Genomic DNA, 1,153,433 nt, shown 5'->3' on the forward strand with positions numbered 1-1,153,433 from the left:
TAGTGAATATAAAACAATAGAAAATATAAAACAAATATAAAACTAACACAGAATTGCCTTCAAGCTTCTTTATTGGCAGTGTGAGTTATTTGAAGTTCAAATAATATCTTAATAATGTTAGTAAGTAACAGAAATACACATCAATGGAGTGAGTCTACAAGAAAAGTAACATATACGTCTCTTTTGGCCCCTATCATAATTCCTCCAAGACAGCACTAGCACTAACACTGTTCTTGGGAACAGACTGGGACAGATGCTTTGGTCCGTATGCTCAGGATGGATGTTATGCACAGAGAAGGCTAAAAAGAGCAAGAAAAATTAGTAGTAATTGCTCACTTCACCAAACTCTTCTTTTTCAATGTATCAGCTTTGTATCTGTGCCATTTTATTAATTTTTACTTGTGATGTTTTAGGTGTACTTGTATTAATTATCTCTATCTTACATACTATTTACTACATAATATATTTATATTATCTATTATATACATACGGATCAAGGCCTTTTCCCATCTGTTCTCATTGCTGGACCAAACGTCTAGCAAGTAGCTTACTGTTTGAATAAAAAGACCTCTCCAATAAAAAGTCCAAATACACAGATTATGTGCACTTCTAGCAATGTATTTCCTTACACATTGCAATATTCCTGAACTCAAGACTTACAGCCATATTTTCAACATCCTTTTACAGCCTGCTTTTCAAGTTTATAGTGTAAAATATATTGCTGTTTGTGCCCCTCTTGAAATTAGAAAATACAGTTATTTTGATGCTACTAAGAAATCACTGATGGCAACTAATCTGAATAATGACATATAGATTCTAAGAAACAACAAAGTTTGAAAATGTTGAAATGTGAATATAACATTATAAAAGTTTTATAAGATCGACTCGCATAATATGTGTTTTTATTTGCTTAATACTTTAAATCTAGCAATAAACATGAAATATTTATGTCATAAGTCCCTTCCTCAACATGCATGTAAAGAATTGTTTTCATACACAGAACTCTAAGGTTCAGACAGCTGTACTCAAATTCTCATATGCAATACTAACATTGGCCAATAGATGCCCTAAGAGATCTCCTAAACACAAGAACTCTGAAAATTAAAATCAGCTATTTGAGTATTGGTAAGTTCTTATACTTTATTTTCATAGTTCAATTACACTCTTGAAGTGACATAATATTTTTAGATTCCAAAGACTCTTAAGATTACCAAATTTCAAATTACTTCCCCAAACACTGATTATTAAAATGACAGAAGAAAGAGAAACTTTTCCAAAATTGACCTTAAACACTACAATGACATCAGTGATAATCTGTTTCACTTAAGTTGGTTGTTTCTAATTTCAATAAATATAGCCAATACTCTAGTGAGTAAACATAACTCTAAGGTTAATGTAATTATAGAAAAAAAAAATCAGGTTGGATTCTAAAGCATTTGTTTGTATTATCTCACATGTTTGGATGTTACTAATTTTACTAAAATTTCTATCATTTTTATAACAGTTATTAGCACAGTGTTCATCCAAATCTTCTAATGGAAGTTATTTTAATTATAGTTCTCTTCTTTTAAATTTTTTGCATTAAAGTTTCCTTGTAGGAAAAATATTATTCAGATACATTTGTTATATAAAACTGGGAAAATAGTACTATGTTGTTTTCTTTCCAGTTTATAAAAATTACTCAGTTACTCCTAGATTAAATTTTAGTGTGGTCAAGGACTAAATGATTTTCTTCTAAGCTTATATCCTTATGTGTCATACTCCTAAGGAAGTTACCTGAAAAGCATAGACATGTGGCTATATAAAAACAATTTTCAACTTACTATAAAACTGTTTTCTTAATCCATTATTTCATTTGATACCCTCCTTTAGAGAGCAATGCATTTTGACACTATGCCTGTATGCCTGAGAATTCTGTTCATGGACATATTGTACTGTGCTTAGTCGCTCAGTCGTGTCTGACTCTGTGATCCCATGGACTGTAGCCCACCAGGCTCCTAGGTCCATGGGGATTCTCCAGGCTAGAATACTGGAGTGGATTGCCATACCCTCTTCCAGGGGATCTTCCCAACCCAGGGATCAAACCCAGGTTTCCTACATTGCAGGTGGTTTCTTTACTGACTGAGCCACAAGGGAAGCCCAAGAATACTGGAGTGGATAGTCTATCCCTTCTCCAGGGGATCTTCCTGACCCAGGAATCAAACTGTGGTATCCTGCATTATAGGTAGATTCTTTACCATCTGAGCTACCGAAGAAGCCCATGGACATAATGGTCAATGACAATTCTTATTAAGATCTTATTCTCACTGTTTTAGGGCTAAGTCATACAAAGGACAGTTTGATCATGCCAAAAACCATACAGAAAAATACAGATCTGGGAGGAACTCATAGTAATATCCCTTGGGAGTCAGAGGGAGTGTGTTTATAAAGGAATTATTAAATGAGGAAGATAAAAATGCATGAAAGCTTGAAAACTAGAGTAGATAAAACAAACCTGAGTTTGGCATATCTGTCAATGTTCATTTCCCTTCATATGCTCATGTGAACAACCAGTTTTATTTTCCCTTCAGTTTAGAGGGTAAAACTTAAAAAGTCAAGGATCCATGTTTATAGTAAGAGAAATATTAGATTTACAGGCTTTTCCACACTCAGCATTCCTAGCACATGCCTTTCCTGTTAGGCTACAGTGATCTTTTCAGTGTCCATCAGTATTCAGAATTTGAATTTGATCCCAAATTATTGATGATAATTATTGCTAATAAGAACCCTAGATTATTACTGATGGTGAGCAAATCTATTTCTTAAACTCAACATAGTTTGTTCTGTTAAATGCTCTAGATTTTAGTTTTTTTAGATTAGAAGCATTTCTTGAAACATGTTCTACCCTTTTTCTATTTAATATTACCTCAATATAGATTGATGTCAACCAATTTCTTTAATTAGTAACTTTTAACTCATGCTATACACTTGCACAAGTTCATGTGGAATCTGAAAGGCCCATTTACACAGGGAATTAAAGGACTCATAAGTGCATTGTTCTGAGAGTTTAAGGGATAACATGTCATATACAAGTTTTAGTATAATATTTCTGAAAAAGAGATCTCTAATCATTTATGAAATGCATCATTTTGGTGATAAGTTCATGAATAAAAATTATAAAAATAGTCTTTCTTAGTGTATCTTCTTGTGTGTTAAAGTTAATAGTAGTAAGAAAAAAACTAATTTTCATATTACTCATGATAAAAGTAAAAATCTCATATTCAAAATCAATACAATGCTTTCACTATGGTATAGAATTAAAATAAAAAATTAAACACAATCTCAATTTTTAATATATATATTAAATATAACACAACAGACATATCACTATTAAATGTCTTATTAATGAAATAATAGATAAGTATATATAGAGAAAGGCTCTAAGGGAGCAAGAGTTAGGAAAGAGGAGGGAAGGAAATTGCAGATATACAGAAGAAAAACAAAAGAGGAAGTAATATTTTCAGGTGTAAAATCTTCAAATAATATTGTAGGACAATGAGTATTTAGCATTTGGAGTTACATTAAAAGACAGACATGTAAGGGTAAATTTCAGAAATTATTTTTTCCTGAAAACTAATTATTAAATGCAGCATCCACTCTTTAAACCTAGGCAGCATATTAAAAAGCAGAGACATCATTTTGCTGACAAAGTCTGTATGAGTTTTTTGTAGTCATATACGGATATGAGAGTTGGACTATAAAGAAGGCTGAGCACTGAAGAACCGATGCTCTCTAACTGTGGTGCTGGAGAAGACTCCTGTGAGTTTCTTAGACTGTATTGAGATCAAACCAGTAAATACTAAAGGAAATTAACCCTGAATATTCATTGGAATGACTGTTGCTGAAGCTGAAATTTCAAAACCTTAGCCACCTGACATGAAGAGCCAACTCACTGGAAAAGACTCTGATGCTGAGAAAGATTGAAGGCAAAAGGAGATGAGGGCAACAGAAGATGAGATGGTTAGGTGACATCACTGACTGAATGCACACGAATTTGAGCAAACTCTGTAAGACAGTGAAGAACAGAGGAACTTGGTGTGCTATCATCCATGGGGTCTCATAGAGTCAGACATGATTTAGCAACTGAACAACAACGCTATTTACAATATATATCAGGAGAAAGCATAATCATACCCAAGTCCATATTGCATGAGATTCGAGGTCTAACATAGACACATTTTGTGCTTATGTTGTAAGCTCATTGCTCTTTTTAATTAAGGAACGTTTGGTCATTATGACTATGATTATTTTCCTGTCCTTTTTTTTGTTGGTGTTGTTTTTGATATCCCAAAATTAAGAGAGCAAATGACCTATCATGAAGTAGTGAATCTTTGCTTTTCAAAATATGCATGTTCTTAATTCTCAGCTGACTTTCTCATAATTGATTCAAAAGAAAAATTAACAATACCTACACTGCCATTATCTTTAAAGTATTTATAATTCTAATGTACTATATATACATTAAAATAATTATAATTTGAATAGGAGCTTGTAAAATTTGATGACACTACCGGAGTCCAAAAATAGAGAGCTGAGAAGCATTATGATTAAAAGATAGATCTGTCATAAATACACACAAAAGGACACACAAGACAACACATAAATACACACAAGACGACAACACAATGAACTTCATGATGTCTGTTTACTACATTTAAATGCATGAGTACTCAGTTGCTGAGTCCCATGTCTGACTCTTTGCAACCCCATGGACTGTAGCCTACCAGACTCTTCTTTCCAAAGGATTTTCCAGGTGGGTGGCCATTTCCTCCTCCATTTTAATATGTTCACGTAAATGTTGGTCATTCAGCCCTAAAGACATTTTCCTTGAGCATATTTACTTAATATTTTAGTCATCTTTCCAGTGACGATTACAACTAACAATTCATCTAATGACTTTCACAGTGTAATATCGCTTATATAAAAATGACTACTTTAACAGACTCATTCAGTCCTCTCTTAGTTTCATCTTGGATAGGTAAAATTCATTTTCTGACCTCTTAGTCTCATCGTTGGTCCTCTTTCCACACTTCCCAAACTACCACCCTAAGGTACCATTTTCATAGTTTTAATAAAAGATGTAAATTTTTCCCACCTAAGGGGAAAGCTGTTTAGATATTGAATTCTAATATGAAAACTTCTGAAGTTTTTGAACCAATGTAGAATCCCATTAATGCAGATATTTAAAAGACTTTAACTGTAACTTAGTACAATCCTCAAATTTTACAAGTTGTAAGTATGATGAAAGGATTACTTGCTCTTGATCACACAGCCAATTAAAACAGAAGACAAACTAAAATCCTCTGGAAGGGTACAGTCCTCCCATTTGTTTTCAGTATGATGCATTTTTGTGCAAGCATGCAAAAATAGTTCTATTTATTTTGCTTTTCTGTTTCTGTTTCTTTCTCTCTCTTTTGGATAGAGTGAAAAAAATGATCTTTTTTTTTTCTTTCCACATTTAAAACATAGGTTTGTTTTCCAGTTTTATCCATTTAGATTTTTACATAATATTATCCTTGCCTTAATTGAATCCATAGCTCCAAACAATATGATTACTGAAATGATCTGAAAAATAGTGTCTGTTAAACAATATATGACACAGACTTTTGTGGAATTGTGTAGGAATTTTTATAATGTTCTCTATATATTTCCATAGTGAACTTTTAAGTCTTTTCTTACATTTTGGCAGGTTGGCAGGAAGCAGACCAAAATATATCATGTGACATTTCCAAAGAAGAAAAACACATGTGCTTTGATCAGCCTAAAAAGAAGTTATTCAATTGCTCCATTGTAATCACAATTGTAGAATGACCATCTGCCTCCAAATGTCATCTTTCATGCTCTACTGTGGTGTTACTGCTGCTGCTAAGTCACTTCAGTCGTGTCCGACTCTGTGTGACCCCATGGACTGCAGCCTACCAGGTTCCTCCGTCCATGGGATTTTCCGGGCAAAAGTACTGGAATGGGTTGCCATTGCCTTCTCCTTAGAAGCCATTATTAAAATCACTTTGTGAATTGAGGGGCTTTCAGAATATGGATGCTTATGTGAATGTGTGAATATGTGAGTGTGTGTGTAGGGAGCAGTGCAAAAAGACACAGCACTGGTTATTTATATACTTACATAAAATCTATAGTGGTTATAAGAAAATAAAATGTTGCAGATTATCTGGAATACACACATGGTCTAGATGTGTTGGAGGGATATTCCCAAGATCTTCAATATTTGGGAAAGAAACTGACAAAATTGGGAATAATGCTGAAAAAACAAGGTTCATATGGATACAAAACAGAAAAAAGATAAGTCCTTCAGAAACAAAAATAATACGCTTTTTTTTCCTCAGTGTGACTCCTGTTTAAGTAATAATTGAGAAGGTATTTGTGTATATATGCCCACAAAGTAAACATGCTCCTTGAAATAATTTCTTAAAAATAGCAGAAAATCAAAATTATTGTTCATTTTTCCTGATGGGAGATTAAACAAGTGAATTCATTCCATCAGAGCTCCTGAAAATACTCATGAATGAATCCAGTGCAAAATCATTTTAGGCTTCAGGAATATGATGACACATATCAGTATGTATGCATTTTTGATGAAAATATGATGTGTTGAATGCTATGAAATTTCTTGAATAAACAATTTTCTGTGAAAAATGTTTTATCCAACTAAGAAAATTTAGGGTTAATTTTACTTGCCCATTTCTTTGTACAAGTAAGTCCTGATGACTGTAGGCAGCAGTAGAGGTTAGGATGTGAATACTGACCCTTTGGGATGACTGATTATTTCTGTTCACTAAAAATGTTTGTCTACAAGGTTAAGCACTCAGGAATCTGACAGAGCAGCCCCCTTTCTCTTGCTGTCAAGGGACTTAGAACCTCACTGTGACAAGAAACATCACATATACTGAAAGAATTGCTAAAGGCTATGAAACGCTTCCAGCCTACCCCATCTTTCACAGAACAACTGATATATTAGACATAATAAATATTACATAACCTTCAGGATTTTGGCAGTGGAAGTTGAATTTGGGAACTCTCACTTTTTTCATTATTAAATGATGTTTTTTTAACCCTGGAATGGCCAAATCCATTTAACTTGACAATGTATTTAAATCACAAGAATAAGGTTCCACAGATTTTATAGGAACACACGAAGTCAGAGATATGCTACGCAGTACTCATATAAACAAAATTAAGACAATATTGTTTACAAATGACAAGTATTGCAATACTTTACAAATGACAAGTATTGCAAGCTCCCAGTACTCAAAGCGTTTTTTCCTCTCCAGAACAAGTTTCTGCTGCAGTGAGTCCCTCTAGCAGTTTCGTGAATCTAGGAAAAGGAACGAAGACCAAACATTCTTTCCAGTAAACAAATGGAAGGGAGAAGCAGGGAAGTTTGAACAGAAAGATCAAAAGGATTTTTTTTAAATCTAAGCGATTGCATGAATTCCTTCTGTCCCCCGATCCGCGGTCCTTCACCAACACAGCCACCCCACCTCCCCTCCCCGAGCATGCCCTCTGCTCCACTGCCCCCTCAGCCCCGTCTCCTGTCAAAGCTGTCAGCTGAGGTTTCCGGAGCGCAGAGGAGCGAGGCTCCTGGCGAAGGCAAAGCTCCAGCTGCTCCGAGAGCATTCGGTTTCTTCAGGGCTGGTTTTGCTGGATCCTGAAGCCCAATGATGCCCACGTTGATACTCAGGTTGGATTCCGTCCCCTCCACTGCCTCAGCTGACCCCAGCAGAAGCCCAGTCCAGGGGGCGGCCCCGCACCTGGCTCAGAACTGAAATGCAAAATCGTTACGTCAGATGGTAGGGGCGGGGCGCGCCCGGGTTGAGTGGCAGCAGCCCTTGCTCCGGGAGGAGGCGCGAGAATCAGCCTGGTTCAGTGACTGAGACAAACTGGTGGGGAGAAGAGCGGGTGCTGTCCACTGCGCTGTCGGTGCTGAACCTGGGACGCGAGCGGACCAGCTGCTCCAGGCAACGCCCTCTCCCACTCTCTGTGCCCGGCAGGACCCTCTTCTCTAGCTGGACCGTATTAACTTGATAAAGGAGTGTGGTATCGGACGTGGGAGAGAGTCCTCCGTTTGCCACCTGGGCGCCCATTCAGGCGTGACTTCGGGGATTTCTATAGTTTTAGACCAAACTATTTCCCTCTTTTCCCAACTAAGATCATTTTTTAGTTTTTTTTAAAATTATTTTTATGATTGTGATTTACATATTCACACTGTTTAGGAACCCTTCTGGGAGACTTTTTGACTCTGGAAATAAGGTAAGAAAAAGAATATTATTATACATTTTTACAAATGAGGGAGCAATGCCATACAAATATTTAAGAGCAAGTTATGATTATTTTTATAATTTGAAACGGGATAGTTTGTATTAATTGAAACAGCTATTTTAATAATTACTATTACAAAAATGTCTGTTGGTGATTAGGCACTGAATTCAAGAGAGGAAGTTGAGAGCTTTTTGTTTTATTTGTGTGAACTTAATGTCATTGTGTTACATCTTGCTTTATAAATATAAATTTTGTAGAGAAACACTTCAAGCATAGCTCAAAGGACAGGAAACATTCGATGCAAGTCCTCAAATATGTTAGTAAATTATGTTAAATAAATCACCCAACAAGTTGTTTAAAACAAATACAACCTTAAAAATATGTGAGTGGACTAATCTCTGATTAATCAATATTGCCTATGGTATCTAAATCATAGACTGCAAAGTGCAGAGCTTTCTTCACATTATTTTGTAGAGGAGGTGGCTAGAAGAGGAGCATTTATACCATGCTGGGCTCATTTAGATGTGTTGTTATGCAGTAGATCCATATAAAACTTGTGAAACTTGGTCTCAGATTTCTGCACCCCAAGGTCATGTGTATTTCCAATTTGGGGGCTGTTTGTTCCGCTATTGACTAGTGAATGTCATCCCCCTCCGCCCTCTCAGGTTAGAGGTGGATGTAAATGGGAAGCTCAGATTTAATAATACAGTATTAGCTTGTATTATAGTCGCTACTGCTGTTGGTAATTTGAATGGAACTGGGAAGCGTGGGCTGGGAAAATGTCTCGCTATTTCAGCTATGTTTAACCTCTTGCATGCTTAACAGAGAGCTTTTCTTTACTTAGGAGATTTTCTTTTGAAGCTACATTCTTTTTGTGAATTGGCAGTGTGTTTTGTGTGTTTATGGAAAAAGAATTCAGTGCAGAAAACCACTCAACAGTACTTCTCATAGTGAAGAATTATTAAATGATATAAGTTAGCTGGTGTTCTGTGTGTTTCTGTTAATTCATGACCTTTTTCTAGGCATGATGATTTGTCTGGTAAGTAATATTATGTCCTTTCATTTATGTCATTAATGACATTAGATCAACTATAAATGATGACTGGCAAAACATGGGAAGAAGGTTCTTTACATTCCAGGAAGAGAGTTCAGGTGGCAACTAGATGCCCTTTATTAATAGGAATGGGTAAATTATGAGTTCTTTCAGATGATAAGTATTGTTCAGCTCACTAGGGCTATGTTTTTCAGCAACTAAAAAGTACAATAAGTTAAAAAATTTGTATGTTTTAATTATCATAAAAATTTCTACTCTAGTTGCATTATGTGTCCAAAGATAAACTTTAGGTTTAGAGTTTATTATTTAAAATAATTCCTTTGGGTATATTTTTCATTTTATTAACAGCACAGTCCTACATGAGAGTGATTGTTACAAAAAATGGATATTATTTCAAGCACCAGAGGTCAAATGTAAATCCTTTATTTGTTCTCAGGTTTTACCTAAGCAGAGGTTTTTTGTAAGATTCCTATCAGTCATGCTATCTTACATTAACGTGGTACAAAATTTTAAGAACTAAGCAGCTAGAAAATCAAACTATGATCTCTGGAACACTGGGCCATGAATCTTATACCAAACAGCTTCTTTTAATTACATAAAGAATCATTCTTCTCTTCTGTACATTTTGAAATTTTCTTTTTAAAGCTTGGTATAAATATTCAGACGGTGTAATTTTAAACAGAATAATGGCTTTAATTTTTTTAGTTCTATTTATTGCACTGAAGCATAAACATATTTTTTAATTTTATAACTTGTTTAAAAGTAGCAACATATACAAACACCATATTCACCCAAATAAGAATCTCATTGATTTATTTTTCCATAAAGTTTTCCAAGATGTATGTCTTTATTTGGGTAGAAATAGTAAAGCTTGAACTATCAGTGTCTAGATAATTGACTTCTTAAAAGTAACATAAGCTATTAAGTAACTTGTAAATTATAATTATTACTTGGTAGTTTAGTGAAAATTTTCTTTCTGTTATGGCCAAATTTCATGTTAAATACTCTTTTATCCATGAAACCAAATACTTTAAGTAATATGTTCCTTTTAATCCTTCATATTTGCCCCAAATTAACATACTATCTCTAGTATATTTTAATTTACTATGTAATATACTTTCTATATGTAATATAGTATACTTGATAACATACATATAATATACTCTGTAATAAGTTCAGAAGACTCTTAAGAACTAATAAGCTACTAAAGTACTTTCTGTTGTTAACATCATTCTAACAGCCACGTGACCAATTATTTTGTAAAAATGAACTTAATCACCTTCTCCAACACCTCCAAAATCCTTCGGGTTTAGTCTACTTAAGATGAGCTGTAGGGTCCCTTGTGGAAAATCCCAGTTTGCTCATTAAATAGGTCACCACACAACAAAATAATTGGTCCCTTCTTCCTTAATCACCTTGGTATTGAGGAAGTTGATTTTTATATTATGAGATAAACTATGAGATGAGATAGTGTTTTTGATACATTCAGAATTCTAATGAGTTTTAATATGGATTTTCTGAAAGAAGAATGAAGCAATCATATAACACTCTTAATGAGTATAAGCATGTTATATACATGTGCTATATGTGTGTGTGTGTATATATATATATATTTATGTTATTGATCAATCTGTCTAGGTAAAGTCTACTGTACCATAAACCAATGGGACTTATTTGTAACTTGCAAGCTCAAGAAATACTACTTAATATAAAAATAATTTACATACTAAGCTACAATGCAACATATACTTTTTGGTGACAAAACTATTTTCTAATTATTGTTATTTTTAAAATTTATTTAGGCTAGTAAGGTTGAGCACACACAAGTTTCGTTTTGCTTTGTTTTTGCCATGAACATGTCATTTGGAAGCTCTTATGCTGATTGGCAATGGAAAGGACAATTGGAAACAAAAATTTGTCAAGGATAAGTAGCAGAATGAATGTGTACATAATGAAGAGATTATTGTACTGCACTGATTCTGCACAAAATATGGTTGATGATAAATGATTTGCAAAGTATAATCTCTAGAAGAGACACATGAGATTCACTTTGTATACATCTATAGGTAATAAGCCTTGCACCTCTAAGGAACAGAGCCTGGATAGCCTTACACCTGAAATATTTTTGTTATTTATGTATCAATGTTTTCATACGCAGATGTGGTAAAATGTGGGAGGAAGAGCACCTGAACTCTGAACTCTCTTGCTTTAAAACCAAATAATTAATATTAATTTAAAGTGACTTTTGGTATCAAATTATGTAAATCTCTAAAGCAAAGTATTTGCTTAGTGTGTTCATTTGCATGTCAATACAGAGGAATATTATTCCAACTCAAACTGGTTCATAGCACTCTTAACAATTCCAAAACACAGTGCAGAAGAGTTGAAAACACTTTTTGTTCATTGAGTTTTATTTAAATATATTCATCATAATTGACACTTAAGAGAAACTTACTTCAGTAATATATTTTTTCTGTTCAAGTAACACCAAGGTACCAATTAAAACACATAGGGTAGCAATTAAAACATGTCTGAATTGTGTTCCCCAAAGATGATGATGAAATGAAAATAATTTTCCTTTCTACTTTCATTAAAAACATTAGATAGTGTTTTAATGACCACCAAGGTCTTATTTTTTCTAGTTTCTAAAGTCTTCAAAGTAAAAGTCCTTACACACATAAAGTGACAAATGCCCCCTGCCCTTTGGAGTTATGTGCCCCTTTTTCTCAAAGCCACAGGTTTTTGTTGTGGTCTTGGAGTCAACTAAACTCTGGACTACCTCATTTAGGAGTAAGGGAGTGGTCCCATTAATCTTTCTAAAGAAAGAGGGCCAGTGAGCTACTACTAGTAAGCACTTTTTTGCTGCTCGTGATAAACAACTTATTGATATCTGAGCATATGGTCTGTGAACCTTGATTTGCCAGTACAATAAGAGGAATAGTATAGGAAAAAGATGCTATTTAAGGTATTAATATGTATACATACACATTTTATTCATTAGGTTAATTTATCCATATTAAGGCATTTTCCATTTACATGACTATGTAGATTTTCTATTATCTTCATTTTAGATAAGAGAAAGCAGACACTCAGGTCAAAACTTTCTACTTCTCCAGCCCATAGTCACACAATTAAGAACAGATGGATTGGGCACTGGGCTTAGCTCACCCATTTTGCATCTACTTTTAGCACCACTGTTTAAGTCAGGTATTCAAATGAGTGTGTCATTTAAACCTAGACTTTTTTTTCCTGTTACTTTCTTTACTAAATATGAATGCTAGTTTTCTCTCTTGCCCCATCTTTCCCTTAATTATTAAGTTTTGTTGAAATAATTTTATGTCACATATTCTTTGGGCTTCCCAAGTGGCACTAGCAGTAAAGAACTTGTTTGCCAATGCAGGAGATGTAAAAGACATGAGTTCGATCCGTGGGTTGGAAAGATCCCCCTGAAGGAGGGCATGGCGACCCACTCCAGTATTCTTGCCTGGAAAAATCCCATGGACAGAGGAGCCCAGTGGGATACAGTTCATAGGGTCACAAAAAGTTGGACACGACTGAAGCTACTTAGCACAGCATAACACATATATTCTTTAGTGTACAAACTTAAGAATTTATAATATCAAAAGTCTTAAGGGACCTTTTCCTTTGTATTTAATGTTAGAGGTTCTACATTATTCAATCTCATAGACCATAATATTAGGAAACACCATTTCCCTTTATATCTCAAATAGAATAAGAAACAGTATAACAAAGTAATTTCCAAAGAGTTCATGTTTTTTGGTTTATTTGTTTCATTCTCTAAAAAGTCCTTGTAGATATCAAGTTCAATTCCAAATACATCTTGAACTAAACTTCAAGCAATGTAACTTGTGTTATAAAACACTGCTCACATTTAAATCTTCAGACTAGTTAGCTGCTAATATTTCAGTCTATGAGATGAAATAAAATAATCAAAATAGTGTTCGTAGTTTCAAAGCACAATACAGAGAGAGGTAGTTTAAGTGGGCTATTGAAAACTTAAGAAACATTCGTTACTTTATTGTTTCTTCTATTTGAGGTATTAATACAAAGGGAAGTGTTGGCTGGTAATTGATGTCCTTTGCTTTCACATGACATTTAGGTTGACAGAGTAGAAAAGGTGAGGGCTGGTGGCTGTAATAATAACACAGCTCCCAGGAGAGCCACACAGTTGCATCAGATCCCCTAGTGAATCCTCATTATCTGAGTTTTGGGTTGTCTTTATTAAGTGGATCTCGAAGGACATAGAAAAGTTTGATTTGTGGAAGAGTTTAACTTGAAAGTGGAAAAATGTATAGGGCTTTTATTAAACATTTTACATGTTGATTAGCAATACTTAGAATTTTACTTTTGAAATGAAGCCTGGTGTAAAAGTTTTTAATCTTGAAAGTTCTGCACCATTTTGTGTACTATTCACTGTTCCTCATTCTTACTAGAGCCCTGCAGGAAGCTCATTCATTATAACAGCTACAGTTATTCCCCCTTCATAGATAACTTCCAAATCCATAACTCTGGCCCACATTTGAACTCCACAAATGTATTTACAAAAAGTCTGCTAGACATTTTAACTCTGATTTTATGGTGACAGGACAAACTCCTCAAACTCATCATTTCATCCCTACCATGGTCTGCGAGCCTCATTTTTCTGCCTGTCAGTTAGTGACACACTTTTTCCATTCACCGAAGCCTGGGATTTCGTACACCTTTTAAACTTATATCATTATTGTTATATTATGGGTCTCCATGTTTTGACTTTTTTTTTCCCTTCGTAATGTAACTTTATCTAAATCTCAATTTTCTATTCTCTTTTCACTTTTACCTTGACCCAGACTGTCCCATGTCAACCAGAATTTTATTTTTACATTTTCTACATTGATCTTACTAATTCCTGGTTCTTCCTGTAGTGATAACAATTCATGATTATACTGGCAAAGTAACATTTTTGATGACTCATAGCATACCATGCATTTCTTAAAAGTATTTATAAACATTGTTCTATTATATATTCACAACAGCTTATCAGGTAGATACTGAGAGACCAAAGCTTTAAAAGTTATGTAGCCCACAGAGCTGGGACTCAGACCAAGTTCTGTCTGAAGCAGCTGCATTATTACAGTCATTATCCTCTGCAGATACAGACTTCTTACCTCTTTGAGATTCCTCTTGATTAAAGTAAGCTTTCAAATGTCACAGCTTTCTGAAATCATCAGTGGATCTCTGATTTTTACTGTATTAAGTTGAAATTCTCTGTTTGTTTTTAAGATTCTTCTAATTGACTCTACACTCTGCAAGCAAAACTCTGATTTTCAGTTTTCTCATATATGCAATGCGTATTTGCAAAACAGAGATAGGTCAACATATAAAGCATGGGCCTTACCTGGACCACTGTATTTTCAGAATTCCCACTCCTATATCCAGCCAAATTTTCTCACAATCTAAGAGTGTATTTTGCTCATGTGTACTTTTCAGTCTCTGTGGTTTTTGTTGCAACAAATGGCTTGTCACTGTCACCCTGGATATCACTAAGATTCTCTCAAAGCTTCCATGTGTCACAAGTCTGGATACAGGCTAGCTGGCTCCTTTGTTTAGGATCTCACATCGAGTTTTCATCCAGGGCTGGACTCTCATTTGAGGCTCAGCTTCCTCCTCCAGGCTGTAGATTGCACTTATTTCTTTGCAGCTCCGAACTCATGGAAAATGGTTTCTTCAAAGCCAGAAAAGAGCTCACTGACTTTTTGGTCTGACCTCCAGAATTGCTTTTCTTTAAAAGAAACCTCAATAGTTCAGGTCCAGCGAGAATAATCTGCATTTTTTTTTAAAGAATAATCTCCTTTTTGACATACATAAAGTGAACTGATTTAAAACCTTACTTGCTTCTTAAGATCTGTTCTCTTTACCATAGACTGTAACAACCAAAAGAGCACTATCACATCATCTTTGCCATATTCTGTTGGTCAAAATCATGATAAAGGTTGTGCTTACACATAAGTTGAGGTGCTTATACACAAATGTGGGTCATTGGGATTCATGTTAGATTTCTGTCTACTGTACTGGTTTAAAGTTTGAATTGAACTTTAGAATCTTTTTTAATTACTATAGTGCTTCTGAGTCCTTCTTTCTCCTCCCCAGCATTTATGACCTAGATTTTATGCAGTGTACAGTTTGGCATTCTATCCAATTAACTTTAATCTATTTTTAAAGGAAGAAGCTTAGGAGTTCCTTCCATGTATATAAAACTTTGTGGTTTACAATTGTTTCATATACATATTATTATTTAATGTTCATTGAAGTTAATACATTTTTTATATTTGCTTCAATTAGGTAGTGCTTTCATACATGTAAGATTATAATACATTTCTTGAGTATTTTGTACATGTAAAACTGTTAAGGAATTATGCTCATGGATTAGTTAATGTTTTTAGATTTTAGATTTAGGTAATCTGCTTTGTTTTAATGTTTTTGTATTTGATCCTTGACTACTTGAAAACCACACAAAGGATTTTTTATTATTATCCTTTTTCACGCAACATGAAACATAGACCTCCCATGAAAATAAGGAATTTATGTTTAATATTATGCTTTATGGATGATAATGACCTTATGTAAAAGGTGAAAATATGTAAGCTTTCTATTTAGAAAAAAATGCAAGTAATATATTGTCTCTTCAGTTTGAGAGAGAAATTTCACAATTTAAGAGAATGCCACTTTCAAAAGAATGTCACATATATGATATCATTAATTTTATTCATGCTTATTTGGTCTAAGTATAGGTAAATAATTGCACATTTACTTTTATTATCATTAATTATACAGAAATATTTCATTGAATTTATACCTTTTATAGTTTATATACAATTAAGGTAATTTTATTTTGACAAAAGCTAAAAAAACTTGTGTATAAATTCAGTTTTTAATTTTAATTTAATAATTATTTTTTAAAATGGATCATTTTAAAATGGATTATTATAAAATTAACTATTAATTCAGTATGGACAAATTGCCTACTGTGTTTCAGATTCCCATTCAGCTGCTGGAGGTTGAGCAGAAATGAGAGAGAAAAAGTTCCCAACTCTTTCTTTCTGTGGGAAGATAGATGATAGGCAAACAAATAAAGACAAAGGATACTGTCTGGTATTGATCAGTGTTATGGTAAAAAGGAGAATAGGGAAAGGGTTGCTAAGGGGTGAAAGTGCTCCCTAAAACAGGGGTCATCATAGGAGCCACCTTTGCTGTTCTAAGGTATTCATTAAGTAGTTTCTTATAAGTTGGCATTGCTCAAGGCTATTGTGAATAATACTGCAATGAACATGAGTGTACACATATATTTTTCAGTTATTTTAGATAAATGCCCAGAAATAGGATTGTTGTATCATGTGGGATTTTATTTAAAAATATTTAAGAAGCCTCCAGATTGTTTTTCAAAGTGATTGCACCAATTTCAATTTCTCTCAACAGTGCACAAGGGTTAACCATTTCTCCACATCCTCCTTAAAACTCATTTGTACTCTTTTTGATAGTAGCTATCATAGAACATGTGAGGTGATTTCCTTGTGGTTTTGATTTGCATTTCCCTGTTGATTAGTGATGTTGAGCATCTCATCTATGTACGTACCTCTTGGTCATTTAAGTATCTTCTTTGGACTATCTTCCATTTTTTTAATTGAAATATAGTTAATTTACAATGATGTATTAGTTTCAGGTATACAGTGATTCATATATATGTGTGTATATATATATACACACATGTATATATGTATATATATTCTTTCCCAGATACTTTTTCCTTAGAGGTTTGATGCAAAACATTGAGCATAGTTTCCTGTGCTATATAGTAGGAACTTTCTGTTTATCTATTTTACATATGTTAGTGTGAATATGGTATTCCCTAACTCCTAATTTATCTCTCCCCTCCTTTTACCTTTGTATTTTCTATATCTGTGTGTCAATGTTTTGTAAATGAATTCATTTCTATCTTTTTTCTTAGATTACATATAAGTGATATGGTATCTTTACATATAAAGATATGGTATTTATCTTTGTCTGTTTGACTTACTTCACTTAGTATGACAGTCTCTAGGTTTATCCATGTTGCGACCAGTGGCATGATATCCCTGATTTTTTATGGCTGGCTTGGTGGCTGCCGTCTATGGGGTCACACAGAGTCGGACACAACTGAAGTGACTTAGCATAGCATAGCAATATTCCATTTTATACATGTGTCATATCTTCTCTATCCAGTCATCTGACAATGGATATTTAGGTTGCTACCATGTCTTGGCTATTTGTAGATAGTGCTGCCATGTACAATGGGGTGCATGTATCCTTCCAAATTATACTTTTTTTCTTTCTGGATATGTGCCCAGGAATGAGATTGCAGAACCATATCGTAACTTTCCTTTTAGTTTTTAAGGAGCTGCCATACCGTTCTCTATAGTGGCTGCATCAATTTACATTCCTACCAACAACTTATGAGGGTTCCTTTCTCATTCTTAATGTCAAATGATAGGCAAAAACCCAAAGGCTGACATCATGAAAAAAATTGTATTCTTTTTATTTGTGATTTTCTTATTAATGAAAATTAGCCTTCCCCAATTTGGTTCTACAATATATTTAAACTGTCACTTAGATTAATTTTTCATCCTCTTTTAAACATGTTATGCACAGTGTGTTGCATCTAAATTCTAGACTTTAAGTTAATCCAAAAATTAGTTTGTATTCTTTGTGCATTGCACAGTTCATTTGTTCAAAATTTCACATTCTTTCATAGAAAACTTAAGTGTTGTGAAATCTGTGTTCCTTTGAAGCAGTGATCCAGTGAGCTGGTATTTCTATCAAATGATCCTTTATCCCAGACACTATGGCATTATTAAGGAAAGAGAAATGCTTAAAATGTCTTTTGGGTTTGTGCACACGCTTGAGAAACCACAGTGTTTATTAGTTACTATGTAATTGCATTCTTTTTACCAAAAAAATGTGACATCATGGAACCATGTAAGGAAAAAGCAAAAGAAAATAAATGCAATAAAAACACACATATAACTTAACAAAATAAATGCAACAGTTAGATGCACAATATCTCAATTCTATAGCAGTCTCAAAAAATAGTACACTGACAAAAAAGTAAGGTTTAAAAGAACTTGCACAAACTGTGCCAATGCTTTGCTTATTTTCTTTGGTGAGATTTCTCATGAAGCTATAATTAATTGAGCTAAACAAAGTGAAGAGGAAACTTTCTAGACAATGCTTTGCATTTAAATTTTACATATTTACAATTCATGGCAACTGCAATTTCAAATAATTATCCTCCACCTATGTTTATTTTCTTTTGGCAAATGTCCTCTTTCCTAGGTTTCCTGAAGCCTGAGTAAGGGAAAAGTGCTTGTTTCCCTGTCTGTGCACAAATAGTACAGCTTAATTGGTAATGTCTGGAGTAGAAGTGTGTACCCAGCTGTGAAAATGGCTCCGGATGCTAGCACTCAACTGGACATCTCGTTAATTATATATGTTTTGTTACACATTTTAGTTAGGTTAACAACTGTCTGAAAATCAGCAGAGGGAGCTCAAGAAGGCATTAAGGAGATTTTGATATTAATTTTCTAATGTCATTGTGTATGGTCACTTAGTTGTGTCCGACTCTTTGCAACTCCATGGACTGTAGCCCATTGGCTCCACTGTCCATGGAATTTTCCAGCCAAGAGTACTGGAGTGGGTTGCCATTTCCTACTCCAGGGAATCTTCTGGACCCTGGGTTGAAATCATGTCTCTGGAGTCTTCTGCACTGGCAGGCGGATTCTTTATCACTGTGCCACTTGGGAAGCTATGGTTTTCTTCAAAACAGTCTTCTTCACATTTGGGAAATAAAGACAGTTTTAAGTGCAAAGTAATCTTTTTGAAGTTGGGAAATTTACAGTTATTTAAATAATTAAGTAAAAATTTTTCTCTTTAAATGGCTTTGTTCTGTTTATGACAGAAAGGTTAATTGGTATGATTTATAAAATACTGGAACATAGCGAGAACCCTGATTTCTTCTCCAGGCTTTTACTGCATCAGGTTTTAGATCTTAGTTCAGGGGTCTTGACCCAGGAACAAGAATATGGACACTAGAGGCCTAGTTTTCAAGGGACTTTTATAAAACATACTCTTAAATTAAATCTGTAATAGTCCTGTGAATATGGGAGGCCATATCCTACGATTTTACTGGTTTGGTTAAATATACTGGACTTTGTTCCAACCCAGCACTTGTAACATCATTCTCCCAAACGTGTAAAAACTGGCACGAAGTTAAAGGACATGGGTATCCAGAAAACCTTAAAACAGATCTGATGTTTTCAATTAGCAACTTTATACCAAGAGACATGCCCCATATTTATGAATTTTAAATTTGATAGTAGAAAGTATTTAAGACTATTTTTGAGTGGGACTACTTTAGATGATTTTTCAAAGTTATGCTGAAATATAAAATTTTCTAATTTAAGTTTTTTTAAAATTAGAATTCAATTTTTTCTATGGATCAAAGAGTATTAAATATACCCTAAGTCTTCAGTTGAAAACCTACCATGTTGTAAGAATGAGCTATTACATAGAAGCATTCTTAAACAAATAGCAGCACTCTATTAGTTAAAGCAGCACTCTATTGGCCTGGTGTGCTGCAGTCCTTGGGGTCGCAAAGAGTCAGACACGACTGAGGGACTGAACTGAACTGAAACAAAATTCCTGATTTAACACTAAACTAATAGATTCCTTCATTGTCTGATGACATTTTAACAGCCAATTGCCTTATTTTATAGGATATTTAAATTTACTAGTAGCCTATATAAAATTATTAAATTTGCTATTTACTACTTATAAATTAACAATTTTCTTTTTTTGTCATGCAATTTTTATATGAACATTAAATAATCTATACACTCTTGATATGTATATTTGAAACCCATAAAAATATTTTATTGTTATAAAATTTCCCCTGAGTTTAAGTTATTTGATCATTCTTGAGATTAGGGATATCTATGACATTTTATTTTCTAAAATAATTACATCAATACATTTAGGCTAGTAATGTTTGGGATATTTAACCATAGTGCTGTGTGTTATGATTTTCTGAAATTAATAGTGAAAATTGAGCTTTCCAGATTTTTATTTACATTTGCTTATTAATTCATGTGATTTAATATATTTCTTAGAAATAATTATCCCATTGTAAATCTTCCTGTATGGTGAAAGTGAAGTGAAAGTCACTCTGTCGTGTCCAACTCTTTGTAACACCATGGACTATGCAGTCCATGGAATTCTCTAGGCCAGAATACTGGAGTGGGTAGCCTTTCCCTTCTCCATGGGATCTTTCCAACCCAGGGATCGAACCCAGATCTCCCACATTGAAGGTGGATTCTTTACCAGCTGAGCCACAAGGGAAGTCCTGTATGATAAATGACCATTAATCTAAGATAAACTTGATTTTATAGAATCTGTGAAAATTGGATTCTATGAAAGAATACTAATAATAATTTATTGAGAAATTATTGGTGGGTTTCAGGCACAATTTTAGATACCATATAATTTATTTTACTAAAGCTTTAGAAAAAAAATTGTAAGATAAAATTGAAGCTGAGCCCAAGCATTCTGGGTAGGTCAAAAATCCAATGTCTGTATATGAAGAACACTGCAGTTTTATTGTCATATTTTCTATGCAAGCTGAGTTTTGTTGTTGTTCAATCGCTCAGCTGTGTCTGACTCTTTGTGACCACATGGACTGCAGCATGTCAGGCTTCTCTGTCCTTCACCATACCCTGGAGATTGCTCAAACTCATGTCTATTGAGTCGGTGATGCCATCCAACCATCTCATCCTCTGTGGTTCCTTTCTCCTCCTCCCTTTAATCTTTCCCAGAATCAAGGCCTTTTCCAAAAAGTCAGCTCTTCCCATCAGGTGGGCAAAGTATTAGAGGTTCAGCTTCAGCTTTAGTCCTTCAAATGAATACTCGGAGTTGATTTCCTTTTAGGATTGCCTAGCTTGATCTCCTTGCTGTTCAAGGGAAATCTCGAGTCTTCTCCAGCACCACAGTTTGAAGGTATCAGTTCTTTGATGCGCAGCCTTTTTTACTGTCCAGCTCTCACATCCATACATGACTACTGGAGAAACCATAGCTTTGCCTAGCTGGGCCTTTATTGGCAAAGTATTATGTGGTAGTTTAAACATTCTTTGGCATTGCCCTTCTTTGGGATTGAAATGACCTTTTCCAGTCCTGTGGCCACTGCTGAGTAGTTCATATTTTCTGGCATATTGAGTGAAGCACTTTCACAGCATCATCTTTTAGGATTTGAAATAGCTCAGCTCGAATTCCATCAACTCCACTAGCTTTGTTCATACTGATATTTCCTAAGGCCCACTTGACTTCACACTCCAGGATATTTGGCTCTAGGTGAGTGATCATACCATCATGGTTATCAGGGTCATTAAGATCTTTTTGTTCAGTTCTTCTTTGTATTTTTGCCACCTCTTAATATCTTCCGCTTCTGTTAGCTCCCTATCATATTTGTCCTTTATTGTGCCCATCACACATGAAATGTTTCTTTGATATCTTTTGTTTTCTCCTTTGCCTTTGCTTCTTTTCTTTTATCAGACAACCTCAAACCTCTTTTATCAAACATCGTCAGACAACCATTTTGCCTTTTTGCATTTCTTTTTGTTGGGCAAGATTTTGATCACCATCTCCTATGCAGTATTACAAATCTCCATCAATAGTTCTTCAGCTGAGTTTATTCAGTGTTATTGTCTTCTTTAAAAATGCACCAGGTTCATAGATGTCCATCGACACATGAATCAATGAAGAGTTGTGGTACATATATACAATTGGACAATAAAAGGACAAATTCAAATTAGTTCTAGTGAGGTGAGTGAACCTAGAGCCTGTTACATAAACTGAAGTATGTCAAAAGGAGTAAAACATATATGCCATCATATATATATGGAATTTAGAAAAGGTAACACTGGTGAACCTATATTCAGGGTGGCAATAGAGACACAGACATAGATAACAGACTTGTGGACACAGTGGGAGAAGGAGAGGGCTGGATGGGTTGAGAGAGTACCACTGAGATATATACACTGCTGCTGCTGCTAATTCGCTTCAGTCATGGCCGACTCTGTGCGACCCCATAGATGGCAGCCCACCAGGCTCCCCCATCCCCAGGATTCTCCAGGCAAGAACACTGGAGTGGGTTGCCATTTCCTTCTCCAATGCATGAAAGTGAAAAGTGAAAGTGAAGTCGCTCAGTCATGTCTGACTCTTAACTACCCCATGGACTGCAGCCCACCAGGCTCCTCCGTTCATGGGATTTTCCAGGCAAGAGTGCTGGAGTGGGGTGCCATTGCCTTCTCCTACCATATGTAAAAATAGATAGTCAGTGGGGATTTGCTGTATGACACAGGGAACTCAACCCAGTGCTCTGTGACAGCCCAGTTGGGTGGGATGGGGTGCAGGGAGGGATGAAGATTCAAGAGGGAGGGGACATATGTACACCTATGGCTGATTCATGCTGATGTATGGCAGAAACCAACACAACATTGTGAAGCAATTATCCTCCAATTAAAAATAAATAAATAAATGCACCAGGTTCAGCATGCTTTTCTAGGAGGCACTTGGATTTCTCAAGTATAGAATGATTTCCATTCCAAAGTGTGTCTGTAAGTCCAATTTTTTCTTAAATCCAACAAAATTAGCCTAGGTACTGCACTAACACAGTTGGCTATATAGTACTGTACTGTAGTAGGTTTATACTACTTTTCACACAAACAATACATAAGAAACACATAAAATAAAACGTTTCTAATCTTATACTACAGTGCCTTGAAAAGTACTGTAGTACAGTACAACAGCGGACATACTGGGGCTGGCATCAAATGAACATGCAGGAAGAGTAGGGAAGAGAGTGACTGAAGGAGGGAGAGCAAGAGGAAGTATAGAACAGAAGGATCCTCAGCAATAGGAGATGGAGGGCAAGCTGCAATTTTATTCATTCCTGACAACCATGGCACAGGTTCTGGCTCCTTGTTGGATTCAGTTCTATCTATCCTCTTGAAAATAAGCAGTCCAGTGATGTCTGGGTAGTAGCTTTTTTTTTCTTATCATAGATGACACGGACGCACCAATTGAATTCTGAACAGCTGTTGCCACCTCTGTTTACCATTCTATACTTAGGTCCTATGCCTCACAAACTAATGGTGTCTCCTCAAGTAAAGAAAACCCCCTTGCCACTTCTGCATCATGACTCTCTTCAGTTGTTCAGTTACCACTTCTTCCTCTTGCTCTGTTCATCCTGTCTCTGGGCCTCCAGTTCCATCACATCTTTAGTAGTGAGCTCCTCGTGTTGCACAGCAAGGATTTCGGTGAAGTCATCCTCTTGCAGGTGTATCTTGAAATAAAGGCACTGTGCTACTGTACTCTATACAGTGCGTACAGTAAGGTACACAAAAGCACAGCCACTTGTAGAGGATGTGTGCACATGCCAAGGTACACCAGACACGGGAACTAACTTACCTGATTGGACATGCCTGATTGGACATGTGAATGCACGTTCTCATCTTTGAAAGTTCACAACTTGAAGTTTGATATGTATGGGACTAACAATACATAAATATTTCTTTGCAACGAATAGTCTCCTACATGTCTAAAATTCTTAGTAAAGATATTTTATTCCAATGCAATCCTGATGAGAAACGCTGGACTGGAAGAAACACAAGCTGGAATCAAAATTGCCGGGAGAAATATCAATAACCTCAGATATGCAGATGACACCACCCTTATGGCAGAAAGTGAAGAGGAACTCAAAAGCCTCTTGATGAAAGTGAAAGTGGAGAGTGAAAAAGTTGGTTTAAAGCTCAACATTCAGAAAACGAAGATCATGGCATCCGGTCCCACCACTTCATGGGAAATAGATGGGGAAACAGTGGAAACAGTGTCAGACTTTATTTTTCTGGGCTCCAAAATCACTACAGATCGTGACTGCAGCCATGAAATTAAAAGACGCTTACTCCTTGGAAGGAAAGTTATGACCAACCTAGATAGCATATTCAAAAGCAGAGACATTACTTTGCCAACAAAGGTTCGTCTAGTCAAGGCTGTGGTTTTTCCTGTGGTCATGTATGGATGTGAGAGTTGGACTGTGAAGAAGGCTGAGCGTCGAAGAATTGATGCTTTTGAACTGTGGTGTTGGAGAAGACTCTTGAGAGTCCCTTGGACTGCAAGGAGATCCAACAAGTCCATTCTGAAGGAGATCAGCCCTGGGATTTCTTTGGAAGGAATGATGCTAAAGCTGAAACTCCAGTACTTTGGCCACCTCATGCGAAGAGTTGACTCATTGGAAAAGATTCTGATGCTGGGAGGGATTGGGGGCAAGAGGAGAAGGGGACAACAGAGGATGAGATGGCTGGATGGCATCACTGACTCAATGGACGTGAGTCTGAGTGAACTCCGGGAGTTGGTGATGGACAGGGAGGCCTGGCGTGCTGTGATTCATGGGGTCACAAAGAGTCGGACACGACTGAGCGACTGATCCAATCCGAATCCTGATTATCCATTATTTTTCACTGAGAAATTCTAAATTGTTAGCAAAAAGCAAAAGCACCATGAATTAAAACTTTCCCTAATTTTCAGGGAAAACAAAATTAATTTATGAATATGATTTTATCTCTGTTTTTCATTCAAGTCTTATCAGTAAATGGTGGAATATCCAATTTCTATTTCTTGCACTCCAATTAGTGTATCTGAAAAACAGATGACAAACTGAACATAGTATTGAAACTGATTTACAAATTAAGTAAAATCACAGCACAGCATTTTCATCAGGGACCAAAAAATATTTAAAAATTACTTTTATTTTCTGATAAAATTAAATGTATTTACATATTAATCTAAGTATAAATATATAGACTTTTGCACTGAATCTACATTGAGTTTTCAGTGACAGAATCTTTATTTTTATCAGATTCAATAATGAAAAAAATAAGATTAAGCCATTTTATTTTAATTGGAATTGGACTCTATTATGTATAGGTCTCATTTAGTCACTCCATACATCCAGATTCTTGTGTATAATCCTTGTATACATTCAGATACATTTAGCCACCTAATTTTGGGGGGGATTGTTATTGTAATGGGAGAAGGCAATGGCAACCCACTCCAGTGTTCTTGCCTGGAGAATCCCAGGGACGGCGGATTCTGGTGGGCTGCCGTCTATGGGGTCGCACAGAGTCGGACACGACTGAAGTGACTTAGCAGCAGCAGCAGTTATTGTAATATCTTTTGAATGCTACAACTCTATTTACAAGCTTCATAGCTATGAGCATATGGTGAAGGATGTAAGCAAAAGGATTTGATTCTGAATTTGCAATAGTTTTTCCTTACACAAAACTTTGATATAGTAATATCAAACATTGCTTTGTTTGACTGCTTTCCTCTTTTTAGGTAGATTCTTTTCACACTGAACGCTAAATGTGGCACTTCTCATTTACACCTTTGTAATCATTATAGCACTTAAATTAATTTCAAATTACATAAACTGCATTCATTTATACAATAGTTTGGTGGATCATTCCTTTTGAAGTGCAAGTTAATAATGTCTGACTCAGAAAACCAAAATTTATGGTAATAAATCACATGTACTTCAAGAAGTTTGTAATCATCATTTTGAGTTACACTGTTTAATACTTTTTACATGTTTAAGATAAATATGATTGTCTTTTTTGGGAGTGAACTGCATGTATGGTAGTTTATCACTGACAGTGAATACTGTCATCATGTTTAATTTGCAATAAGTAATATTCTATTTTTTATAAAATATTATATATATATCACCTAAAACTCTCATATCAGTTGGAACTTTCTAGCTTATTAAAATGTAGATAATCACATTTTCAATTAGACTATCATGTTGACATGTTAAAAGTTGAAGATCCGTTAGAATCATTCATATACTAGACAGAATGGTTGAAGTTGCACTGAAATGCCAAATTCAAGACAGAACAGAATTTACACAGAACAAGAATTAACACACTTTAAAAAATATAAATAGTGCCTTTGATCTCACATTAATTCAAATTTTGCTGGGGGAATTTTAATGATAGACTAATTGTGAGTATTAGAGGGAAGAATTGATCACTCAGTAGGGAATAGTTTAATTTGTTCATAAACTCATTTAATATGGAAAGGCTATTTAGTGGCTTTATATGTTAAACGTCAGTACATATTCACAAATAGCATGCTAAATTCTAGGTAACTCAGATTGTGATTCAGATAATGCAAAGTTCTAGGTAATTCAGATAATGCTAAGTTCTAGGTAACTCACATTGTGATTCAGATAAAGAAAATGGATCAGTCATTTATGACTTCCTATACCTAAGCAAGTAGACAAACTCAGAATGTGACACGAATAAACAAACAAAAAATGCTTCTAGAAACCTTCAGAGAAAGATTAGTGAATTGATCTCATGTAGAATCTTAACTAAAATAGTGTACAAAAATGGGAATTCAATTTGGATTTATCACTCTATTTTGTATTTTCTCACAATAGTAGAATGTATAATTCTGTATGACAAAGAAACCTTACAGCTTTTGTTATAAGACACACTTGGAAATAACAAGCATCAAAGAAGTGTTGTAGATTTAAAATTCCATTTTTACCTGTTGTGAAAACAGCTTCTTGTGAAATGCTTCCTGAAGTTGGACTTGATTGGCCTTATTTAAAAAGCAACATTTCTGTGTTAAGCTAGAGAGAGTGATCTAAAAAGAAATAAATATGTTTAGAAACTAAGTCCCAGATAAGAACATTTACAAGATTCTGAAAAACTAGGGAGCAAGCAAGATCACATTTAAGAGGAATCTGTAGCTTCTCTGGTGGCTCAGATGGTGAAGAATCAGCCTGCAATGCAGGAGACCTGGGTTTGATCCCTGTGTTGGGAAAATACCCTAGAGAAGGGAATGGCTACCCACTCCAGTATTCTGGCCTGGAGAATTCCATGGACAGAGGAGCCCGACAGGCTACAGTCCATGGGGTCGCAAAGAGTTGGACACGACTGAATGACTTTCACGGTCACTGTAGGTCCTATAGAATGCAATAACCAAATTAATGGGATATCCTTCATGAAATAATTGGGGAAGAAAAAGGACATTAGGTAAAACTAAAGAACTCAAAATGAAGTACAGACTTTATTAAAAACACTTTGGTATTGATTCAACAATTATGACAAATATATCATACAAATCAGAGGTTAACAGTGGGGATACTAGGGGTTAGTTACATGATTATCACTTAGTGCACTATATGCATTATGTTTGCAACTTTTCTGTGAATCTAAAACATAAAAACCACAAAAATCTTTTAAATGAGCTGAAAAGAAAGAAAATGTGATAGGAAGCCTAGTAAATCTATAGATGTGGTGATTTATTTTTGAGTAATCAGTAATTTTGTACTATATAGAAAACCATAGATTTAAATGTATTTAATTACTCCTCTGGGAGTGTAAAAATTATAACAGAAAGTCATTATTAAGGAATTTATCCTAGAAAGGAAATTCTATATTTGATCTATTATAATTGATTCACCCCAAAGTTTCACTGGTATTTCAATTAAAGAAATGTTCTTTTACTAGAGAGATAGATAGGTAGATCCATAGAGATAAAGATACATAGATGTTAGTAGGTATGTAGACATTCTTGCCCAAGGGTTTGGAAGAAAATAATACTGAGTGCTTATGGATTAAGGTCTGGGTTCCAAAAATTCATTATCATTTCCTTCCCTATCAATCTATGAGTAAGAAATTATTATCATTAGATACATTTTAATAATAATAAAACATCAAAATTTTAATTTCCAAAGTTCAACTGTGGAATATTTTTAGTCTATTTAATTGTCCTAAAATTAAAATATAGCATAAACTACTCTTAAAGCTATATTCATATACATTGAGTGCAAAAATGTCCCACTTAAAAAATAAAACACTTCAGAAAGTTTGAGAAATTCAATGCAATCTTAAAGAATCATAATATACTTTAAATATTATAAGCATTATGGTGTGACAGGTCCTAGAGTGTGGTAGCAATGACTGTGCTTGTGCTCAGTTGCTGAGTCATGTCTGCCTCTGTGACCCCATGGACTCTAGACTGCCATGCTCCTCTGTTCATGAAATTTTCCAGGCAAGAATACTGGAATGGGCTGCCATTTCCTATTCCAGGAGATCTTCCTGACCCAGGGATAGAAACTGCATCTCTTGTGTCTCCCTGCTTTGGTAGGCAGATTCTTTACGACTGTGCCACCTCGGAAGGCTGTGGTAGAAATGACTACTTCTCACCAATTCTTGAGTCTCTTCACCATCTGAACACAGACTACATGATCTTATTCCCTTAAAGTGAGATGTGTTCTTGTGGCCTGAGAGTAGGCACACCCGGGTCACCGTCTCCAGAAGCAATGAAGAGCTGGCACCTTATTCACTCTGTTTCCTTTCCCTTTATAGCAAAATTATTATTGTTAATGATTTTGTGTGACAATTGTTTTGTGTGAATATCTATTGTTTAGAACAAGCTTCATATACTAAAATATACACCTCTATGAGCATTTTATAAGGGAATTCCAAAACAAAAATAAATTTTTAAACAATATCCATTACACATATCAGATCAAAATATCTGCATTGGAATTTTTAAAGAAATATTTTTATATGAACCATTTTTAAAGTCTTTACTGAATGTGTTACAATATTGCTTTTGTTTTATGTTTTGTTATTTTGGCCCCAAGACATGTTGGATCTTCCCTGCTGGCTCAGCTGGTAAAAGATCCAAGTGCAATGCAGGAGACCTGGGTTCAATCCCTGGGTTGGGAGGATCCCCTGGAGAAGGGAAAGGCTACCAACTCCAGTATTCTGGCCTGGAGAATTCCATGGACTGCATAGTCCATGGGATCGCAAAGAGTTGGGCATGACTGAGTGACTTTCACTTTCACTTTCATGCTGGATCTTAGCTCCTTGACCAGGGATCCAGTCTGCACCCCTTGTACTTGAAGGCAAGTCTTAACCACTGGACCACCAGGGAATTCTGTGTGTATATCAGGTTTTACTTAATTATTTTTGCTTTTATGTTACTGGCTCCTTAATATAATATAAATTTACTTTTTTTTTCCTTAATGATCATTGTATCTGTATAATCAAAATTTCAAAACAATCTTGATGTCCTTGATATTTGCACCCTCATCACAAGGAAATACAACCTTAGATATGTTGTTATCCTCCAGAGCTGACAAAATTACTTAAAAATTTGAGTTTGATTCCATACTGATCACACACTCTGGGTGATCATATGCAACATAGCATACTCTGACATGTTTGATTATACTGAATGGAATACAGCCCAAATAGTAACCTAGAAAGAAATTTCCATTTGGAATAGCCTTGTGGGAAAAAAAAAAAGTTCAAATTAAATCCTTTTAGTGCATTAAAATGCAAATATAAGAAGGCAGTCCAATTGAGTTACATCGATAATAGCACATATAACACAAATGGAAATTCCTCCCAAATAATTAAGTTATAGCTATATAAATCACTGATGTGTGCATTTGAATTTTGTTCTTTCCATGCATGCTTGAAAGTTCATTAACTTTGGATCACATTAGAATACGTTTTGTTTATCTCCTGCAGACCAGTCACTAGACAAGTTTTTTTTTTTTTTTTTTTCCCTTCTGAAGCCAGTGAAGGCCCTTCACTACTCTTCATTGCATTTAAATATTGTAAATAAAGCTTTCAACTATGCTGGCAGGTTTTGTTTCCAATATAATTATGAAAACTCTGTAACTGGGGTGTCACCCTGGGAATGTCAATGTCTTGAATTTCTCATTAAATCATTTTGACTCTGAAACATGCAATATCTTGAGAACAGTAATGTTCACACTCCAATTGTGCAATCTTGAAAGAAAACAAAAAGCTTTTGAGAAAATTCTGCTTAGAAACTGTAAAAGCATGCATCTCCTTTTGTGTGTGTGTTAAAAATGTATATATAATGTCGCTATAGCTGTTGAAATTTTCAAGTGTGTGAGATGATGTCGGTACTGAAAAAATGTGCAACTTATCGCAATTGTGAGAGCCAAGAAATATTTGCAGTAAAGAGAAAAATGGGAAGAAAATAATGTGCTTTGGGCATTTAAATTAGTAATGATCTCAATTATATATCCAATTAGTAAGGAGCATTAACTATTATACTGACCACTAAAGATAGGCAAGAATGTCTGTGCTCAGATTTAAATTCTATAAGCACATTCATAATTGATAATGTGAACTCATAATTAAAATTTTAAAATAAAATACAATTAATTAATTTAACTTAATTTAATTTAAATTTAGCAAGCATATACAGATGTCTTAATACAGATCAAGTTACAGTTAATAAGTTTTGAAATTAATTTTTTGGGCATTATAGTTCAGTATCTATATAAGAAACAGAATGACCCCATTAAGTATAAATAATAGTTGTTACTAATGAAAAGAAGTGTAAGTATTATTTGTGATAATATTTCTAATGTTATCTACCAGTGGATACGAATGGGGTTTTTTCTTAACAGAATATATTCTATTTTAAGAGATTGCTAAACAACTATAGACATTATATTTGATACTTTAAATGATGATAACAAATAGAACTATTTCAAGGATTAAGGAGTTGATTTTCTCATTTAAAAATAAGATGACTAATTGCTGTCATTATTTGAGAGCCTAATTGTTCTATTTGAAAGCAAATTATTAGGTGTTATACATACATTATCTTAATTCATAAAGCAGCCTCACAAGAAGAAATGATTGCACAGGTGAAAGCTGAATTCAAGCTTAAATGAATTGACTAAAATCCCTTTGCTAATAATTGACAGAAATCACAATAAAATCCCTGCAAGTATACATCCAGATGACGGACCATGTAATTCTGTCATCTTCTACTTAAAGGAAAAAAAAAAAAAAAAAGACTTTGGATTTTCTACTGTTTACCATGAAGAAAAGTTGATGTGTTTTATTTTCACAGTTTTAACATTTTGTCTTCCTCCAGGACATTGAAATAAGGTAAAGGGATGAAATAGTTCTTGATTATGTTGACTTCATGTGTAAAATGAGTTACACAGACACAGGCACATTTGTTTTATGTTTAAATGAGGAACTGCTGCTTCCTCATTAAGAAACTGTAGTGTGTACTCACGATTCTTGAAATAGAAAACCAGAGGATGATGATGAACATTCATCATCATGTTTCTTCTTCCACACACATTTGCTTCTTTGTACTATCCGAGGAAAGGAGTGAATACGTGGTATTTGATGATTTGTATTCTTCCATGTGTTATTAAACTTATTCCTTTGAAAACAAACAAACAAACAAAAATTTAATTTAAAATGAAAAAACAACAACAGCAAAAAAACACAAACCTTTGTACACTATGTCAGCTGTGTCTTATCTTCTCTTAGCTACTTCAGGGCACTGCCCCAAGTGTTTCCTCCCTTTTCTACCCCATTGATTGGTTCTGCTCTACTGGATTATTTTCATCACCAGAAAGGCTGTCCGTTTCCCATCTTTAAACTCAACAAACAAGCACAGCCCGTTTGACCATAATTATTCTTCATCTGTCACTCTATTTCTCTCCTTTATTTTGTTTGAAATTCTTCAAAAAGCAGTCTCTATGCACTGTTCCAAATTTCTTTCTTCAAATATATCCTCACCTGCACTGGCCTCAGCAGTCCCTAAGTAAGATCTCTGCTGAGATCAGCAGCAATGCATACATTATCAGCTTTTATTAATAGTTCTCTGTTTGAACTGTTAGATAATTTGCTATATTCTATCACTGCAAACATTTTCTTTAGTCCCCAATTTCCCCACCTGGGGCATCTGTCATACATCTTAGCTCCTTTTTCTTCCATATGCAATTTAAAATCAACTTACCAGGTTCTATAAAAAACCCGTTTAGGATTCAGATTGGAATTGCACTGATTAGATTGCTCATTAGGAGGAATATATTGATGGGAAATTCTTTTCAAAACACAGTCAGTGTCACCATATATTTAAAACTATGTAATGTTTTTCATTAAAATAGTTTATTCTATGAAGGGTTTTTATGTATTTTTTGTTGAAATATGTATTTAAAATACATATTTTATGTATTTTAATTTATTTTTATTTTGTGTATTTTTTATTTTTATTTATATAAAAAATACATTTTCTAACTGAATATTTTGTCCTAAAGAATTACAGTTGTGTGTCACAAAACTTCTTGTTTTGATTTAATTTTGATTAGAGTGATTTAAGTCACCTTTATTTATCCTAATAACAAGACCGCATTTGGAACTTTCTATATAGACAATCAGGTCATAAAAAAATAGTTTTGCTTAACTTTCAAATAATATATTTTATTAATTTTATTTTTATTATATTTTTAATTTAATTTTAATTTTTACACTGATTAAGACTTTAGTACAATCCTAAATAGAATTGATAATATCAAACCTTTTTTTTATTGCTGATTTTATTAAAGGTTATAAGTGTGTTGGTCTTAATATTTTTTTCTTTTAATTTTTTTAAATTAGATGTCCTTTTTAAAGGTTAAGTAGTTCCTGTCTATTTTAATCTTTACTAAGAGTTATTAATCATGCATTATCTTAAATGCAATTAAGGGAATTATATCTGCATGTAGTTAGATGAGTTGGAGTAAGTTACAATAAATACTAATCAAATTAATTAATTCAGCTAATTACTTAATTGAAGTTTCTCTAAACCTGAAGTGTTGTTCTTCCATACCTCTGTGCTTTCTCAAAAAACTGTTTCATATTTGGATTAGAATTGAATTGTCAAACTACATATATTAGTACATTTTAAAAAGAGAGGTTTATATTTTATTTATATGTATATCAACTTCATTGTGCATTTATATGTATATGTACTCTTCACTCTTTACATAATGAACTTTGGTAGACTGTGACACAGACCATGCCTGATAGAGATTCAGTATTCCTAATAGAGATTCAGTATTACTGAATAATTAAATATACATGTTGAAATTGGGGGGCACATACTGTAATTATTCATTATGTAGAAAATAGTAGAAGATATCCATTAACTTTTCTTTATTTTTGCTGGGGAGAACAATGATGATAACTATTGATTTTTTTACCAATGTAGAAAAAGAATATACTTTACACATTTATTCATTGTTTATTATACTGCAATTTTTAAAATCCTGGTTTACTTAGTACTCAGTATATGCAACTGAGTTGCCTGCAGCTATTTTTGTCAGTCTGTTTCAAAGTTTATTCATAAATCTATTTATTCCTTAATATGTTCTTATTTAAAAAAAATAAAAATTGATGTTAAATATATATATATATATAGATATATACTTTAATTTTTATTTTTATTGGAGTATAGTTGATTCACAATGCTATATTAGTTTCAGATGTATAGCAGAGTGATTTGGTTATACATGTACAAATATTTTTGTCTATATATTAATTTTTATTTTTAATTGGAAGATAATTGCTTTGCAATGTTGTGTTGGTTTCTGCCATACAGCGACATGAATCAACCATAGATATACACATGTCTCCTCCCTCGTGAACCTCCCTCCCATCTCACACCTTATCCTATCTCTCTCTAGGTTGTCACAGAGAAATTTTTTGTTTGTTTTAGTTTGTTTTCATAGAATATATTTATTGTATTTATTATTAATTTTTATTTTAAAATGGAGTATAGTTGATTAACAATGTTGTGATACTTTCCGGTGTACAGCAAAGTGACTTAGTTGTATATATACATGTGTCTATCTTTTTAAAATTCTTTTCCCATTTAGGTTATTACAGAGTATAGGTTAGAATTCCTTGCTCTATAGAGTAGGTCCTTGTTGGTTGTCGATTTTAAGTATGGTAATGGGTCCATGTTATTTCCAAACCCCCAATCTATACATCCCCCTACTCTTCCCCTTGGTAACCATAAGTTCATTATCTAAGTCTGTGAGTCTGTTTAGCATTGTTTACAATAGCCAAGATGTGGAAGCAACCTAAGTATCCACTGACAGGAAAATGGAAGAAGAAGATGCAGTACATATATGCAATGAAATATTACTCAGCCTTTAAAAAGAGTGATATTATGCCATTTGCAGAAATATAGATGACTTGGAGATTATCATACTAAGTGAAATAAGTCTGAAAGAGAAAGACAAATATCATATGATATTGCTTATATGTAGAATCTAAAAATATGATAGAAATGAATCAATTTACAATGCAGAAACAGACTCACATACTTAGAGAATGAACTATGTATGGCTGTTAAGTATATTTAAGAAACCCTGCATACTCAAGCCTCCTCTTGGAGTTTCTAATACACATTATCATACTGGAGTGTCTGAAAATTTTTTCATAAAATTATTTTTTATCCCAGCTTTCCTAATTGTATTTGACCATTCTTTCTATGTAAACCCAACTAGTATATCACTAGCATTCTGCAGGAAACATTTTGAAGAATATAGTTTTAGGTAAGAAATATATAAGTTTGCAATAATTTTTCAAATGAAAGACTTTCTTTTGGTGTAGAAGTAGCTATAGTCATGGACTGGACTTTTTGTTACAGACAAAGTCTTTTTCTGACTAGTTTGGCTTCTTAATCTAGTCTACTTCTATGGAGTTCTGTCTAGGTTTCATAGTTAATACCTAACCAAGTCTCTCTGAATTCCAATCCAATTCACAGGAGCCTTTATGTTAACACTTCCCTAACAATGTGATCTGAAACCTAAATTGGCCCACTCTAGTAAATGGTTTAGTTTGCTGTTACATTTACCTCAAAAGTAATTGTCATGGTCATGTTATTCATTGTCCTCAGTTCCTCTATTTTGTCACCTACACCTGGGGTCTCATCATTCCCCACAGTCAACCCCATTTTAGTAGGATTTTTTCTGAAGACCTCACAAAGAAATAAATTTATGTTAGAAGAAGTGAAAGGGTAATTGTTTTGGCTCAAGACATGTTGCTTCTGAGATATGTATGTGTTAAAATAGAAAACAACAGTATACAGTCACATGTAGAATCTGGGAAGAGAAAATCTAAAATGGATTATGATTTAGGAAAGATAACCACTCAGATGGCAACTGGAAAAACAAGAGTGTCTGGAGAGTCATATAGATCAAGAAAGATGAAGATATAGAACAAAAAGTCACTAGCATTAAATGTAGCAAGGGACAAGAGAAAAATAAAAGGGATTTTGAACACCCCTTTTACACAATAGTGGAGAATTGACAAAGTTTATTGCCATTAATTAAAATGAGATATTACTTAAATATAAAGGACATGATCATTTATTCAACAAAATATCTAAGGAGCCGTACCATGTGCCAGGCAGTGAGCTAGTACTGCAAGGATAAATAAGACAGGTACCATCCCTGATCTCAGAGAGCTTTAAATATATAATATTCAATTACTGATGAAAATCCAAGGCAGATAAGGTATTTAGAGATTTTTTATTAAATTTAAAAACAATGAAGATACAAAAGACTCGGTGAGATAACCTTTTGTGGAATAGTGAGAGAAGAAACCACATAGAATTGGGTTGAACTATACTGTGAGACATTTATTTTAGATTGTATGCATAAGAAAAACACTTAAATGCACCAAAATATTAAGCATCATTGACTCTGGACTGTGGAGTTACAAATAATTTTTATTGTATTTTTCTCATTTGTATTTTATAAATGCCTACAAATGAAGATATATCCTTTTTATGATAAAAATATATTATTAAAAGGGAAATTAATTACTTTAATGAATTATTATGAATTACATTTTAAATATAAATGAAATGGAAATATAACATTTATCTGAATAATAATGTCATAGACACAAAGAGCTTAATAAAATGATTCAAACAAATACTAATGGTAGCAAAACCTGAGTATATATATTTTGAATACTTCATTATTTTGATTGGCTTCCAGATGATCTGATTATGTAGATGATTGCCAAATCTCAACTTTTTCTATGCTGATAACACACATCCACCAAAAAACTAGAGCTGCTTGAGGTGCTAGAAAAGTTTTTAAAAAGTAGAAAGCAGAGCATTAATTCATGCAGCTACAAATTCGGCACATGCTAATACTCCCAAAATGTAGAATGACTTCAATTCCCACCAGTTTAGCAGCCGACATGATTATGCACATGAATCCTCTAGGAAATTAAGGAAACAGTAATAACAAGCCCAGTTAGCAAGAGAAGAAAAGGACTGCCTAGCTGGCTGGCTAAGTTCCCTATGTTAACACTGATTATAAACATCAGTGGTGGTAAACACAGCCATTCCAGGAGATTGAGCTGTGAGCATTTATGGGAAAATGAGATCAGCAGCCATGATTCCGTTCTATTAAAACAACTCCTCTGAGACCTTTGTAGGATAATACAACTGTTGTTCTGCCTACCCTGTAGCATGTACACAGGGACTATGGAATCATAATCTCCAAGGGCAAAATCAGAAGGGGTTAAATTCTTAATTTCTTCCAATGTTATTGCATTCTTAAATAATACACCTTGGAAACCAATGAACTACAAAGTCCGTTTTTTTGTTTTTTTTTTTTTTAATCCTTTCAGATACCTTTCCAAACAAATGAAAACATTTCCAAAATATTCTCAGGTGGTCTCCCATACCATTTAACGGAAAATAGTGTGTAATTGCTAGCCTGAAGCCCATCAACCAATTACAGATTAAAATACACCTTGTGAAATGGGAAACTTCAGGGACAGTGTAATCACATATTTTAAAATTGATTATTTTGCATTACGCTTCTAGGTCACCTGATGAAAATTTTTCTCCCCAGCACACTTTCATGAATCCTCCATGGCCTGTGATGCCACTGTGCCTAAAATTTCCAGGATTATTCTTATTCATCAACATTTTACAATGTAACGGCCTAGAGGCAGATGTGAAAGGAAATGAACTGCATGCAGGAAAGGGAAGAATAATGTAAATTATGAATTAGAAATCAAAATTTTGAGCTTTAAAGAACCATGAAGATCAGTCATTCTTTCATTCTTCCCCTGAGTGCAAAAAAACAAACCAAAAAAACCAACCTGTACTTATTAACCAACATTACACAAAATTGAGGCCAGACCACAAGTTCCCCAGATCTCAAGATTAGGTGCACTTCCGATGCAAACACAATTAATACATTTCCTTTACAGAGAGACAAAAAGTCAGAAAGTCTTGTAGAACCCAGGGTGGCAGTGATGAAACTTGGTAAAAATAAGCCCCAACTGACAAGAAGTGGGTACATGTGTGTTGTGACATCTGTCCTTTGTATTTTAGACTCGCTTACTTAATGTTCCTTAAAGGTAGAAAAAGAATAAAGGAAACATCTCTTTTTATGGCACCAATTATCACATATTTAGGAAGATTCATAATTTCAAGGCAACTCTTCTAATTGAACTTTATGTCTTCACTTTTCAAACATTAATCAAATCTACCATATGCCTCACACCATCTGAAGTACTGACCTGAGATGAAGGCTTCGTTTTAAAGTATCCAAATGTAGCTAGTACTTATATTAAAATAAGATGTTGCAGGGATGGCCTAAAAAAAGGAAAAGATTATGGTAAGAAGATGGAAGAATATGAGGGAGGAAAAAAGCACAGGGACTTGAAGACAAAACCATCAGTGAACAGCAGTTCATATTTGTATGGTGCAGAATATATGGGATGACCTTTCAACTTTCTCTCCATGTGACCTTGGAAAGGATGCTCACCTGCTCTACCACAGTTGCTTAATTGTGTACTGCAGACCAGACTTTCATTCCTTCCTTACTTGCAAGGTTTCTGAGAACCACAAATACTGTTAAAAGCTCAAATGCATATGAAAATACTTAGATTAACCTCAACACTCTATGCTTCTGGATGGCTATTAGAATTATATTACTACCTCTTCTTTGCTACATATAGAAGATGTTTTGATCCATTTCTAGTATTTAAGCAAAAGTCAAATTTTAAAATAATTAGAATAACTTAATAGCATCCAAGAGTTCATAGGTTGGCGATCTTTAGGGACCAAACAACTTTCTCCCCTAGAAGATGAGATGGAATTAGTTGGCACTCCACTCCAGTACTCTTGCCTGGAAAATCCCATGGACGGAGGAGCCTGGTGGGCTGCAGGCCATGGGGTCGCTAAGAGTCAGACACGACTGAGGGACTTCACTTTGACTTTTCACTTTCATGCATTGGAGGAGGAAATGGCAACCCACTCCAGTGTTCTTGCCTGGAGAATCCCAGGGATGGCAGGGCCTGGTGGGCTGCCGTCTATGGGGTCGCACAGAGTCAGACACTACTGAAGCGACTTAGCAGAAGCAGCAGCAGCAGCAGCAGAGAGCAGATAGCAAAATCCCCAAGAGGATATAAATGCCTACAATTTTCTGGTTTGCAGTTTTTCATGTTTCTGAAGATGATTACATATCTCATCAATAATAAAGATGCCCTATTATCAGACTGTGAGGAGCAACTTGTAAGGTAGGTGTTTTTAATGCCATTAACACGTTCATTTCAGGGCCAAGGGATTCAATTTTTTTTATATTATAAAATGTGAAATCTATTGCTTCTGATTGTGCACCATATATTTTCTGGCCCTAAGCTTATAAATGAGGGTACTTATAACACATAGACACAATTCTGCCGCTATTAAAAAAGAACAAAACCAGTGTTCAGGCACTGAACTCCCATGCTCGTATTAATCAAAGAAGTAAATAATTCCCCACAAATATTTTGCTAGACCTTGGTATAAAAGTTGGGTTGATGTACTTTGAGGTTAATCTGTTTCTTATGTGAGTATGGCAGATAGTGCAGGACTTCCTGAGTCTGGGGCTTGCTGCCCGAGGCCTGGAGCTGATCTCAGGTGGCCTCGGCCACACCATGGTGAGAAGCAGGATTTCAGTTCCCAGCCAGCAAAAAAAGTCAGGCTGCCTCAGTAAGAGTGCCAAGTGCCAGTCACTATATTACTAGGGACAGTGGCCAGTGATAAGGCCCTGGCCTGTCAGCTCGTAGAAATAAATTTCTACCAAGAGATAGAATGTAGTCAAAAAAGTAAGGTGTTTCTTAGGAGGAAAAATAATACATGTTCACAGATTTCACACAGGCAGGCTCAGAGTGAAAGTCACATCCTTGAGGTAACGAATCACGTACATAGGGAATTTCTTTTGGGTTTCCTTTCGGCCAATCACCTTGCTTTGCCTGGCTCAGAGTCCCTGCTTGGTTTAACTCAGGATCCTTTCCTGTGGGCCCAGGTAGATGGATTCTAGCTAAAAGGCCTATGGGTGGGTTGACATTATTTATATTAGGGTGGTGCCCCCTCCCTTTAAAAAATATTTTAATTAGAGGCTAATTACAATATTGTAGTGGTTTTTGCCATACGTTGACATGAATTAGCCATGGGTGTACATGTGCCCCCATCCTGAACCCCCCTCTCACCTCCCTCCCCATCCCATCCCTCAGGGCTGTCCCAGTGCACCGGCTTTGAGTGCTCTGTTTCATGCATCGAACTTGGACTGGTGATCTGTTTCACATATTGTAATATACATGTTTCAATGCTATTCTCTCAAATCATCCCACCCTTGCCTTCTTCCACAGAGTGCAAAAGTCTGTTCTTTATATCTGTGTCTCTTTTGCTACCTTGCATATAGGGTCATCATTACCATCTTTCTAAATTCCATATATATGCGTTAATATACTGTATTGGTGTTTTTCTTTCTGATTTACTTCACTCTGTATAATAGGCTCCACAAGGAGCCTTTCTGCACTTGTGTAGACGGGAAGGTCTCCTTGCCCTGGAGAACGAGAAATATGTGGTCTCTTTGTCTTTTATTGGGGCAGGGCTCAGCTCCTCTTATTAAATTCCTGCTATTATATTCATCTTGGTGTATCCATTCACAGGGGACAAACTCCAGCTGCTCAGCCTGGGGCTTCAGAGTTATCTGTGATGCCTGCTTGAAATGCAGATCCTTGGAGTTCATCTGAAAGCCCTGAAATCAGAATGTCTTTGGTTGAACGTAGGGAGTTTTAACAGAGGCTCTCTTTTGCCTTGGGGACAGTGTCAAGTCTGCTAGTCTCAGTGCAGAGAAAGCAAAGGCAGGAAAGAAGGGAAAGTCAAGGAGGTGAAAAAGGCACAAAGCAGTGTTATCACTGTGCCCTCTCCTGTGCTGAAGCTTTTGACTTTCGTTCCGATTCAATTTGTGTCTGTCTAGGCCAGGGAATCTTCTCAGTGAGAAGCCACTGCCTTAGCAGGAAATGTCCAATTCCACGGAATAATTTTATATCATTGTGACATTTGATTACTATCATCTCTGTAAAGAGAGTTGAATGGCTTAGCCACATCCTCCAGAGAACAGAGTGAATCTTTTGAAACGTGACTTTCATTAGAAATGAGGCCAGCAGATGGCCAGTTTGAGAGAAGATCAATGAACTTATTCCTAAGTTACCAAAGAATCCTCACATTCTAAAATTTAGAATTTGATTTTGATATCAACCATTGTGACCTTGTTGTAACCACAATCCTTTTTTTTTTTTTTTTACTGTGTGAATGCTAACAAATATTGTAGTGGATTCATTTGTTTAGTATAAAATATTAATAGAGCTTTATTAGCCCACAAATAATGTATATTATAAAATATTTCCAATAAGAAAACATAGCCCATGATCACCCAAATTACCCAAATGATATCTGCTGCTGCTGCTGCTGCTAAGTCACTTCAGTCGTGTCCAACTCTGTGCGACCCCATAGATGGCAGCCCACCAGGCTCCCTCGTCCCTGGGATTCTCCAGGCAAGAACACTGGAGTGGGTTGCCATTTCCTTCTCCAATGAATGCCATTAACTTCTCCAGTTAGAAATGATATCTAACTCTATTTAATTTAAGAGATGACTGTGGGGACTTCCCTGGTTATCCAGTGGTTAAGACTGTACTTCTCCTGCAGGGAGTGCCAGTTAGATCTCTGGTAGAGAAATTGAATAAGCATAGAAACTGAATAAGCATGTTCAAATCACTGACCAAATTTAATACTTTATGTCACACCTATATTATGGAAATATTGATAAGGTGAGCTAATATTTTTCTATCACTTGCTGTTTGTATTATATTGCCTTAATTCTGTAGGCCTTGACACATCTAGAAGAGCTGTTTCTATAATTCTCTTTTCGTTAACACAGCTTATACAAGTATAAAAAAAGAGAAAGGAAAAAGAAACACATTGACTTGGAGCTTTTCTTATTTCACATAGCTATCAGTCATTTGAAAAAGTGTGATTGTAGGATAATAAGCTCCTGTTTACATAGTCTGAGATATTTTGCTCATACCCTTTCCTAATCAGTTGCATAGAAAGTGCTTACAATGTTCAGGCTTGATTGAGCTTATTTTAAAAGGCTATAATTTTCAAACCCATGCACCTATTTATTGCACACTTGATGAGGGGTGAATTTATAGTTAAGAATGAACATTTTATACAGGTAATACTGAACTCATGGATCTTGGAATACTCCTCCTTCCTAAGAGTGGATGCATATAGACAGTGAAAACAGAAAACAAATTTAGGCTTTTTCAAAGACCAGACACAGATGATTTTTTCCTAAACTCTTCGTCAACTCTTCAGGGACAGCAGAATAAAGACATTTTACAAGACCTTCAGTTTCTTGCTTAAAATGGCAGGGTAATTTCAGAAAATGAAAAATGTTTAGTACCTGTGTGGATTTTATGCCTCTAGGTTCTCTAGAATTCTACTGCTTCATATTGGTAATATCACTGTATTATCTTCGTAAAATATATTTATAGTGCTAGCATGTTGCCTCTTAAAGAATGGCACATTTTAAATCTTGTGATGAACAAATCTAAAAGGATTTGATGGTTTTGTTTGACTAAGCTCTTCCTGTCTTCAATTCATAGCAGATATATTTCTGAGTATTATCTCTAAGGCTATAAAATTTGGGATAATGTGCTTTATTATTTATTTAAATAATTGCCTAAAATATTCATCTAAAATAGATTTTTAGCTTGCATTAAATTAATATTTAAGTCAAATGTAATAGGGATTTTGTTGTTTTGATTTGTCATTTTATTTTATTCTCCACATGGGGTTGAGATATGCCTGCTCTTATTAATAATTCCATGATACAGGTCAATGCCAATTTTGAAAGTTTTCACAATTATACAGCATTGTGTTAACACTCTTCTCATGGGAAGAATGTAAATAATGACTTCTTGATATTTTCAATTATTATGTGATTTTTTATAATTATGCTTTAAGAATTTATAACATCAACTGTACTATCAAATTTTTTTTCACATATTATTTTTGTAAAGAATATTGAAACTTGCAGAGTTAATTTGGAAAAAAAAACATTAAATGAATTAAATTCCAACTGTGTTCCGTGGAAGAAATTTTAAAACTTAAAACACAATACACTACAATATTCAAAGCATTCTACTTCATGTAAGATGTGGATTTTCACCAAACAAATGAATTAATTAGATATAAAAATAAAGTGTCAAGCAGTGAGGTACCCAAGTTAAATTTAACCTGGAGGTAACACACTGCTATGGCGTGACCAGTTTTTTGGATATCAAGTCATTTTTTGCAAGGAGAAAAAGATGCTATTTACACACTGTTACAGAAGTATGCACATTAAATAACCAAATGCATCGTTACATCAGGACAAAGAAAATATGAGTAATTTTTGTTATCTTACTCTGGATATCTTTCTTTGACATATTTCATAATATTAAGATAATAATATGAAGGAATTCAATTAGAATCTTCAGTAAAACTTGAAAAGAACTCTATGTATAAGGAAATTTTATGTCTAGACATATTCTTATACATGTGTCTAGAAATATTCCAGACATATTACTAGAAATAATTAGCTAAGTATTAGCAGACTCCAGCTCATTATACTGATTCTTATTCCTCATATGTGAGGGATGACTTTGGACTACATGAATTTTAAGATGTCTTTTAAGTGTAGAATTCTAATTTCCATAAAATTTTATAAAATTCATGTTTCATTCATCTTGGCATTAAGTTAAATTTAGTATATTAATTACTTGTTCTTGTGGTTTTGGAAAATTACTACAAATAGATGGATATATTTTTTAAGATGTGTAAAAATCTCCTTAGATCATCCTTTGAATTATTTCCAGGGTTATAGATCTAATAAATTAATGACTTCCAAATGTTACTATTTACTCCACCCAAATATTTCTGTTTATGAATTGAATATTAATATGTCAGATTTTGACTATTATTAATAAAAGACCCCACGTTCAGGTTGACATTTTGTACTTTTCTCCAGATTTTTACAGTGAAGGTCCAGATATATCTTGACAGTATATATTTTAGCATTTGTATCTACATTTGTATTTTAAAGAGCTTATAACTGAAAACAACATTATCCACTTTTATCATGAAAAAGTTAATGAAAATGCTATTAATTTATCTAAATTCAGAAAACAATTGTACACTCATTAAATGACTACCAAATGGTATTTCCTTGAGGTTCACTATTTTTGAACTCCTTGCTTATTTTTTGATCTACTCAATAAATAGCTACTATTTGGTCCATCTTTGCAAGTCCGATTGATGTGTGAGCACACCTCTGCTGATTCACTCCCAAAACAAAAGCAAAATTTGTTTCCTTACTTATTCTTTGAGGCTATTCCTAAGCATAAAACAACAGCAACAATAATAATAGATTAAACATAAAAGGGAAAATCAAAGACGCATGACTCTGTAGGGAGGCAGGAAGAGTTGGTTGTAAGAGAAAAGACATACAGAGAAGCAGGTAACGCTGCCTGGAAAATTAGTTATTTGAGGTTCATGAGACAGAGAACTTTCCATACAAATTCATGAGAGTTGCCAGAATGAAACTGAATCCAGTGACTGAAGGAGTATTGATTTGAGATGGAGATAAAAGGCTGGTCATTGCTGTTACTTAAAATATTGTGTAGAGATTGATAATTACTTAAAAGAAAAAAATCATTGTGATCAGGTAAAGTTAACTACAAGCTTCATGAGTGAGTCTGCAATATTTTCAGCAGAGTAACATGGCAGAAGTCCAAAACTGCCAATTTAAGACCTGGAAAGTAAAATGAAACACAGACAAACACCCACCCCAAACCCACCCTGCCTTAAGCACCCATGCACACACACAGACATTGATATTACAAATGCATAAGCAAATACATAATTGATGATGGTATGTTCCAGAAGAAATTAAAGAAAAATTCTGGAAAAAATTTAAATTAATATATTAAGGGATCATCAAATCAGTAAAAGAGAGTATAGTGTCCAAAAATAAGACAGTATGAAATGAGGTAGAATAAATTAAATAAAATAATTTGATATTTAAAAAATACTAAAAATAAAATTTTGACAAAATACCTATAGATATTTAAATAAAAGTTAAATGGATAAACAACAAGGTCCTATTGTACAGCCCAGGGAATTATATTCAATATCTTGAATAAATCATAATGGAAAGAATATGATAAATTATATATATGTGTGTGTGTATATATATATATATATATATATATTTATGTGTGTGTCTGTGTGTGCTTTGCCAGTGTTCAACTCTTTATGACCCCATGGGCTGTAGCCCACCAGGCTCCTCTGTCCATGGAATTTTCCAGACAAGAGTACTGGAGTGGTTTGCCATTTTCTACTTTAGGAGATCTTCCTGACCCAGGGGTCAAAACCCACATCATTGCATCTCCTGCGTTGGCAGGCAGATTCTTTACCAACTGCGCCACTTGGGAAGCCATATGTGTGTGTGTATGTATAACTGAATCATCAGAAAAATAGAATAACATTGTATGTCAACTATACTTTGAAAAAAAAGTTCAGAGGACAGATTACACATTAGATTATAGATACAAATAAAGAAATGATGAATTATAAAATATTACAGAGAAAGAAAGTTCTAGAAGACAAAAGACAAATTAACAAGGAGAGTATTAAAACTACCAAGGAAGAACACATTGCCTATAAAGGCATGACAAATAGATTAACAGATGACTTCTCATTAAAGTAGCACATGCCATAGACATTTGAAAGTGTTGTAGAGGAAACTATGATCTAGAATTAATAGCTTTTTAAAAATGTGATTTAAGAGTAAAAACAAGGTGAAGACATTTTAAGACACAAAATGAAGAGGATTTGCTTCTTATTGACTCATATTGAAAAACTATAGAAACGTTTACTTCAACATAAAAGTAAACCATTAGAAATGTACGGTGTGCAGGAAAAAATAACAAAACAAAAATTAAATATAATTTTTAATTTTAAATATAATAATTGTCTTTCAAAGGCAGAACTAATATTCTCATTAATTTCATGTAAGATCTTATGTTTTCAAAACGTTTAAAGCTCAAATGTTTTTTCTTGCTCAGATAAAAGATCATCTATTCGATATTTTAGACAATAAGACACATCTTCAGTTTCTAATTGAGAAAATAAAGAAAATGTATGGGAAATGCATCTGTCCAACAGCATGTGTGAAAGGAAAGAAAAGTACACAATGGCCAAAGATCAACAATACACACGTGACAAAACTTATTGTAGAAGTATGTTGAAATATATCTTCAGTCTTAATAAATGTAAAAAAAGGTTATATTCACCTATAAAGGACAGATTTTCATAATGGTTTAAAATTTTCATAAGCTACTTATATAGTAAGCACCTAAACTAAATTGCATGGAAGGATTAAAAGTGAATGCAAATTACACATGAACCGCAGCAAACTCCAATAAAGAAATTTATGCACTCAATCTAACATATATATGCAAAAGGAAAAGACCAAAGCTTTTCCTTACAGAATGTCAAGAATTATTATCAGGCTCTAATAATTGCAATATGTGATGTCTGTCTAAGTAGAGATAAGTTAATGAAATAAAATAGAGAATTTAAAAACATAACCACAGATACAGAGAATCCCAACATTTAACCAAGATAGAATTAGAAATCCAGTAGGTACTTCCCAGTTTGACCAGTGGTTAGGACTCAGCCCTTTGGCAGTAGGGGGCTGAGGAGTTTGGTCTCAGGTCAGGCAACTAAGATTGTGCATGTCAATGGTGCAACCAAAAGAAAAAAAAAAAGAAAAGAAAACCCAATACATTTTCTTAAAAACTGTAGTTAAATAAGAGTAGACTAAAAATAAAATGCAAGTAAATTATAATACAATCTTTTAAGCATTCTATAGCCCAAATTAAGAACAGATCAAATAAAAAATTAACATAAAAAAACTAAAATGAAAATATTTTTTGTGAAGGGGAGGTGTTTTTTAAAACCTTACAGATTTATCACAAACTATTAAATAATTAAATGAATCAAATAAAATTATATACATTATAATTTAAAAAGTGAAAATAGAATATAATTTAAAATGTATTTTCAAAACAGAAGTTCAGAAGCCAAATTTGAGCACAGACTGGGTCCCCTTTGTTAGCATCCTTCTATGCTTTATAGGCAGCTCTGCCCTCTAAAGGCTTCTCTGGTGGCTCAGCAACAAGGAATCCATATGCAGTGCAGGAAATGCAAGACATGAGTTCAATCCTTGGGTCAGAAATATTCCTCAGAGAAGGAAATGACAACCCACTCCAGTATTCTTTCCAGGAAAATCCCATGGGCAGAGGAGCCTGGTGGGCTAAATATAACCAACTAAGCATGCGAACACTGCCGTCTAAGGTTACTGCTGCTGCTGCTAAGTCACTTCAGTCGTGTCCAACTCTGTGTGAACCCATAGACGGCAGCCCACCATCCCTGGGATTCTCCAGGCAAGAACACTGGAGTGGATTGCCATTTCCTTCTCCAATGCATGAAAATGAAAAGTGAAAGGGAAGTCGTTCAGTCCTGTGGGGTGCCATTGCCTTCTCTGGTGCTCTAAGGTTTGCCTCACCTAATTTTGTGTTTGCTGTGCTGCGCTTAGTCGCTCAGTCCTGTCTGACTCTTTGAGATCCCATCCATGGACCATAGCCTGCCAGGCTCCTCTGTCCATGGGAATTCTCCAGGCAAGAATACTGGAGTAGGTTGCCATGCCCTCTTCCAGGGGATGTTCCCAACCCAGGGATCTAATTCAGGTCTCCCACATTGCAGGCAGATTCTTAATCGTCTGAGCAACCAGGGGCCTGAGAGTACTGGAGTGGGTAGCCTATCCCTTCTCCAGGGATCTTCCCCACCCAGGAATCAAACAGAGGTCTCCTGCATTGCAGGCAGATTCTTTATCAGCTGAGCTACCAGGGAAGCCCAATTTGGTGTTTAATGTAGGACAATCAGTGGGTTGAGTTGAGCTTGTAGCTTGCTTTTTCAAGAAAAGAAATGAAATAAAAGAAGCATTCACATGAGCTTGAGGGAAGTTTGGATAGATATTCTGGCTTTCACTCTGTATTTTCTTGGCTCTCTGGTTGTTCAAGGATCCATTTTGCAATAGATTCCCTTACTTAAAAACTTGAGAGGCCTTTCTCTCAGCTGCCAGCTGCGAGGAAACATTATGGTCATTTTTGGTTCTAATTCCATGAGAACAGAGAAGGGAGATACATTTTACTAGATCTTGAGTTCAACCAGTTTTGTTGCAAGTTTTATATCCCTTAGTCAGAGAAGAAGAGAAATTGCAGAACCGAAATTCCTTAAAAAAAAAAAAAAAAAAAGAGTGATTGGTTATCAGGGTAACTGCAGATTTTGCAGAATTACAAGGGTCCTGAAGCAGGCCATCTGTGGGTTGGATGATGCTACTAAATTTTTGGTAGCTGACTTCAGACTAAGGCAGTATCTTGATGGAGTTGCAAGTTAGCTCCAATTGCATGTAGTTCAATTTCATAGATATAGTATTTGCTTCTTAATCTAATTAGAATGACTCATTCCCAAAGACCACAGATGTGAGAGTCTCAGAAAACATACTGGTACCTGTGTCTTGCCTTTATTTTCCTCTAGGAGAGAGCATTTGCTTTTTGATTGTATATGCTAGTAAATTGCTATGAATATGTTGACTGGACTCACATATCTGTTCTACTGAAATTAGCATATTTTGTGTTGATCGTTATCGAAAATGTAAAAGCACATAGTGTACCTATGCCTGGACTAAATATCCAAAGAGTACTTTTTATTTTTAAATTATAACTGGCTTTCTTTTTCATCATTTTTCAGTTTTTTTTCTTTCCCATTCTGATAAAATATGTTTTAAAAAAATTCAAACTATTTGAAGACGTAGAGAGCAGACTTGCGGTTGCCAAGGGGCGGGGGTTAGTGGAAGGATGGATTGGAACTTCGAGATTAACAGTTGCAAACTATTAAGTATAGGATGAATAAGCAGCAAGATCCTACTGTATAGCATAGGGAATCATTTTTCAGTTTTCTGTGATTATAATGAAAAGAAAATTAAAAATTAATGCATACATATGTAAAACATCCAAGCTTTTATCGATAGCTTATTTTTGAATTTTGAAAAATACTGATATAAGATGCAAAATCTCTTGTGTAACTTGCTGAAAACCAGCTTACCAGCTTGACTTTTTTTGCTGAAATTTTGCTAATAACTTTTGTTTTGATAACTGGGTACCTCCTGTCAGGAGTTTCTTGGAAAGTTTCCACTCCCCTCGTCTACTTTGATTCAGACCGCTAGGAATGTGCTCATCCTCAACTGACTAAATTGAAGTTGGTCTATATGCCAGGTTTACTCTGTTTTTCATATCTCCAGTGAAAACATAGATGTTTTGACTTGAGTAATTGTAAAACTCCTCTTGCTGGATCTAGAAGTAATTCAAGTCTTTCCTTTTGGAGAGGTATGAGGTCATCCTGGTAAATATCTCAGGTCCCAGTGACTTTTACTACTGAATTGGAGAAGGTAATGGCAACCCACTCCAGTATTCTTGCCTGGAGAATCCCATGGATGGAGGAGCCTGGTGGGCTACATACAGTCCATGGGGTCGCAAAGAGTCCGACTCCACTGAGTGACTTCACTTTCACTTTCACTTTGGGCTCCATCCTTGGACTCTCCCCACAGTTTCCTGAATATGAACTAGAATACCTCTGAGATTCAGCTGACCTGAATGAATGAGTTTTCCCCATAGCATTTCAGCTTTAAATACAGAGGAAATTAAGTTGTTCCCTATGCAGCACTTCATTGCTAAACTGTGACAGGTTTTTTCTTTTTTTTTCTTATACACTAAGTGTAGTCCCAGATTTAAAGAACATAGGCTTCTAGAAAGCTTGGTATGAAATAGTTTGAATTTAAAACATCTGACATTGACAAAATTGCAATGATTTTTTTTAATAGCAAATAAAATCGGTAACATAGTACCTTTGGGATTTTAAGCACAGTCAATCCTAAGAGCTGTATTCTTCCTTAATTTACATTTTAAGTGCTCATCAAAGTAGAAGGCAATGAATTCAGAAGACAGAGCCTATAATGATGTTCTCTTCTCTTGAACCAGGATATATTTTCAAGGTCATATAATATATTATTATTTTTAAAAATTAAAAACATTTTTTCATATTATATTAGTCAAACTTCTTTCAGCTGAGATACAAATAAAGAGAATAGGTCTTTCACACCAAACATGTATGCAATTGCTAATCTTTAGGTAACATTTTGCAAAGTTCAAGGTTTTATCCATTGTGTTTAGGAGAAAAAAAGAGAAAAACCAAGATCATTGTGTTTGATTTGTTTTAATTTTCTTGATCCCATCCAGTTGGTACTTAGTTTGAAAAGAATGAAAGTATATTTTTTGATAACTTTCAGTATATGTGTCCATGATATATAGATACTGTTCCTTAATATTCTAAATATATTATTTAAAATAATGGACAGGTTCACATTGCTATATTTAAAATAGATTACCAACATGGACTTATTGTATAGCACAGGGAAATCTGCTAAATGTTATGTGGTAGTCTGGATGGGAGGGGAGCAGGAGGATGGATACATGTGTATCTATTACTGAATTCCTTTGCTCTCCACCTGAAATTATCACAGTATTTGTAATCAGCTATACTCCAATATGAAATAAAAAGTTTAATATAAAATAAAAAGTCAAAGAAAAAATGAACTTTTTATTCTGATAATTTTTTTCATTTTGGAACTTCACATAAAGCTGGCCTATCAGCTTAAAGAGATCAGGTGAATGAAGAAAAAGAGATGGGGAAAGAGACTACAAAATCAAGGTTAGAAAGGTGAAATGAAATCATGTGAATATTGTGTGATGAAAGTGGAAGGGTCAATAAAGAGCTTATTTCTGGAGGCAGTTTCAGTGGACTAGTGGGGAAACACCTTGGTTGAGAACTATAAGGAAGTGTTAAGAAAAGAGTTTATAAACACAGCCGAAAGTAGAGTCCAGCTCTTTTGACTTTTCAGTTCAGTTCCGTTGCTCAGTCATGTCTGACTCTTTGCAACCTCATGTACTACAGCACACTAGGCTTCTCTGTCCATCACCAGCTCCCAGAGCTTACTCAAACTCTTATCCATTGAGTCAGTGATGCCGTCCAACCATTTCATCCTCTGTCATCCCCTTCTCTTCCCAACTTCAATTTTTCCCAGCATCGGGGTCTTTTCCAATGAGTCATTTCTTCACATCAGGTGGCCAAAGTATTGGAGTTTCAGCTTCAGCATCAGTCCTTCCAATGAATATTCAGGACTGATTTCCTTTAGGATGGACTGGTTGGATCTCTTGGCTGTCCAAGGGACTCTCAAGAGTCTTCTCCAACACCACAGTTCAAAAGCATCAATTCTTCAGGGCTCAACTTCTTGACTTTCAGCTTCCTGTTATTTCCACTACATAGCATGCTACTGCTCAGCATTGAAAGGACATTTATAAGGTTTATAGAAATAAATATCTTCAGTTTATTACCCACAAGAAGAAAAAAATGCCTGTTTGATGTCAGACTTCTGGGAAAATACTAAATCTTAGAAATTTAACATGTGTAATAAATTGCATACAAAATAGAGGTATTTTGTATGCAGTTAGTTTTTTGCATACATACAATATCATTTGCAATGATATTGCATTGGCTTCTTATTTTGAACTAGTCACACTAAAGGCAGGTGGGATAGAGTAGAGAAAAGCTAAGAGCAACAGATGAGTTGGGTCACATTACCTTGGCTGTATTAGGGCAGGACTGTGGCCCGTCATGTTTTGCCACATAATGGACCATAGCTCTCAAGCAAGTTGAACTGATGGTCTATGATATGCACATACTAACATATATAATCCAGAATATTATGAGCATTGTGAAGAATAATCTATACCACATGTTTAGTGAATAAAGATGTTTTTAAAGTACTGTCTACTGAAGTCATTATAAGGATAGACATAGTGAGTAAATTTAGCTTCAGGCTACACGTGATACTCCTTTTGACTATTGAATCACAAATGTACTATAAAGTCCGAGGACTTCTTTTGGGAGATTGAAAATGTGTCACTGAAGGTTGTATTGTTTATTTCAGCCTAAATTTGAGGTGCTGGTGAAGACAATTGAAAGTCCAGTCTATTGTAAGGTTATACAGTTTGAAACATTTCCTGGGTTAAGTCAGCTAGACTCAAAGTTCATCCAATTAAAATAAATAAATTTAAAAAATAATAAAAATATATGTATCCTGTATTATACATACCATCTATGTATAATACAAACATCTACATGGTTATATAACTATATATATATGTGTGTGTGTGTTAGATATATTTATAGTTTACACACACACATATATGCACATATATGTGTGTGTGTGTGTGTATGTGTGCACGTGTGCTAAATCACTTGTGTCTGACTCTGTGCTGCCCCATGGACTGCAGCGCACTAGGCTCCTCTGTCCATGGGATTCTCCAGGCAAGAATACTGGAGTGGGTTGCTGTGCCCTCCTTCAGGGGATCTCCAGGGGATCTTCCCGACTTGGGGATTGAACCTGTGTCTCTTACATCTAACCTGCATTGGCAAGCAGGTTATTTACCATTAGCGCCACCTGGGAAGCCTATATCTGAGGCCATCTGGTGACCTCAGCAATGTATGATGCCTACTTCAGTTGACATGTTAGCTACTTTTAAAAGTTGGAGTATAAGTGGGACATTAGTCATGGGAGAGCCTTTTGCAGATAGGAGCCCTCATTCCTTACAAATGGCAGCATGTGAGTGTATGATGTGGAAAGCATATTTAGAGTCAGTGTATATATTTGTTCTCATTAGCTGTGAGGGTAAAGCTCTAGTTAGTGCAATAAGTTCTGCCTTTTGGGAAGAGGTTCCTTATTAGCAAATATATATAAGCCTACTGCTAAGTCACTTCAGTCGTGTCCAACTCTGTGCGACCTCATAGACGGCAGCCCACCGGGCTCCCCCGTCCCTGGGATTCTCCAGGCAAGAACACCGGAGTGGGTTGCCATTTCCTTCTCCAATGTATGAAAGTGAAAAGTGAAAGTAAAGTCACCCAGTTGTGTCCGACTCCCAGTGATCCCATGGACTGCAGCCTACCAGGCTGCTCCGTCCATGGGATTTTCCAGGTGACAGTACTGGAGTGGGCTGCCATTGCCCTCTCCTTAGAAGGTCTGCTGCTGCTAAGTCGCTTCAGTCGTGTCTGACTCTGTGCGACCCCATGGACTGCAGCCTACCAGGCTTCTCCGTTCATGGGATTCTCCCCGCAAGAACATTGGAGTGGGTTGCCATTTCCTTCTCCAATGCATGAAAGTGGAAAGTGAAAGTGAAGTCGCTCAGTCGTGTCTGATTCTTAGTGACCCCATGGACTGCAGCCTACCAGTCTCCTCCATCCATGGGATTTTCCAGGCAACAGTACTGGAGTGGGGTGCCATTGCCTTCTCCCCCTTAGAAAGTCTAGCCAATAGCAAATACCAGAATGCTGGGGCTCATAGAGATGCAATTTCTAAACAAATTCTCATTTGTGTCCTTCCTTCCATAATGAATGGATTTTAATCAGGTGTGTTATAGTATAAAAAAACATACCCATGTACTTGGAATCAGCTGTATTCCAAGTCCACTTCTACTTTCTTCACAGGCAAACCTTATTCTTACTGGGTCTCTGTTCCTCACAAATAAAGACTTTACACTAGGTTTCTAATATGCTTTTCAGTTCTGTTATCTGTTATATGTTGTACTTGAATACTTTATTTAAAACATTGTTTAGTGCACCAGGATAGTTAATATAGCTGCAGTATAAATAGTTGTGTAAAGCAAAGATGGTTTTGAAAAACAATATTTATGACCTAGCATGCTTTTCATAATGTGGGACTTTAATTTGCTGAAAGTTGAGTAATAGAGTTTTTAATTCAATGGAATTTTAGTGTGGATACTTTCTCCTAGTGCAAGCCTAAATTATTATACATTTTACACTGCGGTTTTAAAATGGCAAAGAATATATTTTATCTATATTTAGCTTCTTTCAGCTGCAAACTAAGAAAGCTTTTGAAAGGTATAATTGATTAGAATCTGGACAATTTTCTTCATCTGAATTAATGACTTAGATGTCATTACAATACAAATTCTACCTTCTTTGAAAGAGTGAAATTAATTATCATAATTGTCATTATTTAACATGTAATTCTATTCTTATCCCAGATGTTTAGAAAAATGTATTGCACTTGTTAGAATATTTCAGCATAAAGCATTGCATTTAAAATTTTTAGACACTTTCACAATATGATTAAGGATTAAGAGTGCAGAAAGTTCCATGTTTGCTAATGTTTCCATATAGGTTTGAACCATGCTTACCCATGCAGTCTGGACACAGAAGTCACATATCTACTACTCTCGCAATGTAGCTGCATTTGCTTAAGTCTTCATTTATGTTGATCCAAAGCAAATGGAAGTGGAAGATCGCTCTTATACAATCTCTCTCCACAATTATTCATATGCAGTATGAATAGTCATTTTTTTTCTCTGTGGTTACTTCTTGTAGAGATTATCTTGTTATATCTGCAATATTACGTCTGTCTGTTTTAATTGGAGTTCAGTTGCATTACAGTGTTGTGCTATTTTCTGTTGTACAGCAAAATGAATCAGTCACATGTACCTCTATTCCTCCTCTTTGTCACCACAGAGCACTGAGTAGAGTTCCTTGTCATCTGCAGTAGGTTCTCATTGGTTACCTGTTTTATACATGCTGCTGCTGCTGCTAAGTCGCTTCAGTCGTGCCCGACTCTGTGCGACCCCATAGACGGCAGCCCACCAGGCTCCGCCATCCCTGGGATTCTCCAGGCAAGAATACTGGAGTGGGTTGCCATTTCCTTCTCCAATGCATGAAAGAGAAAAGTGAAAGTCAAGTCGCTCAGTCATATCCGACTCTTAGCGACCCCATGGACTGCAGCCTACCAGGTTCCTCTGTCCATGGATTTTCCAGGCAAGAGTACTGGAGTTGGGTGCCATTGCCTTCTCCTTTTATACACAGAGGTGTGTATATGTCAATCCTAATCTCCCAATTCATCCCACTCCCTTCCCCCTTGGTCTCCATACTTTTGCTCTCTACCTCTGTGTTTCTATTTCATCTTTGCAATTAGATTCATCTATACCATTTTTCTAGATTCCACATATATCATTAATGATTTATATAATAGAACTGTTGGTCAAATTTGATGAGTCATTCTTAAACACTATCTTGAGAAATTTCTTTTTATTTATGTATTCATTCAATATAAGCAATGATAACTATCAGAATATATTTTTGGATAGTTATAAATATATAATAGGTATCATCCCAATGTGTCTAGCTGGATATACATGATCTGATTTTCCTTTGCTGCTCTCCTCTGTGTTTATTCAATTCTTATCTATTTTCTAGTTGGTTTTGCTTTGTGTTCAAATGATGCTTATTAGAATGAGTATTTGAACACTGTACATAAGCTGGGATCATTGCTCTGATAGAAGAATTCATGGCTGGATGGCGAGAGTCCACTGTACATATAAAAATGAATTCTTTGGGCAATGTTTCCTCCTTAGAGAAATATCAAATTGAAACTCAACCTCAGAGTTCACAGTTGCAGATATCATGGTAAAGTGGATCAGGAACGGAAAACAGTTGCTGCAACAGAAAAGCCCAAGAGGTGTACACATGAGGTATGAGAGAATCTGGCTGATGTTTCCAATTCCAGTTAAGCCACAAAATGAAAAGATTATCTATTATTGAGAAGTGAGGCTTTTTCAGAGGAATTTCCCATTGAAAGCTAAATTCAAAGGTTTTAATATAGGGGAAATAGAAAAGATTTTTATTATAAATGCAACTCAATCTAGATTTATTTCATAATTTATTTTAGCAACTATTGTTGACCACATAAAGAATATTAAGACTCATTTATGTATATCTACTATTTCAAATTAATTGTTGTGTGTGTGTGAAGTTGCTCAGTCATGTCTGACTCTTTGCGACCCCATGGACTATAACCTACCAGGCTCTTCTGTCCATGGGATTTTCCAGGCAAGAGTACTGGAGTGGGATGCCATTTCCTTCTCCAAATTGTTAGTAGATATTATTTAATTGATTAATTAATCAAAATAATTTGTTGAGTTTGTGATGTATGCCGTGTACTGCTCTGATTCATGTGAATGATTATTGAAACCCTGTACTTATGTAGCTGGCAATCTGGTCGTATACAGAGAACACACAAGCAAACCAGTGAAACTACAGGCTGTCACATAATAAGGGCTGTGAGTTCTAGTCCTTCCATTCTAATGGAAATTGCTATCATTTTTCTAAAATTGCCGTTTCACTCTTTCCATTTTTTCCAACTCATCACAGCATTTAACCCTCTATTTCAACTAAAACTTCCTGAAGGCTTAGTCTTTAAATTGTTGTCCTCTCTAACTTCTTCTCATCTCATACCTAAGGCAGAAGATGTACAAATGTTCACAATCCCAAATAGGTATCTCTAGCCTCTACCTCTTTGCTGAGCTCCAGATTCAATATCCCAATATCTATTTAATATTTCTAATAACACTGCAAAAGGAAACTCAAGAAAGGAAATCATATTTTTTTTTCTCTCAATCCTATTCTTCCCTGTATCCTCTCCTGGTTAATAAATCAACTCAGTAGGAATAATTTGGTACAGGTGCTAGATTTTATATGCTCATAAGTTTCTTCTTACATATGGGGTACAAGTGAGACAACTGGCTTTGCTCAGGTTTTCCAGGACCACAAGGTAGTCTAGAAGCTGTTTTCTCCATCTCATTGAATTATAAAATGTCAAAATGTACAGACACTAGTGTCCACGTGGTGTTCACCTCCCTGACACTGAATAAAGACAGGTCTGGGGAAGTTAAGAAACATGTTAAATTGTGACACGATCAGTTCAACGTACTTCCTTCTATATCTGTATAAGGATGTTTATTGTTGTTGTACAGTCGCTCAGTTGAACCCAACCCTTTGTGACCCCAAGGACTGCAGCACACCAGGCTTCCTTGTCCCTCACTGTCGCCCATAGTTTGCTCAAACTCATGTCCCTTGAGTCAGTGATGCCCTCCAGCCATCTCATCCTCTGTCGCCTCCTCCTGCCATCAATCTTTCCCAGCATCAAGGTCTTTTCCAATTAGCTGGTTCTTCTCATCAAGCGGCCAAGGTATTGGAGCCTTAGCTTCAGCATCAGTCTTTCCAATGAGTATTCAGGACTGATTTCCTTTAGGATTGACTGGTTTGATCTCCTTACTGTCCAAGGGACTCTCAAGAGTTTTCTCCAGCATCAAACTTGAAAGCAAAAGGACTCTCAAGAGTCTTCTCCAGCATCACAACTTGAAAGCATCAGTTCCTCTGCACTCAGCCTTCTTTACAGTGCAATTCTCACATTCATACACGACTACTGGAAAAATCATGTTTGACTAGCTGGACCTTTATCAGCAAAGTAGCATCTTTGCCTTTTTAATATGCTGTCTAGGTTTGTCATAGCTTTACTTCCAAGGAGCAACCATCTTTTAATTTCATGGCTGCAGTCACCAACTACAGTGATTTTGGAGCTCAGAAATATAAAATCTGCCATTGTTTCCTTTTTTCCACCATCTATGTGCCATGAAGTGATGGGATTGGATGCCATAATCTTAATTATTTTTTAAGTTTCTATTTTTTAAAACCAAAAACATTTTCTGTTGGGGTAGAGCCACTTAACAATGTTGTGATAGTTTCAGATGAATAGCAAAAGGACTCAGCTATACATACACACGTACCCATTCTCTACGAAACCCCCCTCCCATACAGGTTGGTACATAACATTGAACAGAGTTCCATGTGCTATACTATAGATTTTTGTTGGTTATCCATTTTATACATAGCACTCTGTACATGACCATCCCAAAGTCTTTAACTATCCATTCCCCCCACTGGCAACAATGAGTTCTTTTTCTAAGTATGTGTCTCTCTTTCTGTTTTGTAAGTAAGTTCATTTGTATCCTTTCTTTCTAGATTCCACATGTGAGGGATGATCATGATCTTAGTTTTTTGAATGTTGAGTTTTAAGCCAGCTTTTTCACTCTCCTCTTTTACCCTCATCAAGAGACTCTTTAGTTCCTGTTTGCTTTCTACCATTAGAATGATACCATTTTCATATCTAAGGTTGTTGATATTTCTCCCAAAATTTTGATTCCAGTTTGTGATTCATTCAGCCAGCATTTTGCATGATGAATATTCAGGACTGATTTCCTTTAGGATGGACTGGTTGGATCACCTTGCAGTCCAAGGGACTCTCAAGAGTCTTCTCCAACTCCACAGTTCAAAAGCATCAATTCTTCAGCACTCAGCTTTCTTTATAGTCCAACTCTCATATCCATACATGACTACTGGAAAAACCATAGCTTTGACTAGATAGACTTTGTTGGCAAAATGATGTCTCTGCTTTTTAATATGCTGTCTAGGTTTGTCATAACTTTTCTTCCAGTGAGCAAGTGTCTTTTAATTTCTTTGCTGCAGTAACCATTTGCAGTGATTTTGGAGCCGCCAAAATAAAGTTTCTCACTGTTTCCATAATCCCTATCTATTTGCCATGAAGAGATGGGACTGGATACCATGATCTTAGTTTTCTTAATGTTGAGTTGTTTTTTTTTTTTTTGCTACAGAACTTTTTTATTTTTATTTATTTATTTATTTATTTTTTAAAATAAGATTTTTTTATTAAATGAGATAATCATACAGGATGGGAAACACATGAGAAATAATGTTGAGTTTTAAGCCAGCTTTTTCACTCTCCTCTTTCACTTTCATCAAGAGGCTCTTTAGTTCTTCTTCACTTTCTGCCATAAGGGTGGTGTCATCTGCATACGTGAGGTTATTGATATTTCTCCCGGCAATCTTGATTCCAATGGATGTCAACAATTTTATCTCAGATTCCTCTGCATTTTGTAAATCCAGCTTGTAAATCCAGAGCTGAGGGAAACAGAGACTCTTGGAAGGCACAAACAAAATCTTGTACACACCGGGATCCAGAGAAAGGGAGCAGTGAGCCCACAAGAGACTGAGCCAAACTTACCTCTGAGTGTTTGAAAATCTCTTGTGGAAAGGTGGGTCAATGGTGACATGCTACAAGGGCAGGAGCACTGACAGCAGCAGTCTTCGGAGGTGAATGTTGGCATATGTCTTTTTGTAGTTCACTTTTAGCCCTACCATAGAGCCTGTAGACTCTAGAACTGGGCTGTCTCAAGCCAAAAAACTAAAAGGGAGGGAGCATAACTCTACTTATTAACAAAAATGGTGGATTAAATATTTGCTGAACATGTCCCTGTGGACCAGAGAAATACCCAGTTTTCCCTATAGCCAGTCCCTCCCATTAGAAAGCTTGCACAAGCCTCTTATTTTCATCCATTAGAGGGCAGACAGAAGAAACAAGAATTACAACCCACAGCCTCCAGAATGAAAACCACAATCACAGAAAGCTAACCAAAATGATCACATGGATCACAGCCTTGTGTAACTCAGTTATGCTATGAGCCATGCCATGTAGGGCCACCTAAGACAGACAGGTCATACTGGAGAGTTCTGACAACAAAACGTGGTTCACTTGAGAAGGGAATGGCAAACCACTTCAGTATTCTTGCATTGAGAACCCCATGATATGATCTTCCAGGATCATATCTTATGTAAAGCCAAAAAGATATGACCCTGGAATATTACCCTCCCCCCAATCCAGGTGGGCACATGTCCAATATGATACTAGAGAAGAGCAGAGAAATACCTCCAGAAAGAACGAAGAGGCTGCTGCTGCTGCTGCTAACACTTCAGTCGTGTCCGACTCTGTGCGACCCCATAGATGGCAGCCCACCAGGCTCCCCCCATGCCTGAGATTCTCCAGGCAAGAACACTGGAGTGGGTTGCCATTTCCTTCTCCAATGCATGAAAGTGAAGAGTGAAAGTGAAGTCGCTCAGTCATGTCCAACTCTTAGCAACCCCATGGACTGCAGCCTACCAGGCTCCTCTGTCCATGGGATTTTCCAGGCAAGAGTACTGGAGTGGGGTGCCATTGCCTTCTCCAAATGAAGAGGCTGGACCAAAGCCTAAATAATACTCAGTTGTGGATGTGACTGGTGGTGAAAGTAAAGTCTGATGCTGTAAATAACAAGGATGATCGCCTTTTTTAAATCAATAACCACAGTAAGAAGTCATGTAAGTCATACACTTAAAGACTGCAGCAGAGAGCAGTCAAATTTATGTGTGACTGGCAGGGATATTTTCATAAAGGGGGTAACTGGAGCTATCTCTTGAAAAACCTATTGTAGATTTCTAAGATGGAATGAGATGCAGTGAGGGTACTCCAGGTAAAATTCTTAGGATACTTGACTGAGCTAAAACATTTGCTAATGGTGGGGATTTGCTTCACTCTGACATTCTTTTCATTCATAGGCTTGCTAGCAAAGTTGTCTCCTCTATCTCAAATGCTGCATTTTGTTCCTAAGGCAATACTTTATCACTTTTATTTTGTCTTCCACGTGATTAGACATTAGATTATAATGTGTAAACAAATCAGAATCCCTCATTTTAAATCTACTGAATAATGTAAATCCTACTCTCTAAATCCTACTGCTGTAATCAGCATGGCCTGTTGTGCCATGTGGTGAAAAAAAAGTTTTATTCAGAGAAAAATGTTATTTTTTTGAAGAAGAGAAAGAAATCTGTGCCCATCCCCCTTGTCTTTTTCAAGTACAACTTTGTTAACTATGATATTATGCAGATACCTTTTAGGTACACATGCATTTTCTCTAACTTAATAGTGAGATTGTTTTCTGATGCTTCCATATAAATGTTGAGGTTACAAGGAAAAGTCATAAGATCATTATCACACCATCTGCTCCAGCTGGTTTATTTTCAACACATGCTTTTCAGTGCTCTTACTGAGCTGTCAACAAACTGCCAATTAATTATGAAAACCTAACAGATTGTCAGAGGTTAGGATACTGAGAAAGTGAGATCATGAGTCAGTATATCATGGGATCAATTATTCCTGATTTACGATTTCAAGAACACCTTCTGTAGACAAGTGAACTTTTAAAAATACAGTAATGACATCTTTGGATCCTGTAGGTGAAGAGAGGTAAGAAGCTGATAATTATTTTCCGAGCATCCAATGAGAAGAGCCATCTTTATGTTTAGGTTGCCATTTGATAACTATAAAATTGAATTCAAGTATTTTTTTTTAGTAATATTTCAATGGAAGAGAATATCATGTGGTGTCATTCACAGAAGAAAAGCACAGAAACTAGTTTTTGTCCTTTGTCTAACATTTAGTTGCTGAGCTCAAATACCTATCTGGAATAGAAATCAGAGTTATCCCCCACAAAAGTTATCTGAATTTTAATATCAGTTCTGTTTTACTCTATCTGTGTATGAGTGCTCAGTTGCTCAGTCATGTCTGACTCTTTGCAACTGCATGGCAATAATATTGGAGTGGGTTTCCATTTCATCCTCCAGGGGACCTTCCTGACCCAGAGATCGAACCTACATCTCCTGTATCACCTGCATTGACAGGAGGATTCTTTACCACTGAACCACCTGGCAAACCTATTCTATCTGTAATACCAAGTAAATCACTGCAGTTATATGATAGCTTTTGCTGAGATAAAGCATTTTTATTTTTGTATAGCATTATTTTTAAGAAATTTTAGACTTGAAAATCGTAAGACTTTCAATGGAAAAAATAATCATGGTTAAGGGTATCAAGGAAGTAGATTTAAATAGTATAAATAGGTTGTATATACTATACTGAAGCTTTACATGCTGACATTTTTCTCAAGTTTTAGTGACATTTCTTAAAGTAAATATTTCTATCCTGTTGCCTTTTGGCTGAAAATATACTTAGCAGCTTGTTGATCTAATTATCAATGTGTATAAGTTTACTCACCCAAGATTGATGAGATTTTTATTCACCCATTAAAATGAATTAATTGTTCATTTGTTTTATATTTTAGAGTAGATGAACTCTTGTGTGTGTGTGTGTGTGTGTGTGCACAAAAAGTAGAGAAAGAGAGGAAGGTTAGGGTTAGAAGAAAAAGGGCAGAGAAAGACAAGCCCTTAAGCGAGCACTTTTAGGAAGTGTATGACCTCACCTTCGCACAGCATCATACTGGTACAGGATTGTTGCCATGCCCCTTCCCTCCCTCCTATACTACAGAAGAAACATAGTATTCAGAGCTCGGGAAAACTACTCCTTCACCCCTTTCCCAAACTGTTTGCTTTATTTTCAAACTATCTTGAATTTAAAATATTCTGTCCAGTTGTCTTATAAAGAAATATTTACCTCTGGGAGAAGGATTAGACTACACATCAAAATGACAGCAAAACGATGGATTGCTCATGAAAATAGTTAGTTTCCACGTTAGCTTTCAGATGTTTCACAGAAGTAGTGAAAATAGGAATTGCATTCAGAATTGTCCGAATGTGGGAAAACATGCTCTTTCTTGTTTCCCTCACATGCAAGATGACATTCATTTATGCATTCATTCATTGCATGTGCAGCAGGTACCAGACAACTTGGAAGACCCAGACGATGTAATGCTGGCGAAAAAGCAAAACACAACAAATTCCAGCAGTCATGATGTTTAAAGGAGATACATATTCTAGTGAGGAAACATATTCTATTGAGGAACAGATACATATTCTAGTGAGGAAAACCAACGTTTTGAAGTAATCAATTTAATTATGTATAATTACAAAGAGAAGCTCTGAAACAAAGAAAAACTGATCTATAAACAGAGTAAATGAGAAATGTAACTCAGTCTTGGCATTATGGGGAAGGATTCAAAGGGATATTTTTGACATGAGATGATCTTTGGGTGATAAATGAGAAAAATGCATTTCATTTGGAGGAAATAGTGTAGAAAATCCTTAGAGTAGTAATGTTCAAAATTTGAACAACTGCACAAAATTAGTCTGGCTGGAGGACAATTATTTAGAGAAGAGGAAGACATGCAGAGCCAAGATGCTGTGGAAACTTGTAAGAACCAGTGATCTAGTTTTTATCTTAAGAATAAATGAATAGAGTATATCTGAAAGTTACTAGCAAATGCACTAACATCATGATGCTTGGATTGACCATAATTGCTCAGGTTGTTGTGTGGAGAAGAGATTTAAAGTGCATTAGTGTAAAAGGTAAGAAAGGAAAGGGTTGGGGCATTTGAAGGGGAAAGTGGTTGTGTCAGGGTTGTTACAATAGATTTGGAAAGAAACTGATGTTTGAAAGGTATACATGAAGCTAGAATTAATGGGACATAGAGATGAGTTTAATATGAAGAATAAGGGAGACAAAGATATCAAAAATGTCTCTTTTGTTTCTGACTTGAATAAAAGGATGAATGAAAAAGTCTCTAAAAGCATGACTTTATGTTATCATATGTATACTATGAGGAGTTGCTTTTGAAACATGTAAGCAGAAGCTGTTACGGAGGTTAATCATAAAAACCTGAAGATTGAATGAGAAGGATTGCATATTAACACAACCATAGACTATTTGAATGTTTGGCTGAGTGAATAGAGTAGGATACATGGCTAATGGGATTAAATAATGTTTAACGGCAAGATAACGGTGTAGGATGAACTTGTAAAAGGACTGAGAAGGTGTTTTTACAAATTCTACAGAAATGGAAGAGACGGATATTGTACACATCAAAGTGACCATTTCAAACAGAATCATGATTGGTCAGAAAATGGATAGATTGAGATACATAGTTCTTTCTAAAAATTCAGAAAATAGATGAGAGAAATTATCTTAAAAATTCATGATTTGAGCATGTTGAAAGATGGAAGAAAATCATTGAGAGATAGAGTTTGAATACACTTAATAACAGAGTTAATAAATTGACTAAGTTTCTCAAGAACTCAGGTGGCCAGATTGGATTAGACAGGAGGAGAAAAAGCTCCTCTTAAGGTCACAATGAGTTGGGAGTATAGCTCAGTCGGTAAAGAATCTGCCTGCAACGCAGGAGACCCAAGTGCAATTCCTGGAACAGGAAGATCCCCTGGAGAAGGAAATGTCAACCCACTCCAGTATTCTTGCCTGGAGAATCTCATGGACAGAGGAGCCTGGCAGGCTACAGTCCATGGGGTCGCAAGAGTCGGACACGACTGAGCGACTTACTTCACTATGGTCACAATAAGGGTTAAGAAGTGTTCTCAAAGTGGTAAAGAGGAATACAGTTGAGTTCAACATATAGATTTGTTTGTTTGGAAGAGGTTTTAGGGAATTTATATGGTTATAAATTTATGCATTTTTGCAATTTCTCTGGTATATTCAAAAACACAGAGTTGTGGAAAGAATCATATGACTTTTAGTTTAAAGCACTTAAGAAAAAGCAGCTTTCTAGGAAATGTCCTTTTGGGTGCTACTGAAAAAATATAAGTCAATATAATCCAATGGCATAATTTCTGTTGTACCTTAGTTTATTAAGAATTTATCATAGTACAGGGATCCCCAAGCCCTAGGCCATAGACTGACACCAGGGCACAGCTTCTTAGGAACTGGACCACATGGCAGGAGGTAAGCAGTTGGTGAGCAAGCAGAGCTGCTCTCCATCACTCCCCATTGCTTGTATATTGCCTGAATGACCCCACCCCACCCCTATGGAAATTCTATTCCAGGAAACTGGTCCCTGATGCCAAAAAGGTTGGGGATTGCTGCTACAGAAGACTATCTCATCAACATTTCACTGATATTTACCAGTAAATTATAATAGCTATAGTTTTATTAAACATTTTTCATCAGACATACTCAAAGAGAACTTTGAGATTTATACATGTGTTGATAAATGTATCTTGTATGGATGATTAGAAAATTAATATGGTTTAATGTTTTCTCTCTTTTGAAAAAAATTTCTTTCAGCTTGTGTTTATTTTACCTCAATATTTTTATTGGCCCCTAAATTTCTACTAATTCAGTGTTATATAAAGCTGTATGTGTGAAAAAAAAAAACAGTATTTCTTATATCAAGAAGAATTATAATCTTTATTTGAAGATGCTTACCTATTATGGATTCAGTTGGCAACTGCTGCTGAGTTTTGATTAATTCCATGGAGAATTATATTTGTTATTGAATATTTTTGATATATTTCTTCAATTTAGAATGTGTTTTCTGATTATTTGCAATGTTAATTTTCACAGGTGAAAAGCAATAAGGATGCTTAAGTGCTGGTCAGCTGTTTTGATTCTTGGATTCATTTTTCTGGAGTCTGAAGGACGGCCAACCAAAGAAGCAGGATATGGCCTTAAATCCTACCAACCTCTAATAAGATTGCGACACAAGGTACCTTACCATTCTGGACTTGCTCATAATGAACTAAACTGTTGGTTCTCTGGTTTACTACTCACCTAAGAGCACTTATTGCAGAATATACTTTCAGAGTATAATTTATATTTATATAAAAAAGCCTTTTAGAAACACAATTTGGGGGATTGCTTTTGACAAAGTATAGAGATGGACTATTTAAAAAAAATGTGTCATTAAAATTTCACATGAAGAAATAGGATAAGCTTATAAAAGTATGTCAAGACCTAATCATCCAGATAATTTCTGTTATTTCCATATTAATTTTAAGTTTATAACTTCAAACTAAACCAAAAGTGTTATGTTCTTGAATTTGCCATTAAGATAAACAAAAAAAGATACCTATACCATCTAGAGACATATAGTTTGGCAAAGTTTTTGTTCTTTTAAAAATCATTAGACATTTTAATTTCACAAAAATCATAATAATTTCAGGTTGTCTAATAGGAAATACTTCATTTATTGATGTTAAATATTTTCAAGAATTAAATAAGTTGACATTAGGATTTTTATAAATTCCATAGATTATATACTTACAATAAATTAAGCTAGTGCTTTTAATAACACATCATAATACTGCAAGTAAAATATTTAAACAATATTTTATTCAATCAAATACAAGTTTTAATACATTTTGATGTTCCTAGAGAGTGGAAAAAAGACAAAAATGCTGAAATTGAAAAGAACATATACATTTTAAGATTTCTTATGCTACTTGTCTTTTAAAAATCACTTGAAATAAACAAACATAACTATTTTGATTTTCTCCTTTATAGTCACTACATGATAGTAACTCTTATATTGCATATATTTTTGCTGAAATTCTTTCATTGACAAAATCACTAACCTTTTCTGGGATTTTTATGTGCCAGACATTAGGTTAAGCTGTTAAATTTATTGTTGTATTTAATCCTCAAACCAAACTTATGAAAGTGTATCTATTTTCATTCTATAGATAAGAAATAAAAAAAAATTCTTAGAATGTTAAGGAATTTTTGGAACACATATCTTTATTAAATGTTTCAACAAGCTAAGGTATAGCATGCAGAATAGATATGACAGGTATAAAAGAGAAAATAAGTAGAATATAAACTATACTTCAAAGTAAAAAAATGTTATAGAAGTTCAGTTGCATGTAAAAGTAAATAAGCTATTAAAATGTTCATTCTAGAAAAGTACAACTAGAGAATTGGCCTTATCCCACTATTTTTCTATTATCATTCATTTCGCCTACTTCATGGACTAACAATAAGTTTTGTCCCAGCTCCAAACTTAGATATAAGAATTCCTTTATGAATGCTCTCAAAACACATTATTAATTCAACATTCTGACTCATACTATTACAGACCCAGTGAATATTTATTCCATACTGTGTGACTGCCCTATGTTATGTGTCTTGAGGTCTAGAACTGTGCCTTTCTAATCTTTTTATTCCTAGTGCCTAGTGGATACTATGTAATTGAATAGATGGCAGAAAAATAGCAGGTAGATGCCTGACTAAAAGTTTTGATTGTTCCTCTGTTAAATATAACATCACAGATTGTTGTGTATAATTTATAAATAATTTTGAATTAAATTTGGACATTTCAGATAAATAACTTACCATGCATTGCTGTATAATTTAAGAAATCTTTAAAGAAATGAAACAACACAATGAGTTAAACCAGTTTTGGAAACACTAATACTCACCCAAAATGATCAAAGTCACCTCCCAATCTTTTCCTTCTCTGTGAATCCTTACCTCTACATAGTTAGAAATAGTACATGACTGCTGGTACTTAGGAGCAGAGAGGCAGAGAACGTTATGACAATACTTAAATTTCAAATGACTTGAGACAGAGGTGACATTAAGCTATAAAAATAATTCTGTGACTCTGTGTGAAAGTGTGTATCTGGTAGGAATTAAGAAGCTCCCTGAGTTCTGTAAGTTCCTGCAAAACCCCGGCAGATACTTTCCCCTCATTATCAATCCCAATCCAACCACTGGGATGTACTTTTCCTTCTCCAAGACCTTGAAGACTAATCTCATTATAGCATTTATTTATTTTTGAATTAGTCACTATTTGAATCCAAAGAATACCCGATTGTCTTTCTCTCACTTCTTTGCACTCCAATTAGGCTCACATGCTGCTTTATTGGAGAGGTTTTCCCAAACCATAACTGAAAATAGAACAAACATAGACATTCCCTTGGTCCCCTGTTAATGTTCACTCTAGAATACCATTATTTGTCAAAATGTGTATTTCACTTATTTATTAGTTTGCTGGATTTTTTTTCCATTATGATGTAAGCTACTATTCATCTTTGGCTTCCCTGGTGACTCAGAGGTAAAGAATCCGCCTGCCTTGTAGATGGGAGTTTGATCCCTGGGTCTGGTAGATCCCCTGGAGAAGGAAATGGCAACCCACTTCAGTATCTCATGGACAGAGGAGCCTGGCGGGCTACAGTCCATGGGGTCCCAAAAGAGTCGGACACAACATAGTGAGTAAACACACACACTATTCATCTTGCTATAGCACAGCACACAGGACGGTAAAAAGAAACAAATATATTTATAGTGAACGATTCCATCACTGACTAGAATAAGGCTTAAATCAAGATGATATATGTGTGTATAATTATATTATAATTAATAATACATTAAAAATAATTTCCTTTTCTATCATTTTTGCTAGAGTAAAATCAACTAGGCTATACTTAATAAAAATTTTTAAAATATATTATTTAATAGCATTGTATAAATTTATTTCCTCACATTTGTTATTTTTAACTTGAATAGTTTTATTTAAATAAAATAGACTATAAACATCTATAAATCTGTAAGATTTAGAGAATGCCTAAGGAGATTTTCTATTTGGATAGGTCTCACTAGCATAAATATTAGTTGTTAACTACAAAACACTAAAATATACAATAAATACACTAGATTTTGAGTTTTGATTAGCCACTTTCCACATTTTCCCCAGAGAGGTGTCAGTTCTTTGAGTCTGAACAAATGTATGTAGAGAACAGAATTTTCTCAAATATTTGTGTGTCAATTGTATAATGAATCCCCTTTTGGGAGCAAAAACTGAAATGTGCGATTTACTTGTCAGATTACACAGTGAAAGTTAAAGTGAAAATGTTAGTCACTGAGTCCTGTCTGACTCTTTGTGACCCCTCGGACTGTAGCCCGCTAGGTTCTTCTGTCCATGAAATTCTCCAGGCAAGAAAATTGGAGTGGATTAACATTTCTTTCTCCAGGGGATCTTCCCAACCAATGGATCAACCCGGGTCTCCTGCGTTTCAGGCAGATTCTTAACTATCTGAGCCACTAGGGAAGACCATAAGTAGCTTAGTGTAGTATAAGTATAACATATATGTACATAGTTGTATCATTTATAACTCTGTATACACACATGTGATTGCAAGTATATATTCTGTGTCTCAAGATAAAAATGAGTAACATAAATCCATCATGTTATTATAGAAATTTTAATTATAGTCCATAATATGTATCTAAGGGGGCTGATGCTGTTTCATCCAATGTGCTTACCCAACAAGCATTTATTGAGCTTGAGGATATGGAATTCATTAGCAATACAAAATTGTAAAACACAATTACAAAATGCAAATCCAAATAGTACCTTTCTTTTAATATTATTTTGAAGTAAATATTGTATATCTATATTGTGCTACATACTTTCATATACATTAATTGTTGCAATTTAATTCCACAATAACCCTTGGATACAGGGAATATTTTTACTGCTTATCCAAATGACATTATTAAAACCTGAGAGGAAAAGTAACTTTCTCAAGGGAAAGAGAGAGGATCAGACAGAAAAATGAGATTAGTAAGAAGCCCATAAAAGCATAGGTAAAACACAGATGGGGAAGAAGGATCAGAAAGAATAAAGATGGTAATGCTAGTAAAGCAAAGTGACACTGGCTTCAAGGAGAAACATCTAATGTCCTTTTGTGTTGTTCCTTCTCCCCTTCCATAAAGCGCAATCACAGTGTTTCTATGTATGTTTTCTTGGCTACACTGAAATGAATGTCTTCTCCTAATAGGATAGCATAAAGTTGGATAAGACTGAAGTGACTTAGCAATACAAATGTTGCTGTAGCTTTAGTTTAGGTAAATCTCCCAATGAAGACTCACTCGGAAGCAATAGTCACCACCCTAACTGCTAGTCTGTCACTGGTTTTGAGCATAGTAGTTACTACAGGGGGCTCCCAGGTGGCTCAGCAATAAAGAATTCACATACCAATGCACAGGCTTGGAAAGATCTCTAAAGCAGGAAAAGGTTCAGTTCAGTCACTCATTCGTGTCCAACTCTTTACAAACCCAGTCTTCCCTGTCCATTACCAACTCCCGGAGCTTACTCAAACTCACATCCATTGAGTTGGTGATGCCATCCAAACATCTCATCCTCCGTTGTCCCCTTCTCCTCTCATCCTCAATATCTTTCCCAGCATCAGGGTCTTTTCAAATGAGTCAGTTCTTCACATCAGGTGACCAAAGTATTGGAGTTTCAGCATCAGCATTATTCCTTCCAATGAATATTCAGGACTAATTTCTTTTATGATGGATTGGTTGGATCTCCTTTCAGTCCAAGGGACTCTCAAGAATCTTCTCAAACTCCACAGTTCAAAGGCATCCATTCTCCGGTGCTCAGTTTTCTTTATAGTAAAACTCTTGCATCCATACATGACTACTGGAAAAATTATAACTTTGACTAGATGGAGTTTTGTTGGCAAAGTAATGTCTCTGCTTTTTAATATGCTGTCTAGGTTGGTCATAACTTTTCTTCCAAGGAGCAAGTGCTTTTTAATTTCATGACTGCAGTCACCATCTGCAGCGATTTTGGAGCTCAAAAAAATAGAGTCTGTCACTGTTACCACTGTTTCCCCATCTATTTGCCATGAAGTGATGGGACTGGATGCCAAGATCTTAGTTTTCTGAATGTTGAGTTTTAAGGCAGCTTTTTCACTCTCCTCTTTCACTTTCATCAAGAGGTTTTTTAGTTCTTCGCTTTCTGCCATAAGCGTGGTGTCATCTACATATCTGAGGTTATTGATATTTCTTCTGGCAATCCTGATTCCAGTTTGTGCTTCACCCAGGAAATGGTAACCCACTCCATTTTTCTTGCCTAGAAAAATCACATAGACATAGGAGCCTGGTGGGCTACACAGTCCATGGGGGTCTCAGAATCAGACATGATTGTGCATATACTCACACAGGTCACACACAGTAGCTATTGGTTACTATGAGCATTTGTGAGAAAATTCCCTGAAGTTTTCCATACTTTGAGCCATCTCCAGAATTTATGTACTCAGAGCAGGTCACACGGAACTTAGTATCACAGGGCATTTACTGTATACTAGGTACTCTGTTAGCTTTATTCTGTACATTGGTTTAATTATATGAAGATTCCCATGTTGTAAGTGGTTTTATTACTGTTTGATAGAAGAGAAAACTAGGCTTCACAAATGTTTGGTAGTTGTTTAATACAACACACTTAAAATGTTGGGAAGCAGGATTAGGATTTAATATAAAGCCTGTATATTTTAATAACCACTCTACATGAGTACTTTTGTGTTAATTTATCCTGTGTGCCATGTATTTCCTATTCTCCCTGCATTCTGATCACATTAGTCCCTTTGTTCCTAAAGTGACTATGTGTCTAGTTCTGGCTAGTAAGTTGTTAAGAAGTACCATGGAATGCCTCTGGGCTGAACATTTGATCCCAATCGTAAAACCTCCCTGAATTATCTTTTTTCTCCTAGCATGTCAAACAGCATCTGTTCAAGGGAGTGCCTGCTTAATCATGCCAAGTGTCTAAATCAACTAGGATGACTAAAACTCCCTGGCAATTAGTGATTATCTTGAAATGAGAACAGAGGGGAAGGTCTTCTGTTTTAAACCACTGAGATTTGGGAGATGTCTGATATTTTGGAATTATAATGATAATTCTCTCTGTCCTAGAGAACTAGAACGTAAACTCTTATCATCTAACAAAAAATCCTGTACACTTTTTCCTCTACTACCTTGGTTTCTTTTTTCATTTCTATTCCAAGGCTTTTTGTCTCTTTCATTCAATATTTCTTTCTTCTTTCTGTATTCTTCTGGCTCATAATTTCCTATTAAAAGACACTGGCTCCTTGGAAGAAAAGCTATGATCAACCTAGACAACATATTAAAAAGCAGAGACATAACTTTGCCAACAAAGTTCCGTGTAGTCAAAGCTATGGTTTTTCCATTAGTCATGCATGGATGTGAGAGTTGGACTATAAAGAAAGCTGAGCACTGAAGAACTGATGCTTTTGAACTGTGGTGTCAGAGAAGACTCTTGAGAGTCCTTTGGACTGCACAGAAATACAACCAGTCCATCCTAAAGGAAATCATCCTGAATATTCATTGGAAAGACTGATGCTGAAGCTGAAACTCCAATACTTTGGCCACCTGCTGCGAAGAACTGACTCATTTGAAAAGACCTTGATGATGGGAAAGATATTGAGGGAGAGAGGAGAAGGGGATGATGGAGGATGATGTGCTTGGATGGCATCACCGACTCAATGGACATGAGTTTGAATAAACTCCAGGAGTTAGTGATGGACAGGGAGGCCTGATGGGCTTCAGTCCATGGGTTCACAGAGTTGGACATGACTGAGTAACTGAACTGAACTGAACTGATGATTTCCTATCACAATGAAACCTTCTGTTGTAGTTGTGCATGCATGCTCAATCACTCAGCTGTATTGACTCTTTTTGACCCCATGGACTGTAGCCTGTCTGGCTGCTCTGGCCATCTAATTTTCCAGGCACGAATCCTGGACTGGGTTGCCAGTTCCAACTCCGGAGGATCTTTCTGACCCAGGGATTGAACCCTTGAGTCTTGCATCTCCTGCATTGGTAGGTGGATTCTTTCCCACTGTGCCACCTGGGAGGCCTGCCCTGTTGTAGTCACATCCTCTAATATGCACGTACTATTATTTCAGCGTATCGTCATATACCCTATCAGTTCACTGTAACATTCTTCAGATTCAGTATGTTATCTTCCTTCCCTTTTCTTACTTACAGCACTGATCACACTGCTACACTGTTTGCTGATACTGATTATCAAAGCCAGGCTTGAGGGAAGATTGTGAGGACAGTAAGAAGTGCCCTTTGAGTATACCTAGTGGGACCACTGAAAAATCTTAAAATGCTTATAATTTTTGTGGCAAGAGAATGAGATGTCCAGATTTATAGTACAGAGCAAATCAAAATTGCATCATGATTCCTTTACTTACAAAATCAAAATGTTTGTCTATAAAACTAGTTACTAGTGCAAATGGGGGAAAGTGTTTGTATAATTTAATAAGTCCAGAAAGTATTGCTATACATAGCAGTACAATATAATTCAAAGAAGTCATTTACAGGAGGTTATGTTTTACTTTTAGTATTAAAAGACTGATAGATGTGGGTTCGTGAAGAGTGGCAAGAGAGAACTCTAGGGAAGGAGAAAAAAATTAAATAGCACATCAAAACCATGACTGCTGAGAGAATAGAAACCTTCAGGCAAACCCAGAAGCATTATTTCCTGGCTGATGAAAAATTGTGCCATTCCATCTGAAATGTCTGACTGCTTCCAGCATGTTCAAGGGAAGACCCTTTAAAATGTTAATGTATTTTTCAAAGGTCAAAGAGCAATCTGGACCATTATCTAATAGGAAAAATAGTCATGAAGAAGGAAGTGAAGACATTATGGTCATTAATTAAGTAAATATTAAGGAATATATTAATTAATATATCAATATATTTATTACATATATATCTTAATGATTGAATAATGTTAACACATTTCAAATGTATTAAAATGTATTAGTAATACATTTTTAATTCATTGAAGTATAATTGATTTGAAAATTTGTGTTAGTTTCAGATGCACAGCAAAATGATTCAGTTATTCACACATATAGATACATTTTTTAATATTATTTTATCTTATGTTATTGTGAAATATTGAGTATAGCTCCCTGTGCTATATAGTAGGCCCTTGTTTATATATTATATATATATATATTAGTGCATCTATGTTAATTTCAAACTTCTCAATTATCTGTCCTCTCCTTTCCCCATTGGTAACCATAAGTTTGTTTTCTGTGTATGTGTGTCTATTTAATTTTTGCATGTAAGTTTATTTGTATCATTTGTTTTCTATATTCCACATATAAGCAATATCATATGATATTTATTCCTCTTTGTCTGGCTTACTTCACTTATTATGATAATCTCTAGGTCCATCCATGTTACTGCAAATGACATTATTTCATTCTTTTTTTTGGCTGAGTAATGTTCCATTGTGTATATGCACCACATCTTATGTATCCATTCATGTGTCATTATACATTTAAGTTACTTCCATGTCTTGGTTATGTAAATAGTGCTACTTGAACATTGGGGTGTATGCATCTTTTCAAATTATGATTCTCTCTAGATACATGCCCAGGAGTGGGATTGCAGGATCATATGATTTTATTAGTTTTATTAAGGAACTTCCATGCAGTTCTCCATAGTGGCTGTACTAATTTACATTCCCACCAACAGTGTAGGGGTGTTCCTATTTTCTCTGCAACCTCTCTATTGCTTATTATTTGTAGAATTTTGATGATGGCCATTCTGACCAATGTGAAGTGATACCTGATTATAGTTTTGATCTGCATTTCTTGTCTTTTCTCAGAGTTTGAGCAAAAAAATTTTTTTTAATTTAATTTTATTTTTAAACTTTACATAATTGTATTAGTTTTGCCAAATATCAAAATGAATCTGCCACAGGTATACATGTGTTCCCCATCTTGAACCCTCCTCCCTCCTCCCTCCCCATACCATCCCTCTGGGTCATCCCAGTGCACTAGCCCCAAGCATCCAGTATCCTGCATCGAACCTGGACTGGCAACTCGTTTCTTACATGATATTTTACATTTGTATAGAAACACAAAGACCTGGAATAGCCAAAGTAATCTTGAGAGAAATAGAGCAGAGTTGGAGTTGTCATGCTCCCTGACTTTAAGCTATACTGCAAAGCCATAGTAATCATAACAGCATGGCACTGGCACAAAAGCAGAAATATACATCAGTGTAGCAGGACATAATGCTGAGAGAAAAACCCACACACCTATGGTCAATTAATCTACACAAAGGAGGCAAGAATATACAATAGACAAAAGACAGTCCCTGCAACAAGTGGTGCTGAGAAAACTTGGCAGCTCTATGTAAAAGGATGTAGTTAGAACATCTCTAATACCATACACAAAACAATAAATATATTAAAGACCTAGATGTAAGACCAGATACTATAAAACTCAAGGAAACATAGATAGGATGCTCTTTGACATTAATCACAGCAATATTTTTAAGAATTTGTCTCAGAGAGTAATGGCAATAAAAACAAAAATGAACAAATTGGACCTAATTAAACTTAAAAGCTTTTGCATAGCAAAGTAAACAAATAAAACAAAAAGCCTACAGAATGGGAGAAAATATTTGCAAATAATGTGGCTGACAAGTAATTAATCTCCACAGTACAGAAATAGCTCTTACAGATCAATATAAAAAATGAAATAAAAAATGGGCAGAAGATCTAAATAGACGTTTCTCCAAAGAAGATATACAGATGGCCAAAAGGCTCATGAAAAATGCTCAATATTCCTAATTATTAGATAAGTGCAAATCTGATTTTTTTCATCAAAAAGTAATGTTTGAAAAAGAAGAACATTAAATTTTTTTTTCCTGAGAAATGAAATTCTACCCTTAATTGAGCTAGTGCCTGGAGTTCGGTTTCCAGAGAGCCAGTTTATACCAGCACACACCATATGATGTAGAAGATCTGTGAGTTAAGGACACCATATGGACCATAATTCTTCCTATTAATTGCACCAAAGGAAGAAGTTATCTTTAGGATACCAAACAGTCCATAGTCCTTCCCTTTGCTCAAATGGAGATACAAACTCTGTCTTCTAAGGCTTTCCATACACTTGCCGTTTGCTCTTGAAGGGAACATTATCTTTGTGTTACAGAGCTTCTTGCTGTTTAAACATCCTTGAATAGATCACAAGGCAAATGGCAGTCAGTGTCTCAATCCATAAGATTTGCAAAACTATTATGGGTTCTTGGAGGACTGTCTCCCAAAACACACTGGTAGTACCACCAGGGTCAGGAAACCGGAGTCACCATCAAGTATATCTAAGGCCTAAACTGATGTGTGTGTTTCAAAACTGATTTGCAAATCAAGTACATAGTTACAACTTCATTGCACTTTTTGCTAGTTAATTTTGTCCTTTCTAGAACTTTAAGGAAAAAAAATGTTTTGTTGACCTTTGAATGTATTGCTTGCAAGTTTATTCATTTAATCTGGAATATATTTGCTAATCTGGGGAAAATTTGGCATGAGGTGGACTGAATCATTTTGCTAGGCAAAATTAAGTCAATAAAGAAATATATCTGATCTCTAAGATTCTCAAGATAAAAACCTACTAGTCATTTGATATTTTTGAGAAGGAATTATCAAAGCAGTACTATCATTACAGATGTGTAGGATGCATAAAGTATGTTCCTTAACACTTCGATGACCCTACCTTAAGATACTTTTTGTAAAGCTTTAAAAGTAGTTGTTATAAGCTTGAAAAAATAGAGCTGTTTTCATTTTAAGATTTTAAGTTTTGAAATGTTAAAAATGGGGAACATTAGCCTTCTACTTACATATATTCCACAATATGTAACAAACTAGTCAAAGTCAAATTCATATAGTATATAAAACCAAGCTTGTCCATATTCCAGAAAACTCCATTTAGGCACTAGTCTTGAGCACTTAAGATTTTTTTTTTTACCACCATAGAATGAAATTTCAAGTCACCTGAGCTACAGTGCTTTCTCTTATCCAACACATATAATATAGATTTAGATATAGATAATCAGATCAGATCAGTCACTCAATCGTGATCCACTCTTTGCGACCCCATGAATTGCAGCACGCCAGGCCTCCCTGTCCATCACCAACTCCCGGAGTTCACTCAGACTCACGTCCATCGAGTCAGTGATGCCATCCAGCCATCTCATCCTCTGTCGTCCCCTTCTCCTCCTGCCCTCAATCCCTCCCAGCATCAGAGTTTTTCCAATGAGTCAACTCTTCGCATGAGGTGGCCAAAGTACTGGAGTTTCAGCTTTATCATCATTCCTTCCAAAGAAATCCCAGGGCTGATCTCCTTCAGAATGGATTGGTTGGATCTCCTTGCAGTCCAAGGGACTCTCAAGAGTCTTCTCCAACACCACAGTTCAAAAGCATCAATTCTTCGACGCTCAGCCTTCTTCACAGTCCAACTCTCACATCCATACATGACCACAGGAAAAACCATAGCCTTGACTAGACGGACCTTTGTTGGCAAAGTAATGTCTCTGCTTTTGAATATGCTATCTAGGTTGGTCATAACTTTCCTTCCAAGGAGTAAGCGTCTTTTAATTTCATGGCTGCAGTCACCATCTGTAGTGATTTTGGAGCCCAGAAAAATAAAGTCTGACACTGTTTCCCCATCTATTTCTCAAGAAGTGGTAGGACCGGATGCCATGATCATCGTTTTCTGAATGTTGAGCTTTAAGCCAACTTTTCACTCTCCACTTTCATTTTCATCAAGAGGCTTTTTAGTTCCTCTTCACTTTCTGCCATAAGGGTGGTGTCATCTGCATATCTGAAGTTATTGATATTTCTCCCAGCAATCTTGATTCCAGCTTGTGCTTCTTCCAGCCCAGAGTTTCTCATGATGTACTCTGCATAGAAGCTAAATAAGCAGGGTGACAATATACAGCCTTAACGTACTCCTTTTCCTATTTGGAACCAATCTGTTGTTCCATGTTCGGTTCTAACTGTTGCTTCCTGACCTGCATACAGGTTTCTCAAGAGGCATATCAGGTGTTCTGGTATCCCCATCTCTTTCAGAATTTCCCACAGTTTATTGTGATCCACAGAGTCAAAGGCTTTGGCATGGTCAATAAAGCAGAAATAGATGTTTTTCTGGAACTCTCTTGCTTTTTCCATGATCCAGCAGATGTTGGCAATTTGATCTCTGGTTCCTCTGCCTTTTCTAAAACCAGCTTGAACATCAGGAAGTTCACGGTTCACATATTGCTGAAGCCTGGCTTGGAGAATTTTGAGCATTACTTTACTAAACGTGTGAGATGAGTGCAATTGTGCGGTAGTTTGAGCATTCTTTGGCATTGCCTTTCTTTGGGATTGAAATGAAAACTGACCTTTTCCAGTCCTGTGGCCACTGCTGAGTTTTCCAAATTTGCTGGCATATTGAGTGCAGCACTTTCACAGCATCATCTTTCAGGATTTGGAATAGCTCAACTGGAATTCCATCACTTCCACTAGCTTTGTTCATAGTGATGCTTTCTAAGGCCCACTTGACTTCACATTCCAGGATGTCTGGCTCTAGGTCAGTGATCACACCCTCGTGATTATCTGGGTCATGAAGATCTTTTTAGTACAGTTCTTCTGTGTATTCTTGCCATCTCTTCTTAATATCTTCTGCTTCTGTTAGGTCCATACCATTTCTGTCCTTTATTGAGCTCATCTTTGCATGAAATATTCCTTTGGTATCTCTGATTTTCTTGAAGAGATCCCTAGTCTTTCCCATTCTGTTGTTTTCCTCTATTTCTTTGCATTGATCGCTGAAGAAGGCTTTCTTATCTCTTCTTGCTATTCTTTGGAACTCTGCATTCAGATGTTTATATCTTTCCTTTTCCCTTTGCTTTTCGCTTCCCTTCTTTTCACAGCTATTTGTAAGGCCTCCCCAGACAGCTATTTTGCTTTTTTGCATTTCTTTTCTATGGGAATGGTCTTGATGCCTGTCTCCTGTACAATGTCACGAACCTCATTCCATAGCTCATCAGGCACTCTATCAGATCTAGGCCCTTAAATCTATTTCTCACTTCCACTGTATAATCCTAAGGGATTTGACTTAGGTCATACCTGAATGGTCTACTGGTTTTCCCTACTTTCTTCAATTTAAGTCTGAATTTGGCAATAAGGAGTTCATGGTCTGAGCCACAGTCAGCCCCTGGTATTGTTTTTGCTGACTGTATAGAGCTTCTCCATCTTTAGCTGCAAAGAATATAATCAATCTGATTTTGGTGTTGACCATCTGGTGATGTCCATGTATAGAGTCTTCTCTTGTGTTGTTGGAAGAGGGTGTTTGTTATGACCAGTGCATTTTCTTGGCAAAACTCTATTAGTCTTTGCCCTGCTTCATTCCATATTCCAAGGCCAAATTTGCCTGTTATTCTAGGTGTTTCTTGACTTCCTACTTTTGCATTCCAGTGCCCTATAATGAAAAAGACATCTTTTTTGGGTGTTAGTTCTAAAAGGTCTTGTAGGTCTTCATAGAACCGTTCAGCTTCTTCAGCGTTACTGGTTGGGGCATAGACTTGGATTACTGTGATATTGAATGGTTTGCCTTGGAAATGAACAGAGATCATTCTGTCGTTTTTGAGATTACATCTAAGTACTGCATTTCGGACTCTTTTGTTGACCATCATGGCCACTCCATCTCTTCTGAGGGATTCCTGCCCACAGTAGTAGATAGATATATAGATATATAGGCTTCTCAGGTGGCACAGATGTAAAGAGTTCAGTTCAGCTCAGTTCAGTCACTCAGTCATGTCAGACTCTTTGAGATCCAATGGACTGAAGCATACCAGGCTTCTCCATCCATCACCAACTCCTGCAGCTTGCTCAAACTCATGTTCACCGAGTCAGTGATTCCATCCAACCATCTCATCCTCTCTCATACCCTTCTTCTCCTGCCTTCAATCTTTTCCAGCATCAGGGTATTTTCCAATGAGTCAGTTCTTCACATCAGGTGGCCAAAGTATTGTAGTTTCAGTTTGAGCATCAGCCCTTCCAATGAATATTAAGGACTGATTTCCTTTAGGAATGACTAGTTTGATCACCTTGCAGTCCAAGGGACTCTCAAGAGTCTTCTCCAACACCATAGTTCAAAAGCATCATTTCTTTGGCGCTCAGCTTTCTTTATGTTCCAACTCTCACATACATACATGACTACTGGAAAAACCATAGCTTTGACTAGACAGACATTTGTCGGCAAAGTGACGTCTCTGCTTTTTAATATGCTGTCTAGGTTGTTCATAGCTTTTCTTCCAAGGAGCAGGCATCTTTTAATTTCATGGCTGCAATCACCATCTGCAGTGATTTTGGAGTCCAAGAAAATAAAGTGTTTCATGGGTTCCATTGTTTCCCCATCTCCATCTATTTGCCATTCTTTATAGTTGTAAAGAATCTGCCTGCAATACAGGAGATGCAAGAGACATGGGTTAGATCCCTGGACTGGGAAGATCCCGTGGAGTAGAAAATAGCAACCAACAGCCTGCCAGGCTATAGTCCATGAGGTCACAAAGAGTCAGACACAATTGAACATACACACACGCACACACCAAACACACACAGACACGTACACACACACACACATATAAAGATAGATAATTGAAAAACTTGACTTATCCTTGTTTCCCTGAACAGTTATTGATCCTTTTACTGATCAAGGAGCACCAGCATATTGGGACCTAGGTGCAGTTAAACAGGTTTTTTCATTACTGTTCATTTCCTTTGGATTGACTTCCAAATCTTTCTTACCTTTAGATCTAGTTGTATTTTTCTCCTCATTTCTGTGGAGAGAATAATGCTAGTTCACATCAGTTTACTAAAGAAAAGCAAACTATTCATACACCCAGATCTACCACTAATTAAGTACATTATACTACCTGTTATGCAAAAGAATACAGATATCAATGTTTATAATAGGATTCATTGTGGTTGCTTTCAATTTGTACATGTAGGAAAAAAGGTTATGAGTTAAGAACAGGCAAATGAGATAAATTAATATTAATAAACCACAAGCTAGCATTTATATTCACTTCTTCAATGTGAAAATTAATCATAAATTGTTTTGTATATCTTTCATTATTAAAATTCTATTGAGAATTCAATTAGAAAAGCTCTGTATTATAAATGAAAAGAAATATTCTTATTTATGAGCTTGACATTCAACATGTTTAAGAGATAAAAATCTTACAATATATAGATCACTATTGAAACAAATAGGATTATTTTAAACTAATATTACTCACTGCTTGTTTCTGGCATCAGATCCCTAGTATATGAGGAAGTGGTTTTAGGTCTATAAGATAGTAAAATATATTCAATCCATCTTTGCACACATATAATACTGATGGGAAAAGCAAGTGCCTGAGAGGCAAAGGTCTTTGCTGAAGATCACACAGCTAGGTGCTGCTCAGTTGAGAACCCATATTTCCTATCTTCTGTAACAGTTCCATTTTTCTTTAACACGTGTGTGCGTGCTATGTTGTTTCAGTCATTTCTGACTCTTTGTGACTCTATGGACTGTAGCCCACCAGGCTTTCTGTCCATGGGATTCTCCAGGCAAGAACAGTGGAGTGGGTTGCTGTGCCCTTTTCCAGGGGATCTTCCCAACCCAGGGGTGGAAGCTGTGTCGCTTACATCTCCTGAATGGAAGGTGGGTTCTTTACCACTAATGCCATCTGAGAAGCCGAATTGATAGACCCAAAATAAACTTTTGTGTGAAATTAAGTTTTCAACACATTTGGGGAAATTCCAAGGAGTTTAACTACTCAGTTATGTGGAAGAGTATGATCAGTTTTATAAGAAAGTGTTATACTATCTTCCAAAATAGCTGTACCATTTTAAAGTCTCACCAGCAATGATAGCTATTCCATATTCCTGTCACTGTTTGGTGTGGTCAATTTTTAAAATTTTAACCATTCTGATATACATATAGTTGTATCTCAATGAGGTTGTAAGTTGCCATTCACTAAAGACATGTATGACTTTTAACATACTTATATATTTATTTGCCATCTGTATATTTTCTCTGGTGTAGGTATCTACTCAGGTTTTTTTACCCATTTATTAAATTGGGTTATTAGTTTTCTTATCATTGAATTTTTCTGGTTCATTGTATGTTCTTAATAAGAGTCAGTTGTGCTATTTGAAAATATTTTCTTCCTGACTTTAGCTTGGTTTCTTATACTCTTGACATTGTATTTCACAGAGAAGGCATTTTTAATTTTAACGAAGTTCAGCCTACCAATTATTTTTTCACACATCATGCCTTTATTTTCGGAGAAGGCAATGGCACCCCACTCCAGTACTCTTGCCTGGAAAATCCCATGGACGGAGGAGCCTGGTAGGCTGTAGTCCATGGAGTCGCTAAGAGTTGGACACGACTGAGCGACTTCACTTTCATTTTTCACTTTCATGCATTGTAGAAGGAAATGGCAACCCACTCCAGTATTCTTGCCTGGAGAATCCCAGGGATGGGGGAGCCTGGTGGGCTGCCATCTGTGGGGTCGCACAGAGTCGGACACTACTGAAGTGATTTAGCAGTAGCAGCCTTTATTTTAAAACTCATTTCCATGGGTTCAGTTCAGTCGCTCAGTCATGTCCGACTCTTTGCGACCACATGAATTGCAGCACGCCAGGCCTCCCTGTCCATCACCAACTCCCGGAGTTCACTCAGACTCACGTCCATCGAGTCAGTGATGCCATCCAGCCATCTCATCCTCTGTCGTCCCCTTCTCCTCCTGCCCCGAATCCCTCCCAGCATCAGAGTCTTTTCCACTGAGTCAACTCTTCGCATGAGGTGGCCAAAGTACTGGAGTTTCAGCTTTAGCATCATTCCTTCCAAAGAAATCCCAGAGCTGATCTCCTTCAGAATGGACTGGTTAGATCTCCTTGCAGTCCTAGGGACTCTCAAGAGTCTTCTCCAGCACCACAGTTCAAAAGCATCAATTCTTCAGCGCTCAGCCTTCTTCACAGTCCGACTTTCACATCCATACATGACCACTGGAAAAACCATAGCCTTGACTAGACAGGCCTTTGTTGGCAAAGTAGTGTCTCTGCTTTTGAATATACTATCTAGGTTGGTCATAACTTTCCTTCCAAGGAGTAAGCGTCTTTTAATTTCATGGCTGCAGTCACCATCTGCAGTGATTTTGGAGCCCAGAAAAACAAAGTCTGACACTGTTTCCACTGTTTCCCCATCTATTTCTCTGAAGTGATGGGACCAGATGCCATGATCTTAGTTTTCTGAATGTTGAGTTTTAAGCCAGCTTTTTCACTTTCCCTTTTCAACTTCATCAAGAGGCGTTTTAGTTCCTCTTCACTTTCTGCCATAAGGGTAGTGTCATCTGCATATCTGAGGTTATTGATATTTCTCCTGGCAATCTTGATTCTAGCTTGTGCTTCTTCCAGTCCAGCATTTCTCATGATGTACTCTGCATATAAGTTAAATAAGCAGGGTGACAATATACAGCCTTGACATACTCCTTTTCCTATTTGGAACCAGTCTGTTGTTTCATGTCCAATTCTAACTGTTGCTTCCTGACCTGCATATAGGTTTCTCAAGAGGCAGATCAGGTGGTCTGGTATTCCTATCTCTTTCATAATTTTCAACAGTTTATTGTGTTCCACACAGTCAAAGAGTTTGGCATAGTCAATAAAGCAGAAATAGATGTTTTTCTGGAACTCTCTTGCTTTTTCCATGATCCAGCGGATGTTGGCAATTTGATCTCTGGTTCCTCTGCCTTTTCTAAAACCAGCTTGAACAACTGAAAGTTCACAGTTCACCTTATTGCTGAAGCCTGGCTTGGAGAATTTTGAGCATTACTTTACTAGCGTGTGAGATGAGTGCAATTGTGTGGTAGTTTAAGCATTCTTTGGCATTGCCTTTCTTTGGGATTGGAATGAAAACTGACCTTTTCCTGTCCTGTGGCCACTGCTGATTTTTCCAAATTTGCTGGCATATTGAGTGCAGCACTTTCACAGCATCATCTTTCAGGATTTGAAATAGCTCAACTGGAATTCCATCACCTCCACTAGCTTTGTTCTTAGTACTCAAGGTCATTTACATTTTCTCCTTTGTTGTCTTCCAGGAGATGTATAGTTCCTTTAACATTTAAGTCTGTGATTCATTTTGGGTTAATTTTGCCAGGGGCTTAAAGTTTGTGTCTAGATCCATCTTCTTCTTTTTTTTTTTGTAATTTGTGGGATGTCCAGTTGTTCCAGCACCATCTGTTGAAAAGGATAGCTTTGTTTCATTGTGTTCCCATTACCCTCATCAAAGATCACTTGATTAAATTATGCTGGGTCTCCTCTGGACTCTCTGTTCCACATTGAGCTTTTTGTATTATTCCACCAATACATTATTGGTTACTACAGACTTATAGTAAGTCCTAAGTCCAGTAGTGTCAGTCTGCCCATATTATTATTTTTTTCAATATTGTATGAATTTTATATGTCTTTTGCCTCTGAAAATAAGCTTTAGAATCAGTTATCAATATCTAAAAAAATAAGAGATTTTGACTCTGAGATTTTAACTGGGATTGCATTGGATCTACGGATCAAATTGGGAACAGTTGGCATTGTGACAACAAACCTTTATATCCATTGACATAGACTATCTCTCCACTTATTTAGTTCTTTGATTTTGTTCATCTGAGTCTTATAGTTGTCTTTATATAGATCTTATAATTATTATATCTAAGTATTTAATATTTCTGGGCAAATTTACCATTGGGCCACCTGGGAAGTTTATATATCATTTGCTAAATATTTATTTAGAATTTTTCTTTAAATTGAAATACATTTTCCATATTATGGAAAACCCAGATCTTATGTCTTTATTTTCTGAGTTTGGACAATGTGTGCATTTGTGAAACAGCCATCAAGATCTAGGTGGAGCTAGATTGAAATGTCATCATTTCCCAAGAAAATTTCTTTATGCCTCTACCTATGGCAGTCTCTGCCCTCATTCCTTCTGATACAACCAATGTCCTGATATTTTTCACGATAATATACTTTTACTTGTTCTGAAATTTCATGTTAAATAGATCTTCTAAATGTGTGGATTTATGTAATTCTTTTACGATATTAATGTTATTGAGACATATCTATGTTATTGTGTCTCTCAAGAAAATATTTAATTTTATTGTTGAATAGTTTTCCAGAATATGAATATACTACAGTGTTTTGTTTTAAATCCATTTCTATTGATGAAACCTGGATGGAATTCTTAAAAATAAAGCTTCCTAGGACATTCCTATACAAATCCTTTTTGGCTGTAAATTTTCATTTCCCTTTGGTCAGTAGCCAGCCATGAATTCCTGTTTTGTAAGGTAGGTACATTTCTTTGAATAGGAAACTACTAAAACTTTTTCTAAAGTAGATGTGTAATTTTACATACTCAAAATTAATGGATACAATTTTCAGTTACTTCACATTTTGGCAACATTTGCTGTTTTCTGTATCTTAAATTTAATCCATTCTCAGGACTCTTATTCATTATAGAATTTAATATATAATATATAATTTGAGTTTTCTTGATGATATTGAGCATCTTTTCATTTTATGTATGGGTCATTCAAGAAATTTATTTTGTAAAATTTGTTCAAATATTTTTGCCTATTGTTTGTGATATATATTTTTAATATTTGATTATATCATTCATAAATATTTCAAAAGCTATAAATTATGGAAGTATTTATATTATCTTAAAATTTCAAGCTCAGTAAAGCTACCATTAGCCCTTCTTTAGTGTGATTTCATTGAAAAAAATGGGAGACATTAAAAAGGGACTACATTTGGGAGAAGCTTTAAATATTTAGCTAAACAAGAATTAAAAGTTGTAACTATTAACAGAAGCCGAAGATATTAAGAAGAGGTGGCAAGAATTCACAGAAGAACTGTACAAAAAAGATATTCACGACCCAGATAATCACCATGGTGTAATCACTCACCTAGAGCCAGACATCCTGGAATGTGAAGTCAAGTGGGCCTTAGGAAGCATCACTATGAACAAAGCTAGTGGAAGTGATGGAATTCCATTTGAGCTATTTCAAATCCTGAAAGATGATGCTGTGAAAGTGCTGCACTCAATATGCCAGCAAATTTGGAAAACTCAGCAGTGGCCACAGGACTGGAAAAGGTCAGTTTTCATTTCAATCCCAAGGAAAGTCAATGCCAAAGAATGCTTAAACTACCACACAATTGCACTCATCTCACACGCTAGTAAAGTAATGCTCAAAATTCTCCAAGCCAGGCTTCAGCAATACGTGAACCATGAACTTTCAGTTGTTCAAGCTGGTTTTAGAAAAGGCAGAGGAACCAGAGATCAAATTGCCAACATCTGCTGGATCATGGAAAAAGCAAGAGAGTTCCAGAAAAACATCTATTTCTGCTTTATTGACTATGCCAAACTCTTTGACTGTGTGGATCACAATAAACTGTTGAAAATTCTGAAAGAGAGGGGAATACCAGACTGCCTGACCTGCCTCTTGATAAACCTGTACGCAAGTCATGAAGCAACACTTAGAACTGTCATGGAACAACAGATTGGTTCCAAATAGGAAAAGGAGTGTGTCAAGGCTGTGTATTTTCACTCTGCTTATTTAACTTACATGCATGAGAAACTCTGGGTTGGAGGAAGCACAAGCTGGAATCAAGATTGCCGGGAGAAATATCAATAACCTCAGATATGCAGATGACACCACCTTTATGGTAGAAAATGAGGAAGAACTGAAGAGCCTCTTGATGAAAATGAAAGAGGAAAGTGAAAATGTTGGCTTAATGCTCAACATTCAGAAAACTAAGATCATGGCATCCGTTCCCATCACTTCATGGCAAAAATGGGAAACAGTGGAAACAGTGGCTGACTTCATTTTTCTGGGCTCCAAAATCACTCCAGATCGTGATTGCAGCCATGGTATAAGACACTTGCTCCTTGGAAGGAAAGTTATGACCAACCTAGACAGCATATTGAAAAACAGAGACATTACTTTGCCAACAAAGGTCGGTCTCGTCAAGGATATGGTTTTTCCAGTGGTCATGTATGGATGTGAGAATTGGAGTATAAAGAAAGCTGAGTGCCAAAGAATTGATGCTTTTGAACTGTGGCATTGGAGAAGACTCTTGAGAGTCCCTTGGACTGCAAGGAGATCCAACCAGTCCATCCTAGGTGGACTGATGAGATCAGTCCTGGGTGTTCATTGGAGGGACTAATGTTGAAGCTGAAACTCCAATACTTTGGCCACCTGATAAGAAGAGCTGACTCATTTGAAAAGACCCTGATGCTGGGAAAGTTTGAGGGCAGGAGGAGAAGGGGACAACAGAGGATGAGAAGGTTGGATGGCATCATTGACTCGATGGACATGGGTTTGAGTGGACTCTGGGAGTTGGTGATGGACAGGGAGGCCTGGTGTGCTGTGGTTCATGGGGTCGCAAAGAGTCAGACACTACTGAGTGACTGAACTGAACTGAACTATTAACACAAATTAGATACAATGAAAGTAATGCTATATTTTAATAAAGTGCATGTGAAAATATATGTACATATTTATATGTGTGTATTAATATATATCTATATATTTGTAATTATATACTAATACAAAGTACATAAATATTATGAATCTATATTTAGAATTATATAATAATACCCTTTCATGGGTCACATCGGAGAAGGAAATGGCACCCCACTCCAGTACTCTTGCCTGGAGAATCCTATAGATGGAGGAGCCTGGAAGGCTGCAGTCCATGGGGTCGCTGAGGGTCGGACACGACTGAGCGACTTCACTTTCACTTTTCACTTTCATGCATTGGAGAAGGAAATGGCAACTCACTCCAGTATTCTTGCCTGGAAAATCCCAGGGACGGGGGCCTGGTGGGCTGCCGTCTATGGAGTTACACAGAGTCGGACACGACTGAAGTGACTTAGCATCAGTAGCAGCATGGGTCACATCCTTGTTGTGGTGAAGGGGCTTGAGTAACTAATTGAAACCATAAACCATGCCATGCAGGGCCACTCAAGACCAACAGGTCATAGTGAAGGTTCTGACAAAATGTAGTCCACTGGAGGAGAAAATGGCAACCTACTCTAGTATTCTTGAGAAGAGAACCCTGAACCATATGAAAAGGGAAAAGATATGACGCCAAAAGATTAGCCTCCCAGCTCGGAAGCTGTCTAACATACTGAGAAAGAACAGAGGGTAATGACTAATAGCTCCAGAAAGAATGAAGAGGCTAGTCAAAAATGGAAATGATGCTCAGTTGTGGATGTGTCTGGTGGTGAAAGAAAAGTTCAATGCTGTAAAAACAATATTGCATAGGAACCTGGATTGTTAGGTTGATGAATCAAGGCAAATTGGACGTGGTCAAGCAGGAGACAGGAAGAGTAAACATCAACATCTTGGGAATCAGTAGACTAAAATAGATGGGAATGGGCAAATTCAATTTGGATGACTATTGTATCTACTACTGTGGGCAAGAATCCCTTAGAAGAAATGGAGTAGCCATCACAGTCAACAAAAGGGTATGAAATGTGGCAGTAGGATTTATTCTCATAAATGAGAGAATGATATTGATTCCCTTCCAAGGCAAACCATTCAACATCACAGGAATCCAAGTCTATGCCATAATCACTGATGCTAAAGAAGCTTAAGTTGAGGAGTTCTATGCAGACCTACAAGACCTTCAAGAACTAACACCAATAAAAGATATCCTTTCATCATAGTGGATTGGAATGCAAAAGTAGGAAGTCAAAAAATACCCAGAATAACAAGCAAGTTTGGTCTTGGGATACAAAATGAAGGCAAGCAAAAGCTAACAGAGTTTTGTCAAGCAAACACTCTGGTCATAGCAAACACCCTCTCCCAACAGCTCAAGAGATGAGTTTAGACATGGACATCCCCAGATGCTCAATATCCTAATAAGACTGATTATGTTCTTTGCATCCAAAGATGAAAAAGCTCTATACAGTCAGCAAAAACAAGACCTGTAGCTGGCTGTGGCTCAGATCATGAGCTCCTTGTTACAAAATTTAGGCTTAAATTGAAGAAAGTAGGGAAAATCCTAGGCCATTCAGGTATGACCTAAATCAAATACCTTGATTATACAGTGGAAGTGATGAATAGATTCAAGGGGTAAGACCTGGTAGACAGGGTGCCTGAAGAACTACGAATTGAGATTCATAACATTGTACAGGAGGCAATGACCAAAACAATTCCAAAGAAAAAGTAAAGCAAGAAGGTAAAGAGGGGTCTGAGGAAACTTTACAAAATAGCAACAAATAGCTGAGGAAAGAAGACAAGTTAAAGGCAAGGGAAACAGGGAAAGGGATACTCAACTGAATTAAGAGTTCCAGAGAATAGCAAGGATAGATAAGAAGGTCTTCTTAAATGAACAATGCAAATTAATAGAGGTAAACAATAGAATTGGAAAGACTGTGAAGAAAATTGGACCTATCAAGGGGACATTTCATGCAAGATTGGGCACAATTCAGAAATGCTAAGGACCTAACAGATGCAGTAGAGACTAAGAAGTGGGAACAATACACAGAAGAATTATACAAGAAAGATCTTAATTAGCCAAATAACCACAATGGTGTGATCACTCACCTAGAGCTGGATATACTGGATAGTGAAGTCACACGGGCCTTAGGAAGCATTCTAGTGGCAATGATGGAATTCCATTGAGCTCTTTCAAATCTGAAAAGATGTTACTGCTAAAGTGCTATACTCAATATGTCAACAACTGAGGAAAACTCAACAGTGGCTGCAGGACTGAAAAAGATCAGTTTTCATTCCAATCCCAAAGAAAGACAATGCTAAAGAATGTTCAAACTGATGCACAGATTTCACATGCCAGCAAGCTTATGCTCAAAATCCTACAAGTGAGGCTTTAACAGTGTGTGAATCAAAAACTTCCAGATGCATAAGCTGGGTTCAGAAAAGGCATAGGAACCAGAGACCAAATTTCCAACATCCAATGCAATATAAAAAACACAATGGAATTCCAAAAGAATAAACATCTACTTCTGCTTTGTTGACTACACTAAAGCCTTTGACTGTGGAAATCAGAACAAACTATGGGAAATTCTTAAAGAGATAGGAATACCAGAGCACCTTACTTGCCCCTTGATAGACCTGTATGCTGGTCAAGAAGCAACAGTTAGAATCAGATACTCAACAATGGACTCGTTCAAAATTGGGAAAGGAGTACGTCAAGGCTGTATATCATTACCCTGCTTATGTAACTTCTATGCGGAGTACATCATGTGAAATGCTGGGCTGGATAAAGCACAAGCTGAAATCAAGATTACCAGGATAAATATATACAACCTCAGATAAGCAGAGATGACACCACTCTAATTACAGAAAGCAAAGAGGAACTAAAGAGTCTCTTGATGAAGGAAAAAGAAGAGTGAAAAAGTTGGCTTAAAACTCAACATGCAAAAATAAATGGAGATCACGGCACCCAGTCCCATCACTTCATGGCAAATGTATGGGGGAAAAAAAAATGGGAACAGTGACAGCTTTTATTTTCTTGGGCTCCAAAATCACTGTGGATGGTGATGAGAGACATGAAATTAAAAGACACTTGCTCCTTGGAAAAAGCTATGACAAACTTAGAAAGCATATTTAAAAACAGAGACATCTCTTTGTTGACAAATGTCCATATAGACAAAGCTCTGGATTTTCCAGTAGTCATGTACGAATGTAAGAGTTGGACCATCAAGAAGGCTGAGCACCAAAGAATTGATGCTTTCAAACTGTAGTGCTGGAGAAGACTCTTGAGTGTCCCTTGGGCAGCAAGGAGATCAAACCATCAATCCCGAAGGAAATCAACCCTGAATATTCATTGAAAAGACTGTTGCTAAACCTTAAAGCTCTTATACTTTGGCTCCCTGATACAAAGAACTGACTCACTGGAAAAGATCCTGATTCTGGGGATGATTCGAGGGCAGGAGGAGAAGGGGGTGACAGAGGATCAAATGTTTGGATGGCATCTTCGGCAATTTCTGGGATATAGTGAAGGACAGGGAAGCCTGGTGTGTTGCAGTCCATGGGGTCACAAAGAGTTAGACATTACTGATCAACTGAACAACAACACCCAGTTGTGGATATGACTGGTGATGGAAGTAAAGTCCAATGTTGTAAAGAGCAATATTGTATAGGAACCTGGAATGTTAGGTCCATGAATCAAGGCAAATTGGAAGTGGTCAAACAGGAGATGGCAAGAGTGAATATCAACATTTTAGGAATCAGCAAACTAAAATGGACTGGAATGGGTGAATTTAACTCAGATGACTATTATATCTACTACTGTGGGCAAGAATCCATTAGAAGAAATGGAGTAGCCATCATAGTCAACAAAAGAGTCCAAAATGTAATACTTGGATCCAATCTCAAAAATGACAGAATGATCTCTGTTCGTTTCCAAGGCAAATCATTTAAAATCAGAGTAATCCAAGTCTGTGCCCTGACCAGTAATGCTGAAGAAGCTGAAGTGGAATGTTTCTATGAAGGCCTACAAAACTTTCTAGAACTAACACCAAAAAAAGATGTCCTTTTATCATTGGGGACTATAATGCAAAAGTAAGAAGTCAAGAAATACCTGGAGTAACAGGCAAATTTGGCCTTGGAGTACAAAATGAAGCAGGGCAAGGGCTAATAGAGTTTTGCCAAGAGAATGCACTGGTCATAAATAAACACCCTCTTCCAACAACACAAGAGAAGGCTGCACATGGACATCAGCAAATGGTAAATACCAAAATCAGATTGGTTATATTCTTTGAAGCCAAAGATGGAGAAGCTCTATACAGTCAACAAAAACAAGACCGGGAGCTGGCTGCGGCTCAGATCATGAACTCCTTATTGCCAAATTCAGACTTAAATTGAAGAAAGTAAGGAAAACCACTAGACCATTCAGGTATGACCTAAATAAAATCCTTTACAATTATACAATGCAAGCGAGAAATAGATTCAAGGGATTAGATCTGATAGACAGTGTGCCAGGAGGAACAATGGATGGAGGTTTGGGACACTGTACAGGAGACAGGGATCAAGACCATACCCAAGAAAAAGGAATTTAAAAAAGGTAAAATTGTTGTCTGAGAAGGGCTTACAAATAGCTGTGAATAGAAGAGAAGCAAAAGGCAAAGAAGAAAAGGAAAGATACACCCATTTTAATGCAGAATTACAAAGAGAAGCAAGGAGAGATAAGAAAGCCTTCCTCAGTGAGCAATGCAAAGAAATAGAGGAAAACAACAGAATTGGAAAAACTAGCAATCTCTTCAAGAAAATTAGAGATACCAAGGGAATATTTCATGCAAAGATGGGCACAATAAAGGACAGAAATGGTATGGACCTAACAGAAGCAGAAGATATTAAGAAGAGGTGGCAAGAATACACAGAAGAACAATGCAAAAAAAAATCTTCATGACCCAGATAATCACAATGGTATGATGACTCAACCAGAGCCAGACATCCTGGAGTGTGAAGTCAAGTGGGCCTTAGAAAGCATCACTATGAACAAAGCTAGTGGAGGTGATGGAATTCCAGTTGAGCTATTTCAAATCTTGAAAGATGATGATGTGAAAGTGTGAGACACTCAATATGCCAGCAAATTTGGAAAACTCAGCAGTGGCCACAGGACTGGAAAAGGTCAGTTTTCTTTCCAATCCCAAAGAAAGGCAATGCCAAAGAATGCTCAAACTACCGCACAATTGCACTCATCTCACACGCTAGTAAAGTAATGCTCAAAATTCTCCAAGCCAGGCTTCAGCAATACGTGAACCGTGAACTTCCAGATGTTCAAGCTAGATTCAGAAAAGGCAGAGGAACCAGAGATCAAATTGCAAACATCTTCTGGATCATTGAAAAAGCAAGAGAGTTCCAGAAAAAAAAATACATGTATTTCTGCTTTATTGACCATGCCAAAGCCTTTGACTGTGTGGATCACAACAAACTGGAAAATTCTTAAAGAGATGGGAATACCAGACCACCTTTCCTGTCTCCTGAGAAATCTGCATGCAGGTCAGGAAGTAGCAGTTAGAACTGGACGTAGAACAATGGACTGGTTCCAAATTGGGAAAGGAGTATGTCAAGGCTGTATATTGTCACCCTGCTTATTTAACTTATATGTAGAGTACATCATGAGAAATGCTGGGCTGGATGAAGCACAAGCTGGAATCAAGATTGCTGGGAGAAATATCAGTAATCTCAGATATGCAGATGACCCCACCCTTATGGTAGAAAGAGAAGAACTAGAGAGCCTTTTGATGAACGTGAAAGAGGAGAGTGAAAATGTTGGCTTAAAGCTCAACATTCAGAAAACGAAAATCATGGCATCTGGTTCCATCACTTAACGGCAAATAGATGGGGAAACAGTGGTAACAATGACAGACTGTATTTTTTTGAGCTCTAAAATCACTGCAGATGGTGACTGCAGGCAGGAAATTAAAAGATGCTTGCTCCTTGGAAGAAAAGTTATGACCCACCAAGACAGCATATTAAAAAGCAGAGACATTATTTTCCCAACAAAGGTCCATCTAGTCAAAGCTCTGTTTTTTCCAGTAGTCATGTATGGATGTGAGAGTTGGACTATAAAGAAAGCTGAATGCTGAAAAATTGATGCTTTTGAACTGTGGAGTTGGAGAAGAGTCTTGAGAGTCCCTTGGACAGCCAGGAGATCCAACCAGTCCATCCTAAAGGAAATCAGTCCTGAATACTCATTAGAAGGACTGATGTTGAAGCTCAAACTCCAATATTTTGGCCACCTGATGAGATGAACTGACTCATTTGAAAAGACCCTGTTACTGGGAAAGATTGAAGGCTGGAGGATAGTGGATGACAGAGGATGAGATGGCTGGGGTCAATGGACATGGGTTTGAGTAAACTCCGGGAGTTTTTGATGGACAACAAGGCCTGGCGTGCATGGGGTCGCAAAGAGTTGGACATGACTGAGCAACTGAAATATACCAAACTGAGCTATCATTCATTGTTTAAAAAATTTAGGATTTCATCTATTGCAGTTAGTTTATGAGTCACTTAAATTAATCAGTCACACCCAATTTAAAGCCTAAAATAGTATTTCCCTAGTATATTATCTCTATAACTCTCTTCTATGAGAAGATTAATGATAGGCAAACAAGAAATAGCAGATATATCATTGAAAAGAAGAGATTAAAACTCCAGTTAAGGAAAGAAAGCATAACAGAGCATGTAACTATTGTAATGAGAAAATGTCTCTCCTTTTATCACATTATACTACATTTTTGACACATTTTATAAATGAACTATTATTTAATAATTAAGGGATATGTAAGTAAAAGATATTTAGCCCTACTGAGGTCTACCTTTAACCTGTGAGTGTGATAGGCATGTGGCAAGTGTTAATAAAGCTCAACATTATGTCATTCACTGTATCAATTTAAGGCCATCTATGGAATGCTGTTGACTTTCACTTTTTGTTTATCCTGTAAGCTTTAGATTTATACATATTTGATATATATGTGAATGAACTATATATATATGTATATATGGACAATTCTGAAATCTATTTTCCAAGAGAAAAAAATATTAAAATTTTGAAACCTAATTATATTTATTTACACATAAGTTAAAATCACTAAAAGTTGAAGTTGAAATGCATCTTATCTGTCTACTATTCTAGTACCTTCATTTGGCTGATGAAAAATTCAGCTCCTAATTTTTACATGTCCAAGTTGTTAAAATCAATTAATGAAAGATTTGCAGATAAAATTATGATCTTCTTCCTTTCTAAATTTAATTTAAATTTTATTTTTGACTGCATTATGTGGATTTCTCTTGTTGTTGTTCACAGACTCATAATTACAGTGAACAGCCTTCTCTCTATTTGTGGCATGTAGATTTTAGCTCACTGACCAGGGATCAAAGACATGTTTCCTGCAATAGAAGGAGGATTCATAACCACTGGACTACCAGGAAAGTCCAAAATTTCTGATTTTCTAACAAAGAGTAGATAGAGACTCTACACATTAGTGATATCTTTTCTAATGCTTTTTAAAGACACTCTGTCATAGCACTTACATACGTGAAGCCTAGGTGTAGTATTGCCTATATAAATATTTCCATCCATAAATATATTAATATTTCTACCAATTCTATTCAATTTTCAGCTCTTATATAGAAACATTTTCTTCAAAACTTGGGATTCCAATTAACTATGTGTTCCTCCCAAAGAAACGCAATTCCTTTTAATTTTCCCTGTGAAAATCAGTCGTTTAAGTCCATCATTATTTTAATCCCCTTTAAAAGGTAAATATAATTGAGTTACGCATTATAGATTAAAACTTCTTACTGTAAAACCTCTTGCTGTTTTCATTGTCCCTCTCTCTGGAAAATAGTTCCTGAAGATCTTAGGACTTTTTTGATTGATATAATAAAATTCCTTATTCACCTCCCAGAAGTCTGTATTCATTGCCCCTGAGAACATTATTTCTGTGAAATGTTCTGCTGAAAATGGATTCTAATGACCAAGTCATTTGGAGAAAACTGCATATTATGCTTCTATGAAAATCCACAATGCACAAGAGCATATTAAAGCTTGAGAAATATTCTAAACTTTGCTTAACCTAGAATTTCCCAACTAAATGAACTATAGAAAGATTTGAATACCTTCTGATATTCTGGGCAACACAATTTAGGTAGGTCCGCTCTAGTGACTTTTAGAACTAATTACTGCTATACACATAAACTGACTTTGCCATCTCTTGAAACTAACAATGTTCAAGCTTTGGCTTAATATTTTTTACAGTAACAAAGCAATATTTATACAGTGTCTATTTTAGGATATTTTATCCTAGAAAGAGAATGCTGATGTTGTGCTAAGAATTATCAGACAGAATTTAAATTACAAACTGTTCATGTATGAAGCGCTATTTCTCAAAATATTGCTATCAGTAACTAGACCGTTGTTGAAAAAATACTGAAATACATCAACTTTTAATTTGAGGTGGTCAGATACAGCAATGTACATAGGTCATCACTGCACATTTAAATACACATTAATATACGTATCCACCCAGAGAGCTATCGCTCAGATTATAATGCAAATATTTCCTGCAGTCCAGAAGGTTCCTCTTGCCACTTCTAATCCATACTGTCTTTTGAAGGTAATAACTATTCCACATTTTTCACCATTTCTGTAATTTGTTTTGCTTTTGAACTTTATATATTAATAGAATCCTACTATAGGAACTTTTATGTATGCATTTTTTCTTGCTAAACACTGTATTTGTAATATTTATCCACACTGTTGAATATATAAGCATTTCATTGTTCATATTAATCTAAAGTGCCCTGTCACATGAAATTCACATTTTTTATGCACTCTGCTAATGATGGGTATTTGAATTGTTTCCAGTTTGGGGCTATTAAGGCATCCTCACATATACCTTTTTCTGGACATCTGTACTTATTTCTCTTGGAGTGTAATTGTAAGGTGACAGGGTCAGCATATATTTAGTTTTAATAGATAACTCCAAAGAGTTTTCAAAGTGATTGTACCAGTTTATTTATTTTTGTAAAATATTTCAGAATGGCATTGAAATACGTATAATATCATATATGAAACAAGTTGCCAGTCCAGGTTCGATGCGCGATACTGGATGCTTGGGGCTGGTGCACTGGGACGACCCAGAGGGATGGTATGGGGAGGGAGGAGGGAGGAGGGTTCAGGATGGGGAACACATGTATACCTGTGGCGGATTCATTTCAATATTTGGCAAAACCAATACAATATTGTAAAGTTTAAAATAAAATAAAATTAAAATTAAAAAAAAAAGAATGACTCTTAGGAATTATTTTAAAACTAGGTCTTTTAATTGTCTACCTAGTTGGAAAAAAATGAGATGTGAACAGATGTTATATTATTGCTGCTGCTGACGAATGTTGAACAAAACAATTATAGAATGATTAAGGGACTGAAAATTCATCCTTCAAGGAAAAAAAAGTACTAAAACTGACTCCAAAATTTCTTAAGTCTCTTTTTGAAAGTTTAGTACAATGTGAATTAGTATGCAATATCTGACTCAGGAAAAGTCATACTTCAACTATGAATTTAACTTAATGATAAATCACAGAACTTTATAGTTAAAAATCTTCTTAAGGAAATAGAACTGCCTTATGACCCAGCAATCCCACTGCTGGGCATACACACCGAGGAAACCAGAATTGAAAGAGACACGTCTACCCCAATGTTCATCGCAGCACTGTTTATAATAGCCAGGACATGGAAGCATCAGCAGATGAATGGATAAGAAAGCGGTGGTAAATATACACAATGGAGTATTACTCAGCCATTAAAAAGAATACATTTGAATCAGTTCGAATGAAGTGGATGAAACTGGAGCCGATTATACAGAGTGAAATAAGCCAGAAAGAAAAACACCAATACAGTATACTAACACATATATATGGAATTTAGAAAGATGGTAACGATAACCCTGTATGCAAGACAGCAAAAGAGACACAGATGTATAGAACAGTCTTTTGGACTCTGTGGGAGAGGGAGACGGTGGGATGATTTGGGAGAATGGCAATGAAACTTGTATAATATCATATATGAAACGAATCGCCAGTCCAGGTTCGATGCACGATACTGGTTGCTTGGGGCTGGTGCACTGGGACAACCCAGAGGGATGGTATGGGGAGTGAGGAGGGAGGAGGGTTCGGGATGGGGAACATGTGTATACCTGTGGCAGATTCATGTTGATGTGTGGCAAAACCAATACAATATTGTAAAGTAATTAACCTCCAATTAAAATAAATTTATATTAAAAAAATAAATAATATGTTTAAGTATGAAAAAAATCTTCTTAAGAGTATTTATCTCTTTTGACATGTAAGAAAACTTGGTGATTATGAATTTAAACTTCTTAGAGCTTTTGTACATAGTATAAACATCAAAGTGTTTAACATTATTATTTAATTATTTCATATAAAATACTCTACAGGTATGGTATTTCATATTACACACTGTAAAAGAAGGGATTTGAAGAAGCTTTCATGTCTCCTCAAACCTTAATAAGATTGACCTCAACATTTTATTATTTCAGTGTTTGCTAATAACCAGTAAAATCAGGTTTTACAGTAGAAAACTATATTCCCTGAAAGAGTGCTTGCCACTGAAAAGCATAATAATTTTTATATTCATTTTGTGAATATCTTTTTTTATAATATTATTACTATTAATTGTAGAGACTTGCTGAACATAGAATCTTATTGAAATTGAATAAGATTACAATACGTAAAATTCTACATCACCAGAAGGCATAAACAGCTATTTTTTTTGAATTATGTGTCAACTGGTAAAATTACTGAGTTTCTAAATGAAGCTACTATAGTTTATTTCTTTTTGACTTATGAAATTGTTGAAAAATAATTTTCTTAATTGGCTCAGGCTGCTATAATAAAAATACCATAGACTGGGTGGCTTAAAAGACATTTATTTATCACAGTTGGGAAGACTTGGAAGTTTAACATCAAGGTGACAGCAGGTCTGTTGTTTGCTGAGAGGTCTCTTAATGATTCAGTGACAACATTTTTCTCATTATATAATCTCATGGCAAAGAAAGAGAGAGGTTGAGAAAGAAAGAGAGGAAGCCGACTCTCTTATGTTTATTCATGTAAAGGCACGAATCCCAATTATGAGGGCTCCATCTTCATGACCTAATTGCTTCCCTCAATCTATATCTCCAACTACCACCATGCTGGATGTCAGATATCAGGATATTAATTTGGGAGAAATATAAACATTGAACCCATGGCAATGATCTCAAAATTACTTCCATTGTTATGTTAGTGCTGTTAGCAGGAGTGTAGGACAGGAGAATTTATTTCTGGCAGGAAAATGATAATCTGTTGGGGATTTTAACCTGTTGCCAATTATAAATAATAACAAATATTACTGACTCTCAATAGAAACTTTATATTTAGCATAATCATGGTGAAACATTACACAAACCTGCAAGAAAAGATTTTATATTTGTCAAAGTTGCTTCCTTTTTAATGGTTTAAGCATATTTTGAGAATTACAGGTGTAGACTGACTCTTAGGGCCTCTAAAGCAGAAGCTATTAATCTTGATTGCATATTAGGATCATCTGGGAGCATATAAAAAAACAGACGTCTGGTCCGTTCCTCTGAATCAGAGCTTCTGAGTTTGGGCGCTAGACGTGGATATTTATAAAGGTTCCTAGATAATTCTGAAGTGCACTCAGAGTAGATAATCATTACAGTAATTGCTTGAATTCTGTATCAAATAATTGAATATAAAAAGCAATAAGAACATTTTTGTTTAAAAAGCAATATTAAGCTTTTTTAAATTTATGAATTATACATAATAATTCATTTAATAAAACATATGGAGAATAGACAGAATAAATTCAAATTGGGTATATAATACAGTCATGTGTGTGTTTTGCCAAAAGTTTCCACTTTCGTCTCAGGTTCAAAGGATTTTTTAACAAAATAAGCCACTCGTTATATACAAATAAATAATAGCAATATTTATTAGAGAATTATCCAGCTTGCTTTCAATATACTAACATTAAAAGAAAGGAGAAATAGAAACAGTAGAGGATTCATCACCAAATTGGGTTTTGACGAGCATCCAGACTCAAACAGCACTGGGAAGTTCCACGTCACAGTACAATTGAAGTCCCAGTTGGGAAAAGGTTCGGTCCCAGGAAGCAGGTCTCCTCTGTGGGTGAAACTTCAAAGATTGTGGTTTGGGGGTCCATTTCCCCCCCACCTCCATTTATAATCCCAGGAGGCAAACTGATATCATCATCAATCTGTGAGCAAATAGCAGCACTGGTTTCATATTAATGTTGTTTGTTTCGTCTTTTAAAACTTGGAATGTTGTTAGGCCTGGGGCTTGGTTGGCCAGACCCCCTTCAGGGGCTCAACAATTTCAAGACTATCTCATCTATGGTGCAGCAAGTCTTGTACTCAGAGCAGGCAGTTACTCACAGTCACCCACGATCAGGGCAGAGTCCAGGGAGTTTAGAAGCAAGGTGAGTCCTGTTCTGCTTTGCCTCTGAAGCCTAAACAAGACTATTTAATTTCCCTAACAGCCTGCATGCCTGCTGTCACTTCAGTCCTGTCTGACTCTTTACTACACTATGGACTGTATAGCACACTAGGCTCCTCTGTCCATGGGATTCTCCAGGCAAGAATACTGGAGCTGGTTGCCATTTCCTTTTCCATATACAGTCTATTACAGTCTATAATATTTATTATTAGAGTATATATATTCTATAAAAATACATTCTAGAAAGAATATATATTCTAGAAAGATTATGTACAGAATTTTTTATATTTATAAAATATATGAATATGTATAATATATACGTTTATATATACTATATATAACTTGAAAATAAGTAACAAAGACAAATGATTTCATAAAGAAAGAAATCACTTTGGTGAACACTGTACAGGTGGCAGAAATTGTACTTACTGCTGCAGTTTTTGTAAGAACAAAGAATATAATACAATTATATTAAACAGAGAGGATGCAGATGTATGTTGCCTGGGGTGGGTGCTTGACATGATATTAGCAGAGGAAAATCAAACCTATAATCTTTCAAGCCATAATCAAGGCCTGGGAGAGTGAACGCCAAACAAATAATAAGGACAGAACTTCCAGAGGGAATGTTTGGATCATCTCCTTAATTAGCATCTTTTAATTGCCGAGTTGGCTGGGGAAAGATGCTTGGAAACTTTTAATGACAATTTGTGGTGAAAGAAATCCCCAAAGGAGACAACACCTTTGTTCAGGCCAGGGTGACTGTTCATAATTAAGAAAATATCTGTGGTTGTAAGCCGCAACTGACAGCCGTTGAAAATTATGAAGCAAGATGCCTATAAGGCTTAGATATTTAAAATCTTCCAATATTAACATACTTTAAGCATATAGTGTGCAGAAATTTCAACAATATATAGTACTTATACATTCAGAGAGGTAATTTATCAAGCAGAAGCTTGATTTAACTGTGGGGAGCTATTGATATGCATTAGGTAGGCATTGAAACTGGTTTTGGGGGGTTTGGGTAAGTGAAGAAACAACATAACTGATATCTGAAAAAGAATGTTAGTGTTACATAGCAAAAAGAAGGGATAAAATTGTTCTAAGCAGCAGGAAAGCTGTATCTATTCAAACTCTGAGAATTATTTGTTTATTTTCAAGGATTAAAAGTATCCAGCTTATAGGGAAATAGAGTCAGTGAAAAAGTTTAGACAGTTAAGGAGCAGAGAGCTAATAGAGAATATTACAAACAATAATAAAGTGTTTGAATCTTAGTCTGGGAATGAGACAGTTTAGCATAAAGGGATAATATAAAGTTAGCTTAAAAGTTAAAAATAGTTTGATAATTTTTAATGATGCATAATTTTATGCTGAAGGTAACTATTATCATGCTTCAACATGATAAACATAATTTGGAAAAGCTAGCCATTCTGCACAATAACCTGGAGTTCAGATTGCACTGTTGTCTAGGTACCCTTCATTCGCTTGAAAGTTAGTGATAATACTAGACACTCACTTCCTCAAGGCAGAGGTTCAGAAAAGTGTGATCCCAGAATCAATCCCACCAGCATCCCTTGGGAACTTGTTAGAAATGCTAATTCTCAGATACCACCCAGATTTCGATATCAGATTACCTGGTAATTCTGACTCAGATTAAAATGTGAGAACGACTGGGAAAAACCTAAGTCAAATGTTCCAGTTTTCTTAACACAAGAAAATATCTCCCCTTTTCTCCCAAATAAAATTAAAATTTCTAAGTATATAAGAATTTAAATCATAATTATTCCTTCTCTAAATGAGATAGTTCACTTACAGTATGTTACATATTTTGGAGGTGTTAAAAATCATTTATCAGATGATTATTCTTTTTTTGATCAAATAATCTCAAAAATACATGCTAAATATTCATTAAGCTTATAGTAAGTTACTCTGAATAACATACAACCCTTTATAAGTGGATGAAACTTCTCATTATGACTTGAAAATATTTTTAAGTAAAATAAAAACATTTTTTAGTAAAATTGGTTTAAGTAATCTTTTTAGTAAATCTTTTTATTCTTTTTAAGTAAAATCTATCTCCTTGTAGCTTTTGATTAATGGTGCTAATTCAGCACTGTAGTTGTTGGTTTTTTGTTTTTTTTTTTCGGAAAATATCTAATTTTCTTTCCACAGAGAAGCCCTGGAAATATTTGAGCATGACTGTTGTATTCTCTGTTATGCTCTGTTCCTAAAGCAAAATTTTTTAGTTCTATTCATTATTATTCATATGACTTGTCATTTAACTTTGCTGAATACACTCAATTTTATCCCTTTCCTGTTAAATGATATGCTTAGAATACAACCCAATTCTCCAGGGATGATATTCCCACAACTAAACTCAAACTTCCTTCTGGATGGGACACTTGTATCAAAATAATCATGGGTGTATGTATGTGTTCAGTAATGCTCAACTCTTTGAGACCCATGAACTACAGCCCACAAGACTCCTCTGTTCATGTATTTTCTAGCCAACAATACTGGAGTGGGTTGCCATTTCCTACTCCAGGAGATCTTCTCAACCTAGGGACTGAACTTGCATTTCTGGCCTCTTCTGCATTGACAGGCAGATTCTTTACCTCTGCACCACCTGGGAAGCCCATCAAAAGAATTAAATAATTAATAGTGAATTAGTTGTTTCTTTTCTTTTATTCCATCTAATTAAAGACCCTCCCCAGGTGGCACTAGTGGTAAAGAACCCACCTGCCATTTCAGGAGATCAGAGAGACCTGGGTTCTATCCCTGGGTCAGGAAGATCCCTGGAGGAGGGAAACCCACTCCAGTATTCTTTCCGAGAGAATCCCATGAACAGAGAAGTCTGGTGAGCGATGGTCCCTAGGGTTGCAAAGAGTTGGACATGACTGAAGGGACTTAGCCTGCATGCACTAATGATGATACACATTATTTTAAAATCTTCTATATAGAATCTAATTTTATGCTTTATTTTATTTTTTAACTTTACAATATTGTATTGGTTTTGCCATATATCAAAATTAATCCACCACAGGTATACCTGTGTTCCCCATCCTGAACCCTCCTCCCTCCTCCCTCCCCATACCATCCCTCTGGGTTGTCCCAGTGCACCAGCACCAAGCATCCAGTATCGTGCAACAAACCTGTACTGGCGACTCGTTTCATATATGATATTATACATGTTTCAATGCCATTCTCCCAAATCACCCCACCCTCTCCCTCTCCCACAGAGTCCAAAAGACTGTTCTATAGATCTGTGTCTCTTTTGCTGTCTCGTATACAGGGTTATTGTTACCATCTTTGTAAATTCCATATATATGCGTTAGTATACTGTATTGGTGTTTTTCTTTCTGGCTTACTTCACTCTGTATAATCGGCTCCAATTTCATTCACCTCATTAGAACTGATTCAAATGCATTCTTTTTAATGGCTGAGTAATACTCCATTGTGTATATGTACCACTGCTTTCTTATCCATTCATCTGCTGATGGACATCTAGGTTGCTTCCATGTCCTGGCTATTATAAACAGTGCTGCGATGAACATTGGGGTACACGTGTCTCTTTCCCTTCTGGTTCCCTCAGTGTGTATGCCCAGCAGTGGGATTGCTGAGTCATAAGGCAGTTCTATTTCCAGTTTTTTAAGGAATCTCCACACTGTTCTCCATAGTGGCTGTACTAGTTTGCATTCCCACCAACAGTGTAAGAGGGTTCCCTTTTCTCCACACCCTCTCCAGCATTTATTATTTGTAGACTTTTGGATCGCAGCCATTCTGACTGGTGTGAAATGGTACCTCGTAGTGGTTTTGATTTGCATTTCTCTGATAATGAGTGATGTTGAGCATCTTTTCATGTGTTTGTTAGCCATCTGTATGTCTTCTTTGGAGAAATGTCTATTTAGTTCTTTGGCCCATTTTTTGATTGGGTCATTTATTTTTCTGGAGTTGAGCTGTAGGAGTTGCTTGTATATTTTTGAGATTAGTTGTTTGTCAGTTGCTTCATGTGCTATTATTTTCTCCTATTCTGAAGGCTGTCTTTTCACCTTGTTAATAGTTTCCTTTGATGTGCAGAAGCTTTAAGGTTAATTAGGTCCCATTTGTTTATTTTTGCTTTTATTTCCAATATTCTGGGAGGTGGGTCATAGAGGATCCTGCTGTGATGTATGTCGGAGAGTGTTTTGCCTATGTTCTCCTCTAGGAGTTTTATAGTTTCTGGTCTTATGTTTAGATCTTTAATCCATTTTGAGTTTATTTTTCAGTATGGTGTTAGAAAGTGTTCTAGTTTCATTCTTTTACAAGTGGTTGACCAGTTTTCCCAGTGCCACTTGGTAAAGAGATTGTCTTTTCTCCATTGTATATTCTTGCCTCCATTGTCAAAGATAAGGTGTCCATATGTGCGTGGATTTATCTCTGGGCTTTCTATTTTGCTCCATTGATCTATATTTCTGTCTTTGTGTCAGTACCATACTGTCTTGATGACTGTGGCTTTGTAGTACAGCCTGAAGTCAGGCAGGTTGATTCCTCCAGTTCCATTTTTCTTCTCAAGATTGCTTTGGCTATTCGAGGTTTTTTGAATTTTCATACAAATTGTAAAATTACTTGTTCTAGCTCTGTGAACTTGATAGGGATTGCATTGAATCTATAAATTGCTTTGGGTAGTAAACTCATTTTCACTATATTGATTCTTCCAATCCATGAACATGGTATATTTTCCATTTATTAGTGTCCTCTTTGATTTCTTTCACCAGTGTTTTATAGTTTTCTATATATAGGTCTTTAGTTTCTTTAGGTAGATATATTCCTAAGTATTTTATTCTTTTCATTGCAATGGTGAATGGAATTGTTTCCCTCATTTCTCTTTCTGTTTTCTCATTATTAGTGTATAGGAATGCAAGGGATTTCTGTGTGTTGATTTTATATCCTGCAACTTTACTATATTCATTGATTAACTAGTAATTTTCTGGTGGAGTCTTTAGGGTTTTCTATGTAGAGGATCATGTCATCTGCAAACAGTGAGAGTTTTACTTCTTCTTTTTCAATTTGGATTCCTTTTATTTCTTTTTCTGCTCTGATTGCTGTGGCCAAAACTTCCAAAACTATGCTGAATAGTAATGGTGAAAGTGGGCACCCTTGTCTTGTTCCTGACTTTAGAGGAAATGCTTTCAATTTTTCACCATTGAGGATAATGTTTGCTGTGGGTTTGTTATATATAGCTTTTATTATCTTGAGGTATGTTCCTTCTATTCCTGCTTTCTGGAGAGTTTTTTTTTTTTTTAATCATAAATGGATGTTGAATTTTGTCAAAGGCTTTCTCTGCATCTATTGAGATAATCATATGGTTTTTATTTTTCAATTTGTTAATGTGGTGTATTACATTGATTGATTTGTGGATATTGAAGAATCCTTGCATCCCTGGGATAAAGCCTACTTGGTCATGGTGCATGATCTTTTTAATGTGTTATTGGATTCTGATTGCTAGAATTTTGTTAAGGATTTTTGCATTTATGTTCATCAGTGTTATTGGCCTGTAATTTTCTTTTTTTGTGGCATCTTTGTCAAGTTTTGGCATTAGGGTGATGGTGGCCTCATAGAATGTGTTTGGAAGTTTACCTTCCTCTGCAATTTTCTGGAAGAGTTTGAACAGGATAGGTGTTAGCTCTTCTCTAAATTTTTGGTAAAATTCAGCTGTGAAGCTGTCTGGACCTGGGCTTTTGTTTGCTGGGAGATTCTGATTACAGTTTCAATTTCCATGCATGTGATGGGTCTGTTAAGATTTTCTATTTCTTCCTGGTCGAGTTTTGGAAAGTTGAACTTTTCTAAGAATTTGTCCATTTCTTCCACGTTGTCCATTTTATTGGCATATAATTGTTGATAGTAGTCTCTTATGATCCTTTGTATTTCTGTGTTGTCTGTTGTGATCTCTCCATTTTCATTTCAAATTTTATTGATTTGATTTTTCTCCCTTTGTTTCTTGATGAGTCTGGCTAATGGTTTGTCAATTTTATTTATCCTTTCAAAGAACCAGCTTTTGGCTTTGTTGATTTTTGCTATGGTCTCTTTTGTTTCTTTTGAGTTTATTTCTGCCCTAATTTTTAAGATTTCTTTCCTTCTACTAACCCTAAGGTTCTTCATTTCTTCCTTTTCTAGTTGCTTTAGGTGTAGAGTTAGGTTATTTATTTGACTTTTTTCTTGTTTCTTGAGGTATGCCTGTATTGCTATGAACTTTCCCCTTAGGACTACTTTTACAGTGTCCCACAGGTTTGGGGTTGTTGTGTTTTCATTTTCTTTCATTTCTATGCAAATTTTGATTTCTTTTTTGATTTCTTCTGTGATTTGTTGTTTATTCAGCAGCGTGTTGTTCAGCCTCCATATATTGGAATTTTTAGTAGTTTTTCTCCTGTAATCGAGATCTAATCTTACTGCATTGTGGTCAGAAAAGATGCTTGGAATGATTTCAATTTTTTTGAATTTACCAAGGGTAGATTTATGGCCCAGGATGTGATCTATCCTGGAGAAGGTTCCGTGTGCACTTGAGAAAAAGGTGAAATTCATTGTTTTGGGATGAAATGTCCTATAGATATCAATTAGGTCTAACTGGTATATTGTATCATTTAAAGTTTGTGTTTCCTTGTTAATTTTCTGTTTAGTTGATCTATCCATAGGTGTGAGTGGGGTATTAAAGTCTCCCACTATTATTGTGTGATTGTTACTTTCTCCTTTCATAGTTGTTACATTTGTCTTACATGTAGCAGTGCTCCTAGGTTGGGTGCATATATATTTATAGTTGTTATATCTTCTTCTTGGATTGATCCTTTGATCATTATGTAGTGACCTTCTTTGTCCTTTTTCACAGCCTTTGTTTTAAAGTCTATTTTATCTGATATGAGTATTGCTACTCCTGCTTTCTTTGGGTCTCTATTTGCATGGAAAATCTTTTTCCAACCCTTCACTTTCAGTCTGTATGTGTCCCCTGTTTTGAGGTGGGTCTCTTGTAGACAACAAATGTAGGGATCTTGTTTTTGTATGCATTTAGCCAGTCTTTGTCTTTTGGTTGGGGCATTCAACCCATTTACATTTAAGGTAATTATTGATAAGTATGATCCCGTTGCCATTTGCTTTATTGTTTTGGGTTCGAATTTATACACCCTTTTTGTGTTTCCTGTCTAGAGAATATCCTTTAGTATTTGCTGGAGAGCTGGTTTGGTCAGCTTTTGCTTGTCTGTAAAGCTTTTGATTTCTCCTTCATATTTGAATGAGATCCTTGCTGGGTACAATAATCTGGGCTGTAGGTTATTTTCTTTCATCACTTTAAGTATGTCTTGCCATTTCCTCCTGGCTTGAAGAGTTTCTATTGAAAGATCAGCTGTTATCCTTATGGGAATTCCCTTGTGTGTTATTTGTTGTTTTTCCCTTGCTGCTTTTAATATTTGTTCTTTGTGTTTGCTCTTTGTTAATTTGACTAATATGTGTCTTGGGGTGTTTCGCCTTGGGTTTATCCTGTTTGGGACTCTTTGGGTTTCTTGGACTTGAGTGATTATTTCCTTCCCCATTTTAGGGAAGTTTTCAACTATTATCTCCTCAAGTATTTTCTCATGGTCTTTCTTTTTGTCTTCTTCTTCTGGGACTCCTATGATTCGAATATTGTAGCATTTAATATTGTCCTGGAGGTGTCTGAGATTGTCCTCATTTCTTTTAATTCACTTTTCTTTTTTCCTCTCTGATTCATTTAACTCTACCATTCTACCTTCTAATTCACTAATCCTATCTTCTGCCTCTGTTATTCTACTATTTGTTGCCTCCAGAGTGTTTTTGATCTCATTATTGCATTATTCATTATATATTGACTCTTTTTTATTTCTTCTAGGTTCTTGTTAAACCTTTCTTGCATCTTCTCAATCCTTGTCTCCAGGGTATTTATCTATAACTCCATTTTATTTTCAAGATTTTGAATCATTTTCACTATCATTATTCGGAATTCTTTATCAGGTAGATTCCCTATCTCTTCCTCTTTTGTTTGGTTTGGTGGGCATTTATCCTTTTCCTTTACCTGCTGGGTATTCCTCTGTCTCTTCATCTTGTTTATATTGCTGAGTTTTGGGTGTCCTTTCTGTATTCTGGCAGTTTGTGGAGTTCTCTTTATTGTGGCATTTCCTCGCTGTGTATGGGTTTATACAAGTGGCTTGTCAAGGTTCCTTGGTTAGGGAAGTTTGTGTCGGTGTTCTGGTGTGTGGAGCTGGATTTTTTTCTCTCTGGAGTGCAATGAAGTGTCCAGTAATGAGGTATGAGATGTCTATGGTTTTGTAGTAACTTTGGGAAGCCTGTATCTTGGAGCTCAGGGCTGTGTTCCTGTGTTGCTGGAGAATTTGCTTGGTATGTCTTGCCCTGGAACTTGTTGGCCCTTGTGTGGTTCTTGGTTTCATTGTAGGTGTGGAGGTGTTTGATGAGCCCCTGTCAATTAATGTTCCCTGGAGTCAGGAGTTCCCTGGAGTCAGGGTTTGGACTTAAGCCTCCTGCTTCGTTATTGGTCTTATTTTTACAGTAGTCTCAAAACTTCTCCTTCTGTACAGCACCATTGATAAAACATTTAGGTTAAAGATGAAAAGTTTCTCCACCATGAGGGTCACCCAGAGAGGTTCACAGCGTTACATGGAGAAGAGAAGAGGGAGGTGGGAGTTAGAGGTGACCTGAATGAGATGAGGTGGAATCCGTAGAGGAGAGAGTGGGCTAGCCAGTAATCACTTCCTTATGTGCACTCCACAACTGGACTGCTCAGAGATGTTCACGGAGTTATACAGAGAAGAGAAGAGGGAGGAAGGAGACAGAGATGGCCAGGAGGATAAAAGAGGGGAATGAAAAGGAGAGAGACAGATCCAGCCAGTAATCAGTTCCTTAAGTGTTCTCCACCGTCTGGAACACACAGAAATTCTCAGAGTTGGGTAGAGTAGAGAGGGGTTAGGGAGGAGACACAGGCGACCTTGTGGAGAAAAAGGAGAGTCCAAAGCGGGAGAGAGCAGTCAAGCCAGTAATCTCGCTTCCAAGTGAAAAATGGGTACTGAAGATCGGGTTCTTAAAGGTACAAAATTGGTAACAAATACCTAAGAGCAAAAATTAAAAATCTAGAGTAGAGTTTGGAATTTCAGAAATACAATGTTAAATAAAAGAAGAAGAGAAAGAAAGAGAGAAAAAAAAGTCACAAAAATTATTTAAAAAAATATAGGTACAAAATTGATAACAAATACCAAAAAGCTAAAATTAAAAATATAGAGTTTGGAATTTCAAAAATACAATGTTAAAGAAAAGAAGAAAGAAAAAGAAAAGAAAGAAAGAGAAAAAGAAAAAAAAAACAGGGTCTCAAAAATTATAAAAAAAAATATATATGAAGTTTGCCTTAAAAAAAATAGGGTCTTTTTTTTTTTTTTTTGCAAAGTAATAGTAGGTTATAAAAGTGAAAATTAAAGGAGTAATAGAGGACTTAAAATTTTTTTAAAAATTAAAAAAAAGAAAGAAAGAATGATCGTAAAAATAGTAAAAATATATCTAGGACTTTCTCTGGTGTTGTGGGTATTGTGGGGTCAGTTCATTTTTGGGTAGTTCCTTGGTCCAGTTTATATTTCTCAAGATCTATAGGCCCTTTCCTATGTAGTTGGTACTAACAACAGGGTTTTAATCTATTGCCTGTCGCTTCCAAGGCGGTTCCCTCTGTTATAGCTTCTTCTGTTTGCTGGTCTTCTTCAGTGTCTGATTTCTGCCCTGATACAAAAGGGGCGGTGGTGGACACTTTTTTAGGCTCACTTGTTCAGTCGCACTGTGGGGATGGAGGGACGCTGCAAACAAATAACACTGGCGTGTGCTCACGGTGCCTCAGCCACACTGGGCCTGCCCCTGCTCATGGCGCGTGTAGCCTCCCTGCCCACACTGCTCAGGGTCTAGGTTGCTCTGACAGGAACCATCTGAGGCCGGCCCTGGGCTGCCTGCACCTCCCAGGTCAAAGCCACTCAGATACAGGCACTCCGGTAGTCCTCAGAGACACAGACTCGGTTGGGCCTGCGTTTTGTGCCCTTCCCAGGTCCGAGCAGCTCAGGTGATGAGGTGTTTGGCAAGTGCAGTTGCTGCGACTTATTGCCTCCTCGCGGGTCAGTTTTCTGGGTGTACAACCGGCGCACCTTCTCAGGCAGATGTTGACTGTCCAGAACCCCAGGAAGTCTTAGTTAGCCAAAGAAGCCCGCTTACAGTTTTGTAGATAATGTCTCTCTGGGGCTGCGATTGTCCCCTTCCGGCTCTGGCTGCCTGTCACAGGAGGGGGATGGTCTGCAGCCGGCTATCTCTGTTCAGTCCTTTGTTCCGTGCGCGGGCCTGGAGGTGTCTTAGGTTAGGGCTGGCTTTTCGCGTGGTAGTTATCCCACAGTCTGGTTTGCTAGCCCAAATTAGTTCACTCAGACAGCGCTCAGGGCATTCAGGCCAGATCCTTACTCTAAGCGATGCAGCCCGCGCCTCCCTGCCCAGCCCCCGCTTGCTAGTGGTGGGTGCAGGTGTCTGCACTGCTTCTCCGCTGGGGGAGTTACGGTTGGGCTCATAATCTGTGGGTTTTAATTGTTTATTTATTTTTCCTCCCTGTTATGTTGCCCTCTGTGCTTCCAAGGCTCGGCACAGACTCGGCAGTGAGATGTTTCCTGGTGTTTGGAAACTTCTCTCTTTTTAAGACTCCCTTCCTGGGACGGAGCTCCATCCCTCCCTCTTTTGTCTCTTTTTCTGTCTTTTATATTTTTTCCTACCTCCTTTAGAAGACAATGGGTTGCTTTTCTGGCTGCCTGATGTCCTCTGCCGGCATTCAGAAGTTGTTTTGTGGAATTTAGTCGGCGTTTAAATGTTCTTTTGATGAATTTCTTGGGGAGAAAGTGGTGTCCCCATCCTAATCCTCTGCCATCTTAGCTCCTCCTCTAATTTTATGCTTTTTTTGTATGTGTGTGGGAGAGATTTTTTCTTCCTATCATTGTTAAATCAGGCTATTTTACTGTGAATTTGGAAGACTCTGTAATGAGAGTTAAACTAGTATCTTAGTTTTATTTTTGTTAAAATTGAGAATCTCTGTTTTATTTATTTTTCCACTTAGATTCCTGTTATCCTCAGATCAATGTATTATTTTGTATATACCTATCTAAGACAATACCTGCAACTTAGAAAATGTTGATATAGCTGTTGATATAGAAAACATGAACAATTACTCAGATTCAGGGCACTTGATCCAGAACCAACCTATGTAACTAAGTATCCCATAATGTTTTCAGTACTTGGCTGAAGTGAAGATATATTCTATCTCTCTTTGTGATAATTTTCAAAAGGGAACATTAAAAATTTAGTGTATAATGACTTTTACTTAATTATCAGACTCTCAACTTCTAGGTGTACAAAGTGTGATGTTGTTCAATAATTGCTTATGGAAAATTGTTTTAAAAGTAAAATTCTTCTGTTTATGATTTGGTAAATCTGTTTTTGTTCTTTTTGTTTTGTTTTTGTAAATTTGGGGGAATAAGAAGGAAAAAATTCATTTAGACCTTGAAATTTGAATCTGATTGAAGCAGAAATATTTAATATTTATAATCTCTTTAATTTTCCTGGGCTTTTATCTTTTACAATGTTTTTCTAAGGTTTCATTCTCTTGATTGCATTTAAAATGAAGCAAAACAAACTGAAGGTTTTTTTTTTCTTTCATGGCAATCATGACAAAACAACAAACCTGCTATTTGTTTGATTTTCCCTCAATACAAGTAAAATTGTAAACCAATAAACAGTCACACAGATTTTTGTTCAACTTAACTTTCATTAATTAGAATAGTCTTTTATAAGTTACTCTGTAGGAAATTATTATTGCCATGTTTTATTTGGGCAGAATATGAATTGCTTCTTCTCCTTCTCTTACTCAAAGAAAATAAAAGTTTGATTTATTTCCTCTGAGCAGAGATAGAGTAGTTATGATGATGAAGAACACAAGAAATCTCAAGAGAGTTCTAAAACTTCCAAATTGCTGTGTTTTATACACTCACACTACTTCGTATCTCATAGACTTCCTCAGATATGGTGTATCAGTAAATTGTCTTTATAGATACAAATAAAATGATTTTCCATCAAAAACAAGTTATCACTATAATATATACAAACAATAGTTATCTTGAGACAAAGGATAATTTGTAATGTGAATGCATTATTTACACTTGGGTTTAACCAAATATTGAGATACATTTTATTTAATTTTTAAAAATTATAGAACACTGCTAAAATATTAACTTCATCTTTCAAACTCTAAAATTATGTTATTATTTTTCTAAATGAAAGTTTCCACTGAGTATATAGGAATTAAACTTTGAACTCTTTGCTATTGTTTCTGTCTAGTCATTTAGTTTTGATGAACTCTTTGGAAAAAAATGTTAAAAATCTCTAGTTCTCAGATCAATAACCATTTTGGAAAACATAGGGAAACCAAAAGTGGGAAAAATAACACTCCCCATTGGAAAAATACATTTGGAATAAACCACAAACATGGCCATAAATTCACCATTAAATTAATAAAAAGGGAATTACGTTTTACATGGTGTCAATTTTCAAAAGTATCCTACAGTGATATAAGCTGTAATGCCATAGGAATAATAATGGTAATAATAATAATTAGTCTGCCACATATCCATTATGCCAGAACTGAAAGTTTTATAAACACCCAAATATTGTTCATGTTCACAGTAGAGTACCAGTTTAGGACATAACTGAGTAAACAACGTTAATTATCAAGATTGAAGTTTGGGAGAGAATAAAAAAATAGATGGGGAGAGGTCAAGAAGTGGAGGTAAGAGAAAGATGATATAAAAGCAAAGGCAATAGTACATGCTGTGGAAATGATGTAAAGGAAAGGAAAAAATGTGAATATATTTCCCCTAATCTGTGTTACAGAAGTTTTGGATTCTGCCTAGTGCATTATGAAATTAGGTATTTAAAGCACATATTTTGAAAATGACTGAGTTAAGAACACATTAAATCCATCAAATGTTAAGGGAGACAGCAAAAACAAATATTAAATATTGCATTTGATGCCTACATTGACAACTTCCTGAGTCTAATAACAGATTCAATCTCAGAGACCACCTTCTAACATGCTGTATTTTTGTTTAAATGCTGATTATGTTGACTTTTTTTTTTTTTTTTACCTTGCTTCCAGAGCCCTGCTTAATGCAACTATGACAGGTTGTGATATAAATTAAATTGTGAAATGTTGTGAAACAAAATCCCATAGCACATGAGTTGAGTATCTCATTGGTATCAAATCCAAAGCCTTGCATTTTAGTATCCAGATAGAGTGAACCATTATCCAATGATAGAACTATTCAATGGCAGGCCGCCATGACCAGACCGGAATTCTGGGCACCTCCCTGTACACCACACGAGCACTTTATCTGTCTTTTCTACACCAATCTCTGATCATATTTCTTGTTCATGAGCCTGATGTTTCAGTGCCTGACTGGTGATTTTATATGGTATATTGGATATATACTGTATATAGGAAATGTAGAGCATATGTATACTATCTAGTATACTTGTAAAAAACTAAGAAATATCATATATTTGACTTTTTCTCAAAATCATTAAAATCAATATATTTTGCAAATTCCTTTATACTGAAGCTGAAAATCTCATTGTTATTTGTGCTGTTATCATTATTTATTTTAAGTAATGTTAAAATTTTTGATATACTTATTGGATACTTGAATTTTCTTTGTTCTTTCTCACTGTAGGTATTTTAAGTTTTATTAGTATATGATTACTTGATGGGCTTCCCAGGTGGTGTTAATGGTAAAGAACCTGCCTGCCAGTACAGGTGACTTGACAGGGACAAACGTTTTATCTCTGAGTCAGGAAGATCTGCTGGAGGAGAACAGGACAACCCACTCCAGTATTCTTGCCTGGAGAATCCCATGGACAGAAAATCCGTCAGGCTATAGTCTGTAGGTTTGAAAAGACCAGGACATGACTGAGTGACTGAACAACAACAACTTTCAATATTGTAGTCATCATGACAACTATTATTTGTTAATTTTTATTCCTATGCTAGCATTGTACTATATGTGAATCATTAATCTAAAACTTATCCTAGAATTAATATGATTACATGGTTTAGATTTATTTTTTTAAGTATGTGTATATATATATATATATATATACACACATCCCCAAAAGATTAAAATACATTTTGTTATTGTTCTTATCTTGACTTTGAGGTCAGAAATATTTATTTCTTTTCTCCATATTGTTACCCTGCTGTGATTAATATTTTCTAGCCTCTTTAAATGCTATTTAGTCATAAGCTAAATTACAAAATTAACATGAATTTAGAAGATGATATTCAAATATATAACAATAAGCATGGTTATGGGCATTGATCTGTCAGAAGGACTATTGTATTGCAATCTGTCCTATAAAATTCTGTGTCTATAATTTGTACTATTAATCTATCTGTTCACTCTGGCATAAGTTCAACAGTTTTATTTACTGTAGGTTTATGATATTCTTTAATCCTGAGTGGTCATACATGACCCTTGTTAATATTCATTTTTCAGAATTCTTTCTACTTATGACACTTTCTTCCATGAACACTATGGAATAATTTAGTTAAATTATAGGATTATTTATAAATGCATTGTACTAAACATATTAATTAATTTGTTCCTACATCAAAAATTTGTGACTGTCTTGTGAGTCAATTTTACCTTGAGGAGAATCAGCATCTTATAATAATGAGTTTAATTTTTCCATAGAGGAGCAAAATGTATCAATTAACTTTCCCTTGATATCTCTTGCTAATGTTTCTTAGTTCTCCTGGTATTAGTGTTGCATGTTTTGCATTTATTTCTAAACGTTTCATATATCCTGCTATTGTAAATAGATCTGTTTTGATAAAATTTTAAGAGTTAAAAGTGCTATAACTTTATTCCTTGCAACTGTATGAAAGTGAAAGTGAAGTTGCTCAGTCGTGTCCGACTGCTCACTGCTTGTCATGAATTCAACATTATAAAGGCTTTCATTATACTTGCTTAGCCATTACATCTAAAACAATTATCAAGTAAATGTTAATAGCCATGTGTTCCTTACATGTTTCCTGTAGAACTTTATGAAATAACTATTGTAAAAGATCCAGTCCATCTATTTTGTCTGAAGTGTGAAAATGATAAAAGTAGTATATTATTTTTAACATGCATATTTTTATTATGAGTTCTTTTCCAAACAGGTGACTCACAAAGTGCTTTCTGTTGAGTAAGCACTAAATACTGGCTATACTTTTACTGTTACCACTTATTTACCAAACTTATAAAACTATCGCTATGAGGTATCTTCAAGATTACCATTATCATTGTATTTGATGCTGTTTTACTTTGTATTGTTAATATGTACTAAAGTATTTCTGCAGTGGTTAATTTCTGAATGTATTTGGAAACCGTATGAAGTTAAACAAATGAGAGCGTATTTTGTATTGTCTCATAAAAAAAGTAGAGAAAGGAAAAAAAAAATTATCCCCTGGACGTGAGTTGGTACAGATTAAATTTAATGTGATTATGACATCAAAATAAGTAAATTTATGTATTTATTATGCTGAGATGCCATAAATTGACATGCTAAGGTTCAAGGGTTGCAAATTCAAATGATTCTGGGAACTAAATAAGTGACACAATTGAACAGATTGGACTTGGTAGAAACTGGAAGAAACTAGAATGCCTTACCTCGAGGGAAGATATGGGCTTCCCTGGTGGCTCAGATGGGAAAGAATCTGCTTGCATTGCAGGAGACCCAGGTTAGATCCCTGGGTCGGGAAGATCACCTGGAGGGGGGTATGGAAACCCACTCCAGTACTCGTGCCTCGAGAATGCCATGGACAGAGGAGCCTGGCAGGCTGCAGTCCATATGGTCGCACAGAGCTCAGTAAGAATGAAGCAACTAAGCAGCAGCAGAGGGAAGATACAGCCTTAAATACCTTCTTTAATATAGATTTAGAAAAAAATAAAGAACTAGATTTTCCATCCTAAAATTGGACAAATATTAAATCAAATAAAATCAGGAATAAGGAATTTATGAATTAAACAGAAATTAATACAGCTAAATAAAATTAGTGGAACAAATAATTATATCCAAAAACTTTCTTTAATTTACTAACAGAATATATAATCCTCTCTTAAATCTGACTAATTAAATATGTGAATGATAGAAAATAACAGGAAAGATGAAAAAATATAACCAATTCTTATAGCAATTCAATTGCAGAAATTTGAAATTTAGACAAAATTGATGATTTTGTAGGAAATGGAAATTTTCAAAATCAACTCACATGAAAGTTGAAAAGTTATTCTCCAACTGCTTTAAAAAAGGTTATAAAGTAAATTTGATATTAACATTGATAAAACACTTAAACCAGATGCTCCACAGCTAAGACTTCTTTCCAAGTAACTGTTCAACTTCTAAACTATCTCACTTGAAAAAGCAAATAATGCCAAGGCACTAAAATAATTCCACTTTTTTCCTTGAGGAATAACTCATTTTATCTTTTTTATTAAAGTATAGTTGATTTACAATTTCTTAGTTTTTGCTGTGCAGCAAAGTGGATCAGTTATGATTATACATATATCCCCTCTTTTTTAGATTCTTTATCCATATAGAGTATTGAGTAAAGTTCTCTGTGCTATACACTAGGTCCTTATTAGTTACATAGTTTACTATAGTAGTGTGTATGTTATAGCAATCCTAACCTCCCAAATTATCCTTCTACACCTCATTATTCTTGAAGTACTTAACTCCAGCAAGTTTTAAATGTTGGAAATAATTCAAATTTTATAAAATATTCTGAGATCAATATAACTTTCCAGAATATACTAGCATATTGTTTAAATGTCCTGACACTAGGACTGAGGGCTGCATATTGGTCACTGAACTCAGTTTAGAAATCTATGGAGTGTATTTTCTTGTCAGTTTGTCTCCCTGAGAAAATGTGTGTGTGTGTGTGTGTGTGTGTGTCTGTGTGTGTCTGTGTGTGTTTGTGGAGAGAGAGAAATAAGAGAGGAAGAGGAGAGAGACTTCAGTGATTTTGTTCCTGGTTCATATTATTTACCTGTTTTTCTGGTTGTTATCTATGGACAAGATGCTGTACTAGAAGTGAGCCCTTGTTTACCAAATTGTTCCATTGACTCCCTGGTGTTGTCAAGCAGTAAATGGGCTATGTTTTCAGTGGCCTCCTTAGAAATAAAAGAGTAATCTAACCTCCATAAGACAAACCTCAGTTTTGCTTTCTCACCTGTACCTGTTTTAAAACCTTTGGGAGGGCAAAGAGAAAAGATAGGGTTTCATTTTCCGTATCTTGTTTGATTTATTTGGGTTCTGTTCACTGATAAAAAGAATTAGTTAACAAATTGGCCTATGGCTAAACAAATGGCAGGCCAGCAATAAATGGGTTAAATCATTCTGACTGGACATCTGCCTCTGAGCTGCTTCATTACGGAGGCCCCTCCCTGAGGGGCCCCATGAACCTCGGCTTCATCGATCCATTTTATATATCCTGTCCCTTGTGACCTATGCTGATGGAGACTTGCGCGTTAATCGTATTTTGGTGCCAGTGACCCCGGAAAACTCTCATTTTGTGTAAACTCCAGCACTGCTAGATCTCGAGAAGAGCGATTAAACATTTGTTTGCAAAAAATTAGAATGCTTCCCACAGTGAAGATTATTTAGAGGGCAGACATACAAAATTTGCTAAGATTACTTTTTGAGCTTAATGAGTTTAATAATATATTTCAATATTGGAATTTCAGTTGTTATATTGGAAAAAATAAATCCCATGTACATAATTTGTACAGAATAATGTTGTCTAAAACAACAAGGCTTATTTATGCTTAGTTTGCATCAATGCTAATAAATTTAGGCAATTTAAATACCCTAGGGTGCTTTTAGTCAATTTAGGACTTGAGAGTTAAATTATGTTTAGAAGTCCCTTTATGTAATCTATTGCACAAAGTTTGTCAAATTTACATTATGAAGTTTAATAACAAAAAAAAATTAGCAAATTTGGAATTATAGGGGATTTTGTTTGGCTTCAATTTCAAATTATTGATACTCAAATTAAAAAGTAGTGATTAGGAGACAAGATAATGAAGTGAACCATACCATACAAAGCAAATCAATAAAACTGAAAAATGGATTGTTTTATGATTAATTTAATGGAAAATGCTAACATGTGTTACATGTATAGAGAGTATACTTTGTAACACTTTACAAAAATGTCAAAAATGAAGGTTTCCTTCTCTAGAATTTTCCAGGTTGGTGCCTTACTTCAGTACCAATGATGCAGTACTGAACAATAGATTCTCCCCCATACCCTCTTCCTTTTAATTTGTCATCACAGTACTGTGCACAGAGGGAAAATTCTTCCTTAAAACCCTCTAGCAATTTGCTTATGCCCTGCAGTGTGAGATTTAATTATTCATGTCAGTTTCTGTTCATGCTTTCAGTATATTAACTTGGAAAAAAGTCCTTACAAAATTTGTCATAGGAAAGTAAATATAATAAAAATATGAGTAAAATTACCTTTAAAGGTGATTGCAATAAATTCTATCTGTGGGGCATGGGGAACTCAACACACATAAATAATCCCAGTACTATTTAGTTTCAAGAGATGTTTCTCGGCAAATGATAAACAAGACAGAATATTTAAAGGTTCATGTGAAGCAGCACAAAATGCATTGTTCTAGGGAGGGGAATATAGCTTTCCTGACTGCAATTTCTATCATTTTACTTTGGGGGAAAGTTGTGGTACCTTCTGGAATGTACGCATTGTCTTTTCTATCAAATAATGTCACTTTTGGTCTGCTACAGTCCTTAAGTATTATCTTCCTGAAGTGTATACTGTACTCCTTCTTTATCTCTTCAACAAATCTAATGTGCTCCTAAAATTGACAGTAAAGTTTTGACCTTTATACTGTACACTAACATTACAACAAATCCAAAGTACATTTTATTATCTTAAAATTTATTCTCAATTTGATTATATTGCACGTTCTTCTTAGGTAATTTATTCTTTTATTTTCCTTAAATGAAGCAAACCTTCATAATTCCTGATCTAATTCTCATTTATTTCACTGTTCCTTTGAACAATAGAATGGTTTAAGGTTGCCCTGAGCCTATCCTTAAAAAAAAAAAAAGCTAATTAAAGGGTAAATGTTACCATATCCAAATATTTGCACATGCAAGTTTAGGGAAAAATAAGAATGACTACAATATTATCATATTTTTTATTTTCTTTAATTCTCAGAGCTTTTAAACACATAACATAGTTCAGAAAAATAGCACAAGAGAAACTCATGTCTTACAACCATATAAAGAGATATTAACATTCTTCCAAGTTGTTTTCCCATTTATTTTTGTAAAAATAAAGTATATAAGAAAGACACACTTTATGACCTTCTCTTCATTCCTCTCTACTTCTCGTCTTCATCTTCAGAAGTAATTTTCCCTATAGAGTAATACAATCACCTATCTCAAACACTAGACTACATACCCAGAAGAAGACACACTGGGTTTTATTTGTCGTGGAATACAAATTGGAATGATGTTCACTGCATTAATTCAGTCATGATCTCAACTTGATATGCTCTAAACTGAAAACTAAATTAGAAAGTCAACTACCACCTACATGCCATATATAAAACCACAGGAGAAAGACAGGTTAATAGAGAATAGATAAAGGGAGAAAACACAGGTGGTTTCTATATTCTGTGATTAACCAATCCAAAAATTATAGTTGGTGTTTATAACATCTTTACTCTACCATCAATTTCATGTTTTCTGGATCCACAGACAATTTCTCAATCGTTAGAGTTCTTTCCCTAGTAGGTTGGGCTCAAATGTCTCTCCTGAAAGATTTCAGTGTTAGGTTGTTATAACCTCCTATCCTTCTATCAATATTTACCAGTGTATTTGAAAATATTATGAATTAGTCCAAAGTATTTTCTGATGGTGATCGATTCACCTGTGCCTATATAAAGATTTCACTCTTCTTAGGAGACACTAAAGATCCTGAATATGTAGTTTAAGATAAGTCTATTTTAACTTTATGGTCATTTCAGTGTTTTATTTATTTAATCTTTTGAACTGTATCAAAGAAGTTTAGGACTCTCAACTTGTTTAATATAAGGCACTGATTAGTACTGTAGTTTTGATAAATCAAGCAAAAGAACCAAATGTCATATTCTGATTGCAGCCTAGTAAGTCCAGAATACTCATAATTACATTCATATTGATAAATATGACTAAAATTTATTTATTTCCTATATAGTTCATTGTTTTTAGAATTTATCACCACATGTGAGCCAGATTTTTGCCTAATCCCCATCTTGCAAGTATTTGCATTAGTTAATTCCTCCTCAGGAAAGTTTTATTTTGTTCCCTCTGGGACACCTGGTTCTGAACCTTGGGGATCAAAAGGGTCAAAATATACTGGCATGCCGTTATAAGGTAACTATTTCAAGTGAAGTTGCTATTAATGTATTTATATATATTAAAATGACAGAGAAGCAGTTTGATTAGACATATAGATAGAGTTGACTGTGCAAACAGTGGAGTTTTTGTAGGGTTATATCAGAACAAGTCCATTCTAATTTTCAAGGTCCTACCTCCTAGAAGTTGGCACATTAACGCTTATTTAAGAGACATAGAGGAGTTAAAAGGAAATTTATGTTGTAATTCAACAATCTATAAGATTAGATTCTGTAAGCATAAGCCCTGTTAGGTCTAAAGAGATATAAAATACAATTTTAGGGCAGTTACAAAATTTTCTTGGTCCTCTCATGTGAGAGTAGGAAGCCCTTAGCTTATAATTTTTACTATTTATTCCAGAGCAGAAGCAGCCAGTGCTCCAACTCCACCTTTGTATTTCCCTTTCCCTTTTCTGTCATCTACTCTGGATAGAAATAGTATCCCTAAATCCCAAACCTATGAATATACAAACACTCTTGACAATACAGTTTGGAAGAAGAAGAGAGATGCTGCTTTACTCTGAAGACATGTAGAAACACCAGCGACCGAAGAAGAACACTCTCATGACACTGAGATTTTAGCTACAGAAACATGCTCCTGAACTTAATTATCCAACTGTGGCTTCGGACTCTTCCTCTTTCAGACCTCCCAATTACTGTATAATCATCTAATACTTACCATATATACAATATTTTCCCTAGAATAACCAAGGATGATTTCTGCTTCCTGTCTGCTACAGTATATGTTTTGAGTTCTTTTCTTGGAAACAGAAGCTGAGATAGAGATTTGTGTGCAGATGTTCTGTTGTGGGATACTTTGAAGAAAACCACTTTTAAGTAATGAAGGCTTGGACAGAGGAATAAATTAAACTACTCTGGTGTTGCAGCAGAGACCCCAGGCAGTCCCACAGGGAGCTTAGGAGCTAAGATGGTCTTTCAGGCATGGCCCAATTCGAGACAAGGGTGACCATCTTTGTAATCTAACCAGTCTCCACATGTGGTTGCACCTAAGGAGGGTGTGAAGGACATACACGGATATTTATCTATTCCCCTGTGCCTTCATTCTGCTATGCTAAGTTGCTTCAGTCATGCCCCACTCTTTGTGATCCCATGAACTGTAGCCCACAAGGCTCCTCTGTCCATGGGCTTCTGCAGGTAAAGATACTGGAGTGATTGCTATGCCTGTTTCCAGGGGATCTTCCCCGGAGCCAGGGATTGAACCCGTCTCTTAAGTCTCCCGCATTGGCAGGCAGGTTCTTTACCACTAGCGCCACCTAGGAAGCCCCTACCTGTTCTTCTAGTGGGATATAAGCAGGAAGAGGACTCAGCATGAATTGGCTCATGCTTTCTGCTTTGCCATTAGCAATGAAGTAGTTTGCCTATGATGCCCTCATGTCTTCTGACTGCATCAACAAAACTGGGGCATATTAACTGGGTACTGCAAGTCATATACATTCTCAGATCCTTCACAGTTCTTCACATCAATAAAGCCATTGGTGCTGCCGCTACAGCTGACTCTCATGCTCATAAACCTGACAACCAGATACTAGAAGGTGGCATCTCTTTTTTGTCCCTGCCTCAGACCTCATGGAGATGATAACTGGATACTGGCCACCTTGACTGTGTCTAACACTTAGTGTCACCACATTGCTTCCTGGAGGCAACAATATCAGGAAAATGGCCTCTGCTTCAGAGATCGTATTCTGAATTTCATGCTGGTGCATCTAACTGGGAATACCCAACTTACATCCAAACAGTCATGGAAAAGGATGTTTAGGAAATACAAATTTCATATTTTCTCTCTATCTAACCAACAATATGGATACAAGATTGGAAGATGAGGAGACTGACAGATGTAACCTATGGTGTATATCGTGGTTTGTGTTTCTCTGGAAAGCTTTTGCTTTTCATTCGACTTAGCAATATATCCAACCAGGACCAAATATTATATTAATAAGTTCCAGTATTTTCCTATAGCACAGATATTGCATATGTAAAACCTACTCTGGTGGGATTGTGATTATTATTATGTTTTCAGAGATTTCTCCGGTTTCCCAGAAATAAATCAAAGCTAGTTCATTTTCTTCTTGCTCTGGTGGATATATATATTTTTACTTTTACATAGTCCAGAATTTCATTAACAGAACAGGTCATGGAAGGTTTAGATTTTTTGCAATCATTACAGATAAAAGCCAGTTTTTGGAAGCCCATGTCTTCATCTCCTGCTTAATGTACGTAATATATTTCAAGCCTCAGAATTACTATATCAGCAGTTTATAAAATGTGCAGTTTCCTTTTGACTTTTGAAGCTTGATTTTTCATTTTCCTATCTGTTTCTAGTACCTTTCTTTCTTTCTCAAAAACTCCAAGACACATTTAAAATAAAATTTATTTTACTTTTTCCAGAATTTCTAAATATTCTTGGAGGCTATGTGTGTGCATGTTTCTAACAGATTTCTGAAAATAGTACCAAATGATCCTTATTATAATCATTTCATACCATTAAACATTGCCTGGCCTATTTCTTTCTTCTTACTATTTATAGACACCTTTTTTTAATCTAATGAGAAATTGGTAATTCTCCTCTTAGCTCTCTCGTTTAAATAGTTTTCTTAATTTTATTACTAGATTATTTGATATTAATATCCAGAAAAAAATTTCTTAATCAGTTTTGGACGATTTTCATAGAGATATGGGCCAAATCAAGGGAAGGCAGTGATCAAGCCCTGAAAAATCTTACTGGGAACATGAATCATTGGAAATGTTGTGTTGAGATAATTTTCCATATACCTGAAGATGAAAATAATTGTTTCTTTTGATTAAATTAATATGAAAGTATTGGATTGGCCAAAAAGACCACATGGGTTTTTCTGTAACAAAGAAACCAAACTTTTTGGTCAACCCAATACATCTCTGATGCTGGTCATTTTTCCATTAGTAAAAGGATAAAAGAAAAAAATATATGAAATTTGTTTATAGGAAGTTCATACAGTGGTAAGATACACACTAATTCCAAAGATTATAAACATAAGTGCATAGTAGGAGGACCAATTCAGTCTGTCGTATTTTGCTTTTAGTATATCAATGATTAAGGTAACATATATGCATTAAATGTCACTTCAGCAGATGTTCATTAGGCCTGCAATATGTAGTGCCCTTGGTATTCTGTACTGAAGTTTGTAGTCTTATGGAAAAAATGTTCTTTGCTCACAGCTGTAATATCCATATGGAAAAATTGAGGAAGGGACCGAAGACTCAGATTAAAGATAAAGAAAACTTAGCAAGCATTAAGAATACTATCAGTTAGTAAATATTCAAAAGAAATTGCACAACTCATAATTAGAGAAATAATAAATGTAGTTGGCAGAAAAAAAGGTTTGTAAATCTTCTTAGGAAAAGGGAAATAATAAGTCTGTAAATTACTAAGTGGTGAGCAAATACTTGTGCCTGGAGAATCACTTAAAGTCACCAAAGGCAATAATTTAGAATCACTTAAAATTGGAAATTAGCTGTGCACAATCTATCTGATTTTGTGAAGGGCTAATTGTGCTGAACTAATCTTATTTCCTTTTTTGGTAAAATAAGAGTTTTCAAAGGCATGAAACTACCTGAGAGATGTAGAAATGCAAGTTAAAAAGGTAGATTTTAGTGTATAAGACTCATCACTGACAAGCTAACAAATACAACGGGCATTGTTCAATGTATTTTTAAAATTAGTTGGCTTGAGAATCTCAAAAATCCCTAAAGAGAGTGTCTGTATTGCTTTGGCAAAAGTTGCAGACACTAAAAACATTGCCTGATCTACCTTACCTTATTTCTGTAGAAGAGGACTACAGCAGGAATATTCGATTTTACACACAAGGGTATTAGACTAAGTAGTTTTTGTTTATAACCATTAATTCCCTGTAATTTTACCCTGTATTTAATATCCCAACAAAGATTAATTCACCAAAGGAAACTGTAATACAAACAAATATTCATGTTTTACACTTGCTATTTTAGTCAAGTGTCATCTGCTGCTGCTGCTGTTAAGTCTCTTCAGTCATGTTTGACTCTGTGTTACCCCAGAGACAGCAGCCCACCAGGTGCCCCCGTCCCTGGGATTCTCCAGGCAAGAACACTGGAGTGGGTTGCCATTTCCTTCTTCAATGTATGAAAGTGAAAAGTGAAAATGAAGTCGCTCAGTCATGTCCGACTCTTAGCGACCTCATGCCCGCAGCCTACCAGGCTCCTCCGTCCACGGGATTTTCCAGGCAAGAGTACTGCAGTGGGGTGCCATTGTCTTCTCCAATTTATTCATTAAGCTAATACTAAATAAGCAAAAAAATAACTTTGAATTCTTTAGATAGAAGTGCTATCCCTTTTTGATTTCTTACAGATTTCAAAACAAGGTTAACCTCTTTTATAATTAATTTTATATTTCATTCAACATTTAAAACATATTTCATCTCTACATTTTGAAAGATTAACAATAATTGGAATTATTTTCGTAAGATTTTATCCTTATTCTCTGTATATTGGAGTAGAAAAAAAAGGATATACTTAAATAATCACTGACACTTTGACTTTTTAGATGTGAAGTAATATGATGAAATCTGGTTAGGTATCCCTTTTTAACTATGCATTATTAATCTGTTGACCTAATGTCAATTAAACAGACATTATTTAAAAAATAGTTATAGATAAAGGCTATGTAAGACTCTTGCATACTCCTTCCATCTATTAAGATTCCTTTGTATCAAAGTATCCCTGATCATTTGTTGATATTGATGTTATGCAACACCAAGAGCGTATGTAATATGTAAGTGTCTATGCCAGTTCATAATAACTAAGGCATTTTCTCACCTGGTTTTTGGTGGATGACTATACCAATGGAGAAAACAGCTGAACATTAACATAAAGAAAATATATAAAATGTAATTATGGCAAAGACTGGGCAAGACAAAAGGGAAGAAAATGGATTTCTTAATTTCTCAGTCTATTTTTCATTGAGAATACAGAATAAAACGTGGCTTTAAGGAGTTTATACAAGTCTCTGGGAAGAAGAGCACATGGCAAGCACATGGCAGAAAAAACACTTTCAAGGAGAGCTTAATTTTTAAAAATTCACTTCATAACTAATAAGAATAACTTTGAAGAAAAGTCTCAAGAAATGGGAAACTTGGTTAATTCCATTGAGTGAATTAAAGAAGCATAATTGTTCAAATTCAAATGTTTCAAAGTAAGGCATGTATCATTTTAAAAGAGCACAGAAACTGATATTTTAAAAGAGATAGCAGTTAGTTGTAATAAATAGCACAACACTAAGAAAGGCAATGCCAAAGAATGCTCAAACTACCGCATAATTGCACTCATTTCACACGCTAGTAAAGTAATGCTCAAAATACTCCAAGCCAGGCTTCAGCAATAGGTGAACCGTGAACTTCCTGATGTTCAAGCTTGTTTCAGAAAAGGCAGAGGAACCAGAGATCAAATTGCCAACATCCGCTGGATCATGGAAAAAGCAAGAGAGTTCCAGAAAAACATCTATTTCTGCTTTATTGACTACGTCAAAGCCTTTGACTGTGTGGATCACAATAAACTGTGGAAAATTCTGAAAGAGATGGGAATACCAGACCACCTGATCTGCCTCTTGAGAAATTTGTATGCAGATAAGGAAGCAACAGTTAGAACTGGACATGGAGCAACAGACTGGTTCCAAATAGGAAAAGGAGTATGTCAATGCTGTGTATTGTCACCCTGCTTATTTAACTTATATGCAGAGTACATCATAAGAAATGCTGGACTGGAAGAAACACAAGCTGGAATCAAGATTGCCAGGAGAAAAATCAATAACCTCAGATATGCAGATGACACCACCCTTATGGCAGAAAGTGAAGAGGAACTTAAAAGCCTCTTGATGAAAGTCAAAGTGGAGGGTGAAAAAGTTCGCTTAAAGCTCTACATTCAGAAAACGAAGATCAGGGCATCCGGTCCCATCACTTCATGGGAAATAGATGGGGAAACAGTGGAAATAGTGTCAGACTTTATTTTTCTGGGCTCCAAAATCACTGCAGATGGTGACTGCAGCCATAAAATTAAAAGACGCTTACTCCCTGGAAAGAAAGTTATGACCAGCTTAGATAGCATATTCAAAAGCAGAGATATTATTTTGCCAACAAAGGTTCATCTAGTCAAGGCTATGGTTTTTCCTGTGGTCATGTATGGATGTGAGAGTTGGACTGTGAAGAAGGCTGAGTGCCGAAGAATTGATGCTTTTGAACTGTGGTGTTGGAGAAGACTCTTGAGAGTCCCTTGGACTGCAAGGAGATCCAACCAGTCCATTCTGAAGGAGATCAGCCCTGGGATTTCTTTGGAAGGAATGATGCTAAAGCTGAAACTCCAGTACTTTGGGCACCTCATGCGAAGAGTTGACTCATTGGAAAGGACTCTGATGCTGGGAGGGATTGGGGGCAGCAGGAGAAGGGGACGCCAGAGGATGAGATGGCTGGATGGCATTGCTGACTCGATGGACGTGAGTCTGGGTGAACTCTGGGAGTTGGTGATGGACAGGGAGGCCTGGCATGCTGCAATTCATGAGGTCACAAAGAGTTGGACATGACTGAGCAACTGAAGTGACCTGAACTGAAGAGTTTAGAAGCACAAAGAAATTCAGTGACTTAACTCTTCAGGCCAAATTTAAGATAGCTAATTTTCATATATAATAAACATATCACCTTTATTTTAGGAATTAGCATCTGATTTCAGCATTTTTACTGTGTAGTATAAGATTTGGAAGGATGGTTTTACTGTGTTCTTTCAATACAGGGTTTTACTTGACACAGTACTTTGATCAATACAGGCTATCAATAAAACTCAGGAAGACATTAAAACAGGATTTTTAAATTTTAAATGCAATCATTGTTTTATATGTGGAAAACATGAATATGAACGTTTTCTTATATAAAATAAGTTTATAACGACTGCATTGGAAAGAGGATTTTCTATTTAAGAATAAGCATTTTAAGGATAAAAACATAAAACAAGGTTTTCCAAAAATGGTTTATAATTTACAGATGAGAAAAAGGAGAAGAATGGGGAGAAAATAAGAGAACAAGACAACAAAAGCAAATAATAATCACAGAGTATTTAAAAAAATAACTTCAGAAGAGTTAAGGACATGTGAGTGATTTAATAACATTGAGATGTAACAAAGAAATTCATGGTGTCAATAGCACCACAGGAGATAGTGCTCAGGAAATATTTAAAAGAAAATGAAAAAAATAATTTAAAATAGTTGCATATAATAGTTGCATATAATAGATTATCAATATATACAAATTTAAGACAAGCTATTATCATTATAAGAAACTGGAGAGAATTAAACAGGCCAAACTTGTTTATGGAGAAACTTGGTTTGAGGACCATTTGCAAATTTATGAGAATTACATGACTATTATTGCTATTGTTCTATTTTTAGAAAACATGAAAATGTTGTTCAATGTAAGCAAAAAACCTTCATTATTCAACTAAGCTGTGTAAGTTAAAATATTTTAAAAATATTCTTTAAGTAAACTTTATTGTAACCTACCTTTAAATTCCAAAGGAGAACATGAGGATGACAAACATAATATTTAATATTTAATTATAACAATTAATAATCAATGCCAACCTGATTTCTTGCTTAGAAGTTGTATGTCAATCCATATGAAATGAGGGTCAGGCTCATGCTTAGCTGGTTAGTCATGTCCAACTCCGGACTCCATTGACTATAGCCCACCAGTCTCCTCTGTCTATAGCATTTTTCCAGGCAGGCAGATTCCATATAGCTGAGCCATTAGGGAAGACTGAAATGGCAATGTTGCTGCTGCTGCTGCTAAGTCACTTCAGTCGTGTCCAACTCTGTGCGACCCCATAGATGGCAGCCCACCAGGCTCCCCCATCCCTGTGATTCTCCAGGCAAGAACACTGGAGTGGATTGCCATTTCCTTCTCCAATGCTTGAAAGTGAAAAGTGAAAGTGAAGTCACTCAGTCGTGTCCGGCCCTCAGTGACTCCATGGCCTGCAGCCTTCCAGGCTTCTCCATCCATGGGATTTTCCAGGCAAGAGTACTGAAGTGGGATGCCATTGCCTTCTCCGGAAATGGCGATAGGGGCTGTCAAATTTGAGACTGTAAATTGTTCCAAGAAGAAGCATAAAAGAGAAAACAATGTAAAAGAGAAAATAAAATAATACATACATGTATTATCTGCACTGAGGCAGGTAAAGCAGGTGCTGAGAAAATTTCTGTCTATCTTAGGAAATTGTAGCAAAAATTGAACTAAACAAAAAGCAATATAAATATTCTGACTCTCTGAACAGGCAGGAGAGTTAAGAATTCCTCATTTTGTTTGTACAACTACCTCGCTAATATTTATAAATTCACACTTGAAATTAGACTACTCAGCTTCTATTTAGAAATCCATGTCAAGGAGAACAGTAAATTCATGATAAGAGAAAATTTAGACTTTATGTGAGTAATTTATAATGAAAATATCACCAACTTTTTATTAATGGTGCTAATCAAAATTGTATATACCATGTATAAATGAGGAAGATGTTTTGACTTCATGCACTGAGTTCTAATAGAATTTAGAAACCACTTCTTGATCATTTTAATAAAAAATATCTGAAAAGTAAGTTCTCGAACTACTGACTCATTTATTTGTTTAATAGTTTGAAATATATTGTTGAGTTGGATGTGTGTTATGACCAACCTAGATAGCATATTCAAAAGCAGAGACATTACTTTGCCAACAAACGTCCGTCTAGTCAAGGCTATGGTTTTTCCTGTGGTCATTTATGGATGTGACAGATGGACTATGAAGAAGGCTGAGCGCCGAAGAATTGATGCTTTTGAACTGTGGTGTTGGAGAAGACTCTTGAGAGTCCCTTGGACTGTGAGGAGATCCAACCAGTCCATTCTGAAGGAGATCAGCCCTGGGATTTCTTTGGAAGGAATGATGCTAAAGCTGAAACTCCAGTACTTTGGGCACCTCATGCAAAGAGTTGATTCATTGGAAAAGACTCTGATGCTGGGAGGGATTGGGGGCAGGAGAAGGGGACGCCAGAGGATGAGATGGCTGGATGGCATCGCTGACTCGATGGATATGAGTCTGAGTGAACTCCGGGAGTTGGTGATGGACAGGGAGGCCTGGCGTGCTGCGATTCATGGGGTCGCAGAGTCAGACATGACTGAGCAACTGATCTGATCTGATCTGATGTGTTAGTAGCTCAGTCGTGTCTGAATATGAACCCATGGACTGTAGCTCATGTCAAGCATACTGGAGTGGATTGCCATGCCTTTCTCCAGGGCATCTTCCCAACCCAGGGATTGAACCTGGGTCTCTTGCATTGCAGGCAGATTCTTTACCATCTGCACCACTAGGGAAGTTCATTTAGTTGGATACTGTTAGCATAGTCACCATATTAACTTTTAAGGCAGTTAAACTCAGAAAACTAAAATTTTGAATAGCTATTTAGTAAATTGAGGAATGACAGGAAACCGATTACATGTTTAACCATAATCTCATTAATTTAATAATACTATCTCATGTCAGTTGCTACCCTATCTGTTTCTACATGAATTGTATCCAGGTGGGGGACGACAGAGGATGAGATGGCTGGATGGCATTACCGACTCGGTGGACATGAGTTTGAGTGAACTCTGGGAGTTGGTGATGGATAGGGAGGCCTGGCGTGCTGTTATTCATGGGGTTGCAGAGTTGGACACGACTGAGCGACTGAAGTGAACTGAACGGAACTAGGGAAGGTTTTATTGACATGTGACATGTGCAGTTGAGTGAGGCCCCATGTTTAGTAGGATGCATGTTTATGTTTTCATTATATTGAAATCCTTCATAATTTTTGAACAAAGGATCATGTGTTTTCATGTTGCATCAGATCAGATCATATCAGATCAGTCGCTCAGTGGTGTCTGACTCTTTGCGACACCATGAATTGCAGCACGCCAGGCCTCCCTGTCCGTCACCAACTCCCAGAGTTCACCCAGACTCACGTCCATCGAGTCAGTGATGCCATCCAGCCATCTCATCCTCTGTCGTCCCCTTCTCTTCCTGCCCCCAATCCCTCCCAGCATCAGAGTCTTTTCCAATGAATCAACTCTTTGCATGAGGTGGCCAAAGTACTGGAGTTTCAGCTTTAGCATCATTCCTTCCAAAGAAATCCCAGGGCTGATCTCCTTCAGAATGGACTGGTTGGATCTCCTTGCAGTCCAAGGGACTCTCAAGAGTCTTCTCCAACACCACAGTTCAAAAGCATCAATTCTTTGGCACTCAGCCTTCTTCACAGTCCAACTCTCACATCCATACATGACCACTGGGAAAACCATAGCCTTGACTAGACGAACCTTTGTTGGCAAAGTAATGTCTCTGCTTTTGAACATGCTATCTAGGTTGGTCATAACTTTCCTTCCAAGGAGTAAGCATCTTTTAATTTCATGGCTGCAGTCACCATCTGCAGTGATTTTGGAGCCCAGAAAAATAAAGTCTGACACTATTTCCACTGTTTCCCCATCTATTTCCCATGAAGTGGTGGGACTGGATGCCATGATCTTCGTTTTCTGAATGTTGAGCTTTAAGCGAACTTTTTCACCCTCCACTTTCACTTTCATCAAGAGGCTTTTGAGTTCCTCTTCACTTTCTGCCATAAGGGTGGTATCATCTGAATATCTGAGGTTATTGATATTTCTCCTGGCAATCTTGATTCCAGCTTGTGTTTCTTCCAGTCCAGCATTTCTCATGATGTACTCTGCATATAAGTTAAATAAACAGGGTGACAATATACAGCCTTGATGAACTCCTTTTCCTATTTGGAACCAGTCTGTTGTTCCATGTCCATTTCTAACTGTTGCTTCCTGACCTGCATACACATTTCTCAAGAGGCAGATCAGGTGGTCTTGTATTCCCATCTCTTTCAGAATGGAACCCTGCAAATTATGTGGCTGATCCATTCTCAGAGCCAAAGATGCTTCTTTCATTTTTTTTTTTTCCAGGGAGTCATAGGATGGTAGTGCCTCTTGTGCATGGTCTCTGCTGCTTTTGCCTTTGCAGGAAGGTACAAATGTCAGAAGGTAGGCTATAATTGAAGCTGCTTCCCACATCAGCCAAAGAAAACAATGGCACCCCACACCAGTACTCTTGCCTGGAAAATCCCATGGATGGAGGAGCCTGGTAGGCTTCAGTCCATGGGGTCGCTAAGAGTCGGACACGACCGAGCGACTCCACTTTCACTTTTCACTTTCATGCATTGGAGAAGGAAATGGCATCCCACTCCAGTGTTCTTGCCTGGAGAATCCCATGGACGGCGGAGCCTGGTGGGCTTCAGTCAATGGGGTCGCACAGAGTCTGACACGACCGAAGTGACTTAGTAGCAGCAGCCCACATCAGCTTCCAACACTCTGGGTGCCTGAGACTCTGGGTGTCTGTTGACTGAAACCTGAAACAAAGAGATTGACTCCTTGTAACAGTCACATATGCTCTGAAGCAGAGCCTCAGAAAATCACTCCTCAAAGCTACATCTTTGACTTCATCATTCCCTTTGTTTTTCTCTGGGGGCTGGATAGCCACATGGCTTCACTCACATTTCCTCCATCATCTCAGCCACTTCTTTCTCATTTTATTGTCCTCATCGTTTGTGTTTATTATTTTTTTAATGTTTTTCTTTCTCCTCTTTTGTCATAACATCTTGTTTCTTTTATTTATTCATTTTTTTTAATTTATTTATTTTTATTTGAAGTATAATTTCTTTATAAATTGCTTTTGTTGTTTTCTGTCCAACCTCAATGAATCAGCCATAGATACACTTTTATCCCCTTCCTCTTGAACCTGCCTCCCATCTCCCTCCCCACCCCACCTCTCTAGGTTGATACAGAACCCTTGTTTGAGTTTCCTGAAACATGCAGCAAATTCTGGTTGGCTGTCTCTTTTACATACAGTAATATAAGTTTCCATGTTACTCTCTCCATACATCTCACCCTCTCCTCCCCTCTCCCTGTGTCAATAATTCTGTTCTCTATGTCTGTTTCTCCATTGTCACCCTGCACATAAATTCTTCAGTGCCATCTTTCTAGATTCCATATATATGCATTAGTATATGATATTTATCTTTTTCTTTCTGACTTACTTCAGTCTATATAATAGGTTCTAGGTTCATCCAACTAATTATAACTGACTCAAATGTGTTCCTTTTTATGGCTGAGTAATATGCTATTGGGTATATGTACCACAGCTTCTTTATCCATTCATCTGTCATTGGATATATAGGTTGCTTCCATGTTCTAGCTATTTTAAATAGTGCTGCAATGAACATTGGGGTACATGTGCATTTTTCAATTTTGGTTTCCTCAGGGTATATGCCTAGGAGTGGGATTGCTGGGTCATATGGCAGTTTTATTGCTAGTTTTTAAAAGAATCTCCATAATGTCTTCCGTAGTGGCTGTATCAATTTACATTCCCACCAACAGTGCAAGAGCATTCCCTTTTCTCCACACCCTCTGCAGCATATATTGTTTGTAGTTTTTTTGATCATGGCCATTCTGACCAGTGTGAGGTGATATCTCATTTTTGATTTGCATTTCTCAAATAATGAGCAATATTGAGCATCTGTTCATGTGTTTGTTAGTCATCTGTATATTTTCTTTGGAGAAATGTCTGTTTAGGTCTTTCCCCCACTTTTTGATTGGGTTGTTTGCTTTCCTGGTATTGAGTTGTATGAGCTGCTTATATATTTTGGAAATTAATCCTTTGTCAGTTGTTTCATTTGCTATGATTTTCTCCCATTCTGAGGGCTGCTTTTTCACCTTGCTTATAGTTTACTTTGTTGTGCAAAAGCTTTTAAGTTTAATCAGGTCCCACTTGTTTACTTTTGTTTTTATTTCCATTACTCTAGGAGGTGGGTCATAGAGGATCTTGATTTGATTTCTGTCATCGAGTGTTCTGCCTATGTTTTCCTCTAAGAGTTTTATAGTTCTCATCTTACATTTAGGTCTTTAATCCATTTTGAGTTTATCTTTGTGTATGGTATTAGGAAGTGTTCTAATTTCATTCTTCTACACGTAGCTGTCCAGTTTTCCCAGCACCACTTATTGAAGAGGCTGTCTTTGTCCAATTGTATATTCTTGCCTCCTTTGTCAAAAATAAGTTACCCATAGGTGCATGGGTTTATTTCTGGGCTTTCTATCTTGTTCCACTGGTCTATATTTCTGTTTTTGTGCCTGTACCATACTGTCTTGATGACTATAGCTTTGTAGTATGACCTGAAGTCAGGAAGGTTGATTCCTCCAGCTCCATTCTTCTTTCTCAAGACTGCTTTGGCTATTCAGGGTCTTATGTGTTTCCATATGAATTGTGAAATTTTTTATTCTAGTTCTGTGAAAAATGCCATTGATAATTTGATAGGGATTCCATTGAATCTGTATATTATAGTTGGTTATTTTCATAATATTGATTCTTTCTACCCAAGAACATGGAATATCTCTCCATATGTTTATGTCATCTTTGATTTATTTCATCAGTGTCTTATAATTTTGTGTATACAGTTCTTTTGTCTCCTTACATAGGTTTATTCCTAGATATTTAATTCTTTTTTTTTTAATTTTTTTGCAATGGTGAATGGGATTGATTCCTTAATTTCTCTTTCTGATTTTTCATTGTTAGTATATAGAAATGCAAGTGATTTCTTTGTATTAATTTTGCATCTTGTGAATTTGCTGAATTCACTCATTAGCTCTAGTAATTTTCTGATAGTATCTTTCGGGTTTTTTATGTATAGTATCATGTCATCTGCGTGCAATGGGAGCTTTACTTCTTCTTTTCTGACCTGGGTTCTTTTTATTTATTTTTCTTCTCTGATTGCTGTAGCTAGGACTTCCAAAACTATGTTGAATAGTAGTGGTTGAACAAGAGTGGACATCCTTGTCTTGTTCCTGATCTTAGGGTGAATGCTTTCAGTTTTTCATCATTGAGAATAATGTTTGCTGTGGGCTTATCACATATAGCCTTTACTATGTTGAGTTGGAGAAGGCAATGGAACCCCACTCCAGTACTCTTGCCTGGAAAATCCCATGGACGGAGGAGCCTGGTGGGCTGCAGTCCATGGGGTCGCTGGGAGTCGGACATGACTGAGCAACTTCACTTTCACTTTTCACTTTCATGCATTTGAGAGGGAAATGGCAACCCCCTCCAGTGTTCTTGCCTGGAGAACCCCAGGGATGGGGGAGCCTGGTGGGCTGCCGTCTCTGGGGTCGCACAAAGTCGGACACGACTGAAGTGACTTAGCAGCAGCATGTTGAGTTAGGTTCCTTTTATGCTCATTTTTTGAAGAGTTTTAATCATAAATGGGTGCTGAAATCAAAGGATTTTTCTGCATCTATCGAGATTATTATATGTTTTTTATCTTTTAATTTGTTAATATGGTGTATCACATTGATTGATTTGCATATACTGAAGAATCCTGGCAACCTTAGAATAAACCCAACTTGATCATGGTATATGAGTTTTTTAAAGTGTTGCTGAATTCTGTTTGTTAGAATTTTGTTGAAGGTTTTTGCATCTATGTTCATCAGTGATATTGGCCTGTAGTTTTCTTTTTTGTGTTGTCTTTGTCTGGTTTTGGTATCAGGGTTATGGTAGCCTCATAGAATGAGTTCTGAAGTGTTCCTTCCTCTTTTTTGAAAGCGTTTTAGAAGGATAGGCCTTAGCTCTTCTCTAAATGGTTGATAGAATTTACCTGTTAAGCCATAGGAAAACAAAAAAAATTTCTAGAAACAAATGACAATGAAAACATGACAACTCAAAACCTATGGGATGCACCAAAAGCAATTCTAAGAGGGGAGTTTATAGCAATATGGTCCTAGCTCAGAAAACAAGAAAAAAATTAAATAGATAACCTAACTTTACACCTAAAACAACTGGAAAAAGAAGAACAAAAAAGGTCCAAAATTAGCAGAAGGAAAGAAGTCATAAATATTAGTGCAGAAATAACTGAAAAAGAAATGAAAGAAACAATAGCAAAGATTAATAAAACTAAAAGCTGGTTCTTTGAAAGTTAAACAAAATTGACAAACCTTTAGCCAAGAAAGAGAGAAAAATCAAATCAATAAAATTAGAAATGAAAAAAGGATAGGTTACAACAGACAATGCAAAAATACAAAGGTTTATCAGAGACTATTATGGACAATTATATGTCAATAAAATGGACAGATTCTTAGAAAAGTTCAATCTTTCAAGACTGAACCAGAAAGAAATAGAAATTATGAACAACCCAATTACAAGCACTGATATAAAAACTATTTTTTAATATTTTTATAGAAGGTTACTTTCCATTTATAGTTGTTGTCATTCAGTGACTAAGTTGTGTCTGACTGTTTGTGAGTCCATGGACTGCAGCATGCCTTCTCATCCTCTGTCACTCCCTTCTCCTCCTGCCTTCAATCTTTCACAGCATCAGAGTCTTTCCCAATGAGCCAGCTCTTCACATCAGGTGGCCAAAGTACTGGTGCTTCAGCTTCAGCATCAGTCCTTCAAATGAATATTCAGGATTGATTTCCTTTAGGATTGACTGGCTTGATCTCCATGCAGTACAAGGGACTCTCAAGTCTTTTCCAACATCAGTTTAAAAGCATTAGTTCTTCAGCACTCAACATTCTTTATGGTCCAACTCTCACATCTATACGTGTCTTCTGGAAAAACCATAGCTTTGACTATGCAGACCTTTTTTGACAAGGTGATGTCTCTGTTTTTTAATACACTGTCTAGGTTTGTCATAGCTTTTCTTTCGAGGAGCAGGTGTCTTTTAATTTCATGGCTGTAGTCACCATCCACAGTGATTTTGGAGCCCTGGAAAAGAAATCTGCTACTGTTTCCATTTTCCCCATCTATTTGCCATGAAGTGATGATACCAGATGCCATGATATTCATTTTCTTGAAAGTTGAGCTTCAAGCCAGCTTTCTCACTCTCTTCTTTCACCTTCATCAACAGACTTTTTATTTCCTCTTCACTTTCTGCCATTAGGCTGGTAGTGTACATTGTAACATTGTATTTATAGCTGTTACAAAATGTTAACTATATGCCCCCCTGTTGTACAATATATCATTGACCCTATCTTACACCCAGTACTCTGTATTTTCCACTCCACCACCACTGTCTTACACACCTTATCACACCCCCATAACCACTACTTTGTTCACTATATCTGTGAGTCTGCTTCTTTTTTTGTTGTTGTTATATTTGTTAATTTGTTGTATTTTTTTAGATTCCACATATACATGAAGTGATACATACAGTATTTATCTTTCTCTGTCTGACTTACTTCACTTATCATAATATCCTCCAAGTCCATCATGTTGCTACAATGGCAAAATTCTATTCTTTTTAGCGGCTGATTAATATTCTATTGTTGATGGACACTTCATTTGCTTCCATGTATTATCTGTTATAAATAGCACTCTTAAGAACATTGTGTTTCATGTATCTTTTCAAACTTTTGTTTTTTAATATATATACCCAGGATTGGAATTTGATATCAGGTAAATGGAAATAGATGGGGAAAGAGTGGAAACAGTGTCAGACTTTATTTTTTTGGGCTCCAAAATCACTACAGATGGTGACTGCAGCCATGAAATTAAAAGACGCTTACCCCTTGAAAGGAAAGTTATACCAAACTAGACAGCATATTGAAAAGCAGAGACATTACTTTGCCAACAAAGGTCCGTCTAGTCAAGCTATGGTTTTCCCAGTGGTCATGTATGGATGTGAGAGTTGGACTATAAAGAAAGCTGAGCACTGAAGAATTGATGCTTTTGAACTGTTGTGTTGGGGAAGATTCTTGAGAATCCCTTGGACTGCAAGGAGATCCAACCAGTCCATCCTAAGGAACACCCAGTCCAGTCCTGGGTGTTCATTGGTAGGACTGATGTTGAAGCTGAAAATCCAATACTTTGGCCACCTGATGCAAAGAGCTGACTCACTTGAAAAGACCCTGATGTTGGGAAAGATTGAGGGCAGGAGGAGAGGGGGAAAACAGAGGATGAGATGGTTAGATGGCATCACTGACTCAATGGACATGGGTTTGGGTGAACTCTGGGAGCTGGTGATCAACAGGGAGGCCTGGCATGCTGTGGTTCATGGGTCACAAAGGGCTGGACACGACTGAGTGACTGAACTGAACTGAACTGAACAATTCAAAATAACCAAAGTATATAAACTCATGTATAATAGATATTTAGAAGTGGAGGCACATTTCTCCAGTCTTCAAAAATTCTCAGACCAAATTCAATCACTGAAAAGTTACTTTGCTACAGAGTCATAAATGGAACTTTTAAGTGTTTCCCTAGATAAACATAAAACTGTAGTTAGTTTATGAGTGTTTGAAAGAGGAATGTGTCAACTCTGAATAATAGGCCAGAAAGGTTTTTGCTTTTTTCTGTGAAATTATATTAGTACCACACAATAGATTTCACTCAAGTAAACACATATTGCACTTGATAAAAAATGATCATATGTTATATCAGTATACTAGGACCACCATAACAAAATACCACAAATTCAGTGGATTAAAACAACAGAAATGTATTGTCTAACAGTTTTGGAGGCTGGACATCTAAGATCCACAGGGGTTTTTCTTCTGAGAGCCATGAAATAAGATCTGTTCCAAGCCTTTCTTCTTTCTCTGGATCATTTCTGGCAATCTTTTGCATTTCTTATAGATAGCATTTTCTCTGTAGCTTCAAATCATGTTTCCTCTGTATATGTCTGTCTGTATCCAAATTTCCCCTTTTTATAAGGACACCATCATATTGCTTTAGGGCCCCAAATGTTCCCATTTTAAATTAATTATGGATTAAGTTAAAATGATTCCATTTTAACTAACTCTGTCAAGACACTATTTCCAAATGTAACATTCTGAGGTACTGGGGGTTAGGCCTTTAACACATATCACTTGGGGAGATCTAGTTTAGTCTATTACATATGCCCACATAAAGGGAAAAGAGTGAAATGAAAATAGAAATGAAATTAAGGAACAGACTTAATTGTGATCCTGGCCCTTATTTTAAAATAAATCATTAATAGAAAAATCATAAGTTTACAAATATAAAGTGAAATATTTTATATTTTCTAGCATCTGATGCATAATTTTGATTCTGAGAAATTGGTTATGACTTTCTTGAGGCAAGACTATTTCTCAGAAATTTAATTACATGTTCAGTTCAGTTCAGTCACTCAGTCATGTCCGACTCTTTGCAACCCCATGAATCGCAGCATGCCAGGCCTCCCTGTCCATCACCAACTCCCGGAGTTCACCCAGACTCATGTCCATCGAGTCAGTGATGCCATCCAGCCATCTCATTCTCTGTCATCCCCTTCTCCTCCTGCCCCCAATCCCTCCCAGCATCAGAGTCTTTTCCAATGAGTCAACTCTTTGCATGAGGTGGCCAAAGTACTGGAGTTTCAGCTTTAGCATCATTCCTTCCAAAGAAATCCCAGGGCTGATCTCCTTCCGAATGGACTGGTTGGATCTCCTTGCAGTCCAAGGGACTCTCAAGAGTCCTCTCCAACACCACAGTTCAAAACCATCAATTCTTCAATGCTCAGCCTTCTTCACAGTCCAACTCTCACATCCATACATGACCACAGGAAAAACCATAGCCTTGACTAGATGGACCTTTGTTGGCAAAGTAATGTCTCTGCTTTTGAATATGCTATCAAGGTTGGTTATAACTTTCCTTCCAAGGAGGAAGCGTCTTTTAATTTCATGGCTGCAGTCACCATCTGCAGTTATTTACATGTAGATAATTCTAATTTTATCAATAAAAGCACTTATCTCTCATAATGTTAAAGTATGGTCAGATATGTTGAAAAATGTTGTTAAATAAATCAATAAATCTTTTCAAAGGTATGTCAAAGATTTTAGACAAGATGCATTATATATTTTTTGATGAAAAAAATTTTTTTCTAATTTTATTTTATTTTTAAACCTTACATAATTGTATTAGTTTTGCAAATATCAAAATGAATCCATCACAGGTATACAAATTTTATAAGTGGAAAAAACAGGCAATAATACATTATTAAAAAGCAAAACTAATAAAAAACATCAAATGTCAGTCCAGAGGATTTCAACAATAAAATAAGAAGAAAGCCTATAGATAAAACAAGAACAAAACTAGCATCCAGAGCTCTCATAGTCTGAGAAGAAAAGCTAGGACAGAAACTGGTTTAAGGGATAAGATAAAAGCATAAAGTGACAACTGAGAAACTCCAAGATCAGGAAGAATTTCTAATCAGAAATGGAATTAGCCAAGATTGAATAGAGTGGAAAACTTCTGTAGTGCATGGCAACAGGTTTTATTTTTGTTTTGCTTGGGATGTTGAAAACCAGTGGCTCAAAACAATTATTTTATAGCTATCAGTTAAAAATAAAGTCACTTCATACCCAGTAGGAAGAAACATCATAACTAATGATCACATTTCTGATATTGTTACTATAAAAGGAGGATTTCAGTCCTGTAAGTTTTAGAAAAAGTGGCCAGAAAGGGTATTTCCCCTGCATCGTAGGAATTGTTAGAGTTCTGTATCCCAATGTGGTTGAACATGGGATACTAGCAAGTTGGAAATGTGTTTCATAAAACACATTTTATGTGTTTAAATATTGAATATTTAATATTGAATATTCCTCATGGGCATTCATAGAATCTCTTACAGTCATTTTCTGACTTAGCATGTCACAGTGTTATATATCTCTGCTAATAGTCTGTACCATCTCATCTTTATGGAGAGAGGACAGCTCTGAGCAATAATGTAGTTGAAACTTGACAAGATGTCAGGTATAATTCAGATCTGAAAGGGAAAAATATCACAGTATAAGAACTGAAGTGGGTTATGGGGTTAGCAAAAAAAAATTAATAATGAATTTGGAAGATTTGTACATAATAAAGCTAACTTTATCAGAAACTAAGCAAAGTGCTCTGAAATTGTATTAGAGAAATCCAATCACCATTCCAAAACTCAAAGATTTCAAGTATAGAGGTCTTCTGTAGTATGATGTTTAGTTTCAGCCATTGACCCACTGATTTGAGTATCAATCTAGTATGAGAAGAAGGGCTTCCCTGGTGGCTCAGCAGTAAAGAATACACCTGCAATGCAGGAGATGAGATGTAAGAGTTGCAATTTCAATCTCTGAGTTGGGAAGGTCTCCTGGAGAAGGGCATGGCAATCCACTCAAGTATTCTTCCTGAAGAATCCCATGGACAGAGGAGCCTGGTGGATTATAGTACATGGAGCCACAAAGAGTCAGATGCAACTGAGTGATTGAGTGCATACACTAGTGTGAGATCACCATTCTAAAATTTCACAACAAATTTTTCAACTACAGTTTTTAAGAAAGCTATGGAATGAAAAGTATGTAGGGACTAGTAAGAATAATAGAACTGAATATAGGGAATTAATTGAATCCCTCAAGAAACACAAACTGAATGTATCCTCCAATTCTGATGTACTTTTTTCCCTTCTTTTCCAATATAATTTTGAGAGAAATTATAAGAAAAAGGCTCCTATGAGGAATTTATTTTAAAGATATTTTAGACAAAGCTTATTGAATCAATTCACCTCTCTTAACATGGAATACAAGGAAGTCTTCAGTTTAAAAAGTTCCCCAGTGATTCTGATGCACACCATGATTTGAGAAATGTGAAACTTTTTCCAGACCTGTGACCTTTATCAAGAATTCATACATCTGTGTATATGTTTCTGATCTCTTAACCTTGATCTTTTTTGCAGCCCACCTGTCTCTACAGTACACTTAAATTTTGAGCATGATCTTGCCCTGTTTTCCTCACTTTTATAGACATAACCATTTCTCATTTGTCTGAGTTATAGATTATGCTATTTACAGACTATTATTAGTTTTCCCATTCCACCGTGACTCTTGACTTTTCCTGACCTTTGTGATTGTTTGTGCTCTGACTTGGCAGACAAATATAATATTAACAGACATCTGAGACAGAATGTGGTTTTCACATTGTACTGAGAATACTGATGATGGTATACAGACCTAATAAAGAAACAATAACTGGTATCATGTTTATTTTAATTTTATCTTCAAGTTCCAATTGAGACTAAAATTTAAAGTGTTGAATCTAAAGAGATTATTCTATTATAGCTTTTTTTTTTTTTTGAATTTGAATGTTTTACCCTAACCACGACACTAATACTTAAGAATGTATGATTTCTCCTATGAGTTATATTCTTTGGCTATTTCAGTTCTGAAAAACTGAAACTTTTAAACTATCAATAAGTATGAGAAAGTAACACATGATTCTTAGGTTTTCTCTTTCTCCCTTTTGTTGTATCTGAAGTATTAGCTACTGAGCACCTGTTGGGGATTAAATATTAGATAATTTTAGATTCTCTCAGACTTCTAATACCTTCTCAGACTTTTATAAGTTAAAATATATGCATATAGTTATACAACTATCTACTAAATTTAGACGTTTTAAGAACTGTATTTTAAAGAGAGTTTCATATCTTTCCTTTTCTACTTTGTCTTTCACTTCTGTTCTTTTCTGTTATTTTTAAGCCCTCTTCAGACAAGCATTTGGTCTTTTTGCATTTCTTTTTCTTGGGGATAATTTTGATCACTACTTCCTGTGCAATGTTATGAACCTCCATCCATAGTTCTTCAGGCACTCTGTCTATCAGATTTAATCTCTTAAATCTATTTGTCACTTCTACTGTATAATCATCGGAGAAGGCAATGGCACCCCACTCCAGTACTCTTGCCTGGGAAATCCCACGGATGGATGAGCCGGTAGGCTATAGTCCATGGGGCCGCTAAGAGTCGGACATGACTGAGCGACTTCACTTTCACTTTTCACTTTCATGCATTGGAGAAGGAAATGGCAACCCACTCCAGTGTTCTTGCCTGGAGAATCCCAGGGACGGGGGAGCCTGGTGGGCTGCCGTCTATGGGGTCACACAGAGTCGGACACGACTGACGCGACTTAATAGCAGCAGCAACTGTATAATCATAAGGAATTTGATCTAGGTCACACCTGAATGGCCTAGTAGTTTGCCCTACTTTCTTCAACTTAAGTCTGAATTTTGCACAAAGATGTTCATGATTTGAGGCAAAGTCAGCTCCTGGTCTTGCTTTAGCTTACTGTATAGAGGTTCTCTGTCTATAGACCTGTATAGACCTCTTTCACAGGACTAGAAAAAGTCAATTTTCATTCCAATCCCAAAGAAGGGAAGTGCCAAAGAATGTTCAAGCTACCGCACAATTACTTTCACTTCACATGCAAGCAAGTAATGCTCAAAATTCTCAAAGCTAGGCTTCAACAGTACATGAACCAAGAAATCTCAGATATTCAAGCTGGATCTACAAAAAGAAGAGGAACCAGAGATCAACTTGGCAACATCTGTTGGATCATAGACAAAGCAAGAGAATTTCAGAAAAACATCTACCTCTGCTTCTTTGACTATGCTAAAGCCTTTGTATGGATCACAACAAAATGTGGAAAATTCTTCAAGAGATGGGAATATCAGACTACCTTGCTTGTCTCCTGCAAAACCTGTATTCAGATCAATAAGCAATAGCTAGAACTGGACATGGAAAAACAGGCTAGTTCAAAATTGGGAAAGGAATACATCAAGGCTCTATATTGTTACCCTGCTTATTTAACTTATACGCTGAGTACAGGGTAAGGTTGCATGAAGCACAGGCTGGAATCAAAATTGTTGGGAGAAATATGAATAATCTCAGATATGCAGATGACAACAATCCTCTGGCACAAAGCGAGGAGAAACTAAAGAACCTGTTGATGAAGGTGAAAGAGGAGAGTGAAAAAACTGGCTTAAAATTCAACATTCACAAAAGATCATGACATCCGGTCCCATCACTTTATGGCAAATAGATGGGAAAAAAATGGAAACAGTGACAGATTTTATTTTCTTGGGCTCCCAGATCACTGTGGATGGTGACTTGCAGCCATGGAATTAAAAGGTGCTTGCTCTTTGGAAGAAAAGATATAATAAACCTAGACAGTGTATTCAAAAGCAGAGACATTACTTTGCCAACAAAGGTCCATCTAGTCAAAGCTATGGCTTTTCTGTAGTGATGTATGGATGTGAGAGTTGGCCCGTAAAGAAAGCTGAGCACCAAAGAACTGATGCTTTTGAACTATGGTGTTGGAGAAGACTCTTGAGATTCCCTTGTACTGCAAGGAGATCAAACCAGTCAGTTCTAAAGGAGATCAACCCTGAATCGTCCTTTGAGGGACTGATGCTGAAGCTAAAGCTCCAGTAGTTTGGCCACCTGATGGGAAGAGCCAACTCATTGTAAAAGACCCTGATACTGGGAAAGATTGAAGGCAGGAGGAGAAGGGGACGACAGAAGATGAGATAGTTGGAATGCATCACTGACTCAATGGATATGGGTTTAAACAAACTCTGGGTGATGGTAAGGATAGGGAAGCCTGAAGTGCTGCAGTCCATGTGGTCGCAAAGAATTGGACATGACTGAGCAACTGAAAAACAACAACTTTATGACTTTGAATGGACTCAATTAAGAATGCTTGCACATGTGTAATAGGCTAAATGCTAACACTCTTCATATTACACAATTTCAGAATATGTGGCATACTATCCTATCATTGGCCATACCCTATCATTATATTTTCCAGATGTAAAAATATATTGAACATAAAATGAAGTTAAAACTGACATTTAAAAGCAATTTTAATAAAGTTTCATAAACTCATGGGTGAATTTTAATTATTATTTCTTTAAGCAAAATTGAATGAGTAGTTGTAAATATATTTAACTTTGCACACTGGTCTATGTTACACACAAGGCAAAAACATTAAAAATAATAGAACATTTTTAATTCTTTTAAATTTTAGTTTTTAATAGCATAAATAATTTATAAATTACCCCCTAAATCCTTTTTTCCCTTTAATCTTAGCTCTAGGGAGTTTTCCTCCTCCGACCGCCCCCCTCCCACTCCACTGGCCCCAACCCCATTAATGCAGTTGCAAAGGCTATGGAGCCTTTATCAGGTTAGTAACCATCTATGAGCAGAGGTCTTGAGGGAAATCCAGATTAAAAAGGAATAAGCAGAGGGAAAGCTTTTTCAGTCCTACTAGAAAGCTACGATTTAGTGAAATGAGGTTCCTGGAATTTAAAGATTAGATAAAAATAGAAACTGCTTGTCAGCTCCTTTCAGCCCCGGTGCTAATCGGGCAGGTGGGCCCCACGTTCCAGCTGGGTTGCTCCAGCCCCTCAGGGCCTCTTTGCAACCTGCTGCACATGTCTTTTTATATTAAGCAGCAGTTTAAATCATATGCCTGTGCAGGCACATGATATCAAATGGCTCCTTGTGTCAACATATTTTTTTCTATGATAATGAAATTAACAGCAGATGTTTTGTCTATTTTATTTTAGCTTTTTGACATGACATTTAGACATTTTATTTTCCTATAACTCATTAGAAAACATTTCTGATAAATAATTTAATAAACCTTTATGAATCTAACACCAAAGTAAGAAATAAAATATTGAAAACATTGTTTAAATCTCTCTGTATCTCTTTTGAACCATATTCTTTATTTGACCACTTCTTTTAGAGAAAATATCCTTCTCAAATTTTCTGTTAAACACTCTCATTATATTCTTTTAAAATATACAAATATATATTGTTTGTATATACTCTTTTAGTATTTGTGGATACATTAGTAAGATAGTAATGCTACATATTTTAAAATGTTAACAATTCTATTTATAAATTATAAATATTATACAATTTTATATATAAATTATAAATATGCCATTTTTTATTCATAATGACTTCAATAGCTTCAATTTACTTATTTCTTCTATAATTAATACTTCACTTGTAAATATGTTTCTGTTGCCATGTGAAGGATAGTTTTTCCAATTTTTGTGACTAAAAACAGTGCTGCTCAGTACCATTCTTAGACATTTTCCCAAATGCAGAAATTACTCTAGGATACATTATCAAAAGTGGGTTTACCATCTCATAGTATATCTGCATATCCAAATGTCAAATGTGATTGATATTCACAAATGACTCTAAAAATTTCCTCAAAAGTATTTCTGGCCTTCTGGTGATAATCACCTGCATTGATTCCAGGTCTTTGGCTAACATAATGAGATTTGTCTTCCAGTTCAGTTATTCAGCTTGGTGCTGTTCAACTTGTTAACTACTTGGTTAATTTGAACTAACTTAGTTGTGCATTTAAAAGGGTCCCATACCTTACTTATATCATGGTTCTCTGCATCTCCATAAGTATTTTCATCTCTCCATTTCATGTTTTTAATTTTATTTTATTTTAATGGAAAGATAATTACTTTAAAATATTGTGGTTTCTGCTATACCTCAACATGAATCAGCTATAGGTCTATATTCTATTTTGGTGCTAGTACCATGCTGTCTTGATGACTGTACTTTATAGTAAATTCTGAAGTCAGAAAGGTTGATTCCTCCAGATCCACTTTTGTTCTCAAGATTTGGCTATTCAGAGGTTTTTGTGTTTCCATACAAATTGTGAAATTATTTGTTCTGGTTCTGTGAAAAATATCTACTGGTGTTTGATAGGGATTGAATTAAATCTATAGATTGCTTTGGGTAGTATAGTCATTTTCACAATATTGATTCATCCAATCAAAGAACATGGTATATCTCTCTGTGTTGCTTTTGATTTCTTTCATCAATGTCTTACCATTTTCTGCATACAGGTCTTTTGTCTCCTTAGGTAACTTTATTCCTAAGTATTTTATTCATTTTGTTCCAATGGTTAATGGGATTGTTTCCTTAATTTCTCTTTTTGATTTTTCATTGTTTGTGTATTAACAATGCAAGGGATTTCTGTGTATTAATTTTATATCCTGCAACTTTACTATATTCGTTGATTAGATCTAGTAATTTTCTGGTGGAATCTTTATGGTTTTCCATGTAGAGAATCATGTCATCTATAAGCAGTGAGAGTTTTTCTTCTTTCCCAATCTGGAATCTTTTAATTTCTTTTTCTTCTCTGATTGATGTGGGTAAGAGTTCCAAAACTATTTTGAATAATAGCGATGAGAGTGGGCACTCATCTTGTTACTTATTTTAGAAAAATGCTTTCAATTTTTCACCATTGAGAATAATATTTTCTGTGTGTTTGTCATATATGGCCTTTATTATGTTTAGGTATGTTCCTTCTATACCTACTTTCTGGATAGTTTTTTTTTTTTTTTGACATAAACGGGTGTTGAAATTTGTCAAAAGCTTTCTCTGCATCTTTTGAGATAATCATATGGTTTTCATCTTTCAATTTGTTAATATGGTGTATCACACTGATTGATTTGTGTATATTGAAGAGTCTTTGCATCCCTGGGAGTAAAGCCCACTTGGTCATGATGTATGATCACTTTAATGCGCTGTTAGATTTTGTTTGCTAGAATTTTGTTGAAAATTTTTGTATCTATGTTCATCACTACAGATATTGGCCTGTGATTTTCTTTTTCTGTGTGTGTTATCTTAGTCTAGTTTTGGTATCAGGGTGATGGCCTTGTAGAATGAGCTTGGGAGTTTTCCTGCTTCTGCAATTTTGGAAGCAATTGAGCAGGATAGGTGTTAGTTCTTCTTTTAACTTTTGGTAGAATTTGCCTGTGAAGCCATCTGGTCCTGGGCTTTTATTTTTGGAAGATTTTTGTTTACAGTTTCAATTTCCATGTTTGTGATTGTTCTGTTCATATTTTCTATTTATTCCTGGTTCAGCTTTGGAAGGTTATACTTTTCTAAGAATTTGTCCATTTCTTCTAGGTGGTCCATTTTTTGGCATAAAATTACTCATAGTAGTCTCTTATGATTCTTTGTATTTCTTTGTTGTCTGTTGTAACTTCTTTTTCATTTCTAATTTTATTGATTTGAGTCTTAGATCTTTTTTCTTGATAAGGCTAGTTAACAGATTGTCAATTTTGTTTGTCTTCTTAAAGAACCAGCTTTTAGTTTTATTGATCTTTGCATTGTCTCCTTCAATTCTTTTTCATTTATTTCTGTTCTGGTCTTTATGATTTCTTTCCTTCTACTAACTTCGGGATTTTTTTGTGTTTATTTTTCTAGTCATTTTCGGTGTAAGGTTAGATTGCTTATTTGATGTCTCTCGTTACTTGAAGTAGGCTCGTGTTGCTGTAAACTTCCCTCTTAGTATTGTTTTACTGCATCTCATAGGTTTTGAGTTGTTGTGTTTCATTGTCATTTGTTTCTAGGCGTATTTTGATTTCTTTTTTCATTTATTCAGTGATCTGTTGATTATTCAGAAGTGTGCTGCTTATCCTCCTTGTGTTTGAGGGTTTTTTTTAGTTTTTTCCTGTATTTTTCTATATTTTCTAATCTTACAGCATTGTGGTCAGAGATGATGCTTGAAAGATTTCAATTTTTTAAAATTGACAAAAGCTTGATTGTGGCCCAAAATGTCACTTATTTGGGGAAATGTTTTATGTGAACTTGTGAAAAAAGTAAAAGTTATTGGTTTTGGATGAAATGCCCTGTAAATATCAATTAGTTCCATCTGGTCAAATGTATCATTTAAAGCTTGTTTTTCCTTATTAATATTCTGTCTGGATGATCTGTCCATTGCTGTGAGTGAGGTATGAAAGACCCTCACTGCTACTATATTTCTGTCAATTTCCTCTTTAATAGGTGCTAGGATTTGCCTTATGTATTGAGGTGCTCTTTTGTTGGATGCATAAATATTTATAATTGTTATGTCTTCTTCTTGAATTGACCCCTTGATCAATATATAGTCCTTCTTTGTCTCTTGTACCAGTCTTTTATTTTAAAGTCTATTTTATCTGATATGAATATTGCTACTCCTGCTTTCTTTTTGACTTCCATTTGTATAGAATATCTTTTTCTAGCCCCTCATTTTCATCCTGTATGCATCCCTATGTCTGAAGTGGCTTTCTTCTAGACAGCATATCTAGGGGTCTTGTTTTTGTATCCATTTAGCCAATCTGTGATTTTTAGTGGGAGCATTTAGCCAATCTGTGATTTTTAGTTGGAGCATATGGGTAATTGATCCTATTACCTTATGTATAATCCTATTATCATTTAACTTATTGTTTTGGGTTTGTTTCTGTTGGCCAGTTCTTTTTGTGTTTCCAGCCTAGAAAATTTCCTTTTGCATTTGTTGAAGAACTAGTTCAGTGGTGTGGACTTTCTTAATTTTTGCTTGTCTGTAAAGTTCTCCTTCAAATCTGAATGAGATTCTTGCTGGATAGAGTCATCATGGTTGTAAGATTTTTCTCTTTCATCACTTTAAGTCTGTCATGTCATTCCCTTCTGGACTGTAGGTGTAAGCCTTATGGGGATCCTCTTATACATTATTTGTTGCTTTTCCTTTGCTGCTTTTAATAGTTGTTTTTTTGTGTGTTTAATATTTGTTAGTTTGTTTAATACGTGTCTTAAAATGTCTCTCCTTGAATTTATCCTGCATGGGACTCTCTGGGTTTCCTAGAATTGGGAGATTTTCAACTGTAACTTCCTCAAATATTTCCTCATGGCCTTTCCTTTTGTCTTCTTCTTCTGGGACCACTATGATTAGAATGTTGTACTTTTAATGCTGTCCTAGAGGTCTCTGAGGCTGTGCTCGTTACCTTTTTATTCTTTTTTCTTTATTATGTTCTGTTTCAGTTATTTCCATTGTTCTATCTTATATCTCACTTACCTGTTCTTCTGCCTGTTACTCTACTGTTGGTTCTTTACCGGCTGAGCTACCAGGGAAGCCTTGGTTTCCTCCAGTGTATTTTTAATCTCAGTTATTTTGTTGTTAATTGCTGTTTGTTCTTTAATTCTTCAAGATCCTTATTAAACATTTCTTGCATCTTCTCAATCTGTCTAACATGACATGTGTGCAGGCCCGGTTGCGTCTGACTCTTTGAAACCCCATGGACTGTAGCCCACCACCCTCCTCTTTTCGTGGAATTTTCCAGGCAAGAATACTGGTGTGAGTTGCTATTTCCTACACCAGGGGATCTTCCTGACCCAGGGATTGAACATACATATTGTGCAGGCAGATTGTCCTTCATTGGCAGGCAGATTCTTTACCACTGTGCCACGTGGGTAGCACGTCAAGTCTATTTATCCATGCCTCAATTTTATTTTCAAGACTTTAGACCATCTTTACCATCATTACCCTAAATTCTTTTTTGGGTAGATTGCCTATTTCCTTTTCATTTCTTCATTGTGGGTTTTTGCCACATTCCTTCATCTGCCGGATGTGTCTTTGTCTTTTCATTTTATTTAATTTACTGTGTCTGGGTTTCCTTTCTACAGCCTGGAAGGTTTTAGTTCCTCTTAATCATACAGTCTGCCTTCCATGGGTGAGGTTGGACCAATTCCTTGTGAAGTTTCCTGGTTGGGGGGGATTTGTGCCAGGGTTCTGGTGGATAGATATAGATCTTGTCTCTCTGAAGTCCAGTGCCATGTTCAGTAGTGTGTTTTGGAGTGCATATGGGTTTGGTATGGCTCTACGCATCCTGTTTGCTAATATGCATGGTGTGGCCCAGTTTTGCTGAAGGATTGGCATAGGGCATTTGGCACTGGAGCTTTCTGGTTTTTTGATGGGGCTTGGTTTTAGTGTTGAGATGAAGATCTTTAAGGGGGGCTCTCACTTTAGGGGAGTTCTCTAGTGCTTCAAAGTTCTGGCATTGTGTCTCTTGCCTCTGGGTTCAGGCCTGAGCACTTTCTGCTGCATCACGATGTCACAGTCCACATAGCATAGAAGACAAAACCCCTAGACTAATGGTGAAATAACTGTCAGTGGCCAAGATCACCCAAAGAGACTCACACACTTATATAAAGAAGAAAAGAGGGGAAAAGAGGTAAAAGATTAAAAGAGAGTAAAAAGAGAAGATAGTAATTATGCCAACAATCAAGCCCCTAAATGAAAATGGATACTAAAAATTATTAATAGACTGTCAAAAATACAAAACCAAAAAGAAAAGAAAACCTCATTAGGATCGTATGAGAAGAAAAAACATAAATAAAAGGGAGGGAGAAAGAGAGGGGATATACGTAGAGTAATGGCGAGAGGAATGTCTAAGTAATTTCTCCATTTTCCAGCTCAAGTTGATTTGCCTGCTCAGAAATTGCTCCTTTACATCTAGGAAGGTCTCTGCATCTGTTGTGGGCAGTGTGGGGTCTGCTCAGACTCTGGTATTGTCATGCTCCAGCTTGTACTTGCTCTCACAGTCAACAATTGCCCCTAACGCATAGTTTCAGGCTAAATGCTGGAATTTAAACCACCACAGCTATAACTTCTGGGAAAATGTCCTCTTCTTTCCTTTGTTCATGCAGCCACTGGAATTCTGCTTATTTTAGGGCCTGCTTTTGCTTTTAAGTCTCTCTGCCACCTCTGTTCACCACCCAGACAGAAGGTGGTGAACGTAGCCACTTCTTTTGGTTCACTTGCTCAGCTGTGCTGGGGAGAGGGAGGGCTTCAGCAGATGGCACTGGAATACATGGGGAGTGCTCGCCTTGACTGGGCCACATAGGGGGAGTCACCACAGTCTGAGGTGAGCCATGTGCTTCTCCATTCTATAGACAGTAATCTCATTCTATATACATTTCGGTGTTTAAATGTGGGGCAGCATCAGTTCAGTTCAGAAATGTGGGGCAGCATAGGTGGTCTATTGCGGATTCCGCTGATGTTCATGTGTGTTATAACTGACATTTTGGCTTCAAGATGATTATATTTTTTAAAATTTCTGCCTTTGAGAACCTTTTAAATCATGAGTTGAGAACACAAAGCTCCAGATACAAAAATCTCTCTGCTTTAAATTACCTTAAAGCACTAACAAAGTACAAACATTCAAGCATTTCTTGAGTTTTTATGGTCTTCTCTGAGATATAAATCTGCACTCTAAGTCCTTATGGGAATATGCCTGTGGTTACAGACATGAGAGAAATTACCTTCTCCCTAACTAGAACTCAGAAATGGCACATTCTCTTGATTCTATTTGCCAAAAAAATGCTATTACTTTAAAAAAATTATGTAGATATATATGTATCTCTCTAATTTGAATTCCATATAAGACAATTAATTAAGGCATGTTAAGCACCTGTTATCATCATCTGGTGAGATGAGTTATCTATTCTCCCTTTATCAATGTGTATGTGTGTTTATGAATGTATGTATATATTTATACCTATCTATCATTTATGCATATACCCATCATTTATCCACTTATCCATTCCATTAATCTCTCTATATTTTCATCCTCATTCTCTTTCTGTTATTTCAACCATTTTAATTTGATGACTAGGTTTTATGTGTATATATACTTATAAAGCTATATTTTCTTTTTGTTTGTTTTTATTTCACATAAATAGCATTTCTTTCTTCTCATGCCATTGATTAATTTTTCACTAAGTATTCTGTTTTTAAGATCTTTTTATGCCATTTTATTATTGTTTCTGTTTGCTGAATTCCCAACCTTTGCACATCACTTCTCAGAGAAAGGACCAGATGAATTGCTACCAATACCATTTACCACAAACTATGTTGTGATGGTCATCCTCCACCTTATTCTATATGGAATTTATAAGAATTTCTAAACTTTAATAATATGTTGTTTGCAGGGGATTGTTCCCACTTTATTGCTGTGGTCTCACACAAAAAATAGTGTGTTTTTTGTAATTTTATATTGTCTTGATTTTTTAAAAATCTGCATTTATTTCCTAAATATATAGTAGAATTTATTTGCTAAAGTATTTGGGTCTTGGTATTTGGAAAGACACTTTTTTTCAGGAAAATTTCAGAGATTTCTATTGTTTTGCTTTTTTGTTGTTTTTAAAATTTTTACTCAACTATGTGAGCTTTACTTTTTTCATCTTATTCAATTTTGATATTTTTTAGCTTTTCAGAAATATATCATTTACATCTAAGATTATTAGATGAGACTTGTAAGAATATAGCATTTAAATGCCCTTTAAATTAAATGCCTGTATGTCCAACTTTTCTCATACTATATTTTCCTTACATCTTATCTTGTATTTTAATTCAAAATTGCAAAGATATTTTTCTTATTAATCTTAACAAAAGGAAATTCTCAATTTAAACTTTTTATTCTTCATTTCTTTTTGTTCTCTTATTTCCTTGAAACTTAGCACTTCTCCCTTTTGTTCTTTTTGTTTATGTTGCTACTGTCTTTTAGCCTCTTAAGATGAATGCATAGTTTGAATTTTATAACCTTTCTTTTTTCCTGATAATTAAATCTATAAATTTCCCACAAAACTTGTTTTTCTAAAGCTCTGTGAATTTCGTCATTCAGTGCTTTCCTTTGCTTCAATCTAAATATTTCAGAATTTATTTATGGTTTCTTCTATAATCAAAGGATTATTTAGTAATTCATTATTTATTTTCTGATATAGGGTGTTAATTTAATCATCATTTTATTATTATTCTAACATCACTGAATATTATTTCATAAAGTTATATATGTAATTTTCCTATTTTTTAATGAAGTTCCCTTTATGGGCTAATATATATTCAATTGTTATAAATGTTACATATGTGTTATAAAACAGAGCATTTTTCTTCATTGAATTAGGATTCTTTACCTATCAAATAGCTTGAGCTGATTCTTTTTAGGACTCATAGCTCAGATTATTCTTTGCTTGAATTTTCAGTTCCTGAGAGGTTGTTAAAAGCAATACCACTCATTGATCTATTTGTAGATATATCTGCTTATATCTCTATTAAATCATTGTTATATGATTAATTTATGTATTAATTTAATATTAAGTCATTTAGATGTATAGATGCTGATGATAGGTATATCTTCTTGTTCCATACTTTTTCTTAAGACTATATGTTTCCTCTAATTCCTTAATCAAGTTCATATATTTTTACGTGCATTTTATTTCAGATTCTAGTAATGCTATGCAAAATATCTTTGTTCTTATTTGGAATAGATAAATAAATAGTAAGATGTACAGAAAGATAGATATAAGTATACATTCTTGTCCTTTTAAGTGCTTCTAGAAAATCATATGTGGCTAGATCTTATCTTTTGACCCATCAGAGTTTTAAATGGTGAGTTTAAACAGTTTACAGCTATTATTACTATTCTTTCACTGGTTTTGTTTCCACCATCTCCCATTTATATTTCATATGAGTTTTACTGCATTTTTATGTTCTACTTTTTTTTGTTTCTTCCTTTCCTTGTGTATTTTCCTTTAATTGGCTTAAATGTTATGGTTTGGTTTTATCACGATCATAGAAAATATATATTTAAAACTAAAACCCAGGTTTACATTCTATTTATTGATTTATTAATTTTCTTAACATTTTTATCTTCTCAAAGGACAACATGTAGATTAAGCTCGGTTCCCTTTGGTTTCTACTGTCTCTCCTCCCAAAGCACAAGTTATTAGACTACATCTCTCCATTTACCCTAACAGGGAACTAGCTTTTATTTCCTTTTTGTTCTTGTTATTTAGGCAATATACTTGTGACAATATACTTGTCATGAAGTTATTTTATTTTTCTGTCAAATTCTTCTGGCATCCTTGTGGTCCTGGACCTAATTCACTGCAGATACCAGTAGATGACTTAAAATTTTCCAAGAGATTTTAAACATTTTTACCACATCCAAAAAGAATACTGGAGAGGGTTACCATGACCTCTTTTGGGGATCTTCCTGACCCAGTGATCAAACTTGTGTCTCTTCCATCTCCTGCATTGGCAGGCGGGTTCTTTTACCACTAACACTAACTGGGAAACCCTGTATAACTTAAATATATACAATTATTTTCATCAGTTATTCCTCAATAAAGTTGAAAAAATTGTAAACATAATGCCATAGGTGTCACTTTTTGCTGAAAATTAAGTTGATATTGCAAAAACTGTTACCACCTACCTGTCTAAGCATTAATGAAAATCCTATTAAATATTCTTCAACCTATTCTAGGGAGATCCCAACTGGGAAGCTTGTCTTTTTATAATGGAAGTTTAACTCCTGATCTGGGCTCAGATCTCAGGTAATCATATTTGCTTGAAAATACTTTTGGACATTCATGGTCATCACCCCTAGAGCACTTCATGAATCCACCGGTTGAGAATGCACGTAGGAGAAGCTAGAGATGACTTTTGCTCACCTCAAGTGAGATGAAATATGTAAAGAACTTAAAAATTGCTTGCCACCTCGACTGATATGAGTGCTTTAATCTCTCCTCCTTCCCTTCCTCCTCTCCTTTCTCCTCCTCTCCATATTCTTTCTCTTGCTCTTCTGTTTGTATTCCTCAAACCTCAATCTTCATTCCACTGACACTTAGAACCAATCTCTCTGCCTAATGAGAGGGCAGTGAATGTGTTGATGCTTAGTCTCCAACCTTCTGACTCCCTTGTGCTTATCTTCCCCAACAAGTTTCTTGGATGCCTGCACCCAGAGTATATTATCTTAGTTTTGATTTATCTGCATCATGACTATAAGCATTTGCAGTTTCTTCATTGCAGAATACAATTTATTGACAATTATGTTCTCAATAATAAATGTTATTTATTGGCAGTCTCCATAAGTTTTATTGATATATTACTAAAAACACTATATTCCAGATGACTGGAAATTTGTAAAAATCAAATCATTAGATTCCTATAACAGTTACTGTGATGGGCCTCTTACAGACAATAAATCACTAATCCAAATCAATTGAAGGATAAACATAAAAGGGAAAAAAATCTAATGTAAATGGCTTCAATTTAAATCAACTTCACTAATTTCTAAGTCAAAATCATTAGTTAAGTAGTGATTTAGTTCAGTTCAGTTCAGTTCAGTCGCTCAGTCGTGTCTGACTCTTTGCAACCCCATGAATCACAGCACGCCAGGCCTCTCTGTCCATCACCAACTCCCGGAGTTCACTCAGACTCACGTCCATCGAGTCAGTGATGCCATTCAGCCATCTCATCCTCTGGCGTCCCCTTCTCCTCCTGCCCCCAATCCCTCCCAGCATCAGAGTCTTTTCCAATGAGTCAACTCTTTGCATGAGGTGGCCAAAGTACTGGAGTTTCAGCTTTAGCATCATTCCTTCCAAAGAAATCCCAGGGCTGATCTCCTTCAGAATGGACTGGTTGGATCTCCTTGCAGTCCAAGGGACTCTCAAGAGTCTTCTCCAACTCACAGTTCAAAAGCATCGATTCTTCGGTGCTCAGCTTTCTTCACAGTCCAACTCTCGCATCCATACATGACCACTGGAAAAACCATAGCCTTGACTAGATGGACCTTTATTGGCAAAGTAATGTCTCTGCTTTTCAATATGCTATCTAGGTTGGTCATAACTTTCCTTCCAAGGAGTAAGCGTCTTTTAATTTCATGGCTGCAGTCATCATCTGCCCTGATTTTGGAGCCCCCCAAAATCAAGTCTGACACTGTTTCCACTGTTTCTGCATCTATTTCCCATGAAGTGATGGGACCAGATGCCATGGTCTTCATTTTCTGAATGTTGAGTTTTAAGCCAACTTTTTCACTCTCTTCTTTCACCTTCATCAAGAGGCTTTAAATTCCTGTTCGCTTTCTGCCATAAGGGTGGTGTCATCTGCATATCTGAGGTTATTGATATTTCTTCTGGCAATCTTGATTCCACCTTGTGCTTCTTCCAGCCCAGCGTTTCTCATGATGTACTCTGCATAGAAGTTAAATAAGCAGGGTGACAATATACAGCCTTGAAGTACTCCTTTTCCTATTTGAAACCAGTCTGTTGTTCCATGTCCAGTTCTAACTGTTGCTTCCTGACCTGCATATAGGTTTCTCAAGAGGCAGGTCAGGTGGTCTGGTATTCGCCTCTCTTTCAGAATTTTCCACAGTTTATTGTGATCCACACAGTCAAAGGCTTTGGCATAGTCAATAAAGCAGAAATAGATGTTTTTCTGGAACTCTCTTGCTTTTTCGATGATCCAGCAGATGTTGGCAATTTGATCTCTGGTTCCTCTGCCTTTTCTAAACCCACCTTGACCATCTAGAAGTTCACAGCTCACCTATTGCTGAAGCCTGGCTTGGAGAATTTTGAGCATTACTTTACTAGCATGTGAGATGAGTGCAATTGTGCAGTAGTTTGAGCATTCTTTGGCATTTCCTTTCTTTGGGACTGGAATGAAAACTGACCTTTTCCAGTCCTGTGGCCACTGCTGAGTTTTCCAAATTTGCTGGCATATTGAGTGCAGCACTTTCACAACATCATCTTTCAGGATTTGAAATAGCTCAACTGGAATTCCCTCACCTCCACTAGTTTGTTCGTAGTGATGCTATCTAAGGCCCACTTGACTTCATATTCCAGGATATCTGGCTCTAGGTGAGTGATCACACCATCGTGATTATCTGGGTTGTGAAGATCTTTTTTGTACAATCTTCTGTGTATTCTTGCCACCTCTTCTTAATATCTTCTGCTTCTGTTAGGTCCATACCATTTCTGTCCTTTATCGAGCCCATCTTTGCATGAAATATTCCTTTGGTATCTCTAGTTTTCTTGAAGAGATCTCTAGTCTTTCCCATTCTGTTGTTTTCTTCTATTTCTTTGCATTGATTGCTGAGAAAGGCTTTCTTATCTCTTCTTGCTATTCTTTGGAACTCTGCATTCAGATGCTTATATCTTTCCTTTTCTCCTTTGCTTTTGGCTTCTCTTCTTTTCACAGCTATTTGTAAGGCCTCCCCAGACAGCCATTTTGCTTTTTTGCATTTCTTTTCCATGGGGATGGTCTTGATCCCTGTCTCCTATACAATGTCACGAACCTCATTCCATAGTTCATCAGGCACTCTACCTATCAAATCTAGGCCCTTAAATCTATTTTTCATTTCCACTGTATAATCATAAGGGATTTGATTTAGGTCATACCTGAATGGTCTACTGGTTTTCCCTACTTTCTTCAATATAAGTCTGAATTTGGTAATAAGGAGTTCATGATCTGAGCCACAGTCAGCTCCTGGTCTTGTTTTTGTTGACTGTATAGAGCTTCTCCATCTTTAGCTGCAAAGAATATAATCAATCTGATTTTGGTGTTGACCATCTGGTGATGTCCATGTGTAGAGTCTTCTCTTGTGTTTTGGAAAAGGGTATTTGCTATGAGCAGTGCATTTTCTTGGCAAAACTCTATTAGTCTTTGCCCTGCTTCATTCCATATTCCAAGGCCAAATTTGCCTGTTACTCCAGGTGTTTCTTGACTTCCTACTTTTGCATTCTAGTCCCCTATAATGAAAAGGACATCTTTTTTGGGTGTTAGTTCTAAAAGCTCTTGTAGGTCTTCGTAGAACTGTTCAACTTCAGCTTCTTCAGCATTACTGGTTGGGGCATAGACTTGAATTACTGTGATATTGAATGGTTTGCCTTGGAAACAAACAGAGATCATTCTATCGTTTTTGAGACTGCATCCAAATACTGCATTTCGAACTCTTTTGTTGACCATGATGGCTACTCCATTTCTTCTAAGGGATTCCTGCCCTCAGTAGTAGATATAATGGTCATCTGAGTTAAATTCACCCATTCCAGTCCATTTTAGTTCGCTGATTCCTAGAATGTCGACATTCACACTTGCCATCTCCTGTTTGACCACTTCCAATTTGCCTTGATTCATGGACCTGACATTCCAGGTTCCTATACAATATTGCTCTTTAAAGCATCGGACCTTGCTTCTATCACCAGTCACATCCACAACTGGGTATTGTTTTTGCTTTGGCTCCATCCCTTCATTCTTTCTGGAGTTATTTCTCCACTGATCTCCAGTAGCATATTGGGCACCTACCGACCTGGGGAGTTCCTCTTTCAGTATCCTATCATTTTGCCTTTTCATACTGTTCATGGGGTTCTCAAGGCAAGAATACTGAAGCGATTTGCCATTCCCTTCTCCATTGGACCACATTCTGTGAGACCTCTCCACCATGACCCGCCTGTCTTGGGTGGCCCCACAGGGCATGGCTTAGTTTCATTGAGTTAGACAAGGCTGTGGTCCTAGTGGGGCTTCCCTGGTGGCTCAGAGGTTAAAGTGTCTGCCTGCAATGTGGGAGACCTGGTCCTAGTGTGATTAGATTGACTAGTTTTCTGTGAGTATGGTTTCAGTGTGTCTGCCCTCTGATGCCCTCTTGCAACACCTACCATCTTACTTGGGTTTCTCTTACCTTGAACGTGGGGTATCTCTTCATGGCTGCTCCTGCAAAGCGCAGCCGCTGCTCCTTACCTTGGACGAGGGGTATCTCCTCACCGCTGCCCCTTCTGACCTTGAATGTGGAATAGCTCCTCTAGGTCCTCCTGTGCCATATTTCTACTTATTCCAAATCATTGAATTAGCGATTTATGTTAGGAAAATCATCATTATTCCTCACACTCTAAAAACACACTGTGAAAACTGTTTTAGTGTTGTAATTATTGATGTGTTTATTTAATGTAATTCATATGACTCTTTAAAAATTCAGCTGTATTAAGAGGGCATAAATTTTCCTCTGAACATAGAAGAACTCCTTTGAATATAGTTTATACTTTCCTCATGTTTAAAGAAATATAGAGTTAAGTTGTGATTAATTATTCACAGTTCTCCCAAAAGGATTAAATAGTTTTCAATTCTGTGTCTTTACACAAGTTAATGGTCTTTTTCCTGGCAAATTATTTTGCCATTCTTTAAGTCTCAGCTCAAGTAGCACTTTCACAAAGAATTCTCTCTTTGCATAGGCAATTGACCCTCCCTTTCTTTTTAGCACATCATCTTGTAAATGTTTTGTTTTGTAATAGAGTTACCATGCTCTCCAAATAGAATGTTAACTTTTGAGATCAGAATTTGATTGTTATCCGTAGTTAATCCTGAAAGCATGGAGCTGGTAATACAGATTCAAAATAAGTCTATATTTAAAGAATGAGTAGTTTGTTATGTCAATACCTTATTAAAATGGAATATAAGGAGATGAATATTTTTCAATCACTTCTCAAATTTATTTACACAAAAATAAGGTAAATAGATAATGAACCCCAAAACCATTTGAATATGTTTTATCAATTAAAAATTCAATTTCCACTATTTTCTTTTAGAATAAAATAAATTACATTCAAAAAATTAAATAGATGTATCTTTTAAATGTTTCCAAATTTGCTGTAGATATTAGTCACAATGGGCTGTTGTCTACTGTATATAATTAATGTTATCAAAATTAATTTTGTTTTGTTTTCTATTTCAAATGTATATCCTCAAAAAAGTGACCTATGAACATATATTAATTTTAGATTTCCTCCATATCTTATTCAAGTCTAATGGTATAAAACAATGATGCTCCTACAACGCTCCTCCGTCCATGGGATTATCCAGGCAAGAGTACTGGGTTGGGTTGCCATTTCCTTCTCCAGAATAAATATAATTAAGTGTTATCAAAATTAATTTTGTTTTATTTTCTATTTCAAATGTATATCTTCAAAAAAGTGACCTATGAACATATATTAATTTTAGATTTCCTCCATATCTTATTCAAGTCTAATGGTATAAAACAATGATGCTCTAATAATGGTCTATAGACTTATCATTTTATCTTAAGATTATAGGTTAGGTAATAGAATATTTTCTTTCCTCTAGAATTTTCTTAATATCCTCAAATCTTTATTCATTGTAAACTGAAGGAATAATCTTGTACATTAATACAGAAAGGAAAGTCCATATATGTCTGTAGCATGTACAGGCTTTTTAGTGAGTACTTTCCCTTTTGATTATTTTAACTGACTGCTGTGCTTATGAGTCTTTGTGTTATTTCCTATCTAAAATATCTCATTACCTAATTCCTAATTTCCACATGCTACTTTTCCTGCCCTGGATACTTGTAATTCATCTATTTAAATGCTTATCTTTGAAGATTTAGTTTGCTAATATCTTTTATAAGTCAATCAACCAAAGATGTCCTGTGTGACACTTTGGGCAAATTCTTATGGATTATATTAGACATCTATATGTAGTGATTGTTTATTCATATTTTATACTTAATCTGAACTATACAAATAATTAAATAGCTTTTCTGATGTTTATAATTAGATAATGCAAGAATGTAATTCATTATATATTTATCACAATAATAATTGATTTCATTTTAAATATAAATACAAATAAATTTCCATCATGTTAATAAAATCTAGGCTGTGGTCCTAGTGTGATTAGATTGACTAGTTTTCTGTGAGTATGGTTTCAGTGTGTCTGCCCTCTGACGCCCTCTTGCAACACCTACCGTCTTACTTGGGTTTCTCTTACCTTGGACGTGGGGTATCTCTTCACAGCTGCTCCAGCAAAGCGCAGCCGCTGCTCGTTATCTTGGACAAGGAGTATCTCCTCACCGCTGCCCCTTCTGACCTTGAATGCGGATTAGCTCCTCTAGGCCCTCCTGCTCCTGAGCAGCCACAGCTTCTTGGAGGTGGGGTTGCTCCTCCCGGCCGCAGCCCCTGGCGCTAGTAAAGCTAGTAAAGTAATGCTCAATATTCTCCAAGCCAGGCTTCAGCAATACGTGAACTATGAACTTCCAGTTGTTCAAGCTGGTTTTAGAAAAGGCAGAGGAACCAGAGACCAAATTGCCAACATCTGCTGGATCATCAAAAAAGCAAGAGAGTTCCAGGAAAACATCTATTTCTGCTTTATTGACTATGCCAAACCCTTTGACTGTGTGGATCACAATAAACTGTGGAAAATTATGAAAGAGATGGGAATATCAGACCACCTGACCTGTCTCTTGAGAAACTTGTATGCAGGTCAGGAAGCAACAGTTAGAACTGGACATGGAACAACAGACTGGTTTCAAATAGGAAAAGGAGTACTTCAAGGCTGTATATTGTCATCCTACTTATTTAACTTATATGTAGAGTACATCATGAAAATTCTGGGCTAGAAGAAGCACAAGCTGGAATCAAGATTGCCAGGAGAAATATCAATAACCTCAGATATGCAGATGACACCACCCTTATGGCAGAAAGTGAAGAACTAAAAAGCCTCTTGATGAAGGTGAAAGAAGAGAGTGAAAAAGTTGGCTTAAAACTCAACATTCAGAAGACATACAGATGGCTAACAAACACATGAAAAGATGCTCAACATCACTCATTATCAGAGAAATGCAAATCAAAACCACTATGAGGTACCATTTCACACCAGTCAGAATGGCTGCGATCCAAAAGTCTACAAATAATAAACGCTGGAGAGGGTGTGGAGAAAAGGGAACCCTCTTACACTGTTGGTGGGAATGCAAACTAGTACAGCCACTATGGAGAACAGTGTGGAGATTCCTTAAAAAACTGGAAATAGAACTGCCTTATGATCCAGCAATCCCACTGCTGGGCATACACACTGAGGAAACCAGAAGGGAAAGAGACACGTGTACCCCAATGTTCATTGCAGCACTGTTTATAATAGCCAAGACATGGAAGCAACCTAGATGCCCATCAGCAGATGAATGGATAAGAAAGCAGTGGTACATATACACAATGGAGTATTACTCAGCCATTAAAATGAATACATTTGAATCAGTTCTAATGAGGTGGATGAAACTGGAGCCTATTATACAGAGTGAAGTAAGCCAGAAGGAAAAACATAAATACAGTATACTAACGCATATATATGGAATTTAGAAAGATGGTAACAATAACCCGGTGTACGAGACAGCAAAAGAGACACTGATGTATAGAACAGTCTTATGGACTCTGTGGGAGAGGGAGAGGGTGGGAAGATTTGGGAGAATGACAATGAAACATGTAAAATATCATGTAGGAAACGAGTTGCCAGTCCAGGTTCGATGCATGATGCTGGATGCTTGGGGCTGGTGCACTGGGACGGCCCAGAGGGATGGTATGGGGAGGGAGGAGGGAGGAGGGTTCGGGATGGGGAACACATGTATACCTGTGGCGGATTCATTTTGATATTTGGCAAAACTAATACAATTATGTAAAGTTTAAAAATAAAATAAAATTAGGGAAAAAAAAAAAAACTCAACATTCAGAAAATGAAGATCATGACATCTGGTCCCATGACTTTATGGGAAATAGATGGGGAAACAGTGGAAACAGTGTCAGACTTGATTTCTCTGGGCTCCAAAATCACGGCAAATGGTGACTGCAGCCATGAAATTAAAAGACGCATACTCCTTGGAAGAAAAGTTATGACCAACCTAGATAGCATATTGAAAAGCAGAGACATTACTTTGCCAATAAAGGTCTGTCTAGTCAAGGCTGGTTTTTCCAGTGGTTATGTATGGATGAGAGAGTTGGACTGTGAAGAAGGCTGAGCACCGAAGAATCGATGCTTTTGAACTGTGGTGTTGGAGAAGACTCTTGAGAGTCCCTTGGACTGCAAGGAGATCCAACCAGTCCATTCTGAAGGAGATCAGCCCTGGGATTTCTTTGGAAGGAATGATGCTAAAGCTGAAACTCCAGTACTTTGGCCACCTCATGCGAAGAGTTGACTCATTGGAAAAGACTCTGATGCTGGGAGGGATTGGGGGCAGGAGGAGAAGGGGACGCCAGAGGATGAGATGGCTGGATGGCATCACTGACTCGATGGACGTGAGTCTGAGTGAACTCTGGGAGTTGGTGATGGACAGGGAGGCCTGGCGTGCTGCGATTCATGGGGTCACAAAGAGTCAGACACGACTGAGCGACTGAACTGAACTGAACTGAATAAAATCTCTAAACTTACGGACTTCAGAATATGAAGTAACATTGAAACTATCCATTAATCCATTATTCATTAACCTCTCTGTATCTTTTTCATTAAAGTCCTATAAAATATTGAATATAGTATGAATCTATAATAAGAAGCAATGACAATTTTGACTTTGGAATTAATGTCACACCAACATATTAAGCCAAAAGAGAAGCACCTGTATTTTGACATTCTAGAGCTTTTACAGATTGTATTTTGAATGTCTAAATAGAACTGGATCCCTCTCTCTTTCTACAAGAGATAAATAAATATATATATATAAAATAGCAAATATTTTAATCAAATTTTATGTATGTTAATAAATGCTTGACTATTAATATATCTGATATTTCTTTTAAAAATTAAGAAAATTACTTTCACTTGATAAAGAGCTGAAACTTATTAGTTGCCCAACTCTATTTAATGTTTACCATCCCAACTCTACACTACCCCAGTCTGTAGTTTTGCAGTCCTACCATGCAATCTCATAGATCCTTAACTTTATTTGTGCTGTATCTACTGCAGAGAATCCTTCCCTTCAATTCACTGTAGAGCTCAGCTACTTTTTACTAAAACCTCATCTTCTTTGTATATTCCTCAGTTCTCCACATTCACAAAGCTTCCATTCACCTGCCTAAGAGAGAATGCATTACTCCGTTAACCGTACCTTCTAGATTTTATATATAATTCCATTATTGAATGTCACATTTTATTTCACATACTTTTTGGATTTTGCCTGTCACTCCACTGGAATGTTAAAATCTAGAATTCAGACACTGTATTAGAAATGGTGCCATTTGCAGATAGTATTCTAGACACTGTATATGCCAGTTAAGTCATGAGTAACATAGATTCCAGTAAATGGAACATCATGTGCAAATAAATCCTTTTATTATCATAGAAGGTGATAACTTCTGTGAATAATGAACAAAAAGTTAAAAAATCAGATATTTAGTAATGGAGGTACATTTTTAGATAGAATGCTCAGGAATTGAAGCTTGTTGAAGAGGTGGTATTAAATAGAAACACGATGCAAATTCCAAGAGGAGTGATCTCAAATAAAAGATAGGAAGATTGTGATTAAACTTAGTAAAACTGAAAATTCACCATTACAATTTATTAAAATTACACTGATAAACCTAAGATTTAGGAGGCCAGATATACTGCTTTATGATTGCTGGTATCTCTTGTTTTCCAGACATTTTAAAATTAAATTGCCACCAAGAAAATATGTTTGAGGGGAAGTATGTACATATGTTTGTGCATGTGTATGTGTTGTGTATATGTGTGTACTGAAGGCCTTGGGGAGGGAGCTTGTATGTTCATGGGTTTGCATGCATCAGAAGAGCATAGCATAGATTTGTTATAAAATTGCGGTGGACTGACTCCACTGAAATGGTCTCCTATTCCCAATCTCCTTGAATTTACAATCCATATTATTGAATAGCTCTAATGAATGTTTTTGAGAACATTTAATATTATATTTTTACCACTTAGCACATGGAAATGTTAAATAAATTTGTATTGAACATCAGTAGTCTGCTTCAAATTATCAACTCACAAATTTTGTTTGTTGGTATTTGTCTGGGAGGCAATTATTTTTATATCAAAGAGAAGGCAAAAGTTCTGAGAAAGAATTTAAATTAGCCAGGCTTCAACAGTTAATAAATCTTTGTATATGTTTGCCATAAACATTTATACTGACATCCCTTGACTATTTTCACAATTAGGGTCTATTGGTATTTGGTCATGATTTTAAATTTGCATACATTTATCTGAGCTTCTGGAGAAGGCAATGACAACCCACTCCAGTACTCTTGCCTGGAAAATCCCATGGACGGAGGGGCCTGGTGGGCTGCAGTCCATGGGGTTGCTAGGAGTCAGACACAACTGAGCAACTTCACTTTCACTTTTCACTTTCATGCATTGGAGAAGGCAATGGCAACCCACTCTAGTGTTCTTGCCTGGAGAATCCCAGGGACGGGGGAGCCTGGTTGGCTGCCATCTATGGGGCTGTACAGAGTCGGACACAACTGAAGCGACAGCAGCAGCAGCATCTGAGCTTCTATGGCACTACTGTATATACACATAAAGCCCCTTTTTGTGAATGATGACATTAATTACTTCAAGAATAAGTGTGGATCATAGGAACTGGGAGCTAAATTACTTCACCTAGAATGCATCATTTTTTTTATTACTACTGACATTGTTTTATCTTTTGTTACTTTTTAATTTTGAGTTTAATTGATTCATTATGGATTATTCAATATACCAGTAAAACATTTCTATACATTTGAATTTTCTTAAATTTAATGTCAGAAGTTTTTTTTTTTTTTCTCAACACATGATCAACTTAAACACAATTTGAATGTGTCCTTCATTACAAGCTATAGGCAAAGAAAAATAAATAAATAAAAATGCATTTGCTTCCTCCTAACTTTATTTTATTACTACTGGGGGATGGGGTGTGCCCCCTGCAAGTAAGATCTTAGTTCTGCAACCAAGGATGGAAGCTGCATTCTCTCCAGTGGAAGTATGGAGTCTTAACCACTGGACAACCAGGCAAGTCCTCAATTTTAAGAGGTGAAGTTTATTGCCTTTAAATCTATGCCATCCATTCAACTAAAGGGGACTTAAGAAGAAAACAATTTTCTAATATTATCATGTTAATGATCTAGGTAGCATGGATTTACCATAGCTTTATTTCTTTTAAAAAAATATTTATTTAATTAGATTGCACCAGTTCTTAGTTGTGGCATGAGGGCTCTAGTTCCCTGACAAGGGACTGAACCCCTGCATTAGGAGATCAGAGTTGTAGACACTGGACCACCAGGGAAGTCCCACATAGACTTTCATTTAATAGTCAAATGCAAATTGAGTCACGTGGGGCTGAGGAAAAACAAAAGCAAATTAGAAAACTTTTATCATTCTTGAAGTGATTAAAAGAGGAGATGCTTGTCTTTTACACTCTTGCTGAGCCCTACTTCTATCACATAGTTATACACTGGTTATCATCATGTATATCCAATGAAAGATTTAGTACAGGATCTCAAACTCAGAGAGATAATTGGTATACTTTCCTAAGGAACCAATTCAATTCTACCTGCACTCGTTTCATTCTTATATCCCTCTATGTGCAGAGAAGCCTGTGGGAGTCCTGATACTAATCAAAGGGTGCATAAGTAATCTCATTAAACTAGTATCATATATATACAAATTTTAAAAAAGATTATCCATGGGTATAACCTGTATACCTGTATAGTGTTCATGACTTTTCCTTAAAGTGTTTTAAGCTTTATAATATTGAAGGGGAAGACCATTTACTGATAGTACAACGATTATAACTAATGCTCTTATGATGGACCTAATGCAGTCACCATTTAAATGGTTTCTTCTCTTCCCAGAAAGCATGTGTTTCACAACAAAAAGGGAGAAATTGGGTAAATTGTGTTTGAAGATGTTGTGGCCAGATATATAGTTTTAGTGTTTGATCATAAGACATTATTTAGGGTATAAGCATCATCAGATGTTAGTAAATGTCATACCAAAATTCAAATACTAGAAAGGAAACATTCGTAATTATATCTTCTAGAGTTATAACATTCTCCTTATTATTTGTGTTGATGTTATTCAGCTATATTTCAGTTTGACTAGATATTTTAGGCGGAGAAGGCAATGGCACCCCACTCCTGTACTCTTGCCTGGAAAATCCCATGGATGGAGGAGCCTGGTAGGCTGCAGTCCATGGGGTCACTGAGGGTCGGACACGACTGAGCGACTTCACTTTCACTTTTCACTTTCATGCATTGGAGAAGGAAATGGCAACCCACTCCAGTGTTCTTGTCTGGAGAATCCCAGGGACAGGGGAGCCTGGTGGACTGCCGTCTATGGGGTCGCACAGAGTCAGACATGACTGAAGTGACTTAGCAGCTTAGCAGCAGATATTTTAGGACCACTATATCTCATTTGAAAAATTACAGGTTGAAAATTTGTTTCCAGCTTGAAAAATTTACCCTGGCTTAGATATGTTCTACTCATTATGTTGTATTTTGTTTAATATTGAAGAAATTGTATCTTTCAATCATGTATTACTTCTGAATCCATACTTTCACCCAGATTGTTTTTTCTAATCTTTAGCACACTGTCTGCAAGGATCTATTTGCCCATTTCTAACACTGAGCAGAATTTCATGGAGTCTATTTATAAACGAAAGATAGCACTCTGGGAGTCTTCCAAGAAATGATGTGGAACAAAATAATACACGAATCGTTTGCTATTATTTAGCTTTGATACATGGCCAAATATATATTTCTTATTTTAAGATAAGATCATATTGGCAGAAAATCTTTTGGAAGAGTATTACAATTCAGTTATACCAAAAGAATGGCATTTCTGCTATTATGTATGAGACCTAAATTTTCATAATGTAAGAATGTTTCTCAAATGTATCATGAAGAAAGAATAACAAATCTTTCTGACCTCTCATTGCATAATTAAACAATTACAGTTTTCTTCTTAACATTTCCATATTTAAAAATTAACATTTAAAATCTGAAGTAATAGTTTGTGAAATAAGATTGTGAAAAATACATATTTCCAAGCGAACAATGCAATATTTTCATCATAAAAATAAATTGGAGCAGTTATTACCCTGAAAATACTAAAGTATATGTATATATATATATATATATATATCTGCACACACACACACACACACACACACACACACACATATATATATTTACACTGACAGAGTCTAATACAAGTTTAAGAATAAATAAGATAGGTTATTCTTTTAATCCTTCTACATTACAAGTCTGTTCCTATTATTCCCAGTTCATAAAATTAATTAGTAATTTATCTTCTATAAATTTAGGAGTCTTACAAATTTCCCATTTGTAGACTACTTAAGGATATTTCGCTGGTAATTTATCAGTATAATTATATATAATTGTACAAACAGAATTGGTATTCATAAAAATAATAAAAAAAATGCAATGTCAGTGAGTATTAAGCTTATTTGATTGCAGTTAAAACATCTTAAATCAGTATCACTGTATACTTATGATGCCGAAAATCAATTAGGACTTCAGAAACCAAAGCTGTTTTACTCAATACACACAGAAGTCGCTCATTCGTGTCTGACTCTTTGCAGCCCCATGGATTGTAGCCCACCAGGCTCCTTGGTCCATGGGATTTTCCAGGCATGAATACTGGAGTGGGTTGCCTTTTCCTTCTCTAGGGGATCTTCCTGACCCAGGGATCGAACCCGGGTCTCCCGCATTGTAGGTAGATGCTTTACCATCTGAGCTACCAGGGAAGCCCATCAAAAACACAGAAGAGTAGTAGTAAGTTTCAGAAGGATGTCAGTTGAGATCTTTTATAGATGAAATCTACTTCCTAGAAGTCAACTCGCCAATTATATGCACAGCTGGAGACAAGAGGCTGCAAAAAAAGGTCCATCTGGAAAATATCTTGGGTACACAATTAGATCCAGTTATTCTGTGTCTGTGGATTTAAAATGATCATCATCCACGGTGGAATAGATGTGTTCCTCGTTGCTTAGAAAATCCACAGCTAGCTTGATTGAGGCTACAGACATGTTTTGGAGTTGGTTCTTGAGATCCTGAAAGTTCAATCCTTCAGGTCTTGGGCAAGACTTGATCAAATTCAGCACCTGGTTCTGGGCCACAGTGAGGCCATTTGCTTGTATGAAGTTATTCCCACCAAAGTTCCCAGCTTCATCCATTCCTGGATTGCTGATAGGTGCTCTCCCTGCTGAAGGCTGGCCGTTCGACTTGATCAGCATCATGTGTACATTGACTACTTCCAGAATGTTTTACTCAATAGTGCATTTAAAATCTAGTCTCTCCTCAAATTTCTGACAAACCATCCTCCTTCACCACTCAGTGGACTTTCCTTCAGCTACATAAAGAAAATAAATCATCATAAATGGAGCATGTTTCATTTATCATAACAAACCTACAAATTTCTTGCATCTATAACCATGTCTTCCTGTGCCCACTGGTTATATTAGAAGAACTGGTTGTCTTTCTAACTAAAATTTCCCCCCACTTATGTTTTCTATCACTTCTACATTTTTAGTAGCCTTGTAAAGTTAGTTTAATCATCTCTCCCTTTTGTCTTAATCCTCTCTGTTTCCACTCTGTATCTCCCATCATTTATACATTCTTAATTCTCACTAATATAAATAATATATTATAAATGTACAAAAATAAAACAAAAGACAAAAAAGCAAAAACAAACACAATGCCTCTATGGACTTCCCTTCATTCTTCAGCTACAGACCATCCTGGACTTTTCTTTCCCAATTACATTTCTCCCATTCCAATTTTACCTGTTCATATACTTGTCAATCATCATCTCCTTCCTTGAATAACTTAAAATGTACTTCCAAGCCAAGAATGTGTTTCTTTTGAAGTCAATGTTTTCACCTATGTCTGTTCATCTGGTGGATATTGTCAAAATAACTGCCTGATTTGACCTTATTTATTTCTTCAATTGTTTACAATATTCAATTCTATAGTATTCAATGCTTATATATTATTTGAATGATGACTTATACATAGGCTGGTGATTTATAAATTTATACATCTTGTTGAAATATCTCCCATGAATTCCAGACACTTTGACCATCATCCTACTTTGCATCATCAGAGTGATATTCAAAGTAAAATCAGAGTTGAATATCAAACCCATAAAATTTCAGGGTTTTTGCTCTTAAGAAACAGCATTATTTTAAGTGTCTAAACAACTAAAAGGATGAAGAGATGAAGAAGATGAGAAAGATGATCAAAGACATAAGGGAAGATCAAAAGTTTAATTTTAGACATGATAAGTGGGCTGTTATTAGATATTCATGTAGAGATGTCAAAAATAAAGCTGAATATTTGAATCTGAAATTCAATGCTGAGGATTAGCTAGAGATACAAATTTGAAAGTCTTCAGGAAAAACATGGCACCTAAGACCAGAAGACTAGGTAAGGTGAGCAAAGGAATAAGGTGAACAGAAGAAAGATAAGGATTCAATAGCTAGGAAACTAGTAGCTAGAAATTGAGGAGACATGAAAGAATTGGTAAAGGAGATAGAAAAGGAGCAGCCAGACAAGAGAAAAATGCACAGTGGGACAGCACCAGAAGGCAAGCCAAAAAAGGATAAAAGTGCTTCTTACTTGGCCATCTTCCTTATGTTAGAGATAATGCCATTCTTCTAGTGGCTCACAACCTTGAGATCATCCTCATCAGTTCTGTGTCTCACATCAATACTTAATCTATCCAGAAACCTTTTTAGTTATAACTAGTTTTGCAACTCTACTGGTACTGCACCATTCTGAGCCATCACCTCCCATTAGGATTCCTGCAATATCTTCTCTATTGGTCCCTCTAATTTTGTCCTTTCCTTGTTCAAACTATTCTCTATAGGCAAAATGAGTCTGTTTAAATGTAATTCACATGGAAGAAACTCTCAATGTGTATTTCAGCTCTCTCAGTGCAAAAACAAAAGCACTAACCAATGCCCTCAGTGCTAGTCTGTCTACAGCTCTTATTTTCTTGACTGACCTTTGTATTAAATTCCTCTTACTCAGCCTGCCCAATTACACATGTTTCCTTGGCATTTTTGACAGTGTCAAGACCTGCTGTATCACAGTTTGCAATTGTTTTTCTCTCTTAAAACATGTTTTCCCCAGATATATGCTTGGATCATCCTCTCAAAATTCCCCTCAAAATTTTATTCAAAATTATTTATCATTGTAGACCTGTATGAAATTGTAGTCACTCCAAACTACACCTTGTATGGTATATCTTTTGCTAGGTAGAACTTATTGCCATTTATGCAATAATCATGGTTCATGATATTTTTGTTTGTTTTGTTCATCATTTATCACTTAGAGCAGTGTCTGGCACATCAGATCAGATCAGATCAGTCAGTCTTGTCCGACTCTTTGCGACCCCATGAATCACAGCACTCCAGGCCTCCCTGTCCATCACCATCTGCCGGAGTTCACTCAGACTCACGTCCATCGAGTCAGTGATGCCATCCAGCCATCTCATCCTCTGTCATCCCCTTCTCCTCCTGCCCCAATCCCTCCCAGCATCAGAGTCTTTTCCAATGAGTCAACTCTTTGCATGAGGTGGCCAAAGTACTGGAGTTTCAGCTTTAGCATCATTCCCTCCAAAGAAATCCCAGGGCTGATCTCCTTCAGAATGGACTGGTTGGATCTCCTTGCAGTCCAAGGGACTCTCAAGAGTCTTCTCCAACACCACAGTTCAAAAGCATCAATTCTTCGGCACTCAGCCTTCTTCACAGTCCAACTCTCACATCCATACATGACCACAAGAAAAACCATAGGAGTGATCAGTACACATTTGCTTAAAGAATGAATGATTAAATGAATGAAAAAGTGTAAAAATAGAAGGAGAGAAATAGAGATAATTTTTTCATTAGTAACCATTTAAAATTTAAATCAACTTGTCCTATAATTATGAAACAATAATGTACTTTTAAAGCATGTAATTATTATTTATAAATATATATAATTTTTATTAGGAATTTTAGTTTAAATGAGCAACATATACTCTAAATTAAAAGTACATAATAATTAAAAAATAATTAATTAACAGAATACAGTCCAGAATTTAAACACGAAGTCTTGATGGGCTAAGATAAGAGATTTAGAATATAAAACATTAGCTTAATAGAATTATACATTTGGTTAGCATGTTTCAATGAATACACATCTATCAAGATGCATTTTTAAAAATTTTACAATTCATTTAATGGCAACTGGTAATCATCAACCTAGCAATGGTTATCTTCAAATGTTATCACACTCACTGTGCTACCATTTCTCAAGGTTGATCAGATACCTAGAGTCACAGACACTTCCCACACAAGATGCATCATATGAATCAGACCTGGTTTATCACCAGCATTTATAAAACCAGACCTAGGTAAAGAACTAGGTCTGGGGACACAAGCCTGGTCTTAATATAAGGGAATGTTTAGGTTGTCAATATGCATTTTTATTCTCAATCTGACTCTGGGATGAATACTTGCAGCAAAATAACTATTCATATTTTTACTATGTTTATAAATGCTATCAAAATTTATTGACATTCATAGAATTCTGCATATCTGTGTGTGACTTTTAGTTAGAAACATATTTTAAAATTATTTTTAGTTTTAGAACCTGAAAGCTTTACGCAGAGTACACTGCCTGAGTATTAATTGAGAAGTTGTAGAGTTCACAATTTCTACCTGAAAACTCGAAAGCAAACAAATTCTTCTGGGGTTGCCTGGTAACTAATAAGGTGTATGTCAAATTGAAAGACCAGTCTGACTGAAGCAGCTTTGAATAAATAATAGAATTATTGTCAACTTTAGCCTCAGAGAAGCAAGACAGGGAACAATTTTAAGCTAAACTGAAGGAAAGACATTTGAAATATCTTTGTGTGTGTGTTTTAGTGAATTCTCCATTGCTTGCCATTAAACATTTTTCCTCACCAAAATCATAGAATTAACATAAAGACACTAATAGCAAATTCTGAAGATGTGATTTAATATCTGTTGGGATTAAATAAAATGGACGAAGACATTTTGGAGACGCACTAATGTATTTATTATTCATTAAGTATTTATTTATAAAATCATTTGTGCAATGTATTGGTTTCTTAGAAACATTTATGTACACTAAGTATGATTACTGCTCTGATGAAAGATTTGACATGTGTCTTTAAAGTGAGAATTATGTTACAATGACTCTCAGATATATGTACAGTGAAATATTTTGACAAGACTTTAAAGTGTTACTTTATATCACACTGTTGATAAAATGCTTACAAACTTTGAACTATTTTTGTTTTATTTCCAGCAGGAAAAAAGTCAAGAACGTTCAAGAATCAAAGGTAAGGAGTAACAATTTTAAGATCATAGTTTTATACAGTTGAGTAAGTATATAAGAAAAAAAATTGATGCTACCTTGAAAGTATAATTGAAATGAGAAAAACAATAAAACTTCACAATTTTCAACATGATTTTAAAGTCATTGTGAAAGCTTTGGGAACTCTCCAAGGCAATTGAAGTTTGTCAAGGTTTCCTTTCTTCATACAGTGTTTTTGGAAAATTCAACACAACTTTCTGTTCATTCCCTGAGATATTTTCATTTAATTCCTCCACCAACCATTGTCTATAACAGTAGGTGTTCTGTTACATCTATAATTTAGGAGGTGATCCTTTTAAAACTATGCTTTGTGGAGAACCAACTATTTAGTCACTGCCATCTCACTATATTTTCTCTGAAAGAGCAAGAATATATATATATATATATATTAGAAGTTGGTGATAACTTTTTCTATGGCATAGTCAGTCTTAGTCTGACATAGGAAGTTTCTTTACCTCACAAAGAGAATCTTATTTGAAATGCATTAATTGAGATAATATTATTCTAAGTAGATTGTTATACATCAACAAAAAGTTTCCATTAGTGTGTGCTTCTACTGATTGTAATGATAGAAATTTCACAGATTTTTCCAGGTTTAATCCTTTTGGTCTGTCCATTCTTATTTTATGTTGTGGGCATCCTTGGCCACTTATTCCTTCCCCAACGTGTAGTAGTCCCAAATCTGACAATGGAGCAAAACACAATTGTGCTCTGTTATTTATTTATTTTATTGAAGTATAGTTGATTTACAATATTGTGCCAATTTCTGCTGTATAGCAGTGATTTCATATACGTGTGTGTGTGTATACATTCTTTTTCATTTTTTTCCATATAGTTTATCACAGGATATTGAATATGGTTCCCTGTGCCACACTGTAGGAGCCTGTTGTTTGCCTATTTTGTTTATAGTTCGGGATAGTCCATTAATCCCAAACTCCTAATTTATCCAACCATCTTTGCCTTGGTAACCACGATCTGTTTCAGTTTTGTAGATAGGTTTATTTGTGTCATATTTTAGATTCCATATATAAGTGATATCATATGACATTTGTCTTTCTCTACCTTACTTCACCTAGCGTGATAATCTCTAGGTCCATCCATGTTGTGGCAAATAATGAAATAGCTTTATTTCATTCACTTTATGGCCGAGTATATATATTTGTTATATATACTGTTTATCCACTCATCTGTCTATGTACATTTAGGTTGTTTCCATATCTTGGCAATTGCAAATAGTGCTATTAACAGAGGGGTGCATGTATCACTTTGAATTATGATGCTCCATATGCCCAGCAGTAGGATTGCTGGATCATAGATCAACTTTATTTATATTTTTTTGACCTCCATACTGTTTTCCATAGTGGCTGCACCAGATTACATTCCCACCAACCGTATAGGAAGTTTCCATTTTCTCCACACCCTCGAAATATTTGTTATTTGTAGACTTTTTAATGTTTGCTGTTCTGATTGGAGTAAGGTCATTGTAGCTTTGATTTGTATTTAATTATTAGCAATTCTGTGCAACTTTTCATGTGTATGTTGACAACTGTCATGTTTTATTCCATCCATTTTGCATAGGAAAATATTTTTTTAGAGCTTTTTGGAGTTTTACACAAATAAATTTAAAAAATATAACTGTGGAGAAGTTACAAAGATTACATGTATTTCTGAAATGATAAAAGGATAGTTACATTCTTGAGGGTGGCTAGATTGATGTTACCAATTTTGCTTACTTAAGTCCAAATATAATCTCCTCTGTGCATTTTCTCACAACTGACTGATTTACACAATTTTTTTCTTGTTTGATCATCTGTGTGTTTATATTACAGAAAAATATGAAAAGACATACTTAACAATTTTTACTATGTTTATTTTGTTCAAATGAATTAGGTAAGACTACCTTTCCAGGGATTCCCAAAATGTGTTCTTTTTCAGCAAACTTAGGTATATCTTGTTATTTTATAATTGAATTCATTACATTGATTTATCCTCAAGACACTCATATTAACTCAAAGTTTTGTACTTTGTGTTGCAAAAGGAAATTTCTATTCCAAGAGGTGCTATGTGATGTTAATTTAAGTGATACATGCATTTTAAGCATATTGATGGCACATCTTCCTTCTTATAAAGGGGCCTAGTGTTTCAGATTAACCTTAAATCATATTTATAATTCCATTATAGGTGAAATAAATTCAGTATAGTTTTCCTTTCAATGCTTTATTGCCTTGGAGTACATAAATTAAATCATCTGAAGTAGTAGAAATTATGCTTTTTCAACTATTTTCTGGGAACATGTTTTCTTTTATAATGTAATAAAAATTTCAAGATGATGCTTGTCACTTCTGTCATTGTTATTGGCTAACACATGGTTCAGAATCTTCACATAATGTCTGCTAGACTACTGAATTGTAAGTAAAATAAATCAGAGATATATAGTTACATCAAGACTTGCTGTCTAGCTCTACTTAGAAGAACTCTACATTTTTTCTTAAACAGTTATTGGAATCACCTTATAATATTATCTTACTGGAAATTATGAATGGCCATTTAAAATATTTAAAAATCATTGTGACTCAAAAAATATTGAGTCACAAAAGCAATGTCTTACCCATTATTAGATAACAAAATTCTGAAAATCAAATACTGTACCTTTCTTGGTCACTAGTACTTGAAATGTAGACTATGGCCTCATTTGATCTTAGTAAACATTTCTCAACTAGTAATTCTCTGGACTTCCTGACTAATTGCTAATCTTATTTGCTGGAACATGTTTATTACATTGCCAAGAATTATGCAGTCTTTAATCTTTTAATTCCTTGCATTTGGTGCCTGTTTATGCTTGAAACACCAATCCCAACCTCATGATATCAGTGACCTGAAATTACATTAATTTACATAGCAATGAAAATCCAATGAAAAACAATTCCTATTTCTTCTGTGTATACATATATTGAAATGCTTGGAAACCTGCAATTCTATCTTTAATTGATTATTTGATATTCACATGCTTTTATTCTAATATTATTTTGGAAAGTCATACTAATCCATATTTTCAAACTCTAGAATTATATTTCAATGAAATTCAACTGACAAGACGTGTCTTGGTTCAATAGTCAGTACAGATTCTCAACTGATTTTCATCTGTGTATGGCCTGTTGTTAAATGAGACAAAGATTAATCTATTCAGTACACAATTTTGAGGTTTCCAGTTGTGTAAGAGGTCCTTCTTTACAGCTACATTAAAGAATATAGCAGAGAAATAAAGAGCCCCATGGGTTTGAAAGAATGATCAAAACTTTTCAGGAAACAATTTTTCACACTGTTCTTCAGTGACTTAAAAGCTGAGTTAAAATAGAGCACATTATGCATTAAAACCCAATGAGAATTCTGTAAATATTATCCAGAAGTAATGTCTTCTATAAAGATCACAACAAATCAATTATCATCTGCCAGTATTTCTCAGGGGAGTATTTTAATAGTTTTTGAGGAAAATTTAAGTCAACTATGCTTTACAAATAGCTTAGAAACTCTGTCAACTTCATTGAGGTTTTACTTTTCCAAAGTAAAACTGAAGCTTTACTACAGTTAGAAGGATGTAATCACTGTGGACAGTTTTGTGTGTTATGCTGTGGCATGCTCCTCAGCACTGGCTTCACTCTCTTCTGTCGATAAAAGAATGTTTGTCCATTCACCAAAGTGATCCAATTGTCTTTATCATAGATATTCCCTCCTCTGTTCTCACATGGATAGTCTTGGCTCTTCCATTCAGAAGTGTTAAAAATAAAGCATGTTCTCCTTTCATGGCTATTTATATTTTGTTAAGACTGAACATTTGGGGGCAATGAGGACTAAAGTCAATTACCTAATAATCATTTATAGGTTATATTATTAATATCTGTCTTTTGTTAAGTATCTAACAGATGTCAGACACTGTGCTGATCTCTTTATATATATTATTTTAATCTTCAACCACACAGTATTTGTAAGAATTATCGTCCAAATATGTCTGCATTTTGAGAAATCACATTCAAAGTGATTCAGATCAATGTTATCATTCTTATTCTATTAAAAGGGATCATAGCTTGTTTAGCTAAACCCCAATTGTACAGTAGGTAAATTTAGCATGTTGTTATTCTCAGTGTTTTTTCCATGTTCATAAACTTGATATATATGGATTTTTCTATTCACATATTATTTTCTTTAATGTCATGGTGCATATATTTTTCCTACTGCTAATTTATATAAAAACTGCTCAGTACTTTGTAACATCAAGAAAAAAATAGAAAATGGCACATGTAACTGTGCTATTTTAAGGGACATATGTAAGAATTATGCCAACTTGGTCACTAAATACAAGTGACTTACACCCTCCAGAGGTAATTCCTCTTCTATGGTAAATATTACCATAACATAACATGTGACATAAAAAATCCTTTACATGTCTCCAAGGCTAAGGCTTATACTTCTATAAGGATGTTGAACAATGTCATTATACTATTAAAAAACATATCCTGCAAAAGTCTATGATTCTAAATAGGTTCTGTATGGCAAATATTATGTCATATACATTTGTGTATATGAAAAATGTAAGCTGCACAATTGCTCTTTCTATGGTACATACCTTCTTCACTATTGAGCAATAACAGAAATCATTATGTCAAGACCATACTTGGTTTGATTAAAAGAGTGTATTTGGGACAATAAATGCCATTAAAGAATGATGCCTGCAGTCTTTATGCAGATAAATGCACATACAAACTATTTTCTATTTATTTTTAAACACTCATGAGTTCAGATTCTCCTTTATTTCTCACATTACAAAATTAGAAACTGAAAACACTAAAAATTATCTAATATATAATCTGAAATAGACAGGAATGTATTTCTCAATGAGCCTAAGGGGTGTTGCTATGAGTTTGAAATTCTAAACTCTTAATTTACATTTCCTAAATATCCAAATACCCTTCATTAGAATAGTTTCACAGAGTTCCTGAGGTCAGCTAACTTCTTCAAGTTTAGGTAGCTAGTCAGGAACAGTGAGCATGGAGAGACTGATCTTCAAATCCTTATTCATAAAGGCCATTGGATATATTACATTAACAAATGAAAATACCATGTACAATTGTAAGGTGATAATTCATATACATGAGCCCTTAATAAGACTCTTTTGTCTAATTGTTGCATTTCTTTATGTTCAGGAAACAAAATGTAGCCAGCACAATTAGTAATACCTGATATGGAGATTCTTATAATTACCTGAAGTTCGGAGTCACTGTATTTCTAATGGATTACAATATCATACATACTGAACAGTAGGCTCTTTGATATTCAATTTAGAAAGCTATTGCTGAGGGAAATAATGATTTGGAGCTATTTATGAAAACTGTGGGTTTTGTCAATCATAATCAATAGTTAGAAGCCTTAGAAAGTCCACGTACCGAAAGACAGGAAAACTCACCTCTAAAATTGTCAACTTAGCTGAAAGATAACTGTCCGACTCTTTGCAACCCCATGGACTGTAGCCCACCAGGCTCCTCAGTCCATGGAATTTTCCAGGCAAGAGTACTAGAGTGGGTTGCCATTTCCTTCTCCAGAGGATCTTCCCAATCCAGGGATCGAACCCGGGTCTCCTGCACTGTAGGCAGACGCTTTACCCTCTGAGCCACCAGAGGGCTCTAACTGAAAGATGGATAGATTTATTTATTTATTTGTTTTTGGCAAATGACAATGCTGTATAAATGCCAGACAGGTGTTCTTCTGACAATAATTCTTAAAAAAATTAAATGTTGTAAAATAATGTGAAGAAAAATAGTTCTATACATAACCCACTCCAGCATTCTTAGCTGGAGAATTCCATGGACAGAGGAGCCTGGCAAACTACAGTCCATAGGGTTGCAGAGTTGGATGCAACTGAGTGACTATCACACTCACTATGCTATACCTATTGCTTTATATCAGATCAATTCTATTTGCACTCTATTTATTTTCTTAAATGCACTTTTGAAATTAAATGGAGGCAATGTGTATTCTCATGAATAATTATTGATTACCTTGCAACAATATATCAATGTCATATATGCAGAACTTAATAATGTATGATTGACTAGCAACTCTTTAATAATATAAGCACTTCAAATATTTTAATTCATTTCATTTTACATATAACTTAACAATACAAATACAAATTGATTGCTGCATAATGAATCAATAAAATGTAATTTCTAATTATAGTGAACACATTGAGAAAATTTCTGATTTCATTAGCTGAAATTTGCTCTATAGAAATAGATCTTTCACTGTTAAAAACAGTGATCACATCTCTTTATGTGGGTGATATTTTGTGATTTTTCATGTTAAAGTGAGTGAGTTTGGAAACAAAAATGATAATACATAGATGCAAATTCTGGAAGTTACTATAAACATAAAATAGTCACTGATACTTCGACAAACTTTCAAACATAACAATTTAAGTTCTAATGTGTAACTCTGTAGAAGAAAAATAAATTACTGGAAATATACTCCCTACAAGTAATATAAATGATGCCTCAAACTGTCTTCTTACATAACTTTTTAGTGGTAAAGATTTCAATGTAAGTAGTAACTTTCCCCTCAGGATGAATATGCATCCTCCATTCTTAAAAAAGTTCATTAAACAACTTGATCCAATTTTAGATGATCTCTTTTTAAACTTAAAGATGTAATTTATTTTTTAATTGTTGGCACATCTTCCAGTTCTCATAATTACAATTTTTTGTAGGTCTTATGGTGAGATAATTAAGACTTAGCCTCTTTGCAACTCTCAATATATGATAGTGTTATTAACTTTAGTCAGTATGCTACACATTAGATTCCAAGGATTTATTCATCATATAGCTGGAAGTTTAGATTCAGATTACTTCCATATCTTGGCTATTATGAATATGCTGCAATAAATATGAGAGTACATATGTTTTTAATATCTTATTTTCATTTCTTTTGGGTAATACCCAGAAGTAGAATTGCTGGATCATATTGTAATTCCATTTTCGATTTTTTGAGGTACCTTTTCCATAATGGCTGAACCAATTTGCACTCCCAGCAATAATGCACAAATATTCCCTGTTCTTCAACCAATTTTAGATGATCTTGATGCATGTTCTCCTGTCATAGCAGCAGGAAGACAAATATCCTTCTTTACCTATTGATGCCATTCTCATCAACCAAGAGAAGCTTCAAAATATATCTGATTGTGTTTCTCATTTATGCCAAGAATCAGTTTATATTATGCCAAACACATTATCTTTCCTTCTCCATTTTGCATACATTCTCTGTTTTTCTGAAGGATATTCATAAATCATCTTATTCAATGGGTCATTTATTTTGGTTTCAGGATGATTAATTTTGAGGGCATTTTGTCCACCAGGAAGCAATGCTACTTAAAAGAAATCAAGGTGTAATAGGTCTGATGATGGGAAAACATCCCACAATAACTATATTTATTTACTATAAATAATGATTTAATGCATCATAGGATATCAAATGAATATTGTTTAGGCCTTTCTTTGCGTGGTTTTTAAATTACTACTTTTCCCTGCAAAGTAACATCCCAATAGTGATCTTTCCTTCAAACACCAATACAAAATATCCTTATTTTATACTTTTAACAAAACAGAAATGCCAAATTCTTTCAATTTGAAAGAATTGAAAGTCATTTTCTGAGAAATTACAATTAATAGTAACCAAACTGTGCTTGAAGACTTAATTTATTTAACGTGAAACAGTAACTTTGCTTACTTGCAATGGTTAGACTTTATGAAAGAGCTGTTCAAAAACAGTCATATGAACATCACTTTTTTTTCTGAAAAATATCTTATCTTCTAATGAAAAACTATATGTTCTATCAGTTTTTCCTTTTGTTTTTGTCTCCCCTGCTAGAGGAGAAACAGGAAATTTTCTTTTATTTAATAAAGTGTATTTATTATACTTGGGCTTTAAAATATATATTTCTTCTTTATAACCCAGGGTCTTAACATAACATTTAATGTATTAATATTTAAGTGTTGGTAAGTTGCTTGATTCTCTTCGTGGATCCCAGTCTTATCATGGCAAAGGGGCTTGCATAACTCAATGAGCTGTGAGACAAACCCTTGCAGGGCCATCAGAGATGGATGGATCAGAGTGAAGAGTTCTTATAAGACATGGTCCACTGGAGAAGGGAATGGCAGCCCACTCCAATATTCTTGCTGTGGAAGAAAGAAAGAAAGTGAAGTCGCTGAGTCATGTCCGACTCTTTGCGAGTCCATGGACTGTAGCCTACCAGGCTCCTCCATCCATGGAATTTTCCCAGCAAGAATACTGGAGTGGGTTGCCATTTCCTTCTCCAATTCTTGCTGTGCTGCTGCTGCTGCTGCTGCTAAGTCGCTTCAGTCATGTCTGACTCTGTGCGACCCCTTAGATGGCAGCCCACCAGGCTCCTCTGCCCCTGGGATTCTCCAGGCAAGAATACTGGAGTGGGTTGCCATTTCCTTCTCCAATGCATGAAAGTGAAAAATGAAAGTGAAGTTGCTCAGTCGTGCCCAACTCTTAGCGACCCCATAGATGGCAGCCTACCAAGCTCCTCTGCCCATGGGATTTTCCAGGCAAGAGTACTGGAGTCAGTTGTCATTGCCTTCTCTGATCCTTGCTGTGAGAATCCCATGAATAGTATGAAAAGGAAAAAGATATGACATCGGAAGATGAGCCCTCCCAGGTTGGAAAGTGTCCAATGTGTTATTAGGATGAGTGGAGGGCAATTACTAATAGCCCCAGAAAAATTAGGTAGATGGTCCAAAGCAGAAAAAATGCTCAGTTATGTATATGCCTGCTGGTGAAAATAAAGTCCAGTGTTGTAAATAACAATGTTGCATAGGAATCTAGAATGTTAGGTCCATGAATCAAGGTAAACTGGATATGTTCAAGGCAAGAGTGAACATCAGAATCTTAGGTATCAGTGAACTAAAATGGATGGAGACAGCAAATTTGAATCAGGTGTACACTAAATAGACCACTGTGGGCAAGAATCCCTTATCAGAAATAGAGTAATACTCACAGTCAACCAAAGCATATGAAATGCAGTAATTCGGTGCAATCTCAAAAACAACGGAACAATCTCAGTTTGTTTCCAAGGTAAACCATTCAACATCACAACAATCCAAATCTATGCCGAACAAGTAATGCTGAAGAAGCTGAAGCTGAATGGCTCTATGAAGACCTACATGACCTTCTAGACCTAACACCATGCCCCCCCGCTCCTCAAATGTCCTTTTCATAAAGGAGATTGGAATGATTCAAAAGTAAAAAGTCAAGAGATACCCGGGGTATTAGGCAAGTTTGGCCTTGGAGTACAAAATGAAGCAGGTCAAAGGCTAGCAGATTTTTATCAAGAGAACTCATTGGTCATAGCAAGTACCATTTCTCACAACACAAAAAAAAACTCTACACATGTATGTCACCAGATGGTCAATACTGAAATCAGATTGATTATATCCTTTGCAGCAGAAAATGGAGAAGCTCTATACATTCAGCAAAAACAAGACCTGGAGCTGACTGTGGCTCATAACATGAGCTTTTTATTGAAAAGAAAGAAAGAAAGTGAAGTCATTCATTCGTGTCCAACTCTTTGCGACCCCATGGACTGTAGCCTACCAGGCTCCTCCATCCATGGGATTCTCCAGACAGGAATACTGGAGTGGGTTGCCATTTCCTGGATCTTCACAGCCCAGGGATTGAACCCGGGTGTCCCATGTTGCAAGCAGATGCTTTACCCTCTGAGCTACTAGGGAAGCAAAATTCAGGCTTAAATTGAAGAAAGTAAGGAAAACCATTAAGCCATTCATGTATGACTTAGATCCCGTATGATTGTACAATGGAGGTGATAAGTAGATTCAAGGAGTTAAATCTGGTAGACAGAATGCATAAAGAACTATGGATGGAAGTTCATAACATCAGAGAAGAGATAGTGACCAGAACCATCCCAAAGAAAAAGAAATAAAAGAAGGCAAAGTGGTTGTCTGAGGAGGCTTTACAAATAGCTGAGAAAACAAGGGAAATGAAAGGCAAGGGAGAAAGGGAAGGATATCCATTCAGTTGGGTGACTGAATGAAGAGTTCCAGAGAATCAGTTCAGTTCAATTCAGTCACTCAGTCGTGTCCAACTCTTTGCGGACCTTTGTTGGCAAAGTAATTATGTCTCTGCTTTTTAATATGCTATCTAGGTTGGTCATAACTTTCTTTCCAAGGAGTAAGCATCTTTTAATTTCATGGCTGCAATCACCATCTGCAGTGATTTTGGAGCCCACCCTCCCCCACCCCCACCCCCACAAAAAAAGTCTGACATTGTTTCCACTAAACAATGAAGTGATGGGAAGTGATGGGAAGTGATGGGAAGTGAAGAGAATAGCAAGGAGAAATAAGAAGACCTCAAAGGAGCAATGCAAAGAAATATATGAAAACAACAGAATGGGAAAGACTGGAAATCTCTTCAAGAAAATTAAAGATATCAAGGGAATAGTTCATGAAAGGATGGACATGAAAAAGGATAGAAATATTTAGGACTTAACAGAAGCAGAAGAGATTAAGAAGAGCTAGCAACAATACATAGAAAATTGTACAAAAAAGGTCTCAATGACCCAGATAACCAAAATGGTGTGGTCACTCATCTAGAACCAGACACTCTGGAATGTGAAGTCAAGTGGGCCTTAGGAAGCATTACTATCAATAAAGCCGGTGGAAGTGATGGAATTCTAGCTGAGCTATTGAAAATCCTAAAAGATGATGATGTTTAAGTGTTTCACTCAATATGTCAGTAAATTTGGAAAACTCAGAAGTGGCCAGAGGACTGGAAAAGATCACTTTCATTACAATCCCAGAGAAGGAGAATGTCACAGAATGTTCAAACCACTGTACAGTTGTACTCATTTCACAAGCTAGTAAGGTTATGCTCAAAATTCTTCAAGCTAGGCTTCAGCAGGACATGAACAGAGAACTTCCAAATGTACAAGCTGGTTTTTGAGAAGACAGAGGAGTAAGAGACCGAATTGCCAACATTCATTGTATCATAAAGAAAGCAAGGGAATTCCAGAAAATCATCTGTTTCATTGACTACACTACAGCATTTGACTGTGTGGATCACAATAAACCGTAGAAAATTCTTAAAAAGATGGGAATACAAGACCACCTAACATGTCTCATGAGAAACATTTATGTGGGTAAAGAAACAACTGTTTAGAATCTAATGAAAACAACTGACTGGTTTCAAACTGACAAAGGAGTATGACAAGGATTTATATAGTCACCCTGTTTATTTAACTTATATGAAGAGCATAGCATATGAAATGTCAGGCTGGATGCATCACAAGCTGATATCAAGATTGCCAGATGAGTATCAAAAACCTCAGATATGCAAATGATAGAACTCTAATGGCAGAAAATGAAGAACTAAAGAGCTTTTTGATGAGGGTGAAAGAAGAGAGGAGGATGAAAGAGGAGAGTGGCTTAAAATTCAACATTCAGAAAACTAAGATCATGACATCTGGTCTGATTAGTTCAGTTAGGTTCAGTTCAGTCGCTCAGTCTTGTCCGACTCTTTGCGACCCCATGAATTGCAGCATGCCAGGCCTCCCTGTCCATCACCAACTCCCAGAGTTCACCCAAACCCATGTCCATCGAGTCAGTGATGCCATCCAGCATCCTCTGTCATCCCCTTCTCCTCCTTCCCCCAATCCCTCCCAGCATCAGAGTCTTTTCCAATGAGTCAACTCTTCTCATGAGGTGGCCAAAGTATTGGAGTTTCAGCTTTAGCATCAGTCCTTCCAATGGACACCCAGGACTGATCTCCTTTAGAATGGACTGATTGGATCTCCTTGCAATCCAAGGGACTCCCAATACAGTATACTAACGCATATATATGGAATTTAGAAAGATGGTAACAATAACCCGGTGTACGAGACAGCAAAAGAGACACTGATGTATAGAACAGTCTTATGGACTCTGTGGGAGAGGGAGAGGGTGGGAAGATTTGGGAGAATGGCAATGAAACATGTAAAATATCATGTAGGAAACGAGTTGCCAGTCCAGGTTCGATGCACGATGCTGGATGCTTGGGGCTGGTGCACTGGGAGGGCCCAGAGGGATGGTATGGGGAGGGAGGAGGGAGGAGGGTTCGGGATGGGGAACACATGTATACCTGTGGCAGATTCATTTTGATATTTGGCAAAACTAATACAATTATGTAAAGTTTAAAAATAAAATAAAATTAGAAAAAAAAAAAAAAAGAGTCTTCTCCAGCACCACAGTTCAAAAGCATCAGTTCTTCGGTGCTCAAATTCTTCACAGTCCAACTCTCACATCCATACATGACTACTGGAAAAACCATAGCCTTGACTAGGTGGACCTTTGTTGGCAAAGTAATGTCTCTGCTTTTCAATATGCTATCTAGATTGGTCATAATTTTCCTTCCAAGGAGTCAGTGTCTCTTAATTTCATGGCTGCGATCACCATCTGCTGTGATTTTGGAGCCCCCAAAAATAAAGTCTGACACTGTTTCCCCTGTTTCCCCATCTATTTCCCATGAAGTGATGGGACCAGATGCCATGATCTTCATTTTCTGAATGTTGAGCTTTAAGCCAACTTTTCACTCTCCTCTTTCACTTTCATCAAGAGGCTTTTTAGTTTCTCTTCACTTTCTGCCATAAGTGTGGTGTCATCTGCATATCTGAGGTTATTGATATTTCTCCTGGCAATCTTGATTCCAGCTTGTGCTTCTTCCAGCCCAGAGTTTCTCATGATGTACTCTGCATATAAGTTAAATAAGCAGGGTGACAATATACAGCCTTGACGTTCTCCCTTTCCTATTTGGAACCAGTCTGTTGTTCCATGCCCAGTTCTAACTGTTGCTTCCTAACCTGCATATAGGTTTCTCAAGAGGCAGGTCAGGTGGAGGGGGGGAAAGTGGAAGCAAAGACATTTAATTTTCTTGGGCTCCTAAATCACTGCAGATGTTGACTGTAGTCATGCAATTAAAATATGATTCCTCCTTGGAATAAAAACTATAACAAACTTTGACAGTGTATTAAAAAGCAGAGACATCACTTTGCTGACAAAGGCCACTATAGTCAAAGCTAGTTTTCTTCAGTAGCCATGTATGGATGTGAGAGTTGGACCATAACGAAGGCTGAACATTAAAGAATTGATATATTTGAATTGTGGTTGTGAAGAAGACTATTGAGAGTTCCTTGGACAGCAAGGAGATCAAACCTCTCAATCTTTTTTTAAAAAATTAATTACTTTATTTTTTTTAGAGGCTAATTAGTTTACAATATTGTATTGGTTTTGCCATACATTGGGGGGTTCAGAATGGGGAACAGATGTACACCTGTAGCAGATTCATGTCAAACCAGTCAATCTTAAAGGAAATCAACCCTGAGTATTCTTTGGAAGGACTGATGCTGAAGCTGACACTCCAGTACTTTGACCATCTAATGCCAAAATAGACTCATTGGAAATGACCCTGATGCTGGGGAAGATGAAAACAAAAGGAGAAATAGGCAGCAGAGGATGGGATAGATAGCATCACCGACTCAATGGAAATTAATTTGGGTGAACTCTGGGAGATTGTGGAGGACAGAGGAGCCTGATGTACTGCAGTCAGTGGGGTAGCAAAGAGTCAGACATGATTTAGAGACCATATAACAACAAAGTTGCTTGAATTTTTGAATTATGAAGGATATATGTGTTATTCAAAAATAATTTATAACTCTATGATATTATACTCGGTGACTTCTATGAGACAAATTACACATACTTTCTTTTTTCTGTGACGGATTAGTTAATTTGGAGTTGTACATATTATGTCAAGCACCAAATTATAGCCCTTCTAAATATCGTAAAGCTGTATTTCATAGTTTTAATTCACTTGCTATTGTTTATTTAATTAGTTCTGTCTGACCTTTTTGGGACTGTAGCCCACCAGACTCTTCCATGGAATTTCTGAAGCAAGAATATTGGAGTGGGTTGCCATTTCCTTCTCCAGGGGATCTTCCTGACCCAGGATTGCCCTTCTGCTTCTGTATTGGCAGGTAGATTCTTTACCACTGAGCCATCAGGGAAACCCCTTTTAACTCATTATATATTTAATAATAATTACTTAGATAAAAGATGTAAATGTTTTCTCTGTAAAGTAATGCATATCATTCTACTATAATTACTATTATTGTTAAACCAGTGAATGAATTCCTCATCCACTGAACACTGGAAAACAGGAAAAAAAACCTCTTTTCACAAATGCAATGTTATATTGTGAAATTTTTACTTAATATTTAGTGATGCTTACCTTGTTTTATTAAGCATTTTCATTGTATTACACCAAGGATCTCTTTTTCCCCATCAGCCAGCTGTCAGTCAGTAATGGCTGTTATCATTTGAAGACTAGAGTTACGAGAAACACATTCTGAGAAACATTGATTTATATAGTACATTTCAGGATATATCATGGAGTTTAGGCTCAGCATACTTCAGCTCAATTATTTAGCCCCCACTTAAGGACTCTTAATCTCCTTTTCTTACCTGTAATGTATGTATAATATACCACATAGTGCTGTTTTAAGGATTAAATAGGGTTAAGTATAGAACCTTTTGAATGGAATGTAAAACTCTTGATTTATGTGAGTTTTTACTTCAATGTTTTGAAATGTCTATAATCATTTTTTCCAATAATGGTAGACACATATATGAAAAAAATAAGCTTCAATTCAGTTGCATGAAATGCTAAGATTAGAGGTCCAGACACATTAAATTTACTTTGCATCATTTTTTTTACACAATTCTAAACTATAATCCACAGGGTCTTCATATTTGAGACATCTGGTCTACTGCTATAAAATAATCTCTAGGTGTCATGTAATATTTATCTGGTTCCTACCATAAGGTATTCAGCTCCATGGAATGGAGCTTTGAAGATAAACATGTATACAATATAACTTATATAGTAGATTATTCTTTAGAAAGTAAAGTATTATTCTCTAAAAGTATTAATTTAATATCTTAATGGGTTATACTAAGTGTGAAAAAATCTATTAGAAATTTTTAAAAACCCACTGATTTTTAACCCACTGATCTATAAGTTAACTATTGCTTCATTTAGAACGTGTTGCTTTAGGTCACAAAGTTTATGGTAATGTTAACCTGCCTAAAGAATTTAGAAAAGAAGACATAAGTTCAGCTGCATTTGACAATGAATATTATTTCAAGAAGTATTTATGAATTTAAACATTTATGAAACACAGTCAGGTGCAAGGGAAATTAAGGATAAAATTTTGAAGCAAGTGATGCTGGCCTGAGTTTGGGAGATATGACCTAGGACAGATAAATGCAGTTAACAAAAAAAAGGTGATGGATTCTTTGTAAGAAAAGGCCAGATTGCTTACAAGCATGGGTGTAAGGTGCAGAGTATTAAGGGGCAGTCTAGGAATGGAGACCCATCTTTTTATAGGGAGAGAAGATCTTGTCTTAGAAGAACAGATGAGGGGAAGAAAGGTGAAGAATGAGACACAGTACTCCAGGTCTTAGTGAATTATGCATGTTTACATATCAATTGAGGCTCATGAGAAGCAAAGGAGAAATCAGTACAGAGAGGAGTGGATTCATAAAGTAATTTCAAACTAGGAAAATATCAATAGCAAATTGGATGGCAGGAATAATGCTAGTATGATGAGATTGTCTAGGATAGACAGAAGGCTGATGTTGATTAATAAGTACAGTGTTGAGAAATATTGGATACGAGCTAAGCAGTTTTCTAATTTGACAAGTGGCAAGTTTTTCTTCCATTTTATGAAGTTATGATTCCATTTTTTTCCCTTTCAACAAACAGAACCAAAACCTGAGAACCAACAGCATGATGATTCTAAAATCAGTTTTGCTCGGTGGTTTAACACTCTGACCCTAGACCCTGAGAAAGTTTCAATCCCGAGTCTACCACTATGAAAAATGACCTGACCTTGGTGGACTAATCTCCCCACCTGTAAATGTGGATAATGATGGTTCCTTCTTGATAGGTTTGTATTGATGATTAAACAAGTTATTATGTATAGAGCACTTATCAAAATGAGTATGAGATTCTACACTCTCCAAAACCTACAAGTGAGCCTCAGGGTTTTCTGGATTCTGGAAAAAGACAGGAGGCTCCCTTGTCAGAGGCTGTTTCTTTCTCACAGCCATAGCAGTAGTCAGAGTACCAACACTTGTGCTGGTTCCCAGGACAAGAAGAAGGCATGATGCCTGTATATACAATGGTTTGCGTTATAGAAGCAGACCACTCCCTCTGCCGGCCCAGCTCAGGAAACTCAAATATTTTATAATGGATAGGAAACACACTTGACATCAGGCTGTAGAGAGACCTTTTGTTACACTTGACAAGTAAGTATCCTTCTCCTATTTCCAAAGAGAGTTTCTCTATTTTCTAAAAATACTGACTCTACAAAATCCCTGAAAAGAAAAGTCTGGAGTAGAATATAGTCAGTATTTCTTCTTTCAAGACATGCAGAAATGCAAGACCAGTAGTGAATTGTCTTTAAGAGCACTTAGAGCAGTAGGGTCGCAGGAAACCTACTTCATCAGTCAGTCAGTCGGTTCAGTCGATCAGCTGTGTCTGACTCTTTGCGACTCCATGGACTACAGCATGCCAGGCTTCCCTGTCCATCACCAACTTCCGGAGATTACTCCAACTCATGTCCATTGAGTAGGTAATGCTATCCAACCATTTCATCCTCTGTCATTCCCTTCTCCTCCAGCCATCAATCTTTCCCAGAATCAGTGTCTTTTCAAATGAGTCAGTTCTTCTCATCAAGTAGCCAAAGTATTGGAGTTTCAGCTTCAGCATCAATGCTTCCAATGAATATTCAGGATGATTTCCTTTAGGATGGACTGGTTGTATTTCTGTGCAGTCCAAAGGACTCTCAAGAGTCTTCTCTGACACCACAGTTTGAAAGCATCCATTCTTCGACACTCAGATTTCTTTATAAATGCCAACACCACAATCACCATCATCATTCAGGGTGTAGTTCTTTTGTTACCATTTTATTTTCTTTTGGTTACCCTCTGGGGTGCAAGTGAATGTAAATAGATGCATGCCTGTCTGTACGTGCTAAGTTGCTTCAGTCATGTCTGACTCTTTGAGACCCCATGGACTGGAGCCTGCAAGGCTAATCTGTCCTTGGGATTCTCCTGGCAAGAATACTAGAGTGGGTTGTCATGCCCTCCTCAAGAGGATCTTCCCAACCTGTGTTTCCTGCATTACATGCTGATTCTTTACCCATTGAGCCACCTGGGAAGCCCAAATAGATGCATAGAGAAATGCAAATATCATTTTTCTCTCCACAATATTAATGTGTGGTTATTTTAAAAGTCAAACAAATTCAGAATGTGTTTTGCAGAACGTTTTCACTTTTGTCTCAGATTCAAGGGATTTGATAACAAAATAAGCCGCTTATTATATGCAAATAAATAATACCAATATTTATTAGAGATTTATCTAGCTTACTTTTCATATACTAATGCAAAAGAAAAGAAAAATTGAAACAGCAGAGAATACACCACCAAATCGGGTTTTGACCAAGTACCAGACTCAAACAGTGCTGGGAAGTCCTGTGACACAGCACATCTGGAGTTCCAATTGGGAAAAGGTCCCAGGCAGAGCATCTGCTCCATTGGTGAGCAGTTTCCTGCTTATAATCCCAGGACACAAATTGACATAGCCATCAATCTGTGAGCAAATTGCAACTCTAGTTTCACATTAATGCTGTTTGTTTTGTTGAGTAAAACTTAGAATATTGCTAATCCTGGGACTTGGTTGACCAGAGTCCCTTCAGGAACTCAACCATTTCAAGATTCCCCCTCTGTCATGGTGCAGCAAGGCTTGTACTCGCAAGAGGTCACTCACAGTCAGGGCAGCATCCAGGCAGGTAAGAAGCAAGGTCAGAGGCCTGGTCTGCTTTGTCTCTGAAGCCTACACAAGACTTAATTTCCCTAACAGAATGTTAAAAATAATAATTATAGTAATTCACAATTTCTGTGTAATTATTAATAGTGTCAGGCCCTATGTTCCTATGGAATGTACTTCAGTTGCTTTATCTTGATGCCTGTTTATATGTATATATGTAATATATACATATACATATATGACTAACTAATATTTATGAGTACTTTATTGCCAAGTTTTCTGCTAAGCACTTTTCATATATTATCTTATATAATCCTCAGAAGAATATTATATACTAACAAGAGGGTAAATTTTATTGCAATCTATCTATATAAAAATGACCATCAATTTAACATTTTGGTATATGTGAATTCATAAATTTTTAATTTTTTTTCTTTTTTTTTAAGCAGTTATTTTATTTTATTATTTTTTTAATTTTATTTTATTTTTAAACTTTACAATATTGTATTAGTTTTGCCAAACATTGAAATGAATCCACCACAGGTATATCCATGCTCCCCATCGTGAACCCTCCTCCCTCCTCCCTCCCCATACCATCCCTCTGGGTCGTCCCAGTGCACCAGCCCCAAGCATCCAGTATCGTGCATCGAACCTGGACTGGTGACTCGTTTCATACATGATATTATACATGTTTCAATGCCATTCTCCCAAATCTCCCCACCCTCTCCTTCTCCCACAGAGTCCATAAGACTGATCTATACATCAGTGTCTTTATATATGCACCTATTTCTGTAAAAACTTTCAGTACTCTTCTTTTGGAAGTGTTTGTGTATGCCTTTGTTGCTCAAATGTTTGCAACCACTTTGTGCTGAATACTGTAAATTGGCTCACTCAGCACCCAATAGCATGCTTTCTTTCTATAGGTTTTTTTTTTTAACGGAGTCTAGTAAACGAAAAGGTACATTTCCCAGATTCCCTTACAGTTAGGCTTCTGGATATGTTTGAGGTTTCTATGATCAGATTCAGGCAAGTATGACATTTTATGAGATTCTTGTTGGAAAATAAACACATTTGGGGGAAAATAAATTTTCCTTTTACAGGTAATGGCAAAGGCAGTGTAGTTCTGAACCCAGCAGCTAAGGTACTGGAGAAGACTCATGAAGATCCCTTCGACAACAAAGAGATCAAACCAGTCAATCCTATTTGAAATCAATCCTAAACATTCTTTGGAAGGACTGACTGATGGCTGAGGCTGAACTTCAATACTTTGGCCACCTGATGCAAAGAACTGAGTCTTTGGAAAAGACCCTGATGCTGGGAAAGATTAAGGGCAAGAGGAGAAGGGGACGACAGAGGATGAGAGGGTTGGATAGCATCACCAACTCAATGAACATGAATTTGAGCAAACTCTGGGAGATAGTGAAGGGCAGGGAAGCCTGGCATTCTGCAGTCCATGTGATTGCAAACAGTCAGACATGATTTAGCAACTGAACAGCAACAAGCTAGAGTAATATCTTCCCTATATGGTTAGTCTATATGGTAAAGGAAATAACCTTTTAATATTTCAGTTCTATGTGGATTCTAAAAAGTTATTTTTAACAGTTTATTATACAATCTTTTTCTTTAGATCTGTGAGCAATTTTCTATACCCTTTCTTATATATATTTAACTTAAATTAACATAGATTCTAGTGCCTGTTCAAAGCGTCTTGATCAATGTGAAAGTCTATTGACTTAAAAAAAAAGATACACCATCTAATAGTTTAGAGTTATGATTTTGGGGCAGGCACTCTGAGGACTAAAGCCTGGGACACAGCTTCTCAGATAGCTCTGTGAGACTGCCTGAAAGAGGTAAAGAAGGAGTTGAGGTATATAGAAGTTTTTGCGACAAAGACAAGGTGGTTGGAACATCAAAAGATCACTGATCAAACATTAATATCCCATTAATTTTAATAAAAGTGTTTTAAGTTTCTCCTGAAAAAGTCTTAGTATGGAGGATATTATATATAATTTTATATAATATTATATTAATTAATTAATATAATATTGATGAACAGCTACCCAGTCCAGTATTCTTGCCCGGAGAATTCCATGGACAGAGGAGCCTTGCAGGCTACAGTCATTGAGGGCTCACAAAGAGTCAGACATGACTGTGACTAACCCTTTCACTTTGGGCTTCCCTCCTGGCTCAGATGGTAAGGAACCTGCCTGCAATGCAGGAGACACAGTTTCTATTCTGCAGTCAGGAAGATCTCCTGGAGAAGGGAATGGCTACTCACTCCAGTATTTTTGCCTGGAGAATTCCATGGGTAGAGCAGCCTCTTGGGCTATAAGTCCATGGGGTTGTAAAGAGTCAGACACTACAGAGCAACTAACTCCCCACCTCCTAATGCTATCTCATTCCACTAGGGGTTAGGATTTCAGCATATGAGTTTGGAAGGGGTCACAAAAATTCAGAACATAACACCATTTCAGCTATTTGTCAAGTTTTAACTCCTTGATCAGAACTTTAGTCTTGCCCACTTTGAAACTTTACAGACATTTAGAATATCTGTTAAAATTTATTATAAGCTCAGGTATTTTTAGATCATGTCTCACATTCCTAAGGGCTTCCCAGGTGGTTCAGTGGTAAAGAATCCCTGGTGACTCAGAGGTTAAAGTATCTGCCTGCAATGCAGGAAACCTGGGTTCAATTCCTGGGTCGGGAAGATCCCCTGGGGATGGAAAGAGCAACCCACTCCAGTACTCTTGCCTGGAAAATCCCATGGACGGAGAAGCCTGGTAGGCAACAGTCCATGGGGTCGCAAAGAGTTGGACACGACTGAGTGACTTCACTTTCTTTTCTTTCTACCTCCTGAGTTGGGAAGATCCCCTGGATAGGAAATGGAAACCCATTCCAATAATCTTGCCTGAATAATTCCATGCATAAAGGAGCCTGGTGGCCTACAGTCCATGAGGTCCCAAAGAGTCAGACACAACTGAACATACACCCAATATGAAATGTTAATTTGTACAATATAAATAATATACATTATAAATTAGCTGATTTATGTGATAGATGATATAACATAAATTTTATGTAAATAACATCATTAATACAATAACATTAATATATAAGATTTATGTAAATAATATTAATATCAATAGTATAATATTATCATGGATGCCATTTGTTTTGTTTGTGTATTTTTGTTGTGTATTTTGTTTTGTGTATTTTTGTATTTTGTTTGTTTTGTTGCATTTGTTGTAAAACTTTAGGGGAGCTAATACATATCAATCTCTTACCATGTACCACATATCTATTTATATATTGATTTCTTTAGCTTGTTATTTCTATCAAAAGGCCCTGAGAAGTAGACACAAGTATATATGTAAGAGAAATGAATCTTGAAAGTTAAATAACTGTTGAAAATTATACAGCTGATAAGTACTTAAAGATTCATTTAAAGTAAGCCCACTGGTTCTACTTAGATTGTCCTTCTTACAATTATCCTTAAACATCTTTCTAACTATTTGCTAACCCACGGACTGGAGCCTAGCAGGTTCCTTTGTCCACGGAATTCTTCAGGCAAGAATACTGTAGTGGATAAACATTTCCTTCTCCAGGGGATCTTCCCGACCCAAGGATAGAACCTGAGTCTTGTGAATTGCAGGCAGATTCCTTACCATCTGAGCCACCAGGGAAACCCTTAATAATTTCACTGCTTTAACTTAAGATTGTCATTCTTACAATTATCCTTAAGCATCCTTCTAAATGTGTAATAAGTCTAAATCTGAGAATGTGTTCATCGTCTGAAACTGCAGAGTAATCAATATAAGCTACATTGTGTCCACTGTAAGATGGAAAAGCCCTATCCCCTCAAAAATTGAATAGATAGGTTATTTAGATGTCAAATCCTAGTGCTTTATAGCCAATAATAAATGTAAGCGATTGAACTAGATAGGAGAAGTTTAAATTTTACCACACACTAAAAAAAAAATTGTTCTGTGATTTAAACAAATGAAAGATTAATTTTATTTAAAATTTAATTAAAAATAAATATATATAAATAAAATAAATAAATAAATAAAAATAAATAAAATTAAAATATTAAATAAGATATTAAATTATCTCTTATGAGAAGTCTAATAAAGCGATAGTCATTTGGGTCAATCAGCAAAAAGCACATGATATACATGTGTTGAAAAAACACAGTTTTTATTTGAAATGCTTTTTTGTTTGTTCTTTGAGTTATTTTTGTTTAAATTGAGTGTGAAGTGACTTAATCCTCTTCTGCCTGGTTAAGCAGAATCAGATCAATGTGTTGTGTGATCAAGAGTCAGATGCATGGGTTGGATCCTGGCTTGGGCATTCATTTGTCATGAGACTGCAGACAAGCCACCTCATCATCCTAAGCCTCGACCTTCTTGGCTCTAAATGACAGACAACCAATAGCACACACTTGTTTTGCTGTGAGCATTAGCTATGATTGCTTATAGAAGTTTTTGGAACAGTTTCAGCACATAGTTAATACTCAATAACTGTTGGCTGAAATACTATTGTTATAATTTATTGAGTGATTTGCCATATGAACTAAGTTTTGGAGAATTGTTTAAGAACTATATGAGTCACCTTGAGTGGGAGCAGAAAATATCTGTTGTAAGGAGCAATAGTATTATTCACAACCCTGAACATAATCATTTATTTTTCTAAATACTGGATTAATTTTGACTAAAAAGATGTGTTTTAAATCTGTACTTTCAATAATTTAAGTAATTAGTTTTACCCACAGTTTGAGTTTATCCATAAGACTTGTTTCCCATGACCCTGGTTAATTAAGAGATCAATATGCAGTGTTATTTATTCAAGCAAAATAAATCTCTTTAAATTCCATATTTTTTTATTTCTCTTTACATTTTCTCACTTATAATTTGGGATTTTTTAAAAGGCTTTTACTGGTAGGGCTGAATAAGATAATGAGTCTAATAATATATGTGAAAAGTACTTAGCATATTACCTGGGATCTCATAGGTATTCAATTAACAGTTATTAAATATAAATCAAATTACAGTTTATAAGCACAGGTAGATATGTACACATACATATGTTCATATTATATATAATATTAAATATCATATGTAATTTGCAGTAATTTCTCTAAGCTTATTTGTAAATAAAATACCTTTAAAATCAATTCATATATCTTTATACCGACATAGATAAATAAAAATATAAAATTAAATCACTTCTCACTTTTATAAAAGCTATTATGTATTATCACACACACACACACACACACACACACACACATACACAGTACTAGTTTCTTTATGGTTAAATTCAGGACTTACCCAGATTTATATTTCTCTTAATACCCTGACAGTGTGCTCTTCATAAAATTAATTCAGAAAATATCTGTGAATAAGTGATGAATGCACTAGAAAATACATTCAGTTACAAATGTCAGTATACTTTCACATAAAAGCATTTAGGCTGCCCTCTATGGGGTTGCACAGAGTCAGACACGACTGAAGCGATTTAGCAGCAGCAGCAGCAGCATGATGAACTATTTAGTCTATTTCTACCCATCCTTTTTCAGATTCTTTTCCATTATAGGTTATTGTATAGTTCCCTGTGATATAGACTAGGTCTTGCTGTTTATCTATTTTATATATAATAGTGTACATTTGTTAATCCCCAAATTCTAATTTATCCGTTTTCTCTCTGTCTCTCCTTTGGTAACCATAAATTTGTTTTCTGTGTCTGCGAATCTGTATTTATTTCTATGTTTGTGAACCTATATGTGTTTTGTAAATAATTTCATATTTTCAGGTAAGTTTGGATAAATGATTTTATGATACTTGTCTTTGTCTAACTTACTTCACTTAGTATGATGATCTCTAAGGCCATTTATGTTTCTGCAAATAACGATATTTCATTATTTTTGTGGCTAACACTCCACTGTATATTTGTACCCCATCTTTTTTATTTATTCATCTGTTGATGGAGACTTAGGTTGTTTTCATGTCTTGGCTGTGATAAATACTGCTGTTATGAACATAGCAGTAGATGTATCTTTCTGAATTAGAGTTTTGGTCTTTCTCAAGATTTAAACACTTTGTGTGGATCACAATAAACTGTGGAAAACTCTGAAAGAGATGGGAATACCAGACCACCTACCTGCCTCTTGAGAAACCTATATGCAGGTCAGGAAGCAACAGTTAGAACTGGACATGGAACAACAGACTGGTTCCAAATAGGAAAAGGAGTACATCAAGGCTGTATATTGTCACCCTGCTTATTTATATGCAGAGTACATCATGAGAAATGCTGGGCTGGAAGAAGCACAAGCAGGAATCAAGATTGTGGGGAGAAATATCAATAATCTCAGATATGCAGATGACACCACCCTTATGGCAGAAAGTGAAGAGGAACTAAAAAGCCTCTTGATGAAATTGAAAGAGGAGAGTGAAAAAGTTGACTTAAAGCTCAACATTCAGAAAACTAAGATCATGGCATCTGGTCCCATCACTTCATGGGAAATAGATGGGGAAACAGGGGAAACAGTGTCAGACTTTATTTTTGGGGGCTCCAAAATCACTGCAGATGTTGATTGCAGCCATGAAATTAAAAGACACTTATTCCTTGGAAGGAAAGTTATGACCAACCTAGATAGCATATTGAAAAGCAGAGACATTACTTTTTCAACAAAGGTCTGTCTAGTCAAGGCTATGGTTTTTCCAGTGGTCATGTATGGATGTGAGAGTTGGACTGTGAAGAAGGCTGAGCGCCGAAGAATTGATGTTTTTGAACTGTGGTTTTGGAGAAGACTCTTGAGAGTCCCTTGGACGGCAAGGAGATCCAACCAGTCCAATCTAAGAGAGATCAGTCCTGGGTGTTCATTGGAAGGAATGATGCTAAAGCTGAAACTCCAATACTTTGGCCACCTCATGCGAAGAGTTGACTCATTGGAAAAGACTCTGATGCTGGGAGGGATTGGGGGCAGGAGGAGAAGGGGACGACAGAGGATGAGATGGCTGGATGGCATCACTGACTCGATGGATGTGAGTTTTAGTGAACTCTGGGAGTTGGTGATGGACAGGGAGGCCTGGCGTGCTGCAATTCATGAGGTCGCAAAGAGTCGGACACGACTGAGTGACTGAACTGAACTGAACTGAACTGAACTCAACTAAAGCAGGCCGAATTCTAACATTTTTGGGTCCTGAACCAACAGTGCAAATAGAACACTTCACCCACTACGCACACACTTCTCTTCTCTCACACCTACCTGCATGACCATTCCACTTGTTTACCTCTTTAGAAAATTAAGAAAAACAAGACAAGCAGTCTGCCCTGGGCAGGTCCAGGATGCAAGATCAAGGTCATGGTTAAGGAATCCTAGAGACAAATCACCCTGCAAAAGGCCCAAAGGGTAGCAAGAGACCTTTGTTTGAACTTTAGTCGAGAGTGCTCCAGAGCATTCTCCAAAGCCAGGGGCTCAAGAGAGGAACCCAGATGCCTCGCCTCCGTCAATATTGCTTGAGTGAGTGTGATGAGCTGGAAAATACCACTTAAGGAAGCTACAATGAGTAGGCAGATTTGTATTAGGAGAAGCTAAGAAAAGGGGATTTTGTTTAGAAAAACAATGGTTTTATATGAGATACAGCCATGTTTTGAAAAACTTGAATTTCATGAACTTTTCAAATCTTTATATATTAAAGTGTCATCCACCATTGTCTCTTCTCTAACATATTCTGCAGTTCTTGCTGACCCCATCCTCTGTTGAGCCAGTGATGCTGACTTAGTAAGTGGGCTGTTTGAAATCTGAAAATAAACAAACACTTAAAAATTGCAGAAAACCAGGTGGCTTCCAGCAGACTGCTGGTACAGATATTCTAAGATTTTCCTGTTTCAAACTGCTCTTCAAAATGACCATGGAAATTATATATTGCATCTCAGTGCCTCTCCTGCATGTTCAACACAACTTCCCCTTTATATGGTTATGTCTTCAGTAACTGATATCTTTTATAATGATTTTAATATGATGTAATAGATTGAAAATATCAGGAGACTGTTTGTTAGAGAAAAAGTTTCACTTTCATTTTAGGGCTCTGAACCTTCAGTGAATTGATCTGGGGGGAAAAATAAAACAAGAATAAGGTCAAATAGAGATTGAAAGATGTCGTAGAGAGTCATGCTATTGTCTGGTCATTCTGGAAAGAACAAGCTGGCAGATAATCTACAGGATGATAGCATTCAACCCATCTGGTGTGTGGTCTGTGCACCACAGGCCCTATGATCAAAATCACAGCGGGAGAAACTCATATGGGGTAACTACACAGGAACCTGCATAAACTGATTTGAAGTGAGATTTACTAGAGCGTAAGAATGGAGAGAATGTCCACCCTCTCCATCTAGGTTTTTAAAAACTGACTTTTAAACCATTTAGGTAAATTACTAAGTCTATGTTCAATCAGTAATGTGAATATCATCCTTGGAATTTATTAGCACAGCATAAGACTTAATGAAGTTGCAAACTCAGCATCTACCAGAGTTATTAATGTTCCGATGGCTAATGTAGATGTTGCCCCAGAAGATGCTGAAATGGATCAGAAAGAATAGTTTCACATCTAAGACTACTCCCTCCAAATCTGAAAATCCACCCCAATTCTTTTTCACTTCTCAACTTAAGCACAGCCATGTTATGAACTATATTTCATCCAAAGTTCCATATTGAGATTATACAACTTTTGAAAGACACTCTAAAAATGCCAAGAAGATAGAAATAACTCAAATACAATTATGGTCTCAAATACAGTTATAGATTTTTATTTGAAGCCTGAAGAAGTCATTAAAGAAATTTAATCAGAAGAATAATCCCCATGTCTGTTAAAACTCCAAAGACACTATAGGCCAAAGGGATTAAAACTCAAAATCAATTATGCAGTTCCTTTAAGTCTAAAGAAAATAGAATTTGCCCCATTTATTTTCCTGATCAATTTGAGTTTGACTTGGACACAGCCTCTCTTTGCAGCAGCATCCTGGCTATCCATAACCATGGGATTGGGGTGATTCTCCCCAGAATCAGAATATTCATTAGATCTGTATCAAGTCTCATGTGCTGCTCTTTTAGAGAGTCCAAAGATTATCAACAACTGGATTCTCATCCAATAAATTTCATAAAGAAGCTCACTTTTGAAACCCAAAGTTATTCCATCATAATGATGTTTTCAGAACCTAGGATTCAGGTTTTGGCAAAGACCAAAATAGAACCTCAGTGTTATCTAAGGAAAGGAAGAAATGGAGTGAAAATGGGCTTTGTTTCAGCCACTCCAAGACATCCATTAGTCCATAAACTTTGAAGGTAATTTCAACCAGAAGACTTTTATCAAGAGACTAATTATGGTGCAGCATTTACCATATTTGGAGAAAAGTGGTGGTGTTGGAGAAGACTCTTGAGAGTCCTTTGGACTGCAAGGAGATCCGACCAGTCCATCCTAAAGGAGATCAGTCCTGGGTGTTCATTGGAAGGACTGATGCTGAAGCTGAAACTCCAATACTTTGGCCACCTCATGTGAAGAGTTGACTCATTGGAAAAGACCCTGATCCTGGGAGGGATTGGGGGCTGGAGGAGAAGGGGACAACAGAGGATGAGATGACTGGATGGCATCACCAACTCAATGGACATGAGTTTGGGTACATTTCAGGAGTTGGTGATGGACAGGGAGGCCTGGCGTGCTGTGATTCATGGGGTCGCAAAGAGTTAGACACGACTGAGTGACTGAACTGAACTGAACTGAACTGAATCTCTTCTGAACGCTCTGCTTTCTTAGATAATGACTGTTGTGACATGACCAACTTCTTTTAGAGTCTGGAAATATATAATAAAACGGCTTTGGCAACTGTTAATTTATGCAGTTTTCTTTCTCATCCAGCATATTAACAAATCTTTTCATTTCCTCTCTTAACTGAATTTCCCCTAAAATCAAACCCTTTGGAAAGACTTGTGTGTTGATGTTTTATGGTGAGCATATCCTGAGGAAAAGAGTAATGTAGAAATAAAGACAGTATTGGAGAATCATGGATGCAGTGCTCTTAAAAGCTGCCCTTTATGATAAGCAGGTTAGCTGGTCTCACAGAATGCTTCTAGTGAAACAGTATGAAGCTTCTCCACCTAAGAATGGTCCATCTGTAGGAAAGAAGGGAGAATAATTCATCTGAACTCACTGATAACCTCCGTATCTAGATGTCAAACTTGGCAGACAACCACTAGGGTCATTCAGGCACACATGCTGAGCTGCATCTGGGGCCTCCCTTTGCAGTGTGTGAAATGTGTCCATGAACGTGGGAGGTGAGAGTCACGGAGTCTAACTGAAGGCAGTGGCAACTGGCTCCGTGACTCAGGAAATAGCTAAGCGGTTTGAATCATTTATTCAAGATACAAATCAAGTAGGCAAATTAGGAGTAATGAATAAAATTGAATCCAGGACTCTGCCTTTTTCCTTGAGCCTGGTGTTTGTGGGAGACCAGTGCCCCAGTGAAGGTGGTTCTTTTCAGTGGACAAGCCTCCATCCTTTCTTGGGCACTAACATTTACAGTGCCCGGCCATATAAAAGGCTCATTGCAGTGCCTGTCACTGCCTCCTGGAGAAAGTGTTACTCTTCTTCTGGTTCTAACATCCCTCTGAGATTTCTGACTTTCGCCTGACACGAATGCTTCAGAAAGTTTGTACTAAGGACACAGTGCAAGCCAAGAAATTTTCAAATCACTATACTCATTTTTTAATGTTTTAGACATTATTATAGTTGATTGACAATATTATATTAGTTCAGGTGTACACCCTAGTCATTAAATATTTTTTGTAGATTAGACACCATTTAAAGTTGTTATAAAATACCTGTTAACTGTATTCCCTGTGGTATACATTATATCCTTGTAACTTATTTGTTTTATACATAGAAGTTTGTACCTCTTAATCCTCTACTCCTACTTTTCCCCCTCCCCATTTCTTCTACCTGCAATTAACCTCTAGTTTATTCTGTGTTTCTGTATGAGCCTGTTTTTCTTTCATTAAATTAATTTACTTGTTTTATTTTTTAGATTCCACTTATAAGTGAAAACATACCGTATTTGTCTTTCTCTGACTTAACTTATTTCACTCAGCATGATACTCTCCAGATCCATCCATGTTGCTGCAAATGGCAAAATTCCATTCTTTTCTATGACTGAGTAGTAATAGACCACATCTTCTTTACGGATCTTGAGTGGTCTTTCTAGCAGACATTTTTTCTGCAATAGTGAAATACACTTTCTGTTGTTTTATTTTTCTACTCTTTTTAGAAAAGCCATTGTGACCTATTTTTAAGGTTGGTCTCTTCCCTTCTCCACTGTGTAAAGAGATAATAGTTTCCTGGATCCAAATGCCTTGGTCCTTTTACCATCCTTGTTTTTCTACCCAGAGTATTTTTCTTAAGATCTTAGCTTGTTTGTTCTAAATCTGCCAAATGCATCCACTATTCAAACAAACCTTGTACACCTTCATTTTCTTGGCTTGGACTATCCCACCCAGGAGATACTGCTATGCAACCACAGCATGGTCTGAATTTATCTTCATCCCATCTGCCTTCCTGTCATGTGCCTCTTTTTTGCCATGCTTTCTTTTATTGTCTCAGTTCCACACATTTATCAAAAATGTTCTCTGAAAGCACAGCAAATTCCTGGATAGCTAACTAAATGTCACATCATTACCTAGCATTGTTTATCACTTTTCAAATCTCAGACTTGTGGATTAACTCCATGACTTCATGCTTAGTTCTTCCACAGTTTCCTCTTTAGCCTTGAATGTAAGATGACATTTGAAGCATCAAACCTCAACCTGAAAATAATAATTTTAAAACTGACCTTCTTTAGTGTTATGCAGTATACTTGGAATCCAGCTGCCTTGCATTGCAAAAAGTCATTCCCTGTAGACAAGCTAGAAAGCATTATACAAATGGGAATGACTGCCCTGCTCTGTAAAGTTTAAATGGCAGGTATATAGAAAGATTCCCTTTTCTGTACAATTGAGCCCTTGCCTTAGTTGAATCTGATTATTTGCACCTCTTTAGCCCATGACAGCATCTACCAAGGCACTGCTATCTTCATACAGACACAAAGGGCATTGGAATCAAGCTGCCATGAGACCCATGGACTGTAGACCACCAGGCTTCTCTGTCTGTGGAATTCTCCAGGGAAGAATACTAGAGTGGGTCACCATTCCTTTTTCAGGGGATCTTCCCAACACAGGGATCTAACCCAGGTCTTCTGCATTGCAGGCAGATTCCTTACTGTTTGAGTCACCAGGGAAGCCGTATACATATATATGTATGTGTGTGTGTGTTTTCTTTTTCAGATTATCTTCCATTATAGGCTATTGCAAGATATTGAGTATAGTTCCCCGTGCTACACAGTAGATCCTTGTTGATTATCTATTCTATATATAGTAGTGTATATGTCAATCCCAAACTCCTAATTTGTCTCTCCCGGAACCTATGGGTAAGTCTTTATATTTCTTTTAAATGTTGCTCAAAGACATCCTTCATAATCTACAATGACCAGCCCCAGCAGAAACATAAAGCACAAATATCTTATTTAAGGCTGTTGACAACTTAAAATTCACTTATCTAATCTAAGCCTCTACAAAAATAAACATAAGAAACACAAAACTCTTGTTGACTAGCGCTTGAAATAGAGCATTAGTGCTCTATTTGCAGGTTGCACAATGAGCCCAACTTGCAAAGCCTAAATCACATATAGTAAAGAATAATCTTGCCCCCAAAATAAGATCTAAACAGAACGAGTTCAGCTTTTACTCAAATTCAACTGTCCCATTAGTCCTGCTTTCTCTTAAGGGACAGAGGCCAGAAAACAGAAAGAAACCAGGATAAGTATCCTGCTGCTAAGTCGTTTCAGTCGTGTTCAATTCTGTGTGACCCCATAGAGAGCAGTCCTTCTCTGCTCCCCCGTCCCTGGGATTCTCCAGGCAAAAACACTGGAGTGGGTTACCATTTCCTTCTCCAATGCATGAAAGTGAAAAGTGAAAGTGAAGTCGCTCAGTCGTGTCCGACTCTTCACGACCCCATGGACTGCAGCCTACCAGGCTCCTCCATCCATGGGATTTTCCAGGCAAGAGTACTGGAGTTGGTTGCCATTGCCTTCTCCGAGGATTAGTATGTGTTATGTTAATAGAAATCCTCCCTGAGAAAGGTACCTCAGGGGAGGAATAACCTTTCACCTCCTCATCTCCATCCTCTGGTCCTCAGCACTGTCCTTCTCCAAATCTCAGAGGAACAGACTGAATAATGAAGTGGTCCCAGGGAATGTTTGAACTATAATCAACTTTTGTGAAACTGTTCTGAGAGATTACAAGTTTAGGAAAAGCATTTCATAATAATATGTAATTCAATTATTCTAGTAAAATATAATATCATACAGAGGAAGGGGATGAAAACATGATTCCCCATTCATTCTAAGTTGTCAATTTAATATTAGTAACAGCTAAGATATTTGATATTCACTTGAAATACATTTGATATATTTAAATTATTCCTATATACTTTAACTAAGAGTTAAACTTTTCAATGAAATGTTCAAGTTTTGTCAAATGGGGATTTTTCTACCAAAATTTATTAACAGGATAGAGATTAAATTTTATATGCTTGGGACTGTTTCCTTTTAATTGATATTTTGCCAGATTTTGTTGATTGAAGACATAATTTGAATTTTTTAAGTTTGATCAAAATTAAATTTGGATTATTTAAATTTTTAACTGTGATTTTCTCTTTTACTAATAATCCATGTTCATTTGAAGAATTTGTAATTCTGTTCAGATATCTTAGATTGAATCAAGGCAGGAGAATTTTGTCCCATTACTTGGAAGTGTTGAGATAATATTTATTAAAATTCAATATTTTTACATCTGCAAAATAATCATGATTTCTGTGGGTAGCCCATATGTCTGAGTAAATCATATTTTTACTTTATCCTAACTTAAGGTGGTATTAGGGTTTTTGTCTCATTTCAATCTGCTGGTGAGAGAATCATGTGCTGATATTCTAAACTGTTGGCCTAAAGCTTATTAAAATTCAGTACTTTTACCCCTGGCAAATCATTAAGTTTTCTGTGCATGTTCTTCAGGATAATATATATTTCCCTTATCCTAACTGGAAAGATGATACTGGAAGGCAACAGATTGAAGTGAGACATAAATTCCAATATCACATTTCTGGTTAGGATAAGGAAAATATATATTCTTTTACTAACAAGAAAGAAATCATATATCTTAAGTCTGAGTTTTATTTGTTGCTCTAAGTGGCTTAATCATAAACCAATACTATTTTTTTTGTTGTTGTTTTACCATATACTATTTTCCAAGTAGATTTCCTGCTTTGAAAATTATTCAATTCCTATGGACTCTATTCAGTATCATGGTTTTCTATTTTTGTGGTAAAAGTGTTAATTGCTCAGTCATGTCTGACTCTTTGCTCAACACCATGGATTGTAACCCACCAGGTTCCTTTGTCCATGAAATTCTCCAGGCAAGAATACTGGAATGGGTAGTCATTCCCTTCTCCAGGGGATCTTCCTGACCCAGGGATCGAACACAGGTCTCCTGTGTTGCAGGCAGATTCTTCACTCTCTGAGTCACCAGGAAAGCCTATTTTTGTGGTAGAATTTTTCAAATAACACAGTGGCAATAACAATGAAATAGTCTCATGGCTCTGAGAAAGGATTGCCCAAGTCTTAAAACTATTACATCAGTAAATATTATTTTAAAACTAAAAAAAAAAGAAGATAAATAGATACATATGTCATCTGATAAGATCAAAAGTCAGTCCTTAGGGTATTTTGACTTTCTGATAGCCAACCTGCAAGTTGTATATCAACACATGAAAGGCCCTAGGCAATACAATCCTGGCATCACACACGGATTTAGAATCTATATGTGTATTAAACATCAGAGTATGTGAAAATATTACCCTAGATACATCAAAGATGCAAACTCATGAACTATTTTACCTGTCTTCTAGAAGCTTGTCATCTACTAGATAAGTCAAAAATACACATACACAGTGGGGAGAAATATCATAACAGAATAAACAAGACTGTAGAGAGAAATAACAAGTAGCAGATTTTAGGAAGGCTTTTGGAAGAGTAAAATTTGATGCAGTGCCTGAAAAATGCTCAAGGCTTGACAAGCATTCACTTTTCAAGCAAACAGCACAACTTACAGTAAATATAAGTTAAGAAAGTAGAATGACAAGCACAGGTTCACCAAGAGAGCTATACAGAGAGAAGGATGGCAACAAAGAAAGAATTATATCTCCAGATTTTTAGGAAACTATGATTTTTTAAAAATATTCTGTCCTGCTGTCAGCCCATATGTCAACCACATGTTCTGATTTTACTTTGGAAATCTGGTCTCTGGACTAGGAGCCAGTTTGGGGGAGATTACTCCAGAAAAAGTCAAGTCAGATCTTTGGCATGTAACTCAGGTATGTCAGCCTAAGGATGGAAATCTGAAATGTTCAATGATTAAAAAAAAATCATCAGCAGGAGAGTGGCATTGACTATCTATCTGGCTTGAGAGTTCCTTCAAATCTGAACCCTGGTCTTCTAGGCATCATTGGCCCCTGATCTGATCTAATCTGATCTGATCTCACTGTCATGAATACTTTATAACATGAAAGCCAAGAAAGAAGTCAGTGAAACAGATGTATTCTTTCTTCCTGGGGGGATATATAAACTGTTCTGGTGTTTCTGACTTTTATTGTACTATATAGAATTGCTTAAAATCTAATTAGCCTAAACAGGGAGTTACCATATGGTCTAACAAAGCAATTCTTGGGTATATATCCAAGAGAAATAAAAATGTACTCCAAATGCCCATCACCTGAAGCACAGATGAACAGATTTGGTATAAATCTATGGAATAGTATTCTGTAATAAAAAAGGAATGGATTAGCAGTACATACTACAGTATGGATGGATGAATCCTAACATTATACTAATGAAAGAAGCTATACAAAAAAAAGCTTATATGGTTGCATTTATATGAAATGGCCAGATTGGCAAATTCTAAATACAGAAAGAATATTAGTGGTTGACAAGACGGAGGGGTAAGGGGAAAGATGAAGAATGACTGCCAATGAATGTGTGACTTCTTTTTGGGGTGATGAAAATATTCTAAAGTTAGATCATAGTGATTTTTGTACAACCTTGTGACTACAATAAATTGTGCAATTTAAGTGGCGAGCTGTATGGTATATGAATTGTTACTCACATGTTCCTCTTTCATTTTTCTTCCTGACAATGACAAGCATATTGTTATTCAGGCCTATATATCCTATTTAATTTGCCTACGACCTTTAGAAATAATGCATCACCACCCCAGGGTGTTTTGACAAATTTATAATTTTATTGGTATACAAGTGCATTAGAAAATGAAAGAAAAAGATTTGAAATATATTGCATGATTCAACCTTGTTATCTTGAAATAGTGTTGTCTGCTAACTCCTAAGTTCAGTGTGTTGAACTCTATAAAAAGCAAATTAACCTACGAGTAAGAACAAAACATCAAGAAATGATTCAGAATCTCACTACTTATGCTTATATTCTGTACCAGTAAAAATGATATGAAAATCATCAAAAGATGCAATGGGTTAAGTATCTTAAAACAAAACAAAATAAACAAAAAACACCAGAAAAACTGTTCAAAGTTTCACATCAAAAACAAAACATCAAAAATAGAAACATGTATAATATCATATATGAAATGAGTCGCCAGTCCAGGTTTGATGCACGATACTGGATGCTTGGGGCTGGTGCACTGGGACGACCCAGAGGAATGGTATGGGGAGGGAGGTGGGAGGAGGGTTCAGGATGGGGAACACATGTATACCTGTGGCGGATTCATTTTGATATATGGAAAACCAATACAACATTGTAAAGTTAAAAAATAAAATAAAATTAAATTAAAAAAAATAGAATGCTACTTTTCATCTTTATAGGTTGTTACTACTACACCTAATTTATAGAAAACTAGTCAGAAATATGTTGAGTTGAAGGATTATTTATGTAATATACATAGGAAGAAACACAAAATACTAAATGATATTGAAATTTTTATGCACACACAGAATAATGGAGGAATAAAGTAATAATCCTTATTTTCTGTGTATAGCAGTTTTATGATTTTTATTTTTATACCAACTATTACCTTCAAGTCTATGAGTTAATGCTTTTAAGTATTATTAATTATATATTAAGATATATTATTTTCTCTTATATTGTCTACTGGTAATTTAAAGGGCAATCAGAGCTCATATAACCTTGAAATATGAATCCAAAGAGTACTTTTTCATGTGGCATATTTTATAATTGTAGCCTTTTGCATTATGCAGGTTCTTACTGAAACAATTATTATATCACTTGGTGCTTTTCCCTTTTCAAGGAACTGCTGCATTTCATTGACAATTAAGGTCATGTTCCGGTTCACTCCAAGTCCTCTCCTTTGCTGCTACCCTAGATCCTAGCTTGCTATGAGTAGTGCCAGCTCTGGTTAATGTTTCCATCAAACTTGAGAGGAGATATTACAGGGAAGTGCAAATTAAAGCCTGCTAAAATGCTGCTGCTGACAATTACACTGGGGCACAAGTACATTTTTCATTTATTTCAGTGGGTCAGATTAACAAGGCTGCAAGCCACATTATCATAAAAGGTGGATCAGGCTGTCAGTTCTGATTACTGTTAAAGCAATGGCGTTTTCAAAGAAGGCTTTGCCAAAGGAGACACATCTATTGCTAACTAGTAGTTTAAATGTGTGTAATTATTGCCCACTTTTTGTAGGATATTAGAAGCTTCTGTCAATCAAAGGTCACTTTTTTTTATTTCCCCCCTTTTTTCAATTAATTTCTCTACAAAATCAAATTGCTTTATGTAAGCTAAATAAAGGAGAAAAATTCTTGCATTTAATGGCTTCCTGAATAAGTAAGCTTGTTTAGTTTCAAATACTACAGAGCAAATCACTGTCCTAGAGGAATATGTAAGTCAAGTCTAAGTTGAGGCAATTTATCCTCCATATTAAATGTTAAAAAAAGGAATAGCTTAAAGTCATGCTAAAAAAGAGCAGAGCCCAGCATTTTTTTTCTACCTATTTCATTGTCTTTAGGGTAATGGTGGCTGTCTCCTGGAACACAAATGAAAATTGTATTTAATAACTCATTGTTCATGCCTGTGTAATGTGAGCAAACATCACAGTTATCATGTCATTGTTTCTACAGGACTGGAACATTAAATAAGACATTTCTGCCCCAGTCAGGAGAATAAATCATGAGTTATAAACCATCTCTAGAATTATTAAAAATGTGAAAGATGACTTTCCTACTGAACCATCCTTAATCAAACAGCCATCCTTTATCAAAGAGCACTCTTTGTACCAAAATTAGGTGAACTTGAATATTCTAAAGTATTAAAAGATGCTAATGGAAAATAAGCCATGGAACTAACTCATTCAACTGTTCTTCAGCCCATTCCTGGCACTACTGTTCTTTGCACATTGGATCATCATCACCATGTAGAACCTGTATTTGCTAAATGTTTTGGGCTTCCAGGGTGACATTATTGGTAAACCTGTCTGTCAGTGTAGGAGACAGACATGGGTTGAATCCCTGGGTTGGGAAGAGGCCCTAGAGAAGGGCATGCAACTCACTCCAGAATTCTTGCCCAGAGAATCCCATGAACAGAGGAGGCTGGTAGGCTGCAGTCCATAGGGTCACAAAGAGTTGGACATGACTGAAATGACTTAGCACACTTACTAAATATTTTAGCTTTGTAAAATGTGTAGTTTTGTAAAAGTCATAGTGTGGATCAGTTGGCAAGATTGTTGTCTCATTCATGGTCATTATATAAACAAAGATGATCAGAGTTTAAATTTCAGAACGCTTAACAATACACTAATACTATTTCTATAATACATCTTTAAAATAATGCTTTATGATGCTATAATTCACATAAGTAAATAAACAAATTAAAAGCATATGATATATTTAGTGTATACCATATCACTAAACCGAATGATACCAAACCCTCCCAAGTTTCTTCCTCTCATGCCCATCATTGCCCAGTCATTAGAAACTTCAAAATTTCTCCATGATGAGGATTTCTGAAAATTAGTTTAATTTACCTGATTTAATGATATATAAATGAAATAATTTAAATCTTTTGTGTTAAATGTTTTAAGACATTTATAACAGGTTTCTTGAAGCTGTGGTTTGTTCATTTTTATAATTACATTCTATCCCATTATATGAATATAGTCCAATTCACTTACCCCTGTGCTGTAAATCAGTGGCGAATACATTCCAATTTTGCCAGTCTTTTGAGCCTGTACTAGTTCTACTATACTTCATTTATTTTTCAAAATAACTAGAATATGGTGAACTATAGTGTTCCTGGTATCGCAAAGTTAACGTATGGAGATATATAACAACAATACAAAATTTACCCAACCATATAAAATGAACAGGGAGGCCTGGCGTGCTGCGATTCATGGGGTCGCAAAGAGTCGGACACGACTGAGCGACTGAACTGAACTGACTGATGAAATGTTTTAGTCTTTATATTTTTCATAAAAATATAAGTATTCAAAAAGCAAGTGTTTTCTACAAATTTTTATCGTACATGTCCCTATATCACAATTTTTAAATTATTTTCATTAGAGTATAGATAATTTACAGTTGTATTAGTTTCTGCTGTACAACAAAGTGAATCATTTATACTTATACATATATCCGCTCTTTTATGGTCCTTCTCCCATATAGGTCATTACAGAAAATTGAGTAAAGTTTCCTGTAATATAGAGTAGGTTCTTCAGTTCAGTTCTGCCCATTCAGAGAAATCCATCCACATATTATTCTCTCCATTTTTTGGTCACCAGTTATTTAATCATAATACTTCCACATCTCTAACCATTCAACCAAACAGTTGACCACAGTCCATGGAGTCCATATGATCAGCTGTCGTATAATCATGGACACTTTGCCTTTGGCAGCTGAGTGCTGCCACGTGGCCCATGTCACCCCAGTGATCAATTACTCCTAGTATTTGGTTTCTCAGCTCAGTGACTGCAGTTCCTGCTGTGAGGTCTGTTCTACAGAGAAGACTAACCACAGACCTCTTCAAGGAGACTCCCCTCACAAATGGATTACTCCCAGTATCTGTGAGAGCTCTGCCTTTTGGACCCACTCCATTGTAGCATTTCATTCTCATTAAGCCTGAATCCCTTCATCTAAATTAAACTAAAGCATGTCCAGCATTTCCAGTTCACCCACTGTGGGCCACATTTTGGTTCAGGTTTCAGCCAATCAACCAAACTTAGGTTTAAAACACTTTCCAGTTCTGTTACAGTTAAAGCATTAAATGCCCAGTCTTTTCTTGGTGAGTCCGTAGCAGTAAATTTAGCCTGATCCAAATATATGTGCATTCTACCACTATCCCACACCCTTAATATTCATTCTTATACGTATTTCCCAGATACTTGTCTGTATAAACTAGGGGACTGAAGTTGTCATTTTGAATTGTAGCACCTTTCCTTGTGGGTTACACTTTGTGCCTCACTTTGAAGTACCTGCTGGGATGAGTCTATTTATAGGTCTAGAAGCAAAGAGGGTGTTGGGGTGGGTATTAAGGAGAATTAGTATTGTCTTGTATGCAATGTCCTCACGGGAAAATACCAGAGCTTTCTAAGGGAATACAGGGTTAATCTCCACAAAAGGAGGTGGAGAACACAATGCCACCAGGGGTAGGGATGCCACTGTACCTGTGGGTGGAGAAACCTCATCCACTAGACAAAACTTTAGGGACTTAATATTCCCAGCCTCATCAAAGCCTTCCCATATGTCCCCAACTAGACTTATGGAATCCTATTCTTTCTCAATCAATGCCCTCACTTTAGCACTAGATACCAAGGCTGAGAGTTCCACTTGCACTGTAATCCAACCATTCATAGGGTAAGGTTCTGCCATTGATTTTTTAACAATTTTAGCTCTGAAGGTACAGGACTCAAGGGTTTCCTTCAGTGGTGCCCTTATGAAAGCCCTTAGGTTATTCATATGGCGCTTGATCTCAGAATTCTAAACCCTAAAGTCTTTTTTTTTTTCACCACTTTTCTCAGTGACATTAAGAGCAAGCAGTCAATATCATTATATTCATCAGTTTTCCAAAAGTGTTCAAAAGTATCACAGTCAATTTAGCTCCTTGTTTCCTATATTGGCTTAGATGGTAAAGCGTCTGCCTGCAGTGCAGGAGACCTGGGTTCGATCCTTGGGTTGGGAAGATACCCTGGAGGGGGTCAGTAAAAGACAGAATGGTATGGACTTAACAGAAGCAGAAGATATTAAGAAGAGGTGGCAAGAATACACAGAAGAACTATATGAAAAAGATCTTCATGACTCAGATAATCACAATGGTGTGATCACACACCTAGAGCCAGACATCCTGGAATGTGAAGTCAAGTGGGCCTTAGAAAGCATCACTATGAACAAAGCTAGTGGAGGTGATGGAATTCCAATTGAGTTATTTCAAATCCTGAAAGATGATGCTGTGAAAGTGCTGCACTCAATGTGTCAACAAATTTAGAAAACTCAGCAGTGGCCACAAGACTGGAAAAGGTCAGTTTTCATTCCAATCCCAAAGAAAGGCAATGCCAAAGAATGCTCAAACTACCGCACAATTGCACTCATCTCACACGCTAGTAAAGTAATGCTCAAAATTCTTCAAGCCAGACTTCAGCAATACATGAACTGTGAAATTCCAGATGTTCAAGCTGGTTTTAGAAAAGGCAGAGGAACCAGAGATCAAATTGCCAACATCTGCTGGATCATGGAAAAAGCAAGAGAGTTCCAGAAAAACATCTATTTCTGCTTTATTAAATATGCCAAAGTCTTTGACTGTGTGTATCACAACAAACTGTGGAAAATTCTTAAAGAGATGGGAATACCAGACCACCTGACCTGCCTCTTGAGAAATCTGTATGCAGGTCAGGAAGCAACAGTTGGAACTGGACATGGAACAACAGACTGGTTCCAAATTGGGAAAGGAGTACATCAAGGTTGTATATTGTCATCCTGCTTATTTAACTCATATGCAGAGTAGTGCATCATAAGAAATGCTGGGCTAGATGAAACACAAGCTGAAATCAAGATTGCTGGGAGAAATATTAATAACCTCAGATATGTACATGACACTACCCTTATGTTAGAAAGCAGAGAAGAACTAAAGAGCCTCTTGATGAAAGTGAAAGAGAAGAGTGAAAACGTTGGTGGTTTAAAACTCAACATTCAGAAAACTAAGATCATGACATCTGGTCCCATGACTTCATGGTAAATAGATGGGAAAACAGTGGAAACAGTGAAAGATTTTATTTTGAGGGCCTCCAAAATCACTGCAGATGGTGACTGCAGCCATTTAATTAAAAGACACTTGCTTCTTAAAAGAAAAGTTATTGCCAACCTAGGCAGCATATTAAAAAACATAGATATTGCTTTGCCAACAAAGGTCCATCTAGTCAAAGCTTTGGTTTTCCAGTAATCACGTATGGATGCGAGAGCTGGACTATAAAGAAAGCTGAACGCTGAAGAATTGATGCTTTTGAACTGCGCTGTTGGAGGACTCTTGAGAGTCCCTTGGACTGCAAGGATATCCAACCAGTTCATCCTAAAGGAAATCAGTCCTAAATATTCATTGGAAGGACTGATGTTGAAGCTAAACTCCCATACTTTAGCCACCTGATGAGAAGAACTGACTCATTTGAAAAGACCCTGATGCTGGGAAAGATTGAAGGCTGGAGGAGAAGTGAATGACAGAGGATGAGATGGTTGGATGGCATCGCCTACTCAATGAACATGAGCTTGAGTAAGTTCCAGGAGTTGGTGATGGACAGGAAAGCCAGGCGTGCTTCAGTCCATGGGTTCACAAAGAGTCAGACATGAGTGAACGACTGAACTGAACTGAATTGACTTTGCGTCCAAAGACTTGAGAGTCAGAGAAGATGAGGTGTAAATCCCAGCCCAAGGGCAGGAGAAGATGAAATGAGATGACCTAGCCTAAACAGTGCATTCTATTTCTCTTCAGTCATGTCTGACTCTTTGCTACCCCATGGACTGTAGCGTGCCAGCCTCCACTGTCCATGGTATTCTCCAGGCAAGAATGCTGAAGTGGGTTGCCCTTTCCTTCTCCAGGGAACTTCCTGACCCAGGAATGAGTCTTCTGTATTGCCAGGTGGCTTCTTTACCACTAGTGCCACCTGGGAAAGCCTAAACAGTAAGGTAGTAAAAAGAAGTGAATTCCTCCTTCCTTTGTCTCTCTCTCTTTTTCTCTTTTTTCTACGTAGGTCTTCAACAGATTGGATGATGCCCACTCACCTTAGGGAAGGCAGTCTACTTTATTAAGTCCAACAGATGCAAATTGTAATCTCACCCAAAAACATGTCAAGGACACACCTCAAAATAATGTTTAATTTGATGCCTCACGATTAGTCATGCTGACACATAAAATGAGTCATCACAACAAATTCACTTCAAATAGTGATATATCCCATAAAAAAACAACATAAGCTATGTCTTTTAATAAAAAAATTTGGAAAGAAAAGGAAGATGTGTGATGATTTAAGAAATGTGTTCTGATAATGTGTAATGGACCTGACAATATTCTCTGGTGGCTCAGCAGTAAAGAATCCACTTGCAGTGCAGGAGACCCCGGTTTGCTCTCCGGTTCAGGAAGAGCCGCTGGAGAAGAGAATGACAACCCACTCCAGTATTTTTGCCTGGGAAATCCCATGGACAGAGGGGTCTGATGGGCTACAGTCCAATCCACAGGGTCACAAGGAGTCAGACACAACTTAGTGACTAAACAACAACAAACAACAATTGACAAATAGGTAGGAAAAGGCCATGCCATATGGATTGGCAAAATACTAAAAGCCGTAGGTAGGAATAAACCTAACATGTTAAAAAAAAATGAGGGAGACACATGCGATTGAGTCATTGTGAGTGAAGTGGAGGTACGTATGAGGTCCAGGAAATGAGCAGAGATGATTACACTTGAGTTGTGATAGTGGTCACAAAAGTAGTTTTCAGTGCGCTGATTTGAGAGAATTGTGGAAGAGGAATCATTTGGATTTACTGATGGACTATTGGCAATAATGAGAGAAAGTAAGATGAATAATTCTTAGAATTCTGACTAGAGAAACAAATGCCCATTTCTATGGTGGGCAACAGGGAAAGAGAATCAGATTCAGAAGGAAGAATACAAGTTTTCTTTGGGATGTTTAAAGTTATGCTGTATGTATCCAGGTGAATAAACTTGTCAAGCAAGCGAGCTTGACCCATGGGTCTCAAGTTTAGAAAAAATAGTAAGGTTCATCTTGTAAGTGGAAGAACACAAAATATGGAGAGGTTACTTACTTTGCTGAATAATGCTTCTTAAGTTATATAGAAAGGATAAAACAGTATTTACCCAACTTTTCAATTAGATCTACTGCTGCTCTTGATTTTGCTTCCAAGCTGTTTCCGGAAGATTTACTTCCTCTATTCTAGAGTATTCTCATCTAAAATTTTTATTCACAATAATACATGAACTACATACATCCATAGGATTTATGAGAGTACAGTAAAAAATGAAGCAATACGTGAAATGACACTTTATTCATATAATGTTTTAAATGACTAAAACACTACATATAATTTGAATGCATATCATTTAATAAAATATTTTATTAACTTCTGCCTATTAGTATATATTTGCATATATATATTAAATAGACCATATCTATGGATTGTAATATGCCATTTATTATGTTTTTAACACTTAATTTATTGTATATTAAATATTATTCTTTCTTCCCTACCTTCCTTTCTTCCTTTCTGACTCATTAATTTCTTTCTTTTCTTCTTTTCTTACTGTATTTTTTCCTTTGTTTTCCTTCCTGTCTTCTCTAAACATCATTTACTTAGTACCAAATCTGCTAGGAAAGTGTACTACAATAATAGTTCAAATTTCAAAGCCAATCATCTGAACACAATTTCTGAATGACTTTGGTCATCATGTTAATTTCCAAACTCTGAAGTGGAAATGGCAGTTCCTACCTTAGAGTGTTGTTGGCAAATAGAATCAGTAAAGCACATAAACGGACCATATCTGGCCCTCAGTAAGTGTAAATGCAGCATTCTGTTATTCTTTGCCAGATACTGTGACAGATAAGACAAGATGATCGATGAACCCTGCTAATAACCCTTAACAAACCAAAGACTATGGAAGCAAAAGCAGAGTTAGATATGAAAGCATATAACTGTAATACTAATGTTATATCTGATTACCGATGTAGTAAAATATTGCAGTAAGATAGAAGAAAACTCTGAAGGCTTCACATAAAATAGATATATTTAAGTCTTTGTGGTAGACTGACAGTATTTTCTCTGATTCTATTAAGTCTTTTTGTGTATAGAACTAGAATTTGATCTTCTCCTAGGTGATGACCATAGCCTGCAATAAAACACAATATATTGGGTTTTTGCATTTGTAGCCATTTGTTTAGTCAATAGGATCTTCAACAAAGTACATATCACTTCACAGTTAACAAGCTGAAAATAACAACTGCAACTGAATAATCAACAGAACAAGACAACATGAAATGGACACACCAAGCGAGAGCCTCTACCCTCTGAAGCCCTGTGCTGTGGTTGGATTCACGGAGGGTTTACTAGTAAAAACAGCCCCTAAACTGATACCTGATATACGAGCACAAATTAACCACAGGATGGCAGGCTGGATGGGGGGAAATAATTTTGTTGATTTTTAAATTTGATCGATCTTTTCATCTGAAATTATTTTGACACAGTGTTTCGGTGTTAGTGTGCTAATTAAATCTGTGTAATGAAGCAGATATTTAAGCTATAAAAGTTGCACATAAAATCACAAAATATCACTCTCTTTGGGTTTCTACTGGAGTTGGTTCAAATGTGAATTTTTGTACGTCAGTTTAGGTACAATATTTCTATATGAAATGCTAAATGTCTAAATTGATCAAATAATAATAAAATTTTAAAGAAAACAGTCCATTTCAACTTTATCTTGCAACCTTATAATATTATGATTACCTTTGTAATCTGAAAACATTGCCTATGGATAAATAGTTTCTCTTTATATTTGTTGGAACTGCCACAATGTCTGTAAAAAAAATTTTTAATTGGGTTGGGAGTTTTAAATAAAAATAACAGTAAAAGAGAATAAATCCTTTTTCTTAATCTGCGTCAAAGCAGCAACCAAAGAAGCTTGTGGTTTTGGCATTAATGCAGGGAAAACATGAGTTTTAGTGTAAAAATAACCCTGAGTTTGAATCCTGGTGACAGTAAGAACATTATCATTTCTTGAAGTCATAAACACATGTACCCATAATATATACATAGTACACATACCCATGCATATGTATGAGCTGTATACAAGCATGTACCCTTTTCAGAAGGAGACTTGTGTGTGTTATCCAATAGACAGCTGACAGCATGTAAATATGTTTACTACCAGACCCTTCAGGTTTCCCAGGCGGTGCTAGTGGTAAAGAACCTGCCTGCCAATGCAGGAGACATGAGATGCGAGTTCGATCCCTGGGTCAGGAAGATCCCCTGGAGGAGGGCATGGCAACCCACTCCAGTCTTGCCTGGAGAATCCCATGGACAGAGGAGCCTGGCGGGCTACAGGCTATAGGGTCACAGAGTTGATGCAACTGAAGCAACTTAGCACTCAGGCATGCCCCAGACTCTTCAGGTACAGTGAGGAAAACTAAAACACAGAGAAACAATACAATGTATCTATAGGCTAATGGCCAGCAAGTGACTTAGTTGTGATTCAAATTTCTGACCATATGAGTCAACTTCTCTTCAATGATGCCTTCTTTTTACAGTTCTTTGTTGTTGTTTCTTAGTCGCTAAGTTGTATATGACTCTTTTGTGACCCCCATGAACTGGACTGTAGCCCATCAGGCTCATCTGTCCACAGGATTTCCCAGGTAAGAATACTGGAGTGATTTGCCATTTCCTTCTCCAGGGGATCTTCCAGAACCAGGGACTGAACTGGCATCTCCTTCATTGACAGGCAGATTGTTTACTACTGAGCCATGAGGGAAGAAGTACACAGTCCTTACTAGTTGCTAAATATCTCCTCAGTTCCACCCCATTGCTATTCATCCATACGAGAGAGTGATACCAACTGCCTGCCTTATAAGCATGTCATCGAAACGAATGTGATAAGCAGACAAACACAATTATAAAATACTGACTTTTTCTCCCTAAAGTGTGTGCAACATTTTCAATATTTTACCTGGTTTGCCATCTTGCATTGCATACAGTATGCTTAAGGATTTGCTGAGGAGTTCACCTCTTAAACATCTGAATGTGATAAAGATATAAATATAGTACAGTAGGGGATTCCTTTTGTAGTCCAGTGGTTAAGGATATGCCTTCCAATGTAGGGGATTTGGGTTCAGTTCTTACCTGGGTAACTAAGATCCCACATTCCCTGAAGCAAAAGAGCCAGCACCACAACAGGGGAGTAGCCTGTTTAACAAAATGGAGAGCCTGCACACCACAATGAAAGATCCTGGGTGCTGCAAAATAAGACTCAACACAGCTAAAAACACACTAATGAATAAATGGATTTTAAAAATATGGTATAGCAGTTGCCCCTTATTGGAGGTTTTGCTTTTCATGGTTTCAGTTACTCAGGGTCAACAGTGGTCCAAAAATATTAAATGGAAACTTCCAGAATACAAAATTCATAAGTTTTCAATTCCATGCCATTCTCAGAAGTGTGATGAAATCTCACACCCACTTGCTGTATCCTCTGACATCATGAATCATCCCTTTTACTGTACAATGCATTCACCCTGTACAATTTCTACACCAGTGATTATGGAGAAAGGTGCAGTAAATGAAGGGTTCTATGTGCAGTTTCAGGAGTCTCTGGGGGTCTTGGAACAAATTCCCCATGGATGGGGGGAGGAGCTACTTTATTCAGTTCCTGGCCCAAGGCAAGTAGAAAATAATTAATATCTTATAATTCTTATATGTTATTATGAAACTAAATCAAAATCACAAAATGTCAGGACTTCTTGTTTCTGTTATTCTCTGGATATTTTTGGAAATACAATTTAAAATTGTGCTTGTTGATCCACTTATAATTTCTAACAGGTCTGAATTCACAAGCTATGAAGTTTCCTTGTTCATACATAATTGTTTGGTACTAATTTATTTCCAATACTTACAGTTCTAATACCTTGCCAAACATTCCTAGGCATACTCTCTATCTCTTTCTGTTTATTTTGCTGCTTCCTTATTTTGTATCAAGAACTGATATTCCTGGGATTCCTATTTCACATCTACTTTCGCAGTCCCTGTAAGAGAGTTTATAATTATGACCTCTTTCGAAAATAATAGCATTTATTTTAGTAACACAAGTTAGATTGTGAAAAGTTTAGATTAGAAAAGTCATTGAACAGAGGTGATTTTGCTCAGTCATCCAAGAAGGCAACCTTAGCTTTGCTGTTTTATTACACAGAAGTGTAATTTTTTTAAGAAAAAGTGTAAGAAGAATAGCATTTTGAGTTCTTTTAAGTCTGTAAGTGGTACAATAAAAGAGGAAAATATTCATTTTTCAATTTTAAAGCATGAACAATTCAATCTTATGGATACTTGAGTCTTTTGCCTGGCAGGCATGAGTGTGAGCACAGAGATTTAGGCTGATGCTGCCAGAAGTCAAACCTCTTGACATCTGTTCTCCAATAGCCCCTAAGCAAAAGAACTTCAAATTCAATATCTCAGATCAACTCATCAGAACCATTTTCAATCTCCAGTCATTTAGTACAGGCTGACCTTAAGATGCCTGAAGAATCCAGAGAAAACGGTTACTTGTGTTTAAATATCTATTTATGTTTTACTTGTGAAATCAGAGCTGAATTTGACCTCAAAAACCTTTTCTCACTTTTGACTAGACTTAGAGATGACTTTGATGGTTTTCATGTGAGTTGTCTCAGGAAGAATGACAAAGAATGTGCTTTTTATATCCTTATTTTATGTAGGTTATTAAATTTGTAAGACTTATGGATTATACTTCAATTTTTCATTTCTAAAATTAAGATATAATTGAGGCATAAATGAGATTTGTTGGCTATCATGATGGTAATTCAACCACATTAAAGTGTCTTATCCAAATGATCATTTGTGCATGCATAACACATTGTCATTTTCCCAGAAGGGGGTGATTCTCTTCTTATTAGATATTTTTAGGCAATCTATTTGCTGATGAGCACACAGATCTTAGTGACACCATGAAGTGTTTACTATACTTAGTTAATTAGAAAGAGGAGATAGTTTCAGAGGGACTTTGTTTTCTCATAAATATCAACTTATGTTACCAGATTGAAGTTAATATTTCATTTTCAATGTTTAGCTTTACTTTCAGGGGACTGTTGGTTATTTATTTTTTGTCAGTATTTTAAATGGAATAAATATTTTATAACTTATGATCTATGTTGGAGAAGGGAATGGCAATCCACTCCAGTATTCTTGCCTGGAGAATCCATGGATGTAGAAATCTGGTGGGCTACAGTCCACAGGGTCACAAAGAGTTGGACACAACCGAACAACTAACACACATGACCTTTGTGGCATAACATGTGTCCATATAGATATAACAGTCTTTATTAAGGTATGTAATCTTTATCTTAAATAGCTAGTTTCACATTTCTTTGAATATGGAAAAAAAATGATGTCTTTGTAAGCAATCTTTGTGAATCTTGAACAGGTCTAAACTTGAAATAAAATAAAATTTGTTACTGATAGCTTAGAATTCTCATAGTTCATTTTGATCAATATATATCACCTATTATTTTGCCAACAATATTAAAATCACATATGCTCTTTGAAATTCTCTTTTAGTACATTTTATATGCATTCTTTTTTTTAGCTTCTTAATGAATTCAATGATCTTGCCTCTTTTCCATCTTTCACATTATACCAGGCATTTCTGAAAACATTATTTTTCATTTAAACAATATTTTCAGCCCATGTTAATTTCTTCCTCCAAGATCTGGAATAACTTGCTCAGTTAGGAGGACTAATTCCTTTAATGAAGGTAGTATACGGTTACACAGTCTTCACAGTCTGCATCATTGCGTATGGTTACCAGCAACGTGCTGGTCTATACCACGTGTAACTTGGGTTATTTCAGATTCTAAAGATTTTTCTCAAACAATTCACATCTGCTTTGCATCCATCAGATATATCAGGTTATATTTTATTCTCGTTGCCATGCTTTTGAAGATTTTTTAAATTTTTTCCCTAAAATTAAGGTGGCCAGAAGAAACAGCATATTTGAACTTTTTTGCATGCAAGTAATTTTTTAAATGCCTGTCTTGGAGAGATTATATGGCCTATTGGAAGTTCCACCTAATTTTATAATGTTATGGTAATACACTTGTACACCAGACTAGAGGTCACAAAATCCTATCACTTATGGGACACTATACTTAAAAACAGAGTAATTCACAGAAAAAAATTGAAGATGTTTGACAGACCAAAGGGGGGAAAAAAGTCAACATTCAACAATGAAGATCATGGCATCTGGCCCCATCACTTCATGGCAAACAGATGGGGAAAAAATGGAAACAGTGACAGATTTTATTTTCTTGGGCTCCAAATCACGGTGGATGGTGACTGCAGCTAAAAACTAAAAGATGCTTGCTCCTTGGAAGAAAAGCTATTACAAACCTAGACAGCTTTTTAAAAAGCAGAGACATCACTTTGCCAACAAATGTCCATATAGTCAAAGCTATGATTTTTCCTATCGTCATGTATGGATGTGAGTGTTGGACCATAAAGAAGGTTGACCACTGAAAAATTGATGCTTTCAAATTGTGGTGCTGGAGAAGACTCTTGAGAGTCCCATGAACTGCAAGGAGATTAAACCAATCAATCCTAAAGGAGATCAACCCTGAATATTCGTTGGAAGGACTGATGCTGAAGCTGAACCTCCGATACTTTGGGCACCTGATGTGAAGAGCTGAGTCGTTAGAAAAGACCCTGATACTGGGAAACATTGAGGGCGGGAGAAAAGAGTAACACAGGATGAGGTGGTTGGCTGCCATCACTGACTCAATGGACATGAGTTGAGCAAACTGAGGGAGATGGTGAAGGACAGGGAAGCCTGGATATAGCGACTGAACAACAACATGAGTAAAGCCAGAATCAAGGTTCAAAATGCCATAGATGGATCATTCACTAAATTATCTAAATAATAATTTTATTTGCTTAATTTATTTTCAATAAATATTTTATTTTAACCATTTTAAAGGTTACTTTTTATTTAGTTATTACAAAAGAGTTACTGTGTTCTCCATGTTGTGCATTCTAGAGTCTATTTTACACCCAGAAATTTGTCCTTCCCATTTCCCCACCCCTATTTCACCCCTCTCCCCAGTTGTAACCACTAGCTTGTTCTATCTGTGAGTTGGCCTCTTTTTGTTATATTCATGAGTCTATTGTATTTTTCAGATATCATATGTAAGTGGTATCACACAGTATTTTCTCTTTGACTTATTTCACTTAACATAATACTCTCCAAGTCCATTCATGTTGTTGAAATAGCAAAATTTCATTCCTTTTTTGGCCGAGTAGTATTCCATTTTTTGTGTGTGTGTATCACATCTTCTTTATCAGTTCATCTGTTGATGGACACTTAGGTTCCTTGCATATCTTGGCAATTATAAATAATGCCGCTATGAACATTGGGGTACATATGTCTTGTTGAATTAGTAGGATTTTTTGAATGTATACCCAGGACTAGATATAGGTCATCGGAGAAGGCAACGGCACCCCACTCCAGTACTCCTGCCTGGAGAATCCCATGGACAGAGGAGCTTAGTAGGCTGCAGTCCATGGGGTGGCTAAGAATTGGAAACGACTGAGCGACTTCACTTTCACTTTTCACTTTCATGTGTTGGAGAAGGAAATGGCAACCCACTCCAGTGTTCTTGCCTGGAGAATCCCAGAGACGGGGGAGCCTGGTGGGCTGCCATCTATGGGGTCGCACAGAGTCGGACACAACTGAAGTGACTTAGCAGCAGCAGCAGCAGATATAGGTCATAATATAGTTGGTAGTTCATAATATAGTTCTATTTTTAGTTTTTTGAGAAACTTCTATACCTTTTTCCACAGCGGCTTATCGATTTACACCATCTCATAGTTTTTAGGTCTTTTGTTCCCTTATGTAGGTTTATTCATGGGTATTTTATTCTGTTTGATATGATGGTAAATGGTATAGTTTCCTTAATTTCTCTTTTGATGCTTCATTGTTAGTGTACAGAAATACAACAGATTTCTGTATATTAATTTTTTTATACTGCAACATTACCAAATTCATTGCTGAGCTCTAGTAGTTTTCTGGTGGTGTCCTTAGGATTTTCTATATACAGTTTCATGTCATCTACAAACAGTGACAGTTTTACTTCTTCCTTGTTCAATTGGGTTCTCATTATTTCTTTTTTTTTTCCTCTGACTCCTGTGGCTAGAACTTTCATAACTATATTGAAAAAAATGGCACAAGTGGGTGTCCTAGTGTTGCTCTTGATCTTAAAGGAAATGCTTTCAACTTTCCACCATTGAGTATGAGGTTAGCTGTGTCTTTGTCATATATGGCCTTTATTATGTGTATAATAAATGTTTATCATAAATTGATGCTGAAACTTATCAAATGCTTTTAATGCATCTATTGAGACAATCATATGAATTTTATTCTTTAGTTTGTTAATGTGTTGTTTTAAATCATACACTTGACACTTGGAGTAAGAAATATTTTTAGGTATTTATACTTAAAAGTAAATTCACTATAAAATAAAGCAACATTTATTTCAAAATTTATCTGTAAAATAGCAATATAAATATAAATTTAGAAATTAATGTGTCATTATAAACATTTCCCAGTTTTCCCAGTTACATCATTATGAATTCTTTCATTTACTAATATACTAAAAAGTACTTATTTCACTTATGTTGATAAAATTTCAATCACAAAATATATTCCAGTATGTCACTCCTTCAGCATTTACCTTCTAACCTGAAGACCAGTTGCATAATATTTGAAAATATCTCTTGAGCTTTGAGAGAAATGAAATAATATTGTTCTAGAGCACTTTGCTTAGGTTAGGTAACTGGAACAATTGATAAATAATTTTAAAATAATTTAATTAATTTATTTATGGCTTAGCTAGGTATTCGTTGCTGAGTGGACTTTTTAGTTGCAAGCAGCGGCTGCTCTTTAGTTGTAGTGCATGTTCTCATTGCTATGGCTCCTGTTGCAGATCATGGGTTATAGACATGCAGGCTTCAGTAGCTGTGGCACATGGGCTCAGTAGTTGCGGCTCCTGGGGCTGTAGAGCGCTGACTCAGTAGTTGTGGTGCCTGGGTTTAGTTGGTCTGCAGCATATGGGATCTTCCTGGATCAGGGATTGAACCTGTGTCTCCTGTCTTCTGTTTTGACAGGCAGATTCAGAGGGATGGTATGGGGAGGGAGGAGGGAGGAGGGTTCAGGATGGGGAACACGTGTATGCCTGTGGCAGATTCATTTCTATATATGGCAGAACCAATCAATATTGTAAAGTTTAAAAATAAAATTTAAAAAAAGAGAGAGAAAGAAAAATAAAACAATCCTTACATATAAAAAAAATAAATTAATTTTAAATCTTTATATTCCTTTGTAAGAAAACTTTTTAACATATTAATAGCCAGGGATCAAATCTGCATCTCTATTGCTCCTGCACTGGCAGGCTGGTTATTTACCACTAGAGCCACCTGGGAAGCCCATAAACACAATAGTAAATATATTTATTTTTCCAAGATAAGAACTGCGTATCTACACATGACTTAAATAGTTTATCCTCCAAAAACAAATGTATTATTAAATCTTTCAATGCAATTCCTTTTGTATAGAACAAAAAGCCAGTGACCTTACTATTTAAAGTCTCCTTTGTATAGATGAATCTATTGATTGAATTGGCTGCTTATTTTAGCCAAAAGTGATTCAATCAAAGTCTTTCATCTATATAGCTTGCATATTTACTGTAAAGAATAATTGCAATGGATACTTGTTAAAAAGTGCCAAGCCTCTATTTCATATTATTTCAATAGTGGCCAAGACTATTGAAATAAGTGAGAGAGATCGAAAATTCCACCATAAGGGAAAGGATTTCAAATGATGGAGTGAGATAATGGAAAAGTACATGAGGCTGGGAGACGAAGAGACACTCTTGATGATTCCATTTTGAAGAGATGATTCCTAGGTCCTCAGGAAAGACATAAATGGGTTGTAGGTATATATCTCAAAATGGAAGAGAAAGAATTTATAATTATAATCTTTCTAAAGTAAATACAGTTAGAATAAGGAATTTGGAGACCTATATGCAGAAAAAGAACTGTCTAAAATTCTTCACGTTGTCCGGAATGCGTCTTGTTCACAAAGATGCATAAAACGTGGAAATTCTTACTCAAAAATTAGACAGAATCTCTTCCTTTGAGTAGCTTTAGATGAAGAACTGTTACACTTATCCGGCTCTGTTTATTATATGTTTCTAATTGGAGGTCTTTGTGTTCAGTTTTAACTGTTTTGGGGTGATGGAGACCCCTTACATGTGTATGCACACACGTGTTCCTACACATGCATGCACATGCATGTTAAACAAAGAGGCTTAAAAAAATTGTCATTTGTACTAAGGTATATTTGACTTGCCTTCAATTAAAGGATATTTCTATTTTAAGGAGCAGATATATAGTAACTCTATTATCTTTATCTACAGTACTGTTGGTTCAGTGGTAAAAGAATCTGCCTGCCAAGCAAGAGACACAGGTTTGATTCTTGGGTCAGAAAGATCCCCAGGAGAAGGAAATAGATAGCCAGTATTCTTGCCTGGGAAATCTAAGGATAGAGAAGCCTGACAGGCTACAATCCATGGGGTCACAAAGAGTCGGACACGATCTGGCAGCTGAACATGCACATATATACATGTATTACTATATATGCAAAAGACATTTAATAATTTTACAAAGGCTGCATAAATCTTTAGGGATATGTGTTCATCAACCATTCCCTCCTCAATGATTCCTATAAGCTATTCTTTGTCAACTGTACAACATATCTTAAGATATATCCTAAAAGTAAGGAAAAAAATCTATTAAAACACAAAACTCTTTTATGAAAATTTAAATTGTGTTTAACTCAACAAAGAAATTCTATGATGACTATCGTATTTCTAAATATATTTATTTTTAAATCTCTGAGGACCTTATTAGTTCAAAATAATCCTAAAAAATTAATATAGCTACTTCATTTGCTCCTCACCGAGGTAATAATAAAAAGTTGGAACGCTGTAAAACTGTAAAATAAAAACACAATATACATCTGTCTGACTCATCTCATGAAGATCTAATTAGCATGTGTTTTGACTGTACTCACATAAATTTTATTGGAGTGGTGATTTCACACTTTAAAAATAATTGCTTACTAAAATGTGGTACATATTTTTAACTATAAAAATAGGATTCCCCTGTCATAACATCTACCCCAAGAGAGTGATTTTTGCAATGTTAAATATATTTTCTAATTAGCAATAGATATGCTTCTTAAAGTAAAGATGTATTCCTGTTTTATAATCAAACCTTCAAAATTTAGTGATAGAGGGCAATAACTGTAGGAAGCAAATAAAGTTGGCATGTTTATCAAATCGTAATCCGGGCCAATAGTTCCAAAGTGGAGAAAGCACACACCAGGTGGTACAAATAGGACGCATTTGGATGCAAGAGAAAAGCACAGTGCTGGAGACAAAGGCTATTAGATTATTTTAATATGATTATTTTTATATGTTAGACTAATCAGTAGCTGTGTAGAGCATGGGCTACACAAATGAGACAAGGAAGGCAGGTGAAGAGGAAGTTGTGTGAAATATGAATGGCTAAATTATGGCAATAGTAATGAAGTTTGAGCAGAGGGAGAGAGTTGAAGATTGGTGAAGGAGTTAAAGTCAAAAGCAAATAATTGGATTTGAGAGGACAGAGAGAGATGCTGTAGATGGCTTATAGGTGCCTGGGTATTTGCCATGCTTTGTCACGATGGATCCAGAAAGGAAAGCAAGTTCTGGAGACTCATGTCACTGAGGTTTCACTGGTGAGTAACCTTAGTTAAAGGCTCCTGCAGGCCAGTCGGAGAAGGCAGTGGCACCCCACTCCATTACTCTTGCCTAGAAAATCCTATGGATGGAGGAGCCTGGTAGGGTGCAGTCCATGGGGTCACTAAGAGTCGGATACGACTGAGCGACTTCACTTTCACTTTCCACGTTCATGCATTGGAGAAGGAAATGGCAACCCACTCCAGTGTTCTTGCCTGGAGAATCCCAGGTTCAGGGGAGCCTGGTGGGCTGCCATCTACGGGGTCGCACAGAGTCCGACACGACTGAAGTGAATTATCAGCAGCAGCAGGCCAGTCACTGAAGTGAGATAGTTCATGGTTAAAATGAGGCTTGGCCCTATGCAGGACATATTACCTGCGACAACATATTTAATATCTTTGAGTCTTGTATTCCTTGACATATAAAGGAGATTGTAATCACTAGTTCATACAGTTGTCCTCAGGACTGAATAAGATACTTTTTCCCAGGCACCAGCCTTTACCTCTCTGGTGTTGTGGGGCTTTGATTAGCAAATATTGTTACTACATTCATTCTCATGCACTTATATCTTCCTAATAAAGTAGTTTTATATCTTGTGAGGTGACTGTGTAGCAGACAGTCATTTGGGGAGAGCAACAGGCCTTAGAATCTGAGATGATCTGAAGAGTGGTATGGGTCTCCAGAGAGTTCTTGTTAGCTCTGAGAAACAGTGCAGTTTCAACCACAGAAAAAAAAAGCATATTACATGTTTATATATATTTTGGGAAACTCTAATATATTTAGAGAACTATTAAGAGAATATTAATTAATAATTCATTACCAGCATAATGGTCTGTATCCTAACATATATTTTGGATGTGCTCCACTATCTTTTCCACAAAAGTACTGATCAGAGTTCTAATTATTACATTCTAGGTGCTGACAAGAGAATAACCCTGGTCTGTCTCCTTAAGACTGATAAGAACAATCTTCCCTTTTGGTACTAAGAGAGCATTTGTTCAGGGAAGTTGAGTACAAAAAGAATGTAGGTAATCCATAAAGATTTGCCACGTTAATAGCAAGCGAAGTACAGGCTCTAGTGACAGACTGTCTGATTTGGAATACTGATTTCACTGCTTCCTCACACTGCATCTGGGCAAGTCACTTATTTTTTTCTTTACAAAAGGAATTAATTTCAAACTTATCTGGTGCAGTGTTTGTAAGCAAAGTGTGCTAAGATTCCTTATCTTCTTAGCTATGGTTATTGTCAATAAGGCTGCAATGAACATAGGAGTTCACGTATCACTTGTTATTTTTTCCCCTTTGGGGAAATACCCAGAAGTGGAATTGCTGGATAATATGGAAATTCTGACGGTCTTAGCTGCTCAGTAGTGTCCAGCACTTTTTGACTCTTCATACTGTTTTTCATAGTGGCTGCACAAATTTACATTCCCACCAACAGTGTCCAACTGTTCCCTCTTCTTCACATCATCATCTACCCTCGCTAATTGTTATCTTTTTGATGATAGCCATTCTGACTGTTGTGAGACTCTGATTTGCATTTCCCTAACGATTAGTGACGTTGAGCATCTATCTGTTGACAATCTGTACTTTTTTTTTTTCAAAAATGTCCGTTCAGGTATTTTGCTCATTTTTAAGTGGGTTGTTTGTTTATTTATTTATTTTTGATGTTGAGTTACCTGAGTTCCTTGTATATTTTAGATATTAATGCTATATTAGGTATATCATATGCAAATATATTCTCCCAATCTCAGGGCTCTTTTTTTCTTTTTGTTGATAGTTTCCTTCATTGTATAAAATCTTTTAAGTTTAATTAGGTCCCATCTTTTAATTTTGCTTTTATTTTCCTTTTCTGAGGTGACATATCCAAAATAATATTGGTAAGACCAAAATAAAAAAGTGTACTGCCTATGTTTTCTTCTTGGTGTTTTATGGTTTCAGGTCTTGCATTTATGCCTTTAAGCCATTTAGAGTTTACTTTTGTATATGGTATGAGAAAATAGTCTAATTTTATTCTTTTAAGTATAGCTGCCCTGGTATTCGAAAACAATTTACTGAAGAGGCAGTTTTTTTCCCTCCATTGTGTCTTCTTGCATTCTTTGTCTTAAATTTACTTAGAGTCTAACTAATTCATTTCTGCATACATGCTCCGCCACTTCAGTCATGCTGACTCTTTGCAACTGTATGGACTGTAGCCCTCCAAGCTCCTCTGTCCATGGGATTCTCCAAGCAAGACTAGTGGTGTGGGTGGCCATGCCCTTCTCCAGGGGACCTTCCCCAACCAGGGATCAAACCCTGGTCCCCTGTGCCTTCTGCATCGCAGGAAGATTATTTTACTGCTGAATCACCAGGGAAGCCCAGTTTATTTCTAGTCTTATAATTCTGTTCCATTGATTAGTGTCTATTTTGGAGCTAGTACCATACTCTTTTGATTACTATAACCATGAAGTTTAGCCTGAAGTTAAAGAAATGTGATAGCTGAAGTTTTTATTCTTTCTTAATATTATTTTCATTCAGTTCAGTTCAGTTCAGTCACTCAGTTGTGTCAGACTCTTTGCGACCCTACGAATTGCAGCATGTCAGGCCTCCCTGTCCATCACCAACTCCTGGAGTTCACTCAAACTCACGTCCAAGTCCATGATGCCATCCAGCCATCTCATCCTCTGTCGTCCCCTTCTCCTCCTGCTCCCAATCCCTCCCAGCATCAGAGTATTTTCCAATGAGTCAACTCTTCACATGAGGTGGCCAAAGTACTGGAGTTTCAACTTTAATATCATTCCTTCCAAAGAAATCCCAGGGCTGATCTCCTTCAGAATGGACTGGTTGGATCTCCTTGCAGTCCAAGGGACTCTCAAGAGTCTTCTCCAACACCACAGTTCAAAAGCATCAATTCTTTGGCACTCAGCTTTCTTCACAGTCCAACTCTCACATCCATACATGACCACTGGAAAAACCATAGCCTTGACTAGACAGACCTTTGTTGGCAAAGTAATGTCTCTGCTTTTCAATATGCTATCTAGGTTGGTCATAACATTACTCAGACTCTTTTTGTCCCCACATGTGTTTTAGAATTCTTTGCTCTAGTTTTGCTAAAATTACTACTGATATTTTGATAGGGTATGCTTTAAATGTGTAGACTGCTTCAGGGATTAAGATCATTTGAACAGTATTAATTCTTCCAATCCATGAGTTCAGTATATCTTTCCATTTATGTCATCTTCAGTTTACTTCACCAATATGGTGATAATTTTCTGAATTCAAGTCTATAACTCCTTGGTTATATTTCTTCCTATGTATTTTATTCTTTTTTGAATTGATTGTAAGTGGAATTATTTTCATAGTTTTTCTTTCTGGTAGTTCATGTTGGTGTATAGAAAGGAACAGATTTCTGTATATTAATTTTGTATCCTCAAACTTTACTGAATTCAATTATTAGTTCTAATAGTATTTTGGTAGTTCTAGTTTAATGTTGTCCCAGTGGTCTCTTAAGTTATCCACATTTTTTTTAAGTTATTTTCTTCTCATTCTGTTCAGTTTGGATGATATCCACTACTGTCTTTCAGTGTACTGATCCATTCTTATGCATCATGCAGTCTACTGTTGATTCCTTCTACTGTATTTTTTATTTAGGTATTCAGCTCTGTGGTTTTCTTTTTTTTAAATTTATATTGGACTATAGCTGCTTTACAGTGCTATGCTAGTTTCTGCTGTACAGCAAAACAAATCAGTTATATGTATACATATATCCACTCTTTTTTATATTTCCTTGCCATTTAGGTAGACTAGAGTTCCATGTGCTATAGAGTGGGTTCTCCATAGTTATCTATTTTATAAGATAGTAAGTGTACATATATCAATCTCAGTCTCCCAATTCATTGCATCCACCCGGTTCTTGTTCATATTTCCTAAATTTTTATGAAAATCTTCAATGTATTCATTTTTCTGCCAAGTTTGAGCATCTTTACGGCCAGTTCCTTGAACTCTTTACCTGGTTGGGTTCTTATCTCTGTTTTGCTTATTTTCTCTGAAGCTTTGCCTGATTCCTTCAATTGGAGCATATTCCTCTTCCTTCTCATTTTGCCTAATTCTTAGTGTTTGTTCTATGTGTAGAGTACATTAGTAATGTTTCCCAATCTTGGTGAATAACCTTGTTTAAGATGTGTCCGATGGGGCCAAGTAGCACACTCCCCTCTGGTCCTGAGAGCTGTATGCTCCAGAGGTGCCTTTTACACCGACTCTGTGGGCCATTCCATTGTGGTGGGGCTAACTACCATGGGGACACTGGCCTGGTTGACAGTCAGGCCCTGCCATCTTTGGTGGCTTCCAGCCCATTGGTGAATGGGGCCCTGTCTAGCATGGCTGGCTACACAACCTAGGGAGTCCCAGAGCTGGTGCTGGCCAACTGGTGGCTGCAGGGCCCTGGGGGTCCTTAGGTTGATACACCTCTCTGTTGGGCAGATGAGCCCCAACACTTACAGGCTAGAGGAAGGACTCTAAAATGGCATTTTCAAGCACCAATATCCTAGTGGTAGAAAGAGCTCCAAAAATAGTTGCTTCCAGAGTCTGTGTCCACAGGAAGAGTCCCAGTTGTCTCCTACATCTCTGGGTAGGCTCTCCAAGATAAGCCAGTATGTTTGATATAATTTCCTTTCAAATTGTAGCCTCTGCACTCCGACTTGGAGCATATGAAATTTTTCATGCTCCCTTTAACAGCAAGGTCTCTGTTTCCTACAGGCTCCCCTCCCCCTCACTTCAGCTCCCGAGCACCAGCTACACTGGTCTTCAAAACCAGACATTCTAGGAACTCATTTTCCTGGTACATGTCCTCTAGGCTGTGGAGCTTGACATGGGGCTTGGACCCAGAACCTATGTAATTATGATTATCCTCTTGGTGTGCATTGCCTACTTGTTGGTGTGATTCTTAGCCATACGTGGTCTCTTTCAGTCCCACCCATGTCATTATCACTTCTTCCTTATGTCTTCAGTTGTGGAAAGTGTTTTCTGATAGACTTTATGTCACTTTCATAGTCACTTGCTCTGTAATAATTGTAATTTTGCTGTGCCTATGTGGGGAAGGAACTCAGCCTTCCTATTCCACCATCTAGGCCACATATAATAACCTGTAATGTTACAAGTTGTTAATTTGTTGTTGTTGTTCAGTTGCTAAGTCATGCCTGACTCTTTGCAAACCCATGGACTATAGTATGCCAGGCTTCTCTGTCCATGATCTTTGTTTTTTTAATGTTGAGTTTCAAGCCAGCTTTTTCACTCACCTCTTTCACTCTCATCAAGAGGCTCTTTAGGTCCTCTTCACTTTCTGCAATGATGGTGGTATCACCAGCATAGCAAGTTATTAATATTTGAATCAATTGTATATTCCAAATAAAACAACTATCTTACACACAAGCACGTGCATACCATGCATACACACACACACACACACACACACACACACACACAGGCTCACAGAAACTGAAAATCAAGTGAAAGTAATTTTAGTGCTATGTAGTTTTATTTACTACCATTCATCCCTTGTCACAAAAAGGCATTCTACTAAGGTATTGTTTTATTTTTTATTTTATTTTTGCCACACTGTGCAGCATGCATTATCTTAGTTCTCTGACCAGGAATTGAACCCGTGCCCCCTGCAGTGGACACATAGACCACCAGGGAAGTCTCCCTTAAGTTAGTCTTAATTCAAAAGCCAGATTCCTTGAAAAGAGTTGTTCTTTGGGAAGCTTATAATAAGGTGTGAGAAAGTCTTATAATAACACAGCTTTAAAGTCTTGATTTCAATATGCACCAAGAGCAAGAAAACAAAAAAACAAAACAAAACAAAAAACCCGTGCTGCTTTTTCCATTTACTTTTAGTGATTTTCATTATGGTTAAAACTTATACAAAGGTAAATTCATTTTATACTTTTGAAAAAGACACCATTTCCCAGTTATAAATTATATTTTGAGGAAATCATAAAATGTATCTTATGCCTTATATGCAACCTAAATTGTTTTCTAATTCTTTCTTGGTTGATCTTGTTTTATTCAATAATAAAATTAAGTTGTAAATCATTTATTTATTTTTTTTTCTAAGGTTTATTTTTTTTTATTTTTTTTTTTTAGGTATACACGTGCTCCCCATCCTGAACCCTCCTTCCTCCCCCCCTCCATACCATCCCCCTGGGCCGTCCCAGCGCACCAGCCCCAAGCATCCAGCATCATGCACTGAACCTGGACTGGCATCTCGTTTCATACATGACATTTCACATGTTTCAATGCCATTCTCCCAAATCTTCCCACCCTCTCCCTCTCCCACAGAGTCCATAAGACTGTTCTATACATCAGTGTCTCTTTTGCTGTCTCGTATACAGGGTTATCGTTACCATCTTTCTAAATTCCATATATATGTGTTAGTATACTGTATTTATGTTTTTCCTTCTGGCTTACTTCACTCTGTATAATAGGCTCCAGTTTCATCCACCTCATTAGAACTGATTCAAATGTATTCTTTTTAATGGCTGAGTAATACTCCATTGTGTATATGTACCACTGCTTTCTTATCCATTCATCTGCTGATGGACATCTAGGTTGCTTCCATGTCTTGGCTATTATAAACAGTGCTGCGATGAACATTGGGGTACACGTGTCTCTTTCCCTTCTGGTTTCCTCAGTGTGTATGCCCAGCAGTGGGATTGCTGGATCATAAGGCAGTTCTATTTCCAGTTTTTTAAGGAATCTCCACACTGTTCTCCATAGTGGCTGTACTAGTTTGCATTCCCACCAACAGTGTAAGAGGGTTCCCTTTTCTCCACACCCTCTCCAGCATTTATTATTTGTAGACTTTTGGATCGCAGCCATTCTGACTGGTGTGAAATGGTACCTCATAGTGGTTTTGATTTGCATTTCTCTGATAATGAGTGATGTTGAGCATCTTTTCATGTGTTTGTTAGCCATCTGTATGTCTTCTTTGGAGAAATGTCTATTTAGATCTTTGGCCCATTTTTTGATTGGGTCATTTATTTTTCTGGAGTTGAGCTGTAGGAGTTGCTTGTATATTTTTGAGATTAGTTGTTTGTCGGTTGCTTCATTTGCTATTATTTTCTCCCATTCTGAAGGCTGTCTTTTCACCTTGCTAATAGTTTCCTTTGATGTGCAGAAGCAATGATACAATAGACCAGTTAGACCTAATTGATATCTATAGGACATTTCATCCCAAAACAATGAATTTCACCTTTTTCTCAAGCGCACATGGAACCTTCTCTAGGATAGATCACATCCTGGGCCATAAAGCTAGCCTTGGTAAATTCAAAAAAAATAGAAATCATTCCAAGCATCTTTTCTGACCACAATGCAGTAAGATTAGATCTCAATTACAGGAGAAAAACTATTAAAAATTCCAACATATGGAGGCTGAACAACACGCTGCTGAATAACCAACAAATCACAGAAGAAGTCAAAAAAGAAATCAAAATTTGCATAGAAACGAATGAAAATGAAAACACAACAACCCAAAACCTGTGGGACACAGTAAAAGCAGTCCTAAGGGGAAAGTTCATAGCAATACAGGCACACCTCAAGAAACAAGAAAAAAGTCAAATAAATAACCTAACTCTACACCTAAAGCAACTAGAAAAGGAAGAAATGAAGAACCCCAGGGTTAGTAGAAGGAAAGAAATCTTAAAAATTAGAGCAGAAATAAATGCAAAAGAAACAAAAGAGACCATAGCAAAAATCAACAAAGCCAAAAGCTGGTTCTTTGAAAGGATAAATAAAATTGACAAACCATTAGCCAGACTCATCAAGAAACAAAGGGAGAAAAATCAAATCAATAAAATTAGAAACGAAAATGGAGAAATCACAACAGACAACACAGAAATACAAGGGATCATAAGAGACTATTATCAACAATTATATGCCAATAAAATGGACAACGAGGAAGAAATGGACAAATTCTTAGAAAAGTACAACTTTCCAAAACTCGACCAGGAAGAAATAGAAAACCTTAACAGACCCATCACAAGCACGGAAATTGAAACTGTAATCAAAAATCTTCCAGCAAACAAAAGCCCAGGTCCAGACGGCTTCACAGCTGAATTCTACCAAAAATTTAGAGAAGAGCTAACACCTATCCTGCTCAAACTCTTCCAGAAAATTGCAGAGGAAGGTAAACTTCCAAACTCATTCTATGAGGCCACCATCACCCTAATATCAAAACCTGACAAAGATGCCACAAAAAAAGAAAACTACAGGCCAATATCACTGATGAACATAGATGCAAAAATCCTAAACAAAATTCTAGCAATCAGAATCCAACAACACATTAAAGAGATCATACACCATGACCAAGTGGGCTTTATCCCAGGGATGCAAGGATTCTTCAATATCCGCAAATCAATCAATGTAATACACCACATTAACAAATTGAAAAACAAAAACCATATGATTATCTCAATAGATGCAGAGAAAGCCTTTGACAAAATTCAACACCCATTTATGATAAAAACTCTCCAGAAAGCAGGAATAGAAGGAACATACCTCAACATAATAAAAGCTATATATGACAAACCCACAGCAAACATTATCCTCAATGGTGAAAAATTGAAAGCATTTCCTCTAAAGTCAGGAACAAGACAAGGGTGCCCACTTTCACCATTACTATTCAACATAGTTTTGGAAGTTTTGGCTACAGCAATCAGAGCAGAAAAAGAAATAAAAGGAATCCAAATTGGAAAAGAAGAAGTAAAACTCTCACTATTTGCAGATGACATGATCCTCTACATAGAAAACCCTAAAGACTCCATCAGAAAATTACTAGAACTAATCAATGGTTATAGTAAAGTTGCAGGATATAAAATCAACACACAGAAATCCCTTGCATTCCTATACACTAATAATGAGAAAACAGAAAGAGAAATTAAGGAAACAATTCCATTCACCATTGCAACGAAAAGAATAAAATACTTAGGAATATATCTACCTAAAGAAACTAAAGACCTATATATAGAAAACTATAAAACACTGGTGAAAGAAATCAAAGAGGACACTAATAGATGGAGAAATATACCATGTTCATGGATTGGAAGAATCAATATAGTGAAAATGAGTATACTACCCAAAGCAATTTATAGATTCAATGCAATCCCTATCAAGCTACCAACAGTATTCTTCACAGAGCTAGAACAAATAATTTCACAATTTGTATGGAAATACAAAAAACCTCGAATAGCCAAAGCGATCTTGAGAAAGAAAAATGGAACTGGAGGAATCAACCTACCTGACTTCAGGCTCTACTACAAAGCCACAGTTATCAAGACAGTATGGTACTGGCACAAAGACAGAAATATAGATCAATGGAACAAAATAGAAAGCCCAGAGATAAATCCACGCACATATGGACACCTTATCTTTGACAAAGGAGGCAAGAATATACAGTGGATTAAAGACAATCTCTTTAACAAATGGTGCTGGGAAATCTGGTCAACCACTTGTAAAAGAATGAAACTAGAACACTTTCTAACACCATATACAAAAATAAACTCAAAATGGATTAAAGATCTCAACGTAAGACCAGAAACTATAAAACTCCTAGAGGAGAACATAGGCAAAACACTCTCTGACATACATCACAGCAGGATCCTCTATGACCCACCTCCCAGAATATTGGAAATAAAAACAAAAATAAACAAATGGGACCTAATTAAATCATTTATTTTTGAAACATAATTTACTAAAGGCCTTTGGAAATGGATTCATTTATGAGTATTATGACTTTTTCAAGTTTTACACCAACTATATCACATCCTATTGAAAAAATAATTAATGACAACTTTTTTTGAAATCTTGGTTGACGTTTTATAGTCAACCCATGGTGTTACCACTTAGTAAAAAATAAAGCAGTTTATTTCTATAAAACAAAAGTAAACACACACGCATACCTCTTATGAGACACAATGAAACAAATCTCTACGTGAATATCTGAAAGCATCTCAAATGTATCCAACCCAGAATACTTCTTTCTCCTCCTGGTATCTTCCCTCTCAATAAGCTACTCCTTCCTTCTATGTGCTCAGTCAAATCTTGCATCAACTTGGACTCCTCTCTTTCACTAGGTTGCACTCTCAGGAAAGATAAGACTATATCCAGAATTCAAAGCTCTAAGATGCCCCACAGCTCTGACTCTACTGCTTTTATCCAAGCCACTATTTTCTCTGCTTAGAAGTTTATCCCAATTACTCACTTTCTGCCTGCACTTTCTTCCCTTCAAACTCTTCTCAGTCCAACACCCAGGAGGATTCAGTAAGAGTCACTCTGGTTAAGCCACCCTTTCGGCTTTCTAACTACATGAAGGCCAGGGACCTAAACTCACAAAATCCTGAGAGCTGTGTTCTTTATCTCTGAGCTCAGTCAGTCACCTTCTTTTCATTTATTTCTTTCCCATCTCACCACTCACTTGCTGCTTCTTGACAAGAACATATCAGGCAGTCTCTTCCTGCGGTCATCATACTTCCTCCTCCCTCTTTCTGAAATCCTCTTTCCTTAGTTGTCCACCTGGTTTATTCTTTTCTATCACGGATGTCTGTCTGTGCTTAAAAGCCACCTTCTCCATGAGTTCTACTCTGACTCTTTTAAAAACTGAAGCTTTCCATCCTCTTTCTTCTCTAACTCTGCTCTGTCCTTGGCTGTGGGCTTACCACCATTCAACAAATTGTATATTTTATTTGTTTATCCTGTTAATGTCTGCCTCCTTCACTAAAATGTGAGTTACCTGAGGACAAGGATTCCTTTGGTAACTGCTCTCTACCCTAACTATAGAATATTAGTATATAATAGATATTTTATAAATATTTTTAAAGAGTTCATAATTTGGGGGCTTGACTTATACTTCCATCTTAAAATATTTTATATAATACATGAAATTATTTCTCCAAATAATTACCTTCCAGCACATATATTGAACTGAGTGAGAGATAAGACACACAGAGTTTAGGGTAGTTTGTGAGGGGAGCCACCAAAATAGGTTGACAACTTAGTTACTCTAACTTTCCAGGAGCTCAAAAATCTGCTTTCTCAAAAATCAATTATCCTAATTAAAAGGTTAGATGCAGATTATGGAATGGCATTGTTTATTCAGTAGGTATTAGAGGAACCAATGCATTATGTGAATTAAATTACATTAAAATAAAACACAATATGAAATTAAAATGTGATATTTCCAATTTGAATATATTAATAGCTCTATTTTTGTGCCTTGAGGGTATTTGCAAATTAATAACAGTGTAAAGTTTTTGTTGGGGAATTAGCTTTGGCTAATCCACATCCAGGGAATTTTTTTTTTTATTACAAAATCTATTTCTATTTATTCACTTTTGGGACTTTATTGCTAAAATTCTGCTAGTAGCTTCTATTTTCTGATATCCAGGTGAGTGGATACAGCAAGTTTGAGCATGGACATCTAACGCCTAGATAGAGAGAATAATTATTTGGTAGCCATGATTCCATTTAAAACTTTATGTGTTGTGTCTCATATATTTCATTCACTAGAAAGGATTCAGGTGTGAATGATGATTCAATTCATTTTTAACTAAGGTTATGATGATTCATAGGGAATTAAGCTAAAAATGTTTACTCTGGAAAACAATAAGATTATACTTTAAGATAAAAGCTAAATAGTATTTTAGTGAGGTACCTATCTTATTAGTCTATGAATTTTCATATCTATTTGTTTTACTTAATAAATTGGAATAAAAGAAATTTACATAATAGTAATATAATTTATATGTATATAAACTAATGTTAGATTTATGAAAGATGACTTGATATATTTAATAACATTTTATTATGCATATGTTCTTAATACTTTATTGTTACTTAATAATTGATTCATATTTAAAAGTGTTTAAAATTTAAGCAAATTTATTGATCATATTTTGCAGCACCATTTTTTTTGAAAATGCCTTGAAAGGCCCTACAAATAGATAAAATTAAGTATCAATAATTTTGTTTCAAAAATTTTGTTAAAGAAGCCATTTTGTATTAGTCCAATATATCTTTATAACCAAAAATTCAGCATGTTATATTCCTATTATGATATGAGGATCAAATAGAAGCTGCTTTAAGGTTGCTTATATAGTCTAAGTTCTTAAAACATAGTTGAATAATAAAGATTCAGTGTCACTAGTTTGAATAGAATTCACTAGACTGTGGTATCTGAATTTCATCTTATTTTATTTTGAATATTTAAATTTGAGTTTAATTTAAAATTCTGGAAATAGCGTCATCAAAGTTATTGCCTGTATATCTAAATTTATTTAATATAAATTTTAAAATGTATTGAAGTATAATTCAATTATAGGTGTTGTATAAGGTTTTTTTAATGATATATATCCAGCATTAAAGTACCATACAGAGTATTTTCACTACCCTAAAATCCCTTTACACTCTGCCTCTTCATTCCTCATTACCCTCTAATCCTTGACAACACTGATTTTTTTAGTGTGTACACAGTTTTGATTTTTTCAGATTTATATAGTCAGATTCCTACAGTATGTAGCATTTTAAGATTGATTTCCTCTATTTAGTAATATGTATTTAAATTTCCTCCATATTTTTTTATGGCTTGACAGTTCTTTCTAGTGCTGAATAATTTTCCATTGTCTACATGTACCACATTTATTCATCCATGAACTTATTAAAGGGCATATAGATTGCTTCCAAGTCATGGGAATTATGAATAAAGAGGCTGTAAACATCTGCTTGCAGGTTTTATTCTGTGACTTTGACAACATAGTCACATATACAACAATTATGAATGTAATCAAGAGACGTAGGTATAGATATCTATGTGTGTGTGTGTGTATATATATATATATATATATATATATATATATATATATGTATGTATATATCCCTACCTATCACTTTATCAACACACATATATGAAATTTATTATCTCCTATTTTCATGCATGGATTTATGAGTTTTAAGACGTTTTTGTGCTTAGTCAGTCACTCAGTCATGTCTGATTCTTTGCGGCCCAATGGACTGTAGCCCACCAGGCTTCTCTACCCATGGGATTTTCCAGGCAAGCATATTGGAGCGAATTGCCATTTCCAACTCCAGGTTTAAGACCTTTTTGTTCTCACTGAGTCACTTCAGTCATGTCCAACTTTTTGGGACCCCATGAACGGTAGCTTGCCAGGCTCCTCTGTCCATGGGATTTCCCAGGCAAGACTAGTGGAGTGTGTTGCCATTTCCTACTCCAAGGGATCTTCACAATCCAGGGATTGAACCCATGTCTCTTATGTCTCCTGCATTGGCAGGCAGGTTCTTTAGCACTAGTGCAGCCTGGGAAGCATCTTGTAATTATTGCCAAAATCAAAATACTGGGCAGATCCGTCAACCAATAGTACTCTGTAGTGCTTTTCCTCTACAGTCAATCTTCCCCTATGGTTTGCTTTCTGTCCCTATATTTCACTTTTCCCAGATAACATATGAATGAAATCATGCAATTTGTAACTTTTTGACAATGGATTGGCATCTCTATCTAATGTATTTAATATTTCAATAAGGTAATATTTGGTTTTAACTTGTTAAAGTACATGTATAAAAGCCAGTGTATAGTTAGCCATATTTTTTAAACTTTGTTTCTATGGCTATGCTATTACTGGTGTTTGGAGCATGTTAAGTCTATATTCAGGTAATGTAAAACATGCAACATGCTTAACAATATTTTGATTGAAAGGTGCTAGAATATTTTCCTCCATGAAACAATAAATACTTCAAGCTAATTTAAATATTATAGTTCCAGATTTAGTATGCAACTGACTGACCTCTTCTCTTCTCTCCCCAGTTGATTCAGAAGGAGAAAGTTTTTCTCCTGGCTTGTCTTTTTGAGAAGTCAGTTGCAATCTTAGGCTTTCTTGGCTTGAATCTCCTGAGAAACATTATGAGACTTGAGGCCTGTTTATTTCTTCCAAGCCTTTATTGTACTGGAAGAGATTGCCTTTTCCCAGATGTCTATTTTGTTTCTCAGGTTGTGAAAACTGTTTAAAGGTTAGCAGAATCAGAGATTCAAATGGAATACATCCTTGGCATAGGGAGCGTGAAGGTCATTGCCACATTCCACAAAATGATTATAGTTTCCCATCAGACAGTTTTCAATCTGATCCACTTGCTATCAGAAAAGTCAATATTTGCATTCTGTTGAATATGCATGACCACTAGTGTTTGAAGAAAGGGCTACTTGATATGTGCACTTCTATGATTATCTTGTTTGCATTCACAAGAAATTATCTGAAAATCCTCTAATGATTCAAAGACTTGCTGTAAGGGGTTATTTCATTATTAGAATTAGTTCTGCTGCAACTTTAAACCTGACTTAGCATTTTACATCATTTAATTTAAAATAAATCGCAAGGGAAAAATTAAAATATCTAGGAAATAACTTCTTTGTTCATAAAATGTCAGATGTATATGTGGAAACTACTTTTTAATATTTTCATCATAGTCCTGATTTTGTTAGTCTCAAAAGCATATGCATTGAAGGGAGTTTATCTTCCTGGGTGTTTCTTATATTTTAATAAAGCCAACTATCTTTCATTGAAAATTATAATACGGTAGTTTTTAATTGATAAATAATTTTCAAGCTTTATATTCTATAGAATTTTCCTCTTTTTGAGATTAAGCATCTCTTTGAAAAAGATTGGCTATCACAGTAATTTATTTACACATTTTCTGGACTTTCTGTTGTTGTTTTTCTCAGAGTCATCTTTTGTAATGATTCATTTTCTATTTTCAGTGATTCCACTACCTGAAATGCGTTGGAGGCACCTTTGTCCACTTGGCTATCAGTGATTTCCCTATTTTAAACACAACATTTTATAGTCTGTAGGCTATAAAAACAGAGAAATCTTGTTCATTACCTCATGAGACCAAACCACTCTACCTTCTCTAAATTCTATTTACTTTTCCAATTCTGTGAAATCAAAGAAATGATACAGTTTATCTGATACTGGAAGCAACTTTCAACTCTCATGAGTTTTCTCAGTTGCTCTTCTAGTGGTTTTTAATTCAATCGAGTAGTCTCAACAAAATTTATAGTAACTTCTTTGTACCTTTAGTTTAAAATTTCATACTGAAATAACTTAAAGTAACCTTCTTTATGTCTCTGAAAATCACCTTTTAGGTCTGTAAAGTGATTAAGTTGAACTAGAAAACCTTAAATTTTATTATGACTAGTAGTCTGAGCCTTGTTGATCTCTCAAAACCCTGCTAAAGGTGGTGAATCTCTTTCACAGGGATCATTTTAATTGAAGGTGTGCTCAGGTATGGAGTCCTTCACTGAGAACTTTTAGCCTGAAAGTTATAATCTGTTGGAGCCATTGCACAGGAATATTCCTCATGACTATGACTTCTTCTACTAGGCTTGGTAAACTCACTGAATTCACATACTATTTAATCTGCTACTTAAGAATTATAAGCTTACCTTTGTATTTAGGGGCTTCCCTGTTAAAAATTTTCTCATTTCCCTACCATTTCAAAGTGTCTTTCTCAAAACTTTGTTGCTGTTTTACAAAACCCACTAGAAGAGATACATTCATTTGGATTATAGAAGTGATTTTGTGAGGACAAATAAAATCAATCATCACCACAAAAAACCTCTATGTGTAAAAACAGAATAATAGAAATAATTTTAAAAAGGAACTGGGATTGTTTTAAGCCAGATTTCCCTTACATGATAGTTAATGGTTAAGTTTAATAGGGGAAAACTAAGGGTGTGGGAAGCGAGAGGCTGGCTCTGGAGGGACTTGTGTCTTCCCTAGAATCACTGCAGGTCTCAGGTCCTCCTTCCTTTGGTCATTAAAGCCAATTTCACAACTTAGTTTTCAAGTATATTTGTAGTTCTCTGTTAAAGCTTATGATTGATTTGTGGTTACATTCCTCAAATTCCTAGGTCTAACTAAACCTGACTCAGAAGTTATCTAAACAGGAACAGCTAAAGACAGATTGAAGCCATGCATGTCATACATGGTACCTGCAAACACCTTACTTCCTGGGTTCTACATTTCCATTACCTCATGCCAACTTTTCAGAAAGCTTTTGAGGGGAAAAATCTGGCTTCCACCCTCCATTCAGTCTTCTCATTCTAGAACTAAGGTTTAAACAAAGATGGTTCCACACTGGAAACAATTCTGAAATCCCCCAGATATTGATTTTTAAAATTCATTTAAACTGTACACTTGTTCTTTAAATTCATTCACCATTCATTATTTAAACAAATGTTTGTTGAGTGTTTATAATAGCATGATCTTCATTAAATACCAAGATTACAACTGACAATGGTTCTAACCTTGTAGATACCTCATATTCTAGGAAAAAGAGATGTGCAAAATCATAACAACATTGAGGTATCTATGTTGCTGTTGTTCAGTCACTGTCATGTCTAACTCTGCAATCCCATGGACTGCAGCATACTAGGCTGTCCTTCACCATCTCCTGGAGTTTGCCCAAACTCATATCCATTGAGTTGGTGATGCCGTCCAACCATCTCATCCTCTGTCGTCCCCTTTTCCTCCTGACCTCAATCTTTCCTATCATCAGGGTCTTTACCATTGAGTCGGCTCTTTGCATCAGTATTAGAGTTTCAACTTCAGCAATAGTCCTTCCAATGAATATCCAGGGTATATTTCCTTTAGGATTGACTGGTTTGATCTTGCAGTCCAAGGAACTCTCAAGAGTCTTCTACAGCACTACAGTTCAAAGGCATCAATTCTTTGGCTCTCAGCCTTCTTTATGGTCCAACTCTCACATCAGTACATGACTACTGGAAAAACCATAGCTTTGACTAAATGGAACTTTGTCAGCAAAGTGATGTCTCTGCTTTTTAATATGCTATCTAGGTTTATCATGGGCTTCTCTACTGTCTCAGATGGTAAAATATCTGCCTGCAATTCAGGAGACTCAGGTTCAACCCCTGGTGGAAGATACTCTGGAGTAGGAAATGACAACCCACCAGTATTCTTACCTGGAGATTTTTATGGGCAGAGGAGGCTGACAGGCTGCAGTCCACAGGCTGCAAAGAGTCGAACATGACTGAGTGACTCTGCAGTCACCATCCCCAGTGATTTTGAAAACCAAGTGAATAAAAACTGTCACTGTTTCCAGTTTTTCTCATCTATTTGCCATGAAGTGATGGGACTGGATGCCATGATCCTAGTTTATTGAATGTTGAATTTTAAGACAACTTTTCCACTCTCCTCATTCACCTTCACCAAAAGGCTTTTTAGTCCCTCTTAGAGTTTTGCCATTAGGGTGATGTCATCTGCATATCTGAGGTTGTTGATATTTCACCCATCAATCTTGATTCCAGCTTGTGAGTCATCCAACCTAGCATTTTGCATAATGTACTCTGCATATAGGTTAAATAAGCAGGGTGAATATGTACAGCCTTGACATACTGTTTTCCAATTTTGAACTAGACCATCTTTCCATATCTGATTCTAACTGTTGCTTTCTCACCTGCATACAGGTTTCTCAGGAGGTAAGTAAGGTCATCTGATATTCCCATCTCCTTATGAATTCCCCACAGTTTGTTGTGATCCACACAGGAAAAGGCTTTAGCATAGCCAATGAAGCAGAAGTAGATGTTTTTCTGGAATTTCCTTGCATTTTTTATGATCCAATGGATGTTGGTAGTTTGATCTCTGGTTTCTCTGCATTTTCTAAATCCAGCTTGTACATCTGGAAGTTCTTGATTCACATAGTATTGAAGCCTAGCTTGAAGAATTTTGTGCATTAACTAGCTAGCGTATGAAATGAGCAGAATTTATAGAGCTTTATATAAATCAATTGTATTCACAGTTATTTTATATTCAATTTATATAAAAACAATTTAAAAATATAAAAAGTTCTTGGTGAAAATAAAAAAAATTATAAAAAGCATATTAATTGATAATTTTAATGCCAATACTTAGACAATATATGTAAAAAATTAAGAATTTAAATTTGTCATACCTTTTCAAGGTAAAGAACATATCTAAACACTAAAATACCAAGTTGAAGATCAATTCCAAATAACTGAGAATGAAAGTCCAAATCTGTATTTGCTACTAAGCATTATCAGAATGAACTAGACATGCATTCTGAGGTGAGACTGTAATTACATATCATTATGGAAATAACAAGAAGTATAATGGCATATGATGAGGGTAAAGAGGAAAACATGCAGAAAATATGATGTGTATATATGATGTGACATTTTACAACAGCTACCTACACCTCCTGAATTAAATAAGTAATTCTGAATTAAACAATGTCCTGAAGATGTGAAAGCTTTACGTTATTTTGTTTTAGAAAGAACTTTGCTAAGTAATCTAGGTACGTGTTTTTTCACTACTCTGATTTCTTATTGGAAAGTTACTATAAAAGGCAAGATCATCATTATAACAGTAAAGCATTTTCATTATCTTTTAATGGATCTAACTTCTGGTTTAGAGTGTGTGCTGTTCATGATAGTGAATTTCAGTCAAGGAAGCTAGGATTTTATATCTGTATTTTAGTAAAGGAGTAACACACGTGATATACTTGGTTCTCTCATCAATTCATTTTCTACACTGACTTCTCAGAAAATATGTATCTTAAAGCTATAAGTGTATAATTTTGCTTTTGCCAGAAAAAAGAGCAAAGTTTTTATACATGCTCAGTTTTTCAAAAATTACTTGAAGAAAGTAGAACTATGTTGTGCTTACTATTAAATTCCTTTTATGCTTCTTTTTTAAGAGAAGGGATTGGTGTGTTGAATAGATAAATTTAGGGAACAAGTTAAAGTATAAAAATACCACTCACATTTCTATAATTTCCGTATGATACAGATGGCAATTGAGATACAAAAGATTAAATGGAAGACTATAAGGAAAAAAAGAGAAGATAGAGAAGATGAAAATGTAGAAAGAGAGTTATAATGAGCAAAGAAAGAAACAAATGGAAGAGGAAAAACTGTCATGCTTAAGAATAAAGAAAACAAAGGAACTTGTGGATATCCTTTGTCATTTGTTTTTTTGGTCTTAAGCAGCTGCTTCTTCTTTTCCAATGTTTGTTGTCAAATCCATCTGCCTCGTGATAATTTATTCAGCTCCTTACACTTCCTTCTTTCTTTCCCTTTTTTGGTAGGAAATGATTGAAATATATATCTCCAGAAAAAGTTTGGCCTTACATATAAATAATGTGTAATTTTGGATTTGCTTTTGAGGCATCTATATGAAATTATGAATTGAAGCCATACATATATATGGCCTCCCTGATAGCTCAGTTGGTAAAGAATCTAACTGCAATTCAGGAGACCCCAGTTCGATTCCTGGGTTGGGAAGATCCACTGGAGAAGGGATAAGCTACCCATTCTCTGGTATTCTTGGGGCTTCCTTTGGGGCTCAGCTGGTAAAGAATCTGCCTGCAATGCAGGAGACCTGGATTCAATCCCTGGGTTGGGAAGACCCCCTTGAGAAGGGAAATGCTACCCACTCCAGTATTCTGGCCTGGAGAATTCTATAGACTGTATAGTCCATGGGGTCTCAAAGAGTCGGACATGACTGAGCAACTTTGATTCACTCACTTGTGTGTGTGTGTGTGTGTGTATTCCTTAGCTTTGTCCTCCTACAGGACTAGAAGCAATCATGAAGAGTAAGACTGAAAATGCATAGAGCCCATATCTTGATTTTTAAGTACTATTTCCCACTAACTTGGATCAGAGATCCTTGAGAAATGGGTGATCCTATGTCTGGGCAGCAGTGAATATGTTCTTATTGCAGAAAGCAAAGAAGTGCTCAGAGACAAAGAGCCATATCCAAAGAACATAATAGTTTTAAGAATGCTCCCTTGTAAAATTTCATATAATTTAAAAGTAATGCTTAAATAAATTATAGCAAATTGAATAAAGAAATGGAATCCATAAAGACTCTTAGGAAAACAAAGAGAAAGGGAGACAGAGATTTATTTAAGACAAGCTAATAAATATGGAGGGAAAGAAGAAAAGAGAAATATTATTTTTTAAGACTCAACATTCCTAAATCAAGTAAAGATCAGCAATGCATGCTATATTTCATTCATACAAAGTCTTATGTTGTAGCATGTACAAAAAACATTTATTTAACTTTCCTGTGTAGTTACTCCAGGCTGCATATTGGGTTTAGATAAATCACATGTGATTTTTCTTTCTCCTGACCAGTGGTTTCTCAAGTCACATTCTTCTCATGGTGTACAAGGGCAGGGGTACCAGAGAATAAGGTCACTGAGCAAGGACAGTGGACATGATTTCATCACGTCCATTGACACCTTTGTGGCCAAAGGCTGACCAAATATGGATCCATAAAGAACCAATGAATAACTCTCCCATGATTCAATTTATCACAGATTAGGTGGCTGCAACTAATTAATGGTCTGAAAGTTTGTTGATCATCAGGGTACTCCTACCCAAATATTAACTACAGATTATTTTTTGGTTCAGAGATAAAATAATACGCCTATTGAATGATGAGATACTGCAGTCACCTTTTAAATTGAAATAAGACAACAAATTCACAAACAACTCATGCAGCTTAATATCATCAAAACAAACAACCCAGTCAAAAAATGGGTAGTAGACCTAAATAGACATGTATACAAAGAAGGCATACAAAAGACCAAAAAAAAAAAAGCAAAAAACATGAAAAGATGTTAAACATCACTAATTATTACAAATGCAAATCAAAACTCCAGTGAGATATCAACTCACATCAATCAAAGTGGCTATCATCAAAAAATCCACAAACAATAAATGCAAGAGAGCATGTGGAGAGAAGGGAACCCTCCTACACTGTTGGTGGAAATGCAATTTGGTGCAGCCACTATGGAAAACATTATGCTGCTGCTGCTAAGTCGCTTCAGTCGTGTCTGACTCTGTGCAACCCCATAAATGGCAGCCCACCAGGCTCCCCCGTCCCTGGGATTCTCCAGGCAAGAACACTGGAATGGGTTGCCATTTCCTTCTCCAATGCATGAAAGTGAAAAGTGAAAGTGAAGTCGCTCAGTCATGTCCGACTCTTAGTAACCCCATGGACTGCAGCCTACCAGGCTCCTCCATCCATGGGATTTTCCAGGCAAGAGTACTGGAGTGGGGTGCCATTGCCTTCCCCAGGAAAACATGGATACTCCTTAAAAGAACTAAAAATAGAGCTTCTATATGATCTTGCAATTTTACTTTTGGGCATGTTGTTGTTTAGTCGAACAGTCATGGCCAACTCTTTGTGGCCCCATGGACTGGAGCATGCTAGCTGAGCTACCAGGGAAGCCCACTTTTGGGCATATATCTTAAGAAAACCAGAATTCAAAAGCATACATGCTTGACAGTGCTCACTGCGGTGCTATTTACAATAGTCAGGTCATGGAAGCAACCTAAATGTCCATCAATAGGTGAGTGGATGAAGATGTGGCACATATATACAATGAAATATTACTCAGCCAATAAAAGGAATAAAATACTGCTATTTGCAGCTACATGAACAAACCTAGAGAATGTCACATTGAGTGAAGCCAGACAGAAAAAGACAAATACTGTATAATACTGCTTATAAGTGGAATCTAAAAAGAAATGATAAAAATGAACTTATAAAACAAAAACTTTCACAGACTTAGAGAACAAACCTACAGTTACCAGGAGGAAGGAACGTTTAGGAGAGTTTGGGACTGTCATGTACACACTGCTATATTTAACATGGATACTCAACAAGGACCTACTGTATAGCATATGGAATTCTGCTCAATATTATGTTAACAACCTAAATGGGGAAATAATTTGAAACATAATAGATATATGTATGTGCATACCTGAATCACTTTGCTGTACACCTGAAACTATCATAACATTTTTAGTTAATTATACTTCAACATAAAATAAAGTAGCTAAAAAAGAGGTTAAACAAATGATCAGTCATTACAAACAGTATGATGTCATGTATCTCCTAAAGTGATGCAGTACATGCACAATATCACCTGCATACGAATATTACCCCCAAAATAAATTAATTTACCTATGAGAAAATAGGCAAATATGGATACAAAATATTCTAGAAGACAAGTGGCGTATACTCTACTCTTCAAAACAAATACTGAATCAGTTGTCCTCTTCTACAGAAAAGATACAGAAATGAAGTTATATGAACACATGCAAGGTATAAAGATTTATTAGATTCTAGTTTCATTCTGTATAATAGGCTCCAGTTTCATCCACCTCAGTGAAGTAAGCCAGAAAGAAAAACACCAATACATATACTAATGCATATATATGGAATTTAGAAAGATGGTAATGATAACTCTGCATGCAAGACAGCAAAAGAGACACAGATGTATAAAACAGTCTTTTGGACTCTGGGAGAGGGTGAGGGAGGGATGATTTTGGAGAATGGCATTGAAACATGTATAGTATCATATGTGAAACTAATCACCAGTCCAGGTTTGATGCATGATACAGGATGCTCGGGGCTGGGGCACTGGGATGACCCAGAGGGATAGTATGGGGAGGGGGTGGGAAGGGGGTTCAGGAAGGGGAACACATGCACACCCATGATGGATTCATGTTGATGTATGGCAAAACCAACACAATATTGTAAAGTAATTAGCCTCCAATTAAAATAAATAAATTTATATTTAAAAAATCTATTGCAGAAATTTTAAAAATCTACTATTTATATGTCTTGGATATTAATATGTTGGCAAATATAATCTGTTCTTAAAAAAAAGATTCTAGTTTAAAAAATGGATAAATTAGAAACAAGTAGAGACTATATATTACATAGTGATATTAAAATCAGTTCAGTTCAGTCGCTCAGTCGTGTCCTACTCTTTGGGACCCCATGAATTGCAGCACGCCAGGCTTCCCTGTCCATCACCAACTCCCAGAGTTTACCCAAACTCATGTACATCCAGTTGGTGATGCCATCCAGCCATCTCATCCTCTGTGGTCCCCTTCTCCTCCTGCCCCCAATCCCTCCCAGCATCAGAGTCTTTTCCAATGAGTCAACTCTTTTCATGAGGTGGCCAAAGTACTGGAGTTTCAGCTTTAGCATCAGTCCTTCCAATGAACACCCAGGACTGATCTCCTTTAGAATGGACTGGTTGGATCTCCTAATATCAGTTATATAGTGTTATAATGGTATAATATTATATAGAAGTCTGTCATTCTTAGGAGTGCCATTTTATAAAGTGCTGAAATATTTAGAGGTAAAGCTCATAGCATCTGTGGCTTACCTTCAAATGCATAGATAAGTAGAATAGATGGATGGATCTATGATATAGATACATAGACAGAACAGAGAATTGTTGAGGTTTAAATTGTTCTGAGATTGAGAATAATAAATGTGATGCATTTTTGCATGAAAATAAAGAACAACAATCAGCTTAATGTGATTGAGACAAAAAAAGAATAAGTATTTCTGAATAGCTGTAAGTGTTCAAAAAGTTTTTTTTTACTAAGGATTATTTTAACACTTTAGAAAATATTAATATTTTATAATCAATAGCTTTACAAGATATATTATACGTACATAAATATATATGTGAATATTTGGTATTCTAATGTACTTTAATGAGACGTGAATAATATAACTTATGTCTAGCAAATTATCAAGATTTGTGTATTGTTAAAAAGAACTCATTAACCATTATTTTCAATGGCTGTTATGTGCAAACTACATTAAACGGGCACAGCAGGTTGCATTTGGATGTTTACAATTTAAGTAAAATTGGAAAGGCCAACACTATTAGTTTCATTTTGATACTGTCAGTGCAATAACATCAGTAATTAATGGATTCTGCATTTTTATGAAAGCATCAAGATAACTTATAGAATTTTATGGTAGTTCTTTGTGGTAATATAGACACATATATAAGCACTATGGATTCTCAATCCATGATTAAGATATGGATTAATAAAGAATAATGCAAACTTCTGGTTTGCCTAGATCTGGTTTGTTGAATCATGGTTCATTACAAAGGAATGATGGGTTCACTTATAATTGAGATGGTATAACTTTAGAACTTTATAATAGACCCTCTTGGAATGAATAGAATAAAGATAGCCATAATAGTCACCAATGAAAACAAAAAAGATGGTGTTTTTTTTCCACAGAAAATTCTTTATCTTCATTTTAGTAAAGGTTGAATCATGGAAATTTAGTGTTGGGTTAATCTGTAATTTTCATACATCTCAAAGACCTTTTTATTCTGTTCTATGGTCCCTTAAGGTTAACTAAGTTCATGAAAATTTCTTAAACCTAACTATACCTTAAAATTATCTGGTAATCATGAAAAAATATACTTATGCCTTGGTCCTATACCAACAAATTTGTTTGTTAGTATTAGGAGAAACAGTTTATCCCTTTTTCCCTGTTCCAGCACCTATACCTAATTTGAATTAATCACTCTAGACAAAGGCCATCAAAGAGAGTCCTTCATTTCTCATGTTTGTTCCAAAGACAATCTGTTCGTGGCCTGAAGTTTTCCACTTAAAGTGAACGTTCATGAAGAATAAATCCTCAGATGTGATCATTAAGTCATTTCAGTTCGGCCCCTGGCTATCTCTGATTGTTGAGCGGTAGAAAGAAAGTGAAAGTGGAGTTGCTTAGTTATGTCTGACTCTTTGCCATCCAGTGGACTGGAGCCTACCAGGCTCCTCCATCCATGGGATTTTCCAGGCAAGAGTATTGGACTGGCTTGCCATTTCCTTCTCCAGGGAATCGTCTCGATCCAGGGATCAAACCTGGGTCTCCCACATTGCAGGCAGATGCTTTACCTTCTGAGCCACCAGGGAATACAACACACACAGTTACAATTTTCCCTCACTTTTGTTATCAGAATTGGAAGGAAGGTCCCTCCTCAGTGCTCTAAGCCCCCTAACCCTATGGTACTAAGCAGAAGTACTGTGTGTACGTGTGTGTGTGTGTGCATGCTAAGTCGCTTAAGTTGTGTCTGACTCTTTGCAACCCAGTGGACCATAGACTGCCAGGCTTCTCTGTCCATGGGACTCTCCAGGAAAGAAAACTGGATTGGGTTTCCACGCCCACCTCCAAGGGATCTTCCTGACCCAGCGATCAAACTGCATATTTTATGTCTTCTGCATTGGTAGGTGAGTTCTTTACCACTAGCAGCACTGAGAAGCCCTAGGAGTGCTTTGCATTGTACGTTATTATATTTTTGAACACTTTAAAAGCATCTTTGAATATTTACTCTGTAGTAAGGATAAAACTAAGTGACTTCCATACATACAATCATTTAATCTTGGATATGTTTTCATTGTCGTTTTAGTCACTAAGGCATATCTGACTCTTTTGTGATCCTATAGGCTGTAGCCTGCCAGGCAACTCTGTCTATGGGATTTCCTAGGCAAGAGTACTGGAGTAGATTGCCATTTTTTTCTTCAGTGGTTCTTCCCAACCCAGGGATCAAACTTGCGTCCCCTGCATTGGCAGGCAGTTTCTTCACCACTGAGCTACTTGGAAAGCTGCATAACCTTTTGGGTTATAGGTAAATATAACATAAAATATTGTTTACATTGTTAATGGAGAATTCCTTCTTGCTAGTGAAGAAACTGAAGCACAAGATATTTGGTAGAATTCCCTTTGATGTACAGCAGGCTCTTGTTGTTTATCTATTAATATTTTATGTATTGTAAGTTTGTGTATGTTAACCTCAATTTCCTTATCCTTATTTACCCCTCCCTTTTATTCCTATTTTTTTAATTCATATTGTCATTTCCATTTTTTGGAGAAATAGGAAACCTTTTTATTCCTATTACCAAGATCTTGCCTTGGGTCCTTATCACTTACTGCTGCTAAGTCGCTTCAGTCGTGTCCGACTCTGTGCGACCTCATAGACGCCAGCCTACCAGGCTCCCTCATCCCCGGGATTTTCCAGGCAAAAACACTGGAGTGGGTTGCCATTTCCTTCTCCAATGCATGAAAGTGAAAAGTGAAACTGAAGTCACTCAGTCGTGTCCGACTCTTTGCGACCCCATGGACTGCAGCCTATCAGGCTCCTCCGCCCATGGGATTTTCCAGGCAAGAGTACTGGAGTGGGTTGCCATTGCCTTCTCCACGCCACTTACTACCCTTTAGTAACTATTTGTTTTCTATGTTTGAATCTGTTTCTGTTTTGTAAATAAATTGTATCATTTCTTTTAGGTTCCAGGTATGTGATATCATATGATATTTATCTTTCTCTGCCTGACTTTATTTAGGATGGTAATCTCTAGATCCATCCATGTTGCCGCAAATGGCATTACTTATTTTTATGGCTGAGCAATATTCCTTTGCATATATATGTATATATAAGCAATGTATAACATATAATGCATTTATACATGTATATGTTACATACATCATATCTTCTTTATCCAGTCACTTATCAGTGAGGATTTAGGTTGCTTTCCAACATTTCTATTCTTAATAATCAAGTCACAGCTTCTTCCCAAACAGGCAGATGGTGGGGTGGGGGACAGACAGGAGGAATTATATAAGTGAGTGAACATCAGCAGGTAGCAATCACTGTGAACCACCTTAGAGTCCGTATACCAACATAATACAGAAAAATGATTGAGATAATTAGAAAATATAATCAACTTGATAACAGATTGGATACAGTAAGAGGTGAAGGAATGATTTCAAGAATACTTAACAGTTGATTGAAGGAAAGATGTTCATATTTCTGAGATATAAATCAATGTTTATTTATATTATTGCTTAGGCTTTTTGTCTGAGACATGCACAGCTTATAATAGGAATTTTTGCATCATTTATGTCAAACAATAGACTATGACTGATGCCTTTTTTGTTCTCATATTTAATCTCAGGGGATCTTCCCTTCCAGTCCAGTGGTTAAGACTCTATTCTTCTACTGCAGAGGGTGCAGGTTGGATCCCTGGTCAGAGAACTAAGATCCTGCAGGCCGCTCAGTGTGGGCAAAAAATTAAAAGAAAGATTTTTAAAAAGCCTCAAGAAATTTATAATTTTCAAAGAGGAAGTACATATTATTAATTTAAATATTTCCCCAAGAATGTTGAGGCACTCACAATTCTCATTCCATGTTTATGACCACCTACTAATAGTTATTCTATTCTATTCTAGTATTCTACTAGAACTATGAGGATAGTTCTCTGGGCTTCTTAGAGAGAGGAGTTGTGAATGTAATTAATAGATACATCTTAAATCATCCAGAATTACATGAAATATGTTAGAACTCTTAAAAAGTAGGTTAGGAATATTTTTATGGAATTAAAAAATTAATTTATCATATCTTAAAATAGAACTAGATGAATTTTCTGATATTTCATAATTTATGACCTATTAAAAAGAGCAGTTTACATGGTTCAATGTGACACTGCATTATCAGAAGTGACTGACGATCTGTTAACAAATCTGTTATCTGATCTGAGAACACCACTCTATTTATCTTGTGAAATCTCGAGTCTGAGTTATTTTATATAAATGAAGATAAAAGTAAATAAGCATTTAAATATTTGCTATTGCTAATACAATATTATAGCAGCAATTGACACATGCATTAGTAGGAAATTATTATTGTTTCCCAGTAAAATAATTCACAGACCCAGATGGAAAAGTAATTTCTTAATGATGAACTGGCTCCCTTTTTATGTGATTTCATTGCTTACAGAGAGTACACAATGAAATAGAATCTATACCAGGTATTAACTTGAATTTCTGTATGATTCACTTGAATTTCATTGTACAAATATAACTGATACCATCAGAGTTGCTTAGAATATAAATTAATTTCCAATCATCTATTGTAGTCATATTATTCTATTTGCATTTTAGAGGTTATTTTTGAATATTTTCATGCTTTAACATTGGGGATTTATTTCTAATATTCTGTTTTAATGGCCTCTTTCTTTAACCAGGATTAAAATATTGTGCCTTTTAGAAAACTTTCTGTTCAGTATTCCAGCCTGAAAGATTATTTGTGCAGGATGGAAAAATCTGTTTTTTGCTGCACAGATGCCTTCCCCATAAGGCAATATTTTGCTTTTCCCTTTTAGTTCAATCTGGGCACCAGATTTCTGAAAAAGTAAATAATGTAATTTTGTATGAATTAAGATATTCTTAAAAATGTTTATCTTGATGTAAATGTAATGTACCCTAGTGAAACTTCAGTTGTCACGGCAGTGTTATATTTCAAAATTTGATAGCTCATAAAATTAGTATTATTCTCATTGCTCTTTCTTCCTAAATCCAAATTCATAGGTATTCTGAATCAATTAAGGTATTTCCATACTACAAAGGCTTTCTTACAGTCCTGGAAAACACTGTTGATACAGCCAAGATCAAATTGCTAAATACAGAATAGACTCTGTGAGTGTAAATTCTCAGTGTAATGAAAATCTTTTCTTAACCTGTTTATTCCTATTACCAAGATCTTCCCTCAGGTCCTTGCTATATCCATCTGGATTATTTTCATAGTGGAAAACGGTCTTTTACTTCACTATTTCCTACTCAAAAATATCTTCCACATTAATGCAACTCTTCCTATTATTTTGATCACATACTTTCCCTGATTACCATCAAATCCAGCTCAGATTTCTTAGCCTAGAAAACAGGAGTCTGGCTCTCACCAACCTATTCAGCTTATATCCTCTCTCTCTGCATTGACGCTATACTGAATGAATAATAAAATAATTGCAGTTTTTCAGGCATATACCATCTATATTTTGGGCTCCCAAATCACTGCAGATTGTGATTGCAGCCATGAAATTAAAAGACGCTTACTCCTTGAAAGGAAAGTTATGACCAACCTTGATAGTATATTGAAAAGCACAGATATTACTTTGCCAACAAAGGTCCATCTAGTCAAGGCTATGGTTTTTCCTGTGGTCATGTATGGATGTGAGAGTTGGACTGTGAAGAAAGCTGAGTGCCAAAGAATTGATGCTTTTGAACTGTGGTGTTGGAGAAGACTTGAGAGTCCCTTGGACTCTCAAGGAGATCCAACCAGTCCATCCTAAAGGAGATCAGTCCTGGGTGTTCATTGGAAGGACTGATGCTGAAGATGAAACTCCAATACTCTGGCTACTTCATGCAAAGAGTTAACTCATTGGAAAAGACCCTGATACTGGGAGGGATTGGGAGCAGGAGGAGAAGGGGACGACAGAGGATGAGATGGCTGGATGGCATCACTGACTTGATGGACATGAGTTTGAGTGAACTCCAGGAGTTGGTGATGGACAGGGAGGCCTGGTGTGCTGTGATTCATGGGGTCATAAAGAGTCGGACATGACTGAGGGACTTAACTGAACTGAACTGACCATCTTCTTCATCTCCTCTAATCCTCCATCATATCCTCTGTACATATTAACATCACTCGATTCAGTTTTTAGGGTTTTGTTGTTGTTTGTTTTGTTTTTGAGCCTGAACTTATGAATAAGTCCCACAACAAAAAGTCCTTACTCATGCTGAGACTTCTATGTCCCCATAGTATGACAGCCTACATTACATCTATAATAGCAGGTGTTATCTATCTTCATTGCCCTGGAAATAAATGTTTTTCATTGTCATAAACCTGGCTGTGTTTAGATTCAAGGAAATAGAGAAATAAGTTGTCTTAGAGTTTGAGAATACTTTTGGGTTCCCTAGTGGCCCAGACAGTTAAGAATCTGCTTGCAGTGCGGGAGACCTGGGTTTGATACCTAGCTTGGGAAGACCCCTGAAGAAGGGGCCAGGTACTCAATCCAGTATTCTTGCCTGGAGAATTCCATGGACAAAGGAGCCTGGCAGACTATAGTCCATGGGGTCACAAAGCGACGGATACAACTGAGCAACTAACACTTTCACTTTTTACTCTGTATTTCTGTATTTTCCTCCCCTCAGGCTTAATTTCCCATCCAACGGGAAGTATAGTAACTTGATTTCTCCTGAAATGAAATACCTAAATTGACATTTTGATGGCTATGAATCCCCTAACAAATTCTGTGGTTTAACAATTCTTCTGCAAACTTAATTATTTTATGCGATTCTATAGATAGATTTCTGCTTTCACTTATAGAGTGTTTACTTTCATTTTGACCTACCCTAAAAACTGAAAATAACAAACAAGATGGTTGGTTGGTCTTTTCTTTTGATTTTTTAAAAATTATTTTTTTTTATGGGAGGAAAATTGCTTTACAATGTTGTGTTGGTCTCTGTATTACAACAGAAATCAATCATAATTATATATATATATATATATATATATATATATATATATATATATATGTATGCCCCCTCCTTCTTAGCCTCCCTTCCTGACAATTCCACCCCTCTATGATGACACACATTGCCAGCTTGGGCTCCCTGTGCTATATAACAGCTTCCTGTTAGCTATCTATTTTACACATGAGAGCTCATATATGCAATACTACTTTTTCAATTTGTCCTATCCTCTCCTCCCCCACCTGTATCCACAAGTCCATTCTCTTCATCTGGATTTCCATTTCTTCTCTGTAAATAAGTTCATCAGTACTTTTTTTTTAGATTCCATATATATATTTGTGGAAAATATACAATATTTTTCTCTTTCTGACTTACCTCACTCTGTGAAACAGGCTTGAGGTTCATCTGCCTCACTTACAACTGACTCAAAGTCTTTTATTGATTGTTCATTTCTTTTGGGATGGGAATCTATTGTTTTCATCTTATCCTCTGCCTTTTGAACACATTTCTGTATAGATAGTTAACATAATCTTAATTATTATCGTTTTACTCTATTATTGACTCACCACTGCTCTAAGGTAAGCTTTGTTATTAGAGAGAAGATATTCATAATTCACAGCAGATAGTGACTGCAGACATTAAATTAAAATACACTTGCTCCTTGGTAGAAAAGCTATGACAAGCCTAGACAGCATATTAAAAAGCGGAGATATTACTTTGGCAAAAAAGGTCCATCTAGCCAAAGCTGTGTTTTTTCCAGTAGTCATGTATAGATGTCAGAGTTGGACTAAAAGAAAGCTGAGCACTGAATTATTGATGCTTTTGAACTGTGGTGGTGTAGGAGACTCTTGAGAGTCCCTTGGACTTCAAGGAGATCCCACTAGTCCATCCTAAAGGAAATTAGTCCTGAATGTTCATTGGAAGGACTGATGCTGAAGCTGAAACTCTAATACTTTGGCCACCTGATGCAAAGAACTAACTCATTAGAAAAGACCCTGATGCTGGGAAATATTGAAGGCAGGAGGAGAAGGGTATGATAGAGAATGAGATGGTTGGATGGCATCACCGACTCTGTAGACAGGAGTTTGAGTAAAATCCAGGAGTCAGTGATGGACAGGGAAGACTAGTGTGCTGCAGTCCATGGGGTTGCAAAGAATCGGATGTGACTGAGCAACTGAATTGAACGATTCATAAGGTCATGTGATCATTTTCTCAAACTTTGCTTATCCCAGGTCACCAGTGTCTCTATCAGCAGTGCTCCTATCCCAGATGTTCCTCTTTATTTCCTTAACCATTTGCTATGGTTATTAAACATATCCTCTGTGTCAGTGTTATTCTTTTGTTTCTGAGGGGCTGAGTGTGAAAGTGAACGTGTTAGTCATTCAGTAGTGTCCAACACTTTGTGACCCCATCCACTGCAGCCCACCAGGCTCCTCTGTCTGTGAAATTCTCCAGTCAAAAATACTGGAGTGAGTTGCCATTTCCTTCTCCAGGGGATCTTCCCAACCCAGGGATTGAACTGGGGTCTCCCACTTTACAGGCAGACTCCTTACCAACTGAGCCACCAGGGAAGTCACCTGAGTATCATGAAAGAACTGACTGTGGTATTCAACTATTGTTGTTCTTATTCATGATGCCAAGTTGTGTCCTACTTTTGTGACCCAATGTACTGCAAAATGCCAACCTTCCCAGTCCTTCTGTATTTCCTGGAATTTGCTCAAATTCATATCCATTGAGTACAGTGATGCCATCCAACCAACTCATCCTCTGTAGCCCTCTTCTCCTCTTGCCCCCATCTTTCCCAGTATCAGGGTTTTTTACAATGAGTCAGCTCTTGAACATCAGGTGGGCAAAATATTGGAGCATCAGTTCATTATCAGTCTTTCCAGTGAATATTCAGGTTGATTTCCTTTAGGATTGACTGATTTGATCTCTTTGCTGTCCAAGGGACTCAAGAGTCTTCTCCAGCACTGCAGTTTGAAAGCATATGCTGTCTAGGTTTATCATAGCTTTTCTTCCAAGGAGCAAGCATCTTTTAATCTTGTGGCTGCAGTCACCGTCCACAGGGATTTTGAGCCAAGAAAATGAAATCTGTTACTATTTCCACTATTTCTCCATCTATTTACCATGAAGTGATGGGACCAGATTCCATGATCTTAGTTGTTTAAATGCTGAGTTTTAAGCCAGCTTTATCACTCTCTTCTTTCACATTCATCAGCAGGCTCTTTAGTTCCTCTTCACTTTCTGTCATTAAAGTGGTATCATCTGTATATCTGAGGTTGTTGACGTTTCTCCAGGCAATCTTGATTCCAACTTGTGAGTCATCCAGCCTGGATTTTCACATGATATGCACTCTGCATATAAATTGCATTAACAGGGTGCAATATAAACCTTGACATAATTATTTACCAATTTTGAACCAGTCTGTTGTTTCATATCTGGTTCTAATTGCTGCATCTTGTGCTGTATAAAGATTTCTCAGGAAGCAGGTAAGGTGGTCTGATAATCCCATTTCTTTATGAATTTTCCACAGTTTATTGTGATCCACACAACCAAAAGCTTTAGTATAGTCAATGAAGCAGAAATAGATGTTTGTTTGTTTTTGAATTCTCTTTAATTGATATTCAATTATATAACTTCTACATGTATGGCTTTGGTCCACCTCTCCCAATGATGAATATGCCCCAAATATACTAAAATAATATCTTATTAATGCATTTCTTGCAAATAAAGACAAAATAAAGGGTATTTAGGGGTTTGTGACTCTTATTTTCTCTTTTAGATTATAGAAGAAGTGCTTGTCAGTTTGTGTATATTATAAAATTCTGATAAAAATTTAGGTGAATATTTGATAATCTCCAGCTTCTCCACTTCTTGGCAAAGAGTTTAGTAAAATGAGCTAAAGTATGTTAGTGCCAATATTAGGATAGAAAAAAAAAGAGCTTGAGAAAAATAGGAGAGGGAAATAGAACACTGAAATATCAGGAAAAAATATGGATTAAACTTACTTGTTTGTATTAATAGGTCATATGGCAGAGTAGATGAATTGATAACCGCATGCTACCAGAACTCAACATGGAATATGTTTTTTCACGTATAAGTGGGCCTATACTTCCAAACAATAAAGCCCCTCATCACTGCCCCCGCTTTGAAATTTATGCAGAGAATGTATAAAAAGTTTCTCAGACAACTAGTAAGTTTCTGGCCTTTTAATATTTCCCTGGAAGAAGAGAAAGTCTTATGTGTCTGTGTGTTTGTGCTCTGTGTGTTACAGTGTTAGTTGGAAGCAGAATAATTGTCTTTGCTTATTTAAAGTCTGTTATGACAGGAGGGATTTTTCCTCTTTTAATGTCCACTAGGATTAGTAAGTATAGGCTAAAGTGAATGTGTTTGGCTCTATATAGGCCAAATATTAGCTTTGAATAATGGAGATACTACCTAAGTCTTGGCAGGCAGTATGTGGTGATGCTTGTCACAACAGGTGTTCACACATAGATGCAATGGCCCCTCATCTGAAATGCTTTCGAGGAGATCAAAATATCAAATGAAGAATGGTTGCCTTAGAATGTCTCAGAGAGCCCTTCTGAACCCCAGATTACCTATTTTTAATATTTTTTTTTCCCTCAAATGGCTAGTGCAAATATTCAGTGGGAAATTTCTGTTCTAAATTTATGGTAAGAGGAGAGTCACATACTTTTGTTTATATTTTTCCATATAAGAAACATGTGGTGCTGCATGTATGAAATAATGTAAATATTTGATTTATAAATATCTTACTTTTCAACTATCTGTGTTTATATCTCTTTTAAAGGGTATCTAACATATTTCAAGGGTAAGCAGTATACATTTTCAAAAAGATTGCATTTATATTTTACACTTAGATTTAAATTTCTCCACTTAGTTAACTAATAATAAGGGTATATTTTCTCTTAACTTCCTTTGTGTAACACTTGCCTAAGACACTAATCTTTATTTGTGTCATATATTGAACTTTAAAAACAGTACATTTTACATATAAGAAAATTGATGTTCAGGGTAATAAACTAATTATTCAGTTCAGTTCAGTTGCTCAGCCCTGTCTGACTCTTTGCGACCCCATGGACTGAAGCACGCCAGGTCTCCCTGTCCATCACCAACTCCTAGGATTTACTAAAACACATGTCCATTGAGTCAGTGATACCATCCAACCATCTCATCCTCTGTCGTCCCCTTTTCCTCTCACTTCAAACTTTCCCAGCATTAGGGTCTATTCAAATGAGTCAGTTCTTTGCATCAGGTGCCCAAAGTACTGGAGTTTCAACTTCAGCATCAGTCTTTCCAATGAATATTCAGGACTGATTTCCTTTAGGATGGACTGGTTGGATATCCTTGCAGTCCAAGGGACTCTCAAGAGTCTTCTCCAACACCACAGTTCAAAAGCATCAATTCTTCACCGTTCAGCTTTTTTTTATAGCCCAACTCTCACATCCATACATGACTGCTGGAAAAACCATAATTTTGACTAGACAGACCTTTGTTGGCAAAGTAATGTCTCTGCTTTTTAATAGGCTGTTTAGTTTGGTCATAACTTTCCTTCCAAGGAGTAAGCGTCTTTTAATTTCATGGCTGCAGTCACCATCTGCAGTGATTTTGGAGCCCCCAAAATAGTCTGTCACTGTTTCTATTTTTACTCCATCTATTTGCCATGAAGTGATGGGACCGGATGCCATGATCTTGGTTTTCTGAATGTTGAGTTTTAAGCCAACTTTTTAATTCTCCTCTCACTTTCATCAAGAGGCTTTTTAGTTCTTCTTCACTTTCTGCCATAAAGGTGGTGTTATCTCCATATCTGAGGTTATTGATATTTCTCCCGGCAATCTTGATTCCAGCTTGTGCTTCTTCCAGCCCAGTGTTCCTCATGATGTACTCTGCATATAAGTTAAATAAGCAGGGTGACAATATACAGCCTTGACATACTCCTTTTCGTATTTGGAACCAGTCTGTTGTTCCATGTCCAGTTCTAACTGTTGCTTCCTGACTTGCATACAGGTTTCCCAAGAGGCAGGTCAGGTGGTCTGGTATTCCCCTCTCTTTCAGAATTTTCCACAGTTTATTGTGATCCACACAGTCAAAGGCTTTGACATAGTCAATAAAGCAGAAATAGATGTTTTTCTGGAACTCTCTTGCTTTTTCCATGATCCAGCAGATGTTGGCATTTTGATTTCTGGTTCCTCTGCCTTTTCTAAAACCAGCTTGAACATCTGGAAGTTCACAGTTGACATATTGCTGAAGCCTGGCTTGGAGAATTTGAGCATTACTTTACTAGCGTGTGAGATGAGTGCAATTGTGCGGTAGTTTGAGCATTCTTTGGCATTGCCTTTCTTTGGGATTGGAATGAAAACTGACCTTTTCCAGTCCTGTGGCCACTGCTGAGTTTTCCAAATTTGCTGGCATATTGAGTGCAGAACTTTCACAGCATCATCTTTTAGGATTTGAAATAGTTCAACTGTAATTCCATCACCTCCACTGGCTTTGTTCGTAGTGATGCTTCCTAAGGCCCACCTGACTTCACATTTCAGGATATCCAGCTCAGTTTAGTGTGAGTGATCACCCCTTCATGATTATCTTGGTCATGAAGATCTTTTTTGTACAGTTCTTCTGTGTATTCTTGCCACCTCTTCTTAATATCTTCTGCTTCTGTTAGGTCCATACCATTTCTGTCCTTTATTGAGCCAATCTTTGCATAAAATGTGCCCTTGGTATCTCTAATTTTCTTGAAGAGATCTCTAGTCCTTCCCATTTTATTGTTTTTCTCTCTTTCTTTGCATCAACTACAATATATTCAAAATAAACAGACAACAACAAAGAAATGGACTTTTTTTTTTCTCCTGAAGCATCTCTAAACATAGACAATTTTAAAAATAATCTCTTTCTTGGAAAATTTTCTTATTTTGAGCATAAACTAGTCTCCTTATTAATAGTGTCTGGAAGAAGGCTTTTTTTAAAATTTAATATTTGTTTTTTCCACATAGGCACTTAAATCAAGAGGCTTTTTGAAACAACTACTTCCAATGATCAATCATTTTTTTTTACAGTTGATACACAAGAATATACGCTTGAAAATATTAGTGTGAGCATGTTTCTTGTTTGTTGTGTCTCATGTTGTGTCTGTCTAGCTGTAAGTTTTTGTTGTCTCATATCTACACATCATTGAACAAATTAACAAATGCAGTTACTTTCTATAATTAAACATTTTCCCCTTTTCCTTAGATCTAGGACCATCCTGCTTTTTATTTTTTTTTAATTTTATTTTGTTTTTAAACTTTACAATATTGTATTGGTTTGGCCAAATATCGAAATGAATCCGCCACAGGTATACATGTGTTCCCCATCCTGAACCCTCCTCCCTCCTCCCTCCCCATACCATCCCTCTGGGTCGTCCCAGTGCACCAGCCCCAAGCATCCAGTATCGTGCATTGAAGCTGGACTGGTGACTCGTTTCATATATTTAATTATACATATTTCAATGCCATTCTCCCAAATCATCCCACCCTCTCCCTCTCCCACAGAGTCCAAAAGACTGTTCTATACATCAGTGTCTCTTTTGCTGTCTTGTATACAGGGTTATTGTTACCATCTTTCTAAATTCCATATATATGTGTTAACTTTCTCTTCTTAAGGTTTCTCTTTTTTTCAGTCCTTCCTTTAATTTCTTTCTTTTCCTTTTACTTTTCCTTTCCTTCCTGTTTCTTTCTTTCTTGTCTTGTCTTTTTCTTTCTTTCTTTCTTTTTTTTTTTTTTTTTTGAGGAAAGTCCTGACTTAGTTGAGGGGATTTGGAAGCAGGCTATTTGCATTATTTCTAGCTCCATAATCTCCAAGTATTCAAAAGGAAATTTCATAAAGTGGACCTTCCAACAGCACATGACAAGTATGTGACAAATGTTATTTTACTGCTATGCCCATCACCCAGAAAATTTCAAGACAAATGTAGCTAATTGACTATCTTAGCTATTCAGACGCTTACTCCTTGGAAGGAAAGTTATGACCAACCTAGATAGCATATTCAAAAGCAGAGGTATTACTTTGCCAGCAAAGGTTCGTCTAGTCAAAGCTATGGTTTTTCCTGTGGTCATGTATGAATGTGAGAGTTGGACTGTGAAGAAGGCCGAGCACCGAAGAATTGATGCTTTTGAACTGTGGTGTTGGAGAAGACTCTTGAGAGTCCCTTGGACTGCAAGGAGATCCAGCCAGTCCATTCTAAAGGAGATCAGTCCTGGGTGTTCTTTGGAAGGACTGATGCTAAAGCTGAAATGCCAATGCTTTGGCCACCTCATGCGAAGAGTTGACTCATTGGAAAAGACTCTGATGCTGGGAGGGATTCGGGGTAGGTGGAGAAGGGGACGACAGCGGATGAGATGGCTGGATGGCATCACTGACTCGATGGACGTGAGTCTGAGTGAACTCTGGGAGTTGGTAATGGACAGGGAGGCCTGGCGTGCTGTGATTCATGGGGTCGCAAAGAGTCGGACACCACTGAGCAACTGATCTGATCTGATCTAATAGCTATTCTAAACAAAACTAAAATGTTTACTTTAAATCTTATACTGTAACACTGTATACTAAATAGAACATTTTTGTGAAATATAAATACCCAGTCACTGAATAGTTAACTTTGTATGAAAATGCTCTTTATAATAATTAAAAATTGTGGAATTATTAAACACTGACTTTAGTTTAAATATAGCCTATCCGTGTCACTTGCAGAGGTGCCAATGGTCTGTTTTGATCTTGAAATAAGAATGTTTGTGTATAAAATATTTTTCTTATTCATTAAATTATTTGATTTGAGTTGTTATAAGACATTCAAACAGAAGTAAAAAATGGTGTACCAGAACATATTATTTTGTTTTGTTTTAATGAGATAATTCTTGATCTTTAGAGAGCAGTTTCAAGTTTTTCACTAACAGCATTTTGAACTAGTAAGTCTTAACTGTTCACCGATTCTGTTTACATAGCAAAAACCTATAGAAGAAATAGAAAACGAGTCCATTTCTATTTCATTATTTTTATATGTAGAGGTTTAGCAGGTTTATTATGGTCAAGGTAGTTTCTGACTAAGTCCATCTGGTATAAATATTCCCACTGTCAAAGGTAAAGTTTCCATAGGTGCATGGATTTATATCCAGACTTTCTATTTTGTTCCATTGATCTGTACTTGTCTTTGTGCTAGTACCATAATGGTTTGACGACTGTTCAGTTCAGTTCAGTCACTCAGTCATGTCTGACTCTTTGTGATGCCATGGACTGCAGCATCTCAGGCTTCCCTGTCCATCACCAGCTCCTGGAAGTTGCTCAAAATTCATGACTGTAGCATTGTAGTATAGCCTGAAGTCAGGAAGATTGATTCTTTCAGTTCCATTCTTCTTTCTTAAGATTGCTTTGGCTATCAGGGTCTTTTGTGTTTCCATAAAAATTGTGAATTTTTTGTTCTAGCTATGATTTTTCATTGTTAGCATATAGGAATGCAAGGGATTTCTGTGTATTAATTTTATATCCTACAACTTTACCATATTCTTTGATTAGCTGTAGTAATTTTCTTATGTCATCTTTAGGATTTTCTATGTAGGCAAAAGTATACAATGGGGAAAAGACAGAGTCTTCAACAAGTGCTGCTGGGAAAACTTGTCAACTATGTGTAAAAGAGTGAAACTAAAACACTTTCTAACACCATACACAAAAATAAACTCAAAATGGATTAAAGACCTAAATTCAAGACCAGAAACTATAAAACTCTTAGAGAAAAACATAGGCAGAACACTCTTCGACATAAATCACAACAAGTTCCTCTATGACCGCTTCCTAGAATAATGGAAATAAAAACAAAATTCAACAAGTGGGACCTAATTAAACTTATAATCTTTTGCATAAGGAAGGGAATTATAAACAAGATGAAAAGACAGCTTTTAGAAAGGGACAAAATAATAGCAAATGAAGCAATTGACAAAGATTTAGTCTCCAAAATACACAAGCACCCCATGCAGCTCACTACCAGAAAAACTAATAACTCAATTGAAAAGTGTTCAGAAGATCTAAACAGATACTTCTCCAAAAAAAGACATACAGATTGCTAATAAACACATGGAAAGATGCTCAACATCACTCATTATTAAATAAATACACATCCAACCCACAATGAGGTATCTTCTCACACTAGGCAGAATGGCCATCATCAAAAAGCCTACAGACAATAAATGCTTAGAGGGTTATGGAGAAAAGTGAACCCTCTTATACTGTTGGTGGGAATGCAACCTAGTACAGTGAATATGGAGAACAGTGTGGAGATTCCTTTGAAAAAGCTGTGAGTAGAATTGCTATACAACCCAGAAATCCCACTGCTGGGCATATATCTTGAGGAAATCAGAATTGAAAGAGACACATGCATCCCCATTGTTCATTGTAGCACTATTTACAATAGCTAGGACATGGAACCAACCTAGATGTCCATTGGCAGATGAATGGAATAGAAGTTGTGGTACATACGCACAATGGAATATTCAGTTCAGTTCAGGTCAGTTTAGTTGCTCAGTCGTGTCCGACTCTTTGCGACCCCATGAACCACAGCACGCCAGGCCTCCCTGTCCATCACCAACTCCTGGAGTTCACTCAAACTCACGTCCATCCAGTCGGTGATGCCATCCAGCCATCTTATCCTCTGTCGTCCCCTTCTCCTCCTGCCCCCAATCCCTCCAAGCATCAGAGTCTTTTCCAATGAGTCAACTCTTCACATGAGGTGGCCAAAGTACTGGAGTTTCAGCTTTAGCATCATTCCTTCCAAAGAACACCCAGGGCTGATCTCCTTTAGAATGGACTGATTGGATCTCCTTGCAGTCCAAGGGACTCTCAAGAGTCTTCTCCAATACCACAGTTCAAAAGCATCAGTTCTTCGGTGCTCAGCTTTCTTCACAGTCCAACTCTCACATCCATACATGACCACTGGAAAAACCATAGCCTTGACTAGATGGACCTTTGTTGGCAAAGTAGTGTCTCTGCTTTTCAATATATTATGTAGGTTGGTCATAACTCTTCTTCCAAGGAGTATGCGTCTTTTAATAAAAAGGAATGCATTTGAACCAGTTCTAATAAGGCAGATGAACCTAGAGCCTATTTTACAGAGTAAAGTAAGTCAGAAAGAGAAAGACAAATACAGTGTATTAACTCACATATGGAATTTAGAAAGATAGTACCGATGATCTTACATGCAGGGCAGCAAAGAGACACAGATGTAAAAAACAGACTTTTGGACTCAATAGGAGGAGAATGTGGGATGATTTGAGAGAATAGCATTTAAATATATACATTACCATGCATAATATAGATTACCAGTGTGAGTTCAGTGTATGAAGCAGGGCACCCAAAGTCAGTGCTTGGGACAGCCTGAAAGGATGGGGTAGGAAGAGGGTGGTAAGAGGGTTCAGGATGGGGGGGACACATATGTACCTATGTCCATTTCATGTTGACGTATGGCAGAAACCATCACAAGTTGTAATTATCCTTCAATTAAAATAAAAAAAGAAAAAGAAAAACAAATTTCTACTGTAAGATCTAGATTTTTGGCATGCCAAGGAAGCAGCTTATCATTCATTTAAATTAACTAAAGCATTATTTTATGAAAATAGAATAGATATACCCATGTGGGATGATGATGGCAAAATAAAAAAGTTCTACATTAATTTACTGGGGGTCCCATTGCAAAATACCACAGACTAGGTGAATTGAACATCAAAAATTTATGGTTTTGTAGTTCTAGAGACTTCCTTCTGAAATCCATGTTGGAAAGATCTGTTCTGGGGATCTTTCCTTGACTTACAGATGGCCACTTCCTTATATTTTCACATAGGCTTCCCTTTGTTCATCATTGTGTCCAAATTTCCTTTTCTTAAAAGGACACCAGTAATATTGGATAGGAATGTACCTGATGACCTCATTTTGAATCAATCACCTTTGGAAAGATTCTATTTATAAATAAGATCACATTCTGGATACTAAGGGTCAAGACCACAGCATATTAATTTTGGAGAGAGACACGATTTAGCTAATAACCACCTCTTTTAGATATTTCCTTAAATGCTTATAAAACTGTCTTTAAAGAAAATTACCTGAATAGTTTATTTAATGTTTTTTTTAATATATGTATATCTAGCTACACAAAGGTAGGAATTTAATGAAACCTAGAATGGACAATTTGAAATTAACAAAATCAGGATAGATGTTTTCAAACTGTAGCATTATAAACCAAAGCTGTATAAACTGAAATTTAGGTTTCCACAAACTCATTCATCTGCTTAGTTTGAATCAAAGAAAATATATGTGTTTTCCTTTTATAGTTTCATATTTCCAACCACAAGATTTTATGGCAGCTCACTTATCTCTGTGGCAATAAAAATATAGTACACACATACAAGCTCACATACAAAATATGAAATTTGTACATAAACAAGATGTATAATTTTTTATACCAAATTTATTAAGTTCTGGCTGTTTTGTATATCAGCTACCTAATCTGGTTATTCAGTAGTCCTTAAGTGGGTGGGGATTTTTTAAACTGTAACATATTATCCATAGATTACTTATAATAATGGAAAAAGAAGCATTTTTAAAGGCATTCAAGTTTAACTTCTTAATATTCTTACCAATAGAAAATGACAATCCCCATCATCCCCCATCCCCCTTAAATGACCCAGCTCAACGCTGTCTGAACAAGGGCCTGAGAAGTGCTTTGTTCCATGTTAAGCAAGCTGTGATTATCATTTGTTCCATGTTAAGCAAGCTGTGATATATTTAAATAATCCTTCTAAGGAAAGTGGGAAGTAAAAGGAAAAAATCATGGCCTCTAAAATAGAAATGTAGTTTGCATCCCTTCCGGATTTATTTCTACTGGGCATAGGAAATTCATGTCTTAAGACAAATCTAATCTGGTCTTCCTAGAGATTTGCTCACAAAATTATAATTAAATGAATTATTAAGTATATTAAATGTAAAATATAAAAAAATATAAATCAATATTCACTCCCTGTCTAGTCCAGATAAAAATTCCATTTATTAGTCCAAAGTGAAATTACCAAAAGTCTTTGAGTCTTCTTGGGCTCAAAATGAAATTGCTAGAAGTTCTAACTCCATAAAATATATAAGGGTAGACCCATTCTCTAGTTCAACAAATTTGTGGCACTTAAAAAATTGTCTAGAGGCTGATCATGGGCCTGAGATTCAGAATATACTTTTAAAAGGAACATGCATCTTTCATGAAAGTTATGGTCAATTAAGAAGGGGAGTGGGTGATTAGATATATGGAGGGTTAACATATAATACAAAATTCAACATTCATGTGAATAACATGTCTTTTAGGAAAAAAAATTCTAAAAATTAATGGATGTTAACTCAATCAGTTCTCAGTTAGCTCTTAATGTTTTAGAAGATATCTTAACAGTTTTATAAAGATCAACTCAATATTTTTCTTATTAATTAGATAAGTATTATCCTGCTCTAAAATTAAATGAAGCAAGATAATGATAAACCAACAATTAAAGAGGATCTTATTTGTTACAAAGAAATTATTATGCCTTTATTGGAGCTCAGGAAAAATGATTCTAAAAAATTATGACCATATGTGTTTATGAAGTGTTTTATTCCAAAATGTAGTGGTTGTAACTAGAAGTAAAAAATCATGTTTAACAAATTTCTAATATTCTCATGCTGTGTTCTAGAAGGCAAACACAGAAAGTTATTAATATTTATAGACTAAAAATGAAGCAAACCTTATAAATTAAATATTACCTGTTTTCATAGAAGAGCACAGTAAATGGACCAAAAATCCAGCAGATGATTTCCTGTGGTAACAGAAAAAGAAAAACCAATAGGGGGTCTTTAAAACAGTTAACCTTTGATGTTATTATCTCCCACTTTATTATATGCAAGAGCCTGAGATTTTTTGAGGTAAATAATAAACAGTCACTCCTTAGAATTTTAGCTGAGACTTTGTATTCTTTAACTCATCAAAATATAGGTGTGATTATATTGTCCTATGTGATTTTGAGAGGAAAACTGTAACAATCTAAATATAAATTACAAATCATGTTTTAGGAGCTGCTGCAAAGCTCTGTAGAATCTATTAAGAGAATTTGATAAATTGGTTGTTAATTAAATAATGAAAAACTAATATCAGTGAGCTGAAGTGTGAAGATGTCATTTTCTGCTAGAGGTGAAATCTGACTAGGATTTTCCACCTCAGTCAGATGACTGCAAGAATACATGCTCAGAGACAGTCTTCAAATGACAAGAAAGACCACCTTCCATACAGTGTCTTTATTCACAGCTATCATATTCCAGGGTCACATTAGAACTCAATAGGGGCCCACATCACTGCAAATGTAGAGTTAGTATTTATTATTCATAAAGTTTAGGTAAAAAAAATAGAGAAAAAGGATATTACTTAAATTATTCTTTATTATTTTTGTTTGAAATCCTTTGTCCCAGTAATACAAACCTGTATAAAATTCAGAATTCATGGAGATATACTTCTAAATATGAGTACAATTGTAAGATCACTAGGATGACCAATTACCAAACTGTTTTGGTAGTTTTAGATTTCCCTCGTAGCTTAGTTGGTAAAGAATCCATCTGCAATGCAGGAGACCCTGGTTTGATTCCTGGGTTGGGAAGATCTGCTGGAGAAGGGATAGGCTACCCACTCCAGTATTCTTGGGCTTCCCTTGTGACTCAGCTGGTAAAGAATCCACCCGCAATGCGGGAGACATGGGTTTGATCGCTGGGTTGGAAAGATCCCCTGGAGAAGGGAAACGCTACCCACTCCAGTATTCTGGCCTGGAGAATTCCATGGACTGTATAGGCCATGGGGTCCCAAAAAGTCAGACATGACTGAGAGATCTTCACTTTACTAACACTTTCATTTTCACAAGGTGACCAATTACCAAACTGTTTCGGTAGTTTTAGAAATTATTTAAATCACTGCTCAGTATATTTTAAAACCGGACACATGTCAGGTGTGAGCAGGAAAAAGACCTTTTGAATTTGTTCAACATAGCATAGTACCATGTTAATAGTTAGACAAGGCCATTCATTGTTAATGACAATTACACATAGTATGTTGAAAACAAGAGTAGTTGGGCAAACTATTGTATAAAAGTAAACCTAAGGAACTCTTTCTATCGAGTAACATTAATCTGTCACACAAAATCAGATGTTAGAAATGGACAATTCATAGAAGAATATGGTTTAAATAAATCCCATATTTTGCTATGATTTCTTTTATGTGAGTGTTTAAGTATTTAACCTCATTGTTACTTTCATATGCTTGAATCTTTTTAAGTTGGAAATATATTAGAGGGGAATTAAATATATTAGAAGGGAATTAAATTATCTGCATATTCAAAAGCAGAGACATTACTTTGGCAACAAAGGTTCGTCTAGTCAAGGCTATGGTTTTTCCAGTAGTCATGTATGGATGTGAGTTGGACTGTGAAAAAGCTGAGCACCAAACAATTGATGCTTTTGAACTGTGGTGTTGGAGAAGACTCTTGAGAGTCCCTTGGACTGCAAGGAGATCCAATCAGTCCATTCTAAAGGAGATCAACCCTGGGTGTTCTTTGGAAGGAATGATGCTAAAGCTGAAACTCCAGTACTTTGGCCACCTCATGCGAAGAGTTGATTATTGGAAAAGACTCTGATGCTGGGAGGGATTGGGGGCAGGAGGAGAAGGGGGCGACAGAGAATGAGATGGCTGGATGGCATTACCGACTTGACGGACGTGAGTTTGAGTGAACTCCGGGAGTTGGTGATGGACAGGGAGGCCTGGCATGCTGCGATTCATGGGGTCGCAAAGAGTCGGACATGACTGAGTGACTGAACTGAACTGAAATTATCTAAGGAGGAACCGGCTACTGTAGTATATCAGTTTTACAAGCATTATGCACAATAAATAGCCCTGCAAGTGAGGAAACTAGCTGTGAATGCCTTAATTGTTTTGATTTATTTCTTAAAATTTCAGAACCTTCTTTTAAAAAATACACTTCTGGCAAGTATATACAATATACGGGGTATTAAAAATATCATTTTAATAAAGAACATTTTTGTGTATTTACAGTGACTCTATGAATTTGCTAGAATGAAGGTCTACTTTCTATAATTATTTAAAAAGCATTTCAAGGAAGTTTAAGGAAGAAATAATGAAAGCTGTCATGTATTCCATTCAGGTGTTCTACATAACATTTTGCTGAAATAATTTCATTCAGATTTACAGCAGATCTGTGAAACAGTTATTGTGTTCCTTCTCTGATAGAAGTAAGCTGTCACGAAAGAAAACACAGCTAGCAAGTGGCATGGCTGAAATTCAAACTTACTTTTAACCCCAAAGCCTTTGCCACCCTTTCATAACAAGACCCACCTTTTGAAAATACAGTATATACCAACACAAGCTTTCCAGGTGGCGCTAGTGGAAAGGAACCCATCTGACAGTATAGGAGACATAAGAGAGCAGGTTCCATACCTGGGGCAGGCAGATTCCCTGAAGAGGACATGGCAACTCACTCCAGTATTTTTGCCTGGAGAATCCCATGGACAGAGGTGCCTGGTGGGATACAGTCCATAATGTCACAGAGTCAGACATGACTGAAGTGACTTAACATGCACGTGCACATACACCAACACACACACATACACACACACACGAATTTCCTCCCTTAAAATATCCTTGCAAACTGAAATACCCCTTTACCATGTTCTAAATATTTTGATAGCAAAATTAATTATATGCAAACAGTATTGCAAATAATTGTATTAATCAATCAATGCTTATTAACTACTATATATATATACACTCATGAAAATATATATTACTGTTATTGGTAAGACTCAGTTGTCAGAGGACTAGCCACCTATCCCAACTAGTTGGGAGACAGGAGAATGGATTCTGATGTGAAAATCACAAGTCTAGCACATAAATTTTTATATCAGTTTTCCTTAACTGAGAAACAAATATGTTTAAATGATAGTCTGTCAAGTGCCTTGAGAAATAAAAGTTCTTTAGTTCTATGAACATGTCTGAAACTGCACTTAGTGATTATCTAAATTGTGGTTTTGAGAGTAATAAGGGCTCAGTTAATAAGCGGTCTCAGTGACAAAATTAAATTTAATTTATGGTGCATGCCCTAGAGGAACTTAAAGGACAGAGCATCAACTTATGAAAGCTAAATGACAGATAATCAACAGTAAAGGTGATAATATAAGATGCTATTATACAATGCTCGTAATTCCATTTTCAAAGAGCAGTATGGACAATTATTCCTCTGAGTTCATAGGAAGGTACAAATTAGTGTTCTGGAGTGTTACAATAGAGGAAAAGAGATTTATTAGGTCCCCAAAAAGGAGCAGTCTTGGCAAGAATAGCAAGCAGAAAATACTTTCTAATTTATATAAAAATAATTACATATTGAGAACAATGCTAAGTTCTGAAGTAAAGTATTTAAAAGAGTTAAGTGGAACTCTATTCTCATGAGGCTTACAATCTGAGAAGTTTCTATAGATTATCAATTTTTTTCTTTAAGGTTCTTAATATTTTCAATAATATTGTAAAAAGGTTTTGCACTTGAGAGTTGGGTACACAAATACTTACGTACACAATTTATTAGATTTTACTCTAATACTCAGGTACTAACTGTATTTTACAACTTAAAAAAATATGTAAATGTTTTGAACTTTAGATATATTACCATTGCTATGCAATGGAGAAATCCATTGCTAACAATTATTCTGGGAGATGAAAACAGAGTTCCATAGATTAAGACAATTTTAATTTAATATGAAATAATGCTAATTATATATATTTTTTCTCTCAAGGTAAATTGAAGTATATTATACTATATATTTGCTTATTATCTTTTTGGATACAAGTATTCCTGTTCTGGGGCTTCCCTGGTCACTTAGGGAACCCGGAAAAAAGAAAACAAAAACCCAGATGCAATGCAAGAGATGCAGGATTGATCCCTAGATCTGGAAGATCCCCTGGGAAAGGAAATGACAACACATTCCTGCCTGGGAAATCCCATGGAAAAAGGTACAGTCCATGGGGTCACAAAACAGACAGGACTTAGCAACTAAACAACAGAAACAACATTTCGGTTGCTAGTAACTATGCAACTTAATTTTAATTTTTCTTTGAATTTAAAATTCAAAAATCTATTATAACCAAAGGTAACTGTCTTCTTTTCATTTGAAAATAAAAAGCGCAGTAGAACAAATCAAAAGATTGCATAATCAAAAAAGGTATACATCAGGTAACTTCACCAAATTATTATATTTAATGAGATATAAATGTAGAACATAATTTCAAATTAAAAGTTTAAATATTCACTTAGAAGTGAATCACTCACTGCATCCCCTGATTTATTTTTATTGGGGCTCATGACTCTCTCCTATATTAAATTTTAACTTAATTTTCCAATTCAAATCTGAATCTTCTAAAATTATTTTTGCTTTGAACCATATTCTATATATATGCATTAATATATGGTATTTGTCTTTCCCATTATGACTTACTTCACTCTATATAACAGGATCTAGGTTCATCCACCTCATTAGAACTGACTCAAATGTGTCCCTTTTAACAGCTGAGTAATATTCCATAGTGTATATGTACCACGAGTTCTTTATCCATTCATCTGCCAGTGAATCTCTAGGTTGCTTCCATGTCCTTGCTGTTGTAAATAGTGCTGCAATGATCATTGGGGTATATGTGTCTTTTTTTAATTCTGGTTTCCTCAAAGTATATGTGCAATATGAGATTGCTGGGTTGTATAATTTTATTCCTAGTTTTTAAAGAAATCTCCATGCTGTTTTCCATAGTGGTTTTATCAGCTTGCATTCCTACCAATAGTGTAAGGGGGTCCCTTTATCTCCACACCCTCTCTAGCATAGATTCAATGCAATGCTTATCAAACTACCAATGGTGTTTTTCACAGAACTAGGTATTTTTCACAATTTGTATGAAAAAAAAAAAAAGACCCCCAAATAGCCAAAGAAATCTTGAGAAAGAGGAATGGAACTGGAGGAATCAATCTTCCCAACTTCAAACTGTACTATAAGCCACAGTCATCAAGACAGTATCATACTGGCACAAAGACAAAAATATAGATCAATGGAACAAAATAGAAAGCCGGAAGATAAATCCACACACCTACAGACACCTTATTCTTGACAAACGGGCAAAAATATGCAATAGAGAAGAGACAGTCTCTTCAACAAGTGCTGCTGGAAAAATAGTCAACTACATATAAAATAATGAAACCAGGATACTTTTTAACACTATACACTGAAAACAAACTCAAAATGGATTAAAGACCTAAATGTAAGACTGCTGCTAAGTCGCTTCAGTCGTATCCAACTCAGCGACCCCATGGACTGCAGCCCACCAGGCTCCCCCGTCCCTGGGATTCTCCAGGCAAGAACACTGGAGTGGGTTGCCATTTCCTTCTCCAATGCATGAAAGTGAAAAGTGAAAGTGAAATGTAAGACTAGAAACTACAAAACTCTTAGAAGAAAACATAGGCAGAACACTTTGCAACATAAATCACTGCAAGATTCTCTATGACCCACCTCCCAGAGTAATGGAAATAAAAATAAACAAATGGGACCTAATTAAACTTGAAAGTTTTTGCACAAAGAAGGAAACTATAAGCAAGGTGAAAAGACAACCCTCAGAAATGGAAAAAATAAGGGCAAATGAAACAACTGACAAAGCATTAATAATTCTCCAAATCTTATAAGCAGCTCACGCAGCTCACTAGAGAAGGGAATGGCAACCCGCCCCAGTATTCTTGCCTGGACATGACTGAGCAACTAACACAGGCAGCTCAATACCCGAAAGAGAGGCAACCCTACCAAAAAGTGGGCAGAAGACCTAAACAGACATTTCTCCTAAGAATTTACAGATGGCTAATAAACACGTGAAAAGATGCTCCACATCACTCATTATTAGAGAAATTCAAATGAAAACCACAGTGAGGTATCATCTCACACTCTTCAGAAAGTACTAAGATTTAAATTAGTTAATTGTAAAGCTAACAGAAAGACTTAGGCTACTTTTCTTGAAGTTGTGTACTTGAATCCACAGGCTCACACATTATACTGTAGTTTAGAATACAACTCTTCTGAATTTAGAGAACAAACAGCCATATTTTTAAAGTATGCTCTGGAGGACCTACTCAGGTTGCCTCTGATAATGCATTCTTAAGGAGAGAAAAAGAACTGAAGTAATCCTTTGATCAGCCATCTATCTTCAGGGCCTTTAGGCAGTTAAATGTCTAAATCATTTCATAGAGTTGTGTCTTATATTCATAAAGATAAAAAACTTTGCCCTGAGCCAATGGTAAATGGTCGTTTAATTTAATGTAGGCTTAGTTCTCTATAAACCCATCTCCTTTTTGTACATGGTTACGTTTTTAATAAAATGATAATTCTTAAAGTTATCACCATAATGGGAATTTGAGTTATATAACAATTTTTCAGAAGCAGTTAACAGTTGATAGAAACAAAACATATCTATTTACACCCTGATCATTTTTTTCCTAGCCTAGTATCATATCTAGGTTTCTTATATATTTACTAAATAAATGAATGGATTTATTTTATTAAATTTTAAATTGAACATAAGACCTTGATAATGTTATCTTCAAAGCCAGATGGGATCCCTTTATTGCATAAGAATATCTAAATTCAAAGATAAGATGATTTCATATGCTAAGTAGCTATCTGAAATCTAAAACAAAACTTAGCTAAACATTTCAGATATTTTTTTCAAGGCTTTGGCTAAAAGCTATATGCAGTCTTTTTATCCTTATTATATGATGGGTTAAATGATTTTCCAATGACCTCAAATCTTTCTGTAATAATCCCTTGAAACCACTGCATTATATTTTGCCTTGTCTCCTTTGTCTGGATTTTTATCTTCTCTCTCACTTTCCATCTCTAGGTCCCCTGAGGCATGTTTTTCAATAAGGTCAAAAGTAGAACTATTGATTGAGTCTGACAAATGTCAAAATTCTTTTCTACCAAAAAAAAAGAGATGAGAAAACTACCTGAGTGATTGATTAAAGCAAGTGAGATGAACAGTGTCACATTAAAAAGAAAATCCATTATTTAGCCAATTTCAACCCTTAAACACCTTTAGTTATTTGTTAAATTATAGTTCTCTAAATCTTTTTTTCCTACATATTATTTTTAATTTAAAGCTTTGTCAAGAGGCTTATGTTTTCATTAATTCAAAGAGTAAACATATAATACCTTGAAGGCTGTATATTTAAACTAAATAAGAAATAAGTAAATTTAATTACAGCTACATCTAAATCATTTTCTACTCATATAATTAAGTTTAGAATTATGGTAATTAAGACATATCTATGAAAATGTCTTTATTTCCCACTGCTATTATTATAAAACCCACACAGTTCTCTTTTAAAAATAAAACTATATTCCCATGTAAGGATACAACAGTATATGAAAATTTATAGAGACAAAAGAGATACATTTAAATATTAAAATATTTTTAAATATCTTTCAATAATATGTAGAAAAAAGTGCTCTTAGATACTTTAGTAAAAATTCTGGATTTTAATACACTGTGGTATTTGACTTTTAAAATTTATTTATATTATATTTTCTAATGTATCTTATAGATAAAATTATTTAATTATTAATAGCTAAGTTAATTTTGATAATGTATCTTCAGCTCAGGATTAGTTAGTAAACATTTAGTGTCAAGCATTGCACAATTCTACTTTGAAATAAGATTAAAACTAATGCTTTCACTATAATAATGAGAAAAATCCAGATACCTGACAAAAATCATAATTTTAAAAATCTGTCAGAGATATGAGGATATATTCAGAAATCTTAATAAACTAAAACCCATGAAGCAATAAGTTTCTCCTAGAAGAGAAGAGAGCTAACTAAGTCTGCTTGTATTCTTGGTGGGGTGGATGAAGGAGAAATTCACCTTAAGGAAAACAAAGTCAAGATGAAAATATATTATGTGATATAATAAAAATAATGCCCAAGTGCTGTCTACCATGATGGTTTGAATCCTGAAGGCATCCAACCTCCAACGCAGTCTCCACTACCTGCTAGCTATTCCCAAAGCCTTCACTGAGAACAGGAGTTGTAGACAAAAGGCAAAAGACAGAGCAGAAGTGTAGCCAGAGAGTTTTCTGAGGCCCATGGGATCCCACTGAAGTCTGAGGGCAGGATAATTGAGAGAAACCTAACTGAGGCATTCTGTCCCTCCAATAACTAGGAGGCTACAGATGCTGAACTGTGAAGTGGGGACAGAACTGTTCAGACAAATTCCTTTTAGGAAAGCAATCCAGTCCCTGGATAACACTGGGCATGGCTGCTGCATGCTGTGTGGCAGATGATCTGAAGACGATGCTACTGAAATCCACTGTGTCTTCTCAGAGTCTGAAGCACTGCAGCTCAGGATAGGAAAGCGGAGAGAAATGTTCCCAAGACTTCTCAGGCTTTCACTGATTGCTGGACCAAGAGAGACAGAGGGTGAATTCATAAAGAGAGAAACAGGAATAGAAAGCAAGTAGTTTCCTCAGCATCTCACATAGCAGAAGGCCAAATATCCCATGGTTTAATGGGTTGGAACTGTGCTAAAAATCAGAAAGTGATCTTTACAGGGTCCTCAGTGCTAAGAGCCCAAGCCCAGTTAAGGAGAATGTGCTCATCTGTACTGAATTCAATCTAACCAAAGCATCAGGCTCACCTAGAACTTCTCAACAACAGATTTATTAACTCAGAGACCTATATTACCATTCTAAGAGAGAAAAGATACATCATTTAATGAAGGTAATATTATCTCACATTTGCCTTAATTGCTTAAAATTATGAAATATGAGAAGGAACCATAAATGTAACATCCTAAGAGATGAAACTGTTAGTAGAGGTTAATGTTGAGATGGACTAGGTATTAGAATTATCAGAGAATTTTTTAAAAATGTGATAAATATGTTAAAAGATACAGCATAAAAGTAAATAACTTGAGTGAGCAGATGAAGAATTGAAGCAGATAACATCATGTACTAAATTAAGTTGAAATGTTTAGAAAAAATTCACCATGGAAGCCAGAAAAATGGACATAGGAGAGGAAAGGATCAGTGAACTTGAATATTGATTTTTTAAAATTATCTAAACTAAAGCATATGTTAAAAATACAGAATAATAATGCAGACAGAACATTTGCAATCCATGCGAAAATAGAAGGGTTCTAAGCACATATAAACTGCAGTCTGGTGCAGAATCCACAGTTCTAAAGCAGGGGATCTGGATTGCTGGATCACTGATCAGGGAACTAGTATCACACATGCTGTGTGGTATGGAAAAAAGCAAACCAAAACAAACTAACAAAAAACCAAGTCCAAGAAGGAAAAAGACAACTGAACAGGGAAAAAAATGGAAGACATAACAGCTGAGATTTTCCAAATGTAGTAAAAATACATTAGTCCATAGACTCAAGAGTCTTAGCAAACATTATACAGGAGAAAAAAATGAATAAATAAAGTCATACCCAGGTATATCAAAGTCAAACTAAAACAAATCAAATATAGGAGAAAAAAGAAAAGAAAAGAAACTGTGTAGACTGGATAGTAGCTCCACAAAATTGTCCACATCCTCATCTCCAGGAGCTGTTGGTATGGTGCCTGACGTGGCAAAAGAAACTTTGTTGATGTGATTAATCCTGAGAGGTATGTGGTTATGGAAGATTAGTCTGGATGATGCAGGTGATCTCAAGATCATCACAAAGACCTTCAAGAGGGAAAAAGGAGACAAACTAGTAAGAGCCAGAGAGACAGCAGAGAGCAAAGAAGAAGACGGGAACAGAGAGGAAGGACGTTTGAAGATGCTGTGTTGATGGAATGAAGGTGGAGAAAGGAGCCACAAGGCAAGGAATGCAGATGCCTCCACAGGCTATGAGGGGCAGATTCTCCTCTAGAACCTCTAGAAGGGACACAGCACTGCCAATGGCTTAATTTTAGGCCAACAAGACCACTTCGGTTGTCTTATACCTACAATTTTAGGAGAATTAGCTTATGTTTGTTTAAAACACCCAATTTGTAGTGATTTGCCACAGCAATATAAGCTGCAAGAGGGAAATGTCATGGGACACACTGAAAAACAGCAAGAAATATGGCTTTGTTCTGATTAGAAAGAATGCAGGTCAGAATATGCATCTTTAAAGACTAAATTAAAAATAAATGTGTAAAATTTAATAATTAAAATGTCACTTAGAATTCAATTTCTAGAAAAAAATGTGCTTTAAAAAAATTGAAGGTGATAAAGTGAAAATTGTTCAGTTGTGTCTGACCCTTTGTGACCCCATGGACTATAGAGTCCATGGAATTCTCCAGGCCAGAATACTGGAGTGGGTAACATTTCCCTTCTCTAGGGGATCTTCCCAACCAGGGAACAAACCCAGCTCTCCTGCATTGCAGGCAGATTCTTTACCGGCTGAACCACAAAGGAAGCCCAAAAATAATGAAGTGGGTAGCCTATCCCTTCTCCAGTGGATCTTCCCGACCCAGGAATTGAACTGGGATCTCCTGCATTGCAGGCAGATTCTTTACCACCTGAGCTCTCGGGGAAGCCTGAAGGTGATAAAAAACACTTTGAAAAGGACAACAACCAAAACCATTCTTCCCCTGCAGAAGGGCACCTTAGGAATTATTAAACAGCAACAACAAAGTTATACAGGCTGAAGGGTAATTATATTAGATCAAAACCTAGATTTTCAGAAACAAAATATCAAAGAAGATTTATCAATATCCTTCTATTTCTTTCTATATTAGAAATAAAGTAAAATAGTATCTCTGACTCAATGGACATGAACTTGGGTAAACTCTGGGAGATAGTGAGGATCAGGGAGGCCTGGTGTGCTGCAGTCAATGGGGTCGTAAAAAGTTGGACACAAACTCAGAGACTGAACAACAACAACAAAATAGAATTAAATATAGTTTTCAAATCAAATAACTGAACACAAGTCTAACTAATCTAACAAAATCCTCTTTATAGGAAGCCTGAATAAAGAAGAGACATACCAAACTGACGGATTAGAAAACACAGTATTGTTATGGTATTCTTCCCAAATTGACCTACAGAGTTAAATAAAACTCAATAAAAACCTCAGAAGACATGCTTTTGTAGAAATTTAAGTATGAATCTGAATCATATAAGGAAACTCATTACACTTAGGCTGAGCAAAGTTATTTGAGAGGGAAAAAAAATGGACAGAAAGAAAGGAAGGAAGGCAGATAGACAAAGAAAAGAAATAAAGGAAATGATGTAGCTTTCACGTCACCCCACACTTTTGGCATAGGTACACAAAAAGTAAAACCCAAAAATAAAATAAGAAAAATAAGTAAGACTTTATAAAAATTAAAATGTCTATTCATCAAAAGTTTGTATTAAAGAAATTAATAGACATCAGTAAGTCATATAATCAGTTCAGTCGCTCAGTCATGTCTGACTCTTTGCAGCCCCATGAACTGCAGCATGCCAGGCCTCCCTGTCCATCACCAACTGCCAGAGTCCACCCAAACCCATGTCCACTGAGGCAGTGATGCCATCCAACCATCTCATCCTCTGTCATCCCCTTCTCCTCCTGCCCTCAATCTTTCCCAGCATCAGGGTCTTTTCAAATGAGTCAGCTCTTCGCATCAGGTGGCCAAAGTATTGGAGTTTCAGCTTCAACATCAGTCCTTCCAATGAACACCCAGGACTGATCTCCTTTAGGATTGACAGGTTGGATCTCCTTGCAGTCCAAGGGACTCTCAAGAGTCTTCTCCAACACCACAGTTTAAAAGCATCAATTCTTCCGTGCTCATCTTTCTTCACAGTCCAACTCTCACGTCCATACATGATTACTGGAAAAACCATAGCCTTGACTAGATGGACCTTTGTTAACAAAGTCATATCTCTGCTTTTTAATATGCTGTCTAGGTTGGTCATAACTTTCCTTCCAAGTCATATAATACACACACACAAAATACATAACTGCCAAAGGTGTATATATTGAGCTTCTAAAAATCAGTATATAATGATACACATACATGTGTGATAGGTCACTTCAATCATGTCCAGCTCTTCCCTAGGTTTGTAGCCCACAAGCTCTTTATAGCCTGCCAAGGTTCTCTGTTCATGGGAGTCTTCAGGCAGGAATATTGGAGTGGTTTGCCATGCCCTCCTCCAGGGAATCTTCCTGATCCAAGGACCAAATCTGCATCTCCTGCATTGCAGCAAGTTCTTTACCCATTCAGCCACTTTGGGAGCCATAAATGTCTAAGTATGTTTAAATATGGTCAACATCATTATTCATCAGGAAAATTAAAATTCAAAAAACAAACAATGAAATACCATCCTACAGGCCCTAGAATGGCTAAAATTAGGAACAGTTACAAGAAAGTGATCTAACAAAGATGTAGCATGTGGAAGTTGCATATGAGAGTGTAAAAAAATGTCACTTTGAATAATTTGGCAGTATTTTATAAAATTAAACATGCTATGATTAAGAAATTCCATCACTAAATATCTACCTCAGAAATGAAAACATATTTCCACAGAAGTATTTGTCTGTGAATGTGCATTGCACCTTTTCTCATAATGGTCTCAAGGAGAGTCATCCGCTGGTGAACAGGATAGCAAATATCCATATATTCATATAATGAAATACTAATCACCATTAAAAGTGAAAAAAAAATCTTATACACAGTAAGAGGGGTAATTCTCAGAAAAATTATTTAGAGTGAAATGTGATAGACACAGAAGAGTACAGTCTATGTGACTGATTTCATTTACATGAGGTCCAAAACGGGCAAAATATTTCTGTGGTGCTAGAGATCAGGGTTAGGTTATGACACTGTGGACACTAAGCATGTCTTCTTTGATGGGCTCCTGCCCTTATGCAAAAAAACCAAAAAACATATACATACATATGTATATATATATACATATACATATATATATAGACACATACAGTACTTTGGCCACCTCATGCAAAGAGTTGACTCATTGGAAAAGACTCTGATGCTGGGAGGGATTGGGGGCAGGAGGAGAAGGGGACGACAGAGGATGAGATGGCTGGATGGCATCACTGACTCGATGGACCTGAGTCTCAGTGAACTCCGGGAGTTGGTGAGGGACAGGGAGGCCTGGCGTGCTGCGATTCATGGGGTCGCAAAGAGTTGGACATGACTGAGCGACTGATCTGATCTGATCTGATACATATATATATAATGCTTTATGACTCTCCTGGTATATTGAAAAATAATATAGAACATTCACTTCTACTTCGAATTTACTTTGCCTTTCTCTTTTAAAATAAGTTAAAACATTTCCAGGAGTCCCTAAGAGTGATAAGTCCCAGGTAGTTTGTTCAGACAGAAATCAGAATGAGGCTGCTCTCTAGAGAGAGGAGTTGAGCTTTGAAATTGACAGGAAAACCAGAAGTGAACTTGATGTGGTGATGGGATATTATACATTCTGATATGGGTAATGTTCATATTAAGGGTATAAGATTGTCAAAAATGAATGTTTGATATATATATACATTTACTTATAGAGTCTATCTGAAAATAAACTAAACATATATGCAAATGCATCACATTCTTAAAGAGCAATAAAATACTGAGTGAGATTAGGAATTAATCCTTGCCTTCCTAAAAGACAATTTTATTCCTCATTCTGATTATTCAAGACCATTAAAAGAAAAACGTGATTTTTTTTTCCTGCCCCGTAATATGTATTTTTGGAAGTCCCCTTTGTTAGTCCAGTAAAGCTACTTTAGCAACCTGCCCATGCTTTACTGTAAAGAATGAATTCACCCTTCCTGACCTGTGAGATTACCTCTCTTTGTGGGACATATAGATTAACTCAGGAATGGCTTTGCAATCCAATTAAGGCCAGTTAGAAAATTTTTGAAGCCTCTAATAGCCCAGAGGGTGTCATCTATCTTCTACTGAGATAAATGCTAATTGAGTGAAGTGTTAGTTGCTCAGTAGTGTCTGACTCTTTGCAAACCTCATTTACTGTAGCCTACCAGACTCCTCTGTCCACGGAATTCTTCAGGCAAGAATACTGGAGTGGGCAGCTATTCCCTTCTCCAGGGGATCTTTCCAATCCAGGAATTGAACCTGGGTCTCCCACATTGCAAGCAGATTCTTTACTGTCTGAGCTCCATGTAAATCCAAAGCACCCTGGGAAAATCACTGCTGCTGAGTGGAAGGATATTGCAGGAGTTGAAGCCAACAATAAGCAGTTTGAGAGTAAAGGTAATTCATGATGACATTGATGAGTACCTGGAAAGGGCTACTTCTAAAATAAAAACCAAACCTGGGCTTTGAGTCCCAAGGGCCCTATCCTCTCTTTAGTGTGTAGCTAGTGGTGAGTGTGGTTTCTGTCGGTACCAAGTAAAAGCAGTCTGACTAATACTAGCTATATTTGTAACCCACAGGGACACCTCCCAAAAGCCATTCTATATATTCTTGAATGTCCTGGCAACTCCCTGCATCTGTGGGGTCCTTTTTATGCCACTGTTTCACACATGTCTTGGCCATCTTCCTTTTCCCCATGCTTGTCTTTTTGTCATTGGTAACTTGAACATCCCTCCCCCTACGTACATGCCAATAAACACAAGCTCTATTCTAAAGGAAGAGAGAAAAGTGAGAAATAGAAAGGGGAAAGCAAGAAAGTCATGAACCTTTCCACAATAATCTTTTTTTTTATAATTATCAGTAGCTATTTATAATAAATTCAGTGTTGAAATAAGAAGAGCACACAATGTGTATTAAAATTTAATTTTGAGAAAAATACATTTAGGAATACTGGCGTTTACATATTTTCTGTATATTTATACATATTTTCTGTATATTTATGCACATTTATGTCAGTATGAATATATGACATCTAAAGCTAAGATGCATTAACACAGTTGTCATCTATGTATTGCTTAAAAATTAATGTGAACTTTTCTCTGAATAAAAAAATAGTGAATTTTAATGTTTCAGTATATCCTAAATTACTACAATGTCTTTTATGAACTCTGCAGGTGTTTTTTTTAAACAACATAAGGCAAAGCTAAACAATCACATAGGAATATTGGCAGAAGTTAACACGTGTGACTGTACATTATACAACCAAATCACAACAGCTTAGACAGAAAGGCTAAAAGGTAATGCATGAATCCGGAGCATCCCTGTGAGTGTACTGCAATTCAAAATCCATTATATCTGTGAAGGAGTAGGACATGAACCTTTTCCCTTCACTTATGTTGCATATATTCCTGTTGGTACATTGATCTGAAGAAATGCTTCAAATATCTAAACTGTATATACATGATTGATACTATGTTTAAAATAGATAACTAATAAGAACCTACTGTGCAGCTCAGGATACTCAGTGCTCTGTGGTGAACTAAATGGGAAGGAAATCCAAAAAAATGTGTATATATGTATATGAATAGCTGGTTCATTTTGCTGTACAGTAAACTAACACAACATTGTAAAGCAAATATACTCCAACAAAAGTTAATTATAAAACAAAATCCTTTAAAAAATAAAGTGTATCATCAAGAATTGTACCCTTCCAGAGTTGCATTGATATAACTTTTATTTATTATTGTATTTGTAGGAACAGAATTGTTCTCAAATTGTCTTAAATAATAAGAAAGTGAAAGTTTAGTTGCTTAGTCATGTCCAGTCCAACTCTTTGTGACCCCAAGGACTGTAGCCTACCAGGCTTCTCCATCCATGGAATTTTCCAGGCAAGAGTACTGGAGTGGGTTGCCATTTCCTTCTCCAGGAGATCTTCCCGACCCAGGGATCTAACCTGGGTCTCCTGCATTGCATGGCTCATTTACCATCTGAGCCACCAGGGAAGCCCTAAATAATAATAAGGACAAGAGAACTTAGAATTGAGTTTGTCTCATAAAGTCTGCAAAGGCATGGTTTAGAACTATGCCTAATCTTCAGGTATGGGCAGGCACCAGGACCAAAGTCATTGTATAAACAGGCAGCATTTTCTTCCCCATTGTCTATTCCCTCAGAAGGAAGCTGACCACACTCTGTACAGAAGCACTAATGACCCCACATCGTCTAATTCTCCATGTTAGAGTTCTCCAATCGCCCACCAAAACCATCTGATAGTCTCGCTTCCAATTCCAAATTAGAAGCAGAGAAAAATCTAAATAACTTGAGTTTGGGTTAGGCTCTTCTCTTAATCCATTAAATTAGCTATAGTTAAGGTGTGACCATTCTTACTTGAAAGACTTCCTAAAACTTTAAGCACCCACTGTTCTTAAAGGACATTCTACTGACTGGATCATATGTACTAAAACAAAACAAAACAAAAAACCAACAACAGCAAAATAATCCTATTTTCTGTTTTGGCCTGGTTCTGAATTTTAGTTCAACTCTAAGGGTTCCATCAAATGTAGATTCAAAGATTATTTACAACTGTATGTAAACAGCATCATCCAAACACTTGTTCTTGTTTGCAGATGTGCATAGTAAACACTAACAGGCTAGCTGATGAAGTGACTCATGGATTTCTACTTTGATGAGGATTTCACAGAACATGATTCATGGCCGGCTATGATATTTTTTAAATCATTGTTGTTGAAAATTTTCAATCAGTAGTACTCAATCAATAGTTTAGAGTTAAAACAGAATCAAAGATCAGAGGATGGATCCTAGTCATTTGAATTACTTGATCTATCATATTCCCTTCAAAATTATCAAATTATAACAAGACATTATTCAGTCATAATTACAATATTTCAAAAAGGCACAACGAATTTGAACTCACAGTCTGATTTTGTCATAATATTTGAATCCAATAAATATTCTGTAACATAATTCCCTTTTAAAAAAGCACAGTGTCATTTAAGAGAGTGGCATAAAATCACAGTAGTAGTGCTTTGAAGTGGAGAAAAGAAAACAACGTTTCCTCTACCTTCTTAATTTTAATACCTGGGCCCTACAAATTAAACTGACAAAAGCAAGATTAACAGTAGGAAAAAGTTTATATGTATGAATGAATACACTGTGGAGCCAATGAAAGATGTAGCTGACTGGTTTAATAATCAAAGTTAGACATCTAAAAATCTAGTATAGTAGTGAAAAGGGAAGGGAGAAAAAAGGCTCTAACAGGAAGGACAGAAAAGTTCTTTAAGAAAGACACATAGGCACATAGGTTTTTAGAATACAGGGGAGATAAAGTTTGCATACTGCTTGTCACAGGAGTGAGTGAGCTTCCCATTTTCTTAAGGGGTTAATGGTAGGCTTACTCTTTTCTTCTTCAGGGGAGTAGACTTGCCTTGAAGAGAGATTTTATGGCAGCCTCATGTCCCAGAAGTTGTGGATTTTAGTCATATAAGGAAAGCTCAATGATGGCTTGTCCCTGTATCTGTTGAATTTCACGTCTTCAGCTTAAAATAATCTTTACACCAACTCTGGGTTTTCCAGCTAGGTCCCCACAGAAACAAGTGGGACATATTCTTTAAAAGATAAACAGGTACATATTACAAATTGTAAGAGGTTACTTAAGTAAAATTGATTCAGGTTGAGTAGCACCAAAATTGGAGAAGGCAATGGCACCCGACTCCAGTACTCTTGCCTGGAAAATCCCATGGATGGAGGAGCCTGGTAGGCTGTAGTCCATGGAGTCGCTAAGAGTCGGATACGACTGAGCGACTTCCCTTTCACTTTTCACTTTCATGAATTGGAGAAGGAAATGGCAACCCACTCCAGTGTTCTTGCCTGGAGAATCCGAGGGATGGGGGAACCTGGGGGGCTTCCGTCTATGGGGTCGCACAGAGTCGAACATGACTGAAGTGACTTAGCAGCAGCAGCACCAAAATAGAAGTGGTTAAGAATGCTCAGCCACAGGGAGCCAGAGGAAAGAATCATATAGATAAACTGTGAAAGCAAAAAAAAAAGGGGGGGGGAATTACTGATTGGCTGTAGATTAAAGCCTGGTTGGCTGTTTGTGATTGGTTATCCTGGGTGCTCTGATTTTGTAGCTTTGAGGAATTTTCAAGCTCAGATGTTTCTTTTTCTTATCTAAGCCACCAAAGCATTAATACCACCTCAGTCTAAATGTCTCTCTGCTTAATTAATTTAACAACATACATTATATGAATATTTTCACCAACATTCTATGTTAAATACCATTTTGTTAAACTTCTATATAGCATATTCAATAGCGGAGACATTACTTTGCCAACAAAGGTTCGTCTAGTCAAGGCTATGGTTTTTCCTGTGGTCATGTATGGATGTGAGAGTTGGACTGTGAAGAAGGCTGAGCGCCGAAGAATTGATGCTTTTGAACTGTGGTGTTGGAGAAGACTCGTAAGAGTCCCTTGGACTGCAAGGAGATCCAACCAGTCCATTCTGAAGGAGATCAGCCCTGGGATTTCTTTGGAGGGAGTGATGCTGAAGCTGAAACTCCAGTACTTTGGCCACCTCATGTGAAGAGTTGACTCATTGGAAAAGACTCTGATGCTTGGAGGGGTTGGGGGCAGGAGGAGAAGGGAACAACAGAGGATGAGATGGCTGGATGGCATCACTGACTCAATGGACATGAGTCTCAGTGAACTCCGGGAGTTGGTGATGGACAGGGAGGCCTGGCGTGCTGCGATTCATGGGGTCGCAGAGCCCAACACAACTGAGCGACTGAACTGAACTGAACTGAAGAGAAGAGCAATGATTAATGGATATAAAACTAATGACTTTTGCCTCAAAATTCAGACAGACTATACAAAGATGGAGACTGTAAAATTTAGAAATGTTTTTTGAAAAAAAATAAGTTAAATCACAGAACAAATTAGACTGGCTTTTAACTAATTCTCACATTGGCATTTGAAATATGGCTTATAGTGTACAGAAAGAAAATGGTTGATAAGCCTGAGTAATATCCTTTATGTGAAAATAAGTACTAAAATTGATTATATAAATATGTGATATTTGCAGGACTAATCAGAATAGGAAAAAACATTTAGCAAAATGTTAAATTATAATTGTAATATGGAGGGTTTATGATTTTTTAAAACACTTTTAGTGCTCTCTGTCCATCTCTCTCTTTCTTTCTCTCTCATGCTTTTTCTTGAGGCCTCCACTCAGAATTCTATTTTTCTTTTCTTACTTTTCTCTGCCTCCAAACTCTAGTACTGTTGCCCCATCCTGTTCCAGGATTTCTACATTCCTCATTTGTAGTTTATGGAATTAGGAAAGTGAGGTCGCTCAATCATGTCTGACTCTCTGCAACCCCACGGACTGTAACCTCCAGACTCCTCTGGAGCAGGTATTCTCCAGGCAGGAATACTGGAGTGGGTTGTCATTTCCTTCTCCAGGAGATCTTCCAATCCAGGGGTTGAACCCTTGTCTCCCACATTGCAGGCAGACTCTTTATCATCTTAAGGGAAATCCATGGAATTAGGAAGTGGGAAAGAAATGTGGATAGAATTCTTCCCCATAAAAATGTACTCTAAAAACTAGCAAGTTTGGTGTTTGACCATGGTAGATTCTAGAAGGAAAATATTCTGGATCTACATGTAATATTTGACTTTGGAGCAGAATGTAACTGTTACATCCTTTGATTAGTCAGAAGCCTTCAGTCTTTGCTAGATTATTTTTACAGCAACAACAAATATTTTCATGAAAAAGAAACTAAATTTTTCCTAATGAACAAATGAAATCATCACCTGAGAGAATCAACATGAAAAGACAGACCTGCTCTTGATTCCACAATTATACTCCTGAGTGTTCGGGAACTTACTGCTGGTACCTAGCATGCAAACACATTCTTGTTTCCTTATCTACTTTGATCCCCAAATGGTAAAACTAAGAAACAAATAAGTAAATAAGCAAGCGAAGAGGAGGAAAAATAAATCTCCATCTAAACTTCTTGGTTCTGAGACTCCTTTATACTAAAAGACAGACTAATAGGAGAAAGCTAGAGGTACATTATATAACATGTACCTCCTGTATACATGGAGGAGACCCAAGAAAATTGAATAGCTCCCTAAAATGACCTAAGTCACTACCTTAAATACCATATCCAGCTAAAGAGAGAAAAAGATGTTGGGTCAGTTCTGGGGGGTGACCAGGAAAAGCTCATCAAAGAAAGATAAAATCACTTTCCAGATTTAAGTCGTTGTCTTCACTGATAAGAGCTTCTAGAGATTTAGAGTCATCCTCCTCTTTATACAGAGCGGGGTGCATCCTACAGATAGAGATTTACCTTAAAAATGCAAATGTCTTTTACAAAGGATAACTTCTACTCAGTTTACAGAGTTCTTGTCCGCTGTTGTTTATTAAAAATAACTACCTCAAAATAACCGATATACCCAAGAGGCATATTTTGAGGTGGTATATTTTGACCTTCAGAAGCAAAGATAAACACTTTCTTTTGTAGAACATAAATTTTTATCTTTTACCTATCCTATAGCACAGGTAATAAACATAGGTAATTTAAATTAAAATAATTTAGGAAGAGGGTCTGAGAAAAGACCTCAGTTCAGTTCAGTTCAGTTCAGTTCAGTTGTCTCTTTGTGACCCAATGGACTGCAGCACGCCAGGCTTCCCTGTCCATCACCAACTCCCAGAGCTTGCTCAAACTCATGTCCATCAAGTCAGTGATGCCATCCAAACATCTCAGGGAATGCTAAATAGTATATAAAGCAAAATTCATAGATGTATCTATATAATATACATTAAGTATAAAATATAAAATATCAAACTCTTTTTTTTAATTTGGCTGATACAATCTAGATGTAGAAGTTGGCACTTAGAAAGGTATTACCTGTCTGGTTTTTCATGCTGTTGTCTCATTGGATTATGCTCTTCACACTAAGATCCATTTTGCCTTTATTGTTTATTCTTTGTCAGAAAAATAAACTTCAAAATTAATTTTTTTTCACTTTGAATTAGGTAATTTTTCTCTATTCTAATTCTCCTTCACTGAATTTTGTGTTCTGATCTGGAAAATAGCTGTATAGAAAGTCATCATTATGAATCATGGAGATGAACACCTTATAAGGGAAGGAGAATTCCCCTTTACCCTTTTAGGTTCTCTGGCTGAGGCCAAAAATTAGATTTTTATAAATAGATTGGCAGATTAAAAATCATACAATCTTCCTTAAATTTTTACCTGTACGTAAGGTCTTTTAATAAAAAATGGAGATTTGAAGAAGTGACAAGAGCAGAAAATTTTTGCATATTTTAGACAAAGGAACAATATATTTTTGAAGAAATGTTTTAAGACAAAGGTTTTGGGGTTAAGAGCAATAAATAATAGAGATGTGATCAGCAACTGTAAGGGGGAGTGTAGTGGCAAATAAGGGCTATTTTAGTTTGTTTCTGCAGACTCATTTCAGCATTGACTTTGAATCTCTGGTCAAGAAGATATTCTCTTTCTGCTACAGAAAGTGACTTCCTCATGAGAAATTTTATGGTCTGTTTTAGGTAGAAAATGGTAAGTCAGAGAACTCTTCTGCATCTTCTGTTTCTCAAGTGCCTTTGGCTCAAAATAATCAACATACCAAAGTGCCTTATTTTGGGGCGGCAGGTTCCAAACTCCTTCAACCTTTGCTACAAATGATTGTCAACTGTGCCAACTTAGAGGCGTTACGGTAACAATATTTATATGGACACATTTAGTGTAAACATACATGCCACCCTGATAGAATGCTCTAGAGAGAATCTACAAGAATCGTTACATGCAGTCAATCTTTACATTAAATACAGTTTGATAGAACTTTTAAATGTTCTAAAATTTAATACAAAACAAATAACGTGTTTTCACCAAAAAACTTTAGCTACTATCACTAGATGCATGTGGAGATTAATTCACAAATAATTGCCCTGATATAAAGTACAAATAGTAAAATTATAATGGTCTCAACTTACAATGATCTGATGTTTAAGTTTTTTAATTTATAATGGTGTGAAAACAATAATCATTGAATAGAAATCATATTTTGGATTTTGATCTTTTACTGGATTACTGACCTGCAGCTTAGATGTCCCCTGTGGAAACAGCCACAACTCCAGCCCTGTGATTGCAAAGGTAAACAATTTTCACACTCACAAACTATCTGGCTCCAGACAGGAATTCTGTTTTATACTTTCATACCATATTCAATAAATTGTATGAGCTGTTCCACACTTTATTACAAAGTAGGCTTTGTGTTAGATGATTTTACCCAACTGTAGGCTGATGGAAATGTCCTGAGAACGTTTAAGGTCAGCGGGGCTAAGTTGTGATGTAGAATAGGTTAGATGTGTTAAATGCATTTTTGACTTACAATGTTTTGAATTTACAGTGGGTTTATTGGGATGTAACGCCCATCATAAATTTAGGAAAATATGTAGTCTAAACCCTGGAAAAAGGGCATAGCAGTATATAAAGAATGTTTTCCCTTTATTTGACTGAAGACCAGAGCAAAGAAAGCTAAAATAGGTAATATTGTAGATGCAATATTACTTTTTACTTACTTTTTACCTTTAACTTATTTACTGCAATTTGAGATTATAATATATGTAGTATATAAGTCTTTCAATTAGTACATTATACCTGAGATTACCCAATTCTAAAATTTCTCTAAGTGGGTTTTCTAGAACCGAAAATAATACATGAAAATTGCTTTACACTTAACATAATTAAAGAGAGGATCTTCCCAATTGTAAATAGCCATTTAAATATTTTGTCTTAATATACATCCATGATTAGTTATAAGCTTTACACATTGATAATTATTTTATATTTGTTAATATAAAACCTAGACACTATTATAAACTAAACACTACCAAACTATAAAGTTGGTATCAAATTTTAATTTAACTTAACAGATATATTTCTAAAACTAAATAATCATGTTCAGTGTATATATTACATACCACTATGATGATTACAAGTTTAAAATATATAGATGTACTTTGTTATGGCAATTTTTTCACCATTTCTTTTATCTGTATGATGGTGTAATGCTTACTATTATAGCATGAAGTGACATCATTTGGACTTGCTTCATTAAAGTACATATATTCTTTGTATCTGTTCCTATCCTGGCCTAATTAGCCAGCATCAATTAATTAATTAACTTAATAATTATATTATTTTCATGATGTTTCATTTTTTGAAATAACATAATATAGCGTTAGTTTTCTAAACTAATTTCCAATATTTAATTTTATGCATAAAAAAGGCACTTGTCTTTTATACTGGCAAAAATATTTCGACTTGAGTCCTGGAGCCAACACATAATATCACTGGCAGTTGACATTAGGATGCATTGGTATAATGATAAGCATCATTAATTGCTAGAATCTTACAAAATAGTAAGATTATATTATTATCAAAAGCAACCTCTAGCTATGAATATAGGAATTTCAGATGAAATATGAGTTGATGGTGGTCAACCCAACAGTATTTCATAACCAGATAGAAGTTAGAGGTTGAACATTAGTATTGCAAAGAAATAAGCAATTAATATACACTTTAGAATGTTGGAAACTGGAAACCATAACTTTGCAGATCAGAGACTTAAGTTGCTCTTCTTCCTTTTAAAAGAGAATCAGAAATCTCCAAAATTCCACTCATCAATTCTTGGAAGTAGAAAAAAGAAAGCCAACCATCTGTCTGAGGACTTGATGGAAAGGAGGAGAAAGTCCATTGCTTTTTTTTTTTTTGGTGTTTCTGTGGAAGGATGGGCCCTTTGAGTTTCCTGTTCCACTGCTATTGCTGATATTACCTAGCACAAAACTCTAAAATTAACCTTTCTGATTCACTATTTTCCTCATGTTACAGCTTGTTCCACAACTGTACCACCTTATTTCTTGTCAAATGGAGCCAAACTCTCAAAACCAGCAATAAGAACAGTTTTACATTTCCCTTTTATAAGTAGCAAAAACCAACTCCTCTTACAGTTATTCTCATTACATGGTCATTTTCATGCCTGAGTTATGAAGGGTGTTAACCAGCTTAATGATCCTGCATGCAAACTAGATGAGAATCAGCTACTGGTCATAAAGAAGAAAAGTTACTGAAACCATTGACTGAATAGCCCTAAAACAGAATTGTATCTTATCTTGATCATTTTGAATTTAAAAATATAATAAAAAATAATATATATACAGTAAAAATTGCTCCTCTTATTACAATATTTCTCATTTAACTTCAAGTTTTAAGTGCACTAATGTTAATAAGAATATGTATTTTAGAAATTCTCTATGATTCCTGAACCCTATTTCAATTTAATACACAGCAACATAGTTTTCTTATATTTATTATGAGCAAATAAATTTATTTTCAGATGCATCCTTCTTATTATTAAATATTTCAACAACTTTCTGCCCTAATATAAAAATGGCAGGACTTTGTACAATATAATAATTAAATTATTTCACCAACATCTTTTACAGCTCTTAGATGACGTGATTAAGGGTCTCAGTTAACACTGCTGCTGCTGCTGCTGCTAAGTCGCTTCAGTCGTGTCCGACTCTGTGCGACCCCATAGACGGCAGCCCACCAGGCTACCCCATCCCTGGGATTCGGGTTGCCATTTCCTTCTCCAATGCATGAAAATGAAAAGTGAAAGTGAAGTCACTTGTCTGATTCTTCTCGATCCCATGGACTGCAGCCTACCAGGCTCCTCGGTTCACGGGATTTTCCAGGCAAGAGTACTGGAGTGGGGTGCCATTGCCTTCTCCGCAGTTAACACTAGGAAAGCAAAATATGCTCACTGTCATTCCTTTTTCCTGTGCGTACAATTTCTTAATATATTCCTATGTTGTGAACTGTTCTCTTTGTTGAGAACTGGAATAGCAAATATAAATTCATAAATTATTGATTCAAGTTAAAATTAACTACTGGAAAACTTTTTCTATAACTTACATCACCAATTAAAGAAACAAGTGTAAGAATAGCCTATTCATAGGACTTCCCTGGTGATCTGGTGGCTAAGACTTCACAATCCCAATGCATGGGGCCTGAGTGTGATCCCTGGTCAGGGAACCAGATCACACAGGCTGCAACTAAGAGTTCACACGCTGCCAATAAGAGCAGCGTTGCCAAATAAATAAATATGGAAAAAGAATAACGTGTACATTATAGATCAAAGATTTAAAGATAACACTAAAGACTATTAAATTATTAAAGGATCTTACATCTAAAGTTAGGCAAAATGGAGATTAAGAACAAACATTTTGGTATGTAATATATATTGTGATATTTTGCTAGTTATGTCAAATTTCTGTCACCCCTATTTAATCAATTTATTATATTTCTTCATTGGATATTATATGATTCTAACTACCAGTGGTACATTTTAATCACTCATGGTACACAAAAGATAAAGATGTGTACTAGTATTTCATATGCCATATTTTCTCATATAATAATTCCTGGGCTCTATCCCTGGGTCAGGAAGATCACTTGGAGAAGGAAATGGCAACCCATTCCAGTATTCTTGCCTGAAAAATCCCAGGACAGAGGATCCTGGCAGGCTACAGTCCATGGGGTCACAAAGAGTCAGACACAACTGGGGTGGCTAACACACATAACAATTCTCATAGATAAAATCTGTGCTCTATTTATGGAATTTTAAAAGAATCAGTTTTGCTGAATATCATTTTTTTAAGTGATATTCAACAGAATACAATTTTTTAAATGGTAATGGTATATATGAATGAGTGAAGTTGCTCAGTTGTGTCCAACTCTTTGCAACCCCAGGGACTATAGTCTACCAGGCTCCTCCGTATATATACATATATGTGCATGTATTCTTGTGTGTATCTTTAAAATCATTTCACAATGTAGTACCAATTGATGATGCAGTTTGACCATTCTACATACGACACAGTATCAATAGTGCATTAAACATTCACATTTACTTAATCAAGACTTATCAGAGAATCTGCCAGTCCCAGAGGAGAAGCTGTTGAACTAACACACATCTGTTCTCTTGGAATCAAGGTTTACTGAGACATAGACATTAAACAGATATTCAAATAGATTTATTTGAATATTAAACAAATGTTCAAATAGATATTATAATATTCAAATAATATATTCAAATATTTTTGTCTCTATAACATCTTTTCTCTAAGTGTTATAGAGAAAAAACACAGTTTTCCAAAAGTGCATGGACACTTCAGTAGTAAAATGGTGTAAGAAAGAATGAAAGAAGAGGGTGAGTGAAGCCTCTTCGATGGGAAGACATGTCATAGGAGACCTACAATGAGCGGGAGTTAGAGAACAGGAGTGTAGGTGAGAAGGTGAGATCAGAGCAGTCACTACACTGGGACGCTTTTAAGATCTGGGAGCTTGTCATAGGTAGGGCCCTGGCAGAGCATAACAGTGAACAAGATACTAAAGTAGAGAAGACTCATGGGCAGAGAGATGGGTCTGAATATTTTTGGGTCTAAGTTTCACATTCTCTACCTCCAACTCTCAGGACTCTGCCAAAGCAGAAGAAATACCTCTCTGGAGAGGAAGTGTCCTCAGGAGAAGGACGTGAAGGAAAGAGCAACATCACAAACGTTTAGGCACCAGGTCCCTTCTTTTCAGAATTCTGTGCTGCTGTGTGACCTTGGTGCTTTTCCTGTTGCTATTGAGAGGTCAGAAGCAATTCTGATTCCTAATTCATTTTGTGTGCTTGAACATGTTATTTCATTTTTTGTGGTGTTCAAAATCCTATAGAAAATTCCTTTTTTCAATATTTTAAAATTTTTTGATGTGTCATGGCATGAATCTATTCTAATTTATTTTGGTGGGCACTGGGATGAGCTCTCTCAATTTGGCAATTCATGTCCTTCAGTTCTGAAAAATAGTTTAATAATTTTATTAATTATTTCCTACCATCTGTTTTTCTTCCCTCTCCATCTGGGCATTCTATTATTTGTACTTTGGAATTCTGGAAGTGATATCTATGTTGTTATATATTTTTCTTCCTATGTGTTATCATTTTTTTCTATTTACTTTCTGTAAGATTTTCTTAATTTTATTTTTTAGACTGTCTCTTGAATTTTTTTTTAAATAATCAGGTTTTTAATTCCAATAGCTCTTTTGGTTTTATAAAGTTTATTCTTACTCTCAATTCAGAAATACATTATTATCTGTTATTTCTATGAGGATAGAAATTATAGGTTTTGCTTTGTTTTGTGATATTTTTTCCTCTGTGTGTAACCTCATTCCATATTGTTTAATCAGTTTGTTTATTTTGGTCTTATTCTCTATGTTAGACAGTCTACTCAGACGTCCAGTTAATACTGGCTTCCTTCTTTTGATTAAGAGAAGCTGATGTGGAAAAATAAACAAATGAATAATTTTTTTTTTTTCAAGACTGACTTGGAATTTCTGAGCACTGGGTAAAATTTTCAACTGTAGACTTCACCGTGGGTGACCTAGGTGGATCAGTTATATGGATCTCCCATTATGAAGTTAAAGATTCTGCAGAATAGTCTCTGAGTCCCTGGTCTGAAGTCTGTGCCCATGAGTGTTGGTATTTGTTCAGGTGCTGAAGCAGGGACACTGGGGCAGAGAATAGACTTCACTGGTCTTCACACTCCCTGTGTTTGTGTCCTGAGTGACTTATCCTCCAATTTTCTATCAAGGATGTGAAGTGGAGGGCATTGTAATTTAAAAACTTCTCAAGCAATTTTCAGTAGGTCATCATATTTTTAAATAACTGACACTTTCATTTCCAGACGTACTTGATATTACTAAGTTTATATACTTTTTTCAGGAATCTGTGGAATAAATAAGGTTTTACCCTCTATAAGATTGGGATTCAACTTCCTTAGAACAACTGAGTACTGCTTACTACATGTTTTCAAACTTCCAGTATTTGCCTGTGTTTTTTCTTCAGTTCCCCTTATCTTCATCTTTTAAAACAATTTATTTTAAGTGATTTTGAAGGCTTTAAAGAGGAAGTAAAATGATATTTGTGTGTTCAATATGCCATAGTAAATCAGAAATGCACTTAAGAGGAAAATATATGTATGATACTATGTATCTATGTATACATACACATACTCAGATTATATATATTGCATGTGTGTATATAAAATGTAAAAGAAATGTCATTGCTTTCTTAATTTCTACAACTCCCTGAAGTAATAATCATCAAGAAACTTTAATCTGTATTTCATTAAAGGAAGTTCTATGTTGGGTAAAAATAGATCCAGTTGTTTGTTTGTTTGCTTGGTTGCCTGTTTACTTGCTTGATTGTTCAAAAAAAGGTTCAGAAGAGCATCTTTAAGTCCATGCCTTTCTCATAAGACTATTTGTGAAGGATGTGCAGATTTATTCTATCGGCTGCCATCAGGACCACAAAGAAACCAAGGAAGAAATCCATTACTTGGGCTTGATTGGATAAAAGCTGAATATAAGGATCTGACATAGGGCAAAAAAGAGTGAGAATCAGAGAAAACAGATACACACAAAGGAAGAAACAGAATGTGATACTCTGAAGTTTGGAAAAAAGCCATCTTCTCTAGAAGAATTCCATGAAGTCTTGCCAAATATCCAACTTCTGGTTTCCTCTTCCTGGTGATTAAGGAAATGGCTCTATGTAGCCCTAGATGTCAACCAAAATTTTCATAAGAGAGATGCATTCGGTAACACCAACTGCCTTAGGTCTATTAGGACAGTCATTGACAAGTAGATGAATATAAAGCAGAGTAGGGTGGCCTTTGCAGGAAGGCATTGTGGGATAGTTGATCTCACTGAGGAAAGGCAGGGAGTTCTGTACTGCTGATGTGGACACAAGACCACAGAGTGAACTGGAAACAAAGTTTCTCTGGGAATCAAACTTGAGAGAAATAGCTGGTCTCCATAGTTTTGTCTCCCTACTATTTTAATGTTCTTGTCCTTCTCTTTATGATACCTTACAAATACCAGCCAAACCAAAACTCCTGTGCCAAACAGAATTACTAAGTAGGAACTGGAGTTCTTATTTCCATTACTTGATATGTTGACAATGTGGACAGGAAATCTCCTACAAGAGAAGAAGTATGGTCATGGGATCCAAAGTTGAATGGCTTGCCACATTTGGTTTAAGAACATGTTAAACTTATTATTTTCTATAATATTATCAAAATGGCCTATAGTATTGAATCCTTGATAGTTAAGTTCATGGACTAACCTAATATCCTATTATGTTAAGTACTTTTTCAATGAGTATTAAAAACCACATAGACACTGGGTTGTAACCTCTTTGAAAATTGCTTACTAATTTGGTTATTTTAGAATGAAATAACATAGCAAGATGATTAGTATGGTTAGATAGCATCACTGATTCAATGAACATGAATTTTTAGCAAACTCTAGGAAATGGCGAAAGAGAGGGAAAGGGAGTCCATGGGGTTGCAAAGACTCAGACACGACTTAGCGACTGACCAACAAGAACATATGAGCATAATAATGGCAGTGAGAATATGAATGTTAATAATAGATAACATTAATGCATTTATTATCTGACAGGCACTATTTAATGGGCTTTATATTCACAAATTTACAGTAATTCAATAAGATCAGTTCCATTACTGATGATAAAACCAAGCAAAAAGAAACTAAAAAAATTTCTAAGATTTTATGAACCAGTTACTGATGGAGCCAGGTTTCAAACCCAGGCCTAGGATTACGGCCCAAGGCTCCCAACCACTACTGAGAAAGTGAGACTTTTTAAAGTAATCAGTTCTTTCATGATGGAGGGTGAAGGTATTCCCAGTCTTTATGAAAAAGTTCTGAAGTCCAGGTTCAGATATTTCCAACTGTCCCTTCTCCATATGTGCTGATGTGCTCAGTCGTCGCTGCTCTTTGTGACCCCAATGGGCTATTACCCGCCAGGTTCCTCTGCCCATAGAATTTTCCAGGCAAGAATACTGGAGTGGATTGTCATTTCCTTCTCCATTCCCTTCTCCATAAACTTTTATTTATTTATTTATTTATTTTACAATATACTCATTCATAGCTTCACCTATCATTTTTTAGAGACAATTGGTCTCCGTTTTGGCATGAGGGACTAGGTTCATGGAAGACAACATTTCCACATATTTGGTTGGGGGGAGTGGGCATTTCAGGCAATCATGTGAGAGATGGGGAGAGAAGCAGATGAAGCTTCACTGGCTTTCCTGCCGCTCACCTCCTGTTGTGCAGCCCAGTTCCTAACCAGCCACGAACCGGCACTTCTGATTTAGATGGTTGTCAATTCAGATTCCTAGGCTTTGTGCTAAGATCAAGGTTTCATTTCCAGTGGCCTAACTTACCTCCTATATATTCTACCAGAGTCATATAAATCAATAGGAACAACATCCAGGAAGAATCACGTAACTTTTACTAGTTCAAATAGACACAAGTTTGAGGCTTGGTGCCTTTACTCACAACTGTGTGACCTAGGATATGGAGAGTAATCACTTTGAATTAGTTTCTTCTCTATTTGTAAGACAGGAAAAAAATAACACATTTCCTAGGATTGTTACAAAGGAAGGAAAAGGCTTACAAAAGTGTTTTAGTTGGTAAACAAAATGGTAATTATTGGAACTGCTACTGCTAAGTCGCTTCAGTCGTGTCCGACTCTGTGTGACCCCATAGATGGCAGCCCACCAGGCTCCCCCATCCCTGGGATTCTCCAGGCAAGAACACTGGAGTGGGTCGCCATTTCCTCCTCCAATCCACGAAAGTGAAAAGTGAAAGTGAAGTCGCTCAGTCGTGTCAGACTCTAGCGACCCCATAGATTGCAGCCTACCAGGCTCCTCCATCCATGGGATTTTCCAGGCAAAAGTACTGGAGTGGGGTGCCATTGCTTTCTCTGAATTATTGGAAGGGTAACTTGATTTAAGAAGTTTTCTTTTGTCTTCACTACTTCAGAGCTACCATTCAAAGAATTAAGTATATAGGAAAAGCTACATTGCTGCTTATTTTTATATAATTTCTAAAAATACATGGAAATTAATTATTTAAAAGTAAAGAAGAGATATAGTAGATTTTACTAGTTGTGCTTTTTTGGGTCAATAATAAATGATGGGCTTGTCAGTTTAGGAAATTATCACTCTTAAGTGTAAGATCAAGTTTTGTTGATATAGGATATTGCTTTTTTGTCTTCCTCTGCTCTTCCTTTTCCTACCCATTTCCATCTGTCAAAAGCCTAGCCATTTTTTTTAACCCCTGATCAAATCTGATTTTTATGAGTAAGCTATTATTACTTTCCCTTAAAAGAACTGTCTTCCTCCTCTACAATTTTATATCAGTTTGTATCTCCCACGTAATAAATTTTTTACCTAATAAAGTATTTATGTGTTAGTTATAGTGTATCCCTAATAAAATATAAGGTACATGTAAGCCTAAGCACACAAGTATACTAAGTATACAAGTATACTAAGCCTTAGTATACTTCTCAGTATTAGGGCATTACCTTTATGTAGAGAGTTCTATAATCGAGCCTCTATACCCAGAAAGGATAGGATGGGCAGAAGAAAGAAACAGGGATAGTCACCAAGTTATAAACACCATGCAATATCAGTTCAGTGGGTCCCTGTGAAAGATGAGAGAAACCCCTGGAAAAGAGCATAAGCGCCAGATAAGTTGGCAGAGTAGGGAGAAAGACAAGCCAGGTCGTAAAATAACTTCTAAATTTACACTAAACCTGCCATATCTGTCTGCCAACTATGTGAAACAGAAAAACAATATTACTATCCAAGCAAATTATACATGATATGAAGATGGGTGTGCAGATTTTCAAATTAAAACATTTACAAGAAGAAAACATGTTTCTTTATGTATTCAGCATAATGTTTTGTTTTGCTATATAACTTATAGAGAGTTTATCAATGGAGCCTAAGAAAACAATCCAATTAACTAATAAAATTAATAAAATAATCTTTAAAAGCAATGAAAAAGTTTTGGTTAAATGATGAATTTTAAAAATATTGTTTTTGTTTTGTGGAAAAGTGAAGATTATAAATATGTGAATGCATAAACATTTGAAACTGATTCCATATTGAAAACATGGAATACATTTTAAAAACAAACTGATTTTTTCAGAAAGTGAAAAATAGTAAAGAGTAATATGGAGCAAAATAAAAATTTACAGTGTTGCAGAATAAAGATAAATCAGTAAGACTTAAAGACCTAGATATCACAGTGGTACTAACACTAAATGGGATTTTAACTATTTTTGTAAAATTAACTATTTTTGTAAAATTATTTTTACTGTTAGGGTAATTAGTCTTAAGATACTTATGAATAAATCATGTTCTACTATGTAGAGCTTAAATTTGGACACATGAGAACAGCAGGTAGGTATCAGAGCTTATGATCACAAAGGTGGTAATAAACAGTATCTTGAAAAAAAAAAGTTTAAGATCTTGCCAATTTTACATGTAAAAAGTCTCCTGTTACTAGGGTGGGTGAAAGAATTTCTTGCTTTCATATGTATTAGAGAAACTTCAATATGTTGCCATTTCAGCTGAAAAGATCATGTTGAACATAATTCCTTGACTATAAGTGATATTAAAGTAGAAAACAGCTTACCAGGCAAGAATTTAGGAAACTGCCTTCTTTCCCCTATTTTATCCTGTTCTTTGTAACCTATATGCAGTATTTTGGGTTCCATCTTATCCTTCCACAACATGGAACATGTAGGACCCTGACTCTCAATAATGCCATAATCTTACTTCTCCACTCTTCCATGTGACCTGAATGAAGATGGATGAAAAATAACATGACTTTGCAGATTAGTGCAATTAAACGTATTTGGACTTCACCTTCAGTTGTGTCATTTTAATCCACAGCCAATTACTGTTCTTGTGCTTACTGTTTTTATTATTATTCAGGGATATTAAAAATATTACTTAATGATTACTTTGCTGGCAATGTTGTTTAAACAATTATCATTATTTATAACCACCCTTGATTCTTTCATGTTCAAAGCTACACTTTTTGCTTCCTCCCTTTCTAACTAATTCCATTTTGCTCTAAAAATTGATTTTCTTATATTCTCTCCTTTTTTTGACATGCTATTTTCAAAGTAAAGTGGTAGCTTCTTAAAACTCATACTATTTCTCTTCTATCCTCTGTGTATGTATGCTCCTTCTTAAATCTATTAAGTGCTAACTTCCACAACGTCAGTAACATAGCCGTCAAGGTTACTGTTATCATTTCCCTAATTCATTAACCACATCTTCTAAGAATCCCAGCCATAATCTCTATACTTTGGCAACATGTAATTATTTTGTTCATAAATTCACACTTTTGCTCCAAATCTCCTTTCATGATTCTCTTCTCTCCATGACTAATTCCTATACAGTGCCATTTCCGCCCCCCCCCCCCCCCCCCCCCGCCCCCTGGAATCTTTTCTCCTTTCAGAACTTTACTAGACTGGATTATGTGTTTTTTTCACTATGGTGGGTACTTGTTATGTTTCAGATAGCATTCTAACATCTATGCTTGGGTGCTAAGTCACTTCAGTCAATCTGACTCTGTGGTCCTATGGACTGTAGTCCACCAGGCTTCTTTGTCTATAGGATTATCCAGGCAAGAACACTGGAGTGGGTTGCCATGCTCTCCTCCAGGAGATTTTCCTAACCCAGGGATCAAACCTACATCTCTTAAGTCTCCTGCATTGTCAGCAGGTTCTTTACCACTAGCATCACCTTGGAAGCAACAAAGTATTAATAGTAGTCTATTATTAGGTGTCTCTAAGTACATACATACGGAGAAGGCAATGGCACCCCACTCCAGTACTCTTGCCTGGAAAATCCCATGGACTGAGGAGCCTGGTGGGCTGCAGTCCATGGGGTCGCTAAGAGTCTGACACAACTGAACAACTTCACTTTCACTTTTCACTTTCATGCATTGGAGAAGGAAATGGCAACCCACTCCAGTGTTCTTGCCTGGAGAATCCTAGGGACGGGGGAGCCTGGTGGGCTCCCATCTGTGGGGTTGCACAGAGTCGGACACGACTGAAGTGACTTAGCAGAAGCACATACATTTATGCATACATATTCTATAGCTATAATCATTTTATTTCTGAAAAATATTTGAGAGTACATCAGTGAGGAATCTAATATCATTCATTCATTTGAAGACATGAGCATTTATCCAGTTCAATCAGTAGATTGAATCTGTGTCTGTTACCTCAAGGAAGGTAAACACCTAAAAATCCAGAAAAAACGAAAACAAACAAAAAACTGCTTTTATTCCGGAAACATAAGCTGGGGGAATTGACAGAATTCAGAGGATGAGTAAAGTTAAAGTTTTTGGACAAATGTGATATGAAATAGATTTAAACCACAGATGATGGAGGAGAGAAAAGGGAGGCTGAAGGAAATGTGTTGATGGATGTAGAGATAGTGTTTTTCATCCTAATTTTCTTTAATGTTCAAAGAACTTGATTGACCATGAGAATAAAAATTAGAATTCTATCAATAATGAACTGTGTAGTCTGAACCTCAGATCAGTGTTTCTCCCATGCCTTGCTATTTCAGTAAATCCTCTCTGACACCAGCCCAAACCCTCAAAGAGAAAAAAAAAATGACTTAAAAATGAGATTAAAGATTTATACCTTATTTATAGAACTATATTGTTTCAGATACAGATGAAATTTCATTCTTAGCAAATACATAATGCTCACTTTTTTACAAATAGTAGATGTTCAAGTTGGTTGATGGTGGTGAAAGATGTTTGTTTTTAGAAGGAGGAAATACATAGGAACTCTACACATTGAATTTTTTTTTTTTTCTAATTCTTTCACGGTTAAAAACATACAACATAAAATCTGCCATCTTCACTGTTTTATGTGTACTGCTGCTGCGTAGTTGCTCAGTGGTGTCCAGTTCAGTGGTTTTAAGTACATTCATACTGTTGAACTACCATCACCAACATTCATCTCCAGAACTTTTTATCTTGCAAAACTGAAATTCTACAACTATTAGACAGTAATTCCTCATTCCCCTCTTCTCTGATCCCTGTCAAGTTACCATTTTACTCTATCATTTTGATTACTCTAAGAAGCTCATATAAGTGAGATCATATAGTACTTGTCTTTTCTGGAACTGATTTAAGAAACTTTTTGTACTTTCCACTCAGTTTTGCTGTGAACCTAAAAACACTCTAAAAATCAAGTTCCTTGATTAAAAGCATAAATAATAAGCCAAATAATAAGTCATCTCTATTTCTTATAAATAATGATATTTCAAAATAACTTTTTGATGTGAATTTTGAAATGAAACCATTTAAATACCAAATGCAAAGTTCTTTTAACAGGCATTAATTCCTATAGTTATAATGGAAACTGCTGTCTTTATTTCTCCCTCAATTCTCTATTAGCCATATGGCTGATCATACTCTAAAAATTAGCATTATAATGAATCTAAAAATTATCTACTCAAATATACCCTTTTATTATAAAATTTGATCTTCACTTAGAATTTTTGATTTTACAATTTAATATTTTTTACCACTGTGTGAAAACATGTACACTATTTGAAAATCATCTATCTAATGCTTTACATTTTCATAAGAAATAATGATGTTTTAAAGTTTGGGGTTTATTCCAGCACCTGAAGTATTTTTAGTTTCACAGATGATTTAGCATATATCTTTATTTTCATTGCATAGTCTTATATAAATACTTGTCTGTATGTTAATGAATTAATTTCCTTGTTTATTATATTAGGCAGCATCATTTTTTAAATTAATTTTATTGTACTTTACAATATTGTATTGGTTTTGCCATACATTGACTTGAATCCGCCATGGGTGTACACGTGTTTCCCATCTGGAACCCCACTCCCACCTCCCTCCCTATCCCATCCCTCTGGGTCATCCCAGTGCACTAGTCCTGAGCACCCTGTATCATGCATCAAACTTGGACTGGTGATTCGTTTCACATATGATATTTTACATGTTTCAATGCCATTCTCCCATATCATCCCACCCTCTCCCTCTCCCAGAGTCCAAAAGACTGTTCAATATATCTATGTCTCTTTTGCTGTCTTGCATACAGGGTTATTGTTATCTTCTTTCTAAATTCCACATATATGCATTAGTATACTGTATTGGTGTTTTTCCTTCTGGCTTACTTCACTCTGTATAATAGGCTCCCATTTCATCCACCTCATTAGAACTGATTCAAATGTATTCTTTTTAATGGCTGAGTAATATTCCATTGTGTATATGTACCACAGCTTTCTTATCCATTCATCTGCTGATGGACATCTAGGTTGCTTCCATGTCCTGGCTATTATAAACAGTGCTGCGATGAACATTGGGGTACACTTGTCTCTTTCAATTCTGGTTTCCTCAGTATGTATGCCCAGCACTGAGATTGCTGGGTTGTATGGCAGTTCTATTTCCAGTTTTTTAAGGAATCTCCACACTGTTCTCCATAGTGGCTGTACTAGTTTGCATTGCCACCAACAGTGTAAGAGGGTTCCCTTTTTTCCACACCCTCTCCAGCACTTATTGCTTGTAGACTTTTGGATTGCAGCCATTCTGACTGGTGTGAAATGGTACCTCATTGTGGTTTTTATTTGCATTTCTCTGACAATAAGTAATGTTGAGCATCTTTTCATGTTTGTTAGCCATCTGTATGTCTTTGGAGAAATTTCTGTTTAGTTCTTTGGCCCACTTTTTGATTGGGTCTTTTATTTTTCTGGAATTGAGCTTAGGCAGCATCATAAAGGAGAATGGCACCTAACTACTTAGCAAAATAAATACATTTCCATTGTTTTTGTTCAGTCGCTAAGTCATACCAAACTCTTTGCAGCTCCATTGACGGCAGCATGCCAGGCTCCTCTGTCCTGCACTATGTCCCAGAGATTGCTCAGATTCATATCTATTGAGTTGATGATGCTATCTAACCATCTCATCCTCTGCCACCCCTTCTCCTCTTGCCTTTGATCTTTCCCACCATCAAGGTCTTTTCCAATGAGTTGGCTCTTTGTATTAGGTGGCCAAAGTATTGGAGCTTCAGCAACAGTGCTTCAAATGAATATTCAGGGTTGATTTCCTTTAGGATTGATTGGTTTGATCTCCTTACAGTCCAAGGGACTCTCAAGAGTCTTCTCCAGCACCTTATTCATGGTCCAACTCTCACATCCATACATCACTACTGGAAAAATCATAGCTTTGACCATACAGACATTTGTCAGCAAAGAGATATCTCTGCTTTTCAATATGCTGTCTAGGTTTATCATAGGTTTGTCACTCAAAATCTTCAGTAACATTTGCTTTTAAGTATCATAATTATCTAAAAAAAATTACATATCTAATTTTTGCTTCTGATTTATCTCTCTCTTTCTTTCTTTCACTCTTTATCGACTATCTATCTATCATGCCAAGACATTTCTAGCTATCAATTGAAGCTATTATAGTAAGATTTCTTTGTCTTCTGACCCATTTCTATAATCTAAATAAATAACATGATGATTAAAAAATATTTTTATCTGGCCAAGTATTTAACAAAAATACTACTCTAAATTCTCAATTGACTAGAGAAGATATTAAGAGAAAAATACAGTCTTAGATGGGACTTGGAAGGGATAAAATTAATGATAAAAACAATTTTGTACTTTGTTATCAAGATCACAAGTTGAAGTCAGAGGTTTGAGAGTGTTGCTTAAACTCTTTCAGTGTTCTGCTGCTGTAATCACAGTGCAGACATGAAATAAGAAGTAACTCTTGTCATTTTATTTAGTTACCTCAAATCTTCTAACTTCTTGAAATGATACATCAAAACTCATTTGCACTGGCAAAAACTAATTTGTATTAAACAGAAACTATAATTTGGATGGATGCAATAAAACTGAATCCCCAGCATTTTCTGTACTTACCTTTTTTTCTTCAAGTTTATTTCTTTTAAAATAAATCTGAATGCAGAATTACATGAAGGTGCTTGCAGAAGTCCAATGGATTGTCTGAAATAACATGGTATTGAAAGTTCCAAATTTGTTGAACTGTAGAGATGTGACCATTTGAACTGTTTCTCAGTAGTCATGCCCCAGGCAAACTTATAGTCAAGCAGCCTTGTTTCAACCAACTTTACAAAATAGTAGCAGGGAATAAATATTTCAGTTATTAAAGTTCATGAAAAGATCCCACTAGCTCAGTCTTCTGTATGTTTGGAATATTTACTTGAATTATCACTTGCATGACATTTGTGAGGATCATATGTGTTTTGTTAGAGTTTACAGTGTTCAACAGAAAATTTTATTTTGGATTTATTGAAGAGATTTACAATTTTTCCATACATGGAAAATAAATGTTACCATATTTTTTAACATTTAAATCAAACTATCTAATGAACAAATGTGAATTTACTTTTTTTTTTGCATATGAGGAAATTATTATCTACTGGATACTGTTGACAATTTTAGGTGCATTATTTGAAAACACACTTTTAAACACTCCAATAAATACATTTCCAAGAGCTATAATAATAACCAGTGTTGTGAAAGTCTGTTCTTTATCTGTTCCAATGATTTTAAGCCAATATATTTTGCATGCCAAATCCATAGTTAATGATAATTCTTTAAAACTGTATTTATTAAAATATACACTATGCCAGGAACTTTCTGTACCTCATTTCACTTAATCCTCTCAACAACCATATGCTGCTATGATTACTATTATTACCTCCACTTTATATATTCATTTAAACAATGCACAGTTTTTTTTATCTTCTAGTTATATGGGGAAACTGAGGTGCAGTGACTTTAACTTGCATGAAATCACACTTGTAGTGACAGTTGGAATCCAAATAAAGGACTTTGATGTTAGAGTCCATTTTTATAAGTACTAACAGTGCAAAGAAAAAAAAAAAGAGAAAATTTTAGGAAAAAGACAATTTAGCAAATCTAAGGAGATCAGTCCTGGGTGTTCGTTGGAAGGACTGATGCTGAAGCTGAAACTCCAATACTTTGGCCACCTCATGCGAAGAGTAGACTCATTGGAAAAGACTCTGATGCTGGGAGGGGTTGGGGGCAGGAGGAGAAGGGGACGACAGAGGATGAGACGGCTGGATGGCATCACTGACTCGATGGACATGAGTTTGAGTGAACTCCGGGAGTTGGTGATGGACAGGCAGGCCTGGTGTGCTGCAATTCATGGGGTCACAAAGAGTCAGACACGACTGAGCGACTGAACTGAACTGAACTGAAGCTAAAAAATAATTTTTCATCTTGTACAGTTGATGCTATCAGTTCAGTTCAGTCGCTCAGTCATGTCCAACTCTTTGCGACCCCACAGACTGCAACACTGGAGGAGGAAATGGCAACCCACTCCAGTATTCTTTCCTGGGGAGTCCTGTGGATGGAGGAGCCTGATGGGCTGCTGTCCATGAGGTCGCACAGAGTCAGACACGACTGAAACGACTTAGCATGCAAACATGCATTGGAGAAGGAAATGGCAACCCACTCCAGTATTCTTGCCTGGAGAATCCAAGGCACGGAGGAGCTTGGTGGGCTGCTGTCTATGGGGTCGCACAGAGTTGGACATTACCGAAGTGACTTAGCAGCAGCAGCAGCAGCAGCAGCACACTGCAACATGCCAGGCTTCCCTGTCCATCCTGGAGATTTTTCAAACTCATGTCCATGGAGTCAGTGTTGCCATCCAACCATCTCACCCTCTGTCTTCCCCTTCTCCTCCTACCTTCAATCTTTCCCAGTATCAGGGTCTTTTCCAGTGAGTCAGTTCTTCACATCAAGTGGCCAAAGTATTGGAGTTTCAGCATCAATCTTTCAATGAATATTCAGGACTGATTTCCTCTAGGATTGACTGGTTTGATCCCCTTGCAGTTCAAGGGATTCTTGAGAGTCTTCTCCAACACCCCAGTTTAAAAGCATCCATTCTTCAGCACTCAACTTTCTTCAAGGTCCAACTCACACATCCATACATGACCATTGGAAAAACCATAGCTTTAACTTGATGGACATTTGTTGGCAAAGTAATGTCTCTGCTTTTTAATATGCTGTCTAGATTGGTCATAGCTTTTCTTCCAAGGAGCAAATGTCTTTTAATTTCATGGCTGCAGTCACCATCTTCAATGATTTTGAAGCCCAAGAAAATAAAATCTGCACTGTTTCCATTGTCTCCCCATCTATTTGCCATGAAGTCATGGGACTGGATGCCATGATCTTTGGTTTTTGAATGTTGAATTTTAAGTCAGCCTTTCACGCTCTCTTTCACTTTCATCAAGAGGCTCTTCAGTTCCTCTATGCTTTCTACCATAAGGATGGTATTATCTTCATATCTGAGATTATTGATATTTCTAAATATATTTAGAGAAAGATTACTAAATACATTTCTCAAATTACCTTTTATTAGAAACTGCTTTGCCAAAGATTGTTAAATGACATAATTTGTTTGATGAGAGTAAGTCTAAAGATGTTTGTTTCCTCTTATCTTACCATTTGAACTTCTAGCTCAAGAAGATTGCAGCCTGGCTAAAGTCAGACTAATAGCAAAGAAAAGCAAAGACTATAATCCTATTATCTGCCCCCAAATCTGTTGTTCTTTTTTAACAAATCAAAGTTAGCATAATCCTTGCATTTTTACTATAACATTATGCACTTTGATGAGACAATTGACACCTCAAATAACTTGGTGCTCTAAAACAGCTTTGCTTATAGGTTAGTTAGCTCAACAAAATTTGTTTCTTTTTTCCTCCTGTTGCTACTGCTTTAAATCTAGCATCAAACTTTATTCATACTCTGTGTATTCCTTACATCTCTTTTGAGCTCCTATCAAATATAACCTCAACTATGCCATGACATAATATATGTGAGCTTTTACCTGATATTATCCATCTCACACACCTTTGTGTCTCTAAATATGCCCCCAAATTGTTGCCTCTCTCCTGGGGCCTAAATCCTGCTTTATGTCCTTTGTCAGCAACTAGCAAAAATATCTGTGTCTGCTTTTTTGATCTATTCTGTAGCATCTAATACTGTACCTTGCACATAAAAATAACATATTTTACTAAAGTTTATTTCAACCTATATCTGCTCTATTTAAGTACCTATTTGATAAAGTGTATATCATGTAAAACAATTGAACATTGCATCATAATTGAGAATATCATATTTAGAATTATGTAGAATGATTTGGGAGAAGGCAATGGCGCCCCACTCCAGTACTGTTGCCCAGAAAATCCCATGGATGGAGGAGCCTGGTGGGCTGCAGTCCATGGGGTCGCTAAGAATCGGACTTGACTGAGCGACTTCACTTTCACTTTCCACTTTCATGCATTGGAGAAGGAAATGGCAACCCACTCCAGCGTTCTTGCCTGGAGAATCCTATGGACGGAGAAGCCTGGTAGGCTGCAGTCCATGGGGTTGCACAGAGTCGGACACGACTGAAGCGACTTAGCAGCAGCAGCAGCAGAATAATTTTGCTTTACATATGGTATCTTTTGTGTTTTCTTTCAGTTCTGTTTATTTTAAAACCGAGAAATCATTGTAATGCCCTGAAGGCATAGAAGCTATAAAATAACGTGCTTACTAAATATACAACATTTTTGGGGGAAAATGTTATTCTATTAAGTTGTGAGATGGCAGGATATAAGTACTTGAGTAAAATTCATTTAGTGTGCTATCTGACAGAGTATACTTAAAAGAAATCTTTGACATGTTGATCAGATTAAATTGATTTAATCTCAGCTGATACTTAAGTTCAGCATTAGTCATGGATAATTACTGTCAGAAAGGATATGTTCTAGCTATTCATTTACATAATGTGAGCTTTCTTTTGAATTGCCTATGAATTAATTAAATTTCCTTTAATTGTAAGAGCTATATGCAACACGCAGCTTCTAGCTAGTGTAAGGCAGTTCATTAACTTCTAGAAAATGGTCTATTGGCCATTCTAATACAAATCTCTGAACTGGAGTATAGGCAAAAAGGAAAAATTGAAGAGGGAGAATCAAGGAAAGAGACTCATTGACCTAAATAAATCATAAATGACCTCATTTATAGCAGAGCATTCCTTCTTCTTTAGAAACTGTACTGGTTGGATAGTCACCTCAGTTTGTGACCAAAATGCAAAATAATATCTTGACCCTATTGACTTTAAACTTAATTTTAGATATTTTTTAAATACAACTTTTTATTGGTAAATTATAAATTATTTCATAGCAAAAAAAATAAATTGTTAGTAAGATGGTAAATAAATAAAGAAAATATAAGTTGTAAAACTACAAAAATACAACTACATGAGTCAAATACCTGTGTTATAATGACAACCCCATTTGGACCCTAAAAGCTTGACAATAGGCCTAAGTACCAGTAGGAGTATAAGGTAAAAATTTTCAAACGTGAAATTGCTCATTATTTTACAGTTGTTTGACACATCTATAGGTTTTCTTTTTTTAATGTGTTACATTGAACAATAAAAAAACAATTATGTAAAATTAGAAAAATTTGGCCAATATTATATCCAATTTGGAGAAGGAAATGGCAACCCACTTCAGTGTTCTTGCCTGGAGAATCCCAGAGATGTGGGAGCCTGGTGGGCTGCCGTCTATGGGGTCGCACAGAGTTGGACACGACTGAAGCGACTTAGCAGCAGCAGCATATCCAATTACCTAATTAATTGTGTTAATTTTATCATCTGATTTTATCTGGTTTTAATCATGACCAAAGCCATCCCAAAGAAAAAGAAATAAAAGAATGCAAAGTGGTTGTCTGAGGAGGCTTTACAAATAGCAGAAGAAAGAAGAGAATCAAAGGCAAGAGTGAAAGGGAAAGATATAGCCAAGTGAATGCAGAGTTCCAGAGAATAGCAGGGAGAGATACGATGTTCTTAAATGAACGGTGCAAAGAAATAGAGAAAAATAGAATGGAAAAGACTAGAGATGTCTTCAAGAAAATTGGAGATATCAGGGAACATTTCATGCAATAAACACAGAAATTGTAAGGACTTAACAGAAGCAGAGGAAGCAACAGTTAGAACTGGACATGGAACAACAGACTGGTTCCAAATAGGAAAAAGAGTACGTCAAGGCTGTATATTGTCACTCTGCTTATTTAACTTCTATGCAGAGTACATCATGAGAAATGCTGGGCTGGAAGAAGCACAAGCTGGAATTAAGATTGCCGGGAGAAATATCAATAGCCTCAGATATGCAGATGACACCATCCTTATGGCAGAGAGTAAAGAGGAACTCAAAAGCCTCTTGATGAAAGTGAAAGAGGAGAGTGAAAAAGTTGGCTTAAAGCTCAACATTCAGAAAATGAAGATCATGGCATCCGGTCCCATCACTTCATGGGAAATAGATGCGGAAACAGTGGAAACAGTGTCAGACTTTATTTTTCTGGGCTCCAAAATCACTGCAGATGGTGATTGCAGATTGCATCTGCATTCCTTCCTTGGAAGGAAAGTTATGACCAACCTAGATAGCGTATTGAAAAGCAGAGACATTACTTTGCCAACAAAGGTCCGTCTAGTCAAGGCTATGGTTTTTCCTGTGGTCATGTATGGATGTGAGAGTTGGACTGTGAAGAAAGCTGAACGCTGAAGAATTGATGCTTTTGAACTGTGGTGTTGGAGAAGACTCTTGAGAGTCCCTTGGACTGCAAGGAGATCCAACCAGTCCATTCTGAAGGAGATCAGCCCTGGGATTTCTTTGGAAGGAATGATGCTAAAGCTGAAACCAGTACTTTGGCCACCTCATGCGAAGAGTTGCCTCATTGGAAAAGACTCTGATGCTGGGAGGGATTGGGGACAGGAGGAGAAGGGAACGACAGAGGATGAGATGGCTGGATGGCATCACCGACTTGATGGATGTGAGTTTTAGTGAACTCTGGGAGTGGGCGATGGACAGGGAGGCCTGGTGTGCTGTGATTCATGGGGTCGCAAAGAGTTGGACATGACTGAGTGACTGAACTAACTAACAGAAGCAGAAGAGATTAAGAAGAGGTGGGAAGAATACACAGAAGATCTATACAAGAAAAGTTTTAATGACCAGGATAACCATGATGATTTGGTCAGACACCTAAGCTGGACATTGTGGAGTGTGAAGTCAAGTGGGTCTTAGGAAGCATTACTATGAACAAAGCTAGTGAAGTTGATAGAATTCCAGTTGAGCTATTTAAAATTTTAAAAGCTGATGCTGTTAAAGTGTTGCACTCAATATGCCAGCAATTTTGGAAAAGTCAGCAGTGGCCTCAGGACTAAAAAAAGGGCAGTTTTCATTCCAATCACAAAGAAGAGCAATGTCAAAGAATGCTCAAACTACTCCACAATTGTGCTCATTTCTCATATTAGCAACATTATGATCAAAATTCTTCAAGCTAGGCTTCAGTAGTCATGAAGTGAAAAATTCCCTATGCACAAGCTGGGTTTCAAAGAGTTAGAGGTACCAGAGAGCAGATTGTCAATGTTCACTCAATCTTGGAGAAAGCAAGGTAATTCCAGAAAAACATCTACTTCTATTTTTTTTTTTTATTATGTTAAACTCCTTAACTGTGTGGATCACAATAAACTGTGGAAAATTCTTAGAGAGGAGAGTACCTGACTACTGTGTCCTGACAAATCTGTATGTGGGTCAAGAAGTAACAGAATAGAAAAAAACTAAATGCTTTAAAATTGGGAAAGGAGTAAGACAAGGCTGTATATTGTCACTCAGTTTATTTAATTTATATCCAGAATACATCATGCAAAATGCTGGGCTGGATGAATCATGAGCTGGTATAAAGATTGCTGGGAGAAATATCAGCTACCTCAAATATGCAGATTATACCACTCTAATGGCAGAAAGGAAAGAGGAACTAAAGAGTCTCTTGATGAGGGTCAAAGAGGAGAGTGAAAATTCTGGTTTGAAACTCAACATTCAAAAAACTAAGATCATGAAATCTGGTCCCATCGCTTCTTGGCAAATAGAACTGGAAAATGTGGATGCAGTGACAGATTTTATTTTCTTTGGCTCCAAAATCATTGTGGACAGTGACTGCATCTATGAAATTAAAAGGATACTTGCTCCTTGGAAGAAAAGCTATGAAAAACCTAGAGACGGTATTAAAAAACAGAGACATCACTTTGCCAGCAAAGTCCCATATAGTCAAAGCTATAGTTTTTCCAGTAGTCATGTACAGATGTGAGAGTTGGGCCATAAAGAAGGCTGAGTGCTGAAGTATTAATGATGCCAAATTAGAGAAGATTCTCAAGAGTCTTTTGGACAGGAAGGAGATCAAACAAGTCAATCCTAAAGGAAATTAGCCCTCAGTATTCATTAGAAGGACTGATGCTGAAGCCAGAGCTCCAATAATTTGGCCACCTGGTGCAAAGAGCCAACTTATTGGAAAAGACCCTGATACTGGAAAAGATTGAAGGCAAAAGTGGAAAGTAGTGACAGAGGATGAGATTATTAGATAGCATCACTGACTCAATGAACATGAATTTGAGCAAACTCCAGGAGACAGAGGAGGAGAGAAGAGCTTGGCATGCTACAGTCCATGCGATTGCAAAAAGTGAGACACGACTTAGAGACTGAACATCAACAACAATAATGACATAAACTTAAACTTCCCATTTTTAAACTTAAGAGCATAAGTGTTTTCTTAGTCTTTCTGTTTTTATTTATTTTATCTAGCAAGTACGATTTCATTAAGTCAAAGACCCAAAAATTTGATCACAGAAACAGAATTATCATAACCTGGAAAATTAGAAATATAAATTTGGGGTTCAATTCCATATCTATTTAGTCAGAAACTCTAAACTCAAGGTTTGGTCTATTCTATGAAACTTCTCTAGGTCATTACACAATGCCAAACTTCAAGAAGTATGACTTTAAATTTATTTTCCAAAATATACTAAATATTTCAGAGCCATCAGTTAGTTAAAATAATATTATATTGGAAAGCTTGGTTCAATCAATTCTTTTTTTCTTATCTTTTGTTATAAATGTCTTTGAATATTTTATCAAAAAAATTTAATATGGTATTAGAGTATAATTAATATAAAGTTTCTTTCAAGAAGATTTGCTTCAATTTACACTGGTATCAAAAATATAAATTATTTCCTAAATTATACTTCTGATAGTTTCGGTCCTTTTTTAATTTCAATTTTTTCTAAATTCCATTTGCAATTACTTGTATTATGAAAATAAAAATACTTCAAGCTTTTATTTATAAAAACTAATAAATTAATGATTTAAATGCTTAGTTGTGTATCTGTTCTTGTGAATATTAGTTTTTTAAAACTAGTAAATTAACTAACTTTTAAAGGGAGTTTTACATGTGCCTAGACCTTTTTCAAATGAAATGTACTCTCTTATCCATTCATCTGCTGATAAAGAACTGAGGAGCCTCTTAATGAAAGTGAAAGAGGATTCAAATGTATTCTTTTTAATGGCTGAGTAATACTCCATTGTGTATATGTACCACAGCTGTCTTATCCATTCATCTGCTGATGGACATCTAGGTTGCCTCCATGTCCTGGCTATTATAAACAGTGCTGCGATGAACATTGGGGTACACGTGTCTCTTTCCCTTCTGGTTTCCTCAGTGTGTATGCTCAGCAGTGGGATTGCTGTATCATAAGGCAGCTCTATTTCCAGAATGACATTGTAACATGTATAATATCATATATGAAACAAGTCACCAGTCCAGGTTCGATGCATGATACTGGATGCTTGGGGCTGGTGCACTGGGACGACCCAGAGGGATGGTATGGGGAGGGAGGAGGGAAGAGGTTTCAGGATGGGGAACACATGTATACCTGTGGCGGATTCATTTTGATATATGGCAAAACCAATACAATATTGTAAAGTTAACACTGATGTATAGAACAGTCTTATGGACTCTGTGGGAGAGGGAGAGGGTGGGAAGATTTGGGAGAATGGCATTGAAACATGTGAAACGTCATGTAGGAAACGAGATGCCAGTCCAGGTTCAATGCACGATGCTGGATGCTTGGGGCTGGTGCACTGGGACGACCCAGAGGGATGGTGTGGGGAGGGAGGAGGGAGGAGGGTTCAGGATGGGGAACACATGTATACTAATTAAATAATTTTCTATTAAAGAAAAAATATATATATAAAATAAAAAAATGAGAAAAAAAAATGAAATGTACTTGATTTGCAATGTTATATTAGTTTCAGGTGCACAGCATTGTGAAATTTATATTTTCATATTTATTTATATCAAAGTATTATCTAATTTACTCTGATGATGCTGTTTTTAAATATAATGTCCTATTATATGTATTCCAACTCTTGTAATGTGTCTTACTCCTTAAGGAAAGTTATGACCAACCTACAGCATATTAAAAAGCAGAGACATTACTTTGTCAACAAAGGTCTGTGTAGTCAAGGCTATGGTTTTTCCAGTATTCATGTATGGATGTGGAGTTGAACTATAAAGAAAGCTGAGCGCTGAAGAACTGATGTTTTTGAACTGTGGTGTTGGAGAAGACTCTTGACAGTCCCTTGGACTGCAAGGAGATCCAACCAGTCTATCCTAAAGGAGATCAGTCCTGCATGTTCATTGGAAAGACTGATGTTGAGGCTGAAACTCCATTACTTTGGCCACATGATGCGAAGACCTGACTCATTTGCAAAGACCCTGATGCTAGGAAAGATTGAAGGCAAGAGGAGAAGGGGATGACAAAGGATGAGATGGTTGGATGGCATCATGGACTTAATGGACTCAAATTTGGGTGAACTCCAGGAGTTAGTGATGGACAGGGAGGCCTGTTGTACTGTGGTTCATGGGGTCTCAAAGAGTCAAACAGGACTAAGTGACTGAACTGAATGTCATTGTTTTCTTATTAATTTTCTGTCTGGATGATCTGTCCATTGATAAAAGATTGATGAAATATAAAGTCCCCTATAATTATTTTATTGTTGTCAATTTTCCTTTATTCCTGTTTATTGCTACTTTATATATTTAAGCACTCATAGTTGAATTTATATTTTAAAATGCTATACCTTTTTATTGTATTGATTCCTTTATCCTTATATGTCTTTTTTTGTCTTTTATTATAAACTTTGTTTTAAAGTCCACTTTAAAATAGAAAGCTTATCCAGCATATTTTTGTTTGCATTTCCATGGAATATATTTTTCCATACCTCACTTTCAGCATTTTTGTGTCTTTAGCTCTAAATTGATTATCCTGTAAGCAGCATAGATGGGTCTTGTTTTTGCTGTTGTTGTCCTTTTTTTTAACTCACCCTTCTCTCCTTTATATTTTGATTGGATCATTTAGTCTATTGACATTTAAAGTGATTATTGATATGCATGTAATTACTGTTATTTTGTTATTTATTTTCTGAATTTTGCTTTTGCTTTAGTTCCTTTTTTTCCTTTGTCTCGTCTCTGTTGTTTGATGTTTTTCCTCAGTGTTATATTTGTGTTCTATTCTGTCTAGTTTTTGTATATTTATTTTTTGTGTGTATTTATTGTAGGTTTTGTTTTGTGATTACCATAAAGCTCATATATGTTGACATATAACTATATCTACTTGATTTACCCTGATAGTCATTTAAATACAAATATGTTCTTAAACATCTATATTTTTTATTCCCTACATACATATTATACTTTTTGAGTTCATATTTTACTTCTTAATGCCTATCCCTAACTGTTTCTTGTTTAGCTATAGTTGATTTTATAACTTTGGTCCTTTAACTTTTATACTACGTTATTTAAGTGCTGGATCCACAGCCTTTACTATATACTTGACTTTTCTACTGGGGATTTTACCACCCTATCATTTCTTCTTGCCTTTTCTTTTTCACTTAAATGAGACTTCAATACTTCTTGTAAGGTCAGTTTAATACTGATCAATTCTTTTAGCATTTGCATGTCTAAAAGGTTCTTTACCTCTCCAATTCTGAATGATAACCTTGCTGGGTAGAGCATCTTGGGTTACAGGTTTTTCCTTTCACCACTTGGAATATATGCCATTCCATTCTTGCCTGAAAAGTTTCTGCAGAGATATGAGCTGATAACCTTATGAGGCTCCCCTTCTCTGTGACTCCTTGCTTTTCTCTTTGCCATTTATGACATATCTCTGTGGGTATTTTGGGGTTCATCTTGTTTTGACCCCCTTGTGCTTCCTGATCTGGACACCTGTTTTTTTCCTCAGGTTCAGAAAGTTTTCAGCCATAAGTACATCAAATAGCCTAGGGCTGAATTTGGTGAGCCAAAACCAGACGCAGATGCAAGTCAAGGCATCTTCTTTACTCTATAACTGTTACTGTCCTGACTGGGGCAATGTTGGGACCCAACAGACTAAAACAGGAGCTCTGAGGGATCTGGTTTCTCCTGGGTCCACTTTGATTTGGAATATGATCAGCACCTGAGTGCTTGGGGTTGCACTTCTGTGTTGACTTCACTTTTTCCCAGGGATGCACATTTTTTAAATGCTGGCTTGGTGTTGCAAAGGTGGTGCCACACCACTGAACTGCCCCTGTCCCCTCTCAAGTATGTATAGGCTGGCATGAGACTCATGAGCTGGCAGTGACTGCTTTCACACTGGTCAGAGGCAGGTCTGGAGTCTGAACTGGATCATTTCCTTCCAAATGTTTGCACTTTCATTGCTTAGTGGGGAATAGGAACAAGATGGGCTAGAGCAGGAGGCTATGCAGCCTGGGAATGGGCAGGAGAAGTCTTGGCAGGCTGACCAGAACCTCAGGGAGTTTCAATCTGCGGCCTCCATGTAACCAGGAGTAAGTCTGTATGTATATTCCTTAAGTGGGGAGTCTTAGTTTCTGACAGCCCTCTGGTAACCCCCACTGGTTTTCAAACAAGCTAAGAGAGCTAACCTCCTGTTGGACTCCTGTGCTGGGGTACCTAATATGTAGCTTGAATCCCTTGCTCCCCAGGGAGAATTCCCCAAACCTGTGATATCCATTCTTCTTCTGTATTCTCAGATAGGGATGTGGGTTCATGACTGATCCCTGCTCCTTCCTTCCTATCAGATGCTTTGTGGCTCTTTGTTTATAGCCTTGGTGTAGAAGAGTTCTTCTGCTAGTCCCAGGTAGATTTCAGCAAGAGTCTTTCCAATGTATATTTAGTTTGATGTGTTTGTGGTGGATGGCGAGCCCAGGTGCCTCCTAATCTGCTATCTTGATCTCTCCCTCACAAGCCTTTTAATCTTGATAACCCTTTGGGGATATACTATAATCCCCATTGTTCAGATGAGGAAACCAAATTATAGATGTGTTAGGTACCCAATCAAGGTATGGTTCCATGGAGTGTAGACTCCCAGACTCCTCTGTCCACTGGATTTCTCCAGGCAAGAATACTGGAGTGGTTTGCCATTTCCTCCTCCAGAGGATGTTCCTGATCCAGGAATTGAAATCACATCGCCTTAATTGCAGGCAGATACTTTCCCATTGAGTCACAGGGTTTACAACCTCCCAAAACTTTATTTTTTTGCCATGTATGTGTCAGCAGTGATAAATATATCTACACACATTAACACATATGTATATATGTGAATATATATTATTCCTTAATATATATTTTTCTCTATATACATTTTTAAATAGATAGATACATAGACATATATGTACACTTTACTTTTTTTTTTTTCAGTCACATAATGTTCTTAGATTTACCTATAAAAGCCCAAGAATGAAATTACTTGGTTTGGTTTTACTGCAAGACTGCCAGATTCTCCTATGTTTTTGAGGCAGATGTAGATTGTTAGATTAAACAAGTAACAACATAATAAAATTCTTCATGATTTGTTCCTTTAGTCATGAAATGCATCAGTGATTGCCAAGCGGCAAAGGTCAAAACAAGAAAGGATCAGACGTTAGAACCCAAAAAGTTTTCAAGACACTTTTTCTCATTTCTATTCTCTCCTGTTTCCCACTTTACATACATACGTTTCCTTTCTCCCAGCAGAATTCTGCTAATGTAAACGTTGGCATTTGTTAAATATTTCCTGTATGCCAGGACTGTGTATCCTGTGGATCAGTACATGTACTGCTTAGTACACTCTAGGAGATGGTCTATACTATCAACCTCGCATTATGGATGGGATAATTTAGCACAGGGAAGTAATTTTTCCAAGGGCATAAAGCTAATAATTGGCAGAAAATTTGAGTTCCGCAGTTTAAATTTAGAGCCCTTGTCCTTATGGACTGTAATACTCATTGAGTATGGAGGTAAGAGCTCAAGGAGAAAGTGAAAGAAGGGGACAATGTCAAAGGTTTTTTTTTTTTTTTTTTTAAAGTCTGGTTCTGATAAAAATCCCTTCTCCTAAGAACAACTGAACCCTGATTATATTGTATTTCTCTTAGACTTATTTTTTCCTAATCCCTTGAAACTTTGATATCAGCATATTATTTGGATACATCAATCTATAAATCCAAGTGATTTTATCTCTTTTTTTTATTTTGTCTACAGGGATCCTGATTCAGGATGGCTCTTTGGGATCTTGTGAAAACAAATACTGTGGTTTGGGAAGGCACTGTGTTCTCAGCAGAGAGACAGGGCAGGCCGAATGTGCCTGTATGGACCATTGCAACCGGCACTACAAACCTGTGTGTGGATCTGATGGGGAATTCTATGAAAACCACTGTGAGGTACACAGAGCTGCTTGCTTGAAGAAACACAAGATTACCATTGTCCACAATGAAGACTGCTTCTTCAAAGGTAAATGCAGGGTGGGCCTAAAGTGCCACCTTTCTCTATTTCTTCTTTCTTCTTTACTAGCGCCCTTAAATTTAAACTCTAGCATCACTACTGAAAGTCTCTAAATAAAAGAGAGAAATATGGGCTTAAAGACACTTGTGATTAGTAAGTGAATAGAAATTTGTATGGATACAATTCTGAATCTGTTATGAGAACAAAGCTGGCCAAAATATGACTCAAAATTTAATATAGCTTACAGCATTGCACCATATGGCTTGCCAATCATGGCAGTTTTCTTAGGGACACAGAGTGGCCAATTCAGTCAACAAGCCAATTCCATGCAGTGAAATGCACCTGGAGTGAAACTGAGAGAAGAGTGAGTGCCAAGCCATCCTGTGATAACATCTCATTTCTTCCTGATTAAAAACGATGCCTACAGTATGCACCACCTAATTCAAATTACACAGAACTGGTAAATGCCCACTGAAATAGCTATGAAGAACTCACACTAAACCCAGTTAGTAAATCTGAGATGACAATAATTTAAAATTAAAAGTTAGCAGTATTTACTTCCATGGTACTAAAAATCATTGGGAACTATTTATGGAAAAGTACTGCTGAATTAGTAATTTGACAAATTATTTTAACATGCTAGATAAATCATTAAATATCTTTAATGCCTTTCGTTTATTTATAAATATATTTCTTATTTATTTATTTATACTAGAAAGAATATTTATTTATTAATAGCTGTAACCCAGACTGAAATTTTGAAATGTTAAGTATATAGAACTTTCATCATTCAAAAAGGTTAGTGATCAATTTGATTTCTAATCTTAAATGGGTTCCACTTCCCAAACTCTCAGAGTGCTGCCAAAGTAATTTTACACTTAAAAGCTTGCATGATTATTTAATTATTAGCTTAAATTTACAGTATCACACAATGTTGCTCATGTACCCATTGACACGTTTTTTTCTTTTCAAACTTCATTGAATAAATATTCAAATGCATTAAGATGGAAGGGTCTGTTGTCATTGTGCTACTAGAAGTCCTTTCATATAAATGAGATAAATTGTAAGAATAGTTTCTTTACCAAAGTGAACTCTTTGCATTTTGAATACACAATTGAAGATAGATTATCTTCTTTTACAGAAAGAATATCTAATCTATTTTATAGAGAGCTAAAATGAATGATATTAATATTTTGCTTTAATCTTCATAAAATAGTTTTTTTTCTGTCAGTTTGAATTGAAATGAAAGTGAAAATTTTAGTATTCCACAGACACATGATACAGAGCTGTGTAAATAATATGCAATTAAGTTAACTTAGAATCATTCTAACACTGAAGTTTTGTCTAACTGACAACCAGCAATTGATAATATGGAAACAAATGAAATTAAATATCATGAGGTGAGAAAAAAAATCTGCTATATTTAACATTCTGCTTTATTACTGGAAGCTTAGGCATACTACTACTCAATATGTAAATCAACATGGAAATAAATGAACTGGATATTACCAGGAATGTTAAACAATGGTTTGAAAAGCTTTTGTTCTTTAGACTTATACTAAGCATATTTATTTGATCTATGATTGCTTCACTTCCACTGTATAAGGGATTTGATTTAGGTCATACCTGAATGATCTAGTGGTTTACCCTACTTTCATCAATTTAAGTCTGAATTTGGCAATAAGGAGCTCATGATCTGAGCCACAGTCAGCTCCCGGTCTTGTTTTTGCTGACTGTATAGAGCTTCTCCATATTTGGTTTCAAAGAATATAATCAATCTGATTTCGGTGTTGACCATCTGGTGATGTCCATGTGTAGAGTCTTCTCTTGTGTTGTTGGAAGAGGGTGTTTGCTATGACCAGTGCATTCTCTTGGCAAAACTCTATTAGCCTTTGTTCTGCTTCATTCCGTATTCCAAGGCCAAGTTTGCCTGTTACTCCAGGTAACAGTGAGAAATAGATTTAAGGGACTAGATCTGATAGATAGAGTGCCTGATGAACTATGGACTGAGGTTCGTGACATTGCACAAGAGACAGGGATCAAGACGATCCCCATGGAAAAGAAATGCAAAAAAGCAAAATGGCTGTCTGGGGAGGCCTTACAAATAGCTGTGAAAAGAAGAGAAGTGAAAAGCAAAGGAGAAAAGGAAAGATATAAGCATCTGAATGCAGAGTTCCAAAGAATAGCAAAAAGAGATAAGAAAGCCTTCCTCAGTGATCAATGCAAATACATAGAGGAACACAACAGAATGGGAAAAACTAGAGATCTCTTCAAGAAAATTAGAGATACCTAGGGAATATTTCATGCAAAGATGGGCTTGATAAAGGACAGAAATGGTATGGACTTAAAAGAAGCAGAAGATATTAAGAAGAGGTGGCAAGAATACACAGAAGAACTGTACAAAAAAGATCTTCACAACCCAGATAATCCTGATGGTATAATCACTCACCTAGAGCCAGACATCCTGGAATGTGAAGTCAAGTGGGCCTTAGAAAGCATCACTACGAACAAAGCTAGTGGAGGTGATGGAATTCCAGTTGAGCTATTTCAAATCCTGAAAGATGATGCTGTTAAAGTACTGCACTCAATATGCCAGCAAATTTGGAAAACTCAGCAGTGGCCACAGGACTGGAAAAGGTCAGTTTTCATTTCAATCCCAAAGAAAGGAAATGCCAAGCAATGCTCAAACTACTGCACAATTGCATTCATCTCACATGCTAGTAAAATAATGTTCAAAATTCTCCAAGCCAGGCTTCAGCAATACATGAACCATGAACTTCCAGATGTTCAAGCTGGTTTTAGAAAAGGCAGAGGAACCAGAGATCAAATTACCAGCATCCGATGGATCATGGAAAAGTAAGACAGTTCTAGAAAAACATCTATTTCTGGTTTATTGACTATGCCAAAGCCTTTGACTGTGTGGATCACAGTAAGCTGTGGAAAATTCTGAAAGAGATGGGAATACCAGACCACCTGACCTGCCTCTTGAGAAACCTATATGCAGGTCAGGAAGCAATAGTTAGAGCTGGACATGGGACAACAGACTGGTTCCAAATAGGAAAAGGAGTATGTCAAGGCTGTATACTGTCACCCTGCTTATTTAACTTCTATGCAGAGTACATCATGAGGAACCCTGGGCTGGATGAAGCACAAGCTGGAATCAAGTTTTCTGGGAGAAATATCAATAACCTCAGATATACAGATGACACCACCCTTATGGCAGAAAGTAAAGACGAACTAAAAAAACCTCTTGATGAAAGAGAAAGACGAGAGTGAAAAAGTTGGCTTAAAGCTCAACGTTCAGAAAATGAAGATCGTGGCATCTAGTCCCATCACTTCGTGGGAAATAGATGGGGAAACAGTGGAAACAGTGTCAGACTTTATTTTTGGGGGCTCCAAAATCACTGCACATGGAGACTGCAGCCATGAAATTAAAAGACACTTATTCCTTGGAAGGAAAGTTATGACCAACCTAGATAGCATATTCAAAAGCAGAGACATTACTTTGCCAATAAAGGTCCATCTAGTCAAGGCTATGGTTTTCCAGTAGTCATGTATGGATGTGAGAGTTGGTCTGTGAAGAAAGCTGGGCACCGAAGAATTGATGCTTTTGAACTGTGGTGTTGGAGAAGACTCTTGAAGAGTCCCTTGGACTGCAAGGAGATCCAACCAGTCCATTCTAAAGGAGATCAGCCCTGGGTGTTCTTTGGAAGGAATGATGCTAAAGCTGAAACTCCAGCACTTTGGCCACCTCATGCGAAGAGTTGACTCATTGGAAAAGACTCTGATGCTGGGAAGGATTGGGGGCAGGAGGAAAAGGGGACGACAGAGGATGAGATGGCTGGATGGCATCACTGACTTGATATATGTGAGTCTGAGTGAACTCCGGGAGATGGTGATGGACTGGGAGGCCTGGCGTGCTGCAATTCATGGGGTGGCAAAGAGTTGGACACGCCTGAGGGATTGAACTGAACGTAATAATTTTCATGAGAGTTTTGCCTTAATTTCCCATCCCTCACACCCAAATGGCTTTCTAACTGCTGCAATACACATGTCTACACAGAACTGTGGTGTTGGAGAAGACTCTTGAGAGTCCCATGGACTAAAACGAGATCCAACCAGTCCATTCTAAAGGTGATCAGCCCTGGGTGTTCTTTGGAAGGAATGATGCTAAAGCTGAAACTCCAATACTTTGGCCACCTCATGCAAAGAATTGACTCATTGGAACAGACTCTAATGCTGGGAGGGATTGGGGGCAGGAGGAGAAGGGGATGACAGAGGATGAGATGGCTGGATGGCATCACCGACTCGATGGACGTGGGTTTGGGTGAACTCTGGGAATTGATGATGGACAGGGAGGCCTGGCGTGCTGCAATTCATGGGGTCGCAAAGAGTTGGACACGACTGAGCGACTGAACTGAACACATAACAAAAACTCCTCTCACTTCAATACCAGATCAGTCTGGCATACTAAGCAGAATTTACACACTCAGAATATAGTGGTAAACTGGAATAAGAAACTCAAGATATAACCTATGCTAAGAAGAGTACGGAATTAACCTTTTATGAGAAAATCAATCGAACAGAAACTCTTTTGCCATTTACTCTCTGAGAATAAAACTGCCATAAAGGCAAATGTTCTGTGCACTTAAATGTGCATCACAAACAATAACATCTTGGGAAATATGCTTTTTTATACCTCTGTGTGCACGATTTGAATGAAATCTGACATGGTGTCTTTTTCTTTGGTATAATCTAGAGAGACATTCACATTTCATTTGGCTAACTGATTAATCGGTCGATTCTCTTACCTGATTATTATTATTTTTTAAGGCAGAGTTTAGAGAACTGAGGCTAGAAAACTAGGTTGCCAACGATATTTTAAAATATAAGTACATGTCTTGTGCTAATATACGTGGGCTTTTAGATTTCCTTTTTTGGAGGGAGGGATAGGGAATCTGTGTAAAGGTTTTGTTTTAAATTGAAACAGGCTTGTATGTCATTTCTTGTAAAATAATTGTTGATGAATATATCAACTTTTGAAAAAGAGTACCCAGATGTTGGCTTGTTTGCTCTGTTCTGTTCTGCTTTGCTTTTAGTCAGTATTAGCCAAATGAAATTACAGATTGGTAGTGAAATTAATAACTTGGACAAAATACTGACACTCAGAAGTTTCAATTCCTCTGAATGCATCCTGTCCCCACAACCTCAAAACTAATTTTATTAATCCCCTGAATTTCAGTTGGTGTATATTAAAATTTTCTGATTTGATTACAGAATCAGTTGAGCTTCCTATTTTGCATTGAACTTTAATCAATGTTAAGAATATAATTTTTGTCACTCTCCTCCTTAATTAAACTGTGAACTGCAGAATCCTATGCATAAGCCAATATATAACATATATTAGGAATCATAAGGAATCATAAGGAAATTAAGGTGTATACTCTTAAATTCACTATTTGTTAATAAAATTATACTTTTTCTCCTCTCATTTTTGAAAGCTCTGTAAAGGATTTTGTAAACATTAAACATTGTATGTGTTTATCTTCCACTCATAGATAATAGATATGTGATAGATTTTACATAAACATGAAAACTGCTCCAAAAGAGTGGGATTTAAATATTAGGACCACCCAACAAATGTATTAAAATATTATCAGTGAGAAATGAGAAATATCAGGTATTGTGTCAAAACACTTTCACAGCTATTAGATTATTAATGCATTTTAATAACAAACCAGAAGGCACAAAACCTAAGATTTTAAAAATGGCTGCCAACATTCACACAGTAAGTTAAGGCAGGGATCAAGGATTCTGGGTTCTCTTTTAGTACACATATACTTCAAACATTTCTATTTGAGTCTATAATACTATAATAGCTTACTTCTCTTTGTTTTTTAAAAATTTACTTTCTATAGTAATTTGTATTTGAACACTTTACATTATTGAGGATCAATATTTCTCACTGTGGTATTTGTAAGGATTAAATAATGCATTTAACACAGTTCTTGGGCAATAGAAGAACTCAATAAGAGATAATAACTATGTTTAAGACTGAAACTTCAACAACTGTTAACATTTGATTGCAATACATTTTCACACTGGAATCTAGAAAGCCACACATATTTTCTTTTAGATTTATGTTGGGTTATAGTGTTGCATAAAAAGCCTCTGGTCAAGTTATTACAGATCCAAATTTGCCAGATCATAATATGATAGACAAATTGATCATAATGTTTCCCAATTGTAGATAAGACTACTTAAAGAAAAAAAAATAACTATCTCAAGTTTAGAAACATATTTATCAGTTTCTTGATTGTAATTGAAAATCGATCCAGTCATCTTTCTCACTGACTTACTATAGGCTTATTGTGCTTAAAGTACATGATAAATAAAATGTGATTTTACTCTACTGTCCATGAGAACATATTATTAGTTCAAATAATTTTGCTTCCATCTTGTGGCTGTTTAAATATATTGGTTATTACCTGTCATGAACACCTTCACTTATGGTGTTTATTTTCTTTACAATTCTCAAATGTTAAATGTGCTGTTCTTGCAAGTTACAAAGTGAAGAACATTTTTGCAGCTTTTATGTTTCAATGTAACTGATTTTTCATTCTTGATATTTCTTTACAAAAACCAGATGGTGAAAAACTTTCCATTGATTACATTCAGCATATGTAATTGGGGATAAAATTTTCTATAAAATGCAGTTGAAAATTTTTCTCCATTAGTCTGATCTATGTTTCACTTTTAAAAACCCTCTCTAAGAGAGTGCCTATAGATATTTCAGAGAAGATTTGAAAGCTTATTAATAATAAAAATTTAAAGCCAAATGGGAAAAATGAGAAGTTTGAATGTGATTAGCATCTAGATACATCTAGATACATCTAGATTACATCTAGATTTATGTAAAAACAAATTTGGAGAAAATCGCATTGAATAAAAAGACTTAGCTTTTTCCAGAACAATGAAAATGGCATAGAAATTAGCCATATTGTTCTTTTGATACTGATTGAACAAAGTGTGGTCGGGAAGATCCTCTGGAGAAGGAAATGGCAATCCACTCCATTTATATCCCATGGACATATATATATATAGAGAGAGAGACATATATAGACATGGACATATATAGAAAATGTCTATCCCATGGACATATATATATATATATATAGACATAGACATATATAGAAAATGGCAATCCACTCCATTTATATCCCATGGACATATATATATATAGACATATATAGACATAGACATATATAGAAAATCCCATGGACAGAGGGGCCTGGTAGGCTACAGTCCATGGGGTCGCAAAGAGTCGGACATGACTGAGGGACTTCACTTACTTACTTAAACAAAATGTAAGAAATTATTCAACTCGAATATTAAATACTTAAGTTAATTTGATGCAATAATAAGCAAATCTAATCATTTTGATTTTTACTTAAGATATCACATCCTCCAGCTCTAAATTATGTATCAACTTCTTGTTTGTTATAGAACTTAGTTTACTGAGTGTTGTGTGTTCAGGCAGCTGTGACACATTTCATGTGTCCTCTTATGTTTTTCTCATCAACGTATAAATTTCTTTTTGTTTGTATCATGTTTTTCTTTTTGTTCTTTTTCTTTTTTTTAATTTAAATTTATTTATTTTAATTGGAGGCTAATTACTTTACAATATTGTATTGGTTTTGCCATACATCAATATGAATCCGCTACGGGCGTATCATGCTTTTCTAAACGTACATCTTGAAATCAAGACATGAGTTGTGATTACATTTTGTCAGTACTTTGTCTTCTTGACATAGCTAAAGAATTCACAGATGGATTCCTAAGTTTTTGAATGGGTTTAACCAGCAGACCAGGCTGAACTGAAGTCCACAATGTGTAGAAAGACTACTGAACTAAAATTTATTATTATAGATAATAATCAAATGATAAATAAATCATGGATAAATAACAAAGTCATTCAATATCCTATAGTAAACCATAATGGAGAAAATATGAAAAAGAATGTATGTGTATAATTGAATTACTTTGGTGAATAGAAAAAATTAACACAACTATGCAAATCAACTACACATCAACAAAATAAAGTTTAAAATAATAATAAATAAATAAATTTTGTATATTTCTTGTATTCATCTCCAGACTGTTTTAGAATTAAAATTTACAAAAAAATAACATAAATAAAAGCCAGCCACAGATTGGCCTAAACATACAACATTGTGGTAATACTAGATTTCTAAATGGAAATTTTCACTTGGCATATTTCTACCATAAATCAGTAGTTATTTTCAAAAATTTATAATAATTTAACACAATCGTATAACATAAAAGTGGTAATATATAAATTCAAATGTCTGTTGCTGTTTTGACAGTTTCTTTCCAATGATTCAGGATGTTAGGTACTAAATAGTTCTTCCTTTGATAAGCATCATTTATTTTAATAGTATTCCATTGACTCAAATGTACACAGGTGGATGTGTGGAAATATATTTGAGTAACACTTAAGGATGAAGGTAACACCTTGGTTACTGTTAGGTGATAGAACCAGGAGGAAGATAAAATTTTGATAAGGAGCGAAATCAAAATTTGCAATTGAGAACAGAATAATGAATTAAGACTATTGGTGGATTCATATAAAAATAAGTAAAATAGTTTCATTTGTACTATAGTTAAGTAGAAAATATTTTTCAAGATTGGACATAAAATGGTCCAGTGTTTTAGATTAGATTAGAAAGAACCTATCTGCCAATGTAGGAGCTGTTAGAGATGTGGGTTCTATCTTTGGGTCAGGAAGATACCTATGAGTATGAGGAATTGGCAACCCACTTCATATTCTTGCCTTGAGAATCCCAGGGACAGAGGAGCCCAGCAGGCTACAGTCCATATGGTCTCACAGAGTTGGCTATAACTCAGCATATACCCAGGATTCATTATTATGGAGAAGCAAGGTGGAAGTTAGGAGGTCAGTTAGGACCTTACCACACGGGTCCAAGAGAGAGATGATAGTGGTTTGAATCAAGATGAGAGAAGTGCCAGTGGTTAAAGGTATCAGACTGTCTGAAATAATTTGTAGTGGATTTGACATAGGATTTATGGAAATTAAAGAAATAAGATAAGCAAACAAACAATGTGAAAAGTCATTTACTGAAATGTAAAACACTGGGGACTCAAATTTGGAAACATACATGAGCAGTACAATCACATACACACATGCACACACACACACATTTAAAGACAATTAAATTCGATTTCCTTTTAGACAGCAAGGGAAAATGCCATTCATGCAATTGGTTATAAATCAGCCAATCAAGGAAGATTTTAGATCACTGCTGCTGCTGGTGCTGCTCCTAAGTCGCTTCAGTCGTGTCCAACTCTGTGCGACCCCATAGACGGCAGCCCTCCCTGTCCCTGGGATTCTCCAGGCAAGAACACTGGAGTGGGTTGCCATTTCCTTCTCCAATGCATGAAAGTGAAAAGTGAAAGTGAAGTTGCTCAGTCGTGTCCGACTCCTAGCAACCCCATGGACTGCAGCCTACCAGGCTCCTCCATCCATGGGATTTGCCAGGCAAGAGTACTAGAGTGGGCTAGCTATACATTTAAGAATCATGAAAGGAGATGCCAGTCCAGGTTTGATACACGATACTTGATGCATGGGGCTAGTGCACTGGGACGACCCAGAGGGATGGTATGGGGAGGGGGGAGGGAGGAGGGTTCAGGATGGGGAGCACATGTATACCTGTGATGGATTCATTTTGATATTTGGCAAAACTAATACAATTATGTAAAGTTTAAAAATAAAATAAAATTTAAAAAAAAGATTTCATTCCACAATTAGCAAAAAAAAGAATCATAAGTTACAAGACCAAACAACTCTATAGTAGGGATAAAATAGACAATGGATGAGCACACATTGGGGAGCAAGAGAACTGAGGACAGAACCTAGTTGTACTTCAAGCTTCGAACCAGTCAGAAAGTGAAGAAAAACAGAGGAGACGAATACATAGCCAGTGGCAATGCAGGAGGAAAACCTAAAGGGTGCAGCTACACAGAAGCTAAGTAAGAACGATTTTTGTGGAGGCCAGAATGGTGAGCTGAATTACATGTGGCTGAGATCAAGGCTAATGAGGATTGGTAAATGACTGCAGATTTGGAAAGAATAAAGCCATGGTTGACTCTGGTTAAGAATTGATAAGGGAGAAATAGGAGCTGCAAAAGTGATAATGCAAATACAGAAGCTCACTGCAAAAGTGTTTCTCTACAGCGGAGCAGAGATATCAGAAACCCATGCAGAAATTCCCTATTTCTCTGTCTCTACCATCTACAGATGATGACTGAGGAGACATGTCAGTGGGGTAGTGAAATGGAGAGGGAAATTTGTAGGGCAAGAGGGAGAAGGGTGGTTGCTAGAGTACAGCCCTTGGACCACTTAGAGAGAATAGGACCCAGTGCAACAAGGACACATGAAAACATGCATTCTTTATCCATTAAACAGAATGAACGGAACAACAGATCCTTTCTGGGGCAGGTAGCTGGACTTATTTCATACTACAGAAGTGTGTGGGTCTCATCTGGTTACTTATAATTTCTTAATGAAATTAGAAATGAAGCATCAATTAAAACTGAAAGGAAGAAAGTTTTAGAGATTTCAGAACAAAGAAAAAAAGTTGTGAATAAACAAGAAAAGAGAGAAAAGACCAGGGGATATCAGAGGATGGCCAGTAATGCTGACAACTCTTGTGATATAATTGCTCATAAATTTAAAGTGAGTTTACTCTTTCATGGCTGTGCACTTTTCTACAGATATATCCAACTGTTAGAGTGGGCACTGAGCAGATAAGGAATTGGATTAAAGCATGATTTTAATTTTCCAGGGAAAGAATTATATAGGAGGGAAGAGTCCAAAGCCATATTTTCACCTCTCTCAGGGGCAATATGATGATATTATCTGTGCTTTATTGTGCATACCCACTTAGTATCCAGAGCTCTCCCAGTGAGTGTCTTTTGGCTCAGCTTATGTTTGGACCAAAATGGATTCTCAACTATCTCTACGTTCTGGAAAATGCATTACATATTTTGAGTTAACTTCCTAATGCTAACACTCGCTATACATTTGTGCCTCTTAGTTAAAACTTCCAGTGATTGAATCTGTGTAGACTAGTTAGCCAAGATATACCTTTCCAAAGTATTTGGAAAGCATATAAGTCTACAATAGCCATTTTACTTCAATGGCTTTCCATCTTTCTAATAATTAGCAGCCATCAGGATGGAAACATTACGCAAAATATTTGTATTTAGGAAAAAGGAACTATTGACAGATAACTCCTAATTTTTATTTTTAGACAATAGTGGGCAATTATCTTGACATACATTTAAGATAATAACATTTTATTATTAATTCCATAGGCAAGCCGTGAGTCAATGTTATCGAGAACAGTTCATTGTGCCAAGATGCACTTTGACAAATGAAATTGCTTTATTTGGTTAAGCAAATTATTTGAAAGAAACATTTTATATCTTGTGCCTTTATTTAAACCTTTCCTTTATTCTATATGTTTTAATCAGTCTGGCTCCCAATCATGTTGGAATATAGCTTGACTCAATGTGGATGTTTCTAGGATTTTTGGCATTTAACTCGCTTTTTGAAACAAATTTTTCCTAAAGAAAGGAAGAAAGGATAATGAAAATAGAGAAAGATGCACAAGCATTTGATTAATCTAATTAAACTTTAGTGTAATTAATTGAAGGAACAATATTACATATTGCTTGGTTAAATTTATCAATGCTCACAGTGTCAAATGTTTTTCAAAAGGCTTCATATAATAATTAATGAAAATATCTACAGAAAAAAGATATGCCTATGTATGGATAGGTTTGCATGAGCAAATACCCTTTTTGGACAGTTTGCTGATGACCATTTATTATCATCTAATCCTGTGGCTGACCCATTTTAAAGGCACTATGCAAAGATGAAGATGACACAGTTCTTACTTTTGCCAACTGAGCTGAGATGAGTGGCTAGGTTATTCAATAAATGTCTAGCAATATTTTTCCCCATTGTCAAAAAAATCTCATCATATTATGTTAGATTAACATCTGTACTTGATAGATACATTGAAATCATTCTGTGTCAAAATAAACCTATCTAACTTTTAAATGATTCCATTTTTATATATGTGTTACCTTACATCCAAACATTATTTATGGACATATATATTATTTTCTCTTGGCAGTTTATTGTTCCCGGGTATGGGGTCCAAATTAAGAAGACAGGAAGGATGCTTAGAACAATGTTCAAAAAGAAATGACAATCACATTCAGAAAACAGTAACAGGGAAATTAAACCTCAGAAGACATGTTTTAAGAACTAATTCCACCTTCTCATCCAGCATGTTAATTCATTCTGCTTTGAAAGTTATTGCCTATTGTTTTAATGAGGATGGAATGGTCCTTTGTAAGAATTCACCATCTTCAGCCTTATTCTGTCCCTTCTTCATCCTTGAAGATACTAGTCATTCACTTGACTTTCAGATGAGTACCAGTACAAGTGTAGTGATGTAGCGTGTGCTGAAGCTCATGCATGCATGCACAAACCCAGACAATCTAATGTCCTCTTTGTATTGCATGGCCTGTTTTGACTAAAGGAATATTACAAGGAGGAGAATGATATTTGTATCTATTCATGTGCATTGTATCTATCTGGTCATTGGATATAAATCTACCCTGCAACAAGCACAGAACATTTGCCTTAGAGCTCTATCTTTGAGTGGAGTTTTTATGCCTAATCAAAATACATAATTCATTTTTGGATTCCCAGATTTACTTATTTTCAAAATAAATATATCGGTGTAAGTTAATATATAGACAATAAAACTTACCATTGCTTAATTTTCACTTGAGAGATACTAACAGACCTACATTGACGGACTGCACTTTTGGTGATATAAAAACAAACATGTAAGTTGGTGTGGGGTGTGTTTTCCAGTACTCAGAATAATAACTATGGTATTTAACTATGATGACAGTATACAAAGCTTATGAGTGGGGTGTAGGATTTAATTAAATGTATGTCAAAATTACTTTCAAATCTCGGAGAAAAATATGCTTGAATAATATAGCACATATTTTGGCCTTTAAAAATCTTAGCAAGTAGAAACATTTACATGACACATTGGCACAATCTCTAAGAGCTCAGAAACAGCCCGTACACAACATAGCAACAGCTTTGTTCGTTAATTCCACAGTAAACCTGCACACCAACTCCTGTGTAAATATGTCACTGTTGCGTCTACATCTACAGGAAGCAGCAGGTATGGAGTTTCATTTAAGCATATCTTTAAATATATGAGAACAGGATGATGTCATGCCCTTCTGTGGCATTCCAATTATTTCATCATTAGAATACTACACAAAATACATTAATAACTAATCAAAAATCTTATCTGGACATCCAGACGTTATCTCACAAGCAATAGAGAGCAGAATGTTGGTGTGTTTGACTCCAGGCCATTCTAAACCTTTAGGCATTTTACTTGCAGATATAGAAAATGGTTTGCTACTCAGAGGCAAAGTCTCTTTTCACCTCACCCCTCTCCCTGTCCTTTGTCCCCTGCCCCAGCACAGACCAGCTGGTTTTTCTCTGAGACTTGATAGCAGTGGATTAATAGAAATAATTTGTTACTTTGTGGCTTTCAAAAGAGGCCAAGGCATTGCCCCCATTTACAACCCCAAAACCTCTTGATCCTGTTTCTTTCTTTCTTTTTTTAAAATTCATTTTATTTTTTTTAATTGTAGGAAAATTACAATGTTGTGCTGGTTTCTGTCATACAACAACAGGAATCAGTCCTTCAGTGGTAATTATATATGTTCCTTCCTGCTTTAGCCTCCCTCCCCTCCTCCCACTCCACCTCTCTAGGTTGTCACAAAGTTTCAGGTTGAGCTCCCTGAATCATACAGCAACTTCCCACTAGCTATCTATTTTACATATGACAAAATATATGTTTCAATGCTACTGTCTCAATTCATCCCATCCTCTTCTTCCCCTGCTGTGTCCACAAGTTCATTCTCTATGTCTGATTCTTAAGAAAAGCCCAAGAGGACCAAACTGTCGAGTGCATAAAAAGCAGGCTCTGTTTCAATCTATTTTCAATCAAACTAGGTGAATAAATCAACCTGAGCTAGAGCCTTTTACTTCATCATAAACTCATCTTCTTTTCACAAAAGCACTTGACTCAAATGGCTTTGTCTTCTCTCGCTATCCTTTTCCCACTTTTGAAAGCTGGGCAGTCCTCTCATGGAAACATCAGCAACTAGTAATAAAGAAGGAACCCTGATTGTTATTAATGATATCAGTGAGCACTCATAAGATTTTGCTCTGGTTGGTTTCTTGCCATTTCTTTGGGTACTTAGATATGTCTCATAATTAGAACACATGGATCCCTTTTCCATTCTCCTATAGTAAGATCTTTTATATGAACCTAGAAGTCTAGAAGTTTTAACTCTTTGATCTTACCACAGGCTACACAGGTTGCGCTCTGATTTCAGAGTTCATGTGCCAAAATCAGGTTAAAACGTTGTCCAAAAGTGGGTCTCCCAGAATATTCCAGGCTCAGGTACATTCTGTGTCTGAAGAAACTTGTCCATTCTCCTTATTTTCTGTTTGGTTGCACTTTGGTTACTCAGTGTTTCCTCTGGTTAGTGAATCTTGGCCAGGACTCTGCCAGCCCACTCCACCACATTTTCTTCATTTTGAGCATTGGGGCAAAAATTAAAGACTTCATTTCTACCTACCAGTGCATCCCCAGAGCCTTCACATCAATACAAAAAATAGCATCTTGTCGGTTTTTCTGCTTATCTAAGTCATACATATTCATGAATTTTCATCATAATCTTCTCTCAAAGTAAATGTGTCTTATTTGCTTTATATTCATATTCTACAAAGGCTTCCCTGGTGGCTCAGACGGTAAAGCGTCTGCCAGCAATGTGGGAGACCTGGGTTAGATTCCTGGGTCGGGAAGATCCCCTGGAGAAGGCAATGGCACCCACTCCAGTACTCTTACCTGGAAAATCCCATGGACTGAGGAGCCTGATGGGCTGCAGTCCATGGGGTCGCTAAGAGTTGGACAAGACTGAGCGACTTCACTTTCACTTTTCACTTTCGTGCATTGGAGAAGGAAATGGCAACCCACTCCAGTGTTATTGCCTGGAGAATCCCAGGGACGGGGGAGCCTGGTGGGCTGCCGTCTACGGAATCGCACAGAGTCGGACACAACTGACGCAACTTAGCAGCAGCAGTTATTGTTCTTGATTCCTTAATTGTGTGAAGCCACGGCATCGCCACATTCACGTTGCGCACCTGTAAATCCACCCTAGGATTGGTGTCCACATGCCAAGGTTTGTGAGTTTGGAAGTGACAGAATTCATGGAAATTGTGTTTGCTTGTGAGTGCCTAAGGAAACAGTCTGGAAGTCCTAGTGCCAGTTGAGAAAAATATATATCTTCAAGTTTTAGAATTTGAGATTAAAGAAAAAGGAGTGGATTTTTTTTTTCATAATGGGACTATTAGAATATATTTTAGAATATACAAGGAACTTTTTCTTTTTCCTAATTTTTTCCCCACAAACTTGTTTCTTGATTTTGTTTCTAGTAATTTATTGTTATAGTATTGCCTTTCACCTCCTACTAACTTTACATGGTGGAGGGAAGGACTGGAGACTTGGAGCATATATGAGGGGCTCAGAGTAACACAGAAATGTTTTGGTGGCTAAGGACATGCAGTATCTGAATTTCTGTTAATTAGTGATTGATCTATGCATTATATACATCTGGAGGAAAAAAAAAAAAAGACTAAATATACTTTGGAAAATCCATATACTATATCCCCGAAAGGGAATTGTTTATAATTAAGCACTAAAAATGTTCCAAGGACCCCCAGTAAATGTTGATTCTAATTTCTAGGAAAATCCTATGTGACTTCAATAATTGAACTATTTGGCTTTTGATAAAAATTATTTTTTAAAATAAGTCTTGAGATACCTAAAGTTTATGTTATAGGATAGCAATTGTGAAAACATACACTTCACTAAAATTGTAATACAGTTATAACAAGGATGTTTTAATAATTTATGCTTTCAAAAGAGTAGTGGTGGAAAAAAGAATGAAATAACTTTTCAAGTAATTAAAAATGAGGAAATAAATGAAAAAAGTGTTTCTCATTTTTCTTATTTTTATGAGACAGAGGTGCAATGGCTTTTGAGGGGTCTAGAAAAGAAAGTTTGTTTAATTACCTCTTTATGCCAAAGGAAATGAAAATTATATTTGAATAGAACACTTGGGGCTAGTCACATCAATAGCATTTTTTAAACTTCATTGAAAGTGATGCCACGTAGATTGAGAGAAAACTATAGATACCAGTAACCTGATCAAACAAAATGACATTTATGAAAAAAAAGTGTTAGATCTTGGGATGTGATGTCTTGTAGGAATAACACCTATTAAAAAATCCAACAATAAAATTCCCAGAGGTGTTTAATATAGTCTACTGTCAACTCTTGCAAGGGTGAGGGGCCTGACTTTGATGATTAATTAGACCTCACCCTTCAAACATCTAAAAGCAGCTATCAAAACCAGTATTAGTGGGCAAGCTAGCACAAGCTAAGATAGATATGAGAATAGCAACAATTAAGCATATCCACAAAAATATTCTTTTGGAAATTAATAAAGCTTTGTATCTTAATCCTTTCATCCTCAATTTAACTAATGATATAAACTCACTGAAGATGAAAATAAAGAAAAAACACTGCTCTATTCAAATTTAGCCCTATTGCCTTTTGTCTATTATTTAAATATGTATAGTTTCCCTTGCCTGATCATTTACAATATTATGTATTAAAAATGCAAAACACTTTCTTTATAACTGTAGTAAAGAGAAAAAAATGCTCTAGCTTACAGATTATTAGTGTATTAAACAGGTCAATGGGTGATTGATTCAAGATGGTGGAGTAGCAGCCATAAAAAGCAATGCATTTGAGTCAGTTCTCATGAGGTAGATGAACCTAGAGCCTATTACTCAGAATGAAGTAAGTCAGACAGAGAAAAAACAAATACCATATATTAATGCATATATATGGAATCTAGAAAGGTGATAACTGCTGAATTTATTTGGAAGCCAGCAATAGAGACACAGATATAGAGACAGACTTGTGGACACAGTGGGGGAAGAGAGAGAGTAGCACTGAAAACATACATTAACATATGCAAAAGAGATAGCTAGTGGGTATTTGCTGTATGATTCAGAGAGCTCAAATTTGGTGCTCTGTGGAAACCTAGAGGATGGGTTGGTGAGGGAGATGGGAGAGCAATACAGGAAGAAGGGGACATACATATGTTTATGGATTATTCATGTTGATGTATGGCATAAACCAACATAATATTGTAAAGCAATTATCTTCCAATTAAAAAAAAAGAAAAAGATACAGAGTAGAAGGATGTGTGCTCATCTTATCCTGCTAGTGCACCAAAATCACAACTATCTCCTGAACAACCACTGACAGGAGGATACTGGGACTTACAAAAAGAAAAAATAAAAGATGCCCCACTTCAAAAGACCCAGAAGTAGATGCCATGAGACAGGAGGAAGGGCACAATCGCAATAATCTAATCCCTTATTGACGGGTGGGCTACCTACAAACTGGAGAAGAAAAGTACCAAAGAAGTTCTCTCACTGTTCTAAAGGTTCTAAGCCCCACATCAGGCTTCCCAGCCTGGGGGATCTAGCAAAGGAACTAGGAACCCACAATGAATCTAACTTTTAAGCCCAGCAGGATTTGATTGCAAGACTTCCACAGGACTGGGGAAAATAGAGACTCCACTGTTGGGGAGCACATACAAAATCTTACAGGACCCAGGGGAAAGAACCAGTGGCCACACAGGAGACTGAACCAGATCTACCTGTTAGGGTTGGAGGGTCTCTTGCAGAGGTGTGGGTCAGCAGTGGCTCACCTAGGGACTGGCGCACTGGCAACAGCAGTCCTGGGAGATGTCCCTTGGTGTGAGCCCTCAGGGAGGTCACCATTTTGTATGTGTGTGTGCGTGTGTGTGTGTGTGTGTGTGTGTGTGTGTTAGTTGCTTAGTCATGTCTGGCTGTTTGTGAATACATGGACTGTAACCTGCCAGGTTCTCATTTCCATGGGATTCTCCAGGCAAGAATACTGAAGTGGACAGTCATTTCCTTCTTCAGGGGAGCTTCCCGACCCAGCAATTGAATCTGGGTCTCTTATGACTCCTCCATTGACAGGCAGGTTCTTTACCACTAACACCACCAGGGAAGTCCATAACATATATAATCAGTTCAGTTCAGTTGAGTCACTCAGTTGCTCTGACTCTTTGCGACTCTGTGAACCGCAGCATGCCAGGCCTCCCTGTCCATCACCAACTCCCAGAGTCTACCCAAACCCATGTTCATAGAGTTGGTGATGCCATCCAACCATCTTATCCTCTGTTGTCCCCTTCTCCTTCTGCCTTCAATCTTTCCCAGCATCAGGGTCTTTTCAAATCAGTCAGCTCTTCACATCAGGTGGCCAAAGTATTGGAGTTTCAGCTTCAACATCAGTCCTTCCAATGAACACCCAGGACTGATCTCTTTTAGGATGGACTGGTTGGATCTCCTTGCAGTCCAAGGGATTCTCAAGAGTCTTCTCCAACACCACAGTTCAAAAGCCTGAATTCTTAGGTGCTCAGCTTTCTTTATAGTCCAAAGCTCACAACCATACATGACCACTGGAAAAACTATAGCCTTGACTAGATGGACCTTTGTTGACCAAGTAATGTTTCTGCTTTTTAATATGCTGTCTAGGTTGGTCATAACTTTCCTTCCAAGGAGTAAGCATCTTTTAATTTCATGGCTGCAATCACCATCTGCAGTGATTTTGGAGCCCAGAAAAATAAAGTCAGTCATTATTTACTGTTTCCCCATCTATTTGCCATAAAGTGATGGGACCAGATGCCCTGATCTTCGTTTTCTGACTGTTGAGCTTTAAGCCAACATTTTCACTCTCCTCTTTCACTTTGATCAAGAGGTTTTTTAGTTCCTCTTCACTTTCTGCCATAAGGGTGGTGTCATCTGCACATCTGAGGTTATTGATATTTCTCCCAGCAATCTTGATTCCAGCTTGTGCTTCTTCCAGCCCAGCGTTTCTCATGATGTATTCTGCATATAAGTTAAATAAGCAGGGTGACAATATACAGCCTTAACATACTCCTTTTCATATTTGAACGAGTCTTTTGCTCCATGTCCAGTTGTAACTGTTGTGTCCTGACCTGTATACAGGTTTCTCAAGAGGCAGGTCAGGTGGTCTGGTATTCCCATCTCTTTCAGAATTTTCCAGTTTATTGTGATCCACACAGTCAAGGCTTTGGCATAGTGAATAAAGCAGAAATAGATATTTTTCTGGAACTCTCTAGCTTTTTCCATGATCCAGCGGATGTTGGCAATTTGATCTCTGGTTCCTCTGCCTTTTCTAAAACCAGCTTGAACATCTGGAAGTTCACGGTTTATGTATTGCTGAAGCCATCTGATATAATAATAAATATGTATATACATAAAATAAAAACAGTATAAATAAAAAAGTTATCAAGCTATAAAAAGACATAAAGAAAGCTTAAATGCATGTTAAACAAGAAAGGCAGTCTGAAAGCACTCTTATGATTCCAACTATATGATATTCTGGAAGGGTAGAAACTGTTGAGAAAATATAAGGATTCGGTTTGTCAAGGTTTTAGAGATTAATGAGTGAACTGTAAGGGACTTTTAGTGCTCTGAAGCTATTCATTCTGTATGATATTGTCATTTACCAAAACCCATAAACCCATAGACACAAAGAATAAACCTTAATGTAAGTATAGACTTCAGTATATAATAGTGTCATAATAATGTATCACTGAAAACTGAAAGTGAAGTGGCTCAGTCATGTCCTACTCTTAGCGACCCCATGGAATGTAGCCTACCAGGCTTCTCAGTCCATGGTATTTTCTGGGCAAGAGTACCGGACTGGCCTTTTCCTTCTCCAGGGGATCTTCCCTACCCAAGGGTCCAACCCAGGTCTCCCGCATTGCAGGTAGGTGTTTTACCCTCTGAGCCACCACTACCAGCTTATTAATTGCAAAAAGTGCACCATGCTAAGGCAAGGTGTTATTAATAACAGGGAATGTGGGAAATGGTGGGTAGATGAACTTTTGTGTACTATGTGCTTGCTTTTTCTGTGAACATACAGTTTCTAAGTATTAGCTTGGTAATGAAAAAGAAAAGGTTTTTCCCTAAAACAAGTATGGTAGTCTTGCCTGTTAGAAAGCTTAACTATCTCGTACACAGGGTTATTGTTACCATCTTTCTAAATTCCATATATATGCGTTAGAATACTGTATTTATGTTTTTCCTTCTGGCTTACTTCACTGATGTATAGAACAGTCTTATGGACTCTGTGGGAGAGGGAGAGGGTGGGAAGATTTGGGAGAATGACATTGTAACATGTAAAATATCATGTAAGGAACGAGTTGCCAGTCCAGGTTCGATCCACGATACTGGATGCTTGGGGCTGGTGCACTGGGACGACCCAGAGGGATGGTATGGGGAGGGAGGAGGGAGGAGGGTTCAGGATGGGGAACACATGTATACCTGTGGTGGATTCATTTTGATATTTGTCAAAACTAATACAATTATGTAAAGTTTAAAAATAAAAAAAAAAAAAAAAGAGAGACTAAGGCAGGTGAGAAGACAAGAAAAAAAAAAAAAAAGAAAGCTTAACTATCTGATGGATAGCTTTAAAATATAAATGAATTCCTTGCAAATATAGAATGAAAAGTGTAATTTATTCTTTAATATTTTTATTTCATAAACAGTATAATGTAGTTGAATTCAAATATTTGGGTTATATTTTTAAAATATAAAATATTAATATATATTTTCTATTTTTAAAAGTATGCATATGCTATTACTATTTTTAAAAGTATGCATATGCTATTTTTAATATAAATATACATAATGTGTATATACTGTTTTAAAATACATTTCACAGAGTGCATGACTGACTGATTTATGCTTTCACACTAAAAATAAAAATGTAGAGTGTAAGTATACAAAATAAAATTCTCTATAGTCCAAAAAGTCTTGTGGAATAAAAATACAATTTTTAATTTTCATAAAATTCTCTTCATGAAATTATGTAAACATCTAATTACCTAATTTGAAAAATATAATAGTTTTTTGGATTTAAGGTATTAAAATTTTCATGTTTTCTCAGATACAGCATTATTAGATATAAACTTCATTATATATATTATAACTTAATATTTATTAATGAATAAGAACTAATTACTAATATTTTATAAAACAACATGGAAGTCGTGAATTTTTCCCAGTTGTATATTGTCTAATTTGTGTGTGTATGTGTGTTTGTATGGTGGAGAGGTAAACATCTCTCCAGCACTTATATTAAAAATTTCACAAAGCATTAATATATTGGTAGAGGAAAATTAGAGAAAGTATTACCTGATAGCAAAGTTTAGCATAAATATTTGGAAAATAAAATATTATCAGTTTGAAGCATTAGAAATTTCTAATATTTCATCATTTTACCTACAAAATAGTTTCATTTATTTCAATCATTGAAAATCAAAATAAATTTGCATGTAATTCAATAATTACAAAACATGTAATCTATAAATTTTACCATTAATCAAGGAAAGAAACAGTTTAGGTAGCAAAACAACGAAGATATCAAAAAATGCTTATATTTTTATTGGCAGTATTTTTAAGAATTTAGCATCATTATGGAATTCAGAAGTCATGAAAACATATCAAAAAGATTCCTTATGTCCTTAAGTTAATTAGTCATGTCCAACTCTTTGTGACCCCATGGGCTGTAGCCTACCTACCACGTTCCTGCTTCCACAGGATTTTCCAGGCAAGGGTACTGGAGAGGGTTGCCATTCCTTCTCCAGAGGATCTTCCCAACCCAGGGAATCGAATCTGAGTCTCCTGCATTATAGGGAGACGCTTTACTGTCTGAGCCACCAGGGAAGCCTTCGTCAAAAAGATTAAGGCTAAACTAATGCTTGATGAATTAATTACCTAGACAAGTACTATATTTCAACTGTATATTTCCATAACCATATAGGTGGAAGAAGAAACTATTACTCTCTGTGGTCCAGGTGGCATTGCTAAAACCCACTAGTGTCATATATCTGAGGGAAAATAGCACTGAAAGGAAAGCAGCAGAAATCCTCCTCTGTATTCTTGTTTGCAGTTACTAGAAAGTACAACCTCTGAAGTCCAGAATAGTTGCTATAAATCCCACCACTGCCACCTAAAAGCCAACAGTTCTCTGGTCAATGACTAGGATGTACAAAAAATACTGTGATATGTGAAAGTAATCCTTACAGCCTTAAGTGAGAATTAAACAACATGATTTGTAAAAACCTTTTTCTTTATCATAGTGACTTGCACAAATGTAAGTTTACTCCAAAGTAAATTAAAATAATTAACTCTATTATGTTATTTGCTGTTTCTTGCTGCTCTAAACTATTGTATATAATATCACATTTACAACAGCTATGGATAGTTGCTCAGGCAAATCAAAAAAATCTGTAAAAGTACAGCTTCATATATCTCTAGTTGAAATAGCTCTGGACTTAAAATCAGAAGATTGGCTTAATTTCTGTCTTTGCTACTCACTAATGTGTGGAAAATCTTCCTATTTAATTGAGCTCCTCAGTTAACTGTGAATCATGTCTCATTTAAAGCTGTTTCCAAATAAAAGGACATGAGGTATAATAGCCTTTTTCTTTAAATTAATGCTTCTTTGAAAGGTAGAAAGAGCTATAACAATAGATTTTTTCTTATTCATGCAGAAGAAATGGCATTTCTAATGTAATAATGAGATGCAGTGTGGCCAAGTGGTTTAAAGAACAATCATTGGAGTCAGATTATATCTGCATATTTGCTTCTGCAACTTATTATCTATGAAACTTTGGATATGTTAGTCAAACATTCAAGTCTGAATTTTCTTATCTGCAAAAGGGACATAAAATCAATACCTACCCAGAGGGTTATTGTGCAGTTTGAACACTATGAAGAGCATAACTGTAATTCTCAAAGCATAATGCCTTTCTTATGGAATCCAAGCTTCTACTGCTCCCTGCACTACAGGCCAATATGTCAAGAGACAAGATGTGGGCACAAGGAATAGCAATTTTATTTGGAAAGCCAATGGACCAAGAAGACGGTGGGTTAGTGTTCCAAAGAAGCATCATCCCCTGGTTAGAATTCAGGCTTCTTTTATGTTAAGAGGAGAGTCCTGGTTCCAGCCAGACTCTGGAAGGGAGGTGTTAATTTCTTCCTTCCTGCAGCTATTTACAAGTTGGTCTGGTCAGGATGTTTCCTATGAGTTAAATAACAGTTATTTAGCTTACTGCTCACTACCCAGAAGCAGGGTTCCCAAAGGTGGGTCATTACAGAAGCTTACAGACAACTTCCCTTTAGTGAATAACTTGTAATAGATCAAATGAGATTGGGTGCATTCAGGCTGATATGGTCATAGAATAACTTTTAATTATATAGAAAGGTTCTTCCCTGTCACACCTGTCACTTAGTAAATGCCTTATGCATTTGAGCTGGTATTATGATTGAGTCCTCTAAGCTATGATTTACTTTTGACAGGCACTGATAGAACCAAGAGAGCTTTACTAAGTAATGAGCACACTCTTGAAAATGAATTTCTGCCTTATAGAAACTTCACATTCAATATGAGATATAGTATACACCATACTTGTGCGTCTCGTTCAGTCGCTCAGTCATGTCCGACTCTTCACAACCCTCTGGATCAAAGCACGCCAGGCCTCCCTTTCCATCACCAACTCCCAGAGGATACTGAAATTCAGCTCAATTGAGTTGATGATACCATCCAACCATCTCATCCTCTGTCATCCCCTTCTCCTCATGCCTTCAATCTTTCCCAGCATCAGTTCAGTTCAGTTCAGTCGCTCAGTTGTGTCTGATTCTTTGCGACCCCATGAACCGCAGCACGCCAGGCCTCCCTGTCCATCACCAACTCCTGGAGTCTACCCAAATCCATGTACATCGAGTTGGTGATGCCATACAACCATCTCATCCTCTGTCATCCCCTTCTCCTCCTGCCCTCAATCTTTCCCAGAATCAGGGTCTTTTCAAATGAGTCAGCTCTCCGCATGAGGTGGCCAAAGTATTGGAGTTTCAGCTACAACATCAGTCCTTCCAATGAACACCCAGGACTGATCTCTTTTAGGATGGACTGGTTGGATCTCCTTGCAGTCCAAGGGACTCTCAAGCGTCTTCTACAACACCACAGATCGAAAGCATCAATTCTTTGGTGCTCAGTTTTCTTTATACTCCAATACTCACATCCATACATGACTACTGAAAAAACCATAGCCTTGACTAGACAGACCTTTGTTGGCAAAGTAATGTCTCTGCTTTTGAATATGCTGTCTAGGTTGGTCGTAAGTGTCCTTCCAAGGAGTAAGTGTGTTTTAATTTCATGGCTGCAGTCACCATCTGCAGTGATTTTGGAGCCCCCCAAAAATAAAGTCTGACACTGTTTCCACTGTTTCCCCATCTATTTCCCATGAAGTGGTGAGACCAGATGCCATGATCTTCGTTTTCTGAATGTTGAGCTTTAAGCCAACTTTTTTACTCCTCTTTCACTTTCATCAAGAGGCTCTTTAGTTCTTCTTCACTTTCTGCCATAGGGTGGTGTCATCTGCATATCTGAAGTTATTGATATTTCTCCCAGCAATCTTGATTTCAGCTTGTGCTTCTTCCAGCCCAGCGTTTCTCATGATATACTCTGCATATAAGTTAAACAAGCAGGGTGATAATATACAGCCTCGATGTACTCCTTTTCCTATTTGGAATCAGTCTGCTGTTCCATATCCAGTTCTAACTGTTGCTTCCTGAACTGCATACAGATTTCTCAAGAGGCAGGTCAGGTGGTCTGGTATTCCCATCTCTTTCAGAATTTTCTACAGTTGACTGTGATCCACACACAACTCCATTTGGAAATATCATATATTTCTTTGTTCATAGGCAGATACATTAAAATCAACAAAACAGTTCTTTGTATGAATTGCTCAAATAATATTTTAAATGATTGTAGGTGGTGGTCTAGTAGTTACAGGAATGTGTCAAAGAGACCTAATTTTTTTCTAAAACTAGAACTAAAATAGGTTCATAGTGTAGTGGAAAGGAAGTGGGACTCTGGAGTTAAGGAGGCTTGACAGTAACCTATGTTTCACCTGTACTGTGCAACTTTATCCAAACACTTATCTCAGACTTACATTTCTTCATGTGTGAACACAAGGTTGAGTTAAATGAATAGTAATATCCTCTTCATGTAAAATTCTGAAGCTAAAAACTGTATATTAGCCCCTAGCCTGGATGATTTTATAACATAGCCTTGAGATATAGGAGTAAAACACATCTCTTTTTCTACAACAGATAGACTTTACTCTCTGCAGGCATTCCCTAGCAAAGTCTAGCTAAATGTTTAAGTTTGTAGAAATAAAAAGCTAATTTTCCCCTCCAATCTGGAACATGATTAAAATATTTTGGCATCAAGATTATTGAATCTTTAGAGATAAGAAAGAATACCAATTAATAAAAATTGCTGATTTCAATATGAACTCTGAAAATTCTTAGCGATGATATCTAAGGAATTACTGCTGATACTACAAATCAGTCAAAAGTATATTATGCTCATGTGTTCTACTTTAATAGACCTTTAAAGGTACTTAGGAATTACCCTGTTAACAGAATATATAATAAATATCCAATGATAGAAATAGTTTCAAATTATGTAAGAAAACAAAAGCATATGTCTGCTTGCTCATCCTTTTTGCTAAGCCAAATATATTTAGTGATTTTTTTATTGTGTATTTAATTGAAAATAGTATGAAAGCATTCTGATAATCCAGTGGTTTAACTGTTGAGGATTATGTGATGCTTTTAATTTATATTGATAGCAACATTAGAAGAAGCAAAATCATAATCATAATCAAAGAATTATAGTAAGATGAGAAGTTAAAACTGTTAGAATGGGAGACTGAACTTGAAAACAATCTTTCCAATGTTAAAAACCAATTATGACTTAGGAGTTCTATTATCTGTCTTAAATTTAAAACAACTGCTAAATGGATCATTTCTTTGTTATTTAGCTATTTGAGCTCCTCTTTGATAAAGGTCCGTGCCATCCAAACGGAACATAAAGATTTTATTAGTCTCTAATGATGCCAACTACAGCTGTACAATCATCATTTTAGAGTCCAAGCACTGCCTGCTCTTAGATTTGCTGTCTCTTGATCATAATTGCAGGAGTATCTTTAAGTGTATTTGTTTAACCAGATGGCAAATGTCTGTACAGGGATTACATCCATCTTTGTTACTGTGTGACTGTGTTAAAACAGAAATGTTAGCTAGGGTGAGAAAACATAGACTTATATAAGTTTAAAAATTGTTTGTCTTTGTTTATCGCAAGAGGCAGATAAAGTATATGCAGAATGAGAATACAACATTATGGCAAACATTTTTATAATATGTACTTAAATACAAAAATGCTTTTGAACTGTGGTGTTGGATTAGACTCTTGAGAGTCCCTTGGACTGCAAGGAGATCCAACCAGTCCATTCTAGTCCTGGGTGTTCATTGGAAGGACTGATGTTGAAGCTGAAACTCCAATACTTTGGCCACCTCATTCTAAGAGCTTACTTATTGGAAAAGACCCTGATTCTGGGAAAGATTGAGGGCAGGAGGAGAAGGGGATGACAGAGGATGAGATGGTTGGATGGCATCACCGACTGGATGGACATGGGTTTGGATAAACTCCGAGAATTGGTGATGGACAGGGAGGCCTGGCATGCTGCAATTCATGGGGTTGCACAGAGTCGAACATGACTGAGTGACTCAGCTGAAGTCGAACATGACTGAAGTGAACTCAACTTAAGTTCAGCTCAAATGAACTGAAATACATGATTAATACTGATCATTAAAAGTCAAGCAAAGGATAAAATATTGGCATAATATTATGTGATTCCTGATATATTTTTCAAAAGAAAACTTGAAGAATTTCTATTTGCTATATTTTCCTATAATTATTATTTAAGTGTTAGAAATATAGCTTCAGAAAATCATGATATTCAGAAGTATTTTAATTTGCTGTACATGATTAACAATATTTCACATGTAAAAAATTAGTAAATAAGTTTATATTGGGATAATTTTTTTAGAAGTTACCAGAAATATTTTGAGTTAATTTTAGATGAATTTTTCACATTTTAAAAGTTGTGGAGAATATTTACATGTATTAAATAAATTTGATCCTATAGATTTATGTAAGATTTATATCTTAAAAGACAGACCTAAAATTTCTGTGGCAAAGAAAAAAACACTTTGGTAGTGTCCCTAGGGTAATGAGTATAAACTGGGGATTATAAAATATTCAACAAACTTGCAAAATTTTGTTCCAGTTTTTTGAAGCCAGGACAAATAAAAATACAGAATACTCAAAAAAAAATCAATGTATTTTGAAATATTTTAGAGACTGAAATAATGTGACTAGTGATTTTTATTCTTGCACAGCAAAATGAATATTCAGCTTGTATAGGACTATCACTAGAAAGGGAAGCAAATGAAAGCAGATTTAAGTTGAAAAGTTGTTAGAAAATGAAAAAGTTACTGGTCACATAGTGGTCTAAGCTGGTAGTTGTTCAAACAATGACATTATTGAAATGAAAAGAAAGGGATTATAAGTACATGCTACTGGAGTGCAAGATATTTGAGAGCAAGCCTACACAAGGACAACAAAATTCTAGATGTACCCATGAACATGGACAGTTGGTTTGACCCAAAAGTAAACCTTTGCAGATATGTGAAGGTCGAAGAAAATTGAAGCTACACTGTCATTTATAGCTGGGCTTTCACATAAGCTTCTCTAATGGCAGAAACTTGTGAGGAAGGCTAAGACTGGTAACATAATCCTTCTCCTTGTAGGTAAACAGGAGAAGGTGTAATCCCTGTTTCCTTCTTGCTGGACATAAAAATGTCCATTATCATTAATACATATCTGTAACATTACCAAAAGTATTGTTTTAAAAGTTGGACATAATTAAATCACAGACTGGATAAGCTGTGCAATATTTGTTGCTGTTGTTAGGTCCATAAGTCATGTCTGACTCTTTGTGACCCTGTGGATTGTAGCTCGCCAGACTCCTCTGTCTCTGGGATTTCCTGGGCAAAAATGCTGGAGTGGCTTGCCATTTCTTTCTCCAGGGTATCTTCCTGACCCATGGATCAAACCTGTATCTCTTGCATTGCAGGTGGATTCTTTACTGCTGAGTCACCTAGGAAGCCTCTATCCTGCTATTTCAATCATAACATGAATAGTATAAGGAAGGCTTTTTTTTTTCTTCAAACTTTTACCCCCAAAGCTTGAAAACACATCTATAATTTGTTGATTTTTAGCTATATGCCATCAAATATGACTTTGCCTAATGGTCAAAACATCATCATAAAATAGGGATATTTTTACTTATGAAAAGCTATATTCCATTTGTAAAAGATCAATTACTTAGAAAAAGTCACAAGGTAGTAACTAAATAGAGAAATGGACATTTGAGGCCAAATTTGTAAATCATCTTTTATTATTATTATTATTGCTGTAGCAGATCTTTTATCTTTGCAACTAAATTTTCTCTTCTGATCTTGCCCTGATATTCCTGCAAATAGAATAACCTTTTATCCTTAAAGAAAAGAGCAAAACTTTCTGAGTGTTCTTAATTCTATTCTGGGTGTGTAAAAGAACAATAGCAAAAATAAGGAAATAAAATTCTTAAGTAAGGAATGAAATGTTCAGCAATGATGCAAAGAAACAATAAATGGGTTGAAAAGAAAGATTGTTGGCTAAATTAAACAAATGAGGATCAAAAGAGTACAAATAAAAAGGGAATACTAAGTATTTCAGAAGCAGCGAGGAACAGAATTGACCATCAGGAAATACAAAAAACTGATAGATTCATAGTTATGAAGATAAGAAATAAATTTATTAGAGTAGTTAGGAAGCTATAGTATTCTAGATTGATGCAAATATTAGGTTCTAAGAGAGGAAGCATCAGCTGTTTTACCCATAAACTCAACATTATTACAGTCCCTAGTTGACACCAATGGATTTGCAGTCATAAAAACAACATATAATTTCATTGTTTAACCAAAGGGAAGAGACAGAAAAAAAAGACAGAGGGACACAGAGAGTGCATATTAATGTTTCTTCTAACATGAGTCTTTCTTAGTTTTAGTAACTAAATTATATAAATAATTTTACTGTTTCCAAATATTTCCACAGATAATTTTTCTCATTTCACTAAAAATAACATGACATAAAAGAACAGATACATTATTCTTAAAAGATGATTTATCTCACTTTAATAATCAATAGAGAAATAGGACTTACACCAGGATCCATTCAAACATAAATCTGTGATATTCAACAGCATCTTACATCTATGACTTAAAATGGGGCATCCATCAGGCTGATCAGGCAAACTGTGGCATATGAACTTCCTTAGCTTTATATCTTAATGAAATTAATCAGAACTTATTTTAAATATATTATATAAATGAATTTATTTCCATTTACTCACACAAAGAGCAAAGAACAATGGAAATGGAGAAATATTAATTTGGTAAATCTTACATGATTCAGAACAGTATCAGACAAATGGAAATTTCCCCTCCCATAACTGTGTCTCTTGGACTGCAAGGAGATAAAATCAGTCCATCCTAAAGGAAATCAGTCCTGAATATTCATTGAAAGGACTGATGCTGAATCTGAAACTCCAATATTTTGGCCACCTGATGCAAAGAACTGACTCATTTGAAAAGACCCTGATGCTTGGAAAGATTGAAGGCGGGAGGAGAAGGGGATGACAGAGGATGAAACGGTTGGATGGCATCACTGATTCAATAGACATGAATTTGAGTAAACTCCAAGAGTTGGTGATGGACAGGGAGGTCTGGCTTTCTGCAGTCTGTGGGGTTGCAAAGAGTCAGACACAACTGAGAGACTGAACTGAACTTACTGATCTGTGTTTTTGGCACTGATTTTTTTATGTGCTAATGTTTTTATTTTTTTCAAAATTATGATATCAGATTATAAAATATGAATCTTCTTTATAATGAAAACAACCAATTAAGTTTTTAATTTCCTTTTTTGAAAAAATCATGATTATTTGGAGTAGCAGCATGGAAAATCTATTAGAGAAAGCAGTATTAAGCATGGAAAATCATATTTTTTACTGGCTGCACTGCAACTATTTATATCACAAACAGGACCAGGAAAAGTGTATTTACATCTTCAATAAGGTTATTATTATCCTCTTAAATACATGTTTATTTCATGCTTCCCAAGGACGTTACCTGATAAGCATATGAAATAGCATATAATCATCCTGAATTTCTCCAACCAAATAATATCTAAATGAATCTGTTGTATTATAATAAGGTAGAATCTTCTTTCAATAAAATATTGAACAATACTGAAGCAATAACCAAACATTGCTTAGAGAAGAACACTCAGAAGAACATAGTTCATTAATTATGATGTATAATCGTAAGTTGCTATTTGAAATCTTGCTAATTTTCAGCAATGTAGATGGACCCAGATATTATCATGCCAAGCAAAGTAAGTCAGAAATAGAAAGACAAGGACCATATAATATCACTTATTTGTGAAATCTAAAATATGTCACAAATGAACCTATCTACACAACAGAAAACAGACTCAAAAACACAATATCAGACTTGTGGTTGGCAAGGGGGAGAGGTTGGAGGAGGGATAGAATGGGAGTTTGGAATTGGCAGATGTAAGCTATTATGTATAGAATGGATAAACAACAAGGTCTTACTGTATGGCCCCAGGGAAGTATATTAAATATTCTGTGATAAACTATCATGGAAAATAATATGAAAAATAAATGTATATGCATGTATAATTGAATCAATTTGCTGTACAGCAGGAATTAATACAACTTTAAAATCAACTATATTTCATTAATAATTAAAAAAAAATAAAGTTTTGCTAAACGTAGATAAAAACATTTAAAAATACAGTTATATTCTTTTAAGTTATAATATACTCAGAAATTTTGTATGCACATCCATAAATACATTTTTAATTACTAGTGCAACTTATTTCAGAAATCCAAATAACCCTATCAGTTATAACAAGCTCAATTCTCTTTGTGAAGTGTTCGTTAAAAGATTAAAAAATAAGATAATATGCTGCATACATAGAAGACTCCTAAAATAATCTTCATTTATGTTTAAAGAAAATATGAACCATCAATGGTCTAATAAAATTAGTAATTATTTACCAGTATTTGTGGCTTGCTAACCTTTTATTTTACTGTGTTCCTTCAATAAAGGATACAATGTTTGAAATATATAAAGATAAGATCTACAGAAAAATGCATGTATATTATTTATGTATATTTAGGGCTTCTTTTTGTCAGAATAAACAAGATAGAAGATAGCAAAGTGACATAACATGTCAAGTCAAAAGCCTTTACTAGGACTGTCTAGATATTTTGTGCATTGTTGTTTATCTACAGTCATAAAATGAGTCAGAGAGTGAATCAAAGCACTACTATTTCTTAATTCACATGCTTAAATCATAAAAATGGATTACCAAAATCTAAATATACATTAAATACAATTTCACATTTCTGGCACCCAGCATCCATTAGAACATTTATAATTTTTGAATAAAGAGAGCATTTGGTTTAACATAGACTTTGGTAAAATATCTGACAAAATCCTCTTCTAAAAATCAAGGGCAAAACTGAAAAGTTACCCACATGCAATATCAATGCATGTTTATTAGTCAGATATGCTACTTCCTATAAGAAACACTTGCTAAAGCAGTTGTGATGTAACCTGGTGAAATGTGATTTCTTCCACCTGCTATAGTTCAGTGTCTGTTTTCAGGTTTGGATAGGTCTGCTCTGTGCTGTCATCAGACACTAGCTTCTTCCATCATAGGGTTTGCTCTATAGCTGGTCTCTAGGTTCTCTCCACTCAGCCAGGGAGTGAAAAAAACATGAGAACCACACCTGCAAGATTTTAAAGGGCCGTGATGAGAGAGAAACACATCCCTCTACCACACTTGCATTGACCAGAACTCAGTCACTTGGCTGTACCTCGCTTCATGGGAGAGTGGGAGAGCAGCGTGGTTGTACGTATAGGAGAAAAAGAACTGGGTTTGATGAATGCTGGTTAATCTCCACTGTCACAGCTATAGCATCATCTACTGAATATTTTACTGGAGTAGTAGTGGGAAAATTTCCATCTGGATTTTGGTAAAGTCAGTGGGTTAGTGGGGGCAAAACAAAGATAAAGAAAGAATAAACTTGAGTGGATATTGGTTCATAGGAACTACATGAGTTTTAATAGCTTGATAAGATAGTATTCTTTCTAGACTTAGGTGTCTTCCTCTGTATGGTTCCCACTAAACATTTACCTGTGTAAGATCAACTGTATATAATCTGTCTTATGCTGCTATTGCTGCTGCTAAGTCGCTTCAGTCGTGTCCGACTCTGTGCGACCCCATAGACGGCAGCCCACCAGGCTCCCCCGTCCCTGGGATTCTCCAGGCAAGAACACTGGAGTGGGTTGTCATTTCCTTTTCCAATGCATGAAAGCGAAAAGTGAAAGTGAAGTCGCTTAGTCGTGTCCAACTCTTAGCAACCCAATGGACTACAGCCTACCAGGTTCCTCCATCCATGGGATTTTCCAGGCAAAGTATTGGAGTGGGTTGCCATTGCCTTCTCCAAAAGAATCGAAAAATTGTATAAAAGATGTTATAGGTATACCAGGAATATCATATTATAAGATGAAAAATCTGAAACATTTAAATGGGAAAATAAACAGACTCAATAGTATAGGGTAGACAGATAGATGACAGCTAAATATATGATGACTGTGACTAGCTTAACCTTAACTTCACCTGGTAAAATTTAAATTCCAGTTTTCATTCATCTTTGCATCTCTCAAGTATAAAAGTAATTTAAAATCAAAAGGGAACATAACACAAATTTTACTTTCAATTTCTACCTGATACTTTAAAAGGCAAATCACATGTCTTTACACTTTTGTTTTGTAGAATGATTACTTAGTGTGTAGTTTTCACATTGTACTATTTCTCTCTCAATAAAACAAGTTGTTAGTGACCTGAAGAGAGACAGGAGGAAGATTTTGTTAACATTTTAATATTTTCAGATGCTCTTGTCATAGATATCATAATTTCCTACATTTTACAGTACAGGATATGGAGTTGACAAGGTAATTGTGACGTAATGAACAGTCTAGAGAGTTTTAATTGAAATGGAAAAAAAATAGCTTTGGAAAAATTTAGCATTATCTAAATACCAAAATGATACTTTTATTTAAAATGTATTTTATGTATGACTAAAAATCTGATTTCTGAAATATTAAAAATAATTTAGATAAATCACAGAAATAAAATACCAATTTAATTAGGTAGCATTTTATAAGTTAAAGCAAAGCAAGCATATACATTTTATGTCTCTCCTCTTTTTACTCTGAATAGAAAGCAAGCTCCACTTTATATTGCATTTCACTCCACTTTACATCCAAATTTCTCAGGAAACATGGAGTAGAGGAAGAAAGAAGGAAGACACAGCTTTGAAACTCTTAGCGGTCATATAGTGTGGCTCTCTAACGAATATTTCACATTCACTGTCTTATCTCATCCTCAAAATATTCCTACCAATGTGTGTGGGATGGTTTGAATTCTGGAGGTCAATCCTTGCACTAAGTTCCTCAACTAATAAATACCAAGTTTAAACTAATATCCTTGCCCACAGCCACTTAATCTGCATTGTTTTCCCCATCTTTCCATTGTAGTCGACATCATACTGTTTTCAGTGGAGAAAGAATTACTCCTGACTGGAGTTGCTTAAATAGAGGTAAACAATCAGAAGTTTAAATGAATTTATAATATTCTGCACATGTTTTTACAGAAAAATTGAGTGCATTCTAGAAATATGTAAAATTTTCTTCTATAAATATTGAGCAAATCTCTCAGAAAAACATTCAAAAAGGTAAGGATAAATTTTATGATTAAGAACAAATAATAAGTCATCTAGGAGTCTTCTGCTTTACTGGCAACAACATTAGTTAACTTCTGGGAGAATCTTAGGCACATGAAACTCTGTCTCTGACTTCATGAGCTTGATAATGCCCTGTGCTCCCAGCAACTGCTTTTGATCTGTCAATTAATTTTATATCACTTTACTCCAGTCATTAGTAATTGGTTCCTGATAAAGCTTGACTTCAACAAAACGTGATTTTAAATCTGAGATCACTCATACTGAAACATTTTTAATTTCCCAGAGGGCTACCTTTGCTTCCTCTACTCATCACAGTAGAAATCAGGGTAGTTTTTAATTCAAATTTTAAATTATTTATCAAACAGCTGCCCAAGACTAATATAAAACCGATAGCAATGGCAATTAATGTGACATTGAGAAATTAGATGGATAATTTAAATTAGGTAGTTAAGGAATATTTTGTTACTGACTGTTAAGTGATAGGGGCTCATTCAACTGATAGTCCTTGATTGTATTCAGATCAATGACAGTTTCCTTAGGAAGCTGAAGAATTTATGGACTAGAGATTAAAATACTGCTGGTAACTACATTTAATGCTGGTATTTTCCCGAACATTTTTAGTTTCACAGCAAAATTGAGTCAAGAGTACAGAGAATGTCAGTGTACCTCTTGGCACTACACATGCCTGGCCTCCCTCACTATCAATATATTTCATCTGATGGTGTATTTGTTACAATCCATGAACCTACATTGAAACCTTTATCACCCAATGTCCATTGTTCACCTCAGGTGTACTCTCTGTGTTCTATAGTTTATTGATTTTGACACATGCATAATAACTTGTATCCATCATTGCAGTATCATATAGAATAGTTTCATTGTCCTAAAAATCCTCTGCTCTGCCCAGTTTATTTTTCTCTCTCCCAAGCCCTGGCAACCACTGGTCTTTTTTCTGTCTCCATAGTTTTGACTTTTTCAGGATGCTCTGTATGCCTTTTCAGATTTGCTCCTTTTAGTTTGTAATATACATTTAATATTTCTCCTTTTTTCATGGCTTGATGATAGCACAATTATTTCTTTTTTGAGGTTCTCATGGTCATACACATTTTTAAAATCTAATTTAAATTTATTTATTTTAATTGGAGGCTAATTACTTTACAATATTGTATTGTTTTTGCCATACATCAACATGAATCCGCCACGGGTGTACACATGTTCCCCATCCTGAACCCCCCTCCCACCTCCCTCCTCGTACCATCCCTTTGGGTCATCCCAGTGCACCAGCCCTGAGCATCCTGTATCCTGCATTGAACCTAGACTGGCGAGCACAATTATTTTTGCACTTCACTTTTTTATTTTTATTAGCAGAATTTCTTCCTATTCTATACTTTGACAGGAATGCATCAGGTATCTGTTTTTAGCACCAAATAATATTTCATTGTCTTGATCTATCACAACATATTTGATCCATTCACCTACTGAATAATATCTTAGTTGCTTACAAGCTTTGACAATTGTAAATCAAGTTGTATAAATATCTATGTGCAAGGTTTTAGTGGACCTAAATTTTGAGCTCCTTTGGGTGGATAACAACAAGTGAAATGACTGGATTGTATGATAGGAATATATTGAAATTTGTAAGAGAAATATTGAACTGTCTTTCGAAGTGCTTGCACCATTTAGCATTCCTTCCAGCAGTGAATGACAGTTACTGTTGCTCCACATCCTCATCAGAGCTGGTGTCAGTGTTTTCAGATAGAGGGCTGAGGTATCCTGTTTTTTTATTTTGCATCTCCTTGACGACATCTGATATTGAGCATCTTTTCATATAATTATTTGCCATCTGTATATCTTCTTTGGTGAGATGGTTGTTAAGGTATTTGGCCCAGTTTTTAAAATTAGATTTCTTGTGTTCTTATTGTTAGGTTTTACAAATTCTTTGTATATTTTGGATAACAATTGTCTATCAGATATATTTTTTTCCAAATATTTTCTCCCAGTTTGTACCTCTTATTATTTTGACATTGCATTTTCAAAGCAAAAGTCTATACTTTAAATGAAACTGCTTCTCAATTATTTCTTTCATGGGTCATGCCCCTTGTGTTATAACTAATAGTTATTGCCATACCCAAGGTCATCTAGATTTTCTGGTGTTAGAACTAATACATGAATGTAGTAAAATGTCAGGATACAAAATAAGCTGTGCTTCTATATAAAAACTGTACTATCAAAAAGAAAAATAATCTAATTTGTAATAGCATTGGAAACAATAAAATGATTAAGACTAAATTTAGCCAAGGTGGTGAAAGACCTGTATGCTGAAAAACGTAAAGCATGGATGAAAAAATATGGAAGAGATTACAAATAAGTGTAAAAATTTCCCATGTTCACATACCAAAAGAAATAATATTGTTAACATATCCATAGTACCCAATGGCATTTCTAGATTCAGTGCAATCCACATCAAAGTTCCAGTATATTTCCCACAGGAATGAAAAAAAAATCTAAAATTTGTATGGAACTAGAAAAGATGTCTGGAGAAGGCAATGGCACCCCACTCCAGTACTCTTGCCTGGAAAATCCCATGGGCGGAGGAGCCTGGTGGGCTATAGTCCATGGGGTCGCGAAGAGTCGGACACAACTAAGAGACTTCATTTTCAGTTTTTACTTTCATGCGTTGGAGAAGGAAATGGCAACCCACTCCAGTGTTCTTGCCTGGAGAATCCCAGGGACGGGGGAGCCTGGTGGGCTGCCGTCTATGGGGTCGCACAGAGTCGGACACTACTGAAGCGACTTAGCAGCAGCAGCAGCAGCAAAGATGTCAAATAGCCAGAAGCAACTTTAAAACTGAGGGATATAGCTGGACGTGTCACACGTCCTGATTTTAAACTATCTTGTAAAGCTGTAAGAGTCAAAAGAAGTTAGTATTTCCATGAAAACAGAAACTTTGGCTAATGGAAAAGATTTGAAAGCCCAGAAATAAACCCATGTACAAAAGTCAAGTAATATTTGCTATGATGTCCAAGGATATTCAATGGGGGAAGGACAGTTTCTTTAATAAATGGTGTTGGGAAAACTGGTATCCACACATAGAAGAATGAAATTGGACCCTTATGTTACACCACTCACAAAAATAAACTCAAACTGGAATAAAGATTTAAATATAAGACATGAAATCATAAAACTGCTAAAAGAAAAATTAGGGAAGAAGCCCCTTGACATCATTGTGGCAACAGTTTTTGAACAAGACAACAAAAGCAGAAGCAAAAGAAAATAAATGAATAAGCAAGTGGGAAGTACATCAAGTCAAAAAGCTTCTACACAGCACATGAAACAATCAACAAGATAAAGAGGAACCTTAAGGAATGGGTAAAATATTTGAAAGTCAATTATCAGATAATTGATTAATATCCAAAATACAAAAGAAACTTATAAAACTTACACGTGAGAAAATAATAATCTAACCTTTAAATGGGCAGGACATTTAAATAGACATTATTCCAAAGAAGATATACAGAAGGCCAACATGAAAACATTCTCAACATCATTAATCATCAGGGAAATGAAAGTCAAAACCATAAGATCTCACCTCACACCTGTTAGAATGTATATCATCAATAAGATAAGAGATAACAAGTGTTTGCAAGGATATGGAGAAAAGAAACCTTGTGTTGTTAGTAGGAATGTAAATTGTTACAGCCACTGTGAAGTATATGGAGGTTCCTCAAAAATAATTAAAATCAAGTAGAACTACTGTATGATCCAGCAATCCTATTCCTGGGTATAAATCCAAAGGAAATAAAATCACTGTCTTGAAGTGACATCTCCATTCCAAAGTTAATTGCAGAACTATTTAAAATAATCAAAATATGGAAACAAATCATTGTGCATTAATAGATGAATTAATTATATTTTTTGTATTAAACTATGAGAAAGAAAGAAACCCGGCCAGTTTTGACAACCTGGAAGGACCTTGATGACACTATGCTTAGTGAAATGTCAGAGGAAAAAAAACCCTGTGTGACATCACTTATATGTGGAACCTATGTAAAATAAAAGTCTTAGAAAACAGAGCAGACTGGTGGTTGCCAGTGGCTGGGAACAGGGAAGTGTAAATTGGAAGATAATAGTCAAGTGTTACATATTTCCAGCTATAAGATGGATTAGTTCTGTGGATCTAATTTACAACATGGTGACTGTAGCTAACATCATTGTACACCTCCCATAAGCTTATACAATTTTATATGTCTAATATATCTCCATAAACCTGGGAGAGGATCCCTCAAAGCACTTCTTTAATTGCATCCCAAACATTTTGACAAGTTGTGTTTTCATTTTTGTTTAGTGCAAAATATTTATTACTTTGTTTTGAGGTTTCCACTTTTACTCCTATGTTCATTACATTGTTAATCTCTCTCTCTCTATATATATATATACACACACACACACACACACACACACACACACACACACATATATAGGCTTTTTCCAATTGTTTTTCTATTATGAATTTCTAGTTTACTTCCCGGAGAAGGCAATGGCACCCCACTCCAGTACTCTTGCCTGGAAAATCCCATGGATGGCGGAGCCTGGAAGGCTGCAGTCCATAGGGTCGCTGAGGGTCGGACACGACTGAGCAACTTCACTTTCACTTTTCACTTTTATGCATTAGAGAAGAACACTCCAGTGTTCTTGCCTGGAGAATCCCAGGGACGGGGGAGCCTGGTGGGCTGCCGTCTATGGGGTCGCACAGAGTCGGACACGACTGATGTGACTTAGCAGCAGCAGCAGCAGTTTACTTCCATTGTGGTCCAAGAGCTGACAAGATATGATTTCTGTGCTATTAAATTTGTTGAGGTGTGTTTTATGGACCTAAGTGTAATCTATCTTGATGAACATGCCATATGGGCTTAAGATGAATGCACAGGCTGTTGTTTGGGGTTATAATAGTTTACAGATATAATTTGTACCCAGTTGATGGTGTTGCTGAGTTCAGCTATGTTCTTATTGTTTGCCCATTGGATCTGTTCATTTCTGACAGTGGGGTACTGCAGTCTCCAACTATAATAGTGTGTTTATCGGTTTCTCTTTGCAGTTCTATTAGGTTTTGCCTCAAATATTTTGTTACTCTGTTGTTAGATGCATACATGTTAAGGATTGCTGTTTTCTTATGGAATTTACCCACCTATTATTTAATGCCTTTCTTATCCCTGACAACTGTCCTTGATTTGAAGTCAGCTGTATTTGAATTTATGGCAGAAAGCGAAGAACTAAAGAGCCTCTTGATGAAAGTGAAAGAGGAGAGTGACAAAGTTGGCTTAAAACTCAACATTCAGAAAACTAAGATCCCTTCACTTCATGGCAACTAGATGGGGAAACAATGTAAACAGTGACGAACTTTATTTTCTGGGGCTCAAAAATCACTGCAGATGGTGACCACAGCCATGAAATTAAAAAATGATTGCTCCCTGGAAGAAAAGCTATGACCAAATTAGACAGCATATTAAAAAGCAGAGACATTATTTTGCCAACAAAGGTCTGTCTAGTCAAAGCTATGGTTTTTCCAGTGGTCATGTGTGGATGTGAGAGTTGAACTAAAAAGAAAGCTGAGCACTGAAGAATTGATACTTTTGAACTGTGGTGTTGGAGAAGACTCTTGAGAATCCCTTGGACTGAAAGGAGATCCAACCTGTCAATCCTAAAGGAAATCAGTCCTGAATATTCATTAGAAGGACTGATGCTGAAGCTGAAACTCCAATACTTTGGCCACGTGATGTGAAGAACTGACTCATTGGAAAAGACCCTGATGCTGGGAAAGAGTGAAGGCAGGAGGAGAAGGGGACAACAGAGGATGAGATGGTTGGTTGGCATCATCAACACAACGGACATGACTTTGAGTAAGGTCCAGAAGTTGGTGATGGACAGGGAAGCCTGGCATGCTTCAGTCCATGGGGTGGCAAAAAATCAGACACGACTGAGTGACTGAACTGACTATTTAAAAATAAAAGAATTCTTCCTATGTTTTTCTTTAATTAATGTTAGCATGGTATATTTTTCTACACACATCTATGTTTAGTCTATGAATCTTTATATTTAAAATGATTTTATTGTAGGAAATATATAGTCAGGTCATGTTTTATGATCCTGTCTAATAATTACTATCTTTTAATTGGTGCATTTAATCTCTTGATATTCAAACTGATTTTGATATATTTGGATTTCACCATATTTGATATTATTATCATTTGTTACTTTTGTCTTTAACTTTTTCGATTTTAATTAAGCATTGTATATAATTTTATTCAATCTAATTTTTAACATTTAAGTTATATTATACATTTTTTTTTTACTTTTTGTGGTGGTTACACTAGAGTTAGCCATATACAATCTAAGTGCTCATTCAAATAATGTATATCACTTCATGTAGTTTAAGTTATAGTAATAAAATCATTACTAATTCCTCACTCTCATACTGGGCATTATTGCTGTCATTTATTTCCTTATATATAAGCTTATATACATTTATATCCATATGCATATCATATATGTATCTAAACATACCCAATCAAATTCCTTATTGGTATTATTATTTTGAACAAACTGTTATCTGTTAGATAAAATAATAATAAAAGTACATTTTCAAATTTTGTGTTTTTATTCCTTTTTTGAAACTTTTCTTTTTCTTTGTAGATTCAAGTGAGACCTGTATTATGTTCCTTGTCTCTAAATAACTTATTGTAACATTTCTTGCAAAACAGGTCTAATGGTAACAAATTTCTTTAAATTTTGTTTGTGTCAGAAAGTCTTTATTTCTCCTTCACTTTTGAAAGATAATTTTGCAAGGTACATCATTCTAGGTTGGTTTATATTTCTTCTCACTTCTCTAAATGTCTCATTTTGATCTCTTATTGCTTGCATGGTTTCTGAGGCACTGTCACACGTAATTCTTATCTTTGTCTCTCTGTAGGTAAGTTGTTTATTCTCCCTCTGGCTTCTTTCAGGATTTTCCCTTTATCTTTGATTTCCTGTAGTTTGAAAATGATGTCTAGTTGTGTGTGTGTGTTTTTTCTTTTTTTGCTTGTTTGTTTTGTTTTAGCTTTTGTTTATGAGTTATCTCCCTTGATGTTCTCTGAGTTTCTGTAACTTTGTATCTGTCATCGATTTGGTGAGATTTCAGTCATTTATTATTTCAAATATTCTATTCCTTTCTCTGTCTTCTATATCTTGTATTCCCATTGAATGGACATTACATCTTTTGCAGTTGTCCCACAGTCTTGGACAAACTCTCTAACTTAGAGATTCTTTTCCCAGCCTTGACCAGTATAATAATAAACACAACAAAGCCAGTCTTTATTTTTGTTAGTGTTTTTCATCTTCAGAATTTAGTTTAGTTTCTTTCCTATGATTTTCATCTCTCTGTTTACATTACCTATCTCTTCTTGCATGCCATCTACTTTATCCATTAGTATCTTTAGCATATTCACCATACATATGTGAAATTCCTGTTCTGATAATTCCAACATTTCCTGCCATGTGTGGTTATAATACTTGCTCTATTTCATAAAATAGTGGGTATATTTTGTATTTTAGAATCATGTACTTTTTTCCTTAATAGCCAGACATGATATACCAGGTAAAAGGAACTGCTGCAATTAGGTTTTTAGTAACACAGTAGTGAGGTCTGGAGGGAAGAAAATATTCTATTGTCCTGTGATTGAGTCTTAGTTTTATAATGTACCTGCATCTCAACTATAAACTTCACATGTGTTTCTGTATCCTTTCCCCTTCCTTATTTGGAACAGGATGACTATAGTTGACTAGAGTTGGGCATTTGCTTTCCTCCAGGTCAATTAAGCTCTGATAAAGCACCAGCAGGTTAGATTCTTCTTAAAAATTGCCCCTGTGGCAGGTCTCTTTAATAAAAAGTGCTGCTGCTGCTACTAAGTCACTTCAGTCGTGTCCGAATCTGTGTTACCCCATAGATGGCAGCCCACCAGGTTCCTCTGTCGATGGGATTCTCCAGGCAAGAATACTGGAGTAGGTTGCCATCTATTTTCCCTTCCCCCAGCTGGAAGTATGAAGGGAATTTTCTCTGATATTTACTGCAAGAATCTGGTAAAACTCCTGGAAGTAAAACTCACAAAAGTGTGGGGGGTTCCCTTATAATTGGGTATCTCTGAAGTTTTCAACTCTCAGACCTGTCCACACTGAGCCTTGGTAATTCATAGTTAGAGTTCAGGTTTTTCTTTCCGGCACTGGTCCCCAAGGTAGTTCCCAGTGGCGGTCAGTCTCTGCTTTGGTAAACCATATCTCCTTCACCTGTCTCTCTCACCTGGAGGCAGCAGTGCAGCAGTTTGCTCTGTATCTCTGATGGATGGAAGGAGAGTTTTTTTTTTTTTTTTTTAATCCATTCAGCTTTTTACTTGTCATTAAAACAGAGTGCTAACTTTTACATGAAGAACTAGAAGCCAGAAGTCCATATACACTGGTTTAAAATTTATTTTTTAATTCTTGTTTTCAAACTGCAATACTGTGTTTTAGACAGGAAAGAAATCAACATCTCCTAAATATTATATACTTTTTTAAGAATCTAAAGTATATCTTTAATGAACTTTACTCTTAAATAGAGGAGATATATCCCTCATTTGGAGAAGGAAATGGCAACCCACTCCAGTATTCTTGGCTGGAGAATCCCAGGGACAGAGGAGCCTGGTGGGCTGCCGTCTATGGGGTTGCACAGAGTCGGACACGACTGAAGTTCACTATTGACACAAATGCGTATTTTAGTGGGATGTCTTTTGGAGGTTAAAAAGAAACCAAGCCATTTATACATTTCAATGAACCATTTAACAATAAGCCTCAGACTTGGATGATCAGAGAATTCTATTGATACTGCTGCCTGTTCTACCATGTAAAGTGGCTATGACTCTTTCTTCAACTGGAAAGATAATTTGGGTTTTTTAAAATGATTATCCCACTCTAAATGGAAATGGAAGTGTGTAGAGGAATTAAAGATAAAACATATTTTAAAATCATTTTTATTTTTAATTAGCATTTTTTATCTATCTAAATAGGAAAATAGTATTCTTTTTCACTGTTATTTAAAGTTTTTATATTTCCTTAACAAAGAACTGTCATGATCACTTTGGATTTATAGATAATATCATTGGGTTGAAATGTTTATTCTTATTTTTTAATAATACTGTTAGTATGAACAAGTATAAAATAGCAAATGGATAAGAAAAGAAATTCTTTAGTTAAAAGAGATGCCAAAGGCTTTATGAATGTTTTCCACTTTCTAAGTAATAAAATTTTGCCTTGGTACAACAGATGAAGTTTCCCGGTAATCCAATGTCAAGAATTAGTTGAGGATTTATGGTTTTCAAGTAGTAAGTCACTGGTGATTTGAGAAATTCTGAATTAGAAAGAAGCAATTTAAGATAAGACAGGTGATCAGCTTAAAGTCCTTTACTGTTGGCTTAGGTCTTTTAAGATGAAAAAGGTATTACTGGTGCTCACAGAATCTGGAAAAAGTTGGACAGAGAATGAGGGTAAAGGAAAGCTGTAAAAGAAGGACTTTTATCTAACTTAATGCATTTAATCAAATATAAAAATATTCAGGTACTATTTTGCTCATTTGTAAGGCCATTTTATCAATATATTTCTGTCTTAAAATTTCCTGATCAAATAGGAATTTTAAATGATCAGAAAGGAAAATGTCTGATCTATATAAGAACTAGCATCAATTATTAGCTTGAGGCCATTTTATAAAATTCCCTAGGTGCCTGATCAAATGTATAATAAATAATCTTTGAGGGTTAAAGTTAGCATTTAGGAAATTCCTGTATTCAGAATTGAGGAAGCACGCACATCATTACTATAATGAAGCCAGATGGCCTGAGATAAGCCTGTGTAAGAGGATATGTTTTTTTGTTTCTGTTTTTGCTTTTTGTAAAATGAAAGCAACCCCCTTCCCCAAAGGTAGTCATCTAAGTCCATTCCTGCTATTAGTAGAATGACAGGACTTGTGCCTGTTTTTCCCCACTAGTGTATTTAGAGCAATGGGACAGGCTGTCCCAAAAAGCAACTGATAATCAGCAAGAAATACGCCAGAGTTCAAATGATAGGAGCAGAAAATTTTATCATTATTTCAAACAGTGATTTCTAAAATGTAAATGTGATTGAGTAGTATAGTTGTTTGAATACCTGTATCTTGAATCCCTAAGTCTTAATGTTTAATGATAACACTTTAGTATGCATATTACCCTACTATGAAAAAATATGAAAACATTATGTGTATTAGTGAATAGATGACAAAATGTTGATTTGAAATATAATTATCAAACTGTGGACTGAATAAGTTAAATTGTTAAATCATTCGCTTGTAAGCCATCAGTTGTTAAAATTAAGTTTAGTCCCTTAGCAATATCACCAATTGCTATATTATGGAACACTGTAAGGTGATAATCTAAAATTTTGCAGAGTTTTAGTTACCTTTATCATCTCTTTGGCGCACAGTGCCATGAGTTTTAACACATGGGCAGACTGTGTAACCCCTTCACAGTCAAGGTAAAGAGAAGTTATCTCAACTCCCTCAAAATTCCCTCTGTTGAATATTTGCAGTAATATACTCTCCCTACTTCTACCAGAGAACAGCCACTTAATCTCATATTTTTCTCTGCAGTTTTGCCTTTTCCAGAATGTCATATTTGTGGAATCATACTCTATGGGACCATTTGAAACTGGCTTATTTCACTCAGCATAATACCTTTGTGGTTCATTTACATTAGGTAATGGATTGTTTATTTCTTTTTATTGCTGAGTAGTATTCTGTCGCATGATTATTTCAGTTTGTTTATCCACTTACCTTTTAAAAGAGAGTTAGATTGTTTCCAGTTTGGGGCAAATAATAATTATGCAGCTATAAACATCTGTGCTCAGATTGAGTGAATACATGACCTTTTATGTCTCCAAGATAAATATCTAGGAATGGATTTGTTAGCTCGTATTATAAGTGTGTGTTTAAATTATTAAGAAAAAAGCCAAATTGTTTCCCAGAGTGATTGTGCCATTTTACAATTTAACAATGTATAGGTGTTAGCTTAATATGCATTAAAATTTTTTTTTTTCTTAAGACAGTTCTGGGCTTCCCTGATAGCTCAATTGGTAAAGAATCTGCCTGAAATGCAGGAGATCCCAGTTCAATTCCTGGGTTGGAAAGATCCACTGGAGGAGGGAAATGTTACGCAGTCTAGTACTCTTGGGCTTCCCTTGTGGCTCAACTGGTAAAGAAACTGCCTTCAATGTGGGATATGTGGGTTTGATCCCTGGGTTGGGAAGATCCCCTGGAGAAGAGAAAGGCTACTCACTCCAGTATTCTGGCCTGGAGAATTCCATGGACTGTATAGTCCATGGGATCAAAACAAATCAGACACCACTGAGCAGCTTTCACTTTCACTATATTTACTATTTATGTTTTGTGTTTAATTAATGTAGTAGAAAGAATAATGGCCCTCCAAAAGATATTCAAAACCTAATCTATGAGAAGTGTGACTTTACTGTAGGCAGAAACATAGTCTTTGCTGATGTGATTAATGATCTTGAGAAGAATGTCTGGTGGCATGGGTTAATAATCTTTCAGTTCAGTTCATTCAGTTCAGTTGCTCAGTTGTGTCTGACTCTTTGCAACCCCATGAATTGCAGCATGCCAGGCCTCCCTGTCCATGACCAACTCCCGGAGTTCACTCAGACTCAGTCCATCGAGTCGGTGATGCCATCCAGCCATCTCATCCTCTGGCATCCCCTTCTCCTCCTGCCCCCAATCCTTCCCAGCATCAGAGTCTTTTCCAACAAGTCAACTCTTTACATGAGGTGGCCAAAGTACTGGAGTTTAAGCTTTAGCATCATTCCTTCCAAAGAACACCTGGACTGATCTCCTTTATAATGGACTGGTTGGATCTCCTCGCAGTCCAAGGGACTCTCAAGAGTCTTCTCCAACACCACAGTTCAAAAGCATCAATTCTTTGGCGCTCAGCTTTATTCACAGTCCAACTCTCACATCCATACATGACCACTGCAAAAATCACAGCCTTGACTAAACAGACCTTTGTTGGCAAAGTAATGTCTCTGCTTTTGAATATGCTATCTAGGTTGGTCATAACTTTCCTTCCAAGGAGTAAGTGTCTTTTAATTTCATGGCTGTGGTCACCATCTGCAGTGATTTTGGAGCCCCCCAAAATAAAGTCTCTCACTGTTTCCACTCTTTCCCCATCTATTTGCCATGAAGTGATGGGACCAGATGCCATGATCTTCGTTTTCTGAATGTTAAGCTTTAAGCCAACCTTTTCACTCTCCTCTTTCACTTTCATCAAGAGGCTTTTTAGTTCCTCTTCACTTTCTGCCATAAGGGTGGTGTCATCTGCATATCTGAGATTATTGATATTTCTCCCAACAATCTTGATTCCAGCTTGTGCTTCTTCCAGCCCAGCGTTTCTCATGATGTACTCTGCATATAAGTTAAATAAGCAGGATGACAATATACAGCCTTGACGTACTCCTTTTCCTATTTGGAACCAGTCTCTTGTTCCATGTCCAGTTCTAACTGTTGCTTCATGACCTGCATATAGGTCTCTCAAGAGGCAGGTCAGGTGGTCTGGTATTCCCATCTCTTTCAGAATTTTCCACAGTTTATTGTGATACAAAGTCAAAGGCTTTGGCATAGTCAATAAAGCAGAAGTAGATGTTTCTTGCTTTTTCGATGATCCAGCAAATGTTGGCAATTTGATCTCTGGTTTCTCTGCCTTTTCTGAAGCCAGTTTTAAGGCTAATGAAAATTAACACTTAAGAAATTGCTGTATTCATTATTAGAGAACCAGGCAGGAGAAACAGTTCTATTGCTTCCATGAGATTAACATTCTAGTTGAAGAGAGCAGAGTTAAGGGAATAAATAAATTTAAAATATAATAGTGATAAGTGTAACCAAGAATGACAGATAAGTATCTCAAGATTGGAGGAAGAATGCAACTTTTAGAAGTTTTTTGGATGTTTTTCTCATAGGATGGTATTTGAGCAGAGAACTGAATGAAGTGAGGTGTGCTAACCATGTGACAATACAGAAAAAGAAAGTTCAAGGCAAAATGTAAAGGGATTGGAAAGGTACTCAGAAGCAGACTGCTTGTCTTTAGGAGGTTATTCACTGTATTACTGAGATAGTGTTGGAGGCAGCCTGAGATGAGTTTTTGCAGAGACTTGTACACTTTGTTAAGAAATCTGGCATTATCCATAATGGAAGGCACTGCAGCACTGCCCAGGGTACTATACTATTATGAACAGACTTATGTTTTAAAATAATCACTCTAGCTCCTGTACAGAAGAGAGAGGTCCAACTAGGAGGCTATAAGTGGTTAGAAACGAAGTGACAGATTTTGCTGTCTTAAAGCACTATGATAGTATTCATTGTAATGTCAACCAAGCTGAAAGGGAAGGGGAAAAAATTAACTCATGTTACTGTTGATTATAGAATTATAAATACATTGATAACATGTATAAATATGTATAGATCTGTTTAAATAAAAATAATGTGCACTTAAAAATGACCTTCAGATTAAATTTTTGGTAAGTTACACAAAATGCTATTAATACATTCTTTTAAAAAGTACTGAGGTTCATGACATTGTACAGGAGACAATAATCAAAACCATCCCCATTGGAAAAGAAATGCAAAAAAGCAAAACGGCTGTATGGGGATGCCTTAACAAATAGCTGTGAAAAGAAGAGAAGTGAAAAGCAAAGGAGAAAAGGAATGGTATAAGCATCTGAATGCAGAGTTCCAAAGAATAGCAGGAAGAGATAAGAAAGCCTTCTTCAGTGATCAATGCAAAGAAATAGAGGAAAACAACAAAGTGGGAAAGACTAGAGATCTCTTCAAGAAAATTAGAGCTACCAAGGGAACATTTCATGCAAAGATGGGCTCGATAAAGGACAGAAATGGTATGGACCTAACAGAAGCAGAAGATATTAAGAAGAGATGGCAAGAATACACAGAAAAACTGTACAAAAAAGATCTTCACGACCCAGATAATCACGATGGTGTGGTCACTCACCTAAAGCCAGACATTCTGGAATGTGAAGTCAAGTGGGCCTTAGAAAGCATCACTATGAACAAAGCTAGTGGAGGTGATGGAATTCCAGTTGAGCTATTTCAAATCCTGAAAGATGATGCTGTGACAGTGCTGCACTCAATATGCCAGCAAATTTGGAAAACTCAGCAGTGGCCACAGGACTGGAAAAGGTCAATTTTCATTCCAGTCCCAAAGAAAGGCAATGCCAAAGAATGCTCAAACTACCCCACAATTGCACTCATCTCACATGCTAGTAAAGTAATGCTCAAAATTCTCCAAGCCAGGCTTCAGCAACACATGAACCGTGAACCTCCAGATGTTCAAGCTGGTTTTAGAATAGGCAGAGGAACCAGAGATCAAACTGCCAACATCCTCTGGATCATTGAAAAAGCAAGAGAGTTCCAGAAAAACATCTATTTCTGCTTTATTGACTATGCCAAAGCCTTTGACTGTGTGGATCACAGTAAACTGTGGAAAATTCTGAAAGAGATGGGAATACCAGACCACCGGACCTGCCTCTTGAGAAATCTGTATGCAGGTCAGGAAGCAACAGTTAGAACTGGACATGGAACAACAGATTGGCTGTATATTGTCACCCTGCTTATTTAACTTATATGCAGAGTACATCATGAGAAACACTGGGCTGGAAGATGCACAAGCTTAAATCAAGATTGCCGAGAGAAATATCAATAACCTCAGATGTGCAGATGACACCACCCTTATGGCAGAAAGTGAAGAGGAGCTAAAAAGCCTCTTGAAAAGTGAAAGAGGAGAGTGAAAAAGTTGGCTTGAAGCTCAACATTCACAAAACAAAGATCATGGCATCTGGTCCCATTACTTCATGGCAAATAGAAGGGAAAACAGTGGAAACAGTGTCAGACTTTATTTTGGGGGCTCCGAAATCACTGAAGATGGTGACTGCAGCCATGAAATTAAAAGACGCTTACCCCTTGGAAGGAAAGTTATGACCAACCTAGATAACAAATTGAAAAGCAGAGACATTACTTTGCTAACAAAGGTCCATCTAGTCAAGGCTATGGTTTTTCCAGTGGTCATGTATGGATGTGAGAGTTGGACTGTGAAGAAAGCTGAGCACCGAAGAATTGATGCTTTTGAACTGTGGTGTTGGAGAAGACTCTTGAGAGTCCCTTGGGCTGCAAGGAGATCAGTCCATTCTAAGGAAATAAGTCCTGGGTGTTCTTTGGAAGGAATGATGCTAAAGCTGAAACTCCACTTTGGCCACCTCATCAAAGAGTTGACTCATTGGAAAAGACTCTGATGCTGGGATGGATGGGGGCAGGAGAAAAGGGGATGACAGAGGATGAGATGGCTGGATGGTATCACGGACTTCATGGACATGAGCCTGAATGAACTCCAGGAGTTGGTGATGGACAGGGAGGCCTGTCATGCTGCAATTCATGGGGTCACAAAGAGTCGGACAGGACTGACTGCTTGAACTGAACTGAACTAAGTGGGATATACAACATTTAAATGTTTATATTAAAGAAGATAGAATGATTCTCTCATTAATGAGTAAATATATTTTTATATAATATTTTAAAAACATAATTATATCTAAATATAAAAAGCATCACATTTCTTATTTATAATACATATTACTGCTTTTGTAGTAGCATACAGAAGGAGTGGTGATGGTTTTATTGTAAAAATTTAATACAATAAATAACTCTGGTTTTGAAAATATTTAAATTACCAGAAATGAACATTTGATTACTAGCCATTTAAACAAAATCAATACATTTTAACTCTGTATTGTAACATAACATGGTTTTGGTTTTAATTAGGATTTATCTTAAGATATGAACTATAGCTACCCTAGAGTGATATTCAAAGAGAGATAATTATTCACCTAAAATAAAAAGGTGATGGAAAGGCATACAGTACTACCTTAATCATTGCTTGAAATCTTCTTCTCTTTTTCAATTTTCTTCATTGATCAAACACACTGTAAGATGTCCTCCTGATTATAACTTAGAAAATGTGTGCAAAAAATGTTTAAATCATATGTATGTATTCTATGAAATATTAAAACAAAGCCATAAATTTTGCCTAGAAAAATGTCATTAAGAATGTTTTTGACATCTTATTTAATAATACAAGGCCCAATTTTTACATTTTATATGTCATTCAAGGATCAGCACATTTTTGCTTGTGTTTATGTATACAATTTTGTGTTGTTTATTAAAACATGGAATTTGCAACAAATTTATCATAAATTTCATATCTTCAAAGTTTTATGAGTAGGCTATACTAGAAATAAGAAGATATGCATAAATTGAACATTTTCTAAAATAAAAATGAATGACTTCCAGTTGTAATTGTATGATGCAATAAATAACATAAACCATAAACCATTATCCAAATGGAAACATAATGCCACCAAATGTCACGTAAAGCTCGAAACACTTTAGTAAATCAATCAGTTAAATGGGGAAAAATATCTTCATAAGTCAAAAGCAAATTAATAGTGGGAATCCAAAATTATATAACAACAACAAAAAAAACATGTTGAAACTACCAACTGATCAGTAAGAACTGGACAAACGTAATTGAGCTTGAATATTTTCATCAAAAATTTTATGTAAAAGCAGAACCTGATAAAACAGCCTTACCTAACACTGAGACTTTCAAATGCATAATCTCCATGAAATAGAAATAAGTGTACTTCTAGAGGACAGTGAAAGTGTTAGTCACTTGGTCATGCCCAACTCTTTGCAATCCCATGGACTGTAGACCGCTAAGTTCCTCTGTCCATGGAATTCTCCAAGCGAGAATACTAAAGTGGATCACCGTGCCCTTTTCCAGGGGATCTTCCTGACTCAGGGGTCAAACCCGGGTCTCTTGCATTGCAGGCAGATTCCTTACTATCTGAGCCACCAGGGAAGCCCACTGCTAGAGGAAACCATAACTATACGTCTGAATCTTGGCAGTAGGAGGGTAAGAAGAAAATACTCTTAAAAATAATAATTGCAAAGATTTCTCCTGAGATAGTGGCTTTAGTTCACATGATACTCACAATATGTAAAACCTCACACAGTGATTTTATTTAAAATGGTATCTGTGTGATAGCATGCCACCAGGCACCAGAAAAGAGCAAACATCACAAAGGTTAACCTTAAGTCTTTATGTAGTCCCACTGGAAAGAAGAAAATTTTTTTCATCAAATACAACTCCAAATAAAAATATATGTATTTTTACATAATGACAACAGAAATGAGTGAGAACCAAGAAACAAGAAAGAATAATTGCAATAATAAATATATTAAATAAGTGTTTTTCATATATACAAATATTTTAATGTATGACATTTATTAATCATTATATTAATCATTTATTTTAATACTGCCTTTTGTATAAACTGAAGATTTGTGGTAACCCTGCATCAAGAAAATCTATTAACACCATTTTACCAGCAGCATTTACTCACATTAAGTCTCTGTGTCACTTTTTGGTAATTTTCCCCATATTTACAGATATTTCATGATTATTATGTTTGTTATGGTGACCTGATATCAGTGATTTCTTATGTTACTACTGTGTTTGTTTTAGAGGCATCAACGACTGCACCCATATAAGTTGGAAAATGCAACCAATAAATGTTTTGTGTGTTCCGAATTCTCCACCAATCAGCTCTTACTCCATCCCTCCCCTTTACCTCAGACCTCCCTATTTCCTAAGATAAAGCAGTATTGAAATTAACCCAGTTAGTAACTCTAACCTTGCCTCTAAATGGTCAAGTGAAAGAATTGCATGTCTCTTCACTTTACATCAAAAGATAGGAACAATTAAGATTAGTGAAAGAGGCATATCGAAATCCAAGACAGGCAAAAAGCTTGGCCTCTTAGGCCAAACAGTAAGGAAATTAAAAGTGTTACTCCAGTGAACATACAAATGGTAACAAAGCAAAATATTGTTATTGCAGATAAGGAGAAAGTTTAGTGGTCTGAATAGAAATTCACACCAGTAGCAACATTCCCTTAGTTCAGTTGCTGAGTCATGTCCAACTCTTTGTGACCCTGTGGACTGCAGCATGCCAGGATTCCCTGTCCATCACCAACTTCCGGAGCTTGCTCAAACTCATGTCCATTGAATCAGTGATGCCATCCAACCATCTCATCCTCTGTCATTCCATTCTCCTCCTGCCTTCAATGTTTACCAGCATCAAGGTCTTTACCAATGAGTCAGTTTTCATTAATTTAAGCCAGTTCTCATTAACATTCCCTGAAGCCAAATCTTCATCCAGAGCAAAACTCATCAATTCTATGACAGCTGAGAGTGGTGAGGAAGTTGTGCTGAAGAAACTTTTGAAGTTAGCAGAAGTGGATCCATGAGGTTTAAGCAAAGAAATCATTTATATAGACGTCATTTATATAGTTATAGAAGTCATTTCTATAACCAAAAAGAGCAAGGTGAAGCAGCAAGTGCTGATGTAAATGCTGCAGAAAATTATCCAGAGTATCTATCTGTGATAATTGATGGTGGCTACACTAAACAACAAATTTTTATTGTAGAAGAAAAAGCCTTCTATTGGAATAAGATAGGACTTTCATAGCAAGAGAAGAGTCCGTTCTTGACTTCAAAACTTCAAAGGGTGGGCTGACTCTTGTTAAAAGCTAATGAAGCTGGTGACTTTAATTTGAAGTCAATACTTTTTCCATTCTGAATCCTAGGGATCTTAAGATTCATGCTAACTCTACTCTGCCTGTGCTCAGTATTTTGACAACAAAACCAGCCCATCTGTTTACAGCAAGGTTTACTGAATATTTAAAGTCCACTACGGAGACCTACTGCTCAGCAAAAGTGATTCTTTTCAAAATATTAGTGCTCCTTGACAGTGCACTTAGTCACCCAAGAGCTCTTATGAAAATGTATGACAATATTAACATTGTTTTCATGCCTGTTACTAAAACATTCATTCTGCAGTCTATGACTAAATGAATAACTTCAAGGATGGGGAGCATGGGTATACCTGTGGCAGAGTCATTTCGATATTTGGCAAAATTAATACAATATTGTAAGGTTTAAAAATAAAATAAAATTTAAAAAATAAAAGAAAAAAAGTCAGGTTTTATTAAATAAGAAATACATTATATAAAATTCATGCTGTGTAGGGCCACTCAAGATGGACAGCTCATGGTGGAGAGTTCTGATAAAATGTGGTCCGCTGACGATGGCAAACCTCTTCAGTACTCTTGACATGAGAACCCCATGAACAGTATGAAAAGGTAGAAAGATAGGACACTGAAAGATGAATTCCCCAGGTCAGTAGGTGCCCAATATGCTACTGGAGATCAGTGGAGAAATAACTCCAGAAAGAATGAAGAGATGGAGCCAAAGCAAAAACAACACCCAGTTGTGGATGTGACTGGTGATGGAAGTAAAGTCTGATGCTATAAATAGCAATATTGCATAAGAACCTGGAATGTTAGGTCCATGAATCAAGGCAAATTGGAAGTGGTCAAACAGGAGATGGCAAGAGTGAACATCAACATTCTAGGAATCAACGAACTGAAATGGACTGGAATGGGTGACTTTAACTCAGATGACCATTATATCTACTATTATGTGCAAGAATCCCTTGGAAGAAATGGAGTAGCCATCATAGTCAACAAAAGAGTCTGAAATGCAGTACTTAGATGCAATCTCAAAAACAACAGAATGATCTCTGTTTCCAAAGCAAATCGTTCAGTATCACATTAATCCAAGTTTAGGCCCTGACAGAGAAGGCAATGGCAACCCACTCCAGTACTCTTGCCTGTAAACTCCCATAGACAGAGGAGCTTGGTAGGCTGCAGTCCATGGGGTCTTGAAGAGTCAGACATGACTGAGTGACTTCACTTTCACTCTTCACTTTCATGCATTGGAGAAGGAAATGGCAACCCACTTCGGTGTTCTTGCCTGGAGAATCCAAGGGACGGGGGAGCCTGGTGGGCTGCCGTATATGGGGTCACACAGAGTCAGACACGACTGAAGCAACTTAGCAGAAGCAGCAGCAGCAGCAGTGGGCCCCGACCAGTAATGCCAAAGAAGCTGAAGTTGAATGGTTCTATGAAGACCTAGAAGACTTAGACCTAATACCCCGAAAAGATGCCATTTTCATTATAGGGGACTGGAATGCAAAAGTAGAAAGTCAATAGATACCTGTAGTAACAGGCAAATTTAGTCTGGGAGTACAAAATATAGCAGGTCAAAAGCTAACAGATTAAAGACAATGTGCTAGTCATAGCAAATTCCCCCTTCCAACAACACAAAAGAAGACTCTACATGTGGACATCACCAGATGGTCAATACTGAAATCAGATTGATTATATTCTTTGCAGCCAAAGATGGAAAAGCTGTATACAATGAGCAAAAACAAGACTGGGAGCTGACTGTGGCTCAGATCATGAACGTCTTTTTGCCAAATTCAGACTTAAATTGAAGAAAGTAGGGAAAACCACTAGACCATTCAGGTATGCTGCTGCTGCTGCTAAGTCACTTCAGTCGTGTCCGACTCTGTGCAACCCCATAGATGGGAGCCCACCAGGCTCCCCCGTCCCTAGGATTCTCCAGGCAAGAACACTGGAGTGGGTTGCCATTTCCTTCTCCAATGCATGCAAGTGAAAAGTGAAAGTGAAGTCGCTCAGTCGTGTCCAACTCTTAACGACCCCATGGACTGCAGACCACCAGGCTTCTCCGTCCATGGGATTTTCCAGGCAAGAGTACTGGAGTGGGTGCCATTGCCTTCTCCGATTCAGGTATGACCTAAATCAAATCCCTTATGATTATACAGTGGAAGTGACAAATAGATTCAAAGGATTAGATCTGATAGACAGAGTGCCTGAAGAACTATGGACAGAGGTTTGTGACACTGTACAGGAGGCAGTGATCAAGACCATCTCCAACAAAAAGAAATGCCAAAAGGCAAAATGGCTGTCTGCAGAGGCCTTACAAATAGCTGAGAAAAGAAGAGAAGCAAGAAGAAAAGGAGAAAAGGAAAGATATACCTATTTGAATGCAGAGTTTTAAGGAATAGCAAGGCAAGATAAAGCCTTCCTCAGGGATCAATGCAAAGAAATAGAGGAAGACAATAGAATGGGAAAGACTAGATACCTCTTCAGGAAAATTAGAGATACCAAGGGAACATTTCATGCAAAGATGGGCACAATAAAGGACAGAAATGATATGGATCTAACAGAAGCAGACAATATTAAGAAGAGGTGGCAAGAACACAGAACTATATAAAAAAGATCTTCATGACCCAGATAACCACGATGGTGTGATCACTCACCTAGAGCCAGACATCCTGGAATGCGAAGTCAAGTGTGCCTTAGGAAGTGTGATGACAAACACAGCTGATGGAGGTGATGAAATTTCAGTTGAGTTATTTCAAATCCTAAAAGATGATGCTGTGAAAGTGCTTCTCTCAATATGCCAGCAAATTTGGAAAATAGCAGTGGCCACAGGACTGTAAAGGGTCAGTTTTCATTCCAATCCAAAGAAAGGCAATGACAAAGAATGCTCAAATTACCGCACAATTGCACTCCTCTCACATGCTTCAGACGGTAAAGTGTCTGCCTACAATGCGGGAGCCCCGGTTTCAATCCCTGGGTCGGGAAGATCTCCTGGAGAAGGAAATGGCAATCCACTCCAGTATTCTTGCCTGGAAAATCCCATGGACGAGGAATCTGGTGGGCTACAGTCCAAGGGGTCGTAAAGAGTTGAGCACGACTGAATGACTTCAGTTCACTTCACTTCACTTCACATGCTAGCAAAGAAATGCTCAAAATTCTCTAAGCTAGTCTTCATCAGTACATGAACCATGACCTTCCAGATGTTCAAGCCGGATTTAAAAAAGGCAGAAGAACAAGAGATCAAATTGCCAACATCCATTGGATCATTAAAAAAGCATGAGAGTTCCAGAAAAACATCTACTTCTGCTTTATTGACTATGCCAAAGACTTAGACTGTGTGGATCACAACAAAGTGTGGAAAATTCTTCAAGAAATGGAATATTAGACCACCTGATCTGCTTCCCGAGAAATCTGTATGCAGGTAGAGGAGAAACAGAAATGGACGTGGAACAAAAGACTGGTTCCAAATTGGGAAAGGAGTACATCAAAGCTGTATATTGTCACCCTGTTTATTTAATTTATATGCAGAGTACATCATGAGACATGCTGGGCTGGATGAAGCAGAAGCTGGAATCAAGATTGCTGGGAGAAATATCTATAACCTCAGATATGCAGATGACACCACCCTTATGGCAGAAAGAGAAGAAGAACTAAAGAGCCTCTTTATGAAAGTGAAAGAGAAGAGTGAAAAAGTTGGCTTAAAACTCAACATTCAGAAAACTAAGATCGTGGCATCTGGTCCCATCACTTCATGGCAAATAGATGGGGAAATAATAGAAACAGTGGCAGACTTTATTTTGGGGGCCTCCAAAATCACTGCAGGTGGTGACTGCAGCCATGGAATTAAAAGATGCTCCTGGGAGAAAAGTTATGGCCAACTTAGACAGCATATTAAAAAGTAAAGACATTACTTTGTCAACAAAGGTCCATCTAGTCAAAGCTATAGTTTTTCCAGTGTGCATGTATGGATGTGAGAGTTGGACTATAAAGAAAGCTGAGCGCTGAAGAATTGATGCTTTTGAACTGTGTTGTTAGAGAAGACTCTTGAGAGTCCCTTGGACTGCAAGGATATCCAACTAGTCAATCCTAAATGCCATCACCCCTGAATATCCATTGGAAGGATTAATGCTGAAGCTGAAACTCCAATACTCTGGCCACCTGATGCAAAGAACTGACTCACTGGAAAAGACCCTGATGCTGGAATGATTGTAGGCGGGAGGAGAAGGGGACGACAGAAGGTGAGATGGTTGGATGGCATCACTGACTCAATGGACATGAGTTTGAGTAAAGTCCACGAGTGGGTAATGGACAGGGAAGCCTGGAGTGCTGCAGTCCATGTGGTTGCAAAATTTTGAAGATAACTGAGTGACTGAACTGAACTGAATAGCTGCCATACAGTAATTCTTTTTTTTTAATATAAATTTATTTATTTTAATTGGAGGTTAATTACTTTACAATACTGTATTGGTTTTGCCTTACATCAACATGAATCCACCACAGATATACATGTGTTCCCCATCCTGAACCCCCCTCCCTCCTCCCTCCCTGTACCATCCCTCTGGGTCATCCCAGTGCACCAGCCCCAAGCACCCTGTATCATGCATCGAACCTGGACTGGCGATTCATTTCATATACAATGAAATGAATATATATTATATTCATATATTATACAAGTTTCAATGCCATTCTCCAAAATCATCCCACCCTCTCACTCTCCCACAGAGTCCAAAAGACTGTTCTATACCTCTGTGTCTCTTTTGCTGTCTCGCATACAGGGTTATTGTTACCATCTTTCTAAAGTCCATATATATGCATTAGTATACTGTATTGGTGTTTTTCTTTCTGGCTTACTTCACTCTGTATAATAGGCTCCAGTTTCATCCACCTCATTAGAACTGATTTAAATGTATTCTTTTTAATGGCTGAGTAATACTCCATTGTGTATATGTAATTCTTTAGGTTGATCTGACCAAAATAAATTGAAAGACTTCTGCAAGGAATTAACCATTTTAGATGTCATGGGAATACCAGACCACCTGATCTGCCTCTTGAGAAATTTGTATGCAGGTCAGGAAGCAACAGTTAGAACTGGACATGGAACAACAGACTGGTTCCAAATAGGAAAAGGAGTTCGTCAAGGCTGTATATTGTCACCCTGTTTATTTAACTTATATGCAGAGTACATCATGAGAAACACTGGACTGGAAGAAACACAAACTGGAATCAAGATTGCCGGGAGAAATATCAATAACCTCAGATATGCAGATGACACCACCCTTATGGCAGAAAGCAAAGAGGAAATAAAAAGCCTCTTGATGAAAGTGAAAGTGGAGAGTGAGACAGTTGGCTTAAAGCTCAACATTCAGAAAACGAAGATCATGGCATCCGGTCCCATCACCTCATGGGAAATAGATGGGAAAACAGTGGAAACAGTGTCAGACTTTATTTTTCTGGGCTCCAAAATCACTACAGATGGTGATTGAAGCCATGAAATTAAAAGACACTTACTCCTTGGAAGGAAAGTTATGACCAACCTAGATAGCATATTCAAAAGCAGAGACATTACTTTGCCAACAAAGGTTCGTCTAGTCAAGGCTATGGTTTTTCCTGTGGTCATGTATGGATGTGAGAGTCGGACTGTGAAGAAAGTTGAGTGCAAAAGAATTGATGCTTTTGAACTGTGATGTTGGAGAAGACTCTTGAGAGTCCCTTGGACTGCAAGGAGATCCAACCAGTCCATTCTGAAGGACATCAGCCCTGGGATTTCTCTGGAAGGACTGATGCTAAAGCTGAAACTCCAGTACTATGGCCACCTCATGCGAAGAGTTGACTCATTGGAAAAGACTGATGCTGGGAGGGATTGGGGGCAGGAGGAGAAGGGACGACAGAGGATGAGATGACTGGATGGCATCACTGACTCGATGGATGTGAGTCTGAGTGAACTCCGGGAGTTGGTGATGGACAGGGAGGGCTGGCGTGCTGCAATTCATGAGGTCACAGAGTCGGACACGACTGAGCGACTGATCTGATCTGATCTGAATAACATTTATGATTCATAGAAAAGGATAAAAATATCATTTACTGGAGTGTGGAAGTTGCCTCCACCCCTTGTGAATGACTTGAGAGGTTTAAGACTTCAATGGAGGAAATAACTGCAGATGCAGTGAAATAGCAAAAGAACTAGAATTAGAAGACTAAAGATGTGACTGACAAAAATTTAATGGATGAGGGTTAGTTGTTTATGGATGAGCAAAGAAAGTGGATTTCATGAGATAGAATCTACTCCTGGTAAAGAAGCTGTGAAGATTATTGAAATGACAACAAGGAATTTATAATTTTATATAAACTTTAAAAGTAATAAAGCTACAGAAAAATTTGGGAATTGACTCCCATTTTGAAAGACATGCTACTGTGGGTAAAATGCTATCAAACAACATTGCATGCTACAGAGAACAAGCCTCTGAAAGAAAGAGTCAGTCCATGTAGCAAACTTGTTTTTTTTTTTATTTTAGAAATTTGCCACAGCCACTCTAACCTTCAGCAACCACTAACCTGATCAGCCAGCAGGCACCAGCATCAAGGCAATAGTTTCCACCAGTGAAAAGATTACAATTCGCCGAAGGCTCAGATAATAGCTAGCCTTTTCTTTCTTTTTCATCATTCAGTCACTAAATCATGTCTGACTCTTTGCAACCCCATGGACTGTAGCATGCCAGGTTTTCCTGTCCTTCACTATCTCCTGGAGTTTGCTGCTATTACAGACAATGTACTAGAGTGCAGTGTAAATATAACTTTTATATGCACTGGGAAACCCCAAAATTGGTGTGGCTTACTTTATTTGCAGTATTCATTTTAGTGCAAGTGGTTGTCTGAAATCAAACCCACAGTGTCTCCAAGGTATGCCTGGTTGAATAGTACACATACATACATATACTGAGTAAGTGTATAGACTTGCTTAGACTTTCTGAATCTTTGTAGCATTTTATAAAGATCTTGAATGGAAACATTCTTAAAGACATCACATTAGGCTATGAAAGACTTTTTTGGAAATCAGTGAACTTTGTTTTTCTTTTTTTTTTTTTTTAGCTTAAACAACACTTAATTTTCTCAGAGTCTTGAGGCTGGAAGTCCAAGATCAAGGTGTTGGCAGGTTTGACTTCCCCTGAGACCTCCCTCTGCTGCTTGCAGATGGCCCCTTTTTCACTGTGTCCACGCAAGGTCTTTTCTCTGTGTGTCCAAGCTCCTGTTCTCTCTTGTGTATCCAAATTTCCTTTTCTTTTTTTTATCTTTATCGTCTTTCTTTTTTTTTTAATTTATTTTATTTTTAAACTTTACATAATTGTATTAGTTTTGCCAAATATCAAAATGAATCCGCCACAGGTATACATGTGTTCCCCATCCTGAACCCTCCTCCCTTCTCCTTCCCCATACCATCCCTCTGGGTCGTCCCAGTGCACTAGCCCCAAGCATCCAGTATCGTGCATCGAACCTGGAATGGCATCTCGTTTCATTCATGATATTTTACATGTTTCAATGCCATTCTCCCAAATCTTCCCACCCTCTGTCTCTCCGATAGAGTCCATAAGACTGTTCTATACATCAGTGTCTCTTTTGCTGTCTCGCATACAGGGTTATTGTTACCATCTTTCTAAATTCCATATATATGCTTTATTATACTGTATTGGTGTTTTTCCTTCTGGCTTACTTCACTCTGTATAATAGGCTCCAGTTTCATCCACCTCATTAGAACTGATTCAAATGTTTTCTTTTTAATGGCTGAGTAATACTCCATTGTGTATATGTACCTCAGCTTTCTTATCCATTCACCTGCTGATGGGCATCTAGGTTGCTTCCATGTCTTGGCTATTATAAACAGTGCTGCGATGAACACTGGGGTACACGTGTCTCTTTCCCTTCTGGTTTCCTCAGTGTGTATGCCCAGCAGTGGGATTGCTGGGTCATAAGGCAGTTCTATTTCCAGTTTTTTAAGGAATCTCCACACTGTTCTCCATAGTGGCTGTACTAGTTTGCATTCCCACCAACAGTGTAAGAGGGTTCCCTTTTCTCCACACCCTCTCCAGCATTTATTATTTGTAGACTTTTGGATCGCAGCCATTCTGACTGGTGTGAAATGGTACCTCATAGTGGTTTTGATTTGCATTTCTCTGATAATGACTGATGTTGAGCATCTTTTCATGTGTTTGTTAGCCCTCTGTATATAGTTAGGTGTGAATTAAATAATGTATTTGTAAAATGTATAAACTATACCAGGTTAGCATCTAAAATTAATTTTTATATGATCATTAATGAGATGATCATTACTAATATGATGATCATTGGAATACTAATAGTTTTCATGACTGCATATTTATGACATGCCAGATGCTTCTCTGTGTGCTTTCATTGGATCAAAGGACTAGTTTCATGCAAACACTTTGGGTGACAGTATGATTATCCCCATTCTACCACCTGAGAAATGATGTCAGTGATGTTAGTAACCTGTCCAAACTTGCACTGTTATTAGTAGCAAAAGCCATGATTCAAACCTGTTGCTTGGTCATAATTTCAATTTACATATTCATTATATTAACAATAAATTGGTTTGGAAAATGAACTCTTGTGCTTAGTTACTCAGTCATGTCCAACTCGTTGAGACCCAATGAACTGTAATCCACCAGGCTCCTATGTCCATGGGGATTCTCCAGGCAAGAATAGTGGAGTGGGTTGCCATGCCCTCCTCCCCACCCAGGGATGGAATCCAGGTCTCCTGCATTGAAGGCAGATTCTTTACCATCTGAGCCACCAGGGAAGCCCAAGAATATTGGAGTGGGTACCCTATCTTTTCTCCAGGGGAACTTCCTGACCCAGGAATCGAACCAGGTTCTCCTGCATTACAGGCAGATTCTTTACCAGCTGAGCTACCTGGGAAGCCCATGAACTCCTTGCATAGGGTCAAATAAGACTTAAACCAGCATTTGTTAAACAAACATTTGATATCCATGTCTTCAATTGTAGAATATTAATTCTTGTGTACCTTGCACTGTGAAATATTATGACAATTACATTTGGAAATATATGCATGACTGTTTTACACAACGTATTAGGTAATTGTTACTTTTACTGTGCTACATTTTGAAAATTGTGGCAAATTTACAATCTTGATTTTAGTTATTCTTCTAATAGATTTTATAATTTGCAAATAAAAATTTTAAATACCAAAATTTACACAAATTAAGAATTTCCTAGTCTGTAAAACAAACAAGACTTTTTCTTTTGTTTTGAAAATTGAAGGTACTTAAACAAGTCTATGGAAAATTAATAACAATTCAAAGATATACAGACTAGTTGGCTAGCAACTATGTTATGTTTTATATTCACTATGTAAGGTAAATCTGTATTAATACCTGTAGTATGTGTGAATGAATGTCATTATAAAATTTTATAAGACCAAACAATTATAATTCATTCAAAAAGTATTTGCTTTTATAGATCAGATATTTGTGCATAACTTATTTAAAAGAATAATCAGATATTCACATAATTCTTGACTTGGAAGAGTAATGTGAAGACAATATTTCTTTACTAAGACTATGGTTTTCAAAGAAGTGGCTATATTTTTAAAAAATATATATTAAATTATATTTTTAAGTGAAATTTCTGATTTAAAACAAATCTCTACATTATTAAGGCATCTTAACAGATCAAAGTTTACTTTCTTCTGTGTCTGTCATTCTTTTGAGGCTTGTTTACATTATGTGACCATTGATTACTATCCAGCTGTCTGAGATGTTTCTCTACCAGATAATTGTTTGAAAAAATAGAGACATAAAGGAATTAATATATATTGAACACCTGTGACCAACATTTAACTTATTTTGCTAAGTCACTTCAGTCGTGTCCGACTCTGTGCGACCCCATAGACGGCAGCCCACCAGGCTCCCCTGTCCCTGGGATTCTCCAGGCAAGAACACTGGAGTGGGTTGCCATTTCCTTCTCCAATGCATGAAAGTGAAAAGTGAAAGTGAAGTCGTTCAGTCATGTCCAACTCTTAGCGACCCTATAGACTGCAGCCTACCTCTATCCATAGGATTTTCCAGGCAAGAGTACTGGAGTAGGGTGCCATTGCCTTCTCTGTAACTTATTTTAATTGCACCCTGATAAAACCTATAAATATTACTTAGCCCTATTTTATAGAAATCATTGTGGCTCAGAAAGATTAGAGATAATTATTCAGTCATTGAGAATTTATTGAGAGTCAAGTATATGCCCGACATTTTTTTCTTCCAGGCACTTGGAATATACTGCTATATGGCCTAACAGAAAAAAAAAATCCATGATGCATGAACACCATGATATAATATTCAACATACAGAGCAAACATTGGAAGCCAGATATTCTTGTATGTGTGTGTGTGTGTGTATGTGTGCATGCATATCTTCTAATCAGATTATATGTATGATTGAGCAAATAATATTTTATATTTATAATGGTAAAGTATTCTTTATTGTTTTGTGAAAAGACAAGCATAAAACCAAGGCAATTAAACAGTTAATTACCATATATATGTCAATTAGCATGTGCCAGATACTGCACTATGCAGTGGATGGTGAACACATTGTATGGCCTCTTCTAGAGACAGGGTAGAAACTGGAGGGAAAGAAATGAGTAGAGGGGAAGACAGAGACTAATGATGAGTGGAGAGGGTTAGAGAGGGTGAGATAGAGACTCCACATTTAAACATAACTTTCTACATTTAAGAGCAATTATATCAACTTAAGCCATACACTGTATACATGTGCTCAGTTGTGTCCAACTCTGTGACCCCATGGACTGTATCCTGACAGGCTCCTCTGTCCATGAGATTTTTCAGGTGAGAATACTGGTTTAGGTTGCCATTTCCTCCTCCCGGGGATCTTCCAGACCCAGGGATCAAACTTGCATCTCCTGCTTTGGAAGGCAGATTCCTTACCATTGAGTCTTTGGGGAAGCACATGCTAGACTGATACTTACTGTGGGAGAATGCCACAGGCTGATGTCTTAAAATTGGCTCAGTGTCTGGGATATACATGAATGGTTATTAGACTTGTTTCTCAACCTAACTCTATTGATTCTTTGAGTCAGATCATTCTTTGTTCTTGGAGGGCTTTCCTGTGCATTGTAGGATGTTTATCCACATTCTTGATTTCTACCTATTAAACACCAGTAACACTCCCAAGCTATGAACCCAAGGACTTCAGATATTGCTGATGATTTTCCAGAAGGTAAAATCACCATTAATTGAGAACCTGTGCTGTTAGAACACTCAGGACTGAGAGCTGGGAAGTTAGGTGGGATGGGAGTCAGCCATAGTTACAACAGGGGTATTGCTCCTATTTTGCTGATAAAAAAAAGTTTAATGAAAACTGAGACTCATGGATTAAGAAACTTGTGGTTATCATACAACAAGTAATCTGTGATCTGCCTGAATATGAAGCCAATATTCAAATAACTTCTATATATTAATACTTCTCTTCTGTAATAGTTCATTAACTCACTGAATACATGTTTTATGTTTTAAAATATTTGCACACATTACTACATTCTGCCTCAGAGCTGCTCAGTGAAATCAACATCATTTATTGTCTTCTCACAGTGAAATAGTTTCTGCATGAGATGACTCGTAATACAAGGGTAGCACTGTGAATATCTGTCCAGGAGACTCAAAGACAATTGCTAAAGGTGATGGTTTCCGAGAGAAGATGAATAAGTATCCCTGGGATGGATCCAAAGGCCTTTCCATAGAGGGCACACCAAGACGGGGGTCTAGTGTTTACAAATGAACACACTCCTAGAGAGTGCTGCATTGAGAAATTATAGCAAGTTGTTTTATTTTAGGTAAGGTGTTTGAAGAGGCAGCATACAAACCACTTACATCATGCTAATGGGTTTATATAGTTGCCCACTTAATGATACAGGGTCATTGAAAGAATATGACCAAAAAACTAATAATCACACCAAGTTATTAGAAAATCACTTTGACAATATCATGGAAATTCAATTTTTGAAGAAGGTGGAACTTACATAAGAATGATAAGCAAGTTCAGACACAACTGAATGAAAGCTGATAAGAAGCTAAACTAAAACAATATCCATGATTTTGAAGAAAAGGTCAAGTTCTAGAGAGATTTACAAATTAAATCTGTAAGAGATATAAACTGATTTGAAGTATTAAAAGGAACAGGTGGAGCTTATGTTTTTGGCTTGACCACCTCATTGATATTGATAAATGAATACCAGAAAAAGAAAAAAAAGAGAGAGAGAGAGAGAAAGAGAACAAGATGAATTGAAGGTGGGGGCTAAAGGTGGAGGTTCTTTATGAATAGAATAAGAAAATTGGACGACCAGCTTCATTTTTCCTTGTTTCATTTCAAACACTATCTTTATGTAAGTATCTCTAACTTGAAGAAAAAAGCCTATTTTAGTTAAAATTGTGCTATTCTAAAAATACATATACTTGATTTAATTTTGGATTGGTTAGCTTCAACTTCTTTTGATGCAGTTTTTATTTATACAATGCAGTTGTGAGCACACGATAAACAGAAATTTGTAGTTTCTTTCATTTTGTGTTATATTATATGAAAATACCTGTTGTTCAACATTTAATTTTCTCTAAGTTTTGCACTTAAAAATTCCTAAACATCTTATAGTGTGACTATTTTTTCCTGTATTTTGAATTCATTCCTAAGGTTATGATTTCATCACTTGCTTTAAACAAGTTTGTGGACATCCGATGCTCCTATTACATATTGCTGGTTTTCTTTCTTAAGCAATTTTGCTAAATTATTTTCAAACAGTAATATTTGAGTATGCCATTTATTTTCACATTGTTAAACATTAACTGTTTTAGTTTCATTTTTTATAAAATATCTAAATATTTATACTTAAAACATACACACACACATATATATAATTTTGAATGTATTTGATAAGTTGAAAGTTGAGCATAATTTCTAAACATATTTAAAATATTTGCAAACCTTCACTTTTTGAGCCTGCATAATTTGCTCAAATATGTGAGCCTGTCACATAGAAAGTTCTCGTTAAATTAATTAATGATTTGAGATATTGGCAAATTAAATTTATTAATACTTTATATTACTAAGGGTGTTAATTTTAAGTATATGATCTACATAGGGAATGTAATATAATTAAAAGACAATTTCAAGATATCAAGTAGCATGCAAATAAATGATATTGAATAGAATACACAATGCATATGTACACAAGTATCAATTGTTCATGTACGGAACTGAGGAGCTTCGATAAATTCCATCAAATGATAAAACAAGGGGTCAGGTTTGAAACTGTAGCCCAGAGTACAACGTTCTATTTCTGTCTCTCTTCTTCTGAATTAAATATAAACTCAAATATTTCCAGAGGCAAGCAAGAGAAAGAAGTCATTTTATTAGCCTCCTATAAATCACATTTGACACCTGCTTTCATGATCTTTTCTTCCAGAAAGACCTTAAAGACAAAGTGCTAAATGTAAAATTCATGATTTCCTTAGACTTCTTTTTGTTCCTTTATTTCCTCATCTGCACTACTTTGCAAAATGACTTGATACTGTATTAGTCCAAATGGCAGAAAATAATAACTTGATCTTAGAAAGTTAGAGAAAGCACTTTCATATATAGGAAAAAAATGTATATGTAACTAAAGACATTTTAGATATTAATTTGTTCACTACATTTTAGTATCCGAAATATTATTTCATTAAATTGCAACTGATATTAAGGCTATTCTGAATAATGCACTCATTTTTTAGATAATCTGTGCTGAGTGAGTGTCAAAATTTTGATCAGTCCCAGTCTCTGTCTTAAGAAGCTGATACTACAGAAATAATATGAGGCAACAGATTTACAAATGGAAACAAAACACATTCAAAACAATGTAAGTGAAATGGGCTAAGAAGTTTGCATTAAAGTTGTAGAAATGAGCAAAGACAAAGTCATAAAGAGCCTGATAGATCAGGGAAATAATTTAAAATATTATCCTAAGTGCAATCAGAAAGACTAAAATATTTTCAGTGAGAAAATTAATTTTTTTTCTTTTTTTAAAGAAAGATCACTCTAATATTAGGTTGCAGAAGAGGTTAGTTAAAATCTGTTGAAGACAAAGTAAGAGATTATGGAGATTTGAAGTAGGTATTGACACTGCAGACAGAGATCAGAGATGACAGAAATCTGATTCTAGGTAAAAATAAGAAGGGGAGAAAATAAGTAAAACTCCATAACGTCTCTTATGTGCAAATAAAAATGTGATATCTTTTACTGAAATTGAAATATATCAAGTGTTCAGTTTTGAACACTATGTAACATCCAAATGGAATAGCAGCTATAACATCTAGGTCTGGAGAGAGAAGAGAAAAATCAGAAAAGCCATGTGTCACAGACGCCAGAGAAGAATGAGTTTTAAGAAGAAGGCAGGATGTTTTGTGTTAATTTTTTTTTAATAAACCGTTCTGGTAAATTTTCAGAAAGAACATCCACAAAAATTACCTGACATCCTGGAGAAAATAGTGTTGAGACTATTGGAGTCGTATCACATTTGGAACTTGAAAAGGTCCAGGATGTAATTTTTAAAAAGGAACCATCATTCTGGGGATAAACTAATCTTAACTCCATAATCTTCTTTAGGTTCTATATGAATTAGAAGGACACTTTTATTCCAATAGCCAGCATCTCTGAAAATATATAGAATACCCAAAACAATTTGCCCCAGTGAGCACCTCATGCTCTTTTTTTAACTAAATTATTTTCTCTGAATTACACATTGTGGGAAAAAGTCTCTTTCACATGGTGGGCCAGAAGAGAGAGACATACAATAGTTATAAGTAAGGGTCCATCAACTGTTCCTGGGAAAAATTTCCTATTCATGTTCAATGTGTTTCAGTCAATAGCAGCAAAAGAACTTGAGTTTAAAAACTACAGTTTGGAGATGTTAAGTTTCAATTTAGTATAGCAACTAAAGAGAAAGTGCATTCTTATAGGTCAAAAGATATTTTTTTCCACTTGTGATTTAAATTAGAACAAAATGGATTCATAATGCTTCAAAGACTACGGAAATAGCTTCTCAAGAAACAAATTATGGTATTGCAACATTGCAGTAATTAGGCAATCTTTCATTAATTCTGTGTCTTATCAGGGCTCTTGACAACCTGATATATTATCATAAAATATGCTTTAAAATGATTTATTAAGGTTATCATTAGATTAGTGAATGAAGAAAAAAATGTGCTTTTGTACATATCATTGAATGCTTGCTTTTATTTACTTTCATACATAATTTACCATGTTATTCTTTAATCTATGATTTCACCAAATAATTTTATAGCTGTCTTACAAATTGTCCGATAATCTTTAGAACAACAATTAACTAAATTCTATGAAGGATACTAAACCCTCACAGTGCTTACCATAATAGCTCTTGCTAAGATATTTAAAAGCTATTGACCACCTTTTTTTTTTTTTAAATTGAAGTATAGTTGATTTATAAATGTTGTGTTAGTTTCAGGTGTACACCAACATGATTCAGTTATTTACATTATATATATATATATATATATATATATATATATATATATATATTAGACTATTTTCCTTTATAAGTTATTACAAAATTTCAAATGTAGTTCCATGTACTATACAGTTGGTCACCATAGATTATCTATTTTACATATGGTAGTGTGAATAGTGTATATATACTAATTCCAAACTCCTAATTTGTTCCTCTTCCCTAGCTTTCCCCTTTGGTAACCATAAATTTGTGTTCCATGTCTACGAATCTGTTTCTGTTTTGTATATATGTTCATTTGTATCACTGATCACCTAATTATATCGACAGTCGCTCATCTTGTTTCTCACATGCTAAATACGTCTTCTCCAAGGAACAATGTTAATTCTTATCTCATTTTATGCTCTTTTCCTTGATTCACTTAGGTAAATCAATAGATTTTATTCCCATCTTTGTGCATCTCTGGATATCTGTGGTGTCTGTGAAATTGCATCATTTACCCTTTGTCTCACTGCTGGAAATCTTTTCTGAGCAATTTCACCAATATTACAAACATAGTGCCACTGAAACTGAACTTGCTCTTCACCCTTGCTAAACCTTTTTAAATATTTTCACTCTTATTTATTGCAAAAGCTTCCTAAATTTGCTCCAATATTAAGCATGACACCTTCTACTCGTTATTAATCATTCTCTTTAATTTATATGCCTGGACTCTGTGCTGCACTTCTGCCATTTAATCCTCAAAGCAACCTGTAAGCCAAAAGATCCCCATTATATAGATGGATAAACTGAACTTCACATGCCTTAGATCAGTGGTCCCCAACTTTGTGGTACCGGGGACAAATTTCATAGAAGACAATTTTCCCACAAACCCATGGGGCATGATTTTGGAGTGATTCAAATGCATTACATTTATTGTGCACTTTCTTTCTGTTATTATTACATCAGTTCCACTTCAGATCATCAGTCATTAGATCCCAGAGGCTGGAGATCTAATGGTTGCCTTAAATGGCTTATCTGTAGCCACACTGTTGGTAAGAGTCAGGGATGGGATTTGAAGTCTGGTTCCCATGACTCCAAAGCTGCTGAATAACTCTGAATCTTGGTGGCCACCACATACTGCTGTCTGAATGAACCTGAAGTGCGTGTTGCTTCTCTTCATAACATGGTTCAGTGACTCTTTGAGTGCCCCCAGGATTCCACATAACTTTAATGGTATTTCAGGATTTACAGTGAAGTGGTCTATTTCTGAAAGACAGTATGAAGTACTTTGTTCACCATCAAGATGACCTATAGAAATGTAAAAGTTGATATTGCTCTTGGGGTCTTCAGTGGGTCCACCCAACTAGGACTCCCTTTCTTGACTTGGGTCATAAAAAATTTAGACAATGAAAAGAAAAAAAAAAAAGAGGGTGTTTTTTCCCACCACTGATAAAAATCAAGGTTGAAAGACTTGGCTTTATGTTTGTGAGCCCAGTGGTCTTAACAATCCTCACCACAGAATGAGCCAGCCCCATACTGGCAGAATCCACGCTCCTGCAGGAGCGAGAGGGCAGGCTTTCTCTGTAAGATGAGTGGTGCTGTGAGGAGGTTGTTGAGTTACACTTGATAAATTCACAAACAAGATAAAGAACTCACACCTCAAGACCAGAGAGGTAAAAGTGAGAGAGGATGAGGGAAATGACTTCTCATTAAAATCAAGGACCAGAAAATGTTCTCTCATCGCACGTATCTGGGCTAAATTTTTCCGCACCCTCTTTATTTTGCTTGTATCACATTCAGTCTGCCCATTCTGCTGCTGCTACCTGCCTCTCACATCCATTCAGTCTCTCAACCATTCTTACTTCTGTTTGTAACTATTGTAATGTCCTCTAACTTGTTCTCCTGCATCTTCAGTTTATCTGTGTTGACTCCCTCCATCACCTGAATAGAAATGTTCATTCTCCTGTGCAGTTTTGATGGTGCAACTTCTTGATAAAACAAACCTGATCTGGTATCACATGGAGTAAAAATCAGTCTACAATCCAAGGTCTTCTATCTTCTGACATAAACTGTGTCATGAAGTTGAATAAATCATTATTCACTTACATCTAACAAGATAATTTATTTATCCCTAAACAGAAACATCCATTTCCCAGCTGTCTTTTTATTGTTCTCTTATATACCTATCACAATATAACAATATATGGATTTATATTTCCATTAAAATAGGAATGTTGAACTGATAATTGACAGAAAAGCAAGAGACTGCTTTGTTATAGATGAGGAGTAGGGATTTTCAGAAAATAAGCTTTATGTGCATTTAGGGATCATGACATTTGAGAACCAGTTGAAAGCAAAGGTGAAAAGCCACCTACTTTAAAAAATATATATTTTATAAATTTATCAAAGACGTATTTCTATACATAATCAAGTGAGTTATTCAAAATGTTTTCTACAGTATTTATCAAATGGGAAGTATTTGCATAAAGAATTCATTCCCTTTGAGAGGTAATATGGTGTCTGTATTGCAGTTCCTCCTAAAGAAGAAAATTCAATTCCGTTGCATATGCTGTGTCAGTTTTACCAGGTGAGGAAAGACTAATGATGTTAGATTACTTTTCAGTGGGATAAAATGAACTAAATTTGCATCAAGGGAGAAATGATTTCTTAGCCACAGACACATGCATTGATCAGATTGTCTGTGAGTAGTTTATTCTATGTATTTAATATATTTTCTTTCCATCTTGCTGTCAACTATTATTATACCACATCTATCATCAGAGAATTAAAGTGAGAAACCAACTTTCAGAGACTGCTTGAGATGAATTGAAGTTTACCCACTAAATCCTTCACCTGCTTCTCTAATAAGAGTCCAGAAGGAAGAGTCAACCTCTACCCATGAAAAATATAACACTAATTGAATTTTATTTTTTTCCAAAATTGGATGTGCTGAATTTTTGGTACCATACTTGAGTGAGAATCAATGAGAATAATTCTAATTTGAGCAATGCCATCCAACTATTATTTAGCATTTCTTACAAAAAAAGAGAATACACTCTAGCAGAACCAGTAAAATGGAAGATTTCATAGCAACACAATTTATAAATATAACACATGATACGCTGAATGAAGAAATAATGCTTAAGTATATTTGGTTGTGATATTGACTTAGATGTATTTTTCAGAAATACACTGTGATTTTTGGTAGTAATACGTATAATATCCATCAAGGTCTCTTGGGCTTGAAGTAAGAACTTGTATTCTGGGTGTGTGGCTGAGCATTTATTCATTGCTAAACAATATTCTGTCAGCATTTCTTGTATTGTGAGCCATATAAATATAGTGTCATGAGATGTTATTTGGGAAAAAAATGAAGGCAAATACATGTAAGAAATGTTTTACACTTCATTCACTTTTTAGAGATTCACCAGGCAGAATATAAATGCACAAAACTAGGGGAATGGTTAAGATAATTTTTATATATCCACAGGGTAGAGTATTTTAGAGGCCCATTGCCTCTACTCTGATTTATGCTGCTATTACTTTTTACATGAATTCCTCTTAATTCAGTTCTCTGCCTGCATTTTACACCCCTGGACTTTCTCTCTTCCCTGAAGCCAGTGTAGAGACTGACTGATATAAAAAGTCAAATATAACCCTATTATTTCTTAATTCTTCAAATCTCCCCATGCTTTCTTTATAATTTATAGGCTTCTTAACATGGTGACAATAAGCAAATTACTTGTTCAACCTAATCTGTCACCACAACTCCACCTCTAGATCTGCACTGCACCAAACCAGATTTTATATTCTATACATACTCATTAACATCTCAAAATAGCATTACCTACATTGTTGCTTCCTCACTGCTATCTCTTTTATTTTAGATATCCTTCTCATCCTATAGCTCTTAATGTAATTGGTATTTCATCTACAAAGCCTTCTTTAGCAGCCCATTTAGCCCCTCACTCTGGGTACCATTTCCTTCTACATGGTCCATGGCCCTCACAATTGTATATAATAACATTTAATTGATGGTATATAAGTATCTGCTCCTTCAAATGGGCTGTGAGTCTAGTAACGGTAAGGAACACACCACCTCTTTTATTGTTTTATTCCAGACAGTTATCTATGCCTTTAAAATAGCTAGTAGCTATCTTCCTTGGTTGCTTAGATCATAAAGAATCTGCTTGCAATGTGAGAGACCCCGTTTCCATCCTTGAGTTTGGAAGATCCTCTGGAGAAGGAAATGTCAACCCATTCCAGTATTCTTGCCTGGGAAATCCCATGGACAGAGGAATCTGATGGGCTCCAGCCCATGAGCTCACAAAGAGTCAGACACAACTGAGCAACTAACACTTTCATTTCACTTAACATAGCTGACTTCTTGATTGAAATTCATTTCCCAAGTTTTAAAAATTGAAGAGGTATAATTTTGCATAAAAAATACAAAGTATTTGGGAAAAAACGAAGATCCTATGAATTGGGAGTTTGGCCACCTGATGTGAAGAACTGACTCATTGGAAAAACCCTGATGCTAGGAAAGATTGAAGGTGGGAGGAGAAGGGGATGAGAGAGGATGAGATGGTTGGATGGCATCACCAACTCAATGGACATGAGTTTGAGTAAACTCTGAGAGTTGGTGATGGACCAGGAGGTCTGGTGTGCTGCAGTCCATGGGTTCGCAGAGTCGGATAAGACTGAGTGACTGAACTGAATGGAACTGAGGTAAGAGACGTAGAAAACAACATTAGATAATTAACATAAAGTTAGGTTGAAGTGAAGTGAAAGTCGCTCAGTTGTGTTTGACTCTTTGCAACCCCATGGACTATACAGTCCATGGAATTCTCCAAGCCAGAATACTGGAGTGGGTAGCCATTTCCTTCTCCAGGGGATCTTCCAACCCAGGGATTGAACTCCAGTTTCCTGCATTTCAGGCAGATTTTTTACCAGCTGAGCCATCAGGGAAGCCCAAGAATACTGGAGTGGGTAGCCTATCCCTTCTCCAGGGGATCTTCCTGACCCAGGAATCAAACCAGGGTCTCCTGCATTGCAAGCAGATTCTTTACCAGCTGAACTACCAGGGATTTAGGTTACAGAGTTTTAAGTAAACAGATGAGAGGATTGAAAAAGTTACTAAAGTCTTGAAGAGATATCTCAAAGCTTTTGTACATGGAAGGCATCCAATGACATATATTTTCCTAAGATTAATCTCATGATACAAAGTGCAATGAATCAAGGAGAAATGTTCAAGAGCAGAAAAAACATTCCCAAGGTTTGTAAATTAGCATTTGTGTAAATCATAAGAATGGTAATAGGATGTGAGTAGTTCCCACTCATTCCTGTAGGGTCAAAATGTAGGGGAAGTGACAGTTTGTGGTTCTGAGTGAATGTGCTGGCACCTGAGCAGTAAATTAAGGCTTTTACTTTTGACAGACCAAATGTTCCAAAAAGGCAAAGCAGTATCATCTGCTAAGAGACAAGGAAACAACGTTAAGAAAGATTCCTGGAGAGAGTGGAAATGAGAGAGACCTGACAAGGGGCACATAGCATGTCGCTGAACATTGTTCCCAACGGAGATAGGAAACCACAAGTTTGCAATGCCACTAATTAAAGCCTTTACAGGATAGTCTCCAGCAAAGTTCAACTGCTCTCATAGAATTAGAGACTGAAAGATACATAAATGTGTTCCAGATTAAGATTTACCAAGCATGTGTGGGTAAAGCAGAGTTGATGGAGATAAAACTTAAGGAAACAGAGAAGTTCCAGGGGTTATCAAGTGGAAAACTAGGGAGTAAATCCAGGAGCAAAGCTGTCTTCTAGGGTAAAAGCCAAAGCCGAGAGCTAGATGTCTCAATGTATTGGCTGAGCAGGACCAGCAGAATAAAAATGGTGGAGGACTCAGGTTTATGATCTGGGAATCAGGATTGGAAGTACAATTTCAGAAGTGGAGCAGCTCACGGCAATGTCTGTGGTAAAGTAGCTAACATGGACTGGAGGTCAGGGAATTTTATGGGATTGTAAACTTTTATGGGATTTATTTATGTAAATTTTTATGGGATTGTGAATTTTGTGGGATTCATTAGTATCTGTCTCCTCCTTCAGACCTTAATTTGTCTGATGCGTTCTCTAAATACAGACACAGGTTTGATCCCTGGGTCAGGAAAATTTCCTGGAGGAAGAAATAGCAACCCTCTTCAGTATTCTGGACTGAAAAATCCTATGGACAGTGGAGCCTAGTGCGCTATAGTCCATGGGGTCACCAAGAGTCAGGCATGAGCCTATACATGAGCAACTGAGCACATACAAACACACTCTAAACATACCTTTTATGAAAATGATTTATGCAAGTAAGTTAAGGGTATGAATGATTGCCCAGGATTTTGAATTTGATAGTTGACTAAAAGTAGGCTAAAAGCCCCCTGCTCCCCAACACTTGACTGATTGGTGGTTGACAGAAAAAAGAAGAGGTAAAGGTGATAGACAAAGACAGCAGGAGCTCCCATACAAAGGGCTGGAAAAAATTAGGAGAGACAGGAAAGAGAATTGCTTTTCACTCAATAAATATTTATTGACATTTCACTGTCTGCAAGGTCCTAGGATGGAGAAGAGTCTGTGAATGTAACTGACACAGTTTCTGCTTTTCTGGAGCTTTCATATTGGGGGTGGAAACCTTAAATTATTAAGCTAAAAATTAAGTAATTAAAATTGAGATAAATATGTTAAAAGATATGTAGTCTTGCAGAGACATAATCTCTAAGAAGATATTGAGTAATAAATAACAGGTAGCAGAATAGCAGTTAGATTGATGATGGGCTGGGAGGGCAGCATTCCAGGCAGATGCATATAATGCAGCAGTTAACTTCACTTGAATGACTTAACATTATAAGTAATTGCTCTCCAATCATTGTTTTTAGGATTTGTTAGAAAAATAATTCTAAATGGATCGAAATACATTTAATGAGAAAATAGTGTTTATTCCACAAGCCAGTCAATGAATTCTCAATAGTGTTTAGGGTGAATTCCAAACTTCACTAAACAATCTACCAGGATGGTACATCAGGCTTCTCCATCCATCTCGGCCCTCATTTCATCTGTACCCAAGTCTACTCTGCCTGAGTCCACATGGCCTGTTTTTCCCTTCCATCAGAACACAAAGCTCCTACTGGCCCCAGGGCCTAGGTTTCTTGATTATCCTGCCTAAGTCCTCTCCTCTCAGGTCTTCCAAAGCCTCATTTCTGTTCATAATTCAAGTCTCGAGATGCATTCATGTCTTCAGTCTTTAACTCTTATCCAAACTTTCTATGCATCCACCTGGATTTTATTCTATTACTTTAATTTTTGGTTTTATACTGGAATATAGCTGATAAACAATGTTGCCATAGTTTCAGGTGGACAGCAAAGGAACTCAGCCATACTTGTACATGTATCCATTCTCCCCCAACTCCCCTCCCCTCTAGGCTGCCACATAACATTGAGCAGACTTCCCCGTGCTATATAATAGGTCTTTGTTGGTTATCGATTTTAAATATAGCAGTATGTACATGTCCACCCCAAACTCTCTATCCCTTGTTCTCTATGTCTGTGGGTCTGTTTCTGTTTTGTAGGTAAGTTCACTTGTATGATTTCTTTTCAGAGTCTGATATAAGGGATAACATGCAATATTTCTCTTTGTCTGACCTACTGTACCCAAAATGACAACCTCTAGGCCTACCCATGTTGCTGCAAATGGAATTATTTCATTATTTTGTTGTTGTTAAGTCACTAAGTCATATCTGACTGTGACTTCATGGGCTACAGCATGCCAGGCTTCCCTGTCCTCCACTGTCCCCTGGAATTTGCTAAAATTCATGCCCATTGAGTTGGTGATGTTATCTAACCATCTCAGCCTCTGCCATTTTCTTTTCCTTTTGCCTTCAATCTTTCCCAGCATCAGTGAGTTTTCCAATGAGTCAGCTTTTCACATCAATGTAAATGCATGAAATATCTTCCTTATCCATTCTCTGTCAATGGATATACAGGTTGCTTCCATGTCTTGGCTATTGTAAATAGTCCTGGGTTTTATTTTTAAGGATATTTTATTAATATTTGAATTCACATTGCCTACTTATTTTCTTTTCTGAGTACGTATAGCCACATGCATGCATAAATCAGCAGGCAAATAAATAATGGAGGGACTGGTATAAATAGAAATTCTCTTTCTTTCCCGTTAGAACATAAATTCCACAAAGAGAGACAAAAATCTGGGTGTCTTGTTCACTCTTGTTTCTCTGCGTGCATGTGTGCTAAAGTGCTTCAGTTGTGTCTGTCTCTTTGTGACCCTAGGGACTGTATATAGCCTGCCAGGCCCCTCTGTCCTTGGGATTCTCCAGGCAAGAATACTGGAGTGGGTTGACATGCTCTCCTGCAGGGGATCTTCCTGATCCGGGGAACTTCTGTGGCTCCTGCACTGCAAGAAGATTCTTTACTTTTGAGCCAGCGGGAAAGCCCCTTCTTTCTCTAGATCAAGGGATATATCTAATCTGGATATCCTGCATAACTGTGTGTTGATTGTATATAAGTAAACCACAGGGTGTTTAAAAGTGGCTTTTAAATTTTATTGGTGTGTAGTTGATTTATAATGCAGTGTTCGTTTCAGCTGCACAGCCAAGAGATTTAGTTATACACATGCACATATTCAAAATGACTTATTTTTAATGACCACACTTTGGCACTATGTAGACCTCCCGAATATTATTTAACTTTATAATTAAATATAAAATTAAATATTTCCCTTTGAAAACAGCAAGCCGTTTGGCTGAATATTTGGCAATTTTCTCCATCATTTTGTATACACATTTGCCTTCTACCGAGCCTTTCTTCATTCTGTTTCTGCTCATTTTCAGATCAAGAAATTAGTTCTGAATTATCTTTTAAGGAACATTTATATTTTTTGTGATATATGAGAATATTTTCATCTTCCAAATGAAGTAGTTCACTGTTTCCTCAGCATCAAAACATTTTAGCCTGCTTTTACTACTTAGTGTTCTGTATTACATATATGTGGTTTGCATTGTATCCCTGTAAGACCATATATTATAGATTTGTGGTTTATATTGTATTTCTATAAGACAACAGACTATTTAATGGCATGATATATATAAGCATTTAAAAACAAAATAAGGAAACAAACAAACAAACAAAAAAAACCAGGAAGCAAGTTTGAAATACCTTGCTTTCATTCTTCTTGTTGAGCATTATTGTTCAGACCCAGATTCTGTTTCTTTAGTGTCTTCTCCTCCCTTGTGTTGAATTATTCTTCCCAATCCAGCTGAAATTATACATTCTTTAGTATGCACAGGTTGAAAAAAAAGACCTATTGAACTGAGATTGCATTTAATTTTGAGGTGTTTATCTTAGTAGTCTAAGTGAGAAAATTAAATGTTATTAAATTAACTGCAGTGTAATATGATTGGTGTCCCTATTAGTGAAATGATAAGTTTCTATGTGACCAGTAAACAAGCAAACTAGTAAACAATATTCAGAGGAGATGTATTATCCTTTTTCATAAATTTCTATATTCTTCCTGTACTTCCTATATCTTTTGGTGTTGATGTAATGAATAACTAGGAGCAGTTTTCTCTGAGTGTCTGTGAATTTCCAATATAACTATATCTCCTGAAACAAATGTGAGTCAGTATTCTGCAAAACTGCACACTGACATTACATTGAAAAAAATGAGTCTGCTTATGCTCAAAGGAAAGGTTTGTTTCTTTTCTGTGTACTCCTTATAGACTTGGATATATAATTCTTTTCAATTGAGAAATTTCAGGGGAATATAGAATAGCTCTGAATATACCAGTTAGAAAGCTCTCCAAAGACACGTTATGGCAATGTTGCCCTCTGTTTACATAGCTCACGGCATAAAACTTTACTAATCTTAAGCTTTATATTTATTGCAATATAATTAATTAACACTAAATAGCACAACTAGGGCTTAATAAGACTCTCTTCTCTTTAATATTATCACCTTGAGTCAGATTCCTGAGAACATTCCTAATCTTTCCTCCCAAGCTGTAAGAACTTAGCAGTAACACAACTAGAAAGAAAATAATAACAAAAGAGAACACATAACTGTATTCCTCAGAAAACAGATACAGTTACATTGCTATTTACATGCTAATTGTTATCAGGCTTAGATTTCAGAAAATGCTTTGGCATGTTTTTGTTTGGAATTAAAAAAAAAAAATGGCCTCTGCATTTCAATATTATGTTTTAACATGTTGTTGCTGTTCAGTCTCTCAGTCATATCTGACTATTTGCCACACCATGCACTGAAGTACACCAGTCTTCCCTGTCCATCACCATCTCCTGGAGCTTACTCAAACTCATGTCCACCGAGTTGGTGATGCCATCCAACCATCTCATCCTCTGTGGCCCACTTCTCCTCCTGCCCTCAGTCTTTCCCAACATCAAGTTCTTTCCAATGAGTCAGCACTTCACATCAGGTGGCCAAAGTACTGGAGCTTCAGTTTTAGCATCAGTTCTTCCAATGAATATTCAGGGTTTATTTTCTTTAGGATTGACTGGTTTGATTTTCTTGCTATCAAAGTGACTCTCAAGAGCCTTTTCCAGCACCACAGTTTGAAAGTATCAATTCTTTGGCATTCACCCTTCTTTATGGTCCAACTCTCACATCCATATATGACTACTGGAAAAACCATAGCTTTGATTATACAGACCTTTGTCAGCAAAGTGATGTCTGTGCTTTTTAATACACTGTCTAAATTTTTCATAGCTTTTCTTCCAAGGAGCAATCATCTTTTAATATCATGGCTGCAGTCATTGTCTGCAGTGATTCTAAAGCCCAGGAAAATAAACTCTGTCACTGTTTCCATTTTTCCCATCTATTTGCCATGAAGTGATGGGACCAGATACCATGATCTCAGTGTTTTGAATGTTGAGTTTTAAACCAGCCTTTTCACTCCCGTCTTTCACCTTCATTAAGAGCTTTTTTAGTTGCTCTTTGCTTTCCGCTATTAAGGTGGTGTGTGAGGTTATTAATATTTCTCCTGGCAATCTTGATTCCATTTTGAGCTTCATCCAGTCCAGCATTCCACATTATGTAGTCTGCATATAAGTTAAATAAGCAGGGTGAAAATATACAACCTTGATGTACTCCTTTCCCAATTTTGAAATAGTTCATTATTCCACGTCTTGGTTTTAACTGCTGTTTCTTTAAATGTATACTGTATGATAAATATGGGTCTATTTAAAAAGTATATTTAATATAAATATTTATACTACATAGTAAATATTGATTTTGTATATTATAGTTTATATAATTCATTGTTACATGTTTTATAAAATATTTATCATGACTCTTCTATTCTCACCAAAGCCAGACTAATTTACACAATAGCTTAACCTAACTCGTTTATTCCTAGCATTTCTCATTTGAGTCACACTCTTTGACTCAAGAAGTACATGCTTGTCTATAAACTTGGTGTTTTTGTTGACATAAGATTAACGATTCCCATGAAGAAATAAAATTGCCATCACACACTATGAAATTAAATATCTTTCATTGTCTTAAGTCATCAAACAGGCATGTGCAGTAAGTCCCTACAGATGAACTAGTTCTATTCTGAAGAGTGTTTTTAAGTCCAATTTGCTCATAAGTCTAACAAAGTTAGCCTAAGTACCTAAATAACACAATCAGCTATATACCCGTTGCTTTTGGACATCTGGGCTTGAAATAAAGGTACTCGACTACTGTATTCAGTACAGTATTGTGTAAAGTACACAAAAGCACAAACACTTGTAGAGGATGCATGCACAAGATAATGTACACCACACATGTGAACCAGCTTATGTGACTGGACATGGGAATGCACGTCTGCATCTTTTGAAAGTTCGCAACTTGAAGCTTTGTATGTAGGGGACTTACTGTAATTATGCTCAATGGACACAAATGATTATAATCAAAACCCTTGTTTAGAAGAATGTTCATGTAGGATGGGAATTCCCCAGTTGTTCATGGTACTCATCCCACTTATCCAAAGAACTAATACTGTTTCTTTCTCTGTAACCAGGCTCTGTCTTGAGTTCTAAGATTGTCTATTGGAAGATTTATTCCAGATCAGAAGCTCCTTCCGAAGAGTGAGTGCACTCTTTTGAGCAATGGTTCTTCTCAATTGAGAAGTGAATATTAGTCATTTTTTCTTTGTAATTCAAAGTAAAACTGACTAACAAATCCTGAATTTCTTCCATCACACACCCTTTCTCCCTAGAATTCCAGTAAAAGGCTTTCTTCTCTCCTACTAACCAGCCTCACCCTAACTAAACGAATTCTAGAATAGGTTTGTGCTTAACTTTAAAGTTAGTGCTAAAAAGAACTGTGTAAAGTTATGATCTGTATTTATAAATATGTCATTTCGCAGGACTTAGTTTTTTATTTACTCTTTTGTTAGGTGGACAATTTTACTGAACTCTCATCTTGAGTCTGGAAAGTATAGATTACTACTTACATTGTGTTGATGAGGAAAGTGAGTCTTAACTGCACCTTATCTAAGGCCACATTGCGAGTGAGTGGACAGTCTTAACTATTCCAGAATCCTAATGTCCTCTGGCTGCTCTCTATCAAACTCTGGATAAACTGCCTTGAAATGTATAAAAACATTTGAAATCAGTTCTGCTATATTTCTGACCAATATAATGGTTAGAGAACTAAACAACTACCCAAGATTGTTGCCCCCTTGAGCAAGTCAATAATATAAATTATTTAAAGTGTAAAAATGCTAGCAAATATTTGCATATACTTAAGAAAAAGCAACAAAAAAGTGATTAACTTTTAGGATAGTTAGATACTTTTTTTTTAGAAGTGAAATATACATTTAAAAAAATAGTCACTTAACCTTTATGCATCTCTGTGATTAAGTCTTATGGTTTTCATTACAATTTCTTTAAAGAGGAATTGTATTCAATTGATATTATACTTAGGAAATGGATGAGCTAGAAAAAGGAGGCATAGTTTGATAGAATTCATCAGGGAAGTTATTAGAAACCAATTTTTTCTCCTTTCATTTCAATGATAGAAATAATATATAAATTATATAACATGAGAAAAGAAGAAGAAATTATTTCACCTTTATTTTAAAGAATAAGATGCATGCTGAAGTTTTTATTTTATTTATTTATTTATTTTGGTTTTGAACTCCATTATCTTCAAATGAGTTATTTAAGTATTTTAATATTTGTCAGTCATTTTCCTTTAGGATTTATATATATAATTTCTAATACATATATGTATTTTACAACTGTCTTTGTTTAAAAAGCATATTCAGTGAGCATCAAGTTAATAACCTCATTTAACACAATGAGAAACTATGTTGATTCTTAAAATATATTTCTTAAATAAGTCTGAAAGGTTGTATATATTAAGCAACTTATTACAATGCATTTTCTTATAAGTCATAGCTAAACAAAGTAACCAAATTTTCTTAAAAAGAAAATACTAATAAAACTAAGATACAGTTAAAGAAACTAAATGCTTTGAAAAATCATGTGTGCTGGTGTGAGTTTATATGTTGTGTGCGATAAAATGGATTTTCCTTTGTACTATATTTCTAATTATTTAAGATGTTTGTAATAAAAGTGAAAGTAGTCCAAGCCTACATAACTTTGAGAGAGGCCAAAGTTATAAATGATATAACATGCAAAACAAAATATACTCAATACATGACATATATATGACTCATATATTTAATTTGTTTTGTGAGTTACTATAAAATATTTCAGTAGTATTAATACAATGTAATTACATTTATACTACCATCTGGAATGAAAATATTTCAGGTATGAGGAAAAGTCCTAGAAAATACATAGAAATATGAAATATATATACACATATCAGATGCATATATTTGTGTATATAGGGGCTTCACCAGTGGCTCAGCAGTAAAGAATCTGCGTGCAAAGCAGAAGCCACAGGAGAGCCTGGTTCTTTTCCTGGGTGGGGAAGATCCCCTGGAGGTGAGCATGGCAATCCACTCTACTATTCTTGCCTGGAGAATCCCACGGACAAAGGAGCCTGGTGGGCTACAGTCCATACAGTCCCAAAGAGTTGGACACAACTGAGGTGACTGAGAACACACATGTGTGTATAGACACATATCTTTAGCTTTGTTTTGGCAATTTGTCATAAGAAAGACATACTGAAACACTTTCTCAAACTGTTTATGATTGTGTGCACCTGTGTTTGTGTGGTTAGGTACTTAACCAATGAAAACTGAAGTTTCTCTACCCCAAACAGATAAATTTAATGGTGTCACTATAATAACAATGCAGATTATATTAGAAATTCACATATATTTATGTCATAAACATTTTATATAGCTCCTATATTTTCATATATTTGACATGAAAAAGACCTATGGATCATAATGATCAACTCTCAAATTCGAGTTCTCTCAGTTACTAGCTAAGTTATTGTAAGCAAGGAAGTTAATTTTTCTAAGTTTCAACTTTGTCATACAGTAGACCAGATTTTTGCTTGAGTCTTTCTTTGCGCTTGGAGATATGGATGAATTAAGTTCTTCCCACTGAAATCATTTAACTCACCCTACTGAAATCATATCCTTGCTCCTCTCCAAATTTATACAAATTTCTAGCATTTTGTTTGCTTACAATCATGTTTGTCTCCTTTCATATTTACACAGAGGTTGAACTTCTTTTTTTTTGGTGAACCCTTGAGGATCTGTGGGTTCATGGAGAGAGTGGTCACTTTATTTGGTGCATAATCATCCCCCTCCTCAGATCTAGATGCAAATACTTTTTTTGTCGTTTGGATGACCATTGCCTCCTGCTTCACAGCCTTCCACATGACTTCGAGCCAGACCCAGGATTCTCCTCCACTGAGAGGCATATCATAGGCTCACCAGCATTGCTCTCCCCACAGTACACATGCTCACTTCATTATCATGAGACAATTCAATTCTGAGAAAAAGCAATTCTATCTTGCTTTATCACCCTGAGTGTTCATCCTGGTAGGTGAATGGGCTAATGTTTTAAAAATCCATGACATTGCACAGTAGTACAATAAATGCACTTTAGTTTTCTTCTCTTCAGGAACTGCACTCTTCATCCCATGGTGCTGATTCTGAAACACATTACTATTAATCTGTAGCAGTAGCAACTTCTAACATTTTCTGGCTAAAATCTCCTGAACCCATATTATCCTTCTCTCTCAGTTATAAAGTACTTTGACATAACACATGTGGCATTGTTGGACTGTCAAAGAGTTTACACGCTGAAATATACTCATAATCACAGTCTAGTTTTCTACAATATATGTTTTCAACAGTCATTATAAGGTATAAATGCTATAGAAGCTTTCATGTAAAATTAACCTTTCCTTTGTGGTATTTGTCATGTCAAATAATTCAACTTTAATGAAATAAAACTAGTACATATTTTTGACACAGAAATTGATTTTTGTCATTTAAGACCTAGAAGAGCTGCCTTGACTAGGGATAATCTATGATAGCAGGGGTTATAGCAAAGAAAATAGAAATAACAGTTTTTATGGCTATGAAAAGAAAAAAAAGTCCTAAAAACTTGCAGGCAATATAAGTTAAATATAAGTAGGTTGATAGTGTCATTGAAGACATTGACCATTAATATTTTATACTACTAAAAGTTGATCTTTTCTCTCACTTACTCTAGACTTCAAGCATTCTATTCCTATAATGTATAGAAAAATGCTTACCTAATTTTTATTAGTATTTTGTATTATATAATAGAGGTTATTTTTGCTTAGCAAAGAAGGAAATAAGGAGAGGATACAGAAAGAAAATACCCAGTACTGTTTGAGAATCATGTGTGTGTGTGTGTTCGTGGTACAGCTTCAAAGGCAGTGATGAAACTTGGAAGTACTTTTGTGTCCATCAAACACAGATACTCATAACCTAGAGAATGTACCCAAGCCTCAGAAGTAACATTTTTTCCCCTATGACTTTAACCAGTAGGATAATTTCAATACTATTCTGTGGGTAACCAAAAAATACTATCTAGTGTGTAGCTAAGGAGTCAAGGAGATCAGAGCATATGCAAGCTGATAGCGCATCATTGTTGGATGATCCAGGAGACAGATCTAAGCAATGCAGTTCTGCTGCTGGTGGTCATCAGGGTTTCCTCCTGAGGAAATAGTTGGCTTATCTTGAGTGTCCTTAGACTTTCTAAAAATCTTCCCAAGAAAATGCCTCTAATATAGAAACAAATTTACTTTGGCATTTATTCAAAAGCATTTATTTACCAACTACTATGTGAGAGTTGGACTGTGAAGAAAGCTGAGTGCCGAAGAATTGATGCTTTTGAACTGTGGTGTTGGAGAAGACTCTTGAGAGTCCCTTGGACTGCAAGAAGATCCAACCAGTCCATCCTAAAGGAGATCAGCCCTGGGTGTTCATTGGAAGGACTGATACTGAAGCTGAAACTCCAATACTTACTTTCGCCACCTCATGCAAAGAGTTGACTCATTGGAAAACACTCTGATGCTGGGAGGGATTGGGGACAGGAGGAGAAGGGGACGACAGAGGATGAGATGGCTGGATGGCATCACTGACTCGATGGACATGAGTTTGAGTAAACTCCGGGAGTTGGTGATGGACATGGAGGCCTGGCGTGCTATGATTCATGGAGTCGCAAAGAGTCGGACACGACTGAGCGACTGAACTGAATTGAACTGATGCTTAGTTAAGTCCAGGTTTTTAACCCCTCTACAGAGATCACATTCACTCTCCGTTTCCCTTCACCACACAGCTTGGAAAACCTTCTTGGTGTAAACAGTTGTACATCCCACGCTTAATGAACTCAGAATGTTATGTAACTTACTCTGGTCAAGTCAGTGAAAGCAAAACTGGCATATGTGTCACTTTTCAGAGATTAAGAACTGATTTGTGTTGTCAAGACTCCCCTTTCCCTCTGTCTTAAGAGCTAGAAAATTTCCAAGAAGAGACAGCACCAAAAAATTGGGCCCTAAGATAGTGATGATGAGGAGCAGAGCTTCAGCTAACACTCTGTGAACATGCAACAAAGGCTTTTCTGATGATCTTGCACTGAAGAAAACTCTATCCATTTCTCACTGCATCATGGTGAAATAATGTGTATAGTATGCAAATATGTGGCATATTAATTTCTTGAAAGTTTACAATACTTGCTAGCCTATTTAATATGAAGACTTCATTAAGCATTTTTTATCCAGTAGGTTTAAAATTTACAGTAGGACTCCTTTTTTTTTTAAATAGTTCCCATTATAGAAAATGAATTTGGCATAATATTAATTTAGAATAATTATGAATAATTTTAAGGAGTGAAAATATTGTTTTTAAAATAATGGTAATCCTCCATCTCCTAAATCAAAGATAAAGTATTTAAGAAGTCATATTTCTGAAAATTATAAGGCTGATGATCCTTTTATTGTACTTATTTATTATATTTATGAAAAGCCTAATCATTCCTGAAATCATTTTCATGGGTAATTCTTAGAAGATGGTACATTTCTGATAAATGGTAGTCATTTTAGTAACTTAACATTACTGTAATTTTGAAATACTATAGTCGTCTTTTCTTAAAATATTAAGAAAAAATAAAATTGCAAGTGCTGTCTAATATTTTTTGGATTTTTTAAACTTACGATTTTAATATTATGCTCAAATTAAAATTTTAAGGTGATAGCTACAAATACTAAAGTAAATCTAGGAGTTATTCTGTTCTTTAATTTCACCTAGAAAAAAAGAGAAAAAATTTAAAGAAAGCAAAACAAAACAAACAAGCAAAAATCTGCATTCTGGAAAAGCAACCAGCAGTGATGCTAGTGGTGTGTTGGCTCTAAAAAGTCAGTAAACTATGGTGCTTGGTAAGGCCAACCTTGGAGTCCTTTGACTAGCATTCAATCTCAGCTCCCCCACATTAACGTCTATGTGACCTTGAGCAGGGTAGTTAACCATGCTGTGTGTGCTTCTTTGTTTGTGAAATGAGGATATTAAAAGTAGCTCCCTCATAAAAGGGTTGTATTGTGTTAACCTATGAAAAATGCTCAGAACATTAGAATCACTTGCACATTGGAATCACTCAACAAAAGTTATGTATTGCAGCCATATACAAGACTATCAATTCATCCTTCCTTTGTAATCATCCTCTAACAAAACAAATTTTTTGACTTTCTTTAAACCCTGATATTGATGTTTTCTAAATATTCTACCTTATATATATATATTATGTGAAATGAACACCAGTAAAAGTAATATAACTTTCCTAATTTCATATATTTATTTATTTTACTGTTTTAAGATTATATGATCTTAAATGGATAATTCTATGATGCTGACAAATGCCTTCTGTCATTTACTTAAAATAATGGCAAACTCTAATGCATATCATTAGAACACCCAAATATCATGGGAGAACTAGTTTTAAAGGTTAAATATATGTTCTAAGTGATAGTCAAATGCACACATTAACTTATTTTTATCAAAAAAATTTCAATTTTTTTCTTAATTGGTTACCCCAAAATGAAATCACGTTAGACACTGAAATCAATAATACGTGACTCTATGGTTGTACAGTGAAGCGGTTTGGTTAGTGGTTTTGGATAAAAGAATGCTTAGGTTCTAACTCTCCATTCAACTTTGACAAGGTTGTCGTAGTGAATACTCAAATTCGATCAAATATTTCAAATTTGAAATACTCAAATTTCCAACACCTCAGTTTCTTTGTCTGTCTGCTGTCATAACATACAGCAGAGAGTGACACAATGTTGTAAATCGACTATATTCCAATGATAACAACAATAAAACTACCTGATGTCATGGTTTTAAGAAGAATATGAAATAGTGAAAATAAAGGCTGGGCAGAAAGGATTGTGGGTGACTAGCCACTGTAAATTTTCTTCATAGACATTAAGAAGGACATTAATATTCACATAGTGTTCACTAGGTGGTATATAACATTTGAAATAATCATTCCTATTATTTTAGTCCTCAAGGAGATCCAACCAGTCCATTCTAAGGGAGATCAATTCTAAAGCTGAAACTGCAACACTTTGGCCACCTCATGCAAAAAGTTGACTCATTGGAAAAGACTGATGCTGGTAGGGATTGGGGGCAGGAGGAGAAGGGGACGACAGAGGATGACATGGCTGGATGGCATCACCGACTCAATGGACATGAGTTTGAGTGGAGTTGGTGATGGACAGGGAGGCCTGGCATGCTGCAATTCATGGGGTCACAAAGAGTCGGACATGACTGAACGACTGAATTGAACTTAATGAAAACTTACAAAAGCATTGCATCTGAACCAGTGAATTAAAATAAAGTTCAATAATATGAATTTAGGGTATATGGCTTCTGATATGATCAATGACAAAAACATGTACCACAAACTTAAATACTAAACCCTTATAAGATTTATAGCATTCTAATATACGCTAAAATCTCAAAAATTTGAACAAAGTAGGCACTTTGCAAATACAGACATATGACTATAAATACAAATACTTATATGTTTTCAATTATTGCTTGATTGTAGGAAATAAGTTAAAGGTTATTCCCAAAATAACACAGTGGACTAACATTTGAAAGAGGCATGTCTAGTCTGACTCTTTGCAATCCATGGACTATACAGTCCATAGAATTCTTCAGGCCAGGATTACTGGAGTTGGTAGACTTTCTCTTCTCCAGGGGATCTTCCTAACCTAAAAATCAAACCCAGGTCTCCTGTATTGCAGGATGATTCTTTACCAAATGTGTCACAAGGGAAGCCCAAGAGTACTGGAGTGGGTAGCCTATCCCTTCTCCAGGGCATCTTCCCTACCCAGCAATCTAACCAGGGTCTCCTTCATTGCAGGATGATTCTTTACCAACTGGGCTATCCTTGTTCTTTCTCTCAGTACACACACACACACACACACACACATGCACACAGTATTTCATATCAGATAAAATACTTAAAGATATCTGCAAAGAATAACATTGAAAATTTTTGAAGTAATGAAATAAGGGACCATATTATGGAATAATATACTTCAATTATCAAATGAAAATCTAAAGATACTGACATTTCTGAAAACATGTCTTGAGTTTCTCTTTTGCAATTGTATTTGTATTCTAAAGCAAAAGCTTCCAATATATTCAGTGGTGGTAAATATGTTTTCTTTAAAGTAGAACCCTTTCATGCCTGGTGAATAAGAAGAGTAATCAACCTTGATAATATAATCTACAATCACAAAAGCAATTTGTCTGTTAGACACTCGATTTGATTTTCTAGTAATCAATCTAGTAATCTAGAAAACTAGTAAACTAGTGTGTGAGGCAGCCCCTTAATACTCTGAAACTTAAAAAACACACACAATAGTCTCATTTGTTTTAAGGGCATATTACCTTCTTGCAACAGGAAAGAGCATGAATAAAGAAAATCAACAGCCTTAGTTAAAACAAAACTCAAAATTAAAAAAAAAAATGGGCCTTTTAAAGATATTTAAGAATCAATTAGTATAATTTGAAAAGCATATTAATCTCAGAGCTTGTACTACTAAAATACATTAAATAGTTTCTCAGATGTGCAATTTGAAAATCTGCACATTAAATTCAGGAAATAAATAATGTATGTAGCATGACTGAATTCCTAAGAACAGTGTTTGCAGTTGTTCTGTTTTATTTTTTCTTTTTAATTATATTCTGTAATACTAACCAAGAAACAACTTTTCAGGTTCATTATTATTATCTAAAACTTAATAACCCAAGGCAAAGAGAATAAACAACACAACTGTGTATATATAAATAACAAGACAGTTATTCAACCGTTTAATTGAATATCCACAAAATAAATAAAGGAGACTTCTGGGAAAATGGTATTGCTCAGCAAATAAAGAATTGGGCTCATCAAGCCTAAGAAAAAAGAACAAAGTTGGAAGCATCAATCATACTTTCTAATTTAAAACTTTATACAAAGCTATATTAATCAAAATAGTATGTATTGTAACAAAAATACACAAATAGACCAATGGAACAGAATTGAGAACCCAGAAATAAACTAACCTATGTATGATCAACTAATATGTGATGAGGGAGCCAAGAATACTCAATAGGGAAATAAATGGTAATGAGAAAGCTGACTATTTGCATCCAGTGCGATCAGAACTCCATCTTAAACCACTCACAGGATAAACTCAGCATAGACTAAAGACTTACACATAAGACATAAAAGACATAAAATTGATAAAACAAAATATAGAAATTTCTTTACCGTCGATCTTTGAACATTTTTTTGTATATGACACCAAAAACACAAGCAAAAAAAGAAAAATAAACAGGGACTGCATAAAAAAAAAAAAAACAACCTGTACAACTAAGGGAAACAATCGACATAATGATCAGCAAAATGAAGTCAATCTATAGAATGAGAGAAAATATTTGTAAACTATCTACTCAATAAGGGATTAATATCCAAAATATATAAGAACTCAAACAACTCAGCAGCAATTTTTAAAAATATGATTAAAAAATGGGCAAAGGATTTCAATAGACATTTTTCTAAAGAATACATATAAATGCCCAACAAGTACCGGAAGATATGTCAGTATCACTAATAACCATGGAAATGCAAACCGAAACAGCAATGAGATGTAACTTCATATTTGTTAGAACAGCTATTACTAAGAAACAAGAGTTAACCAGTGTTGGTGAGAATGTAGAAAAAAGAAACCTTGGACACTGTTAGTGGAAATGTAAATTGGTATAGTCACAATGGAAAACAGTTTGGAGATTACTAAAAAAAATTGAAAATAGAACTGCCATATGATTCAATTATTCTACTCCTTGTCACTTATATGAAGAAAATAAAATCACCACATGGAGAGAGATCTGCACCTTCATGTTCATTGCAGCATTATCCATAATAGGCAAGACATGGGAACAACCTAAGTATCCATCTATGGATAAATCATGACAAAATTTGAGATCTATATCTATAACTATATATCTGTACCTATGCCTATCATCTATTGATATAAATATATAACAAATATTACTCGGCCATAAATAAAGCAGAAAAGCATGTCTTTTGCAACAACATGAATGGATCTTGAGGACATTATACTAAGTAAAAGAAGTCATACAACAGCAAATACTTTATGTCCTCACTTGTTTGTATAATCTAAAAACAGCCAAAGATCATAGAAATGGAGAATAGAATCATGGTTCTTAGGATAAGGGAGATGGAGGAAAGAGAGGGATGGTGTTCAAAAGGTACAAATTTCCAGTTGTAAGATGAATAAGTTCTGGAGAACTATGTATATCATGGTGATTATAGTTAACTGTTCTCTATTAGATACTTTAAAGTTACTAAGATGATGGATATTAAATAATATCACCACATACATACAGACACGCATGCACACACATGGTAATTAAGTGAGGGAGTGAAAGGTGTTAACTATTGTGATGACCATTTCTCAGTATACACATGTATCAAATTATTGCACTGCACACTTTAACGTGGAATATCTCAAAACATCTGGAAAAAAGAATTGTGTTTATATTGCAGTATTTTAATAATTTAAAAAAGAAATATTCAATCACATGAAATAATAAAAAAATGTTAAAATATACAGTAGAACACAATCAAGTTAACAGAGATGTATTCAAATCATTCTGCTCTCCTTAGGGTAGTAGATAAAGAATAGCTGAGAACCCTTTTGATTCTAATGAAGAACTCACTATAGATCAAAGTGACTAAGTTCCCAAAAGATCATCATGTTTTATGACATATAGCTTTGTTTCATGATAATGATATTTGATCTTTAAAACAGGACAAGTTAGAAGAAACATAATAGAATGACTAGTTGTAATTACTTAGTGGAAAAACAAATGATATAAAGAAACCACTTAGGTTTGTCAAAAATCAATAAAAGCTGATTGTTGTTTCTCTTTGATAGGATAACAGAGAAAATGTCAAAGAGTTGGTTTTTTTTATATCGATAAAGAAATATTGTTTATCTTAGTAACACTAACTAGGGTTAAGTTTGAAATTAGACTTAAACAGGTGATAAATTTGAGATAGTGAAGTGATAGCTCAGTCGTGTCCGACTCTTTGAGACCCCATGGACTGTAGCCTATCAGGCTCCTCTGTCCATGGGATTTTCCAGGCAAGAGTGCTGGAGTGGATTGCCATTTCCTTCTCCAGGGGGATCTTCCCCACCCAGGAATAAAACCCAGGTCTCCTGCATTGCAGGCAAATGCTTTACCGACTGAGCCACCGTTTGAGATAAACAGATGGTAATTATTAAGTGGAATATACTTATACAGCCCATTTATCGATTTGATTTTAGGTCAGGATATTTCTGAGGAAGGCTTCTGAGGAAGGCTTTCTTATCTCTTCTTGCTATTCTTTGGAACTCTGCATTCAGATGCTTATATCTTTCCTTTTCTCCTTTGCTTTTCACTTCTCTTCTTTTCACAGCTATTTGTAAGGCCTCCCCAGACAGCCATTTTGCTTTTTTACATTTCTTTTGTATGGGAACGGTCTTGATCCCTGTCTCCTGTACAATGTCACGAACCTCAGTCCATAGTTCATCAGGCACTCGATCTATCAGATCTAGGCCCTTAAATCTATTTCTCACTTCCACTGTATAATCATAAGGGATTTGATTTAGGTCATACCTGAATGGTCTAGTGGTTTTCCCTACTTTCTTCAATTTAAGTCTGAATTTGGCAATAAGGAGCTCATGATCTGAGCCACAGTCAGCTCCTGGTCTTGTTTTTGCTGACTGTATAGAGCTTCTCCATCTTTGGCTGCAAAGAATATAATCAATCTGATTTCGGTGTTGACCATCTGGTGATGTCCATGTGTAGAATCTTCTCTTGTGTTGTTGGAAGAGGGTGTTTGCTATGACCAGTGCATTTTCTTGACAAAACTCTATTAGTCTTTGCCCTGCTTCATTCTATATTCCAAGGCCAAATTTGCCTGTTACTCCAGGCGATTCTTGACTTCCTACTTTTGCATTCCAGTCCCCTATAATGAAAAGGAGATCTTGGAATAAGCCAATAGCATTTATAATACATGTAACCATCCTGCTTCCTCACAGGAAGAGTTACAGACTATATCTTCAGAATACAATAATCACTATCACATTTCAGTTCACATTTCGCCATCTCTTTTTGTTACTTGGTACCAGATGTCTATTTGCAGCTATCTACATTTATGTCACAAGGTGTCCTATCTGCTGGAGTCTTTCAATCAAGACCCATGCAAAAGCCCCTTAGTACTTCCCTGAAATTCAGTGTAAATAAAACTTGAAATCTGAACCAATATAGACTAGAATCTGAACCAACCTGCCATCCAGCTGCGAAAGGATCTTTTGGCCTGTAGAGTAGATGCCAAAGTGTTGTTAGCATCAAAACAGTTATTGAAGAGCCACCCAGGGGAATAAATTTTAAACTATTAAACATTTTCTTACTATGCTTCTACTACACTGGTCACTTTTTTATTCACAAAGAATAACCTTAAAGAACTAGAAACAGCAGTTAACATTACATATCTCTTTATTTCTTACTGTATGTATCGTCTCACCTAAAGATAAACCCTATGAGTGCAACAATCTGATCTCTGCTGTTTAACAATGTATCTCCATCTACCAGAAAGCTGACTGATAAATATCTACTGAGTCAATAAAAAACATCTTACATGTTAATCTATGGAATTTTGACCCCAGATATTACATAAGAATGCTTTAGGACATATTTTGTATATTAAAATAAAACTGATTTTAAAGAAAAAATTTAATATAATCAGATGAAAATGTACACATTCTAATGTATTTCCTGTTTTTTTTTTAGAATAATTAGGTGATTTTCTGAAAACTAAAACTTTGAAACTTTTTATTCTTAAAAGACTTGAATATATATTCAGATAACATATCCAGCCTTCACAATTTGTTTATGGAAAAAACTGGAATCTGTTAATGCCCACTTCAAACTCCTGAGCCACTTGGCCCCTACAAATATATGGTATCAATATATTTTATATAGAATTTTATAGAAGACACTAGTGAACACCTAACCATGATGCTATCAATTTCCTTTCCTTTTTATTTATTACTTATGAATAAAAGAGACAAAGCAATCAGAATCCTGGCAGGAAACAAATAATGCATGAACTTTGGATTTTAAAAGTTTAGAAGGACCTAGCTAGAACAAGGTCTCATTCCCAATTTTAGGACTGAAAATGTAAAGAAAAGACGGCTGTTACCAGAAAAAGAGCCACTGTAGAATGCCTCTGACAAGAGCTGTGATGTTAGGAGGTAAATGAATTTCAGTGATTTTACAAGTGGTGGGGAGGAGAAGGAAATTCTATCTACATCTGACCTACTCATACCTACACCTACATCACATCTTATGGGAATACCAGACCACCTACCTCCCTCCTGAGAAATCTGTATGCAGGTCAGGAAGCAACAGTTAGAACTCTACATGAAAAAACAGACTGGTTCCAAATCGGGAAAGGAATACATCAAGGCTGTATATTGTCACCCTGCTTATTTAACTTATATGCAGAGTACATCAAGTGAAATGCTGGGCTGGATGAAGCACAAACTGGAATCAAGACTGCACGGAGAAATATCAATAACCTCAGATATGCTGATGACAGCACCCTTATGGCAAAGACGAAAAAGAACTAAAGAGTCTCTTGATGAAAGTGAAAGAGGAGTGTGAAAAAGTTGACTTAAAATTCAACTTTCAGAAAACTAAGACTATGGCATCTGGTCCCTTCACTTCATGGCAAATAGATGGGGAAACAGTGGAAACTGTGACAGACTTTATTTTCTTGGGCTCCAAAATCACTATAGATGGTGACTTCAGCCATGAAATTAAAAGACACTTACTCCTTGGAAGAAAAGTTATGATCAACCTAGACAGCATATTAAAAAGCAGAGACATTACTTTGCCAACAAAGGTCCATCTAGTCAAAGCTATTGTTTTTCCAGTGGTCATGTATGGATGTGAGAGTTGGACTGTGAAGAAAGCTGAGTGCCAAAGAATTGATGCTTTTGAACTGTGGTGTTGGAGAAGACTCTTGAGAGTCCCTTTGATTCAAGGAGATCCAACCAGTCCATCCTAAAGGAAATCAATCCTGAATATTCTTTGGAAGGACTAATTCTGAAGCTGAAACTCCAATCCTTTGGCCACCTGATGAGAAGAGCTGACTCATTAGAAAAGACCCTGATGCTGGGAAAGATTGAAGGTGGGAGGAGAAGGGGATGACAGAGGATGAGATGGTTGGATGGCATCACTGCCTCAGTGGACATGGGTTTGGGTGGACTCTGGCAGTTGGTGATGGACAGGGAGGCCTGGCATGCTGCAGTTCATGAGGTCACAAAGAGTTGGACACGACTGAGTGACTGAACTGAACTGAACTGAACATCTACATCTACACCTACATTGGTAGCTGTATCCACATCTACACCTCCATTTAAATCGAAATCTGTATCTACACCTACATCTATCTATACCTATACCTACACCTACATCTGTACTTAACACCTACACCTATATCTACAACACATTTCCATCTAACTTATATTTACATCTACATCTATATCCACATCTATATTTGTATCTACACCTACCTCTATCTATACCTATACCTACATCTACATCTATAGTTACATCTACACCTGTGTCTACATCCACATCTATATTTGTATCTACACCTATATCTACAGCTATGTCTACATCTACATCTATATCTGCATCCACATCTACTTCTATCAGATCAGATCAGATCAGATCAGTCGCTCAGTCATGTCCGACTCTTTGCGACCCCATGAATCAATCGCAGCATGCCAGGCCTCCCTGTCCATCACCAACTCCCGGAGTTCACTCAGATTCACGTCCATCGGGTCGGTGATGCCATCCAGCCATCTCATCCTCTGTTGTCCCCTTCTCCTCTTGCCCCCAATCCCTCCCAGCATCAGAGTCTTTTCCAATGAGTCAACTCTTGGCATGAGATGGCCAAAGTACTGGAGTTTCAGCTTTAGCATCCTTCCAAAGAAATCCCAGGGCTGATCTCCTTCAGAATGGACTGGTTGGATCTCCTTGCAGTCCAAGGGACTCTCAAGAGTCTTCTCCAACACCACAGTTCAAAAGCATCAATTCTTTGGCGCTCAGCCTTCTTCACAGTCCAACTCTCACATCCATACATGACCACTGGAAAAACCATAGCCTTAACTAGACAAAATTTTGTTGGCAAAGTAATGTCTCTCCTTTTGAATATGCTATCTAGGTTGGTCATAACCTTCCTTCCAAGGAGCAAGCATCTTTTAATTTCATGGCTACAGTCACCATCTGTAGTGATTTTGGAGCCCAGAAAAATAAAGTCTAACACTGTTTCCACTGTTTCCCCATCTATTTCCCATGAAGTGATGGGACCGGATGCCATGATCTTCATTTTCTGAATATTGAGCTTTAAGCCAACTTTTGCACTCTCCACTTTCACTTTCTTCAAGAGGCTTTTTAGTTCCTCTTCGCTTTCTGCCATAAGGGTGGTGTCATCAGCATATCTGAGGTTATTGATATTTCTCCCGGCAATCTTGATTCCAGCTTGTGTTTCTTCCAGTCCAGCGTTTCTCATGATGTACTCTGCATATAAGTTAAATAAACAGGGTGACAATATACAGCCTTGACGAACTCCTTTTCCTATATCTGTATCTAAATCTATTTTCTGGCTGGATAGTTATTTATCTATTCTGAATCTCAGTGTCCCTCCTTTTTTGATTTCTTGCCTGTGCTCCTCATTTTTGAAACCCCCTCAGAAATCAAAAGTCAAAGCAGCTTCTTGAAGCCACACATACAAGTGTAGAATAAATTTGGACAGGAAAATAGAGAATGAGCATGGGCCAATCCGAATGGGGAACTAAGAAATCAGTTGCTCACTTTGTCTTGCACAATAACTTTAGCAATGTTTGCAGGGTAATTGATAAAAAGTGGTTGGCCAGATATAACAGATTAGATACTAGTGAGATTCCTGTAAGGGAAATACCCAGGAGGAAATAGAGTAGATAAATTGAATTTAAGGATTAACCAGATAGTTCTATTTACTATTGTTTTTTCTGCTGATATCAACCTCGCTTGAGAATACTGACCAGAATGAGTGAGTGTGTGTGTGTGTGTGTTAGTCTTTCAGTCATGTCTGACTCTGGCTTCTGTGTCCATGCAATTCTCCAGGCAAGAATACTGGAGTGGGTGGTCATTCCTTTCTCCAGGGGATCTTCCTGACTCAGTGATGGAACCCAGATCTCCTGCCTTGCAGGCAGATTCTTTACCATTTGAGTTACCAGTGATATTTATGCTGCTCCATTTTCCATTCATAAATAAAAAAAATCTTTATTACACATTGAAGAAAGTAACATTATGACATACATTCTGAACAGAATATAACAGTTATCTTGGATATGTTGATAGAGGACCCAACACAATATTTTCTGAATGTTTTTAGGTTTTTTTTTTTTCTGTTTTCTTTTCTTTCTTTTTTTTTAAATTTAATTTTATTTTATTTTTTAACTTTACAATATTGTATTGGTTTTGCCATATATTTCTGAATGTTTTTAAAAGCCCAAGTATTATTGTTGCTTTTAAATTTCTGCTTCCTATCCATGTCATTCAAGCATCTTGAAAATAAAAACATCCCTTTATTATCCTTACTCAGCCTCAGTCCTTTGTTATCTGGCTTGGGCACCCAAGAATACATGGAACCACTTTCCCTTAGTTCAGACAATACCTGTGGATACAGTGGGTACTTTTCAGTCATTACCTAAAGATACGTCTATAAATAATACTCCTGAACAATAAAAAATAAACAAATATTATCAACAATATTAAAAATTATGCTACCCCTTAGCTTATGTATCATTATATTGCATTTTTCATATATCTACAATCTAAACTCTAAAAATTTCCAAGTAGCCTACTTGCTTCTCAAAATTACAGTCTTTGCCCATTGCTTTTCTCTCTAAATGTTCCCCTGAGGCAAGCTCTTTCAGCCTTATGTTTTCTTTTAAAATGTTTGTTATTGATGTAAAATTTACATACAGTAACATACACTAACTTAAGTGGTTAGCTCCTTGACAAATGCATATACTGTGTAATTACCATTCCAATCAAAGCATAGTATATGTCCACCACACCCTTTTCTAGTTAAGTCTCCTTTCTGAGACAATGTTATCTTGCATTCCTAAATATTAATGGGTCTCTCCCTCTGATGAATTGCATTAGGGATTTAATTATTTTATTAATGTTTCAAAAGAAACAACGTCTGGCTTTTTAAATGAAGTACAATTGGCTAATAACATTAAATTAGTCTCAAGGGTACATCAATATTTGTACATATTGTGAAATGATCACAATAAGTCTAGTTACCATCTATCACCATACAGGGACAACAATTTTCCTTGTTCTGAGGACTAATGAGATCTACATCGTTAGAAACTTTCATATGTATAGTGCTTAATTATAACTACAGTCACCATGTTGTATATTATATCCCATGGATGGTTTATTTTATAACTGGAACTTTGTACTTTTCATTCTTTCACCCACTTTGTGCATCCACCTCCCCCTGCCTCTGGCAAACACCAATCTGCTTTCTGTGTCCATGAAATTTTATTTATTTTTTATTGGCTTTTAAATTGCTTTATATTTTGTTGATATTTACTTTTATCTTTATTATTTAATTTATTCATGCACTTTGCTATTTTATATTTATTTCTAATTTCTTAATATGAAGTTATATCATTGATTTTAAACCTGTTTTTCTTCCTCATGTAAAACATTCAAATATCCATTTTCTCAATAACAACGAGTGCATGATCCTCCTGGGTAACTGGTCTTATAATAGCTAAAACAATCTTTATAAAATGAATAAATTGGGAAGATTATTTTACTTGAAATTAAGACAGTGTGATATTGGCAGGGGGAAAGACACATAGACCAATGGAACAGAAAAGGGAATCCATAAATAGAGCCAGAAAAAGGCAAAGGCAATACAGGAAAGACAACCTCTTCAACAAATGGTGCTGGAGCAATTGGACAGCCATAGGCAAGGAAAAAAAAGTGAAAAATAGAACTTCAATCTAAACCTTACAGCTAAATGTCAGATGACAAACTTCAAACCTTTAAATTAAAATCTTTAGGATTTTGGACTTGATAAAGATTTCTTAGAATCTGAACAAAATCATGATTCATAAAAGAAAAAAGTGATAAACTGAGTATCATCAAAATTATAAATGCTTGTTCTAGAAAATCTTACTGGATTAGAATGAAAAGACAAAATATGGAGCAGAAGAATATGTTTGCAAATTACATACCCAGTGAAGGATTCACATTTAGAAATATAAAACAGTTCAAAACTTAACAGTAAAAGTAAACAATCAAATCAAATTTTAAAGTGGACAAAGACACGAGCACTTTCACAAAAGAGGATATACAACTGTCAAATGCATGAAAAATTTTCAACATCATTAATCATCAGGAGAATGTAAACTAAAACAAGGAGATGTCACTCCACATGTATCAGAATAACTAAAATTAAAAATAGTGACATCAAATTCTGGTGAGAAAGCAGGAAAACTGGATTACTTATGCATCCCTAGTTGGAATGTAAAATGGTACAGTACAGCCTAGAAAGCAGCTTGTCAGTTTCTTGTGAAATAAAATATCCGATTACTGTAGGTTAGGGACTGAAAAATTTTGTACTTCCCGAAGTCCTCTGTTAGTCCTGATCCCTAGGGTGGCTGTCTTTGGAGACAATGTCTTTAAAGAAGCCAATAATGTTCAATTAAGTCACAAGAATGGGGCCCTGACCCAGTAGACTCACTGACTGTATAAGAAGAGACATGAGACAGCTTACTATTTCTACACACACAAGTTGTGAGCGCATGGTGAGAAGATGACCCTTTGCAACACAGTGGGGAGCTCTCAACAGACACCAAACCTTGTTTACTTTGACTTTAGACTTTCAGACTCCAGGCATGTGAGTAGTTATATTTTTGTGTTTAAGCCACAGAATTTATGGCTTTTTCTTATGACAACCCTTGCCAACAAATACCATATAATCCAGGACCTGTATTGTTTGTCACTTATTATAGAGAAATGAAAACTTAGGCTTACACAAAAAGCTATGCACAAATATTTATTGCAGCTTTATTTATAGTAATTCACAACAGGAATCATTTGTCCTTCAACAGGTGAATGGGGAAACCAAGTGTGGTCTATACATACTATGGACCATGATTCAGCAATAAATAAAGAAAAAGGTTTGCATTTAATCTCCAAATTAAAAAAAAATCTAAATGTTATATACTTCATGATTCCGTTTATACAACATGCTTAAAAGTATGAATTTTAGAAATGGAAGAAAGTTTACTGTTCGGTTTCCAGAGGTTAGGTGGGTGCCAGTGGGAGAAGGCGATGGCACCCCACTCCAGTACTCTTGCCTGGAAAATCCCATGGACGGAGGAACCTGGTAGTCTGCAGTCCATGGGGTCGCGAAGAGTCGGACATGACTAAGCAGCTTCAATTTCACTTTTCACTTTCATGCATTGGAGAAGCAAATGGCAACCCACTCCAGTGTTCTTGCCTGGAGAATCCCAGGGGCGGGGGAGCCTGGTGGGCTGCCATCTATGGGGTCGCACAGAGTCGGACACGACTGAAGTGACTTAGCAGCAGCAGCAGCAGGGGAAGCTGGAGGGAGTGGGATGTGAATACAAAAGTGTAATGTATATTCAAAAGTGAATATAAAATTCCTTGTAGGACTGGATCTGTTCCTTATCTTGACTGTGATAGTGGATCCAACACCTACACAACATTATTTACTGTTATGTGTGTGTGTGTGTGTGTGTGTGTGTGTGTGTGTAAATCTTATATAGACTTTATTGAATTTACCCCTACTTGCCAAAATAAGAAATATCACATATAATATTAAAATCATGTTAAAAAGACAAATCTTTTAAGCATATAAAATGATCATACCAAATGGTTGATTATCTGTGGCTTCCATAATGATATATTAGTATTTATTTTATGGACCCCCAAAGTCAAAAGTAAATGTATTTTATAGATGAAGTGGTATCCATAATTTAAAGTGAGTCAGCATTGCTTATATGGGTAGATAAAAGGATATTAAATGCATACTAAAGAAAATGCATTCACTTCATAAGCCATAGAATATATTTTAACCTTACTCAAGTCTGTATTAAAAGTTAACTCTTACAAAGTGCTTTTGCTTTTCTTTATGGTATTTTAAATATTAGAATTTGTTTTGTGATTGGGATTTTTTTTTCTTCATGAATCATAGATATACAGAGATAAATGAGATCTCACAGGTACAATAGTTCAATCTTTTTATTTAACTAGTGACATTCAAGTGCTTCATTTAGTTTAAAATATCTTATCCAATTTCATTATTTCAAATCCTTCTATCTCTTCACCTCAAACAAATACAATGACTTCTGCTTCCCCAAATCCACTGACTTCTTTGCCTAATTTCAAAGTCATCCTATTTAGTTACCATATGAAATAGGCATTTTCCAGGATTTGTTGGATATATTTTTTCATGTTATTTGAGATTTCTGAGCATATCATATAGCTAGAAATTCTCACTAGCATATTTTCTAAATTTTCCTCAGCACTTCTTAGTCTTTTTAATGAGCCCCCCTTTCTCCTCTTTTGGTGCAAAGTAAGGGTCTTTCTTTGGAAGGAATGATGCTAAAGCTGAAACTCCAGTACTTTGGCCACCTCATGTGAAGAGTTGACTCATTGGAAAAGACTCTGATGCTGGGAGGGATTGGGGGCAGGAGGAGAAGGGGACCACAGAGGATGAGATGGCTGGATGGCATCACTGACTCGATGGACGTGAGTCTGAGTGAACTCCGGGAGTTGGTGATGGACAGGGAGGCCTGGTGTGCTGCAATTCATGGGGTCGCAAAGAGTCAGACACGACTGAGCGACTGATCTGATCTGATCTGAAGGGTCTTTCTCGAATCTGTTATTTATTGCTCTTTCTTTTCACAATATGCTCTCTTTGGATGATATCATCATCATCTTTGTTGAATTCCAAAGAATTTTTTTTTACCTGTTTTGCACCCTGTTATCAAATAAATAGTATTCTCCATGGCTTCAAGTACCACATACATTTGAATTAATTCTTAAGTTGAAAATGTTTCCTTAGCTTCCAAATCCACAGGTTTAACTACACATGTAGCACCTTCTGTTGGTGGTTACACAGATGTGTCTTCAAATCAAAGGATACAGACTGACTTATCACTGTTTCACAAAAAAAACTGCCCCTCATTTTTTTCTATCTCAAAAAATGGAACCAACAACTACTCTATTATTCATATCAAGAAATAGAAAGATACTTGAACTTTATTTTTTAAAAACATGATCTTTCCAATATGTTTCCACTATATCTCCTTTTCTTACATGTGCATGTGCTTAGTCACTCAGTCGTGTCTGATTCTTTACAACCCTATGGCCTGTAGCCTGCCAGGCTTCTCTGTACATGGGGATTCTCCAGGCAAGAATACTGGAGAGGGTTGCTATGTCCTTCTCCACTATATGTTCATACTCATTCTTTATTTTAATATCTGAAAAATAAGTTTTAAAAAATCCCAGATTTCTATACATCTGTGTCTCTTTTGCTGTCTCGCATACAGGTTCCATGCATGATACTGATGCTTGGGGCTGGTGTACTGAGACGATCCAGAGGGATGGTACCGGGAGGGAAGAGGGAGTGGGATTCAGGATGGGGAACACATGTATACCTGTGGCGGATTCATGTTGATGTATGGCAAAACCAATACAATATTGTAAAGTAAAAAATAAATAAATAAATAAAAACATATTTCACACACACACACACAAAATCCCAAATTTCACAATATCCCAAATTACTTCTCAGTAGTCCTTTCCCAAAAATGCTTTAGGGTGTTCTTTCTAATATACAAGTTTGATTATACAGTATCTTTGCTTAAAGTAGACTCCCTGATATAGTCCAAACTCCTCAGAGGAACATGAAAATGTCTTCATGAACAGCTCATTTCCTATTAGACATCCTCAGGGATATTGCACTAAACGCAGGTGTAGAAATAGTTCATACCCATTACCAACTCTGTGCGTCTCTACTTGTGTTCCGACTCTCTGGAATAATCAGCTCTCATCACAAGATTCACCATCACCTTGTCCTATTGTATAGCTCATTTTTTAAGCTCGGTTTTCATACCATCTATGAATTCTTCATTTGTCCTTGTACTGAGGCAATGATTGGTTAGTCATCCCCTCACATGAAGTCTCCTCAAGGCTTGCAGATGTGTACCATGCATAAAACTGTCAAACACTCCCCAGGTTGTATTATAGTGGTTTGTTGATGTGTAGGAATTCTGCACTAGCTTTACTATCAAGCATCTTTCAATTCTCTATTAACTTTCTGTGCACATACCAAGCTGGACACAGTAAGAATCTGTTGATTGAATAAATGGTCTTAATTGGGCAATGTCCCTTGCTATTATTCAAATCACATAATAGGTTAATAAAGTCACGTCATTAATTTTATTAGTCTTTTATAATGTTTTTCAGCAAATTGTCTTTAAAGCTCCAGAAAAAATTTTAAATGTTTTTTTCAGAATTGCATTATTTGTATATAATGTATATACGTTTATACTATATGTAAGTATATATAATACACTGGTATCTATTCATAAGTATACATATTAAAAATAAAATAAGTTACTCTGTGAATTTCAATGCTTTAAGAGATTTCTAAACAACTTTTACTTTTCAAATGAAAATCTGTGGATTTATGCATTAGAATAAAATAGTATATTGAATTAGAACATGTAAGAAAGATATTTAAATATCTGATCATCTTTTAATCTCAAGCATGCTGCTGCTACTGTTGCTAAGTCGCTTCAGTCATGTCCGACTCTGCGACCCCAGAGACGGCAGCCCACCAGGCTCCCCCGTCCCTGGGATTCTCCAGGCAAGAACACTGGAGTGGGTTGCCATTTCCTTCTCCAATGCATGACAGTGAAAAGTGAAAGTGAAGTCACTCAGTTGTGTCTGACTCCTAGTGACCCCATGGACTGCAGCCTACCAGGCTCCTCCGTCCATGGGATTTGCCAGGCAAGAGTACTGGAGTGGGGTGCCAATCTCAAGTATACTGTAATGCAAATTTTTGGAATTGGGCATTTAAAATATTCTATTTTTAATGTTTTTATGTGATTCATGTGTACTTTCTAATGGAACAAAGAGTAATGTTGGAAATTTAAACCTTTCCATTTTATTTCTAAAGTCTGTGTTATTTCCTTCACAACAGTATACGAAAGAAGGCATTCAGGTGATGAATATGTCAGTTTTAAAACTATGTATATGCTATGTGCTTTTTTATCAGAATTATGATGTGAGGTATATTTCAAATAGGAAAAATTGAATTTAAATGTCCAAATAAGAATTTACAAATAAGCTATATAATTATCGATTAGATCTTTGGGAATGACACAAAGAAGGAAAATGCTTCACTATGCTAAGTCATGAAAAACCTCGATTTGACTTTTGGAGAACATGTATGTATATGCACTGTGATTTTTCAAACAAGTGAAGCGTCTTGTAATTTATTGTGGATGGGAACCCATAGGTCATCCTATACCACTTTTCTCCTCAAAATAACAGCTCATTATCCTCAGGGTCAGAGAGATGTTAATATGTGTTCAAATTCTACTACCTTATCCCAATTTATGAAAGTACTCTTGTCATTTTGAGAAAATGCAGACTTATTGTTTATTTATTTATTTAGGATTTTTTTCAAGGTTGCTTGAAGTCCTTAATATTCTGAGGTTTGTAAGATCTCTGTTTTGAGAGGTTAGAGAATGACTATTTCCCAAACATTTTATCAAGGATTACTTTTCATTTATTTTTGTGTTTGAAGTACACAGGATCATCTTGAGTTTGAGAGTGACTAATACCTTCATTTTGTAGACAGAGAATCTCAAGACCAGAGACTTTAAAACCATCTCTAGGTCACAAAACAAGTGAACAGAGAAGACAGAGTATTATTCCCTTATAATCAAATGTTCTGTCTCTACAAAAGTATGACTGTAAACACAATTTCAGTTATATCAAAACCTTTAATTTAAGAAAGGCAAAGTCATTTTGATCAAGTTAAATGTTATTAATAAAATCATTAAGCACTCAAATCTAAAATATCTAATGGATATTTTTATTAAGTCTTACTATTCATTAAGAACTAGAAAGATATATCCTAGCAGGCAACAAAGTCTGTGGAAATAGTTGGCAGCATGTTTACTTACTTTCAAAGAAGACAACTTGGAGTATCTTAGTTATGCTCCAAAAGATGCCCCAGACGTGCCATAAAAGGCACCAAAAGCAGATGCTTTGTGACATCCCAGAGGGATAGGGTGAAGAGGGTGGTGCGAGGGGAGTTCAGGATGGGGGGACACATGTATGCCTGTGGCCAATTCCTGTTGATGTATGGCAAAATCCATCACAATGTTTTAAAGTATGTGGCGGATTCATTTTGATATATGGCAAAACCAATACAATATTTTAAAGTTAAATAAAATTAAATTAAAAAAAAAGAAAAAAAAAGAACATTTAGAAAAAATAAAAAAATAAAGTAATTATCCCCCAATTAAAATAAGTAAATTATTTTTTAAAAAAAAGAAAAAAATATGCCTGAAAATGAGTGACCTATTTTTCTCTATCCTATAGATGTAACCACAAAGAGAATTCTGCTTGCAGAAGAGTACAATGGTAAATAGTAGTAAATAGTAAATAGCACAATAGTAAATATTTTTCCTTAAGTTAAATCCTTATCAATGTTGTTGCATCAGCCAAAAGGGCCACAGATATTTGTTGTCATTCAAATTTGTTATCTTTATATCATATATATTTTAAAAACATTTAACACAATAAGCTGACTCTAGAATTCTACTGTATCTTTGCCTTCTAGTCTTTATTCATCTCAAAACCACTTTAGATTCTAGTCTCTCACTGTTATAAATTTAATTATTGCTTTCTCCTTGTGAGCAAAATTGCAAAACATGTTTATTCCTTGCCATTCATACATAAAATCATTTAAGGGAGAATTGGCAGGATGCATCTGAGATTTTGGATGTGTGATTTGAAGACACTACATACGCTTGTGTAAAGGCAGGTGGCAAAGTGTGAAACCAAAACTATATCCATTATGTTCATTTGCTTTACCATTTAGAAAGCACAGATGTTAACTATATAACAATAAGGTGTTTCTTTATTGTAATCACCTGCTGTTAGGGTCCCTCCTGGCACAGTAGCCAAATGGATTCTTGTTTCTGTCTCATTTACAAGGTGTTTGTTATTTGATGGCTCAAAACAAAATTGGAAGTTATTTTCCATTCATAAGAAATGCTTAAAGTGAGCTAATTTTGAAGAAAAATCTGTATCCATTTGGATTACATACTATCATAATTGTAGACATTCATCATAATGTGATTTGTGTTGATTTTCAGCATAAAATCTAGTTCTCTCTGGGTTTATCTTTTGATTTGCTATTGTTTAAGCTGAGTGCTTTCTACATACTGACAGTCTTGAAAATGATTATATAATTCTTTTTTCCTTTAGCTCTCAATCACAATATGGAAAATTGTAATATTTTCCTGTTTGTTGTTGAGTTAGAATTAACATTTTTAAGAGATTTTGCTTTTAAATACCACAATTCACATTGAATACACACTTATATGCAAGTAGTTACATATATAATGTATAATATTATATGTATGATATATGTAATGCATATCTATATTATAAAGTTTTTTCATTAATGCATTAGTCAGAAGTTTTATCGGCAAAGAGATAATCTAAAATTCACAAAGACTGTCTTCCTGGAGGTGCAATCCACTTGTCTCCTTCTCATAATGCTTAAGGTGATTGAAACTTTTAAACTTCCCAATCTTTCCTCTTTGGAGTTAATCTATTGATATTTTTCAAGCATCCTAAACTTTCTACCAGTGACATGTACAACGTGCAGAGTTTCAAAAGTCCATTCCCCTCATCAGTTCGCTCTTCACCTGAGACCTGGTCGAGGACAGAGCTTCAGCTTCTAACTTAATCTTTAGTTTATTGGAACGGGCTCCTGTCCATAGCTAGACCAGATCGAAATCTCTGTCTCTCTATTGACCTTCCTTTCTGTTTGAATGCACATCACATGTATAAGACACTGTATAATCTAGAAAGCATGTAGTGATGATTCACAATAAATATCATAACTGCTAAAATAGAATTAGGTATAAAATTTTTCAATTATTCAATAAAAAAAATTTGCAGATGTTCTGTGGCTGCCACTAAGTCACAAGTCACTAAGTCATGTCTGACTCTTTGCAACCCCATGGACTGTAGCCTCTGTCCATGAGATTTTCCAGGCAAGAACACTGAAATGGGTTGCCATTTCATTCTCCAGGGGATCTTCCTGAACCAGGGATCATCCTGCTTCGCAATCAGTTGCTAAATATAACTTAACTCTGGTCTAGAAAGATCAAGGACATATGATATTATCCTCAAAGAAAACACAATCTAACAGAAGAAATTAGAGATTCTAAAATTGTCAGATAACTTCTAAAAAACCAGTGTCCATTTTTATAGGTAAAAAAATGCTTTCCTTCCAAATAAATATCTTTTTATTTTATTTTTTTAAATTTTATTTTATTTTTAAACTTTACAATATTGTATTAGTTTTGCCAAATATCGAAATGAACCCACCACAGGTATACCTGTGTTCCCCATCCTGAACCCTCCTCCCTCCTCCCTCCCCTACCCTCCCTCTGGGTCGTCCCAGTGCACCAGCCCCAAGCATCCAGTACCGTGCGTCGAACCTGGACTGGCGACTCGTTTCATACATGATATTATACATGTTTCAATGCTATTCTCCCAAATCTCCCCACCCTCTCCCTCTCCCACAGAGTCCATAAGACTGATCTATACATCGGTGTCTCTTTTGCAGTCTTGTACACAGGGTTATTGTTACCATCTTTCTAAATTCCATATATATGCGTTAGTATACTGTATTGGTGTTTTTCTTTCTGGCTTACTTCACTCTGTATAATAGGCTCCAGTTTCATCCACCTCATTAGAACTGATTCAAATGTATTATTTTTAATGGCTGAGTAATACTCCATTGTGTATATGTACCACCGCTTTCTTATCCATTCATCTGCTGATGGACATCTAGGTTGCTTCCATGTCCTGGCTATTATAAACAGTGCTGCAATGAACATTGGGGTACACGTGTCTCTTTCCCTTCTGGTTTCCTCATTGTGTATGCCCAGCAGTGGGATTGCTGGATCATAAGGCAGTTCTATTTCCAGTTTTTTAAGGAATCTCCACACTGTTCTCCATAGTGGCTGTACTAGTTTGCATTCCCACCAACAGTGTAAGAGAGTTCCCTTTTCTCCACACCCTCTCCAGCATTTATTATTTGTAGACTTTTGGATCGCAGCCATTCTGACTGGCGTGAAATGGTACCTCATAGTGGTTTTGATTTGCATTTCTCTGATAATGAGTGATGTTGAGCATCTTTTCATGTGTTTGTTAGCCATCTGTATGTCTTCTTTGGAGAAATGTCTAGTTAGTTCTTTGGCCCATTTTTTGATTGGGTCATTTATTTTTCTGGAGTTGAGCTGTAGGAGTTGCTTGTATATTTTTGAGATTAGTTGTTTATCCGTTGCTTCATTTGCTATTAATTTCTCCCATTCTGAAGGCTGCCTTTTCACCTTGCTAATAGTTTCCTTTGTTGTGCAGAAGCTTTTAAGTTTAATTAGGTCCCATTTGTTTGTTTTTGCTTTTATTTCCAATATTCTGGGAGGTGGGTCATAGAGGTGCTGGGAAAACTGGTCAACCACTTGTAAAAGAATGAAACTAGAACATTTCTAACACCTTACACAAAAATAAACTCAAAATGGATTAAAGATCTAAACGTAAGACCAGAAACTATAAAACTCCTAGAGGAGAACATAGGCAAAACACTCTCCGACATAAATATCTCTTTTTAAAACAAACATGAATCTTAACATGCCAATAGAATCTAGGAAATGTTCATCATCTAATTATTCATTGTACTCTAATTAAACCTGTGTTTAAGAAAATATTGAGTTTACAAATATATGCATTTTCACTTGCAAAGCTATTGCTTTTTTTGTATACCACCCTTTGAATTCTAATAATTAAGAGCCTTCAGAATACCATTGTATTAATTAAATGATGCTAAGGTATTATAACAAAAAACATGATGTTTTAAATATGATAGATATATTTTTCATGCTTATATTAAAGCGAAAACATGTTTTGAAGGACTACTCACTAATTTTCCTCCCAGTGGCAATTCAAGGACTGGAATTTCTTCCATCTTAATGCTTCATTATCTTCAACAGGACTTCAAAGTGAGCCCTTTTCACATGCATTCAGTCCATGAAAATAACATGTAATGGGGACCACGTAGGGGGCAACTTTAAGTTATGACCAACTTAAACAGCATATTAAAAAACAGAGACATTACTTTGCAACAAAGGCCCTTCTAGTCAAGGCTATGGTTTCTCCAGTGGTCACGTATGGATGTGAAAGTTGGACTATAAACAAAGCTGAGCGCCAAAGAATTGATGCTTTTGAACTGTGGTGTTGGAGAAGACTCTTGAGAGTCCCTTGGACTGCAAGAACCAACCAGTCCATCCTAAAGGAGATCAGTCCTGAGTGTTCATTGGAAGGACTCATGATGAAGCTTAAATTGCAATACTTTGGTTACCTGATGCGAAGAACTGACTCATGTGAAAAGACCATGATGCTGGGAAAGATTGAAGGTGGGAGGAGAAGGGGACAACAGAGGATGAGATGGTTGGATAGCATCACCGACTCAATGGACGTGAGTTTGAGTAAACTCTGGGAGTTGGTGATGGACAGGGAAGCCTGGCTTGCTGCAATCCATGGGGTTGGACATGAGTTGGACACGACTGAGCAACTGAACTGACTGACTGACTAAAATCACCATAAACACATGTGTTCATTTCCCATCAGCTGTTACACAGCCACAACCACTACAGGAAATTTGAAAACTTCACACATTTGTGATTTCAGGGGAAAAAAAAAAAAAAGGAAAATGGGTTAAGGGGTTTGGTGAAGAGCTATTGCCTATTTTTTAAATTAAAATTAGTATGTGTGTGTGTGTATGTATATGCATAGTATTAGATTGTTGTATGTTGGAAATAATCCTTAATATACGTCTATTTGAATCCCAAGAATCCCCAAAAGTTCTTAAAGGTAATTTAGATTTTTTTTCTTCTCTGTTTCCATTAGTGTTCTGCCTGGAATACAAGGGGAGATTATGCAATATATGACTTCCTGTAATTTTTATCTTCCAAAATGCTTTCTAGTATTATTTTTTTAAGTTAGAAAATATTTCTGTCAATTGATATTACTTGAAATAGTAGACAATGCAGAGGAAATTCTGGTAAACTTTTGTAAATGGTTTATTCCTTTGTATTACTGAGAGGTTTTGAAAAGAATCAGGAGACATTTCTCCCCGCTTTAAAAATATACCCTAATATAGGAAAAGATTAATTATCCAGCATTTTAATGGAATTAAGGAGTTTTCAATGTCCTTTAGAGAAAATTGCTATTTACATTTTAAAAATTATTTACCATCATGTTTTTGTTACAATACCCTAACGCAATTTAATTAATACAATGATATTTCAAACTCTTAAATATTAGAATTTAACGGGTGATATACAAAATAAATAAATAAATTTTCCATTATCTCATGAACAAAAAACTCCAAAATGTCACCAATTTTTGATATATTCAAAATATTTTGAAAGAAATAATTGACTCAGAAGATGTGTACTCACACAACACTGCAATCAACTATACTCAAATAAAATATTTTTAAAAAGATGTGAACTAAATTTTCCCCTGAATTAGAACTACTGAGGACTGTGATTTATTTACATATTTTTCTTGCCAACTTTATTAGAATATGCTAATTTTATATGAATTTCAAAGGACTTTGCCACAATTAAAATGTATTTTTAAATGATCAAAACTAAGTTTAGATTTTCTTCTACTCCAAAATGTCTTCCTGTTTGATGCAATGGCTTGAAAATAAATTGTAGTATATCTGATTGATGTAGTTTTGCTATAAAGATCATGTTCTGTGTAGATCTCAAAATGCAAAACTGCATTTTAGAATGGTGAAAATCCACAGAGAAAGGTAAAACTGGAAAGGTAAACTGGAAACCAAAAGATTAAGTTTGAGAAACTGTAAGCCCTCTTTATACTAGTTATACAAAACAAAATCTCAGGGAATTAGTTTGATTATTATTGCATAAAATAAAAGGGACCAACTCAAATTCCTGCTTTTGCTAAGTTATTCAATAGAGAAAGCTAATGCTTAATTCTAACAGATATTTTTTAGCTCTCTTTGAATATTGAGAAATTTTAGGCTTTCTGTACTTATAATAAAACACAGAGACATGCATTTCATCAAGAACATCATTAAGTTGGTAATTGTTATTACAGAAATACATTACTTCACATATTAAGCTATAAAATAGTAAGGTTATAGTATATTTCATTGTAATAGACAAATGAATGCATATATATTATAGTATTACTATTTGGATTACGTATTAATTTATTATAAATTAATAAATTATAAATAGACTATAATTTGTTTTTTATTTCAGCTTACACATCTCATTTTATTTGCATCACTAAATAAAGTTTTTATTAAGCCTTAAGAATGTGAGGAGAAAAGTAATTATTGAAGGAATTTCCTCTCAAAAGTAAAAATCCCAGCATTTAATGAAGCAACAATTTTATTAAGAAATCAAATATATTCAGGAAAGGTAATAGGTAAAAGGTTTCCATCAATAGATACAACAGTAAAAAAGATTCCCATCAATAGATACAAAAATTATGTAGCAAAGGCTATTGTGATTACTAAGTTGATGTTATTTAATTTTGGAATAAATGCCATTTAGCTCAAAATATGCTGAAGTTTTAGAAAGCTCTGAAAGAAAAAGCGTTTTTTCCTCCATTAGAAAAGTCATGTGCTATTCTTGGATTTTCATTGCAAGCTTAATATCCAATTATTTAAGAGAATTGAAATAATTTAGAAGTTCCTATGATCCCAGACCCTTTTAGTTGAAAGCGCACACACACACACACACACACACACACACACACACACACACACAGTGTTTCACATTCAATATCCAGGTGTATTATGTGACCATTGCCATTTAAATGTCTATAAAATTTGAAAATTGTTTTTAAAAGTACTATTAAACATTTAAGAAGAACTAACACTACTAAGAAATGTTGAAGATATTTTGAAAAATGAGAATACAAATAATTTTCCTGTTTAGAAATCTCAGCCAACTGTCTTCATTTCAACACTGTTCATTTCAACAAGCTTCAAATCTAGCTGAAATGTTGAAGATATTTTGAAAAATGAGAATACAAATAATTTTCCTGTTTAGAAATCTCAGCCAACTGTCTTCATTTCAACACTGTTCATTTCAACAAGCTTCAAATCTAGCTGAAGCTCAATACCAGGCAATTATGAAGTAACTCCTGCTCCATCTCCATTATTCTGGGCTGGCTTCACCTAGCTGCCGAGTTGTATATTGTACTTTATTTTCTCCCCTAAAACTTCCTTTCTTAAAAGCACTTTTCACTTTTTTTTTTAACATAAGCAATATCTCTACATACTTATTTTTTTATCTCAAGCTTAATCTTTAAGTAGGCGTTTTCATTGATTCTGACAAGCTATTAAACATCTTTCCCTGTGTTTTACAATGCATCATAACATTTCTGTGTCCTCTCCACTGGTATTATATTGAGAACCTTTGAAAGAACAGCTCAAGAAATACCTTCTCAGATTAGATTATGGACTCTAAATTGGTTCCTGGCTTTCAACCTAATCTTCCAGTTTTTCCAACTTCAACTTTGGCTCTTAATATATTGTGTCTTCTTTGTTATGATGTATACCTTGATTGAACTCTTTTCCATGTGTTCCATAAGTTTGACTTTTGATCTCTTGGTTATTACAGTGACACATGCAATTTTGCTCTAATTACTCCAATGACAAAATATTATAATTTTGGCTTATCATCTTACATAATTACACAGTGTAGGACATCAACAAAGTTAGAACATAATTCTGGATGATTTAGAACCTTTAAAATTAAGCATTTCTAATATTGCTAATATAGATGATATGGCAAGTGACTTACAAGCATCCTACATATGAACGAGTTCTGTCCCGAGAACTTGTAAGTCCAATTTGCTCATAAGTCCAACAAAGTTAGCCTAAGTACTCAACTAACCCTATTGGCTTTATAGTACTGTACTATAATAGGTTTATAATACTTTTCACACAAAAAATACAAAAAAAACTGACAAAAAAATAAAGAAAATATTTAATCCTTATAAAACAGTACCTGGGAAATTACAGTAGTGCAATACAACAGCTGATATACTGGGGTTGGCATCAAGTGAACAGGAAGAAGAGTTACTAACTGGAGGAGTGAGAGGAGGTGGGAGATAGTAGAGCTGAAGGATCATCAGCAATAAGGGATGGAGGGCAAGCTGCAATGACATTGATGGAACAGTTTCGTGTTTTAGAAAGTTTGCAACTTGAAGGTTCGTAAGTAGAGACTTACTGTATTTTTATATTTAAATATACTTGCAATGTAAAATTAGTTATTTTAACATGAAAAGCCAATCAGTCAAAACAACACTTAGCACTGTAAAGGTGCTGTGACTTGGAGGATGGAGGAAGGCCAGTGGACAGATGTAACTTAATTGCGTGAATTATGAAAGTCCCAGGTTAGACCCCATAGCTGTTCCTAACAATCATCTCTTCTTGTTAGCCTCTAATTAACAATATTTCAAAGAATAATTTAGCCCCCCTCAGTGTGTGAAGCCTACTCATTTCCCTTTGAATTTTGTCCCATGCTTCATCTGGAGCCATGTGATAACGATGGTATCATCTTCAGCTTCCCTGGTGGCTCAGACCAGGGAAAGCATCTGCCTACAGTGTTGGAGACCAGGTTCAATCCCTTGGTCTGGAAGATCTCCTGGAGAAGGAAATGGCAACCCACTCCAGTACTCTTGCCTGGAAAATTCCATTGATGGAGGAACCTCGTGTCCATGGGGTCACAAAGAGTCAGACACGACTGAATGACTTCAGTTTCAGTTTTTACACTGATGGAGTGAAGTGAAGTCGCTCAGTTGTGTCTGACTCCTTGTGACCCCATGGACTGTAGCCTACAGGCTCCTCCATCCATGGGATTTTCCAGGCAAGCGTACTGGAGTGGGTTGCCATTTTCTTCTTCAGATCTTCCCGACCCAGGGATTGAACCTGGGTCTCCTGCAGTGTAGGCAGATGCTTTACCATCTGAGCCACCAGGGAACTAATACTAATGAAATGTGCCCAAACAGAGTGTGTACTTTTGTACACTGCTCTTCAGAGATGCTCCAGAAATCAGTGTCTTAGTTTGGGCTGCTGTGACAAAAATACCAAGACTGAATAATGGTTTAAACAAAAAATACTTATTTCTCAGTTTTAAGGATGGAAGTCTAAGATCAAAATGCTAGTAGATTTGGTATCTGGTGAGGGTCCTCTTCCTGGTTTGCAGAAATCTAACTTCTTACTATAAAGAAGGCAATGGCACCCCACTCCAGTACTCTTGCCTGGAAAATCCATGGACAGAGGAGCCTGGTAGGCTGCAGTCCATGGGGTCGTTAAGAGTAGGGCATGACTGAATGACTTCACTTTCACTTTTCACTTTCATGCATTGGAGAAGGAAATGGCAACCCACTCCAGTGTTCTTGCCTGGAGAATCCCAGGGATGGGGAAGTCTGGTGGGCTGCCATCTATGGGGTCGCACAGAGTCGGACACGACTGAAGCGACTTAGCAGCAACTTCTTACTATAGCTTCACATGTTAGGGGGAGAGACAGATCTCATGCCTGTTTTCTCTTATCAACACAATCACACTTGTTCTAAACTTGTATGCTAGTCTTATTAATAAAGGCCCCACCCTTATGACCAAATTACACTTTTAAGGTCCCACCTCCAAATACCATCACATGGGGAATTAGAGTGTTAACACATGAATTTAGGTGAAGAAGGATACAAGCATTCACTCGCTAGCTCATAGTAACAACAGACAAATGTTAATGGGCGTGTCCTATGTGTCAGGTAATAAAAATCCTCAAGACAGCTTTCACTCTTCATTAGGAACTCATGAAATGCTCCCATTTGTTTGATTAATTTTTGTGTACTTTTTTCTTAACATTAGATGGGGAAATTTAAAGACAGAGAGGTTAAGAAATCTGCACAGTCTTACACCGTAAAAATGGCAGAGCTGTGTTTTGTGTCAAGTCAGTGTGATCCCAGAGTTCAGCTCCTAGTCAAGCATCACAGTACTGTTGTATCATCTGTTTACTAGCCCTGTGACCAAGAAAAGTGGTGAAAACTGCATCGATGTGATCCTCTCTTGAAAACTCACGGTGCTTTTTTGAAAGGCCTAAAAAGATATTTTTGAGGCTGGTTGTTTCAATATTTTTCCAAATATTCTGCCCTACAAATTGTTTTTTTTAATGAAACAGCTATTAATATCTTATAGAATGAATGTTGCCTAAAACACAGTTTAGGAGCAGATTTCTCTGTAACGTCTATTGAGTTTTCAGCTACATCACTGTAATATGTAATGTAATATCAAAACAGAGGTTCTAGGATTCTGAGGGAAGTGTTTCTTATTGATATTTAGGATATATTCAAATATTTCCTGGGACTGTTGTCAAGTATTACTTCAACATGCAATCTATTAGTTAGAGATAACTCACGGGGAGGGATGGAGTGGGAATATGGAATTAGCAGATTCAAACTATTATGTGTAGAATGGATAAACTGGTCCATTCTATCGTATGGAGGTCCTAGAGTACAGTCAACTATACTCAGTATCCTGTGATAACCCAGCATGGAAAAGAAAATGAAAAATGTGTAAACATATGTGTGCATGTGGGTGTATAACTGAATCATTTGGCTGTAAAGGAGAAATTAACACAACATTGTAAATCAACTATGAGAATGAGAATGAAGTCTCTCAGTCGTGTCCGACTCTTTGCGACCCCATGGACTGTAGCCTACCAGGCTCCTCCCTCCATGGGATACTCCAGGCAAGAGTACTGGAGTGGGTTGCCATTTCCTTCTCCAGGGGATCTTCCCGACCCAGGGATCCAACTCGGGTCTCCCGCATTCCAGGCAGACGCTTTAACCTCTGAGCCACCTGAGTAAAATAAAATTTTAAAACAGAAAGAAATACTCATAGGGTAAATTTAGCTTTATAATTAGTAATATTCATAGCCTTTAATTTGTATTCAGTGAGGCAGATCTGAGAGCCAACTGTGAATAATTATTTATTTTAGATAAATTTGGTGTTTATGTTTAATTTTTAAGCTAAATATTTGATGCTATGGCACATTGTGTGTAACGTTAAGTATTTAAATGAATTGTTGTGCAGAAAATCTGCTGATTTACAGTAGAATAATGGCATCTTAATATATATAGTATCGTGCTTTCAGTGGTTTCAAAAATTAGACATGATTAATGACATATTTTTTATTTTTTCAAGCCTTGCCTTAATTTGAACATAAAGTAAAATTTGAGTTCAATGTTTCATTTGTAATTCCATCTCTATGCTTTCAGACATGTTGTACACTATGCAAAATTCACTTTCCTCTTAGTAGAGTCATTTTAAGATTAACGCTGTTGCTTTTTGCAGTGAAAGCTGAGTGAGGGAAATTTAGATTCAATTGTGTATAGAGAAAGTCCATTAAAATGCTGTCACAATGTAAGTCATTCAGTAATTCAAATACTTGGCATCGACATGAAAGGAAAACATTTTAAGCATCTCATTATAAAATAACACTATACTTTGATTACTCTGCAAAAAATTTGTATGGATTATATATTTTTAATTCTTTCCTGCTTTGATTCAGTGAGGTTGCTCTTGTTCAGTTTTTCTTTGGGCACTGAAGCTGTTTCTTCAAGCCCACTTACTTCTCTCATTGTTCCTTTCTATTAACAAAAAAGGTGTTCTCAAAATACCCTCCACATTTCTCATCCCCTTTCTTCTGAGTCACTTTGTATTACCTGTTCGTGAAAAATGATGGTGGAGAGTAAAAACAGGTCCTATAGATTTTTGAAGATTAGAGGAGAAATTTCATGATAAATCTTTTTTTTGTTTTTAATTTTATTTTATTTTTAAACTTTACAATATTGTATTGGTTTTGCCAAATATTGAAATGAATCCGCCACAGGTATACATGTGTTCCCCATCCTGAACCCTTCTCCTTCCTCCCTCCCCATACCATCCCTCTGGGTCATCCCAGTGCACCAGCCCCAAGCATCCAGTATCATGCATCAAACCTGGACTGGCGACTTGTTCCATATATGATATTATACGTATTTCAATGCCATTCTCCCAAATCATCCCACCCTCTCCCTCTCCCACAGAGTCCAAAAGACTGTTCTATACATCAGTGTCTCTTTTGCTGTCTCGTACACAGGGTTATTGTTACCATCTTTCTAAATTCCATATATATGCGTTAGTATACTGTATTGGTGTTTTTCTTTCTGGCTTACTTCACTCTGTATAATAGGCTCCAGTTTCATCCACCTCATTAGAACTGATGTAAATGTATTCTTTTTAATGGCTGAGTAATACTCCATTGTGTATATGTACCACAGCTTTCTTATCCATTCACCTGCTGATGGGCATCTAGGTTGCTTCCATGTCCTGGCTATTATAAACAGTGCTGTGATGAACATTGGGGTACACGTGTCTCTTTCCCTTCTGGTTTCCTCAGTGTGTATGCCCAGCAGTGGGATTGCTGGATCATAAGGCAGTTCTATTTCCAGTTTTTTAAGGAATCTTTAGGACAGGGTTAACACAGTTACATAGTGAGTGTTTCACACCTTCAGATGGTGGTGATGCTTTTATTTGTTGCTTTTTTTTTGTTTTTATTATTATTATTATTATTGGGTGCTTATTAAGTGCATGTCAATAGTTATTTTTGTTATAGCTAAGTACCTTCTACATATTAATGAGCTTAAATAAATTACTTTTATTATTATGATATATAAATATTATTTTGATTACTATTTTAATAAATAAATATATAAAATAATTTCATAACAAAGCTATTAAATAAATATTGCCTCTCTCACTAAGATTTAAATACTCAAAGTCACAGTGGTGACAGAGTTATACATCACAATCTATTTCTTTTCTATTGATATTCATAAAATGTAGCTCTGTAGGAAATGGTAGCAATTTACCATAACAGCTACCAAATTAATGTTCTTGGTCAGAAATTCTATCTCACATTTCGTTCTGAGTTCCCCATTTCCTGTTAAACATCTCTATAGCTTTCTTTTTTGGCTACTCAAAAAAACAGAAGAATGCACCAATCTTTGGGCACTGTGTTCTTGCTCAGTCGTTCAGTCGTTTGGACTCTGTGACCCCATGGACTAGTGTGCCAGGCTTCCTTGTTCTTCACTGTCTCTGAGAGTTTGCTCATATTCATGTCTGTGGAGTTGGTGATACCATATAACCTTCTCATCCTCTGTCATTCTTTCTCCTCCTGCCCTCAATTTTTCCCTGCATCAGAGTCTTTTCCCATGAATCATCTCTTTGCATCAGGTGGTCAAAGTATTGGAGCTTCAGCTTCAGCATTAGTCATTCCAACAAATATTCAGGGGTGATTTCCTTCAGTGTTGACTGGTTTGATCTCTTTGCTGTCCAAGAGACTCTCAGGAGTCTTCTCCAGTGTCATGTTCTTCAGTGCTAAGCCTTCTTTATGGTCCAACTGTCATATCTGTATATGACTACTGGAAAAATCATAGCTTTGACTATATGAAATAATAATAATAACTAAGTATAATCAATTTGTCTTGATTTCTTTCCATGTGCCACATGTTGTGCTAAGTACTTCAAATGTATTATCTCATCCTATCCCAGAACACTATCATGGTTCACATTTTAGTGTTATTCTCATTTATAACTGGGTCTTAGAGAGGCTAACTGATTTGTCCAGGTTCACCAGTCTTCAAGCACTGATATTTTGATTAAAACATACATAGCCTAACATTCAGAACATAACATTCATATATGCAGAATCTGTTAGTCAGTGATCAGAGTACTTAATTTCCATAGAATTCTTATTATTATTGAGGTACAATATAGATAAGATACAATTTAATATTTTGACAATCTTTTAATATATAGTTCTGGGGCATAAGCACACTGACATTGTTGTGTAACTATCTTTACCTCCATTTCCAGAATTTTTCACCTTCCCCAATAAGTGCCAGTTAGATATCAGTTCCCCATTTCCCTCTTTCCTCAGACCATGACAACCACCATTTTACTTTCTTTTCCTAGGAATATGACCTTTCTAGGTACTGCACTTAAGTGAAATCATGTAATATTTATTTTTTATTCTGGCTTATTTCACTTAACATGACCTCATAGTTCATCTTGTAGTATCTGTCAGAATTTTTCTTTTATATTCTAATATCCCATGTATGTATAGACTACATTAAAAATATATGTATTCATTTTATTTATTTACCTGCACTGGGTCTTGGTTGTGGCATATGGGATCTTTAGTTGCAGTATGCAGGATCTAGTTCCCTGACCAAGGATTGAAACCAGGACCCCTGCATTGGGAGCAGAGAGTTTTAACCACCGGACCACCAGGGAAGTCCTGATCACATTTTTTTAATCTACTGAATTGTCTATGCACACTTGAGCTACTTCCACCTCTGAAATATAAGTGATGCTACAAATATCTCTTTGGAATGCTGATTTCAATTTTCTTGAATATATACCCAGAAGTTAAATTCCTGGATCATACGGCACTTCTGATGAGGGCACGGCAACCCACTCCAGTATTCTTGACTGGAGAATCCCCATGGACAAAGGAGCCTGGTAGGCTATAGTCCATGGGGTTGCAAAGGGTCGGTCATGACTGAGAGACCAAGTGCATGGCACTTCTATATTTTTAATTTTTGGAGGAACCTCCATATTGTTTTTCATAGTGACTACACCAGAATCATTCCCACCAGTAGTACCTAATTTCTCCAAATCCTGGCCTTAACTTCAGTTGTTGTGTGTGTATGATGATATATTTTATTTTGATTTGCATTTCCCTAGTAATTAATGGCACCCCACTCCAGTACTCTTGCCTGGAAAATCCCATGGACAGAGGGGCCTGGTAGGCTCAAGTCCATGGGGTCGCTAAGAGTCGGATACGACAGAGCGACTTCACTTTCACGTGTTGGAGAAGGAAATGGCAACCCACTCTGGTATTCTTGCCTGGAGAATCCCAGGGTCGGGCGATCCTGGTGGGCTGCCATCTATGAGGTCACACAGAGTTGGACACGACTGAAGCGACTTAGCGGAGAAGGCAATGGCAGCCTACTCCAGTACTCTTGCTTGGAAAATCCCATGGATGGAGGAGCCTGGTAGGCTTCAGTCCATGGGGTCACTGAGTCGGACACAACTGAGCGACTTCATTTTCACTTTTCACTTTCATGCACTTGAGAAGGAAATGGCAACCCACTCCAGTGTTCTTGCCTGGAGAATCCCAGGGATGGCAGAGCCTGGTAGGCTGCCGTCTGTGGGGTCGCACAGAGTTGGACACGACTGACGTGACTTAGCAGTAGCAGCAAGATATATTTTATCTCATTCTGTAGGTTTCCTTTCTGCTCTATTGATTGTTTTTTGAAGCACACACACAATTTTGATATAGTCCAATTCATCTCTATTTTTTGCCTGTACTTTTGGTGTCATATGCAAGAAATTATTGCCAAATCCAAAGTCATGAAACATTTTCTTAATGTTTTCACATGAAATTTATAGTTTTAGATCTTATAGTTAGGTGTTTCATCAATTTGGAGTCAACTTTTTGTATATAGTGTAATAGTTTATTTTGTTGTATATCTATTTATCTGTTGGTGGATATTTCAGTTGTTTCCATCTTTTGACTATTGTGAATAATACTGCTAGGAACATGGGAGTACAGATATTTGTTCAAGTTCCTGCTTTTATTTCATTTGAGTACATGCCTAAAAATGGAATTTATATATCATATGGAAATTTGATACTTAACTTTTGGAGAAGTGTTATGTAATTATTTTACATTGTTATCATACACTTCTCTCTCTCTATCTGTATCCATATCTCTCTTTCATCTACTTGTCACTATTTTTATTTTCTATGTTCTTTTAATTTCCCAGCAACCCTTTCTCTGGAAGGTATAATATTTATTTTATTCTCTACACTGTAAAAAATAACTATTTCATCATTTACCTAGAGAGAAAATTGCAGTAGCCTGATTTTGCTGTATTCTATTTCATCTAAAAATAGATGAAATCGAATTTTATTTTATTTCCCTTTCTTCTGCCCAATAATGTACAGCATTCATGTTATTTGTCCCTTTTGACTTTGGATTCCTTTACTTTCTCCCTGTATATAAAGTCCCTGGTTTTTTTACCTCTCATTTCCAGCAAATTTGATATCGTCAGAACTTTTGGCATGATTTTGCCTACATTCTGACTCTGCAAATCTTATTGTCTATCCATCCTGTCCACTGATTGGCACCCTCTACCAAGGTGTAATGTAAGTTTCTGCTTCCTAGTCTACAGCCATGTGGATATACATTCCTACAGAGAAAAGGTCTGCCAACCACTTATTTTTGCAAAGTTTTATGAGAACAGAGTCATGTACATTTATTCCTGTATTTTCTGGTCACTTTCACATTTAAACAATAACTGAGTAGCTACTAGAGAGATATGACTCACAAATACTAAAATACTTACTACCTGACCTTGATAGAAAATGTCTGCTGACCCATGCCTTTACAGTATCACAAATCTCACTAAATATCAGCATCACAAATTCAGCCACAATTTGAATATTAATTTTGCCCAGCGGCAATGTTCTACATTTTCAAGTCATCCCTGTCTTCATATTTCATAAGAGCTATTTCAAATTGTCTCCTTTTTCTTCAGACACTCTTCATAAATGACCTTGATTTATCACTCAATGTGAACATTATTATCATCAATTGTATGCCTATAAACCAACTGATTAACCTATATTGAGACTCATTGCTTCTGATTATGTCCTATTATAATAAAGAATAGTCCTCTAACCCAAGTATCCATCTGTCTACCTATGAGCCAACTCACATTCCTTTCTAATATCCCTTCTTAACTTTAATTTCTTTTACTCTTATTCACATTAAAAAATCAAACCTATCAATGTATCTATCCTGTGTTTAACTGTTTAGTCTGTGGAATACAAAATACATATGAAGCCGTCCTTGAACACTTACCTCTCTACCACCAACCATTTTTATTTTCCCTTTCATAGTCATTCTCAACTGTTTTCACTGACTCTGATCAACTCAGGTACTAACCAGCTTCAATGTGGCCTTATTTTCACTATTCTGATGCATTTATAATGTGACCAATGATTTTAATTTTTGCTATGTCTGACAGCCATTCTCAGGCTTTTTCTTACTTAGACTCATAATATTTGTCTTTTACTGTTGGACTTTTTTCCTCTTCAAGCTTTCTTTACTTAAACTGATATATTCCATTTTCTCCTCCAACCTCTCTTGAGTCCTAATCTTTCTTTGAGTCCTCGATGGACTAAAGTGGCCAACAGTGGTATGGTGGTGGGAGAGATGGACCCAGATACAAACATATACACAGAAACATTGTACATGACTTAATGTTGAGTGCTTAGCCCAGTGCCACCAATATTATTGTATAATATGTGTAAAACTAACTCCCCCTTGGCTTAGCTTTTCATCTGTAAAGTGTAGTTTAATAATTATACCTACCTCATAGAATTACATTTTAGAATTGAATGAGTTAATACACATAAAATCCTAAAATAATGTTGTGCACATAGTAATACCTATAAACACTGAAGATTAGATATGACCTCTGAAAACTTCCTTTGACCACTCCAGTGTCAGTGGATCTTAAGATTTCCGTATTTTACATAATGTCAACAATTTTTAAATGTCTTAAGAGTCTCTTCAAAATTGACTTTTATTTTAGTCTCTTTTGATATTTAACTGAATAAACAATAAAACTTCCTGTCTCTCAAGAAACTGATACAAGTTTTGAAATTTACATTAAGCACACTTTTACAAAATCCTCCAGCCATCTGTGCCGGTCAAAAATTTTTTTCTATTTTTTTTAATTTCAAAGATAATAAAAATCCCCGCATGTTTTAAAGAATTGTCTTTTAAATACAGCAAGTATGAGAGCTGTTTTTCACTTTGAAGAAAAATAATAACTGTATAAAAATATTTTTCATAAGAGAGACTGTTCAACATATAATTTGGCTCATAATTTCTTTGATAAACTTCAAAGCATAATTGGAATTTGAAAATAAAATATAATTGAATTAATTCAGTTGTAAAAAAATAGGATATGTAAAATAATCCCCAAAATCTGTGGTAGGTAGAAACTACCCCTTACCCCCAAAGACATCTACATCCAACCCATGGAATCTGTGAACAAATTATATTAAATAGCAAAATTAATACTGCAGCTATAGTTATAATTAGGGTCCTAAAAGTTATGAGAATACCTTACATTATCTGAATGGGCTTAACTAGTCATGAGGGCCCTTAAAGCAGAAATCAGAGGGAAACAGCAGAAGGGAACAGCAGAGAGATTTGAAGGATTGAAAGGATTTCAAGTGCCATTGCTGGTAATAACAAAGAGGCTTAAAAATAACAAGGAAACTTCAGCCCTACAATTTCAAGGACTAAATTTGGCTGACCACCTGATGAGCTTGGAAATATATTATCCCTCGTGAATTTAGAAAGGACTGCAATCCAATTGACACCTTGACTTAAGCCTTGAGAAATTCAAAGACAGGACCCATCTGAACTACACTAGACCTGGACATCTAGCCTGTAGGAACTATGGAATGATGAAATTGAGTTGGATTAAATCAGCTAAGTTAGTAATAATTTGTTAGGGCAACAAATGGAAATTAGCAAACACATTATTATACAGTTTTCATTTAAACTATTGATTACTAGCTTTGCATAGGGAAAAGCATCTGCACATGCAGATTTACTTGATGAAAGTGATATTCACCACCATGAGGTTTTTTTTTTTACTATTTTGAAACTTTGAAATTTGACCATTAGGAAGAGTCAGCTAGAGAATATTTGATTATCAATACTTTATAGGATCATAGATATTAAAGGACTATACAGATTGTATATTATCTCTCTTCAAGATGCTACAATCTATTAAATTCCAATGTTTTATTTCTATGGTTCCCTTTTATATGGATTTTAAGCATGACTCTGAAGCTGCTAAATGATTAATTTTACCCAGTTAATCAATCAAAAATTAACTGATAAACACTGAACACTGCCATGCACAGAAATAAAATGAAGGTGTAAGTGACTTTTGTAATGCTTTATGCAGAACTCATTCAGCCTTCTTTTCAGCACAATAGCCAAATAATTCACTTTGGATTTTGTAAACCAACAAGTATAAAATATACTAGATACTAGGATATCAAAGCTCAATATATGTCTTATACCTTTAATGTCTCTGCAGATTGTTAGTGTAAATAATAGGAGAAATAACTTTTCACAGAAAGTGAATTATTATGTTTCAAAAATTATTTTCAAACTATGGCTACAAAATATATTCAACTCAGCTGTCTTCAAGAATGGAGACAGCCTTTTCAGGAGGCATCCTTCTGCTCAATAATGCTATGAAAATCATTAGCGATGATACAGAATGCTTTTTTTTTCCATCTTCCCATCCACATATGAATGGAGTTCCTCTTTTCAATGACAACACATATGTTATTTGTCTTTTTTTTTTTTTTTGCTTTACCAGCAGCAAGGCGTGAATTAAAGACACTCTTTGAGACATAGCATCTGCTAGACCTTAAACTTTATTTAATATACAGCAGAGCATCTTACATGTTGATCTAATAATAATTAATGTCATGGAGTTTGGAAGGTTGGGACATGCAGGCTTTAGGAAAACTTCTCATATGGTAAAGTTTACTACCTCTTTTTACCTAACTGGATGGATGGATAGCAGAGTAGAGAAAAGTAAGAGCTCCACATCATTTCTCCTCACGCATCACTGCCTCACTTACCATTGGCCAGGGTCCTCTGATTTACAAAATTATAAATGGGTTCACTGTGTTGGATTCAGAAAATATTAAAAACACACACATATGCACACACAAAATGCTATCTGGTTTTAGCAATACTTAGACTAAGATGACTACAGTTAATATCCCATGACTAACTCTTGGGAGCCCAGTTAACCTTCTCCACTTTATGACTAAAACTGACTTATTTTAGTCACATAACAGAAACAACATGAGATTGCATTTTAAGCATATGGGCATGGAGAATTCAAAGAATCTGTCATTTTCCTAATGAAGAAAATACTGAAAGTTGACCAATGAGTCTTTAAATGTAAAGAATAGTATTCTCTCTAAATATTTTTAAAAGTGTACATGGTGAGGTCTTTGGATGACTGAATGATTTTATTCCTGTTATATAGGTGGAGTATCACCATAAAATAAAATTCTATCTTTGAATATTGTGCAAACAAGGAGAAAGATCTTCAAAAATGCCATATCCTGTGGTTGTATTTGCTAGGGAGAAGGACAAGAGGCACAACAGGAACCTCTTTTTAATCTGTCCTTCAGACATTTCAATCAAAGCTCATCAGGTGTTCAAGAAACTTGATGAAATGCCTGCTATGTAGAGACATTTTTCTCAAAAGGCTTTTTTATTATTGTTGCACATACTGTATTAGCTAGGTAAGATGCTTATAAATATTTATATAACACAGCCATAAAGTGATATATTCACCACAGTTTCACAAGAATGTATCAGTCATATTGAAAATTCTGATTACAGTATGTTTGAAACCGAAAGCTGTGCTGGATGAGAGATTTGAAATCTGAGCCCTAGAAAATCTGGAAGGAGGGGAGGAGTTTGCTTTCTCATCAGGGACACAGAGGGATAAAACAGAAGGATCTCTTGATATTGCAGAAATGATTTATTTCTTGTATTTCTCTGAGGAGATTTCCTCTAAAGAAAATCTTTAAACCCTGGAAGACATAGAGCTAAGAAAGACACTCAAGTCTCATTCATTTCTCCACAAAATAAATGTGCATTGAGTAAATGTGCTGTGCTATATGATTAGTTGCTCAGTTGCTCCGACTTTTTGCGACCCCACGGACTGTAGCCTGCCAGACTCTTTTGTCCCTGGGATTTCCCAGGCAAGAATACTGCAGTAGGTTGCCATTTCTTCCTCCAGGGGATCTTCCCATCCCAGGAATTGAACCCAGGTCTCCCGTTGCAGGCGGATTCTTTGCCATCAGAGCCACCAAGGTGGCTCATAAACTCAAATGGCACCACTACTATTTGCCAGTGATGGTGCAAAATAGCATGGGAAAGGTTAAGAAGGAATAACAGTTCATATAAGGATCATATAATATATGCGTCATTTTGGTCCTCCCAGAAACACATCTACTCCTATAAAAAAGTGCATGAATCACATAAACACTAAGACATTTAAGAAAAGGTTATTTTTTTTTAAACTGTGACTGCAAAAATGCTGCTTTATTCATTTTCATCTCCATAATGTGACAAGTGTAGCACTTTTCATCACCTAATACCAATCCCTGCAGCTGCTTAATGAAACATATCCACTGTCATTTAGCATTATTTTCTAATAGTTTTTCAGTATTTCCAAACTCCTATCAAAAGAAACTAAACAATGTTTTCACATAAACCATGATAAACCTATCAACTGCTTAAACATATGACCACAATATATTTCAAAATAGTCACTGATTTTGTTATTTTTTCCAAAGATTGTTTCAAAGATTGATCATATGAGAATTAAATCAAATATTTGTTTATATTCAAGATATCCATTCTACTTGAAGAAAACCCTTTGCAGTCAAGCTTTAAACAGTTTATTGCCTACATTTAAAAAAAAAAAAAACTAGTATTTTTCATGGCACTTTCTTATTTAAAATATGACTGAAATGTAATATAAATGAGCTTCTTTAAATTTCCAGTTACTATTTCAGTTACTTAAAAGTGCTAGTTTATCAAAGTTTTTGGCCTATAAAATGCACATTAAAAGTTAGCCTTACATGAGTGATAAAAAATCAGGTCAATTCTGTCCCAGCTGAGGCGGGGAGGGGGGAAAGATAGTTTTTGTATATTCATTTCCATCTGCCAGCTTGAGAAAGGTTTTCTCTTATACGATTCTTTTACAATTTAAATTTAGTAGTCTACGTGAAGGCTCTGAAATGTCCTTTGACATAAATATTGACAGGTGAAAATTGGCCAGAACATGCCGGAAAGCTGCTGATTGTAGGTCTGGTGCCTACATTATAAAAGAGGAGATAAAATCATATGGAAATGATCCTTTTAGCCCCTTCTTTTAAGAAGTGCTTCTCTCTAGTTGGATTGGTTCTGTGGATTATTTACTATGTTTCCTTCATTCAGTCAAAGTAACCAATAGAGAGAGAGAAGATTTAAAATATAAGCTTTTTCTTGTGCAATATTTACTTTAAAATAATAGGTCAACAATTTTCAGCTCTTCAGAGATTATATCTAAAAATTAAAGCTTAAAAACAAACAGAATAAAAATGGAAAAAAGATTTTTATTTCAGTGATAAAAACAAAATGTGTAATTAGCTTTTTGAGATGAGACATCACTATTTCAATAATCAGTTAGCCAAATCTAATCTTAGCCTGTCTCTGGCATTCTGTACTACATCTGTATAATATGGAAATCTAAATTTGAACAGATGTCCTGAATGTTATGTCAATATTTGAATTGCTATTATGGCTATGAATCAATACTACTTTGTAAACATCCCTATTTCAAGTGTCTTGAATCATGGCACAGTGGTTAAATACACAGACTCTGAGGCTTAACTGGTTGATTTTATAACCCAGCTCCAGTATTAACAAACTATCTTTTTTGGGAATTTACTCAACGCCCCATTGCCATAGTTTACTCATCCGTGAAAAAGAGACAATAATTATCTCATAATATAGTTTTGTGTGTATGTATGTGTCTGTGTGCATGCTCAGTCTTGTCTGACTCTGAGACTCCATGGATTGTAGCCCACCAGAGTCTTCTGTCCCCAGGATTTTCCAGGCAAGAATACTGGAGTAAGATGCCATTTCTTCTTCCAAGGGATCTTCTTGATTCAGGGATTGAACCCACATTGCATCTTCAGCATTGGCAGGCAGATTCTTTACCATTAGCACCATCTGGGAGGCTCCTATAATAAAGCTACAGGGATTAAATGTGCTAATACTAAGCTTTGGACCTTTTAACATGGTGAATATTAAAATATAATTAGATGTTATTCATGTATACATTGGAGAAGGCAATGGCACCCCACTCCAGTACTCTTGCCTGGAAAATCCCATGGATGTAGGAGCCTGGTAGGCTGCAGTCCATGGGGTCGCTAAGAATCGGACACGACTGAGTGGCTTCACTTTCACTTTTCACTTTCATGCATTGGAGGATGAAATGGCAACCCACTCCAGTGTTCTTGCCTGGAGAATCCCAGGGACGGGGGAGCCTGGTAGGAGGCTGTCTATGGGGTCACACAGAGTCGGACATGACTGAAGTGACTTAGCAGCAGTAGCAGCAGCATGTATACATTAGGTCTTGCTTCTATATTTCCATTTTGGAATCAAACAAGCCATATGAATAAAATACAGACCATGTGAGCAAGATGTCAAGTGGAGAACAGGGATGTGCAGTAAAGTATTTTGAGTCAAACATCTCTTTGCTTTTACTATCAAAATAGTTTGGGAAAAAACTATTTTTTTCATGTATTTTACCTATGAAAACATCAGAACATTAGAAAATAATAACTTCAAACTGAGTTAATATCACTAATATCTAACCCCAAACATTTGTAAGTAGAATATTAATATATTTGGTTTCTCATGCCTCACTCATCACTATGCTGATGAATTCTGTTTACATTATAGGGGAATCCAGTGGAGGGTAAGTTTAGTTATGTAACATAAACTATGGTGAGCTCTTCACATATAACTTAATCTTTGTAAAAACACACAGGTTAGGTTTTGATATCACTATATTAAATAGGACCACTAAGGCATAAAAAAATACACTGAGTCACTGACCCATTCACAACTGGTATATACTGAGGTTAGTTAAATGTGTACCTTGGCTTTTGTTAATTGAATGTATGGTCTCAATATCCAAGCTAATTTAGAGTTCATCTTTTGAACTTTCATTAGATTTTACCATAATGGTAGTGGGGCTGGTAAAGAATCAGCCTGTAAAGCAGAAGACCCGGCTTTGATTCCTGGGATGGGAAGATCCCTGGAGAAGGAATAGGCTAACCACTCTAATATTTTTGGGCTTCCCTCATGGCTCAGATGGTGAAGAATCAGCCTGCAATGTAGGAGACCTGGGTTCTATCCCTGGGTTGGGAAGATCCCCTGGAGAAAGGAGTAGCAACCCACTTCAGTATTCTTGCCTAGAGAACTCCACGGAGGGAAGAGCCTGGTGGGCTACAATCCATGAGTCCTGTTCAACAGAGTCGAATATGACTGAGTGATTTCACTTTCACTTTCATAATGCCTTCACAGCCAATCATCATTTCTCTTATATCTCTGGCCTGTCGAACTCCCATCCCACTTTCCAATTCCACAATTTCCACTTTTATTTCCATTATACACAATTTAGAAGTTCAAATACTTTCAAGTTTTTTTTTTTTTTTTTTCTTTCTTAGCTCAGATTGTTAAAACAAACACCTTTTTATTTGGTATGACAGGTCATGCTAAAAATTAGACTTGGTGCATCTCTAAACTTCTTAAATGTTGTGTTTTTTCTGTTTCCAATGGGCCCCATCACTGGATCATATTGTTGTGAATAAAATCCAATGTTTGTCAAAGCTGAGTGTTCATCTGAATGAACTGAAGATCTTGTTAAAATACAAATGATTGGGTCACACACCTAAAGTTTCTGATTCATTAAGTACTGATTGAGGTTGAGAATTTGCAGTTAGGCTGCAATGTGAGACCACTGGTGCAGAATAACATAGTACATTTATAAATGCTTTCAATTGCTACATTCTCATGAATGCTAAGGTACTTTTAAAATTATCATGTTCATTTTTTTAATTGCATTTTTAACCCTTGACAAAATTCTAACCAGCAAAATATCCCCATTAGATTGAGGTTGATACAGTTTTTAAGAGTATTTTTTTTTTTGTTTTCCATTTTTAGATATGTTTCTATATTTCACAGATTAAAAAAAAATATTTTTGAAAAAGGAGACTATAATCAAGTTTGTTAGTTATAATTCCCAAGTTTGATCACTATCACTGGACAAATTGTAAAGTATCTTAGACTCTTAGCCAAACTACCTGAAATTCAAATTCCAGCTTTACCATTTCTTAAATGTTATTCTGATTAAATTATTTAACTTCCATGCGTCACAGTTTCCTGACCTAAAAGGGGAAAATAATAATGTCATCTATCCCACTATGTTCTCTAGAGGAGGACACGGCAACCCACTGCAGTATTCTTGCCTAGAGAATCCCATGGACAGAGGAGCCTGGCAGGCTATAGTCCATGGGGTTGCACAGAGTCGGACACAACTGAAGTGACTTAGCACGCATGCAACCCATTATGTAGTTTTATTATCATATCATTTAGAAATATACACAGTGAGGGATATATGAGTTTTAGCTTTTACTTTGATGATGACATTATGCTTTGCATAATGTAAAATATTTTGCTTAGAGGATTTATTAGATTAAAATACATATTATGCACAACCATTAAGGGTCAAAATGAAATTCAAATCTCAGCTTAACATGTTTTGTATGGATTTTATGTTTTTAATTCAACTATATTATTCCTGGAATCTTATAATTGAAATATTTACAATATAAATACCTTCAAAAACACCATATTAGTAAAGCAACAAATAGGCTTTGCTACTTATGAGAAAAGCAATTTCTTATTTTTGAGACTACTGTGTTCATTAAGTAAATACATTTGAAATTCTTTAATAAACATAGTACTTATGAAACAACACACAGAATCCACCTTTTGTTTTAGTCCAATTTTTCTAATACTGTAACATGTACTTTATAATGGAAATATAATCATCTGGATCAGTTGTTTAGCTGAATATTTACTTCAATTCCTAATTTTGGAGAAGACTTGTCATTTTTCTGCTAGAATGCCTAATAGGGCCAGTGGTAAAAAGTAGAATTTTACTTGATTAAAACAAAATTAATATAAGCAAACTGTTCTAGGAAAATTAAGTGCTATAATGAATATTATTAGGCAGTTCCCAGAATGTTATAGTGTTCAATTTGTAGTAATTTAATATGTGTATGGACATTTAAACAATTCGAGTGAACATAATGCTTACTGCACATCTTCAATATGCTTTTTGTACCATGACCCTGCTGAATAGACAGTATGGAATACTAAAAGAAAGAGAACAGCCAATGATTATTCAGCTCTCAGAAACTTCAAAGTTTCCAAAGTTAACTACACTAGAAATGAAGAGCTGGTGGCTTTACTGCAGGAAGTGCACCACATGTCTCTGCTTGGACTTCATATAGAAAGGAATGGTGGGTCATTTAAAGCTTTACAGCAGAAAGACATCTAAAAATATTAATTCAGGTAACTTTAACAGTAATGAGATTGAAGTTGGCAGGGTTGAATGCAAAGAGAATTAAAAGTTAGGCAGAGTTGGGAAACTATGCAAGAATGAGATGAATGATAAAGGAGCCCTGAGTTAATTTACCTACTATAGGAGGGTTAGAGAAATACAACAGACATTAAGGCAGGATGAATGAAAGCCAGCTGAGATTAAGCATTTATCTCATTACCTTTTAAAGACTTTGATAGAGTGGGAGTAGAATAATAATGCCGTAAAAGAGTTGGGTAATAATGAAAATAACTTTAAATAAATTTCTCAAAGACACACAAAAGGATAAAAAATATTTCTGTGGTTTTAAAGATGCAAGATAAAATACCCAGAGCAAGCTCTGAAATAAGGGGGGAAAATCATGCTAATTCCAAGTCTGTAATAGGAAAAGGATGAAATGAAAACAAAACAAATGCAATGTGACCGAAAAGAAAACATGCAAAGACAATAGTAAGCACAAGGAAAAGTTATAGAAGCGTGCCCAGATATATAAATCATGCTAATTGTCTTAGTCCATTCAGGCTCTTAAAATATCACAGACTGAGTGACTTATAAATAACAATTTTTTATTTCCTATAGTTTTAGAAACTAGGAAGCTCAATATCATGGCATCAGCAAATTCACATTTTGGTGAAGGCTTCCTGGTCATAAACGGCTGTATTTTCACTAAGTCCTCACATGGTAGAAAAGGTTAGAGATCTCTGTAGGTTCTCTTTTATAAGAGGACTAATATCATTTATGTGGGTTCCACTCTCATGGCCTAATTACCTCCCAAAGGCTCTACCTCCTAATACAATCACATTGAGTATTAGAATTTCAACATGAATTTTGAAGTGTCACATTCAGATCATAGCAATTGAGAATATAAATGGATTAATCCAATCAGTTAAAGTGAAGATCAGATTTTTTATATCATTTATATAAGATTAAGATAACTATTTTCATGATAGCAATACCTTTATCATGTTTTTTTACCCCCACACCACACCCCCCAAATTATACACATTTACATCTTATAAATGATATATACACATAATGGGACAATAAGAAAAGCTACAACATTTTTATATTGACATTCGATTTACTTTATGACAACTTACTGAAATTATATTATGTGTAAAAGTCATTTCAGGACTTCCCTGGTAGCTCAGTGGTAAAGAATCCACCCACCAATGCAAGAGACACAGGTTTGATCCCTGATGTGGGCAGATCCCACATGCCATAGAGCAACTAAGCCCATGAACCACAACTATTGAGCCTGTGCTCTAGAGCTCAGGAACTGCATCTACTGAGCCCTTGTACCACAAATATTGAAGCTTATGCACCCTAGGGCCTATGCTCAGTAAGAGAAGCCTGAGCACTACAGCTAGAGTAGCTCCTCCTGCTAACCACACCTAGAGAAAAGCCCAGGCTTCCCTGGTGGCTCAGATGGTAAAGAATCTGCCTGCAATGCAGGAGACCTGGGTTTGATCCCTGGGTTTGGAAGATCCCCTGGATAAGGGCGTGGCAACTTACTCCAGTATTCTTGCCTGGAGAATTCCATGGACAGAGGAGCCTGCCATGCTGCAGTCCATGGGGTTGCAGAGTTGGAAATGATTGAACGACTAAGCACAGCACAGCACAGCACAGAAAAAAGCCCAAACAGCAATGAAAACCCACTACAGCCAAAAAAAAAATAAAATAAAAATTTAAAAACTCAGTTCAAGAACCCATAGATGATAGAGAAATGAATCATAAGTGATCCTTAGCATTAACACATCATAGTCCAGAAGTAGAGGGAAGAGACATATTTAAAGAATAAAAGGTAAAATGAGAGAAAGAGAGAGAAAACAAATGTGGTTCAGATAAAACACTATAAAAGTTTAAAGGGAGAAACAAAAATAGGCCCTAGCTAAGGCTTCTATAATTTTGAGCTTGAAAAAATTGAGAACGTGGGCTAGATTGCCCCTAAATTGAGCGTTAGAAATGGATGAGACTTGGAACTCAATTTATTGATAAAAGTGTATTCTCCTTCAGCTCCACTAATTTAACTCAGATTTACAAGTACTGCAATACACACAAATCACACTGAGCCCTAAATGCTCAAGGAATTTTTCTGTTGCATAATCTAGTAGGCCCCTGTGCATTATGAAGCAACTGAGAGATTATGATCTAGATTGAGCACCCGAACTAATGTCAAAGTTTAGTTTTTCCCCTTGTAGGGACGTGATTTCAATTTATTTTATTTAAACTCTCACCACCTGGGTTACACACATGGATTACCTGATATATTTTAAAAAACACTGAAGCTCAGGTCCCATGACTGAAGAATTAAATCAGAACTTCTGTAAATGAGGCTCAGACAGCACTTGTTTTAATACTCCTGATTAGTGTAATGTGAAAAAAAGGTGAACAACTACTGCTTCTGAGATCCTATTTCCTCATTCAAAATAACTGAAAAGCCAAGTTTAAGCTGTGCCAACAACACTCTTTGGGGTGTAATTGCCTGTGTGTCTAGCTTTCCTGACTATCCTCACTAGATAAATCATAGGTCTATCTTATGTTCACCATTCAATACATGACTAAATTCGCCTTGATTGTATTTAACAAAATGACTTTACCTGAAACAGCTAAGAGGTTACTTCAATAGAAGTACAAGGTCTAGTCCACTCTTTTATGGCAAGAGAGAAAAATCAGTGACTTTCCTATGATGTGTGTGATAGAGAAGTTGTCCCTCCTTCTGACACTATCCCTTGAATTCACATAAAAGGTTAATTTATCACATCTTACTTGAAATGTTAGAAGATGTCTAAAATTCACACAACAAAAATTGCTACTTTTAAATACAGTAATATAGCTATATCCACAGTTTTTACTCTGAGTACAAAAGCTCTATACTTAAATCTATCTTATTTTTTTAATTAAAATGTAATTGACTTACAATCTTGTGTTAATTTCTGATTAACAGAAAAGTGATTCATATATATATATGATAGTGACAGTAAAAGTTGCTCAGTCGTGTCTAGCTCTTTGCAACCCCATGGACTATAGAGTCCATGGAATTCTCTAGGCCAGAATACTGGAGTGGGTAGCCTTTCCTTTCTCCAGGGGATCTTCCCAAGCCAGGGATCAAACCCATGTCTCTCGCATTAGAGGCAAATTCTGTATCAGCTGAGCCACAAGGGAAGCCCATATGTGCTCATTCGCTTCAGTTGTGTTTGATTCTTTGCAACCCTATGGGCTATAGCCCTATAAGTGCCCCTGTCCATGGGGTTCTCCAGGCAAGAAATCAGAGCAGGTCACCATGCCCTCCTCCAGGGGATCTTCCCAACCCAGGGATCGAACTCTCATCTCTTATGTCTCCTGCATTGGCAGGTGAGTTCTTTACCACTAGTGCTGCCTGGGAAGCCTACACACACACACACACACACACACATAATATATTTATTTTCATATATTTATTATATATATTATGTTTATGTTCTTTCCCAGTATGGTTTGTTACAAGATATTGAATATACCTTCCTGTACACTATAGTAGGTTATGTGTATTTGTTCATATCTGCCAATCCCCAAATCCTAATTTATCCCTTCCCAACCCGATTTCCCCTTTGGTAACCAAAAGTCTCTTCTCTATGTCTGTTCGTCTATTTCTGTTTTGTAAATAATTTTGCTTCTGTTATATTTTAGATTCTACATATAAGTGATATCATACATATATTTAAATCACAAAATCCTTAAAAGAAAACACAGGAATGATGTTAATGAGTTTTATATTGGTATCTGTCTATACTATACCATTATTGTATAGGTCAGTGGCCCACAAAGTATGGCCCACAGACTACTCTTATAAATAAATTTTTATTGGAACAAAACCGCAGCTGTTCATTCACAAGTGCTTGTGTCTGCTTTTGGTATACAAATTGCCGTATAACATGGTAACAGAGATGGGATAGCCAGAAAGAGTAGCATAATTACTCTGTGGCCGTTTACAGAAAACGTTTGTCCAAACCTGCTAAAGATTGGCTTTTAATAATCTGTTGTAAAAATAACGTGTGATTACTAATTCTCTCCAATTGATCTTTGACAATTCCTTGCAATAAACAGAGGAAGAAGAAATTATTTGTGAAGTAAATCCATTCCTCAGTGTGATATAATCTCTCTCTTTTCCCTCCTCACATATTTTTTGTTTGTATGATTTTTTCTTCTATGTTTTCCAGTCTTCCTTGGTCTAGTTAAAAAGCCATACTTCCTGGAACTTTTACATTGATTGTCACCTTTCCACAATCAACTGTCCAATTTTTCTTTGCTTTCCTAAGACCAAGTCTGGGAAAGATCATTTAAGGATGATCTGAAGGATAATTAGCATAAAATAGAAATTCAGATCATGCTTTACATAACTTTCCACTTAGTTTCTCTCAACCTGGCAGAAGTCCAAGATGGAACTGTACTAGAGACTTGGTCCTGACTCAAATATTGGGTACCAGCCCAAGTCCTGTCTGTTCCTTGGGGTGCCAAGGCTAGATAAGAGCAGGCATCAGAGTAGTGACTCCAGAAAGTTAGTAGAAAGTGTATGCTATGAAGGAGGAAAATGTGAAATATGAAAAGAATCCATCCTTTAGTAGAGTTGCTATTGACTAAATAGTGATACCATTTTCTTTGAACTATATTTTTGGTTTTCCTACAATCAGATAGCTATTAATGGTAATTTTTTCATAGTACTTTTATCATTATTTTAAACATTATTGGCTGACATCTTTACATAAGATATGAAACACTATGATAAATTGATACAACTAATGGTGTAAAAATAGAGGTTTTTTTCATATAAAAGGTCCTTTTTAAAACTTATAATGAAATGTTTAGCTTATTCAAAGTAAAATAAAAAATTATGCCCAGCACAAAAGTATACAGGCAGCGTTGCCATCAGCTGTTCATGACACAAAAGCAGTGGATCAAGGCAATGAGTGGGGCTGAAATCAAGCTTCCACCTCACTTTTTAAGCCAGACACCCTTGGTGGGGTATCTTCACCAGTAAGACCTTTCTTCTTTCCATGATAGGTTGTATTCACCAGTGTTCTCCTCTTTCCACAAGGGCAATAGTTGCTTGCTAAGTTTTGTATCCAGAGTCATGTCCACTTAGGTGAGTGCCTTCTTAATTCACTAGAAGGAGAAGTAAAGTCTAAAGGACCCTGTTAGAAATGCACAACAATTTGAAAATTCTTTTGAATACAAAAAATCTAAGTTGTGTGTCTTCAGAAAATAATAGATCTTTTTTTTTTTTTTTGTATTATTTCATTATACCTCAATAAAAAAAGTGTTGTTTTCTCCTTGGGCTTCCCCGATGGCCCAGTGGTAAAGAATCTGCCTGCCAAAGCAAGAGAAGCAGGTTTCATCCCTGGCTTATGAAAATCCCCTGTAGAATAAAATGACAACCCACTCCAATATTATTGCCTGGGAAATCCCATGGACAAAGGGCTACAGTCCATCGGGTCACAAAAGAGTCAGACATGACTCAGTAACTAAAACAATTTTCTCCTTGAAAGGATGTTTCAATGAATAAAAATAATAAAAGGACTATCTTTTTAAAGTAAACTTTAAAAAGAAATATAGGAGATTTGCTTTAGAAAAGTCAAGAGTTAATTCAGTTAATGAGTTCTATTTTTTTAAAGCTTATTTTGTATAGTAACAGAATGGAAAAATTAAAATTGTGTTCTGTAAGTTTGTTATTTATAATACTTTCTTGTTATATTCCTTGTTTAAATCTGCTTATATGTACTCATTCATCTATCTTAAGTGATATTTCATCACATATATCTGAAACAATTAAAGAACTTTGAGTTTGTATTAGGCCATCTTGTCTTCTAAGAAAAAAGAATTGGCTATCTAGACTGTTAAAGGATTTTTTTCTTGTTAAATCATTTATTTATATTTATTATTTGACTTTTCTGGGTTTTAGTTGTGGCATGCGGGATCTTTGATCTTCACTTTGACGTTTAAGATCTTTTTGTTGCAGCATGTGGGATCTAGTTCCCTCACCAAGGATCGAACTTGGGCCCTCTGCATTGGAAATGTGGAGTCATAGCCACTGGACCACCAGAGAAGTCCCAAGAATAATTTTTCAGAGCAAAATAATGACTTTCTTGAAAATATAAATTTAATAGGTGTTAAATATTTAATTAGTTCATTGTTTACATGGGGACTAGGCAGATTTATAATCAGCTCAAAGTTATAAACAGCCATATATTTACATGGGCTAAACAACTGTGTAAATGAACTTACAAATAGACATTAACCTGGCCTTTTCCACATAAAGTTAGTCACTAAGTCATGTCTGACTCTGTGAGCCCATGCCAGGCTCTTATCTGCGAGGCTCCTCTGTCCATGGAGTTCTCCAGGTAAGAATACTGAAGTGGGTAGCCACTCCCTTCTCCAGGGGATCTTCCAGATCCAGGAATTGAACCTGAGTCTCTTCCATTGCAGGCAGATTCTTTACCGTCTGAGCCACCAGGGAAGTCCCTTTTAGGGGGGATAGAAATCAACTGATCTCTTCCAGTCAGAATTAGTTTGCAAGTTCATAGAAAAGAATTATTTTCCATTGGTATCAGTTGTCTGCAACTTATAAAGTACTAAAATACTTCAAAGGCAATGAAAGGCTAAAGTAAAATAATCCAGAAAGCCATTTATAAATTATGAGTATCTTTCCATTGGAAACACCTAATAATGCCTTTGTTTATTCCAAACTTATTTACCAAACTATAGTAGAATTCAGTATGTGGCCTAAATAACATTCAAATTGCAGAAAGTGAAAACCTTTAGACACAAATTATATAAGCTTGAATAAATATTCATCTTTAAAAAATTATAGAAGCTACTCTAATTTTTTAATTATAGAGCCAAGAAGAAATAAGTTTAATTGAAGAAAATATTATCTCATTAAAACCATTTTATATTTTGCATTAGTATACACAGGAACATATATAAATATAGGCATATGAACATAATCTTCAAAGAGAGAATGTTTTTATGTCCACTGCTCATATCAAGTAGTTTAACCAAGATATTAAATTAGCATGAACTTTAGAGTGTATATAAAGGCAATATCTTGATTTTTTTTCTTTCTCCAGAAACTAGAAAACTGGACATTATCTTAAAATGTTTATTAAGTAATTTAACAACTCACTGGTAAAAATGAATGACTTTAAAATGAGAAGAATTGCAATTCATTTTCAACTGAAAGAATGCACGAAAATGAGAAATACTTAAGTCATTCTTTTCTGCTATTTATTTATAAGGTGAAAATTAGGAGTTTTATATCTTTCTATTGATTTTAAAAATCACATACATTTCGATTAATGATTTTTAGGTAAACATATTAAAGGTCCATGCTTTTAGATTGTAGCAAAATCAGCTTAATAAAGTCAGTTTGATGAAGAAAGAATATTTCCTTCTGTAATATTATCTTGAAATTTTATGCGCTGTGCTGTGCTTGCTTAATTGTGTCCAACTCTTTGAAACCTCATGGACCGTAGCCCTCTGTCCCTGGGATTCTCCAGACAAGAATACTGGAGATTCTTTTCCATCTGAGTCAATTGGAAAGCCCAGAAATACTGGAGTGCGCAGCCTATCCCTCCTCCAGGGGATCCTCCGAACCCAGGAGTCAAACTGGGATCTCCTGAATTGCAGGCAGATTATCAGCTGAGCTAAAGCCAAATGAAAGAAATATATCTCTACACACACTGTTCTTATTCATGTTAATATATTCACAGACTTGCTTTATTTATACACATTTACATACACAACCATGCATATGGTTTCATCCCTGGTTTGGGCAGATCCTCTGGAGAAGGGAATGGCTATCCACTTTAGTATTCTTGCCTGGTAAATTCCATGGACAGAGGAGCGTGGCATGCTACAGTCCATGGGGTTGCAAAGAGTCAGACACTACTGTGCGACTAGTACTTTACTTCATGCATATGGTAAAAATCAAGATGTCAGCTGGATTTCATATAAAATTTTGCATTTCAGAGAAAGGCAACATCCTCATCTTCATATTCTTTCAATTAATTTGCAGCACTTATGAAATGTAGCAGGACCCTGTGGTCCTTGCCCCTCCTGTCTTCAGCCTGCCTTTTGCCTGTAGTAAAACTTTAGCCAAAGAATAAGTTTAATCGGAAAAGTGAGAAAATATAGAACAAAAGAAAAACAGGCAAACAGGACAAATAATAATAGCTGAGCCATTAAATTAAGTCAAAAACCTTTAGTTCCCCATTGGGGGCTATAGATAATATTCTGAACCATAGCTTTTGAGATGTTTTGTAGATACTAAAACTCCTATCAGATGGAAGAATTTAAATACATGCTTATCAGACTATAGCCGTCACATAAGCCACAATTCTGAAATTGAGACTTGAAGAAATGGAAACAAATCAACCATGGAACTAAAGACTTGCTGTACTTAAAACAGATTATTTTAAGTACTTACTGTGCTTAAAGTTCTGAAAGAGATGGGAATACCAGACCACCTGACCTGCCTCTTGAGAAATTTGTATGCAGGTCGGGAAGCAACAGTTAGAACTGGACATGGAACAACAGACTGGTTCCAAATATGAAAAGGAGTACGTCAAGGCTGTATATTGTCACCCTGCTTATTTAACTTCTATGCAGAGTATATCGTGAGAAATGCTGGGCTGGAGGAAGCACAAGCTGGAATCAAGATTGCCGGGAGAAATATCAATAACCTCAGATATGCAGATGACACCACCCTTATGGCAGAAAGTGAAGAGGAACTAAAAAGCCTCTTGATGAAGGTGAAAGAAGAGAGTGAAAAAGTTGGCTTAAAACTCAACATTCAGAAAATGAAGATCATGGCATCTGGTCCCATCACTTCATGGGAGTGGAAACAGTGTCAGACTTTATTTTGGGGTTTTGCGGTGATTATCCAAAATCACTGCAGATGGTGACTGCAGCCATAAAATTAAAAGACTCTTACTCCTGGGAAGAAAAGTTATGACCAACCTAGATAGCATATTGAAAAGCAGAGACATTACTTTGCCAACAAAGGTTCGTCTAGTCAAGGCTATGGTTTTTCCAGTGGTCGTGTATGGATGTGAGAGCTGGACTGTGAAGAAAGCTGAGTGCTGAAGAATTGATGCTTTTGAACTGTGGTGTTGGAGAAGACTCTTGAGAGTCCCTTTGATTCAAGGAGATCCAACCAGTCCATTCTGAAGGAGATCAGCCCTGGGTGTACTTTGGAAACAATGATGCTAAAGCTGAAACTCCAGTACTTTGGCCACTTCATGTGAAAAGTTGACTCACTGGAAAAGACTCTGATGCTGGGAGGGATTGGGGGTAGGAGGAGAAGGGGATGACAGAGGATGAGATGGCTGGATGGCATCACTGACTCAATGGACATGAGTCTAGGTGAACTCCGGGAGTTTGTGATGGACAGGGAGGACTGGCGTGCTGCGATTCATGGGGTCGCAAAGAGTCAGACAGGACTGAAGCACTGAACTGACTGAACTGAACTGTACTTAAAACATTCAAGATAACAATATGATTCTGATCAGATCACCACATGACCAATTTCAAGATGACTATCAGAACTGACTACTATTTCTGCATGTATCTCCCTCTTTCCATCTACAAAAGTGCTTGCCCACTGATTGCCAGTGTTTGGAGAGTCAGCCTTTGGACAAGAGACCAGCAACACCCCACCCTGCCCCAGTTGATGGCCTCAAAGCAAATTTCCCTTTCCATCAACTTTGCCTCTTTATTGCTTTTGAGCAGTAAGCAGCTGGGCCCCTACCTTCAGTTATAATTAGTCAATATATTTCCCTCTTTAAGAAATTGATTTAGCACATAAAGATGTGTGATAAAAATATCATCATCTCTTCTTCCACCAATGTCAATGCTTTCAGTCTCTTTTTAACTTGTCTGTGTCTTACTATTCCTAAAAAAATGCCCACAGTTATGTTTTGACCACAATCATCTTTACTTTACCCTTTACAAATGCTCTCCTTTATCATTCAGACTTTAGCTTCCATGCATTTGCCAATGACACAAATGCAATTCATCAAATTGTTCCTTTTTTATGAACTACAAAGCTTTTGAAGTATAACTATTTTTTTTTTACTCTCATTGCAGTTTCTACCAGGATATTCCACAATTTTCTCAAACTCATCTCATTTGAACGTTAATTCCCCCAACCCTTGAAGTCATAGTTGCTTCCTCCAATTCTTCTGAGTTACAAGTTCTTTTCTTTTGCCTTACCAGTTTTAACAACAGTGAAACTAATTGCCTATATTAAATTTTCTGTTTCAAATATCTATTTTGATTTTTTTTTGACTAGACTCTTACCAAATAGGTCAATCAATTCTTTGAACCCCTTTTAGGTTATGTGCTAAAAATTATACAGTGATCCACTGCTGTGAATTATTTTTAAATTGGTGATTTACTGACAATTTCATTAGATTCTGCCTCATGTCTGTTTTGTTTTTGTTTTTTTTTTCTTTTTAAAAGGCAATTCTTTATGGAGTGATGGGAAAAAACTCATCTTACAAAAGTATTTTTATTCATTCACTAGGATTATTCATTTTCTCAATTTCTGGGAGGTTTTCAAAATATACTTTATCAAGACTGCTAAATGGCTATTAATTATAGCTATAACATAATATAAATATAAATTTTACCTTGTGAAGAAGTGAAGAGAAGTCGCTCAGTCGTGTCCGACTCTTTGCAACCCCATGGACTGTAGCCCACCAGGCTCCTCGGTCCATGGGATTTTCCAGGCATGAATATTGGAGTTGGGTGCCATTTCCTTCTCTAGGGGATCTTCCCAACCCAGGGATCAAACCGGGGTCTCCCACATTGTAGGCAGACACTTTACCATCCAAGCTACCAGGGAAGCCCATGAACAAAATTAGATGATGAATTTATGGAAAACGTTTGCCATTAACCTAATTAGGAAGTCATCGTGTGTTTGTGAATCAGATCTGACCTATTTTTGTGTCAAATGCATGAATATTTTTCATTTTTGTTGGTGAAAAACTTGCTTCTAAATTTTTTATAATAATAATAACATCAGGAAATTCTTGTTTTTTCTAATATTCACAGTGGCTTGTTAAAAGTCTCCAAGGAATTATAATGAAGAAACATTTTTTCTATTTTTTAAAATGATTAATTTATTATTTCCTCTAATTTATTTGCCCATGATTTCATAAGCCCAATTTCTACTGATGACACATACAGTCTATACTTCAAGTAGAAATTTTCCAGTATTAATTATTCCATGTCCTCCTATTCACATTCTTTATATCATTTGTCCTCTGCCTTTTCTATTTCTTATAAATCTTTGGTCAAGATATTGATGAGCTATCACTAAAGCATGATGAATACCACAAGAAAGTGAATGACTTATTGTGTGTGACTAAATATGTGTAAATGAAAATAAAATGTCAAATCACATCATATTTTTATGATATGTATAATATTGAGGAATTGAACAGTTAACATTTATAATCTTCCAGAGAACAAAACAATGAACATTGCATGTAGGCAATATATGACCAAATGTTCTCAACCTACAGCATTTTTAAGTTGATGAAATTACAGACAAAAATAGGAGTCCATTTTGAAAATATTCTGAAGAATACTTATATAGTAGAAAATGGCAGATACATGTCTAGTTAAAGAAGTCTTATGTTGGTGATTGAACTATTTAAGCACTGAGTTATCCTTTTCTAGAGAGACACAAATTGGTAGAATCATTTGTATTTATGTGATGACTTGGGGGTCAGTGAGTGAGAAGGCAATTAATGCTGGCATCCATGACACGAACAATCAAAATGTGTAATAGCAAAGGATTCTCATTGGACAATGTCTCCTGAAGCTCACCAGTGCTTAGAAAAAGTAATTACAACACATACTGACCACCCCAGGGACATGGTTTTTCATATGTTACGTTTAGTCAAATAAGTTATTGTACTGAGATAGAAAAATCCAGTAAAGTGATGTTGCTCTACCTACATAAAGTACAGACAAGAGATCTTCTCCCAAATCCAAGCTACATATATATATATATATATATATATATATATATTTTAACTTTTTATTTTATATCGGTGGATAGTTGGTTGATTAACAGTATTATAATAGTTTCAGGTGTTCAGCGAAGTGATTCAGTTATACATCCATCTATTTTTCAAATTCTTTTCCCACTTATATTGTTACAAAAATTTGAGTAGAGTTCCCAGTGCTATATAGTAAGTCCTTGATGGTTACCCATTTTAAATACAGTGGTGTGTACATGTCCATCCCAAACCCCCTAACTATTCCTTCCCCACTGGTAACTGTAACTTCACCCTAAGTCTGTGGATCTCCTTCTGTTTCATAAGTTCATTTGTATCATTTCTGTTTAGATTCTGCTTGTAAGCAATATCATACAATATTTGTTTTTCTCTGTCTGACTTACATCACCCAAGTGTGATGATTTCTATACTGTCCATGCTGCTACAAATGGCACCATTTCTTTCTTTTCAATGACTAAGTGATATTCCATTGTATACACGTATTACATTTTTTTATCCATTCCTCTGTCAGTGGACACTTAAGTAGTTTCCAGGTCTTGGCTGTTGTAAACAGTGCTGCAATGAACATTGGGGTGCATGTATCCTTTCGGACCATGATTTTTATGTCTATGTTCATCAGTGATGTTGGTCTGTAGTTTTCTTTTTGGTGATATCTTTGTTGAGTTTTGGTATCAAGGTGATGGTGGTCTCACAGAATGAACTTGTTTCAAAAGGACAGATGTTAGCTCTTCCCTAAATATATAATAGAATTTGCCTGTGAAATCATCAGTTCCTGGACTTTTGTTTGTTGAGATTTTTTAATCACAGTTTCAATTTCAAAGCTAGTGATTATTCTGTTCATATTTTCTATTTCTTCCAGGTTGTCCATTTTATTAGCGTACAGTTGCTTGTACTAGTCCCTTATGATTCTTTGTATTTCTGTAGTGTCAGTTGTATTTCTGTAGTGTCATTGCCTTCGGAGAAGACAATGGCACCCCACTCCAGTACTCTTGCCTGGCAAATCCCATGGACAGAGGAGCCTGGTAGGCTGCAGTCCATGGGGTCGCAAAGAGTCAGACACTACTGAGCGACTTCCTTTTCACTTTTCACTTTTATGCATTGGAGAAGGAAATGGCAACCCACTCCAGTATTCTTGCCTGGAGAATCCCAGGGACGGGGAGCCTGGTGAGCTGCCGTCTATGGGATCGCACAGATCGGACACGACTGAAGTGACCTAGCAGCAGCAACAGCAGCAGCAGCAGCAGCAGTGTCTGTTGTAACTTATTTTTCATTTCTAATTTTATTGAGTCATCTCCTTTATTTTATTAATGAGTCTGGCTAAAAATGTATCAATTTTGTTCATCATTTCAAAGAAACAGCTTTTGGTTTCATTAACCTTTGCTATTATTTTCTTTGTCTCTTTCATTTATTTCTGCTCTTTTGATTGATATCCTTTTACTAACTTTTGCTTTTGTTTTTTCCTCTTTCTCTAGTTTCTTAAGTTGTAAGTTTGGGTTGTTTATTTGCAATTTCTTCTGGTTTCCTGAAGAAAGATTGTATTGCTATAAACTTCCCTCTTAGAACTGCTTGCAATGGCACCCCACTCCACTCTTGCCTGGAGCATCCCAGGGATGGAGGAACCTGGTAGGCTGCAGTCCATGGGGTCACTAGGAGTCAGACATGACTGAGCGTCTTCACTTTCTCTCTTCACTTTCATGCATTGGAGAAGGAAACGGCAACCCACTCCAGTGTTCTTGCCTGGAGAATCCCAGGGATGGGGGATCCTGGTGGCTGCCATCTCTGGGGTCACACAGAGTCGGACACGACTGAAGCAACTTAGCAGCAGCAACAGCATAGTTTTTTGATCATTATGCTTTCATTTCCCTTTTGTCTCTAGGCATTTTTTCATTTCCTCTTTGATTTTTTCAGTGATCTGTTGGTTGATTAGCAGAGTATTGTTTAGCCTTTATGTGTTTTTTGCAGTTATTTTTTCTTATAGTTGATTTCTAATTTCATAGTGTTGTGGTCAGAAAAAGATGCTTTACATGATTTTGATTCCCTTAAATTTACCAACCCTCACTTTGTGGCCCAGCACGTAGTCAATCTTAATGTACCATGTGTACTCGAGATGAATGTGTATTCTAATAGTTTTGGATGCAATGCTCTTTTAAATATCAATTAAGTCCATCTTCTTTGATGTATCATTTAAGACCTGTGTTTCCTTATTGATTTTCTGTCTGGATGATCTGTCCATTGATGCAAGTGGAATGTTAAAGTCTCCCACTAATATTATGTTACTGTCAATTTCTCCCATTATGGCTATTAGTATTTGCCTTATATACTGAAGTGCTTCAATGTCAGATGCATATATATTTACAACTGTTATATCTTTATCTTGGGTTGATCTTGTGCTATGATTTTGATTTTCATAAATTTATCAAGGCTCACTTTGTGAAATGTCCTTCTTTGTCTCTTATGACAGTCTTTATGTTAAAGTCTATTTTGTCTGATGTTAGTGTTGTTACTCCATCTGTCTTCTAATTCCATCTCCTCACTTTCAGTCTCTGTGTGTTCCTAGGTCTGAAGTGAGTCTCTTATAGACAACATATATTTGGGTCTTATTTTTGTATCCATTCAGCCAGTCTATGTCTGTTGATTGGAGGGTTTAATTCATTTACATTTAAGGTAACTATTGATATATATGTTTCTATTGACTCTTACTTGTTTGGGGTTTATTTTTCTTCCTTTTTTGTTCTCTTCTCTTATGGCTTGATAACCATCTGTAGTGTTGTGTTTGGGTTGCTTTGTGTGTGTGTGGTGTGTGTTATAGTGACACTCCCTTCTGGCCTGCAGAGTTTCTGTTGAGTAATCAGCTGATAACCTTATAAGAGTTCCCTTGTATGCTGTTTGTTATTTTTGCCCTGTTACTTTTAACATTTGTTCTTTCTCTTTAATTTTTGTCAATTTGATTACTCTGAGTTGTGGTGTGTTCCTTCTTGGGTTTATCCTGCCAGGAGCTCTCTGCACTTCCTGAACTTGGTTGACTTTTTCCTTTCCCAGGTTAGGGGAGTTTTTAGCTATTATGTCTTCAAATATTTTCTAAGGTCCTTTTTCTCTCTTTTATCCTTTTGGCACCCCTGTAATGTAAAAGCTGGTGCAATTAATATTTTCCTAGAAGTCTCTAAGGTAGTCTTCATTTCTTTTTATTCTTTTTTTTTTTTTTTTCTTTATTTGGTTCTAAGACAGTGATTTCCACCATTCTGTCTACCAGGTCACTTATCCATGCTATCTCAGTTATTCCATTATTGATCACTTCTAATGTATTTTTTTCTTTTCAGTTATTGTATTGCTCATCTCTGTTTGCTTGTTCTTTAGTTTTTCTAGGTCTTTGTTGAACATTTCTTGCATCTTCCTGATACTTGCCTCCATTCTTTTTCTGAAATCCTGGATCATCTTCATTGTCATTATTCTGTTTTCTTATTCTAGAAGGTTGCCTATATCTATCTCCCTTAGCTGTTTTCCTGGGTTTTTATCTTGTTCCCTCATCTAGGACATAATCCTTTGCCATTTAATTTTGTCTAACTTTCTGTGATTGTGGTTTTCTTTCCACAAGCTTCAGGATTGTAGCTCTTCTTGCTTCTGCTATCTACCCTCTGGTTGGTGAGGCTATCTAAGTGACTTGGGCAAGATTCCTGATGAAAGTGATTGATGGTGGGGTGGGGGTAGGGGGTGGGGAGTAGATTTGGGTCTTATCTCCCTGATAGGAATGGCCATACTAAGTAAAACTTTAATCCACTTGCCTGCTGATGATTAGAACTGTGTTCCTTCCCTGTTGGTTGTTTGGACTGAGGCAACCCAGTACTGGAGGGTATAGGTTGTATAATGCAGCTAATGGCAGCCTTTGGAAGGGCTCACACCAATGAGTACTTCCCAGAATTGCTGCTGCCAGAGTCTTTGCCTCACAGTGAGCCCCAGGCATACCCTCTCCTCTGCAGGATACCCTCATACACCTGAAGATAGGGCTGACCCAGTTGCTTTTGGGGTCATTGCCCTTTTCCCCTGGGTCTTGGTATACACAAGACTTGGAGCTTTCAACCTTCACTGCAGTGGGACAACTTCTGTGGTATAACTGTTTTCCAGGTCATGGGTTGCCCATCCAGCAGGAATGGAATTTGACACTATCATGTTTGTGCTCTTCCTACCATCTTATGACCTCTACTTTCTGGGAAGTGTAGGGTATCTTTTTTGGTAGGTTCCAGCATTTATCCATCAACGGTTATTCAACAGTTAGTTTTAATTCTTGTGCTCTCACAAGAAACAGTGAGCACGTGTCCTTCTACTCTGTCATCTTGAGCTAATCTTGGGTATAAAGTGTTACATACAGTAACTCACTTCAATATTAAGCTTGCATGAAAATATCTATCATAACACCAAATAGCAACATCGATACTATAAATGTTACTGTTGTAATGTTTAGTATATAGTGGCATTTGAGTATTTACCATTCATTAGTATTAGATGTATTTTGTAAAAATTATTTCTTTATGTTAAATTTAATAGGAAAAGATAGCTAGGGATTGATGCCCAGTCATGACTATTATCTTTTCTTTCTTTGATGGAAAAGAATGAATAGGCTATATAGAAAATATATAAACTAGAAACTACAGAAGAAATTCTATTTTTAATGTCACTTTTGAATTTTTCTGTGATCAATGAGACAAAGAGTAACACATTTTAGGAGACAAGACATATGAACTCTTGATTAAATAAGATATTCAGTGACCACTATGAAGTTATTTTATTAGGTGCTTATAAAAATCATAATGTTTAGACAGGCTTGGGGAGTCATTTCTGTCATTGTTATGTAACACCCCTAAAGATTGTTGGGGAAAGTAAAAATCTTACCAACCAAGACCTCTCTGTCTCAATATAGAAGAGAGAAAACACATGATTTATTATTGAAATGCATGACAGATTATATGTATGCAGGCAGTCATCAGAAAATTGTAAATTCTTGACAGAATTTCACATGAATTTGTAGAATAACATAAACATAATAATAATTAAAACCACTATCTTCTTAAGACACAAATAGATGTATCTTGTGCATCCTCTATACCTCATGAGATATGTCTGTGTTAATTTCCAAATGATGGGCTTACAATTCTAGGGTCAGAAGTTTCTACATCTTTCATGTAAAGTCAAATGTCAAGCCTGTCATTGGGCTTATTATAAATATGTTTCAAGGAGATGGTATAGTCTTTGTACTTACTTCACATGATCATTTTAAAGATTAAATGAATTATCTGTAAAGTACTTTTACAGTGGCAGCACATGATAATTCCTGTGTAAATACTGGATTAAAATCATTATATCCTTGTGGCTTCACAGATATGAATAGTTTATCTTCTGTAAGATCAATATGAACAACAAAATTTTCATTGAAAACCACGTATTTGAGTGCTATGATTATTTAGTGTTCAGAAGTACTAGCAGTCCTACTCTTAGTGGAGTTATATGAGTCTTAGTTTTGAGTCTGACCCAGTGATAGGTTTTTTGTAATGGTTAAATTTTTAAATATTTTTTATCAAATTCTTTAAAAGTTAAAGAATATGTTATGTATATATTTGCTCCTAGAAGTAGTATAAATCTGTGTAATATAAATCAAAATTAAAAACCTCAAGAAAATACAGCATACAACAAGAACTGTAGGAAAATGTGGTGTAATATTTAAGGCAATATACACTACAATTTCAACAGAAATTAGTAAAATGTAAAAAAAATGAAAGGTCTTATTACATAGTGTGTACAAAATATTTTTCCAGAGGTTTCCAGAAAACATAGTTAATTGGGAAATAATTTCACAAACTATTTGACAGCATTACCTATCATACATACTATAGGAAATATGCCTTTTCATATGAAGCAAATTATATTGTCTTGGTTTTGACTATACAGTTAATGGCTTAAAAGACTTTTCATAAATATTAAAATCATATATTTGAACAATTATTATTAATATTATAACTTGTATTTACTTCAGCTAAGATAAATTTACATGTATCACTTAAGTTCCCAAACATCCTAGATAACCATCACCACTGTGTTACACTCTGTATTATTTTGCTGTATTTTCTGTCAGCATTCTCTGCATTTTTACTTTATGTGATTGTGTTTGTGAGGGTGATGAGAGAAAGTGGGGATAGTAACAGCTAAATTGCCTACTTGCTCCAAAGTGTGTCACATTTAATGAATATAATTGAAAACAGAGTCTAGGATACCTAATCTCACCCCTCAAAGTCATTTTAATTAATGTTCTTTTAGTGTAAAGAGAGCAAAGTGACTTGGTTACTAGAGCACCGTTACTGAAATTCTAACATATGTTAACTTTTGCCAAGCTAGAAAGTCAAACCCCATTTTAATACTGCTGTATTAAATATATTAGATGTAGGTAGTTGACAATGACAACGTGGCATATAACTGACAAAAGGTACATTATAAAGAATGATGTGATTGGAGAATGAATATTTAACTCACGATGTTTTCCTTTTATTTCTAATAATATTAATTCCCAAATTAATCAGTAAAAATATCAATCAATTAATTATGTTTCTAATCATTTTTATTTAATAAATCAATGGTGTTTAAGGAGATATAAAATTAAGTCAAATCACATTGTGTCTGTGTAGAGAGCAGGGGAAAGGCAATGGGACTAACGTCTCTTATAAAATATAGTCTCTCATTAACTTGAGATTCCCTGTGAAACAATGAGATGCCACTACACTCCTATCAGAATGAAGTCCAAAACACAGATAGCACCAACTGCTGGTGGAGGTGTGAAGCAAAAGGAGCTCTCATGCATTGCTGATGAGAATACAAAATGGTATAAGCTACTTTGGAAAAAAAAATGTGGCAATTTTCTTTTCTTTCTTTTTTCTTTTTCTTTCTTTCAAAACAAACTAATCAAAATCTTACATTCAGTTCAGTAATCATGCTCCCTAGGATCTAACTTAAGGATCTGAAAACTTAACTCTACCCAGATACCTAGACAGGGATGTTTCAGTTCAGTTCAGTCACTTAGTCCTGTCCGACTCTTTGTGACCCCATGAATAGCAGCACGCCAGGCCTCTCTGTCCATCACCAACTCCGGAGTTCACTCAAACTCATGTCCATCAAGTCAGTGATGCCATCCAGCCATCTCATCCTCTGTCATCCCCTTCTCCTCCTGCTCCCAATCCCTCCCAGCATCAGAGTCTTTTCCAATGAATCAACTCTTCGCATGAGGTGGCCAAAGTACTGGAGTTTCAGCTTTAGCATCATTCCTTCCAAAGAAATCCCAGGGCTGATCTCCTTCAGAATGGACTGGTTGGATCTCCTTGCAGTCCAAGGGACTCTCAAGAGTCTTCTCCAACACCACGGTTCAAAAGCATCAATTCTTTGGCGCTCAGCTTTCTTCACAGTCCAACTCTCACATCCACTCATGACCACTGGAAAAACCATAGTCTTGACTAGACAGACTTTTGTTGGCAAAGTAATATCTCTGCTTTTGAATATGCTATCTAGGTTGGTCATAACTTTCCTTCCAAGGAGTAAGCGTCTTCTAATTTCATGGCTGCAATCACCATCTGCAGTGATTTTGGAGCCCAGAAAAATAAAGTCTGACACTGTTTCCACTGTTACCCATCTATTTGCCATGAAGTGATAGGAACAGATGCCATGATCTTCGTTTTCTGAATGTTGAGCTTTAAGCCAACTTTTGCACTCTCCACTTTCACTTTCATCGAGCTTTTGAGTTCCTCTTCACTTTCTGCCATAAGAGTGGTGTCATCTGCATATCTGAAGTTATTGATATTTCTCCTGGAAATCTTGATTCCAGCTTGTGCTTCTTCCAGCCCAGCGTTTCTCATGAAGTACTCTGCATAGAAGTTAAATAATCAGGGTGACAATATACAGCCTTGACATACTCTTTTTCTTATTTGGAACCAGTCTGTTGTTCCATGTCCAGTTCTAACTGTTGCTTCCTGACCTGCATATAGGTTTCTCAAGAGGCAGGTCAGGTGGTCTGGTATCCCCATCTCTTGAAGTGTTTTCCACAGTTTATTGTGATCCACACAGTCACAGGCTTTGGCATAGTCAATAAAGCAGAAATAGATGTTTTACTGGAACTCTCTTGCTTTTTTGATGATCCAGCAGATGTTGGCAATTAGATCTCTGGTTCCTCTGCCTTTTCTAAAACCAGCTTGAACATCTGGAAGTTCACGGTTCACATATTGCTGAAGCCTGGCTTGGAGAATTTTGGCATTACTTTACTAGCGTGTGAGATGAGTGCAATTTTGCAGTAGTTTGAGCATTCTTTGGCATTGCCTTTCTTTGGGATTGGAATGAAAACTGACCTATTCCAGTCCTGTGGCCACTGCTGAGTTTTCCAAGTTTGCTGGCATATTGAGTGTAGCACTTTCACAGCATCATCTTCCAGGATTTGAAATATGGAGAAGCTCTATACAGTCAGCCAAAACAAGACCAGGAGCAGACTGTGATTCAGATCATGAACTCCTTATTGCAAAATTCAGACTTAAATTGAAGAAAGTAGGGAAAACCATTAGACCATTCAGGTATGACCTAAATCAAATTCCTTATGATTATACAGTGGAAGTGAGAAATAGATTTAAGGGACTAGATCTGATAGATAGAGTGCCTGATGAACTATGAATGGAGGTTCATGACACTGTACAGGAGACAGGGATCAAGATCATCCCCGTAGAAAAGAAATGCAAAAAAGCAAAATGGCTGTCTGGGGGGGCTTACAAATAGCTGTGAAAAGAAGAGAAGCGAAATGCAAAGGAGAAAAGGAAAGATATAAGCATCTTAATTCAGAGTTCCAAAGAATAGCAAGAAGAGATAAGAAAGCCTTCCTCAGCCATCAATGCAAAGAAATAGAGGAAAACAACAGAATGGAAAAGAATAGAGACAGGGATGTTTACAACAGTTTTATTCAAAATTACCAAAACTTGAAAGTAACAAGATGTCCTTCAGTAGATAAAGGAATAAATATAGTGTGGTACCTCCAGACAGTGTATTCAGCAATTAAAAAAGAAAAAAAAAAAAGAGCTAACAAGTCATGACAGAGGAACCTTAAATATATTTGCTTCTCAGAAGCCAGTCTGAGAAGGCTACATATTGAATTGGGCCAGGGTTAGGGTTATGTATGATTCCAACTATATGACAGTCTGAAAAAGGCAGAACTTTTGAAACAGTTAAAAAGGTCAGTGTTTGTCAGAGGTTAAGGAAGATGGAGAGATGGACAGGCAGAGCACAGATGCTCTTTAAGGCAGTGAAACTATTCTGTTTGATGTATATGCACACATGTTATTATACATTTGTCAAAACCCATGGAATATACAACACCAAGTACCCTATGTACTTAATGAACTCTAAGATAAACTATAGACTTTTTGGGGTTAAAGATACATCACTGTATTGTCATCATTTCCCCCCTGCTGTGGGACTGTTGATAGTGACAGTCTGCACATGTGGAAGACCAGAGGGTATATGGAAAAATCTGTACTCTCTGCTCAACTTTTCCTTGAATATAAAACTGCTCTGAAAAAGAAAGTAGATTTTTTTTTTTTAATTCCTTCTCTATGAGAAAATCACGACCCTTTAAAGGTACAAAGTTGTGAAGTGGTGTATATATGTATATTTGCATTAGTAAATTTCCAGATTTAGATTAGCATTTGAAGCATAGTAGTTTTATATTAATCTTATGTGTAACTATAAACATTTTAGATAAGAACATTGCAGTAAAGTTTATGTGATACAAAACAATTTACACCCTTATTTTTCCACATTTTATAGAAGCTCCATTTAGGTTAAAGGTTGTTTTTTGGTTTTGTTTTGTTTTTTTATTTCGTTCAGACTACTTTTAACCAAGATAATTTTAATTCCATCAAACACACAGTTAACAATTTACAATTCATATAATAGTTTTCCATGTTGAATTTGATTCACAGATTTATATTAAATGACCATACTAAAGTTTTGATACTTTCCTTATGTCATAAATGCAAAGTACTTTTCTGAGAAATATTTTATAAAAATTTAAATATGTTTACATATTAAAAAGCTTTAAAAGTTTCTATTAGCAATTATTTAATAGATTGAGAAAAATACAATTTCAGTATGCAATCTAATACGTGAGTAGAATTGATACTATAATAAAATATTTAATATCTTCTTATTTAACTTCTAAGATTTCAGCTTTTATTAGAATTAAATTAATCAAGTTCAAACTAGAAATGCTAAAAAGAGGCAAGCAATATTATTATATACTTAGATTTCAATATTTTTGTGTTGAAAGTAATTAGTATGTTTTTCTAATAGATGGTAAGGAAGGATAAAGGGTAACTTCAAAGAGTTAAGAACAAATTACAACTTTTGAAAAACTAGCATTAAGCATAATTGGTAGAATCTATAATTTTGAGCAGTTATCATGTACTCAAAACTGATGGCTGTACTATCAGATATATAATATATAGCTATCCTTGGTTCCATAGGGACATGGAGAAGCACTGCCAATACCCAGGTGAACCCATTTGAAAGTGAAAGAGTCAGAGAGAGAAAGACAAATATCATGTAATATAGCTTATATATAGAATCTAAAATAAATGGCATAAATGAACCTATTTATAAAGCATAGAGTCACAGATGTAGGAAAAAAAAAAAAAAACTTATGGTTACCAAGGGGAAAGTGTGGGGGGGGGAGGATAAATTGTGAGATTGGGATTGACATATACACACTACTATTTATATAATAGATAACCAATTAGGACCTATTTACAGTATAGGAAACTCTATTCAATACTCAGTAATGACTTACATGGGAAAATAATATAAAAAAAGAGGGGATATATGTATACATAAAATTGATTTGTTTTGCTTTACAGCAGATGCTATTAATAACACGACATTGTAAATCAACTACACTCCAATAAAACTTAACTTACAAAACATCAAAGCATGTGAGAAGTTGTGAACATAATGATAATATAGGATTAATATGCATGTTTGGGGCACGTGGTGTTATCAATCATGTTTTTGTTCACAAAATAATTTAGTTGGAGTAAAATTATGAATCTATTGTTTAAATGAGAAAAAAGGGGGGGGAAAGTCAGAGATTCCACCTCCTTCTTTGCCCCACAGGGCAAAGAATGACTGCCCTAGAATGATTCAGTCCCGAGTCAGCACAGCCCTGGCATCACTGCGTTCACTGGAAGGAAGGTGGTGTTTAGGCACCACCAGCTGGGGACCTCATTCATCTTGTCCTTAGTGTCTAGAACAGGGACAGCAGAGGAGAGCTCTTACTGGTCTCTGGCAGCAGAAAGTAACTCCAGAAGAGCATTTCTTTTCCTTCACTATACCAACAAAACACCACTGGTTGATTAAGTATTGAGGAAGGACTCACCAAAACAAACAAATCAACGAGCTAGCTTTCTTCCTGAAGTTATTCTTGAATGAGGCCATGATATACTAATATACATTGATGTTTGTTTCTAAATAACTTGTGTTTCATTACTAATGCTACTTCTTTTTTTCACATTGATACTCATTAAAAAAGTGATGAAGATTTAATACCAAAAGTCCCTGATACTGGGAAAGGTTCAGGGCAGAAGGAAAAGAGGGTGTTAGAGGATGACATGGGTGGATAGCATTGCCAATGCAATGAACATGAACTTGGCAAACTTTGGAGATAGTGAGAAACTGGGAGGTCTGGCTTCCTGCAGTCCAGGAGGTCGTAAAGAGTTGGACACGACTGGGTGACTAAAAACAAACATTTAATATTTTCAAATCATTATTTTGCTTTTACTCATTTTAGCCCATTATAATAGGAAGTTTTCACTTATTCATTAAAATGTTCCTTTAAAGTTACAAGCTATCTCCAAGTTAAGTAATCTAATGGGAATGTTTTCTTTCTTTCTTTTTTTTTTTAAACTCTGAAACATTTAGCATTTCATCACATCCTCTTTCTTGAAAAGTTCTTTTCCCTTTTTCTTCTTCTTCAGTATTTTCCTATAGTTTTCCTGCTATTTCTATGGTACTCCTTTTTTTTTCTCTCTCTCCCTTTGAAAGTTCTTTTTTTCTCTACCTATAATTTCAGCAGTAATTTTGCCTGAAGTTTATTTTATATTTGCCATTCATTTTTCAAATAATCCTTTGACAAATTTGCTGAAACCATGTATAAGTTTATTTTAAAACTCAGTTCTGAAGATGAAAAAAGTAGAGAATAAAGGCTAGAAAAGATATTAGGTATTGCCTGGGTGTAAAAGTCACTGAGTTCCTCTCTAGCTTTGTAACTTTGAACAAGTTACTTAATCATTCTGTGTTTTAATTTTTCTTCATCTGTAAAATCATGGTAATTATAAGGTCCTTCATGTTGGATTGTTATGAGAGTTAAATGATTACATATATATAAAGTTCCTGGCACATAGAAAGTCTGCATTACAAGTAATCTATTATTCATAATAGATGTTTCTATTACTAACAAAGACCTGTGATAGAGGTTACTTAAAATATCTAAATTCTACAAAATTTACTGTAATTTTATGGTTGTTTATTGTACATGCAGGAGATGCAGGTTTGATACCTAGTTTGGGAAGATCCCCTAGAGAAGGGAATTACAACCCACTCCAGTATTTTTGCCTGGAGAATCCTATGGATGAGGAGCCCAGTGGGCTACAGTCCATGGGGTCACAAAGAGTTGGACATGACTGAGCGACTAACACTTTTATTTTCCATTGTACATTTCAGTGGAATATGAATGCCTTAATTGTAATGCTTTTATTTTTGTTAGCTTTGAATTGTCAGCAAACAATCCCTGGTTTTACTAGGGTATTTACAATTTGGGAAATGAAAGCATTCATGAAGAACATGATGACTGTATTCCTTGATTTGGTCAAAATTAGAATGTAACAACCCCAAATTGTATCTCCTCAATAGCAACTAAACAACAACAACAAAACCCCAAATTTCAAATATTAACTAAAAAGTGTTCAGCATTTAAATTCTATTTCCCATGTTCTCATCTGCTTATAACAATGGACCCAGGGGAGCTCCCGCAAACTCCATCCCTCTTCCCATCAGTCAAATGAAATGATAGGAAAGCCCATGGTCAAATACAGAAATCCAGGGAGGGCTTTGGAATGGTTTATTCTCCTTTGCCCTTCTTTGATCAGTTTCTCTCTCTTCCTGACACACACAGGCACGTATATTTGAAGGCCCCTCTTAGGCAGCTTTCACAGACACCAAAATTGCTACCTGTCCCTCTGTACTTGATTACTTTTCTCTCTTGTCAGTGATTTCTGTGTTTTTATGAAAACTATTATAATTATTATTCTTTACTGAGACTAGAATGATGCAAAATTGACTTAATCTGTGGCACAGAGTTTATATCTTGCTGTAGAAAAGAAGTTATTGACAGGGTTGTTAAACACTAAATTTGCTGAATAACAGAAGTCATTTCAAAGTCTTTGAAAGATAAGATCTCATCTCTCTAAAAGATTGTTTTCCATCTTGTCTGGGAAGAGAATGAGAATTCAAATATTATTTTTCAATCCCCTGCTTCTCAGATATATATTTTTAAATCTTTAGAAATCTTTAAAATTGTAGATTCTGCCACAGCCTAATTGTCAAAATGAAGCACAATTATAAAGTTAGGCCTTTTTTTCTTTAAAGATATATTGTAAAAGTTCTTAGCTAATATAATAATACCTGCTTTTTCATTTATAAATTACATTATATACTGCATTTTATAGACTGTATTTATAGACTATATGTTAACATTTTATATCACATTTATTATCAATATACATTCATTTCAATGTGTTATTTATGAAGACATAAGCATGCATATTTTTGTAAGAAAAATTCTTGTGAAATAATTATGTCAAGAGAGTAGAGTGTGTGCGTGAGTGCTGTCACTGCAGTCGTGTTCAACTCTTTGCAACCCTATGGACCATGGCCTGCCAGGCTTTTCCAACCATGGGATCTTCCTGCTGAAGGGATCAAACTTGTGTCTCTTATGTCTCCAGCATTGGTAGGCAGGTTCTTCACCACTAACATCACCTGGGAAGCCAAGATAGAGTAATTGAAGTTATTTTTGAAGATATACGCCAACAACTGCTTTCATTGAATGTGAAGTCCCTAGTATTTGGGCTATTTTATGGAAGATATTGAATTCTGTAATGCATTATCACTTCAATAAGCTCCTACTTTAGCTGTGGAAATGATATTTGCAAGGTTAAAACTTCAAGATAAAAAATTCAAACATAGATATTATTCACCAAGTGCTCTTAAAGGAGAGTAGATAAATATCAGAAAAATAGACTTTCCGAAGAAAGCAAATATGAGTTTAGCATGATTAAAAATTTTTTAAAAATTTTAAGTACATACACACAAAATTCTTCAAAATAAATCTAAATGTAAAAGAAGATGCACTTCCAATCAGAAACTTGCTATACTAGTTTGGAACTAGACATACATGAGTTTAAATTCAAAATTCAACACAGTCTAAGTTTACGCTTGGGTAAGTCATTTCCTCTCCTTAAACTTCATGTTCAAAATCTCTGAAACTATCACTATAATCATGTATAATGAGGAGTTAAACTAAGATGATGTATTTAAGCCTTGTAGCCAATTGAAGTTATCTTTTTTCTGTGTCCGTTGTAGAACCGATGACTTTGGCCTTGAGAAAACACATAGTACATATTGTGTTTTTAGATTTGATAACAATTAAAATTTTTATCCTCTCATGTTAATGGCCCATTCTTTTCTCCTTGTGTAGTATGCAAAGTAGAAGCATAAATATTATATACAAAATATGTTATCTGCTAGGTATCAACTTTGAGCATTAATAAGATAAATGATTCCCTTTTAATAATATTGCTTTGAAAATAACTTAGTTCTTTTGTTACAGGAGATAACTGCAAGGCCATTGAATACAGCAAGATGAAAAGTATGCTTTTAGATTTACAAAAACAAAAATACATTACACAAGACAATGAAAACCCTAATGGTGATGACGTATTTCGGAAGAAGTTGCTGGTGGATCAAATGTTTAAATATTTTGATGCCGACAGTAATGGACTTGTAGATATTAATGAACTAATCCAGGTATGATTAATGATTAACAAGCTTATTCAAGTATATTTATTCAATATATTTACATTTGTGTGAGTTTTTACTATATTGATAAAACTATATTTAATTCATATTGTTTGACTGTAGGCATAAAATGTTTTAAGAGAAATATTTGACTGCTTATCAGCAGTATGAATTTCTAGTAACAAATGTAATTTGTTAATTTCAAGTAACATCATACAAGATCCTTATATGATGTTACACAATTTAAAAGAGGCATCTACTTTTGACAGGTTTCTATACCTTAAATGCCAAAAGGAACTGCCAGTTCTCTATCTTATAGAATTTATAAAATAATACCAGACATGTTCTGGAGCTTTTGTAATTTTCTTAATTTTCTTATGGAAGCTTGCTTATCTAGTATTCAAGGACATTATTGAAAAGCAGTTGAATACTATAACATAATGTAAATAAGTGATTTAAGAAAGTACTAAATTATTGATCTATTTAGTACTTTTTCAATAATCAAAGATCAACTATATTAAATCTAGTTTTAATATTATGTCTATATTATTAAACTTCATGTCTTTGAAAATTGTCCCCAAAAAGATACATACATAAAATGTTAAGTGAATATTTTAATACACAAAATTTTTTATGTGATCAATTATATGTGTGAAAAAATGGAAATATTTTTATGTGTGTATTACTGAGATTGATAAACTACTCTGAAAGAAAGTGAAATACCCACATTTAAGAACCTAAACTGGTTGTTGATAGTGGTCGAAATGTAAAATAAGGAACATAAGATTTTGCTGTAAATATACATACAGGTTTTTAGGGAGAAAGGGAGAGAAGCCAATCCAGGATGACTAGGAAATTGGTACTAGCTCTGAGGAATGCTGCTGACTGCCTGATAATTCCTACAGTTGATCTTAGGTAGATTTTGCTTCTGTGCTTAACAGTGAAAATAATTTTAAAAAATCCAATTGTCTATTTCCACAACATCATGCCATTCATATTTCATAGTTAATTTAATGGCTTATTTGTAAAAAATCAACAATGTGGAATATCAGTTTTACTTTGCAAGCATTCAAGCTTTGGGATAGTGTAACTTAGAGATGTCATTATCAAAGTGACCTTCTGAGCCAATTGACTTGTCTATTTAAGTTAGTTAAAATATCATTTTCACTATCTTCTTTAATCCAACTTATATTTATAGAACAGTTATAAGTTCTAGGCACTGGAATTCAATGAATGAAACTCTGAAATTTTAGGGTAAAGTTAGTAAACTTTTAATTCAGATATCTATGTTGGTATATAACTCATAATTAATTTTTCATGAATGAAATTCTTTACAATTTTAAATTTCTGGTAATAATCAGAGATGACTAGGCAATTCAATTAAATGAACTATAACTAAAGCATGTCACCTTGATCTTTGTGTGCCTGACATATTCAAATATAGTGTTTTTGATTTTGAGCCTTACTTTTTTATTTTTAATATTTTTACTCTCTATTAACATGCATGCACTACTGTAACCACTGGTTGGATATGACACATAATTTGACCAAATCTAGCTATTACAAGATCCACATCTGAGTCCAAATGGAAAAACTGATCATCACTGGAAAATAGTATTGAAAGTACTCACTTGTAGTTGTTTTAAGTTTCTACTACATCCAAGTTTATATTAATTTCCTAGAGTAGCAGTAACAAAGTTCAGCAAACTTTGTGGCTCAGACAACCTCTCTCTCAGTTCTGGAGGCTCAGTATCTGAGACTGAGGTATTGGCAAGGCCAACCCCCTTAGAAGCTTCTTGGAGGAGTCTTTTCTTCCCTTCTTCGGCTTCAGGTAGCACCAGGTATTCCTTGGCTTGTAGTGTATCACTCAAGTCTCTGCCTCTAGAGTCACATAGCTACTCTCTGTGTACTGTCTTCACATCATCTTGTCTCTTCTTCAAAGGATACCAATCACGTTGGGTTAAGGGTCCTCCCTGCTCCAGCAGGACTTCATCTAACATCATCTAAATACATGGAAATTACTCTATTTCCAAAAAAAAAAGGTTTACATTCTGATGTCCTCAGGTTAAGGTTTTAACACATCTTTGGGGAGGGCATATATCAATCCATAATAAAGTCATCTGGTACAGAGTTTAGTTTTTTGTTATTGTTATTATTTGATTCAGACTTAATTTACATCTGAAAAGTGCCCTCCAAATTCATCTGAAACTTACCATGCAGAAATGATCGTTAGAATCCCACTTATACATTAGTCAAACATGAGGTACACACAAAGAAGGATCTGGGAAGGTAATATTTACTGACTCCTCTGCACACATCCCACATATGTCAGTCCTTCCTTCAGCTTTATAGAGTGGAAATGGTATCATCTCATTCATCAGCAACTAACAGCCACTGTGAAAAGGATATAACACATTTCTAGCTAGTAACAACACAAATACTGTTTTTGACTTGTCTCTTTAGGTTACAGGTGCTTTAGAAAAACTTGTATTCCAAGTATTATACTATGAAAGTCAATGATATACATGACTTTAAAAATCAACTTGGAAACATGGAACATCATCATTTAATAGCAAGTTTCAAAAAGATTTAAATTAAAGCAGTAAAAGGGAAAGGATCTTAATGGTTCTGTTAATAATTTACAAACTATGTTTAATAGAAATATAATTTATAACTCTAAGACACTGCAAGTAAAAATTAAATAACATGATTTGACTTTGAGGTTTTATAATTGCAGCATTAATGCTTGCTGCACATGTTCTGTTCTTACTCCAAATAATGAATATATATATATTCCAAAGCTTCTCTTGGTTTTCCCTGGTGGCTCAGATGGTAAAGAATCTGTCTGCAATGCAGGAGGCCCAGGTTCAATCCCTGAGTCGGGAAGATCTCCTGGAGAAGAAAATGGCAACCCACTCCAGTATTGTTGACTGGGAAATCCCATGGTCAGAGGCACCTGGCAGGCTATTGTCCCATGGGGTCTCAAAGAGTCAGACATGACTGAGTGACTTCCACCACCACAAAGCTTCTCTTGCAGGAAATTAGAAATGAAAGTACTTTCCATTTGAGAGAAGATAATAAAAAACATTAGCTGAAGGGGGTAAGACCCATAAAATCACAGCAACTTGTAATAATAAGAAAATACTTGCTAGTGTCAGATGACAAGGTATAGACCTAGATCTCATTTGATCCAACCCTTCACCACTCTAGCTTGACATGAATACCTGTTACCACATACTTAGTATCTGAGTCTGGTTTTTGTATATTGAAAATATCCAACTATAAATTTAAATTTATCAAAATTGAAACGATACTTTCAAAAGAATCATGTTTTATGAAGTTGATAAAAATTGATGCGAGAACATGGATAGATTTGTCCTTAACAATTGAAGGTCTGGAAGAGTTAAAACAGGTAATAACAGAAGTCAGTAAATGTTATGATGGGATATGCATTTAAAAGATCATAGGAAGATATTTTAAGTAGCAAGGAGTGCATGGCCTGTACTGATGAAGTCCTAGGATTTCTTTTAAAAAGTATCATTTTTATGATCATAGTGTAGTGATTAAGAACTTTAATTATAGAATTTGGGATGAAATTTCATCTCCTCTACTTGACACCGTGCAGGTTTTGGCAAGTGATTTAAGCTCTCTGTGTCCCAATTGCCTTGTCTACATATTGGGAAAGATAATAAGACACAATATGTAAATTGGATGTGATATTAATATTATTTTGGAAATGTAGCCTTCTAAGAAACATAACTCACACAATATAAACAACATGATAAAATTATTAGTTATAATTATATTTCAAATCCAACTTTCCTGTGGATATGGTATGATAATGGAAATAAAGAGGGCACACATGCTTGTGTTAGTGGATGAACAGTTGATCAATATTTCTATCCAGGTCATCCTGTGCATTTTTAATGTTTACAATTGCTTGATAGGTGAGAACAAATCAGCCATCATAACTCAGAAATCTATATCCACATTATTAAATATACAAACATTTTAATGCCAACTTTTACAATGAAAAATGTTTCTTAAAAGAGAATGAAAATAATTTGGTTATTCCAAGAAATTGGGAAAAAATGAATTGCAGTATTTTTTAAATAAATTTCATTTATCTTATTTTATATATTTTATTCTGCTCATCTCATTTGAGGTACTCACATACTTGTCTCATGTAGCTAGCATGAATGTTGTTAAATCCTGTGGGCTAGTCTAGAGACAAGTACATGTCATCATTCTGCAACCACTGTGATATTGAGCATTTTCCCCAGAGTATATAGTGTCCCATCTTTACAGATATAATGTTAAATTGACCTAAACTTAAAATAAATATCAAATATATATTTCAAGATGCTGGTACATGTTATAGCAAAATATCTCTATTTGTCAAACTACAAAATATATATTTTGTGCAATTTTTTCTTGCCCATAATAGCAAGTTATAAGAAATAATTGACAGCAACATTTTCAGTAAGGCACCCATAGCTATGTTATTAAATAAATAATATGCTTTACTTGACTATATTGTGCAATTTAAATATTTTAAAAATATGTAGATCCTCAGTTAGTATAGTAACTAATCATAATAGTAGTAGCAATTGTAATAATACTATTAATACTATTACATTACTACAATCTAGATGTCTGTCAGCTCCTTTGCACTTCTCTTTGAGCTAAACACACACACACACAATCCATTTGCAAAAAACAATGTATGTTTGTTGAATGACTGAAGATGTGTAAGGGTGGTAGAAGATGAGATTATTCCACATATTACAAAAATTGCATATTGAGATCCAGTTTAGAAGAAGCACTTTGTACACTTTTCCTTTCCTTGTGCTCTGTCCAGAGCATGCCTTATATTCCCTACACCACAGATGCAGGACCCAAGTCTGTTTCTCGGTTTCAATTATTTAACTTTCCCTGAGGCTTCAAATTTCTTATCATGTCAAACAACATGGTGGTTTTATTTAGATTATCCCCCTAAATGTGTATAACCAAAGACATCACAATCAGTAGTTGCCAACATCTATCTGCCTCTTTAAGGAAAAAACAAAACAAAACAAAACAAAAGCTAATGGCAAGTTATAGAATATAACAATGCCAACATCAAAAACCAATATCTAGCACATTCTTTCCTCTGGGGAAATAAATTTCTGTCCCTGAGCCCAGCTGCATGAAATCCTATGCTCAGTCTTCTGCCTTGTTTTGATATACCCCTCAGAGAGAGGTGAACTCTCATCTCTCTTTCTTTCCTCTAGTGTGTATCAGATCTACTTACACCCCATGACGAGGACTTTTGTCTCCCCAAAGTATGTGGGGTTGGATGATAGGGGAGATTGGGGTTTTGATCAAATTTGCTTTTTTAGAGAAATAGAACAGAGTATCACTGTCTTCTCTCCCATATATGTGCCTTAATTACTGTATGACAAAGGTAATATGTCAATCACATTTGAAGTGTTTTTTTTGAGAACTTTTGCTTTAAAAGTATCATCTCCCTTTATTAACAACAGGTAAATGGGCATTTGGGGATTCTCCAGTGGCTCAGTGGTAAAGAATCTGCCTGCCAATGGAGGGGACATGGGTTTGACTCCGGGGTTGGGAAGATCACTTGGAGAATGTAATGGCAACCCACTCCAGTATTCTTGGCTGTGAAATTTCATGGACAGAGAAATCTGGTGGGCTATAATCCTTGAGGTCACAAAAGAGCTGGACACGATTTAGTGACTAAAAACAAATGAGCACTTTTAGTTTATTTTGTTCTGAGCTGCCCTAATATCTTTCTTGAATCTGTGCTAAATTGCCTGGATCCTATTCAGAGTGAGGCTGTAGAACTGAATGGTCTTGACCAGTAGCCAGTTTAATGTTCAGTTCAGTTCAGTCGCTCAGTAATGTCTGACTCTTTGCGACCCCATGGACTGCAGCACGCCAGGCCTCCCTGTCCCACAAACTCCTGGAGCTTACTCAAACTCATGTCCATTCAATCCATGATGTCATCCAACCATCTCATCCTCTGTCGTCCCCTTCTCCTCCCACCTTCAATCATTCCCAGAATCAGGGTCCCTTCCAATGAATCAGTTCTTTACATCAGGTAGCCAAAGTATTGAAATTTCACCTTTAGCATCAGTCCTTCCAATGAATATTCCGGGCTGATTTCCTTTAGGATGGACTGGTTGGATCTCCTTGCAGTCCAAGGGACTCTCAAGAGTCTTCTCCAACACCACAGTTCAAAAGCATCAATTCTTCAGTGCTCAGCTTTCTTTATATTCCAACTTTCACATCCATACATGACTAGTGGAAAAACCATAGCCTTGACTAGACGGACCTTTGTTGGCAAAGTAATGGCTCTGCTTTTTAGTAAGCTGTCTAGGTTGAAGAAGGCAATGGCACCCCACTCCAGTACTCTTGCCTGGAAAATCCCATGGACAGAGGAGCCTGGTAGGCTGCAGTCCATGTGGTCGCAAAGAGTCAGAGACAACTGAGCGACTTCCCTTTCACTTTTCACTTTCATGCATTGGAGAAGGAAATGGCAACCCACTCCAGTGTTCTTGCCTGGAGAATCCCAGGGATGGCGGAGCCTGGTGGGCTGCTGTCTATGGGGTTGCACAGAGTTGGACACGACTGAAGCGACTTAGCAGCAGCAGCAGGTTGATCATAACTTTTCTTTCAAGGAGCAAGCGTCTTTTAATTTCATGGCTGCAGTCACCATCTACAGTGATTTTGGAGCCCCTCCCCCCCAAAAAAAAGTCTGTCACCGTTTCCATTATTTCTTCATTTATTTGCCATGAAGTGATGGAACCAGATACCATGATCTTAATTTTCTGAATGTTGAGTTTTAAGGCAACTTTCACTCTACTCTTTCACTTTAGTTCTGTGTACTAAAGCAAAATCAAATGTTTTGGCTCTTTCTGAAGATCAGGCTGATGAGGTGTGAAACCTCACTTGTTTGTTGTTCTCAGTTCCACTGTATAAATCTAGACAAGTGTCTGAGGTTCATCTCTATCATTTGTTTCTGTTCCTTCTCTTAAACTGTCTTCTCCAACAATAAGAATTCAGTGCTCTCTGAAATCTGATGTTTATTAATGTTTGCTTCAGTAAAAATTGTCCTTGTAGCAATATGCTTTAAATTTGCATGTGTCATAGAATAATAACTCATTGCAAAAGCTTTAACAAATATAAAGTATCTTTATTTGAAACATAAAGAGGGGTTTTCCCTCAGTATTGTGTATGTGACAAGTGTGATCGGGTACTTGGCAACATAGTAATGCATTTATGGGTTTAAGGACATTTGTTATTCCTAAAACAGACCTGTAATGCTTGAATTAAAGATTTCAGGATGAAGTAACCTAAGATATGATCACATTCCTCTTGAAAGGCTGACATGTAAGAAAAGGTCTTCAGAAGAGAGAAGATTAATAATCAGTAGTTATGAAATGAATCACAGAAATCTTCCTGGTAGTTTATTCATATGCCTTTTTAAGTTGCTAGGGACATTGATAAAGAATTTAGGTAGACAGAAAAATTGTGAATAAAGAGATAAATACATTGGTGAAAAACGGGAACAAAGTAAGAAAGAATTACCTAGCTGAATATCCTGACATTCAAAGGATAGTTTCTATCATCCCTCCATCCATCTGTTCATCTTCTATCTATCTGTTCATCTTCTATCTATCTATCTATCTATCTATCTACCCATCTATATTCTCTATCTGTTTAATGAAAGAAAACTCATTTGGGAAAAAGAAATTATCCAGATGTACCAATAGAGAACCATTTAGCTATTGACTATCTTCCTTCCATTGAGGTAGAATAGATATGAGAGAAAAATTAACTTTCAATGTTATACATATTGGACAAATGGCTTTACTAAGGAGTAATCAGATTTTCTTAAAGTCAGCATGGTGAAGAACATGTGTTCATAAGAAACATAAGGCAAAGAAAATTTTCTGATCAGAACAGGATTTCCAAAGGGTACTATGATGTGTTTGAGTTGGAAAGGAAATGAGATTGCTGCAGATTGGAAAACAAGCAATATGAGAAGATGAATTTCACAGGGTCACAGAGGTAAACCAGGGTGAATAAAGTGTCCCTTAGAGAAAGAACAACTTCTTGCATCATGGTCCCAACTATTTGCTCCTCAGGATAAGATGAGAATATACATAGGCATATTTCACTTAATAAAATGGCACCCTTGAATTTGTTAGCAATGTTAAAAGAGACATTGAAGTTTAATTATTAATCAGTTCAGTTCAGTTGCTCAGTCGCGTCTGACTCTTTGCAACCCATGAATCGCAGCACGCCAGACCTCCCTGTCCATCATCAACTCCTGGGGTTCACTCAGACTCACGTCCATCAAGTCAGTGATGCCAGCCAGCCATCTCATCCTCTGTTGTCCCCTTCTCCTCCTGCCCCCAGTCCCTCCCAGCATCAGAGTCTTTTCCAATGAGTCAACTCTTCACATGAGGTGGCCAAAGTACTGGAGTTTCAGCTTTAGCATCATTCCTTCCAAAGAAATCCAGGGCTGATCTCCTTCAGAATGGACTGGTTGGATCTCTTTGCAGTCCAAGGGACTCTCAAGAGTCTTCTCCAACACCACAGTTCAAAAGCATCAATTCTTTGGCCTCAGCCTTCTTCACAGTCCAACTCTCACATCCATACATGACCACAGGAAAAACCATAGCCTTGACTAGACGGACCTTTGTTGTCAAAGTAATGTCTCTGCTTTTCAATATGCTATCTAGGTTAGACATAAATTTCCTTTCAAGGAGTAAGGATGGGGGGGGGGGGGAGCTTGGGGCGCGGGGAGGTGGGAGAGAGAGAGTGCTTGACTCCTCCTTTTATGTTTTCTTCCCCCTGGGCCTGCCCTATGCAAATAGGGCTTAGCCAGGAGTGCTGTTAATTTCATGGCTACAGTCACCATCTGCAGTGATTTTGGAGCCCTAAAAAAGAAAGTCTGACACTGTTTCCACTATTTCCCCATCTATTTCCCATGAAGTGATGGGACCGGATGTCATGATCTTCGTTTTCTGAATGTTGAGCTTTAAGCCAACTTTTTCACTCTCCACTTTCACTTTCATCAAGAGGCTCTTTAGTTCCTCTTCACTTTCTGCCAAAAGGGTGGTGTCATCTGCATATCTGAGGTTATTGATATTTCTCCCGGCAATCTTGATTCCAGCTTGTGTTTCTTCCAGCCCAGCGTTTCTCATGATGTACTCTGCATATAAGTTAAATAAGCAGGGTGACAATATACAGCCTTGACATACTCCTTTTCGTATTTGAAACCAGTCTGTTGTTCCATGTCCAGTTCTAACTGTTGCTTCCTGACCTGCATACAGATTTCTCAAGAGGCAGGTCAGGTGGTCTGGTATTCCCATCTCTTTCAGAATTTTCCACAGTTTATTGTGATCCACACAGTCAAAAGCTTTGGCATAGTCAATAAAGCAGAAATAGATGTTTTTCTGGAACTGTCTTGCTTTTTTGATGATCCAGCAGATGTTGGGAATTTGATCTCTGGTTCCTCTGCCTTTTCTAAAACCAGCTTGAACATCAGGAAGTTCACAGTTCATATATTGCTGAAGCCTGGTTTGGAGAATTTTGAGCATTACTTTACTAGCGTGTGAGATGAGTGCAATTGTGCGGTAGTTTGAGCATTCTTTGGCATTGCCTTTCTTTGGGATCGGAATGAAAACTGACCATTTCCAGTCCTGTGGCCACTGCTGAGTTTTCTAAATTTGCTGGCATATTGAGTGCAGCACTTTCACAGCATCATCTTTCAGGATTTGAAATAGCTCAACTGGAATTCCATCACCTCCAATAGCTTTGTTCATAGTGATGCTTTCTAAGGCCCACTTGACTTCACATTCCAGGATGTCTGGCTCTAGGTCAGTTATTGCACCATCGTGATTATCTGGGGCATGAAGATCTTTTGTATTCTTGCCACATATTCTTGATATCTTCTGCTTCTGTTAGGTCCATACCATTTCTGTCCTTTATTGAGCACATCTTTGCATGAAATGTTCCTTTGGTATCTCTAATTTTCTTGAAGAGATCTCTAGTCTTTCCCATTCTGTTGTTTTCGTCTATTTCTTTGCATTGATCGCTGAGGAAGGCTTTCTTATCTCTTCTTGTTATTCTTTGGAACTCTGCATTCAGATGCTTATATCTTTCCTTTTCTCCTTTGCCTTTCACTTCTCTTCTTTTCACAGCTATTTGTAAGGCCTCCCCAGACAGCCATTTTGCTTTTTTGCATTTCTTTTCCACGGGGATGGTCTTGATCCCTGTCTCCTGTACAATGTCACGAACCTCATTCCGTAGTTCATCAGGCACTCTATGTTTCAGATCTAGGCCCTTAAATCTGTTTCTCACTTCCACTGTATAATCATAAGGGATTTGATTTAGGTCATACCTGAATGGTCTAGTGGTTTTCCCTACTTTCTTCAATTTAAGTCTGAATTTGGCAATAAGGAGTACATGATCTGAGCCACAGTCAGCTCCTGGTCTTGTTTTTGCTGACTGTATAGAGCTTCTCCATCTTTGGCTGCAAAAAATATAATCAATCTGATTTTGGTGTTGACCATCTGGTGATGTCTATGTGTAGAGACTTCTCTTGTGTTGTTGGAAGAGGATGTTTGCTATAAGCAGTGCATCTTCTTGACAAAACTCTATTAGTCTTTGCCCTGCTTCATTCCGTATTCCAAGGCCAAATTTGCCTGTTACTCCAGATGTTTCTTGACTTCCTACTTTTGCATCCCAGTCCCCTATAATTAATATTTAACATTAAAATTTTAAGAGCTTGTTTGAGCAAAAATCCACTCAAATCTGGCAGTGCCAAACCAGAAGTAGTTAGAAGCCCTCTGTGGAGGCGAGCTAGGAAATCTTTTACAAAGAGAAGATGGAAACAAAGTAAGGAAGGTCCAGATTGGCTGTGTTCTTGCCTGGAGAATCCCAGGGACGGGGCACCCTGGTGGGCTGCCGTCTATGGGGTCGCACAGAGTCGGACACGACTGAAGTGACTTTGCAGCAGCATCAGCAAAGCATAGTTAGTTGTTTGTGATTGGTTTGTGATAGGTTTTGATTTCATAACCTGAGGCATTTACAGGCTTAGGTGTGGGCTGGATTACATTTGCACCAAGGCATTAGAGACTCCTCAGCTTAAAATTCTCCTGGTTTAATTTAAGAACAGCCAACATTGTGCTCTTAAAGGCAAATGGTGCTAACAGCTTGGAAAATATGTCCCTCAGCCTTCTCCCCATTTCATAAAATAACCACCCATGAAATTTAAGTAAGCCAAATTATTCCCTTGTGATTTGGAGTTTAAATAAGCAGCTGTATTGAGTATATTGATTTAGCTTTTTTCTTCATTTAGATTCTGTCATCTTAATAAGCTGATTCACATTAGGAATACCTATTAGAATGAAATATTTCCCTAATGTGCACACATGCCAACTATTTATTAAAATAGTAAGAAGAACTACTTGTTCTCAGGATTTAGATTATTATGTTATATATATATATATATATTTGACTTAAAAAGCCATTTGCTCAATGACTCCATGTGTGAATACATTTGCAAAATTAAATAAAAAAGGAATAAATAACACTAGATATTTTTAGCTAACAGGATAGGCATGATGCCGATGTCTTTACAGACTTTGTACATATTCATTTTCTTTAAAACTTATTAGAACTGTTACATAGTTAATCTTTATTTTGAGTTAATCTTTATTTTGAGAGTTGTTAAGCCTAGTACAAATTTAAAGATTTTTTAAAAGTTCTGGTGGCTAGTCAACATATTTATTTACAATGAGATTGGTAGGAATTGTTTTGCCTCATAGATAAAATACTATTTTAGTGGGAACAAACTAAACAAACAAATAAGCACTTTTTATTTGCAAACAAATAAGCACTTGTGTGGATAGAGAAGGGGATAGGTGGGGACTCTCTGGGAATACCATGGTAATTAATCCTATTCAACATTTAAAAATCCCATAAACCTGTCAGATATACAAAATAAGGCAGCAGAAACCTGGAGTCAGAACAGCATTGGCAATGCCAGTAGGTAGATCCTAGTAGAACTGGGAATTACCTTTTAAGAGCTAAGGCTTTAGTAACAATAATAACAACAATGGTTAGCATTTAACAGAGAAAGGTAAGGCCTGTAATTTTTGGTTTAGGTGCAGCTAACTGCTACAATTAAAAAAGCAATACTTTCAATTGTATCTGGAAACCATAGTAAGTAGTTTCAAATTCTGTTTTGTTTTTCTTTAAGGCTGTTCCTACAATAACTTGAAAGCTAAAATGTACTGCTTTTTTTAAAAACTTAACACCATGTTTAATTTTTATCATAGCATGTTTTGACCTTTATAAATGTTCATAGTAGTATGTCTTCACCTACAATGGGAATTATTAGTAATTTAAAAAATGTTATTTTGCTTGTTTGTTTGAATTTTTATTGGTGTATAGTTGATTTATAATGCTGTGTTGCTGCCAAGTCACTTCAGTCATGTCCGACTCCGTGCGACCCCATAGACAGCAGCCCACCAGGCTCCCTGGTCCCTGGGATTCTCCAGGCAAGAACACTGAAGTGGGTTGCCATTTCCTTCTCCAATGCATGAAAGTGAAAAGTGAAAGTCGCTCAGTGATGTCCGACTCTTAGCGACCCCATGGACTGCAGCCTACCAGGCTCCCCCGTCCATGGGATTCTCCAGCCAAGAGTACTGGAGTGGGGTGCCGTGTTAGTTCCTGTCATAAAGCAAAGTGATTCAGTTATATATATGTGTGTGTGTGTGTGTATATATATAATTTTTTTCCCATTTAGGTTTTTTCCATTTAGGTTTTTATGGAGCATTAAGTAGAGTTCCCTGTACTATACAGTAGATCCTTATTAGTTATCTGTTTTATATATAGTAATGTGTATGCATATGTGCTAAGTCGCTTCAGTCGTGTCCACCTCTGTGCAACCCCGTGGACTGCAGCCTGCCAGGCTCCTCTCCGTGAGGTTCTCCAAGCAAGAATATTGGACTGGGTTGCCATACACTTCTCTAGGGGATCTTCCCAACCCAGGGACTGAACCCATGTCTTTCTCATCAGCCAGGCAGTTTCTTTACTACTAGTGCCAACGAGGATGCCCTAGTAATGTATATGGTGGTGGTGGTGGTTTATTCACTAAGTTATGTCTGACTCTTGTGACCCCATGGACTATAGCCCACCAGGTTCTTCTGTCCTTGGGATTTTCCAGACAAGAATACTGGAGTGGATTGCCATTTCCTTCTCCAGGGATCTCCTTGACCCAGGGATTGAACCCAGGTCTCTTTCATTGAAGGCAATTTCATTAATGACTGAGCTAGCAGGGAAGCTCTAGTAATGAGTATATGTTAAACTAAATCTTCCAATGTGTCCCTCTTTACCCCCTTATCCCCGGTAAAGTCATAAGTTTGTTTTCTACATTGGTAACTCTATTTCTGTTTTAGATAAATTTGTTTGTACCTTTTTTTTTTTTTTAAGAGTTCTCATATAAGTGATATCATATAACATTTGTCTTTCTTTGTCTGACTTACTTCTCTCGGTATGGCAATCTCTATATTTATCCATTTTGTTGCAAGTGCTATTATTTGCTTTTATTTACAACTGAGTAATATTCCACCATATGTATATACCAAAATTTAGTTTTTAAACATATTATTTGTAGCATATTTATTTTAGAATGTCAAGGTACATTAAAAATGTTGGCACTCATGTTCAGAGAATCCCAGTGAGCCATACAGAATGCCTTGAAAATAAAATAATTTTCATCCCACCAATGATTTCATATTATTGTATTTCAACTAAACTTTAAAAATTAATATTGACCCTAATGATTTTTAAATGTCTTTTAACTAGCTAGACATGTTATAAAGCCTAAAAGAGAACTTAGAAGATGTGATATATCCATGTGATTCTTTAAATACATTTATCACAGAGTAGCATCAGTTATATATGATCAAACAACTATTATTTATAATGTTAATTATCCTCTGTCCTTTTATGTTGTTTATTTTTTTAATATGATTGGTAATCTACAATTATCTTTTTTCCCAAGTTTTCTAATAATTTGCCCCACTCATCCTTTCTAGAATATTAACTCTCTAAGAGCAGAGTGTATTTTTCTTCCTTACTAATTAATCTCCAGTCCCCAGCTCTATTTCTGGCATTTGTTGGTTGCAAAGAAAGGAAACAAAAGAATGAAGGAAGGGAGAGAGGGAGAAGGAAAGAAAGAAAGTGTACAAGAACCTGTCTGGAGAGCCAAGTAATAAAAGATCCAACCTATATATTATCACGGGAAAAACTTAAAGGCAATGCCTGGAGATGTGTATTGTTACCACAAGAGTATATTTATTTTCTGAGCCTTGGGCTTTGATGTAATTTACACATTTGTCAAGTAAAGGAGTGAATATATCTGCCTCTCTTCAACTTCATAAATGTGATGGGTTTTCTTTAAAATAGAGGATCACTGAGCTCTAAGTCAGTACTAAGACCTTGTGATTCTGACACGTTCATGATTAGTTTGAGAAAAATAGTTTGCAAAGGATGAAGGAGAGCTCATGTTACTTGAACGTATTATCAAGTAGAAAAAAATATGCACAACCTGAGAGTTATTAGTTAGGTTTTATTTAGGACAAAATGAAGACTATAGACTGGGAGACAGCATTTCAGATAGCTCTCAGAAACTAGTCCAAAAAATAGGGGGAGGGACAGTGCATGTGATTTTGGTGAAGGTGGAGTACATGCAATCAAACACATGTTGTTTTTCAGAAGGTTTCTACTAATCTCATGAAGATTACTGCTAGTTATGAAGTGGGGGTATCACCGTGAAGGATTTTAGTGTTTTTCTAAATAGGAAGAGATTCAAGAATTGGGCTAATAAAATCTTCTCCTGAATAATCTCTAACTGAAGACCTGTTCTGCCAGTTTTGTCCAGAGCACAGAGTGCCTCATTCCTAATCTCTGCCCTGAATTCCTTTAAGGGTGTGTTATAGGTCAGCAGCAGCTGCAGAGGCTAAAGTTTTAACCTTGTAGAGGCAGATGGCAAGTGCCAATTTGTATTTGGCAAAGTTAATAGTATATTTCTTTTAAGTCCATCATTTCTCCTGTTGTAGCCATGCATTCTGGGAAACAAACTCACTCAGAAGGACAATGCAGATGGTGGAGTGCAGTTTATTACATTTGCGGGCCCAAGGCAGAGTTTCCTCTTAACCAAGGACCCCGACCAGTTTTTGTGAAAACCTTATATACCCTAAGTGTACTTGCCCAAACCCACGCCCCAAATTCCGTGAAACTAGTCTGAACAAAGGAAAAAGAAAGACACAAAAAAGTTCAGTTAAATTCAGTCGCTCAGTCGAGTCTGACTCTTTGCAACCCCATGACTCACAGCAAGCCAGGCCTCCCTATCCATCACCATCTCCCAGAGTTCATTCGAACTCACATCCTTCGAGTTGGTGATGCCATCCAGCCATCTCATCCCCTGTCGCCCCCTCTTCCTCCTGCCCCCAATCCCTCCCAGAATCAGAGTCTTTTCCAATGAGTCAACTCTTCGCATGAGGTGGCCAAAGCACTGGAGTTTCATTCAGCTTTAGCATCATTCCTTCCAAAGAACACCCAGGGCTAATCTCCTTTAGAATGGACTTGTTGGATCTCCTTGCAGTCCAAGGGACTCTCAAGAGTCTTCTCCAACACCACAGTTCAAAAGCATCAATTCTTTAACACTTAGCTTTCTTCACAGTCCAACTCTTGCATAGACACATGACCACTGGAAAAATCATAGCCTTGACTAGATGGCCCTTTGTGGGCAAAGTAATGTCTCTGCTTTTCCATATGCTATCTAGGTTGGTCATAATTTTTTTTCCAAGGAGTAAGCATCTTTTAATTTCATGGCTGCAGTCACCATTTGCAGTGATTCTGGAGCCCAGAAAAAGAAAGTCTGACACTGTTTCCACTCTTTCCCCATTTATTTCCCATGAAGTGATGGGACCAGATGCCATGATCTTCGTTTTCTGAATGTTGAGCTTTAAGCCAACTTTTTCACTCTCCTCTTTCACTTTCATCAAGAGGCTTTTTAGTTCCTCTTCACTTTCTGCCGTAAGGGTGGTATCATCTCCGTATCTGAGGTTTTTGATATTTCTCCCGGCAATCTTGATTCCAGCTTGTGTTTCTTCCAGCCCAGCATTTCTCATGATGTACTCTGCATAGAAGTTAAATAAGCAGGGTGACAATATACAGCCTTGATGTACTGCTTTTCCTATTTGGAACCAGTCTGTTGTTCCATATCCAGTTCTCACCGTTGCTTCCTGACCTGCATATAGGTTTCTCAAGAGGCAGATCAGATGGTCTGGTATTCCCATCTTTTTCAGAATTTTCCACACTTTATTGTGATCCACACAGTCAAAGGACTTGGCATAGTCAAGAAAGCACAAATAGATGTTTTTCTGGAACTCTCTTGCTTTTTCCATGATCCAGCAGATGTTGGCAATTTGATCTCTGGTTCCACTGCCTTTTCTAAAACCAGCTTGAACATCTGGAAATTCACAGTTCACGTATTGCTGAAGCCTGGCTTGGAGAATTTTGAGCATTACTTTACTAGCGTGTGAGATGAGTGCAATTGTGCAGTAGTTGAGCATTCTTTGGCATTGCTTTTCTTTGGGATTGGAATAAAAACTGACCTTTTCTAGTCCTGTGGCCACTGCTGAGTTTTCCAAATTTGCTGGCATATTGAGTGCAGCACTTTCAGAGCATCATCTTTCAGGATTTGAAATAGCTCAACTGGAATTCCATCACCTCCCCTAGCTTTGTTCGTAATGATGCTTTTTAAGGCCCACTTGACTTTACATTCCAAGATGTCTGGTTCTAGGTGAGTGATCATACCATCGTGATTATCTTGGTCATGAAGATCTTTTTTGTACAGTTTCTGGGTCTAATCCTTGATTTATATGCCTTAAACCTGGGTAGTCAACCGTGGACAATTATCAATGGAGTTGTGGTCATTCTCTGAGAAGTGTAATAGAATGTATGATTCTATTTGGTTACACAGATAATTAGGGTATTCTTTTAGGTGATGGAGAGCCCTGGGGCTCTTCCTTCGGGGGCCTGGTTTCCCAGTTGGTATGTCGTTTCCATAGATACTGGGCATATAACTCAAAGTCCACAGTCCTGCCCAAGATGGAGTCCTGCTCTCAAGATAGATAGAGCCTGTTCTATTTCCTCCTTCACTCCTGTTCCACTAAGGAGAGTAAAGAAAAGAAACAAAACTGGAAGATTTCACTCCTCTCTCTGATCTCCTACACAAATAGTCTCATCAGCATGACTCAAGACCACCAAAATCACATGCACTGTATCTCTTGCATGAAAGTTAATATAATAACTTTGGATTTCCAAATCATGCCTTATCCCCAGAAATCTAATACCCATATATCTCACAGCGGGAGACAACCCTCTACATCTGCCTCTGGCATTTTCTATTTCTCTTTCCAGTTCTTGTTGATCATCTGAGATACTGCATATTTTATAAGCATTTCTCAGAATTATTGTGTTTTGTTTCCAGACCACTGTGGGCTTCCCTTGTGGCTCAGCTATTAAAGAATCTGCCTGCAATGAGGGAGACCTGGGTTCCATCCCTGGGTTGGGAATATCCCCTAGAGAAGGGATAGGCTTCCCACTCCAGTATTCTGGCCTGGAGAATTCCTTGGACTCTATAGTTGGACGTGACTGAGCGACTTTCATTTCCAGACCACTACAGTCAAATGAATATTGTAATAATGCAAGTTACATGAATTTTTATTTCCTAATGAGTATATAGCTCAGTTGGTAAAAATGTGCCTGCAATGCAGGAGACCCCAGTTAGATTGCTGAGTCAGGAAGATCCCCTGGAGAAGGGATAGGCTACCCACTCCAGTATTCTTGGGCTTCCTTTGTGGCTCAGCTGGTAAAGAATCTACTTGCAATGCAGAAGACCTGGGTTCAATCCCTGGGTTGGGAAGATCCCCTGGAGAAGGGAAAGGCTACCCACTCCAGTATTCTGGCCTGGAGAATACCGTGGACTATACAGTCCGTGGGGTTGCAAAGAGTTGGACATGACTAAGCAACTTTCACTTTCAGTGAGTAAAAAAGTTACATTTTCACTACACAATATTCTATTAAATGTGCAATAACATTATATATAAGGGCATCCCTGGTGACTCAGATGGTAAAGAATTCACCTGTAATGCAGGAGACCTGGGTTCAATCCCTGGGTGGGAAGATCCCCTGGAGAAGGGACAGCTACCCACTCCAGTGTTCTTGCCTGGAGAATTCCAAGGACAGAGAAGCCTGGCAGGCTAGTCGATGGGGTCACAATTATTCGGACATGACTGAGTGACTTTCACTTCACTTCACTTCATTACATATAAAGAAATAATGTACTTATCCTAATTAAAATATATTTTAAAATGACAGTATGTTCAGTGAATCTGGCTTTGCCAGTAGTCTCTATGTCAGATGTAACACATGCATTTTGAAGAGGTTAGACTGGAAAGGTTTTAGAACCAGAGCCAGAAAATAAATGAAATAAATGTCCTACAAATTTGAATTCCCAGTGCCAGAGTGCTTAATGTATTACTGCTTCTATCTTATTTTACATTTTCTTCTCAACAGTCAAACACACAGCTCTTTAAGGCTATCAGAACCCAGAATATCTAAAGCAATTTTCCCATGATGGTTAAAAGGTCACAAGATAATAACTCCTACATTGAAACACCTCACACCATGCCAAATATCCCATCAGGAAACAAAGGAGAAACATGCTTACCAGGAAGCATGTCTTAAGTAAGCTATTTCATTGAACAGACATGGAATAAATGAGGAAAATATATATTAAACAATGGATTTATGAAGGGATGAATCACTTAACCCCTCTATCATAGCAGGCCAAATATCACTGAACAGCTATATATATATATGTAATCTCACTAGCCAGGACCATGCACTTTTCTAAAGCACATTCCTTAAAACAGTATATCCAGCTTGAGTTATATCATCATGATCGAATCAAGATCAAATCAAAAGCAAGCTAGTCTTATGCCAAAATCAGTATTAAGGAAAAGGATAGACATCTGTTCTCTTGGTTTATACACAATTTACCTTGAATAAAATATTAGAACAGAAATTAATATGAGACAATGATGAAAGCTTCTCTTCCAACTTTCTGTTCCATCATTTCACAAAGTATGTGAATTAAAGCCAGCAAAAATAGTATTAAAGTATCTGACCAGATTCCATTATCACTGCATCCTAAAAACTACTGTGGTGCTGGCCCCACAGGTCTTTAGAAAGAGCACAGTGAGGTAAGATCAAAAACACTGCCCCTCTGCCACCTGGGAAAAGGCTTTTCTCATCAACTAACAAACAACAGATGGAGAGTGGCTGAGAGCTTGGTTGCTTTCTAAACAGAAAAGCAGTATTTGTTTTCCCATTAGGCTTATAGGAGAAATAGCTCTAGCCATTAAGTAGTTTTGTTAATCCCTCCAGCTGGACTGTGCGAAAGCCAAGGACTTTACCACTCACTATCAACCATATCTATTTATATGGAAAGCAGATAAATCACTCACATTTTTCCTCCTCTAAGGCAGTAAATGCCAGCTTAGCCAATGAAATTTGAATACAGTAAATAAGAATAGAGAGCACATGATGTTGTGAAAGCTATATTTAGCAGTGCAAACACTGTCATTGCGTGTCACCACTCAGGTGACTGGGGTAGGAGCTTCTAGTGATGCATAGGCTAAGCTCCATCCTCAGAGCTGTCTCTGCAGCTCATCCTCATGCAGGCATGACAACTTTTAACACCAGGGTGTTCCATAAAAGAGTTAAAAATAGCTCATTAAAATAGACATTATTATCACCAATCTGCCATTGTTATGACAAAGTCTCAATCTTTCAAACTATATGTAACCATAATATACACAAGCTGGTGTGGAAAACTCCAATGAATTTTTATAATTAGAAGCACATTTGTGTATATATAAATCATTATTTTTAACATTAAATGATTATGTCTGAGTGTATACTATATGTGTTTCACTTGACTAAAACTGTTTTTATATATATATATATGCATATTTGTATTTATAATCTGCACACCAACCAGGAGAAGTAGAGGTTGCTATCATTAATTTCTTAGTGAGAAAAGGTTGAGTGACTTGCCAGAAATTATCGAGCTATTATGTAGCCTTGGCATGGTCTAAACCCAAAGCTGGCTGACTTCAAAGCTTGTGTTTCCTGATTGCACCAACTTTAACAAAACGTACACGGTAAAGTAAACCTCCAAGCAATGTGAACCACTCCCTCTGTGGACAAATATGAAAGACTGTTGGACACAGGCATGCAGCTACCTGGGGAAAAGGAATGTTTGAAAAATCTTGGGGAGCCCTTTTACCAGACAAGCTACAGTCAAAATCAGTAGAATCTTAAAACAGCTACTGCCACAGTCCAAGGAACAGAGCACAGAGCAGAAAAGCATTTTGGCGATTTTTCTCACCCGTGCTTGGGTAGATTCCCATCATCAATTGGTGCATTAATTCTAACTGGCTCCTGGAAACAGTAATTTGCTTAATAGCTCCTTTGTGATCCAGGGAGTTAGTTCAGAATCCCAAATGGCTTCACTTCCAGCTTGGGAGGATGTTAGACAAAAGAGAGAAAAAAAAAAAATCTAACTTCATTTTTCACAAATAATAGGAAGATGAAAATTGGAACAAGCTACTGACTATTTTTGTTGGGAAAGAGCTGTTCCATTTTGACATGGGTCACTGAGACTTAGGAGGCAATTTTCATGTAGAAGTAAAGTAACTCCTTGAGTCAATGTAAGTAAAGCAAAGTAAATGAGTAAAATACAAAAATGCCCCTTTAATGTTCAAGTTTTCTGGGTCCTACTGGGAGATTTTTGTATTAGAACTTTCAGGCTAAATTCTAAGTATCTGTCTGAGTGTCAAAATAAACTAAGTCAAATTTATAATTTTATGTCATTGAAACACTTGAAAATAAATGTCCAGTAACTGAAAACCCAGGTTTCCTATAAGTTCAGTTCTTTGCTCAAGTGTAGACTTAAATTACCTATAGAAATGTTAAGACACTGATATAATTGCATGATTTTAATTTTCTTTTCAGGTGATAAAACAGGAAGAACTTGGCAAGGACCTTTCTGATTGTACTTTGTATGATCTACTGAAATATGATGATTTTAACTCAGACAAGCACCTGGCTCTTGAAGAATTTTATAGAACATTCCGTGAGTATAAGATTCATTTTCTAATTCCTCTTTTTTCTTTTCCTGATTCATTACCCAATATGATGTGTTTGCTTGATCTCAAAGTACAAGCTGCTACTGAAGAGAAGTGATACAACTGATAAAATTTAAGGGTTTGGCTCTATTGAAAAGAATGTAAGAGGTAAGGGATTTAATATTCTAAAATAAAGAGCTAGAAATATTCAGTAGCCCTTGCTATCAGTTCTTGATTCTAGTTTAGCTATTAATTCCACAATGCTATTTCCAAGGTTATTTTAGACCAGGAACAGTACTTCATTGTTTGTCACTGCTTATCAAAAGCAATTTAATTATTTACACAGTGACTCTTTTACCTTATAGGTAAAATAAAGTTGTTTAATAGTTTACATATATGATAACAAAATTAGCATATGAATGAAAATTTATATTTACGTTAAGATACTTTAGAATGAATGATATATGTATAAATGCTTTAAGACTTCTTCAAATTGAATGTTTATACTTTGTATTGCAAAATTGTAAAGATGATTTTGTTTTAAAAAGCTACATGCCAGGTTATTCTTTAAAAATAATTCCAAAGAAAAAAAACTAGGAGACAGAAAAACAGAAAGGAATGTTTTCAGAGTGTGTGTTAGAAAAAAGGTGGGGGGGAATCATTAAATAAGCTGGTTGGTATTTGAAAATCACAAAGTAATCTAAGTTAAAGGGCATTTTAGATAAATAGATTGTCTTTAATATTTTTATATGTATTCACATATGTATGGCTTTCCAAATATATACACATGTATTTTTTTTCCAAAAAGACAGGAAATAGACTGTGTTTCATATAAAAAGATCATGTTTGAATTATGCCTGTCATACATCAGCTGTCTGATATTGGAAAAAATTACTTAAATCTCTAAAAATTCATATGAATAATGATAGTAATTATCACATCATTTTACATTAAACATTGGTCATATTTTATGTGGTATTTGATACTAGCAAAGTAATAAATATGAAAGAGTTGCAGGTTATAAAGCTTTAAGGCAAGAAGTTAGTATGCTCTTCAGATTTAATTAAGCTGTATTTCCACTTTAAATTGCAAGCATAATACAAGATGGGATATCTCAGTAAACATTTCATCCTTTAAAGGTGTGTACAACTTTTCAAAGGTAAGAAGAGAGCAGCATTATCATTGGAAGATTATATGAAGAAACTGAAACATGAGAAATTAAGAATTAAGTGGCTGAATTTATAATTGAATCTATAGTTAAGAAGTCTATGTGTTTGTCATTGAACTTCACTCTGTAGCAAGCATTCTTTTGTATGCTTTAGGATAACAGGAATACTGTGGTTTATCAGGAAAACATATTATATTATAAAAAATCACATTATATTATGTTATACCAAATCATTTAAGATAGAAGGAGATAAATGTCATAGAAAGTCCTACACAAAATATTCAGTGAATTAAGAATATAATCTCCCCCTTGGGGAATCAAGGAGAGGTGGTGGAGGTAGTAATAATTGAATGAGTCTTCAGGATGAGTGGATTTGGACTTTGTTGGATGAGACACGGAAGATGGACAAACAGAATAGTGTCAGAGAGGAAGAAATGTTCCACGACCCTTCTAGACTTCTCTGACTGGCCTAAGGATCAAGTTGTCATGAGGCATATTAGCAGGAGAAAATCAAACAAAGTTTAATAATGTATATAAATGGGAGAGACCCAGGAAAACCAAAACCGTCACTTTAAGTAGTAAAACCCTTACCTTAAGTACTGTCCTCAATGACTGAAACCCTTACCTTAAATGACTGAAAACCTCACCTTGAGTACCATCCTCAGCTAAAGACAAAAGAGGACTTCAGAGGGCAGGAAGGCAATTTTCAGACAAATGAAATAGCAGATGTTTGGTAAACAAATGTTTGCTGGGCCCTGCAGAGAAAATAGAACATAGGAATTTTAACAAATAGAGATTTGCTAAGTTCCTCCCTGTCCACACCTAGTTCACATTAGAGTTAGCCTACAGTGACAGCTCCCTTCCTGGAACAGGTCTTCTATCTGCTTTCTTTTAGGCAGTTAGGGGGAAAATTGAAATTTACTGTCTCAGTCTTTTGGGCTTTGATTGTCTCTTTAGTACACAAGTAGTATGTATACTAAAGAGACATTTTAGGGTGTCAAGTGTGCTTCCTATAGTGGCATAAATAAAATCTCAGCTGCATGATATACCACAGTATTTAGAGAAAGTCTATGAACTATTATTACTATTTTACTAACTTATTTTATTAAACAGGGAGTCTAATCTAACAACTACTATTCCACACTCTCATAATATTAAGACACTGGGATTTGGCTAAATAAAAGTACTTGAAATTTGTAGCAATAGCAGGCAACATTTTTAATGGTATACAAACTATCAAGTGTGAATAAGAGAATTAAATATGTTTCTATAGGATTTTTATTTGAAATGTAGTTATTGTTGATGGTGGAAAAGTGGGGCTAGAAAATGACAAAACAATGAAAATAAAGTGTGAATAACATTATTTTTGTGATAACATGGCGAAGACTGAATAGTGATCCCTAGCAATATCAATCAGAGAAAGCAATGGCACCCCACTCCAGTACTCTTGCCTGGAAAATCCCATGGAAGGAGGAGCCTGGTAGGCTGCAGTCCATGGGGTCGCTAAGAGTCTGACATGACTGAACGACTTCACTTTCACTTTTCACTTTCATGCATTGGAGAAGGAAATGGCAACCCACTCCAGTGTTCTTGCCTGGAGAATCCCAGGGACGGCGGTGCCTGGTAGGCTGCTGTCTATGAGGTCGCACAGAGTAGGACACGACTGAAGCGACTTAGCAGTAGCAGCAGCAGCAGCAGCAGCAGCAATATTACTACATAAGAATCTTCTCAAGAATACTACTATCTGGCCCCTATCAAGGGGAAAATATGATACTGTGTTTGAGAGATGATTTGAGGCTGCTAAGGAAGGCAAGGTAGTCAGTATATTGTAAAGATAAATAAAATTATGCAATTTAGAAATCTGAAGCATTAGTATAAGCATTCGATAGAGACATAGTGAAACATGGTTTATAAAGGAACAATTGGGCACTAGGAACAATTGAATTTGGATAGAAGAAAATCTATATGATTCTGTTGATGGCTGGAAGGTAATATGGTGTCAATTTTACAGAAATTATTTATATGAAATACCATGAAATTGAATGAATATCATTAATAATTCTGCTATTAGGTGAAAATTGTGTCTAATACAAAAGGTTTACATTTTAAATATTTTTGAACCATAAAGAGATAATGGGTAATGCAAGCACTTGGCAATTGGCAATCATATTATGAGCTTTTATCATTTTGAATCATCACAAAACATTTTCTTAACTATGATAAAATTATTTTAACAATCAGTTGGAAAAGATAATGTTTTTCTAAGTAATTCTAGAATTATCTGGAGTGTTTTAATATTCCTTGTGGTTTAACCAAGAAATTTTCCATATAGTTTTACATTTTTAGTGTTTCAACCTTATTAAACAGGGCAACCAGTTCTATAATGACTTCTTGGAGAGAGCAAAACTAACTTGTATGGATTGTCTGTATCAGCAAGGCATTTATATGTGAGTAGGAAACATACGCGGAAAAGGCAATGGCACCCCACTCCAGTACTCGTGCCTGTAAAATCCCATGGATGGAGGAGCCTGGTAGGCTGCAGTCCATGTGGTCGCTAGGAGTCGGACACGACTGAGCGACTTCCCTTTCAATTTTCACTTTCCACTTTCATGCACTGGAGAAGGAAATGGCAACCCACTCCAGTGTTGTTGCCTAGAGAATCCCAGGGACGGGGGAGCCTGGTGGGCTGCCGTCTCTGGGGTCACACAGAGTTGGACACGACTGAAGCGACTTAGCAGCAGCAGCAGCAGCAGGAAACATACGCCTATTTTTTTTTCTCTCCTTCTGTTTTAATACAACTAAACCCACCTCAGTTTTGTGACAGGATTTGTGTAATGACATGATTTTAAAAAGTAATTCTATTTAAAATATTAATATTATGAATAAAAATGTATAAAAATAGTGAAAAGGCAATCCATTTTAAAATTATGTACTAAGTACCTATGTGTATGCTCTGCTATGCTAAGTTGCTTCAGTTGTGTCCGACTCTGTGCGACCCCATAGACAGCAGCCCATTAGGCTCCTCTGTCCCTGGGATTCTCCAGGCAAGAATACTGGAGTGGGTTGCCATTTCCTTCTCCAAAGCATGAAAGTAAAAAGTGAAAGTGAAGTCGCTCAGTCGTGTCCGACTCTTAGCGACCCCATGGACTGCAGCCTACCAGGCTCCTCCGTCCATGGATTTTCCAGGCAAGAGTACTGGAGTGGCGTGCCATTGCCTTCTCTGACCTATGTGTATAGAGTGCTGTATTAGTTAAAGTAACTTGAAAAAGATGTTTTCTTTCCCTGAGGGATACATCATCTCAGACAATGATAAAAATGACAGATGAAGGAAGGGTAAATACTAATCATTTTTCATACATAGAATTCATTCCCTCAGATAGTTTCTAAAACGAAAGCACAGAAAACTAAAAAGTCCCTGAATGAATATCCAAGAGAAAAAACTAAGGCCAGAGAAGTTAAATTTATCTTTATCCACTCATTATTTAACTGCTGGATATAAGGATAGAATTCTTGAATTCCAGTTAATAAACTGCTATCATATAAAATGGGAAAAAGTTTGCAAAGCAAGTAGGTAAATGTTAATGGTAAAGAAAAAAAGCCAGCACATCATCAAGTGTTATTACATTATATTAGAGTGTTGTTTTCACACTTATAAAGTTTTTCATAATTTTTTTTCCATTTTGGATAAGATGAATTATTTTATTACTTCCTAATAAGCATTATGTGACATTCTTAATTTCTCTCCAGTGTTTTTGACATTAGTAAAAAATCCTTTGAGTTTTCTAAGATACCTAAATCCCTCACTCTCACTGCAAGTATCAAATATCTTAAATCATGCTTTCTTTGGTTAACAAACTTGGAAATATGTGTAATGGGATCCAATAAATACTAAGTGAGGCCAGACATAGTTTTGAATACTTAGAGGAAATACTAAACCTTCTTTTCAAATTGTGGACACCCTGCATCCCTGCATTTTGTTGTCTCAAGAGTAAAATGTGTAGATTTGCAGTGTAAAGAGTGCTTAGAATTAAAAACAGATAGTATTTTTATTAACTATAAGGACTTGTACTGGCAAATAGAGACAGTACAACTGAAAATCAACTGAAAACCAACTGAAAATCAAAATACAGTGTTTGATTAAGTTTGACTTGCCTTGAAATATATGTTTTTGCTTCAAATCCATAGGTAAGTACAAGTAATTCACCATCAGACAATATGATCACACACAGAATTTCAGAAATGATGTTTAAATAAATGTCTATATATATTTAGTTTTGCGCATTCAGTTGGGATAATAAAGTGAAATTATATGACTATTAATTTTAGGAAATACTCATTTTCATTTGGACATTCTAGATTGCCCAAATTAGTGCAGTTGTCTACCCCCTAAATATATATTTGTTTTGGAAATGCTTTTCAAGTACTTAATTTCCTAAGTTAAACTATATAGTGCTTTGATTTAAAATTGTATGGAGTGAGGAGTTTGTGTAATTCTGACATTCTTGAAATTCTATTAAATAAGTATGAGTTGTAGTTCCCTAAGCCATTTACATACACTTTAAGACATGTATGTGTTCTAGTGATTACAGGTCTAATGTCACCCTTAAATATATCTTTATTCAATTCAGAAACAATCTCTATGTGGAAGGATCTACAGGAAGATATTTTTCTACTATGCATAAAGTAATTCGGTTTTTGCAAGCCTAATGCATCAATTGTGAGATTTATATTGAAACTAATTGTACAATATCTGTCTCTCATTTTTAAAAAAGAATAATTAGGATTCTAAATTTTTTTTAAATGCAAGAGTTACTTTAAATCACCTAAGTCTTCATGATTATATGTGAAAGGCTTCTTAATGGAGTATAGATTTGATAGTGACATTATAAGGAAAAGAAAATTTATTTTTCTAGGAAATCACAGTTGCTGCAATAAAATGTTAATTATCAGAACCATCTAATAATTCAAGCAATGAAATATAAGTATCATATTAACATTCATTGACATTACATCATTAGTATATGAAAGTTCTTTATTTGAGAAAAATAGCTGAATTTAGTGACCAATTAAGAATGTTGAAGCATGTGAAAGTGATGGAGACAGGACTAGAAGAGCAGTAGCAATAATGTAAGGATGTGTCCGTATTTGGAAAATAGCTTACAAGTAGAATTAGCTGGATTAGATGAGTGATTACATACACATGGGAGGGAGAGGATAGGGTCAAGGATAATGTCAAATTATCTAGTTTGCATACAAAGCTAAATAATGATGCTACTCATTAAGTTAGGAAGCACAGGAAAAGAAACAAGTTTGGGGAGTATATCTAGTTAAATTTTAGACATATTGGCATATTCAAATAGAAACTTTTAGTTGGAGAATCAGGTGGCCCAGAGTCAGGTGAGAGCTATGGTCACAAGGAGAGACATAGAGCATGTAGTTAAAATTTGATTCTGTGGCAAGGATGGAGGTATTCAAGGTAAGTACAGGAAGTCCCCTTCATGAACAAGTTCCATGCCAAGAGCTGATTCATAAGTCTAATTTGTTCATAAATCCAACAAAGTTAGCCTAGCTACCCAACTAACACAATCAGCTATATAGTACTGTACTATATAATAGGTTTATAATACTTTTCACACAAATAATACATAAAAACACATTTTTAATCTTATAGTACAGTACCTTGAAAAGTACAGTAGTACAGTACAACAGCTGGCACACAGGGGCTGACATTGAGTAAGCAGGCAGGAGGAGTTATTGACTGGAGAATGGAGAGGAGGTGGCAGATGGTAGAGCTAGCTGAAAGATCATCAGCAAGAGGAGATGGAGAGAAAGCTGCAATTTCACTTATGCCTGACACTGAGGGAACGCATCTTTGAAAGTTCACTTGAAGAGTCATATGTAGGAGACTTACTGTTTGTGGAGAGAAGAGTAAAACGGCAGTAGGAAACTAAAACTAAACAATAGCACAGAGAGATAGGAGGAAAGCCAAAGGAGTACACCATCGTGGACTTTTAGTAAGGAATTGTTTTCAAGGCTAAGTTCAAAGCAAGAAAGTATACAACAGATGAATGGGCACTGGACTGGCAATAAGGAAGTTACTGGTAACTTTGGTCATGGCACTTTGCAGCAGAGATGTAAGTGTAGACAGTTAAGTGCTAGTGGCTGAAAAGTTGGATATTAAAAAATCAAAAAAATTCTGAGCAAAGAAGCAGAGCACATAAATGTACATTAAAGTATATATTTAGTTAAAATCTAAAATATATAAAACTCATTTGTGGTTATAGTAGTTAATGTGAATGGTCCCCTTTGGGAACACAGGCAAGAGAAAGACTTCTAAGGTGCTGGCAAGCTTATACTATTTATCTGGATTAAAAAATCCCACACTGATTTGGGAAATGCTGCGTTGGATTGAGAGAACTGCTATATTCATAAAAGAATCCATACTGGATCATTGTAGAATAAAATTTTGCAGGAACTTTATAAAACTTTGGCTGATTCACTGGAGAAATCAATCTTCTACTACGAGCTTTGATTACAAAGTTAGTTCACATGTGTGTATGGCTGTACTCTTCTGTGTTGGAGTATGCAGATATGCCCTGATGGTTGGATAAATACAGAATCACTGTCTTACAGATGGTTACACTGTGTGTTATTTTTGCTGTGTCTGGGTTCTAGCCACTATAAAAAATACTGTTGCAAAACATGATTGTTGAAATTTTATGTATACACATATATTCCAAAAGGACAGTTTCTTGGTCTTAAACAAACAACAAAACAAAACAAAACAAAACAAAAAAACTTTTATACCCTAACTGTTAATACAAGAACAACTGATGAGGTAATACAGATTTGAACTATAATTTTAAAATCTTCAAAACTGTAAGATTATATCTTAAATCTTTCCAATTTGGAGATGACTCTGTCCTCATCCTGTTTATATTACCTTAATCTGGTGTAGCTGGTACACCTTTATGCTTCCCTTTTTACCTATAAACACTGGCATTCTACATGCTCTGATCTCTCACAGGTAAATTTTGTTTGTTGACCTGTTTGTTACTTTTAAACGCAGACTCAGTTAGATATTTCAGCTTCTATTATTTCAAGTGAAACACTTCTATATATTTCTTGACATTTTGACTCTTCTGTCATATAGATATTGAAAATAAGGACTTGTCTGAAACAAAGTGAAATAGAAATAAAAAATAATGAAATGGTAACTGACCAATTATTCTTATTTTTCACATTGTGACATACCTTGTTAATCATAATTTAGTGCATCTGACTTAAAATTACTTTTCGCTTATTTCACTATAATATTCTGGGAAGGACTTTGCCTGAGGCTGTTTGTAGATTTTCACAACATCTGTAATTCACTGGTAAAGAATCTGCCTGCAGTGTGGGAGACCTGGGTTTGATCCCTGGGTGGGGAAGATCTCCTGGAGAAGGAAATGGTAACCCACTCCAATAGTCTTGCCTGGAGAATCCCATGGATGGAGAAGCCTGGTAGGCTACAGTCCACAGGGTCGCAAAGAGTCAGACAGAACTGAGTGACTTCACTTTCACTTTTCACCAAACTCCAGTACTCTTGCCTGGAGAATTCCATGGACAGAGAAGCCTGACAGGCTACAATTCATGGATTCACAAAGAGTCAGACACTGTTGAGTGACTAAATATTTTGCTTTCACACTTAAGCTTTGTTAACCCCCTGTTCTTAATACCAGTTTCTCAGAAACACCTTGAACTGAAGTTTGCATTGTCCTTTTGTGGTATGAAACCATATCTGGTTGGCATCTCCTCATAGTGGCTTTACTGTGAAGATTCCAGCCACACTGCTTCCAAAGAGCCCATCTATTTGGATATGAAACAGTGGCTGCAGATTGGCAACAAAGCCTTTGCTTCATTTTAAAGTAACTCAGATTCCCAAACTGAGTTCCTACTTGTGGGATTTAAGTTTTTAATTGACCAAAATTGTTCAGCAATTTAAAACAATTGGAATGAAATATGTCACATTTTAATTATTATCTCTTTTCTGAATTCCTTTCTCTAGGTTAGTTTGAGAAGATGCATTTTATCTAAAGTTTCCAATTGAAAGTTTCCTTATAAAAGTCTGTTCTGTCAAATGATCCTTTAGAGAGGCATTAATTTACCAAGTGAGTGTTATTATGAACTCTAAAAAGTGATGCTATAAATATATAATAGCAGATGAATCTGATATTTTTTCATTTATACTATTTGGAAGCTAATACTTAAAAATTACATTTTTGCTAGATTTATTTTTTAATGTATATCTATTACTTAGGCTTCTCTGGTGGCTCAGACTGTAAATAATCTACCTGCAATGCATGAGACTCAGGTTTGATTCCTGGGTTGGGAATATCCCCTGGAGAAGGGAATGGCTACCCACTCCAGAATTTTTGCCTGGAGAATCCCATGGACAGAGGAGCCTTTGGGCTACACTCCATGGGGTCACAAAGAGTCGTACATGACTGAATAGCTAACATTATTTTTTTTCACTTCATAGTTATTACTGTCTCTCTCTCTCTCTCTTTTTTTTTTTTACCTGCTAGAGGTCTATCCTGTCATTTAAGTGAGTTCTAACACTTTCACAGAGGAGTTGTATGGATATTACCAGATAAAACATGAAGCTTTGCATAGACTGTATCAATGCATATAGAAATCATAAGATTTATGTTCACTATCAATATTCATTTGAATCCATTGTATCTTGTTGAAAAAAAGAAATGAATCAAAACACAAGAAATTGAGTTTTGGATTTTCATAAATTTTAACCCAAATCATGTATTAATAAAAGTTCTATCAAGATCGTTATTTTTTGCCTGCATTTATTCCATAATTCTACAGTTTTTTTTAAAGAAAATATATTTATTTTTCCTGGGCTTCCATTCCTCAATCCCTGGGTCAGGAAAATCCCCTGGAGAGGAAATGACAACTGCCTCCAGCTTTCTTGCCTGGAAAATCTAACAAGCAGAGGACCCTGGAGGGCTATGCTCCATGAGATCACAAAGAGTCAGACATGACTTATCGACTAAAAAAAAAACACAATATTTATTTTTCTTATTGTAGAAGTTAAAGACAGCAGAAAAACATTCAAAACAAAAGTAAGAATCTATTTTAATTCCACCATTAGTTATAATCACTTTGAGAAATATATATGACCACATTACCTTTATATTCAAGATTTCTTTTAATTCTACCTTCATTTAATTAATTGTGTATTGGAAATACAGCATCAACAAATATAGTCTAACATCATGCTTTTAATGAATGCATTTGTGTAAAGATATCATAATTATACAAATTATAATCATGATACTTTATTACTGTTGTAAAGCTATTATTCCTCAAAGGAAGAAATTCTCTGTCCTAATAATTTTAATTGTTGTAGTAGTCACATTAAAAACAGAAAAGAAAGAAGTAAAATTGATTTTAAAGACAATTTATTTGCCCCAATATATTCAAAATATTATTATCACAACATAAAATCAATGTAAAATAAAGGAAATAATTTGTATAATTTTTCTCATCAAGTTTTGAAGTCTACCATATATTTTATATGTAACCTTCTACCAGTGTTTCCCAAATGTTTATCAATTGATGTTTAAGCTGTATTATCCCTTTTCACAGTTAACACCTCTAAAATATATTATCTGATTTTTCATTATCTTATTTTAAAATTAATGACTTTTTTTCCTTCTGATCTAAAATAAATGGACCAATTATATACATATATAAGCCTTTAATTGAAAACCTGTTCTTAGAATAAAAGGATCACTAATCTGAGTTTCTTCAGTCCTTGTACTGAATGAACAGTGAGACAGTTTCAAGGAGCCTGTACATCCTTATATATCACAAAGTTTAATATCCAATTTTGGAGAGTATTGAAAATAGCTTCAGACTATTGTTACCTCTGAGATCCCAGGAGAATTAATGCACTACACTCAAAATAACCTAATAATTCTTTACTGCTTAGACATTATTAAAATATTTTGCAGTGCCTTGAGGTCATCGCAATGAAAAGAAATTTATGTACATAAATGAAATCCCTAACGATTATACAGTAGAAGTGAGAAATATATTTAAGGGACTATGTCTGATAGGGTGCCTGATGAACTACAGATAGAGGTTCGTGACATTATACAGAAGACAGGGATCAAGACTATCCCCAAGAAAAAGAAATGCAAAAATCTAAATGACTGTCTGAGGAGTCCTTACAAATATCTGTGAAAAGAAGAAAAGCAAAAAGCAAAGCAGAAAAGGAAAGATATATCCATTTGAGTGCAGAGTCCCAAAGAATAGCAAGCAGAGATAAGAAAGCCTTCCTCAGTGATAAGTGCAAAGAACCCTGTGTACGAGACAGCAAAAGAGACACTGATATATAGATCAGTCTTATGGACTCTGTGGGAGAGGGAGAGGGTGGGGAGATTTGGAAGAATGGCATTGAAACATGTATAATATCATGTATGAAACGAGTCACCAGTCCAGGTTTGATGCACGATACTGGATGCTTGGGGCTGGTGCACTGGGACGACCCAGAGGGAGGGTATGGGGAGGGAGGAGGGAGGAGGGTTCAGGATGGGGAACACAGGTATACCTGTGGCAGATTCATTTCGATATTTGGCAAAACTAATACAATATTGTAAAGTTTAAAAATAAAATTAAATTAAAGAAAAAAAAAGAAATAGAGGAAAGCAATAGAATGGGAAAGACTAGAGATCTCTTCAAGAAAATTAGAGATACCAAGGGAACATTTCATGCAAATATGGGCTCAATAAAGGACAGAAATGGTACAGACATAATAGAAGAAGAAGATATTAAGAAGAGGTGGTAAGAATGCACAGAAGAACTTTAAAAAAAAGATCATCATGACCCAGATAATCACAATGGTGTAATCACTCACCTAGAGCCAGACATCCTGGAATGTGAAGTCAAGTGGGCCTTAGAAAGCATCACTATGAACAAAGCTAGTGGAGGTGACGGAATTCCAGTTGAGCTATCACAAATTCTAAAGATGATGCTGTGAAAGTGCTGCACTCAATATGCCAGCAAATTTGGAAAACTCAGCAGTGGCCACAGGACTGGAAAAGGTCAGTTTTCATTCCAATCCCAAAGAAAGGCAATGCCAAAGATTGCTCAAACTACTGCACAATTGCACTCATCTCACACTCTAGTAAAGTAATGCTCAAAATTCTGCAAGCCAGGCTTCAACAATAGGTGAACCATGAGCCTCCAGATGTTCAAGCTGGTTTTAGAAAAGGCAGAGGAACCAGAGATCAAATTGCCAACATCCGCTGGATCATCGAAAAAGCAAGAGAGTTGCAGAAAAACATCTATTTCTGCTTTATTGACTATGCCAAAGCCTTTGACTGTGTGGATCACAATAAAGTGTGGAAAATTCTGAAAGAGATGGGAATACCAGACCACCTGACCTGTCTCCTGAGAAATCTGTATTCAGGTCAGGAAGCGACATTTAGAACTGGACATGGAACAGACTGGTTTCAAATAGGATAAGGAGTACATCAAGGCTGTATATTGTCACCCTGCTTATTTAACTTCTATGTTACATCATGAGAGTACATCATGAGAAATGCTGGGCTGGATGAAGCACAAGATGGAATCAAGATTTCAGGAGAAATATCAATAATCCAGATTTGCAGATGATACCACCCTTATGGCAGAAAGTGAAGAAGAACTGAAGAGCCTTTTAATGAAAGTGGAAGAGGAGAGTGAAAAAGTTGACTTAAAACTCAACATTCAGAAAACTAAGATCATGGCATCTGGTCCCATCACTTCATGGCAAATAGATAGACAAAGAGTGGAAACAGTGACAGATTTTATTTTGGGGGGCTCCAAAATCACTGCAGATGGTGACTGCAGCAATGAAATAAAAAGACGCTTACTCCTTGGAAGGAAAGTTATGACCAATCTAGTCAGCATATTAAAAAGCAGAGACATGATTTTGCCAACAGTGATCCGTCTAGTCAAGGCTATGATTTTTCCAGTAATCATGTACGGATGTGAGAGTTGGACTATAAAGAAAGCTGAGCACTGAAGAATTGATGCTTTTGAACTGCAGTGTTGGAGAAGACTCTTGAGAGTCCCTTGGACTGCAAGGAGATCCAAACAGTCCATCCTAAAAGAAATCAGTCCTGAATGTTCATTGGAAGGCTTGATGTTGAAGCTGAAACTCCAATACTTTGGCTACCTGAAGCGAAGAGATGACTCTTTTAAAAGGACTCTAGTGCTGGGGAAGAATGAAGGTGGGAAGAGAAGGGAATAACAGTGGATGAGATGGTTGGATCACATCACCAACTCAATGGACTTGAGTTTGAGTAAACTCTGGGAGTTGGTGTTGGACAGGAAGGCCTGGTGTGCTGCAGCCCATGTCATCACAAAGAGTCAGACATGACTGAGCAACTGAACTGAAGCGAACTGATATGCATATTCATCTTAACAAGATATGTGTAAAGTACTTATTACCACGCCTTATCATTATTCAGTGGACAGTAATTTCTTGGCAGTTTCCCCTTCAGATATTCCAAAACCAGTTGTAAAATATATTAAAGACAATATTTTCAACAAACATTCAAGAGTTAACAAAATGAAATGTTAATACACATTTATCTTCACACTTGTATACAAATAATTAATTGATGATTACCTATTTAAGGTATGTGTTTGATTGTATTTAATAATTTTCAATCTTATTTTTTACTCTATTTATTCAACAACAAAGTTCCATCTCTCAAGGAAATTCCATTCCAATTTCTCTCCCTCAATTTATAATGAACCTCTATTTCTGCAGTGTTAATTGGCAAGTGTATTTTTTAGCATATTCTACCATTGCAATCATCCTTAGTACACTTTGAACAAAAATTTTTCTATAACAAATATATTTATCTTAAATTTTAATGGACATTTATTATATCCTTATATGACAACTTTACAATATATTTAAGCTAAATAAATTTCTTAACAAATATGGAAAGGAGACATCTACTCCTAGTGCTGTTTAGCTGCCTGGAAGTATTTCATGGGACTTGGAATACTATCATGTGCAATGTATACACTGTAAATTATGCTCATTCTGACAGAAATTGTTGTTATAAAAGGTGAGCAAATTGCAGTGAATCTGTTACCAGACATTCAAGTAATATAGATGGACCTTTGTTATTGATGATCAGCTGGGACTAAAGCAAAGCATCTGTGATGTTTAAAGCATTACATTAGTTACAGATTACTGATCATCTTGAAAGGTAATACACATTTGACTGCCTAGGGGAGAGTGAATGATTAGTAGCCTACCAGGCTCCTCTGTCCATGGGATTTTCCAGGCAATAATCCTGGAGCGGATTGCCATTTCCTTCTCCAGGAGATCTTCCTAACCCAGAGATTGAACCTGGGTCTACCGCATTGTAGACAGACGCTTTACCATCTGAGCCACCAGGGAAGTCAAGTTTCTTCTTAGTGTGGCTATAAATTGATTATTAATCATAATTACACTTCAGTAAATACATAAGTAAATTAGACATCTTCGTATATATTGTTCTTGTCTATACCAAAAGGATGATCATTTTCAACAAAAATAAGAGTTAGAAAGATAAGTTGGATGGAAGGAGGAAAGAGAAAGAGGGAGTGAGAGAGTTAGGGATGGAGGCAGAAAAACAGAGAGAACAGAGATGTGGGATTGAAAAGAAAAAGAAGAAAGGAAAAGAAGAAGTGTGGTATATTTCATGTTAAGTATTCTGTACTTTACACTTTATCAATTATGTGAAGACTCAATTACATCCTTTTACATATTTACTATTTCATGTTACAATTATTAACTTTATCCACAACAACCAACATCTGTTATATTCTTATGCGACATTATCAAGGCTTGTCACTACAAATATAAAGATAGATAAGAGTTTGTCTTTTCAACTTGAGGAAATTAAACACTAAAAGTTGTGTTGTGTAATACACAAGGCACCAAAAAAGAGAGCAGTCTCAGTGACAGATTCTGAGCAAAGATAACTTCTGAAGTAAGTATATCCCCAAGTATGAGTTCTTAAGGAGACAGCCAGAGACCAGGTGATTTCCACTAAAGAGATCATATCAGGAAAGATCTAGTTGTGGGAAATCGCAAGCAGTTTGGGAGAGTCATAGAAGATGGAAGTACAAGCTGGAAATCAGTGAGAAAACAGGCTGAGGAAGGAGGCAGAGAATAGATCTTTAAATTCTAAGGATATTGACAAACAGAGCTAGTTCATGTATAATAGGCAAGGCACTTGGCAGTGATATGGAATTATCAGATCTAAATTTAGAAGAATCATTTAAGCTGAGTGCAAGATCCAGTTAAAAAACAAGATCAGAATCAGAAAGAACAGCAGATTGCTGCTGTTCAACGATGTATTGAAGGCAGTGATTACATTTTCAGGAAATTTACTATCAAGTTGATGTCATATTGGAAACTGAAAATTGGCCCATGGCATGTTTTTAAAGATTCACCAGAACATGGCTGACTACCAGCTGCAATTTTCTAGGTGATAAGTTTTGAGGGATTGAACAAGGGTAACAGAGGAAGTAACAGAATATGGGCTTGAGGAATATTTAAGAGAAAATACCCAAAATATTTTTTGAAGGATACAGCTGAAAATTTCTAGAAAAGATTCTTAGAAAATACATACTTTTCAATTCAAGATTAGTATTGATAAGAATTATATCAATCAGTTTGCTGTGACTAACAAAAAATACATTGAAATAAATTAATCGGTTATATTTCTTGCTTTGTCAAACTTCAAATTCAAAAATATTCACATTATTCCTAGAGATCTTAATGTATCATTTCATTATAGTAGAAATAATTTACATACAGAAAACAACAGATTTTTAAAAATGAAGTTCTGAGAAATTTGTTACACAATTTTTGAGCTACTGAAGTAGCAAGAAATTAACTTTTTTTCTTACTGATGTAAAATGAAGAATGAAATGATATCAAACCTAATTAGTTGAGCAAACTATAAATCTGAATGAGTGATTGTGCTTCATGTTATATGTTCTTTCACTCAGTCGTGTCCAACTCTTTGTGACCCCATGAACTGCAGCATGCCAGGCCTCCCTGTCCATCACCAACTCCCAGAGTTTACTCAAACTCATGTCCATTGAGTCAGTGATGCTGCCAACCATCTCTCCTCTGTCGTCCCCTTCTCCTCCCACCTTCATTCTTTCCCAGCATCAGGGTCTTTTCAAATGAGTCAGTTCTTTGCATCAGGTAGCCAAAGTATTGGGGTTTCAGCTTCAACATCAGTCCTTCCAATGAACATTCAGGACTGATTTCTTTTAGGATGGACTGTTTGGATCTCCTTGCAGTCCAAGGGACTCTCAAGAGTCTTCTCCAACACCACAGTTCAAAAGCATCAACTCTTCAGCGCTCAGCTTTCTTTATAGTCCAACTCTCACATCCATATATGACCACTGGAAAAACCATAGCCTTGACTAGACAGACCTTTGTTGGCAAAGTCATGTCTCTGCTTTTTATTTATTTATTTTTTTATTTTTTATTTTTTTTGTAAACAACTTAGTTTTTTATTTGCCCAAGGCCAGCTGTTGCAGGCATTGAGGCCCCTAGACTTCCAGAAGGGATGGGGGTGGGGGAGTCACCCTGCCTCCCAGGTGCTGCCTGCCCCATCCTGCTTCCTGCAGGAGATGGGAGAGTAGAGAAAGTGTGCCCTTGCACCATCAAGTATCTCAATTGTGTGTGTGTGTCAGTCGCTCAGTCGTATCCGACTATTGCGACCCCATGGACTGTAGCTCACCAGGCTCCTCTGTCCAAGGGATTCTCCAGGCAAGAGTACTGGAGAGGGTTGCCATTTCCTTCTCCAGGGGATCTTCCAGACCCAGGGATCGAACCCACATTTCCTGCATTGCAGGTGGATTCTTTACTGTCTGAATGTCTCTGCTTTTTAATATGCTGTCTAGGTTGGTCATAACTTTCCTTCCAAGGAGTAAGCGTCTTTTTATTTCATTGCTGCAGTCACCATCTGCAGTGATTTTGGAGCCCACAAAATAAAATCTGTCACTGTTTCTACTCTTTCTCTATCTATTTGCCATGAAGTGATAGGAACGGATGCTATGATCTTAGTTTTCTGAATGTTGAGCTTTAAGCCAACTTTTTCACTCTCCTCTTTCACTTTCTTTTTTTTAATTTTATTTTTTAACTTTACAATATTGTATTGGTTTAGCCATATATCAAAATGAATCCACCATAGATATACACGTGTTCCCCATCCTGAACCCTCCTCCTTCCTCCCATACCATCCCTCTGGGTCATCCCAGTGCACCAGCCCCAAGCATCCAGTATCGTGCATCAAACCTGGACTGGCAATTCGTTTCATATATGATATTATACACGTTTCAATGCCATTATCCCAAATTATCCCACCCTGTCCCTCTCCCACAGTGTCCAAAAGACTGTTCTATACATCAGTGTCTCTTTTGCTGTCTCGTATACAGGGTTATTGTTACCATCTTTCTAAATTCCATATATATGCATTAGTATACTGTATTGGTGTTTTTCTTTTTTTTTTTTTTTTTTGGTGTTTTTCTTTCTGGCTTACTTCACTTTGTATAATAGGCTCCAGTTTCATCCACCTCATTAGAACTGATTCAGCAGGATCCTCTATGACCCACCTCCCAGAATATTGGAATTAAAAGCAAAAATAAACAAATGGGACCTAATTTAACTTAAAAGCTTCTGCACAACAAAGGAAACTATAAGCAAGGTGAAAGACAGCCTTCAGAATGGGAGAAAATAATACCAAATGAAGCAACTGACAAACAACTAATCTCAAAAATATACAAGCAACTCCTACATTCCAGAAAAATACATGACCCAATCAAAAAATACAAGCAACTCCTCAATTCCAGAAAAATAAAGGACCCAATCAAAAAATGGGCCAAAGAACTAAATAGACATTTCTCCAAAGAAGACATACAGATGGCTAACAAACACATGAAAAGATGCTCAACATCACTCATTATCAGAGAAATGCAAATCAAAACCACTATGAGGTACCATTTCATGCCAGTCAGAATGGCTGCGATCCAAAAGTCTACAAGCAATAAATGCTGGAGAGGGTGTGGAGAAAAGGGAACCCTCTTACACTGTTGGTGGGAATGCAAACTAGTACAGCCACTATGGAGAACAGTGTGGAGATTCCTTAAAAAACTGGAAATAGAACTGCCTTATGACCCAGCAATCCCATTACTGGTCATACACACTAAGGAAACCAGAACTGAAAGAGACACGTATACCCCAATGTTCATCACAGCACTGTTTATAATAGGCAGGACATGGAAGCAACCTAGATGTCCATCAACAGATGAATGGATAAGAAAGCAGTGGTACATATACACAATGGAGTATTACTCAACCATTAAAAAGAATACATTTGAATCCTCTTTCACTTTCATTAAGAGGCTCTTCAGTTCTTCTTCACTTTCTGGGATAAGGGTGGTGTCATCTGCATATCTGAGGTTATTGATATTTCTCCCAGAAATCTTGATTCCATTTTGTGTTTCATCCAGCCCAGAATTTCTCGTGATGTACTCTGCGTATAAGTAAAAGAAGCAGGGTAACAATATACAGCCTTGCTAGTCATATTTCTATTGACACAATTAATTTTGGTAGAATCTTCTTTTATAAAAACTTTCTATATTAGCATTCTTAAAACTACATAGGTGACAGCTCAACATTTTTTAATAGTAATTGCATTTGTCCTAGAATATATGAAGTGGTAACATTTTCTTTTGCAATCAGGATTTTATGTTACTGCTATAGTGAGTGAGATTTTTTAAATTTATAGACTGACACAATTTTTATGTAATGAATGTTATTTTTATGAAGCTTATTAAAACTGCAAATTATTTTCCAGCCCTTTATACGCATTCAACACTCTAGTAACAATGCATAATTAAATATTTTAACACCCTGCAACTATGTTTAAACAACAGATGAAAGAGCCATATATGACATTGCTTATAAAATATTCACATTATCACCCTACAATATAACAAAGCAATTTTATTTTAATACATTATTTGAAAAGGTTTTGTAATATAAAAGCAGTATTTATAGGCTATTTAAATTTAAAAGTAGCACATTTTCATGTACAGTGATAAATATATACAATAAAATATTTCCTGCATATTTTAGTCTTTAAGGATTTATTAACTTTTTAAATTTTGATTTCAAACTTGGCTCCACAAGTTATCACTTGCTGAAAAATATTACAATTTCCAGACATGACTGTTTATGGAGAGATTAGGACTCACCAATTTAATTGGGATCATTCTTCAAAGTCCAGGCTATATGGATTTACTTATTATTGCCTTTTTAGCAAAGAATTGCATTCTTTTCTCTAGAAACTATTCACTCTGCTGCTACTTGATCTAATAAAGTAGAATAAATTACAACTGATATGTTCTATCCCGAAAATTCATTTTATAATTTGTGTTATTGGCCTTTTGCCATTTTTTGATGCATGAAGAGCCATTCAAAAAATGATAATAACCCAAAGCATGAAAATTTGATCCTAGTTCAGTTCAGAAGTTCTGTTCTGTTGCGAAGTCATGTCTGACTCTTTGGGAGCCCATAACTGCAGCATGCCAGGCGTCCCTGTCCATCACAGATTCCCGGAGCTTGCTCAAATTCATGTCTGTCCAGTCCATGATCCCGTCCAACCATCTCATCCTTTATTGTCCCCTTCTCCTCCTGCCTTCAATCTTTCCCAGCATCAGGATCTTTTCCAATGAGTTAGTACTTCACATCAGGTGGCCAGAATATTGGAGCTTCGGTTTCAGTATCAGCCCTTAAAATGAATATTTAGGACTGATTTCCTTTACAATAGACAGGTTTGATCTCCTTGCATTCTAAGGGACTCTCAAGAGTCTTCTCCACAGCACAATTCAAAAGCATCACCTTCAGTGCTTAGCTTTATATATGGTCCAACTCTCACATCCATACATGACTACTGGAAAAACCATAGCTTTGACTATCTGGACCTTTGTCAGAAAAGTAACGTCTCTGCTTTTAAATATGCTGTCTATGTTTGCCATAGCTTTTCTTCCAAGGAGCAGGCGCCCTTTCATTTTGTGGCTGCAGTCACCATCTGCAGTGATTTTGGAGCCCCCGAAAATAAAGTCTCTCACTGTTTCCATTGTTTCTCCATTTATTTGCCATGAAGTGATGGGACTGGATATCGTGATCTTTGTTTTTTTAATGTTGAGTTTTAAGCCACCTTTTTCACTCTCCTTTTCACTTTCATCAGGAGGCTCTTTAGATCCTCTTCACTTTCTGCCATAAGTGTGGTGTCATCTGTGTATCTGAGGTTATTGATAATTCTCTCAACAATATTGATTCCAGTTGTGCTTCATCCAGCCTGGCATTTTGCATGATAAATTCTGCATATAAGTTAAATAAGCAGGATGACAATATACAGCATTGACATTCTCCTTTCCCAATGTGGAACCAGTCTGTTGTTCCCTGTCCAGTACTAATTGTGTTTCTTCTTGACCTACATACAGGTTTCTCAAGGGGAAGGTAAGGCAGATGATATTCCCATCTCTTGAAGAATTTTCCACGGTTTATTATGATCCACATAGTCAAAGGCTTCAACCCAGTAAATAAAGCAGAAATAGATGTTTTTCTGTAATCCTCTTGCTTTTTGTATGATCCAACAGATGTTGGCAATTTGATCTCTGGTTCCTCTGCCTTTTCTAAACAGATTGAACATCTGAAAGTTCTCAGTTCACGTACTCTTGAAACCTAGTTTGGGGAATTTTGAGCATTACTTTGCTAGCTTGTGAGACACATGAAATTGTGCAGTAGCTTGAGACTTCTTTGGCATTGCCTTTCTTTGGGATTGGAATGAAAACTGACCTTTTCCAGTCCTGTGGCCACTGCTGAGTTTTCCATATTTGCTGGCATATTTGAGTGCAGCACTTTCACATCATCATCTTTTAGGATTTGAAATAGCTCAGTTGAAGTTCCATCACCTCCACTAGCTTTGTTGGTAGTGATGCTTCCTAAGGCCCACTTGACTTCACACTCCAGAATGTCTGGCTCTAGGTGTGCGATCACAGCATCGTGGTTATCTGGGTCATTAAGATATTTTTTATATACATTTTCTGTGTATTCTTGCCACCTCTTCTTATCTTCTGTTTATGTTAGGTGCATACCATTTCTGTCCTTTATTTTGCCCATCTTTGTATGAAATATTTTCCTGATATCTCTAATTTTTTTTGAAGAGACCTCTAGTCTTTCCCATTCTATTGTTTCCCTCTGTTTCTTTTCATTGATCACTTAGGAAGGCTTTCTTACCTCTCCTTGCTATTCTTTGGAACTCTGCATTCAGAAGGGTATATCTTTCCTTTTCTCCCTTGCTTTTAGTTTCTCTTCTATTCTCAGCTACTTGCAAGATCTCCTCTGACAACCATTTTGCCTTTTTGCATTCCTTTTTCTTGGAGACAGTCTTGATCACTGCCTCCTGTACAATGTCTTGAACCTCTGTCTGTCTATCAAAGCTAATCCCTTCAATCTATTTGTTACTTCCACTGTATAACCATAAAGGATTTGATTTAGGTCATACCCGAATGGTCAAGTGGTTTTCCCTATTTTCTTCAACTTAAGTCTAAATTTAGCAATAACAAGTTCATAATCTGAGCCACAGTCAGCTCCAGGTCTAGTTTCTGCTGACTGTATAGAGTTTCTCCATCTTCAACTGCAAAGAATATATCAATCTGATTTCAGTATTGACCATCTGGTGATGTCCATGTATGTGTTCTTGGAGAGGGTGTTTGCTATGATCAGTGGGTTCTCTTGGCAAAACTCTGTTTGCTTTTGCCCCACTTCATTTTGTACTCCAAGGCCAAGCTATTACCAGAGAAGCAGTATCAATTGAGAGAGTATCCTTATATGTAGAAGATTTATAGTTCTAAAAGAGCTAATGGCTTCAAACTGAACATGTTTCATTAATAACTTTATCAGATTATTCTGCTGATTTCAGCGGAGACAAGATTTCAATGTATTGGATTGTTAGAAGCTACTGGGATGCTTGTCATGACTATCAGAGACCTCAAAGAGTTACGGATGAATGAATGCATACCTCATTCAGAAGCTCTGCAGTAACAGAAATGGCTTCATTTGCAGCCATTTTGTACTTAAGAATGTATGTATGTATGGTAGAATTTGCTGTGAGAGTTGTTTTTGTCTTTTATCACACTTTCATAAATAGATGGAGATATAATTCAGGTTAGAACAATAGCATAATTGTCACTAAGACATTTTATAATTAATTATAGACAATATTATCCAACTCTATAAAACCGAGGAACATAATCATGTCAACTTTGACTCTACCAGTTCTTAAGTACCATTCGATACTTAAATCTATCTACAGATTTGGATGTACCATTAAGTCATAGTCAGAAATTTGTGATGTAAATATGAATAAGTTCAGTTCAGTTGCTCAGTCATGTCTGACTCTTTGTGACCCCATGAACTGCAGCACACCAGCCTTCCCCATCCATCACCAGTTCCTGGACATTTTTCAAACTCATGTTCATCAAGTCAGTGATGCCATCCAACCATCTCATCCCCTATCATCCCCTTGCTCCTCCTGCCTTCAGTCTTTCCCAGCATCAGGGTCTTTTCCAATGTGTCAGTTCTTTGCCTCAAGTGGCCAAAGTAAATATGAATATATTTATTAATTAGGTTGGTAATTTGCTCAAAAAGCATTATTGTAAAAAAAAAAAAAGTCTTCACCGTGATGCACTTGATCCTTATGCATCCATGATCATATGCTTTTAATACACTGTTTGTAATTTAAACAAAGCACTTATTAGTGAAAGTACAGAATTATTTAAAAAAAAAAAAAACTTGCATTGGTCATGTCTTGTAGTACTGGTAGAATTTGCACCTGATTGAGCATAACAGATTAAATGGTTCTGAACTTGTCAGCACTGTAAGTAAATTTGCATATTGGATTCTATTTGAAGGGAGAAGAGAAGTATATGTGACTTTAAAAAGTCTCCTTCTGTAAAAAACATATAGCTTCCAGCTAAAACATTATTTCAGATGCAACTGCATAATTCTTCATCTTGAAAAACTTGTTAATCTTATACTTATCTCTCAGTTTAAAAAAACAATCTGTGAATCTATAATTTCAAAACCAAATTATATTTATATTGATTTTTAAATTAGTATACATATCTGAGATTGTAGAGAAAGAAGTTATAAATGTAGTAGATTTAAAATGTACATGCAAGGCATTCCATGTTCCTGGATTAGTTAAAGTGTCAATACTAACCAAAGTGATCTACACATGCTATGGAATCCCTATTAATATTCCTGTGGCATTTTTGGCAGAAACAGAAAATATCTTCCAAACTTCATATGGACTCTGGATAGACAAAATAAACTTGATAAAAAAGAACAATTGAAGATCTCACTGGTCCTGATTTTAAAACTATAAAGCCATAGTTGAACCAATGTGATACTGGTATAAAGACAGACATACAGAAAATAATGGAAAATATGGAAATCAAATGATTTCAACAAAAATTCCACAACTATTCAAGTGGTAAAAGACAGTCTTTTTGAACAATTGGTGTTAGGATAACTGGTTATCTATATAAATAAAAATGAAGTTGGATTAATATCTTGCATCATTTACAAAGTTAACTCAAAATGGATCAATGACTTAAGAGTTATATATATATATATATATGTCACTCCCAATCTCCCAATTAATCAAATGAGAACCTTATAGCAGAGGGAACTCTACTCAGTGCTCTGTGGTAACCTAAATGGGAAAGAAATCTCAAAGGAGGGGATATATGTAAACATATAGCTGATTCACTTTGCTGTACATCAGAAACTAATACAACGTTGTAAGCAACAATGCTCTGATAATTAAAAGAAAAAAGAGCTATATATATAAGACTATTCAAAGAAAACATAGGGGAAAAGCTTATGACATTAGATACAGCAATGTTTTCTTGCATATGATGCTAAAAATATGAGCAACAAAAGAAAAAGAAGATATATAAACTGGACTTAAAATGAAAAATTTTTGTGCTTCATAATATGCTATCAGTAGAGTGAAAATGAACCCAGCAAATAGTATTTGCAGATCTTATAAGGGTTAGCATCCAAAATATATAAAGAACCCATACAACTCAATATGAACATAAAAAACAAGTCAATTATGGGCAAAAACGGGCAAAGGATTTTACACAGATATTTCTCCAAAGAAGATATGCATAAGTCCAATAGACACATAAAGGGATGTTCAACATCGTTAATAGTCAAGGAAATACAAACAAAATCCACGAATAAATACTATTCCATACCCATCAAGATGGGTATTATCAACAAACTAGGGCTTCCCTAGTGGCTCCTGCAATGCGGGAGACCTGGGTTTGATCCCTGGGTTGGGAAAATCCCCTGGAGGAGAGCATGACAACTCACTCTAGTATTCTTGCCTGGAGAATCCCATGGGTAGAGGAACCTGCCAGGTTACAGTCCATGGGGTCACACAGAGTCAGACATGACTCAGCAACTAAGCACCTGAAATTGTAAGTGCTGATGAGTACACGAAAAAATCAAAATCCTATGTATTTGCTTGTGGGAATGTAAAACGTTGCAGCTGCTGTGGAAAATGGTAGATCATTCTTCAGAAAATTAAATATAAAATTACCCCGTGATCCAGCTATTCCACTTCTGTGCATGTACTCAAAAGAGTTGAAAGCAGGGACTGTAGAGATATTTATGCACTCATATTCATAGCAACATTATTCACAATATCAAACCTGGAAGCAACCCAGGAATTCATAAACAGATGAAATAGATAAACAAAATGTGGTGTGTGTATTCAATGGGCTATTATTCAACATTTAAAAGCAAGGAAACTCTGATCCATCCTTCAAAATAGATGAGTCTCGAAGATGTGCTGAGTAAAATAAGCCCATCACCAAAGAACAAACATTATATGCTTACATTATATGCTTCCAGTTATTTGAAGCTCATCACATTCAGATACAAAAAGTAGATGGCTGTCAGGGACTAGAGGAGGGGAGACAGGTAGTTTATTATTGATCAGTTCATACAGAGTCTGGGAAAGGCGAAAAGATTCTGGATAAAGATGATGGTGGTAGTGTCACAATAATGTACTCTCCTTAATGCCACATAAGTGTAGACTTAAAAATGGTTAGTTTTACATTATGTATATTTAATTACAATTTTAAACAGAAATAAATGTATCTGCAAATATCTTGTAAAATATATGCAAATGATGCAAGTGTTTATTTACTTTTATTACCAATATTATTTACTGAGTAGAATGGATATCTACTATTGCCCTATGCGACCAGAAAATAATTGACTATTCATTATGAGTCAGTTTTGTTTATTGTAGGAGATTGACATCAATTAATGTACTGCTAAAATTCTCCACAGAATGAATAGGAGTAGGTTTTACATTCCAGACAAATTTTTCCCCTTATCTGCATCCATACTCATCTTTTCTTCATTATTTCTAGTTATAATAAAAGGAAGCACTTCTACTATCAATTCCTTGTAATGTTTTATATTCATTCTCTGTATCCATTTGTTTTACATCCTCTAAGATCTGAGTCTAAAAATGATTCCTTTTCTATGGGTTAACTTCTATCTCTCACACTATGATGGCTACCTTGCATTAATAATTTTAAGGACTTCAAGTCTTTCTCCCCTGAAACTACACACTTTCTTCAAACTGCCATTCTACTTGTATTCCTTTCTTATATAAACCTTACAGTTTCTTTTTTTTTTTAATTTTTCTTCTTCTTTATTTTTAAATTGGAGCATAATTGATTTACAATGTTGTGTTGGTTTCTGTCATACAACAGGAATCAGTCTCAAGTGTATGTATATATATGTGTATATACACATATATACATCTCCTGTCTCTTGCCTCCCTCTCGTATCCCCCATCCCACCTCTAGGTCACCTCAGAGCACCAGACTGTGGTCCTCTACTTATTTCACAATCCGATTCCCATGCTACCACTGCAAAGAAGGTGCTGTTGCCAGTGGCAACATTACCTTGCTTGTTTCTAGGTCCATTGAAACGTTTTAACATCACGTGTCTCCTCAAGTGTGTGAACTTGCTTTTTATTCTCTCCACTTAAACATTTGTTTTCTTGGTTTAACCCTCAACATATTTCCTTAAAAGCTATCTATTTCTGGTCACTCCTCAGTTGCTTTTATTGAGTTCCTTTACTCATCACATGAAGGTTGAAATTCTTCAAGATTCTGCCTCTGATTTTTTTTTTTTTTTCCTTCTCGTCTAACTCATTCTCCTTTGGTGATTGTGATCTATATGCTGTAGTAATCCAATCAACACCTCCAACTAGACTTCTTACCATTTCTTACCATAACACATACTTGGCCCACTGGAACTTGTCTCTTGGATTCTCATAACCAATTGTTCAAATCTAAATTCACTGTTTATCTCCTGTTAGTCTACTTCTTTCTGTGTTTCTATTTCAGATCATGACATCACCATGTACTTAGTGACTAAGGCAATCAAAATATATTCTTCCATCTTTCTCTTGCTCCTCAAGGAATTAAAAAAGAAAATTATGTTGACCTTTTCTTCTAAAAAGTCTAAAATCTTGTTCATTCTGTCTTCCTCCCACAAGTCTCACTTCAAACCACTATTGTTTTTTGTGTGTGGAGTTCTTTAAAATATTTTTTTGATATGGACTATTTTTCTTCTTTTTTAAAAAACTTTTAATTTTGTATTGGGGTATAGCCAATTAACAACACTGTGATAATTCGAGGTGAACAGCAAAGGGACTCAGCTATACATATACATGTGTGCATTCTCCCCTCAAACTCCTGTCCTATCCAGACTGAACATTGAGGGGAGTTCCGTGTGCTACAGAATAGGTCTTTGATGATCATCCATTTTAAGTATAGTAGTGTGTACATGTCCATCTGAAACTCCCTAACTATTCCTTCCCCTCATTCTTCCTCCTGGCAACTATAGATTTGTTCTCAGAGTCTATGAGTCTCTTAATGTTTAATAAGGAAGTCCATTTTTATCATTTTTTTAAAATTGCAGATATTAAGCAATATCATATGACATTTCTCCTCAGTCTGAGTCACTTCACACAGTATGACACCCTCTATGCCCAACCATGTTGCTGCAAATGACATTATTTCATTCTTTTCAATGGCTGGGTTGTCCACGGTATATATGTAATATGTGGACCATTTATAAATTCTTTATTGTATCTGTTTTACATTTTGTTTTTGGGCCATGAGACCTGTGGGATCTCAGCTCCCTGACCAAGGGTCACATCCACATCCCCTGCATTGGAAGGTGAAATCTTAATTCCTGGATCATCTGGGAAGGCCCCATCACCATTTTTATGTACATAAAGCAATAGCTTTCTACATGGTCTCCCTGCACCCATTGCTGCCCTCTCTTACTCTGTTTTTTCTATCAGAATATTCTTCCTCAAATGCAAAACTCTTCCAGAGGTCATTTTAATTACCATTCAGTTCCCTCAAGACAGCAAATGCATTCTCCTTAACATATTTATCTCTCAAATATCTAATTCTTTTTTAACCTGACAGTACTTGGAGTTTTTGTTAGCTTATTTGTCTCATTTCACTTTCATTTTCTTCTTTGTTTTTTACTCATAAGCTATATACCTGCCATGATAAAATGCTACCCAAAATGTTGTATTCCTTCTTGCTTCTTGGTCTTCTGTTCTCTCACCTTAGGTCATAATACTAACCCAAACGTTTCCTAACGAAAACCCATTCTTTCTTTGTGCCCTACTTTCTTCTCAGTTCCTCAAAGGTTTCAGTGAACTTGCCTAAATATTCCTACACTGACTCATATTTCTTTAGCACACACTCACCCCCTACACACTGCAATTCCCTGTTTATTTTTTTAGGAATTCTCTGTTTGATTGTGGGGTGCCTTAGATCAGGAATATTATCTGTATTCACTTTCTACATCTTCTGTAACAAATTGCCAAAAATGTGTAGCCTTAAATAATACAAATATATTATCTTTGAGCACTGTAGTTCAGAAATTTGACACAAGCATCCCTGGCTAAAATCAAGGTATTAGTTCCAAGGTTTCATTTCCTCTGAAGGTCCTAGAATTTGTTTCCTTATCTTTTCAGCTTCTAGAGGCCACCATAGTACTTCACTCATGGCTCCCATCTTCCATCTTCCATCTTCAAAGCCAGAAATATTGGTTCAGGCTTCTGCAAGCTGCCATTTTCTGGTTCTCTCACTCCTGTGTCCCTTTTCCAATTGTAAGAACCCTTGTGATTACACTGCCCTCCTCAGAATATCATAGAATAATCTCCCCATTTCAAGGTTAATTTATTAAAAATTGTAATTTCAACTGTAAACGAATTCTTCTTTGAATATATGCAAGCTAACATATTCACAAATTCTGAGGATTAATATGTGGACGTTTGCAGGGAAGTATCACACTGTCTAAGAAGATAAGTGTTGTGAATATCTATTTTATGAATGAAACAACTGTCAATGAATGAATTTTAAGAGATATCAAATTCAATATGATAATTTTGGTATAAACTTAATGTTTTTGCAATTTCTATGAAAAGCACTGCATAGACACAGCACTACTGTGTGAGTCAGTACAATATGGTGTAGTGTAAATTAGATGGAAATCCAAAGCAAGAGACTGGAATTTTGTTCAGTCCTGCTTTATCCTATTCGTGATTTGAAAAAAGTTAATCTATCTTTCTAGTAATCAGGTTTTTTGGTGTTTTGTTTTTTCCTTGAAGCATGAAGGTTGATGTAGGGTCTGCTATTCTTATCCTATAAAATGTTTTTAAAATCAATCCTCTTCTTAAACTCTCTACACAATTAGAATATTGTCAATCAAAGCACAAAGGAGTCTATCTTTTCTGAGATAACTGAATTACCATCTGGGATCATTGTCCTTGATTTGTCATTGAATCTATATTTAAGGATGCTTCAAGTTTTAGTATAGTCTTCAAGAGATACAAGGCAACATTTGCCTTGCTTCTATGGAGCCCAATTACCCTTTCAAAAATAAAAGTGTATTAGGCTACTGAAGTTTTATTTTATTTTTTCAGGATTTAAAATTATTGGAATGTAGTTGATTTACAATGTATTCGTTTCAGGTGTGCAGTGAAGTTATACATATATGTATAGCCACTCTTTTTTTAGATTATTTTCTCATGTAGGTCATTAAAGAGTACTGAGTATAGCAGCTGCTGTGCTATACAGCAGGTTCTTATTAGTTTTCTCTTTTACATATAGTAGTGTGTATATGTAAATCCCAATTTTTAAATGCGCATTTAAATTAATCAGATGACAGAGGTGTTTTCCACCACCTCAAACTGCTCCCATCCCCAGCCTCCCCTAGTTTCACATTTGAACACCTTATTTCTGCCCAGCTTTAGAACGTTGGTCTCCGAGTCTGCGTGTTGGTCCTAGGTTGTGCATTGCATCACTTGAGGTCCTGAGGAGACTCTTGTTCTTGCCCTTTTCTATTTATAATTGCTCCACGGTTAAGTCAACTTGCAGAAATCTTTGACTCACTGTGTAAAAAATTTGGTAGTTAAATCAGTAATGAACCATTTAGGGATAAAACGATATTAAAAAAGTTGTACTACCTTGCTAGAGTTACCATAACAAAATATCACAAACCTGGTGCCTTAGATAACAGAAAGTTATTGTCTCACATCTGTGGATGCTAGAAGTCCAAATACAAGTTTGGTTTGGTTCCTCTGTGGGCTAAATGAAGGATCTGGCCTTGGCCTCTCTCCTCAGTTTGTAGATGGCCATCTTCATGTTTACATGGCATTTTTCCTATACACATGTCTCTGTGTCCCAATTTCCCTTTTTATCTAAATAAAAACATCACTCATACTGGATTATGGATTACTTTAATAACCTCATCTTAACAAGTAATTGCATTTGCAATCACCCTGTTTTCAAATAAGGTCACATTCTTAGGTACTGAGGGTCAAGGTTTCAACAAATGAATTTTGGCCAGGGGACAGAAACCCATGATACAAGTAGTCACGTCGAACACATTTTTAATAACTTAAGTGTAAATATCATGTATATGTAAATAATGTGAAGCATAGTTGTTGGCATTTTCCTTTACAAATACTGCATTAAATGAAATTTGGACAAGAATGTTTTTCTTGGTAAATTTAAAAAATAAAAGTGCATTTATAAGAGAGCTTGATTACAACTTGTATGATTAAGGAAATTGTGCAAGTAATTTAACCAAAATATGCAAATAAATGAGAATAGTCAGAAAAACAAGTCAAGTGTTTTAAGTATTCTCAAAAATATGCAAATCATGAGACTTACTTTCTAGTTTAGTATTTTGTTAAGGCAAATAGTTTTGATTTTGTATATAAGTTTTCAAGTAAGTAAAGCATTATTATTTGAATTTGATCAACACCAAATTAATTTGGTTAACTTTCTACTAGGTGTTCCCACTATATTTTTGTTCATTTTTGTAAGCTTCAGTATAATGCAAGTTACACTTTGATCATAGTGTATTACATTAATCACCCTATCTCTGAATCAACTTCAGTGATAGCTTTTCTAAGTTTTATTTTATTCTTGTTCATATAATACTTGTTTTCAATGTGCTATCTCCCCATGTTCATTCTTTACCTTTCTCATTTTGTTATTGAGAAAAATCATCCCTAAGTATATTGTGAACTTCACAATTATTGAGCCAATCGTATGTATTTTCCTTTACAAATAATGTTTTTTGTTCCTTTTAAAAAGCAGTGACATAAATTGCTGCACTGACAGCATTATTTAGGGGTTAATGGATACTTCTGAACATAAGGATGCTTTTCAATAGACCATCATCTCCATTTGCTCAGGTAAAATCAACACTCAAAAGAAAATTAAGTATTGTCCTGAAAACATAGTTTGTTAAGTCATAAAACAGTATATATTTTTGTTTGGTATAATAAGAGGATATAGGTAACATAATTATTATCAGGTAAATACTAGCCTTTCTCTTTAAAATATTATACCCACTATAATTTACAAAATAAGTAAAAATTTAGTTTTCTCATTTTTATACTCTTTACCAATATGATCATCTGCTCATCAAATGGTCAAAAGCTGAACAGTACTCATATTCTATAAAGTATTGGTTCTGAATATTTGATCTTTAAAATTAGCTATAGTGGTTATATTTAAATGTATCCTACTCAGATATGCTTTAAATTTAAAGTTATAAGGCATATATAAAGTAGTTGCTTCAGAAAAATCTGAACCTCCTTCCATTTCCTGCTTTTTCCTTTAAAATTTGTCATTAACTGGAAGTCAGCAGTTGATGTTATGAAACATAAAAACAATAAATAAAAGTTGATGGTGTATTTATACAGTGGAAGTGAGAAATACATTTAAGGGACTAAATCTGATAGACAGAATGCCTGATAAACTATGGATTGAGGTTTGTGACATTGTACAGGAGACAGGGATGAAGACCATCCCCATGGAAGAGAAATGCAAAAAAGCAAAATGGCTGCCTGAAGAGGCCTTACAAATAGCTGTAAAAAGAAGAGAAGCATAAAGCAAAGGAGAAAAGGAAAGAGACAAGCATCTGAATGCAGAGTTCCAAAAAATAGCAAGGAGAGATAAGAAAGCCTTCTTCAGCGATCAATGCAAAGAAATAGAAGAAAACAACAGAATGGGAAAGACTAGAGATCTCTTCAAGAAAATTAGAGATACCAAGGGAACATTTCATGCAAAGCTGGGCTCGATAAAGGACAGAAATGATATGGACCTAACAGAAGCAGAAGATATTAGGAAGAGGTAGCAAGAATACACAGAAGAAGGGTTAAAAAAAAGATCTTCACGACCCAGATAATCATGATGGTGTGATCACTCACCTAGAGCCAGACATCTTGGAATGTGAAGTCAAGTGGGCCTTAGAAAGCATCACTATGAACAAAGCTAGTGGAGGTGATGGAATTCCAGTTGAGCTATTCCAAATCCTGAAAGATGATGCTGTGAAAGTGCTGCACTCAATATGCCAGCAAACTTGGAAAACTCAGCAGTGGCCACAGGACTGGAAAAGGTTAGTTTTCATTCCAATCCCAAAGAAAGGCAATGCCAAAGAATGCTCAAATTACCGCACAATAACACTCATCTCACACACTAGTAACGTAATGCTCAAAATTCTCCAAGCCAGGCTTCAGCAATACGTGAACTGTGAATTTCCAGATGTTCAAGCTGGTTTTAGAAAAGGCAGTGGAACCAGAGATCAAATTGCCAACATCTGCTGGATCATGGAAAAAGCAAGAGAGTTCCAGAAAAACATCTATTTCTGCTTTCTTGACTATGCCAAAGCCTTTGACTGTGTGGATCACAATAAAGTGTGGAAAATTCTTCAAGAGATGGGAATACCAGACCACCTGACCTGCCTCTTGAGAAACCTGTATGCAGGTCAAGAAGCAACAGTGAGAACTGGACATGGAACAACAGACGGGTTCCAAATGGGAAAAGGAGTATGTCAAGGCTGTATATTGTCACCCTGCTTATTTAAGTTATATGTAGAGTACATCATGCAAAAAGCTGGGCTGGAAGAAGCACAAGCTGGAATCAAGATTGCCGGGAGAAATATTAATAACCTCAGATATGCAGATGACACCACCCTTATGGCAGAAAGTGAAGAAGCACTAGAGTGTCTTGATGAAAGTGAAAGAGGAGAGTGAAACAGTTGGCTTGAAGCTCAACATTCAAAAAACTAAGATCATGGCATCCAGTTCCATCACTTCCTGGCAAATAGATGGGGAAACAGTGGAAACAGTGGCTGACTTTATTTTGGGGGGCTCCAAAATCACTAGAGATTTTGACTGCAGCCATGAAATTAAAAGACGTTTGTTCCTTGGAAGAAAAGTTATGACCAACTTAGACAGCATATTATAAAGCAGAGACGTTACTTTGCCAACAAAGGTCCGTCTAGTCAAGGCTATGGTTTTTCCAGTGGTCATGTATGGATGTGAGAGTTGGACTGTGAAGAAAGCTGAGCACCAAAGAATTGATGCTTTTGAACTGTGGTGTTGGAGAAGACTCTTGAGAGTCCCTTGGACTGCAAGGAGATCCAACCAGTCCATCCTAAAGGAGATCGGCCCTGGGTGTTCCATGGAAGGACTGATGCTGAAGATGAAACTCCAGTACTTTGGCCACCTCATGTGAAGAGTTGACTCATTGGAAAAGACTCTGATGCTGGGAGGGATTGGGGGCAGGAGGAGAAGGGCCGACAGGGGATGAGATGGCTGGATGGCATCACCGACTTGATGGATGTGAGTTTGAGTGAACTCTGGGAGTTTGTGATGGGCAGGGAGGCCTGGCATGCTGCGATTCATGGGGTCGCAAAAGTCAGATACGACTGAGCAACTGAACTGAACTGAACTGATGGTGTATTTTGGTTTGGAAATTAGTATATAGAACTCAAGTAACTGAAAGTTCAGCTGTCTTCAACTCTTAGTTTTCCTTCCATCCTTTGAATTTATCATGAAAAAATATGGCAAAAATAATGTTTGAGAGCTACTTCATACTTGTGCCCAACTGATGATTAAAAGACTCTGAAAGGCACTGAGAGCATTAGTGTCTCAAATTAATGTTGCAGAATGAATTTTTAAAGTCTGAGAATTGTCCCACATTCAGTGACCCTTCCTGTCTTTCCTGCTGCCCTGCAGGACCAAATTCTCTTTCAGCTCACGGTCAAGGCTGCAAGCACGTGTCTCAGTGTAAGCCAGCAGAGGGTCACTGATGGGCACACCTCATTTTCCTTTCCCTCAGTTTCCATAAAGTTAGGAAACAGTGCTTTATGGGCATCCCAGGCATTAATAAAGAGTTAGATTTACTAAAGGGGATTTCTGAAGTATAGAAAAACAGTAGAAGAAGAGTTACTAAATGTAGAAGAAGAAAAGAGTTACTAGTGTAGAAAAGAGTTGACTAAAGGGGATTACTGAAGTGTAGAAGTGTACTGAAGAGTTAGATTTACTAAATGGGATTACAGAACACTGGAGTGGGTATCTTTTCCCTTCTCCAGGGGATCTTCCCAACCCAAGGATCAAACCAGGGTCTTCTGCGTTGCAGGTGGATTCTTTACCAACTCAGGTATCAGGGAAGCTCAAAGGGGAGTATAACAGATGAGAAAAAGCAAAGACCCGAAATTTCAATTGGGCATTTTCCATAAACCAAAGCCGAAACTTATACAAAGTTAACTCACAAAGTTAATTCCTTTGTGAGTTTCCCTGGTAAGGAAAGTTGTTTGCTCTGCTGCTCTCCAGTAATTATTCAAGAAATTTACTTCTTCTTCCAAGGTCCATTTTGTCAATATTCACTCAGTTTTTGGTAATCTAAATTTCAAAGGATTTTCCAGGCTAATATTGGTTCCTTAAAGTAGTACTCATTACCTTGAAGTGCAGATATGACTTTATTCCTTAAATTTTCCAGGACTCACAGTTTAATCTAACACACAGACACACACACACACACCACCCCACAGACACAGACAATTCTGACAAGCTCCAGTTTGCAAGACAAATTCTTTCATAACCCTAGTCAGATTATGCATGCCCTCTGCTGTGTAGAAATAGGGGGAAATAAGAACTCTTGTTAATTACTGTTTTTTGTCTACGTATTAAGGGAAAATGGGAATTTCCTTGGCATGATCATTATTCTTTACTTGTTTCCTGGGAGGGGTGTATGAGGTCACTATTTTAGTTACATCCCATTGTCATCAATAAGGTTTAGGATGGAAATGAAATAGATGTATTTTATGTACTACAAAATATATTGGTTAGTGTTAATAAAGCCAAAACTGCTAGTTAAGTGGTAGGTTCCCTCCATTAAATAGATAAGTATCTGGGTAGTTTTATTTTATCTTCATAGGAAATTTATGCCATAATGTCACTTTTTCTTAGGCAAAAATTTTTAATAATGTTTATTTTTATTAAAACAAAATGTTAGTAAAACAATGAGCTAAATGACACAATAAACTATTCCCCAAAGATTATTACAGCATTAAACATGTTTATTTTGGTGATTGTAAGCAAGTAATATGCTGTAATCAAATGTAGTGCTATAAAAAATTAATATGATTGCTTTTTGAGAGCTCAAATGTGTTAAATTTGATTTTAAAAAGTCGCATACACTCAAATACTAAGCATACTGAGAGAATACTCCCATAATTGTGGAAATCTAGCCTTTACGTTTTCTGAATGTGGAAGTAGACAAACTGATAATTTCTTCCTCAGATTATGCTGTTTTCTTACATTTTTGCACTGAAGCTAAGCCTATTCTATTAGAAAATGAAGTTTTAGGAAAACAAACATTAAATTTTTTGACACACACTATTTATAAGAATTAATATACAATAGAAATTCTTACTTTGTTACAAATTACACTGGGAACTCTGTATATTTAATTAAATACAAACAAAATGACAGTCTTTTATTAAGTTCTCAGTAACCAGTAACTTAAAAATAACTTTTGATCATTATTGATGAAATTAGCCATTCATTAAAAACAAATAAAATTATTACTTGTATATACAAATTTTAAAGTCTGAATCAAATAAAAATTTTTCTTAATGAAAGATTGCATATAATTAACATATTAAATTAAGCTTCACTTTACTGATCTTGTAAGAAGCAGATGATAAGAAAAGATGGAGAAATCACCTAATTCTTAGATACTTAACGTGATTCTTCTAGATTCAATTCAAAGATTCACTACTTGTTAAGAAAAAATATTTTATTTTCTGATAAAATCAAAGGGAATTTCATTAGTAAATATTGAAACAACCCCTTTAGTGTGAGATACACATGGTTATTTTATTTTTCAGTAAAGCACATTTCAAAAAGTTAATAAATGAATATTCATCACCTATCAGGCTAATCAGAGGTCACAAAAAATTTTGAATCAAAATATCATTTACTTTAATATTTACATTTAAACTTAAATAAAACACAAGGTCTGGAGATAAGAAATAAGTTGCCCAAGGTTTCAAAGGTCATTAGTTTGCTGAAACTTCATCATAGCTCTCTGGATGCTAAGGTTAAGTTTTACTGTGACATTAATATGTTGTTTCTAGATAACTTGTCTTTTACCTACCTCTAAACTAAATAATAAAAATTAAAACTGCTTAGAAATGTTTTACTGTCATTGTAAAAGAAACTTTAAATAATATTATTTATATTATTGGCATGTACATTTTACTTCTTTTATTGACTGAAAAGTTTATTAATACTTATAAAATAAACCTTTATTAAAGTGCTCATATATTGTGTGATGTTCAAAAAAAATGTTTCTCACTTATTAAAATCATTCTAAAATACATTTGTTAAATAAGCAGAGATCTTTTCCTATTTTCCCACTGAATACACAATGCATATTAGAAGATAGAAAATGAAAAAGGAAATCTTATATATGTACTTTGTATTGTTGTGTAACCACGAAATGGTCATTTAAACAAACTGGAAATTAAAATCATTATCTTCAAATATAACATTTAGATGATAGCTTCCACAACTACCTATCTTTGTAAAGGAAGTACCAAATTTCCGTATATGTAAGAATTTATGGTGATGATTTAGTAGCTAAATTGTGTCCAACTCTTGAGAAACCATGTCTGTTTCCCACCAGGCATCTCTGTCCATGGAATTACCCACACAAGATTACTGGAGTGGGTTTCCATTTCCTTCTCCAGGGGAACTTCCGAACCCAGGGATTGAATTTGCATCTCCTGCATTGCAGGTGGATTCTTTGTTGACTGAGACACCAGGGAAGTCCCATTTTAACAAATTTTCATTACAAATTAAGTAGACATATGATACAAACTTTGGTAATTTTCATAAAGTAAGGAATATAAAACTAATTAAAATATCCCAACATTTATTACTCATAAAATCTTCACAAACTTTAAATAGGAGAAGACTTTATCAACTGATAAAATACATTTACAAAAGCCCTCCAACAATCATACATGAAGTTGAAAGATTGAATTTGGGGGGGAAAAATTTGTCTACTCCTTCTGCATTGTATTTAACATTGTTTTAAAGGTTCTCTCAGTGCAAAAAGGCAATAAAAGGACCTGAAATATATATACATATTAGAACTGAAGTCAAAGTATCTATTTGAAAACATTGCCCAAAAAAATAGTTGTAGAAAAAATAAATGAGTTTTATAAAGACACAAAATATCATACCAATATATAAAGCTCAATTGCTTATAATGAACAAGCTATGAAAATTTAGAAATCAATCTTTGAACACAATAGCAACAAAATTAGATCTAATAAAGATAAATCTGATAAAAATGTGCAAATTAGTACACTGAAAATGACAATATTCATGAATAAATTGAAGACTTAAATAAATAGAAAAGCACTTATGCAGGAAAAAGAACATATTAATCTATCAAAATTGGTCTCTGGAGAGACAAAATTGAAAAAAAAAACCCAGATGACTTTGAGCTAAAACCAACTTTACTTGTACAAATTTTAGAAAATGCAAACTTTTCTATAGTAGCAAAAAGATTCCATGGTTTGTCTGGGGATGTTGCAGGGTTGGAATTGGAGCAGTGCAAGTAAAAACTTACAAAGAGATACAGAAAAACTTTTGGGGTGATGGATGTTTTCATCTGGAGTGTAGTAATGACTTTATGGCTGTTTATATATATTAAAACTCATCAAATCACATGTTTAAATATATGCAGTTTTTATACATCAATTTTATCTCAGTGAAGGGGTAAATTATCATATTAATTAAAACATTAGTAATAGACAAGCCACTTCAGTTGACAGTGACTGGTAACTATGTTGGGCTTCCTTGGCGGCTCAGAGGGTAAAGCGTCTGCCTGCAATGCAGGAGACCTGGGTTCGATCCCTGGGTCAGGAAGATCCCCTGGAGAAGGAAATGGCAGCCCACTCCAGTACTCTTGCCTGGAAAATCCCATGGACAGAGAAGCCTGGTAGACTACAGTCTATGGGATCGCAAAGAGTCGGACACAAATTAATCATACAAAAAATAAATTCTCTCAAGTCCATGGCATGTTCAACACCTTATGAACCCAAATGTCAGCTATGGACATTAGGTATTATGATATGTCAATGTAGGTTCATCAGTTGTATCAGATATAACATCTGGTGCAGAATGTTGGTAGTGAAAAAGGCTGTGCATGTGAAGGCCAGGCATAATTTATGATAAGTCTCTCTACATTCTTCTTAATCTTACTGTGAATCTAAAACATATCTAAAAAATAAATCTCATAGAAATAATAGATGATCTTAAAAGTCCACATACATACATTTATATCTTCATAGTTTTCCTTTTACATGAGCACTAGCAATATGTTTGTTTGCTTGCTTGCTTGATTTGCAAGAAATATTTTCATATGTGCATGCCAGTCACTTTAGTCGTGTCCAACTCTTTATGACCCTGTGGACTGTAACTCACCAGGTCGCTCTGTCCATGAGATTCTCCAGGCAGGATACTGGAGTGGGTTGCCATTTCCTTCTCCAAGCGGTCTTCCTGACACAGGAATTGAGCCTGCGTCTTTTATGTCTCCTGCATTGGCAGGTGAATTACTTACCACTAGCGCTACCTGGAAATTTTGTCCCCCCAAATTCCATTTCTTCTAATTTGATATGAAATTATAGTGTTTTCATTTACAATTTGCACTTACCTAGCATACAATTCTAATTCAATGTTCACCTGGAAATCTTGAATATTTCTAAATCTGTATGGCTTCTGCAGTCAAGTGTAACTAAGAAAATGTAAATCAGTGTTAAATCAAAATTTATGGACAGTAGGCTCAGTATTCTGACTAAGGAGCCAATGCTTCATTTCAGAGAAAGGGTTAGATTTGTGAGAATCTGGCTGAAAGGATAAGTGAAAGGTCAACAACTGAAGATAGATTCTAACAGCAGCAAACACTCTGTACTTGCTTTAGCTATGAAGAGTCAATTAAGGCCATTTATTAAGGACATCAATATAAGAAAATCTTGATTTCTTCAATACATTCTTTATGAAATATTTAAATGTATTTAAATAAATAAAATAAGAATTAATTTCAAATTTCAAATATTTTATAATAAAATACATGTAAAATGGAAAATAACTCTTCTATAAGAAATTGTCTTAGATTTAGATACTTTATAGTTCCTATTTCTTATTTGTTGTAAATGAATCCAGAAAAATATGATACCTGAAAAACATCTCAAAATAACTCATTTATAATTCCTCTGGCACTCTATTCTGAAACAAAGCTTCCAATATAATATGGAACTTTTTTAATTCTTGAAGGAATATTAGTTTCTTGCCAAGTTCTCCTGTCATGTAATTCAACATATGCAAACACACACATACACAAAGAATTGAAGCCACAAAACACAGGATCTGAATAAGATTTGCATGAATCTTGTTCACAAACATGAAAAAGACTGATATAAAATAACAAAAGCATTCATCTTGAATAACTGCCCCGCCCCTGCCGCCAACACATACAATTCCAACAAGTGCTGATTTAGAACATTCTAGGCTGAAAATATCCCCAAATTCTCATGAAAAATAAATATGTTGCTGTTGTTTAGTTGATAAGTCGTGTCTGACCCTCTGTGACCCCATGGAGTGAAGCCTGCCAAGCTCCTCTGTCCATGGGATTTTTCATACAAGAACACTGGAATGTGTTGCCATTTCATACTCTGGAAAAATATAGGTATGTGGAAATAAAATACTACAGTGTTACATCCATGTATAGGTGAGGTAAAGCCCAATGTTATTGGCCGATAATACACTCTGGGACCCCTTCACCACTGTCTCTCCTAATGCCTCTGTGTAGAAGAATACCTGAGGCCCCCTCCGTCACTGCCATATCCTGTACCTGAAACTCTGTGGAAGGCAGTTTTAATCACTGGCCTACTACTATCCCCCAACTTCAGCATAAATACCCTTGGAAATAAATGGTTATACCCAGAAGAGTAAGATTTTGTGTTTCTTTCAAATCAGAAAGGAATAATTCCTCCATATTTTTAAATAGACATTTATAAATCAGAATTGCCTTTGCTTAAAATATCTATTTTTGTTCCTCTTTTCAAACATTTAAATCACTGACAAGAATAAAAAGGAGACAAATCACATATCACTGAACATGATGAAGTGGTAATTGCCATCTTTTTTAAGACTATTGGGCTAGAAAGAGCAGGTCTGAGGGCAGAGTTATTCAGAAGTGTGTTTTTAAAACCCATGAAGCTGAAAATCTGACATGCTCAGCATTGTAAAATACTCTCCACTCTCTGCCTCTTGGCCCCACAGATTTCAGCTTCCACTTAGAGGAAAGTGATGGGTAGGGGAGGATAAAACATTCATTTTAAGAAAGTTACTTGGGGAGTTCTAAAATGGAGAGGGTGGGCTAGAATGCACACTAAAACTTTCTTAAACCTACATTTTATAGATGCATTTTGGTGTTAGGCCACACTCCTCCAATTGTATGTTGACTTAAAAGGAGGCAGCAGAAGCTTGGGGTTATTTAAACAACAGGAAAGCACACGTGGCATATATATGCCACTCTCGGAACTGAACATTGAGATGGAGAAGCAGGCTCTGCTGGCCTCCTAACACGCTGGCTTCTTCTGTGCCATTTCCTAAAAGTGACGGGAGATGGGCCATGAACTGTGACACGTTTCTGGAATTTTCAAGGCCATTCTCAAATGGATACTTAGGAGGCTGCACAAGACAATTATGAAAGAGCTGGAGTAGCAATAATGACAACTGAAGGGAGTAGCACTTAACCTCATAATATTGGGAAAGATTTCTTAAATAATTTCTCTTATTTTAAGTGTTATTAGGAGATCTGAAAAAGACATCACGTACCATTACAGATTAACTATATCTGCCCACTTACTTATATTTCAGATTTTGCGTGTGTATGCACTAAGTTACTTCAGTTGTGTCCAGCTCTGTGCAACCCCATGGACTATAGCCCACTAGGCTCCTCTGTCCATGGGATTCTCCTGGAAAAAATATTGAAGTGGGTTGACATTCCCTCCTCCAGGATCAGATTTTAATCACACCTAACCCTTTTTAAAAATTTTATTCTATAATTTTTACACAGTAAATTGATTACCTGGTGTACATCACTTAATCACATGTGTAAAGCGGTTTAAAATTTGTTGACTTTGTCAAATTTTTTCATCATTTTGTTCACCTTTTTTTTTTAGAGTAGGATGTGCAGATGAAATAAAATATACATCAGAGTGTCTTTTGTGAGTACATGAGAATTTTCTATTGTGCTATCTTGATATCATCATTTGATTAATGCAATCTAAGTTCATAGCAACATCACATGTTAACACCTGCAAAGTAGGTTTCTGTTGCTGCCACAATAGATTACTGCAAATTAAACAGCTCAAAATAGTGTATATATCGTCTCACAATTGTGTAGGTCAGAAGTCATGGTACAAAAACACTGAGTCTCATACAGTCAGGATCAAGGGGTAAGGGAGGTTTGTGGTTTTTCTGGCTGTTCCAAGGATAAATCTGCTTCCTAGCTTATTCGGGCTGCTGACTGACCACTTTCAGTTGTAGGACTGAGAACTCCATTTCCTTCCTGGCTGTCAGCGTGTGTCTATCTTTTCTCCTAGAGCTGCCTACGTTCATTTTCTTATTTTCCAGATTATCCTAACTTCAGCAATGGCTTGTGGAGTCCCTCTCATGGTTCAAATCCCACTGACTGCTCTTTCTGCTAAATCTCTGACACCAGCTAAGGAGAGTTCACTGCTTTTAAGGAATTATGTGAAACGATAAGACCCACCTGGATCCAAGATTATACGCTTGTTTTAAGGACAGGATGTTAGTTATCTCCATAGTCTCCTTTGCCACACACCATATTCAGAGGTTCTGGGATTTAGGCACAAGCATATTTGAAAAGCCACTATTGTGCCTAATACATGCAATAGGAGAGAACATTCTAACACAAGTCCTTTCATGTATCTCCTGCATCTCCTGTGTAAGCAATACATCCCACTCCTCTAGCCTGGACTGTACCTACAGATGGATTTCTGCTTTGCATATCCTATCTGCTGCAGTGATGCTTGTGCTTAGCTTTTTAAAGTGAGTGCTTGATAATCCTTACAAGCTTATCAACTGATTTCTCCCCATTGCTAGTGTGCCTATATCCGGAAGAGCTTTCAAATTTAAACATCTGGGTAGCAGATATAGATGTTTTCCTAAAATCCCAGGCTTTTATGAGCTTATGCCATCAGCACAGAAAATGCATCCTTCTCTTGGACTGTTTAGTGACAGCATACCACAGTAGCAGGCACATCCTTTGGAGGCTGTAATAACCTTGACGTCCAAATAGGAAATGTCTAATGTACAGATTGCCTTCTTGTCAGTTACTTCCTGTGCTTATGTACCCACCCTTCTTGGTGATTTACTACATCTCCATTGAGGAAGAAGAGTATCTGGAAGAACAGTAACTTTCACTGCTAGTCAACTCATTTTTTGTTGTTGTTTTTTGGTTGTTATTTCTTTTTTTTTAATACCTCCCTGAACAACTAGGCACACTTCTCATTTCTGTGTAACACACTTATAGATTAATATGGTCTATGTAATGGCAGAAATCTAAGCATTAACATAGCTAAATCATAGAAGCACAGGTAAGATATCTGCAATTAGAAAGCATGTGAAAAATCTTCTTTTCTAGTGGTGGAAGTCTTTCAGTATCTTGAAGTTCTCTTATGGCCAATTTTTCTCTCTCCATAATTATTAACTGGAAAGTGGAGAGAGGAGGACAGAGAGGCAGAGAGTATTTTTTATATATATATATATATATATATATATATATATATATGTTTAGTTATCATATATATGGTATTATATGTTCTATATATGTACATAAGTAATAGTTATGATTGTCATTTCCAATAAATTCTTTGAATCAGGAGAGAAGAAATTACATAGATAAAATTATGTAAGTTCTTTCCAGCTCAATCATGTATCTTCCTTTCTCTACCAAAGCTTGTTACTTTTTCTTACCAATACATATTTCCTATGTGATATATGCTTTCAGTTATATTGAATATGTCCTAATCCTTATCTCTCTCTCCCCTCTAAGCGCAAATCTAAATACACACACAAACACACACACACACATACACACGTACACAGAGTTTGATATATTACCATACATAATCCCTTGAATTCCATCTTAAATTCAAAATAAGACAAATTACCACTATCCCCTCTAAACTTATTATTCATTTATTTCCTCTGTGAGTAAGCACTAATTTTCCAGGCCCAAATGTTTTCTCTTAGTGTAGTTTTCCAATGCCTTAAGCAGACAATTTGTTATCAAGAGTAGAATGCTATTTAATTATCTCTCAAAAATGCATCCATTTTATCCACATCTGTACTAGTTGTTTAGTCTTTCAGTATTGATTGGCTAGATTTACTATAGACTTATTGCAAGTCTCCTAATTAATATTTGTTTCAAAAGTTCCCAACCTAATATCTGATTTTCAAGAAAATTAAAGATAATCAAGAGAACTTTTCATGCAAAATGGGTACAATAAGGATGGAAACAGTATGGACCTAATAGAAGCAGAAGTTATTAAGGAATAAACATGAGAACTATATAAAAAAGATCTTAATGACCCAGATAACCACGATAGTATGATTACTCACCTAGAGCCAGACATCCTGGAATGTGAAGACAAGTGGGCCTTAGGAAGCTTCACTGTGAACAAAGCTAATGGAGGTGATAGAATTCTAGTTGAGCTATTTCAAATCCTAAAAGATGATGCTGTGAAAGTGCTGCACTCAATATGCCAGCAAATTTAGAAAACTCAGCAGTGGCCACAGACTGGAAAAATTCAGTTTTCATTCCAATCCCAAGGAAAGGCAATGCCAAAAAATGTTCAAACTATTGGACAATTGCACTCATCTCACATGCTAGCAAAGTAATGCTCAAAATTCTCCAAGCTAGACCTCAGCATTATGTGAACTGAAAACTTCTTGATGTTCAAGCTGGATTTAGAAAAGGCAGAGAACCAGAGATCAAATCACCAACATCCATTGGATCATAGAAAAAGCAAGAGACTCCAGAAAAACATCTACTTCTGTTTCACTGACTACCCTAAAGCTTTTGAATATGGATCACAACAAATTGTGGAAAATTCTTCAAGAGACGGGAATACCAGAGTACCTTACTTGCCTCCTGAGAAACGTGTATGCTGGTCAAGAAGGACTGGTTCGAAATTGGGAAAGGAGTATATCAAAGCTGTATACTGTCACCCTGTTTATTTAATTTATATGCAGAGTACATCATGAGACATGCCAGGCTGGATGAAGCACAAGCTGGGATCAAGATTGTCAGGAGAAATGTCAATAACCTCATATATGCAGATGACACCACCCATGAGGCAAAAAGTGAAGAGGAAATAAAGAACCTCTTAATGAAGGTGAAAGAGGAGAGAGAAAGTTGGCTGAAAACTCAACATTTGAAGAACTAAGATCACGGCATCCAGTCCCATCACTTCATGGCAAATAGATGGGGAAACAATGGAAACAGTGACAGATTTTTATTTTCTTGGGCTCCAAAATCACTGCAGGTGGTGACTGCAGCTATGAAATGAAAAGAAATTTGCTCCTTGGAAGAAAACTTATGGCCAACCTAGACAGCTTATTAAAAAACAGAGACATTACTTTGCTGACAAAGGTCCATCAAGTCAAAGCTATGATTTTTCCAGTACTCATGTATGGATAAGAGAGTTGGAGAGAGAGCTGAGTGCCAAAGAATTGATGCTTTTGAACTGGAATGTTGGAGAAGACTCTAGGTAGTCCCTTGGACTACAAGGAGATCAAACCAGTCAATCCAAAAAGGAAATCAATCTTGAATATTCCTTGGAAGGACTGATGCTGAAGCTGAAGCTCCAATACTTTGGCCACCTGATGCAAAGAACTGACTTAATTGGAAAAGACCCTGATACTGGGAAAGATTGAAGGCAGGAGGAGAAGGGTATGACAGGATGAGAGGCTGGATGGCATCACTGACTCAATGGACATGAATTTGAGCAAGCTCTGGGAGTTGGTGAAGGACAAGGAAACCTGGTGTGCTGCAGTCCATGGGGTCACAGAGTTGGACATGACTGAGCGACTGAAAAACAACAAGAATGTTGTCAACAAGGTGATATTTCTAAATTTTAAAACTGTTGCTATTCTGCTGTAAGTCTCTCAAAGTGTCTCTCTGTCTTGGAAGATCAAGCTGGACTTCATAGAGTCTGCTCTCTGCTTTCATTTTAGGCATCATTGTAGCTATCTCCCTCTTTTTCCTGTTCATATAACTTTTCATCCTCACAGGTTTTGTTTCAACACATTTGGGATATATCTTGCTTTGTTATAAACCATGGTTTTTAAAAAGCTACTCTCTTTTCCTTGAACACATTTTCCTGTCTTTTCTCTATTTCAAGTTTTGCAAAACTAAGACATCACCTGTTTCAGAAAATCTGGTCTTGCATTGACAATTATCATTTGTTGCTACTTTAATGACGAACAGAAGCCAATGCTATGGTAGGTAATGGGAAGGGCATAAGTACATAAAGTCATATGTTTATATACTGGATTAGAGAAAAATGCCACCCAATTCTATATAAAAAATACCAGATCAGGATCAGTGACAGAGCTTTCAGGGAACAAACAATAACTTTCAGACAACTATTCAGCAATCTGGCAGTTTGGGCATTCAATAAAAAAAGTGAAATGATATTTGGCCCATCGGCCCAGCCTTTCTTTGTTCAATAATTTTTTTATCTCCTTCACAAAACTACTCAAACAGAATCATATGTATCTACCTGGGGCTGGAGCTATATCTGAATCTGGTTGAATTTCAATCAGGAATAGCACACAGTCTGTCTAGCTAATTTTGGCTCCATACTTGTGAAGAATGAATAATTCAAGTTATTTAAAAATATATTGAAACAAAAATAATTAAAGGCAAATATTATCTCAAAATATAGTATTATGAGATAAATAAAGAAGTCAGTTTTCAAACTGCTGTTTATAAAATCAGAAACACCAGGACCCCTCACCTGTGTACATCCTCAGCCACTATAACTTTCAATACAGAAGCTTCATATCTGCCTCCTAGTTCAGGTTCATATTATGCAGGCAATACCTCTGACAATCAGAATATATTTGTAAAATGGCTCATTTCTCTTCAAGTTTTAGACTAAAACTTGTATATATAATACATGAGATAAAATATGCTTTTGTTGTACTTTAATGCTTTTGTTCATCCAAACACAGAAGCAATACAAATTACATGAAAATGTTTTTCTCTTTGTTGATTTCTTGCCAGAGCACTGATTGCCTCTTTGAATGTTAGGTTTTTTGATTGATAATAACTTCTTTAATCTTTAGTATTTTGAGAATATCAGCTCCCAGATGAACTGTTTTATCTATATACTCACTTATTTAACTATTTATGTGCACATAATGTACTTTTAATATTTAAGATAGTGAAAGGGATGATTGTACATTTTAGTTCTTATAAAATATGGTGTTTTTAATAATAATCATAGGTGATGCCAGGACCATTAAAACCTCTATTAATATTTCCTTCCAGTTTATTTTTCTGTGTATAGTATATATTTATTTTTTAGAATTATATTCATATTATTTATTAGAGTATATTCAAATTCTTTTCAATTATCATCACATCAAAATTGTCCACATTGCTAAATAGTCTTTTTAGTTTGAATCCATTATAGAAGCAGAATTGTCCAGTGTACTGTGGAGCCTGATGGCCCGTGTTTACATTGTGACTCTGCTGCTCTCATTTTTACTTTAAGTAGATTACTTAATCAACTCTTTCCTCAGCTATGATACAGGGATTATAATGCAACCTATCTAATAGGGTGGTAATGAGAACTAAAAGACAAAATATATATACTGTCTCTTAAAGTCTTTAGAACACAGCCAGATAACCTCCAATTAAAATAAATAAATTTATATCAAAAAAAAAAGAATACAGCCAGAACACTCACTCTAATCATTGCACTTATAATTTAGGCAATCTTTCTCCTTGAATATGCAGATGACTCCAAGGATTGAAGTATGTTATGGAGTTTGTCTTTTCAGAGAGGCACTGAATTGCATTAGCAAAAATGCTTGCTATCACTAAATCCTTTAAACAATTTTTTTCCAAAAATATGTATAATATATTGATTATGCATTATGTAATATTTTCATATATGTATTTATATATATTCTAGTTTATCTGTAAAGTTATTATATGTATAGGCTATGAAATAAATAATATTGAAGAATTTACAGACTCAGTGGTGCAAAATTGTTTGGCTCTTTGTCTTTTTCCCAAATAATTCACCTTCCTGGAGGTATCCATTTCACAAATCACTTAAGTGAATTTCCAGAATCCTCCTAAACATGCACAATTATGAATTGTTAGAATATGATGTTCATGCATCTACATATTGTTTGTTTCCATTAACTGAATTATGTGTGCATTCGCTTCAGTCGTGTCCAACTCTTTGTGATCCCACGGACTGTAGGCCGCCAGACTCCTCTGTCCATGGGATTCTCTAGGCAAGAATACTGAAGTGGGTTGCCATGCCCTCCTTCAGGGGTTCTTCCCGACCCAGGGATCAAACCCATGTCTCCTCCATCTCCTGCATAGCAGGTGGATTCTTTACCACTGTGTCACCGGGAAAGCCCTGACTGTATTATATTTCATATTAAAGCTTATATTTCTAATTTTCATTTTTAAAAGTTTGTATGCCTTTCCCAAATGCTTAGCATTTAATTTGGATTCATGTCATTCACCTAGGATATAACCTTCAAAAAATTTTACAGATAAGACATGTAATTAATAACTTTTCTGAATAAAGCTGTATATGTGCTTGTCTCTTTATTATTTCCAGATTAAAACTAAAACAATCCAACAAACATTAACACAAAAAAATTTTCATTAAAGGCCATATTTTTGCATTGTACAATGTCTTTTAATATTTTATATTCTAAAGGAAATCTCTGTGTGTGTGTGTTCTGTCACTAAGGCATGTGCTACTCTTTTGTGACTCCATGGACTATAGCCTGCTAGGCTCCTCTGTCCATGGGATTTCCCAGGCAAGAATACTGGAGTGGGTTGCCAAAATTTCCTTCTCCAGGGGATCTTTCCAACCCAGGGATTGAACCCAGGAAATCTATAAAACGGTTAATAATGTTACTCCTTATATGGCTTGTGTTTATACACATATATGTGTATGTACATGTTTTGTCTAAAGTGTACATGGATACCTTTTCACTAACATTTCCATTTATTTTGTCTGGAATATGAATTTTCTTCATTTTTTTCAGTTCAAAAAAAGAGGATTTCTTCTATTAAAATTGCATTATACTATACATAGAAAATCTTAGATACACCTATAGAAAATGACTAGAGTTCATCAATGAATTCAGTAAAGTTGTTGGATACAAAATTAATATATATATATATATATAAAATCTCTTCTATTTCTATACAGTAACAATGAAGTTTCAGAAAGAGAAATTAAGGAAACAATCCCATTTACCATTTGCCATCACATCAAAAATAATAAAATAAACCTATCTAAGGAGGTAGATCATCAGTGCTCCAAAAACTATAAGACACTAACGAGAGAAGTTGTTGATGACACACACAGTTGGAAAGTTATTCTATGTGCTTGGACTGGAATAATCAATATTGTTAATTGACCATACTACCCAAGGCATCTACATATTTGATGAAAATGCCATAGCTATTTTGATGAAATATGTAGGGGTGTGTGTGTGTGTGTATGTGTGTGTGTGTGTGTGTGTGTAACCTGCCAGACTTCTCTGTCCATGGAATTTTCCAGGAAAGAATAAGGAAGTGTGTAGCCATTACCTTCTCCAGGTGATCTTCTCAACCCAGGGATTGAACCAGATTGAACCAGGCAAGTTCTTTACCATCTGAGCCACCAGGGAAGCTGTATACCTATCAAAATACCAATGTCATTTTTCACAGAACTAGAAAAAATAATTTTAAAATTGATTTGAAATGGAAAACATCTCAAATAGCCAAAACAATCTTGAGAAAGAGGAGAAGAGTAGGACAAATCATGCTCCCTGAATTCAGACTGCTGTAATGCAATCAAAATGATATGGTTCTGGCACACAAAAAAAGGCACATGCAACAGGGTAGAATCCAGAGATAAAACCAGGCACTTATGGTAAATTAATTTATGACAAAGGAGACAAGAATACACAATAGAGAAAATACAGTTTATTCACTAAGTAGTGCTGGGAAAACTGGACAGCTAAATGAAAAGGAATGAAATTGCAACATTGTCTAATAAGATATACAAAAAGGAACTCAGATTAAAGATCTAAATGGAAGACCAGATATTATAAACTCCCAGAGGAAAACATCGACAGAGCACACTTTGATGTGTGTGCATCACAGCAATAGTTTGTCTGTATCTGTTTCCTAAAGTAAAGGGAATAAAAGTGAAAATGAGAAGAATTATGCTTAAAAGCTTTTGCACAGCAAAGGCAACCATCCACAAAACACAAAGCCAAACTACTGATTAGGAGAAGATATTTGCAAATCATTTTGAACCATAAAGAAGGTTGACTACTGAAGAATTGATGATTTGAATTGAGGTTCATGTGAAGATGCTTGAGAGTCCCTTTGACTGCAAGATCAAACCAGTCAATCCTAAAGGAAATCAACCCCGAATATTCATTGGAAGGACTGATGCTGAAGCAAAGTTCCAATACTTTGGCCACCTGATGCAAAGAACCAACTCATTGGAAAAGACCCTGATGCTAGGAAAGATTGAAAGCCAAAGGATAAGGGAGTGGCAGAGGATGAGACGGTTAGTTAGCATCACCGACTCAATGGACATGAATTTGAGGAAGCAACAGGAGATAGTGGAGGTCAGTTCATGAGGAAACAAAGAATCAGACGCAACTTAGCAACTGAACAACAAAACAAATGACTGATAGGAGATTAATATCCATCATATATAAACAGTTTGTACAACTCAACATCAGAAAAACACAACCCAATTAAAAACTGGCCAGAGGAACTGGATACATATGTTTCTGAAGAGGAAGTGAAAGTGTCAAACAAGCACTTGAAAAGATGTTCATCATCAATAATCATCAGGGAAATGAAAATCAAAACCACAATATGATATCACCTCACACTTGTCAGAATGGCCACCAGAAAAAAATAACACAAATAAATGCTGACGAGGATGTGAGGAAAAGGGAGTACTTGTACACTGTTAGTGGAAATGTAAATTGTTGCAGCCACTGTAAAAATCAGTATGGAGGTTTCCCAACAAACTGAATATAGAACTACCATATGACTCAGCAAGTCCACTCCGGGGTATATATCTGAAAAAGAATAGAAACACTAATTCAAAGAGATGTGTGTGTGTGTGTGTCTGCTCAGTTGCTCAGTCCTGTCTGACTCTTTGTGACTCCGTGGGTTGTATCCTACCAGGTTCTGATCTCCATAGAATTTTCCAAGCAAGAATACTGGAGTGGATTGCCATTTCCTCCTCCAGGGGATCTTCTTGACCCAAAGATTGAAGCTGCATCTCCTATGTCTCCTTCATTGGCAAGCATTGTTTACCACTGAGCCAACTGGAGACACCATTATTCAAGGAGGTACATACACCCTAATGTTAACAGCAACATTATTCAAACTAGCACACAGTTGCACTCATTTCACATATAGCAGTGTAATGCTCAAAATCCTTCAAGCTAGGTTTCAACAGTATGATAATGGAGAATGTCCAGATGTACAAGCTGGATTTAGAAAAGGCAGACAAACCAGAAATCAAAGTGCCATCATCCATTGGATCATAGAAAGAGCAAGAGAATTCCAGAAAAACTCTACTTCTGCTTTATTTACTATGCTAAAGCTTTGACTGTGTGGGTCACAACAAACTGCAGAAAATTCTTCAAGAGATGAAATACCAGATCACCTTACCTGCCTCCTGCGAAACCTGTGTGTAGAACTGAAAGTGGAACAATGGACTCGTTCCAAATTGGGAAAGGAGTACATCAAGGCTGTATATTGTCACCCTACTTATTTAACTTCTATGCAGAGTATATCATGGGAAATGCTGGGCTGGATGAAGCACAAGCTGTAATCAAGATTCCTGGGAGAAATATCAGTAACCTCAGATATTCAGATGACACCCTTCTAATGGCAGAAAGTGTAGAGGAACTAAAGAGCCTCTTGACGAAGGTGAAAGAGGAGAGTTAAAAAGCTGGCTTATAATTCAACATTCAAAAAATTAAGATCATGGTATCTTGTCCCATCACTTCATGGCAAACAGATGGGGAAGAAAAGGGAACAATGACAAACTTTTATATTCTTAGGTGATTTTATATCTAAAATCACTGCAGATGGTGACTGCCACCATGGAATTTAAAGACACTTGCTCCTTGGAAGAAAATCTATGATAGCTAGGCAAGGTATTAAAAGCAGAGACATTAATGTGCCAACAAAGTCTGTATAATCAAAACTATGATTCTTCCAGTAGTCATGTATGAATATAAGAATTAGCCCATAAAGAAGGCTGAGCACTGAAGAATTGATGCTTTTGAACTGTGGTGTTGGAGAAAATTCTTTGAGAGTCCCTTGGAGTGCAAGGACATCCAACCAGTCCATCCTAAAGGAAATCAATTCTGAATATTCATTGGAAGGACTGATGCTAAAGCTGAAGCTCCAATACTTTGACCATCTGATGCAAACAGCTGACTCACTGAAAAAGTCCATGATCCTTGGATAGATTGAGAGCAGGAAGAGAAGTAAGTGACAGAAGATGACATGGTTAAATGGCATCATCAGCTCAATGACATGAGTTTGCGGAAACTCAGTCATATAGTAAAGGACAGGGAATCCTGGCGTGCTGCAGTTGATGGGGTAGCCAAGAGTCAGACATGACTGAGTGACTGAACAACAGTGATAACTAAAGGTGTGGAAGCAATCTAAGTGTAAATCAACAGGTGAGTGGATTAAGAAAATTATATATATCACAATGGAATGCTCAGTTGCTCAGTCATGTCTGACTGTTTGTGACCCCATGGACTGTAACCTACCAGATACCTCTGTCTATGGGATTCTCCAGGCAAGAATGCAAGAGTGGGCTGCCATTTCCTTCTGCAATGACAATGGAGTACTACTCAGTCATAACAAGAATGAAATCTTACCGTTTGAAGCACCATGGTTGGACTTAGAGGGTGTTATGCTAAGTGAAATAAGACAGAGAAAGCCGAATACTATATGATACCTCTTATAGGTAGAACCTAAAAAGATAACAAAGTAATGAATATAACATAAAGGTAGCAACCCAAACATAGAGAACATATTTATTGTTAGCAGTAGGGAGTGGGGCAGAGGTATTTTAATGTTGGAGAAGTGGGAGGTACAAACTATTGGATATAAGTCTATAAGGATGTATTGTGCAACATGTTCAATATAGCTAATATTTTGTAATAACTGAAAATGGAAAGTGATCTTTAAAATTACATAAAAACACATAGCCATTCTTCATTACAAAACAAAAAAAAACCTCACTATTTATTGACACTTCTCATTTGACCATCCTTGCATCTACTCAAGAACATGAATAATATTTGTGTGGCCCACTTCCATCCTTATTTATCATTTCTTTCCTACATCCCTACAAAAATTTTCTCATGTTTTTTCTCAACTCACTCATTCAGTTCAATTTAGTCACTCAGTTGTGTCCTCTTCTTTGTGACCCCATGTACTGCAGCAAGCCAGGAATCCCCATCCATCAACAACTCCCGAGGCTTGCTCAAACTCATGTCCATCAATTTTGTGATGCCATCTAACTGTCTCATCCTCTGTCGTTCCCTTCTCCCACCTTCAATCTTTCCCAGCATCAGGGTCTTTCCAATGAGTTAGTTCTTCTCATCAGATGGCCAAAGTATTGGAACTTTGGCTTCAGCATCAGTCCTGCCAATGAATATTCAGGATGATTTCCTGAGGAAAGAAACTAGTTTAATTTCTTTACAGTCCAAGGGACACTCAACAGTCTTTTCCAACACCACAGTTCAAAAGCATCAATTCTTCAGCGCTCAGCTTTCTTTATGGTCCAACTCTCACATCCATACATGACTACTGGAAAAACTATTACTTTGACTATATGGATCTTTGTCAGCAAAGTAATGTCTCTGCTTTTTAATATGCTTTCTAGGTTTGTCATAGCTTTTCTTCCAAGGAACAAGTGTCTTTAAATTTCATGGCTGCAGTCACCATCTGCAGTGATTTTGGAGCCCAAGAAAATAAAGTCTGTCACTGTTTCCATTGTTTTCCTATTTGCCATGAAGTGATGGGACCTGATGCCCTGATCTTATTTTTCTGAATGTTGAGTTTTAAACCAGCTTGAAACATAACTCATTAGATTTTGCATTACTTCGTCTGCTCAAACCTGGATTGTTCAAGATTCAGCTGTAGTTTTCTTTCTGCTAATGCGAATTTGCTTTCTTTATGATCTTTCTTTCAAGAGCCTCTTTCTTTGAATTTAATTCAGTTTTACTTTTATTTCACCTTTATATCATTTCAAAACTATTTTATTCTTCTCACACTCTTTCATTCTCCTTCATAGACAATATTATTTCAAACTTCATTGACCACCTAAGAAGTAATTTTTTTTTTCTGTAAATATATTTTCCAATATATGTTTCTTCTCCTTGGATATCTTTACCCTTCTGACTAAGAACCATTTTCAAAATCAAGTGTTGGCTTGTTTTGTTCTTCAACACAGTGTTCTATCTAGATGATTGTTCTGTGCAGTGGCCAATGGCTAGTGTTTAAGGAAAATAAGTGTATATATATATATATATATATATATATATATGTATGTATGTATGTATGTTTTCACTTTTAAGCTCATCTGAGTTTTCCAGGTATCATTCTAGCTTTTTTAAACCATTCCATTTCAGAGGATCTAGTGTACCTTTTGCTTCCCCAGTAGCTCAGCTGATGAAGAATCCACCTGCAAGGCAGGAGACCCTGTTTTGATTTCTGGGCCAGGAAGATCCCCTGGAGAAGGGATAGGCTATCCACGACAGTATTCTTGGGCTTCCCTGGTGGCTCAGCTGGTCAGCAGATGAATGGATAAGAAAGCTGTGGTACATATACACAATGGAATATTATTCAGCCATTAAAAAGAATACATTTGAATCAGTTCTAATGAGGTGTATGAAACCAGAGCCTATTATACAGAGTGAAGTAAACCATAAAGAAAAACACCAATACAGTATACTAATACATATATATGGAATTTATAAAGATGGTAATGATAATCCTATATGCAAGACAGCAAAAGAGACACAGAGGTATAGAACAGTCTTTTGGACTCTGCGGGAGAAGGAGAGGGTGGGATGATCTGAGAGAATAGCATTGAAGCATGTATATTATCATATATATGAAACAGATCACCAGTCCAGGTTCGATGCATGAGACAGGGTGCTCAGGGCTGGTGCACTGGGATGACCCAGAGGGATGAATCCCAGAGCGGGGGAGGTGGGAGGGAGTTCAGGATGGGGAACACATGTAAACCCATGGCTGATTCATATCAATGTATGGCAAAAATCACTACAATACTGTAAAGTAATTAACCTCCAACTGAAAAAAAAAAAAAAAGAATCCGCTTAAATGCAGGAGAGCTGGTTTCAGTCTCTGGGTTGGGAAGATCCCCTGGAGAAGAGAACAGCTACCAAAGAGTCAGACATGACTGAGAGACTTTCAACTTTCAGTGTACCTTTAATATCCCTCTCCCTTTATTACCAGTTGTTGTCTTTTAAATGTACATTTTGTAAATAACATTCAGAGGGCTTCTTTTCCTGAGGACACTTCTGTAAAATATGCAGAAATCTGTTGGGGTGAGAGGCATCCCACTCTGGAAAATTTTAGGCATTTGGGAACTGCAGTGAGGGAAGATCTTTTTATTTGGCATCCACTGTAAAAGCCAACCCAGTGATGCTCCATTCTCTGGGGCCCTGCATGTAGGAGCTCAATTGTATCTGGCTTTTTGCAACCACATGGACTATAGCCCACCAGGCTTATTTTTCCATGGAATTTCCCAGGCAAGAATACTGGAGTGAATTGCTGTGCCCTCCTCCGTGGGATCTTCCAAACCCAAATGTCAAACCCATGTCTCCTGCATTGACAGGCAGAATTTTTTATTTTATTTTATTTTATTGGAGGGTAATTACTTTACAATATTGTGGTGTTTTTTGCCATAAACCGATATAAATCAGTCATAGGTATACATGTGTCCCCCATCCCGAACCCCCTTCCCACCTTCATCCCTCCTCCCCATCCCATCCCTCTGGATTGTCCCAGTACACAGGCTTTGAGTGCCCTGTTTCATGCATCAAACTTGGACTGGTGATCTATTTCACGTATGGTAATATACTTGTTTCAATGCTATTCTCTCAAATCATCCCACCCTCAAATTCTCCCACAGACTCCAAAAGTCTGTTCTTTATATCTGTGTCTCTTTTGCTGTCTCACATGTAGGGTCATTGCTACCATCTTTCTAAATTCCATATATATGCGTTAGTATACTGTATTGGTGTTTTTCTTTCTGACTTACTTCACTCTGTATAATAGGCTCCAGTTTCATCCACCTCATTAGAACTGATTCAAATGCATTATTTTTAATAGCTGAGTAATATTCCATTGTGTATATGTACCACAGCTTTCTTATCCATTCGTCTGCTGATGGACATCTATGTTGCATCCATATCCTAGCTATTGTAAACAGTGCTGCAATGAACACTGGGGTACATGTGTCTCTTTCAATTCTGGTTTCCTTGGTGTGTATGCCCAGCAGTGGGATTGCTGGGTGGTATGACAGTTTTGGTTTTAGAAAAGGCAGAGGAACCAGATATCAAATTGCCAACATCTGCTGGATCATGGAAAAAGCAAGAGAGTTCCAGAAAAACATCCATTTCTGCTTTATTGACTATGCCAAAGCCTTTAACTGTGTGGATCACAATAAACTGTGGAAAACACTTCAAGAGATGGGAATACCAGACCACCTGACCTGCCTCTTGAGAAACCTATATGCAGGTCAGGAAGCAACAGTTAGAACTGGACATGGAACAATAGACTGGTTCCAAATAGGAAAAGGAGTTCGTCAAGGCTATATATTGTCACCCTGCTTATTTAACTTCTATGCAGAGTACATCATGAGAGATGCTGGACTGGAAGAAACACAAATGGGAATCAAGATTGCCGGGAGAAATATCAATAACCTCAGATATGCAGATGATACCACCCTTATGGCATAAAGTGAAGGGGAACTCAAAAGCTTCTTGATGAAAGTGAAAGTGGAGAGTGAAAAAGTTGGCTTAAAGCTCAACATTCAGAAAACGAAAATCATGGCATCCAGTCCCACCACTTCATGGGAGATAGATGGGGAAACAGTGGAAACAGTGTCAGACTTTATTTTTCTGGGCTCTAAAATCACTACAGATGGTGGCTGCAGCCATGAAATTAAAAGACACTTACTCCTTGGAAGGAAAATTATGACCAACCTAGATAGCATATTCAAAAGCAGACATTACTTTGCCAACAAAGGTACGTCTAGTCAAGGCTATGGTTTTTCCTGTGGTCATGTATGGATGTGAGAATTGGACTATGAAGAAGGCTGAGTGCCGAAGAATTGATGCTTTTGAACTGTGGTGTTGGAGAAGACTCTTGAGAGTCCCTTGGACTGCAAGGAGATCCAACCAGTCCATTCTGAAGGAGATCAGCCCTGGGATTTCTTTGGAAGGAATGATGCTAAAGCTGAAACTCCAGTCCTTTGGCCACCTCATGCGAAGAGTTGACTCATTGGAAAAGACTCTGATGCTGGGAGGGATTGGGAGCAGGAGAAGGGGACGACAGAGGATGAGATGGCTGGATGGCATCACTGACTCAATGGAAATGAGTTTGAGTGAACTCCGGGAGTTGGTGATGGACAGAGAGGCCTGGCTTGCTGTGATTCATGGGGTCGCAAAGAGTCAGACACGACTGAGTGACTGATGTGATCTGATCTGATGACAGTTCTATTTCCAGTTTTTTAAGGAATTTTCACACTGTTCTCCATAGTGGCTGTACTAATTTGGCAGTCAGATTCTTTACCACTGAGTTTAGGAGCCACCTTTTTAGAAGTCTCTAAAACTTTAGTAGTTCAGAGACTTCTAAAACAAGGTTCTTGATGATCCAGGGTGATGTATATTGTAGCTCTTCTTGAAACATAGTGATGGGTTGAAAAAAAAATTTTTTTTCATTGCTAATTTATTTCCAGAAGAATTTGCCTGTCATATGATAATGATGTCTTTGATAATAAAGTCCCAGGTGGCACTAGTGGTAAAGAGTCCCCCTGCCAATGAAGGAGATACAAGAGACCCAGTTTCAATCCCTGGGTCAGGAAGGTCCTCTGGAGGAGGAAATGGCAACCAACTCCAGTATTCTAGCCTGGATATTTCCACCGACAGAGGAGCCTAGTGGGCTACAGTCCATGGGGTCACAAAAGTCTGACATACTGAGCATATAGAAAGATGAGTAGAGAGCAAACGGAAGAAAAGTTTCAGCATTTAAGGTGCCCGAAAAACATTGCACACTGCCTAATATTCTGTTTGGTACAGATTCTTGATCTCTTATTTAGAGAACAAAGAGAAGAATGGGAACCAATTGCTTAATTTATAAAAAAGCACAAACTGCCCACTGATTTTTCTTTCCCTGTCAAGCTCAATCAGTGTTGCAGTAAGTAGATAATCTCTCTAGTCTACCAATAAATTGCTTATCAGTCTAAGTTTTGTTTTTGATTTTGTTATCTTCATATATTTTAGTAGATGAAGGAAACTGCTAATCAAATATGTTCATAGCTATAAACCTTCATATTTCCTCATTTCTTTACAAATAGCATTTCTGCAGGAGAAAATAGGCCATAATTTTGCACATTAATTATAAAGATGCATTCTTATTTCAGAAATGCACTTTCTGGCACCTTCTTGGATGACTTAGACTTGCAGATGTCTATTCTTATAAAAAGAGGCATTCCCTAGAAAGCAATGTAGAAAAAGTCTTATATATCTCTTACTGAGTATTTTTAATAAAGACATGCTTTAACAACAATTATTCAGGGCCCAGAAACCTCTGTGGCATTCTAGTGCCCCAAAAAGATTAACATGCCTTCATGATCCCCTTCTAGTGACATTTAGTATAGTTGGCCTGAAAAGGTAATCAATCATGTCTTACGAGATATGCCATTTTCAAAGTAGTTTGGCTAAGAATATAATTCAATATATTTAGGTGAATAAAAGCTGTGAGAATGATTCAAATGGAAATTGTCTAGAAGGAGAGAGTAGCTGGTTAAGTGCCACGGGGTTAGTTCTGCATATAGATAGATCAACAGTGCCATTATAAGGAAATACATTATTGCAATTTACATACATCAGAATATTTAAAGGAACTGAAAATACCAGGAGGGGAAATCACCTAAAATAAATGAACTAAAAGGAGAAATATGGAATGTGAGCTGAACATCAAATGAGATTCATCTGTAGAATAGGAGAGAAAATTATTTGAAATTCAATAATTTTATAGCCAGAAAGAGCCTGGAAAGGAATACTCCAAAAAGACTTAGATGACCTGACTATTCTTTTTGAATCAAATCCATGTTACTAATTAATAATGACAAATGGTGGATAGGATTTGTCATTAAAACAAATAGATACCAATGATTTTTACAAGACTACAAAGAATTTTGCTAAGGAAATGTTTGCATTTGCACTTAATTTCCCAGCTGTGCTTTCACATCAGTGAAAGAATAAAAATAAAGTAATATTAACATTTCTGGTAACTAGTCTCAGACACCCACATAATCTTTAAGACAAGGTAGTAGAAGTTAAGCATATTATTCCAGAGAAATGAAAGATAAAAACTACTTAAAGTATTTTTTCATTGATATTTGCATTCACATTATGTATCATATGTTATCACACTCTAATTATAATTTAATTCACCAGATATCCTTTGTGCCTCTTTACAAATTCAATTACTTTGACCCCTAGTTCACCAGTATAATCATACCTGATTATGCTCTTTGAGACTAATTCTGTGAAGTGTTTTAAAATTCACTCAGTATTTTTTGTGTAATCTTTACCAAAGGGAGAGCTTGAAATTTTCTGTTAAGGAGCTTCATTTCAAAGATTAGCTCATCTACAAGGGATGGTGTTTACGGTTTTCAAAATGTGAAAGACTCTGGGAGTCTGCCTACAAGAAAACCTCAGAGGTTGTTTATGGGAAGTGAGGGAAAAACCTGGGGGTGGGACTTAGATTTCCACTTTCTGACTCACCTAAGCATCTCAGTTTTTAACTAGTAAGGCTTCACAGTTGATATTGTAGTTGTTTTGATGTCATTATAGATGAAGATTTATACATGAATTGTTGGTATCAATATTTTCCAGATACAACCTGTGGATATCTAGTGGCTTCCAAAGGAATATCCAAGTCTTGATTTTATTACTCCTTCCTTTTAAAGCAAAAATTTACTAACTAATTTGAATAGCAAGTAAACATCTGTGTCAGTGGAAATAAAATAAGCATATAGGGATGCAGATCTTCCTTCAAAATATTACTTGGTAGAGTATAGCTACTGTGATGTTATTGCTTTAATGTGTTTTTATTTATTGATGCATATTGTATAATTTATATCATAAGTACCATAATTTAGAGCTGGGGAATATAAGAAATACCAATTTTGAGATAAAACAGCTTAATGAGGAACATAAAAATGGTAACAATTCTGTCAAACTGCCCCAAGATGCTACTCATATATTAGTCAAATACAGTAATCTAAATGCATTCCTTACTTAGTATATAAAGATATCTCTGGCTTCAAATACCATTGATAATAAAAATGAAAATATGGTAAAGATCATGTTCAATTTCTCTTTTCAACTATGTAATTATAGGTCAGTCAAATCCATTATACTTAAAGAAAAGCATTTTAAAACCACAGCCAGAATTTTCCAAAGTTTCTATCATTGATTATAAGATACAGCAATTGTTTTAAAAGCACACCAGTTGATTTTTTAAAAACACAATATGCAATGATTTCAAATATCAGGAAATAAATGCAGATTTTTTTCTGCTAGATTGCATAACACATAGTAAAGTTCTATAATATTTGGAATTAATATTTCCCAGACTAAATTGATATAATACATACTGTGTATTGCATCTGTCAAATAAATTATTTTTAAAATAATTTAAGTAACTATTAACCTATTCAATGGTAAAATAGATATGTCTTTACATATATAAATATATAATTCGTTAAATATTTTCACCTAAAGAGAAATATGATGAACATTTTTCTTTTAATTATATCCTTATCAGAAAGTGGAATGATTCAACAATATAAAAAAAACTGAATAAATATATGTTGGTTTACAGTTTTTAAAAATTTAAATATCATATTGAATTAAGAAAAATTAATTACATAGTTTTATATAAATACCCCAGTGGCTCAGTGATAAAGAAACTACCTGCTAATGCAGGAGATGTAGGCTTGGTCACTGGGTTGAGAACATCCCCTGGAGAAGGAAATGGCAAATCACTTCAGTATTCTTGCCTGGAAAATCCTTCCATGGGCAGAGTGGCCTGGTGGGCTATGTACATGGAGTTACAAAAGAGTCAGACACAAATTAATGACCGAAAAACAGCCTATAAACTCATCTTTAACAACACACAGCTGACCACAAGAAATGTATTCTTTCCCTTAACTAGACTTCCTTTGCACAAATCTAAGGATCTGAGAACACAGTTCTCTGAAGAGATCAATTTGTTTACTTGACCGTTTGGGGTCAATAACCTCAGATATGCAGATGACACTACCCTTATGGTAGAAAGCAAAGAAGACCTAAGAGCCTCTTGATAAAAGTGAAACCTAAGAGTAAAAAAGTTGGCTTAAACTCAACATTTAGAAAACTAAGATCATGGCATCTTATCCCACTCAGTTCAGCTCAGTTCACTAGCTCAGCCGTGTCCAGCTGTTTGCAACCCCGTGAATTGCACACACCAGGCCTCCCTGTCCATCACCAATTCCTGGAGTTCACTCAAACTCATTTCTATTGAGTCAATGATGCCATCCAGTCATCTCATCCTCTGTCGTTCCCTTCTCCTCCTGCCCCCAAACCCTCCCAGCATCAGAGTCTTTTCCAATGAGTCAACTCTTCATATGAGGTGCCCAAAGTACTGGAGTTTCAGCTTTATATCATTCCTTCCAAAGAAATCCCAGGGCTGATCTCCTTTAGGATGGACTGGTTGGACGTCCTTGCAGTCCAAGGGACTCTCAAGAGTCTTCTCCAACACCACAGTTCAAAAGCATCAGTTCTTCGGCGCTCAGCTTTTTACACAGTCCAACTCTCACATCCATACATGACCACTGGAAAAACCATAGCCTTGACTAGACGGACCTTTGTTGGCAAAGTAATTTCTCTGCTTTTGAATATGCTATCTAGGTTGGTCATAACTTTCATTCCAAGGAATAAATGTCTTAATTTCATGGCTGCAATCAGCATCTTCAGTGATTTTGGAGCCCACAAAAATGAAATCTGACACTGTTTCCACTATTTCCCCATCTACTTCCCATGAAGTGATGGGACCAGATGCCATGATCTTAGCTTTTGAATGTTGAGCTTTAAGCCAACTTTTTCACTCTCTTCTTTCACTTTCATCAAGAGGCTCTTTAGTTCTTCACTTTCTGCCATTAGGGCAGTGTCATCTGCATATCTGAGGTTATTGATATTTCTCCCAGCAGTCTTGATTCCAGCTTGTGTTTCTTCCAGCCCAGCATTTCTCATGATGTATTCTGCATATAAGTTAAATAAACAGGGTGACAATATACAGCCTTGACGAACTCCTTTTCCTATTTGGAACCAGTCTGTTGTTCCATGTCCAGTTCTCACTGTTGCTTCCTGACCTGCATAGAGGTTTCTCAAGAGGCAGGTCAGGTGGCCTGGTATTCCCATCTCTTTCAGAATTTTCCAGTTTGTGGTGATCCACACAGTCAAAGCCTTTGGCATAGTCAATAAAGCAGAAATAGAAGTTTTTCTGGAACTCTCTTGCTTTTTCCATGATCCAGCGGATGTTGGCAATTTGATATCTGGTTCTTCTGCCTTTCCTAAAACTAGCTTGGACATCTGGAAGTTAACAGTTCACGTGTTGTTGAAGCCTGGCTTGGGGAATTTTGAGCATTACTTTACTAGCCTGTGAGATGAAAGAAATTGTGCGGTAGTTTGAGCATTCTTTGGCATTGTCTTTCTTTGGGATTGAAATGAAAACTGACCTTTTCCAGTTTTGTGGCCACTGCTGAGTTTTCCAAATTTGCTGGCATATTGAGTGCAGCACTTTCACAGCATCATCTTTCAGGATTTGAAACAACTCAACTGGAATTCCATCACCTCTACTAGCTTTGTTTGTAGTGATGCTTTCTAAGGCCCACTTGACTTCACATTCCAGGATGTCTGGCTCTAGGTGTGTGATCACACCATTGTGATTATCTGTGTCATGAAGATCTTTCATATAGTTCTGTGTATTCTTGCCACCTCTTCTTAATATCTTCTGCTTCTGTAAGGTCCATACCATTTCTGTCCTTTATCGAGCTATCTTTGCATGAAATGTTCCCTTGGTATCTCTAATTTTCTTGAAGAGATCTCTAGTCTTTCCCATTCTGTTGTTTTCCTCTATTTCTTTGCATTGATCACTGAGGAAGGCTCTTATCTCTTCTTGCTATTCTTTGGAACTCTGCATTCAGATGCTTATATCTTCTCTTTTCTCCTTTGCTTTTCACTTCTCTTCTTTTCACAGCTATTCGTAAGGCCTCCCCAGACAGCCATTTTGCTTTTTTGCATTTCTTTTCCATGGGGATGGTCTTGATCCCTGTCTCCTGTACAATGTCACGAACCTTCGTCCATAGTTCTTTAGGCACTCTTTCTATCAGATCTAGTTCCTTAAATATATTCCCCACTTCCATTGTATAATTGTAAGAGATTTGATTTAGGTCATACCTGAATTGTCTAGTGGTTTTCCCTACTTTCTTCAATTTAAGTCTGAATTTGGCAATAAGGTGTTCATGATCTGAGCCACAGTCAACTCCCGGTCTTGGTTTTGCTGACTGTATAGAGCTTCTCCATCTTTGGCTGCAAAGAATATAATCAATCTTATTTTGGTGTTGACCATCTGGTGAAGGGTCTTTTAATTCGTGGCTTCAATCACCATCTGCAGTGATTTTGGAGCCCCCAAAAATAGAGTCTGACACTGTTTCCACTGTTTCCTCATCTATTTCCCATGAAGTGATGGGACCAGATGCCATGATCTTAGTTTTCTGAATGTTGAACTTTAAGCCAACTTTTTCACTCTCCTCTTTCACTTTCATCAAGAGGTTTTTTAGTTCCTCTTTACTTTCTGCTTGTCCCATTACTTCATGGAAAATAGATGGGGAAACAGTGACAGACTTTATTTTTTGAGGCTCCAAAATCACTGCAGATGGTGATTGCAGCCATGAAATGAAGGCATTTGCTCCTTGGAGGAAATGTTATGACCAACCTAGACAGCTTATTTAAAGGCAGAGACATTGCTTTGCCAACAAATGTCTGCCTAGTCAAAGCTACGGTTTTTCCAGTAGACATGTATGAATGTGAGAGTTGGACTATAAAGAAAGCTTAGCGCTGAAGAAGTGGATGCCTTTAAACTGTGGTGTTGGAAAAAACTCTCAAGTGTCCCTTGGACTGCAAAAAGATCCAACCAGTCCATCCTAAAGGAGATCGGTCCTGATTATTCATTGGAAGGACTGATGCTGAAGCTGAAACTCCAATACTTTGGCCACCTGATGAGAAGAATTCACTCATTTGAAAAGATTCTGATGCTGGGAAAGATTGAAGGCAGGAGGAGAAGGGGACGACAGAAGATGAGATGGTTTGATGACATCACTGACTCAATGGACATGAGTTTGAGTAAACTCCAGGAGTTGTGATGGACAGAGAGGCCTGGGATTCTGCAGTCCATGGGGTTGCAAAGGTTGGACACGACTGAGCGACTGAACTGAACATCAGCCCTAGAACTGATGGGGATTTTGAGGTGGATATGATAACAAATGCATTCATTTACACATTTACACAAGAGGTATACTTTTGAAGTTATCTATGTATACTTTGAGTCTCCGTCCACTTGGGTATTAGCCTTAATGGGTAAGGTCTGCTGTCATGCTAAGATCTGCAAGAACAGCAACTGCTGTGAAATCAGTAATAATATCTCATAATGAAGAGGAAGACATGGTCTTTTCTATTAATATACTCAGTTTTATGAGCTCTAAGACTCAATACAGTCTAAATACTTGTTCAGAAAATTAAATCTTTAAAGAAAACATGGTCTTCATAAATGTTCAGTTCAGTTACTCAGTCGTGTCTGACTCTTTTTGACCCCATGAACCACAGCATGCCAGGCCTCACTGTCCGTCACCAACTCTCGGAATTTACTCAAACTCATGTCCATTGAGTCAGTGATGCCATCCAGCCATCTCATCCTCTGTCATCCCTTTCTCCTCCTGCCCCCAATCCCTCCCAGCATCAGGGTCTTTTCACATGAGTCAGCTCTTCGCATGAGGTGGCCAAAGTATTGGAGTTTCAGCTTCAACATCAGTCCTTCCATGGAACACCCAGGACTGATCTCCTTTAGGATGGTTGGTTGGATCTTCTTGCAGTCCAAGAAATTCTCAAAAGTCTTCTCCAAAACCACAGTTCAAAAGCATCAATTCTTTAGCACTCAGCTTTCTTTATAGTCCAACTCTCACATCCACACATGACCACTGGAAAAGCCATAGCCTTGACTAGATGAACCTTTGTTGGCAATGTAATACCTCTACTTTTTCTGTCAATTTCCATTCATAAAAAGAGAATTTAATTTCTCAGTGCAAAAAAATGGGCATTCAGGTAACGTCATTACATGTATGTCTTAACCAATAATCAAAAAGCCTACTAAAGGCAATTTTCCAAAAGAAAGGGAAAGTCTTTTCCAAAAAAGTGAATTTCAAGCTCACATAAACAATATTTTTAGTTTTAACCTAATAGTTTTTCTCCATGCTAGCCATAAAAATATTCAAACTATTTTGAAGTTTGTATTGAAACTACTACACAGATTATTTCACCTAACTCCTTCAGTCTATCTTCAATGCCATGAGCTGAATAAAATCAGAATAGTCTTTTTTGTTGTTGTTGCTGTTTTTCAGTCACTCAGTCATGTCCAACTCTTTGTGACCCCATGGACTGCAGCATACCAGTCTTCCCTGTCCTTCATTATTTCCTGGAGTTTGCTCAAACTCATGTCCATTGAATCGGTGATGCCATCCAACCCTCTCATCCTCTGTCATCCTCTTCTCCTCCTGCCCTCAATCTTTCCCAGCATCAGCGTCTTTTCCAATGAGCTGGCTCTTCACATCAGGTAGCCAAAATACTGGAGCTTCATCTTCAGCTTCAGCCTCAGTCCTTCCAATGAATATTTATTGTTGATTTATTTTAGGATTGACTGGCTTGATCTCCTCGCTGTCCAAAGGAACTCTCAAAGAGGATTCTGTTTTCTAGACCAAACCAATAAACTCATTCATTCCTTCACTTAACAAAAAGTGTATGTCATTCACTTGCCACTGAGGATAAAAAAAAAAAACTTCCATTATTTTGGGAGGGGGTAAAAAGGGGTCATTAGGAGATGAACAGTCACTAGGTTATGTAGATACTTGATAAGAATTTTGACTTTGATTCTGAATCTGATAGAAGTTCAATCATCACCTTTTTATTGGAATTTTTCTGATGGCTGCAGAGAATAGTCTATGAAATAAGAGAGGGCAAGATTGGAAGTGATTGATTGGAAGGTGTGTTTTGGTCTATTCCAGGCTGGAGATTATTCATATACTTATTTCAAATATTTTATATTTCGTAGAGTATAAGTTTTGATCAGGTATAGAGTGGGTGAGAAAGGAAAATCAGTGATAACTCAGAATTTTCCTTGGAATACTTGAACAAATGAGTTGTTGCTTCCCTTGATGGGGGAAGATAATGAGAGCAAATATGTGTAGGTAACTATGATCATCTAAGCGGAAATGTTCAGTTGGCATTTAGAAGAGAGATTGGCATTGGATGTACAACTAGGTAGCCCTCTAAACCATGGATTGTGAGGAGCTCCCATGAATATTCTGAGTTGTGAGTGAGGCTGCACCCTACTCTGTAAAAGTCAGGAAGGTGAAACCTCCAGCAAAAAGGTGAAAACAAGTAGACAGTAAAACTGGAAACAACAACAAAAACACAGCTGCACAGTGTGGCATTCGAGAAGCCAAATGAAGAGACTATTTCATTAGGGAGAGAAGGATCAATTATTATCAAATACTGTCGTTGCTGTTCTGTGGCCAAATCGTGTCTGACTTTGCAACCCCATGGACTGCCGCATGCCAGGCTTAACAGCAGATCACGTTTTATCAGAACTCTCCGCGATGACCCGTCCATCTTGGGTGGTCCTGCACAGAATGGCTCACAGCTTCATTGAGTTGTGCAAGCCCCTTTACCATGACAAGGCAGTGATCCATTAATGGGGATCAAATATTTGGTCACCAGACAAAAGAATTTTGACAGACAAAATCATCAGTTTGGCATAGCTCATCCTAATGCCCTTTCTGCACTTTGGTTTCTATTTTCAGAAGGAAGGAGAAACCTTCCTTGTGTATATATGCTAAATGACTCACAAGCACTAGATTCACAGTACATTTTTCTCTTTTCCCTGCCATCCTTTTAAGATATTTCTTTCTCATTGCAGCAATTCTGGCTCTATTCATAACATAGCTATATCAAATTATTTTATTTGTATTGGAATATAACTGCTTTAGAATTGTGTGTTATTTTCTTCTTTGTAGTGAAATGAATTAGCTATAAACATACATGTGTACCTTCCCTCTTGAGTCTCCCTCCTACCTTCCTCTCCCATTTAACCCCCTCTAAGTCTTTGCAGACCACAGGACAAGGCTCCCTATAGAGCAGCTTCCCTCTAGCTATCTATTTTACACATGGTAGTGTATATATGTCAACCTTAATTTCCCATTTTGTCACACCTTCCCCTTTTGTGTCCACATGTCTGTTTTCTATATTTGTGTCTCTATTTTTCTTTGGAAATAGGTTCAGCAGTATCATTTTTCTAGATTCCACATATATGCGTTAATACACCATTTTTATTTTCCTCTTTCAGACTTACTTCACTCCATATGGCAGATTTTGGGTCTATCTATGTATCTACAAATGACCCTATTTTGTTTCTTTTAGTGACTGAGTAATATTCCATTCTATATCATACATTATTTTAAATAGTCAAAATCTTCATTGTTTAAACATTTTATATAGTCTTTCTGTGAAATACTGTTGCTTTAAAACTGGTCAAACCATGAAATTTATTCTATTTCTTCAAACCTAAAATGTAAACAATATTTTTAAACTGACATTGAAACTACTTGTCTTATATTTGCTACATATTTAAAGATTCCCTGGAGAAGGGAATGACTACCCATTTCAGTATTCTTGCCTGGAGAATCCCACGGACAAAGGAGCCTGGCAAGCTATAGTCCATGTGGTCACAAAAAGTCAGACATGACTGAATGACTAAGCATGCACTATACAGAGAAAATAACCTCAAGAATTTTTGTCAAAAAAAAAAAATCCCAACTCTTCTACTAAAATTAAGCTGCACCTGTTTGGCTCGGTAATCAACAAAGCACAAATCAAAGTTTATTCCTCCCTGTACAGAAACTGTGGCTTGTCTCTAAAACAAATATTTTTAATTAGAGCTGATACTTTTCTGTTTCCTTGTTTCTAGAAGAGACTGGTTAGTATGTAAAGGTGACACTGAAATAAGTACAAAACTAAGCGGATGAGAGGAAGACTGAGAGCAGGAAGCTGAAATCTGGTCAGCAGCACAGCAAATCCTGCTCACAGAGCCAGTGTTCATTACAGGAGGCAGGCGACTGGATTAGGAGATTTGTTAAAGGATTAGGAGATTTGAATCCCATTTTTTTCTTTTCTCCTTGTATTCACAATAGGCCTCATTGTGTATATTGTTTATGAAATGTTTTATGTCTGAACATTAAGTAGAGAATGAATGTAGAATTAAGTAAAATGGAGTTCACTTTAACTGAAAAGAAAAAAAAAAAAAAAACCCACAGGACTCACAATATAATGTTCTTATGTTGCATTCTGGTTCTGAGTAACCTGAATGAGAATTTCAGGTCGTGATTTACATTCTCTTTGTGCGAGAAAGGGTGTCATGAGATGACATTAGACTATTTCACACACTTTAATGAGTGTCTGCCTGCCCCCTGAGTCTTTCCTTTGGATGAGAAGCTCCTGAAACAGTTTTTCCCAAAGAAAGGTTTGGGGAAAGAAGCAGTTTCAAAAAGTAGTAATGCAAGTGACCAACCAATAGGAAACACTCCTCAGCTCCATAGTCAATAGAGAAAGAAAATCTGACACAATGATATTGTTTAAACATTTGCAAATATAATAGGCTGAAAAAAATGGCAATGCGATTTCCACAAGGTTATGGATAAGGCATTCCCTAGGAGTATAAAAGGGTGCAATCTGGCATTAAAAGTCAAAAAGCACATCCATTAATAAACATTCCAAGTCTAAGTAGAGAAAACGTAAAACAATCCAAACCTCATCAAGAGTAACCTAGTTAACACAGAGCATCAGATTTGAGCTCCCTGCATCATAACAGCAAATTTCCACCGATTCTCTAAATTTTTACACATGGTAATTTCATACATTTCAGTGCTACTCACTCAGTTCTCCTGGGAGGTTTGTGGGGGGGCGGTGGTTCAAGAGGTAGTGAACAGGAATATACTTATGGTTGCTTTATGTTCATATATGGCAGAAACCAGTACAATATTGTAAAGCATTTATCCTATAATTAAAAATAAATAATTAAATAAAGAGTAATCTAAAGTATACAAAAAAGAAAGGCTATATAAATGAAAAGATATTTGCATAAGAATATGACTATTTTTGTCATGTTAGGATAAAAAGTAAATTATGAAACATGATGGAAAGAATAATACAATTAAGGAAAACTTTAAACATCTCTAGAGCTAGATGTAGAGAAGTGTGTGTGTGTGTGTGTGTGTGTGCGCATGTGCGTGTGAGTGTATATATTTATGTATATGTTGTGATTTTCAATGGATAATCAAATGTCTTCACCTTATTTAGAGATATTTCAGGTATTAATCATTTTTTCATTCTTTTTATAAGGAAGGCATTATTTTACACACTGAAAGAATTTATCAGATATTTTCTAGTATAATTTAAGGATATTAAGAAAATGTTGAAAGTTATGGTGAATATTAGCTTTGCAAAGTAATGCACAGAACAAGGAAACACACTTGACCTTGTAATACCCAACTTGTCCTTAAAGTATTCACCCAGGAAACCCCACTTGACAGAACAAGAGATACTGCTTGTGGCCTGAGAAACTCTCTTTGAAATTTTCACACCTCAACTGCTTGTGCAAGGACAACAGCATACACCCAGGCAGAACTAATAATAACATGCATGTGGGTAAAATACATTTTAGTGCATTTTTTTCTTGTCACATTATTATTATTATTCATAATTTGCCATTCAATTCTTTGTTATTTACAGTAAGTTGACCAGGAAAGAAGTACTCCTTTAAGTCAAACAGTTGTTGGGGGCAAGTTAAGACTTACTCACTGGGTTCATTAACTATGTATTATACTACTGAACTGGACAAGGAAATGGCAAGCCACTCCAGTGTTCTTGCCTGGAGAACCCCAGGGACGGGGGAGCCTGGTGGGTTGCCGTCTATGTGGTCGCATAGAGTCGGACACGACTGAAGTGACTTAGCAGCAGCAGCATACTACTGAACACTTGTTCATTTGAATCTGGCAACTGTGTATTATTGGCAAATGACTGTATTTTTCAAGTGTTTTTTTTTTTTTTTCTTGCCAGGTAACCACTTGGCAAATCAATGTTTTCAAAGCCTCTTAGTCTCAATCTAATTCTGTGGTGAGGGCTTCATTGTATTCATTGTAAGCATGGAATGGGTCTTTCAGACACTACTAGGAAGGTTGACCTGAAGGTCAAATGATTTAACCTAATGGTCAAAAGAATTTAAAAATGCTTAGCAGTACTTTTTTTTTTTCCTATACAACAGCCAATCTTGGCCCTATACTTATTACTTTTAAAAAATGACTTTATCGAAGGATAAATTCATATACCTACAATTCTATTCACATATTTCATATGTACAGTTCAGTAGTTCCTTAGTATATACACAGAACTGTGCAACCTACACCACAATCAATTTTAGAACATTTCTAAAATCCTCCAAAGAAATCCCATACTCCACATTCACCTCAACCTTCTCTATAATATCAAATAGTATAGAAAACTGTTGTTTCTTTTTCCTTATTTTAGGAGGAAAGGCTTAAGTCTTTCAAATTAAGCATGATGCTAGCTGTGGTATTTCCACAGATATTCTTAATCAGGCTTAGGAATTTCTCCTCTAACTTCTAAATATTGAGTGTTTTCATCACAAACATTTTGGGGATATGTCAAATACTTTTCCCACATCTATTCAAACGATTGTGTATTTTTTCTTTATTATACTGATATGGTGTATGACATTAATTGATTTTCAGGTGTTGAACCAATCCTAGATATATAAGATAAATCTCACTTGGTCATAAGTCTAGTTTGATAACACAGTTTGGAACCTTTTAACAATCAGTGTCTAAAGCCAGACCAGATAGAGTTCTTAACTGCCTTGTAGAAAGCATGCGTCCCTAATTTTGTCCAAGCTATTTTGAACTAGGTTTTCTATTGAACTATCTGGTATGCAGATGTTCTTAAAATAAGTAAATACTTGTCATTTATTCTAAAAATAATATCTTAGGATATTAAATGGCTTTAAAATAAAAATAAAATGATCTGTACTGTATCACTATTATTCCTGTTAAAAAGTTAATACTGTTTTTAATTTCCTATTCCACTCTAAAAGTTCAAGAAAAAAAAAAGAATAAAAATAAAAGCTCAAGAATAAAGTAGTAAATTATAATCAATTTATTACTTTCTGATTCATTATTATAATTTATGATTTATATATTGTAGAACTTATTATATCTCATTGGTTTCTTATTTTTAATTTTATTTTTAATTTTTTTTTAATTTTATCTTATTTTTAAATTTTACATAATTGTATTAGCTCTGCCAAACATCAAAATGAATCCGCCACAGGTACACACGTGCCCCCCACCCTGAACCCCGCCCCCTCCTCCCTCCCCATACCATCCCTCTGGGTCGTCCCAGTGCACTAGCCCCAAGCATCCAGTATCGAGTATCAAACCTGGACTGGCAACTCGTTTCTTACATGATATTTTACATGTTTCAATGTCATTCCCCCAAATCTTCCCACCCCCTCCCTCTCCCACAGAGTCCATAAGACTGTTCTATACATCAGTGTCTCTTTTGCTGTCTCGTACACCGGGTTATTGTTACCATCTTTCTAAATTCCATATATATGCGTTAGTATACTGTATTGATGTTTTTCCTTCTGGCTTACTTCACTCTGTATAATAGGCTCCAGTTTCATCCACCTCATTAGAACTGATTCAAATGTATTCTTTTTAATGGCTGAGTAATACTCCATTGTGTATATGTACCACTGCTTTCTTATCCATTCATCTGCTGATGGACATCTAGGTTGCTTCCATGTCCTGGCTATTATAAACAGTGCTGCGATGAACATTGGGGTACACGTGTCTCTTTCCCTTCTGGTTTCCTCAGTGTGTATGCCCAGCAGTGGGATTGCTGGATCATAAGGCAGTTCTATTTCCAGTTTTTTTAGGAATCTCCACACTGTTCTCCATAGTGGCTGTACTAGTTTGCATTCCCACGAACAGTGTAAGAGGGTTCCCTTTTCTCCACACCCTCTCCAGCATTTATTATTTGTAGACTTTTGGATCGCAGCCATTCTGACTGGCGTGAAATGGTACCTCATAGTGGTTTTGATTTGCATTTCTCTGATAATGAGTGATGTTGAGCATCTTTTCATGTGTTTGTTAGCCATCTGTATGTCTTCTTTGGAGAAATGTCTATTTAGTTCTTTGGCCCATTTTTTGATTGGGTCATTTATTTTTCTGGAGTTGAGCTGTAGGAGTTGCTTGTATATTTTTGAGATACCATGTTCATGCATTGGAAGAATCAATAAAGTGAAAATGAGTATACTACCCAAAGCAATCTATAGATTCAACGCAATCCCTATCAAGCTACCAACAGTATTTTTCACAGAGCTAGAACAAATAATTTCACAATTTGTATGGAAAAACAAAAAACCTCGAATAGCCAAAGCGATCTTGAGAAAGAAGAATGGAACTGGAGGAATCAACCTACCTGACTTCAGGCTCTACTACAAAGCCACAGTTATCAAGACAGTATGGTACTGGCACAAAGACAGAAATATAGATCAATGGAATAAAATAGAAAGCCCAGAGATAAATCCACGCACATATGGACACCTTATCTTTGACAAAGGAGGCAAGAATATACAATGGATTAAAGACAATCTCTTTAACAAGTGGTGCTGGGAAATCTGGTCAACCACTTGTAAAAGAATGAAACTAGACCACTTTCTAACACCATACACAAAAATAAACTCAAAATGGATTAAAGATCTAAACGTAAGACCAGAAACTATAAAACTCCTAGAGGAGAACATAGGCAAAACACTCTCTGACATACATCACAGCAGGATCCTCTATGACCCACCTCCCAGAATATTGGAAATAAAAGCAAAAATAAACAAATGGGACCTGATTAACCTTAAAAGCTTCTGCACATCAAAGGAAACTATTAGCAAGGTGAAAAGACAGCCTTCAGAATGGGAGAAAACAACTAATCTCAAACAATATTTTTAATTTTTTAATTTTCAATCTTTAAAAAATATTTTGGCCACATCACCTGGCTTCTGGGATTATAATTCCCCAATCAGGGATTTAGCCCAGGCCTTCAGCAGTGAGAGCACAGAATTATAATCACTAGACTATAAGGGAATTCCTAAGAAAAATAATTCTTTTAATGATGCAATTAGATTATATTAAAAATAGGATGAAGTCTTCAAATTTATATTAATTTGCCCAAGTTTTTGTAATTGTGCATCAAAAATAGACTTTTTTTAAGTTTTGCTGGAATATTTTTAAAATTAAATGAGTATATATAAAATGATGAAACTATTATACATTTTTATTTATAAAAGTTGCTTCAGGTCTCTGAAATTTTTCATGCTACGTTGTGAAACATAGCAACAGATAAATTGGAGGCAAAACAGTAGGAAATTTTTGTGTTACGTTAGATGATAAATAATCAATGCATAGTGGATTTTTTTAGATATATGATACTACAATAGTTATGATAAACTGCACTAAGAAAAAGCAAATTAGCAAATTATTAACATTAGATTACATTGACATTTCATAAATATTCTGTGTAACATTGTAAAACAGTTTTATGTAAATTCAACATTTGAAAGAAATATTGAGAAGAAATATTCCTGATATATATTTTCATAGATCTACAATTGGCATCATATTTGGGCTTGGTAGGCAAATAATAAGATGAAATACTTTTTCTGTTGTACAATTCATATCCCTTTCTCCAGCTATTAAAAATATACACAATCATTAAAAATGAGGGAAAATTTAGACAAGAAATCACAGCCACAAAAGAAAATACAGATACAATGACAGTATTTTCTAATTTGTAAAAATTTAAAAATAATTTATAATATACCCTTTTTTGATATAAGTAGACCCTAGAAAATCTTAGTGTCTAGATGATTCATATGGTATAAGAGAGCTTTATGAAAACATTAACAAGAGTATAGCTTTGCTTCTGACTCCGAACTCAGCATTTTTTCAATTTTCTACAGGTTTCATATTTTTATTGTTTTATTGGTTAATATTTTTAAAGTACAACTATGCATTAAGGATGGAGCAGTATTATTTTAGAAAATACTGAGTGCAAATGTAAACTATCAAACAAGTGCCTCTTATCTTAGATACATTAGAAGTAAAAGAAGAGATGCAGTGCAGAGGATTAATACATTTTACATAAGCTTAAGCTTAGAAGACTGTAGTTTTCTGAAGCAGACAAAGGTTTAAAAAAAAAAAAAACAGTAGACAAGGGATCTACATGGGTTACAATAAAGACAAGATTTACAGCCTTTTCTTTGCCTCTGAATTTGGGACAGGACCATGGGTAATTTTTGTGCTGAATTTTCATGGAGATCAGTGAACAGTTCAGTTGCTCAGTCGTGTCTCACTCTTTGTGACCCCATGGACTGCAGAACGCCAGGCTTCCCTGTCCATCACCGACTCCTGGAGCTTGGTCAAACTCATGCCCATTGAGTCAGTGATGCCATCCAACCATCTCATCCTCTGTCGTCCCCTTCTCATCCCACCTACAATCTTTCCCAGCATCAGTGTTTATTCAAATGAGTCAGTTCTTCATATCAGGTTGCCAAACTATTCAAGTTTCAATTTCAGCACTAGTCCTTCCAATGAATATTCAGGATTAATTTCCTTTAGGATGGACTGGTTGGATCTCCTTGCAGTCCAAGGGACTCTCAAGACTCTTCTCCAACACCACAGTTCAAAAGAATCAATTCTTTGGCACTCAGTTTTCTTTATAGTCCAACTCTCACATCCATACATGACTACTGGAAAAGCCATAGCTTTGACTAGATGACTTTCGTTGGCAAAGTAATGTCTCTACTTTTAGTTAAGTTGTCTAGGTTGGTCATAGCTCTTCTTCCAAGGAGCAAGTGTCTTTTAATTTCATGGCTGTAGTCACCACCTGCAGTGATTTTGGAGCCCCCCAAAATAAGGTCTGTGTCTATTTCCATTGTTTCCCCTTCTATTCACCATGAAGTGTTGGTACCAGATGCCATCATCTTAGTTTTCTGAATGTTGCATTTTAAGCCAACTCTTTCACTTTCATCAAGAGGCTCTTTAGTTCTTTACTTTCTACCATAAGGGTGGTGTCATCTGCATATCTAAGGTTATTGATATTTCTCCCGGCAATCTTGATGCCAGCTTATGCTTCATCCAGCCCGGCATTTCTCCTGACATACTCGGCCTATAAGTTAAATAAACATGGTGACAATATACAGCCTTGATGTACTCCTTTCATCATTTGAAACCAGTCTGTTTTTCTATGTCCAGTTCTAATTGTTGCTTCTTGACCTGCATAGAGATTTCTCAGGAGGCAGGTCAGGTGGTCTGTTATTCCATCTCTTTAAGAATTTTCTGGTTTGTTGTGACCCACAGAGTTAAAGGTTTTGGTGTAGTCAATAAAGCAAAAGTAAATGGTTTTCTGTAACTCTCTTGCTTTTTCGTTGATCCAACAGCTGTTGGCAATTTGATCTCTGGTTCCTCTGCCTTTTTTAAATCTACCTTGAACATCGGGAAGTTCACATTTCATATATTGTTGAAGCCTGGCTTGGAGAATTTTGAGCATTACTTTGCTAGTGTGTGAGATGAGTGTAATTTGTGCATTTTGAGTGCAATTTGAACATTCTTTGGCATTATCTTTCTTTGGTATTGGAATGAAAGCACATTTTCCAGTCCTGTTTGTACAGATAGGAAACATCTAACCTACCTTCCACATGGCACTGAGACGTACTCGCTTGAACTTTTCACCATCCGGAATTTTGTGAGCAGGTGTTAAAGTTCTGCAACTGATAAACTACACCTTTACAAAACTTATAAGATATGTTTTGGGGGAAATAAATATCTATTCATTCCTGATACTTTGTTTCTCTTTTTATATTTGTCTGCTTCACTATAGCCAGATTTAGATCAAGTATCAATGAAACAAAGACACAGTCCAGAGCCCAAATTCTGTAGAGATGTTTTTATCTACTCCACTGATGCTATGGAATATATTCTTTTATTTTATTTCACTATTAAATAATTATAAGTAATGGTTGTTTTCCATTATGCTATAAAATTAAATTTACAAACCCAGAGCAAAAATGTTAGCAAACAAAATATTTTCATATGTCACTGTATTTGGCAGAATGATATTGAAATAATGATATTTTGTGAGGAAACTTTGAAGTAATTTTGGAATAGACATATGGTTTCATTTTCATCAATAGGCTGTCATTTATTATAGAAAGTACAAAATTCAATTTTAATTCTTTAAACCTTTTTATGCCACTGCAACATTTGTACCATAAAGAATGACATGCAATTTAAATTTTTTATTATATTCTCTCCTTTCCAAATCTACCTTCTAATAAGTGTATCATCATGATTTTTGCTTGTTAACAAAATAAGTCATTAACCATATATGCATATGTTTTCAAAATGCATGTCATGTTTCTATAATAGTGATTTGGCCAAATCTAGATTTAAAATTCATTGCAGTACGATGTTTTTCTGAATTGGGAAATTAAATTTCCTGTTTGATAAGTGGAAAAGCACATAACCATTATGCAGTTCAGTTCATTTCAGTTCAGTCGCTCAGTCATGTCTGACTCTTTGCGACCCCATGAATCGCAGCATGCCAGGCCTCCCTGTCCATCACCAACTTCTGGAGTTCACTCAAACTCATGTCCATCAAGTTGGTGATGCCATCCAGCCATTTCATCCTCTATCATCCCCTTCTTCTCCTGCCCCCAATTCCTCCCAGCATCAGGGTTTTTTCCAATGAGCCTACTCTTCGCATAAGGTGGCCAAAGTATTGGAGTTTCAGCCTCAGCATCAGTCCTTCCAGTGAACACCCAGGACTGATCTCCTTTAGGGTGGACTGGTTAGACGTCCTTGCAGTCCAAGGGACTCTAAAGAGTCTTCTCCAACACCACAGTTCAAAAGCATCAATTCTTTGATGCTCAGCTTTCTTTATAGTCCAACTCTCACATCCATACATGACCACTGGAAAAACTATAGACTTGACTAGACGGACCTTTGTTGACAAAGTAATATCTCTGTTTTTTAATATGCTGTCTAGGTTGGTCACAACTGCTTCCAAGGAGATTCATGTCTGCAATCACCATCTGCAGTGATTTGGGAGCCCCCAAAAATAAAGTCTGACACTTTTCACACTGTTTCCCCATCTGTTTCCCATGAAGTGATGGGACCATTATCTTCGTTTTCTGAATGTGAGCTTTAAGCCAACTTTTTCACTCTCCACTTTCACTTTCATCAACAGGCTTTTTAGTTCCTCTTCACTTTCTGCCATAAGGGTGGTGTCATCTGCATATCTGAGGTTATTGATATTTATCCCAGCAATCTTGATTCCAGCTTGTGCTTCTTCCAGCCCAGCATTTCTCAGGATGTACTGTGCATATAAGTTAAATAAGCAGGGTGACAATATACAGCCTTGACGTACTCCTTTTCCTATTTGGAACCAGTCTGTTGTTCCATGTCCAGTTCTAACTGTTGCTTCTTGACCTGCATACAAATTTCTCGAAAGGCAGGTCAGGTGGTCTGGTATTCCCATCTCTTTCAGAATTTTCCACAGTTTATTGTGATCCACACAGTCAAAGGACTTGGCATAGTCAAGAAAGCACAAATAGATGTTTTTCTGGAACTCTCTTGCTTTTTCCATGATCCAGTGGATGGTGGCAATTTGACCTCTGGTTCCTCTGCCTTTTCTAAAACCAGCTTGAACATCAAGAAGTTCATGGTTCACATATTGCTGAAGCCTGGTTTGGAGAATTTTGAGTATTACTTTACTAGCGTGTGAGATGAGTGCAATTGTGCAGTAGTTTGAGCATTCTTTGGCATTGCCTTTCTTTGTGATTAGAATGAAAACTGACCTTTTCCAGTTCTGTGGCCACTGCTGAGTTTTCCAAATTTGCTGGTATATTGAGTGCAGCACTTTCACAGCATCATCTTTCAGGATTTGAAATAGCTCAACTGGAATTCCATCACCTCCACTAGCTTCGTAGTGATGCTTTCTAAGGCCCATTTGACTTCACATTCCAGGATGTCTGGCTCTAGGTGAGTGATCACACCATCGTGATTCTCTGGGTCGTGAAGCTCTTTTTTGTATAGTTTCTGTGTATTCTTGCCACCTCTTCTTAATATCTTCTGCTTCTGATAGGTCCATAAATATTATTAGTTCATTTTAATCAATTTACTGTCCTTATTATTTACTATTATTAGTAATTTAATTATTTTTTTCTAGAGAGACATTTCTCTGAACAAGCTAATTTGTAGAAAGAAATATTAGTTTATTTTTTGCTGAGAGGAGTCTTTGGTGAAATAAATGCATTAGAGCTGGTATACTATAAAATAGTTTATATTATAGCACAGACTATAATCTATGCAAAAGTAATGTTAATTTAAGAATAGATAGTAAATAGTTGTGCATATATTTTTTACTATTCCATTATGTCCCTTTTCAGTGAAGCACTGTCCCAGTAGCTGGGTGATGCTGACAATGAGATGATTTCTCTCTGCAAGGCTAATTTCAAGAACCTAGTTTAGAATCTGGAATTTGGTCTGCTCTGGATAAAATTATTTTATTAATTTAAATAAACAAGTTCATCCAGATTTATCTGTTTTGGGTAGTTTTGATGATTTTCATGTTCCAAAAATTTATTAAGTATACATTTTCTCATTTTAAATTCAAAAATCACTTTTGTCAAAAAAATATTTACAAATCATGCTTAACCTATGAAAATATTATTTAAAATGATTAATACATTTAGGAGAATAAAAGCAGAAGAGACACATCAGTATTAGCAAACTTCTTGTAACATTTCCCACTAATTTTCCTTTCTGTTTTGCACTAAGAGATATTTAGTGAATAAAGCATTATACTGACAACTGGACATTTAGACAATTTTTTTTCTAAGACAATTATGTATGCAAACTTGGATAAATCAGTGATATTTATTTACAGCACATTACACTGTTACAATAAAACCATTCTAAAATAATGACAGATTTTTCTGCTAATTAATTTAAATGATTTTATTATATAATTGGAGAAAGAAATGATAACCCACTCCAGTATTCTTGCCTGGAGGATTCCATGGACAGGAGAGCCTAGCAGGCTGCAGTCCATGGGGTCAAAAAGAGTCGAACATGACTGAACAACTTTCACTTATTATATAATAAATGATAAAATAATAAGGATCACATATTTTCTGTGTATAAAATTAAATAATTATCATCTACTTCCACACAGCTGCTTATTGTCAGTTCTTTATACTTCAGATCAGATCAGATCAGTCACTCAGTCATGTCAGACTCTTTGTGACCCCACGAATCGCAGCATGCCAGGCCTCCCTGTCCATCACCAACTCCCGGAGTTCACTGAGACTCACGTCCATCGAGTCAGTGATGCCATCCAGCCATCTCATCCTCTGTTGTCCCCTTCTCCTTCTTGCCTCTAATCCCTCCCAGCATCAGAGTCTTTTCCAATAAGTCAACTCTTCACATGAGGTGGCCAAAGTACTGGAGTTTCAGCTTCAGCATTATTCCTTCCAAAGAAATTCCAGGGCTGATCTCCTTCAGAATGGACTGGTTGGATCTCCTTGCAGTCCAAGGGACTCTCAAGAGTGTTCTTCAACACCACAGTTCAAAAGCATCAATTCTTCAGCTCTCAGCCTTCTTCACAGTCCAACTCTCTCATCCATACATGACCACTGGAAAAACCATAGCCTTGACTAGGTGAACCTTTGTTGGCAAAGCAATGTCTCTGCTTTTGAATATGCTATCTAAGTTGGACATAACTTTCCTTCCAAGGAGTAAGCGTCTTTTAATTTCATGGCTGCAGTCACCATCTGCAGTGATTTTGGAGCCCAGAAAAATAAAGTCTGACACTGTTTCCACTGTTTCCCCATCTATTTCCCATGAAGTGGTGGGACCGCATGCCATGATCTTCGTTTTCTGAATGTTGAGCTTTAAGCCAACTTTTTTACTCTCCACTTTCACTTTCATCAAAAGGCTTTTGAGTTCCTCTTCACTTTCTGCCGTAAGGGTGGTGTCATCTGCATATCTGAGGTTATTGATATTTCTCCCGACAATCTTGATTCCAGCTTGTGTTTCTTCCAGTCCAGCGTTTCTCATGATGTACTCTGCATATAAGTTAAATAAACAGGGTGACAATATACAGCCTTGATGAATTCCTTTTCCTATTTGGAACCAGTCTGTTGTTCCATGTCCAGTTCTAACTGTTGCTTCCTGACCTGCATACAAATTTCTCAAGAGGCAGATCAGGTGGTCTGGTATTCCCATCTCTTTCAGAATTTTCCACAGTTTATTGTGATCCACACAGTCAAAGGCTTTGGCATAGTCAATAAAGCAGAAATCGATGTTTTTCTGGAACTCTCTTGCTTTTTCCATGATCCAGTGGATGTTGGCAATTTGATCTCTGGTTCCTCTGCCTTTTCTAAAACCAGCTTGAACAATCAGGAAGTTCACGGTTCACATATTGCTGAAGCCTAGCTTGGAGAATCTTTATACTTAGTATAAGGTAATACATATTCTGTTCTTAAACTACCGTATTTAAGAAACGTTTTTATAGATACTGGCAGTTAAGTCTACACAGGTGCCATGGAATATGGCTTTGTGTATATTGAAGTTTCAAGCAATGTTACCTGAGCTTAGAGATGGTTTTGACCCTCAGAAAATGGATGATAAAGCCCATCAGATAAAGACCACCAGGAACAAACCTGGAGTCAAACAAATTTAGGTCCATTCACTTGCTGCAGCACAGAATCCTTGGGAAGCTAGAATATTTTGACAAAATATCATAGCTTTAGGGGCCAAACAATAGAAATGTATCTTTTCACAGTTCCAGAGGCTAGAAATCCAAGATCATTCGTCCAAGGTGCTGGCAGGTATGGTTTCTCTTGGGTGTTTTCTTGTCTGCAATTGGTTCCCTCTCACTGAGTCTTCTGTGTTGTCAGTCTGTATACATTCACCACTGATGCTTCTCTTTGTGTAAGGACACCAGTCATACTGGATCAGGGGCCCACCCTAATGGCCCCAGTTCAATGCATTTACACCGTTAGAAGCCCTACCTCCAAATAAACTTATATTCTGAGGTCCTGGGATTTCGGGCTTCAACACATGAAGTGAGGATGCAATTCAGTCCATAACAACTGTGTAGTTGCCATTTTTCTGAGGAAGGAATAGAGGAAGCAGAGTTCAACTTTGTATTAGTTTCTTTCATCAAGAAAGGGAGACTGAGCAATTAGCTGTGTCAATAATCATTTTAGTAGAAAGCAGAGCAGCAAAGTTGCTCTAGAGACCTCAGTGTTATGACAGGAGAAATCACTCAATAGTAGAGGACTGTGTCCACATTCAACAGGGTTGTCTGGGGAAAAGTGCTTATTTATTACCTTTGAAGTCCGTCACATCTATGGTTGTCATCTAGTCTGATAATTAGCATGGTTAATTTTATTCTCTCATTGTAGAATGTCACAAGAAATAAAGCACAAAACGTAGAAAATCCTAATTTCTCTCTGAAGTGATGCCCTGGAGCTGGCGCTTCTTTTAGGGGAATAACTATATGTCTGCTTGTACATAAATGGACATTAATTAGCTCCATTCCCATGGGAGTGTCTTAGAGGTCCCCATGAAGAAGATACATCACGTGTAATGTTTCTCTGGCCCTTCCCACCAACTGCAGGAACACTAATCTTTCATTTGATCCAAAAAGATTTTTAAATTTTAATGTAGTTTCACTTTTACCTTGAGTGTCATTAAAAAATTAATTTCAGTGCCATACTGTAGCTTATATGTCATTTTGGAAATCAATGAAAATCATTAATAGTTTTACGTAGGAGAATACCATAGTCCATTATTCATGACTCCATAAATATCATCAATGACAGAATATATTTGTATTCACTTGGAAACATATTTAAATGAAGCACATTATAGAATATACTATTGTATGTATGTGTTAGTCACTAAGTCATGTCTGACTCTTTGCAACCACATGGACTCTGGCCCTCTAGGCTCCTCTCTCCATGGAATTCTCCAGGCAAGAATACTGAAGTAGGTTGCCATTCCCTTCTCCAGGGTATTTTCCAAACCTGGGGATCAAACCTGTGTATCCAACATTGCAGGCAGATTCCTTACCATCTGAACCATCAGGGAAGCCCTCCAACATAACATATTTTAAATACTATATCATTGTAATCAAGTGTACTAACATATATATATGTAAGTGATGAGTGTATAGTATCAATCTAATCACACTCCATTATAACTATTTCTTATACCAATATCAAAACATAAATAAAACCAGTTTCAAACTGTTTCATAACAGGTGGTTATTCCATACACAGTATGTTCAAACATAGTTTGAGTAATATGCTTGAATGAATCACTTAACAATTATTTATATCAAATGAGTTGCCCCTTAACTACATGCATTTATAATAAAATCCTTATATTTTGAATAAGAAAGAAAATATGTAGAATTCCTTACATATTCTACCTATGTATGTAGAATACCGTTTGTGAGTATGAATGATCATTATGAAAACATAGTGATATTGTTTTTAAAAGTCACACCAAGTTTTGCCTAAAACTTATTCCAATTTCATAGTAGATACTAAAATGGTAATTTGCTGTTTTTTTCTCAATTCTTTTAATCAGATATTAAAATATTTATGTGTTTTATTGGAGGAAAACATTAGCTTCAGTTTTGCTTGTGAAAGTTACTCTGGAGAAAAGTTTTTAATACATACTAATATTTTTTCTAAGTGAGAAAGACAGATATAACAACATTTAAGAAATTGCAAAATATTAATTTCAATGAACTTTAAGTATCTTGGAGACTTTATCATCTATATGAAGAGAAATTAAAATCATTGATAACCGATAATATTTCAATAAAGTACATATTATTTTTTCTCCACCCATCAACAGAAAATTGGATTAACGATTTACTGAGCATGGCCTTACCCACTAGAACAAGACCCAGTTTCCCCTTCAGTCAGTCTCTCCCACCAGGAGGCTTCCATAAGTCTCTTATCCTTCTCCAACAGAGGGCAGACAGACTGAAAACAACAATCACAGGAAACTAACCAATGTAATCACATAGACCATAGCCTTGTCTAACTCAGTGAAACTATGAGCCATGCAATGCAGGGCCACCTAAGACAGATGGGCATGGTGAAGAGTATTGACATAACATGGTCCACTGGAGAAGGAATGGCAAACCACTTCAGTATTCTTGCCTTGAGAAACTCATGAACAGTATGAAAAGACAAAATAATAAGACACAGAAAGATGCACTCCCCAGGTCGGTAGGTGCCCAATATACTACTGGAGAACAGTAGAGAAATAACTGCAGAAAGAATGAAGAGACAGAGTCAAACCAAAAAAAACACCCAGTTGTGGTTGTAACTGGTGATGGAAGCAAGGTCTGATGCTGTAAAGAGCAATATTGCATAGGAACTTGGAATGTTAGGTCCGTGAATCAAGACAAATTGGAAGTGGTTAAACAGGAAATGACAAGAATGAATGTCTACATTTTAAGAATCAGGGAACTAAAGTGGACTAGAATGCGTGAATTTAACTCAGATGACCATTATATCTAATACAGTGGGCAAGAATCCCTTAGAAGAAATGGAGTAGCCATCATACTCAAAAAGAGTCCAAATTGCAGTAATGGATGCAATCTCAAAAACTACAGAATGATCTCTATTCGTTTCCAAGGCAAACCATTCAGTATCACGGTAATCCAAGTCTATGCCCTGATCATTAATGCTGAAGAAGCTGAAGTTGAATGGTTCTATTCAGACCTACAAGACCTTCTAGAACTAACACCTAAAAAACATATCTTTTTCATTATAGGGGACTGGAATGCAAAAGTAGGAAATCAAGAAACACCTGGAGTAACAGGCAAATTTGGCTTTGGAGTACAGAATGTAGAGGGAAAAGGCTCATAGAGTTTTTCCAAGAGAATGCACTGGTGATAGCAAACACCCTCTTCCAAAAACACAAGAGAAGACTCTATACATGGACATCACCAGATGGCCAACACCAAAATCAGATTGATTATATCCTTTGCAGCCAAAGATGGAGAAGCTCTATACAGTCAGCAAAAACAAGACCAGGATCTGACTGTGGCTCAGATCATGAATTCTTATTGCCAAATTCAGACTTAAATTGAACAAAGTAAAGAAAACCACTAGACCATTCAGGCATGACTCAAATCAAATCCATTACAATTATACAGTGGTAGTGATAACTAGATTTAACGGACTAGTTCTGATAGACAGAGTGCCTAAGTAACTATGGACAGAGATTCTTGATGTTGTACAGGAAAAAGGAATCAAGACCTTCCCCAGAAAAATAAATGCAAAAAAGCATAATGGCTGTCTGAGGAGGCCTTACAAATAGCTGTGAAAAGAAGAGAAGCAAAAGAAAAAAGGAAAGATATACCTATCTGAATGCAGCTTTTCAAAGAATAGCAAGGAGAGATAAGAAAGCCTTTCTCAGTGATCATTGCAAAGAAACAGAGGAAAAAATAAAAAGGGAAAGACTAGAGATCTCTTCAAGGAAATTAGAGATAACAAGAGAATATTTCATGCAAAGCTGGGCTCAATAAAGGACAGAAATAGTACAGACCTAACAGAAGCAGAAGATATTAAGAAGAGGTGGCAAGAACACACAGAAGAACTATACAAAAAAGATCTTCACAACTCAGATAATCACGATGGTGTGATCACTCACCTAGAGCCAGATATCCTGGAATTTGAAGTCAAGTGGACCTTACGAAGCATCACTACGATCAAAGCTAGTGGACGTGACAAACTTCTAGTTGAGCTATTTCAAATCCTATAAGCCAATGCTGTGAAACTACTGCACTCAATATTCCAGCAAATTTGGAAAACTCAGCAGTGGCCACAGGACTGGAAAAGGTCAGTTTTTGTTCTAATCCCAAAGAAAGGTAATGCAAAAAACATTCAAACTACTGCACAATTGCACTCATCTCACACCCTAGCAAAGTAATGCTCAAAATTCTCCAAGCCAGCTTCAGAAGCATGTGAACCGTGAACTTCCAGATATTCAAGTTGGATTTAGAAAAGGCAGAGGAACCAGAGATAAAATTGCCAACATCTGTTGAATCATAGAAAAAGCAAGAGACTTCCAGAAAAATATCTACTTTGCTTTTTTTACACTCTAAAGACTTTCTTCCAGGAAAAAACTTGGAAAATTCTTAAAAGGATGGGAATACATGCTCCTTGAGACCTGCCCCTTGAGAAGTCTGTATGTAGGTCAGAAAGCAACAATGAGAACTGGACATGGAACAACAGACTGATTCCAAATAGGAAAAGGAGTACATCAAGGCTGTATATTGTCACCATGCCTATTTAACTTATATGCAGAGGACATCATGAGAAATGCTGGACTGGGTAAAGGACAGCTGGAATCAAGATTGCCAGGAGAAATATCAATAACCTCAGATATGCGGATGGCACCACCCTTATGGCAGAAAGCGAAGAACAAAAGAGCCTCTTGATGAAAGTGAAAGAGAAGAGTGAAAAAGTTGGCTTAAAGCTCAACATTCAGAAAACAAAAATCATGACATCCAGTCCCATCACTTCATGGCAAATAGATGGAGAAACAGTGGAAACAGTGACAGACTTTATTTTAGGGGCTCCAAAATCACTGAAGATGGTGACTGCAGCCATGAAATTAAAAGACACTTGCTCCTTGAAAGAATAGTTATAACCAACCTAGACAGCATATTAAAAAGCAGAGACATTACTTTGCTAACAAAGGTCCGTATGGTCAAAGCCATGGTTTTTCCAGTAGTCATGTATGAATGTGAGAGTTGGACTATAAAGAAAGCTGAGTACTGAAGAGTTGATGCTTTTGAACTGTGGTGTTGGAGAATACTCTTGGGAGTCCCTTGGACTGCAAGGAGATACAACCAGTCCATCCTAAAGGAAATCAATCCTGAATAATCACTGGTAGGACTGATGTTGAAGCCGAAACTCTAATAAATACTTTGGCCATCTGATGTGAAGAACTAACTCATTTGAAAAGACCCTGATGCTGGGAAAGATTGAAGGCTGAAGGAGAAGGGGATGACAGAGGATGAGATTGTTGGATGGCATCACTGACTCAATGGACAGGAGTTTGAGTAACCTGCAGAAGTTGGTGATGGACAGGGAGGCCTGGTGTTTTTGCATTCCATGGGGTCGCAAAGAGCTGGACACGACTGAGCGACTGAACTCAACAGATTTTTTCTTAGCTGATGCTCTGCTGCATCTAAATGTGCATATATGCCTATGATGACACTCATTAAACTTGAAGCACAGTCTGTAGACTAAAGGATTTTTTTGTGGTTTTAAAATGTGATTACTTTCATATTGCATTAGAAAGAGATAAACCAAATGAACACAAGATTAATTCAGTCTCAATTTCAGATAGCAAGTATATGCCTCCATAAGGTTTATTAGTTTAGAATTTTAGCATTATTTTGAGGAAACAATGAATCAGAACTTAAAGAAATGAGAAACTCCAAATTACAGCATTGTTAATAGAATTTGTAATTGAATATGTAACTGAAACATACATATTAAAAAGAAATTTTTCTCTTTATCATGTCATAATTAGTAGCACATTATATACATTATAAAAACACAGGCATATAAATGTACAAATTAACATAAATTTATATAATTGTATTCTACAGAAATTCAGCATTTTATGCACCACAAAATAAATGGCCAAAATTATGCTTGTTTTCTATATCTTAAATGTAAGTTTGCTAATATATTTCTTGTTGATTATCTATCACATAATGGAAATCTATGCCTCAAAATATCCTATAACTAATGCAGTAGATTTCAAGTTAATGCAAACCTGGCTGTTACTTGGGAAAGAGGGTACTTCTAGAAAACATAGGAGCGAAGGTTAGGGGAGGAAGAAAGCAGACTGCTTTTGTCTAGTCCTTGAGCTGGAAAGATTTACCATTTCTTGCAACTAGTACTAAATATTGCATATTAAATGTTCAATATATGTTCAATATTGTTTGAGTGAAAATTTCTATAATCTAATCACATAGAATATCTTCTTTTTATTTATATCATAAGCATTATTTTAAATTAAAAAATTTAATATTTTTGGTTTTTACACACTTAATTTTCAAATCTATGTGGGTGAAAGGAAAAATAGAAAGAAATCATAGTTCCATTATTTAAAAATTAAAAAGCAAGAGTTTCATATAGTAAATGGTGTGTTGAAATCAGTCAGTTGTTTAAAATAAACAGAGAACTTAAAATTAAGTTTCCTATTTGTTTTGCTTCTCCTCACACTTTCTATGTTTCTTTCTTGCTCTTCAGAGCTTTGATTGTTGCATCAAATTACTTCTACTGCTCAGTTCACTCTCTCTTACTCCTTGCTCTCCTCCAAATGCTTATTACAGCTTTGAACTTCAATATTTAGATCTTTTTATAGGCCACTGTTTTTCAATACTGATTCCCAATATCCTTTCAGAATGTCATAGAAGATGGTAGAGTAGGAAGTTCTAAGGAATAGTCTCTTCATTGAAATCACTATTGGGCTAATTGCTCAATAAGAATTGTCAAAATCAACTATCAGGACTCTTGATTCTAGTAGAACAATTGTAGTACCCAGGAGAGTGATTGAGGAATAAAGGGGTTGGTAAATTTTGAGGAATTTCTATTCAACAACTTCACGGAAGCCAAGTGTGCAAATAGTTGCACACACATCCAAGGTGTGGCTTGCTGTGGCCTGGTTGGACAGTATGGACTTTATCCTATAGAGATCAGAGTTTTATGTTGATTTGCCTATTAGTTTGTTGCGTGACTAGTGTAGAGGTTGGCTCAAATGGATTCCTTGGTAGTATTTGTAAAAATAATTTAAAAACCATCTTTTTTGCTTACTTTTATATTAGGCCCAGGAATTTAAGGAAATCAGTGTAAAGTCACTAGATGACTGTAACTAGAGACATCTCTAGTCATGACTGTGACTAGAGATAACAAAACAAATATGTCAGTGATTATTCATGACAAGGAATGAAGAATTTGCAAACATAAAAGTAAAAAAGCCTATGAAAGTCACTAAGCAAATGAAAACCTTGCATCAGTAATAAGTAGCATCAGTAATTTGTAGGAAGGTAGGATAATTTGATTTCCAGAGACAACCCATTACAGTATTAAAAATGTTCAATACTCAACAAAAAAGAAAAAGTATCAGAACAAACCAGAAAATATCAATTTCACATAGGAAAAAAAAAAATGTCAGAAAACATCTCCGAGGAAGCCCAGATATTAGATTCATTCAGTTCACTTCACTTCAGTTGCTCAGTCACGTCAGACCCTTTGTGGTCTGATGGACTGCAGCACAGCAGACTTCCTTGTCCATCACCAGCTCTGGGAGTTACTTAAACTCATGTCCATTGCGTCAGTGATGCCATCCAACCATCTCAGCCTCTGTCATCCCCTTTTCCTCCTGCCTTCAAACTTTCCCAACATCAGGGTCCTTTCAAATGAGTCAGTTATTCACATCAGGTGGCCAAAGTATTGGAGTTTCAGCTTTAGCATCAGTTCTTCCAATGAATATAAAGGACTGATTTCCTCTAGAATGGACTGGTTGGATATCTTTGCTGTCCAAGGGACTCTCAAGAGTCTTCTCCAACACCATAGTGCAAAAGCATCAATTCTTCTGCACTCAGCTTTCTACAGAGTCCAACTCACATTCTCCATACATGCTGCTGCTAAGTCGTTTCAGTCGTGTCCTACTCTGTGCGACCCCATAGACGGCAGCCCACCAGGCTCTGCCGTCCCTGGGATTCTCCAGGCAAGAACACTGGAGTGGGTTGCCACTGCCTTCTCCATTGTGTGAAAGTGAAAAGTGAAAGTGAAGTCTCTCAGTCGCATCCGACTTGTAGCAACCCCATGGACTGCAGCCTACCAGGCTCCTTCATCCATGGGATTTTCTAGGCAAGAGTACTGGAGTGGCTTGTCATTGCCTTCTCCATCTCCATACATAACTACTGGAAAAACCATAGCCTTGACTAGATGGACCATTGTTGGCAAAGTAATATCTCTGCTTTTTAATATGCCGTCAGGTTGGTCATAACTTTTCTTCCAAGGACCAAGCGTGTTTTAATTTTGTGGCTGCAGTCAAAATCTGTAGTGATTTTGGAGTCCAAAAAAAATAAAGTCTATCACTGATTCCATTGTTTCCCCATCTATTTCCCATGAAGTGATGGGACCGGATGTCATGATCTTAGTTTTCTGAATGTTGCGTTTTAAGCCAACTTTTTCATGCTCCTCTTTCACTATCATCAAGAGGCTCTTTAGTTCTTCACTTTCTGCCATAAGGGTGGTGTCACCTGCATATCTGAGGTTATTGATATTTCTCCCAGAAATCTTGATTCCAGGCTGTGCTTCACCTAGTCCAGCATTTCTCATGATGTACTCTGCATATAAGTTAAATCAGCATGGTGACAAAATACAGCCTTGGTGTACTCCTTTTGTGATTTGGCACAAGTCCATCATTTCATGTCCAGTTCTAATTGTTGCTTCTTGACCTGCATTCAGATTTCTCAGGAAGCAGGTCAGGCAGTCTGGTTTTCCCAACTCTTGAAGAATTTTCCAACATTTGTTTTGATACACACAGTAAAGGCTTTGGCATAGTCAATAAAGCAGAAGTATATATATTTCTGAAAATCTCTTGCTTTTTTGATGATCCAACAGATGTTGGCAATTTGATCTCTGGTTCCTCTGCATTTTCTAAATCCAGCTTGAATATCGGGAAGTTCATGGTTCACATCTGTTGAAGCCTGGTTTGGAGAATATTAAGCATTATTTTGCTAGTGTTTGAGATGTATGCAATTGTGTGGTTGTTTGAACATTCTTTGGCACTGCCTTTCTTTGGGATTAGAATGAAAATTGACATTTTCCAGTCTTGCGGCCACTGCTGAATTTTCCAAATTTACTGGCATATTGAGTGCAGCACATTCACAGCATCATCTTTTAAGATTGAAATAGCTCAGCTGGAATTCCTTCACATCCACAGTTTTGTTCACAGTGATCCTTCCTAAGCCCCATTTGATTCGCACTCCACAATGTCTTACTCTAGATGAATGATCACACCATCATCATTATCTAGGTCATCAAGATCTTTTTGTATAGTTCCTCTGTGTATTCTTGCCACCTCTTCTTAATATCTTCTGCTTCTGTTAGGTCCATACAATTTCTGTCCTTTATTGTGCCCATCTTTGCATGAAATATTCCCTTGGTATCTCTAATTTTCTTGAAGAGATCTCTAGTTTTTCCCATTCTATTATTTTCTTCTATTTCATTGCATTCATCACTGAGAAAGGCTTTCTCATCTCTCCTTTCTACTCTTTGGAACCTCCATTCAAATGGGTATATCTTACCTTTTCTCCTTTGCTTTTGGCTTTTCTTCTTTTCACAGCTATTTGTAATGCCTCCTCAGACAACAATTTTGCCTTTATGCATTTCATTTTCTTGGGGATGGTCTTGATCATTGCCTCCTGTACAATGTCGTGAACCTCCATCCATAGTTCCTCAGGCACTCTCTGTAACAGATCTAATCCCTTGAATCTATTTGTCACTTGCACTGTATAATTGTAAGGGATTTGATTTAGGTCATACCAGAATGGTCTAGTGGTTTTCCCTACTTCCTTCGGTTTAAGTCTGAATTTGGCAATAAGGAGTTTGTGATCTGAGCCACAGTCAGCTCCCAGTCTTGTTTTTGCTGACTATATAGAGCTTCTCCATCTTTGGCTGCAAAGGATAGAATAAATCTGATTTTGGTGTTGCCCACATGGTGATGTCCATGTGTAGAGTCTTGTCTTGTGTTGTTGGAAGAGGGCTTTTGCTATAACCATTGTGTTCTCTTGGCAAAACTCCATTAGCCTTTGCCCTGCTTCATTCCCTTTTCCAAGGCCAAATTTGCCTCTTTCCATGTATCTCTTGATTTCCTACTTTTGCATTCCAGTCCCCTATAATGAAAAGGACATTTTTGGGGGGTTTTAGTTGTAGAAGGTCTTGTTCTTCTGCATAGAACTATTCAACTTCAGCTTCTTCAGCATTACTGGTCAAGGCATAGACTTAGATTACCGTGATATTGAACGATTTGCCTTGGGAGACGGGGATGACAGAGGATGAGATGGTTGGATGGCTTCACCGACTCCAGCGACATGAGTTTGAGCAAGCTCCAGGAGTGTGTGATGGACAGAAAAGCCTGGAGTGTGGCAGTCCATGATGTTGCAACAAGTTGGACACAACTAGGAACTGAACTGAACTGAACTAAAGGTCTCCTTTTAATTAAATTACCTCTTTAAAGGCTCTGTCTTCAAATACAGTCCCATTTTGAGATAGTGGAGGTTAAGTCTTCTAGATATAAACTTAGAAGAGACATAATTGAATCCCAGATATAAACTTAGAGGAGACATAATTCTGTCCCAAACAGCTGATTCAGCATAAGAAAATCAATCAATGTAAGAGCCCACATTAATAGAATGAAAGTAAATTAATAACAACCTCCACATCTCAACAAATGTGGACAAAACATTTAACAAAGCTCAATATTCTTTCATGATTAAAAAGCACTCACCAAATTATGAATTGATGGAATTTCCTTTACATGATGAAGAGCATTTAAGAAAATCACAAAGACAAAATCATATTCATTGGTGAAAATTGAAAACTTTCCTCCCAAGTTCAGAAATAAGACAAACATGTTTGTTTTCACCATTTGTATTTGCAGATACTATGATCTTATCTATAAAAAGTTTCAAGGAATCATAAAAAAATTATTAGTCCTATTTAACAAATTCAGCAAAATTGCATGATAAAAACTCAACACCAAGAAACTAGAAACAAAAACTATTTTTCTGTCTACCATCAGTGAACAATCCAAGCAGTAAATTAAGAAAAATATTCTTTTATTATTTCATTTAAAATAGTAAAATATCTAATAATTTTAACCACTATCTTAAAGACTTGTGTATTGAAAACTATAACATACTGTCAAAAGAATTTAAAGAAAATGTTAGTAAATGGAAAGACATTACTTATTTGAATTGAAAGACTTTAATATTGTTAACATGTAAATAATACCCAACTCTTCTGAAAATTCAGGGCAATTCCTATCAAAATTCCAATGCCCTTTTTTGTACTTTTCAGAAATAGAACTGTCCAAGTTCCCCCATAGCGAAAACAATGGTGAGAAAGGAAAACAGTGTGAGTCTTTAGGAAATAAAAAGTCACAGTTCTCAGTTTCCAAAGCTTAACCAATCAAAACAGTGTGTTATTGGCATAAGAATAAACATATGATCCAATGCAGTAAAATTAAGAGTCCTCAAATAAATCCAGACCCTTAACCAATTTATTTTGGTCAAGTGTTCCAAGATCATCCAATTGGGAAAATAATCATGTCAACAAATGGTGCTGAGAAAACTGGAAAGTTACATGTGAAAGATAAAGTTGGACCCCCAACCTCATTCCATATATAAACTTGACTCAAAATGGGTCAATGGGCTAAACAAAGCCTTAGAGCTATACAACAATTAGAAGAAAACATAGAGGTTAATCTTCAAGACATTGAATTTCACAGTGCATTCATTCATTTGACACAAACACACACAACATGAGAAAAACAAAATAGCAAAAGTAGATAATAGATCTTTAAAAACTGTTATTCTGCAAACAACATTATTAACAAAGTGAAAAGGTAACCTATAGGAAGGGAGAAAAATTTTCAAATGATGGATCTGAATACTAGTTTTACATTAGAATACATGAATAACTCTTATGACTCAACAACAGAAAGACAAAAAAATCTGTTAAAATGGGCAAAGCATTTGAATACACAATTCCTCAAAGAACACATGCAAATGGATAAAGGAATTGCAGATCCACACATTAGAAATTTTTCAACCTTAAAAATGAATGACATTCTGATATATTTTATAACCTGGATGAATCTTGAATTTCAGTGACAATTGAAATTGTCAAAAGGTCAAAAATGTTTGCAAAGTTTTGCAAAAAGGTCACATATTGAAAGACTCTTTTTATATGAAACACCCAAATTTATAGACACAGAAAGCAGATTAGTGGTTGCCAGGGGATGAGGGAAAGGTGTATAAGATACAGGGTATTCTGAGAAAATAAAAATTTTTGGAACAGAGATAAGTTGGTTGAACTGCACTGTGAATGCACTAAATGCATTGAATTGTACGCTTTAAGATGTTTAATTTTATGCTGCATGAATATCATCTTAGTTAAAAAAAATAAGCCCTTTAGAACTGTGCTATTGAATTGAATTCTAATTCCACGCACATGTGCAATTTTAGATTTCCTGGTAGCCACATGAAAAATATAAAAAAGAACCTATAAGACTTAATTTAAAATATACTTATTAAATAAATATATCAAAAATTAATGTTGATTACTATAAATTTTGTTAAGATCTTTTGCTTTTCTGTGTTGCCTGTAATAGAGTTTATATTTGATGTACTTCATCACAACTCAGACTGGTCATGTTTCAAGCTCTTAGTGATCCCATGTACCTGCTGCCTTTGTCCTAGGGTATGCTGCATTAGAAACTAAAATATCTTTCCATTAATCTGAACAAAATAGTTTATAACAATATAAAAAATAGTTTATGTATAGAATTTACTATGATTGGAAAAACAAAAGCCTATCCCATCCCAAGAAAATAAAGAAGGTTTCTCAAGCAAACAATTTTCATTTTACTCGAGTTTCTCCCTAATTCCATAGTTTCAAATTAAAAAATACTTAAAAGGATACAGTATGTACAGAAGATATATATATATAAATATGTATACATAGCTTTGCATAGTGGCATAAATGATTCCCAATAAAAGTGCTGCATGAAATTAAATCATTAATGACTTCAAGTAATCTCTTTGTTTAGAAATTAACTAACCATAATAGTACTAATAAAGTTAATAATATACAAGAATAGAAAAAGTCAGTTATAATTTGCAAATGATACAATTGCATATCTAGAAAATATAAAGATCTCAATAAAAAGTACTATAATTGACAAATATTTTGGATTCAAGAGTAATATGCAAGCAGGGGTACTTCTGATTCTATCAATAAACATTTATAAAATACAGTGAAAGATCGTATTCACTGTATCAGCAGTATAATTAAATATCCTGATTAGCTTACCCATAAAAATGTACCAGCTGTAAGAGGAAAAACCCTGTAGTACATAAGAACACATCTGTAAATGGGAAGTTATAAAATTTTTTGAAAGATGTGATGAAATAAAAATGCAAGCTGCATGACATGTAAGAAGTGCAAATACTCTGCGATTACTGTGCTGTAGTGGCTTAGTTGGGAAAGAATCTGCCTGCAGTGCAGGAGACCTGGGTTTGATCCCTGTATAGGAAAGATCCCCTGGAGAAGGAGATGGCAACCCACTCCAGTACTCTTGTCCGGAGAATTCCATGCATGGAGGAGCCGGCCAGGATACACAGCCCATGGGATAGCAGAGTGGGACATGACTGAGCGACTTTCACTTTCAAGAAAACCCAAGGCCAAGGTGAAGAGAGAATGGCCTTGTGAAAGAGCACTGATGCACATGCCCTATTGACATGTGAACAAGGACTCCTAGAACTTTAGGTCCAGTGCACTGAGCAGCAGAATGCAACAAAGCAAATGGCATGGAAAAGAATTACTAATTAACTGAGTTGGGGCTGAAATACTCACCTCCAGAATCATGAGTGAATATGTTTTTCTCTTTCAAGTCATTTAATTTTAAAGTAGTTTGTTATGCAAAAAAAAAAAAAAAAAAAGTAAGGAAGGGTTTAATTAATGAACTTAATACATTCCAATCTGTTTAAATATGATTATTTTTTAAAAATAAGATTAAAACTGAGGTCAGAATTTTCAGAAAGGCTTATTCCTCTCATTCCACATTCTTCCTTAGTTTGTGTGGCATGTTAAGACTGTACAATAGTTATTTTGGAGGGAGGAGGGAGGTGCGAGGGGGGTTCAGGATGGGGAATACGTGTATACCCATGGCAGATTCATGTTGATGTATGGCAAAACCAATACAATACTGTAAAGTAATTAGCCTCCAATTAAAATAAATAAATTTATAATAAAAAAAGAATTAGCTTGGAGAATGAAAAGCAGGAGTGAAGGAGAGAGAAGATCCTAGCTTTCTACAGATATTGTCAAGCCACCAATTCTAGACTTCTCCCCAGTGCCTGAAGGAGAATAAAATCTTTTGTGTTTACACTATTCAAAGTGATACTAAAGAGTCAGTGATTAACTATTTGAAAATATCTTGCATTCTAATATTTGTGGGAAATATTGCATTCTAATCATAACTCATATCTTAGTGAAAATTTAGTGTAAAATGATTCCAAAAGATAAAAAGAAATAGTTGAACTAATATAAAATAATAAAAACATTTAATCACAGGTTAGAAAGCTTTGTGTAGGAAAAACACTAATGGAATAAACACTGAAGCATATTTGGTAATAATTAAATATGACTCCTTAACATAAAATGCCATAAAACATCATTGTGACATGCATGACAGATAAGTAAGTGATAAACATTGAACTAAAGCATGACAAATGTAATATATATTTATTTTAACATTAGCATGTCACTGTACATTTAGTTTGCTTCAAATCTTTCTCTGTTATAAATGCTAATTAAGTTAAGAAAATTTTCATTGTTTTAGTTGCCAAGTGTGTTATTGTGTGTGTTGTTTAGTGATAGTACATAATGTAGGCAGGAGCCAGAGCAATAGACATTTTTAGTCAAATTTATTAGATTGAAAATTAGTATTCACTTTGACATCTCAAATAGGAATGAAAATTTTAAATTTGTCACAAAATTTGTTTCATATATTCTACTTTTAAGCATTTATCCTAAAAATAATCAATTTGCTTAAAAAGAGTACCTAGTGTACATAAGATATTTAGAATAAGTTGTAATAGAGATGGAAATGACTGTGTTACTAAAAGCATGAGATTGATTACATAAATTATAAATATTTTATTTCTACTTAATGCTGATGGCTCAATGGTAAAGAATCTGCCAAAAATTCAGGAGACTTGGGTTCAGTCCCTGGGTTGGGAAGATCCCCTGGAGAAGGCAATGGCAACCCACTCCATATTCTTGCCTAGAGAATACCATGGACAGAAAGTCCAGGTGGGCTACAGTCCATGGGGTCACAAAGAGTCAGACATGACTAACACTTTCACTTTCCAAATCCAATGTCTCCTGTATTGACAGGCAGGTTCTTTAACACTAGTGTTCACCTGGGAAGCCTGATGTTTGCTAGATTATTTTCTAATTCAGTTTTATATTTCTTGTGTTTTCTGTGATATAGTTTTTTATTATTGCAGATTTTACTTTTATAAAAGAGAAAACACAAACAATAGTATCAAAATGCTTGTTTAAAATACCAGTATTTACACATTTTTAGTGGAATGTTTTTCAAATCACATGTGCGTGTGCACGCACGCACACACACACACACACACACACACAGGCTGTTTTTATTTGATTGACATGACCAATGGCTGGATTTAGCTGCTTCATTAATTGATTTCCATAGTTACTCTCTCATCTAATGAAACTTTTGCTTTAACTCTATAATTTAGTTTAATTTCTGGATGGCATCTACATACTGTTATTAATACCATTTGCAGTGCTACACTTCACTGAACTGAATGATTTAACGTGTTTTTTCTCTAATGCTGAGGGACTTACAAACTGGATAGATTAGAAAACATGGAATTCCTTTGAATCTTGCTATATTCAATCTTCCAGTGCCTCATATTTTTCAAATCTTCCTAATACCACTGCTAGTATGTTCCCTCAAATTTTTGCTTAATCTTTTATAAATTTCTTGTTTGACAAGATACTTCCTTTTCCAGACATTTTCTTCAAGGGGAAATGTATACATATATTTGAAAATGTACATTTCATTATAGTTCTTTCTTTACTATTTTATTTAATTAAAAAAATAAATTTGAAATAGAAACAAACTCTGATCTCTAAGAAAAATGGCATATGTCACACCACTTGGGACATGAGTTCCTGTACCACATCCTTCTTTCCCAAATCAAGATAACAGGGAAAGATGAAAACAAAACAAACAAAAGTGGAAAAATTAAAACTTTAAGGTAGCTTTTCATCAAGAAGATTAAATAATAAGTCTTCATGTAAACTTTGGCGTATGTAAGCTCAGAAGGAAATGGAAGTGTTGAGGAATGGAAAAGTATGTCTTGAAGGGACAAAGAACAGCTTAGAATTAGGACATGCACACAAGATGGGTAGGTGGTTCAAACTGATCTAATTAAGTATATTCAGAGCTCAGAATATGATGTGACAAGAGTAATATATAACATTGCATCTAACTTCATCATGTTCACATTTAACTTGTATCTCAAAGCTCTTGGTTCCTAACTGAACTTTGGATTATATGAATTTTTAATGCAATATTTCTTCTTACATAAACATATATTTATGTAAAGAAAAGTTTTAAGTTAAAATCACACCTTTAGTTATCCTTGATATAATAGTGGATTTAATTTTATATCATGAATAATATTTTGAAAGAATGTTATTATGAATAAAAGTATAAATATTTGGGCTTTGATATACTATTATTTCATACTTTCTGGGGAGGACAGGACTGTATCTCTCCATTTCAGAAATGAACTTACAGCGCATCATATGCGAGCAATAAATTTTTTCTATACGGAAGTCAAGAGATCATAATGATTAATTATTTTTATTTTCTTAATGATCTATTGTTTATTCCAATCTTCCTTAACTCATTTAGGTAATTCTATGTATTTAATATATAATTATGAATAATTACACTATGTGCTGGACACAATGATTTTTCAATAATCCCCACATCGTGCATTTAAATATCTCTACACTTGTATTCTACTGTGTACTTGCTCCCCAACCCCAACCCCAACCCCAGCCCTAGCGCAGCTTGATAACTAGCCCGCAGTCCAGGAGCCGGGCCTGGGGAACGCTGTGTTCCCAAACCTAGAGCTGCCACTTCATAGTCAAATGTCCTTAAGAAAGTTACACAATTTTTCCCTGTTTCAGTGTTCCTAACATTAAAATGCAATAATACTCCTAACTCATATATTTTTGGAGGATTAAATATAACCTAACAAAGTATGAGAAACAGTACGTGGCACACAGTAAGTTCATAATGTATCTTAGAATTTGCTGTGAAAAACATGTTTTGCTAAACTTTTGTTTCTGTATATTGTTAGTATTTTTTCTGCCTCCTTTAATTTTGTCTTAAGTTTTATGCTATGTTTTCAATATTTACATTATCCTCGCTCCACTGCTTATAACAGTTCAACCTTGAATAATTATTTAACCTAAGATCTAATGCCATCTATAAAATGAAGATAACATTATTTGCTTCAATATTTGAGTGTTCAATACTGAGAAAAGAATTTAGTACAATTAGTACAAAGTCTAGCACATAGTGTTCAAGGATATTTCGTTATGAAAATTATTATTGCTGTTTTTAAAGTTTTATTGTTTACTAAAAAAAGGACTCTGTGTATGGATCAAAAGGTAGTTAATACCCTTCATATACCATGGCTCATTTTTATTTAGCTTTTAATTCACTGTCATGCAGCAAAATTCTCTCCCATGCAGTATGTAGTTAATCCACAGTGTTCTCTAACTAGTACACTTCAACTTGTTTCTTTCTTTCAGCATTCCTGCTGTGTATTACCTAATATTTATCTAAATTAAATCTCATCTTCTATTGTTTTCCCATTTCTCACTTTTCATCATTCTTGAAACATTTCTCCACCTTCCACTGGTTTGCAGTTTATTTTGAAAATCTCTCTATTGCTCTGATAAATGCATACTCTTCTTTCTGTTGATCAAATGCAATGATAGACCCCTCTCTTGATTCAACTTGACTCATATAATTATAACATTTGTTTTCTATACTTTGAAAATGATTTATTTCTGTAATCTATGTTATCAGTAGTAGTAGTAATAATGATGAAAATAAAACTTGAAAGAGCTTGGACTTTAGGAGCTACAAAGTTGGTTCATTGTTTTTTTGTTGCATTTCTCTGAGCCCAAATGTCTAACAAATTTAACCAAAGATTGTTGGCAATATTCTATTTTCTTTGATAACTGTAAAACGGAAACAACACCTTTTAAATTACTCCCTTCACTCCCCCTCAATATTCCTTTCCACAAAGAATAAACTTCCATTAGAGTAGTTGGTGTAACGATTGGTCACCAGGATTTATACCCAATTTTGCGGGATATATGTGCATATATAAATAATATATTTATTCACATTGTAAATATTATTATACATACCTGATAGATAATACATATATAATACATATATAATACATTCACATCTGTAACAGATATTGACTGGTTTATAAAAATCTATGTTTTCTTTTTTATTTACCTGACTTTAAATTGCAATCTTCTTAGTCTTAAGAAACCATAGTAAGCACTCCAGCTTGTTAGTGAAAGTGTATATCCCATCAGTTCTCACTTGGAAACTACAGGGTCCAGAAAAGAGAACTGACACATGAACATTCGTAGCTTTTTCTCTTCAGGCTCCCCAATAATACTAACAGCTTTAGGAAGGGAACTGATGACATTTCCAAATGTACGCTGTTAAGAGGCATGCATCACATACTTACTAACTTATGAATAATAACTTTGAAATAAAGTAAAACAGTATATTGTAAAGTGGTAGCTATTACTTTCATTTAAAATTTTTATTTTCCCTAAAATACAATACTTTGTTAATATTTTTTGCTTGCTTTAACTCATCACTCCCTTTCTGTCTCTTCATCTCTCTAATTGTCTCCCTTTGGTCTGGCTCTCCATAATTCTCTCTCTGACTCTGTCACTGTCTGCCTGTCTGTCTGTCTTTTTTTTCTTTTCTTATCAGTTAGCAGTACATGATGATTATTGGTATAAATGACTAAATATTTTTCAAACAACTATATTATATAGTTTGAAATTAACATTTTGCAATCTTTTATGATTTCATTTCATCAAAATATAAATGACTTACAATATTATATTAAAGATGTACAATGTAGTGATATATTATTATATATTATGAAATGATCATCATGGTAAGTCTAATTACTATATAGCTATGATCAAAATTAGTTGTCAAGTATATACAAATTCCCAAATTTGAGATTGATTCTTTAATATTTTAATTCAAAAATGATATTGATATTTATAAAAAGAATAAAAAGGAATGAATAAAAGGGAATTATGCTTATAGATTCATTCAGGAAGAAAAAAATGGCTATTCCAATCAACACATTTTAAAACAAAATATTTTTAAATGCTTAATGTTGAAATCAGTTAATGTATAAAATAAACAAAAGCAAATAATGTATGGAAACAGATATTCTCAGAAAATATAAAAATTAATTTAGAAGTTTATACCCCTCCCAGGGAAAGCAAGTGTTTTCCTTGTACATTGCTTTCTGTATGTATGTGTTTGTGCATGTGTGTGTGTGTGTTGTGTGAATGATTTCATATATTTATTATTTATATTTAAATATGAATGTGCTGGTCATAGCAAACATCCTCTTCCAACAACACAAGAGACAACTCTACGCATGGATATCACCAAATGGTCAATACTGAAATCAGATTGATTATATTCTTTGAAGCAGAAGAAGGAGAAGCTCTATACAGTCAGCAAAAACAAGATGGGAGCTGACTGTGGCTGAGATAATGAACTCCTTATTGCTAAATTCAGACTTAAATAAGACAAAGTAGAGAAAGCCACTAAACCATTCAGGTATGACCTAAAACAAACCCCTTATGATTATACAGTGGAAATGACAAATAGATTCAAGATATTAGATCTGATAGAGTACCTGAAGAACTATGGATGGAGGTTCGTAACGTTGTACAGGAGGTGGTGACAAAGACCATCTCCAAGAAAAAGAAATGTATAAAGGCAAAATGGTTGACTGAGAAGGCCTTACAACTAGCTGTGAAAAGAAGAGAAGCAAAAGGCAAAGGAGAAAGGGAATGATATACCCATTTGAATGCAGCGTTCCAAAGAATAGGAAGGAGAGAGAAGAAAGCCTTTCTCAGTGATCAGTGCAAAGAAATAGAGGAAAACAATAGAATGGGAAAGATTAGAGATCTCTTCAAGAAAATTAGAGATACCAAGGGAGCATTGCATGCAAAGATGGGCTCAATAAAGGACAACACAGGTATGGGCTTAACAGAAGCAGAAGACATTAAGTAGAGGTGGCAAGAATACACAGAAATATTATACAAAAATGATCTTAATGACCCAGAAAATCACAATGCTATGATCACTCACCTAGAGCCAGACATCCTGGAATGTGAAATCAAGTGGGCCTTAGGAAGCATCACTATGAACAAGGCTAGTGGAGGTGATGGAATTGAAGTTGAGCTATTTCAAATCCTAAAAGATGATGCTGTTGAAGACCCAGAGGGATGGTATGGGGAGGGAGGAGGGTTCAGGATGGGGAATACATGTATACCTGTGGCGGATTCATTTTGATATTTGGCAAAACTAATACAATTATGTAAAGTTTAAAAATAAAATTAAAAAAAAAAAAAGAAAGTGCAGCAGTCAATATGCCAGCAAATTTGGAAAACTCAGCAGTGGACACAGGACAGGGTAAGGTCATTTTTCATTCCAATCCCAAAGAAAGGTGATGTCAAAGAATGTTCAAACTACCTCAGGATGGCACTCATCTCACACCCTAGCAAAATAATGCTCAAAATTCTCCAAGCCAGGCTTCAACAGTACATGAACCATGACCTTTCAGATGTTCAGGCTGGATTTAGAAAAGGCAGAGGAGGCAGAGATCAAATTGCTGACATCCAACAAATAGAAAAAGCAAGAGAATTCAGGAAAACATCTACTTCTGCTTTATTGACTATGCCAAAGCTTTTGACTGTGTGGATCACAGCGAACTGTGGAAAATTCTTAAAGAGATGGGACTATCAGACCACCTCACCTGCCTCCTGAGAAATCTGTATGCAGGTCAAGAAGCAACAGTTAGAACTGGAAATGGAACAACAAACTGGATCCAAATCGGAAAAGGAGTATGCCAAGGCTGTATTTTGTAATCTTGCTTATTTAACTTATACGTAGAGTACATCATGTTAAATGCTGGACTGGATGAAGCACAAGCTGGAATCAGGATTGCTGGGAGAAATATCAATTATCTCATGTATGAAGATGACACTACCCTTATGGCAGAAAGTGAAGAAGAATAAAGAATCTCTTGATGAAAGTGAAAGAGGAGAGTGAAAAAGCTGATGTAAAACTCAACATTCAAAAAACAGAAATCATGGCATCTGGTCCCATCACTTCATGGCAAATAGATGGTGAAACATTGGAAACAATGACAGACTTAATTTTCTTGGGCCTCAAAATCACTGCAGATGGTGACTGCAGTGCACTGGGGTGACCCAGAGGGATGGTATGGGGAGGGAGGTGAGAGGGGCGTTCAAGATTGGGAACATGTGTACACCCGTGGCAGATTCATGTTGATGTATGGCAAAACCAATACAATATTGCAAAGTAATTAGCCTCTAATTAAAATAAATAAATTTAAATAAAACAATAAAAATAAAATAAAAGACACTATTTCTGTGGGAGAAGGCAATGGCACCCTACTCCGGTGCTGTTGCCTGGAAAATCCCATGGACAGAGGAGCCTGGTAGGCTGCCGTCTCTGGGGTCGCACAGAGTTGGACACAACTGAAATGACTTAGCAGCAGCAGCAGCAGCAGTTCCTTGGAAGAAAAGCTATGACCAAACGAGAGCATATTAAAAAGCAGAGACATTACTTTGTCAATAATCGTCTGTCTGGTCGAATGTATGATTTTTCCAGCAGTCTTGTATGGATGTGAGAGTTGGATTAAAAAATCTGAACACTGAAGAATTGATGCTTTTGAACCATGGTGTTGGCAAAGACTCTTGAGAGTCCCTTGGATTGCAAGGAAATCAGGCCAGTCAATCCTAAAGGAAATCAGTCCTGAATATTCATTGAAAGTTTTGATGTTGAAGCTGAAGCTCCTATACTTTGGTCACCTGATGTAAAGAACTACTGACTCATTGGAAAAGACCCTGATGCTGGGAAAGATCAAATTCAGGAGAAGAAGGGGACTGCAGAGGATGAGAAGGTTGAATGGCATTGCTGACTCAATGGACATAAGTTTAAGCAAGCTCTGGGAGTTGGTGATGGACAGGGAAGACTTATATGCTGCAGTCTATGGGGTGGCAAAGAGAGGGACACAACTGAGTGACTTAACTGAATATATGGCATCGTTTGTAATAAGCAGCATGCTTTAAGTGATAGCAACTGAAATTCTATCACAGCAAAACCTGGGGTGCTGCAGTCCAAGGGGTCACAAAGAGCTGGACACGACTGAGCAACTAAACTGAACTGAAATTCATCACATTACAGAGATAAATCTTTTTATCACTCCTGCCTTGTTTTATACTTTGATGACACATTTTACATCTTTTTATTTCATGCATCCCCTTACTAATTGTTCTGGGCTTCCCTGTGGCTCAGATGGTAAAGTGTCTGTCTGCAATGAGGGAGACCCAGGTTAGACCACTGGGTCGGGAAGATCCCCTGGAGAAGGAAATGGCAATCCACTCTAGTACTCTTGCCTGAAAAACTCCATGGACTGTAGCCTGAGGAGCCTGATAGGCGACAGACCATGGAGTTGCAAAGAGTAGGACATGACTGAACGACTTCACTTTCACTTTATTAATTATTGTGATTTCTGTTATTTTTATTCCTTTTGTGTTTTAACTGTCATTCTTGCTTCACAAGTAATTGATTCACTACCTTTATTATACATTTACCCTTTTTCCAGTGAAATTTTTACTTGCATATGTTTTCTTGTGAAATTAGTTCCATTTCTTTTCAGATTAAAAAAGTCTTCTTTAATTTTTCTTGTAGAAATATTTTCCTAGTGATGAACTCCTTTAACTTTTCCTTACCCGGAAAACTCTTATCTCTCCTTCAGTTCTGAATGATAACCTTATCAGATAGAGGATCCTTGGTTGGAAGTTTTTCCTTTCAGTAATTTGTCACATCATTCCCTTAGGCCATTAAAGTTAACACGAAAAAACCTGCTGATAAGTTTATGGGGTTTTCCCTTGTACAGAACTAGTTATTTTTCTCTGGCAGCTTCTAGGATTCTCTTTATCCTTAACTTCTACCATTTCAATTACAATGTGTCTGGATGTGGGTCACTTGGGATTCATCTCATTAGGAGCTCTCAAGCTTCCTGGGTCTGAATATCTGTTTCCTTCCCCAGATTGCAAAACTTTTAGGCTACTATTTCTTCAAATAACCTTTCTGACCATTTCTTTCTTCTCCTTTTGGGACTTCTATCATACAAATGTTATTTTACTTTATGTTGTCTCAAAGGTCACTTAATTATCTTCCTTCAAATTCATTTTCCACTTTGCTTCTCTGTATGGGCGAGATTCATTGTTTTTTTCTTCCAGATCACTGATTCATTCTTCTACCTCATTCACTCTGATGTTGAACCCCTTGAGTTTATTTTTCATTCTGCTTTAACTTTTGTTTGGTAGTTTCTTATATTTTCTGCCTCTTTCTTAGAGTTTTTGTTGTATTCATCCAAGTTTGATTAGCATATTTATGACCATTACTTTGAACTCCATATCATATGGAGGGCTTTTCTCTGCTCATTTAGCATTCCCCCACCTCAAGAAGCTCTTTTAATTGGAACTTGTTTCTCTGACTCCTCATTTTGCTTAATTCCCTCTATTTGTTTCTATGTATTAGGAGTATCAGTCTTGAAAGAGTGGCCTTGTTCAGGAGGTATCTTGTGTAGCTCAGAAGGGCAAAGTTACCTGACCACCCTGGCCAGGCATTCAACTGTGGCTGCTGTGGGGAAATGGTGGGTATGGGTATCATTAGCTGGCTGTGAGGCCTGGCCAAGTTTCAGAGGCTCTCACCCAAGCCAGGAATGCCCTCTAGTACTAGTAGGATAGATGGAGAATTCCAATATTGCACTGGCTAACCCTGGTGTTAGGTGTTAGTCAACTTAGGTGTTAGCCTAAGTTGAAATAAATGACTCCTGCTAGTGACTACTCCATTGGGAACATTCTGACTCTTTTCAGTCTCTCTGTAAGACACTTGGGTTCCCTACACCTATGGTCTGTGCTCTTTTTATTCTGGTATGTTTGTGCTGACTTTCGGTTTGCGCTGTACACAGTCTTTAAGAGTGTTTCTTGTTGTTGTTTTTAATTTCCTACCATACTATGCTTTTCCAGGTTGTATTCCTCTTTGCTTTTTAAATCCAGATATCTGAGGGCTCATCTCTTTTGAGCAGGTTTCTGATGTGGAGCTCAAATCCTTTGATCCTCAGATTGAAAAAGTCCATATGCTTGTGACCCTCTCCCAATTGTGGGTTACTATAGCTTGAGTGTGGATTTTTTTCCCCACCTTGGCTAGCACGTATCTCTGTCTTTATTATACATTTCAATGCTTTCCTTTTAGTCTTTGTTGTAGAGGTTCTGTTCATCCAGTTTTCAAGTCTCTTTTAAGTATTCCATGGTACTTGAAGATTTGTGTTCCTGGGAGGAAGTAAGTTTAGGATTTCTCCATAGCCCATTTTGAGACATCTCTTTTGACTTAAAAAAAAAAAAAAACACTTTTCTTAGAAGCACATTTATATAAGTATTTCTTAGCAACATATTAAAATCTGATTAAGCAATATGCTTTGGTGGAAAATTACATTATTGTTATTTTTTTTCCTCTCTCCAAATTTTATTATTTGTACTTCTGAGGAAATTACTACATGGAAGTTTATGCTTTCATGATAATATAGCAAATTATTGCTTTTTAAAACTACAAAACTAGAATTTTGATTAATAAAAATGTGGATTATATAAAAGCACTTTGCTTTTAACTGTGCTAATTATAGAACTTTGTTTTTATGAGCATAAGAGGGATTAGTTAAGTATCTTAGTGTGTTCCTGGGTTGTTATTTTAATAAAATGTTAGCTTAATATCTGAGTACTTGGGAAACATTGTGCTCTGTGTTTTCATTTGTATTGCTGTTTTCTGAAGTAAATAAAATACTAGCAAATATTCACTTAGAGAATATGATGTGACACTCTTTATAGACTAAATTCAAAAATAAAATAAAACCTGTATGGGTTTATTAAATTTTCATGAAGAGAGTATTACTAATAAAATATCTTCACATAATTTAAAAATATTTCTGCTACTCTTTTATTGATAATAAGCAATTAAATAAGCATATATTAGTTGATATATTTTTAACTTTTTAACAAAGTGATTAGAAACATGTCTATTTAGTTATATCTCTCTAGTAAACTGAAATGCTCATGCAGTATCTCCCATTATCTATAAACTTGTTTTGTTACCTTTAAAATCTATTCATACTAAATTGAAACAGATATCTCAACTAAATCAAAACAGGTTGTAAAGCAGAAATCTGGTAATGAGGCATGAGATGAAGTATGGGAGAGACACCTCTAACTTATATGAAAATCCAGAATCACAAAGATGACACTGGATGCTTGGGTCCAGAAGGATGCTCCCAGGGACAAGATCTGACACATTCCTCTGTTAAACAGAATGGGACTGGGACGTGTCTTGACTGAAATGTTTCTTTGTCAATGTTAATATTCCCACTTTGTGCCTTATACATGACTTCCCTTATTACCTTTTTCCAGATATACTGCTAAGTTGCAGACCTGAGATTCTAAGTTAAGTCATTAGCTATTTCTTATGTTTCCCCAGTCTAACATGTCTACCACAGAGCCTTAGGGAATGATGACAGATAGATATGACCACAGGGCCATGCCCTCACTGTGTCTTGAACCAATCCCAAAGATTCTGCTGGACCATGCAGCATCGGTTGCTGAGTCTTGAAACTTTATTTTTAAAAGAAGGGACACAAATATAAAAGGATAAGAATTTTTATTTTGAGTATTATTTGCATCAAAGGCTAGGTTAGCAATAGAAAAAAAAAGCCAATGGGTTTGTAAGATTCCTCTTAAGATATTTGCACTATTACACTTTTTTGGATTTTTTTTTTTAAATTAAATTTAAAAAGAAACACAAAGTATACCCATTTCTCCTGCACTTACCCCAGCCACTAGCAACCACCAATCTGTTCTTTGTATGTTTATACTGCTGCTGCTGCTAAAACACTTCGGTCGTGTCCAACTCTGTGCGACCCAATAGACGGCAGCCCACCAGCTCCCCCATCCCTGGGATTCTCCAAGCAAGAACACTGGAGTGGGCTGCCATTTCCTTCTCCAATGCATGAAAGTGAAAAGTGAATGTGAAGTCATTCAGTCGTGTCCGACTCTTCATGAGCCCATGGACTACAACCTACAGGCTCCTCCATCCATGGGATTTTCCAGGCAAAAGTACTGGAGTAGGGTGCCATCGCCTTCTCCGTTGTATGTTTATACATACATATATATTTAAACATATTCAGGCTTCCCTAGAAGCTCAGCTGGTAAAAACAATGCACCTGTAATGTAGGAGACCCCAATTCAATTCCTGGATTGGGAAAATCCCCTGGAGAAGAGATTAACTACCCACTCCAGTATTCTTGGGCTTCCCTGGTAGCTTAGATGATAAAGAATCTGCCTGCAATGCAGAAGACCTATGTTCAATCCCTGGGTTGGGAAGATTCCCTGGAGGAGGGCATGACAACCCACTACAGTATTCTTGCCTGGAGAATCCCCATAGAGAGAGGAGCCTGGCAGGCTACAGTCCATAGGGTCGCAAAGAGTCTAACATGAGTGAGCTGAGCGACTAAGTACAGCCAAGCACATGTATATATACCATTTGTTTACACATATAAATATACATATAAACATATATATGCCTTTTTTTTTTACAATAACCATTCCAACAGGTATGCACTTGTATCTCATTGTGCTTTTGCTTGAATCTCTCTGATGCTTAATGATAAAGAGCACCTTTCCATGTACCTGGTGACCATCAATAAGTATTCTTCAGAAAAATGTCTATTTAGATTTTACGACCATTTTAAAAAAATCATCTCTTTTGCTATTGAGTTGTATGAGTAATTTTATATTTTTGATATCAGATATATGATTTTATATATCTGATAACCCCTTATCAGATTTATGATTTATGGGTATTTTTACCATTTGGTATATACCTTTCACTTTGTTGCTGATTTCTTTTGTTGTCCAGAGGCTTTTTAGCTTCATACAGACCCATATTTTTACTTTTGCTCTTGGTATCAGATTAAAAAAATCATTGCAAATACCTATGTCAAGGAGGGGGTAATTACCTATGTTTTCTTCTGGGTATTTTTATGGTTTCAAGTCTCACATTCAAGTATTTAATCCATTTTGAGTCAATTTTTCCTTATGGTGGGAGGTTGTGATCTAAATTGATTCTTTTGCATCTGACTATCCAATTTTCTGACACAGTTTATTGAAGGGAATGCATTTTATCCATCACATATTCTTGGTTCTTCTGTTGAATTAATTGACAATAAAGCCAAAGGTTTATTTCTGAGCTCTCTCTTCTGTATGATTGAGTTATATGTCTGTTTTTATATCAATGCTGTATTATCTTGGTTACTATAGCTTTGTAGTATAGTTTCAAATCAGGGAGTGAGATGTCTCTAGATTTGTTCTTCTTCCTGAAGATTAGCTATTTGGAGTCTTTGTGGTTATATACAAATTTTAAGATTGCTTTTTTTTCTGTTTTTGGAAAAAACTCCTTTGGTGTCTTAATAGTGAATCTGTAGATTTCTTTAGGCAGTATGAATGTTTTATAAATATTATTTCTTCCAATCCATGAGCATGGAATAGCTTCCCACTTATTTGTGTCTTCTTAAATATATTTCATTAATGTCATAATTTTCAGTGTGCCGGTCTTTCATTTCTTTGGTTAATTACAGTCCGGTTTTGTGTTCTTTTGGATTCAGTTGTAATTCAGATTTTCTTAATTTCTGCTAGCTTATTATAAGTGCACAGAAATGCAACACATTTCTGCATATCAATTTTTTATTCTGCAACTTTACTGAAATTGTTTATTAGTTCTAACAATTTTTTAGTGGCGTTATCAGCATTTTGTCCACGTAATATTAGTGAAAAGTGAAAGTAGCTCAGTCATGCCTGACTCTTTGCAACTCCATGGACTATACAGTCCATAGAATTCTGCAGGCCAGAATACTGGAGTGGGTTCCCTTCTCTAGGGGATCTTCCCAGCCTCGGGATTGAACCAAGGTCTCCCATATTGCGGGTGAATTCTTTACCAACTGAGCCAGCAGAGAAACCCAAGAATACTGAAGTGTGTAGTCTTTCCCTTCTCCAGTAGATCTTCCCAACCCAGGAATTGAACCCAGGTTTCCTATATTGCAGGTGGATTTTTTATCAGCTAAACTACCAGGGAAGCCCACATGTAATATTATGTCATATAAAAATAGTGACAGTTTTTCTTACTTATTTCTAAATTGTATTCAGTTCAGTTCAGTTCAGTCACTCAGTTGTGTCTGACGCTACAACCCCATGAATCGCAGCACGCCAGGCCTCCCTGTCCATCACCAAATCCCGGAGTTCACTCAGACTCACGTCCATCCAGTCGGTGATGCCATCCAGCCATATCATCCTCTGTCGTCCCCTTTTCCTCCTGCCCCCAATCCCTCCCAGCATCAGAGTCTTTTCTTATGTTTATTTTCTTTCCTGACTGCTCTGCCTAGGACTTCCACAACCATGTTGAATGAAAGAGGCAATAGTGGACATCCTTGTCTTGTTCCTGATCTTTAAGGAAAATCTTTCAGCTTTTTACCATGGAGTATGATGTAGGCTTTTCATATATGATCTTTATTATGTCGAGGTATGTGCCCTCGACACATACTTTGTTGAGAAAGTATGTTCTCACTTTGTTGAGAGTAAGTTTGAATTTTTGTCAAACACTTTTCCTGTATCTACTGAGGTGATTATATGATTTTTACTCTTTATTTTGTTATTTTACTTAATAGTTTGTTAATAACACTGTTAAACCACTCTTGAATTGACTGTTGAACCGTTCTTGAATCTTTGGGATAAATCTCTCTTGATCATGGTGTCTGATCCTTCCTTTTAATGTATTTTGGTATCAGATTCTCTATATTTTTTGAGGGCTTTCACACCTATGTTCAGCAGGGTTGAAAGTGAAAGTGTTATTCATTTAGCAGTGTCCAACTCTTTGAAAACCCATGGACTATAGCCCACCAGGCTCCTCTGTCCATGGAATTTTCCAAGCAAGAATATTGGAGTGGGTGGCTATACACCTCTCCAGAGAATCTTCCCAACCCAGGACTCAAACCTGGGTCTCCTGCATTGCAGGTAAATTCTTTACCATCTCAACAACCAGGGAAGCCCATGCTGTAATTGTGTGTATAGTATTATTGTCTGGTGTTAGTATCTTTTATTTGGTGTCATTTATTCTGTACATTTCTTCCATTAAATCAGCCATACCAACTCTTTTCTTTTTATTTTCTTCATTTCTATTTTTTCCCACCTGTTAATATATAAGCAAAACTGGTTATAAATCATTTCTTCATGAATTTAAAACAAGCATAAAAATATATTCTCAAAATAATAATTTAGACATATAAACAAATGTCATCTGATAAAAAGTATTTATTTTATTCCAGAATAATAACACTTAACAACATAAAATTAATAATACAAAGTTCAAACTAAATATAAAAATAGGGATATTTCAGATGCTGGAATTTATCAGTATATGGGTTTGATTCCCTTTTTTATTTACTTAACCAGGAAATACCTGTTTTACTTGTATTTCATACAATGCTATAGTTTAGACTGTTATTATTTAAGGGTCACTAAAAACCCTTTCAGGTTTGCTTCAAAGTTTCTTTCAAAAACAATTGTATTTAATATTTCTAGTCAGTACTATTTAAAAAAAATTTTTCAGATGAGCAGGATAAAGATATAGTAGCCAGTTAAGTCTTCACAAAATTAAGAAACATTGTTGAATTGACACAAAAAAACTGAGGTTTTTGCATGAAAAAAGCTTCAAAATGTAGATTCTGATATTTATTGCACAGTACTTCTTTTCTCAAATAATCAAGTGTGCTTTGGCAGTTCTGAGATCTACACATTTAGAATTTCAATTAAAGTCATACAAGTTCTAATTTGTATAAATGCATTTTCAAATTGTATAATTTAAATCTAGCACACTAATTTTAGCAATCAATATATAGAGCATTCACACACAGTTATCTAGTTCATTGTAAAATTGGTCACATCACTTCTTTGTTTTGATGATGAAGATAAATGACCCTAGATGTGAGTTCTTAGGTATTTAATTTACCAAAGAGCTTCCACTTGTACTGCATTTACATGGGATTTGTAATTTCAAGGTAGTAATATTATTTTAAATTATGGCTAGAAAATCCTGAGACATACATATTTAAAGTAATTAAAACTACATTCATATACAGAGAAAAGCCATTCCAAGCTTTGCAAGTGATAAGGAACTATTATTGTATGTCAACAATCATAGGTTTACAAAGATTTTTAAATTTATGAGTTTTTATTTTGGGAGAGGTACAAATAAACCAAGAAAATCTTTGGTTTTTTTTTTTCAGTCCTAGTCCTCTCTAGAATTATATCAATAGATCATAAATAAATGTTACCCATCCTTTCATTAATATTTTGTAAATTCAAACATGAATGAGACAGAGCAAAAGTGAGAAAATATTAGCAATTTTTTAGATGAAGGAATCTGATTTTTGATTGTTAATGAAAAACTACACCAGACGAGTTACAAAGACAAGGAAGACTTTATGAAGACTGTGACAAGAGCAGGAGAGATTGAACTTAACTCCACTGAACTAGATTCGGACATGTGTGTCTACTAATTGGCACATATTGGATTTAAACTATTACATTCTCACAGATACTGAAATCAGGGTACTATCTTCCTTGATTATCAAAGGGAACCTCCTAGGATCAAGGGGAACCTCCTAGGATCAAAGGGAACCTCCTAGGACCTTGAGAAAGACACTCATAGGTTATAAAACCCAGAACAAGCTTGGAGAAGGTTACATCTCAAAGGGGCAGAGAAAGCATTTATAATTACAATTTTTCTAAGACAGGGACATCAGAGGCTTATAATCCAGATGGATTTTTTGTTGTTGTTGTTGTTTAATGGTTTAGTCAAACTGAGAAAAGCATGAAGGCAGGCCTCGACAGATCTAGGTTCCTCTGATTTCTTAGAAAGAAAGTGGTAGCAGAGTTGATTCCTTCTTAAAGCATTTCTGTTAAGCATCTTTTTGGTTAAAGACACATTGGAATTAAAACATTTCTTATTAAAATGTAAATATTCTCTTGGTAATCAAGCTTGTTCACAGACTAGTACTGTGAATGACTTACATGCCAAAATCAGATGGCATTTCTGGCTGAGAATTGTGCCCAGAGAATTAGTATTTTGTTTGGAAGATTAGGGGAGAAATGATCACTGTTCTACATGATAAACTTGGAGAATATAGACCCAGTAGGATGCCACCATCAGGGACTAAGAAATTGCATTTGGATAAGAGAAATTTAACTAACATTTACATTTTGCACTGAATTCTCAAAGTCACAACTGTTGTAGTTTTAATAAAAATTTATTCTTTTGTTATTTACAGAGGACTCAGAGATTGGAGGTTTACAAACTCACCTATGCATAAATGGGCAGAATTTTCACATATCCTTTGTGTAATTAGTTTATGCTTAGTGTCGATTGAACTAAAAAATGCACAACGTAGAAGTTGAGAGTTATGCTTTATTCAGTGGACATTTTAAGACTTCAAGCCCAGGAGATACCATCTCAAAAAATGCTGAAAGACTGCTCCAAAAAGGCAAGAGGAAGGAGCCAGGATATATAGAAGCATTTGCAATAAAAAACAGGTAGTCTCCCTTGTAATGCTCAGGGCTTACAAAAGATTACTATTTATAAAGAATAAAAATTAAATAAAAGAATAAAAATAAAATAGTCAAAAAAGCAAGAGAGTTCCAGAAAAAATCTACTCTGCTTTATTGACTATGCCAAAGCCTTTGACTGTATGGACCACAACAAACTCTGGAAAATTCTTAAAGAAATGGGACTACCAGACCACCTGGCCTGCCTCTTGAGAAATCTGTATGCAGGTTAGGAAGCAACAGTTAGAACTGGACATGGAACAACAGACTGGCTCCAAATAGGGAAAGGAGGACATCAAGGCTGTATATTGTCACCCTGCTTATCTAACTTATATGCAGAGTACATCATGAGAAATGCTAGCCTGGATGAAGCATACGCTCCCAATCAAGATTGCCGGGAGAAATATTAATAACCTCAATATGCAGATAACACCACCCTTAGGACAGAAAGTGAAGAAGAACTAAAGAGCTTCTTGATAAAAGTGAAAGAGCAGACTGAAAAAGTTGGCTTAAAGCTCAACATTCAGAAAATGAAGATCATGGCATCTGGTCCAATCACTTCACAGCAAATAGATGGGGAAACAGTTGACAGACTTTATTTTCTTGGGCTAAGAACCACTGCAGATGGTGACTGCAGCCATGAAATTAAAATACGCTTGCTCCTTGGAAGAAAAGTTATGACCAACCTAGACAGCGTATTAAAAAACAGAGACATTACTTTGCCAACAAAGGTCCATCTAGTCAAAGCTATGGTTTTTCCAGTAGTCGTGTATGGACGTGAGAGTTGGATTATAAAGAAAGCTGAGCACCAAAGAATTGATGTTTTTAAACTGTGGTGTTGGAGAAGACTGTAGGGTCCCTTGGACTGCAAGGAGATCCAACCAGTCCATCCTAAAGGAAATCAGTCCTGAATATTCATTGGAAGGACTGATGCTGAAGCTAAAACTCCAATGATTTGAAGAACTTACTCATTAGAAAAGACCCTGATGCTGGGAAAGATCGAAAGCAGGAAGAGAAGTTGACAACAGAAGATGAGATGGTTGGATGCCATCACTGACTCAATGGACATGAGTTTGAGTAAACTCTGGGAGTTGGTGATGGACGGGGAGGCCTGGCGTGCTATAGTCCATGGGGTCACAAAGTGTCAGAAATGACTGAGCAACTGAACTCAACTGAACTGACTGAATAAAAGAAAACCAGATATATCAATTTAAGGTATTCAGTGCTTTTCTCTGTATGGGAAGATACAAGAGTCTGGGCTCGTTGAAATCATTCCTTTGATATGCACCTCAGCTCTCTGGGGCCAGTATTCTGTGTTTTCATCCTGCGTTTCCTCAGGTACACCCTTGGTGATGGCTACAGCGGCTCACTGCTAGGTGGTCTTGGCAGTGGGTAGCCTGTTTGTCTCCATTTTGAGCTTTCTCAGGGCTTTACTGTCAGGGCAGCCCGGATGTAATGGCTTCATGGCTGCAACATTCTTTGTTTATTGATATGACAGGCAATATTTCAGTTCTCATTATTGGTCTGACCTAGAGAATGAGCAGAATCCAAGGGATGACACTTAAATAACTAAAGCATGTTGAAGGAAAGTAAACTAGCAAAGCAGTGTTTCTGTTTACTAGGTAACTTCCTATGAAGGGGCAGTGTAAATATTTTAGACTTTGCATACCATAAGTTTTCTATAGCAACTGCTCAACTCTGCCTATATAGCTAAAATCAGCCGTAGACAATAATAGCATAGACAGTAATGAATAGATATGATTGTGATCTAATGCAACTTTATAAAAGCAGGTGGTGGGTCAGATTTGGTCTATGTGTGTAGTTGCTAAGCCCACAAATAATGGGAGCATTTGCTGATATGAAGATGGCTCTAATAATAAATTCTTTCATAGCCTATCTGAGTTAATGCTCTAGTTGCAAACACACGGTGATAGCCATGGTGTTAAAAAAAAAAAAAAAAAAGGACAAGAACTAAGAATTTGCCAATAAACACGAAAGTGACAAGAAAAAGAAAGGGTCTCTAGACATAAATGTCTTTGGAGTTGAAAAGGGCAATTCATTAGCTGATTAGTGCTTGACTGGATTGAGAATAGCCAGCTCCCTTTTTTGTAATTTTCTGTTCATCAATCTTGAGACGCTTTTGACCTGTGCATTTCAAGGGAGATTCCCAGGCTCACAGCTGACACTACTTACTAAACCTGATGCTTTCCCAATTGTAAATGAATAAATTGGTATTTCAGGATAAACAAAAGTATCCTGTGGTTTTGATTAGCTTAGTCAATCCCCGATGGCCTAATTAATTCTGGATGAATTGTTTAAATTTGTTTCTGGATTTGCATAGCTGAAGCCCAGTCTTCTGATGCTGTTGAAGAGCTGCCAAAATGCACAGCCAGTGTTCAATTCCCCATTCTTCACATCCATTTGCTCTAACATCTTAGAGAGACTGTAACGCAGTAAAATTTCATAGTGAAGGCAAATGCTCTGGATCCCATTTTCAGTTTTATCAATAATAGCAGTGCATTATGACTAACAGCAATCTCTCTCACCTAAATTGTTTTAATTAGGCAAACAATACTAAAGTCTTTTTCCAGTGGGAAATGTTCAAATTCTCTTTATCTGTGTGGAATGAATAGTTCATTCATTTAGCTCTGTATGCCTGACTGTATCTTTAAAAATGGTGAATTTTTTTCAATTTATTAAAGACAGAGCAAATAATGTGTTGTTTGATTGACTCTTGCATTAACATCCTAGGGTTTCCCAGAGATAAACTGAAGGAATGAACACAGGTTAACTTTCTTTCCTTGTATCTGGACTAGCTTTTAACAGGCCACTGAGCACACAGTTAACATACAGGAAATGGGTATTGATTAGGTGATTGCTTTACCTTGACTGACGGATGAGTGTTCACAGCAAACTCCTCATGTAGGACTGTACAAGAAGTACTTCTATGCAATTTCTCATCCCAGATTACTACACTGAATTCCATCTATAAATTATCATATACTTTATATAAATTACTACAGCTAGCAAGATGATTCAGTATTTTATGCATTTAGGCCTTTAGATCATAATATAACATTTTCTCAAATCATGTATGATGTTTATACCAATAAATTGTACAAGGAAAAAGATACTTGATTACTTCAACATTTCACTGATATTTTTCACAACTTTTTAGAAATAGAAAAATGATTATCATTATGTTCCAAGCCTTTTTTTAAACTTTTTCGTTTATCTTGGAGTAGTTAACAATGTTGTGGTAGTTTCAGTTGTACAACAATGTGATTCAGTTATACATGTGCATGTGTGCCTGCTAAGTCACTTAATTCGTGTCTGACTCCTTACAACCACATGGACTGTAGACTGCCAAGCTGCTCTGCCCATTTTCCAGGCAAGAATACTGGAGTGGTTTGCTATTCCTTCCCAACCCAAGGATCAAACCCACGTCTCTTATGTCTCCTGTATTGGTAGGCAAGTTCTTTACCATTAGCACCAATGGCACCCCACTCCAGTACTCTTGCCTGGAAAATCCCATCAACGGAGGAGCTTGGTAGGCTGCAGTCCATGAGGTCGCTAAGAGTCGGACAGGACTGAGTGACTTCATTTTCACTTTTCACTTTCATGCATTGGAGAAGGAAATGGCAACCCATTCCAGTGTTCTTGCCTGGAGAATCCCAGGGACGGGGGAGCCCTGTGGGCTGCCGTCTATGGGATCTCACAGAGTTGGACACGACTGACACAACTTAGCAGCAGCAGCACCACCACCACCACCTGGGAAGCTGTGTACATGTGTGTATTATTTTTTAAATTATTTTCCCATTTGCTGCTGCTGCTGCTGCTAAGTTGCTTCAGTCATGTCCTACTCTGTGCGACCCCATAGACAGCAGCCCACCACGCTCTCCCGTCCCTGGGATTCTCCAGGCAAGAACGCTGGAGTGGGTTGCCATTTCCTTCTCCAATGCAGGAAAGTGAAAAGTGAAAGTGAAGTCGCTCAGTTGTGTCCGACTCTTTACGACCCCATGGACTGCAGCCTACCAGTCTCCTCCATCCATGGGATTTTCCAGGCAAGAGTACTGGAGTGGGGTGCCATTGTCTTCTCCAATTTTCCCATTTAGGTCGTTATATAACATTGAGCAGAGTTCCATGTGCCATATTGTAGGTCTTTGTTGGCAATCCATTTTAAATATAACAATGTGTACATGTGTGGGGAAAGAGCATATTAACCAAGATGGCATTATCAGGCTCTCTTGCCCCACTTTTTGTAAATGATCGTGTAACAGCTGAGATCACTTATAGCACCGTGCATGCACACCAAGCAGTACTTGCTTGGTCACAAGCTACTTTGTGCTACAGGGAAATATAAGCTCCACCTAACAAGTGGCAGCGTTACTGCTTCATCATGGCTGTGTCCATTGGGTCAGCCATGAGGAGAAATTGTAGCATGTCAACTGCTACGGCTGCTTCATCAACCAAGAGAGAATACTGTTATGGCTTCTCTGTCAGCTAGGGGAAAGATTGTGTTGTGTTAGGTTATGCTATGGCTGCTGCTACAGCTGTTGCATCAGCCAGGAGAGAATAAACATGTCCACAGTTACTATGGCTCCTAGAGTCTCTTTACAATCTCTTAGCTTGCACCTTGCCTACCCTGGGCTCAGTGAACAGTGTGGAAAGGGTGAACAGCAAGACAATTGACGCTGTGAGCAGGATCAGCGAGACAACATGTAAATCTCAAACTCCTGGTAACAATAAATTCATTCTGTAAGCCTGTGAGTCTATGTTTTGCAAATAAGTTCATTTGTATCAACTTTTTTAGATTTCACATGTAAGTGATATCATATGATATTTGTCTTTCTCTGTCTGATTTCACTCAGTATGACTATCTCTAGGCCCATCCATGTGCCACAAATGGCATCATTTCATTCTTTTTAATGGCTGAGTAGTCCATTATATGTATGTACAACATCTTTTTCTATTCATATGTCAGTGGGCGTTTAGTCTGTTTCCTTGTCTTGGCTATCATAAACAATGCTGCAACAAACATTGGGATACATGTATCCTTTTGACCATATTTTTTTCTCCAGATATATGCCCAAGGGTGGGATTGCAGTCATATGACAACTGCATTTTTTTGTTTTTTTAAGGAATCTTCATACTGCTTTCCAAAGTCATAGCCTCTTTTTTTTAACATACATATATTTAAGTTCAACCACAAGGGCACTTATTTTGTAGGTGAATGTAAAGCCTGATGGGTCATGAGACATATTTTTTACTCTCATGCTTGAATAATATCTACGAAAACCAAACCCATGTGATTTTATATAAGCAATACCTTTCTCAAAGTAATCATAATGTATATTTATAAACTGGGTGAAATGGTGCCTATCTTAACATACAGGCACTTCAATAGCAATTCACTAGTAATAACATCTGCAGCTTATGGAGAATTTACTAAAGGTCAGGTGTAGTCATGCTGCTGCTGCTGCTAAGTTGCTTCAGTCATGTCCCACTCTGTGCGACCCCATAGACAGCAGCCCACCAGGCTCCCCCATCCCTGGGAATCTCCAGGCAAGAACAATGGAGTGGGCTGCCATTTCCTTCTCCAATGCATGAAAGTGAAAAGTGAAAATGAAGTCACTCAGTCATGTCTGACTCTTCACGACCCCATGGACTGCAGCCTACCAGGCTCCTCCATCCATGGGATTTTCCAGGCAAGAGTACTGGAGTGGAGTGCCATTGCCTTCTGCAGGTGTAGTCATAAGTATTTTAAAGCATCATATCTTATCTTCACAATATTTCTAAGAGTTAGGTACCATCTTTTCATAAAAATGAAAAAAAAAAAGAGAGAGTTTAAATCACTTGTGAAGAATCTTCTCTATAGTGTGCATTTGAAATCAAACCAGGTAAACCAACAATCCACGTCTCAGATCTGAATCTTGCTGGTAATATAGTTCATGCCTTCATTCCCCATGCTATGAAGGCTCCTTTGTCAGTATGTATCTTTTAAGACAACAGCTTTACAGAATATCCAAAGATAGGGTGTTTTTTTTCTTCTACCAATTGTGTTCATGAAACTAAACTCCTCTTTTTGTGTCCTTATTGCATTTGGAAAAGTTCCTGTCTGATAGCAAGATGTCTGGTGAAACTTCAATTATTTAATTCTTCCTGACTTGCCTGGTGGCTCAGATGGTAAAGCGTCTGCCTACAATGTGGAAGACCTGAGTTCAATCCCTGGGTTGGGAAGATCTCCTGGAGAAAGAAATGGCAACCACTTCAGTGTTCTTGCCCGGAAAAGCCCATGGATGGAGGAACCTGGTAGGCTACAGTCCATGGGGTTGCAAAGAGTTGGACAAGACTGAGCAACTTCACTTTCACTTACCTGAGGGTACCATAATTAGAAAAAAATGTTAGGATCACTAAATATCTACTCATAGATATGAAGATTAAATAAATCAACTACTTAGAACAATGTCTTGGCAAATGTTAGGTAATGAGTGAGTGAAAGTCGCTCAGTTGTGTCCACCTCTTTGCAACTCCATGGGCTATGCAGTCCATGGAGTTCTCTGGGCCAGAATACTGGAGCGGGTAGCCTTTCCAGCTGAGCCACAAGGGAAACCCAAGAATACAGGAGTGCGTAGCCTATCCCTTCTTCAGCACATCTTCCTGACCTAGGAATTGAACCCAGGTCTCCTGCATTGCAGGAAGATTTTTTACCAACTAAGCTATCAGGGAAGCCTTGTTGACAATTATTTCCTTTTATTTTAGTCTTACAAGAAATGACTCTCTTGCTGGGAAACACTAGACTTGGTAGATATAACTTGAAATATCAGTACTCTGTTATCCCAGACTATATACTTATCATGATAAAATTATCCAGTTGTATGCACTCCAATTTTTCCAAACCATAAAGTTGAAATTAACTTGACTACTTTGGGTGTCTAACCAAATTCTCTGTTGGATACAATTTTTGTTATATCAGGTTTCAATCAAAGACTATTCTTCATAAAGAATTATTTTTTCAAGCCATTAGTGTCATAAATATCATTGAATGAATGGTCTTATTCTTCAGTTTAAAATTCAACTATATATAATTTATTTGAAAGAAAGAAATTAAATAAAATGGAACAGAAAAGTTGAATGGTAATTGTATTATATTTGTAAGACCACAAAAGGAATATCAAAATCATGAATAAATAAAAAGGAAAATGAGACTGCCTATTGTGAACATGTAAAACTGCTTGAAGTATTATCAAAATACAGTCCTGTCTATAATAATATATTTTCCTTATTACTAGTTATAAAGTGAATAAGAATGAAATTCTACTTTTGAACACAAACATTTTTGCTTCATTGTTTTATAGAAAAATCTTTTATGGAAAAGTCTTTTTAAAAATATTTCCCCATAGCTTTTAAATCCCACCAATGACACAGAAAAAAATGACCTTTGGCTTTAACTACAAAATACTTTTATTTATGTTTGTGATTATAAGTCCTTCTTCTTTCTTTCAGAACTTATGGAAGAAATAATTCTATTCTCACTTAAAGTCTCAGAAGTTTCTTCACTAGTGGCTTCTTTTCCTGAGGATAAACTTGGGATTTCTTTTTCCTATTCCTTATCAGATTCATTTTTCCACATTCAGACCTCTCCACTTTTTTCCTCTGTTCAGTATATTAAAGATACCTTGAGTACATATCTATTGCTTCCTCTGCATTGTCTTTATAACACTTGAATATTCTGCCGTCTTTGTGTCATACTATAGGCTTCCACAAGGCATATAGATAGCTGAGTCCTTGGAAACATGAACTGGCAGGGAAAGTTTCTCTAGCTGGGCTTCATTTACCAATGCAGAAAGAAAGTTTTATGTGAAATTATTCTTCAAGTTATGTAACAATTCATGTTTCTTCAAATTCTTCTTGACATTAGGCTTAGTGATCCATACCAATCTGAAAGATTTGGCTTAAATTTGTATCTCACTGATTATTTGTATATTTTGAACACTTTTTAAGATTTTTCTTAGCCGTGGATTAACTCATTCATAAAGCTTTTCTTTGAGTCTCTTGTAGGTAGTTCTTTGGAGCTTTTTCTTATCAATTTTCAGAATCTATTAATCCTACGTATAATAACTTTGCTAGCTTTGTACATGGAAAGTATCTTTTCCTGCTTTGTGGCTTGCATTTTTGGTCCATTAATAGTGTCTTTAGAAACCTTTGTGAGGGTCAGGAAGCAACAGTTAGAATTGGACATGGAACAACAGACTGGTTCCAAATAGGGAAAGGAGTATGTTAAGGCTATATATGGTCACCCTGCTTATTTAACTTATATGCAGAGTACATCATGAGAAATGCTGGGCTGGATGAAGTACAAGCTAGAATCAAGATTGCCAGGAGAAATATCAATAACCTCAGATATGCAGATGATACCCTCCTTATGTCAGAAAGAGAAGAAGAACTAAAGAGCCTCTTGATGAAAGTGAAAGAGGAGAGTGAAAAAGTTGGCTTAAAACTCAACATTCAGAAAACTAAGATCATGGCATCTGGTCTCATCATTTTATGGCAAATAGTTGGGGAAACAGTGAAAAAAGTGACAGACAGACTTTATTTTCTTGGGCTCCAAACTCACTGTAGACAGTGACTGGAGTCAGGAAATTAAAAGACGCTTGCTCCTTGGAGGACTTCCCTGGTGGCTCAGATGGTAAAGCGTCTGTCTACAATGTTGGAGACCCAGGTTCGATCCCTGTGTCAGGAAGATCCCCTGGAGAAGGAAATGACAATCCACTCCAGTACTATTGCCTGGAAAATCCCATGGACAGAGGAGCTCCATGGAAGAAAACCTATGACCAAACTGGAAAGCATATTAAATAGCAGAGACATTACTTTGCCAACAAAGGTCCATCTAGTCAAGGCTAAGGTTTTTCCAGTAGTCATGTACGGATGTGAATGTTGGACTATAAAGAAAGCTGAGCGCCAAAGAATTGATGCTTTTGAACTATGGTGTTGGAGAATACTCTTGAGCATCCCTTGGATGCTCAAAGATGCCAGCAAAGAGATCCAACTAGTCCATCCTAAAGGAAATCAGTCCTGAATATTCATTGGAAGGACTGAAGCTGAAATGCCAATTCTTGGCCACCTGATGCAAAGAACTGACTCATTAGAAAAGACCCTGATTCTGGGAATGTTTGAAGGCAGAAGGAGAAGGGGATGACAGAGGATGAGATTGTCAGATGGCATCACCGACTCAATGGACATGAGTTTGAGTCAACTCCAGGAGCTGGTGATGGACAGGGAGGCCTGGAGTGCTGCAGTCCATGGGGTCGCAAAGAGTCAGACGTGACTGAACTGAACTGAACTGAATAGAATCTTTTGAAAAGCAAATGATCTAAACAATAATGTATCAAACATATAAATTATTTCTGTGAAGGTAACTTTTTGTTCCTTGTTTAAGAATAGTTCTCTACCATAAGATTTTGAAGATATTTTATTTCCATTATATATTATTATAAATATATTTATTGCTATTATAAATGTGTATAATTATATTATCATGCACTTTTGAGTTATCAAAGTTTTAAAATTGTATACATATTTAAGCACCTTCTTTTCTCTCTTTTCCTCTTTGTGTCTTTAACCTTCCATCTAAAATCATTTTCCTTTGCCTAAAGAAATGCCTTCAGAATTAACCTTAAGACAAGTTATTAGACATGTATTTTCTTACTATTTTTTGAAAGCATATTTATTTTAATTTGTATGTGTGTGTATAAAATTCTAAGATTGATTTTACTTTGTTTCATCACTTATAAAATATAATCCTAGTAGCTTCTTGTTCCTATTTGCACTCATGGTATCAGTTACCTAACTCTCCTTACTGCAAAGTCAATCTGTATTTTTTCATCTACTTAATTTTTAGATTTGTCATTTATTTTCTTCAATTTCACTACTGTCTATGTGTGGATTATTCTAGTGTTACATTTGCTTTGCTTGACATTTGATGATCGTAAACCTACAGATTAGATTCTCGATATTTAGAGAAATCTCTTAGCTACTATTTCTTCAAATACTGCTTCTACCCAATTACCTTTGTTTCTTCCTTCTGGGTTTCACATAAACCTGTTTTGTGTATATCTCAAATTTTGATTTTCTGCTTTTAATTCTGTAATATTTCTTTTAGGCTCTTTGTCAGTTTATGACATATTTTTTTTATTACGGGTATAATCTGTTCTTAATGACATCAATTTAAGTCTTAATTTCAGGTTTTTTTTTTTCTGGGGTTGGCCAAAAACTTCATTTTGTTTTTCCATAAGCTGGCTCTAGTAGCACTTTGTCTTTTTAACTTCATTCAAAGCAATTTTGTTTGATTGTATTGTGACAATTATCATATCAATGTACATTCAGTTCAGTTCAGTCGCTCAGTTGTGTCTGACTCTTTGCGACCCCATGGACTGTAGCACGCCAAGCCTCCCTGTCCATAGCTAACTCCTGAATTTACTCAAACTCACATCCATTGGTGATGCCATCCAAACATCTCATCTTCTGTCGTCCCCTCTCCTCCCACCTTCAATATTTCCCATTATCAGGGTCTTTTCTAATGAGTCAGTTCTTCACATCAGGTGGACAAAGTATTGGAGTTTCAGCTTCAGTATCAGTACTTTAAATGAATATTCAGGACTGATTTCCTTTAGAATTGACTGGCTGGATCTCCTTGCAGTCCAAGGGACTCTTAAGAGTCTTCTCCAACACCACAGTTCAAAAACATCATTTCTTCGGTGCTCAGCTTTCTTTATAATCCAACTCTCACATCCATATATGACTACTAGAAAAACCATAGCTTTGACTAGATGGACATTTGCTGCAAAGTAATGTCTCTGCTTTTTAATATGCTGTCTAGTTTGGTCATAATTTTTCTCCCAAGGAACAAGCGTCTTTTAATTTCATGGCTGCAGTCACCATCTGCAGTGATTCTGGAGCCCCAAAAAATAAAGTCTGTAACTGTACTTTAAAGTTTATCAAAACTGGTAGATTTTTGTGTAGCCATTTTAATATTGAAGATGAAAGAAATAAATCCAACATTGTCGGCATATTATGCTTTATTATTTCAAGAAAGGTAAAAATGCAATTGAAATGCTAAAAGGAAAATTATGCAGTGTATGAGAAGGTGCTGTTACTGATCGGATATGTCAAAAGTGGCTTCAGAAGTTTCATGCTGGAGATTTATCCCTGGAGGATGCTCCATGGTTGGGTAGGTCAGAGGAAGTTTATAGTGATCAGATAAAGACATTAATTGAGAACAAACAGTATACCATGTGGGAAATAGCCAACATACTCAAAATATCCACATCACGTGCCGAAAATAATATGTACCAGCTTGGTTATGTTTATCATTTTGATGTTTAGTTTCCAAATATGTTCAGCAAAACAGCCTTCTTGTCCATATGAAAACATCCTGTCTTTTAAACAAACTGTAATGGGTGATGAAAAGTGGATACTGTACCATAATGTGGAATGGAAGTGATCATGGGGCAAGCAAAATTAACCACCAACAACCACACCAAAGGCCAGCTTCACTCAAATAAACCGATGCTGTGTATATGGTGGGATTGAAACGGAGTCCTCTATTATAATCTCCTTCTGAAAAATCAAGTGATTAGTTCCAACAAGTACTTTTCTCAGTTAGACCAACTAAAAACAGCACTTGCTGAAAAATATAGTCAACAGAAAACATAATCTTCCATCAGGATAATGCAAGACTGCATATTTCTTTGTTGACCAGGCAAAAACTGTTACAGCTCCCCTGGAAGTTCTGATTCATCCACCATATTCACAAGACTTTGAACCTTTAGATTTCCGTTTATTTTGGTCTTTACAAAATTCTCTCAGAAAAAAGGAATTCAGTTCTCTGGAATTCAATTCCTTTGTCACCAATGCAATATTTTCTACTTATATAATTTATATTTGGCTCTTTAATCAACTTATAATGTTTGTAGATTATATATTTAAGTTATTTTTTAGAATTTCTAAGTTGATTTTGCTTTCATAAACCTAAATTTTACAAACTTGATGTGTTTGTTACTGTTGTTATTTTATTTATCCTTATTCTCATAACTTGTTGTTCAGTTACTAAGTCATGTCTGACTCTTCGTGACCCCACTAACTGCAGCATGCCAGGCTTCCCTGTTCTTCACTATCTTCCAGAGTTTGCTCTGACTCATGTCCATTGAGTCAGTGATGCTATCCAACCATTTCATCCTTGGTCATCCCCTTCTCCTCTTTCCCTCAATCTTTCCCAACATCAGGGTCTTTCCAATGAGTCAGATCTTCACTTCAGGTGGCTGAAGTACTGGAGTTTCAGCTTCAGCCTCAGTCCTTCCAATGAATATTTAGGATTGATTTCCTTTACGATTGACTGGTTTGATCTTGCTGTTCATTTTCATAATTATTCTCATAATGCTGTAGTCTTTTTTGTGTGTGTGCCATATGATCCTTCATGGTTTACTGGATATTTTATTTAAAATTTTTACAATAATAGATAAACTAGAATGATGTTATCTTAATATGGAGAGGAAGACTGTTTTATGAAACACCTAGACAAAAGTAGTCTGCAATTCACACATTCACTAGTAGAGTGAGACACTTTAAACTCTTGTCACAGAGGCAGATGTTACGTATCCCATCTATTCCATGCCTCTGGCTATGAGAAGCCACATAAGGCATTTAGGCTGCTCTGTCACCTTCTTATGGTAGAAAAATTCCCAAAGCAATGTGACACTATTCAGGACATAGGCTGGGAAATTTCTCAATGTCTTATTTCTTTCCTAGTTAAGAATGAGAGAAAAAATTATCTCTCACATATATTCTTTAAAATGTATTATGTGTGTTTAATTCACGGAGAAGGCAATGGCACCCCACTCCAGTACTCTTGCCTGGAGAATCCCATGGACAGAGGAGCCTGCTAGACTGCAGTCCATGGGGTCGCTGAGAGTCAGACACAGCTGAGCGACTTCACTTTCACTTTCCACTTTCATGCATTGGAGAAGGAAATGGCAACCCACTCCAGTGTTCTTGCCTGGAGAATCCCAGGGACGGGGGAGCCTGATGGGCTGCTGTCTATGGGGTCGCACAGAGTTGGACACGACTGAAGCGACTTAGCAGCAGCAGAAGTGTTTAATTCAGGGTTATTTATTTGTTGCTGTTTTATTTCTTTAGTGGAAGAGTTTGTCCAAATTTTCTAATACATTGCTATTGAAGAAGTTTCTAATTCTTTTCTTAAATTCATTTTGTTTTGTTTTTAATAATACAGATTGTGATATAAGTATATAATAGCTTATAGATAATCAGTTAGCATAAACTCAACATTTTTTCATAATAAGTTAATGCATATGTTGACATGTCTAACTTAGATCAGACTTAACATTTATTTGGAAATCACTTATTTCTTAATAGACAATGCCACAATAATTTCCCAGTTAAATAGCTTGTCATTGACTATGGTTTTCTTACTATGAAAATAATTAATTCATTCCTTCTATACTTCTTAAATGTCTTTTATTGTGTTTTTTTTTACATTATTATCTGCTTTTAATTAATAATTCCTATTAGTGGAAGAGAGAAGGGAAAATACATGTTATTTGAAAATATCACTGATAAAATATCTTCTAGGTATCATTCCTACAGTAGAAATTATAAGCATGATCAGCTCAACAAATTATGAGACTAATATTTAAATCAATTAAGATATTCAACATAAGTATATCCTTAGGAACTTGAAAAGATGTAGGTGTTAAGAAGAACAGAATTCTGTTTATGATAAATTATGATACACAGAATCAATTTTCAGTTACTAAAATGATCTTCTTTTATAAACTGGTGTTTCACAAATATTCAAAATATTTTCTTTCATTTCTATACTACTTGAAATTTACATAATATTTTTACCATAGTTCTTATTGCTATTCCTATCGACTAGTTGTTATTGGAATAAAGTGGTTAAAGTTGTATTCAACTACTCTTGTCTGTCCAACTTCAGGTTCTGCTAGAGGAGAATTCAACTTTTCATTCCTTCGAAAACAAACACTCTATACTCCTCTAAGTCAAATTGTGAAAGTATAAAAAGAGATACACAGAAAAACTATTTTATTGCCTCTTAGCCTTTCCAAGTAAGAAAACAAAAGAAGCTGATCTGGAAATGGCATCAATAGTCTTCATAATATGCGATCAAAGGAAACACCACAACTAGACTCTGGTTTCTTCTTTGAATGCTTCAGACAGCTTCCGATAAGGGGCCAAGCTCATAGGTCAAGAAAAAGTACTGACGTGATTCAAAAAGCTCAGTAATATCTATTATATCTAACCTATGTACTTTTACCTTTGGTCAGGACACTAAATGACTTGTTGTCATGTGATGCCTGATTTTAAACAAGACCTTCCAATGTGCATCATTGGAGCTAAAGAGATAGAGTACTAAAATGAAAGATGCTGCACTGCACAGAGCAGTTGCTCACCTGTACATAACTAGCAGAAGATATTTGTGGACAGAATGCAAAAAAAATGTTATCATTGATGTATATCTACAAAGTTGTATATTAATTGTAACTGATATAGAATTAAATTTTCAACATTTTTTCTTTGAAATTCTTATTTCTAAACTAACAACTGTGATCAGTAACATACACACAAACACTCAGATACAATCAATCTCACCTCTTTAAACTGACTCACATAATTAGTTTTGTAACTATTGTTTCAGGTTGTGAATGTATTTCTAGGTATAAGCATTATTTCTCTATGAAATATATGAATGTGACATATTTTATAAACCTTTTACTTACCATGAAAGCATGTTGAAAGACCTTAGAATATAAGAATAACAATATTTAACATTTGTGATTTTTTGAGACTAAATCTTAGTCTGGTAATAACTAAGAGAAAGATGATTAATGATGAACATGTAAATTTTGTAAATAAAATAAATCTTACAGCTGAATTTTCTTAAGGAAAGCACTACTTGATTTTGAAGAATAACTTGTAAACATAATTATATTTGTGCATGTAGCTCTATATAATTATTAAGGAAAAGGTGAAATGTGTAGCATGAAACCTGTAGGGAAAAAGGTCTAAAGTTTTTTTAATATACATATTAGTTAATAGCACATATTACTGAAATAATTTTAAAAATCAATTAAAAACATAATCTCCAAATTAACATAAAAGTTTTTGCTGTGCATGTTAATATTCCCTGGGTGAATAGTAATTCTTAATTCTAATTAGGCAAGCTCTCAAAAAATTACATTTTAAAAGGATGTCCTACATAATGTTATGCCAAATCTCAGCATTTATTTTAAAATATTCATGTTATCTAATTAGCATTGTAATATATAACTACAAAAAGCACAACTATTTGACTGGCCTAAGACCTAATACCAGATGCAAAACTTTAGTGAAGGTATTTCAAGGTGACTCAGTACCAACTCTATTATTAAATGTCAGAATAGCCAATGTTAACATGCTGTTTTCAGAATCAGATGTCTCATTATCTTGTACATGATTTTATGAGGAACAAGAAACTGAAATTCAGGAATGCTAATGAAAATTATTAATAATTCTTATGTGGTACCCTACATTATGTTATTACTTTTATAGTTTTCTGTCTTCCCTTTAAGTTTGGAATATAAATAAAAAGACATAAAGATATCCTATCTGCAAATATCGAAAATGTCATGTGTCTAATTAGTGAAATATATTTTCTTTTAGAGATTTTATATAATTATATATCTATAGAGAAGTACAACAGAGTGAATATTAGAGAAAAGATAATTGAACATATTCCCTGTGGTCTTATTACTCAGTGAACATTGAAATAAAATGTGAATATGGATAAATGTCATTAAGGAACATTAAATTGTCAGTACAAATGACTGGCCAAGACACTTGTTCCTCATTGCTTTCATTTCATTCAGTGATGTAATGAACAAAAGAATAAATTCGATTGAGTCTCTTCTGATAGGGTTTTTCAATTTCAAAAGATTGCCTACCCCATTCTTTTACAACACAAAATAATGAGGGCTTAAATAACTATGACTTTCAGGTTTAAAGACAAGATCTTATATAACAGCACTTAACAAGTGCATGTAGGGGACAATATGTTAAATACTGGCCTTCTGAGACAAAGATATGTGCTATTTTTGATGTTACAATTTTTAATAGTACCAAACATTCAAAGAACTGTTTGTTGAATACGCTCTGTGTGCTAAGTCACTTCTGTCCTGTCTGACTCTCTGTGACCCCATGGACTGTAGCCCTCAAGGCTTCTCTGTCCATGGGATTCTCCAGGCAAGGTACTGGAATGGGTTGCCATTTCCTCCTCCAGGGAATCTTCCTGACCCAGAGATAAAACCCACATCTCTTGTGTCTCCTGCATTGGCAGTCAGGCTCTTTCTATAAAAGTCATTTGATTACCATTTACCTTCCTCCTTAAGAGGTAGACAGGATTCAGAGAGAAAGAAAAAGTTCAAGTGGTGAAAAGGAAGGGAAGAGACAGCACTGATTGTACCTGATAATATTGATTGCAAATTAAAAGCCACCACTTTTGACAGTCAACTCCCCCATCATAAAAAAAAATCATCAACAGCAACAAAGGAAAAAAAAGACAATTATAGTCTCTCCACTTCCACAGAAATTTCAGTGAGAATAGTGATTTTGCTCTTTCTTTCCTGAAAGAGACTGAGCAAAATCAAAATGCATGACTCCATCATAGCATAGAAATGATAGTGTGCCGGATGAATGTCATTCGAAAACTAAAGGGCAATTGTTATATGGATAAAGACAGGTGGGATTATCCCAGGCATTTCTCCTGATAATAGGTGATGCTGGGAATGACACAATTCATTCCCAACATTGGTAAGAATTGTCTGGAATCAGGACAGGAAAGCAGATTCATATTCAAATTATATTTCCTGCTATAGCATTATAATTAGAAATATGTTCTATGGTTATTTAAAATATATGTAAATTTGATGAATAAGGAAATGGCTTTACTGTACTCACACTGTGTGATAGAGGCAGCTGACAGAATTTTAGGAAATTGTTGTTTGGTTGGTGAACTTCAGTTTTCCCTCCTTCAACTTCCCAAATAAATCTTACTCCTTTAGAGTCAATTTATGTTTCCCAGCATAATGATGCATTTTATCCATTCAGCTATGCTAGTGTTCTCTGAAGCCAGCCAGCAATGATCTCACCTCACCCACAATATAAATCTATCAGTGAATAAACAACATCATTTTTATTTCAATGCCAGTGACACACTACATGTCGATTTGGCAGTTAAATAATTTATCTCTCTTCTGGGTGCAATCTGCCAGGCTTATTATAACTCTACTCCTGATATTCATTTCATGTTTAATAGTTCTGTGCCTCATGAGGATGCCTGTCAATCAATGAAACTGAAATGTCATTCTGACCTTTTATTGGAAACAATTTACTCTTTTTCTCATTTCATCACAAGCTTTTCTCCATTTTATACAATTTAAAAGCTTTAATTAGTTGTATTCAGAAACTTTACACTAATTAACTTTACAAAACTACATGCTCCTCAACATTCCTGACACTTTATCTTTTCAGAGGTTATCCAGTTGAGTCTGCCTGAAGATCAGAAACTAAGCGTCACAGCAGCAACGGTGGGGCAGAGTACTGTTCTGAGCTGTGCCATTCAGGGAGCACTGAGACCCCCCATCATTTGGAAGAGGAACAATATTATTCTGAACAACTTAGATTTAGAAGACATCAATGTGAGTACATCAACAGAGGTTGTGTATAATTTGTGTATCTTGTGTGATATAGTCTAGACCTTGTGAAGTCTGAGGAGCTTAATGAAATCAGATATTACAATTGAATAGAATTATTACACTGCCATATCCATTCTACTGTCTGGAAGGCATTTATGGAATATTTAATTGTATCCAAATCACTTGTTTAAGCATGGTAAGCACAGTATATACCACTGTGTTGGTGAAATTGCCTCAACTTAAATCATAAAGTTCTGGGTCTAGGAATTTCTGTAATTACCAACAACTAATCAAATGGTAACCCACTCCAGTACTCTTGCCTGGAAAATCCCATGGATGAAGGAGCCTGGCGAGCTACAGTCCATGGGGTCGCAAAGAGTCGGACATGACTGAGCGACTACACTTGCACTTTTCTTTCAGTCTTTATATACTAGCTATTAGAGTTGCAACAGCATGTAGCTTACGAAGTGTTAAGTGGGTAAAGGCAGTTTTAGCTTCAAATACTTCATAATGTATTAGAACAACACATATTAATAAAATAAATAAATGGCTTATTTCCTGGAATGAAGGAATATATTTCATCACTGTTTATACCTAGAGATTCAGAATCTAAATTCAATAGGGTACAGCCCCAGTTGTGAGACAAAACCAAAACAACCACAGGAAATTAATTTCTTCCTTCTATGTTGTCTGTTGAAAATGAGCATGAAGAAGTGACCATCATCTTAGATGATGGAAAGAAGTGAAAATTGTATGTTATGGGATGTCCGCAGAAATAAGTTGAGCCAATCCTTTTCCTTAGTGATGTATTTGTGTATAAATTTTAGTTACTTTTTTACTCTTGCTTAAGAGAGCCATCACCTATCCACTTATTCTTTGCTACTTCATAAAGAATCCCTAAATCATAGGTGCAAAATATTCAGTCATATTTGTTACATTTTACTAATATTCTTGTTAAATGTCTTTGAAAGTTTCAAAAGAGAAATGCCTCCAATTTTATAATTTTTTATTTTGATAAAAATTTTCTAACTTTGCTTATATCTGGGAAATTTCCTCATGTTATATGGAGAATAATGTTTAATTCGCAAAGATGCTAAGACATTTTGTGCCATAATCTCAGGACCATTCAAAATTTTTTAAGAGGCATGGCCTTAGACAAAATCATCTCAGGTTTGTGTTATGGGTTATTGGGTTTGCTTTTTTTTTTTTTTAACTGAGGTAAAATGGTATATAATATTTTATTTGTTTCAAACATAAACCATAAAGCAATCAATCTTTGAACACATTATAAAGCGATTACCATAATAAGTCTAGTTACCATCCATCATCATATAATTGACCCCCTTCATTCATTTCCCCAACTCTTTTATCCTTTCCAATCTGGTAACTGCCCATCTGTCCTCTGTATATACAAGTTCTGTGCTGTATGTTTGCTTTGTTTTTATATGCCATATATAAGTGAAATTGTCTGATTTATTTCATTTAGCATAATACCCTTTGGTCTGCTATAGAAAATGACATTTACTTCTTTTTATTTGACTGAGTAGTATTTGCTGTGTGTATATTTGTGTGTGTGTGTGTGAGAGGAAGAGAGAGAGAAAAAGAGCTCTCCTCAGTTGCATCCAACTCTTTGTGACCCCATGGACCACAACCCACCAGGCTCCTCTGACCATGGTATTTTCTGGCAAGAATATTGGAGTCGGTTGCCATACCCTCCTCCAGTGTATTGTACTGACTCAGGGATTGAACTCGTGTCCCCTGCTTCTCAGGTGTATTTTTAAACTGCTAAGCCATTGGACGGAAGCACTCAGCAGGTAAAAAATCTGCCTGCAATGCAGGAGACACAGGAGATATGCATTCAATCCCTGGGTCAGGACGATTGCCTAGTGGAGGAAATGACAACTCACTCAAGTATTCTTGCCTAAAAGATCCCATGGAGAGAGGAGCCTGTAGGGCTACAGTCCATCAAGTCACAAATAACTGAACAGAACTGAGCAACTGAGCACAAACACACAGAAATATATGTGCATCACATCGTTATCCATTCATCCATGGATAGGCAGTAATTTGCTTCCATATATTAATTGTTGTAAATAATGCTGTATTAAACATAGAAACACATATATCTTTTTGAATTAGTGTGTTCATGTTCTTGGGCTAAGTACACAGAAGTGGAATACCTGGATTATATGGTAGATTTATTTTTAATTTTATTAGTAATCTCCATACTGTTTTCCATTATGGCTGTACCAACTGACATTTCTACCAACAGTGTACAAGGTTTCCCTTTTCTCCACATCCTCTCTAGCGCTTGTAGTTTTGATAACTGTCATTCTAACAGGTGTGAGGTGATATCTTACTGTGGTTTTGATTTGCATTTCTCTAATAGTGATGTTGAACATCTTTTTATGTGGCTGTTGTCAATCTGAATTTCTTCTTAGGAAAAATATCTATTTGGATTCTCTACCTATGTTCTTGATTGGATTGTTGGCTGTTTTGCTATTGAGGTATTTGAGGTATTGATATGTTTTGGATATTAACTCCTTACCAAGCATGTGGTTTGCAAATATTTTCTCCCATTCAGTAGGTTTTTTTTTTGTTGTTTTTTGTTTTTTATCCTTTGCTGTCCAGAAGCATTTTATTTAATGCACTCTACTTGCTTGTTTTTGCTTTGGTTGCCATTGTTTTTTTGTCTAAGAGCCCAAAAGTCCACAAGAAGTGTGATATCCAGGAGCTTTGCTGTTGTTGTTCAGTTACTCAGTTGTGTCTGTAACCCCATGGACTGCAGCATGCCAGGCATCCCTTTCCTTCACTATATCCAGGAGTTTGCTCAAATACAAGGAGCTTAGCACCTATGTTTCCTTCTAGAAGATTTTATGGTTTCAGGTATCACATACAAGTCTTTAATCCATTTTGCATTTATTTTTATGTATGGTGTAAGATAGTGGTCCAATTTCAATCTTTTGCGTATGGCTGTCCAATCTTCCCAACACAATTTATTTAAGGGACTGTTCTTCCCCATTGCATATTCTTGGCTTCTTTATTATTAATGTTATTATCTGTGAGTTTATTTCTGGGTTCTTTTTTCTTTTCCATTGATATATGTATCTGTTTCCATGGAAGACCATATTCTTTTTATTACTATAGGTTTGTAGTGTTGTTTGTAATCAGGAAGCATGATGCCTCCAGCTTTGTTTTGCTATTCATTTTGATATATGGCAAAACCAATACAATATTGTAAAGTTAAAAAATAAAATTAAATTAAATTTAAAAAAAAGAGTGATTACACTATTCAAGGTCTTTATGATTCCAAAGAAATTTTATAATAATTTGTTCTGTTTTTTTCAAAGAATTTATTCATTTCTTTTAGGTTGTCAATTTGTTAGTGTATAATTATATATAGTCCGAGAAGGCAATGGCACCCCACTCCAGTACTCTTGCCTGGAAAATCCCATGGACGGAGGAGCCTGGTAGGCTGCGGTCCATGGGGTCGCTAAGAGTCTGATACAACTGAGGGACTTCACTTTCACTTTTCACTTTCATGCATTGGAGAAGGAAATGGCAACCCACTCCAGTGTTCTTGCCTGGAGAATTCCAGGGACAGGAGAGCCTGGTGGGCTGCCGTCTATGGGGTCGCACAGAGTCGGACAATTATATATAGTAGTATTTTATGATCCTATGCGTTTCTCTCGTATCAGTTGTAACAATCTCTTCATTTTTAAATTTATTTATTTATTAATTGAAGGATAATTGTTTTACATAATTTTGTTCTTTTCTATCAAACCTCAACATGAATCAGCCATAGGTATACATATATCTTCTCCCTCTCAAAACTCCTCCTGTCTCACTCCCCTTCCCACCATGCTAGATTGATACAGAGCCCCTGTCTGAGTTTCCTGCAATATACAGCAAATTCCAGTTGGCAATCTATTTTACATATGGTAATTCAGCTATGACCTAGATCAAAGACCTTATGATTATACAGTGGAAGTGACAAACAGATTCAAGGGATTAGAACTGATACAGTGCCTGAAGAACTATGGATGGAGGTTCCTGACATTGTACAGGACACAGTGATCCAGACCATGCCCAAGAAAGAGAAATGCAAAAAGGCAAAACGGTTGTCTGAGGAGGTCTTACAAATAGCTGAGAAAAAAAGAGAAGTGAAAGGCAAAAGAGAAAAGGAAAAGTATAGCCATTTGAATGCAGAGTTCCAGAGAACAGCAAGGAGCGATAAGAAAGCATTCCCCAGCGATCAATGCAAAGAAATAGAGGAAAACAATAGAATGGGAAAGACTAGAGATCTCTTCAAGAAAATTAGTGATACCAAGGGAATATTTCATGCAAAGATGGGCACAATAAAGGACAGAAATTGTATGGACCTAACAGAAGCAAAAGACATTAAGAAGAGGTGGCAAGAATAAACAGAAGAACTATAAAAAAAGATCTTAATGACCCAGATATCCACAATGGTGTGATCATTCACCTACAGCCAGGCATCCTGGAAAGTGAAGTTAAATGGGCCATACGAAGCTCACTACAAACAAAGCTAGAGGAGGTGACAGAATTCACCTGTCACCTGAAAAAGTTGAGCTATTTCAAATTCTGAAAGGTGATGCTGTGAAAGTGCTGCACTAAATATGCCAGCAAATTTGGAAAACTCAGCAGTGGCCACAGGACTGGAAAAGGTCAGATTTCATTACAATCCCAAAAAAGGGCAATGCCAAAAAATGTTCAAACTACCACAAAAGTGCACTCATCTCACACTAGCAAAGTAATGCTCACAATTGTGCAAGCTAGGCTTCAACAGTATGTGAACTGTGAACTTCCAGATGTTCAGGTTGGATTTAGAAAAGGCAGAGGAACCAGATATCAAATTGCCAACATCCGTTCAGTCATAGAAAAAGCAAGAGAATTCAAAAAAAAAAAACAAAAACATCTACTTCTGCTTTATTGACTATGCCAAAGCCTTTGACTGTGTGGATCACAACAAACTGTGGAAAATTCTTCCAGAGATGTGAATACCAGGCTACCTTAACTGCCTCTTGAGAAATCTGTATGCAGGTCAAGAAACAACAGTTAGTAACAGACATGCAATGACAGACTGGTTCCAAATTTGGAAAGGAATATGTCAAGGCTGTACACTGTCACCCTGCTTATTTAACTTTTATACAGAGTACATCACATGAAATGCCAAGCTGGATGAAGCACAAGCTGGAATCAAGATTGCTAGGAGAAATATCAATAACCTCAGATACCCAGAAGACACCACCCTTATGGTAGAAAGTTAAGAGGTACTTAAAGACTCTTGATGAAAGTGAAAGAGGAGAGTGAAAAAGCTGGCTTAAAACTCAACATTCACAAAACTAATTTCTTGGCATCCAGTCCCATCACTTCATGGCAAATAGATGGGGAAACAATGGAAACAGTGACAGACTATTTTCTTGGGCTTCAAAATCACTGCAGATGGTGACTGCAGCCATGAAATTAAAAGATGCTTGCTCCTTGGAAGAAAAGCTGTGACCAACCTAGACAGCATATTAAATAGCAGAGACATAACTTTGCCAACAAAGGTCCATCTAGTTAAAGGTATGTTTTTTCCAGTAGTCATGTATGGATGTGAGAGTTGGACTATAAAGAACAATGAGCACTGAAGAACTGATGCTTTTGAACTGTGGTGTTGGAGAAGACTTGAGAGTTCCTTGGACTACAAGAAGATCAAACCAGTCAATTCTAAAGGAAATCAGTCCTGAATATTCACTGGAAGGACTGATGCTGAAGCTGAAACTCCAATACTTTGGCCACCTGATGCGAAAAACTGACTCATTGGAAAATACCCTGATTCTGGGAAAGATTAAAGGTAGAAGGAAAAGGGGGCAGCAGAGAATGAGATGCTTTGATGGCATCACTGACTTGATGGACATGAGTCTGAGCAAGCTCCAGGAGTTGGCGATGTACAGGGAAGCCTGGGGTGCAGCAGTCCATTGGATCACCAAGGTGACACATGACTGAGTAACTGAACTGAAATGAATGTAAGTTTCCATGTTACTCCATACATCTCAGCCTCTCCTCTGCTCTCCCCATGTCTGTAAGTCTGTTTTCTATGTTTGTTTTCCATTGTGCCCTACAAATAAATTCTTTGGTACCATTTTTATAGATTCTGTATATATGCCTTAGTATACAATATTTATCTTTCTCTTTCTGATATACTTCAGTCTGTATAATAGGCTCTATGTTCTTCCACCTCATTAGAACTGATTCAAGTGTGTTCCTTTTTATGGCTGAGTAATATTTCATTGTATATGCATACCACTACTTATTTATCCATTCATTTGTCTATGGGCATTTAGGTTGCTTACATATTCTAGCTATCATACATAGAGCTGCAATTAATATTGGGGTACAAGTGTCTTTTTTAGTTTTGGCTTCCTTAGGGTTATATGCCTAGGAATGGGATTGCTGGTTCATATGGTGGTTTAATTCCTAGTTTTTTAAGGCAACTTCATTCTATTTTCTATAGTGGCTGTATCAATTTTCATTCCCACAAACAGTGCAAGTGGGTTCCCTTTTCTCCACACCCTCTCCAGCATTTATTGTTTGTAGATGTTTTGATGATGGCCATTCTGACTGCTGTGAGGTGATGCCTCATTGCAGTTTTGATTTGCATTTCTCTAACAATGAGTGATATTGAGCATCGTTTCATGTGTTTGTTAGTCATCTGTATGTCTTCCTTGGAGAAATATATGTTTATGTCTTTTTCCCACTTTTTGATTAGTTTTTTTTTTTTTTTTCTGGTATGAATTGTTTAAACTGTATATCTTGGAAATTAATCCTTTGTCAACTGTTTCATTTACTATCATTTTCTCCCATTCTGAGGGTTGTCTTTTCACCTTGCTAATAGTTTCCTTTGCTGTGTAAAAGTTTTTAAGTTTAAGCAGATACTACTTGTTTATTTTTGTTTTTATTTCCATTACTCTAGGAGGTGGGACATAGAGGATCTTACTTTGATCATGTCATCAAGTTTTCTCCCTAAGTTTTCCTCTAAGAGTTTTATAGTTTCTGGTCTTACATTTAGGTCTTTAACCCATTTTGAGAGTACCTTTGCGTATGGTGTTAGAAGTGTTCTAATTTCGTTCTTTTACATGTAGCTGTCTAGCTTTCCCAGCGCCACTTACTGAAGATGTTGTCTTTGCCCCACTGTATATTCTTGCCTCCTTTGTCAAAATTAAGGTACCCACAGGTGCATGGGTTTATTTCTGATCTTCTGTCTTGTTCCATTGGTCAATATTTCTGTTTTTGTGCCAGTATTATACAGTCTTGATGACTGTAGCTTTGTAATATAACCTGGAGTAAGGAAAGTTGATTCCTCCAGCTCCATTCTTCTTTCTCAAGTCTAGTCTGGCTATTTAGGATCTTTTGTATTTCTATATGAATTGTGACTTTTTTTTTCATTTCTTATTTTATTTATTTGAGATGTTTTTCTTTATTTTTCCTTAGGTGAAAATGTGGATTTTATCTGCCCCATCCCCCTGCAAAAAAAAACAGTCTTTAGTTTAATTTCTATTGTTTTATTTGTAGTGTCTATGTTATTTATTTCTGCTCTGGTATTTATTATTTCTTTCTTTCTAATAACTTTGGATTTGTTTTTCATGTTTTTCTCAATTCCTTTACTTTTAAGAATGGATTGTTGATTTCCAATTGTTCTTATTTCTTGAGGAAGGCCTAAATTACTATGAATTTCTCTCTTAGAACTGATTTTCCTACATTTCATAAATTTTGGAGCACTGTTTTTCTACTTTAATTTGTCTCTGGGAACTCTTGATTTCTCTTTGATTTCTCTCAGTATTATGTTGTTTAACGTTACATTGCTAACTTTTTTAGCTTTCTTCTTGTAATTGATTTCTAGTTTTATAGTATTGTGGTCAGAAAAAAAATGCCAAATTGATTTCAGTCTACTTCAATTTATTGAGGCCTTTTTTTCTGGCTTAATATGTGATCTAACCTAGAGGAAATTCCACGTGCACTTGAAAATATGTATTCTGCTGATTTTGAATTGATTGTTTCATATATATATATATATATATTTAAAGGTCAACTGGTATATTTTTAAGTCCAATTTTTAAAATTGATTTGTCTGGATAGTTTGCCCATTGATGTTAATGAGGTATTAAAGCTCCCTACTACTATTTTGGTGCTGTCAATTTCTCCCTTTAGGTCTTTTAATATTTGCTTTATATATGTAGGTGCTTATTTGTTGAGTGACTGTGTATTTACAAGTTGGATTATATATATATGTCATTCCTATCAGCTTGACCCCTTTATCATAATGCATTATTTTTCTTTGTCTTTTATAGTTTTTGTTTTAAAGTCTGTTTTGTTTGATATGAGTATAGCTATACCAGCTTTCCTTTTGTTTTCATTTGCACAGGATGTTTTTTTCTATTCTTTCACTTTCAGTCTGTGTGTAACTTTAGACCAGAAATGAATCTCATAACCTAACTTTGCTAAAGAGAGTATTCTTGGTTAGATATTTTTGTTTGTTTTTTGTACTTTCAGCACTTTGAATAAATCATTCTACTTCCTTCTGGCCTGCAAAGTTTCTGTTAAGAAACTAGCTGATAGGTTTAAGGGGATTTACTTTGGAATTTACTTGTATGTAAAAGGTAGTTTTTTGTTTCTTTCTGTTTGTTCCTTTTGCCTTTTTTTTTTTTTTTTTTGCTACTTTTAAAACTCTCTCCTTTCTTTATCTTTTAACATTTCAATTACAAGGTGCTTGGTGTGGATCTTTTTGAGTTCATCTTTTTTAGAACTTTTTTGTGCTGCCTGGATCTGAATGTGTTTTCTTCTCCAGGTTAAAGAAGATTTCAGCCACTATTTCTTGAAATGTATTCTTCTGGGACCCGTCTAATCTGAATGATATCCTCTAATCCATAGATCTCTTAAGCTATTTTTATTTTTTTAGTTATTATTAGTTTTATTATTTTTTTTTTAGTTGCTCTCTTTGGGTGAGTTCCACTGTTCTGGTTTTTAGGTCGCTGATTAATTCTTTGCTTCATCAAGACTGCTTTTGAACTTTTCTAGTGTATTTTTAGTTCAGTTCTTATAGTCTTCAGCTCTGTGACTTCTTTTTTATACTTCCCTATATTTTTTTATGTCTCTGTTGAACTTCTCACTGTGTTCACCCACTGTTATGCATGTTCAGAGACAATTGCTTTAACTCTTTATCAGGTAAATTAAATCTATATTTTTACGTTTTTTTTCTCCCTTACTGTTTTACCTTATTCTTCTGTTTGTAACATTTTCCTTTATGTCCTTATTTTCTTGTTTCTCTATGTTTCTTTATGTTTTTCTTGTTTCTCTATGTTCTCTGAGTTTCTTTCCATGTATTAGGTGAAACATCTATCTCTCATAGTCTTAAAGGTAGGCATTGTCATTTTTCAATCTTGCCTTAGTACTGCTTGATTCTAGAATCTTCCTGATTGCCTAAGCAGTCCATTGTATTCTTGATAGCTTCCAGTTGTTGAGACCATACCAAACCTTGTTAGTGTTACTGATAAAGAGACATTTGTAAACACCAAGGTTTAGGCTAATTGGAAGCCAGATCCACAAGCAGGAGCTTTTAAAAATGCAAATATATACATTCCTGTGAACTGCCTTCATTACCCTTGCTAGCCTCAGATCAGGTGATTTGAAAATGTATCCTTGGATACAGTTGCAAAAACCAGGGTTCCAGATGAGTGTATAATGTCCTTTCTGAGAAGTACCAGTGAGCTGTAGCAAGGCCAAAAGAGAGCATGAAGATGGCATTTACTGAGAACTCTTTGCAGCCTCTAGGCATATTGTAAATCTGAAGCTGATGTTCAGGCTGATCATCCAGGACAAATAAAGAAGCCTTTGTCACAAAAAGTTTGAGGGTGTCTGTGTTGTATCCTGGGAGTGGTAGCTTACCAAGAACTTTCTTTCCAATTATTTCAAACCTATAGGGTCAAGAAATACAGACCCCCTTGGCCACTTAAGCCCAGTGCTCAAGGAGTGTCCCCTGTATGGTATGAATGTATGCTTGCCAACTTATGTGGGGCCGCAGAGTTGCGGTGAGCTTGCCAGCTTCAGCAGGTTCATAAGAGGGTTTGTGGACGGAGCAAAGTCATCAACTTCAACAGGACTATGAAATCAGGGAGGAGCAGAGCTGGAGCAGCCTACTGCCTGCAGCAGGGCCACATGAGGCTCATGGGAGAGGTGAGATCACTGCTTTCAGTGAGGCTTTGGGAGAGTATGTGGATAGGGTAAGCCAGCTAGCACTAGCAAGGTAGAGGGGTCACAGAAGCTGGTGCTCCCCGGTCCTGGCTCTTCCAAGGTGGAGTATGAGAGCAAAAATAGCTCCTATCAGTGCTTCTATGCCAAGAGAAAGCCTCAAATGACTCCTAAGATTAGCTAGTAAATCTCCTTCACTTGGGGTCTAGGCATTTTTCAAATTGGTGCTTTTACAGTGGGTCTTGGTGTCAATGAGTCTACACATAAGCCCTTTGAAAGCAGACTCTCCATTCCTCACAGGCTTTTGGGTATCCTGAATGTAAGCCCCACTGATTTTCAAAGCCTGACTTTTGGAGATTCATATTTCCAGTGCAAGTTCTCAGGTTAGGGTTGCCTGAGGTGGGACTGAACTCCTAGCTCCTCAGAGTGAAGTCTGTAATTGTGGACTTCCTCCTGCTAGGGTCTTGCTGCACTGGGTATAAAGTTTATTGAGAGTCTGTGTCTCTGCATCTTCTACCATATCAATGTGATCCCTTCTTGCAGAGAAGCTGTTAGCTAGATCACAGCTCTTTCTCTGAGGGAGTTGATCAATCTATAGTTGTAGAATTGGTATGTAGGTGGAATGAGGTAAGTTCTATGCCACAATCTTAAACCACTCTCTGCATTTTTTGTTTTATTTTCTATCTTCATCCTTACTATCAAGCTTAATACAATTATTTTAAAGAAGCTAATATATTCAATGTACTTCAGTTTGGATACCTCCAAATAAGATCATTTGAATTGTTTCAAGAATAAGGACATGGAAACAACCTAGATGTCCATCAGCAGATGAATGGATAAGAAAGCAGTGGTACATATACACAATGGAGTATTACTCAGCCATTAAAAAGAATACATTTGAATCAGTTCTAATGAGGTGGATGAAACTGGAGCCTATCATACAGAGTGAAGTAAACCAGAAAGAAAAACACCAATACAGTACACTAATGCATATATATGGAATTTAGAAAGATGGTAACGATAACCCTGTATACGAGACAGCAAAAGAGACACATATGTATAGAACAGTCTTTTGGACTCTATGGGGGAGGGGATGATTTGGGAGAATGGCATTGAAACATGTATAACATCAAATAAGAAATGAATCGCCAGTCCAGGTTCAATGCAGGATACAGGAAGCTTGGGGCTGGTGCACTGGGATGACCCAGAGGGATGGTATGGGGAGGGAGGTGGGAGAGGGGTTCAAGATTGGGAACACATGTACACCCGTGGAAGATTCATGTTGATGTATGGCAAAACCAATACAATATTGTAAAGTAATTAGCCTCTATTTATTAATTAAAATAAATAAATTTAAATTAAAAAAAAGAATAAGGGAAGTATGCTATGAGTGATATTCATGGAGTTATAATATGTGGACAACATGCAAAAGTAGACACATTCTTGTGCATGGACCTTATAAATTACTTTGCTTACTTTCTTATTCTTGACTATTATAGAATCTAGAAATTTCCAGAGAAAAAATGATTACAGGTAACTTAGAGCTCTCAAATAATGTAAATATTAGATGATTCTGGCATCAATAAATTGCATTTATTAGATGAAATTATTTTGGGCATATTTCACACAGTATAAAAATATTGAGAACTTAAAAAATTCCAGTATTTACAAAGTTTCGATTTCATATCAAGCCATATTTAGTTAAGTTGAACAAACATTCATAATCTATAGTGTACACAAAACTACCAGCTTTTCAAGTAAAGCTCTGAGGAATATCCAAAGATGCCTTTGAAAAAAGGGATATTTATTCAACTACCTGATATGCTCCTGGAATTTTCATAGAGTGCTATGACATCATCTGCCAAATTATCAAAATTCATTTAAATGCATTTACTAATAAAACCAAAATATGATATTAAACAGTTATAAACTATCATTTGTGATAGTCTTTATATTTATTTCTGCTTAATTAAAATCCACTAATATAAAGACTTCACCATATAAATATACATATTTTTAGTACTGTCTCTGATGGACATCTGTTGTGATTTTTGGTTTAAATATTTTGGAAATGTTTTGATTTTTGTCAGCCCCAAAGTGGAAACCAAAATTCTTACTTAATCTGCCTTCTTGAGGGGGCAGATATGTGAGTCAGATTATAATAAAGAGAATGCTGAACCAGATTTCTTTTTATAAGAAAGAATAGGCAAATGCAGGTGCTTCCCAGAATCTACCCTCCCCACCCATCCTTCCTAGTGAGCGCTGTGGCAGCAGGATCCCACTTTCAAGGACATGAGTAACAAAAGGTCAGGAGTTGGTCAGCATTCAGCTTCACTGGGGTCTCCAGGTAGCCACTTTCAGTATGTGGCCTGTGCATCTTTCCTGCCCTCTCATTCCCTAAGCTGACATGCTGATATCTTGGTTATTCTATGACCTTCCTAATATCTTTACTAAATCTTTGTCCTGCTTAAAACTAGAAAAATATATTCTATTGTTTACCACTACAAATGTTGTCTAATTATTTTTTCAATTTAATATATTAAGAAATATTGGTAATTATATCTCCTAAATGTATTTTCAATGTCTTATGTGGATTTCTGATGTATTGAAAGATCAAGATAATCTTACCATAGTAAAATACATTTTAATTTGTTTATAAGCAAAGAAGACTTTCAAAAATTCAGATATGAGTCAGTTTTCATACCCTGTTAGTGTATTGTCTGTTTTCTCAAAAGTGGGTCTCAATTCCATTAAACTGTGTAAAGTTAAATTTATCATTGCATTTTAAGTCAAAGGGAATCAGTAACAATTTGTAGTATTTTCTGATTACTTAATATAAATAATATTTAGTATTTATTTACCTACTCAATACATGAATACCTTCTGATTGCAAAAGATTAAAATAATATAGACTTTTTTAAAGCATACTTACTCTTCACCTTTATATCCACTTACTGCTATTCTCAGGTGCAGAAGTCCTGTGAATACACTTTGAATCCCCTTCCCATGGACTGCAGATATAGTTTTGTTTATTTAATGATATATTTATATTACATCTCATTACCTCACTAGCCTTAAAAATGACTACATGAAGCAAGAAATAAGTTCCTATTTACACACATGAGGATTTATGCTAAGAGAGTTGTTCACCCCAAGTTGGTGAGCTTTTAAATGGTATATTTTATCTGTGGGAGAGGGAGAGGGTGGGATGATTTGGGAGAATGGCATTGAAACATGTACAAATGGTGAGCTTTTAAATGGGATGTTTACATGGTCTAATTTACTCTAGATCATGAGCTTAACCATTACATGGAAGTGAGAAGCTCTGTAGTGTTCTGCTGCCCTTTATAAAATGGATCCCAGATAATTCTGGCTCCTATATATTACAAATAGGTGTGTTATACTCTGATATTTGTGCAGGATTGATGATCAATTGATGTTTGAAGACATTCACTTTGCCTGTTTTGTAGGCGAATGATTAAAAATGAGACTGCTGAATTACTGGAGGAAAGATGATACAGAGGTTTGCAACATAGGCTGGGGATTCAGACTATCTGCTGCTGCTGCTGCTAAGTCGCTTCAGTCGTGTCCGACTCTGTGCGACCCCATAGATGGCAGCCCACCAGGCTCCCCCGTCCCTGGGATTCTCCAGGCAAGAACACTGGAGTGGGTTGCAATTTCCTTCTCCTCAGACTATCTAGAACCCAGTTAATAAAAGTCTCTTGGGAGTGACATGTCCTCTAGCAAGTTATGTAACCTCCTTGTGCCCCAGCTTCCTTTTCTGTGAATTGAATATACCAATAGAATGAATTCACATTTTTTTGTGAGATATTTTCAGCTGGTAACACTCAGTAAGTCATTCTGTAAATATTCAATCAAACTAGTTACTTTGTATTTTCCTCTCTCTCACTTCTTTCACCTACTCACTCTTCCTTTTTCTTCTCTTCTTCCTAATATTTATTTCAAGGAGCACTGACATTTACCTGAAATAATGTGAATAGAACATAGGATACATATAGTAATAACAGAGTTGGAGACTTGCAGAAAATGGCAGAACCAAATTGTATCCAGCCATAGCCACTGAAATTGGAAGATTTGTTTCTATTCATGCAACTTTAAAATCATGCTGCTGTTTCTCCCTATTAGCAATCTTGTATTAATCCTTCATCTAAAGATATGCCATTACATTCAGTTAGCTACTATGTATTCATCTATCTTTTTTGGTATGTCCTCAATCCTCTTTCCCAGGGACGGGGGAGCCTGGTGGGCTTCCGTCAATGGGGTTGCACAGAGTTGGACACGACTGAAGCGACTTAGCAGCAGCAGCAATCCTCTTTCTGCCCAAGGTCCCAAAAGAGATAACTGGCTTATTTTGATCACCCAGTTTTGGATGAAGTGTGACACCCAAGCTTCAAATCTGGTATTGTTGTGACTGAGCGTGAGTCCTAATTCTGATCTGATGGTGATAAGGGGATGAAGATGAGGATGACAAAGTATAGAATAAGAGTCCTCTATTCAACTTACTTCTCTCCAGCTGCTTTCTGGTTTGCAATTTCCTTTTATTAAGGAAGGCTTCCCTGGTGGCTCAGATGGTAAAGTGTCTGCAATGCAGGAGACCTGGGTTCTATCCCTGGGTTGGGAAGATCCCCTGGAGAAGGAAATGGCAGCCCACTCCAGTACTCTGGCCTGGAAAATCCCATGGACGGAGGAGCCTGGTAGGTTACTGTCCATGGGGTCACAAAGATTCAGACAGGATTGAGCGACTTCACTTTCATTTTCACTTTATTAAGGAGGCTTGATTAAGGAAGGCAAGGTGAGTATATAGACAAAGATATAGAATTGAGAGGAATGTGGACAGATGACAGAATTCACTGACAGGATTGGTGGTCAGAAGTGAAGAAAAGAGAGGAGCTGAAATGTAGCATTTTTTTGAGTGTCTTGACTTTACCAAGAAAAGTTTCAGTACATCTCTGGAAAGAAAATTTTTTTTCTTGATTTTGGCTGAGAAAAATATAGGTTTAAACATCCTTACTGTATTTTATTTTTAATATCTGTATATTTCACCATTCATTAAGTTATATTACAATCTGGATATACTTAACATTGAAATGAAATTATATGTTATCAACCTAGATCCCAATCCTAGTTTTGCTATTTTTTAGCTGTGTGACCACAACAAATTGATTGAAGATTAAGCTTCTATATCTTTATCTACTAAGAAAGTATTATTGTAAAATTCAGTGACATAAGTGCTCAATAAAAAACATGTTATTTTATCACTATTGTTAGATTGATTTTATATGGCATTGTAGATCATGGTGAATAGCCGAGCAGAGCCCCATGAAAATATTATTTTGAAAATTACCTAAATAATAAGCATAACTATGACTTTCACCAACTTTATAGGTAGACCTGTTAGATAAAATGCAGAACTTCTAGGTTAATTTCAATTTCAGATATATGATAAATCAATTTTTAACATAGGTATGTACCTACCAAACGTTGCATGTGATATGCTTATATAACATATTTCTTATCTATCTGAAATTCAACTTTAACTAGATGCCATATATTATTTGTTAAGTCTGACACTCAATTTACATGAAACTCAAATTAGTTTGAATATTGCATTATGCTACTCTTCTAAAAATATCACTCAGGCTTATATCACTGATATGAATTTTTGAAATGCTAAAAGTTCATCTGAAGGAAAATCCTGGGTTCTGTAAATTCTTTTCATTTTCTCATTCTCAAGATTTATTATGTGATTTTTATTTTTTACATCTATTTAACCTGTGAAAGAGGAAAGTGAAAAAGTTGGCTTAAAGCTCAACATTCAGAAAACTAAGATCATGGCATCTGGTCCCATCACTTCATGGGAAATAGATGGAGAAACAGTGGAAACAGTGGCAGACTTTGTTTTGGGGGGCTCAAAAATCACTGCAGATGGTGACTGCAGCCATGAAATTAAAAGACTCTTACTCCTTGGAAGGAAAGTTATTTCCAACCTAGATAGCACATTGAAAAGCAGAGACATTACTTTGCCAACAAATGTCCGTCTAGTCAAGGCTATGGTTTTTCCAGTGGTCAAGTATGGATGTGAGAGTTGGACTGTGAAGAAGGCTGAGCACCGAAGAATTGGTGCTTTTGAACTGTGGTGTTGGAGAAGACTCTTGAGAGTCCCTTGGACTGCAAGGACATCCAACCAGTCCATCCTAAAGGAGATCAGTCCTGGGTGTTCATTGAAAGGACTGATGCTGAAGCTGAAACTCCAATATTTTGGCCACCTCATGCAAAGAGTTGACTCATTGGAAAAGACCCTAATGCTGGGAGGGATTGGGGGCAAGAGGAGAAGGGGAAGACAGAGGATGAGATGGCTGGATGGCATCACTGACTCGATGGACATGAATTTGAGTAAACTCTGGGAGTTGGTGATGGACAGGGAGGCCTGGTGTGCTGCGATTCATGGGGTCTCAAAGAGTCGGACACGACTGAGCAACTGAACTGAACTGAACTGAACCTGTGCTAGTAACTGTGTCCAACACCAAGTAGATTACTGAAAAAAAAAAAAAAATAGTCGATTGAAAGGACAGAAGTTTACTGTTTCATGGAATATACTGTCCACAGCTGAATTATTGCTCAATGTGGCATCTGGAATTCAATTTACCATCTTTTCTAGCATTCCAGGAGCATGGCTTTCATCTCCAAGATTATCTCAGGGTTCAGGAGGGCTATGGGACCTCCAGTTACCAATCTATATTCCATCAAGCTATAATCAAGGCTCATAGTAGTACAAAGCAGGTGAAAGATGAATGGCACTTGTTCCTGGAAGTCCCGCACTGTTTATAGGTCACTGATGTGCCGTTATTGCAAAAACTATACCAGGAAGACCTGTAAATACAATTGTTTAGCTGGGCATAACTGCTAAGCTTTCAGTTACAAAGGAGACCAATCTCAAACTCTCTTTACAAGGCCATCTAAGAGGATATAAGATGTTGCAATTATGCTTTGTCTTTCTGCATTGATTAAATATGATTATCCCTCTGAATTCAAATGTGAACAACTCTACATACCATTTAAGTTCCATCTGTAGTTCTATCTGTTTTAACTTATTTCTTTCATTGTTTTGCTTTTGCAGTCCTTTGGTGGCTCAGGTGGTAAAGCATTTGCCCGCAATGTGGGAGACCAGGGTTCAATTCCTGGGTAGGGAAGATCCCCTGTAGAAGGAAATGGCAACCCACTCCAGTACTCTTGCCTGGAAAATTTCATGGCCAGAGGAGCATGGGGTTAACAGTCCATGGGGTTGCAACAGTCAGACAGGACTGAACAACTTCACTTTCACTTTTCAGTTTCCTTAATATTTTACTAACCACTTTTTCATTCAGTCTGATGACTTTTCCTTCTGATCATTCCCAAGATTGCTCTATCTCTGCAATTTATTTGATGTAACTTTCACCATGTATAGTTGATCTCCATATAAAACAAAGCATTCTGTTGGAAAAAATCACAGATAATGAAACAATTAAAATAAACATTTTGTTTCAAATCAGGATCCAGTTGCTGGTGTGGCAGCTTGTCGTATTACTAGGTTTTTTTTTTTATGCTAAATTTTCTAGTATATAGCTGGAAAAACTAGCACTGGATGATAGCATATAAAAGCATAATAAATAGAATGTTATTTATATGCCTGGATTACTAAAGCCATTAAATGCTTAATATAGAATATTATACTCTATTCTGGTTAAAAAAAAAAAAAAGTTTCAAGGTATATATTGTTCTTCAAATTTAGAAGTAAAATGCCTAAGCCATATTTAGTTCCTAGAAACAGAAGATATTCTGTTACTTAATTTTAGCATTAAAACAGTGTAGAAATATAACTTTTTCCTTTAAATGTGGGGTTTTTAAAGTTATTTTCAGCTGAGCCACAGGACTCGTGGGGCATATTTGTTTTCATATATTTCATATATACATAAAAGGGACAGTTTTACCTTTACTCCATTCATTGGTAACAGCCCAAATTACATAAAACCAGGTGGTGTTAGTGGTGAAGAACCTGCCTACTAAGGCAGGAAATGGGAGAGACATGGGTTCTATCCCTGGGTGGGGAAGATCCCCTGGAAGAAGAAGAACCACTCAGTGTTCTTGCCTGGAGAATTCCATTGACAGAGGAGCCTGGCAGGCCACAGTCCATGGGATTTTAAAGAGTCAGACATGACTGAAATGACTTAGCACAAACAATTAAAATTATTAAATTTTCTTTTTAACTTTTTTAGAACCCTGAAGTGTTATGTTTTAATATGGGAAATATTGGAGCACACAATCAAAACTAGTTATTTAAAAAGAAAGCAATTGTCTTTTTTCTTCTCTAGACTATAAACAAGCCATCTCTTTTTCCCTTCAACAAAAATGTAGACACAATGTTTATAACACATCATTCATCATGTAATTTTTTTATCACTGGCTCATTTTTAATATAAGACTGAGGCCACTGTGGCTTTTAAAATCCAAGTGAAATCAGAGAATATTTGTGATTTAAAAATCTTCCAAGACAAATCAAGCAGGGAGCTTTGGCAGGGCTGAGGAAGTTGAATTCCCCCCACAAATATACAACATGAAATAGATATTCATCTTTCTACTAAATATATGTTATGCAGTTTCATAACATTTGATAACTTGGTGAAATTGCACTTAATTATAAATATTGCCTAAAAATATTTAATTTGCATTAAAATTAATATTATTCCTAAATTGCTTTTTTCTTCTGCTGATATTGTAGAGCACTGCATTTTATAATTCAGTTCTCAAAGAATCTTAAAATCAATCATTAAAAAGAATATCTTAAAATGTGTTTGCCTAGATTCTTTGGGAACTTACTCTTGCAAAGTTTATCTAATCATAGTTAAAGATAAAATGAATGAGTGGAATAAATATTCACATATCAGTTTGTTGAGTACCTGGTATTTTTTTTAAAATTTTTAATTTATGTTCCATTTTCAAACTTATGGAAGATCATGTCATTTAAATACATTTATGCGGAATGGTAGTAGGGAAATAGGACATCACTGTGACATTTCTCTTTTCTTTCAGCAAGGACCAAGGCCAAATATCTATACAAGTTCTGGAAGTGATCAGGCTTGTTTTCTCCTTTTTTTTTTTTTCATTATCATGGCTCTGAACCTAGGGCTCTAATTATTTTTTAAGCTGATATATTCCAAATCATAGTTCTACTTGAAATTTTTCTTCTGAGCACTGATATATCCATTTAAATGTGCAAAATTCAAGGCAATAATTTTACCCTTAAACCTATAATATTTGTGTCTTTCCCAGTTCATGTAAATGTAACCACAAACTGAGTATGGCTAGAATTATTTCTCAGTTTTGTCCTTAAATCTAATGTGCCATGCTGCTGCTGCTAAGTTGCTTCAGTCGTGTCTGACTCTGTGCGGCCCCATAGACTGCAGCCCACCAGGCTCCCCCGTCCCTGGGATTCTCCAGGCAAGAACACTGGAGTGGGTTGCCATTTCCTTCTCCAATGCATGAAAGTGAAAAGTGAAAGTGAAGTCGTTCAGTCATGTCCAACTCTTCGCAACCCCACGTTCTGCAGCCTACCAGGCTCTTCCATCCGTGGGATTTTCCAGGTGAGAGTACTGGAGTGGGTCGCCATTGCCTTCTCCAGCTGCCTTAGTTTAATCTCATCAATTCTTACCTTCAAACTTCATCCTTGGCTACTGAGATTACCCTTTTATTCATAATACAGTCAGACATAGCTCCATAAAATTTACATCTGCAAATTTCACTTTCCTCTTTAAGAACCTTTAATGACTTCTTGTCGGTTTCAGGAAAAAGGAAGATTAAAATTGTTTAATGTATTCTTAAAAGCCTATTATCTATTAATTCTTCCTATATTTCACCCATGTTCACTCTTTACTACAAACTTTCCAAAACACCACCCATTCTCTGTTGCGTGCATGCTAAGTCACTTCAGTCATGTTCAATTCTGTGCATCCACATAGACTGTAGTCTGCCAGGCTCCTCTGTCCATGAGATTCTTCAGGCAAGATTAGTAGAGTATTCTTGGGAATCTTCCCAACCCAGGGATCTCTTACATTTCTTGCATTGGCGGGCGGGTTCTTTACCACTAGCACCACCTGGTATGTTATTACTATTAGTTTTGTCAAAAACATTCTTCTCTCATTTGGAAAACCTTCCCTTGCCCCTTCCATGTACCTAAATCCATTTCTCCTTTAAAAATATACAAATACTTTCTATGCCTAAACTTGATTTGTTTTTAAGTTCTTTGCCTAGTAACTACATTACATACTGTATCACAATAAATCTATGAATATACTTCTTTCTTTTCTGGACTAGAAACTCTGAACATAAGGACCTTTGTCTGTTCAATTTCATGTTATGATGTTAGCACTATATGGACAAAGAAAATAGTCAAAAATTTTTAAATGCTCAAAGAACAAATGACATAGTGACATGTTTTATATTTTCAAATCTGCATTACTTAGTTTGTTCCTGGGCTTTTTTACAGTTAAAACCTTGCTAGGGATTTTATTTATTTATTTTACCACATCAAGGATTATCAATCAACTGATGTTTAATGGCAGTCAATCATTTAAGCCAAGCATAGCTCAATAATTTTTGGATTCAATTTCTTTAATAACATTTCTGATTAAACATATTGATTTTTTACTACACTTTCAATTTAATCTTCTACCATATGCAATAAAGTGGATAAAAAAAGATGAGGAGAAACACATATTTGATCATCGTTTATTCTTTATGATCCCCAAATGTTGATTCAACTGCTACACTATTCCAGGCACTCAGCTAGATGGTAAGAATACACCTACAAGAAATATCATTTCAGGCCTCAACAGGTAGGCCTTCTATCTCACAGGTAGAAGGAATAAAGAAAGAAAATGACTGCATTACATTCAATAATACAGTATAAAACAGCTTGATACATATATACATTTGTATACTTCATATATTAATATATAAATAGAAAAGAGTAGTTAAATTTAAGTTTTTAGAGACATAAAGACATTTAAGGTTATATTGGTTTTGCAGTTGAGAGGATACTTAGATGAAGGAGTGGTGGATAAGTAGTTTTGCAAAGGTATATGGGCTTCAAATGGCATGGTGCCTTAACAGACATGATGGTCCCTGTTATGTCTTAGAGTAAGTGAAGGCAATATATTAATAAAAGACTTGAACATATCAAATAAAATCAGATTGTTCCATTTTTTTAAGAGCATACTTACATTTATAGCATAAAAAGCAAGGAAACTAAATATTTACTAACCATTCTAAATTATCATTTTTGAAAAGTGTATCAACTCATTTACTTCTGAACACATGACATATGTAAATGAACAGCATACCTACACCCATACAAGATGAGGGTTATGTTAATTTTTAATGGTATAATTTCAATTATTGCTTTGTAGTTAACTTTAGTCCTTTCATTTTGGTTCGTATATGCAGACAGAATTATAATTTGAATGAATAATACAGCCATACAATTTGAAGCCATTTTTAAGTTCCTTAGCAAAGGAAACTAGCAAGCCCCATTCAAAGATGTATAGCTCATGCCAGTTGATCTTACAAACTATCTAAAATACATATAATTAATTTTTCAGGAGACTTTTCATTGCTGTTCAATTGCAGCTAAGTTTATTCCAGACCTTTTAAATAATGCTCAGTTTGTGAGAGATATTACTGCTACAAAATTTATGTTCAACAGAAAGAAAAAAAAAAAAAGGAAAAATTATAGCAGGATAATTGCTTCACAAGCACCAAAAAATCATAGGGTTTAAAATCAAAACTGTATTGCATAGTTAAAGGCAAAATGGAGAATTTTTGACCCCCAATCACTTTTCCAGTAACTGTTGATTCTAATTTTTCTTTTCTTTGTCCTTTTCTTCAGGAAGCAAAGCTTACAACTTGGTTTAAAATAAGCAGTATGATAGATATTCCTGTTACATGGATATAACAGTATCCATATAAACTATCACAGTTATGTTTCTGAGTACTCAGTGTTTTAGACAGAGAAATTTAAGAAGGCCGTTAGAGAGGATTAAAGAGAAAAGCTGTAAAAAGTCATCTTATTTTGTTATTCCTTCAAGGATTTGTTTTTTATTTCTGTTCAATTTAGCAGAGTTTTGACAAAGGTTGGAAACACGTACTTTATTCCTTAGTGTACACACTATTAAATATTAGACAAGGGAATAAAAACATAAACATTTATTTTTTGCTCACTGGAGAAACTTCAGAGATGTGGGAAATTCAAGTTATGTTTGAGGAGCATGTATATTGGCAATTGCTTATAAATTACTGCTTTTCTTCCTGAAAATTATTTATGACAGATAACTTAGTAAACATTATTAAATTTATAACTGATATTCAAGGATATTTATATTATCATGATTCATAAACTCTTCTTTCAAAGGGAAAAGTGAATTGTAATTTTACAACTATTGTCTAAAAATAATGAATCAACTATTGTTCAGCAGGAAGATATTAATTCCTCTTCCATGAATCAAGGTAAATTGAAAGTGGTCAAACAGGAGATGGCAAGAGTGAACATCGACATTGTAAGAATCAGCGAACTAAAATGGACCGGAATGGGTGAATTTAACTCAGATGACCATTATATCTACTACTGTTAGCAAGAATCCCTTAGAAGAAATGAAGTAGCCCTCGTAATCACCAAAAAGAATCTGAAAAGCAGTACTTGAATGCAATCTCAAAAATGACAGAATGATCTCTAATCGTTTCCAAGGCAAATCATTCAAAGTACTCCAAGTCTATGCCTCAACCACTAAAGCTGAAGAAGCTGAAGTTGAATGATTCTCTGAAGACCTACAAGACCTTCTAGAAATAAAACAAAACAAAACAAAATGTCCTTTTCATCATAGGGGACTGGAATGCAAATGTAGGACGTCAAGAGACATCTAGAATAACAAGCAAGTTTGGCCTTGGAGTACAAGCAGGACAAAGGCTAACACAGTTTTGCCAAGAGAACGCACTGGTGATAGCAAACACCTTCTTCCAAAAACACAAGAGATGACTGTATACATGGACATAACCAGATGGTCAATACTGAAATCAGGTTGATTATAGTCTTTGCAGCTGAAGATGGAGAAACTCTACACAATCAGCAAAAACAAGACCAGGAGCTGACTGTGGCTAAGATCATGAACTCTTTCACCAAATTCAGATTTAAATTGAATAAAGTAGGGAAAACCATTAGACCAATCAGGTATGACCTAAATCAAATCCCTTATGATTATATGGTGGAAGTGAGAAATAGATCCAAGGGACTAGAACTGATAGAGAGAGTGCCCGAAGAACTATGAATGGAGGTTTGTGACATTGTACAGGAGGCGGTGATCAAAAATATAAAGAAAAAGGAATGCATGAAGGCAAAATGGTTGTTAGAGGAGGTCTTACAAATAGCTGAGAAAAGAAGTGAAAGGCAAAGGAGCAAAGGGAAGATATAATCATGTGAATGCAGAGTTCCAAAGAATAGCAAGGAGAGATAAGAAAGCCTTCCTAAGTGATCAGGGCAAAGAAATAGAGGAAAACAATAGAATGGAAAAGACTAGAGATCTCTTCATAAAAATTAGAGATGCCACAGAGCATTTAATGGAAAGATAGGCACAATAAAGGACAGAAATGGTATGGACCTAACAGAATCAGAAGACATTAAAAAGAAATAGCAAGAATACACAGAAGAACTATACAAAAATGATCTTAATGATCCAGATAACAACAATGGTGTGATCATTCTTCTAGAGCCAGGCATCCTGAAAAGTAAAATGAAGTGGGCCTTAGGAAGCATCACTACAAAGCTAGTTGAGTTGATGGCATTCCAGCTGAACTATTTCAAATCCTAAAAGATGATGCTGTGAAAGTGCTGCACTCAATATGCCAGAAAATTTGGAAACCTCAGCAGTGGCCACAGGACTGGAAAAGATCAGCATTCATTCCAATCCCAAGAAAGACAGTGCCAAAGAATTTTCAAACTCATCTCACACACTAGCCAATTAATGCTCAAAATTCTCCAGTCTCGGCTTAAAGACTATGTGAACCATGAACTTCCATATATTCAAACTGGACTTTAAAAGGCAAAGGAACCAGAGATCAAATTGCCAACATCCGTTGGATCATAGAAAAAGTAAGATAACTCCAGGAAAACATCTACTTTTGCTTTACTCATTATGCCAAAGACTGACTAGGTGGATCACAACAAACTGTGGAAAATTCTGCAAGAGAGGAATATCAACCACCTTACCAGCCTTCTGAGAAATCTGTGTGCAGGTCAAAAAGCAACAGTTAGAGCTGAGCATGGAACAATGGACTGGTTCAAAATGGGAAAGGATTATATCAAGGCTGTATATTTTTACTCTGCTTTTTTAACTTATGCAGAGAACATCATGAGAAATTCTGGGGTGGATGAAGACTGCCAGGAGAAATATCAATAACCTCAGATATGAAGATGACACCACCCTTATGACAAAAAGTGATGAGGAACTAAAGATCCTCTTAATGAAAATAAAAGAGGACTGAAAAACCTGGCTTTAAACTCAACATCGGAAAAGCGAAGATCATGGCATCCAGTCCCATCACTTCATGGCAAATAGATGGGGAAACACTGGAAACAGTGGCTGACTATATTTTTCTGGGCTCCAAAATCACTGCAGATGGTGAATGCAGCCAGGAAATTAAAAGACTCTTGCTCCTTGGAAGAAAAGCTATGACAAACGTAGACAGCATATTAAAAAGCAGAGACATTACTTTGCCCTCAAATGTCCATCTAGTCAAAGCTCTGGTTTTTCCAGTAGTCACGTATGGATTTGAGAGCTGGAACATAAAAAAGGTTGAATGCCAAAAATTTTATGCTTTTGAACAGTGGTGTTTGAGAAGACTCTTGAGAGTCCCTTTGAGAGCAAGGAGATCAAACAAGACAATCCTAATGGAAATCAGTCCTGAATATTCATTGGAAGGACTGATGCTGAACCTGAAGTATTTGGCTACCTGATGCAAAGAACTGACTCCTTATAAAAGGCCCTGACGCTGGGAAAGATTGAAGGCAGGAGGAGAAGGGGATGACAGAGGTTGAGATGTTTGGATGGCGTTACCAACTCAGATGGACATGAGTTTGAGCAAGCTCCAGGAGTTGGTGATGGACAGGGAGAAGCCTAGCATGCTGCAGTCCATGGGGTTGCAGAATCAGACACAACAGAGTGACTGAACTGAACTGAATTGAAGGACAATAAACAGTTTTGTGTTTAACTTAACAAACCTTTTTCAACATGCCTGAACCAAGTTATGCAAATGTCTCCTCAGACTTTGAACTAGCTTTACCAGCTTTCTGGTTCTCTCATTGTTTTTCAACTGCTCAGTCATGTCCAATTCTTTGTGATCCCATGGACTGCAGCTCACCAGGCTCTTGTCCTTCACTATCTCCTGGAGTTTGCTCAAATTCATGTCCATTGAATTGGTGATGCCATCCAAGCGTTTCCTCCTTTGTCATGCCCTTCTCCCCCTTCCTTCAATCTTTTCTAGCATGAGGGTCTTTTTCAAAGAGTTGGCTCTTTACTTCTCGTGGCCAAAGTAGTGGACCTTCAGCCTCAGCATCTGTCCTTTCAATGAATACTCAGGGTTGATTTTCTTTAGGATTGACTCATTCGATCTCCTTGCTCTCCAAGGGACTCTCAACTGTCCTCCAATGCCACAGTTCAAAATCATCAATTCTTCAGTGCTTAGCCTTCTTTATGATCCAATTCTCACATCCATACGTGACTACTGGAAAAATCATAGGCTTGACTACATGGATATTTGTTGGCAAAATGGTGTCTCTGCTTTTTAACAAGCTGTCTAGGTTTTCCATAGCTTTTCTTCAAAGGAGCAACTGTCTTTTAATCTCATGGCTTCAGTCTCCATTGCAGTGACTTTGGAGCCTTAAGAAATTAATATCTGTCACTGTTGCCATTGTTTTGCCATCTATTTACCATGAAGTGATGGGATCAGATTCTATGATATTCATTTTTTTTTGAATGTTGAGTTTTAAGCCAGCTTTTCACTCTCCTTTTTCACCTTCATCAACAATCTCTTTAGTTCCTCTTTGCTTTCTGACATTAGGATGGTGTTATTTGCATATCTGAGGGTATTGATATAACCTCATTGATATAACCTCTCGGCAATCTTGATTCCAGCTTTCACTATATCCAACCCTGCATTTCACATGATGTACTCTGCAAGTAAGTTAAATTAACAGGATCACAATATACAGCCTTGATGTACTCCTTTCCCAATTTGGAATCTCTCATTAATGAGATAAATAAAATTTGCCTCATGTTTTCCTTACATTTGCCTGAGAATTGTGTTTTAGCACTTTAAAAAGTATGCCTCAACAGCATTTTAAGCTCCATACACTTAAAGTTTCTTTAATATGCTAGTTTGATATTTGAGAAGATGTTCCTTTTACTTTCTGTAACTAAACAAAAGAGGAAGTTATTATTTATAAAATTTAGTGATAAAATTAGATATTAGGGATAGCATTTTTTTTGTGGAATAAAGGTGGAAGCATCTTAAGTATTTTTTTTTTTTTTACTATTTTTAGGCATGTAGAGACTTTAACACAATCCCTGGCCTCATAGATTTGCACCCCTGAAACACTGCAGTCATCACTCTATTATTTCCCATGTAATAGGATGCTGGCAAGCCAAAGGGATAGCTCTAATTAAAAACATTCTTATTGAGACTTCCCTGGTGGTCCAGTGGTAAGAATTCTCCTTGCCATGTAGGGCTCACCAGTTCAATCCCTGGCTAGGGAATTAAGATCCCACATGCAACCTGGGCAACCGAGCCCAAGTACTGCAACTACTGAGCCTGTACCTGGCACCACCTGTGTACTACAACTGGAAAGAAGCCAGTGTGCAGCAACAAAGGTCCTGAGTGCCACGACTAAGACCCACTGCAGACAAATGAGTAAACAAATATGTGATATTTAAAAAAAAAAAAAAACAGCTTTCTTTTTTTACAGGAAAAATAAAAGATATTTTAGTAACTTGCCTATCAGCTTTGTACAAAAATTATTATTAAAAGGACCATACGTCTTTAGGTTAATATCTGGTAGATAGTAAAAAGTTAATAAGATTTAGTGTTACTTCCTTCTCAGGAACTTTCTTTTTTACCTTTATTTATTTATAAAATTTTATTTTGTATTGGGTGAGGCAATGGTACCCCACTCCAGTACTCTTGCCTGGAGAATCCCATGGATGGGGGAGCCTGGTAGGCTGCAGTCCTTGGGGTCGCTGGGAGTCGGACACGACTGAGCAACTTTACTTTCTCTTTCCACTTTCATGCATTGGAGAAGGAAATGGCAACCCACTCCAGTGTTCTTGCCTGGAGAATCCCAGGGATGGGGAAGCCTGGTGGGCTGCCGTCTATGGGGTCACACAGAGTCGGACACGACTGAAGTGACTTAGCATAGCATAGCATAGCTGATTAACAGTGGTTTCATAATTTCTTTTTTTTTTCTTCTTTTTATTTATTTTTTCTTCTTTTTGATTTTATTTTATTTTTAAATTTTACAATATTGTATTGGTTTTGCCAAATATTGAAATGAATCAGGTGAACTGTAATCTCTTCCTTTTGACCTCACTCAAATTACTTTGTTCATTTGCTAATAAGATTATATCTTATTATATTTGAATATTTAATTAGTCAACAGACTGAACAAAGTAACTTTTCAATAAATTAGAAAAAGGTATATATAACTCCACTGACTATGTCACAGGAATATGTGATATTCACCTTAAAACTAAAAACAAAAAATTATTGATAGGAAAATGTTTCTGTGTATCTCAGACTCTTAATATCACATAAAGTATATTTTTCCTGACACAAATTCAAGGTCAAATATACAACCTGCAATATGTAGAAGAATAGTCAAAATAATATAATTACATTTACCGTAAAAGGTATACATTGTACTGTAGTTTACTTAGAAAAAAAATTATTAATATTTAAATGATGCAAATTTTCAAGACTTTGAAAATTTACATACAAATGTCTAAATATACCATTGCCACCATATTTACTTGAGTTTATTTCTCTCATTTTTTAAAAATACCCCTATGCAGTTATAATATCAAGAAGTTAAAGAGGAGTTGTGTTTGTTGGAGTTACAGGTGATCTTGCCATACACTAAAGTCTTATATGAACCAACTATAATTTTAATATATTTCTAAATTGGAGGTAATCTTAACTGAAAATCAGGATAGAATAAAGTAAGACTCATAGATAATGCCTTATCTGAATCTCCACTTGAATAAAATACACTGAAATGTCTTACACAATTTGATTTAATTACCAAAATTTTTCAGGCACCAGTTCAAATTTGAAACTATATTTATTAAATAAAAAGATATGTTTTGAAAGTTTTAATTTGTTATTAAAGTTGTCTAGTCAAAATGCTGTAGTAATTGTGGATGCAAAAGGAGATTATATGGCACTTTAAATACTAGCCATATTATTAAATATAATAACAGCATCAAGCACCAAATTTTGGTGTTATGGGTCACTTACATTATTGATAGAAGAATAGAAGTTCCGCTTAGTCGAAATTATGGTTTCTCCAGTAGTCATGTATGGATGTGAGAGTTGGACTATAAAGAAAACTGAGCGCCAAATAATTGATGCTTTTGAACTGTGGTGCTGGAGAAGACTCTTGAGAGTCCCTTGGACTGCAAGGAGATTCAACCAGTCTATCCTAAAGAAAATCAGTCATGAACATTCATTGGAAGGACTGATGTTGAAGCTGAAACTCCAGTACTTTGCCCACTTGATGCACTCATTTGAAAAGACCCTGATGCTGGAAAGATCAAAGGCAGAAGTAGAATGGGATGACCGAGGATGAGATGGATGGATGGTATCACCAACTCAATGGACATGAGTTTGAGTAAGCTCTGGGGGTTGGTGATGGACAGGGAATCCTGGTGTGCTGCAGTCGATGGAGGTGCAAAGAGTTGGACACACTGAGTAACTGAACTGAAAAATATTTATGAGGAAGCTTTAGGCTTGAAGCATGAGAAGAAACAAGGTAATTTTAAAGAAATATATGGAAATTTTAATTGTAGAGATATTATTATGAAGGTAGAAATGGACAAATAATATTCAGGAGGCACAGAATCAACTACTGCATTGCTGTTCTGCCTCTTAGTATAAACTGCTCATGGAGAATGAGGTTTTCCTGGCTAAAGCAATACTGAAAAATGCTATATATGATCAATTATTAATTTGTCCTGAAAGCAATGTACTTAAGTGTTGTTTGTTGGTTTGTTATTAAACAAATGTATTATGAAAATGTTTGGAATAAAGCCAGATGGCATTTTGCCTCAAATTCCTATTGAGAGAACAGGTAGATAGCACATGAGAGCCTGTTTTGTTTGGTTTGTTTAAGTGTATATGGAGCAACTCTATCAAGCAGATGAGGGAAAAAGCAGGAGTGAAATATGACTCAAAATCTTAAGTCTTAAAAATGAGAGCACTGTTGGTAAAAACAGAAGAATCTTGTGAATTGGATTCTTGATGGAAGTAGAATGTCGCTTGCACATGAATATGTTTACTTTGAAGCATTCAAATGACATCCTATAGAAAATATATGTGATTTGAAGACACAAGATTTATTATCCATCTTATCTACTCCAAGTGTAAAATGACTTATACTGAGTGTAAAATGATTCATAAATTACTGTTTTTTTGCTGTTTTGGAGATCCTTCAACTTTCCAGTTATAATTATGATTTTAAGATTGCAAATTCTATCAGTTTTAGCCTAAGAAACCCACTTATATCATGTCATGCTTATGATGGGAGGGGTATTGGTATTCCCATTTGTCAGACAAGAAAGGCTCAAAGAAGGTAGATCATTTCAACGAGTGAGCTGAACCGTACTGTCAGAGTAGCTGATTGACACAAAAAGCCGAAATGAAAGTAACATATAAGCCTTTAGTCGCTCAGTGCAAAAGTGTAAGCCAGCAGCTGAATTAGAGAAAAGGCTACCTTCTCTCATCGCTCCATTTCTCCACGGTGAGGGTGCTAGTTAAGGACTGGGTGATCACTGACTACTAAGAGACGTTGAAAAAAAGGGTCCTGCAGCTTTATGGACCTGGAGGAGGAGATGAGGGAAGGGTAAGCTCTAAGAGACCAAAGAACTAAATACTAGGAAGAGTGGAAAAAAGTGTATCCACCGTCCTCTGCTTTTATCCCCCTGTGCTGTAGATAGTGTGTGGTGAAGACGCCCCCTAGTGGACATGCTTGGACTCTCACTACTGATGACCCAAGCGCACAGCCGGCCAGGGCATCCCACAGGCCTTGACAGCTACTCCCTTCAGAGTGGTGGATGCATTGTCTGTTCAGCCCGGCTGGTGTGAGGAAGGCAGCTTTCCCTAGGAGTCCTGCCCAGTAAAGCCTTTGTAACTGCCTGTGGTCAGGCCTCAAAGATCACACATAGGTTTTTGACCAGGAGGCCAGACCCAACAATTTCGGCACAAACTGATTTAAACAAAATGTGTATCTGTGAGACTTGAAAAAAATCAATATTGTCTTCGATTCAAAAGTTCTGGTGTCACTAAAAACATTTTTAGTAAAGTATCTATGACTTTATTGATATTTCTATAATCTCTTGCAATTTGACTATGCCTTACCAATATATTTATATTTTTGGAAATGTTTATCGTAATGCAGGATAGAGAACAGAGGAGTTGATAGAGGTTCAGATCATGAGGCCCCTTAAAAAAGGAAGGAGGGAGCAACTACGTGCTGGCATTTCTGTTAGAGAGCCAGGGAGTTCTGTTTGCCTGGATGTACCATACAATTCACTAATCTTCAGAAATCAAACAAACTTAGGTTTAACTAATGTTTCATTGATACATTAGTATCCATTTTTTTTTTCTACTTTATCTTGGTACACACAAGCTTTGTTCACTGGCAGAGTTTCTTAATTCTTATTTTATAACCATGTAACAAATAGCAAGATTATATCTGGATAGGAAGCATCCAGTGAATATTATTGAGTTGAATATGGTAAGCAGTCAATAAGGCATAGAGCTTTGTTGTTCCTGGAGATGAGCTTCTTTTTCTTGTACATTCAGGCTACAGGAGAGTACAGATGTCAATCAGTAGTCTGAATCTTGATATTAGAAATGACAAATTGTGATCTTAGGCTTAAAACTGGAAAAACCAACTTGATAGGAAGTTAAATGGGATAAATTACTAATTAGAAAAGGAGGTTTCAGATTGAGATGCATTATAAAATTCAAACTTAAATTTCATTGGGGTTTAATGTTACAATTAATGGAAAAAGTGATTTTGAATGTCCTTCTTGGCATCACTCTGCACATTAAAACTAATACGGCTGTCATTCATTTTTGGTGAATCTGAGGAAGTAAAATAATGATATTCTGATACTATGTTATATATATTAACTTTTATTTAAGCATAATCTTAAACATAGAATTTCCGGTCTTATGTTTCTTTTAAGCAGTTTAGCACTGAGGTCATATTTCTGCTTCCACTATGACATTTCCTTCATAAGAAAATCCTTCGATTCATCAGGACTCATTGATATTTTAAGTTCAATTTTTGAGTGTTTTGTTACAATTTCCCATAACTACAGTATTTCCATATCAAACATAGAAATTATAGATTTTTCAAATAAAATCTATAAAATAAAAAAATGTTAGGGAGATTAACATTTTTGAGTGCCAGTCAGATAATGAACACAGTGTTAATGCATTATATTAAACTAACTCATTCAATTGTGATAAAAATCTTGTAAGGAAAGGTGCTTTTTTTCTCTATTTATGTATGAGAAGATGAGGCTATGTGACTGATTAGCCAAAATCACACAAAGAAAGCTGGAAGTAAAGCCAGAAATGAAGCCAGATTTGTTGGTTCTAAAGTTGTACCATTATTTCTATGTAGAAATGTTTCCATTAATGTCTAAATCTTCCTTGTGTATTTGGTTTGAATTTAAAAAGAGTTATTTTGTCATGTCACCATCAAAAATCTATTTCAAAGTCCATATATATAGGATAATATCAAGATATATTTAATTTTTTCTCAAAAACAACTTGTATCTCAAATGTGAAGTCATATGCTTTTTTAAAGCATAGAGTAGAAATGCTGTTATTTTAGGCAAATTCACTTTAATATTACAGGAAAATGTCTGATAATATCCATGGGAAATCATCTGGCCGTCCACTACTCATCACTATGGTAATAGAAATAAAAAATTGGTGAATATAAAAAATGAATTTCATATAATTAACCATTACAATTTTTAAGCTTTTGTATTTTCCACAAAGACACTTTGTGAGAATTCATATTGTAAACTTATTGTGAAATACGGGTGTTAAAAACTGGTAATCTTAGAAAATGGTCAATTTATGAAGACTTTAAATTTGCATGTGATTAAAAAGGACTTTCTAGAAGGCTGTTATTTCTGTATGATGGGTATTTGATTGGTGAACAGTATTGCATGCCTGTTGGGAGCTGTGTTAGGCATTACTGACAAAAAGGGAGGCACGGCCCCAACCCCCTCTCTTCATCTCACAGGCATGGCCCCGGGATGAAGGAGTTAGGCCCTGTGATTCTGACTTGTTCTTTCCTTTCTTTGGTTGAGTTGGCTGGAAAGAATGTTAAGGTGCTTGAGAGAAGCATGAGAAAGCACAAAGCCTTCTACAGTTGTGCCCAGAAAATAATCTATAAAATAACCATTGACATTTGTTCAAGGATCTTTACAAAGAATGTCCCAGGATGAGCAGGCTGCAGCTTGAGGCCATGGGAAGGATTGGTATCTGAGACATGTTTGTGAGGGAAATATTTATGGCAAAAGAAGATTGCTGAGTTTAGGGTTTAGGAATAATTAAGAATAGCTAGAAGCCTTTTTAGGAGATAGTGATCTTAAGATGCTAGGGGCAAACCGGATTTAGAAAGATAAGAAATAAACTGAGGAATGTAGCATGATTTACAGTGTAATCACAAGTTAAGTACAGTAAATCTGGGTGGGGGAAACTAAAAACCTCAAACTTCTGGCCTAATGCTTTTGTCAAAGTATAAAAGAGAACCTGAAGCTTGAAATAAACATGTAGTTCTATACTATGAGTCAGAGACTGCATCATCATCTGCCTACATCGCTCACCCCTTCAGGTTGATTCCCTGGCTGCTGGAGCTGCACTCCAGCACATGCCGGTGACAATTGGAGAAGACATAGAAGGAAAGCTGGTTTCCCCCATTTCCAAAGGCAGCTGCTGTGATGCTGACCAGAGGCCCCATGCAATTTACATATTATTCACAACACCACCTGATTCTCTGCTTTTTTCCAGTCTCCACTGCATCTCACTTCTGCATAAGGTTGACACTAAAGTTTTGCAAACTACAAATATATCCATAGTCAACAATAGCTAAAAGAGAAGAACTGATACAGATTTTTGTTTTTAATTGAACAATTGCTTTACAGTGTTGTGTTCATTTCTGCTATACATCAAAAGGAATCAGCTGTAGGTAAACATGTGTGTCTCCTTCCTTTCAAAACTCTTTTCCACCTCCCATCGTGTCCCACCCTTTTTAGGTTTACACAGAGTGCTGGGTTTGGACTCCCCGTGTAACAAAGATAATTCCCATTGACTCTCTATTTTACATATGGTAATGTGTATGTTTCAATGCTACTCTCTCAATTCATCCCATCTTTTCCTTCCTCCACTGTATCCACAAATATACGGTCTATGTCTGCATCTCTGTTTTTGTTGTTCAATCACTAAACTGTGTCTGACTCTGCAACTCCATGAACTGCAACACACCAGCGTCCCTGTACTTCACTATCTCCCTGAGTTTGCTCAAACTCGGGTTCACTGAGTCAATAATGTCATCCAGCCATCTCATCTTCTGTTGTCCCCTTTTCCTCTTGCCTTCAAATTTTCCCAGCAACAGGGTTTTTTTCCAATGAGTTGGTACTTTGCATCAGGTAGCCAAAATATTGGAGCTTCACATTCAGCATCAGTCCTTCCAGTGCATATTCAGGGTTGCTTTCCTTTAGGATTGATTGGTTTGAGCTCTTTGCTGTTCAAGGGACTCTCAAGAGTCTTCTCCAGCACCACAATTCAAAAGCATCAATTCTTTGATGCTCAACAGTCTTTATGGTCCAACTCTCATATCCATTTATGACTACTGGAAAAACCATAGCTTTGTCCATATGTACTTTTGTCAGCAAAATGATGTCTCTGCTTTTCAATATGCTGGCTAGGTTTGTCATAGTTTTTCTCCCAAAGAGCAAGCATCTTCTAATTTCATGGCTGCAGTCTTGAGTGATTTTAGAATCCAAGAAAGTGAAATCTGTCACTGTTTTCACTTTCCCCCTATTTATTTGCCATGAAGTGATGTGATCAGATGCCATGATCCTAGGTTTTTGAATGTTGAGTTTTAAGCCTACTTTTTCAGTCTTCCTCTTTCACCCTCATCAAGAGGCTCTTTAGTTCCTCTTTTGTGATTACAGTGGGATCATCTACATATCTGAGGTTATTGATATTTCTCCCAGTAATCTTTATTCCAGCTTGAGATTCATCCAGCCCAGCATTTTGCATGATGTATTCCGCATATAAATTAAATAAGTAGTATGATGATATATAGCCTTGATGTATCCTTTCTCATTTTTGAACCAGTCCATTTTTCCATGTCTGATTATCACTGTTGCTTCTTGTCCTGCGTACAGGTTTTCAAGAGGCAGGTAAGGTGGCTTGGTTGGTATTCCCATTTCTTTAAGAATTTTCCACAGTTTGTTGTGATCCACACAGTCAAAGACTGTAGTGTAGTCAATGAAGCAGACCTTTTCCAGTCCTGTTGGAAAAGGTCAGTTTTCATTTCAATCCCAAAGAAATACAATGCCAAAGACTATTCAAACTATTGCACAATTGCATTCATCTCATATGCTAGCAAAGTAATGCTCAGAATTCTCCAAGTCAGGCTTCAACAGTATATGAACCGTGAGCTTCCAGATGTTCAAGCTGGGTTTAAAAAAGCAGAGGAACCAGAGATCAAATTGCCAACATCTACTGGGTCATCGAAAAAGCAAGAGAGTTCCAGAAAAATATCTACTTCTGCTTTATTGATTACACCAAAGCCTTTGACTGTGTGGATCAAAATAAACTGCAGAAAATTCTCCAAGAGATGGAAATATCAGACCACCTGACGTGCCACCTGAGAAATCTGTATTCAGGTCAGGAAGCAGTAGTTAGAACTGGGCATGGAACAACAGAACAGTTCCAAAATGGGAAAGGAGCATGTCAAAGTTGTCTATTGTCAGCCTGCTTATTTAATTTATATGTAGAGTACATCATGTGAAATGCTGGGCTGGATGAAGCACAAGCTGGAATCAAGATTGCCAGGAGAAATATCAGTAACCTCGGATATGCAGGTGACACCACCTTTATGGCAGAAAGTGAAGAACTAAAGAACCTCTTGATAAAAGTGAAACAAGAGAGTGAAAAAGTTAGCTTAAAATTCAACATTCAAAATATAAGATCATGGAATCTGGCCCCATCACTTCATGGCAAATAGATGGGGAAACAATGGAAACAGTGAGAGACTTTGTTTTCTTGGGCTCCAAAATCACTGCAAATGGTGCCTGCAGCCATGAAATTAAAAGATGCTTACTCCTTGGAAGAAAAGTTATGACCAACCTAAACTGCATATTAAAAAGCAGAGACATTACTTTGCCAACAAACATCTGTCTAGTCAAAGCTATGATTTTTCCAGTGGTCATGTATAGATGTGAGAGTTGGACTATAAAGAAAGCTGAGTGCTGAAGAATTGATGCTTTTGAACTGTGGTGTTGGAGAAGACTCTTGAGAGTCTCTCGGACTGCAAGGAGATCCAACCAGTCCATCCTAAAGGAAATCAGTCCTGAATATTCATTGGAAGGACTGATGCTGAAGGTGAAACTCCAATGCTTTGGCCACCTGATGCAAAGAACTGACTCATTTGAAAAGACCCTGATGCTGGGAAAGATAGAAGGAGGGAGGAGAATGAGATGGTTGGATGGCACCACCTACCCAATGGACATGAATTTGAGCAAACTCTGGGAGTTGTGATGGACAGGGAGCCTTGCGTGCTGCAGTCCATGGGTGGCAAAGAGTAGGACATGACCAAGTGACTGAACTGAACTGACCTGATAAAGCAGAAATAGGTGTTTTTCTGGAATTTCCTTGCTTTTTCTATGATCCAGTGGATCTTGTATCTAATTTAATCTCTGGTTCCTCTACCTTTTCTAAATCCAGCTTGTACCTCTGAAAGTTTTTAGTTCATGTACTGCTGAAGCCTAGCTTGAAGTACTTTGAGCATTACCTTCCTAACATGTGAAATAAGAGCAATTGTACGGTACTTTGAACATTCTTTGGCATTGCAATTCTTTGCAACTGGAATGAAACTGAACTTTTCCAGTCCTGTGGCTACTACTGAGTTTTCCAAATTTGCTGGCATGTTGAGTGTAGAGTTTAATATCATCATCTTTTAGGATTTGAAGTAGCTTAGATGGAATTCTGTCACCTCCACTAGCTTTGTTTGTAGTGATGCTTCCTAAGGCCCACTTGACTTCACACTCCAGAATGACTGGCTCTAGATAATTGAACATACCATCATGGTTACTGGGTTCATTAAGACCTTTTCTGTACAGTTCTTCTTTTTTTCTTGCCACCTCTTTAATCTCTTCTCTTCTATTAGATATGTGCCACTTCTGTCCTTTATTGTGCTCATCTTTGCATGAAATATTCCCATGGTATCTCCAATTTTCCTGAAGAAAGCTCAAGTCTTTCCCATTCTATTGTTTTCCTTTATTTCTTTGCATTGTTCACTTAAAAATCAGCACTCGTTTTTCTAGATTCTGTCTATATGCTTTAATAAATGGTATTTGTTCTTTCTCTTTCTGACTTACTTCACTCTGTATAACAGGCTCTAGGTTCATCCAGCTTACTAGAACTGACTCAAATCTGTTTCTTTTTTGGCTGAGTAATCCTCCATTGTGTATGTACCACAACTTCTTTATCCATTAATCTGTTGATGGAAATTTAGGCTGCTTAATATATCATGGCTATCTTGTAAATAGTCCTGCAATGACCATAGTGGTACCTGCATCTTTTAAAATTGGAATTTTTTTCAGGGCATATGCCCAGACCTAAAAGCTATTCCACAGCAAAGAAAACCATGAACAAAATAGAAAGATAGCCCTCAGAATGGGAGAAAATATTCACAAATGAGGCAACGGAAAAAGGATTAATGTCCAAAATATACAAGCAACTCATGCAGTTCAATATTAGGAAAACAAACAACCCAATCAAACAAACAAACAAAAAAACATGATCAGAAGACCTACACAGACATTTCTCCAAAGAAGACATACAGATGGCTAATAAACATATGAAAAAATGCTCAGTATTACTTATTAATAGAGAATTGCAAATTGAAACTACAATGAGGTGTCACCTCACACTAGTCAGAATGGTCATTATCAAAAATCTACAGACAATGAATGCTGGAGAGTATGTGGAGAAAAGGGAACCCTTTTACATAGTTGGTGTGAATGTAAATTTATAAAACCACTATGGTGAAGAGGTTGGAAATTTCCGATACAGATTTTAGAAGATATGCATTAAGTTGTGTCAACAGGTTAGAGGAAAGAACACTTATTTTGCTTATTTTCATTTTTTATTCAAGTGTAGTTGATTTATAATGTGCTACTTTCAGGTTTAAAGTTCAGTGATTGAGTTATAGTCATATATATATATTATACAATTAAATATAAATGTACAATATATTTATATAATTGCATATAAATAAATATATAATATATGCACTTTTTCAGATTCTTTGCCCTTATAGGTTATCAAAAGATATGGAATAGTTAACTCTGCCATGCAGGAGGTCCTTGTGGTTTATTTACTTTATGTATAATAGTATGTATATATTAATCCCAGACTCCTAGTCCCATCACTTCATGGGAAATAGATGGGGAAACAGTGGAAACAGTGTCAGACTTTATTTTGGGGGGCTCCAAAATCACTGCAGATGGTGACTGCAGCCATGAAATTAAAAGACGCTTACTCCTTGGAAGAAAAGTTATGACCAACCTAGATAGCATATTCAAAAGCAGAGACATTACTTTGCCAACAAAGGTCCATCTAGTCAATGCTATGGTTTTTCCTGTGGTCATGTATGGATGTGAGAGTTGGACTGTGAAGAAAGCTGAGTGCCGAAGAATTGATGCTTTTGAACTGTGGTGTTGGAGAAGACTCTTGAGAGTCCCTTGGACTGCAAGGACATCGAACCAGTTCATTTTATTTATTTTTTTTTCTAATTTTATTTTATTTTTAAACTTTACATAATTGTATTAGTTTTGCCAAATATCAAAATGAATCCGCCACAGGTATACATGTGTTCCCCATCCTGAACCCTCCTCCCTCCTCCCTCCCCATACCATCCCTCTGGGTCGTCCCAGTGCACTAGCCCCAAGCATCCAGTATCGTGCATGGTAACAATAACCCGGTGTACGAGACAGCAAAAGAGACACTGATGTATAGAACAGTCTTATGGACTCTGTGGGAGAGGGAGAGGGTGGGAAGATTTGGGAGAATGGCATTGAAACATGTAAAATATCATGTAAGAAACGAGTTGCCAGTCCAGGTTCGATGCACGATACTGGATGCTTGGGGCAACCAGTTCATTTTAAAGGAGATCAGCCCTGGGATTTCTTTGGAAGGAATGATGCTAAAGCTGAAACTCCAGTACTTTGGCCACCTCATGCGAAGAGTTGACTCATTGGAAAAGACTCTGATGCTGGGAGGGATTGGGGGCAGGAGGAGAAGGGGACGACAGAGGATGAGATAGCTGGATGGCATCACCAACTCGATGGACGTGAGTTTGAGTACACTCCGGGAGTTGGTGATGGACAGGGAGGCCTGGTGTGCTGCAATTCATGGGGTCGCAAAGAGTTGGACATGACTGAGTGACTGAACTGAACTGAATTTATCTTCCATCCCCCCTTTCCTCTTTGGTAACCATGAGTTATTTTCTATGTCAGTGGGTCTATTTCTGTTTGTAAATAAGTCCGTTTGTATCATTTTTTTAGATTCCACATGTATTTTTAAATGATAAGAGCAACACTCTGTTCTAGGCACTCAAGATATTTCAGAGTAACAGGTGATGTTTTATTTTCTCAAGAACTACAAAATTCCTATCTTGAAATAGAGCTCTGCAAGCATTTTAAGAGAACACAAATGTAATGAGCTTACATTGAAGGATAAAAGTTTTATTGTGTTATGGTTAAAAAGTTAGAGATCTATTTTCATAAACCTCTACCTCTATTTATACTGTTCATACTGTTCATGGAGTTCTCAAGACAAGAATATTGAAATGGTTTGCCATTCCCTACTCCAGTGGACCACATTTTGTCAGAACTTTCCATCATGACCCATCTGTCTTGGATGGCCCTACACAGCATGGCTCATAGTTTCATTGAGTTGGACAAAGCTGTGGTCCCCGTGATCAAATTGGTTAGTTTTCTGTGATTGTGGTTTTCAATTTGTCTGCCCTCTGATGGAGAAGGATAACAGGCTTATGGAAGTTTCCTGATGGGAGAGACTGACTGAGGGGGAAACTGGGTCTTGTTCTGATGGGCGGGGGCATGCTCAGTAAATCTTTATCCAGTTTTCTGTTGATGGGTGGAGCTGTGTTCCTTCCCTGCTATTTGCCTGGGGCCAAACTATGGTGGAGGTAATGAAGATATTGGTGACCTCCCTCAAAAGTTCCCATGCACTGCTGCACTCAGTGCCCCCAACCCTGCAGTAGGCCCCCACCTACCCACGCCTCTGCCGGAGACTCCTGGACACCCACAGGCAGGTCCATGGCAGTCTCCTGTGCCGTCAGTGCTCCTTTATCTTGGGTCCTGGTGCACAAGATTCTGTTGTGCCCTCTAAGGTCTATTTGCCAGTCTTGTGTAAGTTCTGGGAGCTCTATGGTAGGGTTTATGGCGACCTCCACCAAGAGGGCTTACACCATACCCAAGTCTGTTGCACCCAGAGCCTCTGTCCCTGCAGCAACCCACTACCAACACACACCTCCACAGGAGATGCTCAAACACAATTCTGTCTCAATTTCTGTGGGGTACCTGGGTCCTGGTGTGGACAAAGTTTGTTTCAGCCCTCTGAGCATCCTGGTGGGAATGGGGTTTTATTCTAAACGTGAATTTGCCCCTCCTACCATCTTGCTGGGGCTTCTCCTTTCCCCTTGTACATGGGGTATCTCCTCACTTTTGCTTCAGCACCTACCATCTTACTGGGGTTTCTCTGATCTTGGAGTGGGGTATCTCCACATGACCAGTCAAGCAAAGCATAGCTACAGCTCCTGACCTTGGATGTGGGGTATCTCCTCTCAGCTGCTAGCCACTCCCAGCACCGTGCAGCTGCTGCTCACTGCTACTAAAAGATGATGCTGTCAAAGTGCTGCACTCAATATGACAGCAAATTTGGAATACTCAGCAGTGGCGACAGGACTGGAAAAGGTCAGTTTTCATTCCAATCCCTAGGAAAGGCAATGCCAAAGAATGCTCAAACTAACACACAGTTGCACTCATCTCACAGGCTAATAAAATAATGCTCAAAATTCTCCAAGCCAGGCTTCAGCAGTACATGAACAGTGAACTTCCAGATGTTCAAGCTGGTTTTAGAAAAAGCAGAGGAACCAGAGATCAAATTGCCACCATCCGCTGAATCATCAAAAAAGCAAGAGTTCCAGAAAAAAATCTATTTCTGCTTTATTAACTGTGCCAAAGCATTTGACTGTGTGGATCACAATAAACTGTGGAAAATTCTTCAGGAGATGAGAATACCAGACCACCTGACCTGCCTCTTGAGAAATCTGTATGCAGGTCAGGAAGCAACAGTTAGAACTGGACATGGAACAACAGACTGGTTCCAAATAGGAAAAGGATTATGTCAAGGCTGTATATTGTTACCTGCTTATTTGACTTACATGCAGAGTACATCATGAGAAACACTGGGCTGGATGAAGCACAAGCTGGAATCAAGATTGCTGGGATAAATATCAATAACCTCAGATATTCAGATGACACCACCCTTATGGCAGAAGGTGAAGAAGAACTAAAGAGCTTCCTGATGAAAGTGAAAGAGGAGGGTAAAAAAGTTGGCTTAAAGCTCAACATTCAGAAAACTAAGATTATGGCATCCAGTCCCTTCACTTCATGGGATAGATGGAGAAACACTGGAAATAGTGGCAGACTTTGTTTTTCTGGACTCCAAAATCACTGCAGATGGTGACTGCAGCTATGAAATTAAGAGATGCTTACTCCCTGGGAGAAAAGTTATGACCAAACTAGACCGCATATTAAAACACAGAGACATTACTTTGCCAACAACGTTTGTCTAGTCAAGGCTGTTTTTTCTAGTAGTCATGTATAGAAGTGAGAGTTGGACTATAAAGAAAGGTGAGCACCGAAGAATTGATGCTTTTGAACTGTGGTGTTGGAGAAGATTCTTGAGAGTCTCTTGGACTGCTAGGAGGTCCAACAAGTTTATCCCAAAGGAAATCAGTCCTGAGTATTCATTGGAAGGACTGGTGTTGAAACTGAAACTCAATACTTTGGCCGTATGATGCAAACAGCTAACTCATTTAAAAATACCCTGATGCTGGGAAAGATTGAAGGCGGGAGGAGAAGGGGACGACAGAGGATGAGATGGTTGTATGGCATCACTGACTTGAAGGACATGAGTTTGAGTAAACTCCAGGAGTTGGTGATGGGCAGGGAGTCCATGGGGTTACAAAGAGTTGGACATGACTGAGCGACTGAACTGAGCCTCTATTTATAACATAAAACAACTTTCAATAAGTATACGTAATTGAGAATCAAAAAAGTATATAATATTCAAATTTAAAGGGCTCATAATTTTATGTTTTCCAATTATTCTCTAAATTATTTTATCCAAAGATTTTCTAAATTTAAATCTTTAAAATAAATGAAATTGCCATGTTTATGGATACATATATACAGAGAAAAATCAAAATAGCACAAAGAAGTGCTTGTCTCTGGACTTCAGATTTGGAGGCATTTAGGCTTTCAAAAATTAGCATGTGGTCCTACTAATATAAAAACAAAAAAATAGAGAAAATTTAGTGCATTAATTATTCAGTAGAGATCCACAGTTCAATTTGTCAGGCATGAGAAATTTGAAACAGTAATGGAATGACTGCCTTTATTTTTTAGTAATTATTTCAAATGCATTTCTTAATTGATAACAGCTAACTTATCTCTTATAAGAATATATTTATATACCCTCATTGTCTTTGTTTTATGTACAATAAGATGAAACCAGTATTGAAAATTTTCACTTTTTTCCATTCATCTGTATAATCTTTCTTATCACTTAAAAATTTCTCTTGAATACTTAATTGCCTAAGACCTTATATGATTTAATTAAAAAGAAATAATAAATTTGAAATATATAAGCAAGATCTAGAGAATTTTACTATTTCCAATATCTTAAATATGTTAATTTAAAGCTTGCTAAGCAGAGACTGCAAGCTATTCTGTACAATTCTGCTTTTAATTAGAGATTCCAATTAAAGAAGAAAAGTGGTAGCCTTCTTAATAGAAATGAACAGATATTTGTCATTGACTTGAATTATGCCAGAAATCAGTCATTTTAGGTGGAAAATTCAAAACCATGATTTCATTTTTTTTTCTTTTGTAAACAATGTGTCACAGGATAAAAAGGAGTGTACCTGTAAGAACTGAACCTAAGACTAAAGTAAAATATTATCAAAAATTAAATACAGAGTGGTTTCATTGATAATGTAACATTTCATTGTAAAATTCTGACAACCAGGGACTCTATTCAATAAACATGAAAAAGGTGAATAATCTTTAGAAACAACAATAATCATAATTAATCATAGTGAAAAGTGAAGTCGCTTAGTCATGTCCGACTCTTTGCAAGCCAATGGACTGTAGCCTACGAGGTTCCTCCAGAGTACTGGAGTACTGGAGTGGGTTGCCATTTCCTTGGCCAATGTTTAATCCCTAGTTGGGAAGCTAAGCTCCTCCAAGCCTCACAGAATGGCCAAAATATATATGCATGTGTGTGTGTGTGTTTAATGTTTATATGTTTAATATATAAATGTGCTTATATTTATTATAATGTTTCAAGTTATAATTTTTAAATACATATGATTTGGAAGTCATTTATTTACTCTGTCACATAAATATTAAAATGATTAGAATGAATGCATTTTTACAAATAGTGTTAATTAAAAAATTAAAAATACTAAACCAAAATTTACTTTATAGTCATAATTCTTACTTTTGTTAGTGCACCTGAGAATGAAATGATAGTGCTATATTGATATCATAGTATCTAATTGCATTCAGTATATTATATAATAAAATTTGAGCCAAAAAATATAGAAAAATCCTATTGTGAAGAATCAGTACCAAATATAACCCAAAGCACAAGGATGTATGTTTAGTTAAAAACAACTTTAACCATGCTTCCTTGTGATGCCTTATATTTCTGTTGAGATTATCTGATAACTCTAGACATAAAATAAGGAACACATTTTCTGCACTGTAATACAACCCAGCAATCCCACTGTTGGGCATACACACTGAGGAAACCAGAACTGAAAGAGAAATGTGTACCCCAGTGTTCATCACAGCACTGTTTACAATAGCTAGGACATGGAAGCAACCTATATTTCCATCAGTAGAAATGGATAAGAAAGCTGTGGTACGTATACACAATGGAATATTACTCAGCTATTAAAAAGAATACATTTGAATCAGTTCTGATGAGGTGGATGAAACTGGGGCCTATAATACAGAGTGAAGTAAGAAAGAAAAACACCAATACAGTATATTAACACATATATATGGAATTTAGAAAGATGGTAACGATGACCTTATATGCAAAACAGAAAAAGAGATGCAGATATAAAGAACAGACTTTTGGACTTTGTGGGAGAAGACAAGGGTGGGATGATTTGAGAGAACAGCATTGAAGCATGTATATTACTATATGTGAAATAGAGCACCAGTCCAGGTTCGATGTATGAGACAAGGTGCTCAGGGACGGTGCACTGAGATGACCCTGAGGGATGGGATGGGGAGGGAGGTGGGAGGGGGGTTCAGAATGGGGGACACATGTACATCCACGGCTGATTCATGTCAATGTATGGCAGAAACCACTACAATATTGTAAAATAATTAGCCTCCAATTAAAATAAATAAATTTAAAAAATAATATTTTCTGCTTCAAAAATCTATTTAAGTTGGAAAAACAAATTTTTAGATACTGACACAAATATTTCCCATATTGAAGCGAAACATGTTAGATAGATGTATTCTTACTTGACACTTTGTTGAAGCTTCTGCATTTTGTTCTAATGTTGTTGAATACTGAAATGGTTCTGTCACCATGCTTTTATTTTCCTTGACTTATTGAACCTCCTTGAAACTCCAATGCAATCTTGAATGAAAGTATTGAAAACAGGAACTTTTTCTTCTTACAGATCTCAAAATGAAGCTTTCAAGGTTTTCCCCTTAAATATGGTGCTTATTCTAGAAGTTATGAATATGTATTGGCAGATAAAGGATGCTCATTTTATTCTGAATGTGTCAAAAAATATTACCATCAATGATTCTTTTCTATTAAATGTGTTTTTTTTTTTTTCAGATTTTGGAATGATATTAAGAATTTTCTCTCAGTCTTTTACTGTAATTAGTTTATTTTTATAATATACATCACCTTTGTTTTCCTGGATAAAGCAAAATGGGCCATGATATATTCTCATGGCCAAGATATTCATTAGGTTGTGGTAGTTATCTTCTACTTTAATGTGCCATAAATTTTATCAATAATTAGAGTTGAAAAGCATCCAGTGTTTTGTTTTTAATATATTAAGGTGATCAAAATAGTCTGATAATTTGGTAGATTATAGTGTCTGGTTTTCAAGGATTAAACTACCTTATCATTCCTGAGACAACATTATTTGCTCAAATATATATTATTGTTTATTTATGATCACTTACATATATTGTTTCTTTTAATCCCCAATATATTGTTAAATCTTTTACTGATATTCATAAAAGGCTACAATTTTCTATTCTAGTCAGATTTCTGTCATGTTTTGGTAATAGATTTTCTTGAACTCAGGCTATACATTGAGATGTGGTCCTTTTTATCTACTTTGTGGTAGAATTTATACAGAATTCACCAATAAAGACACCGAAAGTCTGAATTTTTTTTTGGCGAGGAGAGTTTGACAATAAATACAATTATTTGAGAGATATAGGGCTAGTCAGATATTTTATTTCATCTCATGTGGGTTAATATGTGTATTTTCAATCATTAGTACATAATTCTGAATTCCAATCATAAAATGTATTGACATAAGAGTATTATGTAAAGCACACCTTTATTGCCACTTTTAATGCCTTTAGGACCTGTAGTAATAGCAAATACTTCAATTTGGATATAACACAGGTCATTTTTTCTTTTACTTTAAGAAACTTGTAAGAAGTTAATCATTTTTATTCATCTTCTCAAGTAATCAAATTTTGCTTTGCTATTATTTCTGTTTTTATTGTGTTTTACTGGTTTCTGTTATGTTCTTTATTATTTTCCTTCTATTTAATATGGATTAAATTTGCTTATTTATCCTTAGCTAATTGAGCTTAAACTTTTCCTATAAGCTGTGTGTGTACTCAGTCGCTTCAGTTGTGTCTGACTCCTTGTGTTCCTATAGACTGTAGCCTGTCAGGCTCTTCTGTACATGGGATTCTCCAGGCAAGAATACTGGAGTGGGTTGTCCAGCCGTCCTCCAGAGGATTTTCCCAACTCAGAGACACAACTCAGAGATGTGTCTCATGAATCTCCTAAATTGCGGGCAGATTCTTTACTGCTGAGCCATCTATATATGCAACATATTAACTTCGACCAACACATTTTGAAATGTTGTATTTTAACCATTATTTAGTGTGATGGATAACTACATTATGATTTCTTCTATGACTTATAAATTAAATATATATATACGTATATATGTGTGTGTTAGTGTGATGGATAACTACATTATGATTTCTTCTATGACTTATAAATTAAATATATATATATGTATATATGTGTGTGTATATACTACCTACGTCCTCAAGAACCCCGTTTAACACTTTTTGTAGAGCAAGTCAACTGGAAGTAAATTGTCTATTTTGTTGATCTGAGCATTTCTCTATTTCTCTATCTGTAAAATTTGTTTTCACTAGATACACACTCCCTCACTCAAAATTTTATTTTTATTTTAATTCATGATTTAAAAACGTTGTTCTGTTTTTTTGCCTTTTTTTCCCCTAATGAGAATGAAGTCTTTAATCCCATGTTTTTTCTTTCAGGCTTATTGAATTATAATTGACGTATAGCACTGGATAAGTTTAAACTGTACAACATAATGATTTGATTTACATACAGGATGAAATGATTATCACAAGTTTAGCAAACATCCATAATCTTATATAGATACAAAATAAAGGAAAATATTTTTCCTTGTGATGCCAACTTTTATGATTCACTCATTAACGATTTTCATACATAGTTGTAGAATATAATTTAATATCTATGTTCATCAGTAATATTGACCTATAAATTTATTTATCATGTTGTCTTCCTCTTGTTTTTGTCTCAAGGTGATGTTGAGCTTGTAGAATGAGTTTAGAAGCATTCTTTCCTCTGCAATTTTCTACAATAATTTAAGGAGGATAGATATGAACTCCTCTCCAGATGTTTGGCAGAATTCACCTGTGAAGTTGTCTGGTTCTGAACTTTATTCATTGGGAGGCTTTTGGTTTTTGATTTTGCGCTTTTGTTTTGTTTTGTTAAATTAAAGTTCTTTACTAGTAACTAGTCTGTTCACAATTTCTATTTCTTCCTGAATCAGTTTTGGAAGATTGTGGCTTTCTAGAAGTTTGTCCCTTTGTTCTAGATTTTCCATTTTATTGGTGCATAATTGTTCATGATCCTTTGTATTTCTATGCCTTGAATTGTAACTTTGTTTTCATTTATGATTTTATTGATCTTGGCCTCTCCTTTTTTTTTTCTTAATGAGTCTGGCTAAAGGTTTCTCAATTTTGTTTATTTTTTTGAAAAACCAGCTCTTAGTTTCATTAATTTTTTTATTTCTTTATCTATTTAGTTATTTTACAACTCTACTTCATCTATTTCTGCTCCCATCTTCATGACATCTTTTCTTCTACTAACTTTGGGTTCTGTTTGTTCTTTATTTAGTACCTTTAGGTGTAAGATTAGGTTATTTATTTGAGATTTTTCTTGTTTCCTAAGATGTTATTGCTAAAAACTTCCCTCTTAAAACTGTTTTTACTTTGTTCCATAGATTTTGGATCACTGTCTTCATTCTCATTTGTCTCCATTTTGTTTAAATTTCCTCTTTGATTTCTTTGACCTACTGGATACTGAGTAGCATATTTTTATGCCATTTTTGGGCAATTTTTTCTTGCAGTTGATTTACAATTTCATAATGTAGTGATTAGGTAAGATTACTTAAAGTGATCATCTTATCATTATGTAATGCCCTCTTTTGTCTCTTGTTAGAGTCTTTGCTTTGAAAACTATGTTGTCTGATATAAATATTGCTATCTCAAAAGAGAGAAAAGGGCAGAGAACATATTTGAAAACATAACAGCTGAAAATATCTCTAACTTGGAAAAGGAAATAGAATCCAGGTCCAGGAATCAAAGAACAGTCCCAAACAGATAAACCCAGAGGACTATGCCAAGATATATTATAATAACTAAAGTGGCAAAAGATAAAAGAGATTATTAAAAACAACAAGGCAAAGGTAATTATTTATGTATAAAGGAAATAGCAGAAGACTGTCAGCTGACCTTTCAACAAAACTGCAGGCTAGAAGGAAATTACCTATAACCAAGAACACTATATCCAGCAAATTAATCAGATGTGAATGAGAGATAAAGAGTTTTACTGACGAGCAAAGCTAAAAGAGTTCAGCCTCACTAAGCAGGCTTTATAAGAAATGCTAAAGGGACTTCTCTAAGTGAAAAAGAAAAGTCACAATTAGAAATACAAAAATTATGAAAGGAAAAATCTCATTGGTAAAGACAAATATGCAGTCAAGGTGGTAGACCAACCACTTATGAAGTAAGTAAGAAGGTTAAAAGACAAAAGTAGTAAAAATGTTTTGTATCCACAATAAGTAGTGAAAGAATGCAAAAAAATAAAAGATGTAAAATAGGATGTTAAAACGATTAAAAGTGCTCATGGCTTGTGAAAAGGCAGGGCTGTTGGAATGCATTCATATTAATGTTGATATGCATTGCTATATCTAAAGCTCATGGTAATCACAAACTAGGAACCTGTAACAGATACACACAAACACAAACAATGAAAGATGCTCAAACATAGCATTAAATATAAATATAAAATAACAAGGGAAAATAGCAAAAAAAAAAAAAAAAAAGAAGAAGAAGTGTGTAACAACCAGAGAACAATTTAAAACATGGAAATAAGCATATGCTTACCAATAATTATTTCAAATGTAAATGAATTAAATCTTCCAATCTAAAGATACAGAGTAGTTGAATGGAAAATCAAAAGCAAAGCAAACAAAGCAGAAGCCTAGAGCCAGGCTACTTTTCTCTCATTCTGGGCCTTCCTTTGTCATGGTTACTGCACTTCAGTCATCATGTAAGCATTTTAGGCAGAGAAAGAAAATGGTAAAAGCAAGCCCAGCTAACTTCCCAATATTCCACTTGCATTATTGAGTCTTTTGGTTACTTTTTTTTTTTTTAGAATTGTGATTTGAGAGCTTTATTCTTAATGAAATCCTATATTAAGGCATCATTTTTTCTAACAGAAAGCTAAAGAGCCATTGTCACCAAAAGTTATTCCTCCAAGGTTCCTGAATGTCTTGGAAGTATGCTTACAAATCCTGGCAAAGTGAAGGGAGAGAGATCTTTTAGCCAGCAAGGGTTCAAGAGCTAAACTGATCTAGACAGCCAGCATCAACCAAGAAATCCAAATAATTCCAGAGTCTCAACCCCTGGCTCACAGCTGCTTCTATAATACACAGTCATAAAAGGCAAAGGGTCAGTGGGAGATGCTTTTCCAAAAACATTTCCCATTGCCCACTGTGTGGGGCATGTTCACAGGCTGGAGCTCAGGCGAGACATACAAAGTTTAATGGAGTCAGCATCATGTTAGTCTGAAAATCTCATCCAGTCAGTATGTCATTGGTGAGGATCCTCTCATCCCACGCAGCCTGTGAGGACCCAGAATTTCATGAAGTATTGTCACCCGTTAAAACAAGTATCATGTATTAATGCATATATATGGAATCTAGAAAAATTGCACTGATGATCCTATTTGTAGGGCAGCAATGGAAACACAAGCATGGGGAACAGATTTGTGGACACAGAGGAGGAAGGAGAGGGTGGAACAATTTGAGAGATGGCACTGAAACATATACACTATCACGTGTAAAATAGATAGCCAGTGGGAGGTTGCTGTACAACATTAGGAGCTCAGCCCTGTGCTCTGTAAAAACCTAGAGGGTTGGGATCGGGTGGGGATTGGGAGGGAGTTTCAAGAAGAAGGGGACATATGAATACTTATGACTGATTCATGTTGACCTATAGCAGAAACCAGCACAACATTATAAAGAAGTTATCCTCCAATCAAAAAAAAAAAAAGTATAGCAATGGTAGGGATGGTTCTATAGATCCCACTTCCTGGTAAAAATCCCTTCTCCTTGCATAGGGGATGGACCAAGTGACTCATTTTGGTATAATCAGACGTCAAAGATTATTCTCATCAGCTAAAATCAAGGTATTGGCAAAAGGGAAGTAAGGGGAAATGCATTTCTTTAGCATCTCCAGCTGCTGGTTGCTGTCGGCATTCTTTGGCTCATGGTTCCTTTCCTCCACCTTAAAAATCATCAGTAAAGCATCTCAAATCTTTCTGGCTAATTTTTAACTTATTCTTCTAGAGCAAATGTGTCACATGAGGATATGTGTGACATGAACATTGTGTGAGACAATAAATTGTTTTTCTGCAATCAGCAGCACTGTCTCATCTTCTACCATCATGTATTGGTCCGAGCTAAAGGCATGGCATTCCTGTGGCTCAAGTGTCTGTGTATAAGTGTTGTAATAGCTACCACAGTCATGTGCATATGCCCTACACAGTTTTAGATTCCCGGATTACTGTCAGTAATGCCAGCGGTTAAAGTCTGAAATTGGGGTTGATTTAACAAGCAGTATAGCTGGATCAAGTTAGTTTTTATTAGTGGAAATCAGAATACGTTATTAGACAAAAAGAGACGTGTTACTAGCTTTTAAGATTTCTAGAGATAAAGGAAGATTTTTGCAAGAATGACAAAAGAAAAACATGAGATACTGTGAGGTAATATGGTTAATAAAACTAAATATTTAACTATTGAAATTGAAAGAGAGCTTTATTTTTCACTGTTAAAGGCAAAATGGCAGGTGCATGTGTATTGGGTCTCAAATATTAATATATGTTAATAATCATCTTGGAAATATTTTAATTATGCATTATTTCATTCCCTTTCATGATCTAATAAATAGATTGGCTAAGAAGAAGTAATCTATATTTTAAAACAAGTGTTCATTGGGATTCTGATACAAGTTTTATGAAGTTTACATTTGAAAGATACATTTTAAATAAAAGAGAAGATACAATATTCACACATTTTCTCTATAAATTGTATTTAAAAATTCTGTCACTATCATGAGAGTTCAATGAGTGAGACTTTGAGTAAGACTTGAAAAACAGTTTTAAAGTTCTGTGAGCATTGTGTCAGCAAATCCACAAAATGAATATAAGCTTTGGTTGAATTTATGATGTGCACGACACACCAGGTCCATTTCTACAGCTGTACTCTTCAGTCTGGGGCTTCCCTGGTGGCTCAGATGGCAAAGAATCTGCCTGCAATACAGGAGACCTGGGTTTGATCCCTGGGTCAGATAGACTCCCTGAAGGAAATGACAGCCCACTCCCGTATTCTTGCCTGGAGAATTCCATGGACAGAGGAGTCTGACAGGCTACAGTCCATGGCATCGCAAATAGTCGGGACACAACAGAGAAACTTTCACTTAAAAACTTTCAATGTATTCTTTGCCCTGCAAACTATGCAAATTGTAATTAGTAACTGACCTGAAAACTATACAAATTGTAAATGGCAATGAATATGTAGTGATCTTGATAAGACTTCACAAATACAACCTTGGGGTTTATTCCCTCAGGATTAGAAAAAAAATTGAAAAGTGAATTATAGGAAATATTGGGAAACACAATTCCATATTTATAATATTTATAAAATGATAAGTGAGAAAAAAAAAAAAAAGGCAAAAAAACAAAACAAAACCAAACCTGTTCTGGTAAAGTAGTGTTAATCATGATTTACATATTGAGCTAAGCAATACAGGCCAGGCAGTTTGGAGGCAGAATGATACTGTGTGAAGGCCATGGCCTTTAACTTCAGAAAGCCTTTCTCTACTTTTAAGTAGATGGAAATCTGAACTGAAACTGGGAACAACTTTGTTGTAATATGAGAGTGATAAACTTTTCTACAAGGTAAGTGTGTTTAAGTATCTGGCATAGTTCTCTCCACACCTTCTAATAAAGAAGTAATAAAGTCTGAAGATACAGTTTAGGAAGAAAAGATAATATGTTGCTCTTTCAGATTACTGGGAGAAATAAGAGAATGTGATTGCCAAGAAGCAGACAGAATTCAAACAATTTCAAAAGCTGTGGCATAATAATAACTTTGACAGAGAAAAACTGTTTAAAAAACAGTTTAAAAAATATACATATTTATTTATTTATTTGGCTGCACAGGGTCTTAGTTGCAGCACACAGGATCTTCCGTGCATCATGTGGCATCTTTTCTTGCACAGCACAGAGCCTCTAGTTGTGGTGTGTTGGCTCAGTAGTTGTGACTTGTGGACTTTGTTGCTCTGTGGCATGTGAGATCTTAGTTCCCCAACCAGGGATTGAACCCATGTACCCTGCATTGCAAAATGGATTCTTAACCACTGGACCACCAGGGAAGTCCCATACAGTTTTTAAAAACAATAGCTTAAGAGTTTCTATACATGAAGAGATGGAACATGTTGATGGAACCAGAAGTATAATGATAGTATAAATTCAATAAGCCCTGGACTAAATGGAGAATACTTGTATGATTTTGTTTTAATGTTTATTTGATCTAATGAGAGTAATCAAATCCTTTGTCACTTTAACATTTCTTACCGTGCCACGTGTGTACTAAGCTGCTTTAGTCCTGTCTGACTGTTTACAACTCTATGGACTGTACACACTCCTCTGTCCATGGCATTCTCTAGGTAAGAATACTGGAGTGGATTGCCATTTCCTTCTGCAGGGGATCTTCCTGACCCAGGGATCGAACCTGGGTCTCCTACATTGCAGGCAGATTCTTTACCTCTGGGCCACCTGGTAAGCCCTGTGGTGCCATAGAGAGTTGAGTCATTGCGACCCCATGGACTGCAGCATACCAGGCTTCCCTGTCCTTCGCCATTACCTGGAACTTGCTCAAACTCATGTCCATTGAGTCAATAATGCCATTTAACCATCTTGTCCTGTGTCGTCCCCTTCTCCTCCTGCCTTCGATCTTTCCCAGTGTCAGGGTCTTTTCCAATGAGTCGGCTCTTTGCATCAGGTCACCAAAGTATTATAACTTCAGCCACAGCATCAATCCCTCCAATGAATATTCAAGATTGATTTCCTTTAGGATTCACAGGTTTGATCTCGTTGCTGTTCAAGGGGCTCTCAAGAGTCTCTCCAACACCACAGTTCAAAAGCATCAATTCTCCAGTGCTCAACCATCTTTATGGTACAAGTCTCACATCCATACATGACTACTGGAAAAAACACAGCTTTGGCTATGCACATCTTTGTCAGCAATGTAACATCTCTGCTTTTTAATACACTGTCTAGGTTTGTAATTGCTTTTCTTTCAAGGAGCAAGCATCTTTTAATTCCAGGGCTGCAGTTACCATCCGCAGTGATTTTGTAGTCCAAGAAAATAAAGTCTGTCAAACGTTTCTTTTGTTTCCCCATTTCTATATGCCATAAAGTAATGGGACCAAATGCCATGATCTTCATTTTTTGAATGTTGTTTTAAGCCAGCTTTTTCACTCTCCTCTTTTACCCTCATCAAGAGGTTGTTTAGTTCATCTTCACTTTCTACTATAAGAGTGGTATCATCTGCATATCTGAGGTTATTGATATTTCTTCCAGCTATCTTGATTCCAGCTTGTGTTTCATCCAGCCCAGCATTTCATATGATGTATTTTGCATGTGTTAAATAAGCATGGTGACAATACACAGCCTTGGTGTACTCGTTTCTCAATTTGGAACCAGTTTGTTGTTACATATCTGGTTCTAACTATTGCTTCTTGATCTTCAAACAGGTTTCTCAGGAGGCAGGCAAGGTGGTCTGGTATTCCCATCTCTTTAAGAATTTGCCGCAGTTTGTTGTGATTCACACAGTCAAGAGCTTTGGTGTAGTCAATGAAGCAGAAACAGATGTTTTTCTGGAACTCTCTTGCTTTTTATATGATCCAATGGATATTGGCAATTTGATCTCTGGTTCCTCTGCCTTTTCTAAATCCAGCTTGAATATCTGGAACTGTTGAAGCCTAGCTTGGAGAATTTTGAGGATTGCTTTGCTAGCATATGAAATGAGTGTAATTGTTTGGTAATTGAACATTTTTTGAATGATAGAGGGAAATATTCAGTGAAACAATTTATAATATTTTATGCAATAACAAATGGATTGTATAAGTCATTAAATATTTTAATGTTTAAAAATTTCAATATTTGAAGAGGCAAAAAATAGAATCATTTTACTCTATATATATATTGGTAACATTTGATAAATTCATCACTTTTTGTTATGTAGCCTTTGAATATAAACCTGGAGGATGGGAGTATATAAATTTCTAGTCATTCAGGAAGTTTTCATTTTTTATTATTTATTTATATTTATTTTGCCTGATTCTTGTTGATTTAGTTGCCCAGAAAAAAACTGCACAACAAAAAAATTGAGGATTATGTTGTATCTGGTGGGCATACTGAAGACTTAATCCCAGCAGACAGCTCCTCAGCTCTGAGGGAATGTTCTGAAGAGGTAAGAGAGGTGCCAGGATACATACGAGTTTATTTTTTTTTTAAATTCAGATAGTCATAACATCAAAAGATTATTGTTAATTAAAGAAAATCAGATATCTCAAGTTAATGAATTTAGCATTTTTCTAGGGATGGGAAGATAGGAGTATCTGAGCTTATTGCAATCATTCCTTTGATATGCACCTTAACTCTCTGGGGCCAGTGTTCTTTCCATTTCACTCTTGAGTTCCTTCAGGGTGTACAGCTGGGGACAGATGCTGTGGCTGTTGGCTTGATGGCCTCAACAACCTTTGCTTAATGTATGGCAGGTGACATTCTTCACCCACAATTATTTACAGTTTCCATTATCTCAGTGAATCTCTCTAATTGAGATTCCATAAAGGATAGTACACATGTGACTGCAGCTTTATATTTAAATTAAGATTTTCCTTTACTTCACCAATTTTGGTATTGTTGTTATTTAGTTGTTCAGTTGCTAAGGCATGTCAGACTCTGTGACTCCATGGACTGCAGCACACGAGGCTCGTCTGTCTTCCACCATCTCCTGGAGTTAGCTAAAATTCATGTCCATTGAGTCAATGATGATAACTAACTATCTCATGCTCTGCCAGCATCTTCTCTTTTTGCCTTCAATCATTGCCAGTATCAGAGTCTTTTCCAATGATTCAACTCTTTGCATCAGTTGGCCAAAGTATTAAAGCTTCAGTTTCCACAATAGTCCTTCCAGTGAATATTCAGGGTTGATTTCTTTTAGGATTAACTCGTTTGATCTCCTTGCAGTCCAAAAGATTCTCAAGAGTCTTCTCCAGCACCAAAATTTAAATGTATTAGTTCTTCAGCTCTCAGCCTTCTTTATGATCCAAATCTCACATCCGTACATAACTACTAGAGAAACCAAAGTGATGTTTCTGCTTTTTTTTTTTTTTTTTTTACATTTCTTTCTTTTTTTTAATTTAATTTTATTTAACTTTACAATATTGTATTGGTTTTGCCATATATCAAAATGAATCTGCCACAGGTATACATGTGTTCCCCATCCTGAACCCTCCTCCCTCCTCCCTCCCCATACCATCCCTCTGGGTCGTCCCAGTGCACCAGCCCCAAGCATCCAGTATCGTGTATCGAACCTGGACTGGCAACTCATTTCATATATGATATTATATATATTTCAATGCCATTCTCCCAAATCATCCCACCCTCTCCCTCTCCCTCTGCCACAGAGTCCAAAAGACCGTTCTATACATCAGTGTCTCTTTTACTGTCTCATGTACAGGGTTATTGTTACCATCTTTCTAAATTCCATATATATGTGTTAGTATACTGTATTGGTGTTTTTCTTTCTGACTTACTTCACTCTGTATAATAGGCTCCAGTTTCATCCACCTCATTAGAACTGATTCAAATGTATTCTTTTTAATGGCTGAGTAATACTCCATTGTGTATATGTACCACCGCTTTCTTATCCATTCATCTGCTGATGGGCATCTAGGTTGCTTCCATGTCCTGGCTATTATAAACAGTGCTGCGATGAACACTGGAGTACACGTGTCTCTTTCCCTTCTGGTTTCCTCAGTGTGTATGCCCAGCAGTGGGATTGCTGGATCATAAGGCAGTTCTAGTTCCAGTTTTTTAAGGAATCTCCACACCTTTCTCCATAGTGGCTGTACTAGTTTGCATTCCCACCAACAGGGTAAGAGGGTTCCCTTTTCTCCACACCCTCTCCAGCATTTATTGCTTGTAGACTTTTGGATCGCAGCCATTCTGACTGGCGTGAAATGGTACCTCATAGTGGTTTTGATTTGCATTTCTCTGATAATCAGTGATGTTGAGTATCTTTTCATGTGTTTGTTAGCCATCTGTATGTCTTTTTTGGAGAAATGTCTATTTAATTCTTTCGCCCATTTTTTGATTGGGTCATTTATATTTCTGGAATTGAGCTGTAGGAGTTGCTTGTATATTTTTGAGATTAGTTATTTGTCTGTTGCTTCATTTGCTATTATTTTCTCCCATTCTGAAGGCTGTCTTTTCACCTTGCTTATAGTTTCCTTTTTAATGCACAGTCTAGATTTGTTAAAGCTTTGCTTCCAAGGACTGTCTTTTAATTTCATGGTTTCAGTCATCATCCACTTTAATTTTGGAGCTTAAGAAAATAAAATGTGTCACAGCTTCTGCTTTTTCCCCTTCTACTTGCCATGAAAAAAATTGGATCGAATGCCATGATATTAGTTTTTTTTTTTTAATGTTGATTTTCAAGCCAGCATTTTCACTCTTATCTTTCACCCTCATCAAGAGGAGCTTTTGTTCCTCTACAATTTCTGCTGTTAGAGTGGTATCATCTGCATATCTGAAGTGGTTATTTGTCCCAGCAATCTTGATTCTGGCTTGTGATTCATCCAACCTGGCATTTCATTTGATGCACTCTGTATATAAGTTAAATAAGCATGGTGACAATATACAGTCTTGTCTTACTCCTTTCTTAATTTTGAACCAGTCAGTTGTTCCATATCTGATTCTAACTGTTGTTTTTTGACCTGCATACAGGTTTTTCAGGAAACAGATAAGGTTTTTGGTAATCCCATTTCTTTAAGAATTTTCCAGTTTGTTGTATTCCACACAGTCAAAGAGTTTAGCATAGTCAATGAAGCAGAAGCTTTTCTGGAACTCCCTTGCTTTCTCCATTATCCAATGCATGTTAGCAATTTGATCTCTGGTTCCTCTACCTCTACCCAATCTGTACATATGTAAGTTCTCAATTCACATAGCTGTGAAGCCTGGTTTGAAGGGTTTTGAGCATAATCTTCATAGCATGGGAAATGAGTGCAATAGTACAGTAATATGAATATTTTTTGGCATTGCTTTTCTTTGGGACTGGAATGAAAACTGACCTTTTCCAGTCCTGTGGCTACTGCTGAGTTTTCCAAATTTGCTGACATATTGTGTGCAGCATTATTTATCAATGATGAAGAGGAATTGATGAATTTTTTAATGGTTTTGATTACTTACTCCCTGAGAATAAAATTATTTTAAGTATAATGCATTCTATAGTGGATGACATACAGGAATAATTTTCTATCAGAATTTAGGTAGAAGATTTATTAATTAGAATAGATGGTTGTAATTAATCATAAATGAAAATGATAGTGATTACATGAATTTACCAAAGTCTTCATGTACCTGTATAATACAACCCAAGCATTTTTAGTCTTAGTAATCTATGAGGTCAGTTAACTTGCCAATATATACAATAAATAGAGAATGGAATTTGAATCCTTTCCAAGGTTCTGATTTCAAAATTTCCTTTTGCTACTCTGATATATTACTTCTAAATTATTTCTGATTTAATGAAAGTCAATATTTTATGGGTAGTATGCTAGAACATTAACTAACTGACCCAAATTTAATTTAATCAAATAAAATGTTTTATTAACCTATTTTAAAGATGAGGAAACTGAGGTTCAAGGAGTTCATATTACTGTCTCAGAATTACATAACTGTTAAATATCAGATCTTTGGGTTCATACAGAAAACCAGTGAGAACTTTAACAGAATACCTACATAGCAATTCAGCTTTATAGTCATACCATTTTTACTGAATTTATTTTTTTATAATTCTGAGATAAATTAATTACTAAAGGAGTGTCAAATATGACAGAAGATATTGGTCATATCTTATTTAAAACCACTTGGTGATGTTCCCTTTTCAGGATTTCAAGTAAATTAGAAGCTCAAGTGTTTTACATAGCAATAATCTATTAGAAGCCCATATCATTTTTAAAATTTAAGTGCTCAGATATTTTGTTTCTTTAAACATGAAAATAATTTGGGAATATTTTATATATATTGCCATAAGGATAAAAAAGTAAAACACAAACTCGTCTTAATTAAATAGTCAAGACGTATTAAATATAATTGAACTGCATTAGAAATTCATATTTTGCATACTTAATGTTTGTTTCAAACAACGTCTTCCCAGATCATAAATATTTTAAACATGACCTTCAGACTTAATTATATTTTCTGAACTCTGTATACTTACATTGCTAGTTCACAGACCAGATACATTCTAGAAAAGAGACATGATGAACAAAACTTCTAATTTGTAATTTTAAAGATTATAAGAGAATGTTCTCTCTAAAGGAAGTTTCAGGTGAACATTTCTGAAGTATAAACAGAATTTCTGCCTATGAAGTTGCCTGAATGTTTTCTTAAAGTGGATAATATTTGAAGAAGTGACCAGAGACTATGCCTTCTGATCTCCATGTGACTTTACCCCCTCAGTTCAGTTCAGTTCAGTGACTCAGTCGTGTCCGACTCTTTGCGACCCCATGAATCGCAGCACGCCAGGCCTCCCTGTCCATCACCAACTCCCAGAGTTCACTCAGACTTACTTCCATCGAGTCAGTGATGCCATCCAGCCATCTCATCCTCTGTCGTCCCCTTCTCCTCTTGCCCCCAATCCCTCCCAGCATCAGAGTCTTTTCCAATGAGTCAACTCTTCGCATGAGGTGGCCAAAGTACTGGAGTTTCAGCTTTAGCATCATTCTTTCCAAAGAAATCCCAGGGCTAATCTCCTTCAGAATGGACTGCTTGGATCTCCTTGCAGTCCAAGGGACTCTCAAGAGTCTTCTCCAACACCACAGTTCAAAAGCATCAATTCTTCGGTGCTCAACCTTCTTCACAGTCCAACTCTCACATCCATACATGACCACAGGAAAAACCATAGCCTTGACTAGACGAACCTTTGTTGTCAAAGTAATGTCTCTGCTTTTGAATATGCTATCTAGGTTGGTCATAACTTTCTTTCCAAGGAGTAAGTGTCTTTTAATTTCATGGCTGCAATCACTACCTGCAGTGATTTTGAAGCCACCCAAAAAATAAAGTCTGACACTGTTTCCACTGTTTCCCCATCTATTTGCCCTGAAGTGATGGGACCAGAGGCCATGATCTTAATTTTCTGAATTTGAGCTTTAAACCAATATTTTTCACTCTCCTCTTTCACTTTCATCAAGAGGCTTTTTAGTTCCTCTTCACTTTCTGCCCTAAGGGTGGTGTCATCTGCATATCTGAGGTTATTGATATAACAATCTTGATTCCAGCTTGTGCTTCTTCCAGCCCAGCGTTAATCATGATGTACTGTGCATATAAGTTAAATAAGCAGAGTGACAATATACAGCCTTGACGTACTCCTTTTCCTATTTGCAACCAGTCTGTTGTTTCATGTCCGGTTCTAACTGTTGCTTCCTGACCTGATTACAGGTTTCTTAAGAGGAAGGTTAGGTGTTCTGATATTCCCATCTCTTTCAGAATTCTCCACAGTTTATTGTGATCCACACAGTCAAAGGCTTTGGCACAGTCAATAAAGCAGATATAGATGCTTTTCTGGAACTCTCTTGCTTTTTCCATGATCCAGCAGATGTTGGCAATTTGATCTCTGGTTCCTCTGCCTTTTCTAAAACCAGCTTGAACATCAGAAAGTTCATGGTTCATGTATTGCTGAAGCCTGGCTTGGAGAATTTTGAGCATTACTTTACTAGGATGTGAGATGAGTGCAATTGTGCAGTAGTTTGAGCGTTCTTTGGCATTGCCTTTCTTTGGGATTGGAATGAAAACTGACCGTTTCCAGTCCTGTGGCCACTGCTGAGTTTTCCAAATGTGCTGGCATATTGAATGCAGCACTTTCAGAGCATCATCTTTCAGGATTTGAAATAGCTCAACTGGAATTCCATCACCTCCACTAGCTTTGTTCATAGTGATGCTTTCTAAGGGCCACTTGCCTTCACATTCCAGGATGTCTGGCTCTAGGTGAGTGATCACACCATCATGATTATCTGGATCATGAAGATCTTTGTTGTACAGTTGTTCTGTGTAGTCTTGCCACCTCTTCTTAATATCTTCTGCTTCTGTTAGGTCCATACTATTTCTGTTCTTTATCAAGCCCATCTTTGCATGAAATGTTCCCTTGGTATCTCTAATTTTCTTGAAGAGATCTCTAGTCTTTCCCATTCTGTTGTTTTCTTCTATTTCTTTGCATTGATTGCTGAGGAAGGCTTTCTTATCTCTGCTTGCTATTCTTTGGAATCTGCATTCAGATGCTTATACCTTTCCTTTTTTCCTTTGCTTTTCACTTCTCTTCTTTTCACAGCTATTTGTAAGGCCTCCCCAGACAGCCATTTTGCTTTTTTTGCATTTCTTTTCCATGGGGATGATTTGGGAGAATGGCATTAAAACATGTATAGTATCATATAAGAAACAAATCGCCAGTCCAGGTTCGATGCAAGATACAGAAAGCTTGGGGCTAGTGCACTGGGATGACCCAGAGGGATGGTATGGAGAGGGAGGAGGTGGGAGGGGGGTTCAGGATGGGGAACATGTGTACACCTGTGGTGGATGCATGTTGATGTATGGCAAAACCAATACAATATTGTAAAGTAAAAAATATTATAATAATAATAAAAATAAAACAAAACAAAAAGAAGAGTCAAAAAAAAAAAAAAAAGAAGAAGAATCTAAAGAATTTTGTACAAGCCTGTGAAAATATGCTCATGAAGGTTAATGAATATCACAAAGGTTAAATGCCATAGTGTGGATTCAGCACCAAGTTAATCCACCATAATCATATTTCTATGATTCTGGTAGATTAATTTGGGCTTCCCATGTGGCACTAGTGGTAAAGAACTCATCTGCCAATGCAAAAGATTTAATAGGGGTGGATTCAATCCCTGGGTGGGAATACCCTCTGGAGGAGGAATGGAAACCCATTCAGTACTCTTGCCTGGAGAATCCCATGGACAGAGGAGTCTACAGTCCATAGGACCACAAAGCGTATGATACAACTGAAGTGACTTAACACATACAACACAATCATAGAATTCTGGAGAAGGGGAAACCAGAGAAATCTGACTTTTCTAGCCTTCAAAACTGTCACTAATTATATTTTTCTTTACTGAGAAGACACACTTTGAAAACTTTGACATAACCCTTGTTCATTTATCACTTTGTTACTGGACTATGTACTGTTATCCTAAAAATGAGTAGGGATAGAACATTTTCATTCATAAGTTAGTATCAATACACCATTTCCATTTAAGTCAAAATAATTTTACCTATGGACTTCCCAGGTGGCTCAGTAGTAAAGAATCTGTCTGCCAATGCAGGAGATGCAAAAGACCCAGTTTCATCCCTGGTTTGGGAAGGTCCTCTGGAGGAGGAAATGGCTACCCACTCCAGCACTCTTACCTGGGAAATCCCAAGGACAGAGTAGACTGGTAGGCTGGAATCCATGGGGTCTCAATGATTCAGACACGACTTGGCTAGTGAATATGCATGCATTTTTACATATATATTATTTGATTGCTTTTCCTTCATCTGAAAGTAAGGCTAAGGTTCAACTTTGTCCTTTGAATTTGAGTTTGTTAATTATTAGAAGGATACAATGTGAAGCATCTCTTTTTCAGCTTCCCACATGTTGCTGATTTTATTTTTGTATGTGTGGCTGATCTTCAGCCTTCTTGTTTGCCAATATGTGCCCCACTCACTACCTCACATTTTGGCAACATCTTGGATTTTACCCTTTTCTCTTTCACTCGATGACCCCACCCAGCCCTGAAGCCTGTGATGATGACACCACAAGGGTATCTTCAGCAGCTCAGAACTTTGAAGCTACATCTGTAGCTCTTTCTGGATCCTCTCATTGCTTCTTCTTTCCAACACTCGACTTCCCATTAGAAAGACATCCCCTGGTAGAGAAGACTTTCATGTCTGATGGCTTATGGTGAAAAGTGTTGTGTTTGTGATCTCTGAAGGATAAAATGTTGCTTTGGGGTCAAAGACATGGCTTCAGTCACTTACAGCTTTGTGTGGCAAAAGTTTTATTAAAGTGAAAAGGGATAGGGAAATCTTCTGACATAGACATCAGAAGAGGGCAGAAAGAGTACCCCCTCGCTAGTTTTAGCAAGGCATTATATGCTTTTTGAACTGGTTAGTAACAATAGATCAAAAAAATGTCTCAAGGTTATAAAGGACTTACCGGACCAGCTCCCACAACATACAACATAGCATCAGTACAAGATTAGCCAGAAAGAATGGGTTTCTCTTGAGAAGGAGAAACGTGCCCTCAAGCAAGATACCTTGTTGTTATACAATCATTAGAACAAGAGCTTAAAGAAAAACATATCTTTGAGCAAGATGTATTGTTTTGTTGTGTAATCATTAGCTCTGGGCCTAAAGAAAGTTAGTCTTACTTGAAATAGATTGGTACCATAGCAAATCAGAACTTAAGAAAAAAAGTCTTACATGACTAATGTAAAGGAATGTAGTATAAAAATGTTTGTCCCTTCCTCCTCCTCGAGGGCCCTGGACTTCCTATCAACCTACCTAGAGAATTAATTCTCTCAATGGCCATTCCATCTAAAGTCATTTTCCCACCTTAATTTTTCCGTAACATAATTTTACAATGGAGATGAGCTTCCTTGTGTTTACTGTTTGATTGTCCTCGCTATAATTATGCCTCCTGATGCCAAGATTTGTTCAATTGGCTCACTGTTCTGTTCTATACACTGTACTTTTTATTCCATAGCAGGTGTTTCATAACATTTAAAATGAAAGTAGAAAAACTCATGAGTAAATGAAAATATATAACATTGCTAGCTTTTAGTTAATGAGGAATAGAACCTATAGTAACTATAGTATAGTATATGTGTGCATAGGTGCCAAGTCACTTCAGTTGTGTTTGATTCTTTGCAACCCTATGGACTGTAGCCCATCAGGCTCCTCTGTCCATTGGATTCCTCAAGCAAGAATACTAGAATGGGCTGCCATGTCCTCCTCCAGGGGATCTTCCCAACTCAGGAATTGAACTCCAGTCTTTTATGTCTCTTGCACTGGAAGTGGGTTCTTTACCACCAGTACCACCTGGGAAGCCCAATGTATATACTGAGCTATAAATAAATATTTTTAGATAAATTAATGAGAGACTAAAGAAGAAATTTAAAGAAAATACAAATACCACTTGCTTTTGTGGGTAACAAACAAGAATATTTCCAACTATGAATGGGTGGGCAGAGGACACTGTTCTGACAGCATCACAGAACACCCTCTCTTTTTGCCTAGTCTTGCTTCTCACAGAGAAATTGCTCCTCGGCAGTATCGCAAGGAATTTCAGGGAAAATATGATCTAGGACCATAGCTTAAAAAAAAATAAATAAAAAGATACCATTCTTGTGCCCTGGAGTTCACATTATAATGGAAAGACACATGGTGCACATAAGACAGTACTGTGGTCTCCTAATTCCCATGCTGGGTTGTCACCTGTGTGCAGGACCCATTGTGTGCTTGCCAGCATTCCATACCTGGTTACAGGCACAATCTGTGACTCTCAGAATCCCGCATTTTGCAATGCTATAAGGATGGTGGGTGATCATAGCACTGCAGGCTCAAGTGTGATGCTTAGGTGAGGCAACCTGCCTCCAGCATTAAAGGAAAGATATCTTTTATTCTCTCACCATTTTCCCTTCATTCTACTGATCAATCACCTAGTGTTTCACCAGAGATGGGAAGAAATGGAAAATCACTTCCTTCCTGCATCATGGAAAGTAGGAGATCCAGGCCCATCAGTTCAGTTCAGTCCTTCAGTCGTGTCCAACTCTTTGTGACCCCATGAATTGCACCATGCCAGGCCTCCCTGTCCAGCACCAACTCCTGGAGTTCACTCAACTCATGTCCATTGAGTCGGTGATGCCATCGGCCATCTCATCCTCTGTCGTCCCCTTCTCTTCCTGCCCCCAATCCCTCCCAGCATCAGAGTCTTTTCCAATGACTCAACTCTTCGCATGAGGTAGCCAAAGGACTGGAGTTTCAGCTTTAGCATCATTCCTTCCAAAGAACACCAAGGGCTGATCTCCTTCAGAATGGACTGGTTGGATCTCCTTGCAGTCCAAGGGACTCTCAAGAGTCTTCTCCAACACCACAGTTCAAAGGCATCAATTCTTCGGCTCTCAGCCTTCTTCACAGTCCAACTCTCACATCCATACATGACCACAGGAAAAACCATAGCCTTGACTAGAAGGACCTTTGTTGGCAAAGTAATGTCTCTGCTTTTGAATATGTTATCTATGTAAGTCAAAACTTTCCTTCCAAGGAGTAAGCGTGTTTTAATTTCATGGCTGCAATCACTATCTGCAGTGATTTTGGAGTACAAAAAAATATAAGTCTGACACTGTTTCCACTGTGTCCCCACTTATTTGCCCTGAAGTGATGGGACTTGATGCCATGATCTTCGTTTTCTGAATGTTGAGCTTTAAGCCAACTTTTTCACTCTCCTCTTTCACTTTCATCAAGAGGCTTTTAAATTTCTCTTCACTTTCTGCCATAAGGGTGTTGTCATCTGCAAATCTGAGGTTATTGATATTTCTCCCAGCAATCTTGATTCCAGCTTGTGCTTCATCCAGCCCAGCATTTCTCATGATGTACTCTGCATATAAGATAAATAAGCAGGGTGACAATATACAGCCTTGACGTACTCCTTTTCCTATTTGGAACCAGTCTCTTGTTCCATGTCCAGTTCTACCTGTTACTTCCTGACCTGCATACAGGTTTCTCAAGAGGCATGTCAGGTGGTCTGGTATTTCCAACTCTTTCAGAATTTTCCACAGTTGATTGTGATCCACACAGTCAAAGGCTTTGGCATAGTCAATAAAGCAGATATAGATGTTTTTTCTGGAATTCTCTTGCTTTTTCCATGATCCAGCACATGTTGGCAATTTGATCTCTGGTTCTTCTGACTTGTCTAAAACCAGCTTGAACATCAGGAAGTTCACGGTTCACGTATTGCTGAAGCCTGGCTTGGGGAATTTTGAGCATTACTTTACTAGTGTGTGAGATGAGTACAATTGTGCGGTAGTTTGAGCGTTCTTTGGCATTGCCTTTCTTTGGGATTGAAATGAAAACTGACCTTTTCCAGTCCTGTGGCCACTGCTGAGTTTTCCAAATTTGCTGGCATATTGAGTGTAGCACTTTCAGTGCATCATCTTTCAGGATTTGAAATAGCTCAACTGGAATTCCATCACCTCCACTAGCTTTGTTCATAGTGATGCTTTCTAAGGGCCACTTGCCTTCACATTCCAGGATGTCTGGCTCTAGGTGAGTGATCACACCATCATGATTATCTGGGTCATGAAGATCTTTGCTGTGCAGTTTTCTGTGTATTCTTGCCACCTCTTCTTAATATCTTCTGCTTCTGTTAGGTCCATACTATTTCTGTCCTTTATCAAGCCCATCTTTGCATGAAATGTTCCCTTAGTATCTCTAATTTTCTTGAAGAGATCCCTAGTCTTTCCCATTCTGTTGTTTTCCTCTATTTATTTGCATTGATCACTGAGGAAGGCTTTCTTATCTCTCCTTTTGCTATTCTTTGGAACTCTGCATTCAGATGCTTATAGATTTCCTTTTCGCCTTTCTTTTCACTTCTCTTCTTTTCACAGCTATTTGTAAGGCCTCCCCAGACAGCCATTTTGCTTTTTTGTATTTCTTTTCCATGGGGATATATTGATCCCTGTCTCCTGTGCAATGTCATGAACCTCAGTCCATAGTTCATCAGGCACTCTATCTATCAGATCTAGGCCCTTAAATCTATTTCTCACTTCCACTGCATAATCAAGGCATTTAATTTAGGTCATACCTGAATCATCTAGTGGTTTTCCCTACTTTCTTCAATTTAAGTCTGAATTTGGCAATAAGGAGTTCATGATCTGTGCCACAGTCAGCTCCTGGTCTTGTTTTTGCTGACTGTATAGAGTTTCTCCATCTTTGGCTGCAAAGAATATAATCAGTCTGATTTCGGTGTTGACCATCTGGTGATGTCCATGTGTAGAGTCTTCTCTTGTGTTGTTGGAAGAGGGTGTTTGCTATGACCAGTGCATTCTCTTGGCAAAACTCTATTAGCCTTTGCCCTGCTTCATTCCATATTCCAAGGCCAAATTTGCCTGTTACGCCAGGTGTTTCTTGACTTGCTGCTTTTGCATTCCAGTCCCCTATAATGAAAAGGTCATCTTTTTTGGGTTAGTTCTAAAAGGTCTTGTAGGTCTTCATAGAACCATTCAACTTCAGCTTCTTCAGTATGGTCCATTGGAGAAGGGAATGGCAAACCTCTTCAGTATTCTTGCCTTGAGAATCCCATGAACAGTATGAAAGGCAAAATGATAGGATACTGAAAGAGGAACTCCCCAGGTCGGTAGGTGCCCAATATGCTACTGGAGATCAGTGGAGATATAACTCCAGAAAGAATGAAGGGATGGAGCCAAAGCAAAAACAATACCCAGCTGTGGATGTGACTGGTGATAGAAGCAAGGTCTGATGCTGTAAAGAGCAATACTGCATAGGAACCTGGAATGTTAGGTCCATGAATCAAGGCAAATTGGAAGTGGTCAAATAGGAGATGGCAAGATTGAATGTTGACATTCTAGGAATCAGCGAACTAAAATGGACTGGAATGGGTGAGTTTAACTCAGATGACCATTATATCTACTATGTGGGCAGGAATCCCTTAGAAAAAATGGAGTAGCCATCATGGACAACAAAAGAGTCTGAAATGCAGTACTTGGATGCAATCTGAAAAATGAAAGAATGATCTCTGTTCATTTCCAAGGCAAACCATTCAATGTCACTGTAATCCAGCTCCCATAGGGCAGGTCAGACCAAGAGTCCCTCAGGTGACCCTCTTCTCAACCCATGTCCCCCGACATCTGAGAGATCAGCATCCCTCTCAGTACACCCTACAATTATGCCCCCTTTTTTCTGGGGCATCAGAAAACCACCTTCAAATCCTCACTCAAATCTACCACAGTGTCCTTTCCATCAGGTCCTTCTTTGAAATTGTATCCATGACCTTCTATGAGCAAGTACTGAGCTATAGCTGAGTGCTTTCTGATAAAGCACTCAGACAACCAGGCTAGGTTTGTTCAAGCTCTGGGGACACTTCCTACCAGCAGGAACCCCCCTCTCTGAACTTCAGTTTTCTTATCTGTAAAATGAGACCATCCTGCCCACTACCCAGGACCTTGTGAGGATACAATCAGGTGATTCACACCTAACACTCAGCTCACAGCATTACCTGGCACACGGTGCCTTTTGTATCTACTCAGATCTGCCTCACCTGCACTTGGTTTAGATGCAGTGTCTACTTTTCATGAGACATTCCATTTTATGAACCCGAAAGAGAAAGCTAGAAAGATATTGACCTCCTGGCATTTAAATACCATCTTCCTTACCACAGGGTCACAGGCATCTTGGGTTGGGCATGGTTCTTTTAGGACTCCTGAATACCCCTCTGCCATTCTTTCTGTCCCCTCTGTAGACTCTGCTGTCATGATTTGTATTAGTGGTGTTTCTGTTGCTGCTTCCCCTTCAGTTAAAAACTCATCATATGTGGCATCATGACTTTTCTGATCCAAAGCACTGTTCTCAGTACCTGACCCTCACTTGGGGTCCATTATCCCATCTGATGTGGCAGAGTAGGCAGTTTATAACTTGTAGTCCAAAAACACGATCCTTAGTAAAATCAATCAGAATGGCTATTCCATGTCAGGCAGGAGTCTTAAAAAAAGATGAAGAAAATACAAATATCTCAATTTTCTTGGTAGAGTATTCATGTTTAAATTACAAAGACCATAATATGATGAATGAAATATAATCAACTGGTTTAGGAAGATATATATATATATATATATATATTATTGATATCATCTGTTCTAAAATGTTGTGCAAGTTATTCATGTCTTGTTTCTGCTTACTGCTTCTCAAAACAAATAGGCTGAATTATCTTAGATGTAATTCTAAATCTTCTTTTTATAACATTAAATTTAAATAGGTTGCCTATTTTGTCTTATGAATGAGAAAATAAGTTACAGAAAATCAAAATTAGGCAAATCCATTTCTTACTATATCTGCACTGAAAATTAGCAGATAAAAATTATGGCACAAACAATTTCAACAGAAAAACAAAATTTACAACCAAAATATAAATAAAATATGTTAGAGAGGAAATAAATACAGTGTTAATTATTGTATATCAATATATAAGCAAGAATATAATTATTTCAAGGAGATTTGTGCAGAATCTTGTTTTTCCAGCTCTTTCTGTGACATCTAGAGTAGGTTTCCATGGGAGGAGCACGGTTGTCTCTAAGGAAATGGTCCTCCCTTCCCTCATATTTAGAGCAGTACTTCACTAGATTTCAGAAACCTGAATTCTACTTATTGATCTCAGTCATGCATTCACCTCAGATTTCTCGATTTTAAAGCAAAGTTGGTTATAACATGGCTAGAATCGGGTTTCTTCTGAAACCAGCAGCACATGTTGGGAATGGTGAAGGGATATAACTGATTTTGGATGTTATATGTGATGTACATCTAGGTGATGCCAGTGGTAAAGAATTCACCTGCCAATTCAGGAGACATGGGTTCAGTCCCTGAGCTGGGAAGATCCCCTGGAGGAGGAAATGGCTACCCACTTCAGTATTATTGCCTGAAAATTCCATGGACAGAAGAGCCTGGCAGGCTACAGTCCATGTGGTTGCAAAGAATCAGAGACAAACGAGCTTGCACACACACACACCTCTGAGTTAGTCATCTTTATTGCTATGGCTAGCTTAAGGATTCTATAATAAAGCTTTATTTTTATGATTAGAGCACATGTAACTCCTACATATCCAAAGAATCACTTTCAAAATGTCCAACATGACTGAACTTAGAAATGCAACCAAAAAGAGGGGAAGCCACACATTTAATATTTTTAAAACCTCAGGTTTATATCCATTTTGTTGTCAGCAAGAAGAGTTTCAATAAACCAGTATATTTTTAATTGGCATAATATTTAGCAGGCATAAGTTTGCCTATTGAAATTGAAGTTTTCTGACACATACATGTACTGTTCTGATAAAATAAATAAAATGTTTATTTCAAAATGTAATCTTCAAGATTCTCATTAAAATGAGAATACATTAAGACAAAATGGCCCACAAGTGTCATAGTTTTGCATATCCTGTGAGCAGAGGCATTTCCAGTTTGTGTTCTGAGCTATATGTGTAAGGATGCACAGTCTTTGAAGATAGAAATATTGCTCTTCACAAAGCAGAGTACAGGTTTGTTTACTGTCTACAGCATTCACAGGGCTCCCATGGGAATAGGGGACAGGGGGAGCTGATGCAAGTTTGAAACTCATGCAGCTTGCTGTGTCATGAGAAATAAAGCCATTTGTCTCTGATCCAGGAACCTCTTGTCTCTGCCAGCGTTCACAAAACTGTGTCAGGCTTATTTGTTTGTAAGTATGAAAAAATATCAGATCATTCTCAGTTCTTGACAGCTTGAACTGATTTCATCCAGCAAAGTAACCACATGAAGTACCAAGGTTGAATTTAATTGTAATAAGCTCACCGGTAAGCTTTGAACTGACCGGTCTTGGATGGTTTCAGCTGGGTTTATGCATTTGATAACAAGGCTGTTGAGAAGACCTGTCTTCTGAAACAGGAAATGATCCTTCCTTGAAAGGTGAAGACAGTTCAATTTTCACTTTGGAGACAAGAGTTGGGTCTCCAACCAGATGTCATTGAAGGGCATGATTTCACTTATATGTGGAACTGAAAAAAATAAAGGAACAAAAATAACAAAGCAGAAGCAGACTCACAGATACAAACTGGTGGTTTCCAGAGTAGAGGAAGATTGGGGGAAGGGGCAAAATGGGTGAAGAGGATTAAAGGGCACAAACTACTATGTATAAAATAAGTAAGTTACAAAGATCTAATAGTACAGCACAAGGGATATAGTCAATATTTTATAATTACTTTGTATAAATTGTAACCTACAAAAATGTTGGGTTTCTATGCTATACACCTGAAACTAATATCTTGTAAGTAAACTATATGTTATTTTATATAAAAAAAGAACTTAACGAGATGTGAGTCATTTGATTTTTACCATAAAATAATTAATACTGTTGGAAGCAGTTTCCTGATAGTATTTATAATATATTTATAATTAATACGATAGTATTTATAATTAATAATATAATATATATTATTTGCAAATTTAATTCATGATATGTAAAATATCTATCAATGAGTATTAAACTCAACTTAATGGAACATTAAAATCAACCTGGAAAGATAATGATCAAAACCACATTGAAAGTAAGAAACAAATGTTATTGCAAGAAAACCATCAGAAATGCATATTATTTGAGTACAAATGCCAATACATGGATAGTTTTATCATTTGAATATATATTAGCACCTGAATCTGGTCATTTAAAAAAATTGTATTTATATTTTTTTTATATGGAGATGCAAGAGACGTGGGTTCAACCCATGGATCAGAAAGATCCCGTGGAGTAGGAATTGGCAACCCACTCCAGTATTCTTGTCTGGAAAATCCCATGGACAGAGGAGCCTGGCAGGCTACAGCTTTTGGGGTCGCAAAAAGTCAGGAATGATTGAGTGACTGAGCAGCAAAGCAAACATATGTGCTCATACGATCAACTGATTGATTGCCTGATTTTTACAATAAAGCTATGAATTACTGGGTGATCCAAATTTTCCTAGTCAGGAAAAGTAAGTTTTGTGATGGAAAATTGACATTGTTACCTCTCTTCACTGATTTTTCTTAATCTCCTTCTTTCATCCCTCACTTCTCTCAGTGAAAGATAAATTTTTTCAGGCATGTGGTATCTTTACTCTGGTTACCACCTGGTCTCAAAAACCTAGGAGACTCCATCTCCTGAAGATGATTATGTACATTTATCTGACAGATTTTAATACTTCTCTTTATCTTTGGCCTTCAGCAGTATGAATACATTGGATTGGACAAAAGCTTCATTCAGGTTTACCTATAACATCTTATACAAAAACTTGAATGAACTTTTCAACCAACCCAGTATTTGAAGGTTACATTTTAATTCATTATCTATGGAAAATTCTTAACCATTCATTTTTCAAATGTTTTCCTCTCCATTCTCTCTCTTTTACTTCTGAGGATTCAATTAAACATATTTTACACTGATATGGGCCAGTATTGAAAAGCAGAGACATTACTTTGCCAGCAAAGGTCCGTCTAGTCAAGGCTATGGTTTTTCCATAGTAGTCATGTATGGATGTGAGACTTGGACTGTGAAGAAGGCTGAGCACCGAAGAACTGATGCTTTTGAACTGTGGTGTTGGAGAAGACTCTTGAGAGTCTCTTGGACTGCAAGCAGATCCAAGCAGTCCATTCTGAAGGAGATCAGCCCTGGGATTTCTTTGGAATGATGCTAAAGCTGAAACTCCAGTACTTTGGCCACCTCCTGCGAAGAGTTGACTCATTGGAAAAGACTCTGATGCTGGGAGGGATTGGGGGCAGGAGGAGAAGGGGACGACAGAGGATGAGATGGCTGGATGGCATTACCGACTCAATGGACGTGAGTCTGAATGAACTCCGGGCATTGGTGCTGGACAGGGAGGCCTGGCGTGCTGCGATTCATGGGGTCGCAAAGAGTCGGACATGACTGAGCGACTGAACTGAACTGGGCCAGTATCTTTTGGGTACTCTGTTCTTTTAAAAATGTTTTCAATAATTTCCTCTTTTGTTTCCATCTGAGTAATGTGTATTGACCTATATTCAAGTTCACTGAGGCTTTCCTTGGATGTGTCAGCTTTACTGATGAGCCTGTCAGAGATATTCTTCATTTCTGTTACTGTGGGGGGGGGGGGGCGGTAAATTTATTTCCAGCATGCCCTTTGACATTTTCTTATTGTTGCCATTTCTCTGCTGAAATTACCCATCTATTCAGGAATGTCTTCAAGTTTTTTCCACTGGCGCTTGTAACATATTAATCACAGTCATTTTAAATCCCTTGTCTGATTTTTAGTTCTTGTTTGTTTTGTCTCTCAACAGCAGATTATTTTTCCTTTCCTTTCCATATCTCATAACTTTTAGTTTAAATCTACATACTCTGTGTAGGGTGCCAGAGATCAAGGTAAATAGTGTTTGTGCCTGGACACAGACATGTCTCCTTTCCTGCTTGGCATTTATTGAGGAGCTCTGTTTCAGTTTTGTTGGTTGTGACGATTACCTCAATGCACTGTCAGCCTCAGACTCCTTCAGGGTTACCTTGTGGTTAGGGAGGGAGCAGATTGATGGGATACCTGAGCATCTTCTTGTTGCGTCTGGTCCACGTTCAGTTTCAGGTGTTCCTTGTAAGCCTGCACCTCATCTCTCAACACTATTGTCCCTCCGTTAGTCTCCTGCTGCTGGTTTCTTGGACCTCCTTAACCTGGGTGATGAGGAGCAAAGTTTTCTACAGTTTCCTCATTGAGCATCAGATTTAGGCATTTCCTGTGTCTCTGAGTCACTTGAGCCAAGTTTTTTCGGTGGTGCTGTGTTCCTCCAGTGGTAGTGAAAGTAGCTTAGTCGTGTCTGACTCTTTGCAACCCCATTGTCTATACAGTTCATGGAATTTTCCAGGCCAGAATACTGGAGTGGGTAGCCGGTCCCTTCTCCAGGGTGTCTTCCCAACCCAGGGATCGAACCCAGGTCTCCTGTATTGCAGGCAGATTCTTTACCAGCTGAGCCACCAGGGAAGCGCCAGTAGTAAAGGGTCTTTAAATATCTGAAACTACAAGGTTTTCTTCCCCCTCTCCTTTTCCCAAGCTGGTGAGATTTCACCCATTGAAAGTGACAGGATTTGCTGCCCTTTTGCAGTAGCTTAAGAATTTATTCCATTGGGGAGAAGGATCCAGGTAAGAATTGTTTTTTCTATCAGCAGTGCTGTTATGGGAGGGATGCTTCCTCTCCTCTGTCCTGGCCCCAGTCTTTCTAGGAACAAAGTGCTGGTCCATGGAGAAGGGGCTGCAAGTGTCTGTGCTTGCAGGACTCTATTTTCACAGCTGTGGCTGCTCAGCTTTTAGCGATTCCTTAAGAAGTTAGTTGATAACCTCTAGTACCTGTGCAGATGCCTGCCTTGTGTCATTGCAATGCTCTGGGCAAGGTGAGTGATTGCCTGCGTCTTGTCTGTCTGGAGGTTCACGTCACCTCTCCCCAGATTTTCCCTCGTTATTGCTTTTCAAAGAAGTCAGCACTCTGATAGGTTTAAGAAGAATGTGATTTTGCAGGTGGCCCAGATTCTTCTTCTTGTTGGATTAGTACAACACTTTTCATATATCTATCTTAAGATGGAGCCGTAATACATATCATTAATTCACTAATTACATAAAAGTCATCAGCTTCCAGGTAACTTTGTTTATTATGTTGTTAATATTTTTGAGGAAATCAAAATAAGGATTTATTCTCTTTGAAATACACCAAAATATAGCTTAAAATCTAAATGGTTTTAGTTCACTAAGTTAAGAAGTGCAATTCCTCTCTATTTAAGTGAAAGGAAGTGAAAGTGAAGTCGTTCAGTCGTGTCCGACTTTTTGCAACCCCATGGACTGTAGCCTACCAGGCTCCTCTGTCCATGGGATTTTCCAGGCAATAGTACTGGAGTAGATTGCCATTTCCTTCTCCAGGGGATCTTCCCGACCCAGGGATTGAACCCGGGTCTCCTGTGTTGTAGACAGACGCTTTACCGTCTGAGCCACCAGGGAAGTGTCTATTTAAAGTAATAAGATATTTTGAGAATTTCTACATATATTTAGGGGAAGCTATGTACTTGAAGTATGTTGATTTAATGTTTAGTAGATATTTTATTTTTTTTTAATTTTATTTTATTTAACTTTACAATATTGTATTGGTTTTGCCATATATCAAAATGAATCTGCCACAGGTATACATGTGTTCCCCATTCTGAACCCAGTAGATACTTTAAAATTTTTATTTATTTATTATTTTTTTGATTGGGTTGAGTCTTTGTGCTGCATGCAAGTTTTCTCTAGTTGTACTGAGTATCAGCTGCTCTTCCTTATGGTGCATGGGCTTCTCATTACAGTGGCTGCTCTTGTTGCAGAGCACTGGCTCTAGGTCATGGGCTCAGTAGTTGTGGTGCATGGGCTTAGTTGCCCCATGGCACGTGAAATTTTCCTGGACCAGGATCAAACCTGTGTCCCCTGTATTGGTAGGAGGACACTTATCTGCCTAGAGACATCCTAGTATTTTTTTTTTTTTGAATTTTACTTTTTTAATATTTCAAAAAAAATTATTTACACTTAAATAAGATGTCTGAGATGTGTACAATTTAAAGTGAAATAATACATGGATAACTATAGACTTGATACTCATTTAAAAATATAGTATGACAAACACACCTGAAGCAGCAGCAGCAGCATCCTAAGTATATATGAGACTGAGATTGGGGATCCATCCATGAAGACACTTGGGTCAGTAAGTGTGGACCTTAGAACCAGATTCAGGTGGCCTAGTTATGAATACTGTGTTATTAGCTTAATAGCCTTCCTTCATAGAGAAGTTACTCAACCCCCCTGACCTCTGTTTCTTTGTGTGTAAAACATATTGTCAAATGTAACTATTTAATATGGTTAATTAATATATTACAGTTCGAAGTTATATGGATCTTTATGTTTTAGAGTACCTACATTTTGAAGATGCTCTGTATAAGAAATAGGACAAAAATTATAATTGACAATTAGCTATAACATAGGATATCAATTCCAGTAAAAAAATAAATCACAGAAAATTATAAATATATTTCTAAATTTTACAGAAATATATGTCCATATAAACACATTCCATGGCTACTTTCAGGCCCTTGGGAAAGGCTTGTACAAAATGAAGGGCTCTGAAATGTAAACTCTGTCAGTTTCAAGGCACATCTGACTCTGCATGTATGCAAAATACCTTGAAGAGTGGTTCTGTAAAAGTGATTGATATTTTTGCTTATTTTTATTACTTACTATTATATTGATGGAAGCATTTTGTGAGCAATTTTCTTAAGGAGAAGAAATATAATTTATATAATTATTTACATATATCTCAAATAATATTGTTAGTCACAGTTTTTATTATTTTGATTTTTCCACCTATAATCAAAATTTTGTTTTTTGTTTGTTTTTCAAAGTATTTCTCACTCATATTAGTTTACTTTTCTATTCTATTTCTTTAAATTGATACATTAAATTCTTTGTTTTAAGAAAAAAGTTGTTAAAAGAAGTGTATTGACCAAATTGAATTATTATTATTTGATTTTATCATTCACTGTGCTTTTAATTGGTGATAGATAAACATCTAAGAAAAAAGACTAGTAAGAAACTTCCATAATTTGTAGAAAACCATATACATTATGAGATTATAGAACTTTCATCAATTTCAATATATAGATACTATCTTAAATTGCTTTTATTACTATTTTATGAAAATATATTTTGTACATATAAAAATCTAGTAAAATAACTTTCACAACATTACAAAGTAAAAGCATACTAGCCTAACTGAAATTAGAAAGGAAATTAATGTCTGTGTATATCAAAACACGGAGTATATTACATGGAAAACCTCATTTAAAGTCTAATAATACTGCGACCATATAATGTGAAACTATCAGTAAAAGCATAATATGAATTAGGAAAGTAAACTTAAATTCAAAATGTACCATTTTCTAATGGATGGGATTTATCTTTTTTCGTAACAAACGTCTGTGGATAAATGCAGGCCTTAAATTCTGCTGTTTTATTCTGGTATAATCTGACCTTACGTTTATTGCCATGTACATTCTGAATGATCACTGCCTGTCATCTACAGGTGATTAAACATTGCCATTACTACCCTTAAACCATTGATTATAGTCAATAAATAGTAGCAATAAACTGTTCAAATTTTAGAAATGTGCTGCAGATTTTCCTTTTTTCTAGTTCCCTTTTGTGCTGCCTTAAAGAATATAAGCAATCAACTCAAAAAAATAAATGGTTTTAGGTGTTTTTTATTTTTTATTGACTTTCCAGACATTAGTGCCTTGAGGCGACTTTCTAATGGTATAGAGGTTCATAAAGATTTAATCACTGAAGAAATATTTATGGAGAATCTATTTGCAGCAAGATTATAAAGGTGTGATGGGGATTTAGAATAAGTGCAAGATTTTGTCTCTGAATTCAAGTAGTATCTGTTCTAAAGCCATAACTTTCAACCGTGGCCGAGCATCCAAATCACACAGTTGTTTTAATCTATTTAAGATTGGAAAAAATGCTGAGAAAATGAAATATGAAAAGAGTAGAAATGATGAATCAGGATGGAGGTAAAGTATAGGGCTGATGTAACGATATGAAAAAAACTCCACAAGTAATGTTGAAGTTTCACTAAAATAATGAATAATTGGGACAGGAATACAGTTTAAGAATTGTGTGGGACTTCCCTGGAGGTCCACTCATTAAGGTTTTGCCTTCCGATGCAGGAAGGATGGGTTTGATCCCTGACTGGGGAGCTAAAATGCCTGGTAGCAAAAAAAAAAAAAAAAAAAACACCTAAGCATAAAACATAAGCAGTATTGTAACACATTAAAGAAACACTGAATAATTGCACAATAACAAGAGTTCTGTAATCTGACCATTTGGATGCTAATCTTAGACCCCTTTGTTTGGTTGCTGTCTTATTCTGTTGGGTTTCTATTACAAAAGACTATAGGCTCAATGGTATAAACAACAAAAAAGTATTTCTCACAGTTCTGAGGCCAAGTTCAAGATTAAGGCATCAGCACATTAGTATTCTGGGTAAGATACCCTTTTCCCAGTTCAACGCCAGAGTCCTCCTGTGTCCTCAAAGCTAAGGCATCTCTGTGAAGTCTCTTTTACAAGAACATGAATTCCATTCTTAAGGGCCCCACCCTCACAACTTACTCAACCTCCAAAGGCCCGCTGTCACATTAAGCTTCAGGATTTCAGCAGATTAAGTGTGTGGTGAGCCACACAAGCATTCAGAACATAGCAGTCGGTGATCTCAGATCATCCCCAAATTATCAGCACATTTCAATTTTCTTCTATATAAAATGAAGCTAACAGTAGCACATTTTTAAAAAGTTGCTTAAGGATAAAATTTGATAATTAACTTAAATTATTTATCATAGTGTGTGACATAGTTAAGTGCTGAATAAATATTTATTGAGTTGTATTATAAATGTAGTGAAGCAATCCATGTTTCATTTGAAGGGATGAGACACTCTTGTTTATTCAGAAATGCTGTTTGAGAAGGTGATTATAAAATGATATATTGAAACAAATTGAGTCTGAAAGATTTTGCTTCTACTTGAAAGAAACAGGAAAAAATATGAAAAGATATAGAAATTAGAAGGGGTCACACAGTATGCTAATTTAGAAAATATCTAAGTTAAAGGGACTTCGCATTGCAGAACAAAACATAGAAAAATAAAATAATAAACATTCCAAAGGTTATATTCGTGGAAAATTTTCACATTATTGAGTGAAAGAATCTTGATTATAGTAATCTGGAAAGGACAGTGTTTTCTAGGTAGTTATGTAGGAAAACATCTGGAAAACTTGTGTATTTCAGGTTTTGGGGATATTTAAAAATATGAGGACCTACTCTATGGCACATGGAACGCTGCTCATCGTTATATGGCAGCCTGGATGGGAGGGGAGTTTTGGAGATAATGGATACAAGTATGTGTATGGCTGAATTCCTGCTCTATTTACCTGAAACTACCACAACATTGTATGTTAATCAACTGTGTGCATGCCTGCTAAGTCACTTCAGATGTGCCCAACTGTTTGCAACCCCATGGACTGTAGTCCGCCAGGCTCTTCTGTCCACAGGATCCTCCACACAAGAATATAGGAGTGGGTTGCCATGCCCGCCTCCAGAGGATCCTCCCAACCCAGGAATCAAACCCACATTTCCTACATCTCCTGCATTGGCAGGTGGGTTCTTTACTAATAGCACCATCTGGGAATCAGCTATACTCCCAATACAAAATAAAAAGTTTTTTAAAAAGTATTATTTGAAAATTGCCTTTAAGAGACCTGTGTGCAGTTTGGCATAAATAAATATAAACATAATTACACATAATAGACAGACTTTGGGTTTTTATGATGATTTCCATTTATTCTTGTCTGGTGAGGGATTTCACCTTTGTTCTGACTTGGTCTCCCTTGTCTATTCTGCTGTGAGGAGTCTTTCCTGTATGTGCATGTTCTATGTGCTTGCTTGCCTTATGCTAACTGAGAACCTTACTGTTACATTTCAGGTTATCAAGAGTTATTTCTGGCTTATAACGTTTCTCAAGATATTTTAATTCTATCATCCTTAATTGATCTCTACAGATGTTTGGCTTTTCCCCATATTATACCCAACTGCATGCCACCTACCTGCTTCAGTGTTAACCTGAGGGATAATTCTGGCCTTTCTGTTTGGCATTTCTGCTCTGTAGCCTAGGTGGTGGTGTAGAATCCCTGTTTTAAATGGTAACCCATGGTCATGTAGGGGATGCTATGACACATTGGTGTCACACACTGACATCCTTGGTAGGGTTAAATCTCTAAATCCTCTCCTATCAGGCAAGACATGAGGCTTTTCCTGCAAGTCTGTGAGATCCCCCTGGGAGGTGCCAAAACATGATATGACTAATCTCTTATATTGGGTTGGCCAAAGTATTCATTCATTTTTTTCCACAAAATGGCTCTAGTAGGGCTTAGTTTTCTTGAACTTCATTTGAAGCATTTTTGTAAGATTGTATTATGAGCTGCTGTATCAGTGTGCATTAAAAAAAATCAAAATATGTGAATTTTTGTGTAGCCATTTTAATAGTGAATACAGACGCAAAAAGATTTTTGGCATATTATGCTTTATTATCTCAAGAAAGATAAAGTGTAACTGAAACACACACACACACAAAATGAATTGTACAGCGTATGGAGAAGGTACTATGATGAATTGACTTTGTCAAAAGTGGTTTGTGAAGTTTTGCCCTGGAGATTTCTTGCTGGATGGTGCTCCTTGATTTGAGAGACCAGTTAAAGTTAATGGAGATCAAATTGAGACATTCGTTGAGAACAATCAACATAATCAACATTATTTTATGTGAGAGATAACCAGTATTCAAATCAAGCATTGGAAATCATTTGTACCTGTTTGATTATGTTAATTGCTTTGATGTTTGGGTTCCACATAAGTTAAGCCAAAAAAATAAGCCACTTGTCTGTATTTCCATACATGATTCTCTAAACATAAGGAAAATATTCCATTTTTAAAGCACATTGTGACAGGCAATGACATGTGCACACTGTGCAATAATGTGGAAAAAAAGAGATTGTAAGGCAAAAGAACTGAACCATCACCAACCAAACCAAGGCCAGTCTTTATGCAAAAGTGATGTGTATATTCTGGGATTGGAAGGGAATCCTCTATTATGAGCTCCTTCTGGAAAACCAAGCAATTATTTCCCAACAAGTACTGCTCCAAGTTAGACCAAATAAAAATAGCACTTAATGAAGTGTCCAAAATTATTCAACAGAAAATGCATAATTTTCCATTGCTGCTGCTGCTGCTGCTAAGTTGCTTCAGTCGTGTCCGACTCTATGCAACCCCATAGACGGCAGCCCACCAGGCTCCCCCGTCCCTGGGATTCTCCAGGCAAGAACACTGGAGTGGGTTGCCATTTCCTTCTCCATTAAGATAATGCAAAACCACATGTTTCTTTGATGACCAGGCAAAAACTTTTACAGCTTAGCTAGGAAGTTCTGATTCATCTGCTTTATTAACCAGACATTGGACCTTCAGATTTCCATTTATTTAGTCTTTACAAAATTCTCTTAATGGAAAAAATTCCAATTCCCTGGAAGACTATAAAAGGTACTTGGAACACTTCTTTGCTCAAAAAGATAAAAAGTTTGGGAAAGATGGAATTATAAAGTCACCTGAAAAATGGCAGAAGATCGTGGAACAAAGTGGTGAAGATGTTCAATAAATTTCTTGGTGAAAATGAAAAATGTGTCTTTTATTTTTACTTAAGACCTAAGGAAGTTTTTGGCCAACCCAATAGTTACAGTTGAGAAAAAGAGGTAAAAATGAACAGTCATTTCATATTAAAAAAAATTGAAAGGAAATTATAAATGCTTAGATATAATTGTTATAACAATGAGAACATGAGAATAAATTTTGCCTTAAGAGGAGGTATTACAAATTACACTTTGAGTGTAATTTTGAGTGGAGGGAGTGAATCAGCACCTTATTTCTTTATTTTCTGTTGTTGAGAAAGCAGGGAGACTGTTGACTTAGTTTGAACGCTGTTGTTTTGCGACCTCAGGAGATCTGTCCAGGTTCCCTTCTTCCATTTTCATCATACAGTTCCACTGTATTTCTAGCTTCTTTTCTTCAAACCTACCAGGATATTTGATCTCTGTTTTGGACATTTTGTTTTCACCTTCTTCTTTATTCTTTAAATCACTAGGTCAATCTGTGATTGATAAGGTAGGTACCATGTATAGGGGTTTAAAGCCCACATTCTGGAATAAGCCTACCTAGTTTTTCAAGCCTCAATCTATTTACTAATTAAGGGCCAAGTGAAATTTAGGGGATGACTTAACTTATCAGTATCTTCTGCTATCAAATGGCAGGATTTTAGAAGTCTCTTCTCATAGAGTTGGTTTACAGGTTGAATATGTCAATATTTACAAATTAGAGCAATTTCTGACATAATAACTGCTTTGCAACTAAGGATTAAAATACATTTATGCTTTGTTATTTTTATTTTGCATAGATATCCTGTGATTTATTATCTTTTAATGCTTACAATATTTGTAGTTCAGACTGTTTCTTCTTTATATAAACATATTGATTATTCCTTCTTTCTAGATTTATAAATTGCTCCATACTCATAAAGATTTCATTAGACAAGGTGATACACAGTTTTATTTTAGTATATTACATTTATCATATTTATGTATTCCATGCATAAATTGTTTTAATAGCAGTTGTATTGAAATGTAATCTTCGTATGATAAAATTGCTGCTGCTGCTGCTGCCAAGTTGCTTCAGTTGTGTCCGACTCTGTGTGACCCCATAGATAGCGGCCCACCAGGCTCCCCCATCCCCCGGATTCTCCAGGCAAGAACACTGGAGTGGGTTGCCATTTCCTTCTCCAATGCATGAAGGGGAAAAGTGAAAGTGAAGTTGCTCAGTCGTGTCCGACTCTTTGCGACCCCATGGTCTGCAGCTTACCAGGCTCCTCCGTCCATGGGATTTTCCAGGCAAGAGTACTGGAGTGGGGTGCCATTGCCTTCTCCAAATGATAAAACTAACCCCTTTAAAATTTTCAATTTAGTGGTTCTTGGTATATTCACAAAAGTTTTCAGTCATCGTTGTGATTACAGTTTAGAATAGTATGACTCCATATATATTAGAAGTCATAGCCCATCATTCCATCCCCTCAGCTCCTGATAACCACTAATCTCTACCTGTATGGATTTGGCTATTCTGAATATTTCATACAAATAGACTCATACAATTTGAGACTTTTTTTTTTTTCATTTAGCATGTTTTCAATATTCATTTATGTTGTAGTATATATCTGTATCTTTTCCTTTTAAGTAGAAAATTGTTCTACCATATATAGATGTATGATTTTGTGTTTGTCCATTCAACAATTCATAGGTATTAGAGTTATTTTCACTTTCAGGTTACTTTGAACATTCATGTTTATGTATAGTCATATGTTTTTGTTCTTTTAAGTATATGCCCAGCAGTGAATTTTTTATACATATAATTACTGTTTGTTTAACTTTTTAAGGAACTGCTGAACTGTGATCCAAAGTATATGCACAATTCTCATCAGCAAAGTCTGAAGCTTCCTGTTTTTCTACACCCTTCCAAAATTGTTACTATCCATCTTTTTAATTTTAGCCATTCTAATAAGTTTGAAGTTGTATCTCATCGAGATTTTTATTTGCATTTCCCTAGTGACTAATGATGCCAGATTTTTTTAATTATGTGCTTATTGCTCATTTGTAAATCTTTCTTGAGACATACTATTCAAATCCTTTATCCATTGTTTTGATTTGATTAGGTGTCTTTTTAATGTTCAGTTATAAAGTTCTTTACATATTCTGGATACAAGATTCTTATCAAACAAATAATTCAAAAATATTTTCTGCTTCTCTGAAGGGTATTTTTTAACTTTTTGAATAGTGTCCTTAGCAAACAGAAGTTTTTTTTTTTAATTATTATTATTAATTTTGTTAAAGTTTAATGTATCTATTTTTCTTTACTTTGCTTATGTGGTTACTGCAATCTTTGCTCAGGTACCTAGAGGTGAGCTAATTACTGGATAGAGACTTAATTAAAAGCTTTGAATCAATATATGTTCCAGACTTTGTCATGATGCTCTTTTTTTTTTTTTTATTGGAGGTAAATTGCTTTACTATGTTCTATTGGTTTCTGCCATACAGCAAAACAAATAAGCCATCAGTTCAGTTCAGTCACTCAGTCATGTCCAACTCTTTGCGACCCCATGAATCGCAGCACGCCAGGCCTCCCTGTTCATCACGAACTCCCGGAGTTCACACAGACTCATGTCCATCGAGTCAATGATGCCATCCAGCCATCTCAGCCTCTGTCGTCCCCTTCTCCTCCTGCCCCCAATCCCTCCCAGCATCAGAGTCTTTTCCAATGAGTCAACTCTTCGCATGAGGTGGCCAAAGTACTGGAGTTTCAGCTTTAGCATCATTCCTTCCAAAGAAATCCCAGAGCCGATCTCCTTCAGAATGGACTGCTTGGATCTCCTTGCAGTCAAAGGGACTCTCAAGAGTCTTCTCCAACATCACAGTTCAAAAGCATTAATTCTTCAGTGCTTAGCCATCTTCACAGTCCAACTTTCACGTCCATACATGACCACAGGAAAAACCATAGCCTTGACTAGATGAACCTTTGTTGGTAAAGTAATGTCTCTGCTTTTGAATATGCTATCTAGGTTGGTCATAACTGTCCTTCCAAGGAGTAAGCGTCTTTTAATTTCATGGCTGCAGTCACCATCTGCAGTGATTTGGGGGCCCAGAAAAATAAAGTCTGACACTGTTTCCACTGTTTCCCCATCTATTTCCCATGAAGTGATGGGACTGGATGCTATGATCTTCATTTTCTGAATGTTGAGCTTTAAGCCAACTTTTTCACTCTCCGCTTTCACCTGCATCAAGAGGCTTTTTACTTCCTCTTCACTTTCTGCCATAAGAGTGGTGTCATCTGCATATCTGAGGTTATTGATATTTCTCCTGGCAATCTTGATTCCAGCTTGTGTTACTTCCAGTCCAGCGTTTCTCATGATGTACTCTGCATATAAGTTAAATAAACAGGGTGACAATATACAGCCTTGACGTACTCCTTTTCCTATTTGGAACCAGTCTGGTGTTCCATGTCCAGTTCTAACTGTTGCTTCCTGACCTGCATACAGATTTCTCAAGAGGCAGGTCAGGTGGTGTGGTATTCCCATCTCTTTCAGAATTTTCCACAGTTTATTGTGATCCACACAGTCAAAGGCTTTGGCATAGTCAAGAAAGCAGAAATCGATGTTTTTCTGGAACTCTCTTGCTTTCTCCATGATCCAGTGGATGTTGGCAATTTGATCTCTGGTTCCTCTGCCTTTTCTAAACCAGCTTGAACATCAGGAAGTTCATGGTTCACATATTGCTGAAGCCTGGCTTGGAGAATTTTGAGCATTACTTTACGTGTGTGAGATGAGTGCAATTGTGCGATAGTTTGAGCATTCTTTGGCATTGCTTTTCTTTGGGATTGGAATAAAAACTGACCTTTTCAAGTCCTGTGGCCTTTGCTGAGTTTTCCAAATTTGCTGGCATATTGAGTGCAGCACTTTCACAGCATCATCTTTTAGGATTTGAAATAGCTCAACTGGAATTCTATCACCTCCACTAGCTTTGTTCATAGTGATGCTTTCTAAGGCCCTCTTGACTTCACATTCCAGGATGTCTGGCTCTAGGTGAGTGATCACACCATTGTGATTATCTTTTTTGTACAGTCCTTCTGTTTATTCTTGCCACCTCTTCTTAATATCTTCTGCTTTTGTTAGGTCCATACCATTTCTGTCCTTTATTGAGCCCATATTTGCATGAACTGTTACCTTGGTATCTCTAATTTTCTTGAAGAGATCTCTAGTCTTTCCCATTCTGTTGTTTTCCTCTATTTCTTTGCATTGATTGCTGAGGAAGGCTTTCTTATCTCTTCTTGCTATTGTTTGGAACTCTGCATTCAGATGCTTATATCTTTCCTATTTTCCTTTGCTTTTCACTTCTCTTCTTTTCACAGCTTTTGTAAGGCCTCCCCAGACAGCCATTTTGCTGTTTTGAATTTCTTTTCCACGGGGATGGTCTTGATCCCTGTCTCCTGTACAATGTCACAAACCTCATTCCATAGTTCATCAGGCACTCTATCTGTCAGATCTAGGCCCTTAAATCTATTTCTCACTTCCACTGTATAATCATAATGGATTTGATTTAGGTCATACCTGAATGGTCTAGTGGTTTTCCCTACTTTCTTCAATTTCAGTCTGAATTTGGTAATAAGGAGTTCATGATCTGAGCCACAGTCAGCTCCTGGTCTTGTTTTTGTTGACTGTATAGAGCTTCTCCATCTAATTATGCATATATCAACCCCCTCTTGAGCCTCCCTCTTTCCCCCATTCCCTCACTCTGGATCATCACAGGGTATCAGGCTGGGCTCCCTGTATTATACAGCATTTCTCATCAGCTATCTATTTTATACTGTATATATGTCAATCCTATTTTCAACATTCATCCAACTCTCTCCCTCCCCACTGTGTCCACAAGCCCATTCTCTATTCTATCTACATCTCCATTTCTTCCTTGCAAATAGGTTCATCAATACCATTTTTCTAGACTTAATATATGTATATTAATATATGATATTTGTTTTTCTCTTTCTTACCTACTTCATTCTATGTAACTATTGTAGGTTCATCTACCTCACTAAAACTGAATCAAATCCATTCTTTTTTATGGCTGAGTAGTATTTCATTGTATATATGTAACACATCTTCTTTATCCATTCATCTGTCAATGGACATCTAGGTTTTCATGTCCTAGCTATTGTAAATAATGTTGCTATGAACATTGAAATACATGTATCAGTTTCAGTTATGGTTTTCTCAGGGTATATGCTCGAGAAGGAAATGGCAACCCACTCCAATGTTCTTGCCTGGAGAATCCCAGGGATGGGGAACCTGGTGGGCTGCTGTCTATGGGGTCGCATAGAGTCGGACACAACTGAAGTGACTTGGCAGCAGGGTTTATGCAGAGTAGTAGAAACAATATTTCATATGGTAGTTTTATTCCTAGTTTTTTAAGGAATCTCCATATTGTTCTCTGTAGTAACTGAATTAACATTCCTCCCAACAGTGCAAGAGGGGTCCCTTTTCTCCTCATTGTCTTCAGCATTTCTTGTTTGTAGATTTTTTGATGATGGCCATTCACACTGGTGTGAGGTGATACCTCATTGGGTTTTGATTTGCATTACTCTAATAATTAGTGATGTTGAACATCTTTTCCTGTGTTTATTGGCCATCTGAATGTCTTCTTTAGAGAAGTGTCTGTTTAGGTCTTCTGCCCACTTTTTGATTGGGCTGTTTCTTTTTCTGATATTGAGCTATGGGATCTGCATATATACTTTGGAGATTAATTCTTTGTCAGTTGTGTGGTTTGCAATTATTTTCTCCTGAATTCTGAGGGTTGTCTTTCATCTCGTTTACTGTTTCCTTTGCTATGCAAAAGCTTTTACATTTAATTAGGTCTTTTTTTTTTTTTTTTAATTTCCATTACTCTAGGAGGTGGTTCAAAGAGGATCTTGCTGTCATTATGTCAAAGAGTGCACTGCCTATGTTTTCCTCTAAGAGTTTTATAGTTTCTGGCCTTAACATTTAAGTCTTTATATCCATTTTGAGTTTATTTTGTTTATGGAATTGGCAATTGTTCTAGTTTCATTCTTTTACATTTAGCTGTCTAGTTTTCCCAGCACCACTTATTGAAGAGTCTGTCTTTTCTCTAAGGATAAGGTGTCCATAAGTGTGCAGGGTTATCTCTGGGCTTTTTAATCTTATTCCATTAGTCACTATTTCTGTCTTTGTGCCAGGAGTTTTGTAGTATTGTCTGAGGTCAGGTAGGCTGATTCCTCCATCTCCATTTTTCTTTGGCAGATTGCTTTGGCTATTCAGGGTCTTTTGTGTTTCCATACAAATTGTGAACTTGTTTGTTCTAGTTCTGTGAAAAATGCCAGTGGTAGTTTGATAGAGATTTCATTGAGTCTGTAGATTGCTTTGAGTATTATAGTCATTTCACAATATTGACTCTTCCAATACAAAAAACATGGTATATTTCTCCATATGTTTGTGTCACCTTTTATTTGTTTCATCAGTGTCTTAAAGTTTTCTACAAACAAGTCTTTTGTCTCTCTAGGTAGGTTAATTCCTGTATATTATCCTTTTCATTGCAATGGTTAATAGGATTGTTTCCTTAATTTCTCTTTCTGATTTTCATTGTAGTGTATAGGAGTGCAAGAGATATCTGTGTATTAATTTTATATCCTGAAACTTTACTATATTCATTGATTAGCTTTAATAATTTCCTAGTGGCATCTTTAAAGTTTTTTATATATAGTATAATGTCATCTGCAAACCCAGGAGAAGGGAAGGGCTACCAACTCCAGTATTCAGGCCTAGAGAATTCCATGGGGTCTCAAAGAGTCGGACATGACTAAATGACTTTCACTCATCAGCAAACAGTGAGAGTTTTACTTCTTCTTTTTCAATCTGGATTCCTTTTATTTCTTTTTCTTCTCTGATTTCTGTGGTTAGGAAATCTAGAACAATGTTAAATAATGGTGGCAAAAGTGGCACCCTGGTCTTGTTCCTGATCATAGAGGAAATGCTTTCAGGTTTTCAACACTGAGGATAATGTTTGCTGTGGGTTTGTTGTATATGGCCTTTATTATGTAAATGTATGTTGCTGGGAGAAATATCAATAACCTCAGACATGTAAAGAACCTCTTGATGTAAGTGAAAGAGGAGAGTGAAAAAGTTGGCTTAAACTCAACATTCAGAAAACTAAAATCATGGCATCTGGTCCCATCACTTCATGGCAAATCAATGGGGAAACAATGGAAACAGTGACAGACTTTATTTTTTTAGGCTCCAAAATCACTGCAGATGGTGACTGCAGCCATGAAATTAAAAGACACTTACTCCTTGGAAGAAAGGTTATGACTAACCTAGACAGCATATTAAAAAGCAGAGACATTACTTTGCCAACAAAGGTCCGTCTAATCAAGGCTATGGTTTTTCCAGTAGTCATGTATGGATGTGAGAGTTGGAGTATAAAGAAAGCTAAACACCAAAGAACTGATGCGTTTGAACTGTGGTGCTGAAGAAGACTCTTGAAAGTCCCTTGGACTGCAAGGAGATCCAACCAGTCCATCCTAAAAGAAATCAGTCCTGAATATTCATTGGAAGGACTGATGTTGAAGCTGAAACTCCAATACTTTGGCCACCTTATGCAAAGAATTGACTCATTAGAAAAGACCCTGATGCTGGGAAAGATTGAAGGCAGAAGAAGAAGTGAACAGAGGATAAGGTGGTGGATGGCATCACCAACTCAATGGACATGCATTTGAGTAGGCTCTGGGAGTTGGTGATGGACAGGGGAGCCTGGTGTGCTACAGTCTATGGGGTCACAAAGAATCAGACATGACTGATCGACTGAACTGAATTGATGTTACTTCTACACCTACTTTCTGGAGTTTTGGTGTTTTTGTTGTTGTTTTTGTTTTATTTTGTTTTTCATAAATGTGTGTTGAATATTGTCAAAAAGCTGTCTCTGCATCTTTTGGGGTAATCATACGCTTTTATATTTCAATTTGTTAATACAGTGTTTCACATTGATTGGTTTGTGTATATTGAGGAATTCTTGCATCCCTGGGTTAAAGCCTGCTTGATCATAATGTATGATCCTTTTATTGTTGCTTTCTATTTGCTAGTATTTTTTCAAGATTTTTGCATGTATATTCATCAGTGATATTGACCTGTAATATTCTTTTTTTATAATATTTTTGACTGGTTTTGTTATCAGGGTGATAGCGGTTTTACAGAATGAGGTTGGGAGTGTTCCTCCTTCTGCAATTTTTCGGAAGAGTTTGAGGACAGGTTTTAGTTCTTTGCTAAATATTTGATAGAATTAATCTGTGAAGACATCTGGCCCTTGGCTTTTGTTTGTCGGAAGTTTTTTGATTATAGTTTCTGTTTCCATTCTTGTGAATCGTCTGTTCATATTTTCTATTTCTTTCCATTTTAGTTTTGAAAAGTTATGCTTTTTAAGAATTTGTCCATTTCTTTATATCGTCCATTTTTTGACACATAGTTGCTCATAGTAGTCTCATGATTCTTTGATTTTGCATTTTCTGTTATAACTTCTTTTTCATTTCTACTTTTACTGATTTGAGTCTTCTCTCTTTTGTTATTGATGAGTCTGGCTAATGGCTGGTCAATTTGTTTATCTTCTTAAAGAACAAGTTTTTAAATTTATTGATCTTTGCTACTTTCCTTCATTTCATTTCCATTTATTCCTGCTCTGATCTTTATATCGTCTTTTCTTCTTCTAATTTTGTTTTTTTCTTTGTTGTTGTTGTTGTTTTTCTTCTTCTTCTTTTTCTAGTTGGTTTATGTGTAAGATTAGGTTGTTTATTTGTTTTCTCTTGTTTCTTGAAATAGGCTTGTATTGCTATAAACTCCCTCTTAACACTGCTTTTAGTGCATCCCATAGGTTTTGAGTTGTGTTTTCATTGTCCTTTGTTTCTAGATATATTTGGATTTCTTCAGTGAACTGTTGATTATTTAGAAATGTATTCTTTAGCCTCCATGTGTTTGTATTTTATACATTTTTTTTCCCTGTAGATGATATTTAATCTTATAGTGTTGTGGTCACAAAAGTTACTTGAAATGATTTCAATTTTTTAAAACTAACCAAGGCATGATTCTACTCTTTTTTTGGATAAAATATCCTAAGGCAATGGCACACCACTCCAGTATGCTTGCCTGGAAAATCCCATGGACGGAGGAGCCTGGAAGGCTGCAGTCCATGGGGTCGCTGAGGGTCAGACACGACTGAGCGACTTCACTTTCACTTTTCACTTTCATGCATTGGAGAAGGAAATGGCAACCCACTCCAGTGTTCTTGCCTGGAGAATCCCAGGGACGGGGGAGCCTGGTGGACTGCCGTCTATGGGGTCGCACAGAGTCGGACATGACTGAAGCGACTTAGCAGCAGCAGCAGCAGCAGATATCAATTAGATCCAACTGATATAATGTGTCATTTAATTCTTGTGTTTCCTCAGTAATTGTCTGTCTCAATGATCTACCCATTTGTATGAGAGGAGTGATAAAGTCCCCACTATTATTGTGCTACTGTCAGTTCTCCCTTTAATAGTTGTTAGCATTTGTCTTATGTATTGTGTTGCTCCTATGTTGGGTGTGTATATACTTGTAATTTTTATATCTTCTTGGGCTAATCCCTTGATCATTATGTAGTATCCAGCGCTCTATTTCTATTTTACATTATGCAATGAATACTTACGCAAGCGTTACAAATCTGTCTAAGCCTTTGCTCTCCCTGTGTAGGGCCTCAAGCTTAGACAGAGATGAGAAATTATGTATTCTTTCTTACTCCTAAAATGTAAAGAAAGTCTACATTTTCTAGTTGTACACATAGTCTTGCACATTTCTGTGGGCTTCTAGATTCCTGGAATATGCAGATATTTTCAAACCCCTTTGTGGACACCTTCCTGTTTTCGTTTTTAACAGTTTTGATGTTCTTGTTATCTCCATTGCATATCTCTGCCATAGGAAGCTGTAATGTTATACAAATGCTGATGTTTCTCTTCAAAAACTAGCCTTAGGTGCAGGACTATTTACAGAGACTCAGCTCCAAGTCTTGCTCACAGAAAAGGTCATTAAAATGGAAATATTCAGGGAACTGCTACATAGGTTAGATTGTGGTGATTTTCTGAGGATGGGATCTTGGAGCAGTTTTAAATAGGTTCTTCCCCACTCTGAGGTCTGAGGTATGGTGGTTTTCACTGCTAGTCAAATCACAAAGTTGGTGGTCCAAGGCTTCTATGTAGCTGTGAAGAGAGGGAAACTATCAGCCTCACTGTTCTTTTTGAGAAGCAGTCACTTTTTCCAGTAAATGCTCTGAGGGCTGGTGAAAGCCCTTGTCTATTCCAAAGTTCTGAAAATTTTGATTGAGAATAATTTTTGCCGGTATATTCATTGCCTTTATGAAAGCAAAGCTTTTTTCGTCTTTACTGTTTCAGAGGTGTTTCTTGAATTTGATTTTGACAAGAAATGCAAGATTATTTGTTCTTTTTTAATGGTTATGCACATTTCCTCATAAATTTGAAAGGCCACAGTCATTTATGTCTAATGTACTGATTGTTCCCAGGAGGCTTGAAAAAGTCGTGATCTATTCATATGGCTATAAATTCCATCTCTGAGACCACACTGCTTTAATATTTTTTCCTGGGTAAATATATAATTAAAGGGTATAAACATTGCAATTGTGAAGCATGTAGTTAACAGCTGTTTGTTTTAGTTATAAATAAGAAAAAACATTGTAGGCCTTTATTAATTAAAATGTAAGCTGAATTAGAAAAATATGTAAAAATTCAGTTATTTTATATAAGCTCATATATTTCAAATAAATACCAAGAAGTTATACTTTTTTAAAAGAACTTAATTTGAGATAAGTAATTATAGCCCATCAAGTCTTCCAAGTTTATTGAACTAACCAACCACTAACAGTGGTCATTTCCATAATTTAAATATATTAATTTACTTATTCTTGAGTATACATTTTTAAAATGTGAACTGATAAAATACATTTTAAGGACAAATGGCTAATTCTATTTAATTTTGCCTTTTTTCTATAGGACTTTGGAGATGATGGGTCCTTGTATATAACCAAAGTCACCACAACTCACATGGGGAATTACACCTGCTATGCAGAGGGCTATGAAAACATCTATCAGACTCACATCTTCCAAGTGAATGGTAAGAAATGTGGGATTGTTTTAATTGTTTTTTCTTCAGTAGATATTCAAAGATCATCCCAAATGACTAAGAAAGGCCAGTACTTTGGCCACCTATGGGAAGAACTGACTCATTGGAAAAGATCCTGATACTGGGAAAGATTGAAGGTAGGAGGAGAAGGGGGCCACAGAGGATGAGACAGTTGGATGGCATCACTGACTCCATGGACATGAGTTTGAGTAAACTCCAGGAGTTGGTGATAGACAGGGAGGCCTGGCGCGCTGCAGTCCACAGGGTCACAAAGAGTCAGACACAACTGAGTGACTGAACTGAACTGAACTGAGTTTTATCATTTCAATAATCAATTTAATTGCTATGAGCATTGGCCAAGTAGGCTGATAGCAATTTTATAATCAGTGCTTTATTTTATTTATGACAATTCAAATTTTACTTAGTTGAATTGATGATATAGAATTGCATATATGATTCATTAATACACACTAATTATTTCCCATGCAGATATATACATTAATTTACTCTATAGTTTACAAAAAGGAGGCAGAAATTTACTAGGCTTTCTGTAGGAACAGCAAGGTGGCTGGTGTGATTGGTATGAATTAAGAGGAGACTGGCAGGAATGACATTGGAGAGACAGCCTCCAGGCAGATCACATGAATTTCTGTACATAATTAAGAAATTGGATTCCTATTCTTATTATAGCCAGAATATCATTATATTATAATATATAATGTGTTATTATATTAAGCATTTATTATTGGAAATGGCATGTTCTGATTTGTTTTAAAATGATTGGAAGCACTGAGATCTGTTTAAAAAAAAAAAAATTAGTAGTCTAGAGGAGAGATAAACATGGCTTAAGATTGAGTGTTAATGATGAAGAGGTAAAAAGTGGCCAGATTGGGGATATATTTTGAAAGTAGATTTGAAGAATGGCTTGTGAATATGAGAAAAAGAGAGCTTTACAAAGAATGAACCCAAGGAATTTGAAGGAAGCATTTAGATCTATGGTCATAACGTCAATTGCAATGGGGAAGAAGCATGTTTGGAGACTGAGTAAGATTAATGTTTTTTGTTTGTTTGTTTGTTTATTTGTTTCAACACATTAACTTCTATACAATTATCCAGATAGAAGTCAAGTATGCAGTTTAGTATGTAAGTCCGAAGATCAGAATGACAGCACAAAGTTGAATATTTCGATAATATCAGTGTGCATAGACTAGATTTAAAGTCTTAAATTGGAGCTTGATGAAGTCATTTTAGAATAAGTATAGTTGGATTTGAAGTCAGAGAACTGAGCCTTGGAGCTGAGGCTAACAATTGGAGAAACAAAGACTTAGAATGAACACCCTATGTAGGAAAAATATGTCCTAGAAATCAAGAAAATATTGGAAAAAAAAATGTTTGAAAAGGTTAGAGAGCTTATGGTTTTGTTACCAGATTCCTATAGACCTCACTCCTGCTGCCTTGGTTGGGGAGGGTTTATATTCTGGTCTGCTAAAGCAGAAAATAATGAAACCAAACCTGAGATTGAGAAAACACAGGCTGTATTCAGTGGCCAAAGAACGGAAAAGTGGGAACTAAGATCATACATCAACTTCCTGCCCACCTAATGAAGGAATTTAATTTTAAAGAGTAAAGACAAAAGAAGGAAGACTGCGGTGAACGATGAGAAAACATTTGCATTAGAAAGGCAATGCCAAAGAATGCTCAAACTACCGCACAATTGCACTCATCTCACACGCTAGTAAAGTCATGCTCAGAATTCTCCAAGCCAGGCTTCAACAATATGTGAACCGTGAACTTCCTGATGTTCAAGCTGGTTTAGAAAAGGCAGAGGAACCAGAGATCAAATTGCCAACATCCACTGGATCATCGAAAAAGCAAGAGAGTTCCAGAAAAACATCTATTTCTGCTTTCTTGACTATGCCAAAGCCTTTGACTGTGTGGATCACAATAAACTGTGGAAAATTCTGAAAGAGATGGGAATACCACACCACCTGACCTGCCTCTTGAGAAATCTGTATACAGGTCAGGAAGCAACAGTTAGAACTGGACATGGAACAACAAACTGGTTCCAAATAGGAAAAGGAGTACGTCAAGGCTGTATATTGTCACCCTGTTTATTTAACTTATATGCAGAGTACATCATGAGAAACACTGGACTGGAAGAAACACAAGCTGGAATCAAGATTGCCAGGAGAAATATCAATACCTCAGATATGTAGATGACACCACCCTTATGGCAGAAAGTGAAGAGAAACTCAAAAGCCTCTTGATGAAAGTGAAAGAGGAGAGTTGAAAAAGTTGGCTTAAAGCTCAACATTCAGAAAACGAAGATCATGGCATCTGGTCCCATCACTTCATGGGAAATAGATGGGGAAACAGTGTCAGACTTTATTTTGGGGGGCTCCAAAATCACTGCAGATGGTGATTGCAGCCATGAAATTAAAAGACACTTACTCCTTGGAAGGACAGTTATGACCAACCTAGATAGCATATTGAAAAGCAGAGACATTACTTTGCCAATAAAGCTCCTTCTAGTCAAGGCTATGGTTTTTCCAGTAGTCATGTATGGATGTGAGAGTTGGACTGTGAAGAAGGCTGAGCACTGAAGAATTGATTCTTTTGAACTGTGATGTTGGAGAAGACTCTTGAGAGTCCCTTGGACTGCAAGGAGATCCAACCAGTCCATTCTGAAGGAGATCAGCCCTGGGATTTCTTTGGAAGGAATGATGCTAAAGCTGAAACTCCAGTACTTTGGCCACCTCATGCGAAGAGTTGACTCATTGGAAAAGACTCTGATGCTGGGAGGGATTGGGGGCAGGAGGAGAAGGGGACGACAGAGGATGAGATGGCTGGATGGCATCACTGACTCGATGGAAGTAAGTCTGAGTGAACTCTGGGAGTTGGTGATGGACAGGGAGGCCTGGCATGCTGCGATTCATGGGGTCGCAATCTCTTTAACAAGTGGTGCTGGGAAAACTGGTCAACCACTTGTAAAAGAATGAAACTAGAGCACTTTCTAACACCATACACAAGAATAAACTCAAAATGGGTTAAAGATCCAAACGTAAGACCAGAAACTATACAACTCATAGAGGAGAACATAGGCAAAACACTCTCTGACATACATCACAGCAGGATCCTCTATGACCCACCTCCCAGAATATTGGTAATAAAAGCAAAAATAAACAAATGGGACCTAAGTAAACTTAAAAGCTTCTGCACAACAAAGGAAACTATAAGCAAGGTGAAAAGACAGCCTTCAGAATGGGAGAAAATAATAGCAAATGAAGCAACTGACAAACAACTAATCTCAAAAATATACAAGCAACTCCTACAGCTCAATTCCAGAAAAATAAATGACCCAATCAAAAAATGGGCCAAAGAACTAAGTAGACATTTCTCCAAAGAAGACATACAGATGGCTAACAAACACATGAAAAGATGCTCAACATCACTCATTATCAGAGAAATGCAAATCAAAACCACTATGAGGTACCATTTCACACCAGTCAGAATGGCTGCGATCCAAAAGTCTACAAGCAATAAATGCTGGAGATGGTGTGGAGCAAAGGGAACCCTCTTACACTGTTGGTGGGAATGCAAACTAGTACAGCCACTATGGAGAACAGTGTGGAGATTCCTTAAAAAACTGGAACTAGAACTGCCTTATGATCCAGCAATCCCACTGCTGGGCATACACACTGAGGAAACCAGAATTGAAAGAGACAAGTGTATCCCAATGTTCATCGCAGCACTGTTTATAATAGCCAGGACATGGAAGCAACCTAGATGCCCATCAGCAGATGAATGGATAAGAAAGCTGTGGTACATAGACACAATGGAGTATTACTCAGCCATTAAAAAGAATACATTTGAATCAGTTCTAATGAGGTGGATGAAACTGGAGCCTATTATACTGAGTGAAGTAAGCCAGAAAGAAAAATATCAATACAGTATACTAACGCATATATCTGGAATTTAGAAAGATGGTAACAATAACCCTGTACACGAGACAGCAAAAGAGACACTGATGTGTAGAACAGTCTTTTGGACTCTTTGGGAGAGGGAGAGGGTGGGATGATTTGGGAGAATGGCATTGAAGTATGTATAATATCATATATGGAACAAGTCGCCAGTCCAGGCCCGATGCAAGATACTGGATGCTTGGGGCTGGTGCACTGGGACGACCCAGAGGGATGGTATGGGGAGGGAGGAGGGAGGAGGGTTAAGGATGGGGAACACATGTATACCTGTGGCGGATTCATTTTGATATTTGGCAAAACCAATACAATATTGTAAAATTTAAAAATAAAATTAAATTAAAAATAAAATCAGTGTATAATAAGACTCAGGGTCTGTGGGAGGTCACATTTGTTTCTAACTTGGCCTAAGTTTTTTCCATTTGTTTTTTGTTTGTTTGTTTGTAACATCCTTTCTTATCTCTGGGCCCTTTAACTTAAAGATTTATGTTAAATAAATCTTTTTAAAGCTGGAGGTTGGTGGGTTTTCATCAAAGACTTGGAATGACTCTGGCAATAGTTTGACTATTGTTGGCACTCCACAGAAGCAGATTTAGACCTTGGTTTCTGGGGCAAACCCAGTTGTCAACTAGACATGGGTTAAGGCTTAGAAATGGACTTTCAAGGAAAACAGTGAAGAAAGCAGACAGAATATGAAGGAAATGAAGCATGCTTGTTCCCAGTGGTCTCAGATGTTTAGAGTAGGATATTCAGAGATAGCAACTATTCTGGAGGGCACACAATCTTGGGAAAACAAGTGTGTGGGGGAATTGTTTGCTATGTGGGTGCTGCATCCATGGTGAAATGGTTGTTGTAGCAAGTCTGGCTGTTGCCTCCCTCTTCGTTGTAATTTTTACAGTCTAGTAGATGAATTGTCAAGACTGATGCATTGTGCTTTTTTTTTTTTGAGTGTGTATATATATATATATATATATATATATATATATATGTATGTATATATATATATGTATTAGGGAGAAACATTCTCCAATTTTGTTCTTGGCTAACCATTCATTCCCTGGTGACTCAGTGGTAAAGAATCCACCTGCCAATGTAGGAGACATGGGTTCTATCCCTGGGTTGGGAAGATCCCCTGGAGGAGGAAATGGCAAACCAAGCCAGTATTCTTGCCTGGAAAATCCCATGGAGAAAGGAGCCTGGCAGGATGCAGTCCATGGGGTTGCCAAAAAGTCGGATAAGTCTTAGCAACTAGACAACAACACTAAATAATCTTTTTTATTTAGAGCATCCTTACTTTCAGGCCTTGTTTGTCCAGTCTAAGTAGCAGCTGTGTAAGAACTCTTGCTAGTTTGTTGAGCAGTGCATGGTACATGTTCTAAGTGCATCAGGATAACAGGAAAAAGTATCAAAAATATAGAACTGGAGTTTCACCAGCATCCTCTAGAAGTTTGATTTAAAATCTTCATTTTGATGAGCTTCTCAAGTCATTGTGATGTAAAGCATGAGAACTATTCTGAATGGCTGCTCTTTCAAGTGTCTGCTTCCCATTCACATCTGATGTAGGGTTTTTACATAACTCACTCATTTGCCATGCTCCAGCTGGGAAGCCCAGGAAGAAGGTTTTTGAGCCAAACTGCAGGCATTTGTGTCATAAAATGTGCCCTGAGAGGTTCTGGGGAAATGAAGTATTCTGATTTCATCCCTCCTGTGGATGAACTATTTACTCTGATCTCAGATTTTTTTCTGAAGATGGAATACAAGAATAAAGGAATAATGAGGTCTCAGAAACACTGTGAAATTTCTGCCATTATTAGGCTTAGCATTACAAATTCAATATTAGCAGTGATTACCTTGATTGAGCACTAAGGTTTTCCTTTTTCAGGGAACAAAGATTCCTAAACTTGGGACTAAAACTAGTCGTTTCCTATTTTCTCCTACTACATTTAACCTGCTTTAAAATTCTTGGTATAAATGTTTTCATGAAAGGATGGGGTTTGCAAAGAGAAGCAATGATATTATATAGATTGAAAGGGAACAGAGAGAAAACTGTGCCTTGACTGGAGAGTGATGTAGGATTAGGAGAAGGAATTTTATTAAAAAATTGCAGATGTGATTATCTTTTATGTTGATGTAAGTAATCCAATAAAAATTAAAAGTAGCTTATATCAGAGAAAAAGAGGAAAATTATAGTAATCAAATATTTAAAAGTTGATATAATCTAGTACACAAACGGAAGAGTTGTTCTTTGAAATATTGGCAGTTAATCTCTTTAAACCAGGAGGAAGACACTGGGAAAGATGCTCAGGGAGGGAGCATGAGAAAATTTTCTTTGCATTGCTTGGATTATTTCATGACATGAGGAATACCAACTATTGAGGATGCAGAGTTGAGAGCTTTAGTGCTTTGAGGAGAAGAGAGGTATGTAGGAAGGACCATGAAAATAGCAGTATGCAGTTGGAATGTTGTTCAGACCTTTGGGTATCCTTGAGATGATAAATGTTGATATGTTTTTCTTCTGCTGTGGTTGGTTGTACATTTGCAATCATAGAGAGAAGAGATTTGGATTTAACCAACATTTTACTTTGTCAGGTGAGTAGGTGGGAGAGAGATAGGTACTAGAAATTTAAGTAAGTTGTTAAAGAATGATTATAGTGATGGACCGCAGAATAAATGATAAGGTAAGGAAGTGATAGGTAAGAAAATAGGTGAGAACATGAGAAAAGAGAAACAAATTGAAAAATTAACTGGGATATCCACCTTGGTCAAATACTACTAGTACAAGGGCACACAAGAGAAAGAAATGTAAAACCTTCACTCAGAACATCTTTTTAAGGTATCTGGCAATTTCTGTCTATTAAAAATACACTTCTTTAGGTCAAGCATATATAAAGGAGTATATGGACCATTAAAATGTGATAGATGTTTAGACAACCAGATGTTTAGATCTAACTTTCCAGTTCTGGCCTTAGCTGAGAGGGGAAAAAATGAAGTGTAGACTACCATTATTTCATCAAATTCAACCACAACTGACTAAGAAGAAGAAAACCCCCTTGTTCTACTGCATTTTCTATCAACTAGGGAAGCCAATAAGTATATTTCAAGAATCATTTTTTCATATTTAAGCTTATTTGAATAAGTAAAAATGCTGGGTAGAAAATGTCTTATGCATGTATTGGTAATAGATTATCTTCAGCAGCTGTAACAGACACACCAAATAACAGAGGCTCGAGGGAGATACCAATGTGGTTTTCTTATGCATAAAAGAAGTCCAGATGAGGTGGTTCAGGAGGGCAATTCCACAGCGCTGTCACCATGCTATGCTTCCCCTACCTGTGCTTAGCATGTTGTTGCCCTTCTCAATGTTTCCAAGTGGAGATGAAAATTCTAGTCATCAATTTCACATTTCAAGAAGCAAAAAGGAAGCAAGAGGAAAGAAAATAGTGCCTGATACCAAGAGCCTATTTTTAAAGGAACTTTAAAGAGAGTACCAACAATAACTGCATTGGCTCTCTAAATATAGAGATTGCAAAAGATGTTTCTTTGGCATTGGGGTTTTGTCATTCACAACGATGAAGTGTTCAATTATTTAAAAGGAAGGAAGGAAGGAAGGTGAGAATAAATACTGAGTAAGTAACTAGTCCTGTTTATCACAAAGTATGCTGGTATGTCAACATATTATGCAAAAAAATAATAGAATAATAACACTTTATAACTAAATATTTAGAAATGATAAGACTAGTTAAAAATAACAGCCTGCAAGTGATTTGCTAAAATGTGATTTGTCTCTTTTCTTGATGTTTCCCTTTTCTTTATTTTATATTTATATTTGGCATAATAACTTTAAAGGTATGATTTGTGTATAAGTAAATATACTAAAATTGAGGTCACTCAGAACAGTTAAAAGCCAATAACAAAGGAACTGTTGAGAAGGAACTGTGACACTGAAAAATACAATGAACATGCAAGAAAATGCAAATTAGTTAGACAAATAGCACTTTTATGGACCCAATAAATCTCTGAAACTAGTTTAACTCATTTTGCATTTTCCATCCACCTTTTAGAACAGGTTAAAAAGAACTTTAGAAAATCAGGTTTCCATAGGAAATTTAGCATATCTTAACAGTTTGTCAATTAGTAATAAAAATAAAATATATTATTGATTACCATAAAAACCTCTGCAAATACCACAAGTCATTGGAATTTGTTAAAGAGTGTTTTTGAAGTGCAAAGTCTATTTAAATATCCCAGGGTGCAGGCTAAATAAAAGTCTGTCAATAGCCCTTTTTCTTTTCAAACAATATAAAATTAGATTATTGAAATATGAGAGTGCTTCTGTGTCCTTGCCAGAAGAAACATTATGTATAAATCAAAGGAGCTTGACTCTACCAGTGAAATTCATTTCATGCTTTTCTTTTTCTTTTTACATAAAGAGAATAGTCTTTAGATCTTCAGCTTAGGATACAGAATGTATGAAATTTTAAATGTCATTTGGTGTTTACACTACCCTCTGGGCAGAAAGCTCGTCCATATTCAAAATAGACCCATATGTATGCAGTTATTTCTTTCTTGTTTATTGTTGAAGACCTCACACATAATATCAAGTGGATATTTTCCTACTCATGTCAAAAACTTCTGCAAAAAACTGCTGGCATTATAGAATGTTTATGTAGAACACCCCTATTTTTTCTCCTCCAGAGTTTGGAAACAACACTTGGAGTTAGTTATACAGATATCAAAGCATCACCTTCATTACTGGTAAAGCTTTGTAGATAAAGCAGCTTAAGTCTGGAGCAACAGCGGCCTGCTTTTTCTTGTAGTATGAAATTGAATTTCCTCACCCAGTCTCAGGGAAGCTTCCCAGATAAGTTTTTAGCAAGGACAAAGGAAAGATGGGAATAAAACCTTCCTGTGAGTAGTAAGGCCCAGTAAAGTGAAGTTGCTCAGTCGTGTCCAACTCTTTGGGACCCCGTGGACTGTAGCCTACTAGGCTCTTTTCTCCAAGGGTTCTCCAGGCAAGAACACTGGAGTGGGTTGCCATTTCCTTCTCCAGGGGAGCTTCTCAACCTAGGGATCGAACCCAGATCTCCTGCATTGCAGGCAGACGCTTTAACTTCTGAGCCACCAGGGAAGCAAGGTCGAGTAAGCAGGGAGCAAAAGGCCAAGTTCTTCTCTCTTCTTCCCATTGTGAGTTATCAGAGGATGATGAGAGAGAGGTTTTGAGAGTTACACCGGCTCAGTTATTCTCTAACTATGGTTCCTGGGCAAGCGGCACAAACAACTTATTTTATTTTTAATATTAATTTTTTTTTTACTTAAATGTAGTTAATTTACATGTTTGTGTTAGTTTCAGGTGTATAGCAAAGTGATTTGCTATTGCTAAGTCACTTCAGTCATGTCCGACTCTGTGCGACCCCACAGACGGCAGCCCACCAGGCTCCCCCATCCCTGGGATTCTCCAGGCAAGATTACTGGAGTCGGTTGCCATTTCCTTCTCCACTGCATGAAAGTGAAGAGTGAAAGTGAAGTCACTCAGTCTTGTCCGACTCTTAGCGACCCCATGGATAGCAGCCTAACAGGCTCCTCCATCCATGGGATTTTCCAAGCAAGAGTACTGGAGTGGGGTGCCATTGCCTTCTCTGATATCAAAGTGATTTAGTTATACATAATACATGTGAAAGTGAAACTGAAAGTCACTCAGCCATTTTCGACTCTTTGCAATCCCATGAACTATACAGTCCATGGAATTCTCTAGGCCAGAATACTGAAGTGGGTAGCTTTTCCCTTATCCAGCGGATCTTCCCAACCCAAGGATCAAACCCATGCCTCCCGCATTATAGGCAGATTCGTTAAAGAATATATATATTCTCTTAAAAATGTTTTCCCATTACAGGTTATTTCCAGATATTAAATATAGTTCCACATGCTATACAATAGGATATTGATATTTATCTATTTTATACAGAGTAGTGTGCATCCGGTGGTTCAGATGGTAAAGAATCTGCCTGCAATGCAGGACAGCATGGTTCCATCCCTGGGTTGGGAAGATCCCTTGGCAAAAGGAATGACTAGCCACTCCAGTATTCTTGCCAGGAGAATTCCAAAGACAGAGGAGCCTGGAGGGTTATAGTCCATGAAGTTGCAGAGTCAGACATGACTGAGCAACTAACACTTAACACTAGTGTGCATTAGTTAATCTTAAACTCCTAATTTATCTCTCTCCCCCCTTTCCTCTTTGGTACCCATATGTTTTTTTTTTTTTTATGTCTGTGAGTCTATTTTTATTTTGTAAATAAGTTTATTAATATAATTTTTTAAAATGCACATTCTCAGGGTGCACTCATACTACTGAATGCCCTGGTCATAGGGTAGGAGGACCTGTGTCAACAAATCCTCCTGATGCTAGTTGGAGAACTACTGCTGCAACAATTTGATTCCCCAGAGACATGTGATACAGGGGTGTGTATCCTTCTTCAGAGTTTCCAGCTTTGTTCTCCTAATTTTGACTTGAAAATAAACATATAGGGAGTGGCTGTTTCTTCAAGGGTTGAGATCAGACATACATGAAGTCAGTCTTCCCCTTAACTTTGATGATGGCTCCAAACCTCACTCCCCCTTCTCAGGTGTGGTGGACATCCCCTGACAGCTGGTCATGTAGGGGTCTTTCTTCTACTCTCTTTAGTTAGGTCTTTACGTGACACAAGAAGCTTTATCAACTGCACTCAGTGCATCCCAGGCGTACCAGGCATGAAATGTCCCCAGGTACAGTCCTTAACCAGTGGAGAACAAGTGTTGATGAGTAGGAAGCCCAGCTTCCAGCTCCTTAGTGGTTCCTGATTTCTCAATTCCTATGGCACTGGAATTGAGCATTTTTTGGTGCTGTTTTGCTTTCCTCTACCTTATTTTTCCTAATGTTTAACTTGTGCTTTCTGGGGTCATTTCCCAGATCAACTATCTGAACTAAGTTCTATTCTCAGAGTGGTTCTTGGGGACGCTCATACCTAAGGATGTCCTTCAGTATTCTTGCCTGGAGAATTCCATTGACAGAGGAACCTGGCAGGCTACAGTCTATGGGGTTGCAAAGAGTCAGACACAACTGAGCAACTATCACTTACTCACTAGCCTAACTACCATTGCTGCCTTTTTGTAGCATCCCTGAGAACTATTGGTGGGTGCTATACATTTTCTTCCAGAAGGCTTTGAAATATAGTAGAACTATACATTGGGCTTCCCCTGGTAGCTCAGTAGTAAAGAATTTGCCTGCCATGTGGGAGATGTAGGAGAGTTGAGTTAGATCTCTGGGTCAGGGAAATCCCCTGGAGGAGGGCATGGCAACCTACTCCAGTACTCTTGTCTGAAAAACCCCATGGACAGAGGAGCCTGGTGGGCTACAGTCCATGGGGTCGCAAACAGTCAGACATGATTGAAGTAGCTGAACATGGCAGGACAGTACATTAAGCCATTAACTCCAAAGCCTGAAGATTTTTCTCTATTTCCCATGCTACATTATGTCTAGTTATACTGTTCAATAGGGCTCTTCAGAGCTTCTGCAATTAGATTAAATCATGATATCAAGATATTCCAATTATGCAATAGTGAGAACATAGAGATGTTCAAATTTTAATATATAATCTAATTATTAAATTCCCAGAGAGAAGTAATACTTCAAAGATTAAAGTTTCAAAGAAATTAGTCCAAAGTAAGTAATATCCAAAATTAAATTCTTATACCCTTGTGACATAAAGTCTAAAGAAAGTCTGAAAGCTTTAAGAACACGTAATATCTGAAGAATCAGGTCCCTCCCTAATTTCTAATTTTGTTTCCTTTAAGTGAAAGAGTTTTTGAAGTTTATAGCTTTGGGAGAAAGTCAACATCTCTATCCTGGGATAATTCTCACTGAATTTAACTGTTCTCTCATACTATATGTTTTCAAATGGTTGAATCAGCTCTTTTTTTTTCATGATTTTCTTATATTCTGCCTTCTGTTGGAGTTCATATCTTTTAGATTTTTGTTTTTTATCTCAAAATTATTTATTAACTTATTCTGGATTTTCCTGATGGCTCAGTGGTAAAGAATCTGCCTGTAATGCAAGAGCTGCAGGAGTTGAGGGTTTGATCCTTCAGTTTGGAAGATCCCCTGGAGAAGGAAATGGCATCCCAGTTCAGTATTCTTGCCTGAGAAATCCTCTAGACAGAGGAGGCTGGTGGGTTACAGTCCATGGGATTGCAGAGTCAGACATGACTAGTGACTAAACAACAACCACCAAAAACTTCTCAACTGTAGCTCTTTTTTGATTTTTAAGGTGTAACTGAAACGTCTGCTCTCAACATACAGCTTTAATGTATTACTATGTATATTCACATATTTTACCACTTCACATAAAATACAAGAACTTTAACACAGTGTACATTGATCTCTCTCCTTTCCATTCATTGTGGTAACATTGTCAAACACTTTATTTCTACGTATGTAATAAACTTCACAATACATTGTATTATTTTTGCTCTAAATAGTCAAATGTCTTTCAAAAATTAAAAGAAAAACAGACTTTTACATTTATCCTTCCTAATCCCCTCATTCTTTCACTTAAATCCAAATTTCTGAACTTTCCTTTAGTTTTCTTTCTAAACTTTTCTTAATGTTTAATCTACTAAACATTATTTAGCCATGTGAAATTCAAATCTGTTCCTGATACTTTTTCTCAGCCATTTTGTTTAAAGACATTTTCATTTTTTCTTCATTAAAGAATGATTTCTACTGGATATTGAGGCATTACACATGTGCCAAGTCACATCAGTCATATCTGACTCTATGTGACTCTGTGGACTGTAGCCTCCCAGGCTCCACTGCCTATGTGATTCTCCAGGTAAGCATACTGGAGGGGGTTGCCATGCCCTTCTCCAGGAAACTTCCCAACCCAGGGATTAAACCCACATCTCTTATGTGTCCTGCATTGACAGGTGGGTTCTTTACCGCTAGCATGACCTGGAAAGCCCAAGGCATTATATAGCTCATCTTTTTTTTTTTTTGTCTTATTTCAGGGATCACAGTCGTCTGCTGCTGATTTTCAGTATTTGATAACTGTTGTGTATTTTATTTATCTAAGGCAGAGGACTTAGCTCTTATTAAGTTCCATCAGGATCTTTTATCTTATAAAAATAATTTTAAAGCATGAAAGATTGTATTAGTTAAAGGCAAGTGTCCCATGATCCTCATTTGTAACAATTCTGGAAGTTAGTGGATATGATTAATGTGGACATCATCAAGAAAATATCAAATAAATTTAGAAATTACAAGTAATTGCAAAGAATTTCATCTTTATTCTCAGAGTTCAGTACTTAATTCTGCTAAAAACCATGGCAGGTACTCAGTAGTATATGAATAAAGGAGAATGACCCCCCAAAATGGTTTTTCTTGGTATAATATTTCTCTTTCTATATCAACTACTCAAAGCCAAAAATCTTATATTTAATTGCTCAAAACCATAGATAAACAAATTAATTTTGTCACTGTATGTGAGTTGCTATCTACCAAATAACTCTCTTTAGTTTTCTTTAATAATAAAAAATCACTTTTAGCAAACCTAAGGCAACCTACCAAACCTATCTTTCCACTTCCCTTTGAAGCTAAATGTTTCCCTGTAACAAAGTTTTGGCCAATAGAGTGTGAGCTTAACTAATGCATTTAATACCTGAATTGCAATCATAAGAGAAAAGATATGTGCCTTCCCTTCCTTTTTTCCTGTTTCTTTCTTTTTTTTTTTTTTTTTGGAATATGGGTCTGATGGTGGTAGCTGGAGGATCTATTTTTAATTCTGAGAAAGAAAGTTATGCTTTGAAGTTAGAAGAAAAATAAAAATAGAAGGTGCTTGAGAATGGGGGGCTGAAAGTGTCCTCACAGAAGTTATTCACATCCTAATCCTTGGAACATGAGAATGCCACTTGATATGGCAAAGGCAACCTGCATAGATGATTAAGGTTCTCAAGTATAGATGATTTTGGTAGGCTCTAAGTGTAAGATGATAAAGTTCTCAAGTATAGATGATTCTGGTAGGCTCTAAGTGTTATCATCTGGGTCCCCATATAGGAGTAGCAAGAAAATCAGAGAAGAAATTAGGAGATGTGATGACAGAAGCAAGAAGTTGGAGTGATTTGAAGAATTAGTAATAGACCAAGGAGTGTAGGTAACCTAGGAAGCTAGAAATTCCAAGGATGTGGAGTTTCCCCTAGAGTCTCCAAAATGAACCAACCCTGCTGGCACCTTAGTAAAACTTAGTTTTGGTTTCTGGCCTTCAGAAATGTAAGAAAATAAATTTAGGTTGCTTAATATGTTACAGCAGGAATAAGAAACAAATGCATTGGGTATGCAATGAGAACAAGTTCCTCAGTCATTATCTGGCTTCCTACAAGTCTAATATTTTGTTTTAGCCAAGGTATTTGGTTCTGTGTTAAAATAGCTTAATCTGTAGCCACACTATGAAGCCACGATACCACTTTATGATTACATATCAGGATTTATATCTTACTTAAATCACTGACGGAGAAGGCAATGGCACCCCACTCCAGTACTTTTGCCTAGAAAATCCCATGGATGGAGGAGCCTGGGAGGCTGCAGTCCATGGGGTCGCTAGAGTCGGACACGACTGAGCGACTTCACTTTCACTTTTTGCTTTCATGAATTGGAGAAGGAAATGGCAACCCACTCCAGTGTTCTTGCCTGGAGAATCCCAGGGACGGGGAAGCCTGGTGGGCTGCTGTCTATGGGGTCACACAGAGTTGGACACGACTGAAGCGACTTAGCAGCAGCAGCAGCAGTAAGTCACTGACTGTGTGGTTTCTCTGTTATTCTAGTAGTTTAACCAATATGTAACTTTATTTATCATGCTGATTTCTCATTTCTACTGCAATCCAGTTCAGTTGGGGGTTTACAGGGGGCTCTGTTTCATGCAATCATCTGGTGATCCAGGATTGGTCTCTCTGAAGCCCATAATATCATATAAGACAATGCTACTGAATGTCCTTGATCCAGTCGGTGAACTGTGTGTTACTTGGCCCGGTCATGAGATAAAATACAGCAATTATGAGTAAGCTTCAACATTTGTATAGTTAATTCATATTGCACCCTCACCTATAAAAGGGATCTTATCTTCTGGTAAATGTAGAAATTGAAGGGGAGGGGGTGGATATCTCCACACCGCAAATAATCTTAGAATCATTTTCCTCAAGCACTAGAGAGACCACACATGAAGGACTGTGTAGGAAATTTTTTAAGAGTAGGACTTGTGGTATCAGATAGTGTTTTTGTCTGCTTAGCAAAATACATAATTAGTGTCAACATAAAGAAGTCTGAGAAAAGTAAAGTAGCTCTGTGCTCAAAAAGAAGAAAGAATATACTTCGTGTACATTGAGCCTGATTTTGCCACAAGAGCCCAATGTTCATAAACTTTCTGGGAGAAAGATCAGTCCGTGCAGACTGATAGCTCTCTCAGAAAGCAGTTAAGACAATCATATTTTCCTGGGGAAATTTGGACCCAGTGCCAAGATGGAATTACTTGCATTTGTGAAAGTAGGTCCCTAGAGATTACACCAAACCCCCATGCTGTTTTACCTGGCGTATATCTTCTACCTGATTCTGAACCAGAAAATGAGATTAATGTTTCTAGAGACTGTGTTTTTGGGGGTGCTGCAAAGTTAAACTTCCCATGAACTCCACAATATTTCATACCTTCAGTTTGAAAGTTTCTAGATCCTGTGCTATATTAATTTCTGCTACATTTCCTCTTGTTTCTAATACTCTCTTGCTCTTAATTGTTCCATTATTTCTTTCAGAAAGAATAAGCCACTTCATTTGTCTTTTTCCTTTTTCATTTTGTAAGGCAATGTGGCAGAAACAAGGATCTTCCTTCTCTTTTACTGCTCTCTGCTTTCTGTTCCACACATATTTGTTCTCATGGATTTCTCTATATGTAGTCTTATGGATTTGTCACAGTGAGAGATTTGAAGATATTACATCTAGATCTGCCAAAAGCATTTATAGTTCAAGCAAAAGTTTTCCATACTTTCCTTATTGATTCGAGTAATCCCACCCGGGGGCAATTCTTCCATTAGAATGATATCTAACCTATGCCCAGACATGATCCACCATTATCTTACCTAGAGTCCTTTAAGTATGTTTCACCTTGGCTGCGTTTTCCCTCAGAGTCTTAATTCCAAACACTGCCAGATCATGAGTCCTTGGATGCAGAGGAAACTTCATGACCACCTGCAATAGCTGTCACTTTGGAATACATCCCGGGAAGCCAGGAGAGAGTTTTACTGTTCATCTGTCTTTCTAACGTATTTTATACAATTTGTACAAACACTTGAAGGAAATTTATGGCCTGTTATTCTTACATTTGAGTAACCATAAATAAAATGATTATTCCTATTTTTGTGTATATCCAACTTCACATTTATGAGTTAAGTCACACCCTTCCTCTGCTTAAAATTCTACATTGACTACTGATGTCACTCAGATTAAAAGCCAGTCTCTTGAAAGCTCACCAAAACCATAAGTTTTCTGATTTTGTAGTATCTTCCTATCCTGTTCACCTCTCTCTTGCAAATTCCACTCTAGTTGCTCTTAGTGTCCACTTTTCGTTTCTTTAATATAACCAGTTTGCAGGCATCTATTCCCTAAACCTGAAGATATTTAGCCAAATGCCAAGAAGGCTTAGTTTCAACCACTTTAAACTCTTTAGTTAAATGTCCTTTTCTCAACAAAGACTTATTCAAACTACCCAGTTTAAGATTAGGGCTAATCCCCATCTTCCTGCAGTCTTGGTCCCTCTTGATTTTATTTATGGATAGCACTATTACTTTCTAATAAGAGGTATGCAATGGCAACCCACTCCAGTACTCTTGCTTGGAAAATCCCATGGACGGAGCAGCCTGGTAGGCTGCAGTCCATGGGGTCGCTAAGAGTCGGGCATGACTGAGCAACTTCATTTTTACTTTTCACTTTCATGCATTGGAGAAGAAAATGGCGGCCCACTCCAGTGTTCTTGCCTGGAGAATCCCAGGGACGGGGGAGCCTGGTGGGCTGCCGTCCATGGGGTCGCACAGAGTCGGACACGACTGAAGCGACTTAGCAGCAGCAGCAGCAGCCTAGAAAAGTATTAACACTGTTTATTTCCTCATTATATAAACATCTTTGAAACAGTGATACATTCTATACTATATGGGTATAAAAACAAAGTGTCTATCAACTAGCAACATTTCCTTCTTTGTTAATGATATATAAATATTAGCATCTTAAATTTAATTAAATAAGGTCAATATTTACCTAATAAGTTTATAGTTCAGTTTTGGCCTTCCCTCACTAGAGGAGATTTACTCTCTTTCTCTTGTTATCGCTCTCTTTTTCTGCTTTCACATGCCTTGCACAGTGCCTTAAACATAGTTATGACTCAATAAATATTTCCTGAATAAATTCACATTGATAAATGAATAAATGTTTCTGATTAGTTCCTGATTGTGGATTCCTTTGAAGAGTCAACCTAGCTTGCTCTCTGAGATCTTTCCAGTCTCCTCTGGTGTCAGATTGCTGGAGACTACCATTCATTTTATTAAATACACAACTAAACAATTTCCCCAATTTTTAATTATATCTATTTTAAGAGAATTTAGTCCTCAGAGTCACCTCTCCATGACGTGTGTGTACATGCCTATGTGTGCTTGTATGCATGTGTGTGTGTATGTGTACTGAATTAAAGATCTAATTTTCCTTTTCATATCTGGTGGCTTCTCTGTCCTCTAAGATGTTCTCCTAAGTAAATCTCTCTCCAGGTTAATCAATTTCTCCCTTTATTTTGCTTTCAATTTCTACTAATCATGCCATGATGAATCATTAAAGTAAGTATTTTAAACCATGTCAGATCCTCCTTAACAAACTGAGCAAACTTCCTTCTTAGAGATATTAGAGATATGGAACTTTAAATGCTATTTAGCTTTTAAAGTTTTGAGGTTTTTTTTTTTTTTTTTCCTGTCTAGCTTTTGAGATTTATTTCCTTAAAATAGGATACTTTTCCTTTGTATTTGTTTGTTACTATATTATTTTTCTATGAGTGAAGACAGATTGTAGACCTCTGCAATCTTAAGTCATGACCAGCATTTACAGAAATAAGGAAACCAGAGTACTTGTTAGGTTTTGAACAAGCCCTTTCTTACAGAAGCTCTCATTTGTAAATAAAGGCAGTTAATGGAATTAGGGCAGTTTAGTACTGCCAACCTAGTTCAGTTCAGTTCAGTCGCTCAGTCATGTCTGACTCTTTGAGACTCCATGAATCGCAGCACTCCAGGCCTCTCTGTCCATCACCAACTCCCGGAGTTCACCCAGACTCACGTCCATGGGGTCAGTGATGCCATCCAGCCATCTCATCCTCTGTCGTCCCCTTCTCCTTCTGCCCCCAATCCCTCCCAGCATCAGAGTCTTTTCCAATGAGTCAACTCTTCGCATGAGGTGGCCAAAGTACTGGAGTTTCAGCTTTAGCATCATTCCTTCCAAAGACATCCCAGGGCTGATCTCCTTCAGAATAAACTGATTGGATCTCCTTGCAGTCCAAGGGACTCTCAAGAGTTTTCTCCAACACCACAGTTCAAAAGCATCAATTATTCAGTGCTCAGCCTTCTACACAGTCCAACACTCACATCCATACATGACCACTGGAAAAACCATAGCCTTGACTAGAGAGACCTTCGTTGGTAGAGTAATGTCTCTGCTTTTGAATATGCTATCTAGGTTGGTCATAACTTTCCTTCTAAGGAGTAAATGTCTTTTAATTTCATGGCTGCAGTCACTATCTGCAATGATTTTGGAGTCCCCAAAAATAAAGTCTGACACTGTTTCCACTGTTTCCTCATCTATTTCCCATGAAGTGATGGGACCGGATGCTATGGTCTTCGTTTTCTGAATGTTGAGCTTTAAGCCAACTTTTTCACTCTCCACTTTCACTTTCATCAAGAGGCTTTTTAGTTCATCTTCTCTTTCTGCCATAAGGGTGGTGTCATCTGCATATCTGAGGTTATTGATATTTCTCCCGGCAATCTTGATTCCAGCTTGTGTTTCTTCCAGTCCAGAGTTTCTCATGATGTACTCTGCATAGATGTTAAATAAGCTGGGTGACAATATACAGCCTTGATGTAGTCTTTTTCCTATTTGGAACCAGTGTGTTGTTCCATGTCCAGTTCTAACTGTTGCTTCCTGACCTGCATACAGATATCTCAAGAGGCAAGTCAGGTGGTCTGGTATTCACATCCTTTCAGAATTTTCCACAGTTTATTGTGATCCACACAGTCAAAGGCTTTGGCATAGTCAATAAAGCAGAAATAGATGTTTTTCTGGAACTTTCTTGCTTTTTCTATGATCCAGTGGATGTTGGCAATTTGATCTCTGGTTCTTGTGCCTTTTCTAAAACCAGCTTGAACATCAGGAAGTTCACAGTTCACGTACTACTGAAGCCTGGCTTGGAGAATTTTGAGCATTACTTTACTAGCATGTGAGATGAGTGCAATTGTGCGGTAGTTTGAGCATTCTTTGGCATTGCCTTTCTTTGGAATTGGAATGAAAACTGACCTTTTCCATTCTTGTGGCCACTGCTGAGTTTTCCAAATTTGCTGGCATATTGAGTGCAGCACTTTCACAGCATCATCTTTCAGGATTTGAAATAGCTCCACTGGAATTCCATCACCTCCACTAGCTTTGTTCGTAGTGATGTTTTCTAAGGGCCACTTGACTTCACATTCCAGGATGTCTGGCTCTAGGTGAGTGATCACACCATCGTGATTATCTGTGTCATGAAGATCTTTTTTTTACACTTCTGTGTATTCTTGCCACCTCTTCTGAATATATTCTGCTTCTGTTAGGTCCATACCATTTCTGTCCTTTATCGAGCCCATCTTTGCATGAAATGTTCCCTTGGTATATCTAATTTTCTTGTAGAGATCTCTAGTGTTTCCCATTCTGTTGTTTTCCTCTATTTCTTTGCATTGATAGCTGAGGAAGGCTTTCTTATCTCTCCTTGCTATTCTTTGGAACTCTGCATTCAGATGCTCATCTTTCCTTTTCTCCTTTGCTTTTAGCTTCTCTTCTTTTCACAGCTATTTGTAAGGCCTCCCCAGACAGCCATTTTGCTGTTTTGCATTTCTTTTCCATGGGGATGGTCTTGATCCCTGTCTTCTGTACAATGTCACCAACCTCATTCCATAGTTCATCATGGACTCTATCTATCAGATCTAGGCCCTTAAATTTATTTCTCACTTCCACTGTATAATCATAAGTGATTTGATTTAGGTCATACCTGAATTGTCTAGTGGTTTTCCCTTCTTTCTTCAATTTAAGTCTGACTAAGGCTGCTACTAATAACATAAAACAATACCTTGCACTTAGTATTTCGTAACACTAATGGAAGTTAACTGCCTAATCATTAAGGAAAAAATTCCATTAAAATGCTGCCTACCAACTTGATTGAGAAACGTAGTAAAAGTCACTCGCTGATCCTTAAAAAGCACCTATCCTTGCTTCAATTGTGATTGAAATTTCAGAGAAAGTGCACCTCTGTCATTCAAAGTTCAACCATGATAGCCCTTAAGCAGGGCAACCTGTCTCCCAAGACCTGTGTTTGTGTGACTGGGCTCTCCTGCATAAACACATCAAGGATAAAAGTCATTCAAAGGGATCAAATCCAACAAGTTCATATATTGAAAGCTTAAGACCTAAGGCTACCTGCTGAGGTTACAGCATAAATAAACCATCTTTTGTACCAAATATATATATATATATATATATATATATATTTTTTTTTTTTTTTTTAATCAGCTCCAAGGCATATACCATGAGAGCTAAGTTATCCACTAGAGCCATTTCTAATCTGTAATCCTTCCTCATGTGATTTTATCAATCACAGGAACTCTGTGAATTTCTCTAGGCTTCCCAGATCATCCAATTTTGGGCATTTAGAAGATCCATAAACAGCACCACTCTAGATCTCAGCAGAGAAATAAGGCTGAGGCCGCTGATGATCTCCTATAGACAAAAGACCAGAAGAAATCCAGGATATGAGAAAGGATGGTCTGACTGTGCCCAGTAATTCTCAACACACCAAGCAGATGCTTTGTCCTCTTCCAGCTTGGGGGCTTAGTAAGGGCAGAGGAGAGATATAGCCATCTCTACATGAATCAGAGATGTGTGCAGTCTTCTGTTAATTGGAGCAAATCTCTTGGGTAGATGACTCATTCTCAGATACCATTGTTTTGCATTCACCTATGATTGACTCAGATCTAAATTCATTCCACCAGAATTCTTTTATAGTATAAGTCAACATGCTTATATATCTTTAGGTATAAAAATGAATGTATTGTCTTATTTTTCATATTGCAAAATTATTTTTCTTCGTAAAACTTCAACCTGATTATATCTACATGCATATTTAAATTAGTCTGACAAGGTTTGCTAGACTAGTTTTCAGGGGTTGATAGAAGTGATATTTCATAGACTACATTTGTGTATACAGGGCTGGGTAATGTTACAAAACATTCCTGAGGTGGCCAGCTCTTAAAAAACTGCATAATGACTAATTAATTAATGACACTTGTATAACAAGTGTGTGGAAAGAAGGTTAATGTGATAATGAGGCTTATTTGATCTTAAAGATTCAGCATGAGGGCACTCTCAAGATAGTTTAATTAGGTTTTAAGCACCTTTTGCAATTTGCATGTGTACTTGCTAATCCATATGTTCTAAAAATAAAATTTACTTCATTTAAATTAGGGAACGTATCTAATTTTTCCTCTGTGTTGTTTTACTCTTGCTGGTAATGGTGTTTTCTTGAGTTTTTCACTTAATGTATATTATTTATAATTTTTTCTTCTGTATTATCCTTAAATTTTGCTCACTACAAAATAGTACAATATTTTAAAATTGCAAGACAACAGATTAGTGTAATTCTTGACAAGTCATGACCTGATTCTTAATTAATCCTAAACTTATTTGGCATACTTTATTGTATCATCCTATATATCAGTTAATTTGATTTCACCATATGATACTATATCATTTATTTTTAAACTTGATCAAATGGAAAGAATATTTTAGAAATTAATTTAACAATAATATAATATAAAGATAAAATTTTAAAAATATAAAAAATATAGAATATAATTTTTCACTCATTCATTCATTTGTAGCAATAATTCAGTCAATAGTATTGTGTTTTCTGCTGCCCTGGAAATTATAGTATCGTATATTCACATTCTATATATAGGCTTTCATGAGTTCTCAAATTAATACACTTTTCTGTTTTGTTTGTATTTATGTGATTATTATAATTTATTTACAGGATTTTTACTGCTCATTCCTTTTTAAATACAGTTTCCTCTCTAGTGTATTATTAGTCTTAAAGCCATCAGGGAGTTCCAGTGTGATTGAGTCTCTTGTTTTCATTGGCTGATGTAAGTCAGATCCTTTTCAAGGTTCAGATCATGTTCCATGTTTTACATGAAGGTAGGAAATGGCAACCCACTCCAGTATTCTTGCCTGGAAAATCCCACGGACAGAGGAAACTACGTGCTACAGTTCATGGGGTCACAGATTAGCATAGGACTAGGGGACTGAACAACCACAGTGATCAGTGAACACTGAAGTGCACAACAATCAATTCCACCTCAGGCATCCTGCAGTTCTAGATATTGTTTTCATTAGAAATAATTAATTGGACCTTCACACCATCTTTCCTTTAGATTTTTAATGTATATGAGATATTGTAATGAGATGGCCAAAGAAAAATGGGCATATTTCATACCTCATTGCTTTCTTAAGCTTAATTTTGTATTTTGCAAAGAGTAAATAGTAAACATGTATTTACTGTTCTATTCTGTGTATTGAACTGGAAAGGTTTTTGCTATACTAAAGTAAATAATGAACTAAGTGGTTTATGGACTGGTGAGTCGGCCACTCTGCATTGTAGTAATGGGATTTGTGCCTCAATTTATGGTACCCTCACAATGATGAAATCAGCAACTGTGCTAATCTCACAGCAGGTTAGGTCACTAATGAAAAACTCTGGTGGCATAAGCAAGGACATAGCTCCTACCCATTCAGCCTTTTTCAGATGTGAGGTGTTAGGCAAATCCAAATGTTGTATGTAAAAAAAAAAAAAAAAGGTTGCATGCAAAACAAGAACTGTTTCAAAGCAAGCCAAGGAGACATCTGGTTTGCTTAAATTTTCTTTTAATAATTGGATTGATGCTCACATCAGAGAGGGCAATGGCACCCCACTCCAGTACTCTTGTCTGGAAAACCCCATGGATGGAGGAGTCTGGTAGGCTGCGGTCCATGGGGTCTCGAAGAGTCAGACATGACTGAGCAACTTCACTTTCACTTTTCACTTTCATGCATTGGAGAAAGAAATGGCAACCCACTCCAGTGTTCTTGCCTGGAGAATCCCAGGGACGGGGGAACCTGGTGGGCTGCCGGCTATGGGGTCGCACAGAGTCAGACACGACTGAAGTGACTTAGTAGTAGTAGTGGTATTGACATTATATTAAATATAAGGAAATTTCAATTTGGTGGAGATTACTAGGCAAGTATACATGTACAATTTTAATGCTACTAAAGACTCCATATTGATAAAGTGCTAAAATATGTTGTTAATTATAATTTATATGACAGACAAAAATGCCAAAAGAAAATGAGAAATTAGTATGGTCTGGGAGGCTCTGATTATTTTATTGTTAATAATACAGTCTGAGAAGCTCTTCTGGCTTCTATCTCCACATTTCCAGTTAACAAAAATTAGTTTAGATAAGCCTTTGCCTGAAGGTAATTAGAAACTTTGCTCTACAGTGTACTGACAACCACAACAGTTACATGTAAGTATCTGTTCAGTTCAGTCATTCAGTCGTGTCTGACTCTTTGCGACCGCATGGACTGCAGTACAGCAGGCCTCCCTGTCCATCACCAACTCCTAGAGTTTACTCAAACTCATGTCCATTGAGTCGGTGACGCCATCCAACCATCTCATCCTCTGTCGTTCCCTTCTCCTCCCACCTTCAATTTTTCCCAGCATCAGGGTCTTTTCCAATGAGTCAGTTCTTCACATAAGGTGGCCAAAATATTGGAGTTGCAGCTTCAGCATCAGTCCTTCCAATGAATATTCGAACTGATTTCCTTTAGGAGGGACTTGTTGGATCTCCTTGCAGTCCAAGAGACTCTCAAGAGAAGTATGCTTCATGATAAAGTAGAGATAATTTTGTGTGTCATATAGTTACGTAATAGATTAACAATAGAAAATATTCATTTTGGGACTATCAGTGATGCTTGATAACTATTAATAGATAATGCTATTAAATTTTAAGAGTTTCCTCCAATTCACATTTTGACTTAAGATTTTTTATTATTTGAAAATAAAAACAAGTAATAAGTAAGCAAAATATACGATAGCCCCACTCCCCACAACTACAACAGACATTTCCTCCATAAGCACTATTATGAGTCAGAATGTCTTAAAATTAATAACAAAAAAAGTTTCTAGAAAATATCTGGAATATTTTGTGGATGATAACAATACATTTGACAGTAATTATCATGTATTAAAATTGTATTATCAAAGATTTTAAAAAGTGGATATATGTATATATATACAACTTATTCACTTTGCTATATAGCAGAAATTAACACAACATTGTAAATCAATTATACTCTAATGAAAATAATTTAATAAAATAAAATAAAGCTGTAAATATCACTTTTGAAAGTGAATACTTTAAAATAATGACAATTATGTCAAGGAAATTTTTTTTTTATTAAAAAGCTTTCAGAAGAAAGAAAATATTTATTCAACTGATGTATTTTAGCAAGTGTTATGTTAGTGTCACCAAAATACAGTAAATAGTAGTGCCATCTATTGATTAAATTGAAAACTACAGTTTCTTCTTAAAGAAAATGAAGATTTTTACATTAATAGGAATATAGCTCCAAAAAGTATATGTGCTTATGCTAAGTTGCTCAGTAGTGTCTGACTCTTTGTGACCCTATGGACTGTAACCTGCCAGGCTCCTCTTTCCATGGGGATTCTCCGGGCAGGAATATTGGAGTGATTTGCCATACCCTCCTCCAGGGGTATTTTCCCAACCCAGGAATCAAACCCAGGTCTCCCACATTCCAGGTGGATTCTTTACCTGCTAAGCCACCGGGGGAGCCCAATTCTATGTTGTCAATAATAAATGTTATTATTTTAAATTATTATTGTGTCACACAAAATACTGGAAATGTGTTAATATGTATATGTGCGGTTGTATGTGCATGTCTGTATATGTGTGTGTATAGTAGCTCAGAAGGTAAGGCACCTGCAATGCAAGAGAGCCAGGTTCAATCCCTGCATTGGGAAGATCTCCTGGAGAGGGGAAAGGGTACCCACACCAGTGTTCTGGCCTAGAGAATTCCATAGACTGTATAGTCTATGGGGTTGCAAAGAGTCGGATATGACTGAGTAAGTAACACACACATGTATACAAGATTAATAATGTGATACTTCTGATAATAAATATTGGCTACGGGTTTAGTGCAATTGGGTCAACTTTTATCCATCTAATCACTGAAGAAAATTAAATTCAATATTAACTATTTTCTGCTAAAAAATTTAAAGCAAGAAATATGGTGAAAGAGGAATCATGGTCTTAATGTATTCACTTAATATGCACAAAAATATTTTTGACATGTAAAAATTTGCATGCATACTTATTAGGATCCACTGTGACACAGGAGAACCAGGTTCAATCCCTGGGTTGGGAAGATGCCCTGGAGGAGGATATGGCAACACACTCCAGTATTCTTGCCCGGAGAATTCCATGGACAGAGGAGCCTGGTGGGCTCCAGTCCATAGAGTCCCAAAAAGTCAGACATGACTGAAGCGACTGAACATGCATGCATGTGACCATTTCAATATTTCTTTTTCTTTATGATTTTGATTTTATTATATACAATAATAGACTACTATTTAAAAAACTTAGATTGGCTCTTTTCACTACAGTTCAGTTCAGTTCAGTTCAGTCGCTCAGTCATGCCCGACTCTTCGCGACCCCATGAATCTCAGCGCACCAAGCCTCCCTGTCCATCACCAACTCCCGGAGTTCACTCAGACTCATGTCCATCGAGTCAGTGATGCCATCCAGCCATCTCATCCTCTGTCGTCCCCTTCTCCTCCTCTATCGTCCCCTTCTCCTCCTGCCCCCAATCCCTCCCAGCATCAGAGTCTTTTCCAATGAGTCAACTCTTCGCATGAGGTGGCCAAAGTACTGGAGTTTCACCTTTAGCATCATTCCTTCCAAAGAAATCCCAGGGTTGATCTCCTTCAGAATGGACTAGTTGGATCTCCTTACAGTCCAAGGGAGTCTCAAGAGTCTTCTCCAACACCACAGTTCAAAAGCATCAATTCTTTGGTGCTCAGCCTTCTTCACAGTCCAACTCTCACATCCATACATGACCACAGAAAAAAACATAGCCTTGACTAGACGGACCTTTGTTGTCAAAGTAATGTCTCTGCTTTTCAATATGCTATCTAGGTTGGTCATAACTTTCCTTTCAAGGAGTAAGCGTCTTTTAATTTTATGGCTGCAGTCACCATCTGCAGTGATTTTGGAGCCCCCAAAATGAAGTCTGACACTGTTTCCACTGTTTCCCCATCTATTTCCCATGAAGTGATGCTTCATGGGAAATAACACTCAAACTACCGCACAATTGCACTCATCTCACATGCTAGTAAAGTAATGCTCAAAATTCTCCAAGCCAGGCTTCAGCAATACGTGAACTGTGAACTTCCAGATGTTCAAGCTGGTTTTAGAAAAGGCAGAGGAACCAGAGATCAAATCGCCAACATCCGCTGGATCATCGAAAAAGCAAGAGAGTTCCAGAAAAACATCTATTTCTGCTTTATTGACTATGCCAAAGCCTTTGACTCTGTGGCTCACAATAAACTGTGGAAAATTCTGAAAGAGATGGGAATACCAGACCACCTGATCTGCCTCTTGAGAAATCTGTATGCAGGTCAGGAAGCAACAGTTAGAACTGGACATGGAACAACAGACTGGTTCCAAATAGGAAAAGGAATATGTCAAGGCTGTATATTGTCACTCTGCTTATTTAACTTATATGCAGAGTACATCATGAGAAATGCTGGACTGGAAGAAACACAAGCTGGAATCAAGATTGCCAGGAGAAATATCAATAACCTCAGATATGCAGATGACACCACCCTTATGACAGAAAGTGAAGAGGAACTAAAAAGCCTCTTGATGAAAGTGAAAGACGAGAGTGAAAAAGTTGGCTTAAAGCTCAACATTCAGAAAACGAAGATCATGGCATCCGCTCCCATCACTTCACTACAGTACATCTGACTAAGATTATGCATGTGCTCTCTGGCTAAATTATCAGGATGAAATCAAATAGTTTAGGAGAGTTAGGTTAAAATGTATATCTACTAATTAAAGGATGGGATTGCAGAGAACAAAAGAGCAGAAAGCAGTGGGGGTATCCATTAAACTCTAAGTTCTGCGGATACCAGGCTGCAGATACCTGAACATTCACTGCAGCAGAGGAAGCAATGTGAATGACAAGAGCAGAAACAATGAAATGAACACAGCCTGAATAGGGAGGAACCAACTGAAGGTTGAGATGACATCATCTCCACACCCTCCCAGCATGTTATTATGGGGACTCTTATAACATAAAGCTGATATCAAGCTCTCATTCATTCATTGACTCACACACATGTAATTTATCTACATTATATTTGCAGGTTGAGATCTATTATATACTGTGCTGTATGCTGAGGCCCCAGTAGTGAACAAATAGTAGTTTCTAGAGTTTACTGCCATTCCTGAGGCTAGTCCAACCTCCCATATGTTGACTACGAGATGCCCTTCCCTTAAACATGTTACTGCCATTGATTGGATATTGTCATAAATAGAGCAAAAGATAAATTGAGTATGAAGCTACAATAATCAAGATAATGTGATACAGGCATAGTATAGAGAAGGAAACTGAAAGAATTTGAAAAGAAGCAAATGGATATAAAATGTGGAAAAGCAAGGAAAATGCACAATGTGAACATGAAGAGGAACTTGGTACCAACATCAATGCTCACTGTTTCAACCTTGACAAGTTGAATGTCCCCAGATTCACTTCATTTCAGTGCAGTCTCTCAGTTGTGTCCAACTCTTTGTGACCCCATTGATTGCAGCATGCCAGGCTACCCTGTCCATCACCAACTTCCAGAGCTTGCTCAAACTCATGTCCATCAGGTCGAAGATGCCATCCAACCATCTCATCCTCTGCCATCCCCTTCTCCTCCCTCCCATCTTTCCCAGCATCAGAGTCTTTTCCAATGAGTCAGCTCTTCACATCAGGTGGCCAAACTATTGGAGCTTCAGCTTCAGCATCAGTCTTTTCAATGAATATTCAGTGTTGATTTCTATTAGGATTGACTGGTTTGATCTCCTTGAAGTCCAAGGGACTCTTAAGAGTCATCCCCAACACCACAGTTCAAAAGCACCAATTCTTCGGTGCTCAGCTTTCTTTATGGTCCAACTCTCACATCCATACATGACTACTGGAAAATCATAGCTTTGACTAGATGGACCTTTTTTGGGAAAGTAGTATCTCTGTTTTTTAATATGCTGTCTAGTTTGGTCATAGCTTTCCTTCCAAGGAGCAAACATCTTTTAATTCCATGGCTGCAGTCACCATCTGCAGTGATTATGGAGTCCAGAAAAATAAAGTTTCTCACTGTTTCCATGTTTCCCCATCTCTTTGCCATGATCTTAGTTTTCTGTTGAGTTTTAAGCCAACTTCTTCACTCTCTTTTTTCACCTTCATCAAGAGGCTTTTTAGTGCTTCTTCACTTTCTGCCATAAGGGTGGTGTCATCTGCATATCTGAGCTTACTGATATTTCTCCCAGAAATCTTGATTTCAACTTGTGCTTCATCCAGCCTGGCATTTCACATGATGTACTCTGCATATAAGTTAAATAAGCAGGGTGGCAATATGCAGCCTTGATGTACACCTTTCCCAATTTGGAACCAATCCATTGTTCCATGTCCAGTTCTAACTGGTGCTTCTTGACCTGCATACAGATTTCTCAGGAGGCAGGTAAGGTGGTCTGGTATTTCCATGTCTTTAAGAATTTTTCACAGTTTGTTATGATCCACACAGTCAAAGGCTTTAGTGTCCTGAGATTGTATGTAATCAAATGTACAACATGCCCAGGAACCACCAAACCTGAGGGGTACATACGTGTGTGTGTGTGTGTGTGTGTGTATATATATATATATATATATATATATATATATATGGATGTGTAAGCACCGTAGCATTAGTGGTGTTCTTTTACCTTTCTTTAAAATCATTTATTTGACGACAAGATTGGCTTTTTAAAAACTCTCACAATAGTACATGCTGAAAGTACCTGATAAAGTTGATACCATTCTTAAAAATTCTGAATTTGTTATCATAGGAATCCAGCTATACTTTATAATGCTTATTTTTAAATGATAGCTAACATCAAAAAGTCATTCTTTTGACAGTTGAGTGGGTTTTTTTAACATTAAAACAAGACAAGGCTATAATTTATCATTGCTCTCCCTTGCTATTTAAAATGTTTTGGAGTTGAAAACCATATATGTTATAAAATGACATTTTTAATATATATTTGTAGGCAATGTGATGGTTTCCCTCTAAAACCCAGAGATCAAAATCTAAAAGTATTTCAACAAAAATAAAATTGGGACTCAGTCACTTAATTGTAAATATATAGAAAACACATTTCCATTAGCAGCTAAAAAAGAAAATGTTCAGGAAAAAAAAAATGTCCAGGGAAAATTCAGATTCTAACTTAAAATCATAAAATGTCATTGAAGGTCTTAAAAATAATGTAAATAAGTGAAATAATATACCATGGTCCTAGAATGGAAGATCATGTATTAAAATAATTAACCTTCTTTACTTATAACTTTAAGGCCATTTCAGCCGAATTCCAAAGGGTTTGTCTCTCGTACTTTTCCTCTTTATTTCCTTTCTGTCTTCACTTCCTGTTTACTTCTCCTCCTTTCTTTCTCTTTCTGCCCCTACCCTTTCTTCCAATAAAAGAATAAATATGGGGAAATTACTGCAAAAGAACTTAAAATGAACACTAGTTTGAATGAACTTGTTATAAGGAATATTAAAGCTATGTTAACCAAAGAATATGGTATAGATTCAAAGGGTGGATGAAATACCAGATAGACATAAAATTGATTTATGTGTAAAATCATTTAAAGTAGGAACATATACTTACATATGTGCATTAATGTGAAATATCAAATAAAAACATTAAATGTATAATGAAAATATATATCATGATTGAAGCATCACATATAAGTATATGATGAAGAAAGAATATCACATTCAGGAGAATATATTGCTTTATTCTTGGGTAGTGTGTAAAAAATAAGACTACTGAAAGAAAATTGTTTCTTTTCAAATGAGTCAGCTCTTCACATCAGGTGGCCAAAGTATTGGACTTTCAGCTTCAGCATCAGTCCTTCTAATGACTATTCAGGACTGATTTCCTTTAGGATGGACTGGTTGGATCTCCTTGCTGTCCAAGGGACTCTCAAAAATCTTCAACACCACAGTTCAAAAGCATCAGTTCTAGAACTGCCTTATGATCCAGCAATCCCACTGCTGGGCATACACACTGAGGAAACCAGAAGGGAAAGAGACATGTGTACCCCAATGTTCATCGCAGCACTGTTTATAATAGCCAGGACATGGAAGCAGCCTAGATGTCCATCAGCAGATGAATGGATAAGAAAGCTGTGGTACATAGACACAATGGAGTATTACTCAGCCATTAAAAAGAATACATTTGAATCAGTTCTAATAAGGTGGATGAAACTGGAGCCTATTATACAGAGTGAAGTAAGCCAGAAAGAAAAACACCAATACAGTATACTAACACATATATATGGAATTTAGAAAGATGGTAACAATAACCCTGTGTACAAGACAGCAAAAGAGACACTGATGTATAGAACAGTCTTATGGACTCTATGGGAGAGGGAGAGGGTGGGAAGATTTGGGAGAATGACATTGAAACATGTAAAATATCATGTATGAAACGAGTTGCCAGTCCAGGTTCAATGCACGATACTGGATGCTTGGGGCTGGTGCACTGGGACGATCCAGAGGGATGGTATGGGGAGGGAGGAGGGAGGAGGGTTCGGGATGGGGAACACATGTATGCCTGTGGCGGATTCATTTTGATATTTGGCAAAACTAATACAATTATGTAAAGTTTAAAAATAAAAAAAAAAAAGAAAATCCAAACAACCATGTATAATATCATGTATGAAAAAAAAATAAAAAATAATAAAAAAAAAAAAAGCAGAGACACTACTTTGCTGACAAAGGTCTGCATAGTCAAAGCCATGGTTTTTCTAGTAGTCATGTATGGATGCAAGAGTTGGACCATAAATAAGGTTGAGCACCAAGGAATTGATGCTTTTTTTTACTGTGGTGTTGGGAAAGACTCATGAGAGTTCCTTGGTCTGCAAGGAGATCAAACCAGTCAATCATAAAGGAAATCAGTCCTGAATACTCATTGGAAAGACTGATCTGAAGCTCCAATATTTGCCCACCTGATGCGAAGAGAGGACTCATTGGAAAAGACCCTGATACTGGGAAAGATTGAAGGGAGAAGGAAAAGTGGACAACAGAGGATGAGATGGTTAGATGATTCAATGGACATGAGTTTAAGCAAGCTCTGGGAGATGATGAGGGACAGGGAAGCCTGGTGTGCTGCAGTCCATGTATTCACAATGACTGAGTGATTGAACAGCAGTGACAGTAGGGTGGGGTCATCGGTTTGTCTTACGTTTATCGGTCATTAACAAAATATATTAAATTTCCATGTATCTAGCCAAATCATTGTACTTTGTAATTCCAATGAAATTCGTCTGTGTGTGTGTTAGCATTATCCCACTTACTCTTTGAAAATTAGAAAAAAGTAAATTTGAAAAAAAAAAAAGCATCAATTCTTCGGCACTCAGCTTTTTTTATAGTCCAACACTCATATCCATACATAACTACTGCAAAAACCATAGCCTTGGCTAGACGGACCATTGTTGGCAATGTCTCTGCTTTTTAATATGCTGTCTAGGTTGGCCATAACTTTTCTTCCAATGAGTAAGTGTCCTTTAATTTCATGGGTGCAGTCACCATCTGCAGTGATTTTGGAGCCCCCAAAAATAAAGTCTTTCAGTGTTTCCATTGTTTCCCCATCTATTTGCCATGAAGTGATGGGACCAGGTGCCATGATCTTAGTTTTCTCAATGTTGAGCTTTAAGCCAACATTTTTACTCTCCTGTCTCACTTTTATCAAGAGGCTCTTTAGTTCTTCACTTTCTGCCATAAGGGTGGTGTCATCTGCATATCTGAGGTTACTGATATTTTTCCTGGCAATCTTGATACCAGCTTGTGCCTCATCCAGCCCAGCATTTCTCATGATGTACTCTGCATATAAGTTCATATAGGGAACTCCAATTTCATATAAAAAACAAATATATTTTATATATTATGCAAATATTTATATACATAAATTAGTTTATAATACAATCCCTGAGCAAAGTTACTTAACATTTTCAAATTTTATCACTTCTGTTGAAAAGGTTTTCATCAACTCTTGCACTAACAATGTTATCATGAATCCATTTCTCCATCTTCAAAGGCGTTTTGTATTTTAAAACATCACACACTAGTTATAATGTTCACTTTTGAAATGAAGAAATAGGCACCAAAAGGGCTGGACTACCTCTCTCAAAATCACAAAGCTAGTTAGTTCCAGGTTGTGATCTAAAATCTGCCTCTTAAGTAATCCTGTTTCGTGTAAGATGTTTTATTTTTTATAGTTTTACCATATTCTTCAAATTTTTAAATTTCTTACACAAATGATGGAAGAATATAAGGCTAGCTGGAATAATAGCTATAAGAAAAGTTATGAACAAAACCTTCCAAAATCATTTATATATATTTTTGCCATGCATTTTAATTATATTGAATGACATGCATTTTCCTTATCTTTTTAAGGTCTCGAATGCAATTTTTTTTTTTTTTTGCTTCCCAGCCATACACAAACACACATACAAAGTGCTTTTTTGCCAGGAATGCATGTACTTAATGGTTCTATGACTAACGGGATATAAATGTAATTGGGGAAATGCTTAGAAAATGTAACTTTGTCTGCTTGGACTTTTTTATTTTTTTAGAGACACCTTTGAAAAAAATCTTTCAGTATATTGTATTATCTAGAAGTTTGTTTTTCATCTTGAACATTAAGCAAGTTGGCAAAATGTGTGTCTTGCTTTCATTTTCCTTTCTCTAGTTTTGGCAGATATAGATCAAATATAATTTTCACTCCTATTGAACCCATACATGGATTTAGGCTACTTTTAAATTAGATCTCCAAGCAGTACAATCAATTTGTGTTGGTATTGACTAGTGAAATTATAGTCTTCCCAGGCAGTGCTAGTGGTAAAGACTTCACCTGCCAACGCAGGAGTCATAAGAGACATGGGTTGGATCTCTGGGTCAGGAAGATCTCCTGGAGGAAGAGGAAATGGCACCCTAGAATCCCATGGACAGAGTGGCCTGGGGGGCTATAGTCCATGGAGTCATAAAAAGTCAGACACCACTGAACATCTGAGCCACAGTGAAATTATAGGTCTTTGCCATTTCTCCTAAAAAGCCTCAGTGATTCTATTTATAAAGAGATTAAAAAAAACAAATTTTTCTGGAAAGGAAAATTGTGGTTTAAGACACAACATTTTCCTGATGACCTGAGTGTAGCAAGGGGTTGTGAACTCACCATACATTGTTTCCTTTAATCCATTTAATCCTAGAAAGGATTTCAAATTTTAAAAATGGGGAAATTGAGACTTAGAGAAATTGAATATATTGCTCCTTAGAACAGAGTAAGTGCTAGAAGCACATTCAAATTTTAGGTTGGATGCATTATAATAATATATTCATTGTACAGTCAGTATTTACTTTGAGATCTCTTGACAAACTTTAAACTGCATATGTATTATATAAAAGTAAATAACATTTAAGAAAGAAAAAAACAGCATCTATCATGTGTAACTATTAAATTCATTCGTTCATTAATTCTTATTTTTTCATAGATTTAGAAAAATATCATCTTACATATTATCTTGAATACTTTAATTTTCTTTTGTGCTTCAGAGACCATTTCTGAAAATGGTCGCTTTTGAGACTTTGAAATTGGGGATTAAAAGGGCCACTATTAATTTTAAGGATTGATAGATTAGATCTGAGTTAATTAAGCTAGGACAAACTGCTGCCCCTTTCAAAATGGCTTAAATAGTTGTGATCTATTACAATACTATGGGAAAATGGGAAGATCTAACAATTAAAAAAAATAGAAAAACTTATGAACACAAGTGTGTTACTGTTAATTTATATTTTGCTTCCAACTTTTGTTGCATACTCTACACTTTTATGAAGGCTGTAGTAATGTGATCAGAGAGTTTTGTAATATTGACAAGAGGCAGTGTGAAAGTCATGAATATAAAAAGATTGCTTTGGGACAAAGTTAAAGAGAAATTGATGGCTTTAATAATGTCAGAGACAAAAGGCATTGGACAAGCTCAGTAGCATTTAAAATATTTATTAAACCTGGTCTGTAATTTTTCATAGGAAAGTTGCTTTAATGACAAAGGAAGTCATAATACAAACAGAGCAATCCAGATGCCACTGTGAATCTGTACTACTTCAGAGACATTTATATTCTTACCCTTAAGCTTTCTTACAAGCCTTTCTAGCAGTGCAGCTGTATGAATAATTTGTGGAAGAGCAGTGATAGACTCCTTCCAAAGAATAGAGGATAATGGCATCAAGAAAAGGAAAAAAGATATCCAGCGATTATTTGTTTACATCCCTGTGACCTGACAATTCACCTTAAATTCACTTTTGTTTTCAGTTAGAATGCAGTCAGGGTATTGGGTCAGTGATTTCTGTCCCCTAACTATAAAATCTGACTTCCAAAATACCTACAATGTGCCATAATTTTTGACAATAGTGCAGCAGCTGCTAAAGGAAGATCACAGAATGAAAAGTTAAGGATGACATAAAGGTAGAGCTCAGTGTTACCAAGGTATATAAATTTTCCATTAGGTCATTTCTATTATTAGATTACGGCTTCCTTGGTGGCTCAGTGGTAAAGAATCCACCTGCCAATGCAAAAGATCCGTGTTTGATCCCTGGGTGGGAAAGAATCCCTGGAGCAGGAAATGGCAATCCACACCAGTATTCTTGCCTGGAGAATTCCATGGACAGAGGAGCCTGGCAGGCCTCAAGTCCATGGTGTTGCAAAAATTTGGCATGACTAAGCGACTGAGCACACATTCATTATTAGGTTAGAAAGATTGTTAATTAAAAGGATTCTATTAGATATTTCCAAATATTGAGTAAAATGCTGATTTATTCTCATCCAATAAAGTTACTATGGTTTTTGAGAAATATATTCATAGGCCTTTATTACCCAGTTTTAAGCCTGTTATTATTATCACTAAATACTTCACGGTTTTGAGCATCAGTTCAGTTCAGTTCAGAAGCTCAGTCATGTCCGACTCTTTGCGACCCCATGAATCGCAGCACGCCAGGCCTCCCTGTCCATTACCAACTCCCAGAGTTCACCCAGACTCACGTCCATCTAGTCGGTGATGCCATCCAGCCATCTCATCCTCTGTCGTCCCCTTCTCCTCCTGCTGCCAATCCCTGCCAGCATCAGAGTCTTTTCCAATGAGTCAACTCTTCGCATGAGGTGGCCAAAGTACTGGAGTTTCAGCTTTAGCATCATTCCTTCCAAAGAGATTCCGGGGCTGATCTCCTTCAGAATGGATTAGTTGGATCTCCTTGCAGTCCAAGGGACTCTCAAGAGTCTTCTCCAACACCACAGTTCAAAAGCATCAGTTCTTCAGTGCTCAGCTTTCTTCACAGTCCAACTCTCACATCCATACATGACCACTGGAAAAACCATAGCCTTGACTAGACAGACCTTTGTTGGAAAAGTAATGTCTCTGCTTTTCAATGTGCTATCTAGGTTGGTCATAACTTTTCTTACAAGGAGTAAGTGTCTTTTAATTTCATGGCTGCAATCACCATCTGCAGTGATTTTGGAGCCCCAAAAATAAAGTCTGACACTGTTTCCACTGTTTCTCCATCTATTTCCCATGAAGTGATGGGACCAGATGCCATGATCTTTGTTTTCTGAATGTTGAGTTTTAAGCCAACTTTTTCACTCTCTTCTTTCACCTTCATCTAGAGGCTTTTGAGTTCCTCTTCACTTTCTGCCATAAGGTGGTGTCATATGCATATCTGAGGTTATTGATATTTCTCCCGGCAATCTTGATTCCAGCTTGTGCTTCTTCCAGCCCAGCATTTCTCATGATGTACTCTGCATAATAAGCAGGGTGACAATATACAGCCTTGATGTGCTCCTTTTCCTATTTGGTACCAGTCTGTTGTTCCATGTCCAGTTCTAACTGTTGCTTCCTGACCTGCATACAAATTTGTCAAGAGGCAGGTCAGGTGGTCTGGTATTCCCATCTCTTTCAGAATTTTCCACAGTTTATTGTGATCCACACAGTCAAAGGCTTTGGCATAGTCAATAAAGCAGAAATAGATTTTTTGGAAATCTCTTGCTTTTTCAATGATCCAGAGGATGTTGGCAATTTGGTCTCTGGTTCCTCTGCCTTTTCTAAAACCAGCTTGAACATCTGGAAGTTCACGGTTCACGTATTGCTGAAGCCTGGCTTGGAGAATTTTGAGCATTACTTTACTAGCATGTGAGATGAGTGCAATTGTGCGGTAGTTTGAGCATTCTTTGGCATTGCCTTTCTTTGGGATTGGAATGAAAACTGACCTTTTCCAGTCCTGTGGCCACTGCTGAGTTTTCCAAATTTGCTGGCATATTGAGTACAGCACTTTCACAGCATCATCTTTCAGAATTTGAAATAGTTCAACTGGAATTCCATCACCTCCACTAGCTTTGTTCCTAGTGATGCTTTCTAAGGCCCACTTGACTTCACATTCCAGGATATCTGGCTCTAGGTCAGTGATCACACCATCGTGATTATCTGGGTTGTGAAGATCTTGATATATCCTTTTATAACTGATTCTAGAAGTTTCCAGAATTGTAACTATACTAATAATAGTTTATTATCTTCAACTCATTTTTTTTTACTTTTAATTTAATACTTTTCTAGTATCAGAGGTCCATTTCCATTTCTAATTTCTATAACTAGCTAAAAATAGCCTTATCTATGTTTTCTTAGAGTTACTAGTCCTCCATATATATAAAGCATCCAATTTTTTTTTTTTTTTTACCATTTATGCCCTTATAATTGTTAGATAAATATTAGTTTAGTTTAGTCACAAAGTGATACTATTTGTTTTAACTGGGTGATTAAAGAAATAGTTCACTTTCCTTGAGAGATTACATCTATTTGAAGTGAGTTAGTAATACCTCTCTAAAAATACTATAAATGAACTGATGATTTATTTGACTTTGGCATTTAAAAACACAATTTTTTAGGGATCTCAAGTATACCTTATGTATGACTATATGATGTCTAAATCATAATTTCTATTTAGATTACCAGTACTCACATTCCAGTAGATACTTCTCTGGGGCCAGTATCCAGTAGATACTTCACATTTATTTTGTGATCAGTACCAGATAAGATAATTTAGGCCAATTATTTCCCATAGTCTCTTAGGCTAATTTCCAATTGTGGTCTCAGCAGTCACTCAACATGTTTATATGTAAAACTGAACATGTGAGAATGACACCTAGAACTACATGCTACACCAGAAGTTGTTAATAAATATTTCTCAATTACAATCTTAAGATAATAAAATCAGATTTTATACTTAAAATTTTTTCATAAACAAAATTCAAATATTTAGGTCTTCTTACATACCTTCCATTTTAAATGACAGAAACTTAGCTATATTTATAGGATAAAGCTGAATAATACATAATACATAAACTTAATGTGTTTGTATGCACATATTAATAAATATTGATATTTAATGTTAATATTATTTGATAATTCTATATTGATATTATTTGACAGCACAATTATTGATATTATGATAGTACTAAATTCAACCATTTAAAATGCTGAGATATTTTTGTAAGACATCCGATATTGTTAGGAACTTTTCAGTGAATAGACAGCTTTAAAATTACCCTTTGTTTAGATTATGAGGCAGTTGATTTAAGGCCAATGTAGGAACCCACTGGTCCCCTAGGTTTCTTTTTAGATGCACTGTCCAGAGAAAGGAAAAACAAGTTCATAGAGTGCACTTCCTATGTAAAACTGACTGTAACAAATGGCTTGAAATGCTCTCTGGAGGATTATTGACTTTTTAATTCAGGCTGAAATCAATCCTCATTTATATTTCATAATGTGTATCCTGAGAAAAATAACCTACTATTACTGTGTAGCTTGTCACCGAGGTTAAATAGTTGTTATGCCAATCACTAACCCTTCAAGTTTATGTGAGACATTTTTCAGACCATCACTTGATCAGTTCAGTTCAGTTCATTTCAGTCACTTGTTGTGTCCCATTCTGTGACCCCATGGACTGCAGCACGCCAGGCCTCCCTGTCCATCACCAACTCCCGGAGCTTGCTCAAACTCATGTCCATCAGGTCAGTGATGCCTTCCAATTATTTCATTCTCTGTCATCCCCTTCTCTTCCCACCTTCAATCTTTCCCATCAGGGTCTTTTCCAGTGAGTCAGTTCTTTGCATCAGGTGGCCAAGTATTGGAGTTTCAGCTTCAGCATCAGGCCTTCAAACGAGTATTCAAAACTCGTTTCCTTTAGGATTGACTGGTTGGATCTCCTTGCTTTCCAAGGGACTCTCAAGACTCTTCCCCAACCCACAGTTCAAAAGCATCAATTCTTCAGTGCTCAGCTTCCTTTATAGTCCAACTCTCACATCCATACATGACTAATGAAAAAACCATAGCTTTGACTAGATGGACCTTTGTTGGCAAAATAATATATCTGCTTTTTAACATGCTGTCTAGATTGGTCATAGCTTTTCCTCCAAGGAACAAGCATCTTTTAATTTCATGGCTGCAGCAGTCACCATTTGCAGTGATTTTGGAGAGCCCCAAAATAAAGTCTCTAAGTGTTTAAATTGTTTCCCCATCTATTTGCCATGAAGTGATGGGACTGGATGCCATGATCTTAATTTTCTGAATGTTGAGTTTTAGGCAAACTCTTTCACTTTCATCAAGAAAGAGAAAGTGAAGTCACTCAGTCATGTCTGACTCTTTGCGACCCCATGGACTTTAGCCTACCAGGCTCCTCCGTCCATGGGATTCTTCAGGCAAGGATACTGGAGTGGGTTGCCATTTCCTTCTCCAGGGGATCTTCCCAACCCAGGGATCTAACCCGGGTTTCCCACATTGGAGGCAGATACTTTAACCTCTGAGCCACCAGAGAAGCCCAAGCTCTTTAATTCTTCTTCATTTCTGCCAAAAGGGTGGTGTCATCTGCATATCTGAGGTTATTGATATGTCTCCTGGCAATCCTGATTCCAGTTTGTGCTTCACCTAGCCTGGCATTTTTTATGATGTACTCTGCATATAAGTTAAATAATCAGGGTGTCAATATACAACCTTGATATACTCCTTTCCCAATTTGGAACCAGTCTGTTTTTCCATGTCTAGCTGTAACTGTGCTTCTTGACCTGCATACAGATTTCTGAAGAGGCAGGTCAGGTGGCCTGGCATTCTCATCTCTTTAAGAATTTTCCACAGGAGAAGGAGGACTGCAGTGGCTGCTTTAGCCTGAGGAACATCATTAGTAATGGTGGCAGGACCAGCTTCCAAGGATTAATGGAGGAAAGGGAGGTGAAGAAATTAATATTCAGAGAAGTAAAGGACCTGTGTCAAAGTCACAGTGTTAATTCTGCATATAGGGAATATCATATATCTCCTTCTCTGTTTGACTTATTTCACTCAGTATGAAAACATCAGTATTTACATTTTGACAGTATAGCACAAGAGATAAGCCTAAATTCTATAGTCACACTGTCTGAGTGCATTTGCTGATTCCACCAATTACTATTTAAGTAAACTTAGGTGAATGAGCAATTTTGATCAATACAAGATAGCGGAGTAGAAGAAGTGTGTGCTCATCTTCTCCTGCAAAAACTCCAAAATTACAACACATTGCTGAAAAATCATTGACAGGAGAATTTTGGATCCCACCAGAAAAAGATACCCCATGTCCAAGGGCAAAGGAAAAGCCCAAGCAAGATGGTAGGAGGGGCAAAATCACATTTAGAATCAAACTCCATATCTGCCAGAGATACTTGGAGGGCTCAAACAAACCTTGTGCACACCAGGAGACCCTACAGAGTCTGATCCAGAACTGCCTTTGAGTGTTTGAGTGTCTCCTGTGGAGGTACGGGTCACCAGTGGCCTGCCACAGGGGCAGAGGTTCTGGGTACAGCAGATCTGAATGTGGCATAAACCCTCTTGGAGGTGGTCGCCATTAACCCCACCATAGAACATCCAGAACTTACACAGGACTGGGGACACAGACTCTTGGAGGGCACAAACAAAACCTTGTGTGAACCAGGACCCAGGAGAAAGGAGAAGTGACCCCACAAGAGACTGACCCAGACTTGCCTGTGAGTGTCCAGGAGTCTCTGGTGGAGGAGTGGGTCTGTGGTGGCCTGCTGCAGGGTTGGGGGCACTGAATGAGGCAGTGCATGCATAGGACCTTTTGAAAGAGGTATGTTCATAACTTCCACCATAGTTTGGCTTCAGGTCAAACAACAGGGAGGAACCACAGCCTGTCCCATAAACAGAAAATTGGATTAAAGATTTACTGAGCATGGCCCCGCCCATCAAAACAAGACCCAGTTTCCTTCTCAGTCAGTCTCTCTCTTCAGGATGCTTCCATAAGCCTCTTATCCTCTTCCATCAGAAGGCAGACAAAAGGAAAACGACTTGGATCAGTTCAGTTCAGTCGCTCAGTCGTGTCCGACTCTTTGCTATCCCATGAATCACAGCATGCCAGGCCTCCCTGTCCATCACCAACTCCTGGAGTTCACCCAGACTCACGTCCATCGAGTCAGTGATGCCATCCAGCCATCTCATCCTCTGTTGTCCCCTTCTCCTCCTGCCCCCAATCCCTCCCAGCATCAGAGGCTTTTCCAATGAGTCAACTCTTTGCATGAAGTAGCCAAAGTACTGGAGTTTCAGCTTCAGCATCATTCCTTCCAAAGAAATCCCAGGGCTGATCTCCTTCAGAATGGACTAGTTGGATCTCCTTGCAGTCCAAGGGACTCTCAAGAGTCTTCTCCAACACCACAGTTCAAAAGCATCAATTCTTCAGTGCTCAGCCTTCTTCACAGTCCAACTCTCACATCCATACATGTCCACAGGAAAAACCATAGCCTTGACTAGAAGGACCTTTGTTGGCAAAGTAATGTTTCTGCTTTTGAATATGCTATCTAGGTTGGTCATAACTTTCCTTCCAAGGAGTAAGCGTCTTTTATTTCATGGCTGCAGTCACCATCTGCAGTGATTTTGGAGCCCAAAAAAATAAAGTCTGACACTGTTTCCACTGTTTCCCCATCTATTTCCCATGAAGTGGTGGGACTGGATGCCATGATCTTCGTTTTCTGAATGTTGAGCTTTAAGCCAACTTTTTCACTCTCCACTTTCACTTTCATCAAGAGGCTCTTTAGTTCCTCTTCACTTTCTGCCATAAGGGTGATGTCATCTGCATATCTGAGGTTATTGATATTTCTCCCGGCAATCTTGATTCCGGCTTGTGTTTCTTCCAGGCCAGAGTTTCTCAGGATGTACTCTGCATATAAGTTAAATAAGCACTTGGATACCAGTACACTAAATGAGAAACATGTTATATGAGTAAATCATCAATATGACAAAGAATTATTGTTGACTGATTCTCTTTCAGTTCACATACATGTGTATCAATAACGTAGAAATAGCTAAGAATGCAAAGGAAAACTAAACATATTATTTGAAAAATTCTCCTTTGGGAAGTATCAGAGGCATATAGGTGACACATATAATATCTGTATATTCTAACACGAATGATGTTGTACCTTGTTATCATTCAGTTGATTGGTTTCTCCCTTTCAAACTAATTTTCAAATATGTTTAGATTGTTTCAAGTTTTTACTATTCCAAAGAATGTTGCAAAAAATATTAAGCCTTGCCTTGACTATATTGTGACAAGATATACTTTCTCTTATTAAATACTAGTTGAAAGTAGTTATCCATTTTGACTTTCTATATACATCTTTTTTAAAAACATAGTTCATTTCCTAACTCCCCTGTTGTTAAGTGATTAGAGATTATGTCAGTTTTGAAAGTGTCTTTTTACTCCACATTTTATGATGATATAGGTTTGCTAGCAGCATATTAAAATATCTTGTTAAAAAATTATTTGTTTTAAGCTCCAGTAAAATAAAATGCTACAAAAACTACTCAGTGCTACATATTTCAAGAGCCTAAACATATGTTGTATGTCACCAGCAAAGTAGGCATAGAAGTATTATGAGAATTGTTTTTGAAATTGCATTTGCTATTTAATTCTTATTTTTATTTTATTAAAGGATAGTTTATTTAGAGTGTTTCAGGTGTACAGTAAAATGATTAGAGTATATATATATATAAAAGAAAAATATATATGGTTGTATATATTTATATATATATATATATTATATGGGTTTGTGTGGCTATACATACTCTTTTTCAGATTCCTTTCCACTATAGGTTATTGTAAGACATTGAATATAGATCCCTGTGCTATACAGATGGTCCTTGTTTGTTATATATTTTATATATAGTAATGTATATATGTTAATCCCAAATTCATAATTTACCCCTTTCCTCCCTTTCCCTGTTGTTGGTTACCAATGTATTTGCTATTTTAAAATAAGTTATGTAAGTAATCATCAAGGGAACAAAAATCAAAATTGTTTTACTTCCTATCATTGTTTTCCATGCGTTTTTGTGTGGGTGTATTGTGAAATGTTGGAGAAGGCAATGGCATCCCACTCCAGTACTCTTGCCTGGAAAATCCCATGGATGGAGGAGCCGGGTAGGCTGTAGTCCATGGGGTCTCTCAGAGTCGGAGAGGACTGAGCGACTTCACTTTCACTTTTCACCTTCATGCATTGGAGAAAGAAATGGCAACCCACTCCAGTATTCTTGCCTGGAGAATCCCAGGGACGGGGGAGCCTGGTGGGCTGCCGTCTATGGGGTCGCACAGAGTCAGACACGACTGAAGCGACTTAGCAGCAGCAGCAGCATTGTGAAATATGTAGCAGAATTCTGGTGCTCACAGCTTTGTTCTTGTTCAGTCACTAAGTTGTGTCTGACTGTTTGTGAACCCATGGATTGCAGCATGCCAGGCTTCCCTGTCTTTCACTATCTCCCTGAGTTTGCTCAAACTCATGTCTATTAAGTCAGTGATGCCATCCAACCATCTCATCCTCTGTCATCCCTTTCTCCTTCTGCCATCAATCTTTCCCAGCATCAGGGTCTTTTCCAGTGAGTCAGCTCTTCACATCAGGTGGCCAAAAGTACTGAAGCTTCAGCTTCAGCATCCGTCCTTCTAGTGAATATTCAGGGTTGATTTCCTTTAGGGTTGACTGGTTTGATTTCCTTGCAGTCCAATGGACTCTCAGGAGTCTTCTCCAGCACTACAGTTCTAAGGCATCCATTCTTTAGCACTCAGCCTTTTTTATGGATGGTCCAACTAATCACATCCATGCATGACTACTGGAAAAACCATAGCTTTGACTTGGTGGACCTTTGTTCACAAAGTGATGCCTCTACTTTGGAATACATTGTCTAGGTTTGTCACAAGTTTTTCTTCCAAGGAGCAAGCGTCTTTTAATATCATGGTTGCAGTCACTGTCCACGGTGATTTTGGAGCCCAGGAAAATGAAATCTGTTACTTTTTCCACTTTTTCCCCGTCTATTTGCCATGAAGTGATGGGATCAGATGCCGTGATCTTAGTTTTCTGAATGTTGAGTTTTAAGTCAGCTTTTTCACTCTCCTCTTTCACCTTCATCAAGAGGCTATTTTTCCACATCTGAGACTATGAAAGCCAATACACAAAGTCAAATCCTAGATGATTATTGAGTCTTTGAGGAGCGTTCTTTAGCCCCCTTTTTCTGTCTCTGCATTACAGTTGACATGAGTATGGTTTATGATGTCTAGAGTATCTATAACCAAGAATGGAAACTAAGGGATGATAGGGAGATGGGCATGTTTATAGTTCTGATCTGATGACTTCAACCAGGCTACTGGTTTTATAATTCCAGTGGATTTGAAAGGTTTACATCTGTTCATTAGTCAGTCAGATTGTACAATGGCTCCTCCAATCATTTTCTGTCCGTGGTCCCTTTGCTAAGATAGATCCTGCAGAGTCTTTGAGAGCTAGACTCTTTCCTTTTTTGCCAAACTATGTTCTTACTAAGGTAAATGCAGGGTACATGTACTCTCATGGTCATTCTAAACAGAAAATGCCAGTCTGAGTGTGAAAAAGGGGCAAGTATGATAAAACTATACTGCACACCCTGTGGACCACTTTTTCATACTCTATGGTTCTTTCATCACTCAGCTATGTATGAGGATACCATAATTAAATAAGGCAAAACCCCACTGCCAAATAATTATATATCTGTATGTATATAATGGAGAAGGCGATGGCACACCACTCCAGTACTCTTGCCTGGAAAATCCCGTGGATGGAGGATCCTGGTAGGCTGCAGTCCAGGGGGTCACTAAGAGTTGGAAAAGATTGAGTGACTTCACTTTCACTTTTCACTTTCATGCATTGGAGAAGGAAATGGCAATCCACTCCAGTGTTCTTGCCTGGAGAATCCCAGGGACGGGGGAGCCTGGTGGGAGGCCGTCTGTGGGGTCACACAGAGTCGGACATGACTGAAGCAACTTAGCAGCAGCAGCAGCAGTACTATATATATACAATCATATATATGTAGTATAAATAGCATTATATATTATATATAGCATAAACAATGTAATATATATCATTTGTAATATATAAAACCTTTAATTATTATTATTTCATTTGGTTTTCAAAACCTGTATAGTATGATACAATATCCGTTTTCAATATAGGAGAGCAAAGGCTTAAAAAGATTTAAAAATGTGCTCAAGATCACATAACTATTGAATAACAGAGTAAGGGTTCACACTCATTTGTCACAGTCTAAATGTCATTGAATGTCGCCAAATAAAGCAGTGCTTTCATTATCATAGAAGTTTCTAAATATGAAATCTGTATTTCACTTGAGGCTTTCATAAAAAATAAATGCTCATCTTAAATATTAAGTATTATAAAAGATTTCACCTCCAACATTTAGAAAATCCACCTATCTAGAACAGCTCGTTTTCAGTATGAATACATTTAATATTTATATTAGAGATAATATATTTGTTTTTCTTGAAAAGAACAAATGCTTTTAGATATTGGAATTAAAGTGTCTAAATCACTTGCCCTAATGTACTTACATTCTCATCCAACTCTCAAAATATGTTACATGATCATTTGAGAATTGTATAGTTAATAATTAATCATTGTATAATTCCTGAACCCTTCCACAAAGTGTAATCAATATACATATGTTTATTGAATGAATGCAGAATTTCTCTCACAGGATCGTTGGTGGCAAATTGAGTAACTGACTCTTAGAACAGATGTGTATGAAATACATCTAACTGCCCACAATATAACTCAAATTGAAGAAGCACTCATTGAAACAATACATGATATTCTGGTCTTACGTTTCTGCTATAAATACCTCCCTCACAAATACATCCACTTGTCCTTTTGTTATACTCCTAAAAAACACTTCAAAATCCTATTCAAACACTCTCTTAACGTTTGCTGTGTCCATCACTCCTTTCATTATGTACGCATCACATCCTCATCAGCTCAGCTGCAGGACGAAAACATTGTGTTAAAGTTATTTGCTCCTTGGCTTCTATTATTGAATGGTATACACATGAGAGTAAGGAGACTTGTCTTCCCACATCAATATATCACTTTACAATTTGTCACAGATATTGGGTAACATATCTATGACCAGTTAATAGAGTAAATAAAATAATTCAGGTAAGAGGCACAATATTTAAAGATTCCTATACAAATGGGTTTACCTTACTGAGGCATGGGGAGGCAAAGGAGCAAAGAACTTCTCATGAATGAAATTGACATAATGAAAACTGCTGCTGCTAAGTCGCTTCAGTCGTGTCCGACTCTGTGGGACCCCATAGACAGCAGCCTATCAGGCTCCACTGTCCCTGGGATTCTCTAGGCAAGAACAAGAGGACAGAAAATAGGTTTTATTTCTCCATTAATTAGTTCTTATCTCATTTTTCTTAACATTTTTCCAAATAACATTTTAAAATTTTCTTGCAAGGGGCATGGACATTCATTAGGTAAGTTTATATATATATATATATATATATATATATATATATATATATGTTTGTTGGTTTATGAATGTAAAAGTCACTCAGTTATGTCCGACTCTTTGCAACCACATGGACTGTAGCCTGCCAGGTTCCTCTGTCCATGGAATTCTCCAGGCTGAAATTCTAGAGTGGATAGCTGTTTCCTTCTCCAGGGGACTTCCCAACCCAGGGATCAAACCCAGGTCTTCCACATTGTAGGTGGTTTCTTTACCATCTAAGCCACCAGGGAAGCCAAAGAATACTGGAATGGGTAGCTTTTCCCTTCCCCAGTGGATTTTCCTGACCCAGGAATCAAACTGGGGTCTCCTGCCTTGCAGGCAGATTCTTTACCAGCTGAGCTTCCAGGGAATATCAAGTATTATAAAAGAAGGGAAGCTCTGTTGCTTTATGACACTGTATTATTCAAGATACTTTGAATATTTGTTGCTCATATTTACAAATATAAATAACTTGTGTCATGCAAACTTACTGCTGTTGCTACTGCTGCTAAGTCACTTCAGTCTTGTTCGACTCTGTGTGACCTGACAGACGGTAGCACATCAGGCTCCCTCGTCCCTGGGATTCTCCAGGCAAGAACACTGGAGTGGGTTGCCATTTCCTTCTCCAATGCATGGAAGTGAAAAGTGAAAGTGAAAGTGTACTTATTCTACAATTCATCCATGGATTATTTTGTATTTTACTTTACTTAATCATATCATCTATCAAGGTTAGTGTATATTTTAAGACATCCTTTATTTTAAAATGTAAAATACTTGCTCATTTCTGTGTGCTAACAGTAAATGACTTTTCTGTAGCTGTTGAGATTTATGGTTTTTCTCCTTTAACCTATATATGTTGTAAATTATATTGAGTGATTTTTGAATATCTATAGCAAAACAAATATTTTATGGTCTAATATCATTTTGGCAACCCACTCCAGTATTGCTTGGGAAATCCTATGGACAGAGGAGCCTGGTGGGCTACCTTCCATGGGTTACAAAGAGTTGGACATGACTGAACAGCTAACACTTTCATTATCATTTTATATTCTGCTAGATTTTGTTTGTTAATATATTTGAAAACTTTTAAAGTCTATTTTCATGAATGAAATTGACCAGTAGTTACTCTTTTTTTTAGCAATGTCCTTGCTTAATTTTGGTATTAAGTTTATATTGCTCTCAACTTTGAGGAATTTTATCTATTTATCTATGAGCACATACTAAATTACCTAATGCTTAGTGGCTTTAAACAGCAAACCTGCATCATCTTCTCAACATAATAATAATTCTAAACTATAATAAAGAGATAAAAGATAATAAGTAGAGAAATGACATTAAAAAATATTGAGAAAAGCTTAGTTAGTTGGCCCTGGTATGAAGTATTTCTGAGGTGCAGTCAACATTTTGGCCAAGGCTGCAGTGATCTAAAACCTTGCTATAGAATTTACTTTCAGGATGGCTCCCTCATATGAATATTGTTTCCTTGCTGCTATTGACATGGGAACTTTCTCTGTCACTTGACTTATAAGCACTTCTATAAAGCTTTCCTTTCTTATCAAAGTAAATTTCATGTAACATTGAATCATTTTGAAGTGAACAGTTCTGTGGTTTACAGTACATTTAAAATGTTGTACAACCATCTCATCATCTACTCCCCAGACATTTTCATCATCCCTCAGATAATCCTGATATCCACCAAGCAGTTGTTTTACATTTCTCCCTCCCCTCAGCCCCTATAAACCACTAATCTGCTTTTAATCCTGATGGATTTACCCATTCTGGATGTTTCATAGAAATGGGCTCATACAATATGTGGACTTATGAGTGACACTTCTTTCACTTAATGTAATATCTTAGCATGTTAAAATAGTAGCATATATCAGTACTTCTTTCTTTTCATCATCAAATAATATTTTATTGTATGGATAAACCAAATTTTATTTTCTATTTATCAGTTGATACTTGTATCATTTCCACCTTTTGCTTGTCATTTACATTATGATTATATATGTGTGTCTCTATACATATTTTTTTCTTTACTATTAACTGTTGAAGAACACTTAGATTCTTTCCATACTTAAGCTACTGTGAATAATGTTGCTATGAACATGGGAAAGATGTTCATACATATAGCTATCTCTTTGAGATAATAAACTTCCTTTTTCTTTGATTATATATCCTGAAGTGGGACTGCCAGAACATTATAGATACATGTATATGCTTCCCAGGAAGTGCTAGTGGTAAAGAACCCACTGGCCAATGAAGGAGACTTAAGAGATGTGGGTTTGATCTCTGGGTTGGGAATTGAAGATCCCCTGGAGGGGGGCATGGTAACCCCCTCCAGTAGTCTTGCCTGGAAAATCGCATGGACAGAGGAGGAAGGTGGGCTACAATCCATAGGGTTTCAAAGAGTCGAACACAACTGAAGCAAATTAGCACAGTATATATTTATATATATATATATATATACAAATATGTATAAAAAGTTTTGGCATAGGAAATTCTGACCACAGAAAATTTGAACATACTTATTTTTAATACTCATCAGATTTTCTTTTTTTCTTTCTTTCTTATTGGCTAAATTCAGTGGCTATTACAGACTATGTTCAGCCAGGTTGGTTAAGGGCAACATGAAATGTGGAGAGGGTTGGTCCAGGAATTAGAGCTCCATGACTTTTATCTCAAACTCTAGGCTACAATAAGCTGTGTGACCTGGAGATGCCATTAACCTCACTGTGAATCATCTTCCCAGCAACATGACTATGAAGTGTTCAGCATTATTTATAGAGTCAATGAATACGTTATAATTTTCACTCTTAAGGTACTGCTATGAAAGCTGCACCAGAGGAATGAATACATATAACAGGGGAGATATTATTAAATCTCATTTTTCCTGGTGAGAATATCGAGGTTAAAGTTCAGAAGGAATCTTTATCAATTAAGGCTTATTTAAGCAGAAAGGGGGGATTTATTGACTTCTTTACAGATATATTTATAATTTCTTGAGAAATTTTCATACTAGTTTCCCAGTGGCATCACCAGTTTGCTTTCCCACCAAAAATGTACATGAGATCCCTTTTCTCCACGTCCTCAACAGCATGTTATCTGTTCAGTTCAGTGCAGTCGCTCAGTCATGTCTGATTCTTTGTGACCCCATGGACTGCAGTATGCCAGGCTTCCCTGTTTTCATCAGCAACTCCCAGAGCTTACTCATACTCAAGTCCATTGAGTCGTTAAAGCCATCCAGCCATCTCATTCTCTGTCGTCCCCTTCTCCTCCTGCCTTCCATCTTTCACAGCATCAGAGTCTTTTCCAATAAGTCAGTTCTTCCCATCAGTACTGGAGATTCAGCTTCAGTATCAGTCCTTCCAATTAATATTCGGGACTGATTTCCTTTAGGATGGGCTTGTTGGATCTCCTTGCAGTCCAAGGGACTCTCAAGAGTCTTCTCCAACACCACAGTTCAAAAGTATCAATTCTTCAACGGTCAGCTTTCTTTATAGTCTAACTTTCACATCCATACATGACTACTGGAAAAACCATAGCCTTGACTAGACGGACCTTTGTTGGCAAAGTAATGTCTCTGCTTTTTAATATGCTGTCTAGGTTGGTCATAGCTTTTCTTCCAAGGAGCAAGTGTCTTTTAATTTCATGGCTGCAGTCACCATCTGCTGTGATTTTCAGTTCAGTTCACTCACTCAGTTGTGTCTGACTCTTTGATACCCCATGGGCTGCAGCACACCAGGCCTCCGTGTCCATCACATAAATTGGTGAAATTTGTTTCTAAATATTATATTTTTAGTGTGTACCATAAGTAGAATTATCCTAAATTCTTTTCTTTAACTTTTGTATTTTTAATTGGAGGATAATTGCCTTACAATATTGTGTTGGTTTCTGCTGTACAGCAACATGATTCAGCCATTCAGACAGTATACATATGTCCACTCCTTCTGGAACCCTCTTTCAACCTTCCACCACAACCCCCCCTTCTACATTGTTACAGAGCACCAGGTTTGAGTTCATTGCATAACAGAGATAATTTCCACTGGCTATCCGTTTTATATGTGGTATTTTATGTGTTTCAGGGCTACTCTCTCAGTTTGTCCCACCCTCTCTTTTCTCCACTGTGTGCACAAGTCAGTTCACTATATCTCCATTTCCACTGCTGCTCTGTAAAGAGAGCCATTGGTATTATCTTTCTAGATCACATATGTATGCATTAATATATGATACTTCTTTTTCCTTTTTCTAACTTACTTACCTCTGTATAACAGGCTTTAGGTTTATCCACTTCATTAGAACAGACTCAAATATTTTCCTTTTTATGGGCAAGTAATATTCCATTGTATATGTGTTCCACAACTTTTTTTATCCATTCATCTGCTGATGGACATCTAGGTGGCTTCCATGTCCTAGCTATTGTAAATAGTGCTGCTTTCAACATTGGGGTGCCTGTGTCTTTTCCAATTATGTTTTCCTCAGAGTATATGCCCAGTAGTGAGATTGTTGAGTCATATGGTAGTATTATTCCTAGTGTTTTAAGGAATCCTCATACTGTTGTCCATAGTGGCTGTATCAATTTACATTCCCACTAACAGTACAATAGAATTCCCATTTCTCCACACTGTCTCCAGCACTTATTGTTTGTAGATTCTTTGATAATGGCCATTCTGACTACTGTGAGTTGATCCCTTATTGTAGTTATGATTTCCATTTCTCTAATAATAAGCAATATTGAGCATCTTTTCATGTGTTTGTTGGGCATCTGTATGTTTTCTTTGGAGAAATATCTATTTAGATCTGCCTACTTTTTGATTGGTTTGTTTGTTTGTTTTGGTATTGAGGTACATGAACTACTTGTACATTTTGAAGACTAATCCTTTGTCATTTGTTTCATTCACTTTTATTTTCTCCCATTCCGAGAGTTGTCTTTTAAACCTGTTTATAGTTTTCTTTCCTGTGCAAGGCTTTTAACTTTAATTAGATCCCATTTATTTACTTTTAGTTATATTTCTATTATTCTAGGAGGTGAATCATAAAGGATCTTCCAGTGGTTTATGTCAAAGAGAGTTCAGCCTATGTTTTCCTCTAAGAGTTTTATAGCTTCTGGTCTTACATTTAGGTCTTCATTCTGAGTTAATCTTTGTGTATGGTGTTAGAAAGTATTCTATTTTCATTTTTTGCATGTATTAATAACTGTCTAGTTTTCCCAGTACCACTTACTGAGGAGGTTGTCTTTTCTCCATTGTATATTGCCTCCTTTGTCAAATATAAAGTTCTCATAGGTGGTTGGGTTTATCTCTGGGCTTTCTATCTTGTTCCATTGATCTATATTTCAGTTTTTGTGCCAGTACCATACTGTCTTGATGACTATAACTTTGTAGTATAGTCTGAAGTCAGGAAGCTTATTTCCTCCAGCTCCACTCTTCTTTCTCAAGATTTTTTTTGCCATTTGGAGTCTTATGTACCATAAGTGGAATTGTTATTGTAATTTTTTTTAAATGCTATAGCAAGGAAAAGCTTTTCCTTTTCTCCCATTTAAGTATTTATTCATTTACTTATATAACTGAATTCTTAAAGTCTTATTTTTATACTCCTTCATAACTGGTAATTATCTTAATGCTCAAATTATTTTGTATTTGGTAAATGAAAGCCCCTTTAAACTGGTTTTGTATTTTTTGATATGTTTTTCTCATTCCTTAAGGGCCTCTTTAGTTATTGAAACAAGATATCCTGGGCTTACCTTGTATTTCACCTGGTACAGTCTCAGAATAGCTTTTATCCAGGGACCACTGGCATATGTTAGTGGATACCAAATTACTTAGATTTGCAAACTGAGACATTGTAGAAATGCATAGCATTATTAACATATACAATTGCTATTTTTCTTTGTTTCAGAAAATCAAGTGGCATATATGGATACTAATCATTTTCTTTTCTGTTTCTAATTTTAGTTCCTCCAGTAATCCGGGTGTATCCAGAGAGTCAAGCCCGAGAACCTGGAGTTACTGCAAGTCTCAGGTGCCATGCAGAAGGCATACCAAATCCTCAGCTTAGCTGGCTGAAGAATGGAATTGATATTACACCAAAACTGTCCAAGCAACTCACACTTCAAGGTGCTTTTTACTTGCATTTTTTCTCTTAAATAACAATGCAGAAATTTCATACTAAAACTTATAACACATTTTACATTCTTTGGAAAAAAGAGAAAGTGATACTTGGTGACAATGTATGCAATGAATATGAAAAAAAGTTATGTTAGTACCTAAGACATTATATTTGAAACAATACTTTAATACTTTTAATGTTTTAAATAATAGTCTTGTCATAATGATTAGTTATGTCATTATTTTTATAAGTAAAATATTGTTTTTCTTCTAAAACTTATCCTCTGAATTATAGCAGATATGCTGAACAGAATAATTGAATTCCTTCATTAAATACATTTCTGAAGAGACAATTTATATGTTTAAATCATACATTAAAATATGTTTTACAGAATATGTCAATAATATAGAAATTCTTTAGGAAATATTTTACAGCACACTTTCCAAATGAACAAAGGAAAAAAAAATAAAAATATTGCTAAATATGTTTCACATTTGTGTTGTTTTAAAGTGATGAAGTTCTTGCATTCTAATATATAAATATTCTACATGTTCTAACAATCTAATATGCAGTTGTGATTAGTCATTATACAGATTATACTAACCACACATGTATGGTATTAAAAAACAGATAATCTTTATCATATCAAATAATCAAAATAATGCAAAATTAATTGCATATAGTTTGATTATCATAGTAAGTAATAAAATTTACAGATCTTATTTCCAATGTCAAGAGTAGTCCAGGGACAGTCATTTTACTGGAATATCTGTTACGTGGCATTACATTCCTTATTCCATGCCTTTAAATTCCTTCTGTTCATACTGTTAGAAATGAATATATTTTCCTTATTTCTATATGAGTATACTGCTGCTGCTGCTGCTGCTGCTAAGTCGCTTCAGTCATGTCCGACTCCACGCGACCCCATAGACAGCAGCCCACCAGGCTCCCCGTCCCTGGGATTCTCCAGGCAAGAACACTGGACGGGGACTACCATTCAATTTATTAGCATACATTTTTAAATAAATCTTTTAAAAACATTTACTTATCTATTTCTGAAAATCAAGAATGACATATAAGAGTATTTTTGATCTTTCAAAGCTGAATCCTAACAATGTTATGTTAATATAATTAGGCAAAATAAATTTACATGTTTCCTTCTCTGATTGTGTCTTAGTGTCTATTATCTGAGAAGAAGATTGATCTGATTAACAGAAATCAAATTGAGTAAAAGTCTAATTAGCTTCTGATTTTGCAATCTCTTGCCCACTTGATAGCAGCAAACCGTATTCTATAAACATAATATAGCCTTGTTTTAGAAATGTGTGGGTGTTGTGTGTGTTGAGTCACTTCAGTTGTCTCTGACTCTCTATGACCCTATGGACTATAGTCTAACAGGCACCTCTGTACATGGGATTCTCCAGGCAAGAATACCAGAGTGGGTTGCCATTTTCTCCTCCAGGGGATTTTCCCAACCCAGGGATCCAACCCATGTCTCTAATGTCTTCTGCATTGGCAAGCAGGTTCTTTAACACTAGGACCACTTGGGATGCCCTTTATAAGAGAAGGAAAATTTGGGAAGTTAGTTACAATCTTCACTCAACTTTGAAAGAATGAGGACATTTGTAAAACAGCTATTATCATTTTTTTTTAAATAAGAGAAATTAGGTTAAGTTTTAAGAGGCTATGACAAGTAATAAAAGTTGATTTGGGAGCACAGCCTAAGAGAAAAATCTGGCGCACAGGAGTGTGAATTTCCATGTGGCTTTGTGTATGTTAACACGTTAACAAATTCTATAGTTATTTAATTATCTGTTTATTCATAAGATGCTTATTTGTCACTTCTATATGAACTCTAAGTCTAGGCACTAACTGAATAACTATGCAAATGGATGGGATGTTATGAGAAGTAAAATTGTAGAAAAGAAGAAATATTCTATTGGCAGGCAAATCAAGAGAATATCAGAAGGAGACTAATAATTAGCAAAGAGATAAGAACAAATGATATTACAGAAGGAAAGAAAAGAAAGCCAAAACTGGGAAAGAGTTCATCAATACTATATGCACAGTCAAGGAAGACTATTAAAATATATCATGGGTTAGTGATTAGTTTGTCCCTGTGACATTTAAAAAATCAGTTTGCTGTGTCCTTAGAAATGAAAGATAGGAATAAAAATATCTTTCAAAATTTTGAAAGATGGAAAAATAAAAGATAGTAGCTTCTGGTGAAAAGGTTTAGGACTGGTGAAGTTATTTCTTACTTCTTGGACAGTTTATTTTGTTTTGAAAGATATAGGTAAAGAGAAAGATATGTGGACAATGGAGCAGGTGAAAGATGGACAAATTGTCGTGGAAATCAACAAGAAAGAAGGAGGGGATCATCTTAGAATGAAGCAGAGAAAGTTTCCTTTGAGAATTAAATAAAAATTAAGATGTTGATGAAAACAGGAAGTTTGGATTAATTTCTTTATTTTTTATCTTTTATTGAAATAAAGTTAACCTAAAAATTTGTGTAAATTTAAGGTGTACAGCGTGATGAACTTTTTAAACTTATATACTGTAAAATTATTTGAGTTCAGTTTCTAATCATGTGTATGTATTTAATGGTTTAAAAAAGAAGACCACCTGCTTAGATTAAGAAGTTATTATTTGCTGGAAAACATTAAACAAAGAAAAAAGATTTGAAATAAAAGTGAAGTAGGGTATGAAATGCATCTAACTGTAAAGGTCGAGTAACATTCTGTAAACTGAATATTGTGAATTTGAAATTTTGTAAATTTCCTTATGTAATAGTCTAGTAATATATTTAAAAAGTGGGTGCAGGGGATGTCATCTTGTTCTAATTCTGAAACCAGATGTGTCAGGATGATAAATGAACCAGGAAATTGGTAGCTCTGGCTATAGAATAGAAAATATCTAGAAATGCTAGATAATTTCTAGATATTAGAAAATCCCTCTAGAAAAGAGGGAAAGACAAGCATATAAGTTAGAAAAACATATAAGAATTTTGGGAAGAGAGAATTTGAAGAATAAATTAACTTAAGGGTTTCAAAAGTTCTAGAGAATTCACATTGTTAAGTGTGTGGTCTTTGGAGAGGGTCAAGTTTCACACAAAAAAAGAAGCTGATCTGGGCTAAAATATTGATACTTTGTTTCTTCCCCATCATCTAGAGCATGGGTTTACAAATGAAGGACCCCAGACCAAATCTGGAAAACTGCCTATTTTTTGTAAATAAAGCAATATTTTTGCTTGTTTTCTGTTTTTGTTTTTTGTTCAGAGCCACACACATTTTTAAAAATATTGTCTTTGGCTGTTGTCATGCTGCCATGGCAGAGGTGAGTAGTTGGCACAGAGACTGTGTGGCCCACAAAGTTTAATATATTTACCATCTGGCCTTTTTGAGAAAAGCAAAAACAAACACAAAAACCTGCCAACTGCTTTGGAGAAGTGATTCTCAACAAATGATGGAATGGAAGTGTGCAGTGATATTTGTAAGAGAAAGAGGTTTGAGTGATTTCAGTGATTAGCCTTCCCCAAACACTCACTGCCTCTCCATATCCCCATAGGGATGACATTTAAGCTCTTTTCCCATTGGTTTTTTACCTTCTTTCCCCAAATAGCCACTCTGATTATTTGATCCCCATCTCTATCAGGAAGAATCATGCTCCTTTTTACTGCAGACAGAACATGGTGTCCCCGTGATTGGATAACATGGAATATATACATAAACACACATACACACACACCCACACACACACAGAAAAAAAGAAAGTAAAAGAAAATATGCAAACCTAAACAAATGAGTAAAACATTAAAACTTAAGCCATAATAGAAATCCAGCCCTTATATTGAGGGAAGTAAATTGCGTAAGATCATTCTAGGAGCTTAAGATTCCTCATCTGATAATTAGTTATTATCCGGAACTATGAAGGGATAATGTATGTAAAAGCTTCCCAGATGGCTCAGTGGTAAAGAATCCACCTTCCAACACAGGAGATGAGGGTCCAATCCCTGGGTAGATGCCATAGAGGAGGAAATGGAAATCCACTCCAGTATTCTTGCCTGGAAAATCCCATGGACAGAAGAGCCTGCATGCTGCAGTCCATGGGGTTGCAAAGAGTTGGACAAGATTGAGCAACTGAGCATGCACGCATGTGTAAAAGTACTTCATGGTCTGCCAATGTATAGTAAGTGGGTAATTATACCCTTGTTTACACTTTGAGGAATGCAATTTATTATTCGGAGATTAGCTTCAAATATTCTTTTACCAAGATTTAAAAGTTGGGTTAATCAATCCCTTAACCCTTTGGTTGACAATGATGATATCAATTCCATATGATAATATTGCTTAGATTAGGTATATTTTTCTTGAAAACAACTGAGAATCTTGCAAAGGAATTATGTATATTTTCTTTCTGTCCTCCATACTTAATGATTCCTAATGTATAATGCAGACACAATAATATGCTTGCTCAATGGAATGGCATTATACTTATATGATGTAGCTCACTTAATTCCTTTATGACATGTATTTTCACATGTATTCTCTGTGAATGAACCATATTGGTATTAATTAAAACTGTTGTAAAAGCTGAAGACAAAGTGGATCCTGAATATTAAAAATGAATACAGAAATGAAATTATAGCTATCAACATGTAATACTTCTTATGCAAGGTAGGGAGTATGAAGTGAATATAAAATATACTGTGTGTGCTTTTGATAAGTAGCATTGGGATCTCTGTAACAGAATGACAGCACAATTTATGAAACACTTGAATGCATTAGAAATAACTTAGCATGTCTCCAAAGCATGGAAGTAGGAAGGAAAACAGTTTAATTAGGACAAGCTAAGTGAACTATTTGACTGTGTAATCAGAAATGACTGTACCAAAGCTGAAATTGTAGCTTACAAGTTGCATTTGCCTCTGTTTTCAGCAAATGGCAGTGAGGTTCATATTAGCAATGTGCGCTATGAAGATACAGGAGCATACACTTGTATCGCAAAAAATGAAGCAGGAGTGGATGAAGACATCTCTTCTCTTTTTGTGGAAGATTCTGCTAGAAAGACCCGTATGTATTGAATACACACACACACACACACACACACACACGGTAAAAAAAATCTGCTTGCAATGAAGGAAACCCAGGTTCAATCCCTGGGCTGGGAAGATGCCCTGGAGAAGGGAATGGCAAGCCATTCCAGTATTCTTGCCTGGAGAATCCCATGGGCAGAAGAGGCTGGTGAGTTATAATCCATGGGGTCGCAAAGAGTCAGACACGACTGAGTGATTAACACATACACACACACACACATCACACTCAACTTTAAAACTAAGCTTTTTTCAGAAACAGCAGCATCAGAAAATGCTAAGCAAATGATCAATTAATTAAAAAATAAACAAACGAAAGTAGTTTTCATATATAGCAAGGATAGAATTCTTGAAATATTAAAAGTAGATTGAAAGATTAAGTGCAAGATTGTGAAATGTTCAATATGACATGAAAATGATTTTGTTTCTTTGGCAGATGTATATAAGCTATTTTGAGTCCTATCTTCCCATGTGCTTATACAGGAAATTAAATCCTTTGCAAATTCCCTCTCCTCAATGATTTGGGATTCTTGGTCCCACAATACAGCCAAGGGGTATCCTATAAGCTTAATACCATAATATCATTCTTTTTCTCTCTTCTGCACTGTATTCAGTGGTCCAGTAGCTGTACATCAACCTTTTTCTGCAGCAGGTAGAGAAGTAAGCCACCTGAAACATTCACTGCCCTGGCACCAACACATCATGGGCTATTCTCCACTTACTGCTTGAAATCCTTTGTCATCACTGTACATGTCTCCTAATTTTCTCATGAAGTTTTAAGAAAAATGTAGTGTCCTACTTAAACATTTTTACTTTGTGAAAGGAATATGATGGAAAGGAGATACTAAAGATGAATTTTTGATTATAGCTGAACTATAATATTTAGAACACAAAGTACTCCTGTAGCATTCATCAAGTTAGCTACCTATAGGGAAAGATTCAGACACTTTCTTCCTCTGGTACACATGGCATACATGGCTATTTTCGGATTCTTTCTCAATTTGCTTGGACTGACTATTCATTCTCCTTGCTCCAAAGTCAATCTGTAATGCCTGTCTACATCTCATATTAGTCTAAGCTTTTCAAGGACTCTGACATTTTGAGAATCCTTTATATGCTAATTTCTCTGAGCCCAAATTTTAGACCAGGTTCAAGCATTGCCTCTTGGATGTGGGGTATAATTTTTGGTGGAATTCAACATTCTCATGTCAGTGGTTGTTCAGCAGCTTATTGAAATTTTGGGGTTCTCACCATAGAAGATGAGTTCACATCCTTCTACTCTTCCATCTTAATAATACAGTACTTGGGTGCAGTTTCAAAAATGACAGGATGATCTCTGTTCATTTCCAAGGCAAACCATTCTGTATCACAGTAATCCAAGTCTATGCCCTGACCAAAAATGCCAAAGAAGCTGAAGCTGAATGGTTCCATGAAGATATAAAAGACATTATAGAATTAACACACACAAAAAAAGAGAGATGTCCTTTTCATCATATGGGACTGGAATGCAAAAGTAGGAAGTCAACAGATACCTGGAAAACAGGCAAGTTTTGCCTTGAGGTACAAAAGGAAACAGGACTAAAAAAATTCTGCCAAGAGAATGCACTTGTCATAGCAAACACCCTCTTCCAACAACACAGGAGACAACTCTTCACATGGATATAACCCAGATGGTCAATACCAAAATCAGATTGATTATATTCTTTGCAGCTGAAGATGGAGAAACTCTATTCAATCAGCAAAAGCAAGACCAAGATTGACTGTGGCTCAGATCATGAACTCCTTATTGCCAAGTTCAGATCTGAATTGAAAAAAGCATTAGGCCATTCAGGTATGACCTAAATCAAATCCCTTATGATTATACAGTAGAAGGGACAAATAGATTCAAGGAATTAGATCTGATAGAAAGAGTGCCTGAAGAACTGTGGATGGAGGTTCATAACATTGTACAGGAGGCAGTGATCAAAACCATCCCCAAGAAAAAGAAATGCAAAACGGCAAAATGATTGTGTGAGGAGGCCTTACAAATAGATAGCTGAGAAAGGAATAGAAGCAAAAAGCAAATGAGAAAGGTAAAGATATATCCATCTGAATGCAGAGTTACAAAGAAGAGCAAGGAGAGAGAGAGAGAGAGAGAGAGAGAGAGAGAGAGAGAACAGAGCCTCCCTCGGGAATCAATGCAAAGAAATAGAGGAAAACAATAGAATGGGAAAGACTAGAGATCTCTTCAAGAAAATTAGAGATACCAAGGGAACATTTCATGCAAAGATGGGCACAATGAAGGACAGAAACTGTTTGGGCCTAACAGAAGCAGACGGTATTAAGAAGAGATGGCAGGAATACACAGAAGAACTATCCAAGAAAATATTTAATGACCCAGATAATCATGATGGTGTGGTCATTAACCTAGAGCCAGACATTCTGGAGTGCAAAGTCAAGTGGGCCTTATGCAGCATTACTATGAACAAAGCTAGTCAGAGGTGATGGAATCCCAGCTGAGTTATTTCAAATACTGAAAGATGAGGCCGCTGAAGTGCTGCACTCAATATGGCAACACATATGGAAAACTCAGCAGTGCCCACAGACCTGGAAAAGTTTAGTTTTCATTCCAATCCCAAAGAAAGGCAATGCCAAAGAATGTTCAAACTACCACACAATTGCACTTATTTTGCACACTAGCACAATGATGCTCAAAATTCTCAAAGCTCAGCTTCAACAGTACATGAACTGAGAACTTCTGGATGCTCAAGTTGTATTTAGAAAAGGCAGAGGAACCAGAGATCAAATTGCCAACATCCGTTGTCTCATAGAAAATGGAAGAAAATTCCAGAAAAAACATCTATTTCTGCTTCATTGACTGTGCTAAAGCCTTTTACTGTGTGGATCACAACACACTGTGGAAAATTCTTAAAGAGATAGGAATTCCAGACCACCTTACCTGCCTCCTGAAAAATCTGTACGCAGGTCAAGAGGCAATAGTTAGAACCGAACATGGAAAAATGGACTGGTTCCAAATTGAGAAAGGAATACATCAAGGCTGTATATTTTCACCCTGCTTATTTTTCTTTTATGCAGGGTACATCATGTGAAATGCTGGCTGGGTGAAGCACGAGCTGGAAACAAGTTTGCTAGAAGTAATATCAATACCTTCATATATGCAGATGACACCACATTTATGTTAGAAAGTGAAAGGAACTAAAGTGCTGGTTGACGAAATTGAAAGAGGAGCGTGAAAAAGCTGGCTTAAAACTCAACATTCATAAAACGAAGATCATGGCATCTGGTCCCATCACTTCATGGCTGATAGATGGGGAAACAGTGGGAACAGTGAGAGACTTTATTCTTTTGGATTCCAAAATCACTGCAGATATTGATTGCAGCCATGAAATTAAAAGACACTTGCTCCTTGGAAAAAAAGCTATGACCAACCTAGACAGTATATTAAAAAGCAGAGACATTACTTTACCGACAAAGGTCCATCAAATCAAGACTATGTTTTTTCCAGTAGTCGCATATAGGTGTGACAGTTGGACCATAAAGGAGGCTGAGCACCAAACAATTGGTGCTTTCGAACTATAATGTTGGCAAAGACTCTTGAGAGTCCCCTTGTACAACAAGGACATCAAACCAGTCAATCCTAAAGGAAATCAATTCTGAATATTCATTGGAAGTACCGATGCTGAAGCTGAAGCTCCAATCCTTGGGCCACCTTATTCAAAGAACTGGCTCATTGGAAAAGACTCTGATGCTGGGAAAGATTGAAGGCAGGATGAGATGGGGATGACAGGATGAGATGGCTGGATGGCACTGCTGTCTCAATGAACATGAGTTTGAGCAAGCTCCGGGAGATGGTGATGGACAAGGAAGCCTGGAATGCTGCAGTCCATGGGTTTGCAAAGAGTCAGACATGACTGATGGACTGAACAGCAACAAAACATTGTCCCAGTAATCTTCTTATTCCTCTTTCAATCAGTGTGTAAATGAGGATATGAATGGATCCAATGAGGAAGGAGACTCTTATCCAGGTCATGGCTACCAGTATATTTGTACTATATTATGTCTGGCTAGGCAACTACTTTTATAAGCAAATATTTTAAAATAAAATTCTAAAGTAGAAAATGAAAAGAGAAACTCAGTTTAATGACCTAGATAAGGTCCATTAAAATTTGTTTACTCCTTTTATATATTTATGCTAAATACCAATTTTCTATTAACTACCTGTTAGAAATTAATTTTAGGACAAATAGTTGAAAACTTTACTTGTCCTTGTCCTTTATAATGCTTATAATGCAGACTTTAATTTCAACTCTATATTTTAATTTTCTTTTAATATTGGTCATATATTTTTCCACATAAATCTCTGTTACAAAATTGAAATATCTAGCCATAGTTTCTTTAATCAATGAATCATACTATCTACCATCATGGAAATTTGTGAAAAATTTTACTGGAAGATTTAATAAAATTTGGTCATATTGTTCATTTAATTATCAACAGTTCATGAAATCATGTTTTCACTTTATTTTACTTATTCCTTCAAACTCTTGCAGGTCAAATAATTCTTTTTAAATAACTTTGAGATTATGTTAGCAATATGCTGTTAAAATCAGAAATGCTATTTTGATAAGATATAACAGTGCAGCCTTACTACATTTGTTTATGGAATTTTCAAAGCCATCTTATGAGAAACAGTACAAGAGAAAGATATAGTGACTTTTCTTTTCTAAGTCTAGAAGTAAAACATTTATAGATATTACTTCTGTACTTAAATCATGTGAGATTTTCAAAGAAAAAACATGAAAACTTGATTTTATTCTTAATTAATTTAATTTTAGTAAAAATTTTTAACATAGAGTCTACCTTCTCAATGAATTTTAAGGGCACAATGCCACATTGTTAAGTATAGGGTCTAAGTTGCACAGCAGAGCTCCAAAATTTATTCATGTTGCATAACTACAACTTTAAAACCATTGAACAACTCTTGGTTTCTCCTTTCTCCTCTTCCCATGCCAATCACCTTGTATTTTCTGCTTCTATGATTTTTATTTTCTTAGCTATCTCAAGTAAGTATAATTACACAGTAATTGTCCTTCTGTGACAGGCTTATTTTAATCAACATAATGTCTTCCAGGTCCATCCACATGGTTCCTTCTTTTTAAGAGTGAATAATATTAGGTTATATGTATATACAGTATTTTCTTTATCCATTGATTTGTCAGTAGATATTTGGGTTATTTCCATATCTTGCATGGTGTGAATAACACTGTGTACAGCTATGTCTTTGATTCTGATTTCAGTTTTTTTCAATATACATCTACAAGTGGGACTGCTGGATCATGTGATAGTTTTATATCTAAACTCTGTGATGTTTTCCATAGTGGCTAAATCATTTTACATACCTACAAATGAGTCTAGACCTTCCAATTTCTCCACATCCTTTCCAATACTTTTATCTTTTGCTATTTTGATAGGTAGGAAAATAATATCTCATTTTGGTTTTGATTTGCCTCTCTGATGATTAGTGGTATAGAACACTTTTTTATATGGTCCATTGACCATTTGTGTGCCTTTGGAGAAATGTCTATTTATGTCCTTTGCTTATTTTTAAGATGGGCTATTATTTTTTACTATTGAGTTATTGGAGTCCCTTTTTTTGAAAATTAAATGCTTATCAGATATAAAGCTTGAATATATTTTCTCCCATTCCATAGGTAGTTTTTTCACTCTATTGATTGTTTATTTTGCTGTGCAGAAGCTTTTAAATTTGACATATTCTAACTTGGCTATTTTTGCTTTTGCTACATGTGCTTTTGAGAAAGTTATAGGCCAATATACCTGATGAATATAGTTACAAAATTCTTCTATAAAATATCAGTGAACTGAATCCAGTGACACATTAAAAAGAACATACACCATTATCAAATGGGATTTATCCCTGGGATGCAAGGATGGTTTAACATAAGGAGATTAGTTAATGTGATTTGCACATTAACAAACTATACTATAAAAATCATTTGATCATCCAATAGATGTCAACACAACATTTAAAACATATTTTTATGATAAAAGTTCTTTTTATAACACTCTTTTACAATAAAAATGCTTAGCAAACTGGATTGGAATTTACCTCAACATAGTTAAGCCCATAAATTTTTAAGCTCACCACTAACACTGTACTCAATGGTAAAAAACTAAAAATCAAAACAAAAAAAAATTTCCCCTCTAAGATCAGGAACAAAACAAGAGTACCCATTTTCATGCTTCTATTCAGCATAATATTAGAATTTCAAGCCTTAGCAATTAGGCAAGGAAAATAAATAAAGGTCATCCAAATCCAAGGAAGGAAAAAAACTGTCTCAGTTTGCAGATTATATGACCTCAAATAGGTAGAACCCCAAGGACTCCAGACACACACACACACAAAAACCAGTTAGAATTAATAAACATATTCAGTTAAATTACAGGATGCAAAGTCAACATACAAAATCAGTTGTCTTTCTCTATATGTTAACAGGGTATATTTGCGAGGCAATAAAGAAAACAATTCCATTTTCAAATGCATCAAAAAGAATAAAATACCTAGGAAAAATCTGACCAAGGAGGTGAAAGCCCATACATTGAAAACTATAAGAAACTGATTAAATAAACTGAAAAAAAACTCAAATAAATGGAGAGATATCATGATACTCTGTGATCATACTTTAGAAGAATGAATATTTCTGAAACATCCATCCTAACCAAAGGAATCTCTGATTCAATGCTATTTCCATCAAAATCTCAGTGGCATTTTACAGAAATATATTTTAAAAATCCTAAAATTCATATGGAACAGCAAAAAATCTAGGATAATTGAAACAAACTTGAAAGGAAGAAAAATTTGAGAGTTAATTCAAAATACATTACAAAGCTATAGTAATTAAAACAGCTTGTTATTGATATAAACAGAGACATGTAGACAAATGGAACAGAAAATAGCACCTAGAAATAAATCCACATGTACGCAGTCAACCTACTTTGACAAGGGCTTCAGAATACTTATTGGCTAAAGGGTAGTCTTTTCAAAAATTGGTGCTGGGAAACAGTATCCACATGTAGAATAATGAAACTGGACCCCCATCTATACCGTATATAAAAATTGGCTCAAAATAGTTAAAGACTTAGGTATAAGATCTGAAAATGTAAACCACTTCTAAGAAGACATAAGGGAGAAGCTTCCTGACATTGGTTTTGTTAATAAAACCAATGGATTTTAGCTGTAACACAGACATCCAGAACATCACTACTTCATGTCTATATTCTACTATTTTGTAAACATGCAAACACAGTTTCTTTGTAATAAAAAATTTATCTCTCATTTAAATAAAGACTTTTAATTTTTGTTAAATTTGTTTTCCATAAATGTCCTGCACCATTATCATAGATACAGTTGTTAATGTGAAAGTAGCAATTTTTAGAAAGTAGTGCACATAAGTAAAACCAGGATAGAGTTAAATAAGTAAGCTTACTGAGTATAATATTATCAATGATAAAAGAGAATAAACTGAAACTGTGAGACTGTGTACTATAAGACAGTTTTCCTTGGGATGTTTCCTAGTACTCAATAAACTGTCAGAATTCTGTATAACACCACCAAAATCAGGGGGAGGACACATCAGGGAAAACTACATCCTTCTGTAAATCTCTAACTTAAGAATTGCTCTGAGTTCTCTTCTAGTAGTTCCATGGACAAAGGCTAATAATATTAATTACACAAGTCACATTTGTATGTTGACAGATGGATATTCTCAAAAAGCCAGAGGAAACATTCACAGACCAATCAATGATGACTTCACTGTTTTCATTTGCACATATTAAAAATTATTGACTTATCAACCTTCAGCAAAAATAATTTTGGAGGTCTTTTTTCCTTTGAGCAATGATGAGGTACAAAGTACAGTTGACCCTTGAAGAATGCAGGGCTTAGGAACCCCAACTGCATTTGCAGTTGAAAATCTGAGTGTAACTTTACAGTCAGCCTTTGGTATCTGCAGTTCCACATCCATGGATTCAACCAACCGCAGAATGTGTAATATTGTAGTAGATAGTTATTGGGAAAAAAACAAAGCAAAAAACCTGTATAATTGGACCCACACAATTCAAACACATGTTATTTATGTATCAACTGTGTATCTAAAAAGCAGATTTCTCTAATTGAAGAGCATGGATTTTGCAGTAAGACATGAGTTAGAATTATTTTTCTACCATATAATAATCCTATGACTTGGAACTACAGCTTAGCCTCTCTGAGCTTTAATATTCTTATCTGTAATAAGGCATAGATACTAATTCACTAAGAGAATTCTGTGCAGATATAGAAAAGCACACACTGTAATGCTGGACATTTTGCCAACTCCTACCAACTTTCTGAAAATAATTACTTCTTGCTAGAAACATTGATAAAAATCATTTTAGTAAGACTGGAAAAATCTAATAAGTGTTTAGAAATCAGAGAATTACCAAAATAAATGAAATATGTACACAGATTTATGGATAGGGATAGATGTAGATAGAGATATGAGTGTATATTAACACCTATAGTATTACATATCCAAATATAAAATTATTGTCATCATATTGGAAATTGACCCTGCTGAGAAGAGTATATTTTTTCCTTTAATGTAGATATTAAGATATTTTGAGCAAAAATAAATATTTTTCCAGGATCCAGTTTTGCTAGATTTAAAGCAAAAGCTTTACTTTATTTCCCCTTTACATTGGTCAATTTACATTTCTATTATACTAAAACAATATGTGGTAAGATGCTTTTCTTCTGTTTTCCTTTTGAAAGAGGCAGAGAAGAGGTATTGAATCTCGTGTAGACAGCAATAAAAAGCAGAGAAAGATTTACAAGTTTGGGGCTAAATGACACAACACAGACTTTAACCATGGCTTCAGAGTAATGATCTAGTTATTTTCTGTATAACCGAATTCTCATAGTAGTATCAATCTCATTTTTTTTCTTATATTTCCCAGCAATATGGTGCTGTTGAGAGAAAGATTCATGCAAAACCTCACAGTCCATGGGGTTGATATTTGTTGTGTCTGGATCTTTGAATTGGAAAACCTTGAGTTATAGGTCCCAACATGCTGGCAAAACTCACTGGAAGTTTTGTCATGTGACAAAACTTGAACTACAAGAAAATGCTGTAAGATAATATAATCTTCAGTTATGTTAGGGTTTAGGGTTTGATAACTAAGATTTAATGGAATGGAATACAGGGAGGATTTAAATGCAGAGAACAGTAGGGCCCTAGACAGTTGTGTAGTGGTTTTAACAGGGAGGAGAAGATGATTTGAAATATGTGAGGCGGTTTAGGAAGAGGTAGAGAGTTATTTATTTGGAAACATCTTGCACAGAGCATAAGCACTTAAAGCACTTCCATTACCTCTGGAAGGCAATCCCCAGAGGATAACAGTTCATCTTCAGAATTATGGTAAATGAAAAGCAACGTGAATGTAGGCTACTCTGGAAAGCTTTCAAGCTTCTACATGTGTTAAATACTAGGTGCTGATTGTATGACATCTTTCTGGGATTTTAGTAAAGGATATGATTAATCTACTTCTCACAAATATTGGAAGATAATATCTAAATATGTTACACTAGTATATATACATATATATATACACACACATATTTTTTCTTTTTTGATTGTCACAAGCAATATTGCGTTGGAAATATTGGCTTATTACAACATTACTTACATTAGAATTAACTTCAATAGATTAATATTTGTTGGCTATTATGAACTAAAATTAATTATTATTCTTTAAATGAATGTTTTAAATGAGATAAACTTTACAATGAGGTTACAAGAATGAACAAATTACATAAATATATAATGTTCATATAAGTTAATAATTATTATAAAATGTGATAACTGTTATTCACAATACACAGATTTAAAAATATGGTGAAATGTAGCCAGTTGTACCTAAATATTCCAAAAGCTATATGAATGTTTAAGAAGTACTTACCTAGTTTAGAAGTAGAGGAAATGGTCTTAAAATAGGTTAAATATGACATTTTTACATTTAAAGGCAGTTTAAGTATGGTGTCACAAACTTTGGAAATAGAGCATATTCTGGTAACATGAACAAGTTGATTAACCTTTCTAGCCTTCATTTACTTTCTATTTTTAAATACAGAAAATACTTCTAAAGAGCAGTTGTACAGATTTAATGAGATCATTTATGCATGAATTTATCAATGTCTACAGAGGCTAGGATAGTATAAATGGAGAATAGTATAGTCTATCTGGGATGAAGTAAAACTCAAAGTGTTAGTTGTTCAGTTGTGTCTGACTCTTTGAAACCCCATGAACTGTAGCCTGCCAGGTTCCTCTCTGTCCATGGAATTCTCCGGGAAAGCATACTGGAGTGGGTTGCCATAATAGATGGACTCAAATGCACCAGTTATCAATTAATAATCATTTTTATATTCAACCAACATGAGTTAGGTAAAATAATTAGGAATCTGGGAAATCTGTAGTTAGAGATATGGTGTGGACATCATCAGATCAGTTAGTCACTCAGTCGTGTCCGACTCTTTGCGACCCCATGAATTGCAGCACGCCAGGCCTCCCTGTCCATCACCAACTCCTGGAGTTCACTCAGACTCACGTCATTCGAGTCAGTGATGCCATCCAGCCATCTCATCCTCTGTCATCCCCTTCTCCTCCTGCTGCCAATCCCTGCCAGCATCAGAGTCTTTTCCAATGAGTCAACACTTCACATGAGGTGGCCAAAGTACTGGAGTTTCAGCTTTAGCATCATTCCTTCCAAAGAAATCCCAGGGCTGATCTCCTTCAGAATGGACTGGTTGGATCTCCTTGCAGTCCAAGGGACTCTCAAGAGTCTTCTCCAACACCACAGTTCAAAAGCATCAATTCTTCAGCGCTCAGCCTTCTTCACAGTCCAACTCTCACATCCATAGATGACCACAGGAAAAACCATAGCCTTGACTAGACTAGATGGACCTTTGTTGGCAAAGTAATGTCTCTGTTTTGAATATGCTATCTAGGTTGGGCATAACTTTCTTTCCAAGGAGTAAGCATCTTTTAATTTCGTGGCTGCAATCACCATCTGCAGTGATTTGGGGGCCCCCAAAAATACAATCTGACACTGTTTCCACTGTTTCCCCATCTATTTCCCATGAAGTGATGGGACCGGATGCCATGATCTTCGTTTTCTGAATGTTGAGCTTTAAGCCAACTTTTTCACTCTCCTCTTTCACTTTCATCAAGAGGCTTTTTAGTTCCTCTTCACTTTCTGCCATAAGGGTGGTGTCATCTGCATATCTGAGGTTATTGATATTTCTCCCGGCAATCTTCATTCCAGCTTGTGTTTCTTCTCATGATGTACTCTGCATATAAGCTAAATAAGCAGGGTGATAATATACAGCCTTGACTTACTTCTTTTCCTATTTGGAACCAGTCTGTTATTCCATGTCCAGTTCTAACTGTTGCTTCCTGACTAGCATACAAATTTCTCAAGAGGCAGGTCAGGTGGTCTGGTATTCCCATCTCTTTCATAATTTCCCACAGTTTATTGTGATCCACACAGTCAAAGTCTTTGGCATAGTCAATAAAGCAGAAATAGATGTTTTTCTGGAACTCTCTTGCTTTTTCAATGATCCAGTGGATGTTGGCAATTTGATCTCTGGTTCCTCTGCCTTTTCTAAAACCAGCTTGAACATCTGGAAGTTCACAGTTCACATATTGCTAAAGCCTGGCTTGGAGAATTTTGAGCATTACTTTTCTAGCATGTGAGATGAGTGCAGTTGTGTGGTAGTTTGAGCATTCTTTGGCATTGCCTTTCTTTAGGATTGGAATGAAAACTGACCTTTTCCAGTCCTGTGGCCACTGCTGAGTTTTCCAAATTTGCTGGCATATTGAGTGCAGCACTTTCACAGCATCGTCTTTCAGGATTTGAGATAGCTCCACTGGAATTCCATCACCTCAACTAGCTTTGTTCGTAGTGATGCTTTCTAAGGCCCACTTGACTTCACATTCCAGGATGTCTGGCTCTAGGTCAGTGATCACACCATCGTGATTATCTGGGTCGTGAAGATGTTTTTTGTACAGTTCTTCTGTGTATTCTTGCCACCTCTTCTTGATATCTTCTGCTTCTGTTCAGTCTATACCATTTCTGTCCTTTATCGAGCCCATCTTTGCATGAAATGTTCCCTTGGTATCTCTAATTTTCTTGAAGAGATCTCTAGTGTTTCCCATTCTGTTGTTTTCCTCTATTTCTTTGCACTGATTGCTGAAGAAGGCTTTCTTATCTCTTCTTGTTATTCTTTGGAACTCTGCATTCAGATGCTTATATCTTTCCTTTTCTCCTTTGCTTTCAGTTCTCTTTTTTTCACAGCTATTTGTAAGCCCTCCTCAGACAGCTGTTTTGCTTTTTTGCATTTCTTTTCCATGGGATATATTGATCCCTGTCTCCTGTCAATGTCACGAACCTCAGTCCATAGTTCATCAGGCACTCTATCTATCAGATCTAGGCCCTTAAATCTATTTCTCACTTCCACTGTATAATCATAAGGGGTTTGATTTAGGTCATACCTGAATGGTCTAGTGGTTTTCCCTACTTTCTTCAATTTCAGTCTGAATTTGGTAATAAGGAGTTCATGATTTGAGCCACAGTCAGCTCCTGGTCTTGTTTTTGTTGACTGTATAGAGCTTCTCCATCTTCGGCTGCAAAGAATATAATCAATCTGATTTTGGTGTTGACCATCTGGTGATGTCCAAGTGTAGAGTCTTCTCTTGTGTTGTTGGAAGAGGGTGTTTGCTATGACCAGTGCATTTTCTTAGCAAAACTCTATTAGCCTTTGCCCTGCTTCATTCCGTATTCCAAGGCCAAATTTGCCTGTTACTCTCTGTGGACATCATAGCCAGGGTAATATTTTAATCCTGATAGTTATGAGCTAAGTGCTGGAGTCAAAAAGAATCAAAGAAAAATAAATATTTAAGAAAAATTAAATAAATCAATAAGTGATAATTATTGTTAACTTTCTTTAGCATTCACTGAATACTACTCAATAAAAGTACTATACCCAAAACATTTTAAAGTACAGTGAATAATTCATATTTATTTAGATAAACACAAAACTCTTAAATATTTCTCACAGACCTTTACATTTGAGTACACTTTTTATGAAACAAAACATGCTAAGAATAATCAGACTCATGTCAAGTTTAACCATGCATGATAAGCATTTATTATTTTTCATTACTTATCTTAAATTTTAATATTGTGCTCTCAGTTTGGTCAATGACATTGTCACATCCTGTGAATTAATATGTTTCGTAAATTGTGTCATGTGTTGACCCAAAACATGCTGAAATGATCTGCCTCATGACTTCCATATCTGAATCCTATTTTTTCAAAATAGCACCCTCTTCAATGTCATTAAATAGACCTATCTGTTCCTAACTCATTGCCATTTTTTGCACAATGATAGTGGCTTGTCATCTAACAAGAGGCTATGTGATCTGAATGTCATCAAACTGACAGGTTTACAACAATCATCAGTAATCAGCCATCACTTGCCTACAAAACTAAATACTGCTCTAAGTTTTTTTTTTTTTGTTTGTTTGTTTCTATTGCCTCATTTTGTCTGCAGGGCATTATATACCTTCAGTGGAATATTCCTATCTCATCTCATATTACACAATGATAATTTGCCTAATTTATTTTATGATAAAATTAGGCAAGTAATGATGAAATTTTATTTATATTTCCTCAGGCATGCACACTAAATATGCTTATATACAGTGATAGTACTGAGTATAAAATCTCTGTGAAACATTTTTAAAATCTGTGTACTAATATTTTGTTATTGATGTTCAGGAAAAAATTTTAGGACTCACTTTAATTCCAGAGGCATTATACTTGTGAATATTTTGCAGAATCACTGATACAGGCGGCCTCCAATTTTCATAAATTCAATTTAGGCCACTTTGCTTTTACAAAAGACTTACAAGTATCAGCAGTCCCTAACCAAAAGAAACCCTAAAAAGATTTTCATTTTATGAAACATGGTAAAAAGTTAAAATCATGTTTAGTCTGTTATGCTATAGCCTTTAAAGAGTCTTAGCAAAGTGTGTCCCTTAGCAAAGTATGTCCTAAGGTAATTCTTCACTTTATGACATTTTGGTTTGTGAAAGATTTCACAGGAACATTCTACTTTTGGACAGAGTGGAAACCTGTTTTTGGAAACCTGTACTTAGGTTCAAAATGAGGTTAGAATTATCACTCCATGATTCTCTTAGAGTTCTCAGATATAAGAACTCTGTCAGAAAATGGTATTGATGTTTGAAGAGTTAATTAAAAAAAAAAAAATGCCCTTCAAATTCCCAGCTTCCCAGGTGAGGGGCTGAAGGTGCCTTCTTAATGTTTTATGAAACCTAAATTTTTATCAGCTGTGTACAAAAAGCCCAGATTATACATCTGTGTGGTCTTTAACCTCTGTTTGCCCAAATATCTGGATTCTTATAAGAGCTGATTGTTACATGAATATGCCAGAAAGAGTAATGAGTCAGACAGTTTGATTATTGTTCATCCTCCTTAGTTGCTTTACTTTCCAACTTTGTGTATATTTCCATATTTCTGTTGAAATACTATGAAATATTATTAAATATGAAATTTCTTAAAATTCAGTTTTCTAACGCATGCAGTAACATCATGTGCCAATTTAAATATCTTTCCCCTAAATTGATCTACTCTCTAATGCATATATTTATTCTAGACTCTGCATAATTAATAAAACTTTTAGAAATATTCCAACAATTTTAGCAATATTTTAATAAAACATAAATTATTCATGAATAAAATATTTCTGTTTTTATCTGAAATATATCCTTATAGAAAGTCAAAATGTGTTTCTAGGTAATATTTGGATTCAGAAGAATGAGGTTATACCATACATTAAGTAAAAAGCTGTGTTATTTTCTAATGTAATTATTATAATGATACTTAAGTAAAGACTATATAGATACATATATGTATATATTACATCCAAAATTGTGCTAATTATGATTGTGCTGTGCTTAGTTGCTCAGTCATGTCCAACTCTTTATGACCCCATGAACTGTAGCCCACCAGGCTCCTCTGTTCATGAAGATTCCCCAGGCAAGAATTCTGGAGTGGGTCGCCGTGCCCTTCTCCAGGGGATCTTCCCAACCCAGGGACTGAACCCAGGTCTCCCACATTGCTGGCCCAGGGAAGCTGCTAATTATGGTCATGGTGATGGACAGGGAGGCCTGGCATGCTGCGATTCATAGGGTCTCAAAGAGATGGACATGACTGAGCCACTGAACTGAACTGACTGAATATTAATATCATAATATAATTTTAGGGATATGGTTCAAAGACAGAAAAAATATCATTAAAACAGTAAGATTAGATTAAATTTAAGAAGTTCTAATCATAAGAATTTGCCCTCAAGATATTGGCAACTTAAAAACCTAATAAGAACTTAGTACCATAGATTGATTGATTAATGCAGTGATAGGTAGGGAGATAGGCAGGTAGATATAGGGGAAACAACTTATATAAAACTAGGCAGTACTTTTAAAAAGACTTTTCAGACAGAAGGCATGATGAAGCGCCAATATATATTAAGAAAATATGTGAATCCTCATTACTTTTCAAGGAAACCACATTTTATAGTCACAGAGAAATACCATTTACATCCACTAGAATACCAAAAATTAAAAAGCTGCATAACACCAAGACTTGAGGAGATTTGGAAAATTAGGACTCATTATCCATCAGTTTTAGCCCCCTTTGGAAAGCACTTTGACATTATCTATTAGAGTTGATTTTGCATATGCCTTGGAAAGCAGCAATCACACATATTAAAGGAACATTGAATGGCCATATAATTCAGAAGTTTTTTAGGAAGAATCTGTCATGTACTTAATATTTTAAAAATATAGTTTCATTTTATGTTCCTTTTAATTACTTCCGTATTTCCATGGTAGCTGAATTAATTTAATTTAAATACTTTTTACAATGGCTTCAATTTTATTTACATAATTTAAATGTGCTTGAAGCTGTTAATTTCCCAAGTACATGAGTACTATTTCAGCATTACTCCAAATTTATTTGTTGTCTAATGTCTGTTCGAAAGGGGATATTTACACAGTTTATAAAGTTAACAAGTTTCATTGTAAGGCAAACCAAAAGTGTACAGAGAACAATAGATTTGCTGATTTGTGTTTTCACCTAGGAAATGTTCACTGAGGAAAGAACACACACAAAGAAATATGCTGCTAGAATACAGCTAACACTGAATAAAATACCTCTGAACTTTCTGAAAGGCTATAGTTTGGTAGAGTTAGAAGTAAAGGACAGCTATAATACGAGGTAGAATAACATAATTGCTGTAATAAACACACAAGCCAAATGCAATAGGATTGCAGCCCCAGAAATATCAAATTTCAACTGAGTTGCATTGCATAATCTTTATTGAGGTGATGACATTTGAGTTACTCTTTGGTGTGTAGCAGTAATTGTACAGCTGGAAACTTAAAAGTGTGTCAACTCAGGGAAGAGTCATGAAGTAACGGTGGGTTTTATTGACTTCGTGTAATATATTCATAAAAAGATTTGTTGAGAATTTGCAGTACATGGTAAGAATGAATTATTAGTTAGAACCAGATTAACGGAGCGGCAGAACTGAACTGACTGAGATTAAGGGAAGCATTGAAATTTAAGAATAGAAAAAGTCAAATTAGGGTTTATTTACGTGCTGTATTTCAGCAAAGGAAAAAAAGTTATTTGGGCTTCCCAGGTGGTGCTAGTGGTAAAGAGGCTGCTTGCCAATTCAGGGGACTTTAGAGACGCAGATTCGATCCTGGGGTCAGGAAGATCCCCTGGAAGAGGGCATGGCCACCCACTCCAGTATTCTTGCCAGGATCCCATAGAGAGAGGAGGCTTGTGTGCTATGGTCCAAAGGGTTGAAAAGAGTCAGACACAATTGAAGCAACTAAGCACAGCATAGCACAGCCATTATTTAGCAATTACCTTAGAGATATACCCCCCATTTTTTTTTTTTTTTTGCTAGATTTCATTGTTAATATGTAGTAAACGTGTGAGTAATTTTTTTCTTAGCTGGGTAGGATTAACTAAATTCAAATTGACAACATAGTTGATAAAACCAATAGTCTTTGTGTTGATCGTTTAATCTCAATATGGAATACGTATTGTGAAAATTTGTTTCAGTGTGCTACTGGAACACAGCTAACATGACCATTCAATATAAGGTTGAATAATCTTCCTTTTCTCATCTTTCGATAAGTATTTGGTATAATGGCATTTCTCAAAAGATTAGTGTTACTTGATTTATTGTCTATTTGAACCTCTAAAGTATTATTTTTGTAATAAATAATCATATTAAAATAGTCAAGAACTATTATGCCTTAGGCTGTTTATGCCTATTAATTTGTAACCAAAAAATTAGAGCAAAACTGGCAATGAAAAGACTCTATTATAATAATAGTTAAAAGATAATCTACTGCCAGCTTTATGTTTTGTGGCCCTTAAGCAACTTTTACTTCATACCAATTGGTGCAGTGTTGGCCAGTACACAATTCTCAGATTAGTCTCAGAGACTAATCTGAGTTTATTTTGTTTGATACTTAAATAAGTGGGTACTCTGTTCATCTGTTTATTTTTAGAATATATTATTTCACTCCAGACTATTTGGTTAGTCTCATATTTTTAGCACATGCTTACTTTATTTTGCTTTTTAAAAATTATTAGGGAAATTAACTCAATTAGAGATATTGGTATAAATGAAATTTTAATGAATCCAATATTTGAAGATACTTGGCACAGTGTCTAGCACATAACAAGGACTCAATAAATGTGTTCTGGTTACTGATATTGTTATTATTCTGGGCCATTAATTTTTAGCTTTAAATTAATTATTTAAATTTAATATTTCCTTAAATATATTGAAAAATGGCTAAAATTATGTAATGGTAAAAATGGGTAAAAGTGAAAAATCCTAGGAATAGGACTATTCAAGAAAGAGTTACAGATTAAATATTCTATATTCTGTTTAACAGAAAACTATTTTGAGGTTCAGGTTTATTTAGGGATTGCTTATACTTTTATCAACATGTATAAAAACTGCCAATTTGCTTACTCTTGTATCTTATACAGTGTGTAGCTTCTGTGAAGCTTAATTCCCTTTGTGAATCTCACAGTCACAAGAAACATTTTATGCTTGTTTGAAAAAATGCTCTTGGAACATAAGATTTCAGGATTGTATTCAAATTGTATTATTTTCCTTTGCCATTCCATCTTGTAGAAAGTGAAAAAGACAAGTTTCATAGTGAATGTTAGTTAAAAAATACATACTCATATATGGGAGGGAAATAATTTTTATATCACATTCCCAAAGTCATGACTAACAGCATCTTATTTTCAAGAGTGAGCGATAATTAGAGGTTACGTGAGTGGAGTCGTGGTCATATCAGAAGACTTCGGCTGAAAATGCCTCACGTTTCAGCGCCACGTTCACTCTTCACTTAGCATGGTTGGCTACATGGCTTGGCCTAGTTTATTTCTCTTCCTGTCACTTCCCTCTCATCATCTTTGACCCCGTTCTTCTCTTCTCTGTGCCAGTCACTGTAGCAGCTCGAGTATTGCTGCTGTCTTCTGCCCTTTTCTCAGTGCTGACAATGGAATGAAGAAAGGCAGCTGGCGTTGTTCTCTCTTATCACTACAGAATCTGTATTAGTTGGGATGGGGACAGGAAAGGAGGGGAGAGGAAAGATAGAGGAGAACAGAAATGTTTCTTTCTTGCATAATTTTCCAGAATTTGTTCTCCAGTGACAATTTGAGGTAATTGTTCAGCTGGCAGGAATAACAATGATGTTTCAAGTGAAGAAGACAGTGTATTTAAAGTAATATGGGCAGTAACTCCAAATTTCTAATCTTAATGTGTAGTGGTGATTTGTTTACCTGACTTTAGAAACTGATATCTTCTTCATGCTTTAATTTTCCCTTCTAACATGATGAAGAAGAATTTTGTTTCTCAATCTCATCTTCAGGCATTTACAACTAGTGAGGACAATAACTCTATGGATAAAACGTTAGGCTCCTGAAAGGGTAGAGATTTAAAATCAGGTTGATGTATGGCAAAACCAATAAAGTATTATGAAGTAAAAAATATATATATATTAATAAAAAAAAAAATAAAATCAGGTTGCATTATGACCAGGAGTCTTAATGAGACAAGGTCCCATCACTTCACAGCAAATAGATGGGGAAACAGTGGAAACAGTGGCAGACTTTATTTTTTTGGGCTCCAAAATCACTGCAGATGGTGACTGCAGCCATGAAATAAAAAGATACTTACTCCTTGAAAGATAAGTTATGACCAACCTATACAGCATATTAAAAAGCAGAGACATTACTTTGCCAACAAAGGTCCATCTAGTCAAGGCTGTGGTTTTTCCAGTGGTCATGTATGGATGTGAGATTTGGACTATAAAGAAAGCTGACCATTGAAGAATTGATTCTTTTGAACTGTGGTGTTGGAGAAGACTCTTGAGAGTCCCTTGGACTGCAAGGAGATCCAACCAGTCCATCCTCAAGGAAATCAGTCCTGAATGTTCATTGGAAGGACTGAAACTCCAATACTTTGGCCACCTGATGCAAAGAGCTGACTCATTTGAAAAGACCCTGATGCTGGGAAAGATTGAAGGCAGGAGGAGAAGGGGACGACAGAGGATGAGATGATTAGATGGCATCACCAACTCAATGGACATGAGTTTGAGTAAACTCCAGGAGTTGGTGATGGACAGGGAGGCCTCGCGTGCTGTGGTCCATGGGATCGCAAAGAGTCGGACATGACTGAGCAACTGAACTGTAACTGTAAGAAGCATAGAATAAAAAGAAAGAAAGAAAATAGAAAAGCAAAACCTGTGGAAAACTTGAGATAGTTTTCTGATTTCATTACATTGTCCTCTCTCTTTAAATATACTACTGAATTTTTTAAACTTTTAATTTAAATATATGTGTGTGATCAGTGGCCAAGTTGTGTCTGACTCTTTTGCCAACCCCACAGACTGTGGCCCTCTTGACTCCTCTGTCTGTGGATTTCTCCAGGCAAGAATACTGGCGGGGGTTGCCACTTCTTATTCCAGGGGACCTTCCTGACTCAGGGATTGAACCCATGTCTCTTGCATCTCTTGCATTGACAGGAAGATTTTTTTTACCACTGGGGAAGCCCATATGTGTGTATAAATATATAAATATATATATATATATATACATGCACAATTTTAAGGTTATTTTCATTTATGCTTGTACATACAATATACAATATTACAAATAGGCTTCTTTTTGGAAATATTCACTATTATTTTATATTTTTCAGATTCCACATATAAGAGATATCACACGGTATTTATTTTTTTCTGTCTGATTTATTTCACTTAGCATACTGCCCACTAAGTCCATCCATGTTGCTGCAGATGGCAAAATTTCACTCTTTAATGCCTGAGTAATATTCCATTATATGTGTACATATGCCATATCTTCTTTATCTGTTAAGGTTTTCCTGGGCATTTAGATAGCTTCCATATCATGGCAATTGTAAATAATGCTGTTATAAATAGTGGGGTGCATGTATCTTTTCAAATTAAAATTTTTGTTTTTTGGATATGTATCCTGCAGTGGAATTGCTAAGTCATGTGGTAGTCCCATTTTTAGTTTTGCAAGAAACCATCGTACTCTTCTACAGTGACTTACATCAATTACATACCCACCAACAGTGAATGAAAGTTCTCTTTTCTCTATATCCTCCCAACATTTGTTATTTGTGTTCTTTTGATGACAGCCTTTCCGAGCTATGAGATGATATCTCATTGTTTTGATTTTCATTTCCCTGATGATTAGCAATATTGAGCATTTTTTCATATTTGCATTTCATCTTTGGAAAAATATCTATTCAGTTTTTCTGTCCATTTTTTTTAATATGGTTGTTTTTGTTTTTTGTTTGTTTGGGTCTGATTTTTCTGGTTATTTGTTCTTTGATATCGAGTTGTATGTTGGATATTAATCCCTTATCAGTTATATCATTTGCAAATTAAACCACCCCAAGTTTCACTTTGTTCATCTAAATAATATTTTTAAAACAGGTAGATACATTCTAATAACTAGGAAAACATAGACTAGTAAGTGAAAATGCTGTGAAAGGTTGAGAATAAAACATCTTGTGATGTCATCTTAGGTAGGACCTGCCATTCCCTCCCCACTAATATGAGCAAAACAAAGAAACCTGTGCTTTTTTTTTTTTTTTTTTTAATAAATACTACTTTTAGGACTATGTCAGAAAGAAGGAAAATTATTCTAGACCAAAAAAAACGCTAGGAAAGATGTCAGGTTAACATTGAAATGGCCAGTGCAAAATATCCTATTCAACAAATGACTCAATGAACAAGTTAGACATGTCATGTATAGTTAACTCATCTTGGGACCATGAGGATGTTTTGTAATTTGATAACAAGTCTTCCATGATTAAGCTGAAATTCCTTTATAAATTTTATTGTTAGTTTATAATCCTCCAATTAATATTTTTACATCGAATTTTTTACTGTGTAACACATATTTGGGTTCTCTCTCATAAAATTGTATGAGAACTAAGATGTATTTCAAGTACTTTCAGAAAGAAAATTTCAGGTGCAGGATTAGTCATCCTTTTAACCAAGTACTTGTGGTTTTAGTGCTATAGGGTGGGGATTTAGCAGATTGAGAATGTTAGGTTTTACATTATTGTTTAAAAGCAGATAAAAAGCAATATGAAATTTGCTTTATTCAATACAATGCAAACACTTGAACCAATTTTAAAAAAAGACAAATTGAATTTACCAAGAAACTTGCCATTGGCTTGCTAATAAGGCTTTTCATATTTGACAAAGACTGTCTGAAAAGACATGTAAATATCTCTTCCTTCACAGTGTGTATATGTAAATATTAAACTATTTCTCTTCATTAAAAAAGCAATATATATGAACCATATTACTGCTGCAAGGTGCTTCATTTTGAGTAATAATGTAAGGTTATTCCCCTTCTGGATCATAGCCTTGTCATAGTGCATGGGCTTGCATAACACAATGAAGCTACAAGCCATGTTGTACAGGGCCACGTAAGATGGTTGGGTCATAGTGAAGATTTTTGACAAAATGTGGTCCACTGGAAATGGAAATGGTAACTCACTACAGTATTCTTGTCTCAAGAACCCCATGGACAGTATGAAAAGACAACAAATATGACACCAGAAGATGAGTCCCCAGGTCAGAAGGTGTCTGATATGCTACCAGGGAAGAGCAGAGGGCAACTACTACTAGTCCCAGAGAAATGAGGTGGCTGGGTTAAAGCAGGAAAGATGCTCAGCTATGGATGTGTCTGGTGGTGAAAGTAAAGTCTGATGCTATAAAGAACAGTATTGTATAAGAACCTGGAATGTTAGGTCCATGAATCAAGGCAAATTAGATGTGGTCTAGCAGGAAATGGCAAGATTGAACATAGGGCATCTTAGAAATCAAATCCATCTTAAAAATGGACAGTTATGTAAGAATTTAATTCAGAGGATCACTATATCTACTACTGTGGGCAAGAATACCTTAGAAGAAAGAGAATAGCCCTCATTATCAACACAAGAGTCTGAAATGCAAAACTTGGGTACAACCTCAAAATGACAGAAAGATCTCTGTTTCCATGGCAAATAATTCAACATCACACTAATTCAAGTCCGTGCCCCAACCACTGATTCCAAAGAAGCTGAAGTTGATTAGTTGTATGAAGGACTACAGCAGCTTCTAGAACTAGCAACAAACAAGATGCCCTTTTCATCAGAGGATTAGAAGGCAAAAGTAGACAGTCAAGGGATATTTGGAGTAATAGCAAGTTTGGCCTTGGACTACAAAATGAACCAAGACAAAGGCTAACAGTTCTTTGTAAAGAGAAGACGCTGGTCACAGCAAACATCCTTTCCAACAACCCAAGAGACAACTCTACACATGGCCATCACCAAACGGTCAAGCAGAAATCAGATTGATTATGTTCTTCGCAGCCAAAAATGAAGAAGCTCTATACAGTCAGCCAACAAAATCAAGACCTGGAGATAACTGTGGCTCATATCATGAGCTCCTTATTGCAAAATGTAAGCTTAAATTGAAGAAAGCAGGTAAAACCACTAGGTCATTGAGGTTACATCTAAATGAAATCCCTTATGATTATACAATGGAAGTGATGAAAAGATTCCAGGGATTAGATCTGGTAGGCAGAGTACCTGAAGAACTATGCGTGGAAGTTTGTAACATTGTACAGGAGACAGTGGCCAAAACAATCCCAAAGAAAAAGAAATGCAAGAAGGCACAGTAGTTGCCTGAGAAGGCTTTAGAGAGAAGAGAAGAGGAAGAAGAGAAGTGAAAGGCAAGGGAGAAAGGGAAAAACATACCCAACTGAATGCAGAGTTCCAGAGAATAGCAAGGAGAGATAAAAAGGCCTTATTAAATGAACAAAGCAAAGAAATAGAGGAAAACAATTGAATGGGAAAAGCTAGAGATGTCTTCAAAACAGTTGGATTAACAAGGGAACATTTAATGCAAGCATGGGCATGATAAAGGACAGAAACAGTAAGGACCTAATGGAAGCAGAAAAGATTAAGAAGTGGTGGCAAGAAAACACAGAACTATACAAGAAAGGTCTTATGACCTGATAACCATGATGGTATGGTAACTCCCCTAGAGTCAGACATCCTGGAGTATGAAGTCAAGTGGGCCTTAGGAATCATTACCAAAAACAAAGCTAGTGGAGGTGATGGAATTCCAGTTGAGCTATTTAAAATCCTAAAAGATGATGCTGTTCAAGTACTACACTCAATATGGCAGCAAATTTGGAAAACTCATCAGTGGCCACAGGACTGGAAAAGGTCAGTTTTTATTCCAATCCCAAAGAAAGGCAATTATAAAGAATGTTCAAACTACTGTACATTTGCACTCATTTCACATGTTAGCAAAATTATGCTCAAAAATCATTCAAGCTGGACTTCAGCAGTACATAAACTGAGAACTTCCAGATGTATAAATTGGGTTAAAAACAGAGGAGCCAGAGATCAAACTGCCAACATTCATTGGGTCATGGAGAAAGCAAAGGATTTTCAGTAAAACATCTACTTCTGCCTCATTGACTACACTAAAGCCTTTGAGTGGATCTCAACAAACTGTGGGAAATTCTTAAAGAGATGAAAGTATCAGACCACCTTATCTGTAGCTTGAAAACCTGTATACAGGTCAAGAAATGAGCTAGAATCATACATTGAACAACAAACTAGTTCAAAATTGGGAAAGGAGTATGACAAGGCTGTATATTTTCATCTTGTTTATTTAACTTATATGCAGAGTACATTAAGCAAAATGCCAGGTTGGGTGAATCATAAGCCGGATTCAAGTTTGCCAGGAGAAATGTCAACAACTTCAGATATACAGATGATACCACTATAATTGCCAGAAACAGAAGAGGAACTTAAGAGCTTTTGATGAAAGTGAAAGAGGAAAATGAAAAGCTGGCTTGAAATTCAACATTCAGAAAAAACCTAAGATTATGGCATTTGGTCCCATCACTTAATGGAAAACAGAAGGGAAAAAAGTGGAGGGGGTGAAAGGTTTTATTTTTGTACTTTGGCCACCTCATGCGAAGAGTTGACTCTTGGAAAAGACTCTGATGCTGGGAGGGATTGGGGGCAGGAGGAGAAGGGGACGACAGAGGGTGAGATGGCTGGATGGCATCACTGACTTGATGGACGTGAGTCTGAGTGAACTCCGGGAGCTGGTGATGGACATGGAGGCCTGGCGTGCTGTGATTCATGGGGTCGCAAAGAGTCCGACACGACTGAGCAACTTAACTGAACTGAACTGAACTAAACTGAAATCAGTGTGGACTGCGACTGAGCCATGAAATCAAAAGACACTTGTTCCTGAAGTGAAGTGAAGTGAAGTTGCTCAGTCGGCTCCAACTCTTTGCAACCCCATGGATTGTAGCCTACCAGACTCCTCCGTCCATGGGATTTTTTCAGGCAAGAGTACTGGAGTGGGTTGCCATTGACTTCTCCAGGGGATCTTCCTGACCCAGGGATCGAACCCGGGTCTCCCTCATTGTAGGCAGACGCTTTTACCGTCTGAGCCACCAGGAAAGTCTGACAAACTAAAGAGCATATTAAAAAGCAGAGATATCACTTTGCCAACAAAGGTCCATATAGTTAAATCTATGGTTTTTCCAGTTTTTCTGTACAAATGTGAGAGTTGGTTCATAAAAAAAGGCTGAGTGTCAAAGAATTGATGCTTTTGAATTGGAAAAGACTCTTGAATGTCCTATGGATGCAAGGAGATCACACAGTGAATCCTAAGGGAAATAAACCCTGAATATTCTTTGGAGGGACTGTTTCTGGAGCTGAAGTTCCAATACTTTGGCCACCCAATGTAAAGAGCAGACCCTGATGCTGGGAAAGACTGAAGGCAAAAGGTGAATGGGGTGGCAGAGGATAAGTTGCCTAGATAGCATCAGCAACTTAATGGATGTGAATTTGAGCGAACTCTGTGAATTAGTGGAGGACAGGGAAGCAGGGAGTGCTACAGTCCATGAAGTCTGGAAGAGTTAGATATCACTTAGCGACTGACAACAATAACATAAAGTTCTTATCTTTGAAGGTATATTTCTCTGTATGTTTAACAAAAAATGTGTGTACATATGTATATAAACATATATGTTGTCCATATACATGCACTCGTGTGTGTGCATATCCTAGACATTATTCTAAGCAATTGAAATTAGTTTGCTTATTACATGCTCTTAAAATCCTCATGCTGTCTTATTTTCTGTTATATTTCGTGTATTTCCTTAGAAAGCTTTTCTAAAAGAAGTTAACACCTATTAATTTATAACCAGCTTATTTTAGGAGACTTCATGCATTTTCTACATGAACATTTTCTCAGACAGTGTGAAGTCCAACATAATCTTTTTAATCTTTTGATGGCTAGTAATTTTTGATGTTAAGTTTATGACCTACTTCTGTGATTATCCTGTTTAGGTGTCTTCTGCCTCTTAGTGCCCTGCCACTAATATATTTTATAATGTCTTTAAAGATGAACAAATGTAATTGAAGTATAAACTTATATATTCAACCAGAATGCTTTAAATATCATGGTATTTAATGCATTTGTGGTATGTAGTTGTAATGTGTAGCTTCTCTCACAAAACATTTATCTAAAAATCTTCACTTATCTGAATGATAAGTAACTTTTTAAAGTAGTCAATTTCCTTCAAAGAATATATATCTTTTATTTATACCATATTTAAATATAATTAGGTCTACATTTTAGTATTTAAAATATATTGTGTGTGCTCAGTCACTTCAATCGTGTTCAACTCTTTGTGACACATGGACTGTAGCCCACCAGGCTCCTTTGTCTATGGGATTATCCAGGCAAGAATACTGGAGTGGGTTGCCATTTCCTTTTCCAAAAATACACGATAAAATATAAGTATATACTATAAAATATATTAAATATGCATATTTGAAGACATATTCCATAGTGGGGAGTTCAAGATATGAAAGGAATAATAAAAATTGCTAGAAATAATACTCTTTTATAAAAACTATATTCATTGATAGATTTTTAAAGTCTACCATCTTTAACTTTTTCTTTGGACATATGCTGTTAATACACAAGTCTTCTTCTATTTTCCTAAGAAATTTGTTCTCACTTATGATGATACAGAGAGTCCTCTGGTAGCCCTAATGATACATTAGAATATGCTTTTAAGCAATGTTTTGTTTTGGCAACATCTTCATTAATTTAATTTCTATAAGTGTGCTGATCTTGTGTTCTACTTCAGTTCAGTTCAGTTCATTCACTCAGTCGTGTCCAACTCTTTGCGACCCCATGAATTGCAGCAAGCCAGGCCTCCCTGTCCATCACCAACTCCCGGAGTTCACCCAGACTCATGTCCATCGAGTCAGTGATGCATCCAGCCATCTCATCCTCTGTCGTCCCCTTCTCCTCCTGCCCCCAATCCCTCCCAGCATCAGAGTCTTTTCCAATGAGTCAACTCTTCGCATGAGGTGGCCAAAGTACTGGAGTTTCAGCTTTAGCATCATTCCTTCCAAAGAAATTCCAGGGCTGATCTCCTTCAGAATGGACTGGTTGGATCTCCTTGCAGTCCAAGGGACTCTCAAGAGTCTTCTCCAACACCACAGTTCAAAAGCATCAATTCTTCGGTTCTCAGCCTTCTTCACAGTCCAACTCTCACATCCATACATGTCCACAGGAAAAACCATAGCCTTGACTAGAAGGACCTTTGTTGACAAAGTAATGTCTCTGCTTTTCAATATGCTATCTAGGTTGGTCATAACTTTCCTTCCAAGAAGTAAGTGTCTTTTAATTTCATGGCTGCAGTCACCATCTGCAGTGATTTTAGAGCCCCAAAAAATAAAGTGTGACACTGTTTCCCCATCTATTTCCCATGAAGTGATGGGACCAGATGCCATGATCTTCATTTTCTGAATGTTGAGCTTGAAGCCAACTTTTTCACTCTCTACTTTCACTTTCATCAAGAGGCTTTTTAGTTCCTCTTCACTTTATGCCATAAGGGTGGTGTCATCTGCATATCTGAGGTTATTGATATTTCTCCCAGCAATCTTGATTCCAGCTTGTGCTTCTTCCAGTCCAGCATTTCTCATGATGTACTCCACATATAAGTTAAATAAGCAGGGTGATAATATAGAGCCTTGACTTACTCCTTTTCCTATTTGGAGCCAGTCTGTTGTTCCATGTCCAGTTCTAACTGTTGCTTCCTGACCTGCATATAAATTTCTCAAGAGGCAGATCAGGTGGTCTGGTATTCCCATCTCTTTCAGAATTTTCCACAGTTTATTGTGATCCACACAGTCAAAGGCTTTGGCATAGTCAATAAAGCAGAAATAGATGTTTTTCTGGAACTCTCTTGCTTTTTCCATGATCCAGCGGATGTTGGCAATTTGAACTCTGGTTCCTTAGGAGATAGATATATACATATATAACATCATGTCCCAGGTACTACTTAAAATGTGCTATGATCATTTTCTTTTTAAAATTATCTAGTTCATCCTATTGTCTCTGTTCTAGATGATGAAGTTAAAGCAAAAGCAACAGTAACTTTGCTACCTACTTAAAATAGTACAGTGTGTAAATGAATTAATTAGAAGGCAATATTTTTCTCTTGTATATCTGTAGCTGCTGCTGCTAAGTCACATCAGTTGTGTCCGACTCTTTGTGACCACATAGATGGCAGCCCGCAAGGCTCCCATCCCTGGGATTCTCCAGGCAAGAATACTGGAGTGGGTTGCCATTTCCTTCTCCAGTGCATGAAAGTCAAAAGTGAAAGTGAAGTCGCTCAGTCCTGTCTGACTCTTCGTGACCCCATGGACTGCAGCCTACCAGGCTCTTCCATCCATGGGACTTCCCAGGCAAGAGTACTGGAGTGGGGTGCCAGTGCCTTCTCCTATCTGTAGCTACTTACCCACTATTTTTAATGATGTCACTGTTATTGTTTGTTATGTAAAAGGCACAGCCAGTCATTTCTGTGAAGAATTCTCAAAAATCAAGTCACTTCCTGACATCAGTAGGCTTAGATATTCTGTATTAAGAGAAGCTTAAGTATTGGCAGTCTGGACAAGAGGATGTTAGAAATATTTTCTTGAAGTTTGCTTAGAAAGCAATCTGTAACACTTTGTGGTGTACAACATGATCCTAATGATACCCTTCTTCTGTTTCACTTACTCTTGTAGTTTCTTCCTTCATTCATCCATCATCTATGTAATCTCTTACACCTACTAATCACAAATTCCTGATGCTTTCCTCCTGCATCCCCTGACCCCCTTGGCAAACACAAATCTGCTTTATATATCTGTATGTCTTTTTATGTTTGAAAGGTATGCTCATTTGTGTCATGTTTTAGAGTCTACATATAAGTCATAATATATTTGTCTTTGTGTTTCTGACTTACTTCACTTATTATGGTAATCTTTAGGTTCATCCATGTTGCTACAAATAGCATTATTTCATTCTTTCCATGGCCTTTTTTTTTTCTTGTTAATGGCTGAGTAATAGTACTATATATATATATATATATATAACATATTTTCTTTCTCCATTCATCTGTTGATGGAAATTTAGATTGCTTCCATGTCCATTATCCTGGCTATTGAACACAGGGCTGCTTCTATTAATGTAGGGTTGCATGTATGTTTTAATATTACTTTTGCCTGGGTGTATGCCCAGGAGTGGGATTTCTGAATCATATGGTGACTTTATTTTTATTTTTTATTTTTTTTATTTTTTTTTTTGGTGACTTTATTTTTAGTTTATGAGGAATCTTCATATGTTTTCCATAGTGGTTGTACCAGTTTACAAAACCATCAACAGTGTGGGATTTTCCACAACCTCTGCAGCATTCATTATTTGCAGACTTTGTAATGATATGACCATTCTGACTCATGTAAGGTGATACCTTGTTGTAGTTTTGATTTGCATTTCTCTAATAATTAGCTATATGAGCATCTTTTCATGTGCCTATTGGCCATGGGTATTTCCTCTCTGGTGAAATGTCGATTTAGGTCTTCTGCCAATTTTTTGATTGGGTTGTTTGTTTTTTATTGTTGTTGTTGTTGTTGTTATTGAATTGTGGGAGCCGTTTGTATATTTTGAAAATTAAGCCCTTGTTTGGTCACATCATTTGCAAATATTTTCTCTCAGCCTGGATGTTGTCCTTTTTTTGTTTATGTTTTCCACTGCTGTGCAAATGGTTTTAAGCTTAATTATGTCCCATTTGTTTATTTTTGCTTTTATTTCTATTGCCTTGGGTGGCTGACCTAAGGAAACATTGATGCAATTCATGTCAGAAAGTTTTGCCTGTGTTCTCTTCTAGGAGTTTTATGCTGTCTTGTCTCATATTTAAGTCTTTAAGTCACTTTGAGTTCATTTTTTTGGTATGGTACGAGAGTGTGTTCTAACTTCATTGATTTACATGAAGCTATCAAACTTTCCCAAAAACACTTGGTGAAGAGACTGCTTTTCCTCCTACTTTGACAAAGATTAATTGTCCATAGGCATGTAGGTTTACTCAGGCTCTCTATTCTGTTCCATTGATACATATGTCTGTTTTTGTGCCAATACCATGCTGTTTTAATTACTATAGCTCTGTAGTATTGTCTGAAGTCTCAGTTGCTTATGCCTCCTGCTTTGTTTTATTCATCAAGATCTCTTTGGCAATTCTGAGCCTTTTGTGGTTCTATATAAATTTTAAGATTATTTGTTCTAATACTGTGGAAAATGTCACGGGTATTTTGATAGTTATTGTATTATCTATAAATTTCTCTGAGTAGTTTGGGCATTTTAGCAATATTAAGGCTTTCAATCCAAGAGCATAGGATATCATTCCATTTCTTTGACTCATCTTCAGTTAGCATTATTAGTGTTTTGTAGTTCTTATAATTTAAGTCTTTTACCTCCTTGGCAAGGTTTATTCCTAAATATTTTATTTTTGATGCAATTTTAATAGGGGTTGTTTGTTAGCATTCTCTTTCTGATATTTCATTGTTGGTTTAAATAAATGAAGCATATTTCTGTTAATCTTATATCCTACTGTGTTGCTGAATTCATTTATCAGTTCTTGTGGTTTTTGTGTGGAGTCTTAGGGTTTTCTGTATATAGTGTGACATTACCTTCATATAATGACAATTTTTCCTCAACATGGCAATAATTCTGACATTGTCTTGGTTTCAATCCAATTCCTTGGTTGTCAAGAGTATACTCTCTCTGTCTGTTTAAGTTCAAGGATTTTTAAAAATATATATGAGCATTAAACTGGCAACATTAAGCAGTCAGAGATGTGTCTCCTTTCAGAACCCAGAAACCAACTTTACGTAATCAGACAATGATTGACTCTTGCTTCTCCCATGGGTTGCATAAGTCTTCCTCCTTTTCTTATTTTCTTGAATCCTGATCTCATTATCACAAATTATCACAGCCCTAATTCTGTGTCATGGTACCTTTTGCTATGTATTCTTACAATTTTGGTTCTCTGTGCTCTTGATTTTCTAGTGTTTCTTGTGTTCGCAGTTTCTTGAATCAGAAGCACAATTTCTGATTCAAATTACCCTCCCCTAAAATAATATTATTATCCTCATCAGTTCATTGAGATTAAAACCACAGAGTCACAGCGAGTTTCTGGATTGTACGCCTTAATGTAATCTTGGCACTATTGCCTAATCAACTAATGCTGGACACTAGATTGGAAATCTGTAGTCCTTGGATTATTGTCTTCAGTCAGTGCTAAAAGAGTGACAGTTTCACTTAAAATTGGCTTTGAAATTGGCATATGGAAGGCAGTGTATTTGGCATATTTTATATAGCTTTCTACCCCTAAAATAGTATATTTTAAATGTCTCATTTTCTTCACCATATGTACATTCCAAGACATTTTGACTAACCACACATTTTTTCAGATACATTAAATTTTTATCTATATTTTCTTTTGACTTTGCCCTTTTCATTTGCCTTCTGAAGTTAAGTCAATTTTTTAAGTCCAAATGGAGAAACAGTCAATAAGACAGCTAGCTAAAATGTTACCCTCACATAAAAGTAGCTTATCAAAAAGTGTTTTGCACTAATGAAAACCTTACACTTTCAAAAGAGAAGGCTAATAAAAAACTTACTTAGTTGAAAGGCCAAGCAATTTACACATAAGTAGCCAAGGAAAATATTTGTTCAGTACTATAGCATGCTGCTCCATACTTGATGACAATATTGCTGTTGTTTATGTAATATTCACCCTCCACATGCATTTTCTCATAGAGATGGCACATACAACATGACATCCATCATTTGAACATAACTGAAAGTTCCTAATTTACATAATAATGCAATTTATTAAAAGGGTCTTAATAAAAGCTCCTAGTGTCTAGGCATCTGTTCCATTGAACCGTATTTTCATTATAAGATATACATTATCTTCAAAAAGAATTTTACATTTCAGTTAAGTCATGAATAATGGAGGTCTATAGATTTGAAGTTTTCATTATCTAATTATAAAGAAAGGATTTTGAGAGATTATGTATGGTAAATTACAGAATGCCACAGATGTTTCACAGGATTCCAAATGTAGATAAAAAGTGTTATTTAACTCAACTTTTGGTTCCAGGCAGGCTACCTATAGATAAAAAAGCTAAGCTGGAACTTCAAGGCCAACCACGTGTAAATTAGGTGAAGAATTTTGTTGAGGGTATTCCTGCAGGTATAACATGTATAACAATGAAGAGATTCAAAATGACTTCATGTTTGTGATGTGACTTTAGGATGACATAGGCATATCGTGGAAGTCCATGTGTGCTATGCTAAGGATTTTGAGCTTACACAAACACACACACACATACAAGTACATTATGTTTCTAAGCAAATGAGTGGCATCGTCAAGCCTCTGTTTATTACAGATAGCTGTTTATATTGTATGAAGGATAAATTGATGTGACAAAATAAAGGCATTCCAATATATAAGTAGCTGTCAAAAGTGTAAAAATTATTATGAAATGACATTCCAATAGAAATAATGGATAAGGACATAAATAGAAGAAAGTTTTATTTATATATTTGCTAACAGTCAATATAATTTAAAAGCAAACCTAGTATATTTGTGAGATAATATTTATTCACATTTGGTAAGCTTGCATATATATGTGTATACATATACACATATGCAGAAACAGTTCACCCTGAGTATGATGGGATGAACTTTCATGGACAACTGGTAGTAATGACAGCAACCTTTAAGAAGTCAACTTTGGTAACACATGTCAGTGTCTCTAAACATTCCCAGTCTAACTTTGTACAATCAATAGGTCATGTTCTAAACAGACAATAACAATAAATGACATTTTTAAATTAAGTAATTTCAGAATAAATTTTATTTTTCTATTATTTATCTTCTTGATCTAGGAATACTATAGGGTCCTATCTAGCATAATTTTAATGAATGTTATAGTTGATATGCTATACACTTTGATTTTAGTAAATTATTAATATACTATACTTTGGGGTATTATAAATAAAATCTTTTATTGGGTCTTCTAATTCTTACATAAGAAAGTGAAATTTGGAGTATTTATCTTGTGTCTTATCACCTAACTGAACTCTCTGGTTATTTTTATGTGTAATTTTAATTTAATCTTTGTGATTTTTTATCTTCAAATTTAGATCATGTTATTTACAATTTTACAGTACTTATATTTGTTTCTGGATTTAATAAATTGTTAAGTTCATCAAATTTAATTTCTAGTACCAATCACAATCCCTTATTCGATTATTAATTTATTATCCTTGTTTTGTTAATGTTAGAAATTTAACACACATTTATATTAACGTGTGTGTTAATATTAATGTTAATTCTAATATTAGAATGTGCCTCTGCTTATGGGTTGCTAGGTCACTAAGAGTATATTGCACTTAATAATATGTGATGCATTTTGTGAGATTCTGTTTTCAGATTTAAGCTGTATTTATCATTCTCATTTTATGTTCTAATATATCAAGTGAATTGATTTCTTAATTAAATTTCTACCAAATCCTTTCATTCCAAGAGGATTCCTGTCTATGATCAAAATTTTAATATCCTGGTGAATTTCACTTGCATTTTATTTGTAATTTCTGTTAGTTAAAGTGTCTTGTAATTCATTTCACTTTGCTATCATTATCAATTAATTGGCATCTCTTCTTCTGACTTTACAAAATGAATAGGGTTATTGTTACCATCTTTCTAAACTCCACACTGATGTATAGAACAGTCTTATGGACTCTGTGGGAGAGGGAGAGGGTGGGAAGATTTGGGAGAATGACATTGAAACATGTATAATATCATGTATGAAACGAGTTGCCAGTCCAGGTTCGATGCACGATACTGGATGCTTGAGGCTAGTGCACTGGGACGACCCAGAGGGATGGTATGGGGAGGGAGGAGGGAGGAGGGTTCAGGATGGGGAACACATGTATACCTGTGGCGGATTCATTTTGATATTTGGCAAAACTAATACAATTTTGTAAATTTTAAAAATAAAATTAAATTAAAACAAAAACAAAAACAAAATGAATAGGCATGTTTCCATCTTGATCTGCATTCTAGAAATGTTGAATATAACAGGAATTATATAAACTTGGGAGTTAATAAATACACTTTATAGAAACCTTATACCCTAAGATAATCTTGAGAAGAAATTATTTTTGAAAATGGTTTAATTAGCACCATGATTATTTTTATTCAGATTTATTTTTTGTGTTCCATTTGGATATTTATAGCTCCTTGGAATTTATAAAATATGTTTATAAAATATAAAACTATAAAAACTTATAAATAAATTCAATAGAGCTTATTGAATTTCCTACCAGAAAAAAAATCTACATTCATTTAAAATTAACATAACTACAATCATTTCTTCTTTCTTCCCTCTCTCCTGCCTTCTCCTTCTTGGATTTTTTTTTTTTCTCTCTTTCTCTTTCATTTATTTTGTTCAGCAGTGCATTAATTAATTATATGCACTATCTTTTCACCAAAACTCTTTGGGTTCACATGTTGAATTTTATTTTTGCATTTTTGTTGCTTAATAAGAGTTATAATTATATTTGATTTTTAAAATATTTCATTTGTTAAATGATTTTGTATTAATAGTTTTAAATATTTGTAACACATTTTTATATTTGCTTTATTGCTTTCTGAAGATATCTAAGCAATTTATGGTTATTGGAATCTACCTCCAGAATACAGCAAGTCTTTCCATTTTCAACTTACTTTGGGACTGCTCTTGAATATCTCTCAAGAAAACTTGAAAAGAAAACACTTCCTGTTTTTATCACAGAACATTCTGTGATATTATTGTTATAAAATATAATAGTATATTATATATAGTATATATATAATATATAATTAGTATTTTTATAATAGTATTATTATAAAAATACTAATTCAGCAATAATAATCGTGTCATTGTAACTTTGTGTTTTTCCTCTTCATTTATCAAATGCTGAAGATGACTGAGTCAAAGCAGAATATGAGTGTAGCTTTATGAATGTTGTATCTAATACTAATAGTTTGTCTCATATTTTAATACTGTGCTCTAAATTTATATAATTTTAAACTCATTACATAGTGCTTTGAATTTTATTTTATCTGGTGTTAATATTACAAGTCATGTATTTTTTGTACTTTCTCACATGTTATTGCCTATCTCGAAAATGTCTGCCCTTAGACCTTTAACATAGCAGTGTTTTACCATACCACCAGGGCTTATGCATGCTTTTCCTATGTCTGAAAGTCAGATTCCTCCAACCCTCCCTGTGTGCACTCTTTTTCATGTTTTAAATTTCCTCTTCGGCATCATCATTAGGGAGAGATATTTTCCCCAGATTCACTGATCATGTGTAACCCACTCATTAAAAGCATTCAGGGTACTATGTTCCTTTCTTTCATAACACATTAAAATTTTAATTGTGAAATTATATAATTTGAATCTTGTTTTTTCTTTTTCTTCACCCTCACCTTAGCGACTCAACAGCTACCATATAAACACTATTAGCACAGAAACTAGGTCAATCCTTTCCTGTGTAATGTAGTACTGAATACAGTGCCTGGCGCATGATATGCACACTTCATACCCCTTGGATGAAGATATGAGGAAACATAAGTCTACTTACCTTTGTTTACAGGAGAGAATCTCAAAAAAATGCTTACTCTATGAAAATTAATTTAAAAAATATAATAGGTACTAAAACATACATGACATGGTCCTCAAGCCTCCAGCAAGGAGGACTGGAATCCAGTTTTCGCTCTATGACACTGACGGTCAGGGTTTAGTTTTTCCAAGAGCAATTATGTTTAATATCATTAAAATGTGCACAGAGTAATCAGATGTGTATGAGCTTTGCCTTTAGTTTCATTTCCTTTTCACTAATATTGTTTTGCTTTAAAAGTGTATATGTATGCCCAAAACTTTTATAAATCTAAATCAAGTATATTTCAAAAAATGAAATTATATACAATTGAATAAATTTGAATTAGTAAGAGAGGCAGGCATTTTGCTGAGAATATTTTTAGTTGATATTTACTTTCATACCTGCCTTAATATTTTAACTTTACATTTATTTAGTTAGTTCCTACACAATAGTTAATAGGCCTATTGTACAGGAATAATTTAATAAGAACTGTTTATTATGCATTGATTGGAGAAGGAAATGGCAAGCCACTCCAGTGTTCTTGCCTGGAGAATCCCAGGGATGGGGGAGCCTGGTGGGCTGCCATCTATGGGGTCGCATAGAGTTGGACACGACTGAGGTGACTTAACATTATGCATTGAAATTAACAAGATATATTTAGGTTTATTGCATTTTCAGTTAAGTTCATCACTCAGTCCTGTCCGACTCTTTGTGACCCCATGGACTGAAGAACGACAGGTTTTCCTGTCCATGTCTAACTCTTGGAGCTTGCACAAACACATGTCCATAGAGCTGGGGATGCCATCCAACCATCTCACCCCCTGTCATTCCCTTCTCCTCCTGCCTTCAGTCTTTCCCAGCATCAAGGTATTTTCCAATGAGTCAGTTCTTCTCATCAGGTGGCCAAAGTATTGGAGTTTCGGCATCAGTTCTTCCAATGAAATTTCAGGACTGATTTCCTTTAGAATGGACTGGTTGGATCTTCTTGCTGTTCAAGGGACTCTCAAGAGTCTGCTCCAACACACAGTTCAAAAGCATCAATTCTTTGGTGCTCAGCTTTCTTTAAGGTTCAACACTCACATCTCTACATAACTACTGGAAAAATCATAGCTTTGACTAGACAGACCTTCATTGGCAAAGTAATGTCTCTGCTTTTTAATATGCTGTCTAGGTTGGTCATAGCTTTTCTTCTAAGGAGCAAGCATCTTTTAATTTCCTGGCTGAAGTTACCATCTGCAGTGATTTTGGAGAAAAATAAAGTAAAGGAACATTTATTGTGCCCCCCAAAATAAAGTCTCTCACAATTTCCATCTATTGTTTCACCATCTATTTGCCATGACATGATGGGACTGAATGCCATGATTTAGTTTTCTGAATGTTGAGTTTTAAGACATCTTTTTCACTCTTCTCTTTCACTTTCATCAAGAGCTCTTTAGTTCTTCTTCTCTTTATGACATAAGGGTGGTGTCTTCTGCATATCAGAAGTTATTGCTATTTCTCCCAGAAATCTTGATTCCAGCTTGTGCTTCATCCAGCCCAACATTTTGCATGATGCATTTTACATACAAGATAAATAAACAGGGTGACAATATACAGCCTTGACATACTCCTTTCCCTATTTGGAACCAGTCTGCTGTTTCATGTCCAGTTCTAACTATTGCTTCTTGATCTGCTGATATATTTCTCAGTAGGCAGATCAGATGGTCTGGTATTCCCATCTCTTGAAGAATTTTTCACAGTTTGTTGTGATCCACAGAGTGAAAGTCTTTGGCATAATCAATAAAGCAGAAATAGATATTTTTCTGCAACTCTCATGCTTTTTTGATGATCCAACAGATGTTGGCAATTTGATCTCTGGTTCCTCTCCCTTTTCTAAAACCAGCTTGAACATTTGTTCATGGTTCGCATACTGTTGAAGCCTGGCTTGGAGAATTTTGAGCATTACTTTGTTAGCATGTGAGTGCAATTGTGTGGTATTTTGAACATTCTTTGGTGTTGCCTTTTTTGGGATTGGAATAAAAACTGACCCTTTCCAGTCCTGTGGCCACTGCTCAATTTTGCAAATTTGCTGGCATATTGAGTACAGCACTTTCACTGCACCGTCTTTTAGGATTCGAAATAGCTCAACTGGAATTCCATCACCTCCACTAGCTTTGTTCATAGTGATCCTTCCTAAGAAACACTTGACTTCACATTCCAGGATGTCTGGCTCTACATGAATGATCACACCATAGTGGTTATCTGGGTCATGAAGTTCTTTTTGTATAGTTCTTCTGTGTATTCTTACCACCTCACCTTAATGTCTCCTGCTTCTTTTAGGAACATACCAATTCTGTTCTTTATTGTGCCCATCTTTGCATGAAATGTTCCCTTGGTATCTATAATTTTCTTGAAGAGATCTCTAGTCTTTCCCATTCTATTGTTTTACTCTATTTCTTTGCATTGATCAGTGAGGAAGGCTTTCTTATCTCTCCTTGCTATTCTTTGGAACTCTGCATTCAAATGGATATATCTTTACTTTTCTCCTTTGCCTTTCACTTCTCTTCTTTCCTCAGCTGTTTGTAAGGCCTCCTCAGACGACCATTTAGCCTTTTTGCATTTCTTTTTCTTGGAGATTTTTTTTTTTACATTTATTTATTTATTTTTACTTTACAATATTGTATTGGTTTTGCCATACATCAATATGCGCCAGCCACAGGTGTACACATGTTTCCCATCCTGAACCCCCCTCCCACATCCCTCCTCACACCATCCCTCTGGGTCAAGATTGTCTTGATCACTGCCTCCTGTAAACTGTCGTGAACCTCCTTCCATAATTCTTCAGTCACTCTGTCTATCAGATGTAATCCCTTGAATCTTTTTGTCACTTCCACTGTATAATCATAGGGGATTTGACTTAGGTCATATCTGAATGACCTAGTGGTTTTCCCTACTTTCAATATAAGTCTGAATTTGCCAATAAAGAGTTCATGATCTAAGCCACAGTCAGTTCCTGGTCTTGTTTTTGCTGACTGTGTAGATCTTCTCCATCTTTGGCTACAAAGAATATAATCAATCTGATTTCAGTATTGACCATCTGGTGGTGTCCATGTGTAGAGCTGTCTCCTGTGTTGTTGGACGAGGGTGTTTGCTATGATCAGTGCATTCTCTTGGAAAAACTGTTAGCCTTTGACCTGGTTTGTTTTGTACTCCAAGGCCAAATTTGCCGGTCACTCCAGGTATCTCTAGGCATCCTACTTTTGCATTCCATTCTCCTATAATGAAAAGGACATCTTTTTTGGGTGTTAGTTCTTGAAGTTTGTAGGTCTTCAGGGAACCATTTAACTTCAACGTCTTCAGCATTACTGGTCAGGGCATAGACTTGGATTTCTGTGATATTGAATGGTTTGCCTTGGAAATGAACAGAGACCATTCTGTCGTTTTTTGAGACCGCATCCAAGTACTGCATTTCGGACTCTTCGTTGACTATGATGGCTACTCCATTTCATCTAAGGGATTCTTACCTACAGTAGTAGATAACATGGGCATCTGAGTTAGAGTCACCCATTCCAGTCCTTTTTAGTTCACTGATTCCTAATGATGTTCACTCTCGGCCATCTCCTGTTTGACCATTTCTATTTTGCTTGACTCATGGACCTAACATTCCAGGTTCCTATGCAATATTGCTTTTTATAGCATCAGACTTTACTTCCATCAACAGTTACATCCACAACTGGGTGCTGTTTTTACTTTGGCTCCATCTCTTCATTCTTTCTGGAGTTATTTCTCCACTATTCTCCAGTAGCATATTGGGCACCTACAGACCTGGGGAGCTGATCTTTCAGTGTCCTATCTTTTTCCCTTTTCATACTGTTCATGGGGTTCTCAAGGCAAGAATACTGAAGTGGTTTGCCATTCCCTTCTCCAGTGGACCATGTTTTGTCAGAATTCTCCACCATGACCCATCCATCTTAGGTGGCCCCACATGGCATGGCTCATAGTTTCATTGCATTAGACAAGGTTGTGGTCCATGTGATCAGTTTGGTTAGTTTTCTGTGATTTCATTTTTCATTTTGTCATTCATTGCATACCATGTTGAAGTACTACTTATGATTATTAAGAATTTTAAAATTATAACTGCTTCAATTATTAACTTTTAAGTATTACCTCAAATAAATGAATAGTTTTAACTACTATGCATGTTTTAAAGATATATTTTAACAAAATTAGCTTAAATATCCCAATGTTTTCAGTGATGCATAATTTTTTGTTGTTTATTAACATAATCTCTACTGTAAAGAAGGATTGGCTATCAAGACATGAGCCAAACATTATCATACTCCCAGCATTTTAATGTTTTGTTAGAGTAGATTGTTGAATTCACCTTCACTATTCTTAAATGCATGTTCTATCTTAGAGATTGTGACCTCTTTGATAGTTATTTTTATTACTATGTAATTGATTCTCACTTTACTCACTTTTCTTTTTCTCCTTTTTCTTTCAAACATGCTGCAGTAGCTAACATATTATGGAGAGAAGAAGGTACTAAGTTCCATTATTTTTTATATTATTGTGATTATTTTGCTTACTTGATATATTTTTTACTATCAGTTCTAATAATTGCCTTATTCATTTCTATTTTCATTAAAATTTTATTTGAGTGTAAACCAGTATTATTCTCTAAATGGCTACCATTTAAAATATTTATAGATCCTCATCAGCTTGATTTATTATTGATATATAATCAGGAGGTTATGTTACAATATATGGAAATGCTTTTTAAGAGTATAGAATTAAAATTAGTCAAATAAATGAAAGCAAACTTAGTTAAACATAATTTATATATTAAGCCCTGATTTAGATTAGAAAAGAAAAAATTAGAAAACTATTACCTTATGAATGGAATATAATAAATGAAGAAAACAGGTTATTGCAACTTCCTTGACAGTCTAGTAGTTAAGAATTAACCTTCCAATGCAGGGGTTGTAGGTTCAATCTCTGGGTAGGGGCATGTGATCCCACAAACCCTGTGATCAGAAACCCAAGACAAAAACACAAAGAAGCAATATTGGTTAAAAAAAAAACAAAAAACTCAATAAAGATTTGAAAAAATCTGCATCAAAAATAATCTTTAAAAAAAGGGGGGAAAAAATGGGATATAAACTTAAGTAACTGGATTCAAATCCAGTCTGTACCAGTATGTAAACTAGAGTCTCTTTATTTCACAAATTCGTCATCTCAGAAGTAAGGATAGTTGTTAGTTCTCAACAAGGTTGTTTTATCAACTTTTTAAATTATAGTTTGCACTCAATTGTGCTAGTTTTTCTTAATTAGCCACAAAAGCCAAGTGGCAGTGTTTACCCAGAATTTAAATATCCCGAGTGCATTACTTAAATTCTTAGGAGAAAAGTGTGGATAAGTCACCATTACACTCTTGGAAGGCAATTATCAAAGTAATTGCCTACACAAACCATTGTAGAAAAACTTCTTTGTTTCCTATTGTAGACTCTTATATGAATTGGAGTCACAGCCACCTGGAGGACCATGCCTCAGAAGGGTTAATAAATTCTGAAATTTAGCCGTCTCAATTTTATTCTCAAAGATGAGCATAACACATTTTTTTTTCTCCCTTGGTATTTCTTTCTCCTCAAATCTTCTGTAAAGGCCCTAAACTCCAGTTTACTAAAGAGCTATTGGAGTAATTTTACCTTCTCATTTTATTCCACTTGGATATTTCACATTTGAATGTACAAATTCAATCATTACTGAAACGGATATTATTATGACATGATTAACATATATGTTAGATGCTTCTTTAGACTCTCTTATTTCTTGAGACCAGACAAATATTTCTCTGGGTATTATAAAAATGGATTTTATTTAATCATTATAAAGGGAAGGAATAAAACCCAAATATTCAGAGATCATGTACCACAGGTTTAGCTTGATCACTAATGCTGTGGAAATTAGAATGAGTCATTTTACCTCTCTGAGCCAGAATATTTTAAAACAATGCTTGAAATATAGTTTGGCACCCTCCTTGCAAATTTGTGATATATAAATCTCTTTAAAATAGCTAAAACAACTCTTTTTTATAACTTGAATTGATGTCATTAACATTAGTACTTTATAATAATCATTAGTATGTAATAATAGTATAATATTATTCAGGTGTCCTTTAAAAATACAGGAGACCTCCAGATTAATTAAAATCATCCTGAGATTCATTATATGAAAACATTCTTATCTTTTTAAGTTTTTCTTCTGTTAATCTTTGAAACTATATGCTTTCAATAAGTACTCTCCATCAGTCAGTGATATGCTTACTCTTTATGATGTTTGACCCAGAATATGTGCTTGAGAAATCATAGCTATTTAATATATTTTGTATATAATTTTAAAGCATATACAAGAAATATTTTAGGAAATTTTTTAAATCCTTTTTTCTATGTCCTGTTATCATCAGAATACTTTACTGTTTTCTGAAATAAAATTTAAAATAATATATTTGAGAAAATAATAGTTTGACTCAGATTCCAGGAATCTGTAAATTATATTTATAATGCCACAGTTATCAGTAAGGCATTACAGTTGAAAATGATTACATGTAATAATAATAATGGTTGCCAGGCATAATAGACCAAATTGAGGAATCATTAAACCACAAACGTGTACAACTATTTCATATAAATAATTAAAATAACAAAAGAAGCATCCAAAGTAAATTTCTACCTGTATTTTTTAAGGACAGAATAATAACTAACAAAAAATACACATTTCTGAGATCCATTTTTATTTTCACTCTAGCAGTGCTTTCTGATTGTATACTCATATTTTCACTATTACCATGAAAAAATGCTTTCAGAGAGAACATTGAAGAATTCCAAGCATTTTAGGATAAATAATAAGTGAAAGAGATTTCAAAATGATAATTCCTCTATAATGTCATATGACTTAAAGGCAAACTTTTTTTTTTGGTGGGAATGTAGAAAAACATTTTAAAAGGGAGAAAATACATCACTCATTTATTTACAAATATTTTAAAGAGACAACTAAATGTAGGGCACTTTGAAAGCATTTGTAAAGATAAGATCTAGTATCTGCTCTAATGAAATTTTTAATCTTGTGAAATAGAAGATTAACTCATTGTCAACTAATTTCACTGCATAAATGATCTCAAAGTATACATTAAAATATTCAGCATGATTGGGTCTCTTTTGCAATATTTTTATGGTCTTATAATCTAATAATGTATTTCCTAATATTTGTTTAAGTAGACAACAGTTTGGTACATGCTTTATGGTGTAATGATAATAAGGGTTTTTATAAGCACTGAATTAAAGGAATTTAAACCATTTTATTCACTGTAGGATTAGGTTGAACTTTTAGATATACTAATTTCAAACTCTAAGGAGAGATGTCAGATGGTTTGTTATATAATATAGCATTTTTTAAATTTATTGTAAATAAGATCATTTTGCTGAATATCTATAGGATCAATATGGAACTGAAATTACTTTGGAAAATACTGGCTTGATGTGACATCTAGTGATCTGAAAGCAAATGTATATATATTATTTTAAAATTATCTTTGTAAATATTTATGAATCTCTTCATACATATATATGTTATAGGAATTATTCAAATAAATTACTATATTAGTTGGGCAATTAACACCAACCAGCACAAAGTACAATTAGAAAATCACAGTGAAATCATGCAAAAAAGTTTATGTGTTACATTATTATCTGACTAGCTTTGTGACCTATAATGTCACCAAAGTGGGAAAAAAAAGAATAATAGGCATCAGGCCCTCTCTTAACTCCTTCAACCTCAGATTTGTCACATTTCATTGTCCAGACTACTATGCTGCAGGGGAGCATGGGAAATACAGAAGAGTTCACACGAACTTAATGAGCTACTGTATAATTATTTTTATAGCAAAATATTGGTAAGGTTCTCAGGACCAAATTACTGTCTCACAACAATATTGGTGAAATATTTAAAATGAAAAAAGAGAGCTTTCAGAAGGTAAGTCTTTTAAATTCAGGAGACTTAGAGTATCATATCATTGGATGAGGGAGAGACAACATTTTCTACTGTCTGTTCATGATGCCAATGCCAGAGTGATCAAGCTGTTAATATTTTCATTTGCAAGTTCCATATCTTCTCTGTTAAAAACAAATGTCAATGTTTTAGCATTTTATCTCATAAAACTGTTTTCAGATCAAAAAAGGAATCTGACAAGATAACCATTTGCAGATATATGTGCATATACACATCCACATATATGTGTATGCATATTTGTATAACTCCTTCATAGAGCACAGCCTTGTCATGGAGAAGGAGCTTGTGTAACTCAAAGAAGCTATGAGCCATGCCATACAGGGCCACCCAAGATGGATGGGTCATAGTGAAAACTTCTGACACAATGTGGTTCACTGGAGAACGAATGGCAATCCACTCCAGGATTCTTGCCTGGAGAACCCTATGAACAGCATATAAAGGCAAAAAGATGATGCCAGAAGATGATCTCCCAGGTTGGAAGGTGTCCCACATGCTGCTGGGGAAGAGCAGAAGGCAATTACTAATAGCTCCAGAAAGAATGAGCAGCTAGGCCAAAGCAGCAATGATGCTCAGCTGTGGACATGTCTGATGGTGAAAATTAGTGAAAGTCGCTCTGTTGTGTCTGACTCTTTGCAACTCCAAGAACCATACAGTCCATGGACTTCTCCAGATCAGAATACTGGAGTCAGTAGCCATTCCCTTCTCCAGGGGATCTTCCCAACTCAGGAAGTGAACTGGGGTCTCCTGCATTGCAGGTGGATTCTTTACCAACTGAACTATTAGGAAAACCCAGTGAAAATAAAGTTCAATGCTATAAAGATAGTGGAGGACAGAAAAACCTGGTATACTACAGTCTATGAGGTCTCAGAGTCAGACACGACTTAGTGACTGAACAACAACAACAAATATATGTATATACACAAACACGTGAACATATACATAATTATGTATGATTTCTCCTAATATTAACTACATAGCAAACAAATGCTCTATTATGATATAATCTTTGCTATCTTAATAATTGAATGTGAAATCAATCATGCAGATTTGCATTCAAATTTTTCAGCATATCTTTGAAAGTTCAGGGAATTGAATTCTGACTTAAGACTAGCTTTGGATAATATCATTCTGACCAATAATATATAATGTTCAGATAGTGTCTACTTCCTGAATTAATAGTGCCTAATAAGTTTAACACAATTACTGTCCAAAAATCTAAAAGATTGAAAGAGGAAGTTACTCTTATTTCAATTGAACAAAACATAAATATCTCACTGAGGTGTGATGGTTTGGTGTTACTATGTGTGTGAAAAGGATTTTAGCTCCAAAGACTGAGTACCAAAAATGGGAATATTCATAAACTGAAAATTCATCCCTGCTGGGTTAGTCAAAGTGAGAAATATGATGCAGACCATCTATTTATGCCTGTTTTCTTCTTTATTAAAAATAACTTTAGAATTAGATGAAAAGGAAGAGAGTAATATAATATCAATCTATGAAGGACTTTCTTTAACACAAAATTTACTAAATGACCTTTGATTGGTTACCAACTCACTGCATTGTAGGATTATAATTTGCTATTGACCATAAATTAAATGCTAAAGTAATGGCAATTTACACCAGAGGAAGGCAAACACCACAAAATAGTTTTACTATTGACAAATATTCATCCAATAATCACAAATAACCATTATTTTGTTATAATTTATGGAATATAGTGTTATATGTAACACATAATGTAACTATATTATCATACTGCCCTATTATTCTTGTGTAGCAGTCCTCAAAGGATTGATACAAGGATGTAAATTACATCCATTTTTTTCCTCAGTCCCTCTCATATATTTAAAAGTACAGTATTGATCAAAAAATCCTCTGGGAAATACTTCTCTTCTTGTGTATGTCCTTTCTGTATAGAAAGAAAAACAAAGCAGAGACAAATCTCACAAGGAAAAAACAAATTATAGATCAGTTTTTTGAGCTACTATACCTTGTTAGATTAACTATCGACCTGAAAAAGACAAAGTACTTATGTCTGTCTTCACCAAGTGATGAAAAAAGACAAAACAGCACATATTCCTAAACTTTATAATGACTACAGTTGTAAAGCTTTTACTTACATCAAGAACTTTTGTAGTAAACTGCAATACATCAATGAGGAAAAAATTGTAACTGAAACTCACGGTCAGACTTTTTGGGACTCAGAAATCTTTTACACTTTTCAAAATTATTGAAAACCCAAAGAGCTTTTGTTTATGTAGGTTATTTCTGTCCACTTTAATTACCATATTAGAAATTAAAGCGAAATTCAAATATGTAGCCATAATAGCATATTATTTGTAAAGTGATATTTAAAAATTGAAAAGGCTCACTATTGAACACTGCATTTAAAAAAAATCTGGCTGAATAAAAACGTAGAATTCCTATATCTGCTTCTGCATTGAACTGTTGTGATATCATCATAGCACCACATGTCCTGTAAACTGTCAAGAGCTACACTCTACAGAAAATGAAAGAGAAAAATGCAAATGACATCTTGGCATTATTATGAAAATAGCTTGAATTTGCAGACCCCCCTGCAAAGATCAACTGCTCTACTAGAAAATCAGGTTATTCTTTCAGGAGGCTCATATATTCATAGAATTCAACCTCATAAAAAGCTGAAATGTACTAGTAGTATATCTCACAGTATAGATTTGAGGAAAACATGAGGACAGTAAGTACATTTGGTTATATGCCATTTCACCATTTCCCCCCAATGATGTTTCAAAGAGATAATGTCAATCATAAAAATAGGGACAATTCAACATTTCTTGAGCTCATCGTAAGAGTTCAAGTCACTCGGCTACATGTTTTCCTTTCTCCATCTTACTTACTTCTTACAATTACAACACAGAAGTTACATAGTAAATAACTTCCCCACGATATAACAGAAAGTTCTATAGCTATGGTTTACCTCTGAGCTATCTGAATCGAGAATGGGATTTATCTCTGTTAACAGTCTCTCATACCAAGAAAAAAAAACAAAAAAACTTTTAAACAGTTAGAACGTGGAAATATGTTATATGACATAGTTATACTGAACATACACAGGTATGTTTTAGGAAGGGGGACCCTTTCCAGGGCCCCAAACTGGGCTCTTGTCTAACACTCAGAAACGAACTGTCCGCGGAGACACATATGCTGACAAAGCAAGAGATTTTATTGGGAAAGGGCACCCGGGTGGAGAGCAGTAGGGTAAGGGAACCCAGGAGAACAGCTCTGCCACGTGGCTCGCAGTCTCGGGTTTTATGGTAATGGGATTATTTCCGGGTTGTCTTTGGCCAATCATTCTGACCCAGAGTCCTTCCTGGTGGTGCACGCCTTGTTCAGCCAAGATGGATGCCAGAGAGAAGGATTCTGGGAGGTGGTCAGACATGTGGTGTCTCCTTTTGACCTTTTCCAAACTCTTCCAATTGGTGGTGGCTTATTAGTTCTGTGTTCCTTAGCAGGACCTCCTGTTGTAAAACAACTCATGAAAATGGTTACTATGGTGCCTGGCCAGGGTGGGCGGTTTCAGTGTGCTTCCCCTAACGGGTACATTATTGCTTCTTATACGAATAAAGCTAATGAATACCCCTAGACACAACTGAGCGACTTCACTTTCACTTTTCACTTTCATGCATTGGAGAAGGAAATGGCAACCCACTCCAGTGTTCTTGCCTGGAGAATCCCAGGGATGGGGGAGCCTGGTGGGCTGCCGTCTATGGGGTCGCACAGAGTCGAACACAACTGAAGTGACTTAGCAGATAGCAGAATGTAAAAATCAACATGTGTCTTCAATCACCAAGATCCTCAGCATCAGGTAATTTGTATTATTCTGTACGTAGCATATTAGGAGCAGGTAATGGCACCCCACTCCAGTACTCTTGCCTGAAAAATCACATGGACAGAGGAGCCTGGTAGGCTGCAGTCCATGGGGTCGCTAGAGTCAGACATGACTGAGTGACTTGACTTCCACTTTTCACTTTCATGCATTGGAGAAGGAAATGGCAACCCACTCCAGTGTTCTTGCCTGGAGAATCCCTAGGATGGGGGAGCCTGGTGGGCTGCTGTCTATGGGGTCACACAGAGTCGGACAAGACTGAAGCGACTTAGCAGTAGCAGCAGCATATTCAAAATAAATTATAATATTATACTAGCAAATTTAGACGGAGAAGGTGATGGCACCCTACTCCAGAACTCTTGCCTGGAAAATCCCATTGATGGCGGAGCCTGCTAGGCCGCAGTCCATGGGGTCACGAAGAGTCGGACATGACTGAGCAACTTCACTTTCCCTTTTCACTTTCATGCATTGGAGAAGGAAATGGCAACCCCCTCCAGTGTTCTTGCCTGGAGAATCCCTGGGATGGGGGAGCCTGGTGGGCTGCCGTCTATGGGGTCGCACAGAGTCGGACACGACTGAAGCGACTTAGCAGCAGCAGCAGCAGCAGAAGCATATTCAAAATAAATTATAATAATATAGTAGCAAATTTAGAATGATACATCATCATATACTCAGGTTATAAACTCTTCTGCTAAAATCTAAAGGATAATTGATGAATAAGATATGTCTAGCAAGAAAATACATGGCAAAATAAACCTTGTTTAGGTGGAGAAGAGAGGAATTCATCAACAGCTCCGAGGATAAAGTTTTATTTCCTAGCAGAGTGACTGATACCTAGTTCTTTTATATTATCATTTTAACATATTTGTACATGATATTTTGTTGGCACTACTATTTCATAAGCACTAAGGGGTTATATTCCTACCAAAAACAGTAAAATGCACCTTGCTTAGAGTTATCTGTATTTCTCAATAACTTGTAACTTGGAAAGTAGTTTATACTCTGTAAAAATGCTGATGTGTAACTTATATTTTTAAAAGTAAGAAAACACACTTTTCAGTGTTGAAAGTGATTTGGATGGATTAACCAGGTTTTCAGAGGAAAACAACTCCCAGAAATTTAATCTGTGCAAAAGTACAGTGAAATCTCACTGACTACACTATGCACAGAATATAGTAAATATATATATATATATATATTTATAATATATATATATAAATAAAATATTGAAAGCATCCATAGGAGAAAGGACAGAAGATGCTTCAAGAAACTTTGCAAACAGTCTGGACTTGGAGTAGTTGTAATATTCAAACACATTCAAATTGCTGACCGTGGAGCAGAATCGTGCAGCAGCTGAAGGAGGGTAGCGTCAAGTTCTTTAAAAAATGTTATGTGCTTTGTAATCATCATCAAACAAAGTAACTGACACAAGTGAAAATCAGACACCACATCACAGCTTGCTTGTGCTCCTAAGTTTCAGCACCGAGTCATGTTAATTTGCAAGTCACTAAGAGGTAGCAAACATCAACCATCTATCCATGTTTATACAAAAGCTTATTGATACAAATTTTTTTTTGCATAAAAACTGAGTTTTGTATACCTTTGGGTATAGAATTGATGTTTCTGTATGCAGAGCTGTAATTATGGATAACAGCTGAGAAGTCTTAAATTTTATTTCATGAAAAACAACTTAAATTTAGTCCTTGCCACTTCTGCTACTGTTCAGGAACATCTCATTGTAACATTGTGCATTCTGGAATTAAAATGCACAATTAACTGATAAAGATAACATGTATTAAAATATAAGAATGGTAAAATATTTCTAAAACAGTAAGATTTATCAAAATCTTAAAATGGGTATGCATTATTAGTTAGAAATAATTTCATTATGTATCAGTTCAGTTCAGTTCAGTCGCTCAGTCGTGTCCGCCTCTTTGTGACCCCATGAATCGCAGCACGCCAGGCCTCCCTGTCCATCACCAACTCCCGGAGTTCACTCAGACTCATTATGTATAAATACCAATAAAGTTATAATTCTGATTGAATACATTTTCCTCTTAATCATAGGAATAGATGGGCACAGATCAAATAGGCAGAACTGGTGACATTTTAAATTAGATAGAAACATATTTAATAAAAGAAAATACAGCTTAAGTTAAATAATTTTATTGTTTTGCAAATCAAATACTTGTGATCCTCAGTCTTGATTTCATAGACTTTGTAAGTATTGTCAATCGAAATAAAAATTAAAAATGTTTTCAGATGTTAAACATTTTAAGCAATTTGGATTTTCAAACTACCAAGATTTCAATATAATTGCTTAACTATTAAAGGGCATATGCTCTCACTGGATTATGTGTGGTAGAATTAAACTGAATAAATATGGTTTGCAAACTGGTATACCTGGATGAGGTAATCAGGAGAGGATCAGGAAAGGAAGGTCTACGTGCTCTTAGTCTGGACATGTTGGAACATGTCCAGAACAAGGCAGAAGCAGAGGAAACCAAGAGTAGAGGTGTGCAGTCAGAGGTGACAAGTCCCCAGGTGCAGGCCTCCATTAATCCCCATGGGCATTTCAGGTGTCTGTTCTGTAGCATCCTGCCCCCACAAGGAGTGGGTTTATAATGTAAGTGAGGTGGATTTCTAAGATGTCACAAACCCAAACCTGCAGTGTGAAAAAAATTAATAGTATGATTTAAATGAGATTTTTGCAAGACTTTATATTAATTCAAGTTTTAAAGTGGAGAAACAACCCCCAAAATTTATCATTATGAAAACTGACATGTAAGACCTCTAGTGGGATTACATTTATAAATATTATTTTTGGAAAATATTCAATACATATTCTCCAAAATCTAGAGGACTTGGTCTTTCTGTTTCTAGAACAAAAAGAATTTGTTTCTAAATTCCTGCAAAGGATGACAGTTTATTTTCCCTAGGGAACTCGAATAAGACATTGGATAAACATGATTCTTCAGAACAAACTTTTATATCTTAATGAACACCTAAATTAAGTGGGAAGGTAGCAGAAATAATCTGTGTATCCAAGGGTTCACAATTTCTATTTATAATTAGTGTAAAATATCTGAAACTTTTGTTGACTTACAAAAAAAGCACTGATGTACAGATTAGGGAGAAGAAGTGGAATTTCTGCATAAAATCACAGATTTACTTGGACATTTGGTAAAGCTCTCACATGGTTTGCTTTATTAACATTACATGACTTCACAAATTGATCTCCCACCAGCAATATGACAGACACTGAGTTTTGTTCGTAAAGGTTTCTGATAATTTTATTTTGAACTTTTGAATGTGTTTTTATTTCTAAGGTCTGGGAATTGGGAACATGTTCTATGTTTTTTATGAAGATGGAATCAAAGTGATACAACCCATAGAATGTGAATTTCAGAGGCACATTAAGCCGAGTGAAAAGCTCCTTGGATTTCAGGCAAGTGTTTAAAAAATTCCTTTATAGTTTTATGCAGCAATTTTAAGTAGAATTGTATTTTGGAAATACAATGAAATCTATACATATATGAGACATTAGGGGAGGACCATATTAAAGCTATGATATTACTTGTTATTCTATTCAGGTTTTATATTTGAAGAGGAAAATAATATATTGTGTATTCTTAATTGCTTGTTTGTAATCAAAATTAAAGCACTAAAGTTGAATACCAAAAATGAACATGCTGCCTCTTTAATTTACAATGTCTTTCATTTTGACGGGCAATGGTTACACAGTAAAAGAAAATAAACTGTAAATAATCCAATGAAATTAGGGGTATATTAGCTGCTTTATAAATGTGAATTCCCTTTAGTTTTTCTTATTTTTCATGAGCTCACAATGGAATGAATGACTTAGATTTAGATGGAAAAACATCAATTCCTTTATTTATTAATATCTATCTGTACCTTACCTTTCACAGAAACAAATGTTTTATGTAAAATTTTGACACAACATTCAGAAAATAAAAGAATATCTGACTAAATGGGCATTGATTTTACATATTAGGGAATATACTTTTGTACAAGGTAATAAGAAATTATGTTTATACTATGGTTATATATTCTGTTGTTATTGCTTAGTTGCTAAGTCAAGTCGAACTCTTTTGCTACCCCATGGACTGTAGCCCATCAGGCTCTTCTGTCCATGGAATTTCCCAGACAAGAATATTGGAGTGGGTTGCCATTTCCTTCTCTAGGGGATCTTTCTGACCCAGGGATCAAACCTGCAACCCCTGCTTGGTAGGCAGATTCTTTACCACTGAAGTCCCATGGAGATATATATATATATATCTCCACATAAATATATGTTTGTACACCAAAATATGTAATACTGAAGGTACCTGCATTACCTATGTGTTCAGTCACCCAAAAATAAAATATTGGTGCACCTCAGAATGCAACCTTCTCTTGAACCCCTATTTTAAGGTTCACATGGTCTCAAGATGTGAGCAAAATATATATTAATGCCCTGGTTTAGATACTTTACTTTCAACTCCTGTTTCCAATCTACTAGTAGCCAGTGTTGCCATATGTTAATTTATGGAAACAATGGTTTGCACCTTAAAGCCATATCCTAGGATGAAAAGGAAAAATTATTTGACAATGAGATGTTAGGCCAGCACCTCTTCAGACACTATAGGACAAAATGACCTAATGTTTCCTATTTTAAAGAAAGCAAATAATTTAACCCAGTATGTGTATGAATATTTAAAACAAATAAAACTACTTTTTGATTTAAAAATATTTCATTTATAGGCTAAATTAATAAATAGAATCATCACCATTTGTGTTAATCAATAGTTTAACAAGTATGAAAACATTTGAAATTGAAAATGCACTTTAGTTTTATAATCACATCAAATCAATACTGACTAAATGCATTTTGAATAAGTTGTGCGTTTATGTAAATAAACACATATAAAAATACTAAATATTTGTTTTTGAGAAAACAATTCAGTCAATTTTATAGCACATTTATAATTTTATAAAAACATGTAAGAAGAACCTACTGTATAGCACAGGGAACTCTATTCTCTGTAATGATCTATATGGGAAAAGAATCTAAAACAGAGTGTATGTATGTGTGTGTCTGTATATATATATATACACATATGTATATATACACATATACACATATGTATATACAGCAGAAACAAACATAACATTATAAATCAACTGTACTCCAATAAAAGCTATTTTAAAAAACAGTATGAACGATAAGTCTGATTTAACAGACAGATATCAGAAACTTGGCATCCAAATGATAATTTAAATCCAAACAAAATCATTTTACAAAGGAGTGTTTCTCTCAGATTCCTATAGAATTAGCAGTTGTAGCTAACTATTTGGAATCTAAAGCTGAAAAAAGCAAGGAAAAATTGTTTTTATAATTTTGTGACACATCTGGACAATAGGGATGTTAAGTTTATTTAACTGAATGTCTCTTTTTTAAGCCTTTCTGGATATTTAGACTTCCTTCTAAAATACCTGAAGTAGAAAGCATATAGAATTTTGTATCTCTCTCTCTGTATGTATATAAGTGTGTGCATGAAATAATGAAAGTGAAATGTTAGTTGCTCGGTCATGTCCTACTCTTTGCAACCCATGGACTGTAGCCCACCAGGCTCCTCTGTTACCATTTCCATCTCTAGGGTATGTTCCCAACCCAGGGATTGAACCCGGGTCTCCTGCATTGCAGGTAGATTCTTTAACTTCTGAGGCACCTATAAATAACACACACACACACACACACACACAATGTATATTTTTCTATAAGAAAGATAAAAATTGAAGAGGTGATAGAAACCAGACAGTGATGACAACCTTAGCTCACATCCTTCAGCCTGAGAATCCATATCCACTGCATATACTGCCAATGACAAATCAGGGATAATTGATTATATAAACTAATTAATGGCTTGAGAATTTTCAAATCATAGCCCCTGTAAATCTTACATTGTACATATGGGATACATATGTCATTGTACATATGGGATTAATTCTAGAAATGCCTACTGTGAAACAAAAAGATATAAGGACAGAAAGTTAGTGTCCCTACCTTATATAAAACAAACATTTACAAAATTTCTACATGCTAATGGAAAAGCAAGCAAAATGAGTAGGAAACATTAGATTTGTATTTTTCAGGAGAAATTATCAAATAGTGTGTGTTTAAATAGATGACATTCCTGAAATTTGAATATTGAAATTAAAATACAAATACATTTTAACTAACCAATATATTTGGTAAAGCACTAAGAATAATATGGAGAATGGAGAATTGGCTAAAAGTATATCCTGTTTATAATTTTCAAATACAGAATATAGGGTTTTTTGCTTATACCAAAAAAAGAGAAATTTCTTATGAAATTATTATAATCAATATATGTGAAATAAAGGCTAGAGTAGATAAACTTTTATTTGACATTGCTTTATTTTGTTATTCCTTAATGTGATAAGAGTTTAAATAATTGGAATATATATACAGAGACATTTTCATGATACACAAGCATACAAAAGTAGAAAAAAGAAAAATTGATGGTGTTATGCTCTGAGAATAAATACTAAACTAAATAATTGCTTCTTGTGTGAATCTATTTTGTTTTCTGCTTAAACACAAGAAGATGTTAATTTTAGAGGATGAAAGCTATCTGGTGCCACTTTCTACTAGATTTACATGTCTAACTATAAACTAATTTCATGAGAAAATTTCTGGGTCTTATGCCAAAAGAGATGGGAATACCAGACCACCTGACCTGCCTCTTGAGAAACCTATAAGCAGATCAGGAAACAACAGTAGGAACTGGACATGGAACAATAGACTGGTTCCAAATAGGAAAAGGAGTACATCAAGGCTGTACATTGTCACCCTGCTTATTTAACTTATATGCAAAGTACATCATGAGAAATGCTGGACTGGAAGAAGCACAAGCTGGAATCAAGATTGCCAGGAGAAATATCAATAACCAAAGATATGCAGGTGACACCACCCTTATGGCAGAAAGTGAAGAGGAACTCAAAAGCCTCTTGATGACAGTGAAAGTGGAGAGTGAAAAAGTTGGCTTAAAGCTCAACATTCAGAAAACTAAGATCATGGCATCTGGTCCCATCAGTTCATGGGAAATGATGGGGAAACAGTGTCAGACTTTATTTTTGGGGGGCTCCAAAATCACTGCAGATGGTGATTGCAGCCATGAAATTAAAAGACGCTTACTCCTTGGAAGGAAAGTTATGACCAACCTAAAAAGCATATTCAAAAGCAGAGACATCACTTTGCAAACAAGGTCCATCTAGTCAAGGCTATGGTTTTTCCAGCGGTCATGTATGGATGTGAGAGTTGGACTGTGAAGAAAGCTGAGCGCTGAAGAATTGATGCTTTTGAACTGTGGTGTTGGAGAAGACTCTTGAGAGTCCCTTGGACTGCAAGGAGATCCAACCAGTCCATCCTAAAGGAGACCTGTCCCAGGTGTTCTTTGGAAGGAATGATGCTAAAGCTGAAACTCCAATACTTTGGCCACCTCATGTGAAGAGTTGACTCATTGGAAAAGACCCTGATGCTGGGAGGGATTGGGGGCAGGAGGAGAAGGGGACGACAGTAGAAGAGATGAGTGGATGGCATCACCGACTCGATGGACATGAGTTTGAGTAAACTCCAGGAATTGGTAATGGACAGGGAGGCCTGGCATGCTGCGATTCATGGGGTCACAAAGAATCGGACATGACTGAGCAACTGAACTGAACTGAACTGAGGCCAAAAGAATATTTTTCTCCAGAAAAAAAACAGAACCAGTAGAGTTAATATTAGATCTGGATTTATATCTCTCCATCACTAACTTTGCCTCCATATTCTAATTTTAAGGAACTGGCTCTGGTAATGGTTGGTGGAGTGGTATGTGTGTCAAATTTATAGGGCCGACCAGGCAGCAGGAAATTCAAATATGAGTTGATATTCATCATGGACTCCAAAAGCCATAGACTGAGTCAGCAGACTGTTGATACAAGTCAGTATTGGAGTCTTGAGTCTGACATCTGTAGCCAGACTAGAAACTCAAGTATATTTCTTTGTGGAAGCCATATGGTAGGCTTTCTTCTTCTGTGGGAAACCTCAATCTTAAATCTGAAGGCCTTCAACTGATTGGATGAGGTCCACCCACATCATAGGGGGAATGATCTATCTTAGGTCTATATTAGAGCCAACAATTAAATGTTAATCACATCCATAACACTTTCACAGAGACACCAGACTAGTTCTTTTTATTATTTTATTCAGGTATAGTTGATCTATAATATTATATCAGTTTCTGTTGTACAGCAAAGTGACTCCCTTATACATATATATATATATATATATATATGTATTCTTTTCCATTATGGTTTATCACAGGATACTGAATATAGTTCCCTGTGTCATACAGTGAGACTCTGTTGTTTATCCATTCTCTATCAGATTAGTTGTTGACCTAAAAACTGGGCAACATAGCCTAGCCATAGCCTAGCTGACAGAGAATACAATCCACCACATCTCACTATCTCCATTAGTCAAGGCTTTGATTAAAATTTTTATTTCCAGTGTACTTGGGAATACAGGTACTTCAGTACCTGCCTTACACATGGCAGGTAATCAAATAACATTTATCAAGTGCATTTATTGAAAACTCCATTGGGTATAGCCTTAGACTCTTCATTCTTTATACATTGTCTGAGTTTATAGTTGTACACATCTATTCTCTTCTCAACCTTCTATTTCTCCTTACTTTACAATTCCCACAAACACCATTCCTCTTTTAACGTGTTTGTGAAAAATGTTTCATAAAATTAATGGTCATTGAATTGTTTCAGGGTAAACATAATCTCTGGGCTTCCCGGGTGGCACTAGCTGTAAAGAATCTGCCTGCCAGTGGAGGTGACATAAGAGATATAGGTTCGACTTCTGGGTCAGGAAGATTCCCTGAAGGAGAGCATGCAACTCACTCCAGTTTTTTTACTGGAGAATCCCATGGACAGAGGAGACAGGCAGGTTCATGTCTCACAAAGAGTATGGACATGAATAAAGTGACTTAGCACACACACATGCAATCGATCTCATGAATCTATTAATTCAGAATCACAGTCAAAAGATACTGTGCAGATGCTCAGTCCAAGATAGGTTAGAGTGCTAATATAGAAAAAAATCTAGTTCTTCTGGATTTTTGGACATAAATCTCTTGAGTGTGAGTAGAGCAAATGAGGATTTTGGAATCATTTCTCCCATACACACACAAAAAGATTAAACATAGATATAATATTTTTCAAAGTCACTGTTGATATTAAGAGAAGAGCAATGCAATCCCCAATATAACTCATTGACCAGTAATATTTAGATTAAAACAAATATTTAGAGTATAGAATTTTTGATGAAATCTCTTAGAAGATGCTGTTTGCTTGCTCTAAATAAAAATTCAATTTTGGTGCAATGTCAGATTGCATCAGATTTCAGCTTTTAATAGTGAGTTGGTTGAAGATTCATAGAATGTTCTTTTATTTATACTTTCATCTGTCCTTTGTCCTTTTTTTTGTGTGTGTGATGTAGCCTAACTAGATAGGATTCTGGCTACATTTATCCTAGTTGTATATGTAGTTTCATCTTGTCACCAGCAATAAGTGCGAACTTCAAGCAAATAGAATTCTATCCCAGACTTGTAACTTCAGAACTCAAACTGAAATGGATTTGGAAAAATGTTTCAATTACAGGTTCAGGGATGACAAGCTTTTCCAAGGTTACCAACTTTTTCACTCTTCTGTTTTTCAAGTATTTTGTCAACATATCTACATGTCTACAACTCTTTTAATCGTCAACACTTTTTTTTTCCCTTCAGTTCACTCAGCTGCTGTTCTCTATATATACCATGGTATTATGTATTCTTTTCTGGAGACTAGAAGAGCTTGAAAGAAAATCACATATATCTTATCATGCATGTGTGTGTATGTGCGTGTGTGTGTGTGTTAGTTGTTTAGTCATGTTGAACTTTTTGCAGCCCCATGAACATCAGCCTGCCAGGCTTTTCTGATTTCCCAGGCAAGAAGACTGGAGTGGGTAGCCATTCCCTTCTCCAGGGGATCTTCCCAACCCAGGGTTGGAACCTGGGTCTTCTGCATTACAGGCAAATTCTTTACCATCTGAGCCTCGAGGGAAGCCTGTGGTGGCTCAGGCCCTCATCATGCACGGGTCTTATGTTTTGGAATGTGAAGATTCTAGCCCTCGTTTTGATGCAACTTTAAGTCTAGGGGAACATATTTTCTACAGAAAGTTTGATGTAAAATGTCTATTATCTAGGGTTAGAATTCCCATGTAAGAAAATTGCCTTGTCTTTATAAACAATATGATTAGCACTCTATTAGAATGGAGCTTGTACATAGGGACAGTTTGTCCATAGTGTGCAGAATACTCAGGAATCAAGAAATTGAAACTGAGATTAGAAATGGGAAAACAAACCTCTCTTTGCTATGTCCATATTTCTCTCTCTGCTGGTGTTCCCCTTTCTAAGAGCAGCTCAGACTTCAGGGCTTTTCTCAATTCCCTTCCCAGCATCTCCTTCAGTTTCTAATCCAATTATTACCTCTTCAAATTCTATCCACAAAAATAATTGTTAAAACATCAGCCCCTTTATACCATGAACACAATTCATTTCCCCATGAAGCCATTGAGCAAACTTTTGAATTCAATACCACTTGTATATTTCAGAAAGGTAATTGAAATGTTTCCCCACTTATTCTGGTCTCAGTGGGTTTCTATTCAAACATGGCTTAATTTACAAAGAGTTATAAAATGATAAAAATTTAAGCTTTCATCCCTTTGCGATTACAATAGTATCCTGCAAAGGCTACCTAAATAGAGTAATGTAAACTACCTCTAACTATTTCTTAGAAGATAACGCTGTAGATTTTAAAATAAATAAATTTATGAAATTGGTCTTTGAAGCCTTGGATTTAAAGAGGCCTTCTAATCTTTCATTAAAAATCACACTCACGAAATTCTCACATTGTGCCTCTAATGCACTTGAAGTATGCAAGCCTAACATTAGGGGATAGTCGTGCGAAGCATGTAAATTGTTCAACAGTATTTCAATGGAGTTCTATAGCATATTAATTGGGTCAAGTAATTTTATCTAAAATAACATACTAAATCTTCGAGAGATTTGAACCAGCCAAGTTATTTGGATGTGATCAGAATTATGTACGTGTCTCAATGTATTGCTATCACATTTTTTATATGAGGGATAAGGATTCACTGTATACACCCAAGCACATTTTATGTACTTGAGAAAGAAATGTGCTTATAGGAGTTTGGATTTTTTAATAGAAACTTTTTGAGGCTAAAATTGAAGATCTCAATATAAAAATCATTCATACAAATATCTTTAAACATGAAACGTTTTTACTTGAGCATTTCAAAATTACATAAATCAGTCTATGGCTCTTAAATTACTGTTTCTGGTCTAAGATTTAGCTTTATTCACACAAAAAAGTACCAATTGACTTATTCAAAGCAACAGATTGGCATGGTAAAAAATAATAATAATACAAAAAATTTAGATTAAAAAGTAGTAGTTTTTTACTTTGCGCATCCCCAGTCTGTCTTCATGTAAGTAATCACATTTAATCACTTTAACTAATGTGCTTAGAAATATTTCTTGAATCATAAATATTAGATGTTTTCTTGTGATGTTTCTCTCTGAAGGATAATATTGCTTATAAAATCCCTAACTTTCTTCTTTTCTTAATATGTTGAAAACTACATATTTTTGTAATGTTTTGAGGATTAGATTTATGATCTTCATGATTTATTCTAATTTTAGTCCTTATTTTTTTCTTTACATGTCTTAAACTTTATATTTAACTTTAATCTCTTGCTTGATTTCCCATTGCTAACATTTTCTATTTCAACCGTAGTTGTCAAAATATTAATTTAACACTGAAAGCTTGTCATTTCATTAATATCTTTTTCATATTTAGATAGGTCATTAGTCTCAGCTTGAACAATTTGAAGGAAGGAAAACAATATAGAAAATTAATGTCTTTATTAAATGACTAAATCACAAATTTTTAAAATATTGCTGAAAGTTTACAATGATGATTCAATATTTCTCCATATAATTTATCATATAACAGTTTTATGTTTTCTAAATTTCTTAAAATATGTAACTTCAGTGTACAGATATAATGAATATAATTGTGCAAAAATTATCTTATGTCCTATAGTTTACTTTTGAAATTATTTAGAAAGCTTAAAGATGCAAAAAAAAGGGAGGATTATATAATCTACATACATAAAGGATTTACACTAACCTAAATCACAGAGGCAGTTTTGGTGAATTCTTATTCCATATTATCTTCAGTTTATTACTTGAGAATATTACTGAGCTGGATAGTGTGGCAGAACCTTTTCAGATTTGTCAATAAAAAGGGGCAAGACCAAATGCAATTCTGAAGACAATATAATAAAGATATAGTTTTAAAGAGAAAATACAAAAAAAATGTACTTTTGATCTGTCCTCTTACCACCCATAAAGAAGGTAGGTGCAGAGGTAAATTATTTTTTAATGTAACATTTATTTTTAAAGGTTTACAACATTTGATTTTAAAATGGGTATAATTTTATAGCTTTACATTAATTAGTACAAACATAGCAAAATATTTTGTATGTGTATAAATTATTTGGCCAGTATCCACTCACTTCATACCTGTGAGAGATAGAATAGAAGTTTTTTGCAATAATAATCATTAACTAGTTAATAACATGAATCCTGCTAAAATGACTTTCAAAGAATGTTGACCAGAAAAGTAAGGTGCAATGATACTCAGTATAGGTGCTCCTATGTGAAGTAAATTAATGTGTGAATTATAATACAGTTCAGAAGTACACATGTATATAATTATCCTCTAACCAGCCTTATAATTTTTGAAGATAAGTCTACCATACTTCAGAATAATATTTTTCAGTCAAATGACATTTTGAAAAAAATGATTAAGCCTGCCTTCCACATAAAGCGCCCTCTGCCAGTTAATATGGGGAGACAGTGAACTCCATCAAGATGACCCTGTGCCATTTGCATTGTGAGATTACTTTCCTCCAAAAACAAATTCCTAAATAATACACACTGTACTAAACAAGTGTAGAGAATGCAATAATCATAAAATTACCTCAATTTACACTTCTATGTCAACATTTTTTAAATGGTTGCTAGACAGAGTAAGCTATTCAGAGGGAGAGATGACATAGATATTCTTAGAAAAGTAATCAGTAAAACATGTCTTGCTCATCAACTAATGTCCCCCCCAAAAAAAAATCTTTAAATTAACATTAAAAAAAAATCATGCATTTAAAGAAAGAGAAGGGCACATATTTCTGGTATACAATTGCATTCAAATTGCTTGACCTTTTTCATTAAAAGTTTAGCTTTGTTTCCTATTTATCCTATGGATTTATAACAATAATAACTAATTTAATTTACTCAATTTAATAAAAGAACTAGAAAGCATCAAGGAATAGAATCTATATGAAAGTCCCTTAAATGGCTAAAGATAGTTTGTTAATGCTTATGATCTCCCAAAGTAAACTTCAAGCTTTTTGCCTCAATCCTGTTTTGTAGAAGTCATTCCCTCAACTGCCTGAAAATCTGTTTCACAGGTATTATTTATTTAAAAATCTACATTTGCTTAAGTAATAAGAACACAGAGAAATGAAATATATCAAAATAAAATTGCTTGGTTTATAATACATTTGGGGCTTTCCAGGTAGCTCAGTGGTAAAAACCCCTCTTCCAATGCAGGAGACACAGGAAATGTAGGTTTGGTCCCTGGGTCAGGAAGATCCCCTGAAGGAGGAAATGACAACCCATTCCACTATTCTTTCCTGGACAATCCCATGAACAAAGAGCTTGGCAGGCTACAGTCCATGGGGTCCCAAAGAGTCAGACATGACTAAGAACATGCACAAAATACATTTTAAATGAATCTATTTGAATTAATTTATCTTGATGCTTCAAATGAAATGTCAAGGTAAATTAATCCAAACAGAGTCTTCTTATAGTCCTTTTAATCTTTACTATTAATCCATAGTTGGAAATGACCATTTAAACAAATATTCTCTATTGTTACTTAAAAAATTAGAATCAAGAACAAAGAAGTAACTTTCATCTTTCTATATTTTTTAAGTGTTATCAGGTGAAAAAAAGAATTTTTAAATAATTTATATTCACCCTATCTAACCAACTTACCCATTGTGCTTTGTTAAATAAAGTTAGGAAAGAGTACATTTGCTGTTTCATAACTTTTGTACAAATCACTTTTATAAAAATCAAATCTTCATCACTTTGGAAAATGAAATGAAACACAACTAATTTTTTAATTACAACTATCTACATTACATTTATTTGAACTGATCCATCATGAACCTTGTACATCCATATAATTTACATGTCCTGATATCCCCCATATTTTTCTAATTCCTTTAGCACTTAATATTAGTTTTCAGTTCAAAGGACATTTTGTTGAACTCTACTGGTTCTTGTATCTAAAGGGAAACCCATGGTCTTAACATTTAATTTGATTTCCCCATTATTCAAATGTATGCCTTTCCAAATAGACATTAAGTCCCTGCCCCTGGATTCTCAGTGTTCACTGAAATTTGGATCAACCCCAAGCCAGGAGAACCAACAAACAAATTATTTAGCCTTGCATTCACAAAACGTCTAAGGTTCTTTCATCTCTTATGTTCTGTGGACATTTGAAATTTAATACTCTACAAATTTATTTCTTTTTAAATTGATTATTCACCTCACTCCTCTGAAGATGGCCATCATTAAAAACTCTACAAATAACAAATACTAGTGAGGATATGGAGGAAAAGAAACCTTCCTACACTGTTGGTGTGAATGTAAATTGCTACAGTCAGTGTGGAAATCAGTACAGAGGCTCCTCATAAATCTAAAAAGGGAACTACCATATGACCCAGCAACTCCACTGCTGGATATATATCCAGAGAACATAAAAACACTGATTTGAAAAGATTCATGCACCCTTATATTCATTGTAGTATTATTTGCAATACTCAAAATATGGAAGCAACCCAATTGCCCATCAACAGATGGATGGTTAAAGATGTGATTTATACACACACACAAACACACACACACATACAGTAGAATATTAGTCATGGAAATGAATGAGATTCTGGGGATTCCCTGGTAATCCAGTGGTTAGACTCTGAGCTTTCACTGCCAAGGGTCCAGGTTCAGTCTTTGATTGGGGAACTAAAATCTTGCAAGCTGCATGGGATGGCCAAAACAAAACAAAAAAGAAATTCTTCCATTGGCAACAACATGGGTAGACCTAATACAATAACACTAATACTTCTAAAAACTAATAAAATATTTTCTGCTTAAGCAGAATAGAAGTAATTCAAATACCTTTTTTTTTCTTTTATTAGAACAATGGACAAATTCTAATTAACCCTCTCGATTTCTAGATAAGGAAATTGAGAAAAGATAATTAGCTCAATATCATAGAACTGCAAAATGATAAAGGGAAAATTTTTCTTCTTATTATGCAACTGTTATTCTATATTTAAAACACCTATCGAAATTCTTAAATATACACAACTTCCCTCCAAAGCATTTTGGAAACTGAAAAAAATGATGAAAAATTCATAGACTGTTATAATTTTCATAAAATGTAGCCCATGGTGAATTTTCTATATGAAAATAACAGGTAGCACTTATTGCTCATTTGACCTTTTCAAACATAACCTCATTTAACCCACTGATTAGTCCTATGTGATTGATAATATTATACAGGTGACATAAAGCTTTAGAGGAGTATTCATATAGCTAATGTGATTATAAAACTGGATTATGTCTATGTCTGCTTGACCTCAAAGCCTATTTTTTAATCTCTCTAATACATTGTTTCTAAAAAGAAACCAGTCCTCGGTTTATGATACTGTAATGTTTTCTGCTCCATTTTTATTATATCACTGAAAGACATACATGCATTAGTTCAGTTCAGTTCAGTTCAGTCGCTCAGTCGTGTCCGATTCTTTGCGACCCCATGAATTGCAGCACGCCAGGCCTCCCTGTCCATCACCAACTCCTGGAGTTCACCCATACTAACATCCATCGAGTCGGTGATGCCATCAAGCCATCTCATCCTCTGTCGTCCCCTTCTCCTCCTGCCCCCAATCCCTCCCAGCATCAGAGTCTTTTCCAATGAGTCAACACTTCGCATGAGGTGGCCAAAGTACTGGAGTTTCAGCTTTAGCATCATTCCTTCCAAAGAAATCCCAGGGCTGATCTCCTTCAGAATGGACTACTTGGATCTCCTTGCAGTCCAAGGGATTCTCAAGAGTCTTCCCCAATACCACAGTTCAAAAACGTCAATTCTTCGGTGCTCGGCTTTCTTTTTTTTTTAATTTAATTTTATTTTTAAACTTTACATAATTGTATTAGTTTTGCCAAATATCAAAATGAATCTGCCACAGGTATACATGTGTTCCCCATTCTGAACCCTCCTCCCTCCTCCCTCCCCATATCATCCCTCTGGGTCGTCCCAGTGCACTAGCCCCAAGCATCCAGTATCGTGCATCGAACCTGGATGGGCATCTCGTTTCATACATGATATTTTACATGTTTCAATGCCATTCTCCCAAATCTTCCCACCCTCTCCCTCTCCCACAGAGTCCATAAGACTGTTCTATACATCAGTGTCTCTTTTGCTGTCTCGTACACCGGATTATTGTTACCATCTTTCTAAATTCCGTATATATGCGTTAGTATACTGTATTGGTGTTTTTCTTTCTGGCTTACTTCACTCTGTATAATAGGCTCCAGTTTCATCCACCTCATTAGAACTGATTCAAATGTATTCTTTTTAATGGCTGAGTAATACTCCATTGTGTATATGTACCACTGCTTTCTTATCCATTCATCTGCTGATGGACATCTAGGTTGCTTCCATGTCCTGGCTATTATAAACAGTGCTGCGATGAACATTGGGGTACATGTGTCTCTTTCCCTTCTGGTTTCCTCAGTGTGTATGCTCAGCAGTGGGATTGCTGGATCATAAGGCAGTTCTAGTTCCAGTTTTTTAAGGAATCTCCACACTGTTCTCCATAGTGGCTGTACTAGTTTGCATTCCCACCAACAGTGTAAGAGGGTTCCCTTTTCTCCACACCCTCTCCAACATTTATTATTTGTAGACTTTTGGATCGCAGCCATTCTGACTGGTGTGAGATGGTACCTCATTGTGGTTTTGATTTGCATTTCTCTGATAATGAGTGATGTTGAGCATCTTTTCATATGTTTGTTAGCCATCTGTATGTCTTCTTCGGAGAAATGTCTATTTAGTTCTTTGGCCCATTTTTTGATTGGGTGATTTATTTTTCTGGAATTGAGCTGTAGGAGTTGCTTGTATATTTTTGAGATTAGTTGTTTGTCAGTTGCTTCATTTGCTATTATTTTTCTCCCATTCTGAAGGCTGTCTTTTCACCTTGCTAATAGTTTCCTTTGATGTGCAGAAGCTTTTAAGGTTAATTAGGTCCCATTTGTTTATTTTTGCTTTTATTTCCAATATTCTGGGAGGTGGGTCATAGAGGATCCTGCTGTGATGTATGTCAGAGAGGTGCTCAGCTTTCTTCACAGTCCAACTCTCACATCCATACGTGACCACTGGAAAAACCATAGCCTTGACTAGACGGACCTTTGTTGGCAAAAATACATGCACTAACTTCATATTAAAAGAAAGGATGAAAATTTCTATTTCTATTTCTATGTGGTCTGAGTAACTTTGATATTCTAGAATCAAAATAATGCTGTCTGGCAATTTTCTTTGATAAGCCAAATTAAGGTAAATCAGCCCTAAACTGCTATGATTACCTATATTTTGATTAATATGAACTGGACTGTTTATGACATTTTCATAAATGAAATGGCAACAATAATTAGATAAATTGAATATATCTAATTGTAGAAAATAGCAGTTGTAAAACTTGTGTTATAAGCAGTGATCTTGATTAAAAATTGATGAAAGTACTTCAACTTCATTGCCTTAAAAAAATTCAGTAAGGGAGATAACCATTGATATTAAATTGTTTAATATGTTATTGTATGTTTTTTAATAAATTTAGTTATATTTTATATATAAATGTATATATAAAATATAAATACAAGTTATATTTAGCAAAGCAAGATTAAAAGGAATACATTATATCTAGTGTATTCATGAGAAGCTCAAATTTAAATACAAATATTTGTATACCTGAAGATTCTAAGTGATTATTTTCCATTTCTATACTATTCTCAACTTGGTAACAAATGATATGCCACTGACAGCTATCCAGAGACCATAATTTGAAAATGCTCTAAAATTTGGTTTCTCAGTGATTCTGGATAACATGGCATAGGATTTAACATCATGTTTGAGAAATACACACCTTTTGGTTCCACTCCCTTTATTTTTGCTACAATAAGTGATATTTAAACATGTGTTTGCTGAAGTACTATTGTACTTTCCCCAGTATGTTTGGAAAATGTAGAAAGACAGGAATAGCAAAGGCTAACATTTTAGGTGGGAATGATAATGCATGATTAAAGGCCAAATCATGTTACACCGAATGTAAATGCTATGAAAATTCAGACAAGAAGAAACGAGTAAGACTCATAGAAATTAGGGATGAATTATATAGGTTTTGGAAGTGTGGCTGTAAATGTAGATTAAAAGGAATTTGATTAATAAAATGTGTGATATGCTTTTTAGTCACTGAGGGAAATTATTGGTTTTTATGAAATACTGAGGAGAACAATCTTGCTGAGAACAGATCATTTGCTGGAAAATAATAAAGATCACCATTACATATTTTCAGTAAGATTTAATTTTTTTCTTTTTGCAAAACTTTTTTCTCCCCAGTTCTGGCTGCCTCCAAGGGAGCAGAATCTCCTGCCAGTCTTAGGAATCTGACTGGTAGAGAAGCAGTAATGTTAAGCCAGGAGAACTGCTGAAATCTTATTTTCTTAAAAAAAAAATAATTGGAGTATTGTTGCTTTACAATATTTTGTCAGTTTTGCTGTACACCAAAGTGAATCAGCTATACATATAGCCCCCCTGTTTTGGATTCCCTTCCCATTTAGGTCACCACAGAGCACTGAGTAGAGCTCCCTGTGCTGCACAGTAGGTTTTCATTAATTTATTTTCTACACAGTAGTTTATATATGAAACCAATTTATTATCATAGTTAAGGATCTGATCAGTGAGAGAATCAGGTCGACAATATGTCTAGGGGTTTTCAAACTTAATGCTTACATTTTTATCAAACATCAAAGCCTCTCTCTTTACCTTTGACTCAAAATTCATTCCCAGTAATTCATTCTGGATCTAGAAGCATCTATATACTACTCTTGGGTGAACCCACAATGTGGCACCCACGTTGAGTGTATACAGCTTAGGTAACCTGATTTGTTGCATGCTTATTTCTACCTTCTTTATAATACTATTGCCAGTGTGTTTTCATTCACAGCTATGCAAATGACAGAATGCATTTGTAATCCAAATTATGCAGAAGTTCATGTATTTGCCTTTCTTTATATATTAGAGAACCCTAGCCTATAAAGCGGAGACGGCAATGGCACCCCACTCCAGTACTTTTGCCTGGAAAATCCCATGGACGGAGGAGCCTGGTAGGCTGCAGTCCATGAGGTCCCTCAGAGTTGGACACGACTGAGCGACTTCACTTTCACTTTTCACTTTCCTGCATTGGAGAAGGAAATGGCAAGCCACTCCAGTGTTCTTGCCTGAAGAATTCCAGGGATGGGGAATCCTGATGGGCTGCCGTCTAGGGGGTCGCACAGAGTCAGACACGACTGAAGCGACTTAGCAGCAGCAGCAGCAGCTATAACATATTTTTAAACAAGCTCTTTTACATGTTGAGTATACTAATGTTCTATATGTAGGGTTATGCATAATTATTATTGTCAATTACTTTCTTATTTTACTATCCCATTTTTTATTACTTTGTAGAATTGCTTAGTTTTTTAAACTTCCAGAATATAAGTCAAGGGCTTCCTAGGTGACTCAGTTGTAAAGAATCTGCCCAAGCTGGTGGAATTGTACGTAGATGCAGCCACTATGGAAAATAATATGAAACTTCCTAAGAAAATTAAAAATAGAATTACCATACAATCAAGGAATTCCATTTCTGAGTATTTTCTGAAGAAAACAAAAAAAATATGTTCACTACAGCATTATTTACAATAGCGAAGATATGGAAGCAACCTAAGTGCCCATCAACAGATGAATGGATAAAAAGACTTTATTTATGTATACCATGGAATATTACTCATCCATAAAGATGAGTGAAACCTTGCCATTTTTGACAATGTAGATGAACCCAGAGGGTATTATGGTAACTAAAATAAATCAGAGGAAGATGAATATAGTGTGATTTCACTTATATATGTAATCCAAAAAAAAACAAAACAAGTGAACAAACATAGTAAGACAGAAATTAAGTCATAGATAAAGAGAACAAAAAGGTGAGTGTCTGAGGGGAGGGGTGGGGAAATGAATGAAATAGGTGAGGGAGATTAAGAGGTGCAGGCTTCCAGTTACAAAATACATGAGTTATGGGGACAAAATGTATAGTTTGGGGGAATACAGTCAATAATAATGTAGTATCTATGTATGGTGACAGGTAGTAACCAGGTTTATTGTGGTGATCATTCTGCAATATAGAGAAAGACTGCATCACTATATTGCACACTGCCACCTAACATAGTGTCACTTATACTTTAAAAACAAACAAGTAAACAAACTCATAGAAAAGAGATCAGATTTGAGGTTACCCAAGGTAGAGAATGGAGAAGGCGATGGAACCCCACTCCAGTACTCTTGCCTGGAAAGTCCCATGGACGGGGGAGCCTGGTGGGCTGCAGTTCATGGGGTTGCTAAGTTGGACAAGACTGAGTGACTTCACTTTCACTTTTCACTTTCATGCATTGGAGAAGGAAATGGCAACCCACTCTAGTGTTTTTGCCTGGAGAATCCCAGGGACGGTGGAGCCTGATGGGCTGCCGTCTATGGGGTCGCACAGAGTCGGACACGACTGAAGCGACTTAGCAGCAGCAGCAGCAGCAGCAGCAGCAAGTCAGAGAATGGGGAAAGATAGAATTACCTGAATGCAACACAAACTTCTAGTTATATGATAAATAAATGCTAGGGATGTAATGGATGACATGACGAGTTTAATGAACACTGCCTCATCTTACATATGAATATTGTTAAGAGAGTAAACAATGAGAGTTCTCATCACAAGGGAAAACAATTTTGTCTATTTTGCATTTATGTGAGATGCTAGATGTTCACTAAACTTAGTGTGATGATCATTCCATGATGGAAGTTAAATTATTATGTTCTACACCTTCAGTGTACACAGTGCTGTATGTCAATTATATCTCAATAAATCTGGAAGAAAAATATATGTTGTCTGCACTTTCAACGTAGATGAAGGCAATATGAATGGGAAAGCCTAAGCTATTTACTATATGGACCATGCAGAATACAAGTTTGCTGATATGGATTCCAGGCTATAACTTACCCTGGTTGTCACTTAATCCTATTAGTTAAATTCCACCTTTAGTAGTTTCTTTAGCTTTTGTTCCCTTCTGGTGACTTCAGGAAAGTCAAGTCTCAGACTTTGCTTTTCTGATCTATTTATTTTACATTCAATTCCTTTAAGAGTTTATTCTTTTTGCCTTATTATTATCATGGTTGGATGACAACCAGGAATTAATATTTGGCCTTGCCATTCACCAGATCTTCCTCCCTCCCTGTCTTCCCCAAAAAACTATTGAATAGGCAATTTGAAATAGAAACATAATAGAAGAAAGTGTACTGTATTAAAGAAAGCATTAAAGTTGATTCCAAAGTTAAATAGAATATAAATTTTAAAAGGAGAATACATACGCACACATGAACACACAGACAGGTACATGAATGACAGCTATTTAGATATAGATACACAGATAATGTAGATAGATACATGGTACCTATCTATATAATCTAGCTAAGATTAGGTTTATATTGCATGTATGCTCAGTTATGTTAGAGTCTTTGCGACCCCATGAACTGTAGCCTGGCAGGCTCCTTTGTCCATGAGACTGTCCAGGCAAGAATACTGGAGTATGTTGCCATCTCCTCCTCCATGGAGTCTTCCCGACCCAGGGATTGAACCCACATCTCTGGTGTCTCCAGCATTGGCAGACAGGTTCTTTATTTGTTGTCATTTTGATGACAGCCATTCTGGCAGATGTGATGTGATGTCTCACTGTAGTTTTAATTTGCATTTCCCTGATGATTAGTGTCTGTTTTCATAGGCCTGCTGTCCATCTGTATGTCTTTGGGAAAAATACCTATTCAGGTCCTCTGTCCATTTTTAATTGAGTTATTTTCTTTTTAAATATTGAGATATGTATCACTTATCCTGTCTGTGATGCAACTGTCTTGCTATTCATACTGTCCTACTGTTCGCTGTGAAGTACCCTTTTCACTGGGTAGCTACTATCCAGGGTAGGCAAGGTGCAACCTTGGAGGCTGGAAGATTTGAGGGGCCATAGCATCTGCAGATAAGTTTATACTCTTCTGGCTGGCAAAGCAGCCATAACACAGCCTCTCTCCTGGCTGACAGAGCAGCCTTAGCAGCAGCCACAACAGAACCATAAAGCAGCCATAACGGAGCCATATCATAATCTTATATAACATAATCATGGTGTCACTCCAGTGTAGCCTCAGTGCAGCAGCAGCAGCCAGGGCTTTCAAGGTGAAGCTTATACAGGTGTACTGCAGAAAGTAGCCTGTGACCAAGCGAGTACCTCGTGATGCACATGCACAGTGTTACCAATGATCTCAGCTGTTACATAAACCTCGTGACGTGCATGTGCAGTACTATAAGTGATCTCAGCTGTTGCATCAGTTCAGTTCAGTTCAGTTCAGTCACTCAGTCGTGTCCGACTTTTTGCGACCCCATGAATCGCAGCACGCCAGGCCTCCCTGTCCATCACCAACTCCCAGAGTTCACTCAGACTCACGTCCATCGAGTCAGTGATGCCATCCAGCCATCTCATCCTCTGTCGTCCCCTTCTCCTCCTGCCCCCAATCCCTCCCAGCATCAGAGTCTTTTCCAATGAGTCAACTCTTCGCATGAGGTAGCCAAAGTACTGGAGTTTCAGCTTTAGCATCATTCCTTCCAAAGAAATTCCAAGGCTGATCTCCTTCAGAATGGACTGGTTGGATCTCCTTGCAGTCCAAGGGACTCTCAAGAGTCTTCTCCAACACCACAGTTCAAAAGCATCAATTCTTCAGTGCTCAACCTTCTTCACAGTCCAACTCTCACATCCATACATGACAACAGGAAAAACCATAGCCTTGACTAGACGGACCTTTGTTGGAAAAGGAATGTCTCTGCTTTTCAATATGTTATCTAGGTTGGTCATAACTTTCCTTCCAAGGAGTAAGTGTCTTTTAATTTCATGGCTGCAGTCACCATCTGCAGTGATTTTGGAGCCCAAAAAAATAAAGTCTGACACTGTTTCCACTGTTTCCCCATCTATTTCCCATGAAGTGATGGGACCGGATGCCATGATCTTCGTTTTCTGAATGTTGAGCTTTAAGCCAACTTTTTCACTCTCCTCTTTCACATTCATCAAGAGGCTTTTCAGTTCCTCTTCACTTTCTGCCATAAGGGTGGTGTCATCTGCATATCTGAGGTTATTGATATTTCCCCCGGCAATCTTGATTCCAGCTTGTGTTTCTTCCAGTCCAGCGTTTCTCATGATGTACTCTGCATATAAGTTAAATAAGCAGGGTGACAATATCCAGCCTTGACGTACTCCTTTTCCCATTGGGAACAAGTCTGTTGTTCCATGTCCAGTTCTAACTGTTGATTCCTGACCTGCATACAAATTTCTCAAGAGGCAGGTCAGGTGCTCTCTCCCCACATGATAGATACTATTTAAATGAATGGGTGTAGATATGTTCCAATAAATATTTATTTATGTGAATTTGAATACCATTTGATGTTTACCTGTCACCACATAGTATTCTTCTTTTGACTTTTCTTCAACCATTAAAAAAATGCCAAAAAAATTCTTAGTTCCTAAGCCACATACCAAAATAGGCAGTGGACTGAATTTGGACTGGGGCCATTGATTGCTAATTCTGTCTTACAACACTGAAAAAACATATTCCAGGAAGAACCAAATTCTGAAACAGCTGAATATGAGAGAAATGATAAGCAAGTTGAGAGCAGGCATTCACTCATATTCATGTTTTTCTTTCCAAACATAGCTTTGCATGGTATCTTTCACATAGAAAGTGTCCAATAAATTCTCCCCAACAAGAAGTGAAGACCAATGATTGTAAATTCTGAGGCCATTGATGAGTTTTCAAGACCTCTCTTTTGGAAGAGCCAGGATCTCTCAAATGCCAGTTTGAAGTATGAACAATTTAGAATGAAAGGTCAAGAAATGAAATTAAGGTTCTCGAAAACTTGCTCAAAATATAAAGAGAATTAGATTGGTTATTGGAACGGAAAGCAGATGAATTCAATTAATGTTTGCTTAAATTACTAAGGCATGTGCGTGTTCCAATGCACCTGGAAGTATAACTACAGTTATAGATTAAACGTGTGCTTCCCAGGTGGTGCTACCTGCCTGCCGATGCAGGAGACATAAGAGACAGGAGTTTGATCCCTGAATTGGAAAGATCCTGTGAAGGAGGGCATGGCAACCTACTCCAGTATTCTTGCCTGGAAAATCCCACAGACAGAGGAGACTACCAGCCTACAGTCCAAAGGGTCACAAAGAGTTGGACATGACTAAAGTGACTTAGCACATTGATTAAATGTAGGCAGATTGTTTCTGCATGCAAAGGATAGTGGACAAACCGTAATTAGAGAGAGGATGGGAGGAAAGAATAATGCCAGAATCCTGTTGAGCTGGATGAAAGGGAAACAGAGGTGCTTGTAACAAATCCATTCATCCTCACTATGAATGGCACAGGAGTGACTATGAAGAAAAGGAGGAAAGATACAAGACTGGAGATTTAAGAGCAAAGTATTTGTAATAGGTAATCAATACAATAAATGAAAAGGACTGAGTCCTATAGAAGATGAATATATATATATATTCAAACTATATTTTGAATATTCAAAATATATTCAACTATTCAAACTATAAGTTTGGTTTAGCAGATCAGGAAGCATCAACATTACTTTAATTGCTAAGTTAAAATTTCCATTATCACTAATGGTATATTCCTTTAAAATTTTGGAAGAAGATAATTCATACACAGGAAATATATAATGAAATATGTAAGTGACCTACAAGGAAATAGATAAGTATTAATTATGAGCTAGAATTGTCTTTTTATTATTGGCTCATTCTCATTAGCTCTAAATTCGTATTAACCCTTTTACTCTCAATGACAGTATACGTTTCTATAAAGATGATTGAATGATACTCTTTAATATAATTACTGACAGTTTTCCTCATCAGTACCTATTATCTTAATCTTCTTTTGCATCTCTGGTATTTTTTAGCTTTTCTTTTATCCCACTGAGTGCCTAATGCATGTGAAATATATTCCCCTACTATTCCTATCCTCAGAAATAAGTATTCATCTATGTAATCTGGAAAAAGAGGACTGTTACTGTAAAAAGGGACCTAATAGACTATAATCAGAAATAATGGCATAAAGCACAGCAAAGAAAATTTAGGGTGACTGTCAGGAAAGTTTTAATGGCTTTGTAAAAACGATTGTGAGTCTGGTCAGGGACATCTTCTAGTGACAGCATACAAAGTAGGAGATAATTCCCAGCAGAGCAGTTTATTTTCCTGTTGAATAGTTTTGTAGCAAAGAGGTGGAAATTGCTCCTGGTTCAGCAGTTGTTCGGCTGACAGTTTCGTGTCAGGTCACTCATACTTTCTGTTATTTTGGCAGGTTTTATTGTGAGATTTTACATAACAGCAAAGAATTTGTAAACAACTTCCCTATATTCAGAAACTTTCATCAACCTTAGGTCCCACTTTTCCCCATCTTTTCAGGTTTCTCAAGTACATATTTTATATAGTGTTTGGTTCTCATGAAATAGGTCCTTGTCAAAGATGTTCAAGATTCTTCTAAAGAAAAATGTTTGGTGTAGAAAATAATGTTTCATTGAAAATTGATGAATGAAGGTAAAATCCTGTACTGTGTTCTGGACATGTGCTGAGAACAGATTTCTGCCTTTTGGCTTGCGCTGCCTGCCGATGGGTGCCATGGACACTCACTGCTGATGGTAATCTTAATATTATTGTGGTGTATTCTATAAAATGGTGTTCATTCCAACCCTCCATAACTACCAGAAACATACATTGGATATTTAGTTTTCTTTTTTGTTTGTCTATTTATGTCCTGGAAGCCTGGAAAAACTGCACTGTTCAGGAAACACTACTGTTATATGTCCCTGATGTTTTAGTGAACTTGGTACTTCTGGACTGGATTTTAAAAATGAGTGGGCCCTCCAGGTTCTTCGGAATTAGATCTAAGGGTGGAGAACAAAACCAGCAGAGCAAATACTGAGCTTCTCATTCCAAAGTGCTCTGGTTTTTACATTACTTTCCAAATTTTATGCAAGAAAGAAGCATCTTCTGTGGTTGTGCTGCCTGAGAATTACTGTGGCATTCATTTTAGTTACTAAATGCCAGATATGGTTTATCTACTGTCAGTATTTTCTTTTCATTGAAAGAAATGTTTAGGTGGTGTTGATAATGAACATTTTATTGATTTTGTTTCATGATTATTAAATACAAATGATGGATGGGCTCTCTGATGAAAAATAATTGTTTTTGTTCAAATTAGAGAAGAAAGAGAGTATTTTAGTTGAGCTTTGGAGTTACTACCTAGAGTATACAAATCAATGTTAGACATGGTACTCAGAGATCAGGCCTAAATCATAAAAAAGTGCCACACTAGAATCAGTGTTTATCATTATATTATCATTAAATAAATATATGCTTATACATATATTTTGTGTGGAGCTCTCTTGCTAGTGGTTTTTCTAACTATAAATAAACTGAGAGAATTACAAACCCAATGTGTGTGTGTTTCACTCAGTCATGTCCGACTCTTTGTGACCACACTGTCTATAGCCTGCCAGGCTCCTCTCTCCGTGGAATTCTCCAGGCAAGAATACTACAGTGGATAGCCATTCACTTCTCCAGGGGAACTTTCTGGCCCAGGAATTGAACCTGGGTGTGCCACATTGCAGGAAGATTCTTTATCACCTGAGCCACCAGAAAAGCAAACCAGTGAATAAAAGGAAAACCTGGAGCAAAAATAAAGACCTAAATGACATTATTCTACTTTCAATATCTGCAGATGCAAATCAGAAGGACATAAGTATACCTTTAACATTTATTTAATTTTGAAGGATGAAATAGAAGATCTAGCACAAACAATATAATATTCAGCCAGAAGGCAGTTCTAGGGTAATGCAGCAAAAAAAAAAAAAAAAAAAAGTTCAGATGAAAGAATTTTGTAAAATTTGACCTTAATACCAAATCAAAAATAAAATAAACATTATGAAAAAAAATCTTTATCATTTTTTCCAAGTTCCTGATTCTCCATAAATTCGGATTCTTCTTTTTCAGTGGGTTTGGTAGCTTTTGAAAGGACTATGAATGTACCTTGGGTTTGGAGAGGCTCTAGATGTACTTAGTGTGGTTTCTGATGTCTGGTACAGAAGTTTGAGACTGGGGGATTTGGGAGGAAACATTGGACTTATTATGTATTTAAGCAGTTACTGAGTTATGAACAGGTAGGGATGGATGAAAGGACTATAGCAATATTCATATATTACTATAAATGAGCAATTAAAACTTGAGAAAATATATTCTAAAGAATTATTCACACTAGTTTCTATACACATTTAATGAACTTAACTATGTACTGCATACTGTTTTAACTCTATATATTTGATATAAATATAAATATATAGCATATAAATATATATTACCATATGTATTTATATATATACAAATATATATAACTTTCTACGACAAAAGTAGTAAAGTGTCCAGCATTAATGTTACTTGTTATATGTCCATGTCCATGTTATAATTGAAGATATTCATTTAATTTTATATTTTCTAAATTTTAGGATGAAGTCTGTCCCAAAGCTGAAGGTGATGAAATCCAGAGGTGTGTGTGGGCCTCAGCTGTCAATGTCAAGGACAAGTTCATCTACGTCGCACAGCCAACTTTGGATAGAGTCCTTGTTGTTGACGTGCAGTCTCAAAAAGTTGTTCAGGTATGAATGACTACTCTTTTTTGAAAGTGAAAGTAGTTTTAAAGAAAATTTAATTTAATGTAATAGTCATTACAAGGTAACCTGTCAGTTGATTGTCATTGATAACTTGTTTCATTACTTGAATAAATAGAAAATACATGAGTTTTCTGCAAACTCTCCTCTCACTCTACTACTTGACCCTAAGCAATTAAACAAGCAATTGAAAGAGCTTTTATTTTCAACAATTAGATTCCAAGAATACTTTATAATCCCAACATGACCATTTACACAGAAATCATCCTCAGAGTTGCTTTTTATGTATAGAGCAAAGAGAGTCCTTCCTGGTCCATGGGCAATTAAGGTATCCTAGTTACAATGGCACCCCACTCCAGTACTCTTGCCTGGAAAATCCCCTGGGCGGAGGAGCCTGGTAGGCTGCAGTCCGTGGGGTCATGAAGAGTCGGACATAACTGACCAACTTCACTTTCACTTTTCACTTTCATGCCTTGGAGAAGGAAATGGCAACCCACTCCAGTGTTCTTGCCTGGAGAATCCCAGGGACGGGGGAGTCTGGTGGGCTGCCATCTATGGGGTCGCACAGAGTCAGACACGACTGAAGCGACTTAGCAGCATCAGCAGTTACCATCACAGAAACAGTATTATAGCTTTATCATTTGATTCATAACAAAGGCTGAACAATAATAGATTTAATGGATAATAATAATTTAGTAGGTTTTACCACAGTAGTAAAACAAATATGCATAGGTCTATGACAGAGAAAAAAATTTCCAATCTTGCCATGTAATTTTTCCATGTTGTCATGATTATAGTTACGGAGACTATTCTGGTTTGACTCATCAACTATTTTATCTCCTGCTCTTTCCAAAACTATCCGACTTGGACCATCTACTAGACTTCCGTCATACAACAAGCAAGGGAAAGGATAGGATTTGCCTCCTGGCAGCCTGGCTTCAGCCTCCAAGCCTTTGACTGTTAGGATCTATGGCTTCTCAGCTCAGGGGAAACAAACTTAAAATAGCATCCTGAGATATGTATCAATATAATCTGTTAAATCAGAATAATAACTGTACACATTTTGTGTGTGTGCTCAGTTGTGTTTGACTCTTTGTGACCCCATGGACTGTAGCCAGCTAGGCTCCTCTAACCATGGGATTTCCCGGGCAAGAATATTTAAGTAAGCTGCCATTTCCTACTTCAGAGAATCTTCTCAACCCAGGAATTGCACCCACATCTCTGGCGTCTTCTGCAGTGGCAGGCAGATTACTACTGCAGCACCTTGAAAGTGTACATATCCCATAACATTATATTAAGGGTTATATCAATCAATGCATAAAAGCATTTAAGCATTTATAACGGGGCCTGGTATAGGCACTGTATACTGGTTTACTATCAAAATTCTGACAGACCCTGAAACCTAACCATTTCTTACTTTTATAATTTTTTTTTTTGCTTCAATATTGGTTTGAAGTAGCTGTTAGTACCTCTAATATTGATTCCTGACTATAACAAAAAATATTCTAAGAAGTTCAAAATCATGCTTCTCACTATAATAGCTTTTAACAACTTCATATGAATTCATCCAATCATCTATCCATTTTGGTATGCATTTGTTAATTGTCTTTTGTAAGATGTACTTGGTATCACAGATAAACAGATAAAAAGTGTCTATTTGAAAGCTCTGGTGTCTACAGAGTTATAAAATTGTTTTTTCAGTTTCAAATATGAGAATGAACAGTAGGGTCATGAAAGGATGAATAACTGTCTTTTAGAAAATTCTAAGGTCTCCAGGGTTACGTACTTCTTGTGTTCACCCTATCTAATGGGTGTCTATCTAATGGTCAGTGTCTACTGGGAGAACATATTTTTCTGTATATTTTACATCCTATGTGTCTGTCTTTGAGACTGCTTGATTTTTGACCGGGTTTATTTTACTTTGATTTCAGCGGCAACATAGGCCAGTGAATTACAGGCATTAGTCAAGGATTATCAACAGTCTTTAGCTGGTAGGTTAAAATTAGATGTTCTTTCAGGAATAATCAGGCTGGTCTTTAAATTCAGTGTTCAAACCAGAAACCTACACCAACTGAATATGTATTACCTACTAGATATTTGAAAGTGAGAAAAGTTAACATCATTTATTATTCATATAACTTCTATCTTCAGACAATGATGTAAATTTTAAAATTAATAGAAAATATCAATAATGAAAATTCAGGCAATGGTAAAAAAAATCACATAAATGATATTATTTTCAAAGTGACTATAATGGCTATAAAATACCAGGAGAATGAAAAAGACATACAAGGATAAAATCTTAAAATATAATGTAATTATTATTGTGGGTATTTTTCAGACAAGAATCTAAAACTTACACTTTTATAAGTTAGAAAATTCAGACTCAGTCTAAATGGATTCTCCAGTGATTTTGGTATTAAAATATTAATAATTATGCTTTATTACTCTTTCTAGTCATTACCTATCTAAAGGTAATCATTATGCAGATTTCTGTTACCACAAGTCAGTATTGCCTGATTTTTATTATTACAGAGATGGAAATTTATACAATATTCGTTGTCTGTGTCTGACTACATTGGCTGCACAAGATAATTGTGAGGTCATTTCATTTACCTGGAGCAAGTGTTATTCTTTCATTTTTGCTGCAGAGAAATCAATTACAGTTGATTCTCATTGTTTGCTGATTCTGTATTAAAACTCACCTACTCTCTTGAATTTATTTAGAACCACAAAACCAGTACTTATGGTATTTTGCAGTCATTCAGGGACTTGTGCAGAGTGGTGAGAAATATGTGACCAGATGGACATACATGTTTCCAGCTCAGGTTGGACAAGGAGACACTTGGTACATATATATAATGGAATATTTCTCAGCCACAAAAAAGTAAAACATTGGGTCATTTGTGTAGATATAAATGGACTTAGAGACTGTCATACAGAGTGAAGTAAGTCAGAAAAAGAAAAAAAAAGTCATATATTAATAAATCTATGTGGAAAGCAGAAAAGTCATACAGATAATCTTATTTGCAAATCAGAAATAAAGACACAGACATAAAGAAAAAAATATATGGACACCAAGGGGGAAAAGAGGTGTGAGATGAATTGGGAAATTGGGATTAATATATATATACACACTGATACTATGTATAAAATAGGGAACGAATGAGAACCTACTGTATGGTACAGGAAACTCAGTGCTCTGTGGTGACATAAACGGGAGGGGAATTGAGAAAAAGAGGAGATATATGTATGTTTATAGTTTATACACTTTGTTATGTAGTGGAAACTAGCTCTGCATTGTAAAGCAGCTATGTGGTGGTTTAGTCGCTAAGGCGTGTCCTACCCTTGTGACCCCATGGATTGTAACCTGCCAGCTTCTTCTGTCCATGGGATTTTCCAGGCAAGAATACTGGAGTATTCCCTTCTCCGGGGGAAAAGTAAAGCAGCTATACTCTAATAAAAATTAATTAAATATATATTTTTATTAGAGTATAGCTGCTTTATATATATATATATATATATATATATATATATATATATATCAGACTCTATTTATACACTAACATAGAAAGGATGAATTCTAGAAGGAGAAAACAGAAAGAAACAGGAAAATCTGATAATATACCAAATAGAAAGAAATGGGTAAAGTTGATAATATACCATATATTATTATATATCATAATATACATATACCTTATTTTATTATTTATTGTACAATTTATTTAAAAATACTCTAAATTCTCAGATTTAGAAAGGGCAATGAAACTTAAATAGAGAAAAATCAATACCTAAATATATTGACATGAAACAATTAAACATAAAATCAAAGTAAGATCTAAAAATGGTAGATGAATTACTATGAGAATAGTAGCAATTTTTCTCAATAGCTATAATGAACACCAAAAGAAAGTGAAAAAATATTATTAAAGGATGAAGTGGAAATAAAATATACTCTGATATTATATGGTCAGTAGAAAAATTTTATCAACAAAATAAAGTTATATAAAGTTGAAACTATTCATTGTAAGAATAAGGAAAATAAACTAAGCTATTAAATATGATATATAGTGAGCAAGTAAATTGGTAAACATAGGATCTATTAAAATATTAACTGTCAGTAATAATGGTATTCCCTGAATTTAAGGTCAACATTTTTAAGAGTGAAAACACAGGACTAAAATAGCAAAAAAACAAAAAAGGTGTTTAAATAGTGTACAAAAACATGTAAGTGGGGGGAAGGGTTGATATTATTTATATTAAGATTTCTTGTATTATGTAAGACTGGAAATAATTACTAATTAGTATGCATATGTTAAATATGTGTTTAATATTTCAAGAAAGTATGTGTTAAATATTGTATCTGTCTATGAAAAAATAAAAATAAATGCACAACCTACTCATAAATATAATAGGAAAAGAAGAAATAAGGAAGAGAAAATATAAAACTGAAAAATTAAGCCAAAATTTTAAACAAAATTATAGAAAACAAATGAGGGGGGCAATGATTCCAAAAAATAAAACAAAAGATATACAGACATTACTGTATATAAAATAGATAATTAACAAGAACCTGGTATATAACACAGAGAAGTCTGCTTAATACGCTGTAATGACCTATAGGGGAATAGAATCTAAATTAGAATGGAATTCACCTTCTAAAGAGGTTCACAGACTGAAATTATAAATTGTTGAAAACAGGAGAATTTAAACAAACTCAAAGATAGAAAATTTGAATTTGTTTAAAAGATATATTATATAATATAATCTATCATATATATATATATATATAAACAGTTATATATATATAACTGAGTTACTGTGCTGTATAGCAGAAACTAACACAACATTGTAAATCAACTATACTCAAACAAAAATTAATTAAAAGCAAAAACAAAAAAAATTATAGAATAAAATCAAATATGTATATAATTATAATAACAGAGGATGGAATAAAATAACTAGCTTATAATAAAAAATAATAAACTGAATAGTGAATATCTAATAATATGTATATTAAAATAGATACACTTCCAAAATGAAAAAAAAGAGTCCCAGGTGATGCAGGCATAAACTAACAGCAAAACATAAAAGCTGATGTAACAATATTAACATCAGGTTTCAAAAAGGGACTATAAGGCACAAAGTGTTTAGTTAAAGCAAGTTACTTAATGAGTTAAAAAGTTGACTAAAAAATTAAAAATAGGAAAACATATATGATTGCTTACAATTTTGTAAAGTGATTATTACCATATTACTAGAAAAAATTGACATATGATCAAAGTGAGAAATATTTGATAAATCAACAGACAAAAGTAATATTATATGCAAATTGAACGTAATGACTATTCTTAAACTAACAGATATATTATTAACTTTTGCATACAAGTGATTAAATATGCCTTATTACTAAATATTTCACTTTCTATGCATTTTCACTGTCATTTCATATCACCATTCAGGCTGATACAATTTAAATAAATAAAAAACAGACAAAAATACAGCAAACTGCATTATTTATAAATAAAAGAAATTTATTTCTCAAGTTTCTAAGTGTGGAAATTCCAAGATCAAGGTGCAAGCATGATAGTGATCTGGTGAGGGCCCTATTCCGCATTCAGAGCTGGTTCAAAGCCCTGGCATGCTGCAGTCCATGGGGTTGTAAACAGTTGAACATGACTTAGTGGCTTAGTGGCTGAACAACAGGCAACATTCTTTTACAAAAGATGCAGAGCCAGCATGACTAACCACAGTGAAAGGAACAGATGTAATATGGAGTCTGATTTTTTTCCTATTAAAAATTCCTTCCTGGGAAGAGGAAGTGTAAAACAGTAGCTACAATGATTTGGGATATTCTGAACAGATCTATTCTATAGAAAGGTGAAGGTGGATAAGAAAGCTGTGGTACATATACACAATAGAGTATTACTCAGCCATTAAAAAGAATACATTTGAACCAGTTCTAATGAGGTGGATGAAACTGGAGCCTATTATACAGAGTGAAGTAAGCCAGAAAGAAAAACACCAATATAGTATATTAATGCATATATATGGAATTTAGAAAGATGGTAATGACAACCCTGTATGCAAGACAGCAAAAGAGACACAGATGTATAGAATAGTCTTTTGGACTCTGTGGGGGGGTATGATTTGGGAGAATGGCATTAAAACATGCATAATATCATATAAGAAATGAATTGCCAGTCCAGGTTCAATGCAGGATACAGGAAGCTTAGGGCTGGTGCACTGGGATGACCCAGAGGGATGGTACGGGGAGGGAGATGGGAGGGGGGTTCAGGATGGGGAACACATGTACACCCGTGGTGGATGCATGTTGATGTATGGCAAAACCAATACAATATTGTAAAGTAAAAAAAAAATAATAATAATAATAATTAAAAAAGAAAGGTGAAGTCGCTCAGTCATGTCTGACTTTTGCGACCCTGTGGGCTGTAGCCTACCAGGCTTCTCCGTCCATGGGATTCTCCAGGCAAGAATACTGGAGTGGGTTACCATTTCCTTCTCCAGGGGATCTTCCCGACCCAGGGATCGAACCTGGGTCTCCAGCATTGGAGGCAGAAGCTTTAACCTCTGAGCCACCAGGAAAGCCCATAGAAAGGTAGAGGCTACCTTAATACAGGGAATGAAGATTTCCATACAGAGTATGTTCAATCTATCCTTATTTCTGATAAGACACTACTTTTTGAGGCATATTGTTGACTAAAATATCAACCTAAAATTTTAGATATATATCCCATAAATTATCTTTTAAACAAATTCAAATTTTCTATCTTTGAGTTTGTTTAAATTCTCTGTTTTCAACAATTTATAATTTCAGTCTGTGAACCTCTTTAGAAGGTGAATTCCATAAGTCTTCTGACTGCTTGGTGAAATAACACATCCTTATATTTGTTTAACATGACCTTAGAGTATGTGAATTTTAGTCCTCAAAAGAACATGTTTAAAGATGAATTAGGAATATCCTAATGACTCTACTTTTATACTGGAAAATATATCATCTCTTAGAATTCTGAACTCTCTCAAGGCTTTTCTTAATTTAATAAATGACATGTAAATAATAGATTTAATAGACATAGACATTGAAATGTCTGTTTATAAATTAATAATCCAAGTAATTCAAGTTTTAAAACCAGTCAAAGAAATCGTATTTGTAGTTACTTCAAAAACTGAAAGTGAATAGCTTTATTGGTGATTTAAATCTTTATTTACATCCAGGAGCAGAGTGCGTTCAACTGCAAGTAGTGAAGTTAATCTTGTAAAAAGTAAAGCACCTTTGTCAATTTGACCTCTTTTGTCTCCTAATGAAGTTATCCTTCCTGATTCTGTGCTATATTTCTGTTGATTTCTTTTGTTCTAACCTGAGTATACTATACAGTGGCAACTAAGAATAATAATTATAATCAAGTTTTAGTTAATCCCCTCCCAAACATGATAGAAACTACTATAGAATTTTTTATAGAATGCACAGAGTGATGTGAGAGTGAAGTCCAAATCAAATTGTCTTACTTTCAAAAAGGAAAGTAAGAAAAATAACACTACACTTATTTAAATTCAATATTCCAAGTTTTGTTTTTCAGTTCTAGTGTTTGATACTGACTTTCTCTAAGAAATCATAATTTCTGAGTTTTTCTTTATTTCTTTTGTATTTAACTTTGTAAATTGGTAATTAAATATGTAATCTTAGGAAGAAATGTTTAAAAAACTTGAACAATATTGCTACATTTTATTGTTAAAATGACAAATATTTTCTTGACAACATATGTTTTTAGAAACTTCATGATAAATTCTTACCGTGGAGGTATGTTAATTTTCAGTGTTTACATTAATATCATTTCTACCTGCAGCTTAAAAATGAAAGCTCACAAATTCTTAAAGGAATCTATAACCTTGGTATTGCTTTAAACGTCAAATGTTTATTGCTTCTCTCATTAATAATTTTTGTAAGAATGGCATGCAGGTGTTTTCTTGCATAAAAGATTAACTAGTAAACTGACCTCATTTTGTGTTCTGTGGAACAAAATCAGGTTCTGCTTGGATGCAGATGTGGCTTATTGTAACACCTCGGGTATTCTTAAGTGTCATCAGCAGTCTCCTCTAGCTGTTAGCACATTATCCTGAGAATCTACATCATTAGTTTAAATTAAGTTCACTTAATTAGCCAGCTGGTACTCTCCTTGTCAGACTGATAAACAAGCTGTGCTTCACTGTTCCTACATGTCAAGGCTAAACTCCAAGTTCTGTGTATCTTTGTTGCTATCCTCAGAACTTCACTCTGACTAAACATGCCATCTTTATAGAAGTTGATACAACTGGAGCATAACCAATAGAGCATCAGTTTTAAATTATCTGTAATAGGTGCACCCCTTCAAGAAGTACTGATAAATGTGTATCTCACTAGGTATGTTGGAAGTATGAGGGAGTTAAAGTTTATAGATATGCAAAGAGAAAAACCTTCATACTTTGAGTAAATTGTATCCTATTCGATGTTTGAAACAATGTTTTAAAATATTAAAGAAAAATATTACCAATATGTTTATAAAACTACAAGTAAAGCTGTTTGTTATTGCGTTGTGTAGTATATTCTACACATTTTTTTACAAAGGAATAGGATAAGAAGTTACTTCATCATGATAATATAACAATCTGAAAAGGTGCTTACATGGGAAATTATGAAATATGGATTTTAGGATCTGTATATGTAGATAGCTACTGTTAATTAATTACAATAATGATTTTAAAGATGTTTCTGAATATGTCTAATAAGTCAATAAATCTTTGAAAGAAGGATTTTGGTGGCTTAATTATCTGAATGTCAGCAAGACAAGCAAAGGCTGCTGTATACACCAAAGAATGGTGTTTGTGGGATGAGAGAGAAATTTCCAACATATAGTGTTAGAAAATTTTATTTAAACGAAGTCCCACAGAACCGTTCAACAGATTAAAAGTGATCCCCTTTGTTCTATAATGGTGGTGGGGGTTGAATCACGTGCTGCACATACACGTGCTTAGAAATCTCATTTCTAAGCTTCTAAAGGCAAAGTTTGATAACAGTTATTCTAGCAAAATAATGTTGATCAGCAAATGCAAACTATAATAAGTAATCCTTGAACATTCTATGTGCATAAGTTAATCTTGAAGTGAAAGATAAGCATATGTGTAATCCTTTTTCCCAATCTTATATTTCTGAACATTATATTCTGAATTTTATTTTTTATGAGATATGCTTGGTGGCTGCAGAAACAAACGAAAAACATATATATATATCAATGGTCTCCAAATGGAGTATATACAACAAAAAAGCACTGAGAGATGAATAGATGGGAAGGGAATCCCAGGACATTTTTTATATTATTTAAACTAAAAAAAGAATCATATTATTTTTAAAAAATATTTAATAAATGGAATAATATTGGAGACCTCCATTCATCTGTATTTTGGATGGTGGGTATGAGGGTACTTGGCAGGAAAATGGGAGTTTTACAGTTGGAAAGAGTGGACGTTGGTTGTTGTTTTAGTCACTAGGTCATGTCTGACTCTATTTGCAACTCCTTGCAGTTGCAAGGCTCCTTGGAGCCCTCCAGGGTCCTCTGTCCATGGGAATTCCACAGTAAGACTCCTGGACTGGGTTGCCATTTCCTTCTCTAGGGGATCTTCCCACCCAGATAGAACTCATGTCTCTTGCATTGGCAGGCAGATTCTTTACCACTAAGCCACCTGGATGATGAGCATGAGAGCATTTGAGAGGAAAGTGAGAGTTTTATAGTTTGGAGGGATGGACATTGGTACAATGAGTTTATTTGGTTTATTTTTATCTATACAAATGAGATAGCATAGTGCACACATCAACAGACAGACTGTCATGAAGTTTAAAAAATTTGCATTTGTAATATATTTAGAGAAAAGCTTTGTTCATAACAAATCTTGTTAAGCATAAATACTATAAAACAATAAAAATGATTAAATTATTATGCTATTGGGCATGATGTTCAATTTTGCCAATTACTTTTCCCAGTGAAGTAGATGTTGTTGTTCAGTTGCTCAGTCATGTCCAACTCTTTGTGACCCTATGGACTGTAGCACACCAGGCTTCCCTGTCCTTCACCATCTCCTGGAGCTTGCTCAAACTCATGTCCATTGTGTTGATGATTCCATTTTCTCATTTCATCCTCTGTTGTCTGCTTCTCCTCCTGCCTTCAGTCTTTCTCAGCACCAGGTTCTTTTCTAATGAGTTGGCTCTTTGCATTAGGTGGCCAAAGTATTGAAGCTTCACCTTCAGCAATAGTCCTTCCAATGAATATTCAGGACTGATTTCCTTTAGGATTGACTGGTTGGATCTCCTTGCAGACTAAGGGACTCTCAAGAGTCTTCTCCAACACCACAGTTCAAAAGAATCAATTCTTCAGTGCTCAACCTACTTTATGGTCCAACTCTCACATCCATACATAACTACTGGAAAAAACATAGCTTTGACTATATGAACATTGGTTGGCAAATTAATGTCTCTGCTTTTTAATATGTTGCCTATGTTTGTCATAGCTTTTATTCCAAGGACCAAGCATCTTTTATTTTCATGGCTGCAGTCACCATCTGCAGTGAATCTGGAGTCCAAGAAAATAAAATCTGTCATTGTTTCCATTGTTTCCCCATCTATTTGCCATGAAGTGATGGGACCAGATGCCATGATCTTCATTTTTTGAATGTTGAGTTTTAAGCAAGCTTTTTACTCTCCTCTTTCACTTTTACCGAGTCTCTTTTGTTCCTTTTTGCTTTCTGCCATAAGGGTGGTATAATCTGCATGTCTGAGATTATTGATATTTCTTCCGACAATCTTGATTCCAGCTTGTGCTTCATCCAGCTGGCATTTTGCATGATATACTCTGCATATTACTTAAATAAGCAGGGTGACACTATGCATCCTTGATGTACTTCTTTATCAATTTTGAACCAGTCCATTGTTCCATGTCCTCTTCTAACTGTTGCTTCTTGACCCACATACAGGATTCTCAGAAGGCAGGTAAGGTGGTATATGAAGACCCACAAGACCTTCCAGAACTGACACAGAAAAAAAAAAAAAAAAAGCCCTTTTCATCATAGGGGACTGGAATTCAAAAGTAGGAAGTCAAGAGATACCTGGAGTAACAGGCTAGTTCGGCCATGGAGTACAAAATGAAACAGGGCAGAGGCAAAAAGAGTTTTGACAAGAGAATGCACTGGTCATAGCAAACACCCCCTTTCAACAACACAGGAGCTGACTCTACACATGGACATCACCAGATGGTCGACACCAAAATCAGATTGATTATATTCTTTGCAGCCAAAGATGGAGTTGCTCTATGCAGTCAGTAAAAACAAGACCAGGAGCTGACTGCAGCTCAGATCATGAACTCCTTATTACCAAATTCATACTTAAATTGAAGAATATAGAGAAAACCACTAGGCCATTCAGGTATGACCTAAATCAAATCCCTTACTATTATACAGTGGAAGTGACAAGTAGATTCAAGGGATTAGATCTGATAGAGTGCCTGAAAAACTATGGGGGGAGATTCCTAACATTATACAGGAGGAGGTGCTTAAAACTATCCCCAAGAAAAAGAAATGCAAAAAGGCAAAATGGTTGTCTGAGGAGGCCTTACAAATAGCTGTGAAAAGAAGAGACATGAAAGGCAAATGAGAAAAGGAAAGATATACTCATCTGAATGTAGATTTCCAAAAAAAAAAAAAAAAACCAGCAAGGAGAGATATGAAAGACTTCCCAAGTGATCAATGCGAAGAAATATAGGAAAACAGTAGAATGGGAAAGGCTAGAGATCTCTTTAACAAAATTAGAGACACCAAGGGAACATTTCATGAAGAGATGGAGACAATATAGGACAGAAACAGTATGGACCTAACAGAAGCAGAGAATATTAAGAAGAGGTGGCAAGAATACACAGAAGAACTATACAAAACAGATCTCAATGATCCAGATAACCATGATGGTGTGATCACTCAGCTAGAGCCAGACATTCTGGATCGTGAAGTCAAGTGGGGCTTAGGAAGCATCACTATGAACAAAGCTAGTGGAGGTGATAGAATTTCAGCTGAACTATTTTTAAATCCTAAAAGATGATGCTGTGAAGATGCAGCCCTCAATATGCCAGCAAATAAGGAAAACTCAGTAGTGGGCACAGAACTGGTAAAGGTCAGCTTTCATCCCAATCCCAGAGAAAGGCAATGCCAAAGAATGTTCAACTACTGCCCAATTGCACTCATCACATATGCTAGGAAAATAATGCTCAAAATTCTCCAAGCTAGGCTCAAAAGTATGTGAACTGAGAAATTCCAGATATTCAAGCTGGAATAAAAAGTCAGAGGAATCAGAGATCAAATTGCCAGCACCAATTGGATCATAGAAAAAGCAAAAGTATTCCAGAAAAACATCTGCTTCATTGACTATGCTAAAGCCTTTGTGTTGATCACAAGAGATTGTGGAAAATTCTTCAAGAGATGGCAATACCAGACCACCTTACCTGCCTATTGCAAAGTAGATATAATGGTACATTAATTATATATTGAGTACTACTATTTACAAGGTATTATTCTAAGTGCAAGAGGTGATATCACATAGCTAAACAAACCGAAAAGGCCTGCCTTCCTGGAGCCTAGACCCCAGTGGATGGAGACAGACAAAAGAAGATTATATGTAAATTCTACAATATGGGAAGTGGTCAGTGTTATTGGAAAAGATAAAGCAGCAGAACAAGGCAGGTGGGATTGGGAAAGTTAAGGACAGAGGGCAGGGTGGCCATGGATGGCCTCACCTACAAGGTGAGTTCTCAACCAAGGTGTACAGGAAGCAGACACTTGGTTATCTGGGAAAGACTGGTTCTGGGGGAAAAGTCCTCCAAATGGGAGTAGTGTGACTGACTGACATGTTGGATGAACAGCAAAGTGGCCGGAGCATCTAGATCAGAGACCTGGGCAGGAATGAGGGGCAGTGTGGGAAGTGAGGGGTCTGAGAAAGAAGACTGGAGTGACAAGTCATTATAAGGACATCTGGCTTTTACTCTGGGGGAAATGAGGTGACTTCATAGTATTTTGGCCAAACTGGTGCCATGATCCATCTAATAATCACCAAAAACGAACAAACAAAAAGCAGCAGCAAAAAACCGAGGTCACTCCGATAAATCTATTCGGATTGTGACAAGTAGAAAATTAAAAGGTGGAAATCCTGAGGTGAGGTTGGAGATGGTAGAGGCTCCCTGTGCGGTCAGAGCAGGGCAGGAGCTGCAAAGGTTCAGTCTTTGGAAGGCAGACCAGCCAGGTCCTGGTGACAGGAAGTAGGGGAGAATGACAGTCAAGGATAATAGAATCTGTAGAATTTTCTTTAAAACTGTGAAAAAACGAACGGCTTTACAACACAAAGGCTTACAGGCTTAATTGTGGCAAGAATTTTTAAGTGTCAAATATAGAGCTGTTCTTTTACAAAAGCTAATGGTCTAAACTGACTGATGGTTTAAGTAATTTCCAAAGAAGACTAGCAAATAATTTATAAAATCCAACACCTGTAATTTATCCTTTCAAAGGTTGGCCATATAAGTAGGAAAATATCAGTTTTTTGACTGAAAATTGGGTTATCATAAGATTATCCTGAATACAGTTGTTTGGAAATATTTTTGTCATGGTTGTATGATTTCATTGCTGAAAACCATGTCAACGTTTCCTCTGTAAAATGGGTTATATCTGCACATTTGAAAATTGTAAATAGATTTTTCCTAGGAGTTAAACACCTTCCAAATATAGTAGTCAGAATTATTTTTCATTTTTATCTGAATGTCTTTTTTAGTTCTGGTGAGCTTTTATAACCAAAAAGCAAAATAATCTGAATTTAATACCAAACCTGTGAAATGCTGCAAACAAAAATTGTTCACACATTTTGGAGGGCATTGAATAAACATCTTTCAAATTCTGAAGTTGCTTTGAAAATTTATATTTTCTTCCTTCAGAAACATTTATCTTATTTGAAGGAGATTAATCGTGAACAACTTCTGACACCTCCTAGAACATATTCTCATAAGTTAACTTTTAAAAATAGTCTCTGCTTGCCATTTATAAAAGAAAATGTTCATAGTTTAAGGCTCAGTGAAAGCATCACCTCCTATTCTCCCTCATCCTGTTCTTAAATCTTCCTTTGATCTTCCACAGCAATTGCCCGTATTTTTATTAACTAGATATGCATCTAGTTATTTTAAGTTCTTCTACCCTATCACCTATAAACTCTTCCAGGACTAAGACTGTGATGATTAATTATTAAATTATTAAAGAATTATCAAATTCTTTATTTGCTAAATAAAGGCATTACATCTCTAAAACACTGTGATGCTGCCATGTACTTTAATACAGTTAGTTTAATACAGTTAGTTTTTTCTAATAGTAGTAGCAGTGGTATTTTTATAATGTTTAACACTCACCAGACTTACCTGGGCACTTTATACTTACCACCTTACCTGATATTTACAGGAACCCTTTGAAGTAGGTGTTATTGTTGTCTCCATTTTATTATAGAGGAAACTGAACCACAGTAAGTTTAGTGACTTCCCAAAGTGTTATTTTCATTATTGTTATTTCAGTTTAAATGAAGACACTAAAATTTGAGATCAGTTTCAGAATACATGTTCATAACCATGGTGTATAGGGCTTCCCAGGTGGGACTAATGGTAAAGTATCTGCCTATCAGTGCAGGAGACATAAAAGACGTGGATCCGATCTCTGGGATGGGAAGATCCTCTGGAGGAGGGCATAGCAACTCACTCTAGTATTCTTGTCTGGAGAATCCCAGACAGAGGAGCCTGGTGTCTAGAGTCCCTAGGGTCTCAAAGAGTAGGACATGACTGAAGCGACTTGGCACCCAGGCAAACATGGTGTATACTGCCTCTTGATGCTTTTCCCCTGGGATTATATTGCTTATACAAATGCTACTGCATATACTTGGGCCCTGTGAGTTTCTCATCTTCCAAAAAAGAAAAAAATAAAAAAGAATATTTCCTGTCCATGAAGCATAAATAGGAAGGCAACCTATCCAATCTAGACATTGTCAGGAATGAAACTTGTCAACAAGAGGGGCTGCTCTTTCACAGGTAGGGAGGTCCCCACTTAGGGAAAGAACACAGACCCAAATACCAGGTCTGCTGATCACTTGCTCAATGACTACTGGAGAGACAAATGTCTCAGTTTTCTTATCCATTTCATGGGGATATTAACAGAACTATGTTAAGTATGGACTGTATGTTAATGTGGATATTAACTATGGACTGTGCTATTATACACTTTGTTGTTGCTTAATCTCTAAGTCATGTCCGACTCTGAGTTCCTATGGACTGTAGCCCGCCACGCTCCTCTATCCAGGGAATCTTCCTGAACCAGGGATTGAATCCATATCTCCTGCATTGGCAGGCGTATTCTTTACCGCTGAGCCACCAGAGAAGCTCACTATACCCTTTAAAAGATAACATTTATGAATGGCCAGGTGAAAAGAAAAGAAACTTACACGAGCTGGCAAACTAAAAATTTTTATTCAGATTGTTTCCTACTACATAAAAGCTAGCTAACAATCTTTGCTATTTTTATAACTGTATCTTAAGAATTGAATAACAATGAGGTCTTTCTTATTGTGGTATTGTTGCCTGTTGAACTATTTCAGGCTTCCCTCACAGCTCAGTTGGTAAAAGCCTAAATATTCTTCCAATTTAAGTTACATGTAAAGTAGTCTGACTATTAATCATACATAGATCAAATTTAACGTATAAAGGGAAAATATGAAAAATCAAAGGAATCTTGCTTTCATGCTTAGTTGCTCAGTCATGTCCAACTCTTTGTGACCTCATGGACTGTAACCCATCAGGCTCCTCTGTCTATGTGATTTCCCAGACAAGAATACTGGAGTGGGTTGCCATTTCCTCCCCAAAGGATCTTCCCAACCCAAGGATCAAAATTGTGCTGTCTGTGTTTCCTGCATTGCAGGTGGATTCTTTACCCGCTGAGCTATACTAGCATAAAATGGAGTGTGAAGTCTTTAGAAGTTGAGGATTAATATTCTCAAATGACAACATTCAAAGCAGGAAGAAAAGAAAAGTGTGATGCATGGAAGTCTCCTCCTGCTATTGTCTCTTTCCATGGAAATGCTTTATTTTCAGAAATCATTCATCATCTTAACTAAGATATGCCATGTGACCACTCCTCATCTCTAGGAAGACTGGGAAAATTCACACTTCTCAAAGGGGAATAAGCTTAGTCATTGACTTGAATCTCTGCTGCTTTCCAAGGGGACTACCTTCCCTGACAACATCGATGCCCACCTGAAACCAAAGTATTTTAATAGCTCTGTTAGCTAGAAAAAAAGAGCTGAAGACACTAACACAGAAATGTTTAAACAGGTCTTTTCAGAAATCCAATAATTACTTCAATGTATTGAGAATTTTAAATAGCTAAAATACAGGCCAACATTTTAGAAAAGAAATACATCAGTAAAACCAAGTTGCTGTTGTGATAGTTAAAATATGAGTCTCTATATACTCAACAATTATAGTTTACTTTTAGCCCATTAAGAAGAGGATTACATTATGAACTAACTTGGAAAATTCTCTAAGGTCATTCAATAGAGCTCTGGGGAAAAAAATGCTTTCAATATCGGATAAGGGTTGTTGTATTGAATACAATTTGTTTTATGTATTATGTTAGAAAATATGTAACTATTATAGGAAATTACTGAAGTGGAGTGTTAGGTTATAATATCAATAGCCTGGAATTAAGGTGAGTGAAATAACTTCCTGGCAGCAATTTATGTTTTGGAAGTTGTGTTTTCCGTAAATGCTAGGTATAAATATTAGCAGAAAAATGCATGTATCATATCAAGTATAGTACAAAAAGCTGCTTCTCTTTTTTCTGTGCTTTTAGATTTCTCATTAAAGAAACTAAATTAGGTAATTTGTCATTATAGTTGCAACTATATATTAGATTGTTGGTGTTTTAGCATTATAAATGGTCAAATCCCATAACTAGCATTGGGATAGAAAAATCTAATAGTATAAATATAGTTCTTACCTGTACTCAACAACTGATTAAAATGCACATATTAGTCATTTATACCTTGAATTCCTAAATAGCTTCTCTGTTAAACACAATTTGCATAGGTAATGAATGAAAATAAAACTATATAAAATCATGTAAAAACATATTAGAATAAAGTATCATACTTCCAAATTAATCAAAATAGGATTTAGAAAACTAATTGGCAACATGCAATTTTAAACTTTTAATTTTATATTGGAGTATAGCCAATTAACAGTGTTGTAATAGCTTCAGATGGACAGCAAAGGGACTCAGCCATACATATACAATAATCCATTCTCCCCCAAATTCCCCTCCCATCAAAACTGCCACATAACCTTGAGCAGTTTCCTGGACTGTATAGTAGGACCTTGTTTTTCATTCATTTAAAATACAGCTGTGTGTAAATTTGATCCTAAACTCCCTAACTATCCCTACTCCCACCCAACCATAAATTATTTCTCTAGGTCTGTGAGTCTGTTTCTGTTTTATTAATAAATACATTTGTATCATTTCTTTTTAGAGTCTGCATATAAGGGATGTCATGTGATATTTCTCCTTCTCTGTCTGACTTAACTTCACTCAGTATGACAATCTCTAGGTCCATCTATGGGCAACATACATTTATTAATCCTACATCTAAGCTCTTGAATTTTTACATAATTTCTGGCCGAGTTTTAAATTAATATTTTGGTCTGAAAACTTTTTCAATCCCTATCTGTTACAGGCAGTAAGCACAGACCCCGTCCCAGTTAAATTACACTATGACAAATCTCATGACCAGGTCTGGGTGCTCAGCTGGGGTACAATGGAAAAGACTTCTCCAACACTGCAGGTAAGTCCCTTTCAGTGTGTCTGAGAAAATGATGATCTTTAAAACTTTCAGTATCAATGATGTTCTTTCATCTAGATCTTCAAAGAAAGGGGAAAAAAAAAGTTGATACACAAATACATTTTTGGTTAGGAAATATTTTAGTTTAGATGTTCCAAACATTAGATTTATATGCCAAAGGAATAACCTATAATGACAACCACTGTGCAGGAGGAGGGGGTGACTATGATGGATTGTTTGGCAATTTCCAGCTTCCCTCGAATTTTCTTTTTTTCATCTCTTTAGAAAGGTATGTGGGGAGTGTAGCTTGTGTAGTAGAGCCCAGGAGAGTTAGACAGAGTCTCAAAGCAGGTCTTCAGTTTTCTCCAAACACACAAGATTTTACTATCTGAGTGCTGGTTCATTTCTAACTGGGGAATACTTACTGTCATTTTTGTAGAATTTGCTTATGATTTGAAATTGACAGATAGATGTGTATATACATATATATACACACATTTTGACAATGACTTTTGTAGAGATGTTAAGAATCATCCCACACACTATATAACCATCTAAAAATGGGTTATTTCCCCCTGAATGTCTAGTAAAAATATGCTAATAAGATTTAGTAAATTTTTAAAATATTTGCTGGGTAGAAGTGAAAGGTTAGTCTCACATCTAAAAATATAAAATAAAACGTAGTATTTGAGAATTACTCTTAAAATATGACATACAATAAAATTTATTTATATGAAGAGTGTGTGTGTGTGCATTTAGGTATGTATAAGACAGATAGATGATATATAAATAGGTGATAGATAAGTTGGTGATAGATAGATAAACAGATATATAGATACACTGGCAGGAAACACAGGGTCTCTGAATCAGAGGACAGACTGTCTCTTATTCATGGAACCTGTTAGCATTTATTCTGCAGTGCCTACCCTCATGTGGTGATGCAGTGAGAGTTTAGAGTCACCCTGAATAACCAGCACAGTGCTACTGACTCAAATCATGAGTTTCTAAGTTATTTTAGGTGGCTAGCACCTCAGTCCTGGAGAAGGCAATGGCACTCCACTCCAGTACTCTTGCCTGGAAAATCCCATGGATGGAGGGGCCTGTAGGCTGCCGTCTATGGGGTCACACAGAGTAGGACACAACTGAGCGACTTCACTTTCACTTTCCACTTTCATGCATTGGAGAAGGCAATGGCAACCTACTCCAGTGTTCTTGCCTGGAGAATCCCAGGGACGACGGAGCCTGGTGGGCTGCCGTCTATGGGGTCACACAGAGTCGGAAAGACTGAAGTGACTTAGCAGCAGCAGCAGCACCTCAGTCCACCATCTCATGTGAGAAATAGAGATTGTTACTCTGAAAAATATACAAATCTTCTCCTGGAGTAGAGGAGTATGTCAGTATCCTGGCAATGTAGTAATTGGCTCAGAGGAATTAAGTCCCTAAATCTCTCAGGAGCAATACTTCATCTCCAACTTCCAAAGGCATTTTTGCTATGCCATCATCTTTTAACCAAACTTTTTTGCTCAGAAAGACCTGACTCAGCAGAAATGTCAAAATATGTATGGATAATTGTCTCCCAATAAGATTATCAGGAAATGTCTTCCAAAATAATGGGATCTAAGATTTATTTGAAAAAGAGAATTGATTTTCCTTTGGAAAAATTGAATTGAAACCAAACACCATTGTCAAGCTCTCAGTTTTGCTAGCGTCCCTGTGCCATGATGGTGAAAGACTCACATCTAGAGACTGCTAGGGTATGAGGCTAGGAAGTACTTCTTTGCTCTAATGTTTTGTATCTTATAATGTTACCCTCTTAAACTTGAACATGCACAACATTTTATCAAGGATCTGAAAGCCCTTCTCTGTGTTTTCATGTTGTAAATATAATTAAATCTGTATGTCTTTGTCCAGTCTGAAAGCAATATTTATTATATATTATTTTATGTGATATTTATAATTAATTAATATAAACCCATAAACTGTCATGATTTTAAATATTTAAGACAATGATTTTCCATCTACTGTTCTAAAGATAAAGTCTCAAAGATTTATCATAGTTATTTTTTTTCTTTTTAATGGGCATTTATGTCTTATGAAAACTTAAGAAATTCCATAAAATTCTAAAACTCATGTATCAGTCATCTTCAGTTTTACGACATAAATGCAGTGTCTGTACTACAAACACACAACAATTTGACAAGAAAATATCTCTAGTGAACAACTTGGAATAAAGTCCTTGCATTCTTCTACTGGCCAGGACATAGGCCCAGTCAGATGAGGTGACAGTGGGAAGTGGTGTCCCTCTACTGCAGCCATCGCACACAGAGAAGCAAGCAGCAGGACACTCTTAGAAATGAGCCAGGATTTTTGCAAGAGTGCACCTATTGATCAAAGTGCATCCGAGATCAGTCTGTGTCCTTGGAGTCAGTAGACTCAGTCCCGAACCTGGCAATTCACCACTTCCTGCTCAATTCCAGGATCAAGAAGGGCCTAGACCCATCAGGGGGAAGAGTCCAGACTGAAGGGAACTGGGGGTGTGGCTTTGCATATTTTACAGTCTAAGACAATGACAAGTGCAGAAGAGAGGTTCAGTTAATCGGTCTTCAGGAGTGTGAATGATGTGGGATGCAATACACACATCAGAGTGTTGTTTGAGTACTAAATTCTGTGGTGTCTGTAAACTACTTAGAACACATATTAACACATAGCAAGCCCTCAGTATTATTATTGCTGTTGTCAGTCAGTACTATTATTAATTTCAAATGCATCTACATGCATACTGAGAAATATATACCTCTGTACAACCTAACGGAAAAAAATTTGGGGAGTTCCTTTGTTATAATCCTGTTGAGTTTTATTATAGTCTCGTAGACATTATTATAAGTGGCTGAAGTCCAGTGACGACTTTCTCACTGATACACATTAATAAGATAACCATGAATAAAATAGGTACAATGTCTTTAAAGTTTAACCATGTACATTGGTTCTCTCTTCCTGGGCAAGTGACAGGGGAGAGGGGTATCCTTTTGGTTGGGTGGAGCCATATGATTAGTTCTGGCAAAATAAGTCTGCCACGAATGAAAATATTCAAGGTAGTTGGCTGTTCTTTCTTCATGGAAAACAGAATAAAAATACTAAAAGCAATAGATATCCTGCCAAAGACCTCTGGGAAAGTAACAGGTATAAAACAAAATGTTTATCTTTAAAAAATAAAGAAGCAGTAAAGAAGTAAGTATTTGTTTTTGTTCTGTTTTGGTTTTTGATTGTAATGTGACTGAACCTATCTTGACTGTTATAATAATTAATCTATTTTCTTGAACTTGGCAATTTCTAATGGAACTCCATGAAAGTATAATCATTGCAATGAAAAAAAATTAACCTTTCAGGGGGAAAAAAAACTAAAAAAAAAAATTATATTTACTTCTGTCTTAAAAACCAAAGGAAGACACTCAGTTTTGAGGGAGGAAAGTCTATTAGGCACTCAATAGTTTAGGATGTTTAATTTGGTAACCGCATGTAGAAAGGGTTTAAAAGAAGTAAAATAAAGGCAAGGAAGTACATTAAAAGGCTCATACAGAACAATGGCTGTGAAGCAGAGACAATAGGACAAATGTGGAGGTATGAGAAATTAGAAGGAAAAACAAAGAATTTGGTGCAAAATGGGATAAAAGAGCTTAAATGTAGTGATTTTTTTTTTAAATAAATTTGAAAGTTTTAAAATCAATTAATGGTGAATATTTGAAAAAAATCTCTGATTAAACTTGCTTAAATCTATTATTTTCAATTTATTAAAGGAAAAAAATAAAATGTAATGCAACCTAAGATTTCTAACAGCAAAAATATTTCAAATGATATATTTTGGAGTTTTCTGTCCTATGTTTCCAACTATGTTCTATAGAAGGGGAATTTTTCACATATCATTTACTCCTCAATAAAGCTATGAAGGAAGGAAGGAAAAGGGAGGAACAAAGGAAAAAGAAACAAATTTAATAATTTGCATCATATGTATGCTTGTTTTTATATTTCTTATTAAAGCAGTAACATTTTTATAATATAGAAGTTATCAATATGCAAATTTATTTTCTATTTTAAGCAGAAGTTGTTCAAGAAAAAATGTTTTCCATTTTTTCCTTTTTAGAAACAGAAGTTTCTACATTGAAATAAGCAAACAGAATTCCAATTTGCTTAATAATACACTAATATTAAGGTTTAAAATAAAGAGTCTATGCAAACAAATGCCAAAGATTTAATTCATCTCTGATCCTATTAAGGACATGCTTGGCCAAGATCTAAACACAATGTTCTGTTTAGGTGATAACCCTGGCCAGTGGGAATGTACCACACCACACCATCCACACCCAGCCTGTGGGGAAGCAGTTTGACAGGGTGGACGATTTCTTCATTCCCACCACCACACTCCTCATCACCCACATAAGGTGAGTGATTGGATGAGCATCACCTTTTAGATTTCTCTCTAATTTTGATAGAAAGTCATGGGGAAGCACTGGAAGAAAAATTCTATTATACAACAAGTACACACATAATTGCACTTTGATTAACTTTGTTTCATCTGCTTGATTAACTTTTGCTTATCAACATTAGTGATGAATTTTCTGTATTCTAGTCCCTCTTATGTATAGTGGAAAATTGAATTTACAAAGGTATTCTTGCCTTTTTAAATCAGTTTTACATTTAATATTTTTTGCAAATTGTCTTTAAGTTCTTCTGATTAGGTTTTTGCAAGATGCTAAAATTTGAACTTAGTTGAGTTGATCTCAGAGAAGAGAACCACTCTGAGCAAAATCCATTCAACTTATTATAATAACATTTTTGTATCATTTTGCCCATAAATAAACAAATATAACATTGTATCAGGTTGTACAGTAAGTTGAAATGAAATATTTAAGGTCTGCACTTTGAGAAAACATGTTTACTCATTCAGTCTCTCAGTGTATTCACAAGAAGTAAAAAAGTAAATACTTCTAATGATATCACTTTAGAGTATCACAGAAATGGTTTAAATGTTTAAAGTGGGAGACTTTGGATATTTACAGTTTCTAAAACTACATATTTTATTGATTTATTGAAAATGTAAAGTATTGCTTAGCAATATTAATGAATCTGAATAAAACTAATATTGTATTATCTTTTTCAAGGGAATTTGGTTGAGGGGAGACTATATCACATATTTTATATGAGCCATTATTTAATCTTTGTGTATATTTGTTCACCTTGAATTAAAGTGAAAATTATCTTGTCTAAAAGTTGGAGTTTAAGAATTCTGAAACAGTACAAAATTCAACTCACAAAAATAAAAAGGGGAATTCATAAATAACAGTTGTGGCTCACAGTCAAGGTTTTATGTAGAAACTGTTCTTTGGGCAGCCAAGTATATGTTTTAAAAGAGTTTAATGTATTTGTCTAGCAATTGTTTATTATTTTCAGAATGCCTATTATGTCACTCAGCAATACAGTGATTATAATATGCTTCACATTTATTAACTGTTTTCATGGAAAATAAGTCGAACTCAATGAAAATTCAGCATATTTGAAAAGCATTTGCATAAAGAAATAATCTTTAGGTCTGACTGCAAACACTGGAAGAGTTCAGAGACTGATGAAATCAGCATAAAAACTGAAAATGGTCCCAGCTGCTGAGATACCTAAAAATATGTAATGTTTTCATCCTTATTTAATGAGGACAAAATTTTATTTAATTGACATTGAGTGTTATGTTTAATAAATATCCTTTTGCTATCTTCAAGTTGCTGACAAATTTTTACTAGTAAATCACTTAATATGTAGCATTTACTTTTATTTATCTCATCCTATTCCCTATTATTGTGTTTAATATACTTAATATAGTTTAGTACAGTTAATATATGTCTTATCAACTTTGCTTATTTTTTCAAGCGCACTATTAATACAATTATTTAAGTCAAAATTCCTATCTGTAACACTACTATGGTTAATAGTATTTGGGGTATTTTTTCCCTATAGCAAGTAAGTTATAAAATAGATACCAGAGTTAGGAGTTTAACTTTGTCTGGATGCAGTAAACACCATGTGTGGTTCTATGTTTGTATGTATAATTGATATGCTGTCAGAACATATTTTTTTAGGATCAGAATGATAACTACATAGCTGTAGTCAGAGCTAACAATTATTGGAAGATTATGCAAATAAGCTTAGCACGTGTAAAGCAAAAGTTTTTGGTTATTTCTATAGTTTATAAGACACACTGAAAAGTATTGCTTGAGATATTTCTAAGTTTCTTTATTTCTTTTATACATATATAGTCAAATACATAGATGTTTTGTCAATACTTGTAAGAATTCTAAATTAAATTATAGCAATTCTACCAGCATATGCATGCATACTTAGTCATTCAGTTGTGTCCGACTCTTTGTGACCTCATGGATGGTAGCCCACCAGGATCCTCTGTCCATGGGATTCTCCAGGCAAGAATATCAGAGTGGGTAGCTATCCCCTTCTTCAGGGGATCTTCATGACACAGAGATCAAACCCAGGTCTCCTGCATTGCACGAGCCACCAGCTCCTGAGCCACCAGGAAGCTCCACCAGTATATAGGGTTCCATTTTAAGGAATATGAATGATCATCATAATTCCTGTTACATTTTACAGTAATTATCACTATTACTAAAGTGAAGAGAAAGAGTAAAAATTAGCATGTATTTCCAAAAATAAACTGTTGAATATGTAAAGAATTTTTAACATAATGAGGATTTATTCCATATGAGGAGAACCTGAGGGATAAAGTCTTTTCTCCTAGCAATTCATGAAACATTTTATCCTATGCAAATGTGGCTTGTGTTATGAGATTCCTCTTTTATGAATTGTATTTTTCAGAATTTGAGACTATTTTGTGACTATTGTATTTGGTGTAAATTCTAGGCCAGATAGAAGGTCTGACACATAATATGTATTTAGTTAATATTAGTTTTCTTCCTCTGACCCTTCATTGTTACCAAACCCAGGTCTGGTTGCTCACTACTCAAAATCCATTAAAGAAGCCAGATTGGTGGAAAGGAAAGTTTGCTTTATTTTGGATGCTGGCAGGCAACCAGGGGACAGAGTGGATGCCTGTCCAAAGACCAATTCCCTTGCCCAAACTTGACAATCTAGGGGCAAGAGCTTTTATAGAGAGAGAAAGGGGAGTACAAGCAGAAACAGCACCATCAGCACTGATAGTCATCTTGATATTGGTCATTGGTCGTCTAACCAGGGCATCTTGATTGTTTTGAAAACAGTTAGTCTTTAGTTCCAGGGTCATTTTGTTTCCATTTCTTTTAGGTCAGTTCTTGGAATTGTGGCAGCTCATATCATGGCTACAACAGTCTGGTGATTATGTTGTTAACTTCTTCCACCTGGTGGGAGTTTCAGTATCTATAAGACAGCTCACAGATATGGCTCCAAATATGATCTATAGCCTTTGAGGTGGGCTTCCTGCATAGCTCAGTTGGTAAAGAATCTGCCAGCAATGCTGGAGACCTGGGTTCATTTCCTGGGTCGGGAAGATCCCAAGGGGAAGGAAATGGCCAACCACTCCAGTATTCTTGCCTGGTGAATCCCTTGGACAGAGGAGCCTGGCAGGCTACAGTCCGTAGTGTTGCAGGAGTTGGATACGACTTAGCACTATCTTTCTTTCGAGGAGGCACTACAGGTCCTTGACTATGCTTAATGGGTAAACTATTATTTTTCATTCTCCTTTGATGGTTTTCTTTGTTTCTGCTTTTTTCTCACTTCTCTGATTAAACTTATTTTTTGACTAAAGCTTTTCCACAGACAAAAGGCAGGTTGAGAACATGGGGACAAGGACCATAGGGTCCTGATCTGTTTCATCATCACACTAATTTGCTTTTCTCTCAGATAGCTACTCTCTCATTTCAAATCATTTATATTCTGCATGTCTGAAAAGCTTCTGGACAAGTGTCAGGATTTTATATCTGTTGTCGAAACCTGAACTGTGTTCACCAGTGTTAAATAGAAATGTGGAAACAAAGATTTGGGTAAAGTAAAAAAGGGTAGTTTTTATTGATTTGTCAAGCAAAGGAGGCCACAGCAGGCTAATGTCCTCAAGACTATGACCTGCCCTGGAGTGGGTAGTGAGGAGTTTTATAGTGTTCATGGTCCAGGATGTGATCAGCCTGTGAATAATTCCTATATTAGTTGGAATCAATGTGAAGTTTTAAGCATTGTCAACCTTCTGTTTTCAACCAGTCTAGGGTCTATGTTCTTGTGATCAGCAGTTTTCATCTGCTGGAGTCCGCTTCCAATAAAACCAGCTTAGGAATGTGTGTCAGGTCTTTATCTGTATCTTTCAAGAAACTGGGAGTTTGGTGATTCTGCTATGTGGCTAATTTATAGTCTAAATTGTTATGTTTCCTGGCCCAACAACTATTCTTTGTTTCTACATCTTCACATTTCCCCTTCTCTGCTGGTTCAGATGGTAAACAATCTGCCTGCAATGCCAGAGATCTCGTTTGGGAAGGTTTCCTGGAGAAGGGAATGGCTACCCTCTCCAGTATTTTTGCCTGGAGAATTCCATAGACAAAGGAGCCTGGCCGGCCCATCAGTAGGGTCACAAAGAGTCTGACGTGACTGAGCAAGTAACACTAACTCTTGAGTCAGTGTTTAAAAGACAGAGACACAGGGACTTGGGCAAGGTTTTGTGTCCTTAGTCCTTCAAAACTGGTAGGCACTTAATTCATGTTTCTCATAAGAATAGAAAGAAAGAAGTAAGTAAATGTTACACTTGTTCCTAAATCCGACTACATAGTATTGACGGAGGATGGTATTTCTTATGCACTGGATTTCTCAGCAGCTAACACAATATCTGACAGGTGGTGGGCACAGCATTAAGCACACAGGAATGGTTATGTGTGTGGAAGCAGTAAGTAGCAGTAAGAAGAACTTATGTCTCTTGACAGATCCCAGCCTGATTGTCCCAGCAACACCATTTCCCACTGGCTATTGTGAATTTAGCTTAATCCCTTTTTTTCTAGGAACTGGGACAACATAATATGTGAATATTAAGTTGCCCATAATAGAAATGTCAGAAGTACTCATAATCTATACTGTAGCAAGGGCTGCTCTATGATTAGCTACAGTTTTGCTAAAAATTTTTGTTGTTGTTTTCTCTCTGCTTGGTTTCTTCTCTATTTTCTTTTTTTTAATCTATAATTCTCAGGCTTCTTTCATCTGTAAAGTAAATAAAAATCAAAGAACTTTAGAGAAAACAACTTCCTAATTCTATATTAAAAGATTGATATTTATAATCATGAAGTTTTTTTAAAAAAAAACTAAGTCTTCACAAAATTTGGAAAGTCATTCATTTTTTAAGAAAATTTGAAGTTCTCAGCACTTTAAAAATTCTTCAGAGCCTGAAGTAGGTCTGTTTCCTAGTAGCCTGAGGAATTTGAATTTCAGGAGATTAATTTCCGTTTTTATAAATGCCTGAGAATGAAATCTGGTACCACTCACTCATCGAATTCCCTAACTGAATTCCACACCATTCTGAGTGACATTGCCCAGGCCATATACTATTACTTCTATTCAAATATTACTCTATAGCAAGAGAGCTTAGAAGAGGTTATTATTGAAAGCACCTTCTTTGGGTTTCAAATATCAAAAGATTAACCTGTGTCTGGACTAAACCAGACATACTGGTAATACAGTTGATTGAAATCAAAATGGTCTCTAAACTGTTGTGTTCTGGCTAATGAACCAAGCTTGCATTCTTGTCTCTTTCTTGAATGTGAGTGCTTGTCCAGGAGATGGTGCAAAAAAACTCTAGAGAAGCATGCAGCCATTCTATATGCCTTGTATTTATTAGCTCTAGTTGTGAATACAGTTTTGTTGAACTAAACTTCCTGAAAGATGAGAGAGGGCGGGTTACACTTCTGCCTCACCCAGTAAAGTAATTCCTAAGCTTCTGAAAGGGACTGATTAACACTTTTTGACTATAAGTTTACTTTTTAAAAAACTCCATAATAGATATTTGGTTAATCCATCTCCCAAATATTTAGAGAAAATATAAATTACTTGAAATTTAATGAATAAAACATGATTTTTCTGATTTTTATTAAAATATACTGATTTCAATTATTCCACAATTATGCCTTTTTGCTTTCAAGTAAGAATAAAATGGGTTTCCCTTGTAGCTCAGCTGGTAAAGAATCTGCCTGCAATGTGGGAGACCTGGGTTCGATCCCTGGGTTGGAGAATTCCCATGGACTCTCAGTCCATGGGATTGCAAAGAGTCAGACACAACTGAGTGATTTTCACTTACGAATAAAACATTTCATATCTCATATTCTGTTACTTTTTTCAAAAATAGGTCCACTGAATATTCAACAAATGACATACTTTTCACATTAATAATTCATTGTGCATTTCAGTGAATTGGCAATGTATATTAAATAGGCATTCTTTTTTTAGACTGGCAGTTAATAGAAAATTTTCTTTAAAAACCTTAAATTTCAACAAGTCATTAACAAACCATTAATCATAGTTCTAAAGTTGAAAAGATTATATAGTTCTAAGAAGTGTATTTTGTAATGACCTGAAAAATATACATTTCTTACATGAGGAATTTCAATTTGAACTCAAAACAAATGTCCAGATAGATAAAAAATTAAAAGAGACTATTACATATGAAAATTTGTGTGCAATTCTCAGAAGATTCAATTATGTCTATTTAATGTCATAAAAATTGAAATTATAATTCATCATCTTTTTAATCAAAAGTGCTCTACAAATGTAAAGCAAATATTTTATTATTTTACTCATAATTTGTATCTAAAGAACTAAGTTATTATATCATTATATATATATATTTGAATTGTATAGCTTACTACTTTTAATTTTTTATGATATGCCCAATGCATGGGAATTTAATAACTTTTGTTACCAATTTTTTAATTAGCCATAAATTAAAAAGTAATTTAAAAATAAATGTTTTTTTTTTTTTTTTTTCAGAAGAATGGTTGTGTTATAATGGCTGGGTTACACATCAAATCTCAGAGAGAATGGATATTTACATAATTGATTTAGTTTTATTCGGAGGGCCATTCTGGAGACAGAAAAGTTTAAATGTCAGTTTCCTGTTGTAGTATATGTAATTATTGCAACTTTCTGTGCAAATGCTACTAGAATTTGTCTGCATGGAACAAAAACAATAAATTTGACAGTAATTTATCATTTACCACATTTTTAAAAATCTCTGAATGAAAACAGGGTAACGAGAATTGACATGATAGAAGGCAAAACTAATGAAGTGGCAGAGAGTCAGGCAATGAGTGAAGGAATATTTCCACTAGATCTCCTATGAAAAATCTTAGATAATTCTTCCAAAACTGATTTTTTTTTTTTTGGTAGTAGATGGGGAGGTGAAAGTGATTACTACAAGAGGCCAGTGTAGTTCAGAGCAGAGGACTTTGATAAAGCTTAGTGAAAGACATTGAGAAGACCAGAAAGTAAAGCTACAACAAATACAGAAATTAGTAGAATTCTTTCTTAGAAGATTGAGTTGTCATGAATAAAAAAAGAATAAGGATTACTGCCAAAATATTTTTACTTAGATAAAAGGGCACAGCTAACATTTAGGCTACTTAGAGCTCTAAGTAGAAATTCTTAATATTTTCACTGACTAAAATAGTACCTTTGATACAATTGAAAACAGGTTTCAATTGATGAAAAAAGATGTATTTACAGTCTGACCCTCAAAACATCTGCAAATCCTACCTCTCTCATCTCTTGTCCTCTCTCAAACTGGAGGGCAGCTAGAGTTTAATCCCAACTGGCTCAAATAGGGCAATGTCAATTGGCACAGAGGATGCTTAGAGTAATACAAGAAATAAATCATTTCTGATTTATGTATCTACCCCAGAACTTGTTCTGTAAAAGTCAGAAAGGAAGATAGTAACTTCGGCAACACTATCGCTATTTAAGATGTTTTTAAAGTCTTGCCTGAGCTTGAAATCATCCCTCAATACCACCATTTGAATTTACTGCCTAGAATTTCAAACTACTTCTCCTGTTTGTTTGGATTACATTTCTCTAGAAATTTACCTATAAAGTACTCCTATTTCTTGAGAGGAAAATGGAGCAGTTTAGCGGAGATTGGGTTAGGGTTAGTCTTAGAATTAATGGATATGGTTGGAAGGTGTGTGTGAGTGTGTATGTATTTCAATGAAGGATTACATGACAAACAATAAGATGAACAGAGTGTATCTGTGCCTCACAGTGAGAGGAAGACCTTGAAAGCAACCAGAAAAAATCTGAAAATGACAGTCCCCAAAGTTTTGTCTTCCTCTGGACTTGACCTTCTAATGAAAGCAGACAAATAAACCTAAATTTCCTTGATACTCCTCACGTCCCTATCACATACCCCAGGGGTAAAACAGATTCCAGTGACTGTTTCAGCTTGGATAGAGAGTTCAGGAATCTTATGAAAGTGGACCTCAGGGAAGGCCCACTTTGTGTGGGCTGGAAAGGACAAAGGTGGCAACTGGAGATATACTCTTTTAGGTCATTGTAAAGTTGAATGAGTGCTTGCAAAAATATGGCAGTGACATTCTAAGGGCTTATCCAGAATCAGATCTGACATAATCTCTACACAGCCGATGTCTGTGTCTCCACTCAAGGAGCAGGCACCATTCTGGTAGTCTGGAGAGAGGTCTACAGCATCTTTTTCTTTATAAATTATAGCAAGAAAATGATTACAAAAGATTGGTTTCGATATATGTTTCCTTAAAGCTTCTCCAAGGGAAAAATAAACATTCTGTGAAAGTTAAAGTATATCATTCTCCTCATATTTTATCAAATCTGTTAAAGCAAAATTATATGTATATGTGTATGTGTGTATATATATGTATATATATATATATATATATATATATTTGGCTGGCCATATATCAAGAGAACGCTATACTTGTGACTTGATTCATGGACAGGACAGGTGTATGAAGGTACAGTTTTAGCACTAAAATTGTCTGATTACATCGAAAGCCAGACACATCAGAAACTGAAAATATCAGTTGTTTCATGCCTTTTTAGGAAAAGCATACCATCAGGATGAAGAGCAGCAGTTAAAATTGTTTCCAAAAATGGTTCCTAGATAATGATCTTGCAAAATCTCAGTTCAGTGAGGTTCAATTTTTCTGTTGCTCCCTTCCTTCTTATATGCTAATTCCTCCCACAAACAGAAATAAACTAACAGAAAGTATTACAAATTTTCAGGAGCTGGAACTTTTTCTATCTAGCTCTGCTTTTACTGAATATCTGAAACACTTAGAAATCCTGAAATCATGACCTTTGCTTTCTCAGCTTCTCTGAGCTTCTTCCTTCCTTGTCTGCTCTATGAAAACACAAACTCTAGACTGTCAGGACTTCTTGAATTCTTAGATTCTCAGGGCCTAGTGTACTCTCTTTACCGAATAAAAAAAGGCAGACATAAATTGTTTATTAAACAAATATTTCCTTCAATACTACATATCCCAGGTGACTCAGTGGTAAAGAATCCACGTGCCAATGCAGGAGATGAGGGTTCAATCCCTGGGTAGGGGCGATCCCCTGGAGGAGGAAATAGCAGCCCACTCCCATATTCTCACTTGGGAAGTCCCATGGACAGAGGAGCCTGATGGGTTGCAGTTCCTGGGATCACGAGTCAGACACGACTGAGTGCACACACATGAGTGCACACACATACAATTTATTGTTGGCATACGCTCCAGGATTCTTATTAGGGTTCAAAGTTTCTTCTACTCAAATGTGTGATAACTTTCTTCACCTTATTTCTAAAGGAGTAAACACACTACTGGTTCACTGGATTTGGTTTTATTTTAAACAGTACTACCCACATTCTTTGGCATATTGGTAAACCCACACATGCAGTATAAAATGGCTAAGACAGAAAATTACTAAGTGGTTGCAGCTTAGTGTTGTATGTGTGTGTGTGTGTGTGTGTTCAGTTAGCTATCTGCATTATTTCTTGAGTGAGATAATGTTGTCTGATCCCCTACTTGGTCTCTGCCCCTTATTAACAGGCTCTATTTGAGTCTTATAAGGAAAGAGCCTAAGATAGATGAATCAAATAGACCAGCCCCTGTTTGACAGAATATTCACTTAGGTTACTATTCTTTATTAGTGTATAATGTAATATTTCGGAGAAGGCAATGGCACCCCACTCCAGTATTCTTGCCTGGAAAGTCCCATGGACAGAGGAGCCTGGTAGGCTGCAGTCCATGGGGTCGCTGAGAGTCAGATAAGACTGAAGGACTTCACTTTCACTTTTCACTTTCATGCGTTGGAGAAGGAATCGGCAACCCACTCCAGTGTTCTTTCCTGGAGAATCCCAGGGACGGGGGAGCCTGGTGAGCTGCCGTCTATGGGGTCGCACAGAGTCGGACACGACTGAGAATCCCTTATAATATTTTTGTCATACGGGAAACAAGTGAAAGTGAAAGTTGCTCAGTGATGTCCAACTCTTTACAATGCCATGGATTGTATAGTCCATGGAATTCTCCATGCCAGAATACTAGAGTGGGTAGCTTTTCCCTTCTCCAGGGGATCTTCCCAACCCAGGGATCAAACTCAGGTCTCCCATGTTGCAGACGAGTTCTTTACCAGCTGAGCCACAAGGGAACTCCAGGTTGGATTTAAAAGCAAGGTATATTTGAAATATACATATTTCATTATTTTTAAAAAGGAAAAAGTTTTGTACAGGTATTACTAGCAGACTCCAAGCTCTACATTTTAATAAAGCCTCTGACTAGATTCATTCTAAAGCACTTTTTACTGAAGAAATCAATGGAACACTAATAACATGCAATTTAGAAACACTCTACATCACAGATCTGCCTCTCAAGTTTTATTATGCAAAGTAAAATACCTCTTGCTTCTTCCCTCAGAGGTCCTTATGCTAACTCATCATCAAAGTGATCCGTAAAACACAGAGCAGTCCAGCTGCGATGTATACACAGCACAATTGCACATACTTTTTCCCTCTGTCCCATATGATTTGAGGTTTTGCTGGAAATGGTAAAACAAACTTACTTTACCCTAAACAAGTAAATAATAGACTGTCTAGATTTCTTGGGTTTCTTTGTTTGACAGTTAAAACAGACTCAGATAACAATTAAGATACATGAAGAAATACATCACAAGATATGATACAATGCAATACTTCACAAGATGAGGACAGAGCTCACCCTGAGAACTTAAGAAATGTCTTATGTAAATCTAACGTGCACATTGCCAGGACTTATTTCATAAGTAAATGCAATAGATTAGAAAACAATATTTTGAATGAAGCAAATAAAGCATTAACTAGTTCTTATAAAATGTGTATAGAAAACAATATTGAGGTTTTTAATTCTATTTTTAAAGGGATTTATTATATTCCTGTTGAAGCAAAATGATATATTTTACCATAGCATCTATTTTATGAATTCATGAATTTTTACTTGAAGAAATATCTTTTTTTTTTCTAATTTTATTTTATTTTTAAACTTTACATAATTGTATTAGTTTTGCCAAATATCAAAATGAATCCGCCACAGGTATACATGTGTTCCCCATCCCGAACCCTCCTCCCTCCTCCCTCCCCATACCATCCCCCTGGGCCGTCCCAGTGCACCAGCCCCAAGCATCCAGCATCGTGCATCGAACCTGGACTGGCAACTCGTTTCCTACATGATATTTTACATGTTTCATTGCCATTCTCCCAAATCTTCCCACCCTCTCCCTCTCCCACAGAGTCCATAAGACTCTTCTATACATCAGTGTCTCTTTTGCTGTCTCGTACACAGGGTTATTGTTACCATCTTTCTAAATTCCATATATATGCGTTAGTATACTGTATTTATGTTTTTCCTTCTGGCTTACTTCACTCTGTATAATAGGCTCCAGTTTCATCCACCTCATTAGAACTGATTCAAATGTATTCTTTTTAATGGCTGAGTAATACTCCATTGTGTATATGTACCACAGCTTACTTATCCATTCATCTGCTGATGGGCATCTAGGTTGCTTCCATGTCTTGGCTATTATAAACAGTGCTGCGATGAACAGTGGGGTACACGTGTCTCTTTCCCTTCTGGTTTCCTCAGTGTTTATGCCCAGCAGTGGGGTTGCTGGATCATAAGGCAGTGTGGAGATTCCTTAAAAAACTGGAAATAGAAATATCTTTTTTAAATGTTAAAACTTTAAATACAATATATTAAAAAAAAAAAACTGCCTTTTGAATGAAAGACCCCAACTGTGGCTCAAAAAGCAATGCTATTAAATAAATAATTTTATCTTTAAGAGCACATGCATAAATTAATGATAGCAGTCAGTAGAACATTTTAGAAAGTTTCTGGGAATGTTGCTAAAATGTTTATTTCATATATATATCATATTTTCTCTCTCTTTTTTTTTGCCATATAAGAAAAATTATTTTAAATGTAAAATTAGTGGTAATGGTAGGTGTTCTGTAGAGGGACAACATTGGGTGCACTGATATTATCTTTACAATAATTTGAGGCTGTAAAAACTATTTACAAGAGTTTTTAACTATGTAAAAACTATTTCCTGTGAATTCACTTTAACATTTTGTACCCGTTTAATTTTGTTTTAAATCTGTAATTTAGCCTGTCTATGGTTACCTGTGTAGGAAGAAGAACTTGACTAATGAGTCAATCAAAGAATATATAGACCAATAGATTCCTTTTTTCTTTCAAATTAAAGATGCTCACTTGTTAACATTAACTTGTTATGTTATAGTGTTCTATTTCTTGCAAAAAAATCATTCAGCAAGATGTCAGTTTTTAAAGTTCTTTGAGATGTGATTCAAGCAAGAACTGAAGGACATGAAAAGGATGTCAGAAAGCCCTAAAATTTAACTATAACAAAAGAACCTACCAAATTAGTTGGTGGAATAATCTTCTATTAAATCTAGTCTGTCATCAGCCATGAGTAGACATATTCACATAACCAGGTGATAACATGAAGAATGGTAGGTCACAAACATCAAACGGCAAGGGTCTTATTCTTCAGTGTTTACACCAGCATGGTGGAGGGTATACAGGGCTCACAAGATGAATAAAAACAGCTTCAAGGGAAATAAAAATAATTGTTGCCTTAAGTGACTCTTAAAACTATTTAGTACGCCTAATATTTCTTCTGTATTTAGTTGAACTTTTTTCTATACTATGGAAACATTATCTTTTTTGCCTTTTTTATTTTGAAAGGGGAACAGGTAATGAAATATGTAGATTTTTATTCTATATTGACATCTGATTTTCAAGAAAACCAATATAAAATTTTAATAATTTAATTTTTTTCCATGATGTAGCAGCTTATTTTTATATTTATGTAATTTTTGAAATGTAAATATAGTTTTTAGTGTCTTTGTAACAAAAGGGAATCAGAGTTTGCGTATGCTATGAAAGTAGCTGCTGATTTATGTAACTAAGCCAAGAAAATGCTAAAAAATCTAGACTTTTTTCCTTAATAACATAAATCAACATTATTCATCAATTTGAGTAAAAGGAAACATTGCTTTTGTTTAATTAAAGTATATGTTATTTAAATCCTGCTTTAAAACTTTGTTGAATTTGTATCAAATAAACAAAATGTTTTTGAACTCTGAATAATTTTTAATTAAAGAAAATGGACAAGACTAATTTAATTGATACCTGAAAATAATTTGAATATAAATGATTAATTTATATAAAAATGATTTTGAGAAATGTTTAATAGATCAGAGATACATGTATCCTTGTTGTTGTTGTCAGTTGCTAAGTGTCTTGTCTGACTCTGTGACTCCATGGACTGCAGCACATGTATCTTAATATTGACTAAATATGCCTTCCTGATTTTGTGTAAACTTAATTTGCTTGTCATTTTTTAACATTAAAAAACCTCTACTTCCATCCAAACTTTCATTTACAATGAGAAGTAAAGAGATCTAATTCAAAAAGATTTGTTTGGACACAAATGACTTTTTAATAAACAGAAGTAGAGTGGAATATAAACCATTTGGCAACAGTCATTTGAGATATACATTGTTTCCATAACTTAATACTTTATGTTTTTTGAATTAATAAATATGCTGCATGGATATCATCATTATCAATGACCTCATGAAAGTAGTTACATTAACCTATTTAATATATTTTTTATTTCCTGATTCCAATCTGTGCTTTACCAACATGAAATTAAGATATGTTGATAATCCTTTTGGTATACTTCTTCTATCCCTTATCTAATTTCAAAGTGATCCATTTTTACCATCTTTTAAAATTTGAAAACACTTTTGGAACCACTGTAGCATTTGGATTTATAGGAAAGAGATAAATTATATTTATTCTGATTCATAAAGCCATTATTAAAATTGTAAATTTATCAGAGAAACAGTTTTTGTTACTGTATTTATACAAGTGAAATACAAAATATCTTAATTTTTTATATAAGTCTTTGAGATAAATAGCCTAAAGATATTCAGACTTTTTATTATGATAAACTCCAGATGATTTCCTAAGGCACGCACTGAAATGAATCCAAATTTTAGCAAGAAATAAAGGAACAACAATGTTAAAGAAAAGTGACCAGACATTTGAGAAATTTTCTGGAAATGCAGGAAACCCACTACCATTTATTTATGTTGTTTAACAGTTTCATCAGTAATGTCTAACTTTTCTATTGTCCTATGTACAAGAATCATTTAAAGTGGTTCTTTATAATTTTTTTTTAATTTTAATATAGAATTTACAGTATAATTTTCTGGATTTGGCCAAGTTGCTGTATCATGTACACCTCCTCAGGTTGTATGGCTTAGGTGTAGTTTTGTTCTTATTATTGTAGTGATTGTCTAATATCTTAATAGTAATTAACAAACACTGAGCACTTACTATAAACCAGACAATGAAATAAGAATTTTTAGGCACTCCCTCATTTAAAACTAGCAGCTCCATAAACTTTTATCCCTGTTCTACATATGGTGAATCACTTAACTAATAAGTGTTGGAACCAGCTATAAACTCTGTTCTGTCTAAATTCAGTGCCTTAGCACTCAATACATTATAGAACTCAAGTCCTTTATTCACTTTCCGAGTAAAATCTAGCTAATGTGCTCTGCAAATTATCCTAATGTCACCTATAAAACATTCCTGTCTCTCACTTCTGTGTACCTCTGCTACAACAAAACTCAGCTGCGCAGACCCTGCACTTGTTTTTTGTTCTTTGCTCTTGTCTAACATTGTAATATCTTTTTATTAACATGTTTTTCTGTCTCTAGACCCAGCCCTAAGTTGATCTTCTCATGTTGCTAACAAAATTACTACTCCTTTACTATTTCTCCATATTTATTTTCTCCATACTTCAATTCACCAGAGAACCACTAGACTCTTTTTCCTAACTTTAGAGGTTTGGTGATGCAACTCTGCATTGGAAGGAAAACGCAACCTTAACATATTTTCTATTGCATATAGTTTAAGTCCAAAGCATGTTGAAGCCAGACTTCCCTGGTGGTCCAGTGGTTAAGATTTTATGCTTCCTCTGCAGAGGGCACTATCTTAGAATGTAAGACATTATAGTACTTAGGGTTTGCTCCCCGGTCAGGGAAGTTCTACGTGCCATGGGGTGTAGCCAATGATAATAACAACAATAACGAACAATGTTGAATCTATTGCCTTCAGCAGACTTAACTCCTAAGACTGATCTGCAAACATACTATGGTCCAGTTAAGGGAACCTGAGTAGCCCCTATCCAGACTAACAATTTTTCAATTTTAGATGGGGTGAAAGTGAGAGAAATTTAGTAGAAAACATAATTTGAGTGTTTCTGTTTTCCCAGGATCGTGATACATGGTGGAATCCCCTCTCATGATTCCCAGTTAGCCCCACCATCATTGAGGGTAAATAACTCACACGCTCATAACCATTCTGCAACCATTCTCTCTTTCACATCCAGTATAATATTTAATTAATTACATAAGATATTCAATACTTTATTATAAAATAGGCTTTGTGTCAGATGATTTTGCCCACTGTGGTCAAAGTTAAGTGTTCTGAATCCTTTTAAGTTCAGCTGAACTTAAGGCTCAGACAGTAGAGAATCTGCCTGCAATGCAGAAGACTTGGGTTCGATCTCTTGGTTAAGAAGATCCCCAGGAGAAGGCAATGGCTACCCACTCCAATATTCTTGCCTGGGAAATCTTGCCTGGATGACCATGAACAGAGGAGCCTTGTGGCCCACAGCCCATGAGATCATAAAGAGTAGGACATGATAAGCAACTAACACTTTCCTTCTCACAGATTAAGCTATACTTTTTGGTAGGTTGCTGCTGCTGCTGCTAAGTCGCTTCAGTCATGTCCGACTCTGTGCGACCCCATAGACGGCAGCCCACCAGGCTCCCCTGTCCCTGGGATTCTCCAGGCAAGAACACTGGAGTGGGTTGCCATTTCCTTCTCCAACGCATGAAAGCGAAAAGTGAAAGTGAAGTCGCTCAGTCGTGTCTGACCCTCAGCGACCCCATGGACTGCAGCCTACCAGGCTCCTCCGTCCATGAGATTTTTCAGGCAAGAATACTGGAGTGGGGTGCCATTAGGGCTATTCAATTCATTTTGACTTGTGGTATTTACTTCCATAACCACATTGTAAGTTAAAAGTATCTGTATTTATAGTTTCTGTGTAACTATTCATGTTGTCTAAAATGCTCTTTCTGATCCTGATTTGGATCCTCTTAATTTATATCAATCTCCTGACTAAACTCAAGCACTCTATAATTCATGCAATTTTTTTTTATACCTTTGTCATTTATGATGGCATTCTCCTCAAAATTTACATCTTGTTTTTTTGTTTTTGTTTTTGTTTTCCCCCCATGGTGGCATTTGTTTTTATTAGAATACCCCATATGGTAAGAGCTTTCCTAAGCCAGTACAGAGACTGGGTAGCCTCCTAGGGTCCCACAGCTTTCATCTTACCTTCCACTCTCTTTTGAGACTGGAGGGCAGGGGTTGGGAGTGGTGTCAGGCAGTCTCCAAAGTGCCTGCTTCTGGACCCCGGAGAGAATTCACATTGCCAGCAACATACCCCAGGACACATCAGTGGTATACCATAGGGCCTAAGGATCAAGGTAGTTTTTGAAGGCATTCCTGTTTGTATGGCTTCATGATGGAACCAAGGAGGCTCTCACAGACTCCCCCATGATCCTTCACTCTGGTTTAGAGCAGGCAGGACCCAGGAGAAGGTGGCCAAGGGTTAAGGGAGAAGAGATGGCATTGAGATACCCTTGGGAGTCTGGAAAGCACATGGATTTCTGGGGAAGGGAGAGCCATGGAAGCCCCACTCAGTTATTTTTTTGGTTTGGGGGATGTCATATTTCCTCTTGCTGGAGTATCATGACTGCAGGTGGATGTCCATTGAAGGGAGAGTCATAACCCGGAAAGCTACGCAGTCCAGGAAAAAATGGGGGAAAAATCTACAATTCAACTATGCTGAGCCAGGATTCCTCCCCATTCAGGTGCACTGGTAAAGTCCATCACTATGGGCCTATCCTCTTGAGCCAGGTAAGGAATAGTTGCTGAGGTGAAGCTGAAATAACCAGCCTTGAGAGGATGTAGGGCCATGATGTGAGAGACATTGTTAGCAGGAGTAACCCAGTCCCATTTAATGTTGATTATTCCCAAGACAATGCTGAAGTCTTCTGGAAGGAAGGAATCATCAGGCAAGTCCACGTCTCATGTAGCACTTGAGCCAATACTGTAGATATTGTTCTGAAAGATCAGGTCTCCCCTTTCACAGCACATCTGTTCAACAGTGATTTTGAGGCCAAAGCCTGGCTACTTTGTCTGCTTGTGTGACGGCAAATAGAATGAACACCACAAACTCCAGCAGCCTCAGCATACACACTGTATCCCCATTCCCCGAGACTTTTGGGAACTGCCAAAATCACAAGCAGAAGGTACTTCTTGTTAAAGGCATTCAGCCTGACAGCAAGTTTATTTATTTGTTTCATGTGATTGTATTAAACTTCATCTATTCACATGACGGACACTATGCTATGTTCCAACAGGAAACTGAGGCTAGATTTTGTTTCATTTATACATATGTATGGAACTGGAGTTAATAAAAGTTACATTGTCTTAAAAATTTTATTGGAATGTAGTTGATTTATGATGCTCTGTTAGTTTCAGGTATACAGAGTGTGATTCAGTTATACATATACATGATTCAAATCATTTTCAGACTCTCTATATATAAGGTATCACCAAATATTGAGTAGGTTTCCCTGTGCTATAGAGTAGATCCTTGTTAATTATCTATTTTTATATACTAGTGTGTGTATGTTCATTCCAAACTCCTCCTTTTCCTATGTTTCACCTTTAGTAACCATATATATATATATTTTTTCCCCAAATCTGTGATTCTGTTTCTGTTTTGTAAATAAGCTTCTGTATTATTTTTTTAATTGTTTTTAAAAAGAACTCATACTTTGAAACTGTAAGAACATAGATTCAAATTTAGTGAATCACACTTACTGCAGAGTGATTCTAAGCACATTAGTTTGCTAGAGGCTATTCCTGCCCTCATATTAGGTCTCAATTTTGCATAAGTTTTTTCACTTACTAACTGGTGAGGTGAAGCACCTGACAGAGGCTTAGACCAAAAGATTCTCAGATTCTCTCTGGCCACAATATTTAATTCAAACATGGGCATGTAACCCACTCAGAATCCATCCATTTTGCTGCCGCTTTTGAGAAAGAGACTTCTGGTTTTTGTGTACATTTGCCTAGAGGATCTAGAGCTAAATACCTATTATTATACCACATGAAGCTTAGACCTGAAACCAAGAGAGAAGATGCAAAACCAATAGATCAAGGGGAAAAAAATGAGTTATGATTACATTCAGTTCAGTTCAGTCGCTCAGTCGTGTCCCACTCTTTGCGACCCCATGGATTGCATCACGCCAGGCCTCCCTGTCCATCACCTTGTCCCAGAGTTCACTCAGACTCACTTCCACCGAGTCGGTGATGCCATCCAGCCATCTCATCCTCTGTTGTCCCTTTATAATCCTGCCCCCAATCCCTCCCAGCATCAGAGTCTTTTCCAATGAGTCAAGTCTTCGCATGAGGTGGCCAAAGTACTGGAGTTTCAGCTTTAGCATTATTCCTTCCAAAGAAATCCCAGGGCTGATCTCCTTCAGAATGGACTGGTTGGATCTCCTTGCAGTCCAAGGGACTCTCAAGAGTCTTCTCCAACACCACAGTTCAAAAGCATCAATTCTTCAGCACTCTGCTTTCTTCACAGTCCAACTCTCATATCCATACGTGACCACTGGAAAAACCATATCCTTTACTAGATGGACTTTGTTGGCAAAGTAATGTCTCTGCTTTTCAATATGCTATCTCAGTTCAGTTCAGTTCAGTTCAGTCGCTCAGTTGTGTCTGACTCTTTGCGACCCCATGAATCACAGCACGCCAGGTCTCCCTGTCCATCACCAACTCCAAGAGTTCACTCAGACTAACATCCATCGAGTCAGTGATGCCATCCAGCCATCTCATCCTTTGTCGTCCCCTTCTCCTTCTGCCCCCAATCCCTCCCAGCATCAGAGTCTTTTCCAATGAGTCAACTCTTCCCATGAGGTGGCCAAAGTAACTGCAGTTTCAGCTTTAGCATCATTCCTTCCAAAGAAATCCCAGGGCTGATCTCCTTCAGAATGGACTGGTTGGATCACCTTGCAGTCCAAGGGACTCTCAAGAGTCTTCTCCAACACCACAGTTCAAAAGCATCAATTCTTCAGCGCTCAGCCTTCTTCACAGTCCAACTCTCACATCCATACATGACCACAGGAAAAACCATAGCCTTGACTAGATGGACCTTTGTTGGCAAAGTAATGTCTCTGCTTTTGAATATGCTATCTAGGTTGGTCATAACTTTCCTTCCAAGGAGTAAGCCTCTTTTAATTTCATGGCTGCAGTCACCATCTGCAGTGATTTCGGAGCCCGGAAAAATAAAGTCTGACACTGTTTCCACTGTTTCCGCATCTATTTCCCATGAAGTGGTGGGACCGGATGCCATGATCTTCGTTTTCTGAATGTTGAGCTTTAAGCCAACTTTTTCACTCTCCACTTTCACTTTCATCATGAGGCTTTTGAGTTCCTCTTCACTTTCTGCCATAAGCGTGGTGTTATCTGCATATCTGAGGTTATTGATATTTCTCCCGTTAATCTTGATTCCAGCTTGTGTTTTTTCCAGTCCAGCGTTTCTCATGATGTACTCTGCATATAAGTTAAATAAGTAGGGTGACAATATACAGCCTTGAGGTACTCCTTTTCCTATTGGGAACCAATCTGTTATTCCATGTCCAGTTCTAACTGTTGCTTCCTGACTTGCATACAAATTTCTCAAGAGGCAGGTCAGGTGGTCTGTTATTCCCATCTCTTTCATAATTTTCCACAGTTTATTGTGATCCACACAGTCAAAGGCTTTGGCATAGTCAATAAAGCAGAAATAGATGCTTTTCTGGAACTCTCTTGCTTTTTCCATTATCCAGTGGATGTTGGCAATTTGATCTCTGGTTCCTCTGCCTTTTCTAAAACCAGCCTGAACATCAGGAAGTTCACAGTTCACATATTGCTGAAGCCTGGCTTGGAGAATTTTGAGCATTACTTTAGTAGCGTGTGAGATGAGTGCAATTGTGTGGTAGTTTGAGCATTCTTTGGCATTGACTTTCTTTGGGATTGTAATGAAAACTGACCTTTTCCAGTCCTGTGGCCACTGCTGAGTTTTCCAAATTTGCTGGCATATGCAGTGCAGCACTTTCACAGCATCATCTTTCAGGATTTGGAATAGCTCAACTGGAATTCCATCACCTCCACTAGCTTTGTTCGTAGTGATGCTTTCTAAGGCCCACTTGACTTCACATTCCAGGATGTCTGGCTCTACATCAGTGATCACACCATCGTGATTATCTGGGTCGTGAAGATCTTTTTTGTACAGTTCTTCTGTGTGTTCTTGCCATCTCTTCTTAATATCTTCTGCTTCTGTTAGGTCCATACAATTTCTGTCCTTTATCGAGCCCATCTTTGCATGAAATATTCCCTTGGTATCTCTGATTTTCTTGAAGAGAGCTCTAGTCTTTCCCATTCCGTTGTTTTCCTCTATTTCTATGCATTGATCGCTGAAGAAGGCTTTCTTATCTCTTCTTGCTATTCTTTGGAACTCTGCATTCAGATGTTTATATCTTTCCTTTTCTCCTTTGCTTTTAGCTTCTCTTCTTTTCACAGCTATTTGTAAGGCCTCCCCAGACAGCCATTTTGCTTTTTTGCATTTCTTTCCACTGGGATGATCTTGATCCCTGTCTCCTGTACAGTGTCACAAACCTCAGTCCATAGTTCATCAGGCACTCTATCTATCAGATCTAGGCCCTTAAATCTATTTCTCACTTCCACTGTATAATCATAAGGGATTTGATTTAGGTCATACCTGTATGGTCTAGTGGTTTTCCCTACTTTCTTCAATTTAAGTCTGAATTTGGCAATAAGGAGTTCATGGTCTGAGCCACAGTCAGCTCCTGGTCTTGTTTTTGCTGACTGTATAGAGCTTCTCCATCTTTGGCTGCAAAGAATATAATCAACCTGATTTCGGTGTTGACCATCTGGTGATGTCCATGTGTAGAGTCTTCTCTTGTGTTGCTGGAAGAGGGTGTTTGTTATGACCAGTGCATTTTCTTGGCAAAACTCCATTAGTCTTTGCCCTGCTTCATTCTGTATTCCAAGGCCAAATTTGCCTGATACTCCCTGTGTTTCTTGACTTCCTACTTTTGCATTCCAGTCCCCTATAATGAAAAGGACATCTTTTTTGGGTGTTAGTTCTAAAAGGTCTTGTAGGTCTTCATAGAACCATTCAACTTCAGCTTCTTCAGCGTTACTGGTTGGGGCATAGACTTGGATTACTGTGATATTGAATGGTTTGCCTTGGAAACAAACAGAGATCATTCTGTCATTTTTGAGATTGCAACCAAGTACTGCATTTCGGACTCTTTTGTTGACCATGATGGCTACTCCATTTCTTCTAAGGGATTCCTGCCCGCAGTAGTAGATATAATGGTTATCTGAGTTAAATTCACCCATTCCAGTCCACTTTAGTTCGCTGATTCCTAGAATGTTGACATTCACTCTTGCCATCTCTTGCCTGACCACTTCCAATTTGCCTTGATTCATGGATCTGACATTCCAGGTTCCTATGCAATATTGCTCTTTACAGCATCAGACCTTGCTTCTATCACCAGTCACAGCCACAGCTGGATATTGTTTTTGCTTTGGCTCTATCACTTCATTCTTTCTGGAGTTATTTCTCCACTCATCTCCAGTAGCATATTGGGCACCTACCAACCTGGGGAGTTCCTCTTTCAGTATCCTATCATTTTGCCTTTTCATACTGTTCATGGGGTTCCTAAGGCAAGAATACTGAAGTGGTTTGCCATTCCCTTCTCCAGTGGACCACATTCTGTCAGATCTCTCCACCATGACCCGCCCATCTTGGGTTGCCCCACGGGCATGGCTTAGTTTCATTGAGTTAGACAAGGCTGTGGTCCTAGTGTGATTAGATTGACTAGTTTTCTGTGAGTATGGGTTCAGTGTGTCTGCTCTCTGATGCTCTCTTGCAACACCTACCGTCTTACTTGGGTTTCTCTTACCTTGGGCGTGGGGTATCTCATCACAGCTACTCCAGCAAAGTGCAGCCACTGCTCCTTACCTTGGACGAGCCGTATCTCCTCACTGCCACCCTTCCTGACCTTCAACGTGGGATAGCTCCTCTAGTCCCTCCTGTGCCTGTGCAGCCACAGCTCCTTGGACGTGGGGTTGGTCCTCCTGGCTGCTGCCCCAGGCCTCTGGCATGGGGTTGCTCCTCCCCGCCGCTGCCCCTGGCCTCGGGCATGGGGGCATGGGATAGCTCCTCCTGGCCACTGCCCTTGACCTTGGACTCCGGGTAGCTCTTCTCGGCCGCCCCCCCTGACGTCGGATTGGGGGTAGCTCCTTCCGGCCGCCACCCCTGACCTCAGACGCAGAGTAATTCCTCTCGTCGCCGCCTCTGACCTCGGACTTTGGTCATAACTTTTCTTCCAAGGAGTAAGCGTCTTTTAATTTCATGGCTGCAGTCACCATGTGCAGTGATTTTGGAGCCCCCCAAAATAAAGTCTGATATGTTTCCACTCTTTCCCCATCTATTTCCCATGAAGTGATGGGACCAGATGCTATCATCTTCGTTTTCTGAATGTTGAACTTTAAGCCAACTTTTTCACTCTCCTCTTTCACTCTTATCAAGAGGCTTTTTAGTTCCTCTTCACTTTCTGCCATAAGGGTGGTGTCATCTGCATATCGGAAGTTACTGATATTTCTCCCAGCAATCTTGATTCCAGCTTGTGCTTCTTCCAGCCCAGTGTTCCTCATGATGTACTCTGCGTATAAGTTAAATAAGCAGGGTGACAATATACAGCCTTGACGTACCCTTTTCCTATTTGGAACCAGTCTGTTGTTCCATGTCCAATTCTAACTGTTGCTTCCTGACCTGCATACAGGTTTCTCAAGAGGCAGGTCAGGTAGTCTGGTATTCCCATTTCTTTCAGAATTTTCCACAGTTTATTGTGATCCACACAGTCAAAGGCTTTGGCATAGTCAATAAAGCAGAAATAGATGTTTTTCTGGAACTCTCTTGCTTTTTCCATGATCCAGCAGATGTTGGCAATTCGATCTCTGGTTCCTCTGCCTTTTGTAAAACCAGCTTGAACACCTGGAAGTTCATGGTCCATGTATTGCTGAAGCCTGGCTTGGAGAATTTTGAGCATTACTTTACTAGCATGTGAGATCAGTGATTACATTTCTGTAGAGCAAATTTCAGCTATATTTGAGCTCGTTCCAGCATTTCCTCTATGAGAGCGCTCCTTTTTTTTTTTTTTTTCTTTTTTTCATTTAATATATTTGTATTGGATATCCTATTATTTAAAAATGAAAGTCTAATATTGGGTTTCCTTATGTCTAAAATACACATATTACCTGCTTCACACTATTTTGTTGATTGTAGGATTTTACATAGTTCCTGGCACATAGTAAGTGATAAACAAATGCTGTTTCTTTTTCCCTTGGGATGATGGGGTTTTTTTTGGTCATATTGTCTCCTAAAGTAGTTACATTAATGAACACTCAGTAAATATTTGTTGTTAAAAAATGCTGCACTTAGTAATGTTTCTCTGACATGGTGATTCCTCATAAAAGAAAAAATATGCCCAGTTTGTAGCTTGCTGAAAACTTCCCCATGGCCTTAGGTGCTGTGGAGGAAGAGAGTAAACACTTATCAGTTACTTGTGTAACATTGTATGGAGACAGATCAGTTGAAGATTTTTGATTACTTGAGTCAGCTCAAGGGTAACACCAAACCTGTAAGATTGCCATCTAAGAATTTTTCTGAGTTCCTTAGATTATGGCACTTATAAATAGGGCAATTCACCTATTCAGTCTGGGCATCCATCTCTACAGCTTGCACAAATCCTCATCTTCTCTAAGTGCTAAGAAGAGAAAACTCACTAGGACCTTTCTTAAAGGGAAGGCTTTATGTCATTTAGGATTTGACTAAAACACGTGATTGAAGAAACCTTTAATGAGGGACACACTGTCATTCTTCTAAGGTCTAAAGAATCTTTTTTTGTTTTCTTCTCTCTCAGGTAGAGTTCATTATAAATCTCCTAGATTGTTTGTTTGAGATTTATGTCTTTCATGCCATTCTGAAAATGCTTTAGAGACATTTACTCAATAAATATTTTGGTTCAAAGTGTACATATTGGAGTTGATATTTCATTAGAAATATCATTAATTAGAAATATTTCATTGATATTTGATTAGATTCCTCAGTTTTAATTTAGCATCAATGTAGTGTACAGCAAGGTTGAATAACTGATAAGATTTATACGTAAATTAGAACGCTACCTACTCCGTGACTAATATTTTTCAAAAAAGAGTAATTCTTTTTTTTTAAATGAAATTTATCAAATTGTAACACAATGAAGAACAAAGTCATCTGCAGTTGACGTTTAGTATATTTAGTAATTGACTTATAAAACTCAGGAAGCCTTGTTTATTTGTTTATTTTAATATTGGTCCTGTAGAGAGAGTAAATTGGAGAAGGAAATGGCAACCCACTCCAGTGTTCTTGCCTGGAGAATCCCAGGGAGGGCAGAGCCTGGTGGGCTGCCATCTCTGGGGTCTCACAGAGTCAGACACGACTGAAGCGACTTAGCAGCAGCAGCAGCAGAGAGAGTAAATCATACTCTTTAGCAAACAGGAAATAGAGGCTCAAAACCAAGAATAGTTTGTTGGGTTTTGTTTTTGTTTCTTTTTTTTTCTTGTCAGTCATGAGCAATGATGCTTTAGACAACTGCTGTGAGCTCTGTTGAGAGTCTTATGTTTGGCCAAAAAAATTTAGAGGAAAACCATTCTGTAACAAAGATCACATGGAAGAAATCTAGATAAATACTTGTCAAATGGATTACTGGGGAATTTTTGAAATGTTACTATCAAAGTAGTCAAGATAAATCTGCATGCTTATTATGTAATGACTACCAAGCAGGCAAAGGCTTGAACATTCTCAAAATGTATTCCTCAATTGACTAGGAATATCAGTATGTCCCCCAAACAAGTTAAAAAAAGTAAGCTCTCACAGTTTTTTCTGTTAGGATAAATATGCAGCACTGTAAATGTCAATCCTATAGTGTAAGACATCTCAGACCCTTTAAAGTAAAACTCTATTAGTGGTTGAAATCACAGACATGATAGAGACCTTTATTTCCTCAAGGCTGAGAGGAAAATGTGGTAAAGGCAACAACCTACAAAATAAGAAGACATCAAGCTGTGACATCTGGCAGGTCCTGAAGGAGGTCAGTATTTTGAATAGAATGAACAAATCACCAGCATAGAAGGACGTTCATTAGAAAACTCAGAACAGCTTGAGGAAAACAAGACAGAACCCACTCTGTTTGTAAATGAGATTGTCAGAGACTTTCTGTGGGTGGAAGGAGAAAGAAAACAAATACATTATCAAGAAGCCCAGATATGCAATCACTCTTGCTGTGTTCTCTGCAGAACAATGGAAGGAACAAAAATCTGTATGTTGGTGAATTCCTTGCAGAGTCAGTAATGACATGCTCATTTGCAGTGTGTTCTCTGAAACACTTAGCTGTTCTTTTTGCTACTTAAAAAGGAAAAAATAAAATAAAAAGCAGACTTGTCATTGTGAGATGACATGCTGAGTCACCTTATTCTTTGCCAAGACAAATAATATGAGCAGATATTGTACTGTTTGGCATTATCTGTATCTGTCAGGACCTGCAGCTTCTGAAAATGGCAATAATTCATCTTTAATCACTTGTAGAACATATGTCAGAATCAACTCATTCTGGCCATTGCTTTGAGAACTTCCCTGACACAATTCTTAGATGCACAAAAGGATAGCTCTACAACTCAGTGCATGTCTAAATTAATTTTTGATTAATACAAACTTGAAAGTGTCAATTGGTTTCAATTACCCTGTGTGTACATATGTTTTACATAGCTCGGCTGTGTGTGCATTAAATAATCAAGGCTTCTGTTAAGCAGATGTACGTAGGTTGTCACATGTTCTAACGGATTGGTGCCTCTGTGCTATCAGTTGTCATATAGTTTTTAAATCATTTCACAAATAATTGATCTTTATTAAACATTTAATTTTGCAAGGCAATGCTTCATCCTTTGTATGCTTTCTCAGTGTTATGCTGCTATTAAATTTTGGAACTAGGTTGCGTGTGGACACGGTATTGTTTGAATGCTGAATCTGAGTGGTTTTGAACACTTGGTTCTGCTGGCTGATGACACTCCATGCCCCGTACCCACCCACTCCCCCAACACACATATATACACACTGACCTCTATTTACAATTTGCCTTTACTTACTACTAATCTCTTCTTGTTCCATTTTGTGAAGAGATGCTGAACTGTTATTTGTATTTTAGATACATTTCTGATACTTGTTTTATGGGACATTTTTGTAGACATGTTCTTTGTTAATCTATTAAAAAAATAGCACATTATAATATAGGGAGAAAGAAAACAAATACATTATCAAGTTATCCAGATATGTAATCACCCTTGGTGTGTTCTCTGCAAAATAAAAAAGAGGTGATTTTGAATCAATTAATTGAATTATACTTAATCAACTAAATTATGTTGATTATAATGTGTGTTTAATGCTTAAATCACTTCCAGTAGAAAACAAGCTTGCTCATTCCATATTTTCATCATCATTTGAGAGATTCCTTCATAGCTGCCAGTCTGTTAAATACTCTGTGATCAATAATATTTGTCCTCACTATGAAATGTTACTGGCATAAGCCTTAGACAGGATACATTTCAAGTATGAGAGAAAGGAATTAGAACAAGACAGATTTTTGTTTCTAATCTATTGTATCAGAGTAGACTGCTTATCTCTTTCAAAGCATTGCTTTTTATATGATAATTAACTATTCTGTAAAAAATTCAAGCATCTGGAGTATAGTAGTTAATTCATAATGTAGATCCATCAATTTAATTTTACTTTTGAAACTTAGTCCAATAATGATATATTTTAATTCAATTCAATTATCTTTTGTTCATTTACATTTATGAATTGCAGAACTGAAAAATAACCCCTGGTGTGTGTTAGACATTTATGAATTTTCTTCATAGGACTTTGTAAAAGTATCATTCTATGGCTAGATACAATGCTAACGGGGCAGCCTATTTTCTTTATCATCAGCAAGAAATAAAAGGGCAATTAGAAGGCTCCATATGAAAGATTTTAAAGTATTTTTTTGAATTGTATATTCATTTTCACCACCAATGCAATCAGTGCAATGAGCTGCTCACTTATGTCAAAGTTACGGTTTTTATTTTCTCTCTGGTACATTATGAACATAAGAGATTAAAAATAAGTAGAGACTTTGGCCCACTTAAAGACAGATGTGAAAAATCTCAGAGATTTCTAGGCAGGAAATTACCTCAAATAACTTGACATTATCCCACTTTTGTAAACAGCTATTTGAGTTAAATTCCCTTACATCTACAGACCTCTACCAACATTTTTCTGCACCTTCCTTGCCTCTAATGAAACTCCATTCTCCTTATTGAGGCAATGTTTGCACATGCGCCTGGCATTCTCATTCTGAGCAGCCTTGATGTGCTAGGGCCTTGGACCGAGCTATTTGCCTTGACTATCATTGGTCCTAAATCAACACGAGGAAAAAAAAAAAAGAAGCCCCCCCATTTAGCAATGTGTAATCCTCCATCTCAATTCCATCCCTTTAAGCTTGTTTTATTTGTTGTTATCTCACAGCATCTAAGCTCAGCCTGAGCAATAATTCCTCTGGAGGCCAAATCTTGCAGTGATTTCTGTTTCCACGTGCACAGCTCACCCTCCATGTCACTTCCCAGTTTCACAAGACCAACACAAGCTCTAAATTCTGCTTTCAAAAATATATATTCTTATTTGTCTAATTGTCTCAATTACTATATTGCATTTAGAACCAAGTCAATGCTTCCAAGGTAGTAATAATCCTCATTAACTTTAAAAGAAATTATCATTGGATTGTGTCCATTTGTGATCTAGTTCTTCTCAATTTTTTTTCTTTTCATCCTTGCTAGCTGCTAGTTCCTAATATTCATCTTGTGCTTTAGATACTCTGCTCACTAGGCTTCTACAATGTTAGACTTTCTTATGTGTCACTGTCTCTACACCTAATCTCCTCTGTTAAATTTATTCCAGTGTCTCAAAATTATACTTTGATAGAATTCTATGAAAGTTTTACAATAGCAGAAGTGATTTTTCAAAAATTATTTGTTCACATATTTGTATTCACCATCAGAATCAGGTCCTGAGTAGCAGAATCATTGTCTGTTATTGTATTTCTACTCCAATATTTAGCTCATTGCCTGGCACATGGTGCCAATTCAGAATGCTCAGTAAGGGAAGGATTGAATGTAATTAATAGAAGTTATTTGAAACTATTTCAGGAACTTTCTGCTGCAAGACTGAAATTACTCAGGAAAAGCTTTTATTTTATTTTTGTCTCAAGAAAGAGTTAACCCTTCTAATTATTAAGAAAGGGTAAAATGTCCCAATTCTTTGTCAGGCTCAATCTGATCATCTGTAGGCAAAGATAGGCTGAGATGGACAGAGTTGATAGAGAAAACTAACACATATGTTTTAATGAGGACTGACCCTCAAGTCTTCCAAACCTAGTAAAATAGTTTAATATATAAACATAGTCTGATGCATTATGATAAGTGCTAAAATAGATGTAGCATCAAGACATTTCTAAGAGAAAGACAGGATGCAACCATTTTGGAGAAGTCAGGGAAGAAGTAGCAGTAGCAGTAATGTGTACAGTGGATTTTGAAGAAATACCAGAATGTAGAGCTTGTGACATGAAAATGCTGGTGGATAGTTTGCCCAGAAAATTGAACATGAGCTCACCTCTTCTCTAGGAACCATTAAAAAATGCTTAGTTTCTGACACCAGACAAGCAGGCAATAGCCAAAATCACCTAAAGACTTGGAAGAATGTGGGAAAGAATACAGATCCCTTGAGAATGAAAACCAGAAACAGAAGAAAAGACTTTTCTAGATCGTTATCATATGTAAAGGGATATCACCAGCAATTTCATGTTCTTTGGGGACCTGAGGGCTGGTAGAACTGCCGTTCCAACTAGGAGCATTCTGCTGTGTGTCCTCTGTATCAAGTTTTGACCCCATACAGATGTGTTCTTAAGCCTTTGCCTTCCTTTGACAAGTAAGCATCTTTTCGTTTGCATTTGTTGTAGATTTTCTCTTAATCATGATTACCTTGAGACCATAACAAAAAGTTGTATCTTACTTAATAAATTGTCAGCCAAACAAGGGGAGATTTCTGAGGGAGGTTGTTATAGATAGATGAAAGAGCGTGTGCAGAAGCATGTGTACATGACAAAACATGGAAGGCCTATTTTACATTCAGAAAATAAAACAAAATTTAAAAAGCTTTCCTGACTCCTTTGAGAAAGTCCAGTTTTTTCTGTATGAAAAGTGAAAGTGAAGTCGCTCAGTCATGTCTGACTCTTTGCGACCCCATGGAGAGTGTAGCCTACCAGGCTCCTCCGTCCATGGGATTTTCCAGGCAAGAATACTGGAGTGGGTTGCCATTTCCTCCTCCAGGAGATCTTCCCAACCCAGGGATTTAACCCAGGTCTCCCACATTGTAGGCAGACACTTTACCATCTGAGCCACCAGGGAAGTCATTAGGCTCACACATGCACCATGGTAGACATGCACCATGATCAGAAATACACCATGGACAAATAGACACAATGAACAGATATGCACCATGGACAAACAGACACAAAGGATAGGCGTAGGCACAATGGATGGACATAGACACCATAGACACAACGGATAGACAGAGATTTCACGATCAAATGTATTTCGTGGGCAGATAGCTCTCCCAGGCCTGCCTGGCTGTCTCCCCATTTGTTCTCACAAGTGTTTCTCCTAATATAAATTTCTTGCACAATGCTTCATATGTACTGCAGCCCACCAGGCTCCTCTGTCCACAAGATATTCTGGGCAATTGGGTCGCCATTTCCTTCTCCAGGGGATCGTCCACCCCAGGGATCAAACCCGAGTCTCCTGCACTGCAGGCAGATTCTTTACCGACTGAGCTACAAGGGAAGCCCTTTTTCTGTATGGTAGAAGTATAAAGTGTTGTATTCATTGACCAATTTGAATAGCATTTCTGAGAGTTTCCAGGGAATGGGCTAGTTTTAATTGTTTACTATGAAGACTGAACTTCTTAAATAACAATAATTCATTGCTTTTGTTGAAAATTTGTCATAGTTATGATATGACATCATAATCAGAGGTTATCTCTATGTACAGTTTCTATGCATATGTCTTATTCTGGGTCTTTTGCAAAGTAGATATGAAGCATTGTGCAAGATATGTATATTAGGAGAAATACTTGTGAGAACAATGGGGAGATAGCCAGGCAGGCCTGGGAGAGCTATCTGCCCATGATATACATCTGATCGTGATATCTCAGTCTATCCATTGTGTCTATGGTGTCTATGTCTATCCATTGTGTCTGTTTGTCCATGGTCCATATCTGTTCATGGTGTCTGTTTGTCCATGGTGTATTTCTGATTATGCTGCATGTCTACCCATGGTGCATGTGTGAGCCTAAGTGAAGAAGAATGGTCTGCAAGAAAATTAGTTTGGGCAAAGCATCTTAGACCACCATAGAGCCTAAGGAAGAATTAACAATGCCACTGGAAGTCCTGGAGCCAAAAGCCCCACTTAGAGATGGCTCACTTTAGTAGAAATGAGCCTGATTTACTACTGTAAGGACTATACTCAGCCATTGGCTCAGAGAAGCCTGTGAACAACACGATCATTTCACAAAGGCAGCTGTAGAGTTCAAAGCACAGCAGCTGAGACTTCAGTCAGTTAAACTCTCCACAGTAGAAGAACTGATGATCTTACTCTCATGTCTGATGTAATTTGTGCAAAATATTAAAGTCAGCTTCTACTATTAAACATTTAGCACTTCAGTTCAGTTCAGTTCAGTCGCTCAGTCGTGTCCGACTCTTTGCGACCCCATGAATTGCAGCACTCCAGACCTCCCTGTCCATCAACAACTCCCGGAGTTTACCCAGACTCACGTCCATCGAGTCAGTGATGCCATCCAGCCATCTCATCCTCTGTCGTCCCCTTCTCCTCCTGCCCCCAATCCCTCCCAGCATCAGAGTCTTTTCCAATGAGTCAACCCTTCGCATGAGGTGGCCAAAGTACTGGAGTTTCAGCTTTAGCATCATTCCTTCCAAAGAACACCCAGGGCTGATCTCCTTCAGAATGGACTGGTTGGATCTCCTTGCAGTCCAAGGGACTTTCAAGATTCTTCTCCAACACCACAGTTCAAAAGCATCAATTCTTCAGCACTCAGCCTTCTTCAAGGTCCAACTCTCACATTCATACATGAGGACAGGAAAAACCATAGCCTTGACTAGACGGACCTTTGTTGGCAAAGTAATGTCTCTGCTTTTGAATATGCTATCTAGGTTGGTCATAACTTTCCTTCCAAAGAGTAAACGTCTTTTAATTTCATGGCTGCAGTCACCATCTGCAGTGATTTTGGATCCCCAAAAAATAAGGTCTGACACTGTTTCCACTGTTTAGCACTTAGCTTAGGAGTTTTCTTATTTCTAGCTAAACTATACATGCATATTTATAAAGTCTACCTAGTAGTGAAGCTTGGTTTTCTTAACATGATTTTTGGTAAAGAATGTAAGTCCTTTCAAAACCCACATTTTGCTGAATTCTCTGAGACAGTTGGCAACCATTTTACCTGAGACCTGGGTTTGATTCCTGGGTCAGGAAGATCCCCTGGAGAAGGAAATGGCAATCCATTCCAGTATTCTTGCCTGGAGAATCCGATAGACAGAGGAGCCGGCAGGCTACAGTCTGTGGGGTTGAAAGATTTGGACACTACTTAGCAACTAAAGTACTACCAGAGACCATTCAGTTCAGTTCAGTCACTCAGACGTGTCCTACTCTTTGCAACCCCATGAATCGCAGCACGCCAGGCCTCCCTGTCTATCACCATCTCCCGGAGTTCACTCAGACTCATGTCCATCGAGTCAGTGATGCCATCCAGCCATCTCATCCTCTGTCATCCCCTTCTCCTCCTGCCCCCAATCCCTCCCAGCACCAGAGTCTTTTCCAATGCCTCAACTCTTCGCATGAGGTGGCCAAAGTACTGGAGTTTCAGCTTTAGCATCATTCCTTCCAAAGAAATCCCAGGGCTGATCTCCTTCAGAATGGACTGGTTGGATCTCCTTGCAGTCCAAGGGACTTTCAAGAGTCTTCTCCAACACCACAGTTCAAAAGCATCAATTCTTCAGTGCTCAGCTTTCTTCACAGTCCAACTCTCACATCCATACATGACCAGAGGAAAAACCATAGCCTTGACTAGATGGACCTTGGCAAAATAATGTCTCTGTTTTTCAATATGCTATCTAGGTTGGTCATAGCTTTTCTTCCAAGGAGTAAGCGTCTTTTAATTTCATAGCTTCAGTCACCATATTCAGTGATTTTGGATCCCCAAAAAATAAAGTCTGACACTGTTTCCCCTGTTTTCCCGTCTATTTCCCATGAAGTGATGGGACCAGATGCCATGATCTTCGTTTTTTGAATGTTGAGTTTTAAGCCAACTTTTTCACTCTCCTCTTTCACTCTCATCAAGAGGATTTTTAGTTCCTCTTCACTTTCTGCCATAAGGGTGGTGTCATCTGCATATCTGAGATTATTGATATTTCTCCTGGCAATGGTAACTGATTAAATAATATAAAAAATTATTTTCCAGTCACTCATAGCTAGAGATCCAAGAAAGTATGATTGCTTAATTCTATTCAAAGACTTGTGTCCTCAAGCTTGAAGAGCAAAGGTGAATGTCATAGAAATGAACTTGGTGGAATTTTTGTGCTAAAAATATCTACCTTAATACTGACTACAGGGTTCTTCCTTTCCTTGACGATCCACATTAAACTGTGCTTGTTAGTTCTAAGGAATTTTTCCAAATTTTTACTGGACTATCCCCTCAGTTCAGTTCAGTTCAGTCGCTCAGTCATGTCCGACTCTTTGCAACCCCATGAATTGCAGCACTCCAGGCCTCCCTGTCCATCACCAACTCCTGGAGTTCACTCAGACTCACGTCCATCGAGTCAGTGATGCCATCCAGCCATCTCATCCTCTGTCGTCCCCTTCTCCTCCTGCCCCCAATCCCTCCCAGCATCAGGGTCTTTTCCAATGACTCAACTCTTCACATGAGGTGGCCAAAGTTTTGGAGTTTCAGCTTATAGAGGGTAAAAAATGACAGGGACAGTGAAGGACAGGGATGCCTAGTGTGCTGCAGTCCATGGGGTTATAAAGAGTTGCACATGACCGAGCAACTAGATAACAACAACCAATTAAAAAAAAAAAATATTTCTCCACATACAGGCCCAGGAGTAGTATCATAAGGTAGGTGTACTTTTAGTTTTTTTTTTTTTTTTTTTTTTCATTTTTCTTTTTTATTTAAGGAGCCTCCATACTGTTCTCCATGATGGCTTTACCAACATACATTCCCACAAACAATATAGGAAGGTTCTCTTCTCTCCACAACATCTCCAGCATTTGTTATTTATAGACATTTTAATGATGGCCATTCTGATGTGTGGGGTGATAGCTCATGGTAGTTTTGATTTGTATTTCTCTAATAATTACTGATATTAGTTAATATTAATATATTAAGTGAGATTAATATTGAGTATATTTTCAAAACAGAAATAGACTCACAGACATAGATAACAAACTTTTGGATACCAAAAAGGAAAAGAGGGTGACAGAGTAAATTACAATTTGTGGATTAATAGATATTCACTACTATATATAAAATAGATAATCAACAAACACTTATTGTATGGTACAAAAAATTATACTCAACACTTAGTTATAACCTGTAAAAGAAAAGAATCTGAAGAACAGTAGATATATATGTGTATGGTTGGATCACCTGGCTGTACACCTATAACAAATACATCATCATAGATCAGCTATACTTCAAAAAATAAAAATAAAGTGCAGCCAATCTTCTAAAAAATATCTCCCACATTAGTTTTAAGCTTTGCCTGTTAACATCCCTTTCCTGAGAGAGGAGCAGGATAGAATTTAAGAACACAGGCTCCAGTCCAAGCTCTTCAATAAGTGAACTGTGTGACTTCAGGTATATCCTTTAATCTCACTGGGTTTCAAGATTTTCATCTGTAAAATGAAGGAATTGAGCCAGATCATCTCCAAAGTCCCTCCAGCTTCAAAGCAAACTCTCAGGTCTTAAGACTGACTTAAACCAGAGCCTCATGGTCTGTGCTCTTCTCTCTAATGCCTTGTGGTCACCATGCAGTCCTATATAGATAAAAGGACTACCAAGTGTTAATCATTCTCTCAAAGGGGACAAATGTTCTTTGAAATAAGGACTTCCTCAGCAATGAATAGCTGTTAAAATGTAATACATAATCATCCAAATGTCTGTGGTATTTGTAACATACCTCAATTTACCACATTACCAAATACAGTTTTAATGACAAATCAACCCTAAACTTATCCTGTTTGAGTGACATTAGGCCAGAAGCTGACACACCTCATGATCATTAGATTTGATATTTTTCATAATGTAACATAGTATCTAAATATGGAAAACTTAAACATTACTCAAAATAGCAACATTTTATGGTACAAAAATGTTTTCTTTCCTAAATATACTTTCTCTATAACTTCAGTGTCTGCTTTTTAAAACTCTACCAACATCATATAATTTTTTTTTTAATTTAAACTGCTAAATATTGAAGCTCATTTGCAGAGTATGTATTTGGAAAAATCCAAAGTAGTGTTTTTGCCCTTTTGACTTAACTTCCAATCTCTACCTTTAGAGACAGAATATTTACAAAATCTTATCAGCATACTAAGTGCTAGGAAAAAAATGGGAAAGAAGCAAGATTCCCTTTCTATAGGAAAATAAATAGAGTTAAAATGGGAAAAGAGGAAAATGAAAGCATTTTTTTAAATTGAATTTAAAACCAATGGAGAAAAAGAGGTATAAGCTTGTCTTCATATAAAGGAAAATTCAGGCCTCCTACAGACCCTATTCAAGAATTTTTCTCACTGCTTCTTAAAAATAAAACCTTAAGAAGGGTAGACTATTTCCCTTCAGGACTTTATATTATTCATTTCATGCCATATGACTCCAGTAAAGAGTAAGTAAATGTTTTGAATAAATGAACAATCTATTTCCAATGTCAAAATAATTATGCTAAAACTAGTTAAAGAATTAGTCTTGAAAAGTAAGAGTGAAGTCACTCAGTCGTGTCCGACTCTTTGTGACCCCATGGACTGTAGCCTACAAGGCTCCTCCCTCCATGGAATTCTCCAGGCAAGAGTACTGGAGTGGGTTGCCATTTCCTTCTCCAAGGGATCTTCCCCACCCACGGATTGAACTTCAGTATCCTGCATTCCAGGTAGACGCTTTAACCTCTGAGCCACCAGGGAAGTGAATCCAAAAACAGAGTCAATGAAAGCAACTGAGAGGGTTATACACAGGATGAAAAGTCTCAGTTAATTATTTCTTTACATAGCATTTCTGAGATAAAGCATGATCTGTTTGACTAGAAACTATTCTTCACATGGTTTTTCACAGAATTTTTTCAGGAAGTCCTTAAGAAAAGAATATAATACTTTATGTCATACTGGACTCAAAGCTAAACTTTTTATTTATTTTGTACCAGCCAAAGTGTGATCTTAGAAGGAAATTTCCATATAAAGGAAGTGGTGATTACCCCCCTAGGCCTTTGAAATGTGTTTCCTGTAAAGAAATGGAGTTTTGAGCCTCGTCAATTTTTAAACACAAAGGAAGTAGTGAAAAAAAGTTATAGTCCCTTATTATTAATTCACAGATCAGCTGTTCAAGCAAAATTGTTTCTGAATTTATAGCAAACTAAAAGGATCATAAAAATTATTTCTTCCTTGTGGTCTCCATAAACATCTTTAACAGGTACTAGGTAATAAGTGCAATATAAATGCCTTTCCAACAGATAAGTGAAGCTGTGATCGGATTGTAATATGCTGCAATGCATTTCAGTCAACAGGTCCTTTCCAAGGAAGCACCTGGCTAAGAAGCCATGTGTTTGAAAGCTTATACTCTCCTCTCCAAGAAATAAATGTGTTGCATTATGGTGTGATGTATTTTTGAAAAGTAAACTCCTTAAGATGTATTGAAGAATAGCACTTAGGCCTCCTGCAGAAAATGCCTGCTTTTTTGCCCCCTCCCCCCCGCCTTTTTTTTTGGCCTGCTGAATGCCCACTTCAAATTGCCCGCTTTTTCTTTGTGTTGCTTTTTCAGTTACACGGTCAGCTAAATTAACTTGAGAGCAGGCAATACAGGCAACCCTAAGGCCCAGTGCAGAAGCTCAGATTCCCTGAGCTATGCTGGGACCTACATATTTGGCTATTTGCCTAGCCCTCTTGGATGCTTAGCTTCAATTTTTCTGGTGTAACTCCAAACCTAGCTGGTTTCTGGAATAATCTGGCAATATAAATAAGAAAATTGGTTCTGGAGCCTTAAGAAGATTCTCCTTAGTATAGGAGGAAAATCTAGTTTTCTTGTGCAGAAATCTCCTGACCCTTTCCCTGGTAGTCCAGTGGTTGAGAATCTACCATGCAATGCAGGAGGAGTGTGTTCAATCCCTGGTTAAGGAATTAAGATCCCTCATGGACAGGGAAAACTAACCCCATATGATGCAGCTTCTGAGCCTGCATGCTCCAAAGCCCATGCGCCACAGCTAGAGAATGCATGTACTGCAACGAAGAGCCGCATGCTGAAACAGACATGATACAGACAAATAAATAAACATTTTTATTAAAATAAAAAAAACAGCAATAGCTCTATCAGCAAATATCCGTTAAGTCTTGCGCCAAGCAGTCTACTGAGTACTTTATGCACAATATTTACAGTGCTCTCAATAGTCCTTCAAAGGAGGAATTTATAGACATCGATAGAGAATGAAAAATGGGAATTATATACTGCTGACTGAAGGACAGCCTGCTGTAACTGAGCAGAACTTGCCCAAGTAGTTCTTGGATGAGCTCACAGAATTCAGGACCAGGTTTCTAGTTTCAAGGATTGGAGACTAATATCTACAAGTACCCAGTGATGATCGGAATTCCAGCAACTAGTCAGGCACACTAAAATGCATCAAAATTTGAGAAAAATAGAATGTGAAGTTACTGACAACAATAATGTAGCAGGTGTTTGTGAAAAGATACTAACTGAAAAAAAATGAGAGAACAATCAAGCCAAGGATTTTATGAAGAGGTAACTGTGAGCTCAAACTTATCGAACAGAAATCCTTCTGACATGGCCTGTGGCCATGCAGACCACAGGCCACTGTGGCTCGAGAGAGGAGATGGGTTTAGAGAAGGAGAGCAGGTTACATTGTATTCTGAGTGCAACAGAATCCATTAAAAAGAGAGGGGATCAGATGAAACCCTGATTTTCATTGGGGTGATGCCACTGCAGTTGGTGTAGAGGTTATAGTCCCAGAGGACAGGAGTGGAGAACAGTTAGGAAACTAACATAGGAGTTTGATCCAAGGACAGGTCCTTCAGAGCAAAGAGTCCTCAAGGATGTAGTACTAAGGACTGGTCAATATTCAGGAACTTAATCTCTTCCCTTTAGTAGCATATTTTCTTTGTTTTCTGGTATTTTCCCTGCTTTTCCCACTGCATTATTTTTTAGCATCTAGAATTAAAGACTGTAATACAAAAATACATATGTTATAGTTAGAAAAATTGTTTCATGTAGGCAAATATATATGATTTAGATGGAAGAACAGAGGGGCTGGTTAGAGAAGGTATGAAAAATGGGTCAATGCTGGAACAGTAATGTATCTTCAGGGCCATCAGTAACAGGCAGACATTGAAGTTTTCTTGTCTGCTCTTCTTTTGAGGGATTATGTGTGTGCCGTGGGTTATCCTGGAAGCTCGGCATGAAGGAGATTGAAAAGTGATTGAGTGAAGTGTTTGAGAGAAGTTTAGGAAGCTATCTAAAGAATAATGCATGAGATGACAAGTGCCTCTTACATGTAAAGCTCAGTGTTATAGATACAAGGACTGTAGATATGCTGCCCAATGCGTGCCTCTCAAGGAGCTCAGAGCAGAATGAAATAAATATCTCCACTTTATGCATGTTGCTTTTGTAGTGCAAGACAGCTTGTATTCACTGTCACCGACTATGTTGCTTATTTTTTTCCCTACATTTGAAATGGGGCTTCTGTCACAGCTCAGTTGGTAAAGAATCTGCCTGCAATGCAGGGGACCCAGATTTGATCCCTGGGTCAGGGAGATCCCCTAGTGAAGGAAATGGCAACCCACGCCTGCATTCTTGTCTAGAGAATCCTATGGACAGAGGAGCCTGGCAGGCTACAGTCCATGGGGTTGCAAGAGCTGGGCACGACTTAGCAACTAAACCACCATATTTGAAATGAGTTTTCCCTGTTCTGCATCTGACCACTGTCTTCCAAGACTTGCTTTATCTCCTTCTGAAAACTTTCATAATTTCTGTCAGTCTCTGTGAACTGTCCATTTTCCAATGGAATGTCATGCCTAATTATAGCAATTAATACCTTACCCTAAAGTAAATAATTCAGGCTTACCTGGTAGCTCAGATGGTAAAGAGTCCGCCTGCAATGCAGGAGACCCAAGTTTGATCCTTGGGTCAGGAAGATCCCCTGGAGAAGGAAATGGCAACCCACCCCAGTGTTCTTGCCTGGAAAATCACATGGACAGAAGAGATTGGTAGACAACAGCCCATGAGGTCTCAAAGAATTGGACACAGCTGAGCAACTAATGCACATGAAGTAATTAATGTATTCATTACTAAGCATTTAATATTTATATACCAAAGATATGGCAGTGAATATGTGCAAGGCGTCTTTTCAATTGTGTTACATGAATTAATCCGGTCTTTGCAAAAGTACTATGAGCAGATGTTATTGCTATTCTCATTTTATTTTATTTATTTTTCTTTTGTTAATGTCAATGACTGGAGACTTTATTTACTTACTTACATATTTATTACTTACTTACTTATTTTGACCACACCATGCAGTAAGCTAGATCTTAGTTCCCTGACCAGGGATGGAAACTGTAATGATTGCATTGGGAACACAGAGTCTTAACCACAGGACCACCAGGGAAGTCTCACTATATTCATTTTACAGAAGAAGAAAATAAATCACTGATGGCCACACAAATAGTACGTGATAGAAGCTGTACATGGTAGGTTCCCTGGCATCCAGACCCACATTATTAGTCCAAGATTATACAGGCAAATTTGGCCTGGGAGTACATAATGAAGCAGGACAAAGGCTAATAGAGTTTTGCCAAGAGAATTCACTGGTCATAGCAAACACCTTCTTCCAACAACACAAGAAAAGACTCTACACATGGACATCACCAGATGGTCAACAGTAAAATCAGATTGATTATATTCTTTACAGCCAAAGATGGAGAAGCTCTATACAGTCAGCAAAAACAAGACTGGGAGCTGACTGTGGCTCAAATCATGAACTCCTTTTTGCCAAATTCAGACTTAAATTGAAGAAAGTGGGGAAAACCACTAGACCATTAAGGTATGACCTAAATCAAATCCCTTATGATTATACAGTGGAAGTGAGAAATAGATTTAAGGGACTAGATCTGATAGATAGAGTGCCTGATGAACTATGGATGGAGGTTCGTGACATTGTACAGGAGACAGGGATCAAGACCATCCCCAAGACAAAGAATGCAAGAAAGCAAAATGGCTGTCTGAGGAGGCCTTACAAATAGCTGTGAAAAGAAGAGAAGTGAAAAGCAAAGGAGAAAAGGAAAGATATAAGCATCTGAATGCAGAATTCCAAAGAATAGCAAGGAAAGATAAGAAAGCCTTCCTCAGTGATCAAGGCAAAGAAATAGAGGAAAACAACAGAATGGGAAAGACTAGAGATCTCTTCAAGAAAATTAGAGATACAAAGGGAACATTTCATGCAAAGATGGGCTCAATAAAGCACAGAATTGGTATGTGCCTAAAAGAAGCAGGAGACATTAAGGTGAGGTGGTAAGAATACTCAGAAGAACTGTACAAAAAAGTTCTTCACAACCCAGAAAATCACGACTGTGTGATCACTCACCTAGAGCCAGACATCCTGGAATGTGAAGTCAAGTGTGCCTTAGGAAGCATCACTATGAACAATGCTAGTGAAGGTGATAGAATTCCAGCTGAGCTATTTTTAAATCCTAAAAGATGATGTTGTGAAAGTGCTGCACTCAATATGCCAGCAAATTTTAAAACTCAACAGTGGCCACTGGACTGGAAAAGGTCAGTTTTCATTCCAATCCCAAAGAAAGGCAATGCCAAAGAATGCTCAATCTACCGCACAATTGCACTCAACTCACACACTAGTAAAGTGATGCTCAAAATTCTCCAAGCCAGGCTTCAGCAATACGTGAACCATGAACTTCCACATGTTCAAGCTGGTTTTAGAAAAGGCAGAGGAACCAGAGATCAAATTGCCAATATTCGCTGGATCATCAAAAAAGCAAGAGAGTTCCAGAAAAACATATCTATCTCTGCTTTATTGACTATGCTAAAGCTTTTGACTGTGTGGATCACAATAAACTGTAGAAAATTCTGAAAGAGATGGGAATACTAGACCACCTGACCTGCCTCTTGAGAAACCTGTATGCAGGTCAGGAAGCAACAGTTAGAACTGGACATGAAACAACAGACTGGTTCCAAATAGGAAAAGGAGTACGTCAAGGCTGTATATTATCACCCTGCTTATTTAACTTCTATGCAGAGTACATCATGAGAAATGCTGGGCTGGAAGAAGCACAAGCTGGAATCAAGATTGCCAGCAGAAATATCAATAACCTCAGATATGCAGATGACACCACCCTTATGGCAGAAAGTGAAGAAGAACTAAAGAGCCTCTTGATGAAAGTGAAAAAGAAGAGTGAAAAAGTTGGCTTAAAACTCAACATTCAGAAAACTAAGATCATGGCATCCGGTCCCATCACTTCATGGCAAACAGATGGGGAAACAGTGGAAACAGTGGCTGACTTTATATTTTGCGTTCCAAAATCACTGCAGATGGTAACTGCAGCCATGAAATTAAAAGATGCTTACTCCTTGGAAGGAAGTCATGACTAACCTAGACAGCATATTAAAAAGCAGAGATATTACTTTTATCAACAAAGGTCTGTCTAGTCAAGGCTTTGGTTTTTTCAGTAGTCATGTATGGATGTAAGAATTGGACTATAGATAAAGCTGAGCCAGAATTGATGCTTTTGAACTGTGGTGTTGGAAGAAGACTCTTTATTCTTGCCTCAAGAATTCCACACTTTGATGCTGAAGGATTGACACTGAAAATCTCATAAATAAATCAAGATGAAGAATCAGGCTTAAAGTAAACATAGGCTCAGATCCTTAAATGTACTGTGTAGGCACATATTCTCCATATGGCATTTCTAAATATCTGAGTGCTCATTTCTCTGAATAAAGAATGACCTTGCAGGCCATCCCTCACTTAGCCAACCATGTAGACCTTAAATTAAAGAACAATGTCAAAACAAATTAACAGCTGGTTCTCTAAAATGCTAGATATTTAACCCTTTTTTATGTAACATGCATCTTTTTAAGTAGATAAAAGATAAGGAATTTAATACAAGGCCAAAATTGTGAAGTCAACCTCAGAAAAGATAAATGGACTAGAAAAACCTGCTTAGGGAAAAAAAAAATCATGTTTGTTAAAAGTATTTATCTTCCTTTCTCAGGGAAATTATCTAAATTATTGAAGTGAATAAACTGCTGATTGATATTTGCATTATTTTAATTTTAATAGATTCTTTTGATATCTTGCAGTTACTGTTAATGAGAATAGATGTAATTTACTTAGCACCTAGCATATACTAGGCTTTCCTCGTGGCTCAGCTGGTAAAGAATCTGCCTGTGATGCAGAAGACCTGGGTTTCATTCCTGGGTTGGGAAGATCCCCTGGAGAATGTAATGGCTACCCATTCCTGTACTCTGGCTTCCAGAATTCCATGGACTATATAGTCCATGGGGTCACAAAACTTGGACACAACTGAGCACACAGCAATAAAAGAAACAAAAAAAAAAAAGAATAATATATACCAGACTTCATACATGCATTTCTCTAATCTTCACTTATTATGCATTATTAGAATATGCAACAACGAAAACTGAGATAAAGTAACTTGTTCAAGATCTCACAAGCTGATATATAGAAGTTGTTATTCCACAGTCACTAAGTCATGTCTGACTCTTTGTGACCCCATGGATTGCAGCACACCAGGCTCTTCTGTCTTTTTCTATCTACCAGAGTTTTCTCAAATTCATGTCCCTTGAGTCAGTGGTGATATCTAACCATTTTTTAAACATTATTACAAAAATAAATTATACTCATTGAATGGAAAAAATTTACAAAATTTAAAACAAAACAAAATAAAAATTAATTTAATCCAATCTTTGACCAAAGTTACCTTTGGGCATATTTATCTTTGTGCATATTTATCAGTGCAGGTAGGGACTTTGCTTATTTTATGGTTAATGATTTAATTATACTATTCATACAATATTGTGCTTTTTTATATAACTTTATTGCATATACATTAATCTTAAATCAATGCTTTATAATATATTTTCATCATGTGTATTCTATTGCATTAGGTGGCTATATCATCATTTATACAAATACAAATTATTTGCAAATCTTCACTACTATATATAAAAGTTATGCATACGTTTATGAATTTAGTTTTATCTATATTTATTATTGTTTTCTTAGGTTGGTCAACTTGGATATGAATTACTATTAAAGAGGACATTAAGTGTGTGAAAGATCTTTAATGCTAATTACTAATTATTTTCTACATGCAATTACAGGCTTTTAGCAATATAAGAAAGTGCCAATTTCATTGAACATTTTTAACATTATGTATTCCTAATTTGTAAAATGAATGTAACATCTCACTGCTTTAATCTTAGTTAAAAATAAAGAAAACACACAGAAATATATATAATAATAAGAAAAGGACTCATAGTACTTTCTCTCTAAAAGAAAAGATAGACTGGTGAATAATCTTTCAGTTCATTTACTGAAGCAGTTACATACAAGTACTTAAAAAAAACAATATCCTTTTTAAACTGGTGTATGCCTGCGTGCTTCTGTGCTAAGTTGCTTCAGTCGTGTCCAACTCTGTTTGACACTATGAACTGTAGCCTGCCAGGCTCCTCTATTCATGGGATTTTCCAGGCAAGGATACTGGAGTGGGTTGCCATGCCCTCCTCCAGGAAGTCTTCCTGATCCAGGGACTGGACCCACGTCTCTTATGATTCCTGCATTCGCAGACAGGTTCTTTACCACTATTGCTACCTGTGAAATGAAGACTAGTGTATACTTGTTTAAAAATTAGCATTTTTAGAGATTCTTCTGTGTCATTACTAATATGCTGTCTTTTTTATAACCGCAGAATGAGATTTCAATTGGTAGATGGTTTATTGTTTATTTCTACTTTCTTCTATTATTCCTCTATTGTATGAAGTTTAGATTATTTCTAATTGTCATAACTACAGCCAGTGTTTCAGTGAAAATCCTTCCAGATGACTACCTTGCAGTCATTTATGGGCACTTATTAAGGGACGATACTGAGACATTATCGCTTCATTAAAGGAGAGTCATATTTTAGTTTGGGAAATAAAACCAAAATATTCTTCAAAAAGAGTAAAACAATTATGCTTCTACCAATAGTGTGCAAGAGAACATACTTAATCACATCCTTACTAGTGTTGGATCTAAATACACTTTATTATTGTTATCAATAAATTGATAAAATACGTATCTTGCTTTTGTTTTGTTTTTTTTAATATTCACCTAATTAAGAAGTTCTGAATCATTTGACATTTGTAAGCTATTATAGTTTCCCTTCATGTGAGGAATAACCTTTCATTTCTTTGCTAATTTTTTTTTCCTTTCTGCTTCTTTCTTTTTTCTAACTTTAGTAATTCATTATATAATCAGGATATTAATAAGTTGCATTAGCCATTTTTGTTTTCAAAATACAGTCATTTCTATCAAGTCCCACCTTTTGACTTATCAAATATGGGGTCTTGCTTAAAAAGGCCTCATCTTCTCCAGTTTAAATATTTGATGTTTTTAACAGTAATACTGTTACCATACTCATCTTTTAATATTGTTCTTTTAATATTATTATAATTGGTGATTTTCCATTGTTATTATAATTTTCATCTATCTAGATATTATTTTGTATCAGACATTATATATATTTTTTCTTGTTAAATAGCTGACTCAACACTATATATTATGCATATTTATTATACTTTTAATTCACCATGTGTCATGAGTCTGTTTCTGAAATTTTTACTGCATTCCACCAATAATTTTCCGTATTGCTAAAACACCATTAGGTCAAAACAGTTATATTTGAAAAATAAAAAGAAAGTACTAGTTACTATAATGATAAAGATTAAGACTTAAGTGGATTAAAAATTACAAAGGGAAAGTAGGAAGTTATCCATCTTTACAGATGATATTACTAAAAATAGATAACACTAGAAAATCACCTGTAAACTGACTAAAAAAAACAAAATAATTTAGAATGTTAAGGGTCCTAAGAGTAATAATCAGAAATCAGTAAATTTATATATGCATCAACAAAAATCAATCAGTAGAAGTAATGGAAAAAATAATCTATTAACATTAGCAACAAAAAGCATAAAATACTTATGCATATATCTAAGAAAAGATGACTTTTTCTTGATATTAAAGTTAAAAATAAATTAAATAAATAGAAATACATATCATATTGCTTTTTAAAATGCTAAAATTCCATTACTTAATGGATAGATTTGATAAATACCCTCAAAATATACATGTTTTTTAATTAGATGAGCTGATTACCAAGCATAAGATAAAAATACTAATCATGTTATAACTTGATAAACTATAAAGTTTATGGAACATTATGCATAGAAAATAGCCAATAAATTCTGAGGAAAAAAATGTGAAAGATTCATTTTCCTGCATATTTATACATATTTATAGGCTCTATAAATAAAATAGTGCAAAACTTATGCTTGAGGAGAAAGGCTGATGAAATAAATGGAACATTCAGATATAGACTAAAGGCATGTGATCAACAAACAGCATTCTGAATTAGTGGGTAATGATGGAGTATTCAGTACACCAGTATTCAAAATATTACCTTATATAATGGACAGTTATAATAAAGGTCTCAGTGAATAATCTCCTAGCATCAATACTTTTGGATGGCCCCTTTCCACGTTGACCCTAGGCTTGACCCTTAATATCAAGGGACGAAAGCAAACATGAGGCAAGCAGAGACTTGACTATTTCGAGATTCCCCTGTTAGAATGCCACAGTCATCTTGGGAGAAAGTCTTGTGTAGCATCCTCGAGGATAGAAAACCACACTGAAAGAGGGAGACCCAGCCACCCCAGGCTTCCTTACTGTGCTCAGCCACCAACCAACCCAGCAGTTGAATGAAGCCACGTAAGTACACACACCATGGTATAGAATAAGTGAAATATGGTGACTCATAAGGCAGATGCCTGCGAACAACTTTAAAGCAGTAGAATAAATATAAATACTACACAGTGCTACTGGAACATATCTGCAAAATATAGTGTTGAAAGAGAAAAATTAAGACACAACATGAGATACCTAGCCTATGATTGTTAATATAAATAAAACGCAAGATCCAAAGAAAACAGAACAAAGCTCTTTCCTTTACCTTACCCTGGCATACCCAAGAACACACACACGCGATAATACAGTGTTTAAATACTAAATCCAAATACATTTCAGAATTTATGTTATAACTCCTTAGTCTGTTAAAAAATAGTTACTCATGAGGCTTTAGTCTCATGAGTAAACGTAAAAAGTGATGGGAAAATAATTATACTACTACTAACATTAATCATATGTGTATAACTTTTACTCCATGATTTCTATCTTAGTTCCATTAGTTTCACAAAATACTATGGACCAAGTGGCTTAAAAAGTTTATTCCTCATTCTTAAGAGGCTGGAAAGTCAAAGACCAGGGTGTCAGCATGCTCGGCTTCGCCCTTGTTTGCAGACCAGCATCTTCCTGCAGTGTCCTCCCATGGCAGGGAGAGAGAGAAACTTTCATGTCTCTTCTTATAATGGCACTAGTCCCATGACTTATTTTCTTCCTAAAGTCTTGACATCCAATAGAAGCACATTGGGAATTAGGGCTTCAACATGTGAATTTTGAGGGTGAACACAGAATACAGTGGTGGAGCAGGCGTAGAATGCATGCTCCATTCCAAAAGGGAGGAATAAGAGAAAAGAAAATAGTGATGAGTCCCATGCAAATCTGATACACAGCATGGCAAACTCCATGAAATTTTGGTCTCAAGATATACTCTTTAGCTTGGTGTTGTGCCTTCTAAACCTACTGGAATGGCCGTTCTGCCTCTGCAGCTCTGCAAAGTGAGGAATTGTACCCCTAGGGCTTTGGATGGTTCTCCCCAGTTTTCAGTGATATTTCCTCACTACCATCTGAGACCTCATCAGAATGACCTCTACCGTCCATATTTCCACATTCTTTCATGGTTTCTGTTGTATTCTCTAAGAAGACAGAGATTTTCTCTCCTTTTTTTATTCCTGGGCTTTCATGAGAGTTACGTTTAACAACCCCTTCATAGCAATATTGATTTTTTTCTCACATGAATTAAAAACTCCCCCAGCCTCTAGCCATGACTTAGCTTTAAAGTTGCTGTCACACTTTTATAATAGCATCCCGACTTCTGGTACCAATGTCTGTCTTAGTCAGTTAAAGTGCTTTAAGAAAATACCAGAACCTGGATAGCTTTAACAACAGAAATGTATTTGTTACCATTCTGAGGCTGGAAAGTCAGAGGCCATGTATCAGCTTTGTTGGGTTCTTCCTGGTTTGCAGACCACTATCATCTTGCTGCATCCTCATACAGCAGAGAGAAAGAGGGAGATCATCCCTCTTATGTCTCTCATAAGGGCACTGTCTCATTCATCTGTGCTCCACCCTTATGATATAATTCTTTCCAAAATTCCCTTCTCCAAATGCCATCACATGAAAAATTAGAGCTTCAATATGTGAATTTGGAGGGAATGAGTGTATAGGACACACATATTCAGTACATGGCAGTTATTAAAAATATTTTAGTAGTAACTAAAATTTAGAGGCATTTTCCACACCTTTACCAGAAGAAAATGCTATGCAAAGAAGCATTCATTTCAGGCAAAAAAGTCAAGAATTTTCCTTTTCGCAACTTGCAAATGTACATGTTTGTTTCATATCAATTATCAAATGATCTCAATTAGAGATTTATGTATGTTACAATCAGTTCTTTCATTCACTAAATGGGTTTTTTTCAGCCTCTTTGGCCAAGATAATCTGTGCTGCTGTTTTGTAAAAACTCTACCTTTCTCCTCCTTTCTGTGTCCCAGGGGTCTGGGTAATGTGACTGGCTGATTTTTCTGGCCAGTAAGAAGCTGGCCTGGAGGTTGCACTCAAAAGATAGGACAAGAGCGTATTATGTCTCCCCATACACCATGCCCTTAGCACCTTGTCTGCTGATTTCTTGAAGAACAGCTGTTTCTTAAGATGGAAAGTCCCAGCTCCTCACAAAACATACCTCTCGAGATAGCTCCTTCCTTCCAGGACACAGCAGTGACAATAACTTTACTGTTGCTCTCCACACACTACTGCACTAACCCATGTAGTCAATTTACATTGTTTTGTAAACCTCTTTGATTTATTCTAATTAGAGTTCTTTTCCTTTGGGGATGCAGACTGATATACGTTTTCTCTTCAAGTGAAAGGTGAGCATAACAAAAATACAAGCTAATAACTGTTACAGGGATGTAGCTACACCCATATTTTCTCTGAAGTATTTCCCTAAATACACTTTGCAAGTCAAGGCACACAATTAAAAGCATCCCACTGCTTGACCTTAAGGATAATTACCTTAAAGAGAGAAACCATTTATTCCCTCTCCTTTTTCTTCCTAAGGTTTTATAAAGTGTGCTACATATGGTAGGTTGTGAATAATTACTGGATGTGATCACATAGTCTCCAGATCCCAAACCATGCCAAACATGGTTCCTCATGGAATTTTTTTTTTCACTTCCTTTTCTGTTTTACAGGTATACAGTAGACATTTTGGTAATATTTTTAATTGACTAGAAAGATTTTAATTTGTTTTTTGCCTTTGTTTTATCTACTTATTCTAGTATCCACTCTATGCTTAGAAATTATTTCTCACTCTGCTAATTACTAACTCCACTTCTGGTATATCACCTCTGATCCATTTACTAAGTTTTGCATGAAACACATTCTAATCAGAAGAACAGGTAAAGTCAGAGAGGTTGCTCTTTTCAGATTTTCTTGTTGTTTTCCAAAATCAAATTGGGGAGAGCAACCAGTCTTTAAAAATGCCATATTAGGCCATAGTTGTCATGTTTCCCTCTAAGCTCTTAAGCTCTTCAAAATATGGTGGATAATTTAGATATTCGAACTCTGGTCTATAGTGCATGTGGTGTGCACAGAATTCTTTTATTTTTTTTTTCAAAGTGAAGGATTTCTTTGGTCTACTTTTTATTTGCTGGATATAAGGTATGCTTTTAGGCTGGTTTAGAGACCATAGATTCACAGCCTGTGTATGTTTTATATTCGACTAGATTCAACATTTAGCCAGAATCTGATTTTTTTTTTTTTTTGTATGCCATGGTTACTCACTAGAAGTTATGGACCTTCAGATACTGTGTTAATTCTGTCAAGAAATTAGACATTCTCAATATAGCGAAATTAAGTTATATATTTACATGTCAGTTTTTTCTAGAAGAATCAAATTCTCATCACCACAGAAAAATAAGATATGAGAGAAGGAAAGACAATATTAGATTTCATATTCATATATACATTTTACTTCTTTTTAAGAAAAAAAAATGAAAGAAAGGGAGAAGTGATGTACTTAAAATATTTAACACAGAATTTCTAAAATATGCTTATAAAAGTCAGGCAGGAGGGCATCCTCGTGTTCATTTTACAGCTTTTCAACCTGTGTGTTGAAAACAGAAAACATCAAAGTATTATCATTTGTCAAACACTTCTAAGCTTTAGGATAATTCGGAGACTGTCCTTGCTCTTGTTATAAATCTCTACTAAATGTGTCAATTCTATTTCTCTATGCTTCCCCTCTTCCCAATGCGAATACGACCACTGTTTATGAACAGGTATAGTTTATTGAGCTATTTATGTGAAGTTCAGATAAAAACTAAATCCTCTGGTACTTGAGTAGCAACAACATTCAATCTCTTCTTACAAGGGTCAGTCTGGGATAATAGAAAACAAGTAAATATAAAAGAATTCATAAACTAGTGAATGATGGCTCATGTCAGATTTATGGTGTGTGTCCATGAAAACTCTGTGCTAACTGTAACGCAATGGAGGATGCTATTTCAACAGCACATTGTGTATGTGGGGCTATATATTAATTATAAGGAGTGTGTATGTTAGTCACTTAGTCATGTCGGACTCTTTGTGACTCTGTGGACTCTAGCCCTCCAGGCTCCTCTATCCATCAGATTCTCCAGACAAGAATATGAAGTGGGTTGCCATTCCCTTCTCCATTCCTGACCCAGGGATTGAACCTGGGTCTCCCACATTGCAGGCAAATTCTTTACCAACTGAGCCACAGGGGAAGCCCATTACAAGGAGAGGGACTTTTAGTTCCTTATCTGTTAAACATTTCTTACCTTCCAGTTGGAAAAGCGAGATACGTATCATCCAATTAGAAAAACAAGATACTACTAATCCTGCATTTTACGAAGTACTAATTATTTACTTGAGCATATGTTTTCCATACAATTCAAACAATATAGTTTCTAAAATTGAGACATCAGAAAAGTTTGGGGAAATGCTTTTATTTATATGTGGATTGCAGCATTTTTTTTAATGAATAAGGTGTAGTATCTGGCTAAATAAAACCTCAAGTACACTCAGTCTCCACTTACTGCTCCCCATTTGCATCCATTGATATACAGAAAAAGATTGTTCTAAAATATGTAGAGGTGCAGATGACAGGGTTTGAGGAAGGAGATCATATAGCAAAGGAGAGGGTGAATCAGAAAGACTGCGAAATCTGTGGGAACAGAAAAAAAATCATGGTTCAAAAAGATATTAATACATGCACACCAAAGCCATTGCAGCACTATTTACGATAGCCATGATATGGAAGTAACCTAAATATCCATCAACAAAAATGAAAGTGAAGTCGCCTAGCCATGTCCAACTCTTTGTGACCCCATGGACTGTAGCCTGCCAGGCTCCTCCATCCATGGGATTTTCCAGGCAAGAATACTGGAGTGGGTTGCCATTTCCTTCTCCAAGGGGTCTTCCTGACCCAGGGATCGAACTTGGGTCTCCTGCATTGCAGGCAGATTCCTTACCATCTGAGTCACCAGGGAATCCCTGTCCATCAACAAACGAGTGGGTAAAGAAGATGTGCTATAATATATACAATAGAATATTCAGTTCATTCGCTCAGTCCTGTCTGATTCTTTGCAACCCCATGAATTGCAGCACGCCAGGCCTCCCTGTCCATCACCAACTCCCAGAGTTCACTCAGACTCACGTCCATCAAGTCAGTGATGCCATCCAGCCATCTCATCCTCTGTCATCCCCTTCTCCTCCTGCCCCCAATCCCTCCCAGCATCAGAGTCTTTTCCAGTGAGTCAACTCTTCGCATGAGGTGGCCAAAGTACTGGAGTTTCAGCTTTAGCATCATTCCTTCCAAAGAACACCCAGGGCTGATCTCCTTTAGAATGGACTGGTTGGATCTCCTAGCAGTCCAAGGGACTCTCAAGAGTCTTCTCCAACACCACAGTTCAAAAGCATCAATTCTTTGGCTATTAGTCGTAAAAAGAACAAACTTTTGGGCCTAAAGATTACCCTACTGAATGAACTAAGTTGGACACATAAAGATACATATGATATGACATTGCTTATATGTGGAATATAAAATAAATAAAGGTGTACAAGTGAAGTTATTTACAAAACAAACAGAGACAGATGTAAAATGCAAACTAATGGTTACCAGGGAAGAAAAGTGGAGGGACAAATGTAGAGATTGGGACTGACATATACATACTACTATATATAAAGTGAATAACTCATAAGAACCTGCTGTATAGCACAGAGACATCTACTCAAAACTCTGTAATGGCCTATATGGGAGAAACAACTCTTAAAAAAAGTGGCTATATGTATAATTGATTCATTTTGCTGTACAGTAGAAACTAGCACAACATTGGAAATCAACTATACTCCAATATATATATATATATATATATATATATATATTTTTTTTTTTTTTAATAAAGAAACACTTCCCCAGCTTCTAAGATGGGGACTGGTTCTTAGTGACCAGAAGTCAGCTTTAATATTAGAAGTCAGCTTTAAACAGAACTGTCCAGGTGGGAATATGCATGGACTCTGGTAAGAGGCAACCCTAAATGAAAACTCAGGAGATAAAATAATTGTTTTTCTGCAAATCTTTGGAGTAACTTTTACTCTAAGTTTTGGAATATCGTTGCTCTTGGGACTGACCATATGGCAAATTAATACAAGTCATTAGCTGCAATTATGAGATTCCTTCAGTAGCATCTGAGGTGATGGATTTGAAAGCAGAACAGGAGCAGAATAACATTGCAGATGCTGTAGAGTGAGTGACTTAAAAACAGCTTTGTGAGATTCTATGTGATCAGACTCATTTGGGGACTGTCTAGTGAAAGATGTGGGAAAATCATTCATTATACAAATGCAAGACCTATATCCTGGTCTTGTGGGATCTGGAGGTCTTTGTTCAGCTGCTCTTTATTAGGGTTCATGATGTTTCAATCATGTTTCTCTCTAAGTATCTATTCTTTTCCTCTCTCTGCCAAATCACTTCCTCTGCAAGGCTCCTGAATTGTCATGACATAAACTCTCCATCTTCTTAAAGACCAGGTCCTAAAGTCAGCCACAAAATTTTCTGGTGTTTTTAGTGAAAGTCCTTGAGGTATCAATTTCAAACCCCTTCATCTGTGCAGAGTTCAAAGTCACCAGTATTCCATGGCCATCTGTTTCACCCCCTCCCTAAGAACTGAAACAACAACTCTAAAAGATGGTGGTGTGAGGTAGGCTGCCCTTGTTCCCGATCAAGTGGACTATTTGGTGATTGGGTGAGGTGTGGACTGGGCATGAATCCTGTTGATACAAGTGAGGGCAAGAAGAAAAATGTGAATTTCTATTATTAAAATGATCTCTGTTGAATTCACAAATGGAGAAATCTCATCATATTTGGGTAACTGCTGCTGCTACTAAGTCAATTCAGTCGTGTCCGACTCTGTGTGACCCCATAGACAGCAGCAGACAGATACCAGGCTTCCCTGTCCCTGGGATCTCCAGGCAAGAACACTGGAGTGGGTTGCCATTTCCTTCTCCAATGCATGAAAGTGAAAAGTGAAAGGGAAGTTGCTCAGTAGTGTCCGAATCTGTGCAACCCCATGGACTGCCACCTACCAGGCTCCTCCATCTATGGGATTTTCCAGGCAAGAGTACTGGATGGAGTGGGGTGCCATTGCCTTCTCCGAATTTGGGTAACAGTGCATGCTTATTTTTAACATTGTGGGAATACTGGTTACATAGAAAAAACTGACATTTGTTCTTATTTTTCCATCTATGGAAAATCTATTCTGAAATCTATTATGCCATAAGAAAGATTATATTTGATGTCAAAGGGAAAATTATGCTACTGAAAGGTTGCAGTTGCAAGCTGTGTGCTACACCAGGATTTGTGAGTTCAAGAAGAGAGGATTTCGATCTCGGGACAGAGACGAGTCTTGACTACTCAGAGTTTTTGTGTAGCCAAGTTTTATTAAAGTATAATAGAGGTACAGAAAGCTTTTGACACAGACCTCAAAAGGGGACAGAAAGAATGCCTGCTTGTAAGTTTTTAGCAAGGCATTTTATGTCTGGTAGTGAGAGCTGATAATCAGATAAGAGAGACACCTCCAGGCTAAGGGAGTTTCACCAGGCCCCTCTCCCACAATGTGCATTTATGAGATAAAATGGCACCAGGTGTGTCATCCCAGGCCATAAGATAATTGACATGAATACTGGTTTGTTGAGCCATTATCTTTTAGAGTCTCTTGATGAGTGTGAAAGAGGAGAGTGAAAAAGTTGGCTTAAAACTCAACATTCAGAAAACTAAGATCATGGCATCTGGTCCCATCACTTCATGGCAAATAGATGGGGAAATAATGGAAACAGTGGCAGACTTTATTGTTTTGGGCTCCAAAATTACTGCAGATGGTGACTGCAGCCATGAAATTAAAAGATGTTTGCTCCTTGAAAGAAAAGCTATGGCCAACCTAGACAGCATATTAAAAAGCAGAGACACTACTTTGCCAACAAAAGTCCATCTAGTCAAAGCTATGGTTTTTCCAGTAATCATGTATGGCTGTGAGAGTTGGACTACAAAGAAAACTAAACACCGAAGAATTGATGCTTTTGAAATGTGGTGTTGAAGAAGACTCTTGAGGGTCCCTTGGACTGCAGGGAGATCCAACCAGTCCATCCTAAAGGAGATCAGTCCTGAATATTCATTGGAAGGACTGATGCTGAAATTGAAATTCCAGTACCTTGGCCACCTAATGGGAAGAACTGACTCATTTGAAAAGACTCTTTATTAGGAGTCTTTTTTATTAGGAGTCTGATGCTGGGAAAGATTGAAGGCGGGAGGAGAAGGGGATGACAGAGGATGAGATGGTTGGATGGCATTACTGACTTGAAGGATATAAGTTTGAGTAAGCTCCGGGAGTTGGTGATGGACAGGAAAGCCTGGCGTGCTGCAGTTCATGGGGTAGCAAAGGGTCCAACATGACTGAGTGACTGAATTGAACTGAACTGAACTGAGCCATTGTCAGCCCAAGGTTTGAGAAAAGAAAAATATATTAGGTGGTACCAATTTGAAGAAAGGCAACTTTCAAAGCAAATACATGGTTTCATTAACATAGCTTAAGAAGAACATTTCCATAAGAAAAACGCATCAGTTAGTTCAAGGTTTGAGAAAAGTTTAAGCTAGGGGAACAAGGTGTCGTCAACAGATAAGGGAAAAAAATCTACCCCTTGAGATTTATTTCCTCCTGTCCTTTGGGGACCCCTACTGAGACTCTTAACACTCTTATTACTTAAGATATAAAAAATGGACAAATTCTGTTTCTTGAGAATGTACTATTTTCCTGGTAATAAACATACATTTATTCTCATTCTCAAAACAAGTTACTTTTATTCTCTTCCTGCTGATGAGGAAATTGAAACTTGTGGAAGTCAAGGACTTCATGTAAGGTCATATATCCATTCTGTTGAAAAACTTGGTCATGAAACTAAATCAGCCCATATTGAAAATCTTTACTTCATCCAAAACAAGTTCTCTGAACATGAATCACCTCAAAACCTCACTTTAAAGCATAAAAGCAGTAATTAAACTTGAATCTTTCTATAAACTTTATAATGAACTAAATTGATTAAACACTCAGAAAAACAAAATAATTTGGGAAAGAAGAAAAGACTGTCACCCTCTTCAACAAATCTGACATCAAATCCACACAATGCCGTGCTGAGAGGTCCAACTTTCCTAATTGCTATATTTCCCTAATAAACAAAGTGATCACAAGAGTAAGTTTTAACTCTCATTTCTCATAGTCTGCAACTTCCTATAGACATTCTGACAAATATTAGACAAACTATTAGGCCTAGTACTATGCAGAATTTTATGGTATTAAGTAGACGTGACAGTTAAGAGACTTGTAAATAATAATCACAGACTAATGAACAGTGGGAGACTTCAGAATATCAATCTGTACTAGGGGGAAATTTTGAATTAGAGACACTACTTCCTACCCAATAAATCAGTAGTGAAAAATTGAAGGCTTTCTCAATGCATCTGCTTATGCAGCTAGATCTGTAGTCCTGAAGAAGCATACAACGTGGATGCCAAAAGGAATGTAATTTTATCACCCTACAAGGGGCTTTTGCATTTTTAACTGAACCATTTTTAAAAATTTTAATTACCTCCAAAAGAGGCTGGATTGTATCACAGAAAACTTGAGTGCATCCTTCAGTATCAGAGTGAAACTAGTTCAAGGTAGTTAGAGCTTGTCTCTTCCTTCTTCTTTAGCAGTCAAATAACATTGCCCAAAGGGAACAGAAGACACAAAGTTAAGAGAACTGAAATGCCAAGTCTTGATTGTTTATGGCTTTTATTAAATGTGAAAATTACTGATTTTGCCTCTGAGCACATGCATCATATAGAACAGAAAAGAGACAATATCTTCCATAATAATTAACAAATTCATAAAAGATACCAGACACAGGTATACATCTTCATACTTACATATCCTTTATCACTGTTAATGAATAGAAACACACCTCTTTTCAATATCCCAAGTCCATTATTTATTAAGACAAGTATAAGTAAGCCAAATTATTTATATTTAAAATTTTATGGTATTTTTGATGCTGATAACACAAAAATAATTGGACTTGGTTTTTATTTTGAGAGTTTTTAAATTCTTTAGCATTCAGGTAGTATTCAGGTAGCAGAGACACTACTTTGCCCACAAATTCCGTATATTCAAAGCCATGGTTTTTCGAGTAGTCATGTACAGATCCGAGAGTTGGTTCATAAAGAAGGCTGAGCACAGAAGAATTTCTGCTTTCAAACTGGTTCTGGAGAAGACTCTTGAGAGTCCTTTGCACTACAAGGAGTTCAAACCAATCAATCCTAAATGAAATAAATATTCCCTGAATATTCATTCGAAGGACTGATGCTGAAGCTGAAGCTCAAATACTTAGGTCACCTGAGGTGAAGAGCTAACTCATTGGAAAAAACCCTGATGCTGGGAAAGATTGAAGGCAAAAGGAGAAGTGGGTGATAGACAATATGATGGTTAGATAGCACCACAAGCTCAAAGGACATGAGTTTGAGCAAACTCTTGGAGATAGTGGGGGACAGAGGAGACTGATGTGCCTCTCCGTGTGGTTGTAAAGAGTTGGATGAACAACAACAAAGTACTTAAAACCTATACCAGGTATTCATTTTTTGATGGGAACATTTGGAAGTGATTGCTAACATCATATAGGTGTCTTCATATCATTGTAATCAAAACTGAAATTGTATCCCGACTAGTATGGTATGAGCTTCGTTTACTGAAAGAACAGTGACCCAAATATTACTGACACAAGACAAGATAAAGATCCAGGAAATTAATAAGAAATTGTGCATGTCATTCTGAAATATTCTACAAATATTATTTCAAAATGATTACTTTATTCCATTTCAAGTATATATAGAAAAAGTAATAGTTACCAAGTAATAATACTTCAGAATATTATAATTAAGCATTAATCACTTAATTTCATTAATCCATTAAAATTTCTAGACTCTTTGGAAGCAAGGTGAGTTATATTCACCTCCAGTATATTTCTAGTGCTTTCTATTTAGTAATCATTCAATAAATGTTTAAGAAATCTTTTTAAAGTAGTTATACATGGTAGCTCTTCTTTTGTGTAGAAAAAGTCATGCTCTCTCCAAAGGCAACAAATAGTCTCTCACAAATCTTCAAATATTTCTAAAATTATTGCATAGTTTCCTAACTCTATGAAATGTAGTAACATAGAAGCAATGTAGGGAAAGAGCATATTAGCCAAGATGGCATGGTCAGGCTTTCTCACCCCAGGGCATCTTGCTTTTGTCCCACGTTTTATAAATCATGATTATGTAACAGCTGGGATCACTTACAGCCCTGCACATGCACATTACCAGGTACTTACTAAGATGTGGACTACTTGTGATATGAGTTCCAACTAAAAAGCAGCGGCATTACTGCCAATCATGGCTGTATCCCTTGAGTCAATAACAGAGGAGAGAATACAGTGTGTCTGTGGCTATGGCTGCTGCGCCAGTGAGGCGAGAATAAGGAGTCTGCAGCTCCTATGGCTCCTCGCATTTTCTTCTAGCCTCTTAGCTTGCCCCTTGCCTACCATGGGTTCAGTGAACAGTGAGTTCAGTGAACAGCAAGACAACTGGCCTCATTCATGAACAGGATCAGCGATACTAGCAGTTACAATCTTATGTCTGTTTTAGTAAAATATTTGTGCTTATGCACTTCATAACTTCCATCGTTATGACTGATTTTTTAAGAACATTTATTTCGTTTTATTCTATGATGTTAAAGGTCTGTGTTTATTCATATTTTGAGCTTGTCACATGCTTATATTGAAATTTTAAGGTGCTATTATCCTGAATGTATTTCTATATTATGTATCCATATATTTCTATATTATGTGTGTAGATATTTACAAAAAATAAATTTTTTAAGAAATAGTATACGGAAAATAAATTTTCTAGGTGACAAGAATAAAATGGGCCATTTTTAGAGTTTTTTTGTTTTAATTGTAGTTACTGTTTTGTCTCTAAGTAGTGTCTAACTCTTTTTGCCATAAGGGTGGTGTCAGATCACCCTTATGGCAGAAAGTGAAGAGGAACTCAAAAGCCTCTTGATGAAAGTGAAAGTGGAGAGTGAAAAAGTTGGCTTAAAGCTCAACATTCAGAAAACTAAGATCATGGCATCTGGTCCCATTGCTTCATGGGAAATAGATGGGGACACAGTGGAAACAGTATCAGACTTTATTTTTTTGGGCTCCAAAATCACTGCAGATGGTGACTGCAGCCATGAAATTAAAAGACGCTTACTCTTTGGAAGGAAGGTTATGACCAACCTAGACAGCATATTTAAAAGCAGAGACGTTACTTTGCCAACAAAGGTCCGTCTAGTCAAGGCTATGGTTTTTCCAGTGGTCATGTATGGATGTGAGAGTTGGACTGTGAAGAAAGCTGAGCGCTGAAGAATTGATGCTTTTGAACTGTGGTGTTGGAGAAGTCTCTTGAGAGTCCCTTGGACTGCAAGGAGATCCAACCAGTCCATTCTGAAAAAGATCAGTCCTGGGTGTTCTTTGGAAGGACTGATGCTGAAGCTGAAACTCCAATACTTTGGCCACCTCATGCGAAGAGTTGACTCATTGGAAAAGATTCTGATGCTGGGAGGGATTGGGGGCAGGAGGGGAAGGGGACAACAGAGGATGAGATAGCTGGATGACATCACCAACTTGATGGGCATGAGTTTGGGTTAACTCTGGGAGTTGGTGATGGACAGGGAGGCCTGGTGTGCTGCAGTTCATGGGGTTGCAGAGACAGACATGACTGAGCGACTGAACTGAACTGAACTGAACTCTTTTTGCAACGCATGGACTGTAGCCTACCAGGCTCCTCTGTCCACAGGATTTCTCAGGCAAGAATACTAGAGTGGAATTGTCATTCCCTTCTCCAGGAGATCTTCCTGATTCAGGGATTGAACCTGCATCTCCTGCTTTACCACTGAACCACATGAGAAGCCTTTTGTTTTATACTCATAGTAAAGTCATCTTAATCTTATTTTTTTCATTTAGGAGCAAAGTCAGTTAAGAATACCTCTCTCATATTTATTTTTAAGGAAATTTTGGAAATATTAGAAAGTGATTTAATCAATATTATTAAAAAAAATAAAAGTCCCTTCCAATTCTGTTGGGCTTTATGCATTTTGGGTGTAACTTTGTAAAGTAGTTTCTATCTCATTTTATCTTATTTTTGCTAGGAAGTCACCCATGTTATACATAAGGGTTTCCATATATATTCACCCCCAAACAAGCAAAACCCCACAAAATTGACTTCTCCATTTCACAGGGACTTCTGATCATCTATAGCTAGCATTCAGGACAAAAATAATTGAAGTAATCAAAGAGATCACCAAAATATATTTTAAAACATATTTATTTTTAAATTAAATTTAATAGAAAAATGCCATAAATATCCAAAGTTCATCATTATTCAATATAAAATGATTAATACAACACAGGTGTATCATTAATAATTATAACAGTATTAGCATGGCAAGGATGAAACTTTAACTTGGATTTAGAACATAATAAAATAAATGTTAAAATCGTAAAGGTAGTTAAGGTGATCCTAAAATGCAATAAATAGAAGTCTAATAGTTCTATAGTCCCTAAATCTACATCTATTAAGGGGAAAAAGCTTAAAATGAGAAAAATATGAATACTTATCTAAACAATGATGAGTATCAAATTTATTTGGTTATCACAAGCAATATAAGACGTCAATGAAGTGAGTGGAAAAGATGTATACTCAAGGTTTTTATTCTTTCTCATTTTCCTAGACATTAACTAAGTTGATTCAATATCAGTGGGTTTTGAGACATGCAAAATATGTCTACTTTTTGGCCCTTGATGATAAAAGTAAAGTGTGTTGCTCCAGTTAACTAGATACATCGCTTTTAATTATTTTGCTTTCTACAGCATGAGTTATAAATGTTTGGCTTTAATGAAAGGACAACCTAAGGAAGGAGGAGGGCAGTGGGATTTAAAGCAGACTCTAACAAGATTCAGCCACCAGTTCCTGCACAACCTGATAACTAGTGCCCAGGCTCTGAGTCCTCTTTTCACCTGCCCATAGTGCATTTCCTTCATCCCTTTGGAGTTTCCTGTCTAACTTTGATTTTCATTTTTGCAGGTTTGGATTTATTCTTCATAAAGATGAAGCTGCACTACAAAAGATTGATCTTGAAACCATGTCATACATCAAGACTATTAATTTGAAGGACTATCAATGCATCCCGCAGTCACTAGCATACACACACTTGGGAGGATATTACTTCATTGGCTGCAAACCCGACAGCACTGGGGCAGCTCCCCCACAGCTCTTGGTGGACGGTGTCACCGACTCAGTCATTGGGTTCAACAGTGACGTGACGGGCACTCCATACGTCTCTCCAGATGGACACTATCTTGTCACCATCAGTGACGTGAAAGGTCTTGTGAGGGTCCAGTACATCACCATCAGAGGAGAAATACAGGAGGCTTTTGATATTCACACTAATCTGCACATATCTGACCTGGCCTTTCAGCCATCCTTTACGGAAGCCCATCAGTACAACATTTATGGTAGTTCAAGCACACAGACAGATGTGCTCTTTGTGGAGCTTGCCTCCGGGAAGGTTAAGATGATAAAAAGCCTTAAGGAACCACTCAAGGCAGAAGAATGGCCTTGGAACCTGAAGAACAGACAAATCCAGGACAGTGGCTTGTTTGGTCAATACCTGATGACTCCTTCCAAGGACTCTCTCTTTATACTTGATGGACGACTCAATAAATTAAACTGTGAGATCACTGAAGTTGAGAAGGGAAACACAGTCATCTGGGTTGGAGAAGCCTAGAAGCCCTGTTAAATAATTATTAAATCAAGAGTTTTCCAATACACTGCACTAATCCATTATTTAAATTTACAGTTTAACTTTCTAAGTTTGTATCCTAGCCAAACATCAGTTATTTGGATGGCCCAAATAAAATAGTTTTTTTTTTTTTTAAACAAAGACATACACAATTATTAATATTGGTTGATTAGAAATAGTTAACACAGTATTTAATGAGAAACTATTTAAATTATAAGAACCAAATCAACTGTTATGTTTTTTTCCAATAGAATAGGAATTTAAATAATTAAAAATAACTCAACTGCAGGGAATTTCCAATGAATTCTAAACACCATTTCATCTTGAGGGTTATTAGTCTATTTTTTTTTCTGTCCTTTTAGTATGCTTAAACCAGAAATAAAAGATGTTGTAGAACCTTAAAATTCTTAATTCAAAATATTCTGTCCCATCCACTGTTTCTAATCTTTCGTGCCTTGAAAGGAATGTCACAAGAGGAAAAGGAAGGCTAAAAGCTGCATACGGACCACTCTCATCACTATAAATTTCTTGTCATTTAAAGAGAAAAGTTGAACATCTTTTGCACCAAACCCAGCCTTCAGTCATTTGTCTAACCCTCAATGAAATATCATTTGAAGACATAAACTGTCCTTAGGCTGTACACAGGTGACAAATTCTATTTGACACTCACTGTATAATCTGCAGCATGCTATGGAAAATGGGGAGGAAGGGAGGAAAATAATTATGGTAATATGTTTGCAGTGTATTCGTGACTCATTTTGCTTTCAATCACGAGAGTGCATTATATTTTTAATGCAAGTTTGTCTGGGATGTCAACTGCTTACAAATATCTCTTATTAGTGGAATAGACTTTTTTGTTTCTTATGATGTAGTCCAGTGTTGCATTAGCAGGAACTTTTATTTCCAAAATAGAAGCATTATTTGTGTCTGCTTAGAGTAAACCACATTTAGGGAAATTAACAACAGAGAGAAAAAAAACTGACTAGAGAACTGATGAGTATTAGCGGTTTAGGACAATTAGTAACAGAAATTGGGAATTAGGGGGTAGCACCACAGTGGTGAGAAAAGATGTACTTCTCTATCGCCTTTGCTATTTAAATATAATCCATCAAAGGACTCATTCCTTAATAACTTTCCCAAATGACTTCTGCTTAACTCCTATGTAATCCTTAAACAACTCTCTCACTGTGTGTCAAAGTTCAAAACCTAACTAATCCTCTTATTTGAGACACTGCATAGAAGTAAAAATCATTGCTTTCATTTTCCAGGGCAAATAAAAGGCCAGTAGAAGTGCATTAAAACTAGTAACTTGGTTTATTGAAATAAGCAGATTATTATCCAGGCTTAAAGTAAAAGCTTACGTTGTTTGGAGAATCTTTTTACTTATTATATTTTTGTTTTATTGTTGCTAAAAATGCTAATGTACTGTTGAAATGACCTCCATTTCCTGAAGGTAATCCAATAATGTCTTTTTTAAATACAAATTTTACTCAAGCTTAATTGTGTAAAACTGCTTAGAAACCTGAAATTTTATAGTGTGTACTATCTTATGTATATATAGCATCCTGAACTATGTGATAACAGTAGATTTATTCTTAGCTTAAGGAAACATTATGGGAGGCAGATTTAATGGACAACAGAAGTTAGCTTATGTTTCTACTTACCTGCTTTCCTTTTTAGCAATTTTCTTCTTTGTGAACATGAACCACATAAAGTGGCTGTGACCTAATGATTTAACCTAAGTCTGTCTCATACACCCTTCTTTGGTAGCTTACACCATGTGGCTGCTTTGTCTGTAGACACTGCTTGATAAAAGAGAATAAACCTCTTACATTTTAACCCTTGAGAGTTCAGTCAGTGTTTTAATGTGAATACCCATGTTTGTTTTATTTTTCCTCCCAGTGCTTCAAACACAGACTGGTTTATGTCCCCATTGTTTTGAAAGTGATGGGATGGGGTAGAAGGCAGGTAAAGTGAGACCAATCAAGGAAAGACAACTTAGCTTCATTATATCAATTCTAAGTGGCTCTGTCACTTCATATTCATATGTAAAGCAAGATATTTATCCTTTTAAGATGTCTATTTCATTAGAATCCCTTCTTGTGTATTAAAGGAATGAATGAATATCAGAATGGAACATAAACATAGACTTAAATCCCCTTTTCCCCACATTCTTACACTATTAACCACACAAATACTAAGCCCCCCTTTTGAACAGTGTAATGTTTAAAATATTGACATTTGTGATACTTTAAAAAAAATAAGGAAATGCAATACTATATTTTCTAAGATAGATATTTCTTTCTTCAGTGGTAGAGAGAAAAAGTAAGAGCCGGCATACAGGGCATCAGCATTGCTCTATACACATCTTGATAAACATGTATTGAATATAATGATCTCATCAATAACTGGGTATGTGTGAAAACTGAACATGAAGAAAAACTAGAATAAAAGATGACATCACTGCTCTCTAAAAAGAATAGATTTTTAACAGACAGGATAAAACAGCAACAAGGTAGCCAAAAAAATATGACATAATTTTGCTGCAAATTATCTGGTAATAATTGTGTGATAACCATAATAGGCATGAAGTAAGAAAAGGTGTGAAACCAAGAATGGAAATAGAACATGGGAAGGTCTTTGAGCAAAATTGACTAGAAAAAGTTAATATTTATGTAAAGAAGGTGGTAATTCATGAAAAATGGATTATGATCAGATTTTGGAGGGAGGGAAGTGAAGAATAGGGCTTCCCAGGTGGCTCAGTAAGTATAGAATCTGCCTTCAGTGCAGGAGACACAGGACCCCACGGTTTTAATTTCTGGGTTGGGAAGATCCCCTGGGGAAAGGCATAGCAACCCATGCCAGTATTCTTGCCTGGAGAATACCACAGACAGAAGTTGCAAAGAGTCGGACATGACTGAAGCAACTGAGCATGAAGTGAAGAATGAAACAAATTGAAAGAGTCTAGACTTAATCCAGAGAGTAGGAACTCAAGACTAATTTTTAAAAGGAGAAAGAACAATGAAAACACTTTTAACATTTTTTATTTTCTAATATAACGAAGATTTGAGAGGAAATTGGAGAAACTGGTATCAGTTGGGAGGCTACTGCAGAAAATGGAAGTTTATGATCTATAATATACAAGATGAAACTCAACATTAAAACTCAACCTTAAGAAAACTAAGACCTTGGCATCTTGTCCTATCACATCACAGCAAATAGATGGGGAAGCAATGAAAACAGTGAGAGACTTTATTTTCTTGGGCTCCAAAATCACTGCAGAGGGTGACTACAGCCATGAAAATAAAAGACACTTGCTCCTTTGAAGAAAAACTGTGACAAGCCTAGACAGCTTATTAAAAAGCAGAGACATTACTTTGCCAACAAAAGTCCATCTAGTCAAAGCTATGGTTTTTCCAGTATTTATGTATGGATGTGAGAGTTGGACCCTAAAGAAAGCTGAGCACTGAAGAATTGATTCTTTTGAACTGTGCTGTTGAAGAAGACTGTAGAGTCCCTTGGACTGCAAGGAGATCCAACCAGTCAATCCTAAAGGAAATCAGTCTGGAATATTCATTGGAAAGACTGATGCTGAAGCTGAAGCTTCAATACTTTGGCCACCTGATGGGAAGAACTAACTCATTGGAAAAGACCCTGGTGCTGGGAAAGATTGAAGGCAGGAGGAGAAGGGGACAACAGAGGATGAGATGGTTGGATCGCATCACTGACTTCATGGACATGAGTTTGATCAAGCTCTGGGAGTTGATGACGGACAGGAAAGCCTGGCATGCTGCAGTCCATGCAGTCGCAAAGAGTTGAACATAACTATGCAACTGAACTGAATTGAAGATAAGGCATGTTAAGGAAATATACTTGAAAGGGCAACTGAATAAATATGGATGATAAAAAGAGAAAAATCAGTTTCCCACATGGTGCTAATGGTAAAAAAAACTTGCCTGCCAATGCAGAAGTTGCAGGTTCGATCTTTGGGTCTAGAAGATCCCCTGGAGGAGGGCATGGCAAGTCACTCCAGTATTCTTGCTGGGGAAATTCTGTGGACAGAAGAGCCTGGCAGTCCACAGTCCGTAAGATCGCAAAGAGTCACACATAACTGAAGCTACTTAGCACACAAGCATGCATATAAGACAGGGTGTGTTAAGGAAACATGCTTGAGATGGCAACTGAATAAATATGGGTGATAAAAAGAGACAAATCAGCAGGTCTCAATTACAACACCAGTGGTAAAAATATGAGAGCCATGAAAGAAAAGAAGATTGGGAGAGAGAAGGAGGGCTTAGATAAAAGACAAATAAGAATGATGGACATGGAATATATTTCCAGAGTAGTGTCATCATGTATTATAGCAAACTAATACAATTTTCAGGCATTATTCCATTGTCTGTCTAGTAATATAAAAGTAAAATAGAAGTGTTTTTTAAAAAGTATAATTTTAGAATCTTGGCACCTTTAAGACTCCCACTCAAAAGGTCTTCAGAGGGTTTTCTTTTAAAACAATAAGTGAACTTGACTGGATTTTACATTAAGTATTTCAGATTTTACAGAATGAAACAATATGCTTAATCATATTTGACAGCTTATCATATTACGCAAATTTTAAAAGTGAAAAAAAATTCAAGAACAATATGACTATCATGAAAATTAACATGACTCTAAAATAACATGAAATGTACACCCCAAATGTCACAACTCTAAGAACTCATAAGAGGTCACTTCTAATGTCACTTGTCCATGCATCTACCATTTAGCTATTCTTCCTGTGTGAACAGGTAAGAAAAAAAAGCAATATCTTATCAAAAGCCTATTTTCATTTTTCTTCCAATCACACTCTAATATCATTTACCTCTCCTTGGAATCTTCAAGCATAGAAATATGCTTTCAAAATCATGCTATATAAATTCATGATTGTAGACTTGAATCATGGTAACCTTTTCACATCCTCCTAGAAGGCTAAATCTTAGCATGGGAATATGATTTTGTTTGTTTGCTTGTATTTAATAAATTATATTGTCCTATTAGTAAACAGAAAAGCACAGTTTCTCAGTAATATTCATCAACAAAATATCCCTGCCTCTGTCGAATATAATGAGTGCCACACAGCTATTTCACAGTAATGTGCAGCTAACAGTTGGTGAATTAGAAAAGTTTTCAACATTTTTCTTTTATACCAGCTTTCAGTGATGATAAAATTGTCAATGTTTTGGGACTTGTGTTCAAGTTCATAATTAAATTTTGCACATAGAATAATTTGGCTGAAACTGAGAAAGAACAGACTGAAAAATAAAATATGTTGTTCTAATAAATGTCTTGAAGACTGTCTCTGCATGTGCATTTTGCCACTTTTAAAAGAAGATTCAGAATTGTCTCAATATCGAAAGAATATACTGCTACTTCAATTTAAAATCTGTTCTTCCTATTCACGTGTATAAATTCTTTTTGCATTTCCATGAAAAACCACACTGTTTTTTTACACCTCGAGCTACATACTTCAGTGTTACAAAGTCCAAGTGAAAAGTCCCATGATAATCATGAAAGGGACTCTCCATATATGACAATATATAGCTATTACAAATGAATAGTCATTGAATTACTCTTCTATACCTCTGCTTATCTACCTACTTTACTTTCTTTAATTTTTTAAACATTTCTTTAATGTGGACCATTTTTAAAGTCTTAATTGAATTTATTATAATATTGCTTCAGTTTTATATTTTGGGTTTTTGGCTGGGAGGCACATGGGGTCTTAGCTAGCTGACAGTGATTAAATTTGCACTCCAGTGTTTCAAGGCATAAATCTTAACTTCTGGACCACCAGGGAAGTCCTGCACACCTATTTTCAAAAAAGTTTTGCTTCTAATTCAAGGTTCTATACTTTGTTCAGAATTCTTACCAAAGTATAACAAATGTGCCACATCTGAACTCGGGAATAAAGTATTATTCATTATTTTCTTTAGATCAATACACATCTTGATATATTAATTGTCTTTTAGGAAAATAATTATTATTATAGGTTGAGCAAAAATAAATATATCAATTAGATTAAGGATAGTAACATATAGTATGCTAGTTTTATGTAGTTTAAAAAATCTGATTGTTGACAGAAATATTAAATGATTTTGTTTTCTGTATCCTGGTAGAAATATGCCACACATCGTGCAGGGTCACATAATGTGGTAGTTAGAAACCACACTGGTGTGTGCGTGCGTGTGTCTCAGTTTGGGCATATGAAAAAATGGAAGCATATCTGACAATATTGGAGAACTAAATTTTAACATTCAAACATATCTTGTTGGTACTTTGAAGTTTCTCTTAAACCTAGGATAAGATTTATTTAAATATAATTTATCATACGTAAGAATCTAGCATAAGTTTGTGGAATGATTTTAGGTCACAGAATCTTGTTCTTCTACACACCCATATATATGTTTTCTAAATAATCAACTGAAAATGAGGATATAACTTCAATCTGTGCAATACCTACTAACTATAGCATCCATGTACATGTAAAATATAAACGACAGAGGAGTAAGAAAAATCAAAGAAACAAAAGACTAGTGAGTCTTGACTCTGAAGACTCTATTAAATCAGCTAGATTAAGGCTTTGCAAGTATGTGTAGCAATAATGTGTGTTGTTACTAGCTCAGTCATGTCTGACTCTTTGCAACCCTTTGGACTTTCCAGGCAAGAATACTAGAGTGGGTTGCTAGTTCCTTCTCCAAGGGATCTTCCTGATCCAAGGATTGAACCTGTGCCTCCAGTGTCTCCTGCATTGGCAAGTGGATGGCTTGCCAATGGTGGCTGGTGGCTCAGATGGTAAAGAATAATAAGTACTGCTTAATAATGTAATGCTAACATCTATTTTGGAGGGCTCCAAAATCACTGCAGATGGTGACTGCAGCCATGAAATTAAAAGACACTTGCTCTTTGGAAGAAAAGTTATGAACAACCTAGATGGCATACTGAAAAAGAGAGACATTACTTTGCCAACAAAGGTCTGTCTAGTTAAAGCTTTGGTTTTTCCTGTAGTCATGTATGGCTGTGAGAGTTGGACTATAAAGAAAGCTGAACAGCAAAGAATTAATGCTTTTGAACTGTGGTGTTGGAGGAGACTCTTGAGAGTCTCTTGGACAGCAAGGAGATCCAAACAGTTCATCCTAAAGGAAATCAGTCCTGAATATTCATTGTAAGGACTGATGCTGAAGCTGAAACTCCAATACTTTGACCACCTGATGCGAAGAACTGACTCATTTGAAAAGACCCTGATGCTGGGAATGATTGAAGGCAGGAGGAGAAGCAGACAACAGAGGATGAGACTGTTGGATGGCATCACCAACTCAATGGACATGAGTTTGAATAAGCTCTGAGAGTTGGTGATGGACAGGGAACCCTGGCGTACTGCAATCCATAGGGTCACAAAGAATCGGACACTGAACCAAACTGAACATCTAATGAATACATATGCATGTACACATGCATATAAATATATATTTACATACATACAAAAAGCTATTTTCTATATATATATAATGGCTTCCCTGGTAGCTCAGATGGTAAAGAATCTGCCTAAAATGCAGGAGACCTAGGTTCGATTCTTGAGTCAGGAAGATCCCCTGGAGAAGGAAATGGCAACCCACTCCAGTATTCTTGCTTGGGAAGTCCCATTGACAGAGGAGTCTGGCAGGCTACAGTCCATGGGTTGCAAAGCTTCAGACATGACTGAACGACTAACATTTTTACTTTTCATTTTCACACTTATATATATATCCAAAAATCACTTCTTTGACATTTCTTAACAATTAGTAGTACTTTTTAAAACCAACTACAGACTCAAATTTAATAAAGAAAAATAATATAGAAAACATTCTCAATTCATTGGAAATAAATTGAGAAATAAAATTTTCAAATAAATCAGCTATAAATATGTAAATAAGAAAATTAGTAAACATGTACAAGTATTCAAAACAGGACTTTAAAAAAGGAATCAAATTGAAAGGCACAGAATCTATGGATTCTATTAGATGAAAATGAAGCAACATAATTCAAAAATAATGAAGCTTCTGGCATTTGCTAGAAAAAAAGAAATTTTCAAAGAAAGCCCCTCCCACTCTAATAAAGAGAAAAAGTTGGAAAATTGTCAAAATCAAAATTTTGCCTGAGCATAGTGTAGAGCTAGGTTTGCAAGTTCAACAGGTAAACTCATTTCTAATGAGGAACAAAGAATTATTTAACCCTGGTAGTCTACATGAAAGCAGGCAATAGTAAATCAGCAAAAAGTTTAACAACTTTTTAAAGGCTCCTAGGGGCTACCTTATGAGTTTGGAATGTCTGGGGCCAGGGGCACAAGCACAGGAGGAGTTCATACACTCAGTATCGTTTCAGATGGCATATAAGGTCAGAGGCAGGCAGGAGACTGGAGGCAGCTTCCCTGGAGGTGCTGTGAGTCAGGTGACCAGCTGCTGTGGGGGGCTATCCTTGTGCCCTTGCTAAGACTCTTCATACCTAGGAAGCCAAATGTTAAGCCCCTAAAGGAAGGGGCAGCCATCTTTCTCGCCCCCAGGAACAGGCAAGAACTCATTGTTTCCAAGAGTGAAAGCAGACCCTCTGACTCTGATGTAGGGTAGCAAGCACTCAGTGTCTCAAGACACAGGCAGAAAGAATGCTCTGATGCTGGGGGAGAGGCCAGAAACCTGGTAAACCTGGTCAGGAGACCATGTAAAGAACTGAATTCTACTTACAGGGACATTGTAGGAAGTTTTATCTTTTCTTTTCTTTCTTTTTTTTTTTTTACTAAACTCTCATTTTTCTGATAGTAGTAAACTCTCATATGTCTCCAGCTGCCTTCTTAATACATTTGCATATATTTTCCACCCTCTTATTTTATATTTGTATCTTTCAGTTTGAAATATGTTTCCTTTTAACAATATGTATCTGGATCTTTTCCCTTCCTACCTGACCACAGCACACCAGGCCTCCCTGTCCATTACCAACTCCCGGAGTCCACCCAAACCCATGTCCATCAAGTTGGTGATGCCATCCAACCATCTCATCCTCTGCTGTCCCCTTCTCCTCTTGCTCCCAATCCTTCCCAGCATCAGGGTCATTTCAAATGAGTCAGCTCTTCATAGCAGGTGGCCAAAGTATTGGGGTTTCACCTTCAACATCAGCCCTTCCAGTGAACACCCAGGACTGATCTCCTTTAGAATGGACTGGTTGGATCACCTTGCAGTCTAAGGGACTCTCAAGAGTCTTCTCCAACACCACAGTTCAAAAGCATCAATTCTTCGGCACTTACCTTTCTTTATAATCGAGCTCTCACATCCATACATGACCACTGGGAAAACTATAGCCTTGACTAGACGGACCTTTGTTGGGAAAGTAATGTTTCTGTTTTTTAAAATGCTGTCTAGGTTGGTCATAACTTTCCTTCCAAGGAGTAAGCATCTTTTAATTTCATGGCTGCAATCACCATCTACAGTGATTTTGGAGCCCAGAAAAATAAATTCAATCACTGTTTCCACTGTTTCCCCATGTCTTTCTATTCTCTTCTTTTACTTTACTGCTTATTTTTGAATTGGGTGACTATTTTCTAAGGTTACATTTAAATTCCTTTCATGATCTTTTCACTGTGTGAAAAAATATTTTTGTCTTTGTTGCTTTAGGGCAACATAATTTTTAATTAAACAATTTAATATTAATTTAATATTTTCCCTTTGTTGCTTTTGAGTCCTGTCTTAGGGTCTTTTATGATCTGGTTTTCCTTAGTGTCAGTTTTCCTGGTTATTTCTGAAAAATTAACTGACCTATGATTTAGCTCCTTACCCATGTGGAACTACCTGTTTCTTATTTGGTTACCTCTAAAATCTATTGTTTTAAAAGAGTCTTCAGGTGTAAGTCCCTTTAAACTCTGCTGTAGAAAAGTCAGAATTTAAGAGAACAGATTTGTTGCTCTGTTCTTTTTTTTTTTTCAATTGTATTGGTTTTGCCACACATCAACATGAATCCGTGACGGGTGTACACGTGTTCCCAATCCTGAACCCCCCTCCCACCTCCCTCCCCATACCATCCCTTTCCCCTACCTTAATGATTTGCAAAATAATCTGAGTCATATATCTGAAACTGGTATTGGAAATAGTCCCTCCCTACTCTCAGAGTGACCCTCCGGCTTTGTGAGCAGGGCAGTGAGTAGGAAATGGTAGTTCTCTGTTCTTTTAGATCCTAGGATTTTCTTAAATTGTCTACATTAAACTGCACGATGTAGCATATCATTAACTTTCTGATCCCGTGATCATCACATGAGCACTTCCATTCCATTCATCTCCAGTCATATCTGCTTTTCTTTTCCTTTAGAATATTATCTGTAGTCTTGAATCTTTACACTTGCTGGTCCTTTTACCTGGAGCACTTTTCCCCAATCATTCTTACAAATTGTCTCTTTACTTTCTTCATGTATCTGCTTACCAGTGAGATTTTTCTGACTACCCTGTTTAAAATTTGAAATGATCTTCCAGAATACGCCTATCACATTTGCTGATATTTATTGCCATAATTGAATCAATATCTAACATGCTACGTAATTTATTTTCTGTTTATTATCTATATAACCCTATCCAAAACATACATACTATGCAATCAAACAAGAACAGGAATATTTGTCTGTTTTATCTATACTGCAAACAAAAAAGGGTGTGTATGCAGTAAGCACATATTAGGCAGTAAATAAACATATGGGAGATGATTGGATTATTATTTTAATTGGACTCAAAGTAGTTTTTGGAGCATATGTTGAACTTTCTGATAATCTCAAATCATTATGCAAAAATGTATGCCTTGAATGTTATTAAACTGTGATAATTGAAAGTAGCATTATTCAGGCAGGTGTTTTCTATTTAATATTCTCTAAGTCTCTAAAGTATTAGAGTTAATAGACATAATGAACATTTGGATAGATGATGCTTTTTTAAACATTTTCCATCTCAGATTAAATGTAAATGCTTATGTAAACAAGATGTTTGCTATGTTAAACAATGATCCCTTTCATATATAATTAAAATCCAAATTATTATGCATTATATTTATTTAGTTATAGAGGCTGTTGGTCCTTTTTATATTACCCATGACACAAAGAGCATGTTTATATGAAATAAATAAAAGATGTTACATATATAGTATTCCAGAAAAATATCAGTATATTTGGGGATATTAATGTTTAAGTTTTAAAATTAACTCATCAAATAAAAAGTATACCATTTATCACTGAAAGTATCTACAACTTTATTAAAATTTCTGTCAACAGTGTGCTAAATTTATGCTTACTCCAACATCCAACATGAAATAACTTGCTTTTGATTTATCTTACTTGTATGTATTATGCATAAAATTTTTCACTGTTATTCAACTATATTCATTTTCTTCTTTTGTTCTTACCTCAGTTTTGAATTTTGCTGATGTCAGTTATAATTATCTGAACTGAAAACCACCATCCAAAAAAGTTGTAATCTTTAAAGAAAATTATAATATAAGAATATAAGAAAATTATACTATAATATAAAATTATAATATAATATAATATAATTATAATATACTAGTTATACTTGAAATACTTAAGTATGTTACTTAGAAATTCCATTTTTTAATTCTTTCAGAAAATGTCTAAGCTCAAGTTTTATTCTTTAAAGTATTTACCCATTTAAACTTTCCTGGGATTTTTTTCCCCCATAAGATCTATTATTATTATGTCAAAAAACAACGTTGGAACTGAACATGGAATAGGAGTGTTTCAAAATTGGGAAAGGAGTGTGTCAAGGCTGTATAGTGTCACCCTGTTCATTTAACTTATATGCAGAATATATCATGTGAAATGCTGGGTTGGATGCATCACAAGCTGGAATCAAGATGCCAGCAGAAATATCAGTAATGACAGATATGAAAACAACAACTAAATGAACTGGAGATATGCAACCTTCTAGGAAAAAAAAAAAAACAAGAGAAAGAGAAACCCAAGTAAGATGGTAGGTGTTGCAAGAGGCATCAGAGGGCAGACACACAAACCCTAATCACAGAAAACTAGTCAATCTAATCACATGGACCATAGCCTTGTCTAACTCAGTAAAACTAAGCCATGCCATGTGGGGCCACCCAAGAAGGGCGGGTCATGGTGGAGAGATCTGCAAGAATGTGGTTCACTGGAGATCAGATCAGACCAGATCAGTCACTCAGTCATGTCCAACTCTTTGCAACCCCATGAATCACAGCACGCCAGGCCTCCCTGACCATCACCAACTCCCGGAGTTCGCTCAGACTCACGTCCATCGCGTCAGTGATGCCATCCAGCCATCTCATCCTCTGTCGTCCCCTTCTCCTCCTGCCCCCAATCCCTCCCAGCATCAGAGTCTTTTCCAATGAGTCAACTCTTCGCATGAGGTGGCCAAAGTACTGGAGTTTCAGCATTAGCATCATTCTTTCCAAAGAAATCCCAGGGCTGATCTCCTTCAGAATGGACTGGTTAGATCTCCTTGCAGTCCAAGGGACTCTCAGACTCTTCTCCAACACCACAGTTCAAAAGCATCAATTCTTCGGCGCTCAGCTTTCTTCACAGTCCAACTCTCACATCCATACATGACCACAGGAAAAACCATAGCCTTGACTAGACGGACCTTTGTTGGCAAAGTAATGTCTCTGCTTTTGAATATGCTATCTGGGTTGGTCATAACTTTTCCTTCCAAGGAGGAAGCGTCTTTTAATTTCATGGCTGCAGTCACCATCTGCAGTGATTTTGGAGCCCAGAAAAATAAAGTCTGACACTGTTTCCACTGTTTCCCCATCTATTTCCCATGCAGTGATGGGACCGGATGCTATGATCTTCGTTTTCTGAATGTTGAGCTTTAAGCCAACTTTTTCACTCTCCACTTTCACTTTCATCAAGAGGCTTTTGAGTTCCTCTTCACTTTCTGCCATAAGGGTGGTGTCATCTCCATATCTGAGGTTATTGATATTTCTCCCGGCAGTCTGGATTCCAGCTTGTGTTTTTCCAGTCCAGCTTTTCTCATGATGTACTCCGGATATAAGTTAAATAAACAGAGTAACAATATACAGCCTTGACATACTCCTTTTCCTATTTGGAATCAGTCTGTTATTCCATGTCCAGTTCTAACTGTTGCTTCCTGACTGCATACAAATTTCTCAAGAGGCATTTCAGGTGGTCTGGTATTCCCATCTCTTTTAGAATTTTCCATGGTTTATTGTGATCCACATAGTCAAAGGCTTTAGCATAGTCAATAAAGCAGAAATAGATGTTTTTCTGGAACTCTCTTCCTTTTTCCATGATCCAGTGGATATTGGCAATTTGATCTCTAGTTCCTCTGCCTTTTCTAAAACCAGCTTGAACATCTGGAAGTTCACGGTTCACATATTGCTGAAGCCTGGCTTGGAGAATTTTGAGCATTACTTTACTAGTGTGTGAGATGAGTGCAATTGTGTGGTAGTTTGAGCATTCTTTGGCATTGACTTTCTTTGGGATTGGGATGGAAACTGACCTTTTCCAGTCCTGTGGCCACTGCTGAGTTTTCCAAATTTGCTGGCATATTGAGTGCAGCACTTTCACAGCATCATCTTTCAGGATTTGGAATACCTCCACTGGAATTCTATCACCTTCACTAGCTTTGTTTGTAGTGATGCTTTCTAAGGCCCACTTGACTTCACATCCCAGGATGTCTGGCTCTAGGTCAGTGATCACACCATCATGATTATCTGGGTCGTGAAGATCTTTTTTGTACAGTTCTTCTGTGTATTCTTGCCATCTGTTCTTAATATCTTCTGCTTCTGTTAGGTCCATACCATTTCTGTCCTTTATCAAGCCCATCTTTGCATGAAATATTCCTTTGGTATCTCTGATATTCCTGAAGAGATCTCTGGTCTTTCCCATTCTGTTGTTTTCCTCTATTTCTTTGCATTGATCGCTGAAGAAGGCTTACTTATCTCTTCTTGCTTTTCTTTGGAACTCTGCATTCAGATGTTTATATATTTCCTTTTCTCCTTTGCTTTTTGCTTCTCTTCTTTTCACAGCTATTTGTAAGGCCTCCCCAGACAGCCATTTTGCTTTTTTGCATTTCTTTTTCATGGGGATGATCTTGATCCCTGTCTCCTGTACAATGTCACGAACCTCATTCCATAGTTCAATAGACACTCTATCTATCAGATCTAGGCCCTTAAAATCTATTTCTTACTTCCACTGTATAATCATAAAGGATTTGATTTAGGTCATACCTGAATAGTCTAGTGGTTTTCCCTACTTTCTTCAATTTAAGTCTGAATTTTGCAATAAGGACTTCATGGTCTGAGCCACAGTCAGCTCTTGGTCTTGTTTTTGCTGACTTGGCTGCAAAAATATAATCAATCTGATTTTGATGTTGACCATCTGGTGATGTCCATCTATAGAGTCTTCTCTTGTGTTGTTGGAAGAGGGTGTTTTCTATGATTAGTGCGTTCTCTTGGCAAAACTCCATTAGTCTTTGCCCTGCTTCATTCCGTATTCCAAGGCCAAATTTGCCTGTTACTTCAGGTGTGTCTTGACTTCCTACTTTTTCATTCAAGTCCCCTATAATGAAAAGGACATCTTTTTTGGGTGTTAGTTCTAAATGGTCTTGTAGGTGTTCATAGAACTGTTCAACTTCGGCTTCTTCAGCATTACTGGTTGGGGCATAGACTTGGATTACTGTGATATTGAATGGTTTGCCTTGGAAACGAAGAGAGATCTTTCTGTCGTTTTTGAGATTGCATCCAAGTACTGCATTTCAGACTCTATTGTTAACCATGAAGGCTACTCCATTTCTTCTGAGGGATTCCTGCCCACAGTAGTAGATATAATGGTCATCTGTGTTAAATTCATCCATTCCAGTCCATTTCAGTTCGCTGATTCCTAGAATGTCGACATTCACTCTTGCCATCTCTTGTTTGACCACTTCCAATTTGCCTTGATTGGAAGTGGTCCCCTGGAGAAGGGAATGGCAAACCACTTCAGTATTCTTGCCTTGAGAACCCCATGAACAGTATGAAAAGGCAAAATGATAGGATACTGAAAAAGCAACTCCGCAGGTCGGTAGGTGTGCAAGATGCTCCTGGAGATCAGTGGAGAAATAATTCCAGAAAGAATGAAGGGATGGAGACAAAGCAAAAACAATACACAGTTGTGGATGTGACTGGTGATAGAAGCAAGGTCCGATGCTGTAAAGAATAATATTGCATAGGAACCTGGAATGTCAGGTCCATGAATCAAGGCAAATTGGAAGTGGTCAAACAGGAGATGGCAAGAGTGAACGTCAACATTCTAGGAATCAGCAAACTAAAATGGACCGGAATGGGTGACTTTAACTCAGATGACCATTATATCTACTACTGTGGGCAGGAATCCCTCAGAAGAAATGGAGTAGCCTTCATGGTTAACAAAAGAGTCTGAAATGCAATACTTGGATGCAATCTCAAAAACGACAGAATGATCTCTGTTCGTTTCCAAGGCAAACCATTCAATATCACAGTAATCCAAGTCTATGCCCCAACCAGTAATGCTGAAGAAGCTGAAGTTGAATGGTTCTATGAAGACCTACAAGACCTTTTAGAACTAACACCCAAAAAAGATACGCTTTTCATTATAGAAGACTTGAATGCAAAAGTAGGACGTCAAGAAACACCTGGGGTAACAGGCAACTTTAGCCTTGGAATACAGAATGAAGCAGGGCAGAAGCTAATAGAGTTTTGCCAAGGGAACGCACTGGTCATAGAAAACACCCTCTTTCAACAACACAAGAGAAGACTCTACACATGGACATCACCAGATGGTCAACACCGAAATCAGATCGATTATATTCTTTACAGCCAAAGATGGAGAAGGTCTATACAGTCAGCAAAAACAAGACCAGGAGCTGACTGTGGCTCAATTCACGAACTCCTTTTTGCCAAATTCAGACTTAAACTGAAGCAAATGGGGAAACCACTACACCATTCAGGTATGACCTAACTAAAATCCCTTATGATTATACAGTGGAAGTGAGAAATAGATTTAAGGGACTAGATATGATAGAGTGCCTGAGGAACTATGGACGGAGGATCGTGACATTGTACAGGAGACAGGGATCAAGACCATCCCCATGGAAAAGAAATGAAAAAAAGCAAAATGGCTCTCTGGGGAGGCCTTCCAAATACCTGTGAAAAGAAGAGAAGTGAAAAGCAAAGGAGAAAAGGAAAGATATAAGCATCTGAATGCAGAGTTCCAAAGAATAGAAAGGAGAGATAAGAAAGCTGTCCTCAGTGATCAAGGAAAGAAATAGAGGAAAACAACAGAATGGGAAAGACTAGAGATCTCTTCAAGAAAATTAGAGATACCAAGGGATTATTTCATGCAAAGATGGGCTCAATAAAGGACAGAAATGGTATGGACCTAACAGAAGCAGAAGATATTAAGAAGAGGTGGCAAGAATACACAGAAGAACTGTACAAAAAAGATCTTCAAAACAAAGATAATCACGGTGGTGTTGTCACTGACCTAGAGCCAGACATCCTGGAATGTGAAGTCAAGTTGTCCTTAGAAAGTATCACTATGAACAAAGCTAGTGGAGGTGATGGAATTCCAGTTGAGCTATTTCAGATCCTGAAAGATGATGCTGTGAAAATGCTGCACTCAATATGCCAGCAAATGTGAAAAACTCAGCAGTGGCCACAGGACTGGAAAAGGTCAGTTTTCATTCCAATCCCAAAGAAAGGCAATGCCAAAGAATGCTCAAACTACCGCACAATTGCACTCATCTCACACGTGAGTAAAATAATGCTCAAAATTCTCCAAGCCAGGCTTCAGCAGTACGTGAACCGTGAACTTCCAGATGTTCAAGCTGGTTTTAAAAAAGGCAGAGGAACCAGAGATCAAATTGCCAACATCTGCTGGATCATCAAAAAAGGAAAAGAGTTCCAGAAAATCATCTACTTCTGCTTTATTGTCTATGCCAAAGCCTTTGACTGTGTGGATCACAATAAACTGTGGAGAATTCTGAAAGAGATGGGAATACCAGACCACTTGATCTGCCTCTTGAGAAACCTGTATGCAGTCAGGAAGCAACAGTTAGAACTGGACATGGAACACCAGACTGGTTCCAAATAGGGAAAGGAGTACGTCAAGCCTGGCATGTGTTCATGGGGTCACAAAGTGTTGGACACTAATTAGTGGCTGAACAACAACAATATCTTTTAACTGTAAAAAATAAGGCATGTTTAATAGTTGAATTCTAAGAAAAATGCAAATAACACAGAGAACTATGGGAAAATTTATATTATGTGAGATGTGTAGAATATATCTAGGTATGAGAGACAGTCATCTATAGACCTTACAGTAAAGACATTAAATTTCAGAGCTTAATATTATTGTAAAAGTGTCTAAATAAACAATATTGATAATGGGATAGATATTAATTTGACTTATAAAATGTCTGGGTTGCAGTATAAGGTGTCCTACGACTGTATTTGTATTAGGCCTATTATTTCAGTGCTATTAGAAGAAACTCCATTAAATCCTACTGGACTTAGAAGTATATGTATGTCATATTTGGTAAGAAAAACATTCTTTAAATGAAAAGTAGGTTTGTTTACTACTGGCAGAGACTAAACTCTTGACTAACCTAAACTAAACTAAACACTGGGTAAAATTACTATACAACTTAAGTTGTACATTATAAAATGTTTATTATCTGATATACTGAATAAAACAACTGAATTCCACAGCAACCCACTCATAGAACAGAGAATCAACCCTAGTCTAGACAAGCCTAAAATACTGGGGCCTTGTTGAGCATTGGCCCAATTTACTTGCAAGTTAGACTTTCACTTGCAAGGTGAAAAAAAATCAAGAACACTAGAGCAGGGGTCCCCAACCTCCAGGCCATGGGCCAGTACCTCCTGTCAGATCATCAGTGACATTAGATTAGAAATAAAGTGCACAGTAAATGTAATGCACTTAGTCATCCCCAAATTATCCTCCCACCCCTGATACAGAAAAAATATCTTCCATTAAATCAATCCCTAGTGCCAAAAATGGTTGGGATCTCTGCACTGGAGACTGTATCATCAGCCTAGTGTCACCCCAAGAAAGGTGAGTTACTGTCCCTATTCCCAGTTCCAGAAAGTAATCTGATGTTTGTCACAAGAGAAAAAGGAGGCCATAAGAATAGATATAGCTCCAAAATTACCTGCAAAAACCCTGACTTTATTTGAAACAGAATGTGAGGAAATTAAGGTTAAAGAGCACTCTTAAAAATGGTAAAGATGTGAACTGTAAGTGATTGGTAACTCTACTTACAATTTACAAGGTGAAGCTGGGGTCTGAGCCTTCTGTAAAACTTTAGAGGGGAGACCTTAGGTTTCAACACCATATATTGGTAAAATGTTAATGCTCCACCCACCTTACCCAGAGCTGCCAGAAAGGCACTGGAAACTGTCAGTCTCAGAAAAGTCAAGAAAGACTAGTGAACCACTCAGATAGAAACACAACCTTCTCTACCAAAAACATGACTGGGAAGGTCATTAAGCAAAAAGCTCAGTGACTACCACAGTTAACACTTATCCAGAAAAAGAAAAATCCCTCCCCTTCAATCCACTAGATTTTGAGTTTCGTCCTGCCTGAAGAGTGCCAGAGAGCACACTTTTCCTTGAATGGAGTGCTGCTACTGATCCTCTGTGGTGAGAGGGGACTTGAAAAGCTGTTATACCTGCACCCACTTCACCTCTGAAAATGTGTCCTCCACCATGGGAGTCTAATCTGTTGCAGCCCCCTCAAGTTTTCTATTGACCCTGGATGTTGAATTGCCACCTGCTTGCTATGACTTAGGTATTAAAATTTCTTAGCACTTCATAGTTTGTATTAATCATGCATATTAACAAATCAACTCTTTGTTTAATAGACACTTCCAAAAAATAAAAATAAAAAAAAGTTTATAATTTACAAATTGTAGGTCAACAGTTTTACTAGAGAGAATCAGAGAAATGCACAGGTAAGAAAAGCCCCCCACCTCCAACCCCAAGTTCAGAGCAAATCACAGAGATGAATCATAGAACTTCTGAAAAAAAACTCTGAATGTAATTTGAGCAGACGTTTGAGCAAATTGTCCCCAGGCAGGGTTTGTTGAAGCAATAGTGAATTCAGCCAGCAATTACTGGAGCCTAGTAATTTGGTATGATATGATAAAAGACAGATTAATACAGAGATCAGACAAGGAAACAGTCTGAGAGTGTCCTGCTAAAACCAATGTCATTCAAGAATTATTGTGGAAATGTTAAAGGCCATACCTTCTGTACAGTAGCATTAGACTTCAACTTGTGTGAGTGGACTATCAGTTCAGTTCAGTCGTCCAGTCATGTCTGCCTCTTTGTAACCCCATGGACTGAAGCAAACCAGGCTTCCCTGTCCATCACCAACTCTCAGAGCTTGCTCAAACTCATGGCCTTCGAGTCAGTGATGCCATCCAACCACCTTATCCTCTGTTGTCCCCTTCTCCTCAATCTTTCCTAGCATCAGGGTGGACTATATCTCACTCTAATAGTCCAGTAAAGTCATAAGTGAATAAAAACTACAAGAAGCTCTGTTAAACAGTATGTGGATTTGCTATGTTATCTAAATTATCTTACTTTTAAAAACAACAAAAACATACATACAAAGGAAAAAAACGTGACTTACATTAGGGGAGGGGTAAACAGAAAATATTTTGGGCTCCAACTGTTTTACTAAACAAGCAGAGTTTCAAAGCAGCTGTTTTAAATATCTTCAAAGAACTAAGAGACGTTATGCTTTAAAAACATCAAAGGAAAGATAATAACAATGTCCTACCAAAGAAAGAATAGCTGCTTCGGGCTGGTGCACTGGGACGATCCAGAGGGAGGGTATGGGGAGGGAGGAGGGAGGAGGGTTCAGGATGGGGAACACAGGTATACCTGTGGCGGATTCATTTTGATATTTGGCAAAACTAATACAATATTGTAAAGTTTAAAAATAAAATAAAATTGTAAAAAAAAAGAATTTTTTTAAAAAAAGCTGAATTTCTAGAGTTGAAAAGTACAGTAACCAAAAACTAATTCACTGAAAATAGATTCATAATGATTGTAAAATACTAAGAATGATTCAATAGAAAATAAAGACAAAAGAACACAGTCTAAGATAAAAATGTTATATCACTAACAACATCACTATATATGCAATAGGATTAACAGAATAAAATAAATATATTGAAGAAATAAGAAATTAATATTCCAAAATTTAATGGAAAACATTAACCTACCAATAAAATGCAAATAGTACAAATACAAAAATATCCACATCAGGGTTACCATAGTAAAGGTTTTGACAGCCAATGACAGACACAAGTCAAAGCAAGAGGAAAATGACATCGCCCTTATGGTAACACCAGTAATATTAACAATGATGAATTATCACAAACAATGGAAGCCAGTATGACAGTATGACATATGTTATACTGTCAGTATGACATGTTCAAAATGCTGAAATATTGTCAACAAGAATTTTATATCCAGCAAAATTTTATTTCAAATTATAATATAAAGAAATTATAAAATGAAATATTCTCATATAAACAAAATTTGGAGAATTTTTTGCTTAAAGAACTAACTTGAAATTCTAAAGGAATTGTTTTCAGAATAAAGGCATAAGAACCCAGACAATAATGTGAATTTACAAGAAAAAATCAAAACATGGTAATGGCTATTATATAATTACTAAATACAGTGTAAATACATACTCATTCCCTATTCTTTTAATTGATTTGTTAAAGAATTTTATCAGACATTATGCTGTAGTAGTATTGCTGGTCTTTTAACACAGAATTTTGTTAGGCAATAGCAAAAAAGAGAAGCTGTATTAATCTGTATTGGGATAAAGAAATTAAATCAGACAATAACTTGAATACACTGGAACAAATTATTAGAAACGGAGAATGTAAAAAAAAAAACTACTAGAACTAATAAAGGAATTCAAAATTTGCATGATACTAAATCAATATATAAAAGTCTGTTGCATTCCTATGAACTAATTACAAAATATTAGAAAGAGAAATTAAGAAAAACTAAATTATAATCACATATAAAAAATAGGAATAAATACATTTAACCAAGGAAGTGAAAGTTCTGTAACATTGAAATCTATTAGATACTAATAAAACAAATTGAAGAAGAATCAAATAAATGCATATATTCAAACAAAGCAAATATATTCTGTGTTAATGGATTGGAAGAATTAATATTGTTAAGTGTCTATACTACTCAAAGCAATATACAGATTCAATGCAGTTAATATCAATATTCAAATGTCAATTTTCACAAATATAGAACAGAGTCCTAAAATTTGCATGGAACAAAAAAAAAAAAAAGAGAGAGAGAGACAAACAAAGCAAATAACCGATTTAGTCTTGAAAAAAGAAAATAAAGCTGGAGGCATCATACTCTCTGATTTCAAAGTATATTACAAAGTTACACTGTAATCAAAAATGGTATGGTATTGCCATAAAAACAGACACATAGATCAATGGAACAGAATAGAGAGCCCAGAAATAAACCCATGCATATATGGTCAATTAACCTGTAACAAAGGACCCAAGAATACACAATGGGGAATGGACAGTCTCTTCAATAAGTGATCTTGGAAAAACTGAACCATCACATCAAAAAAAAAAAAAAAAAAAGAAAGAAAGAAACTGGACTACTATCTAACACCACACATAAGAATTAACTAAATTAGATGAAAAACTTGAATGTAAGAGTTGAACCTATAAAACTCCCAAAAAAAGAAAAATGTTGGCAAAAAGTTCCTTCATATCAGTCTTAGTAATGATATATATATATTTTTTCAAATGGACACCAAAACTAAAAGCAGTACAAACGAAAATAGATAAGTGGAACTCTATCAAACTGAAAAAAAAAAAAAAAATCTGCACAGCAAAGGAAACCATCAACAAAAAAGTGAAAGAAAATATTTGCAAATAATATAACTGATAAGGGGTTAATATCAAAAGTACATGAGGAACACATGCAACTCAATTTCAAAACTCAAACAGTAAATAATTTGATTTTTTAAAATGAGCAAAGGACCTGAAACGATACTCCCCTGAAGAAAACCTACAAATGACCAGGAAGTAAATGAAAATGTGCTCAACATTGCCAGTCATCAGGGAGAAGTGATCCCAAATCACAATATCTCCTCAAACCTGTTAGATCAGTTATTATCAAAAAGATAAGAGCTAACAAGTAGTGGCAGAGACGTGGGGCAAACTGAGCCCTTTTGCATTTTTTGTGAGAATATAAATTAGTCTGGCCTCTATGGAAAATGGCATGGAGTTTCCTCAAAAAACTGAAAATTGAATTAGCAGTATTTCCACATCTGTTTATAAATACAAAGGAAATGAATTCACTATCTTGAAGTGAGATGTGCACCCTCATGTTCACTGAAGTACTAGTTATGATAGCTAAGGTATGGAAAAAAACACTTAAGCATGCATGGACAAATAAATGGTTTAAAAAATGCTATACACACACACACACAACGGAATGTTATAACTCAAAAGAAAAGAGAACACTGTGGTCACTATGCTAAGTGAAATGAAACAGAGAAAGACAAATAATATATGATTTCATGTATATGTAGAATCCATAAAGGCAGAGATTATATATTGTTTACTAGGGTTGCGACTGGGGAATTGGGGATAATAAGGATATATTTGTCAAAGGGTACAAACTTCTAGTGATAAGAAAATTCAGGGATTGAATGTATAGAATGGCGACTATAGTTCACAGTCTTGTATTGTACACTTGAATATTCTTATGAAACTAGATTGCAAAGGTTCTCACTACACCAACAATAAAGAAAAAAAATGATAATTTGTGAGATGTAAGATGTATTAACTGACCTTATTGTGGTAAATAATAAGCAATATATACATGCATTAAATCATTACAATGTACACCTTAAACGTACATAATGTAATATGTCAATTATACTCAATTAAGTTTTATAAAAAATAACAAATGTATACAATAAAATGTCAATTGCATCTCATTTGACTTGTAAAAACAATAAAAAGACAATATACTCATGAAAAGCTACAGAAGATAATTATCTATGAAGGAAATGCTAATAAAATCCACAATGTGATTCCACTTCACACAAACTAACATAATCAGAATGAAAAAATAACTAGTGTTGGTGTATATGTGGAAAAATAAGAAATCTCTTACACTTCTGGTGAGAATGTAAAATACTATCAGCACTTTGTAAAAAAGGTCTGTAAACTTCATAAAGTATTGATACAGAATTATCAAATGACTCAAGGGTCCCATTTCTAGGTATACATACAAGACTTAAAATATAGGCATATAGAAATCCATGTATACAATTGTTCATAGCAGCATTATTCATAATAGCAAAAATGTGGATATATTCAGATGTTTAACATCTAGTGAAGGAATAATTATAACAGGATAGCCACATAATTATCAATTATAAAAGAATGAATAGTTACCTACTTTAAAATACGCAAACCTTGAAACATTATGCTAATTAAATAAAGTCAGTCATAAAAGACCATATCTTGAACAATTCCATTCATATAAAATTTCTAAAATACAAAGCTACGGAGATATAAAAGTATATTAGAGGTTCACGGAGGATTGGGTGGCATGATCTCTAATAAGAACTGATTTTCTTTTAGGGTGATGAATGTCTTCTGTGATTGATTATGATTATATTTACACAACTAAGATATATTAAAATTATTCAATTGTACACTTAAGCAGCTGAGTTTTGTGGCATTGCATTTTATCTCAGTAACACTGTTCTATGATAAAGTGAAAACTGATGGAGATGAAAGGAGAAATATTCAGATGACATAATTTATATGTTGAAAATTCCAAGGAATCTGCAAGAAAGGTTCTAGGACTGATAAGTGAATTCAGTGTGGTTATAAGATACAAGATCAATACACAAAAATCAATTGCATTTCTATATATTTACAATGGACCAGTGAAGACTGAAGTTAATGATCCAAAACCATTTAAAATTGTTCCAGAGATAATGAAATATGAGGGATAAATCTAACAACACTTGTATATAATTCATATATAGAAAATAATAAGATATTGAAGAAAAAAATCAAAGGAATCATAAATACTAGAAAAGGCATATTATGTCCATTGATTTAAACACACAGCTGAGTAAAGACATCAGTTCTTAAACTGATCTATAGGGATTTTTTTCTCTGTTGCTGCAGAGGTTTTTTTCTTTTTTCCAATTGATGTGCCTTCATTACGTGGAGGAGCAAATGGCGAATAAATCTATTCTAGCCATGAGAATCCCATGAAAATTATGAAAGGGTAAAAGGTATGACACTAGAAACTGAGCACCTCACATTGGAAGGTGTCTAATATGCTACTGGGGAAGAGCAGAGGGCAATTACTAATACCTCCAGAAAGAATGAAGCAACTGTACCAATGTGGAAATGAAGCTCAGTCGTGGATGTGTCTGGTGATGAAAGTAAAGTCCCACGCTATAAGAACAATATTGCAAGCCTGGAATGTTAGGTCCATGAGTCAGAGTAAATTGGAAGTGGTGAAGCACGAGATGGCAAGAGTGAATGTCAATATCTCAGGAATCAGTGACCTAAAAAGGAAGGGAATGAGAAAATTTAATTCAAATGATCATTATATCTACTAGTGTAGGGAAGAATCCCTTAGAAGAAATGGAATAGCCCTCATAGTCAACAAAAGAGTCTAAAATTCAGTACTTGAGGGCAAGCTCAAAAACAGCAGAATGAGCTTGGTTCATATTCAAGGCAAACCATTCAACATCACAGAAATCCAAGTCTGAGCCCCAACAACTGATATTGAAAAAGTTGAAGTTGGCTGGTTCTATGAAGACCTGTAAGACTTTCTAGAACTAACACCAAAACAAGATATCCTTTTCCTCATAGGAGATTGGAATACAAAAATAGGAAGACAAGAGATACCTGGAGTAAACGGTAAGTTTGGTTATGAAGCAGAGTAAATGCTAACATAGTTTTGTCAAGAGAAAATACTGGTTATAGCAAACAACCTCTTACAGCAAACAAAAGACTACTCTACACATGGACATCATCAAATGGTCAATACCAAAATCAGATTGATTATATTCTTTGCAGATGATGATGGAAAGCTCTATATAGTCAGCAAAAATAAGACCTGGAGCTGACTATAGCTCATATCATGAGCTCCTTATTGCAAAATTCAGTTTTAAATTGAAAGAAAGAAGGGAAAACCACTAGGCCACTCACATATAATCTAAATCAAATCCCTTATGATTATTCAGTGGAGGTGACAAATAGATTCAAGGAGCTCTATCTGGTAGCCAGAGTGCCTGAAGAACTATGGATGGAAGTTAGCAACACTGTACAGAAGGCAGTGATCAAAACCATCCCAAAGGAAAATGAATGTAAGAAGTCAAAGTGGTTGTCTGAAGAGTCTTTCAAATAGCTGAGGAAAAAGAGAATTGGAAAGTAAGGAAAACGGAAAGAAACACAATGGAGAGTTTCACAGAATAGCAAGGAAAGATGAGAAGCTCTATTTAAATGAATAGATCAAAAAATAGAGGGAAAAAATAGAATGGGAAAGACTAGAGATCTCTTCAAGAAGATTGGAGAGATTAAGAGAACATTTCATAAAAGGTTGTGAATAATAAAGGATGAAAATTTTAAGGACCTAAGCAGAAGAGATTAAGAAATGTTGGCAACAATACATAGAAAAACTATACAAAAAAATTCTTAATGACTCAAGTACGATGGTGTAGTCACTCTCCTAGAGCCAGAAAACCTGGTGTGTAAAGTCAAGTGGGCCTTAGGAAGCATTACTAAAAATAAAGGAAGTGGAGGTGATAGAATTAGAGCTGAGCTACTAAAAATACTAAAAGATAATGCTGTGATAGTGCTTCACTCAATATGTCAGCAAATTTGGAAAACTCAGGAAGGGCCACAAGATAGGAAAGGGTCAGTTTCCACTCCAGTCCCAAAGAAGGGCAATGCCAAAGAATGTTCAAACTACTGTACAATTGTGCTCATTTCACATTTTAGAAAGGTTACCCTCAAAATCCTTCAAGCTAGGTTTCAACAGTGCGTGAAATGGAAACTTCCAGAGGTAAAAGCAGGATTTAGAAAAGGTAGAGGAACCAGAGATCACTGCCAACATAGATTGGATCATAGACAAAGCAAGGGAATTCCAGAAAAATTTATACATCTGCTTCACTGAATATGGGAAAGTCTTTGGCTGTGTGAATCACACAAAAAAAATGAAAAATTATTAAGAAAAGTGAGTACCAGACCACCTACCTGTCTCCTGAGAAACCTATATAGAGGTCAAGAAACAACAATTAGAAGTGGATGTGGAACAACAGACTTGTTCAAAATTGGGAAAGGAGTATGGCAAGGCTGTATATTCTCACTATATTTAACTCATATGCAGAGTACATCAAGCAAAATGGCAGGTTTGATGAAGCTCAAGCTGGAATCAAAATTGCCAGGAGAAATATCAACACACTCAGATATGCAGATGATACCACTCTAATGGCAGAAAGAGAAGAGGAACTAAAGAGCCTCTTGATGAAAGAGGAGAGGGAGAAAGCTGGCTTAAAACACAACATTCAAAAAACAAAGATCATGGCATCCAGTCCCATCACTTCATGGCAAATAGAAGAGGAAACAGTGACAGATTTTGTTTTCTTGGGCTCCAAAATCTCTGAGGATAGAGACCGCAGCTATGAAATTAAAAGATGCTACTTTCTTGGAAGGAAAATTATGATAAACCTAGACAGCATATTAAAAAGCAGAGACATCACTTTGCCAACAAAGGCCTGTTTAGTCAAAGCTATAGCTTTTCCAGTATTCATGTATGGATGTGACAGTTGGACCATAAAGAAGGCTGACCACCAAAGAACTGATGTTTTCGAACTGTGGTGCTGGGGAAGACTCTTGAGAGTCCCTTGGACAGCAAGCAGATCAAACCAGTCAATCTTAAAGGAAATCAGCCTTGAATATTTATTGAAAGGACTGATGCTGAAGCCAAAGCTCTAAACTTTTGCCATCTACGGGAAAAGGCAACTCATTGGAAATGATCCTGATGCTGGGAAAGATTAAAGGCAAAAGGGGGGTGCAGCAGAGGATGAGATGGTTAGATAGCATCACGACTCAATTGACATGAATTTGAGCAAACTCTAGTAGATAGTGATGGACAGAGAAGGCTGGCAAGCTGCAATCTATGGGGTCACAAAGAGTGAAACGGGACTTAGCGACTGACAAACAGCAGTCTTCATTTATAACTTTGTATGTTTTATTTGTACAGCATTATATTTTGACTTTCTACGTTATAGTGTGTTGATGTTGTTGTTCAGTTGCTCAACTATTTGCACCACAGTTTGAAAGCGTATATTTTTGGGCGCTAAGCCTCCTTTATTGTCAAGTTCTCACATCTATACATGAATACTAGCAAAACTATAGCTTTGACTATACAGATCTTTGTGGGCAAAGTGATGTTTCTGCTTTTTAATATGCTGTCTGTGTTTGTCATAGCTTTCCTTCTAAAGAGCAAGCGTCTTTTGATTTCATGGCTGCAGTCACTATCCACTGTGATTTTAGAGCCTAAGTAAATAAAATCTATCACTGTTTCCATTTTTTCTCCATCTATTTGCCGTGACATAATAGGACCAAATGCCATGATCTTTGTTTTTTTAATGTTGAGTTTTAAGCCAGATTTTTCAGTCTCCTCTTTCACCTTCATCTAGAGGCTCTTTAGTTCCTCTTCCCTTTCTGCCATTAGAGTGGTGTCATCTGCATATCTGAGGTTATTCATGTTTCTCCTGGTATCTTGATTCCAACTTGAGCTTCATTCAGCTTGGCATTTTGCATGATGCACTCTGCATATAAGTTAAATAAGCAGGGTGACAGTATTCAGCCTTGACGTAGTCCTTTCCCAATTTGTGTCAGTTGTTTCATGATCTGTTCTAACTTTTGCTCCTTTATCTGCATGCAGGTTTCTCAGAAGGCAGGTAAGATGGTCTGGTATTTCCATATCTTCAAGAATTTTCCATAGTTTGTTGTAATGTATATAGTCAAATGATTTAGTGTAGTCAATGAAGCAGAAGTAGATGTTTTTCTGGAATTCCTTCACTTTTTCTATGATCAACAGCTTTTTCACAATTTGATCTCTGGTTCCTCTTTCTTTTCTAGATCCAGTTTGTACATCTGGAATTTCTCATTACACATACTGTTGAAGCCTAGTTTGGAGGATTTTAAGCATTACCTTGCTAACATACAAAGTAAGAGCAACTGTGCAGTAGTTTTTACATTCTTTGGCATTTCCCTACTTTGGACTGGAATGAAAACTGACCTTTTCCAGTCCTGTGGCCACCGCTAAGTTTTCCAAATTTGCTGGAATATTGAGAGCAGCACTTTAACAGCATCATCTTTTAAGATTTGAAATAGCTCAGCTGGAATTCCATCACTTCCACTAGCTTTGCTCATAGTAATGCTTCTTAAGGCCCACTTGACTTCACACTCCACAATGTCTGGCTCTAGATAAATAATTATACCATCGTGGTTATCCATGTCATTAAGACTTTTTTTGTACAGTTCTTCTCTATATTTTTGCCACCTCTTCTTAATGTCTTATGTTTCTGTTAGATCCATATCATTTCTGCCCTTTATTATGACCATCTTTGCATGAAATATTCCCTTGGTATCTCTCTTTAATTTTTTTGAAGAGATTTTTAGTCTTTCCCATTGTATTGTTTTTCTCTATTTCTTTGCATTGTTCACTTAAGAAGGCTTTCTTATCTCTCCTTGCTATACTATTCTCCTGCACTATAGTGTGCTCACCACCAAAAGTTCCAACCAGAAAATCAACAAGCTTTTAAGGAAAATCAACAAGCTGGTAAGGATTTATCAAAATTGAATGATTCATACATTGCTTATTTGAATGTGAAGTTGTAAATTAAGAAAAGAATTTAACAGTAATAAAACTAAAAATGATCTCAATGTAGACAAATTTATGTCTACATAAAAATGATCTAAATGTAGACAAATTTATTTTTTAAATTTTGTGGAAATTCCTTAAGATAGATTTTTTTTAAAGACAATAAAAGAAAATAAAGTGAGAAGAAACATTCTTCTAAACATGAAGGCTTATTCTATGTCTAGAGGAATCAAGGCAGTGTGGTTCTGCTGAAAAGAAAGATTTAGATCAGTGTAACAGAATAGATAAACTAAAATTATTTCAAAAAGTGGTTCTGGTGCAATTGGACAACTCAAGGCAAAAATTAACCTACACATTGATCTGACACTTTATACAAAAATCATAATGGATTAAATATAAAACATAATACTAAAAACATAAGGCATTTAGAAAAAGTGTAAGAGAAAACATGTGTGGCAAAATGTCTTACACTTGACATCAAAAGCATGATCCATAAAAGGAAAAATAGATAAATTGAAAGCATCAAAATTAAAGGTTTTCTTTGCAATAAGCTTCCCTGGGTTTGATCCCTGGGTTGGGAAGATCCTCTGGAGAAGGAAATGGCAACCCACTCCAGCACTCTTGCCTAGAAAATCCCATGAACGGAGAAGTGTGGTGGGCTACAGTCCATGGGGTCGCAAAGAGTCAGACCAGACTGAACGACTTCACTTTCACTTTCTTTGCAATAAATCCTGAGATTAAAAGAAAAAAAAAGTTACAGATTAGGAGAAAACACAAATCCCACATTTAACACAGGATTCATATGTATAATGTGTAAAGAATGTGTAATTTCAGTATTAATAAAACAAATAATGCAGTTAGAAAGCAAGCAAAAGATATGAACAAATATTTCACTGAAGAAAATATGTGGATGACAAATAAACATATGGAAAAAACTTCACTATTATTAGCCTTTAGAATAATAGAAATAAAACTCATAATATGTTATCATTATACAAACATCAGAATGGCTAAAAATAGTGATAAAGCCAAAAGCTGGTAAGGATTTATCAAAATTGAATGATTCATACATTGCTTATTTGAATGTGAAGTTGTAAATTAAGTTACGAAAAGGATTTAACAGTAATAAAACTAAAAATGATCTCAATTACCCAGGATTTGTACTCTTGGCCTTTTCTTTCAAAGAACTGAAAGCTTTTAACATGTAGAAACCTGCATGTGAAATTTCATATAAATTTTATTTTTAATTGGCAAAAACAGAAAACTTCTATAATATTCTCCAGTGAATGAATGATTCAGTGAACTGTAGAACCTTCATATCATGGAATATTTCTTAGCAATAATAAGAATTTAACTACTGATACACACAACTTAGATGAGCTTCAAGAAAATTAAGCTCAGTGTAAAAAGCCTATGATGAACAAAAGTTGCATGATTTCATTTATATAACATTTGTTAAATAACCTGATTGCATAGATGATGATGGATCTTCATGGCCACAGTATAATAGGGAAGAGCAAATTTCACTCAATACCATATCCATTTATTTTACTTTAACATTTGTATTCCTTTGCTTTTGCTACAAGAATGTTGGCTTTAACCTGAAATATACTTGATAGTCCATTCTCAAGGCTCTGACTTTTAAAGGTGTAACACATTTCCATTCATACAGAGATAAAAAGTTCAAAATAAAAAGTAAAATTTTTCTTGATTGAGGTTTACAGGAACATTGTGACCTAACCCATGTGGACAGCTATAAGAACAAAGGATTCGAACACCAGGAAGCTTGAAATAACCAACCACACCCCCTCTCCTTTTAGGATAAAAGGAGACTTAATTCTAACCCAGGTAAGATGGTTTGTTGAGACAAAGGTCTACCATCTACTCAGTATGCAGGCTTTCTAAATAAAGCCCCTGTTCCTTGCCCCAAGAACTTGTCTCTTGATTTATGGGTTTATCCTTCAACAAGCAATATGAACATGGACTTGGTAATAATGGTAGAGGGTAAGGTGAAGTAGATGTGGCTATAACACAAGGGAGGCTTGTTATGGTACAGTTAAATATCCCTGTGATGGTGGCTACACTAAGCTACACATATATAAAATCATATAGAACTACACACACAAACACACACACACACACACACATCCATGTCTAACTGCTAAATTCTGAAGAAATTCTACAGTTTGAATTACGGTAATTTCCTGGTTTCAATATTGTACTGTAGCATTCTAGATGTTAAATCTTGTGAAGTCTAGATGAAGAGTATGAAGGGCCTTCTTGAATATATATTTGTGATTTCTTGTGAACCTATAATTATTTCAAAATAGATGTTTTGAAATTTTTATTGAAATTGAGTACTGCATGTGTGCATGCTAAGTCACTTCATTCATGTCCAGCTCTTTGTGACCTTATGGATGGTAGCCCACCTGGCTTCTGTGCCCATGTCCAGGCAGGGATATTGAAGTGGGATGCCATACCCTCCTCCATGGGATCTTCCCAGGGACTGAACCCACATCTCGTATGTCTCTTGCATTGGCAGGCAGGTTCTAAAGTACTACTAATGCCCATTTTTATGGATGTGGTAAATAAGAACTATATATTTGTCACTTATGGAAAATATAGTTAATAATCCATCCAGCTCTAGGGATTCATATTTTGTGATGTCACCTTGGTGAGTCAATATGTTGCTAGAGGAGCAGAAACAAAGGCAAGGAGTTGTGTGGTATTTACATTATGATTTAAAACATATTTTAAAATACCAAAGTCAAATATATTAAGTTGAAGAAACTTTCAGAAATAATTAATTTGCTATGAAAACACAACCATCAGCAAAGAGGATCTTCAGTCCTGTAATGTCCTAAAGAACATTTTGCACTGATGGAAAGTTCTACATCTTCATTTGCGCAATAAAGAGCCATGAGCCACCTGTGGTTAGTGGATACCTGAAATGTGGCTACTATGACTGAGGACCAGAATTGGTAATTTAATTTAGTTAATTTAAATCTCAGTGTCAACTACATCTGTCTAGTGTCTACACATTTGACAGAAATAGTCCTTCAAAGTTCTAGTTTGAAAACCATTAACAAATGTATTGAAAACAATACTTTTGATGCAATGCATGGGATATATGGTTTCTCATTTGCAATTTTACTCTTACCACTTTTTATCTATGTGATCCTTATTAGCCCATAATCTTTTTAGAAAGGTTTACTTATCTTTAAAAGGAAAGAATTAGAACACTTTCAGGTCCCATGTTTCTATATATTATCTCAGTTCCCGCTGTTACTGTTTTACTTAAAATATTTATGTCTGCCAGTACCTCCTGGCGTCCCATTTTCCCTGTCTCAGTTGGTTCATACAGATAATACTATTCAACACAAATCAGATTGAAGCCCAAGGGACTAGAGAATGAAGTTTCCCTGTGGTTCAGAAGCTGTGCTGTGTTAGAAGTGGCACTTTTCTAAACCAATTCATGGAATCACAGAGATGTGAATGCACTTTCTCTCTAGGAACTCTCATCCTCTGAGAGAGACTGACAGGAAGTGGGTGGCAGAAAACTGTCAAACAACATGGGTTTGCAGTGAATTCCTCAAATGTTGGGATTATAGAATGGTAAACATTTTTAAAAATCAAATAAATTTCTTTATATTCTTTTGGTGGAGTTTAGTAAGAGAGCTCAGAACTCTGAGCTAACTCAGTCCTGGAGTCAGTTATAGCTCAGGACTAGGGATTCAGAAGATTGGAATTCTAGTCTAAGCCATATTATAGTGAGCTACCTGGCCTTGGAAAATCATTCCATTCAGTTGTAGGAATTAGTTCCTCTGAATTTCTGTCCTCACATCTGTAAAATGAAAGGACTGGGCCAAATAATTTTTAATACTTTTTAAATTCTAAGTTTTGAAGTTCCTTTAGCCCAAATCTGAAGGGGAAAAAAAAAAAGTATGCAAATAAACAATTTATCATGAGAGATACAGGATATGAATATCAAAGCACACTTTACAAATTTACAGATATTAAGGATTGGATAATTTACCATCTATAATAATTAGAGGATGTATTTACATTTGATATATATTGAGAAGACTATTATGTCTTATTTCTTTTAAGTATTTGGACACTAAATCTTCCCAACCCAGGGATCAAACCCACGTCTCCCACATTTCAGGCAGAATCTTTACCAGCTGGGCCTGAAAATACTGGAGTAGGTAGTCTATCCCTTCTCCAGTGGATCTTCCCAACCCAGGAATCTCCTGCCATAGTAGGCAGATTCTTTACCAACCAAGCTATCAGAAAAGCCCAAATGTAAGGCCAGAAACTATAAAGCTCCTAGACGATAACATAAGAATAAATCACAGCATGATCCTCTCTGACACACTTCCTAGAATAATGAAAATAAAAACAAAAATAAACAAGTGGGACATAAATTTAAAAGCTTTTGCACTGAAAAGGAAATAATAAATAAGGTGAAAAGACAGCTCTGAGAATGAGAGAAAAATAATAGCAAATTAATCAACTAAGGATTAACCTCCAAAATATACAAGCAGCTTATACAACTCAATACCAAAAAAACAAACAACCCAATCAGAAAGTGGGCGAAAGACCTAAACAGACATTTCTCCAAAGAAGGCATACAGATGGCTAACAAATACATGAAAATATGTTCAACATTGCTCCTTATTAGAGAAATGCAAGTCAAAACTACAATGAGATACAACCTCACACTAGTCAGAATGGCCATCATCAAAAAGTCTATAAACAATAAATGCTGTAGAGGGTGTGGAGAAAAGGGAACCCTCTTGCATTGCAAGTGGGAATGTAAATTGATATAGCCACTGTGGAAGACAGTATCAGATCAGATCAGTCGCTCAGTCGTGTCCGACTCTTTACGACCCCATGAATCACAGCACGCCAGGCCTCCCTGTCCATCACCAACTCCCGGAGTTCACTCAGACGCACATCCATCGAGTCAGTGATGCCATCCAGCCATCTCATCCTCTGTCGTCCCCTTCTTCTCCTGCCCCCAATCCCTCCCAGCATCAGAGTCTTTTCCAATGAGTCAGCTCTTCACATGAGGTGGCCAAAGAACTGGAGTTTCAGCTGTAGCATCATTCCTTCCAAAGAAATCCCAGGGCTGATCTCCTTCAGAATGGACTGGTTGGATCTCCTTGCAGTCCAAGGGACTCTCAAGAGTCTTCTCCAACACCACAGTTCAAAAGCATCAATTCTTAGGTGCTTAGCCTTCTTCACAGTCCAACTCTCACATCCATACATGACCACAAGAAAAACCATAGCCTTGACTAGATGAACCTTTGTTGGCAAAGTAATGTCTCTGCTTTTGAATATGCTCTCTAGGTTGGTCATAACTTTCCCTCCAAGAAGTAAGCATCTTTTGATTTCATGGCTGCAGTCAGTATAGAGATTCCTTAAACAAGAAAGGAAAAAAGAAAAAAAGTGGTCATTCAGTTGTGTTTGACTCTTTGCAACCCCATGGACTATAGCCTATCAGGCTCCTCCATCCATGGGGTTTCCCAGGCAAGAGTACTGGAGTAGGTTGCCATTTCCTTCTCCACAGGATCTTCCTGACCCAGGGATAGAACCCATGTCTCCCTCATTACAGGCAGATGCTTTACCATCTGAGCCACCAGGGAAGTGTATTCCTTAAAAAAACTAGGAATAGAACCACCATATGACCCAGCAATCCCACTACTGGGCATATACCTTGAGAAAACAATAAATGAAAAAGACACAAATACCCCAATGTTTATTGCAGCACTATTTACAATATCTAGGACATGGAAGCAACCTAGGTGTCTATCAACAGATGAATGGATAAATAAATCATGGTACATACATTAAATGGAATGTTACTCAGCCATAAAAAGAAAGACATTTGAGTCAGTTCTAATGAGATAGATGAACCTAGAGCCTACTGTACAGAGTGAAGTAAGCCAGAAAGAGAGAAATATATATTGTATATTAATGCATATATGTGTAATCTAGAAAGATAGCATGGAAGAATCTATTTACAGGGCAGCACTGGAGATGCAGACGTAGAAAGTAGACTTGTAGATGCAGTGGGGGAAGGAGATGGAGGGACGAATTGAAAGAGTAACATTGAAACACGCATATTACCATATGTAACATAGATACATAGTGGGAATTTGCTATATGATGCAGGGAGCTGAAACCCAGTGCTCTGTGACAACTTAGAGGGGTGGGATGATGTGGAAGGTGGGAGGGAGGTTGTATTGCTTTTCATTCTGTTCGTGTCGTCAGTTGTTTGCTGTTCACATGTGAAGAGCCGTAGTAGCTGCAGACACGTTTATTCTCTTCTAGCTGGCACAGCAGCCATAGCAGAAGACATGACACAGCATAACCGCACATAACGTCTCTCCTAGCTGACACAGCAGCCGTAACAGTTTTCTCTCCTGGCTGATGCAGCAGCTGTAGTAGTATTCATGCTACTTCAGGAATTTTCATGCTAATTCATGTATTTTCTCTCCTCTCCTGTCTGACCCAACAATCACAGCCATGACACAGCATTAATTCCCGCTGCTTTATGGGTGGAGCTAGGTGTGCCTCACACAGTAACCTGTGACCAAGTGAGGACCTCCTGATGCACATATGCAGTGCTACAAATGATCTCAGTTCCATTGTCATCATTTACAAAACATGGGGCAAGAGACCCTGAATATGCCATCTTGACTAATTTACTCTCTTCCCACAGAGGTTCAAGAGGGAAGACACACAGGTATGATCTATGGCTGGTTCATGTTGTTGTATGGCAGAAACTAATGCAATACTGCAAAGCAATTATCCTCCAGTTTAAAAAAAAAAAAGTGGAAAAAAAGTATATGGACATTCAATAATCAACTCAGTTTCAGTACAATGGTTCTTTCCAACTAGAGGAGGAATTGCCAAGAGTTACCTATTTTGAGGAGATTTAATGAAGTAACAACAGTGCATCGTTTACTTGCAGAGATTAGGACAAGCTCTATTTGATCTGGCATGATATCTGCTTTACTGAGAAAGTTTCTCAGGATTTAGTTCAATTACATTAATAAATGTGTGCTCTCTGAATCAGATACTGTGCACCACCAGGAAACAAAGACAGATGATATACTACTGTTGTCCATAAGAAGTTTCCAATCCAGTGAGGACTAAACCATCAGATAAAACGAATATTTTGAAGTTGTTGTTTGGCAACTTCTTGTCTTTTGTCAATTTGATTGTTTGTATCTGTGTTTTGCCACACTGCTAGTTTGGGAACTAGTCAAGAAGGTGTTATGTGAGTGTGATGTTACTGTTACATAGCAGCATAGCTTTTCCCAAATTGGTAAATATTTACTTTAGGAATAAATGGGCATTGCATATGTGAGCAACCTGACATTTTTAGCAGACTTCTCTGTGTCCATAGCTAAACTGATCTTCTAATTTTCAAATTCTACTTTTTCTATGCTACTTTTACTCTTTGATTCATTTATTTATGAAATATTTATTAAGTACCAGCTATTACTAGCCTCTGCTCTAGGTATTGGTTTTATAAGAAGCAAGCAAGCAAAGATTCTTCTTGAAAGGAGGCTTACTTTCTAGTGAGGGGGAGGCAGGGAGCCAACAGAACAAAATTCTTCCCTCCTAAATCTTTAAATCTTGGTCTTATGTCTACTGTTATTCTTAGTGATTTCAAAAGCTGTGTTTTAGCCAATTCCCATTTCTATTTTCTGTGCTTTGTTATTTATTTCTCTCCAGGTGATTCTCTCATCCCTCCCCTTTAATCTCTGCAGTTCTCAATCATAGTGTACAGGATTTTCTGGGGAAAAAGAAATGTCACTTGTACACAAACATACTGAGTTAAGTTAAAACTAGTTAGAGAGAAGACACAAAATTTCACAGAGCTAGCCTAGGGACTTTTACCCAGAGTTGCCAGTGATGAAGCTGAATCTCTCCAAAGAAGTTCTTCTTCTGAGTTTATGATTAATCTCTCTATCCAAAACTTTACTTCCTTTCTTTTCCTGAACATGTTCTCGAGGAGTATCAAAGAAAAGAGGGGATAGAAACCATGTACAAGCTGATGTGTCCCTGTCCTTTGAAGAAAAAGTAAAAATGATTTGCTTTTAGTCTCTAGGGCCTCTCTTGCATCTCTTAATGCTGCTTCAGAGCTGAAGATTAGGAATGTGAAGATATAGAAAAAAAGAATAGCTGTTGGGCTGGGAAACTGGTAACAATTTAGAATAAATTGACCATGTGGCAGAATCACCAAACTCCCAGTTCCCTGAAAGATACATAAAGACATGACATATTTCTAAATTGTTTTTACAAGAAGCCAACTCCAACCAGGTGAAAACTGCTGACCACAAGAACATAAACAGGAGAGCAGCTGAAACCAGAAGACTGACATTACTTGGAACTTTACCTTGATGCCAACCAATCCAAGAATTGTGTATGAGATGATCATACCTTCTGCAGCCCTCTCCCTCACACTGCTTTTAAAACCATTGGAAAGTTGGGGACTTTTTGATTATGAGTTCCCATTCTCTTTACCTGGCAGCTGCAGTAAATAGTGTACATTCCTTTACCACACAGCCTGGTGTCAGTAGATTGGCTTTACTGCATGTGGGCAAGTGGACCCAAGTCTGATTTGGTAACAATGCCATGCTCTTTTTATCAAGCTTGGCATGCTGCCCTCAAAACACTCAAAGTCACTGAGCATCTTCTAAGAAGAAATTTTATTTCCTAGTTTAATAAAATTATCAGACAATAATAAAACTTTTCACTCTAAATTTTTACAAATCATAGCATAAATGAGTCAATACAAATAATTTGATCACATATGATAGGTTTGGCAATTTTATGTTTAACAAGTTTATTTTTAAAATTTGAGTACTAAGCATAGGCTATGTGATTACCTAAGGGGCTGAGATCCAGATGCCCAGAAACTTGTATGTGACTCTTGTAACTCTGCAATTCTGAGTTCAAGAACACACTTGTGCTACAATAGGGAAGGACATTTATAGTCTATGGCAAGTTAATCATTAAAACGTTTTGCCTATAAGCTTAGATTAGACATAATGGCCCATCTCTGGGAACCCTGTTTCCCACGTAGGATTGAGGAGGAGGATTAAGCTAAAATACCTTTGTTTAGCTCACAGGAAACATCCTGACTAGGCCCACCTGTGAATGACTACAGGGAAGAAATTAACACATCCCACTCTGAGGCTGATGGGGACCAGGAAGTGTTTGATTTTACTCTCTCCTCCTTTAGTACAACAGAAATTTGAATCATAATGCAGGTCAGATGGGTCTTTGGAACACTGGTCTACCATCTTCTTGGCCTGCTGGTTTTCCAAATAAACTTACTATTTCTTGCTCCAACAACTCATCTCTTGATGTATTCATGCGAGCAGTATGAGCTTGGACTCAGTAACAGTGCTCTGCTTTATTAGTCCGGGAGGCTTCAGCTGACATCTGAGGATCGATCGTGTTCCTGACTCTTTTCTGTGGATTCCCTCACTCTGTTGGCATTTCGTATATAGCACTACCCAAGGCTGAGACTAATGAGAGAGACACAGCCTACTTCAGATCTCACTAGGTGTTATTGCAAAAAGTTTCTTCATGTTTTGTGTAAGACCTTATGGAAAAACCTGAACAAACATTTTGTCCAACATGATACAATGACTCTAGCCTTTTAGATATAAAGATGAGTTTCAATGGCTCTGTTGAACATACTAGTGATATGATATGACCTTCTCTCTCATGTTATTATTTCCTGGAGCACATGAGGATTTTTAAGTTCAAGAACTTTATACCACTATCTCTTAGAAGAAAGCAGCTTCTTTCTGTCATATATTCTGACTGCACACACTTATATATAAGCAGTTTAAATGCATTTCTATGGGAATCATAGGCCATTTGGGGCACATTTTGGTGGAAAGATACCAAGGTGATAAAGAGAGCAGAGGTGGGGAGTACCTTGTAATGCTTGGTTGAACTGATCCTCTTCTATGACTCAGACATTAAGATGCTGCTTCTGCTGCTGCTGCCAAGTCACTTCAGTCGTGTCTGACTCTGTGCGACCCCATAGACGGCAGCCCACCAGTCTCTCCCGTCCCTGGGATTCTCCAGGCAAGAACACTGAAGTGGGTTGCCATTTCCTTCTCCAATGCATGAAAGTGAAAAGTGAAAGTGAAGTCACTCAGTCACATCTGACTCTTAGCGACCCCATGGACTGCAGCCCACCAGGCTCCTCCATCCATGGGATTTTCCAGGCAAGAGTACTGGAGTGGGTTGCCACTGCCTTCTCTAGACATTAAGATATGTAATGACAAATAGAATTTCCAGTAGAGTATGAAGAACTTACCTCTTAGGGGCCTGGCTCATTAGATTATATTAGACTTTGTAAAGAAAAATAAAACAAAAACAAAAACAACTGCATTTCCCTGGTGATTTCTCTGGAGAAGACTAAGACAACAGAAGTTGCAAGAACGCTATGGAAGAGGATTCTGGGTTCTATGGATTAATATTAGTTCAAAACATAGAGAAAAGCTTTGCTGTAATGCTGAATGGATGTGAGCTGGTAGTGGTGAACAGTCACAGATAAAGGAGAAGCTAAAAATATTTAACATGAGCTCTGTTCTATGACATGCTGAGATTATAATCTGGGGATGTGGGAACTATAACCAAAAGCTAAGACCTGGCTGACATGCTGAGTGCCTGATTTCCTTTCAGGTTTAAGAGGACATGCTTAGTAGAAATTTTCAATCTCACTAAAGCTAAAACCAGTGGGAAATTTGAAACAGTAATGGCTCTCAGGAAGACCTCAGGAAGTATACTTTCTATTTTTTAAAAATGGTATTTATAAAGCATTTAGGTATATAAGAGTAGTAACAAACACTGATATAGTGCTTGGTATTTATAGGCACTCCTTTACATGCTTGAAGTATTTTAACTGTTTTAATGTTCATGGCAAAACTATGAAGTAGATACAGTTGAAACTCACTTTCTTGATTAGGGAAAATGAAGTACAAGGAATTTAAGGAACTTGGCCAAAGTCATACAGCTCCTAAGAAGTGAGGCTAGAGTAAGAATCCTGAATGTCTGGCTCTAGAGTCCACATACTTTTAATCTCTGAGCAGTAGAAGCTCAGTTTGCTGGAAGAGAATGATGTGCTGGTACTGACCTTGTTCCTGCTAATTTTTCCAACTCTGTTACAGAAGACAGTTGGGAGAGTTTGCATTTACTTGGGAAAAAGATCCAGTACACCACTAGCATGTTGCCCTAGAAAAAAGTAGATTCAATTTTAATTATATTAATATTGCAGAAGAGAATGTAATCTGTCATGGCAGGTCATGACACTCACCACCTGTACTCTAATAAATGGTGTTGACATCACATTCGAACCAGTAGAGAAATGATTTCTCAATCTGAGAAGGCACATGAGATACTAAGATGGGCTGCTAAAAAAGAAAGAAAGTAGCATCATGATTGCTTCTAAGTCTGTCCTAAGGTGACATATCAAAGGATAAAATTTTTTGGATTAGGATGGAATTATATTCTTAAACTGTAAGGAATTTGGAAATACATATGTCAAATCACTTATAAAAAGAGTGTTTCTGAAATAGTTTATAAAGCTTCCTCATTGCTCTGTGATATTTAGTGTCAGCTGCAGGGACTTACACAGAGACTGCAGCACCCACAGTTTGTAGACACAGTGACCCTTATTTCCAGATATTATCTTCTACTCTCTGTCAAAGATGGTTACTAGCCTCATGTTTGATGCTGATCGAGATTGGTTCCATTAAGAGAGGCTGGGACCTGGGACCCTTTGGTGTAGTGCTTGCACCTAGACAAATATCTCTTTGAGCAACAAAATACAAACTATGAGGGACTAAAAATAACTGCACACATGTACAGCTGGGGCAAATTATGGACACTGAGATACAAAAACACCAGAAGAGCCCAACTGCTACTTGACACAAAAGCAGGGTACTGCACATGCCCCCTGCACTCAACACCACCTACTGTTGCTGCTGCTGCTGCTAAGTCACTTCAGTCGTGTCTGACTCTGTGCAACCCCACAGACTGCAGCCCACCAGGCTTCCACATCCCTGGGATTCTCCAGGCAAGAATACTGGAGTGGGTTGCCATTTCCTTCTCCAATGCATGAAAGTAAAAAGTGAAAGTGAAGTCGTTCAGTCGTGTCCAACTCTTAGCGACCCCATGGACTGCAGCCTACCAGGCTCCTCTGTCCATAGATTTTCCAGGCAAGAGTACTGGGGTGAGGTGCCATTGCCTTCTCCGCAACACCACCTAAGGGGTGGACAAACCACCTAAGCCATTGCTCGGGCCTGAACCTTGGACCTACCACTACCCTCATCCCATAAAAAGAACAAACTTGTCCCACCCTCACTGACCACACTAACAAGGGAAACTGTTACTTGTTCTCGCTTCCGCCTGCTGCACCAGGGGCCCTAATAAAGCCTTATCTGAATTTCCTGTGTGATCTCCTGTCAATTTCTATTAATTAAGAAGACCAAGAACCCTGTCTGGTAACACCATTACTGAAGACTACTCAAATAACTCTATGAAGAGGTCCCAATGCTACTTTAGGCAATATCAAAGATACATTTAAACAGGAAGGACCCTGCTCAACAAAACTGGTTGTTTACACTGAAAGAATACACACTATAATATAATTTAAGAAAGAGAAGCAGATAAGGAATGTAAAATTTCTAAGAAAGTGTAGGTGGATACTTCTCTCAGGCCCCATCACTCCTTATCCTCCTACGCCCAGGGCAGATAAGCCATGTGGACTGCATCAGCCACTCCCCATCTCTCTGGTATCCCCCTGAGAGCACCAGAATACCATATAGAGGACAACACTGAGGCAAGAATGACAGAGGCAGGCCCAGGGACAGCCTCCTAAAACATAGGCATTAAGGCAGAAGGCAAAGACACCTTGTTTTACACTCAATGAAGCCATGATGCACAGAGAAATGGCATTTAAAGCAAACTTTTTAACATCTGAACAAGAGACTGACCATGAAAACAACAAAGCATGGGCAATAAAAATGTACTGGTTTCTGATGACCCTGTACAATCTTCTACCTGTGGTATTCAACTAGAGAGGAACAATTTAAGGGAAAATACCTCTTAGAGTGCTTGTACAGTGACTTCAGGAGACAAATGTGCAGAACCAGGGGCTAATGCAATGTGATACCTCCAGGCCACACTTCAACCCTCCTTTCGATGATATTCCTAATCAAAATGATGTATCTTTTCTGGTATCCATATGAGCAGTTAGGGTCCTTTGTTTCCTGAGTCTTTCTGTATCACTACGGAGGCTGCATTTCACTGTCAGAGAACACAACTTGAGCCAGGAGTCTTCTCCATTTAGCTCTCCCCCCACTCCCATCCAGGAAAACCCACATCCACACTCAGACCCCATGACAGGCTCCCTAGGTTGAAGGACTGCCCTATCTCCTCCTGCTATTTCTAAACCCTCCTGGTATTTCTAAATCTTTTCCAATAGCACAAGCTTTCCTCCAATTACACCAAGAATATCTGCTTCCTATCAGGTTTTGACTAATATTTCAAGGGGCCTTAGGAAAGTAGAAACTCAATATGAGATTCCAGCTTGGCTTTCATCATTGGAACATGACTAAGAGGAATCTTGGATACTACTGGTAACTGCTTAAACCTTTCGGATCAGTTCAGTTCAGTTCAGTTCAGTCGCTCAGTCATGTCCGACTCTTTGTGACCCCATGAATCACAGCACGCCAGGCCTCCCTGTCCATCACCAACTCCTGGAGTTCACTCAAACTCATGTCCATCGAGTTGGTGATGCCATCCAGCCGTCTCATCCTCTGTCGTCCCCTTCTCCTCCTGCCCCCAATCCCTCCCAGCATCAGAGTCTTTTCCAATGAGTCAACTCTTCGCATGAGGTGGCCAAAGTATTGGAGTTTCAGCTTTAGCATCAGTCCCTCCAATGAACACCCAGGACTGATCTCCTTTAGAGTGGACTGGTTGGATCTCCTTGCAGTCCAAGGGACTCTCAAGAGTCTTCTCCAATACCACAGTTCAAAAGCATCAATTCTTCGGTGCTCAGCTTTCTTCACAGTCCAACTCTCACATCCACACATGACCACAGGAAAAACCATAGCCTTGACTAGACGGACCTTTGTTGGAAAAGGAATGTCTCTGCTTTTGAATATGCTATCTAGGTAGGTCATAATTTTCCTTCCAAGGAGTAAGCATCTTTTAATTTCATGGCTGCAATCACCATCTGCAGTGATTTTGGAGCCCCCCAAAAATAAAGTCTGACACTGTTTCCATTGTTTCCCCATCTATTTGCCATGAAGTGATGGGATCAAATGCTATATTAGTTTTATGAACATTGAGCTTTAAGCAAACTTTTTCACTCCCCTCTTTCACTTTCATAAGAGGCTTTTTAGTAGTTGATTTTATTATCAGCAAGTGCTTTTTGTTCACCCTACCAAATACGTTTCGAGAAGATAAATCATTCTTCTGACAATGCTTCACGACTTAGTTATATGACTTAAAGTACTGATAAATTGATTAGAGGATCAGGATTTCCATAAACTTACGTAGTATTTTTGTTTTGTTGTTTGTAGAGTGCAGAGATTTTTCTTATAGTGTAACCTAAAATATATTCTTTCTCATCAAGAATTGGTGCCCCTTCCCCGCCCCCCCCCGACCCCGCCCGAGCCTATCCTATTGGTTCAAGATCTTTTCCTCCTTTTGTGTCTGGTGCTTAATACCTCACAGAAACTATTCTAACAAATGACTCTGATAGCCCAGAAATTATAAAACATACAAAATTCTTTTGATTTTTATATAAAACAATATTAGTAAAACTTTGCAAATATTTTACAATAGGTTTAAATATATTTATTAAATGCCATATAGTTACCCATTAAAAATATCTAAACAAGAAAATTGTACACATTTCTGACTTTGTGACAATCAATATAACATCAGATTGAATAAAAATGTTGTGAGTGGTCACAGAGTAAACTAGTCATCCCTGCATGAATGAACCATCCTTTCCTTTGTGCTTGCTTCCTTTTCCTCAGCATTAGCTCTCTTCTAGCCAACCCATAAGTTTCAAAAGAATTAGACAAATGTGCAATTCAGAACAGAAACCTCCTTAGCTATTGGCTTTGTTCCTTTTTCTTTTTGGTAGGATAGGAAAAAAAAAAACAAAAAAAACAGTATATATAAATATAAAAAGGGGAGAAACAGAAAACTATCCTTAGTGTCTTTTTCTTATATTTTCTGAATAATATCATTAATTGCTGTATCTTCTTTCAGAATTTTAGTGTAGATTCACTAAATGAAAAGCAAATTACTCTGAATTAAATATTTTGAAATCCTATGCTCTAAGCTCACCAAAATTCTAAGCATTTTATTTCAAGTGAAAAAATTCACTTCTTCAAAAGTAGACTGTGCTTTATGCTTCTTCACAGTTTTCTCCCCTTATTATGTACCATGATTTTTAATCATCTAAATATTCTCATATTCAAGCTTTTTGATTATAAATTATTATTTTATTAATATTACATAAATATTAATACTTCTCTCAAGTATGGTGAGATTATCAGTATTTAGTCAAATATTTTAAGTGAGTCTTGGTGTTTTTATATTCCTTTTAGCTACACCAGACTGTATATATATGGCTTCTGCTGATTTCATTGCTACTTGTTTCTTAAATTACCATTGATTCTGATCTCTGGGAGACAGCAATGAGCAGTCCTAAAAAGAGATCATAATTCCCTGCCTAGGAATTGAACCCAGATAGATCCAACCAGTCCATTCTGAAGGAGATCAGCCCTGGGATTTCTTTGGAAGGAATGATGCTAAAGCTGAAACTCCAGTACTTTGGCCACCTCATGCGAAGGGTTGACTCATTGGAAAAGACTCTGATGCTGGGAGGGATTGGGGGCAAGAGGAGAAGGGGAAGACAGAGGATGAGATGGCTGGATGGCATCACTGACTCGATGGACGTGAGTCTGAGTGAACTCCGGGAGTTGGTGATGGACAGGGAGGCCTGGCGTGCTGCGATTCATGGGGTTGCAAAGAGTCGGACAAGACTGACTGATCTGATCTGATCTGACCTGATCTGAGCCAGGGTGAAACCACAAATCCTAGCCAGTAGACCATCAGGAGCTAGAAACTTGAAGCAAAGTGGTCCTGGCTCTTTCTTTCCTCCATTTGAAAGCAAGAATTTTCAAGAAGGCAAAAACAATAAAAACAGTCACAAAGTATGTTATTGGAGACACAGCACAACAAGTGAGAGCTCATACAGACAAACTATTTGTAAGACTGAAACAAGAGAGAAATGCATACCCAGAGAGAGTCTAAGTGTTCTCTATAATGAGGAGGCACACAGTAAAAAGGTGACTTAAATCTCATACATAAGACTCCTTCTGAGTCTTCTTTTACCTTTGGCCAATTATTTTATTTATCTTCCCACACCTGACCAGTCCTAGAACCCTGCCCAACATGTATGCAACACATTTTGCTAAGATGGATCCCACTGCAGAAGCCTATGGTTGCATGCGTGTGTATGCTCAGGGGTTTCAATTCTTTGAAAACCCATGGGCTATAGTCCACCAGGCTGCTCTGCCCATGGAAATTTCCAGGCCAGAATACTGGAGTGAGTTGCCATTTCCGACTCCAAGTGATCTTCCTGACCCAGGGATTGAACTTGCATTTCTTGTATCTCCAGCATCAGCAGGAAGATTCTTTACCATCTGGGAAGCCATGGGTGCATGTCCAAACTTATTATGGGGTCATGCCTTTCCTTCTAGATGCCCAAAGAGCCTTCTGCATATGTGCGGACAGGGAAGTTTCTCTTCACCTCAGCAGTGGTCATTTTATCTCTTTACTCTAGCAGAGCTCATATTCTACCACAAACTTCGTCCTTGTAGTGTCAGGGTGAGAACAAAGCTTTAATTTTACTCCATTTGACAAAAATCAACTGAACAGTCCAGGCGCCCAATTCAAGCAATGTGTGGCGCAGGCTTAATTACAGCTTTGAAATAAGGATATACAAATGCAAGGGTTTTCTGTGCATTAATTTTATATCCTACAAGTTTACTATATTCATAGATTCTGTGATTTTATTGTATTTATTAATTAGCTCTGGTAATTGTCTGGTGGCATATTTAAGGTTTTCTATGAATAGTATCATGTCATTTACACACAGTGGGAGTTTTACTTCTTCTTTTCCAATCTGGATTCCTTTTATTTATTTTTCTTCTCTGATGGCTGTAGTTAGGATTTCTAAAACTATATTGAATAACAGTGGTGAGAGTGGACACCTGTGTCTTGTGAGTGATCTTAGAGGAAAAGCTTTCAGCTTTGCACCATTGAGGATAATGTTTGCTGTGAGTTTCTCAAATATGGCCTTTATTATGTTGATATATGTTCCTTCTATGATTATTTTCTAGAGAGTTTTTTTTTTTTTTTTCACAAATGGGTGTTGAATTTTGTTAAAAGCTTTCTCTGCATCTATTGAGATAGATTGAGATGTTTATAAAGGAAGTAATATTTCACAATACTTTACATTTAAGTAGTAGACATCATTGTCTTTTACAGACCATTAAATTCCAGCTTCCCAAGACCACAGAGCTAGAATATGGCTCATCTAGTACCTGGACTCTGGTGTCCATTACTTTTTAAAGTTCAGTGGACCTCAGTAGCATCAGACATAAACACAATGGTAATACAGACTTCTTTGTTGGAATATATTATTCCTTTCCAATAGTTTCAAAGCATGAATATTCTCTTCAAAATCTGCATAGGCAAAACTTGGAGTATAGATTTACATCACATGGGATTTTTTTCCCCATCAAAATCAAAATAGCTTTAACTATTTTCATTATGCCTTGGTTTTCTGTTTCCAACTTAGTCTAGTAACTTATATTAGTATTGCAAATAATCAGTAATGAAACCTATATATTTCATTTGCTTGTTCATTCCACATGTATTTATTGGTTATTACATTTATGGCCCTGTACTTGTTTGCGTTCAAGGAACCTGACAGTAAGTTAGCTGCTTTCCGGTAGCTGACCACCTTAGGGCTGGGAATAAGAACAGAGACATTTAATACAAAGAAATAACATCCTGAATGCTACAATAGCCATATAAACAAAATTTTGCCATTTAATACAAAGAAATAACATCCTGAATGCCACAATAGCCATATAAACAAAATTTTGCCAGGGACATAGAAGTGATAAAGATTAAAAGCCTAATAATTCAAAAACACCCTATAGTTTTCTAGGCACTGTGACATGCATTAGCTTATTTAATCCTTAAACAATCCAATAAGGTAGTTAATGTAAATATTATTCTAAACACTTAACAAGGGGAGATGTGTTAAAGGTAGTCAGGCTCCAATGGCAGAACTAGATTGAATCTCTGTTGAACTCTTAATAAAAATATCAGTTCCTACTTTTGTGTTACAATAAGTCCCCTACACGCAAACCTTCACACTGTGAACTTTCAAAGATGCGAATGTGTGTTCACATGTCCAATCATGTGAGTTAGTTCTCGTGACTGATGTACATTTTCATGCATGCATCCTCTACAAGTGGTTGTGCTTCTGTGTACTTTACTGTCTGTACACAGTTGTACAGCAAAGTACACAGTAGTCCAGTATCTTCATTCAACCCCAGGATGTGAGGGAAACTTCAGCTTGCCCTCTGTCTCCTGTTGTTGACAATCTTTCAGTTCTACCATCTCCCACCTCCTCTTCCTCCTCTAGTCAGTAACTCTTATTGTGTGTTCATTAGAGGCCAGCCACTGTATGCCAGCTATTTTAGTGCACTACTGTATTGTAAGAGTAAACTGTTTTCTTTATTTTTTGTATCTATTTTTATGTATCATTTTTGTTAAAAGTATTATAATCCTATTATAGTACAGCTCTATATAGCCAATCATGTTATTTGTGTACCCAGGCTGACTTTGTTGGACTTACAAACAACATGCTCTCTAAACAGGACTCATTCATAAGTAGGGAACTTATTGTCCTTAGATTATCTTTGATATCTATATTTAAACCAGTAGAATAATTTTATTTTCCATTTAAAAGCATGGATAATGAAATACATTAACCTTTGCTAGGGGGATACTTACAAATAACAACAACAAAAAAGATCCAAGGTAACCATTCAGTGCAGGAAGTATTAGAAAGCACTAGCTGCATGGCACTGCAGCGTCTGCTTTGTTTCCTTTTAAAGAGAATGAAATTACACAGAAGTGCAATGATTCAGAACAATAATTAGAAAATGATCTGTCCTGAATAGTTTCAAAATAAGCCTGCCTGAACACAAAAGCTGGATCAGTTAATCTCCCGGGATCCTTTCATCCCTTCCTCTTGGGGATTGAGGTCAAGTTCTGTAAATATCTTTGAGATGAGATGCATAAATTTTTGAGGCACTTGGGTGCTGTTCTGAGCATTACACATGCACAGCAGGTGCTAATGGTCCTCTCCAAGTACCTCATTCAGTCTCAGGCAGAGAATTGAGTCCACAGAAGAACAAACTTACTCAGTGTGGCTGAAATATTTTACACTCATTCTCACTAATGGAGTGGCAATATGTGGGGGGAGAAAAAAAAAAAAAAAAACCTAAAAGGAATCTGTTCATAATAATGAAATGAAAAGTGTATGTTGTATTACAAAAAAGCTTTTTTTATTATCTAGAATTTTTAAAAGCACTGATGAAACAGAGTAAAAGTGTATCATGTCTGAAGTGAAAAAGTGGAGATGAATGTTAAAAATCTGCATTTACCTTCAAAGTTATATTACAGATATCAACTCATTTGAAGGGAGGGACTAATAATTCAGGAAAAAAAATAAAGAAAAGCCTTACATAAACCATATGGAAGTTTCAGAGAAACATCCTGGCATTTGTTGTTGTGAGTCACTAAATTGTGTTCAGTTCTTTGTGACTCCATGAACTGCAGCATGCAAGGCTTCCCTGTCCTTCACTATCTCAGAGTTTGCTCAAATTCATGCCCACTGAGTCAGCGATGCCATCTAACCATCTCATCCTCTGTCTACCCCTTCTCCTCCTGCCCTCAATCTCTCCCAGCATCAGGGTCTTTTCCAATGAGTCAGGTGGCCAGAGTATTGGAGCTTCAGCTTCAGCATCAGTCCTTCCAATGAACATTCAGGGTTAATTTCCTTTAGGATTGACTGGTTTGATCTCCTTGCAGTCCAAGGGACTCTTAAAGTCTTCTCAAGCACCACAATTTGAAAGCATCTTTACTTGAAGGATTAAAATTAAAGATTAAATGTCACAATTTTGGAAGGACATGATGAGTTCCATGGGAATGGTTTTAGCAAAAATTTTTGAAAAAAGGTTTTAGACAAATCTTGTGAAATGAAATGGACTTTTAAATTGAGTGTCAAAAGAAAACAGTAGTGTTTAAAACTCACACAGCTGGATATGTATTCATAGCATATCGAAATATGGTCACTGGAATATAAGATTGAAAATAGTGGTGTTTTCTTCTTGATCACAGATACATGCCAAGTGCCTTTGATTATGATATTACAATGAGGTTTATGATTCAAATTCTTTACAAAATTAACATTTTTGTGAGCAAGGCACATCAGGAAACATCAGATTCAGAGTTTCAAATGAAAATAACCTAATGTGATTATGCTTCATTCCTTAACAAAAGAAATGTTAAGAAAAAAAGAAGCTAACTCCATACAAAATTTTAATGTTAATAGTGAGAATGAGAATGAAAAGAAAATAAAGCACTTATTAAAATACATATCAGGAGGAAAAGAGAATATGAAATCTGCATAATAATTCATAATTATCATGTGGATGAATGTTTGAGCACTCAGGAAAAAATACTTTAGATAGTATAACACACATGAACATTTAATCATTAAGGGAAAATATATATTATTTTAATGAACATTTGGGGTTCATGAGGAAAAAAAAGTAAAGGAAAATAATCCCTGTCTTTGTGAAGTTTAATAAGAAGAGAATGACATTTAATAATAAACAATATCAGTAAATGATGCATTATGACTAGAAGATAATATGTTCCATTAAAAAAAATAGAGCGGGGAATTTGGGATTAACAGATACACACTTCTGTATAAAAAATACATAACCGACAAGGAACTGATGTACTGCAAAAGAAACTATACTCCATATAGGTCCCATAATGACCTATATGGGAAAATACTCTGGAAAAGAACAGGTAAATGTATATGTATAAGTGCATCACTTTGCTGGACACCTGAAACTAGCACAGCACTGTGCTGTACTCCAATATGAAATCAACTATACTCCAATAGGAAGTAAATTAATTAATTTAAAAAAACACTGCATGAAAATAACAAGTAAACAGAAAAAAATCACCCCAAATATCATAAACCAGATAGATCCATCCATTATGTCTTTTAGGGTCTTTTTTTCTTTTATAATATATATATTTCTTTATATATATATATATATATATTATATATATATATATATATATTCTTTTATATATAAACTTTTATATTCATCCAGGCCATGAGAAATGTGTATTTTATCCTTGACTGGGATCAAATGATGTATACAGTTTTGTATATTCCTTTCACTTGACATTTTTATAACATAGGTATTTTCTTATTAAACATTTTTTAAAAATAATTGAATGGGTAAATAAATAAAATTTAAAAGTATAACAGAATAAAGAGGTAGAACCTTGGGGCAGGTGTACTTGTGGCTAATTGTAGTTTGAAATAGGACAGGTGGAGCAGATTACTGAAAAAGTGTGATCTGAGCAGTGACTTGAAAGATGAAATCTTTTGACAAGTGAATGTCTTCCAAAAGACCATTTCAGGCATAGGATATATGTAGAGCTAGATTCCAGTGCACAACCATTCTTGGCAGTTTCAGAAAGAAAAAGGAGACTCTTCCTGGAGTAAAAGAGATAAAGATAACTCAGAAAGCTAACAGATATCTGTATTAGTGATTTTGGGCTGCCAGAAAAAAATAATAATAATAAAAAAAATACCACAGACTGGGTGGCTTAAACAACAAAAATTAGTTTTCTCACAGTTTTGGAGGCTGAAAGTCTGAGATCAGGTTGCTAGTATTGTTGAGTTCTGGTGAGGGCTGTCTTCCTGGCTTCTAAATGGCTGCTTTCTTCCTGTGTCTTCCCATGGCAGAGAGCAAAAACACAAGTTTGCTGCTGTCTCTGCTTATAAGGACACAAATCCCATCATAAGGATCCCACCTTCATGGCTTCATCTAAACCCAAATATTTCCCACAGGCCGCATCTCCAAACATCATCACTTTGTGTAGGATTTCAACATTAAAAAAAAAAAAAAAAAAAAAAAATATATATATATATATATATATATATATATAGTTGTTGGGGGTGGGGAGATGGAGAATTTAATTCAACTCATAGTAGAGTAAGATCTTGCCAGGCATTCTAAATTATTGTAAGTCCTTTGGTTTTTACTCTGAGTGAAATGAAGAATCATTGCTTGGTTTTGGCCAAAGAACTACCTCACATTTTGCAGGATCCCAGCAGTTAAGAATAGACTGTAGAGAGTTCCAGTAGAAATTGAGATCTAGTAGTTATGGTAGCAATCTGAACGTGAAATGAGAGAAGTTTGTTGTTATTTAGTCACTAAATTGTGTCTGACTCTGAAACCCAAGGGACTGTAGCCCACTAGGCTCCACTGTCCATGGAATTTCCCAGGCAAGAATACAGGAATGAATTGCCATTTCCTTCTTGAGGACAGCAGTACAGATCATGTTTATAAGACATGAAGATATGAAGAGACTGAGAGATAAGATGATAAGATTTCTTTTTTTCTTAAATGAAGTCTAGTTGATTTAAGAAATGTTAGTTTTAGGCATGGGAGAAGGCAATGGCACCCCACTCCAGTACTCTTGCCCAGAAAATCCCATGGATGGAGGAACCTGGTAGGCTGCAGTCCATGGGGTCGCTAAGAGTCAGACACGACTGAGCGACTTCACTTTCACTTTCCACTTTCATGCATTGGAGAAGGAAATGGCAACCCACTCCAGTGTTCTTGCCTGGAGAATCCCATGGATGGAGAAGCCTGGTAGGCTGCAGTCCATGGGGTCGCACAGAGTTGGACACGACTGAAACGACTTAGCAGCAGCAGCAGCAGTTTTAGGCATACAGTACAGTGATACACACACACACACACATATATATATATTCTATTTCAGATTCTTTTACCTTATAAGTTATTACAAAATATTGAGTATAGTTCCCTGTGTTATACAGTAGATCATTGTTCTTTACTATTTTATATATAGTAGTATGTATATGTTAATATCAACTTTCTAATTTATCCCACCATTCCCCTTTGTTAATTGAAAATTTGTCTTCTATGTCTGTAGGTCTATTCCTGTTTTGTAAATCAGTTCATTTGTATTTATTTTCAGACTCCACATATAAGTGATAGCATATGATATTTGACTTTCTCTGTTTGACTTACATAACTTAATATGATAAGCTCTAGGTCCATCCAAGTTGATGCAAATAACATTTATTTCATATTTTATGGCAGAGTAGTATCCCGTTGTTTGTGTGTAGGTATGTGTGTGTGTGTGTGTGTGTATGTATGTGTATATATATATATATATATATATATGTTGATATGTTGTTGGTCAGTCATGAAGTGTCCAGCTCTTTGTGACCTTGTAGACTGTAGCATCCCAGGTTCTTCTGTCCTACACTATCACTCAGAGTTTGCTCAAATTCATGTCCATTGAGTCAGTGATGCTATATCTAACTACCTCATCCTCTGCTATCATCTTCTCCTTTTGCATTCAATCTTTCTTAGCATTGGGGTCTTTTCCAATGATTCAGCTCTTTGCATCAAGTGGCCAATGTATTTAAACTCCAGCTTCAGCAATAGTCCTTTCAATGAATATTCAGGGTTGATTTCCCTTAGGATTGATTGGTTTGATCTTCTTGCAGTCCAAGGATCTCTTAAGAGTCCTCTCCAGCACCACAATTCAAAAGCACCAACTCTTCTGTGCTCAACTTTATTTATGGCCCAACTCTCACATCTATACATGACCACTGGGAAAACCATAGTTTTGACTATCTGGGCCTTTGTCAGAAAAGTTATACCTCTGCTTCTCAATATGCTGTCTAGGTTTGTCATAGCTTTCCTTCCAAGGAGAAAGAATTTTTTTTTTTTAATTTCATGCCTGCAGTCACTATCTACAGTGATTTAGAAGCCCAAGAAAATAAAATCTGTCACTACTTCCACTTTTCCCCATCTATTTTCCTTGAAGTGTTGGGACTAGATGCCATGATCTTAGTTTATTTCACTTTTCTTTCACCCTCATCAAGAAGCTCTTAGGCTTCCTGTTCAAGCTGATGGAACATAAGAACATGCACTCATCTCCTCCTATGAAAGCACTAAAATCACAACTAGCTGTTGAACAACCATTGGCAGGAGGATTCTGGAACTCACCAAAAAAGATACCCAGTGTCCAAAGACAAAAAAGAAGCAGCAACAAGATGGTAGGAGGAGTGCCAATACAATAAAATCAAATCCCATACCGGCTGTGTGGGCAACCCACAATCTGGAGAACAATAATATAAAAGAAGTTCTCACACTGTTGTGAAGGTTCTGAGTCCCTTGTCAGGCTTTGTAGCCTGGGAATCCTGAAATGGTTCTGGTAATCCCCAGGGAATCTGACTTTGAAGGCCAGTCCAATTTGATTACAGGACTTTCACAGGACTGGGGGAAATGGAGACGCCACTCAGGCACAAACAAAATCTTGTGCATGCCAAGACCTAGGGGAAAGGAGCAGTGAGCCCATGGGAGATTGAACCAGACCTACCTACTAGTGTTGGACGGCCTCCTGTGGAGGTGAGGATTGACAGTGGCTCACCATGAGGACAGAGGCACTAGCAACAGCTGTCCTGAAAAGGGCCCCTTGGTGTAAATCCTCTTGAAGCTTGACATTAGCCCTACCATCAGAGATCAGATCAGTCACTCAGTCATGTCCAACTCTTTGCAACCCCATGAATCACAGCACGCCAGGCTTCCCTGTCCATCACCAATTCCCGGAGTTCACGTGGACTCACGTCCATCGAGTCAGTGATGCCATCCAGCCATCTCATCCTCTGTTGTCCCCTTCTCCTCTTGCCCCCAATCCCTCCCAGCATCAGAGTCTTTTCCAATGAGTCAACCCTTCGTATGAGGTGGCCAAAGTACTGGGGTTTCAGCTTTAGCATCATTCCTTCCAAAGAAATCCCCAGGCTGATCTCCTTCAGAATGGACTGGTTGGATCTCCTTGCAGTCCAAGGGACTCTCAAGAGTCTTCTCCAACACCACAGCTCAAAAGCATCAATTCTTCGGTGCTCAGCCTTCTTCACAGTCCAACTCTCACATCCATACATGACCACAGGAAAAACCATAGCCTTGACTAGACAGACCTTTGTTGGCAAAGTAATGTCTCTGCTTTTGAATATGCTATCTAGGTTGGTCATAACTTTCCTTCCAAGAAGTAAGAGTCTTTTAATTTCATGACTGCAATCACCATCTGCAGTGATTTTGGAGCCCAGAAAAATAAAGTCTGACACTGTTTCCACTGTTTCCCCATCTATTTCCCATAGACCCTTAGAAACTAAATTTGGGTCATCTCAAGCCAAACAAGTTATAGGAGGGAAGCACAACCCTACCCATCAACAGATAATTGAATTAAAGTTTTACTTAACCAGGCTTTTCACCACAGCAAGACGCAGTTCTTCCCACCACCAGTCCCTTCCATCAAGAAGCTTACATGATCCTCTTAGACTTATTCACTAGAGGGCAGACAGTAGAAGCAAGAAAAACTACAATTGCCCAATGGCTAGAGCCAAAACCCATCACAGAAAGTTAACCAGGATAAAAAAGCAGAGGGTTTTTGTCTCAGATGAAGGGACAAGACAAAAGCCCAGAAAAACAAACAGATAAAGTAGAGATATGCAACCTTCCAGAAAAGGGATTCAGAATAATGATAGTGAAGATGATCCAGGATCTTGGAAAAAGAATGGAAGCAAAGATTGAAAAGATGCAAGAAATGTTTACCAAAGACCTAGAAGAACAAAAGAACAAAAAACAAATGAACAATACACTAAAATGAATCAGTAGCAGAAAAACTGATGCGGAAGAACAGGTAAGTGACCTGGTGGACAGAATGGTGAAAATCATTATCACAGAACAGAATGTAGAGAAAAGAATGAAAAGAGAATGAAGACAGCCTTAGAGACTTTTGTGACAACATTAAACCCACAACATTCACATTTTAGGTGTCCCAGAAAGAGAGAAAGCATCTGAGAAAATATTTAAAGAAAAAATAACTGAAAACTTCCCTAACATGGGAAAGGAAATAGTGAACAAGGTCCAAGAAGTGCAGAGAGTCCCAGGCAAGATAATCCCTAGGAAGAACACGTGGAGACACAAAGTAATCAAATGATAAAAATTAAAGACAATAATAAAATATTAAAAGGAACAGGGGGAAAACAACAAATAAGATAGAAAGGAATGCTGATGTGGTTATCAGCTGATTTCTCAACAGAAATGACCAGCCAGAAGGGAATGACATGATATATTTAAAGTGATGAAAGGAAAGAACCTACAACAATGAAAACTCTACCAAACTAATCTCTCATTAAGATTTTGTGGAGAAATCAAAAGCTTTCCAGACAAGCAAAAGTTAAAAGAATTCAGCACCACCAAACCAGCTTTACAAGAAATGCTAAAGGAACTTCTCTAGGTAGGAAACACAAGAGAAGGAAAAGGCATATACAAAACAAAGCCAAACATTTAAAACAATGGTAATATAATCATGCATATCGATAATTACCTTAACTGTAAACGGATTAAATGTACCAACCAAAAACCATAGGCTGGCTGGACTGATGAGAACATGTGCATGTATGCAATTCCACTTATCACAAACTCTGCTTAACCTCTCAAATTGTATGAAATTATTTTATATTATTACAAAATAAGAGATATTATTATAAAATTAGAGATACCAAAGAAACATTTCATGCAAAGATGTACACAATAGAGGACAGAAATGGCATGGACTGATAAGTTGAAGATATTAAGAAAAGCTGGCAAGAATACACAGAAGAACTATACAAAAAATATCTTAATGACCTAGATAATCACAATGGTGTGATCACTTACATAGAGCCAGACATCCTGGAGTCCAAAGTCAAGTGGGCCTTAGGAAGCATGACAAAGAATAAAGCTAGTGGAGGTATTAGAATTCCAGTTGAGCTAAATCAAGTCCTTAAAGATGATGCTATTTAAGTGTTGCAGTCAATATACCAGGAAATTTGGAAAACTCAGCAGTGGTTACAGGACTGGAAAAGGTCAGTTTTCCTTCTACTCCCAAAGAAAGGCAATGTCAAATAATGTTCAAACACCACACAATTGCACTCATATCACATGCTAGTGAAGTAATGCTAGAAATTCTCCAAGTTAGGCTTAAGCAGTACATGAACTGAGAACTTCCAGATGTTCAAGCTGGATTTAGAAAAGGCAGAGGAATCAGAAATCAAATTACCAACATATTCTGGATCATAGTAAAAGCAAGAGAGTTCCAGAAAAACAACTACTTCTGCTTTACTGACTATGCCAAAGCCTTTGACTATGTGGATCACAACAAACTGCAGAAAATTCTTAAAGAGATGGGAATATCAGAACCCCTTACCTGCCTCCTGAGAAATCTGTATGCAAGTTAGGAAGAAACAGTTAGAGCCAGACATGGTTAGACTGGTTCCAAATTGGGAAAGGAGTACATCAGGCTGTATATTGTCATCCTGCCTATTTAACTTGTATGCAGAGTACATCATGCAAAGTGCCAGGCTAGATGAAGCACAAGCTGGAGTCAAGATTGTGGGGAGAAATACCAATAACCTCAGATATGTAAACGACACCACTCTTACGGCAGAAAGTGAAGAGGAACTGAAGAGCCTCTTGATGAAAGTGAGAGGAGAGTGAAAAAGCTGTCTTAAAACTCAGCATTCAGAAAACTAAGATCATGGCATCCGGTCGCATCACTTCATGGCAAGTAGATAGGGAAACAATGAAAACAGTGACAGACTTAATTTTCTTGGACTCCAAAATCACTGCATATGGTGACTGCAGCCATGAAATTAAAAGATGCTTACTCCTTGGAAGAAATGCTATGACCAACCTAGACAGCATATTAAAAAGCAGAGACCTTACTTTGCTGACAAAGGTCTGTCTAGTCAAAGTTATGGTTTTCCCAATAGTCATGTATGGATGTGATAGTTGAACCATAAAGAAAGCTGAGTGCCAAAGAATTGATGCTTTTGAACTGTGGTGTTAGAGAAAACTCTTCAGAGTCTCTTGGACTGCAAGGAGATCCAACCAGTTCATCCTAAAGGAAACCAGCCCTGAATATTTATTGTAAGGACTGATGCTGATGCTGAAATTCCAATACTTTGGCCACCTGATGTGAAGAACTGACTCACTGGAAAAGACCAGATTGAAGACAGGAGGAGAAGGGGATGATAGAGAATGAGATGATTGGATGGCATTGCCGACTCAATGGACAAAAGTTTGAGCAAGTTCCATGAGTTGGTGACAACTGAGTCAGACACAATTGAATGACAGAACTGATTTTTATCTTACTAAGTTAATATTATATTTCTATTATGGCTTGCAAGTTTAATTATCTTTTGTGTTTTTTTGTCTGTCTACTGAATGTTAAAACTGATAAACATCTTTTACTATTGTGATAATGTAACTATGAATTGCTTAATACCATTGTATCATGAGTGGTCAACAGACAATAACAGAATTCTATCATATAACACTAAAACTACAACTTAATAGAAAACTTTTTAATCACTTTCTAAAATCCAAATGCTTAACAGAATTATCTGTGATATTTTTTCATTATTACAAATATTACAAATGCCCAGGTATTGCTATTCATCTCCAGAGCTCCAGATGTGTTTCTAATAAACAGCCATTTTAAAAACAACTGGATTATATGATGACCTTTCACCTTTATGTAGATTGTTTCACTTTTTCTATTTTGTATTCAGTTCTTCCATTGCATTTAGTTTGTTTTCCTATTTCTCCATGGGTTTTTTTTTTTTTTTTTTGGTTGTTGTTCTTTCTCAAGCCTTTACCAAAAGTAGTAGAAAAGCATTTGTACATATGCATGTATATAGTATGTATAATATGATAAATATATATTTTAGAAAATTTTTGAATTTTTGCCTAGCTAAAAAAAGTTATGACATTTTCATTCCAGTTGTTTAGCTCAGTATAGAAAGCTTGATTTCTAATTTATGTTCACTCAGAATTTTTATACAATTACATGTATTTTGGCTTCTAGTATTGAAAGGTTGTTGCTGAACCACGAAAGACGCCAGGATTCTTGGCCACCAAAGGAGAATTCAATCAGGGGCCAGAGACGAGGCTTGATCAGCCAGAGCTTTTGTGTAATAAAGTTTTATTAAAGTATAATGGAGATGTAGAAAGCTTCTGCATAGACATCAGGAGGAGGCAGAAAGAATACCCCCTTGCTAGTGTTAAAAATGGAGTTATTACCTTTTAGTTAGTTATTACAATGAATCAAAAGAATGTCTCAAGTTTGTGAAAATTTTACCAGACCCATTCCCACAATTTACATTTTAGATAACAAGATTAGAATTTAACAATACAAAGATCCTACCAGACCCACTCCCATAATATACATTCTAAGATATCAGGATTAGTCAGAAAGTTTTCAGGAAGGAGAAACTGTCCTCAAGCAGGGTACATTGTTGTTGTATAATCCCTGCTGCTGCTAAGTCACTTCTGTTGTGTCTGACTCTGTGCAACCCCATAGACGACAGCCCATCAGGCTCCCCTGTCCCCGGGATTCTCCAGGCAAGAACACTGGAGTGGGTTGCCATTTCCTTCTACAATGCAGAAAAGTGAAAAATGAAAGTGAAGTCTCCAGGGGATCTTCCTAACCCAGGGATCAAACCTGGGTCTCCAGCACTGCAGGCAGACACTTTACCGTCTGAGCCATTTTAGTCAATTACACAACTCAGTATAATCAACGATGTGTGCTCTACATAGAAGATAAATAAGCAAGGTGAAGATATACAGCCTTGTACTTCTCTCCCATTTCTGAACCAGTCATTCATTCCATGTCCAGTTCTAACTGTCCCATCTTGACATGCATACCAGTTTCTCAGGAGACAGGTAAAGTGGTCTAATATTCCCAACGCTTTAAGAATTTTCCACAGTTTATTGTGATCCATACAACCAAGTAGATGTTTTACTTGAATGTCCTTGTCTGGAAGTTTTCCATTCACATACTGCTAAGGCCTAGTTTGAAGGATTTTAAGCATAACCTTGTTAGCATGTGAAATGAGCACAATTGTATGGTAGTTTGAATATTCTTTGGCATTGCCTTTCTTTGGATTGGAATGAAAACTGGCCTTTTCAGTCCTGTAGCTGCTGCTGAGTTTTCCAAATTTGCTGACATATTGAGTACAACACTTTAACAGCATCATCTTTTAGGATTTGAAATAGTTCAGCTTGAATTCCATCACCTCCACTCACTTTGTTCCTAGTAATACTTCCTAAGGCCAACTTGAATTCACACTTCAAGTTCCCTGCTCTAAGTGTGTGACCATATCATGGTGGTATTCTGGGTAATTAAGATCTTATTTGTATGGTCTTTCTGTGTATTCTTGCCATTTCTTAATTTCTTCTGCTTCTGTTAGGTCTTTATCATTTCTGTCCTTTATCATGCCCGATCTTGAATGAAATATTCCTTTGGTACCTCCAATTTTCTTGAAAAGATATCTAGTTTTCCCCATTCTATTGTTTTCCTCTGGTTCTTTGCAGTGTTCTTTTTGAAGGCCCTCTTAAGTCTCCTTGCTAGTTTCTAGAATTCTGCACTCAGTACAATATATCTTTCCCTTTCTCCCTTACCTTACACATCTTACACTTCTCTTCTTTCCTCAGCCTTTGTAAAGCCTCTTCAGACAATCACTTTGCCTCCTTGCATCTCTTTTTCTTTGGAATGATTTTGGTCACTGCCTCCTATACAATGCTATGAATCTCTATCCATAGTTCTTTAGACCCTCTGTCTACCAGATCTAACCCTTGAATCTATTCATCACCTTCACTGTGTAATCATGAGGGATTTGATTTAGGTCATACCTGAATGGCTTAGTTGTTTTCCCTACTTTATTCAATGTAAGCTTGAATTTTTCAGTAAGGAACTCATGATGAGAACCACAGTCAGTTCTTATATAGAGGTCTTATTTCTGTTGTCTGTATAGAGCTTCTTTATCTTCAATTGCAATGAATATAGTTAACCTGACATCAGTATTGACCATCAGATGATGTGTATGTATAGAATTATCTCTTGTTTGTTATGACCAGTATGTTCTCTTGACAAAACTCTGTTATCCTTTGCCCTGCTTCATTTTTTACTCCAAGATACTGTTATTCCAAGTATCTTTTAACAACCTACTTTTGCATTCCAATCCCCTATGATGAAACAACATCTTTTATTGTGTGTTAATTCTAGATGGTCTTTTAGGTCTTCATAGAACTGGTCCACTTCAGCTTTTAGCATCAGTGTTTAAGGCAGACTTGGATTACTATAATATTGAATGGTTTACCTTTGAAACAAACCAATATCATTCTGTTATTTTTGAGACTGCACCCAAATACTGCATTTCATAGTGTTTTGTTGACTATGAGGGATATTACGTTTATTCTAAGGGATTCTTGCCCACAGTAGTAGATAAAATGGTCACCTGAATTAAATTTGCTCATTCCTATCTTTTTAGTTCACTGATTCCTAAAATGTCAATATTCACTCTTTCCATCTCCTGCTTGACCATATCTAATTTACCTTGATTCATGGACCTAACATTCCAGGTCCTATGCTATATTGTTTGATATATACTTTATCCTTTCATAGATGATGAAATTTCTTGGTGGAATTGGTAGGTAAAAAAAAGATGACTGTAGAATTTTTATAAAAGAACAACCGAGAGGATTTATTATTTATAGAAATTGGGAACACTATACTAGAGCAAGCCTAGAAGAAAAAAACTGGGAGTTAAACATTAGATTTGTTGAATTTGACATGTTTGATATACAAGCTAGAGTTGTATATTTTTAAATTGTTAACTTTTGGAAAATTTAAAATGATGAAACCCAATGAGATCAAGATATTAGCTATAAATAAGAAAAGAAAAGACCAAAAATTAACACCAAGCAATTCTGAAAAAAAAAAGAGGGAACCAAAAAAAAAGGGAAGTGAATTAGTTTAAAAAATAATGTAATATAACATTCTGTAAACTATGTGAACAATGGTTATCAATGGTGTAAATATGTCCAACTTGCCTAAGATTGTATGTAAGATATTTTACTGAGCACTTATACTAGGATTAATCAATGTGGATGATATTGTTCATCTTGAGAACAATCTTGGTGCAGAGATGACTTTCAAACCTGATTAAATTGGAATTAAGAAAGAATGAGCTCAATATTATGAAAGCAAACAACTCAATCTCAAATGGGCAGAATACCTAAACGGACACTTCTCCAATGAAGACATGTGCATGCATGTTCAGTTGTATTTGATTCTTTCTGATGCTATGGACTGTAGCCTTCCAGGCTCTAGTGTCCATGGGAGTTCCCTGGCAAGAACCCTGGAGTGGATTGCCGTTTCCTCCACCAGAGGTTAGGGATACACATATGACCAATAAATACATGAAAATATGCTCAACATCTCTCATTATTAGAGAAAGGTGAATCAAAACTACAACTGGGTACCACCTCACACCAGTCAGAACGGCCACCATAAAAAATCTGCAAACATTAAATGTTGGAGAGGATATGGAGAAAAGGGAACTCTCTTACAGTGTTGGTGGGAATGTAAATTGATACAGCCACAATGGAGAATAGTGTGGAGATTTCTCAAAAAGTTACCATAGGAATAAAACTACCATATGACCCAGTAATCCCACTATTGGTCATGTACCCTGACAAAACCACAATTTGAAAAGACATGTACCTCAGTGTTCACTGCCACACTATTGACAATGGCCAGGACATGGAAGCAATCTAGATATTCATCTATAGATGAATGAATAAAGAATATGTGGTACATACATATAATAAAATGGGATATTACCCAGCCATAAAAAAGAAAGATATTTGAGTCTGATGTAGTGAGGCGAATGAACTTAAGCCTGTTATACAGAGTGAAGTAAATCAGAAAGGGAAAAATAAATATAGTATATTAAAGCTTATATATGGAACCTATAAAAAGGGTGCTGATGAACTTATTTGCAAAGCAAGAATGAAAATGCAGATGTAGAGAATGGACTTGTGGACACAGCAGTGGGAGAAGAGGGTGGGATGAATTGAGACAGTAGCATTGATGTGCATACTCTTGTTTGTTGTTGCTTAGTCCCTAAGTCCTGTCTGTCTGTGACCGCATGGTATGTAGCCTGCCAGGCTCCTCTGTCTGTGGGATTTCCCAGGCAAGAATACTGGAGTAAATTATCATTTCCTTCTCCAGGGGATCTTCCCAACCCAGGAATCAAATCCACGTTTCCTACATTGGGAGGCAGATTCTTTACCCCTGAGCCACCAGGAAATGTGTAAAATAGATCACTAGTGGGAAGCTACCATATAACACAGGGAGCCCAGTCTGGACATATGACTGGTTCATGATGTTCAAGACAACATTGTAAAGCAATTATCTTGCAACTGAAAAAAAAATTAAAAAATAAAGAACAAAGACAAGGAAAATTGGAGCCTGTAAGCCTTTCAAAGATATCCACGCAATGAGATGGAGGTAGTGGCTAGTATAGACAAATGTTTTTCATTTTTTTAAATTAAGGATAAATTGCTTCATTATGGTAGCTGATTTGTTGTTGTTCAGTCACTCAGTCATGTCTGATTCTTTGAGACCCCATGGACTGCAGCACGCCAGGCTTCCCTGTCCTTCACAATCTTCCAGAGCTTACTTAAACTCATGTTTATTGAGTTGGTGATGCTATCCAAACATCTCCTCCTCTGTCGTCCCCTTCTCCTCCTACCTTGAATCTTTCCCAGCATCAGGGTCTTTTCTAATGAGTCAGTTCTTTATGTCAGGTGGCCAAAGTATTGGAGTTTCAGCTTCAGCATCAGTTCTTCCAAAGAGTATTCAGGACTGATTTCCTTTAGGATTGACTGGTTTGAAGTCCTTGCAGTCCAAGGGACTGTCAAGAGTCTTCTCCAACACCACAGTTCAAAAGCATCAATTGGTAGCAGATTAGAGATATCTAATACTAATATATTTTTAATGGGATTAGAAAAGACAGAATAAAATTATTTGAGAGATATACTTGAGAAGATGAGAAGAGATATAATTTAGAATACACTGGAAGGAACTAGATATGAGAGGAAGGTGAAAATCTGGAAGTCTTCTTCTTAATGCTTCCATTTTCATGGTAAAGTAGCTATTGAAATCATCAATAGACTATGAGAATCAGAAAGAGGATTCTTGTGGTTTCACCCATAAAAATAACTTAAGCATGGAAAATGTATTTTAGTCGAGATTTCAATTTGTTATTCAGTTGCTAAGTCATGTCCAGCTGTTTGTGACCCCATGGACTACAGCAGTCCAGGTTTCCTTGTCCTTCACTATCTCCCAAAGCTTGCCCAAGCTCATGTCTGTTGAGTCAGTGATGCTATCCTGATGCCATAAGATTTCAATAATATTTCATATAAATGTAAAATAAAAGTTAATGTTTCTAGTATTTTCCATATAAAGGATGTTAATTCCCTTAAAGAAGAAGTAAAACATAGAGGGTAAAGTTGGCCATTAAAACATGAAAGAATGTTTGAAAAATGATGACTGATTGCAATAAACACATGGAGGCTTGAGATTAAAAATAGAAAATGAACCAGCAAAGAATGTAAAATAAAAATATAAACACATATATGTAAAGAATATAAGGACAGTATACATACATATGAGATTTCTACGTGGTTCAGAGGTGAACAATCTGCTTGCAGTGTAGGAGATGCGGGCTGATACTCTGCTATCCAAGTAAAACTCATTGGTTACAGGCTATAGAAAGGATCTTTGGTTTAATAATTTAGTTGAGTTATGGCATTGAATCTGGGTATATAGACAGAAACATCTTCAAAGTTCTTAAGCTGTTGAATGAGTGGAGAGGCAAACTAATAAAGAGAAAATATTGATAATTCTTGTTCCAGTTATTTTCCGCTAGCCAATAATAAGATTATGGAAGTATCTTTCATAGAATTGAATTTTCCTTTTCTATTATAAAGTTTCTATTCTTGATTGGAGAATTTTTCCCCCATCCTAACTTCTCAATCTTTAAGCTTTATAATAATATTAACATATACTTTATATTCCCAGGTGGCTCAAGTGGTAAAAGAATCTGCCTGCAATGCAGGAGACCTGGATTTGATTCTTTGGTCAAGAAGATCTGGAGAAGGGAATGGCTACCCATTCTAGTAGTCTTGCCTGGAGAATTCCATTGACAGAGGATCCTGTGGGGCTACAGTCTATGGGGGTCTCAAAGAGTTGGACATGACTGAGCAACTAACATTTTCACTTACTTTTATATTATTAATTTTATAGCTATCAAATTAGCCATAAAAATCCTAAAAATTTTCTTTATGCATTGAATTTACCTACATATACGTGCAGAACTACATGTATTTTTAGAGCTATAGACAAAGGCCTGGTACAGGATAGATGCTACATCCCTGACATAGCTCCTTGGTGTCCCCTCTGTCATTCCCTACAGAACCTTCTTTGAGACTGTCAGTTCTAGGAAACTGCAGTGTAAAAATGTCCACACATCTCCATTATAATAACTTCAAAGGATGGCTTCTAAACTCCTTATTTCTGAAAGTTGAAATTCATGCTACTTTTTTGCCCTTCTACAAAAATTTAACATAATATATTCAGCAATAGCAGTAAAGGTATTTTTTCTGAGACCCTGTATTGCTGCACCACTGCCTCTGGTCTCTAATTCACAGAGATGACTAAGACAATCCTCTTCAGATGACCCACACTGTAGCCCACAAGGACCACTGTCAAAGAGAACTCAGGTACCTCAGGATACCAAAAGAAGGAGAGAGAAATGGAACTGAGCAAAGGAGTACATTGTGACGTCTTCAAAAAGACAGCAACTTTTGAGCAAAGCTTTTACATTAGCAATTAGGAGGAAAATGGGAAGAATCCCAGGCACAGTGAAATGAGAAGAGTGACAAAACTGATGAGAAATATCAGGTCATGTTTCTAAAACTGCAAAAAATTTGAGTTGAATCCATTGGAAAGTATTGTGAGGATAGCAACAGAAGACTTGGATAAAACACAGCTAATCTGGTCCCATCATTTCATGGGAAATAGATGGGGAAACAGTGTCAGACTTTATTTTTTGGGGCTTCAAAATCACTGCAGATGGTGACTGCAGCCATGAAATTAAAAGACGCTTACTCCTTGGAAGGAAAGTTATGACCAACCTAGATAGCATATTCAAAAGCAGAGACATTACTTTGCCAACAAAGGTCCGTCTAGTCAAGGCTATGGTTTTTCCTGTGGTCATGTATGGATGTGAGAGTTGGACTGTGAAGAAGGCTGGGTGCCGAAGAATTGATGGTTTTGAGCTGTGGTGTTGAAGAAGACTCTTGAGAGTCCCTTGGACTGCAAGCAGATCCAACCAGTTCATTCTGAAGGAGATCAGCCCTGGGATTTCTTTGGAAGGAATGATGCTAAAGCTGAAACTCCAGTACTTTGGCCACCTCATGAGAAGAGTTGACTCATTGGAAAAGACTCTGATGCTGGGAGGGACTGGGGGCAGGAGGAGAAGGGGACAACAGAGGATGAGATGGCTGGATGGCGTCACTGACTCGATGGACGTGAGTCTGAGTGAACTTCGGGAGTTGGTGATGGACAGGGAGGCCTGGCGTGCTGCGATTCATGGGGTTGCAAAGAGTTGGACACGACTGAGTGACTGAACTGAACTGAATGAGTTTGAACTGCATTTTAAGTGAAATGTGAGAATTTCTGTGGAAATATATTTGGGATAAAAATAATTTCTATGAGTTAGAGAAAGATAATACATGCTAAGTCACTTCAGTCGTTTCCGACTCTGTGCGACCCTATAGACGGCAGCCCACCAGGCTCCCCCGTCCCTGGGATTCTCCAGGCAAGAACACTGGAGTGGGCTGCCATTTCCTTCTCCAATGCATGAAAGTGAAAAGTGAAAGCGAAGTCGCTCAGTCGTGTCCGACTCTTAGCGACCCCATGGATTGCAGCCTAACAGGCTCCTCCGTCCATGGGATTTTCCAAGCAAGAGTACTGGAGTGGGGTGCCATTGCCTTCTCCGAGAGAAAGATAATGCTGTTCATTAATTAACACATATTCACTAAGAAAAAAATAACCTAATAAATGCTTATGATTAATTTAATTTTATGCAGGAACTTCCTCGGCATCCATAAGATATTCTGTTTTATGACTGCATCACTTTGAGCACATAAAAACAGAAAGATAAATTGCAGGGTGGAAAAATGGAAGAGTAGCAGGCAGAGAGGTCAGGGTTTGAAGTTTAACCCCATTTTCCAACATTTTCTGCTGTGGGCATACTTAAGAAAATTGTGAATATTCTTTTCATTTTGCGAAGTCGTATTAATTTCTGAAAAAACATTAGCTACAGTAGCAAAATTACTGCAGGAAATCTTTCATTAATATATATTGTATTTTTGCCAAATAATATTACTGAATTTAAGCCAAAACTAAATTAATATTATCTTGAAAAATTTATGTTCATATAAAATAAATACTATCATTTGTTTGCATATGAGCAATTTATGAAGAGAAAGGTGGCTGAATTTGATAAAATGTTCTTCTAATTATAACCCAATAAGAGCCTGTTAATCATTAAAACAATTTAGTTGAATCATTATGTGTGTATGTGTATCTGCTTGTATTCAAGAGAAAACACACTTTTTTCTTTTGTATTATTTTAACTGAAAATTATTAGCAAGGAACCCCTTCCCACTCTTCATATTAATTAGAATGGAATTGGGTGGAGAAAAATTAGGAAAAACATTACAGTGGAAATCTCTTAGAGTAAGCTGCTATATTCCAAAAACTTTTTTAAGGATAAAAATGGAATTTTTAAAGTAGATTAAATTATGCTTGCCTTTATTAACCCATCACTTCTATCTAATATATTTATTAATGGAAGAACCTGTCTAAGAAACAGTGTGCTTTTTTGTCATTTAATCACACAGAATTGGCTTTGAGAATAGCAAAGGCATATTCTATTCAGGGCATTTTGAAAGATGTGGGCAAGTAATATATCACAGATATCCTAAAGCAGCACATTTTCCATTTGAAGGAGCAACAGAAACAGGAGCTGACAGTCTAGGAGCCAAATCTTTGTATAATTTAGTAATTGAGATCTCTAAGAGAGAGCACAGTCTCAGGACAGTGGAAGACATGGATCTGGATCCTGATGACAGGATTTGAATACAGGGAGCAGAGAAAGCTGAGCACCTCAAATCAAGAAAGTAGATCACAGGAAACTGGCCTGATTATCTGCTGGGAATAGTGTGTTACTGAAACAAACTTTGATACATCTGCCTGTGTATTTATTGCATGTGCCAAGGACATAGATCATGCTCAAAAGACTTGAACTCCCCAATGGCTCTCAGAGAAGAGGTTTTAAAGACAGTGTGAGGGAGGGGCTGCAAGTTATGTGATCAGCTCACGCACAATTCCCAGATTGGTTAGCAGCAAAGTAAAGCTTCATGCATCATCAATCTTCTTGTTTAGACCAGTCTAGAGTCTGTATTCTTGTGGCCATTAATTTTCATCTGGTGGGGGTCCTTTCACTATAAAAACAATTTAGAAATGTGTGCCAGGCCTTTATCTGTATCCTTCAGGGAACTGGGAGTTAGATGATTCTGCTCTATGGTGGATTTACAGTCTAAATTGTTACCTGTTCCCCAGCCCAACAGCTATTTTTTGCTTATACGCCCTCACATTCCTAGTCATTAGCTCTGAAGTGGCTTCAGAGGAGACCTGGTAACCTAAAGGAAAAGCCTTTCACTTCAAAGGCCAGGGCCATGGGGGCTCATAATGGGTTCAGGTGGACCCTTTCAATAATGACCAACTCCTGAATAGCAATAGGAAAAATGAAGTTAGGATTCAGAGACCTGCAGAGATCCACTGAATTTTCTCATCAGTTGGATACATTATCTTTCACTCCTTGAAATGAGTATAGATTCCTCTACTTGAAGATACCTAGTGAAAATCTGTTAGTCATGAGAAATCCCAATTCTCCTAAGAAAGTGCTTCAGTGAAAGTAGATTCACATTCTATAAGTCCGCCTCAAGCAAAGAATAAGATCCAGGGAGGCCATTGTGTCCCTAGGTGGCTCCAGTACAGAAAGTCCCCAGTGCCGTTTACTGAGCTGTTTCTTTTCAGGGGAAGGACAGCTCCAAGAGATTGCATCATCAAAAGCCCCGAAACCAGAGAGGGAGGGTCAAAGAGGACCCTTCCTCCTGGGGCTCAGTTCTTGGTAAGGACGTAAAGAAGAATCTGAGGTCTCACCCATGGCAAAAATAACTTTATTGAAGAAAGAACAGAAAGAATATCTCAAGGGAAAGGTGAGCCAAGCCATGAGAGTCACTGGTGCCAGAATGATGAGGTATGGGGTTTTCAAGATGAAGCTTTCATATATTCATCTAGGAGGGCATGGGCTGACAGTTTTGATTGATAGCTGCAACTTTTATAACAACATGCTCTATTGCATATGTCTTTCCAATAATTCAGTCTGTTAAAATCAAACGTATGTAGGTATAGAATATTTCTGAATCCTTAATGGGCTCCCAGTTACCCAAAGTAACTTGAGAACACTGCTGTGCATCAAGGGCACGTGTACCAGAATTGGATAAGTCTCTGTGGTTAGTTTGTATCCACTGTGTGCCTAGAGCCCAAGCAGCAGAGTTGGAAAGATCTCTGTGGTTATTTTGTAGCATATCAGTGAGCTCTTCTGGGCCCTATTGGGGCATGTCTGTGGTGGGGTCTAGAGATCAGTTAGAATCTTTTTTATCTAGGCCACTCCTTGCTGCTCATGCTTCAATTCAGTCGCTCAGTCGTATCCGACTCTTTGCGAACCCATGAATTCAGCACGCCAGGCCTCCCTGTCCATCACCGACTCCCGGCTTAACTTCCTTTGTAACAACTGGTTTAAGCCTTGAGCTTGACCATAAGACTAGAGTTTGATCAGACAGACCAAAGTGTTCAAAAGTCACCTTTGCTTCATTTCAATGCTAAAATCTCTTCCCCAGGTGAAGCTTAAGCACCATTCATGTAACATGAGCTGTATGAAGAAGCATGTTCTCAAGTTCCATGTGTAGGATCATGTCTGTCTTTATAGGTACTGACAGAATCTTCCTGCCTGAGCATTCAACCCCTACCCTAATAGAAGAACTAACCTTTCCTTGCTGAGGAGCCAGGCTTTAGGAAATGAGTCCTGGTGGTCTCCTTATTTGCTACAAATAGAAACTTCACTTTGTGTGACCCTTAAAAAAAAAAAGAAAGAAAGAATCCTGAGTTCACTTAATAGAGAACTTTAAAAGACTGATTGATAGGTTTAGATTAAATGTGACATGTGAAAGAAAAAAAGAAAAAGGAAGTCAGATGTGTGTGAAGAAATGCCTTCAGAAACTTTTGTGTTTTCCTGCAATTCTCTGAAGTATGGATTGAGGCAGTAACCAGACTCCAAACAAGAAGTATCTTTATAAATCCATTAAAAAACAAAAACAAAAACCTAAACTAACTGTAAGAGTGGCAAACTTGCAGCATGCAGCCTGAGAGATTGACAGTTCTTAAATAAAGACAGTTATTTGTCTATACTTCCAAGTTCACAGTGTATTGTTTTCCCTCTTACTGCCTTACTTCTAACATCATCTACCTTCACTTTGCTACAGTTTCCCTATTTTGACTCTACCTGTGAGGAGAAGGGGACGACAGAGGATGAGATGGCTGGATGGCATTGCTGACTCGATGGACATGAGTTTGAGCGAACTCCGGGAGTTGGTGATGGACAGGGAGGCCTGGCGTGCTGCGATTCATGGGGTCGCAAAGAGTCGGACACGACTGAGCAACTGAACTGAACTGAACTGTGTCATGTTTCTTTTCTCAGATTGTAAGAGTTACAGAAAAGACTACCAACTTTTCATTTTCCACAATGTTCTGTGCTCTGTACCTCAGTGAGAAAGAAGAAATTGGAGAAGTAAATGAAATAAGAAATGAATTTCACTTTTCTAGGCATCATAATTTTACATGTAGCAAAGTAAAAAAAAAAAAAGTGTTTTTTTTAATTCATGAATTTAAAAATAATTATATTTTATTTGAGACTTTCAATAAAGTAGAATTTTTTATTGGAAAATCTAAAACATACTTTCTTAAGAAAAGTAGAAACACAGCGTAAGAAAACTCTTGAGAGAGAGATTTTCTAACTGCATGTGGAGAATGGAGAATGTGTGAAACCAAAACAGATGGATGAAAAGAAAATAAAGATAGTCTTGCAAAATGACTAGATCTATGTAGGTTTGTAATTTGTCATCCTTCCTTTCCTTAATATAGTGTGTATAACCATTAGCAGCACGATTCAATAGGACAGATTTAAACACAGTATGTTTTGCCACACAGAATGTGTTGCTACTTTTATGATTCCAAAACGTACTGTGCCCCCGGAACTGCAAATGTTGTCATATTAAAGCTCTTGTCATTTGGATTTGCTGAAACAATAGGTTTTGCCAGAATTCACTCTTTCTGAAAATGATTGCCTTTTAGGAGTTCTCACAGATAGATTTATTAGCTTTCACGCTGAATAAACAACCAAGAACTTGCTATGCAGATCGGCCCCAGAAGCTGTTATAGAGGATATATTTCCAACTTTTATGGCAACATTCTTTACTTTTATGTTCTACCCTCTCTCGAATTGATAAATTGAGTTTTGTTTAAAAAAACACACACACACACAAGGAAATGCAACAAAATAAAGCAGGACCATTTCTTCTGTTTTTAAAATACATCTAATTTTTGAAGTTTCCTTAGTTTTAATATTTACAGGAGCAGAAGTTTTTCATGGTAAAGCTGCTAGAAGTGAAGATTCAGCAGCAATGGACTAAAGCAAATTTAGGAATTAGCGAACAACAAGAACATAAGTATCATTTAGGAAATGTAGCATCCCTGGGACTTCCTCTTCCCACTGGGCTGTTTATTTGCTTTCCTTTTTGAGGGGGTTGGTTGCTGTTCTTAAGTAATAAGTGCAATAACTTTCTGTCTTGAGAGCCTGCTGTTTTCTCAATGAGAATATTATTAAATTTTGTGAAGCAAAAATGTTTTAAATTACAGAGAAATGTTAGATATGTGGAGAGAGGGAGAGAAGAGGGAATAAGAAAAATAGAAGATAAAGGAGAGAGATTGATGTCTATCTATCTTTAGTTGTATTTTGGTTCCTTTCTATTTTATGTGTGCATCTATTATAGAATTTTGACTTTTTGTTAACATGACATTTATTTATAGCAATCTCCTATCTATCTAATTATTTTAAGTTGCTGATCCCTTACATCTGTATGCATTTTAGCAACCCTGCGTTTTTACCCTCCCATATATTTACTATTTTGACATCACATTTTACATATTTATGAGTGTCTCTTCACTATCTATTGTGGATGTAATTAATTTTATTAATTTTGATTTTTAACCTTCCCAGTAGCTTTATACATGGTTGATTTACTACCTTTACAGTATATTGCTTTTACTAGTATGTTTTTTATTTTGTAATTTTCATATATCTAGTTGTGGCCTTTTCTACTTAACGAGTTCTCTGTAACGTTTCTAATAAAGCTGGATTCATGGTGCTGAACTCTTACCTTTCCTTCACTTGTCTAAGACTTTTTGATCTTTCTAAATATAAATAAGACCTTGCTGGGCAGAGTATTCTTTCTGGTAGTTTTTTTTTTTTTTTTTTTTTCCCCTCTCATTACTTTAAATATATTATTCCACACCCTTCTGGGCTGCAGAGTTTCTGCTGAAAGTACGCTCATGGCAATTGGGGAGCTGTAATTTGTTGCTTTTCTCTTGATGCTTTTAATACTTTTATTTTTTCTTGTTGCTGTTCAGTTGCTCAGTCATGTCAAACTCTTTGTGACCCCATGGACTGCAGCACAGCAGTCTTTCCTGTCCTTCACTATCCTCTGGAGTTTGCTCAAGTTCAAGTCCATTGAGTCGATGATGCCATCCAACCATCTCATCCTCTGTCATCCTCTTCTCCCGCCCTCAATCTTTCCCAGCATCAAAGTCTTCCAGAGAGTTACTCCTTTCCATCAGGTGGCCAAATTATTGGAGCTTCAGCTTCAGCATCAGTTCCTGTAATGAATATTCAGAGTTGATTTCCTTTAGGATTGACTGGGTTGATGTCCTTGAAGTCCAAGGGACTCTTAAGAGTCTTCACAAGCACCACAGTTCAAAAGCATCAATTCTTCAGTCTCAATCTTCTTTATGGTCAACACTCACATCTGAACATGACTAGTGGAACAATCATAGCTCTGACTATACGAACCTTTGTTGGCAAAGTGATGTCTCAGCTTTTTAATATGTTGTCCAGGTTTGTCATAGCTTTTCTTTCAAGAAGCAAGTATCTTTTAATTTCATGGCTATCTTTAATTGTTCCATTTTAAATACAGTGTATCTTGATCTGGCCCTCTTTGGTTTTATCCTGTTTGGAATTCCCAGTGGTTCCTGGGCCTGGAAATCTATTTCCCCTCCCAGGTTTTAGAAAATTTCAGCTATTATGTCTTCAGATATGTTCTCTTCCTCTTTCTGTTTCTCTTCTCTTTATGGAACCTCTATAATGTGAATTTTTTTGAGCATTACTTTACTAGCGTGTGAGATGAATGCAATTGTGTGGTAGTTTGAGCATTCTTTGGCATTGCCTTTCTTTGGGATTGAAACGAAAACTGGCCTTTTTAGTCCTGTAGCTGCTGCTGAGTTTTCCAAATTTGCTGACATATTGAGTACAACACTTTAACAGCATCATCTTTCAGGATGTGGAATAGCTCAACTGGAATTCTATCACCTCCACTAGCTTTGTTCGTAGTGATGCTTTCTAAGGCCCACTTGACTTCACATTCCAGGATGTCTGGCTCTAGGTGAGTGATCACACCATCGTGATTATCTGGGTCGTGAAGATCTTTTTTGTACAGTTCTTCTGTGTATTCTTGCCATCTCTTCTTAATATCATCTGCTTCTGTTAGGTCCATACCATTTCTGTCCTTTATCGAGCCCATCTTCGCATGAAATGTTCCTTTGTTATCTCTGATTTTCTTGAAGAGATCTCTAGTCTTTCCCATTCTGTTGTTTTCCTCTATTTCCTTGCATTGATCGCTGAAGAGGCTTTCTTATCTCTTCTTGCTATTCTTTGGAGCTCTGCATTCAGATGTTTGTATCTTTCCTTTTCTCCTTTGCTTTTCGCTTCTCTTCTTTTCACAGCTATTTGTAAGGCCGAAGAATTGATGCTTTTTAACTGTGGTGTTGGAGAAGACTCTTGAGAGTCCCTTGGACTGCAAGGAGATCCAACCAGTCCATTCTGAAAGAGATCAGCCCTGGGATTTCTTTGGAAGGAATGATGCTAAAGATGAAACTCCAGTACTTTGGCCACCTCATGCGAAGAGTTGACTCATTGGAAAAGACTCTGATGCTGGGAGGGATTGGGGGCAAGAGGAGAAGGGGACGACAGAGGATGAGTTGGCTGGATGGCATCACTGACTTGATGGATGTGAGATTGAGTGAACTTCGGGAGTTGGTGATGGACAGGGAGGCCTGGCGTGCTGCGATTCATGGGGTCACAAAGAGTCGGACACGACTGAGCGACTGATCTGATCTGAATGCAATTCCTGTTCATTATCAACGTCACTATGCTTCTATTTTGATGAGGTGTAAAATTAATATGTCACTGTTTTAAGAGTCTGTACTGAGTGATATAAGAAGTTAGAAAGGAGAGATTTGGGGATAATATATTTTTTTTGCCTAACAGTTTATTTAGAGAACTGCATCCCTCATATTCTAAGTGGACATGTAAATCATTAGTTATTTTTTACTATTAATATTATTACATGGCATAACCGACCCGAAGGATGTGAGTTTGAATGAACTCCCGGAGTTGGTGATGGACAGGGAGGCCTGGCGTGCTGCAATTCATGGGGTCCCAAAGAGTTGGACCGACTGAGCAACTGAACTGAACTGAATAATGTGACTATTAGTGCCCTTGATGTTGTACCAGAGGCCTCTTAAAATGTTCTCAGTTTTTAAAATTATTTTTCTGTTTTTTTGTTCAGTTTCAGTGATTTCTACTACTCTATTTTCAATAATAATAAGGCTTTTTAACAAGACTTAAAAAAAAAAAAAAAACAAACTTCTAACTGCTCATCCATTTTTCTGAGTTGTTTGAACATATGGTAGATTACTTGTCTCCACTTATTTTATTTTGTCTTTTGGTATTTTCAGTTCAGTTCAATACAGTCACCGAGTCGTATCTGACTCTTTGCTATAGGCTTCTCTGTCCATCACCAGTTCCCAGAGCTTGCTCAAACTCGTGTCCATTGAGTTGGTGATGCCATTCAACCATCTCATCCTCTGTCATCCCCTTCTCCTGCCTTCAATCTTTCCCAGCATCAGGGTCTTTTCCAATGAGTCAGTTCTTTGCATAAGGTGGCCAAACTATTGGAGTTTCAGCTTCAGCATCAGTCATTCCAATGAATATTCAGGACTTATTTCTTTTATGATTGACTGATTTTTTGCAGTCCAACACCACAGTTCACAAGGATCAATTCTTTGGCACTCAGCTTTCTTTATGGTCCAACTCTTACATCCATACTTGACTACTGGAGAAACCATAGCTTTGACTAGATGGACTTCTGATGGCAAAGTAATGTCTCTGCTTTTTAATATGCTGTCTAGGTTGGTCATAGCTTTTCTTCCAAGGAGCAAGTGTCTTTTATTTTCATAGCTGTAGTCACAATCTGCAGAGATTTAGAAGTCCAAGAAATAAAGTCTCTCACTGTTTCCATTGTTTCCCCACCAATTCGCCATGAAGTGATGGGACCCAATGCCATGATCTTAGCTTTTTGAATGTTGAATTTTAAGCCAACTTTTTCACTCTCCTCTTTCACTTTCATCAAGAGGCTCTATAGTTCTTCTTTGCTTTCTGCCATAAGGGTGGTGTCATCTGCATATCTGAGGTTATTGATATTTCTCCCTGCAATCTAGATTCCAGCTTGTGTTTCACGCAGCCTGGCATTTAACATGATGAGCTTCTGCATATAAGTTAAATAAGCAAGGTGACAATATACAGCCTTGATGAATTTTTTTCCCAATTTGGAACCAGTCCATTGTTCCCTGTCTGATTCTAAGTGTTGCTTCTTAACCTGCATACAGATTTCTCAGGAGGCAGGTAAGGTGGTCTGGTATTCTCAACTCTTGATGAATTTTCAAGTTTGTTGTGACCCACACAGTCAAAGGCTTTGGTTGTAGTAAATAAAACAGAAATAGATGTTTTTCTGGAGCTCTCTTGCTTTTTCTATGATCCAATGAATGTTGAAAATTTAATCTCTGATTCCTCTGCCTTTTCTTTTTTTAAAATTAATTCATTTATTTTAATTGGAGGCTAATTACTTTACAATACTGTAGTGGCTTTTGCCATACATCAACATGAATCAGCCATGGATGTACATGTGTCCCCCATCCTGAACTCCCTTCCCACATCCCTCCCCATTCCATCCCTCAGGGTCATCCCAGTGCATCAGCCCTGAGCTCCCTGTCTCATGCATCAAACCTGGACTGGCAATCTATTTCACATATGGTATAAAACATGTTTCAATGCTATTGTTTCAAATCATCCCACCCTTACCTTCTTCCACAGAATCCAAAAGTCTGTTCTTTATATCTGTGTCTCTTTTGCTGTCTCATATATAAGGTCATCGTTACCATCTTTCTAAATTCCATATATAATTGTTAATATAGTGTACTGACTTAGTTCACTCTCTATAATAGGCTCCAGTTTCACCTCATTAGAACTAACTCAAATATTTTCTTTTAAATAGATGAGTGATATTCCATTGTGTATATATACCACAACTTTCTTATCCATTTGTCTGCCAATGGACATATAGGTTGCTTCCATGTCCTAGCTATTGTAAACAGTTGTGCAATGAACATTGGGGTACACTTGTCTCTTTCAATTCTGGTTTCCTCGGTGTGTATGCCCAGCAGTGGGATTGCTGGGTCGTATGGCAGTTCTATTTCCAGTTTTTTAAGGAATCTCCACACTGTTCTCCACAGTGGCTGTACTAGTTTGCATTCCCACCAACAGTGTAAGAGGGTTCCCTTTTCTCCACACCCTCTCCAGCATTTATTGCTTGTAGACTTTTGGATCACAACCATTCTGACTGGCGTGAGATGGTACTTTATTGTGGTTTGATTTGCACTTCTCTGATAATGAATGATGTTGAGCATCTTTTCATGTGTTTGTTAGCCATCTGTATGTCTTCTCTGCAGAAATGTCTGTTTAGTTCTTTGGCCCATTTTTTGATTGGGTCGTGTATTTTTCTGGTATTGAGCTGCATGACCTCCTTGTATATTTTTGAGATTAAATATTTGTCAGTTGCTTTGTTTGCTATTTTCTCCCATTCAAACAAAGCAACTAACAAATATTTCACCTTGTTTATAGTTTCCTTCATTGTACGAAAGTTTTTAAGTTTACTTACATCCCATTTGTTTATTTTTGCTTTTATTTCCATTACTCTGGGACGTGGGTCATAGAGGATCCTGCTGTGGTTTATGTTGGAGAGTGTTTTGCCTATGTTTTCTTCTAGGAGTTTTATAATTTCTGGTCTTACATTTAGATCTTTAATCCATTTTGAGTTTATTTTGTATGGTGTTAGAAAGTGTTCTAGTTTCATTCTTTTACAAGTGGTTGACCATTTTTCCTAGCACCACTTGTTAAAGAGATTGTCTTTTCTCCATTGTATATTCTTGCCTCCTTTTTCAAAGATACTGTGTCCATAGGTGTGGGGATTTATCTCTGGGCTTTCTATTTTGTTCCATTCATCTTTATTTCTGTCTTTGTGCCAATACCATACTCTCCTGATGACTGTAGCTTTGTAGTATATTCTGAAGTCAGGCAGGTTGATTCCTCCAGTTCCATTCTTCCTTCTCATGACTGCTTTGGCTATTTGAGATTTTTTGTATTTCCATACAAATTGTGAAATTATTTGCTCTAGTTCTGTGAAAAATACTCTTGATAGCTTGATAGGGATTGCATTGAATCTGTAGATTGCTTTGGGTAATATACTCATTTTCACTGTACTGATTCTTCCAATCCATGAACATGATATATTTCTCCATCTATTTGTGTCATCTTTGATTTCTTTCATCAGTGTTTTATAGTTTTCTATATATAGGTCTTTTGTTTCTTTAGCTAGATTTATTCCTCAGTATTTTATTCTTTTTGCTGCAATGGTGAATGGAATTGTTTCCTTAATTTGTCTTTCTGGTTTTCATTGTTAGTGTATAGGAATTCAAGGGATTTCTGCATGTTAATTTTATATCCTGCAACTTTACTACATTCATTGATTAGCTCTAGTAATTTTCTGGTGGTGTCTTTGGGTTTTCTATGTAGAGGATCCTGTCATCTGCAAAGAGTGAGAGTTTTAATTTTTCTTTTCCAATCTGGATTTCATTTCTTTTTCTTCTCTGATTGCTGTGGCTAAAACTTCCAAAACTATGTTGGATTCCTCTGCTTTTTCTAAATCAAGCCTGAATATTTTGAAGTTCTTGGTTCACATACTTTTGAAACCTCACTTGGAGAATTTCAAGCGTCATTTCACTTGTGTGTGAGATTAGTGCAGTTGTGCGGTAGTTTGAACATTCTTTGGCATTGCCTTTCTTTGCAATTAGGATAAAAACTGACCTTTTCCAGTCCTGTGGCCACTGCTGAGTTTTCTGAATTTGCTGACATATTGAATGCATCATTTTCACTGCATCATCTTTTAGGATTTGAAATAGCTTAGTTGGAGTTCCATCACCTCCACTAGCTTTGTTTCTAGTGATGCTTCCTAAGGCCCACTTGACTATACATTCCAGGATATCTGGCTCTAGGTTAGCCATAATACCACCATGGTTATCTGGGTCATGAAGATCTTTTTTGTATAGTTCATCTGTGTATTCTTGCCACCTCTTCTTAGTATCTCCTCCTTCTATTAGATCCAAACTGTTTCTGTCCTTTATTGTGCCCATTTTTGCATGAGCTGTTCCCTAGATATCTCTAATTTTCTTGAAAAGAATTCTAGTCTTTCCCATTCTATTGTTTTCCTTTACTTTTTTGCTCTGATCATGGATGAAATCTTTCTTATCTCTCCTTGCTATTCTTTGGAACTCTGCATTCAGATGGGTGTATCTTTCCTTTCCCTCCTTTGCCTTTAGCCTCTCTTTTTTTCTCAACTATCTGTAAGGCCTCCTTAGACAATCATTTTGCCTTTTTGTATTTCTTTTTCTTGTGGATGATCTTGATCACTGCCTCCTGTACAATGTCGCAAACTTCCATTCATAGTTCTTCAGCCACTCTGTCTGTCAAATCTAACCCCTTGAATCTGTTACTTCCATTGTATATTCATGAGTGATTTGATTTAAGTCATACCTGAACAATTTGGTGCTTTTTCCTACTTTCTTCAAATTATGTCTGAATTTTGCCAAAACAAGTTTATGATCTGAGCCACAGTCAGTTCCCAATCTTGTTTTTTTTTTTTTCTAACTCTATAGAGCTTCTGCCTCTTTGCTACAAATATAATCAATCTGATTTCAGTATTGACCATTTGTTGATGTCCATGTGTAGAGCCGGCTCTTGGGTTGTTGAAAGAGACTGTTTGCTATGACCAGTGTGTCCTCTTGGCAAAACTGTTAGGCTTTGCCCTGCTTCATTTTGTACTCCAAGGCCAAATTTGCTCATTACTTCAGATATCTTTTGATTTCCTACTTTTGCATTGTAGTCCCCTATGATGAAAAGGACATCTTTTTTAGATGTTAGTTTTAGAAGGTCTTGTAGATCATCACAGAACCTTTTAACTTCAGCTCCCTCAACCATAGTGGTTGGGGCATAGACTTGGATTACTGTGATATTGAATGGTTTGCCTTGGAAATGAACAGAGATCATTCTCTCACTTTTGAGATTTCACCAAAGCAGTGCATTTCAGACTCTTTTATTGACTATGAGGGCCACTCCATTTCTTCTAAGGGATTTTTGCCAACAGTAGTAGATATAATGGTCATCTGAATTAAATTCACTCATTACAGTCCATTTTAGTTCACTGATTCCTAAAATGTCAATGTTCACTCTTGCCATCTCCTGTTTGACCACTTCCAATTTGTTTTGATTCATAGACCTATCATTTCAGGTTCTTATTCTTTATTGTTCTTTACAGGATCAGACTTTAAATCCATCACCATTCACATCCACAACTGAGCATTGTTTTTTTCTTTGGCTCTGTCTCTTCATTCTTTCTGGAGTTATTTCTCCACTCTTTTCCAGTAGCATATTGGGCAGATCCTGACCTGGGGAGTTCATCTTTCAGTATATCTTTTTGCCTTTTCATACTCTTCATGCGGTTCTCAAGGCAAGGATAGTGAAGTGGTGCCATTCCCTTTTCCAGTGGACCATGTGTTGTCAGAAATCTCTACCACAACCCATCCATCTTGGGTGGCCCTCCATGGCATAGCTCATATTTTCATTGAATTAGACAAGGCTGTGATCCATGTGATCAGTTTGGCTAGTTTTCTGTGATTATGATTTTCATTCTGTCTACCCTCTGATGGATAAATATAAGAGAATTGTGGAAGCTTCCTGAGGAGAGAGACTGACTCTGGAGGAATCTGTGTCTTGTTCTGAGAGTGGGGCCATGCTGAGCAAATCTTTAATCCAATTTTCTCTTGACGAGTGGGGCTGTGTTCCCTCCCTGTTGTTGGCATGAAGCCAAACTATGGTAGGCACAATTATGTTAATGGAAACCTCTTTCAAAAGAATTTATACCACACTGTTGTATTCAGTGCCCCTCACCCTGCAGCAGGCCACTGTTCACCCATGCCTCTGTTGGAGACTCCTGGACAGTCACAGGCAAGTCTGGCTCAGTCTCTTGTGGTGAAACTGCTTCTTTCTCCTGGGTTCTGGTGTACACAATATTTTGTTTGTGCCCTCCAAGATTCTGTTTCCCCAGTCCTGTGGAAATTCTGTAATCAAATACCACTGGCCTCCGAAGTCAAATTTCCTGGGGATTCTCAGTCCCTTTGCAAGATCCCCAGGTTAGCAAATCTGTTGTGTATCCTAAAACTTTCTTAACAATGTGTGAATTTTGGTATTTATTCTTATTCTTTCATTTGTAACTCTTTTCCTCTGTCATTTCAATTTGCCTAATTCACTGTTATAGTTTTTTTTTTTTTTTTCCTTTGTATTTGATAGGTTGTTACTCTACTGATCTTTAAGAAGTGGCCTTTTTTATGAGGTGTCCTGTGTGACCCAGTAGTGCACTCCTCTCTGGGACCAGAGCTGTATGTTCTAGAGATGTCCCCATGTGGGCTTCATGGGCTTTTCTGTTGTAGTGGGCTGACTACTCTGTGTGGTCTGGTAGGCACAGCTGGTCCGCACTTCAGTTAATTTCCAGGCCCTGCTTTGTGCAGAGGCTAGCATCTGTGTCCCCAGGATGAGCTCAATTTGCTGCCTGCCTCTTTTGGCATTCCTCCAGGATTAACAGGTATGTCTGACCCAGGCTCCTTTAAATTACTCCTTTTATCCTGTGTCCCAGACCATGTGAGATTTTGTTAGCTTATTTTATGTGTGGAGTCTCTGTCTCCTATAGCCATTAGTTTCTCCTGATAGTAAGACTAACTAGCCTTCAGAATAAACTATTCTGGGAGCTCATCTTCATGACTCTGGAATCCTAGGTTTTGAAGCTCAGTGTGGAGCTACAATCCTTCCCTCTCCTCCTTTGGAAGAAACTTTTCATTTATAATTATCCTCATGTGTGTGCATCATCCACATGCAGGTATGGATGGGTCTTTACCACATCTATTCCCCATCCTGCTTCTCTTGTTGCGGCTCCTTCTTTATATACTTAAGAATAGGTTTTTTATGCTAGTGTTCTGGTCTTTCTTGTTAACAGTTCCTCTCTAAATAGTTGCAATTTTGTGTGTCCATTGGAGGAAGTGAGCTCAGAGTCTTCCTACTCTGCCTTATTGGTCACTCCTTCCTATACAAGTTTTAGGCAATGTTTTCTATGTGTTTGGTGTACTCATTTATTGTGCATGGTTATTTTCAGTCAAGATCAATTTCTGAGTTCCAGAGCAGCTATAAAATAATTTTACTTAAAATTTCCAATGTTAATACATAATTCTACATAGTACATTCAAATCTTATTGTCTGTATCCCAAGTCAATTCAGCTTCCTGTTTTCCCTGAGTAATACCATGACAGAAACCTGAAGACCTTGATTAACTATTTTCCAGATTAAGCATATTTACCCATCAATCATGCACCTTACCTGTCCTATTGATACTTCATACTTCTAACTCTTGAATATTGCCACGTCTTTTTTTGTTACCCATTTTTCTTACACCAGTTAAGATGCACATTCTTCTGCATGGAATTTTTAACATTCCCTTGTATCCTGAATTTAGATTTAACATATTTCAATCCAAGATGTTAAATTGTTCTTTCTAAAGTACTATTCCAAGAATGTAATTTTTGATTTAAACCTATAAATGGTATCTATTTGTTCTTAGAAAATATCACAAAAGTTTAATATGGCATAAAATTATGTTGTGATATAATTTGCTGTTATGTTTACAGCTTTTTTAATATCACTGACTCCTTCCTCTTCCCAGCTAACCTTGCCTGGATAGCTCCTACTCGCCTACATTCAGTCATTTATCCCTGAAGTCCTCCTATGATCTACCATTTGTACAGCTGTCTTTCTTATGTGCCTCTTTAGAGCTTATATGACCAGCCCTCCATGGTGGGTTGGGTCCACCCACCATAGTTGAATCCGTGGTTGCAGAACATGGGGATACAGCAGGCCAGCTGTGCTATGCCATTTCATATAAGGAACTTGAGAATCCTAGATCTTGGTGTCCATGGGGGAGGGTAGTGTTCCTCGAACTAATCTTTCATGAATACTGAGGGACAGCTATACTTTCTTCTCAGTAGCATCTTTCACATTTTTTCATTATTATTATTTTTTATTTACTCGAAGTAAATTAGGCTCTAAGCTTTTTAAAGACAATATTTTGGCCTTATTTCCTTGTTCTCCAATGCTAGCACAGAATCACGCATAAAGAGCAGCTCAGAACCACTTGTGTAATTGAGTAGATTAATTTGAAAATATCCATGGGATAACAAACTGGATTAAACCTATAAATATATCATAAGAGGTAGTTTTGACATAACTAAAAATTACATAACTTTAAATTTCATGTGTCTGATCATGACATATGTAAACCAGTTAAGGTAAAGCTGAAATATTATAAAATAAACATATCTAAGAACACAAATATTCAAGCTGGTTTTAGAAAAGGCAGAGGAACCAGAGATCAAATTGCCAACATCCGTTGGATCATCGAAAAAGCAAGAGAGTTCCAGAAAAACATCTATTTCTGCTTTATTGACTATGCCAAAGCCTTTGACGGTGTGGATCATAATAAACTGTGGAAAATTCTGAAAGAGATGGAAATACCAGACCACCTGACCTGCCTCTTGAGAAACCTGTATGCAGGTCAGGAAGTAACAATTAGAACTGGACATGGAACAACAGACTGGTTCCCAATAGGAAAAGGAGTACGTCAAGGCTGTATATTGTCACCCTGCCTATTTAACTTATATGCAGAGTACATCATGAGAAACACCGGGCTGGAAGAAGCACAAGCTGGAATCAAGATTGCTGGGAGAAATATCAGTAACCTCAGATATGCAGATGACACCACCCTTATGGCAGAAATTGAAGAGGAACTAAAAAGCCTCTTGATGAAAGTGAAAGTGGAGAGTGAAAAAGTTGGCTTAAAGCTCAGCATTCAGAAAATGAAGATGATGGCAGAAAATGAAGATGATGGCATCTGGTCCCATCACGTCATGGGAAATAGATGGGGAAACAGTGGAAACAGTGTCAGACTTTATTTTTGGGGGGCTCCAAAATCATTGCAGATGGTGACTGTAGCCATGAAATTAAAAGACGCTTACTCCTTGGAAGGAAAGTTATGACCAAACTACATAGCATATTCTAAAGACCTATATATAGAAAACTATAAAACACTGGTGAAAGAAATCAAAGAGGACACTAATAGATGGAGAAATATACCATGTTCATGGATTGGAAGAATCAATATAGTGAAAATGAGTATACTACCCAAAGCAATTTATAGATTCAATGCAATCCCTATCAAGCTACCAATGGTATCCTGCACAGAGCTAGAACAAATAATTTCACAATTTGTATGGAAATACAAAAAGTCTCGAATAGCCAAAGCTATCTTGAGAAAGAAGAATGGAACTGGAGGAATCAACCTACCTGACTTCAGGCTCTACTACAAAGCCACAGTCATCAAGACAGTAAGGTACTGGCACAAAGGCAGAAATATAGATCAATGGAACAAAATAGAAAGCCCAGAGATAAATCCACACACATATGGACACCTTATCTTTGACAAAGGAGGCAAGAATATACAATGGATTAAAGAAAATCTCTTTAACAAGTGGTGCTGGGAAAACTAGTCAACCACTTGCAAAAGAATGAAACGAGCACTTTCTAACACCATACACAAAAATAAACTCAAAATGGATTAAAGATCTCAATGTAAGACCAGAAACTATAAAACTCCTAGAGGAGAACATAGGCAAAACACTCTCCGAAATAAATCACAGCAGGATCCTCTATGACCCACCTCCCAGAATATTGGAAATAAAAGCAAAAATAAACAAATGGGACCTAATTAAACTTAAAAGCTTTGGCACAACAAAGGAAATTATAAGCAAGGTGAAAAGACAGCCTTCAGAATGGCAGAAAATAATAGCAAATGAAGCAACTGACAAACAACTAATCTCAAAAATATACAAGCAACTCCTGCAGCTCAATTCCAGAAAAATAAATGACCCAATCTAAAAATGGGCCAAAGAACTAAATAGACATTTCTCCAAAGAAGACATACAGATGGCTAACAAACACAAAAAGATGCTCAGCATCACTCATTATCAGAGAAATGCAAATCAAAACCACTAAGAGGTACCATTTCACGCCACTCAGAATGGCTGCTATCCAAAAGTCTACAAATAATAAATGCTGGAGAGGGTGTGGAGAAAAGGGAACCCTCTTACACTGTTGGTGGGAATGCAAACTAGTACAGCCACTGTGGAGAACAGTGTGGAGATTCCTTAAAAAACTGGAAATAGAACTGCCTTATGATCCAGCAATCCCACTGCTGGGCATACACACTGAGGAAACCAGAAGGGAAAGAGACACGTGTACCCCAATGTACATCGCAGCACTGTTTATAATAGCCAGGACGTGGAAGCAACCTAGATGTCCATCAGCAGATGAATGGATAAGAAAGCAGTGGTACATATACACAATGGAGTATTACTCAGCCATTAAAAAGAATACATTTGAATCAGTTCTAATGAGGTGGATGAAACTGGAGCCTATTATACAGAGTGAAGTAAGCCAGAAAGAAAAACACCAATACAGTATAGTAACACATATATATGGAATTTAGAAAGCTGATAACAATAACCCTGTATACGAGACAGCAAAAGAGACACTGATGTATAGAACAGTCTTATGGACTCTGTGGGAGAGGGATAGGGTGGGATGTTTTGGGAGAATGACATTGAAATACGTATAATATCATATAAGAAACGAGTCACCAGTCCAGGTTCGATGCACGATACTGGATGCTTGGGGCTGGTACACTGGGATGACCCAGAGAGTTGGTATGGGGAGGGAGGAGGGAGGAGCGTTCAGGATGGGGAACACTTGTATACCTTTGGCAGATTTATTTTGATATATGGCAAAACCAATACAATATTGTAAAGTTAAAAAATAAAATTAAATTAAGTTAAATAAAGAAATCAAACAAACAAACAAAAAAAGAAATCAAAAGCAGAGTCATTACTTGGCCAGCAAAGGTCTGTCTAGTTAAGGTTATGGTTTTTCCAGTGGTCATGTATGGATGTGAGAGTTGGACTGTGAAGAAAGCTGAATGCCAAAGAATTGATGCTTTTGAACTGTGATGTTGGAGAAGACTCTTGAGAGTCCCTTGGACTGCAAGGAGATCCAACCAGTCCATTCTAAAGGAGATCAACCCTGGGATTTCTTTGGAAGGAATGATGCTAAAGCTGAAACTCCAGTACTTTGGCCACCTCATGCGAAGAGTTGACTCATTGGAAAAGACCCTGATGCTGGGAGGGATTGGGGGCAGGAGGAGAAGGGGATGACAGAGGATGAGATGGCTGGATGGCATCACTGACTCGATGGACGTGAGTCCACGTGAACTCCGGGAGTTGGTGATGGACAGGGAGGCCTGGCATGCTATGGGGTTGCAGAGAGTCCGACATGACTGAGCGACTGAACTGAACTGAACTGAAGAGCACAAAACACATAAGAAATAAAGAGAAGTATATTTTATTATTTTTTTATTTTATTTTAGCTATGTGTTTTATTTATATTATTATTTATCAATATTTTTAATCATATAAAATCTAAAATGTGTGTTTTTTAAGTTGACACTCAAAGCAACAAGGCAGTTCCAAAACTATAGGCTCATAATTTTCAGTGTGCGATATTCAAGTTGCCATATTTTCTGAAAAAAAAAGCAAAAACTGACAAGATAGAAATTATGGAAAATGCACATGGGAGGTTTTTAAAGGCCAAATCACATTAATTTTGTTTCTATGATATTGACTATAATTTAATCAGATCTGAATATAAAGGAGGCCAGCATATATTCTGTAACTAGCTATCTAAATGAAGAGGAAATGGGTTTAATAAGTACATAGCTTGTCTCTGAAAGTCAACCCATCTGGTCACAAAATACAAGTTCTCTTAATCCAAATATGGGACAGAAATTAATCCCTTTTCAACAAAGATAAACAAAGACACCTAATTATTGCACCCAATCCAAAACTCAAGATTTCTAGGCCATCTCCTTGGTCTCAGTGAATTCCTGATTGTCTGACAACCTATAAACCAAAACACATCTTACATGATTTTTACATGTTTCAGTTTACATGCTTGGGAAGTGGGACCTGTATGACCATAGAAAAATTCTCATCTGGAACAATGAAGAATGAGAGACACACTGAAATCACTTTTCTAGAGCAATAGTAAAATCCTGCAATGCAAGTGTTGTAGAAACTTCTGCTTTGACTGTTGGAGAATTGCCTTGATGAAATCAGGGGGATCAGTGGTGAAGAACCTGCCTGCCAGTGCTAAGGTGCAGATTTGATCCCTGGGTCAGGAAAATCTCCTGGAGGAAGAAATGGTAACCCACTCCAGTATTCTTGCCTGAAGAATCCCATGGACAGAGGAGGCTGGTGGGCTATAGACCATGGGGTTGCAAAAGTGTCAGACACCACTTAGCAACTAAACAACAGAATCTAATTATCCTAATATATTGTTCTTCATTATTTTTGCTGTTTTTTTTTTCTTCTTTCTGACAGAATTTTCCTTATTTGTTACTCTCCAGAGCTCTATATGAAGTGGGTCTAATTTGGAGTAATTACTTATTTGGTAGAGTATGGTTTTTACAGGTTTCTTCCTACTTGTACAACTCTTAACACCAAAGATTGATTTGAAGTAAAATTTCAAAGCATTCTTTGCTGGTTTAGTTTTTCCTTTGCTACAGCAATTCTTTTAAAATGTAAATTTCTGATCTGTTCGTTTGAAGACGTTTCAAATGTGCATGTAAATTACACAAAGTTCTCTGGGCACATAATTCTCAGATCTGCTTTGTTTATTTGATTTGTCAATCTTATTTTCCTCTTCCCCTTAATTTTGGATAATTTGAGATAAACTGAAGGAAAAGGTTCAGGTAAGTCAGTATTAACTTGAGTAGTCTTTTTCTCAGGGCTAATATGTTTGTTCAAATAAAGTCTTTCTGGGTTTTTATTTCCAAGCTTTTCCCAATCTCCTACTTTTGACTTGGATCCAGAAGTGGTTGGTGGCTTTTCCAACTTCATAACTTTCTTTATTTCTTCTACTCACATCCATATTTGAAACCTGGCCAATTCTTGCTTATCTCATATTATACAATGCTTTGCTAAAGCTTTTGATCATAGCCCGTACACAGTTCATTTTAACTCCATTTCCCTCAACTCAGGCTCAGTAGACACATAGTCTGTTTTGAAAATTGTCAACATTTTTATGGGCAATACTTTTACTGAACATTCTATCATTATAGAACAAAGATCTTCAGCTTTACAATTTGCAATATCTCTTTTCTTACCATCTGTCATCCAAGCATGAAGCCAATGACACACACTTTAGGTGCCTGTAAAGTCAGCAAGCCATTTCCAGTTAAATTTTGGTATAAGCTTTTGCTTTAACTTCATGTGATGTTACTGTTTTGATGTTTAGTCAGTAAGTCACGTCTGACTCTTTTGTGACCCCTTGCACTGTAGCCTGTCAGGATCCTCTGTCCATGGGATTTCCCAGGCAAGAATACTGTAGTAGGTTGCCATTTCTTTCTCCAGGGCATCTTCCCAACCAAGGGACTGAACTCACATCTCCTGCATTGGTAGGTGGATTCTTTACCCCTGAGCCACCTGGGAAGCCCTGTGTAATATTAACTGTACTAATAAATGTACAAAGGCTCAAAAACACTAGTGAGGTTTATCAGTCAAGTAAATTCCAAAACTGTGTCCCTGACTAGCTTGTATCTTTCTCCCTGGTAATAATTTACAAATCAGGGGATTTTTTTTTTTTTTTTTAATCTTGAAGCTCTGTGTTTTTCAACCTTTAGGCTTTCATGCACATTCGATCACATCCAAAGAAAAGGGAAAATGGAATATGATGTACAGGAAGTTTCATGGGTCAATCTTAGAAATAGTATACAATACTCCCACTCATATTCTGTTGCTCAATCACAATGCATGACCAATGCTAGCATCAACGTAATCTAGCTTCATGTGCAGGAGGAAGAATAAACAGTTTTGAATTCATTTTCACATCAGTATGTGATTTGATCATATAGTTTCAAATTTCCTGCAGAGAGAGATTTCTGCTTTTGTAACATACTATTTGTATAATATTGGAAGGGAAATACTGTGATTTTGGAAAGGTGTTTTGGGTCATAGAAGAACTGAGGCCATTGTAAACAACTGCATCTTGAGGAAACTAGGAAGTAGGAATTTTTTAAATTTATTTTTTAATTGAAGGACAATTGCTTTACAGAATTTTGTTATTTTTCTGTCAAGTATCAACATGAATGAGCCATAGGTGTACATATATCCCCTCCCAGGTGATGCTGTGGTAAAGAATCCACCCACCAATGCAAGTAGGAAATTTTGACATATAATCAAGAAAGTATGTCAGGAGAATCAACATACTTCTTTCATTAATGAAACTGGATATTTAGGGAAACAATAAACAAAATCCTTCAGATATGGCTTTATCTAAGATGTGTCAGTTGGTCTGCTTTCTTTCATTATTTTTAGAAAAATATTAAAGAATTAACTCAGTAATGGGAGACATATTTTTGAAACAAGTGAAATCAATTCTATTTAGATTTTAGATTTACCTTTGCTTTACACATGCCCATGCATTGTGAATCCAGGATAAAATGAGTGGTTCTGGCCTTGAAATAAGTAAATGGTAGAAAGAGTGTGTGGATGTTATTATATAAATCATGTAAAACCTTAAACTTTATCCTTTACATATTTAAAAAATACAAGGTGGCAGGCATGGAAGGTATTATCTGAAGGATAGTTTCTTGGCAAGATACATTACCTTTTGTTAAAATACATCCTTCCTCCAACTGTACATGGGATACTGTCATGATTGTGCACATTTAAAGTCTTCAGAAATATGTATGTGTGTGCTCTGCGGCCTTTCACTTACTGTTATTATCATTACTGTTTTCAAATGATATCTATTAACAAAATATTTTCAACTAAAAAAAAAAAAATTAAATGGCAAGCAATTGTGTTTTTTGATTCTCAAAGTAGTATGTCTGGAGAGTTATTTTGGCCATAATTAACTTCAGGTTTCCCAAGGGAGTAAAAGCAACATAGTTTGTGTTGTGACTATTCATTTTCATATATACTATATTTGCATTCTGTTCTTTTAAACTCTTCTCATTAAAATATGATTTGTTGGCAGCCATTGTTTTCAAAGTTTAAATTTCCCTCAGATACGTTTAGAATTAAATATCCTTTCTATTTTATTAGGAGGTAGCATGAACAACTTGCCATTAGAACTATTTCTCTTATTATTTTCATGGTCCAAAAATGAGCAATTATCACTAATTCCTTTATTTCTATTTCAGATAGACCAATTAAAGTAACATAGCCAACCATTTCTTGCTTTTGTGTTTTTAAAGCTAGTTTTTATTGGCATTTGAAAAGAACATGACATTGAAAATTAAAGCCATAAATGTAAGCCCTATAGAGTTTAGAGCAGTGAAAATAGCAGGCTAGATCAGAACTAGCTGAGAACAGAGGAAAAAAACTCTCCCTTAGAGGATCTTAAAATCATAGAGAAACAAATGCATAAACAAGATACTGATAAGTTCAAAGTTGCTTAAAGGCTTATAGCATTTTATTTTTAAGAAGAATTTGAGGAACTATGATATTTTTAAAAATGCATCTATCATTTTGAAACCTGAAACTTATATAGTTGAATTTTGTCTGGTAGCCATCTTCCTTAAAATTTATTCTTTCCCTTTTAAAAGAAGTAAGTGGAGTGACCTCAAGGAGAGAAATCTGCAATAATAGTCCCAATTTTGCCAGCCTAGGCACTAAAACCTGTTGACCTCAAAAGTACTCTGTTCTACCCTTAATCATTTTAGCGTTCTTTTATATCATGTGTTTTTTTACAACTTGCAGTGGTCCAGGCTGTTAGAACTCAGGATAACGTGTTTCATGGCTTTCAGAGTCCACAGACACCTATCTTTGTCTCTTATCTCAGAGGTGACATGGCTGACACTGTCAATTTTCTTTAGCAAAGTCCCTCTAACAACAACAACATCTGTCAGCAGGATTTATCCCAGCATTGTTTGGAATGGTCACTCCAATAGACAATTTTTAGTCAACTATGCACTCAGCATATCAGCAGTAAATGACACTGTAACTGTCATATTAAAACTAATAGTTTGTGACATATTGCAAAATATCTAAATCAGAATAAGAAAGGAGGATTTTGAACAACAAAATTTCCCTGTTAAGTGATGCTCAGCACTCAAAACCCTAACAGTGATTGTAATAGTAATTGATCCCTCCAAGTTTCAACAACTTTATCTTCTCCTTAAAATAAAACATGTAAAATATCATGTATGAAACGAGTTGCCAGTCCAGGTTCGATACATGATACTGGATGCTTGGGGCTAGTGCACTGGGACAACCCAGAGGGATGGTATGGGGAGGGAGGAGGGAGGAGGGTTCAGTATGGGGAACACATGTATAACTGTGGTGGATTCATTTTGATATTTGGCAAAACTAATACAATTTTGTAAAGTTAAAAAAAAAAAATAGTCCTAAAAAGAAGAGTAAAACATCAAAAGAAAATTATGTCTTAAAATAAGATTTTTTTCCCCCTTGATTCTTTGTATATTGTTGTTGTTTTTTTCCTGAGTTATATCTGACTCTTCTGCGACTCCATGGATTGTAGCCTGCCAGTCTCTGTCCTTGGGATTTCCCAGGTAAGAATAATGGAGTGAGTTGCCATTTCTTTTTCCAGGGGTCTTCCTGACCCAGGGATAGAACTTGTGTCTCCTGCATTAGCAAGCAGATTTTTTATCACTGAGTCATCAGGGAAGCCCCTCTTTGTATATTGATGAACTGTAAATTGCATCTATGTAAAAATAATTGTATCTTACTTCATATTTAACTATGTTTTAAAAACAAATGATTAAGTATTTCACTTCTTGCTCTGTAAATAAGTTTTACCTAGAGTTCAAGGAGAAAAACAAAAGCAATATGAAGACATAAACATATAATAAGAAAATAAAAGAATAAAAATATAAGTTCCTGATAGATTTCACATTTCAACTGAAGCTAATATGGTTTACTCTAAATGCCATAATTGAACAGAAATGACCTGATAGAATTTCACTTAGTTTATAAAAAAGGTTTTTTTTTTTTTTAATCATAGCCCTGTAACATGGCTAGTGGTAGAATAAGAAGGTAAAAATAATACATTGAAAAGAAGCTTGTATAGCAGAATAGTTATGTTAAAGAATAGATGTGCACTGATTTTTAGTCCCAAGGCAGCCAATTTAAAAACACAGATTTTGTTTTCTAAACAGAAAAAAAAATACATTTGTATATAGAATACATAAATATATAATGCTATTTTGTGAAAGAAGTAAAATGTGCAGATTTACATCCTGGAATATTCTCTTTCAGACAAATATGCTCAGACACCCAAATGGAAATGAGCATATGTGATGATTTAAATACAGAGCAGTATAGAGAAATATTACCTTATTCCAAGATGAACATTTATTTTGACCATGAGTTTGGTTTTCACTATAATAGGTAAAAGTGAAAACATTCATACTTAGAAGTTAAAATGAGTATATTTTTTTAGGCAGAATAATGTCCCCCCCCACCTCAAAGATACTTATATCTAATCTCCAGAACCTGTGAATATTAGATTACATGGCAAAGGTGAGTAGGTACAGATGGAATTAAATTTACTAATCAATTGACCTTAAAATAGAAGGTATTCTGCATTATTGAGGTGAGCTCAGTGTAATCACAGGAGACCTTAAAGTGGGAGAGGGAATAGAGCAATAGAGATGCAGCTGTGAGTGGTGGCTTGGGAATGCAGGCCACCTCTCCAAGACAGAATGACCTATATGGAAAAAGAATCTAAAAAGAATTGACATATGTATATGTATAACCGATTCATTTCACTGTACACCTGAAACTAACACAGCACTGTAAATGAACTATACTTCAATACATATTTTTTTAAAAATAAAATTTAAAAAGCCAATATCACACACAAGAAAATATAACAAGAAACTGGTGTAGAGCTCCTGGAAGGAATGCAACCCTGAGGGCACCTCGACTTTAGTCCAGTCAGACCTATTTTGTACTTCTGATCTCCTGACTATAAAATAATAGTAATAAAATAAAATAATAAATTTGTATAATTTAAGACACCAGGTTTGTAGTAATTTATTATAGCAGTAATAGGAAAATAATATAGATTTGGATATTTTCCCTTCAGAATTTTCAAAAATTTACTCTACTCAAATAATTGTGGCCATTCAACTTTATGAGGTCTGTAGTATTATAATGTCATAAAATATTAAAACCATGAGCCTTACAGGTAATTCAATTACTTGGCAGTTACATCTGAGGTTTAGAGATACACACACAGACATACACCCACACTGACATGCACATATTTATAATCTGAAAGATGTTGGTATTTTTTTATGTGGACAGTTTTTTAAATCTTTATTGAATTTATTACAATATTGCTTTCTGTTTTGTTTGTTTTGCTGTTGTTTTTGGTCATGAGGCTTGTGGGCTCTCAGGTCCCCAGCTGGGAATCATACCCACATCCCCTACAATGGACGGCAAAGTCTTAATCACTGGACTGCCAGGGAGGTCCCAGCATTTGTATTCATGTTTAGACACTGAAGGTTAATATATATGTTCTTCTTACATAAGGGTCACCATTCTAGGTGAAATTATATGAAATGTTAGACTTTATTAAGAATTGTAATTTATTTACATGTAATGAGCATTTATATTCAGGTATTATTTGAAGCATATTGCTTCAACTCATGTCATTCTCACAGCAATCCTCTTAAATTTCTTTACACTGTCCTCTCTTAAAAGAGAACCCTAATGTACAATATCAGTAACTTAACTAATATCACTCAATTCAAAATCAGTGTAGTTAGAATTCAAGCACAGACATGCTTTGCAAACTATATTACTCAGCTCCTGCTGTGGCAGTATTGTGTAACAAGCAATCCCAAAGCCAATGGCTTGCAATGATATTTATTCACTTTCCTGGCTTAATAGATCTTTAGGTTGGCTGCAGTTTGATCTCAACTAGGCTCATTTAGTCTTTGCTGGGTGACACTAGACTCTAGGTACTTTTTGATTTATCTTCTTCATTCTGGGGACAAGCAGTTCCTCAGGGCATGTTCTTTTCATGGCAAGTAGTAGAAGACCAAGTGACTAAGTCAAACAACACATGTGCATTAAAAACCTCTGTTTATGTCACAACTGTTCAAGTGTTATTGCCAGGCAACTCACGTGATCAAGAGGATGGTAATAGATACTCTGGGTACTGTACTGGTACTATACTACCACAGAGGCAGATGGCAAAGCTAGGTCAATGTGTAACTCATAACAGAGATTCAGGATGGGATTCAGAGTGTTAACAGCTTCATTAGGGAGTCCAGAGGTCCCCAAATGGTAGGAGGAAATAATCTGCAAGTGGCGGACTTTTTTCCCTTCTCTGGTGATGACATCTGATTCTACCTGAACTTAACTTTTCTCAAACACTGAGCTAACCAATTCATTTTTTATGAAAATGTTTTTCTTAAGCTATGTTAATAAAACTATGTATTTGCTTTGGAATCTGCCTTTCTTTTTTTTTTATTTTTTTTTTAATTTTATTTTATTTTTAAACTTTACAATATTGTATTAGTTTTGCCGCCTTTCTTCAAATCCATTCCTCCTAAGGCCAACTTTTTTTTTTTTCCCCTCAAATCTTAGGCTGATAATGGCTCAACAAACCAGTATTCATGTCAATTGTTTTGTGACTGGGGGAATGATACAAAAATGCATATTGTGGGAGAGAGGCTTGGTGAAACTACCTCAGCCTTGAGGTGTCTCTCTTATCTGATTAGCAGCTTGCTAACAGACATAAACGGAGAAGGCAATGGCACCCCACTCCAGTACTCTTGCTTGGCAAATCCCATGGACGGAGGAGCCTGGTAGGCTGCAGTCCATGGGGTCGCTAGGAGTCGGACCCGACTGAGCGACTTCACTTTCACTTTCATACATTGAAGAAGGAAATGGCAAAACACTTCAGTGTTCTTGCCTGGAGAATCCCAGGGATGGGGGAGCCTGGTGGGCTGCAGTCTCTGGGGTCCCACAGAGTCGGACATGACTGAAGCGACTTAGCAGCAGCAACAGACATAAAACATCTTGCTAAAAATTAGCAAGCAGGCCCTTTTTCTGTCACCTTCTGATGTCTATGTCAGAAGCTTTCCCTATCTCTCCTATACTTTAATAAAATTTTGTGACATAAAAAACTCTGAGTAGTCCATCCTCGTCTCTGGCCCCTGAACAAAATTGTCTCCTCCCAAGTTCACGAATCCCAGCATAGCACACAGATCTTGAGAACCACAATCTTTCAGGATGATCATGACATCTTACATAGCTCTCTCATATCAACTTTCCATTTCCACTTTCGGCATATCACCTTGCTGTTTTACTCTACAGTTCAGGGTTCTTTACAATGTTTCCTTTTACTCATAAAAGAAAGAGTTGAAGCTTTGAAAATACCTATTTTGAGAGTATCCTCAGTCAAATCTCAAAGGAATATAAAAGCTCAAATGTATTTCATGAAGCTAGGCTTCACAAAAATTAGGTAGGGACAATTAATCTTTTTCACTATACAGTTCCAGTGGGCCAGAAGAAGTATGGTTTTTTAGTTTAGTTCATTTATAATGTTGTGGTAGTTTCAGATGTACAGCAAAGTGATTCTGTTATTATATACATATATTTTTTTTTCAGATTCTTTTTCCTTATATATTATTATAAAATACTGGGTAAAGTTCCCTTTGCTATACAGTAGGCTCAGTAGGTCCTTGTTTGTTACCTACTTTATATATAGTATACTGTATAAGCTAATTTCAAACTCATAATTTATCCCTTCTACCTCTTCCCTTTGGTAACCATAACTTTGCTTTCTATGCCTGTGGACCTAGTGTTATTTTGCATATAAGTTTATTCATATCATTTTTTTTTAGATTCCACATATAAGCAATATCATCCCTCTTGTTTATGTTTCTTTTCAGACTCCTAAATGAAAGTTAAGAGGTAAAAATATGTGTATTTTCATTGAATTTCTTTATTTACTGAAACTTATAAATTTTATTATTTTATAATTAGTTATTTTAAATAATTTACATTTATAAGTGCTATTTTGGAATACAACAGAGCATAGCAAAAATTTTTGAAGATAATATTCAGTTCAGTTCAGTTCAGTTGCTCAGTCGTGTCCGACTCTTTGTGACCCCATGAATCACAGCGCTTCTATCACCAACTCCCAGAGTTCACTCAAACTCATGTCCATCGATGCCATCCAGCCATGTCATCCTCTGGCGTCCCCTTCTCCTCCTGCCCCCAATCCCTCCCAGCATCAGAGTCTTTTCCAACGAGTCAACTCTTCACATGAGGTGGACAAAGTATTGGAGTTTCAGCTTTAGCATCATTCCTTCCAAAGAACACCCAGGACTGATCTCCTTCAGAATGGACTGATTGGATCTCCTTGCAGTCCAAGGGACTCTCAAGAGTCTTCTCCAACACTACAGTTCAAAAGCATCAATTCTTTGGTGCTCAGCTTTCTTCAGAGTCCAACTCCCACATCCATACATGACCACAGGAAAAACCATAGCCTTGACTAGATGGACCTTTGTTGGCAATGTCTCTGCTTTTGAATATGCTATCTAGGTTGGTCATAACTTTCCTTCCAAGGAGTAAGTGTCTTTTAATTTCCTGGCTGCAGTCACCATCTGCAGTGATTTTGGAGCCCCCAAAAATGAAGTCTGACACTATTTCCACTGTTTCCTCATCTATTTCCCATGAAGTGATGGGACCAGATGCCATGATCTTCGTTTTCTGAACGTTGAGCTTTAAGCCAACTTTTTCACTTTCACTTTCATCAAGAGGCTTTTGAGTTCCTCTTCACTTTCTGCCATAAGGGTGGTGTCATCTGCATATCTGAGGTTATTGACATTTCTCCTGGCAATATTGTTTCCAGCTTGTGTTTCTTCCAGTCCGTTTCTCATGATGTACTCTGCATATAAGTTAAATAAGCAGGGTGACAATATACAGCCTTGACATACTCCTTTTCCTATTTGGAACCAGTCTGGTGTTCCATGTCCAGTTCTAACTGTTGCTTCCTGACCGTCATACAGATTTCTCAAGAGGTAGGTCAGGTGGTCTGGTATTCCCATCTCTTTTAGAATTTTCCACAGTTTATTGTGATCCACACAGTCATAGGATTTGGCATAGTCAATAAAGCAGAAATAGATGTTTTTCTGGAACTCTCTTGCTTTTTCGATGATCCAGCAGATGTTGGCAATTTGATCTCTGGTTCCTTTGCCTTTTCTAAAACCAGCTTGAACATCAGGAAGTTCATGGTTCACATATTTCTGAAGCCTGGCTTGGAGAATTTTGAGCTTTACTTTACTAGCGTGTGAGATGAGTGCAATTGTGCAGTAGTTTGAGCCTTCTTTGTCATTGCCTTTCTTTGGGATTGGAATGAAAACTGACCTTTTTCCAGTCCTGTGGCCACTGCTGAGTTTTCCAAATTTGCTGGCATATTGAGTGCAGTGATTTTGGAGCCCCCCAAAATAAAGTCTGACACTGTTTCCAGCATTATTGATACAAAAAAACAAATTTTAACCTGATAATTGAAACTTATACTTTTTCTGTATGCCATCTCTAACCATAAAAAGGTGAAAGATTAAAAGAATATCCATGGATATGTTTAGAGAATTTTTCTAAGTTAGGTGTCAAAAATTAATTTTATCTTATTTCTAATTTTATTTCAATATTTCAAACATTTATATTAATTTATATATAAATTTTGTTATAAAATATTTTTAAAAAGTTAAATATAGTCAGCTCAGATTGGGAGAAGTTCTATTTAAATTTGTTATTTCATTTTCTGGGCTTCTAAAATACCAATTTATTTATCCATTACAATTTGCCCCTTTTTATTAAGTTGAAATGCCTCACTAGAAAATATATTTCCAACTCTGTTTGAATATCTATTGTATCATAGAATGTCCAAGTATGACCCAAATTAGAAAAGTAAAACATCCTTTTAATGGTGGATAACTAAGAAGCAGAATTAGAAAGTTATAATTCTCAATGAAAAATAAAAATTCAATTGGAAGCTGAAATGTTTTCTAACACACATTTTCTAAAGCAGTCACTAATAAATAGAACAACATTTTTCCATGAGAACATATTATAGTAATTAATTTTATTTAATTATAAGACAATAAATACTTTCATCCCCACATGTTTTTCTCTGAGACAGATATGACAGCAACTAAATTAAATGTGTTCACATCTGTGATTTAAATATTCATTTATATTTATATATGATATCCTGCCAAGTATGCAGGTGCAGAAGACCCAGGAAAGCATGTGGATGTTCGTTGTGCTGTCTTAAACTGCACATTCAGCACAAAGACCCTCTATATTTTACTTAATTCACACTCTTATACAGAGAGTGATATTAAATTTGACTTACCGTAGGTACAGAAATGAAGTGTTTCTGACAGCTAGGCCCTGAGCAAAACTAAAGGCCCCTTAGGAAAGCACTCACTACTACAGTTCAAGAGCTTGGCTTCTTGTTTATTCTGAAAACTACCTGGGAGATTGTCTTTCTACTCATACTTAACTCTTCTGCTGTGATAGACATCCTTAAATACTCAATGGAGCAAGCTGTTTAACTTTACTTCATCCGAGTAATCCTTTTCTAGACCCTAGAACTGTGATAGGCAGAGCTCTTTTTGTTTCATATGAAGACTCTTAGAAATACTTGTGTTGGCTGATTCAGTGTTTTGTGAAAACAGAATGTTACCATTTACAAATTGTAATAGAAAAGATAAGTAGGGCTAGACTATAGTCTAGACTGATTTTATCCACACATTGTCTTTCCACCTGAATTTTAATGTTTAATTCATCAAAGCACTGGTACTTGTAATAATCAAAGCTTACAAATCTCACAGATGTGAACATAATGGTGACAGGTATGGGAACAGTGAAAAATAATATTTTAGAGAGAGGTAATCTTCGAAAATCTGATAGATGTGATCAATGATATTTATTGTATTAAGTTTATTAATAAAATAAAGTTCCACTAAATAAGATTAAAAGTACAAAAGGTCAACATAATCTGGAAATATATGTATACTGACATATATATGCTTATACACATATACATTATACATATACTATTACTATAGAATAGAGTGCCAGTCTCATTACTAAGAGCATTGTATAGTATCACATAAATAACATTTTGAAGCTGACCTTATTATTATTGTTTTTTAAACCAAGGAAAATGAACCATGGTGAGAAGAGGTTAAGACAGGTTATCCTGTCAAAAGGTCAAAGTTTATCAGCGTTGCATAGCTCTTAAACTAAGGTTATATGTGCTATTTAAACATTATCCACTACAGAATGTTGCCTCCCACTAAAAGAGAGCCCCAAACAAGCATTTCAATAATCTTTGCATGCTCAGTCACTTCAGTTATGTCGACTCTTTCCGAACCATGGACTGAAGACTGCCAAGCCCTTCTGCCCATGGGATTATTGTGACAAGAATACTGGAGTGGGTTGCCATGCCCTCCTCCAGGGTCCAATAATCTTTATTCATGTCCAATATTTTTCAATATTACCATTTTAAAGAAAAGCAAAGACCAAGCTATGTGTGCAGTTTTAATAATTCTTCAGACTAAAGGTTTTATAACAGTTCTCCATTTTAAAAGTATGTTAAGGCAAGAAATGGAAACTTTTCTATTTTTATTCCCAGAGTGGCGGGCTCTATAAGTAAGATTGATGAATCCACCAAATATTTTACTATTAGATTGTATTATAGTTGTACAGTGGCTAAGTTTACAAGCTCTATTGTTTTATAAATAATAAAATTGGTTTTTTAGGCCACCTATTTTTATTTTTTTAAATCTGAGTTTTTATAGAAACTTTTCATTTGTAACATTTAGCATCATAGTATAGCCCTTAAATGTATCTATACACACCTAACCCATACATAAAAGTGGAAATATATGCAATTTCTTATAAATAATGTAATATGATCAAAAGATAAGTATGCTCCATTGCTGTCATCCACAAGCAGACTTTCTTTATGGTAAAAGTAATGATTTGTATATAATCAGTGAAAATGAAAAATCCAGTGATCTTCGTTTTTATTTTATTTTTAGATAGTTCAAGATATTTGTAATTGCTATGTAGCTATTAAAATGTGCTATGTATGGCTCAGATGGTTAAGCCTCTGTCTACAATGCAGGGGAACCGGTTCGATCCCTGGGTAGGGAAGATCCCCTGGAGAAGAAAATGGCAATCCACTCCAGTACTCTTGCCTGGAAAATCCCATGGACAGAGGAGCCTGATAGGCTACAGTCCATGGGGTCGCAAAGAGTCGGACACGACTGAGCGACTTCACTTTCACTTTCATACTCAGTTGGTCAGAGGTTAAAGCGTCTGTCTGCAATGCAGGAGACCTAAGTTCGATCCCTGGGTAGGGAAGATCCCCTGGAGAAGGAAATGGCAACCCACTCCAGTATTCTTGCCTGAAAAATCCCATGGACAGAGGAGCCAGTGGGCTACAGTCCACTGAGTCGCAAAGAGTCTGACACGACTGAGCAACTTCACTTTAAATAATTTACCTTATAATTTAATTAAATTAATTAATTTATTTTTGGCTGTAATGGGTCTTTGTTGCTGCATGCAGGCTTTCTCTAGTATGGCAAGTGGTCTTATTGCAGTGGCTTCTCTTGTGGTGCACAGGCTTTAGGACATGTGGGTTCAGTCGTTGTACCTCCCAAGCTCTAGAGCTCAGGCTCAATAGCTGTGGTGCCCCGGCTTAGTTGCTACGCCTATATGAGATCTTCTAGGACAGGGATCGAACCAGTATCTCCTGCAGAGGCGGTCAGATCCTCTACCCTTAAACCTCTAGCTGCTGCTGCTGTTAAGTCACGTCAGTCGTGTCCGACTCTGTGCGACCCCATAGACGGCAGCCCACCAGGCTCCCCCGTCCCTGGGATTCTCCAGGCAAGAACACTGGAGTGGGTTGCCATTTCCTTCTCCAATGCATGAAAGTGAAAGAAAGTGAAGTCGCTCAGTCGTGTCTGACTCTTAGCGACCCCATAGACTGCAGCCCGACAGGCTCCTCCATCCATGGGATTTTCCAGGCAAGAGTACTGGAGTAGGGTGCCATTGCCTTCTCCAGGGAGGCCCTTAAATCATTTTAGATGCTATGATTCATCTTACTGGCTCTCATCACTAGATGAGTGAGAATGATTTGCCAGTGATTGGTGTGGCTCCCTGCTAAGGGTCCTGCTGTTACAGTTTCTTGAAGAACACCATTTGAAACTGTGAACTAAATTAGACAATCACTGCATGTGGAAGTTTTCTTATTGATTGTTGGAACTCTGAGGAATTTGATTCATCACATCTTTTTTGTTCTTTAAACATTGATTTGCTATAGAAGAGGTTTACTAAGAGTCTATGAAGTGTGTCTCAAAAAAACTGATAAAACAAGCAACAGACTGAACAGATCCATGAGTAGCTTTTTTTTGTTGAAAGTGAAAGTTGCTCAGTTGTGTCCAACTCTTTGTGACCCCAAGGCCTATACAGTCCATGAAATTCTCTAGGTCAGAATACTGGAGTGGGTAGCCTTTCCCTTCTCCAGTGGATCTTCCTGATCCAGGAATCCAACCAAGGTCTCCTGCATTGCAGGTGGTTTCTTTACCAATGGCGCTATCAGAGAAGCCCTTATTTTTATTGAATTCTTTACCTTGAAAATTGTTATGTATTTTATTTGCTTACTTTTTGGTGTGATATATTAAAGTTAGTTTTCACTTCTATACCTCACCTATTTATATTTAACCTCCTAGTTAAATGATGTTTCTTTTTGATGCAAGATGTTATCAATAATTGAAGGTACTTCATTACTCTTGCAATCCAAATTTTGTAAGGACAACACCGATTTGGGAAATGCAATTTTAGCTTCCCTGAGAATTAAGTGAAGGAAGATGAGAAAATATGGAAAGCAGTAACTGTAAATAATGTAAAATGTATTAGCTTATAATTATTTCCCATTTCTCATCCTAATTTTGTATCATCAAGCCAGACCTGACTTCTTTAAGGAGGTTTCAAATTCCAGTTTTGTAATAAGAACACATATATATGGCTTATTTTTAAGTGTATGGACCTTATTTCAAAATCACTAGCTGTGTTAAAAATAGATCATCATATAAAATTATTTTTGTCTTCCGCGGTGGCTTAGATGGTAAAGCATCTGCCTGCAGTGCGAGAGATCCAGGTTCGATCCCTGGGTCAGGTAGATCCCCTGGAGAAGGAAATGGCAACCCACTCCAGTACTCTTGCCTGGAAAATTCCATGGATTGAGGAGTCTGATAGGTTATAGTGCATGGGGTCACAAAGAGTTAGACACGCCTGAGCGACTTCACTTTCACTAAAATTATTTTAGAAATGTACATTTTGTGTTTAATAACTGTATCTCAGAAGATTTATCTTATGAATTTTATTTTCCTAGGTTAATATCTGTTGCTGTTCAGTCTGTAAGTTGTGTCTGACTCTTTGTGACTCCATGGACTGCAGCATGCCAGGCTCCTCTGTCCTTCACTATCTTCTGGCCTCTTTAGGTTTTGCAAAAAGTTTTAGTATTGTTGTATTAAGAAATATCCCTCTATAAATAGTATTATAATTTGAGGTAGTATGCCACTCTTCAAGCTGTATTGGGCCAACTATTCTTATCTGTCTGAATGACTCTTCATGAATGATAGAAAACAATTATCACACATTTTACCTGAAATCAATACTTTGATGCTTTATGAAAGCAGACTGATAAGGCTTCTATTCTACAGAAGCATTCTGCTAACATGATCACTGCTGTATTTGGCAGCATATTTTGTCAAATAAAAAGTCTTTGAAAATTGAAAACAAATACCATGACTTGCATGTTATGTAACTAAAGGAAAAATAATCAAGCAATGTATGGAATTGAACTATAAAGCATTAGCTAAATACCTAACAATACTCAGGAGCAGGCTATATTAAATTATCCCCTTGTTCTGTCATACATTCATCCATTTATTTCATGAATAGATATGGAGTGACAACTCTGTACTAGATGAATTTCTTGGTGTTGAGGGCATAGTAGTTAATAAGCTGAAAGAGCTCCTGCCTCTGTAAAATTTAGATAACTGTGTGTTGGGAGGAAAGAGACACCAAGCAAGTAATTCCATGAATTTCTGTGAATCATCAAATAACTGAATAATCCTATGATAACTCAAAGTCACACAGATTGACTTTTTGGTTAGGGATGTTGTGCCATCTACCTCAGGAAGGGACACTATCTAGAAGTAATCTGTGAGGGTGAACCAAAGATATAAAAAGCTAAATGAAGAGAATTCTATGCAGATGAAGCAACACGTGGAAAGGCAAAGGAGCTGTGTGTCAAAAACTAACAGGAGACCATGTCCTTATTTGAAGAGTTTGGAGAGTTTGACAGGAGCCAGAGCACTGGCATGTGTGTGTGTGTAAAGATTATTTTTGTGTACTAAATCATGTTTTAAAAATTGATAACTGGGGGTTAAGAAGAATTTGGAGACTGGCATTGACACTTGTGTGTGCTCAGTCACTCAGTCATGTCCAACTCTTTGTGACCCTATGGACTGTCATCTCCTGCCCCGCCAGGCTCCTCTCTCCATGAAATCCTACTCTAGGAGATCTTCCCAACCCAGGAATTGAAGTCCCATCTTTTGTGTCTCCTGGATTGGCAGGTGAACTTTTCACTGTGTCACCTGGGAAGCACTATATTGACATATATATACTATTGATGGGGCTTCCATACTAGCTCAGATAGTAAAGCATCCACCCGCAATGCAGGAGACCTGGGTTCAACCCTTGGCTCAGGAAGATCCCCTTGAAAAGGAAATGATAACCCACTCCAGTATTCTTGCCTAGAGAATTCCATAGACAGAGGAGCCTGGCAGGCTATAGTGCATGGGGTTGCAAAGAGTCAGACATGACTGATCAATTAACACATACACTATTGATAATATGTATAATGTAGATAACTAATAAGGAAGCAGCAGTTAGAACTGGACATGGAACAACAGACTGGTTCCAAATAGGAAAAGGAGTATTTCAAGGATGTATATTGTCACTCTGCTTATTTAACTTATATGCAGAGTACCTCGTGGAAATTCTGGGCTGGATGAAGCACAAGCTGGAATCAAGATTGTCAGGAGAAAAATCAATAACCTCAGATATACAGATGACACCACCCTTATGGCAGAAAGTGAAGAACTAAAGAGCCTCTTGATGAAAGTGAAAGAGGAGAGTGAAAAGGTTGGCTTAAAGCTCAACATTCAGAAAAATAAGATCATGGCGTTCAGTCCCATCACTTCATGGCAAATAGATGAGGAAACAGTGGAAACAGTGACAGACTTTATTTTTGGGGCTTCCCAAATCACTGCAGATGGTGACTGTAGCCATGAAATTAAAGACACTCCTTGGAAGAAAAGCTAGACAGAATATTCAAAAGCAGAGACATTACTTTGCCAACAAAGGTCTGTCTAGTTAAGGCTATGGTTTTTCCAGTAGTCATATATGGATGTACTGCTGCTGCTGCTAAGTCATGTCAGTCGTGTCCGACTCTGAGACCCCATAGACGGCAGTCCACCAGGCTCCCGTGTCCCTGGGATTCTCCAGGCAAGAACACTGGAGTGGGTTGCTATTTCCTTCTCCATGAGAGTTGGACTATAAAGAAAGCTGAGTGCTGAAGAACTGATGCTTTTGAACTGTGGTGTTGGAGAAGACTCCTGGGAGTCCCTTGGACTGCAAGGAGATCCAATAAGTCCATCCTAAAGGAAATCAGTTCCGGATATTCATTGGAAGGACTGATGTTGAAGCTGAAACTCCAATACTTTGGCCACCTGATGCAAAGAGCTGACTCTTAAAGACCCTGAAGCTGGGAAAGATCGAAGGCAGGAGGAGAAGGGGATGACAGAGGATGAGATGGTTGGATGGCATCACTGACCCAGTGGACATGAGTTTGAGTAAGCTCACCTTGCTGTACAGCTGAAACTAAGAAAACATTGTAAAACAATTATACTCCAGTAAATTTTTTTTAATCAGTAACTACTTATTGATTATATGTTTCTGTTATGTTCAAGTTACTGTTTCTCCACATAAGTATGATAAAAAAATTTACAGTTGAGCTTTTGTTCCTCCAGAATTAAATATGAAAACTGACTTTTGTTTGGTATATACTACCTGCTAGATACTATTCCATATTATTTTATTTATATATTTTAATTTATTTATTCTTTATGAAAACTGTGAGAAAAGCAGTTGTTATAACTCTTTTTACACATAAGAAGTAATACACAGAAGAGTTCAATAACTTGCCCAGAGCTAACAGTACATGTGTCAAAGGCAGAACTTGAACCCAGCTCAACTGGCTTCATTTCCTTCTCTTTCTTCTTCAACCTTTTTTGAGTATATAGGTTAAAAATGCAAATAACAAAAAAAAATTCCTGTGATATTTTAAGTTTTAACAATGAAATGAATAATTTTATTCATCACCAAATTTAATACATATAATATTACCATTGAAATCAAATTTCATATATTCATTCTGTTTTAAAAGATCCTCTATTTTCATCCTGCCCAAGAAAGTCACTATCCAGAATTTTATTATCGGTTGTCTCATATTATCTCATACTCTTATGGCATATGCATGTATCTTTACTTTCTAAAAAATGTTTCATCATTGAGCTTTATTTCCATGTAATAATGCTTTTGTGACTTCTGTGACTAGATTTTTTTTTTTCATTAACTATCTTTTTAAGGTTCATATATATGTCGGCCAATATAAAGGATATTTATTAATTTTCACTGTTAAAAGTATTTTGTCTTACAAACCTACAAAATCTCATTTATTCATTCAATGCTAATAGACTTTTTGGTTCTTTGTAGTGTTTGCCTTAGAAATAATGGAATTTAGAAAGATGGTAACAATAACCCTGTATACGAGACAGCAAAAGAGACACTGATGTATAGAACAGTCTTTTGGACTCTGTGGGAGAGGGAGAGGGTGGGATGATTTGGGAGAATGGCATTGAAATACGTATAATATCATATATAGAACAAGTCGCCAGTCCAGGTTTGATGCACGATACTGGATGCTTGGGGCTGGTGCACTGGGACGACCCAGAGGGATGGTATGGGGAGGGAGGAGGGAGGAGGGTTAAGGATGGAGGGAACACATGAATACCTGTGGTGGATTCATTTCGATGTTTGGCAAAACCAATACAATATTGTAAAGTTTAAAAATAAAATAAAATTTAAAAAATAAATAAAATACACTTAATAAAAAAAAAGAAATAATGCTGAAATGTGCATTCCTGTACATATCTACTAGCACAGATATACAACTTTACCTTGAAATTCCAATTGTTTTCAAAATTATTTTATTAATTTATACTTTTCCTACACTATCTATTGCTTTATTCATTATTAACAACTTTATTTTTCCAATTTTTTCAATTATTTTAGTGTGCATTGTTTTGTTTTTCAATTTTGTAGCAATGAAATTCTATTATACTCAATGGTATTTAATTTGTATTACCCACATTAAAAATTAAGTTGAAAAAATCATCTTTATTATCTAGCTATTTTTTCTACTGTGAAATATTGGAGCATGACTTTAATATTTTGTTGTGATGCTTGTGTGCAGATGTGTATGCATTTTAACAATAGATAGGAATACAATATAATATGAATATTAAAATTTTTAATTGTATGTGAGCCAAATATTTTCTTCAGTGTGTGTTTACTTTCTTATTTTTTATAAAAAAAAAGATGCTTGACTTCAATGCAGTTAATTGTATCAGTATTTATTTTTCTAATTTGTGCAGTAAGTCTAAGAAATTCTTCCCTAGGTTCCAAATCATTTAAAGATATTCTCATTTGGAAGAGATTTTAAAATTTTCATTTTGTATTTAAATTCTTGGTGTAGTTGAAATTTATTGATTTAATATCATATGTGAAATCACATTAAATTAAGAATAATTTAAACACAATAAAATGATGTAAAAAGAAAGAATAATATCCAGAAACAGTGGAAGGATTGTATGGACAAATTTAAGGGGGTTTTCTTGTTGTTGCTTTTGTTTTTTGTTTTATTTTATTTATTTATTTTTTTTCTGGAGACATAAAAAATGCACCAGTGACATAAATACAAACATAAAAAATTGGTGCTTAATATGAAATTAGAAGATATAATGTTTTACAGTAAACAATATGGTATTTTTGAAAGATTTGAATAGCCTGTTATAATGAAAATAGCCCTCTAAGAATAATAATTGAATCATGTACTTCAACTGGAATTAAATTAAATTAAAATAGAGATAAAGAATCCATCTGCAATGCAGGAGACCTGGATTAGATCCCTCAGTTGGGAAGATCCCCTGGAGAAAGGAGCAGCTACCCACTCCAGTATTCTGGCCTGGAGAATTTCATGGACTATATGGTTCATGGGGATCTCAAAGAGTTGGACATGACTGAGTGAATTTCACTGGAGATACTTCTAGGGACTGCTCTAAAATTCAGGAAAAAGAATGGGCAGTGAAATTGAAAGGGCTTCCCTAGTGTCTCATTTGGTAAGGAATCCACCAGCAACGTAGGAGACCTGCATCATATCCCTGGATTGGAAAGATCCTGGGGAGAAGAGCATGGCAAGCCACTCCAGTATTCTTGCCTGGGGAATCTTAAAAATGAGCAAAAGATTAATTTTAAAGAATTGGATCCAAGGGAATTCACAAATTGCTGGAGATTCAGAGAGGGCCCTGAATAACAATTGTTTACCAGGGGCCTGGTAAACAATTCACCTACAATGTGGGGGACCTGGGTTCCACCCCTGGGTTGGACATATCCCCTGGAGAAGGGACCAGCTACCCACTCCAGTATTCTGGCCTGGAGAATTCCATGGACTGTATAGTCCATAGGGTCACAAACAGTCAGACATGACTGGTTCACTTATACTTGTGATAAAAAGAAATAAAATGCTTGCTATACTAACATTGTGAATAGGAGACTAGATGCTCAATGAAAGTAAAATCCAAGGCTATTTTCCTGGAGTAGTTTGTGACTAATATTAAGAGAGAAAAGGAGAGTAGAGAAAGCATGGTAGGGAGTTAACTGGAGATAAATAACCTAAGTGTTGATATCACCTAGAGCCCAGCAGCCATAATCTTGACAAAACTTTCAAATATCCATGTGATGATAATGTTTATTTTCTTAGAAAAATTCAGAAGTAGAAATTCTCAACTATTTAAAAAACAGTTGAAAAGATGCAATTATAGTTAAGGTCAATATTCTTCTGTGTTTAAGGTAGTGAAATTCAAGAAGGTGTTTCTACTGTAGATAACATCTCTTATATATAACTTAGATAAGGTTATAGAATGCACCATTTCTCAAATTTTTGTGAACCACTTACAGAATAATTAATAAGAAATTATAAATATTAATTTCTGGTAACATGGTTTTATTGTATTAATATATAGGAAAAATAGTTTTAAAAAACTATATAGGAATTTCCACCTTTCGGTTCCATGTGTAAGATGCTTGAAAGTTGCCACTCTATTTTAGCTTGAAGTATAAAGTTGAATAGACTGAAAAATCAATAATACTTTTTGGGTCTGTAATGGAGGTGAGGAACAGGGCAAATTACTGTTCCCAAGATTGGAAAGACAGATGGGGAATTTTGTATCATCAAACCAGAGCTCACAGGTGAAAACCTCTGAGAAATCCCTGCTGGGATAGGATAAATTGAACTGGAATTTACAAATTGCTGGAGATTCAGAGAGGACAAGTCTAAGAGTTAAAACCTCCAGGGAGACCAAGTCATAGAGGGCCCCATATTTTTGTGAGTTTTACCTCAAAATGTCTGACCAATTCTCACAGTAAATTTTGAACATACTTTCCACAGCAGGTGGGGAAAAGGAAACATTGTGAAATATGTCAGAGCATTCAGTTTTTCTTAAAATGTCCTGCTCTCAGGACAAAATCATTAACCAGAGTCTAATATACTGGGGATATTATCAGAGCATAACTTCCTGGAAGAAGGATAGTACACAACACTGGCCCACTCAGTTCCATCTACGAGAGTGGGAGTCAGGGAGACTGAGAGGCACTCAGGAAATTCAGTCTAGAGGCAAATTACAGGATAATTACAGGACAATAGGACGGTGGTCTCCAACTGCTTTGGCACCAGAGACCTGCTCCATGGAAGACAAATTTTCCTCAGAGTTGGGGTGGGAGGAGAGGGGTGGTTTCAGGATGATTCAAGCACATTACATGTATTGTGCACTATTACATTCTGATATATAATGAGAAATTATACAACTCACTATAATGTAGAATCAGACCATCAGGCATTCAGTTCTCATAAGGAGCACCCAACCTAGATCCTCACATATGCAGTTCACAGTAGGGTTTATGCTCCTATGAGAATCTAATACACCACTAATCTAACAGGAGGTGGCACTCAAGTGGTAATGTGAGCAAGGGGAGGGGCTGTTTGTACAGATGAAGCTTTGTTTCACTGCCACTCACCCTCTGGTGTGCAACCCGGTTCCTAACAGACCATGGACAAGTACTGGTCTGTGGCTCGGAAGTTGGGCACACCTGACATAGAACCATTTCACCTCCTTCCATGACCTACCATCACATTATTAAAGGCCTAATTGTAGTAGCTGGTTTTCCTCAGTATATAATTGCCAACTATAAAGAAAAGTCTAAGGAATATAAACGGTAAAATATAAAACAATTTGAAGAGGCAGAGCATGCCTAAGAACCAGATATGGCAGAAATGTTGGAATTATTAGACCAAAATTTTAAATAATTATGCTTAATATGCTAGGATTTTAATTAATAAAGTACAAAACATACAAGAAAAAAATAAACAATGTAAGCAGAAAGATTAAGATCTTAATAAAGCACAAAAAAGAAATGCTAGGGAAAACAAAACAAAGCACTGTTACAAAAATGAAGATTGCTTTTAATGGGATTGCTAGTAGATTAGAAGTGGCTGCAAAAAGAATTTCTAAGCTTGGGGACATATCAATAGAAACTGCTGAAACTAAAGAGTAAAAAGAACAAAGACAGAAAAAGCAGAGCAGAATACCCAAGAACCAATGGACAATTGTAAACCATGTAGCATACATATAAAGGGAATACTAGGAAAAGGAAGAGGATAAAACAGAAAAAAAAAAATGAAATAATAGTGACCAAGAATTTCCCTAAATTAACATCAAGTACTAAACAATAGATACTCCTGGAAAACTCCTGAAAGAAGCTAGGGTTGGGAGGGGGACACCTATGTCTTGAAGAGAAAAGGCAAGACGTATATGACTTCTCCTCAGGAAATATGCAACAAGAGAACTGCAGAGTGAAAAATATTTACAGAAAAAAAGTGCCACCAACTTAGAATTCTCTACACAGCAAAACTGTCCTTCAAAAGTAAAGGAGAAATAGATATTCTCTGATGATCAAAATTGAGATTTGTTGCCAGTAGACCTTACTTGCAAGAGTTTTTTTTTTTAATGTTCTTTAGGGAGAAGAAAAATAAATCAGAAACTTGAATCTATATAGAGAGGAGAGGAGAACCAAAGATGGAATAACTGAAGCTAATGAACTTTTTCTTATTCTAAATTTATCTGAGAGATTAGTTTGTTCAAAATTATAATAGTAACTATGTATTAGATTATCCCTGCTTATGTACATATCTTATAAGTGGATATGTGTACACACATATATACATACATATGTATATGCATATCTGTATCCATATATGAAATATATGTTTACTTATAAGTGAAATAAATAATAACAAAGATACAAGGAACGGGGAGGAGAAACTATAATAATTTTGTTATTATAAGTTACTCATATTATCCATAAAGTAGAATAGCATTATTTAAAAGTGAATTTGGACTAGCTGGAAATGTATATTGCAAATTCCAGAGCTATAACCAAAAATGTTTTTAAAGTATAGCTAATATGCTAAGAAAGAAGAGAAAATGAAATTATACAAAATGCCTAATTAAAATTAAAGTGACAAAAAGAGAGAATGGAAGACAAAAATAGGAATAAAGAACAAAGATACTAAATAGTAACAAATATGGTTGATAGAAATCCAACTACATCAATCACCACTTTGAATATGAATGGCCTAAATGTACTCCTTGAAAGAGAGAGTTTATAATAATGACAAAAAACAGCAGCAATAACAACAACAACAAAAGACCAAGCTACATATTGTTTTGAAAAAAAAAACTTTAAAAATGAAGACATTGAGTTGCATGAGCTGCTTATATAGTTTGGAAATTAATCCTGTCAGTTGTTTCATTTGCTATTATTTTCTCCCATTCAGTGGGTTGTCTTTTCGTCTCGCTTATGCTTTGCTTTGCTGAGCAAAAGTTTTTAAGTTTAAATAGATCCCACTTGTTTACTTTTGTTTTTATTTCCATTATTCTAAGAGGTGGGTCATAGAGGATCTTGTTTTGACTTATGTCATTGAATGTTCTGCTTTGTTTTCCTCTAAGAGTTTCATAGTGTCTGGTCTTACATTAAGGTCTTTAATCCATTTTGAGTTTATCTTTGTGTATGGTGTTAGGAAGTGTTCTATTTTCATTCTTTTACATGTAGCTGTCCAGTTTTACCAGCACCGATTTTTGAAGATGCTGTCTTTGTCCCTTGTATATTCTTGCCTTGGTTGTCAAAAATAAGGTACCTATAGGTGTGTGGGTTTATTTCTGGGCTTTCTATCTTGTTCCATTGTACCATAATGTCTTGATGATTGCTCATGCAACTCAATACCAGAAAAACAAACAACCCAATCAAAAGGTGAGAAAAAGGCCTAAACAGACATTTCATCAAAGACATACAAATGGCTAACAAACACATGAAAAGATGCTCAACGTTGCTCATTATTAGAGAAAGGCAAATCAAAAGTACAATGAGACATCAATTCACACGAGTCAGAATGGCCATCATCGAAAAGTCTACAAACAATAAATGATGGAGAGTGTGGGGAGAAAGGGGATCCTCTTGCACTATTGATGGGAATGTAAATTGATTCAGCCACTATGGAAGATGGTATGGAGATTCCTTAAAAAACCAGGAATAAAACCAATGTATGACCCAGCAATCCCACTCCTAGGCATATACCCTGAGGAAACCAAAAATTAAAAAGACACATGTACACCAATATTCACTGGAGCACTATTTACAATAGTTATAACATGGAAGCAACCTAGATGTCCATGGACAGATGAATGGATAAAGAAGTTGTGGTACATATACACAATAGAATATTACTGAGCCATAAAAAGGAATGAATTTGAATCAGTTCTAATGACGTGGGTGAATTTAGAGCCTATTATACAGACTGAAGTAACTCAGAAAGAGAAAGATAAATATCATTTACTAATGTATATATGTGGAATCTAGAAAGATGGTATTGATGAATATATGTGCAGGGTAGCAACGGAGAGACATAGAGAACAGACTTTTGGACACAGGGAGAGGGGAGGAGAGGTGAGATGTATAGAGAGAATAACAGAGAAGCTTATATTGCCATTTGTAAAGTAGATAGCCAATGGGAATTTGCTCTATGTTTCAGGGAATTCAAACATACATATCAATTCTATATCAACCTGGAGGTGTGGGATGGGGAGGGAGATGGGAGGGAAGTGACGTATGTATACCTATGGCTGATTCATGTTGCTGTTTGACAGAAAACAACAAAATTCTGTAAAGCAATTATTCTTCAATTAAAAAAAATAAATAAATGTTAAAAAATTGAAGACAAATACAGATTAAAAGTACATGAAAGACAGAACAGATACCATGCTAGCATTAATAAAAATAAAACAGGAGTAGCTAAATTAATTTCATATTGAGAAGACTTCAAAGCAAGGAAAGTTATGAGGAATAAAGAAGGGGGTGATATAATGACAAAGGAGTCAGTCCTCCAAGAAAACATAACAATTCCTAACAAAAGAATATCAAAATATGTAGGGCAAAATTACAAATAGTAGTAGATGAACTCACTATTATTTGGCAATATCAACACTCTATTATCAACACTATTATATCAACACTGTTTGGAGATATCAACACTCTATTATCAACACTATTATATTTGGAGATATCAGCACTCTATCAACCCACTATTATATTTGGAGATATCAATACACTATCAGAAATGAAAAAATCCAGGAAGCAGAAAATCTACAAGGATATAGTTGAATTCAATACCACCATCAACTGGATATAGTCAACATCTATAGACTTTCATCCAACCACAGGAAAATAAATCTTTTTCTTGAACTCACTTGGACTGCTCACCAGAATAGGTGATATTCTGGACAATGAAACACAACAAGTTTAAATTAAAAAATTTTACAATGTCTGCCCTTGATTCACAATGAACTTAAGACAGAAATCAGAAGCAAAACTGGAGAATCTTAAATATACAGATTAAACAATACATTTCTAAATAACAAATAGGTCAAAGAATAAATTTTAAGAGCAATTAGGAGCTATTTTTAACTAAATGAAAATAAAAACATAGCTTACAAATTTATGGTTTTAGTGAAACTGTGCTTATGAGTACATTCATGGAATTGAATGGATGTGTTAGAAAACAAAAAAAAAATATAAATCCCACAGCCTCCAGAACAAAAACCACAATTTCAGAGAGCTAACCAAGATGGTCACATGGATCACAGCCTTGAGTAATTCAATGAAGCACTGAGCAATACCTTTAGCAGGGCCACCCAAGACGGACAGGTCATGGAGGAGAGTTCTGTCAAAATGTGGTTCAGTCGAGAAAGAAATGGCAAACCACCCCCACATTCTTGCCTCGAGAACCCAATGAAAAGTACGACAAGATAAAACAAACAAACAAACAAACAAACACCAGAAGACGAGTCCCCTAGGTCAGTAGGCATCCAATATGCTACTCAGGAAAAACAGAGAAATAACTCCACAAAGAATGAAGAAGCTGGGACAAAGCAGAAATGACCCTCAGCTATGGATGTGTCTGGTGATGAAAGTAAAGCCTGATGCTCTAAAGAACAATAATGCATAGAAATCCGGAATGTTAGATTTATGAATCAAGGTTAATTGGATATCATCAAGCTGAAATGGCAAGAGTGAACATCAATATCTTAGAAATCAGTGAACTAAATGGATGAGAATGGGCCATTCAGATGGATCATTCAGATGATCATTATAACTACCAGAAGGGGCAAGAATCACTTAGAATAAATGGATTAGCCCTCACAGTCAACAAGAGTCTGAAATGTAGTAATTGGTTGCAATCTCAAAAACAACAGAATGATCATGTTTTGTTTCCAAAACAAACGATTCAGCATCACAATAATCCAAGACTATGCTCCAAACACTAATGCTGAGGAGCTGAAATTGAATGGGTCTATGAAGAACTACAAGACTTTCTAGACTAACACACACACACACACACACACACACACAGATGTCCTTTTCATCATAGGAAACTGGAATGCAAAAGTAGGAAGTCAAGAGATACCTGGAATAACAGGAAAGTTCATCCTTAGAGTACAAAATGAAGCAGGGCAAAGGCTAACAGAGTTTTGCTAAGAGAACACACTGGTCATAGCAAACATCCTCTTCCAACAACACAAGATACAACTCCATACATGGACATCACCAGATGGTCAATACCGAAATCAGGTTGATTATATTCCTTACAGTCAAAGATGGAGAAGCTCTATACACTTAGCAAAAACAAGACCTGGAGCTAACTGTTTCTCAGATCATCAGAATCTTATTGCAAAATTCAGACTTAAATTGAAAAAAGTAGGGGAAATCCATGAGACCATTCAGGTATGACCAAAATCAAATCCCCCATGATTGTATAGTGAAGAATAGATTCAAGAGATTAGACCTGATAGAGTGTCAGAAGAGCTATGGAAAGAGGTTTGTAACATTGTACAGGAGGTGGTGACCAAAACCATCCGCAAGAAACAGTAATGAAAGAAAGCAAAGTGGTTTCCTGAGGAGGATTTACAGATAGTTGAGAAAAAAAAAAACAAAAGTGAAAGGCAAAGGAAAAGATAAACTCAACTGAATGCAGAGTCCCAGAGAACAGCAAGGAGAGATAAGAAAGCCTTCTTAAGTGAACAATGCAAAGAAGGGGAGGAAAAAATAACACGGGAAAGATTAGAGATCTCTTTAAGAAAATTGGAAATACTAAGGGAATATTTCATGCAAAAATGGTCAAAATAAAGGACAGAAATTACAAAAAACTAACAGAAGCAGAAGAGATCAATAAGCGGTTGCAAGAATGCATTGAAGATCTATACAAAAAATATCTTAATGATCTGTATAACCACGGTGGTGTGGTCACTCACCTAGAGCCAACATCATGGAGTGTGAAGTCAAGTGGGTCTTAGGAAGCATAATGATGAACAAAGCTAGTTGAAGTTATGGAATTCCAACTGAGCTACTCCAATTCTAAAAGATGATGCACTTTTATGTACTTTTATTAGGCACTCAATATGTCAGCAAATTTAGGAAACTCAGCAATGGCACAAGACTAGAAAGTTTTAGTTTTCATTTCAATCCCAAAGAAAGGCAAAGACAAAAAATGTTCAAATTACTGTAAAATTGTGCTACTTTCATATGCTAGCAAGGTAATGGTCAAAATCCTTCAAGCTAGACTTTAACAGTATGTGAATCGAGAACTTCCAGATGTTCAAGCTGGATTTAGAAAAGGCATAGGAATCAGCAATCAAATTGCCAATATTCATTGCATCATATCAAAAGCTATGGAATTTCAGAAAAACATCTACTTCTGCTTCATTGACTGCTATATCCTTTATGGATCACAACAAACTGTGGAAAATTCTTCAAGAGATAGGAATACCAGACCATCTTACCTGTCTCCTGAGAAACCTGTATGCAGGTCAAGAAGCAACAGTGAGAACTGGATATGGACAATGTTATGGTTAAAAATTGGGAAAAGAATACATCAAGGCTGTATATTGTCACCCTGTTTATTAACTTACGTGAAGAATACATAATGTGAAATGATGGCCTGGATGAGACATAAGCTGGAATCAAGATTGTTGGGGGAAATATCAATAACTTCAGATATGCAGATGACACCACCCTTATGGCAGAAAGAGACTTGGAACTGAAGAACCTCTTGATGAAAGTGAAAGAGGAGAGTGAAAAAGTTGGCTTAAAACTCAACATTCACAAAATGAAAATCATGGCATACTGTCCCATCACTTCATGGCAAAATAGATGGGGAAAAAATGGAAACAGTGACAGACTTTATTTTCTTGGGCTCAAAAATCACTGTAGATGGTGACTGCAGCCATGAAATTAAAAGACACTTGCTCCTTAGAAGAAAAGCTATGACCAGCCCAGACAGCATATTAAAAAGCAGAGACATTACTTTGCTGACAAAGGTATGTCTAGTCAAAACTATGGTTTTTCCAGTAGTCATGCATGGATGTGAGAGTTGGATCATAAAGATGGCTGAGTACTGAATAATTGATGCTTTTGAAGATTGGTTGTTGGAGAAGACTCTTGAGAGTCCCTTGGACTGCAAGGAGATTAAATCAGTCAATTACTTAAGGAAATCAATCCTGAATATTCATTGGAAGGACTGATGCTGAAGCTCCAATACTTTGGCCACCTGATAGGAAGAACTGACTCATTGAAGAAGCCCCTGATGCTGGGAAAGATTGAAGGCAGGAGGAGAAGGGGATGGCAGAGGATGAGATGGTTGGGATGGCATCACCAACTTGATGGACATGAGTTTGACTAAGCTCCAGGAGTTGGTGATGGACAGGGAAGCCTGGCGTGCTACAGTCCATGGGGTCACAAAGAGTCAGACAAGATTGAGAAACTGAACTTAAGTGAACTGATGTATGTATAATTAAGGCTTGCAGGGATTTTGTGAGAGAACAGGGCAAGTAGACCAGATGTGCAACTGGTGAATCAGAATCCACATTCGAGAAATGTTTCTCTGTGTAGTTAGCTGATTGTCACATTGAGTTGGTAAGAAAATACATTCCACACCTAGTGCTGTAGTACTTGCTCAAACTAGGGGGCAAGCCAAAGCTTAAGGGTTAAGTTTAGGGCAGTTATAAGCACTTAGCTGGTAGGTGATAACAAAAGGTATCAATCGTTTGTGTATAGAGATAATATTTACCCAATTTGAGACATCTAATGTGGAAAAAAAATAAATGAGATCTTTGCAGGGATGTCCTTGAAATGAGACTGTCAAAAAGCCTTTGTTTCCCAGAATAAGATTCCAGAATTTAAGATTCTCATTTATAGAATTTCTGATAGTGCCCTTGTAGATATTTTATTGACTTAACTACTAAATTCTTTAGATTTTTTTCATCTTGAATTGACTGAGAAAATTTCATAGATCCAGAGACCTTTCAGTCATACTTTAATTAAATTAATATAATTATAATAAAATTATTGCAAATACAAATATATATATATAGGCAGATATGAGATATGAATTAACTCAAGGAAATACAAAACAGTTTCTACAGAATTTAGAAAGAAATGATGATTTACAAACATGAAGAGACTATCCCTAAATTTTTAGTTCAAGAATGGTTTTTAAATGTCTTTTGAATTGTCAGTTAAAGTGATGCTGCTTAAAACCTTCAGAATGGAAGCTTCCACAAATATATAAATCACAAGCATTCTTTATAGTATTAGAACCTAGCTTTAGTTGTCATTTGAATTTAGTTTGAATGGAATTATTTCATATTCTCTCTGTGGATATGTATATAAATATTTTATCTCTTGAAATTGTGAAACTAGAATACTTGAAATATTACAGAGTACATGATGAACAAAATGTAGTATGTAACCTCACTGTGGTATTTGCATGTCAAGTTTCCTTCTCTGTTCATCCTTTTTAACTTCATTTACATTTAAAATGCAATGAAGATTCCATTTATATTATAATAACCTTCAATTCAGTGAAATTCAATTCAAACTGGAGCATCAATGCTTGTTCTATTAATACGATTTTACTTTAATCTCTGTTGTAATGCATTATTTTAATATCACTAATGTCCAGTGATACACAATTTGTGTTTTACAGATCTATAAAAATTTTACATAATAATATATTTAGCTGATCCTGGAAAACTCAGTTCATACAAATACAGAGAGTCAAATAAGGTGAAGAAATTAATTCTAAAGGGTTAAATTCTCTCAAAGGGAGTAAATCATAGATGATTTACTAAAAAAATCATAGACAATATAATAGGAAGAAAACAGTTGTTTATTTCAACAGAAAGTATCATTATAATGTGTCGACTAAAAAAAAAAAAAGTGCAACCTAAAAGTTGAGAGTTTGATTTTATTTGGTGTGAATGCTAGGACTTGATGGGAGACAGAATCTCAGGTAACCATAACAGAGCCTACAGGGAGGAGGTGGGGGAGGAGACAGGCTACATAAAGGAGCAGGTAATCTGAATACCAAAAGATTACTCCTGTGAAGAGATTTAGTGATCTTCTATATATGGAAAGATGCAAGCATCTGGGCTTACTTAAATAATTTCTTTCATATGCATCTAGCTATCTGTGGCCAATGTTGCTTTCTTTATTGCTCAAATACTAATTCCTTGTTTACTGTAACAGATGGCAGATATGGTAGGTGACTGCCTCTCACACACCCCCAGCTTCTCATCTCTTTTCTGGGAAGAATTAGCTGATGGCTTCCAAATGGCTGGCTTTGTTTTACTGGGGCTCAGGAATTTGCATTTGGAAAAGGCTTGCTTACTGGTAGAGTAAAGAACAGAAAACATTTCATTTCACAAATGGGATTACTTTATTCAAAATTAGTATACAATGCGCCAAAATGGCATTTTTGTTCATGGTATAATAAGTAGTGTCATGGGAGTTTGTAATTTCCTTTGTTCTGTCTCACTGCAGCAAAAATTTGAAGTGATGGACAAATTGGTGTTACAGCTCAGTTTAATTTAGAAAGCAAAGGAAAATACATCCTCAAGGGGTGAGGGCAGGTCAACCCAAAAGACAAGGAGAAGAGAGGCTCCAAGTTCAATTTTGGCTCCTCTTTTTATGTTTTTTTCTCTTCCCCCTGACTCTGCCCCATGTAAATTGGGCTAACCAGGAAGGCTGCTTGTTTTACCTGAGGTCCCCACTCTGGTCCTCGGACTTTCCTTTGTTCTATTTTCCTGGCCTTTTACCTTCTTTGTTGTTAAGCCACTGCCATTTTGGACTCCTTTTTCCTATTCTAACTACTTAACATTCCCCTCTCCAGAGATTAGAGGCCCAGTTCTTCGGTAATAGGGGCATCACAGTCTCTCTGGCTACTTGCTGAACTGGGATGTCAAAGGGCATTGGGCCTCCCTCTCTTGCTAGTCTCAAGACTCAGAGTCATTATAGTGGTGTCCATCTAAGGGTGAGAAATATTTTCCGTGGTTTGCTGTAGTTTAATTGTTGTTGAACTGGCACTGCATGTTGTAGCTTGTTGACAGGTGTATGGAGGGGCTTCCTCTGTTTTCTTCCATGGCTTGACTTGTGAGTAGTGAATCCAGGAGTCATGTCCTGGTACCTTGACTGCTGTGGGAATAGAAAGTATTACAGGGTAGTGGGCCTAACATGTGGGCAGGAGTTGAGCCTTTGGGGACCCATCTTTCGAGACTTTAATTAGGACTTGGGTCCCTGGAACATACAGTGGTGGCTCTTTAGACTCCTTTGAGTCCTGAATGACAAGCCACAAGCATATATCCTGTTAGAATTGCCCAATGGCCATGGTATAAGACTGGAGATACTGAGCCTTTGGATCGAAGAAGAGGTCACTGACATAAACAAAAGGTCTCCCAGAGAGCATTTCATTCGGACTAAGACTAACCTGTTCTTTAGGGGCAATACAGGTGTTCAGTTCAGTTCGGTCGCTCAGTCGTGTCCAACTCTTTGAGACCCCATTAATCGCAGCACGCTAGGCCTCCTTGTCCATCACCAACTCCCGGAGTTCACTCAGACTCACGTCCATCAAGTCAGTGATGCCATCCAGCCATCTCATCCTCTGTCGTCCCCTTCTCCTCCTGCACCCAATCCCTTCCAGCATCAGAGTCTTTTCCAATAAGTCAATTCTTCGCATGAGGTGGCCAAAGTACTGGAGTTTCAGCTTTAGCATCATTCCTTTCAAAGAAATCCCAGGGCTGATCTTCAGAGTGGACTGGTTGGATCTCCTTGCAGTCCAAGGGACTCTCAAGAGTCTTCTCCAACACTGCAGTTCAAAAGCATCAATTCTTCAGCACTCAGCCTTCTTCACAGTCCAACTCCCAAATCCAAACATGATCATAGGAAAAACCATAGCCTTGACTAGACGGACCTTTGTTGGCAAAGTAATGTCTCTGCTTTTGAATATGCTATCTAGGTTGGTCATAACTTTCCTTCCAAGGAGTAAGTGTCTTTTAATTTCATGGCTGCAGTCACCATCTACAGTGATTTTGGAGCCCCCCAAAATAAAGTCTGAGACTGTTTCCACTGTTTCCCCATCTATTTCCCATGAAGTGGTGGGACCGGATTCCATGATCTTCATTTTCTAAATGTCGAACTTTAAGCCAACTTTTTCACTCTCCACTTTCACTTTCATCAAGATGCTTTTTAGTTCCTCTTCACTTTCTGCCAAAAGGGTGGTGTCATCTGCACATGTGAGGTTATTGATATTTCTCCCAGCAATCTTGATTCCAGCTTGTGCTTCTTGCAGTCCAGTGTTTCTCATGATGTACTCTGCATATAAGTTAAATAAACAGGGTGACAATATATAGCCTTGACATACTCCTTTTCCTATTTGGAACCAGTCTGTTGTTCCATGTCCAGTTCTAACTGTTGCTTCCTGACCGGCATACAGATTTCTCAAGAGGAAGGTCAGGTGGTCCGGTATTCCCATCTTTTTCAGAATTTTCCACAGTTTATTGTGATCCACACAGTCAAAGGCTTTGGCATAGTCAATAAAGCAGATATAGATGTTTTTCTGGAACTCTCTTGGTTTTTTGATGATCCGGAAGATGTTGGCAATTTGGTCTCTGGTTCCTCTGCCTTTTCTAAAACCAGTTTGAACATCTGGAAGTTCATGGTTCACATATTTCTGAAGCCTGGCTTGGAGAATTTTGAGCATTACTTTACTAGCATGTGAGATGAGTGCAATTGTGCGGTAGTTGGAGCATTCTTTGGCATTGTCTTTCTTTGGGATTGGAATGAAAACTGACCTTTTCCAGTCCTGTGGCCACTGCTGAGTTTTCCAAATTTGCTGGCATATTGAGTGCAGCACTTTCACAGCATCATCTTTCAGGATTTGAAATAACTCAACTGAAATTCCATCATCTCCACTAGCTTTGTTCATAGTGATGCTTTCTAAGGACAACTTGACTTCACATTCCAGGATGTCTGGCTCTGGATGAGTGATCACACCATCGTGATTATCTGGGTCATGAAGATCTCTTTTGTACAGTTCTTCTGTGTATTCTTGCCACCTCTTCTTAATATCTTCTACCTCTGTTAGGTCCATACCATTTCTGTCCTTTATCGAACCCATCTTTGCATGAAATGTTCTTTTGGTATCTCTAATTTTCTTGAAGAAATCTCTAGTCTTTCCCATTCTGTTGTTTTCCTCTATTTCTTTGCATTGATCGCTGAGGAAGGCTTTCTTATCTCTTCTTGCTATACTTTGGAACTGTGCATTCAGACGCTTATATCTTTCCTTTTCTCCTTTGCTTTTCACTTCTCTTCTTTTCACAGCTATTTGTAAGGCCTCCCCAGACAGCCATTTTGCTTTTTTTCATTTCTTTTCCATGGGGATGGTCTTGATCCCATTCTCCTGTACAATGTCATTAACCTCATTCCATAGTTCAATAAGCACTCTATCTATCAGATCTAGGCCCTTAAATCTATTTCTCACTTCCACTGTATAATCATAAGGAATTTGATTTAGTTCATACCTGAATGGTGTAGTGGTTTTCTCTACTTTCTTCAATTTAAGTCTGAATTTTGCAATAAGGAGTTCATGATCTGAGCCACAGTCAGCTCCTGGTCTTGTTTTTGTTGACTGTATAGAGCTTCTTCATCTTTGGCTGCAAAGAATATAATCAATCTTATTTCATTGTTGACCATCTGGTGATGTCCGTGTATAGATTCTTCTCTTGTGTTGTTGGAAGAGGGTATTTGTTATGGCCAGTGCATTTTCTTGCCAAAACTCTATTAGTCTTTGCCCTGCATCATTCCATATTCCAAGGCCAAATTTGCCTGTTCCTCCAGGTGTGTCTTGACTTCCTACTTTTGTATTCCAGTCCTCTATAATGAAAAGGACATCTTTTTTGGGTGTTAGTTCTAAAAGGTCTTGTAGGTCTTCATAGAACCATTCAACTTCAGCTTCTTCAGCGTTAGTGGTTGGGGCATAGACTTGGATTACTGTGATATTGAATGGTTTGCCTTGGAAACGAACAGAGATCATTCTGTCATTTTTTGAGATTGCAACCAAGTACTGCATTTCGGACTCTTTTGTTGACCATGATGGTGACTCCATTTCTTCTGAGGGATTCCTGCCTGCAGTAGTAGATATAATGGTCATCTGAGTTAAATTCACCTATTCCAGTCCATTTTAGTTCGCTGATTCCTAGAATGTCGACATTCACTCTTTCAGTCTCTTGTTTGATCACTTCCAATTTGCCTTGATTCATGGACCTGACATATCAGGTTTCTATGCAATATTGCTCTTTATAGCATCGGACCTTGCTTCTGTCACCAGTCACATCCACAACTGTGTGTTGTTTTCATTTTGGCTCCTTCCCTTCATTCTTTCTGGAGTTATTGCTCCACTCATCTCTAGTAGCATATTGGGCACCTACTGACCTGGGGAATTCCTCTTTCAGTATCCTATCATTTTGCCTTTTCATACTGTTCATGGAGTTCTCAACACAAGAATACTGAAGTGGTTTGCCATTCCCTTCTCCAGTGGACCATATTTTGTCAGATCTCTCCACCATGACCCACCCGTCCTGGGTTGCCCCACGGGCATGGCTTAGTTTCAGTGATTAGACAAGGCTGTGGTCCTAGTGTGATTAGATTGACTAGTTTTCTGTGAGTATGGTTTCAGTGTGTCTGCCCTCTGATGCCCTCTTGCAACACCTACCATCTTACTTGGGTTTCTCTTACCTTGGGCGTGGGGTATCTCTTCATGGCTGCTCCAGCAAAGCACAGCTACTGCTCCTTACCTTGGACGAGGGGTATCTCCTCACTGCCGCCCTTCCTGACCTTCAACGTGGGATAACTCCTCTAGGCACTCTTGTGCTGCACAGCCAGAGTTCCTTGGAGGTGGGGTTGGTCCTCCAGGCCAGCCGCCGCCCCTGACCTCAGACGTGGGGTAGCTCCTCCCGGCCGCCACCCCTGACCTCGGACTTTGGTAGCTCTTCTCGGCTGTTCCTGTGCCGTCGCAGCCTGGCACTCTTGGCTGCTGCCCCTGACCTCAGACGTGGGGTAGCTCCTCTCAGCTGCGCTTAGTGTGCCAGTCACAGCCGCCTGTGCTTAGTGGAGGAGAGCTATTGGTAAAGCCTCCTTTTTTTCCAGGGAGGTCTCCTGGGTTATCTTTTTTATCACAGATTTTAAGAATTGGTTGGCTCTTTCTACTTTTCCTGAAAACTGAGGCCCCCAGGCACAATGGAGATAATAAATGCTTTAGAGACTCCTTGGGTGACCTTAGAAGTAAATGGTGTCCCATTGTCACTTTGTAATGATCTGGGCAGACCAAATCTTGGAATGATTTCATGGAGCAGTCTTTTTACCACCTCCTCAGCCTTCTCAGTCAGGATGGAAAAGCCTTCAATCCATCCTGAGAATGTATCTATCACAACTAATAGGTATTTATACCCTTGAGAAACTGGTCTGGGTGAAATCCATGTGCCAGTCATCTTCTGGGTAGGTCCTATGTTGTTGGATGAGCTGGGCTAGCTGGGGTCTTCGAGCTCCTTGGGGCTGTTTAATTGGCAAGTGGGACAAGAGGAGACCACTTGTCTTACAGTTGTTTGGAGGCCGGTTCCTCTGAAGGACCTTTCTAGTAATTTTTGGAGGGCCTTTTCTCCTAAATGAGAAGTGGCATGTAAGGAGTTAGCCAATTTCTATTATAGGTTCCCAGGCAGAAAAAGGAGTCCCTTCTTGTGGAACCACCTTATATGATCTTCTTGAAAGGCCTCATTCTTAACTTTAAGAGTCTCATCTTCAGTATATGAAGGAGTTTCTGGCAAATTAGTCTGTGGAACTAAGGTGGCTACCCCTACTAGATCATTGTTCTGTAATGCTGCTCTCTTAGCTGCCTGATCAGCTGCTTGGTTCCCTCGTGCCACTTCTGTGCTCCCTTTTTGGTGTCCTTTACAATGGTAGACTGAAACCTTAGTGGACAGATGAACCACCTCTAAGAGCCTAAGAATTTGATCCCCATATTTGATTTGGGACCCTCAGGTGGTTAAGTGGCATCTTTCCAAATAGCAGCATGTGCATGTAGCACCAGAAAGGCATACTTGGAGTCAGTGTAAATGGCTACTCTTTTTCCTTTTCCCAGCTGTAAAGCTTGAGTCAGGGCTATGAGCTTAGCTTATTGGGCTGAAGTACCTGGTGGCAAAGGTTTAGCCTCTATGGTCTCAAAATTGGAGACTACTATATATCCGACTCTTCTTTTCCCATCCAAGACAAAGCTGCTTCCATCAGTGTACAGGATTTCCTCAGGATTTGTCAGAGGATTTATGACAATCCCTCTTGGATTTTATCCAGTGGTCCAAGGTTTCTAGGCAAGAGTGAAAGGGGAGAGAGCCCCTGGGGGTAGGCAGAAGGGTGGCTGGATTGTGAATTTCACAAGGGGATATAGTCAGGCCTGGATTTTTCCATCAGCACTACTTGATATCTGAGGATTCTTTGATTGTACATCCATAAATGGACTCTTCCATTCAGGAATTGTTTCACTTCGTGGCTGGTAGAAATAGTTTGCTCCCAAAAGAGAGTTTTAAAGCATCTTCCATCAGGACTGAAATAGCAGCAAGATTTCAAAGGCAGGGAAATATCCCTTCCCAATAAGGGAATAGGATACTCAGGGACCACCAGAAACTGGTGGGAAAATATTTGCCCATCCCAGCATCAAAGAAGTGCTTGGGTGAATATTTTTGTAATTGGTTTTCTTGTAGCACCCAAAATGGTACAGGTTTAGGGGGAAAAGGCTCTGGAGTCAGAGATCAGGACAAAGTAGGTAGTCCCTGTGTCAACCAACAAATTCTCAGACCTACTTGCCACATCCAGATGCACCCTTGACTCCAGCCCCATGATGGTTATCTGTGACATGCAAGCTGGCTGGAGCGGGCCACTTCAGTCCTGTTGAACCATCGTGAGGGTAGGCTTGGTGCTTGACCTTGAGGCTCTTGGGTCCTAAGGGCAGAGTGCTGCCCAATGTCCCAATTGATGGCATTTGTAGCAAGCCATTTTAGGAGATTTGTCACCGTTTGGGCACTCTTTGACCCAATGGCTCACCTGTCTACAGATTAGGCATTTGTATCATGCCTTGTCCTTCAAGGACTCAGGGTTTGTCATAGGGCTTCCCAGGAGGGAGTTCAGCATCTGGGCATTCCTTGTCTCTTTTCTTTTCTCCCTTTCCTGGCCCTTCACCTCACTCTCCTGTTCTTTGTTATAAAAGGCTGTCTGGACCATCTTTTCTAAAGAGGCAGCAGGGTTCTGCTGCTGTAGCTGTTGTAACTTTACCCTGATGTCTGATACACATTGTGACAAGAATTTGTCCTTTAAAATCACCTGTCCTTCAAATGAGTCTAAGTACAGAGTGGTAAACTTTTGGAGGGCCTCTTTTGGACTTTCCTGAAAGGCAATGGGGTGTTCTCATTGGACTCCTGAGTCAATGCTGAGACCAGGCATAGTTCCACAGCTAATAGGCTTTCTTCTATTTCCACAGGTGGACTTCCTTAGGGGTGAGTCTTTCTGAAGCTTATCCTACCTAGTACTGTTGCAACCTGAGAGCTGGGAGTCCCCAGGTTAGGGTGCAGATCCCCAGGCAGGCTGAGGTATGACAGCCTCCTGGAAATCAAATCCCAGGGCAGGTCAAAGTAGGTCAGCCTCCCAAGAATTGGATCCCTGGGCAGGACGAGGCAGGTTGACCTTCTGGGACCACTGAACTGGAGTTGGGCATCCCTAAGGTCTCCAGGGTGAACATTGCTGGGTAGATTAAGGGGTTGCAATCTTAACTCATTGCCGGTTTGTCCACCAGGATAGGAATAGATATCATGATGTAAAGCAGTTCAAGCCTGTGCCCTGAGACTGGGAACCTGGTGAAACAACCGTAAGTCTTATCCTCTTATTGTTCTGAGGGAATGTAAATCACTGATTTCCTCCCCTAGTCCTCCATAAGAACAGCTTAGGGTGTTTCCAATGGTAAACATCTCATTGTCATAGATCCACTTTAGGTAATAAGTAATGACAAAGGAGTGGGTTATCTGGTTCTGTCAGGGATGAGTATTTTAATAATAAAAAGCTGGGTGGAGTAATGTTGCCTACAAGGGGACAGGGTCCTGGTTGTAGGCATTAGTAAGTGGCTTAAGAACAAATTGATAAGAGGCAACAAGGTGGATGAAACTGGAGCCTATTATACAGAGTGAAGTAAGCCAGAAAGAAAAACACCAATACAGTATACTAACGCATATATATGGAATTTAGAAAGATGGTAACAATAACCCTGTGTACGAGACAGCAAAAGAGACACTGATGTATAGAACAGTCTTATGGACTCTGTGGGAGAGGGAGAGGGTGGGAAGATTTGGGAGAATGGCATTGAAGCATGTATAATATCATGTATGAAACCAGTTGCCAGTCCAGGTTCGATGCACGATACTGGATGCTTGGGGCTAGTGCACTGGGACGACCCAGAGGGATGGTATGGGGAGGGAGGAGGGAGGAGGGTTCAGGATGGGGAACACATGTATACCTGTGGCAGATTCATTTCGATATTTGGCAAAACTAACACAATACTGTAAAGTTAAAAAAAAAAAAAAAAAGGCAACAGACTAGATGTTCCATAAAAGCAGAGTGGAGATTTGATCCGGGGGTGTGTTTGTAACATTAGCAGAAGGGTGGTAAGGATTTGGGCCCAAAGAGCCTGCAGGGCTAACTCCCAAAGTGGCAAACATTATCCCTGGAAGTCCAATTGCCCTTGAAGGGATGTCACCAACAGATGAACTTCTAGCAGGCATTGTGTGTCTGCCACCCACCCTAAAGTGTTCACTGAGAGATGCTATTGTTGCACATAGTGTAGAAAACATGGAAGATGAAGGCCTGAATATCTAGAGAGATTGGATATTATACAGTATTTCTCTCCCAAAGGCCAGCTATTTTCTGGTTGTCCCTCCAGAAGATTGTAGAGGCAACATTGTGGGCCCAGATGGGGTCAGGAATAGAGCACTGAAACAGGAGGGAAGGGGGCAGGGCACAAATTTTGAAAGAATGATATAGCCCAAGGGAATAACTCACACCAATTAAAATCAAATGGGTCCAAGATGGCAAGTTAAATTCATCTAAACCTCCATCCTCAATCTGCAAGCTAAATGACACACCCAGAGGTGCCAGGACAGTTCCAAGTCCTTATCTAAAGACCAAGGAGTGGGCGGTTCCCCAATTGTTGTGATGACCCTCCTACTCATTAGTATATGGAATCACCCAGCTTACAAAAACTAACTACACTACATTCCATGACCCCCACTTTCTGAGATGGTCCATGCCCTGTGGACCGTGCTTCTCTCTAAATCTGAACAAATCCACCTCTCTCACTGAATTTTGGCAATGAGACATCAAGAGCCTGAGCTTCATTAGGTCCTGCAGCCAGGCACCGTGGGTTTTGGCTGGGTTCAAGTCACAGGAAAGAGGAGATGAAGGATGGGAGGAAAAAGCAGTCAGAAAAAAATGTGCCGAGGAATCCCCTTGATAATCTGCTGGAAGATCTGCTAAAGACTTGACCTGTGCTCACAGTTTTCATTGGCCTGATCCTTGGCACAAGAAAGATTAAGGACAGAAGAACCCCTGCCTGCTTTGGGAACAGCTACTAGGGCACCACAGATAGTGAAACATTTGGTACACACTGGGGCACCCATAGCTACTAGGGCACCACAGATAGTGGAACATTTGGTACCCACTGCTGCTCACCTGTTAGCAGGGGGTTTGTGGAAACAAGAAATGAGAGATTGTAAAGGAATTAAGATTTTATTCAGTTCAGTTCAGTTCAGTCGCTCAGTTGTGTCCAACTCTTTGCAACCTCATGAATCACAGCACGCCAGGCCTCCCTGTCCATCACCAACTCCCGGAGTTCACTGAGACTCACGTCCATTGAGTCAGTGATGCCATCCAGCCATCTCATCCTCTGTTGTCCCCTTCTCCTCCTGCCCCCAGTGCCTCCCAGCATCAGAGTCTTTTCCAATGAGTCAACTCTTCGCATGAGGTGACCAAAGTACTGGAGTTTCAGCTTTAGCATCTTGTTATTCCAGCCATAAGGGTGAGGATTTCCTACCCCAACCAGAGGTCTTCTGGAATCTGAGACTGAGCAGCATTAGCTTTTTGCTGAGTTTATTTTACTGTCCTGGTTTCCAACATGCTGGGCTTCTTGTCATTTCCACCATGCTGGGTTTTCTTCATGTTCAGCTTCCACCACGGGAGCATTCGCTGAGTTGGGGTTCTGGTGTGCTTGGTTTCCACCTCCTGTGGGCTGAGCCAAGGTTGTTTCAGCCAGGTTAAATCCAAGAAACAGCAGCATAGATGTCGGGGGAATATATAATTTCCTCAGTTCTCTCTCGCTGCAGCAGAACTTTGGAGCAATAGACGGACCAGGGTTAGAGCTCCGTGTAAATTTCCTCTGTTGCCGCAAAAATTTGAAGTGACAGATGGACCAGTGTTACAGATCCGTGTTACAGCTCCATGTTACAGCTCAGTTTTATTTGGCAAGCAAAAGAAAATACATCCTTGAGGCATGAGGGCTGGCTGACCCAAAAGACACGAAGAGAAGAGAAGCCCCCAGTTCAATTTTGGCTCCTCTTTTTACCTGCTTTTTTCTCCTCCCCCTGAGCCTTACCCTATGTAAATTGGGCTATCCAGGAGGGCTGTTTTGCCTGAGTTCCTCACTCTGGCCCCTGGACCCTCCTTTGTTCTATCTTCCTGGGCTTTTCCCTTCTTTGTCTTTTAGCCATTTTGGACTCCCTTTTCCTCTTCTAACTACCTAACAGTAGGAATTGCAATGTACAGATCTAAACGTAATAAACTATGTTCTTATTCTTTGTTTTTTGACCTCACCATACAACATGCAGGATCTTAGTTTCCTGACAAGAGACTGAATCCGTGCCCCCTGCTGTGGACATATGAAATCTTAACCACTAGTCCACCAGGGAAGTCCCAATCCTTCTTAAACTTTTTATTTTTGTATTGGTATATAGCCAGTAAACAATATTGTGATAGTTTCAGGTGAACAGTGAAGGGACTCAGTTATGGGACTGAGTCTTGCAGTCCCTGTCCCAATCCCAGTCACTATTCCTAAACTGATTATTAGAGGAATGAATTGAGTTGCCTGTCTGGGTAGGTTATGAGTTAGTGGGATAGGAAGGGTCTGATTGTTAGGATCAATAGAAATGTCTGGGACCAGATATACCAGGGTGCATGTTCCTGTCCAGTTAGTGGGAAGACATAAATAGGTAGTGGTTCCACATAAGAAAAATATTCCAGGAGTAAGAAGAAAACAAGTGAAATTGATAGCAAATAGGAGTCTTTCAGGGATCTTGTTAGTAATCTCTGAAACTGCCAGTGAACTTGCCAGTGTGGTGCCTACAAGAGGAGTATTTACACCATGTGCAGAAGAGGGGATCCCTGAGAAAGTAAGAGAATGTCCTGCAGTTCCTGAGATGTGGTAGACAGGTCAGCCTGAAGGGAAGGAGAGATGTGAAGTGTGGTTACAAAGGTGAGGTGGTATAATTCCCAGTTGGGGGTAAGAATTTTTTTTAAAGTTTTGTCTGGAAAAACACAAAGGAGCCTGATGTTGTAGACAAATGTCAGAGGTGGTGGGTCCTCCTATCAGTTAAATAGCTTAGTTGTGTCCAACTCTTTGCGACCCCATAAACCACAGCACGCTAGGCCTCCCTGTCTATCACCAACTCCCCTAGTTTACCCAAACTCATGTCCATTGAGTCAGTGATGCCATCCAACCTCATCCTCTGTCATCCCCTTCTCCTCAATCTTTCCCAGCATCAGAGTCTTTTCAAATGAGTCAGCTCTTTGCATCAGGTGGCCAAAGTATTGGAGTTTCAGCTTTAGCATCAGTCCTTCCAGTAAACACCCAGAACTGATCTCCTTTAGGATGGACTGGTTGGATCTCCTTGCAGTCCAAGGAACTCTCAAAAGTCTTCTCCAACACCACAGTTCAAAAGCATCAATTCTTCAGCGCTCAGCTTTATTATTATAGTCCAACTCTCACATCCATACATGACTACTGGAAAAAAACATAGCCTTGTGTAGGCACACATTTGTTGGCAATGGCACTGCTTCTTAATATGCTGTCTATGTTGGTCATAACTTTCCTTCCAAGGAATAAGGGTCTTTTAATGGCATAGCTGCAATCACCATCTGCAGTGGTTTTGGAGGGCCCCCCCCCAAAATAAAGTCTAACACTGTTTCCACTGTCTCCCCATCTATTTCCCATGAAGTGGTGGGGCCAGATACCATGATCTTAGTTTTATGAATGTTGGGATTTATGCCAACTTTTTCACTCTCCTCTTTCATCAAGAGGCTCTTTTGTTCTTCTTCATTTTCTGCCATAAGGGTAGTGTCATCTGCATATCTGAGGTTATTGATATTTCTCCTGGCACTCTTGATTTCAGCTTGTGCTTCTTCCAGCCTGGCAAATCTCATGATGTACTCTGTATATAAATTAAGCAGGGTGACAATATACAGCCTTGACGTACTTCTGTTCCTATTTGGAACCAGTCTTTTGTCCATGTCCAGTTCTAACTGTTGCTTCCTGACCTGCATACAGGTTTCTCAAGAGGCAGGTCAGGTGGTCTGGTATTCCCATCTCTTTCAGAATTTTCCACAGTTTATTGTGATCCACACAGTCAAAGGCTTTGGCATAGTCAATAAAGCAGAAATAGATGTTTTTCTGGAACTCTCTTGCTTTTTCGATGATCCAGCGAATGTTGGCAATTTGATCTCTGGTTCCTCTGCCTTTTCTAAAACCAGCTTGAACATCTGGAAGTTCACGGTTCATGTATTTCTGAAGCCTGGCTTGGAGAATTTTGAGCATTACATTACTAGCGTGTGAGATGAGTGCAATTGTGCAGTAGTTTGAGCATTCTTTGGCATTGCCTTTCTTTGGGATTGGAATGAAAACTGACCTGTTCCAGTCTTGTGGCCACTGCTGAGTTTTCCAAATTTGCTGGCATAATGAGTGTAGCACTTTCACAGCATCAGGATTTGAAATAGCTCAACTGGAATTCCATCACCTCCACTAGCTTTGTTCATAGTGATGCTTTCTAAGGCCCAATTGACTTCACATTCCAGGATGTGTGGCTCTAGGTGAGTGATCACACCATCGTGATTATCTTGATCGTGAAAATCTTTTTTGTATAGTTCTGTGTATTCTTGCCACCCCTTCTTAATATCTTCTGCTTCTGTTAGGTCCATACCATTTCTGTCCTTTATCAAGCCCATCTTTGCATGAAATATTCCCTTGGTACTTCTAATTTTCTTGAAGAGATCTCTAGTCTTTCCCATTCTGTTGTTTTCCTCTATTTCTTTGCACTGATCATTGAGGAAAGCTTTCTTATCTCTCCTTCCTATTCAATGGAACTCTGTATTCAAATGGGTTTATCTTTCTTTTTCTCCTGTTTTTCACTTCTTTTCACAGCTATCTGTAAGGCCTTCTCAGAAAGCCATTTTGCTTTTTTGCATTTCTTTTTCTTGGGGATGGTCTTACTCCCTGTCTCCTGTACATGTCGCGAATCTTCATCCATAGTTCATCAGGCACCCTGTCCATCATATCTAGTCCCTTAAATCTATATCCACTTCCACTGTATAATCATAAGGGATTTGATTTGGGTCATACCTGCATGGTCTAGTGGTTTTCCCTACTTTGTTCAATTTAAGTCTGAATTTGGCAATAAGGAGTTCATGATTTGAGCCACAGTGAATTGCTAGTATTTTGTTGAGAATATTTGCATCTATGTTCATCAGTTATTATTATTATTATTTGTGGTATCTTTGTCTGGTCTTGGTGTCAGGGTAATGGTAGCTTCATATAATGAGTTTGGGATTTTTTTTTTTCTTCCTCTCTGTAATTTTTTGGAACAATTTCAGGAATGTGGGTGTTAAAGTGAAAGTGAAAGCTCAGTCGTGTTCGACTTTCTGCTACCCATAGACTGTAACCTACCAGGCTCCTCCGTCCATGGGATTTTCCAGGCAAGAATACTGGAATGGGTTGCCATTTCCTTCTCCAGAAGATCTTCCCCACCCAGGGATCAAACCTGGGTATCCCTCATTGTAGATAGACACTTTACCGTCTGAGCCACCTGTTAAGTGTTATCTAAATGTTAGATAGAATTCTCTGTGAAACCATCAGGTCCTGGACTTTTGTTTGTTGGGATTTCTAAATCACAGTTTCAATTTCAGTGCTTGTGATTGTTCTGCTCTTATTTTCTATTTTTTACTGGTTCAGTCTTAGGAGGTTGTACCTTTCTAAAAGCTTGTCCATTTCTTCCAGGTTTTCATTGTATTGGCATACAGTTGCTCATAGTACTCTTATGATCCTTTGTATTTCTGTAGAGTCAATTATAACTTTTTCATTTCTGATTCATTGATTTACTCTTCTACCTGTTCTTTTCTCTCTTTTTCTTTCTTTTTGATGAGACTAGTTAACATTTAACCAATTTTGTTTATCTTCCAAAGAACCAGCTTTTAGCTTCATTGATCTTCTTGTCTGTGATTTCTTTCCTTCTAGTATATTTGTGCTTTGTTTGTTCTTCTTCCTCTAGTTGTTTAAATGTAAGCTTAGGTTGTTTATTTGAGATTTTTCTCTTTTCTTGAGGTAAGATTATGTTGCTAAAAACTTTCCTCTTAGAACTGCTTTTGTTGCATCCCATAGGTTTTATACTGTCATGCTTTCATTTTCATTTGTCTCTATGTATTTTTTGAGTTCCACTTTGATTTCTTCAGTGATTCATAGGTTGTTTAGGTAGCATATTGTTTCACCACTATAGTTTTATGTTCTTTATAGTTTATGTTTTATGTAGTTCATTTCTAATCTCATAGCTCTTTGACCAGAGAAGATGCTTGATATAATTTCAATTTTCTTAAATTTACTAAGACTCACATTGTAGCCCAGAATGTGATCAATCCTGGAGAATGTTCCATGTGTAGTTGAGAAAAAAGTGTAATCTGCTACTTTTAGATGGAATGCTCTGTAAATATCAATTAAATGTAACTGGTATAAAGTGTCCTTTAACGCCTGTGTTTCCATATTAACTTTTTGTCTTGGTGATTGTTCACTGATGAAAATGAGATTTAAGGTCCCCCACTGGGTCACTATTGGTTTTTTCCTTTTATAATTGTTCATATTTGTCTTACATATTGTGTTGCTGCTATGTTGGATGTGTATATATTTTAATTGCTATATTTTTTTTTGATTGAACTTTTGATCATTATGTAGATTTGTTCTTTGTCTCTTGTAACAGTCTTAAAGTCTATTTTGTCTGATACAAGTGTTGCTACTCCAGGTTTCTTTTGATTTCAATTTGTAAGGAATATTTTCTCTCATCTCCTTACTTTCAGTCTGTAAGTGTCCCTCGGTCTATGGTAGGTCTCTTGTCAAAGTTAAAGTCACTCAGTCGTGTCCAACTCTTTGCCACCCCATGACTATACAGTGCATGGAATTCTCCAGGCCAGAATACCAGAATGGATAGCCTATCCCTTCTCCATCAGATCTTCCTGACCCAGGAATTAAACTGGGGTCTCCTGCATGGCAGGCAGATTCTTTACTAACCAGGGAAGTCCCAGGGTCTCTTGTAGACAGCATATATGGCTCATATAGACCCAATCAGTCTATGTCTTTTGATTGTTGTATTTAATCCATTGCATTTAAGCTAATTTTCAATATATGTAATACTATGACCATTTTCTTAGTTGTGGGTTTATTTTTTGTAGGTCTTTTCCTTTTCTTGTGTTTCCTACCTAGAGAAATTTCTTCAGCATTCTTGTAAAGCTGGCTTAGTGCTGCTGAATTCTCTTAACCTTTGCTTATCTGTAAAGCTTTTGATTTCACCTTCAAATATGAGAGTCTCATTGCATAGAGTATTATTGGTTATAGGTTTTTTATTTCATAATTTTAAATATATTATACCCTTGTTTTCTGGCTTATAGAGTTTCAGTTGTAAAAGTAGCTGATAACCTTATGGGAGTCCCCTTGTATATTATTTGTCTTTTTTCCCCTCTTTGTTTTTAATATTTTATCTTTGTCTTTAATTTTTGTCATTTTGGTTATTATTTGTTTTGGTGTGTTCCTCTTTGGGTTTATCCTGACTAGACTCTCTGTACTTCCTGGTCTTGGTTGACTATTTCCTTTCCCAAGGAGTTCAAACTAGTCAATCCTAAAGGAAGTCAACCCTGAATATTTATTGGAAGAACTGATGCCGAAGCTGAAGCTCCAATGCTTTGGCTACCTGATGGCAAAGAGCCACCTCATTGGAGAAGAGCCTGATGCAGTGAAATATAGAAGGCAGGAGGAGAAGGGGACGACAGAGGGTGAGATGATTAGTTGGCAATACTGACTCAATGGACATGAGTTGGAGCAAGCTGTGGGAGATGGTTAAGGACAGGGAAGCCTGGTGAGTTGCAGTCCATGAGGTCACAAACAGTAGGACACAACTTAACAACTGAACAACCAAAACATGTTAGGGAAGTATCCAGCTATTATCTCCTCAGATATTTTCTCTGGTCCTTTCTCTCTCCTCCTTCTTGGACCCCCATAATGTGACTGTTGGTGGGTTTAATCTTGTCCCTGAAGTCTCTAAAGCTGACTTAATTATTTTTCTTCATTCTTTTTTCTGATTCTATTTTGTGGCAGTGATTTCCACCATTGTCTTCCAGGTTATTTATCTGTTCTTCTGCTTCAGTTTTTTTTTTTTTTTTTTTCCCCTGCTATTGATTCTTTCTAGTGAATTGCTCATCTCTGTTGTTTGTTCTTTAGTTTTTCTAGGTCATTTGTAAGCATTTTTTTTTTTGGTATCTTCTTCATTCTTTTTTTGAGATCCTGGATCATCTTCATTGTCATTATTCTGAATTATTTTTCTGGAAGGTTGCTTATCTTTATTTCATTTAGTTGGTTTTCTGGGGTTTTGTCTTGTTCCTTCATCTTGGAGATAATCCTCTGGTCTTTCATTTTGATGAACTTTCTGTGATTATGGTTTTCCTTTTGGATGCTGCAGGATTATAGTTCTTCTTGATTCTTCTGTCTGTCCTCTGGTGGATGAGGCTGAGAGGCTTCTGCAGGATTATTGATGGGGGGAAGGGGAAATCCAAGGACTGCTGCTATCAGTGTCTCCATCCTCAAGGCAATCCCCTGCAGACCCACACCTTCTCAGGAGACCCTCCAACACTAGCAGGTAGACTTGGTTTCATTTATTATGAGGCCACTGCTCCTTTTCCCTTGGTCCTGGAGCACACAATATTTTATTTTTGCCCTCCAAGAGTGAAATCTCTGTTTCTCCAGTCCTGAGGAAGTCCTGCAATCAAATCCTGCTGGCATTCATGGAAAAATTTCCTGGGGATACCAGATTTTCTGGGAAAACCTGACATGGGGCTCAGAACCTTCACAACAGTAGAACATTGTTGGTATTATTGTTCTCCAGTTCATGAGTTGCCCATCAGGTTAATATGAGATTTGATTTTACAGTGATTGTGCCTTTCCTACTGTCTTGGTGCAGCTTCTTCTTTGTCTTTGGATATGAAGTATGTTTTTTTGATGGGTTGTAGCATCCTATTGATGACTGTTCAATCAGTTCAGTTCAGTTCAGTTCAGTCACTTAGTCGTGTCCGACTCTTTGTGACCCCATGAATCACAGCATGCCAGGGCTCCCTGTCCATCACCATCTCCCAGAGTTCATTCAAATTCATGTCCATTGAGTCGGTGATGCCATCCAGCCATCTCATCCTCTGTAGTCTCCTTCTCCTCCTGCCCTCAATCTTTCCCAGATCAGGGTCTTTTCCATTGAGTCAACTCTTCACATGAGGTGGCCAAAGTACTGGAGTTTCAGCTTTAGCATCAGTCCTTCCAATGAACACCCAGGACTGATCTCCTTTAGAATGGACTGGTTGGATCTCTTGCAGTCCAAGGGACTCGCAAGAGTCTTCTCCAAAACCACAGTTCAAAAGCATCAATTCTTTGGTGCTCAGCTTTCTTCATAGTCCAGCTCTCACATCCATACATGACCACTGGAAAAACCATAGCCTTGACTAGACAGACCTTTGTTGGCAAAGTAATGTCTCTGCTTTTCAATATGCTATCTAGGTTGGTCATAACTTTCATTCCAACGAGTAAGCGTCTTTTAGTTTCATGGCTACAGCCACCATCTGAAGTGATTTTGGAGCCCCCCAAAATAAAGTCTGACACTGTTTCCACTGTTTCTCCATCTATTTCCCATGAAGTGATTGGACCAGATGCCATGATCTTCATTTTCTGAATGCTGAGCTTTAAGCCAACTTTCACTCTTCTCTTTCACTTTCATCAAGAGGGTTTTTAGTTCCTCTTCATTTTCTGCCATAAGAGTGGTGTCATCTGCATATCTGAGGTTATTGATATTTCTCCCGGAACTCTTGATTCCAGCTTGTGTTTCTTCCAGCCCAGCGTTTCTCATGATGTACTCTGCGTAGAAGTTAAATAAGCAGGGTGACAATATACAGCCTTGATGTACTCCTTTTTCTATTTGGAACCAGTCTGGTGTTCCATGTCCAGTTCTAACTGTTGCTTCCTGACCTGCATATAGGTTTCTCAAGAGGCAGATCAGGTGGTCTGGTTTTCCCATCTCTTTCAGAATTTTCCACAGTTTATTGTGATCCACACAGTCAAAGGCTTTGGCATAGTCAATAAAGCAGAAGTAGATGATTTTCTGGAACTCTCTTGCTTTTTCCATGATCCAGCAGATGTTGGCAATTTGATCTCTGGTTCCTCTGCCTTTTCTAAAACCAGCTTGGATATCTGGAAGTTCATGGTTCATGTATTTCTGAAGCCTGGCTTGGAGAATTTTGAGCATTACATTACTAGTGTGTGAGATGAGTGCAATTGTGCGGTAGTTTGAGCATTCTTTGACATTGCCTTTTTTTGGGATTGGAATCAAATCTGACCTTTTTCAGTCCTGTGGCCACTGCTGAGTTTTCCAAATTTGCTGGCATAATGAATGTAGCACTTTCACAGCATCATCTTTCAGGATTTAATAACTCAACTGAAATTCCATCACCTCCACTAGCTTTGTTCATAGTGATTTTTTCTAAGGCCCACTTGACTTCACATTCCAGGATGGGTGGCTATAGGTGAGTGATCACACCATTGTGATTATCTTGGTTTTGAAGCTCTTTTTTTGTACCCTTTTTCTGTGTATTCTTGCCACCTCTTTTTAATATCTTCTACTTCTGTTAGGTCCATACTATTTCTGTCCTTTATCAAGCCCATCTTTGCATGAAATGTTCCCTTGGTATCTCTCATTTTCTTGAAGAGATCCCTAGTCTTTCCCATTCTGTTGTTTTTCTCTATAGCTTTCCATTGATCACTGAGGAAGACTTTCTTATCTCTTCTTGCTAATCTTTGGAGCTCTGCATTCAGATGCTTATTTATTTCCTTTTCTCCTTTGCTTTTCACTTCTCTTCCTTTCATACCTATTTGACGGGAGGGTCATGGTGCAGAGATCTGACATAATGTGGTCCACTGGAGAAGGGAATGGCAAACCACTTCAGTATTCTTGCCTTGAAAATGCCATGAACGGTATGAAAAGGCAAAATGATAGGATACTGAAATCGGAACTTCCTGGGTCCGTAGGTGCCCAATATGCTATTGGAGATCAGTGGAGAAATAACTCCAGAAAGAATGAGGGGATGGAGCCAAAGCAAAAACAATACACAGTTGTGGATGTGACTGGTGATAGAGGCAAGGTCTGATGCTGTAAAGAACAATATTTCATAGGAACCTGGAATGTCAGGTCCATGAATCAAGCAAATTGGAAGTGGTCAAACAGGAGATGGCAAGAGTGAACATCAGCATTCTAGGAATCAGTGAACTAAAATGGACTGGAATGGGTGACTTTAACTCAGATGACCATTATATCTACTACTGTGGGCAGGAATCCCTCAGAGGAAATGGAGTCGCCATCATGGTCAACAAAAGAGTCTGAAATGCAGGACTTGGGTGCAATCTCAAAAACGACAGAATGATCTCTGTTCATTTCCAAGGCAAACCATTCAATGTCACGGTAATCCAAGCCTATGCCCCAACCAGTAACACTGAAGAAGCTGAAGTTGAATGGTTCTATGAAGATGTACAAGACATTTTAAAACTAACAACCCAAAAAGATGTCCTTTTCATTATAGGGGACTGGAATGCAAAAGTAGGAAGTCAAGAAACACCTGGAGTAACAGGCAAATTTGGCCTTGGAGTACGGAATGAAGCAGGGCAAAGGCTAATAGAGTTTTGCCAAGAGAACGCACTGGTTATAACAAACACTGTCTTCCAACAACACAAGAGAAGACTCTACACATGGACATCACCATATGGTCAACACTGAAATCAGGTTGATTATATTCTTTGCAGCCAAAAATGGAGAAACTCTATACAGTCTACAAAAACAAGACCGGGAAGTGACTGTGGCTCAGATCATGAACTCCTTATTGCCAAATTCAGACTTAAATTGAAGAAAGTAGGGAAAACCACTAGATCATTCAGGTATGACTTAAATCAAATCCCTTATGATTATACAGTGGAAGTGAGAAATAGATTTAAGGGACTAGATCTGATAGATAGAGTGCCTGATTGTTCAATAGCTAGTTACAATTTAAGTGCTCTCACAGGAGTAGATGGATGCATGTCCTTCTACTTTGCCATCTAGAGCCAATCTCCTGGGATATTTAGTTGTGGAAGACAAACTCTTAGTTGCAGCATGTGGGATCTAGTTCCCCAACCAGAGATTGAACTCCAGTCCCCTGCATTGGGCACAAAGAGTCCTGGCCACTGGACCATCAGGGAAGTCCTGAATATTATTAATTATAGTAACCATACTGCACATTGACTTATTCACTATTTAACTGAAAATTTGTTCCTTTTGACTCTCTTCACCCATGTTGCTCATCCCTTGCTTCAGGCAACTATTACTTTGATCTTTATATCAATAAGATTTTTGTTATTGTTGTTGCTATTTGTTTGTTTGTTCATTGTTTTAAGATTCCACAGGTAAAGGGAGATATTTTGATATTTATCCTTTCCTTCTGACATTTCACTTAGCACAATGCCTCCAGGTTCCCCCACCCCATATGTTTTTTTTTAATACATTCAAAGACAAAGATGGACATTTAAATTGTTTCAATATCTTGGCTATTTAAAATAATCCTGAAATGAACATTTATCTTCTCAAGTTAGTATTTCATTTTCTTCAGATAGAAAACCAGAAGTGGAATTGCTGGAATATATGGTAGATGTATTTTTAATTTGGGGGGAAACCTTCATGCTAGTTTTCATAATGGTTGCACCAATTCAAAACAGTTGATGAGGGTTCTCTCTGCTCTACATCTTTGCCAACAGTTGCTATTTATTGTGTTTTATATATTACTATTAGTCATTTAATAGGTATAAAATGATATCTTGTCTTTGGTTTGCTTTTCTCTGGTGACTGGTGATAATGAGTATCTTTTAATGTACTTGGCTATCTGTATGTATATTTTCTTTGGAAAAATGTCTATTCAGATACTATGAACATTTTAAAATCAAAATGTGGATTTTTGCTTTTGAGTCATATGAGTGTTTTACATATTTTGAATAATAGCCCTTTAACGGGTATATGATTTGCATATATCTTGTCTTACCTGCTTTTGTTGCTTAAAACTAACTTATTTTCAGATTGCTGCTGAATCCAAGTTATAGATACTTTATTATTTGTGCATTTTCTTCTTTGACATTTAGGATTGGATTGAAGAGGAATAAAGTGTATGGGTGGCCTAGTCAATAATAGTAGAAATAATAAATGTGCTTTCTGAATTTTGAATTCAGGTTAATGGTAGTAAATTTAGTTTTAAAGATTCCCATTTCAGAGTATCTAATTTTCACTACACACCATTTTACAGGTCAATTATTTTTTGGAAATTTTCCATTTTTTAAAAAACACATTCAAAGTGTTTCCAGACTTTTGGAAGATTGTTTAGTTTTTAGTCTTATTATCTTTAAAGATTCTTTGATTTTTTTTTAAATTTTATGAGAGTTTCATATTATGTTTATTTTCAAGACAAAACAGTAGTGCAATTGAATGGAATAATGAGAACAAATGATTACTTTACACGGCATTATCTTTCAAGGTATACTTAGCTGAATTAAGTGTATGAGATCTAGGCTATCATGGACTTATTGAATTACACAATTTCAGGGTGGGAAAATGGGGCTTCCCTGGTGGCTCAGTGGTGAAGAGTCTGCCTGCAATTCAGGAGACATAGGAGACTGCGGTTCTCTCCTTGGGTCATGAAAATCTCCTGGAGGAAGGTATCACAACTCACTCCAGTATTCTTGCCTAGAGAATCCCTAAGACAGGGGAGCCTGGCTGGCTATAATTCATGGGGTCTCAATGAGATGGACATGACTGATGAAACTTAGCATGGACACACGCATGTGCAACTATATAAATTATTCTCCAAATTTATTGACTTTTCTAAAATTACAGAAGGGATTCTGAGAAAGGAAATTTACACAAGATTATTTTTAAATACATAAATACTTATGTTGTAATGGATATTCATATACAATTAGCAATCATTCATCTATTTTGACTGTTTTTTCTTAAATAAATATTTTCCTATTTTATTTATTTATTTTTTACTCATAATTATGTCAGTAATATTAATTCCTAGTATTTAAAATATACCTTAAACACAATTAGTATTCAATGTACCTAAGGGGATTTTTCCTTTCCAGAAGAAAAATTTTTGAAGCAAGTGGGTGTTACAGGTAAAAGGACACCTGATCCAGCAATCCCACTGCTGGGCATACACACTGAGGAAACCAGAAGGGAAAGAGACATGTGTACCCCAATGTTCATCGCAGCACTGTTTATAATAGCCAGGACATGGAAGCAACCTAGATGTCCATCAGCAGATGAATGGATAAGAAAGCAGTGGTACATATACACAATGGAGTATTACTCAGCCATTAAAAAGAATACATTTGAATCAGTTCTAATGAGGTGGATGAAACTGGAGCCTATTATACAGAGTGAAGTAAGCCAGAAGGAAAAACATAAATACAGTATACTAACACATATATATGGAATTTAGAAAGATGGTAACAATAACCCTGTGTACGAGACAGCAAAAGAGACACTAATGTATAGAACAGTCTTATGGACTCTGTGGGAGAGGGAGAGGGTGGGAAGATTTGGGAGAATGGCATTGAAACATGTAAAATATCATGTAAGAAACGAGTTGCCAGTCCAGGTTCGATGCACGATACTGGATGCTTGGGGCTAGTGCACTGGGACGACCCAGAGGGATGGTATGGGGAGGGAGGAGGGAGGAGGGTTCAGGATGGGGAACACATGTATACCTGTGGCGGATTCATTTTGATATTTGGCAAAACTAATACAATTATGTAAAGTTTAAAAATAAAATAAAATAATAAAAAAAAAAGGACACCTGATACTTTTTTATCCCATGTTTTTGATCCATGTAAAACTTCTGAATAGGTTGTTTTCATTGAAATAGCAGGACAGAAAGATTTGTTGAGAAGTTGACAACTTTAAAGAGTTTGTGTGTTTATATAACAGCTTGAAAGTCCTTTGAATTAATATTTCCTTTAATTCTAGCATTTGAAATAGTTTGATACTATCTGCTGATAATTACTTCGCTTTGTATAAACTTTAGAATAAAAGCTATACATCCAAAAATATGCCTAAATAAATTTTTATATGCTTGAAAGCCAGTCATCTTATTCTCAAAGTGTATAAGATTTATGAGATCTGTGGAGTATGGCAGAAAGGGAAAACTAAAATGCTTTCATCATGTCCAGCAGAGAAAAGCTTGGCTTTCAGACGGCAATATTAGCAGAAGGGGACAAAGAGATATCAAAGCAGATGGGATTTAATAGCAAAAAGACAGATGAAGGTAACTTGACTAAGGAGGCCTTTCCTGGCAGAACAATATGGCATTTCAGAGCTGTGCTATTTCTAAGTGATCATGCTTAACTCTGGCTTGGTTCAAGAAGTCCTGGAGACCTAAAGAGACACATTAAGATGGGTGAGAAATGGTACAGGGAGAATGTAAGTAGCAAGCAAATATTGGAATCAGAGAGGAGATTATGGATCTGACTGCTTAGAACAGTGTTGCTTCCAAAGAAAAACATTTTTGGGGAGACTGGGAAAAACAAGACTATGTGGCAGGACTCCAGTCAGCTTGCCTTTGCTTGGTGCAGTGGTAGAATTTAAGCGTAGAAGTGCTGACCAAGGATATTAAGGCTGGATGAAGTCCAGTCATACTGACATGGCAGCATGGCAGTAGAAGGGGCAGTGACAAAGGAGAGAAGACAGTGCACTTATGTGTAACCAGATCACCCACAAGATGAGTTTCAGAGCTTGTCAGCTGCTGTGCATGAGACTGCCAATGTATTGACTACCCTGCTTAGGATATGGGCAGACTGAGCCTTTAGCTGATAAATATTATTTATTTAAACTGAACAAAGCCAGAGAATAAGGCAAGTTTGGATATCATATTCTTCATTAAGTAAACCTATAACAATATAAAATGAGTGAGTCATTAATATTAAACCTAAATAAAACATTTTAGGAAATAGAAAAAAAATCACAGATAATAGAGCAGTTTTTTCCACAAATAACTGATTCATGTTAAATACTTTTCCTTATGCATTTCCTTTTGTAAAAAGATTCATAATGAAACTGGGATACTGGGGTAGACATACTTCTCTGGTGGCTCAATGGTAAAGAATCCTGGAGACACAGGTGATACATATTTGACCCCTGGGTCAGGAAGATCCCCTGGAGGGTCAGGAAGATCCCCTGGGTCAGGAAGATCCCCTGGGTCAGGAAGATCCCCTGGAGGAAATGGCTACCCACTTCACTATTCTTGCCTGGAGAACCCCATGGACAAAGAAGCCTGATGGACTACAGTCCATAGGGTTGCACAGAGTTGGACATGACTAAAGCGACTTAGAACACACATACACACAATGTATTTCAATGAATGAGTTCCCTACCATTAATACTTTAAGCACAATATAAAGCATAAATCTAGTAAAGAGGAACCATTTCTTCAAAACTAATAGTGAAACTTTGTTTAATTGTTTTACATTGAAAATGACAATAAATATTTTAGACAAAAAAAAAAATCAGTCAAAATTCCTGTAATTTTAGGGAGTGAGAAGTACCTATAACATTATTTTTATATAATCTTACACATAAGTACAAGTAACTCAATTGCTGATTAGGACTGCTCCAATATCTTTGCACATGCTTTATATTATTTCTTAAGTGAAGACTATTGGGAGCAAGTAAGGCAACAATTACACAAAGGTTTGAAGTAAACCCCAGTGTTGATGATCTCAGGTTCCTTTGGCTTTTGAGCTATATTACGGTATAGTAAAATCTCACAATCCAACAAGGCATGCTTTATTTTCCCAATCAAGTGATTATATTAAAAAAATATAATTCATTGTCTCCTGTGGTGTTTTATTAGATTCTAGTATAGATCTGATCAATCAATGATTCTAAAGAGGCACCTGTATACTGTCAGAGCACAATACAAGAAATAGTGTAAGAATTCACTTTAGGTTTTTCTACCAGGAAGAATTTAACACAAGGAATTTTGTGGTTATAATACTGGTTAAAAGGTCGGATATATAGAACATAAGGAATCATCAGATATAAATCCTTTGTTTCACATCTATGAAACTTACAGCTAAATACAAAAATATGAAATAAATTACAAATACTCATATATCTCAGGGCTTTCTTGCCATGCATCAATTATAGAAGAAAATAGTCTAAGCTAAACTTTCACTTCCCATAAGAATGCTATTTCTAAAATGTAAATAAACCCTGAATCTAGCTTTAAGGGAAGTTGAAAAATGTAGCTTTTAGCTTTCTAACCACTATGATAAAAGAGGGAAGGGAGTTGAAGAGTTGAAAATGTGTAAAAATTTCCAGCTGGCTATTCAGTACCACAAGTAGGATTTTTCTAGGAGAAACACCAGTTACTTCCAATTTATGTTTAAGAATCTGCTCAAGAGACTTTCTTGGCTGTCCAATGCTTAAGACTCTGTACTTCCACTGCAGGAGTTCAATCCCTGGTTAGAAACCAAGATCCCACATGCCGTGGAGCATGACCAAAAACAAACAAACAAAAAGTGTTCAATTAACTGTAAATGTGCCAGTTGTTTAGTAACCACCAATAAGTATGCCAAGATTATTTACAAATAGTTGATTCCCCTTGGATGAAAGGATTTATATTTTAACAACAAATGAATTATTTCAAATTGTGCTTAGCAATTAAATGAAAATCTGTATATTTATTTCATGATCTATTAATAACCTTCCTCTTACTGAGTTGCTCATTCATCTTTATTAAGAACTGTTAAAATATTTTAGCAAAAAGTAGCTAAAAGCATTATCTTGCTCTGTCCTGGTTTTCTGTTTTGTTGTTGTAATCTGGGATCTGTATTGTCCTTGAAAGTTAGTAATTTTCTCCTGAGGCAGTGATAGAGTGATATTTAAAATTTTATTGATCCCAGGGCCTCTTGGATTCCCTATGCACTAATTTCCTTAAATTGTAATGACTGTATTTTCTTTAGTTTCTGCTGCTATTGCTACTGGTCTTAACTTTCATCTGTCTTTGTCTCCTTGTTTTTATCCATTCATTCTTTATGTTTCATTGCTAAGTACAAGAGCTTCTCTCTGTTTTGTTAGGAAAATTGCTACTCTTTAATCATTTATAATCTGCTTGTCATGTTACACACTGTTGTATTAATATATTGGGGTCAGTTTTTATGAGCCATCTTTTAATAGTCACAATCAAAAGCTGTGCTTATGTAAACACTAAGCTTCTGGTAAAAATTTGTTGATTTCAATCACATTAAAATATTGCATTATTCTTCTACTTAATATGTGTCATTCTGTAAACATTTCTCAAGTGTGTATGCTTTCTTTGATTTCCTGCTCTAAAGGCTGGGTTTTAGCCAACTTCATATTCTAAGGAGCCAGAACTTATTTTGCAATCTGTTGATCTGGTTAAGATAGAAGTATGTTTTTCAAAAACCCCTTCCTTGTGTTGTTCTAAGTGAGTGGTGGCCAAAAGAGACATGTGCATGAAATTTGGAGTACATGAGTAAAGCAAGAGCCATTCCTGAAGACTGCCACATACCCATGGGTTTAAGCCTCTTCATAATCTCATCAGCCCTTCCTTCTGACTGCTGGATTTGCTGACAAACTGATGCCCCCAGTCCACCATCATATGCTTAGCTGCAGACTCAGAGATAAAGCTGCCCAAAGGCAGCAGCTTCCCATAGATCTTAGCACAAGTTTTTGCATCTCAGGCCCACATTTGGGTGCAGAACTCTATTCGCACAGACTGGTTAGAATCTTCTTTGTTTCCCTACCTCCCCCTCTAGGTTTTTGCTATACAAGTTCCATCCACAAATATAAGAGGTCAAATTATCATAGTAAACCCTTTATCCCATGGCACTCAAAGTGATTTTGCTTCCTTGACTGAATTATGATTGAAAAAACTGGGCCATGATAACACAGTATTAATGCCTTAATAGATCTCATTTTCTCTCTAAACCATATATGTGAACTGTCCTTACCAGTTTATATTCATGAATATTATAAGCCTCATTCTAGTGACTTCACATCTTCACTGATATAAGGTGTCTTGTATACACAGATGCTTAAGTCCTAGTGACTTATTTCATTTTGACTCTCAACATTTTCAAAAAGTCACTTCACTTTGATTTTTCAATAAAACATGGTAAGGAAACTTGCAGTAAGACTGACTGCTCTAGAAATATCCATGATTTCTTTTTTCTCTCTTTATTTGCTTTTTTATATTTTTAAAAATCTCTTTTTAATCAATTCTCCTTTCTAAGAATTGCATAATAAAAATAATCATTATATACAAAAGCACCTACTATATTCATTTATCTTTTTTATAATTCCAAAATATACGTAGCTTGATTTCTCATTCCTGTTGACACAGTCCTCTAGTCAAAGCTATGGTTTTTCCAGTAGTCATGTATGGGTGTAAAAGGTGGACCATAAAGAAAGCTGAGCACCGAAGAATTGATACCTTTGAAAAGTGGTGTTGGAAAAGGCTCTAAGAGTCCCTTGGATTGCAAGGAGACCAAAATAGTCAATCCTAAAGGAAATCAGTCCTGAATATTCATTGTAAGGACAGATGTTGAAGCTAAAGCTCCAATATTTTGGCCACCTGATGTGAAGAACTGACTCATTTGAAAAGACCCTGATGCTGGGAAAGATTGAAGGCAGGAGGAGAAGGGGATAACAGAGTATGAATTGGTTGGATGGCATCACTGACTTGATAGACATGAGTTTGAGCAAGGTACAGGAGTTGATGTTGGACAAGGAAGCATGGAGTGCTGCAGTCCATGGGGTCATAAAGAGTTGGACACAACTGAGCAACTGAACTGAAATGAATGCTCTAGGCATAAAAAAACCACTAACTCTTGCCAGCTTTTTAGCCTAGAGTTTTTCTACACAGATATGCTTAAGGTGCAATGATAATTATGCATATGTTTATTTTATCTTTGTTTCTAGCACTATACAAGGGCTTGCATTTGCTAGTTTAAATTAACAACAAGTATTCTAAGAATTCCCTGGAGAAGGAAATAGCATCCCACTCCAGTATTCTTGACTAGAGAATCATGGACTCTGGAGCCTGGTGGGCTACAGTCCATAGTGTTGCAAACAGTTGGACATATCTGAAATGACTTCACATCCACACCTAAGAATATATTTGATTCAGATATTATGCACTCTTGCAGGAGAGTAGCAACAGTATAAGTAGGATATGCTCTGCTCAAATGTAACACAAAGATCTCTAAGTTCAGTAGCAAAGTATATAGCCAAGCTCATACTGTTACTAAGTGAATATTAAACAATCAGTCAGGGGCCTGTGCTATGTTTTTATAACAAACTACTCCAATCCCATAAAGATGAAATGTCTGATGGTCATTTACACTCATTTATTGTTGGACTGTGAAGAAGGCTGAATGCCGAAGAATTGATGCTTTTGAACTGTTGTGTTGGAGTAGACTCTTGAGAGTCCCTTGGACTGCAAGGAGATCCAACCAGTCTATTCTAAAGGAGATCAGCCCTGGGATTTCTTTGGAAGGCATGATGCTAAAGCTGAAACTCCAGTACTTTGGCCACCTGATGCGAAGAGTTGACTCATTGGAAAAGACTCTGATGCTGGGAGGGATTGGGGGCAGGAGGAGAAGGGGATGACAGAGGATGAGATGGCTGGCTGGCATCACTGACTCGATGGACGTGAGTCTCAGTGAACTCCAGGAGTTGGTGATGGATAGGGAGGCCTGGCGTGCTGCAATTCATGGGGTCACAAAGAGTCGGACATGACTGAGCGACTGAACTGAACTGAGCTGATACATTGTAAATTTGCCATATTTCATTGTGCCTTGGCATAGTCACTGACAGGAGGTTAAAGAAGATATGTGCTCATCATCTACATTTATCACCATCTGAGAAGAGTGGTTTGGGAGATTCTTGATTAGAGGAATCAGATATATACACAACTAGTCTTTTGTGTGCTATTTCTTAAAAAGTTGCTTTTGTACAAAAGCCAAGATGTGCAAGGACAGGTATAATCTCTTTGAGCCAAATTTCATGCTTTTCTCTCTTAGAAGGAAGTTGTTCTTACCAAAAAATGTAAGGTACAATGGTATTCTTTATTTGAAAATATAGACAATGCTTAATAGAAGTGACAATTTGATAAGAACTTTTTAAATAAAAAATGCAAGTTTCAAAAATTTTTATCTGACATAGAGATTACTTCACTTAGATGGTTTAGAATGGAGACACACACATTTTTTAAAAAATCAACACAAACCAAGAAAGTTACCTTTCCAACTTCTCAGCTGTTGGTCTTGGAATTTCACATTTAGCTTCTCTTTTATACAGTGACTTAAGTAAACTGAAAATCCAGTTTTCTGGTTTTAAGTACAGCAGAATTTTGGTCAAAATATTGGCATGGGTTCTAGATTTCTCTTTTTGTTTGTATCTTTGAATAAAAAGAGATAATCTCTTCCAAAAAGTAGTCAAGGAACAAATAATTATTTTGGGTTTTGATTCAATTCATTCTAATCCCTGAAAAATTGCTGTGACTGAGGGTATATTTTTGAACACGTGCCTACATCTGGTATAAGGGAAATAATTATGTCACTGGAATAACATGAAGAATCTAGACTTAAACTTTATATTGTTGGACAAATTAGAACACAATCTCTTTTAAAATATTTTGCTATTACCATGAGCAAAGCAGTGTTAAAATATGTAAGGTACAAGTGTGTCAAGGAAGAAATAAAAATTAAAAATATATATATACTATAAAAAGAGTAAAAAGAATATAACCCAATAACAATTTAATGTATAATTAGATATTAAATTGTTTCTGAGAAATACAGAGATCAAAGTTTTAGATTTTTAAAGACTACATTTTTCTCCTTTTAATCTTTCCTAAACAACTAATTTCTCTACTTCTTAACAATTGCTATGGAGACAATTTTACAACATTATTTTCAAATTTCCTCAAAATTACTTAAATATCAGTTGATCTCACTTATATATTTTTAAAAATTTCCTAACAAATCTAGATGTCCTAATTCTCCACTGCTATGCAAAGACTAGAGATCTCTTCAAGAAAATTGGAGATATCAAGGGAATATTTCATACAAGGATGGGCACAATAAAGGACAGAAATGGCATGGACCTCACAGAAGCATATGATATTAAGAAGAGGTGGCATGAATAAAAGGGGAAAAAAAAAAAACTGTACAAAAAAAATCTTAATGACCCAGATAACCATGATGGTATGATCACTCACCTAGAGACAGACATCCTAGAGTTTGAAGTCTAGTAGGCCTTAGGAAGCATCACTATGAACAGAGCTAGTGAAGGTGATGAAATTCTAACTGAGCTATTTCAATTCCTAAAAGATAATGCTGTAAAAGTGCTGCACTCAATATGTCAGCAAATGTGGAAGCCTCAGCAATGGCCACAGGACTAGAAACAGTAAATTTTCCTTCCAGTCTCAAAGAAGAGCAATGCCAAATAATGTTCAAACTACTGCACAGTTACACTCAATTCACATGCTAGCAAGGTAATGCTCAAAACCCTTCAAGTATGAGGATTCAACACTACATGATTCAAGAACTTCCAGATGTATAAGCTCGGTTTAGAAAAGGCAAAGGAAACAGAGATCAAAATGCCAACATCCATTGGATCATAGAAAACACAAGGTAATTCCAAAAAAACATTTACCTCTGTTTCATTGAGTATACTTTTAAAGCTTTGCTTTGATTGTGTGGATCAAAAAAAAAAAAAAAAAGTGGAAAATTCTTAAAAAGATGGGAATACCAGACCACTTTACCTGCCTCCTGTATGCAGGTCAAGAAGCAATAGTTAGAACAGGATATGTTACAACAGACTGGTTGCAAATTGGGTAAGGAGCATGTCAGGGCTGTATATTGCCACCCTGTTTATTTAACTTATATGTAGAGTGCATCATGTGAAACACTGCCAGGCTGGATGAAACCCAAGTCAGAATCAAGTTTCCAAGGAGAAATATCAGTGACCTCAGATACACAAATGACACCATCCCCATGGCAGAAAGTGAAGAGGAATTAAAGAGCCTCTTGATGAAGGTGAAAGAGGAAATTGTAAAAGCTGGCTTAAAATTCAGCATTGAAAAAATGAAGATCATGACATTTGGCCCCATCACTTCATAGCAAAAGGATGGGGAAACAATGAAAACAGTAACCGACTTTATTTTCTTGGGCTCCAAAATCACTGTAGATGGTGACTGCAGTTATGAAATTAAAAGACACTTGCTCCTTGGAAGAAAAGCTATGACCAAACTAGACAGCATATTAAAAAGCAGAGACATAAAAAAAAAAAAAAAAAGGCAGAGACATAATTTGCTGACAAAGATCTATCTAGTCAAAGCTATGGCTTTTCTGGTAGTCATGTATGGATGTGAGATTTGGATCATAAAGAAGACTGAGTGGTGAAGAATTGATGCTTTCAAACTATATTGCTAGAGAGCTCTTGAGATTCCCTATGACAGCAAGATCAAACCAGTCAATCCTGAAGGAAATCAACCCTGAATATTCATTGGAAGGACTGATGCTGAAGCTGAAAATCCAATACTTTGGCCATCTGATGTGAAGAACTGACTATTTGGAAAAGACCCTGATAATGGGAAAGACTGAAGGCAGGAAGAGAAGGGGATGACAGACGGTGAGACGGTTGGATGGCATCATTGATTAAAGGTCATGAGTTTGAGAAGCTCCGGGAGAGATGAAGGACAGGGAAGCCTGGCGTGCTGGAGTCCTTGGTGTTTCAAAGAGTCCATGAATGAGTGACTGAGCAACAACAACAACAAAACATTAGTGATCTTACTATAACATCTATAATATTTCAATGCAAAGACTGAAAATATTAATTCTTAGTTAGAATTAGAATAAATCATTCAACAGTTTTTTCCAGCACATTAGATGAAAGAGACAATCCTAGGAGATTTTTTTTTGTATTTACTCATAAAAAAGGATATTGGAATGTATAGAATTGGAATCATGTAGCAATACTTTAAACATTTGGCTCCACTTTGACCTTGCATTCCTAATGTGAGAGAACATAACTTCCTGATTTTTTTTTTGGAAAAATATGCTTATTTTCTGGATGCTCACTAATTTTTAAGCAAGGTATTTAAAGAAATCTTTCCCTTATCTCTAGTCTGTGTATGTGCAGTAAGAAATATATTTGTATGTTAATCTTTCATAGAGCTTCTATGAGCCTGAAGTTAGCTAGGAAGTGATTCACTGTCTGCAGACTTCAGATTCTGAATCTTTGTTTTTCATTAATGGAATTGATAAGAAAAATGGGTCTCTCCAGGGTTTTCATCCTTTTCTATTTCCTTCATACTTCACCTTGTCAGGGATTTATCTGTAGGCACATAGAGGAGTCATGTATATGAACTGCAGTAGTGCTTATCTCCCTCTGAGGTCACTGTAGTATATGCCTTTCTTTCTGAAACAAGAAAAGGACAGATTTATCATAGATACATGATAGTGAAGCAGTGTTATTGGGGAAGCTACTGTTTTTCACATGATACAACAAGCAGGTGTTGGAAAGTGATTATGATTTCTGTTAGATACTACAAATCAAAGTGGCTTAATTTTTAACTGCAAAGTTAAGCTGAAAAATTAAATTATAATGTGTGTTATTAATTCAAATATCCCAAATTGCCTTTGAACCAGCTTGGTAAAATAGCATAAGTTTTAAAACAAAATGCCATCTTCAAATATACTGATAAATATAATTTGACTTAAAAATATTTATGTCAAAGAAGAACAAAAAAAGACCCAGTTAATACAGGAAAGGAAATAATGAAGAACAAAAAGGGAGCTCAGTCGCTCAGTCATGTCCAACTCTTTGTGACCCCATGAACTGCAGCACGCCAGGCCTCCCGGTCCATCACCAACTCCCGGAGTCTACCCAAGCCCATGTCCATTGAGTCGGTGATGCTATCCAACCATCTCATCCTCTGTCGTCCCCTTCTCCTCCTGCCCTCAATCTTTCCCAGCATCAGGGTCTTTTCAAATGAGTCAGCTCTTCTCACGAGGTGGCCAAAGTATTGGAGTTTCAGCTTCAACATCAGTCTCCCCAATGAACACCCAGGACTGATCTGCTTTAGGATGGACTGGTTAGATCTCCTTTCACTCCAAGGGGCTCTCAAGAGTCTTATCCAACACCACAGTTCGAAAGCATCAATTCTTTGGGATTAATGGAGACTAAAAAATATAAAAGATAAATTAAACTAAGATATGGTTCTTTGAAAAGATAAACTGAATTGATAAACCTTGAAGCAGTCTCATAAAGATCGAAGGGGGATCTAAATAAAGAATGTCATAAATAAAAAGAAGACTTAAAACAAATACCACAGATATATAAATTTATAAGAGATTACTACAAAAATTATACCCTGAAAAATTGAACAACCTAGAGGAAACGCATAAACTTTACAATGTCTCCATAGTTAATTAGGAAGGAACAGAAACTCTGAAAAGAATGATTACCAGTAGTGAAATTGAATCAGTAATCAAAAAACTTCCAATAAAAAAGTCCAGAACCACAAGTCTTCACTGGTGAATTCCACCAAACCTTTAGAGAAAATTCAACATTTATGCTGCTTAAACTATTTCAAAATTTTGAAGAGGAAAGAACATTTCCAAATTTATTAAATAAGGCCAGCATTATTCTGATACCAAAATCAAACAGATATCCCCAAAATGGAAAATTACAGGCCAATATCACTGATAATATTGATATAAATCATAACTACAGCAATCTTCAACAAAATGTTAGTAATTTTAATTCAACAACACATCAAAAGTATCAGATACCATGATCAAATGAGATTTACCCCAGGAATCCCAGGGTAATTCAATGTACACATCAATCAACATTGTACACTACCGTAATAGAATGAAGAATCTGATCATCTCAATATGTACAGAAAAACCTTTTGACAAAATCCAAAATACATTTATGATAAAAATTATCAATAAAGTGAGTATAGAGGAAACATACCTCCAAATAATAAAAGCCATTTAAGACAAGCCAACAGATACATCATACTAAACAGTGAAAAGCTGAAAGCATTTCTTCTATGATCAGAAATAATACAAGGATGCTCATTCTCACTTTTATTGAGTACAGTATTAGAAGTCCTAAACTCAACAATCAGACAAGAAAAAAAGAAAGTTTAAATTGAAAAGGAAGAAATAAAACTGTCACTGTTTTCAGATAACATGATACTATTCAGAGAAAATTCTAAAGACACCACACACATACACAATAAAAAACTTGTTAGATCTTATAAATACTTGCAGCAAAATTGCAGGATACAAAGTTAATACACAGAAATCTATTACACTTCTATACACTAAAAACAGACTATCAGAAAGAGAAACTAAGAAAATAATTCAGTTTACAAATACATTGAAAAACATACCTAGGAATAAATCTAACCAAGGAGGTGAGAAACTACCCTAATAACTACAAGACACTGATGAGAAAAAGACTGAAGATAAAACAAATATATAGAAAGATATAGAATGCTCATGGGTGGAACTGTTAAAACAAACATACTATTCCAGGCAATCTACAGATTTAATGGGATCCCTATCAAAATACTCATGGCATTTTTCACAGAAATAGAATATATCATTCTAAAATTTGTATAAAACTATAAATGACCTGGAATATCCAAAACAATCTTGAGAATTAAGAAGAAAGATGGAAGTACCACACTCTCTAATTTCAAACTGTATATTCCAAAGCTACAATAATAAAATTGTATAAAAATGGGTATATACATTAATAAAGTGCCCATAAATAAAATGACAACGGAAGCAAAAGTTTACAATGCAGAAATAACAGCCTCTTCAATAAAATGGTGTTGGGAAAACTGGATAGCAACATGCTTAACAATCAAACTTGACTTTTCCACAAAATTTACATAAATGAAATAAATATGGATTAAAGACTTAAATGTGTGATCTGAAACCATAAAATTTCTAGAAAAAATATAGGCAGTAAGTAAACAAATGGGACTAAAAGCTTTTGGACAGGAAGGAAGTAATCAATGAAATAAATAGGCAAGCTGCTGAGTGGGAGAAGATATTCAGGGACCTTCCCTTGTTTGTGAAGTGTTTAATTGGTGCAGCCACTGTGGAAAACAGTACAGAGATTTCTTTGAAAATTAAAAATAGAAATGCCATATGAACCAGCAATTCTGTGTATTTACCAGAGAAAAATAAAAATAGTGATTCAAAAAGTTACATGCTAACCAACTGTCATTGCAGCATTTTTTACAGTAGCCAGGACTATAATAGATAGAAGAATGGACAAAAAAGACATATATATTGTATATACATAACTATGTACACATAAATAAAGAAATATTACTCAGACATAAAAAATGAAATTTTGCCATTTGTGGCAACATGGATGGATTGAGCTTATATGAGGCTAAATGAAATAAAGTCAGAGAAAGACAAATACTGTGTGATCTCACATATGTGGAACCTAAAAAATAAGATAAACAAAACAAAATGAAATGGATTTATGCACACAGTGATCAAAATGGTGGTTTTCAGCAAGGAGGGAGTTAGGGTGAGGATGGAATATGTGAAAGGAATTAAGAAACACAAATCTCCAGGTATAGAATAAATAAACACAGCAGATGGAATATGTTCAATGATATTTTAAAGCTTTGCCTGGGGACAGATGACTACTAGACTTATTGCTGTTATCCTTCACAATCTATGCAAATGCCAAATCACTATGGACTATAACTGAAACTATCATAAAATTGTAAATCAACTCTACTTCTATTTAAAAAAAATAAGGAAAAATGTAGGAAAGCTGTAATATCATTTACAATAAATGGAAATAATTTGAAAATAATCTGCACTAGAAAAATTGTATAATCAGTGTCATTGGATTTTTTAAAGCTCAGTAATTTAAATATAAAATTTTATGAGTGTAATTAAAATCCATATCAACATTTTTACTGCCTTGTTGTTTTTCTCTGAGTTTGTTACTCCAGAATTCTATTTTTCTTGTTTTTATCTTCCCTAATTTATCTAAACCTAAATAATTATTTCTTTATCTTACTACAAGAGCCTCTATAACTTTTTATCATTCTTTTTATCTATTTTATTTTCCTGTTCTCTTCATATCTCATTCAATATACAATTTAATTTTTAACTCTGATTATTTTAGTTACTTTCTAGTATTTTCCCTGTCATCTTCCATTCCCTATCTCTGCATCATGTCACAAGTAATCATAACAGAGATAAACAATAGCTCCCAATACTGAAGCAACAGTTAGAACTGGACATGGAACAAAAGACTGGTTCCAAATCAGGAAAGGAGTACACAAGGCTGTATATTGTCACCCTGCATATTGTCACTCATATATGCAGAGTACATCATGAGAAATGCTGGGCTGGATGAATCATAAGCTGGAATCAAGATTGCTGGGAGAAATATAAATAACCTCAGATATGCAGATGACACCACCATTATGGCAGAAAATAAAGAAGAACTAAAGAGCCTCTTGATGAATGTGAAAGAAGAGAGTGAAGAAGGCTTAAAGCTCAACATTCAGAAAACTAAGATCATGGCATCTGGTCCCATCGCTTCATGACAAATAGATGGGGAAACAGTGGAAGCAGCCGCAGACTTTACTTTTTTGGGCTCCAAAATCACTGCAGATGTGATTGCAGCCATGAAATTAAAAGACACTTGCTCCTTGGAAGAAAAGCTATGACCAACCTAGACAGCATATTAAAAAGCAGAGACATTACTTAGCTGACAAAGGTCCATCTTTTCAAAGCTATGATTTTTCCAGTGGTTACGTATGGATGTGAGAGTTGGACTATAAAGAAAGCTGAGCATTGCAGAATTGATGATTTTGAACTGTGGTGTTGGAGAAGACTCAAGGGTCCCTTGGACAGCAAGGAGATCCAGCCAGTCCATTCTAAAGTAAATCAGTTCTGAATATTCATTGGAAGGACTGATGTTGAAGCTGAAACTCCAATACTTTGGCCACCTGATGCAAAGAACCGACTCATTTGAAAAGACCCTGATGCTGGGAAAGATTGAAGGTGGAAGGAAAAGGGGATGAGAGAAGATGAGATAGTTGGATGGCATCACCAACTAAATGGACATGAGTTTGAGTAAACTCTGGGAGTTAGTGATGGACAGGGAGGCCTGGTGAGCCTCTATGGGATCGCAAAGAGTCAGACACGACTGAGTGACTGAACTGAACTGATATTGTACATTCACTAGGTGGAACAACTAAGAACAGAGATGCAATTATTTTGATTGTGTATTATTATTTGTCCCATTTCAGAAGTCTGAAACTAAGGCTTAGAGAATCATGATGTCAGTTTAGATCAGCCAGTATCCCTCTTTAGTTTATACTGAGTTAATAGAGTTACATTTTCATTTGCTACTTTTTTCATTTTCCATTTATTTAAAGCCAATATATGATGTTTATAATATACTTACTGAATGCAGAGTTCCAAAGAATAGCAAGGAGAAATAAGAAAGGTTTCCTAAGTGATCAATGCAAAGAAATAGAGGAAAGCAACAGAATGGGAAATACTAGAGATCTCTTCTTGGGGAAGGTGATGACAACCCACTCCAGTACACTTGCCTGGAAAATCCCATGGATGGAGGAGCCTGGTAGGCTGCAGTCCATGGGGTTGCCTGGAGTTGGACACGACTGAGCGACTTCACTTTCACTTTTCATTTTCATGCATTGGAAAAGGAAACAGCAACCCACTCCAGTATTCTTGCCTGGAGAATCCCAGGGACTGGGAAGCCTGGTGGGCTGCTGTCTATGGGGTAGCACAGAGTTGGACATGACTGAAACAACTTAGCAGCAGTAGCAGCAGCAGCAGAGATCTCTTCAAGAAAATTAGAGATATCAAGGGATGATTTCATGCAAAGATGGGCACAATAAAGGACAGAAATGGTATGGACCTAACAGAAGCAGAAGATATTAAGAGGTGGCAAGAATACACAGAACTATACAAAAATGGCCCACATAATTGCAATGGTGTCATTGCTTACTTAGAAACAGACATCTTGGAATGCAAAGTCAACTGGGCCTTGCTGCTGCTGCTGCTGCTTCTGCTAAGTCGCTTCAGTCATGTCCGACTCTCCAATCCCATAGACGGCAGCCCACCAGGCTCCCCCATCCCTGGGATTCTCCAGGCTACAACTGGGCCTTAGGAAGCATTAATAAAAACAAAGCTTGTGGAGGTGATGAATTCCAGCTTTGCTATTACAAATCCTAAAAGATGATGCTGTGAAAGTTCTGCACTCAATATGCCAGCAATTTGGAAATTCAGCAATGACCACAGGAGTGGAAAAGGTGAGTTTTCATTCCAGTCCCAAAGAAAGGTAATACAAAGAAAATTCAAACTACTACACAATTGCACTCATCTCACACCTTAGCAAAGTAATGCTCAAAATTTTCCAAGCCAGGCTTCAGCAGTACATGAACCATGAACTTCCAGATGTTCAAGCTGGATTTAGAAATGGCAGAGCAACCAGAGACCAAATTGCCAGCATCTGTTGAATCATAGAAAAAGCAAGAGAGTTCCAGAAAAACATCTATTTCTGCTTTATTGACTACTCCAAAGACTTTGTTCCAAGAAAAAAATGTGGAAAATTCTGAAAGAGATGGGAATACCAGACCACCTTTCCTGCCTCCTGAGAAATCTGTATGCAGATTAAGAAGCAACAGTTAAAACTGGACATGGAACAACAGACTCATTTCAATTTGGGCAAGGAATATGTCAAGGCTGTATATTGTCACCCTGCTTATTTAACTTCTATGCAGAATACATCATGAGAAATGTCAGGCTGGATGAAGCATAAGCTGTAATCCAGATTGCTGGGAGAAATATCAATAACTTCAGATAGGCAGATGACATGACTTTTATGGCAGAAAATGAAGAAGAATTAAAGAGCCTCTTGATGAAAGTGAAAGAGGACAGTGAAAAAGTTGGCTTAAATCTCAACATTCAGAAAACTAAGATCACAGCATCTGATCCCATCACTTCATGGGAAATAGATGGGGAAATAATGGAAATGGTGACAGACTTTATTTTGGCATGGCTCCAAAATCACTGCAGATGGTGACTGCTGCCATGAAATTAAAAGACGCTTACTCCTTGGAAGAAAAGCTATGACCAACCTAGACAGCATATCAAAAAGTAGAGACATTACTTTGCCAACAAGTTGCATCTAGTCAGAGCTATGATTTTTCCAGTAGTCATATAGGAATGTGAGAGTTGGGCCATGAAGAAAGCTGAGCACCGAAGAAATGATGGTTTTGAACTGTAGTGCTGAAGAAGACTCTTGAGAGTCCCTTGGACTGCAAGGAGATCCAACCGGTCAGTCCTAAAGGAAATCAGTCCCGAATATTCATTGACAGGGTTGATGCTGACCTTGAAGCTCAAATAATTTGGCCCCTGATTCGAAGAACTGACTCATTGGAAAAGACCCTAATGCTGGGAAAGATTGAAGGCAGGAGGAGAAGGGGACAACAGAGGATGAGATGATTGGCTGGCATCACCGACTTGATGGGTTTGAGTTTGAGCAAGCTCTAGGAGCTGGTGAAGGACAGGGAAGCCTGTTATCCAGAAATCCATGGGGTTGCAAAGAGTCAGACACGACTGAGCCCCTGAACTGAACTGGTAATAAACTTAGAAATAGTGTCAAAATAGTGTTTTAAAACAGATGCTCTCAATGGTTATTTGAACTTCAAAGGAATACATCCTGCTGATAACATGATTTTATCAGTATTTCCATAGTGAGTCTGAGTATTCATCCAGTGGCTAAGCAGGGACAGCTTCTAAAACTCTCAGGTTAAGCCAGGGCGATTAAGAGGGTATGTGGTCCTGGGTTAGAAGTGACTTTTGACTTTCAAGAGAAGAAAATACAAATTCCATTTAAAAGAAAGCATCAGATAAGTATCTCGCATAACACAACTAAGACTCGGTGCAGGCGTGCTAAGTCACTTCAGTCATATCCGGCTCTTTGTAACCCTATGGACCATAGCCTTCCAGGCTCCTCTCTCCATAGGATTCCCCAGGCAAGAATTCTCAAGTGGGTTGCCATGCCCTCCTCCAGAGGATCTTCCTGGCCCAGGGATGGAACCTTCATCTCCTGCATTGGCAGGGGAGTTCTTTACCACTAGCATCACCTGGGAAGCCCAGACCTCGTACAGCCAAAAATAAAATTTAAAAAATAAAGTGTCAGAGAGTCAAGAACAAACCACTGAGTGTATATCAAGTTGTCTCCAGGCTGAACAGATGTTCTTGCATCTTTAATCTAGTACATATACTGCTGCATGTATCGTGCATTTTTGTTTTCTGTATTAATTAAATAAAGTATTTAATATTGGAGTTATTAGAATAAGATTTATTTAAACACATCTTTGAAATAAACCATTGTCAGGTGTGAGACTTGCCTGTTCTTTGATGTTAAATGTGTTGTTGGTTTTTTAAATTTTGAATCTGATTTTATATACACATTTAATTTTACTAGCTTTTCCTTAGTTTGAATTATTAGAAAGCAAAGACTTTAGGCACAGTCTGCGTTTGACACTGATGCAAATTCCCTTTAGGCTCCCCTCCTAGCAACTGTTTACACACTTTACCTCTATTAGAATCAATTAGAGCTAATTAAAAAAAAACACAAAAAACTAGTTTTCTTTTCAACCTTTGATCAGTAGAAGCTCCAGGTGTTCTTATATGGACTATCTCTTCTTATTTAACAATAAAGAGAAAAAATAGTTTTATAAGCAACATCTCTAGATTTCAATATATGGAACATTTGTGATTAAATTTTACCAATTGGAATAATGTTATGTGAACCTCTTTGTTAAAAAGAAATGAAACATCCTGATCATCTTTATTTCTTTGTTAAGATTTTTAAAATGATAGATGTGGCTTATAAATTTGCCACAAGTTATGAAAATCTGTTTTTAGCATCAACTGATTTTAAAGGATTTGTTGCTTTTATCATGGATCATTTCTTTTTGAGTGACACTTTAAAATAGAAAATAAAGGGACTTTTCAAGCAGTGATTTTAAATTGTTTTCATCACAGAGGCAAACTAAATTTGCTGCATGTGGATGAATAGCTTTATGATGATTCTGAGTATCTACTATAAATTTATGACTATACTAGTAAAATCAGTGTGAAGATAAAGGAAACTGAACTTCTATTCCTAGAGTTCAGATTTGAGGATTGCAATGCTGTCACAAGATCATTGGTAAAATATAGTAATATTTTGGTAATGACAAATATGAAATCTCAAAATTCACCTAACAAACAGTGTAAGAAAGAGACATCAAAATCTTCCAGAAGATGCTTTCATCCTTAATTTTTTTATTATCATTAATTATTGTCATCATTATTTAAGAAGGATCACATTGAATTTGTAGATCTATTTAGGAAATTTTACCATAATAACAATATCTAGTCTTCTTATTCATAAACATGTTATAGCTTTCCATTATGTTGATACTTTTAAAATTATTTATTTTAAAAATTATTTTAATCAGAAATTTTAATATTTCAATCAAATGTGTTTAGTAGTTTTCAATAAAACTATTTTTATTTCTTTTGCTAAACTTATTCCCAAATATTATATTAATTTGATGCTATTGTGAATGGGACTCTTTTGGACTTTGCTACTATACTAATAATTTTTTTATTCTGACCTTATATTCTATAAACTTACTGACGTTAGTCTTAATTATATTTTTGTGGTTTCCTTGGGATTTTCTGTTATGCAAGATTGTATGCAGCACATTACAAATACAAAGTTGTACTTCTTTCTACCTAATCTGGATGTCTTTTCAAATATTTTCCTGTCTCATTTCCCTATATATAATCTCCAATACAGTATTAAATGAAAGATTAGAGAGTGCAGATATTTATCTTGCTCTCTACCTACAAAAAAAAAAAAAAAGAAAAGAAAACATTCAGTCTTTAACAATAAAATACAATGTAGCTGTAGCTTATCTCTCCGTCTTTATTAGGTAAGGGAAGTCTGTTTCTATTCCTAGATTCTTGAATGTTTGACAGTAAAATGTGCATTCTATCAGGTTTTTTTTTTTTTCTGCATCGCTATGGATAATCATGAATTTTGTCCTTTATTCCATAATATGGTTCTTGACTTTAGGATAAATGGATCTTTTATTTTTATAGTTTGTCCCATTTGATCAAGTTATATGATGCTTCTGATATGTTGCTGGATTTGGTTGCTAGCATTTTGATGAAGATTTTCCATCTATGTTTTTAAATGATATTGGTCTGTAGTTTCCTTTTCATCTGATGCACTTTTTTTTTAATTTTTAAATTATTATTATTTTTTTTTACTTTACAATATTGTATTGATTTTGCCATACATCAACATGCATCCACCACAGGTGTACACATGTTCCCAATCCTGAACCCTCCTCCCACCTCCCTCCCCATACCATCCCTCTGGGTCATCCCAGTGCATCAGCCCCAAGCTTCCTGTATCCTGCATCGAACCAGGACTGGCGATTCGTTTCTTACATGATATTATACATGTTTCAATGCCATTCTCCCAAATCATCCCCCCCCTCCCTCTCCCACAGAGTCCAAAAGTCTGTTCTATACACCTGTGTCTCTTTTGCTGTCTCACATACAGGGTTGTCATTACCATCTTTCTAAATTCCATATATATGCCTTAGCATACTGTACTGGGGGAGAAGGCAATGGCAAGCCACTCCAGTACTCTTGCCTAGAAAATCCCATGGTTGGAGTAGTAGGCTGCAGTCCATGGGGTTGCTACAAGTCGGCGGCGACTGAACGACTTCACTTTCACGCAATGGAGAAGGAAATGGCAACCCACTCCAGTATTCTTGCCTGGAGAATCCCAGGGATGGCAGAGCCTGGTGGGTTGCTATCTATGAGGTCGCACAGAGTCGGACAGGACTGAAGCGACTTAGCAGCAGCAGCAGCAGCAGCATACTGTATTGGTGTTTTTCTTTCTGGCTACTTCATTCTGTATAATTGGCTCCAGTTTCATCCACCTCATTAGAACTGATTTAAATGTATTCTTTTTAATGGCTGAGTAATACTCCATTGTGTATATGTACCACCGCTTTCTTATCCATTCATCCGGTGATGGATATCTAGGTTGCCTCCACGTCCTGGCTATTATAAACAGTGCTGCAGTGAACATTGGGGTACACGTGTCTCTTTCAATTCTGGTTTCCTCAGTGTGTATGCCCAGCAGTGGGATTGCTGGGTCGTATGGCAGTTCTATTTCCAGTTTTTTTTAAGGAATCTCCACACTGTTCTCCATAGTGGTTGTACTAGTTTGCATTCCCACCAACAGTGTAAGAGGGTTCCCTTTTCTCCACATCCTCTCCAGCATTTATTGCTTGTAGACTTTTGGATCACAGCCATTCTGACTGGCGTGAAATGGTACCTCATTGTGGTTTTGATTTGCATTTCTCTGATAATGATGCATTCTCTTATTTTGATATCAGAATAACACCAAAATTAGTGCTACCATATAACTCATGAAATTAGTGGGAAAAAAGTTATTTTATATTTTTGGAAAAATATGTAAAAGATTTGCATTAAATATAATTTGTATGCTTGGGAGATCTACGTAACTTTATGGTTATTGCTTTCATCAGTTGTCTTTTAAGCTAGATGATGACAGGTTTAAAATCAAAATCTTTACAATTATACTGTTTCTCCTGCTTATTTATGTGTAGTACACATTGTTTTATTGCACTCCACTTTACCAAAGTTTACAGATTTTGTGTTATTTTGCAAATTGAAAATTTGTGTTAACTTTGCATTAAGCAAATCTATCTACGGCATATTTTCCACACCCTTTGCTCATTTCATGTCGCAGTGTAACACTTTAGTAACTTTCACAATGTTTCCAACTTTTTTATTATTATATATGTTATGGTGATCTGTGATCAGTGATATTCGAACATTACAATTGCAAAATGATTATGACTCACTGAATGCTCAGATGATGTTTGGCAATTTTTAGCAATAAAGTATTTTCTAGTTAAGGTATGTTGTTGTTGTTCAGTCATTAAGGTATGCACATTGTTTTTTATACATAGGGTACTGCACACATAATAGAGAATATTAAAATGTAAACATAACTTTGTTTTATTTCATTTTTAAAATAATTAATTAATTTTATTTGGAGAAAAATTACTTTACAATATTGTGATGGTTTTTGTCATACATGAATCAGTCACAGGTATACATATGTCCCCTCCATCTTGAACCCCGCTCTTACCCTCCCTTTCTATCTTATCCCTCAGGGTTGTCCCAGAGCACCAGCTTTGGCTTTGGGTGCCTTGCTTCATGCATCAAATTTGCACTGGTCAACTATTTTACATATGGTAATGTACATGTATTAATACTATTCTCTCAAATCATCCCACCTGGTCTTCTCCCACTGAGTCCAGGAGTCTGTTCTTTGCATCTGTGTCTCCTTTGCTTCCCTGCATGTAGGATCATCAGTAACTTTTATATGCACTGAGAAATCAATTTAATCTGACTGACTTTATTGCAATATTTGCTTTATTGATGTGTTCTTTTTTTTAATTGATGTGTTCTTAAGTAAACTCACAATATCTTCTAAATAAGTCTATCATTTTATCAATGATCTTTATTTTCTTGGATTGATTGAACTCATTTCTGAGTATCCTTTCATTTAAGCCTGAAAGATTCCTTTAAGCATTTCTTACAGTCCAGGTCTGCTGAAATAAATTCTTCATTAATTTTAAAAAATTCATCTTAATTTTATCTTCATTATTTGAAGAATTGCTTCCTGGGTATAGAATTGTTTGTGATGATTTTTCCTTTCAACAGTTAGAATATATTAGCCTACTGTTTTCTGACTTCCATGGTTCTTATAGAAGTCTGCTGTTATTCTTATTGAGGATCCTTTGTAAGTGATGAGTCTTTTATTTCATGCAGCTCTTAAGAGTCTGTTTTTCAGCTCTTGACAGCTTCCCTATAATATGTTTAGGTGTGAACATCTTTAAATTCCTACCTCTTGAAGTTCTGAATTTCTTGAATATATAAATCATGCTTTCATCCAATATGGAAGTTTTTTGACTAGATTCAGCCCCTTACATACAAATGACTTCTGTTCCAAGAGCTTTTCCATAAGTCCAGTTTGTAAGTCCAACAAAATTAGGTACCCAAGTAGGTACTCAATCAGCTATACAGTACTGAACTGCAAATTGGTTTATAATATTTTTCAAACAAATAATACATAAACACAAATAAAATATTTTTAATCTTATGTAGAGTACCTTGAATAGTACAGTTGGCATACAGAGGCTGCCATCACGTGAACAGGCAAGAAGAGTTTCTGACTGGAGGCAGGAGAGAAGGTGGTAGATAGTAGAGCTGAAGGATCAACAATAGGAGACAGAGGGCAAGCTGCAATTTCACTCACACCTAACAATTATTGCACAGTTTCTGGTTCCTTGCTGGATTCAATTCTATCTACCCTCTTGAAAAAATGATCCAGTGATGTTTTTGTTTTAGCTTTTTTTTTTCTTTTTTTTTCATTATCATAGATAATGTGGTAGCACTGGGTTGCATTCTGAATGACTACTGAAACCTTTGTATACCATTCTACATTCTATATTCCTCAAAACTAACTGTGCCTCCTCAAATAAAGAAAATCTGCTTGCCATTCCTGCATTGTGAATCTCTTCAGTTCTATTACTTCTTCTTTGTCTTGTCTTGGCACTTCTTGGCAGTACCAGCTATGTTGTCACTGTTTTTATGCTTGAAATAATGACCTTGTACTACTGTACTCTATAGTACTTTACAATAAAGTACACAAAAGCTCAACTGCTTATAGAAAATACACACAATGTATGCCAGGCACATGAAGTAACCTACATGATTGGACATGAGAACGCGCATTCACGTCTTTGAAAGCTCACAGTTTGAAGGTGTGTAATAGGGGAATTATACTGTATTGTTTCATCAAATATACTTTCTGCCTATTGCTCTCTGCTGTCCTTCTGTCACTGTCATTGTCTGCACATTGGTAAACAATATGGTGTCCCCCAGACATCTGGGACTATCTCCACATTTTGTTCATTCTTTTTTTCTCTCTTGCTTCTAAGACTGGATAATCTCTATTGACCTATTTTCAAGTATGCTTATTTTTTCTTAAGTCAACTCAAATCTCCTCTTGTGTTAGAAATTTGAACTCCTCTTGTGCTTATTTAAAATATGAGTTACTGTATGTCTTAGTCTGGGCTATGATATCAAATTTATCATGAACTGCATAGCTTATAACCAACAAACACTCTTTCTCACAATTCTAGAGGCTTGGAAGTCCGAGCTCAAAGTGCTGGTAACTTTATTTCTGGTGAGGACATTTTACCTGGTTCATAGATAGAAGTCATCATCTTATGTTTTCACCTGGTGGAAGGAATGAAAGAGTTCTCTGAACTATCTTTTATAAAATGTGAACAATCCTGTTCATGAGGGCTCCATTCTCATGCCATAGTCACTTTTCAAAGACCCCACTTCTGGATACCTTCACGATGTAGGAATAAATTTCAAAGAATTTTGTAAGGACTTCTAACAATATACTTCTCAACCCCAGAATTTCTCTTTGTTTCCTTTCTGAGTCAATTTTTTCTCTTTTTTGATAGTCTGTATTTCGTGATATATCAACCCATACTTTTCTTTAATCCTCTAAACATGATTCCTGTTTTTTCTTTGAATACAATTTAAAAATTAATTTAAAATATTTATCTAGTATCACCAACATCTGTTCTTCCTTGCATGTGTGGCAAGTCACTTCAGTTGTGTCCAACTCTTTGCAACCCTATGGACCATACCCGCCAGGCTCCTCTGTCTGTGGAATTCTCCAAGCAGGAATACTGGAGTGGCTTGGCATACCTTGCTCCAGGGAATCGCCCCAACCCAAAGATTGAGCCTGCATTTCTTACATCTCCAGCATTGGCAGGCGGGTTCTTTTACCACTAGCGCCACCTGGGAAGCTTCCCCCATTCCCGTTCCTCCTTCAGTTCAGTTCAGTCGCTCAGCTGTGTCCGACTCTTTGTGACCCCATGAATCACAGCACGCCAGGCCTCCCTTTCCATCACCATCTCTCAGAGTTCACTTAAACTCACGTTCATAGAGTCGGTGATGCCATCCAGCCATCTCATCCTCTGTCGTCCCCTTTTCCTCCTTCCCCCAATCCCTCCCAGCATCAGAGTCTTTTCCAATGAGTCAACTCTTCGAATGAGGTAGTCAAAGTACTGGAGTTTCAGCTTTAGCATCATTCCTTCCAAAGAACACCCAGGACTGATCTCCTTTAGAATGGATTAGTTGGATCTCCTTGAAGTTCAAGGGACTCTCAAGAATCTTCTCCAACACCACAGTTCAAAAGCATCAATTCTTCAGTGCTCAGCTTTCTTCACAGTCCAACTCTCACATCCATACATGACCAGAGGAAAAACCATAGCCTTGACTAGATGAACCTTTGTTGGCAAAGTAATGTCTCTGCTTTTCAATATGCTGTCTAGGTTGGTCATAACTTTTCTTCCAAAGAATAAGCGTCTTTTAATTTCATGGCTGTAGTCACCATTTGCAGTGATTTTTGAGCCCCCCAAAATAAAATCTGACACTGTTTCCCCTGTTTCCCCATCTATTTCCCATGAAGTGATGGGACCAGATGCCATGATCTTCATTTTCTGAATGTTGAACTTTAAGCCAATTTTTTCACTCTCCACTTTCACGTTCTTCCTTAGGGGGGTTTCTATTGACTGTTTTGTTTACTTGATACAGAGAATAATGTAATGACTTAATAATTTACTGAAAAAAAGGTTTTTTTGTTGTTGTTGTTGAAAACTGAATGTCTTAGATAAAATAATTGGCAAATGTGGACATCAGATTTCCTGCTTCTTTATATTTTACCAATGGTAAAGCTATTTAGTAATTTTCCTGAACTGATTTCATAAAGTCTCTTTTCCCTGACATGTTTGACCACTGAAGTCTCTGCTCATTTAGCTTAGAGGTTAGGTAGTGATTGGACAGAGATTCACTTATGCCTAGAATGTCTGAAAGATTTGGTCAAGATACAACATTTCTGATCTGAGATCATGGTGGCGATTTGCAACTCTGCTCTGTCTTTACCTTCTGCTAGCATAGAGTTTCAGTCAGCCACAAGTGAAGCAACAATGTTTCATTGAGATTTTCTTGTCATATACACACAGCCCTGCACAAGCACATGGACTTTTAGATCCCTAGGATAATGAGAAGCTTTTTAAAACTACTATGGATATCTTATTTCTCATATCTTCCTTACAATGTTTTACTTTCCTCTTGTTTGTCCCAATTAGTATCACTGCTTTAGCCTGCTGTGATGTTAAGTAATTATCACTAAGTTTTTTAACAACTGCTTGAGGGAGAAAACTTTTTTTCATTGATCCAGCTCAATCAGGTCTGGGAATGGGATTTTTTGCAGGAATTTTCATCAATGTCAAAAGTGGCAATCCTCCAGGGATAGCACTTCTGGATCAACTATGTACAAGGCCTGCCCCATCCAATGGCTACTAGACTGCTAGTTTTCACAGCTTTCATGATTGTGAAGCTGTTGTTAGAAAGGCTACTATGGACTTGGGGAGAGGAGATGGGACGATGACAAGTTGAAATATCCCAAAATCAGCTATTCCTATAAAGATTTAGCTGTCATTACTGAATAACCATGACTTAGGCTGTTGCACAGAGAAAGCAATGGCACCCCACTTCAGTACTCTTGCCTGGAAAATCCCATGGGCGGAGGAGCCTGCTAGGCTGCAGTCCATGGGGTCGCTAAGAGTCGGACAGGACTAAGCGACTTCACTTTCACTTTTCACTTTCATGCATTGGAGAAGGAAATGGCAACCCACTCCAGTGTTCTTGCTTGGAGAATCCCAGGGACCGGGGAGCCTGGTGGGCTGCCGTCTATGGGGTTGCACAGAGTTGGACACGACTGACGCGACTTAGCCTCAGTAGCAGCAGGCTGTTGCAAGACTTTGGTTAAATCCAGACCCTGAGAAGTTTATTTTGACGCAAAATCTTTTGTTTCTTTGTTTTATTTTTTAATTAATTAATTTATTTTAATTGGAGGCTAATTACTTTACAACATGTAGTGGTTTTTGCCATACACTGACATGAATCTGCCATGGATGTACATGTGTCCCCCATCCTGGACTCCCCCCTCCCACCTCTCTCCCTGTACATCCCTCAGGGTTGTCCCAGTGCACTGGCTTTGAGTGCCTGTTTCAAGCATTGAACTTGCACTGGTGATCTATTTCACATATGGTAATATACATGTTTCAATGTTATTCTCTCAAAATCATCCCACCCTCGCCTTCTCCCACAGAGTCCAGAAGTTTGTTCTTCATATCTGTGTCTCTTTTGCTGTCTCACATATAGGGTCATGTTTACCATCTTTTTCAATCCATATATATGTATTAATATAGTGTATTGGTGTTTTTCTGACTTACTTCACTTTGTATAATAGGCTCCAGTTTCATCACCTCACTAGAACTGATTCAAATGTATTCTTTATAATAGCTGAATAATATTCCATTCTGTATATGTACCATAGCTTTCTTATCCATTCATCTGCCGATGGACATCTAGGTTGCTTCCATGTCCTGGCTATTATAAACAGTGCTGCAATAAACACTGGGGTACACGTGTCTCTTTCCATTTTGGTTTCCTCGGTGTGTATGCCCAGCAGTGGGATTGCTGGGTCATAAAGCAATTCTATATCCAGTCTTTTAAGGAATCTCCACACTGTTCTCCATAGTGGCTGTACTAGTTTGCATTCCCACCAACAGTGTAAGAGGGTTCCCTTTTCTCCAGACCCTCTCCAGCGTTTATTGTTTTTAGGCTTTTTGATAGCAGCCATTCTGACCAGCGTGAGATGGTACTTCATTGTTGTCTTGATAAGCATCTTTTCATGTTTTTCTTAGCCATCTTGTCTGTCTTCTTTGGAGAAATGTCTGTTTAGTTCTTTGGCCCATTTTTTGATTGGCTGACCCAAAATCTTTCATGACTTTTATAGAGATGTAAATTTTTGGAGGGCTGTCTTCTGCCATTCTGGAACACTTGTCTTTCTCCTAAATTTTTTATAAGTGTATGCAAATGATTAATTTCTGTTTGTTCAAAAGTATGTAACTAAATGCTTTAAAGATTTTTCCCTATAAAATGTAGGCAGAATTTTTTCAAGAAATTAATGTCTTAATTTTAAGACAAATTGCTCATACATCCTCTCAAATTGCTCATCATCAAAATGTACATTTTATGCAAGCAAAACTATCCATTTATAGTCAATAGGAAACAATACATTAGTTACTTATGTATGTATTCATCTCTATATTTTAAGCATATATATATTGAGAAACCATAATATTCTGGATTGGCATTATCATAATGAATAAACTATGCTGTCATAGTTATAAAATTCCTAATGAATTTTATATTCTATATTTTCAAGTGGGTCATCAATGACATTGGAAAATTCTTCCTCTGTTTAACTCTTTTACTTTTTGCTTCATTGAAAAGTCCAGCTATGACTTCATTTTTACTTTTGACATTAAATATGTTTAAAATATAGCATATTCTTCAAAATAAAATGTTCTGAAAACAGGAAGTAGATATCACATAATATGTGTTGAGGCTGTTTTCTATGTCAGTGTCTTTTAAAGTTAAATAAGGTATGGCCTCTTAAAGAAATAGTCAAATTATTGTGAACTACTCATCTTACAAATACTTTTATTAAAATATTAAATATAATAATATTTTATATATAAACTGTAATAGCATTTATGCAGATATAAAACCAAAACATATTTACAAGTTAATTACTATATATATGTGTGGTATAATATGTGTGCCCAGTTGTGCCCTACTCTTTGTGATTCCATAGGCTGTAGCCTGCCAGGATCCTCTGTCCATGGAATTTTCCAGGCAAAAATACATTTTCTTCTCCAGGGAATCTTCCCGATCCAGGATTTGAACCCATATACCTAACATCTCCTGCATTGGCTGGTGGACTCTTTACCACTGTGCCACCTGGCAAGCTATATTAATTACCTATACAACTATAATTTAATCAATTAGACTTTAATTGTTTCATCAATTCAATATTGTAAATGATGTGCTGAAACCACATTTCCAATAGAAGTTTATCTGTGATATTGATACTGTGCCAGTGTTTTTTTTCAAGTTGTCATATTTGGATTTACAAGTGGCATGAGATGTATAAATTTTCCTGCCTTTAAAAATTTTTTTTGAATTTTTAATGGGAGCTGCATTTGTATACCATGATCATCACTGAGGCCTCACTTGACATGAAAACATTATTTTTATGGCACATCTCCACTGATCATTTTTCATTCACAGTTTTAGGTAAAATAGGGCTACCAAAACAGTTAACAGCACACCAAACATAGACTCAAATCTTATGTGGCAATGCTCAGTCACAGGGTGAATAACCAGTGATTCCGAGTATTATAGCGATTCTGAAAAGGAAATAAAGTCCTGCTCCATGAAGCTTTTAAAAAGAGTAAGATAGATTTTCATCCATGGATATGAAAAAAGACAAAAAAAATATTACTAAAAGGAAACTTCTTATTGAATAATATTGCTTTATTTAATATATTACATAACATAATAAAGTTTGTTTAGTAAACATTACATATACATATTATATATAAATAAATACATCCATACCCACATATGCATAAAATACCGGAAGTATAAGACTCAAATGTTAACTGTTTTTACTAGTTTATTGTTAATGAATGGGTGTGAGTGTAGGAGCCGAAAAATTGCTTTATCTTGTTTGGCTATACACTTTTATATAATAAAGTTATTATCTCTACATAACAAATTATCTGTGCAACACAGAGAAAATATATATTTTTTAGTTCCACAGTTTTTAGATAAAATTTTTCTAAACATAAATTTATAAATAAAATTAACACCAAGATAGGTGATTAAGGAGGATATATTAGTAATGAAGTTTTGTGTCAAATGAAACTGAAGAGGAAATGTACCAAATATCTGAATCTTAGTACAATGGAAACCAATAATTTCCATTTGTTAAAAATTGAATCTATGAGTAAAAATAATTGAAATTCACTTTAGAATTTGAGTCCAGTACTATAAAAAGTCTAACTTTGTGTGGTTTAGAAATCTATGTATTTATTGAATTTCATGCAAGATAAAAACATTCCATACAAATACATGTATTATGAACTCCTAGCATTAAAATACATCTTTTATAGCTCACATGATAGAAAGAACCAACTGGTTTACAGCTAGCGGGTGAATTCATCTCTCTAGTATTTTCTTCTTAAACTACTGATTCATTTTGCTACCAGACACATTCTATTGGCATAGTGAGAAGTTATTAGATAACTCAACAACTCTTTTTTACATGATGTACATAGCAAGCATAGGATATCTTAGTACAAGTATGGATACCTGTCCTTTTAGCATTTTCTTTCAGCAAAATTTACTCCTGAATGTTTTTTCTTTGTATTTTACTCTGTCTTTTATCTCAAAAATATAATATTTATAATATAAATTATATATACATATATATATATATATGCATACACTAATCTAAATTACTTATATACTATTTACACCAAAAGTTGATATTTAAACCTTCTCATCCTCACATGGCATCCAGTCCCATCACTTCATGGCAAGTAGATGGGGAAACGATAGAAACAGTGAGAGACTTTATTTTCCTGGGCTCCAAAATCACAGCAGATGGTGACTGCAGCCATGAAATTAAAAGATGCTTGCTCCTTGGAAGAAAAACTTTAACCAACCTAAACAGTTGGTTAAAAAGCAGAGACGTTACTTTGCCAACAAAGGTCTGTCTGGTCAAAGCTATGGTTTTTCCAGTAGTCAAGTATGGATGTGAGAGTTGGACTATAAAGAAAGCTGAGCATCAAAAATATCAATGCTTTTGAACTGTGGAGTTGGAGAAGACTCTTGAGAGTCCCTTGGACTGCAAGGAGGTTCAACCAATCAATCCTAAAGGAAATCAGTCCTGAATATTCATTGGAAGGACTGATGCTGAAGCTGAAGCTCCAATACTTTGGCCACATGATGTGAAGGACTGACTCAATGGTAAAGACCCTGATGCTGGGAAAGATTAAAGGTGAGAGGAGAAGGGGGTGACAGGGGATGAGATGCTTGGATGGCATCACTAACTCGATGGACATGAGTTTGAGTAAGCTCCAGGAGTAGGTAATGGACAGGGAAGCCTGGAATGCTGAAGTCCATGGGGGTTGCAAAGAGCCGGACATGATTTAGTGACTGAACTGAACTGAACTGATCCTCACATTTATAACCTTTAAAAAAGACTCCTCTATTTTCTTTAGTCTTTTAACCACACAAGAAAATCTTAAATTATTTTAATAGTATAAATTCTCAACATCAAAGAGAAAGATGTATAACCCTGGAAGTATTCTCTGTTCCTGTATAACTTTTATATCCAGTTCTTTAAAAGGGCAACAATTTGAATACACAGAGCTTACATTTACATTTTTTTCCTCTTCTCTTAATCTAAGTCAATATCCTCCAGCTTCTCTATGCACAGTATATAGTATACAAGCTTATTGCAAACAAATAAAGTATTTGCATGATTTAAAGTATTTCCAATGGTAATTTAGATGAAATGTTCAACTTTAGTTTTATACTATCTTCTAATTATTTACCCAGTGTTTTATTATGAAAATTTTCTTAAGTAGAAAAAAATTGAGGAATAACAAAAATACTACTGTACTAATTTCCTAGTTTCAGTTATATTTAATTACAATGCATATTTTGATATATTGCTTTCTTATCATTGTATAAATACAGCAGAGGTATTTTGCTGTTACTGCGCCACTTGAAAGTAAGTTGAAACATCACAATATTTCATCACCAATTCTTCAACCTGTACTTTTTAAGATTACTTATATCGCCTCCCCAGGACTCTACCATTCACACCAGCTTCCCAGTTTAAGAGGGTATCACCATGAACTGACTTCTTTCAGACAATATTAAAAGACAGTGTTCTCAGAAAATTTTGGTCCAGAAACAACTTCATGAAAACAGATTGCATAATTCAAGACTGGAAGAACAAGAATCAATTCAATTCAGTTCAGTGGCTCAGTCATGTCCGACTCTTTGCGACCCCATGAATTGCAGCACACCAGCCCTCCCTGTCCATCACCAACTCCCAGAGTTCACTCAAACTCATGTCCATCAAGTTGGTGATGCCATCCAGCCATCTCATCTTCTGTCATCCCCTTCTCCTCCTGTCCCCAATCCCTCTAGCATCAGAGTCTTTTCCAATGAGTCAACTCTTCACATGAGGTGGCCAAAGTATTGGAGTTTCAGCTTTAGCATCAGTCCTTCCAAAGAACACCCAGGACTGATCTCCTTTAGAATGGACTGGTTGGATCTCCTTGCAGTCCAAGTGACTCTCAATTACCTATGGCTAAACAGACTAAATAACTTGTAAAACTTTTATTAATAGTGTATATAAAAAAATTTATATTTTTTACTTATAGCTCACTGTGGTATTATTATGATAGAAACAGAAATGAACCAGTTATTTGCATATCTATTTCCAAACCCTTTAGAATTAAAGAAAATTATCCTACTAAAATAATCATTCATGTTTAAAAGCTAATAAATTTTCAGGAAAATATTTAATAAAATTTATGTAAGAATGATACATATTAATTGACTTTATAAAAGAGTTCAAAATAATAAGAACAATATTTAAACATTTTCCAAATTATCTTTTTTTTTGTTTCTTTACTTTCAATTACAGTGTAATTATTTGCTTAGGATTCAGAATACACCCCTTCCATCAGTTCAGTTCAGTTACTCAGTTGTGTCCGACTCTTTGCAACCCCATGAATTGCAGCACGCCAGGCCTCCCTGTCCATCACCAACTCCCAGAGTTCACTCAAACTCACATCCATCGAGTCGGTGATGCCATCTAGCCATCTCATCCTCTGTCATCCCCTTTTCCTCCTGCCCCTAATCCCTCCCAGCGTCAGAGTCTTTTCCTATGAGTAAACTCTTCGCATGAGGTGGCCAAAGTACTGGAGTTTCAGCTTTAGCATCATTCCTTCCAAAGAACACCCACGGCTGATCTCCTTTAGAATGGACTGGCTGGATCTCCCACTCCTTCCATAAAAAGACTTAATTGGATATATGAAATGTACAACTAAACTATGTCAGAAATATCATTAATTAGCTATAATAAATGTGATATTTTTATATTCTTTTAAAAATAATACCCACAAATCTTTTCAGGAAACTGGCCTATTATCTACTCTTTAATTAATGAAGCCACAAGCTTACATTAGTAAATGTTATTTTCTAGAAGGACAATGCTATTGACAGCCTTGAAATATCAGAAAGGGAAAGAAAATACTTTTATAGGTACTGCAGGTGAAATATAAAAGAATTGGGCTCAGTGATTCTTGGATTCTTATCTTTTTAGTGAAATCTGATGCAACATTATATAAACAACAATAATGTTTGAGCATTATCACTTTCATGAAAAATTACTTTAGTTCATTGCTAAGAATTATTACAACTTCTATTCAAACAGAATTTTACTATATTATCATAGAGTAAAATAGAGTTCTGATATCACATTTTAGATATAGTCCCTTCTGTCCTATATACAGATGCTGCTTTCATTAACCATTATTTTTCTTATTTGTCAACTAGAGGAAGGAAAGGTTTGAGAATATGGGTATGACTTTAAATGAAATTCATTGAAGTCAGAAGAGAGATAATCAATGTAATAGAGATTAAAAGAGCTTATGTTAGGCATGATGCTGACTAATAACTCAGTTCTCCTGGGACTTTGTAAAGTAATCTCAAATCAAATTTGCAGCTTTCTTTCAGTGTTACAGGCATAAAAATCTTGCTGAGTGATGAATATCATGGCTTTTTAGGTTTCTGCATCTGCTTTGAAAGGATAGTACAGGATCAAATAAAATTACTGTGGGCACTTGAAGTTTCTCACCTGTGAAAGACAAAATGCTGCAGAAAGGAAGAGTCCTTGGAGACCACTATAAAAGGTTCATTTGCAAATAAGCTCGAGTGCCTAAGAGAGAACTTTTAAAGTACAGGAAAATTATTTTATATTAGAATTTTTGGGAAATCACAATTCTGTGAGATAATTAACATATTTAAAAAATTGTAAATCTCATAAAAAGCTATGAATCAATTAAAAATGAAGATTAAAAAATGAATTAGGGTTTCCAAGGTGTCGCTAGTGTTAAAGAACCTGCCTGCCAGTGCAGGAGACATAAGAGAGATCTTGGTTCAACCCCTGGGTTGGGAAGATCCCCTGGAGGAGGTCATGGCAATTCACTTCCGTATTCTTGCCTGAGGAATCCCATGGACAGAAGAGCCTCATAGTGTACAGTCTATAGTGTTGCACAGAGTTGGACACAACTGAAGGGACTTAGCACACATGCACCTATGCAAGACAGAAGCTTATGGTGTGAGGTCATTATTTTGAGTGCTTAATAGAGTTCAGAACTTCCCAACAATTTATCTTCTATTTCTCCTAAACGTCAAACATCTTATTTTCATTGCTTATAGTATGTTTCATTGTTATCTTCATCATTTCATGTTTGTTATTTTTGCATCATTTCAATCTTACCTTTGCTCTCTTTTCTAGACTAGTTTCTTCAATTCTCACACTGAGTCTAATTTTCCTATTTTTTTTAATCAGATAAGTGAAATTTTTATTTAACTTTTTACCCATCTACAGTATTTGATACTATAAAGATCAAGCAGAAACTATGAAATATTTTACCATATTTTTGTCCCATTTTCCAATTTCATTTTTAGAGTCTATATTATTGTTTAAAATAAATAATACTGTAGAAAAATTCCATTTTTCTTAATGTGCTATCATTCTGACTAGAATAAGTATCTGATGAATTTGAAAGTCATGGGAGGAAGCACAGGGTTTTTATCTTGTCTAAATGAGAACTTGAGCCTAGATTAAACTGATGTTGGCAATGCTTGGGTTCAGGAGCCAGACACTCTCTTTTTAGTGCTGGATTCCAGTGTGCTGTGTGCTAACTCATTTCAGTGGTGTCTGACTCTGTGACCCTATGGACTGTAGCCTGCCAGCCTCCTCTGTCCATGGGTTTCTCCAGGTAAGCATACTGGAGTGGGTTGCCATTTCCTTCTCCAGGGGATCTTCCCGACCTAGGGATTGAACCAGCATCTCTTAAGTCTCCTGCATTGGCAGGCAGATTTTTCACCACTATCATCACCTGGGAAGCCCAGTGAGGATCCCAGTGAGGTAGCTCCGTGCTTTTACTAGGTGCAAAGTGCTTCATTGAATTCTAGGCAGGATTCAATCACTTGCTCTGTTTTTGGCTTCACCCAAGTTTCACTAGAGAGGATGTTTTAGAAATCACAAGCTGTCATTTCAGAAAGAATTGAGTGATCTCTTGAAGTATTTCCTGCCATGTCTACCAGTGGCTATGGTTTGATGCTTAGTAGCTTATTCGGACACAACTGAGTGACTTCACTTTCACTTTTCACTTTCATGCATTGGAGAAGGAAATGGCAACCCACTCCAGTGTTCTTGCCTGGAGAATCCCAGGGACGGGGGAGCCTGGTGGGCTGCCGTCTATGGGGTCGCACAGAGTCAGACACGACTGAAGTGACTTAGCCTCAGTAGCAGCAGCAGCTTAGTTTTATGAGTAATATTCACATGAATTGGGTGTGGTGTGTTGGAAAAACTTGGGTTTCATAGCCTTTACTTTCTTTGTAACTTGAAATTTAACTGCTCAAAACTTCTGAATCTCAGGTTCTTGACAAGTAAACTGAGTTAATAATACCATACTCTTTGTTGAATGGTTTAGGGATCATATATCTAAAGAACTTGGCCCATGATAGTTGGGGAATGGTAGGTATTATTATTATTTTTCAATTTGATTTTAAAATGTTGTGTTAGTTTCAGGTGTACAGCAAAATGAATCTGTTATACATATACATATATCCACCTATTTAAGATTCTTTTCTCATATAGGCCATTATGCACAGCAAAAGAAACCACAAACCAAATGAAAAGAAAACCATCAGAATGGGAGAAAGTATTTGCAAATGAAGCAACTGACAAGGGGTTAATCTCCAAAACATACAAACAGCTTGTGAAGATCAATAACGTACACACACACACACAAATAACCCAATCAAAAAATGGGCTGCAGATCATTTTGACATTTTTTCAAAGATATACAGATGGCTATAAAGCACATGAAAAGATGTGCAACATCACTAATTTTTAGATAAATGCAAATCAATACTACAGTGAGGTATCACCTTACATGGGTCAGAATGACAATCATAAAAAGAAAAAAAAAAAAACTGTAAACAACAAATGCTGAAGAGGATGTGGAGAAAAGGAACCTTCTATCACTGTTAGTGGGAATCTAAATTGGTGCAGCCACTATGGAGTACAGTATGGAGGTTCCTTAAAAAAAAAACTAGAAATAGAACTACTATATGACCCTGAAATTCCACTCCAAGGCACATACCCAGAGAAAATCATAATTTGAAAAGATATATGCACTCCAATGTTCATTGCAGCTTTATTTACAATTGCCAGGATATGGAAGCAACCTAAATGTCCATCAACAGAGGAAAGGATAAAGAAGATGTGGTACATATATACTATGGGATATTATTCAGCCACAAAAAAGAATTAAATAATGCCATTTGCAGTGACATGGATGGACCTAGAGATTGTTAAACTGAGTGAAGTCAGACAGAGAAAGACAAATATCATAGGATATTGCTCATATGTGGAATCTTAAAAATAATACAAATGAACTTATTCACAAAACAGAAATAGATTCACTGATTTAGAAAACAAACTTATGGTTACTGGGAGGTAAGGGAGGGTGTGGGATGAATTAGGTTGAAATTGCCATATGCACACTACTATAAAGATCATAGGGCTTTCCAGGTGGGACTGTGGTAAAGAATCTACCTGCCAATGCAGGAGACATGGGTTCAAATACTGGGTTGGGAAGATCCCCTGAAGAAGGAAATAGCAACTCCAGCACTCTTGCCTGGAAAACTCCTTGGACAGGAATCTGGGATTGCAAAGAGTAGGACATGACTGAGCACACATGCTACATGCTGCTGCTGCTGCTGTTGCTAAGCCGCTTCTGTCGTGTCTGATTCTGTGCGACCTTATGGACAGCAACCCACCAGGCTCCTCTTTTCACAGGATTCTCCAGACAAGAACACCAGAGTGGGTTGCCATTTCCCTCTCTCACACAGATACATAGAACATATATATTACATGTTATATATTACATATATATGACCTACTGTATAGCACCGAGAACTCTGCTCAGTACTCTTAATTCCCATTTATATGCTTTTAAGCACTCCTTATTTATTTATAAGACTTATTAACATTATATTAAATCATTATTTAATGCCTGATAATGTGCTTAAAATCTATTAATATCTCAGGAACACAGGTTTTGTGATGTTATGGACTTTTCTGCTATTTTCTTCAAAGAAACAGCTTTATTTTTTTATGTATAAGGAATTCCAAAGAAATTTCATGTCAAGGATACTTCGTTGTATCATCATACTTGGATTATACTCATAAAACAGATGCATGAGTAGTCAGTAAATAGAAAGTAATAATACCCTTAAGACTCCATCTACTTTTACAGTGATAGTTGATGATTAGATTTTTGCCTCTTGGATTAAACTATCTTGGCTATCTTTGTGCTTTCAACATGTTTCTGGCATATGTATGCGTATATCATAGGAAGTACTTAATCATTTTATTAAAATCAATGCAAAAAAGAGACTTGTTTTAGCCATCTTCCTTATCTAGTCCACAGAAATGCCCACGGTTTAGGGCAGGATCAACCACACATTACTCATAGATACCATACTGAAGTATTGATTTTGAGGAAAAAGTACAATACTCATAGAATGAGCCCTTACCCCTCTTTACATTGGTATTCTTTTAACTTTATAATGAATACTTGCAAATGGTACTTCCTAAAATTTATATTATACTCCTTATTGGAAGTGTATTATTCATTTACTTTACTATTTTTATTGAAGTATATTTAGTTTGCGATATTGTATGTTAGTTTTTGGTTTACAACAAAATGATTCAGACACGCATATATATAGGAGTAGAATTGCAGGATCATATGGTAACTCTACTTTTGTTGCTTGTTTTTCAGTCTAGTTATTTATTTAAATCAGCACAATTGCAGAAGCTGACTTGCTCGCATAAACCAATAAGTTACCTTTGCTATGGTAAGTTAGGTTGCTATCTTTACAGAAAAAGAAATTTTGGAAAATAATGAATGTTTAAGCATGTTTTTAGTTTGAAGGCAATTAGAGTTCAAAGACATGACACCGAGGGAGCATGTCTGTCTAGTTGGTCTTTTATTGGGTGACATAAGTTGAGTTAAAACATAACTAATAAGGTTTGATTATTAACTATTTAAGTCCAGTACTCCTCTCTGGACTGTGGACTAAGAATTCTGTAATTAAAAACCTACATTGGCATTTATATTAATATGAGTTGTATTCTAAAAGAATGAACACTAGCAAACTATTCAGTGACATTACCATTGCCAACAGTGACCACTCGATAAAGCTATCCTCTAGGGAAACATGACTGGTCCATCTTAAACAATTGACAAGAAATGACGTCACCTAAAGAGGAGGAGACATCTATTGACCCAGTTATTTTTTTCTCAGCAATTTTAAGTTTAGGTCTTGTAAATACTTATTTCATTCATACAAACAATTTTTTTTTTTTTTTTTTTTTCTGACCATGCGTCCTGGCATGTGAAATTTTAGTTCCCTGACAAGGGAAAGTTTTTTTTTTTTTTTTCTTTTTTTTAGTATATTCATCAAGAAGTAAATGACACTTTGTACTTTGAGCATAATTTAATAAAGGAAATTTTTTAAATGGTGCAGATGTGGGTAAGAGAAAGCCAATAAGGAATAGTAAAGGAGCTTAAGCTTGTAATAAGGGAATCCACTCCTATGCCTGAATCTGGGAAGTTTAGTTATAGTCTTCATTAAAACAACAACAAAAACTTAAAACAGCCACTCTGCAGCAAATTTGCAAGGATGATGGATTTAGAGGAAATATCCCAAGAATAACTCCACTCTGTTTGCTGACTTCTTGTTTATACCTCTTGTTAGATGTATCAGATGCCAAGAGCAGAGAGTTCTGCATTTTTTTGATGCGCTTCCTAAAATCAGTCTCTCTCAGCACAAAGTATGGGAGAGAGGCATGGAGAATGAGTTTGATGAAGCAGACAGGAAATATATAGCACATACAGAAAAAATATACTTGACTAAGTTACTAAAATGATCCTGTGATAAGAACTATACTCTAGGAACCTTGATTAGAATAAGGCTATCAAAATCCATTTTAGTCAGTAATTTATAGATAATCATTTAGTTTTAGTTACTTTAAAGAGATTTACTAATCTCATTTACTCAGTGCTCATTTGTGCACATTTCATTATTAGAAGGCAACCTTTATTTTAGATTATGAATTTCTTCATGCCATCCCCTGTGTACTGATTAAAATTTCCAGAGCTTTTTGTTAGGAAACATCACTACCGATAAACACACATACACACCCTGTACTGACCTACTGAGTCTGCATGCATTTCCCTTAACATTTTAACTGGACACAAGCTCATTTACTGTACCTTATTTGCTTTCCATTATGTGTGAGAACTATTAATTTAATGTCAGTCATCAGCCACACACCTGTTAACACATGTTCTCATAGTGACCACATTTCAAACATTTCAAGCATAGTAGAATTTTGCTTATTCAAAATGCTTTTCATTGTGCATTTACAATTGGCTCTGCTGTAGTATTATTTCTCCAGCAAACAAGAGCCTGTAGTGAATGTAAAGACAATTTTCACTTCCACTACTCCAAAGGATCAAAACCAAGTTTGCATTTAGTAGGATATGAAAGAATTGCCTTGTGCTTTGTTTCCTGAAAGGGTTACGTACCAAGCTCAGCAAATGCTATCAGTATTGACATACTAGGTATTACCTACATCAGATGTTCTCTCTTATTCAGTTGTATTTTTCCAAATGAGGATATATCTCTAAAATGTCTGAACATGGTTAGAATTAAGTGATTGCTCTATAAAACTTAAATATTTCTTTGTTGTTGTTCAGTCACTCAGTCTTTGCAACCCCCATGGACTGCAGCATGCCGGGCTTCTCTGTCCTTCGATCTCTCCCAGAGTTTGCTCAAACTCATGTCCATTGAGTTGATGATGCTATCAAACTATCTCATCCTTTGTCACCCCCCTTCTCCTCCTGCCCTCAATGTTTCCCAACATCAGGGTCTTTTACAATGAATTGGTTTTTCACATCAGGTGGCCAGGGTATTGGAACTTCAGCTTCAGCATCAGTCCTTCCAATGAATATTCAGGAATGATTTGCTTAAATCAACCCAGTCAAAAGTCTTCTCTAGCACCACAGTTTGAAAGTATCAATTCCTTGAGAGTTAAAAAAAATAAATAAATAAATCTAATTAGTTCTAACTCACCTCTGCTAGTGAAAGTACCAAAATGCAAAAGAATAATCTATAAATTGTTACATTTTGTTTCAACATGGGGCAAGTGGTGAACAAAAGTCAGCTAGCAATCTAAAGCTATTTAAAATCAAGCATAATGAGTTAAATATTTTAGCTTGAGTCATTTGAATAAAGTAAGTGGCTTACTTAATTTTTCAATTTACCTAATGATTACCTTCTCATAACTAAATCATAGTCTAAGACAGATAGTTTTCCTAATTCCTGCCACATACAAATCTGAGATTTACTTTAAATGCTTGTGATTTTATAATTTAAGGAAATATATTTATTGATTAAACTTATTTAGTACTTATATTATTAACTGGACTTATATTGATATAATACTACTATTTCTACTAGCAATAGTGATAATAGAAATATTAAAAATTTTCTTAGCTTAAGTACTAAGCATTAACAATGATTATTTAATTTATTTTTCACAAAATATTTAATAGTAGTGGAGTGATGGTGTTTAAATGTCAGAAGGACCACTTAAAAGGTAAAACAAAATACTGGTGGTCATGCGACTAACTGCTGAAAAACAAACACAGAGGCAAACAAGATGAAAGTACCTGATACAGAGTTGTAACAGGCCATTTATTTTTTTAATTCAATAATTTCATGCTAGTAAAGTTTATTAAATGATTTTCTAAGAATAAGAAATTTCCTTTAGTTCTCAGTGAAATTATTTATGATCCAAGCTATATGTGTTAGCTTTATCACTCACTGCCTTCAGATATCCTCTGATATAGGACTACTCATAATTCATTCTTTCATCATACTCAGCAACAGACAGCTTCCTACAAATATGGTATATCCAAGGGATTTCTCTTTCATCCTAACTTTTTCAACTCCTTTGTCATGGCAAATTTGTCCAGGAAAGCCCACATCAACTCTCAGACCATAGTCCCATTTCTTCAAACAAGATGGTTATTTTCCTTTCCAAGTGAGCTGCCTCTTTGGATAACTTTTTGTCAGGTATCTCTGAGATCTGTAGGAGTTCTCTTTAGCCTTCTTGCAACTCCCCTTATTCTATTAATGATGGACTTTGTATATCATTCTCTCACATTCCTTTGGTACTTAATGATTTATGAGTTAAGGGAACATTCCATTTATACTGTGCAAGGTAACTACTATAAATAAGGATTCTTTATCTTGTTATTTTGTACTGACTCAAAAAAAAAAAAAAAAACTAGATCACTATATTGAGGCTAAACATAAAAATAAAGGGAAATAAATGTGTACAGTGCACACAATATTGTTCATTATGTGTGTTTTTCTCATAACAAGATAATCTTTAAAGATGTAAACTAAGACATTTAATTAGCGAAATAGGAGAAACGTGAGAAGACTCCGTGGGATCTAGAGCAAAGGTGGCCCATAGACGATACACAGAGGGTCAAAGTTAGTTCTTTTTCTTAATAAAAGTGTCATTTTTGTGGGTCCAAGTTATTTCTTTTAATAACAATGTCATTTTTGTTAATACACATAGTATAATTTTGTTTGTTGTGGACCAAATAACTATCTAGATATAAAAATAAAAATATGTAGTCTTTTATCTTTATGAGTTTGCAACTAATAGGAAAGATGAAATTCTTGTGAAAGGCATAAGCTCATTGCCATTAAAAAAAAAAAAAGATTCATTACATCACGTGAAGCTTGAGGATGGATAGAATGATTTACTGAAGTGTTGGTTCTTGAGGGTAGGAGTTATTCACAGGGGAGAGTAAAATACTCTGGAAAGAAAAAAAGAACATGGATGATGGCAAATACATGGTACACATATTTACTGGTATACGTAAGTTTACATGGTACACATAAATCTGGCTGAAGTTTAAAAAAATATAAAAGGCATTAGTTGAATAGATGTTAGAGTGCTTAGGAGAAATCTTGGTTACTAGGCAAAGTAACCTTATCCTTTTTCCTTAACCAATGCCAAAAAAAAAAGAGATAAAATTTAAAGATAGTTTTAATTAATGAGTTTTTTGGGAACAATTTTAACTTCCCAAATCATTTTGAAGAGGAGCTTCCTCTTCAAAATGATTGAAATAAAAATAGACTTGAAAATATTGTAAATCTAGTTTTACTATTCACAGATTAATAATTTCCAAAGAGGTACAATTTTAAGAATTCTAATCTGTTTGTTTGCCATAGATTAATGAGGAAAAATGTATGTTTTGACTCTGCTAAGTCCCTGGCCTCTACTTCAAGATATGTATATAAGTGCTGGACTTTTTATTCTACTGATATCTTCATTAGGGATTTCAACTAGTAATTCACAAATTTTTGACCATGCTACATAAACAATATGTAACAGTGAATTTTCAATGAAGCTGATAAAACTCAAATTTTGGGTCTTTCACTTGCACGGACTTCTTTCAAACCTCAGAAATATCACTGGGTATTTGCAAATAAACTATATATTTTTGTAAAATTTGCCAAACCAGTATTTTAAATGCAAATGTTAAAGACTGCTACACCTTAATGTTTTACCTTATCATCTGTCTTTTTTTCTTTCATATTATGTAATATTGGGTTAAGTATGAAAACTTTTTGGGTCTCACTGAGGAAGCACTGAGGCAGGAAATCTTTCACTTTTGGTTCAGTAGGAACCTTTTCTGGAATTTGCAATATATGGCTAGCCATCCCCATTTTGGGAACTGTCCTCCAAGGTGCTGACTTACTCAGCATTGTGATAAGAGGCCAAAGAAATACAGATTATGCAAACAAAATTTACATTATGCAAATGTAATCTTTGAGACTTCCTAGATAGCTCAACTCCTAAAGAATCTGCTTGAAATGCAGGAGACAGGAGATGTGGATTCCAACACTGGTTCAGAAAGATTTCTTGGAGGAGGAAATAGCAACCTACTCCAGTATTCTTGCATGAAAAAATCTCATGGATAGAGTAATCTGGCAGGCTACAGACCAAACAGTCATAAAGATTTGGACACTACTGAGCAACTAAGCAAATGTAATCTATAGGACCAGGAACTGGAACTATACAGGTGGAGTAGGAGGAAAGAAAATTAAATACATGGATATAGAAATGATTTTGTAGAAAATTGTTCTAATCACAAGCTGTGTAAATTTTAAGTGTGCTATTCACTTCACTGATCCTCATGATGGGTATTCTCTCCTTGTAACTGTATAAGATGTATAGGTAGGTGGATAGATAGATAATATTAAGAGTGGCCAAGAATTGTGTGAAACAGAGATCATAAAAATTCATGGGTTTGTTTCACAGACTGCATACAATACTTCAAACAGTGAACTTATTTGTATGTCAAGTTGAATGCTATATGCATCTCAATGTCTCAGATTGTATTTTAATGTGCTTCCTGTGTTTTCCTAATGAAAGTTGGCAGTCCCTAAAGAAATGGTAGGCAAAATTGCCTCCGGTGCAGCAAAATAGCCCAAAGAAACAAATATTAATACTATAGTGACAAAACTTCTAAACATATAAATACATCAGTGTAAGTGATATTCATTTGAATTTACATCTTTTGTAGCTTAATACATAGTGGCAAACTATATAATGCTTTAACTATTCTTGTGTATGTCTTGATTTCAGAATAATATTATGTATTTTTTCACAATAATTTATCCTTCAAAACTTAAAATATAACCAAAAGGTAGCATCCTAACTGAAGCCAAAAATATTAAGACAGGTTGTAAGTAGCATCAAAATATCAAACATTTGTTGTTGTTGTTGTTTTTAGCAAGCCATTACTTGATTCGAGTCAAACAAGAAGCCACTTTATAGGGAGGCTCAAATCTAAGTCCAGTTCTCCAATCCTTAGCTGCTCCATTTCTGTCCCATGTCTATGTGGCTCAAGGGTGATCCAGATATTTGCACACTGTTGAGACACAGATTGGAGGTTTTCCTTTGTTGCTAACCTTTCTTGGATTTCTCTTGCATTGTTCAGCCCTGTAGTTGTTTAAAACAGTGCTTTCTTCTTCATGCTAGAAAGACTTCACATTTTCTTTTGAAGATTTAGCCATCTAAATAGCACTGTCAGCAGCCTGCCTGAGGCTAAAAGTCATAAAAATTGGAAATTCATGCCAACCATAGCTCACTTGTTTTTGTTCACTCATAGGATCTTCTGGTTCTTGATTTTAGCACTTAATCTAAAGTGGATTTATTATCTGCAAGTGTTGCTTCTGTGAGAGATTACTGGGTTCACATTTAAGAGTAGGTTCCTTTTAGTCTTTTGATTAACTGCACAGTGGGTATCTGATTCCTCAGAGCTAACAGGTTATGGAAAACTCTATTCCATCCCTCAGAGATTTTGAGTTTAACTCTTTAGCTTCATCCTGCACACTTTCACAACCTGATTTATGTCTTAAAGGAGAGACCCACTGTGCTTCTGTGGCCAGCACTTGCTGAGTCCATGACCCCCTGGATCAGAGATGTGTACGGTAAACATTGTGACACTGTGGGTGATTAAACTCTTTCTTCCTGGTCCAAACACATCATATGCCATCCTAGAAGTCATAAAATGTGCCAGTGTAAATTCAGGCTGTTTTATGGATTGACTAACTTCCAAGCTGTCAAGCTAGTCCCAAGTAACTTTGAAGTTTTTGACTTCTTTTTTCCACTTAATAGAGAGTTTCCTCCTAGACAAATCTGATTTCCCTGCCACTCATAGATTTACCAAATCCCCACTTGGGAGAAAATATCTCCTGATGATAAGTTTGTTATGAAGGCTTCCTCCCTCTATGGTATTTTAATTACATTTTAGTTAATTTAATTTTATCTATTCTAGTACTTATTATTCCACAATCTTTTGATGTTCTTTAAAATTAATTCTGCCAACACTCATTTATGAAAAAAAAACTCTCAGCAAACTAAGAGTGGAGAGGAAGTGTATAAACCTGATAAACAACATCTATTAAAAAAAAATCCTAAAACTAAGAAAAGTAACATCACTTTTAAAGGTGAGAAATAGATGCTATCCCCAAGATCAGAAATAAGGTAAGAATGCTCCCATCTCCTATTCTTATTCAAGACAATACTGAAAGCCTTCACTAATGCAGTAAGACAAGACAAATAAAGGTATAAACTGAGAAAGGAAGAGAAAACTCTCCTTGTTCACGGATAGCATGACGGTCAATATAGAAAGTCTTAATAAATAAACAAAAATTCCTGAAACTAAAAATCACTGATAGCAAGGTGGCAAAACACAAGAAATTAAACAAAGTCAGTCACTTTCCTATGTATTGATACGAGCAATCAAAACTTGAAATTAAAAATGCTATCTATTTACATTATGACCATAAAAATGAAAAAAATATGTGTATAACTCTAGCAGAATATGTATAAGATACATATAAGGAAAACTACAAAGCTCTAATGAAATGAATGTAGATATATTTCATGTTCATGAATAGAAATACATATGGTTGTTAGGATGTTAAATTTATCTATAAAATCAACACAATCCAAATATCCCATCAAGTTTATGTATATTGACAGACAGATTCTAAAGTTTGTATGGAAATCCAAAGACCTAGAATAGTCATCACGATATTTAAAAAGAACAAAATCAAAGAACTGATACCACCCAACTTCAAGGCTTACTATAAAGCTATAGTAATCAAGATTGTCTATTCTTAGGGAAAGAACAGACAGATCAATGGAACAGAAAAGAGAGCCCAGAAATAGAACCACGTGTTTATAGCTGGCTAATTTTTGAGAAAAGAACAAATACAACCAAATGGCAAAAGTACAATTTTTTTTCAATAATGGTACTAGAACATCTGGAGATCACATGACAAAAAAAAAAAATCTGGATACTGATCTTTTGTCTTTTATAGAAATTAATTCAAAATGAATTGTAAATTTAAAATGCAAATTTTAAAACTTCTGGAAGGTAACAGAGGGGAAAACCCAAATAATCTTGGGTCAGCAATGAGTTTATGGGCAGATGGGAGAGCATATAAGACTTTCTCTATTTTTGTCCAGTTTCTCTGCAAACCTAAAACTAAAACCACTCTTAGAAATAAAATCTATAAAATAAAGAAAAAAATAATGGATGTATGTAATTTATCAAGATTTTTTTTTTCCAGTTTCATCAGGAGTGTTTGTCTCAGCCAACTACATCATACTCTTGAGTAGAAGTCTAAAATAAGGGAATTTAAAAGGAATACTTTGGTAAATCTCCTACAGGAGGCTTTCAGAACTTACTATCTGCAAGTTAAATGGCTCGTAGACAAGCACTGTGTAAATATTCTTCAGGAAATGAGAATAGACATTTGAAGCAACTTGTGTCACTGTTAAAATTCTTACTGCACAACAGAATCTATAAAATGACTTCTGCTAATTCCACTCTGTGAATGGAGCATTGGGCCAGGAGTTGTGTCTTGAACATGTGACTCTAAAGTTGTGGTTACACAACTTATGATTTGAAGCATAGGGACAATATTTAGCAATAGAAATGCTTTGTATTTTTAATATATGTTAGTTTTTTCAACAGTTTTAGATTTACAGAAAAAAAAAATGAGAATATGTGGAGTTCTCTTATATCCTGTACAAAATCTTCATTGATATTAGTATTTTACATTAGTATATTACATTTGTTAATATTCTTTAACCAATAGTGACATATGATCATCAACTAAAGTCCATAGTTTATTCAGATATCCTTTGTTCTTACCTAGTTTTCTTTTACTGCCCCAGGATATCATCCAGGATTCCTTCTATTTAGTTCTCAAGTCTTCTCAAACTCATCTTATTTGTGACAGTGTTCTCATATTTTCCTTTTTTCTGGTGTCTTTGCCAGTTTTGAAAAGTGATGATCAGATACTTATTAGGAGTCAACTCTATTCCAGTTTGTATGATCTTTTTTTTGTTTCATAATAATATAAAGACTATGGAGTTTGGATCACAGACATAAAAATGCCATTTTCACCATATCATATCAGGCAAGCATATTATTATACTGCCTTATTTAACTTATATGCAGAGTACATCAAGAGAAACGCTGGACTGGAAGAAACACAAACTGGAATCAAGATTGCCGGGAGAAATATCAATAACCTCAGATATGCAGATGACACCACCCTTATGGCAGAAAGTGAAGAGGAACTCAAAAGCCTCTTGATGAAAGTGAAAGTGGAGAGTGAAAAAGTTGGCTTAAAGCTCAACATTCAGAAAACGAAGATCATGGCATCCGGTCCCACCACTTCATGGGAAATAGATGGGGAAACAGTGTCAGACTTTATTTTGGGGGGCTCCAAAATCACTGCAGATGGTGACTACAGCCATGAAATTAAAAGACACTTACTCCTTGGAAGGAAAGTTATGACCAACCTAGATAGCATATTCAAAAGCAGAAACATTACTTTGCCAACAAAGGTCCGTCTAGTCAAGGCTATGGTTTTTCCTGTGGTCATGTATGGATGTGAGAGTTGGACTGTGAAGAAGGCTGAGCGCCGAAGAATTGATGCTTTTGAACTGTGATGTTGGAGAAGACTCTTGAGAGTCCCTTGGCCTGCAAGGAGATCCAACTAGTCCATTCTGAAGGAGATCAGCCCTGGGGTTTCTTTGGAAGGAATGATGCTAAAGCTGAAACTCCAGTACTTTGGCCACCTCATGCAAAGAGTTGACTCACTGGAAAAGACTCTGATGCTGGGAGGGATTGAGGGCAGGAGGAAAAGGGGACAACAGAGGATGAGATGGCTGGATGGCATCACTGACTTGATGGACGTGAGTCTGAGTGAACTCCGGGAGTTGGTGGTGGACAGGGAGGCCTGGCATGCTGCGATTCATGGGGTCGCAAGGAGTCGGACATGACTGAGCGACTGATCTGATCTGATAATGTTGATATTGACTTCAATCATCTACCTGACATAACGTGTATTAGGTTGTTCCACTGTAAAGTTGTCCCCCACCCCCACGCCCCATCTTTTCCATACTGTCTCTTTGGAAAGAAGTGGCTATGCACAACCTGCAATAGAGTAGGACTTAACTAAGATCATGGCATCTGGTCCCATCATTTCATGCGAAATAGATGGGGAAACAGTATCAGACTTTATTTTTTTAGGGCTCCAAAATCACTGCAGATGGTGATTGCAGCCAGGAAATTAAAAGACACTTACTCCTTGGAAGGAAAGTTATGACCAACCTAGATAGCATATTCAAAAGCAGAGACATTACTTTGCCAACAAAGGTCCATCTAGTCAAGGCTATGGTTTTTCCTGTGGTCATGTATGGATGTGAGAGTTGGGCGGTGAAGAAAGCTGAGTGCCAAAGAATTGATGCTTTTGAACTGTGGTGTTGGAGAAGACTCTTGAGAGTCCCTTGGACTTCAAGGAGATCCAACTAGTCCATTCTAAAGGAGATCAGTTCTGGGTGTTCTTTGGAAGGAATGATGCTAAAGCTGAGACTCCAGTACTTTGGCCACCTCATGTGAAGAATTGACTCATTGGAAAAGACTCTGATGCTGGGAGGGATTGGGGGCAGGAGGAGAAGGGGACGACAGAGGATGAGATGGCTGGATGGCATCACCGACTTGATGGATGTGAGTTTGAGTGAACTCCTGGAGCTGGTGATGGACAGGGAGGCCTGGAGTCCTGCAATCATGGGCTCACAAAGAGGCGGACATGACTGAGCAACTGAACTGAACTGAACTGAACTGATACTTCACCTCCTTGAGGTTTAAGAATTTGTTTGAATTCTTTTTAATTCTCTGCATAAGAGATTTGTCTTTTCTCACTCATTTACTTTTTAATCATTTATTTCCATCAGCTTGAAGTCATGGATATTCATTTCATAATTTGTGTTATTATCAAGTGCTACTTTATTTAATTTTTGATCAAATTTGTACAACTTTGATTACTATGAGCTCTTTCACTTGGCTTTTTGCCCCTTTGACATACTCTCATCAATATGTTTTGTTTTTGGTTCTCAATACTTCCTCGTTTTCTGGAACTAGAACATAATCCATACTCATATTTTATATTTCCATCCCTGAACCAAGATGCAGTCATTTCTCTAAGAAGCTATGGTACTATATATTGGAGAATGATATTATGAACCAAGACCTAGGGGGTGTTAGATATGCTTTTACTACTAGGTGTCACTTTTAGGTTATCTCTGGTTTTTTTTTTTTTTTTTAACATGAGTAATTAAAAACATGCTGAGTCATGTTACCGTCAAAATGATGTAATATAGAGGCAAGAACGAAGATTTAAGCTTAACAGTAAAGCAAACTGAGGAGGTATGGATTAGATAGTAGACACATAGTTTGTAAAGGAAGTTCTTTGTCTAGTGAATGGGCAGCTGGGGAGTAGTTTGATTTCATTAGTTATTTGGAGAATTAGTTTTGGTTTATGCTAGAAGCACAAAACTGAGGGACACCTTAGTACAGTGACATTAAATAACATTCACCTCAAATTAGAGAATTGCTTTCTGCATATATGATATCTCTAAGATGACCCATTTTACCAATAATTCTGTCTCAAGAGTCCTTAATAATACAACTGCATGCAACTTGAAGAGTCTACCATAATACCCTAATCCTGGTTATTTCAGTGCTGATTTTTGATCTACCACATCTGCTTTGAAACAAGAATGCTTATATTTCCATTTAGCTAGGAAGTAAACTGTGAGGAGAAAGCAAATTAGCCAAGATGGTGTGGCCAGACTCTCTCACCCCACGGCCTCGCACTCTTGCCTACATTTTGTAAATAATGACTATATAAGAGCTGAGCTCATTTATAGCACTGCGCATGCACTTCACAAGGTACTCACTTGGTCATGAGCTACTTTGTGCTGTATGTAGGGATTATGCTGCTGCTTCTAAATCACTTCAGTCATGTCCGACCCTGAGATTTATGAGCTCCACCTAAAAAGCAGGAGCATTACTGCTGCATTATGGCTATGTCCATTGGGTCAGCTGTGAGAGGAGAAAATAGAGCATGTCTACTGTTACAGCTGCTGTGCCAACCAGGAGAGAATAAACGTGTCTGCAGTTCCTATGGCTCCTTAAGTTTCCTTCCAGCCTCTTAGCTCAAGCCTTGCCTACCCTGGGTTCAGCAAAGCATGCAAACAGCATGAACAACAAGAGGCCTGGTATTGTGAACAGGATCAGTGATACATAAACCAATACTAGCTGACCTCTTAAATCATTTACTACATAAGGGTTATTTGCCATTCTGAAAGATAATGTTAGAAAGAAATGAGAAGGGTTTTTTTTTCTTATAACTGTTTTCAATAAAATTTGTTATAAATGAGAAAATGACTGGTATATAAAGACTTCTAAATCTGAAAACCACAAGAATTGACTAATAAAAAGTTAAAAACTAAAATTTGAGGAAAAATAAACAGAAAATAAAATTGAAGATGTTTAAAATTACACACTTTAAAAATAGTACTAGCTTAACATAAAAATGAATGCTTTTGATGAAATTTAAACCTGTCAAATGTGACACAGTAATAATACAAACTATAATTCAAAATTCAAAATTCAAAAATTCAAAAATTGTTTGTTGAATATTTATTTGAATGTTATCATAGCAGATAGGGTATCTCAAGTAATTTTTGAGTAAACTTAGAATATGCTTAATTTTAAGAAAAAATATAACTTGATTTAATAGGTCTAGGTGAAAAATAAATTTTCCTACAATATTCAAAACACTTGTATTATTTTGATAAAATATTAGTTTCATATGTTTCAATTAAACAATTTTTTGAGGGGAAGCAGTAAACACAAAACACTAAACACAAAACCAGTACATTTTGAAATATTCTGTATTCGGAGGTTGTTGCCTATAGGTCAACAAAAAAAAGTCCACTAGAGCTTAGATCATCTGAACCTTTTGTTTCTAGAATATCAGCTTCCAAATATATCAGCTTCCAAAATAAACAAATGGGGCCTAATTAAACTTAAAAGCTTCTGCAAAACAAAGGAAACTATAAGCAAGGTGAAAAGACAGCCTTCAGAATTGGAGAAAATAATAGCAAATGAAGCAACTGACAAACAACTAATCTCAAAAATATACAAGCAACTCCTACAGCTCAATTCCAGAAAAATAAATGACCCAATCAAAAAATGGGCCAAAGAACTAAATAGACATTTCTCCAAAGAAGACATACAGATGGCTAATAAACACATGAAAAGATGCTCAACATCACTCATTATCAGAGAAATGCAAACCAAAACCACTATGAAGTACCATTTCATGCCAGTCAGAATGGCTGCAATCCAAAAGTCTACAAGCAATAAATGCTGGAGAGGGTGTGGAGAAAAGGGAACCCTCTTACACTGTTGGTGGGAATGCAAACTAGTACAGCCACTATGGAGAACAGTGTGGAGATTCCTTAAAAAACTGGAAATAGAGCTGCCTTATGACCCAGCAATTCCAGTTCTGGGCATACACACTGAGGAAACCAGAAGGGAAAGAGACACATGTACCCCAATGTTCATCTCAGCACTGTTTACAATAGCCAGGACAAGGAAGCAACCTAGATGTCCATCAGCAAATGAATGGATAAGAAAGCAGTGGTACATATACACAATGGAGTATTGCTCAGCCATTAAAAAGAATACATTTGAATCAGTTCTAATGAGGTGGATGAAACTGGAGCCTATTATACAGAGTGAAGTAAGCCAGAAGGAAAAACACCAATACAGTATACTAACACATATATATGGAATTTAGAAAGATGGTAACAATAACCCTGTATATGAGACAGCAAAAGAGACACTGATGTATAGAACAGTCTTTTGGACTCTGTGGGAGAGGGAGAGGATGGGATGATTTGGGAGAATGGCATTGAAACATGTATAATATATATGAAATGAGTCGCCAGTCCAGGTTCGATGCACGATACTGGATGCTTGGGGCTGGTGCATTGGGACGACCCAGAGGGATGGTACTGGGAGGGAGGAGGGAAGAGGGTTCAGGATGGGGAACACATGTATACCTGTGGCAGATTCATGTTGATGTATGGCAAAACCAATACAATATTGTAAAGTTAAAAAATAAATAATAAAAAAGAATAGAATATCAGCTTCCAAAATAAAAGTGTCAATGTAGAAAGAAAATTAAGTTAAACTCCCCTTAAGTAATTTAATATGAAGAATCTGGGAGTCAATTTTTGAATGTAAGTAAATGAGGATTAGTGTGAATTTATCTGTTTTGCATGATCTAAGGAATAAAATGAAACTGTGGAGGGAATTGAAACAAATACTTACATAAAAATTGAATAGTTTCAGATATCGGGAATTGAATTCAGCTTTATCAGTTAAACTTGAAATAGAGCCTACCTTCATCCAGCAATATGATTTGGCATTTTATATTCTTTTTCTAGAAATCATGAAATCATTATATATTTTACTATACAGATGTTTAGAAACAAATATGGAACACTGTATGTGTTGAGAAATAAAATAATGTTTACATACATTTGAAAGATTTGTTTCCTCTTAAACAGTAGAAGATTAGAAAAAGTAATTTCCCAAGAAACTGATACCATAACATAAATTTTTCTAAGAGATATTCAAGCCATCATTTCCAAATAACCCTGACTCATGATTTCATTTAACTATCAGATCAGATCAGATCAGATCAGTCCCTCAGTCGTGTCCGACTCTTTGCGATCCCATGAATTGCAGCACACCAGGCCTCCCTGTCCACCACCAACTCCCGGAGTTCACTCAGACTCACGTCCATCGAGTCAATGATGCCATCCAGCCATCTCATCCTCTGTCGTCCCCTGCTGAGTGCTGTAACACTCAGAGACTCCTGCCCCCAATCTCTCCCAGCATCAGAGTCTTTTCCAATGAGTCAACTCTTCGCATGAGGTGGCCAAAGTACTGGACTTTCAGCTTTAGCATCATTCCTTCCAAAGACATCCCAGGGCTGATCTCCTTCAGAATGGACTGGTTGGATCTCCTTGCAGGCCAAGGGACTCTCAAGAGTCTTCTCCAACACCACAGTTCAAAAGCATCAATTCTTCAGCACTCAGCCTTCTTCACAGTCCAACTCTCACATCCATACATGACCACAGGAAAAACCATAGCCTTGACTAGACAAACCTTTGTTGGCAAAGTAATGTTTCTGCTTTTGAATATGCTATCTAGGTTGGTCATAACTTTCCTTCCAAGGAGTAAGTGTCTTTTAATTTCATGGCTGTAGTCACCATCTGCAGTGATTTTGGAACCCAGAAAAATAAAGTCTGACACTGTTTCCACTGTTTCCCCATCTATTTCCCATGAAGTGGTGGGACCGGATGCCATGATCTTCGTTTTCTGAATGTTGAGCTTTAAGCCAACTTTTTCACTCTCCACTTTCACTTTCATCAAGAGGCTTTGGACTTCCTCTTCACTTTCTGCCATGAGGGTGGTGTTATCTGCATATCTGAGGTTATTGATATTTTTCCCGGCAATCTTGATTCCAGTTTGTGTTTCTTCCAGTCCAGCGTTTCTCATGATGTACTCTGCATATAAGTTAAATAAGCAGGGTGACTATATACAGCCTTGACGTGGTCCTTTTCCTATCTGGAACTAGTCTGTTGTTCCATGTCCAGTTGTAACTGTTGCTTCCTGACCTGCATACAAATTTCTCAAGAGGCAGATCAAGTGGTCTGGTATTCCCATCTCTTTCAGAATTTTCCTCAGTTTATTGTAATCCACACAGTCAAAGGCTTTGGCATAGTCAATAAAGCAGAAATAGATGTTTTCTGGAACTCCCTTGCTTTTTCGATAATCTAGCAGATGTTGGCAATTTGATCTCTGGTTCCTCTGCTTTTTCTAAAACCAGCTTGAACATCAGGAAGTTCACAGTTCACATATTGCTGAAGCCTGGCTTGGAGAATTTTGAGCATTACTTTACTAGGATGTGAGATGAGTGTAATTGTGCAGTAGTTGGAGCATTTTTTGGCATTGCCTTTCTTTGGGATTGGAATGAAAACTGACCTTTTCCAGTCCTGTGGCCACTGCTGAGTTTTCCAAATTTGCTGGCATATTGAGTGCAGCACTTTCACAGCATCATCTTCAGGATTTGGAATAGCTCAACTGGAATTCCATCACCTCCACTAGCTTTGTTCATAGTGATGCTTTCTAAGGCCCACTTGACTTCACATTCCAGGATGTTTGGCTCTAGGTCAGTGATCACACCATTGTGATAATCTGGGTCATGAAGATCTTTTTTGTACAGTTCTTTTGTGTATTCTTGCCACTTCTTAATATCTTCTGCTTCTGTTAGGTCCATACCATTTCTGTCCTTTATCGAGCTCATCTTTGCATGAAATGTTCCTTTGGTATATCTGATTTTCTTGAAGAGATCCCTAGTCTTTCCCATTCTGTTGTTTTCCTCTATTTCTTTGCATTGATCGCTGAAGAAGGCTTTCTTATCTCTTCTTGCTGTTCTTCGGAACTTTGCATTCAGATGTTTATATCTTTCCTTTTCTCCTTTGCTTTTCACTTCTCTTCTTTTCACAGCTATTTGTAAGGCCTCCCCAGACAGCCATTTTGCTTTTTGCATTTCTTTTCTATGGGAATGGTTTTGATCCCTGTCTCCTGTACAATGTCACGAACCTCAGTCCATAGTTCATTAGGCACTCTATCTATCAGATCTAGGCCCTTAAATCTATTTCTCACTTCCACTGTATAATCATAAGGGATTTGATTTAGGTCATACCTGAATGGTCTAGTGGTTTTCCCTACTTTCTTCAATTTCAATATCCTTTATTAATTTCTCTGTGCATCATACCCCCTCTATTAGTTAGGGATTTCACAAGAACATTTTATTTTTAACATTTTAAAACATGTATATATAATATGTTAAAAGACCATGTCTTTTCTACTTTTTCAAAAATATGTGAGCTTATCGGTAAATATTTATTAATTCTTGCGGTCTTGAGTTCAGTTAGATATGCTTATTCCTCATGTTCAAATCTTAGCATATATAATATTTAAGGCCTATGAGTATGGGCTTGATATTCAGTCAGATAAAAATAAGTATTTTTTTTCTTTTTATTTTCTTTTATTTATTTTTAATTTTTAAAAATTTTGTAATGAGGTATAGTTGATTAATATACTCTGGAGTGTCCCTTGGACTGCAAGGAGATCCAACCAGTCAATCCTAAAGGAAATCAGTCCTGAATATTCATTGGAAGGACTGATGCTGAAGCTAAAAGTCCAATACTTTGGCCACCTGATGTGAAGGACTAACTCACTGGAAAATACTCTGATGTGGGAAAGATTGAAAGCAGGAGTAGAAAGGGACAACAGAGGATGAGATGGTTGGATGGTATCACCGACTCAATGGACATGAGTTTGAGCAACATCTGGGAGTTGGTGATGGACAGGGAAGCCTGGCGTGCTGAAGTCCATGGAGTCACAAAGAGTTGGACATGACTGAGTGACTGAACTGAACTGATAGTTGATTAATAATGTTGTGATACTTTCAGGTGAACAGCAAAGGGACTCAGCCATACATGTACATGGATCCATTCTCTCCCAAACTCCCTTCCCATCTAAACTGCCATATAACACTGGGCAGAGTTCCATGTGTTATACAGTAGGTCCTTGTTGGTCATTCATATTAAAAATAGCAGTGTGTACATGTCCTGGAGAAGGTGATGGCACCCTACTCCAGTACTCTTGCCTGGAAAATCCCATGGACAGAGGAGCCTGGTAGGCTGCAGTCCATGGGGTTGCCTGGAGTTGGACACGACTGAGCGACTTCACTTTCACTTTTCACTTTCATGCATTGGAGGAGGAAATGGCAACCCACTCCAGTATTCTTGCCTGGAGAATCTCAGGGACAGGGGAGCCTGGTGGGCTGCTGTCTATGGGGTCGCACAGAGTTGGACACGACTGAAGCGACTTAGCAGCAGCAGCAGCAGCAGTACATATCCATCCCAAATGCCCTAACTATCCCTTCCACCCTGGCAGTCATGTTTGCTCTCTAAGCCTGAGAGTCTAAGAGAAGTATTTTCTTAAACTATTTCCAGATAAAGAATTATTTTCAGAGTACTTAGAATAATAATCAACTCCTATAATAAAGATGATTGCATTTTCTGGGAATTTAGTTTTTGGTAATGGCTTCATAGAGTTATATGGCCAGCTTTCTTTTTTCCTGGCTTCAGCTACAGTTGTTTCCTTTTTCCACTTAAAGATGCCTTCAATGTCTTGTTTATAATATTTCAAGCAGTTTCAGGTTCAATGAGCTATTGAAACACTATGGCACTGACAATAACTAAAAATTTTCTCACCTTGAAATGGCAGGTAAGCGTGCATATATATTCAGGATCTAGTGAATCTACAATCATGTTTATGTACCAGCTGTTTGCTTTTCCTTAGCTGCTGTGATATACTTGGCTCTGAATTTTCTCTTGCTTTTTATTAACTCTCTTGAAAAAAGAAAAGGAATAAAAAAAAAATCCACAGGATATGAAAAGAGTCTTTTGATAAATGAAAGTATCCCATGTATCTAAAATGCATCAACCACACTTGTTTTAATATTCCAACTTACTTTCAGTAAAATGGAGATGGCGATGTCTGGTGAAAATGCAATATGTGACGACAGATAAATATAACTGATTAACATAAGGTATGTTTAAGATCTTATTTTCCATCACATTTAACAATCAAAGCCTCCCAAGGTTAAACAGGCTCTATATTTTCTTTATGACATTTTCTACTGAGTCTACTTTCATTTTCTGATTTCAACATAATACAGTTTCATAAAGCTGCTAATACCATAAATGAATGTGCACAAAGCAATAAATGCATCCAGAGCATTTAGAATTTAAATGACAAAGAAAATAAAATGAATACCTGAATTTATTAGACATTATTCTAAAGATTAGGAAAGTTTCTGTCTCCTTTTAACCAAAACCAACCTAAGACCCATGTCGATTATTCACAACTTGTAGATATAAGTGTAATTTTCTCACATCCCCACCTGTTGGGGGCTGGCATGAGGCACTCTGCCCATGGCAAAGGTCATGAGGAAGGAGGCTCGACATACGCAAAGGCGGGATCGAGCCTCAGGAGTCCCCCTGGAAATTCTCGAGCATCTACCCCCGTAACCAGAGCCTGCCTACTTTACTACTTTGTGCTCTCACCTACACCCCTGACTTTGCGGGGGGCTGTCCCCCACCATCTCTTTCGGAGAAGGAGTTAACTTAGAGCTCCAGTTAATAAAAACTCCTGGGCGTGATAGGAGTGTTTCAACCTACAAACTCCTCTGAAGGTTCTTTAGCCTGCCTGACAGGCTTGTCCGGCCACATGTGATTACTCACAGCCTCCCAACCGTGAGAGGCACGAGATGCTTTAAACCTTCTAAAAACAGATTCCTTAGAAAAGTTAGAAAGCCATTAGTATAAGTATAGTGGGCTGATTAGAAATTGTATTGGGGAAGGGTTTTTCATTTGTTGAGCCAATGTTTGTTGCTAAGTCTCCATATCCCCTGCCCTTACACACATTAATGAATATATAGAAGAAATAAGTATTAACCTTTGATATTAATCACGTTGGACCTTAGGCTAAGTCAATTCTTTCCTTAATTAAAGCCCACACCCTCACCCTATAGGAATGTAACTTTATTTGGGTAGCATCTGTTTTAAGAATAATCATCCCTGGAGAAATAAGTGTCCTGGTTGACTGACTGCTGTCACAAGGAGAGGGTCATAAATTGTCAGCAGGCCCCCTGGCCAGAAGATGACGTAACACCCCTAAGACCTCTGTATACATTTGTATGAAGCACCTGACTTTGATAAAAGTCAGGACTGCTGACCCCGCATGACTTTTGCATAACATCTCAGTGTATAAAAACAGACTCTGGAAAATAAAGAATTGGGATCAGTTCCTTGAAATACTGGTCTCCCCACGTCTCTCTCTCTCTCAAACTCTGGCTGAGTCTCCATCTGGAGTGCGGAACCCACCATGCTTACTAACTATGCCTGGGCTTCTAAGATCCGACTGGGGAGGCCTCAGTGTCTCCTCTCCTTCGGGAGAATGGAAGGACACCTGCGGCCTACATAAGTGGTGCAAGCTTCTTGTCTTGAAGTTTTATTGGTCTCCTGCGTAAACCAAGCTACTCAGCCTCTTTTCTTCACTGAATTTTCCTACTGAGCTATCCTCATTCTATTACTCTTTATATCTTTGATGAATATTTAAATAGTTCCGAAGCCGTCTCCCCTTCTAATATCCTGGATCAGCCGAGGCTGGACCCCGGCACCCACCTAGTCCATGGATTGTGGAAGTGTCAACTTAAACCTCAGATTTCATTAAATTCTTGGAGTCTCACATTTTCATGGCTTCCTTAGCAACTAAAACAATGACTAAAGAAGTCCAGCCACTCAAAGAACATTGTAGGTGCTGTAGGTATCCATAATGATTTGGCAGCTGTGGTAAGGTGTATGTTGAATGATCATATCCATAAGAAATATTTTAAAGTGATTCATTAATTAATTCATTGATATAAGAAGTCTTTAATGAAAACTTGCCAAGGAAAACATTTAACTGGATCCTGAAAATTCAGCAGAGAGAACAGAATAACTAATTATCTTTCCTCATGAGATTACATTCTGCCACATACTTAAAAAGAGTAGGTTAATAACTATTTGCCACGGCTTAGGTACATCCTGGAAACATGCCATATACCCAAATAATGTTGTTGAAATCAAGAAACATAGTGAAAAAAAAGAAAAAGAAAAAGAGAAAGACAGTGAATTAAGAATCATATGAGGTTTTATTTATTTTGTTATAAATATAAAGAGAGAAGAGTTGATAAAACTGATATTTGACAAATTATTAATTGACTTGGCTTTTATCAGTTAAAATTAACTTATTATATTTCAATTTCCAAATGTGTAATCTGAATTTCTTGACTCCAAGGTGGACATTTATATTTCCAAATTTTGAAATCAAGGCATAAAGTTTAAAATTGAAGGTGTATTGAAATAAAATTCAATTAATATTTGTTTTTTAATTTACTTTAGCTTTATAAATTTTTGATTATGTATTTTGAATAGATTTTTAAACAGAAATTACTTAAAAATACTCTATATTTGCTACTAACTTTTTATGAAAGTGCTTAATTGAGATATTTCCACTAGATTTTGTGAAGATGGTAATTTTATCACTTCCAGCCTCTTATTCATATTTTTTTGTTAATTTAGAAAACATATGAAAATGAGTTCCACTGTAATTTTCAACATTTAATAATTATTTTATTGCTGGTATGGATACATATATTTTAATGTGGTATTAATATATCTTTTAATTGTTAGTATACTGTCAGTTTTATTACAGTTTGATATATAATACAGTCATATTGAAATAAGCAGAACAGCTTTAATGAGACACAGCCTTGTTCTGCTACTATTGCTTTCCAGCACCATTTGTTTCCCCCCTCAACTTCTTTTGATTCTGTTAGGTCACTATTCTGTTCAGTTCAGTTCAGTTCAGTTGCTCAGTTGTGTCCAACTCTTTGCGACCCCATGAATTGCAGCACGCCAGGCCTCCCTGTCCATCACCAACTCCCAGAGTTCACCCAGACTCACGTCCATCAAGTCAGTGATGCCATCCAGCCATCTCATCCTCTGTCATCCCCTTCTCCTCCTGCCCCCAATCCCTCCCAGCATCAGAGTCTTTTCCAGTGAGTCAACTCTTCGCATGAGGTGGCCAAAGTACTGGACTTTCAGCTCTAGCATCATTCCTTCCAAAGAAATCCCAGGGCTGATCTCCTTCAGAATGGACTGGTTGGATCTCCTTGCAGGCCAAGGGACTCTCAAGAGTCTTCTCCAACACCACAGTTCAAAAGCAACAATTCTTCAGTGCTCAGCCTTCTTCGAAATTCAACTCTTACATCCATACATGACCACAGGAAAGCCATAGCCTTGACTAGACGAACCTTTGTTGGCAAAGTAATGTTTCTGCTTTTGAATATGCTATCTAGGTTGGTCATAACTTTCCTTCCAAGGAGTGTTTTTTAATTTCATGGCTGCAGTCACCACCTGTAGTGATTTTGGAGCCCAGAAAAATAAAGTCTGACACTGTTTCCGCTGTTTCCCCATCTATTTCCCATGAAGTGGTGGGACCGGATGCCATGATCTTCATTTTCTGAATGTTGAGCTTTAAGCCAACTTTTTCACTCTCCACTTTCACTTTCATCAAGAGGCTTTTGAGTTCCTCTTCACTTTCTGCCATAAGGGTGGTGTCATCTGCATATCTGAGGTGATTGATATTTCTCCCGGCAATCTTGATTTCAGCTTGTGCTTCGTCCAGTCCAGCGTTTCTCATCATGTACTCTGCATAGAAGTTAAATAAGCAGGGTGACAATATACAGCCTTGACATACTCCTTTTCCTATCTGGAACCAGTCTGTTGTTCCATGTCCAGTTCTAACTGTTGCTTCCTGACCTGCATATAGGTTTCTCAAGAGGCAGATCAAGTGGTCTGGTATTCCCATCTCTTTCAGAATTTTCCTCAGTTTATTGTAATCCACACAGTCAAAGGCTTTGGCATAGACAATAAAGCAGAAATAGATGTTTTTCTGGAACTCCCTTGCTTTCTATGATCTAGAGGATGTTGGCAATTTGATCTCCAGTTCCTCTGCCTTTTCTAAAACCAGCTTGAACATCAGGAGGTTCACAGTTCACATATTGCTGAAGCCTGGCTTGGAGAATCCTGAGCATTACTTTACTAGCGTGTGAGATGAATGCAATTGTGTGGTAGTTGGAGCATTCTTTGGCATTGCCTTTCTTTGGGATTGGAATGAAAACTGACCTTTTCCAGTCCTGTGGCCACTGCTGAGTTTTCCAAATTTGCTGGCATATTGAGTGCAGCACTTGCACAGCATCATGTTTCAGGATTTGGAATAGTTCAACTGGAATTCCATCACCTCCACTAGCTTTGTTCATAATGATGCTTTCTAAGGCTCACTTGACTTCACATTCCAGGATGTCTGACTCTAGGTCAGTGATCACACCATAGTGATTATCTGGTTCGTGAAGATCTTTTTTGTACAGTTCTTTTGTGTATTCTTGCCATCTCTTCTTAATATCTTCTGCTTCTGTTAGGTCCATACCATTTCTGTCCTTTATCAAGCTCATCTTTGCATGAAATATCCCCTTGGTATCTCTGATTCTCTTGAAGAGATCTCTAGTTTTTCCCATTCTGTTGTTTTCCTCTATTTCTTTGCATTGATCACTGAAGAAGGCTTTCTTATCTCTTCTTGCTATTCTTTGGAACTCTGCATTCAGATGTTTATATCTTTCCTTTTCTCCTTTGCTTTTTGCTTCTCTTCTTTTCACAGCTATTTGTAAGGCCTCCCCAGACAGCCATTTTGCTTTTTTGCATTTTTTTTCTATGGGAATGGTTTTGATCCCTGTCTCTTGTACAATGTCACGAACCTCAGTCCATAGTTCATCAGGCACTCTATCTATCAGATCTAGGCCCTTAAATCTATTTCTCACTTCCACTGTATAATCATAAGGGATTTGATTTAGGTCATACCTGAATGGTCTAGTGGTTTTCCCTACTTTCTTCAATTTAAGTCTGAATTTGGCAATAAGGATTTCATGATCTGAGCCACAGTCAGCTCCTGGTCTTGTTTTTGCTGACTGTATAGAGCTTCTCAATCTTTGGCTGCAAAGAATATAATCAATCTGATTTTGGTGTTGACCATCTGGTGATGTCCATGTATAGATTCTTCTCTTGTGTTGTTGGAAGAGGGTGTTTGTTATGACCAGTGTAGATTAATAAAATATAAATATGTAAACAATATATTAATATATCACTGAAGCGAATACATTGATTAAATGAGTACAAAACTTTGACATAATTTTCAATACTTACATAGTGAATGTAAAAATTGAAAAAGGAATTTTATGAACTAAATGTATTATGTGAAGCCACAAGTATTTTTTAAAATGTAAATTTATACCCAGTTTCTCTGGTCTTGTCACATCACAACAGACCCTGATATACAATGGCATTTTTAAAAAACTATACCACACAGCTTGTCAGAGCAAATTTGACTTGAGAGGAAAAAAAAAGTTTCTTTGAATATGTTTAGCTTTCTGATCTCTGTATTTTTCTTTTTTGTTCATAGTACCACCCCAAAATATCCTTTCTCAAGATTTAGAATCTATATTATAGAAGTAAGATAAAAGAAAAGATACTCATTGTTGCTGCTGAGATGGTTCTGTTAATAATTTCTGTAGTACTTCTCTTATTTTTTTAAATTGAAATGCTATCTCTCTTTTCTATATTGATGTTTTTAAGATCTTCTGCTAATTTTTAGAACTCTATGTATTTCACAGTATGTGTGAGTATACTTGGGTGTACTTTTCCTGAAACTTTTTCAAATTATCATAACATTAATCAGGGAACTTGAAGAAGTTAGATGAAGTTTGAAAAATAAGTGATATTTAAGAAACAAAATAGAAAATAAAGTGGAAAAGAAAATAATATTTCATATTGCTGCCAGTCACTTTGAAATGGTCTAATATGCATGCTATTGAAATTTCAGAAAGAGTAGAAAAATAATGAGGCAGAAGAATATCTAAAAGAAAATTATTGATATTCTTACAAAAATTGTAAATGATAGCTTAGTATATTTCCAGGAAGCTCAGAGAACATCAGACTATTTTTTTAAAAGAGAAAAATAATATTCTAGAGACATCAGATTCAACACCAGAGAGAGAGAGATATATTAGAAACAACTTTATCTTTTTTAAATAAGACACAATATATATGGAAGGACAGGGGTAAGAATTGAAAACGTCTTATAGATAAAAACCATATGAGAAAAGAATGGACTGAACCATTTTGCTTTGAAAGAAAAATAAAATCTATCAACCTATACTCCTCATTCAAATTTTCATTTTTCACATTCTTCCTACCTTTCAAAACTGAAGGAGAAAAATAGCCTTTTTCTGATGAAGTAGAACAGAGAGAATCCATTACCAGCAGATATGCACTGCACTACAAGAAAATTAATTGAAGTTCTTCAGGCTGAAGGAATTTTATAAGCTTATTTCATATTAATATAATATAATAGACAGTAACTACAAAAGCAATGTAAAGTGCTGGGAATGGCAAAATCAATGTAGGAATAAATTTATTTTTAAAATTTTTAATCTTTCTAAAAGTTAATTGACTGTTAAACTCAAAACAGTAGTAATATATTCGTGTTTACTGCATACGTAAAAATGTGAAATGTATATCAATTACACCAAAAAGGATGAGGCAGCTATTGTGAGTACATGATTTGAGAAATGATATCTCTTTAGATCTCTGCTAAATCAAAGGGATTAAGGAATATATTTTTGAAAAGGTAAATGTACCGTAGCCATATTAACTCATTAAAGTATCCTCAAAATGTTTTGCTTTTTTTAACGAGAAAGAAACGAGGTTTAAGTGTATTCAGTGTGTGCGTACAGTACTTGGTTTTGATTTAGGCATTCTGTAGCACACATCAATGCTATCTTTAATCTCTCTGGTCACCTTCTTCAGCGTATATTCCTTGGCACAAACAGATGATAAATTGCTATCATCACTCCTTTTGTTATTTATAAATGGAATTAGATTGAGCTATTTGTCCCAGTGAAAAGTCTAATTGCAATGCAGTTTTCTGTTCTCCCAGAAATGACCTAAAGGATGTTTTTTTCCCTTAATTGAAGACTTCAGGCAACCTGCCTTTATCATGCAGTTATTGAAGCTGTGCACTCAGATGTCTATGGCTATTAGATTATAACACACACACACAAAGCAATCATTTGCTGTTTATCCTGCAGGGATCTTCATTCAGTACACATAAAAGGCACTTACCGAATAATACCATTTTCTTTTGGCAAAAAGAGTGAAAATTCATCACTGTATGTTACAATATCTGGGAAATATTTTTATTATTTTGATTAAAGAAAAAAGCCAAATTGAAACTAAGCATAGACTATTAAGATCTATGTATGGCATATCTTTTATCTTCTGCAAAATAAGATCAGATCTGGTCTGATATCTGCTCTGATTGCTCTGATCAATTGAATGTTTGTAACTTATGTATTGTAAAGTTGTATGAAGTGGGTGAAATGGAATGAAAAAGGGAGAATTTCATTTAAGGGTATAACATGTCAAAAAAGTTTCAAGGCTTGGATTGTAACGATAGAACAAACTTATTACTAACTAAATAAACGAAATGATAAGTCTGAATAATTTATCCAAATACAATTTTTATTTGCTATTAAATTAATATTTCCTACACTTCATTATAAAGTTAAGCATTTAAAATGTTGACACTGTTTTAAAAATTTTTATGATCATTACAGGCACTTTTTTTGAGTTATGCTATACTCCAGACCTGTACCAATGTAGAGATTATAAATATATAATATAACATGTATGTAATAAGCACACATCACACATGTGTAACTGTTCACATATCATATCACTTATATATTATAAATAAGTGTATTATATTAATATAATTTTTGTGTATTTTATATGCCAATTACATATAGGCCCAATTATGGATATTTTAGCCTTAGCTATGATAGAAACCATTTTTAAAAATTGTTCATTACAAAGTAACTTTATATTTTTTCTGCTGGCCTCACATTCAGCATTGGTACCCAGAGTTCTGCTTTCTCTATATGTTCACCCTGTATGACCTCTGTTGGACACTTTTTTGATTAATTCATATAAACCAAAACTCCCAACAACTCAAAATTGATGTCAGATTCTGTCTTTTCAGCCAAAGTCCATCTGGCAACTTCACAGAGATGTCTCATTAAAAGCTAAAATAAATATGTTTAAATCTGAAGACAGATGATCTTTCTCCCAAAATGTCCACTCTCCCTGCATTTGTCATGTTTGTGAATTGCCCTGTTTCCACAGTCAGCTAAGCAAAACATTTGGGAAGCTCCAACCTTCCTCCTGTTACCCACCTGATCATCCACCAGAGCCTGAGAATTCTCCGCTTTATTCAATTCAGCTTTCCTCATCTGCTCTCCTTTTCCATTGTCCCTACATCCGTTATTCTCCTTATGATTTCAGCCTAAATATCTAGATGTGATTCTCAATTGCACTTCCCACTTTTATTTTCACACTCTTTCAAACAACATCCAACTTGACCAAAATAATTTCTGTAAAATGCAAACATGCTTTCATGTTTTAACAGCAGTGTATTGTCATAATCGTTGTGTTTAATTAGAAGGTAAAGCCTTTTATAATTTGGTTGGTGCCTTCAACCCACACCTTATTTCCCACCATCAGTCCTTACCTCTCCTCCTTTTCTCTCTGCTTATTCCAGAAATAAGACTCATGTAATTGTATATCTCCCAGACATTACCTAACTGAAATACACTTCTCCCCTTCATCCGAGTGCTTCAGTCTGTCTTTCAAAGCACCTTCCACCATGACTTACCTTGATTGTCTGTTGGCAGAGCTTCACTTCCTCCCTAAACACAGAATGCAGTGTGTTCTGTTATCCACCGACACACATCACACTATCTTTCAGTCATCGTTTCTCTCTGGATATAATATTCATTTAAGTTAGAATCGGTCTTAATCTTGTGTCTCTTTAGCATCTAACATAGTATCTGGCAGAGATAAAGGGTTTCAGAATAAATGCTGCAGTTTAGAGATTGTTCCACCTACATTTTACAGTAACAACAACAGCAATTACAAAAACTGTTTCACAAAAGCTAGTAATGTGACTGAGGTTATGCAAATGAACCTGAGACTAGTTTAAATTTAATTTTCTGTGTGACTCAAAATCCTTTCCTGTGTAAGATTATAAACAAAATATTAAAGTAATATGTCTACTTATAACAAACTTTCTTTCTACACTTACTAGAAAGTAACTATTTAAAATGTCATAATATTTAGCTATTATTGATTTTGTATTAAGAGAATTTGCTCTCATCTTTAATAAAGTTGCCTGGGTCATACCAGCTGTCTCTTTCACTACTAAACTCACATAATATGAAGTCAATAAAATTCAGATATCATACAAACCATCTTTTGGCTTTTGTTTCTCTTACCATCTTTAATACTGAAAACAAAATAAGAAATATTTATGTGTGGTTCATTATGACACATAATGATTTAATTGACACCGATATTCCAGGCATATGCTACTTATTTAGAACTATTGTGCTAATTACAGGAAACTATAATTATAGGGAATTAAATTATTTTTGTAAAATATTATGATTGTGTGCATGTTTGTATGTGTGTGTGCTGTCACTTCAGTCGTGTCCAACTCTTTGCAACCCCATGGACTGTAACCTGCCAGGCTCTGCTGTCCATGAGATTGTCCAGCCAAGAATATTGGAGTGGGTTGCTATGTCCTCCTTCAGAGGATCTTCTCAACCCATGGATCAAACCTGCGGCTCCTGTGACTGCATTGCAGGTGGACTCTTTACCTACTGAGTCACCTGGGAAGCCCCCAAAATATTATGATTACTGAGAGTAAAGCTTTCTTTCAGTCACTGTATCAGTGACTATTGGTTTCTTTCTTCTAATAGTTTATTTCAGCTATAAACAAAACTGTCTTGAGGAATAAATTTTTTTTTTTTTTTAAGCTCTGCAGCTAAAATGTGTAGATCAAATCCTGCTGTCAGGTAAACTTCTTAGTCAATTTTTCTGGAGCTAAAAACTTGGCCTGACAAACCATCTTTTTACAGGCTCTTTCAACAGTCTTCTGAGACTGCATAGGCTATTTTCTAAACACTGCTTCTATTCCTTATTTAGGCATTTGAGAGTTCTATCTTTACCTATTTAGAAATATTCTAAATCTACACTCTGGCTGATTTATTTTGTGGTGCTACTAGCTTAAGTATATTCATTTGTCTACCATTTCTCTTTCAGTAAAGATTTAGCATTCATGTGTTTGTTAGTACAACTTTTCTAATTTCATTAATTAAAAAGAAAAAAACACCATTGCTTTTATTAACAGTTATAAAAACAGATAAATCACTTTCTGAGACATTTTAGAAGATTTTATGGAATACAATAGGTGTGTTTTTATCATTTGACTATATCTAGAAGCAGAAAATACTTTAAAATAAAAATATTAATTATGTATAACATAGTAACAGAAAAATATTGTTTAAAAGAATATGGCAAAGAAAATATTTTCATATGCCAACTTCAAAGCTAAGTCTAAATCTGTTCAAACAGATTCAAGAAATATGTGGATTGCATTTTGTTCTGTTAGCTTGGACTGATTAAAAATGTAATGCATGGTGAGAATACAAAACAATATTGGTAGAGGATTAAAGGAAAGAGGAAGTGAATATGTTAAAAAAGAGGGAACAACGTTAGAGTGAGTGCTTTGTTAGTTTTGGATAGAAGTTACCTCTAAAGTATGCAAAAAGAACCAGGAACCCCTTGATGATGTATCACAAAGTTCTTTTTTCCTTCCCAGCTTGGTTAAGATATAATGGACATATAACACTGTGTAAGTTTAAGATGTATACATAACAATTTGACGTATGTCATGGCATCTGGTCCCATCACTTCATGGCAAAAAGATGGGGAAACAATGGGAACAATGAGAGACTTTATTTTCTTGGGCTCCAAAATCACTGCAGATGGTGACTGCAGCCATGAAATTAAAAGAGGCTTGCTCCTTGGAAAAAAAGCTATGACTAACCTAGGCAGCATATTAAAAAGCAGACATTACTTTGCCAACAAAGATCCATCTAGTCAAAACTATGGTTTTTCCAGTAGTCATGTATGGATGTGAGAGTTGGACTATAAAGAAAGCTGAGCGCCAAAGAATTGATGCTTTTGAACTGTGGTGTTGGAGAAGACCCTTGAGAGTCCCTTGGGCTGCAAGGAGATCCAAACAGTCAATCCTAAAGGAAATCAGCCTGAATATTCATTGGAAGGTCTGATGCTGAAGCTGAAACTCCAATACTTTGGCCACCTGATGCGAAGAACTGACTCATTGGAAAAGACCCTGATGCTGTGAAAGATTGAAGGCAGGAGCAGAAGGGGACAACAGAGGATGAGATGGTTGAATGGAATCACAGACTCAATGGACATGAGTTTGAGCAAGCTGCAGGAGTTGGTGATAGAGAAGCCTGTTGTGCTGTAGTCCATGGGGTCACAAAGAATCGGACATGACTAAGAGACTCAACTGAACTGATATATTGCAAAATGATTTCCACAATAACGCTAACTCATTCATCGCTTCACATAGTTACAATTTTTGTGTTGGTATGGTGAGAACTTTTAAAATTTACTCTTTTAGCAACTTTCATATATACAATGAAATATTGTTAGCTATAGTCACCATGCTGTACATTAAATCACCAGGACTTGGTCATCTTATAAATTGAAAGTGTGTACCCTTTGACCACCTTCACTTCCTGGTGGCTCATCTTCCTGGTGGCTCAGACAGTAAAGTGTCTGCCTGCAATGTGGGAGACCCGGGTTCGATTCCTGGGTTGGGAAGATCCCCTGGAGAAGGAAATGGCAATCCACTCCAGCACTCTTGCTTGGAAAATCCCATGACGGAGGAGCCTGATAGGCTACAGTCCATGGGGTCGCAGAGTCAGACACGACTGAGCGACTTCACTTTCACTTTCACCCTTTGACCACCTTCACTCATACATTTCAAATATTGATAGAAATGCCTAGGCTGAGTTTTAGTTCAAAGCCCAAGTGTATGTGTGTGTTCTGCCATCTTAATTATATTGTTTGACTTTTTGCTCTGGGTCTCAGTCTGTGGAAGTGGGGAGAGGAAGCTCATAGTAAGCACACATCCATCCCCCTTATTTCCCTGGTCTCACATTGGGCACAATGCCACATCTACTGCCAGGAACTATAATTTCTGCTTTGGCATTCATATTACTAACTACCACTCAGGGGCTTTATAAATTAAAAAAAAAAAGATTAGATACTAGGTGATAGATGAATAATAAAGATATTATATGTATATTTTATAATGTAATTATATACATATATAAAATGGAATACTACTCAGCTATAAAATCAATAAAACAATGTTATTTCCAGTTACATGGGATGAACTAGAGATGATCATACTAAGCAAAATCAGACAGAGAAAGACATATCATATGATATGACTTATATGAATATATATATATGAAATCTAAAATATATATATATGAAATCTAAAATATGACACAGTCGAACTTACCTATGGAACAGATACAGAGACATAGAAAACAGACTTGACTTGTGGTTGCCAAGCAGGATGATGGGGAAGGGTTAGTTAGGAGTTTGGGGTTAAAAAATGCAAACTGTTCTATAGAGAATGGATAAAAAACAAGGTCCTACTGGATAGCACAGGAAACTATACACAATATTCTGTAATGAGCCATAATGGAAAAGAATATTAAAAATATATATTAAGTATAACTGAATCACTTTGCTGTACACCAGAAACTAACACATTATAGTGAAGTCGCTCAGTTGTGGCCGACTCTTTGCGACCCCATGGACTGTAGCCTACCAAGCCCCTCTGTCCATGGGATTTCCCAGGCAATAGTACTGGAGTGGATTGCCATTTCCTTCTCCAGGGCATCTTCCTGACTCAGGGATCGAACCCGGGTCTCCCACATTATAGACAGATGCTTTACTGTCTGAGCCACCAGGGAAGTCAACACATTATAAGTTGACTATAATTTAATAAAAAAGAGGTTCTATACATAAATAAAATAATTGATAAATAAATGACCAAAAAATGTTCAGACACTATGATATAGGTAAAACTCAGTCATTTGATTAGCTCATTATTCATGCGCTCCATTTTTTCCCACAAGTAGAGCTATTTTACCACCTATTTCATATACCCTCTGGACTGTACTCAGCTTACTTTCTAGGATCTTTTTGTGATGTTAAGTAGATACCATCAGGTCATATTTGTCTAATTTTCAATGATAACTTTAAAATATAAACATATCTGCCCAATATACAAGGTAGAGTAAAAATATAATAAGCCTATTAAAAATCTCCATTTAGAATAAAAAATAATGTTGTAAGATTTGTAAAGATATTTCATAAAATGTCCCCAAATATATAAGGGCTGTATTAATGTTTTGTCTTCATGAATAGCATGGCAGAGGGTCTGAACTCTCAGGCTCTCATATGCTCTGACTTCTGTAACATGTATTTCTACAAGATCAGTCTGAGGTTAACTATGTCACAAAGCTGAAAGGTGGAAAGGGCATGGAGGAATTTTGGGAATGTCATGTGCCAAGCTGAGACATTGTCCTCATCACTTCTGCTTACATTTCAGAGAGAAAATAACACTAAACAAAGAAATATGACTTTATAAAACAAGAACTGAAACAAATTTTCTGCCCCAAATGGTGAATAGATAATGAGAGTTCATACTAAAGTCTGTACTTTCCTGGTTTCGTTCAAATTGACCTGAGTTCCCAAGTT

General features: G+C 36.3%; 1 protein-coding gene, 1 non-coding gene and 3 pseudogenes across 5 annotated transcripts; 2 read left to right on the forward strand and 3 right to left on the reverse strand.

Annotated features, from left to right (window-relative positions):
* The first annotated feature begins 7,648 nt into the window (after positions 1-7,648).
* FSTL5 (follistatin like 5) lies at positions 7,649-943,374 on the forward strand. Of its 4 annotated transcripts, none has more exons than XM_070769157.1 (16): positions 7,649-8,304; positions 64,998-65,139; positions 172,335-172,365; positions 321,302-321,550; positions 480,044-480,240; positions 501,409-501,529; positions 632,623-632,789; positions 724,296-724,416; positions 777,000-777,161; positions 782,091-782,225; positions 822,598-822,624; positions 833,344-833,462; positions 858,246-858,395; positions 876,244-876,351; positions 880,660-880,784; positions 940,818-943,374. In XM_070769157.1, the coding sequence occupies exons 2-16, from the start codon at positions 65,014-65,016 to the stop codon at positions 941,518-941,520; spliced, it is 2,541 nt and encodes an 846-aa protein (XP_070625258.1). In that variant the 5' UTR covers positions 7,649-8,304; positions 64,998-65,013; the 3' UTR covers positions 941,521-943,374. The 4 variants fall into 4 exon arrangements, with proteins under 4 accessions (XP_070625258.1, XP_070625259.1, XP_070625260.1 ...); XM_070769156.1 differs by having other exon boundaries at positions 7,650-8,304; positions 172,332-172,365; XM_070769158.1 differs by lacking the exon at positions 822,598-822,624 and having other exon boundaries at positions 172,332-172,365.
* On the reverse strand, positions 171,379-171,493 carry LOC139176909 (small nucleolar RNA SNORA72; annotated as a pseudogene).
* Positions 864,941-865,013, reverse strand: TRNAW-CCA (transfer RNA tryptophan (anticodon CCA)). Its single transcript has one exon. It is a non-coding gene; the product is annotated as a tRNA-Trp (tRNA).
* On the reverse strand, positions 897,616-898,260 carry LOC109570882 (translocon-associated protein subunit beta pseudogene; annotated as a pseudogene).
* Positions 943,375-956,590: 13,216 nt separating the features above from the next.
* On the forward strand, positions 956,591-960,575 carry LOC109570883 (securin-like; annotated as a pseudogene).
* The last annotated feature ends 192,858 nt before the right edge of the window (positions 960,576-1,153,433 follow it).

Source organism: Bos indicus, chromosome 17 (genome assembly GCF_029378745.1).
Source record: "Bos indicus isolate NIAB-ARS_2022 breed Sahiwal x Tharparkar chromosome 17, NIAB-ARS_B.indTharparkar_mat_pri_1.0, whole genome shotgun sequence".
NCBI lineage: Eukaryota > Metazoa > Chordata > Mammalia > Artiodactyla > Bovidae > Bos > Bos indicus.

What these genes read in the sequence shown, in the direction of transcription:
- FSTL5 (XM_070769156.1), top strand. Translation starts at nt 65,014, where the DNA reads ATGCTTAAGTGCTGGTCAGCTGTTTTGATTCTTGGATTCATTTTTCTG. An exon ending in TGAAGACTGCTTCTTCAAAG is followed by an intron (nt 321,551 to 480,043) that starts GTAAATGCAGGG and finishes CTTTTGTTACAG; the next exon opens with GAGATAACTGCAAGGCCATT. An exon ending in AGATTCTGCTAGAAAGACCC is followed by an intron (nt 782,226 to 822,597) that starts GTATGTATTGAA and finishes AACATGCTGCAG; the next exon opens with TAGCTAACATATTATGGAGA.